The following is a 1,153,433-nucleotide window of genomic DNA, read 5'->3' as shown; positions in this document are numbered from 1 at the left end:
TTCATAGAATCATAGAATTTTACAATGGAGAAAGCCATTTGACCCATCATGTCCACTGATTCCTGAAAGAGCTGCCCAGCTGGTCCAGTCTCCAGCCCTTTCTCCATAGCTCTCCAAATTAATTACTTTCAAATATATATCCAGCTCCCTTTTGAAACCGTTGTATTGATACTGTGTTGGCTACTCTCTGAAGAAGTGCATTCCAAATCCTAACAAGAATAAGTTCAGTTTCCCTAATCTTGTATCTAAAATCCCTCATTCCTGATATAATTCTAGTAAATGTCCTTTCCACTCTCCCCAGGGCTTTAGCATCCTTCCTGAAATAGGCTGCCTAGAACCGAACACAATATTCCAAATGTGGCCTGACCAATGACTTGTAGAGGTGTGGCATCACTTTCTTGTTTTTGTACTCTACATCTCTATTTGTAAACCCAAGCTCCAATAAGTTTCGGTAACAATCATTTCAACTTGCCTGGTCACCTTCAAAGAATTATGCACTTGAACGCCAAGGTCCTTCTGCTCCTGCACCCCCTCCAAGTTGTATCTTTGAGCCTGTATTTCAAGGTTTGCAAAATGATTTCTTGACTTAATACAAAAAAACAATTCCCATAAACCAAGCGGATGTTTTCTAATAACTGGAAGTTGACACAAATATATCTGGGATTAAGTTCCCTGAACATAGGCCTGTTTATTGTTCCTTGATGATAGTAAAATGTAGGGTACGGGTATGTAGGTGAGTTTGAGATCTGAAGGGCCTGTTGTACTGTATTGTTCTATATGATTTCAACTTCATAAGACATTTAATGTGAGCTACTTCTATAATAGACTAAATTGTCAAACAGGATTCTTTCATAGATCATCATATGCAGAGCAAACAATAACAATGTATTGTTAAAGTTACCTCAACTAAGACAACTTTGAACAAGTTCACGAAAGGTTTAAATAAGCAAACCTTCCAGTACAGTTCCTCTGACTGGCTTTTTCAAACTTTCCTGAATTTTATCTTGTAATTGTAATGGCTAACCAAACTACCAGTCAAAACTTTGTTCAAAATTACATCAGCAGTTATATCCACAAAGCTGACTTTTACCTACATCTACTCTGGACATGTAATAATCAGGTATATTAAATGCCCGTGTTCACGAAGTTCTTTGAAATACAATCTTGGTTCCGCAATGTCACTACTGAGACAATAGAACACATTTTTCAAACAATGCATGCAGAACATATACAGTGTAATATATACAGAAGAGCATGCCATCAGATACCTCAGATGTTTATTGTTGTTAGTAATCAGGGTGTGTATTGGCAACCACTGTGTTATCCAATGTGAGTCAGGATTTAAGGCAGGGACGAGTATGTCTATTTATTGAGGGCAGTGTGTATTTAACCAATTCAGTAAACAGACTACAGATATTTTTCTTAGAGTCAAAATATTGATTCCCGGGTGAATAATTAATATTAATTTAACATGCGAATCCTGGAAGGAGTTTTTTTAACCACAGTTATAGTGGATCAATCCTAAATCCAAATACCAAAGCTGAGCATAGTTCTGATCATCATGTTACAATAGTAAAAAAAAGGTAGAGAATGTGAAAAACAGATTTTTAAGAACCGAGATAAAAACAGAAATTGCTGCAGAAAGTCAGCAGGTCTGACTTGTGATTTTTTTGGTGCCGAGTTATTGGACTCAAAACATTAATTCGGTTTGCTTCCCAAAGATGCTGTCAGGCCAACTGAGTTTCTCCAGCAATTTCTGTTTTTATCTCAGTTCTTAAAAATCTGTTTTTCACATTCTCTACCTTTTTTTTTACTATTCTGTTTTTGTTTCAGATCTCCAACATCCGCAATTCTTTGTTTTGTTCTAGGACCCCAGATTGAGTGAAGTGAAACTTGCCAAAGTCTGCTCTCTGTTTAAACATAGAAGACTGCCAGAGAGGACCACACCCCAGGAAAGGTCGAGAACACAGCCCTTGGCATGGGGCATGGTAACTTCAGCCAGTCGAAAAATTGAAGAGGAATTGAACTCATCCTGTTGGCATCACCCGGCATCACAAACCAGACATCCAGTCAACTGAGCTAACCAATGCCCAATAGAGTGGAGAATGTGGGCAGTGATACCAGCACCTGTCACTACCTCCCTCTACCAGAAACAAGAGGTCATAATTCTCAAGCTAGCCGTAGAATATTTTTCACTAGACCGAGAGGCCTACGTCTTTTCTAATAGAATTAATTAATTAATTAAAAATATTAAGGGTGCAAGACTTCAATCAAGAAGATCTTCCCACTAATTTCTATGGGGAAGTGGGTGATAAGTACAATACTAGTGGGCGGCACGGTGGCACAGTGGTTAGCACTGCTGCCTCACAGCGCCAGAGACTCGGGTTCAGGTCCCGCCTCAGGCGACTGACTGTGTGGAGTTTGCACATTCTCCCAGTGTCTGCGTAGGTTTCCTTCGGGTGGTCCGGTTTCCTCCCACAGTCCAAAGATGTGCAGGTCAGGTGAATTGGCCATGCTAAATTGGCCGTCGTGTTAGGTAAGGGGTAAATGTAGGGGTATGGGTGGGTTGCGCTTCGGCCGAAAAGCCTGTTTCCACACTGTAATGTAATCTAATCTAATCTAATAGGCATCATAAATATAACAGTTATTAATCACAGAATTCCGACAGTGTGAAAGCAGGCCATTCAGCCCACTGAGGCCGGATCAACCCTCCAAATGGCATCCCACCCAGGCCTAACCTGTCCCTGTAACCCTGCATTTTCCATGGCTAATTCACTTGACCTGCACATCTTTGGACTGTGGAGAAAAACCCACACAGGCACAGGGACAATGTTCAAACTCTACACAGGCAGTGGCCCGAGGCTAGAATTGAATCTGGTCCCTGGTGATGTGTGACAGCAGTGCTAACCACTGAGCCATCCCAGATTAATCCAAACCACCCCCCCCCCCCCCCCCCAAAATGAATTAATATCATTGTGAGATGGTTTGAGAAGAGCAAAACCAGAGCCATTGGGTCAACTGGTAAATGTTGTATAATCTGTGCAATGTAATATCCAATCACACCTTTAGAATCAATGCAATATGAGACTGGAGAGTCAAAGCTCTTCCTTACTGGGGAGTGAGATTAGATTAGATTCCCTCCAGTGTGGAAACAGGTCCTTCAGCCCAACCAGTCTACACGGACCCTCCGAAGAGTAACCCACCCAGACCCATTTCCCTGACTAACGCATCGTTGGACTGTGGGAGGAAACCCACGCAGAGAACGTGCAAACCCCACACAGACAGTCGCCAGAGGCTAGAATCGAACCCGGCACCCTGGTGCTGTGAGCCACCGTGCCGCCCCAAAGCATTAGTGGTACTGGTGTTTCACCCAGGGATCTGGTCAAGAGCTTCAGCCTGCACTTACACATCAGGGCTGCAGCAATGCCCAAATCTCAACAGTTTCACACCAAGAAGTGCAAACACAGCTCAAAATGAACTCCAACAATAAATCATTGTTGACACGCACCTGGGCCTAGACTCTATAGCTCAAGTTTTTTATCAAAGAATTACCAGTTCTACCCTCGCTTCCCTTTATTGACTTCCCAATTTACCTCAAATGATTCTCAGCACTTCCTCGCTCATTATGTTTTCGTAAATCTCTGCCCACATCTGTTTGTAATATTAAAAGCATTCGATTTATCACAGAATAGGCGGAAACCCCTTTAAACGTCTGTTCTATAGCACTGGGCCTGACTCAGGGATGGGAAGCTGTCAGGGAATCTCAAGGTCGAAGCAGTAGAGCCGGGTAACTTTTATGATTTTTTCCACGGCTGGCCCGCTCCTAATTTCCAACAAAAAAAAAGCATTTTGTAGCCCATCAGTCGCGCCTTTGATTTCCTTTACTTTCCTGTGCCTTGCCAATTACTGTGCAACAGATGCAACTGGGAAAGGGGAGACGGACAGACATATGGCTGAAAGCACGCAAGTCAACAGGACAACAAAGGCATCCCAGTAATATTCATCTGGGAGACAAGATTGGTGCTGAAACAATAACCAGTCCGGTAACTGTTAGCCTGCTCCACACGAGAATGAAAGTCGCCTAACTTCAAAGTGATTCACTGCGCGCGAACCTCCAGAGGGATCTGATGTAACAGCGTCTCAAGACAACTCTCTCTCAACTGGTCAGTAACAGCAACGTGCTCCCGCTTACAATCAATCCAGAAAAACTTGTTACGTTCTGGCTGTCTGTGACATTTTATGCAAATACTGTTGATATTCTGATTTATTTACACCATGTGTTTCGTGCAGATCGGTTTTTTTTAAACAATATATTCACCAGATAGACAAATATTTAGAATGAGCCAGATGGCCTATTTTTCCATCTGATTTGTCCACAGGTTTCTGGTCACGGGTAATTAGTGCGCAGGAGGCTTTAATGTAAAACTTCAGCACCCCACGCCCAACTGGAGGCCGAACTTCACGAGTATGAGGCCATTCTGCCCATCGTGCTTGTTCTGGCTTTTTGAAAGAGACTGTTCACGGCTCTGCAAATTTGTACCGCTGTGTAGCTCACGCTACCACGTTCAGTTTTATGCAAGAGGAGGGAGGCGGGGTGGCACTGAGAACACAGAGGGTCATGAAATTAGACAGGGAACAATAATCTCTCAATTCAGAGCCCTGGTTGCCCGTGGTAGCATCCCCACCTCTGGACAAAGATTCTTGTGTTCGAGTTCCAGAGAGACGTGAGAACATCTCTGAACAGATTGATTAGGAAATATGTAAACTCTCCATTCAAAGGGGTATCGGTAGATACCTTAAGAAGAACGCATCAGGTAACAAGGTGGTGGTGGGGGGTGGGGGGGGGGGGGACATTTGATGTACGTAGGAATACAGTTATTAGGAGTTTGTGTCGAAATGGAATGGATGGCCATGCCCATTGTACAAATAGAACATACCCAGTCTGCATTCCATTGAATAGATTCACCGTATGTATACAACATAGAATGAGAGGATGTTTCTCCTCCCCACCACCACCACCCCCACCCCCATCACCCATAGGAGAATCTAGGATCAGAGAGAGTCTCAGAATAAAGGAGTGTCAATTTCAGACTGAGATGAGGAGGAATTCCTTGCCACAAAGTGCTGTGGGGGCAGAGTCCTTCTGTATATTTATAGCTAAAATAGATTCTTGATCACTTGGGAAATTAAGGATTGTGAGGAAAGGACAGGAAAGTAGACATGAGGAATATTGGATCAGCCATGATCATATTGAAATGTGAAACAAGGTCAAGGGGCTGAATGGTCTATTCCTATTCCTGTTTCTTATGGCTCTCATGAGGCCTTTCATCGAGTTCAGCCAGTGCCAGCTCTCTGCAAGAGTAAGGTAGCTCAACATTTGCTCTTTCCCCTTAGTCCTTAATTAATATTCTCTTCAAGTGCCTAAAGGTCACTGACCTGAGACATTAACTTTGTTTCTCTCTCCAAATGCTGCCAGACCTGCTGAGTATTTCAGCATCAGACAAAAGATGGAAAATTGCCTAACCTCATTGTTGGTAAAATTCTAGAACCCATCATGAAGGATGAGATTTCGAAATTCTTGGAAATGCAGGGTCGGATTATAGAAAGTCTTCATGGATTTAGTAAGGGGAGGTTGTGCATGACAAACCTGTTAGAATTCTTTGAAGAGGTGGCAAGTAGGTTAGACCAGTGAAACCCAGTGGATCTTATCTATCTAGACTTCCAAAAGACCTTCAGTAAGGTGCCTCATGGGAGGCTGCAGAGACCCATTGTGTTCAAAGTGAGCTACTGGCATGGATTGGGGAGTGGCTGTCTGACAAAAGGCAGAGAGTTAGGATAAAAGGTTCTTTTTCGGAATGGCAACCGGTGACAAGTGGTGTCCCATCGGGTTCAGCTGTTCACTTTATATATTAATGATCTGGATGAAGGGACTGGGGGCATTCTGGTGAAGTTCGCTGATGATATGAAGTTAGGTGGACTGAGGAGGTGGGGAGGCTGCAGAAAGATTTAGGACAGTTCAGGAGAGTGATCCAGGAAATGGCTGATGAAGTTCAATGTGAGCAAATGTAAGGTCTTGCACTTTGGAGAAAATAATACTGGACTATTTTCTAAATGGTGAGAAAGTTCTTTAAACTGAAGTACAAAGGGATCTGGAAGTACTAGTCCAGGATTCTCTAAAGGTTGATTTGCAAGTTGAGGCTGTAATTAAGAAAGCAAATGTAATGTTGTCATCTATCTCAAGAGGGTTGAGATATAAAAGCAGTGATGTGCTTCTGAGACTTTATAAAGCTCTCGTTAGGCCCCATTTAGAATACTATGTCCAATTGTGGGCCCCCACACCTCAGGAAAGACATACTGGAGTGTGTCCAGCAGAAATTCACATGGATGATCCCTGGAATGGTAGGCCTAACATATGATGAATGGCTGAGGATCCTGGGATTGTATTCATTAGAGTTTAGAAGGTTGAAGGGAAATCTAATAGAAACTTACAATAAAATGCATGGCTTAGAAAGGGTGGACACTGGGAAGTTGTTTCTGTTAGGCAGAGAGACTAGGACCTGTGGGGACAGCCTTAGAATTAGACGGGGTCAATTTTGGATGGAAATGAGGAGGCATTTCTTCAGCCAGAGAGTGGTGGGTCTGTGGATATCATTGCCATGGAGCACAGTTGAGGCCAGGAAATCAAGGCAGAGATTGATAATTCCTTCTGAGATCAAGAATTTAAGGGCTATGGGGAGAGTGCGGGTAAGTGGAGTTGAAATGCCCATCAGCCATGATTAAATGGTGGAGTGGACTTGAGGTGAATGGCCTTACTTCCACTCCTATGTCTTACGATCTTATCTTCAGTTTTCATTTCCACTTCATCTCCATTGTGTGGTGTCTGAAAGAATCCAATTCTGCTTTCACATCTACTTTACTACCTAATCAGTCTTCAACTTTAAACAGTACTAGTTTGACATATTGTGCAACCACCTCTGAAGTATTGAGAGTAAATGTTCCAAAATTAGGTATAACCCAATAAATAATCACCTTCATTTTTAAAAAATTCATTCTCATGATGAGGGCATCACTGGCCAGGCAAACATTTATTGTTCATCCCAAAGGGCCTGGAGTCACATATAGGCCAGATCAGGTAATTTCCTTCTCTAAAAGACATTCATGAACCAGATGTGTTTTCCTGACAATCAGCAATGGAATCACAATCACCACTAAATACAAATCCCGCTATCTGCAATGGTAGGATTTGAACCTAGGCCCCCAGAACATTACCTGGATCTCGGGATTAACAGTCCAGTGTTAACACCACTAAGCCATCACCTCCCCATAGCACTTTTCCTGTTATTTATGAAATGTAGCAACCAATGTTTGTACAGCAAGTTCCATAAAGAGCAATGTGTCAATGATCAGATAAACCTGTTTTGTGATAGTGCCTGAGAGATAAATATCAAACACCTCATCTGGGAAAACTCAAAGCTTTTTTTGGAAGATTCCTTTTGGACCTTTTACAATCCAAGAGGATAAAGAAACCCTTGGTTAAACATATCATCTGAGGGATAGCATGCCAACACTCTCTCTATGTTGACATTGGCCCACAATTTGTGTTTGTGTCGAAAATCATACTTGAACCCACAATCTGAGGCAACAATTGCTACTCACTGAGCCAGAATAACACTATGCATGGCTCATGATTTAATACACAACTACAAATTGGACTCAATGAGTGTCTTGACAATTTCAGAATTGATTGTGATTAATAATCTTGCTGAATTTATTTTTTTATTGGGATCTAAGACTGCAGAAAATTGCAGAACTGTGGATATAAACTATCTGATTGCAACTTATGTATGCTGTTTCTTGGGAATAAGGCAATGGTCTCTCTAAAATAAAGAAAGTAACTCAGATTGACATAAAACTAAACTACAAAAAGCAAACACTGCAGTTGCTGGAAACCTGCATAAATATAATCTCCATTCAATATCAATATTACAGAATAAGCTTCTCCCAACTGTGCGAGCAGAATTGGGATACCTGGTGCAAAGTAGAATCTCACTAAAGCAGATCTAATGAAATATGTTTACAACTGGAGAGCTTACATAACTAAATAAATCACGGAAAGCAACATTTTTACTTTATGTAGGGAAAATATATTCCAAATACAGTTCAAAAATACTTATTTTGCTGTAAAATACTTTAGAACAACTTGAGGTCTTGAAAAAGGTGGCAAATCAGACATTGTGTTTTGCATTCGCTAATGGGTGAACAAAAATTTTCTCCAATGGAATACATCATATATGTATTGCCATGGCTGCTGAGATGGCTCTATGCATGCACAGTGGTTCGTGCCTGCACGCAGTGACTTCTAACTTCATCACAAAGCATTCCAGGTGGAAAATTAGCAGTGATAATTTGCACAACATCATCATTATGCACAGACTGAAATCAGCTGGAGGGTATCAGTGTCTCCAGGGATTGTTAGAGGGTATCACTGTCTGGTCTTGGGGATTGGTATCTGGTTCACTATCTGGGTTTAGGGAATGATGGAGGTATGGAATCCTGAGGCCTGTGAAGAGGGAGTGGAAGGGTCTGAGCTAAGGTAGAGGGTACAGTTTGGCTTCCTTCCTAACCTGGATCCCAGTTCTCCTCAATGCATTACCCCACCACCTATCCTTTCCTTACCCAGGTGTGTTCGCCAGTTGGCTCTGCTACACTCCAGCATGACTGCAATCTTTTAATCCAATGAATGCAACAAGAAGAAGAGTGGGCCTGCCATGCTGACTGATCTCTCCCATAACCTCAGCTCTAGCAAGTATTTGTTATGACTAGGACACATTCATGTTCAGCTAGTTGTTTGTAGAAATTGCCATTAACTAACTGAGATCACTTTGGAGTTTATTTGCGTTTCTTGACTGTGAAAAATTGAAGCAGCCCCATCTTTCTTGTTAGCAGCTGCCTGACTTGTCACTGGGGGAAATGCGAGGAAACGCGTAGCATTTGTGAACATCCATGCTAGCAGCTTAGCAATTGTGTTGTGTTAGCACCAGATAAAGTTAATTAAATGTTGGAAACACAAAGATTTAGTTGGTGCAGTGGTTCAACAGTTAGCGCTGCTGCCTTACAGGAGCCGGGACCCAGGTTCAATTCCACCCTCAGGTGATTGTCTGTGTGCAGACTTATATATCCTCTCCGTGTCTGTGTGTTTCCTCCAGTGGTCCAAAGATGTACAGGTTAGATGGATTGGCCATGGTGATTTGCCCATAGTGTCCAGAAATGTGCAGGCTAGGTGGATTAACCATGGGAAGTGCAGGGTTGGAGGGGTGGGGTGGGTCTGGGTGAGATGCTCTTCAAAGGGTTGATGTGTACTCAATGGGATGAATAATCTGCTTCTGCATTGTAGGCATTCTAAGATCATGGTTTGCATTCCTGCAAGATTGCAAGAGCCTTTCTAGATATAAGAAAGGTAAGAGTGAACATTGGATCACTGGAAAATTGGGCTGGACAAGTACTACTGGGGAAGGAAAAAATGGTGGAGGAACTGAATAGACATTTTGCATGAGTTTTCACAATGGAAGACACCAGCAACACACCAGAGCTTCAAGAGAGTCAGGGGGCAGAAGCGAGTGTAGCGACCATCATTAAGGACAAAATCATGGGGAAGCCAAAAGGTCCAAAGGTGAATAAATCACCCAGACCAGATGGTCTACACCCTAAAGTTCTGAAGAAGATGGCTGAGGAGATTGTAGAGACATTAGTAGTGATCTTTCAGAAATCACTGGAGTCAGAGAGGGTCTCAGAAGGCTGTAAGATGATTGATGTAACACCCTTGTTTAAGAAGGGAAGGAGGCCAAAGACAGAAAACTGGAGGCCAGTTAGCCTGACCTCAGTCATTGGCAAGCTTTTAGAGTCCATTATTAAGAATGAGATTGCAGAATACTAGGAAGTACATGGTAAAATAGGGTTGGGTCAGCATGTCTTCGTCAAGGGAGATCATGCTTGACAAATGTTTTAGAATTCTTTGACAAGGTAATGAGCAAGCTAGACAAAGGAAAGCCAGTGGATTTCCAGAAGGACTTTGCTACACAGGAAGGTGTTAAATAAGATTGGATCCCATAGTATTAGGGGTAAGATACAGGTATGGACAGAGGATTGGCTGAATGGCACATTGGCAGAAGGCAGGAAGTAGAGACAAATGGTTCTTTTTCAGGATGGCAGCTGGTGACTAGTGGAGTTCCACAGGGGTCTGAGGTGGGACCACAACTATTCACGTTATACATTAACTATGTGGACAAAGGAGCTGAGAGCATTGTTGCTGAGTTTGCAGATGACACAATGATAGAGTTAAGGAAGCAGCAAAGCTGCAGAAGGACTTGGGACAGACTAGGAGAGTGAGCAAATGAGTGGCAGATGGAATACAATGTTGGGAAGTGTGAGATAGTGCACTTAGGTAGGAAGAATAGACGCATAGACCATTTTCTAAATGGGGAAAGGCTTTTGAAATCTGAAGCACAAGGGGACTTGGAGTCTGAGTTCAGGTTTCTCTTAATGTTAAAATGCAGGTTCAGGTGGCAATTGGAAAGTCAAATGCAATGCTTGCATTCATTTCAAGAGGGCTAGAATACAAGAGCAGATATGTAGTACTGAGGCTGTTTAAGGCTCTGGTCAGACTGTATTTGGAGTATTTTGAGCCGTTTTGGGCCCCTTGTCTGAGGATGGATGTGCTCGTACTGGAGGGGGGATCCAGGCGAGGTTTATAAAGAATGATTCGGGGATGAAGTGCTTGTTGTATGGGAAGTAGTTGAGGACTCGATAGAGGTTAGAAAGATGATAGGGTATCTGAATGAAATTTACAGAACACTGAAGGGCCTGGATACAGTGGACATAGAGAAAACATATCAGTTAGTAGAAGAGACTGGGACTCGATTGCACAGAATGCACTCAACCTCAGAGTGAAGGGACAGCCTTTTAGAACTAAGATAAGGAGGAATTTCTTCAGTCAGAGGGTGGTTAATCTGTGGAATTCATTGCTGCAGCAGGCTGTGGAGGCCAAGCCATTGAGTGCATTTAAACAGGTTCTTGATTGGTAAGGATTACAGGGAGAAGGCAGGAGAATGGGGTTGAAAAACATATCAAGGAGAAAGTGAGGACTGCAGATGCTGGAGATCAGAGCTGAAAATGTGTTGCTGGAAAAGCGCAGCAGGTCAGGCAGCATCCATGGAACAGGAGAATCGACGTTTCGGGCATAAGCCCTTCAGAAACATATTGGCCAAGATCAAATGGTGGAGCAGACCCAATTAGCCCATGGTCTGACGGTCTACAAATTTTATTCCTTGGTCACCATTCCATCTCTCTCCCTGCCAAATGACCATTCACAATATTTAGTTTCTATTTGATCTCAGGTTATGCTTCTTACCCTACATTCACCACCATAGGCAGCTCACCAGCACCTTTTCAAGGGGAATTGGGGATGGGCAATAAATGCTTGTGAGCCAGTGATGCCCACATCCCACAAAGTTAATTTTTTAAAAAATTCACAGCTATCACTATATCTGCCTAACACTACCCAATACCTTTTCCTGGTTGAAATGCTCATCCATGCCTTTATCATCTGTAGGTTTGGAGATAGTGAGGACTGCAGATGCTGGGGAGTCAGAGTGGATAAAGCATAGAGCTGGAAAAAGCACAGCAGGTCACACTGCATCAGAGGAGAAGGAGAGTCGACATTTCAGGTCGGAACCTTTCATCAGGATTTGGGGAAGGGGACTCAGAAATAAATGGAGGCGGGGTGGGGGCCGGGGAAGCTGGGTGGGATTGCAATAGGTGGATGCAGATAGGAGGTGGCTGTGATTGGTTAGTGGGAAGGGGTGGAGTAGATAAGTGGGAAGCGAGATGGACAGGTTTGGTCAGGTTAAGGAGGCAGGGCAGAGAGGGAGGGCTGGACCTGGGATGAGATGAGATGAGATGAGATGAGATGAGGAGATTTGGAAGTTCGTGAATTCTATGTTAAGGCCATATGGTTGTAAGCTCCCAAGGCAGAAGATGAGGTGTTCTTTCTCCAGTTTTCATGTAGCCTTGTTATCTCTAGGTTTTACTATTGCAATGCTGTTCTGCCAGACTCCCACATTCTAATCCCTACAAATCTGAGGTCATTCAAAGTTCTGCTGCCTGTTTCCTGCTTATGTCAGGAGTCTTTCACCTAGCACCCCCATGTTCACTAACCTTCGCTGGCTCATATTTAATTACTTTGATTTTAAAATTGACCACTTTTGCCAAACGTTTGGTCACCTGAATAAACATTTCCTTAATGTTATAATTTGTTTAATATATAGGTCTGATTCAAAGTATCTTTTGACATTTTATTATTTTAAAAAGCACCAAATCGATACAAGTAGTTGTACACAAATGGAAGACTTATTTAAAAACAGAAGTTGATTCTAGATATTTCAAGTAGAACCATGTACACTGTACGTTATTAAGATGTGACTCTCAAAGCAAATGCACGGTATTATTAGATAAACTTTTTGCCCTGGTCTTTTTTATCCCCTGACAGTGGGGAGGGACTTGGGAGGGGGGGGGGAGGGACTTGGGAGGGGGGGGGGGCGGGCCGGTGAGGTTGATGAGAACGAGGTTGGGGAGAATGAGGATGGGATTGGGGAGAATGGGAGGGGTTGAAGTGATTAGAGAGGGGGTGGGGGAGAGTGGGGAGGCAATTTGATGAGAGTGGAGAGGGAATTGGGGAGATTGGGAAGGATTGACAAGAGTGGGGATTGGGTTTGGTGAGAGTGGGATGGAGGTTGGGGAGAGGGTTGGGAGACAGTTGGGGAGAGTTGGAGGGGTTGAAGAGTGTGGGGAATGGGTTTAGCGAGAATGGGGAGGGGGTTTGTGAGAGTGGGGCGGGTTTGGGAAGAGTGGGCAGGGCTTGGGAAGAGTGGGAGGGGCTGAAGAGAATAGGGAAGGGATGTGGTGAATGGGGGAGGATTTGAAGAGATTGAGGAGGGGACTGGGGAGAGTGAGGAAAGGGTTAATGAGTGAGGTGAGATAGGATGGAGATTTGTCGTCTCTTCTCAATGATGACTTTTCTAAAAATCGCTGACTCTCCTAAAAGCGTCCATTCAAATATTCTCGACGCTGATCTTATTTGTCCTTTTCACAGCCCAAGAGAAACCAGAGACAGTTCAGTTGGCTGAACTGAATATTTACATCTGAACAGCGTCGGTCTTTACGGAGATAAACTTACCCTGAAAATAGTTGGTTCAGGTGAGGGGAGACGGTGAACGTCACAGAATTTTCGCTTGCTCGGTCTCGAAGGCGAATTTTAAGACCAGATTGAGCTTTTACACCAGTCCTAATAAAGGAAGATTGCTAACGTAGACATTAGAATTTAACACAGGCTTGCAAAAAAAAAATATTCGGAAAGAATTAGAGGAACCGTCTGTACCAGTGACTCATTCCCTGCTGAACCCTTTTAATAAACAGGATGATCGCAATTTTCACCGGCCAGCCTATTGCTTTGATAATAAGGGGGATGTGAATTAAACCTAGCCCCGATCCACAATCTGTCTGGATAAACATTCCCCCGTTTAAAATGCTCAAGTGACTTGCATACGAAATGGTTAATCGATTGGCTACTATTTCAGTTTGCAGACTGGATTCCACTCCTGACTTGTTGTGCTGCCGGGTGCTAGGTAACCGCTTCATACAAATACAGGTGTGTAAAACAAGCCAATGTAACTCACTATCAATCATTCGTCAGAGTCACAATCTGTCAGACAGGTATTTCAAACGGCGGCTCATACAGCGAGCAGCCAATCCCTTAGAAATGTATTATACTGTAAGTGCGTTTCATTCAATTGTTCTCACCTTCACTAACTCAGTTTTTAATCCTTTCCGAGTAATAAATAATTTTTTTTTTAGGAAAAATCTGGTTGCATTTTCACACCATCAGGTGAGTAGTTAGGATCTGGAACGCACTGGCTGAGAGTGTAGTGGAGGCTTGTTCAATCGAGAGTTTTAGAAAGGGATTAGACTGTTATTTTAAGAAGGAACAATGTGCAGGCTTACCAGAGAATGGCAGCAGTGCATCTTGTAGATATGTAACTACTGTCACAGTGCCAGTCGTGAAGGGTGTGAATTTTGAAGTCGGTGGAATGGGTGCCACTCAGGCAGCCTGGCATTGAACCGATTGAATGCTGTTGGAGCTGTTACTCCATCCAGGCAATTGGAGAGTATTCCAACAAACTCGCTGATCTGCTTATTTCAAGGGTCTGTGCAGAGTGGAGGGGTGATTGGTCTCCTTCTTCACTGTCACAGTTCTTTGGATATATCATTACCAAATGTTGTGAAACCTAACATAAATCAAGGACACATCTATAAAAGTTGAGGTATTGATGATTAAATCACAGAAAATAAACAATAGATTCCATGTCTTGACAATTTTAACAAGAAATGGGCTTAATTTAAAGCTTTTTGAAGGTTCGGCCAGTTATGTGCAATTCTGGTCTCCCTCCTAAAGGATGTTATGAAACTTGAAAGGGTTCAGAAAATATTCACAAGGGAGGGAGGGAGAAGAGGACAGAGAGAGAGAAATGACTGGTGGTGTTCCATATTGAGGATCACTACCCTTCGGGCCAGGGAAAAGGTTGAGAAGGAGAGTTCTTCATAGTAATCTCAGGCAGTGTGGAAATTGAACTGCTGGCATTACTCTGCATTGCAAACCAGACATCCAGTCAACTGACCTAACTGGCTCCCATAGCATACTATAATGTATTCTTAGATATGCAGAAATCTCCATATCTGGGACAATAGGTGATTGTTGGGCACCATGTCAAAACTGACTGTGTATTAGCAAAAGATACCTAGGGAGGTGCAGAGTTTTATTTAGGAACAGGAAACAAATAGTATACAAGAAAAAACTGTCAAGTTTAAAAGATAAAATTCACAGTTTAAAAATGGAGATTAAGCTTTGAAGATACTATTCACATTACATTTACTGCATTTTCTTTTAAAATGTTTATTTTTTTAACCCTGTGTGAAGTTACTAATACATTTTTGACTCTAGGCCTTCCTCCATTTATGTTTCAAGCTACCATTCTGTTCGCTAAATGGCCATTCCATCAGTTGTCCTGATCTCTTGTCACTGCATAAGAATACAGGCTTTATCTGCAAGGTTAACTGATGCCAGTCGGAAGAAACCCATGGAAGATATTTTCCTCTTCTCTATCACTAGGGCACAGAGATTTTGTAAGTAAATATGAAATCTTTTTGCTTTGCAAGATTCAGTAAAGCGAGCACCAAGCAGCAACTTTAAACAGTAAGCTGTTCAACATTGTTATGTACAGCACTCAATGCACTGTGGGATATCCTAATATCTAGGCAAGGTGCTTGATAAATGCAAGTCTTTTTCTCCTTATAACCACGCTAATCCTGCTTTGCTAATACCATTCCCTCAGAAGCAACTTTACAATTATTTTACCCACACTATTTCCCATGATAATTTTCAAAGTTAGAATGCTTGCTGTTTATTATTTTAGTTACCTTTAAACCAAAATATTTCAGGCGAAAGCCCAGATGTGGAAAACCGACTAGCGACATCAATCACTGGTGATCCCCAGTTGGGCTTGCAAACAAGAATTCTTGTGAATGAATCCCTAAAAATGTAAAAAGAGTAAAGATCTCCATGGTGTTTGAAAGATTAATAATGTACTAGCATATCTGTAAATATTAACAGTAATAATTTTTCAAAAATGGATTTGAAAGCTAGGCTCAGTAATGGTGACCATGAAACTATAATCGATTGTCCTGAAAACATATCAAGTTCATAATGTCCTTCATAGAAGGAAATCTGCCTTAGGAATCATTACTTGGTCTGCTCTTTGAATGACTCCAAACCAAGAGCAATACAGCTGATTTGACTCCCCTCTGAAATGGGCAAGCAAGTACATATAACACAAATAAGAAGGGAGGAAAGATTCTAAGACAAATGGAGAACAAATGAAATGCAGTCAGTTTCTGAAGTTATTGAATTCAATGTTGAGATCTTGAGGTAGTAATGTGCCTAAACTGAAAAATGAAATGTTGCTCCTCGAGCTTGTATTTTGCTTTGTTAGAACATTATAACAGGCCCAAGGCAAAAATGTTTGCATAGGTGGTTTATTGAATGGAAAGTCTGCATCTTTGTATTCTTTGCACTTGGTAGAGAGGACCAATTCTCTCCCTTTCACACTCATTTTATGCCTTTTTTTTTGATTTCTTGCTGGTGTTCCAATCCATTTCCCTATATGTACACACAAGGGTAAAACACACCTACAAAATTTTAAAAACAATAAAGTCATATTGCTCAATTGGAAGCATGAGAAATAACGCTTTATCATTTGCACTGGACCTTCTCCCCTATCAAAAGTATATTAAAAATGTCCGTTTACCAACACCTTTTTAGTTCTGAAGTCATACTGGACTCAAAATATTAACTGTTTCTCTCTCCACAGATGCTGCCTCACCTGCTGAGTTTCTCCAGCATTCCCTGTGTTTGTTTAAGATTTCCAGCATCCAGAGTATTTTGCTTTACATGAAAGTTTCAAGTGTGTACACAAAATTCATGTAAATATCATAATTCTACATACGGACAAAAACAAATTCAATCATGCACTTATGTGCCACTAAGATGCAAAATAAAAGCAACAGTTAATTAATAGACAAATACACAAAAATAATAGACAAAAGAAAACCACATTCTAAGCTCCAGGAAAAAAACAGTAAAGCACCAAATGCAAGCCTGTGATAAAAGAGGTGGGGAAGTTAGCATAAAATTTGAAACTTAAATCTCAGAAGGGAGCCTCTCAATCCATTGTGCCTATGCCATGTCTTTGAAATATCTTGGTTGCAAAAGATAATGATGGTTATATTAATGGCTAGTCAATTTCTTTTTTAAAAAGTTCAAATTTAGAGCTAGAAAACTAAAATGTAATTGGAACAGACTATAATCAGCTGAGTTGATAAATAGTCTCAAAAAGACTAATGATTTTCTACGATGTGTTGGTTCTTTTGTGAAACAGCACTTTGAGATATTGTAACGTATATGAGAACTTACAACACACGAACAGGTCAACATTCTAACTATAATAAAACCAGAAAGTGTTGGAGACACTCAGCAGATCTGTCAGCATCTGTGGAGAGACAAACAGTTGAAATATATGTTGCCAGATCTGTTGAGTTTTCCAGCACTTTGTTTTTATTTCAGATTTCCAGGACTTTTATTTTATTATTCTAATTGGCCTGTACTGGTGCTTGTACTCCATGCATTATTTGATTCCAAAGTTATTTGAAGCAAAGCTAGAAAATCAAGTTTACTTCATTGATGAAAATTTATTATGGTACTTAAAAAAGAATTGGTTCAATTTGAATGAATATGAAGTTTTAGCCAATCCATATACATTGTGTCCGCAACCCTTCACATACTTTCCCACACTGGGGAGATTTGATTGACAAAATCAAAATGATGACAGGAGGGAGAGAAAGGAGTAGAAATAGATTTTCTAGAGTTGCCAAAAGTTCCAGGGGACTGGCACAGTGGTTAGTACTGCTGCCTCACAGCACCAGAGACCTGGGTTCAATTCCCACCTCAGGTGACTGTGTGGAGTTTGCGCATTCTCCCCGTGTCTGCGTGGGTTTTCTCCGGGTGCTCCGGTTTCCTCTCACAGTCCAAAAATGTGCAGGTTAGGTGAATTGGCCATGCTAAATTGCCCGTAGTGTTAGGTGAAGGGGTAAATGTAGGGGAATGGGTCTGGGTGGGTTGCGCTTCGGCGGGTCTGTGTTGACTTGTTGGGCCGAAGGACCTGTTTCCACACTGTAAGTAATCTAATCTAATCTGTAAGTAAAAGGTGAGTTGTTGTGATCTGGAATGTGCTACCTAAAAGGAGTTGGAATAATGGAGGGCCAAGCTTTGGGTATCTTTCCTGCTCTTTGACAATTCTCATGCTTCCAATTGAGCAATACAACTTTATTGTTTTTAAAATTTTGTAGGTGTGTTTTACCCTTGTGTGTACATATAGGGAAATGGATTGGAACACCAGCAAGAAATCAAAGAATTACCGGAAAATTGCAGGCAAAACCAAATTTTGTATTGGACAGGAAAAGTCTAATCCGGAAACAGCTCAGTTAGAATAATAAAAGGGTGGGAACGAATTCAGATGCCAAACAATTAGAAAAATAAACGGTTTACAAACATTAAGATGTTACCTTAAAGGTTTTGTCCAAGAAATAAAGGGAAATTAATAAGGACTTTAGATTAAAAGCAGAACTTATACCACTTTTTTTAAGAATAGGTTCGTAAAAGACTAATTAAAATTATGGCCCATGTACAATTTCTGATGAGACCAATCACAGATGAATCAACAATAATAACCAAAGCCCAACATGATTGGCTTGGCTTACGTGTCATCATTGTCCATTTCCTTGCTGCTGAAGACAATGGAATATGCAAAGAGTGAAATGAAGGAGCATTGCAAATATATTTTTCAAAAAAATTAAAACTGACATTTAGATCAAGCATGAGTTTAATGTTGAAAAAAATCAACACTGTTTCTGCCTCCCTCGCACGGGAAGTACTGTGTTTAACACAATGAAGTCTCATGAGGTCTTACGGTTAAATTAGTCCTTAAAACTTGCCTCATGCCAACAAGTTACTGTGGAATTTAGAGTTGTGGCAATGGGTTGCAAATAGCTAATATGTTACAGAATTGTATTATTTCTGGTTTTAATTTTAAAATTACTCTCATGGCACCACTCAATGTATTGCTGGCATTTCTTATGATGTTCTAACTAAAGTTTATTCCTCCTTTGCACTCCATCAAAGGATTACTCATCTCATTGCTATCTGTGGAAAATTGCTGTCCAGAAATTAACTGCTGTACTTGCCTACAAACCAACAGCAATTTTAATTTAAAAGTAAATATTTCCAGGATGTCATGAGAATATGAAAGCTGCTATATAAACATAATCTCTTTCTTTTATTTTCTTTAAATATCAATTCAATAAGAGACAGCTCATGAAGAAAATAATAAGATTACAACCATAACAAAAATTCAGTACAAAATGCACACAAGCTGACTCAGATCATCCATCATCAATCAAGCAATATGGCTCAGTCTTCAGCTTAGTCAGAATATGAATGAAACTTCTGTACAAAATTAACTCTGTCATGGCTTGTTGTAGACAGACCATAAACTTATGCGCTGGTCTTTAGATCCTGCAGCCATTAATCTTTCACTTGGAACAACATGGTCTGAGAATGTCACACAGTGTACACTGGCTATGTGGTACTGTAGAACCGCCAGGGGTTTCAGCTTCTTCCAGCCAAAGATACGGATCCGATGATCCCAACCTGCTGTAGCTAATATCTTCTTGTCTTGGCGAATGCAGGTATCAGCTATTCCAGCATTTACCAATGTTAAAGTGTTCTGCAACTAACAATTAAAGGTTGGAAATAATAATTACATTATGCAAAATATTCAACATCTACTTTCTACCAAACGATTTCCATTTTGTTCCCCCTTTAAGACACTAAACAACTTTTATGACAGATTTTAAAATAAAATTTTAATTGCAGTGGCTAGAAATTTCAGTATCTTTGCTAATCTTGATATGTGCATAGTTTTAGTCTCCATATCTAAGGAAGGATATAAGAACATAAGAATCAAGAGCAAGAGTAGGCCATCTGGTCCTCCGAACCTGCTCTGCCACTCAATAAGATCATGGCTGATTGTTTTTGTGGCCTCAGATCCACATACCCACCTTCTCACCATAACCCTTAATTCTTTTACTGTTCAAAAAATTATCTATCTTAACATTAAAAACTTTCAATGAGGAAGCCTCAACTACTTCATAGTGAACAGGGAATTCCAGAAATTCACAACCTTTGGGTGAAGAAGCTCCTTCTCAATTCAGTCCTAAATCTATGCCCCTAATTTTGAGGCTATGCCCTCTTGTTTAGTTTCACCTACCAGTGGAAACTACATCCCTGCTTCTATCTTATCTATTCCCTTCAAAATATGTTTTTATAAGATCCATCTTCATTCTTTTAATTTCCAATGAATATAATCCCAGTCTATTCAGAATCTCCTCAAACCAACTCTCTCAACTCCGGGAATCAACCTAGTGAATCTCCTTTGCACCCCCTCCAGTGCCAGTACATCCATTCTCAAGTAAGGAGACCAAAACTGCATGCAGTACTCTAGGTGTGGTCTCAACAGCACCCTATACAGCTGCAACATAACATCCCTGCTATTAAACTCAAGCACTCTAGCAATGAATGAGAAAATTCCATTTGCCTTCTTAATTACCTGTTGCACCTGCAAACCAACCCTCTATAAATCATGCACAAGGATATTCAGGTCCCTCTATACAGCAGCATGCTGCAAATTTTTTACCGTTCAAATAATAGTCCTTTTTTACTGATATTCCTACCAAAATGGATGCCTTCACATTTATTAACATTGTATCCATCTGCCAGATTTTTGCCCACTCACTTAAATTATCTATATCCCTTTGCAAACTTTCAAAGTCCTCTGCACACTGCTTTACCACTCTTCTTAATGTCATCCGCAAACCTTGACACATTACACGTGGTCTCCAACTCCAAATCATCTATTTTAATTGTAAACAATTGTAGTCCCAACACTGATCCCTGAGGCACAACACTAATCACTGACTGCCAATCAGAAAAATATTCATTTATCCCCACTCTTTGTTTCCTGGTAATTAACCAATCCTCTATCCATGCTAATATATTGTCGATAACACAGTGTGGACTTGTTGGGCCGAAGGGCCTGTTTCCACACTGTAAGTAATCTAATCTAATCTAATCTAAAACCGTGCACCTTTATCTTATGCAGCAACCTCTTGTGCGGCAACTTGTTGAATGGATTTTGGAAATCCAGATGCACCACATCTACTGGGTGGCCATTGTTTACCGTGCTCGTAATATTTTCATAGAATTTCAGTAAATTAGCTAAGCATGACCTGTCTTTTATGAACCCATGCTGCATCTGCTCGATGGGACAATTTCTACCTACATGTCTTGCAATTTCTTCCTTGATAATAGATTCCAGCAATTTCCACTCTACAGAAGTTAAGCTAACTGCTCTGTAATTCCCCATGTTGTGTCTACCTTTTTAAACAGTGGCATCGCATTTGCTTCCTTCCAATCTGCTGGAACTGCCCGAGAGTGCAGTGTATTTTGCAAAATTACCATTAGCGCATTTGCTTTTTCTCCTGCCATTTCTTTTAGTCCCCTGGGATGGATTCCATCAGGGAGAGGAGACTTGTCTACCTTTAGCCCCATTAGCTTGCCCAACTTTACCTCATTCATGATAACGATAGTTTCTAAGACCTCACCTACCTTAGTCTCCTTGTCATCAATTACCAGTATGTTATTTGCATCCTCCACTATGAAGACCACCGCAAAATCCCTGTTCAATGCCTCGGCTATTTCCTCATTAATAATAAATCCCCTTTCTCATCCTCCAAAGATCAATGTTTACCTCAGTCACTTTGTCTAGAAGCTATAATGCAATACAATACTGCACAGGAACAGGTTCTTTGGCCCACTGAGCCTGTGCCAATTCCTATTCCTTACTTAGACCTACTACTTATTGCCCATGTGCAGTATCTATCCCTCTGTTCACCTCATATTCATGGGTCTAGCAACATTTAAGGCATATCTTGATGATGTTCCTATTTCCATCACCTCCACTGGCAGTGCCTTTCAGGCACCCACATTCTGTGTGAATCATGTTCCCTGCATTTCTCCCCAAAACTTTCCCTCTTTCACCTTGAACCTGTGCGTTCTCTTAGTTGACCTTTCCACCCCAGGAAAAAGTCTCTGACTACCTACCCTATATATGCCTCTCAATTCTGTAGACTTCCATCAGGTCCCCCCTCAGCCTCTGTCTTTCCTGTGAAAAGGATCTAAGTTGCATCAAACCCCACCTCATAACTAAAACCCTCCAGATATGCAACATCATGGCAAACCTTCTTCGCACCCTCTCCAAGGCATCCATGCCCTTCTGATATTATGGCGACAGACTGCATACCATATTCCAAATGTGGCCTAACTAAAGTTTTATACAGCTGTAACATAACTTGCCAACTTTGCCAACATTGGCCCTGGCCAATGAAACCAAACATGCTGTATGACTTCTTGACCATCTTGTCCACCTGTTGCCACTTTCTGGAATCTGTGGACCTGTGCACCCAGATTGTGGACAGTGTCGAAGGATGTTGCAGGGTACAGAGGGACATAGATAAGCTGCAGAGTTGGACTGAGATGGGGCAAATGGAGCTTAATGTGGAAAAGAGAGAGATGATTCACTTTGAAAGGAGTAACAAGAATCCCCTATATAGAGTACTGGGCAAATGATAAGATTCTTGGTAGTGTGGATGAGTAGAGAGGTCTCAGTGTGCATGTATATCGATCCCTGAAAGTTGCCACCCAGGTTGATACGGTGGTTAAGGAGGCATATGGTGTGTTAGCTTTTATTGGTAAAGGGACTGGGTTTAAGAGGCATGAGGTCATGTTACAGCTGTACAAAATTCTAGTGCGGCCACACTTGGAGTACTGCATATAGTTCTGGTCGCCATGTAACAGGAAGGATGTGGTAACATTGAAAAGGGTGCAGAGGAGACTTATCAGGATGTTGCCTAGTATGGAGGGAAGGTCTTATGAGGAAAGGCTGAGGGACTTGAGGCTGTTTTTGTTAGAGAAAAGAAGGTTGAGAGGTGACTTAATGGAGACATATAAGATAATCAGAGGATTAGATAGAGTGGACAGTGAGAGCCTTTTTCCTTGGATGGTGATGGCTAGCACAAGGGGACATAGTTTTAAACTGAGGTGTGATATAGAACAGATGTCAGAGGTAGTTTCTTTACTCAGGGAGTAGTAAGGGCATGAAATGTCCTGCCTGCAATAGTAGTAGACTCACCAACTTTAAGGGCATTTAAATGGTCATTGGATAAATATATGGGCAATAATGGAATAGTGTAGGTTAGGTGGGCTTCAGATTGGTTTCACAGGTCGGCGCAACACTGAAGGCAGAAGGGCCTGTACTGCGCTGTAATATTCTATGTTCTATTCCTCTGTGTGTCAATGCTGCTAAGGGATTCTCCCATTTATTATATAATTCCCACCTGGATTTGATCTTTCAAAATGCTTCACCTTGCATTTTTCTGGATTACACTCCATCTGCCAATACTCTGCAATCTATCAATATCCCACTGTATCTTTTGACAATCCTCCTCATTAGATGCAATTCGCCAATTTTTGTGTCATCAACAAATTTACTAACCAGACTGCCTACATTTTCCTGCAGATCATTTTTACATATTACAAACAACAAAGGTCCCAGCACTTATCCCATGTGGAACACCACTAGTTACTGATCTCCATTCCGAAAAGCACCCTTCCACTGCTACTGTCTGTTTTCTATGACCAAGCCAGTTTTGTATCCATCTAGGCAGCTCACCCCAGATCCCCCGAGACTCAACCTTCTCTACCAGCCTGCCATGAGGTACCTTATCAAATACCTTACTAAGAGAAAGAGATGGTACAAACAAAAAGTCACAAAACTGGTTCCTGGAATGAGAGGGTTTGTCCTATGATCAGAGGCTGAGTAATTTGGGCTTATACTTTCTACAGTTTAAAGGAATTTGAAGTGACCTAATTCAAATATACAAAACACTGAGGGGCTCGACAGTCCAGATATTGAGGTTATTTCCTCTGCATGGAGAACCTAGAACGTGGGCACAATAAGGGGTCAATCATTAAGAAATTTTTTTTTCTCTAGAGTGTTGTGAATCTTTGGATTCTCTGCCTCCAAAGGATCATAGACACTTCGTTGTTGAAAAGAGGCAAAATGCTTGATCTCTCAGAATCAAGGGATATAGTGGGCAGGTAAAAAAGTGGAGTTAAGGTAGAAGGCCAGCCACAATGTGAGATGTGCAGAAATGTGATCAGCCTGTGGAATTCTCTGCCTCAAAACGCAGCTCAGGCCAAAACATTGAATGTTTTCAAGAGGAGGTAGATATAGTTCTTGGGGCTAAAAGGGATCAAAACATATGGGGAGAAAGCAGAAACAGGGTATTGAGTTGGATGAATAGAGGAGCAGGCCTGAAAGGCCCGCTCCTGCTCCTAATTTCTATGCATCTACTGAAGCAGACACGAGGGGGCATATGGTGCAATTTTGTTTCTATTTCTAATGTTCTTCTGATATGTACAATACTCTTGAATAATAACTAAAATAATAACAATAACAATAAATAAATAATTTGGTGCAAAAAGCATATTTCAAACTATGATAATAACTGTGGTTATGACTAATTTTTGAGCTATTGTCCACTGAAGTACAATGAACAGATAATACAAGTACAGCCAGATCATTTAAACTTGGGGAAATAAAATAATTCTCAGCATGAATGCACAATCTCATATCTTCAGAAATGCAACATTAAAAAATCTTAGAATTGATAATATTTAACAATAAACACATCAACATCATGACATTCTAATGGTTTTTCAATTACAAAGAATAGTGAAGCAGATTTTTAAATATGTTATTGGTTTTGTGATTGCCAGCTTGTTTGTTATTGGCTCTGCCTGAAAAACAGAATATGTGGATGAACTCAGGCCAACATACAAAATGCTAGCAAGAGGCAATCCACAACTTTAGCCTTCTTTTGAATCTTTAGCAGATGGAGCCTGCTATGCAACTTGCATACATATTTTCTGGCAACAAAAACAAAGTGGAATACGCAAAGATTTATAAAAGATTAATTTTTCAACCCTAAAATAAACATTTAATATTGCAATAACTTAGAATAGTAACTTCAAAAAGGCAGAGCATAAACAAAAATCATTAATTTCAATGCCTGATAAGATGACAATATAGATAACATACTCTGCACTCATATATTGTAACTGGTAAATGATTAATTAGCTTGGGTTCTGCAAAAACTCCCCTTCGTGACTAAATATTTTTTCAGCATATCAGAATGTTGGTGTAACGCTGAATAAATGACACACAGGTCATTGTTGCTAACCTTAAGATTCTGTTGGTTGTCAAGTCCCCAGGAGCTGAGAAGCTTTTCTGAGGAGCCAGAGATACCCTTGGCCCTCTCTGGGTCGAAGTCAAGACACATGATTGGTTCATTGTGACAGGCAAGATGGCTCAACATTTTCTTTTCTGATAGGTCCCAGAGGGTCAAAGACCCATTCTCATATCCAACCAGTAACAAAGGCCGAGAACCGGAAGGAGGCTAGTCAGAAAGACAAAGAAAGGGATAGTAATGTAGCATGAAATTCAGGTCGCTGCTAAAAATCAGATTTAATGCAACTCTTTTTGATAGCAATTAAAGAATTAAAAAAAAACTTATATTTATCACAATGTTGCTACAGAAAATGTATCAGTAAAAAATAAAATCTTATCCAGAAAATTGCTGCAGAATTTCCAACATATTGAACAGGCTCAATGGGCTAAATGGCCCACTCCTTTTGCAATGTCCCAGTTAACTCAAATTTCAGTAGGTGAGAAAGCATTAGTCCTCCATTATCATTAGTGCTGTGTTATATGGATTAACTGATTTTCTTACAGGCCCAGCTCTTAACAGTTCAGAAAACCAATTTTATCCTCCTTTTCCTTTCAGTTTCTCACCTATTTCATTTTTACTCTTTAATTCCTCATACCCATCTGTAACATTTCTTTTAATGCATTTCATTTCTTCCTCATCTCGGTCATTCCTGGGCTATTTACATTACGTTTGTTTTGCTTTTGTCTATTAATTTTGCCCATTATCACTGCCCCCTTTTATAATGCTTTTATATCACTGCCCCCTTTTATAATGCTTTCAACAAAGATACTTGATTAGGTTATAATCCTGATTCTGTTGATAAAACAGAAGTTATTTATGCATTGCAGTTATTGACTGATATGCAGTACGATGTGAATTGTTTAGCTTGTATTCCAAAAATACTGTGCAAAATCCTTGGCAAAGTTTGTAAACCCTCCCAACAGCCTCCAAGTGCATCCACATTTTGGATATCAATAAAATTACTAAGCAAAAATAAAGTTAAAAATCCCGCAACACCAGGTTATAGTCCAACAGGTTTAATGGGCAGCACTAGCTTTCTGAGCACTGCTTCTTCATCAGGTGGTTGATGAACTACCTGATGAAGGAGCAGCACTCCGAAAGCTAGTGCTTCCCATTAAACATGTTGGACTTTAACCTGGTGTTGTGGGATTTTTAACTTTGTACATCCCAGTCCAACACCAGCATCTCCAAATCACAAGCAAAAATAAGTTGCCTGCTAAATGCATTTTTTTTTGCAGACAAATGTTGCCAGGGTTCTCAAGGCAAAGGAAAGTGAAGGCTGGATTATTTATTCATTTAAATCTGAGAAAGATAAATTTTTGTTCAGCAAAAAATTGTAAGAGTTATGGGCCAAAGGCAGATATATAAATGAAAATCCATCATAATAGGTGTGAAGCATTAAAACCAATCCAAACAGTATGGAAACCAGTTGGGATGGATGGAAAAACATCAAAGACATATCAGGAGGATCAGTGACACTTCATCAAAATCCAATGGACACTGCTTTGAAAAAAAAACTTAATGAGATGTCTTCCAATTCTCCACCCTCTTGCTGTGAATAGGTACTTCAATGATTTAACAATAAAGGAAGACAATGAGAGCATTTAATAACTATCAATGTGAATATTTAGCAATGTACAAAGTGTTAAATCAAGGCTGAGTCAAGGTACTAATTTCAGAAATATAAATATTTGGCTCCAATATCATTAGACACATACCAAAATTCCACACAAATTTCAGGGCCAGAGCTGCCTAAAAATATTCTCAGTCTTCAGTGAGATATTGAAATGTATTTAAAGTTATCACAGAAGGTACATAACCAGTAGCTTTTGTAATCAAGTATCTTTGTTGAAGGAGTGCCTTCTTAATCCCAAAATAGTCTAAAGCCAATATCATCATTTCCTGCTCGTGATATTGACAACATGCCAAACACCGCAGCCAACAACTCAGGCCCCAACCCACACACACGCACGAAATAAACAGTGCCTGCTGCTCAACTGTCTACTAAGTGCATCTGTGCTCTGGAAAATTATAGTTTTCTAGATGAATTGAAGACAGGCTAAACAGAAAACAAAAAGAGCACCTGATCAAAACATGAATCACATGCTGAAGGCAAAATGAGTCAGTGTTCAGGTTTCCGCAACATATTTAGGTATGTGTTACCTGCCACAGTTTCAGACACATAGGCATGCCCAATTTAGCATCTGCTGGCGGCTTTAGCACCCATACTGGCGTCTTCTTAGGTAAGTCTAAAATCTTTACCTATGTTGCAGAAGGGAAAAAAATCATCAACTGAGCACTATGCTAGGCCTAATTTTATTGCATCATACATAAAACGCCATGGGCAATAATTTGGCAATAATTAAGAAAGCACATAGCTGGTCTATGTTATCTTATTGCAAAGCAAAAATGACATTGTTACTAATTAAGAAATGGTTTGTCTCCATCCAAATTATTAGCCTGGTTCAATACATTCATTGTTCTCTGAATGTAAACAATCACACTACTCCTGTGTACTGTTCCAAAAGGGATACCTTGAGGCAATGTTTTAAAAAAGAAGAAATGGGAACCAGAAACGTTGTCTGTCAAAACTGGCAGACATAATACTTGATGTATAATAACGGGAGATGAAAAATCACAAGAGTTTATTGAAAGCAGAACAATCAGAAAGGTAATAATCTAAAATAAAAAGCTGCCAGTTTGGCAACCTAATAATGCAGAGCTGAAAAATGTGTTGCTGGAAAAGCGCAGTAGGTCAGGCAGCATCCAAGGAGCAGGAGAATCGACGTTTCGGGCATAAGCCTTTCTGAAGAAGTACTTATGCCCGAAACGTCGATTCTCCTGCTCCTTGGATGCTGCCTGACCTGCTGTGCTTTTCCAGCAACACATTTTTCAGCTCTGATCTCCAGCATCTGCAGTCCTCACTTTCTCCAACCTAATAATTCAACCTTGCAGAAATAATACTTTCACTGTATGCTTTAATTAATCACTATTTGACTGTTCTATTCAAGCTGCCACATATAATCTTGCAATATTTAGTTACAATAGATATGCACAAAAAGCTGATTTCAGGTAGTTCTTCTGTAAAAAATGTTGCACTTTAGAAACACCACTTCAAGTGTTGGCAATGTAATCGCATTACAGCCAACACACATTTTAAAAGTTCATGTTTTAGAAAAAGTGTCCCCAATTTGTCAATTGCACTACACTGAATTTGTGTTAATGAGATGGACTTTATAGCAGAACGACCTCTACTTTCATTCCAAAAACACAAATAAGATTAAAATTAAATATAATGCCATATGTATTCGTATTCCATGGTTTACATTAACTTTTTGTATAAATGTTTCATATTGAGAATATTTGTCAGGCAAAACTCAACATTTTGACTATTATTCATTATCTCTTCTTGTCGAATGGTGACAACACTTCACTCAAGTATACTCCTGCTTAGATAGGATACAACAACTCTTTCCATGGTCCCCATGTATGCTAGTAAGCAAGGTTGAGACAACGCAAAAAAAGGACTGAGCACTGAATCATAATATTCATGAGAGCTTATCTGAACAGACCACGAGTGAGGGCAGCTCCTGTCTGTGTACTTTGATTATCACATGCACATGGTAAGTTATATAATTACTTCTGAGGAGGTGCTGCCCGGGGAAGCAAGAAGGTAATGGCCAACACCTTCTTGCATTAGTGAGCACTGGCAGAATCCATAACTATCCAAAGGAATGGAGTCTATCACTGCAGTGCGTCCTTCTGACAGGTCCCAAGTGGAGACTGCTGCATCACGACCTTGACTGTAATGAAAATATGGAACACATCAAAACAAGTAAAATCATAGCTACATTTTCATTAGATTAACAATAATTTACATTGATTGATTGTCACATGATATTGCCAGAGTGGCAAGGAGAGGAGGAGTGGTGAAGCGAGGGTTTCCGGCAAGGGTGAGTTTTCCCCCATTAAAAGGGACTTACCTCGTGAGTCGGGCCTCCATTTGCTGAGAGATGCGAGGGAGGAGCGAAGGACTTCTGGGAAGTCATATATTTGTGTGGTTGCATTACCCGAAACACTACTCAGGTAGTGTCTCCCACCCATCCTCCTCCTCTAACCAAAAAAAAGGTTCTGTGCGCCAGAGTGGTAAGGTAACGAGTTTATTTTTTATTCCTTATTTTTCAACAGTCTCTTTGGGAATTTAAAATAGTGGGAATGGAGGTGAGGGCAGTTGAATGTTCCTCCTGCAGAATGTGGGAGGTTAGGGTCCCTGCTGACTACATCTGCGGAAGGTGCAGCCAACTCCAGCTCCTCGAAAACCGTATTAGGGAACTGGAGCTGGAGCTGGATGAACTTCGGATCATTCAGAAAAAGGCAGATGGGTTACAGTCAGGGGACACCTTCTACAGTACAAATACACACACTTCTGGCAGGAGTTGACAGTGAAATAGAACAGAAATATCATTGCATATTTTTCCTCCCTAATCAAGAGACACTAAGTTGAATAACAATGCTTATTTTATAACAGGAGATCAGTTGTCTTAGCATGAGCCACAGAACTACCTGGTTCTATAAAAGACAATCTACAATGGATATCTGAGATATCTTATGTCATTTAGTTTATAATGTAAAGGTAAAACTTTGTTAGATTTAGAGATTTTCACCAAATCTCTACAACAAAGCAACGCAATAAAACATTAAAAGCTTTTATCCCTCACTTACTTAATTTAGCTGTCTTAAATTAATGTCTTTTCTTCTGTTAATTTTTAAAAATTCTAACAGGGATTCAAGCATCACTGACAAGACCAGCATTTGTTTCCCATCATAATCTGCCCTTGAACAGAATGACTAACTTGACCATTCATAATGTTGTTAAGCTTAAAGTGTATTGCTGTGTATTGGAGTCACATGTAAGCAGATCTGATAAGGATGGCAGATTTCCTTCCTTAAAGGACATTGATGAATCAGATGGATTTTTACAGCAATCATTGATAGTTAGGTCAATCACAATCACTAGCAAACTACAATTAATTTAACCAGCTGTTGAAGTGGGGTTCAAACCCATATTCCCTAAGCATTAGCCTGTGCCCCTGGTTAACCAGCCCAATGAAATGACGTCTATCTCTAAGTGTTGCAAATGGTCCTATGGTAGCTCAGTGAGTTTATCAATTATGCCAGGTAGATCCCAAATTTGATTCCATGCTTTACTGAGTTGGCTTATCTCACAGCATCAACAGAAACTTAGTCCATGCTCTGAATAACAGTGTTATTTTGAGTGAACCTTAGAGCCATAGGATCTGGTTCCATGCTGGACAGCCCTTCAGTCCAATTCAGCCATCCTAAATTAATTTAGTCCTTATTTTTGAGAAGATTTGTAGCTCAGGTTGAGGTTGAGGTTGTAAGTTTGCTTGCTGAGCTGGAAGATTTGTTTTCAGACGTTTTGTCACCATACTGCGTAACATCATCAGTGAGCCTCTGGTGAAGTGCTGGTGTTATGTTCCACTTTCTATTTATGTGTCTTGGTTTCTTAAGGTGGGTGATATCATTTCCAGTTCTTTTTCTCAGCAGATGGTAGATGGGATCCAAATCAATGTGTTTAATGATGCAGTTCCATTTAGAATGTCAGGCCTCTAGGAATTCCTGTGCATGTCTGTTTAGCTTGTCCGACAATGGATGTATTGTCTTAGTCAAGTGGTGTCCTTACACGTCTGTTACATAACGATACCAGTGATAGTAGGTCATGTCTTTTGGTGGCTGGTCGGTGTTCATGTATCCTGGTGGCTAGTCTTCTGCCTTTTGACTGATGTAGGTTTGTTACAGTCCTTGCATGGTATTTTGTAAATGACAATCGTTTGTAGAGAGTCATTTAAGTTCATTAGCCGCTGTTTAAGTGTGTTGGTAGGTTTATGGGCTACCATGATGCCAAGGGGTCTGAGTAGCGCAGAAGTCATTTCAGAGCTGTCTTTGATGTAAGGTAACGTGGCTAGAGTTTGTGTGTGCATTGTGTCTGCTTGCTGGTGTTTGTTGTTGAGAAATCGGTGGACTGTGTTTATTGGATACCCGTTCTTCCTGAACACACCGTATAAGCATGTTTCTCTGGCTGTTTGTAATTCCTGGGTGCTGCAGTGACTTGTGGCTCATTGAAATAATATCCTTATGCAGCTCCATTTGTGGGTGTTGCGATGATTGTTTCTGTAGTTAAGTATTTGGTCTGTGTATGTTGTTTTTCTGTAGATGCTAGTTTGAACTGTTGTTCTACTGCGACATCTAGGAATGAGAGTCTTGTCGTTCTCCTTTTTTGTGAATTGTATGCCAGTAAGGATATTGTTGACGGTGTTGTAGGTTTCCTTTAACTTGTTCCGTTTTGTAAACATGAAGGTGTCATCCACGCAGTGGATCCAAAGTTTGGGTTGGATAGTTGGGAGGGCTTTTTGTTCGAGTCTCTGCGCTACTGCTTCTGCTAGGCACTCTGATATTGATGATCCCATAGGTGTTCCATTGATTTATTTATGGGTCTCTGCTTTTGAATATGAAGTTCAATAACATTTAAAAACAAGACCACCTATCTAGCTTATTTCTACATTTGTACACCTGTTTTTCTACTGAGAAGGATCAGTTTCTCGTACAGAAATTACCTGATGAGACCATTCCTCCCTTGCAAAGTATGAATCCATAAAACAGACTGTTTGTTGTGGCTTTCCAACACTTTATCTGCTCTGTGGGTCTTTAAGTTCCAAATATGTATTTGTCCATTGGCTGAGCTGTTTGAAAAAAATGAATAAGTTCAATATAAGGTTATGAATCTCATTATAAAGGCTTATTCATAATTTATTTAATTCTGCAAAAAAAAAAGCTCAGTAATATTTGGTGACAGCAACTCTGTTCATTTACAGCAAACGTTGACTCTAACATGTACAATAACTGCATACATTGTTAAGGTAAATTTCCAGGAGCCAGTTTGTGCTCTATTCTGGTGAATGCTCACCAAAATACAGCGTAAACAGTGCAGCATGACAAAGCATAACAGTGACAGGGCAAGCTCACACCCATGATCTCTCATTGGTAAAGCTCCTAATTTCAACTTTGCTGAGGAGAAGTATTGAATTTATGTCAACTATACACCACAAAAGGGCAGAAACAAGATTTACAAGCTACCTTAGATCAATGACACAACACTTGATTGTACTTGCAAAGACTTTTGGGTAGAAAGACCAAAGATTTGCATGCAAGAAATCCAAGAAACTGGAAGTATTTTCAAGTGCTATTTTTTTTAACCAGAAGAACAAGGGCAGTAGATGCAAGCTATATATCATCCTGGCTTGGAACTATAGTGCCATTCTTTTCTGGATCAAAATTTCTGGAACTCCCTTCCATAAATGCATTGTTACTACCTGTTCCCATGGTCTGCAACAGTTCAAGAATCTAACTCACAACCACCTTTCCAAGGTGCAATTGTGGATGGATAATAAATATCCTAGTCTGTGACATTCATATTCTCTGAAAGAATACAAAAAAATAGATTTTGATGCATAGTAAAGGGATTGGAAACTATATTTTGCGATTTAGTAGGTAGAGTATTAAAACACTACACTTCTGTAATATTTTGTTTCCGCATTCTACTATTCCAATCATGTGACATTCCCTTTCTTCCCTATCAACCCCTGAGCTCTCTCAGTTATGGGCTTCTTCATTTTACATACAAAACATGATGGTCATAGGCAGTAATGGGAACAAATACATTCTGTCCTGACAAACACAAGTCATTTTAACAAAAACATCAAAAGAAACATTTTAAAAACAAAATTATTTTTGACATCAAGTTCCAAAAGGAGACTATCTAGATAAGTATTCCAAAGATACCAAGGTGCGTGCTGTCATCAGTATTTTCATTTTAAACAGTCCTGCTGAGCCTCTGTAGTGTGCAACTGATTCCAACAATACTCTCAATCCAATTCAAGAATTTTTAAAACTAAACTGGTCTTCAAGCTTGATCTGAAGGTTAGTCATAGAGTCATAAAGTCACCAGATATAAGGAACAACTTTGTTTTTATTTACAGTACCACATCTCAAGTGAATATCTAATCAAATAGTGGCATTCATAACCATCTGGGGGTTTCCATCTCTTTATTTAAAGGATGGACCAACACAAAAAGACTACATTACTTTTTACAGGATGAAGTAAGGAGGTTGTCAATCTGGAAGTAAAGGTCAAAAAGTAATTTATGGGTAATAAAAGTGAATGAATCTCATCAACCTTTGATTGCATCTTCGTTTGTTCCCCAATCTAAATGCTAAGTGGATTTTTTTTAAAAAGCAATTAAATTACAATACACACTGTAAAATGACTATGAATACCAGTCCTCCATTAGGAAACAACTTTGCACTTGTAGAAAAAGTCACATAAGGAGGCAGCCATGCTTTCACAGTCTGCTTAAAGAGAACAACTAGAAGCTGTTTGCAGTTAGAAACACCAAAACTGTCAATTAAAACAGTCTGGAAATCAGACTTAGAAGCAAGCTGTGAGACATGAAGCAGACACAGTACATAGCCTGTCTAGTTAAGTTCACTTAAGAACTAACTTCATGGAAATTCAGCAGCAAGAATCTGCAAAGCCTACTGAGAATCCTTTGTTTTATAAGACCCTCACTTTAACTTTAGATAGTAAAAATCAATTCAAGAAAACCAGGCCTGCCACATGGCAGACCATAAGTCATAACAAGACTCAGATAATTACATTCTGTAAAAATGCATTATCTTTGTCTATTCTTTGTATGTGAGAGAATGTCACATTTAAATTCTGTGTGAGAATATGTGACTTTTTAAAAAAACTTGCACAGGCCTACTGTTAAATATGCAAATTGGGATCATCATTCAAAAGATAAGACCCACCTCTTACATACAAAACATGATGGTCATGGGCAGTAATGGGAACAAATACATTCTGTCCTGACAAACACAAGTCATTTTAACAAAAACATCAAAAGAAACATTTTAAAAACAAAATTATTTTTGACATCAAGTTACAAAAGGAGATTATCTAGATAAGTATTCCAAAGATACCAAGGTGTGTGCATCTGAAACCTTGCAGGACTGCTTGTCACCCAAGAAACAAGTATGCTTTATCAACTATTTCTTCTAAATCAGTACTCATAAAACAGAATGTTAAAACAAACGATTTAAAGCTGGCAAGTAGAATAACATACGGTCAAACCCAAACAAAATGATTTTTAAAAATTCTGTGCACTGTTACGAGTCCCAAATATCCCTGCAGAAACTGTAACAACTAACAAATGTAGCTATTGCTAAACATCTTAAAGATGTAAAAAAGTTGGAAATTTGGAACAAAAAAAAATTTTCAGATTCAAATTTTTAAAAAATTCAGCAAATGTTGAAGTCAAGAACAAATCTGACCACATCTTTCCCTTTCGACTAATAGATGATAAGCAATTTGGAAAAATTCCAAATGACCTGTTTTCTAGTTTCAAAATATAACCTTGTGAATAATGGTGTGAAGCAACACTGGAAATCACCTGAGACCTAGCGTGCTCAAACCCAATAGTGGTTGAAGAGCTCCATTAGTCCAAGTTTACATCAATCTCAATACCCTGTCAAAATACCAGACAGTAGCAATTATCAATTTAGTTTGTTTAGTAGCAATTATTTTTAGTTTTCGCTTTGGAGCCAAAAGATCACAAGGAATTATTCTTTGGGGCACTTGCACAAAAGGTCAATTACAATAAAGTGAAATTATACAGTAATTTGCAATCAGCTCAATCCTCAAAACAATTTGATGATTGCTTTGTCCTAGCACGCATTGAGGCAAAACATGTAATTTGATGTTAAGTTCATGACTGCATCTACAGGAGTTGGAGGCTCAGTAAAATCGCATTTGGATTTTTCTTTATTGATCATTTTGGGTTTGGCATTCAGACCCATTTTTGATATTCAAATCAGTTCTAGTCACGAGCTGGAATGAAATTTGTTTTCAATTCCAACTTGCCTTCATTATATCTAAACACTTGAAAGAAGAAAATGCATACAACAGCCAGTACTGGTTCAGAAGAACGTGAGAAATAAAGAGTAGATAAGCCCCTACAGGCTATTCAATGTAATTGCAGCTGATTCTCAGCCTCAAACCACTTTCCTGTGGCTTTCCATATCCTCGAATTCCCAAGAGATACCAAAAGCCTGTTTATATCATGGCCTTAAATATATTCAATGTTGGAGCATTTACAAACCTCTAATGTGGGTAATTCTAATGACTCACAACCCTGAGTGAAGAAATATTTCCCATTAGTCTGAAGTGATTGGTACCATACCCCAAGACTCCGCAGGTGGAAATAATTTCTCAGTGGCTACCCTGTCAAGTCACTTTGGGATCCTGTATGTTTCTGGAACACTTTTCTAAGTTTCAGAGTATAGGCCCAATCTATTCAGTCTCAAAAAGTAGAACAAACCTCTCACAACAAGAACCAATCTAGTAAATATTTGCTATACTGCCTTCAATGCAAAACACAGCAATTATTCATTAAGAATTCCAGAACAAAAATCTCAAGGAAACAATACAGGTGATGGTGTAACTTCCCATTTCTTGATAAAAATTGATATTTCATAATATATATCTCTCACTCAACTTTAGGAGTGTGATTACTGCATGCATGGGTTTTCCCCCTATCTTTTTAATGTGGTAAACTTCCAGATCAGCCAAACCTCCTTGTGGAGCTTCTCTTTGTTCTAACAAAGACTATACTGGTATAAGAACCAGGACTATTGATATAACATTATGTAAATGTAATTGTTTAGATTTTACTGTACCTTTCTGACAGTCACTGGATTATGCCTTAAAGCCTCTTCCAATAAAAACAATGATAGGAGCGAGAACTCTTATTCCATCCCTTGAACCTGTTATGTCACTTATTAGATTGTGGCTAATTTCCTTCCATTTACCTAGCTTGGATTACAGAACAAATAACTAATCAATGCAAAGTATTTACTACTATAATAAAATTAAACTTGCACAAGTCTTACAAGTTAATATTTGATTTTAATTGGGAAGATCTACTAGAAAGACAGCTGCATCTAATTTTTCTGCAAAAGTTAATTCCTTCAGTGCTTTTCTGTGCTTTCAATATTCTCCACTGAGCAGATATTACAACTTATGGCACCTACTGTTTATGACAGGTTTTGTTCCCAGAATTTTCTTTTGACAGTATATTATACAATAATTAAGGCCTCTTTGAAGTATTAATGCTTCTCATGAAGCTATCATCTGCCCTCCTTCAATTAAACATGCTAGTCATCCAAACTCATTTTCAACCAGAGTTGAAGTGACCAGAAAGCAAAGAATGCTACACAGTCCATCATGTGTGCAATGGACTGAATGGCCTCCTTTTGTGCAGTAGATCTATATTCACAGATTCGAAGACATTGCCAGTATTTGTTTATTTACTTACAATGGGCTGGGAATTGGAAGAACAGAACACTGACAACCTAGCCAAAATTACTGACAGGAACATATCTATCTTGACCAATTATCTAGATAAGGCTAAGAAGCACTGTAAGCAGCATCTCTGTCAGGCACTGATCAAATGAGATTCCAATATTTCCAGGGATCCTTGAAATGACCATAGCCAAGTTTCAGATTCCTAGATGTCATGTGAATAAGACTAAGTGCACTTTTAAATCCATAGTGTCAGCAGATCCTCAAAAGGCACACAATTAAATACCTGCATTTTAGCATCTCATCGCATATGGTTTCTTTGATATCATCCACTTCCCAAGATTCCAGGCCACTTGAACAGCTCATGACAAATCATAATGCACAAACATTGAAAAATGATATTATCCAGTCAATGGTGTGGGAGTGTCAAGCTCAACATCTTCCAGATATCTTGGAATTTAAAATGGAAAACTTTAATGACATTCCAAAGTTTGTTTCAAAGAAATTACAAGCTGGACAGGCTTGGAATTTCCTCCTTTACTCTTGACTCAGGATAGTTCTCACTATGGCAGTAGGATTGACATTTTGGAAACAAATTATCTAAAGTGAACAATTACACCACATTTGCCATTAGTATTGCCGGCCTCTAGATACACTTCAGCCCAACGTCAAACCATAGGCAGTCGTAGCTTCTTTGCGTGAAACTTCTGGAGCTCCCTGCCTAACATTACTATGGGAGCAACCTTCACTATATGAACTGCAGCTATTTAAGAAGCAGACCCATCACCAAGTTCTCAAGGACAACAATAATGCCCAAGAAATTCTGGCCTCATTCCACGATCAAGTGAATGAATGATTTTAAAATGGCTAAATGCTACCAGATAAAGAAGGTCTCGTGTCTATATACACAAACAGCTCTTTTAATGGCCTTGGCTGTACTGAAGCTTACTAATTTGACATTCAGTTGGAGGTGACCCAGCAAATATATAAAAACATATTTATTCTGTGATATAAACAGGGACAACAGTATCACTAATTGGTTGGAGGACAATCTTGAGGAGCTACTAGACTACTCTGGTTCCTATGCTTCTGCAAACACCACAGCTAATACAAGAACTGTAATCATTTTTAATCAAAAGGTTTGGAGCTTACAGCACTTACTGACAACTTTCTGCCTTATTAAACAGCAGCATTAAGAATTAAAATACTGACCAGGAGAGGGCAGGCCAATCATCAAGGACATGTCAGTGGCCAGTAAGTACATGTCTTATGTGCAACACTACTGTCAAATAGACTGAAAAGCCCACACCATGTTTTTCCTTCATAGTGAACTGATGTTGTACTTGAAAATGATACCTCTTCCTTCCTACCAAATAATATCCTTTTAGAAAATTATTTACACACTGGCATACCCAGTTTGCCACTATATACTGCATATATTCATGTAAAAGTCTAATGTATGAGACTAATCTTTACTGGCCGGAGTCACGAGATTGACTTTTACACCAGTGATGTTTTTGAGAGATACCAAATGAAATCTAAAATAGACTGTCACAATGGAATAAAGCACAAACCAACAATAAAGAATTCATATTAAGTTATCTAACATTTGTTTAATTATGAAAGATTATAAACAATGGACAATACAATCATATTAAACATGTAGCATCTATTCACTTATTTACTGGAACTTCTTTACAGTAATACTTACGTAGTTACAACAAAATCTAATCAGTAACATCCCCAGGATTATATTTTTGATTATGATCCCTTAAAAATTAGATTGAATATTACATGGAAAAATATTATATGAAAAATTTATTATTGTCAAGACCACAGTGTTGAGTTTTACGTAAGTATACACAGTACATTGTAAATTTTAAAATGATCAAGAATGCTACAAAAAAAAGCTGTTGCCTAATGGCATTGTTGCAATGGAATGTTCTGGAAATATCATAATCAAAAGTTGTTGTATGTTTGTTCAAAGATTTTCCTGCATATGGCAGCACACCACAGGGTTCCAGCACAGTTCAAGAATTGTTTCACTTTTAATACAATGGAAAATAGACCATTGTATTAGTTACACATGCAAGTGCTGCTTTCATATTAAACAGGAAAGTTGCCATAGTCCCACGACAATAGGGCTACTCTCTCATTAGAGAGAGATCATGGTGCTGGTTTGACTGGAGGATCACCACACCTCAGGTGAGGGGTAAGGTTGAGAACGAGAGTCCATCATAGTAACTTCAGCCAGTGTGGGAATTTAAAACACACTGTTGGCTTCACTCTGCATTGCAAACCAGACTACTCTGTACAGCACAAGAACTGTTTCTCACCCTGAGAAGAGGATTGGATTCCAGTCCTCCTGATCACTGCAGCAGAAATGCAGAGTATTTACTGAGGCTCCAGTTCCGCGAAGCACAAACTTTGGATCAGGGGGTGGTATGGCCATAGAGTTACCACAGAAATCTGCAGAGAGAACATGCAATGAGCAATGAAACAATGGTTTTAAAATGGACCCAGTATTTCTTAATTCAAAAGAATTAGCTATGTCAATTCCTGCAGAAGAGCACATTCTTGAATCTTTGTGGATTTAACGAAATAGCATGCAATCCATATGGGACCACAAGAGAACAGCAGAAATACATTCAATCAGCTGGCATCTGGGAATTATTCACTTTCTGATTCCCTAAAGACTACACCCCATCTACAATGCACAAGTCTGGAATATAATAGAATACTCTCCATTTCCATTGACTTATACAGCTCAAAACATAAGAAACTCAACATCATCCAGGACAAAGCACCAACTTCAACTTTTACTCCCTTCATCACTGGTGCTCAGAAGGACAAAGGCAGCAGATGCTTGGGAGTACAACATGCTGCAAGTTCCCCTCCAAGACACACACTATTCTGACTGGAAAATACTGGAATGTGGCCCTAACAGCACTGTATGTAGCCAACATCCAAAGGACTGCAACAGTTCACAACAGCTCATTAGCACCTTTTCCAGGACAATTGGGGAACAGCAGACAAAACACTGGTCTAACAATGTCCATATCCCATGAACAGAGCAGATTCTGTTGGGATAACATACATTTAATGATCTGTAATATCACCCTCTAGTCCTGTGCACATGGGCAATTTTTCATTTTGTGATCTTCTGACTTTTACCACGAAATTAAGGAGAATTGCCAAAAGAAGGCAAGACTCTTTCCTTTCATGGTTGCATTGGAGGAGGAATGTATTGGTTCAAGATGAACATGCATAGAATGGGATACATCCTATCCTTGAAAGCTACACTTCTCATTTTTCCACATTAAATTTTATCAAATACACATTTTATCTGTAAACACTCTCCAAAAGTAATCTGCACTCATGTTTCAGCAGTGACCATGTCTCAGATTTTTGATTATTTTGCTAGTTTTGATACTATATTCCATCACACACATTTAAGAATTTAAGAGGCACATGTTCTTAGATTTCCATTGGATACATTTGTAGATCATATGACTAATATAATGTGTTATGTGCAATGTATCAAAAATCAAACATTACATTATAGCCCAAACAGTACCTTTAAATAAATCTCACAGGGGAAAAATGGTAAGATATAAGTCATTTTTACCTGAAAAATGGTCACCGTAAACAATAGTGATAACTGCAGACACAGCCAATAATGCAAATTGGGAATGTTTAAAGTAAAACACAAAGTGTAAATCTCAGAAGGGAAGAATGAACAACAGCAATTTAAAATACCTACAAGACATCAGTGGCATAAAATTCTCCGTTATCCAAAGAAGTGCAACTTATTATAGGAAAGATGTTGTTAAATGTATAAAGGTTCAGAAACATTTACAAGGATGTTGCCAGGGTTGGGAGGTTTGAGCTATAGAGAGAGGGTGGAGAGGTTGAATAGGCTGCAGCTATTTTCCCTGGAGCATCACTGGCTGAGGGGTGACCTTATAGAAATTTATAAAATCATGAGGGGAATGGATTGTGTGAACAGTCAAAGTCTTTTCTCCAGGAGAGGGAAGTCCAAAACTCGAAAGCATAGGTTTAAGGTGATAGGGGAAAGACTTAAAAGGGTTCTAAGGGGCAACATTTGCGTGCAGAGGGTGATGAGTGTATGGAATGAACTGCCACAGGAAGTGGTGGAGGCCGGTGCAATTGCAACATTTAAAAAGCATTTGGATAGGTACATAATAGGAAGGGTTTGGAGGGATATGGGCCAAATGCTGGCAAATGGGACTATATGACTCTATGACTCTTATTAACTTAGGATATCTGGTAGGCATTGATGCGATGACCCAACAGGTCTGTTTCCATGGTGGACATCTTTATGACTCTGACTTTACAGGAATACACTCCCTCAGCTCTAGGTAAATCTTTATCCAAACTCCCACTTCCCTATAATGTTGAGCAAATCACAGAATCATACTGAAGAGGCCTTTTGGCCCATCAAGTCCGCATCGACAATTCTAAATCTATACTTGTCCCACTTTATAGCCCTTAGTCCATAACCTTTAACGTTATGACATTCCAAGTGCTCATCCAAGTGCTTTTTAAAGTTTGTGAAGTTTCCAACCTCAACCACCTTCCCAGTCAGAGCATTCCAGATTCCCACTACTCACTGGGTGAAATCCCCTCCAAACCTTCTGTTTTTCACCTTAAAATTACACCTCCTTGTTATTGATCCTTTAGCTAAGGGAAACAACTGCTATCTATTCATCCTGTCCATGCCCCTCGTAATTCTACACATCTCAATCAGGTCTCCTTTCAGTCGTCTATGTTCTAACGAAAACAACCCAACCTTATCCAGCCCCCTTTCACAGTTAACATGCTTCAAATATTTGGCAGCTGGCCTCCTCAGCCATTACTTACTTCAATCAAGCTGTTCAGACATGTTCTGACACACCTGCATGGTGGGTATCACTTAAATCTGATCTCCTGGCCCACAGGTATGGATACTACCACTGTGTCCCAAGACCCCATCCTCCTCAACCCATGCTCTGGCCCCATCTGTATAATTTGATGTCAATGGGTGACTTTTATTCCCTTTTGCTACTTGCTCACTGGTCTGGTATTCAGTTGTGATATCTCTGGATTTTACCAATAACATTTCTGCCAATCAGGTGTACATGTGGCACATGTTTAGCAACATTACTGCCAGACTGGGGCAACACACATCTATGCACCTATTCACAGTATGCTGTTTGACTATTAATTCAGTTCAGTTTTGTTTCAAACAAATAACTTGCTGCAGAACAGTACACAATAGCGTCCAGGCCTAACTCCATGCTGTACAAACAGGGAATTTGTAGGGGAAAATTGAGAGACTGGCCTATCCAAGTTTATTCACATTCTCCAGTCTTGAAGATCAGCAAAGCTACTACTGAGTGAAATTTTATTTCTCTTAATTCTATGTTCTTGGCATCTGATATGATTAGTAAAAGGACTCAGAAATTATTTTCCTCTTAATTCAGAGTTTGGCCATTTTGACAGCAAAATAAGCAACAAGTTCCAATTAGTGGCATTGTTTGTGAGTATTCAAGTTGCAATGCAACTGCATCTATACACACACACACACACACACACACACACAGATTATGGTGGCCTTTAGTAACTGCAGTGTCCTATTGCCTGTGTTAAGAACACTGATGACTTAGCACATCAAGTCAAACATGCATGCCACTTGAAAGCCTATCTTCTGGATGGGTTATTTAAACTCTTCAGGACAAGGGTGTAAAACTGCATATAAACATTTGTTTACTTCTAAACAAGGAATCTCGTGATATTTTTCAAACCTTCATGTGAGTTCACTTCTGTGGGTAATGTCAGCAATGTCTAGAAGAACTGGATATCCTGTCCTGATTAGAAAACTGCTTGGTTAAGGTGCCCTAGCTTAATTGTGCATTGCTAATCTGTCAGCCACACAGATTTGTCAGCCCAGCCTCCCTAATTAAGGCCAGCGCCATGGAATGCTTCCTAAGTAAATGTTGAGCGATTAAGATAGCTGTTCTCACAGCCATTCACTCTTAAATGTTCGGAAGTATATCTTGGGCTAGTTTACTTCTCCTTTGAGGAGAGTTTTTGTTAAAAGGCTTTCACTTATCAACATGTCTAACACAAAAAATACTATTTTAGTGTTACATAAAGCAATTAATTTCATTTGCTGACATGGTTAAAGAGTCAGTGCCATAAAAATGATTCATGTTATATTATTAGAAGCTAGGGACTTTTAATATACATAGCACCTATGTTTACAAATAAAATTGAAACTTATGTTTGACATTCAAATGTTTGAACTTTGTATACAGTGCTAGTACAGGACACAGACTGTATACAGAAATTGGACTGCAATTTTTGTCTTAATTTGAAAATAAAAACATTTACTTTTTATCTCAGTGGTGAAGACTGAAGTCAGTTAGAACACAGTGCCAGTATTTTTTGTAACTTCTTTTGAGGGCCTACAGGTTGCAAAAAGGCAAGGAAAGCGGATTCTTAAAAAAACAAATGAAAACAACAAAGTCCACTATATTCACATAAGACAATAAGTAGCTTCAGACTAAATGAGTAATCAGTTGAGCACAGGTTCTTATTCATTGCATTTCCAAGGCTGAAATCAGATCACCTTAGTAGTTTAAACTTTAAGACAGTGATAACTTAAGATGGGGGAGGGGTGAGATGGGGAAGAGAAGAGGAAGAAGAATTAATTTAGTTGGAATGAATAAAAGAGATTTTCTTTTTCAATATTCTCATCCCAATCCTACATATTATGGGATCCCATTCCTCTTTGAAGAAGTAACCAAGAGTCAGACTTGTAGTCAGCAGAAGCAGATAACACAGGAACTGTAATCTGACTCTAAGCCTCGGATAAAGAAAGTTTGTTTCTTTGTGACCATATGATGGCTTGTCCATCAACACATTCTCACTAATTAGGCCTAATTATCAGCCAAAGCTCGTTTCCCCTTTATGTTATTAAATCAGAAATAATCACATGCCCAGGCTTCTGTCAGCACCTGAGAGACTGGAGACCCCAATTCAATTGAAACCACTATCAAGCCCAGTCTTTGGAAGAGCTTGCTTGGCAATTTTTCCAGGCTTCAAAGATCCAGGTCCCATAGCCGCATGCCAGCGATGCGTTTTTGGAAGTGGATGCAACCCTATGACTGACAGTGACTTCCTTGACCCCTGCATTATTTCACAAATTACCACTCTAGAAGGATACTGATTAGCTATTGTACGTTAAAATTGAGTAAATGGCACACCAAACCTTTAAAACACATTCATAACAAAACATGGCACAAGGACAGAGCAAAAGAAAACGGATCACTGTCAGGAGAATGGACTCTGTGCAAGTCCCACGTTTTGATAAAGGTAGGATAGATGGATTAGAATCAAAAAACTACGATTGTGTTATACACAAGCACTTATAGAGGAATCTGCAATCTACTGATTTACATGAAGTTTGAAAACAGAGATTCAGGTGAAATTTGATGAAGTTTTTGAAGTTAACACAAACATATTGCCAATTATACTTCCCATTCATATAGTTTTTGTCAAGAAATTATGTGATTTTCAAATACTGCCACTTTTATTTTAATTACCCAATTGCTAATGGCTAATTTACAGGAAGCTTCATTACTCTAATCTATAAACTTTGACAACCAGCAGTGACTGAGACAATAGTACACAAGTAACAAAACCCACAGGAAGTAACAAACACACTTGAAACTTGAAAAATAGCTAGCCTCAGATTGGATTATCTCCCAGTAATCAATTTACCATCATCACAGTCAAAACCTCTAGCGAACAGGTCACAATCATTAATCCCTCACCACATACTCTGAGACCTCAAGCTGTAAACCAGTGGTAGCATTGAATTGAGAGCATAAATTGGCCAAAAACATAAGAATGTAAAACACACTTGTGTACTCAACCTGGAAGGCAGACCTGAAAACATATCCATTCCACCAATGTTTAGTAATGCTCAAATTACTTGTCAATCTCATTAGAATATGCTCACACTTGCTCACAAAACAACTGTATTTCAGATAAATCAGGTCCAAGGGAAGCATAAAATTCACAACTGTATTCCTTGAAAATACAAGTTTCAACTCAGTCAACAGTTTTTCATGCACAGCAAAAATATCATTTAGACACTGAAATAACATTGTTATCAGACAAAGTGATATCAAGTAGAATTAGACTCAGATCTGATTTCTAGATACCTCACTAGTTAGAAGAGAAAAAAAACACCAGCAGTGGAATTCTCTAAACTGCTTCTGTGTGCCTCCTGTCTATAGTTCGAGTGGTGCGATCAGAAATCCTGCATTAGCTAGCTCACATACATCTGGCTGAATCATGGGGAATGGACAAAGGGAAGAGTAAAAGTTTCTCCCCAAATTAAATAAAATAAATTCCTTCAAAAGGTTTTCCAAAAACCCTTCTCAGATGTCTTATAATAATGCACTGCAAATTGTAGTAACTTGCCATGTGTGTTACATAGTCAAGCATCCACAAAATCTTTTTTTAACAGAAAGGTAATACCTCATGTAAAAGGCAATATGTTCTGGTGTCAAAAAAAAAGCAATGCAACTTCTTCCTCCATCTATCATTAGAAATTCTTTGTGTACCAAGTTGAGGTCAAAGCATTTCAAAACAAGCACAGCAATAGCCTATTATACACACGGGGGCCTTACAGAGTGAAACTACAGTTGCAGTTCTATCAGTCCATTCACATTAAATACAGCTTCACCTGTTGAAAAATGAAATTTTAAAAATAAACTGACATATTGGTATTGCAATATCAGTAAATTTACTATTGACAACATGAAATTAAAGTGCATCACTGTAGTAAAGAAAAAGGCTCACTGTCTAATGCCCAAAGGCAACAAAATGCAACTTAGATCTGCATTTCACCTGCAGTCTCTAGTACCACAAGCAGCTGAGTTGAAGAACTGCACAGTTAGTTCAAAGACAAAATGCCTCAAGACAAAAGGTCCTCAAAGATTAATGGGATTGTTACAGGTCAGTTGAACACCAAACATATTTTCAGGTGCCCAATGTAGGGAACACTTTCAAAGTGAAGATTGAACATCCTGTGAACTGGGGATGCCTTCTTACAATCATATCTTTCTCACAAATGACATATTGCAATTGACAGAGATCAGGAGTTTATTTATCATGCTGACTTCTGAGTGATAGACAAACTCTTTCAAACTGTTTATGCCAGGACAAAATGACAAGTTCTGTTTTATAAACAATAAAATTAAGAGAAGTTAAATGCAGCATTGTTCAAATAACTTCAAATAAGTTCCAATAAAGCTGTTCAAGGTCTTCTCAGCTCAGATCAGCATGAGGACAAGCTTATACGTGAAATAAAATAGTGATAGAATTTTCTACTATTTCTAGCTCACAACTGTTAAGTCAAGTAAATAGTCTCTAAAAGCTCGTTGACATGGGATCATAATTATATTCTCTCTTTAACTTAATGTTCAAATATTGAAATGTAGCCCTTTACAATATACCAGTCAATTATTAGCTTTATTTAATAACGTGAGAGTTAACTTTGTGCTGATAGTAGTCTACCTACCTAACAAATGCTTGCACTTCAAAAGTAATTCATGAGGATGTGATAGTTAAACACAAATATCATAGCATTACAGCTTCATAACTATGCTCTTGATTCAAATCAGGCAACAATTACTACATAAAATACACTGCTCCTTTAAGTAAAACATCTAAGCTCCATTAACTCAGTTATACATACCCAAGTAATTTTTTTCACTCTAAAAGGTTAGTTATGCTTATATGTGATATTCAATTATGATGTGGAAAAACGTACATCTTTAAAATTCCAAGAAAAAAAGAAAGGCTTCAGTTAGCTATCTATACCAACTGGTACAGACATTCAACAGTAAAATGCAACTTTATCAAGTTCATGCAATTCATTAATCAGATGTGGGCTGGGCCCACATCCTTAATTGCTGTTGGGAAGGTGGCGATGAGCTGCCTTCTTGATCTGCTCAGTCCGTGCATCGTATGTAGAATCACAATGCAGTTAAGGAGCGAGTTTCAGGATTGTGAACCAGCAACACTGAAAAAACTGCAACGTATACCCAAGTAAAAATGATGGATGGCTTGAAGGGTGACTTGCAGGCACCTGGTCATATTATTATACAACTAATCCAGAAACTCACCTAAAGTTCTGAAAACCTCGGTTCAAATCCCGCCATAGCAGATGGTGGAGTTTGAATTCTATAAAGAATCTCGAATTAAAGGTCTAATGATGACCATGAAACCATTGCCGATTGTCAGAAAAATCTATCTGGTTCACTACTGTCCTTTAGGGAAGGAAATCTGTCATCCTTATTTGGTCTGGCCTACACAGGTGACACCATAGTCCCACAGCGACATTGCAAAAGCTTAAACACATATACCAACAGGTTCAAGAGTAGCTTCTTCCCCACTGTTATTAGACTTCAGAATGGACCTCTCAATCTAATGTTGATCTTGCTTCTTTGCAGCTGTAACTTTGTATTCCTTGCTCTGTTCAATCATTGCATGAACTTTGCATGTTATGGTCTGCCTTTACTGCACATAAAGTTTTTCACTGTACTTAGCTACATGTGACAATAATAAATCAAATCAAAATGTTAAAATAACTCTGTGCTAAATTGATAAATTGTTTAGGAGATCACTTCAGCACTTTTGTAAACATGTCTTAGATGACAGCAGTTAAATTCAACAGCTGCAGCATCCAGGTGGTGGCATGACAGTACATTGCTAATAGCTCACTGATCATCAGCTACAGTAAGATTTGATTCCTGGGTCACACTGTCACTTTTGCATCAATGGACACCCAAAAACACCCCACAGTGGCATAGAATTATCTGTGTAACTGTAGTCTTGATTTCACAGAGCAAGGTGAAAAGCTATACTTTACCATAGATACTTTGTGAATCACAGTCAAGAGTGAAATTTGGAGAAACAACAAATGGTAGCAGAAATTTGGAATGCTGTTGTGTAAAGGATAACTCATGAAAATATCAAATGTCATTTTAAATCTGTAGTTTATTGATATTTTTTGATTAACATCAGATATATGGTTTTAAATAGTAATACTCTTACTGAAAGGCGGACAGATTTGAGGGACTAAATGACTAAACATATTTGTAATTAGGATCTGCAACCAAAGTTACTTGATTCAAATATAATTTGTTTAATATTTATGAAGTTAGGGAGCCATTTCAGTCATCATTAGCACATTGTGGCGATCAATTAAATGATGGTATCGTGCCAACACCTCAGGAAGACCGTCACTGTACGGTGAGGAGCTCCCGTTGACATCCCTAGAACACTCCAGTAGAGAAAAGCTACCTTACCCCAAAACCACCCTACACAGTGAAGGAACTCCCCATACCTCCCCTGATGAAGGCACGTGTGCCAAGGACCTTCTTCACCATCTGACTTCTTTGTCGCCTCTTCAAAAAGTTAATCAGATTTGAGAGACACGATTTCTCATGCACAAAGCCATGCTGACTATCCCTAATCGGTCCTTGCCGTTCCAAATGCACGTAGATCCTGTCTTTCAGACTGCCCTCTAAGAACTTATCCATCACTTACGTCAGGCTCAATGGTCTTTGGTTCCTGGTTTTTGTTTGCAGCCTTTCTTAAATAATGGCACAAAATTAACAGTCCTCCAGTCTTCACTTCTCGCTCCTTCAGCATCACCCCATACCCAGACACCCCTCTCCTCCAGCATCACCCCATACCCAGACGCCCCTCTCCTCCAGCATCACCCCATCCCCAGCCTCCCGATCCTCCAGCACCATCCCATCCCCAGCCGCCCTGCTCCTCCAGCACCACCCCATCCCCAGCTGCCCTGCTCCTCTAGCATCATCCCATCACTAGATGCCCACTCTTCATGCTTCTCTTCCCCCAGAATCCCTGCTCCTCCAGCCTCTCTTCCCTTAAATACCTCATTGCTCCCTCTTCACCCCATCCCAAGGCTCGCCACTCTTGCAGCCTCTCCCCTCCCCCCAGAGTCACTGCTCCTCTCACTCTCCTGATTTCTCCCTCCTTTCTTCACACAAACTGCCTGCTCCTTCTCACAACCCTTCAGCCCCCACCTCTCCCCCTACACCATCCAAGCCCCCACTGCCCCAGATAAGCCCCCACCTCTCCCACCACCCCCCAAGCCCAGCTCCATCTCTCCATCCATCCCTGAGTCTATGCACAACCACCAGCCCAGCCCCCAACTCTCCCTCCACTCCCCCATCGGCCCAGCCCCCAACTCTCCCTCCACTCCCCCATCGGCCCAGCCCCCAACTCTCCCCCCACTCCCCCACGGGCCAAGCCCCCACCTATCCCTCCGCTCCCCCCTCCCCCATCAGCCCAGCCCCCACTTCTCCCTGCATCCCTCTCCCCTACCCCAGCCCGCTTCTATGATAGGATCCGCCGCCTGCGGCCTACCTTCTGCGCGTTGTCAGGGTAACCGCGGGCCGCGCTCGAGCTCGAGCAGGTCCGGGTATTTCAGATTTGAGTTTTTAAAAACCTCCAACCGCTTTACCTCAACAGTTCAATGTCGGGAAAGTAAGTGAATGCTGAAGAAATCCCATCAATCGTTTTCAGTTAGCAGCTTCCGGTCGTTGCTGGGTACTCTGGGCAATGTAGTCAGTTTTAATATCTGAATAATTTCATTCCTTTACTTGAGGAGGAATTTAGATGTATAGGAGACAGATCAGAGGAAATTCTCTAGATTAATTCCAGAGATGAAAGGCATGCTTTGTGAGGGGAGACTGAGCATTTTAGGTTTATATTCCCTGCAGTTTAGAAGAATAACAGCAGATCTAATGGAGGTGTGTAAGATGCTGGGGGGGGGGGGGGGGGGAATTGACAAAGTAGATGTAAAAAAGAATGTTATCTCATGTGGGGCAATCTAAAACAAAAGTTTTAGGACAGTGGGTAGCAGATTTAAAACAGAGATCAGGAGAAATTACTTCTTTCAAAGTGTCACAAGTCTGTGGAATTCAGTGTCCCAGACTGCGCTGGATCCTGGAACATTGAGTAAATGTAAGGAGGAGATAGATTTTTAAGCAGTCATGGGTTGATGGGTTTTGGGGAATGGGCAGGAAAATGGAGTTGAGGCCAAGATGAGATCAGCCCTGGCCATATCAAATGGTTCCTAGTTCTTATGTTCTTATATGTGCCACGTTTCTGACCATTCCCTGCAATTTATAGTTCATCTTCAATGTTATATAATAAGGAACCCAAATTTGAACAACTGTGCATTGTCTGACAGCTTTCTACATACTTCAGTCCTTAAGTTAAGAAACGTGATGATCTAGGCATCAAATCTAAGAGTCTTTGCAGGATCTTTTCTCGAATTAACCATCTCACATCAGTATAAAGGATTAGTTCATCACAACTATCTGATGAAGGAGCAGCGCTCCAAAAGGCAGGACTTCCAAATAAACCTGTTGGACTATAACCTGGCATTGGGTGACTTTTAACTTATGTGGTGCTGGAAAAACACAGCAGGCCAGGCAGTATCTGAGGAGCAGGAGAATCGACGTTTCGGGCATAAGCCCTTCTTCAGGAATCTGGCTAGGAAAAAAATGTTTGTTCAGTGTATGAATTCTTCTGAGGATGAAGAATAGCAAAGGTCCTTTGCAGGTCTGGGAGAGTGTTGTCCTGAGCTGGGGCAGGGCTGACTTCAGGGAGTGTAGGTAGCGGTGCATGGCTGCGAGCGTGGAGCTTAGGATCCAGAGAGAGGTCTGTTGCTGGAGGCTTTGGATTTGTTGCAAGTACTGGTTGTCCTGGTTGGGTCCAATTGTGTTGGTCTGAATGTAGTCCGAAGTTCATGCGGGGTCAGTCGGTTCCGTAGGCAGGTGCTGAGGAAGGAGTTGTGGCTGTGGTAGCGAGTCTGTTTCAGGACTGAAGAGCTTCAGGGCAGAGGAGATGACCTGGGGGGTGCAGTGAGAGAGGGACTCACTGAGATCCTTGTAGAGGGAGGAGGAGAGCTTCTTCAAAGTAGGCATCCTTGCAAGAGGATTCTCAGTAGGTTAAGGTCAACTAGGAGAAAGTGAGGATTGCAGATGCTGGAGACCAGAGTTGAAAAATGTGGTGCTGGATAAACACAGCAGGCCAGGCAGCATCCGAGGAGCAGGAGAATCGATGTTTCAGGCATAAGCCCTTTTTCAGGAATCGTCGATTCCGAAACGTCAATTCTCCTGCTCCTCGGATGCTGCCTGGCCTGCTGTGTTTTTCCAGCACCACATTTTTCAACTCTGGTCTCCAACATCTGCAGTCCTCACTTTCTCCTAGTTGACTTTTAATTTAGTTCACCATAGATAGCATTGTGTTCAATAAGTAAGAATTTAAATAAGTGATTCTGAAGGGTTCTTGCCTGAATTGAGTTGACAATCTTAACAACTTTCATTATATGGGAAAACTCCATAACATTACTCGGTATTGCTTGCTGGTGGATTATACAGCAGTAATTGACAAAAGACAGGAAAATAGACATACTTTTTCCAAAATGCACCAAAGCCTGCATTTGCGCTAAGTGTTTCTGGTGCACCAGAAGTTGTGATAGAACTCAAGTTCTTTATAGGAATGTATTTCTTAAACATATACCTTTTGAATCCATTGTAGATATCCTCACCTCTTGTTCTCTCTTTCAAGGGCAAAAGGGTGAAAAGATCCTCTTTAGTTGTAATGTCCTTAAACAATGTGCACAAAACTGACCAGCTGGGCTATGCTGGTCATGTCAATTGATTAATTGAAATGCAGTAAGTAGCATTCACAGTTCTTCAGGTCCTGCTGTAATTGCTAAAGGATGTCTTTAGACAAAGATTCCACTAGTGGTGCAACTGTGGAAGCACCAGATGACATGCTCTGGATTGCTGTTATTATTTCTTTTTTATTCGGATGTTCAGTGCAAATGTTTCAACATCCCAAGGACTGGAGCAACTCAAAGAGGCAGGCCACTGCTCATCAACATCTTCTCAAGGATAATAGAGATGAGCAATAATTGTTGGTCTAGCCAGTCACATCTACATCACATAACAAATAAATAAGATGCTACCAAAATCTTTTAGATATTTTCTGTTTTTATGACAAGAAAGTAGGGTGTGGTTTTCTTTGTAAAAGCAGAAGAAACTGCTGTGCTGCACCAGTATCAAAACAAAAGTGCCACTTTTTAATTAAAAAATGTCAAACTATAACACAAAGGTAATTTAAATTAAATAACAATATGATTAAATGTATGTATTCTCTACATACTCCTGCTCCAAAGACCCCATCAGTCATGAAAGATGTCAAACTTGTATTAGATGTGCTGATGGGTGCATGCCCTGTGCAAATTGGATGTCAAATTTCCAAATTTACAATAACTGCATTTCAAATGTATTCATCAGCTGAAAAGTGCTTTGGAATATTCCAAGGTCATGAAGTGTGCCGGGGTATTCTGAAAGTCACTATTATACTTGCGAACCTTTCTTTCTCTTTAAAGGGTTAAATGAATGGAGGAGCACTCAACCCACACAACGAATAAAACACGTCAAAACCTGTTGTATTTATTCTGAGTAAACAACTGAAACAATATATGAATCAAAATACTTTGTTATGTACACATGGAACTGCAGAAAAATGATAGAGTATCACTGCCTGCAGCATGCAACTCAAAATACAGGAAAAATCAAAAAGAAGGAATATGTAGCAGCATGTCAGCTGTATTGATGTAAACCCATCTCCTCCCATTTTATGCAGATGAAGGTTAATGTAGTTGATAGTTTTGTCAGTATTTCGTGAGAAACTTCGTTTTATTATTTTCAATTGATAAATTGCATGGCTTCGTTATATACGTTATACCTGTATATCAATCTAAAAGCAACTGCTGACTGCATCTCCGGAAGTGCACCCAACTCCAGCTCCTCGAAAACCACATTAGGGAATTGGAACTGGAGCTTGACGAATTTCGGATCATTCAGGAGGCAGAGAAGGTTATTGAGACAAGTTACAGGGCGGTAGTCACTCCTCTGGTAAAAGAAGAAGGTAGATGTGTTACTGTTAGGGAATGGAAAGGCAACTGGCAGGCAGTTCCCTTGTGGGCGTTCCCCTCAACAACAAGTATACCATTTTGTATACTGTTTTTGGATCGGGGGGGGGGAGCTTACCAGGGGTAAGCAATGGGGCACAAGTCTCTGGCATAGAGTCTGTCCCTGTTGCTCAGAAGGGAAGGGAGAAGAGGAGCAGAGCATTCCTCATTGGGGACTCCATAGTTAGGGGGACAGAAAGGAGGTTCTGTGGGAACGAGAGACTCACAGTTGGTATGTTGTCTGTTAGGTGCTAGGGTCTCTCATCGTGTTTTCGAGATCCTTGAGGGGAAGGGGGAGCAGCACCAAGTCGTGGTCCACATAGGCACCAATGACATAGGTAGGAAAGGAGATGGGAATTTAAGGCAGAAATTCAGGGAGCTAGGGTGAAAGCTTAGAGTGAGAATAAACAGAGCTGTTATTTCTGGTTTGTATCCTGTGCCACGTGCTAGTGAGGCGAGGAATAGGGAGAGGGAGGAGTTGAACACATGGCTACTGGGATGGTGCAGGAGGGAGGGTTTTGGATTATTGGATAATTGGGGCTCTTTCTGAGGTAAGTGGGACCTCTACAAACAGAATAGTCTTCACCTGAATCAGAGGGGTACCAATATCCGGGGGGGGGGGGGGGGAGAGTTTGCTAATGCCCCTGCTAGTTCATCGGGGGGATGGGAACCAAAATTGTTGTTCAAGTATACAGGAGGTTGCAAGTAGTGAGGTCAGAACTAAGGTTTCAAGTCGCAAGAAGGCATCGGCAAATAAGAAATTGGTTGGAAGTGTTTTTACTTCAATGCCAGGAGCATCCGGAATAAGGTGAGGGAACTTGCAGTATGGGTTGGTATCTGGGATTGATGTTATGGTCATTTCAGAGACAGGGGTAGAGCAGGGACAGGAATGTTTATTGCAGGTTCTGAGATTGAGATTTTTCAGTAAGAACAGGGAAAATGGTAAAAGAGGGGATGGTGTGTGTCAACCTCTCTTCATAAGATAAGCCCTCCAGTCCAGGCAGCATCCTGGTAAACCTCCTCTGAACCCTCTCCAAAGCATCCACATCTTTTCTATAATAGGGCGACCAGAACTGGACGCAGTATTCCAAGTGCGGTCTAACCAAAGTTTTATAGAGCTGCAACAAGATCTCATGACTCTTAAACTCAATCCCCCTGTTAATAAAGCCAAAACACCATATGCTTTCTTAACAACCCTGTCCACTTGGGTGGCCATTTTAAGGGATCTATGTACCTGCATACCAAGATCCCTCTGTTCCTCCACACTGCCAAGAGTCCAATCCTTAATCTTGTACTCAGCTTTCAAATTCGACCCTCCAAAATGCATCACCTCACATTTAATCCAGGTTGAACTCCATCTGCCACCTCTCAGCCCATCTCTGCATCCTGTCAATGTCCCACTGTAGCCTACAACACCCCTCTATACGGTCAACGACACCTCCAACCTTTGTGTCATCTGCAAACTTGCTGACCCATCCTTCAATCCCCTCATCCAAGTCATTAATAAAAATTACAAACAATAGAGGCCTAAGGACAGAGCCCTGTGGAACACCACTCATCACAGAATATTTTCCTTCTACTACCACTCGCTGTCTTCTGTTGGCCAGCCAATTCTGTATCCAGACAGCTAAGTTCCCCTGAATCCCATTCCTCCTGACCTTCTGAATGAGCCTACCATGGGGAACCTTATCAAATGCCTTGCTGAAGTCCATATACACCACATCCACAGCTCGACCCTCATCAACATTTCTAGTCACATCCTCAAAGACCTCGATAAGGTTTGTGAGGCATGACCTGCCCCTCACAAAGCCGTGTTGACTGCATTTAATCAAGCCATGCTCTTCCAGATGGTCATAAATCCTATCCCTCAGAATCCTTTCTAACAGCTTGCAGACGACAGACGTGAGACTTACTGGTCTGTAATTGCTGGGGATTTCCCTATTTCCTTTCTTGAAGAGAGGAATTACATTTGCCCCTCTCCAGTCCTCAGGTACGACTCCAGTGGAGAGCGAGGATGAAAAGATCTTCGCAAGTGGTGAAGCAATTGCATTTCTCATTTCCCAAAGCAGCCGAGTACAAATCTGGTCCGGGCCTGGCGACTTGTCAATCTTAATGTTTGACCAAAGTTTCAGCACATCAGCTTCCTCTATCTCTATCCATTCCAGCATGCACACCTGCTCTTCAAAGGTTTCATTCACTACAAAGTTCATTTCTTTCGTAAAGACAGAAGCAAAAAACTCATTTAGGGCTTCCCCTACCTCCTCAGACTCCACACACAAATTCCCTATGCTATCCCTGATTGGCCCTACTCTTTCTTTGAACATTCTCTTATTCCTCACTTAAGTGTAAGATGCCTTTGTGTTCTCCCTAATCCGTTCTGCCAAGCCTTTCTCGTGCCCCCTCCTGGCTCTCCTCAGACCATTTTTGAGCTCCTTCCTCGCCTGCCTGTAATCCTGTTGAGCTGAGCTTGACCCTAGCTTCCTCCACCTTATGTAAGCTACCTTTTTCCTTTTGACGAGAAGCTCCACCGCTGTCATCATCCAAGGTTCCTTTATCTTACGACTTCTTGCCTGTCTCAGAGGGACATACTTATTCATCACTTGCAACAACTGTTCCTTAAACAGTGTCCACATGTCTATAGTGCCTTTACCATGGAACAATTGCTCCCAATCCATGCTTCCTAACTCATGTCTAACCACATCATCGTTTCCGCTTCCCCAATTAAATATCCTCCCATTTTGCCTAATCCTCTCCTTCTCCATAGCTATGTAGAATGTGAAGCAGTTGTGGTCACTATCACCGAAATGCTCTCCCACCACAAGATCTGATACCTGCCCCGGCTCGTTTCCGAGCACCAAGTCTAGAATGGCCTCTCCCCTCGTCAGCTATCAACGTACTGAGTTAGGAATCCCTCCTGAACACACCTTACAAAAACAGCTCCATTCAAATCTTCTGCTCGAAGGAGGTTCCAATCAATATTGGGAAAGTTAAAGTCCCCCATTACAACAACCCTACTACGTCCACACTTTTCCAAAATCTGCCGACCTATGCTTTCTTCCATCTCCCTGCTGCTATTGGGGGGCCTGTAGTAAACCCCTAACGAGGTGACTGCTCCCTTGCTGTTCCTAATTTCCACCCATACTGACTTGGTAGGCAGATCTTCCTCGACAATGGAAGCTTCTGTAGCTGTGATACCCTCTCTGATTAGTAGTGCTACACCCCCTCCTCTTTTTGCCCCCTCCCTATTCTTTTTAAATGCTCTAAACCCTAGAACATCCAGCAACCATTCCTGCCCCTGAGAAACCCATGTCTCTGTTATGGCCACAACATCATAGCACCAGATACTGATCCATGCTCTAAGTTCATCACTTTTATTCCTGATACTCCTTGCATTAAAGCAAACACACTTTAACTGATCCCTTGGTTCCTTCCCAGGAAAATCCTTCCCACTAGCTGTTGTTCTCATGTTCAAGAAGGAGGGTAGAGACAACCCTGGAAATTATAGATCTGCGAGCCTTACTTCGATGGTGGATAAAATGTTGGAAAGGGTTATAAGAGATAGGATTTATAATCATCTAGAAAGGAATAAGTTGATTAGGGATAGTCAACATGGTTTTGTGAAGGGTAGCTCATGCCTCACAAGCCTTACAGAGTTCTTTGAGAAGGTGACCAAACAGGTGGATGAGGATAAAGCAGTTGATGTGATGTATATGAATTTCAGTAAGGCATTTGATAAGGTTCCCCATGGTAGGCTATTGCAGAAAATACGGAGGCATGGGAATGAGGTTGATTTAGCGGTTTGGATCAGATATTGGCTAGCTGAAAGAAGACAGAGTGTGGTGGTTGATGGGAAATATTCATCCTGAAATTCAGTTGCTAGTGGTGTACCGCAAGGATCTGTTTTGGGTCCACTGTTGTTGTCATTTTTATGAATGACCAGATGAAGGCATAGAAGGATGGGTTAGTAAATTTGTGGATGACACTAAGGTCAGTAGAGTTGTGAAGAGTGACAAAGGATATTGTTGGTTACAGAGGGACATAGATAAGCTTCAGAGCTGGGCTGAAGGTTGGCAAATGGAGTTTAATGCGCAAAAGTGTGAGGTGATTCACTTTGGAAGGAGTAACAGGAATGCAGAGTACTGGACTAATGGTAAGAATTTTGGTAGTGTGGATGAGCAGGGAGATTTTGGTGTCCAGCTACATAGATCCTTGAAAGTTGCCATCCAGGTTGATAGAGTTGTGAAAAGCACATATGGTGTGTTAGCATTTATTGGTAGAAGGATTGAGTTTCGGAGCCATGAGGTCATACTGCAGCTGTACAAAACTCTGGTGCAGCCACACTTGGAGTATTGTGTATAGTTCTGGTCACCACATTATAGGAAGGATATTGAAGCTTTGGAAAGGGTTCAGAGGAGATTTACTAGGATGTTGTCTGGAATGGAGGGAAGGTCTTATGAGGAATTGGCTGAGGCTGTCTTCATTGGAGAGAAGAAGGTTGAAAGGTGACTTAATTGAGACATATAAGATAATCAGAGGGTTAGATAAGGTGCACAGGGAGAGCCTTTTTCCTCGGATGGTAATGGCTAGCATGAGGGCACATAGTTTTAAATTGAGGGGTGATGGATATAGGACAGATGTCAGAGGTAATTTCTTTACTCAGAGAGTAGTCGGGCCTTGGAGCACACTTCCTGCAACAGTAGCAGACTTGCCAACTTTAAGGGCATTTAAATGGTCATTGGATGGGAATGGAATTGTATAGGCTAGATGGGCTACAGATTGGTTTCACAGGTCGGTACAACATCGAGGGCCAAAGGGCCTGTGCTGCGCTGTGATGTTCTATGTTCCTGTTCAAATTCCCACCTTTCCATCTCACAGTAATTGTGCAAATTTTAAACACATTTTATTAATATCATCAATTAGATAAGTTAGAAGAAATAGAAATGGGTGAACATAAGGCATATTATGTTGAAGAGGTGAATTGGAGTATCTTCTAATGCTCTGTTCTTTTGTACTTGGATCTTGCTCTCTTCCTTTGAATGGCTGAGCTAAAAAGCTTGTTATGTGGGAGTGGAAGAAATTAGTCAAGTATCTACCATTACAATTTTTTAAAGAGTGCAGATTTAGGGTGATGGGTAAAAGGAATGTATGCAACTTGAGGAAAAAACATTTTTATGCAACATGTAGGCTGGGAACTGGAAAAGCCTGCCTGATAACATGGTGAATACAGATTCACTGCTGGGCTTCAGAGGGGATTTTCCTAATACTTGATGAAAAGAAGAATGCAATGTTATGGGAAGAATTTTATGCATTAGCATGCTATTAATACCTAATCACACTTCATTTATATGCAGTGCCCTATTCTTCAACATGCCAGACGGAGACTAGACAGCAACAATTCCCGACATGAAATTCGGAGTGGATACTTAGTAGCACCAGCTCACCCCTTGCTTCTGTAGGTCACCTTATTGGACAGCAGTTCCCAGCACTTCAGGGTACGTTCTATGAGCAATGACCTCCTGAAACCCTCATGAAGACTGGCATCCTTACCATATGCCCATGGCACATCTCCGACTTTCTTAGAATACAGTTCTCCTCTTCAATCCTGAACTTTGGAGCTGTAATGGTGCTGTCAGGAAATTTTGCCTGCAAGGAAAGGCACTCATCACATGAATTGGACCAAAGAGCATCTCAGGAATCCATGCTTGCTCTTTTAACACTTTGCACTGACTTGCATGCAAACAGCATCTGTGTAAACGATGATTGATTTATGTCACTTATGGCTGCAGTTACAAGAATCAAGTGACAGTAAATTAGACTGTAAAATAACAATAGACTTACAAATGTAAACTTGTATTTACACTGTGGTGTCACCTATGCCACTCCAGTGCCCTAAGAAGATTTTCTTTTACATTCTGCTCCCACTACGTATACTGTGAAGGGCAATTCTAGACTGGCAGCAATTAACCTCATATGCAGCTGGGCTTTAGTTATGGCAGCAGGAGTCCAAGGAGATCCTGGCAGTGGTAAGTAATTCTGTCGTTGCTGAGTACAGGCTAGTGTGAGCAAGGTATGTGTTATCTTTCACTTAACAAGGTGAAATATTCAGGACAAAGATGATGAACCCATACTGTAAACTTGCATGGTTCAAGAAAAGTTTGATCAGGATCACTGTCATTGAGTCATAGAGATATACATCACTGAAGCTGGCCCTCTGGGCCAACTCATCTATGCCAACCAGGTTTCCTAAATTGAACTAGTCCCATTTGCCTGCATTTGACCCACATCCCTCTGAACCTTTTCAATGGTACCTGACCAGGGATTCCTGGCAGCAGTAGGCCCAGAGCCTGGACTCTTGATGGTGTGGGCATGGCAATAGCAGCAACAGAGCCAGAATCTTCTGGGGCATTGATATCATCTTTGTTGTTCCTGGAGCGTGACCTCTTGAGGAATGGAACACCTTGTAGAGACCACGTAGAAGCCTGAAACCATGCTCAAGACCCCAATTTGAACAGAAGATGAACTCTAAGTAATTTCTTTTTATCCTTATTGTACCTCAAAATATTGCCAGATTGTGGTGACAAAATACTTTTCACTATGTTCAAGATGTATGTGACAATAAATAAATAATTTATACCTGTCCAAATGTCTTTTAAATTTTGCAATTATACCCACCTCTACCAATTCCTCTGGCAGCTCGTGCCATATATGCACCATCCTCTGTGTGAAAAAGTTGGCCCTCAGGTCCTTTTTAAAACTTGCCCCTCTCACTTTAAATCTATACCCTTTTGTTTTGTACCTCCCCACCCTGGGGAAAAGACCTTGGCTTTTCACCTTACTTATGTCCCTCGTGATTTTATAAACCTCTATAAGTCATCCCTCAGCTTCTTACTCTCCAGAGAATATCATCCCAACCTATTGAGCCCCTCCTATTAACTTAAATATAACTCAAACACTGTTTCTTCCATCTGTGACATCCTTTCAAATGATGGATTTCACATAATTAATTTAATCCACAGGGAAATTTCCATTAAGTTTTTATTTGAGTTTCTGTTCCCAAAGTTACTTAAGCAAAACTCCACAATATTATACTGTACTTTGACCACCATTACTTAACATCTCCTTTTGTCTTTCACAGGTGCCCATTCTATGGTCACAGCAACAGAAAACTAATGTGTATTGTGGGCTTTGTGTGATTATACTAATGTTTTTTTGGATAAGCAGAAAAATTCTCCAATTAAAAATTGGAAATGTTAAAAAGTAATTGTTTTAACTTCTGACAGCAAAACCCATTCCCTGGCTATCCATTCCACAAATTTGCCTTCTCAGTGACAGAGGCTGATGCAGACTGCTTGCATCCTTGTCACCCTTTGTATTTAATCCTAAATGAAGCTTCTGATCCCAGATCCTATTTTAGTACCGCCTTTGTTTACTTCCAGTTCTACCATAGCCCCTCTCTGTTGCTCCCACAGCTTATTTGCTTCTGAAACCATGAATTATGTCTTTGTTACCTCTGGACTCAACCATTCCATTGTTTTCCAAGGCAACCTATGACCAGACACTCTCCTTTATCTTGAGCTCATTCAAAGTTCTGATGTCCAAATCCTAACTTATAGCAAGTCCCTCTGACATCTTGCTTTATATTTTGACTTCCACCTTCAGTCTTAAAATTCTCATCCTCATTTTCAAATTCCTCCATGAACTGTATTTTCCACCAGCCTTGAAACCATTCAAAATCTCTATGTTCCTCCTTATGCGAATACATGATTTTCATTGCTGTTGCAATGGTAGCTATGCCTTCAGCTAAGAGGTTTTAAATTTTGGAATTCTCTCCCTGAAAATGGAGGAAAGTCTCCTCCATTAAAACATTCCTTAAAACCTCTCTTTCATCAACCTGTTTGTCATCTGCCATAATAATGCCTCATGTGGCATGGTGTCAACTAATGTTCCCATGAAGTGCTTTGGGACGTTTTACAACTTTAAGCCACTATGTAAATGCAACTTGCTATTTTATGAGTCTGACTGTAATGGTTATCAATTTCACTTGCACTCCAGCACCTTACAATGTAAAATTCATGTGCTCCCCATTGTTAGAACCTTCTAATGATGGCATTGCAATAACACCAATCATTGAAAATAACTATGATGTTCACTGTGGGTATTACTGAAAGAACAAACGATACTGAAAGAGATAATAAACACAGTTATGATGGTGGCATTAAGTCTTTATTTACCCAGCAATGGAGGCCTTGTGTAATTTTTGGGTGTGTATTTGTACTGCAGAGATTCCACATATTAACCTCTTCCTTTTTTTTTCAACCACCAAGTATTCAGTTCGTGCTAAGATTGTTACCATTTCAAAAAGACACAAAGAGATTTGTTAGTGAGAACAGAGGCAGGGAGATTACCCTCCCCCAATGAGTAAACATCATCTTTATAAAATAGTTTGCCTTTTCCAAGAGAAAAATAAGCAAGTATGCTTTCAGCACCTTTTAGCCGTCACTCCCCGGAATCTGGTCCTTTTAAAGATGTGTTGTCCACCGCACCTATTCCTCACCCATCCCCCTACTAGAATTGCTGACCAGATGAGCAGGACCTACTTGCTTTACAGGCAGCTGTGCAAAATCTCTTTAGTTAATCTTACATTTTTTTCTTCAATTTTCTGTCCTTTGCCCAGTCTTCTCCCCTCTCTGTAGGGTGAGAGGAATTATATTTTTACTGTAAGTAGAACTACTGAGTATCTGTCCACAGTGACATCATCAAGTGGAACTGGAGCCTATAAAAATCAAATAGGATGACACAATGTAAACTCAGGAAGGATATTCATGATGACTGAGGAGTCCAGAGCCAGGAGTCACAGTTTAAGGATAGAGAATAGACCATTTAGGAGAAATTTCTTCACCCAGAGAGTGGTGAGCTTGTGGAGTTCACTGCCGCAAAGCAATTGAAGGCAAAATATTAAATGTTTTCAAGAAAGAGTTAAATATAGTTCTTAGGACTAAAGAAATCGAAGAGAATGGGGAGAAAGCTGGATCGGGGTACTGAGTTGGATAATCAGCCATGATCATATTGAATGGTGGAGAAGCCCAAAGGACCAAATCGCCTACGTCTGCTCCTTTGTTTCTATTGGTCTGTAGAGCTATTTTTTCTATCATCTTGTGTAATATAGCTATGTTCAATAAAACCCATTTCTGCTCACTCACAATACTGTAGTTCTCACATTACACTCCTTCCTGCCATACCCCAAGGCACTATCTTGCACAAGGGAAGAATTCCACAGGCACTGGGCACACTCTAGGATTCACATATTGTTCATGCAAGAAGATGGGTATCCATTAAGTTATTTAGTCAAGGACAGAACATAGCAGAACTTGTTCCTATCCTCACTTGCAAATGCACACACACACACACATCCCACACATTTTGAGCAGCGAGCTGCTCAATAATAATCAGGTTTGGACAGATATTTCGCTCTAGTCTTGCAGTTGTTTGAGATCAACCAGCTCAGTTTTCACTTCAACAGATTTTTTTTCCCTTTCTAAAGATTCCATTTAGCAAGTTTTTTCTCTTATTTTTAACACCCCTCATCTTTCCCCATCACCCTGTCCCTCAAATCAACTGAAAGGCAACAAGGGGCGGCACGGTGGCACAGTGGTTAGCACTGCTGCCTCACAGCACCAGAGACCTGGGTTCAATTCCTGACTCAGGCGACTGACTGTGTGGAGTTTGCACATTCTCCCCGTATCTGCGTGGGTTTCCTCCCACACTCCAAAGATGTGCAGGTCAGGTGAATTGGCCATGCTAAATTGCCCGTAGTGTTAGGTAAGGGGTAGATGTAGGGGTATGGGTGGGTTACGCTTCAGCGGGTCGGTGTGGACTTGTTGGGCCGAAGGGCCTGTTTCCACACTGTAAGTAAACTAACTAAACTAAACTAAACTAACTAAACATACTGGACATGATGTCCTGATACTTTAGAGCAGTATTACAATAAACAAATCACTTTGTATGTTCTCAGCAGCCTGGTGCTTAGGTTTGCTCCTTTCCCAGTGTTTTGTTAGTTCCGGAGTCTTAATATTTTCAAGTCACTATGCATGCTCAATACTTTAGACCATGTACAAACGCTTCTATTCAAATCCCTAGGCATGTACAACATCAAGAGCAACAATAATGTCAAAGAATGGATTAATGGTGCTGGAAGAGGAGCAGTAAAATCGACGTTTCGGGCAAAAGCCCTTCATCAGGAATAAGGTCAGAGAGACCAGTGTCATTTCTTGCTGTAGAGATAACTAGGGGAAACACCCAGGCCTGAATCTTGCTCTCAAGTAAGGAGTTGGGAAGTTTTCAGACTCTACAAAATTGACCTGTGAGAAAATGGTCTTGATACTCTAATTTTGGCACAGATGTGGGGAGGAATGGAGGGGTTGTTGGCAAGTGTTAACATTCAAGTCCAGAGAGATTGTGGAAGCAGCCACATTGGCTGCTGGGTGCCAAGGCAGGTGGCATGAAAGGCCTATGTCAGTGATCTAAAACGTTTCCCCAGAAAAGAGATAGTCACGAACATAAGAAAAAGCCCTACAGCCCTCAATCGTCACTGTCCCCCAATATACTCTCCATGGCTCCTTTATACTCCATGTCAACATATGCCCCTCTACATCCTCATGGTCCACTATGTCCTATATGTCAATTGACTGTCAACCCATCCTGCACCAAACTTTAACCTTACATTTTCTATGTTAACTCACCAAATATCCACTTAAGGGCCCACTCTGAGATTAAATATAAAAGGTTCCAAATATATATTGATTAATTCACTATTCAAAAATGTCATTCTCATTGATTAAACAATCCACTATGTTTAATTTCCATTAACTACTTAACCCATTATAAAAGCAAATTTTTTTGTTCATAGCTCCACACCAAAGACTATAAAACTACATTAATCAAGCCATGAAGTGAAAGGCATCCCACTGTGATAATCACAGATGGAAATCTGCCAGGCAGCTAAATGGCATAATGATACCTTTCAGTCTTGTGTTAACAAACAGTGAGCTAGTGAGCTAGGAAGCTCAGATTTCCTTTAGAACAGCAGAGAAGTTCTTTTAAATGATTCAAAGCTCAGAAGATTAAAATACTTTGACAACTTAACAGTTTTTTTTATTCATGAGATGAGGGCATGGCAGAGCTAGCTAGGCCAGCATCTATTACCCATCCCAGTGGATGATTAAGAATCAGCTTCAGTCCTGGTTCAAACGAGTTGAATAGATCCAGTGAAATTATCTAGTTTCTACATACTTTAATATTTACTTTTATCTTTTATAGACAACATTTGATCTTTCCCAAAGGAAACCTTATCCAAATGACATCTTACTTTTTCTAAAGGGTTGCTTGGGTCAATCCAAGAGAATAGCTTACCTTTCCAAAAGGGTGTCCAAACTCTCAAAAGAAAAATTTAGACTGTCTCCCTATAAGTGTAATCTCCACAAACAAAACATTTATGCGATTGAAGGAAATTTCACTTTTACACATGCAGTTGCATCTGTGATTTAGAGATTTACAAATACAGCCTTCCCCCCGCCCCCCCCCCCCCCCCATTTTTTCCCCAGAAAACATGATGACTGCTGGATTTGGTGGCAGGACTTCAGGATTCCAGGCTCTGGTTCAATTTCCAGCCAGAAATCCTCTCAGTTGTTCTGAAAATTCAGGCCCTTGTCTGAAATGAGCTTGGATGGGAAATAAAAACAGAAAGTGCTGGAGAAATAGAGCAGATCTAGCAACATCTGTGGAGAGAGAAAAACAGAATTAATACTGCAAGTCCAATGACTTCTTTTTCAGAAAATTCCTGAGATTCTCCAACACTTTCTGTTTTTTATTTCAGATCTCGAGCATCTAAAGTATTTTGCTTTTTTGTGGAATTAGAGTCATAGAAATGTACAGCATGGAAACAGACCCTTCGGTCCAACCCGAGCATGTTGATTGGGATTTTCTTGTAGATTTATATTTGTGGTAGTGAAAGGGTTGATGACGATTGCTTTTGTGGAGCAGTTTGTTCTGTCCGTATTCACAACTGTCAACAGTCTATGTACTATATCCTACATATATACTTTTAATTATAAAGGAGGTTGTAAAAGAACTGATAAGAAGCATGTCTTCAATTTCCTGTTTTGTGGGAGGATTTCTTCAGATGATTTGCAATGCAAGCAGCTGCCAAACATAAATTTGCTTTTCTTGCTTTTAGATTCAATTTAAATTCTTGCTTTATTTTACATCATATTTTAATTGCACTGAACTAGTATTATGGAAGTCTTTTTATCAAGCTGCCATTGACAGCCACACAGTTGTAGCAAGAAATGTTTCAAGGGCAATCAATAATTGTAATTGTTTCCTAATCAAATAAAAATAATCATCTCTGAAAAGATGACTAAAGTTCAGATGTTTTTGCTTATTGTGCAATATTGATTTCAGATTATGCCTCTCTATTTAAATAACATAGAACATAGAATAGTACAGCATAGGCCCTTTGGTCCTCGATGTTGTGTTAACCTTTTATCCTATTCTAGGATCAAACTAACTTACATACCCTTCATTTTACTATCATCCATGTGCCTATCCAAGAGTCGCTTAAATGTCTCTAATGTACCTGATTCCAATGCCACTGGTACGCACTCACCACTCTCTTGTAAATAACCTACCTCTGATATCTCTCCCTAAACTTTCCTCCTATCACGTTAAACATAGAACATAAATCTGAGAGTCAGCAATAGAGCTTAATGTTAAAAAATTATTTTGTACATGTATTAGTTAGCCCAGAGTGCTCCTGTGATTATATTCATAATTCAATCCCCTAAGCATGCATTATACAGTACAGGGTGGGATTTTTTTTCCAGTACTAAACAGGGAGCTTTGACACAATCTGAGTAATGTCAAAACAATAACATTTATTGTTCACAATAGAACAAAGACACAGCCATCATGTACTTCCCTTGCAAAATGAGGTACCTTTACTTTTGAGGAAGGCTTATTGTCAATAAAAGGTCTTTGAGGGTTAGCTGAGAACCACTGGAGGAGGCCGAGATGGATCATCCACTCAGTACAGATTCTGGCTGCAAGTGCTTCAGCCTGATGTGTTGAGCTCTTCCGTTGTTGAGTATGGAGATATTTGTGTTGCGTCCTTTTCCAGCAAGTTTTTTAATTGTTCACCCCATTCATGACTGGATGTGGCAGGATTGTGGTGCTTTGATCTGATCCATTGATTGTGGGATTGCTTAGCTCTATGTATTACTTGCTGCTTATGCTGTTTGGTGTGCAAGTAGTCCTGTTTGGTAACTTCGCCAGGTTACACCTCATTTTTAGTTATGCCTTGTGCTGTTCCTGGCACTATATACTACTTATATACTTTTAATTATAAAGGAGGCTGTAAAAGAACTGATAAGAAGCATGTCTTCAATTTCCTGTTTTGTGGGAGGATTTCTTGCACACCCTCTCCATTGAACCAGGGTTGATCTCCTGGTTTGATGATAATGGTTGAGTGGTGGATTTGCCAGACTATGAGGTTGTTGATTTTGCTGGAGTACAATTCTACTGCTGTTGATGGCCCACAGTGCTTCAAGGATTCACAGTCTTGAGTTGTTAGATCTGTTTGATGTCTGTCCCATTTAGAACAATGATAGTTCCACAAGATAAGATCAAAGGCATTTTCAGTGTGAAGGCAGGACTTTGTCTCCACAAGGACTGTAACCAGTCTTACCAATCTATCCTGGACAAATGCATCCGTCGCTGGCAGATTGGTAAGGATGAGGTCAATTACGTTTTGCCCTCTTGTTGATTCCCTCACCACATGCCACAGACCCATTCTAGCAGCTGTATTGACTGGTTTGATCAGTAATACTGCTGCAGAACTACCCTTGATGATGGACATTGTAATTCCCCACCTAAAGTACACTTTGCGCCCTTGCTAGCTTCAGTGCATCCTCCAAGTTTTGTTCTACATGGAAGAGTATTGAGTCACCAGCCAAGGGAGGACAGTACATGGCAACCGGCAGGAGATTTCCTTACCCATGTTTAATCTCAAGCCATGAACCTTCAGGGATCCAGATTCAATGTTGAGGATTCCCAGGGCAACGCCGTCCTGATCATACATCATTGTCTGCCACCTCTGCTGAGTCTATCCAGCCGGTGGGACAGGACATATCCAGGAATGGTGATGGTGGTATCTGGGACATTGTCTATAAGGTATGATTCCATGAGTATGACTATTTCAGGCTATTTCTTGACTAATCAAGAGACAGCTCTCCCACTTTTGGCACAATCCCCTTATATTAGTAAGGAGACCTTTGTGTAGTTGACAGAGCTGCATTCGCTGCTGTCATTTCCAGTGCCTAGGTTGATGCCAGGTAGTCTGTCTGCTTTTATTTCTTTGTTGAGACATTATCGCAACTGATACAACTGAATGGTATGCTATGCCGTTTCAGAGGGTAGTTGACATTGCTGTGAGTCTGGAGTCACATGTAGACCAAACCAGGTGAAGGAGGCAGATTTCCTTGCCTGAAGGATATTAGTTTGAGGATTACTCAGCATCTACCATCATTCAGTCTGTCCATTGAAAGATAAAGCTATTCTGACCAACTACTAAATGCATCAGATAACCATAAATTCGAACTAAGCTCTTAATTCTCAACGTACTTCCCATACATCAGAGATCTCATTGGGATTTTTTTTAAATCCAAAAAAAAACAAAAATAGAAATTGTTGGTGAAACGCAGCAGATCTGTTACCATCTGTGGGGAGAAAGCAGAGTTAATGTTTTGAGTCCAGGGAGCCTTCTTCAGATGCTGCTACACTTGCTGATTTTTTTTTTCAGATTTTCAGTTTCCTCAGTTCTTTGCTTTATCTTAAATAATGAGAGTTGTTCAAGGAATTCCAGTTTTCATTAATTAAGAGACAATAATAGGCAGAAGGAGCCTTCATGTTGTCTTGATTCATTCTTTCTATTCATAAAAATCTTACATATTTCAATAAATAAGAGTATATTAGAGACTTTTTTGTTTTGCAGGTCATAAATGACAGCAGAGAGGTGATCAAAGCTGGAAAGATGATATTGAAATTTGCAGATGTTATTAACAGTATGTTGAATCTTATTGTTTTGCTAATAATGTTTACATAAATTAGCCCACCTCCAAATCAAATTAAGAGACACTTGTTAAGATCTATCAGGATAAAATCTAGGCTGATACAGCAAATACAGTACTAAAGGAGTGCTACTCTGTTAGCAATTTCTTCTTTCATTTGAGTTGTTACACCTTAAGTAAATGCAAATGATCTGCTGGCAAATAAGAGGTGGTGGTAGGGTAGGGAATTGTTAGAGAAAATTCTGAAGGAAGTAATTAATTTCCATTTGGAGGGCAAAGTTTGATCAGGGATAGTCAGCATGGCTTTGTCAGAGGGAGATCATGCTGAACAAACTTGATGGAATTTCAAAGGAGAAGTTGACCAGAATTGTAAATAAGGGTAAAGCAGTTGATGTAATTTATATGGACAATGTCCCACATGCTGTTTCTGGATTAGTGGTGCTGGAAGAGCACAGCAGTTCAGGCAGCATCCAAGTAGCTTCGAAATCGACGTTTCGGGCAAAAGCTCTTCATGGGAGACTGACAAAGCAGGTAAAAACACACGAGATCCAAAGTAATTTGGCATGTTGGATCCAGAATTGGCTTAATAGTAGGAGACAGATGATGGTAGTTGAAGGCTGTTGGTGTGACAGGAGGTGTACCACAGGGACCAGTGGTCTGTTAGGTCCCTTATTGTTTGTGATATGTGCAAACAATATCAAAGAAAATGTGGGAGTGTGAGAAGTAAGTTTGCTGATGATGTGAAAATTGGCTGGATGGTTGACAGTGAGGAAGAAGGTCTTAGGTTACAGGAGGGTATAGGTGGATTGATCAGATGGGCAGATCAGTAGCAAATGGAATTTAACCTTGATAAGTGCAAGCTGATGCACTTTGGAAGAAGTAACAAGGCAAAGGAGTATTCAATGAATGGCAGGACACTAGGAAGCTCAGAGGAACAGAAGGATCTTGGGGTATGTCCACTGATTCCGAAAGGAGACAGGACAGGTTAATAGGGTAGTTAAGAAGTCTTTATCAATCGTGGCATGGGATATAAGAGCAGGAAGATTATTTTGGAGCTGTATAGGAGATTGGTTAAGCAACAGCTAGAGTACTGTGTGCAGTTCTGGTCACTGTACTATAGGAAAGTGTGATTGCTTCGGAGGGGTGCAGAAAAGATTCACCAGGATGTTGCCTGGGATGGAACAGTTTAACAACAAAGTGAATAAGTTCAGATTGCTTTCTTCGAAGCAGAGAAGACTGAAAGGGGACCTGATTGAGATGTATAAGATAATGAGGGGCATGGACAGAGTGAATAGAAAGCAGCTGTTCCCCATAGTTGAAGGGTTGACAACAAGGGGAATTAAAATTAAGTTGAAAGGCGGTAGGTTTAGGGGAGATCTGAGGAAAATGTTTTTCACCTAGATGGTGATAGGAGGTCTTCAATGCATGCCTAGAAGGGTAGTTGAGGCAGAAAACATCACAACCTTTAAAATGTACTTGAAATGTCGTAATAAGTGCTGGAAAATGGGACTAGTGTAGATTCAGAGTACTATTTGGTTGGTGCAGACTCAATGGGCTGAATTGACAGAAATGATGGGCTGTAGGATTTTAAGATTCCTCAGCAATGTTCCCTCTAAGCTGTGCAGCTGTGTACACAGCTGCTGCAATGTTCCAATGGCATGCTGATGGTGAAATTGATCTCCAGTTCCAAAGGTCAATGCCACACATAGGCCTTGGCGGCTTGACTAACTTATTGAGAAAATTAGTTGGAACACTGTTGCTCAGTATCCTGGTCAGTTTTTAACCTTCAAACAGCATCACTAAGACAATCTTGTCATTATATAGCTGTTTGTGGGATCATGTTGTGCTCAGCTGGCTGCTGTGTTTCCTACATTACCACGGTGACTACATGCTGAATCTTATGTTTTTTTGACTAAGTCTGAGTCAGTGCATATCCATTCACCCACCTTCCCCACCTGCACCAACAGGAATTGCTGTGCCACACGCTTTCATCTGCTGTAATAGCCACCTGAGTATCATTCTATGAGGAAAACAACCCATATTGGGGAAAAAGAGTCAAGATGGTGGTATGCTGCCACCATTGGGCTCTTCACAGCTTATGATGAGAGTATCCTGACTATGACTACCTGAGTAGCATCTGGACTGATTCTGGAGGCTGCCCTTGATAAACTGTACCAGAAACCCTTGAGCAAAGATGATCCCCCTTGACTTGACTGAGGCCTGCTGAGAACAATGACAAGCTTCCTGGCTTTGAGTCTGCGCTAAACGACACAGCAAGACAGCAGTTATTTGAACCTGGTAACTCTGACTGCATGAACAAAATGCAAAAACATAAGGCAATGAAAGGCAAGGATGCTATGAGCATCCACGTAGGCTCACAATGAGCATGATGAGAGCAAGAAAGAATCTGAAGACAAACAAACAGTGAGAATATTGGAGAAATTCAGCAGGTCTGCAGCATCTGTGAAGAGAAATGGAGCTAATGTTTTGAATCTGGTATGCTTCTTCAGAAACTGAAACATTCTCTAAGTTCTAGTGTCTGCAGCATTTTGCTTTTACTAGAGAGCACAGAGATGGAGCCTGGTCTAGCGAATGAGCTGAATGTGTGTCCCTAGGCCCACAGTGTCCTTGCTGCAGCATTACACTGAGAGTTACCAGTACAGCCTGAGGTGCAGAATTAAGGTGCAGAAGTGTCCTGTAAGTGAATCAGACGTGTACCAAAAGGGATCTTAAAGGCTGGCATATGTCAGATTCCCATATCTGTGTTTGTGATGTGCATGTGGCCTGAGATATTAATGCCTGTTTGCCAACCTGGTGATTGTTTGGAGTAAGAGGCGAGCTGAATCTGCCAGACTCTCACCCTAGTCTCCTTATTAAGTTTGACCAATGTCTACCTTGATTGGTGAGTTTAGTAAGATGAGAGTCTGGATATTAATCAGATGAGTTATAGCATCAACAAGATGTTTAACATGCAGTAATGACCACCAACTGGCATCTCATCACTGCTTCCTGAGATCTCACTACACCGCTTGTGAAAAGCATAAAAGATGGAACAGATGACCTCGATGTCGAGGTGGGCCTCACTGGACTTGTTACCCAATATCCCCACAGATCCCATGTGGCCCATGTCACTCAGACTCTTATAAGATTCAGCTTTACATTTCAGAAAAGTATCTCATTATTTATCTAAAGTGCTTTGTCCTGAGATGAAATTTGCTGTGGCAGCCTAAGTTCTTCCATTCCTTTATTAATGCAGCTTCAAACACAGACTGATTTAACAATCACAGTTGAATTTGCTGAAAGAAGTTTATACCTTTCTGCTGGGTTTTCATTCCTATCTGGTAGATTTAATACAACAACACTAAGGCAAAGTTGTTCAACTGAGATAATTAAACTGTGAATGTGAATGTTATTAGTTATTCATTGATTTAACAAATCTGACCTGAAAAACAAATAGGTGTAGCAGAATTTAAATATATTCTAAGAATTTCATATGAACTCTTTAACTTGTTTATGTTTAGTGAGTGTAGCTTCTGCATTGCTATGTAACTACTTTTCTAAAGTCCTGAGTTGGCTATTTTGGAACGTCTTGAGGTTGTGAAAGACATTACAGAACTGTTTGTCTTTCTTATTATAATGCAATGAGATGCCATCGCAATAATAGTGTTTTACAGTTTAGATGAAATTTGCATCAATAACTTTATTCCTTTCAGATCTCTCATCTGTTGAAGCTAAATCTCTGTCTTCTAAAACTCTTGGAAATTAGTTTGGAAAAACCTCAAAGGTAAATAACATTTACAGTTAATGAGGACATCTTTTTATAATTGATGTATGTAAGTATAAAAAAAATTCAGTTTCCTGTTGTGGCACATTCTAATCCAACGTTAAACATCAGTTTGATAATTAGAAGGAAGGATGGAGGCTGAGTTGTACTTGCTGGGACCTGATTACGTATTAGGATTTGACAGAAGGAGGTGAATTAAGTTCAAAATGAGGAAATATGATAGTGTTTATTGTGCAGCTCTAACCAAAAGTGCTCACGGCAAATGCATGGCTCAGCATATGCAGCTTACTCATTCTCTCAAATAGGCTACTTGCTGTAAGATCATGCACGGAATTAAAGCAATGGGGAAAAAAAAAACACATGGATTTGAATGAACCAAATAAGAATCTCTTCAGAGGAAATATAGTAATCTCATTGCACACTGTTCATTTCATCTTGATCATTCAATTAATGTGAATTAATACCAGCAGATCTCCTTTGACGTTGTTCATAGATATTCTGGAACCTGATGTGCGATTTCTGATGATTTTATTCCAGCCTAAATGTAGTATGGGAAGACCCCTGTAACACAACATATTGACTGATGCATTTTACACTGAATCTGTCACAAACCCTTATTGATACTCAACAACATTTACGCACCCCTTATAAAATTTGCTAAAGATACATCTACATTTTTTCTTCTTTCCCTAAGGCCCCTAGTTTATCATTCAAATATTGTATAGGATTTCATAGGGTAAATAGTCAAGAAGCTTTCAGCTCAACCTGCCCCTGCTGATGTTTATGGTCACTGCCATCAATTTCTATCTAAAACTACAGTCCTGGTCCTTCCCATTCCACCATATGCCTGTCTAGTTTCCTCTTAAATGCATCTGTTCTCTTGATCTCAACCTCTTCCTATGGTAGCAAGTTCCACATTTTCTCTCCACATTGGTAAGGAGGTTTCTTCTAAATGGCTTCTTGTGGCAGCTTTCTGTGCAATATGACTGTTGAGTTTCCTTTATTGCTTTGGTGAATACACTTCTAATTAATTAAAACAAATGCAAACTAATATGGATGTTGGAAATCTAAAATTAAAAGAGAAAATGACTAAAAAACTCAGCAGATCAGACGGTGTCTGTGAGAGAGAAACAGATCTAACTTTTCAGGTAGATTGCCTTCCATCAGAATTAACTTGTGTACAGTGTTAATATCCTATCCAGTTAGATCCCAGAATGAAACCTGCTTGATAGATCATATTTTCATTTCATTTTGCTTTGCTAATCAATATGATGCTTAATCACTTAATCACACAAAGCCAGATACCTTCTTTAACAACAAAACAGAATTTCATTACAAAAAAGAAGACATCTGAGAAATTTGAGCATGATGGCTCTGTGATTAGCACTGCTGTCTCACAGCACCAGGGTCCCGGGCTTGATTTCACCCTCGGGTGACTGTCTATGTGGAGTTTATACATTCTTCCTGTGTCTGTGTGGGTTTCGTCTGGGTGCTGTAGTTTTCACCCACAGTCCAAAGCTGTGCCTGTTAGGTGGATTGGCCATGTTAAATTTCCCATAATGTGCAGGCTAGGTGAGTTAGCTATGGGAAATGCAGGGTTACAGGGATAGTTACTGAGTGGGACTGGGTGAAACGCTCTTGCGGACTTGATGGGCCGAATGGCCTGCTTCCACACTTTGGGTATTCTATGATTCCATGATGAAATGAAAAGAAACAACAAAGTTGTTTAAACACTGATGCCAATCAGCAAGATCTAAAACACACAACAAAATAAAGCTTGAACCCATTTCTCAACACGATCATTGAGATATCTATCCATTATAGGGACTCAAGTCCAGAGAAATTATACCCCATGTCTCAACTCTTTAGAATTCTACTTAACTGACTCAAGACAGTTTCTTGGCTTTGGACTAGGAGACAATCTGATGAGTTCTTCCCAAATCTACAAAAGTGAAGTTTTCCATAAATCTGAGCCTAAATCTCAGTCCTAATAAATTGCAGATATCTAACTAAATCTCAGTCCTAATAAATTGCAGATATCTAACTAAATGCTTCTGGTTTGGAGGTTTCACAAACAAAACATGTCTGTTGAGGAAATTGATCCCTGAACTACTCTAAAAATTGAAATTAAACAGGCTTCTAAACACAACACTAGAACTAGTATCTTCTGACTTTTGAACTGAGCAATTAAGCCTAGATTCTTCCAAACTGAAAACAAAGTTCATGGCATTATGTCTTTATCTGTCATAACCTCAACTAAGTAAACATCATACTGTTAATATCACAGAGGTTTGCAGTTAACTGCTCTCTGACATATACTGGATCACTTTTCCAAAAAGATTCTCTGACCTTGTTTTTTTTTAAAGAAAACCCTTCACAAAAGTAACCAACGCCCACATGTCACTATATTGAAATCAAAACAAATCAATCTGTATATAAATTATACACTGTTCATCACACTTTACCCCAAAGAAGAATGAAGGCTCATCACAATGAAGTGTGTAAAGAAAGAATGGTACATGATTGCAGCTGGAGAATTTAATTGAACAAATTATTTTCATAAATTTACTGTTGCTGATTGTTAAGTGACAATGTTACTAACAGAAAAGTGAGCAAGTCATTTGTAATTGTATATGAGTAGCAGCAAGTAAGTGTGAGAACAGGATCATATAAGACCTTAGAGAGTAGTGGTCAACCTTGTCCTGTCGATGTAGTCCGAGATCAGAAAAAGTCTTATGCTCGGGGTTACGAGCCACAGCCATCGGTGGAATCGCAAATTTCTGGTGGTGATGGCAGAACAGCTAAAATCTTGAGGGACAACAGCTGCTTAAGGGAGGAGGAACAATCTTTGGTGAAGAGAATTTCAAATCCACATGAAGACAGCAACAGGAAGCCATCTCATGTATCCTTCTCCCATGTCATATTTTCATTGCACAAGAAACTGAAGGGAAGAGCACAGGACTGTGGGATGTCAGGAAATGAAGGAAGAACTTGTCCTTGAACAAATCAACACTACAAAAAGCAAGTAAGCAAACTTACTTTTGTTGTGTCTTACAGCTGCATGATACTTTGGCATTGTGATGCCAGATGTGTTACACTTCTGGGGTGTAAGACTATTAGAAAACCCTCAACCTTTCTCACTCCAAGGAACAAAGCCCCAATTCTTTGAGACTTTCTTCATAACATTTGCAACATCATTCCAGTGAAGCTCTGGCATATCTTTTTTTCATGGCTCTAATATCACTATGATATGGATTCATTATTCGTTGAGTTTGATTTTATTTCTTGAAGTGATGAAAGGACTTTTCATCATGTGCCAAATAGGAAAATATCTGTACTATAGGTTCTTATATGACTTAAGATAGGGTAAGTGTAATTTAAATGGGGACTGTGACTGAAAGATTTCCCTTGTTTCTGTGTCAGAGAAACATTCACATTTTTAATGTGAGGCAACCAAGCTTTGTGGTTACTACCACTGCCTCTCCTCAGAACAAATGTTTGCAAATTTCTCCATGACCTCATCTGTCCCTCTGTCCTCCAGCTCCACAATCCTCAGATAACAATATTCTTCCTAATATGGCCTCTTGCACATACCTGATTTTGATCAGTACACAGTTGACACTCATGAATTCAGCCAGTGAGGCTCTAAGATATGGAATTCCTTCCCTAAATGTCTCTGCCTTCCTAGTTCTATTTACTCCTGTGAATTATCATCGGACATTTCACTATGATAAAGGTGCTATATAAATGCAAACTGTTTTTGAAAGAAAGTCTTGCATTTACATATTGACTTTCACAACTACATGAGGTTTTTATGATGTGACATATATATTTTATATATGTATATGTGACAAATGATATGGGGTGTTTTTGCCTCCAACAGGAGATGTTACCTAATGCAGCAATACGTATACCATCTCCCATAACATAAGAGACTGGCTGTAGATATCATGATAATGAATAATCCAACAGACACTTATTATAACTTTTACCTAACATTTAGTACGTACCTGTCACGATCACAGATGTTCCTAGATGTTTTACAATTAACAACTTCTTTTAAATTAACCTGTGTTTCTTAAAATACTGTTCAGAGATGTTATTACATACTTCTGGAGCAGGTAGTGCTTGAACGTCAAGGGATGATGGCTAGATTCTCCCTTGTTGGAGATGGTCATTGCTTGGCACTTGTGTGGTGCTAGTGTTACTTGCCACATGTTGGCTCAAATCTGGATATTGTCTAGGTCTTGCTACATTTGGACATGGATTGCTTAAGTATCTGAACAGATACGCAGGCCTCCTGACAGGGGTAGGGACATGAACACCATGCCACAAGAGGGCCTAATTAACAACATTTTACACGTAGGCATCATTATCTTTTACTGCTCCCAAATGGACAATGCTATTTGCTCTGCTATGTTCCTGCTATGAAATGAGTGAAGCCAAAGATTAATGGATGGATTAATTTTGTATTCATGTGGTATTTATTATCTATCCTGAGTTGCCCTTGAGAAGGTGATAGTGAACTGGTTTCTTGAACTGCTGCAGTCTATTTGGTGTAGGAACATCCAAAATGCCAAGGAGGCAAGAGTTCCAGGACTTTGATTTAGTGACACTGCAGGAATGGTGATACATTTCCGAGTCAGGATAGTAAGTAGTTTGGAGGGAAATTTACAGATGGAGTTCTCATGTAACTGCTGCCTTTCAGATTTTATTGGCCTGGTGTTTGGAAGATTTCTGTGGTACCAATGTTACTTGCCACATGTTGGCTCAAATCTGGATATTGTACAGGTCTGGCTACATTTGGACATAGACTGCTTAAGTATCTGAGGAATCATGAATGGTACTAAACATTGTCAATGGACATTTTTACTCTGACATTATGGTGGAGGGAAGGTCATTGATGAATAAGTTAAAGATGGTTGGGCCTAGGACAGTACCATAAGGAACTTCTGCAGAGATGTCCTGGAGTTGAGCTGACTGAACTCCAACAACTACAACCATCATCCTTTGTGTGAGGTATGTCTTTAATCAGTGGAGAATTTCCCCCCGATTCCCAGTGACTCCAGCTTTGCCTTGATGCCACACTTGGTTAAATAAAGCCTCAATGTTAAGAGCAATCACTCTCACCTCACCTCTGGAAGTCAGCTCTTATATCCATTTTTAAATCAATGCTGCTATGAAGTTAGGGGCTGAGTAGTCCTGGCAGAACCCAAACTGAATGTCATTGAGCAGGTTATTGCTAAATAAGTGCTGTTTGATTGTGCTTTGATTAAACTTCCTTCACTTTATTGATGAACTTGATGTGGAGGTGCTGGTGTTGGACTGGGGTGGACAAAGTCAGAAGACACATGACACCAGATTATAGTCCAACAGGTTTAATTGAAATCACAAGCTTTCGGAGCGCTGCTGCTTTGTCAGTGAAGTCACCACCTGGCGAAGGAGCAGTGCTCCAAGTTTGTGATTTCAAATAAACCTGTTGGACTATAACCTGGTGCCATGTGACTTCTGACTTTATTGATGAACGAGAGTGAACAGATAGAGTGGTAATTGGACAGGTTGTGTGTATAGATTCTGGATTAGTGGTGCTGGAAGAGCACAGCAGTTCAGGCAGCATCCAAGTAGCTTCGAAATCGACGTTTCGGGCAAAAGCCCTTCATCAGCTACTTGGATGCTGCCTGAACTGCTATGCTCTTCCAGCACCACTAATCCAGAATCTGGTTTCCAGCATCTGCAGTCATTGTTTTTACCAAGTTGTGTGTATAGGACAAACCTGGGTAATTTTCTACATCAGCAGGGTGATGCCTGTGTTAAAGCTGTATTGGAAGAACTTGATTAGGAGCACAGCAAGTTCTGGAACATAAGTTGTTGGTACTGTTGCTGGACTGTTGTCATAGCCCACAGAGTTTGCAGTATCTAGTGTCTTCAGCCCTTTCTTGATACCACTGAGAGTGAATTGGTTGAAGATTGGAACCTCTGGAATACCTCTGGAGGAGTTTGTATACGTTGTTCTGTAATGTAAGTGGAAATGACTGTTGTGATCATTTCCATGCTTCTCGGTAGAGAAGTCAGGAAGTAACATGGAGAGAAACAGTGTTCATGTTTCTAGTAATGGCTGCCTCAGCATTTCCAGTTTTTATTTTGGTTTCCAGCAACTTGACTGGTTTGCCTTTGTGTTTGTGTGTTATTATAGATGTATCATTGCTTAAATATTCTTAATGTGATGAAACTACTCCCCTGAGATGAGAAAAATGCACAGTTGATAGTTTTGTGCATTATTTGACAAGAAGAGACAGTTACTGTTGTCTTTCGTCATGACACATTTCAGAACTGTTGTGCATTATCTCCTTCCAAAGGGTTTGTGAATCTTGGTCCTGAATAAATTTAGGACTGAACAAAAATCTTTGTGAGCCTGCTTAGAGAGAACAGTGAGGATTTATCTAAAGAACATAGTTCTTTTAATACTGTAATTCACTGCAAGAATCCTTTTTCTCCCCACTGTGGTGTACCAAGCTTTTAGGAAGTTGGTTTAGATTTCAGGATTAGGTGAAACAGGAGTGTTTTAAACCTGTTTGCAGACGTGGATTAGGACAAGATCAGCTCTGAAACAGGCTCCCTGTGTTTAAAGTCAGTTCAAACATCAGGACCAGTTCTGTGCTATCCACAGCTGTTTGGGAAAATTTGGGGATCGGGTGAAGAAATATTAGAGATCTTAAAGGTGATACAGACGGAAATGTGGCGTTACTAAAGAGCTAAATAAGCAGGACAGCTGCATGGGTATTTTATATAAGCTTTAATCTATTGTTCTTGGTTTTACCAGCAGCTTTCTACATGTTTGTTCTCTTTGAATTGGAAGGTCCCTCCTGAATACAGATTTAGAAAACTATATGCCTGAAGCTGCTCCAAATACTGGGGATTCAGTGTGACTAATTAGCTACAAGAGTACCTAAATAGTGTTTAACTTTGTGTGTGGGTTTCAGGAATAACCCGATTACCTTCAACAGGATCATATCCATTTCAGTTGTTTGCCTCTTTCATCATGTGAATCTTGGGGCAAAGTTAATCATACATGATCTGGAGAATAACATTTTTTGAAGGAATGGAGCTGGTACCATGCAGAAGCACTTTCTGTATGAATGATTTCAGTACCTGCTTGTTAAATGTTGGGGAAGCGGGGACGAGGATTTGTGAGTGATGTTTCATATATTTTCTCCATTGTAGTGTGAGTGATGTTGTGCCATATGTTACAGCAGCTGATTTGGTACAGGAAGGTGTTTTACATGTTTTTGGCACGAGAGGGCTTGTATGTTACACCAAAGGCTTTATTACATCAGAGAGGGCTACAAAATGGGGTTGTTTTGTTATTTTGCAGCATTGCCCGCTAGAGCTTTTCCCCATATCAAAAGGAAGAAAGATAACAGGATTTTCAAGATCATCTCACTACTTAGTGGAGCCAGTAATGAGAAAATGTGCAGTACAGTGCGAGTAGTTCAACTTTTTTCTTTATTCTCTCATGCAATGTTAGCATTGCGGGGACCCACCCCTAACTGCCCTGGAACTGTGGTTTGCTCGGCCATTTAAGAGTCAACCACACTGAAATGAAGCTGGAATCACATGTAGCCAGACCAGGTATGTATAGCATATTCCCCTCACTCAAAATTCAGTGACTCAGATGGGCTTTTACAGCAATCAATGGTAGTTTATAGTTATCATAATTGAGACTAGATTTATAATTCCAGATTTTATGTATGATTTCGAGGTGCCGGTGTTGGGGTGGGGTGTACAAAGTTAAAAATCAGGCAGGCAAAAGTGAGGACTGAAGATGCTGGAGATAAGAGTCAAGATTAGAGTGGTGCTGGAAAAGCACAGCAGGTCAGGCAGCATTCGAGGAGCAGGAAAAATAGATGTTTCAGGCAAAAACCCTTCATCAGGAACGTTAAGGATCACACAACATCAGGTTATAATCCAACAGATTTATTTGGAAGCACTAGCTTTCAGAGCGCTGCTCCTTCATCAGGTGGTTGTGGAGAATCGGATCTTAAGACAATTAATTTATATCCAAAGTTTACAGTGTGATGTAACTGAAATTATATATTGAAAAAGACCTGGATTATTTGTTAAGTCTCTCATCTTTTCGAATGACCATTTTGGTTTCTGTTCTTTCATATGTAAATCCCAAAACATCTCCAGTACCCATGGGGATGGCCTCAACTGGGACCTTGGGTTCATGTCACACTACAGGTGACCCCACTGCACTTCACACACACATACACACACACACACACACGCACAGATACACACACTCCTACAGACCCATGCACTCATGCAATCCTCTCTCGTATACAAGCTCTCTCTCATACACTCAAACATACACTCCCACACTCACTTGCACCCTCCCACAGACTTATACCCCTTTACACTCACACGCATACACATACACACACACACTCTCTCAGACACTCATCTGCAACCCCCACACACACACACATGCACACACATATATAAGTTTGTGGGGTGAATTTGTACTTGCAGAATTTATTTTGCTCAAACTGCATAAATCCATATAATATTCTGTAAATCCCTTTTTTAGATTAGAATCAGTCTAAACATTGAGGCACAGACAGCCTCACACAAGGCACCGCACACCTCCAATGCATTATCTGGGCCAACATGACATCTATAGTTAAAGTTCACTTGAGAACGTAAATTTAAAAATATGAAAGATCTGAAACCAAAATGGTCATTCTAAAAGATGAGAGACTTAACAAACAATACAGATCTTTTTCAATATGCAATTTCAGTTAGATCACACTGTAAACTTTTGCTATAAATGCGATATCTTATGATCTTATACTCCATAAACACCTGATGAAGGAGCAGCGCTCTGAAAGCTAGTGCTTCCAAATAAATCTGTTGGACTATAACCTAATGTTGTGATTTTTTTTAAACTAAGATTTTACGTAGTACGTTTAATAACTAGCTGTCATTTGAACCTATGTTAGAACATGAGTCCGGGGCCTCTGGATTACTAGTCTGGTGTCATTACCACGACACACCACCTCCCACATGAGGAAAAGCCATCATCAAGTAGATCTAAAATGCATTCATTAATGATTATCCACCTTTGAGTTAATTGTATGTAAGATATTATTTCGTGCAATCTGCAGATATTGGTGCTGGACTTGATAGCTTATACTTATCTATGGTATATGTCAAAAGCTTACTTATGTAGAATGCCTTTATCATAGGATTGTAATTAGACTTTTTAAAAATTTATTTGTGGGAACTGAGCATTACTGGCTGGCCAGCATTTAATGCTCGTCCCTGGTTACTCTTGAACTTCTGCAGAACATCTTCTGTGGGTTGACCCACAATGCCATTCAGGAGGGAATTCAGGGTTTTGACCCGGCCACAGCAAAGAAATGGCTATTTCCAAAGTCAGGAGGCGAACTTGAAGGAAATGGTTTTTCCATATATTGGCTACCCTTGACCTCTGTACAATTGTACAACAAATTATGGTCATACGGCATGGAAACAAACCCTTTAGTCCAACCAGCCCATGCCAACCATGTTCCCAAACTAAATTAGTTCCACCTGTCTGCACTTGGCCCATATCCCTCAAAATATTTCCTATTTATGAACTTATCCAAATGTCTTTTAAATATTGTAACTGTGCCAGCAACTACCACTTTATCTGGTAGTTTGTTCCACACACAAACCACTCTAAAAAATGTTGCCATTCACATCCTCTTTAAATCTTTCTCCTCTTGTCTTAAAAAAAGTCCCCTAGTTTTGAACTCCCCCACTCTAGGGAAAAGACCTTTGTAATTTACCTTATCTATGGCCCTCCTGATTTTATAAACCTCAATAAGGTCACCCCTCAATCTTCTCAAGCTTCTGTGGAAAACCTTCCAGCCTTTGCAGTCTATTTTTATATCTCAAACTCTCCATTCCTGGCAATATCCTGGCAAATGATAAGTCATTAGAATAGGCAATCAAAGGTTTGGTTAAGAGAGGGTGCAGAGGTCTAAGGAGGAAGATTCAGAGATCAGGTCTTACACCAATGGAGGAACAATGGAAGTCAGGATGCACAGTAGACCAGCACTGAGAATACAGAGTATAGAGGATTCCTTGTGACAATTGGGATCCATATATATTTTGCACATTCTAATAGAAAGACCCTTACTCATTCTCCATTGCACCTCCTGTTGCTCAACCTAAAGCCCAGAGTTGGAATGAGCTTTAGGCTATAATACAAAATAATGGTTTATTCAAGGTCTCAGAGTGAAGGAAAAATTGGTGATCCTCTCCAACCACCTTTAACTAACTCTTGAAACGTGAATCATAGAGCCTGCAACTACTGCAGAACTGAGATTTCATGACTAAACTGTGGGATGAATTACAAGAGGATGCATTCTGATTTCATCAGAAACTGTTCATCTTATTTCCCATTTTGGTTTCAGGAAAACTTCTGCGTCATGAGGAAATTTATGCTAAATTTTATATTAAGTATTTATATGTCATCTTAACACTATCATGATAGAAAGTGGTCAATATGTTTTTTGAACTGTTAATTTTCAAATTCCGCAGAGTATTTCACCTTTAAAACCAAATTTGTATTTCCTGAAACTGTGAGTTCTGTTTTTGTTTTGACGTTTGTAGCCTGCAATTGCATGAACTCAAATGATCTTACTCAACTGAGGGCTTTCAACATGTCCAAATAAACATTCAAGATGACACAGCAATGGCTGATTTTACTTCACTCTTTCTTTCCAAATGGTTAACCCTTTGGCAACATGAGGTAACCAATGAAGCGTTATTCATTTTGACTGTTTACTTACTCCCAAAACAGCCTTCTCTGGTATTCAACTAGCAATCTGCAAGTGCAGAACCACAGAGTTGATGAAAAGGATGCCTGTGTTGCAGATCTCAGTCACATTGTTCTGTGGAGATGCATCTCCTTTGAAAGGAATAACTGGGCAGTGGTTCTACAAGATATTTCTGTTCCACCTTCTGGTTATAGTTCAAAACATTCCTCCCATTTCAAGAATAGGAGCTATGTGCATTAGATGGGTGAAACTTTGGGTGATGTGATTTGAAAGGATGTTTTTTTCTAGTATGAAGTATCTCTTATAGAAAAGGATGTCTGTGTGAAGCTGAGGTTTTTTTGAGCTCTACTAATGAACGTTGCCATGGGATAACTTTGGAGTTAGTGATTACATACACACAATAAGATTTCTTTATAATTTACACAATTGAGAACCAGTCAAAGGATGCTTAATTTGGTATTGGGCACTATTAAAAGGATCCATGTTGACAAACTGAAAGGATAGTATTACAATGCATTTAGGATTTATGTCACGTTTTAAAGAACAACCATTAAATGTCATGAGCATGCTTAGTATAAATACAATTGCATAATGTTTTAAGAATTAATTAAAGATGGTTGAGGGAGGATCACCAATTCTTCCTTCAGTTTGAGACCGTCAATAAATTATTGGACACATAAATTGCACAAATAGATGTTTAGTGTTAGATGTTGCCTGTGGGACTGACCTCAAACTAATGGATCACAGTGTGTGTACTACATTAAAAAATTTTGTGTGAAACCATCATTCTTTTTTTAAAAATTATAAAATGTTAAAGAAAAACAAGTAAAATGAACTTTACTCATCATGTATCAGTTACAAAGTATAACAGGTCTATCCCTTCCTGACTTAGAATGTGCCATCTCACTACTATGTTTAGCTAAAGTAAAGCCAAATATTTGTGTTCAGTACACAATATATTAGGTTTTTAATTAAAATCTGTACAGCACTTCTTTCAGCTCCTGATTACAGTTCATATTTGAATGGCATGCTGGATTAAGTCAAATGCCTTTATGCACTTAGAAGCTCACCATCATGTAATGATATCCTTACACTCCAGTCTATTAAACTGTCAGTTGTATACCCTCAGGGAGACAGCAGAGTTGTCACGTTGTTGGCAAAGTCCTAAATGCAAGTGCATACTTCTGTCAAATTAAATTAATGTAAACTTCTTCATGTATATAAATGCAAAATCTGTGACGTGCCAAGACTGGAAGAGTAAAAGCCTTGAACAGTGTTCCCTCGATGACTGGGGCACCCTTGTCCTTTTTTTGGGGCATTTGATAGCGCCATCAAGCTATTTTTTGATGTTAAATGAGTGGCTAAGCATCCATTAGTTCATAGGAAGAGAAGGAAATAATTTTGTCCCTTTAGCCTGTTTTGCCATTCCATCAAATTGATCTATGATCCAGCTCCATGTACTTACCTGTGCCCCACATCCCTTAAAACCTGTGTATCAATCTTAGATTTAGTATTAGGTCAATACAACTTCAAGTGTACTTTTCAAAGTGTTCTAAACCTCTGTCATGTGCTGAGAATGAATGAGTGTCCACTCTCAGCATGAGCAATTCGTTGCTTGGCTATGTTATTCCTCATTGGAATAAATGCAAAGAGATTACCAACAGGACTTTCAGGAATTGACATATACTCTTGTTTTACTATGGTAATGTCTATAGATAGACATATGTCAGATTTTACGCACTTGAGTTGAAGAGTGTGGTACTGGAAAAGCACTGCTAGTCAGGCAACATCCGAGGAGCAGGAGAGTCGACATTTCGGGCATAAGCCCTTCATCATTTAATGCACTTGAAAATTTGAGTGATGTGATTTACTCCTCATTTTGAGGTGATATGTGGACATTAGTCCAAATGCAACAACAGTTCACATTTAATACCCCTTCAACACTGTAAAATGCCTAAGTCTTCCCTGAAGGAGCATACCCAAACATAATTTAACACTGAGCCACATAAAGAGGAGTTAGGACAGGTCCCCAAAAAATGTAACAATGTACTGAGCATCTTAGACAAAGAAAGAGGTGTAAAAAATGCTATTCCACTTCCTGATTTTGTTTGAACATTTCTGATTATTAATTATAAAAATATTGGAGTTGGGAAATAAATGCAGGGGAATCAGGGAAATTGAAAAAGGGGAGGTCATGCAATGAAATCACCAATAACATTTTCAAACAGAGTTGGCAACCCTACCTCCCCCATGGTCAAATAGCACATTAATGCTCTCTATCTGGTTTCACACCTGAAGTATAGACAGTTGGATTATCTACTGAAAGTTGACTGGCACATGTAGGACTGCACCGCAGTATGAGTCAGAACCTTAAGCTGAGGAACAGAGAAAATTTGAAGGGCTGTGATAAATTTATGAAAAGAATTCACCATCTTGTAAAATGTAGATAAGCTGCATACAGTCTGTGAGAGAGGCGAGCCTGCTGGCAGCTTACTTTGGGTGTCAATGCATGGGCAGATCTTAAAACAGATTGCTGCTCATTGCTGGGTCTGTAGCTCAACCCATCTTCTTAACTATAACCAGTTAGAAAACTGAACAAATGGATAATGAAACACAGGAGATCCCAAAGCACCTTCTCTGCAAATGTATGATCAATTAGAATTTTTACAGTAGACAGACAGGGTATACAAGGAATCACAAGAATATTGGAAAACTGGGATTCTGTCATATAAAGTCAGCTGTTCTTTGTTTCCATTGCAGTGACAAAGAAAATAATATTTTCAAGCAAAATAGGAGGATGTATGTTTTTTTTTGTTATTAATAACTCAGAGCAAAGACCACAAAGACAGTTTTGAAAAGTGGTTTCTATGTTATTGCCAGGACATTAAATGGATAAAAGATATGCAGAATGTTCCCACTCTGTTTTCAAAGAGATTCCCCAACTCTGCCAACACCACCAGTTTTTCAAAAGTATAGGGATCTGAAAGATGTCTCAAAATCCAAACCCTGCCAGACTGAGGACCAGTAGACTTTCACAGAGATCTTTAGATGTTCCCAATACAGTGGAGGTGTCTTTCCATTGCTCAGCTACAGAATTCGTTTACATAGGATACAGAAAGTTCAGGAGGTTTCTGTAAATGTTTTTAAGATTGTGGAAAGTTTTATAAGGTGGCTAGAGAGAAACTATTTCTTCATGTGGGAGAATCCAAAACCGAAGGATCAGAGATGTCAGATAGCCACCAACATATTGAATAGAGAATTCAGGAGTAACCTCTTTATCCAGTGAGTGGTTAGAATGTAGAATTCAGTACCACAAGGTGTATTTGAGGCAAAAAGCATGGATCCAAACAAGGGAAAGTAATTGACCACAATGGGGAAACAAATAGAACCTCATGCTGTAAAAGTTAGATAAAAGGAAAAAGAGGAGATTCATTTGGAAAATGGACACAGCATCGACTAATTAGGCTGAATGAGCAGCTCCTGTACTGTAAATTCTGAAGAAAGGTCACTGGACCTGAAGCATTAACTCTACTTTCTCTCCACTTGCTGAGTTTTTCCAGCAATTTCTGTTTTTGTTTCTGATTTCCAACATCTGCAGTCCTTTGGCTTTTTTGAAGTGTAACAGTTGTAATGTAGGAGACAAAGCAATTAATTTCTGTATACTAACATACAAGCGGCATTATGAGAAGGACCAGATAATCTGTTTTGTTATTCTAAATATTACTAAAGAACAAAGAAAATTACAGCATAGGAACAGGCCCTTTGGCCCTCCAAGTCTACACTGATCCAGATCCTCTATCTAAACTTGTCACCTATTTTCTAAGGATCTGTATACCTCTGCTCCCTGCCCATTTATATGTCTGTCTAGATACATCTTAAATGATGCTATCGTGCCCACCTCTACCACCTCTGCTGGCAACGCGTTCCAGGCACCCACCACCCTCTGTGTAAATAAATTTCCACGCATATCTCACTTAAACTTTTCCCCTGTCACCTTGAACTCGTGACCCCTAGTAATTGAGTTCCCCACTCTGGGAAAAAAGCTTCTTCCTATCCACTCTCTCATGATTTTGTAGACCTCAGTCAGGTCACTCCCCTCAACCTCCGTCTTTCTAATCAAAATAATCCTAATCTACTCAACCTCTCCTCATAGCTAGCATCCTCCATAGCAGGCCACATCCTGGTGAACCTCATCTGCACCCTCTCCAAAGCCTCCACATCCTTTTGGTAATGTGATGACCAGAACTGTACACTGTATTCCAAATATGGCCAAACCAATGTCTTATGCAATTGTAACATGACCTGCCAACCTTTGTACCCAGTCCGATGAAGGAAAGGATGCTGTATGCCTTCTTGACCACATATTGACCTGTGTTGCCACCTTCAGGGTACAATGGACCTGAGCACCCAGATCTCTCTGTACATCAATTTTCCCCAGGACTTTTCCATTTACTGAACAATTTGCTCTTGAATTTGGATCTTCCAAATGCATCATCTCGCATTTTCCCAGATTGAACTCCATCTGCCATTTCTCCACCTACCTCTCCAATCTATCTCTATTCTGTTATATTCTCTGACAGTCCCCTTCATTGTCAGCTACTCTAGCAAGTTTGCAGATGACACTAAGACTGGTAATCAGACTGGGCAAAAGTGAGGACTGCAGATGCTGGAGATCAGAGTCTAGATTAGAGTGGTGCTGGAAAAGCACAGCAGGTCAGGCAGCATCCGAGGACCAGGAAATTCAACTTTTCGAGCAAAAGCCCTTCATCAGGAATGAAGCAGGGAGCCTCCAGTTGGAGAGATAAATGGGAGAGGGGTGGGGCTGGGGAGAAGGTAGCCAAGAGTACAATAGGTGGGGGTGAAGGTGATAGGTCAGAGAGGAGAGTGAAGCAGAAATGGGATGGAAGATTGATAGGTAGGACAGGTCATGAGGATGGTGCTGAGCTGGAAGGTTGGAATTGGGGTAAGGTGGGGGAGGGGAAATGAGGAAACTGGTGAAGTCCACATTGATGCCCTCGGGTTGGAGTGTTCCGAGGTATTCTTCCTCCAGGCATTGGGTGGCGAGGGAGTGGTGGTGGAGGAGGCCCAGGACCTGCATGTCCTCAGCAGAATGGGAGGGAGAGTTGAAATGTTCATCCATGAGGCAGTGGGATTAATTGGTGTGGGTGTCCCAGAGGTGTTCCCTAAAGTGTTCTGTGAGAAGGCGTCCAGTGTCCCCAATGTAAAGGAGACCATATCGGGAGCAAAGGATACAATAAATGACATTGATGGATGTGCAGGTAAAATTTGGATGGATGTGGAAGGCTCCTTTGGTGCCTTGGATGGAGGTGAGTGGGGAGGTGTGGGCGCAGGTTTTGCAATTCCTGCAGTGGCGGGGAGGGTGGGTTGTTGGGGGACGTGGACCTGATCAGGTAGTCATGGAGGGAATGGTCTTTGCGGAAAGGGGTGGGGAGGGAAATATATCCCTGGTGGTGGGGTCCATTTGGAGGTGGCGGAAATGTTGGCAGACGATGCGGTTTATGCAGAAGTCCCGGAGACGTTCTGAGGGGCAGTCTTCTTAGCTCCATGACCTTTCTGCAGGAGTTCTTCAGGGTAGTGTCCTAGACTAACACACATCATCTGCTTCATCAATGATCTTTCCTCCATCATAAGGTCAGAAGTGGAGATATTCTGTAATGACTGCATAATGTCAGCACCATTTACAACTTGTTCAGATAATTAAGCAGACCACATCCAAATGCATCAAGACCGTGGCAATATCCAGGTTTGGGCCAGTGGCAAGTCACATTTGTGCCACATAAATGCCAGGCAATGACCACCCTGAACAAGAAGGAACCTAACCATCACCCCTTGGCATTCAATGGTGTCACCATCACTGAATCCCCCTCTATCCTCAGTGTTACCATTGACCAGAAATTGAACGCAAATAGTCATATAAACACTTCGGCTACAAGTGCAGTTCAGAGGCTAGGAATCCTGCAGTGAATAACTAATCACCTGTCTCTCTGCAGTTTGTCCACTATTTACAAGGCACAAGTCAGGTGCTGGATGGAATACTCTTCACGTGCCTGTGTAAGTGCAACTCCATCAAGGCTCAACCATCTTGACATCATCAAGGAAAAGGCAACTCATTTGATTGACACCATGTCCGCAAACATCCACCACCAATGCTCAGTAGCTGCAATATGTACCATTTACAGGATGCACTGCAGAAATTCACCGAGGCTCTTTAGATAGCACCTTCCTAACACAGAACCAGTTCCATCTAAATGGAGAAGGGCAGCAGATACATGGGAACACACTTCCTGCAAGTTCCCCTCCAAGCCTGCAAGCCACTCACCATCCTTACTTGAAAATATATCACCATTCCTTCTCTGGTTTAAATCTTGGAATTCCCTTCTTAATGGCATTGTGGGTCAATCTACAATGGCATGGACTGCAACGGTTCAAGAAGGCAGATTACCAACATCTTCTCAAGGGCAACTCGGGACTGGCAATAAATGCTGTTCAGCCAGTGACTCTCATATCTCATGAGTGAATTTAAAAATACATTGAAGCGTCAATGTTAATAGTCCTGACTTGCGACTTGAACCTACAACATTCTAATTGAGAGCCAACTGAATGGGAAAGGATGAAATCATCTATTGAGATGAGGTATTCAGAAGGCTATTTGTAATTAAAGTTTAGGCTGAATCCTTTATATTTTTGACAAAGTCAGAGTTATATCCAGTTCTTTGGAGGAATTTCCACTGCAAGGCTTGGTGAGTTTTCTCAGTGATCCAGAATTCACTGACGTCTCTTGCACCTGTCACATTTTTAAAGCCTAATCAGTACCAGGTCAAGCACTGTCAGTCCAAAGATACCCTTTGCTAAGGGGGAAATAGGCATGCTATTGTGTGGGAAGGATCTGGAAGTCTTGCTGGACAGGATGTTACAGAAGGCAGACTTCCTTTTCACTCAACTGCGGAAGTCTCGTCTGAGGTTGCCAACCAGGTTACAGTAGCGGTAGCCATCTGACAGAGTGACCAACTTTGAAGGAAGAAGGTCATTACCCTCCTCCTCTCTGCAAGGGCAAGTGCCATACTATTCTCACCAATACCTCACACTCACTCTATCTCTGCTTCTGTACTCACCTCCCACCAAGGCTAAAACTCTCACTGTTGTCTGCAACATCTTCCCTCAGTCATTGTTACCCATCTCAAACCCTGATGCATTGACCCGGCATAATCTCTGTGCCACCTAGTCATTCACTTAGGACTCCCCACTTGCACCAACAGTAACATTTGTGCCACATGCTTTCACCTCCTTTAATGCTTGCCTCTCTCTCACTCTCATTCAAGGAGGAAAACGGTGGGTGGAGGGGCTCGGTGGCTCAGTGGTTAACACTGCTGCCTCACAGTGCCAGAGACCCGGTTTCAATTCCTGCCTCAGGCAACTGTCTGTGTGGAGTTTGCACATTCTCCCCGTGTCTGCGTGGGTTTCCTCCGGGTGCTCCGGTTTTCTCCCACAGTCCAAAGATGTGCAGTTCAGGTGAATTGGCCATGCTAAATTTCCCATAGTGTTAGGTGCATTAGTCAGGGGTAAATATAGGATAGGGGAGTGGGTCAGGGTGGACAACTCTTCGGAGGGTCAGTGAAAACTCATTGGGCCGAAGGGCATATTTCCGTACCGTAGGGAATCCAATCTAATCCAGAAAAAACTCCAATAGTGCAGTCGATGTCAAGACAAGCGGTAAGTGTAGTGATTGTGGGGCTTTTAACCTAGTCCAAACAGGGAGCCATGGCTGACAGATGTAAAGAGCAGTGTCAGAAGTTCTGTTCACTTTGAGCTCTGGGAAAATCTACCAGTCTAGAGTACTATGGATGTGTAAATAAAGGGTGACTTGGTGACCGGATATTGACCTACATGGAATTATTTCAGTAGGCCGTCTACCATTCAGCTCCTCACCCCTTGGAGACCATCCTGACTCTGACCATACTAAGTGAGTGATTGAATGTGTTCAAACCGCTGGACTTGGATAGGAGACTTCCCTTGACTTATTGTGTTTGGCAGCGTAGCATCTAATTTTCTTACCGGCTGTGCAGGCCTTCAAGACTAATGTCCGGACATGAAAGCTGATATTGATTGCCGTGTACAGAAGATCGCAATGGCTGCATGCATAAACAGTTCAGAGGTTGTTGTTAAAAATCACACAACACCAGGTTATAGTCCATCAGGTTTATTTGGAAGCACTAGCTTTTGGAGCGCCGCTCTTTCATCAGGTAGCTAGTGGGGCAAGATGATTGGTCTTTTACTATAAATTCTGTGTCCTAAATGTCATACAGCTGATGCAATGTATTGAACACACCAAGATTGCTGTTACATTTTTAATCACCTAGAGTGGGGATACAGGTTTCGATTCATTAATATGTAAACCCCAGAACTTCTTTCAAGTCACTTTCCCAAGATAACTTAAGATTTCATAAAGTAAAGGTGACATCTTAGCTCAGACAATGCATGCAAGATGTGAGGTTAGAATCTGTATCCCAATCTTGAGTCAGACTGGTTCTGTTTCCAAAGTAGGAATTGGTAAAATGTCACACAAAATAGAATGTATCTGCAAATACAAATTCACCCATAGACCTATATGTGTGTTCGCGTGTGAGGGAGAAAGAAAGTGAGTGTTGTGCGAGGGAGAAAGAGAGTGAGAGTGTGTGTGTACGGAGAGGTGACATTGGTGCCAGGACCTCTTGCCTGGAAATGGGAAATGTAAGGCAATGCAAGGCTGGGATGCTGTGAGCATCCAGATAGTCCCAGAGTGAGTTTATGCAAAGAAAACAAGTGATTGGATTGGAGATGCGGCCAGTCCATGAGTTGGCGTGTCCCTCTGCGCACAGTGTTCTTGCTGCGGCATTACAATGAAAATGGCGGGTGCAGCATTGTAGTGTGGAAGTGTCCTGTAAATGGACTGGAGATGTGACTGAGGGTTCTTTGGGGCTGGCATAATTTGGATGCCAGTGTCCATGGACATGGGATGTGTGTGACTAGTACCCATGATACTTGCTCTGTTATGTGGTGCCTAATGTCCAACATGGAGGTCATTTAGAGCAAGCAGCAAGCTAAATTCACTGGGAACCTGCTCTGCCTTCTGTGTCAAGATTTCATGACATCTAATTTGTTTGGGGAGTCTGGTAAGACAAAAATCTGAATATTTACCAAGCTTTAATCACCATCAGTTGGCGAGAATCCTTCCAAGTCACTTGTGAAAAGCAGAAAAGGTGGATAAAGATGCACCCAACGTTGAACTCTGCCTCGCTGGAATTCCAGTTTGAATCTGCCACAAATCTGACCGTAAACCAAAGTGTTCAGATCTCTATAAGATTTTGCCTTCAGTTCCATGCCATATAAACGTTTGTATCAACACCAACTTGCACCCTTAGCACAGCAAGGAAGATCCCAAGGTGTTTCCCAGGAGTATTACCAAACAAACTTTTGCTAATGAAACATGTGTAAAGAGATTAGAGCAGACCGTCTAAAGCATGGTCAGAGTTTGGATTTAAGAGGCATTTGAAAGGAGGAGAAAATGAAAAAGCCTCAGAATTAGCCGGTAACTTTTGGGTTAGGCCATGACATGATATTCCAGACAAAATCTCCAATAGTTTTTTTCTTACTTTGCAGCGAATCTATGACCAGAGGAGAATACGAGACATGTTTGTAATTTGGTGTCTCCTTGTCAACGGGCAAAGTGGTTTATTTAGGCAAAAGACTTATTTTTTTCAACTCTCTTTAAATCTCCTGTTGTTGCCATGAACACTCCAATACTTTGCTCAGCAGTAATTCAGAAGTAGTAGTGAGACTAGTGGGTGAAACAGAGAGGATCTTTTTTCACTACACTGCATAACACATCAATCAGAAGAAATACTGGAACTCTGTAAGCATGTAATTCAAAACAATTATACAGTTTGAAGTTAGTATTCAAAATACATTGTGTATGCAATTTTAAAAAAGAGCAATGTTCTAGATTTTGGTGAAACATGCTCTGTTTGTTAGGCTTGTTCATGCATGTTTAGGTTTTGAACCTATTAACCCACAAAGTTGGTGGAAGTGCAAATCGATCATAAGGAATACAGAGTGTCTAGGACACCAGTGAACAGTAGAACTAACAGTCCTTATTTAATGAGATTAAAAGGATTGAGAAGTAAACAGAAGAAGGACTGAGAAGGTCAGTGAGTGCAGTGGAAGGGAGTTTGCGAGATTCAATCGTCTGTTTTGACCTTCATAAGCAAGAGTTCAGAAACGAGCACCTGATTAGTGGTAACCATGTCCAGGAGCTCTGGGTGGAGTATGGCTTTTGGTGAACAAGATGCAAGATTCAAAAACATTAAGTGTGAAAAGTGAGACCCTACATAGTAGAGGCTGAGCTGGAGAGACTATGATATTTCTAAGGAAGGGTCACTTGACCCGTAACATTAACTCTGATTCCTTTCCACAATTGATGTCAGACTTGCTGAGCTTTTCCAGCAATTTCTATTTTTGTTTATGACATTTCGTATTTGTTGTGGGAATTTTTGTAACTACATGGAGCCTCTCTTTTTTGTGTCAACTATTTAAAGTGCAATTTACCTTTTTTTATTTCAAATGTCCTTCATCTGTTAAATAATTATATTGATTTTAGGTGATTTGTTACAGTAAAAGTTTAAAAAGTGAAATTTTGTCCATCACTTTTCTTTCCATTGGTGCTGCATAGATTCCTTTCATTCTAAAATGTTATCAGCCTCTGCAAGCATTGAAATTTGTCAATGACATGAAACATTAAAAAAGGCCAGTCTGAAAACTGATTTATTAACCCCCATAGTTCATGCAGTGAAAGGTTATTAAGCAACTTGCATTGACTTTATTGGAAACAGACCTGTGAATCACATTGTCAGTGATGCCAAATTTGGAAGTTTTATAATCACAGCAGCCAGTGGATTTTGGGAATAGATGCTAATGTGATTTTTGTGAAGATTTATAACTCAGGTTGTAAGTTTGCTCGCTGAGCTGGAAGATTTGTTCTCTGATGTTTTGTCACCATGCTAGGTAACATCATCAGTGAGCCTCTGTTGAAGCACTGGTGTACTGTCACGCTTTATATTTATGTGTCTTGGTCTGATGTGGTGGGTGGTATCACTTCAGGTTCTTTTCCTGACAGGTTGGTAGATGGGGTCTAAATTGATGTATTTGTTGATGGAGTTCCAGTTTGAAAGCCAGTCTGCTAGGAATTCCCGTGCATGTCTTTGTTTAGTCTGTCCCAGGATGGATGTTTTGTCCCCATTGAACTGGTGTCCCTTGTTGTCTCTGTGTAAGGATACTAGTGATAGTTGGTCGTGTCTTTCAATGGCTTGTTGGTGCTTGTGTATCCTCATGGCTAGTTTCCTGCCCATCTGTCCAATGCAATGTATGTTGTAGTCTTAAACAACAATGGACCAAGACAAAGAAAAGACTTGCCCTTCAAGAAAAACTGGACAAGCTCACACATAGCAATAACATGGATAATTCAGAGACATGGATAAAGAACCTGTTGGACCAACCACTCTCAGACATGGAAAAAGTCATCCTAGAACGAGGAATGAACTTCAACTACAGGGAAGTGGACAAGAACAACTTCCTAGCAGCATTGGAATCAATCCTGAAAGACAACGGACTTACTGAAGAAATCCAACAGGTAATCAGACAGATAGTAGCATCAACACTAAGCAGAAAGGTGGAAAGGAAAGCCCTTGAAGTACTTAGAAGAGACATAACTATTGTAATCCTACCAGCAGACAAAGAGTGCATGACTGCCATCCATCCTGAACATTGAAAAAGCAAACACACTACTTGCAGATACTGACAGCTACCAGGAGGTGATGATGGACCTGACTTCACAACTAGAAAACCATATTACAGCAACAACTGAAGAAATTCCACAAGACGTGAAATTAACAAAACATGCCTCCAAAAAATGAAACTGAAGGATCCAACACACCCTGTTTCTACAGATTACCAAAGGCACATTAACAAGGGGGCCCCCTTGATGAAGGGTGTGAACCCCGAAAAGTAAAATGTTCTGTTTCACTGGCTTATCCTAGTGCTTAGAGGCAGTGGAAATTCAAGTGTTAAAAGTCCCCTATTGGAATGATTCTCTATGGACTTGACAGTATGCCTGTCCAGTGGCAGGCAGAGACCAGAGATCACAGCAGGGGTCTGGCTGTCCCTGAACCACCAACACCGTTTGGAGCCATATCCATTTCACTCCCAGCCCCGAGTGAATATACTCACTTTTTGAATAGGACTATCAGCCCTAATCAGACATCCCATTAACTACCTCCTATCTCCATTCATATATTTCCTTGCCAGTTAACAAGAGTATGTGAAGACTAACCACACTACTGATACTAAAACCTATTATCCACCCTTTTATCAATAAGCATGAGATTGAGAACAGTACAGTCACAAATTTCTGTGAACGGTTTAATATTATCACAGGAAGGCAGCGATCTCCAGCTATTGTGAGAGTGAAAAACACATATTGTTAACAAGATTTGTATTCTTCCCTGTGATGCCATAATCCTTTATATCAATTATACTCGAATAAGATATTAAAAATGCTATTTACTTGTAATGTTCAGAGATTCATCCGGGAGTGCCTCCACAAGAAGACTGCCAGACTCCTTTGGTGGCATTCTGGATCTCTCCCGCAGTTTTCAGAAATAAAGTGTTCGGGACCTGAAGCTGGGGTCATCGGAAATTTACTTTAACACCCTCAGACCCACAGTCTCACTTCCCAGCACACCGACATATAGACCAGCAAAGGAACTGCAACGTAAACTGACACACCTAGTAGAAAACTCATGCCACACTATCCACTTCACCCAAGAATTCCTGAACATCATCAAAGACACCAAGGTAGAGGATGACAAGGTTATGGTTTCCTTCAATGTGACGGCCCTATTCACATCAATAAACATCATCCTGGCCAAAAAAACACTGGCTGCACTGCTAGTCAAAATAAGGATAGTATCAATAGACAGTACCAACACCATCAGCAAAGACAGCATCTTTTAAACTAGTAGACTGTGCATCAAACTGCAGAAGCAGTAATGCAAAGGTTGGAACAAGTAGCCTTCCCCATGATTCACCCCAAGCTTGGGATCCACTATGTGGATGATACCTTTGTCATCACAAAACAGAACAAATGAGAAGAAACTCACAAACACATAAACAACATCATTACTGGTATAAAGTTCACCAAAGGGGAAGAGAACAACAACACTCCCCTTCCCAGATGTCACAGTAGAACGAAAAGCCAATGGAAATCTGCTGACCAGCATCTACAAGAAAGTGACACACAGACCAGATACTCAACCACAGGAGCAATCATTCCAACACCCGCAAACGGAGCTGCATTAGGACACTATTTAAACAAGCCATAACACACTGCAGCACCAAGGAGCTACAAGATGCCTATACAACATATTCAAGAGCAACGGGTACTCGATAAACACAATCCTCCAATTCCTACACAACAGACCTAAACAAGAAGACAGAACACACCCAGAGACTCTAGCCACCCTGCCAGACATTAAAGACATCTCAGAGATGATGACCAGATTACTCCGGCCCCTTGGCATCATGGTAATCCACAAACCTACCACCACACTGAAACAACTCTTGATGAATCGAAAGGACACTGTACCAACAACAAGCAGAACGAACATCATATTCAGAATACCTTGCAAGGAGAGCAACAAATATTACATTGGACAGACTGGCAGGAAACTAGCCACCAGGATACACGAGCACCAACTAGCCACCAAAAGACATGACCAAGTCTCATGGTACATAGACGAAGAGGGACCCCATGGGGCAGAACACCAGTGCTTCAGCGGAGGCTCACTGATAATGTTACCTAGCATGGTGACAAAACGTCTGAGAACAAATCTACCAGCTCAGCAAGCAAACCTATAAGCATAGATGCTAATATTTCAGATCTTTTCCCTATAGTTCTGATTTGCTTGTGCCTACATTTTATTTTGACAGTTAGAAGACTCTTCTGATTTAAATATTTTTTAAAAATAAAACCAGTTTGGGTCAGCACTTGTGATTTACATGATTACACAGAACCTTCAGTTGTCTTAAAATATCTGACAGCCCTTTAAGTTTTCAAAATCTCATTTTAGTTATTGCCATTGTAGAATAAGGGATATTGTGAAAGCTTCTGAAAGATTAAGGAAACCTGTAGCTTAAATTTGTTGCTACATCTGAATCCAATACATGCCAAATGAAAATCTTATTAATAAGATCATCTGTTGTAAACAGAGAGGTCTAGCAACAACATTACATAGAGAAATGATAACAGTTCAACGCACAACACATTGAAAATAAATCAGTAGCCGTGAAGGACACTGGGAGGCGAGCAGTGTGATAATTTGCAGTAGTTCAAGGCTGAGTCACAAATAAATTCTAAAAAGTGTAAATAGCTTGGTAGTTTGAGGAGGAGAGGCTCCAGCAATACGTGACTACTATTTTTCCAAGTAGAAACAGGATACTCCCTTTGGCTGAAGCCATGCAGAGATTTTGTTACCAGTTGAAAGCGATTATAACATCAAGCACACATCAAACATTAGTGGGATCGTTTTAGAAATAGTGAGTTTTTTGTCTTCTTTACTGAGATCTGACCTTTTCTATCATATACTGTCTGTGTGAACTGAAAGGAAATGAGACTGGGACAAGCCATGGGCTTGGGGCAGGGACGAGGGGAATTTTCAGCTGAGCTCAGGTTCCTGAATTAGCTACTGTGGAAGTTCTCCTTTGGAGCTGCCACCATATTGGATACCATGCCAAGTCTGCACTGTCATGGAGTGTGAATACAGTGAATTTTTGCACACAATGTTCACAAAAACAAACATAGAAAAGATATGTGCGAAAACCACATGAATACAGATACACACATAAACATATCCAAAGCACGTAAGAGTAAAACCAGACAAAGAAACGCAGACTGCCATATGCAACTATGTTGCACAAAATATGCACACTTTACCCAACCCATGTGATTCCCCTGGGAAAATGGAAAACTAGATTAAATAAAAACATACCACTTTGGAAAAATAACACTCAGAAAATTTCTCACTGACCACAGGTGATCCAGTTGATCACATTGGCTCAGATTAATGTTACCAATTACTTACTTCATATAGGGTGATCTGTGTCCCAGCCAGAAGCTCTCTCACTTGAAGGAATTCAGCAAATTATTGTCCACAATTGGGAATAGGCACTCTATTCCAGGCATTGTCTGGGGAAAGAAACTACCATCAAACATTTCATCTAGATCTAGTTCTACATAAATTAAAGAGTGGCATCCACAACAAACTCATTATTTGAATAAAGTTTATTGCTTTTATAACACGTAAATCCTGATCACATTAACTGTAAGTTTTTTTTGTATTCATTCACAGGATATGTGCACCACGGTCTGGGCTCGGCCACTGTTTATTGCCAGCTAGGATTCTGTAGATGTAATATCAAATTGGTAACACTATCTTAATAAGTACAATGCTTCAAACTGGGAATTGGTCTTGTGATGTCCTCTGCACCCTTTCAAAGCACTGACATTACTCACCATGTATGGAGACTAAAGATGGACATGCTATTCTAATTAGGGTTTGACTAAGCTGTTGTATAACAAAATGATATAACCACAAGTTAATTCTCAGACACTCACACAGTGCATAAACACATATTTGGGCGTACATTTAAATTCACACACATGACACCCACAGGTAAAAACACAAATATATTAAATGTGTGCACACATACATACACACACACATACATACACACAAAGAAACATTGGTACCCACAAGCACAATTTATTTCTCCGCTCTCTTTGAAACAATGACTTTAATTTGAGCACGGTATCATTGCCCAGCAATAGTCTGGTGCCCTGCTCCAGGACATGAGCCTAGATATCGAGAGCAACATCTAAATACATTCAAACCATATCCATTTGCACAGACTTAAATTGAGGTCCAGAGTGTCAACAGACAAATTAACTGTTGTAATTAAATATTACCATGTGTACATCTATGTATGTATGTGTGTACGTGTGAATGAGTGGGGGGATTGTCACACCACAGTTGAATTTAGTTCTTCTCTCACCAAGTATCCACACACGCGCACGCACACAAAAATGTACTCAGGTGTCCACCTCCCAGCTAATGTGGCTATACATTATGGTCAAGAATGTGTCCCTGGAGGATTCCAGATGTATTGCAGACTTGACAGTAACTCGTTGCTCAGGTGACAAGACTGCAATGATGGCAAAGCTTCAGGTTCTATGTTGCAATCCTCTTTTCCCTAATCCTTCATCTGCACCGATCAGTCTCAACCACGCCTGCACCATTAAGTAAACAGATAGAATCAGTGACAAGTGAAAAACATATTGAAGAGCTCGGATAGCATGATGAACTGCTTTTTGTGGTTTCCCAAAGCTACCTGAACTCTAAGGTGTGTTACATCCTTCAAACTTGCCACTACATGCAACCATTACTCTGATACCTTACAGGTGAAAATCTTGATTGGGTGGTTTATTGAGGGCTTCAGTCAGTTTAGTTTTAGTTTGTGGGGGAGATTAAGGGGTTGTTACACCTCGGTAGACTGAATCCCATAGCTTGAACTGTAGTGCTGTTGCAGTGTCTGGTTTGAACTTTGCCGATACCAGATTCTATTTCACAAGCATGTGGGAACAGCAGACCCAGCACGTATTAGATTTAAAATAAAAAAAACCAACAGATGTCTGGTACTGAGTTTAACTTAGTAATTCAACCTCAAAGTTCTTCCAGCATTCCTAAACTGCATAGACTTCTCTCAGGCAGCTTGAGGTGTCACTAGAAAGTTTTACTGAGCTCCTGTCAGCCGTATATCACTCTCTACAATAACATATTTAAAACGCAATCATATTCCATAAATGTCCCAGCAAAAAAACTTGCATTTGTATAGTGCCTTCTACAACTTAAGGCATTTCCAAAGTGCTTTACAACCTATTAAATATTTTTGAGTTTATAGTCACTGATGTGAGAAGCACAATGACCAATTTGTGCACAGAAAGCTCCCACAAACAGAAATGTGACTATTATTTTTGTCTGGTAGTACAGAACTTAAAAATTGCTAAAATGACACATGAGGTTGAAGCTTTTCATCTTGTGCTGAACAGGACAAGGAGAAAGGAATTCAAACTTAGATAAGGGACAACAGTTATATAGCATGAGAAGACGTTGCTGCTCAGTACCTGCCTGGTCTAAACTGTCTGCGGATAATTAAGATGGGCTGTTAACTTCCACCTCCGTGCCAACTGTAGTCCAACCAATCCTCACCTCTCCCCTCATGTAAATTGTCACTCTCTTTCTGAGTTTCGTTACTTATGTGTCAGTCCTAATGAGGTCCCTTTTTAGCAATGTTTAATTTTATTATTGTGTAATATATATCATGATGACAAAGGAGAAATCTTGTTTGCTATTCTTTGAAGTAGTGCTGTGGGATATTCTATGTCAACTTAAAAGGGCAGATGGGCCTCAGTTTAACACATCTTCCAAAAGTCAGCACCTTCAGGAATATAGCACTTCCTTAGTACTAGATTATCTGCCTAGATATTTTACCTGAGTCTCTGGAGTGGAACTATGACTCCATAACCTTTTGACTCAGAGAGAAAACTGCTGCACATTAAGCCATAGCTGGCAATATAAGTCAGGTTAAGGGGGATATACGCAGCAAGTACTTTACACAGAGGGTGGTAGGAGCCTGGAACACGTTGCCGGCAGAGGTAGGCACAGTAGATTCATTTAAGGTGCGCATGGACAGATGCATGAGTAGGTGGGGAGCAGAGGGATACATATGCTTTGGAATTGGGCGATAGGTTTAGACAGTGGATTTGGTTTGGCTCAGGGTTGGAGGGCCAAAAGGCCTGTTCCTGGGCTGAAAATTTTCTTTGTTCTTTGTATTACTTATGTACCTTATTAAACAAGAGAAAAGCTCACCTTTATGTAGACCCTTTCATAATCTCAAGATGCGCCAGAAATACTTCACAGCCAATGATGCATGTTTTGAAGTGTGGTCACTCATGTACTATAGCAAACATAACAGCCGATTTGTACACAGCAGGGTTCGGTGAACATCACTGAGGTAAAAGAACAGATAATTTATTTTCATTATAATGGTTAAGGGATAGATATTGATTAGCCCTTTCCCAGAAGTAGAAACTTCTTTGTGTCCTCCAACAATCAATCTTTCCTGATAGGGAAAAACCCTGCTCTTCCCATTACTTGGCTTTATCACAGCAGAGGACTTTGGAAGTGACCTTTGGAGATTTTTCATCTAAGGCAAGCTTTCTGGGTTTTTATGGATTGCATGTGGCAATTCAATCATCTAGTGTACTATCACTATTAATCCTGAAACTCAGCTAATGTTCTAGGGATCTGGATTTGAATCCCACCATGACGGATGGTGGAATTTGAATTCAATAAACTAAATCTGGAGTCAAGACTCCAATGAAACCATGAAGCCATTGTCAAAAGAAAAATACATCTGACTCACTAACATCCTTCAGAGAAGAGAATCTATCATCCTTACCTACATGTGACTTCAGACCAACCACACTTAGCTGCCCTCTGAGAGCAGTAATAAATGTAGCCAATGATGCCCAGATCTCATGATAGAATTAAAACAAATGTAATATGGAATCTGAAGAGTCAATAGAGGAAGAGCCATTTTGAGAATAGTGGGTTCAGGTTGGCAGGAATGTAAAATACAGGCAGTTTCCTGGTTACAATGAGTTCCGTTCTGGAGTCTATTTGCAAGTGGCAACAGAGTTTTAAGCAGCTATTCATAAGTACAGAAAATACTTATATGTCAGGTCTTTAATGTTCGCAACTATAAGCATTTGTAAGTTGGATGTTCATAAATTGGGGACCCTCTGTAAACAGAAAATTATGTTCAGATAAAAGTACTTCAAATTCACTGGAGAAAAGGTCTGTGTAAATAAAATACCTTTCAATTCCCTGTCCTACTTTAAAGGAGTTGGATTAACAACTTGCTTAGAATCTCCATGACTCGTTAATGTTTGTTTCAGACATTGATTTAAGCTCTTCAGTCAGGCATTACTCCCCACTCCCCTGATCATGCAGTGGTCTGTCCATTATGATCTCACTTATTCTGAATGAGATAGAACCAACATCTACCCTGCTCATTAAAATCAACTTTCCAAAAAGATGCATGAACAGATGTTTGACACCTAATTTGCATATTCAATTGGTTTAATCAGTGTTCTAGGCATTGCAATGAGACTTTGATCAGCACAGATTGCCTACAGACAGTCCCACTACTAGTTGAGTCTGATTTATGTCTCATTCACATCAAATAATTAGGTTTACCAAATACTACCTCTAAGCATCTTCTCTACCACCTACGGAGAAGGGATAAATATCCAACAATGTTGTTGATATTTCTGTGAGCTCCAATACTCCTTCTCAACAGTACTGATCTAATTAACAATGTTAATTGGACCCAACACCTTATCTGAGAATTTCTCCTACATTCTGCACTAACCTGTGAAAATACATTCTTCTAATCTCCAAGCTAGTTTGTGGCTTGTGCTCTTTCTTCTTGTGTTCTCCAGTTCTCTGTTCATTGGCCAAGTTAAATATTTTGCTTACTTTGACCTTAAATATATCTTTCAATAAAGTAAATGCAGCTTTACAACCTGTGTGATTTGATTAGATCAATTACTTTTTAACTCAAGTCTGACGAATATTAGGGATACTTATGTAAGGCTATGTAGTGGAAGGATTTGTAGGCTGATTAATAGTTTGACAGGTCATGACATGAATTCTCTTCCCTTGACTGCAACTGTCATTACATCCCAGCCAATAGTCCTCTGTGCTGGGAGAGTTTTATGGGAATTTACAAATAATGCACTGTTACCCCAGGATTCTCAGCCAAAAACTGCCTCTATTCATCAGGAGAGTCAAGAGTAAGGCTGGATTGCTGCAGGCATTTCTACCCCTGAACCAAAGACAGGCTCCATTTGAAGGATGAACTGAAATGTGATAGAAGTTCAAGTGAACCATTCTTTGTTCCAATTATATGTAGCTATTTTACTGAAAAAAATCCATCTTATTGAAGCTTTTTACCTTTTACTTATGAGGATGTTCAGAAGAATGCCAATGTAAATATTTAAAATTAATACTTAATATTCAATAATTTATACTGAATGAGAATAACAGGGTAACAGAAGAGCTTTGTTTAAATTTAAACCAGAAAGTTTGATTCTGATTCCTAAGCACAATGCTTTGACCAATGAACCAGAGGATGGCTGTTGCCTATTTTGCTCAGTTTAACCAGGTACATGTTCTGTCTGTCTACTTGACAGTTAACTGCTAGTCATCACCTAACTGGTGCATGCTTGACTGCAACACCTCTTCTACCTGTCAGGGTCCACTTACCAGCCAATCATCACTCTCTTCTCATACAGTATAAAATCATGTTGTCCTTTGCACTGGTATTCTTGCAAATGTCCTAAGTCCAGGATGAATACATTTAACATAAATATTCAATTTGATTAGCATTATTCAAGTTCTGCACTTCAAAGAGTGCAGTGGCTTCCAGTGTTCTTTGCTGAAAGCCTGTTTCATCTATCACTGTCTTTGTAAGGCAAATGAATTAGAGAGTTTTAAAAATAAAATAATTCTTGGGATGTTGGGAACCAAGTACCAGGAATTTATTACAGGGTTTGCACCTTCAGGCTACAGACTACAGCCATTTAAGAAAGAACCCAAATCAAGTTGCAAAAGGCCAGTTAGAGTTAAATGTTAATTTTGTAAGCAACGTCTATATTCCATGAATAAGGAAAAGATATTCCCTGTTTCCATCATGAATTTTCTCTTCATGAGCTGTGAAATGTATTATACATTTTTATATGTAGTATTGTGGGTTTATATTTCCTATCTCATTTTGTACCTCTGAAAGGAACCAACTCCAATGTGTCTTCAAGATCAGGCAACCTCTTCAATTGTAGTATCAGCCTTGCTGCCAGCAGGTGGTGCACTAATGGCCAGTTCATGAATTTTTTACATTAATTTTTAAAAAATGATTTTAATGTTGGAGTTTTCTTTAAAATTAATTACTGTGGATTAGTCAGGAGTTTTCACATAGTACCAGGAAAACTTTGACATACCTGTCTAATGCAATTCAAAGAGCTTTTAATGTAACTTCATATGTTTCAATGTTTTTCTTTGGAGAGAGACAAAGGGCAAAAAGAAGCGATATTAAACCACATGGAGTATCTGTAATGTTTTAAAATGAGTCATGATTTTGTCATCTATAGACCACAAAATATGTGTGACTTCAAATCCAAAGAAAGGATTTAAACTGTTAATTATTAGATTCCCTACAGTGTGGAAACCGGCCCTTCGGCCAACAAGTCCATACTAACCCTCTGAAGAGTAAAGACCCAGACCCATTTTTCCTCTGACTATGTACCTTGCACTATGGGCAATTTAGCATGGCCAATTCACCTGACCTGCACATTTTTAGACTGTGGGAGGAAACTGGAGCACCAGGAGGAAACCCACACAGACACGGATAGAATGTGCAAACTCCGCACAGATAGTCGCCCGAGGCTGGAATCAAACCTGGGACCTTGGTGCTGTGAGGCAGCAGTGCTAACCACTGAGCCACTGCTGTTACTTTTGAACTTTCTATTATTGTGATATTTAAATCAGTTTCATGTAGAACTTAAGAAGAAATGGTTTTGTGTAACATAACCATACTTTGTTTCAATTAACAATATTTTCTAAATGCCTGGTTGAACTACAAATGGATCTGGCCCTGATGGAACAGAAGTAGGTCCTTTTGCTGATTCCTTTTGCTGGTTAGAATGCTGCTTCTTGATCTTCCTTCTCTGGATGCTTTCACTCACTGCAGGTGGCACAGGCTGACAGATTGGTTCACACTTACAAAAGTCTCTGACTTGTTTATTAAAAGTCACAGCTTGCAGAAACTGCTGAAGAGAAAATAAATTGCTTTTCTTTGGTGTTGAAATGATTCTTACTGCAGAGAACAAAGACAGCTTCTGAGCTTGCAAAGATCTGATGACTGACCACTCTTTTGTTCGCAGCCCCAAGCTGTTCAGCTACCTGGGAGCCAATCACATAGTTGTTGGAAGATAGAAGGCTTTTGTCATTGATAAACAGTCATTAGTCCATAGACCAATCAGCTACTTATTGTCAGTTAAATCTCCATTTTAACACAGCTCATCTGCAAACCTTTCACTACTCCTTAAACAGCAGTTGTGTAAATAACATTTACAATGAGGGTCCGGTTACTTGCTTTTAAAAAGTACAGCTATCTTTCAATAATCTTTGATTTTTTAAAACAGTTCTTTTCCCATTTCAGTCCATAATTAAAAATACAGGAAAATAACTTTCCAAAAGTCATTTCAATGTTTTGAGACATGACATGTGTCAAGCATGTAATAGGCTTGGGGGAGACAAATAACTTTAGACCTATAGTTCCCAAAACTATCCATCAATTAGGATTTACTCATGTCTGCTTGCTATTTGGAATAGATCAAATGATAGCAATTGATTACTCTCATTTTGTCAACATTTCATGTGAAGTCTAGGGAGGGTGAACATAGATCTCTAAATCTTGCGATTCTGAATGTAGCAATCACCAGTTGTAAGTTTGCTCGCTGAGCTGGAAAGTTCGCTTTCAGACATTTCATCACCATACTAGGTAACATCATCAGTGAGCCTCCGGTGAAGCACTGGTGGTATGGCCCACTTTCTATTTATGTGTTCAGGTTTCCTGGGATTTGTGATGTCATTTTCCTATTCTTTTTCTCAGGGGGTGGTAAATGGGATCCAAATCAATGTGTTAGTTGATAGAGTTCCGGTTGAGTGCCATGCTTTTAGGAATTCTTGCATGTGTCTCTGTTTGGCTTGTACTAGGATGGATGTGTTGTCCCAGTCAAAGTGGTGTCCTTCCTCATCTGTATGTGAAGATACTAGTGAGAGTGGTAATCACTCCTTAAGGATGAGGTGTATCTCATTCCTGTTCACCTTCACACATTGTACATATCCATAAGACTAGTAGAAGAGAAATACTTATAAACTATTATGCTAATGTAAGAATAATTACTTTGTTCCAGGTGTAGCTTGTTAGTTTTGAAGTGCTTTGGAATATCCTGAGGACATGAGCCTTTGATGAAATTTCCTCTAAATCTTGGCAGGCCAACATTTTTGCAGAGCTCATAAGAAAGAACTGAGGGAGATACCAGGTATCCTCCAGGGTTGAGTAGAGCATTCAAATGATTAAATAAAATTTTAATTAGTTGGAATTGGGTACGATAGAAAAGTAATATTCGTTCTAAATGTATTCAACATAATTCCATTTACAAATTACATTGTTCAGCAGTACTTAACAAGCACTGTAGGGTAAAGTACTATGCAATGATGAGATTGATACATGTCGTCATTTTTCACAATGCTAGATTACTACTGCCAGTCTGGTTCTCATGGGGAAATATTGATTGAAGGGCATGCAATTAGCAAACCAATTCCAGAGAATAACCTCTGAAAATGTAAGCAGATTGTAATTGCTCAATCCACATACCAAATCAATTCTCCTCATTCAAGTTGTTTATAAAAACTTAGACTACTTATAACTTGAAACTACTGAAATTAGATTGTCTGGACGACTATGGGATTAAAATTGCACTGTTACTTTTTGATAGATTTTTAACTTAAGGTTGTAAAAGTCACCAGAATATTACTGGACCATAGAGCTGCTGTCTAATTAGAGAGATGACGAGTGGCAATTTAACCTGAGGGTCACCACACCTCAGGTAAGGGGAGAGGTTGACAAGGGGAGTCCTTTATGGTAGCCTCAACTGATGTGGGAATTGAGCCTATGCTACTGGCATCATTCTACATCACAAACCAACTAAGCAACCAATCCCGCCAAGATAGTAAGAAATATTGGACAAAGGTGGGTAGAGTTTGGTTGCTGATCAACCATAGCCTAATTGAATGGATGGAACCACATAGGCCACACTGTTTGTACATTTTTAAAGAAAAAGGCAGCAGAAAAGTAGACTGTCCATCTACCTACTGCTGTCATCCATGTTAATTGTGGTTCACTAGTTGCATACTTCACTGTAAATGAGAAGATTGTCAATTTAAGTTCCATTCGCAAAATTAAAAAAAATCAAAGCTGATTGGCACGTTTCCTCCAACAGTTCAGCGCTCCCTCAATGATGCACTGCAATGTCAGCTTAGATCTTTGTACTTAAATTTCCAGAGTGAGACAACCAACTAACGACCTTGTGATTCCCAAATAAACGTGCCACTGACTGAATCATGGCGTAGAGAAAACTTGTTAACCTTGAGAGAGAAAAAAGAAATGTAATCCTTGAAATGACTTAAGATCAGTGTTCAGACGAACAGCATTGAAGTTTCACTCAATCATCAAATTTTCAGACATAACACGTGTTCATGTTTGATATATTCATGTGGCACACCTATGTGTTTGCACTTGGGCTTTGAAATTCTGGCCCAGTGCTGCAGGCTTAAGAAGCTATCCTTTGTGTAATGCTCATCTCTTTATTTTTGGTCTGCTTAGGGGCTTAATTTTGAACTGAGAAATAGACATTTCAAACAGTTCAGTCTCTGCAAGTTTTGGTGTAAATTTCAATGTGTAATTGACTTTCTATGATGACTAATTAGTAATGTAACTGTCATCACTCAGAACTCAAGTTCTCTTCTGATTGAATTCTCAGGCTAAGTAAACAATTTACACATATTACTCTCCTTTAGGCTCTGCACATTATGACAATGGTTCCTGTCATTACAATAGATTAAACTCTTAATACAAATGTGATAGCCATATTGCAAATGAAACAAAGTAATATTTAAATTGACAGCATTTCTTAAAATAAGACATATAATTTAAACAAGGCTGATCAGTTTCTGAACTTCTTTAAAAATCTCTATAGTATCAGTTGACTTTTGATCTGCACTAATTCTGACAGACAATTGACCTTTATTAGATCAAGTGCCATTGAGATAAAGGGCGTGTTATTGTAAAGTATGAGACAACAAGAACTCCACACGTGTACAAAGTAAGCAACATGGGAGGAATGAATGTTTATGTTGTTTTCCACAGTTAAAGCAGGACACTGTGAGAAGTGGCATATCAAAGGCACTAATGAAAGGCTTGGAGCTTTCTGCTTTAGGACTCTTGGCATTCTGGTCATGGGAATGGGAAGGATAGTAAACGAACTGAGAAGATGTGAGGAGTGACACAATGAACAGCTATAGACAATCTGTGGGAGGTCAGAGTAATGTACCATTAGCTCAGTCTGGAAGGAAGTGTTGACGAGCTTGCCACGGTTCAGCTTTGTTGATACGCACCAATTTGCTTCTGAAGAATTAGCTATGTTTTCATCGTTGTAATGTCATTACAATATTAAGCTGGCAACTCCCTTGCTACTTAAAAGGGCTGTCAATTTGTTCTTGGTTATGCTTCTATGATGAAAGTCTGAGGGGAGTTACATATATATACATAAATGCCTACTATGTAGAACAAAAACCTAAGTGTTCTGAGGATTTGTGTAAAAGTGAACTAATCAAACTGTCAAAAAGCTGCAATTCTGCTCAAGGTCAAAATTGCAGTAGTCCAAATATATAGCCACAAACAAACTCATTTAAGCACTCATCAGCTAATTTACAGAATGGTAAATAGGTGCAAAAAGAGAAATGGTGGGTTAAAACTTTCCACAACTTTGAATGGGTAATGGACCCTTGATTCACAATTGAGTGACAACGGGATATTTCAGTCTCTTTGTGAAATGAATGCATCAATTGCTTATCCATCGTTTGCTCGAAAGTTTTTATTAATTTCCATTGGATGTGTACAAGATTTAAACATAACCTCAGTCACAACATTATGCCCAGGATAATGGGTTGCTCGTAATGGGTCATGAATGTTCTGCAGAGTCCATCATTCAGCAATACTCATTTTTTGGTATTACCCATGGTTATCCCTCAAGGGGCTGGACCTGCTCACAATCTGATGCAGTGAGAGGGTACAGGAAATGAGGGTCAAAAAGAGAAAATTAACAAATTAATTTAAAAAGGGGTAGTAAAAGAGCAACCAAATTAAAAAATACAGACGAATGAGCACATTCAGTGGAGGGAAATGTTGCTGAGAGATGATGAAGTAAAGCTTTGTCTGCAGCAAGCAGCTAGTAGTCAGATGAAAACAAATGTTTCATGTCACAATTTTAAGGGGAACAGTGTGGTCCTCCCTGGTTCCATGGCCTGTATCTTCATGGCAAAGGATAGAGATTTTGAGAGCAGCATAAACATTTCAAAACATTGGTCTATTTCCGTGTCATAAATTCTGTGCATTTGCAGGCTATTGCTTACTGTCTTAGTTTTTAATTCATGGCATGAGGGTTCAGAGGGCAGTTAAGAATCACTCTCAATGCTGTGGATCTGAAGTCACATGCAAGTCAGACCAGGTAAAGATGGCAATTTCCTTCCCTAAATGGGATCAGTGAACCAGATATATTTGAGCAGGGCACCACAGGTTTAACCTCTGGAACTGGAACAAAGCAAGTGTGAACTCCAAGAGAGGAAAATGAGACTGGGGAACGATCACCAAATTAATTACCAAAGTAGTTCAGACATCTCCCATTTTAATTACTTTTATAAAATGTTACAATACAATATGGGTGGAGACTATTCAGCCCATCACACCAGTGCTGTAACTTTAAAACCTAAGAAGTAAAATCCAACTTATTTCTTCATTGTTGGTTCACTGAGTTTAGACAAAGGATGGGTATCTAATCGAAAGGTGTAAGATAGTTGGGGGATTTCACAGAGTGGATACAAAGAAACTATTTCCTTTCGTAGGTATATTCAGAACAAAACCTTCATCAAAAACAAAACATTTTTTTGAGGAACACAGAACTCCTAACAATACAGCACTGAGGCTGTAGTTGGGCCAAAGTTTGAATTGTAATCTCGGTAGATTATGAAACTCATCAACTCTCATTGAACATGTTTCTATTGATCTTGGCGAAGGCCACAGACATAACATCACATAATAATGGAGTGTGCCTTCATACATCAAAGGGAAACTACCCTGGCAAACCTGCCTGTCCCAACCAACTGTCTAAGGACATTGATGGAAGTTACTAAATTAATATTGACCAGCCCTGTCCTTGTTCCTAACTGAGGCAACACAGGAAACAACCTAGCAGTAAAGGGAAACATCAATAATTTGCGTAAAAGCTTTAAAATACCCTTTTCTGAGAGGAACATAACTTAATTAGTGTTAGCATTTTCCTTCAGAATAAACAAGGAAAATTGTGATCACTGTAGTCCAAATAAAGTCAAAGACAAAGAGGATGAACATTTAGACTTACATAACTGATTTGTTTACACAGCTCTATTTGGATTTATTCAGCAGTCAAATTGTATTTCACATGTAGCTTATTAAGTCCAACTCTCCTACACTGGCTTTTTGACAAGAGCACTGAAAATTCTTCACAAGGGCTTCATTGTCTAATAATATAAATGTGTTAACACTCTAATTTACAGTCCTCCTTCTCTCTTCCTGTGAGAACCAAGTACAAGACGTAATTTAGTTTGTAAAAAGACCTTGAGCTGTGTCGGACACAGGTGGTGAATCCAATTTTTATTTTGCTTCTTTCAACCTCAGAAATATTAAGACTGAAGCTCTCAACTAAGATTGAAACTGCATTTTTGTTATAGCAATAGTAGTAGGATAAACCATAGAAACATGATGAAAGAAACTATGGCAATGAGATATATAGATGAAAATGAAATGAATTATTCTTTTCAAAGAGTGTGGAAGGATAAGTGGATCTTTTAATGATATTTGCTATCATTGTCAGATAATGCATGTCTTATCCTGAGAGTTGAATAGAACCTAGCTTGACAATTTAATGTAATATAGGAAGAAATGCTGATTTGTGACTAAATGTCTACACCATGTTTCAGTCGTTCACTGTTGTCCAAATGGCAGGAAGTTCTGACCAGTATTGATAGCTGGTACAGATTGATTAATATGTCTTTTAGTAGAAACTAACCCTCCTGAAGTTGCTTGCTATGTTCACCTACATTATGACAATGATGATACTTTTAATGAACTGCGAACGTTTGTAGGGTGTTATGTAAATCTAAGTTCTCCTTCAAGCACCTTCCACACTAAGCAGCATATAATTGGCACTGTACGTGGCTGGATTCAATTACAATATGAAGTAATTATCAAATTAAATGAATCTTACAGATGTACATAAGAATTCATTATCACTCACAGCTTGATGGTTGTTCTGAATCATAGAACCAAGTAATTCAAAATTACCCTGTTAAAGGAAAGGTATTATTAAACAGGAAGGGGTGCAGAAAAGATTTACAAGAATGTTACAGAACTAGGGGATTTGAGATAGGAAAAGACTGGATAAGCTAGGACTGTTTTCTCTGGAGCGTAGGAGGCTAAGGGGTAACTTTATAAAATCATGAGGGGCATATGTAGGGTAAATAGCCAAGGCTTTTCTCCACCCCCCACCCACCCCAGGGTAGGGGAGTCCAAAGCTAGAGGACATAGATTTAAGGTGAGAGGGGAAGGATTTAAAAGGGGCCCAAGGGTCTTTTTCACACAGAGGGTGGTGTGTGTATAGAATGAACTGCCAAAGGCAGTAGTAGAGCTACAACATTTAAAAGATATTTGGACAGGTATATGAAAAGGAAAGGTTTCCAGTATATGGGCCAAATACAGGTAAATGGGGCTAGTTCAGCTTAGGAGACCTGGTCGGCATGCATGAGGTGGATCAAAGGGTCTGTTTCTGTGCTGTCTGACTTGAAAAACACAAAAAAATGGTCTATAAAACATGGCACCAATGTAAAGTCTTCACTGAGGCTCCCGAACAATGAACCCTTTAATATCCCATCACTATGCACAGCCTACGTATTGTTCTGTGGGGTCCCTTTAAGAATGTTGAGAATACATTCATCTGAAAGGGATCAATACCTGTGCACAGCCTGGAATACACGTTTCCCCAACTGTTGTACTGGACAGCACTTACTGATGGGAAATAATATTTTAAATCTTTCAGATTACAATTGTTGCTGGTGTATGATTAGAGGTCCACATTTGTAAATAGTAATTTTCAGTACCAGAGGTTGGTTGTTAGTTAAGATGACTTACATTGTTAGAAATTCAGTTATATGTGAAATGGACCTGTTTTGGGTGATGGTGTGTTTAGTGTGGAAATACCTATTCTTCCCAGCCTTCATGGATTCCAATATCAAGTCTCCCAGAGATACTGGCCTAGTAAAACATGTGAAGGACCAGGGAACACATGTTCATTTTGTGACTTTCACCTTTAGCTGTACATGGATACCAGACATTGCTGTCCAATTTACTCCCCCATAACGGTGAGTGCAATTAGTGTAACTACTATTCCTACCGCAAAATCCAATCTATGTTCATAAATTGAAGATTTTCTTAAAAGTACTTTGACTTTGTTTTGCGTATGTTAAATTTTTCTGCAAAAATCAATGAGAAAGTGAAAAATGAAATAAAACTTTCATTCAACTTAGATCAGAAAAAGCTGTCATAAGATAGCTGTTTAGTGTTGATAAGGGACTGGACATGAGATTGCTTACAACAGTGGTAAATCTACAGATAACAAGTAAAAATGGAGAAAAGCTAATGGTATTTTATTTATAACTTAATTCATGGATCCAGCAATAGCCAGAAATATGTGGCACATTGATCAGAAGATCTGATGACCAGCACAAAGGAGATTAAAGTTCACTCTAAAGCTATCCCACTTGTATGAAGGTCACAACGTTTTTGTTCTTTTTATTCCCTCATAGGACTTGGACACCACTGGTTGACCAGCATTTATTGCCATTCCTACTTGCCCTTGAGAAGGTAGTGGTGAACCACTACTGACATGCTGTAGGTAGACCAACTCTGCCTGTAGGGATAGAATTCCAGGATTTTGATCCTTTGACAATGTGGGAAAGGCAATATATTTCCAAGTCAGGACTGACAGTGGCTTAGAGGAGAACTTGGAGGTTGGTGGTGTTCCCATCTGTCTGTTACTCTCGTCCTTTTAGATGTAAGTGATTGGGGGATTGGAAGGTGCTGCCTTAGGATCTTTGTGCCTTGTAGATGGTGAATAGGCTTTGAAGAGTCAGGAGATTAGTTAATCACTGCAGTGTTCTTAGCATCTGAACTGTTTCTGCAACTGCTATGTTTGTATAGTGAGTCCAATTGAGTCTCTGGTCAATGGCAACCCCTGAGTGTTGATAGTGGGGAATTCAGTAATACTAATGAGTGGGCAGTGGTTAGATTGGTTCTTATTTGCGATGGTCATTGTTTGGCATTTGTGTGGAATGAGTGTTACTTACCATTTTTCAGCCAAGCCTGGATATTGACCAGATCTTGTCGTTTTTAAACATGGACTACTTCAGTATCGGAGGCATCATGAATGGTGGTGAACATTGTGCAATCATCGCTAAACATCCCAACTTCTAACCTTATGATGGTCATTGATGAAGCAGCTGAACATGGTTGGGTCTTGGACATTTCTGCAGTGATTCCTCAAGGTAATGTCCTGGAGCCGAGACGATTGATTCCAACAACCACGACCATCTTCCTATATGTGAGTGATGATTCCAACTTATTTCATAAATGCCCACTGAGCCATAATTAAAATCAGTCAGGGGAGATGATGGCACAGTGTATTGTCACTGAACTAACAATCCAGAGGCCCAGATTAATGCTCTAAAGACAGAGGTTCAAATTTCACCATAGCAGCTGGTGGCATTTGAATTCTTGATAAGTGTGTAATATAAAGTTAGTTTGATTAAACTGTCATCAATTGCATCTAAACAAAAATGGTTCACAAATGTCCTTTAGTGAAAGAAATTAATTGTCCTCATCCGGTTTGGTCTATATGTGACTCCAGACCAGCAGCAACATGGTTGACTCTAAACTGCCCTTTGAATGGGTTAACAAGCAACTTACTTCATGGGCAATTACTGACTGGCAACAAATACCAGCCTTGCCAGAGACACCCACATCCCATCAGAATATTAGAAAGAAGCTTTGAAAAAGGTTGAAAACCATTTCAGATGGATGTTGTTGACCAGGACTTGGTCTCAGAGAGGTTCAGTGGAGTACGATACAATATGGATTTACTTCTTCAACCACTTGCCATTGCAAATAATAAATAACAGACAAAACTGTAATATCACTTTATTTAAATTTTTCTCTATATATTTTAATGCCTAGCAGCATCAGACCAGTCTATCCCATAATTTGGGTTTAAAAACAAGTCATCATTAACTGGCACATATGCAGCCTGGCTACAGTTCTTGTTCATATCATATTTACATTTAAATGTACAAAATGCATACTAGTCAGGTCAGTTAACAGCAAAAGTCAAACCACTTTTACTATCATCGTCAGTCATCCCTGAACAGCACACCATCAACTCTGGTTTATGAACTGGAAATCTATCACAGTGTAAGATAAAATGCACATACAACACTTTTTGAAAACATTATCACCTGCTGTATAGAATTGAAGGTACATTCTCTTAAAATTGGCAACCATTAGGACCAAGGCCCCACCAGAATCCTGGATTTTGCCAAACTTTGAGTTGGGAGCTGATGGCAGCTTGGACCAATCTGGTTTGGATGTGTTTAAAGCTGCTTGGAGCAGGGGACTAGATTGATGCACAAGCAGCAAAACAGATAAGTTTAGCACCACTCAGCACCTAACCAAACTATCAGGTAAGTTTATTTTACTAGAACAAAAATGCATGACAATTCCAGAAATGTTCAGCTGGCTTTGAGAGGGTGGACCTGTACATGCTTTCGGTAAAGCAGTCTCAGAGGCTTCTACAACTTTGGCTAAAACAAATACAATTGGCATTCCACATCTTTGCAATACTGACTTACACAAATCTTTACATTCTGGATAATTATGAGATAATATTACTTACATCCACTTTTAATAATCAAACATTCCCCTCTGCTGGCTGATTTAGGAATTGTATTTTACTTTCATAATTAGACTTACTCAATAGATCCCCAAAACAGGATAAAGAATTACCAGGATATAATTTTGATGGCATTATTTAACATGTACTTTTCTCAAGACTGTATTTTACTTAAGTGCTGTAGAGTTTTGTGGTGTGCTGGTTGGTTCAGGGATGACATTTAACCTCAGCAGGCTGTGACTGTTGGGTCCAGACCTGAGCGTTTGGTGATGTTTAGTTTATTCACATCCTCTGCACAGGTTGGATGGATTCCTATGGTAGATGACAGCTGAGTGTATGTAGCATTGCATCTAGAAAAAAAAATGCATGATTAAATTGTAATGAAATAGATATTTGGTAAAAGCCAAATGAACAAAGAGGTAGAGGCTTACAAAGTGATAAAACTTACTGCAAATAAACAGGCTATTTTGTTCTATAATTAATATATAGATGAACATGCGAGTTAGGGGCATGAGAAAGCCAAGTGACTTCTCCAGCTTGCTCCACCATTCAACAAGATCATGGCTGATCTGATTGCAACCTCAATTACACATTTTCACCTACTCCGAATGCTCCACACAAGTTTCCTTCCACTTCTCATCGTATCAGTATGTCTAACTTCTTGGTCCCTCATGTACGTAATGACTATATTCATCTTTCCTTTAACTGTGAATTCTAGCAGCAAAGAACCTTTTCTACCTCCCTCGCTTTTCTTCTAGATTTATTACATTGATATGAAAACATCTTCTCTTCATTTATCATTGGACTCCAAACATGTATATGTGGACAAATATATCTTTACATAAGGTTGTGATGTATGCCAAGAGTGACAAGGAGTGAATCTTGCATAATGAGACTTCCAGACAGCTCTGGAGGTGAGTAGGATGGCTGGGACAAACCAACATTTAAAATTATTGCCAAAATTTTGATCTAGTTTAAATAAAAGCACACTAAGTCTGGCACAAAAGAATTGTGTTCTTTATCCCTGCCAACAAGACTATAATTCTTCTTAAGAAACAGCAACTACTCATTACAGGGAGCATTACAAACATATAATTTACCAATGACTCACAAAAAGGTAGACAAATGTGGTATCTCGGGAGATATTCATTTTCTCTAAGTACATAAGGTGGTGCTAGAATGATACTGGCTGAAGTTCTTGCATCACAGTTCTTCTTTGAAAAAAAACACAAGTTTTTTTCTGTCTTTCTAGCTCCTGATGTACAAGATTGTGTGTTGATTTAAGGTCAAATCTAGACATTGGGAATCAACTGGTTTGAATGCTCAGGTATCAGCAGAAAGGTGTTTGTTATTTAACATGTACTGCACTCCAAACATTTACATATTGTTATGCAACTTCACCCAGATTCCTGCATTTCCATATTTTGCATTTTCCAAATTTTCTTTGTTTTCTTGCATCAACAAATTAAATTCAAGCACTTTGAGCTCACTTTCAAATCACGTAATGGCTGTACCCACAGTTCTTTGACAATATTCTCTTTACATCCTTGACACCCCCAGGTCACCTCACTGCATTCCTTCATGCTATTCTATTCCACTATTTAGAGGTATCTCTCATAGCCATTACCAATCTCCCTGCCATTGCTCACATTGCCATTATCCTCTTACAATTTAAAAAAAAATCTGCAAAATTCCTTTCCTTCATGTTCTTCCCTTTTCTGCTCTTGATTACTGTCCACCAGTTTTATCACCTTTGGTAATGTTTTCTGTTTATACAAAGCACCACAAAAATGCAATGTGTTGCATAAAGTATAATTTGATAAATCTTAGCAAGAAGTTGTCTTATGAGGTTATAATGGAGGTTTGCATAATCCTAAATACAATTGATGAGCACCGAAACTGAACGTAGCTGACTCCAAAGCAATACAAGTACAGCAGCATTGTATTTTAGAATTACAAAGAAATAAAAGTGTGCACACTAGACAGACATAATTCAAATATGTACTACTAGTTATGGAAGTACAAGGAGAGCACTACTGAGTAGTAAAAGATCATGTTGTAACAAAACATATAATTTATGAAATATATTCTATTGAAGCTAGTTTTGTTATAAATAGAAATTAATTCCTTTCATCCTACTTTATTCCCAGGGCAAATCCTTGAATGACCTCTCCGGCATTTGGTCCAATGAAATGAAGTCCTAGAATACGCTGGTCACCCTCACGTAAGCAAACCATCTTGATATAGCACTGGGTAGCATCCCGTTCAGCTATTGTAAATTCCAGTGGCTTGTAATACGCATGGTAAACCTAACCAAAGAGAGGTCAAAATAATAGGATGATATACTAAAACAACACATGCCCTACATTTGCTTTTGTTATATTATGTATGCATATATGTAATTGTTCTTGCATTCATTTGTATATAGCTAGATGTACATTACAAATATATAATTTCAGTATAGTTTGTACAGTATAAATGTTGTTTTTCCTTTTCACTGGTATTTGTTGCAAATTGTCCCGATTAGTGTAAGACAAAAAGCTTTCATCAAGCATCTTTTTTCAGCAATACCCAAGTTCTACGTAACTAAATATATAATTATAACGTGTGCATATGTGTGTATGCAAATAGTCATAGTGATACCTTGCAATGTCATGCATACTGTATTGATGATTAAAGACAAAATGTCACATTCCGCATTAGAGAGAAGGGGTTAATTGGCTTAGGAAGTACAGAAACAATACAGTGGCCATTTTATGTAACATATGTTCATAATTCCATTACAGATTCTTACATTCACAAGTAATAAGAACTATCCATGTGAACCTGTCATCCTCTTGCCGGTTAAGCTGCTGCAGGGCCTTGACTAATAGAAAGGTATAATTACAGTGTAACAAGCTTGCATCAGCATTTACCATAATAAATGTTGATGCAAAAATTATAATGGAAAAATTGACATCAAGTTCCTTATACTTAATATTTCAACAATATTTTCTACGAATGTGTCATGGTAATGCAAACAAAGTGTATACATACATACATACATGTAATTTAGTAAACATTTTAAAACCATATTCTGTCCTTATTTTTGTATTTCTATTACAATAACCCTGTCCACATGTATAATGGCAATTGTTGTGTACACTTGTTACAGTAGATCAGCATTGGAAATTGAATTTCATAGCCTGATTCCCTGTTCTGTGAAAATGATTATTGATTGGTGGTTTATCTGGCATCAGGGAGTGGGACAACCAATAATTTAGCAGGACTGTGGCAGGGTACTTGAGATTGGATTTAACAGAGGGTTGGCTCACTATTAAATGGCGGTCAGCAGTGAGAATGGGGGTAAACTCTAGGATAGACAGCATTTGTTAAGGAATCCCATATGTAGCAAAAAAGGGCTTGCGATTTTCCAAGGCATCAGTATAGACTGATATTTTATGATTTCTTTGTTCCCTTTTATCCATCTGCCATTCTCTCAACTGAAAAAACATAAACATACTAATTACTATCAACAAAACACAGGCTGAAACTATAGCTCTCAAATTTGAACTGGTTTCCTTTTTAAAATTGAGAAATATAAATGAGGAAATACTGTGTGTGTGTCTGCATGAGTGTTTGTGTCTGACAGCTGTTAGAAATTGGATTGTTGGTAATTTCTATTTGCCAACATAACAGATGATCGCATGAGATAATTGGAGGCAGTTTTGTTTTAAAATTCAACACATTTATTTTTGAAAATTTAACTAAATTTAAGTGAGGGAAGCACCTGGTTTGTCTAAATTAACGCATTTTTTTAAGCTTAAAGGACTGAAAAGTTGCAAAAGGCATATGTATACTCAGTGTCCCATTGTTTTTCCTGATATTGGCAACAATTATTGGAAAAACACACCATTTATTTAAAAAATAACAGAGTAGAAAGTAAACCCGAAAATTGCAAAAATTTGTTCTCCATTCTGAAAAGCTTTTGAATGGAGTTTGCAGGAATATTCCAGCAATACAACTCAGCAATACATTAATGTTTAATGTATATCGGGAAATAGGGACCACAGCATATGCTGCTGATACATCAACTGCAGCTCACAAAATGCACAGGTCTGCATTGAGTTATCATGCCTAAGACCAGAGGCTATTAGGAGGAAGCAGCCTTTGGACAAAACTTTCAAAAAATTTGTAAGTGCAACCCCCACACCCCCGTTGGGGCTATTGCTTTTTGCAGGGTATGCTAAATATAAGCCATATCATCTCAGTATAAGGAGGGAGGAAGTGTTGGGTATTCTAAAAGGCATTAAGGTAGAAAGTTCTTTATGGAGAGGGTGCCTGGAAGGTGTTGCCAGTGGAGGTGGTCGAGTTGGGCACAATAGCATCATTTAAGGTGTATCTAGACAGATAGATGAATGGGCAGGGAGCAGAGGCATAAAGGCCATTGGAAAATAGACAACAGGTTTAGATAGTGGATCTGGATTGGCGCAGGCTTGGAGGGCTGAAGGGCCTGTTCCTGTGTTGTAATTTTCCTTGTTCTTTCTGGTGGATATATTTCAACGTGAGTACAGGGCTGTTCTCTCCACTGTCCAAGCCAGTATTTATCCTTCAACCAGACATCACGGAAATCCATTTTCTGGCCATTATTGTTTGTGGGACCTTGCGATATATAAATTGACTGCTGCATCTCATACAATAGTAGCTGTAATTTCTAAGTACTATGAACCGTTTTAGGACATCACGGGGACACAAAAGGCACTCATACCAACATTAGACTTCAGGCCAGATGAAATTCTCCTCTTTCATGAAAGTAGGCATAGTGCATATGGAAAGTCTCACCTCCTTGTTGGCACAGGTCCAAAACACTAAATTGCCTACAATTCCTCAGTAGCTCACAGTCTCACACAACAAAGCCACAAAAATGTCTGGCACATGAAATGGAAATATAGTATTGGCACCATGCAGCTGTTTCTCTCAGGGTGAGATTTTGCCCAACACTTAATCAGTTGCAAACCTCATTTACAAGTACTTAGTGTTTTCACATTGTACAAAAGTAAAAGCATCCTATTTCCCAGAACTAATCCTCCTACTTAGTGGGAAAAGTCCCAAATGGAGTACAAAAGCAAGTGGGTTCTGGTAAACCTTGCTAAGTTATTGGTTACGCCTCACTTGAAGTCTTACATTCAATTCTGTACCAAACTTTAGAAAGGATTTTTTGAGAAGTTGGCATTGTTCTTTCCACAACAGAGATGGAGAAGGGAAGGCTCAGTACAGGCATTTCACACCTGAGAGATTTTCATACATGCTGTACTAATTATTTCCAACGGTAGGTGGGTCGATGACCAGAGAACATAAAGATAATTGGCAAAAGTAGTAGGTGAAAAGGAAGAAATTTTTAAAATATTTAATTCAGCAAGTGGTTTACTCCTTAAAAAAAGAGGCTGTTTCATTCTCATCTTTCAAAAAAATAAATGACTTACAGTTGAAAAGAGAAATAATTTGTAGGCTATGGGATAGACCTGATTGGTTAACTCTTTCAAAGCACAGGCAAGATGGACTGAATGGCTTTCTTCCATGTGACATGATTCAAGAACCATTCAGTAAAATATATTCATTTTGTTAACCACCAGAAGACAAACTGAGGCTCTCACAATTTGGCATTTGTAGAATTTCTAATTTAGTGGATTCCCATAGAGAAACAAAAGCGTTTTAAATTTGGTGCATTTTTGTTCCTTCAGAATCCTGGCCGAGGAGCTTCAAGAACACTGATGTAGAAGCATTAGATACTTTCTGGTCCTTCCCTTAAATTGTGAATTGTTCCATGCGTACCTTCAAATGTGGAACACAGAAGACTACTCCGCTACAGAGGGATCATACCCAAGTTCCATCTTGTTCTCTCCCAAAATTCATCTAAGTTCAGTTTTAGAAGAGTCCACCAGATGGCAATCATGACTTAATAGAATATCTAGCTCCATAACCCAGTTGTGCAGGGACCAGTATCCAAGGAGATGTAATCTAAATTACAGATTAGTGCATGATTCTGAACCTATATTTTGCTTGATTTGGTTTTTTTTCTTTATTCATTCACAGGATGAGGGCGTTGCTGACTAGACCAGCATTTAGTGCCCATCCGGAATTGCCCAGAGGGTAGTTAAGAGTCAACCACATTTGCTGTGTGTCTTCAGTCACGTGTAGGCCAGATGGCAGATGTAAGGATGGCAGTTTCCTTCCCTGAAGGGCATTAGTGACCCAGATGGGTTTTTCCAACAATTGACAATGGATTCATGGTCATCACTAGATTCTTAATTCCATATAGTTATTGAATTCAAATTCCCCCATCTGCCATGGCGAGGTTCTAACCTAGGTCCTGAGAACGTTATGCGGGTCTCAGGGTTAACAGTCCAACAATAATACCAGTGTGCCATTACCTCCATATTGTTGAACAACTCACTGAACTAGAGAGAAACAACTACAATCTTTACAAAATATGGCTCAATCAAAGTGATTCGTTAGCATGTAGTCTGCACCAAGTAATTAGGAATTATTTACTAAGAGAAAAGAACTTAAAATCTACAATTGTCTAGAATGCACAATACCAAAACTGTCAATTCAGTCCTGCTCCTTCATACTGGATTTAAGGTGCATTTTCAACTAACTGCATTAGCAAAGCTTTCCATTTATCTCCTACCTAAGTGTTCAGCTAGCTTTTCCTTAAAAGTATCAACAAAACAATTAATAGAACAACAGTGCTATGAAGACACTCCTGAAAACTTTTCTTTGACTTAGCTTCCATCCTTGAAAGTCATAGGTGCAAATCAGAAACCTTTTGTATCACATATAGGGTAAAAGCACTAATTCTAAGTTCTACTAATTTACAAATCTCAAGCTCCATTTATGAAGTGATCTTGTCCCTCTGGCAGGAAAAGTCTGTCTAAATCTCCCCACACATGAAACTTAAACAAGGCAATCAAATGATTAAGAGAACCTTACAATACAGAAAAATAGACCTTTACTCTTCCTACCTCTATATTGTCTTCACCATATTGTTGTACTGCCTCTTCCTCAGACAGACCTACGCAGCCATACTCCAATGGCGTGAAAACTGTTGTGGCGACCTATGTATACAAATCAAGCATTTCAACTGGACAGAAATATTAAGCTATTAGATTAAAGTTATCACAGTATCAGCTGGGCTCAGTGGTGAGCATTTTACCTCCAAGTTGCAAGGTTCTGGGCTTAGGCCACTCTAGGACTTGAGCACAACACTCTAGTACAATCCGAAAAAGTGTTGCATTCTCAGAGGTGTTGTTTTTGAGCATGGGGGAGTGAGCCAACTGGGATTGAACTAAAGGAAAGTTTAAGAAAGGAAAAGAAACAAGAGAGCAGAGGTGCAGAGTTGAGTAACAAAGGACAGAAATAACAGCAGAAGAGTGCAGCAGAAATTAGAATCAGAAATATAATGGTAAAAGGTCAAAGCTTAAGGCTCTTTATTTAAATGCACACCGCACATAAGATAAATGAGTTGATGAGTTGATAGCACAAATAGAAATAAATAATGTTACAGAGATGTATTTGCAGGGTGACCGAAACAAGGAGCTCAGTACTCAAGGGTATTTGAAGAACATTGACAGGATAAATCAGATGGGCAAGGACAACACGCAAGACAAATTTGTAATGTTAATGTGCATCATGGATAGTTTCTTAAGGCAATACGCTGCAGAATTTGTTGAGGAACAAGCTATTTTAGATCAGAGATTTGTAATGAAGTTGGATTAATAACAAACCTTGTAGTTAAGGGACCTCTAGGGAGCTAGCAATCAGAACATGTGATAAATTCAAATTTAGCTCAAGGACAAACATTTCAGATCTCAAACTGGTGTCCTCAGGTTAAATAAGGGCAATTACAGAGATAATGAAGGAAGAGTTGTCTTAAGTAGGCTGGAAGAAGGTGATGAGTAGCAGATGTTTAGGCAAATATCTCTTAACACTCAGCAACAATGTATTCCGGTCAAAAAGATGGACTTGCTGAGAAGGAAAGGCCATAACTGATTAATGACGGCAGTCAAGAAGAGTATCGAATCATAAAAAGCAGCAAAAACTAGTGATAGGTTAGATAGAGTCACATAGCATGGAAACAGACCCTTTAATCCAACCAGTCCCTGCTGAACTTATTCTCAAACTAACCTAGTCTTACCTGTCTGCTCCTGGCCCATATCCCTCCAAATCGTTCCTATTCATCTTCTTATCCAAATGTCTTTTAATTGTTTTAAATTGTATCTGCATCCAGCACTTCATCAGAAAGCTCATTCCACACCACCGTCTGTGCAAAAAACTTGTCCCTTGTCTTTTTAAAATCTCTCTCTCACCTTAAAAACGTACCCCCTAGTCTTAAAATTCCCCATCCTAGGGAAAAGACAATTACTATCTATACCCCTCATGATTTTATAAACTTCTATAAAGGTCACAACTTAGAACATGGATCAGTACTTGGGGACTATGATGTTGTGGCCATAGCAGAGACGTGGGTTTCACAGGGGCAGGAATGGTTGCTAGATGTTGCAGGGTTTAGAACATTTAAAAAGAACAGGGAAGGTGGAAAAAGAGAAGAGGGTGTAGCATTGCTAATCAGAAAGTGCACCACAGCTACAAAAACGAAGGTTGTTGAGGAAGGTTTGTCTACTGAGTCAGTATGGGTGGAAGTTAGGAACAGCAAGGGAACAGCCACTGCATTGGGGGTTTTCTACAGACTCCCTAATAGCAGTAGAGAGATTGAAGAACTGATAGGCTGGCGGATTTTGGAAAAATGTAGATGTAGCAGGGTTGTTGTTATGGGTGACTTCAACTTTCCCAATATTGACTGGAACCTCCTTAGTGCAGATGGTTTGGATGGAGCAGTTTTTGTCAGGTGTGTTCAGGAGGGTTTTCTCACTCAGAATGTGGACAGGCCGACGAGGGGGGAGGCCATTTTGGATTTGGTGCTCGGCAATGAGTCAGGACAGGTGTCAGATCTTGCAGTGGGAGAACACTTAGGTGACAGTGACCACAACTGCCTCACATTTACCATAGCCATGGAGGGGGAAAGGAGCAGTTACCAAGGGAAGGTATTTAATTGGGGAAAAGGAAACTCTGATGCTATCAGACAGGAGTTGGGAAATACAGACTGGCTCAACTGTTCCACAGGAAGGGCACAGCAGACATGTGGAGACTGTTCCAGGTGCAGTTGTCGCGAGTAATGCACAAATTTGTCCCTCTGAGACAGATAAGAGAGGTAAAATTAAGGAGCCTTGGATGAAGAGAACATAGGAGCTTCTCATCAAAAGGATGTAAGGTGGAGAAAACAAGGATCCAGCAGATCCTTGCACAGCTTTAAAGAATTACAGGCTTGCTGGAAAGGAGCTCAGAAATGGACTGAGGAGAGCCAGGAGGGGGCACGGCAAAGGCTTGGCAAGAAGGATTAGTGAGAACCCAAAAGCATATTATTCATATGTGAGGAATAAGAGTGTGATTAGGGAGAAGGTAGGGCCGATCAGAGACAGCTTAGGAAAGTTGTGCGTGGAGTGTGAGCAGATAGGGAAGCCCTAAATGAGTTTTTTGCTTCGGTTTTCACTAAGGAAAGGGACCTTGTTGTGAATGAGAATTTTGAGGAGCTGGGATACAGGCTCGAACAGATCAAGGTTGAAGACGTTGATGTGCTGGAAATTTTGGCAAATGTTACGATTGATAAGTCCCCAGGGCCAGGCCAGATTTATCCCAGGCTGCTTCAGGAAGCGAGAAAGGTGGTTGCTAAGCTGCTGGCGAAGATCGTTGCTTCCTCACTCTCCATGGGAGTAGTACTGGAGGATTGGATGGAAGCAAATGTTGTTCTTCTTTTCAAGAAAGGTAATAGGGAAATCCCTGGCAATTACAGACTAGTCAGTCTTACGCTTGTGGTCAGCAAGGTTTTGGAAAGAATTCTGAGGAATAGGATTTATGACTATTTGGAAAAGCATAGCATGGCTTTGTGAGAGGCAGATCATGCCTCACAAATCTTATTGAGTTCTTTGAGGAGGTGACAAGACAGGTTGACGAAGGTTGAACAGTGGATGTGGTGTATATGGACTTCAGCAAGACATTTGATAAGGTTCTCCATGGTAGGCTCATGCATAAAATCAGGAGGTATGGGATACAGTGAGATTTGGCTATCTGGATTCAGAATTGGTTGGCTGACAGAAGGCAGAGAGTTGTTGTAGATGGAAAGTATTCTGCCTGGAGGTCAGTGTTGACTTTGTTCTTGGGCCTCTGCTCTTTATAGTTTTTATGTGACTTGGTTGAGGGGTGGGTTAGTAAATTTGCAGATGACACAAAGGTTGGAGGTGCTGTTGTTAGTCTCGAGGGCTATTGCACGCTGCAGCGCAACATAGGCAGGATGCAGAGCTGGGCTGAGAAATGGCAGATGGAGTTTAACCTGGATAAATACGAAGTGATGCATTTTGGAAGGTCGAACTTAATTGCTGAATATAGGATTAAAGACAGGATTCTTGGCAGTGTGGAGGAACAGAGGGATCTTGGTGTTCAAGTACATAGATCTCTCAAAGTTGCCACCCAAGTTGATAGGGTTGTTAAGAAAGCGAATGGTGTTTTGGCTTTCATTAAAAGGGGGATTAAGTTTAAGAGCTGTGAGGGTTTGCTACAGCTCTACAAGTCCCTGGTGAGACCACACTTGGAATATTGTGTCCAGTTCTGGGCGCCCTACTATAGGAAAGATACAGAGGCTTTGGAGAAGGTTTACCAGGATGCTGCCTGGACTGGAGGGCTTGTCTTATGAAGAGAGGTTGACTAAGCTCAGACATTTCTCTCTGGAGAAGAGGAGGAAGAGTGATGACCTGATCGAGGTACACAAGATAATACAGGAATGGATAGAGTCAATAACCCAGGGCAGGATTGACTGGCACAAGGGGTCATAGTTTTAAGATATCAGGAGAAAGGTATGGAGGAGATGTCAGAGGTAGGTTCTTTACGTAGAGAGTTGTGAATGTATGGAATGCGTTGCCAGTGGCGGTGGTAGAAGCAGAGTCATTGGGGACATTTAAGCGACTGCTGGACATGCACATGGACAGCAGTGAATTGAGGAGTGCATAGATTAGATTATTTTATTTTACATTAGGATTAATCCTCGGCACAACATCATGGGCTGATGGGTCTGTTCTGTGCTGTACTTTTCTATGTTCTATGTTCACTTCTCAACCTCCACCTCTCCAGTGAAAAATGCTCCAGCCTTTCTTTATAATTTAAACTTTTCATACTGGAAACATCCTGGTAAATCTTTTCTGAACCCTCTCCAGTTTAATAATATCCTTCCTATAACTGGGCAACCAGAACTGGACACAGTATTCCAGAAGAGGCCTCACCAATGTTCTGTACAACCTCAATATGACTTCCCAACTCTTCTTCTCAAAGGACAGAGCAATGAAGGCAAGCATGCCAAGTGCCTTTTTCACCATCCTGTCTATATGTGACGCAAACTTCAAGGAATTATGTACCTGCACCTCTAGGTCCCTCTGTCCTATACTACTTATTAAAAAAAATTCAAAATTAGGCTATTTGGCTGTCAGGTTCACTCTGTTATTCGATCATGGCTGATATGTTTCTCAACCCCATTCGCCTGCCTTCTCCCTGTAACCTTTGATCCCGTTACCAATTATGTAGTTATACATTAAGTTTACATCATCACCACCCAAAATCACTGCAATTTTTTGCCCAGGTGGATGTAGAAGACCAATTAGCACTATTTTGAAGAGGAGCATGGGGAGGTCACCTTAAGTAGCCTGGCCAATGGTTGTCGTTTTATTTAGGGCTGTTTATGTGCAAATAGTTTTTTTTATATACAGTAGTGGTGACTGCACTTCAAAAATGCTCATGGATTGTAAATTACTTTGGGGTCCAAAGGTGTTAAAGAATTTTTATCTTCCTTTCCAATGAAGTGTGGGCCAGCTGGCTGAGACCCTGATAATGGGTAATTGCACAGTTGAACCAGGAAGTGAGGAGCAACTCTTTATAGAGCACATATTTCATCTGCCAAAAAGACAGCGGCTCCAACTACAGAGACTTCCTGCCATTCCATTAAATAACAAAGCTATTTATAATTGTACTTCGTGTAAATATGCTATTACACTTGCACACACAGTTAAAACATTTCTTCAATACATTGACTGAGAGACTTTTAAAATCACTCGCTAAAGCATTTATCCATAAGATTTACTCACATTGTCATAGTTCATCAATTCAGTAGAGTTACCAAAAAGACGATGTGCCAGTAACTTGCCGGCTTTGATAGCTGTTGGCGTGAGCTCTGGTCGACCCTATTAAACAAAATAAGTAAAATGATCTCAATCCCTCTTGAATAGTATGATTATTTACTTGTGTTCCATTTTGTTGCTGACTATTCTGTTATGACATTCCAATATATCAGAGGAAAGAGTGCATCAGGTTGCACTGTCCAAATATTAGTTGGTTTGCTTTGCCTTGTATGTTTATCCTGACTGTATATATTTAACCCATTAAGGGCACCTGCTTTTCTGCCTTTAACTTGGTCAAAGTTGACTACATCTCCCTCAGACAACCAATGTCCTTCTATGCTTTAATTTTCACATTTTGGCAATGTATCTTCAGCTTTTTGCTTGGGATGGTTGAAGTAGACTGTATTATCCAGAAGACATGCTTTCTAGATTACAAGTAAAACACTGTCAATTACCGAATAATTTATGCATTGGGTTTGAAGATGCTGAAACGTGAATACTTATCAGCCTCAGCTGTGAAAAAGCAAGTACTGCAGCACTGAACATCAAAACCAATAAAATTAGAGTGCACCAAAAGTACACAGATCATGCAACCAATTTACCCTTTCCTTTCATTACATTTCATAACAACTATAACAAATTAAACCATTGATAGTAACAGCTGGATCATGTCTTACCTCTGCAAGATCTCCAATTGCATAGATGTGGGAAACAGAAGTTTCTTCATTGGCACCGACAATGATCTTCCCAGTTTCTGGATTAATCTGGACCCCAGCTTTGTCTAAACACAGGTCACCTGTTTCAGGTGCCCGACCTGGAAGCAATTGAAATCTTAAGTACGTAATCAACATCTTTTCAGATGCTGTGTAGTTATTTACAATACATAAAATGCACAAAAATGTTGAGCACCTGAAACTTGCAGCTAAGCACATGTCTATCATAATCAGGTGTTACAGATTCATAAGACCATAAGAAATGGTAATGACCTCTAGAGCCTCCACCATGTCTGATCCAACATTCCTTATGTCCATTTTTCACAGTCTATCTATCTTAGTCTTAAATATACATAAGGACTCTGCCCCCACAGCTCTCTGTGGCAAGGTGCTCAAAAGATACTCAATCCTGAGGGAAGAAATTCCTCATCTCATTTGATGAAGGGCTTATGCCCAAAACGTTGATTCTCTTGCTCCTCAGATGCTGCCTGACTCGCTGGGCTTTTTCAGCCCTCAACTCTGATCTCCAGCATCTGCAGTCCTCACTTTCTCCTCATCGCAGTCTTAAATTGTCATTGCTTTATTCTGACACTATGCCCTCTGGTCCTAGACTCTTCCATGAGGGGAAACATCCTCTCAGCAGTGACCCTATCAAGCACCTTAACAATTCTGTATGTTTAAATGAGATCACTCTCATTCTGCTGAGCTTCGAGTGGAGTACCAATCTGTTTAGCCTTTACTCATAAGACAATCCCTCCAAATTGGGTATCAACCTTCTCTAAACTGTGTCCAATGAAATAGTATTTTTTCTTAAATAAAGGGACCAAAACCATCTTAAAAACTGAGAAAGAGGCAGTAACTGACCTGATACTTACAGGCACTTAATCTTTGTTTCAACATTGATTAAATTGTAACCAGCTGAATATGCAAATTTAGAAGAGGTTTTTATTTTTCTGTATATAAAAGATGTATAAGACACATGCAGTTCTTAAAAAAAATTCTCCAACTTCTATGGCTGTTCTAACCTCACCCTTATTCTGCAATATAACAGGTAACTATTACCATGCAACTCACCGCTAAGTTTGACTCATATATCATTGTCAGATAGACAGACAAAATGTATTTTTAAAAAGTTTCAAAGTAGTGCATCTGCATGAAATCAACTCTCAACAATGTGATGTACCAGGTTTGACAGTTACAGTGGGATATTGTTGGTCGTCGTCTTGCTTCAACAACAAATGGATAGTGATCTGAGACAGTCACTAGGCACAGCAAACATTAATGCAGCAATGACACCAGATATGGCACTTACATAATCATCTTCGCGACTGTCACTGGACAGTTGGTGAGAGACATCTTACCAGAGATGGATCTTTGCAACTGATTGCATTTGCCACTATGCTACTTGAATATGAAATCTGTCCAAGAACATTAGACTGTTCATGTTTCGATGGGCAACTATTGCATAAATAGAATATTAACAAATGTGGGTTTTTTAAAAGCATTATCCCACCATACCAACTAAATCCACTGCCTTTACTTTCATATGAAGGCTGGGAGTTGACCCCACAACAGCAGTAATAATAACTTTCATTAATATACCTTTATTGTAGCAAAACATCCCAAGGCACTCCACAGGAAAGTTAATGGTCAAAATTTGATGCTGAGCCAATGACGAGTTATTAGGATAGGCAATCAAAGGCTGGTCAAGGAGGTAGGTTTTAAAGTAAAGCTTCCTCTAGTGGTCCCCAACATCATAGATCCCAATCTTCAATCAATTCGATTCGTTTCATATGATATCAAGAAGCAGTAGAGATACTGGATAAGGCTATTGACCCTGACAACATTCTGGCAATAGTAGTGAAGACTTGTGCTCGAGAACTTGCTGCTCCCCGATCCAAACTGTTCCAGTACAGTTAGAACACTTTGGCATATAAAAACAGTTTGGAAAATTGCTAATGTATGTCCTGTACATAAAAAAGCAGGACGAATACTACCCAGCCCATTACTGCCCCATCAGTCTACTCTCGATCATTAGTAAAGTGATGGAAGAAGTCATCAATAGTACTATCAAGCAGCACCTGCTCAGCAATAACCTGCTCAGTAATGACCAGTTTGATTCTGTCAGGGCCACTCACTCCTGATCTCATTACAGCCTTGGTTCAAACATGGACAAAACAGCTGAATTCCAGAGGGCAGGTGAGAGTGACAGCCCTTGACATCAAGGCTGCATTTGACTGAGTGTGGCATCCATGAGCCCCAGTAAAATTGAAATCAATGGGCACGAGGGACAAACATTCTGCTGGATGGGGTCATAATGGCACATAGGAAGATGGTTGCAGTTGTTAGAGGTCAGTCAATTCAGCTCCAAGACATTTCTGCAGGAGTTCCTCGGGGTAATGTCCGAGGCCCAAACATATTCAGCTCCTGCTCCTCAGATGCTGCCTGACCTGCTGTGCTTTTCCAGCACCACTCTGATTTAAACTCTACTTCATCAATGACCTTCCTTCCAAATTAAGGTGAGAAGTACAGATGTTTACAGATGATTGTGCAACGTTCAACGTCATTCGTGACTCCTCAGATACTGCAGCAGTCCATGTTCAAATGTAACAAGATCCGGATAATATCCACGCTGGGGCTGACAAGTAGCAAGTAATATTCGTGCCACACAAATGCTAGGCTATGACCATAACAAATAAGGGACAATCTAGCCACCACACCTTGACATTCAGTGGTGTTACCATTACTGAATCCTCCACTAACAACATTAGTGGTGTTAACATTGACCAAAAACACAGCTGGACTCGCCACATAAACACAGCAGCTACAAGAACAGGTCAGATCTGCAGCAAATAACTCATCTCCTGACTTTCCAAACGCTGTCCACCACCTGCATAGCACAAGTCAGGAGGAGTGTGGCAGAATACTCCCTTCTTGCTTGCTTTGTATCACAACCACTTGGTGAAGGAGCAGTGCTCTGAATACTCGTGCTTCCAAACAAACCTGTTGGACTATAAACTAGTGTTGCATGATTTTTAACTTTGTACACCCCAGTCCAACACCAGTACCTCCAAATCATGCTTGTATGGGTGCAGTTCCAACAACACTGAAGAAGCCTGACACCATCTAGGATAAGGTAAAAGCAAGGACTGCAGATGATGGAAACCTGAGTCTAGATTAGAGTGGTGCTGGAAAAGCACAGCAGGTCAGGCAGCATCTGAGGAGCAGGAAAAATCGACATTTCAGGCAAAAGCCCGTCATCAGGATCTAGGATAAAGCAGCCCGCTTGATTAGCACTACATCCACAAGTATCCACTCCCTGCATTACCAATGCTCAGTAGTAGTGTGCACTAACTACAAGATGCACTGCAGAAATTCACCAAAGATCCTCAGACGGCACCTTCCAAATGCACCACCACCTTTAAGTTCTCCTCAAATCACTTGCCATTCTGACTTGCAAATATATCACTGTTCCTGGATCAAAATCCTGGAATTCCCTTCCCAAAGCATTGTGGGTCAACCCACAGCATCTGGACTGCAGCAGTTCAATGTGGCAGCTCACCACCACCTTCTCAAGGGCAACCAGGGACATGCAATAAATGATGGCCAACCAGCAATGCCCACATCCCACAGTGAATTAAACGAAAGTCTTGTAAGGAGAGAGAGGTAGACAGGTTGTATGGTTTAGGGAGGGTTTTCCACAGTTTTGGACGCACAAAGATAAAAGAAAGATTGCCAACAGTGGGGTGAAGGAAATTGGAAATGCACAAGAGGCCAGAATAACACTTGTCTGGCCACTTGCTCCAGGGGTCATCTTTTATTCTGATTTGATTTATTATTTTCATATCTACCGAGTTACAATGAAAAGTATTGTTTTGCCTACAAACCAGAGAAATTAAACCTTATGTAAGTATACAAGTCCAAAGATGCCCAGGTCAGATGAATTGATCATGCTAAATTATCCACAGTGTTAGGTGCATTAATCAGAGGGGAATGAGTCTGGGTGGGTCACTTTTTGGAGGGTTGGTGTGGACTTGTTGGGCCAAAGTTCAATGCAGCTAAAATGTGAGGTGATACACTTTGGGAAGAATAACAGGATGGCAGAGTACTGGGACAATGGAAAGATGCTTGGTAGTGTGGATGTACAGAGGGATCTTTGAGTCCATGTGCATAGATCCCTGAAAGTTGCCACCCAGATGGATAGTGCTGTTAGGAAGGCATACGGTGTGTTAGGTTTCATTGGTAGAGGGATTGAGTTCCGAAACTGCAATATCATACTGCAACTATACAAAATGCTGATGCGGCCACACTTGGAATATTGTGTACAGTTCTGGTCGCCCCATTACAGGAAGGACGTGGAAGCAGAGGAGATGTACCAGGATGTTGCCTGGTCTGGAGGGAAAGTCTTATGAAGGAAGGCTGAGAGACTTGGGTCTGTTCTCATTGGAAAGAAGGTGGCTAAGTGGGGGGGTGGGGGGGATTTGATAGAGACATACAAGATGATCAGAGGATTAGATACGGTAGACATTGAAAGACTTTTTCCTAGGATGATGACGTCAACTTGTACGAGAGGGAACAACTACAAATTGAGGGGTGATAGATTTAAGATAGATGTCAGAGGCACATTCTTTGCGCAGAGAGTCATAGGGTGTGGAATGCCCTACCTGCTAAGGTAGTCAACTCAGCTACATTAGGAAGATTTAAATAATCCTTAGATAAGCACATGGATGATTTTGGGATAGTGTAGGGGGACGAGCGGAGAAAATAGTTCGAGGGCCGAAGGGCCTGTTCTGCACTTTATTGTTCACTGTTCTATGTTCAAAGGGCCTATTTCCACACTGTAGAGAATCTAATCTAATCTATATCAGGGTAACAGAACAGAATGCAGAACAGAGTCGTCTAGCTACAGAGAAGATGCAGAGAAAGATCAATTCTAATATGTGAGAAGTCTGTTCATAAGTCAGATAACGGCATGGAAGAAGCTGTTCTTAAAATTGTTGGTATGTGTGTTCAAACTTGTATATCTTCTGCTGAAAATGTGTTGCTGGAAAAGCGCAGCAGGTCAGGCAGCATCCAAGGAGCAGGAGAATCGGCGTTTCGGGCATGAGCCTGAAGAAGAGCTCATGCCCGAAACATCGATTCTCCTGCTCCTTGGATGCTGCCTGACCTGCTGTGCTTTTCCAGCCACACATTTTCAGCTCTGATCTCCAGCATCTGCAGTCCTCACTTTCTTCTTGTATATCTTCTGCCCAATGGAGAAAGGTGGAAGAGAGTGTAACTGAGGTTGGGAGAGGTCTTTGATTATGCTGGCTGCCTTCCCAAGGCATTTGGAAGTGTCGACAGAGAAAATGGAAGGAAGGCTGGTTTTTGTGATGGACCTTGCCTGTTATTTCTTACAGTCTTGGGCAGAGTAGTTGCCATACCAAGCTGTGATGCATCTATAAAAATTGGCAAGAGTCATCACAGACATGCCAAATTTCTTTATCAGTTGTGAATATTCGGGAGGCAATGGCATAGTGGTATCATGACTGGATTACCTCTGTTAATCCAGAGACCCAGAAATGTTTTGGGGACCTGGGTTCAAATGTTGCCCTGGCAAATGGTGGAACATAAATTCAATTTAACAAAAATCTGGAATTAAGAGTCCAATGATGACCATGAATTCACTGTCGATTGTCATGAAAACCCCTTGTTCACTAATGCTCTTTAGGGAAGGAAACTGCCATCCTTACCAGGTCTGGCTTTCATGCGACTCCATATCCACAGCAATGTTATTGACCCTTTATGGTCATCTGAGTAATTAGGGATGGGCAATGAACATTGACCTAACCAGCAATGCCCTCATCCCATGAATGAACAAAAAAATCTTGGCAGTTCAACCCTGAAACTAATAAAGGCAAGGCTGATTGTTTTCCCACCTTTTCCAAGATTCTAGCAAAAATGACAGCTGTCACTAGGAACCAATTAAAAAGGTAAGGATTCTAAATTATTTCCATCCTCCTGGCCACTATTGCTCACATATTATCTTCTGCATTTGCTAATGCTGCTCTGAAATCGTCCACCTGGAAGTGCACAAGAATAGTCAGGTCTGGCAGAGTTGACATTGGTTTACTTGCATCCTACTGCTCTTGCTCACCTATGTCAGCTCCCAGGCCAACAATGCCTCTTTTGAAATTCTTAACCACGCTTTTAAATTCCCAAAATATGTCATATTACTCACCTCTGTAACATCCTCCCAGGTCTACAAACTCTCCAAGATCTCTTTGCTCCTCAGGCATCAAGAATCTCCTATAATAATGACTCCAGCTGCACTGGCCTTCAGCTCTGCAATTGCCGCCCAAAACCTCTATCTTTTCCACTGAGTCACTTCCTCAAATCTACCTTTGAAATCTTTGGCCACTATCCAGTCTCTATCAAAATCTTTGTCATTTTTGTGAAGTGCCTTGGCCCATTTGACCACATCAAAGGCATTAAATAAATGAAAGCTATTTTTCTGTGATGCTTCAGATCCAAAGGTCTGCCCAACACACAAAGCATAAAAATGAGTTGGACCAAAGGGTCTGTTTCCATGCTGTACATCCCTATGACTCTATGACTTCATAACTAGTTTGTGTCATGTGCAAATTTAACTAGCATGCCTTTGCACTCCAAAAGTAATTTGACACTCATTTTGAAATGTTGAGGACCCCATTCATCACATCCATCCAACCAGAAAAGATGCTGACCATAATCTTAAAAGGGACTGAATGAAGTGGGCCATGGTGTTAAATCTGGAAGAATCACGCAGGAAACCCAGTGAGGCCTTTCTCAATATTCGGAACAACTTGTCGCATTTCAAACTTGTGTTCGAGACATTGTGACAAAATTCTTGCCAGTAAGTAATGAAATGCCTATTAAGGGGGATTGTTGCTTGATATTTTCTAATCAGAGATTGTTACAACTCTGCAGTAGGTGGGACTTGACTCAGACCTCAGGACACTGCCACTGTACCACAATTACCTGTGTAGATCATTACTTGTTGTCAGCCTCATTAACTGCAAATCTCACCTCATTAATATACAGCTTCCTGTCCAACCAAATGCTGAGAGGAAACTCGATGCAATATACCAGACATAAAAGTCTAAGCAGGCAACTTCGACTTGTCACTTGGTAACCAAGTTACGAAGTTATGAAAGGCGATTTCAGGGCAAAGAGGTACATTTTAAGGAATTTTTTTTTGTGGGGGGGGGGGGGCACGGAAATGTGTGAGAGAGAGAAAGACACAGAGAGAGAGAGAGAGAGAGAGAGAGAGAGAGAGAGGGAGAGAGAGAGGCGTTACGTGAAGGCGTGAAGGAACCTCTGGTACGGGAAGCCGAAAACACAGATGCCAATTACACTAGAAAGAAACTGAATATGTGCAAGAGACTAGAATTGATAAGTATAGGAATCTCAAAGGAGTGGAGGACTAAAGGAGATTAGAGCAAAAACCTTATGAACAGCGTATTACTACCCTGAATACGAATAACGCTGTTAATTTAGCATCTTGTAAATATCAAGATGAAGAAAATGTAGAACAGTACTAATATGTACAATCATAGAGTCATAGAGATGGACAGCATGGAAACAGACCCTTCGGTCCAATCTGTCCATGCCGACGAGATACCCCAACCCAACCTAGTCCCACCTGCCAGCACCTGGCCCATATCCTTCCAAACCCTTCCTATTCATATACCCGTCCAAATGCCTTTTAAATGTTGCAATTGTACCAGCCTCCACCACTTCCTCTGGCAGCTCATTCCATACACGTACCAACCTCTGTATGAAAAACCTCTGTTTGGCTGCTTTATTTGCACTTTAAATGATCAGCTTAATGAGAGTGCTCATAAATAATTATGGACTCGCATTGCAATAGTAGTACATAGATCAAAGATAAGTCAAATTTTCAGGGCAAGAGAAATGCTGAACAACACCGATAATTACTAGTTGTTAAAAATAGTTGTGCACAGTTACCAGCTGCTCTCCCATCATATTGAAAGCATTTGAGAATACTTTCTATAAATTGTCATTTGCTTATCCTGCACTTCCTTTTAGATGAGTGATTGAAATGGTCAGTGCTGAAGTACCTCCTCGTCTCCTGACGAGCTTGTATTTTTATCTCGTTTCCCACTCATCGTACTATATTCATACTATATCCTGCTCCATTGTTTGTTCCTTCCTCCCCATTCCCCATCATCAATGTGCCACCCCATGTCCCAACAGTGTGAATAACAGTGATAAAATACCAGGCCCATGGATGTGATAGAATTTCCAACAGTCATAATGCAATCTGTATTTGGATTATAGATTGTGTAAATTAGGATCCAACAAGTAACTGAGGTTTTCTGAATTCCCCCCGTCTTCCTGAATGCTGAATCAAGGGACAAATTAACCTGTCAACAGACATTAAAGCAGATTTTCAAAGAAAGTAAGAGTTGGTGCAAAAGACAGAAACTGCAGAAATACACACTTTTATTAAGACAATTTTTACCTTGTGCTTACTTTGAATGGAGGTACTAACCAAAGAAAATGCCTTGTATATTAAATATCAATGACAAGACATTATTTAGCTAATTCCACTAAAGTTTGTTGGCAAAGTCAGTGGAATGATAATTTCAAGTTTCATTCAGTCAAGTCAGGCAGTTAAAGGTGGCTGGACTGGACGGTGCCAGGAACAAAGCTGATAGCGACACACACCCAAAGGTTTGATTCACTGGAAATCAACTTTGCCCTTCACATCCATCGGAGTAGGACAGCTGCGTGAGAAGGAAAATCAGCTGAAGTTACTGGCCAGTGACCTCCTACTGGAAAACATAGGTCAGTACTAGGAATACTGCAGAGAGTGACTAACCTCCTGACTCACCAAAGCCTGCCAGCCATGTACAGGGTACAAGTCAAGAGTGTGATGAAATACTCCCCATTTGCCTGATTAAATGCAGCTCCAACAACACTCAAGAAACTTGATATGATCCAGGACAAAGCAGTCACTTGAATGGCATCATATCCACAAGCATCCATACCTCCAACTCCAACACTCAGTAGAAGCAGTGGAGAAATTCACCAAAGATCCTTCCAAACATACGACTATTTCCATCTAGAAGGGCAAGGGCACCAAATACATGGGAACATCATCACCTACAATTCCCACTCACCACCCTGACTTGGAAATATATCGCTGTTCTTTCAGTGTTGTTTGATCAAAATCCTAGACTTCTCTCCCTAGTGGGAGAGTACCTACAGCACATAGATTGCAGTTGTTCAAGACGGCAGCCTACTGCCACTCTTTTCAGGGGAACTAGAGACAGACAATAAATGCTAGCCCAGTCAGTGATGCCAACGCTCCATTAGTGAATAAAAAAAAACACAATAATTATGAAAATGCAAGATATATTTCAAATGGATGGAGTACAGATACATGAAGAAATGATCCAAGGTTTAAGGAAATTCTACAGCAACGAAAACACTAAAATTACAACTAAACATTCATGCTCAGCAGCCACAGAGTGAAGACTTGGAATGTACACTATAGATCTACCATTACAGTTTTAATCTGCTACCTAGGTGACAACACAGATTGCTGTCCAATAATTGAAAAAAAACATGTCAACCAGGCCAACTCAATGGTCAGCTAAACTAGCATCCAGAATAGATGTAAGGGTCACTGAGGGACTTAATCAGTCACTAATATCAACTCAAGCTCCTGGACAAAGAGAGTTATTCTAGTAACATCTCAGTCATTTTGTATCCAAACTTATTTTCAACCCTACCTAATTTCGCTTAGATTTCCAAGACCTACATTTGGAATGGGATGATATTTGTTTTTCGAAGTATTTTGTATTCCTTCTTCCTCAACAAATGAGTTACTATTTAAATAATTCCAATATTCTTGTGAGTCATAACTTATTCCTCTGAAGTCATATCAACAACACTTCGCAATCTTTGAATCAACACTAAAGTAGAATAAAGTACTTGAGGGTAATTTTCCTTGCCAGTGTTAAATTCACCTATACTTTCCCAGCATGGTTTACTTGGTTTGTCTGAGTTTGATAGTTAGAGAGCTATCTGATGGATGATGCTAGCATCCCCACCTACAAATAATACATTTGAAAGTACATCATGTTGCTGCACCAACTTACTACTGGTCGTGAATTATTTCCTCTCAACCAAAAATGCATCTGGGAAAAGTAAACCATTCCTTTCCTTTCCCCTCCTTCTCTTATTAGTCGTTTTTGTCGCACTGCCTTCTCCCCACGTTCCAGCCACTAGAACGGTCCTGATCAATATGAAAATTCACGAATTAAACATTTCCTCAGTTTTACGAGCTCATGAGCATAATGCTAAACTTGAGGGACAATTTTAAAACATCAATGAGTTACACATCATATGTAAAACCCAGTCATTTGGAGTATGAACCATCTCACTCTAGTTTTTTGATACAGCCTGTTTTTTATGAAGATTCTAAAATACACACCAATGCAATACAATTTTTTATAATGTATTAATTGGTATACTACAGTCGAACCTGGTGTTCCATTTATAGTTTGAGTTGCTTTGCTAACCTTTGCACATGGTACAGATTCCTAAATGTATTTGTCCTGGAGTCTCTTAAAACATGATTGAGTGACATGATTAATTCTCCATGACCTTTTTTTGCTCAGAGGGAAGCAATTCTGACTTTAGTTTCTCCACATAATGTCTTTGATCTTGCTAGATCTGTTTGCTTCACTTGCAAACAAGACTCAAATAATTTTGGCTTGTACGCATTTGTGTAATAGTGCTATTTGTATTTTCAGAGGTAACAGGATAATGCGATCAGAAAATACATAATCCCCAGTGAACAATATATAGATTCTAATCAACTTGTTCAGAGATGTTATTACACACCTCTGGAATAGGTGAACCTTGAACCTAGGCCTCCTGGCCCAGATGTAAGGACACAACCACTGCCCACAAAAGTCCCCCTGAGTCATATAATGGAGCTCGGAGTTAATAGTTCAATCTTGTCATATTAACCTGTAAATGATAAATCAAGACCAGAAGTGCTGGGAGATTCTAAAAGCTATCTCACGATATGCAATTTGCACTTAATTGTACAAATTGGGCAATAATGCAATCCATCCTTTTCTTCCCTAAAGGCTCTAATTAATATAACAAAATTCTGTAATTTAATTTGTTCTCAGGGAACTTGGGAATGGCAGTATTCATTATTCCACAGGAACTGCCTGTAAAAGAAATGGAAAAAGGCCTTAAAAAAGAAACCCACACCACTTCTCCCAACACCAACAAGTACAATACTCATTTTTTAAAAAAAAATCTATTTTTAACCAATTGTTTATATTTGAAAGGAAGTACTAAGACCAAAGTAATATAATTCAACCAGCCAGCCTCCGGGTTGCAATGATCACACATCTTGGTACTACAAGAATAGATTTACTATTGTGCTCTGATCAATCAACACAAGGAAGTCTCGACAGCAGAAAGCAACAACCACAACTGCCAATCAGCCACAGCTTCAAATGCTCATTTTCATTCGGCTTTTAAATTGGAAATATAAAAGCCTCCATGGCATACTGACTGTACCAACACATTCTTCCAAAATCCCAGGGACCCGAAATATCAACATCTGGCATTTGAAAATCAGGTTCTTCTTGGAGTTTGCATTGCCTGGGGCTTACTAAATTACTTTTTTTGTTTAATTTTATTTTAAACAATACAGCACATTATCTACAGGTAACACCACTAAAACGCAGTTCTCTTAAGACTGCGAAGCACAGTTACAGCATTGCTGGCTCAATCTGTTGCTACCCTTCAGTTCAGTGGGCAGTTAGGATCTTGCCCACATAATTTACAAACAAAAATGCTAGTGCATCAAACTATAATGTAGCTTTGAAAAGAAATATTGACAGTAAAAAGGAAATGTAAACCTTCATAGCACTGAGACCAAAACAAAATACAACCTACAATACTTAACATCAATAACTCCCCACACAAAGGTTAGGCATATTACATGTCATGTCCGATATAAAATCCCCAGGGGCAAGATTATTCAGTTATTAAAACAAAACTTGAGATTCTATTCATAATTTTTAGTCCACTTTAAACATTCCCAAAGCAAACACCTCTCAAGCCCACTCATGGCTGACCTTAGGCTTCAATTCCAATTTCCAACCCATCTCCATATCCTTCAATTCCCACGTTTAAAATTTTTAATAATTCCAGTGTTGAATGTATTCAACAACTGGACACCAAGCTCTAAGGTAGAAGATCCCAAATATCCTTAAATCCTTTGAAAAAGAAACCCTTTGAAACACTTCAGAAATCTCTCATGTTAGTCACAAATGATGAACTGATTGCTCAGAGTATGATCCACAGTTTTAGATTCTTCTGATAAGCCCTTAAGACTCCAAAAAGGAGTCACTGGACTCAAAATGCCAACTGTTTCTCCACAGGTGTGATCAGATGTGCTGAGTTTCTCCGGAATGTTCTGTTTTTATTTCAGATCTCCAGATTCCACAGTATTTTAGCTTCATCCTCTCAAGACAGTTATACATTTCAAATTGTCTTTCACTCTTCTAGATTCCAGAAAGGTAAAAAGGTATTCCTGATGAAGGGCTTTTGCTCAAAACGTCGATTTTCCTGCTCCTTGGATGCTGTCTGAACTGCTGTGCCTTTTCAGCACCACTCTAATCCTAAATTCCAGAAACCCTACCATCCCAAGAATCAATCAAGTGAACCATCCTTGCAGTTGATTTAGAATTGCTTCACCATTGGTGCCATATTTTAAGTTGCCTAGTCTAAGCTCTGGAATTTCTTCTTCACACCCTTCTGCTTCTGTACGTCACTTTCTCCTTTAAAACCCAGCTTTTTGACCAAGCTTTCGGTTACCTATCCTAACAGACTGAACCACGCAACAATGTCATACTTACTTTTACAGTGCTATTGCCAAGCATCATGGGATGTTACATGGTGTTACAAGTGTGATATATAAATTATTGTAGCTGCTCAATGCAGGAACACCAAGACAAATTTAACTGTAGTTTACAGCATTGCACAATATCCAAATATGTGCTGCATAAAGGTCACACATGAACATATCAGTGTTTCAATTTGTATTCCTAGATTAACTACATTTTAGTAGAACTTCATCGGCTTCAAAGCTTTGCAACATCCTGAAGCTGTGAAATGTTACATAATGGGGTGGCACGGTGGTTAGCACTGCACCAGGGATCCAGGTTCAATTCCAGCCTCGGCTGACTATGTGGAGTTTGCATATTTTCCCCATGTCTGCGTGGGTTTCTTCCGGGTGCTCCAGTTTCCTCCCACAATCCAAAGATGTGCAGATTAGGTGAATTGGCCATGCTAAATTGTTCCATAGTATTCAGGGATGTGCCGGTTAGGTGCATTAGTTGGGGGTAAATGTTGGGGGAATGGGTCTTTGGTGGGTCAGTGTGGACCTGTTAGGCCAAAGGGCCTGTTTCTACGCTGGAGGGATTAAAATTAAAAACAAAATTTTAATTCTAATGATGCAAGTCATTTTTTAATACAAGTTGGCGGTGAACATAATGAATTTATTGCCATTTCACTGCTTGATTTACACCGAAACAAGATATACTCAGGTTATTATGGGAGTGTTTCTGTTCTTGTTTGAACATTGCTGCAACACTTGTCATTTTGAAATGGTCCAAGATATTTCCTGTTGAGATTTGCCAAGGTTGGCTCCTGTATCTTGGACAGCTGCTACCTGGAAATGGTGCTTCATCCACTTTGAAGTCCTCTAATCTTCTAATAACTGCTTACACATCTATCTTCTTTGCAAGACTTACCATGTTTGTGTCCTGAAAAATCTAACTGGCAAATCCAAACATTTACCTCTGATGAATAGTAATAAGAACAAATTATTCTGAAGTGCTGCCACTTTTGTGATAATCTCCTACTCCCTCGAGGGTTTAAAAAAAAAGCCCTTGAATTACTGCTAGACATGAGAAACTTGAAATCAATTTCAGAGGCTGAGTACAATTTAAAAAAAACACAACACATTCTGTTGGTACCTCAGTCAGCTAAGCTTAAGAGGAACATCATATCAATGGTCAAAATACAAGGGCAGTAAAGGTGGTGGGTCAGAGGCCAGGTCATGGGGGTGGGGGGGCTGGAGACTGGGACAACGTTGTGGGTAGGGGGAAAGAAATGGGGCCAGAGGAGCTAGGACCAGAAGCCACATGAAACAGGATGGGTGAGGAAGGGTAGGAAGCAAATTTGAGAGTGGGACCAGGGGGTAAGGCTGAGGGCAAAGCGTGAAGTGAGCATGCCAATGGTTACTGTGTGTGAGCGAGAGACACACAGAGAGAGAGAGGGGAAGAAGAAGCAACAGAAGGGGAGAGTACAGTTTTACATCTATCAACAAAATTATGATGTATTGTATGAAAATTACTATTGGAATGAACATTCTCAACTGAATAATCTAATGCTGGACAATTTTATTCCATAAAAAAATTGTGTTTAATCACATCTCAAAGCATCTCTCAGAATGAATTACTTGTGATGTAAAACCTGTGTTAGAGACAATCATGAAATCATTTACCTGCAGTGTCTGCAGAAAGCAGTGATAGCTTTTTTGTGTTTAGAATTGCGTTAGTCCTTTTTTCAAAAACGCAATTGTTGCTTATGCCTGTTAATTCATGTCAATTTAAATGCTGCAGTGTCTTGAAATTAGTGCTTTGCTTGTGTGTTGTGGTTTTAAGTTATATAGCCACAATGCTTATTGAGGATATTGCTGAATTCTTCAAATTCTATTTATGTGGGCTCAGACCCCATTACGTCAACGTAAATACAGAAGTAACGTCACTTTGTGATTGCATCACCTAATAAAGGAGTCAATGAGAATGCAAAAGGGACCCTCGAAAATCAAACAAAAAGCTCTCATTAAAATCTCAAAGCACAAAGATACTTAGTCCGAGCCAGAGTTCGGTTAGGGATGTTCCAAAGACCATCACCACCTTTGTGTACAGTACGGAAGAGAAATCTTCCGAAATACACAATCTAATGCTTCCTACTGGAAAGAATCCACAAGTGGGAATTAGGAGAGTGTGACAGCATGTGCAGACAATGAGAGCGTGTGAGAGTATTTAAAATTTCTAATGTGTTAATGCTAAATTCCTTAAATTACTGCAAGTTCAAGAGTTATTATTGAAACTCCAGCATCAAAGTTCAAATTTGCACAGGATAAAATACTTAATATAAATTCCAAACATTGTGACAAACTAGTTTTACTTTGTTTATGAGTGTACAGAATTAATCAAGAAAGTAAATCCTGAAATACTGAACAATGCCTTGCTTTCCAAATAAAGTTAGGACACACTGTTATGCAGTATGCATGGATTAAAAACTATGGATGTAAATTTGCTCGCTGAGCTGAAAGGTTTGTTTTCAGACATGTCGCTACCATACGAGATAACATCATCAGTGAGCCTCCGGTGAAGCACTGATGGGATGGCTTGCTTTTTATTTATATGCTTAGGTTTCTTTGGGTTGGTGATGTCATTTCTTGTGGTGATGTCATATCCTGTTCTTTTTCTCAGGGGGTGGTAAATGGGATCCAAGTCAGTGTGTTTGTTGATAGAGTTCTGGTTGGAGTGCCATACTTCTGGGAATGCTCATGCGTGTCTCTGTTGGCTTGTCCGAGGATGGATGTGTTGTCCCAGTCGAAGTGGTGTCCTTCCTCATTTGTATGTAAGGTTACTAGTGAGAGTGGGTCATTTCTTTTTGTGGCAAGTTTTTTGCCTTTTTGTCCAACGTAGTGTTTGTTACAGTTATTGCAAGGTATTTGTAAACGACATTAGTTTTGTTTGTTGTCTGTATAGGGTTTTTCAAGTTCAATAGCTGCTGTTTTAGTGTGTTGGTGGGTTTGTGGGCTATCATGATGCCAAGAGGTCAGAGTAGTCTGGCAGTCATTCCCAAGATGTCGTCTTTGATGTAGGGGACAGTGGCTAGGGCTTCTGGACATGTTTTGTTTGCTTGTTTGAGTTTGTTGCTGAGAAATCGGCATTTTAAATCAAAGACATTATATTGAGAAAGCGAACGCACAACTTGCAGATATTAACACTTACTAACAATTGGCAATAGACCCAACCCCACAACTAGAGAACCGTATCACACCCCTACTCAAAAAACTACAGAAATCTGGAGATGTAAATAAGACTGACTTCCAAAAAATGAAACCATGCTTCTACGGTTTAGCCTAAATTCACAAAGCAGGACCACTCCCTCAGACCCATAGTCTCGTTACCTGGAACACCAACTTACAGATTGGCCAAGGAGCTACACCAAAGATTAAAACACTTAGTAGCGGAGTCACACTATTCCATTCACTCCACCCAAGAATTCCTGAAGACCAAAGATACCAAGATAGAAGAGAATAAAACAATGGTCTCCTTTGATGTAACAGCCCTGTTCACATCCATCAACATCAACCTGGACAAGAAAACACTGACTACACTATTAGAAGAACCATAGACCAAACACCACCAACTTCATCAGCAAGGACAATATAGTCAAGCTAGTGGATCTATGCCTTACCACTCCTTCACCTTCAACAAGAAAACCTACAGACAAACCAATGGAACACTCATGGGATCTCCGATATCAGGGTTCTTAGCAGAAACGGTAATGCAGAGACTCAAACAAATAGCTCTGCCGATCATCAACCCAAATCTTGGGTCCACAACGTGGATCACACCTTTGTCATCACTAAACGAAACAAATTAGAGGAAACCTTCAAGACCATCAATAATACCTTTACCAACATAAAATCCACTAAAGAGGGGGAAAACAACAACAAACTGCCATTCCTAGATGTCACAGTAGAGCAAACAGCCAATGGGGAACTTCAAACCAGCGCGTACAGGCAAACAACACATACAGTCCAAATACTTAACTACAGAAGCAATCATCCCAACACCCACAAACGAAGCTGCATTAGAACATTATTACAACGAGCCACCACACACTGCAGCACAGAGGAAAATACAGTGTATTCAAAATGAACGGATATCCAATGAACACAGTCCACCGATTTCTCAGCAACAAAGCCAAACAGACAAAACACGTCCAGAAACCCTAGCCACTCTCGCCTACACCAAAGACATCTTGGAAAAGACTGCCAGACTACTCAGATCTCTTGGCATCATGGTCGCCCACAAACCCACCAATACACTAAAACAGCAGCAAATGATTTTGAAAAATCCTATACAAACAACAAGCAAAACTAATGTCATTTACAAAATACCGTGCAAGAACTGTAACAAACACTACATTGGACAAACAGGCAGAAAACTAGCCACCAGGATACATGAACATCAACTAGCCAAAAAAAGACATGACCCACTCTCACTAGTGTCCTTATGTACAAATGAGGAAGGATATCACTTTGACTGGGACACATCCATCTGAGGAAAAGCCAAACAGAAACATGCATGAGAATTCCCAGAAGCGGAACTCTAGCAACAATTAGAGATGTAGTGGACAGCGAAGAGGGTTACCTCAGATTACAACAGGATCTTGACCAAATGAGCCAATGGGCTGAGAAGCGGCAGATGGAGTTTAATTCAGATAAATATGAGGTGCTGCATTTTGGGAAAGCAAATCTTAGCAGGACTTATACATTTAATAGTAAGGTCCTAGGGAGTGTTGCTGAAAAAAGAGACCTTGGAGTGCAGGTTCATAGCTCCTTGAAAGTGGTGTCGCAGGTAGATAGGATAGTGAAGAAGGCATTTGGTATGCTTTCTTTTATTGGTCAGAGTATTGAGTACAGGAGTTGGGAGGTCATGTTGCAGCTGTACAGGACATTGGTCAGGCCACTTTTGGAATATTGCATGCAATTCTGGTCTCCTTCCTGTCGGAAAGATGTTGTGAAACTTGAAAGAGTTCAGAAATAATTTACAAGGATGTTGCCAGGGTTGGAGGATTTGAGCTATAGGGAGAGGCTGAACAGGCTGGAGCTGTTTTGCCTGGAGTGTCGGAGGCGGAGAGGTGACCTTATAGAGGTTTATAAAATTATGAGGGGCATGAATAGGGTAAACAGGCAATGTCTCTTCCCTGGGGTTGTGGAGTCCAGAACTAGAGGGCATAGGTTTAGAGTGAGAGGGGAAAGATATAAAAGAGACCTAAAAGGCAACGTTTTCATGCAGAGGGTGGTACATGCATGGAATGAGCTGCCAGAGGAAGTGGTGGAGGCTGGTACAATTGCAACATTTAAGAGGCATTTGGATGGGTATATGAATAGGAAGGGTTTGGAGGGATATGGGCCGGGTGCTGGCAGGTGGGACTAGATTGGATTGGGATATCTGGTCGGCACGGACAGGTTGGACTGAAAGTTCTGTTTCCATGCTGTACATCTCTATGACTTGGATGCCATTTACCAGCCCCTGAGAAAAAGAACAGGAAATGACATCACCACAGCAAATGACATCACCAATCCAAGCAAACCTAAACACATTATTATAAAGCGGGCCATATCACCAGTGCTTCATCCAGAGGCTCACTGATGATGTTACCTAGAATGGTGATGAAAATCTGAAAACAAACCTTCCAGCTCAGTGAGCAAACCTACATCCTATTAAGGACCCTTTGAAGCCTATACCAAAGATTTCCACCTGAAAACTGTCCGACAGCAAAGTTACATTTTTATAACAACATAATTAACATATTATTTATTTATTAAACAAACAGATGCTCAGACAGTGGCAGTAAAGAATGGTATTTGCCGAGATTGGGATGAGCATTACTAGGAGAAAGTGAGGACTGCAGATGCTGGAGATCAGAGCTGAAAATGTGTTGCTAGAAAAGCGCAGCAGGTCAGGCAGCATCAAAGGAGCAGGAGAATCAACGTTTCGGGCATGAGCCCTTCTTCAGGAATGAGGAAAGTGTGCCAAGCAGGCTAAGATAAAAGGTAGGGAGGAGGGACTTGGGAGACACCCCTCCCCCAACTCCCTCCTCCCTACCTTTTATCTTAGCCTGCTTGGCACACTTTCCTCATTCCTGAAGAAGGGCTCATGCCCGAAACGTCGATTCTCCTGCTCCTTGGATGCTGCCTGACCTCCATGAGCATTACTAGCACATGGACCTAGATATCCCATGAGCTGGTTCTCAGCAGTAACTCCCAGAGGCAGCCAAGGTGAGTCCTGTTGGATAAATCAGACTCCCAGTTAAATCTCCCACTTCAAATTAAAGTCCTGTAACATTGAAGCTGCATCAAAAAAGCTAAATTTTTCTTTTGTGCAAAGCATCACTTTGTCTTCTTAACAAGCTGTAAAACTTAGATCTCTCTAAAACCTAAATACCACCAGCACCCTGCTCACATGCCAAAGATAAGGGCAGATCCTCTGAGTGATCTTTCTCTCCTTTTTATGTTCGGAAGTGCTATCACACACCGAATCACCATGAAATTTTTTTTTATTTTTAACAAGTAACCACTACCAGTAGATCACTCATGTAGGTAAAAACAATGACTGCAGATGCTGAAAACCAAATACTGGATTAGTGGTGCTGGAAGAGCACAGCAGTTCAGGCAGCATCCAACGAGCAGCGAAATCAACGTTTCGGGCAAAAGCCCTTCATCAGGAATAAAGGCAGTGAGCCTGCAGCGTGGAGAGATAAGCTAGAGGAGGGTGGGGGTGGGGAGAGAGTAGCATAGAGTACAATGGGTGAGTGGGGGAGGAGATGAAGGTGATAGGTCAAGGAGGAGAGGGTGGAGTGGATAGGTGGAAAAGAAGATAGGCAGGTCGGACAAGTCAAGGAGACAGTAAGTGAGCTGGAAGTTTGAAACTAGGATGAGGTGGGGGAAGGGGAAATGAGGAAGCTGTTGAAGTCCACATTGATGCCCTGGGGTTGAAGTGTTCCGAGGCGGAAGATGAGGCGTTCTTCCTCCAGGCGTCTGGTGGTGAGGGAGCGGCGGTGAAGGAGGCCCAGGACCTCCATGTCCTCGGCAGAGTGGGAGGGGGAGTTGAAATGTTGGGCCACGGGGCGGTTTGGTTGATTGGTGCGGGTGTCTCGGAAATGTTCCCTAAAGCGCTCTGCTAGGAGGCGCCCAGTCTCCCCAATGTAGAGGAGACCACATCGGGAGCAACGGATACAATAAATGATATTGGTGGCCAATTAGGTATTCACATACAAAGTCCATAACAGGCAATGCAAAGTGATCCTTTGCTCACATTTAGCCTGCTAATGCATTCACCTGCGCCATTTCGGCTCTCTGTCTCATCTTTCTTCAGCTTGAATTACGTTGCTCTGAATGCACTACCACCACCTTGACTGCTAGCAAGATTCACAGAATCATCTCTAAGTCAAACACATGGTTTACCAGGAGATCTGCACAATATTCCCCTTTCTCTATAAACCTGGGCTTTCAAAGATGAAGCACGGCCACAAATGCCCTTCAGTCTACGCTACGTTATCTTACTCAAAAAACTTGGAGAAAATACTGAAGTTGCATTCAAAATGCAGACTATCTGCTCTCTTGATCAAACAGGAAATGCAATTCATTATGGTAGCGCCCAGAAAAAGACTGAACAGTGCAATAGAGAGGAAATCATTATGTTAAAGAGTTAACCTCTTCTCATTGCTTTATCTCCCACTGTCTAAAACACCTGGTATGGGTGTGTTAACACAGAGTGTAAACTCAAAAGCACAGATCAATGTGCTTACAGTTTACTTCTAGGTTTGCTGAACAGAGGCAGGGCTGACCAAAAATAAAGTTAAGATCTTCATGATGGACTCATTGTAAATAGATCTGACAGTGAGAAAAATTAGGTGGATTACTTTGCAGTTGAGCCTGTGAAACTACACATTTGTATTCATTCAAGTGGGCCTTTTATACAGTTGAATATACTCAGTTTACATAGCATTGAGTTCATAAGACTTGTATAACATTGTACCCACTTCAACTTGAAAACCAAACTCACTAAAGAAACATTTTATGGTCGATTCAGCAATTCTGCAGTGAACAAACTACTTTTCGAACAATGCAAGCTTCCCACAATGTCTCAACGAGTCTTACTGGTAAGTAGCTGAGCCAAACAGATCAGTTTGAAACCTTCCTTAATTCCATATTTCCGCTGGGTCAACTGGAACAGTGGAGGGCTGAAGGTGGCCTCAGCCACTTTGAGTGAGGGTGGGAAAAGTAATGGCTCACATTGCTACAACTTCAGTGAACCTGGATTCAAAGAGAATATGAGGGTCTCTTGAGACAATTAACCTGAACTTCTTACATTCACAAGGATGAGGCACCACTTGGCATTACATTTCTGGGTGTGTATTCCAAATTTTGTTTCTTCTCTCCCAAAATATATTGCTTCACACTTCATTTTACCTGTTTGCCCATTTGCTGGCCTGACTCCTCTAGAAGTCTTCCGCCGTTTCTAAAGTTTGCCAAAACCCTCTCTCTTCCATTAATGGTAAATTTCAACACACACGTATGTGTTAGTGAGCACCAGAAGTAAATTTCAACTTGACACTCCTAACAGCCATTTAGATCCAATATCAATTGTTAGTGCACAGAATTTCTCATCCTTCTCCAATTGAAGCAACCCTATAACTCACCTTTTTCATCTTTAACCAACATTCTATGTAGGCTGGTACATTTCCTACTACAATATACCATATATGTTTTTCACTTGTTACAAAGAGTCAACATCCAAATTCATAGTGCTATGAGCCTGTGAAACGCCACATCTCATTAAATCTAACTCTTTTCCGAGTTAGGTGTCAATAAAAATCAAAAAGTACAAGGTAGAACATTAAAACGTGCTATAAAAATGGGTAGTATTCTCCCTCTACTCTTTCATTCCCCCATCCTCCTCCCGAATATTCAGCAAAGTTTTTCAATGAGTGCCTGAATAGTATATATTTGATTCCAGTTGTATGGTGAATTAATTATTTTTATCAAGGTTGCTGATAAAGAGAGTAATAAATGATATCCATGTCCCTGGAAAGATAAGGCCCAAAAAACCGTAGCCAGGAATTTTTCTTCTCAATACTCCCCAGGACTTGTGTGCTGGAAGATTACAAGTGGAGTTTGAGTGAGAACAGTATGAAGCGCATCACAAATGTTCCCCCTTCAGATGGAACACCAATGCTGAGTGGAGAGGCTCCTGTGAATGATGGGTATTTGGGTAACAATGAAAAACTATCAATATGTTTGCAACCAAACCCTAATGGATTTTCAAAACTTGTACCAAACTATAGTGCAAGGGTACACAATCTAGCATACGAAAACACCACTGAATATTAATAACAATACATTATAATGGACTGAACTATAATTAATCTGTCATGCCATTTTATTGCCCAAATATTATTGGTGAACTTTATGAAGGTTGCATGTTTTCCTAATGCAAAGATACACAAATGCAAGTTTGTAAAATCACCACAATGTTTCTGATTAAAGGGGTGTGTTAAGATTTGATATTCTTACCAATTGCCCACATCACGGTATCAAAAGACTCTCGTTCTTCCACATTCGACTCCAGATTTTTCCAAATAACCTGCAGTTTTCCACTGTCCAGTTTTTCTATTTTGATTGGAATACATTTCCAAAAGATTCTGGTGCCATAAGATGCCATATGGTCTGTCACCAAATGGGCCATTTGCTACATTAAAAGAAAATGAGAAGTAAGTTAATTTGCAACCGCACATTGTCAGGCAATATTTATATGAGCTATCTCGGAAGAAAGTTGAATTTTTCAGTTTTAGCCTTTATTTTCTGAGCAGTGGCAATCACTCACAGATTACCCCTCCGATCCTCCGTATGTACATAATGAAAGAGCTCCCCATTTCTGACAGGAGATTCCCATCAGGGCAGAGCTGTGTTTTCATTCTGATATGCTCCTCATAGTGCTGAATAGACGAGGGAACTCAAGAATGCACAGTGAAACAAATAAATTTTAGATGGAACATTTTATATAGCTTTATCTTAGCAAAATAGTACTATATAAAACACAGTGTTACTCGAAACAAAAATTGCTGGAGGTCACAGCAGGTCAGACAGCATCCGTGGAGAAAGAGCAAGCTAATGTTGAGTCCAGATGACTCACTGGTAGCACGGTGGCTCATTGCTTAGCACTGCTGCCTCACAGCACCAGGGACCCAGGTTCGATTCCAGCCGCAGGTGACCGTCTGTGTGGAGTTTGCACATGCTCCCAGTGTTTGTGTGGGTTTCCTCCGGTTTCCTCCCACAGTCCAAGGATGTGCAGATTAGGTAAACTGGCCATGTTGAATTGCCCATAATGTTCAATGATGCACAGATTAGATGCATTAGTCAGGGTAATTGTAGAATAATAGGGTAGGAAAGTGGGTCTGGGTGGGATACTCTTCAGAGTGGACTTGTAGGACAAATTGGCCTGTTTTGACTCTGTAGGGAATCTATGATTCATCACAGCTGACATGAAATGAGGAGGGGGGAGCATTTATGCAATAGTGGGAGCGTGGAGTGCTGGGGAGAAAGGGTGTTGATAGAGCAGATCAAGTGATTGGAATGTGAGAAGGGCAGAACAGTGGTGTGTCTAATTGCCAAAGTGGAAAGATCAGACAGTCCTACTGGAATGGGGGGAGGGGAGAGAGGACATGGTGACAGAGAATACAACAAGTAAAGCTAAAAGGGGAGGAATGGAAATTGGCTCACAATTTGAAGGTGCTGAACTCAATATCACATCTAGAAGGTTGTAAATTGTCTAATCTAAAGATGCAATGTTGTTCCTCCAGTTTGTGATATGATTTGATGGACCATTGCAGCATGCCAAGGACGGACAAGCTGGTGTGCAAGCAGGACGCGGTGTTAAAATGACTGGCTATGGGGAGGTCGGAGTTGTGCTTGCAAACAGACTGGAGGTGTTCTGCAAAGTGGTCACCCAGGCTGCATTTGGTTTCTTCAATGTAGAGGCGGTCACATTGGGTGCTCTTGCTCCTATAAAACGATGCATTTCCAACTTACTGCAATCAATGACGTGAAAGATCTGTTCGGACATTTAAAAATATATTATGGATGTATGAGGGACAACAAGGACATCGTGGAGCTTAGATGCAAATAAACAATCAGGTTACATTCTTGTAGTTGATATTACCCAAATAATTTTGAAGATTTTATTTAAATGATCGACCATTCAGCAATCTTCATTAAATATATCTGTTCTTGTGCCTCATTGTGTAGAATAATTGCTCTGTCATTGCATTAAAGGGAGGCAGTAATTTTACTAACTGCTGCATAGTCTCTGCTCTCTAACAGAGCTTCTAAACCCATACTCTCACCTTTACAAAACCTATGTAAGATTGCCCAAAACACATACTCATTTCCTGTCAAAGTACCCAAAGTATCTTTGTCCTTGATTACATACACTGGTTACCAATCTGCCAAAACCTCATTTTAAATTCTTACCTTGGTATTTCAAACCTCTACTGGCCTTGCCTCACCTTATATCTGCAACCTCCTCAAACTCATCATTCCTCACCCTCCAAATCCTCCATTCCTCTTCTGCATCATTCTGCCTTTTGTCCCAGCAGGTCCAACCATGCCATGACCTAACTGGGCCTCACACCACATTCAAATTCTCTCCCTTAAACCCATCCAATTCTATCATCTCTAAGACCATCCTTAAATCCGACCTCTTCGATCAAGTTTGTGTTCTTCCATTCGAAAGAGCATTAAATAAGTACTCATATTAAGCTGCTCCTATGTCAAGTCTACAGGTACAATATTTCTAAGTGAAAACAGACTCCACAAAGAAGTCTTTAAAGAATATCATTATATCACAGAAAATATAAAACAGCCTCTGTATTTCACTTCATGAATCCAGACAACTTCAAAGAACAATCTGTTAATGAAAAATCAAACCAATTTAATAGTTAAATATAGAAATATTCCTTATCAGACCTGGTCAAAGCCACGGAGAGGAATGCTTCGCACCATGATCGAAGTGTCCAAACCAACACCTGTTAAAAATCCAGCACATTCCAAGGCCACATCTAATGAAGTATCAGGTTAAGGATCCAAACACTAATGCACTATGCATGGAGTTTTAAAAACTGCTTTTATCAAACCTGGTGATTGACATTAGATATGGTTCATCAACATGAAATTATGTTTAGTATCCTTTAAAGCATTTCAATGATGGGTAAAATTATTAAGAGTATATAACTTTATATTCATGATGAATAAAAGGCCCAAAATGTAAACTCTCCTGCTCCTCAGATGCTGCCTCACCTGTTGTGCTTTTCCAGCACTCCACTCTTGACTTTGATCTTCAGCATCTGCAGTCCTTATAATCTTATAGGCAGCCTCACAATTGCGAATGAATTCCGTTCCAGAATCTGTTCGCAAGTCAATTTATACCCCGGTCAGAATGCAATGCAGGACAATGTAAAGCAGCCATTCTTAAGGACAGAAAATGATTGCATGTCAGGTCTTTAAAATTATACTTCTGTACAGGATCGTAAGTACAAGCATTTATTAAGGGAGACACCCCTTGTATTATTAGTCTATTAATGGTTTTCCAAAGAAGGATACAGCTTGCACCAATGACCAACCTATAAAGAGAAGGGAAAAAATATTAAAGTGAGAAATGTAATTTTTTTTTTGGTGCTACACTTGTTTTTCCTTTCAACCCCAGCAACCCATACACTGTTTTGTAAAATATACTGAATGGGAAACAGTACTGAGTGCTGGTGTCTGTCAATCTCAGGCATGTGCCAGCTCTTGAGAAGAGCTCAAGACCAGGGGAGGAAGGGCCATTCACTGCTGCAGGTTTGATAAAGTTTACCATTGGATTGGATTGTAATCGACAAATGCAGAAGTACAAGTCATCTCCCAAAGCCTGTAGCCACTGATTGGCAACAAGTAATGTAGCTTAATATATTGTTCTTTGATAGAACAATTAGGACACTGACACACACACACCTCTGATTGCTGCAGGAATTTCTTATGCAATGTCCCAAACCATCTTCAGCTGCTTCAGCCATGTCCTTCCCACCATCATAAGGTCAGAGATGGGGGTGATCGCGAAAGGTGCGCAATGTTGAGTACCATTTGTGACTCGGCAAGTACCGAAGCAAGACCAGGACAATATCCAGGCTTGGACTCATAGTGCCAAAAACATTCGTGGCCCACAAGTGCCATACAATGACCAGCACCAACAAGAGAGAATTCATCCATTGTCCCTTGACATTCGACAATATTACCATTATTGAGTGGCCCACAATCAACATTGACCAAACCTGAACTCAATTAGCCATATATATAGTGTGGCTAAAAAGACCAAATTAAAGGCCGGGAATCTGGCCTTTAAGTTACTTCCTCAGGCCAGAAAACCTGCTCACCATTTACAAACTACAAATCAGAAGTGTGGGGAAATACTTTCCACTTGTCTGGATGAATGCAGTACTTCAGAAGCTCAACACCACTCAGCGTAAGGCTGCTACCTTCATTGGCACCTCAATTAACACCTTCAATATTCATTCCCATCCCTCACCGAGGCATTGTTGCAGCTCTAGACGCTCTGCAAAACTCACCAACATACTTGCATTGCACCTTCCAAGTTTGTGACCTCTACAATTAGAGGACAAGGACAGAAAATAGATGGGAATACCACTGCCTACAAGTTTTCCACCGAGCTACACTTTATCCTGACTTGGAGTTGTACAGCATTCCTTCACTGTCACTGGGTCAAAATCCTTAAACTCCGTCCCTGGGCTTGAGGCAGTGGGAAGGATACAAATCATCCTACTTAACAGTAGCCAAACTACCAGCGGAGGACCAGAGATGGCCTACCCCACATGACAAGGGTAGTACTTCTTCAGCATGTGGTGGGAATGAAAGGAAAAAAAATGTCAACTGTGTTTACTGCAACAAGTGGATTCCAATGTGATTAACTTCTTGGTCATTTGGTAGCTTTATTCAGCCCAAATTAGTTTCCATCTGGCCAATACCGAGGAATGTTTACAGGGCAGTCTTCCATTTAAAACTCAGCCAAACTTCCTACAAAATGCAATCAAACCAAGTGAGATTCAGAGAGGTTAGCTATGATGCCTGTTCTCTAATCAGCTGATCTGGTCGTTCATGGCCTGTGACTATAATAAAATTAGGTGTCTAGATCTCTTTAAAGCATCAGTGTGGTTCCATCCTGATGGTATATGCATATTCTGAGGAATGTGGCAAGTGAAGGTTTGTCACACTATCCACCAACATTACGTATTCGCAGAATGGAAAACTTTACTGAGAATATATTATGGCATGGAGATGCCAGAGTTGGACTGGGTTGGACAAGGTCAAAAATCAATGACACCAGGTTACAATCCAACAGGTTTATTTGAGATTGCAAACTTTTGGAGCTCCGCTCTTTCTCCCAAACGCCTACAATTTCAAGTAAACCTGTTGAACTATAACCTGATGTCATTTCATTTTTGACCTTGTGAATATATTAGGTTAAGAGAGACTCCAATGTTTTCCCCCAGTGTGTCATATTCCAATAAGCAAAGGTTAAACATAAGAAAACTGTAACCTTTTCCGTCAACAAAAAGCAGTTCGGGTGTTCAGTTTAAAGTCGAACAATATCTCTTAGTGCTGTGGAAGGGTGTGCGTGCCTTGGTTATGAACAATTCACATGAATCAGACTTAAACCTATGATCTTATGAATCCAATTGCAGTACAACTCAGCTCCAAGTCTGTAGTTCTGTGATATAGCTTTTTTCTGCAGAGGAATAAATGAAAGCACATTCTTTTTTAAAGGTCATAATACAAGTGGTAAAATACTTCTGAAAATACAGTAAAAGCTACAAAGGGCAAAAAAAACTTTTGCTGTCTGTGTGGTCCACACAAAATTAAGCTTCAAGATATTTGAAGGATGAGGCGATGGTGGAATGGACAATTCTAATGACAAGACTAATCCCTTTAGGAATTAACAACACAATACAGCTAAAAATGCAATACATATTGCAGAAGACTACCAGTATTTAATGTTACTGCCCCAACGGCTACATCATTGGTGTTAAGTCCACAATGAGCTGTACACAATAGGAATTTGCCTTGGGCTGCTATCCAGAATATTATAGGTCACTCATGCATAAGCAGTTGAAGCTTCCAATACCCTATTAGTGGATATCAATGTTTCTATTATCCAGCTGGTTTATCTGAAAGGTGATCTGTTGGATACAGATACACAGATCTTCAAGGCAGTATATTTATTTTACTGAATACATAGCATTTAATTGCATTCTTCATAATCAGTCCCTCAACCTCCTGTACAACTCTATTAATTCATTGTGGACAATTATTTGCATTAGCAGTTATCATGTTACTTATCTTTTTTTAAAAATAAATACAGTAGCTACAAAAAGCAGCTCAGATGCTAGGAATACTGCAGTGAGTAACACACCATTTGCGTCCCTGGTGCCTGGTCTGCTATCTACAAGGCACAGTCAGGAGTGTGTAGATATAGTGACCAGAAGCTCAGTTGAAAAGATGGATTGACTGTCTTTGTTTTGAAGGTGGAACTGTATGAGATGGTTCCATTTTGCCGAACAGTTATATTCATGTCAGAAACTACCAGTCAACGATTGTCTCCACCCAAAGAGAATGTGGATGTTGTTGGCTGTATTGACCAACCCTGATTGCATTGGAGGCATTGAGTGGCTTTCTCGAAGTTTTAGACTTGCACAATGCTGTTCAGAAGGGAATCCCAGGGCTTTGACCCAGGGACAGTGATGGAATAGTCATGTCTTTTCAAGTCAGGTTGATGTGCAGCTTGCATGTGGTAGTCTTTCCAGCATCTGTTGGCCTTGTACTTCTAGGTGCTGAAGGTTGTGGGTCCGAAAGGTACTGTTGACAGAGCCATAGTGAGTTAGTACATCTAATTTTGTAAATGCTAAATATTGCCACCACTTTGTGCCAGAAATGAAAGAAGTGAATGCTGAATGGGGTGTGGATCGAGAGGGATGTTTGTTCAGGCAGGTGTCAAGCTTCTTAAGTATTATTGCAGCCATACACATCCAAATAAATGGACAGTATATCTACACACTCCTGACTGTGCCTTGTAGATAGCAGACCAGGCACCAGGGACACAAATGGTGTGTTACTCACTGCAGTATTCCTAGCATCTGAGCTGCTTTTTGTAGCTACTGTATTTATAGGACTGGTCCAGTTAAGATTCTAGGTAATGGTAACCCCCAGTATATTGATAGTGTGGTAATCAGCAATGGTAATATAACTGAATATCAAGGAGATTATAGTCAGATTCTCTTTGGGTGGAGACAATCGTTGACTGGTAGTTTCTGACATGAATATAACTGTTAGGCAAAATGGAACCATCTCATACAGTTACACCTTCAAAACAAAGACAGTCAATCCATCTTTTCAACTCAGCTTCTGGTAACTTTTCATATTCTCCACCCAAATGCCAACTTGTAAAGCAACTTGACATATTTTGCTTGTGTTAAAGGCATTATATATAAACACACTGGTCCCCCAAAGCTCCAGTGCAGTGTGAACCTGGTCATTAGCCAATTTATAAACTTGACCTTCCACCAACGCCTTGCACTGAAAGCAGGGGGATTGGAGCTTCTGTACCCGTGAAAGATTCAACACGTGAATAAATTGTTACAAACAGGTAAGGCACAGCCCACAATCCTGGCCTTGGGAACATGTTTTGAATTCAGCATGTACCAGACACAGGGTGCAACCTTGGGCAACATGCGGCAAGATGATTTATCAATTTTCAGCCATTTTGACAGAGGTGTCCTTTTCTGCATCATTTCAGGATGATCCATTTTTCAAAAAGGAAAAGGACTCTTAGTTCTGACATCTCAAAATCAGAGACGTTGCAATCTTATAATTCCAGTAACTTTCACAAAGTATTGTCCACTTTTGCTGATCCTAAAGGATTGTCAACTTAAAGCAAAATAATTTAAAATGCGGCCAAAGAGAGGAAAAAGTTTGGGATCAGGAACATCTCAACAATAAACGCAGAAGAAATACCCTGAACTATGCCAAAAAATTACATAACTAATTAAATGATTTGATCACAACATATTCTGTGAAAACTGCAAAAGGACAGTCATATTTGTTGATTAAGAACAAAAAAAGCTACTGTAACCCCTCAAGGCTTATTCTGACTATTATTGCAGGAATGTGATAAGGTCAACAGTAATACACCTCCCATACACTGTTAAAACCTGTATCAACAACAACCAGACAAAAGTAGTATTAGGCGTATGATCTTCTATTCATATAGCAAGATCATTGCTCATTTGCAAACTTCAAAATGATTAATTTCACCCTGTCAACTTGATCTACAACTGCAGAAGTGAGAATAGAAATGTGTACGAAAGAAAATGTGTATTTTTGTACTGCTTTAGCTCCAAAACTGACATTACAACATTAGTGTTTCTATTCACTGATGCAGATGTAAGCCACATTTCAGTGTGGACTCTGAATGCTGGACATCCACTGCTATCTAGTGGTGGTAAATAGAAATAGCAAAAAAATGCTTTGAATAACTAGGGGCAGCACACTGCAATGTATGCAATGACAAAGAGAAGGGCTTGTACCACACTATGGTCAAGTAATCAGCTGGTTGGCCTAATTGGTTGGATAGCTAGTTTGCAATGCAGAGTGATGTCAACAGTGTGTGTTCAATTCCTGCACTGGCTGGGGTTCCTTCTCAAACTCTACCCTTGCCCTCTTATTGCCACGTTAGGGAGTGCAAAATCAGACGGCATAGGTTTAAAGTGAGAGGGAAAAGATTTAAAAGGGACCGAAAGGGCAACTTTTTCACACAAAGGGTGGTGCATATATGGAACGAGCTGTCAGAGGAGGTTGAGGAGTTGGGTACAATTACAACATTTAAAAGGCATCTTGATGGGTACATAACAGGAAGAGTTTATAGGGATAGGGCCTAATGCTGCCAAATGGAACTATCTGGTCAGTGCGGACGCATTTGACGGCAAGGTCTGTTCCCATGCTGTTTAACTCCATGGCTCTATGAGTTAGTGCTTTACCCAGATAAAATTGCATTCAGGGAAGAACAAAAACTGGCCTTTCTAACCAAGTGCTGAATGAACTCTGGCAATTTTAGATTTGAGTCACTTGCTATTGGAGATTCGAGTTATAGGTGCTGATCTTTCAATTTCAATAGAAATGTAAGCTAAATTTTAAGCTACTTTTATAAGTCTTTTGCAGAAAAGAACTCGAAGTATTATTCCTTTAGTTCAATTTGCCTCCACATTGTTTATGTGAATGAACTTGGCTAGGGAACATCTGACAGGACTAAAACCACAAAAATTTAGACTAATCTATCCAAGGCAATAAGGATAAACAAATCAGTTACAGAAGATTTAACTGTTGACCATATGCCATTATTTATTAAATTTAACACTTAGGGCTTGACTTTTATTTAAAAAATTCAATGGGCCACATTTGACGAGCAGGACATATGATACATCTGCCATGAGTTATACATGCGTTATACTCATATACTTCAGCTCAAAACATTTTTGCCCATTTAATCAATGTGTGCGCAAGCTGGTAGCAGCACAACAACGGAAACAAAGCAACTGGAACCTGAGTGATCAGAGAAAGCATTAGGGCATCTCCACAACCAATGAGGTTTCAGGATTATACCAAAACAGCCAGAGAAGAAAAATGAATTAAAGAATTCAATGCATAATCAGATGCCAGAAGGGAAGGAGTGACTGGATTAACATAGAACAAAGATAGAAAGAAAAAGCAAATCAAAATCTGAATATTTTAAGATTTCCCTAAAAATTTCAAAACCTGAAGAAATTTGAAAGGATATGATGCAATGGCTCAGTTATGGCAATTGAGAGTTACAAGTTAGCAAGGAAAGACCAAAAGAGAGAACTAAGAAGAGCCAGGAGGGGACATGATAAGTCGTTGGCAGATAGGATCAAGGAAAACCCTAAGGCTTTCTATAGGTACATCAGGAATAAAAGAATGACTCAAGTAAGATTAGAGCCAATCAAGCATGGTAGTGGGAAATTGTGCATGGAGTCAGAGGAGATCGGGGAAGTGCTAAATTAATGCTTTTCGTCAGTATTCACACTAGAAAAAGACAATGGGGTTGAGGAGAATACTGAGATACAGGCTATTAGACTAGATGGGATTGAGGTGCATAAGGAGGTGGTATTAGCAATTCTGGAAAGTGTCAAAATAAGTAAGTCCCCTGGACCAGATGGGATTTATCCCAAGATTCTCTGGGAAGCCAGGGTGGAGATTGCCGAGTCTTTGGCTTTGATCTTTACGTCGTCATTGTCTACAGGAACAGTGCCAGAAGACAGGAGGATAGCAAATGTTGCTCCCTTATTCAAGGGGAGTAGAGACAACCCTGGAAATTATAGACCTATGAACCTTACTTCAGTTGTGGGTAAAGTATTGGAAAGAATTATAACAGATAGGATTTATAATCATCTAGAAAGGAATAAGTTGATTAGGAATGGTCAACATGGTCTTGCGCTCACAAATCTTATTGAGTTCTTTGAGAAGGTAACCAAAAGGTGAATGAGGGTAAAGCAGTAGATGTGGTTTATATGGATTTCCGTAAGGCATTTGATAAGGTTCCCCACGGTAGGCTATTGTACAAAATACGGAAGTATGGGATTGGAGGTGATTTAGCGGTGGGAAATATTCATCCTGGAGTTCAGTTACTAGTAGAGTACCGCAAGGATCTGTTTTGGGTCCAGTGTTATTTGTCATTTTTATATATTACCTGAATGAGGGCACAGAAGGATGGGTTAGTAAATTTGCAGATGACATTAAGGTCGTTGTGGATAATGGTGAAAGATGTTGTAAATTACAAAGCGACATAGATGAGCTGCAGAGCTGGGCTGAGAGGTGGCAAATGGAGTAATCTGGGCTAATGCTAAGATTCTTGGTAGTGTAGATGAGCAGAGAGATCATGGTGTCCAGGTACATGGATCCCTGAAAGTTTCCACTCAGGTTGGTAGGATCGTTTTGAAGACATATAGTGTGTTAGCTTTTATTGGTAGAGGGATTGAGTTTCAGAAACATGAGATCATGCTGCAGCTGTACAAAACTCTGGTTTGGCCGCACTTGAAATATTGCGTACAGTTCTGACCACCGCATTATAGGAAGGATGTGGAAGTTTTGGAAAGGGTTCGGAGGAGATTTATTAGGATGTTGCCTGGTATGGGGGCAAGGTCTTATGAGGAATGGCTGAAAGACTTGAGGCTGTTTTCGTTGGAGAGAAAAAGGTTGAAAGATGACTTCATTGAGACACATATATTCTGGTTCAAGGTTTCTTGAAGTATCTTTCCATTTTTTTCATTGTTTAGCCCTAAATATAAATTATAGAAATCTTTCCTGTTTAAAGTTGAGTCCTGAGGCTACAGCACAAAACCTCTTTATGCCTCCTGAGAAGTGAAAAGATTAGTTAGAATGGGGATGTATGTAAACATTCATAGCATTGTTTGCCAGTATAGTTTATTAGCATAAACTCTCAAAATTACAACACTTTAAGATCCACTAGGAAATTATATAACTTATCCCAGTTTTTGGGTTGAAATGTTATTCATTGCATCTTTGCCATAAAATGCCTCAAGAAACAGAAAAGGTTCATAAGGGGCATGTGTTACATGTTTGAAATGCTGAAATATCCGATTGTTAGAAATGGGAACTTTTAAAAAATTTTGTCCCCTCAGGTAGGATGTACAAAGCAATTCTGTTGCCGGGACTGAATCAGCCCATTTAGTAGAGACCTGAAATCAATCCTTATGTTTCCTGTTCTATATTCTTTTTAATTGGTATATTGACAATTTTTTTCCTTGGATGGTAATGACTAGCACGAGGGGACATAGCTTTAAATTGGGGAGTGATAGATATAGGACAGATATCAGAGTAGTTTCTTTTCTTAGAGAGGAGGAGGAGTGTGGAGCGTACTACCTGCAACAGTAGTAGACTCGCCAACTTTAAGGGCATTTAAACGGTCATTAGATAGGCATATGGACGAGAATGGAATAATGTAGATTAGATGGGCTTCAGATTGGTTCTGCAGGTCGGTGCAACATTGGGAGCCAAAGGGCCTGTACTGCGCTGTAATGTTCTATGTTCTAAGTTAAATTTCACAGTTATAATAGTTCATTTTTGGTGCCAAAGATTGGCAGTCATGAAGTCAGCATTAAGATTAACATTGTAATTATTAGCCGAGTAACTGTGACAAATCCTTTTGTATTTATTATGCCAACGCAACTATCTCTTCACATTTAATACCTGTCAATGGTGAAGCTGTTAATCAAATTCTTTGTTCCTGAAGCGAACACAACAGCATTATGTGGACAGTAATATGTAGATATAATTGTTTAACCATGTGTCTACTGCGTGCCAGGGTATTCTTCTATTTATGCAATAATGAGAATTCACTGTTATTTTGAAAAAAAAAGTCTGGCTGTTTATAATTTCGCATTAATTATTTGTGGGTAGTTACACCTGGAGCAGGAGCAAAGCGAGCGCAGGTTGAGCCGCTGAAGCAAGTTGTGTCCGGAGTGTGGAGTGGGAGCAGAGAGAACACAAGCTGAGTCCTCGAAGCGAGTCACAGTCTGAACTTGGAGTGGGAGCAGAGCGATCGCGGGCCGAGCCCCGGAAGTGAGTTGCGGCCGGAGTCTAGAGTCGGAGTAGAGCAAGCGGAGAGCCGAAAGTGAATCGTGGCTAGAGCGGCAGCAGAGCGAGTGTGGGCCGAGCTGGGAACTGGGTTACAGCTGGAGCCGAAGTGGGAGTACAGAGAGTGCAGGCCAGCAGGGGAGACAAGTCCCAGACAGAAGCCAGCTGTTGGAGGCAGCGTGGCTTCATATTCTGAAGCCTGACAGGCAGTGACTCATTGAAAAAGGACTATAACTGGAGTACTCTCCAGATACTTTTTATTCTGATTCTGGACTTTTTAAACTCTGTATTCCCATGCTAGACTTCTTATTAACTATTTCAATTCTGTAAAAACACAAATTATCTATACCTAGATGGCACCTAGTGATGACAATACAAACTTTTACTGCATTCATTCAAGTAGGACTCACTCATGACAATAACATGATGTAGTAAGTGCTTTAAGTGTCAGGTGCCACATAATAGTTAAAGTTGCTATAGGGCTGTTCTCTTATTAGACGTGGTGGTGTAACCTGATGGTTACCATGCCTCATGTGAGGAGACAAGTACAGAAAGAGTCCTTCATGGTGATCTCAGTCAGTGTGGGAAATGAACCCACGCAATTAGCATCACTTGGCATCACAAACCAGCCAACCAGTCAAATGAGCTAACCAACCTCACACAATAGTTACTATCTGACTGTAATGATATTATCCCAGGTTTGACATTCTGATAAATCACTTAAAATTCCTTCAGATTTTTCCACTATTTTTCCAAGTAACAAACTTCTAATCTTCAAAGGGATCAATTAAAAATAAAAAAATCACAATAACAAAACTCTATTTAATCATTAAACTGTTCCATAGTACTAACATTTGACAACTTTCTGTAGAGCTATTATTAAAACTTTACAATTAAATATAGGAACTTTGGTGTCTGATTGCTCATTGGAATGCATCAAGTGACATAGAGGGCCAGTTTCTTTTGTGTTAACTGACAAGAAGTATGACTCCGACAGAAACCTTTCAATTTGTGTGTTTGATCGCACATCTTTGCCTGTCTGAAGTTACTGTGGGGGAATTTGCACAGAAATAATGAAAGCAATTTTTGTACCATTGTATTTGAATATTTATTGTGCAGCATTGATGGAAAAAATTTACAACTTGTGATTTTTCTTTTCAGTGTCCATCATTTTGATTTTGTCAACAGCCAGACTCTTTGCTGACACATTTTCAGTTCATCACATTTCATCTGAGAAACAACAGACGAGGAGGAAAAGTACTGGCAGTTCTTCTCAAAAAGTACCCAGTAGGCAAACGCTATAGCTTTTCTAATGGAATGAACCATTGGGAATACTGGATGCTAATCTGACTTCGACATTTACTGTTTTAAGAGGTTAACATTTCAGGAAGCTATGCATTACTCTCCTGACATCTTGATTTATCATTAGAAAGACTGTGAAGTACAGAGAATATTATAATATAAAAACACACATTGAGGCTATATTGATGACATCACTAAGACTACCATACAAAAGCTCAACGAGTGTCTTGCGGGACATGTGTTACTCTTAGAAGTAATTGCTACCTTTAATCATCCTGATGCAAGATGTCCAAGTTTCTAAATATCCCTTCACAATGGATTAGAATTACAGACTGAGTGAAGTTTGTCAAAATAGAATAGACTTTTATTTGCTTTCGGTTAAAATGACCTTTTACTGAGGTCTTCTGACATTTCAAAAGGCATTGGGAAAAGAAATCTCCTACTCAGAACCCAAGTCTACACTTCAGCATTTTACAATTCAAGTTTAAATGGCCTGCACCAATAGTTGCTCAAACTAAATTAAAAAGGGAATTTTTTCCATCTCACTACTAAGTTAGAAAATCCCAAGCCTGGGAGCAGTCACAAGATTTGTAAACATGGTTGAAAAAAGCCTGCTGATTACGGAATTACAATTGCTGCACAGTTGTATTTACCTTGTAAATAAAATATAGTCAAACAATATAATTGAATACACAGTCTACAGACAGCCCCTCACATAAAACTAATCCACACTTGCCACATTATCCATGGATACCTAACCCTTGTGAAAATAGAGAACAGCACCTAGTAAACTGCTTCTCTGTTGCTTTGAAAAATGAAGAAGACAACATTCATACGTATTTAGCTACCCAATAGAGTTATAATGTAGAACAACCCATAAAGCTTTGCAATTTATACTTTCAGTTCACTAGCTTCTATCAGATTTTTACTTTTTTGTTATATAGATGGAGTTAAAGGATAGAGGAGAAAAAAGGCCAAATTTTCTAGTTAAAAAAAGTGCAGATTTATTTTCAAAAACTGTAATTTGAACCAGTTTTCTGACAATGCACAATAAAAGCCAGCAATGACTTGCTGTCCAATTCACTTCTGTTACTCCCCATGACTTTATTCCACTTCGTGCTTTCGGTAAGAAAATTATATTAAACATGGTCAGCTCTATCAGATCTCTCATCCATTGGAAACACTAATATTGGAGCACAATACAACTTACAGGCACACAAAGGTGAAGTCAATTTATTTTAAAACCAGTATATGCAAATAGAAGGAAATGTACTTAATGCAGTAATTCAGCCTTGGCCCTTCCAGAATTTGTGTTTTGAAGGAATTAGAAAGGTTCAATGGGCTTTGCAATGAGCTACATATGATCCTAGATTTTCTGGCCCCTCATAAATAAATTTGAATAATCTGATTTTTTTATGCTCCACAAACAATAATTTCATCAGAAGTTTTGTGACAGCTCACCACAATCAGACATATAGTAACCAACTTACAGTAGCTGATTAAAAGAGTAGTCAATATAATCATTAGTTTTTAAGACATATGGTAAGATAACTTTTCTCTTCCTGTATTTTACACCAGGAAGTCAATGTTCATTAAATACTGTTACTGTCCATGTTATACATCTTAACCAAGCAGCTTTGCAGTTCCAATAAACTGTTCACTGCAGATGCATTAACCTCTCCTCCCCTCGTTCTGTTTGAAAACGCAAAACTAAATGGATTATTTACTCACGTTTTCCCAGGTGAATCTTGGAGCCAGAAAATATCATCACTGGAAATGCCAAGTTTAGCACCTGGAATCTTTAACAAAGAAAATGTCCATTTTACTCATTTTATAGCAAAAAGAAGTATTGCTTTGTATTTCTGTCTGTTCCAAGAAAATAAACAGCCTGTCAGACAAAGTAGCTTTGATGAAAGACAATGAACAAAGAATTAAAAACAAAATATTACTGGTGCTGGAAATTTGAAACAAACACCGAGAATGCTGGAGAAACTCAGGAGATCTGGCAGCATCTGTGGAGAGAGAAACAGAGTTAATGTTTCTGAAGAAGTCGCACTAGACTTGACACATTAACTCTGTTTCTCTGTCCAGAGGTGCTGCAAGACTTCCTGACTTAAGAAATATTATTTTCCATTCTAACTAATTTAACAGTAATATTTTAAATCAGAAATGCATTTGTAAATCAACTGAGTTTTAACAAAAACAAAAACAGCAATTGCTGGCAGCATCTGTTTAGAGACAGAGTTTACATTTCAGGTTCAAACTGCGTTCTGAGGAAGGGCCACTGGATCTGAAATGTTAACTCTGATTTGCTCCACAAATGCTGCCTGACCTGCTGAGCCTTTCCAGCAATTTCTGTTTTTGTTTCTGATTTATAGTATCTGCAGTTCTTTCTGTTTTTATTGAGTTTTAACAAGCTAATCCTTCAAACAAGCTGTAGATCAGTTGGCACCAATGTGAAGCAGAGCAACAGAGATTGTAAGAATGACTGGACTCTGATCTCAACCAAAACATTTGTTACAACTACTTCAATATACCTCAATGCACCTGGATTAAGGAGAGAAGAAAACTGAGTCAGAATTTTTCCTCAACCACTCTCTCATCATCCTGGATATTAAGATGATTTAATGGATGCTTTGAATATTTTTCAAGATTCTATAGCCTCTGGAACAGTTCTTATGGATTGGAAAGTAGCTAATGCAACCCTATTATTTTAAAAAGGGACTAAAGAGAAAACTGGGAATTATACACTAGTTGGCCTGACATTGGGCTAATGCTACTGTTGATCATAAATGATTTAACAGCAGAGCACATGGAAAACAGAGGTCGGATCAGACAGAGTCAGCACGGATTTACAAAAGGGAAATCATATTTGAAAAATCTACTGGAATGTTTTGAGGATGTAACTACTAAAGTTGATTGGGTGGTAGTCAGTCGATGTTGCTTGGGTTTTCAGAAAGCTTTCAGTAAGGTCCCACATAAAAGGTTAGCACGTAAAATTAAAGTGATGTGATTTGGGCTACATGGATAGAGAGCCAGCTAGCAGACAGAAAATAAATAGTAGGAAGAAATGAGCCTTTTTCCAAATGGCAGGCAGTGACTATTGGGGCACTGCAGGAATTAGTACTTAGACCACCGATTTCACAATATATATTAATGATTTAGAAGAGGGAATTAAATGCAGTATCGCCCAAGTTTACAGACAACACAAAGCTTTGTGTGATTTGGAGAAGTGGAGCAACTGGGTAAATGCACGGCAGATGAAGTGTGTGAGGGATGTCCATATTGGGAAAATGAGGAATCTTAAATTTGACAACATTGCTAAGTTCAATAGGTTATAAAATAGATACATGGTAAAAAGATTCCCTTTCCCCATATAATGCATATCACAACCCCAAACTTGACAGTTTCATTCAGACATTTTAACAACAGATGGTAGGAGAAGAAAGAAAAAAAACAAATCACACAGGGATGTGTAAAATGTGCTGTTTTGTTTTTGGAAGCTAAGTCTGTGAAACAGAAACGTAAAATGCATTGAGTAGAAGCATTATTTTCTTTTTTCTTGGTTCTCTTGTGCACTGTTCATAGCGGAAAGGTTAAGCAAGTAACCCATTACCAGGTTTCACTATACCAGAACAACACAGAAACAAAATATTGTGAATGAAATAGAAACAGAAAATGCTTGAAATATTCAACAGGCCTGTTAGCATTGGCAGAGAGAAAAAGAAAAACAGATCCAATGTTCCACTAAAAGTTCACAAATCAGATTCTATGATTCTAAAGGATGCCCAGTAGCAACACGATCTGGTGGCACATCCACATTTCCCTCCCTATAGATAACCATTCATCTTACACTCAGTACCTCACAAGGGTTTAAATTGTAATTGCAATTAGAAAAATAAAGAGGATTCTACAACCTAAATACAATAAAACTATTAAAAAGCAAATTATGTATCACGGATTGGACAACAAACAATTCAAGCTTACATCCAAGGGATATTTTGGCCTGCCTCCAGTTGCAATCACAATGTTTTCAGCAGTCAGAATGGTCTGCAAAACAAATCCAAATTATTCCAAGTCAAATTTGGTAATATAACAAATAAGAAAAGTTGGTAAGAAATACATTGTAGTTTATCAGAGTTAAACTTGCCACAGGAATGAATTGCAAACATAAGCCTCACAGTTGTTTAACCAATGTGCATATAATCTCAGCAAGTATTCCAGTTCAGTCCTGAATGAGTGTTGCATTGCTAACAGAGTTTGAGAACATAAGTGTTGGTTGTTTGACCAATCAAGCCTCCTCCACCTTTTAGAGTCATAAAGATGTACAGAACGGAAACAGACCCTTCTGGTCCATGCTGACCAGACATCCCAACCCAATCTAGTCCAACCTGCCAGCACCCAGCCCATATCCCTCTAAACCCTTCCTATTCCTATACCCATCCATATGCCTTTTAAATGTTGCCATTGTACCAGCCTCCACCACTTTCTCTGGCAGCTCATTCCATACATGCACCACCCTCTCTGTGAAAAAGTTGCCCCTTAGGTCTCTTTTATATCTTTCCCCTCTCACCCAAAACCTATGCTCTGTAGTTCTGATCCTTAACCATTTTGTATGTTTCAATTAGAAAAACCTTAAATCTTCAAAAGTCCAGGGAATATGGGTCTAATCTACTTGATCTCGCAACATGTTTCTATTGGAAATTTGACTGTTCACATAGTAAATAAGCTGCTGGTATAAACTGTATGGGGGTTGGTTAGCTCAAACCGAGGCTGGATGGCTGGCTTGAGATTCAAATGACACTACTACATGGTTCAATTTTGTATTGGCTAAGGTCAGCATAAAAAGGCTCAGCCTGCTCACCCTCTCCACTCACCTGAGATGTGGTGAACTTCAGTTAAACCACCAGCAGTTTCCTCTAATGACAGCAGCCCTATGGTCTGCAGGGACTGTGGCAACTTTATGACATAAACTGGTCATACATTAATTATGGCTAGTTTGTTAACTGTTGTAATATAGCAAATGTACAGAAGCAATATTTCACATATGAAATAAACATCTGAGTAATGCTGGAAGATAAATTGTCTCATTATTATCTTCCACTTCACAATTGCAGTCAAGGATTTAGTCATTTTTATTTATTCTTCCTCCAACATCTTTTCATTCCTGAACATTGAAACTGGCCCGGACTTTGCAGTCACTGGCAGAGCTTCTGTTGTTAAAGAAAGCAGCTCAGAAAGAATGAATGATATCCGACCTTTGAAATCACCCCCCCCCCCACCCCACCCCCAACTTCTTGAGGTTTGTTTGAATCTGTTGCCACGTGAAGGTGACTTTAAATTTGCAGAGGAGACAATAATCAGAACATATATATGGAATTATGGGAGCTGCAATATCATGACAAAAATTTAAACAGAAATTTAAAATAAGTGAACATTTTCATCATGATAGAGAAATAAGACAATCTGAAAATGTAACATTAATTTCTCAGGTTGAGGCTGCTCAGCAATAACTTAAAAAGTCTGTGACATCACAATAAACAACGTGTAAACTTTGCATGGGATTTTGTATTCCAATTTATTCTTTCATGGAATTTCAGTGTCACTGGCAATGCTAGCATTTGCTCCATATCCTGAATTGCCTTGAAATCAGGGGACAGTTAAGAGTCAAACATATTGCTATGAATCTGGAATCATGTGTAGGCCAGACCAAGTGAGAATGGCCAATTTCCATCCCTAAGAGAAAAGAGTGAACTAGCTGGGTTTTTACGACAATTGATGATAGTTTCAGACTCAACATTACTAAGACTAACTTTTGATTCTCAATTTTATTAATTGAATTTAAATTCCAATAGGTGGTTGATGAGATTTCAACTCCTGTCCCCAGATCCTAATTTGGGTCTCTAGATTATTGTGACAGGTGGTAATGAGGCAAATTCTTGTTAGTCTCGTCATTTCTAATTGATTGTAATTAATTGAGATTGGAGGAAGAATAAACAAAGATTACTAGATTTCTAATTGCAATTTGTGAAGTGGAAGATAGTAGCGAGACCATGTATCTTACAGCATTAATCAGGTGTTTATATCATTTGGTTACATTGTTACAACACTGCGTAAGCCGTCCTGCTTAATTTAAACCAGCAACACAGAAAAGATTTGTCCCGTGCATTAACCTGTGAAAATTCAAGACCAAGAACTTGGTAAAGGAAAAATAACAATTTTATTTCTTAAAGTATCACAAAGAATAATTAACTAACAACTATTTACAACTCCTTCCTCTAACCTATCTTTTACTTTCTCTTCTATAATATTAGTCCGATAAAACCTCCAATTAAGATTTACCAAAATCCAACTTTTCAACAACCAACCAGACGTTGACTCTTCTTTACTTTTTCTTAGGGATTTCTGCTTCACAGGTCGTGGATCGAAAAAAGATACCTTTAAGAGAGCTACTGTCTGGGCAGTCTGCAGATGTCGGTGGCTTGGCAGTTCTCCTCCTAACTATTCAGTTTTCCCAGTCGTATACCCCCAAGGCATCGGATGGTGTCATTGGCTATTAAGATCGTCAATGTAATCAATTCAAACTTGATTGGAGTTTGGTATTTTTTGGAGTATAATTTAAACTGATTGGCCTAATTAAAATCTCTTTTGTCATTTCCAGACAACCAACTAATCTAGCTTTCGACCAAGTGTTACATTATTCAAAACACTTGGTGCTGTGTCAGGTAGTTCTGCTCACTTTTAACTCTCTTAAAGGCACAGTACACCTATACCTTCATAACAACATCAACAGGGCACTCTGTGAGGAAGTAGCAGACCATAACATCTGGGAGCCAAAGTAGGATCTTTAGCTATCAAGTCTGCTTCGCAATGATCATGGCTGATTTGATAATCCTCAATGCCACTTTCCTGCCGTATCCCCATAACTTGAGATTCTTTTACTGGTTAAGAATCTGTCTTGAATATATTTTAAGACCTAACTCTTTAACCCTCAACAGTAAAGAACTCCACAGATTCACTAGCCTCAGACAGGAAATTCCTTCACATCACTATCTCAAATGGGCAACCTCTTACTCAGAGATGATTCTCTCTGGTCCTAGACTCTCCCACAAGGGAAAAACCTCTCCACATTTATGCTGTCATGAATAGAAGTGACCTTACATGGTTCAATAAGGTCTCCTTTTGTTCTTCTAAATTCTGACGAGAACAATTCCAACCTATTCAGCAATTCCTTAGTGGAAAATTCCTCTATACCCGGAATCAACCTATTGAACCTTCTTTGGACTAACTCCAACACCAGTATATCTTTCTTTAGAAACGTTGACCAAGATCATTCACAGTTTTCTGGCTGTGGTCTTAATGCCTTGTATAGTTTCTGCAAAACTTCCTATTTTTATATTCTGCTCCTTTGAAAAAAGACCAACAATCCATTAACCTTCCATATGAGCTGAACTTGAACATGAGCTTTTTGTGATGCATGTATGAGGACCCCAAATCCCTCTGCGCTGCAGTCCTCTGCAATAATTCCTTTTTAAAATAATATTCAGCACTTCTACTCTTCATACCAAGGAGCATTACTTCACATTATAGTCCAACTGTCAAGCTTTTGCCCATTCATTTAACCTATCTACATCCCTCTGTTGACTCGGTGACATTCTCATTATTTTCCCACCTGTTTTTGTGCCATCCACAAACTTGGCGATAGTCCATGCACTTCCAACATCTACGTCTGTACTGTACAGTGTAAAGAGCTATGGTCCCAGCACTGATCCTGTAGCACTCAACTAATCAGAGGTTGCCATCCTGAAAATGCTCCCCTTACCTCAACTCTGTCTTTTATTAGTTAGCAAATCTATGCTACCAATGTCCCCAACACAATGAATTCTTATAAGACCACAAGACCTTACTAAGTAGATGTGCATATATATTTTATTTAAATGCCATTTGGAAATTCATATATATTACATCTGCTGGTTCCCTTTTATCGACCATGCTTGTTACCTCAAATTTATTGGGCATTATTTCCCCTTCATGAAACCATGTTGATTCTATTTGATCACATCACATATTTCTAAATACTGTTATTCATACTTTCTAATGGATTTTAATATTTTCTTAATGGCAGAACTAATTGGCCTATAATTACTGATTTTTTTTGGCTCCCTCCTTTTCAAGTAAAGTTTTCCAGTCATCTGGGATCTTTCCAGAATCTAAAGATTCTTGTAAGATTACTACCAGTGCATTCGCTACCACAGTAGCTACTTCCTTTAATATCCTAGCCATCAGGCCCGAGGACTTATCAGCATTTACTCCGTTAGGGTGACTCAGTACTTTTTCCACTAGTGATAGTTATGATGTTTATTTCCTCCCACCTGTTAACTCTTTGATTATTAAGCATTTTTTTTTGCAATGATATTAATATTCTCTACCATGAAGACTGATGCAAAGTCTATATTTAACTTCCTTACTATTCCCTGGTTTCCCATTGTTCTCCTAACCTTGTTCTCGAAGGGATCTCAGTTAATTTAACTTCTCTCTTCCTTTTTCTATACGTGTAAAAACCCTCTTACTGTCTGTTTTAAATTACTTACTAGTTTGACCGCACTTTATTTTCTCCCTCTGTACTTTATTTTTGGTCAACTTTTATTGACTTTTAAAATTTTTCTAATCCTCTGCAATTGCAGAATCATTAAAATCAACTTCTGGATTATCAAATTTAACTGCGTATGTGCAGACTGTACAATTGCTGTCAGTTTCATTGAAACAATAACAATGGACAAGACGTTTTGCCTTAATTACCACTGCAGTTTTTTTTAAAAAACCCTTCTGCTCCCAAATCAGGGAATTTGAGTGACTTAAAGTAGTAAAATGTTTCCCTCTTAATTACTCCTAGACTCTATTCTACACATACAAACACAAAAGGCAGGAAAAAAACTGGGTGAGCAGTTGCTCTTCATAAACCTGCCTTGCACTACCAACAAGACAAAAGTTGTGTTTATATAAGAACCTATGAAAATTTTAATCTTAGGGCCTGACAGGCATGGTTCCACAATTTTACAAAAATTGGTCTTGCACCTACTGCCCAAGCAACAAATTTGGAAACTCAATCAACTGCAAATAAATCACATTTCCATCTGCTACCATAAATATTTTAAAAAGTATTAAATGGTGATGCAAATATTGAAGCACAGAAGTTGTACCTTTTCACCTTGCTTGGATTCCCCTTGGACGGTATGTTTGTCTAGAAAAACACCTTTGAGATTCATATATTTAACCTTCCTGCCAAAGATAAGGAGAGGTTACATAGTCTGTTCTGAAAATGAAATAAGCCAAATGAAATTTAATTTCAAAAGAAAAGTGTTGAAACTTAAGTTGCAGAAGAAACAGAAAAGGCTGTGTAAGTGCCATTTAGAAACTGCAAAGTGATATGACGCATATTCACCTATCTTGAAGTTGCACTAGATGTCCCCAGTTTAAGGATTTCACATGGCTTTGAACAGCTTGAGCCATTGTACTCCTAAACAGGAAAGGAAACCATTAGTTACTATCATCCCAAATATGAGCAAAACACTTTGGATAATCAAAATCTGCAATGAAAAACAAAAAATGATGCAAATACTCAGTATATTAATCAACACTTGTGGAGAGATAAATAGAGTTAACACCTCACTCTGGTGACCTTCCACGAGAACCATCATCAGCTAACATCAATGCAATGCTTACACATTTCATCGATCCTAACACTGGAATCACATTCCTCAATTTAAATCATGAGATTATAGCATCAATAAAACACTGTTCTAATTTCAAAGTATCACCTGTAATGCCCTGTGAGGCCAGCCTCTGACACCTTCAAATGTTGCTGATTGCAGTAGACTAAGGGTGAATGGTCTTACTCTAGGTAACGTGCATTGAATTCACGTACAGTGAATACTAGTTTATTGTTGTTATGCCATTATTGTTGTAATGTAGGAAATTATGCAAACTCCAGCTAACAGAAATGATCAAATCATATATATTTTAGTGATGTTGACTAAGGAATAAATATTGGCTGGATACAAGGAAGAACTCCTCTATTCGTTTTTAAAATAGTGTCACTGGAGGCAATAGATTAGATTATTAGAAGTAGATTAGATTACCTACAGTGTGGAAACAGGCCCTTCGGCCAAACAAGTCCACACTGACCCTCCGAACAGCAACACACATTCCCCTACATTTAACCTTTCACCTAACACTACGGCAATTTAGCATGGCCAATTCACCTAAACTGCACATCTTTGGACTGTGGGAGGAAACCAGAGCACCCGGAGGAAACCCACGCAGACAGGGAGAATGTGCAAACTCCACACAGACAGTTGCCCGAGGCGGGAATTGAATCCGGATCTCTGGCGCTATGAGGCAGCAGTACTAACCACTGTGCCACGTTACTGGTAGCGCAGTTTAATGTTTCATCTAAAACATAAACATGCAATTATGTAATGTCTTCATAATCTCTGGACATCCTAAAGCACTACACAGGGAATAGGATACTGTTGAAGTGTAGTCCATTGTTATAGTTAAACTTCCTCTAAACTATGTGGCAACATTCTGCACACGGCATTTGGCGAGCCAACTCAGATCAAAAATGATTGCGACTTTGGAAGTCAGCGCAGAAGGACAATTAAGAGGGAATGCTGGTTGTGTTGCAGGAAAAATCATAGCCAATTTGTACACAGCAAGTTTCCAGAAACAGCAATGTGAGAATATTCAGATAATGTGTTTTTGCAGTGTTAATTTAAAGCATCTTACAAAGCAGATATCCATTTGGCTCATTGAATCTATACTGACATTTTGAGAGACTGAAGATAAATATTGTCCAGGTCACTTCTCCTCAAATTATTGCCAGGAGATTTTTTTTTTTTTACACACAACCACGTGGGAGAGTAGACAGGTCCTCTAATTAATTTTTCTTTTAAAACAAGAGGCCTCTACCTTCCCCATTACAGCAGTTGCATGTCAACTCTATTCAGGTTTTCAGAACAGAACTGTAACTCACAACATTCTGACTCAATGGCAAGAGTACTATCCTTGAGCAAAGCCCATTAACCAGGTTTAACTTTCTGGTCACAGCGGTCAAATGCAAGAAGAAAGCATATAATAAATGGCAGGACCCTTAAGAGCATTGGCATCTTGGGGTGCAAACCTATAGCTCCCTGAAAGTGGTAACACAGTTGGATAAGATGGTAAAGGCAGCATACAACTTGCTTGCCTTTTACAGTCAGCACACGGAGTATAAAAGTTAGCAAATCAAGCTGCAGCTGTATAAAGCTTTAGTTAGACCACATCTGGAGTACTTTGTGCAGTTCTGTCACCACACTGTAGGAACGCACAGACGTTTTGCAAAGGGTCCAAAAGTGGTTTATCAGGATGTTGCCTGTACTGAGTGTATTAGCTAGAAGGATAAAATCACACAACACCAGGATATAGTCCAACAGGCTTATTTGGAAGCACTAGCTTTCGGAGCGCTGCTCCTTCATCAGGTCGTTGTGGAGTATAAGATCATAAGACACAGTATTTATAGCAAAACATTAGTATCATACAGTGACATATTGAACAACCCTGCTTCCAAATAAACCTGTTGGTCTATAACTTGGTGTTATGTGATTCTTAACTTTGTCCACCCCAGTCCAACACTAGCTCCTCCACCTCATAACTATAAGGAGAGATTGGACAAACTTGGATTGCTTTTGCTATAATAATATGGAGATGCCAGTATTGGACTGGGGTGGACAAAGTTAAAAAAGTTAAACATCACATAACACCAGATTACAGTCCAACAGGTTTATTTGGAAGTGCTAGTTTAGATTGTAAGTTTGCTTGCTGAGCTGGTAGCTTTGTTCTCAGACGTTTCATCACCATGCTAGATAACATCATTAGTGAGCCTCTAACGAAGCACTGGTGTTCTGTCTTGTGTGCTATTTACCTTGGTCTGTTATGGTGGGTGATATCACTTTCGGTCCTGATTCTGAGAGGTTGGTAAATGAGGTCCAAATCGATATATTTGTTAATGGAGTTCTGGTTTGAATGCCAGGTCTCTAGGAATTTCCCTGCATGTCTTTGTTTAGCCTGTCCCAGGATGGATATATTGTCCCAGTCAAACTGGTGTCTCTATTCGTCTGGTCTGTTGCTCTTCATTGGCTTTGTGTTCTACTGTGACATCTAGGTAGGGGAGTCTGTTGTTGTTCTCTTCCTCTCTGGTGGGCATTATACCGGTAAGGATGTGTATGGATACTAGTGACAGTTGGTAATGTCTTTTGGTGGCTAGCTGGTGCTCATGTACCCTGGTGGCTAGTTTCCTGCCAGTTTGTCCAATGTAGTGTTTGTTGCAGTCCTTGCAGGGACTTTAGTATATGACATTCATTCTGCTGGTTGTTGGTACGGGGTCCTTTAAATTCATCAGGAGCTATTTCGGTGTGGTGGTAGGTTTGTGGGCTACCATGATGCCTAGGGCTGGAGTTGTCTGGTCATCATCTCAGAGATGTCTTTAATGTATGGCAGGTGGCTAGAGTTTCTGGGCGTGTTGTGTCTTCTTGTTTAGGTCTGTTATGTAAGAATTGCGGAATGCGCTTATCGAGTGACCGTTGTTCTTGAATATGTTGTACAGGTGTTTTTCCTTGGCTTATTATCGTTCCTGGGTGCTGCAGTGCTGTGGCTTGTTTAAATAATGTCCTGATGCAGCTCCATTTGCAGGCGTTGGGATGATTTGTCCTAAGGTTGAGTATCTGATCAGCATGTGGGGCTTTCCTATATACGCTGGTCTGTAGCTCTTCATTGGCTTTGCATTCTACTGTGACATTTTGGAAGGGGAGTCTGTTGTTGTTCTCTTCCTCTTTGGTGAGTATTATACTAGTAAGGATGTTGTTTATGTGTTTGTGGATTTCTTCTAACTGTTGCGTTTCGTGATGACAAAGGTGTCATTCACACAGTGGACCCAAAGATTGGGTTGGGTTATGGGAAGGGCTGTTTGTTCTAACATCTGCATAACGGCTTCTGCTAAGAGTCCTGATATTGGTGATGCCATAGGCGTCCATTGATTTATTTTTAGGTCTTGCTGTTGAAGGTGAAGTGGGTTGTAAGGCACAGGTCTACTAGTTTGAGGATGCTGTCCTTGCTGGTGGACTTGGTGCTGTCAGGTGCTTGTATCTTTGGTTCATCTAGCAGTGAGGCCAGAATTTCTTTGGGTAGGATGATTTTTGTTGATGTGAATAGGGCCGTCATGTTCAAAGAATCCATGACCTCGTCATCCTCAACCTTATTGTCTTTGATGGTGTTAAGGAATTCCTAGGTGGAATGGATGGAGTGGCTGGAGTCTTCTACTAGGTGTGTCAGTTTGCTTTGCTAGTCTGTATGTTGGTGTACCGGGAAGTGAGACTATAAGTCTGAGGGGGGGCCCCTTGTTTATGTACCTTTAGTAATCCATAGAATTTGTGTTATTCAAACCGGAACTCCATTAACAAACATATCGATTTGGACCCCATTTACCATCCTCTCAGTAAAAAGAACCGGAAGTGATATCATCGACCACAACAGACCAAGACATATAAATAGAAAGCAGGACAGAACACCAGCGCTTCATCACAGGCTCACTTATAATATTACCCAGCATGGTGACAAAACTTCTGAGAACAAATCTACCAGCTCAGCGAGCAACCTGAGCTACAAATCTTCTCCAAAATCTGAAGTACTAGCTTTTAGAGCACTGCTCCTTCATCAGGTAACTGTAATCAGGTAAGCTACCTGATGAAGGAGCGGTGCTTTGAAAGCTAATATATCCAAATAAACCTTTTGGAGTATAACCTGGTGTTGTGTGGTTTTTAATGTTGCTAGAATGTCAAAGGCTGGGGTTGCAAACTGACAGAAGCATATAAAATTATGGGAGGCAATGATACAGTGAATAGTCAGAGTCTTTTTCCAATATCAAATATGAGGGAAGTATTGGTTTACAGGTCGTTCTAAGATAACACGTGCTTCATCAACACGAATTGGCTAGAACGCAGTTGATCAATTGTGGACACTGTTTGGATAACGCAAACTTTGAGGATCAGGTATGACTATTTTCTATTGTGATCTTCTATAGTGCAATTTTCTACAGCAGTTTTTTGTAGCATGGGGTTGCAGAGGAATGCCTGTCAGGTGAGAGGGGAAAAGTTTAAAGGATATGTGTGAGGCAAGTTTCTTTTGATTTTACAGAGGGTGGTGGGTGCTTAGAACACACTCTCAGGGGAGGTGGTAGAAGCAGATACGATAGCAATGCCTAGACATGACCATGGAGGGGAATAGAGGGATATGGATCATATGCAGGAGATGTGATTAATTTTGAATGGCATCATGCTTGGCACAGATATAGTGGGCTAGAGGGTCTATTCCTGTACTGTACTGTTCTTTGTTCTTCAAGCAACCTAATAGCTATTTGCTTATTTCAAGTGGGCAGGTCAGAATGACTTCCCTATCACATTACAAGAGATGTCAAGCAACACACATTGCAAACTTGTCACTACATTTAGGGGAAAATTATCAAATGAACATTCTTTATATTCTTCTCATTTTGCAAATCTAACTGGTGTCTCCCTGCCCAAAAGAACCTTCAGGTGCCTGGTGACATCATCAGTTTGGTGCCACACAAACTCAAAGACAGATTAACTTTTCCATTTGACGTCTTTAAGCAGAAACTCCTTAGAAAATTGAAAAAACTTCTTTAAAAACTTTTAATCTTTGTTGTTAGTTCATGCAAACAGCCAAAAATAATGAGTTTTGTTTTCAAATCTTCAAGCTTGTTTTTTAAAAAAAACAAATACTAAGATTATTATTCTAGGTTTTATTGTCTACTGATTTTTGGATATCAAATGTTATTGAGATCTGCTGACATTAATAGCAGAAACTTTCTTCAAGGCTAGTTAAATTGTGTGGCTTCTCTCAACAGAGAGCAATTTTTGCTTTGTACTGTTTGAAATGGCGTTCTGCAATCCTATGGGCTGAAACTCTGACATGCTGCGGTGTACTACTAGTGAGGCCACCTCAGATGCCTTTTACAACAATAGGAGCAACTGATGAACTTCTTAAAATCTAGTTTGACTTTTTTTTAATATTAGCAAAGAACCATTCCACTGGCTGATAACTTCAGAAATGCAACCTGCAGTTAAGCCTGTCATTTGGCTAATATTTACTCAATTGCAGAAACTGCATATAGAGTGTCTCAGTTTTCTTAGTCTCAAGAGGGAGAGTAACTGTAAGCAAAGATTACTCTGCAAGTCTGCCAACATATGTGGTAACAGGACTGAAACTTTAAACCTGAAACAGTTTTCTAACATTTCCTATTTACACTTCCAGCATGTGCAGTATCTTGCCAAATAATAAATTACAGTTACCAGCATTCAAAATTGCTGTCAATATATTTTCTTACTGCTAACACAGACAATCCCAGAGATCCTATGATCTTCATCCTGAACTTGAATACATATTATTTTAGGATATTTAGTGTGAATAATATAACTAAAATAGTATGACGGAAATAGGATACATTTATCATTTGACCACAATAATTCATAAATAATATGCCACATTTCACAGAAGCATTACAGACCAGATTTAAGAAATTGAAAGGAGAACAGATTAGAAACAAGAAATTGATAGAGCCCCTTGTATAGCACTTAGAGCGTAAAATCTGTTACAGAACATTAAAACAATTCATTATGTAGTCTCCCTGCCCCCTCTCCTTCCTCCCCCTCCTTCTATCCTCTCCTTTCACCCTTCTCCTTCCTTACCTCCTTTCTGTCCCTCCCCCTGTCCTTCCCCCTCTCCACTTTGTGTCTGTCCTTTGATGTAAAAATGAATGTTCACAGAGTATTTCACTCTCATTAACACACGGATGGATAAGTGGCAAATAATATAACTGTCTGACATTATCTCTAGCGAGAGAATCTAACCATCTCCCCTTGACATTCAACAGCTAAAACCACCACCTTTTGATACCTCAAAGCCTGCCACTGCCAACAAAGGTAAAAATTAGGAGTGTGATGGAATATTTACCTAGATTTCTGGAGCTCCAACAACACTCAAGAAGCTTGACACAATCCAGATAAAATAACCCACTCAATCTGCACTCCACCCAACACCTTTAACATTCACTCCCCATAGGATGCACTACAGAAACTCACTAACTCACTTACTTTGACTGCATCTTTCAAATCCACAACTTGCATCACTTAGAAGACAGAAGATGTATGGGAGCACCACCACCTGCAAACTCCCCTCCCAACAACACACCATCCCGATTTGGAACTATATTGCCGTTTCTTCACTGTCGCTGGGTCAAAATCTTGAAATACCCTTCTCTACTTATACAGCACTGTGATGTATTTAGACCATATAGATTGTAATGTTTCAAAAGAGCAGCTCAGTACAACCTTCTCAAGGGCAATTAGGGATAGGCAACAAACGCTTGCCTTGTCAGTGATACTCACATTCCAACAAGGAATAAAACAAGTTGTTTGGAGAAGCAGAATGTCACAGAAGGTACCTTAATATCTAACACCTGATTCGATACGCACATTTGATCTATGTTACAAAATGGAATAAAGCAAAATAACATGGGGTCAACTCCATAGGACGGAGAGGAGGAGAAATTTCTTTACTCAAAATGACTGTGAATCTTTAGGATTCTTTGGATGTTCAGTCGATGAGTACATTCAAAACAGAAGTTGATTTATTTTGGAAAACAAGGGAATCAAGAGATAGAGTGATATTGGTGGGGAGGTGAAACTGAAGTTCAGTCATAATCTTGTTGAATTGCAAATAGTTTCTCTCAACTTCTACACTTAGAACACACAGGTAACATTTCTAATCACACAACTGTGCAAATCAAAGAAGGTCTTGAGAAACACAGATACTACCTAGTAGGTGACCCCCATGCAATGTTAACACTCTTGAAACAAAAGAGCTTTAATGTAGTGACAGTCTTAGTCTTCAAAATCCCAAGTGGCTGGTCAGCAACAATAATGACACTCATCTGCAATCCTGGTTAAGTAAACCATCCAGCCAATGCTGGCAACTCTTCTTGAACTGATATTACACAAGAGAAATAGTTTATTTTATGCAAAGAAATGTCCGGGAACCAAAGGAGACATTTTTTGTATTTGGAAGAATCCTACTAACTATGATTTATGGCAAATAAACTTAAAAATGAGCAACTTTTATGGTTCAATGACAACATTGCCAAGTTTCAATTACAATAATTCACATAGACATTAGTTCTGTGCCCTCACAATCAGGCCAGGAAGTCATTTAAATGCATCACTCCACCCAACTCCTACCAATTAATTAACAGAAACAGAAGTAAAGGATGTCAGGAATATCATAATTCTTCATAACAATTTAATTTTGTTTTTAAATGGTGTTGCTAGTGAAACACTTTAATTAAGGTACATGTCATGACCAATAGTTTTATGCTAACCACACAAGCTCCTAGCCATCTGGGAGTGTAAACATTAATTGTCCTCCTCATTACCCATACTGCACAATAAATCATAGTCAACTACATGGCAGCACTCCAGATGCAAGGATAGGGGAAATTATCGCTTGCACAAGAGGAAAAACATTCTAGTTACCAAGTACTAAAGTTGTCTAAATTACTTGCATTAACTTATGGTTTTCATAATAGCAAAAAAAAATGCAGACTAGATGATTCTAAGTTGTGCTGAGTTAATGGACCCAGAATCACGCAAAGGATTGGTCAAGTAGTTCAGAACCAAGGACAGAAACTCATTTCATATTCAGGTGAACTGCTACCCATGTTACCACACATCAGCACGTGTCCAGGGACAAAGGGAAGTGGAGAGGAATAAAAGGAGCCAATTGCACATCTTCGCCTGTAGGTTTCAGGTTAACAAGGTGAAGCTTACAAGAAGCTGGGAGAGGTTTAAACGAGCTGGCTCTAACAATTCAAAAACACAACTTATGAAGCAAAAACTACCAAAGTTGCATTTATAACAGAAATAAACTGCATTTAGATGGCCCCGGTCACATCCAAATACCATTCAAAAACTCTTCACAATTAACTGTTAATGGATAGTATACTTGTATTAGACTGCAGAGCTATAGTAAATGAGAAGAATGACCAATTAATCTGCTTATGATACTGTTGTTTTAAATAAGCAATGTTGGCAAAGCAACGAGAACTACCTGTTTTTCTTTGATTAGTACCACAGGATCTTTCATGCACCCCTGAACTGCTGGACATCTCATTAAAATATGGCATCTTAGCCGATGCAGCACTCTCACAATACTGTGCTGAAGTGACCTCCTAGATTGTGCACTGGCACTCAAGGCTTTTTTTTTGGAAGGGGGGCTTGAGATCTCAGTATCTTTTGACTTTAGGGTTAGAATTTTTCTGAGTCATGCTGACACTTGCTGACTTCAGATAGAAACCAAATTATACCTTGTTGTTTCTAAGCATCATTCCCGATGAACAGGAGAGAAAGCAACACTCTCTCAGGTTTCTGCCAAAATGTCTATTCAGCAAATACCTTGGAAGTGTGAACAAATACTTAATTCCATGATCCTCTTAACTGGAGTAAAGACTACTTGCAGTCATAGAGATGCACAGCACTTCAAAGTTTGGAAGAAGATTTGTAGCTCGGGTGCTCGTTGTTGTGGTTCTGTTTGCCGAGCTGGGAATTTGTCTTGCAAACATTTCGTCCCCTGTCTAGGTGACATCCTCAGTGCTTGGGAGCCTCCTGTGAAGCGCTTCTGTACAGCGCTGAAACAGACTCTTTGGCCAAATCGCCCATGCCAACCAGATATTCTAAATAAATCTAATCCCATTTGCCAGCATTTGCTCCAAAATCCCTCTAAAACCTTCCTATCCATGTACCCATCCAGATCCCTTTAAATATTGCAATTGTCCCAGCTTCCACCCTTCCTCTGGCAGCTCAGTCCATACATGCACCACCCTTGTGAAAAAGTTGCCCCTTAGGGCGCTTCTAAATCTTTCCCCTCTCACCTTAAATGTATGCTCTCTAGTTCTGGACACCCCCAGCCTGGGGAAAAGACCTTGTCTATTTCCCCTACCAAGCTCCTCATGATTGGTTAGGTAATGAACCAGGCCAGGTATTTGATTTAGTGGTAGGTGAGCACTTTGTAGAGAGGGACCGTAATTTGGTTCTGTTTAGTTTAGCGGTGGAAAGGGATAGGTACATGCCACAGGGCAAGAGTTATAGATGGGGGAAGGGCAATTATAATGCGATTAGGCAAGACTTAGGAGGCATAGAATGGGCTTGCAAAATACAGGGGATAGGGACAATCGAAATGTGGAGCTAGTTTAAGGAACAGATATCGCGTGTCCTTGATAGGTATGTCCCTGTCAGGCAGGGAGGAAGTAATAAGGTAAGGGAACCGTGGTTTACTAAAGAAACTGTATCTCTTGTTCACAGAAGAGGGAGGCTTATGTGATGTTGAGATGAGATGGTTCAGGTGAGGTGATGGAGTGTTACAGATTAATGAGGAAGGATTTAAAGAGTCAAGAAGAGTAAGGAGAGGACAGGAGCAGTCTTTAGCAGGTAGAATAGAGGAGAACCTGAAAGCTTTTTGTAGGTATGTGAGGAATAAAAGGATGACTAAAGTAGGAATAGGGCCAATCAAAGACAGAAGTGGGAAGTTGTGTGTGGACCCTATGGAGATCGGAGAGGTGCTAAACGAATATTTCTCATCTGTTTTCACTCAGGAAAAGGAGAATATTGTAGAAGAGAATACTGAGATATGGACTATTAGACTAGAAAGGATTGAGGTTAGTAAGAAGGTGGTGTTATCAATTCTAGAAGGTGTGAAAGTAGATAAGTCCCCTGTGCCAAATGGGATTTATCAGAGGATTCTCTGGGAAGCTGGGAGGGAATGGCGGAGCCTTTAGCCTTGACCTTTGAGTTGTCATTGTCCATAGTTTTAGTTCCAAAGAACTGGAGGATTGCAAATGTTGCGCCCTTTTTCTAGAAGGGCAGTAGAGATGACCCCGGTAGTTATAGACTAGTGAGGTTTACGTCTGTTGTAGAAAAACTGTTGGAAAGGATTATAAGACATAGGATTTATAATCATCTAGCAAGCAACAATTTGATTGGAGATAGTCAACATGGTTTCATCAAGGGCAGGTTGTGTCTCATAGGTCTCAATGAGTTTTTTGAGAAGGTGACCAAGCATGTGGAGGAGAGTAGGGCAATTGGCATGGTGTACATGGACTTCAGTAAAGCCTTTGATAACGTTCCACAAGGTAGGCTTTTGGAGAAAATGCGGAGGCATGGGATTGAGGGTGATTTAGCAGTTGGATTAGAAACTGGCTTTCTGGAAGGCAGCAAGTGGTTGATGGAAAATATTCAGCCTGGAGTCCGGTTACTAGTGGTGTGCCACAAGGATCTGTTTGTCATTTTTATAAATGACTTGGACGCAGGCAAGATGGATGGGTTAGTAAGTTTGCAGATGACAAAGTCGGTGGAGTGGTGGACAGTGTGGAAGAATGTTGCAGGCGGACTTAGATAAACTGCAGAATTGGCTGAGAGGTGGCAAATGGAGTTCAATGCAGATAAATGTGAGGTGATTCACTTTGGGAAGAATAACAGCAAGGCAGAATACTGGGTTAATGGAAAGTTTCTTGGTAGTGTGGATGTGCAGAGGGATCTTGGTGTCCATGTACATAGATCCCTGTTTGTTGCCACACAGGTTGATAGTGCTGTTAAGAAGGCATACCGTGTGTAAGGACTTATTGGTAGAGGGATTGCATTCCGGAGCCGTGACGTCATGCTGCAACTGTACAAAACGCTAGTGTGGCCTCATTTAGGCTATTGTGTACAGTTGTGGTCACCCCATTACAGGAAGGATGTGGAAGCATTGGAAAAGGTGCAGAGGAGACTTACCAGGATATTGCCTGGTCTGGAGGGAAGGAATTATGAGGAAAGGCTGAGGGACTTGGGTCTGTTCTCATTGGAGAGAAGGCGGCTAAGAGGGGATTTAATAGATGATCAGAGGATTAGGTAGGGTGGACAGTGAGAGTCTTTTTCCTAGGTCGATGACGTCAGCTTATACAAGGAGGTATAGCTGCAAATTGAGGGGTGATAGTTTTAAGACAGGTGTCAGAGACAGATTCTTTACTCAGAGTGGTAAAGGTGTGAAATGCCCTGCCTGCCAATGTAGTTAATTCAGCTACAGGGGCATTTAAACACTCCTTGGATAAACATAGCGATGATGATGGGATAGTGTAGGGGGATGGGCTTAGATTAGTTCACAGATCGGCGCAACATCGAGGGCCGAAGGGCCTGTTCTGCGCTGTATTGTTCCATGTTAGATGTTAAGGTTACCCCTCAGCCTCTGACACCCCAGGGAATATAGCCTGAGCCCATTCAGCCTCTCCCTAAAGCTCAAACCCTCTCACCTTGGCAACATCCTTGTAAATCTTTTCTCAACCCTTTCAAGTTTTACAACATCCTTTCTATAGCAAGGAGACCAGAAATACATGCAGTATTCCAAAAGTGGCCTTGCCACTGTCCTGTACAGCCATAACATGACCTCCCAACTCCTACACTCAGTGTACTGACCAATAAAGAAGAAAGTGAGGACTGCAGATGCTGGAGATCAGAGTCAAAAAATGGAGTGCTGGAAAAGCACAGCCTGTCAGGCAGCATCCGAGAAACAGTAGAGTCGATGTTTCAAGCCTAAGCTAATGAAAACATTCTTGATGAAGAGCTTATGCTTGAAATGTTGACTCGCCTGCTCTTCGGATGCTGCTTGACCAGCTGTGCTTTTCCAGCATTACAACTTTTGGCACGGACCAATAAAGCATTCCAAAGTCCTCCCATGATGATTTATTTGATAGTGTGCATAATCCATTCTCCCTGAATAAATGCCTCACTAGGCCTCATGACCTTCAACTATTAAAGCCATCATCAATAAACTAGTTTATGCTATTTATTTTCACATTAAATTTTGAACATACCAGTCATGGTGTACAGGCAGGGGTATATCCCAACCATAATTCTTGGCATCTTTAATGGCACCCCCCAGCAGGGCTGTATGGTGCATTAGCTTTTTGGGAATACAGCCCACATTGACACAAGTACCACCAAGGCCCCATCTGGTGCCTGCAAAACAGCAAATAATGATATATTATTAGGCGCACACCTCCTTGCAACAAAGTAGATGCCACATTCTAAAACAAGATAAACTGAGATTCAATGGGGGAAAGAAATTGTTATTGCTACAATGCTTTCGCTGCCATCAGGACATCCCACAGCATCTTTTACACAGGCAGACTGGGCTTCAGATTAAATCTCATCCAAAAGGTGGCACTTCCAACAGACCAGCAATACCTCCATTTCAAAACATGAGACCAGATTATACACTTAAATCTCAGGTACGGTATTAAACCCAGAACTGTCTGAGTCAGAAATGAGAGTGCTTCCAAAGAATTGAATCAGATCCTTACTTTTCATATAAATTACTGCCACTACAACAATAGGTGCACTCACTACACATGCAGTCGCAGCTGGTAACATGACTGCTTGTAATGCCACAAATGACTGAGTCAAAAAATATGACCAACAGATGGATTTATCCTCAAATATTTGAAATCAACTCAATTGCCTTCCTGGAATCATATTCACATAGCCCCACCCCAATCAACCTCTTGCTGTCTTGTTCAGCACACTGGCTCAGTGTTTAGCACTACTGTCTCACAGTGCCAGGGACCCGAGTTTGATTCCAGCCTCAGCAACTGTCTGTGTGAAGCTTGCACATTCTCCCAGTGTCTATGTGGGTTTACTTCAGTTTCCTCCCACAGTTCAAAAGATGTGTGGGTTAGGTGGATTGGCTACACTAAATTACCCATAGTGTCCAGGGATGTATAGGTTAGATGGATTAGCCACGGGAAACGCAGAGTTACAGAGATAGCATAGGGGTGTGGGTTGAGATGGGATGCTCTTCAGTGGGTCGGTGTGGACTCAATGAGCCAAATGGCATGCTTCCACATTGTAGAGATTCTACGATTGCACTGGACAATGCATTCTGGTTCCATACAGACTCTGAGGGCATAGACTTCCTATTCAAGTGCAGTAGTAGGAGCTTCAGTGCAACTGTAATTGATTAGCAGTTTACAAATTTATATTAATATGGAAAATACATCTTTTCTTTTATTCCCCTTTCCTGTCCTGCTTGCAGCTACTCCAACCAGATGATCTGTCAATGCTATCTACCTGGTTTGTCTTGTGCCATTCTCATACATCCACTGGAGCACACCTGCAACCGGTGTGTGACATCTGTCAACTAAACTTGTCTAGGTTGACCCTGCCTTCTGCGACCCTCTCTTTGCTCTCTAGAAGACATCTATGTAGCTTTTCAGCTCTGATCAAATGGCCAAAATACTGACAGTTTCATTTTGGAGTGTAACTTTTTTTTTTGAAAACAGGTTTATTGCTCTTGCAATTTAAAGCACCTCTTCATTAGTCTTATAACCCACATATGGATTTTAAGTATATATCTTATGGGAAGAACAATGTATAACTAAGTTTAACAGATTTTGTATCTTAAGAAGGGGGGAATACATGATAATAATTTCATTTTGAATTGCTGTAATTTTCATTTGCAGTAACAGGGGCACAGAGACCTAGACACAGAGAGGAGTCAGAGTGTAAGCTGTGAGTGTGCACATGAGACAAAGCCAGAATGCGCAAGTGTAAGGTAGAGTTAGTGCGAGTACGTGCACTTGCGCGCGCGCACACACACACCAGTTGAATATAAAAGAATCTTCCATCAGCCAACCACAAAGGAACGTTTGGTAGGACTGGCCAAACCTCAGCAGAAATCAAGTTGGATTTAACTGGGAGGTAGAAGTACTGCATGAAGAAGTGCAAGGAAAGGATTCAGGTGAGGCAAGATACCAAAGGCGGGAGCAGCAAGTTAGTGGAAATCAACCTTGAGACACAACCAATGTATGCACAGGGAGAATGAGTAGTTCCATTTACAATTTATTTTCACTTTTAAGGTGTTTAGAACTCTTTGGTGACTTCTGTCTTTCCTTGTACAACTCTAAGTAAAAGCAAAATATTGCAGATACTGGAGATCAGAAATAAAAAACAGGAAATGCTACAGAACCTCAGGTCACGCAGCATCTGTGGAGAGAGAAACAAAGTTGATGTTTGTTTCAAAGAAGATCATATTGGACTCAAAATGTTAAATTTGTTTCTCTCCACAATTTTGCCAGATCAGCTGAGTTTCTCCAGCACTGTTTTACAGAAATAAAAGGAAAGAGGTGGGACACAGGACTGACAAGGAAAGGCAGACAAAGTTCAGAGCTTGTTTTGTGTCCTGGATGAGGGCTTCGCACAGCAACGTAGCTAAAGTTAGCTCAACCTGGGCAGCAAAGTTGAGATTTGCCAGGATGTCCAAGATGCTACAGTCAACTTTCAACATGTCACTTCCTTTGAGGAACAGCTCATTACTCATGGTAATTTAGGAAAGTAGAAAGATTACAGTTGGATACCTAGACATGAAATGCAATTAATGTCATCTTATTTCAGTCTCCCAGTATTAATGCTCCTAAGTGCTGTGCATCCAAACAAATTTCAATCATTTTTACCACCTGAAAAATAGTCACTTGGGCAAGGCAGAGAATGACATCAGACATGTGGAGATTTCACTCTTGTGGAACTGAACTCAGGTCTTGATGTCACAAGGAATTAAGGGCTACGGGGAGAACGCGAATAAGTGAAGTTGAAATGCCCATCAGCCATGATTGAATGGCGGAGTGGACTCGATGGGCTGAATGGCCTTACTTCCACTCCTATGTCTTATGGTCTTAAGTTGCCATCTTTTGAAGATTGAGGGATAGGGGCGAGGTGTCAAATAAGAGAGAGACGGAGAGAGAGAAAGAAGTACAAGTCAAAATAAGTATTTGTTTGAAATAAGTCGCAAAATTACATGACAGCACCTTACCTAAATATGTATTCACTATTTGTCTTCACACAAGAAAGGATATGGTGGTGACTTACAAGGATGGCACCAGAAATGGAGAACTATTGCTATGAGGAAAGAGTGGCTAGGTTGAGGTTATCAAGAAGAGAGATCGAGGGAAGATTTAATTGAAGTCCATAAAATTAATAGGTGCCGAGACAGAGATTGGTAGGGCCAATTCCTTAGAAGAAAGGTCAACGAACAGGGGGCATAACGTTAAAGTAATTGCAAGATCGGCAGGGAGCTCCGGAGAATTTGTTTTTCCATCAGACAATGGTGGGGGCAAGCACTCATTGTTTTAGGGGTGAGTAAGGCAGAAAGCTACATCACTTTAAGAAACTACTAGATTTGCACTTGTGGCACCCTTACCTACAAAACCATGACGAAGAGCTGGAAAGTAAGAATCGGTTGCATGATAACGACGTGCCAAAAGGCCTATTTCTGAGCCATGAATGTTTACATTATTTCGAGATTAAATGGTCAGGCCGCAAGCCTTAATTGAGTGAAACAGTTACATTAATCCAAAATACAGTTCCATCAATAACATTGAAACTGGAACACATGCCAGTGCTCCCTGGCAGGACAGAATTTGAGTGACTTTTGTGGCAATTTTTTTTATTGTTGATTGATGAGACTGATCTATTATTGTTTTCAATGTAGTGACAGCACTCAAATTCCAATACCACACCATTCTAAATGTAATGTTAGAATTTAACAATAGAGGTATACATGAACAGTACTATCTGTAAGCAGTTTTAGTACTTAAACAAATCATACCTTGAGGAGATGGCTCCACAAAATCTAACACTGCTACTTTTCTGCCATACTGGGCCGCTGCAGTGAATTAAAGACAAACAGTGATTACAGTCCATAACTATTTTACACAGCAGCAAGTAAAAACAGGAAATAGCAAAATAATACGATCGTGGTGATGGGAGGTTATGCCACTTTCCACATTTCACTCACACACCAACCTCTCACTTACCCAGGAGATATTGGAGAAACAAATACCTGAACACTCTCTTGGGGTAATGTGTGGCACAAGAAAAAGCACAAAATGCATTAGAAAGATGGGGATTTTTGAATCCTGGTATACACTTTTTAAAATAAATGAAATTGTCAAATTAGTCATGTTTCTTGTTCAACAGGCTGGACCTAGAGAGGCAGTTCATCATTTGAGGTTCCCATTTCCCAGAAATGAAGACCTCCACTTGGTGGTTTAATTAAGAATACTTTTTTTTTGGAGATTAGACAATTCATTTATTTGTTACTTCATCAAACTTTGGCAGCAAGACAGGTAACAAGATACAGGTCCGTGACCAGGTGAAACTTGGAAAGTCATCACAAAAGCAGCTCTGTCCCTTGACCAATCCAGAACACAGCACTGTTTCCATCAAAATATATATTTTATTCATAAAATGTTTCAAAAGTATATCATAAGTACATCATAACATTCAAATTAAATTTTACATTGTGCAATACAGTTTAATTTATTTCAATACAGTGTACAGTGCAAGCCATGTCACCTGCATCAACTCTCTGAAACAGTCATCCACTTGCCCCTGCTCTCTCTCCTTTCCCAGATCCAGAGAGCTGTTAGAAACCAGAATGCAAAGGGAGTAATGGAGCACAATAATAGAGATTCGCTGAAGGAAAAGCTGGGAAAACATGAGGGAGAAAAGTATAAAAGATGATGCTAACAAGGAAATGAAGAATTAGAAGAGGCTTGTGAGAAACAGTTTCATCAATTCAGTCCAAATGGAATGAATGGCCTGTTTGAACGCTGGAAATTTTTTGTCAAATATTTATATTTTGTTTTTTCAAAAATATATTCCCTTGCCTCTTAAAAGCAATTATGGATTTTATGTTGTTAATTGTTCCTAATGCAATATTCCGTTTCTTAACAATCCTCTTTTCCTACCCTGCTCCCAGATATTTGGATGATCGTAAATTAATGCTTGCTATTTATGATGAAAATTATTTTCCTTAATTTCCTTATCAAAATTTCTGCATTTTAAAAATCTCTACCAGATGTCCCTTTAACCTCTAAAGAAAGCTCCAGTATATTTTGATTCCAATCACAACATCTTAGTAGATCACGTCCAATGTCCATACCATTTCTATGGCCTTGATATCATTCTTAAAGTAAGACATCCAAAAATGGACACTTATTATTTTAACCCTGGCATAACCAGTGGTTTCTACAGGTTTAGTGTCACCTTTTGCTGTTTGTATTTTGTAACACTTTTTATAAAATCTAAGGATCTTACAAGTTTTATTTTTCAGCTTAATTCATCCTCCCCTCTCATGTTTTTAAAATTCTGCACTGTCAATTACCTGCCTTCAATATTTCTGGACTTTATTAAACATTAAGTAAAACCAGTGCTTGGAGATGAATTAGTTTAGCTTTATTCATGGAATGTGAGCACTGCTGACAAGGTTCAGCATTTATTGCCCATCCAGTGGAACGGTTTGTTAGGATACTCTGGAAATTAGTCACATTGGTGTGGCACTGGGGGTCACAAGTAGCTCAAAGCAGACAAGCACAGCTAATATTCTTCCCTAGAGGACAGTGAAGCAAATAGGGTTTTGTAACAATCAATTATCACCATTACTGATGTTAACTTTCTATGCTGGATTTATTTAATTAACAGAATTTAAATTCTTCACCATTAAGCAGTCATTAGTCCTGGTCTATTAATCTTAATTAGATCTATTTACTAATGATACCACTCCTTGTTCTTCCCTTCTATTTATCTCAGCACATGCTACTCAAAATTTGCAAACTTTGAGCATTTTCAAAAGAACAGTAATAGCAGCAAAATGAAGCACTTTAACATACTTTACCAAAATATTTGATTTAGTTTGACCATCACAGTGAAACACAGAAAAATATATTCCCTAACTGGAAATAAAATGCTGGAGATCACAGTGGGTCAGACAGTATCTATGGAGAGAAAGTACGCTAATGTTTTGAGTCCAGATGACTCTTAATGTTGTCACATCTCAAATCCCAAAACAAATCACAGGAAGTTAAGTGTTGTGAATAGCAGGCACACTTCCTGAAGCAAATTTAACCACTCATCGAGCTGCTTGCACAGTGATGATGAGCAATTGAAAAGCAATCAATTAATTTGGTTTTGGTCAAAATGGTGAGATAGTTAGCGTGCAGGGGATGCTATCTGCAATAGTAGCACAAGAGTATTTGGGTCAAAATCCTGGAACTCCCTCCCTAACAGCACTGTGGGTGTACCTACCTATGACTGCAGCAGATCAAGAAGTTGGTAGGTAATTATAAATAGGCAATAAGTGTTGGCCTAGTCAGCACTGGCCATATCCAACAAATGAATTAAAAATGCTATTCTCCCAAATTTACCCAAAAAAAGGCAGCTAAAGCACGTGTTTAAAGTTCCTTCTCAAGGATGGTGGGTAAAGGGAGCCTCTCATTCTTACAAATAAATTGCTTGCCTGCTGGAATTTATCAAACCTGTTCACCAAATAAATTTTAAAACAAAAAGGTCATTTAAAGGGAAAGTTAGCATCAAAAGATAGAGAAACCAAAAAAAGGGAATCTGGTAAGAAACAAGTAAGTAGACAATTAGCTTATTAAAACATAAATATGAGTAGTTTATACTAAAGTCCCTATGTGTTAACAGGTTTAAGAGTTTGTTTATACAGCACTCATCATAATTATGACCAGAACTTTAATCGACTACAGAAACCTTTGTACTTAACAACATAGCTCCATCAAGGGGTGTATTCGGGCACTTTAAAGAGCATAGGGAACAGTCAGAGAAATAAGACAAAAGGGAAAGTATACAGCACTCTGGAAGTGTTTCTATGTTACACTTTGGAAACAATAAGCAGAGTTTTCAAGTGGGGAATTCTTCCAAATATTACCATTAATGCATTTCCTATTTGGTGATTATATTCAAATTGAAGTTACTATGCCACCAGGATAAACCAGGACATATTTAACTATAATCAAAACTGTGAATAAAATAAAGAAAAACACAGCATTTGCCCAGATCTTATTGCCACTGCATGTGAATAAGATAAGTTTCTGGCCAATAGTGACCACCATGCAACAGATATATAAGGGATTTGGAAGTGATAATATCATTGAATGTCAGATTAGATTGACTCGATTCACTGCTGGTGACAGTCATTGTCTAACACTTGTGTGGCACAAATCTTTATGGCCACACAACACCAAAGACAAACAATATGAAGACTGTGCAATCATCAGCAAACAACCCCACTTTTGATCTTATTGACAGAGGCTGAAGGTGATTGGGCCTCGTATACTATCCTGAGGAACTCATATCCAAGTCTTGGAACTGAGATGATTAGCATCTAACAACTGCAACATTTTTATTTTGTAACTTGTTCATGGGTGTAGGCATCACTGGCTAGATTATTATTTAATGCCAATCCTGAATTACTGTGGAGGTTGTGGTAGAGAGCTGCCTTCCTGAACCACTGCAATCCTTCGGGTATAATGACATCCACAGTGCTATTTGGAAAGGACTTTGGGGATTCTTACTCAGCAACGGAGAAAAATTTCCAAGTCAGAACAGCAATTAGCTTGGATGGGAACCTGTAGATATTGGTATTGTAATGTATTTGCTGCCCTGATCCTTCCATACGGTAGATGTTGCAGGTTTGGAAAGAGCTATCAGAAAAGTCTTGCGTGAGCTACTATAGTCAATCCTGCAGACAGTACATGCTGCTGCCACTGTATGTCACTAGTTAAGGAAGTGAATGTTTAAGGTGGTGAATGGGGTTCCAATCAATTGGGCTGTTTTGTCCTGGATGGTGTCAAGCTTCATAAATGTTGTTGGAGCTGCATTCACCCTGGCAAGTGAGGAGTACTCCATCACACCCCTGATTTATACTTTGTAGATGTTGGACAGGTTTTATAAAGACAGGACACTAGTTACTCACCACAGAATGCCCAGCCTCTGAACTGCTCTTATTGCACTAGTAGTTATATGGCTGGTCCAGTTCAGTTTCTGGTTAACAGCACAGTCCAAGGATTGACAGTAGGAGATTCAGCGATGGTAATACCATTAAACATCAAGGAGCTATGGCTAGATTCATGCGTGTTAGAGACAGTCATTGGCTGGTACTTGAGGGGGTGTGAATGTTACTTGTTGCTTATCAGCCAAATCCAAATGTTGTCCAGGTCTCATTACATAGGGATGCAGAATAATTTCTGACATCATGAAGGAGGGAGAGTCTTGGTGAAGCAGCTGAAGATGTTCAGGGCCAGGACTAAACCCTAAGGATACCTGCATTGATAATTTTGGACTGAGATTACTGCCCTCTGGTAACTCTAACCATAGAAATCCACCTGATTTGTAAGGATTTGAAATTTTGCCATGAGGTGGCACAGTGGCTCAATGGTTAGCACTGCTGCCTCAAAGCACCAGGGTCCCAGGTTCGATTCCAGCCTCGGGAGACCGTCTGTGTGGAGTTTGCACATTCTCCCTGTGTCTATATGGGTTTCCTTCAGGTGCTCCTGTTTCCTCCCACAGTCCAAAGATGTGCAAGCCAGGTGAATTAGCCATGCTAAATTGCCCATAATATTAGGTGCATTAGTCAGAGGGAATGGGTCTGGCTGGTTACTCTTCAGAGGATTGGTGTGGACTTGTTGAGCTAAATGGCCTGTTTCCACACTGCAGGGAATCTAATCTAACCACAACTCCTTGATGCCAAACTACAACAAATGATTGAAAGGCCAAGAATGTTTGAGCTTTGACTCTCGCACTCACAGTGGAGATCTGCCATTTTTCAATGTTGGGATGATCATGGGGTGTCCTTTTTCTTTACACTGCTCAATTTTCCAACACCATTCACAACTACATGGTAGATTGCAGAGCTTTGATCAAATTCCTTGGTTGTAAGATTGCTTAATTCTGTCTACAGAATACTATTTCGCAGCTTTACCGATTTAACACCTCAAAGTTTAGGAGGTGCCCTGTTCCTGCTCTGGGCAGACTCTCATGTACTTCTCTTTGAATCAAGGTTGGACCCCTGAGTAGTAATGGCAGATTGAGAGATGTGTCAGGATGTGGTTAAGAAGACCTTTCACACATTTGCCTTTATTGCTCAGACCTTTGAGTATTCCGGTTAGGATGTCATGTTTTAGGTTGTACAGAGGGGGCTTCGTCTGGAGTATCATGTGCAGTTCTTGTCGGCCTGCTTTCAGAAAGATACTATTAAATTGGAGAGGGTTCCAAAAAGATTCATCAGGATAATGCCGGAAATGGAGATTCGGAGTTATAAAAATAGGCTAGAACTTTTTTCGCTGGAGCATAGATTGAGGGGTGACATTGTTGAGGTTGAGAAAATCATAAAGGGTAAATAAAAAGTGAATAGGAAGGGTATTTTCCTTTGGGTGGGATAGTTCAAGTCTAGGGGACATATTTTTAAGCAGAGAGGAGGAAGTTTTAAGTCATAGATTTATAAAGCACAGAAATAGATCCTTTGGTCTAACTCATCCATGCCAACCAGCTATCCTAAATAACTCCCATCCCATTTGCCAAAATTTGGCCCATATCCCTCTAAACCTTTCCCTTTCACATACCCATCTAGATGCCTTTTGCATATTATAGCCTCCACCACTTCCTCTGGCAGCTCATTCCATGCACACACCACCCTCTGCACGATAAAGTTGCTCCTCAAGTCCCTTTTAAATCGTTGCCCTCTCACCTTAAACCCACGCCCTCTAGTTTTGGACTCTCCCACCCTGTGGAAAAGACCTTGGTTGTTCATCCTATCCATGCCCCTCATGATTTTATAAACCTTTAAGGTCATCCCTCAGCCTCTGACACTTCAGCAAAAATAGTCCCAAGCATATTCAGCCTCTCCCTACTGCTGAAACAGTCCAACTCTAGCAACATCCTTTGAAAGCATCAGAGGAACAGGAGAATCGACGTTTCAGGCATGAGCCCTTCATCAGGAATTCCTGCAGTCCTCACTTTGTCCTTTTCTGAACCCTTTCAAGTTTCACAACATCCTTCCTATAGCAGGGAGACCAGAACTGCACATAGTATTCCAGTACTGGCTTAACCAATGTCCTATGCAGCATGATCTCCCAATTCCTATACTCAATGCACTGACCAATAAATGCAAGCAACTCAAATGCCTTCTTCACTACCCTATCGAACTGCAACTCTACTTTCAAGGAACTATGAACGTGTAGTTTTTTTTTTAAGATTCACGACAGTGTGGAAACAGGCCCTTTGGCCCAACCAGTCCACACCGACCCTCCGAAGAGTAACCCACCCAGACCCATTTCCCTCTGACTAATGGACCTAATAATATGGGCAATTTACCATGGCCAAGTCACCTGACCTACTCCAAGGTCTCTTTGTTCAGCAACAGTCCCCAGTATCTTATCATTAAGTGCATAAGTCCTGACTTGATTTTCCTTTCCAAAATGTAGCACCTCACATTTATCTAAATTAAACTCCATCTGCTATTTCACAGCCTATTGGCCCATCTGATCAAAGTCCCATTGTACTCCAAGGTAACCTCCTTTTCTGTCCACTAAACCTCCAATTTTGGTGTTAACTGCAAACTTACTAACCATACCTCCTATGTAAACATGCAAATCATTTATAAAAATGACAAAGAGCAGTGGACTCAGCACCAATCCTTGTAGCACACCGCTAGTCACAGGCCACCAGTCTGAAAAGCAACCTGCTACCACCACCCTCTGTCTTCTACCTTCAAGCCAGTTCCATATCCAAATGGTTAGTTGTTGTAATCCACGTGATTTAACCAATCTATCATGAAGAACCTTGCTGAACCCCTTACTGAAGTCTATATGGATCATATCCACCGCCTGCCCTCAATCCTCACCGTTACTTTTCAAAAAACTCAACCAACTTAGTGAGCAACTTTTTTTTCTTAAACAAGAGAGTAACTTGTGTAAGGTATAGGGTTAAAATTGTGCAAAATAAGGGAACAGGTGTTGCTTCTGCAAAAGCTTACATTATAAAATTAGGCTGCGCATGCGAATACTAAACAGTGAGAAGCGAAAACAGATAGAATTATCTATGACTAATAAGGCAGAGCAATCGTGGAGCGGGATGTACCAGGCATAGGAAAACAAAAGAAGCGAAAACAGGTAGAATTATGTAAGACTAATAGGGCAGGGCGACTGTGTAGCGGGATGTACCAGTAACAGGAGAATAGTGTGCTAGTCTCAGGAGGGATGTGGCCAACAGATGGAATTTAGTTTGGCAGGATGATCGCACGAAGACAGCAAACTATGCCAGGTTAGTCACATTTAAGGAACGAGATAAATAAGAGTAAGGGGCGACAGGCTTAGAGTAATGTGAGAAGTAAACAGAGGTAGAGAGAAGCTAGACAAAGGTGGAGTGAAGCCAGAGCTTGTGATTGGTTACTTTTACTGTAGCGCGTAGCCTATGGGGTGAAAGGGGAGGACCAAGAGATGCAGCTGAACAGCATAAATCAGAATGCTTACGCATTAGGCACCTGTTCTTGCAAGTACGTATCAATAAAATTTGCTGCTTCAGAATTTGACTCGGACTGAAATTTATTAATATGTGAGTTTTGTTTCTCACACTTGTATATGGAAATAATTGCTGGAGGAAGAGGATTTGAGCTATAGGGAGAGGCTGAATAGGCTGGGGCTGTTATCCCTGGAGCTTTGGAGGCTGAGGGGTGACCTTATAGAGGTTTACAAAATTATGAGGGGCATGGATAGGATAAATAGACAAAGTCTTTTCCCTGGGGTCGGGGAGTCCAGAACTAGAGGGCATAAGTTCAGGGTGAGAGGGGAAAGATATAAAAAGAGACCTAAGGGGCAACTTTTTAACGCAGAGGGTGGTACATGTATGGAATGAGCTGCCAGAGGAAGTGGTGGAGGCTGGTACAATTGCAACATTTAAGAGGCATTTGGATGGGTATATGAATAGGAAGGGTTTGGAGGGATATGGGCCGGTCGGGTGCTGGCAGGTGGGACTAGATTGGGTTGGGATATCTGGTCGGCATGGACGGGTTGGACAGAAGGGTCTGTTTCCATGCTGTACATCTCTATGACTCTATGAATAGGTGGATGCAGGTAGTCACAACGAATAGAAAAAGTTTGAAGGGATATGGGCCAAGTGAGACTAGTTTAGTTTGAGAACATGGTCAGTGTGGTCTAGTTTGACCACAGTGTTTGTTTTCATGCTGTATCACTCTATATCCTCAGTTTTAAGCATTGTAATTAATGTAATACCTTCTTTAGAACAGGCAAGACCACCAGAACCACCTCCAATCACCAACAAATCATACTCATATTTCCCTGAAAATTAAAGAAAAAAACCACAGTTAACGAAAGCAATGGCTTAGAAACAGGTCACTTAGGATGGGGCGGGGGGCGGGGGGTGGGAAGGGGGAAGGAGTGAGGGGGGAGGGGGGTGTCTTCATATTCCCTCTTCCCGCCCTTACTCCCCTCCCCCCCCCCGGGTTTCCCACCTGAAAGAGCCCGGACTCCGTGCCCGTGGCCCCGCCCCCGCCACCTGAAACGGCTCCACACTCTCAGCGCCGCCATCTTGTCCGGCCCGAGGACCCCGGGCCGCCTGCCCTTCTCACTGCCTGAGGGGATTTCTCACTTCAATTCCAAATCAAGTTTTTTTTTAGTATTGTGGGGGGTGAGAATATTCCAAATGTAGCTTGGCTAGTTGCAGCTGTTTTTCAACATTGCCAGCTGTGACTCAGTAGATAGCAATCGCATTCTGAAGCAAGAGGTTGTGTGTTCAAAGAGCACAAAAATCTGAGCTGATACTCTGTATTAAGAGCCCAGCAGTGTAAGGAGATGGTAACTTTCACATGAGGTATTCATATTCATGTGCACCAAGACCTGGACAATATTCAGGTTTGACTTAATGGATGGCAGGAAACATTTATACCACTCAAGTGCAACACCATCTCCAGCAAGAGAGAATCTAAGAGGAATTCGGTAGCCTCGTATCTCACCTGTTGACTTCCAGATAATGGCCAACATCTCGAAGACATAGCATGAAATATTCTCAACAACACTCAAGAAGCTCAACACCATCAAAGCTACATCAGTCCATTTGATTGGCACCCCATCCAGAATGTTCAACATTCATTCCCTTCTCCACTGATACACAGTTTTAATGCGTACAAAATCCATAGCAGTTATTTACCAAGCTCTTTTAACAGCTACCATGCAAACCCAAGAAGACTACCACCCAGCGGGAGAAGGGCACCAAACAAATAGGAACACCATCCCCTACATGCTTGACACACAAGATCTTAACTTGGAATTATATTGGTGTTCCTTCACTGTTGCTGTATTAAAGACCTGGAATTTTGTCCTTAACAGCACTTGTGTGTGAATCTATACAACATAGATTACAGCAGTTTAAGCTGGCAGCATGCCAACTTATCAAAGAAAATGAGGAATTAACAATAAATGACTAATTAGAGATGGGCAATCTGTGAAGCAAATTGAATTGGTGCCTTTTATTTCATAGGGAATGGAGTCTTTAAATAGGGAGGTGTTGCTAAAACTCGCCAAACATTTGGAATACTGTGAAAGCTTTAGTCATATCTAAGGAACGGTATACTAGCATTGGAGAACATCCAGAAAAGGCTTACTAGGGTGATACTGTGCACTGAAGGATTTCCTTATGAGGAAAGGTTGAGTAGGTTGGGCCTGTACTCTTCCAAATTTAGTGGAATGAGAGGTGACCTTATTGAAACACAAGAGTTTTAGTTGCCTTGATAGGGTAGATGCTGAGAGGTTGTTTCCCTTTGTGGGATAGCCTTGGACTGGAGCACATGATCTCAATAAAGGGGTCACCCATTTAAGACAGAGATAAGGAAGAATTTCTTCTCAAAGATGATAGTAAATCTGTGGAATTCTTTATCACTGAAGGCTGCTGAGGCTGGATATTTAAGTATATTCAATCACTAAGGTTATGGGGATTACGCAGAAAAATGAAGTTGTCAGATTAGTCATGATCTTATTGAATGGTGGAGTAAATTTGATTGGCCAAATGGCCTGTGACTTAGGGTGTTAAACTGAGGCCCAATTTGCCCTCTCAAAAGAGCAGGGAAGGTATCCCCAGTATCCTGATCTGTGGTTATCCCTCAATCAATATTCCAAAATAGATTGTTGTTTATAGGAGATTGTTTTGTGCAAATAGAAAATAGAACAATACAGCACAGAACAGGCCCTTCGGCCCATGATGTTGTGCTGAACATTTGTCCTAGCTTAAGCACCCATCCATGTACCTATCCAATTGCTGCTTAAAGGTCGCCAATGATTCTGACTCTGCCACTCCCACAGGCAGCGCATTCCATGCCCCCACCACTCTCTGGGTAAAGAACTTACCCCTGACATCCCCCCTATACCTTCCACCTTTCACCTTAAATTTATGTTCCCTTGTAACACTCTGTTGTACCTGGGGAAAAAGTTTCTGACTGTCTACTCTATCTAGTCCCCTGATCATCTTATAAACCTCTTTCAAGTCACCCCTCATTTTTCGCCGTTCCAATGAGAAAAGGCCTAGCACTCTCAACCTATCCTCGTACGACCTATTCTCCATTCCAGGCAACATCCTGGTAAATCTTCTCTGCACACTCTCCAAAGCTTCCACATCTTTCCTAAAGTGAGGCAACCAGAACTGCACACAGTACTCCAAATGTGGCCTAACCAAGATCCTGTACGGCTGCAACATCACTTCACGACTCTTGAATTCAATCCCTCTGCTAATGAACGCTAATACACCATAGGCCTTCTTACGAGCTCTATCCACCTGAGTGGCAACTTTCAAAGATCTATCTATGAACATAGACCCCAAGATCCCTCTGCTCCTCCACCTTACTAAGAACCCTACTATTAACCCTGTATTCCGCATTAGCTGCCTTAACTTTTATATTATTAACAGTCACTTTATTGGCTGTAATGTGCTTTAGAAAATCCTGTAGTCATGGAAGTTAAACCAAAAGTGTAAGTCTTTGTTCCCACTTTCTTTGTAATCTTTCATTTGTTAGTTATAAAAATGTCTGAGATTAGTTAACAAAGAATTCTTTTCCAAATGATTGTGGGAAGGCCGGGGAATGGAATTGTAGGATCACTGGGGGCACATGCTTCAAGCTATGATGCCACACAGTGAAACCTCATGGAAACCGCCACCACCCCCCCGACCAGAATTGGAAAGCTAATGACAGGATACGCTGCTCCACATCAGTTGAGGAGGAATGCAAATGGTACAAGGATGGAGAAAGGGGGGGGGGTGAATTGGAGTGGGTGATCAACTGGAAAAAAATAAAGAAATGAACCTGTAACAACTAAAGGAAATATTCTCCATAGTTTTAAATTGTTGACATTCTATTGCTTATAGAAGTTGGAAAGTTATGTTGTGGTTATACAGGATGTTGGAGAGGGCTACAATTGGAGTATTAGAATGTAGAACATTACAGCGCAGTACAAGTCCTTCAGCCCTTGATGTTGCGCCGATCTGTGAAACCAATATGAAGCCCATCGAACCTACACAATTCCATTTTCATCCATATGACTATCCAATGACCATTTAAATGCCCTTAAAGTTGGCAAGTCTACTACTGTTGCCCGCAGTACATTCCAGGCCCCCTACTACTCCCTGAGTAAAGAAACTACCCCTGACATCTGTCCTATATCTCTCACCCCTCAATTTAAAGCTATGCCCCCTCATGCTCGCCATCACCATCCGAGGAAAAAGGCTCTCACTGTCCACCCTATCTAACCCTCTGATTATCTTCTATGTCTCAATTAAGTCACCTCTCAATCTTTTTCTCTCCAACAGAAACAGCCTCAAGTCCCTCAGCCTTTCCTCGTAAGACCTACCTCCAGTCGAGGCAACATCCTAGTAAATCTCCTCTGAACCCTTTCCAAAGCTTCCACATCTTTCCTATAATGCGGTGACCAGAACTGTATGCAATACTCCAAGTGCAACATAACTACATGGTTCCAAAACTCAATCCCTCTACTAATAAACGCTAACACAACGTATGCCTTCTTAACAACCTGATCAACTTGGGTGGCAACTTTCTATGTACATGGACACCAAGATTGCTCTACTCATCTACAGTACCAAGAATCTTACCATTGTGATGGCATAGTAGCTCAGTGGTTAGCACTGTTGCCTCACAGTGCCAGGAACCTGGGTTTGATCCCAGCCTTGGGTGACTGTCTATGTGGAGTTTGTGCATTCTCCCTGTGTCTGTGTGGTCTTCCCCGGGTGCTCTGGTTTTCTCCCACAGTCCAAAGATGTGCAAGTCAGGTGAATTGGCCATACTAAATTGCCCATAGTGTTCAGGGATGTGTAGGTTAGGTGAATTAGTCAGGGATAAATGTAAAGTAATGGGTTTGTGTGTGATGCTGTTTGGAGGGTTGATGTGGACTTGTTGAGCTGAAGGGCCTGTTTACACACCATAGGAATTCTATTTCTTACTAGCCCAGTACTCTGCACTCCTTTTGCTCCTTCCAAAGTGAATCATCTCACACTTTTTGGCATTAAGCTCCATTTGCCACCTCTCAGCCCAGCTCTGCAGCTTATCTATGTCCCTCTGTAACCTGCAACTAACGTCTGCACTATCCACAACTCTACCAACTGTACTGTCATCCATAAATTTACTAACCCATCCTACTACATCCTCATCCAGGCTGTTTATAAAAAATGACAAACAGCAGTGGACCCAAAACAGATCCTTGCAATACACCACTAGTAACTGAACTCCAGGATGAACATTTCCACTATTCTCTGTCTTCTTTCAGCGAACCAATTTATGATCTAAACCGCTAAATCACACTCCATCCCATGCCTCTGTATTTTGTGCAATAGCCTAGTGTAGGAAACCTTATAAAATGCCTTACTGAAATCCATATACACCACATCAGCCACTTTACCCTCTCAGACCTGTTTGGTCACCTTCTCAAATAACTCAGTAAAATTTGTAAGGACGACCTACCCTTCACAAAACTGTGTTTACTATCCCTAATCAACTTATTCCTTTCTAGATGATTGTAAACCCTATCTCTTATAACCTTTTCCAACACTTTACCCACAACTGAAGTAAGGCTCACTGGTCTATAATTACCAGGCTTGCCTGTACTCCCCTTCTTGAAGAAGGGAACAACATTTGCGGTCCTCATTCTTCTGACACTATTCCTGAAGACAATGATGACATAAAGATCAAAACCAAAGGCTTTGTGTTCAGTTTTTGGTCATGTTGTTATAGGAAGGCTGTTATTAAACTAGAAAGAGTGCAGAAGAAATATACAAGGATATTGCCTGGACTCAATGGTCTGAGTTATAGGGAGAGGTTGGACAAGCTAGAACTTTTTTCGTTAGAGTATAGGAGACCCAGGGTGGACCTTGTAGAAGTTTATAAGATCATTAGAGGCATGGATAGGGTGAATTCACTCAGTTTTTTTTCCCAGGGTTGGGGAATCAACGACTAGAGGGCATCAGTTTAAGATTAGAGAGTAAAGAAGAAAAGGGAACCTGAGGGGCAACGTTTTTTACACAGAGGGTGGTTTGCATATGGAATGAGCTGCCTGCAGAAGTGGTTGAGGTGGGTACATTAACAATATTTAAAAGGCATTTGGACAAATACATGGATAGGAAAGCATTAAAAGGATATTGTCCAAGTGCAGGGAAATGGGGTTAGCGTGGGTGGACATTTTGTCCAGCATGGATGTGTTTGGGACAAAGGGCCTGTCTCTGTGCTGTAGGACTCTGACTCTATAACACCATTTGGTCACTATTCACAATCTTTAGAGAAATATTTATGGTTTTTATGTCTAGATTTAAATTTCTGCGGCGGGTTTAATTGGTAGTGTCATACAGTCATAGAGATGTACAGACAGGTCCAACCCGTCCATGCCAACCAGACATCCCAACCCAATCTCGTCCCACCTGCCAGCACTCGGCCCATATCCCTCCAAACCCTTCCTATTCATATACCCATCCAAATGCCTCTTAAATGTTGCAATTGTACCAGCTTCCACCACATCCTCTGGCAGGTCATTCCATACACGTACCACCCTCTGTGTGAAAAAGTTGCCCCTTAGGTCTCTTTTATATCTTTCCCCTCTCACCCTAAACCTATGCCCTCTAGTTCTGGCCTTCCCGACCGCAGGGAAAAGACTTTGTCTATTTATCCTATCCATGCCCCTCATGATTTTGTAAACCTCTATAAGGTCACACCTCAGCCTCCGACGCTCCAGGGAAAACAGCCCCAGCCTGTTCAGCCTCTCCCTGTAGCTCAGATCCTCCAACCCTGGCAACATTCTTGTAAATCTTTTCTGAACCCTTTCAAGTTTCACAACATCTTTCCGATAGGAAGGAGACCAGAATTGCATGCAATATTCCAACAGTGGCCTGACCAATGTCCTGTACAGCCGTAACATGACCTCCCAACTCCTATACTCAATACTCTGACCAATAAAGGAAAGCATACCAAACACCACCTTCGCTATCCTATCTACCTGCAACTCCACTTTCAAGAAGCTATGAACCTGCACTCCAAGGTATCTTTGTTCAGCAACACTCCCTAGGACCTTACCATTAAGTATATAAGTCCTGCTAAGATTTGCTTTCCCAAAATGCAGCACCTCACATTTATCTGAATTAAACTCCATCTGCCACTTCTCAGCCCATTGGCCCATCTGGTCCAGATCCTAATGTAATCTGAGGTAACCCTCTTCGTTGTCCACTACACCTCCAATTTTGGTGCCATCTGCAAACTTACTAACTGTACCTCTTACGCTCGCATCCAAATCATTGATGTAAATGACAAAAAGTAGAGGGCCCAGCATTGATCCTTGTGGAACTCCACTGGTCATAGGTCTCCAGTTTGAAAAACGACCCTCCACCACCACCCTCTGTCTTCTACCTTTGAGCCAGTTCTATATCCAAATGGCTAGTTCTCCCTGTATTCCATGAGATCTAACCTTGCTAATCAGTCTCCCACGGGGAACCTTGTCGAATGCCTTACTGAAGTCCATATAGATCACATCTACTGCTCTGCCCTCATCAATCTTCTTCAAAAAACTCAATCAAGTTTGTGAGACATGATTTCCCACGCACAAAGCCATGTTGACTATCCCTAATCAGTCCTTGCCTTTCCAAATACATGTACATCCTGTCCCTCAGGATTCCCTCCAACAACTTGCCCACCACTGAGGTCAGGCTCACTGGTCTGTAGTTCCCTGGCTTGTCCTTACCACCCTTCCTAAACAGTGGCATCACGTTAGCCAACCTCCAGGCTTCCAGCACCTCACCTGTGACTATCGATGATACAAATATCTCAGCAAGAGGCCCAGCAATCACTTCTCTAGCTTCCCACAGAGTTCTTGGGTACACCTGATCAGGTCCTGGGGATTTATCCACTTTTAACCATTTCAAGACATGCAGCACTTCCTCCTCTGTAATCTGGACATTTTGCAAGATGTCACCATCTATTTCCCGACAGTCTATATCTTCCATATCCTTTTCTACAGTAAATACTGATGCAAAATATTCATTTAGTATCTCCCCATTTTCTGTGGCTCCACACAAAGGTGGCCTTGCTGATCTTTGAGGGGCCCTATTCTCTCCCTAATTAACCTTTTGTCCTTAACATATTTGTAAAAACCCTTTGGATTCTCCTTAATTCTATTTGCCAAAGCTATCTCATGTCCCCGTTTTGCCCTCCTGATTTCCCTCTTAAGTAGACTCCTACTTTCTTTATACTCTTCGAAGGATTCACTTGATCTATCCTGTCTATACCTGACAGATGTTCCTTCTTTTTCTTAACCAAACCCTCAATTTCTTTAGTCATCCAGCATTCCCTATACCTCCCAGCATTCCCTTTCACCCTGACAGTAATATACTTTCTCTGGATACTTGTTATCTCATTTCTGAAGGCTTCCCATTTTCCAGCTGTCCCTTTACCTGTGAACACATGCCTCCAATCAGCTTTCGAAAAATCTTGCCTAATACCGTCAAAATTGGCCTTTCTCCAATTTAGAACTTCAACTTTTAGATCTGGTCTATCCTTTTCCATCACTATTTTAAAACGAATAGAATTATGGTCACTGGCCCCAAAGTGTTCCCCCACTGACACCTCAGTCACCTGCCCAGCCTTATTTCAATACACAATAGACAATAGACAACAGGTGCAGTAGTAGGCCATTCTGCCCTTCGAGCCTGCACCACCATTCAATATGATCATGGCCGATCATCCTTAATCAGTATCCTGTTCCTGCCTTATCTCCATAACCCTTGATTTCACTATCATTGAGAGCTCTATCCAACTCTTTCTTAAATGAATCCAGAGACTGGGCCTCCACTGCCCTCTGGGGCAGAGCATTCCACACAGCCACCACTCTCTGGGTGAAGAAATTTCTCCTCATCTCTGTCCTAAATGGTCTACCCCGTATTTTTAAGCTGTGTCCTCTGGTTTGGCACTCACCCATCAGCGGAAACATGTTTCCTGCCTCCAGAGTGTCCAATCCTTTAATAATCTTATATGTCTTAATCAGATCCCCTCTCAGTCTTCTAAACTCAAGGGTATACAAGCCCAGTCGCTCCAGTCTTTCAGCGTAAGGTAGTCCCGCCATTCCAGGAATTGACCTCGTAAACCTACGCTGCACTCCCTCAATAGCCAGAATGTCTTTCCTCAAATTTAGAGACCAGAACTGCACACAGTACTCCAGGTGTGGTCTCACCAGGGCCCTGTACAGCTGCAGAAGAACCTCTTTGCTTCTATACTCAATCTCTCTTGTTATGAAGGCCAGCATGCTATTAGCCTTCTTCACTGCCTGCTGTACCTTCATGCTTACCTTCATTGACTGGTGTACAAGAACACCCAGATCTCTTTGTACTGCCCCTTTACCTAAATTAATTCCATTTAGGTATTAATCTGCCTTCCTGTTCTTGCCACCAAAGTGGATAACCATACAATTATCCACATTAAACTGCATCTGCCATACATCTGACCACTCACCTAACCTGTCCAGGTCACCCTGTAATCTCCTAACATCCTCCTCACATTTCACCCTGCCACCTAACTTAGTATCATCAGCAAATTTGCTAATGTTATTACTAATACCATCTCCTATATCATTAACATATATTGTAAAAAGCTGCAGTCCTAGCACTGATCCCTGCGGTACCGCACTGGTCACTGCCTGCCATTACGAAATGGAGCCGTTTATTACTACTCTTTGTTTCCTATCAGCCAACCAACTGTCAACCCAAGTTAGTACTTTGCCCCCAGTACCATGCGCCCTAATTTTGCTCACTGACCTCCGATGTGCGACTTTAACAAAAGCTTTCTGAAAGTCCAGGTACACTACATCTACTGGATCTCCCTCGTCCATCTTCAGAGTTACATCCTCAAAAAATTCAAGAAGATTAGTCAAGCATGATTTCCCCTTCATAAATCCATGCTGTCTCTGACCTAACCTGTTACTACTATCCAGATGTGTCGTAATTTCATCCTTTATAATAGACTCCAGCATCTTTCCCACCACTGAAGTCAGACTAACTGGTCTACAATTTCCTGCTTTCTCTCTCCCACCTTTCTTAAAAAGTGGTACAACATTAGCCACCCTCCAATCCACAGGAACTGATCCTGAATCTATTGAACCTGGAAAATAATCAACAAAGCATCCACGATTTCTCGAGCCACCTCCTTCAGTACCCAGGGATATAGACCATCAGGCCCCAGGGACTTATCAACCTTCAGACCTAACAGTCTCTCCAATACCAAATCCTGGCAAATATAAATTCCCTTAAGTTCAGGTCCTTCAGCCACTGTTACCTCAGGGAGATTGCTTGTGTCTTCCCCAGTGAACACAGATCTGAAGTATCAATTCAATTCTTCTGCCATTTCTTTGTTCCCTGTAATATATTCCCCTGTTTCTGTCTTCAAGGGCCCAATTTTAGTTGTAACCATTTTTTTGCCTTTCACATACCGAATAAAGTTCTTACTATCCTCCTTTATATTTTTGGCCAGTTTACCTTCGTACCTCATTTTTTCTCTGCGTATTTCCTTCTTAGTAATCCTCTGTTGTTCTTTAAAAGCTTCCCAGTCCTCCGTTTTCCCACTTATCTTTGCTATGTTATACTTTTTCTCTTTTAACTTTATATGTTTCTTAACTTCCCTTGTCAGCCACAGCCACCCATGCCTCCTCCTAAGATCTTTCTTCCTTTTTGGAATGAACTGATCCTGCTTCTTCTGCATTGTACACAGAAATATCCGCCATTGTTCCTCCACTGTTATCCCTGCTAAGCTATTGCACCATTGAACTTTGGCCAGCTCCTCCCTCATAGCTCCATAGTTCCCTTTCTTCAACAGAAATATTGTCACTTCCGATTGTACCCTCTCCCTCTCAAATTGCAGATTGAAGCTTATTGTATTATGGTCACTACTTCCCAATGGCTCCTTCACTTGGAGGTCCCTGATCAATTCTGGTTCGTTGCAAAATACCAGATCCAGAATTGCCTTCTCCCTGGTCGGCTCCAGCACCAGCTGTTCAAAGAATCCATCTCGGAGGCACTCCACAAAGTCTCTTTCTTGACGTCCAATACCATCCTGATTCTCCCAGTTTACCTGTATGTTGAAATCCCCCATAACTGTAGTAACATCTTTGCGACAGGCCAATTTCAGCTCCTGATTCAACTATATCCGACACCCAGACTACTGTTTGGGGGCCTGTAGATAACTCCCAAGAGGGTCTTTTTACCCTTAGAATTTCTCAGCTCTATCCACACTGACTCTACAGCCCCTGATTCTAGGTCCCCCCGCACAAGGGACTGAATATCATCCCTTACCAACATGGCCACCCCACCCCCTTTGCCCGTCAGTCTGTCCTTACAATAGCACATGTAGCCTTGAATATTCATTTCCCAGGCCCTGTCGACTTGAAGCCACATCTCAGTTATCCCCACAATATCGTATCTGCCAATTTCCAAAAGAGCCTCAAGCTCATCCATCTTATTTCTAATGCTTCGTGCATTCATGTATAGTACTTTTAATTTGTTACTGCCCTCACCCTTCCCATCAACTCCTACTTCACTCAACCTTACAGCATGATCCCTTTTTGAGTTTTCTGTCTCATTGATACAGTTGTCTTTCTTGACTTCCCTTGTTCTAACTTTCCCTTCAATTTCCTTCTTAAACATCCAGTTTGTCCCCCCCCGCTACTTAGTTGAAATGTAGCTGTGCTGTAGTAGCAAACCTGCCTGCCAGAATGCTGGTCCCTAACCTATTAAGGTGCAAACCGTCTCTCTTGTATAATTTATGCTTACCACAAAACATACCCCAGTGATCCAAGAATTTAAATCCTTGCTTCCTGCACCAGTTCCCCAGCCACACGTTCAAGTCCATTATCTCCCTGTTTCTGGCCTCACCAGCCCGAGGAACTGGAAGCAAACCGGAGATAACCACCTTGGACGTCCTGCTTTTCAGCCTTCTTCCTAGTTCTCCGAAGTCCCGCTGTAGTATGTTCCTCCTCTTCTTCCCAACATAATTTGTGCCGACATGTCCCACCACCTCTGGCCCTTCACCTTCGTCCTTGAGGATTTCCTGCACTCTGTCTGTGATGCCTTTAACCCTGGCACCAGGAAGGCAACACTCCATCCTTAAGTCCCGCCTGCTGCCACAAAAGCCCCGGTCAGTTCCTCTCACTATGGAGTCCCCTATTACCACGGCTCTGTGCGATGTCCGACTCTTCCGCTCTGCCTCCACACCAACTTTTGATTGACAGACCTGGCCGCCTCGTGGACTGGCAGTGTCAAACGTCTCTACTGTTTCCAAAAGATTCAACTTGTTCCTGACAGGTACTTCCCCCGGGGTCTCTTGCACCTGTCTCCTCTCTGCCTTCCTCATCGTCTGCTCTCTTCTGGTACACTTGGTGTAATAACCTCGCTGGAGGTCTTATCCAGAAAGATCTCGTTCTCTCGGATGAGCCTAAGGTCCTCGAGTTCTTTCATCAGTGCTGCAATATGCTCTGTCAGTAGCTGAACGTGCACACACTTTCCACACTTACACGAACCAGACACACCAGAGTCGTTGACCTCCCACGTCAAGCACGTAGCACAATGAACCAGCTTGGCAGTCATGTCTTCACCCTCTTCAACTGTGGCGTAATCACTTCACTCAACCTCCTTGTCAAAGACTCCTGAGCTAAAGCCTCACTCTTCAATCCACAGGAACTTCCTTGGACCCTCTTTTTGGGGCAAGTCTGTGGACTTTTAATTTAGGTTAGAGGAGGAGGGAGGGAGGGAGGCCCTACTTTGTAGGACCTGGGGTCTAGAACACACCCACTCAAATAACAATCACTTACCTTCCCGACCGGCTTTGCGCTCTGCCTTCACTTCCCCCCAGCACTCTCTGCTGCAACTTGTCTTAGGGAAGCAATAGGATTAGGATTAACTCAATAAATTGTGACGCAATAAATTAACTCAATAAATTCCCAAGAGTAGATCAAGTTTTGCACCTTCTCTAGTAGGTACATCCACATAATGAATCAGAAAATTGTCTTGTACACACTTAAGAAATTCCTCTCCATCTAAACCTTTAAGACTATGGCAGTCCCAGGTTAATGGGCAATTTCAGTAAATTCATGAAAATTGCAGTGATCTTGATGCCATTTTCATGGGAATAAACAGCAGAACAGAGATCATTGAATGATTTATGATGAGTCACAATTTATTGAGTTTATCGTAATCCTTTTGCTTCCTAAAACAAGTTGCAGGACAAATTGTGTTCATCATTCCTGTGTTTACATTTTCAGCAAATTCTGGGCCATTGTGAAAGATCAGATTTCTAAGGTAAAAAGACAAAAGACCTGGAAATCAGAAACAAAAACAGAAATTGCTGGAAAAACTCAGCAGTAATGATCTCCTACAATCTCTTCCAGCAGGCAGAAGGTACAGAAGCTTTAATACATGCACCAGCAGGTTCAGAAAGAACTGTTATTAGACTAATAAGTGTTGGTTGCTGGAAGAACTCCGGATCAGAGTTGATGATCTGGAATCTGAGCTTCAAACACTGCGGCATATCCGGGAGGGGGAGAGTTACCTGGACGCTTTGTTTCAGGAGGCAGTCACACCTGGGAGATTAATTAATTCCCACTCAGCTAGTGATCAGGGACATCAGAGTGTGACTGTAAGTGAGGCAGGTAGGGGGAACCTGAGTTCAGGAGTGGAGGAGCCTCAGCCCTTGACCTTGTCCAACAGGTACGAGATTCTTGCTCCCTGTTCGGATGAGGAAAAGGGCTCTGGACAGGATGAGCCAACTGACCAAGGCACCATGGTGCAGAAGGCCATTCAAGAGGGGGGAGCTAATAGACAAGTAGTGGTTATAGGGGATTCTATAATTAGGGGGACAGATAGTATCCTTTGCAAGCCGGATCGGGAGTCTCGCATGGTGTGTTGCCTTCCCGGTGCCAGGGTGCGAGACATCTCTGACCGGCTTGAAAGGATATTGGAGCGGGAGGGGGAGGATCCAGTTGTTGTGGTCCACGTTGGTACCAACAACATAGGCAAGACTAGGGTGGAGGACCTGTTTGGGCATTACGAAGCACTAGGCAGGAAATTGAAGCACGGGTCCTCAAGGGTCATAATCTCCGGATTACTGCCCGAGCCACGTGCCATTTGGCATAGGGACAAGAAAATTAGGCAAGTAAACACGTGGCTAAGGGATTGGTGTGGGAAAGAGGGATTCCACTTCATGGGGCATTGGCATCAGTTTTGGAACAGGGGGGATCTGTACCGTTGGGACGGTCTCCACCTGAACCGATCAGGTACCAATGTTCTAGCGAAGAGGATAAATAGGGTGGTCAGTAGGACTTTAAACTTTTGAGTTGGGGGGAAGGGAAAGTGAAAGCGACAGGGAGTATGGAGGTAAATGGAAAGATAAGCAGCAGGATAGCATGTTTCCAGGCGGATTTAAAATTGAGGCAGACTGAGAATGCAGAAAAAAGCAAGGATAACTTAGGACATATGACTTACAACATCTCTAATAAGGAAGTTAGCATTAAGGCATTTTACCTGAATGCTCGTAGCATTCATAACAAAGCCGATGAATTAATGGCACAGATAATAGTGAATGATTATGATATAGTAGGCATCACAGAGACTTGGTTACAGGGGGGTCAGGACTGGCAGTTAAACCTCCATGGTTTTTCAACTTATCGAAAAGACAGAGAGGTGGGCAGAGGGGTTGGGGTTGCCTTGTTAGTTAAGAACAAAATTAAATCTATGGTATTGAATGACATAGCGTCGGATGATGTGGAGTCTGTGTGGGTGGAATTGAGGAACCACAAAGGCAAAAAAACCATAATTGGAGTTGTGTACAGACCTCCTAACAGTGGTCAGGACCAGGGACGCAACATGTACCGGGAAATAGAGAAGGCATGTCAGAAAGGCAAGGTTACATTGATCATGGGTGACTTCAATATGCAGGTGGACTGGGTAAATAATGTTGCTAGTGGATCTAAAGAAAGGGAATTCATGGAATGCTTACAGGATGGCTTTTTGGAACAGCTTGTCATGGAGCCCACAAGAGAGCAGGCTATTCTGGACCTAGTGCTTTGCAATGAACCAGACTCTATAAAAGATCTTAAAGTAAGGGAACCCTTAGGAAGTAGCGACCATAATATGGTAGAGTTCAGTCTGGAGTTTGAAAGGGAGAAGGCAAAATCTGATGTAATGGTGTTACAGTTGAATAAAGGTAATTATGAAGGCATGAGAGAGGAACTGACTAAAATAGACTGGAAGCAGAGGCTAACCGGGAAGACACTAGAGCAAAAATGGCAGGAGTTTGTAGGTATAATTGAGGACACTGTACAGAGGTTCATTCCCAAGAAAAGAAAGATTAACCGGGGAGGGATTAGACAACCTTGGCTGACAAAGGAAGTCAGGAAATGTATTAAAGAAAAAGAGAGATCCTATAAAGTGGCTAAGAACAGTGGGAAATCAGAAGATTGGGAAGGATACAAAAGCCAACAGAGGATAACAAAGAGTGTAATAAGAAATGAGAGGATCAAATATGAAGGTAGGCTAGCCAGTAATATTAGAAATAATAGTAAAAGTTTCTTTCAGTACATAAGAAACAAACGACAGGCAAAAGTAGACATTGGGCCACTTCAAACTGATGCAGGGAGCCTAGTGATGGGAGACAAGGAAATAGCAGGAGAACTTAACAAGTACTTTGCGTCAGTTTTCACAGTGGAAGACATGAGTAATATCCCAAAAATTAAAGGGTGTCACGGGGCTGAGTTGAGTATGGTTGCCATTACGAAAGAGATAGTGCTAGAAAAGTTAAAAAGTCTTAAAATTGATAAATCTCCTGGCCCCGATGGGATACACCCTAGAGTTCTGAGAGAGGTTGCTGAGGAAATAGCAGAGGCATTGGTTGAGATCTTTCAAGAGTCACTGGAGTCAGGAAAGGTCCCGGATGATTGGAAGATGGCTGTAGTAACCCCCTTGTTCAAGAAAGGATCAAGGCAAAAGATGGAAAATTATAGGCCAATCAGCTTAACCTCGGTTGTTGGTAAAATTCTAGAATCCATCATTAAGGATGAGGTTTCTAAATTCTTGGAAGAGCAGAGTCTGATTAGAACAAGTCAACATAGATTTAGTAAAGGGAGGTCATGCCTGACAAACCTGTTGGAATTTTTTGAAGAGGTAACAAGTAGGTTAGACCAGGGAAACCCAGTGGATGTGGTCTATCTGGACTTTCAAAAGGCCTTTGATAAGGTGCCACACGGGAGGCTGCTGAGCAAGGTGAGGGCCCATGGTGTTCGAGGTGAGCTGCTGGGATGGATTAAGGATTGGCTATCTAACAGAAGGCAGAGAGTTGGGATAAAAGGTTCTTTTTCAGAATGGCAGCCGGTGACGAGCGGTGTCCCGCAGGGTTCGGTGCTGGGGCCACAGCTGTTCGCATTATATATTAATGATTTGCTTGAGGGGACCGGGGGCATTCTAGCGAAGTTTGCCGATGATACGAAGTTAGGTGGACAGGCAGGTAGTACTGAGGAAGTGGGGAGGCTACAGAAGGATCTAGACAGGTTGGGAGAGTGGTCCAGGAAATGGCTGATGGAATTTAACGTGAGCAAGTGCGAGGTCTTGCACTTTGGCAAAAAGAATAAAAGCATGGACTACTTTCTAAATGGTGAGAAACTTAATAAAGCCAAAGCACAAAGGGATCTGGGAGTGCTAGTCGAGGATTCTCTAAAGGTAAACATGCAGGTTGAGTCTGTGATTAAGAAAGCGAATGCAATGTTGTCTCTTATCTCAAGAGGGTTGGAATATAAAAGCAGAGATGTACTACTAAGACTTTATAAAGCTCTGGTTAGGCCCCATTTGGAGTACTGTGTCCAGTTTTGGTCCCCACACCTCAGGAAGGACATACTGGCACTGGAACGTGTCCAGCGGAGATTCACACGGATGATCCCTGGAATGACAGGTCTAGCATATGAGGAACGGCTGAGGATACTGGGATTGTATTCGTTGGAGTTTAGAAGATTAAGGGGAGATCTAATAGAGACGTACAAAATAATACATGGCTTTGAAAAGGTGGATGCTAGAAAATTGTTTCTGTTAGGCGAGGAGACTAGGACCCGTGGACACAGCCTTAGAATTAGAGGGGGTCATTTCAGAACGGAAATGCGGAGACATTTCTTCAGCCAGAGAGTGGTGGGCCTGTGGAATTCATTGCCACGGAGTGCAGTGGAAGCCGGGACGCTAAATGTCTTCAAGGCCGAGATTGATAGGTTCTTGTTGTCTAGAGGAATTAAGGGCTACGGGGAGAACGCTGGCAAGTGGAGCTGAAATGCGCATCAGCCATGATTGAATGGCGGAGTGGACTCGATGGGCCGAATGGCCTTACTTCCACTCCTATGTCTTATGGTCTTATGGTCTTATGGTCTTCAATTATGTTGGCAACCTTTCTGCGGTAGTGAGCCATGTAAATCGAGTCTATGGATGGAAGGTTGGCTTCCATGATGGTCTGGGCTGTGCCTATCACCCTCTGTAGTTTTTCCAGTCCTGGGCAGAGCAGTTGCCATACCTGACCATTATGCACCTGGACGGTATGCTGTCAATGGTATGGGTTGGTGAGGGTCCTTGTGGACATGTTAAAATTCCTGACCTGCCTGAGGAAGAAGAATCGTTGTTGTGCCTTCTTGACCATTGCATTTGCGTGGGAAATCCAGGACAGTTGTTGGTTATCGTCACTCCAAGGAACTTGATGCACTCTACCCTTCCAACCTCAGTTCTGTAGATTGGGGCATGTTCTCCTTTTTTTCTGAAGTCAATGATCAGTTCTTTAGTTTTGCTGACGATGAGAGAGAGGTTGTTCTCATTGCACCACATCACCAAGCCCTCTATCTACCTTCTGTATTTTGACTCGCAATTTCTGCAATTTATAAGGTGCTTGGATAGTCCTGCTTTCTGAGAAAATGACTGCAAGATGGTGGAAGATACCGACAAAAAATAATTAGCATTGAAACGATAAATCCAGTCAAGAATTTCAGACTGAATTGCAAGGCAAAGCATATTGGTTCAGTGGAAAGCAAATAAAGCAGTGATATCAGGATATTCCACCTGAAAAAGTGTGTCCAGCACAAGAATGAACTCTCAGATACAGTATTGTAGGCGAGAAATTCAATGGGGAATTCAGAAGAAATTTTTTTTATTCAAGGAGCAGTAAGAATGTGGAACTCACAACTGAGGGAGTAGCTGAACTGAATAATACAGATGCATTTAATAGGGGAGGGTCTAGGTAAGTATTTGAGGGATAAAGGAAAGCATGTTTACAATGATAGAATTAAATTTAAGGTAAGTTAGGAGAAGGTTTTCATGTAGCATAAATGCCAGATCGGAGGGCCATATGACCTTTTCTGTGCCATACATCCTATGCATTGCTGAAAATCAGCATTATGTCAAAGCTTTTCATTGTGCATTCATCAGGACAATCACAAAAATACCTATTCGAGGGAAAAATCAACATTTATACTACATGAGAGGTGAATTGGTCAGGGGTAAGTATAGGATTATAGGGTGGAGGGATGGGTCTGGGTGGACTTTGGAGGGTTAGTGTGGACTTGTTGGGCCGAAGGGCCTTTTTCCACACTGGAGGGGGTTTTATGATTCTAGTGTGGATTTGTTGGCAAGTGGATTGTGTGCCAAAATCCTTTAAATAATTCAAGAAAAACAAATTAATGTTACAATGGGAGATGATATGGTTTGTTGAGATAGAGGAATTATATGACTGCCAGTGCTGTAACTGAGGTATCTGGAAAGGTAGAGGAGAGGGAAGTATTTTGAACTGCCTTAAACTTTTAATCCACATGAGCAAATGAAAGGAGGGGTAACAACTCTGTCACATTGTCACGAGGTGATGGGCTTTACAGCAAGGAGAATAATTAGGGACATCAGATTTATGGAAGATAGTTAGAAATTTGCCAACTTTTATAGGTGCGTCATCGAGAGCATTCTGTCTGGATACATTACTACCTGGTATGGCAACTGTACCATTCAAGATCGGAGACGGTTACAGAGAGTGGTGAACTCAGCCCGGAAAATCACAAAGGCCAACCTCCTAGCTATAGCATCTTATCTACCAGGTCCGCTGTCAAGGAAAGGCTGGGAAGAAGCCTGAACACACACACCAACCGGTTTCAAAACAGTTTGTATCCTCCTGTTTTTAGAATACTAAATGGACTCACAAACTCTTAGCATTCGCCTGTACCTGTGTTTTTGTTTTTGCCGCTGTTACCTATTATTTACTATCTATGCTACGTAACTATGTGATATGCCTGTATTACTGGCAAGACAAAACTTTTCACTGTGCCCCGGTCCACGTGACAATAAATTTAATTCAATACTGAAGCAGTCAAATCAATATAAACACAAGCCAGTACCAATACAAAACAACCCCAACGTTACTAGGGACAAAGTTACAATAATCTTTAATACTTCCTGAGTCTCTTGTAGTAATGCAGTTGCGTTCTCTCTCTGTCTCTCTCTTTCTCTCTCCCTCTCACCAAACCAACCTCTCTCTCCCCAGCCCCACTCGCTCTTGATGGTCTCTGTCTGTTGCCATGCTGGTCCCTTCAGAAGGCATCATACAAGAGCAAAGTCTGCAGGTAAACCCTGTTTTTACACCTTTTAGATGGTTTTCTGGAACTTTCTATAGTTCTCATCAATCAGAGAGATACACTTAATAGTTTGAAACAAGACTCAATCATTTAGATGATGTGGAGGTGCCAGTGTTGTACTTGGGTGGTCAAAGTTTAAAATCACAACACCAGATTATAGTCCAACAGGTTTGGAAGTTCAGATCAGAGTGATGCTGGAAAAGCACAGCAGGTCAGGCAGCATCCGAGGAGCAGGAATGCCTAGGTTTATTTGGAAGTACAAGCTTTCGGAGTGCTACTCCTTCATCAGGCAACAGTAGGATAGCTACGTAGGACACAAAATTTATAAGTAAAAGATCAAAGTGTCATACAATTGATGCAATGTATCACACAAAACTCGATGCCATGAGCACCCGTATGGGTCCCAGCTATGCCTGTCTCTTTGTCGGCTACGTAGAATAGTCCATCTTCCGTAGTTACACCGGCACCACTCCCCACCTCTTCTTCCACTACACTGATGACTGCATCGGCGCGAGGAGGTTGAGCAGTTCATCAACTTCACCAACACATTCCACCCTGACCTTAAATTCACCTGGACCATCTCTGACACCTCCCACCCTACCTCCTTCAAAAATGCCATCCCGTATTCCCAATTCCTCCGCCTCTGTCAAATCTGTTCCCAGGATGACCAGTTCCACCACAGAACACACCAGATGGCCTCCTTCTGTAGAGTTGCAATTTCCCTTCCCACATGGTTGAAGATGCCCTCCAACGCATCTCATTCACATCCCGCACCTCCGCCCAACCCCACCCCTCCAACAAGAACAGAACCCGCCTGGCCCTCACTTTCCACCCTACCAACCTTCACATTAACCGCATCATCCGCCAACGTTTCCGCCATTTCCCTCCCCTCTGCTTTCCACAAAGACCGTTCCCTCCGTGACTACCTGGTCAGGTCCACGTCCCCCAACAACCCACCCTCCGGTCCTGGCACCTTCCCCTGCCACCGCAGGAATTGCAAAACCTGCACCCACACCTCCTCTCTCACCTCCATCCAAGGCCCCAAAGGAGCCTTCCACATCCATCAAAGTTTCACCTGCACATCCACCAATGTCATTTATTGTATCTGTTGCTCCCAATACATTGGGCAGACTGGACGCCTCCTCGCACAGCACTTCAGGGAACATCTCCAGGCCACCCACACCAATCAACTCCACCGCCCCATGGCCCAACATTTCAATTCCCCCTCCCACTCTGCTGAGGACATGCAGGTCCTGAGCCTCCTCCACCGCCGCTCCCTTACCACCCGACGCCTGGAGGAAGAACGCCTCATCTTCTGCCTTAGAACACTTCAACCCCAGGGCATCAATGTGGACTTCACCAGTTTCCTCATTTTCCCTGCCCCCACATTACCCCAGTTCCAACCTTCCAGCTCAGCACTGTCCTCATGACCTGCCAATCTCCCTTCCTCTGAGAATGACGAGAACGAGGGTAAGTCCGATCAAGGACAGTGGTGGGAGACTGTGTATTGAGTCGGAAGAGATAGGAGAGGTCTTGAACAAGTACTTCTCTTCAGTATTTACGAACGAGAGGGACCGTATTGTTGAAGAGGAGAGTGTGAAACGGACTGATAAGCTAGAAGAGATACCTGTTAGGAAGGAAGATGTGTTGGACATTTTGAACAACTTGAGGATAGACAAGTCCCCCGGGCCTGACGGGATATATCCTAGGATTATGTGGGAAGCAAGAGAGGAAATTGCAGTACCGTTGGCAATGATCTTCTCGTCTTCACTGGCAACTGGGGTGGTACCAGGGGACTGGAGAGTAGCGAATGTTGTGCCCCTGTTCAAAAAAGGGAATAGGGATAACCCCGGGAATTACAGGCCAGTTAGTCTTACTTCTGTGGTAGGCAAAGTAATGGAAAGGGTACTGAGGGATAGGATTTACGAGTATCTGGAAAGACACTGCTTGATTAGGGACAGCCAGCACGGATTTGTGAAGGGTAGGTCTTGCCTTACAAGTCTTATTGAATTCTTCGAGGAGGTGACCAAGCATGTGGATGAGGGTAGACCAGTGGATGTAGTGTACATGGATTTTAGTAAGGCATTTGATAAGGTTCCCCATGGTAGGCTTATGCGGAAAGTCAGGAGGCATGGGATAGAGGGAAATTTGGCCAATTGGATAGAAAACTGGCTAACCGGTCGAAGTCAGAGAGTGGTGGTAGATGGTAAATATTCAGCATGGAGTCCAGTTACAAGTGGAGTTCCGCAGGGATCAGTTCTGGGTCCTCTGCTGTTTGTAATTTTTATTAATGACTTAGATGAGGGAGTCGAAGGGTGGGTCAGTAAATTTGCAGATGATACAAAGATAGGTGGAGTTGTGGACAGTGAGGAGGGCTGTTGTCGGCTGCAGAGGGACTTAGATATGATGCAGAGCTGGGCTGAGGAGTGGCAGATGGAGTTCAACCCTGCCAAGTGTGAGGTTGTCCATTTTGGAAGAACAAATAAGAATGCGGAATACAGGGTTAATGGTAGGGTTCTTGGTCAGGTGGAGGAACAGAGGGATCTTGGGGTCTATGTACATAGATCTTTGAAGGTTGCCACTCAGGTGGATAGAGTTTGTAAGAAGGCCTATGGAGTATTATCGTTCATTAGCAGAGGGATTGAATTCAAGAGTCGTGAGGTGATGTTGCAGCTGTACAGGACTTTGGTTAGGCCACATTTGGAGTACTGTGTGCAGTTCTGGTCGCCTCACTTTAGGAAAGATGTGGAAGCTTTGGAGAGGGTGCAGAGAAGATTTACCAGGATGTTGCCTGGAATGGAGAGTAGGTCGTACGAGGATAGGTTGAGAGTTCTCGGCCTTTTCTCGTTGGAACGGCGAAGGATGAGGGGTGACTTGATAGAGGTTTATAAGATGATCAGAGGAATAGATAGAGTAGACAGTCAGAAACTTTTTCCCCGGGTACAACAGAGTGTTACAAGGGGACATAAATTTAAGGTGAAGGGTGGAAGGTATAGGGGAGATGTCAGGGGTGGGTTCTTTACCCAGAGAGTGGTGGGGGCATGGAATGCGCTGCCCGAGGGTGTGGTAGAGTCAGATTCATTGGCGACCTTTAAGCGGCATTTGGATAGGTACATGGATGGGTGCTTAATCTAGGATAGAAGTTCGGCACAACATCGTGGGCCGAAGGGCCTGTTCTGTGCTGTATTGTTCTATGTACCTATCCACTCCACCTTCCTCTCTGACCCATCACCTACATCCCCACCCCCATTCACATACTGCACTCATTGCTACCTTCTTCCCAGCCCCAACCCCCCACCATTTATCTCTCCAACCTGGAGGCTCCCTGCCCCCATTCCTGATGAAGGGCTTTTGCCTGAAACGTCGATTTTCCTGCTCCTCGGATACTGCCTGACCTGCTGTGCTTTTCCAGCACCACTGATCTAAACTCTTGTTTACAGCATCTGCCGTCCTCACTTTTGCCTAAAACTAGATTGCTGTTAAGTCTTTAATCACTTAGAATGGGGATGCAGGTTTCGAATGATTAATATGTAAATCCCAGAATTTCTTTCAAGCTGTGGTCTCGAGATAACTTAAAGTTTTATCAATGGATAAAAAAAGGTGACATCTCAGCTCAGATATTGCATTAAAGGTGTCAGGTTAGAGTCTGTCTGTATCCCAACCTGGATAGACAAAGAAACTGCAGAATCCAAAGTAGACAGGTGGGAGCCTGGAAGAACACAGCAAGCCAGGCAGCTTCAGGAGATGGAGTCAACATTTTGGATGTAACCCTTCTTCAGGACTGGGGGTGGGTGTGGGGTAAGCTGCAGATAAGGTGGGGGCAGGGTGGTGAAGTAGGGATAGGTGAAGACAGGTAGAGGGTACAACCTTGTTGATGAATGTGAGGAATGAATCCAGTTGGTGGCAGGTCGCAGTGGAAGGGAGGGGGAGGTGCTGGGAAGTGACACGGGAGATGGTGATGGAGGTTATTTGAAATTGGATAACTCAGTGCCGAGTCCTCCGGGCTGTAGGGCGCCCAGGCAGAAGATAATGTGTTATTCCTCCAATAGGAGCTGTGTTTTGTTTGGCAATGGAGGAGACCAAGGATAGTCATGTCGGAAAGGGAGCACTTGGAGGAATTGAAATCCCAGTCTGGAGTCAGATTGATTTTATTTCCAAAGTAGGAATTCATAAAATGTTATATGGACTGACTGCCTATAGATTGTGTGCTTTTTGAACAAAATAGAATGCATCATTTAGATGGCATACTACTGTTAGTTTCTTTCTGTAGCAGGGCCCGGTGCCTTTCTGTCTGGGCTCTCCTTTGTTTAGTGGATGAGTTGTTAAGGTATGTCTGTTGCCTTTTACATTTTGCTAATATCATTAACACCTGGCTGCTGGTTTTGCACTGTATCTGGTGTGTGGGCTTTTGTGACTTCAGAGCTTTACTTGGCCAATGTACCCAGAATCCCTTTCTGTTTGGCCAAGTTAGCTGGGGCTGCTACGTTTTCCCCCTTTTGAATGGAAAAAAGCTGATGCGAATAAAGTTCAAACCTAATTGTAAAAGTTGGTTATGTTTGTTGTCAGGAGAGTACATACAGGATTGTAGATTCAGTAACCAGAACAAAGAGTCTGTCCCACTTAGCATGGCGATAGTGCCACACAGTACGAAGGGGGTATTTCATCTCCAAAAGGACTATGCAGTGGTTGTTCTTACCAGTACTGTCATGGACAGATGCTTCTGCATCCGGCAGATTGATAAGGATGAGATCAGGTATGTTTTTCCCTCTTATTGGTTCCCTCACTACCTCCTGCACACCCAGTCTGGTAGCTATGTCTTAGGACCTGACCAGCTCAATCAATAGTGCTGCTGCCAAGCCAGGACATTGAAACCCCCAACCAATCCCCATCTATGGTCTGAAGCAGGTGAGACACTGTACTATGAGGGCCAGTTCTTACAATAGGATAATCATTGAATTGAATTTATTGTCATGTGTACTGAGGCACAGTTAAAAGCTTAGTCTTGTGAGCAATACAGGCAGATCACTTCGTTAAATAGCATAGATAAGTAAATTATAGGTAAACAGTGGCAAGAACAAAAACACAGGTATAGGCAAATGTTAAGAGTTTGTGAGTCCATTCAGTATTCTAACAACAGTAGGGTAGTGACTGTTTCAAAACCAGCTGGTGCATGCGTTCAGGCCTCTGTACCTTCTCCCTGAAGGTAGAGGTTGTAGAAAAACATTGCCAGGGTGGGATGGATCTTTGAGAATGCTGGCGGCCTTTCCTCGACTGCGGGCCTGGTAGATGAATTCTATACATGGGAGGTTGGCCTTTGTGATTGTCTGGGCTGAGTTCACCACTCTCTGTAACCGTCTCTGATCTTGAATGGTACAGTTGCCATACCAGGTAGTGATCCAGCCAAACAGAATGCTCTCGATGATGCACCTATAAAAGTTGGCAAGGGTATTCGCCTTCATGTCAAATTTCCTCAGCTGCCTGAGGAAGAAGAGACATTATCGGGCCTTTGTAACCAGTGCATCCATGTGAAGAGTCCAAGTAAGCTTGTTGTTGATGACCACTCCCAGGAGCTTGATACTCTCCACTCGTTCCACCTCTGTGCTGTTAATGTAAGGGGGGGGGGGGGGGGGGGGGGGGGGGGGAGCATGAGTAACATCCCGCCGATTGTCAATAGTGAGTTCCTTGGTTTTGCCGGCATTGAGAGCCAATTTCTTCTCAGTGCACCATTTTTCCAGGTATCCCACTTCCCATCTGTAATCTGTTTCATTGTCCTTCCATTAGTATATTTCTTCTTCCTTGGGATGAATTTCTGCTGTGCCTCCTGAATTAACCCCAGAAACTCCTGCCATTGTTGCTCTACCATCCTCTCTGCTAGGCTCCCCTTCCCAATCATCTCTGGCCAGCTCCTTCCTCATGTCTTTGAAGCTATCTTTACTCAACTGTAACACTATTACATCTGATGCCAGAGTCTCCCTCTCAAACTGCAGGGTGAACTCTATCATATTATGGTCACTACTCCCTTCGGGTTCCTTCACCTTCAGCTCTCTCATCAAGTCTGCCTCATTATATATATGACCAACTTCAGAATTGTCTGTTCCCTCCACCACAAGCTGCTCCAAAAAAAAACTTATATACATTCCTCAAATTCCTTTTCTTTGTATCCGCTACCAACGTAAATTTGCTAGTCCTCTTGCATGTGTTATATTGTGTCTGAACTGGATGGTTACAAAAATAATTACTGAATGCTCAGAAGGCTCTGAGTTCTCCCCCCAACCCAAAGGTATGTCTTAATATCTCTGAACAGGTTAATTTAGAAATAAAGGATTGTATAAACTAACCAAACAAAAAAAAGTCTGTGTGCTTTCTCTATAGGAGGTAGCTTTTGGATGGGGAAAGGATCCAGGAGGGAAAAGTGGATATTGGTGTTTGTACTAAACTATAGATTTACAATAAAACCCTTGTATAAAGTCTTCTGCAGTCTAATTCAACATTATGTATATCAATCATTGTAACTCACTTTCATAATTAAACCCTTTTAGCCCCAGTATCATTATAATAGATCTGAATTACTCCTCCTCCAGCACCAATACAGACTTCATCAGGACAGGCCATTAAGCAATCTTAATACTGGGGGATTGGGGTGGTTGTCAAAGACATGCCAGAAATATACAAAGACAAACTGTTTTGTTCATCAAAAGCTGCAATAATCAACACGACTCCTGAAAAGAAAACTTGATTCCTGTTTACCATTAGAGGGCATTAGAGGGAATTGAAATCAAACAGAATAGGTACAGGAAAGGGGACAAAAAAAGGGAAAAGTATTCAAATTAATGTCAAGTTAAATAATGTTAATTTTTCCTACTTTCCAATGTCAAATAATGTTAATTTTTCCTACTTTCCAATCAAATAATGTTAATTTTTCCTACTTTCCAATGTCTGGTTTCAGTTCCATTATCTGAAAATTGCCAAGAGTTGAAAAAATGCTTGTAAAGTCAAGATTGTGATTCAGGAAATATTACATTTTCCCCACATTGCATTTGGCTGAACATTTTCTAGACTGGCATTAGGAATGTACAAGTAAGGCATTATTGTTTTTAAAGATGGTTATTAAAATTATTTTAATTCATTTTTCTTTGTATTATTTCCTTCCACCAACCACATCTTTTTTTTGTACAAAACATCTTGAATGGCAAGTCACCTGTGGATTTCTGTCTGACTTTATCACTCCTGCTCTATTGTACACGTTAACCCCAAACCAGATGGCTTATTTCTCTGTCTTTAGAACTGACAAAGGTCATCATATTTGTAGTTGATGGATTTAAAGGCCAATTAGCTTTGGGAGCTCATACAGCTGTTGCGAATAATTCCACAGTATGTAACTAGATTATTCCTCTTAAAGAAGAACTGTTCTCACTTTAAATGGTTGTTAAAGATGACTTTCATAATCTCAGAATAATGAATTATGCATAGAGTGGACTGTGAACATTGGGTCATTAAGTATATTCAGGATTGAGATAGAAAGATTTTAAATGAGTAAGAGAATCAACAGTTATGAGAGAAAAGGCAGGAAAGTGGTATTGTGGATTTTCAGATCAGCCATGATGTCATTGAAGGGTGGAGCGGACTCAATGGGCTGAATGGTCTACTTCTGATCCTTTGCCTTGTGATCTTATTTGTACAGTGCCTTTAATGACCTGAGGATGTCGCAAAGTGCCTCACACAGCCAATTAAGTACTTTTCGAAGTGTAGTCACTGTTGTACTATTGAAAATAGCTTTTGTCTTGTAAAGCCTCCTTTCTTTCAATCTTTTAGAGACATGAAGAATGCATATTACAAGGCAGGTTAAGAATAAAAGCGCAATTTATGCAGAACTCTCCTTGGACTGACATCCTCAGCAGGAATTCAGAATCCCAGTCTTCCTTCATGATGTTCATTGAATGAAACTTCATGATGTAATGAGAAATTTCAGTGAAAGCATTTACATACCATTGAATTGTTAAACGCAGGAGACCATTCGGCCCATTGTGCATCTTTCAAAGAGCTATCCAATTAGTTCTACTCCCTCATTCTTTCCTGGGATTTGCTTCCATCCTCCTTTCAGGCAGAGTATTCCATATAAAATTAATGTAGCAGCTTTAAAGTACAGAATAAAGGACATATAAATGGAAGCATTGTGTACAAATGCAAAAACGTAATCTTTAAAAAACACTGGTTCAGCCACAACTGAGTCTTGTGCTTAATTTTGAACACCAGACTTTAAAGAGGAACGTGTTGGCTTGAGAGAGCCTTGAAAAAAGGTCTACCACGAATGTTTCCAGAGTTGTGAGACTTATAGTTACATAAGTAAATTGAGAACAGTATGAAGGTGTATACTCCAATTGTCAGATATCAGGCTGTGAAAATCTCTCCAGCCTCTTGTCTGTGTGAACCAGGTGCTGTGCTTTAGTAATTTCTCTTCAACCTTTGTTTGAGCTCTGTTTTTCCAAGTCGATTGACTAGAGAATTAAAAATTTGTTTGAAGCCTTTCCCAGTTTCCACACATTGCTGCCTTGGCAAACTTGTTTCCAAAGAGGCAAAGTTAATCTTTTTAGTCAACGTTCAAATGACAAGCCAGTGAAACCACAAGAACGCAACTTTTCTCAAGATATTTTTCGTCTCTTAAATCCTTCACTGTTTCTTTCAGCTTTTGTTTCTGCGTCTGATTCACGTTGCTGCACTCAAGGACAAGCTCCTCGTTCATATTTATAAACATTTATTCTTTTCTGCTTTCTGTAGTTGGAGATTGTTTCAATGCTTCCTGCGGATGTAGTATCAGCAGGTTAGTCTTAGTACATGTCTTCAATTCCACTTAATGAGAAACCGCATGGAACAGATTATACAAATTCCTAGAATAAAGAGGCGAGTGTTTGTAGTTCTGAAACAACTGTGCCCACCAGACTATGACACATAACAAGTCCAAAGAGTACATTTGTTCTTGTGCAATGCCATTTCTATCCAGAAGATAAAATGCCACCAAAAAAAAACAAATGTATCAAGCAACTAAATGTTCAATGTTAGAACAAATTGTGGCACTCTTGTTAATTGACTTATGATGTGGGCTTCACCTTCAATAGGATATTTTCCCTGATGTCGCAATACTTCTCTCACATAAGAAACAGGGCAAGAATACCATTGTATTGAATGATCCAACAGACATTAACGACAGTTAGCTATTATAAACAAGCACTCTAACTTTATTTTGATTTAATCCCTGTCCTCCCATTCACTTTTTTGATCACACAGCATTGCCGTTTGATGTGAAGGGCACTGCTTGTCACTGGCCACCCTGGTGTTTCCTTCCTTCCTGGTGGTGGAAATTGAATAAAAATTTGTACACCTGTTGTCTTTCACTGTGTCATAGACCTGCAAACCCACACCACATGGGTGCTGGGGAAAAATATAAGCACTACTTCTTAGGTGGTAGTGTGGGGGGGGGTAAGAAAAAAAATATATAACCAGGAGATTTAAAGTCTCCTCAGTAAAAAGAAAGGAAAAAAATATAAACAAGCATGACGTTCATAGGCACGTAACTGTCTGAGCTCATACGAAGATTAGAACACATTTGAAAATGTGTGTGTTCAGCTGTAATAAAGTCCTGTTCACTTGTGGCTGATGATATTTAAGATCTATGATATTGGAATATAAATATTAGCAGCAGAAGTAAACCATTTGGCCTCTTGAGAAATTCAACAAGGTCAGTGCTGATCTGTTTGCGTATTACCCAACAACCTTTGATCCACTTGTCTAATGAAAAAAACAATCTATCTTCACCTTAAAAGTGTTCAATGATGCCCCCCCACCCCAAACTGCTGCTTTCTCAGATGGACAATTCTGAAGTCACACAAACCTCAGAGAAAAAGCTTCTCCATATCTCTGGTCTAGAAGTGTGACTCTTCCTTTTCAACAGTGTCCCCTATTTCAGGCCTCAGCAGCAACAGAAAACATCCATCTTGTTAAGACCATTCACGTTCAATCAAGTCACCCCAACTCATCTAAACTCTAAAGCAAACTATCACGTCTGACCAGTCATTCTCTTTAAGACAGCTTGTTCATTCCAAGCATTGTTCCAAACCTCCTCTAATGTAATTACATACAGCCTTAAATAACACAATGATGGATAAAAGAATACCACTGTTTGTGTCTGATAATATCTTATGTTTCCTAACGAGATGAGTTTCTGAATTTCAGCCCATGATCTAATCAATTTTATGATCATGTACTGCATATAAAACGTAATTGTACAGCGTTATACTATTACCTCTATTAGTGAGATTTAGAAGCATTTTAAATTACAATTGAATCTGAGCAAAGCTTTGAAGAACCAGCTCAAGTAATTTTACAGAGCTACCGAATCAGCAAAGTTACAAAATAAGATTAAAAGCCAATCTAAAATTCCAGGTCTATGACAGGTAAAAAACACCATTGTTCAAAAAGAAAAACTTTACAAAACTGAATTTTAAACCAAGAACACACGGCTATTTAAGAAAAGGCCATTCAATCCATTTTAACCCTTTTTATCATTCACGAATGATTACTGGCTTTTCTACTTCCAGAAATAATATTGTAATAAATAAATTCCTGACTGATCACCTATTCCTCTCTTCAAGATATCTTATTTGAGACCAAACATTATCAATATTGTAATAGTGACTTTCACCTTTCATAATTCATATGTGCTTGGCCAGTGAGCCGGGAATGTTTATAGTGTCGACTCAGTTTTTGCTTCAGACCAAGTTTTGTGTGTCATTTGCAGGTCTCTGGTTCAAACTTTGAATCCAACAACTAGATTAGATATGCACGTCTCACTTACTGTGAAGTAACAGTGTTATAGATATTTGTAGCTGACAAGTAACAGTACCCTGCTGAATTAAAAAAAAATTCTACAAGAAATTGATGTCTCTGCAGAATCATTGTAGTGCACTGTATTTTTCATGTCACTGTGGGGAAACTAAAATTTCTGCAGTAATGATGTTCAAAATGCATAGTAATCACTTGTCAACTTTAATCCTTTCAAAAGGGTATCCTTGCATGGTAACAAAGCCATATTCAGTGCTACTTCTTACAGGAAGATTAGCTGGTGCTTGGTATTCAGTTTCTTGAATTGAAAATAAATGGTAGGTTATTCTCACAGTAACAGTGGGAAGTATCCAGAACTCTGTACTGATAGCACAATGACTGGTAAAGTCAAATTTTCTTTTGTCTTTTTGTTTCATTTTTATATGAGGTCGGGTGGGTCAGCAGTGAAGAATTAAAATCCTTGGTGGGGATCTGGAATGCATTGTCTGGGACGGTGGTTGAGGTAGGGAGCCTCACAACCTTTAAAAGGTACTTGTCAGAGCCCTTGAAATGTCATGACATTCAAGGCTATGAGACTAGTGTAGGTCTAGTGTTGCTTTAGCACTATAGACTTGGTGGGCTGAAGGGTCTCTTCTATATCATTGTATGATTCTATGATTTCAAACGGTGGGTAAAACATGGCACAAAAATTAGTTTCCATAAGTATAGCAGCTGACTTGAGGTGAAAGACAGCATCTGTTCAATAGCAAAATGCTGCAGGACACATAGCTAGCAGGTTGTTCTCCATCTTGTTTCCTAATCTGGTTGTGCGTGAATTTCACAAAAGCATATTGTTGTGCACAGTTTGTGTTAACAACTTGCTCATATTCCTCTCAGATTTTGCTTTCATGGTCTTTAAGCAGGCACTCCCAGATTATCCCAACCTGTTGTAATGTGAACAAAGGCTGATCTTTCTTAGGTAATCCTCCTGGTGAGATTGGTGCATTCGGTAACAAAGCATTAAATGATCCTTCGACAGAACTGTTTGCCTCACTTTGATTAAGATGTCCTTCTAACTGTCTGCTCCATTGAAAGTGGCTGTATTCTTTCAGGATGTTCTGAAATCTCTGTACTGGTGTCAGCTAATGGGCTAAGGAAGTCTCTCCGCCAAATACTGCTGGCTCGGTCTTCAGGAATGTCTGTGGGGATGTTGTCCCAGTGCCTGGCCTTTTTTAACTAGAACTGCAGACAGGGCTTTAAGTAGTTGGGGTGGGGTTCAGATGCATGGAAAATTAAAATATAAAAGTGTAAGGAGAAGGTAGGAGTTCAGGTTAGTGACAAGGCTGATTATTACTAGGAAATGAAAGGAAGGGATAGAGTATGTGAATATAACATTGCAACAAGAAATTGTACAAGAGTAGGAGAAATTGATAATAGGACAAACTTAAAGGCTTTGTATCTGAATGCATGTAGCTTTTGATGTAAAGTTAATGAGTAAACAGCACAATTAGAGGTAAATAGAAATGATTTAATGAGGATTACTGAGATGTGGTTACAAAGAGACCAGATCTGGGAGTTGAATATCCATGGGTACTCAGTGCTTCAAGAAGATAGACAGAAAGGAAAAGGAGGTGGTGTAGCTTTGTTGGCAAAGGATGAGTTCACATGTAGTGAGAATTGACCTTGGCACTGGAGATCAAGATGTAGAATTAATCTTAGTAAAAATAAGAAACAGCAAGGGAAAGAAGGCCTTGGTGGGAGTAGTCCATAGCTGATGTAATCTATAACATCCATTCCACAGTAGGACACAGGAATAACCAGGAAATACTGGGGATTTGTAAGAAAGATATGGCAGTAATCATGGGTGATTTTAATATGCATATAGACTAGATTAATCAAATTGGGAGAAAGTGAGCACTGCAGCTGCTGGAGGTCAGAGTCAAGCAGATCAAGCAGCATCTGAGGAGCAGGAGAATCGGGCATAAGCTCTTCGTCAGGAATGAAGCTTGTGGGCCAGGGGAGGGCTGAGAGGTAAATGGGAGGTGGGGTGGGGTTGGGGGAAGGTAGCTGAGAGTGCGATAGGTAGATAAATGTGGCGGAGAAGTGATAGGTTGGAGAGGAGGGTGGAGCAGATAGGTGGGAAAGCGATGAATAGGTCAGGAGGGCGGCGCTGAGTTGGAGGCTTGGGACTGGGATAATGTGGGGGGAGGGGAAATGAGGAAACTGGTGAAATCCACACTGATCCCGTGTGGTTGCAGGGTCCCAAGGCGGAATATGAGGCATTCTTCCTCCAGACGTTGGGTGGTAAGGGTTTGGTGATGGAGGAGGCCCAGGACCTGCATGTCCTTGGCAGAGTGGGAGGGGGAGTGAAGAATTCAACCACGGGGCGGTGGGGTTGGTTGGTGCAGGTGTCCCAGAGATGTTCTTTGAAACGATCCGCAAATAGGCGTCCTGTCTCCCCGATATACAGGAGACCACATCAGGTGCAACGGATGCAGTAGATGACATTGGTATAGGTAAATCTCTGTCAGAAGTGGAAGGATCCTTTGGGGCTTTGGACAGAGGTGAGGGGGGAGGTGTGGGTGCAGGTTTTGTACTCCCTGCAGTGGCAGGGGAAGGTGCCAGGAGTATAGTGTGGGCTGGTGGGTTGCGTGGATCTGACGAAGGAGTTGTGGAGGGAATGGTCTCTCCGGAATGCTGATAGGGTGGGGAGGGGCAACATCTCTGGTGGTGGGGTCTGTTTGAAGGTGATGGAAGTGGTGGAGGATCCTCAGAGATATATTTCCCTCCCCACCCCTATCAGTGTTCAAAAGAGACCATTCCGTCCGTGGCTTCTTGTTAGATCCATGCCTCCACTCCCCCACCAGCCCACACCCCACTCCTGGCACCTTCCCCTGCTACCGCACAAAGTGCAAAACCTGCGCCGGCACCTCCCTCCCCCCTCCCCCGCCCATCTCCGCCCAATGCCCCAAAGGATCTGTCCATCCTAGATTAATCAAATTTAACCTTGACAGAACAATGGACATGATTTTCACTGCTTGACAACTCCAAGAGAAATGCCAGGAACAATACCAACTGCTTTATGTGGCCTTCATTGATCCAACCAAGACTTTTGACTCAGTCAGTCAAGAAGTGCTATAGAAGACCCTATTGAAAACTGGCTGACCAGTGAAATTCATCAATATCCTCTAATACCTCCATGACAATATTTCAGTGATAGTTTTCACCAATGGCAATATGATAGAATCTTCTGAGGTCAGGACTGGTGTCAAGCAGGGATAAGACATTGTGCCCACTCTTTTCTCCATCTTCATCGCCACCATTCTTCATCTTGTCAAGAACAAGCTTCCAAGTGATGTGAACTTGTCGACACTATGGATGGAAATCTTTTCAATCTCAACCAGTTGAAATCAAGGAGAAAATAATACTGACCTTGCTTGTGGAATTTCTGTATGTGGATGAGTCTCATCTCTGCTCTCTCAGAAAAGTATCTTCAAACCTCACTCAATGCCTTTGCAGAAGGGTACCAAAGAATTGGTCTCAGCTTCAACTTCAAGAAGACTCCAGTCCTTTACCAACCCATCCCAGGTCAAGTATTGGTCCATTCCATCCATCAAGATTAACAGAGAAATCCTCTCAAATGTAGAATATTTCCCCGACCTGGGAGCCACTTCTCAAATAAGGCTGACTTTGATGCAGAGATTCAACATCCAATCTGAGTCCCACTTTCAGGCACCTAAGGATGAGAATCTTTGATCGTGACATCCATGCTAATATCAAGATCCTTGTATATAAGGCGGTCATCATTCTAATTCTTCTTCATGGCTGTGAAATGTGGACTACTAAAGACACCACCTCAAGACACTCGAGAAGTACCATCAATACTGTTTGAGATGGGTTCTCTGCATCAACTGAGAGGAGAGCATAATAACATCAGCATCCTTGAAACAGCTAACAGCACCAGCATTGAGGATGTTATCATACAGAACCAAATCCCCTGGGCTGGCCACATACTTAGGATGCCTGAGTTCTAACTACCAAAGTAAATCCTCTTCATCCAACTCAAAGAAGGCACTTAGAAAAGGGAAGGACAAATGAAACATTTTAAAGACTCCCTTATGGATTCTATCAAGAAATGCAACATAGATGTCAATGTATGGGAGAATCTTGTTAATTTTAACACCTTTCCTGTGACCATAAGATAGAGAAGCAGAATTAGACCATTCAGGCCATCGACTCGGCACCACCTTTGATTATGGTTGATATGTTTCTCTATCCCAATCTCCTGCCTTCTCCCTCTTACCACAGGTTCTTGACTAGTGAGGGAATCAATCTAACTCTATCTTAAATACACCCAGTGAATTGGCCTCCACACCCTTCTGCAGCAATGAGTTCTATAGATTCACCACCTTCTGGCTGTAGAAATTCCTCCTCATCTCAGTTCTAAACAGTCATCCTTTCACTCTGAGGCTGTGCCCTCAGGTGCCTAGTCTCTCCTACTAGTGGAAACATGACCCCTCTATACAGGCCTTTTTTTTAGCTTCAATGAGATAGAATCATAAAGATGTCCAGCATGGAAACAGACCCTTCGGTCCAACCCGTCCATGCCGACCAGATATCCCAACCCAATCTAGTCTCACCTGCCAGCACCTGGCCCATATCCCTCCAAGCCCTTCCTATTCATATACCCATCCAAATGCCTCTTAAATCCACCTTCATCTTTCTGAATTCCGTCAAATACAAACCCAAGACCTCCACATATGACAAACCCTTCTTTCCTGGAATCATACTTGTAAACTTCCTCTGAACCCCCTCCAAGGCAGCACATCCTTCCTTAGATATGGGGTGCAAAACCTGCTCACAATATTCCAAACACGGTGTGACCAGAGCTGCTTTATGCTGAGGCTATATTCATTCCTCTTGTATTTTACTCCTTTTGAAATGAATGCTAATGTTGCCTACTTAACTGCTAACTGAACTTGCATGTTAACCTTAAGAGAATCCTTAACTAAGACTCCCAAGTCTCTTTGTGCTTCAGATTTCTGAAGCCTTTCCCATTTACAAAATAGTCTATGCCTCTATTTTCCTACCAAAATGCATTAGGCATGAAGCTAACTGGTCTATAGTTTCCTATCTCAATCCCTACTCGAATAAAGGGCTTTTATTTTCTACTTTCAGTCTGATGGAACCTGTCCAAAATGTAGTGAAATTTGGAGAATTGACTCCAATATATTTACTCAATAACCTTTTCTTTTAAACCCTAGCACAAAGTCCAATGGGACCTGATCACTTGTCATCCCAGCTCCATCAGTCTGCTTAGTACCATTTTCCTGATGATTGTAATTTTAACAAGCCCCTGGTTTCCTTCCACCTCCTGATTTACAACTGATATTTTGTTCTTTCGTTCCATAATGAATTCAGGAGCAAAATATCTATTTATTTCAGCTGCTGGTTCCTTATTCCATTAATTTCCTGTTTTCATTCTCGAGGGGACCAAAAGAAATTTTACTTACTCTTTTAATTTTTTTAGTACCTGTAGAATCTCTCCCTTTCCATTTTCATAATCTGCCTAGCTTCATCTCACCTTAATTTCTTTCCACTAGTTAACCTTTTAGTCATTCCCTGTTCTTTATATTTTGACCAATTAGCTGACTTGTCATTCACCTTTGTATTATATGCTTTTACAGAACCCATGGACCACTCTCACTAGTGACTACTTTCCTCTACAATTCCTTATCTCTACTCAAACCATTTCTATGCCCTGATCCTTCAAGCTAATGCCATCTTTGATTAAGAGCACTACTTTTCCATTGTTGCTGATCTGCTCATACCCCTCAATATTCAGGAACTAATCCTTGGCATCCTGCAGCCACATCTCCATAATGACTAAGATTATATTTATTTACTTCACTGTGCTCTATCAGTTTGTTTCTTTTGTAAAAAGTGCTACATGCACTCCAATATTTTCGATCTATTTAAGTTTCCAAAGATATTTTCCTAAGAATATTTTTGTAGGGGTGATCAGTAGGGTAATCATGTGTGAGGAATGTTGAATGAATCCAATTGAATGGCAGAGCAGGTCTGAGAAACTGAATGGGTCACCCCTGTTCCTATCTCTTATGGTTTTATGGGTGGTGCAGAAAGAGAGAGAATTGTTATTTTTAAAAATTTAAGATTTTGGGAAGATGTGTATAGAAGACTGGTACACAGAACAACAAAAAAGCAATGAGATCAAGATAAAATCAGTGCATCAAAAACTGAATTGTTCAGCTCTCCAGCTGAGTAATTTCTGGGTATAAGACTTTGTAACTTCTTAAATTAAAAATCATGCTGAAATAATAAGAATGAGAGCTCAGAAGGCCATTAAGCCTATTGTGACTATGCTAGCTCTTTGATCAATCAATCCAATTGATCTCAGTCACCTCCTCTTCCCCTTGGCTGTGCAATTTCTTCCTTCATATGTATTTCTCTAACTTGCTTTCAAAAGTTAGTAGTGAATTTACTTTCACCAGTGCATTCAGATCATAACAACACTGTGTAAGAAAAAAATCCCCTCCCCTCAGGTTCTATTTCTATTTTATCTTGCACATGCTGTATCAAAGATTGAATTCTGTTATGATCACTGGACTAAATTCAACTGCTGGCTTGGACCCATCCTGTAGATTTATGTTGTCAATTACTTTACTGTGATTATTAATATCAAACCTTACAATGATGTTAACCAGTGTTACTATTAGTATATCACGTAATGTATCAAGCCTTTGAAATATATTAAACATTAACAGTAAATCTTTCCGATATTACATTATACTGTGGTTAGCTACTCGCTGTGACATTTTCTTTAATTGAGTTGATTTATGTAGGACAGATCTCAAGTGAAAAAGGATCATAAGTAAAATACTAAATAATATTAATCACAAAATCTAAAATATGAACCCATATGTACAAATCCCCAAGCAGTCATATGTATAGGGCTATAGTGAAAGAACCAGGCAGCAAAACTAATTGCTTTGATCTCTTTCACTAAGGCGCCACAGGCAGATGAATGATTCCCTTCTGTAAGATGCAATGAATCCAATAAAAGGTTTCTCGAATGCTTCTGCTGGTGAAGTTAATGTGTAGTCAAGACAGATATCAAAAGAACCCTCCCAGTGGAGACACAGAGGGTGATACAATTGCTGTAGTCACCCGAAGATTTCATTTCCTGATCGCTAGCTGACATACATATGGAAGCAAAGTCTCTCTTTAGGGAATACTTGGTCCATATCAGTATCACCTGAACTGGTTTCAAATGTGTCAAGTCGTTAGAGGTAGTAGGTTTTGGATTTTATTCCCTCTGCTTACTGTCCCTTGCAGATTTCATGGGAGTCATGGGATGAAGGAATGTTCATCCAATGATGATCCAACCAGTTTGGTAGACCAGCAGGACTGGGGCTGGGGGTGAGAGACTCTCAGTAACCATACATTGTGAGTTCAGAAGATGATGAGAGGGAACATAAATAATTAACTTTAAAGAGAAAGTTAAAAAAATCAATCCAAGGTAAATAAAGAAATGCTTGTGCCCTGAGGTAGTCCGCCAGGAAAGGTCAAACAATGCCTTTTTCAGGACTTTCAGATATCAGTTGCAATATATGTAAAGTGATGTAATCATCTGAAACAGGCAGTCAGAAGCTCTACCCAAACATGACCTTTAATAATCCAGCTTGTTTTGAATAGAGTGGACTGCGTTTGTTCAATTCTCCTTACACAAAGGTAATTACTGATTGCAAATGTACTTTCTCATAGTAAGTACAGATGCTTAAACAGTAAATGTATTTTTATTTATCAATAGGGATGTAATTTCATTGCAGTCCTGTACCCCAAAATTATTACTGCGTGATAATAGATACTTGTTATATGGTTCAGAATTTAACTACCATCAGTTCAAGTATAAGGACAGAGCAGCAAGCACCATAATTGATTGTCGTTACAGAATTGATGTGATTATTCATCTAAGGGCACTCTCACCATGGAGATTAATGTAATTATGGTTGTGAGAGACTGCTTTTGGGAAAATGCACTTCAGTTTTTTTCCATGAGGGTGTATTGTTATTTATTATTGCCAGTGGGATTTCAGAACGTAGCCATAGCAACCAGCTATTCTGGAAAGCACTCTTCTGCTACACCAGTTCCTTCGCTAGGCAAACACAAACATATTTTTTGTTTAATCTGAAAAGGGGAGGGTGGGCGAAAATGTCTAGCAACTGTGAACAGACTGTCTACTGTGAGGTGAATCCTCCAGAGTGAACAACCATAATTTGGCTGCCGGAAGCTGATAAAAATCCCAGGTTAAAATTGGTTTCGCCATGTGGAAAAACATTAGGTAAGAAGCGTCACTCTTCCAACTAATTTTTCATATCCTGGTTGCAGAAGGCCAGGCATTGGGGTTATGTGAATGTTGCTGACCCTCCAAGTTTGAGTCAGAGTCTCCAGAAAATCTTCAGGCACAGCTGCCAGCAACTGAGGAGAAAAATCATTGGGGTCCATTTAACAAACTAATTGTAATTACAAAAATATGGTGAAATATTTTAAAAGTTTGCTTAATTGGGTGAGGCAACTGCAAATGGGAGGTCATTTGATGAAATCACCAGGAATTGGCCCAAACAGGATTGAAACCTTGAGGGTCCCTTCTTCTGTTGGGCACTGTTACTTTGTAATATTTAGGCCCACAGCTGAAAGGATGGCATCAGTAAACAGTGAAAGAGGTAATGGAAAACAGCTGACAGGGTGAAATGTTTTTTAGATTGGTACTCAGCCATTTTAGATATTTTTATTCAACCAGTTCAGACATATTATTACACACCTCTGGAGCAAATGGGACTTGAACCTAAACCTCCTGACTCAGTGGTGGGAACAGTATAACCCCCACCACAAGAGCCCCACAGCCAGTTTAATGTGGGTTCAATTCCTGGTTCAGTTGATTTTAATCAGAAGAGGAGATAGTATACTTTGGCTTGTTTGGTGTTGGTGACTCAACTCAACCACTGTTTTCCCCCCTTGATTTAAGTAGGTATGGTGTTTAGATGATACACGAAACAACTTGTGCATCTGTATATCTCCCCTCGCAGATGCTAGACTATCTCGCAATCCTTGGCGTCTTTGTGGCAGGCCTACTCCTGCTTCTCTTAGTGTTTCCAATTCTGGCCAAGAACAGAAGCACAGCTGCAATCTTCTGGCACAGTGTCTTAAGAGAGAAAATGGCACAGCACATAACCGGAAAAAGCAAAGAGGAGCGAATTCTAGAATTTGTGTTGCAAAATGCTGTGAAAAATGACCCAAAGAGTGTGGTGGACACGATTGACAAATACTGCAGGGAGAAGGAATGGGCGATGAATGTAGGAGATGAGAAAGGTAATGTTTTATACAAAAAGTAATCTAAGATCACATTTGAACTTTGCAATTTAAGGGCATTGTTTTGATATGGTCTTTGTTCTTGTAATATGCTGTAGTTTTGCACAATTTGACAGATTTAAACTTGAAAAATATGAACATAATTGCACCATTCAATTAAGCACCTTCAGTATTAAAAGAAAATTCAGTGTGCTTCAAAGGAACAAATACAACTGGGTTCTTGCACAATGCAATAAATAACCTGTGAAACAGTATTCTGGAGAATTTAATTCTATTAAAATCATAATACACTCCTGCATTAGACACTAGGTAAAAACAATGACTGCAGATGCTGGAAACCAGATTCTGGATTAGTGGTGCTGGAAGAGTACAGCAGTTCAGGCAGCATCTGAGGAGCAGTAAAATCGATGTTTCGGGCAAAAGCCCTTCATCAGGAATAAAGGCAGAGACCCTGAAGGGTGGATAGATAAGGTAGAAGGTGGGGGTGGGGAGAAAGTAGCATGGAGTACAATAGGTGAGTGGGGGAGGGGATGAAGGTGATAGGTCAGGGAGGAGGGTGGAGTGGATAGGTGGAAAAGAAGATAGGTAGGTAGGACAAGTCATGGGGGTAGTGCTGAGCTGGAAGTTTGGAACTAGGGTGAGGTGGGGGAAGGGGAAATGAGGAAACTGTTGAAGTCCACATTGATGCCCTGGGGTTGAAGTGTTCCGAGGCAGAAGATGAGGGGTTCTTCCTCCAGGCGTCTGGTGGTGAGGGAGCGGCCGTGAAGGAGGCCCAGGACCTCCATGTCCTTGGCAGAGTGGGATGGGGAGTTGAAATGTTGGGCCACGGGGCGGTGTGGTTGATTGGTGCAGGTGTCCCGGAGATGTTCCCTAAAGCGCTCTGCTAGGAGGCGCCCAGTCTCCCCAATGTAGAAGAGACCACATCGGGAGCAACGGATACAATAAATGATATTGGTGGATGTGCAAGTAAAACTTTGATGGATGTGGAAGGCTCCTTTAGGGCCTTGGATGGAGGTGAGGGAGGAGGTGTGGGCGCAGGTTTTGCAATTCCTGCGGTGGCAGTGGAAAGTGCCAGGATGGGAGGGTGGGTTATAGGGGGGTGTGGACCTGACCAGGTAGTCACAGAGGGAACGGTCTTTGCGGAAGGCGGAAAGGGATGGGGAGGGAAATATATTTCTGGTGGTGGGGTCTTTAGACATTACCAGACTGTTCAAAAGCTGTTAAATATTTTGCTTGAAGGAAAGAACACTTAAGAATGATCTCTTCAAAACTGTAAGAATTCTCCAATGTCCTCTTCAGAAGAAAACACATGTGGACACCATTCAAGGGCCAACGAAGCAAAGTTATCTGATGGCACTGTGAATGAGTTTATTTTTGCATTCTCTTTATGGCACAATATTACAGCAAACTTTGTTTTACCCATCATCTTATGAACTCGCACTCTCCTTAAACTGGCAAAAATTAAACAACTTAAGAATTGGAAGTTTACTATATTAGTGCAATCTCTGTGATGTCCAGGTGGTCAGTTGAGAGTGCAAGTGAGAATGTTCTCTGCTGGTAAGTTTTACTTAAGGCAACATTGTATTATTTAAACAATTTATACTATAAATGAAGTATAACAGTGATGTGTATAGCCCCTGCATTACATTCTATTACTACAACCGGGACATTTGATCAACCTTTACTCTCCTGGTCCCACAGGTTGTGAAGATGTATAGCATGCAAACAGACCCTTTGGGCCAACTCATCCATACCAACCAGATATCCTAAATTACTTTCGTTCCATTTGCCAGCATTTGGCCTATATCCCTCTAAACCTTTGCTATTCATGTACCCATTCCAGATGCCTTTAAATGTTATAATTGTACCAGCCTCCACCATCTCCTCTGGCAACTCATTCCATATATGCACCATCCTGTGCGTGAAAAAGTTGCCCTTCAGGTTCCTGGAAGAAAAAGACCTTGACTATTCACCCTAGCCATGCTCAAGATTTTATAAACCTCTATAAAGTTACCCCTCACAGCCTTTGATGCTCCAGGGAAAATAGCCCCAGTCTCTTCAGCTTCTCCCTAGAGCTCAAACCCTGGAAGCATCCTTGTAAATCTTTCCATGACCCTTTCAAGATTTTCATAACATCTTTCCTAAAGCAAGGAGACCAGAATTGAATGCAATATTCAAAAGTGGCCTAAGCAATCTCCAATGCAGCTGCAAAATGATCTCCCAACTCTTATTCTCAATGCACTGTCCAATAAAGGTAAATGTACCAAATGCTTTCTTCACTACCCTGTTTACCCACAACTCCACTTTCCAGGAACTATGAACCTGCACCCCAAGGTTTGTTTTTTCAGCAACACTCCCATACCTTACCATTAAGTGTAGGTGCTGGTTAATAAAGTGTTTGCTGTACTTGATGTATCATGGTCCTTACCAGAACTGCATAATAAATAAGCTGCATCAAAATTGGATACATTACCATAATCAAAAAGACCAAACTTTGATTCCTCGATTGTAGCTCATTCAAATAATCACAGCTGCAATTCTGATGAAAAGCCCTTTTAAATGCCAGATTTCAGGACAGTTTTGTTTTGGTGTGCAAACAGTATGACCTTTCTTGGTCAAAGCAGTTTAGCTTTTCAGGCATGCTGATTCAGTGAGCTGCCAAGTTGTTTTGGATTCAGAGATAAAATCTGTGTGGGGTGCATGCCTTAAATAATAAATGGGATCTATGATAAATGAACCATACAAGAAGACAATGTACTTTAGCTGAAATGTTGAGTTGAGTTCAATGTTCCCGTCTGTTACCATGGTAACTATCTACTGGGTAGGCTGAATCGAGCGACATTGAAGATCATCTTCAATGTATAAAAAACTGATATGATCACAGAACAATTAATCTTTGGATGACAAAATACTTTGAAAAATGATTTTCTAAATTAATCATGGATCCATGATTAATTTTGCAAGTCAGCATTTGTAAATAAGATTAAATTATTTTCAATAAGTAAATGTTAGTGAGCAAGGATAAAGTACAGCAATATAAGTCTGTATTGTTACTTGTTCCTGAGGCAATCTTAAGCAAGAATGATCTCACCAAGAGACCTATTTAGAGTTTTCAGAAGAGTAGTTTGCAAAGGTGAAAATCTTGCACCCACTTCACTATTAATCTAACTTATGCAGGGAGGGAAGGGCCCAGGCTTGGTGGGAAAGTGAACTGGGAATTGGAAATTCTTCAGGGTGATGATAATGGGAGCTACAGTTGGTTTTAGTTTCTCTTGGACTGGGCTGACTTTGATGAGAATTCAACCAAGGGTCCCTGCTTGTGGGCCATTATCTAATTCCATCTGCTCAAAAAAGTGTCCAATATGGACTTTGATTGAAGATTAAATTACCACATTGTTTACAATCAAATTTCTTGTTTTGAACTCATAAGAATAATGACACCTCAACATCTCCAAAGGCATTACCCCTCCATTTAGCGCGTTGTGCCTGCACCAGCTTTCCAAGTATTTTGGCTTAGTACCATTCATGTCTTTTCCCCAAAACCCTACAAATTGTTTCTATTAAAACAATCAGGTGATGCCTTATAGAATGTCTCAATTAAACCTTCTTCCGCTACACTGCCAAACAGTGCAGTCAAGGGCCCTAACTACTTGCTATGTGAAAAAGAAATGTTCACTTCATTTTTATTGCAACTAGTGTAAACCATGCCTTTTGGTTCTCTATCCTTGTAACCGTGGAAATGGTTTCTCTCTATTTACCCTGTCCAGCCTTCTGATGATTTTGAAAACTTCTTGCAAATTTCTTCAGGCTTTTTCTTTCCAAGGAAATCAGCCCCAGTGTCTCCCATCTATCCTAATCGCAGAAGTTAATCATAAACCTCTTCTGTACTTCCTCCAATTGCATTCATATTCTTCCGATAATGTGGTGCCTAGAACTATACACAAAACTCAAATTGAGGTCTAACCGATGTAGGTTCAGTATAACCTCCCTATTCTTGTACACCTTGCTCTCATTAATGGAACCTAGAATACTGAATGCTTTCTTAACACATCTCTCCACCTATCCTGCCATCTTCTAATGATTTATGCACAAGTTCACCAAGGTGCCTCTGCGCCTGCATCCCCTTGTTTTATACCATCCCTCATTTATCTTTACATGAGAATGCCTCACCTCACACTTCTCTGCACTGTACTTCAACTGGTTCATCTCTTTTTGAAGTTCTATGCCATTCTCCTCATAGTTACTTCATTGTCTGCAAACTTTGAAATTGTGTCCTGCCACCAAGATCTATATAATTTGTATATATGGATCAGAAAAGGCTAGAGTCTCAATACTGATCTCAAAATTGCAAACAACAAATCCAAGCAAATGTTCCTCCAGTCTGGAAAATACTCAACAACCATCATTATTACCTATCCCTCAGCAAATTTTGGATTCATATTGCCTACGAATAAAACAGTAAAAGGAACAGTATCATTCAGTGGCTCTCAGTTTTCTTGCCTAGCCCAAAGAAGTAGCCAATGGCAGGAAGTTGCATTTGCTACGCCCTCTTTACCTTTTCATTTGATACCTGCATTAAGGCAAAGGGTTGAAGACAAATGGGCACAGATTGGATAAATGTGATTAGAACTATTTGCTTTTGTGGAGGATACATGTGACTGACTGCCTGGCCAAATTAACTTTGGGTTTTAACTCCATACCACATTTATATGCAGGTGTAATCTTGGACAAAGTTGTAAAAGAGACAAACCCATTATCTGTGCTGGAGCTGGGGACATACTGTGGTTACTCGGCTCTGCGCATGGTCTGTGTGCTCAAACATGGTGCTCGTTTACTGACCATCGAGTTCAATCCAGCCAATGCAAGCATTGCAAAGCAGATCTTCCGTTTTGCTGGAGTTGAGGACAAGGTAAAAGGTCTCAAAGCAACATGGTGTAATTCAATGATTTCATACAAACTCCATCTCTATTTATGTAGTATTTGATAGAATTACCTAATTTTTGCGAAGTAAGTATTGTTTAAATCAGATATCCTTGAAGAATTGAAAAATACTACTCAATGATCAGAAGAACTTTTAAATAAAAAGATCTGTGTTTAGATTTAGATTTTCCCTCTCAAGACCCCCCAAAACTCATTATGTCAATAGTCCTATTAAACTGTGTATTGAAATGAATTTAATTTATTGTCACATGTACCAAAGCACAGTGAAAAGGTTTGTCTTGCGATCACAGAGTTACATAGCATAGATAAGTAAATAATAGGCAAACAGCAGCAAAAACAAAAACAAAAACACAGGTACAGGCGAATGTTAAGAGTTTGAGAGTCTATTCAGCATTCTAATAACAGTAGGGTAGAAACTGTTTTGAAACCAGCTGGTGCGTGTGTTCAGGCTTCTGTACCTTCTCCCCGATGGTAGAAGTTGTAGAAAAACATTGCCAGGGTGGGATGGATCTTTGAGAATGCTGGCGGCCTTTCCTTGATAGGGGGGCCTGGTCGATGGATTCTATAGTTGGGAGGTTGGTCTTTGTGATTGTCTGGGCAGAGTTCACCACTCTCTGTAACCGTCTCCGATCTTGAATGGTACAGTTGCCATACCAGGTAGTGATACATCCACCCAGAATGCTCTCAATGACGCACCTATAAAAGTTGGCAAGGGTATTCGCCTTCATGCCAAATTTCCTCAGCTGCCTGAGGAAGAGGAGACTTTATTGGGCTTCTGTAACCAATGCGTCCTCATGAAGAGTCCAAGAAAGCTTGTTGTTGTTGACCACTCCTAGGAGCTTGACGCTCTCCACTTGTTCCACCTCTGTGCTGTTAATGTGTAGGGGGCATGAGTAACATCCACTGAAAATCAATAATGAGTTCCTTGGTTTTACCAGCATTGAGAGCTAGGTTGTTCTCAGTGCACCATTTTCCAGGTCTTCCACCAATGGTTTGTAGTCTGTTTCGTTGGCCATCTGATAGTGGTGTCATCGGCGAACTTGTAAATGGCATTAGTCTGGTATTTGGCGACACAGTCATGGGCATACAGTGAGTACAGTAGGGGGCTGAGTACACACCCATAGGGGCGCCAATGTTGAGTTATAGGGAGGATGAAATATTGTCCCTAATCTTCACTGATTGTGGCCTGTGGGTCAGGAAACTGAGGATCCAGCTGCAGAGAGTGGGGCTTAGACAGAGATCACTAAGTTTAGTGATCAGTCTCGAGGGGATAGTAGTGTTGAAGGCTGAACTGTAGTCAATGAGTAGGATCCTTATGTAGCTGTTCTTGGTGTCAAGATGTTCTATGGAGGCCTGATGGGTAAGTGATATGGCATCTGATGTAGATCTGTTGCTTCTATAGGCAAATTGGAGTGGGTGCAGCAGTCCAGAAGGTACTGTGGAAGGATTAGCTCCATGAATCTTGATTATAGCCAATGAAAATTATTGTTTTCAGTAAGACACGTAGGCACTGTGGTATTGAAAATATGGTTTAAGAACCTAAGAAAAATGAGCAATGTAAGACCATGGAGCTTTTCTGAAATTTGATACAGTCACAACTGGTCTCAGGGCTCAACTCCACTTTCCTGTGCAGCACCCCCCACTCCCCCCCCCCCCACCCCCAAACCACCAATAACTCCTTAGGTCAAACATCTGCCAATCTCTGGCTTGAATATATTGAAATGATGACACATCCACAAAGTACCAAAAGTAGAGATTTCCAAAGATTCTCAATTCTGAGTTTTTCATCATTTCAGTTCTAAATGATTGCTGCTAATCTTGACACTGTGCCCTTTAATTCTGATTCCCCAGCCAGGGCAACAATCTCTTAATGTGCATAATGTAAACCTCTTCAGAATCTTATACATTCCAATGGAATTATCTTTCAATCTTCTAAACGCCTAGGAATATACGGCCCATTTACTCAACCTCTAATCTCTGGAACAAATCTATTGCACTCGCTGTAGCACTTAGCCAGCAATGGTCATGCAGCATGGAAACTGGCTCTTTGGTCCAACCTGTCCATGCCAACCAGGTTTCCCAAACTAGTCTCATTTGCCTGCATTTGGTCCATATCACTCTAAACCTTTCCTATTCACATACTTATCCAAATGTCTTTCAAATGCTGTAATTGTACTAGCCTCTACCACTTCCTCTGGCAGCTCATTCTATACATGCACCACCTTTTGTGAAAAGGTTGCCTCTCGAGTCCCCTTTAAATCTTTCCTCTCTCACCTTAAATCTATGCCCTCTGGTTTTGGACTCCCCTACCCTTGGAAAAAGACCTTGGCTATTCACCTTATCCAAGCCCCTCATGATTTTTATAAACCTCAGTGACACAAAAATTGGAGTAGCAGCAGGAATCATAACGGACTGTCAAAGAATACAGGAGGATATAGATAGACTGGAGAGTTGGACAGAAAAGTGGCAGATGGATTTCAATCCAGACAAATGTGAGGTGATGCATTTAGGCAAGACTAATTCTAGATCAAATTATAGAATGAACGGAAGAGCCTTGGGAAAAGTTGAAAGGCAGAGAGATCTGGGAGTGCAGGTCCATTGTACCCTGAAGGTTGCTGCACAGGTGGATAGAGTGGTCAAGAAAGCATATAGTATGCTTGCCTTCATTGGACAGGGTGTTGAGTATAAGAGCTGGGAAGTCATGTTAAAATTGTACAGGACGTTGGTTCAGCCGCATTTGGAATACTGTGTACAGTTCTGGTTGCCACATTACCAAAAGGAAGTGGACGCTTTGGAGAGGGTGCAGAGAAGGTTTACGAGGATGTTGCCTGTTATGGCAGGTGCTAGCTATGAAGAGAGGTTGAGTAGGTTAGGTTTATTTTCATTAGAAAAAAGGAGATTGAGAGGGGACCTGATTGAGATTTACAAAATCATGAAGGGTATAGACAGGGTGAATAGAGACAAGCTTTTTCCCAGGGTGAAGGATTCCATAACAAGAGGTCACGCTTTCAAGGTGAGAGGTAGAAAGTTTAAGGGGGATACACGTGGCAAGTACTGCTCACAGAGGGTCTGGAACACATTGCCAGTAGAGGTGGTAGAGGCAGGCATGGTAGATTCATTTACGATGCATCTAGACAGATGCATGAGTAGGTGGGGAGCAGAGGGACATAGTTGCTTAGAAATTGACCGACAGGTTTAGACAGTACAGTTGGATCGGCTCAGGCTTGGAGGGCCGAAGGGCCTGTTCCTGGGCTGTAAATTTTCTTTGCTCTTTTATAAAGGTCATCCCTCAGCTCCCAATGCTCCAGGGGAAAACGTCCCAGCCGATCCAGCCTCTTCTCCTTTCCTCAGAGGGTAATGAATCTGAAGTTCTTTATCACATTGATTGGGTCATACAGTATGGAAATAGACCCTTTGATCCATCCTGTGCACACAATTTTCCCAAACCAAACCAATCCAACTTACCTGCATTTGGCCCATATCCCCACAATGCAGTCTACAGTGGGGAGACAAAACACAGGCTGGTGACGACTTTGTGGAACATCTACATTCTGTCCACAAAGATGACCCCAAGCTTCCATTTACCTCCCACTTCAACACACCATTATGTTCCCATGGAGTGTTGGCACGGTGGCTCAGTGGTTAGCATTGCTGCCTCACAGCACCAGGGACCCGCGCTCGATGCCAGCCTCTGGCAACTGTGTGGAGTTTGTACATTCTCCCCACGTCTGCGTGGGTTTCCTCCCACAATCCAAAGATGTGAAGGCCAGGTCAATCGGCCATGCTACATTGCCCATAGTGTTCAGGAATATGTAGGTTAGGTGCATTAGTCAGGGATAAATGTGGAGTAATCAGGTAGGGAAATGGGTCTGGGTGGATTACTCTGAGGGTCAGTGTAGACTTGTTGGGCCAAATGGTCTGTTTCCACACTGTAGGGATTCTATGATCCCTCAAAACTTTTCCTACTCATGAACTTATTCAAATGTCTTTTAAACATTGTAATTGTACTTGCATCCACCACTTCCTCTGGCAGTTCATTCCACATATGAACCACTGTGTAAATAAAATTCCCCTTTTTAAAAGATTTTCTCCTCCCCCCTTAAAAATATGCCCTCTTGTCTTGAAGTCCCTCACCCCAGGGAAAAGCCCCTTGCTATTCACAATTTTATTAACGTCTATAAGGACACCTCTCAGCCTCTTACCTTCCAGTGAAAAATGTCCCAGCATTTCTTTATAACTCAAACCCTCATTCCTGCCAACGTCCTGGTGAATTTTATGAAGATGACAAATTTTTAATAAGTAAATCAAGGGTTATGGGGAAAATGGAGGAATGTTGAATTGAGAATTATAGGATCAACGGTGATCTCATTGAATGGTGGGACAGACTTGATTCGCCTTCTTCTGCTCCTGTCTTTCGGTTTTAATAGGTCCAGAATTGCTTTTTAAACCAGTACTGATTTTTCTGCTCCAATGAATTAAGGTGGAGATCTTAGAAGGTTCATCTGGGGATATTATTCCGCAACTGAAGAAGAAGCAAGAAGTGGAGACTCTAGATTTTGTTTTCCTCGATCACTGGAAAGGCAGATATCAACCTGACACACAACTCTTGGAGGTGAGAACTCGGTTTCCCTTTGCTTTCCATCCTCACCAAATACATGAGCTCAAAGCACACACAGAGCAGCCTTAGAAACTGAAAAAAAATGGTCAACCACATATTTGTTGTCCAAGGAATGGGAAGATATTTTTTCAGAGAATATTTATATTTGATGCATTTCAGTAATTTGGAGTTCATTTTGTTTTAATTTCAGCACATGAATGAACATTGATATAACAGATTACAAAACTATTGAATAGCTCATCGGAAACATAAATGCTGGTCTTTCATTAATACTGTACAACTATTTGAAGTAATGGTTTTGGCTACACTATTTAGAAGGAGATTGCACTTCCCCAGGGATCAGCTGATAGGCTAAGTAAATGAAGCATAAGGAAGCTCACAATGGTGATATACCAGAATATTGTTGTAGTAACTGTCAGCACAGAATTAATGTTGGAATTCCTCTGTGTACTATACCAAGCCAAGTTCCACATTTATATGGTGTTGAATCTAATTTTGATGATATATAGTTGAACCACTGAAACACAACTCTGGAGCCATGGATTGATGTCGACTACTTCCTATTCTTTGTGCTGTTGTGTGGGAAAGGAAGTGGGATAGCTAGAACATCTGAGTCAATTCATAATACCTTCCCATGACATGGTTAAAAAAAAGAAAGAAAATCTATAAGAAATTCCTCCATGGTCCTGCACTCAGGTAGTAAAGGAAGGAAAATACAAATGCTTTAAATATGAAGCAGAAATTGTTATTTTTCTTTTTGTATTATATAAATGACTTTAAAATTAAAGGTTGTTCCAAAGCTGCACTTATTCCCACCTCCATGCCCCACTTACCTTCTAATAGTTCCTTTTAATTAAAGGAATTTACAATAAAGGAGGATGCTGTTTGGTCTGATGCACCTGTGCTAGCTGAAAAAAGATATCCAGCCGAACTCCAATCTTTGGTTGATATTGATCCATAGCCCTGTAAGTTATGGCATTTCAAATTCATAGCCAAATAAAGTTTAAATGTACTCTGTTGCTACCACCCTTTCATACTCAGTGCCAATCCCTCAGAAAAACATTGTTTTCACTTCCCTCTAAATCTTCCTTTGGATTATTTTAAATGTATGTGGCCTTGTTGTTGACTTCTCTGCAAAGCTGAATTTGTTGATGCTGAGAGAAAACTTAATGAAGATGTGCAAATTTGTGAGATGGAGGGATAGGAAAGATCTATTTTCCTTAGCAGAAGGATCAATAACAAGGAGCATAGATTTAAAGCAATTCGTCTAAGAATTATAGAGTCACCGAGATGTACAGCATGGAAACAGACCCTTCGGTCCAGCACGTCAATGCCAACCAGATATCCCAACCTAATCGATGCCCATCTGCCAGCACCCGGCCCATATCCCTCCAAACCCTTCCTATTGGTATACCCATCCAAATGCCTCTTAAATGTTGCAATTGTACCAGCCTCCACCACTTCCTCTGGCAGCTCATTCCATACCCATACCACCTTCTGTGTGGGAAAAAGTTGCCCCTTAGGTCTCTTTTATATCTTTCCCCTCTCACCCTAAACCTGTGCCCTCTTGTTCTGGACTTCCCGACCCCAGGGAAAAGACTTTGCCTATTTATCCTATCTGTGGCCCTCATAATTTTGTAAACCATTATAAGGTCACCCCTCAGCCTCTGACGCTCTAGGGAAAACAGCCCCAGCCTGTTCAGCCTTTCCCTATAGCTCAAATCCTCCGAACCTGGCAACATCCTTGTAAATCTTTTCTGAACCCTTTCAAGTTTCACAACATCTTTCCGATAGGAAGGAGACCAGAATTGCACGCAATATTCTAACAGCGGCCGAACCAATGTCCTGTATAGCCGCAATATGACCTCCCAACTCCCTACTCAATACTCTGACCAATAAAGGAAAGCATACCAAACACCTTCTTCACTATCCTATCTACCTGCGACTCCACTTTCAAGGAGCTATGAACCTGCACTCCAAGGTCTCTTTGTTCAGCAACACTCCCTAGGACCTTACCATTAAGTGTACAAGTCCTGCTAAGATTTGCCTCCTTTAAAGAGGGAAATCTGCCGCCATTCATATCTGACCTATGTGTGACTGCAGATCACAGCAACGTGGCTGACTCCTAACTGCTTTCTCGATAAAGAGGAATGGCAGCCAAGCCAGCAACACCAACCTCCTCAGAATGAATTTTCAAAGCTTCCCAGCACTGACGACCTTTCAGCTTGCTATCAAATAGGGAGGAATACACTCCACTTCCTTCATGTACAGATTGCAGTACTTCCACTTTGTCCAACAGGAATGTTCTTCAAGCTTCCATTTACTTACACCTGTAGAGTTTTGTGATTCCCATGACTTCTCCATAGGATTGATTGTGTATAACTGGAGTACTCCTTTCAGAGCCTTTTCTTTGGCACTCTCCATGGCCTCTTCTCTTGAAAGATAAGGGGAAAGAGTGACACCGTGGTTAGCACTGCTGCCTCACAGCGCTAGGGACCCGGGTTCAATTCCAGCCTCAGGCGGCTGTCTGTGGAGTTTGCACAGTCTCCCAGTGTCTGTGCGGGTTTCCTCCCACAATCTAAAGACGTGCAGGTTAGGTGAATTGGCTGTGCTAAATTGTCCACATTGTAGATAGGGTGCATTAGTCAGGAGTTAAATGTAGGCGTATCTGTCTGGGTGGGTTACTCTTTGGAGGGTCAGTATGGACTTGTTGGCCCAAAGGGCCTGTTTCCACACTGTAGAATTTGATTCTATTCTATGAAAGACACTCATATCTGAAAGAAAGACAAAGGAACAGACTAAGAATACAGTGTCACATGTCATGAAATGGTCATGTGACAAACATGCTTATAGATACTACAGCCTTGTTTTCATGTAAAGTATCAGTGGTCTCAGAGCACCACCACTTTAGGCTCAAAAATAGGACAATATATATTTCCAACCCCGACATAATAATATGTGTAAAAAATGTAATCAGTGATGCAAAGAAGCTCTATCATGTATCTTAAAAGGAGGGCATTTAGTCAACTTGTTCAGCACCAAAATTGATAACTACTGTTTAAAGTTTCCAATGCCAAATTGGAGTATCATGAAGTGGAGGTGCCAGTTTTGGACAAAGTCAGAAGTCACACAACACCATGTTATAGTCCAACAGATTTTATTTGAAAGTACAAGCTTTTGGAGCAGCATGGTTTCAGACAAATTTGTTGAGTCTAACTTGGTGTTGTGTGACTTCTGAAATTGGAGTGCAACATCAAATGATCAATTTAATCGTTTAGGAAATTATGAACTCACAAGCATCTGGGTCTATACACAATGGAGTTTTAGGAGGATAAGGGGGCATCTCATTGAAACAAACAGAACACTGAGTGGCCTGGACAGAGTAGATATTGGGAGGATGTTTCCATTAGTAGGGGGGACAAGGACCTGAGGGTACAGCTTTAGAGTAAAGGGAAGACTTTTTAGAATGGAGATAAGGAGGAACTTCTTTAGCCAGAGAGTGGTGAATCTATGGAATTCACTGCCACAGAAGGCCATGGAGGCCAGTTCATTGAGTATATTTAAGACAGGTTCTTCAGTATCAAGGGGATCAAGGGTTACAGGGAGAAAGCGGGAGAATGGGTTTGAAAAACTTATCAGCCCTGATTAAATGGCAGAGCAGACTCGATGGTCTGAATGGCCTAATTTCTGCTCCTATGTCTTGTGGTTTTATGATCTTATCAAGCTGTTGTTTCCAGGACTGTTACTGATCTCAACTCATATGTAAATCTTCCCACATCACAGTTCCTCATCCCCACATAGTTTGCTTCTACCTTCTTCCAAATAATTGCACGGTGGCTCAATGGTTAGCACTGTTGCCTCACAGCACCATGGACCTGGGTTTGATTCCAGCCTTGGGGTACTGTGTGTGGAGTTTGCACGTTCTCCTCGTGTCTGTGTGGGTTTCCTCCGGGTGCTGCAATTTCTTCTTACAGTCCAAAGATGTGTAGATTAGGTGGATCGCCTGTGGGAAATTGCCCATAGTGTTCAGGGATGTGTAGGTTAGGTGCATTACTTGGGAACTGTAGAGTAATAGGGTAGGGGAATGGGTCTGAGTGGGTTACTCTTGGAGAGTTGGTGTGGACTTGTTGGGCCAAAGGGCCTGTTTCCACAATGTAGAAATTCTACGACTATTCTATTGGACCCGACAGACCAATCGGTTCAGCCCGCTCCTACCCTATCCAAATTATTTCTTCATATCTCAATTCTAGTTTCCCTCCCTGACTTTGTCTCTTCATACTCACATTTGGGATTCTTCTGAATTTCCTAGTCCCAGCTGCTGCTCCGCACCATGGATAATCAATCCCTCTATATATCCATTTTTCAGTAGAACAAGCTCGAGGCTCTCCACTTGTTCCTTGAAGAGAAGGCTGAACAGTCCCCATCCACTGCCACCCTGCTTTACCTGCCTGAACGCATTCTCACTTTGAACAATTTCTCATTCAACTCAAACATTCTAAAGAAAAATCAGTTTCCCCCTCTGCAGATGCTGCTAGAAATGCTGAATTGTTCCAGTGTTTTGTTTTTTATTTTAGATTTCCATATCTGCAGTACTGTTGCTCTTATTGGAAATTGTGAAACTGGTTCGTTGTGGGTTTTGAGGAAGGGTCACTCGACCTGAAACTCTGCTTTCTCTCCACAGATGCTGCCAGACTTGCTGAGACTTTCCAGCAATTCCTCTTCTTGTTTCAGTTGTAACTGCTCATTTTGTCAATACAGCTAAAATACCAAGTAAAAATAACATTCATATGAAACCAATAAAATATTAGTCAATTCGAAATGAAATATTTACTATTACTCAGAACTCACATCAGTGTTAATGACCTTGGAAAATATGTGATTCAGAGTCCCAACTCTATACTGGGAACTGCGGTTAAATTAGCAAAACTTGACTTGAACTTAATTTACTAAATTTGGCTTTGACAGCATTTTTTAAATCCCTCTGCCCTTTCAGCTTTGCTGATTGGATTATCTGTTCTGCATGCTCCCAGCAACAGCTCAAACACAGCCAATCCATTGACATTGTGATTGCTTCCTGCAGAGAGAACCCTGTCCCAATAGGACCTGCCATGAAGATGCAGAGTTCTTGGTAACTTGCTGAAGCCTTTGTTGGCAGTTTTCCCATCAGTTTTTGGAATAGCCTTTTCTCCTCTATGACTTCCAATTCCAGTTACAATTCAGTCAGCAAATGCATTAGAACAAGCTTGTTTAACCTGCAGCCTGAACTGCTCCAAGTACTTCATGCAATTCAAATCATATCTGCAATTGAAAATCTTAAGATACTGGTTATCTTGTTCATATCTAGTGGAGCAGGATGTCTAGAAAGTGAATTCTTTAATACCATTGCCCCATTAATGAATAGATCTTAAAACTCAATGTTCCAAAGTCAACTAACAACTTTAAATAAAAGTTAGTTAACAGGAACAGAGACTTTAACTAATTATGTAGCCTAAAGCCTTGTTGTATACATACATATAGTCATGAAGACAAAAACTTGGATATTTCAACAGATGACTTTGTGTCATTCCATTAAAGTCCCCTTGGATGTTTTGGATTTTGAAATCCCTCAATGGCTCTTTTTCCTCCAGCCTACAAATCAACACCCAATCTTGACATTTCTACTGTCCTTCAATCTTTTGCTTCATAAACCCACCTGATTTTGGTCCTACTGCTGGCTGGCATATCTTCAGCTGCCTTGACTGGAAGCTCCAAAAAGCCTCCTTAAATCTCTCTGCCGCTTTCCCCTCTAAATGTCTCCTCAAAATGTCTCTGACCAAGAATGTGGTCACTTATTCGAACACTACCTTGTAAAGCTGGCCAATTTTTGTCTGATAACATTCTTGTAAACCCCTGGATGTTTTGCTATTGTGAAGGCACTATATGAATGCAACTTGTCATCTAGGAACACAAAAACAAGAGGTTAAATTCATAAAAGTTGTAAAGTGAATTTTAGGTCCTTAGCTCCTCACTAATTGGGATAGTGGCAGAGTTCGGGCTGGAAGAAGTCCAGAAAACATGGGCAGGCCCAGAGTATGAACTATTGGAATAGTTATCATTGCATTACACATGCCCAGAAATCACAAATTATTATAATTGTATTGAGAGTTACATGACATGATGTTGCACCCCTCTCATCATAGAAAGTTTATCCTCCAACTCATTTGTAGGCAATGCCAAAGGATTTCAAATTTATTTTAAAATAATTTGATTTTACTCTGTCAAAATAAACAAATCACAGTGAAATATGTATTTAATCCATTTGAGAGAAACAGGCTACAGCTCAGGAACGAATCAATTATTTCTAAATCATGAACTGACAAGATCGATGTAGCTTGTCACATCTTTCATCAACAGGAGATTACAAAGGAAATACTTGGTTAACATTTCCGAACTACATACCGAACAGCAATGGGAAGTCAGGATGATTTTTACTCAACAGAATTACAGGACTCAGTTACTAGATGCTAACTTAATTGAAACAGACAATTCTTTTATTCCATTTTGTATAACCCAGTTACTAAAGTACTGATTATAATCCATCCAGCACTCTCTGCTGTTACATCAATTTATAATTGGTAATTCACTTCTGATTTATACCCAAAGTGTCCATTCCCATTTCTATTCAGAGCTTAATCTTACCAAGTTTTAAGCAGTTCACACATTTCCCTTGGTGAAGGCTAACATGAGGGGATATAGCTTTAAGTTGAGGGGTGATAGATTTAGGACAGATATTAGGGGTAGTTTCTTCACTCAGTAGTAGGGGCGTAGAATGTCCTGCTTGCAACAGTAGTAGACCCACTGATGCTAAGGGCATATAAATAGGCATTGGACATACATATGGATAATAATGGAGCTGTGTAGGTTAGATGGGCATCAGATTATTTTCTCAGGTCAGCGCAACATTGAGGGCTGAAGGGCCTGTATTGCGCTGTAATGTTTTATGTTCGATATTCCCTCTAACAGTTCTGTCAAGCTGTAGATTCTGTTTGAGTTTGCAAGACAATCCTGTATATTTACAAAGTTAAAAATCACAACACCAGGTTATAGTCCCAAGCCTTATTTGGAAGCACTAGCCTTCGGACCGCTGCTCCTTCATCAGGTACAACCACCAGATAAAGGAGCAGCGCTCTGAAAGCTAATGCTTCCAAACCTGTTGGACTATAGCCAATATCATGGACATTCTGTTGCTTGAAGGTGAGGAGGATACCTTGTTGCTGTCTAATCATTATGGTCTTGGTGTTCTCATAGCTGATGAAAGAACCAGCCTTGGTACTACTGCTGTGAAGATTGATGGTCATGCCTTAGAGTATGCACAATGCTTTAGTCAGCAAGACAATGATGTCCGTGAAACAGGTCTACCCAATAGTGGTGTCGCCAAATGATCTGCATTAAGCATTGCCTTTTCTTGACAAAGTCAGTAAGCATAAGGAAAGGGAATGGGGAGAGTTTGCAGCCTTACCATACTTGAAGTCCATAGTACCTGTGCTGGTCTATTAGAGTAGGAGGCTTTGAAAACGTTGATGTGTTACATTAGAATGCTGTACTGTTTTATGATAGAGTGACTGCTGATGGATGTTATTGAAAGCCTCTTAAGCCCAGTAATGATAAAGGCCTCTTCATAGCTATCTACTGGAGCATTATCTGAAGAGATTCAAAGCAAATCTGGACTGGTCAGTCTTGGGCATTTTACATTTATTATTTTGCAGGGTTTAACAGTTGTTAGTTGCAGGACACCATCTTTCCTCCTGTAAATTTTTGTAAGTACAAGCTGATAATGGTGCAGAGAGCAACTGAAAATTGTTAATCTTAATGAATTGATGGACTGACCATACAGCTTCATAATCAGCGAGATTTAAGGTTCAAGGGAAAAAAAAACAAACCACAGAAAATTAAGGATAAGAGGAGCAGATGAATTTAAATGTCAAATCAGACACAGAAACAGAAAATTAGGGAAAGACAACAAAAAGTAAAAAAAATTAAAGTTAAACATTAAATATGTTTAATATCTCCAACAATTCATTACTTCAAAGATCAACACTTATTGCTAGCCTTCTAGACTGAAAAGGTTGACTAGTAGCTTTTAACCATTATTATGCTGCTAACAATAGTAGAAGTTTTATTTTGTAAAGTAAAGCTTTGTGGCACATTTAATGGCTAATTCATAGGCAAATGCAGCAACTTGATGAAACTTGAGGGGAAATTAGTTTCATGAAAAAGTTTATCCTAAGAATTGAGTGCTGGAAAATATGGGCACCTTTGGGATGTTTCCACACATATATTGGCGACTACCTCCAAACTGGCTGTTGTTTTAGTGGGACTGCTGCATAAATGCAAGTTGTTGTATTTAGAGATACACTACAGAAATAATTAAAACTTCAACCCCAACCCTGGTTTCAGATTAGCAAGGGCAGATTTATCATGTAATTTTCATCTAGAATTCTTTTATGACTAATGTCTAGAATGGTGTTAGGTTTAATGCCATAAAAGAAGTTAAATGTAACAATACTCCAGCAGGTCTTGATATATTAAGAGTGACTGAGGAAATAATGAGAAAATTGACACTAACTGACCAACTAGGTCACAAGTTTATTCCTGACATGGAAGTATGTAATATCACCCATGTGTTGGGCCACTCTTTCCTTGTGGAGTGGCTAATATCCTGTTGCATTGTATCTTCATTTTCTCACTCATAGTTTGTATTTTTTGATATCCATTCTGAAAATTTCCCCAGCAATCAAGCATCTTGCCCAGATATTATCAAGACCCAAAATATGAAAAACAAGCACAAGGATGTGGTTTTGGAGGGTAATTGTGGAATAGACACTGAAAGTTTTAAAGTTTTGGATAGAGGATGCAAGAGGAAAAATGAAGCTTCCTCCAGGCTCGAAACCATTAACACAGTTATTTCCAGATTTGTTTTGAGTTCATTTCTGTTTTCATCATGTACAAGTTCATTACAGTAAGTTACATGGACAAGTGACAGATTTGTTTCTGAAGTCTGTTTGATTCAATCCTAGTATTGACGTAAAAGGTGATGACAACTGCACATTGTACTTCATATAGATAGTACCAAGCAGCCTTGAATCAATGAAGCTATTGTCAAGAATTGTGCTCAGATCTGGTTCGCTGATAGTTCTGGGCATGGCAGAGAAGTGAGATGAATAATTAGCATTTTATTTCATCAGTCTGATGGGAAGCAGCTGTTTGTTCCAAAATTTTTAAACTAATTCTCAAATCATGCATTCATTAACTATCGAATTTTTTGCCTTACCTGTAGGAATGTGGTCTGCTGAGAAAAGGCACTGTTCTGCTGGCAGACAATGTCATTACACCAGGAGCCCCAGAATTTCTACAGTATGTACGCAACAATCCCCGCTATGAGTGCACACACTATGCCTCAAATTTGGAATATACAAAGTTTAAAGATGGAATGGAAAAGGCTATTTTCAAAGGTTAAACATATAAAATGCAGAGAAACTAAATGTATTTATGTAACAAGATCCAAAAAGTTCAACCCTCACTTCATGTAGACTTTTATGACGCTCGAGGAGTTATACTGTGCATGTAAAACATGTATGTGATCTCAATCTGAAACTTAATTTCTCTCTACTTCCTCCTGGAAATTTAAAGTTTGCTCTTGTCCCCATCCTAGCCAAGTGTTTTAAAATTTATCGTTACAAATGTGCATAACATCCTGGTGTACCTCTTGTAGCTCCTTATGCAAAAATTCGGTGTCAAACCAGTGATGTTGTTGCTTTGAGTCTGATGCAAATAGTGTCGGAGATCGGAATCAACCGATAAGTGGGAAATTCACAACAGATCAGATTTAGAGTGGTGGAGAGTTAGATGGAAGTCAGAGAAAAAGGGAAGAGTGAGGGCATGGATCAGCCAATGGTTTTGGGAGGGAGAGCATGTCAGAGCATCAGGCCAGGTTGTGATTCTATTCAATAAATACTGTGACACTCATCCCTTTAACTCTGACAAGGGCACCAATATGAGTGGAACTGCTTTCCAATATAGGTCAGAATATGTGGAAGAGGAGAAAAAAAATTGAAAGATTTCAGGGAAAATAATAAAAAAGTACTGTTATCTGTTTATCTCAAAAGGTTTTATAGAGGCAATCCATGACATTGAAAAAAAGTCATTTGAAGCTGTGTGTGAATTGCTCTTTAATATAAAAAATGATAAAAACACAAATAATCCATATAAAAAGTCTTTTTTTTATTAGATTAGATTCCCTACAGTGTGGAATCAGGCCCTTCAGCCCAACAAGTCCACACCAACCCACCAAAGTGCAAACCACCCAGACCCATTCCCCTACATTTACCCCTTCACCTAACACTACGGGCAATTTAGCAGGGCCAGTTCACCTGACCTGCATATTTTTGGATTGTGGGAGGAAATCGGAGCACCTGGAGGAAATCCACGCAGACACGGGGAGAATGTGCAAACGCCACACAGTCACCTGAGGCGGGAATTGAACCCGGTCTCTGGCGCTGTGAAGCAGCAGTGCTAACCACTGTGCCACTGAACTTGCTCCATCATTTATGATTACAGATGATTTTTATTAAAATCTGAATTAGCCTTTTCCTGCATTACCCTGACATCCCTTATTATAGTTACTGTAAAAGTCCATCAAATCTCAAGAACTAAGGATTCATTGCTCAAACATGATGGGAATTCTGTAGAAGAGATACCCACTTTCTAAACAATCCAGCCAGCAAAAGCAGCCTCTGATGTCTGTTGTGATACTTTCCAAGAAGATCACTGCTCATTCTTCCAGAGAATCTAAGGACCAAAACTGTATACTATCGTCCAGATATGGGCTCAGCAATTTGAAATAGGTGCAGCAAGACTTCTTTACTCTTACACTTCAATCTCTTGCAATACAGACTGAAATATAATTTGCCTCCCTAATTGTTTTATGCACCATCATGTTAACTATGCTTCTGGAAGCAGGACACACCAGATTAGATTAGATTAGATTTAGATTACTTACAGTGTGGAAATAGGTCCTTTGGCCCAACAAGTTCACACTGACCCACCGAAGCGTAACCCACCCAGACCCATTCTCCTACATTTACCCCTTCACCTAACACTACGGCAATTTAGCATGGTCAATTCACCTAACCTGCACATTTTTGGATTGTGGGAGGAAACCGGCACACCCAGAGGAAACCCATGCAGACACGGAGAATGTGCAAACTCCACAGAGGTAGGAACCCAGGTCTCTGGCGCTGTGAGGCAGCACCACAAATCTAATCTAATCTAAGTAATCTAATCTAATCTAGATTTAAGGAGGCTTTTTGGAGCTGTGCCACTGTGCCGCCCACTAATGTTACCTGTCTTTGCCCCAAGTACATACTTAATCCACCACAAACTTCAAAAATGTTTTCCAATATTCCAAGAACCAAATATTAAAATCACCACAGTTCTAGATGAATTTACCCAAGAGAGTGTATGAGTGATTGAATGAATCACCTGAAAATTACTAATGTCTAATTAATATTTGATTTTCTAAAGATATATATTTGTTGGCTTCCTTACAAATAATTTTGTTAATTTGATATCAAATAATTCCTCAGTTTAAAAAAAAATAAATTTGCTGTCTTCAACATCCAGTTACTAAGACTAAATGCTAATTCAATTGATGGTATTAATTTGCAAACAGAATACAAACCATTCCAGAAATACATACCAGCAATCTCAGAGGAATGCAATTGCATTTTACTTCCACAGTTGGAAGTCAATTTCTTGAAATTGCCATTTGGCCCGGTTTTCTCTGGTGTGGACAATGTGATGACTACTTCAGTTATGACTCAATGTCATGAGGACACCAAAGAGGCAATAGCCCTAATTTTGCAAAAATATAACGTAAAAAAATTCAAACGGAGTTCATCTAAGTTTGTACTTCTAGCAACAGAAAACACCAACGTGGAGGAAATCTTTAGAAGTTCAGTGTCTAATACCCCAAATTACATTGAGATTTGTTAGAAATTACAGGTACAGAATTCCGTAATGTTTTGGTTGGTAGATGTGCCACCTAAATTTGTACTGCAATATCAAAAACAAAAGTCATCCAAAATTTGCCTGCTGGGGTGGTGCTAAATGCTCAACAATTGGTCTCATGATGGCAGGATTCGTGGCCAGTGTTCCTCCTCAGTGACAACAAAAACGAGGAGGGATGGCCAGTTCTGGTGTTCTGCATAGTCTTACAATGTGCAGAATCTGGCCAAAAAGGAAGGAAACCAATTGAAAGTGAAGTGAAGTGTTTGGGGGTAGGAAGGAGCTGTAAATAAATTACCCCAGCTTAAATCATTATCATTAAAATTAAGGATGTCATGACATTATGAATCATTTGATAGAAAACTTGATGAAAACAGTGGAATGTGATAAAGTTCCGTTAATCTTACGAAAATCAAAAGTAAGTCACTGTAAGTGGAAGCCTATCAATATCAACAAGGAGAAAGGGAGGACTACAGATGCTGGAGATCAGAGCTGAAAAATGTGTTGCTGGAAAAGCGCAGCAGGTCAGGCAGCATCCAAGGAGCAGGAGAATCGATGTTTTGGCATAAGCCCTTCTTCAGGAAGGAGGAAGGTGTGCCAAGCAGGCTAACATAAAAGGTAGGAGGAGGGACTTGGGGGAGGGGTGTTGGGAACGTCCAACCCGCGGACTCAGCACCACCTTGACCTGCAATCTTCTTCCTGACCTCTCCGCCCCCACCTCCTCTCCGGCCTATCACCCTCACCTTAACCTCCTTCCACCTATCGCATTCCCAACACCCCTCCCCCAAGTCCCTCCTCCCTACCTTTTATCTTCGCCTGCTTGGCACACCTTCCTCATTCCTGAAGAAGGGCTTATTCCCAAAATGTCGATTCTCCTGCTCCTTGGATGCTGCCTGACCTGCTGCGCTTTTCCAGCAACACATTTTTCAGCACCTATCAATATCAGTCTTGGTTAAGGCATAATGCTTTGTATTTGATTGAAATGGGTACAAGATGTGGCAAAGTTAGTAAGAGAAATCTAACATCTCATGGTACACACATCAGTTTCAAAGATGAAATGAAACAAAGGAAGTGAAGTTTAAACAAGAGATGATATGAAACCTTCCACAATTGCTGTAAAAATCCCTGTCTGGCCAAAATATTGTTACATTTTCATACTCAAAAGACGAGGGAAGACTCACATTTAAACTGAACAAAGCACTTCAACAACCTAAATATGAATAATTTAATTGCAGAAATTCTGCTTTTAATTAAAATTAGCAAATACAGATTTTCCTGTTTGAGAACCTATGCTTTAGAGCTAGACAATATGGCATATGGTCTATGGCATCATTGGCTCAGATTAGCAACAGATTATCAGATTTGTGATAACTCCTCCACTATCAGAAGGGTAGAAATGTAGATTCTCATATAGCTTCTGGTACCCTATTATGCATCATCCAATTCTGGAAAAGGACACAATGTTGGAATAAAAATGCTTTTACCACAATATTACTGATCTTATAATTTACATAACCTTTATAGACTTCATTGTTTTTCAACACATTAAGGTGTGAATCTGGAAGCTTCTGCTGGTCCTTAAATAGATACCAATCACTTTGCAAATAAGTGAGTACGATTGGTGGCAGGTTACCAAATTCTTCGTATTCTTGGGAAGAATTTAAATTAATAACTTGCCAGTTTGGATTAAAGAATAGTTATTACATGCACTAAAAGATTACATTATATGTAACATTGCTGTTGATAGTTGAACAGAAAAAATTAAGAGGGAGAAGTAATTCATGCACTAATTACATGGGAATAGCAAAAAGCACAACTATAATTACCATCTTGTTTCTATGTACTGTTCAAATTCTCCTCTAATTGTGAAGTGTATGTAAATCTTTCCAACTTAAAATTATACTCTTATAATAAATGCAAATTTAACACCAATTTATAGAGATGCTTCTTTACATTCAATAAGATGTTAATTCAGAATAGCAAGATGACATTTGTCTCAGTAATCTGCTACTGTGAAATTAATTTCCTCTTTTATTAAATGTTACAGTCAACAGATTCCTCACTACTTTGAAAAACTGTAACAATTTAGTTAGGCCTTTTAACATGAAGATATATCCCTCTTCATTTCAGAGACAAGTGCTAGGAATGGACTTTTTAATAAGCAAATAATAAGTAATAATCTGAAATCATATACTGTATATGTTTCAGTAACAGAATCGGGTAATGTTACAAAATCATTTAGACGATAGAACAGAAGATTACAGCTGAACTTTACGTGCGTCAGTAAATCAAGATTATGGAGTGGTTTGATTTAGCCTGTGACCAAATGTGGGAATGAAATCAGTAGCAGAAATAATAATACCACCTTTGGCAATGCAAAAGGAAGACATTTTGTTGAAGCTTTGAGTCTTGTATGTGACTGGACAATTTGCAAGAATACCAATGAAAAAGAAAAACAATTATATTATTGGAAAATTTGCAGATTGGTTGGAAAGTGGATTCCAATGGTCTATAACAACACTTCAACAATGCACCAGATACATCATGATGAACAGTTAATTTCTAAGCTAGCTTTAAATTTTAAACCAGATAGGTTGATTCTGATTGGTTAAGATTTTTCCCTGAGAAATGAACCAGACAATGGTTCTTCTTTTAAAAAAAAACTTAAGCATGTATATACATTGCCTGCAAAGAGCATAGTCCCACATATTGATAATGTAGCATCTGTTACATATACATGCAACACAATGTGAGCCAGATTGATAATCTTAAATTGGTTAAAGGTTCTTCACACATTTAAGGTTATTTAGTAAATGTTGTCCAATCAGAGAATCATATCTAATATTGGACATGGCTTTTTGAGTTTTGCAAGTGCAGTCTAGTTAAACATGGTTAATATTTTACTTGTTAGGAACAGCCAAAGAGAAAAGCTATTTGACGTGAATGCCAGTCTTTGAGATTCATGGCCCACATAACCAGAATGTCTTAGTGACTTGATAGCAGTATCTGTCCTTTAAGTATAGGAGTTGGGAAAGTCATGTTTAGGTTGCAGAGGACGAGTTTGGAGAAGATTTGTAGCTCAGGTTGAGGTTCTGGATGTAAGTTTGCTGGCTGAGCTGGAAGGTTCGATTTCAGACGTTTTATCACCATTATAGGTAAGATCATCATTGAGCCTCTGGTGATATGACCACTTTCTATGTGCGCATTTAGGCTTCCTTGGGTTGGTGATGCCATTTCCTGTGATGTTATTTTTCTGAGGGTCGTAAATGGAGTCCAAGTTGATGTATTTGTTGATAGAGTTCTAGTTGGAATGCTGTGCTTCTAGGAATTCTTGTGCATGTCTCTGTTTGGTTTTTCCTAGGATGGATGTGTTGTGCCAGTTGAAGTGTGTCCTTCCTCATTTGTAAGGATACTAGTAAGAGTGGGTCATGTCTTTTTGTGGCTAGTTGATGTTCATGTATTCTGGTGGCTAGTTTTCTGCCTGTTTGTCCAATGTAGTATTTGTATAATCCCTGTAAGTATTTTGTAAATGACATTTGTTTTGCTTGTCGTCTGTATAGGGTCTTTTCAGTTTATTAGCTGCTGTTTTAGCGTGTTAATGGGTTTATGGGCTACCACAATGCCAAGAGATCTGAGTAGTCTGGCAGTCATTTGAGATGTTTTTAACGTAGGGGATAGTGGCTATGGTTTCTGGATGTGTTATGTCTGCTTGGTTACCCAATGAACATAGTCCGCCGATTTCTCAGCAACAAACCCAAACAAACAGATGCAACACATCCAGAAACCCTAGCCACTCCCCCTACATCAAAGGCATCTCAGAAATGACTGTCAGACTACTCAGACCTCTTGGCATCATGGTAGCCCACAAACCCACCAACACTAAAACAGCAGCTAATAAACTTAAAAGACTCTACACAGACAACAAGCAAAATGAATGTCATTTACAAAATACCTTGCAAGAACTGTAACAAACACTACATTGGACAAACAGGCAGAAATCAACCCACCAGGATACATGAACATCAATTAGCCACAAAGAGACATGACCCACTCGCACTAGTATCCTTACATACAGATGAAGGAGGACACCACTTCAACTAGGACAACACATCCATCCTAGGTCAAGCCAGAGTCACGCACGAGAATTCCTAGAAGCATGGCATTCAAACCAGAACTCTATCAACAACCACGTTGACTTGGACCCCATATGCTACCCTCTGAGAAAAATACCAGGAAATGACCTCACCTCAAGGAAACCTAAACACGCAAATAGAAAGCAGGACATAACATCAGTGCTTCACTGGAGGCTCACTGATGTTATCTAGTATGGTGATGAAACGTCTGAAAGCAAAACCTTCCAGCTCAGCGAGCAGACGTACATCCAGTTGTGAGGCAGTTGTGACTTTGGTGAGGCAGCTTCTGGAATACTGTGTCTAGTTCTGGTCACCCACTTATGAGAAGGATATCATCAAGCTGGAAAGGGTTCAGAAGACATTTACCATAATGCTGTCGGGTAGGGAATATTTGAGTTAGAAAGGCTGGATAGGCTGGGATTTTTCTCACTGGAGTATAGGAGGTTGAGAGACAACCCAATAAGAGTTTATAAAATAATGCGGGGTATAGATAGAGTTAGTGATAGTTGTCTTTTCCCTAGGGTGGGAAATTTCAAGATTAGGGGGCACATTTTTAAGGTGAGGAGAAAGATTTGAAAAAGACATGAGGCATTTTGTTTTTACAAAGGGTCGTTTACATGTAGAATGAACTTCCTGAGGAAATGGTGGATACTGGTACAATTACAACATTTACAAGACATTTGGATAAGCACATGAATAGGAGAGGTTTGGAGGGATATAGGCGAGGAGCAGGAGGTGGGACTAGTTTAGTTTGGGATTATGTTTGGCATGGACTGGTTGGACTGAGGGGGTCTGTATGACTCTATACAATCATTTGTGTTGCTTATGTATATTTATTTGAAGCTTTGCTTGTTGATCAAACTTTTCATATCCTAACCCTTCTAGGGTAATTTGAGGTAGAAATGGGCACTTTGCAAGACCCCATGTTTGAGACCTCTGCAAGAAATCTGATCAGGGTTATGGTTTTCATGCACCCTATTTCAGCTTGGTAATAACCATAGCATACACAGTGTTGTTAAGCCTTTACTATTAAAGCTAAATGTGCAGCATCACATGCTTACAATTCAGCAAGAGACCACTTTGTTAAAGCCGAAACAAATCAAAATATAACATACCAAGCCACGTTCTTACCTGGAATAACTTGTCATGTAATAACATCAGACTACTGAATGAAGTACTCAAGTAAACACAATCCCAAAAGAGACACCTTCAACATGACAATGTGTAGACAAACAAAGTAAGATAGGGAGATGAAAGGTGGTACAATTCAATTGCGAGGTAAGCTTTCTACTCAATCAAAATAGTTGAACTTGAACGAATCAATTGTTCCCAAAACCTTTAACTTCTTCTCTTCTGTGCCATTTTACTGGAAAATGTTGAATATATACCATTATAATGTCTAGTTAGTATTCATCAAGAAAAGATAGTTTGTGTTCACTGCACACTTCAACGTCAACTCTTTTTCTAAGGTCCAATGGTGAGATTAGAACCTGGAAAAGAGGTTAATCAAATCAGTCTGTGTCACCCCCTCCCCCCCGTTGATTTTGTTTTGACATTACAGCAATCTTGCTCAGGGTTAGAGGTTGGACAACTGGGAAAATTGTACACAACTTTAAGGTAATTTACATAGAGTGGATTTTTTTTTCCCAATAATCTAATCTCATTTCAAGTAAACTCTTGTTCCTATGTGAAGTCCATTAGTTGATTAATATTATGAGGGGAGATCCTTTGTGCAATCATTTAAAATTTGTTATAAACGTTTTGCAGCCTGGAAACGTAACCTTTTAAGGCTTTCTGGGGAATATGTACTCAGACTTTTTAGCTAAAGATCAGGTTCCATAGAATAGAGTCAACAAACTACTTAAATAGAAAGTCTCTGTAGATGCACAATAACAGAGTACAAAAGAATAAAATCACAGATGCTAGGTCTATTCAAGGAACTGAATGCAATAGAGACTCTTGCTACTGAATTGAAATAAATCAGGGTCAACAAATGTTCTCCACAGTTCAAGAGACACAGAGCTAATAAATTAGAAATATTGGCCAGAATTTCTCAGTATAACAGAAGTCAGTAGGCATTAGATAACAGGACCCTCCCCATCACATACAGACCATCAGGTTCAAAGTCTGGCTTTACAGCAAAACAGAGTAATTGCTGGTCAAAGAGTTCAGCTGTCTCAATGGATAATTATTTGTACAAATGGGCAGCACAGATCTGAGGAATAGTTTGAAGAAACAGACAAAAGCATATTCAGGCATTGTTTATTGAAAACACACCAAGTTGATAATTCTACAAACCTGGTTTAACAAGCTTTCTACCTGCTGCAGGATATTAGTGAAATTGAACATAATACATTCGGTCACTGTAGCATAGTTCTAAGAAAGCATAAGTCATTGTTAAGTGTAATTTATAATACAGTGTAATGCAATGCAATGCAAAACCCACCGGTATAAACTACAGTTAGGCTAAGAGTAATATATATATTATATATAAAAACACATTATCTTTTCCTACCATGAAAAGTTTAAGGCACATGATAGTACAAACACAATTGCCACTAATAATCAGAAGATTTGAGATATCTGAACAGTAATATCTACAACCAGAATGGTAGATCTTGCTTGTTGTTTCTTCAAAGCAGTCATCTGCAGCACATACTACACCGAAGAAAAATAATTAAAGGTCACGAACAGCTGTTGTACTTGGGTATCTCTATTTTCCAACCCTTTGGCAACAAACAAGAATTAACAGCAAATTTTGTGTTCATACCATCCAATGACACTGTTTTGGCAACTGAAGTATTCTAGTTCATCTTTCAGGTACTTTAGTATTTGAAGAAAAGCATTGCTTCAGAATCAATCCAACCCACCCCCAACCCAAACCAAAGGAAAAGTAATAAGATACAGCTCTGCTACAAAAAGACATTGTAAAAGTTGAACTAACCAAGATTGTTAGACATGATGGATATATACTGTACATGCCAGATATTATTTAAGCAAAATAAATTCAACTCTTCCACTAACTTGGAAGCGCTTGAAGAAAAACATCAGTGTTTTAAAATGCGTATTCCAGGCATCAGGTTGAAAATTCAGTCTGTAACTCAATTGCAATAAGTAAAAATCAACTGGAACTTCACACAACAAAATTTTTTTTTCGTGTAAAAAGACGTACAACAGTTCAAAATACAAAGACAAACTTGTCGCACTGGATCAGCACCTTGAATTATTTGACTTGGGGTGGTTTTGGTGGGTGGGGCAGGCAGAGTGGAAGTGGAAGGAGAGGACATGCCTTTTTTTGCTTCTTCCTTAGAAAGACCAATGTCACCTTTTTCATGCCGGCTTTGAATGTACAAAAACTGAAGTGTGCCAAAAGTTGCAAAGCATCCCAATAATGTTAAGTCAGCATTCCACAATCAATAAAATCCAAAAATGGAACAGGTTAAATATACAAAATGGCAAAAAGGAGTTAAGTATCATCTGATCAGTAAAATTTTCATCTGCATTTAAATAACTTGGAACTATTCTGCCAAAATCTACTGAAATATTTTGTATTTTCTTCATGGAACGTGTAACACCTCAGTTAAAACTACATAATTACACCAATTCAATAAACCCAGCAAGTTGAGCTTATTCCACTGATCAACTTCAAAGTCTTCTATCAAGCCCTGTTTCAACCTTCTTTGTCCATATCCTTTAATCCAGCAGCAGCTTTGTATTTATCTCATCTATTCACTCAACACACAAAATCCATAATAAAATGAAAACAGATTTAGACTTGGTTTTCACAGCTCAGAAAGTGAAGTGCTAGCAAAGTTGTGGTCCATGCTTTTCATTATGGTGAAAAACTGCAATGCTTTGGAACCAGTTCTTAAAGTATTTTTTTTTTTAAAAAAAGACCTTCTTGGCTTCCTTTCCCTTCAACATACAACATTCTCTTATCAACCTTCATACCAGTCATTGCAAAGATTTCAAAAGAAATCTAATCAACCAGACAAAAATTAAATATTAGGCTGAAGGGCTGCTACATTTGGAGAGATTAACTTGTGACTTTTTAATCCCCTCACTTCCCCACCCATCTCCCTGAAAGTTGTGGTAATGTAATGGTTTGACTGATGGAACTTCTTTCTCCACGTTAAATTTAGTTGACAGCTTCCATAAATGAGGTCCTCCGAATCTAATGGCAGTAGTGATAATGTCATGTTCAGTAACTGCTGCATTTCATGCCTGGAATAAAAGGATAGCAAGTTATAGGTTGTGGTAACTATTATTTTTTTCTGAAAAAAAAAATTACATTTGCTAAAGTTGTCACTGATCAATCTTTCCTGGATTGACATTGTGTGGAGTCATTGCTTCATGAAAAATGTTCTTTCCAGAAGGATTTGCCTTGTTTTGTTGGGAGGATTTTCCAATCTTATGGAGGTAATTACATTAAAAACTGCATTAAAAATACCTTTAGATTTCCAAGATGTGTGAAGCCCAATACTGCTGAAACTTGAAGCTGAATGATCCTGTAAACATCAAATCATTCCAACTTGCTTACATTCTACTACATACACAAATTTAATGACAAAATTGTTAAGTTTTGGGTTCAGTGCAATAAAGTATTTTTAAATGCACCTTTTCCTGTGTATACCCACTGCATTTGTTACATGAATTTGGGAGAATAGTATGGTGACTGTACAACACCAAAGTGTTGGCTGATCAGAAGAGAGATTAGTCAAGTCTTATAACAATTATTCTTCCTAGTATGAGAGGAAGGAGGTTTATCCTGTCAGTGGCAAAATGCAGTCAGCCTGAGATTTGAGTTTAGTTATATGTGGCTCTCTTAACGTGATAATCGATCAGACTATGAGTAGGTTCTGTAAGGGAGGGAATTATTAAACTAGTTGAATGTACACCAGTTTGAATTATTCTTAACTGATGGCAGCTTCTTAAAATTGATAATTCATAATCAAACCACAGATATATTGTGCATATATATGGCACAGACAGACCATTCAACCCAACCAGTCCATGCCTCACTCAAACCTTCTTCCATCTGCTCTTCTCTAGTGCTTTTGTTGTAACCCTCTACACCCTTTTTGCTCAAATACTTTTCTCACTAAATGCATCTATATTATTCACTTCAACTAGTCCCTGTGGTAGAATGTCCCACATTCTCCGATAAAGACATTTCTCCAAAATTCCATATTGGATTTCTTGATGACTATCTTATATTGAAGGCCTTTGGGTATGCTCTGAAGAACACAGAACATAGAAAAGTACAGCATGGAACAGGCCCTTTGGCCCACGATGTTGTGCCAAGGCTCAATCCTAATGGAAAATATAATAACTTAACCTATGCACCCCTCAACTCACTGCTATCCATGTACGTGTCCAGCAGTCGCTTAAATGCCCTGAAGGACTCTGCTTCCACCGCCACAGATGGCAATGCATTCCATGCATTCACAACTCTCTGAATAAAGAGCCTACCTCTGACGTTTCCCAATATCTTAAAACTATGACCCCTTGTACCAGTCAATCCTGCCCTGGGGAAAGGTCTCTGGCTATTGACTATCTATTCCTCACATTATCTTGCATACCTTGATCAGGTCTCCTCTTCCTCCTTCTCTCCAGAGAGAAGCGACCTAAAAACCATAGTTTTTTTCCCCCAAACGCATCCTTACGTCAACTTGCCTGGAGAATCTGTAACCCGAACCATATCAGTCGGTTTTGGCCTGTTTCAGCTAGCAGTTCTTCTTCAAGCAGAACCTTCATGCTCTTTCCCCAAGATAATTTACCCAAACACCATTGTGACCCCTCAATATTATGCAATAAGACAGGCTGGGTAACCAGGGAAATGTTTACTAATTGGTTTCACAACCTCTTTGGGCCAGAGGCATGTTCACACCATCAGGCAACTGGATTTCAAGAACATCGTGAAATCATACTGCCCTTGTAGTCAGTTTTTATAAAAATTGCACGTAAATTTGAATAAGAGACTGTAACTATACTCAGTTTTTATTTAGGAGAAAAAGTGAGGACTGCAGATGCTGGAGATCAGAGCTGAAAATGTGTTGCTGGAAAAGCGCAGGTCAGGCAGCATCCAAGGAGCAGGAGAATCGATGTTTCGGGCATGAGCCCTTCTTCAGGAATGAGGAAGGCTCATGCCAGAAACGTCGATTCTCCTGCTCCTTGGATGCTGCCTGACCTGCTGCGCTTTTCCAGCAACACATTTTCAGCTCAGTTTTTATTTAGACTTGTTCCTGTGGCTAATTCATTTCATTCACCCTTTTTGTGCACAGTCATATAAAAAAAATCACATTTACCTGCTGCAGTTTTCACTCTCATCTTTTTCCATTTAAGATACGGAGAAAGGGCAGACTATTTTGTTTTACAAACATGCTGGAAGCAGTCCTTACCCTAGCTTATCAATTCATTCAACCATTCCCATGTTGAAGGGATGATCTCATGAAAATGACTTCCTTCAGTTGGTGTTAAAAATCAAAGCATTTTAGTCTATTAAATATTGACCCCTACTTATATATTACTGCATTTCCGATTCAATTTATTTGGACAGTCATGGTGACTTTAACAATCCAGAAATACAGCAAGTGTCAAAATAGCTGCACGATCAGAATCATTTCAGTAGACAATGCATTTACATAACAATATTAAAGTAACACATGAAACTAGCTAGGAAATTAAGAAGATGCATGCAATTTTAAATTAACAATGTACTTTACAAAATAAAGGTTAAATGGGATCTATGTGAACAACTTGGCAGGATGCAGGAGACTATAAGTTTTGAGTTAACGTTTTGGGTCTGGTGACCCTTCTTCAGAAATGAATGTAGCTAAGAAGGTGTAGGCATATATGCTGAAGATAAGGTGGGGGAGTAAACCACAGGAGTAAATGGAGCCCAGAGAGAGAAAAAGAAAGGAATGTGTAAAGATCAGCCTGAGAGGAATCAACAGTTGCTAATAATTTATGGTTTGGTTGTGGTAGCAGCCATGAAGGTCTGTCATTATTGAGATCAATAATTTTAGGGCCTGAGCACCTTCACCCATGTCCTTATCCCATAGCCCACGCACCAAGCCGGTGTCATCAAAGTGGCTGCTACCACAACCAACCCATTGTCAGTTACTAATGGTCCCAATCAGCAGCTATTGATTCTCCCAGGCTGGCCTTTACCCATTCCTTGGTCAGCCCAATTGTTCTCTCTTTCTGGGCTCCACATCCATCTCTTGTTTATTCCTCCTCTTCCCTCTGCCCAACTTCAGCACATATACCAACCCTTTCCTGGCTAAAATCAGTTATGGAGGAGGGTCACTGGATCCAAAACATTAACTCTGCTTTGGCTTCATAGATGCTGTCAGACTTGATAAGTTTTTGCAGCAATTTGTTTGTTTTTCTGATTTCCAGCAACAACATTTTTTTTGTAAATGTTGAGGCGAGGAATAATGCATTCTGAGAAAATGATATCACACACCAGGCTAGGTGAAAGATCGACGTATTTATCTTTTGTTTAGAAGGCACTGACAATTTTGCATTCAATTGCTATGCGAGTGGGAGCATGCTCACTGCAGGATCAGTAGGACATGGATTCAAGCCCTACTGCTGAATTTCAGCATATAATCATGCAATTTCATTGCAATGCAGTTTAAAGGAGTACTGCACTGTCAGAAGTGCAATTTTTTGAATGAGCCAATGTTTCGTCTCCTTATGGTGGTGGACATAAAACAGTTTAACTGGTCATGGATCAGGAGGGATTTCATGAAGAGGCTGGCTGACATATTTGCCTATGTGACAGCCACAACCCAAAAGATAAATCACTTAAATCAGAGCTGTCAATTAATCACTATTAACCTCAGTAAAACATTCTAATTTTCAAGCTATTTTTAACATTGGAAACAATTGCAGAAGGTAGTGCAATTTAACAATTTTAACAAGTAAAAACAAATTTCAATTTGTAAACTAAGTAGGATAATTAGTAATTCCAATGAATTAGAGATTATGCTTCACATTTGCAAACTGTCATGTTAGAGGAATGTGACCCAGCTGTATGCTTGGCCACTATCACAATTAAAGGTGCAGGAAGCATGAAGCCATCGTTGTGAATTTAGTACAACAGAAACAGGGACAGATGAACAACAGAACAGTGCAATACAAATACACAACCATACACAGAAGCTTGCACTCCATCAATTCATTTCTTTTTGGGACAAATTTAGATACCAAAATCTTCACTGCCCTTCCTAATCTTGTCCTTCACTTGATGGCCACATGTTAGAAGCAATAACTGAAACAGATGTTAAGTTGCCTCATCGAGCCTAATGTATCAACAGTTGATTCAATTAAAATCAGCAAACTTGGCACAATTTGGGCATAGTCTCATGAGCAGACCTTGCTTAATGAATAAGTGCAATTAAGGAGGTTATCAGCCATTTGAGCCAGCATTTACAAAGTGCACATATTATTTACTGTTTATTTACAGAGGGCTAATGACAGGCAAATAATACATGTGCTGTTAACTCCACACAACACATCAGACAAAATCTTAAGCATCGGCGGAAGCAAGCAGCAACATGAAAACGGGGTTTGGCCATTTTCAGTGGTTATTTAAAGGAGACTGCTGACAGTCTGTGAGCCCCAGCAACAATGGAAAAGATAGCTGCAGAACAACATGCTGGTGCACTAGTATGGTCAGGAATACATATTAAAGTAAAAGTAAAGTCACTGTAGTCCTTTTAGAACATACAGCTGTTTGCTCATTAAAGATGGTAGTTTAAACCAAGAATCACATTGCTTCAGACAACGGGAGAGATTGAGAAGGAGAATCTTTCATTGCAACCTAAACTGGTGCGGGAATTGAACCCCACGCTGTTAATATCACTGCATTACAAACCAGCTAACCCATATGCACATATTTGTATAATCAGTCAAAAGACTTATTGGTGCAGTGATAATGGTGTGAATAAATTGTACAGGAAAGTGTACCTCCATAAAGCCATAAACATGACCTAGCGATTTTGATTCTGCACAAAGAATCATTAAGTCGTAATTTATTCACTTGTCAACACATATTTCTCATACTCTGCATGTGAAGAAGTTTTCAGCTCGTTTATTGAAAACACAAAACTAATTGAAACATCAACAATTCTAGCAGTTATGCTATTCATAAGATATTTCAGCCTAAATGAATGTTGGCAGATTGAAGTTGCAATTTGAAATGGGAAATGTTAGCCTTGGTCAGTGATTTTACATCAAAATAGATACAAAGTGCAATTTTTAATGGTAACAAAAAAAGTGTTCAATTTCTTAGGGAAAGGAATAGATCATGCAGGCTCTCTAGTCTGTTCTGCCTTTCAATGAGAGCATATTGATCTGAAACCCTACAGTGATTGACCATGTCAACCTAACTTGATGCAGCAACCATTCTCTGATAGTAATGTCCCACAAACAGCACTCACATAAATGATCAGTCTATTTTCTTTGGCTACATCTGGTGAAGGAACAGCTTCACTGCTCATCATCACTCATGCCATAGGACCGTAGCTTGCTCCAAACCTTTAGGCACATGTTAGGTAGGGTGACAGTTTAGTTTTTTTCTATTTAACTTATCTTTCCAATTATTCTGTTCAGAGATGTTATTACACACCTCTGGTGCTGGTGGGACTTGAAATTGGTCCAGGAGTAGGGACAGACCACTACAGCACAGGGTGACAGCTTAAGTTGAGGTTTTCATACACAAACAGCACACAGCAGATTCAGACTCCAGATATACATTGATAATAAATATTGGGTTAACTCAAGAGGAAAAATGTAACGAGCTTACAAAAAAATCAAAGTGTCTAAAGTCCATCATGATTTTATCAGAAATGTAGTATTTTAAAACTTATATAAAATGACAAGGCTGCTTAAAGATTTAACAGGTTATATGTACACCCTTTCAATTCCAGGAAGCAACTGCTATGCAAATACTAATCAATGAGACGTCAAAACCAAAGGTTACACAGTTAACAATTTTACTTCTGATTGGAGGCCATTGTACAGTAGATTAATTAGGCGATTGGAACTCAAAGACACCTACCATGCAAGCGTTTAGACCCAGGAGTCAACAGGTTGAGGTTTTGTGTCATTAGCATCCACAAGATTCACTGAGGCCCTACTAATCCTGTTAATGTTTTTCTTATTTGAATCATTCTGTAGCAACAGGGAAAGGGTTAATAGCAAGACGGCTGGCATAAAACAGGTATAGATAAAGGCAAGTTAGTTTAACGTAAAAGCAATTAACTACACTTGACAGCTCAAGATCAAGACCACAAAAATAGCTTTAGTTTTAAAAATAACTCAATATGGAATGTGTGCATTTAAATTTGGGTGCACTGAAAACATATTTTGAACCAAGTTCATTGGCTTTGCTGCACATGTAAAGCAAGGGTTACTGAAAATCTGTCTAGCAAGTGATTGAATTTAGAGTAATTTTGCAAACCTTGTAAGTTTCTACAGTTTGATGAGGAAATTGGTTGAACAGGAAATGCAACTTCACTCATATTGATTCATTGTATTACAGCATGAATCATATGAAGCCATAAATCTTTCAAGATTCAGTTTGAAAACAAAATTATTCAATAGAAAATAATGGAAACATCTATTCTACTTCAAAAAACATCTTGGCACTGAATTAAATAAAGCTCAGCATATTGTTGAAAAGGTATTCTGATTTTGTCTCCCTTCTTCATTTTCACTTATTTATTCCACTTATTTTTTGGAAAGCCAAGAACTGATCAAGATATTATAGAGTTCAAAATAATAATCTACTTGAAACACTAATTTTATGTCCAGGGAGTTTTTTAAAAAAAAAGTGGTTTCACAAGGTTATATCAATTTGAAGTTAAGTTGGCGACATGCATAATTTGATAATGGAAATATAATTCAAATCATTGGATAAAAAGGATCAATGAAGGTCATGTCTAAAAACACAATGCACAAATAGAAAAATTGCACATTAAGTATTATTGCATAGGACTATTCACTACTAACACAAATTGTTTTCCTCAACATTACTGTAAAGTATTATGTACCCATTGCTTTCATCACAAACTTGCAACTTACCCTTCTCTTTTCACCTCCTTACACTTATTATTTAGCTCGATCAGCACAGTTTATTCACTTCCTACAGCCTCTTCAAGCTGAATCTATCATTCTACCTTCTCCATTTGAGATGTCAATGCACTACAACATGACCAGGGCAGCAAAATCAATATTTATCAACCAGCGTTATGCACCTCATTTAGAATCATTGGATCATAGAGATTTCTCAAGGGAAATTTCATAACATGCAATTTTGAAAAAAATCTTTTTTTTAAAACACATTTTTGTGGCCTTATGTTTCTGGAAAAATTCAGAACAGTTCATGCAACATTCACAAACACAATGAAGCACCCTTTCAATTCAGGGTAGCATTAACATTCGTGCGCAGAGCTGACAAATCAAACATGACAAGAGCAATTCCAGGACAAGAATGGCGTAAGAAGGTAAGAAAGCAGATTAATTAAAGATTATCAGTTAGGGTAATAAGCTTGAAAGTCATTAATCTCTTCAAAATAGCTACCTACAGCAGCAACTGACATGCAAATTAGGAACAGGTCTATCACACACAAAAACCAATCATAAAATGAGTGTGCCAAGACACTATCAACCTAAGATTATTTGTCTCAATAGTTCTGTCCAGAACTGGATTCAGGTATCAAATGAGAGTTGCCCGACCTAAGTGGTAGTTTTCGGCTTCTTGAGAGAGCGCGCTATAAAATGACCACAACATAGCCTACCCGCAAAGGTTGCTGCTCAAAAGCATCTGCAGAAACATCCATAGTCTTACACTTGTGCTCTTTCTCCCTCTGATCCAAGGTAGAGTAAGTATCTGTGATGACAAATACATAATTCAAGACAAGGGCATGCATCTCAAAATTCATTTCCATGAATAATTTTGAAGAGTAATATCATAAAAGGACATTTCAATCTCTGAAAGGATGAGATAAACAGAAAAATAATTCACAAGTAGTCAAAGCCAACATGCACCAACCAAACCTAAAGCAAATGTAAATAAGATATAGCCATTCAAACCAAGTCTTGGAGTAGGAGGGAGGGGAGACAGTAGTAGTATTTCTGGACATGTTAATCTAAATCTAGTACAGTGGATCGAAAGTCCTCATTTAAAACATCCAAGGAAAGTAAAATAAAAATGTGTAGATATCAGTAAAAAAATGAAGATTTCAACACCTTGCAAAACACACATCAAAATCATTTTGAAATGGCACTAAATCATTATTTTGCAACCAAAACTGGATATTAGTTATTCTTGACTTTAATAACCTTGCTGTTTAAATACAGCATATGCTGCTTGAGGACTTGAAATGGCAGTAATCTATGTTAATCATGTTTCTCTTGACAAATACTGCCTGACATTCTGAATATTTCCAGCATTTCCTGTTCTTTTTTGCTTCAGATTTCCAGCAGTCAGTAATTTTTTTTCTTTTTCTTGGCTTAGTGTAGTACCAGTTTTCCACAACTAGGGGCTGCAGTTGAATTATTTAAAACATTATTTTGTAGGTATTTCAAATACCTATACTACAACACAACTGGGGAATAAAAATCAATCCCAAAAAAAGTCCTCATTACAGGACTGCATCCAAACAAAGTCCAAAATTGAACCGAAATGGTTACCATATTATCCTTTTGAAAACAAGCCTAGCTATTAATTTCTCAAGTTTAATAAAAGATGAGTTTTAAATGGAATAATTTGCTCCTCTCAAAGCACTGAAGAATGGTTATAATAGCAAGCAGAATTCATGAGCACAAGCAAAAGTAATTCAAAGCAGTATTTACCTGGGCCAAACTGTTCCATGGGAATCATTTCGCCAGACCATTTATTACCTAAAAATAAAATTTATCATGAAGTTGGCAGTGTGCACAAGCTAAACTTGCTTACTGCAAGCTATTGTAAGCTTCCAGGATTTAACGTCAAACCCTTTGAAGATTGCAGGGCAATTTTTGAAGTCCACAGAATCCAACAGTTCAAGTACTGTTACTCCCTCACAAATATTTGCCACACTGTCAGACAACTACATATGCAACAAGTGAAAGCAAAGTTTTTGAAACATCTCTTTCCATTAAAAACAAACACACCCACTGTTTTCTCTCACTGGTCCCTCTGTCTACTTGCTTTTTTGTCCATCACCCTGTAAAGCAGTTTGATAATCTCTTTGCGATTAATGACCAATACAGAAATGTAAACAGTTGGTCTTCTTCCAGAATGCTCCCTGTCTCATAGCTAAAACCTCCATTTGCCCACTAGAGTGAGAAGATCCACTTCTTAGGTAAATTCTAAACTATCAAAGCCATCTGAAAATAACTTTTGATCAGTACATTGTTTTGGCTGCAATGCCTCTCATGGGTCACCAAAATGTTGTTGAATGGAGCAGGAACTCTGCACTGAAACTATTTCTACCATTACATTATCTTGAACGTTTTCCAGTTTCATTTGGTTCAGCTGGTGATTTTAGAAGCATGTCAAAATTGCAGTCAAGATGACCCAAATGAAATTGTGGTGAGCGCATAAAGTGAACGTTCACTGCATGAACAATAAAATGGACCAACTTACTAGAAAATTGAAGCCATCTGAAATCATTACAGTACAAAGGGGCCGATTTGACCCATTGTGTCAGTGTCTGCTCTTTCAAAGAGCTATCTAATTAGTCCCATTCCTTGCTCCTTCATCAGAGCCCTCTGTTGGCCACTGCATTCCTGATCATTGTATGAAAAATCCAAGTTACCACTGTGATGACGACATTTATTTTACAAAGGAGGCTAATTTCACATATTGCTTTTACTCCTGAAGTAACAGATTAAACCTGACCATATGCAATTGAAAAGTGATGCTTAATAATAATCAACATACAGATAAAGTTAAGATAAAAATTCAATTTCTCAGAATGACAGGTCACTAGGCGCAGGCTCACAGCTGCAAATCTCCTTGCTAGACAAATCAAGAAATTCCAAAGGGAACAACAACTGACAGAAGTGTACTCCAGGTCACTTTTGGTCAGTGCCCAGTTATGGATTATGAAGCAGCACTGGCCTAAACTTAAGAATCAGTTGCCTGGAAGCTCCCTCAGTGGAGGTGATGGGGACAGCTCAAATTTTGTTTTGAAGCACAATATCTCAACTTAATATTGTTTGGTCTGACTGTGCACATTGTAATTCAAATTAAATCAGTTTAAGAAAACAAGCCGAATGAGGCGGTCTCCATTTGACCTGAATGGGTATGGGGTGTACAACACAAGCAGTAGTACTGCTTCCTCACTTCTGTCTGTAACATATGTACATTTGAGAAAGGAAGTACACAAGTCCTGATCTGAAGACTGGCAGGTGACATGGGGCACTGCTGCTTCACAGCAAGGGTTCAATTCCATCCTCTGTCAACTGTCTGTGCGGAGTATGCACATTGTCTGCACAGGTTCTCTCTGGGTGTGGCAGTTTCCTCATACAGTCCAAAGACATGCAGGTTAGGTGGACTGACCATGGGAGATGCAGGGTTGCAAGGATAAGCTGGGGGACAGGTCTGGGGGGCAGAAGGTCAGTGTGGACTCAAGGACTGAAAGGGTTGCTTCCGCTCTGTAGGGATTATCAAGTCACAGAGATGTACAGCATGGAAACAGACCCTTCGGTCCAACTTGTTCATGCCGACCAGATATCCCAACCCAATCTAGTCCCACCTGCTAGCACCTGGCCCATATCCCTCCAAACCCTTTCTATTCATATACCCATTCAGATGCCTTTTAAATATTGCAATTGTACCAGCCTCCACCACATCCTCTGGCAGCTCATTCCATACATGTACCACCCTCTCCGTGAAAAAAGTTGCCCCTTAGATCTCTTCTATATCTTTTCCCCTCACCCCAAGCCTATACCCTCTAGTTGTGGACTTCCCCACCCCAGGGAAAAGACTTGGTCTATTTATCCTATCCATACCCCTCATGATTTTATAAACCTCTATAAGGTCATCCCTCAGCTTCCGATGCTCCAGGTAAAACAACCCCAGCCTGTTCAACCTTTCCCTATAGCTCAAATCCTCCAACCTTGGCAACACCTTGTAATTTTTTTCTGAAAGCTTTCACGTTTCACAATATCTTTCTGATAGGAAGGAGACCATGTTATGATGTGCTCACAGATGTAATTCTTAGCACGGCACACATCTTTGTAAGACAGTTGTAAAACACACTGTGATATCCCAAATATTCTGAGCCTTGAGGACAGAAGAGCCAAAGGTCAAGTACTTTAACAGGAAGGGGAGGAAGATGAAAAATCAAATTGTTTCAGAGCAACAGCAAAGACATAACTGCCATATAGCATAAAAAGGTAATGCTATGTGTAATAAAATAAATTCTGGAAATATTATATTAAAAATGGCCAACGTTTTAAATAATGTCCATCATCAAATGTGTTATGATTTCTGAAATTGGAGATAATTTATGCTAGTGCTGCAGGCTGGTTACAGTATCAGCAGACAAACTGGAGCCAAAAGAGAATGTAATTTAACATGTCCAACACTCACCATCTTTCTGGTTCCTTTCAATTAATGGGAGAGTGCTGTCATCATAGCCAATTGCTTTGCTACCACTCTTGGATCCCTTGGGAAGTGTAGTCACATTAGGCTACATATTGTTAAAAAAAGTTAAATAAATTAAGTTTTAGTCAACAAATAGACACAAGTTTTGTACATGTTTTGCTCTACATTTTCCTGAAGAGAGGATTTCACAAATATGGTTTCATAAATGCCAAGCACACTTGAATGCCTTACCCAGCACAACCTTCTGTGCAAGTCTGAATTGTGGAATAACAGCCGATTTGACTGCAGGTCACTGTAGGCACATTCAATTCTGCTTTAATCAAACACTTTCCAGCAGGGGACATTGATTTGTGACCATCAAAAGGAATCACCATCTAATTAAACCTCACTAAAATACAAGGTACTAGAACCAATTACAACAACTGGACTTCCAATTTGGCAGAAGTCAATCTGAAAATTCAAGATTTTTCTCATCTTTATGGTTAAATGACATACATAAGTTTATCAATTAAGCATCACAGACTTCTGAAATGGTCATAACATTACCTTTATATGACATTGCAGGATTTTGTGGAGTGCCACTTATTGGCACAAACCATCAACTTCATACAACAAACAGAAGTTCTATGGAAATCTGTAATTAAAAGATTCTCCTGTACTTTTTGAGTTTTCCTGATGCTCAAGAGTGATCATGCAATTCTCCCAATTATAACCGTTACTTTCTGGTACTCTCATGGGTTATATAATGGTGATTGTGTAACCATTGATTAATTTCTCTCATTTTTAGTTATTTACCTTTGATAGGACTCTAGACTGACATTGGTTAAAGCAAGCAGGCGATTGTGGAAATTCAATGCGTTTCAATTGATAATGCAATGATACATCAGGCTCTAGTAATCATACACTTTTCCAGAATAACTGCTGCTCAGCGCCTATGATTGGTCCAAAGCAACAATAAAATGAAAAATATAGTAAATCTTTGGATTTCTTTGAATTAAGCCAGAGGTTGTTTTACATCCACATGGAGAGCATGGTTATTGCCTCAGTTGCTGTACTGAATCAAGGAACAAATCGAAATCACTTGCTGGAATAATGCTTTCATACATAAGGTGAGCCACTTGATATCTAGAATTGGGACAAACAGTCATGTGCAAGAAATAGAAACTCACCACAGACAGGTCTTAAAAAGTATATTAATTAGAACAAAATGGCATCCCTCAGGAAATGTGAGTCTTCAAGGCAATAGCAAAACTGAGTTAGGGCTGCACTTCCATAGATATCTAACTAACACAATGTTCTTCAGATATTTTTGATATTAAGTCTAAGAAACTTCATTTAAACCAGTCGAATAGTTTCTATCAAGAAAGTGGACTGTATAATTTATATAAACCAATATCTATGAAAGTGATAAGCGTTAAATATAATGTCTCCTGTTTGCTCCAGTTAATTCAGAAAGCTCAAATGTCAGCTACATTGTCATTCTGAGCTTGTAAAACCCCCATGCAGGCAAATCAAAGTGGTGATTAAATCTCTATACAAGCAGCTAACTAAACTCAAAAAACATTGTGTAATCCTGTCTGGAAGAATATGTATATAGTATAACTGATAGTAATTGCTACAACATGTAGACTGAGACCATCAATACATCATAAACCTGTTGACCTTATAGAACTGTTGTGCAGCTAAACCCCCAAATCTTGGAATTCTAAATGGGACTCTTACCTGAAAATGGGACTTGTTCCAGCCGTCTTTATGCAACGCATTTCTCAACTCTTTGTAACTCCAAACTGTTTGCAAAACATGAGCTGCAGCTTTCATCTCCCTTACTGACTGGCTACAATATTAAATTCAAATCAGTACAATTAAAAACCAGCACACACAAAGTATTTTTAGATAGATTCAATGCAAAGACAACTGTTGAACTTTTTCCTTTGTTTTACAGCCACGTTTCTGTACACACTAACTTGACTGTTAATTTAATCCCCATCTAGAAGTCTCATGAAATCCCCTAAATCTGAGAAGCACTTTACACTTTAGCAGCTGACAATTGAGTTAAATGGGTCACTCTACATAAAACCTTATACTCAGAAGCAAAGTGATTCAATTTTGTTTGGCTGAGCACTCCAGCTGTTTCCACAAGTCTAACCAGTTCCCTACAACAATCAACATCACGTTCACTGAATCTCCCCCTGTAAACATCAGTGTTTAGATTAGATTACTTACAGTGTGGAAACAAGCCCTTTGGCCCAACAAGTCCACACCGACCCTCCAAGGAGCAACCCACCCAGATCCATTCCCCTACATTACACTACAGGCAATTTAGCATGGCCAATTCACCTCACCTGCACATTTTGGACTGTGGGAGGAAACCGGAGCACCTGGAGGAAACCCACGCAAGCACAGGGAGATTGGGTGGCACGGTGGCACAGTGGTTAGCATTGCTGCCTCACAGCGTCAGAGACCCGGGTTCAATTCCTGACTCAGGCAACAGTCTGTGTGGAGTTTGCACATTCTCCCCGTGCCTGCGTGGGTTTCCTCCGGGTGCTCCGGTTTCCTCCCACAGTCCAAAAATGTGCAGGTTAGGGGAATTGGCCAAGCTAAATTGCCCTTAGTATTAGGTGAAGGTGTAAATATAGGGGAATGAGTCTGGGTGGGTTGCGCTTCGGCGGGTTGGTGTGGACGTATTGGGCCGAAGGGCCTGTTTCCACACTAAGTAATCTTTAAAAAAAAATCCTGGAAGATTAGCATTGATTGGTGAGTTAGATAAAAAGGTAAGTGAAGTCGCCATACCAGGGGACCATAGGGCTGCCCATCTACCAACGGTTTAACCTGAAGCTCACCACACTTCAGGCAAGGGACAAGGCTGAGAAGGTGGCACCTTCAAGGTAACCTGAGTCAGTGTGGGTATTGAACCCATGCTGTTAGCATCACAAACTAGTCATCTTGTCCCCTCAAAGAGAGTGTGGTGACAAGAGTCATACTTTGACTTGATCTTATTAGCACATTAGTGTACTTAATAAGCCTTAAGATTATTAAATTGTAATGTACATAAGCTTAATGATGAAAAGTATTAAACTGCATTGGTTATGTGGCAAGATTAAAGTAACGAGTTCAGTCAGAAAGGGTTATAGCACTAAAGTGCTCGAGGATAAAGTTCAGATACAAACTATAGTTTGCAGTTAGTAGGACTGCAAAGTAGTCTGAGCATCAAATTGTGCTGGAAACCCTTTTCCTTCTGTTGAAAAGGTATAAAATTTGATTAGGGGTAGTTAATTCTTTAGTGCAGATACACAGATGTTGTACGCTTTGGCAAGTGCAGAGGACATTTGCTGGAGGTAGTGATGAGCAGCCCTTTTCAACTTTGCCAAATGATACAAGGTGGTGGATTTACTAGTCCAGAGTCTCTCATTCACTAATGGAGAGTTCAACCTTTTAGTGCTTCTGGGGGTGATTTTCATACACTCTTGTCAGAGGATTGGCACAGAAGGCAACTTTGATAAATGGGAGGGAGTGTAGCTAGCCCCTCAGGAATGTTCTTTTACCCTCCACACAGATTGGTGAGGGGAAGACAGCAAGATAGAGATGGACACTTTCTCTTCGCAGTCTAGGTGCTTCTGCTGTAATTGTCCACACACAAGACTGCAGCCACTCAAGTGGTTATTGCTATGCTGATCATCCCTGAGCACAAACAACTGGTGATTAAGAAGCCAATCAAAAGACTGTCTCTGGGCAAAACAGATCTAAGCACAAAAGCAGTGCCATTTTGTCAGGAATTCTCACTGCTCAAATAAAGCAAGATGTACATGGTACTCACAAGGTGGTCCAGTAAATTTTTTAAAAACCGCAAACATCTAGCACAGTTTCTTTTGTTTAAACAGTATCTTCTCCTCTTTTAATCCACAAAACGAAATAGTCTTGAAAACATTTCAAGGTGCACACCTTATTTTGGATTTGCATCAAAATAAAAATCTTGGTTCTGTAACTGCAGTCAGTTAAGCACATAACTCAACCAAATGTGACAAGGACAGTTCAGAGACGATCTGTATTTCAATTTCTCAAAACATCTTGAAATTTCCACCTAATTTATAAACTCCATTTAGTTTACCTGGATTTGTTGATTGCAACAAGCTTCTCAATGCCCTGTGCTTGAATCAAGGATCTGGCATTTGATGAACTGTCAGTAACAATTTCATGGATAGTGTTGAGTATTGCAACTATTGTGTCTTCTTCAAGGTTCTTGGCAGGTCTTTGTTGACCACCTGTTAGATTACTTACCAAGTCATGCATCGCATAATTACCTGCAGGAATCACAGACATAAAATACAACAATGAAAATCCTTTCACTGAATAGACTTTGCAAGAAGGACAAGCCAGAATTGAATGGATTTCATTGTTAATAAGATTGAGGCAAATACTTCTCATCAAGTATACTTTGGCGGTTGGCAATACATGCATCCTTATTCTGCATTGTTATGTCTAATGTCTTTATACTGACATTTCACCTTTAAAAAGTTAGCTTGGAAAGCTTTATGGAGATTGACAACACAAATCTTTTGCTGAACTGAAAATTTAACTGAGAGATTTTAATGGTTTTTAATATCCTAAGTTCACAAAATCATATTTCATAATCTGCAGCTTATCCAAAGCATAAATTTCCAAATTCAAGACAATTACAATTTGTTCTGTTTCATGCTCTTAATCATGTCTTAAATGTACCATTTTAATAAACAAATTATAATTCAAGATTAAAAGAAAGTTAAGAGTGTTCATCATCTTTTTGAAAGCATGTAAGCCTCAAATTCCTCGCCTGTTTCCATTCCTTTCATGTCAATTCCAATCCCTATGTTATTCTGAATCAGTGGATGTAGGTTTTTTTCTTAGAAAAATAACTTAGGGATCACAACTAAGGTAGTTACTGAATTTTGACTTGAATATCTAATGATATCAGAGAAAGGAGATGGCCCCTGCCTTTTAAGAGAAGTATTTGCTGTCACTGTATCCTTATTTATGTTATACAGTTGATCTCAATGAATACCTTATTGTTAGAGGATGATCTCTGAGGGGTACAAAAGTTCTATCTTAAAATTTAGTAGAAAGGGTTCACAGTTGGTCCATGAAGTTAAGAAAACGGAGCTTAACCAGACTCTGATTCCGATTCCACAGTGAATCATGCTTTATTAAATAAGATTCATATTTCCAAGGTTGGATGAGTTTAGTGTGGGTAATAGAAAATTTACAACAAAGCAGTTTGAGAACAGCTCCTCTCAGGTTAAGGGCCTTTTATGTGGAAGAACCCTAAGTTGACTTGAAGAAGTGGTCTGATATCTGATGCTACAATGACCAGGTTGACCTTTCTTCAGAACCTTGTACGCTAACCAAATTCATTTGGAACTTATTTTTAATAAACCTAAATCTGCTTTAGGAAAATGTAACAGTTCGCAAGTGGCTTTGCAATAGCCAAGTTGAAGTCATTACAAATTGTGAATCCAATTGAAAATGAAATTGTTTTGCTCAAGTGGTTCATCTAAATAAAAAAAAGAAAGGAATTGTGTTTGACAGCCTGGTACGTATCCATTCAAATCTTCCCTGATCCCCCCCCACATCTACAAAAACCAAAGTCAAGGAACTGAATTCCAGCCAATTCAACCACCACCCTTAGAGTCTCAAATTCAGATTTGTTTGGGGAAGGGTGGGAGCAAGGCAAGAGGGGAAAAACATTGTGATCACACTAACTTGGTCACCACACTGCATGCAGCTTCTTAACTTTGAAGAAAATCAAATAACTAAAGACCAACTCCTTCATGGCATTAGAAAGCACAGAAATCTACAACCAACTGGTCATGTTCAGTTGGTTTTGTGGTTTCTTCCTGCTGCTCCCCCTCAGTTGGAGGAGTAACAGGATGTACTAAGGACTTTCCAAAACCACTAATCATATTGTCTTGTCACCAAATGAAGGACAGGTCCCTAGGACAGGACAAGCTAGTTTTCTTCTGCCATAAAATTCAGTCCTTCATGATAATTCAGTCCATTCATTAAATGAAATAAAAATGGACAAAACTGAGTCTCAAAAAGAAAGTTCAAATAGCAGTTTAAAACAACAATTTCATTGATTGCCTTCAAGGTGAGAAAGTTGTTTCTTTACATCAGCAGCCATTGGGCAACTTAAACCAAGATGACAGTTTTTACAACAAATATGACATTTGTCTTCTATACTTTACCAATGAGGTCCTTATTGCGCCCATCCACAGAAAGATTTCGTAATGCGATTGCCACAGCTCGTACAACTTTATCAGAATCTGATCTCAGCAGCTCTACCAAAATAGGGAGGCCTTTTTCTTTCCGCACAGTTGAACGAATGTAATTGGACCACTGCAATTAAATTACCAAATTCAAACTCACATCAGTGCAAGCTAAATTCACTTAGAAATTGTGAAGCAATTTTGTAAATTAGAGAAACTCAATTCTCTCTTGACCAGTATGAATTCTCTTTGCGAGTTAAAAGTTTGAAAATGAAAAATAAGAGTCTATTCCATTATTTACTGACAGTAAAAATTCAAAAGATCAGTAAGAAATAGATATAAAATCTTTCTGCCCTTAAATGCGGAATTCACCAAGAATTAATTTAGAACTTGATGACCATATCATCACTTGCCTTTTAAAAAGTGAGAGTGAGGACTGCAGATGCTGGAGATCAGAGCTGAAAATGTGTTGCTGGAAAAGCGCAGGTCAGGCAGCATCCAAGGAGCAGGAGAATCGACGTTTCGGACATGAGCCCTTCTTCAGGAATGAGGAAAGGATTTCTCCAGTTTCCTCATTTCCCCTCCCCACACCTGTCTCAGTCAAATCCCTCGAACTCAGCACCACCTTCCTAACTTGCAATCTTATTCCTGACCTCTCCGCCCCCACCCCCACTCTGGCCGATCACCCTCACCTTGACCTCCTTCCACCTATCGCATTTCCAACGCCCCTTCCCCAAGTCCCTCCTCCCAACCTTTTATCTTAGCCTGCTGGGCACACTTTCCTCATTCCTGAAGAAGGGCTCATGCCCAAAATGTCAACTCTCCTGCTCCTTGGATGCTGCCTGACCTGCTGCGCTACTCCAGCAACACATTTTCAGTTTTAAAAAATGAAACCTTAAAAACAAGTACTTCAGTGAAAAAAAAGTGGGACCTCACCTATCAGCAGTGTACATCAATCTTGTACCTTATCAATAACTCCAACATCAGATTTATTTAATCCTCATTTTGGCTGGCCCTTTCGACATTGCTTTATGTCAGATATTGCTGACCTGATGTGCTTCTTTAAAAAAAGTTCAAAGCTCCAGCCTTTGCTAAATTTCAACTCATTGTAATATTTTGAATTGTTAAAAAAATCACCAATTTTCTAAGACTGGACTTCTCAAGTGGATATTTAAACACTATATCCCAAAATACTTTAGTTATTATCTGTATTGCCTAAAGAAAGTTAGAACTAAAGGTTTCTGCATTTGCATACATTTATGTGTATAAGTTTTACTCCTTTCCTCCCTTCTCCACGATAATGTATATTCTGCTTTCAAATCAATACAACAACTGACCAGGACTAAAAGTTATTTTTGAAAAAGGAACTATACAAATCAACTTGTCTTCCAATTGCTGGACCCAACAACCCCCCCCCCCAGCAGATGCACAAAAGCTCTTACAAGTGACTGTGCCTTAGAGCAGGTAAGCAGGCAAACAATGTCTCCAGAATGGGCTCAGCAGCTGTATAATAAAAGCATATGGTTGTGAACAAGTTACAATTTGTTTAGAAGCCGAACATTCATGGCTCAGTTTTACAGCATAAGTTCGCTGGAATATGAAGTGCTTTATGGAGTTCCTGAAACCCTGGCAAGTCAGAATGATTTGCTGAGTTTCACAGGGAACCTGCGTGAATTAACACAGACTGCATCTTGGAACTCTTCAGCTTCCCTGGCTTTGCAGAGCTACATCAACTGATGAAAAATGCACAGCTTCAACAATTTCAGAATCAGAGTCATACAGCACGAACATAGACGTTTGGTTCAACGAGTCCATGCCAAATACAATCCCAAACTGGCCCAATTCTCTCCAAACCTTTCATATTCATATACTTAGCCAAGTGTTTTAAAATGTTCTAACTGTACACACAGCCACCTCACACCATTATTCTTCACTTTTTATCAAAAAGAAAGTGTTCTTGACCAATGTTGTTTCAGACACTGGTCACTGTCAGCCCATTCAGATTCTATGAGGAGTTTGGTCAAAAATTGAAATCTTTGGAATGTGGCAAAGATCCAAAGTTTTCTTCATTATAATCTTTAGTGTTATCACATCCTTCTATCTTAACGGTAATGAGTTACTTTGGTGTTCAATGCATTTGCCAATGGTATCTTCCCTTCCCTCGCCTTACTTTCAGCTATTTTACTTCCCCTGTAGACCAGCACTGCACATCTCAAGGCTCCTTGATCATGTGGGTTGCCAGAATTGAGTCCATTTCATTTTTGTTGCGACTGAGAAGGAACAGTGATTGGTAATCCAACAGTCCCAAAACCAAGTGTCAAACATCTAGCACTACTATAGCTGAGCTCAAGGGACCAAATTTGGGACCTTTTTGATGGTGCGGTACCAAATTGGATGGCACACTGACCAACCAAGGCACTCTAGATCTCAAAAGAAGCGTTCTTATAAATGTTAATATGTTTGTAATCTAACATTTAAACCACATTATATGGCATAAGAAACTGAACTTCTGAATGTTGTTACTTCATTGCTCAAGCTTAGATAAGTTCAGTTAGTTTGTTGTTTTACATTATTTTTACAAGAGTTGGGCAGTTTTTCGCCATGGTGTTTCAATGACACTGATTTGAGCACTGACTGTGACAACAGAACTCAGGGCACCACTTGCAATTTAATGAATCTGACGTTGTATTCGGAAATAAAACAGAATGGATTTCCTTTGAGAACTGTCAGTATGTAATTCTACATTACATTTGTTCTGCTTTTAGGTTAATTTGTGAGCTATTTCAGACATACAAGATCTGGAGAAGAATTGACAGGATGGATGCTAAAGAAGCCAATCTCTTTGTGGAAGATGAAGACTAAGGGACACAGTTTAAAACAATGGATTATCCCTTTAAGACAGAAACATGAACAATTATTTTTCCCTGAGGGTTGAGTGTCATTGGAAACCATTTCACAATAGACCAAGTAGTCAGGCTCATTGAACATTTTTAAGACAGAAGTGGATACATTCTTGACTAACAAGAGAACCAAAAGGGGAGTTGGGGTTGAGGCCATAATCAGATTAGCCATGATTATACTGAATGGCAGATCAGATGTTATAAGTTCATAGGACGTGGACACTGTTAGCTAGGCCAGTGTCTATTACCAATCACTAATTGCACAGAGTCTGCAGTCACATGTAGGCTACATCAGATAAAGAGAGTAGATTTCCTTCCTTAAAAGGACATTAGTGACCCAGCTGGGGTTTTGAAACAGTGATAATATGGGTGCCGTGGGTTACCTTTGTACTCCAGATTTCTAATGAAACTCCTGCTTCAATCTCTGCCATGGTGGGATTCAAACTCATACCCAGTGAACATTTAACTGGATTACACATCCAGTGACATTACCAGTTTGCCTAGTCCTGCTCCAAGTTCATATGTTTAAGATGTTTAAAATTCTTCATGGAATGTGGGTGTTGTTGGGCTGGCCAGTATTTTATTGTCATCTCCAACTACCTGAAGACGATGCTGCTGAGCTGTCTTCTTGGGCTGTTGCAGTAGTCTTTGGTCTGTTGGGACACGCATAGAATTTTAGGAAGAAAGTTCCAAGATGTTGACCCAGAGACAATGAAGAAATGGCGATATAATTCCAGGTTAGTATGATTTATGGCTTAGAGTGGGATTTGCAGTGGCAGTGTGCCCATGTATCTGCTGCCCTTGTCCTTCTAGGCAGTAGAAACCATGTGTTTTGAAGGTGTTATCAAATATTCCCATACTGACCAATATATGGAATGGCACTTCCTTTTTTAAACTAAAAGTTGTGCATGTGACAAATAATATTCTCAACCATTGTTGTGGCTAGTCAGAAATTTCGACTGCAAAATCCTCATTGTCAACTAAAAAACTGATGCAAGTCTGATGCCTCGACAGAAGAGTTTACAGTTTGGAGGCAGTGTGAAGCAAGAAGGGTCATTATAGGGAATTTCCATACAAAATTGTTAATAAAAATTGCAGCCTTACACGTATTACTGCACTCACCGTCCACTGCCCAGCACTTAGGTTCTGGAGAGCACCTGCTGCTGCCTCCAACGTGTTGTAATTTCGACTTTCTGTGAGCAAGGACAAGTAGAGTCGAACCACCTCGGGCTGGTAGAGGAGCTCATAGCCTGAGAAGATATGAATGACACTTAATCCTCGCACATACTTAATTCACCATCATTCTCACTGTAAGAAAACAGATGTAGGTCTGAGTTTCACGTACATATGAAGCTCAAAACAAATTGTGAACAAAATTAATGAGCAGGAAGTACAAGTTACAACTGGTGGGATGGGGTATAATAAATAGCATGAACTTGTGGCTTTGCCTACGTCATTACAAGGAGCTGAAAATTCTTGGTTATAAGATATTTGGAGAGATGAAATTAATTCAGCTGGCATTCCTTCGATGAAAAATGGAATAAGTCGATGTGATACTTGGGATAAGTGACATTTAATAAATTTTGAGTTATCAGGACAGAAGAAACTGCAGTGATACATAGAAAATATGAAGAAGAAACATACTAGAACAGAACAAAATGGTGGGTAGAAAAGCTGGGAGGTGATAAAGAGAGACAGCAAAGCCTTTTGTAAATGAATAAACAGCAAATCACATGAAGGAATAGCAGAAATATCAAATGAGTATTCTGTTTCAGTCTTTAAGAATGGAATGCAGTGAAGGGGATTGAAGACTATAAGAGGAGTTGCACCAATTAAGCAAATTGTAGATAAGAAAGTCAAACTGGAAAAACAATTCCGTGGAAAAGGCATCTGGGTCCGAACATCATACACCCAAGAAGTGAAGTCTAAGGGAGAACAGTGCCCCTGACTAGCTTCTATGTATTCAAAAGTTTGAAAGTTCTTTCATAGGTCTGGAAGATGGCCAACTTATTGTTGTTCAAATGTATAATTCAGCTGTAAGGAGCAAATATGTTTCAATAAGCTGTAATACAAGTTAAAAAATGAATCAACTGGAAAGCACAGATTAGTTAAAATACAGCCAAGTATAATTTGGGAAAGCCAAATCATGTCAGACTAACTTATACTAAGTTCCTTGAGGGACAAAAGTTGTGGTGATTGCAATTTTAAAAAACTTATATGAACGTAACCATGCTCTTCTTCAGCAAAAAGTATTGCAATTGCTCCTCTCCATTGCTCCATTAGGCAGATTGTAAGTAAACACAACTTCCTTCAGCAAATACTTAAATGTAAAGATGACGATAAACAAATTCAGAAGGATAAACAAGCTAATAAAGCAGGCAGATGGATGTTGCATAAAATTTGCTGTCTTTTGCAAAGTTGAGGAATGAGACAAATGTGTTTAACATGAAAAAAATAAAAAGCAGAGGATCAAAAAAACTTAGGGGCTCAAATGGACCAACCCTTCAAACTCAGGAATTCCTACACGTTACAGTGATAGACAGAATACAACAGAAAGGATGCAATGCTAAATCCATTATCATTTGCTTTCATTAAAGTAGAACATGTGGAAATCTGTGAGCCATTTAAAATGAAGATGTTTTGTTCATGTAAAATGGGAAAAAAAGTTCACTGGTTTGTATTAGTAAAACTAAACATAAATTTAACATCATTGCCAAAAGAATGAAATGAGTGTTCAGCAGAAATTTACCGCAAAAATGTAGAGTTAAATAAGAAATGGCTTCCCAGAAGCAGGCATAGAAGTTGACCCAAAATATTTTTTTTTCCAAAAAATAAGCTAAAACTTTTACAAATAAAGGCCAGGGAAGTGGAATTAAGTTCAGTGCTCTTTTAGAGAGCTGGCTTAAGCACAATGGTTAAAGGGTTCCATTCTATGCTGTAATATGGTATGATTCTACGAAGGATCCCAACAAAATCAAGCACAATTACTCTAATTGACAATATTTGTTACTTATTCACTGTAAGGACAAAAATGTTATTGCTTCAAATCTCTTATGATCTCCTCATGATCAGTGGAGAATTCAAGGTGTCCAAATGTCAACCTTCTTTGAAGTTGATACTCACATTGCATTCGCACATAGTACAACTAAGCAGTTTGCTGGGACATTTCAGAAGACATTAAAGAATCAACCACATTGCTACAGGTTTGAAGTTTCATTCCCTAAAGGACAGTAGTGAACCAGATGTGCTTTTACAACAATCATCAACGGTTTCATGGTCACCATTAAACTAACTTCCAATTCCAGATTTACATACTAAATTTATATTCCATCAAAGTCCATGTCCCCAGAGGATTAGCTTGGCCCTCTGGATAACTAGTTGAGTTACATGACCACTATGATACCTCCTCCCCTATCAATCCATCATATATCACAGCACTATAACATGACAAAACTGTGCAAAATGTGAGTGGCTAGATGACAAAAGGTGGTCAGCTGTTGGAATATAACGCAACCACAATATTGAGTTAAGCCTCTCTCCACAGATGCTGTCAAAACTGCTGAGTTGCTCTGGCATGCTGTGTTTGCTTCACATTTCCAGCATTAACAGTATCTTGATTTCATTAAGTTTACTTGGCTTGCTTATGTGCAAAACTCTAGATTTTCTTTCCTAGGTAGGACATTTCAGTGTCATTTGCAGTCTAATATTTATCAGGCTCAAGGCGCCACTAAGTACATGCTGTTAAGTGAAACACAAGACTACTGACACTGCAGATTGTTGAACCCAGCAGGATAACAGTTATTCCTGAACCTCAATGATCAGAAAATGGCAGTTGTAGGAGTCTGAAAAGAATACAAGCACACTTAGCGGGGACTTCAATAGCAAACATTCGCCTCTCTATGTCTAAAGCCAACAGGAAGATGAACAAGTACTTGGGAGGAATAGCAGCTGGAATAATCATTGACGATAATCTTTGCTCAGTGCTTGCCAAACACTTTTCAACAAGGACTCAAATTTCTGCTAGTTTTGAAGCCTGTCTAAAACCTGCTTGTAATAGGACTTGAGAAGAGTACACTGAGCTGTAATCTTTAACCTTCAATGTGTGTCTTGAAATGCCAAAGAGCAGCAGGGTAAACTTAAATGTGAATGAATACCAATTTATTACCTTGCTTGAAGTCATTTCTTCCACATCACATCTTAGAGTTTAAGATGTCAGCAATCCACAGAAAAGCATTTTGTTCAACTCCTTAGGGAGGTTCTGCCCATTTCCATATTAAATAAATTGCAGTAGGTGGATTGATTTATGCAATAGGAACACATTAATTGCTGGAAGTCAAATACACATGGTCCATCTAATTCACCTTCTATAATTGTGTTCACGTGATATAGCAATACCGTTTTTTGATAAATTGTACTCATTCACAGCAAAGAGGGGTCATTTACCAGGACAGAACCCCACTGGTCCTCACCTACCACCCCACCAACCTTCATATACATCGTATCATCCGTCATCATTTCCGCCACCTCCACAAGGACCCCACCACCAAGGATACATTTCCCTGCCCTCCCCTATCAGCGTTTCAAAGAGACCACTCCCTCCGTGACTCCCTCGTCAGGTCCACACCCCCCACCAACCCAACCTCCACTCCTGGCACCTTCCCCTGCAACCGCAAGAAATGCAAAACTTGCACCCACACCTCCCCCCTTACTTCCCTCCAAGGCCCCAAGGGATCCTTCCATATCCGCCACAAATTCACCTGCACCTCCACACACATCATTTACTGCATCCGCTGTACCCGATGTGGCCTCCTCTCTATTGGGGAGACAGGCCGCCTACTTGCGGAACGTTTCAGAGAACACCTCTGGGACACCCACACCAACCAACCCAACCACCCCGTGGCTCAACACTTCAACTCGCCCTCCCACTCCACCAAGGACATGCAGGTCCTTGGACTCCTCCATCGCCAGACCATAGCAACACGGCGGCTGGAGGAAGAACGCCTCATCTGCCTAGGAACCTTCCAACCATAAGGAATGAACTCAGATTTCTCCAGTTTCCTCATTTCCCCTCCCCCCACCTTGTCTCAGTCCCAACCCTCGAACTAAGCACCACCTTCCTAATCTGCAATCTTCTTTCTGACCTCCCTGCCCCCATCCCCACTCCGGCCTATCACCCTCACCTTAACCTCCTTCCACCTATCGCATTTCCAACGCCCCTCCCCCAAGTCCCTTCTCCCTACCTTTTATCTTAGCCTGCTGGGCACACTTTCCTCATTCCTGAAGAAGGGCTCATGCCCGAAACGTCAATTCTCCTGCTCCTTGGATGTTGCCTGACCTGCTGCGCTTTTCCAGCAACATACTTTCAGAATGCAAAATTCCCCAATTTCCCCCAATTTGGGCTATTAGGCCCAGATTGACAGAAAACATACTAGGTCTCTGTACTGAACAATCACTAACTATTACAAATGATTAGACACGAACTATAAGTAAACAGTTATAAACTGTCAGCATATAATAATCAAAATTGCCATCTCCTTAAACTCCTTGCTACACACAGACTGTCACACACTGCAGAAAGAGTAATTGATTATGGACAGAGGAAAAACTGGAAAGACAGTTCAATTGTCTTTGTTCCCGGATGTTGTTGAGATATTCCTTACGACTCTTCTGCCAGCCAACACATTGCTTCAGTCACCTTTCTCTGGAAGCTTCCACCAATTGTTGAGACACAAGGTTGCAGATTAACTGAAGTAGCCTTGGAGTTATCAATTAGAAGTCACAGCTTACAGCAACTGTTGCTGGAAAAATAAACTGTTTTTTGTTGGATTTAGTGAATTTTGGCCCAAGAGAAAAGAGAGAGACCGCTCCTCCTTCTTATTGTCAAGAAAAGCTTCATCTCCCTTGGCTCCAAATCATCTGCAACTCAAATTTCAGTTATTGCTTGTTCAAACAATGTCACCTGACAAAAGAGAAAAGTGCTCTGAAAGCTTGTGATTTTAAATAAACTTGTTGGATCATAACCTGGTGTCATGCGACTTCTGACTTTGTCCACCCTAGTCCAACACTGGCATCTCTATGTTATGTGATGGTTGGCATTAGTTTCAGATTACTTGCTTTGCCAAACTGTAGCCATACTTCCAAACACGATTTTTCTAAAAATAAAGGTTCTTCCTCATTTCAGTTTTTTAAAAATCCAATAAGAAAAAGACATGGCCCTCACACAACCTCAATTAGACTGTTCATAACCTAATCATCTTGAAGATCATCAATCTGAATTTCAACTAAAATTTTCCCAGTATTGTCCATCTCCTGCTGAAACATCCATTTTGTTACCTCCTGACTCATTGCTTCAATGTTTTTTTGGCTGGCCAACCATTCTTCACTTTCTAAAATGCAACTTGTCCGTCATTTGGCTGCCTGCATTCTATCTTGCATTATTCCCACACTGACTTACTGTGGTTCCTGGTCTCTTAAAAGGTGCAAAATTATTAGACCGGTGACTTAAGCCTTTTCTTTCTGAAGAATTCTGCCTTAGAATTTATTTCTTCTCCTTTAAGATCCTGCTTGAAATATGCCTTGTCAACCAAGTTTTTTGTTGCACCTTCTATATTCGTGTTACACCTTTTCCATTTATCCTCTTATCTAAAGTATGTTGGTGCATTTCCTACATTAAAAATGTTTAATATTGGAGTTACTGCTGTCTTGATAAAAAGCACAATGTAAACTAGAAGTACCCCTTATCTGGTAATAGTTTCCTGCTTCCATTGTCAGAAAAAGCTCTCTTATGGTGCACAGAGTTGAACTATTTAAGATATTAACAAGGAATCCAAAGGTTTACATTAGTTCCTGAATAAGATTTGAACAAAAATAATTACAGGAAGTAATTAGTCTGTGGCTTTTACATCAGAATATAATAGGCTATTCTATGTTCTCAATTCACATGGTGGCCAATATTACTTAAATGCACTAATGGACATTTTTATTCTCTCTAAAGGTCACTATCCCCTGCTATTATGCAACCAGGAAGTTGGCATTCTTGGTCTTGAGGTGCTTGCACAGTGCTGCTGAGGAATTCACCCATTGTCTATTCAACACTCATTGCCCATTTGCACATTCTGTTGGATAACCTCCTCATAGCCCCACTTGTTACTATACACAAAATGCGAACACTACAATAAACAAAACTTTGACCTGAAATAGATAAATCTTGTCTTCTGCATTAAAATTAAGTTTAATGTCATAGTTCTCTGATGCAGCTTGTTACCTGTGGCATCACTGGCAGTGACATCACAGCCACCGCGATTTCATGTGCAGTGAGTGTTACCCCTGCAGTGGCAGGAAAGACAGCATCCAAAGTTTACCATAGTTTTGGAACTGAAAACAACATTAAAATGAAAAAGCACTCTTTCAGAAAAATAAACTTTTAGATAAATAGGGAATTGCATCCTGCTTATTGTATTACAATGGTGGCAAGCTCCAGAGAATCTCAGGTAGTATCAGCCGGAATACTGGTAAACATGTTGTTTCAGCATTATGTGACAGATTGATAACACTTGCAGAGCTTAGATGTGTACTTATTACCAATCTTCAGTGTCACATTGTCAATGCTGCTTCATGGCAGTATGGCAACATCCTGAACCATGACGATTATATGTCTCTTCCTGATGGTGACAGTCAAAACAAACTCCTTACAGGGTTGAGTCTTTCCATGTACTTTCTTGTTATGCAGCTTCATTTGTATAGAGAAGCTCTGATGAGAATGTGGTGTTCTTTTGTCTTGGATCTCTGGTGGGCCAGCTTTCCATCAGTTCTAGGACATCTGGGTCTCAATCATTAGTAATTTGTCACTTGATGCTGAAATCAAAACATTAATTTCAAAAGCTACAGCTGTAACATCTAAGCTGAGGAAGATGATGTGGAAGAACAGAAACCTGATTGAGCAAGCAAAAAGCATATTCAGCAAGCCTAGATCCTCAGCACACTCCTTTGCACTAGTGAGATCTGAACAACATATGCTAGTCAGGAGAAATGACTGAACAATGTCCACCCCTCTGCTGGCTCTCAGGGCTCTAGCAGGGCAGTGTTGTTGACTCAAGAGATCCTGGAACGTGGTAATTCCATCAGTAAATGTTCATTATTAAGCTAACTATATTTGTGCTGACTCAGCCATATGTACTGGGGGTGAGCCATATCAATAGAATTGACTATTAAGGTACTTTTCTTTTAAAATCATAGTCTTAAGACAAGTATAGGAAACATATTATAGCATCTGTTACTGATAACATATGGGAACTTGCTCAAAACACTGTTCTACTTTAAACTGGTTTTAGAGAAGTCAATATCACTTATGCTTTTGCCAATATACTTTTGGTGGCAGGATGGAAATTTTAATGTTTTATTCCTAAAAAATTTACAAACTAGCATTTCTGTAGCATCTATGACCTCAAGATATCATAAACATTTCACAACTAATGGAGTACATTTTGAAGCGCCTCAACGACCAAATTACACCCAGAAATCTCTCTCTCAAAAAAGGCAAGGACAACCTGATCTTTTTAGTGATTTTGGATGAAGTATAAGTATCGGTCCAAGACACAGGGCAAACTCCTGTCTTTCAAGAGTACTGTGGTCTCTGTGGATAAGGCTTTGGTTTACTCTCATTATGATAGCAAATTCACAAAATAATCAACAGTTAAAAAATCATACATCAAGATAAGACTGCATCAAGTTATTTTATGAATAAACTAGATTATAATCCAACTCCCCAAGGCTGGCTTAATGAAATTGCAGCTTAGTTTCAAAATTGCTGTTATGTTCCTGCTGTGATTTTGTTAAAGCACTCTTCTCAGCATTATTAATACTGTCAAAAAATCCCAAGGAAGCAACAGTGTTTCAGATTTGGTCTTAAGCCAAGAATATTACATAATTGTCAAATATCTCAACAATTTCTCAGATAAATAGAAAGTCAGCACATGATTTGAAATGATGTGGCTGTTGCATTAATATGGAAAAGCAAATAATACTTGCCTAGGAGACAGTTGTCACTGTGCAACTGCTTTATGATTGAAGTGAAATCAGCAGGAATCATATGAAGGATTTTTTTTCCCCATTTTGAGAATATGTAGTTATCAAAATATATGTTTTTATCTACTGAGTTTTCTCTTTGCAGGCACTTGTCCACTCAGAAGTCTGCATGAATATCCTGTGCACAATCAAGCTCAAGTCTAATAAGAAGGTAGAAGCTGAAAATTAGCACTATTTAGTGTATCTCTGGGTTGCAAGAATGATTATGATGTCACAACACTAAATCACAGGTCAGCATATTTCTGTCTCAACTCCTGTCGATAGTGAATGGCCAGATATTAAATTATAGAAAGTAATCATGTAACAACGGAGATACTCACCTCATTATTGCTTTAGACAGGTCTGTCCTACTGCATGAAAAGCAAATACGGCAATCTTAAATTAAATGAGTTGTGCTAATCCATATCACAATGCTGAAATATTATTAAGTTGTGACCACCTTCATAGGTACAACTTCACTAAACATTTCCAGACAAAAGGAATAATGAAAATGTGGAGTTTGCAAATATAAAAACACACAGTCCACAGCTGGACTCAGTAAACAGAAAATAAACCCTAAAAATGTCAAAACGTGTAAACTGCAATGCATTTTCTCACTCCTACCCACCACAGTTAAGATTGGAATCAGAAGGGAGACCGGAAAAGTTTCTAAATTCTCACATTCATTGCACATTCACACTGGAATCCTTGGGTAGTTACCATGACAGTATCAATAATCAGTTCTCCAACATTGCTTATCTTGTATAAATAGCTGCACGAGAAGAAAGGAGCCTACTGAAGTATGAAAGCCACTTCAAATCGCAAAGCAAAGAATCGTTGGCATAGCTCTCAGAATATTTCTGTCATTGATTCAGCTTCTTTTATATTACAAGTAAAGAATTTCTGAAAGGCTTACTCAGTGACAGAAGACAAATTAATTATGATTTAACTTCAGATCTTCAGTTGCTGTTGCAAGGCTCTATAACCACAAATGGCCTTTCCATATTGAAAACATTTAGAATCAACAATAACTATCTGAAGAAAAATGGTTACTAAATGCCATTTAGTGCTGTTAGAAACTATGGAGTTGCAAGTTTTGTTTTTATAATTAGGGACATGTGAAACTGAAAAACTCACTCTCTCCTGAAAAAAAGGCACATTCAAATCAGATCTTTGTGATGTTCTGTTCAGCAAAACGTCAATGACAGGCCAACGTGGACAAATTATCTGTTCAACATCCAACCGAGACAAGTGCAGACAATGGATATCAAACAACATGGTTATTCTTCCTTTACCCTCAGAGAACTCAGCTAAGACTGAGAATATCTCAACACAACTCTAATCAAGACTATCACATGGACCTCTTCATGTTATTGTTTCCACCTGCAAGAACAGAGGATAATGGGACAATAGCAATGCCCCTGTTCTAGTAATCCAGAGACATAGGCCAACACTCAGTGCATGGGTCCAAATCTCACCGAGACAACTGATGGAATTTGAATTCAATTAATTAATTATGGAATTGAAAGCTCATCTCAGCAACTGTGAACATGAAACTGTTATTGGTAAAGAAAGAAAAAAAATCTGGTTTACTTTTAGGGAAGGTAATCTGCCATCTTCATATGGCCTGGCTTGCACGAGATTTCAGACTCTTTGTAATATGACGACTGTCTACCCTCTGAAATTGTCTAACAAGCCAGCTCAGGTTTAGTAATGAGAGATGAGCAATAAATGACCTGAAACCCAGGGTTCCCACAAAAGAGTTTAAAAGTAAATAAAATTAAAAGCTTGTTTCATTACATGATATGCCACGTTGCATTTTAAAGGCGGCAACGTGGGGGGAAAAGATAAAAAAAAACACACATGACTTTCCAGAATGGAGTTATTTTATTTCAGGCACTCTGAATGGGAGGTTAGGTAATTTTGAAGTCCTAACTTTTCCAGTCTGTTCACCAGTAACAATTTACATGAATACAAACTGTTGAGAAATTGATTTCTTTTTTCCCCTCCACACAGCAGCAACCTACAAAACTTTGTCAATTTGAAAATCATCTTCAATTGCTACCTTAACTAGCAATTTCATCTAATTGGATGCCACTGATGAAAACCATAAAATAATTATCTAGAAATGAAATGTTGGGAAGTAACCATGAATTTTGAACTTCTGAAAATTAGGTATGAATTGGATTCACTCAATACAGATTTAGGTGAAGATAATTACTGTAAAGACAGGTAAATAATTGCTGCTGCTCATAAAAAGGCAGGAGGAAATGTTTGGAGAAACAGGATGTCAATGCAAAAGACTACAATTATGATTGAAAGACTTTCATACTGAAGCCAGGAGCATTTGCAAAGAGCTATCCAAAAATTATTTTAATCTGGTAAGAAATTACTCAACCCCAACATCACTGAAATAAAATTATCAGACAGACAAAATCATTGGATGGTCTTTGGCTCCATTCACGTTTCCTCAGGCAATGAATCAGACCACACCCATTTGCAGCAAGAATTAAACAAAATCCAGAATTGATGCAGCAATTAACAATCAACTTAAAAAACGCCATAAAAAAGGTAGACAATGACAAGTACCAAAAAGAGACCCTCCATCATCACTCTTCAACATTTAATGGTAGTGTCATAGGGGATCCATATCAATATTCCTCGCAGTAGTGATCGGCCAGAAACTCAGCTGAGCTGTGTTTAGCGATGTGACCAAGGATCCACTGGGCATTCTAGCAAGTGGGTTGTATTCCAAACAGTTTCCATCACCCCCAAGGCACATGAATCTTGGAGTTCATATAATGGATTGTCAAAGAAACAGATATGAGCAATTGGGAAGTAAAAGTGGCAGTGCTTGGGAAAGCTAACCCCCAAGACTGGTTCCAACCCTGTCGACTTCGCCAAATATTGCCCTATTTCATTATTGTTGAGCCAGAGTCCTAGAACTCCACATCAAACAGCACTTTAGAACAAAGAACAAAATTTACAGCCCAGGAACAGGTCCTTCGGCCCTCCAAGCCTGAGCCGATCCAAATGTACTGTCTAAACTGGTCGGTCAATTTCTAAGTACTTGTATCCCTCTGCTCCCCACCTACTCATGCATCTGTCCAGACGCATCTTAAACGAATCTACCGTGCCTGCCTCTACCACCTCTGCTGGCAATGCGTTCCAAATGCCCACTAACCTCTGTGTGAAGTACTTGCCGCATGTATCCCCCTTAAACTTTCCACCTCTCACCAAGAAAGCATGACCTCTCGTTATTGAATCTTTCACCCTGGGAAAAAGCTGGCCTCTATTTACATGTGCCTTAACAGCACAGACTGCACTCTTCAAGGGCTACGCCTTTTCATTGGCAACAAGGGAGAGAAATTTGCCAGTATTGCCCACAGTGAAGACTCCTAGACTCCCTGCTATAGGAAAGATGTTTTTAAACTTCAAAAGGGTTCAGAAAAGATTTACAAGAATGTTGCTGGGATTGAAGGGTGTTAGCTGTAGAGAGAGATTGAAAAGGCTGGGGCTTTTTACCTTGGAGCGTCAGAGGCTGAATGAGAACCTCACAGGTTAGTGGAATCATGAGGGGCACAGATAAGGTGAACAGACAATGTCTTTTTCCAAGGAAAGGGGAGTACAAAACTAGAGGACATAGGTGAGAAGTTAAAGATTTAAACGAGATTTGAGGGGCAACTGTTTCCACACAGAGGGTGGTGCATGTATGGAATGAACTGCCAGATGGCTGGTGGAGGCAGGTACTATTACAACATTTAAAAGGCATCATGATGGGTACATGAATAGGAAGGGTTGAGGGGGATATGGGCCAAAGAGTCTGTTTCTAAGTTGTATAATGGAGTCTATAATTAAAATTTTGAAAAGCAGCTACAGTCAAGAAAGCACACCAGCATCTCTGCTTCTTCAGAAGGCGAGGGAAATTTGGATTGTCCACAATAACTCATACCAATTTTTATGGGTGCACCACAGAAAGCATCCTGTCTGTATAGCTTAGTATAGCAACCTGTCTAGGTAAAAACAATGACTGCAGATGCTGGAAACCAGATTCTGGATTAGAGTGGTGCTGGAAAAGCACAGCAGTTCAGGCAGCATCTGAGAAGCCAGAAAATAAACATTTCGGGCAAAAACCTTTCATCAACCTGTCTACCCAAGACCACAAGACATTAGACAGTTGTGAACACAAGAGTCCATCAAGCAAAATCAGCCTTCCTTCCAGTCTATACTACCCACTGCATCAAGAAATCGGCCAACATGTTGAAAGAACACTCCCGCCCCAGTTATACTTTCTTTCATCAGGAAGAAGATATAGAAGTTTAAAAACAGGTATCAACAGATTTGAGAAGTTTCTTCCCGTTATTAGAGTTATGAACAGATCTCTCATATTAAAGTCTATGTTTCTCTGCATTTTGTAGCTGTAAAAGGCATTCTGTTCTATTACCCTGATTATACTTATGTAAGATATGATTTGTCTGGATAGCACACAAAACAACACTTTTCACTGTATCTCGGTACATGTGAATAATAAATCAAATCAGAGGTATCGGATGCCTTCTTTTATAGTTTGGATAGAAGCATATAATGTGGTAGCTACAGAATAAGGTGATGCTGTCAAAAAGGACAGCAGGCAGTTTCTGGTTGCAGGAAAGAAATAAGAGTCAGGGGATTCTAAGTATACTCAGTTTTTTTGTTGGTCGTTGGAGGGGAAAGGGAAAAACTGACTTTGAAACCAATTAATGGCTCGAAATACTTGTATGCTTAGGTTTTCGCACATTTTAGAAAATCAGATTTAATAACTAACAAAAGCGAAGGTCAAAAATAGCGTGTGACAAGAGTGCAGAATAATAAACCATGTGGCTATTTCAAAGGCTTCAAGGAAATTTAAGTTGAAAAGGATACAGAATTAAGACCAATGTGGAACTGTTTCAAGCTTATATTTCAGTTTGGAATGTGGAAATTAACTACGTTGCTCTCAATGAGAAAAGCAAAACCTCTCTGAGCTGAATTACAATGGCTGAGTAAGCAAGTTAAAAAGTACCAAGATTTATTATTTGCAAAAATTAAAAAGTATTCAAATAGAATGAAGTACAGAGTCACCTATTTAAGTTGAGGCTCATGAGAAGGGTTAGAAAGAAAAGAACTGGAATGCACATATGAAAGGCTATTAACTTTGGCTTCAGAGAGAGGAGACAAGCACAAAACCATGAAAATAAGAAACAAAAACCTTAGACTGAGGTACATTAGCTTGCTTTTGATTAATGTACAAGAACTCAACAGATATGGTGTATTAGCATTGTGGATGATGGTAAATCTAATTTGAATAGTCAAAAACAAAGACTGGAGCAAGAAAATAAAACCTTAGCAACATTCCACAACCTCTCTCTTACCTAAATATCACAAATACTGGGAGGGGGTATGAACCATTATCTTGCAAGCAACAGGTCATGTTTCACAAATTTATTGGAATTATTTTGAGAAAATAGTAGTGCTGAGGAATCAGCATAGCTTTTGAGAATAATGTTTATTAAAGTTCTGATGAGAACTTTTAATAATGACCAAGATTGATCTACTTCAGGACAGAACCATAAAATTAGTGACAATGTTAACAATATCATACAAGCAGCAGTGGGGAGGCTATTCATCCATTTCAGTTTACCTACCTGGAAGGACATCAAATACACATTTTCATTTCTCCTGGTCAACTGCACCCCTCCCATATTGAGGCCAATCTATTTTCTCAAATGATTCAAATATCTTCATCCCTAATACACTAAGTGATCTCACAGTACTGCAATAACTGCTGCTGAAGATCACCTGATATTTCCAAATTTTTCTTCTATTAGTTTGAAGTCAATTTGTTCAAATTCCGAACTTTCCTGTGAAGTACTCCACTGCACTTACATTTTCTGCATCACTTCCAACGTGTCTCCTTGTGGCCTTATTTTAAAAGTACAAATCTTTCTGGATTTTTCTGGTAAAGCAGATATCCAACAACAGATCAACTTCAGGCTTAAAACCGAGATTGCTAGCCACACTTCAATGACCCCTTGTCTCTGATACAAGGAGTGGTTTAAATCACAACATGTGCTTGAACAGAATTGCTACATCTAATGCTTTTACTGCACAATAAGAGCAGCAATACAGAGACTATGAAAGAAGAGAAAAGCCAATTAGCACAATCACTTCAGATGTGACAGTTACACTTAAAAGGGCCCAATATAGATGTGACCACGCTTCACTGAGGAGATTGAATTGACATTTGTGAATTCTTATCAATCTGAGAAGTTATAATTAAGATTGGAATAGAAACAGCACAAGATTCCTTTCCATTTTGAGAGGTAACAACTCATGTAAAATAAGATGAGATAATAGCTAGAATCTGGAAGTCCAACTTACACACTAATGTTAAATTCCTTGCCTTGAAGCCAAACTCCAACACTAACAACTTTAGCCCAAAGAACTGATATAATCAGCCTATGTATTGAGATCTTCCCTTAAGCAAAAGCTCTGCAATGCACAACCCCAGGGATCTCAAAATTATACTGCAATATTTGCAATCAAATTCATAACATATTTGCTTGAAATTTTCAAATGGAGGCATTAGCTGATTTAAAAGACAGCATAATGAGTATTTTTTTAAAAACTGCATAATGTTCATTCTATCATCCTAGAGCTGAATTTTTTAAATGCCAAATTCAGCACTTCCATTAGTCATTATATGGTTTAAATTCCTATAGAACACTGACTGTCTTCAAAAGCAATAATTCAACACCTTAAAAAAGTTACCAGCAATTGATTTAAGCCATACAACCACACAGAGCTGTGGACCAACATAATCAGAAAGGACTTGTGTTACCCTTTTCTTTCTATCCTTTCCCTTGCTTCAGTCTGCCAGTCATATTACATCAGAAATGAAATAACTATAAAATGATAGACTAATTATGATTAAAAACAGATGCCAATGAGTTTCTTCGGTAAATCAAATTCAAGTCTGTTCATGTAATTATTGGAGTTTCAACTTACTTCATTCAGGCCAAGCCAATTGAATTGTGATGTTCTATAATGAATAAATACAATTAAATGCATGCCTCTCTATTTGCATTATTCCGTAATTTCCTGCACAAATTTAAATTAGAAGTATCCTTGGAAGATACATTCAATGGGACTTCTGGTGGAATCTAAGCCTCAGATAGTACTTTTATTGTGGATTCTGGATCCTGACATAAATGTGTCCCCAGCAGATCAACAACTTGGGTCTTTCAGGTAAGTTGCATCAGAACTGCTGTTGTCTTTCCACAAATATGGATTATCTTAAAGAATTTAAAAGGTTTGTTTATAGGTTTGAGGGCTTTAATGTTGATACAAATTTCTCTAAAATCACCACAAGTCATAGTGTCATACAACACAGAAACAGACCCTTTCTGTCTAACTCGTCTTTGCTGATCAGATTTCCTAAATTGAACTATCCCCGTTCGGCTGCATCTTGCCTATCTCCCTTTAAACCTTTCCTATTCATGTACCTGCCCAAATGTCTTTTAAAAAGTTGTAACTGTACCAGCCTCAACCACTTCCTGTGGCAACTCATCCCATATATACACCACCATCTGTGTGAAAATGTTGTCCCGTAGGTTCCTTTTATATTGTGCCCTTATCACCTTAAACCTATGCGCTCTAATTTTGAACTACCCAACTTTTGGAAAAAGACTGTAGCTAATTCACCTTATCTACGCCCTTGATGATTTTATAAAACTCTATAAAGTTCACCCCCCAGCCTGTTATTCTCTCGGGAAAAAAGTATAGCCAATCCAGCCTCTCCTTTGAACTCAAACCCTCCAGTCTCTGTAACATCCTTGTAAATCCTTTCTGTACCCTTTCCAGTTTAATAACAGGGTAATCTTGAATTTCTTGGTTCCACGATTCAGAACTGTCAAGCTGTGAGAGTTAATGAAGTCTTGTGTACGTCTATAAGATTAATTTCATTTGATAATTACTTCATATTTTAATTGAATCCAGCCACAGTAAGTGCCAATTATATGTTCTCTGGTGTGGAAGGTGCTCAAAAGGAGAGAACTTAGATTTACATAACACCCTACAAAGGTTCAGGCCATTTAAAGTGCTTCACAGTTAATTAAAAGTATCGTCCTTGTCATTATGTAGGTGAACACAGCAGGCAACTTCAGAAGGGTAGGTGTCTACTAAAAGACAAATTAATCAATCTGTACCAGCTATCAACACTGGTCAGAACTTGCTGCCATTTGAACAGTGAACAACAGAAACATGGTGTGAACATGTTAGCCTACAAGATGCTTATTCACAAAGCAGCATTTCTTCCTATATTGCATTAAATTGTCAAGCTAAGCTCCACTCAACTCCTAGAATAAGACTTGCATTATCTAACAATGATACCAAATACGATATAAAGATTTAAAGAGGCTATTCATCCATTTCAATTTACCTACCTGGAAGGACCTCAAATACACATTTGAAGTCCTTCAATACTCTGAAAATTAAATGAATTATTCTTTTCATCGAATAATCTCATTGCCATAGTTTCTTTTAAGTCACGCTAGTCTTGCTAATGAGATATTCCCCAGCTTTAGATCTTCAGCATCAAAGATGCCCAATCTTCAACCAATTTGATTCACTTCACATACCAAGAAATGGCTGATGAAACAAACAATTTTGAGAAATCGCTGGTAACTTCCTGTGGTTAAAAATCAGGACAAAACCAACCTATAAATTACTATCCTATCAATCCAAACTCAGTCATTAAGTCTAAGTTAGGAATCACTGAGTGCAATGTGACAGCACTGCAAAAGAATAACCTGCTTACTGACACTGTTTGGAATCCACCAAGGCAACTCCGCTTCTGACCTCATTACAACCTCTTTCAAACATCAGACAAGAGTTCTGAAGGGGTGTCACTAGACTCAAAATGTTAACTCTCCTCAGATGCTGCCAGACTTGCTGAGTTTTTTCAGTAATTTCGGTTTTTGTGACTGAAGAGTTGAACCTGACTGACCTGGATTTTCAGGCGACATTAACCATGTATAGTGTCAAGAAGCCTTAGTAAAACTGGAGTCAATGAGAACAAGGGAATCATCTTCTACTGGCTGGAGTGGTATCTCACACAAAGGAAGATGGCTACAGTTGTTGGAAGTGAGTTGTCTCAGCTGCTTACTATGCCTGTGGGAGCTCCTTAGCATAATGCAATGTATTAAACAAACTATATTCAACTATTGCATGAATGCTCTTCTCTCCACCATTAAGATCAGAACTGGGTATCTTGACTGACGACCACACATCATTCAGCACCATTCATGACTCCTTGAATGCAGAAGCAGTCTGTGTCCAAATGCAGCAGGACCTAAACAAAATCCAGGCTTGGAATGACATGAGGCAAATAACGTTCATGCCTCATAAGAGCCATGTGTGACAATGCTGCTCCTTTCATCAAGGTTATGCTGTCCTTGGATTATTTTTTTCCCTAGAGGTGCCGTAAAAGCAGCAGTTCTGAAAAGTCTAGGTTTGAAGGATTTTAGGGCCAGTTTGTTTGCTGCAATCAGATATTGCCTCCAGCAAAAGGCTTTCAAGTTTTACACAAAAACACTATAATGAAAAGGGAGTGGCCAGTTCTCCCACCTCAGCTTTTCTCTGGTTTGGCTTGGTTTTAGCAGTCTGGCTGTACACGTAAAACTGTCAGTTAATTGTGAAGCTGCTGGACCCAAAGAAGCAGGTCCATGCTGATTCCCCTCCTCTGTGACGTCTCTCCTGTAAGCCCTTGCGTTTGATTTTACCTTTTGTACAAGGGGCGTTCATGGGAATTGTTACAAGCATCATTAAGATGCTTGACCGGACACCACTGGTGAGAACCGCTGCAAGAGGTCACTATAAACAACTTTTAATAATCTGATAAAGACTTCACCCAAGTCAAACCACTCTAAAAGGTATGGCTACCCGATCCCATCAAACGCCTTTTCTACAACTACAGAGATCGCTAGCCCCTGCACAGATTGTTGTTGACATGCTTGGATCACATTGAGTAAACTCCTGACATTATTAGATGATCTGTGGTCCTTTATAAAGCCTGTCTGGTCCTCCTTAATAATGGAAGGCAATACAGTTTTCTAGCCTTAGTGCAAGAAACTTAGGCAGAATTTTGAATCAACATTCAAAAGTGAGATGGGCTGAAAGGAAGCACAATCCTCCGGGACCTTCCCTTTTTTAAGATTAAGAGAGACATTAACCTTCCTTAAAGATGGTGGAGGAGGCCCTGACTGTGCGAATCACTGAGCATCAGTCCTGACAGTATGTTCATAAATTCTTTATAAAATTCACTGGGAAGTCTGTCAGGACCAGGCGCCTTTATATTCTGGAGCTGCTTCATAGCCTACTGCACTAACAATAGGGCACGAACGATAGACTATTGTTCGGGGGCTACACCTGGGAGATCCAGATTCTTGAAAAAGACTCCATCCTAAGCCGCCCACCCTCAACTTTCAGATTGGTATAATTCAATGTAAAATCTCCAATATGCTGCGTTAATCCTTTTAGAATCACAAGTTAGGTTTCCAGCACTTTCTGTGATCAAAGTAATGGCTTGAGGGACGCTCTTTTTCCTGGCAAGATACGTTAAGTACTTGCCCAGTTTATCACCATGCTTAAACAACCTTTGTTTTGCAAAAGTAAGCCCCTTCTTAGCTGTCTGAGAGAGCAAGGGGTTCAATGTGGACCGAAGTGCTGTGATCGTCTGTAGCTTAACCAACAAGGACATATCAAAGTGTGCCTTCTCAGCTGCCTTCAACAATGTTTCATGCAAACGTTGCTGCTTACCTTTCTGTCATTTCTTAATGGCAGAGTAGGAAATAACTAAGCCCCTGGCATACGCTTTAACAGTTTCCCAGAGAATGGATGGATTATTGGCCAGGCCAGAATTAATTTCTAGGAAAGCCCGAATTAATTGGAAAGTACTCAATAAACTGGCTATCCTGAAGGCTGAACAGATACAATCGCCAGTGTCCCAAACCTGCTCTAGTATCCTTACTCTTGACCACTGGAGCATGGTCAGAGATAGTAATATTACAATTGCACAGGATACTGCTGAGCTCAACCGTGCTGCACGAGTGAAAAAGCGATTAATCCTGGTATGACATCTGTGCGAATTGGGGAAAAATAAACATAAAATCTCTGCCTGTAGGGTAGAAACGCCTCCAGATGTCCACTAACCCAGATTCCACACACAAAGCCCTCAGGTGCTTAGATTGCAAAGAAGAAATCAGGAGGCCTTTGGCAATCTGTCTACTGTGGGATCTACTAGACAATTAAAATCCCTCTCATGATAATATGCCCAAATGCAAGATTAATCAGTTTATAGAATGCATCTACCAAGAATTTGAGGGGTGGGCCAGGGGACAGTAAACATTTAAGATACCATATTCTTCCCCATTTATCAATGCTTTTAAGGATTACAAATCTCCGATATGTATTTTAGATGCACTTTAGCACCTTAATTGGGAGATTCTTCCGAACAAGTATGGCCACTCCCCTGCTCCTGGTATTAAAAAATGACAATTAAGCCTGGTGATACCCATTCTGCTCCAATTTCAAATGCTCTTTATCTAGATGTGTCTCCTTCAAGGCGGCCACATCCACCCTTTCCTTTTTAAGGCTGGAGAGTACCTTTATTGTCTTAACTGGTGAGTGGCTCCCCTTATGTTGCAGGTACACCATTTAAACACATCCTTAGCCATAACATTCTCTAGCAAAATTTCGAGGAATAAATCAAAATTACAAATCACTGAGCATCAATGAAAGAAAATCTACACAACAAAAACTACGTACACCAAAAACCAAAACCACAGAGTGCCAAAGGCACTGATTAGGGGAATTTAGCCCCACTCAAAGGGGGCACACCTACACACCCCAAAATCCTATTCCCTACTAATATGACAAACAGGGTAGTTAAATACCAAAAGTGGGTTTAAGCTACCCGTAAATAAGCATCTAACCATCCCAACCACCTTTTTAACTCCTTCGAGCTATGGTAGAAGAATATGGTACCACAAACACAGACAGAAAAAGGAAATAAGGAATGAATTGCAATATGAACAAATGAGTTAAAAGTAAATACACCACCCATCCCCTGATATAGCTTAATTTTAAATCAAATAGGTAAATACTGTCCATCCCAGAGTATATTTTAACACAATATATTACCAAAAAGAAAGAGATCCCAACAGAACTTCCCTGAAAGAGGACAAACCTGAACAACGCTATTATACCTACTCAACTGTCCGGTCTAAGTTAACAAGTCCACAAAGTTTCTTGCTTTCTCTGGTGAGTCAAATAAGTGTACGGATCCATTAAAGATAAGCTGAAGTATCGCTGGTTACCTTAGAAAGTACTGGATCCCAAGTGCTCTCAGTCTTTTCTTGATGCCATCATTCGATTTCCTTTTCCAGATCACTGCCACCGAGAAGACTTTAAAAAACATCTCTCCGGAGCCCTCTCAAACCAAAGGCCTCAGATTCTTCCCCCAGGCTCTGGAAACTTCCATGACACTCTGCTTGTCTTCATAATTATAGACAAGCACCAGGATAGGAAGAGGGCATTGGTCCATACCTGGCCTCCACGCCATAACCCGGTGAGCTCTTCATTCTTCCCATTTCAGCCTCCAGGGGAGTAATTCCAGCAGCCACTTAAAAGGATTCCACTGGCCGCTCACCTTCCTCCCCCTCTGGCAGACCGATGATGCGAAGATTCTTCCCCCTGTCCCTGTTCTCAAGATCATCAACCTGATCAAATAAAGCATGAACCTGCGTTTACAGGGCTTCAATCTTCGATGAGTCGATCACAGCATTTGACCTTGTCTAACCATTTCCTGAGGTCTCCAGCTGCTGTTCGTGCTTCTGTAGCGTACCAGAGATTGAGGCCAGCTTGCTTTCAATCTGCTTTCTCAGCAGCACCTCCTCATGAGATTGGGCGAGCTCTGCGACCAAGGCCTGGTACGTAAGCAGGCTCAACATTTCAGTAGATTGAGACAGGGTCCCGGACTCAGGCCAGCTCCCTCCTTTCTTTGGCATTTCCTCACAGCAAAAACGAAGGTAAGAGAAATTTTAATGTTCTCGGACTCTTTTACAGTATTTTGTAAGTAAAATGACGACTGAGGTAGGCTATAGCTCTGTCTGGCCAATGCTGTAGTGTGGAGCCCAACAACTTGATCCTTCTGGATAGTTGCCATCTTGGATGCCCCCCTTTCTAATCCATTCTTAGATGGCCAGAGAAATCCATTGGCAAAGTTCATGATATTTTGACTATTCTATGCATAAATGTTTGGCCTGCTGAAGGAACAAGTCATCCTCTTTCAGATTAACTAAGCTACACCACTTCATTTTGCTTTTCTCCTTTAAAGGAACTCGTTAAAATCTACCTCTTTGATTAAACTTTTGGTCACCTGACTTAAGCCCCTCTCATATGACTCAATCCAAGGGTTTTGTCTTATAATGATTCCGTGAAGCATCTTGGGAGGTTCTGATGTTAAGGACATATCAGCAACACAGAACTGTTGATTCTATATTGCAGTGCTTCCGCACATCATTGTATTAAGATACAGAAGCTGCAAATTTGGAAATGTTTCATAAGTATTTAGCAAACATATCCAATTTCCGCCAGTGGAATTTATAACAAGTTCTAACCAAGACTTTCCAGGTTATATTCAGCAGTCAGGTTAACAAAGCTGAGCAGATTAAGACTCAAATTTCTGGTCACATGAATCTATCAAACAAAATCTGACGCAGATTCATGCAGAGAGTTATTATTGAAAGCTTGGCTAAAGGTTTTAAAGGACAAAAATATAAATTTCTGCAAAAGCTCAGCACGTCTGGCAGCATCTGCGCAGAAAAATCAGAATTAACATTTCAGATCCAGTGACACTTCTTCAGAACTGGTTTTGAATAGATTTTAATGACAGCATTGAAAGATGAAAGAAAGGTAGAGAGGTTTCAGAAAGAATTCCAAGAGTTCAAGAGCAGCTGAAGACATGACTTGCAACAGCGGAATCATTAACTGCTGCAGTGGCTCAGTGGTTAGCACAGGTTCAATTCCAGCCTCAGGCGACTGTTTGTATGGAGCTTGAACATTCTTCCAGTGTCTGTGAGAGTTTTCTCCCACAGTCCAAAGTTATGCAGGTTTGATGAATTGGCCATGCTAGATTGTCCAGAGTGTTCAGGGATGTGTAGGTGAGGTGCATTAGTTAGGGGTAAATGTAGAGTAATAGGGGAGGAGAATGGGTCTGGGTAGGTTACTCTTCAGAGGTTAGTGTGAGCTTGTTGGGCCGAAGGGCCTGTTTCTACACTGTAAGGACTCTAATTTGTATGGATTCTAAAATCCAGCAGCCAGAATGGAGTGTGCTAATACTGGAGAGCTTTAAAACTGGAGGAAATTGAAAAGGTTAGAAAGAGCGAAGCTTTGGAGAGATTTGAAAAGAAGAATGAGAAATTTAAAAGCAAGAAGTCAATCTAAGTCAGTTAAATTTAAAAAGTACACAACACCAGGTTTTCTTCCAGTGTCACAGAGATGTGATGATGTCACGGCAACTGCTGCAAGACATGTCAATGTCTCGACATGGTTACCACCATTACACGTGGGGCACCTCCCACCATGTACAGTGAGCACTCATGTGACCTGGCAATGTTGTCTTTCTCACACTGTAGGCAAGGCTGCACTGAGGCATGGTAAATTGGTGAGACCGAATAGACGCCACAACAGATGAATGGACGCTGCACGATAATACCAGCCAGGAGTGTTCTCTCCCAGTCGGGGAACACTTCAATGGTCTGGGCATTTGGCCTCAGACCTTTGGGTGACCATTCTCCAAGGTGGAGTTTGGGACAAGCAACAACGCAGAGCGGTCAAGCAGGAGCTGATAAGCAAGTTCGGTACCAATGGGAATGGCCTCAACTAGGTCCTTGGGGTCATGTCACACCACAGGTGACCCCACTGCACTATACACACACACACACACAAATTTATGGGATGCATTTGTTTTTGCAGAACTACATTTTATTGCTCAAAAACTGCATGATCCATGTAAATTCCACTTTAGAAATAGAACCAGTCTAACTCAACATTGGGACACAGACAGACCTTACACCTTAAAGCATTGTCTGAGCTAAGATGGCACCTATTGTTAGGCAGGCTAGACCTACCTTGAGAATGTAATTTAAAAGTAGTTCTGGGATTTATATATTAAATAACATATTTACATATTAAAAATGAAAGACTTGATCTAAAATTGTCTAATGCATCATCACATCTCCATGACACTGTACTCATTTGGCAAGAAATTCTGTGTCTTATGATCTTATTCTCCACAACCACCTGAGGAAGAAGTAGCGCTTCGAAAGCTAGCGTTTCCAAATAAACCTGTTGGACTATAACCTGTTGTGTGATTTTTAACTTTGTCCACCCCAGGTCAACATCAGCACCAAGTCATAAGTCAGTTAATAGGAACTAAGCATGGGTTATAGGCATGATCAGAGATTTGAACAACCAGAGTTGCATGGGGCAGAACACAGACTACAATTTCAAAGCAAACCTTGTCAGCAGAACTGCAAGCAACAAAGGCATGTAAGCAAGTAACAGAAGATGATCAAATCTGAAATCTAGACCCCCTTGGTTGTCGAGAAAAATACAGGGGAAGATTGAAAAGAAAACCAAAGCTTTGATTGTCACAAAGAATTCAACACCGCAGACAGTCTAGAGGAGTTATTGAAAGTACACGGATCATGTTAAAAAAAAAGTCAATGATAGGGAATATCAGTAAGCAAGATAAAGGGAAGAAAAATTATATAACAGCAAATGAATAATTAAGAAAGAAGTGGGACCTACCAGAGATGAAGGAGGGAATCCGTGTGAAGACGCAGAGGGTATGGCAAGAATTTTAATAATTCAAAGAGGAAAGGGATGATGCAAATATAGTAATTCAAGAGGCGCAGTGTGAAATATTGGACAGAATAATAATAGTGAGTGAAGTAGTATTATAGAATCATATAAGCTTTAGTGTGGAAACAGGCCAACTGGCCCATCGAATTCATACCAACTCTCTGAACAGCAGCCTAACCTAGCCTGAATAAATACCTCACTGAAGTCAGGTTTTAAAACACAATTAACAAGGTTGCCAAATAAACACAATCATGGGTTTATAGTCAAAACAAACTTTATTCAATAATAATGCAATAACTAGTTAACACACACGCAGTTAGTAATATACAAGTATAAATGCTTATCCCTACAAGTATCTTCGAAACACAAGCAAACAAAACCCACTTCAAGAAAAGCAGCTCACCAAATTAATTCCAGGGACAGCAGGAATGAAATAGGAGCAAAAAAAGTGAGTCAGTTAAGATTGTATTCACTGGAGCTTAGGTGGTGGTGGTTGGGGAGCGTTGATGGTGACAAAAATCCATAGAAAGTCAGGGTTTCTAGGCAGGTTAGAAGCAGAAAGGATGTTCCCAATAGTAGCAGTGTCTAGAACCAGGAATCATTATTTAAGGATAAGGGAGTGGACCTTTGAGGACTGAGATTAGGAGAAAATTCTTCACACATAGTAAATTGTATGGGCTCGTTATTCTATGACAGAAAACGCTTGAAGCCAAAAACATTGTTTTCAAGGAATGAGAGATTTTGGGGTTGGGGTGGTGAGAGGAGAAGGAGGAGGGTTGGATGAGGGTACTGAACTCAATGGTTATCCATCATCATAATGAAGGGCACAGTAGGCTGGAGAGGTTGAATGGCCTACTCCTGTTCTTACCTTATATACTTCTATGCACGATTTCTCTGTATGGCCAAAGTCGTCCCGCTCTCTTCCCCCCCCCCAAATACCAAGCCAATATCTTCCAGTATATTTTTGTCTTTGAGGACTTTATGTTCCAGAATCTGTTGTTACTCTAATGTTCTGTGGTCAACTCATGCACAGTTGCCTCTGAAGTCTGACAGACACAACTTGTTCAGTAAATACAATCCTGTGATATTCTTTCGGAAGAAAAAAAGGTTTCATCCTGAACTAGTGCAGAGTGTTTTCTTTTTGAAAATGGAAGATCAGCAGCAAGCATCCTTCCAACTCAGCTGGTTCTAAGCAGGCTTCCCTGCACCCCAACAGATAAATACAAGAACCTTTTCAAAGCAGTCACTTTTCTAAAAAGGCCCAGCAGCAGACTGCAGCAAAGCAAGCATTATCACTGGTCATGTGATTTCTAGGAAACCTTGTTTAAAAATAGTTTCGACATCGACAAAGAATTTTCAATGACCTCTTTGAAAAGAAAAGGCACCAAGTGAATCCACAAAACTTTAAATACACAAGTCCTCAAATAATATTAAATAAGTATCATGTTAAATGACAAACTGAGTTTACAAGACAGACACCAAGGGACCATTCGTCATTTTTGTTTACCAAACACAGTCATAAAATAAAAAGTAAATATATTTTTATTTAAATAATTTGATTCCACACAAAATGCCTGAACAAAAAAATTAAACTTTAATTTAGAAGAGATAGTATCATCTGGTTTTGCAAGACAATTGTGTCTGGATGTTAAAATACTAGAACTTGTTGATTTAGGTAACTTATATGGCATTATTGGGTCAATTACGACAATATATTATACATTTAGAATCCCTACAGTGTGGAAACAGGCCATTTGGCCCAACAAGCCAACACCAACCCTCTGAAGAGTAACCCACCCAGACTCATTCCCCATCCCTATTACTCTGCATTTACCCCCTGACTAATACATCAAACTGACACATCCTTGAACATTATGGGCAATTTAGCATTAACAATTCACCTAACCTGCACTTCTTTGGACTATGGGAGGAAACCAGAGCATCCGAAGGAAACCCATGCAGACACGGGGAGAATGTGCAAACTCCACACAGACAGTTGCCTATGGCTGGAATCGAACCCGGTCCCCAGGGCTGAGAGGCAGCACTGCTAACCAATGAACCCCATGCTGCCTGATGGTATTTCAAACAAATTCATCTTTAATTACAAAATAAGGACAACTTCTTAAATTTTTGATAATCTTTCTTAACACCAACCAAAAACTGAAAGAACTGTGAATGCTGTAAATCAGAAACAAAAACAAAATTTCTGAGGCTTGCTGCAGTGGTCCAGCAAAGCTCAGCACAAACTGGAAGGAGAGCACCTCATTTTCTGTTTGGGGACACTGCAGCCTTCTAGACTTAATATTGCTTTCAATAATTTTAGGGCTTGAATTCTCCCATGTCCTAGCCCCTAACCCCACACACCAGGCTTTGTTATCACAGTCTGCCATTACACACGACCTATTGTTCACCACTAACAGTCTCTGTTAACAGCTATTTATCCTCCCACCCAGATCATTACCCACTCCTCTGGATTAGTGGTGCTGGAAGAGCTCAGCAGTTCAGGCAGCATCTGAGGAGCAGTAAAAAAAAAAATCGACGTTTTCGGCAAAAGTCCTTTATCAGGAATACCTTGGGCTCGATCCCAATCTATCTTTTATCCTTACCCCCTCGCCCCACCCATCTGCATTTTCCAAGCTGCCATCAGTTCTGCAGAAGGGTCACTGGACCAGAAATGTTACCTCTAATTTCTCTTCACAGATGCTGCCAGACCTGCTAAGCTTTTCCAGCAACTTCTGTTTTTGTTTCTTAATATCAATATGTATTTATTTCGGACATTTTACTTCACTGCAGAGTTAATCCTCAATCAACTCCACACAGCTTAATTATGATGACAGAACTGTACAAACTAAATTTACAACAGCTATCACCGGCTTTGAGTGGTAGAAAATACAGCACAAAACACCATTTCCACATAATCTACTGCTTTCTACTTAAATTAAGCCATCTGGTCCATTCCCATTATCAGACAGTCCCCCAGAATCTCAACATTACAGTGCAGGAGTCATGTCTGCATAGCCTTTCATAACATTCTTCTGCCTTTCCCTTTAATTTTGCCCATTTCTTTTCAGCTCATAGTCCAAACCAGCCTCAACTGCACCCAACATACTTTAAATATGAATTTTGTCTCCTGTTATTATCACTGTTTTACATTCGCTAATGAAGTTTACCATGTTAAACCAGTGTGTGAATTCTTTTAACTCAAACATTACCACCTCCCATAAATCCATTTGTGCCAATTCTAGCTGATGCCACCTTGTTACTTATATACTGTGGGAATGTTGACTAAACACGATCACAACTTTATTAGATATCCCCTTAGCCATAATGTCTCATGTTAGTAAAAGGTCTAGCTTTTGAAATCTATCTTGATTATTATGCCATTTATCCCTGGCATCAGTCCAGTGAACTTCTGACATTCTTTATATAATGACGTTGTGGCCGAAAGCATGCTAACTACAAATTTTACATCATATTCTTTTATTTCTTATTATTTAATATCCCTGCATATCAAATAGTGATTCAATGGGCCTTTCACACCTGCAATTAAGTCTGTAAAGACTATACATTGCACTCCTGTATCTCCGTTCCCCCAAACTTGAGAATTATGAGATTCAAATCAGTATAGCTTTTATTCTGGTTTTACCCAAAATATATTTCATAATTCTCTGCACTGAATTACACCTGCCCCTTTAAAACAAAAATCCTATTTTGACAGTTTCTGCGAAATGCTGGTTTTTGTTGACAATTGACGAATGGACTCCAAATGATCTTCACTGGTAACCTGCCCTTTTAGGTTACAATAAGTGCTTTAAGCTTGTTTAAGTTGTTATATTAGGCAAAATCAATCATTCAGAACACAATACTGCCATAAGCATAGAAGACAGGAGCAGGAGTCGTCATTCGGCCCTTTGAGCCTGCTTCGCCATTCATCATGATCATGGCTGATCATCCAACTCACTAACCTAATCCTGCTTTTGCCCCATAACATTTGATCTCATTTGCCCCAAGTGCAATATCTAGCCGCCCTCTTGAATACATTCAATGTTTTGGCATCAACTACTTCCTGTGGTAATGAATACCACTGGCCTGCCACTCTTCTCCGTCCTAAATGGTCCACCCCAAATCCTCAGACTGTGACCCCTGGTTCTGGACACACCCACCATGGGAACATCCTCTCTGCATCTACCCAGTCTACTCCTGTTAGAATTTAAGGCTCTGTGAAATCTCACCTCATTCATCTGAACTCCAGCTAAAACAATCCTGACCTAGTCAACCACTCCTCACACGTTAGTATTGCCATCTCTGGAACCATCTGCTGCACCTGCATGCTTACCTTCAGCAATTGGTGCACAAGGACACCCAGGTTCTCTGCACACTCACCGCTTCCAATTTACAGCCATTCAGGTAGTAATACATCATCTTGTTTTTGCTTCCATAGTGAATAACCTCACATTTATCTAAAATATACTGCATCGATTTCCCCACTCACCCAACCTGTCCAGGTTATGCTGAAGGACCTCTGCATCCTCACAGTTCACCTTCCCACTCAAATTAGTATCATCTGCAAACTTTGAGATGTTACCTTTTGTGCTCTCATCCAAATCATTAATATATATTGTGAATAGCTGGGGTCTCAGCACCGATCTCTGTGACACCCAACTAGTTACTGCCTGCCAATTTGAAAAGGACCCATTAATTCCTATTCTTTGTTTCCTCTCTGCCAACCAGCTTTCTATTCATCTCAATACACTCGCCCAATCCCATACTCTTTAATCTTGCACAATAATCACTTATGCAGGACTTTGTCAAATGTTTTCTGAAAGTCCAAATCTACCATATCGAATGACTCCCTCTTGTCAACTCTACTTGTTACATCTTCATTAGAATTCCAACAGATTTGTCAAGCACGATTTCCCATTCACAAATCCACGCTGGCAGTCTTACCCCGTCCATGCTTTCTAAATGCTCCACGATAAAGTCCTTGACAATGAATTTGAAAATTTTCCCCACTACCAATATTTGGCTCACCTTCCTTTTTGAATATTGGAGTGACATCAGCTACCATCCAAATTGTTGGGACTGTTCCAGAGTTGAAAGAATCAGTCATTAGATTACTGTCTAGCAAGTTACTTTTTGAAAAGGAGAACTGAAGTCTCTCAAAAAACAGATTACTATTTAAAATCAATTTTCTTGTGAGACCAAAGAAAACAAATCCACTACAGATAGTGAACTCTTCAGTTTGTATGTTGCAAGCACAGGCTTGTGGAATACAGTCCATGCTCTGCTTTATATAAATCACTGAAGGCACATGTTGTTTGATTCCATCAGTCACCTGGCCCACAAACCTGGTATTTACTGTATGATGTGATTTTGGCTATTGGTCAACACCGACTGAATAATCCCAAATGTATAAAGTTACACTAACAGACAAGTTAAAATTATTGGGCAAATAGGCTCAGTAATGCTTGCAAGAAGTAACATACATTCAAAACAGGGACCCATTCTCCGCAAATAAAAGGAGACATTCAAGCTTTGGATGAAGCGAATTACCAGAAACCTGGGGAACCTACACTTCCCATCATTTTTTCCATGTAATGCCTTGGCCAATCAGAGTCAACTTTCCAACCGATCAGCATGCTACCCTCCTGTGGAATAAATAGTTGTTATCATCTGTGACTCTTTGTTATGATGAATCCAAGGTGAAGCGCTTTGGAAATGTCATTTTTAAAAAATATTCTCTCACTAGCTCGCTTAATCTGAGGTTTCACAAACCTTCTTGACTGTGGTGTCTATGGCATCCTTTCTACATGAAAACAGATGCAAGATATATTTGTTGAGAAATACAAATAACATCTGCTTCCACAAATAGCCTATATTTTTGGTTCTAAAGATGACTTACACCTTTGTTACTTGTCTGCATGCTCCAAGTATTGATAAAATCACCTTTGTATTTTTAGTGGTTTTGCTTGTCAATGTGTTTTCATACCCTCCTTCTGATTTCATAATTTTCTTTTAAGTTCATCCTAACCTCTTAAATTCATCTTTCCTTTCCCAGGCTTTGTGCATGAGGAGTCCTCAGTTTCAGTCATAAGCATTCCTTTTCTCTTCATAGTCTACTTTAAGATCCTTGGCATCGAAGAGGATTCTGCCTTTGTTAATTACAATTTGACCAGTTTAATGATCTGGCTTAAAGGAAACATATGCACACTATCACATTCAAATGCTGCTTTGTTATTTGCAAATTCAGTTGATGTTCTTCTGAATAAAAGTAGCTGGAAATGCTAAATTGTCTTCTTGTTAATACAAAAACTAACAGCATTGTAGAATGGTATTCAAAAAGATTCAAGTGTGCAATGCTTTACCTTCTATATTCAAACTATTTCAGCAATGCATTTCAAAGAAATACTTCAGATTACAGCCCTCGATTGGTTAACCTTGCAGGATTCCATACGAAAGTCAAATTTCTTTCCTAACTAAGTTCAGAACACACATATTGTTGAGCTCCAGTCTTTGCGCACAAAAAGCAATCAACGGTATATGTATTCATGGGTTCTAATAAAATTGCAAATGAGCCAAAGCTTCAGCAAGTACACAGAGCAAGTACAAGTCTGAGTGAACTGAAAATAACTACTTTTTCTTCCCTATCCCAATTTTTCATTATTCATTAGTTAAAAATAAGAGAAAAATGAGTGAAGATAGGAGAGAGGTGTATTAAGATTCTTACTATTCAAAGAGCCACCTTTATTGGTAACTTCTCATGTAATTTTAAAAAAGTACTAAGAAGAGTATAGGGACAAGTGGGGAACAGGGAGCCAATTGGTGATGGTACGTGGACTATTGAGCCTAGCTACACAGAAAATTATTAGTCACATTATCTCACAAATGAAGATTGACTGATTGAGCACAGATCTTGAAGCAATCCTGAAACAGTCCTACTGTTAGTATAAATTCACTCAGTCATATGGAAGCTAAGATAATCAAAAAGTGCAAAATACTCTTGCTAATATGATGCCTGTCATTTATCAAGACTCATCTTCATCCTTTTCTGGTGTTTGCATTTATTATTTCTTCTTGATCTGTTTGTGTATTTTTTTTCTTCCATTGCTAACACATTAAGTTCACTGTTTAAAATTGGCAAATGTGGAGAGTGCACAAAACAGCCTATTGTTTACACTGAGCGTCACTTTAGAAAAGAACATTTTCAGAATGGCTTAGAAATCTTTATCTGCTGTACGAAATAGTGGGAAAAGAATGAGAAACAATTGAAATGGATTTCTCGCAGGCACAACAATGTCAGATATTTCAGCATACATACAATTTACCTTGCACTGGTTCTGTACGCTTTGGTAAGTCCAAAGTATCAAAATTTTTGTCAGCATCTGCGTTTCTTTTACCTGAGCAAGGAAAAGATAAGCAAAAAAAGACAGTTACCAGACTGATGTCTTTTTAAAGAACATTCATAAGAGTAATTAATATATTTTCAATTCAAAACACCATGTCTAATCAACACTAAAAAGTTCAATAAATCCTGTGCAAAAGGATTACATTACATTCACTATTTCATGTTAAAACTAGATGTTTTGAGAGTAGGCCTTGAGCCAGTTCTACCATTCAATTAGAACATGACTTATTTCTATTTCAATGCAATTTACTTACCATTGCTCCTCAATAAATTTCCCGCATCCAGGCAAGTATTCCATTCCAGTTCTGTTTTGAACTTTGTCAATGGTAGAAACCAAAAGAGAGAATGCTGGAAAATCTCAGCAGATCTGACAGCATCTGTAAGGAGAGAAAAGAACTGATGTTTTGAGTCTAACTGACCCTTTGACCCTCTGACTCAAAACATCAGTTCTTTTCTCTCCTTACAGATGCTGCCAGACCTGCTGAGATTTTCCAGCATTCTCTCTTTTGGTTTCTACCATTGACAAAGTTCGAAACAGAACTGGAATGGAATACTTGCCTGGATGCGGGAAGCTCCAACTCAAGAAATTAGGCACTATTCAAGACAAAGCAGTCAACTCGATTGACATTTGATCCAACAGCTCCAATGTACTCCCTTCCATATTTTGAGATGTTACACCTAGTACTCTAAATTGAATCTAATTAGGGAATTATGTAACTACCACAACTTAATCTTTTTTGCTGTATAGTCCCTATGCATCAATGAGCTCTGCAATGGGTAAGGCCAGACATGAAGCAGGTGGTGTTTAAATCGAGTAGATGAATATGTTAGAGGTTTGTGCACTTTTGTGTGATGTCTCAAATTCACCTCTTTCCAGAACCCGAAGTATCTCCATGTTTGAGTGCCTTACTGAATAAGTCTTCACTCTTGTGGTTCGATCCAAGCCAAGGTCTCCCATTAGCCAGCATATATACTTGAGCTATTTAGGAACGTTTTGAGGACATTTATAAAGTCTTCCTGCTGCCTTCCCAAGAGTCTCCTGTCATGGATTTATTTAGAGCAGATCAACTGCTTTAAGATCAACATTCCCTGTAGTTGTTTTTTCTGCTGGAAACCAGATTCTGGATTAGTGGTGCTGGAAGAGCAGAGCAGTTCAGGCAGCATCCAAGTAGCTTCGAAATCGATGTTTCGGGCAAAAGCCCTTCATCAGGAATAGGGTTAGTCATTCAGGTATATCGGAACAGAGAGATCACTGTTGCCTCTTAAACTGTGACCTTGGTCCTAGATTTATAATTGTCACCTTCAGAAATCTTTTCCTCAGTCGGCTGATGGTTGAGCTGCCCTGTTGGAGGTGAAGAATTTAATTGTCTAGGTAAGTGTCCATCCAGAGAAGGCTCTCAAGGTAAGGAAAATTGTTCATGCTTTCCTTATTAAAGTATGATATTAATCCATATCATAATATTTTTCAATCACTTCAATGGTAATTCCAACATCACATCAACAGGAAATAAATCAGGAGCAAATGAAGATTTAACAGAAGCAATGGATTAGTAGTCACTGAACTCTGAAAACTTTGCACCAATTAGATAATGACTGATCATCTACCTCAAAAAGTTACTTAATCACAGTATCCTCATAACTTTGGTGTCTTAGTGTCCAGAAACCTATCAATTTCTGTCTTCACAAGCTCAATAATTGAACTTCCAGAGACCTCCTGGATAGAGCTTTCCAAAGGTTCACCACTCTCACAAATGAAACATTCCTCCTCATTTCAATCTTAAGCAACCTTCTCTTTATTCTGGGATAAGTTTGGTGAACCCTTGTTACGTTCCCTCTTTGGAAAGTACATCCTTTCTTGTACAAGATCAGAAGTACTCTATATTCCAAGTGAAATCTCACTAAGCCTCCACAGAAGTATAACAAGGAACCTTTAGTTCTACTTACAATAGAGGGCAATATACCAGTTGCCTTCCTAATTCCTTGGAGGATCCGAACTCTAAACTTTAGTGACACATAAGCAAGTCCCTTCGGTTATCAGTTCTTCCCTGCCTCCCACCATTTAAGTATACAGTTTCTTTCTGCTTTCCTACCAAACAATTGTTGCTACTTCATATTTGTTCACAATGTATTCCACCTGCCAGATTTTGTGCATTGAAGTAGCCTGGGGAAGCCACCTTGAAGCCTCCTTGCTTTCTCCTTTAACTCACATTCCCATCCAATTTTCTGTTATCAGCAAATTTGGATATGTCACATTTGGTGCCACATTCAAATCAATGAATTGTGAACACTTAAGTCCTCAATATTTATCCTTGTGGAACCCCACAAGAAAGAACCTGCTATCCTGAGAATGACCAATTTATTTCCAGTCTCTTCTTTGGCCTGTTCACTAATTCTCAATCCATACTACATGCTCCAATTTTGTTTATCAACTCTAGTGTAGGGCCTTATGCAAAGCTTTTCAAAATCCAAATACCCTTTATCTGTGCAACAAGTGACATTCTCAAAAAAAAAATTTGATATGTTTGTCAAAAATGATATCCCTTTTATAATCCTTCACCAATTGTCTGGTCATATTATTTTCTAACACTCTGCCTATCATAACCTTCATAATAGACTTCTACACTTTCTATTCTACAAATGTCAAAACTAACAAGTCTCTATTCTTTCCTTAAAAAAAACAAAAGCAGACTTACCTTGATTAAACCATTCCTCTAAATGGAGAAAGAGCAGCCAAGAAAAGTATAGAGAAGAAAGGAATAGTCAAATCGGACATGAAAAGTAGCAAAATTCACTAAATCAGAAAACACAATTTCTCTCCTTATCTGCCTAATGGTGCTCTTTTTAATATTGCCATAAGGACTTGCTTTTTGTCAGGTCATTCAGATCATATAATGTATCAAGCTATTTCCAATTCCACTTGTATTTTATCAGTTTAAGAGCTTTATGACCAAGATGAAAATCAAGAACAAAACATTGACAAACTGCTTATTTAATACCAATCATTATTAAAACCACGATGGAATATAACTCTCTGTGCTAGATGATCCATGTGGCACTACTCAAAACACTGTTGGCCATTGCACACAATTGCATGCATACAGTAGAAAGGCAGGCAATGAAAATGAGAGGACTTGAGATAAAGCAGGAGAGGGGGTTGGGTGTCTGGCCTAGCTAAGGTGAATTCAAGGTTTCACGTTTCAACACAACATTTAAGAAAACTTGCTGAAATATTTCAGATGTCAATTCAGATACAGTGAACTATTCTTTCTTTGCAATGAAAAAGCAAATGTTATCATCCGTAGCAATCAGATATTATGGTAATTCAACTCTCATTAATTGTACAAGAATAGTGACATGAAGGTAATACTCCTACATTACACACTGCAAGTTAATTCTAGATTTTTGCTGTCACGGAATTACCTTTTGCCTTCTTTCCACCAAAGCAACCAGAATCATCTTTTTTCTTCTTCTGAGCGCTTCCTGTTCCAGTTTGTTGGTCAGTTACTGGTTCTCTGAATTTATCAGCTCCAGGTACTTCTCTGTGCACTTGATAGGAGAGGTTTCTCATAATGCATACACAATTCTCAACTGACTATTAAACAAAGACAATTAAATTTCCATCAGAAACATAAAGCAATACATTTCAACTGGATTAATACTGCCATGGCTATTTTCTCACAGAACCTTCATAACTTGAAAACAAAAAAACTTGTTATTCCAACAATCAATCCAGTTCCAAAAGTTAAGGCCAGTACCAAATACTCCACACCATCTGGTAACCTTGGTCATATAATTTTGTGAAATAAATATTAGATAACTTTAATTCTGTTTGTTTTGTTCATTAAATGGGCAAGAACAGAGTTCCGGTGATAATGACAACTCATTGAGCTTGTTAATGAACTAACTGTTCTAAAGATTTTAACTTTCTACTGAAGGCAAAAATTGGTTTAACGGAATGGTTTCTGGTCATGGCCACCTAAGAGGTTTCCTATCCAATAAAAATGCTTAATACTTAAGCTTTGCATTGGTCCTTGGGCTGTTATCTCATTTCCACATTTTCCTTTTTGGAGTGAAGTTGAAGTATCTTCATGCAGACTTCCTGACCAGCATTGCTCATTTCATTTAGTGATCAACATTTTACGTAAGCTTGTTGTTTTTTTCCCTACTGAGAAAGTGGAAGAATTTTGAGCCTCCAATAGTGGGTACTTTTACATACCTGTCAACAAAACTGAACTACTAATGCAAATTCCATGACAATGCCAACATGAGCTGGGAGTTAGCTGCATGCTCTGTTGCTTTAATGCTATAGGTGCCACTGTTCACCTATATTTTCTTTTCAAGGACTTTTTTTTATGTTAAGTACTGAGTATATCAAAATGTAATACATGCTTCAGTTCAATTACTTTAATTCAAATTATGTTAACTATCCATCTAAGCTGTCATTTCAAAATTTGAGACTAGAAATTGCCTTTCTAAAAACTGAAAGTCATACATTCTTTTTGTTGTAATTTTCCTGCATTGCTATGATCAGCTTTTCTACAACATGGTTGGAATCTATAGTAGCGAATCTTTTCAATCCAAACGGACATTTCATTATTCCTGCACAGCCAATGCGCTGCAAAAGTAGCACTCAATTAGTTCCACTGCACCATCTATAACATTTTCTCAATTTGCTTTCCTGCTGTCTTGAAAGTAGTGATGTAACTGGAGGCACAATCCCATGGATGTCAGTTATCTTCTAGCACAACACATTTAGGTCATTTAGGACTTATAAATTTTATCAGTGTTGAAAGGATATTGCACTCTAAGGCTTCACACTTGGTCTTTCATAGCATACAATAAATTTCTCTCCAACTCGGTTTTGCTTAACTTCAATCAAATAGTGTCAGTTTCTTTTGATATCAACTTTTAATTTTCAATAAGGGATTCAAGTTGTTCCCAAATTGAAATAACAGAAATTTGAAAACTCTAAGTATTTTAATGGAGACTGCAAATCTCTGGTTGTTTAGTAATTGCGAAAGATAACAAGCCTTCAGTGAATAATGGCAAAATCAATCAAACACAAGTCTACAATCAAAGAGCTGCTAGCATTACAACAGTTCCACTTTGGGTTAATTCCTGCTTATTCATGGAAACAGCTATGTTCCAGACCAAAGAAGGGTGAAATAATTGTCCTGTTCATCTTAGTAACAGTCACAAAAACTTTGAAAGGCAAGCACAACCACTGTGTTTTTATGAACTTGATTGATATTTCACATTTGAGTGAGTGATTGTAATGAATTCCTTTATGGTGTTAATTTGTGCTCTAGGAGCCAGTATACTGAATGTTGTCACATTTAGGGCCACAAACAGTTCTAAGGTTGCTGCATTTAACTGTTCAAAACTATTAGTTGCGTGCAATTTTACCGAGCAATAGTAGAAGAGATTTGGCAAGGATTTCAATTGATTACTCAGGACAGTTTGGAAGGTAGAGAGGTTCAAAGCTGACAGGTAGGGAGACTAGAAGACTTGCAAAAGAGAAAAAGAGAGATAGGAAGAGTGAAGGAGACTGTGTTAGCACGGACTACTGTTAGCTGTACTTATACAGAAGCATTAGACAACTGAACTACTTGGGTTCGACTAGTTGGTGCTCAGATAAATCTTAGGAGTTGTGAAGGGCTCAAAAGAAGCTAGTAAATAAATTAATAGTTCAGTACAGCAGGGACTAGGAATTTAAGGTCCAGAGGCAGTACATTCTTTGTGCAGCTGTGCAAGATTGAACTTAGGAAACATCGAGGGGCAATACTAGCTGGGTGAAGCTTGCTGTTTGCGGAATGTTGGAGTTGTACATGTGACAAAGAACAGTTTCCAGGAATGGAAAATGGGTCACCATAATGGGAGCAGTCAGTGAAGTGGCTCATGACAGAGATGTGTTTGAGGCAGTTTCAAGACAAGGCCATTGAATAGAAAGAATTGGGTTTTAATGAAATTTAATAACCCACAGAGTCAAATGAGATTTGGGGTGATTAATGAGAAATCTGTGGAATCCGTTTGATCACATTTACTATTTCATGTGCTCTGTGTGTTTGGCCATTATTTTTCTGTTTGTCATATTTGCCTCATGCTAAGGGTGGGACTGTGTAAGTTATATCCAAGTTTCCACAGTCTAAACATTATTTTTCAGTAATCTTTGCAAATTTGTTTGATCGAGTTTCATTTCTCATAAGCTAGTTGCACTTTGTTGACAAAAGAAACCCAGTCGTTTTTAAGCACTAAACCAAACATGATCTGAAGTCCATATAATTGGCCATGTCACCATGCTCCTTGCATGCTGCCCGACCTGCTGTGCTTTTCCAGCAATGCACTCTCGACTCTGATCGCCAGCATCTGCAGACCTCACTCTCCATATCACTATGCTGGTTAAATTTAAAATTTGTTCGAACCAGTGGAGAAACAAACTGGAAAGGAATCGGTGCAACTTCCCAAATCTTGTAAGAATGGTAATATTTGATCATAAATATAGTCTTGCTTAAAGAAAAGGTGTAGAAACTTCAGCTGCAGAGCTAACCTCAGCCACTAAACTGTTGCGCAGACAGACCTGTAGAGGCTGAGGTAACTCATCCTATTGGGGTTACATTGCTTACTTGCTGGTTTGTGCTTTTCGAATTTTGAGGAAAACGAGATTTAGAAAAGGTTCTCTACCACAATCTTGGTCTCACTGGTATACAAACAATTAGTTAGCATCAAAATATTTAAATGTCGGTATTGCTGTAAAAACACATTTTGTTAAAGCTTTTTGTCTTGCACACAGATAAACAATAAAGACAAAACAACATTTATATTTATAGGAAACTGGTTGGCAAAAGGACTCTGATTGTACAAGCATGGTTGTGGAAAAAGCAATGAGAATTGAGAGTTAAATGCCAAGCTTCATTTAAATTTTAAACCTGGCAGGTTGACCCTGACTGATCAGCACAATACTGATAAACACTATGCAACCCAAGACAATAAAAAGATTGGTCGTGTGACCTGAAAGAACATACATCCCTCTTTCTACATGATTAAAATTGTACATTACCTTTCGGTCCATGTCTTTCTTGCCCACTGCTGATTGCAATGCGTGCAGGAGTGCATCTACCAAGCCCTCGCATTCCCGGAGTCTTCTACGGGCATCACTTCCATCGGAACTAACATTTCTACCAAGTGAAAGAAAAGTAACAGAATTGGAACAAAAAGCCTTCCTTACACATCCAAGAAGGTTAAAACACTGCCAATTTTTCAACCCTTGCATTTAAATACGTTTGAATAATAGACCTGAAAATAGTCAGGTTTGCAAACTTCATTCCATCCTTTCATTACTGGAAACAATTACTACAACAGCTACAAAGTCAGAACATTTGGTCAAAAAAGGCAAAGAAGGTATAAACAGTACATATGAGTTCTCAAGTAATGAAATTCTACAGGAGTATAATCATTAAACAAAGATATCAGTACAATTTGCAGCAGTGCTTTCTGTTCAAATGTACAATTGCTGAAGAAATGGTTCAGCTCTTCAGCTGTTGGTCCTTTTTTTTTGATTTGCTGAGAAAGGAGAGCTAATTCAATGATTTCCCCAGCTGGTATGTAGTAGCACTGACATAACCATCTCAAACTTTTTATTGCAAAAGGTGCAGTTGTAATACTCTAACAAGGTAACGTTGCTAATTCCAGTTGGAATTGGAGAAAATCAATTTCATCCAGAGCAATGGTGTAACACAAATAGTCCCAGTAATGCAGAGAGCATAGAAAAGGTTTGATTGTCATTCTCGACTTCTACTGAGATATTAGTGTGCAGGATTCAGGTAAGAATAGGCTGGGGCATGGTTGCAGTGAACGTCCCAAAGCCAGCATTGGCCAAATGGAAAGTTATTGGGAAACACTTCAGATCAAGCCATCACTAAATGTTCACTAAGAAAATCTCAACTCTAATTGAAAATGTACTTCATGAGACATATATGCCTGTAACTATGGGAATGAAAGCTTGAAATTTGTATTTAAAGTAGTCCAGAAAAACCAGAAATAAAAATCTCAGAAGTAATGCTGTTAAACAGCTAAGTTCCTTGTTCTCCAAGTACCAGTTTATTTCCCTTTTATAACTATTTATGGAATCAACTTTTCAGGCAAAGCATTCCAGATAAGAATTAACCTGAAAAAAAAAATTCTCCCTGCTCCTTTTTTTTGGCTTGATTTTTCATTTAAGAATTCATGATATTGACATACTCAACTGCAGGAATAGTTCTTTTATCCGTCAATTTTATAAAATCTTACAAAGAAAACATGTACTGAATCACCCCTTAATCTGTTTTAGCAGAACTGCCGTAACTGTTCCAGCACAGTACAGTACAGGCCCTTCAGCCTATAATGCCATGCCGAGCATTTATCCTAATCTAAGATCAACCTAACCTGTGCACCCATCAATTTACTGCTGTCCATGTGCTCGTCCAGCAGTCCCTTAAATGTCCCTAATGTCTGACTCTACTACCACCGCTGGCAGTGCATTCCACCACTCTCTGTGTAAATGACCTACTTCTGACATCTCCCTTATACCTTTCTCCAATCACCTTAAAATTATGATCCCTCGTAACAGCCATTTCTGCCCTGGGCCAAGGTCTCTGGCTATCTAGGCAAAAGTGAGGACTGCAGATGCTGGAGATCAGAGTCAAGATTAGAGTGGTGCTGGAAAATCACAGGTCAGGCAGCATCCGAGGAGCAGCAATATTGACATTTTGGGCAGGAGCCCTTCATCAGGGATGAACAAACTTGAACATCTCTGGCTATCTGCTCTACTGATGCCTCTCATTATCTTGTACACCTCTATCAAGTCACCTTTCTTTCTTCTTCTCTCCAGTGTGAAAAGTCCTATCTCACCTAAGAAGAGACAAGCCCTCCAATCCAGGCAACATTCTGGTAAATCTCCTCTGCATGCTCTCTAAAGGATCAACATCCTTCCTATAATGAGCGGACCAGAACTGGACACAATATTCCAAGTGTGGTCGAATCAGGGCTGAGAGAGCTGCACCATTATGTTGCAGCTCCTAAACTCGATACCCAGTTAACGAAAGCCAAAACACTATAGACCTTCTTAACAACCCTAATCAACTTGGCTGGCAATTTTGAGGGATGTATGAGGACACCAAGATCCCGATGTTCCTACACACTGCCAAGAATCCGGTCTTTAATCCTGGATTCAGCATTTAAATTCAACCTTCCAAAATGAATCACGTCGTATTTATCCAGGTTGAACTCCATCTGCCAGTTCTGCATCCTGTCAACACCCTGTTGTAGCCTGCAACAGCCCTCAATACTATCCACTACATCACCAACCTTTGTGTCATTGGCAAAATTACCAAACCACCCTTCACTTCTTCATCCAAGTCACTTATAAAAACTCAAAGAGCAGAGGCTCAAGGATAGATCCCTGAAGGACATCACTGGTCACTGACCTCCAGTCGGAATATTTTCCATCCACTACTACTTGCTGTCTTTTCGGCCAGCCAATTCTGTATCCAGACAGCCAAATTTCCCTGTATCCCATACCTCCTATCTTTCTGAATGAGCCTACCAGGGGAACGTTATCAAATGCCTTACTGAAATCCACATACACCACATCCACTGCTCAACTTTCATCAAATTATTTCAACACATCCTTAAAGAACTCAATAAGGTTTGTGGGGCAAAACCTGCCCTCACAAAGCTATACTGACTATCTTTAGTCAAACTATGTTATTCCAAATAGTCAAAGATCCTATCTCTCAGAATCCTTTCCTTACTTTCCTTACTTACTGCAAACGCAAGACTGACTGGTCTGTAATTCCAGGGATTTCCCTACTCCCTTTCTGTACTCATAATTGAAGTCCTTTAGGCCTGATTACATCCTAGAAACCAACCGCTACCATTCCTAACGCCATAAGATCTTTTTTTAACTCTTGCATCTGGGTGGAACATTCTTCAAAGAGACGGTGCAGACTCGATGGGCTGAATGGCCACTATCTGCTCTATAGAGATTCTATGATAATTGTAAAGTCGCGTTCGTACACTCTGATTCCTCAAAATCACCTCAGTGCAATACCAACTAGTTCCATTGCATATAAATGTACTTGTCACATTTTCCATTTATCATGAATGCCCAAATGACAAGTCTGATTAGTTCCACACAGTTTTATGGTTGAGACTCATAATACAGGAACCACATTGAGAATACTAATTGCTTCATAGGAACTATTAAAAATGTTCATTATCTGGGATCTAAAATAAGGTGAGGGACTTCCTTTCCTCAAACTCCAAAGTCTGATCAACAGCAATATATTACCTAATACTACTGGAGAATTGGATTCAACTGTCAATAGCTTGGTCAAGAATCCAATGCTTTGGCATTACAGCTACTCAGCTGGTTAGCTTTGTTACATCTCAGGATAGGTTTGACTCCAAAATTCTGAGACAAAAAGCTACTGATGTGACTCCTCTCAGCTGGAAAGGATACAGCATTGACAGTGATCTGGGAAGAGGTCAACAGATGAACCTTCAGTTTGAGAATAATTTGCAGGGGTCCCAAGTAGATTGTAGAAAATGACAAAATAAACTGAAAACAAGTACTGTTTTGTAGAAGCTGCAAGGAAAGCTGCTCGTTCCAACTTTATGTCCTCTTCGTTCATACAGTGACTCCATTGTTCCTAACACAAGGCCTTTGTATAATTTATGCATATAAATGCTCACTGCCTAACAATCAGTGACCTCAAATATTTGCTTTTAGCAGTATGAAGTAACGTTGATTCACTTTCGCTTCCAGCACTTCGGCCCCAGGCCAAATATGTGTTACATTTCTGAGATTCGCCGAGAGAGATCCCATAGTAGAGATACAGATAGCGTCAAATAGGCTCCCGACATAATACTAACCTTCAAGCTGTTCTCATCTTTGTCCTAGTATGACTTTACACCCACTTGTATGTTGTGCAAACAGAATGGATTTAGGGCATTAGATTTAAACTTCCTTCAAAAAGAAGATAAAATGTCCAATCAAGAATTGCAAATGGTTATAATCCTGATCCATGATAACTATTTTCTTAAATCCTCAAGGCCTTCAATATTTGAACTTCATAATTTTTCCTGCAAACCCTGTTCATTTTCACAAAATCAACAACGATGTTGGCACAGTGTTTATTTTTTTGGAAGTTGGGTTTGTAGGATGCATCCCGATAAAGAAACTTGGTGTGTACAGAACCACATTCTTGTTCTATTCTTCTCTTGTTATTATCTGAACCAGAACAACAACAATCACATTCCTGTGATGGAAATTAGTGTCATATTTTTTGACTTAACCATAATCAACACCACACTGGGGCAACCTTACTTAGAATGCATATGGATATCAGTCTTAAGACAGAAGTCTCAGTAATTTGATAAATAACTGGATGAGTAAATGTGTAACTATATACTTGTAATAAGCCGTCCTGGAAGACAATATCCAGTCCTGCAACACCTATAATATAATATAATTTGCCTCAAAATTCCAGGTATTCTACAAGTGAACTCTGGCACTCCAGATGTCACAATTTTTATTCATATAGCTAAATGAGTTACAGACTTTATTGAAATCATTTTTCTATGCACTTCCAAAATGGACCTCAATCATCAGCCTATGTCAATTATTAAAGAATAAATCTTACAGGCAGTTGGAAGTTCCTTCATGAATTCGTCACAGCCAACTTAACATTAGCAAGAACAATTTGCCAAAACATGGCAACTTATTCACACTCACTGAAGTGGGGGAGGGGTAATAATAAATGCTTGTGCCCTATCAGGGCCAGTCTGTTTCCAACCTCATTACACTGTCACCACAGAATCCTTCACTACCAACATCCTGAGGGCTTGCCATTGACCAGAAACTCAACTGGACTTGCCACATAAACACAGTGGCTACAACAGCAGGTCGGAGGAATACTGCAGTGAATAACACCCCTCCTGACTCCCCAAAACCTGCCCACCATCTACAAGACTCAAGTCAGGAGTGTGATGGAAGCCTCCCCACTTGCCGAGATGAGTGCAGCTCCAACACCATTCAAGAAGCTTGACAGCATCCAGGACAAAGCAGCCCTTGATTGGCACTCCCTCCACAGCAGTTTGTACTGATACAAGATGCACTACAGAAATTCAACGAAGATCCTTAAACTGCTACTTCCAAACCCATGACCCACTTTCATCAAGGAGGACAAGGGCAGCAGGTACATGGGAACAGCATCACCTACAAGTTCCTTTCTACGCCACTCACCATCCTGACTTGAAAATATCACCGTTCCTTCACTATCGCTACGTCAAAATCCTGGAATTCCATCTACAAGGGCACTGTGGGTCAGCCTACAACATGTGGACTACAGCAGATCAGAAGTCAGTTCACAACGACCTACTCAAGAACAATTAGAGATGGGTAATAAATGCTGGCCGGCCAGCAATGCCCACATCTTATTAGTAAATAAGAAAAAGCTGTTATTGTGATCACATGTTCCAATTATTTTCAACATGAACAGTTTTCTAATCCTCTGGCATGACATCTGCATCTAGTGAACTGTGGAAAATGACGGTCCAAGGATCTGCTATTTTCTCCCTGATTTCATCTGACCCAAGTAATTTATCCATATTCAAGGATACAAATCTCCATAATACTTCTTTTTCCCCATTGGTGATTATGTCCAATAGCTCAAACTCTTCCTCCTTAACTGCAACTACTGCAATGCACTGCACTACACCCCCAACCTTGTTCCTCATCCCCCTTCAACTTTAATCAACCAATAGCAAAGTATTTATTAACTAAACACATGCACACACTCTGCCTGTACACACCCTTTTGGTCTTTTCTGGGCCCTATTCTTTCCTTAGTCATTCTCTGACTCAATGTCTAGATAAAATTTTTGTTCTCCTTAATTGTATTTTGCTATATTCTTTCATTCTCTCTCTATTCTTGCCCAATTTCCTTTTTGACCTTGCCATTATATACTCCCCTCAGCTTCCTGCAGTACTGAATTCCTGGTACCGGATGTAAGCTTCCTCTGCCCGCTTCTTGAAATCTTGGGGATTCAGCATTTAGCTACCTCACCCTTTTCTTTTGTGGAAAAGTATTCTGAACTCTTTGAACCTTGCCCTCTAATTCCTCCTCTAGAGTAGAGTAGTGCTGGAAAAGCACAGCGGGTCAGGCAGCATCCGAGGAGCAGGAAAATCGACGTTTCGGGCAAAAAAAAAAAAGAGACCTTGGAGTGCAGGTTCCTAGCTCCTTGAAAGTGGCATCACAGGTAGATAGGATAGTGAAGGTGGCATTTGGTACGCTTTCCTTTATTGGTCAGAGTATGGAGTACAGGCGTTGGGAGGTCATGTTGCGGCTGTACAGGACATTAGTTAGGCCACTGTTGGAATACTGCACGCAATTCTGGTCTCCTTCCTATCGGAAAGATGTTGTGAAACTTGAAAGGGTTCAGAAAAGATTTACAAGGATGTTGCCAGGGTTGGAGGATTTGAGTTGGAGGGAGAGGTTGAATGGGGTGGGGCTGTTTTCCCTGGAGCATCAGAGGCTGAGGGGTGACCATATAGAGGTTTATAGAATCATGAGGGGCATGGATTGAATAAATAGACAAAGACTTTTCCCTGGGGTGGGGGAGTCCAGAACTAGAGGGCATAGGTTTAGGTTGAGAGGGGAAAGATATATAAGAGACCGAAGGGACAACATTTTCATGTAGTGGGTGGTATGTGTATGGAATGAGCTGCCAGAGAACGTGGAGGAGGTTGGTACAATTGCAACATTTAAAAGGCATCTGGATGGGTATATGAATATGAAGGGATTGGAGGCATATGGGCTGGGTGCTGGCAGGTGGGACTAGATTGGATTGGGATATCTGGTCGACATGGGCAAGTTGGACCGAGAGGTCTGTTTTGTGCGACACATCTCTATAACTCTTTAAAGAAGGGTAAACATTCCATTAGTCTCCATGATTAATTGCTGCACCAATATACTAGCTTTCTGTTAAATGTACAAATACCTCCAATTGTGTTGCGGCTTTCATTTAAATAATTTCTCCCTTCTGAAACTAACAACTTCACATTTTCCCACATTATTCACTATTTGCCAACTTTATCTTTCAATATCTGTCTGTAATGTGTTCAGACAAGAACCTAAGAAATAGGAGCAGGTGTAGGCCATTGGCCCATCAAGCCTGCTCCGCCATTCATGATGATCAAGGCTGATCTTGTCATGGACTCAGCTCCACTTACCCACCTGCTCACCATAACTCTTAATTCCCTTACTGTACAAAAATCTACTTTTGCTTTAAAACATCAAATGAAGTGGCTTCAACTGCTTCATCGGGCAGGGAATTCCATGGATCCACAACTCCTTGGGTGAAGTAGTCCCTCTTCAACTCTGCCGAAATCTGCTCTCCCTAACTTTGAGGCTCTGCTCCACATTCTAATTTCACTTGCCAGTGGAAACAACCTTCCCATCTATCCCATTCATAATTTTTTGTGGTTTGTAGAAGACCCTGCTCTCATTTTCTAAATTCCAATGTATAGTCCCAGATTACTCAATCTCTCCTTTTAAACCAACTCCCTCAATTCCAGAATCAACCAAGTGAACCTTCTCTGCTACCCTTCCAATGTCGGCCCATCCTGTCTTAAGGAAGGAGATCAAAAGTGTACACAGTATTCCAGGTATCCCTCCCGCAACTTGCCTTTCTAACTACTTCTGTGTCATCTGCAAATTTGGCTACACTACATTTGCTTCCTTCCTCCAAGACATTTATATAGCGACAGGCCCAGCACTGATCCCTGTGAAACCCAATTGGTTACAGGTTACCAACGTTATCGTACTCATTGTTTTCTAAATATTAGTCAATTCTCTAGCCACGCCAATATATTACCTCCAACACTATCTTATCCTTTTGTTACCTTGTCATACAATACTTAACTTTACTGTCATTTCATTGTTCCCCATAATATCTCCTCAGATTCATGTTCTAAGTGGCTTATGTTCATTTTACTCCTTTCTTCCTTTTCTTTGTCAGATTAAAAAAAAATCTCTTATTGCCAGTTTTTATATTGCTCACTAGTTTGCCCTCAGGTTCACTTTTACTGTGGTACTTTTGAGTTTTTGTTTACTGTATTCTGAAATTATCCCAATTTTTAGGGCTACCACTGACTTCTGCCTCCTTATTTGGTTTTTCTTTCAGCTTAATACTCTCCTTAACTTCCTTGGTCAGTCATGGTTAGTTAATCCTTCTCTGAACAGTCTTTCCTCCTCACTGGGGTTGAATTTTGCTGAGAGTCATGTATGACCTCCCTAAATGTCTCCCATTGCTTGCTTCCTGTCTTTCCTGCCTATCTGTTATGTCTTTAGCTAACTCTATCCTCATTTCAACATAATTCCATTTAAATTAAACACCGTTGTTCTCACACTTAAACTGAATATTAAATGCGACCATGTTATGATTACTACTTCTGAGGAGATCTTTTACTGAGGTCATTTATTAAACCTGCCTCATCACCCAACACCAGTTTCAGAATGTCCCGTTCATGTTATTGTTCTTTAATATAGTCAGGAGTTTTTTTGACAGAATGGGAAAGAGGTGCATATCTGTTCTGTATATAATTGGATGCGTGTTGCCCCTTTAAGATAGAAGGTCAGATAACCGAGAAGCATGAGCTAAGTCGGCAGCCTAAGATCGACTGTGGAGCTGAAATAATTTATTCCCTGTTCAGGTTTACCTTCTGTCTACCTAGCATTGTATTTCTGGTTCTAGTTAACCCCAAATACTACAACATCTTTCACACCCCCTCATCCCTGTATGACGTATGCAGGTGGATAGCTGATTTTCTTTCCTTCATTTCCCCACACAGCATACAAAACAACTTGATACCGTACATGATTCTAAAACATTTCTGCACAAGTTATACATGTAGTTCATAAAAAATCTTGTATACCAAGGTACAGCTGTTTTATAATATCTTAGGAACGCAAAATGTGCTGAAACAATTAAGCTAAATACAACAAGATTTTCAACGAATGGAGAAACATGGCAACATCAAATCCAGAGGAATACCCTCCAGATGGCAACAGCAGTGCTCTTGGAGCTTTACCTCAGTAGGCTGTGCAAAGAAGGAAAAATAATCTTAAAATACTAACAGCACATGAAGAACACTGATGATGGATGCACAATCCAGTGAATGAAGTGGTCACTCAGAGCAAATTGCTGAGAAACACTTCTTTCCATGAGTTTTCTGGAGGTCTGGAGCTTAGTGAAAACTTAGTAATAGCTGTCACCTCCTATCTTAATCACCAAGACTTAAAATATATTTGGACTTTATGGAATGTTATAACTATAAGATTGGAACCAAATTGGTTTTGCTTCTCATCTATACTGTATTGTGAAATATTTCCAGCTGTACAGTGCGAATAAATAGTTATGTTACTAATTTATTTTGCTTAAAAATGTAGTTAATGTGACAATTTAAGCATGGTATAAAAACATTGTTATGCACCTTGGTTTGGCTGCAACTGAGCTCCTATTTCATTTATTGCACAAATCCAAAATCTGAGGTGCTTTAGCTGGCTGGACTTTAATATAATGTGTTCAGTCCACCATGACAAATGGAACAAGATCAGATTTTGCAGGCTGTATTTCATGATAGCACAGACTTGAGAAATATGCAACACTCCCTTTTATTACTCTGTCATACAAGTATGCTTTTGTTTGATTGCTCCTGAACTGAATCAGCACCATTCATTTTAGTTTAAAAAAGATTCACAGCAGCATAATTGATTCATTGAAAGGAATAGCACTAGATTTATTCAACAGTTTACCTTCAACTTGGCTGGAAAATCAGATTTTTTTTTTGTACTAATCTTGTGAATGGTTTCTTCCCTTTCCTCAACTTCACAGCTAACACACATTATTTTCTAGCCAAAAGGAAATACTTCTTCTCAGATTCTGCTACTACAGCTCTATAGTAGACATGAAGGAATTTTTAAAAAGTCATTCACCATTTGGTTGCCTTAAATATCTTGTGTACAGTTAAAGACATATACTGCTATACAGTAGAGACCACCTCATACTGCAAGATGCGCAACAATTCAATCAAAAGCACAGTTGATGGAAAACAGGTGGAAATGAAGCTCAAACATGTTATAATAGTTTACAAGAGTATAAATGAATTAAATGCACAATATTTACCAAAGCTAATATACAGTATTAGGAACATCTGTTGTGCATTTGAGTGTTTGCTATACGTGGACATAAATGTGAACATCTGGTTTGAACATCAGATTAAATCAGACACCCTTTGTGAAAATATTGGTAAATTATTTTATGCAGGTGCCATTTGCAATTTACCACTTTACAAAGTAGCAGTCACTCTGCCTCCATAGTGGGCATAAAGCAAGATTTCTATGAAGGAGTATGCAGAAATACAGCTAACACCAGACTTTATTAGTCAAGGTCAATAAAGCAAAGTCATCCATGAAATGCATAAAAGCTTCATTAAACAATAAACCATTGAATAAGATTGTGATCTGATCTTATCTTTATCATAAGTAATAATTACTAACAATACCATGCATTGAATCAAACATGTTTTGAGGGAAGCCCAGCAATCGATCATGTGTGAATGTTGTGAACCAAGCTGAATACCGCTGTGTAACTGTAGTAATTAGTGCACAATTGTGAACTTCAGCAAGACCAAATAAGACTGTCTCAGTTAGCAGAACATCGCACCATAGTACATGACAGAGCTCACCATCCAATAGCAGAACTGTCAAACTTGAACCTTCTGAAGGAAAAGCGTGTAAAGATTGTATTACTTTGGAGGGAAAACTTTGCAAAGACATCTTTGTGAGATAGACTTGAGTTATTCTAAGATTTGTGATTTATTAAATTATGAAACAAATGTACCTAAGCTCGTATTCAAACAGTAATACATATGACAAAAGCTAAAAGTCAAACTGAGCTAAAGTTCTGCCATCTGATTTCAAGATTTTTTAATGCCACACTACCTCTGAAAAAAAATTAGGACATCTTTCTTATCTTCCCTCTCCCTACTTACTGGGGTATGGCAGTCCCACAAACATCACTATCCTCAATAATAGCCTCAATAAAGGGAGAGGCGAGCCAGTCAGTGCAAAAGGTAAGGTTGAAGCATTTAGAACTATGTTCAGCCAAAAGTCCTGAGTGGATAATCTATCTTAGCATCTTCCAGAGTTCCTCAGTATCACAGATGACAGCCCTCAGGAAATTTGATTCACTTTGCATAATATCAAGAAACAGTTTGAGGTATTCGGGACTGCAAAGGCTGTGGGATCGATGTTTCAGCATTAGTACTGAAGACTTGTGCAACACCCCTTACCAAGCTGCTCCACTACAGCGACAACACTGACATTTACCTTACAATGTGGAAAATCACCTGTTCACAAAGTTCAGGACAAAGCCAACCAAGCCAATTACTGCCCCCTCACACTACACTTGATCATCAGGCAAATGATGGCAAGTGTCATTAACAGTGCTATAAAGCAGCACTTGTTTAGAAATAACTTGCTTACTGACACCCAGTTTGAGTTCTTCGAGGGCAACTCTGTTCCTGAGGTCATTAAAGCCTTAGTTCAAACACAGACAAAACAGCTGAACTCTAGAGAGAGTTATAAGATCTCAAAAGCATGCCACACAAACGCTAGGAATTCTGTATTTGATTAACATGGCAGCCAATTTGCACACAAAAAGCTGCCAAAACCAAAGATGAACGATTAATTTCTCTTTTCTGGTCGTGGTAGAGGAATATATTGTTGGCTGGTAGACTATGAGCAGCCCATGGCTTTCCTTCAAGAAGAGCCATAAGATCCATACATGAACAAAAATATTGTGAACATCTGGTTTGAAACATCACATTAGACATCTTCTGCAAAAATATTGGTAAATGACTTTATGCAGGTGCCATTTGCAACTAATCACTTTACAAAATGGTAGCAACTCATGTTTGTCATGTTTTGACTTGGCAGTTGGGTTTAATGCTTCCTAAAATAGAGCATTTGAAGCAGTGCAATGCCACCTGAAACTTTTCCTTTAATCCTGTTGCAGTGTGAGCTATTTATTAAAACTATCTTACTCCAAAGCTAAAGTGTTAACAACTAAGCCACGTTTAACACTGAAACAGAATCAAACTCAAGAGCAATGCAGAACAAAATGCTTTCAAAAAACAAAATTCACCTTAGACATCCAGATGTGTTTTTGAAGACTGTTGTCCATTCAGCATCACGTGGCTTAGAATCCTCATTGGGCTCATTCTCCCACCCCGAATGAGGAATAATGACCTCATTTGTTAGAGTCTGAAGGCCATGATTGATAATCACAATTTTCAGTGGTTCATATGATGATAAATTCCACAATGTACCTACAGAAAGAAAAGTGAAGACATCTTGACAGCAAAAAGATGACACACTATTTAAAGCCATCACTTAAAAGGTTCACAAGTCGACTTGAAATTAATGCATCAAGTGAAACCAGGAATATTTCAGCAAATCTTGTACACTATAACAAACCAAAACACTAATCTACGTAATTGCAGAGGCTTGCTGTCAACAAACCAGAATAATATGCTAAAGACATATTTTTCGCAAGAACTATCCAAGTCATCCCATTCCCGACCTTTCCCTATACTTCAAAGAATCACACGCTGACTTAAAAGCCCATGTTACCCAGCTCTGAATTTCTAAGCTTGACATTTATTCAACCTGACTACATTAGCTGTACAGATACATGCTTCCAAAACTTTTACTATGAGCATGTATTCCCTTGCTACTGTCACTAGACTTGCCCTTCCTCTCCAACTGCTTCTCAGAGATACCCTTTTTACAAAGCTTTCTGTAGGAGTTGTAGAGTGGCTCATATGCATAATTTAAAAACAATTGAAAAAGAATGTCTGAGCTGACAGATATATCAAACTCTAATGATCACAACCTTAATATTTAATACATGTGGTATTCTGTTCAAACGGAGTATCAACCTCAAAATTGTTAGAGCACAGGAGGCTGCCATTTAGCCCATCATGTTGGAATGAGAAATGAACACAATGTCATTCATATTTCTCCTCACAATAATCGTGCACTTTCCTCCTTTCAGATATTAATCCAATTCCCTGAAGGCCACAATTGAACTTGCCTCTACCATACCAAATATGAATTAGGAAATTTTCCTCTTGATAGTCACTACACTACAAAATCAATGCACAGAAATTGGTTTCTTGGTTGACATTGCTAATACTAGCTTTATGTTCCATTTAAATTCCACCATCTGTTGTAGTAGAATTTCAACCCATGCCCTCAGTGTTAATCCAAGCCCCTGGATTACAAGAGAAGCCACTGGAGTACTAAGAAATGAAAGCAATATCAAGGAAGTGCACTACCATGGAAAAAGAAACTTTGCACTTTGTAAATAGAGGGTAGGATTCGGGGAACCAGGTGGTTAGTTATGTGTCAAAGGATTCTTGGTCTCTCACTTTATATTGTAGCCACTGCATTTATGTGGCTAGTCCAGTTCCAATTCTGATCCATGCAAAACCCCAGATGTTGATGGTGGGGAATTCTGTGATAGTAATGCCATCGAATTTCAAGAAACAAATGGTTTGATTGTCTCTCCTCATTAGAAATGGTCACTGCCTGACACTTGAGTGGCATGAAGGTTACTTGCTACATCAGCCCAGGCCTGCATATTGTCCAGATCTTGCTGCATTTGAACATGCACTGGTTCAGAGTCTGAGTCATCATGAATGGTGCTGACATTGTGCGATATTCAGCGAACAACCTGACTTCTAACCTTAATGATGGAGGGAAGGTCATTGAAGAAACAGCTGATGATAGTTGGGCCAAGGACACTATCCTGAGGTGCTCCTGCAGTGATTCTCTGGTGCTGAGCTGACCGGCATCCAACAACCTCATCCATATTCCTGTGTGTGTTTGACAGGACTTCATCCATTGGAGACCTTTCCCGAATTCCCATTGAACTCAATTTTGCCAGAGCTCGGTGACACCACACTTAAAGGCAAAGGCACAGGTCTCCATGAAGGCAATCTATTCAGGAGCCCAAATAAGGTCGTATCTCTTGTATATTAAATCCTTATTGTAGGCAACCCTCACACTAAACCTGATCAATCATGCTTAATGACAGAATCCTCAGTGGTGTCTGACCCATTTTGCACACTCTGCCCTCACTCCTTTCGTTTCCCTTCGTTCCCACAAGAATGATAGGATCTTTACTTTCCAGCCCACCATTCTCTGCATCCAAATGATCATAAGACATCATTTCCACTACTTCCAACATGATGGCACCAGTATTTTCATGAAGATTAACAAAGTTAAAAATCTTTCAACATGAGATTTGGGGGCGGCACAGTGGCTCAGTGGTTAGCACTGCTGCCTCACAGCACCAGTGTCCCAGGTTCGATTCCAGCCTTGGGCGACTGTCTGTGTGGAGTTTGCACATTCGCTGTGTCTGTGCGGGTTTCTTCCGGGTGCTCTGGTTTCCTCCCACAGTCCAAAGATTTGCAGGTCAGGTAAATTGGCCGTGCTAAATTGCCCATAGAGTTGGGTGCATTAGTCAGAGGGGAATGGGTCTGGGTGGTTACTCTTTGGAGGGCCGGTGTGGACTGGTTGGGCCGAAGGGCCTGTTTCCACACTCTAGGGAATCTAATCAAAAACCAGGTTATAACCCACGGGCTTATTTGGAAGTGCAAGCTTTCGGAGCGCTGCTCTTTCATCAGCAGCTCTCAAAGCTTGTGCTATCAAATAAACGTATTGGACTATAACCTGGTGTTGTGATTTTTAAAACTTTGTCCTCCCCAGTCTAACACTAGCACGTCCACATCAAAAAAGTTGGGCAATTCATATACCACATTACTTGATGGAACAACATTTAGGCCAAGTTGCAAGAGATGCTTGTACTAGATTTTGCCAAATAATATTTCTCAAACTTCACTGCAGGCCAAACTGGCAGTGGATTAGTGCAACATCAAATTCAAACAATAAATCCAGCATAATGCCAATTTCACAATTCAATAACGCCAAAGTAATCACTATCAATTTGAAGTACTAAACTCAGGATCACATCGCCTGGTAGTTTAATAAAAACCAAAACAACTGTGGATGCTGTAAATCAGAAACAAAAATAATTTTTTTTGTTGGAAAAGCTCAACAGGTCTGCCAGCATCTGTGGGGAGAAATCAGAGTTAACTTTTGAGTTCAATGATCATTCCTCAGGACCGAGGAAGATAGATGCATCATTCATCAGGAAGAGAGGAGTGATTGGGAAGGAACTTGTTTGGAACACAACCCCATTGCCAGAGTATATATTCTCAATATTCTGCTCTTTTCTTTCAACCAGGCAAGTTGCTACTTGTGGAAGAAAAAAATACTGTGGATGATGGAAATCTGAAATAACAGAAGAAGAAGAAAGCTATTTTGCCCATTGTTTGCACACTGACTCTCCACAGAAATAATTTAGTGCCAATACTGCATAGCTTTGCATAATTTTCTTTTCTCTCTCCACCACACTTTCAGCCAATACATTCCAGACCCTAGCCACCTACTCTAAGAAAATGTTTCATATCAGTTGTATCTTTTGCCCATTACCTTAAATGTATTCTTTCTTGTTCTCTATTCTTACAGCAAAATCTTTCCCACCACCCACCTACCTCCTCTGTCCATCTACACCCCTCATGTTTCTGAATACTTCTCTCAAATATGCTCTCAACACGTCTCTTCCAAAGAAAATAGTTCCACCTTCTCTAAACGACCCACCCAACCCATGCTCCTCACCTCAGGTCCAGTTTAATTAAGCTTTTTGCCCTCCTCCTAATGTCTTTGCATCTTTCCTCAAGTAAGATGCCCAGAATTGGATTCAATATTTTATGCAAGTTTATTACAACTTATCACTTTTCTACTTTTTGCCCTTTTAAAAAAAAAATGTGGTACATGGTTTGAACCAGAAGAGGCTGACCACACAGGAGCTGTTTTCCCAGAGCATCGGAGCTATACAAGGGGTGATCTTCCGTAGATTTATAAAATCATGAGGGTCATGGTTAGCGTGAAAGGCCAAGGTTTTTTCCTTTGGGGTGACTGAGTCCAAAACTAGAGGGTGTAGGTCTAAGGTGAGGGGGCGATGATTTAAAAATTGATCTAAGGGACAAGTTTTGCACACAGAGGGAAGGGAGTTTGGAATGAGCTGCCAGAGGAAGTGGTGGAGGCTGGTACATTCACAACATTTAAAAGGCATCTGGATGGCCATATGAATACGAAGGGTTGGAGGGATATGGGCCAAATGGGACTAGATTCATTTAGAAAATCTGGTCAGGATGGACGAGTTGGACTGAAGGGTCTGTTTCCATGCTGTATCACTCGATGACTGTGTCATAGACATTGCTCACCCTTAGGTTCCCTTGTGGTGGTGGTAGTCAACTGCTTTCTTGAATCACTGCTGTCCATATGCTCAAGGCAGTCCCACATGCCATGAGGAAGGGAATTCTGGATTTTCACCCAACACTGAGGCAATGTTTTTGCAGCTTCACCAAATTGATAACTAATTTTAATTTCAATGTCTGGATGGTGAGTCACTTGGAAGGAAACTTGCAATGAGTGGTGCTTCCATGTACCACTTGACATACATAAAGGTAGTAACTGTGGGTTTGGAAGGTCCAATCCAAGGATCTTTGGAAACGTGTGCACTGCATGTTGCAGACAGTACACACTGCTGTTGCTGAGCACTTGTGGTGAAGTGACTGAATAGTGCTACATACATATACAATCAAGGGAGCTGCTTTGTCTTGAATAGTGTCAAGCTTTTTGAGTGTTGCTGGAGCTGCAACCCTTTAGGTAATTGGAGAGGATTCCATCACACTCCTGTCTTGAGCTTTGTAGCTAGTGGACAGGATCTGGGGAGTCAGACGAAGTTACTCACTGCAGCATTCCTAGCCTCTATCCTACTCTTGTAACCACTATATTGAAATGATGAGTCCAGTTCAATTTCCAGTTGATGGACTCTTTTTGAACATGGACAGCTTCAGTATCTGAAGAGTTGTGAATGGTGCTGAACATTGTGCAATTATCAGTAAACATCCTCACTTCTGACCGATTGGAAGGAAGGTCATTTTTGACACAGCTGAAGATGGTTGGGCCTTGAACACGGCTCTGAGGAACTCCTGCAGAGATGTCCTGGAGCTGAGATGACTGACTTCCAACAATCATGACAGTCTTCCTCTTTGCCAGGTATGACTCCAACCAACGGCGAGTTTGCTCCCGATACCCAGGACTCCTTGATGTCATACTCTAATGCAGCCTTGTTGTCAAGGGGTGTCACTTTCATCTCACTTATGGAATTCAGATTTATTTTTGGGAATGATTCAGCTTTATTCTTTGCATTGATATGCTGACTTTGCCCATCACAGAGGATGAGAATATTTATGGAGCCTGAGTCATGTTTTATTGACCAGCACTGTAGCAGGGCTGCAGTGCTTAGATTTGATCGGTTGATTCTGTGAGCACTTGATGTGGACTGGCCTACAATTGGTCTTGTTTTTGCAGCTTCACCAAATTGATAACTAATTTTTAGTTATGCCTGGTATTCCTGGCATGCCCTCCTGCACTTTTAAAATTGAATTCCTTAAGGCTTTGTTAACCATCCTTGGAACCTTCAATAACTATGCACATATATACCCAGGTCCCTCTGCTTCAATATGTGAAGGAGAATCGACATTGCGGGCATAAGCCCTTCTTCAGGAATCCTGAAGGGCTTATGCCCGAAACGTCGATTCTCCTTCTCCTTTGATGCTGCCTAGTCTACTGTGCTTTTCCAGCAACACATTTTTAAGCTCTGATCCCCAGCATCTGCAGTCCTCACTTTCTCCCTCTGCTTCAATATCCCCTTCAGAACTGTACCTTTCATTTTATCTCATCTCATCTCTCCAGGTTCTTGTGACCAGAATCAATCACTTCACACTCCTGTGCATTAATATTTATGCCCATTCCAACAAGTGGTCTATATTCTTTTAAGGTTTTGCACTATTCTCGTCACAAATGGTTCACAATACTTCCAAGTTTCATATTCCTACACAAGTTTGACATTGTGCCTGGTACACCAAGGTCTATGTAAATTATATATACACATCAGGATGAGCACAGGGTCCCAATATCAACCATTAACCACTCCAGTTTCCTGTTACAAGTCAATTTTATATCTACGTTCCTACTGTTCGATTTATTCCTTGAGCTTTAACCTTGCCCAGAAAGCTATTGTCACATTTTTTTCTGGAAGATCACAAAACAAGATCAACAGCTCTTCCAATAACCTACTCTATTGCATCAAACAAAAAAACTTCCAAATTAGTTAAACACTATTCCTGATTTTAAAAAAATCACAGACCTAAAATATTTGCTGTTTGTCTCTACAGATGCTGCCAAATAGATGGAAGAGCATTCCAACAGTTTACATAGTTTACAAACATCAGTTTATGCCAATAATCTGTGAGACCTTTTACAATCATAGAGTTTGTGCATTTGTCCTAGAACTCAGGAGCACATCCTGACTTCCTATAAAGAAAAGCCATGTGCAAGATTATTGACAGACTCTCTCAATAGTATAAAAGTGATCAAATTCATTTCAAATCAGGTTCTTCAGGATCTTGCTATAGGCAAATTTCTGTGTTATCAATGACATCTTTAAGAATTTAGCAAGAGGTGAATAATACCACTGCCATTTTTTGGAAGAGGATAGCAGATTTGGTTGAAGCTCTACATCTCTGGTGCAACTCTTTTTTTATGTAGATGTTGTTATATCAAAAACAACAGAAATCCAATGGGAGAACTCAGCAGGTCTGGTAGTTCTGAAAAAGGATCACTAAACCCAAAACATGAACTCAGCTTTCACTCCACAGGTCCTGCTACCAGACTTGAGTTTAAACAGCAATTTCTGTTTTTGTTTCTGCTTTCCATCTTCTGCAGTTCTTTGGTGTTTCTATTGTCATACCATGCTTTGCTTAAGATACAGGGAAAATACTGACAGTTAGCATTCAGTAAAGGTCGTTGTGAAATCAGAAAAGATTTGCAAGGATGTTGTCAGGGTTGGAGTGTTTGAGCTATCAGGAGAGGCTGAACAGATTCGGGCTATTTTTCCAGGAGCATTGGAGGCTGAGGGGTGACCTTCTAGAGGTTTATGAAATCATAGGGGGCACAGGTAAGGTAAATAGGCAAGGTCTTTTCCCCAAGTTTTGGAGAGTCCAAAACTAGACAGCGTAGGTTTAAGGTGAGAGGGGAAGATTTAAAAGGGACTGAAGGATCAACTTCTTCACGCAGAGGGTAGTGCATGTGTGCAAAGGAAGTGGTGGATACTGGTACAATTACAATATTTAAAAGGCATCTGGATGGGTATATGAACAGGAAGGATTTTATAGGGATATGGGCCAAGTGGGACTAGATTTATTTCAGATATCTGGTTTGCCTGGACAAGTTGGACTGAAGGGTCTTTTTCTACGGTGTATATTTCTATAACTGAGTAACCCTGTTCATCAGACAACCGCTCTTTCCTATTTATGATCAGTTCCTGACTTATTAGTGAGGGGAAGAGAGAAAATAAGCAAGTACCTTTGTAGTTGAGATGGTTTCCAATTCAAATTGATATCTGAACCATAGTCAGCCCTCCATAACAGATTCAGTAAACTATTATATCACCAAAACAATGTCCTGCATGAAATTACTTGAAGTCATTCATCAATCTCACGACAATAAAGAGGATCAGGCTGGGCAGGTTTAAACAAATCTAAACTAAGCTATTTTGCAGAACTGTCAGGGGTATATGGACTTTCTATCAACTTGAGAAGTGATTTTTCCTCCCCCCCCCCACCCCAAAAGACATCTTGCTATGATTAATGTTTTGATGAAATTTTGTTCTGGTTAGAAATGTTAAATTTTTATATGCAAAGTCTTCATAAAATTTAATCACCCCATCAGTCTTCACTGCACAGACTAAGGTTGTGGGGGAGGGCTTTTTGGAAGGGTGTTCAAAATCATCTTTCCTTTTCTGGGACTACAGCCAAATTGAGCTACTGTTTTTGTGAAGAATAGACAAAGAATGTGCTTCCTCTATGGCATGCTGTAACTTCATGAATAATGTCTCTCCCTGTACAGGCCCCTAGATTTTATTTATATATCAACTGGCTGCCAAACACTACTGTCTATTCAGCATGCATGTTCCAAGGATATGTTAACTAAATTTGTAACTGTAGTGGAACCCAGCCACAGTAGCAGAATTTACCTTCTTGCCAGGAGCAGTCAATCAATCTTGTGCATAGATGTCTGGCCCTGTACCCAAACCTACTAATTCAAGACTGATGGTCTAACACAGCAGTAAGAAGTAATCCACTATTGAAACTGCAGCTCTTGGGATGAGCTATTAAGCATCAGCTTCCTGTTCAAGGCAATATTAAAATCCCATGATACTATCAGTCTGTTTTTATCAGTCTTGGTCAATAATTGTACCATCAAAAGTAAGCAAACTATCAGTGACACTTTTGCCTTGGCATGTCACTCAGCAGGAAAAATGATTTTCCTGCATCATATGACAAATCGTTATATAACATGCAATCCTCATTATATGGACAGGAGACGACACTGCCATAGTCTCAATGCATACTCCACATTCTTCTTTGTGTACTACTCCAAAATAGACAATCTCCTTGATGACAATGTTCTGCAATGTCCCAAATTATTCACAGCAGAGGACACTAAAGCAGAACTACTCTCTCTTTCTCCACTCCTCCAAATTTCTCAGTCCATTCAAAATCTACCTTTAAATCCTAATGGCAAATGAAGGCAACCATGAATAACTATGGACAGAATTGTAAGGAATAAGACAATACAGTTTCAAATAGTCTTGTCAGGATTCTGAGACAGTGCTATCCAAATAATGCATACATTGTTCAGTTATTGTTAAATAGGCAGACATGATAGTTACTTTACACACCAGGCCCCAACCCAGCAGCAAGGTGAATGACTTGTCTATTTGCTTTATTACTTGCTAGAGCAATATGGGCCAAAACATCGAAGACAAAAAAAAAAGGCACTTAGAACAATGCAGCATTCCCACAGAATTGATGTGAAGAAACAATTTCAGTGATGCATTGAAGTCCTTGTATGTGGTTTCAATGTGGAGGAGAGACCAAATAGCAGAGGGTAAAATATGGCCTTCAGATTTCAGCTTTTTGTCAATTCAGTTAAATAATTTTGACTGACATGCCTCACACATACTGTCTCACATTCACCAATTTTAACCAAATCAAGTATCAAATGAGGATCAGAAAAAAGTTAACTTTGTGGAGACCTCATTGCAAGATATCATTACTTTACTGTAGCATTGTCTGAACATTTACATATGAAGTTACATTTCAGCATTGCATGGATTAGAGATGGCCCACGTTTTTTAAAACCCAATATCTAATTATTCTATTTAGGATTTAAAATAAACAGTAGTTCTCAAATGAGGTTTTAAACAAAGCAGAAGTTTTCTAATCACATAAAGGATCATATCCATATCAAATTAAAACACTATGACCTCACACTCACAGTAGAGTATGAGGCAAAATTTGTTACATCTTTGCATATGCAAAAAATATTCTCATCACAAATATGAAGAGACCCATTGCTTAGAATCATAGAACTCTATTGTGTGGAAACAGACCCTTTAAGCCCAACAAGTCCACACCAACCCTCTGAAGAGTAACCCACCCTCCTCTACCCCATTATCCCACATTTACACCTGCCTAATACACCTACACATCCCTGAACACTATGTGCAATTCAGCATGGCCAATTCACCCAACCTGCACATCTTTGGACTGTGGGAGGAAATCGGAGCACCCTGAGCAAACCCATGCAGAAACAAGGGGAATGTGCAAACTCCACACGGTCACCCGACGCTGGAATCGAATCCAGGTCTCTGGCACTAAGAGGCAGCAGCGCTAACCACTGAGCCGCCCCTTCTTTTCACCCTATCTTGCTACATGGCTAACACTGAACAAAAAGCAAGACAAAAACTCCTAAGAAACCTAAAACTCGATGGGCCATTGGAAAATCTAATTAAGCTGTTGCTATAACAAAACAGCCAATTCAACATTGCAGAAAGTCAGTTCTAAATTGGGAAAATGAACTGCATGAACATGGAGGAAAACACTGCATTTCAATACAAATCATTTCTCCTTTTTCACCTCCTCTCCCCCAATGTCATCAATTCCATTGGCAAACCTTCCCTTTGAAGAAAAGGAAACAAGGTTTCAGATCTCAGCCTTGTGAAGAAATGGCTTTTGAGATCTGCCAACTGGCAAACAGCCACTCAGCTAGAAGATCCGTTGTATGAACAATAAATTGTATCCTTCCTGCTTTGAACAAGGACTTCTAAAATTCACCACCAGCTGGAAATTGCTAAGTATTTGCTTGGCACTGAATTTCAAGAAACTGACCATTTGGGATTGCCAATCCCAGCTGAAAGCAACATGCTGATCACTTGCAATTCTACACAATCATCTGAAGATCGACAGATTCTCTGTATTGAATGCAACATGTGACGTTCAATTCCAGAAAATATATAATTTTCAACTGTAGTTACCTGTAATTAGTTCTCTGACTTCCATGTCATTGGTCTTCCTGAGCAATCGAATGAGAGCAGGAATTCCATCACAATTCTTGATTGCAACTTTACTGTCATGATCTTTACCATACGAGATATTTCTCAGAGCACCACAGGCTCTCCGATGGACGTCTGGTTTTGGATGATCCAGAAGTCCAACCAAAATAGGTATACCCTTCAATTGCCTAACTTCCTTTTTAATTTTGTCATTTTCGTAGCACAAATGCTGCAGGTAGGCAGCAGCATTTGACTTAACAGGGTCAAGGTGATGACTGAGCATTGCAATAACCTCTGGAAGATCAGGGTCCCGCCACCTCGGGTTTTTCCGGATGCTGTCTATTGATGGTGAGTGTCTTCCAAGTCGGTCTAGGCTGGCCATGCTCCCCCTTTCTGGTTGAGCTAGTGGCGCATTGTACACTCCTGGCAAATATGGAATCCGATCTTCAATGATCTCTGCTTCAATAGGATCTTCGTAACCTCTAAAATAGAAACAGAATTACAGTGAGACCATTTTATTAAAGAGCAGCCATTGTATAGCCTGTTATGCAAAAATAGGTAACTATTAGCAAATGAACTCCTAGCATAAAAAAGTTATCGAATGAAGAGGTTACTCAAGAGGATTAACAGCAGATCAATAAACATGGTTTAAAAATGTTTTTGTTTCAGATCTCCACCACCTTCAGTACTTAGTTTCGGTAAAACAATAGGATACATTACTGATGATGTTCATAACACTTGAAACATCAGACATTATGTTTTCTCTACAGAGATGCAGATTTTTTCAGAAGCCTGCATAACATTTTAATTTGAGGACTTAAAAAGAATAAAAACTTGTATATATGTACCACCTTCAGAATACTAAGATATCACAAGTTTCACAGTTAAAAATCACACAACACCAGGTTATAGTCCAACAGGTTTAACTGGAAGCACTAGCGTTCGGAGTGCTGCTCCTTCATCAGGTGGTTGTGATGATGAAGGAACAGCACTCTGAAAGCTAGCGTTTCCAATTAAACCGGTTGACAATAACCTGTTGTTTGATTTTTAACTTTGTGCACCCCAGTCCAACACCTGCATCTCCAAATCATGACAAGTTTCACAGGAATTTTACCATTAAGATTTCACACAGAGCATTTAATGCAGATCGCCAAAAGCTTGGTCAGAGGACAGCTTTATGAGGCAAAGAAAGTTAGTTAGGCGGAGGCTTAGGGAAAGAATTCCAGAGTCAAATGTCGAGGCAACTGAGGAAACAGCTGTTAAAATGGCAAAATTAAATTCAGGGAAGCTCATCGTCAGAATTAGCTGAGTGTAAATATCTCAGCTGATTGCGGAACTGCAGGAACTTAAATTAGGAAGGGGTAAGTCCATAGAAGGATTTAAAAACAAGGTCTTTAAAGATTAAGTCCTGCTGAATCAGGAACCAACCTAATTCAATGAATAAAGGCATAATAGGGGTGCAAGAAACTTTGCAAGTAAGAATTTGGGTAGAGGTCTGGATGACCAATTTGAGTGGAAAACAGGAGGCCAACCAAGAATGCTTTGGAATAAATCTATTCTTGAACTAATAAATGCATGGATAAGGGTATCAGTAAGGGATAAGCCGAAACAGCCACATGATCAGTTCCTATTACAGAACTGAAAACAGGCAGTGATGGCTCAAGATGTAGTTGGAGCCTCTTTTAAAGTCGAACAGGAACCAAAGTTGCAAACAAACAGTTAGTTCAGCATTTAAACAGTTGCCACAAGCGGGATGCAATCAGTTCAAACAGAGTTTGCGCCAGGAACCAAAACATTGCTGTTAACCTTTGCAATGTTTAATCGGTAGGCGATTGCGCTCATCCACTGATGCAAGTTCTCAACCTCCCTAGTCCATTTCTGACTTCTCACTTGTCATTTGTTCCCATTTCGGGGGATAGGCTGGCCACTAATACCAACTTGCAAATCCATCAACTCCCACAGTTACCTTGATTACACAGCTTCACACTGTTTTCTGTAAAGATTCGTTTCCATTCTCTCAGTTCCTCCATCCATCTCCGTCGCATCTGTTCTGATGACACCAACTTTAACAAGAGAGCCTCCAAAATGCCCATCATAGAATCCCTACAGTATGGAAACAGGCCATTCAGCCTAACAAGTCCACACTGATGCTCTGAAGAGTATCCCACCCACACCCATTCCCCTATGCCAATTACTCTATATTTCCTCTGACTAATGCACCTAGCCTACACATCCCTGAACACTATGGGCAATTTCATATGGCTAATTCACCTAACCTGCAACTCACTACCTCCTTCCTCAACACCGTAGTTGAGAAGGTCCTTAGTTGGGTCCATCCCATCTCTCACACTTTAGCCCTCACCCTTCTCTTCCTGCCCACAACAGAGATAAGGTACCTTCTCCTTTTCCTCACCTACCATCTCACCAGCATCCACATCATTAGTCAATAATTCCACCACCTCCAATGGGATGCTACCACCAGACACATTCTTCACCTCCCCTCCCTTCAGCCTTCTACAAGAACTGTCCCCTGATACAGACGGGACCAGTCCTCCATTCCATTTCCTCAAGGGAATGAGCAGCTCCTTTGTTTTGCTGACATTGAGGGAGTGATTGTTGTCTTTACAATATGCCATTAAACTCACTCTCTCTCTCTCTCTTTCCTGTATAGTCTCTTGTCATTGTTTAAGAACAACTCACTACATTCTATCTGCAAAAAGGTCCCTGAACTTTCAATTACCTGACACCTCAACACATCACTGTGTTCCCTGGCCAACACGTGTCTCTCAACATCACTGCAGTGCTGCAGCGAAGCTCAACATAAGTTGGAAGAACACCTAATTTTCGGTTTGAAACTCTTCAGCCTTCTGGATTCAATATCAAGTTCAACAATTTTAAGGCTTGACACACCTTCTAAGTCCTTACCTCAAACCCCACACACCAGACCCTGTTCTCACCTGTTTTGCTATTCCACACAATCCATTGTTTACCAATAATAGTGCCTTTTAGGAGACATTCATTATCCTATGCTGACCATTACTGACTCCTTTGTCCAACTGCAGCTCTCTCTCTCTCTCTCTGGGCCCCATCTCCATTTATTATTTACTCCTTAACACCTCCACCCATCCCATCATCTGCATAAAAGATAATGTTTTCCTAACTACTATCAGTCCTGAAGAAAGGTTAAGACCTAAAAGGTTAATTCTGGTTTCTCTGCACAGATGCTGCCAGACTTGCTGACGTCTTTCAGTAATTTCTGTTTTTGTCTCTGATGTAAATAAACTGTTACTTGAAAGAAATCAAAAGAGGTGGTTCGAGTTGTTGTTAGTACACACATTAAAACTTATGCTTTAATTTGTTTCATTTTTGTCATGTGAAAACTATTGTTTTGCATGCTATCCAGGCAATTCATTCCTTGCACAAGTACACCAGAGTAATAGAATAGAATGTAGAGTAGAGTTTACAGAGAAGGTGCAGAGAAAGCTCAACTTTAATATGCAAGAGGTCAGTTCAAAAGTCTGATAACAATGGCAAAGAAGCTGTTCTTAAATCAGATGGAATATGCTTTCAAACTTTTGTATCTGCTGTCTGATGGAACAGGGTGTAAGAGGGTACAACCGGTCTTTGATTATGTTGGCTGCTTTCCTGAAGCAGCTGGGAAGAATAGATGGAGTAAATGAAAGGAACGCTGGTTTGCGCAATGGATTGGGCTTTATTCACAACTCTTTGTAATTCCTTGTGGTCTTGGACATATCTAGCTATGATGCATCCAGATAGAAAAGCTTTCTGTAATGCATCTATAAAAATTGGAAAGAGTTATTGTGGACATGCTGATTTTCCTTTCTTCAGGAATGGATGTGGGGTGGGGGAGGGGAGAGGAGCAGAGCAGAGCAGAGTAGCAGATTAATGAGGTAGGGATAGCTGAACACCAGTAGTGGACACTACCTGGTTGGTTGATGGGAGGGATGAAGCCAATTAGTAGCTGGAAGGAAGGGTCAGTAGTTTGAATGGAAGGGAGGTGGCGGGACTGGAAAGGAAGCCAGGGGAATGGATGATTATTTGAAATTGGAGAACTCAATGTTAAGACCTTCAGGCCTGAAGGCTGCCCTGGCAGAAGATGAGGTGTTATGCCTCCAATTTGCGGTCTGATTCACTGTGACAATGGAGAAAGCAGAGGATGGAGCAGGAGTGGGAGGGGAAATTTAAATGGGTGGTGACTGGGAGATTAGGTTGGCTGTTTCAGGCCCGAAGATGCTCAGCAAAACTGACATCTAGTCTATGGGGGGGGGGGAGAGAGAAGAGTCCTAGGCCTTAGAGTTTGGCCATGTGTTTGGTTGGAATTATGACATTGAAGGCGGAGCTAAAAAGTGAGTAAATGAGACTGGTGTAGGCTTCATTATTCAGATGCTCTTGGGATGATCGTGGGGCCAAGGAGATGACACTTGCCATGAACCTATTGCAACAGTGAGTGAATATGTAATGGATCAAGGCAATCTGGGAGGCTGGAGTTGATGTGTGCCGTTATTAACATCTAGAATCATTTCATAATGATGAACCTCATTCCTGATGAAGGGCTTTTGCCCAAGACATCGACTCTCCTGCTCCTCGTATGCCGCCTGACCTACTGTGCTTTTCCAGCACCACACTCTCGACTCTGATCTCTAGCATTTGCGGTCCTCACTTTCTCATAATGACACATGTCAGAGGCACCAAGCGGTAGTCATCAAGGCATGCTGCCTGATTTTTCTTCGGCACCAGGATAATAGCGGTCTTTTTGCAGTAGGTGGGAACCACAGATTATATTAAGGTGAGATTAAACAGGTCTGCTAATACTCCCGCCAGCAGGTCCACATAGAATCGGAGTGCATTGCTGGGACACCATCCAGGACAGTTCCTTTCCTTGGGTTCACTCAAGGTGGCTGATCTGACATCTTCAGTGATGACTAGGAGTATAGGTGCACCTGAGGCTGTTGGAGCAGATGACATCATTTCACTAATGTTCTGTTCAAAATGAGCATAGAATGCATTGAGCTCATCAGGGAGGGATGCACTGCTGCCAGTGATTCCACCAACTTCACTTTGTAGCCATTATACCATGCAAGCCTTGCCATGATTAACATGTGTACGTGTAGTTAGTTTAGGGATTTCGGTTAGTCTCGTATGGTCTCTTGCATCCCTGATGGCTTTGCGAAGATTGCACCTCGATTTCCTGCACAGGTCAGGGTCACCCGACTTGTAAGTCTCAGACTTGGACTTCAGTATTGAGTGGATCTTCCAGTTCATCTATGCTTTCCGGTTAGGTAGCACTCAGATTAACTTCTTTGGCATGCAGTCCTCTACACACTTACAGCAGAAGTCTGTGATGGTAGTGGCATGCTCACCTAGGTTGGTCACTGTGTTCTTGAACACTGACCAATCCACTGACTCCAAGCTATCACATGGAGCTCGCCCATTACCTCAGTATAGCACTGTTCCGACTTTCTGTACCAGATCCTCACGCTTCAGTTTCTGCTTGTAAGCCAGAAGGAGGAGGAGCACGGCCTTATGGTCTGACTTACCAAAACACAGGCTGGGGATAGAGAAGTAAGCATCTTCAATAGTTGTGCAGCAATGGTCAGTGGTGTTTGTGCCTCTAGTGGGCAGGAGGTGTGTTGATAGCATCTTAGTAACACACTGGAGGCTAGCCTGGTTAAAGTTACCGGTTATGATGCACAATGCCTCAGGGTATTCTGTCTCAAGGCTCTTTGTAGTGATGTATATTTCATCAAGTGCACTCTTCACTTCTGCATGGGGTGGATAGAAGCTGCTCTCAGGATTGCAAAAGTGAAATCCTACAGTAGTAGGAGGGACAGCACTTTACCATTAGATACTCTCTGTTTGCGAGTACTAACTTGCCAGGATCATCATGTCTGAGGGCTCTCACTGAGGTGTAGCAACCAGATGTAAAAAGAGGAGGGAACTGGGGATAGAACTTTGGGAAATGCTCCTGATAATGGTACAGCAGCAGCATTAAGCTTAGGCTACATTTCCTCAACACAAACTCAGAATAACTCTTCACCTGAATTAAAAGCCAAACATATTAAAAAATCTAAACCAGCAAACCAGTTATCAAAGGCTAGAAATTATTCTGCAACACTATTCCAGTCGGATTAATGTGTCTGTATCAAAATAGTTTTAATGTTGTATGCTTGATATTAAACATTTTAAAATTGGAAGTTATTGTATCAAATCAAAATAATCTCTTAATCTTTTAAATTAGCTCTGCTGAAATCTGGTTGTACTCCAACAGGTTAATTTGAAATCACAAGCAATCGGAGCGCTGCTCCTTCAATGGGTGAAGTGGACTTCATCTAACAAAAGAACAATGTTCGGAAAGCTTGTGATTTCAAATAAACCTGTTGGACTATGATGTGGTGTCATATGATTTTGACTTTATCCACCCCAGTCCAACACCAGCACCCCACGTTCCCGTGAAACCTGCGAAAGTATGATTTAGTAGAAACTTTTGTGCGCCAAAAAGGATTTTGAGAATTAAAAATCTTCTTCCACTTGTGGTGGAGCTCACGCAAATGGTTCTCATTCTCTAATTCAGTGTCGAGGTTGAACTTGATTAAAAAAACCTTTGCAGTGATGATGGCTTGCGGCTTTTACAAAAGTTGTGCAGATGGACAGATACTTCAGATTAATCAAATAGTATTGAACTGGGATTTAAATAAAATAGGATTACAGTAGTGAAGATACTGCAAATTTAAAGTGAAAAAATTGGAAAATAGTGAATACGCTGGCTTCTCTCTCAAGTAAAAGCAAAAGACTGTGGATGCTGGAAATCAGGTGACATCCATGGAGAGAGAAACAGATTTAACATTTTGAATTCACTATGACTTTATAATAGGTAATCCGAAGTCACATCAGACTCAAAATGTTAACTCTTTTACTCACCAGACACTGCCAGACAGACTGCATTTCTCCAGTATTATCTGTGTTTGCTTCTCTCTCAATTGTTATTGCCAGACTTGTTCAGCATTTTCAAATTTTCACTATGCCTTTATTCTCGTTTCAAAAATACCAAGATATATTATTAAGAGCATATCATTTGCCTTTCACAAATTTTAAAAACCCATAGTGAAGATATTTAGCAACTTGTCGTGTAGTTGCAAAACTAATAGTCAAAAACAGGTCACAATACACTCAAAACCGCTGACACTCCTTCAAATTGTTATAAAATATTTTGAATTGCCAAAAACATAATAAAATTGTAACTTGAATCTAATTTATGCTGAATGTTCCCACTTGGCCAAATAGAGAGGATTAACTTTATGTTGGGGTTACGAGAATACAACAAGGACTAAATATTTCTCAAAAATATGCCAGTTCCATCTCCTTAATTGCATTTGAAATTCATCAGCAGTGTTGGAGTTGAGGTCATTCCAGATCCAAGTTGTCAATTTCAACTCCTTCACAGGAAAAGACAGCTTCCTTCTCCTTCCTTGATTTGCATTCCCACCCACCCTCTCATACAAAATATACAGTTTTTGGGGATGCTAATCATATTCCAATATTCTGGTTTGTAGTACCTTGGTGTAATAATCAATTTTTAATTAAAACTGGCTTGAGCTTTCCACATTTGTTCTGAGTTTGTATTGCTATGAAAATATCTAATCCAAAACATGATTTTACATTGATCATTGACTAAACCTACATAGCTGAACTTCTTTGGGAAGAATGCTGTGCAAAACAAAAGACACTAGCTGTAATAAATACACTGCTTAGAGACTTACGCCTGCAATGCTTTTGGATAGGTCACCTGACATTGGTCAAGGGTTAAAAAAGAAATTGCATTTAGATTCAGAGATAACTTGCTTGGAACATCAGCCTTTGTGCTCTCTCTTCTTTGGAAATTGCGCTCATAGCTTGAGAGTTGAAAACCCACTCGAAGGCCACATTGCCCAAAGTGGTGGGCTCCTAAAGGGAGAAGTCTTCATTGTAACCCAACAGTTCTTAAAGGAGAATCCCAAATCTACCACCATGGTATCCAGGTAAAAAATAATTAACCAGCCATTCTTGGTTCAGGAAAAAATTCTGGCCCCTATAGTTTATATGAAATCTAACTTTGGATAGAGACAAAGAAACCACATACTGCAAAGGAAAGGAGAATGCCAATAACTTTGTATAATTAAAGAATTATAAGACCAAAAGAAGTGGAAAATGATGTTGAGAAGATGAAAAACAGAATTTTAAAAAACATAAATGGAATTCAGATGATATGAAGAAATAGAATGTTTTTTACTTAAACATAAGCTGAATGGAAAATGTCATTGGTGCTTTTGAAGCCTGGCAATTATGGAGTACAGATTCAGAGTAGGGAACAAAAGCCAACAGAGGTCTACATTTTATCATAGGATGTATAGAATATAAGAGCAAAGGAATGACAGTACGGATTCCAATGATCCTTGAACAGGTACTAAATTATACACAATTACTTCCAGTATTTCATGAACAATAACTTTTCAACTGAAAGTGGGAAATGAGGAGTAAAGGTAGTTCCACATCAAAAATTATTGAAACTTCTGAAAGCCAGTTAGAACTATGCACAGTAACATTCCAAGCCTAACAGTGGAGAAACACAAATAAAATAATTCTGATTCAGATGCTGGAAATCAATGAAAGAAATGCTAGAAACACAGCACAGACCCAATTAATTTTATGACTCTTTTCTGCTTTTATTTCAGATTCTCTCCTCGACTCTCTGCAGATGCTGCCTGACAAACTGATTTATCGTTAACTGCCATTTGATGGCACAAGCTAGAAAATTTAGTGTCAATTAAAGCAAAAGGTAATTCATCATGTCAAAGCTAAACGTAATGTAAAAGATTACCAGCAGTAGATGGAAGTGCCCAAACAGATTGTTTGAGACACAAAATGCTCAAGTAAATAAACAGAAGAAACAATTATAAAAATGAATTACAATATCCGGGAAGGTGTTTAATACCACAGCATTCCTTTAATGCTGACAACTTCCATAAACCACAAGCTTTGCAACAGAATTTAAATCCATCTGCCAACAGCAACCGATTCTCATCAGTACAGCAAACAAACAAATATTTTTCTAGAGCAGATGTTGTAGTTGTGAAATTGGCAGCCTAATTCAGCATTAATAAAGTGAATTGAATTGAATTTATTGTCACGCATACAGAGGCACAGTGAAAAGCTTTGTCTTGTGAGCAATACAGGCAGATCACAGTAACATAGCACAGATAGTAAATAATAGGTAAACAGCGAAAAAACAAAAACACAGGTACAGGTGAATGCTAAACATTCTAACAACAGTAGGGTAGAAACTGTTTCGAAACCAGCTAGTGTTCAGGCTTCTGTACCTTCTCCTCAATGGTCGAGGTTGTAGAAAAGCATTGCCAGGGTGGAATGGATCTTTGAAAATGCTGGAGGGCTTTCCTTGACAGCAGGCCTGGTAGATGGATTCTATAGATGGGAAGTTGGCCTTTGTGATTATCCAGGCAAAGTTCACCACTCTCTGTAACCGTCTCCAATCTTGAATGGAACAGCTGCCTTACCACGTAGTCATACATCCAGACAGATGATTGCTCTTGATGGCGCACCTATAAAAGTTGACAAGGGTATTTGCCATCATGCCAAATTTCTGCAGCTGCCTGAGGAAGAGGAGACGTTGTTGGGCTTTTGTACCCAGTGCATCCACTTGAAGAGTCCAAGAAAGCCTGTTGTTGATGACCACTCCAGGAGCTTGACACTCTCCACTCATTCCACCTCTGTGCTTTTAATGTGTGAGCGTGTTTGGGGCGGGGGGAGGAGATCATGAGGAACATTCTTCTTGAGTTCCTTGGTTTTGTTGGCATTGAGAGCTAGGTTGTTCTCAGTGCACCATTTTTCCAGGTCTTCCACCTCCCATCCATAGGCTGTTTCATCGGCCATCCGAGATTCAACTGACTATGGTGGTATCATCAGCGAACTTGTAAAAGGCATTAGTCTGGTATTTGGCGACGCAGTCATGGGTATACAGCGAGTACAGTAGGGGGCTGAGTACATATCCCAGGGGGCTCCAGTGTAGAGTGTTAGTGAGGATGAAACGCTGTCCCCAGTCTTCAATGATTGTGGCTTATGGATCAGGAAATTGAAGATCCAGTTGCAGAGAGCGGGGCTTAGTCCGAGATTGCTAAGTTTAGCAATAAGGCTGAAGGTCAAAAAGGGCTGACAATTTTTTAAAAAATGTGTAATTTTCTTAGAAGATGACTCTCCTTAAAGTATTAGCATATCTAAAAGCTGGCATTTAAAACTAAAAATAATCCTCAAAATTAAAGGTCAAGCTAGCCAAATCTGTATACTGAAAAATGACACTACAGCAAAATTGAATATGCAATAAATTTTAGTTAAAACCTTCCTGTTTTTAAATCACATTATTATAATATGCCTCTGTGATTCATCCTCCCAAACATCAACTCCTTAAATATAGGAGTTACAGCGCTTCAGAAAACATGCCACAGAAGATTATCCAGAAGCAATACTTGCTTTGAATTAATTTATCCAATATTCCTTTAGAAATATATGTTTACTAAGTGTTGATTTAAAGATTAGCCAAAATTAAGTCAAAGTTATTTAAGAAAACTAAATGATCGATGGGAACATGCAATCTGAGACTGCATGTTAGATTTGATTATGACTCTTTAAATTACATCACCATACTGCTCCACAGTGGAGTGAATGCACAACAGAATCTCAAGAAAGCACCTGGCCTCTGCTCTCTGTCTTCAACAATAGGGATGAGTATTGCACAGGAAAAAGAGAACTGTGTGCTCTTTGCAAACTCTTGATGAATACGTTTAAAACAATTTCCCTTTCACAAAGCCATGGTGGCTCTGCCTGACCACACAGATTAAATTTTCTAAATATACTGTCATGAACTCGATAGTGGATTCTAGCACCTTCCTTTCAACAGATGTTAGGTTAACATGTTCATCTTTCCTCCTGGTCGCCTCCTCTCTTCTTGAAGAAAGCAATTACATTTGCAAAGTACTTGTAGGGAAATCATTACTTGGTCAATTGACTGTAATGGAAAAAACAATGATGTTCATTCCCAACTGGAGTCAAAACCATAAGTAACAGATTTTCTAAAATCTCTCTCATGCACTGAGGAAGTGTTTAAATCCATGTCCTTGCTGGCTACTCCATATCTATTTCACATCCCTTTCACAGTCATACTTGATAGCATTTAGATTTAAATTATTTAGGATTAGAGCATTTAGATTTCAATTATTTAAGATGCATGAGGATAAATCAGTCCAGATTCATACACTAAATCAAGTAAATGTTACCTCTCAGGCCCTTATAAATAATTTATCATGTTAAAGATTCCTTTTAATTACCAGCAAATTAAGTTGGATTTGATTGGAGTTATGACAACAAATTTTCCAATTTTGAAGAAAGAACAGAGAAGAGGATAAGGATAATTGTTTTAATTTGTACGTTTTCATCTATCTATTAAATTAATTCTGAGTTCCTGCCAAACTTAATTTGAAGAATACAAATACAAACTGCTTAATTCAAAATCCATTAATCTAAATTATAGGATAATTGAAACCATTAAGTTTGAAATTACCACTTTGCTTTCTTAATTAAACTGCACATTTCACATTATTGGACAATTTAGGGGGCTTTACATTATCAGTAGACTGTATGATTAAGGTAGGAGAGAAGATTGCTGAAACATCTTGATGCTTGCACAATCAAATCACTGATGAGAAACAAACACTGTTAAGTGAACCATTAGGTTACCAAATTCCTCTCATGTTGTCAACAGACAAAGCACCAAGCACCAACCCTGCTATTCTTTAGAAAACCTTAATCCATTTAGGTGTCCAACTTTAGCTTCAAGGCATTGAGTTTGAAACAGTAACAGTATCAAATTAATCTCATGATTCCTGCCAACCAGATACCCCAACCTAATCTAGTCCCATTTGCCAGCACTTGGCCCATATCCCTCTCAAACCTTCCTATTCATATACCCATCAAGATGCCACTGAAATGTTGCAATTGTACCAGTGTCCACCACTTCCTCTGGCAGCTCATTCCATACACGCACCACCAACTGCGTGAAAAGGTTGCCCCTCGGGTCCCCTCTCACCCTAAACCTATGCCCTCTAGTTCTGGACTCCCCGACCCCAGGGAAAAGACTTTGCCTATTTATCCTGCCCATGCCCCTCATGATTTTATAACCCTCTACGAGGTCATCCCTCAGCTTTCAACGCTCCAGGGAAAATAGCGTCAGCCTATTCAGCCTCCCCCTACAGCTCAAATCCTTCAACCATGCCAACATCCTTGTAAGTCTTTTCTGAACCCTTTCATGTTTCACAACATCCTTCCAATACGAAGGAGACCAGAATTGCATGCAGTATTCCAAATGTGGCCTAACCAAGGTCCTGTTCAGCTGCCACATGACCTCCCAACGTCTGTACTCAATACTCTGACCAATAAAGGAAAGCATACCAAATGCCTTCTTCACTATCCTATCTACCTGCGACTCCACTTTCATGGAGCTATGAACCTGCACTCCCAAGGTCTCTTTGTTCAGCAACACTCCCTAGGACCTTACCATTAAAGTTAAGATTTGTTTTCCAAAAATGCAGCACCTCGCATTTATCTGAATTAAACTCCATCTGCCACTTCTCAGCCCATTGGTCCATCTGATCAAGCTCCCATTGTATGCGGAGGTAACTTTCTTCGCTGTCCATTATTTTGGTGTCATCTGCAAACTTACTAACTGTGCCTCCTACGTTCACATCCAACTCAATTATTTAAATGACAAAAAGCACTGGACCCAACACTGATCCTTGTGGCACACCACTGGTCACAGACCTCCAGTTTGAAAAAAACAACCCTCCACCACCACCCTCTGTCTTCTACCTTTGAGCCAGTTCTGTATCCAAATGGTTAGTTTTCCCTGTATTCCATGAGATCTAACCTTGCTAACCAGTCTCCCATGTGGAACCTCGTCAAATGCCTTACTGAAGTCCATATAGACCACTTCTACTGCTCTGCCCTCATCAATCCTCTGTTACCTTTTCAAAAAACTCAATCAAGGTCATGTCAAACATGATTTCTGTTTTGCAAAACTATATTGACCCTGTTTAATTGTATACAATCAATAAGGTATCAAAATACGTGCCATTTACGCAATAAGGAGTAATTAAATTGGAATGCAAACAGGTAGTGATAATAATAGGACACCAAACGATCATTTCTGACCCTCCTAAAATAATCATAAGCAAACAGTATAAAAGTGAAAAGATGGAAAGGAAAGTGCAAGAACAGGATGGATCAAGTGCACCATTAAAAAATGGTCAAAATTATGTTGAGTTGTAGTAAGTCATAATTCAGCCGCTTACAATGTATTGCTCGTATAAGATGAAGGACTCCAGCCATCATTGCTGAAATCTAATTCTTACCTCCTTGGTCTTCTTCCATTAGCCCGTGTAGGCACCCTTTGACCTGCGGTGGAATAATCAGGTTCTGGCTCCCCATCTAATTCATATCCATCATCATCGGGTCCTAGACTTCTGTGGTCATCTTCAAGTCCATAAGGTTCTGGTTGGAAACGCTCTGGTTGAGATCGGCTCAGGTCAACACTGCCATCTGGCTGCACTTGCGGTTGGGCAACAGCATACTTGTTTCTACCCAGCAATGTGTAATTCTCATCTGGCCTATAGTTGTCTCGTGGCACAAAAGCATAGCGTGGGCGGTAATGTACACCTCGTGATAGGCTTCCATAGTTATCAGATACATCAGCAAATCCATCCTGGCCAGCGTATGAACGGTACATATCATGGCGATTCTCGTATGCATCAGGATAGTTGGTATAGCCTCTGGTTAAAGTAGAATTTGCTTGTGGTGTAATATACCGGTCTCCATTTTTCATGTATCTTCTGTCAATGGAATCTGTACAACTGCCAGCAGGAGAAGACCCTTCTGCAGGCAATCCATCTGGCCCAAGTGGCACCTGCCGAACGGTTCGAGTTGTCACAGTTTTAACCACTTTAGTAACCTGCAAACAAATTTAATAAAAATGTTCAAGAGCATAAGGATTAACAAGAATTTCACAACAGTACAGTAATACTAATCTCACCAGAAATTCAACAAAGAGAAACCAGATTTATTCAAGTGTTGGTAAGGCATAGATATTGATATATAGCAGGGTATAAACACTTGAATATGCAATTTATTTTAAACAATTCTCTGGAGACTCAAATGAAAGAGTCATGCAAATGCTTCAAATGTACAAGGATTGATGTGAAATCAATTTATTGGTGAACACAAAAAGCAATCCAAAAGTTGCAAATATGCAGATGAATCAGATCAGGAAAAATGAATATTAGATAGCAAAAACATCAAATAATGTAAACATTTTAATGGATTCATTGCAGTCTCCTAACCAAGTGGAAATTTTGATTTTCCAAAATTTGATCATGCAGCTGAAGCTTTCAATCTATAACTAAAATTGAAACTGGTTTAAAATAACTAGAAATCATCAGAAGTAGAGAATATTTCATATAAAAAGTGGTTTTTCTTCCCTTCGGTGGCCAAACCTATTCTCTTCCTATACTCACAATGCCAACTCTTTGTTGAGCTATGTCTACTGTGGCTTTCCAGCGTGCTTCATTTCAGGTACAAGCCTCAACTGTAGCAGGTGAAAATTGATCACAAAATTTGAGATCCTTGAGCTATACAGCAAAACCAATTAAGGCCTTTAGCAGCTGAGCTTCTGGGGGTAGCCCAACACATTTTCAAAAACTTCATCTCTGACATTTTCACTTAAATAATCAGTTGGAGTTGAGAACACTTGGGGAGGGATTTGGAGGCGAGTAATAGAACTGCATCTCCTATCATACCATTACCTCTGAACGTGGATAACAAACATCATCCGCGTCCTATAGCTGTTCATCCATTGTTCTAATTACAAATACAGCGCAGGCATGGATAACACTACAGCTGTCATGCTGCCCATTATTGTAGGATAATAAATTAATCACGTTCACTTTGAAGAGCAACTGTTCACATTCAGAATGCAAAATGAATAGCATGTTATTTGCTCAAATGTTAATATTAAAAGACTCAAGTTCGGAGCTGGAAGAATGGACTCAAACATTGTCACGTATGTTAAAAAACTCATGCTTTGTTGATTCCAACATGCAAAAAAAAGTCATCCCTTCAGAGACATCAGAATACTTCTCACAAATTAAGGTCTCACTACTGGGAAATTTAAATTCAATAATCTTACAACTATACATCCAACACGGAGTCTCAAGTTATTGTGTTGAGACGGTGAACGAACACAACATGGATTATGATGCTGCTAACCTGGTAATAGAATTAAACACCAAAAAACAACTAATCTTGCAATTGACTATTTAAAACACATGAATGATGAGCAGACTTGGATTAATACTGGGCATGTATCAATCAGAATTTCCACAACAGTCACGAGGGAGTAGGTGCACTGGACAACAATTTTGACAACCATTACCAAACAGGAGTTGGCATTTCACAGGGTATGGAACTTTGATATAAGCTTATAAAAGCAATGCAGGGACTCTTGGGTGCAGTCCCTACTTCTCGGCCAGGAGGCCCAGGTTCAAGTTGCACCTGCTCCAGAGGTATGTATAACATCTCTGAACAGGTTGATACATTCCTAAGAAAGCAATGCAATCAAACCAATAAGACCCATGTGAAGGCCCAATGTTTCACTAATCAAGAGAGGTTCTTCTTTTTCCAAATTAATAGCAGGATTATAATTACTGTTCTGACATTTTTATACACCACAAAATCATTCCAAAGAGTAAACTCAAGCAGCACTGTATGTTCATATGAGTATGTATAGATAGCTGCCATTAATTAGTTCAAATATTACTTTCTAAATTAGCAGTCTCTGCTTAAACCAACACGATTACTAGAATTTATAGTTACTAACTTGTAAAGAAACAAAACACTATGCACAAATATCTATCACTGATTCAAATCAGTGTAACGAGAACGATTCTGGAATATTACAAAGGTGCTTTATTTTATGTGCTGCTGAAATATAAAAGAACAAATTGGGCTGTGATTTTTAGACCACCATTGAATGACCTGTCAACATTGAATAAGGAAGCTTCATACCAAAATGAACATGCCACAATTCAGAACATTGAACTGTACGCAATAACTTGCCGAAGAGCAAGGAGTCCATTAAGAAAGTGTGGACATGGCATCAGTGAATAAAGCTGTGTCACAATGCAAGAGAGGGACATGTCATTCAGGGTGCAGCCACATTTGAATTTGTACAGCAATACATCTTGATTAATCTTCAGTCAGTTGCGACATGAGTGACAGCATAACTTCAAGCCAAATTCTGGTTGGTTTGTTACTCAGAATGACATGGGGAGACATTCACAATGCCGTTTCAGCTGGACACAGTACAAAACAATTACATAAAGACCTCTAGGTCAGTATTAAGTTGAAGCAGTATATGTTTGTGTGTTATGCTTGTAAAGGTAATCCCACTAATAAACTCAAAATATTCACGGGTTTCCACACTTGCTCAGTGTTCTCCCCTGCACCCTATCCTGTTCTTCCTGGTCCAATGTGGAATAAAGTGTTGCTGGCTGTTTAAAAACAAATACTGCAGTCACAAGTGGCAGGTGGAGACCTTATTGATAGCCAAGGCACAAGACTTCACAAAGCGAGCATGTTACCATGGCAACGGGTTGTTCTTGTGGAAACCCATCACTAACCTTTGGTGAAGAAAAATACTTCTTACAGAAATAGTATATGGCCAACTAAATGCTTGCTTAAAGGATAAATCAAATGGCTGTTCTATATTTAGGCACATATACACTCCTTGGCTTCTCCAATTAATTAAAGACAGTGTTTTGTGCAGAAATCTGCATGTTGACAGCAGGGTCACAACAGAAATACTGGATTCTGAGAGAAGAATGTAGTCAATTAAACTGGCTGTAATCCAGTACTGTGGCTCAGATTTTGGCAATGATAAACAAATGCCTAGCATAAGCGGTTGTTGAGCACATCTGTGCCAACAAAGACCACTGTGTTCAAGCGTGCTCATAAAGTACCTCATCTGATAAGCTACGAATGTCAATCGAAGACCAGTTTTGCTCAAGATATGTACTCACAACGTCATATATTGTAGCAGGTACCCCTAGGCTCTCTCAATCAGAAATTACAAAACCCTCCACTCCTGTCAGGAGTTCATTCCAACCCAAGCTGTTCAGGGTTTTGGGACAGGGCTGAACATTCCTGTGATGTGCATAGCTTTGTTAAGCCATTTATAACTGCATAGGAAGGTTCTGTGGAATGAGGAGGGTGGACTATATCTTTTCATTTTGGACATTTAAAAAAAAACTTAACTGAAATAAGAAATAGGTTTTAAAAACTGTGTTTTGGAGGGTGGTTTATGCTTTCAAAAGAAAGTAACCGTACATACATAGCAAGCATCACATCAACCATCGTTCAAATTGCAGTGATTTGGAGTTACGGTGTACCAATGTAGCTTTTGCTGGCATGTTGATTGGTCCATGGATTCATAACCAGTTATCGATGACAGAGACAGTTTGCCTGTGATTAGTTCTCAGATTGCTGAGCAGCTTGGAGCTGGGAACAAGTTAGATAGAAATGTGTTCAGTTCTTCCCAGTTCAGAAACAGTGCCGATGTTCTCTGCAGATAAAACTGACTTTAAAATTAAACAAAACTCATCTTTCCTGCAATGGTTATTGTAAGCTGCAACTTTTAAGTTTAACAACTGCAATAACAGACACTTTAAAAGTCAGAGACTTTTTTTTTTAAGTGAAGCAACAACATTGTGTTTCTTACTAACTAGTGGAAATATCTGGAGAAAAATAAATGGAGCAACATGCTGGCCAATAGAAGAATCAAAGATCAGTTAACAACAGTACCGCGGAACAAAGACGATTATATAGTCTTTCCAGTTGGTCCCCTCTGCCAATAACCTATTGTTCCCTATTCGGCTGTATATGGGTGAGTTGACAGGGGATGAGGATTTTAATTTGCAGCATTATATGCCAGCAGTTTACTCCGAGCAAGAATCTTATAATCAATACTAATCTCTTGTTGAGAATAGAAACAGAATCCATGCTTTCCATCAACCTGGGCCTGAAAGTCAGATAAATTGGCAATTTAGAGTACTTTATGAAATATTTTACATTGGAGAATAGCAGGCCTATTTCCAGTACGCCATACCAGAAGTGTTGAAGTGTAGACCAGAATTTTGTGCTGCAAGAAATCAAACCTTCCTGTCATCATAGGGTCATTAAATTTTGAGAAACAAATAAAACTGGCATGTTTACACTCCAAACTCCCAGAAGCATGCTGATCTTAAAGTTGGAGTAATCTAATTCCAGAACATTAGCACAAAGAGCTCTTATTCCAGCAAAGCAAGACGACCTTAACACTTAATTATTACTTCGAGAAGTAAGTGATAATAAGCTGCTAGCTCTGTCAACATCCAAATACTGAACAAGGGAACGCAAACTCTTACAAAACACTAGCAAAGGTAACATTTCAGATCAATTACAGGACACACCTTGCATCCCTATCATTTGCACACAAGGAAGACTATATTTGTAACACCATGCAAAATGCAATAATGGCTGTTCGCTCACCAAATTGTCAATTCCCAGATATTTACTCAAATATAACTAAACATGGTCAAAAATGCCTCATTATAATGTTATTTCAGAACACACTGACTTCTTTTGAAACTAAATTGATTTTTCTTCTAACTTAATTAATGTCACTTTCTACCCCCATTGTGCTGAAACAAATTAGATGTCATCAGATATAATAAATACTGCCACATCTTAATTGGTAGTGTTATGGACTAGACCAGGCCACTCAAAGCATTCTTAAGCAGGCAGCCCAGATCATAACTTGGTGATTTGTTTCATCAAGTGTACAGTGAAAATTACCCGGATTAAGTTAGCAAGGTTGACTACCAGGTTTAAATCAGACAAAAAAAATCTATTCACAAAATTACATAATAAAACACAAAGAACAGAATAACGAGCCCCTACAGAACTCAGTCTATCCAAACTAGACTTAAGTATCGGTTCCAAATATACACAACAGTACCTATTAGCAAACTTCTTTTTATAAAACAGTACTAAAAAAGGTCAGATGGCTTATAGGTTGAAGTTAGAGAGGCAGAGGAGAGAGTTTCCATACGGCTCAGTGTTGAACTCCCAACCTGTTCTGGACTGAACTAAATTGCTCAGCTAGAGAGCTGACCACTCCCCCTTCATTATACAGGTCACTTCTAAAACATGACCACTTTGGCCTGAAGTCTCATCTGTTTACCTATAAAGAAAAGGCAGCTCAAAATCCTTTTCATCTCTGCACTAAACTAGACTGATCGGAGCCCGGCCTGGTGTATTACCCCTCTGAAAAAAAGATCAAGGATAGAGTCTCCTTGAGCCAAGGAACAGCTTTTAGCGAAAAAAAAACTAGCTCTGCATAATTTGCTCCCTTGACATACATTCTCAAGAAAACCAAAGAAAAAGAAAATATATGAAATTTGCTTCAGAGTAACAAAATAATTTTGGAATAGCAGGATAAAAATGCATCAAGTGAAGTAGCAGAGAAGGATGGATATACTGAAGTGGGTGATTGTGAGAACAGTTGAGTGTGATCTCCATTGCTGTTAAAATATGGCATCTTAAAGGGAAAAGCAAAAACTTTTTACCTTTGTTTCAGTCCGTCTTATAGTTCCATCATCCGATGTTACCACAGATACATGAGAGGTCGGAGTGCCTGGGTCTTCTTCAACTGTAACAGTTTCTTCCACCAACTCCTGCGGCTCCTGCATCGTTTTCTTTGAAGTTAGATTACTGGGGCTTTGTTCCTGCAAATTAAGCGTAATATGTTGTAAGCTGTGGCTAATTGCATAGCACATGTTGATTTATCTTTCTCATACGTTTATTTGCGCTGACTTAAATCAGCTTTTTTGCTGGATAATGCAGGAAGTTCACTAAATTGAATTCAGAAGGTACATCACAGATTTCCACTTCCCCCCTCACGAAGACCTAACCATCTCCCATGAATGAGGCCCTTAATGCCAGAAAATTAGCAATGTTACAGGAAAGGTAAAAGGTAAATCATAAAATCATGGGGTTAGAAGTTCAGTTGCAAAATCGCTTAGACAGTAGAGCTACATAAAATACTAATACACAAGGAAAGGACTCATGGTTTTCTTTGGGGGGGGGGGGGGGGGGGGGGGATTAGAAGGCGTTAAGATTAGCAAGGAGAGGGAATTAGCTGACAGGATGGAGCCAGCAGGGATGCAGTTTGAAGTTAGGATTGAGTGCATCAAGGATCAGTGCTGAGGTCTCAGCTATTTACAATCTGTATTCATAACATACGTTGACTAAATGAAACTCTAGGGGGAGGAATGCTGTGAAGAGAAACAGGTTGAAAAGTGATACAGATACATTGAGTTTTTTTAATTCTTTCTGCTTGATGTTAGTGACAGTGGCTAGAACAAGGGAATGTAAAGGGAAATAGAGTAGGAAAGTAGAGTTGACATTAAAATCGGATCAACCATGATTTCATGGAATGGCAGAGCAGGCTCAAAGGGCCGAGTGGCCAAGTCTGAAATATGTTCATGCAAACAAGGATCAAGGCTGAGATAGAGAGAGTTCGGTGCCTCAGGTCATTACTGGATGTGGAGGCAAGGAGAGGAAGTAGATTTGAAGCCCTACGTTAACCATGATCATAGTGAATGGTGGACCAGAACTTAATGGACTGTATGGTCCTGTCTTGTTCCTAAATTATGTTCTTATACTGTGACCAGTATACTTTTAGTTTGACATTTCTATCTTCAAAATAAAAAATGTTACCCATATATGATTTAAGCTAACAGATTTATAGATTTATAGTCACAGAGATGTATAGCATGGAAACAGATCTTTTGGTCCAACATGTCCATGCCGACCAGATATCCCAACCTAATCTAAAGAAATTTTTTAGGTCCAATTTTGTAGCAGTCAAATATCTGAATTTCAAGCTCACAGGATGACTCTCAAAATGCCAGAGTCACCACCTGATTAACGTGTGCGTTATCAGTTGATAACAGTCAGTAATATAGCCGAAAACAGTTCCATTTTAACTACCTGGCTCAGGAAAGTTGCCATGAATATTCAACAACAACCCAAAAGATCCTCAAACAACACCACCTTAACTTGCTCAGTATTTACTCGGCTTGTGCAGCAGACAGGATTGGCTCCTCTAACCATAGATGATCAATTAACAGTCATTACTCAGGAGAGATTGTGCTCATGCTCTAATATATTCATTGCTATCCTAATAAGTTTCCAAATCTTTTTCTGCTACCAGTTAAAGTAGTACAACTGAACTAGTAAACACATTTTCCAAATAGTCATTTCTAACACCACGTTATTATGCTTACAAAAGCTGCTGGGGCAGTGAAGTTATAATTGGGAATATCTATAATCATATTCTAAATTTAGTAGTACTACAGCTCCTTCTTTACTGTTGCGAGGTAGGAATGAAATGAATGTATCAGTTAAATACTGCAAGTATTGCGTCAACCAAAACATCCAAGAATAACAGATTCAGTAGCAAGAGCTCGGATGTTTCCTCCTAACAGCTCAAACAAACTTGTTCTAATCCCAGCATTTACTTGGCAGGTTTTCTCCTTGCCAGATTCTCTTATGTGCCATGTGGTCGGTATTAACGACAAAATTTCTCCCAGTCTCAACATCAAATTAGAGATAGCAAGTATGCAACAGGCTAATGACCAAGTTAAGATAAACTCCCAGGTTACATTACGATTCAAGAAAGAAACGGTCGAAACGTTCAGATAGAGGATCTTGATTGGTGCAGGCTTGGAGGGCCAAAGGGCCTGTTCCTGTGCTGGAATTTTCTTTGTTCTTCTTTGTTTAAAATAATGAGTTTACAATTCCTAAAACTTATACTTTCTGCACTCATTTTTTTTCTCATATGAGAATGAGAATAACTGTTCCAATCAATATATTTCAGCACCACTACTCCAAGAATGCATAAAGGTATAAATCCCTGAATGGGAGCAGGTGTATCAGAGAACTCTTTGGGAAGCTGGAAGTGCTTGCTGGACCCTTTGCTGAGATATTTGTGCCAGCAATAGCTGCAATTAAGACTGGAGGTTGGCTAACATGGTGCCATTATTTAAGAAAGGTGGTAAGGAAAATCCAGGGAACCATAGACCAGTGAGCCTGACATTGGTGATGGGCAAGGAGGCTAGTACAATTGCAACATTTAAAAGGCATCTGGATGTGTATATGATAGGAAGGGTTTGGAGGAATATGGGCCACGTGCTGGCAGGTGGATCTAGATTGGGTTGGGATATCTGTCGGCATGGACAAGGTGTTTCTGTGGTGTACATCTTTGTGACTCTACGTTGTTGGAGGGACTCCTGAAGGAGAGGATTTACATGCATTTGGAAAGGCAAGGACTGATTAGGAGATAGTCAACATGGCTTTATACGTGGGAAATCATGTCTCAAAACTTGGAGCTTTTTAAAGTAATGGAGAGGATTCATGAGGGCAGAGGTGTGAACATTTTCAAATGGACTTCAGTTAAACGTTCAACAAGGTTCCTCATGGTAGACCGGTTAGCAAGGTTAGATCACATAGCAAACAAGGAGAATTAGCTATTTGGATATGGAATTGGCTCAAAGATAGAAGACCGAGGGTGGTGGAGGAGGGTTGCTTTTCAGACTGGAGGCCTGTGGCCAGCGGAATGTCACAAGAATCAGCACTGGGTACACTGCTTTTCATCATTTATATAAATGATTTGATTCTGAGCATAAGAGGTAAAGTTAGCAAGTTTGCAGATAACACCAAAATTGGAGGTGAAGTGGACAGCAAAGAAGGTTACCTCAAAACAAAATGTTGATCAGATGGACCAATGGACCGTGCAGTAGCAGATGGAGTTTAATTTAGATAAATGCAAGGGGTTATATTTTGGAAAGGCAAATGATGGCAGGACTTATACACTTAATTGTGGGGGGTGGGGGGGTGCAGTAAGATCCTGGGGAGTGTTGCTGAACAAAGAGACCTTGGACTGCAGATTCACAGTTCCTTGAAATTGAAGTCACAGGTAGATAGTATAGTGAAGGCAGCATTTGGTATGCTTGCCTTTATTAATCAGTGCATTGAGTAAAGAAGTTGGGAGGTCATGCTGCAGGTGTACAGGACATCGGTTAGGCCATTTTTGGAACACTGCATGCAATTCCGATCTCCTTGCTACAAGAAAGACGTTGTGAAACTTGGAAGGATTCAGAAAAGCTTGACAAGGATGTTGCCAGTGATGGGGATTTGAGCTGTAGGGAGAGGCTGAAAAGGCTGGGGCTGTTTTCTCTGGTGCATTGGAGGCTGAGGTGTGACCTTAGAGATTTATAAAATCATGGAGGGGCGTGGATACTGTTGTTACGTAGATGTGGGTGTACTGTACCTTTGAGAGTTAAAAGCTAGCAGAACTACCTGACAGCACCAAGTGTTCTGACCAAGATATAATGTAACATGTGGTCCAGTAGCTAGTGTAGCTGGTTGCTTGGAAACGACAAAACAGATTTGAATTAGGCCAATCTGTTTAAATTATGCTTCGAAAAATACTAAACTCCAACCAAGTTTGAGTTTAGTATATTGATATTCTTAAAAGCCAATGACACAATCCAATGCTTTGGGGGTATAGGACCAGGGAAAATTGAATAGTTGGGAGGAGAACTGCCAAGCTACCAGCATCTGCAGATTGCCTATAAAAATAGCTCTATTAAAAAGATACCTTTATCGACCAGTAACCTGTGAAACAGAAATCCCCAAGAAGAAAAGACGACAGAGGAAGATAGAAAAAGATGATTCAACATCTGGCTGGTTTTGAAAATTTGAATTTTTGGTAAATCTTAATTGGGGGGGGGTTTATTAGACCAGGTATTGTAGATAGGGAAGGTAAAAGATAGGTTAGAGGAAGGAGTTGTAAATAGTTTTTGTTAATTATTCTCTGTTATATGTTAGGAAGTAAAATTGTTAATTTTCAGTTGGGCTCTTGAATTTTCACAGATTACTGCACGGGATAGATCTTTCCTGTATTGCTGGTTTAAACTATGCAGGAGGGTTTACCCAGGGTCGTACCAATAGGGTGTCAAGACAAGGTCTCTGGGGTGGGAGAGTCCAAAACTAGTGAGAATAGGTTTAAGGTGAGAGGGGAAAGATTTAAAAAGGACATAAGTAAAGGGCAAACTTTTCACGCAGAGGGTGATGTGTGAAAGTAGTAGTGGTGGAGATGGATATAATTATTACATTTAAAAGGCATCTAGATGGGTACATGTAAAGGAAAGATTTAGAGGGATATGGTCCAAATGCTGGCAAATGGGACTAGATGTATTTAGGATACCTAGTTAACATGGATCAGTTGGACCAAAGGGTTTGTTTCAGTGCTGCACATCTCTATGACTAATTTCTCAATTCCTTGAAACTTGCAATTTAAAACAACAAAATTGCAGCCTTTTTTCCAGCCTCGATATTGAAGCCTTTTTCTCCAACTGCCCCAGAACATAATACACAAATGCAGAATAATTAAGCCTGTAGAGCACACACACTCATCCCATTTATAAGATTGCCTTATTACAAACAGCAACATTAAAAAAGACCACTAATTTACAAAGTTTAATGGAGTGATAAATTATGACTACACACTCACCTGATTTCCTTTTAATATGTGTATGCACATAATATTAAGCAGATTAAAAAAAGTCAGCTTTTTATCTCATTTTTTCTCATTAGCTACTTTTTCCCCAATTCTCAAAATTTGTTAGCTTTTTATTACTTTATTTCAAATTATTTCAGAGATTTTGCAACTACTGTGCATGCTCGGGGATGTCAACTAAGTTCGACTTAACCTCAATATACTTTTTAATATCCTATCATCTGAAAACACCAGTAAAAAGTGTTGAATGTCCCTTGCATTAAATCAGGGTTGTTCAGAGGCCAGATAATCTAGCAGCTGGACCATAGCTTTCTTGGATTCAGAGAATAGTGGCACAGAATATTATTTAAAATATACAAGAACTTAACCAAAAGACAATCAGTTAAGAGCTCACTACTCTTGGTTAATTGTCCTTCTTGTAAACAATAACTCTGGTATTAAATTTTTCTATTTTGTCCCAAATAGTAGCTATTAACAGGAAAACTTGTGCACAATTGCTTATTACACTTCACCACATAATTTGACTATACTTCAAAAGTAGTCAATGGGTTGGAGAGAAATAACAACTTTTGAATATTTCAATGTTAACGACAAACATTGTTTGCTTTCATGCGCACATTGAAAATATGGCAGTTCCTCGAAGATGCTATACTGTTTTCCATGGTTAACACCATACGCACCAGTAACTGGAGAATGTCTCATTTCACCTTATCCAAGACTCTTGAGTCAAGGACAGAGCATGCTTCAATCTTGACAGTAATTGCAGCATCCAAACCCAGTAAAGTCAGAATCGTTGTTTACCTAAATCCCAATCCTGCAAACTGAAAACAAGCTTGCTTATTTATTGAGATTAGCAACCCAATCAGAATCACTGCCAACCCGAGCTTTCATGTAAACAACTAATCGCACTTCCACATTCATGCTTAGCTTGTTTTTGTTTCAAAGGAAACAGCAGTTCAAACAATAGTATTTAATTCCTACACAATCACACTTCCTGTTGGAACCCAGCTACCGACACTCCTACACTGATCATAAACAGTCGCTATGTTTTACACAGGATAAGACACAAGCAGCTCAGTTCAACCACAAAAGGAGGCAATCACTGGAGTGAAATCTAGAAGGGTGGTAGAAGATTTTACTGGAAACAACATTCATAGTATCACTGCAATCAAAAATGGACTCAAAAGGAAGAGAAAATAAACAGAAACAACTGTTTGGATCATTCGAAGCTGAGGAGCACGAGAAATTGAGGAGGAAATTAACCCATCAATATTGCGATGATTACTTGTAGTTATATAAAGTCTTTAACAGTAAATTATGCTCAAGTGCTTCAGGGGTTGCATTGTTTAACTAACTTGGATCCTAAAAGTTGTGACAGAGGTAGCAGACATATTGGTTGTAATTTTCCAAACCGCCTTGGATGCTGGAGTAGTTCGAGGTTTGGAAAATTGCCATGTGACATCCACATTCAAAAAGGGAGGGAACCAAAAGGTAGGTAACTATAGGTCAATTAGCCTAACATCTTAGAAAATTGCTGAAACCTAATATTAAAAGGGAACAGTGGCACATTTAGAAAATCACAACCTAATCCAAACAGAGTCAGCACGTTCCATGAAAGGGATATGATGTCTGACTATTTTAAGAGTTTTTCGAGGAGGTTCATAGTTCCTCGAAAGGGGAGTCACAGGTAGATAGGATAGTGATGGTGGAATTTGGTATGCTTTCAGTTATTGGTCAATGCATTGACTACAGGAGTTGGCAGGTCATGTTGCGGCTGTACAGGTCGTCGGTTAGGTCACTATTGGAATACTGCTTGCAGTCATGGTCTCCCTGCTATAGGATAGATGTTGTGAAGCTTAAAGGCTCAGAAAAGATTTACAAAAATGTTGCCAGGAGAGTTTGAGCTATAGGGAGAAGGTGAACAGACTGGGGCTATTTTTCCTGAAGCGTTAGAGGCTGAGGGGGTGACCTTATAGAGGTTTATAAAAATGATGAGAGGCATGGATAGGGAAAACAGACAAGGTCTTTTCCCCAGGATGGCTGAGTCCAAAATTAGACGGCATAAGTTTAAGGTGAAAGGGAAAGATTTAAAAAGGGACCTCAGGGGCAGCTTTTTCACACAGAAGGTGGTGTGTGTATGGAATGAGCTGCCTGAGGAAGTGGTGGAGGCTGGCACAATTACAAGATTTAAAAGGAATCCAGATAGGTACATGGATGGGAAGGGTTGAGACATATGGGCCAAACACTGGCAAATGGGACTAGATTTATTTGGGATCTCTGGTCAGCATGGACAAGTTGGACTGAAGGGTCTGTTTCTGTGCTGTATATTTATCTGACGCTATTTATAATTAAATTATTATTTGTGGGCTGGTACAAATGGAGATAAGCATTCTTAACTCTCCCTTAAGTACTTTGTCACTTTTGATTATTCATTTGACTTCAATTGGTATAGGCTGAAAATGAGAAGCAAAGTAACATACAAAAGCAGAAAGCATGTTGACTCTTTTTCATCCACTGACAAGATAACTCCCATGAACCTGTCAGACACAAAAAGGGATTTGAAAGATGAGAGGTTCACAGCAAAGAAAACAGGTCCAGTGAAAACAATGAGGACAAGCAGCAAGGAAGGTCAACGCCAGCTGCAACGATGGATGGGTGGAACACTGCCTACAGTTATCTCGTAAGAGAATGGAGTCAAAGAAGATCCAGAGACCACAGACAGCCTCCTTGTCTTGGCACAACAAGTTGTTACATCTTAAATGCAGGCACTCCTGCAGCATCTGCACAAACATCTTTGTCTCTTCGAGAAAGAAGAGCAAAGATTGTGATCCCTTTCCAGAACTAGGAAAACTGCAAAGGTGGCAACAACTATTGCAGCATCACCCTGGGGACAAAGTTTTCCCATTTTGTCTTTGAGCTACTGCAGATCTCAGATCCAAAAGTTAATGCATCTACCCTGAAACCCAATGTGATTTCAGATCTGGAAGAGAGTGACATTTAATTTGATGCTTCCAGTATGGTAACGGCAAAAGCAAAATGCAAAGATCAAAAGAGACCACTATATATTGCCAATCTCATCATGACATTTTACCATTTGAGCAGTGACAGTCTTTAAGCTGCAGGAGAAAATTAGCCACCTTTCAAAGCCATTCAATATGATCAGTTGCCATGATGGGTTAGAGTCAGCTATGATGGACAAAAATGGAATGTTCTGAAATCTGCAATGAGATCAACAGGTTGGCGTCCTATTACTGACACTGGGATCTAAGACCAAGGTGCATCAGGTAATCATTAGAGAATTGTTCCGTGCTAACAAAGCCGCACTCTGATTACTTACAGATAAAGGCCTACAGTACAAAGTGGACAAACTCACACCTGTCAAGAGTTTGGTTTGATCCTCAGCATTAGGAAAACAAATATCAAGATTCAACAGTGTACCACATATCCATCTTCGAATATCGACAGTCGGGCACTGGAGATTGTTGATATCTTCACATTATCAGGTTCCACAAATATCAGTGGTCTGACAATTGATGAGGACATCAACATGCACAATGCAACAGCTCTAACTGTTACATCTAAAGGGAGAGAGAACACAGACAAGTACATAAACCTGACAGAGAACACAAAATTGCTAACCTTCCAAGCCTGGACCCTAAGCATACAGGTCAGACATGGATTAAGAGCTTTAAGATTTTTATGAGACATGATTTCCCAAGCACAAAGCCATGGTGACTATCCCTAATCAGTCCTTGAGTTTCCAAATGCATGCAAATCCCGTCCTTCAGAATCCCCTTCAAGTTAACCCACTACAGATGCAAGGCTCACTGGTTTATATTCCCTGGCTTTTCCTTACAGCCTTTTTTCCCCAATAATGGCATCACTTTAGTCAACCTCCTGATTTCCAGCATGTCACCCATGGCAGTTGATGATACAAATATCTTAGTAAGGGACCTAGCAACCTCTTCCCTACCTTCCCACAAATTTCTGGAAAACACCTGATCAGGTCTTAGGGATTAATTTACCATTATGCATTTTAAGACATTCAGCACTTCCTCTTCTGTAAGATGAACTCTTTTCAAAACATCATTATTTATTTTGCCAAGCTCCCTAGCTTCCATGTATTCCACAATCTTACAGGTGACCTTTCCTCCATAATGCATTTATTAGAAAAGTATGTCCGCTTCACAAAGAGGTGAAACAAAGTTCCTACTGTTAAGTTTGTACAAAGGAACGATTGTGTTTCAAATCTGACATGGCACAACTTATGAAACATTCATTTTACAACAACCGTATCAGCAAAAACCTGCAGATAAACATTAGTTCTCCTGCCAAACAGGGCAAAACATTCGTGATTTTACTGCAGCAGGAATCGGTCAGATTTTTACTGTTGCAAATAGTAAAAGTCTGTTGACGAGTCTAGTAACGGTTTTCTTAAACTCTAACTGTACTAAGGAGTCAGAGAAACATCATGCTGAAAAGTCTGCTTCTCACATGACAAAAGTCTTAGCCAGAATCTAAGAACATGATGGGGGGGGGGGGGGGGGTACTAAGTTTCAAAAAGCTTTTCAAAAGCAAAACATACAAGATCCACAACAGTTTGACAAACAGTACAGGAGTATGTTAAACACAAAAAATTCTTTGCATTAGTTATTTTACATATTTGCATTTGGAAAGTTCAGCAATGCACGAGTAATTCAAGATATCAAACACAATGAAAGACGAGGGCTTCAACTTATTGTCAGCCAATTGCTCCAAAAGCAAAGGCACTGGAACGGGTGCAGAGGAAGTTTATCAGGATGTTGCCTGGTATGGTAGGAAGATCCTATGAGGAAAGGCTGAGGCACTTGGGGTTGTTTTCATTGGAGAAAAGAAGGTTTAGGGGTGACTTGATAGAGGTGTACAAGATGATTAGGGGGTTAGATAGGGTTGACAGTGAGAACCTTTTTCCACGTATGGAGTCAGCTATTACAAGGGGGCATAGCTTTAAATTAAGGGGGGGTAGATATAGGACTGATGTTAGGGGTAGGTTCTTCACACAGCGAGTCGTAAGTTCATGGAATGCCCTGCCAGTAGCAGTGGTGGACTCTCCCTCTTTATGGGTATTTAAGCGGGCATTGGATAGGTATATGGAGGATAGTGGGTTAGTGTAGGTTAGGTGGGCTTTGATCGGCGCAACATCGAGGGCCGACGGGCCTGTACTGCGCTTTATTCTTCTATGTTCTATGAATGACTGGGTACCAGTCAAACCACATTTGCCTGCCATTGATCCAGTGACCATTGCTAAACATCTGAAGCAAGAGACAGATTTTCAAGCATCATACAGTGAAGGCGGTATTACACATACAAATGAGCTCTAATTAAAACATTACAACCATTTCTCTCAAGTTGGGTTAAGATTGTAGCCATTGAAACACATTCAAGCACAATCCTCGAGTTCATACAGAATCCATTTTAATAGCTTTGAGGTATTAAAAGGTCGAGATGTATTCTCACTTGAAGTGAAGAATTGAAAAAAATTGGAAAAATTAGGACTGTTCTCCTTGGAATGATTATGGCATGACACAACAGGAGGTTAAGATGAGAGCTTTTGTTGAGACAAACACTACTGCCTCTGGACATGAATTCAAAACCACTGATAAAAACTTGGGATGGCATAAGAACCCTTATTCAAATTTGCTAGGATCTGAAACAGCAATGAATGCCAATTCCATGAATCATTTCACAAGGTTTGGAACTTAAGGATGAGGGGCTCAGAGTGATGGACTAAAATCTGGTATGTAAAGCAAAGCTTGACTCCTCTTTCAAAAACCCAGTATATAAATAGCGTGAGCACTTTTGTGGCACAGTGGTCGTATACCCACCTCTGAGCCTTGAGATCTGCACTCAAGTCATATCTGCCCCAGAGGCATGAAAACCATCAATGCACAGATTTATAGGTATTTTGGAATCAATGACAACCCAAATTATTGCTTTCCTTGCTGCAAGTTTCTACGACTATGACAAGTGAAACAATTCAATAATTAAGTTCTGAATAAATACTGCACCTTCAATCTGTTTAAATTGAAAACTGACTTTTGAAGAAACGTCAAAAAATCCTTTTCAGTATAATTATCATTCAACCGATGGAGGTCAAAACTGTTGCATGTCTAAAAATATTTAAAGTGTTACTGCCTTTGTCAACCTCAAAGTGCTAGCTGTTATATTCTTTGAAGATGCTTACAGCTGTCAAAATCTTTTTGAACTTGAAAATATTACTAAGTGCACCACGATATTGCATTTCAGGAAGTCAAAGAGTAATTTGACTCTTCAAAAATCACTTATTTAAAAAAAAGAGTATCACAAACTCAACCCTAAAATGGGTCCTACTGGCTGGAAACATCCAATTTAGTTGCATGTCAAAGCAATCCCACTCAACGTCATGTGAAACTGTAATTAATATGAAAGCAGCTGCAGACTATAATATAAAAACTGTCAAGATTGGCAGATTTTTACATTATTTTCCAACATTAATAGTTAAATCCTTCCCAGTTGGAAATTAGTTAAGAGGTAAACAAAGTACAACTCCATTGTTCGAAAAATGAATGAAACATGAGTTTCAACTTGGAATTCTGCACTGTGGTTTCTGATCTGTACTTGGTAATCTGGAAAGTTGCTGACTGGTCAAATGGTTTAGAATGTTGGGAACTTAGCCTATCAGCAATGTATCATCTCCTATCTTGGCAGAGAGTTAAAAAAAATTGGGATTCCTCTTCATTATCCTCAACTTATCCCACTTAACTGTTGCAAATTGTGTGCGCAGAAATAGTAAGGTTTTAGGTTCAAAGTGCAAGGTTAACGAAGACTTGGACAAAACAAATTTGCACAGTTAAAATATCAGAAGTGAACAAGGATGACTTTCAACCTCACTTCTACAAGATGAGGAGTCAGCGATTTTAGCAGAGCTATGGACCAGTTAAGAAATAAGTCCTCATGGCTGGCTTGGGGGGGGGGGGGGGCAGTGGGCAAGAAAAAGAAAAACACAGGCAGATTCAATTGAATTCAGCTAGGTAATGTGTGCTTTTACGAACACCACACAGCTAGTTTAAAAATCAGCCTTCTCAATGTGCGCCATAATATTTAATAAATTTAAACAATTTATTAAGAACCATGGTTCCAGGACAATAAAAATAATAATTTTCAAAAGTGAACTGTAGGTTTCAGGGCTTCTGTTAATATTCCAGTGGATGTAGAGTATGTTGCTTGTAACTATTTAACATTCCACAGATCGCTCATGTTGACGCACTGCCGTTTTGCTGCATGGTCTAGAGATGATGAACCACCTGAGGGGTTTATGAGCTCAACAGTAACAAAGACACTGAATGATATCTCAAACAGGTATTTGAAATAATTACAACATTTAAAAGCAGGAAATAAGAAATGGACAAGCAGCCAATCACTTCACAATCTGAAAGAATCAATCCTGGACTCTATTCCACTTTTTATAATCCCTTAAAGGAAATGCCGATTTAAATATCAATACATAAGCAAACATCTGCAGATATTGGACATCCAAAAGAAATCCCAAAAAATGTTAAGACATTCAACAGGTCAGAAAGCATTTACCCTGTTCTTTCAGAAAGGTTACCAGCCTGAAATATTAACTGTCGTCTAATAAATGCTACCTGAGTAGATAAGCATTTTCAGCATTTGCAAATTTTATAACAGCTTAAATGAATTGAATGATTTACTGTCACCTGTATTTTACAGAGAATGATACAGTTAAAAAAGTGAAAAGCTTTAACTGTTGCCATATCTGGCACCATTTTGAATAGTTAAAGAATAAAAAGAATATAAAGACATAAGCGAAAGAGAGCCCAATTTCATTCTGCCACCTCTACCTTCAGCCAGCTCACCAACAACACCTGCACTACTGCCTGTGCCAAACACACCAATGTTGGAGCTGCCAATCTTCAGGTGCCATCTCTTCGCTGCTGGGCCCTCCTCGCTGATGTCACTGGGTCCAGTGCTGAACCTACACTCACCCTAAAACCAGGAGTCCTTGGTTCTGCTGCCACGAGTCCCTGCTCTGGGAATACTATGGCTGCCACTGCTGCCTCACCAATGTTGTAATCCCTGCTCTGGGTCTACTGCAACCAGAGTCCCTGGCTCTGCTGCGAGGCCACACTGCCACCTCACCAAGAGTCCCATTGCAGTTGTCTTCCTCCGAGATGTCGCCTTCTTTGACAGGAAAAGACAACAAAAGAAAGAAAGAAGAAAAGAATAAGCAAGAAAGGACTGGTCTGGTGTAGACAAGCGGAGGAGCTGGAATGCTGTCTACCTTGCTGGCAGTCAAGAGGTAATCAAACAGTTTTGAATATTCTATTAATGCAAACACGAAATGTTGCTCATTACTAAAGATCCATCTTTTTCTCTCAATCTAAATGAACAATGAAAGACAGTGATTTTAATCTTGGGCTACACCTCGAAATGTGTGGAGAAGACGAGCCATTCCAGTCAGAAAGAGCGAGACACAGAGAGATGGACCCAAAACAATACTTTTAAAACATGTCCCTGAACAACATTTTCCCTCTGGAATTAGTAATCCCAAGATGTGTATTTGCTATTCAACAGATTAGACAGCTAATTTACATGCCTGTTTAGACAAAACGGTCAGTGGAGCTTTCCAAAGACATGGCTGTTTTAAAATGGAATATAAGCACACAATAATGTCAGAGGCTCAGCATAGAACCCTCTTATCTGAAGTCATTCAGTTGTCACATTGCAAATTGTATCACTATTGTGCAGTCAGAAGTGAAGCTAAATGATTCCAATATGCTTCACAAGAGCATCAAAAACTGAACTGTGTCATTTAGCCACTTACGGTAATGTTAGGCCAGAGTTTGGTTGAAAGGTTCGGGGGGGGGGGGGGGGGGGGGAAGATTTTAAAAGGAGGACTTTTAGGAAGAATTTGAGGTAGAAAAGCAGAGGCACATAGAGCTTGGAGCCTAGCAACTGAAGACATACTTGGTTACCAATCATGTAACAGTTAAAATTGGGGATGCATTAGAAACCAGAATTAAAGCAGCACAAATACTTTGGGAGGAATATTGGTTGGAAGAGTTTTCTTTTTATGCGCATTAATGGAATATGCTTGTCCATCCTTAATTGCCCCCTGAACTAAACAGCTTGATGGGTGTTTTGAGGGGAACGTTCATGGTCAACCACAGTCTGGAGTCACAAACAGGCCAGACTTATTGGGTGACAGATTGCCTTCTCTAAAGGAATTTAACCATCGCAAGTGTCCACTGACACCCCCGAAATACTCAGCATGTATGCTCAAAATGTGCATGTGCAGTGCCGCTGCTGGTACTGCTGCAGCACACGCTGTCTATTCAATCAAGCGGATTGTGCTTATTTGGGTGAGACGTAGTTTTAAAATAGGCTGAGCATTTCACAAGCTGCATACACAGAACTTTCTCCATACACAATGTGAACTTTTTGGGATTGTCACAAAACATAGCCCTGATCAACCAGAAAAGTGGATAATTCCCCAGGACCTGATCAGGTGCATCCGGAACTCTGTGGGAAGCTAGGAAAGTGATTGCTGGGCCTCTTGCTGAGATATTTGTATCATCGATAGTCACAGGTGAGGTGCCGGAAGACTGGAGGCTGGCTAACGTGATACCACTGTTTAAGAAGGATGGTAAGAACAAGCCAGGGAACTATAGACCAGTGAGCCTGACGCGGTGGTAAGCAAGTTGTTGGAGGGAGTACTGAGGGACAGGATGTACATGTATTTGGAAAGGCAAGGACTGATTAGGGGTAGGGTCTAGATTAGAGTGGTGCTGGAAAAGCACAGCAGGTCAGGCAGCATCCGAGGAGCAGGAAAATCGATGTTTTGGGCAACATCAAAGTTAAAGGCCTTTCATCAAAGTCAACATAGTGTGTGGGAAATCATGTCTCACAAACTTGATTGAGTTTTTGAGAGTGGTAGATGTGATCTACATGGACTTCAGTCAGGCATTCGACAAGGTTACCTATAGGACACTGGTTAGCAAGGTTAGATCTCATGGAATACAGGGAGAACTAGTCATTTGGATACAGAACTGGCTCAAAGATAGAAGACAGAGGAAAGTGGTGGAGAGTTGTTTTTCAAACTGGAGGCCTGTGACCAATAGAGTGCCACAAGGATCGGTGCTGGGTCCTCTACTTTTTGCCATTCATATCAATTATTTGGATGTGAGCATAAGAGGTACAGTTAGTAAGTTTGCAGATGACACCAAAATTGGAGTGTGTAGTGGACAGTGAAGAAAGTTAACCTCAGATTACAACGGGATCTTGATCAGATGGACCAATGGGCTGAGGAGTGGCAGATGGAGTTTAATTCAGATAAATGGGAGGTGCTACATTTTGGGAAAGCAATTCTTTGCAGCTGAACAAAGAAACCTTGGAGTGCGAGTTCACGACTCCTTGAAAGTGGAGTCGCAGGTAAATAAAGAGTGTGAAGTGTGTGTTTGGTATGCTTTCCTTTATTGGTCAGAGTATTGAGTACAGGAGTTGGGAGGTCATATTGCAGCTGTAGTGGACGTTGGTTAGGTCACTGTGGGAATATTGCGAGCAATTCTAGTCTCCTTCCTATCGGAAGGATGTTGTGAAACTTGAAAGGGTTCAGAAAAGATTTACAAGGATGTTGCCAGGGTTGGAGGATTTGAACTGGAAGTAGAGCTTGAATAGGCGGCTGTTTTTCCTGGAGCATTGGAGGCTGAGGGGTGACCTTATAGAGGTTTATAAAATCACGAGGACATGGATAGGATAAATAGACAAAGTCTTTTCCCTGGGGTCACGGAGTCCAGAACTAGAGAGCTTAGTTTTAAGGTCAGAGAGAAGGTATAAAAGAGACTTAAGGGGCAACTTTTTCACAGAGAGTGGTGCGTGTATGGAACGAGCTGCCAGAGGAAGTGGTAGAGGCCAGTACAAGTGCAACATTTAAAAGGCATCTGGATGTGTATATGAATAGGAAGGGTTTGGAGGGATATGGGCCAGGTGCTGGCAGGTGAGACGAGTTTGGGTGGGATATCTGGTTGGCATGGATTGGTTGATCCAAAGGGTCGGTTTCCGTGCTGTTCATCTCTATGACTATGTGTTTATTTTCCTCTCAGAACAATTGACAGTGGTAGCAAGCCAGCTTTTATTCCAGATTTTTATTAAATTCAAAATCCACCATTATCTGCACTGGGAATTGAACAGATTCCCAGAACATTAGCCTGGGACTCCAGATGATTGATGCAGTGACAGTACCACTCTGCCACTGTCTCTCCCTTACAGAGAGATGGAGAAACAAGGCCAGAAAGGAATTTGAATAAAAGATTTTTTTTAGGACAAGACAATAAGTAGACACAGATATAATTGTGCAGGGATCAGGTGTAGCAGGCCTTGGATTTTAGGCTTCCAAAATAACCATCATAAAATCTTCAGGCTAACAATAGTTGGTTCATTTAACAATTTCGTAGACCAGCATTTAAACCTCCCTTGTCCGTTGAATTGGACTTTGCCACTATTCTGAAAACGATAGCTTACAAGCTGTACTTCCCAGAAAATCCCAGTTAGCATCCATATCCATTCCAATCTCTCTTTTGCCAATTAATCTTAATTATACTCCCCTTATTTTGCAATTGAGATATTTAATACCTTATAGTGTTTAAAAATCCTTCCCCCCCTTTAATTCACTATGTTGACTTTTAGCAAAACACATTATCTGCTGAGCTTTAATAGATTAAATCATTGTTGGGAGAAAATTGAAAATTGTCTAAAGCACATTCCAAGTGGGTTATTCTGCTTTCAAGAAATAAGGAAAAAAAATACTGTCAACATAGTAAAATTTCTGCAAACTCACCCTGGCAGGACAACATTTTAACGTAAATTGCTCCAGGCAGGAGGAAATTAAGAGCAAGTAATGCTTCGAGCAATGCTGGAGGGCAGATGGCACATTGGTATACAAGCATCCTGTGCCAGAGAAATACAACAGTAGCTTACATACTGAATTCTCTGCAGGCTAAGCTCTTCAATGTCATGATCTCGTGGAGAAGAATTGCCAAGCAAAAAGAGGGAATTGGCAGCTAGTCACCTGGTTTACTGTTGCACCATCTGTCACTATTTCCTAAATGGAATTGTCAAAGAAGTGGAGAAAATCAAAATTTCAGTCGTTAGCCAGAATTACATTGAAATGGAAGTGAACAAGAACACAAGTATCAACATTTTCTTGCTGTCTCAAAAATGTACCAGAGACTCTGACATTGACAGCACACAAAGAGGGCATTTGACCCATCATGCCCACAGCAGTTAAAAGGATCTGACAACAATGACCCCATTTTCCAGTTTTTGACCCATAGTCCTGGAGGCTATTGTAACATAAGCATCTAAATACAGCTTAAACATAACAAGAGTTTCTGAGCGAACCATCCTTTCAGGAAGTGGCTTCCAGATTCCTACCACCAGCCCAGTGAAAAATGTTTTCTTTAAATCTCATCTTAGTCTATCTCTTCCCTTAAATCTATGCTCCCTGATTATTGACTCCTCTATTAATAGAAGAAAAACCCACTTCCATCCACCCTATTAATGCGCTCAATTATATGCATCTCCACCTTTGCTACTCCCAGGAAAGCAACACTGGCCTTCCAATCTTTCCTCATGGCTCAGGTTCTTCTTTCTAGGCAGCATCATGGTAATTATCTTCAGCACTTTGAGTTCTGCCATTCATTGAGAAATCCTGTCCTGTTAGCTGTCCCAAGTCCATGACTTCACTTTTCTAGGTTGAATTACATTTGCTGATACTGTGCCAACTAAGCATCCCATTGATAATTTCCTGCAGTTTACATTTATTCTCCTCGCTGTTTACAACTGTACCAAATGTTGGGTTCTTATTTCTTGACCAGTCTGCCACAATGGATCTTCCCAAAGTCTCATTTAAGTTCATGCAGACTATTACAAACGCATTACCTTCTTCAGCACTCCTGGTTACCTCCCCAAAAAAAAAAATGGCCAAAAACTCAGCTTCCCTTAACAAACCCTTGCTGCCCTGGATTCAAGAGTGTGATGCTGGAAAAGCACTGCCGCTAAGGCACCATCTAAGGAGCAGCAGAGTCGACGTTTTGAGTGCAAGCTCTTCATCAGGAATGTGGGAAAGCCAAAGGGGGCGGAGATATAAATGGGAGGGGTTGGGGCTGGGGGCCAACGTAGCTGTGAATGTGATAGGTAGATGAAGGTGGGACGTGATGGTGCTAAGTCAGAGTGGAGAGTAGAGCAGAGGGGTGGGAAAGAAGATGGACAGGTAGAACAGTTCAAGGGGGCAATGCCGAGTTGGAGGGTTGGATCTGGGATAAGGTAGGGGAAGGGAAGTGAGGAAACTGGCAAAATCAGCATTGATCGCATATAATTGGAGGGTCTCAAGGTGGAAGATGAGGAGTTCTTGCTCCAGGCCTCAAATGGCTCGAGTTTGGGGGGTGGTGGCAGCCCAAGACTTGCATGCCCTTGGCAGAGTAGGAGGGGGAGTTGAAGTGTTTGGCCACATTGCGGTGGGGTTGTTTAGTGCATGTGTCCCAGAGATGTTCTCTCGGATGTTCTGCAAGTTGGTGCCCAGTTTCCCCAATCTAGAGGAGACCACATCGGTATCAACAGACACAATAGTTGTAGTGTGTAGTAAATTTCTATCGGATGTGGAAGGATCCTTTGGGGCCATGGATGGAGGCGAGGGTGGAGATCTGGATACACCCTTCACTTTGACCTATTACCATCACCCCCCACCTTCATCTATCTATCACATTTCCAGCTACCTTCCCTCTAGCCCCTGCTCATCCCATTTATCTCTCAGCCCTCCTGAGCCACTCCCACATTCCTGATGAAGGGCTTAAGCTTGAAACGTCCATTCTCCTGCTCCTCGGATGCTGCCTGACCGGCTGTGCTTTTCCAGCACATTTGTTTGATCTCCAGCATCTGCAGTGCTCACTTTCTCCTATTCCTGATTCTCCAAATGCAGATATATTCTATTCCTCCTGATTGTTGTGAATAACTTTATCACCAAACAGACTGGTCTGTAAATTTCCTGGTATATCTTCCTCCTTTTTAAAAAAATAATTGGGCAAAGTTAACAGTCCTCTGACATCTCACCTGTAACCAGACAGGATTTCAAAATTACTGCCAAAGCCCTCAATAGCTCTGCGCTTACCTTCAAACAGTGTGGCACCCATCTCATCCAGGCCTGGAGGTTTATTCACTTATATCTGCTCTGTCTCTGCTACTTTCTTCTACTATTTTATAGTCTTTCACCCTGATGCACTTTTCCATGTCAAGATGAGGACTGCAAGTCTCCAGGTCCACTCAAATTCCCTACACTTTTCTAGTTATTCTCAGTTTCTCTTTACTGATTTAGAAAATCTCTAAGTTTTCCTTCATTCTACCCGCTAACACTTTCTCATGCACTCAATTTCAATTAAAGCCTCCCTCCTCTCTCAGGGCTCTGCCACAATTAGCCCTCTGGTTTATGGCAGAAACCTTTTTTTTCTTAATCCTAACCTTTCTGTCACATTACATGTAGCATTCTCTGGCTTTGGTCCCACTCTGTCCTATTTGCTCCTTGAATGCCCCTCACTGCTCCGACCGCTTTATTTTCAAGGTGCTGCTTCGGCTAAATCATCTCTTACCTTAAAAGAGAATTCTTTCCCCAGTTTAGAGTTTATACTCCCACCGCATCCTTATCTTATTCCGGGACTACCGGGTTAGATGCTAATCTTCAAAAATGCTCCACTAATATGCCTTTCACTGGCCAGACTCGCTTCCAAATATTGCCCTCCTCTTCAAATGAGCTAAAAAGAGATTTCCCTAAAATTTACAAATTTTATTTCCTCCCTAATTTACACACTAAAACTTTCTCACTTAATATTTGGGTTGTCAAAATTCCTCTTATTACTATTATTAGGTTACATTTTTTTGAAATTTGATTACATATTTGATTCTCTCTCTCATCTGAACTGTTTAGGGACCTTTAGTAAATACCCAGCAGAACATCTTCCCCTTTTTGTGTTTTACTTTGACCTCTACGGCCTCATTTGATTATTCTTCCAGGATGCTGCTTACTGCTCCTTACTGCTATAAATTACATCTTGATTTAGTATCTAAGTAATGATTCCATCTGACTACCAAGGATACTGAGCTGCCAATCCTGTTTTCAAACAACTCTTGTTCATATTTATGATACTGTATTCCCATATGCCTATTTGTGCCCTCAGCTCATCTCCCATGCCTCAGGCTCCTGGCATTAAAATACATTTCATTTAGATGTATGACACTCACTTCATTTTCATCAAGCCTATGCTCCATCTACTTTGCAGACTCATTTACAAACATTTCAACGAACTATTCCACTTCCCCTGTGAACTGCATGTCAGGATTCAAATCACTACCAATGTAGTCTAAATTCACAACAACAGTATTTGTGTGAGGTCAGTGGACCCTTCCTATTCAAGTGGGATCCATCTCCAATTTGAATAGGTCCCATCACCCTCAGAAATAGCCCCAATGCCTCAAGAATCTGAAGCCATCCCTCAGGTCCCAGTTCTCAAGCCACACGTTCATCTCTTTTCCCTCTGTTCTTGCATTTACCTCTTCATAGTATTCCAGCAGCAGATCACTACCACTTCGTACTGTTTTGCAAGACCACCCTATTGTTACACTCTATTCCCTCTGAAATAAAGAGCCATGGTCCATTTTGCTCACCCTATTAACTTTCCTTGGATGCTAGTTGTGAGAGACTCATGCATGATATCCCCTCAAATCCCTGTGCTACAGTTTTCTGCAGTTCCCCCCCCCAAATTTAGATAAAACTCAGCTCTTCTATTCTTCCTGCCAAAGCACATAATCTCATTATTTTGAAACATTATATTCCACTTGCCAAGTTTTTGCTTGACCACTTCACCTGTTTACATGGCTCTGTAGGCTCCTTGTGTCTTGCCTCTCCACAGGGCTGCATGGTAGCCAGCTCAGATTTAAAAATTACACTAACTCAATTTGACAGCTGGACCAAAGACACAAGGCAATTGGACAGTTAAACAGTTAAGAGCAGGATGGAACACAGGAAAGAGGTTTTAGCAAATTAACTGCAGATGAAGCAAAATAACACTTAATATTAGGTAACCTTGAACACCTATTCATTGGCGCAAGTATAGACAATTCTAATCTAAGGGCAGCACGGTGACTCAGTGGTTAGCACTGCTGCCTCACAATGCCAGGGACCTGGGTTCAATTCCAGCCTCAGGTGACTGTCTATGTAGGGTTTGCACATTCTCCCCATGTCTACATGGGTTTCCTCCTGGTGCTCCAGTTTCCTCCTGGTGTAGTGGACAGCAAAGAGGGTTACCCCAGATTACAACAGGATCTGGACCAGATGGGCCAATGGGCTGAGAAGCGGCAGATGGAGTTTAATTCAGATAAATGTGAGGTGCTGCATTTTGGGAAAGCAAATCTTAGCAGGACTTATACACTTAATAGTAAGGTCCTAGGGAGTGTTGCTAAACAAAGAGACCTTGGAGTGCAGGTTCATAGCTCCTTGAAAGTGGAGTCGCAGGTAGATAGGATAGTGAAGAAGGCGTTTGGTATGCTTTCCTTTATTGGTCAGAGTATTGAGTACAGGAGTTGGGAGGTCATGTTGCGGCTGTACAGGACATTGGTCAGGCCACTGTTAGAATATTGCATGCAATTCTGGTCTCCTTCCTATCGGAAAGATGTTGTGAAACTTGAAAGGGTTCAGAAAAGTTTTACAAGGATGTTGCCAGGGTTGGAGGATCGGAGCTACAGGAAGAGGCTGAACAGGCTGGGGCTGTTTTCCCTGGAGCGTCGGAGGCTGAGGGGTGACCTTATAGAGGTTAACAAAATTATGAGGGGCATGGATAAGATAAATAGACAAAGTCTTTTCCCTGGGGTCGGGGTGTCCAGAACTAGAGGACATGGGTCTCTTTTATATCCTCTCACCCTAAACCTAAGGGGCAACTTTTTCACGCAGACAGTGGTAAGTGTATGGAATGAGCTGCCAGAGGAAGTGGTGGAGGCTGCTACAATTGCAACATTTAAGAGGCATTTAGATGGGTATATGAATAGGAAGGCTTTGGAGGGATATGGGCCAGGTGCTGGCAGGTGGGACTAGATTGGGTTGGGATATCTGGTCGGCATGGGCGGGTTGGACCGAAGGGTCTGTTTCCATGCTGTACATCTCTATGACTCTATGTGCAAGTCAGGTGAATTGGTCATGCTAAATTACCCTGGATGTTAGGAGCATGGGTCAGTGGTAAATGTAGGGGAATGGGGCTGAGTGGGTTACTCTTAAGAGGGTCCCACATGGATGTTGGGCCAAATGGCCTGTTTCCATACAGGGGATCTAATTAAATTGTTATTCCGGATTTCTGACCAACTGATGACTTGGTCAAAGGGCATGTACAAGTTGTCAGAAAAACAAATACCAATCAAGATCACCAGATGATGTTATATCCCAAACAGAGCAATGAGGGAAGATTCCAATAAAGGAAGACATTCAGGTTGCTTCAGGCACTTGACAGAAAACATCTCGTATCTCGAAATATATGCTAAATTGCCCTTGATGTTAGGAGCATGAGTCAGTGGTAAATGTAGGGGAATGGGGCTGAGTGGGTTACTCTTAACAGCCATCCTGATGGTTGAAATTTGTTGCAAAGCATCATCAACTTCAACTAATGACAACCCATTGGGTTTATTTGTCACATTTTCTTTTGCACAAATGATGATCTCATTTTATCTCAGGTGTATATTTTTAGAAAATCAGACCATATATTTGTTAGTGTTGAGTGTGTGTTGCTGGAAAAGCACACAGCAGGTCAGGCAGTATCTGAGGAGCAGGAGAATCGACGTTTTGGGCCGGAGCCCATTTCCTGATGAAGGACTTTTGCCCAAAACATCGATTTTCCTGCTTCTCCGGTGCCACCTGATCTGCTGTGTTTTTCCAACACTACTCTAATCCTGTCTCTGATTTCCAGAATCTGCTTTTCCCTTCCATTAGGGAAAAAAGTGAGGACTGCAAATGCTAGCAATCAGAGTCTAGATTAGAGTAGTGCTGGAAAAGTACAGTAGGTCAGGAAGCATCTGAGTAGGAAAATTGAAATTTCGGGCAAAAGCCATTCATCAGGACTGAAGGTTTCAGTCCTGATGAAGGATTTTTGCCTGAAACATTGATTTTCCTATTCCTTGGATGCTACCTGACCTGCTGTGCTTTTCCAACACTACTCGAATCTAAACACCTTCCATTACTTTACTGATGACCAAGGCTCGACTGGAGGCAGAAACCTGGATGGGTTAACTTTGTCCTACTCTGCCCAGGACCACAGCTGGGCAATTTTCCACATTATCAGGTATATGCCAGTGTTGTTGCTGTACTGGAAAAGCTTGGTTAGTGAAAGTTACAGTACTCTTGCTGGAATGTTGTCAGGGCCCATAGCCTTTACAGTATCCAGTGCCTACAACTGTTTGAAATCCAGTGGCATGCATCAAATAGATTGAAGACTGCCATCTCTAATGAAGGGACCTCTGGGGGAGGTCCAGATGGCTTCCACTTTGCACTTCTGGCTGAAGATTATTGCAACTGCTGTAGCCTTTATTTTACACTAATGTGCTGGGCAACCACAGCATTAAGGAAGGGATGGTTGTGGAGCCTTCTTCTCCAGTGAATTGTTTCATTGTCCACCAACATTCACGACTTGATATGCATAGCTTAGATCCGATTGCTTAGCTTTGGGATCGCTTAGCTTTGTCTGTCACTTGCTGCTTAGCAAGCACTTCGTCCTAAGCAATGAGTGTCCTGTTTTGTAGCTTTGTCAAGTTGATGAATGAGAATTTAAGGGTTGACAGGGCTCAATCTTTGAGGTAAAAACAATGACTGCAGATGCTGAAAACCAAATACTGGATTAGTGGTGCTGGAAGAGCACAGCAGTTCAGGCAGCATCCAACGAGCAGCGAAATCGACGTTTCGGGCAAAAGCCCTTCATCAGGAATAAAGGCAGTGAGCCTGAAGCGTGCGTGGAGAGATAAGCTAGAGGAGGGTGGGGTTGGGGAGAGAGTAGCATAGAGTACAATGGGTGAGTGGGGGAGGGGATGAAGGTGATAGGTCAAAGAGGAGAGGGTGGAGTGGATAGGTGGAAAAGAAGATAGGCAGGTCGGACAAGTCAAGGAGACAGTAACTGAGCTGGAAGTTTGAAACTAGGATGAGGTGGGGGAAGGGGAAATGAGGAAGCTGTTGAAGTCCACATTGATGCCCTGGGGTTGAAGTGTTCCGAGGCGGAAGATGAGGCGTTCTTCCTCCAGGCGTCTGGTGGTGAGGGAACGGCGGTGAAGGAGGCCCAGGACCTCCATGTCCTCGGCAGAGTGGGAGGGGGAGTTGAAATGTTGGGCCACGGGGCGGTTTGGTTGATTGGTGCGGGTGTCTCGGAGATGTTCCCTAAGGCACTCTGCTAGGAGGCACCCAGTCTCCCCAATGTAGAGGAGACCACATTGGGAGCAACGGATACAATAAATGAGATTAGTGGATGCGCAGGTGAAACTTTGATGGATGTGGAAGGCTCCTTTAGGGCCTTGGATAGAGGTGAGGGAGGGCTCAATCTTTGCCATTGCCATGTGTTTCGTTCAGTTTCATTTCTGATTTGAGAATTTGATTGTTACAACTGACTGTCTTGTTTGGCCACTTCAGAGGACAGGAGAGAATCAAACTACATTCTGGAGAATCTGGAGTCACGGGTCAGTCATACCAGGTAAGTATGGAAAATTTATTTTGTTAGTGAACCGCATGGGATTTTCCAACAATGGTTTCATGGTTTCCACTAGACTGTTAATTGCAAATTTTTATTGAAATCAAATCTGCCCATGGTGGGTAATACCCAAATTTCTGGATTAATATTCTAGTGATAATGCCACTAGGTCACTGTCTCCCCAATTGAAATGTATAAAATTGAGGAGCATAGGGTAGACAAGAAAGTTTTTTTCCCCCATGGTGGAGGGATCAATGATGAAGGGGCATAGAGTAAAGCTAAGGGGCAGGAGATTTAGAGGGGATGAGGAATTTTTTTTTCAGCCAGAGGGTGATCAGAATCTGGAACTCAATCACTGCCTAAAACAGCGGCGGAGGCAGAAACCTTCAGAACATTTAAGTAGTATTAGATGTGCACTTGTGATACCAAGTTGAAGAGTGTGGTACTGGAAAAGCACAGGTGGTCAGGCAGCATCTGAGGAGCAGAAGAATCGACATTTCAGGCACAAGCCCTTCATCAAGATGTCAAGGCACACAAGACAGTGGATCAAGTGTAGGGAAAAAGGGATTAGAGTAGTTAGATGGTAGATAATAATCATTCAAGGATGAAGAGTTTTTTTTGTGCTGTAGACCTCGATGATTAGATGACTGCCCAACTTATGGGAAGCTTCAGTAACTTGCCAAGAAATGGATCTCATCAGAAATGAAACTAACCTTTTACTCATGAATTCAGCACCTTCAACCAACTACTGTTTGCAAGCAACACAGTGAAATTACTTGGCTATTCAATTGGATAATCTGGTATAATCAGCCAAAACTACATTTTTCAAAACCAATAATGAATGCATTTTCCCACTATCACATTTGTCATTTAGAGTCAATTGTCAATAATTCCTTTGATCGTGGCTGACTAATACAAAGCTCCTTTAGTTGTTGACTATAGTCAATTCATTTAAAAATTGAAGACACCATCATTACTTTCAGGCACCATGAGACCAACAAACTAGTTACTACTGTGGTAAGAAAAACTCTTTTCACAACTTATAAAAGTGACATTAGAGATAGGAAATTACATTTTTTCAACAACTAGGTCTTAAATGGAGCATGTAAAACATACTATTCACCAAACTAAAACTTCAACAGAAGTTGACCCAAACATAATTTAGATTAATTGTCAACAATTTCATGTATGCAATACTCAAGGCAACTTAAAATTTCAAGCTCAAAGGGAGCATGATCACTGAAATACTGAATCATAGTTTAAATGCACTGGGAGGAGAGCACAATAAAGTCAGGAAATGAAGTGTGGGAGATGGAGGGAGAAGAGAAGCATTACCATTTAAATGCGAGGAATGCATTCCACTTTCAAAGTTATTAGCTGTTACTCCACTGGCAGAGATTTAAAAAGCTGCTCCCCATCTGTACCAATTTCATTTATATTTAATTTGACAGATTTATCTTCACTTCAATCAATATCAGTTACAGTTAATGTTACTTGATCAAGAACAATTCTTGTTTGTGAATCAGTACTTATATCCAAGTTCTAAAGGCATGTTAGAAATGTGGTCAAAATTCAGTGTCACTTCATAGACAGAAGTGCTTCAAAAACAAACAAAAAAATGGAAAAAATGCACAGTACTTTACAAGGTGGCATTTTCAAAACTTGACCTGGTTTTCTTGCAATTGTGCAGACTATGAACAGTTGATCCAAGTTTTGAAGTATTAAAGTAAAAAAATGTTATATTTGTAAACTGACAACTCACTGAGAATGTTAATAGTTCTGACACTGATGATTAGAACATAGAACATAGAAGCGCAGTACAGGCCCTTCGGCCCTCGATGTTGTGCCGATCAAAGCCCACCTAACCTACACGAACCCACTATCCTCCATATACCTATCCAATGCCCGCTTAAATACCCATAAAGAGGGAGAGTCCACCACTGCTACTGGCAGGGCATTCCATGAACTTACGACTCGCTGTGTGAAGAACCTACCCCTAACATCAGTCCTATATCTACCCCCCCTTAATTTAAAGCTATGCCCCCTTGTAATAGCTGACTCCATACGTGGAAAAAGGTTCTCACTGTCAACCCTATCTAACCCCTTAATCATCTTGTACACCTCTATCAAGTCACCCCTAAACCTTCTTTTCTCCAATGAAAACAACCCCAAGTGCCTCAGCCTTTCCTCATAGGATCTTCCTACCATACCAGGCAACATCCTGATAAACTTCCTCTGCACCCGTTCCAGTGCCTCCACATCCTTCCTATAGTATGGCGACCAAAACTGCACACAATATTCCAGATGCGGCCGCACCAGAGTCTTATACAACTGCAGCATGACCTCAGGACTCCGGAACTCAATTCCTCTACCAATAAAAGCCAGTACGCCATATGCCTTCTTCACTGCACTATTTACCTGGGTGGCAACTTTCAGAGATCTGTGTCCATGGACACCAAGATCCCTCTGCTCTTCCACACTACCAAGTATCCGACCATTAGCCCAGTACCCCATCTTTTTATTACTCTTACCAAAGTGAATCACCTCACATTTAGCTATATTGAACTCCATTTGCCACCTTTCTGCCCAGCTCTGCAGCTTCTCTATATCCCGCTGTAACCTGCCACATCCTTCCTCACGGTCTACAACTCCTCCGACTTTCGTATCATCCGCAAACTTGCTCACCCAACCTTCTAACCCTTCCTCCAGGTCATTTATAAAAATGACAAACAGCAATGGTCCCAAAACAGATCCTTGCGGAACACCGCTAGTGACGGCACTCCAAGATGAACCTTTGCCATCAACTACTACCCTCTGTCTTCTTCCAGCCAGCCAATTCCTAATCCAAACCTCCAACTCACCCTCAATGCCATATCTCTGTATTTTCTGCAGTAGCCTACCATGGGGGACCTTATCAAACGCCTTACTAAAGTCCAAATATACCACATCTACCGCTTTCCCCTCATCTACCTCCTTAGTCACCTTCTCAAAGAATTCAATAAGGTTTGTGAGGCACGACCTGCCCTTCACAAAACCATGCTGACTATCCTTGATCACATCATTCTTATCCAGATGTGCATAAATCCTATCCCTTACAATTCTCTCTAAGACTTTGCCCACAACAGAAGTGAGACTCACTGGCCTATAGTTACTAGGATTATCCCTACTCCCCTTCTTGAACAAGGGAACCATGTTTGCTAGCCTCCAGTCCTCTGGCACGACTCCTGTAGACAAAGAGGACACAAAAATCAAGGCCAATGGTTCTGCAATCTCCTCCCTTGCTTCCCAGAGAATCCTAGGATAAATGCCATCAGGCCCAGGGGACTTATCTATTTTCACCCTTGCCAGAATTTCCAACACCTCTTCTCTACATATCTCAAAGCCATCCATTCTACTTATTCGTGCCTCAGTATTCATATCGACAACAATGTCCTGTTCCTGAGTGAATACTGACGAAAAGTATTCATTCAGTGCCTTGTGCATTTTATCAATATACACAGCTTCACGACACAAAGACCAGAACTGATAAAATCTGAAAAGCAAAAGATAAAATCTTTCTTATTTCACTAATTTTGTATTACATGAGTAATAATATCTAATAGCAGTAATTTGACATCAAATTAACAGAATCAGTAAACTTTACTCCAACCTTAACTATACAGCACTTCAATCATTCCATAAAATCTTGGATTTTCACTCATGCCACTTCCAAACTGATCCATAATTTTTGTTTTAATCCAAGAAGGTTGCAAAAGCTGCACAAATACATTTGACTGAAGAGGTCATCATGTCCACTTTTAAGTGGACAGGAAAAGTACACATTAGTCGAGTTTTTTTGGACCTGCTGTGTTACAAGAGGTTAATATTCTCATTTTTTTGGGATCAAAGATTCAATCATGCCAAGGCAGATAGGATGAGTAATGCTGGTCTTTAAAGACATCTCTCACAATTAGTTTAAGCAATTCCCATCTCATACCAAAATAGGTCCCATTTCATTACAGAAGATTGTACAATCTGGACATAAGTTTGCTCGCTGATCTGGAAGGTTAATTTTCAGACGTACAAGGCAACATAATCAGTGAGCCTCTGGTTTCGTCCAGATGTTACCTAGGATGGTGACGAAACGCCTGAAAACAAACCTTCCAGCTCAGCGAGCAAACCTATATCCGGAACCTCAACCTGAGCTACAAATCTTCTCAAAACTCACTAATCATAAAATCTGGCAATCGTATACGGAATGGCCATGTTTGATTGGGGGATAAGGACAACCTTATCTCTCAAACTAGTGATATGAGCTCCAATCGAACTTCATAATTCTAAGATTCTCCATAATCCCGGTTCCCAACCCCTCAAAACTGCCATAATTCTCAAAAGGCCCACTTTAACCCAGATTGTTTCTACAATAGCGATCCCATCTCAAGGTCTTCATCATGCAATCACAGTTCAGCTGCATGCTTGATTTTTCATCATATTTCAATTCATTTTGTCTCACAATCAGCGTGCAATGGATAGGGATTAAGACAGAACTGAAGCTCTTATTCCCTTGCATTACTGTTTGTAATTTTTTTTTATGAAAAGGAAATGTGTATATTTCATCACTCGCCTTTCCTGCACAATTGTAGCAAGATTCTTTCAGAGGTGGTCTTCTTGGAAGTCACAAAATTAGTTTTTTGTATTCTTGCTCCAACTAGTCAAGTCTTTTTTTCTCATGGTGGACTGAAAATCAAAAAGCCTTGTTAAGACCTTATGATATTGCCGTTTGCAAGTTTCTAGGTAAACATGTTGCTGCCAAATCTGTTGCCCGATGCAATTTATTTCTCCAAACGGAACTTAGAGCCCTTTTTAGATGAGTAAAATGGCTGCTGCACAAGATTTCCCACAGTCCCTTTTCTAGATATGGTGTGATCACCTACCATCTGGGCACATCTATACAGACAATCATCTTGGGGGTCTGAAGCAGTCACTGCCAAACAAGACTCAATCACATCAGCAATTTAGGTTATGAGTACTGACGTTTATTACAGTGAAAATAAGTCTGCACCCTTTTGAGATGGAGTCACACGCAATGCACAGAGGAAGTCAAGTGGTACGCAGCAGCCAGCTATTGCAGCAAATTCAAGGCACATTGCCAAGTTAAGCAATGGTTCAGCCATTCTATTACAATGAGCCGAAGCATTAACCGTCACTGGTGCAAATATTCAGACATAAACCTGCACAAGAATGAAGGTATCGGTGTGGATTTAACTTAATGAGTTCAGCCAAGGACATAGATGACAAATGTTAAGCAGGGGTCAGTACACAGCCATGATGGCAGAAAGGATTTAGAATCGGAGGCTCGGCTCAGCTCAGCTCAGAATCAAACATAATATAATGGTTACAAATAGTCTGGTCCACATTCAGATAGTAGTTAGGAAGAAGGATAGAATCAAGTCAAGCGCTTGCGGAATAAATGGAAGATAAAGCCTTTAACTGCTTTCCAGCAATGACTTCATAGTTAGTGGTATAACCAATAATAGGCAGACCCTCCATCTTGATAATGTAGAGGAATTGTAGGCAGATGGTATAGCTCATCATGTCAAATGCTACAGTCAGATCCATATGCAGAAAAAGGGCACTCTCACAGGACGTCACTGGTGACATCTCTCTGATAGCAGCCTGAATGAAACCGTTTCAGCATTCCAGTGATGTAGTCTTGAAAAGAGCACTGCAAATTCTTTCCTTGAAAAGTAGTTAGGAAAAACTAGACAAAACTGAAAATGGCATGATTAAAATTTATTTCTTACACAATTACACAGGATTTATGGTTATACTTTCAAACATGCTGACGTACGGAATTTCATCTTAATGAGAGCAGTTATTCACTAGTTTATGGTTGGATCATGTAGCATTAATCTCAACTAGAGAGTAAAAACAACTTTCAAACAAGACAAACAAAGGGCCAACGAGGACGGAGACAAAATAATTCCAGAAGAAAATTTCCGAAATAGATTGCAAGTGGACAGCAGTCGAGAAAAATTACAAGCGGACAAAAGAAACAAATTTATGTAGGCAACCTATGGAAAAGTGCACAAAACTAAGGAAAGGGGCAACCAAAACAATGCTGGATGTTGTGGATGCTGTGAAGGCAGCATCCATTTACACCTGACCACACTGATCGTGGACAGATATGGTCATCAAAAAACACAACTGATTCTGCAGACTGAAAGACTGCACACATACACATTTTGTGCCTTTTGAAAGTTAAGTTGAAAGCCATTCTGGAGTTCATTCCTCAGGACAATTCCATAACCAGAGTTAAACAACCTCATTTAAATTTCAGCAAAGCCTGGCATTTAACTAACCATCATCATCTAACAGGTGCATCATTCACAGCAATACCTCAAATGACAGGGGTAATTAGGGTTGGATGAGAGAGTGAAGGGGGAAAAAAATCCTAAGAAAGCAATAATTGAAATTGGTTGTTGAAAATATAACAAAAAAATGAAGGCTCCACATCTGGATGCATAATAACTCATAACAAAATGAAACACTGCAGTAAATGAACACGGTCTGATTGCCGCTGGGGAGATGTGGTGACAAACGGACAAATACTGGGTCCAAAATATTGAGGCGCCTGACATTCAAGAGGAATGTTAAGCAAGGTAAAGGTGGAAGAGTTGACTTATTTAAGAATGGCATTTACGCAAAAGTATAGAAGACAGGAGCATAAGTAGGTCGTTCAAGCCTTGAGCCTATTCCAACATTCATTAGGATTATGGCTGATCGAGGTCAATAACCTAATCACACTGCAACATCCTTGCATCCTCCTCATAGCTCACCCTTCCACCTAGATTTGTTATCTGAAAATTCTGAGATATTATTTCTAGTTCGTATAATGTTAAAAGAGTAAATAGGAATATCTATCTAGACATTAATGTAATATTAAAGGGTTAAACTGCACTCTCTTTGGGCGGGGACGACAATCATGAAAGAATACGGATGACCATTCATTGTAATTTACACTTCATTTAGACAGTCATTTACTACTACTACCCCTTGCTACTATTCAGATAAACTATTGTTCAATCTCTTCCATTCAAAAATGTTTTCTGGCCAGAGGTAAGTCACACCTGCATTGTTTTGGGGAAACAAAGTCAAGAAATTGTCTGCATGACAATTCCCCAGGATTAGGGCATTAGTATTTGCATTATCTCAGAGGATGATTTCATCCTGAGGTAACATGTCACTGTGTAACTGGGAGTTGTCTTGAGTGGCATGTGACTGTGGGAAGTGGCCAGAGCATCGAAGACATGGCCAAGTGACCTGTATCAAGAGGATGTATTTTCTTTATTCAGGGACTCACTTTGACTTAACCTCCTTGCCTGGGAGGGGGATCAAAGGGGATTACCTAGTTTGTATAAACTTTAATAAACTTTAACTGTTTCCTGAAGTTAGTGTGCGTAAATTGCATCTCGTGTGAAACCTTGGGTAAAGAACCTAACATTCTCTCATTTAAATAATTAACATATATCGTCAACAGCTGAGGTCTGCGTAACAATTCCTGCAGTACATCACTAGCCACTGCCTGCCATTTATTACTACTCTTGGTTTCCTGTTTGCCAACCAATTTTCTTTCCATCTCAATCCGTTGCCCCCATGTGCTTTAATTTTACACAATCTCTTACATAAAAAGCCTTCTGAAAGTCCAAATAAATGACATCCACTGGTTCCCCTTCATCAACTTGTTACATCCTCAAAGAACTCCAGTTGTTTTATCAAATAGGATTTCCCTTTTGTAAATCCATGCTGCTATAAAATCCTTAATAATGTTTCTACCATCTTCACTTTTACCAACATCAGAATCACTGGTCTATAATTCTCCATTTTTTCTCTACCTCCTTGATTTTTAAATCGAGGGGTTATATTCGGTTCCGTCCAAACAGAAGGAACTGTTTAAGAGTTTAGAGAATATTAGAAGATGACCACAAATGCATCCTAATCCTAGGGCCAGTTCTTTAACTATCTGGGATGTGGATTATCAAGCCATGAAGAATTATCAGCCTTCAATCACATCCATTTCTCCAACGTTTCTTGACTCATACATATTGGTTTCAGCTACCCAATCTCACTAAACCCGGTGTTTCCCGTAATTTCTGGTACATTTTTTTGTCTTCACAAGGGAAGACATGAATAAATGTATGAGCTTGGGTAAAAACAATGACTGCAGATGCTGGAAACCAGATTCTGGATTAGTGGTGCTGGAAGAGCACAGTAGTTCAGGCAGCATCCAAGGAGCAGCGAAATCGACGTTTCGGACAAAAGCCCCCGGGCTTGGGTGGTCAGCCACTTATGCAATAGTTTGAAATTACTTTTGTTTAGGAGATCAGGATGTAGAAATTGTTTGGATGGAAATGAGGAATAGTAGGGGAAAGAAATTGAAGTGGTCTGCTTGCCACCTAATAGTAACTCTAATGTTGGCCAAAGTATACAAATAATATTGGACATAGGAGATCAAGAGACTGTAATAATCAGTAAATTTAATCTACATATAAACCAGGAAAATCAGCATGGCATCATAACCTAGATGAGTTGCCCAGGGAATGCTTTCAATATTGTTTCTTGGAGCAGTACATTCTAGAAGCAACGAGAGAACAAGTTAAGTTGCTATAACGCAACATGACAGGATTAATCAACAGCCTCAGAATTAAATTATCTAAATCTACAACATCACTGAAATTAGATCCAATTTGAAAGAGGGAACAGTGGGTCTTAGACTTACATTTTAAACTTAAATGAGGGTAATGATGTGCATTTGAAAATTGAGGTGAAGCAAACTGGCAGCAGAGACTTGGGGATAAGACAATAGACAACATGGGAGACATGTAAGGAGATATTTGAGATCATCAGCTAAATATACCCCTTTCTATGATATAAAAAAATTCTGAAGAAAGGACCCCACATAAAAATGTGTAATTGCACAATGATGAGAGATATTCTGACCAAAGAATGACAAATGTTAAGCAGAAAAAAATTTGAATAAGAAAGGAGGATTGCTAGATGTGAGAAGATTGATAGCTAGATTTTCCACATGCATTTTTGTGACAAATGCAAGTGGTTTTTATATGATAATACCAATTTTTAACAAGTTTGGCATTCAAATTAGGCCCATGAAGTTTATGCAGGAATTCAGTCATGAACTGAGATCATGCTATCCAAACTAGCATGTATGAAAGAGGTATCTGAATGGACTTCTGGAACATCAATAAAAAATTATGTTGAGAGTTTTTACAACAGGAAAGAAAAAATATTTAAAAACTTGCTTTTTGGTTTAGAGTAATCAAGGATTAATTTTATTTTAGTTTGCAGTTTGAAGGAGATCTGGCAGTTCAAAATCTACATCAATTATTCAAAGCAAAAGAAGTTTAAGATTTCAGTTGTGTAAAGATTCAAGGAAATGTTCACAGCAGAAAAAAAATTAAACACACAGATTTTATGCACAAGAGAAATTTCTCTTTATTTCAATTAACTGCAAAGTGACAGTAAGACCATAAGAACTAAAAGAAATAGGAACAGGAATTGGATGTTTGGATCCATGAGCCTGCTTCAACATTCAAGTGAAGCATGGCTGAGCCAACATTCCTCAAGTCCACTTTCCTGCCCTTAAAACAACTTGATTCCCCAACTAATCAAGAACCCATCCATCTATCTCAGCATTACATATACACATGAACTCTACCTCAACACTTCACTTCAGTTCCAAGAGTCATCGAGACTCAAAACGTTAGCTTGCTCTCTCTCCATGGATAGTGTCTGAATTGCTATGATCTCCAGTATTTATTATTTTGATTTGTGTGCACGATTATGCTCTTAAAGATGTGTAAAGGATGTTTCCTGTAGTGCAAGTCCACAACTATTAAGCATAATTTTAAAATTACTGGTTGCTCTTTACGGATGTACGTGTGGAGTTTTTTCCCCCCTGAGGGTTGGGTAACTTTGGAACTCTGGCAGGGAAGTAATAGTGGCATTATTCAGTACTTTTAGAAGGCTGAGGTAGAAGAGATTCTGCTTAGGCAAAAGAATTAGAAGTTATCAAGGGTAAATTGGAGGATGGAATCCAAAACAAAGATTAGCCATGATCTTATTGAATGGTGCAGGAGACTCAAAAGGACTGAACAGCCAACATCGAATCCCATTTTGCATGCTTGCACAAGAATCCATTACCAACCATTAGTGCTCTCCTCTAAGTTTAAAATGTTGCTCCTTTTCTTGTGAATATCCTGATGAAAACAAGACGAAAAGTTTCAACAAAATGTACCTTCATTCCAGCAACGTGCAAGTTCTGTATAATCAACTAACTATTTGAATATAATTGATTTTTCCAGTTATCAAAGACGACAAGCAGTTTGAAAACAATTGCTCAATTGCAATTTGGTCACTCAATGGTTCTGCAGAATTCATATCAAAAAGCAAATCCAGCAGTACCAATGTGAATATTACTGAATTAGTCCAAATAACTGTTCTTTGCAAGTAAATAGAAGCATAGTGTCAGAGTCATAGAGCAAGGAAATCGACCCTTTGGTCCAACTTGTCCATGTCTATTAATTTCCCAAACTAAACTAGTCCCACTGTGTGTGAATTTGGCCCATATCCCTCTAAACCTTTTCTATCTATATACCCGTCCAAATGTCTTTTAAATATTGTAACTACACCTGCATCTACCACTTCCTCTGGCAGTTCATGTTCTTGAAAATATCAATTCACAAAATTTGACAAGAAAACAGGTTATTTGTTCAAATTCATAATGCACTTCATGTTTCAAGAAACTGACTACAAATTTTTAAAAAGCTCCCTCAAAAACAAATAAGCTATAGTATGGTATATTCGTTATTGGATCCTGCCTTTCTAACCTGTAGAGTGTGCTGCACATCTGGAATTCATTTTCACAAAATATTGCACATGTAATAACCATACTATTAAGATTTTGCAAATTGATTATCTCTTAAGATTGCAACCAGTCACTTTTGCAGTCAAACAAGGTTGATTTCTTATCAGCTTTCTCTGGACTCAGGCCAAGTGAGGTTCACATAATTAACCCAGATTATTGATCTCCTCTCACTGGGGGGAAAAAAATGCTTATCAATAGCAATGAAGACATCAGTTTCACTGCGACATAGTTAAACTGTGGAATGGGTTAAAGTACAAAAAAAAAAGGACCAATCAGAACAACTCGACGCAAGCACTTGATAGTTAAGTGACCCCTGCTTTGACAGCTACCAGATGCCACAACAATCGATAATGGGCACGCCTGGAGAGGTCATTTAAAGAGGTAAAAACAATAACTGCAGATGCTGGAAACGAAATTCTGAATTAGTGGTGCTGGAAGAGCACAGCAGTTCAGGCAGCATCCAAGGAGCAGCGAAATCGACGTTTCGGGCAAAAGCCCTTCAAAAGCCCCTACGACCTACCCTCCCATTCTGGCACTTTCCCCTGCCACCGCAGGAACTGTGAAACCTGTGCCCACACCTCCTCCCTCACCTCTATCCAAGGCCCTAAAGGAGCCTTCCACATCCAAAGTTTCACCTGCACATCCACCAATATCATTTATTGTATCCGATGCGGTCTCCTCTACATTGGGGAGACTGGGCACCTCCGAGCAGAGCGCTTTAGGGAACATCGCCGAGACACCCGCACCAATCAACCAAACTGCCCCGTGGCCCAACATTTCAACTCTCCCTCCCACTCTGCCGAGGACATGGAGGCCCTGGGCCTCCTTCACCCCTGCTCCCTCACCACCAGACGCCTGGAGGAAGAACGCCTCATCTTCCGCCTCGGAACATTTCAACCCCAGGGCATCAATGTGGACTTCACCAGTTTCCTCATTTCCCCTTCCCCCACCTCATCCTAGTTTCAAACTTCCAGCTCAGTAACTGTCTCCTTGACTTGTCCGACCTGCCTATCTTCTTTTCCACCTATCCACTCCACCCTCTCCTCCTTGACCTATCACCTTCATCTCCTCCCCCACTCACCCATTGTACTCTATGCTACTTTCTCCCCACCCCCACCCTCCTCTAGCTTATCTCTCCATGCTTCAGGCTCACTACCTTTATTCCTGATGAAGGGCTTTTGCCCGAAACGTTGATTTCGCTGCTCGTTGGATGCTGCCTGAACTGCTGTGCTCTTCCAGCACCACTAATCCAGTATTTGGTTTTCAGCATCTGCAGTCATTGTTTTTACCTTACAAGCATACCTTATGCTGACTTGACCACTCTATCCATCTGTGCAGCAATCTTCAGGGTACAATGGACCTGCACTCCTAGATCTCTCTGCTCATCAACTTCATTTACAGATGCTGAGCAGACAAACGTGACAAGGACATGCCACGACCCAACACACTAGCCACGTTACTGTATGTGAAAAGGTCTCAGAACAACTTCTCCAACCACTCGGATTCATGACAGCCCATAAATCAACAGCCACACCCAGACAACTCACCAGAACCAAAGACCAGAGACCCATCATGTGTAAGACTAATGTAATTTACAAGATTCCATGCAAAGACTGCACGAAACACTACATAGGACTAACAGGCAGACAACTAGCAATACTCATCCACGAATACGAGCTAGCCACTAAACGCCAAGACCAGCTATCCCTAGTAACCATACACAGATGACCAGGTCCACAAATTCGATTGGGACAATACAACAATCGTAGGACAAGCTAAACAGAGGACAGCCAAACAATTTCTAAAAGTATGACACTCATCCATGGACTCAGTCAACAAACACATTAACCTAGACCCAGTATGCCAGCCACTACAACGAACAACTGGAACTGGCAACTGGAAGCAGTGGGAAGGAAACCAAATAAATTCCAGAGGAAACAGTACAGCAGCACTTCACATGAGGCTCCAAAGCACTGAACATATCACCTAGACAGGGGATGAAAGTCTGCCAACCAACTTCCCAGCTCAGCAAACATACCCAAACCACAGCAGATTATTGAGTGGAACATTAGTTAATACTTCCACATCTAAGACGTGATTTGGAGATGCTGGGGTTGGACTGGAGTGTACAAAAGTTTAAAAATCACAATACCAGGTTATAGTCCAACAGGTTTAATTGGAAGCACACTAGCTTTCGGAGCGCCTTCACCAGGTGAAGAAAGAACGGCGCTCCAAAAGCTAGCTTACTTCCAATTAAACCTGTTGGACTTTAACTTGGTATTGTGTGATTTTTAACATCTGAGACAATTATTCCTGAATATAAATATAACTTTGTGCCAGGTAAGATGTGGCCAACTATCCTCGCGATCTGAGCTCTCACTGAAAGAATTAGTTGGTTCAAGTATTAAAAAGAGGCCTAGGTGTACAAAGTCACAATCCAGCAACTCAGGAAATTGGTAAAACTACAAAATTAAATTGTCCATCTTTAGTTGTCAAAGATTAATTAAAGTCAATCTCTTTCATCTGAACTGTTAAATTGGATTGGCGTATATGATCAGATCTAGGACATCTCTGAATGTAGGAAACCATGCCTTCTTGTAGGAAATTCCACAACAAGGTAAATCTAATATTAATGCCATATTTTCTGAATGAAATCAGAAAACATAACTTCAAATAATAGATTAATGCAAATTTGGAACTTAGTACTTCAGGAAGATGCAGATGCTTGTTCAATTACAATTTTTCCATATTGGAATTGCTAAAATTTTGTTAGACAAAATATCGAGGAACAATACTCAAAAGGTACACACCTTTTGAGTATTGTTCCTCGATATTTTGTTTAACAAATGGAGTGGAAGTGTATAATAAGCCATGATCTCACCGAATAGCCCACTTCCATTTCTATGATCATATGTTGAGTGAGCACAGTACCTAAACAAGTACATAACAAAGGCTAATACTGTCAATTTGACTCCATGACACTTCTTGAACAGCAAGTATACTGAACTGTATTTATGCCTTGAACAATCGCAGTTTAAAAAAAGGCATTAATCTGTTGCCTGTGAGACTTACTGTGTGCAAATTGATTGCTGGGTTTTCTAAAATGACAACAGTGACTAGCCTTCAAACACAAATGTTACTTTCTTTTCTAAGTATTTTGTTCATGAAAAGCACTAGTTCCTTATTTTCTTCACTTAAACACACATATTACCAGTGTACAGTCAATAAGGTGGTGAACAGTTGAAATGCCCAATTCTATGCCCATATAAAAAGAAGTACGTACATATTTCAAATGTAATTTTCCTCAAAATATAGCAATTTTTGTTTGGTAATTTGTTGAAAAACCAATCTTTAGAAAATAGTGATATGTACAGTAATGACTCTATGATGCATGCATGGCATTAGAGGAACAGCGTTAAAGAAATCAGTTTCAAATGCTCCTCTCTTTCTTCACGAAAATTTTGTAGGTTATTAAGTCAGTTGTTGGCCCAAGTGCAGTAAGTCAAATGTTGAATAGTATTGGAGATTGTCAGCAGACAGTGCAGACAACTTGCAATAAAAGGCCAAATACAAATCAAGATTGTAAAATGGAGGAACACACCATGAAAGGAATGAAGGCTGAATGCTCTAATGTGGGCGGTGTTAAAACAGAAGTGCTTGCCTTCAAAAGTTACTTACAATTATTCCAACTGATTTCTGTTAAATAACATTATTCTTGATCTGAAGTCAACCATGGACTGAAATATTTGATGGTATTTTCACAATGCATACATAACTACATACATGCTGTGGAGGGGAAGGCAAAATACCTACAAACTGAATCAGTCTTGAGCTGACCTCTCTGCACAGCAAAAATAACAAGAAATTTCTGAATGCTATTTGAAATCAGGGATTAAATTCTTCCTTTGCCCAAACCAAACTTCCATACAAGTGCACACAACAATTTATCTTAAGCTAATTCAAAGTTCAGAAGTTATGTATAATTGTACATTAAAGTGGGCAGCACGGTGGATTTGTCATGCTAAAATTGCCCATAGGATCCAGGGATGTGTAGGTTAGGTGGATTAGCCATGGGGAATACAAGGTTACATGGAGACACGTGAACTAAGTATCTGGTCAGACCCCTGTCACTGGCAACTGGTATGTGCAGGCCTAACCCAGGGTTATGAACTCCAAACACTTCCCGAAAAAGATGGAAGAGATGCAGAGAGCCTGAAAGTACAGAGAAGGGGGATAGAGCCAAAGACAGAACAGTTTCAAATCTGCTAAATAGCAACCAGAAAAACTTGAAATCACTGACTAAATAAATTACTTGTAAATTAATGTGGTATCTCTAGTTTTAAGGCTGCATCTGTTTAGGAGTTATGGGGAAGATTGTAGTAAATGTTATCAACACTACATCAACGTATGCAGTTAAGTATGAGATCCGAAATGCAATAAAAAGGGCACTGACTACCTCATTAAAATATTCCAACTCTGCAAACATGCAATGGAAACACTTTAGCTACTAAATCATCTGGCTGGAGAAGGCATGATTTGAAAGATGGCTCAGTGAAAAAAATTGGCAAACTAACATTGGTTCTCTTGGACCAATTTAAATGCTGGTTATATCTAGGACATGAACATATTCTTTCGATTGTGGCATTAAACTTAAAACAGAAAATTTGAGAACATTGGTAAATTCTTCCAAATTTGTTGGTACAAGGTCAAACATTCAATATATCAACATAAGCACCGAGGGTGATATTAGTACATGACTGTACCACTAATAAGGTGTTATTAAGAAAAAGTAGTTCTTGAAAATCCAAAACTAGACCACACAGGATCTCTCAAGATTGGAGAGGGAGAAGAGACTGTCTTTTTTGTACCCTTCTAACTGTACAACATTTATGAAAGCTTGCATCCATTGCACTTGGCTATCCATGTAAAAGACCTAACAGCAGCTCGTGCACTTCATGCACTTTTAAAGGTGACTAAAATATATCTGAATAATGATCCACAAACTAGTGAAGCAATGATAAACAATGCAGCTATCAAAAGAACAAAGATAGAATTTGTTGAATGGGACTTACAGCAAGCTAGCACAGCAGTGATGGATTGAACAGTTTTCATGATTTAACCTCTATGATACAATGAAATGGTGATATTAATTTTCATTCATAGTTGTTTTGAAGAGGTTTTGTACTTACCATTGTTTGGAGGACTGAACTTTTGAAGCGGAAAATGGATTCAGTTCAAATTGTACCTGGAGTAGTTTCTTTAAAAGGAGGTTGCTAAACATTTAAGACAGACATGGAAGACTTTTTAAAAACAAGGCTTTTGTAAATCACATGACTGATGATACTGCTTGCTTTTTAGGGCTGTTTTCAACAGTGACTGGAGTGGGGTGGTGTTTGGTTTATATCAGTTGGAGGAAAGCATGCCAAGAATAAGTTGTCCAGCTAATCTCGCTCTCATTTCTGAAAACTAAAACATTTTTGCTTTCAGAGTGAAACATGTTTGTTCTTTTGAAAGAGTGATTGAAGAAATATCATAAGATTGCCTTTCTTGACCAACTGGATCTGTAAGACTTCAGAGACAACAGTGATGAGTACCTGAACAATATATGCCAGAACATCACAGCAACTAACTGTGGAACATTCAAGGCTTTACTCTTTTGGTCTTCAAGAATAACCCATTCGCCCAAATGGTTTTTTCCAGAAAGCAAATCTTTGCAGAGAAATCCATTTTCTCACCCTTCTTTCCTGAAGAATAAGGGCAAGTGTATTTGTGCACATAAATGTGTTTGAATATACACAAAGGGATAAGTATTGACACGTGTATATTATTAACTGTGTATAATGATGAAGTATTGCATCATTAAATAATTATTCAAATTATTATACACATTTCATTTGATAATAACTGAATTGAATTTATTGTCACATGGACTGAGGCACAGTGAAAAGCTTTGTCTTGTGAGCAATACACAGTCAGATCACACATTTACTTATCCATGCTACGTAACTGATAGGTAAACAGCGGCAAAACAAAAACACAGGTGCAGGAGAATGTGAAGAGTTTGTTAGAAAATTAAATGGGCTCACAACAGTCGGGTTGAAACTGGCTGTTGCATGTGCTCAGGCTTCTGCACCTTCTTCTTGATGGTAGAGATTGTAGAAAAGCATTGCAAGGGTGGGATGGATCTTTGAGAATGCTGGCTGTAGGCCTGGTAGATGAATTCTATAGATGGGAGGTTGGCCTTTGTGCTTGTCCGGGCTGAGTTCACCACTCTCTGTAACTGTCTCCGATCTTGAAGGGTACAGTTGCCATACCAGGTCGTGATACATCCGGACAGAATGCTCTCGATGGCACACTTATAAAAGTTGACAAGGATTTTCACCATCATGCCAAATTTCCTCAGCTGTCTGAGGAAGAAATGTTGTTGGGTCATTGCAACCAGTGCGTCCACATGAAGAGTCCAAGAAAGCTGGTTAGGATGACCAGTCCCAGGAGCTTGACACTCTCCACTCGTTCCACCTCTGTGCTGTTTACGTGTAGGGAGGCATGAGTAACATCCTGCCAAAAAGTCAATGATTCCTTCATTTTATCGGAATCCAGAGCTAGGTCGTTCTCAGTGAACCATTTTTCCAGGTGTTCCACTTCCTGTCTGTAGTCTGTTTCGTGGCCATCTGAGATTCGAATGACTATGGTGGTATCATCAGTGAACTTGTAAATGGCATTTGTCTGGTATTTAACGACGCAGTCATGGGTATACAAGGAGTACAATAGGAGGCTGATTACGCACCCCTGGTTGAGGGTTAGTGAGGATGAAATATTGTCCCCAATCTTCACTGATTGTGGCCTGTGGGTCAGGAAACTGAGGATCCAGTTGGAGAGTGGGGCTTAGACCAAGATCACTAAGGTTAGTAATCAGTCTTGAGGGGATAATAGTGCTGAAGGCTTAACTGTAGTCAATGAGTAGGATTCTTACGGAGCTGTTCTTGGTGTCAAGCTGTTCTAGGGAGGAGTGAAGGGCAATAGATATGGCATCTGACATGGATCCATTGGTCCGAGAGGCAAATTGGAGTGGGTCAAGAGTAGGAGTGAGAGTGGAGTTGATTAATGCCATGACCACCCTTTCAAAACACTTCATGACCACCGAAGGTCGGGCCACTAGGCAGAAATCATTGAGACATGCTGCATGAGCCTTCTTAGGCACAGGGATGATGTTTGTCCTCTTGAAACAGGAAGGGAGAGGTTGAAGATGTCAGAAGACCTCTGCCAGTTGATTTGCACATGCTCTGGGTGCATGGCCTGGTACTCAGTCTGTCCGATCACTTTTCTTGGATTCACATGAAGGAAAACTAATCGACCTTTAATACAGTGACTGTTGGGACAGGTTCGTCAGGGACTTGTCAGAATAGGTGTTACCTCTCCACTGAAATTCTATCAAAGTGAGCATAGAAGATATTGAGATGATCTGAGAGAGGGACGTATCATCGAATGCTATCTTGCACTGGCTCTTTTTAGAACCTGTGATGTCATTCAGTCCTTGCCATAGTCATCGGGTGTCTGTCTGGGTCTCTAGTTTGGATCAGTATTGGTCTTTGGCTGTCTTCAGGGCTCTGCTAAGGTCATACTCGGATTCCTTATATCTGAGTGGGTCTCCTGATCTCTATCGCCAGACCATGGCAACACAACACCTGGAGGAAGAGCACCTCATCTTCCGCCTAGGAACCCTCCAACCACAAAGGAAGAATACAGATTTCTCTAGCTTCCTCATTTCTCCTCCCCTCCCACCTTCTCTCAGTCCCAACTCTCGGACTCAGCATCGCCTTCTTGACCTGCAATCTTCTTCCTGACCTCTCTGCCTCCGCCCCCACCCCCTCTCCGGCCTATCACCCTCACCTGAACCTCCTTCCACCTATCACATTCCCAATGCCCCTCCTCCCTATCTTTTATCTTAGCCTGCTTGGCACACCCTCCTCTTTCCTGAAGGGCTTATGCCCGAAACATCGATTCTCCTGCTCCTTGGATGCTGCCTGACCTGCTGCGCTTTTCCAGCAACACATTTTTCAGCTCCTGATCGAAAGGCCTGTCAGCTGGTTTTTAGCAGGTTCTGTATGTCCCGATTGATCCAGGGTTGGGGAACAACCAGATTGACTTCCTCCGTATGCAGTCCTCCACACATTTGCTGAGTCTGTGACGGTAGTGGCGTACTCGTCCAAGGTACCTGCGGACTGTTTGAAGATGTCCCAAATAGCTAATTCCAGACAGCACCAGAGTTGATCCTCTGCCTCTTCCGACCAGCACTGGACCTGTATCCATGGGGGGGGGGGGGGGAGGGGGGGTCTCCTGCTTGAGCTTTTGCCTGCAAGCTGGGAGAAGAAACATGGCATTGTGGTCGGAGTTCCTGAAATAAGGGGAGCGGTAGGCATCTTTCACAGTGGTCTAAAATGTTCAGGCACCTGATGGGGCAGGTAATGTTCTGGTTGTACTTAGGCAACACCTTCCTTAGATTGGCTTGATTGAAGTCACGAGTTACAATAATCAGGCCCTTGTGGTGTTCCATCCCCTGGGTGTTAGTGGAGGAGTACAGCACATCCAGAGCTTCCTCAACCTTTGCTTGTGACAGTATGTACAGAGCAGTTAGTACAGTAGCGATACATTCCCATGATAGATAGAAGGGGCGGCATTTGATGGTGAGGAATTCCAGGTTTGGGGAGCAATGGCTGCCCAGGGTTGCAATGTCCGTGCACCACAGGTTGTTGATTAAAAAGCAAACCCCTCCAACCCTTTGCTTCACCCGAGGGTGCTGTACGGTCCACACGATGGATAGAAAAACCATCAGCCTGATGTGCGCAGTCGGGAATGGATGGGTTGAGCCAATTTCTGTGAAGCAGAGTGCGCAGCTGTCGCAGTTTATGCTGGAAGTTGAGTAGTGATCAGAGTTCAATCAATCAATCACTGTGCTTATTAAAAAAAAGTTTTAAACAAGATCTGTCAAATAGGCAAGGTTTTTAATTGGTCACAAAAACAGAAATTGCTGGAAAAGTTCATGTCTGACAGCATCTGTGGGGAGAAATGAGTTTCAGGACCAGTGACCCTTCAAGTACAGGAAGGAACACTCAACCTAAAAATGTTAACTCTGATTTCTCGCCACAGATGCTGCCAGACCTGCAGAGCTTTTCCAGCAATTTCTGTTTTTATTTCTGATTTATAGCATCTGCAGTTCTTTCGGTTTTTATTTAATTCATCAACTTGATACCTGGAAAAAATATTTTAATTTTATGTTGTGACCAATGGAATAATTGGATTAGAGTGATGGTCCCAGCCTCAGTCATAACTTATGAACACCTGAAAAATCTTAGCACTTTTCAGTTTCCTAACACTGAAAAGTATGGACTTTTCATTTCGCTATCTTAGTTTTAATTTTTGCAATATTTTTTGACTACCTTGGCAGTGCACTTTTGTGCTTACTGCATAGCATCTAGGATTAGACATAGGATCTACCTTCTTCTGAACCAGAGTCTTGGTCAGAATAGATGGAAAAAGTCTCCCAAATTACACTTGATCTTACACAAGAAAGCAAAAATGAAATTGTTGAAGTGTTACAGACAGAAGATCTACTGGAGAGAGAGAAGAGCCAGTGCTATGACAATATACACAAAAGCAAAACTACCAATGTTAACCTAAAGTTTCCTCTTGTTAGTTTAAGATATACTGTACTACCATAACCTGTCATGATTGCATGAGGACAAATCAAGTTGCTTTCAAATTACTTCAACTTAAAGTAGAAAATAGGGCACAATGATCAGCAATTTAATAAAAGAAGACTTCAACACAACAAACAAGCACTGAATTTTTAAAAAGTGCACCGAAAGGATAAAATCTGAAAGAAGTGCACAATCCAAAGAGTTTTTATCATTTTACTTGAATTAAGTAGTAATTTTGAATTAGAAAACAAAATGTCACTGTTCATTGAACTTTCCCACACTGTCCCTTGCAGTGGGGCTTTATCTATGCCAGACAGGATTCAAACAGTGGAGGAAGCTAACAGCCATTATTACAAAGCTCTGTGAACACTGTTTTATAGCAAAGGGCTGGAAAAAATGCAAAAATCATCTGGACCGATGAACATTCCAGTTTTCTGAATGCTGACAAAAGGCGGCTGAGAAAGGGTACATCCTATCTGTCCTCTTCACAAATGTTGACTCAGTGACAATTCTTTTTCTGTCATTTGACAGACCCATTCCATGAGGCACTATTTTTGACCACACGGATTTAAAACTAGGTATAGCATCCACTATTTTTAAAAAATTAATACAGCAAGAGATACAAAATTTAAGCTATCGCCCAGCAATAAATCAGACACATTACGTGGAAACAAGCAACAACACTAGAATACTGCACCTATTCAATGGAAGCAATCACATTCAATTTTGCAACAAAAACATTTCTTTGCTTCTTTATCCTTTTCTTCCAATAGTATTAACAACAAAGCTAATTCAGGAGTAGCTTCAAAAGTACATCACAATTTGTAACACAAAGTCGGAATAAAGCAGTATAATTAAACATTCTTAAATTTTTAAATCTATCCTTACAATAGTGGCTTACTTCAAAGAACGTTGGAAAATCAACAATGCTTCCAATTTGTTTATTTACTTTAAAAATTACTTGATTAACTATATTCTATTCAAATGCAGCACAGTGGCTCAGTGGTTAGCACTGCTGCCTCACAGCGCCAGGGACCAGAGTTCAATTCCAGCCTTGGGCAACTGTCTGTTTGGAGTTTGCACATTCTTCCTATATCTGTGTGGGTTTCCTCCTTGTGCACAGGTTTCCTCCCACAATCCAAACATGTGCAGGTTAGGTGAATCAGTCATGCTAAATTGCCCATAGTGTTCAGAGATGTGTAGGTTAGGTACATTAGTCAGGGGTAAATGTAGAGTTATAGTGGAGAGGAATGGGTCGGGGTGGGTTATTCTCCAGAGGGCCGGTGTGGACTTGTTGGACCAAATGGCCTGTTTCCACACCGTAGGGATTCTCATTCTGGCAATTTATTGCAATAATTACAACTGAAATCATCTGATTTACGTCAGTGTTGTGACATTTGCAAGCTATTCTATTTAAGACATGTTAATTTCCTTTCTGACATAGCTGCCTTCAGAATGTTAATTCCTGAAGAAATTGGAAGTTGCAAAAAATCTCAAAACTACTTATCTAACCAACAACTCAACTCTTAAATGGGTAGTTATAATATCAAAAATTGTACATTGATTGAAAACATAGCTAGTTCGATAATCGATTTGATGCAGCATTACCATTTAGAAATGCTTTAAGCTTGAGAAACAACTTGTAAGAAGATCTCAGCTATCTGTAAGAATAATAGGGTAGTTACGGTAGGGGATTTTAACTTTCCAAACATAGACTGGGACTGCCATAGTGTTAAAGGTTCAGATGGAGCGGAATTTGTTAAGTGTGTACAAGACAATTTTCTGATTCAGTATGTGGATGTACCTACTAGAGAAGGTGCAAAACTTTACCTACTCTTGGGAAATAAGGCAGGGCAGGTGACTGAGGTGTCAGTGGGGGAGCACTTTGGGTCAGTGACCATAATTCTATTTGTTTTAAAATAGTGATGGAAAAGGATAGACCAGATCTAAAAGTTGAAGTTCTACATTGGGGAAAGGCCAATTTTGACGGTACTAGGCAAGAACTTTCAAAAGCTGATTGGAGGCAGATGGTCGCAGGTAAAGCGACGGCTGGAAAATGGGAAGCCTTCAGAAATGAGATAACAAGAATCCAGAGAAAGTATATTCCTGTCAGGGTGAAAGGGAAGGCTGGTAGGTATAGGGAAAGCTGGATGACGAAAGAAATTGAGGGTTTGGTTAAGAAAAAGAAGGAAGCATATGGCAGGATAGATCGAGTGAATCTTTAGAAGAGTATAAAGGCAGTAGGAGTATACTTAAGAGGGAAATCAGGAGGGCAAAACTGGGACATAAGATAGCTTTTGCAAATAGAATTAAGGAGAATCCAAAGGATTTTACAAATATATTAATGACAAAAAGGGTAACAAGGGAGAGAATAGGGCCCCTCAAAGATCAGCAAGGCGGCCTTTGTGTGGAGCCACAGAAAATGGGGGAGATACTAAATGAATATTTTGCATCAGTATTCACTGTGGAAAAGGACATGGAAGATATAGACTGTCGAGAAATAGATGGGGACATCTTGCAAAACATCCAGATTACAGAGGAGCAAGTGCTGGATGTCTTGAAATGGTTAAAGGTGGATAAATCCCCAGGACTTGATCAGGTGTACCTGAGAACTCTGTGGGAAGCTAGAGAAGCGATTGCTGGGCCTCTTGCTGAGATATTTGTATCATCGATAGTCACAGGTGAGGTGCCAGAAGACTGGAGGTTGGCTAACGTGGTGCCACTGTTTAAGGGCAGTAAAGACAAGCCAGGGAACTACAGACTGGTGAGCCTGACCTCGGTGGTGGGCAAGTTGTTGGAGGGAATCCTGAGGGATAGGATAGACATGTATTTGGAAAGGCAAGGACTGATTAGGGATAGTTGACATGGCTTTGAGCGTGGGAAATCATATCTCACAAACTTGATTGAGTTTTTTGATGAAGTAACAAAGAAGATTGATGAGGGCAGAGCAGTAGATGTGATCTATATGGACTTCAGTAAGGCGTTCGACAAGGTTCCCCATGGGAGACTGATTAGCAAGCTTAGATCTCATGAAATACAGGGAGAACTAGCCATTTGGATACAGAACTGGATCAAAGGTAGAAGACAGAGGGGGTGGTGGTGTGTTGTTTTTCAGACTGGAGGCCTGTGACCAGTGGAGTGCCACAAGGATCGTTACTGGGCCCTCTACTTTTTGTCATTTACATAAAGGATTTGGATGCGAGCATAAGAGGTACGGTTAGTAAGTTTGCAGATGACACCAAAATCGGAGGTGTCGTGGACAGCGAAGAGGGTTACCTCACATTACAACAGGATCTGGACCAGATGGACCAATGGGCTGAGAAGTGGCAGGTGGAGTTTAATTCAAATAAACGTGAGGTGCTGCATTTTGGGAAAGCAAATCTTAGCAGGACTTATACACTTAATGGCAAGGTGCTAGGGAGTGTTGCTGAACAAAGAGACCTTGGAGTGCAGATTCATAGCTCCTTGAAAGTGGAGTTGCAGGTAGATAGAATAGTAAAGGCGGTGTTTGGCATGCTTTCCTTTATTGGTCAGAGTATTGAGTACAGGAGTTGGGAGGTCGTGTTGCGGCTATACAGGACATTGGTGAGGCCACTGTTGGAATATTGCATGCAATTCTAGTCTCCTTCCTATTGGAAAGATGTTGTGAAACTTGAAAGGGTTCAGAAAAGATTTACAAGGATGTTGCCAGGGTTGGAGGATCTGAGCTACAGGGAGAGGCTGAACAAGCTGGGGCTGTTTTCCCTGGAGCGGAGGCTGAGGGGTGACCTTATAGAGGTTTACGAAATTATGAGGGGCATGGATAGGGTTAAATAGACAAGAGTCTTTTCCCTGGTGTCGGGGGAGTCCAGAACTAGAGGGTTTAGGGTGAGAGAGGAAAGATATAAAAGAGACCCAAGGGGCAACGTTTTCCTGTAGAGGGTGGTACGGGTATGGAATGAGCTGCCAGAGGAAGTAGTGGAGGCTGGTATAATTGCAACATTTAAAAGGCATTTGGATGGGTATATGAATAGGAAGGGTTTGGAGGGATATGGGCTGGGTGCTGGCAGGTGGGACTAGATTGGGTTGGGATATTTGATCGGCATGGATGGGTTGGACTGAAGGGTCTGTTTCCATGCTGTACATCTCTGATTCTATAAACAGTGAAACATCCAATTCGAAAATCAGCCATTTAGTTTCTCCATTTTATCACAACAAATCTTTAAACATTCATTCATGGGAGGGCATCATTGGCTAGGGCAGCATTTGTTGCTCATTCCTAATTGCCCAGAAATCAATTAACAATCAATCAATCCACAGCATTGCTATGGGTATGGAGTCATATACTGGTCAGACCAGGTAAGGATGCTTCCTTCCCTAAGGGACATTCGGGAACCAGATGGGTTTTTCCAATAGTTGACAACAGATTCGTGGTTATTAGATTAATTCCAAATGTTTATTAATATCAAATTCCACCATCATGGTGGGATTCAAACCTGGGCACCCAGGACATTACCTGGGTCTCTGAATTAACAGTCCAGCGATAATACCACTGGCCATTGCCTTCCCAGCTATAAAGATACTTCTTGAAAAACAAGTGATACAGCTCTGGTATTCTACCATAAGTTACACATGTGAAATTACCCAATCTGTTGACCTATGAAGAGGTACCACAAAACTCTTTACATTACACCTTAATACCAACCAATTTTGAACAAAAGGAAATCTGTTCAAACCACAAATTACAACAAAAACTTGATACTTGCGTTCTGTGGGTTGCTCTCCAAATTATTTGCCAACTTGCAAAGGTGAGAACATATGTTATGAACAAAAGAAAAATAAGTGAATTATATACATCGCTCCATTTAGTTTCCTGCTGCTCAAGTAAAATACAGTTGTTGATGAAAATCTGTTTGAATCAAGTCTGCACAATCCACCAGTAAATGGGTAGGCAACTTCCAACTCCGGATTAAACCACTCATGGCTAAAACATGAGAGGCATTAGCCTCATCATTTTACATTCCATCTTCTTTTAACAGCACCACAGTCAAGTAAGGACTAGGTCTCTACTCCCAGGATACCAATTTTTGGTCAGTACAGCTCACATCACCCGCTTAAAATATGAAATTGCTCCGAGTACACAGTTTTGAAAAAGCAATGCAAGACACTTTCAAAATATACTTCAGAGGTTTGTGTTGGACTTGAGTCTAAATATTCACTTCAACTGCACATATTTATATAACTTTTTCCAAGTAACACTGACTATGTTTAAAAAGCAAACAAAACCATACGGTGCCAGTAACATTTTAAAAAAAATCCCTCAGCCATATTTATGAAGTTCATTAAAACAGCAATGTACAATCAGCAATTTCTAAAGTGCTAGTTCAAAACTTTAAATTTAGGGGCATCTGACCGAAAACAAAGATAGGAGCAGAAGTTGGTCATTCAACCCCTCGAGCCTAGTCTGCAATATTTTAGGATTTTGGCTGATCAACCTCCACCCATATCCTTTGATATCCAAAAGAGCTATATCTACCATCTTGAAAACTTGTTTTGGTCTCAACCACTTATTATGGTGGTGAATTCCACAGGTTCACCACACTGGTGAAGAAATCTTTCCTCATTTCGGTTCTCAAAGATTTACCATTTATTCTTACACTACGATCCCTGGTTCTGGACTTCTCTTACCATCAGGGGCAATCTTCCTGCATCTAACCAGTCTAGGCCTGTTACAATTTTACAGGTTCCTTTGAAAGCATCCAATGGATGCTCACCGATGATTGCACAACATCCAGCACCATTGATGACTCCACAGATACTAAAACAACCCATGTTCAAATGCAACAAAATCTGGACAACATCAAGGCTGAAGATGGTTGGGCCTAGGACACCATACAGAGGAACTCCTGCAGGTGAGATGACTGACCTCCAATAACCATAATCACCTTTTTGTGTGTTAGGCACATGACTCCAACCACCGGAGAGTTTGACCCTTGATACCTATTGGTTCCAGTTTTGCTCAGGCTCCCTGATGCCACACTTGGTTGAATGCAGCCTTGATGTCAAGGGCTGTCACGCTCACCTCACTAATTCAGCTGTTTTGTTCATGCTTGATTCAAGGCTATAAGGAGGTCTTGACTGAATCCAAACTGTGCAGTGAACAGCATATGTCTGAGTAGGTGCTGCTTCTTAGCACGGTCGATGATACTTTCATCACTTTATTGATGATTGAGAGAGAACTCACGGGGCAGTAACTGGCCAGGTTGGATGCCTGCTCCTTTTTGTGAGCAGGACATACTGGACAATTTTTCACACCTCTGGGTAACATGCCAGTATTGTAACAGTTTGGTTAGGGGTACAAGTTCTGCAGCAGAAGTCTCCAGTACTATTGCCGGAATGTTGTTAGGGCCCATAGCCTTTGCAAGATCCAGTGCCTCCAACCATTTCTTGATATCACAGTGTGAATCAAATTTGGCTAAAGACTGATTATTGGGGATCACTGCAGGAGGCCAAGATGGATGAGCTACTCCTGGCTGTACACTGCTGCAAATACTCCAGCTTTATCTTTTGCACTGATGTGCTGGGGTCGCCCACCATTGAAGCTGGGAATATTTGTGGAGCCTCCTCCTCCAGTGAGTTGCTTCATTGTCCACCACCATTCACGACTGGATCTGGCAGGACTACAGAGCTACAATCCGATCTGTTGCTTTGGGATCACTTTGCTGTGTCCACCATTTGCTGCTTGTGTGGTTTGGTATGTAAGTAGTCCTATTTGCTCGTTTCACCAGGTTGACACCTAAGCTTTAGGTATGTCTGGTGTTGCTCCTGGGATCTCTCCTGCACTCTCCATTGAACCATTGGACTTTGGCCAAAGCTTTCTGAAAGTCCAATTAAACCATTTCCACTGGTTCCCCTCATCAACTCTACTAGTTACATTCTTCAAGAATTTCAGTAGATTTGTCAAGCATAATTTCCCTTTTGTTTATAAATGCTGACTGTGCCAGATTCTAGCACTGTTTTCTCAGTACTCGGTTATAAAATCCTTGGACTCTGATACCCTCACCACTACCAACATCAGACTTGGACTATAATTCCTTGTTTTCACTATTCTCCAATCTGCAGGAACTGTTCTGAAGTCCAAAGAATCTTAAATGACCACCAATGCATCCAGTATTTCTAGGGTCACTTCCTCAAATGCTCTGGATATAGATGATCAGGCCCTGGGGGTTTATCAGCCTTCAACCCTATCAATTTCTCCAACACCATTTCTCTACTAATACAGATTCACTTCAGTTCCTCCTTTTCACTAAACTATGCTGCTCATCATTTCAGGCACATTACCCATGTCGTCCTTTGTGAAAGCAGAAATGAAGTACAAATTTATTCAGCCATTTCTTTGCTCCCTATCATAAATTCCCCCATTTGCTTGTAAGAGACCCACATTAGCTTTCAGAAATTTCTTTCTCTTCACACACCCAGAAACATTTGGACTCAGTTATGTTACTCTTAGACTCTTTTTCCCTTCTTAATCAATTCCTTCGTCAGCCTTTGCTGCCTTCTAAACTGTTCACAATTTTCATGTTATTAGTTATTCTTGCCAATTTGTAAGCCTCCTTTTTCGCATCTAACACTATTTTTAACTTTTCTCATAAGCCACAGTTTGGCCATTGTTCTTTGCACTCTTACACCAGACTGGAGGAAACTATTTTTGTAGCTCATCCATTCGCCCTTTTAATATTTGCCATTGGAAAACCTTACTGAAAGGAATAATAGTGGATAGGCAAATCAGTCACACCCACAGACCTAGTTCACAAATAAAATATAACAGTATATGGCCAATCCAAAAACGACAAGCACCACTCAATATCATGAGGATCTCAAAATAAATTCTCCCAAAATATCTGAAGGTTAAATCAAACTTAATGAATCAGTACAAGTTCATGTTTTACCTCCAAGATCCACTAAATGTGGAGGGAGCCCTCAAAATAGAGAGGGAAACAAAGGCTGAAGTGTCAACAATTTGATTTGATGTACTTACTGTTGTCCCAAAGCAGAGAAACAAAATTAAGATTTACATAATCTAATTTAATTGTAACCAGGAGAAAATGGGGGTAACTGGAGGTGTTCGCGCTATGTTTAAGGCTCAGTTCCAAAAATGAATATAATGTGAAATCAACATACAATTACATCACAGATAATGGAAATTCCATTGCACAGCCAACAATTGTGCAACTTCCAATTTTGATCCAAACTACCATTTGGTGATATGCAAATATTTTGATTAGCAATACTTATACGAAAGGGTACAAGGAAAAGGAGGGAGGGGGAGCCAGTGAAAAGGATTTCAATAATCTTGGCTTACACAAATTAGAAAAAATAACTAATTTTATCCAATAAATGATCCCAGGATTGATCAAGGTGGTATTTAATGCATTAAGCTAATTTGAAATGCCAAAATACTTCAAATTTCAGCACCTGCAGACTGGTTTCACAAGTATACCAAAACCCAAGAAAATACAATATTAAGCACTGAAGTCTGGCAGAATTGCATGCCCCAAACAAAACTATCATTGGATATTTGAATCCATAGCAATGCTAAAACAGAAACCCTCCAAGTAAACACTTCAAGACTTGTCAAATCCTTTCAGGTGCTCCACAGATTATGCTCATATTTGCAGTAATTTGATATTTGCATTCACTACTTCATCTTTCTTGCACCATTCCTAAATCCATGAATGTGGATAATACTGAAGAATATATATACATACATATAATTTAACTTCAGATTCTCCTGAAATGCAATTACAGTTAACTCCCAATTTAATGTCCCAGAAACATTCTCATCTTTTAAACCCCTGTGGAGATGGTTTTTGGAGATTTAAACTGAATGGTTTAAATAGTTCCAGCTGCTCCGTACACCAGTTAGTACAAGATTATGCAATACTTCAACTTCTTTTTCTATTCCTAGAGACACAGCAAGTAAACAGAAGTAGAAGTCCAATGCACATCTATATATATCACAAGAGGTGTCATTTCTACGAATTCAAAAGACAATCAGGTGTGAATAAATTCACCTTGCTTGTGTGTCATTGCAAAATGTCAATAGCAAATGCACAACTGAATTGTGGAATAAAATGAACTTAGAAACCTTCGACTAAAATCCACTTATAGCACACATGATTTCCTGAATCAAAATAAATTACAAAAATCTTAAAAGTGAAGTGAAATCAAGCTGCAAATCCCAGAAAAGCATTAACAACAGATGATCATTTTCTTTTGTGCAATAGTTTAAAATTCTTATTTGATGATTTATTCTGCACATCATACCCTTCCCAAAAAAATGCATTAGCTCCATTTCTTTGCATGTCTCCCTTACACGAAGTGCACAGAATTCTTTTGCTCTTCTCTTTTCTCAGTCCCAGAGTGCAATCTCTTACCTTCACTCGTGTTCTGTCAAAGGCTTGCCCGTAGCCACAACACTCAAATTGCAGTTACACTGAGTTATCACAAATTCCACTCATATCACATTAAACTCACAGCTCAGTGTCAGTAACTCTGCTCAGAGGCTGTGAAATGTCCCTTTCTAATGAATTGCTGGCTCTCATATTGGTAACTCTTGTGAACTTCTCATTTCCTCAGCTCTAAGACAGCAATCAGCTTTAAGCCCAACTACTGCTACTAGCAACATTACCCATCCTGTTTTACAGAGCATGTGCAAAAAAAAAGAACAGCAGGTTGCAGAGACAGACAGTTACAGCTGGAAATTCAACACAGCTATATCTGACCACACCCTAAAAACATTAACCAAGGACAATGATAAAACAATTTAACACTTAGGTCACAGAATTAAAACCAATAGCTGTATTGTCTAAAATACAGCCATCATAAGCCCCTACACCCCAAACTAACACCTCTAAAAATACACAAAAAGCAGGAGCAACACTAGAGGTTTGATAAAAATAGCAATAATGACAAATAGATCAGCGACTTGATACATCTTGATACTAGTACACATGCAAAACACCTTTTATAAAGGAAATCACACATTCCCAGGAAGCAACCCTGATATCTGAAGAATACTTGTACATCATGTTATGCTTCGACATGAAGCAAGATTTCAACACCCCACGCACTTACTTTGAGGAACAGGATGTGTCACCGGACTTGACATGTTAGTTTTTTTCCTCCACAGATGCTGCCAGGCCTGTTGACATTCACCAGCAATTTGTTTGTTTCAATTTTCATACACTTTTCTACAGAACCACTAAGTATATCATGACTGCCCATCAAATAACTAAGCACAACAAGGCTCATCTCTCCATTTTATCTTTTTGCCCAAATTCCACAATTCTGACACTAACTGGCCTTCTAAAGCCAAACATGCAGTTCCACAAGATAACAAAAATCTGGATTTCCCTGAAAGTTTATTCCAAATGTGATGATTCAAACAATTCAACAAGTCCGTGCACCAACATAAAATCAACATTAGATTATCTTTGTTGAGTATCACAGTAATGAACCATATACCACTCAAGTGAAGTATATATCAGCACATTTCTTTTTAAAATCCATTTCTGAACTTGTTTGATAAACTGAACAATTACTTCACTGAACATTGGGTTTGAAACAGCTGTAAATCGCTGCACGTGAGGCACCTGTGGAACTTTGCTCTTCAACACTGCTGATGTCACTGTCTTCAGTATCTAAGGCATTGGTAAATAAGTTAACATGTCTACCCACCCCCAAAGTCACATTCGTGGAAATCCAATCTCCTTACCAGTTGTTCCAAAACAGCAATTCATCTTAGGTCTATCACTTTTGACAGATGATTGCACTCAACGTCTCATTGTAACAGAGACAAACAGCCAAATCAAATCTGCCTCTCTATCCTTGTGTTTGCAACACAGTAACATCAAAATATGCAAAGCCCCTCAAAATCAACCCCAATGGATTTTAACCAGACTTTTGAATATCCGGTACCAGACTTTGAGAATACTCAATACGAGACACCAGGTTTACAATTTGAGACAATATAATAACTTAACAACAATACAGGAGCTTGAGCAGAGCAAAATAAAACAATAAAGTAGTTAATTAATATTTATTAAAATCCTATCCTCTTTAATTCTAGTCCCCATTCTCACAAAAAGTTAAGATATAAATCAAAAGAGAAAAATAAATGAGACATAACCAGCCAGTTGATTTAAATTCCATAATCCCTGAGATCACTTGCATATAGGATTATCTCTTGTTTGGTTTCTGACCACACTAATGCATGCACATAACTTCCAGTAGGCTCCAATGAATATTCATTTAGCTTTTATAAACAAATTCTACTCTCCAAAACTTTCAATAGTTGCTACTTAGAAGACAAACAGGTAGAAACCTATAGCTTTTGTGGACAAAATCCTGACGCAAATACAGTTCAAAAACCAGGTAAACGCTGGCCTCTCTCTGCCAGACTGACTGCCTTCCCATGAGGTCTCAGTAAACATTCAAACATCTGCCATATGCTTCAGCATAAGGCCTCTCTGGAATCCAAGTGTCTATACAATAGTGTTTTTAAAATCAAGAAACAACCGGCAATTAATCTTCTGACCTGGCCTCAATAAAAAAAAATAGCTGACACAAGCTGCTGATCACAGTCCAAAGGTTGCCTTCAGCTCTCATCTCATAGTTCAAAGCTCCAATCCTAATAAAAAATTTCAAAAATCAGCAAAGCTTCCAACAATCTCCAAAAACTTTCTTCAATTCCTATGACCTCAATGCTTAAACCTCCCATTTTTTGCAGTATAATGGTTGAACCATTGTCTTAACTTCTTCACATCGTCTAATGGGGGCACTGACAAAACTAGTTCAGTTCAACATCTCTCTAGCATGTCTGAGAATTTCATTCTATTCCTTCATAAATATGCTCAGACAAAATCTACATAGTCTTTCCATTCGCCAAAACTGTTCTCCTTAAGAACGAGACAATCACTCCTCAATAAGTCAACCCACGTGCATGCTTATGCTAGTGATCTGGGGAACTTGTGCCATACCTATGGATTGTTAACAAATTATACACAATGGCAAACTGCCTTATTTTTCTCCAATCTCTTCTCTTGCCTGTACAACATATTTAACTTCTAACTTCATCAGGAACATTATGCATATTATTTCTCTGAGCTGCATTTGGTTTGCAATCAATGTTGCTTCCTCTCAGCTGTTAAGCATCTCAGTTCACTTTTGGATAAGATGTGAGCAACAGGAGCAAGAAACCAACAGGAGCAATTGTTCATTCACACCACATTTCTTCAGTTATTCTTCAGGGAGCTTGCAGGAGAAAGAAAAATTCAAAATTATTCTCCTGGATTTATTTGATCACCCCTTAATCCCCATAACAGAGTTGTCTTCCGCCACATTTTGAAACAGTCAGTCAACAATAGACAAAGCCGAAATCTCTCAGTGATTTTCAATAGTATTAAATTTGAATAGAAGCAAAGTGTTTATTCTAATGTTACCATCGTTAACCTTCACAGGACAAAGTGCAGTAGACTCAGATTTTCAACTCCTCTCCCATCCATAATCAAACATATAGATATCTCAGATGTGCAATTTTTTCTTATCCACACACAAGATAAAAAGGTTTGAACAAAGAATCACTTCTGAAACTCAGCCTATATCATGCCTTATGTTCACTATTTCATCAAGGGGAATACAGCAGACCTGTCAACTTCAGAAGCTATTAATGGCAATAACACACAGATCTAACATTTGGCAGTTTACCATTTATGGTAGCGTTGTGTCTCCTCACATCTAATGCTATGCCAATTATTTACAGACCCAAGAACAGATTCGTTCAGTGTTTGTTTAAAAACTCAGGAATGTTTCTGGATGAAGGATGGCCAGTGCTGTGAAACAGCACTATCCTGGCCATATTCACACCACTTACAGTTTAGACAACAAAACAGGTTAATTTATTAAAACAGCACTTCAAAGTCAGGATAACTGATATCCAGCTTTTTAATGCAATCTTATTCTTAACTCATAACGTGCACGTTTCTCGTTAACATTTTTGCTTTGACATGCACATTTATACACAAACAGGTCTCGACTACAGTCCAATCACTGCGATTGCTAATGATTCTTCAAGAAATTAATTTGCATTGCAAACTTAGCTGAGAACCTGCTGGGTAGGAAGGGGTTGTGCAAGGAGTTGCCTTAATTTGTATATACACAGGTGTTACATGGGTACTGGCATGTTGAAAATCTAGTCACCTGCCAGCAGCACTGTCACAGCGTCCCTTGATGAATACTGGGTGGTAAAAGGAAATTCACCCAGGTTTTCAATTGTCACTTCCAACTCTAACACATAGGAATCTGGGGGCAACCACATGAAGAAACATAATTTAAGAGACTGCTGCAAGAAACCAAATCTTTGGTCGAAGTCAAAATATTCAGAAGGAGGGAAGCCAAAAGTAGAGTGGGAAGCGAGGCAGGGATAATGGAACACTAACCTATATAGGAGGACAGCTGGATGGATACAAGGAGATAGAAATCATATTTCAACAAGTACAAAGTGCTGGTTAAAATACATTTTGAGAATTGCAAGCAAGTATGGCTACAATTGTATTTGTACATAGATTCCAGATTAGATAAGCAGTATACCTTTAAGACAGATAGATGGTATCATGACATGGGATGAAAATCCAGTATGAAAATATACCCATATAATCTTCAGTAGCAGTCCTAATAGCAACTGCAAGTAGGCTATTATCTTTGCTCCATGTCATCAGTAAACACAGAAGCCAGACTGTGTCCAAGTTGGAGATTTTAAAATCGCATAAATAGTCAGCCTTGCAAATAAACTTCAAGATATGCAGCTAAACCAGAACCCAGTCTTGATGATGTATGTTACAAGAATTAACATATAAAGTACAATCAGATCATAGCAGACTGACAGGAGTGTTTTACCCATAAATTAAATCAAATCATGTACTACATCTTAGGAAAGATGCGGAGTCAAAGTGTGGCTCTGGAAAAGCACAGCAGGTCAGGCAGCATCCGAGGAGCAGGAGAGTCGACGTTTTGGGCATAAGCCTTTCATCAGGAATGTACTTACTGGATTGAGGGAGTGAAACCCATTAGATTCATCAGAATTACACCTGTACTCTAATGGTTACATTACAAGGGGAGATTATACAATACAAGACTGTGTTCCCTGGGATTTACATGATTAAGAGGTTACTTGACCAAAGTTCAAAATTACAGGCATGATGATTCCCAGTTGATGTTATTAGTGCATCTCACAAAATTAAAGATTTCGAAACAAGGATAACATCCAATCCAGTTAATCACAGATGCACTCTTTTACAGGACTTGTTCCAGAGAGAATTTCCTTACTTTACATCTCGAGGGATTGACTTTACTGTGGCTCAATTCCCTATCTTGAGTCTCACAGCCTCTTTCTGGAGCCTTCATAGGACAGAGTTAAGAGTTTCTTAGCTTCAAATAACACTTTCAACATTAATTGAGAACCAGAGTGCCATAGCAAAAAACACAAAACACCTCAAATTTACATCCCTGAAGCACCTAAACCGACTGAATCAAACCATCTAATACACAAGGTAGTGGAATTGAAAACCTTTGAACATCCAATAGACAGGGAAATCACTATTCACACCTGCATATAAAAAAGCTGTGGGGATATGAAGCTCCCTGGGGATTCCACTAAACTGTAGCAAGCATAATGCTGGTTTCGTTTCAATTACTCCTGGCACAAGCAAAAACTGGAGAGTTTTCAAAATTAATTTGAAGAAACAAAGGGTGCACAGTTTCAAAGAACAACATTTATTTTTGAAACTAAGCACAACTACTTTGTGTTATTGAAATCTGTGTGCCCCCTTAACACAGACATCACAATAAGAGGTTGCAACACTGTAGGGTATGCATGCCTTCAGTGATACGTCAAACCAAGATCCTGACCTCAACAGGCAGATGCTAAGAATTCCATCGCATGGAGTGTCCAACACCTCCCTTAACCAGCACCACAAACTTGAACAGACTACCCACCTTCCATTCTCTGTAGGGCTTTGTTATGCATAAAATAGGTGCTAAATTTCCTCACAGGATGTTCATAACACTTCTAAATTAATTGTATTTGTAAGAATTGTGACAATGCTATGGCCTTAGTCTTCATTTCTTATTTTCATCAAGATTTTGCAAATGAACACGGATGTTGAAACTGAGCAGAGTTAAAATTAACTGCCAAATTGTTGAAGTGTAAATTCAAATGATCAAACTTAGCAAGTAATCCTTGTGCATTTTGAATCTTTTGTTTTAATTTCAAAGTAGGCTAAAACAGTGAAAGATGTACAAGAACAGTTAAATAATGGCACTTTTGCACTTTTGTCCAAATATGCAGTTTTAAGCAGTCAAATATTTCCAAGGTGGTTATAAACTGTAATTAATTCAAATGTTCAATGACTAAGAAAGTCAAATTTAAAATCAAATGATCATTCAACTGTGCAATATTCCTCCATTAACAAATATAGCCACGCATGATTGTTCGATTGCCATTATACAAAGCACACACTATTGCAATTCTTCACAGATACAGCAGTTGTTCATTTACACAGGTGGCTCAATTCGACAGCAGTGAATGCTAGACAAAAGCCAAAATTCCAATAAGAGAACAGGTGCTTGACAAAACATAAGTTTGGTTTCGAAAAGTATTCCAAAAAGTCTTTTTAATACCTGATTATATTTAGACAGTACAGTTAGAGAGCTCAAATCAAAATAGTTATGCAGACAGACTTAATATTGTTCACAAATCCATGCAGTTAAATTGCCTGTGACTGTCGATTCATTTAAATTGAGCTCAAGTCAATCACTTTATACAGTACGTGACAACAAATAATGAAGTATTAAATATGAAGCCAAGAACTAGCAAGCTCTGCATTTTGACAAGGTCAAAGAAATAGAAATATTGTCCTTCCAAATGAAAATTAAAATCATTACAAAAGGTTAGGACTCCAAAGCCATTTGAAGCAGTACCGAGCCATGCAAATCTAAACGTTTCACATTACTGAACTCATCAGAACCAGAGTTGTGCAAGGAGGATAGCCATGCAGCGATCAGGAGTCTGGCAGTTTAACAGAAGCTACGACAGGGAAATGTATCTTTTTCAGTTAACAAGTGGATTCAGCATACTTGTGACCTCCCTTTTCCCCACACAACATGTAAATCAAAAAATTAAAATTTGAAAGCAGTTGTGAGCTACTACATAAGGGAATGAAATACTCGAGACTGCAAACAGCCAACATAAGAATCCAATGCTTTCAACATCCACGTCGTCCCTACTTTAAAAGCAAGGGTCATTGGCTAATAATCAGGAACAAAACCTCTGGGGGACTCTCCACTAGGCCTTGAGGCAAAACAAAATTACACAATCACTGCACCACTTTTCTTCCAAAGAAGAGTTGGGTGGCACAGTGGCTAGCACTGCTGCCTCACAGCGCCAGGGAGCCAGGTTCAATTCCCGCCTCGGGCAACTGTGTGTGGAGTTTGCACATTCTCCCTGTGCCTGCGTGGGTTTCCTCTGGGTACTCTGGTTTCCTCTCTCAGTCCAAAAGGTGTGTAGGTTAGGTGAATTGGCCATGCTAAATTGCCCGTAGTGTTAGGTGGATTAGTCAGGGGTAAATGAAGAGGAATGGGTCTGGATGGGTTGCTCTTCGGAGGGTCGTTGCGGACTTGTTGGGCCAAAGGGCCTGTTTCCACGCTGTAGGGAATCTAATATAATTCAAATAAGTATGAATGAGCAGACACTAAACTATCACCTCCACATCCATTCAGCTTACTGGCAGAACTTGTGTGTACACACACACACACACACACGCCAATGGCAGAATATTGCTTGGTTTCTTATGGCAAGGTGCTCATGTTAGACTGCAAGTAGACATGCTGCCAACAGCTCACCTACATGATACATTTGCAAGACTTAACAAGAGTCAAAAGACCACAAAGAAACAGGCTATAAGATTACAGATTTGTACAATTCTACAATCTCCACCACTCACTGCACAAAATATTTCCAAACATCAGCTGAAACATTAAGTCTCCAGGTTTATTTATTTACTTGTAGCAGGTTAGAGTCACATTTATTGCCCATCCCTAGCTGCCCTTGAGGTGGCAGCGGTGGTGAGCTGTCTTTTTGAACTGCTGTCATCCAGAGGCTCAAAGTCGAGCCACAATACTGTTAGGCTGGGACTTGTTCCAGTTTTCACAAAAACATTAACAATGCCATGCCTGACAAGGTCCAAAAATTATACTTAGTCGCTGTGGGTGTAGCATTCCTTATGCTGATAATGTCCAACTGTTCAATACAATTACAAAGGAAGCAGAGGTGGAAGCAATACCAACGCGGACATTAACCTTGAACAGCATAGAATAATGCAACTGTTTAATTTTGAAGTTTAGCTACTTACGTTACACACTAGATTTTTAACTTTCCTGAGAATATGTTAACTGATTGTATACAATTGAATATAAAGTAGCTTGATTCAAACAAAACAAATGAAACATTCCGCTATCACGAATCAGGAATTCAGCTCATGACACCATGCAACTAAAATCATAAAAATGAACAGATATTGCACAAGAGGAAGCACATCTTGTTTAACATTATTAGATCTGCCTGAATATGTTTAACAGGAAGCCAGGAGACTAATTTTCACGAGTTGATTGGATAACATGCACTCCTCAGGACTGAATGCAACTTAAAATAAATCTTCTCATTTTTCCACAAAAACAGAATCAGGGTCACAATCTCCCGAGCAGCATTGCATAATTGCACAAATATATATGACATGGAATTGTGTAGATTGCTGGTGGAAAGCAAATGTTTCTAATGACAGATTAAAAATAAATCACAAGGACAGTGCGCATCAGCATTTTGCCACACTTTTTAAAAATTGTGTAGTTCCATCAAATTGCATAATGGAAGCTTATCAAAAAAAGTGTACTTTCAGTTTTGACCATCCACATCCCATACTAACTAATGCATCCGGTCAAAACTTCAAGTAAATATAAACTGTACTAATTACAATAGCAAAGAAAATTCACGATTTACTGACAGCTTTCAGAAGAGGCCAGAGATATTTCTATGAAACATATTTGATTGCTGAAAACACCCATCTGGTTTACTCATGCCCTTTAGAGAAGGAAACTACCACACTTACCTGGAAAGGCCTACATGTGACTCCAGACCCACAGCAATGAGGTTGACTCTTAACTGCCTTCTGGGTAATTAAATGTTGCTTAGCCAGTGACATCCTTATCCTGTGAATGAATAAAAAAACTCAACTTGCCTATTTGGCCTGTGACTCCAAATTAATTAAACTACAAAGACAGATCAAGTCTTTGTTGTTCTTTCAACTCATGTAATTAATGGTGGTCTAAAATCATTCATGCTAATTTTACTCCCCAGTATCATAATCCCCTCTGCAAATTACTAAAAAGCAGCTTAAAATTAGCAATTATATCAACTCAAACTCTTCCATGTTCCCAAATTTAGCCTAATTTCTTTCAAGACCACGTTTATCAGTTGATGTGAATACTCCATGCATCATCTGCTTGATAAACAGCTTAGATAATTATCTGCCTTTTTTTCAAGTGCAGGATGGTTTACAGTGATCTAAAAGAAAGCCCAAACTGAGCACTATTGTTCTTGTGCTGATTAATGAAATCTGTGTCAAGGTTACTTGCTGCAGTTTGTAATCTCTCTTTCAGATCATAACAAGTACAAGTAAAGGACGAAAAAAAACGTGTTTATGAAAAACAACACTGATCCTATAAAAAAGGAAAAACTTGTCAAAAAATTCTTTATAGTGGGGAAAAAAGTAACCTACAGAATGAAGCAAATTAAAGATTCCTGTACTTGAAAAAAAACTTGCCTCATTATAGCAAATACTATTTTTAAAACTCTTCAAACTGGCATGGTTTACTTATGTCATGTTTTTGGCAAGACAAAATCACAAATATTTATCCTTGTTTTGCAGCAGTTCAGCACTAAAAGTAAAATACTACTTCTGTGCTTCTGAGGCCAATACAAGTCAGGTCTCAAGACTTGATTTTGTAGACTTTTTTTGCAGTTGGCCAACTTGGTGGTTCACACAAATGTGTTCACAACAGAACTTATTTTTTTCAAATGAACAAACAAGGTTACAGTTACAAAGATCTTAATATTAACCAATTTCAAGCTGCCCATTACAGAGACTCTATCCCAGAAAACTATCACTCTCATCTCAACTTTTTAAATCTCCACTTAATTTATGGCTTTCCAGCTTATTTTACTTTTGACAATGGAAGCCATTTAAAAAAAAAATCCTCTCAGTCTGCTGGGATGAACTTCTCAAAACACTGATGGAGTAACCTTACTCGGTTCCAGCAACCTGAAAACTTGGACACAAGTTCTTCCAGCTTGGAATCTCCACATAGTGGAAACAATTTCTATTCAGGTGAATGATTCCTTTCAACTGACATGATTCCCCTCCTGGGAGAAACTATTCTACTTTCTGAACTGAACTTGGGCTCTTCTGAAAAATCTGAATTTCTGTTCTGAAACCAAAGCTAAACTAATTGCCTTAATGTGGTCACTTTGCCCATCATAAATCCAATAGTATAAAAGCAGTCATATGTTTCTTGGAATTGACGTATTTAGGTCATTGCTCTGGATTGATTTTCTGATCTTTAAAAATACAACAGCACAGAACTCATCCACAATTATCCAGATTTGGAGATGCCGTTGTTGGACTGGGGTGTACAAAGTTAAAAATCACAACACCAGGTTATAGTTCAACAGGTTTAATTGGAAGCACACTAGCTTTCAGAGCGACGCTCCTTCATCACCTGAAGGAGCGTTGCTCCGAAAGCTAGTATGCTTCCAATTAAACCTGTTGGACTATAACCTGGTGTTGCGTGATTTTTCACAATTATCCAGCTCCACTTTGAAATCAAAATGCAAAAATGTAATATATATTACATGTTTCATCTCAATTTTTCTAAGAGATAGACATAATCAGACATCAGATGAATTTAAATGCTAACATTCTTCCCTCAGGACTTGAAGTACAAAATTATGAAGTTGCCCAGCAGACACCTTCACAGATCAAACTATTAGACAAGTTAACAAATCAAGCATTTGCAAAGAAATTTCATTGCTTCTTGCAACAGTAACAGATAAAGCAACCTCAAAATCCCTCTGACTTCAAGAACTCAGTGCAACAGGAAACCATGCAAGTGTTATGTAATATTGAAGACTCAGGTTAAACTAAATGAAGCCTGGGAAAAACGACGCTGTATTTGAATTGTAAACTTCAAGCTGAATGTTCCAACAAAAGGTTAAGATGTATTATGCTCTTGTCATATTTCATGCCTTTAATAGAGTGATATGTACTTTTTGTGAGATGTGGGAGTTTCATGAGAGTTTAAGGGTTACTGCGGATTATATCTGCAATAAATGCTGTTGGCTGCGAATCTTATTGGATTGAATGGATTGGTTGGAGAGACAGTTGGAAGCAATGAGGAATTTGCAACAGCAACACTGTGTGATGCATGGCAGTTATAGGAAAGAGGAGGGGGGAGGGAAGTCTCAGATAAAGTCACATAGATGGGTTAACTCCAGGAAAGGTGAGAGAGGTAGGCACCGAGGGCAGGAGTCTTTTGTGGATATACCCATTTCAAACAGGTATGCTGTTTTGGAAAAGGTAGGTGGTGATGGATTCTCAGGGGAACGTAGCACGAACAGCCAAGTTTCTGGTATTGAGGCTGGCTCTAATGCAACAAGGGGTACGTCAGCTTCCAAGAGATCAATTGTGTTAAGGGATTCTGTAGTCAGAGGTACAGACAGACCAGTCAGCACAGAAAAAGCAGAATGGTGTGTGGTTTCTTTGGTGCCAGCATCAAAGATGTTTCAGAGAGGGTGCAGAATGTTCTCACGGGGGAGAGGGGACAGCAAGAAGTCATTGTACACATTGGAACCAACGACATAGGAAGGAAAAAGGTTGAGATTCTGAAGGAAGATTACAGGGGGCTAGGCAGAAATTTAAAAAGGACGTCCTCAAGGAGTAGTAATATCTGAATTACTCCCGATGCTATGAGCTAGTGAGGGTAGGATTAGTAACGCATGGCTAAGGAGCGAGTGTATGGGAGAAGGATTCACATTTTTGGATCATTGGAATCTCTTTTGGGATAGAAGTGACTGGTACAAGAAGGATGGATTGTACTTAAATTGTAAGGGGACAAATATACTGGCAGGGAGATTTGCTAGAGCTGCTCGGGAAGATTCAAACTAGTAAGGTAGGGGGGTGAGACCCAGAGAGATGGTGAGGAAAGAGATCAATGAGACTGGTACAGTTGAGAACAGAAGGCAGTCCAACAGTCAGAGCAGGCAGGGACAAGGTAGGACTACTAAACTCAACTGCAGTTATTTCAATGCAAGGTGCAGAACAGGAAAGGCAGATGAACTCAGGGGATGGTTATTAACATGGGACTGGGATATCATAGCAATTACGGAAACATGGCTCAGGGATGGACAGGACTGGCAGCTGAATGTTCCAGGATACAAATGCTACAGGAAGGATAGAAAGGGAGGCAAGAGAGAAGGGGGTTGGCATTTTTGATAGGGGATAGCATTACAGCTGTGCTGAGGGAGGATATTCTCGGAAATACATCGAAGGAAGTTATTTGGGTGGAACTGAGAAATAAGAAAGGGATGATCACCTTATTGGGATTGTATTACAAACCCCCCAATAGTCAGAGGGAAATTGAGAAACAAACTTGTAAGGAGATCTCAGCTATCTCTAAGAATAATATGGTGGTTACGGTAGGGGGTTTTAAACTTTCCAAACATCGACTGGGACCGCCATAGTGTTAAGGGTTTAGATGGAGAGGAATTTGTTAAGTGTGTACAAGACAATTTTCTGATTCATTATGTGGATGTACCTACGAGAGAAGGTGCAAAACTTTACCTACTCTTGGGAAATAAGGCAGGGCAGGTGACTGAGGTGTCAGTGGGGGAGCACTTTGCGACCAGCGACCATAGTTCTATTAGAATTAAAATAATGATGGAAAAGGATAGACCAGATCTAAAAGTTGAAGTTCTAAATTGGAGAAAGGCCAATTTTGATGGTGTTAGGCAAGAACTTGTGAAGGCTGACTGGGGGCAGATGTTTGCAGGTAAATGGACGGCTGGAAAATGGGAAGCCTTCAGAAATGAGATAACAAGAATCCAGAGAAGTATATTCCTGTTCAGGTGAAAGGAAAGGCTGGTAAGTATAAGGATGACTAAGGAAATTGAGGGTTTGGTTAAGAAAAGGAAGCAAGCATATGACAGGTATAGACAGGATAGATCGAGTGAATCCTTAGAACAGTATAAAGGAAGTAGGATTATACTTAAGAGGGAAATCAGGAGGGCAAAAAGGGGACATAATTATATTTGCCAAAGTATCTCAAGGAGAATCCAAACAGTTTTTACAAATACATGAAGGAAACAAGGGGAACTAGGGAGAGAATAGGACCCCTCAAAGATCAGCAAGGTGGCCTTTGTGTGGAGCTGCAGAAAATGAGGAGATACTAAATGAGTATTTTGCATTATTATTTACGGTGGAAAAGGATATGGAAGACATAGACTGTCAGGAAATAGATGGTGACATCTTGCAAAATGTCCAGATTACCAAGAAGGAAGTGATGGATGTTTTGAAACAGGTAAAGGTGGATAAATCCCCAGGACTTGATCAGGTACCCCAGAACTCTGTGGGAAGCTAGAGAAGTGATTGCTGGGCCTCTTGATGAGATATTTGTATCAGCGATAGTCATAGGTGAGGTGCCAGAAGACTGGAGGTTGGCTAATGTGGTGCCACTGTTCAAAAAAAGAGTGGTAAGGACAAGCCAGGGAACTATAAACCAGTGACCCTGATGTCGGTGATGGGCAAGTTGTTGGAGGATGCACATGTATTTGGAAAGGCAAGAACTGATTTGGGATAGTCAACATGGCTTTGTGCATGGGAAATCATGACTCACTGACACTTGATTGAGTTTTTTCAGCAAGGAACAAAGAGGATAGAGGAGAGAAGAGCGGTAGATGTGATCTATGTGGACTTCAGTAAGACGTTCGACAAAGTTCCCCATGGGAGACTCATTAGCAAGGTTAGCTCTCACGGAATACAGGGAGAACTTGCCATTTGGATACAGAACTGGCTCAAAGGCAGAAGACAGAGGGTGGTGGTGGAGGGTTGTTTTTCAGACTGGAGGCCTGTGACCAATAGAGTGCCACAAGGATCGGATCTGGGCCCTCTACTTTTTGTCATTTACATAAATGATTTGGATGTGAGCAGAAGAGGTACAGTTAGTAAGTTTGCAAATGACACCAAAATTGGAGGTGTAGTAGACAACGAAGAGGGTTACCTCATATTACAACAGGATCTTGACCAGATGGGCCAATGGGCTGAGAAGTGGCAGATGGAGTTTAATTCAGATAAATGCGAGGTGCTGCATTTTGGGAAAGCAAATCTTAGCAGGACTTATACACTTAATGGTAAGGTCCTAGGGAGCGTTGCTGAACAAAGAGACCTTGGAGTGCAGGTTCAAAGCTCCTTGAAAGTGGAGTGGCAGGTAGATAGGAGTGTGAAGGAGGCGTTTGGTATGCTTTCATTTATTGGTCAGAGTATTAAGTACAGGAGTTGGGAGATCATGTTGCAGCTGTACAGGACATTGGTAGGCCACTGATGGAATATTGCATGCAATTCTGGTCTCCTTCCTATTGGAAAGATGTTGTGAAACTTGAAAGGGTTCAGAAAAGATTTACAAGGACGTTGCCAGGGTTGGAGGATTTGAGCTATAGGGTGAGGCTGAATAGGCTGGGGCTGTTTTCCTTGGAGCGTTGGAGGCTGAAGAGTGACCTTATAGAGGTTTACAAAGGAATGAGGGGCATGGATAGGGTAAATAGACAAAGTCTTTTCCCTGGGATCAGGGAGTCCAGAACTCAAGGGCATAAGTTTTGGTTGAGAAGGGAAAGATATAAAAGAGACCTAAGGGGCAATTTTTTCACGCAGAGGGTGGTACATGAATGGAGTGAGCTGCCAGAGGAAGTGGTGGAGGCTGGTTCAACTGCAACATTTAAGAGGCATTTGGATGGGTATATGAAGAGAAAGGGTTTGGAGGGATATGGGTCGGGTGCTGGCAGGGAGGACTAGATTCGGTTAAGATATTTGGTTGGACCAAAGGGTCTGCTTCCATGCTGTACATCTCTATGACTATGAATCTATAACTATTTTGGCTAAAAAGGTAACCAACAGTGATTTGTTCCAGACTAAAAAACATCTTAAATGGTCAGTTCTGTTTGCTAACATGGCCAAATATGATACTTTATTATATGCCTTAAAAAAAAAAAAAAGAGGGCTAGAAGAGCACAACTACATTAGGTGACAGGTTATCTTCAACATGCAAGCAGCCTTTGACAAAGTATGACATCAAGGAGCCCTAGCAAAACTGGAATCAAGAAGAATTTGAAGAAAAATTCCATTGCTGGCATTATATTGAGCAAAAAGGATGATGGTCATGGTTCTTGGAGATCAATCACCTCAGCTCCAAGACACCAGTTCCATTCATGGCAACAAGTGCCATTAAATGATCATCTCCAGCAAGATGGAATATAACAACTGCCCTTTGACATTCAGTGCATTACCATTGTTAAATCCCTTTCATTAGCATGCAGGTCACCATTGACCAGAAAATGAACTGGACAAACCATATAAATACTGTGGCGACATGAGTAGGTCTGAGATTGGTAATTCTGAATGAAGTACTCTGAATGAAGTCCTCCCAACTCCTAAGCGCCCATCTACAAGATGTAAGTGGAATGTGATGGAATGCTTCCCACTTGCCTGGATGATTGCAGCTCCAATAATACTCAAGTTTGACACCATCCAGGAAAAAGCAGTTTGCTTGATTGACATGACATCAAACATTTGTTTCTTCCATCATTCACTAACAGTGGGTACAATTTAAAGTACGTACTATAACTTAACCAAAGGTTCTCCAACAGCACCTTCTCAACCTCCAACCACTTTGTCCAACCCAGTCCAACATCAGCACCTCCACATCAATTCTAACAAGTCAGTGAAGCACATATCTCTCGTCTTACTAAGAAAAAGCCTTTTTTTAAAAAAATCCTTTTCACATATACATTTAAAACTGTTCCACTCTGTTTCAAGAACATATATTTTTCAGCCTAATTATCTAAATTTCAGAACCCAGCATGTGCTTCACTGAAATCAACAGAATTTGAACAGAATACATTTCTAGCATTCACTGGTACATAGATGTGGTCAATCCAACTGAAGATTCTCTACAACACTATTACACTTGGGGTACAATTAAGACATTCACCAAAGGCCAAGCATTTTGCATAGAATCAAAAAGGGGTCACTTTTTCAGGTACCAATGCACCAACCGAAAAAACTTCAAGTATTACATCATCTAGTGTCACAAATTTAAATCCAAGTTGGACAGAAAAGTGACAGCACAGTGCTGAATCCTGCTGCTCCTCTACATCTAATTATACAACTGTAAAAAATAAAAGTATCAGTAGTAAGCTTATTTAATGCAGCCCTTGGTTTTATGATCTTCAATTACAATCCAGGGCTACAATAATTCCATACAAAAAAAATACAAGATGCTTTATCCAAATCAATACACAAATCCTCAAACAGCATGACTTCATTCAAGATTGGAATATAGTGGTGAGAAAATCAACTCAATGGAAAGAAATCCCGAAGCCACTTTTTACTTCAAGAAACCACCTTTAATTTTAGGATAAACTATGAAAACAGCTAAGTATTAACTACAAAATCTGCTTTCCTGACAAAAACATCAGGTGGTTAAAACATGGACAGTTGAGTCAAAATTCTCTTTTCACCAAGGGCGCACCATTTTACTGCTCAGAATGGTTTTCATGCACACAGCCCAATTCACCTCAACCCACCCTCAAATCATCTATTCCACCACTGCGAAATTGTCAGCTAGTTACTCTCCACCCAGTACTGGATAAGCAGAAATCCTCCAATTAAAATATTGAGAAGGTCAAAATGCCATTCTTAGCTACCAACTCTAAAGCCAGTGTAAAAATTGAAAACAAAAACAGGCAACCTATTGAGTCAGAAAGGTTAGCCATGGGCAGAGTGAATGGCAGAACAGGCTCAAAGGGTCAAATGGCATACTCCTGCTCCTATTTTCTGTTTCTATATTTGCATTCTGTGATGTTGTGTTTGATGCAGAGATAGGTTTTCAACCTTATGTTCATAAGGCCACTAGGATCACCTATTTCTAATTCTCTAACACCAACCATCATATGTATCTCATCTTAGGTGCTGCCAAAATGTTTATGCCTTCAAAATCTCAGAACTCTACTATTTCAATAATCTCTCGTAACTAGTGTCCTACATACCACTTCCCACAAACTTGAAACATGCAAACCTGTCTTAGCTTGCACAAAGCCTTGATACCGGATATTGATGCTGGCTGATCTATGCTGGCTCCTGATAGAGCAACAACTTCATTTTAAAGTTTACATCTTTATTTTCAAATCTCTCCATGGCTTTAACACTGCCCCCTCTAATGTATTTCAGTTAAATAATCTTCTGGTATTTGCGCTCCTTAAATTCACACTTCCTGTGCATGCGATCTTAATTGATCCACTACTGGTGGCTATTTTCAGTCACCTGGATTACTGACCCTCTACTTTGTTATCCCCTTTGAAATAACTCAGGCAGCATAGTGGTTAGCTCTGCTGCGTCACAACCCCCAGGGTTCGATTCCAGCCTCAGGCGACTGTGTGGAGTTTGCACATTCTCCCAGAGCCTGTGAGAGTTTCCTCCCACAGTCCAAAGATGTGTAGGTCAGGTGAACTGGCCATGCTAAATTGCCCATGATGTAAGTTGCAGAGGGAAATGGGTCTGGGTGGGTGACTCTTCGGAGGGTCCGTGTGGACTGGTTGGGCAGAAAGGCCTGTTTCCACACTGTGGGGAATCGAATCTAAAAAACTTGTCTTGTTCAAGCATTTGGTCAGCATACCTAATACCTTTTGTGGTTCATACTTGACAGTATCCTTTAAAGCTGCTTGGGATGATTCATCAAGTTGAAGATCCTCAGCAGATTTTCAGCGACATAACAGTCTCAGCTTTATAACATGCAACTGAGTATAATGTTATAATAATGACACTGGTGCTCAAAAAAAAATTGTGAACTGTTTTAACACAATGACACATCGAAAGGCATTTCACAGGAGCATAAGATGAATTAACACAGGAAATATCTCTATATAACAGGTAGCCTGAATCTTTTCACTAAACATGTTTATTTTTTGCTTAATACGGAAAATAATTGAAATTAATGGAGCAGACATTACACTTAAAACATCAGTCTTTAAAAGATAAAGAGTTATGAGAATTAAATTCAAATACACAAGAAATAAAGTCAGAAATAGTTCAAAAGAATTTTGCATTTGCACTGCAAAATATAAGCACCCAGTTTGTGCAATGAAACTATCTTTCTTCAACAGGCAAAGTTGCTTTGACTACATCATAGGTGAAAATAATTTTACATATAAGCCAGACATAAACCAAGACTAAAGAATTAGTCATGTCACTAACAACTTCAAAACATGTTTACTTTATTTTCTTCACTCAACTGATGTGGATTCATTATGTAGACAAACAAAATATTACATTTATTTTTCTCCAACTTCACTGTTAAATTGCATACCAGACTGAATTTTATTACCAGACTGATTTCTGGGATGCCAGATTTGTTGAGAGAGGGGAGATTGGGTTGACTAGGATGATGTTCACTGGACTTAGAACAATGACTGGGAATCTCTGAAAATTAAAATACTAACAAAGGCTGGACTGACTAGTTGCAGGGATAATGTCTCCCCTGGCAATGAATCCAAAACAAGAGGTCAGTCTCAGGATTCATGGCAGACCATTTCAAAGGGAAATAAGAGATTTCTTCACTGGAGGCTGGTAAACTTATGGAATTTTCTTCCACAAAAGGCTGGTGAAGCCAAGTTGCTGATTTTTAAGAAATAGATTTCTGGAGGCAAAGGGTGCCAAAGGTTACCAGGAGAAAGCAGGAGAATGATATCGACAGAAATTACCACGAACCTACTGAATACCAGAGTAAACTCAATACATCAGATAGTTAACTCCTACTTAAATTCTACACCATCTACAATAGGTAATAAATTCAGAGGGATCACAGCATAGAAAACCCAACTTTCTACTTATATGATGGGGTAGGTATTTGCAGTACATAATCAAAGTATTGTAGAGATGCTGGATATCTGAAATTAAAACAGAAGCCTGGAAATATTCTGATCTGACAGCATTCGTGGAGGGAAAAGGTTAAATTTCAGGTCAATGATCTTTCATCAGAATTGTTCTCGTGGAAAGTTACTGATCTGAAATGTTCTCTGCTTTTGCCTCTGTAAATGCAGCCAGATTTGAGCATCTACAGCATATTCTGCCCGTGTTTGTAGGGGAATTACTAGACTTAATTAAATGTGCAAATCAGCCCACCTTAAGAAATAAGCACAACTCCATCTGGGAACTTAAGTCTTCCACGCTTGATCAGTGGGTCATTTTCTTTAAAAATAATGAAGCTCTGTAAAAATGCAAAGTATTGACAAAAACAGATTGACAAAGACAAAACGTTCAACAGGGCAGATGTGGCTATGTTGATTATTGCATTAAGTTGTTGTGTAATGTAACTGCTAAATCATTGGCCTGTTCATTTAGTATGTTCATGAAGAAGAATGTTAGGTGAAACGACTTACAGACCAAACAGTTGTTATGCTGTACAGTCAGTTACTAAATTGTCAATTCAATGCAATTCCCATTTTCTTCTTACTGGGATGTTAGTGACACTGGCAAAGTCAGCATTTGTTGCCTTCGAGATGGTGGTGGTGGTGGTGGCGGTGGGGAGGTAAGCCACTCTCTTGACTGAAATAGTTGTTTTGGAGCAAGTACAACCACAGTATTGGTGGGAAAGGAGATCCAGGATTCTGATGCAGCAAAAAGGAAATGGCAGCGTTCATCATTTAAAGATTGCAAATAAGACACAAAGTCAAAGCTAGTCTGGCAATCAATTGAACAAGAATGCAAGAAACTAAACTTTTAGAAAGTATAATGTTAGAAGAGTGATTTTGCTATTGAACTGATTTACTAAATAATCAGACCATCTTAAAGAAGTATATTGAAAATCAGCTTAAGATAATCAGTCATGTTAATGGGAAAATCTTATTTGCATGTAATGGAAGCTACATATATTCATCCACAGTACAAGGTAGTCAAAAGAAATTTTTCCACATAATGGACCATTTTCGAGAAAACCGCTATAATAATTGCCAATCCCCATGGCAACATCTTGACTTGAATCCACCTACCTGATCTCAGTTTCTTTCGTCAACAACAATGAATAGTTTGCAACTTTGACTGCATCTTCATACCAACCAGGGTTTAACTAATCGGCACTATGTTACCATAGCATATAAATTGGTTAGTTTTTTCTTGAAACTGATCATGTGAGTGAAAGATGAAAAGCTTTGAAATACCTGTTTGATAATGCTCAATTTCTGTCCAATCAAGAAATTATACAACCAAACGTGCGGCAGCAGTCAAATTACGACAATTCTAAAACAGGAGAAACATTTAGAGGCAAGGCAATCCCAAGCAATACTTCCATACACCTTGTCACTAGGTCCCAGCAAGAGATGAAGGTATGGAATTAAAAAAATTGAGCAAGTAGATTTAAAGAAACAGATTAGTATCTTTAGAAGCTTTTCAAAAAAAGGAGAGGTGGTAAGGTTCAGTTTTTGTTGGGTTCCAAGATGCAGGACAAGAGAAATTTGTGGCTCAAACAGCTGCTCCTTTGAGGTATTTTAGTTGTTGGAGGTGATTTCCTTGAATTCCAGGAGCAGCGATTGCTGTTTTATAAGCTGTTGCATGAGACAGAGCACGCACGAAACAGCGCAAGAGCAAGAAAATTGACAGAGCAGTGAATCTCTGGACATCAGAGGGCATTTAGGAAAACCAACAGCAAACTTCACAACTGATTTTGGAGGGACCTGTTTGGGAGAGGACACAGAACAAAAACAGACATGCAAAATTTTATATGTTGCCTCGCTGTAAATGTACAATTGAGAGTACAGTGGGTTCTTTCTTGATTAGGCGTTTTATTGAGATCTCTTGATTAATTTTTAAAAATATAAGTCATAAGTATTAAGTTAGCCTGGAGCAGTGTTATTTAGAGCAATAAGACAGTGCTATTTTCTGGGTCTGTAGATTGTGAAGGAGCAAAAATGGCCTTTAGTGGAGTGATACACTCTTCTTGCTGGATGTGGGAGTTTTGAGAGAGTTTACGTGTTACCAAGAATTATATCAGCAATAAATGTCTTTGGTTGAGAATCCTATCAGGGAAATTGTGAGGAAAGAGATCAATCGGAGACTGGTACAGGTGAGAAAAGAAGCAAGTCAAACAGTCAGAACAGGCAGGAACAAATAAGAAAACAAACAGGACTGATAAATTAAACTGCATTTACTTCAATGCTAGAGGCCTAACAGGGAAGGCAGATAACTCAGGGCATAGTTAGGAACATCGGACTGGAACATAGCAATTACAGAAACATGGCTCAAGGATGGACAGGTCTGGCAGCTTAAATGTTCCAGGATACATATACTTTAGGAAGGATATGGGGGGGGTGTCAACGCCAGAGGGGAGGGGTGGCATTTTTAGGAAGGGGTAGCATTACAGCTGTACGGAGGGAGGATATTCCCGGAAATACATCCAGGGAGGCTATTTGGGTGGAACTGAGAAATAGGAAAGGGCTGATCACCTTAATGGGATGGTATTATAGACCCCCATTTAGCAAGCGGGAAATTGAGAAACAAACTTGTAAGGAGATCTCAGCTCTCTGTGAGAATAATAGGGTGGTTATGGTAGGGGATATTAACTTTGAAAACAGACTGGGACTGGCATAGTGTTAAGAGTTTAGATAGAGAAGAATTTGTTAAGTGTGTACAAGAAAATTTTCTGATTCAGTATGTGAACATACCTACTAGAGAAGGTGCAAAACTTGACCTATTCTTGGGAAGTAAGGCAAGGCATCTGAGGTGTCAGTTGGGTGGGGTGGGGGGGGGGGGGGGGGGGGGGTGGGGGGGGGGGGGGGGGGGGGGGGAAGAGGACGACTTTGGGGCCAGCGACCATAATTGTTTTAGTTTTAAAATAGTGACAGAAAAGGATAGACCAGATCTAAAAATTGAAGTGCTAAATTGGAAGGCAGGCCAATTTTAACAGCATTAGCAAGAACTTTCAAAAGCTGTTTGAGGGGCAAATGTTCACAGATAAAGGACAGCTGGAAAATGGGATGCCTTCTGAAATAAGATAATGAGAGTCCAGAGACACGATATTCCTGTTCGGGTGAAAGGAAAGGCTGGTAGGTGTAGGGAATGCTGGATGACTAGAGAAATTGAAGGTTTGGTTAAGAAACCAAAAGTAACATATGTCAGTTGTAGATAGGAGAAATCAAGTGAATCCTTAGAAGGATATAAAAGGCAGTAGGAGTATACTTGAGAGAAATCAGGATGCTAAAATGGGGACATAGAACATTACAGCGCAGAACAGGCCCTTTGGCCCTCGAGTTGCACCAACCTGTGAACTATTCTCAGCTCGTCCCCCATTAGATAGCGTTGACAAATATGGAGTTAAGGAGAGTCCAAAGGGTTTTCACAAACACATTAAGGACAAAAAGGGTAACTAGGGAAAGAATAAGGTCACTTAAAGATCAGCAAGGCAGCCTTTGTGTGGAACTACAGGAGATGGGGAGATACTAAACGAGTCGTTTGCATCAGTGTTTACTGTGGAGAAGGAGATGGAAGATAATCGAATGAAGGGAAATAGATGGTGACATCTTGAAAAATGTCCGTATTACTTAGGTGGTGCTGGGTGTCTTGAAACACAAAAGGTGGTTAAATCCCCAGGACCTAATCAGGTGTACCCAGGAACTCTGTGGGAAGCGAGGGAAGTGATTGCTGGTCCCCTTGAGATATTTGTATCATCAATAGTCACAGGGGAGATGCCGAAAGACTGGAGGTTGGCTAACGTGGTGCCACTATTCAAGTAGGGTGGCAAGGACAAGCCAGGGAACTACAGACCGATGAGCTCCTTGAAAGAAGAATCGTAGGTAAATAGGATAGTGAATGCGGCATTAGGTATGCTTTCCTTTATTGGTCAGAGTATTGAGAACAGGAGTTGGGAGTCATAATTTGGCTGTGCAAGATGTTGGTTCAGTCACTTTTGGAGTATTGCGTGCAATTCTCGTCTCTTTCCTACCAGAAGGATGTTGTGAAACTTAAAAGGGTTCAGAAAAGATTTATAGGGATGTTGCCAGGGTTAGAGGATTTGAGCTGTAGGGAGAGATTGAATAGATTAGATTGGAGTAGATTCTGTGCAGTGTGGAAACAGGCCATTTGGCCCAAGACCACACCAACTCTCCAAAAGGTAACCCACCCAGACCCATTCCCCTACCCTATATTTACCCTTGACTAATGCACCTAACACCATGGGCAATTTAGCATTATTAATTCACCCGACCTGCACATTATTGGACCACAGGAGGAAACCGGAGCACCCGGAGAAAACCCACACAGACACAGTGAGAATGTGCAAACTCTATACAGACAGTTGCCAGAGGCTGGAATCGAACCCGGGTCCCTGGCGTTGAGAGGCAGCAGTGCTAACCACCGAGCCACATGGAGATAAGGAGACATTTCTTCACCCAAAGAGTGGTGAGCATGTGGAATTCATTACTTCAGGAAGTAGCTGATGCCAAAACACTGAATATATTCAAAAGACAATTAGATATTGCATTTGGGATGAATGGGACCAAAGGTTACGGGGAGAAAGCAGGATTAGGCTATCGAATTTGATGATCAACCATGATCGTGATGAATGGTGGAACCGGCTCAAAGAGCTAAATGGCCGCCTCCTGCTCCTTTTTTCTACGTTTCTACATTTCATTTACTCAATTGCAAGACACAACTGAAAGACAATTCATCATGCTCAACTCCTGTCATCAACTTTCTATTAGACAGGTTTTTATATTTGAACATATGGCTATGATAAGGTGCATCATATACAAACAGCAATTCTGTCAAAGACTAGAAATATATTTATGTCCCTTCACAGTCTATTCAATTAAGGGAAGCACTTCAGTCACTTCTTCTTCAGTGGCCTTCAGTTTTCGTATAGTACACCCCTTATATTTTGTGCTATCTTAAATTGCTCATTAAGTTTAAAAAGATCATCAGTATCAATACAGAAAGTATACAGCTAAGCACAATTACAGAAACAAAATTATACTGGAGAAGGTAGCATTAAATCAGATCTTTATCCCCATGTTAAGTAAACACGAACAAACAAAAGAAAGAGGGCTTTAAAAATCTATTTGCAGCAGCAATAATGAACAATTTTGACAAAGGGGATCCTGTGGACATGATTTATTTGGATTTCCAGAAAGCCTTTGACAAGGTGCCTCACAGGAGTCTGCAAATTAAGATCCATGGTGTTAGGAACAAGGTATTGGCATGGATAGAGGATTGGCTGACTGGCAGAAGCCAGAGTGTACATTTAAGGGGTATTTTTCAGAATGGCAGCAGTAGCTGATGGAGTTCCACAGGGGTCTGTGTTGAGAACACTATTATGCATTAACAATCTGGACAAATGAACTTGAGGGCATTATTGCCACGGTTGCAGATGACACAAAGATAGTGGGAGGGATACAAAGTGTTGAGGAAATGGGGAGGCTGCAGAAGATTTACATATACTAGGTGAGTGGGCAAAGAAGTGGCAGATGGAAAAAAAAGGTGGCAAAGTGTGAGATCATGTATTTTGGTATAAATGGGAAAAAGCTTTGGAAATCTGAGGCACAAAGCGACTGAAGAGCCTAGTTCAGGATTCTCAAAGTTAACATGCAAGTTCAGTTTGCAGTTAAGGAGGCAAATGTAATGTTGACATTCATTTCAAGAGGGCTAGAAAACAAGAACAGATATGGACTGATGATGCTGTATAAGACTCTGGATTTGGAATATTGTTAGTGTTTGGAATATCTTGAGCAGTTTTGGGCCCCATATCTAAAGGAAAGAAATGCTCAAGTTGGAGGGGGCCCAGAAGTAGTTTACAGGAACAATTATAAGAATGAAGGGCCTGTCATATTGTTCGGCTTCCTTCTGAAGATTCTTACATGCTTGATACAATTGCAATACACCAACTTCTGTGAACAGCCACGATTTATTTCAGCAAGTACAAGTGTTTGGAGGATCACTTACCACTCTTCGCGATGCTTGCAGAGAGTGTCAAACGAGGTTCTCTGAATAAGGGAACCATCCTCCCTTTATACAGGGTTTTACATCACAGTCAGTCATGCATGTAAGACACAATCCCTGTCACTCCCCCATAGTCACATGCCACGCAAAAACAATGTGAAGTGATTAGATGATTTCCACAAACAATGTGTGATTAGGTTATTCCCTAAACTATAGCAGTTACAGAGTATGATTAGATTGTCACATCCAGCCTGCAAGACAGAAAAACATTATCGTCTGGGACATCCAATTTCTTACATGTCAGCAGAACCAATTAAACCTTTAACATCTCATTTCCTCCTTTTACCTTTTCCATGATAACTAACTAAATGGGGCTGAAAAAGGCACGACCAGCTTATAAGAATCTGGCAGCCAGTATTTAAGTTATCGAGACACAATATACAATGATTATAAAAACAAGAATTATTGGCCCATGCAGCAGATAGGATGCCCAGGATCCTCCCACATGGGGAAAAAAAAAAAGTGTTCGCCAGTAAAGTTCTTAAATCCACAGTCCTTAGTGACCACGCCACCTCCTCAAAGTTGAGTAAATGAGCCAGCTATGTGTCCAACCTGAAAACAAAATTCAGTCTGGCAGGGGTCAGTTCTGTTGCGTACATTGGATAGGGAGCCCAGGCCTCTGGTGATGCAGGGATCAGTGCTGTTCCTGCAAGGTCATGGGGTCCTGTGCAATGAAGTGTGCTCCCAAGGTAGGGTGCATATTTGTGGGGTTAGGTGTAGCCATCAATTTGCTTCTGACCATCTTTGTGTTCACCTTTGCAAATTCCAATTGGAGAGTCTGAGGATTTTCTGGATCATATCAAATGTCGTTTAATGCATTCTTTGCTGCTTCTGCTCCTGCTCTGCTGTCAAATGTAACAAAGCCAACTGGCTATTTTGAGGTTAGCTTGATCAGTGAACCTTCACAGCCCTTAAATGGTCAAAAGAGAAGGCAAAGGTCACACAGTTTAATATCCATAGGAAGGTCACTGACAAAAAGCAGACAGACCTCTTCACCGTTGTTAGCTTCGTCACTTTTCATGTTCATGACTGGGGAACTGACTGAATCTGTTGCATCCCCCTACATTGGGCAGGTGATTTTGGTGCTGGGCGAGCAGGAGGGGTCACCAGAATGGTCACCACATTCTGGGGTCAATTGTCTATCAGAAGCACTGAGCAAGGTCCCCAGGAATGTGACTTGATGCTGAGTGTGCAATGGGTAATATTTCCAGGGGAATGGGTAAGTGGAGTGGGACTTGGATCAAATTATGGAGGCACAGCGGTGGTCCGAAGGCATGCTTTACCTGTGAATGGAGAAACTTTAGAAACAATGTTAGCTGCTGAAAGTATCTCCCATAACAATTTAGTCTATGTAGATGGATGGGTCAATGACAGCATCCCAAGGGGTCCTACTGGGTCAGCCATAAAATTATTTCTGCTGTTGACAGTCCAGTGGTCAAATGTGAGACGATCCTCATGTGATAAGAAATGCTTCAACCAGTTGAGGCCTGTTTTAGACATCAACTTAGTTTGGCTTTAAGAATCCCGCTTGCCCTTTACCATTGTTTCTGCCACCTCAGGGTGAGAAGTATAACAGAATTTCTGCTGGATATGCGGCACCTCACATAGCCCTTTGTTGATTTTCCCTTCAAAGTCGGGGGCCATTGTCTGAACTAAACTGTTGTTGAGGTACTCCAAACCTCAGTAGGATCTCGGTCAGGAATAATTTTACCACCATTGAGGCTTAATGATTAATGGTCGGTAAGGTTTCAATCCATCTGCTAAATACATCAATAATAACCAGACAATACTTATAGCAATGTACATGCGGCAATTCAATGAAATCAAGGGGAATACACTCAAATGGGCCACTTGGCAAGGGTGTGCTCAGTGTTATACACTGCACTCCTCGACTGTCAATATTTTGCTGACATGTTAAGGTATGATCTGACACGCTTTTGGACCGCCTCTGCCAGTTGGGAGTGTTATTAGGTACGTAACTTTACATTACTCATCCCCTCTTTGCCAAGGTGGGTATCAGTATGAAGACAGTTAATAAGCATTGATAACAAAGCATCAGGTATACATACTCGGCCAACTGGAGTGATACAGAGGCGAACACCCATGCGTTTTTCTGGGTTGGGGCTTACCCCTGTAAACACTGCAGAGTGACAATGTCTGGTATGCCCGTCGTTCGAGGCAGGTGATCGATTTAATGCCTGCTGGTTCACAGAGGACACAAGAATTGCAGTATGTTGCGTCTTTGATGTCCGCATTGTCCATTATGTGGGCAACACATTTGATTATGGTCAATTGCTTGGGGATGAGGATGGCTTTGAGGAGATTTTGGACATGTAGTGAGTTCTCAATTGGTGCTCCTGAGGAGGTCAGATAACCATGTTGTGACCATCGTTGAAACATTATTTTTGGAACATTATTGGCAGACCAGACATGTCAGGAGGTACTTCCATTGTATTCCCACTCAATAGTCCGGCCTCTTCTTTCTCAATTTCTCTACTCTTTCCCTACTCTTATCATAATCACATTTTTTTTAAAATGTCTCAACTTCTGAACTTATCTGTATATTTAAGTTCAGTGTCCTCCATCTCCATACCCACTTCAGGGTCCTGACCTTTGTGTGGGGATTTCCCCTCTTAACAAGGCAAGGTGATTGAAACAGACACAGTAGTTAGGCTTTAGCTTATGTACTACATTCGGGGCCTTAAATCCCACTATTAGAGGACTCTAACCTCAATGCCAGGGGGACTCTAACCTCACTGGGACAGACTTGTCGGCATACAAGTGCATAGGTTATCTCAGAGATTCCGTCTCTGCACAGTCCTAGGGGATAAGGGATCGACTGAGTGATAGGTTAGTGAGAGAAATCAAGATAAATCTTAGCTAGTGGGCCCATCTGTATCATGTAGGCGATCACTTATTAAGTCTGCCTAGAAGGCCCATAGATGTTGGAATCCCACTCTCATCACCAAATGTTAAGGCTCCCTTCTAGAGATTCCTACACGCTTGATGCAACTGCAATATGCCAACTTCTGTGAACAGCCACAATTTATTTCAGCAAATACAAGATTTTGGAGGATCACTTAAGCATCACAGAGTGTTGCAAAGTGTGTCAAGCGAGGCTCATTGAACAAGGGAACCATCCTCCCTTTATACAGGGTTTTACATCACAGTCAGTCATAGATTATTTCTGTAAACAGTGTGTGATTACGTTATTCCTTAAACGGCAGCATTTACAGAGTATGATTAGATTGTCATATCCTGCCTGCAAAACGAAAAACACACTATCTGGGACATCCAATTTCTTACATGTCAGCAGATCAAATTACCCTTTTAACAGCTCAATATGAGGAGTGGTGGCTGACTCAAAGCCTGTACTCAGTCGAGTTTAGAGGGATGAGGGGGGAGATCTGATTGAAAAACTTACAGAATACTGATAGACCTGGATAGTGTGGACTGGAAAAGATGTTGCCATTAGTTGGAGAGACGAAGACCTGGGACCACAACCTCACTGTGAAGAGATGACCCTTCAAAACTGAGATGAGGAAGTTAACCTGTGAAAATCATTGCCACAGAAAGCTGTGGAGGCCAAGTACTGACTATATTTAGGACAGAGAAAGACAGGTTTGAGACCATTAAGGGGAATAAACATTATGGGAATGGGGTTGAGAAACATATTAGCCATGGCTAAATGGCAGCACAGTCTCAAAGGGCTGTGTGGCCTAATTCTGCTTCTATATCTTACAGGATTAAATGAGAAGGCATTGGAGATATTGACTGGCTTGGAAGTGGACAAATCTCCAGGGCCGGATAAGTTGCATCGCAGGCCGTTGTGGGAGTTGAGGGAAGAAATTCCAGTCAATAAGTGTGGAACTGGAAAAGCACAGCAGGTCAGGCAGCATCTGAAAAGCAGGAAATCCCATGTTTTGGGCACAAGCCCTTCATTACGCATGTGGGACGGGGGGAAAGGGGGCTGAGGAGGGTGCAGGTGAGGTGAAGGCAATAGGTAGATGCAGATGGGCAGTGATAGTGCTAGGTCGGAGGGGAGGGTGGAACAGATACGTGGCAAAGATGATGGATAGGTAGGACAGTTCAACAAGGCAGTGCCGAGCTGGAGGCTTGGATCTGGGATGAAGCTGGGGAGATCATGAAACTAGTGAAGTCGATGCTGATGCCATGTGGTTGAAGGGCCCCAAGGCGGACAAATGTGGAACTTAAACAAAATTACAACAGCCATGGGCCCATCTTCTCAAAGTTATCCCTTGCCCGAGGCATAGTGACCCATAAATTAAGCACTCGATCAATCGCTTCTCTGTAATTAGAGAGCAGCCTAGTCCTCTGGGACTTTCACGCTTCTGCGCTGACAGGCCTCCATTCTCACAGCTCTCATGGGGCTGTTTTCCCTTGAACGTCAGAGGCAGAGGGGTAACGTCAGAGGTTTATAAAATCATTAGGGGCATGGATAGGGCATGGTTGGGATATCAATTCAGCATGGACAAGTTGGACTGAAGGGTTTGTTTCCATGCTGTACATCTGACTCTATGGTCAACATTCAGTGTAAAGTATCAGCACACAATTTGGTTGTACGTACACCTGTAACTAACTTAAAATACCAGAGTCAAGAATCTTTTCCAGTAGTGGCAGAAAATAAGTTAGTTTTGGAAATAGTTTATTGGTGGACAACAAACATGCCATCAAGAAATTCTGAAGCCAAACACAATGGACTTAGATTTGACACAAATTGCTCATAACTCATCGACACAACTATCTACTGCTCTGCAAATGTGCTCACTGAAACAACCAAATTCACGAAGAGCCAACAAATACGCTTAGCCAAAATAGCATCACACTTCATAGTAGCATAGCAAGCCCAGACTATTTTCAGGTTACATTGGCCACCTCAATAATCACAGCTTTAATGCTTAGTTCTAACAGAATGTGCATTATGACTGGCAGACACTGACTTAACAAAGAAAATGCTGTGAAGTGACAACAGTTCTAGTACATGGATTTGTTTGGACTAACTGGCACAAAGTAATACATAAACATTTGTCCAGTTGAAAGTAAAAGGTAAATTACCTGTAAAACTAGCTGTTGCCATGCAAATGACTCATTGTTGTCCATGTTGGATATACTCGATCTTTCTGAGGGAACAGTGACACGTTCAAGTTGCATGGAAACATTGTGACGCTCTTCCTCAAGCGCTCTGGTCAACTTCTCAAACCGGGCCTCCTGTTCTTTAACTGAAGCTAGAATGCTAGCAGCAGATCTTACATCATAATCATCCATAATCCTGCAGAGGTTCTTGCCTGGTGGCTAATCAGGCAACCTTTAGGGTCAAGGGTTAGAGATTAGTAGAGATTAGTAAAAGCTGTTTTTAAAGAGATTAGGAAATTCATACAGATCATTTATACAAGATTAATAAAAACAAAATAAATGTTAGATTTGGTTTAATTTTAAATTTTCTGAAGTTAATCATGTGATTTCTCCTGAAGTTACAAAGGATATTTAAAAAGCACATCTACAGCAGTATGCAGAATTAGAAGGCTTCAGAAGGAAAACAATGATTTAGAGCAAAGGAATAACCAACTAAGGAGGTGAAGTATTCAAGTTATAAAAACAAATTTTGAACAAGTATTAAGGCAAGGAACAAAGATACAAAAGTTAAAGACAGATCCAAAAGAGTGGAAGAATAACGTTAAAGCCACTTGTTCTAAAATTTACCAGAGAGGAAAACCTAACCAATTTGGTTCGAAGTACCCGATATTTATAAAGGCACACACCCATGTAAATAATACTTCCCTACATTCCTCTGGAATTGGGGAGAGCGTGCTTTGCAACTCTGCCCAGAGTAATGTAAAAATGTAATGGAAATGACAACAAGAGCCATTAAGCTCCACTAGGTCAATTTATCTGTTGTAAATGCCAATTCCACTTCCATTTTATTTGATTTGATTTACTACTGTCACATGTACAGAGACAGTGAAAAGTATTGTTGTGGTGTCCTAACCACATCAAACTTACACAAGAAAAAGTTGTTGCAAGTGATGAATAAATATGTCCCTCTGAGACAGGCAAGAAGTGGTAAGATAAAGGAACCTTGGATGACGAGAGCGGTGGAGCTTCTCGTCAAAAAGGAAGAAGGTAGCTTACACAAGGTGGAGAAAGCTAGGGTCAAGCTCAGCTCAACAGGATTACAGGCATGGGAGGAAGGAGCTCAAAAATGGTCTGAGGAGAGCCAGGAGGGGGCACAAGAAAGGCTTGGCAGAACGGATTAGGGAGAACATAAAGGCATCTTACACTTAAGTGAGGAATAAGAGAATGTTCAAAGAAAGAGTAGGGCCAATCAGGGATAGCATAGGGAATGTGTGTGTGGAGTCTGGAGATGGTAGGGGAAGCTCCAAATGGGTTTTTTGCTTCTGTCTTTACGAAAGAAACGAACTTTGTGGTGAATGAAACCTTTGAAGAGCAGGTGTGCATGCTGAAATGGATAGAGATAGAGGAAGCTGATGTGCTGAAAATTTTGTCAAACATTAAGATTGACAAGTCGCCAGGACCGGACCAGATTTGTCCTCGGCTGCTTTTGGAAACGAGAAGTGCAATTGCTTCGCCACTTGCGAAGATCTTTTCATCCTCGCTCTCCACTGGAGTCGTACCTGAGGACTGGAGAAAGGCAAATGTAAATCCTCTCTTCAAGAAAGGAAATAGGGAAATCCCTGGTAATTACAGACCAGTAAGTTTCACGTCTGTCGTCTGCAAGGTGTTAGAAAGGATTCAGAGGGATAGGATTTATGACCATCTGGAAGAGCATGGCTTGATTAAATGCAGTCAACACGGCTTTGTGAGGGGCAGGTCATGCCTCACAAACTTTATCGAGGTCTTTGAGGATGTGACTAGAAATGTTGATGAGGGTCGAGCTGTGGATGTGGTGTATATGGACTTCAGCAAGGCATTTGATAAGGTTCCCCATGGTAGGCTCATTCAGAAGGTCAGGAGGAATGGGATTCAGGGGAACATAGCTGTCTGGATACAGAATTGGCTGGCCAATAGAAGACAGCGAGTGGTAGTAGAAGGAAAATATTCTCTGGAAGTCTGTGTTGAGTGGTGTTCCACAGGGCTCTGTCCTTGGGCTTCTATTGTTTCTAATTTTTATTAATGACTTGGATGAGGGGATTGAAGGATGGGTCAGCAAGTTTGCAGACGACACAAAGGTTGGACATGTCATTGATCGTATAGAGGGCTGTTGTAGGCTGCAGCGGGACATTGACAGGATGCAGAGATGGGCTGAGAGGTGGCAGATGGAGTTCATCCTGGATAAATGCGAGGTGATGCATTTTGGAAGGTCGAATTTGAAAGCTGAGTACAAGATTAAGGATAGGATTCTTGGCAGTGTGGAGGAACAGAGGGATCTTGGGGTGCAGGTACATAGATCCCTTAATGGCCACCCAAGTGGACAGGGTTGTGAAGAAAGCATATGGTGTTTTGGCTTTCATTTACAGGGGGATTGAGTTTAAGAGTCATGAGATCTTGTTGTAGCTCTATAAAACTTTGGTTAGACCGCACTTGGAATACTGCGTCCAGTTCTGGTCGCCCTATTATAGAAAAGATTTGGCAGAAATGACTAACACGAGGGGTCATTGTTTTTACCCAGCTTAAAACTATGACTGCAGATGCTGGAAACCAGATTCTGGATTAGTGGTGCTGGAAGAGCACAGCAGTTCAGGCAGCATCCAAGGAGCTTCAAAATCGACGTTTTGGGCAAAAGCCCTTCATCGAGGAAAGTATAGAGAGGATGTCAGAGGCAGGTTCTTTACACAGAGTTGAGAGCATGGAATGCGTTGCCAGCAGTAGTTGTGGAGGCAGGGTCATTGGGGACATTTAAGAAACTCCTGGACATGCATATGGTCACAGAAATTTGACGGTGCATACATGAGGATCAGGGTTGGCACAACATCGTGGGCTGAAGGGCCTGTTCTGTGCTGTACTGTTCTATGTTCTAAGTACATCAGCTTAACAGACCTGAATGCAGAAAACAGTATTATAGTTATAGAGGTGATGCAGAAAAAGATCAACTCTAATATAGATGAGAGGTCCATTCATAAGTCTGATAACAGCCAGGATGAAGCTTGGCATGCATGTAATTGCCAATTGTTATGCTTCAGCCATTAAAAGTCTCAGCATTGTGTGAACAAGATTTTTCATTTTGCCCTAAATTTCTTATATTTTAGCTAACATCAATGGGAATGGATTATTCCTTAACAGTCTGGCACAATTTTGCTTCACTTTGAATAGTTTAAAATCATCGTCACATCTCCTGTGTTACAACAAAACGACAACCAGAAATCTTCCAATCTTTCTGCAAATTTCCACTTCTTCAGACTAGGCAGCACCTTAAATCAAGCTGCATGGCTTCATTCTGCTGTATTAAATTCCTTCTAGTAATTTGGACCATAGTATTCCTGGGTCTTATAATTACATCCTGACTTAAAAATGCTGTATCTCAAACCATAAAACCCCAGTGTTGCAATCAATGCTTTAAATGACTGCATTCCTTTGTGGTACAAAATTAAAACACTGCCAAGTGAAGAATGCTTGATATGTAATGGGAAGCAAGAATTCCTCAAGCAAATACGAAAAAAGGTAAAGGCCCCCCAGTAAAAATATACGATTGCGGATGTCTTGAAACTAAAATAAAACTGAACTGCATTGTAAAAACCATAACAGTAGCTGATGCCAAATTTCAAAATCTTCAATTGAACCAAAAGGAAAAGAAATGGCACTTCTACATTTCCTTTCAGGGATGGAATGAATTCGAAACTCAGGTTATATGTTTGCTTGCTGAGCTGGAAGGTTTGTTTTCAGACATCCCATCACCATACTAGGTAACATCAGTGAGCCTCTGACGAAGTGTTGGTGCTATGTCCCACTTTCTATTTGTGTGTCTTGGTTTCTTAAGGTGGGTAATATCATTTCCTGTTCTTTTTCTCAGAGGATGGTAGATGGGATCCAAATTGATGGGTGCATTGATAGAATTCCAGTTAAAATGCCAGTTACCTAGGAATTGCTACACTCTTCTGTTTAGCTTGTCCAACAATGGATGTGTTGTCCCAGTCAAAGTGGTGCCCTTGCTCGTACTAGTGATAGTGGGTTGTGTCTTTTGGTGGCTGGTTGGTGGCTAGTTTTCTGCCTGTATGTCTGTCCGATGTAGTGTTTGTTATCGTCCTTGCATGGTATTTTGTAAATGACAATTGTTTTGCTGGTTATTTGTATAGGGTCCTTTAGGTTCATTAGCCGCTGTTTAAGTGTGTTGGTAGGTTTGCGAGCTACCATGATGCTGAGGGGTCTGAGTAGTCTGGAAGTCATTCCGGAGATGTCTTTGATGTAAGGTAATGCAGCTCGAGTTTCTGGGCGCCTTGTGTCTGCTTGTTTGGGTTTGTTGTTGAGAAAATCAGCCAACTTTGTTTATTGGGCATCTGCTCTTCCTAAATACACTGCATAGGTATTTTTCTTTGGCAGTTTGTAGTTCCTGGATGCTGTGGCGTGTTGTGGCTCATTGAAATAATGTCCTAATGCAGCTCCGTTTGTGGGTGTTGGGATGAGTGCTTCTGTAGTTAAGTATTTGGTGTGTGCGTTGTTTTTCTGTAGATGTTGGTTTGAAGTTCTCCATTAACTGTTCATTCTACTGTGACATCTAGAACAGGGAGTTTGTTATCGTTCTCCTCCTCCTTTGTGAATTTTATGCCAGTCAGGATATTATTGATGGTATTGCAGGTTTCCTCTAATTTGTTCCATTTTGTAATCATGAAAGGGTCATCCATGTAGTGGGTCCAAAGTTTGGGTTGGATAGTTGGGAAGATGGTTTGCTAGAGTCTCTGCATTATTGCTTCTGCTAGGGACTCTGATATTACTGATCGCGTTGGTGCTCCATTGATTTGTTTGTAGGTCTTGTTATTGAATGTGAAGTGGGTAGTGAGGCTCAGGTCTACTAGCTTGAGGATGTTGTCCTTGCACATGAAGTTTGTGCTGCCTGGTGTGTGTGTCCTTAGTTCCTCTCGGAGTGCAGTCAGTGTTTCTTTGGCCAGGTTAATGTTAATTGATGTGAACAGTTCTGTTAGGTCAAAGGAGACCATTATTTCATCCTCTATCTTGGTGTCTTTGATGGTGTTCAAGAACTTTTGGGTAGAGTGAATGGAGTGGCATCAGTCTTCTACTAGGTTTTCGGTGGCATTCCTTGGTTAGTCTGCATGCCGGTGTTCCAGGTCATGAGACTATGGGTCGGAGGGGGATCCCTGGTTTGTGTGCTTTAGGTAGTTCGTAGTAACGGGGTGTGTTGCAGCGGGTTTCATTGTTTGGAAGTCTGCCTTGTTTAATTGTCCTGATTTCTGAAGCCTTTTAAATGTGGATCTGAAACAGTTTTCTAGTCGTCGCTGTCAGGTCTCTCACCACTGGTTGGTAAGCATTGGTATCTGTAAACGGTGGGCTCGCTTTTTCAACGTATTCCATTTTGTTTAGGATGGTGGTCATGCACCCTTTGGCTGCAGGTAGGATTACAATGCTTTTGCCTGTTTTGAGTCTTTTTAGGGCTTTCCTTTCCTGTGGGTTGAGTGTGTTCCCTTCTTTGCTCCTGCTTAGTGTTGGTGCAACTGTTTGTCCGATGGTCTGCTGGGTTTCTTCTGCCAGTCAGTTGTCCTTCGTGTTGATTCTAATGCCGTTTGGATGTCCTTTTTGTCTGCATCTCTGTAGTTGTAGTTTAACCCTCTTACTTGGGCGGCTTTTTCCATATCTGCAAAGTGGTCGGTTTGATAGGTTTTTAATGCAAGCCTCCGTGTTGTCTGTGTTGTTTTTTTTAGTTTTCCCTGGAGGGTTAGATTTTTGATTTTGTGTTTGCTGCTGTTTGATGCTTAAGGCTCATTCGTATGTGTCTGTCCAATCATGATCTGTCACATTAGCATTTAAAGGTCTTTTCGCACGAAGCTTCCCAATTGTATTTGTGGGCAGTCAGTGGTGGGCAATGTTCATCATTTCTCACAACATTCTGCAGCCATTGTGTCCTGATATTCTTTTGGCTACTGGTGTGTTGAGCAGTGGTTTGTTTTGAAGACATTTTAGTAGTACCTGATTCCTGAGGCATTCATGCAAGAAATACACAGTTGTTCACGGGTGGCGCTCAGATGGAGTTGGCTTCCCATCTTTGGGCTAGTTCTAGCATACTGTACCCATACGTGTTTGCAATTTTTCAGAAGGTTTGTAGTTCAGATGGAGGTTCAGGTTGTAAGTTTGCTTGCTGAGCGGGATGGTTTGTTTTCAGAAGTTTTGTTACCATACAAAGGTATCAGTGAGCCTCCTCAGATCCTAAGACCCATCATCTCTCTACCTGGAACACTGACCTACAAACTAGCCAAGGAACGCCACCAAAAACTGTAATGCCTGGAAGAAGCCTCATGCCACTCCATTCAAGAATTCCTGAATGCCAAAGACACCACAATAGAAGGGGATGAAACAATGACATAACAGCCCCGTCCACACCAATTATCATTAACCTGGCCAAAGAAACACTGACTCCATTTTTAGAGGAACTAAGGACACAAACACTAGACAGCACCAACTTCATCAGCAAGGACAACATCCTCACTCTAATAGATTTGTGCCTCACCACCTACTTCACCTTCAAAGACAAGACCCACAAATAAATCAATGGAGCACCCATGGGATCACGAATATCAGAGTTCTAGCAGAAGCAGTAATGCAGACACTCAAACAAACAGCCCTCTCAACTATCCAACCAAAACTTTGGATCCACTAAGTGGATGATGCCTTTGTGATTACAAAATGTTACAAATTAGAGGAAACCTACAACACCATCAACAATATCCTTACCGGCATAAAATTCACAGAAGGAGGAGGAAAACAATGACAGACTCCCCATCCTAAATGTCACAGTAGAATGAACAGTTAATGGAGAACTTCAAACCAACATCTACAGAAAAACAACACATATACAAAAGCAAATCATCCCAACACGCACAAACGGAGTTGCATCAGGAAATTATTTCAATGAGCCACAACACACTCCAGCACCCAGGAACTACAAACAGCCAAAGAAAAATACCGATACATTGTAGTCAGGAAGGACGGGTGCCCAATAAACACAGTCCACCAATTTCTCAACGACAACCCCAAATAAGCAGATATGTCACCCAGAAACTCTAGCTACAATACCTTACATCAAAGGCATCTCTGAAATGAATTCCAGATTACTCAGACCCCTTTAGTATCCTGGTAGCCCACTAATCTACCAACACACTTAAACAGCGGCTAATGAACTGAAAGGACCCTGTACAAGCAACCAGCAAAATGAATGTCATTTATAAAATACCATGCAAGGACTGTAACAAATAGTACAGACAGACAGAAAACATGAACACCAGCCACCAAAAGACATGACCCACTACCACTAGTATCCTTACATACAGCTGAGGAAGGACACTACTTTGAGATAACACATCCATCATAGGACAAGCTAAAAAGAGACATGCATAGCAATTCCTCAAGGCCTGGCATTCCAACAGGAATTCCATCATTAATCACATCAATTTGGACCTCATCTACCATCCTTTGGGAAAAAGAACCAGAAATGATATCATCCACCTTAAGAAACCAAAGACACAAATAGAAAATGGGACATAAACATCAACACTTCACCCAAGGCTCATGGATGATGTTACGCAGTATGGTGACAAAACATCTGAAAACAAACCTTCAAGCTCAGCAAGCAAACTTATAACCTGAAACTCAACCTGAGCTACAAATCTTGTCAAAAACCACAAACACTTATGGGCACAATACTGCAGACACACTGAGGCAATCTGACATACTTTTCCTATCAGTAACTTTGGAAATTTCGTGGGTAAACTCAGGTGCTTCATTCATGCTAATTATGCACTGGGAAAATGAGACACAAGGTTGAGATCAGAACAGAGGCAATGGTGATTAAGGACCAACTGTTTTTCACCATTCAGTAGCAAAAGAGAAGTGCTGCTAAAGCTTCCCAACAGGACATTGTCTATTCAGAGCTCAGAAGCAATTTCACTTGGTACAGGCTAGTTGGCTGTGCGAAGAGGGAGACAGACAGACAGAGAGATGCAGAGGTAAGGCAGAACTTGGCACTGATGAACAAAGTCAATAGCTTAGCCATGGAGGAAATGTGGAAATTCCATTTGGAGAGCCCAAGTAATCATTTGGGAACGTGATGGATAAAGGAGATTAAGCATGGAGACATCGTGGTAAGGAGCAGCAGCTGTTGATTAGTCTCATGATACGGATGAAAAAGGCTGAAGAATTGAAAAAAATGTTTAATTGCTCCCAGGCAGCAAAGCATGGCTAAAGGTCCAGCAATTAATCCATTGCAGTGCAACAGGATGTTGTGACAACTCAGGACAGGCATCTAAAGGGAATCGATTAATGTTGACTGAAGCAAATCACGACAATGAGATACAGTAAAGACTGCGAAAAGAAAAAAGGATAATAGGCGCTTTCTCCAGGGATTCAAAATTAGAGAATGAGTCACCAACTAAAACAGACTGAAAAAGTGATACAGCCAAATAAGTCACTTTGATGTAACACTTCATGATGGCAATTTGATAGATGACTCAATGGTGGCAGCTTGGCAATGAAAGAAAAGAAATGAAATCAGTTTTCAGTAGGAGATTTAGGTGATGATTAATTAACTAAAGGAGACATCAACAGCACTAAAGGAATGGACACTTCACTACACTAAATTATTCAAACAATTCTACTTGAGGAAGCTGCAGGAGTATTACCATTAATCATAAGTGTAAATTACCCCAATTTATAGAGTCATAGAGATGTACAGCACAGAAACAGATCCTTCAGTCCAATTTATTCACGCCAACCAGATATCCCAACTCCTAATCTAATCCCATTTACCAGCACCTGGCCCATATCCCTCCAAACCATTCCTATTCAAAAATCCATCCAGAGGTCTTTTAAATTGTTGCAATTGTACCAGCCTCCAGTACATCCTCTGGCAGCTCATTCCATACACGCACCACTGTCTGCGTGAAAAGGTTGCCCCTTGGGTCTCTTATATCTTTCCTCTCTCACCCTAGACCTATGCCCTCTAGTTCTAGACTTCCCCCAACCCAGGGAAAAGATTTTGTCTATTTATCTTACCCATACCCCTCAATTTTGTAAACCTCTATGAGGTCACCCCTCAACCTCTGACACTCCAGGGAAAACAGCCCCAGCCTGTTCAGCCTCTCCCTATTGCTCAAATCTTTCCAAGCTTTTGGGACTTATCTCAACAGTGGAGTGCAACTGTACCAAAACAGCATGTGCACTTTGTGGAGAAATTGATGGATATTCTTGAGCACTGTAGCAGACTTCATAGACACCCAAACTAAAAGTAGAAAACATTATTTGAAATGGAGATTGGAAGTATATTTTAAAAAGTGAATAAGTCAGGAATGGTACGATCTGGATGTAAGAGGAGGAAAAATAGTATTACCAGAACCTACAACACAACCTGTTGCGATTACAACATTTTGGGAACACAAAGAGGCCTCATTTCAGCATTTTTAAATGGATAGCAAGTTGTTTCAGTGCTCAAATATTACAAATTCTTAAAATCAAGACAGTGTAAAGTAGCGGTTCCATTCAGCAGTAAACTTGCCTGCCCGTATCATTAAAACTTAACATGAGTAAACATGTTGTTATATGCTTCTCCAAATGAAGTACCAAAATAGGCTGTGGAAAGCATTTATAACAACGTTGCCTTTATCACCATCCAATCATTTATCCAACAAAGTCTCTAAGAAAAAGATCTATCTTCAATTGACAAAGCCAGCCCTCTTTTAGCCTTAGCAGAAATAAATCTTGAATCAACTCCACTCCTCTTGTAGACTGAACCCAGAGGGAACATGCACCTCGAACATTCAGATTATCAAAATTCACTTCAAAATACCCATCCAGCCACCAAGGATCCACATTTCTAACTCCACTGTACACCTCTTAGTCATGTTTTTGACACCCCGAGAGTTTTGACTGCTTTCCATTCATTCACAAACTCCAACTTATTCACATCACTCAAATCAGAATTTTAATTCCATTTGCTATCCACAAGCCAACACAAATTCTTAAAACTCAGCCTCGTGCAATAATTAATAAATGAGACTAACTCTCCCTCCCTCTGCAGCATTTTTCATCTGTCCATTTCAGTTCATATCGTGGCGATGCCTTCACTCCTCTGAACCAAATTATAAAATGATTTGGATAAATCTTTGAGCCTGACCACAACTCATTTTTCCCTCAATCCTTATATTTGCTTTGTTGACCCGTTTTCAACAAACATTGCTCACCCTTCTCCCACTGAAAGTCCATTTCTAGTTATCTAACCATGAAGCATGTTAAGTCTTAGCACAGTTAAAATAAAAGGTTTACAATTGTGACTCTTCAGTTTACCCTGCTGTGAATCACAGCATAAAAGGTAGTCGTGTATTTCAGCCAGTAGCCCAGTTTGCTAAATCACTTGGGCTTTCTGCAAACTAAATACTCTCAAATTAAAATAGAGATATTTCAACTTTTTCAGGCAGAGGGTGGAGCGTGTGTGGAATGAGCTGCCGGAGGAAGTAGTAGAGGCTGGTACAATTGTAACATTTAAGGCGGCATCTGGATGGGTGTCTGAATAGGAAGGGTTTGGAGGGATATAGACCAGGTGCTGGTAAGTGGGACTAGATTGGGTTGAGATATCTGGTCGGCATGGATGGGTTGGACCCAAGGGTCTGCAGTATATCTCTATGACTACATGATCTGCCTTATGCCCATATTACTTCTATGCCTTGCTTCCTAATATTAAAATGCCTTTTACTTGCCTTATCTCTCTAGTCACCCTGATTAGGCAATAGACATGGGAGCAACAATTAGACCATTAAGCCTAATGAGACTGCTCTGCCATTCAATCATGGCTGATAAATGATTCTCAACTTACTTAAAAGATGAAACAGCACTTTAAGAACAGTAACACTGGACTCTCAACAGGTGAGCCATAACTCAAAAAGCAAAGGAATTTCATTCAATTAAAGCCCTTGATGCAAAGTAAAACAGAGAGAACTGGATCCTAAATGGCCACGGGAGGAATTTACTCAGCAAATATGTGCAGCAATGACTCAAGCATCTGGATACTGCTCAGAAGGAAAGTCCACACAGTTTAACATGGGATCAATTTTCTATTCTTAAATTTGCCCAATTTTTCATTGTTTCGTGGGACATGGGCATGACCAAAGGAAAAAATGTAATGTCTATCCTATATTGCCTTTGAACCGAGTATCTTCTTGGGCTAATGTAGAGAACAATTAAGAACCGTTCATCTTACTGTGGATTTACAGTAACACATAGGCCAGATCGGGAAAGGCTGGCAGATTTTTTTGACTGGATATTAGTGAAAAAAGTAGATTTCCAGAAAAATTCATGCTATAGTCATTGTTACCGAGTCTAGCTTGATGCTTCAGATTTATTCAGGAAATTTATATTCCATCAGCTGTCGTGGTCCGAACTGTACTGGGATAAAGTGTGCATTAAACTGAGCTGCAGTGACATCACCACTTTGTCACCCTCTTCCTCAATGCATTTGGATCTTCTAGATCCAAAGAAAACTGCATCTGAGTGTTGGCGATCTTGATAAAACACAAAAGGACTGGTTTAAATCCTCCATGTTTAATACTGGCAAGTTTGCCAATTGTTAGACTGATAGCTAAGGTACTAATGAGGCAAGGGCTTGGCTATTTCAATTTTGAGTAATGTAATGCTCGAATCTGGTCTAGAATGCTCCATCTCATCAATTACACAGTTTGAATAGGCAGCTGTGGGGAGTGTGGTCACATAGCTGAACAGCTGCAAATAACCAAACAGCAACATCATTCCAGCACTTGGACACAATTATTTGCAGCTTAACGTCAGCTCCAGTAATGCAGAGTCAATACTGCAACAATAAATTGAATCTCTATAGTGCCTTTTTCAAAGTCAAGCACTCAAAACATTTCAGAGGAGCATTATCAAACATTATTTGGCCCCAAGCCACACAAGGTCAAATGAGACAATGTGGGTTGAACTGAAGAATAGAAAAGCATCAATCACCCTTCTGGCCAGAAAGACTCCAAAACAGTTTAAAGGGAGAAGGAAGAATAAATATATAGGCACATTAATGTTCTGCGTAACACCAACAAAATCAGGGATTTAAATGACACCAATAACATGATTCTATTTTGTGAATTATTGCATGGACAATAGAATTTAAAAGTACAGACACTTTGTTGGTCATTAAGTTTACATCTTGAGTACTGCATACAGTTCTGGTCCCCTTACTTAAGGAAAGACATGATCACATTAGAAACAGAAGTTCTCTTGATTGATTAATGGGGTAAAGGGTTATCTTATAAAGAAACATTGGCAAGGTTGCTCTATACTTACTAGAAGGGAAAAGGCAGGGGGAATGCATAAGGTGGTTTTCTCTTAGGAGAGTAAGGATATTTATCTATTTATGAAGACAAGGAGAAGATTTTTCATTCAGAAGATGACAAATCTGAAATTCACTTCCTCAGAGAGCAGTGGAGGCTGGGTCATGGTGCATTTTTAAGGCAAAAGGTAGATGGATTATTGACTGTAAAGGAAGCCAATTTGGGCAGAAAATGAGAATGGGAGGTCACAAATTAAATTTGCCCAGACCTATTAAATGGTGAACAGGCTCCAGAACCAAATAGCCTGTTCTAATTCTGAGTCCATATGTTCTTAAGTATGTGTTAATTGAAGTAGATAACTTATGAAGGCCTATACACAATTGTTTGATTTGATTAGATTAGATTACTTACAGTGTGGAAACAGGCCCTTCGGCCCAACAAGTCCACACCGCCCCGTAACCCACCCATACCCCTACATCTACAACTACATCTACCCCTTACAAAACACTACAGGCAATTTAGCATGGCCAATTCACCTGACCTGCACATCTTTGGACTGTGGGAGGAAAACCGGAGCACCCGGAGGAAACCCACGCAGACACAGGGAGAACGTGCAAACTCCACACAGACAGACAGTCTCCTGAGGCGGGAATTGAACCCGGGTCTCTGGCGCTGTGAGGCAGCAGTGCTAACCACTGTGCCACCATGCCACCCACCAATTTCCCTTTGTCATATGTTTAATGACCAGAGGTTTTAAATTTAAACAAATTTAAAAGTACAAGATGACACGCCAGGAACTGGCCAATGGGTTTAGGTGGAACATCTTTATTTCAGCCAGCATATATTCAACTATGATTTAAAAAGGTAGTACAATTCCAGTTTTCTTTACATGAATTATCGCAAATTCTAATATTAAAGTGGTAATTTAACAAACCTGGCAGCTCCACTAACAGCATTGTAAAAAGAACAAAAAGGTGTGGGCCTCACTCATTGGCCTAGCATTTATTGCTCATCCCTAGCTGCCCTAGAGGTGGTGGTGGGTGAGCTGTCCTTCTTGTACCAATGCAGTCAAATTATTGTGATGACACCCACAATGGGATAAAAAAGCTCTAGGATTTTAACCCACTGACATTGAATAATCAACAATGTATTTCCAAAGCAGGATGGCAAATGTCTCTTGTCCCTATTCCAATGAACCTGTCCTTGATCACAAATTTGGAAAATAGCGAACATCTATAGTGCACCTTGTAAATTTACACACTACTACTGCTACTGTACAATGGTGGTGGGGGGAGTGAGTGTTCATGTATGCAGTGTGAATTAAGCTGGCTGATTTGTCCTGGATTGTGTCAAGTGTTCCTAGAGCTGCATTCATCCAGATGAAGTTGGGGGAGTATTCCATCACACTTCTGATTTGTGCCTTGGAGATAATGGACCGACTTTAGGGAGTTGTAAGGCAAGTTACTTGTTGCATTATTCCTCGTGACTGATCTGCTCTTGCAGCCACATTTATATGACTGGTTCAAATGAGTTTTAGTCAATGGTGACACCAATGTTGATTCAGCAATGGCAATGCCACTGAATCGCAAGGGATGACAGTTAGATTTGCTCTCACTGGATAGGTTATTGCCTAGCACTTGCGTAGCACAAATGTTATTTGCCCCTTGTCAGTCCAAATCTGAATATTTTCCAGGTCTTGCTGTGCTTAGACATGGGCTTCTTTGGCATCTGAAGCTGAAGTTGGGAATGGTGCTGAATATTTTGCTCATGATTACCATTTTTGACCTTATGGTGGTATGAATGTCACTGATGAAGGAGCTGAAGATGTTTGGCCAGAGGACACTATCCTGGGAAACCCCTGCAGAGATATCCTGGGCGGCACGGTGGCACAGTGGTTAGCACTGCTGCCTCACAGCGCCAGAGACCCGGGTTCAATTCCCGCCTCAGGCGACTGACTGTGTGGAGTATGCACATTCTCCCCGTGTCTGCGTGGGTTTCCTCCGGGTGCTCTGGTTTCCTCCCACAGTCCAAAGATGTGCAGGGCAGGTGAATTGGCCATGTTAAATTGTCCGTAGCGTTAGGTAAGGGGTAGATGTAGGGGTATGGGTGGGTTGCGCTTCGGCGGGGCGGTGTGGACTTGTTGGGCCGAAGGGCCTGTTTCCACACTGTAAGTAATCTAATCTAATCTAATCTAATCTAATCTAAAGATGACTGCCCTTCATCAACTTCTCTTCAGTCAGAGAGTGGTGGCAGAGTGGACTCGATGGCCAAATGGCCTTACTTCCACTCATGTGCCTTATGTTCTTCACTACAAACATCTTTCTTTGCACCACATATGACTCAAACCAGCAGGAGGCCCCACCTAACTCCCAATGACCTAGATTTGCTAGGATTCCTTGATATCACTGTTAAATGTAACTGTAATGTCAAGGGCAGTGACTCTCAACAGTAAAAAGCACAGCATAGAAGTACCACGAGTAGGTGCTAGAGTAGGCTATTCAGCACTTAGAGCCTGTTTTGCCATTCTCTCTTTTGTCTTGATTGCTCAAGGACCAGAAAGAGGTTGGTCTTTGGCTCAAATATCCTCCACTTGGTGTCCTCAGCTTCGTGTAGTGGAGAATTTTAACATGCATAACTCTCCAAGCAAAGAAAGTTTTCCTTGATCTAATCCCAAATAGTCAACCCTCTATTCTAATACTATGACTACTATTTCAAGATTTCCTTGGTTCAGGAAATATCTTTCCAGCATCTAAGCTATCAGACTGCTTTTAAAAAAAGTGACATTTCAATATAATCACCTCCCAAACCTTTAGAAGTATGGAATGCAGGACTAGTCTATGGTTTCCTTTTTTAAAAGGATAAATTGACTAGCCTCCCATGTACTTCCTGAAGCCAAGTATATCCTTCCTTAGTTAAGGGGTTCAAACCAGAGATGTGGTCTCAATTAAAAAAGACAACACACAAGACATCTTTACTTTTGTACGCCAATTTCTTTTGCTAAGAAAGAAGCTGTATTAAATTTTTAATAAAAAAGTGAGTCATCTCACCTTTATCAAGATTATATTCCATTTATACCTGCCACAAACAGTTCAAGCCCAATATTTACTGTCCCTGTGACAGGAAGTATGATCTAGATATATTGGGTATTCTGTCAACAGACCTGTTAATATATATGCTTAAGTGCAAAGAATTATTGCTCTTTTTTTAGAAACTGACCATTGTTATCCTTTTTCAAAACACAGCACACAATATGGGATTCACATTTATTAACATGGAAACAACTGTTTACTCAATACTCAATCTCCAATTAAAGATGGCAAACACACAATGTCAATTCTGAAACAAATGCTCAAAGAAATAATAATGTGCTGTGGTAGGAAATTTTCACGAGCAAACTTTTAGTTTGTTTTAAATAGCTTCTATACAATTGGCAAATAATCAAGGAGTGGTAGAAAACAGACTGCAACACTGATCCTCTCACACCAACTGGCCACATAAAGCTAAAAGCTTTTCTACTATGCAGAGCCCAAGAGAGTACCTGTAACTTCAAAACTTTTAAAATTCCTTCAAATCAATTCCAAAGAGACTCCCCTGATAGCTTGATAAGTTTGGCATTTGCCTGGACCTGGATTCCTGAAGAAGGGCTTATGCCCAAAATGTCGATTCTCCTTCTCCTTTGATGCTGCCTGGCCTGCTGCGCTTTTCCAGCAACACATTTTTGGGCTCTGATCCCCAGCATCTGCAGTCCTCACTTGCTCCCACTTGCCTGGACCACCTATTCATTTCCATGCTTTATACCAATGGTAAACGCAAGTCAGTATTAGCTGAAATGATAGAACTGGGTGTAAGAACTGCCCACCACCACAAGTAAGACAACCAAATTACCTGTCCTGCTTGGCATCTAACAAGCACTCCTTAAAAGTATATTAACTAGGTATGTGGTTAAAACAACACACTGCTGTGTGGCCTGTTTTTTTAAACTTGTCAAAAACTCACATGAACTGTGTTCACTTGCACGTAGTATACAAGGTGCACCCATTACATCATATTTTAGCCAGAAGCTGTTTCAGAGCAAGAGAACTGGTGGGAAAAAATACTTCTTTACAAAAACCTATGAAAAGCACTGAAACACTGCAATTTGAACTGCATCTACAAGGAAATCGCATTTACAAGGCAAAAATTAAAATTACTTGCTTAGAATCTTGTTTAATCAACTTCAACTTTTATCTGAAAAAGGAAACTGCTGAATCTCTACAAGTTTGTATAAAGAAACTAGATCCACAGCAATGTGGTTGACTTTCAACTGCTCTCTGAAATGGTCCAGCAAATCAACAGGTGCATTATCACTATGGAGTCTCAAAAAAAATTAAACTGGAGGGTCCACTTAGCATCAAGCTCAGCACCAGAAAAGACAATGGCAGAAACCGCTGTTGACACACCAAAGTCCCCTTACTTACATTTGGAGTCTGGTGACAAAATTGGGAGAGCTGTCACACAAACTAGTCAAGCAGCAGCTTGACATAGGTTATACTCAATCATACCTTACAGACAATGTCCCAGCCACCATCATCAACATCCCTGAATTTGTCCTGACCCAAAGGCAGGACACATGTAACAGAGGTGGCAGCACAGAGGTAGATCGTCAGGAAAGTTGCCCCAAGAGTTGTCAAAATTGACTCTGGACCCCAAGTCATCTCATGGCATCAAGTTAAACATGGGCAACAAACTCCTCTGCTAATTCTACAGAGCACTTACGTTGAACTGTAAAGATGAACTTTATTTCTATGTCTTTATATTCTGTGTTTTGGTTTACTTTTCTATGTTTTAAGATGACACCAGAGAGTGGCAGCACCATACAAGACTTTTCACTGTATTTTGTAACAGGATTCATGTGACAATGAATAAACCAAATGAAATAAATCAAAACCATGTACCGTCCTCTCTCAACTGGTGAAGTGATACTCCTTCACCTTGAGTGACACTTAGAGCGGAAAGGGTGCAAAATGGGGTGGGGGATTTCCACGTCCACATAAAGATTAGCTTAAACAATAGTGTCAAGCTAATCAGGTATCAAGGGCTTAGCTGCCAGACTGGGTCTGTGAATGGTGGTCAGGGTACCAGGATGGAAAAAAAAAATCATACTTGACCACATCCTTATCAATCTGCCAGCTGCAGATGCAAGATCAGCTTGATAACAGTGAGCACCACACAGCCCTTGTGGAGACAAAGTCCTGCCTTCACTTTGAGAATGCCCTCCATTGTTTTACCTGGCAATATTACAGCTTTAAATAGGTTGGACTTTGAATGGATCTGGAAACTCAAGACTGGGCATCCATGAGATACTGTTGTCTATCAACAGCAGCAGAATTGCACTCCAGTACAATCTTAAAAACACGCGACCCAGCATATGTCCCACTCAGCCACGACCATTAAGCTAGGGGATCGGCACTGGTTCAAAGGAGGGTGCAAGAGGGTATGCCAGGAAAAGCACCAGACATAACTAAAAATGAAGAGTCAAGCTGGTGAAGCTACTAAACAGGACTACCTGCATGCCAACCAGCATAAGCAGCGTAGACAGGGCTAAGCAATCCCCACCATCAACAGATCAGATGTAAGATCTGCAGTTCTGTCACATCCATTCGTGAATACTAACAGACAATTAAACAACTGATTGCTGTAGGTGGATTCCAAATACCCTCAAATTATGAAAGTGATCAATACATCAGAACAAAAAAAAAAATAAGGCTAACACATTTGCAGTAATCTTCAACCAGAAATGCTGACTGGATGAGCGCGCTCTGTTTCATACAGTAGTCATGATTTGGAGCAACCGGTGATGGTCAGTGGTGGCCAGCATCACAGGTGCCTCCCTTCAACCAATTCGATTCACTCCACATGAGAATCAAAGTAAATACTGTTGGCACTGGATACTGCAAAGGCTATGAGCCCTAAAAACATTGCAGCAATGGTACCAAAGACTTGCGCTCCAGAACTTGCTGCTCTCTGAGTCAAAGTCTTCCAGTATACTCACAACACTAGCTTCTACCCAACAATGTGGAGAACTGTCCAGGTTATGTCCTGGACATAAAAAGCAGGATAAATGCAATGTGGCCAACTACTGTTCCATCAGTCAATTCTTTATCAGCAAAATGGTGGAAGGTATCATCAATTGTGCTATCAAGAGTTCAGAGGTCACCGGACCCAAAACATTAACTCGGATTTCCCTGCACAGATGCTGCCAGACCTGCTAAGTTTTTCCAGCAACTTCGGTTTTTGTTTAATAACAGCATCTGCAGTTCTTTGTTTTTGTTTGGGACTATAACCTGCTGAGTTTCTCAAGATACTGATGCATGAAGATATCTTCCAGATGGGTCCAATGAATATTCATTTCATTCATATATAAAAAAAATCAACTCTCTGAACTTTTAGTAAATTGATCATGATAGATAATCAGGGAGCAAACAACTCTGTCCTGTAGATGCAGAAGCCAAAACCCTTCTGACCGTATCGCAATTCAAAAGCCAACTTAAACTTGGGTTCCTCTTTCTTAGGCCAGTTTTCTATGAAGTCCAGTTAACATTTAACATCTGCAAAATATATGAACATTATGCATTTTCAGAATCAAAGCATTTAGGAACACTTTTAACTAGAATCAACCTGCACTCAAACTCCAAGTGTGACCTCAAACAAGTAACAGTTTGTTTGCTCTCTTTTAAAAGACAGATAAGCCATTGCCCACAGTCCAAAAGGGCTGTTTCAGCTCTCAGCTCAAACCCAAAACAGAGTTCAAACAAAGACCAAAAGCACTCTTCATATTTTGTTCATTTTCCTTAGTCCTTTCCCATACTTCGAACTTATGGATTTCACTTCAGGGAAAAAAAAATACTGTTCTGCAAAATTGAGAAGAAATGGAGCATAATTTAAGGTAACTGCCCATCAAAAATCGGAAAAAAAAGCTTATACCTACCCTGTGTACAGAGCTCTGAAGAAGAAACCCGTTAGATGCTAGACATTAGATCCACAACTGGCTTAGACTTTTTCTGGAAATCTCTTGTGCTAGAAAAGATAAAATAAATCACATTTCAGACCTTGACATCTTAACATTGAGACAACTCAAAAGTAGAACAAACATGCCTTTTAAATAGTAGCTGAACACAGCAATTATGCCATAGCAAGTATGAACTTGGAAACAAAATTTGTAGCTAACTATTTTGATACATTATTAAAAAGTGAAGCCTATTTAAATGCTGTATTTAAAGCTACACAAACAGACATCACACCGTTTTCCCCCCAGGGTCCACATTTGGACTGACATTTCTTCGGCAGCAGTTGAATTGGGAGGGGCAACAGCAAGGACCAGAGGCACGACAGGAAGGTAAATTTAAAATATATAAACTTACCCAGTGTATAGGCTGACCGCATGCTGAGCGGGAGTGGACATGGGATTGCTAGGTAAATGAGGCTTTATATTCGAGCAGTTGCTTTACCCGAAACACTACTCGAGTAGTGTCTTCCACCCATCCTCCTCTTCAAGCAAAAAAAGGTTCATGCGCCAGATTGGTAATTAGACTAGTTTTTACTTTAAAATTTTCAGTAGTCTCATTAAGAATTTACAATGTTGGGAAGAGGGGTTAGGGCAGTTAAATAGTCCACATGCAGAATAGGAGAGTTATGGGTCACCACTAGCGCCCCTGCTAACTGCATCTGCAGAAAGTACACCCAACTCCAGTTCCTTAAAAACTGTGTTAAGGAACTGGAGTTGGTGCTGGATGAACTTTGGATCGTTCGGGGAGGCAGACGGGGTTATTGAGAGGAGTTACAGGAAGATGGTCACACCTCAGGTACAAGGAGGTAGATGGGGTACTGCCAGGGGATGGAAAGGGAACCAGTAGGCAGTGCACGGATCCCTGTGGCCGCTTCCCCCCAACAGTTATGCTGTTTGGATACTGTTTTGATGTTGTGGTGGGGGGAGGACTTACCAAGTTAAGTAATGGGGCACAGGTCTCTGGCATAGAGTATGTTCCTGTTCCTCATAAGGGAAGGGGGAAAAGAGGAGGCAAGCATTAGTCATTGGGGATTCCATAGTTAGGGTGACAGATTGGAGGTTCTGTGGGAACGAGAGAGACTCACTGTTGGTATGTTGCCTTCAAAGTGCCAAGGTTAATGATGTCTCGGATTGGGTTTTCGGGATCCTTGGAGGGGGAGGGGGAAAAGCCCCAAGTCCTGGCCCACATAGGCACCAACGACATAGATAGGAAGAGAGATGGGAATTTAAGGCAGAAATTCAGACAGCTAGGGCAAACAGTTATCATCTCTGGTTTGTTGCCTGTGCCACGTGCTAGAAAGGCAAGGAATAGGGAGAGAGGGGAGTTGAACACGTGGCTACAGGGATGGTGCAGGAGGGAGGGTTTTGGATTTCTGGATATTGGGGCTCTTTCTGGGGTAGGTGGGACCTTCACGAACAGGATGGTCTTCACCTGGACCAGAGGGGTACCAATGTCCTGGGGGGATATTTGCCTACACTCTTCGGGTGGATTTCAACGAATTCAGCAGGGGGATGGGAACCAAAATTGTAGTTTCGGTCTACATGAGGTTGAGAGTAGTGTGGCCAGAAATAAGTTTCAAGGTTGCAAGATGGCACTGGCAAGCAAGAAGCTGTTTTGATGTGCGTCTACTTCAACGTCAGAAGTATCCAGAATAATGTGAATGAACTTGCAGCATGGGTTGATACCTGGGATTTCGATGTTGGACACATGAATCGAGCTGGGACAGGAATGGTTGTTGCAAGTTCCAGTAAATGTTGCAGCAAGGACAAAGAAGATGGTGTTTTTTTTGGGGGGGGGGGGCATTATTAGTCAAGGAAGTATTACTTTTGCAGAAAGGACGTTAGAGGACATGTCTACTGAGGTTGTATGGGCGGAGGTTAAAAACAGGAAAGGAAAGGTCACCCTATTGGGAGTTTTCTTTTGGCCTTCAAATAGTTCCAGGAGATGCAGAGGAAGGGATAGAAAAGATGATTCTTGATAGGAATGAGTGTGACAGGGTAGTTGTTACGAGGGACTTCAACTTTCCAAATATTGACTGGGAATACTATAGTTCAAGTACTTTAGATAGGTCAGTTTTTGTTTAATGTGTGCAGGAGGGTTTTCTGACATAGTATGTAGACAGGCCAACAAGGGGCGAGGCCACATTAGATTTGGTACTTGGTAATGAACCAGCCAAGGTTCATTAGATTTGGAGGTAGGTGAGCACTTTGGTGATAGTGACCACACTTCAGTTATGTTTACTTTAGTGATGGAAAGGAATAGGTATATATCACAGGGCAGGAGTTATAGCTAGAGAAAAAAGGCAATTATGATGAGATTAGGCAAGATTGAGGATGCACAAGATGGGGAAAGAAACTATAGGGATGGGCACAATTGAAATGTGGAACTTATTCAAGAAACATGTGGCTACAGGGATGGTGCAAGAGGGAGGGTTTTGGATAATTAGGGCTCTTTCTGGGGTAGGTGGGACCTCTACAAACAGGATGGTCTTCACCTGGACCAACCTCATGTCTACTGCTGGTCCTTCACATGTATGTACCTGTCAGGCAGGCAGGAAGTTGTCAAGTATGGGAGCCGTAGTTTACTAGGATGTTGAATCTCTTGTCAAGCAGAAGGAGGAGGCTTATGTTGGGATGAGATGTGAAAGGTCAGTTAGGACACTTGAGAGTTACCTTTATTTTCAATTTCAGGACAGTCCAAAGCATCAATGCACAAAAAAGGATAAAACATTTGCAAAATTCGTCAGTCCAGAGTGCAAAGTGGAAAATCCATACTGGCCTTTTCTGCAGGACTGCAGAATCACAGATACCAGTCTTCAGCCAATTTGACTCATTCCACATGATATTAACAAACCACATTGCAAAAGCAACTGTACTGAAGACCCTGACTCTAGTTCTGGTTAGATCACAAGCTATACTAATCTAGCATAAAACACCACAAACATTTAGCCAGCAATATGGGCAAATTATCCAGGCATACCTGTGTGCAAAAAGCACAAATCCAAGCCAGCAAATTACCATCCACCAGTCCACTCTTGATAATCAAAGTGATTATCAAAGGGTAGCCGGCAACGCTTGCTGGTTACGAATGCTCACTTTGGGTTCTGCCAATGCCACTCAGCACATGCCCTCAAGACAGCCTTGGACTAAGCTAGTACAAAAATTAAGAGTGACTGCCCTTGATATTAAGTTATTATTCTACCAACGATAGCATGGCAGAAATATAAGAGCTAAACTAGATTTACACATAAGTTAGAAATGATGGTTACTGTTTTAAAGAGGCTGATTACTGCAACCATCCTTAGCTGCTTCATCCAGGACTTTCTCTGAAAGTTCACAATTGGGGTGGTTAACTGATGACTACACAATATTCAGTGCCATTCTCCATTCCTCCAAAACAGAACTGGTTTGTGTCCAAACATGGGAAGCAAAACCTAGGTCACATTAGACTTGGGTTGTTGCTTCATTAACATTTGTTGTATATATGTGCGAGGCAATGACCATCATGGATGAGAGATGATGGCCCCCACATCTGTCATCTTCAGTATCCATTCCCTTTACCATCCAGAGTTCAGGGTTTACCATCTACACAAAGCACTGCAGTAACTCAAAGTTCTCCAGCAGCAACTTCCAAACTTTTGACCATTTAGATTAAGGCAATAATTGCATGGGAACAAAACCACCAGCAAGCTGCCCTTTAAGCAACACAGCATCCTGACATGAAACTATAATCACCTATGCCACAATATTACTAGATCTGCCTTTCTAATAATACTGTGGGCATACATTTACTGAATGCACTGTAATGTTTAAAAAGGTGGTGCACCACCAGCTTTAAGGGCAATTAGTGATGACAAAGTCAAGCCTCACCAGCATTCCCAATCTTGAAGAAGAATAAAAACCATTCCACCAAGAGACTCAAATGATCAAGAGACTTAGAGGTATACAGTCAGTAGTTATTAGCAAAACCTCCAATGTAATCAGAAGTCCCCTTTGGAGATGTGACTGACCTTGTGCAAAGATTTTCAGAAACTTCTCATTTGAGTTTTAATGCAATGCCTTTTGCTTGCCTTCTACTTATTTTGAAAAATGCCTTTAAGACAAGTAGGAGATATTTGATTGGTAATTATCTCTGCTACATTCAATGATTGAGATTGATATTAAAATATTTCTTGACAAAACCAGGCACTAGAACATTATTAAATGACATGTACAGGAAGTGCAAACAGTTGACTCTAATTCTGGTAAACAACTTGATCCTGTATTTGACTAACAATCAACAGTACATTTTTTCCACGACTAAAGGAAATTGGATGGGTTCAAGTTCAGGCCAAGTTGCCAAGGCATCTTCAAAATGTAAAGTCTGTTTTGTTCCTCTTAAACTGGCTTCTGTCGAGCCCTCAGTTCTACCAGCTTGCAACTAACCGTCTGAATCATTCCTCAGTTCCATGAACAATTTTTTGATTCGCGCAATTTATTTTGTCTTCTTGGAAAACATAACACTCCCAGTGCACATGCTGGTTAGAAAAATCCATAAATGAATTTTCAACATTCCCGGAGTTAAAAGTAGTCAATGCAAGTGCTTAGCAGGAATACAAGTCAGTCACCTGTCCACATTTCACCTGAGTAAAGCATGAGCTGTCCTTATGACCTCTACATCGTGAACAGAAATAAATAAAAGACAATGGTAATTGTGGTCATGAACTGGGTCTCACTTCAGAGCATAAATTCAAAACAAAAACTAACTTGATAGAAGAATCCTACATATCTTGAGCATCCGTGTGGCCTTGAAACATTGAAGTGCTTTACAAAAAGACATTGAACTTCAAAAATGTGGAAATGCAAAAAAATGTTAGAGAAGAATGGCAATCAAATCAAATTCTGTATAACCAGTGAAGAAAACACAGTTTGAAATCTTCAAGGCACAGTGGCTCAGTAGTCCCCCACTCACCCATTGTACTCTATGCTACTTTCTCCCCACCCCCACCCTCCTCTAGCTTATCTCTCCACGCTTCAGGCTCACTGCCTTTATTCCTGATGAAGGGCTTTTGCCAGAAATGTCGATTTCGAAGCTCCTTGGATGCTGCCTGAACTGCTGTGCTCTTCCAGCACCACTAATCCATGCTTAGTTAGCACTGCTGCCTCACAGCGCCAGAGACTTGGGTTCAATTCCCGCCTCAGGCAACAGTCTGTGTGGAGTTTGCACATTCTCCCAGTGTCTGAGTAGGTTTCCTCCAGGTGCTCCGGTTTCCTCCCACAGTCCAAAAATGTGCAGGTTAGGTGAATTGGCCATGCTAAATTGCCCGTAGTGTTAGGTGAAGGGGTAAATGTAGGGGAATGGGTCTGGTTGAAGTTGCTCTTCGGAGGGTCGGTGTGGATTTGTTGGGCCGAAGGGCCTGTTTCCACGCTGCAAGAAATCTTAAACAAACAAAATGTTTTCGCTCCCTGAATTCAGATAAGCAGATCAAGTTTTGCTGCTAATTTTTAACCATTACTGGACTCACTATTTAGCTCTCCAAAAGACAAAACCGCTGATCTGAGGTATTTTGCATAGCATGACATACTTCAGCACAAGATCCAGTTGGAGTTATTCTGTTCAGTCTTGCAGCTGTCTAAGCAATCATGCCAAATTTTAATGGGCCACAGCAATTTTTTTTCAAAGTACAACTAAGACAAAAATGAAAGCCACTACTGTCTTTCAACCTGATTAACATGTCAGAATAGTTATAGAATAACCTTTTTCAGTGCCCCTTAAGATGTGCAATCAAGATGCAGGAAAAATAACAAGCGGTAAAATAGTTCGTCATTTCAATAGGCCCCTTTAATTGCAGTATAGTTTGCAAATCTCAATTTGTAACATTGCTTTCAATTTAGCTGTTGACCTCCTGTTTGGCACCTCTTACATATGCAAACCATGAATTACCTAAGCACAGCTACATTGCAACATTATTACATTAATTGTTGCTGTGAATAGTTTGTGAGCAGCACAAAAAGGGAAGATGCATGCAACGGAATTATGGCAAAGGTAGAGAAGAACCTCAAAAATTTCAGCAATTCCAACTAATCAGCCCCAGATTATGGCAAACCTGCATTGGCTGCAGGTCACTGGAAGGACAGCAGTGGAAAACAAAACTCTCCTGAAACCGCAGCAAGGACATCCATTCCAACACAGGAAGCAGACGCAATTTAAATCGTAGGAAAAATGACAAAGAAGGACGCCTATGTTATCAGAGAGTAGGGAATAAACAAGCAAACACTGCAAATCCACCTAGCAGCTTCACAATAGTTCTGCAACATTCTGAGAAACAGATTTTGAGGAACAAAAATTGATTTTGCAGGTTTCTAAAGCAATAAGCATGCAATTCTAAAAGTCTATCTGCTATATTAAAGAAACTAACGTAATTGCTTCAATTAAGGAAAAGTTTGCAGTAAGACTGCAGAAATTTCAGAAAGACTACTTCTGAATCTGGCTGCAGCAGAATCACGATGATCTGAAACTAACTTGCAATGGCAATTTATGCAATGCTTTCCTGTTTTAATCGAATAGTATGGATACCTCAGTGGGATCACCTACAAACCTAACGGACATTTTCCTATGATGCTCAATGTTTCAGGTTTCTTTCCAAACAGTAATATTTGAAGCATTGCTGCCACATTTAGAATGTGATGATGCCTGTTAGAAACGAAAATCGCTTCTTAATAATCGCTCTAGACAAATTCAGGAAAACAAAGTTTTATTAGCAAGTCTGCAGAGTCGGGCACCCTTCTGAGTAAAAGGCGCGCTGAGGCTTACAAAGTTTCTCATTATATACAGTACAAATCCCTCCCCTCCTTGGCTCTAACAAGCCATGAGGTTCACATTCTTAAAAACATCATTATTCTTCGATTTACACCCTTATCACAAAGTCTGCAACAAATGCCTCCAGACCCTCCCCTCCCTGGCTCGAACGAGCCATGAGGTTCACATTCTTAAAAACATCATTATTCTTTGATTTGCACCCTTATCACAAAGTCTTCAGAGTCTCCAAAGTTGTTTCTCTCACCCTGCAGTATTATCAGTCAAGGACTCATCCTTCCCTGCCTGTGTTAATGGTTTCATCAATCAAGGGCCTGTTTGTTTTTACTCTGCTCACAAATTGTCAGCATTCTGCACAATTTAAACCATTCTACTTTTGAGTATACAAAATGTTTTAGAAAAGAAACAAAAGTTTTGTCTTTTATTATAGATCAGTCTGTGGTCCAGGCACATCTTAAAGTTTAAACCGAAATTACCTCTCACAATGCCAAATCCGATGTCACACTATTACCTGATTGGGAAACAACTTGGTTTATGATAAAATTCAAACTCACCCACATCCAGTGCCTGCACCCCCAACTTGGAATGAATACTTGGAGAGAAAAGAATCTTAATCTGCATTAAATAGAACAAGAACTGCCATATTTGCAACTATTTGTCTCCATAAAAAAGATATGACAACTTGTTACTCCCACAATATTAAACTACTCAATTACAAGTACAGAACAACCTCGGTTACCTGAAAATCAGTTACCTGAATTTCGGATTATCTAAACAAGGTCTCAGTCCTGGAAAAACATTAACCGAACAAAATACTCCCCACCTGTCTTGTTCAGATAATCGAGGTCATTCTGTAGTATGTGTATTTCAGCACACTCCACAATTAGCAGACAACTTGCACGAGACACAAGGATTCACTTTTAATGATCCTCCAGTTTTTTCCTGAGCACAGATATATTGGTATTACTATCCACCCTGGTACTTCATTTGTGTGGAAGCTGTCCACACTAACACATCAAGTGTTGGTATGTTACTTGAGCACAGTGATATTTGAGCTGAGCTTCGTAATTGTATTACCAAAGATTGGTACATCTGTACTCTCCACCATATGAGAGCTTCATTCCCACTGTTATATATGCGTGCTATCCCTTTCAATGAGTGGGTCAGGTGACCTGGAAGAGTTGGGGGGGTGGGGGAAAACGACTGTGGAGCTGAGAAACCTACAATACAGTTTTACCCTGTATCTCCCTCATGTTCTATTTATGGTTCTGGTGAACCACAAACAAATGGTGGAGATTTGTACAGCAGGCCTTAAAAGGGCTAAAGGGAATGGTTAGCTCAGATGGTAACAAGTTCCTCAGGATGTACAAGAACACACCACTTGTGACAATCCAGTGCTCATTGGCATCTTCAATATTCAACCACCAGCTGAGAACCCAGTGTGATTTACTGCAGCTGGAAGAGACCAGAGGGTGCTAGACCATAATCAAAAATGATCAGAAGGACAGAAACCTCACAGTTGAGGGTTTTTGAGGATATTCCAAAGAGGAAAAGCCATGTTGGCCCGAAATTAAACATCTAGAGAAAAATGAATCCCAGTGATGAAGGCAGCTCAAACACGTCTGTTGCTACGTAAGATGCAAACTAGCAATAAACTGGTCTGGAGTCAGCAGGCAGACCAGATGGTTGTGCCTCCTCAGAATACTGTTCGGTTAATGTTTTTCCAGGACTGTGAGACCTTGTTTAGATAATCCGAAATTCAGATAACTGATTTTCAGGTAACCGAGGTTGTTCTGTACTTGTAATTGAGTAGTCTAATATTGTGGGAGTAACAAGTTGTCATATCTTTTTTTATGGAGACAAATACTCAGAATATTGAGCACAACCAGATGAGAGAAGCGGTGTCAACCGGGTTATGTGCCCTGAGCCAAGGCTGGCCATAACCAGGGAGGAGACAATAGCAGCATCACAAGATAAACAGCCAGTGGGACATACCTGCCGAAGAACAGGGACTACCAAAAGCCAGGAGACAATTCGATACAAAAGGTTCTCAAAATGAGGAGATAGCCTTCTCGGAATCAAACTTCTAAGAGACTGATCATGCCAATGTAGAGAGGAGGGTAGTTGGAGGTGTGTTACCCCTTAAAGACAGGTCAGGTGACCCACGGGGGGGGGGGGGGGGGGGGGGGGGGGGGGGGGGAGGGACTACGGGGCAGTCTAAAAATATATAGTGGAGCCGGGACCTACAATAAAAGTAACCCCTTTGCCTGTTCCAAGTTTACCCTGTTTACTGTGGGCTTGGTTTATGGTTACAGTGAACCACCAACATAATACCCACCATCACCCTCCAACTACATTTCTCAGCACCCCAGGACACAAATCTATGATGGACCTTGAGACTGTGGCCCATTCTTTTGGATGTCATCATGGGACACATCCAGGCTTGCATCCAGCCTGTTGGGCCCTGTCAGAATTTCATACATTTCAACGAGATCCCCTTGTATTTTTCTAAAGTCCACTGAATATTTGACCCAATCTCTCCTACTCCAAACCGGTCATCCCAGCACTCATTTTGGAAACCTTACATCAATCTCTACATCATAGAAGGCTATGGAGATCAAGACATTGAACACATCTGAGAAAGATTAGATTAGATTAGATTACTTAGTGTAGAAACAGGCCCTTCAACCCAACAAGTCCACACTGACCCTCCGAAGAGCAACGCACCCAGACCCATTACATTTACCCCTTCACCTAACACTACAGGCAATTTAGCATGGTCAATTCACCTAATCTGCACATCTTTTGGACCGTGGGAGGAAACCGGAGCACCTGGAGGAAACCCACGCGGACACGAGGAGAACGTGCAAACTCCACACAGACCGTTGCCTGAAGCGGGAATTGAACCTGGGTGTATGGTACTGTAAGGCAGCAGTGCTAACCAGTGCCACCGCATAAATTTCTAGGGACTAAGGCTTTAGGGACATGATGGAAGAAAACAGGACTTCAAGCTGGAGGACCAGCCGTGGTCATGCTGGATGATCTACTTCTGGTCGCATTTCGATGCATTGATGCTTTTTTAAAATTTAAAACAAGTCAAGAATTCCAGGAAGGGTTCAGACAGCCAACACCAGACCATGTTAGGATTTTCATTTCGAGGTAGATTTGAATCTTAGTCCAGTTTTAAATAGGATATGCTTGTGTTGCTTCTCTTCAGCAAGTCAGAGTCACACGGTTTGTAGTCCTTTAGCACTCTCAGAATTCACACTCAGCTAAAAGTTGTCGGAGCACATTCAACTCATTTGTACACAATAGCCAGCTGTTGTGAACATGGGATAAAACAAACAAACAAACAAACAAACAAACGTCATTGTTAAAATGACTAAATCAAACGTAGTAATTAAATTAGCTTGCTGGCCACAGCCGAACTTGTAGATTAGGTGAAATGCCTCAATACTTTCAGACATTGAGAATATGCAAGACATAAGCATTCCAAGGTGAATTAAGGACAGGACCTCCAAATGAGAATTCAGTACAACAGATGAGCACGCATGCACAATTAGTTCTTCAAATAAATTTAGATAGAGGCATTTTGATGATTTGGACAAAACCGTCACACTTCTTTGTTTTCAACTACTTTCAAAACTTCTGAAAGCACCTTCTGTTTGGGCAAGAGTTCAAAATTAACAATGAAGGACCGTGTGACAACTGAAAAGGAGGAAAACACTTGTTCTAACTCTGTGCTACTGTTGGGGAGTTCAATTATGTAACATTAATCCCAACTCAAATGGATATCATGCTTACTCATTCGAGGAAAGAGAACCATCTATAGGAAAGATATTACCAGATGAATTGCGTCAGAGTCTTCATCTTGACCAAACAGTGGCTTGTTGCAATTATGTCAAGGGCATGTATCCATCCAAAACTGCAGGAAAATGTTATACTTTCAAAAAGACTGCCTCTGCTGTTTAATATGACAGTACTCATTAAAGTACTTCTTTCTGAAGTATCGAGTAGTTTTCACTTTTTCATTCATTCATAGGAAAGGGCGTTATCTGGTTCTAAAATGGCAGCTTTCAATTCTGTTTAACGTTGCCAACAAAGCTTTTCACTTATGAGCCCCTCTATTTCACGACTCAAAATCAACAGTCCTTCATGCTCCCCTCTCATTCCTCACTTCTCCAAACTGTGCTGTCCCCAAGTCATAAATCGAGATTCTTCATTGGATCATGACTACAATGAAGTTGCAATGTGCAGCTGTATCCCAATGAAAACATTTTAATAAACGGAAAAGGAATATTATTGGACACAAGTTTCAAAGCAGGCTTGGGAAGAATTTCTTTTAGTAACAGCACACGGAATACAGAACATCATGAAGTCTCCACAACTGAACAAAGTTACCTAATCACCTAATGCAGGAGTGATCCAATGGAGGAGGCCAGAGCAGGAGTGAGAGTGGGTTCCAGAAAGTTGGAAAGAAGCATACAATGTCAAAATGTAAAATGATTTAGAGGTACATGTGGAGTCAATGCTTCATCAAGTCATGTTTTAAAAACTTTTCCCATTGCTTCCTTGCCATTTATTTTCATCTTCCTCTTCTATCCACTCCTTTCTACATGGAGAGTTGGAATTCCAGGTGATGAGACAGAAGTAGTAATACATGGAAACAACACATGGGTTCTGCAGAAATTAAATGCTCATTTGAACAGTGAAAGTCACACAGCTGGAAACTTTTATGGGCTTGCCTGCTTCGCTTGAAGGTTGTAGACAAAAAGAATAATTATAACAAATTCCTGAATACATGGACAGCCACATATCAAAATGAGAAAGTTACAAATGAAAGGTTCTCCCTTGGGTAGGGGGAATGAGATGCATCACAAACTCAGGTGACAGGACAGTAGCTTCAGCATATCTTCTGTTTTGCAAAGTGTTCAAATTTCTATCAGAAACTACATTTTATCCCTGTGGTAAGTGTCCTACTCAGGAGCTTTCATTGTGGTCTGCCTGAAACTTTTTATTCCATCCTGTAAGAGCTGCTCTTTCACAAGCAGCTTGAACATATGAACTGGGATGATACGGTCCATGGGCAGAACACTGCATCTTACTGCAGACAAGGCAATATTGTTACAACTTGAAGTGGGGGTTACAAATAATAAGACATTAACTTCAGCCCATGTCGTATTAATAACTTCTTCAGTACAATTTCAGTTTGCATTGCTGTTGAATAAATAAGAGTTGAAACACAGTAAACCGGAGCACCAGTGCATTTTTCGACATCTTAATATAGTCAGGCGATCTAATTTTAGAATGCTGATCCTCCCAGTTAACGTTTTGATACAAGAGCAACACAGAAATTCCCTATTTACATGCATGTCTTTGACTTAAAATGCATAACAGTAGTGGTACTCCATGAACACAAGATGCTGCTGTAGATGTAAACCAACGGATAATGTCAGGTTCAAGTCAGTAGAAAAACTACGCAGTAGAAAAAATATGCAACCCAGAAATATGGCTGAAAGCTCATTTCTGAAGTTAATGTAGCTTGAAGAAACCTTTAACATCTGGATTGTGAACAAAATATTCAAGATATAGTATTTCATCTGTTGGCATTTTTTGTAGTCTGACTTGCAAAATCTACGAGCAGAAAAATGTGATTGTGCTTCATGCAACAGAGAAAGCCAGAACACAAATTGTGTATGAAATGTACTTACATGCAGTCTACATATTTCTCCATAGATTGTTCAAAGCTGAAATTTAGCCACTTATTGCCTGTGCACAAAGGACCTAACATTACATTTAACAGCTGATGTTCAGGAACATCCAAAGGTACTTAAGCAAATAGACAAAAGGTAGATGCCCCATTTGAGACATGCTCACCCTAACAACCACGAGTTCTTCAAAGGATGCCACAACTTTGCCTTCATTGCCCCACACAAGAATCTATGAAATTTGAAATTGCAGATGAACATAAAATAGATCTTAAAAACATGAGAAATAGGAGTGGACTAAACAACTTCTCAAGCCTGCCCCACCACTCAGATCAAGAGTGATTAGATCTTGAAACGATGTTCACTTTCCTACCTGCTCCCCATTACAATTCACTCTCCAAGTTTAAAAAAAAAAATTGTGTCTTGCAGGTTTTGAATATCTTCAAATGGCAGCATCTACAGCTTTCTGGGGTTTTTTTAAATAAAAAAACCCGAAGATCCATGACTCTTTAAACTAAACATTTCTCATCTCCATCTTAAATGGGAAACCTCTTACTCTGAAACAATGCTGCACAGTTCTGGATTCCCCAACATGTATAAACATCCTCACTTATCCCGTCAAAGCCCTTCAGAATCCTGCTTGAACATATGCTTCCTTGCACAGAGGTACAGAAACTACCACTGTGCTAGAATACTCTTCTTGACTACTTCACTCTATTCTCTTCATAAAATCAACAAAATCTCATTTGCTTCCCTAATTAACTGCTGCACCCAAATGCTACCTTTCGTAGATCATTTCTTTAATGCAGCATTCGGAAGGCTCTTTACACTTAAACAATATACTCCTCCTCTCTTCACCCTGTTCAAATCAATTACTTTACATTATCCATATTATATTCTATCCAGCAAATTTTTGCTCACTCAATTGACCTATGCTTCCTTCAGACTTTTCATCATCATCATCCAACTTGCTTTCCAAACCACCTTTGCAGTGTCAGCAACTTTCACTTTCAATGCCTTCACCCAAGTCACTAATATACATTGCAAAAAGAATTGATATTCCAGTGCTGATCTCCATAGCAGCCTACTAGTTACAACCTGCCATATAATAAATGATCTATTGACCCCATTGATTTCTATTAGGTCAGCCAATAGTCTCTTCATGCTAATATTATCCCCACAGCCATTCAAGGCAATAGTGCAGCACCACCTTCCAGGGCAACTTTGGGTACTGCATCCCTCAAGAGAATAAAACAAATTTCGTGTTACTCAGTTCAAAACTGTGCTGATTAAGAGATTCCCTCCTTCTCTTCCCTACTCAGATTTCTCACCCCCTCTCCTAATTTCACATATCCCTGCCCCTCCACTACTCTGTGCTCCCTGCACTCTGACATGTTGCTCACCACACTTACGTACTATCAACATGTCCCATTGCTGATTACAAAGTACAATCCTCTTTGGGCTGATGAACAACACTTAGAGGAAGCACGGAGGAAGGCAACGGCACAAACTTTACTATGGGTGGGGGATTTCAGTGTACACCACCGAGTGGCTCGGCAGCAATATAGCTGATTTGAGCTGGTCGGGTGCAAAAGGACATAGCTGCTAGACTGGTGAGGGAACCAACAAGAGAAAAATATACTTGACCTCATCTTTGCCAGTCTTCTGGTTGCAGATGCATCTGTTCATGACAGTATCAGTAAGAGTGGCCATTACACAGTTCTTGTGGAGACTAATTCCCATCTTCACATTGAGAATAACCTCCATGGTTGTGTGGTGCTATCTCAAAATGGACAGACTTCAAATAGCAGCCCATGTTCAAACACAAGACATGGACAACCACCCTGTTCAGGTCTTGAGACATAGCAATTTTCCAGCATCAAAAAAAAACAATTATTTGACAATATTTGGGAGATTGATTCAGTGCATCTCGTACATCTTGTTATGCTTGCCAAGTCTTCTCTCATGGTAAGATGAATTGTCCAGTTATACATAACTTTTGTTGCTCAGTTTAAAGACCGCACTTCAGTTTTGCCAAATTTTATTCTAATGCCTAAATAAAGACAATACAAGAGTGACCTTCAGTTCAGTCAAGATACTTGTAAAATCCTCAAGAGTTGATCACTTGGCTTCCAACAAATTTGTAAGTTATTCCTTTAGTCCAAGATTTAATCCATTTGACAGATTAAATAGGATGACCATCCTTCAATATTTTCATAATTGCTAGACATAAATAAAGCACATTAAATGCAAGTGAAAAATATCAACTTCAGTAAGCAATTGCTAACTGAGTTCCCCAGGACCATAATTTTCAAAAAGCTATCAGACCAAAACTCCAAACAGAAGTGTAACTTCTGTAACAATGAGCCACATGTGATGAGAAGCAATGTGATATCTTACTGCTGTTGACAAAGTACTAATATGCTTTTAAAATCTGGTTGAAGATGTCTTTAGGAGGCTTGCTGCCAAACAGGGTGAAAGTGAGGACTGCAGATGCTGGAGGTCAGCATAGACTGTGGTGCAGGAAAAGCACAGCAGGTCAGGTAGCATCCAAGGAGCAGGGGAAAAAAAAAGAAAATCGACATTTCGAGCAAAAGCCTGGTGAAGAGCTGATTTATTGCCCTTGCCCTTCTTGATGGAAATGATTATGGATTTGGAAGGTGCAGTCTGAGGATCTTTGATGAACTTTTGCATATATTTTGTAGACTGTGCACACTACTGGTACTAAGCTTTGGTGGTGGAAGGAATGGCTGCTTCTGAATGGCATGCAAAGCAAGCACCACCGCAGATTTGTCCTGGATGGTGTCAAGCTTCAGTGTTTTTGGATCTATACCCATCCAGGCAACTTGTGAGTACTTCATCACATTCCTGACTTGTACCTCACAGATGATGCACAGGTTTTGGGAAAGCAGGATGTGAGTTCCTCGTTGCTGTATTCTTAGCCTCTGACCTGCTCTTGTAGCCAGTGTGTACGTGGAGAGTCCAGTTGAATTTCTGGTCAATGTTAACCATTCCCAGGATATTGATAGTGGGGGATTCAGCAATAGTAATGTCAAGCGACGGTGGTCAGATTGCCTCTTCCTGGAGACAGTCATAGGTTGACACGTCATGCAAATGTTACTTGCTACTTGTGAGCCCAAGCTTGGATATTGTCCATGTCTTGTGTTTGAACATGGGCTGCTAATTGAAGTCTGTCCATTTGGCATGGTGAGATAGCACCACACAACCATGGAGGTTATTCTCAATGTGAAGATGGGAATTAGTCTCCACAAGAACTGTGTAATGGCCACTCTTACTGATACTGTCATGAACAGATGCATCTGCAACCAGAAGACTGGCAAAGATGAGGTCAAGTATATTTTTCTCTTGTTGGTTCCCTCACCAGTCTAGCAGCTATGTCCTTTTGCACCCGACCAGCTCAAATCAGCTATATTGCTGCCGAGCCACTCGGTGGTGTACACTGAAATCCCCCACCCATAGTAAATTTTGTGCCTTCCTCAGTGCTTCCTCAACGGCAAAGTGTTCTTCATCAGCCCAGGAGGATCGTACTTTGTAATCAGCAAGAGGTTTCCTTGCTGATGTTTATGCTGAAGCCATGAGACTTCTTGGGAACAGACAAGTGGTGAGGACTCCCAGGGCATCAACTCTCGAATGTACACCACTTTGCCACCATCTCTAGCGGATCTGTCTTGCTGGTGGGACAGGACATATCCAAGAATGGTGATAGTGGCATCTGGGAAGTTGCTTGACTACTCGGTTGGCAAGGATGACTTTGCAAGATCGACAGGACTATTTCTGCTATTTCTTTTCGAATACCTAGGACAATGCCAGATGATTCATCCTGTTTCATTTTTTTGAGACTCTGCAGCCATTGATATAATGGCTTGTTAGGCCATTTTAGAGGGCAACTGGGAGTCAACCACATTGCTGGGGGTCTGGAGTCACACATAAGCCAGATCAGGTGAGGATGGCAGATTTCCTTCCTCGGAGGACAACAGTGAACGAGAAGGGTTTTTCAAAACAATGGTTTCATGGTCATCAGTGGATTCTTAATTCTGGATTTTTAAAATTCAATTCAATTTCCAATTCAATTTGAACATCAGCTAAGTTCGTGGATTTATAGTCTAGTTATAAAACAACATAGCCATCGCCTCCCTTTAAAAGAATGGTAAGACACTCGAATGCTCAGAGTGCTTGCCCACAGACCCCTGAAGGTGACAGGACAGGATAGGACCATAGAATACATGGGACACTTGCTTTATCAATCATGGCATAAATTATAAGAGTAGGGAGGTCGCGTTGGAGCTGTACAGAACTACTGTGTACCGTTCTGGTCACCATATAATAGGAAAAACGTGATTGTACTGGAGGGCATGCAAAGGGAATTCACCAGGATGTTGTCTGGGATGGAGCATTTCAGCCACGAGGAGGCGCCAGATAAACCCAGGTTGCTTTCCTTGAAATAGAGAAGGATGAAGGGAGACCTGAAAGAAGTGTCTAAGATTATAAGGGGTTGGACAGGGTGAATAGAACGCAGCTCTTCAAAGGGTCAATAATAAGGGGGCATAATTTTAAAAAGGGAAACTAAAGAAAATATTTCCACCCAGGTGGTGATGAGGGTCTTCAATGCATTGCCTGGGAGGGTAGTTGAGTTGGGAAACCTCAACCTTGAAAAAGTACTTGGATGAGCATGTGGTACCATAACGTTAAAGGCTCTGTGCTAGTGCAGTAAAATCAGACCAATGTAGATTGAAGCATGTTTTTGGCAGTTCAGGCTTGGGCTGATGGGCCTCCTCCGATTCTATGATATCTACTAGAAAAAGACAATTTCAATGACTTATCCATAAGCCAAAGTCAAAATCCTCATTCCTGTAAATTGTAGGACTTCCTTTACTGCAAGCAGAACAAGATATAAAAGGTAAATTTCTAAGCAAAAATTCCCTAACCTTAGTCATGCAAAGTAATATTAGCTCATAGGAATTTAGTCATCCCATGAACTACTAATAAATTTACAACACCCCATTAAATTGCAATTGCTGTATAAACTCCCAAAAAGGAAAACATACAGCTCATTATAATCCTGTTACTTGTACCTGATGTAACCACGTATGTAGCATAACTATCTTTTAACAGATTTAAAAGCCAGTCCTTCAAGGTTATGAGAATGGCTGTGAACCAGCTAGTTTCATCAGAATGAAAAGTTCTTGCAAAGTATGTTTTTGCAAAGGGTTACCTCATTAACCCAGCTGACTGGACAGTTGACTTGTAGTGCACTGTGAAGCCAACAGCAAGGGTTCAATTTCAGTACCTGAAGTTACCATGTAGGACTTCCCTTCTCAACCTCACCCCTTGCCTGAATCATGGTGACCCTCAGATTAAGACACCACCATTCATCTCTCTCTAATTAGACAATGCTCTATTAAGACTATGGTGTCTTTACTTTTCGAAACATTAACAACCAGGGAATCATAACAGTCTGCATAAATGCAGTATTTAGTTTAAATCTTCTGCTTGTCCATATAACAATTGTCTTAGTTTTACCTTATTTGAGACTATAGATCTGGTTTCTTTGCTCAATTTCAGCCAAACACCACAGCGCCTATTTCATCGGATTAATAATCCAGAGGGTCAAGCCAACTGTCGAGGGACAATGGCAGCTGGTGGAATTTTAATTCAATTCACAGTTCGGAAACTCAGCTGAAATTGAACACCACAAGCAGTTCACTGCTGTCCTTTTGTGAAAGATACCTGTCATCTTTACCTGGTCTGATTTACCTGTGACTCCAAATCCAAAGTAATCTAGTTAACTCAACTGCTGTGTTTTGCTAGGCCATTTCAATCAGCTCAAGGTCAACTAGGGATGGGAAGTAAATGCTGGTCTTGCCAGTGGAAGAATGGGTGTTAAAAACAATAAGATTTGGCTTCTTGATCAACACTCAAAACACTTCAACAGAATTCAAGGACAATCAACTCTGTTATTGTCCCGCCTCCCTGATAGTCTTGGAGATAGTGGTGTTGAGCTGCCTTCTTGAATCACTGCAGTTTGACATACATACAGAGCGGCAACTGAAAGATACTGGGGAGATAGGAGGCAAGTTAAAGCAAACCACAAAACAAGAACACTTTTCTTACTGTGAAGGTCAAATGTCAAGAAACAAGTACTGAGTAACATGCACATTTCTGCATTCTGGCTAAAATTTGTCAAACTTGGAATCCAGAACATCTCAACAATGACTTAAAATCCATTAGAAAAGATGTTCAATGGTCATGTTTTGTATTTCACGTGCAAGTTTCTAAACTGAGATGAAAATCAAAAGGCACACAATACTTAAATCAAAGAGCTTGAGCTACTTCAATTGTATTAAAATGATGATTAATGCTGCATAGTTCTAATTAGGCTAACTTTTTATTAGTTTGTGAATCACCTTCATTAAGGTTAACCGATAACATTGACAAGCTTTTATTCTGGAAGACACACAACAAACATTCTCCGATTATATCAGGACATGTATAAAGCGAGGACTGCAGATGCTGGAGATCAGAGTCGAGAGAGTGTGGTGCAGGAAAAGCACAGCAGGTCAGGCAGCATCCAAGGAGCAGGAGAATCGATGTTTTGGGCATTCCTGATTCGACGTCCCTGATGAAGGGCTTATGCCTGAAATGCCAATTCTCCTGCTCCTCAGATGCTGCCTGACCTGCTGTGCTTTTCCAGCATTACACACTCATTCGGATATAATGTGTTTTGTTAACATGAATTGGCTATAATGCGATTGAAGAATTATGGACGCTTTTAGATAACAAACTTTCTACTGAATGAGTATAGCAATTTTCTGTAGTGATTTTGTACAGAGCAATTCTTTTGTAGCACAGGCTTGCAAAGGAATGCAAATGCCATGTTTTAACAGAACTACCTGTATTCCCATCAGCTATAATGCAAACTACTAACACATCTGGACAAACACTAGATTACAAATTCCCAACTGGTCTGCAACCCCCAGTGAAGTCAGTCAGATGGCATTTATAGTCACAGGTCACTCCAACAATGGCGAATGCATAAAAGGGCACTCTGGGCAAACATTCCTGAACTGACTACCTGCTTGCTGCTCGACAACTAAGGGCAGATTATGAGCCAAAACTGGTCTTTAACTCAACAAGGCACTTTAGCAATCAGTACTGCACAGGCCCAGAATGTGTCTGTGCTGACGTAGTGCAGGCAGAGGCAGTGACATAACTCTGACTGATCATGTGCATGCAAACAAAACTGGGAGAACATGCAGATGAACTATGAAACCAAATAAACTGTACTCTATTTCTGCTCCTGTTGCAAGTGCTCCTTCCCTCCATCTGGCCTGGTGACAAAAAGGGAATGCAGCTGCAGAATCTTTGTAGTGGACAGAATAGTGTGAACAGAGAAGGATTTCACAAATATGTCACTCAGGAATACGCAGAGCTGGAATACAACATGCATACATGAACATTAACAATTTTACATAGTGATTAAAAACAAATTTCCATGTGTATATTATTTATCTTTATCTGTAATTTATGAGCTTGAATCATATTACTGTGCTGCTTTAGTTTTGTTGGTGACTGGCTTATGTTATCATTGATTTCAATGTTAAAGTGGGATGGACATTGGAAAAGGTTTGATGCACCAAACCTTAAGTAATTGCACTTGAAGGCTTGTATTAAACAACAAAAGAAAAAAATGTTTATGAAACTGCAACATTATCAATTAATTAAGACAAAAGTTTCACACAATAGCAGCAAACTAGGGAGCTTCCACATCAACACACCCAACAAAAGCAAACTTCTACTGACTTCCCACTGCAGTACTCAAAAACAGCAAATTATTCGATACTTAACTACTTGACCACAACTCATGACAGCTGTTCTCGGTTTAAACCAAGTTCCCAAACTTGATTATATGACATGGAGTGAGACCCCAGTTGAGATCAGGGCAAATACTTCTCCATTGGAAATAGAGTGGGTAAAGGAGTTAATCATTTAGCAGCTTCAATGTCGTGGGTATGTTAGCATAAGCCACCCTTAGTTTGACTAATTATTTTGAAATCTCAAGACGATCAAATTATTTGAACTTTATTGCATGCAGTGATGAAAGTAAGTCCACTCAAGTAAACAGTAAGACGTCTTAAGCCTCGACTCAACTGGATTATTACCTAATTAATGGTGAAAGTTCGCTACGATTCCAACCAACAGCGTGCACGTGTGTGGGTAAAGAGTCAAAGTCAAAAATTTCAAAATACTGACAGGAGTTGACAGAGTTTAGGGTGTAGGTTTGCTCGCTGAGCTGTAGGTTTGATATCCAGACGGTTCATTACCTGGCTAGGTAACATCATTATTAGGGCTTCTGGCTGTGTTTAGTGTGCTTGTCGTGGTTTGTTCTTGAGGAATCTGCGCACTGTATTTTTTTGAGTATCCGTTCTTCTTGAATACGTTGTACTCCAACCACAACGCCATAAACAAAACACAGATCGAGATTCCTTCTATCAACCCCTCAGAAAACGAACAGGAAATGACATCACCACAAACCCCAGGAACCCCATCCAGGGCAAACATATAAATAGAAAGCAGGAGACAACAGCTTCGCTTCACTTGGAGGTCGCCACTGATGATGTTACCTAGCCAGGTAATGAAACGTCTGGATATCAAACCTACAGCTCAGCAAGCAAACCTACACCCTAAATGTCAACCTGAGCTACAAACCTTGCAGTAGACACACTAAATGCAGTGAGAGTGTTCTCAATGACCAAAGAGTCCAGAACCAGGAGTCACAGTCCACAGTCCAAGAGCAGTAAGCCATTTAGGACTGTGGTGCGGGCAAATGTCTTCCAATCCAGCAAATACTGTGTGCAGCAAGTTCCCAAAATTAGATAGACCACTAGATGAACTGCTTTAGATGTTGACTGAATCCAGGGCACCATAAGATAAAGCTATGGTTTCAATCTTCACAGAAATCAATTTACTAACTGGTTGATGCTTAATTTTGCTTTCATAACACGATTCTTTCATCATACAAAGCATTTCTGAAAATCTTGTATACAAGTTCATCTAATGCAAAGGAAAAATCTGCTGCAAGGAATAAGCCAACATTTTTCTTGTCACACTGGACAGTTCTCAATGCAAAACATTACTTAAGTCCCCTATTTAGTGTTTTCAAATTAAACAGTTAATGATAACCAGGCAAATTAAAACCTGACTAACTGAACTGGCAGAGTTTGTAACTGATCATTTCTATCAGGTGGAAAATGATATTACTTATGACAGCAACAGGCTGACTTTGATTCATCGTAGCCTGCACATTCAAAAAATATTCCAGAGCAGAGAATTCTAAGAGACCAAATATTGCTAAATGTTGGGACTATAAGCTGCAAAGGAAGTAGGATTGCTCTAACTAAAATACCAGGAGAGCTATGCAACACAAAAAGTTAGGCACTGTATACATTGTTGCACTGAAATGTTTTTTGAAGCAGTAAGAGGGATCATTCGAGGCCTAGCAGCACCAAGAAATTTAGAATCGGGATTCTGCCCAACAACAGCCTGATTGGTTGAGCTGTAAAACGTTAAAAAACTCTTTGTGCGAAGAGCAGCAGAGAAGAAATATCGAGAGCCTTCAAACAGAAAGCATCCATCTCTCCCCTCTTTCTTGATCTACCTTTTTCAACATGTGGAACAGACAAACAAGAAAACTTAAAGGAAGAATTCATGCAAGCAGCGAGTCAAGTTCACCCAACCAATTACTGAAATGAAGTATGACTGCCACCCTATTGGCAACAATATGCCATCATTGCAAAATTTGAAAGAACTGAAAGAAAAATAAGTTTGCATCTTGTGGTCTGATCTTTTGATCTTTGGAATTGCATTCTTGGTCTGTAGTCTTTTCTGATCCCTGGCATATGTGTAACCTTTCACCTGAGTTGAGCATGTGTATGATATTAGCTCACAGATTACCAGAGAAGGAAAAGAGGCCATGAGAGATATCATTGAGTTAGTGTCCACAAGCATGGAAGATCTATCTTCAAGGTGGTCAGAGTTTGATGAGCTAGGAGTAGCAGCAAGTCACGATAACAACTGGTGGTTGCCAGTCGGTTGAAACCTTTCCATATATTTGCAAGGACAATGCACTTCCAACACTGAAATGAGAAGGGCAAGGAAAACATGGGAAAAACAAACAAACACACAAACACAAATGTTAAATCTAAGCCTATTGTCAGTAGTCTACACATACATTAGTCTTGCAAAACGTTAAGCCTCATCTTCTCAATCCTGAAAAACTCTCATTTCAGTGTGTGTTTCAACATCAGGCAGTACGGAAAAGGAACATGGAAAGCAAATTTTCCAGATGGGGTCCACGGTTCTTGTTATCAAGCCAAAAGATTAAAACCATTACAGTAAAAACTGTAAAAAATATGCCCAAAAGACAAGTCAAAGCTGGTCTCCTGAAAGAGGTTTCACGTAACCACTTACAACAAACTTAACTCACTCCTATGGCACACCAGGAAGCTGGAACAACGAAACTATAAAGTAGAACAAAGTATGCATTTTTAATTAAGTACCTTGACAATCCAAAAACAAAAATCCAGCATGTGAAGCTGATCTCTGCAACACAAATATCAGAACATAACTTGCAGTAGGTTTCCTGATGCCCAGTTCCATATCTCAGTTTCTGCAAATTATTAAAACTTTTACTTCCTGAATATCCCATTCAAATTCTTGGTGACTGTGTATCTTGACGGCTTTTCAAACTATTGAAAAAAGGTACGGGATAACTCATCATTGAATGAAAAAAAGTTAACAACAAAACAACCGCTAATGAACTGCAGGTATTGGAAATCAGAAACAAAAACTCAGCAGGTCTGGAAGTGGTTCTAAAGGGTCACTGGGCCTGAAACATTAACTCTCCACAAAAGGTTAAGGAAAGTTGTTTGAATCTAGATGGTGTATTATATAAAAAGAGTGTGGTGCTGGAAAAGCACAGCAGGTCAGGCAGCATCTTTTCCAGCATCACACTCTCGACTCTGATCCAGCATCTGCAATGCTCACTTTCTCCTTCTGTATTGTACAAGTAGAATGACCTTGACCAAGTTAAAAAGACTCTCATTCTTCAAATGTTTTTACAAACATAAGCTGCTTTTGAGGACAAATACATAGAAAGTTTCTCATATCAGCACACAAATCAGTATCACTGAAACTGACATGACTCAGATACCTGGTAGCAGCAAGCCATAATCTGAGCATTTGACTTCAGCAGTCAAGTATAGTTGGTTCTGCTATAACAAGTGTTTCTTCAACACGAATGGAGGAATTTAAACAGTAATTTGTAGAACACAAATTTTCCTCATCTGTATTGGCTCTAACATGATTCCGGCCTCATTAGTTGCGGCTGTTGCATCTCATGTTAGAAGAAAATAATGTATGAGAACCAACCTATCATGTGATGTCAGAGCGGACTGTACTCTGCTATGCCATTCTTGACTGAACATGCAGAAAAAAAAAATCACTGCACATGGTGAAAATACAAATACAAAATGCTTAGCATTTAGCACATAGTCAGCATCTATAAAGAGGAAGAGGTGTCTGTTTGACAGAACTAAAAAACTGCAAGATGAACATCTTAACAGAACTGTAAAGTAAATGAGGAAGTGTATGAAAATGTTGATCCTGTATAACTAAAGTAAGTCCATGGGTTGAATGACCTAACTTCTACTATAAATAGAAAGAAGGAATTGTTCAATGAACTTAATTTGTAAAATATTTTGCCCACTACGTTGAACGTGAAAATTGCTGAACAGACAAACAGAATGGTCTACCTAAGGAAAAAGACAGTAGAGAAAAATGAAAATAGAGGATAAAGGTCCAAAAGTGAGTTTTAAAAAATGATCGAACAGTCAATCTTGCAATTTCAAAACCAATTTCACTCAGCTCACTCCATGTCAATAGCTCTCTTAAGAAATATCACTTCATCTCTCTGGAACACAAAGATGCTCCACCTCCTCCATTCTTTTTGTTAAGCAGCATTAAATTGCAATATGCTCTTTATGACATTAATTGCTTCAACACAGAGTGGGGGTATAATGAAGGAAAGCGTTTCACAAGTTAGGGAAAATTATTAAAATCAAAATAAGCAAATGAATCCACCACAAATCCTCCTGGACAAATGTAATGAACTACTTGTAGCAAAAGCACAGTAGGTCAGGCACAACCTGTTGGGCGGCACGGTGGCACAGTGGTTAGCACTACTGCCTCACAGCGCCAGAGACCTGGGTTCAATTCCCACCTCAGGCGACTCACTGTGTGGAGTTTGCACATTCTCCCAGTGTCTGCGTGGGTTTCCTCCGGGTGCTCCGGTTTCCTCCCACAGTCCAAAGATGTACAGGTCAGGTGAATTGGCCATGCTAAATTGCCCGTAGTGTTAGGTAAGGGGTAGATGTAGGGGTATGGTTGGGTTGCGCTTCGGCGGGTCAGTGTGGACTTGTTGGGCCGAAGGGCCTGTTTCCACACTAAGTAATCTAATCTAATCTAAGGAGGAGAATTAAAGTTTCGGGCATAAGCCCTTCATCAGGCTTGTGCCTGAAACGTCGATTCTCCTGTTTTTTGAATGCTGTCTGACCGGCTGTGCTTTTCCAGCACTACACTCTTGACTCTAATCTCCAGCAGCTGCAGTCCTCACTTTCTCCTACTTGTAGCAAAACAAATATAAACAAAACTGCCAACTAGAAAGTCTACACAGAAGGAGAAATACATGTGTAAAGCCCACTGTTATCTGCTTTTTGAGAGTGGGAGCAGCAGCGGAGCTAAGGCGAACCAGGAAGGCTACAGCTAAAGTAAGGGAGATTTTTTAAATTACTTAGCGGTAGTGGCCAGCGGTGTTTTTCCTCCACAGGAAGAGCGGGAGCAGCAGCGGAAGTGACGCGGACCAGAAGGGCTGCCGGGAAGGAAAGTAAGTGACCATATATATTAGCAAGGCAGAACAGGGAGTGGGGGCAGCTTAACATGTGGCTGCGCAGCTGGTGTAGGAGGGAGGGCTTCAGATATGTAGATAACTGGGATGCCTTATGGGGAAAGTGGGACCTGTACATGAAGGACAGGTTGCACCTGAACTGGAAGGGGACCAATGTCCTGGGTGGAAGGTTTGCTCGAATGGTTCAGGAGAATTTAAACTAGTATGGCGGGGGGTTGGAACCTGAGCTATATACCGGTGGTGAGAGTTGATAGAGATGAGGCAATAGCAAGAGGTAGCGCAGCCAGTGGGAAGGAATTTCCTGGGAAAGAACCAAGGGATCAGTTAAAGTGTGTTTGCTTTAATGCAAGGAGTATCAGGAATAAAAGTGATGAGCTTAGAGCATGGATCAGTACCTGGTGCTATGATGTTGTGGCCATAACAGACGTGGGTTTCTCAGGAGCAGGAATGGTTGCTGGATGTTCTAGGGTTTAGAGCATTTAAAAAGAATAGGGAGGGGAAAAAAAAAAAGAGGAGGGGGTGTAGCACTGCTAAGCAGAGAGAGTATCACAGCTACAGAAGTTACCATTGTTGAGGAGGGTCTGCCTGAGTCAGTATAGGTGGAAATTAGGAACAGTAAGGGAGCAGTCACCTCGTTAGGGGTTTACTACAGACCCCCCAATAGCTGCAGGGAGATGGAAGAAAGCATAGGTCGGCAGATTTTGGAAAAGTGTGGACGTAGTAGGGTTGTTGTAATGGGTGACTAACTTTCCCAATATTGATTGGAACCTCCTTCGAGCAGAAGATTTGAATGGAGCTGTTTTTGTAAGGTGTGTTCAGGAGGGATTCCTAACTCAGTACGTTGACAGGCCGATGAGGGGAGAAGCCATTTTGGATTTGATGCTCAGCAATGTGTCAGATGTCAGGGGCAGGTGTCAGATCTTGCAGTGGGAGAGCATTTTGGTGATAGTGACCACAACTGCCTCACATTCTACATAGCTATGGAGGACAGAAGCAGGCACAATGAGAGGGTATTTAATTGGGGAAAAGGAAACTATGATGCTATCAGACCTGAGTTGGGAAGCATGGATCGGGAGCAACTGTTCCATGGAATGGGCACTATCGACATGGGGAGACCGTTTAAGGAACAGTTGTTGAGAGTGATGCATAAATGTGTTCCTCTGAGACAGGAATCTAGGATGATGAGAGTGGAGGAGCTTTTCGTCAAAAGAATGAATGCAGCTTACATAAGATGGAGGAAGCAAGGGTCTTGCTCAGCTCTAGAGGATTACAGGCAGGTGAGGAAGGAGCTCAGAAATGGTCTGAGGAGAGCCAGGAGGGGACACGAAAAAGGCTTGGCAGGAAGGATTAGGGAGAATCAAGGCATTTTACACGTATGTGAGGAATAAGAGAATGATCAAAGAAAAGTAGGGCCGATCAGGGATAGCATTGGGAATTTCTATTGTTTCTAATTTTTAGTAATGACTTGGATGAGGGGATTGAAAGATGGGTCAGCAAGTTTGCAGACAACACAAAGGTTGGAGGTGTCGTTGACAGTATAGAGGACTGTTGTAGGCTGCAGCGTGACACTGACAGGACGCAGAGATGGGCTGAGAGGTGGCAGATAGAGTTCAACCTGGATAAATGTGAAGTGATTCATTTTGGAAAGTCAAATTTGAAAGTTGAGTACAGGATTAAAGACAGGATTCTTGGCAGTGTGGAGGAACAGCGGGATCTCTTAAAATCTCCACCCAAGTAGACAGGGTTGTTAAGAAAGCAGATGATGTTTTGGCTTTCATTAACAGGGAGATTGAGTTTAAGAGCCGTGAGATCTTGTTGTAGCTCTACAAAACTTTGGTTAGACCGCACTTGGAATACTGTGTCAGTTCTGGTCGCCCGATTATAGGAAAGATGTGGATGCTTTGGAGAGGGTTCAGAGGAGATTTACCAGGATGCTGCCTGGACTGGAGGGCTTATCTTATGAAGAGGGGTTGACTGAGCTCGGACTTTTTTCATTGGAAAAAAGGCGAAGAGGGGACCTAATTGAGGTCTACAAGATAATGAGAGGCATAGATAGAGTCGATAGCCAGAGACTATTTCCCAGGGCAGAAATGACTAACACGAGGGGTCATAGTTTTAAACTGGTTAAAAGAAAGTATAGAGGGGATGTCAGAGGCGGGTTCTTCACACAGTTGAGAGAGCATGAAATGTGTTGCCAGCAGTTGTGGAAACGAGGTCATTAGGGATATTTAAGAGACTTCTGGACATGCATATGGTCACAGAAATTTTAAGGTTTGTACATTAGGTTTACCTTACATGAGGATCAATGGTCGGCACAACATCGTGGGCTGAAGGGCCTGTTCTGTGCTGTGCTGTACTATTCTATGTTCTATCACTGAGGAGAGATTTTCTTACTTATGTACTCAGTGATATTCAGATGAGAAATAGGTGAAGCTCACAAGCAGTACTGCAACTTAATCATTTTTTTTTTACTGAAAACCACCATCCAGACTAGATTAGAATCCCTGAAGGGGATTTCTTCAATGACCATAAAAGAGTAGTCATGATGCAGATGCATGTGAAAGGGGATGGGCACAAGGTTGAACATCCATACAACAAAAGCTCCTTGCTCAGCTTGCTCTCACCATCTACCATTGTAAACTAACTATGAAGATAAACTGCAAACTATTAGCTTAGGTAATAAATACTCGAGCCTTGGGAGTCTCCTCTCAGCTCAGGCAGATAAGGACCTTGAAACTCAACCAAACTGCTGGTATGTCAACGCAGCCTTCAGCCATAACGTGTATATAGCCCATAGGACAGCACCACAGTGTTACATTCCCGCCTGTTTGCAGAAGGATGGACAGTGTACAGATGACAACTCAAATTCTTGGAGAGTTATCAGCAACAATACCTCCACAAAATCCTGCAAATTCAATGGCAAGGTACTTCCTCCAAATCAGTGTCCACCTTCAAGTTAACATCCCCAGCATCAAGGCAATGGTTTAGATAATCCACTGCAATGGACAGGGCACACAATCCACATGCTGACACAAGATTCCCCAAAAAAAAGCTCTTTTCTAAACTCCATCTTGGAAATCTATTGCTAGGAGGACAAAGGAAACACTTCAAGATGATCTTCAAAGCCTCCCAGAAAAATCTGCAACATACCCACTGATTTGCAGGAATGTCTTACCCCAAGTGGAGAAGAAGTATCCACAAAAACGCCAAACATTGAACAACACAAAGCACATGAGGAAGTAAAAAGAGGAGAAAACCTCAGCATTCCAGCTATCTGCCTTGGAAAGACCATTTTCTTTTAGTTTTCTGTATTTTTCACTGTGGACTAAAATGGGAAAGGGACTTATAAAGCCAGTGTGTGGAAGAAATTGTTGCATTTTTAAACAGCAAGTTACTGAAATCAATTCTAAGTCATGTATTTTCCTTTATTCAAGCAATGGGGGAAGATTCTTTGTAAAGAGGCCAGCACCCAAGGTGTGTGTGTGTGTGTGTGTATAAAGTGAGTTAGGGACAAGTGGCTGATTTGTAGAGTAGTGACCAACTGTGATTGGCAACAACTATCATCCTGACAATTATCGAGCCATAGTCGTACAACACAAGCAGACCTTTCAGTCCAACTCACCCATACCGACCAGACATCCTAAACTGATCCAGCCCCACCTGCCAGCATTTAGACTATATCCCTCAAAATTCTTCCTATTGATATACCCATTCAGATGCCTTTTAAGTCTGCCCGAAACACTCCAGGGAAAAATGCCCTCACCTGTTCCGGCTCTCCCAGCCTCCAACACTGGCAACATCCTTGTAAATCTTTTCTGAACCCTTTCAAGTTTCACAACATCCTTCCAATAGAAGGGAGACCAGACTTGTACGCTATATCCCAAAAGTAACCTAATCGATGTCCTGTACAGCTGCAACATGACCTCCCAACTTCTATACTCAAGGCACTGACAAACGAAGGCAAGCATGTGAAACATCTTCACCATCATCTACCTGCAACTCCACTTTCAAGGAGCTATGAACCTACACTCCAAGGTGTCATTGTTCAGCAATACTTCCCGGTACCTTATCATTAAGTATACAAGTCCTTCCTGATTTATTGTACCAAAATTCAACACCTCACATTCATGCAAATTAAACTACACCTGCCACTCCTCGGCCATTGGCCCCTCTGATCAAGGTCCGATTGTACTCCAAGGTAACCTTCTTCACTGTCCACTACATCTTCTATTTTGATGTCATCTGCAAACTTACAAACCTATGTCAGATGCTTTGCTGAAGACCATATAGACAGACAATGTCCAGTACACTACCTTCATCCTTTGTCACTTTCAAAACTTCAATTTCCTATGCACAGAGCTATGTTGACACTCCTAATCAGTCCCTGTGTTTCCAGGTAGCTGAATGGTTTTTGGGTGTGAGCGATACTGGCAAAAGTCTTCAGAGTGCTGCAAGGAGCAGATACCTAAAGCTTGAGGAAAACCAGTATATTTTCCCTCATCAGTTCCTGAATGCTGTGGAACCTTTAACCAGTAGCTCAGACTTGGCAGTTCTGTGCCTCCTGTGAAGGAGTGAAAAAGATCTGGAGGAGCGAATGAAGGACAGCAAGCCCAGGGAAGCAAAAGGATTCTCTCAGTGAGGCCTGTAGGCAATGGCCATTCAACTGCTTCGCTATTTTTATTTTTATCCTCCTCCAACGAGAACAGTATTGTCGATTTGTCTGTTTCCATGCGTGTGTAGGCAAGTTTTACCAATTTGAGCTATATGTTGATAGTTGATTTTGTTTGTCTCTAGTCAGAAACTGTAATAATTTGTATGCCTTGTTAAGCAAAGAAACCTAGCCTGTGTACTTTTTTTAAATTAGACTAGGTTTAATAATCATTTATTTTCTAAAAACCTAATTTTAGATCAACGGGACAGCTCTTGTTTAAAGATGTAAAACTATCCAGCACCCCACTGTGAAAGACGGTCTGCAAAACATTATGCTTTGCATCAAGATGTTATAACGATGCTTAGGCAGACCACTGCAACAAAGGAGAAAAATACATGAAATTACGTCTCCTTGCTTTTACAAAAAAGAACATTTCACAGGCTTATGATGAACAAACATTTTTGAAAACCAAATGTTGCTCCAACAACTGCGGTTCAGAACATGATGATAAATTCTTACAAATTAATTGACCCAAGTATGGCAGAATTGCAAGTAATAAGAGATACAATGAAATTCAAATACATTTACATGGACTTCTTGGATTTCTACAAAATATTCAGATGGGCAACAACAGATTGCATTATTGGCATGAACAATAGGAGGTACTGAAAGTTAGTGATACAGATCCAAGCTGCAGATATATGGAACTGGTTAAATAACATCAGTGAATGGTGTGGGTAATTTAACCCTTGGTGTCCAATTTAAAAAAAAACACAGCTTTCTCGCCATATATCTGGAAATAGTGGTGGTGCAAAAACAGCCTGTCAAGGCAACTTCCAAGGAGCAGGAGAGTCGACGTTTCGAACATAAGCTCTTCATCAGCAATGAGTTTATGCTCGAATCTCAACTCTCCTGCTCCTTGGATGCTGCCTGACCAGCTGTGCTTTTCCGGCACGACACTTTTCGACTCTGATCTCTGCATCTGCATTCCTCACTTTCTCCCATATATTTAGAAATACCTACTTTACAAGGATATATGTCTGTCTTTCTCTGTACATATGAAGTTGTGTTTTATTGGTGAGCAAAGTAAGTTAAGACAAATTAATGTTCAAGGAAATGTGGATTCTCATCAATACTAGATACATACTTCTATCCAGAAATGTGGAAGGGAGTCTTTTTAAAAAGAAAAAAGTAATAGCATAACAAAGATGGCAATCTTTCATAAAAGGAAATCATAATCAAGAATCAAAACATGGAGACAGATTTAACAGAAGTCAATATTTGAAGAACCAAGAATGATAGACACAAAATTTTCTGAAGGAGCATGGGGGAAAATAAACATTTGCGAACAATAGCATCATTTCCATCCAATACAAGTATTTAGTTGGTGATGTGCTGGTCAGCAAATTAACATTGCCAGACAGTACTGACATTCTGGAATTGGACTTCAGTAATGGAAATAATGTCACCACCTTGTGGAAAGTCAATAAATAACCTAAATATGGAACTTGAGAGAAATATACTTTGTGGGGCAGGTAGTGTGGAGGTAAGCAGAAGTACCAAAGACAGAAATATTGACCAATGACATCAGCTGCATCAAAAGCCAGAAAGATACCGAAAGAGCTTCGAGTAATCAAGCTGAAGTAGCATGCACCTCCACAATCAGCTTTCTAATGCCTGGATACTGCTCAAAGGTTTTAAGCCAACTGCAAAACAAGCTTTCAGGTCAATGATACCAAAATCATGTTGAATGGACACTGAAATAGTCACTCAATTTGCATAACTAAGAAAGAAAGATGTCTGTACAAGGAACTGATCTCCAAAGCTGCCTTTATACTTCAGTTTGTAAAGCACTAGGGCTGTCAGCTACCAATCTGGAAAATTTAAGTCAACTTACCAGATTCCCTGAGCCCAACCAAAGGGGAAAAAAAACAACTAAGTGACATATTTAACTGCGAGTGAGCAATATAAAAATTAACATGGCAACAACGTACAGAAGTGGATTAAACTAGCTTAGTTTTTAAAAAAAGTGTTTAAATTGCTAGAAAAAGAAAATTTACATTTAATAATAAATCGTCTATTAGCTATGGCTATGTTCAGTGCGCAAATCCTGGTACTGAGGGTGTGCTGCATTTTCAAAGACATTTGGATGAAAATTACACCGGAGGCCTTAGCTGATCTCTCAAAGATCCCCTGGCATTATTTAGAAGGCCAAGGCAAATTACCTTCATGCCTAATACTTACAACTCAATTACCATTAAATTCAAAAAAATTACCCAGTCGTTGCCATATTGCTTTTTAATGCCTATGAATTATGCTCTTATTTAAATCGAGGCAGAAAGGAGGTAGGGGGAATTAAGGACTACAATATGAGGGGGTTGGGGAAAACAAAAGTAAATTTTAATCCGCAGCAAAAGCAGAGCTAACAGTACAGCAAATGTTAGGTTGATTAAAAAAAAAGTTAAGCTTTACTTATTATTTTGACTCATTTGTTCATGAAGATAGTAGTCAGATTTATAAATCAGATCCAAAACAACCGTTTGAGGATAGCATTAAGACAGAAAACATGGAGAGTGTATAATTTTGGAATGTGCTTAAAAAGAACTAATGGGTAGTACTGCACTTAAGGCATTAAGTTTTAGTAGTGGCAAGAGACCACACATAATCTCCAAATGCAAAAGTGCAATGAATTCCTGCTAATACTGGTTACACAATCCCAACTGACAATTAATTCAATTTCAGTTATGAAGTGTTCATGGAGGTGATATGAAAAAAGCAAGTCAATCTCAGGATGAAACTTTCAAGGCTTGATATGCACTCTAATACACAGAATAATTTACTCTCAAGTTTGAGAAGCTCCCCTAATGCTTCAACACTAGTTCAATTTGTTTTCGCAGTGTTGAATTTATCTTTTACAAAATGAAGTGCAACAAAGTCGAAGGTTAAAAACCTATCAGTCTTCACAAGACAACATTGAAAAAGTGGAACAGTCTAGATTAATACCTAACGCAAGACGGAAAGAAACAAGACTGGTTGGAGAATAGCAGCTATGCACCTTCAGCATTCCAGTCACATCATTTGGCTGTATCAAGGGAGCAGAAGTCAGGAATTTTGCACATGTACACAAATATTGCTTAACAGCACGGTTCTTAAATGTAGTCCTAGCAATTGCAGTGTTGTTTTTAAAAAAAACCTCCAGCTCAACTGATGCAAGATTTAAGTTAAACTTGCATTTCCCTGGGATTTTTTTGGATTTTTCTGTTGTTTACACACCAGAGCACCAAGTTTACCAAAAATTCTTAGTAAAGCCAACAGGGAAGTTAAGGGTCACTTCTCAAATTTGTCCATCAAAACCAATGCAATATTCAGAGAACTGTCAAATGTGAAAAGTTTCAGTCGGCCAAAATCAAATTCAACACAAATGACATAACAGTGAGGGAACAGACAAGAAACATCCTGAGGGAAAAAGATAGATTTTGAAGTGGAGTTAACTGATGGCAGCTCCAGAAGCATGAACATTAATCTATCTACAGAAACAAATAACCATGCACAACTCAGCAACTTTTCCTTCTTTTGCCTTCATGGTGGAGGGGGGGGGGGGGTGGAATGTAATACTGGGATGCTGTTAAAAAAATAATAGATCGCCCACTTAATACAGTGATGAGAAAAAATTCCTTTCACAAAAGGATAGTTCATCTTTGGAATTCTGTTTGACAAGCAGTGGGAGACGCTGTATCATTAAACATTCTAAAAATTTGTAACTCAGCCTTGGAATCTGCGAGGGAACTACAGGTTATGAGAATGAGCAAGTGGACTTCGAGGCCACAATTAGACGTTTGATGGGGGAGCAGCCTCAAAAATCGACAGTACGATTTATTCCCATTTCTATTGATGATGGTATGGTTTCATGATATTATCTTAAGGAAGGACTAAATCAACCAGATCACCTTCAGACAAATGATCTTTGGTCATCTGCTCTTACGTTCACCAGATAATGCTTTCACTTTTCCATTAATTTCACCAATTAATGAGATACTACTGCCCTCAGTCACCAGACAGTTGCACAATTGATTAATCCCATCTCTGAACCATAACTTTTATTCAAGGCAGAAATAATGTGACCTGTGAATATGACCAAAGTAACAATTTTACCAGCCCTGCTTGGCCAAACTGTAGCTTTAGACATGTTTGATCATACCATCCTTTTCCAATGTCTCTTCACTGTCATCTTGCTGCCCTTACCTGTTTTATTCGAATTTAAACCATTGAAATCAATAGGCTTGCTTCCTATTCAAATATACTTACCTCTGGTGTCCACCAAGGATCATTATTGAGTTGCTCATTAACATAGTGCCCCATGACAACAACATGCAAAAAACAAAGTCCAAATCCATATGTCCTCATTAACACCCAGATCTATCTCATTAACTCTTTCAAATCCTTCCTTTCTTTGACTGATTAGACTGTTCTTCTCATTTACAATACTGGATAAGCAAAAAACATTCTCAAATCAAGTAGTGGAAGACTTAACACATTGTTTTTATTGCCTACTCCCATGGCACTAATTCCATCTGAGTCTGAACCAGAATGATTACAATGTCAAAGTTTGCCCAAAGACAAGCTTTCAACCTTACGTCTGCAGTCTTAAAAAGGTTACCCATTTCCACCTCTGCAATATTACCTGCATTTACCCCACCTCAGATCCAATGCAACTGAAAGTGACATGTATGCCTTTATCATTGCTCGGCTTCACTATTTAACCCATTTCTAGCCAGCCTCTTCCACCCTCTGTAAACTGTGTGTCAGCTAGGATTCTGCTACTGGTATCCTAATTCGCCCTAGGTCCTGCCTGCACATCATTCTTTTGTTGGGTAGGTACATCTGATCTCAGTTAAGCAGTACCGCTATTTTCACTTCCTTATCCTGGCTCTGAGGTTCTATCTCGAACTTTCTCCAGCTCCCCAACTCTCATCTAACTCATGCCTCAATCATCTCCAACTTTAATCAATCTTCAACATTTGTTGAGAAATCAAGAGAAGGCGAATATTTCTGGTTGATAACCTGGTGTCAAAACTGAGCAAAGATCATAAACCTGAAACGTGAACTCTACTCTGCCCAAAAACTACTAGACTTTCTTAATTTTCATCAATTACTGACTAGATTTCTGGGTTCCAGCATCTGCAATACTCTTAATGTTTTCTCCTAGATTCAATACACGAGTCAGAGATGTACAGCACTGAAACAGATAGTTTGGTCCAACTTGTCCAGGCCGACCAGATATCTAGTCCCACTTGCCAGCAAAAAGTGTATATTAATTATTTGCTTCAACCCAAGAGTCTGAACATTCTTTGATGACCATGTACCCATTTTATCAGCAACAGCACATGACTGAACCCAAACAATTGGTTAATCTTATTGAGGCACTCAGATTTATACACAAGGCATGGGGTATAACAGAAAAACAGCAAGATTTGTAAATCTAACTTTACTTACCAAGGCTATGCTGCTCTCTTGGATGACCGTTCTAATGAAAAGTTTTACGAACAAAAGCAGTTGTCTGAAAAAATGAAAGTAAACTTATTAATTGATTTGAAGATGACAACACAAGTAATTGCATATTTCCAAGGACAAAAACTATGATTAAAAATAATCAAATCCATTTAAAATTGGACAATGGAAGTACAAAAAAAGATTAATTTTGAAAAACTGAGCATATGCAACAGCCAAAGCAAGTTGAAATGCAGTACTACGTGCACCCAAAGATAAATGCTAGAAAATTTAAAAAATATATTTCAAGTAAATTTCAGTATCTGTTCTACAGGCTAATTAACTGTCTTATATTAAACAGTAGCTTCCAGAATACTCCAACAGTTCAGTCAGCTGCATTCTGCCAGAAGCCCAAAATACAGAGCCAACAACTGTATTTTCAGGATGCCAATGCCACCAAAGTACATTTTTCAAACTGGTAGTAATGGGCTAAACACCAAGTCAGTTTAGTGTACATATACTTGGGAACAAACATTTACAAAAGATAAACATTGTTAACATCTTAAGGGTCCCTTGCAGAAATACTCCTGTGATTGTACACAGAGACAACTTGAACAATTTTTTTTTGTCTTGTTCAACATGTTCCAATCTGATAATGATTTGGTTGACTCCACAAACTGAGAAATAAACATGAAGTTCATTAAACACAGCCATCTAAGGATACTTCTGTGGCAAAATTCAGTGCAAAGCTAAAAGAAATGTCAAGTTCTTTCACTGGTGCTACAAAACTTGCATTTCTGGGTAAATGGACAGGTGTATCATTAATTACTTTGTCAAATTATCTTGGCTTTTCCAATTTCCTTGTTGGGTTTTTCTTCACATGTAAATGACGACTTGGAGTATGGGGTCATTTGAAGTGGCAATCATTTGACTAGAAGCCTTCAGGACCAGTGCAAAGCATATCAGAACAATAATGATCCATTAGATCAAAGCACCATCCTTTACTCAACCTATGAGCAACATGCAATACTTCTGTTGCAAATGACTGGATAAACAGTGATAATAGCCAATTTCTCTCTCTCAGTCCCCTCCAGCAAAGACAACTGTAACTGGGGAAGTGATGGCCCCGTCATGTTATTGCTCAACTATTAATCCAAAGACACAAGGCAAACGCTGGGAAACCCAGGTTCAAATCCTGCCGTGGCAGATGGTGGAATCTGAAGTCAATAAAAATCTGGAATTAACAGCCTAATGATTATTGGCTGAGTGTCAGAAAAGCCCATATGGCTCACTAATGTCGTTGTACGGAAAGTAACTGCTGATCTTACCAGGTTTAGCCTATGTGACTTCAGAACCTCAGCAATATGGCTGATTCTTTAATGCCCTCTTAGCAAATGCTGGCTTTTGTTAAATGAATGATTTAACAAAAAAAGCATAATCATGGTGCTTCCCTCAATATGATCCAGTGTAGGATATCTATTGTTTCTATGGTTCTTTTACACAGAATGTAGCGCTACTCCATACTGAACCAAATTAAAACTGCCTTTAATTTCTGCACCCTACCTCCCTACTTAGTTCCCATGTATCACTTTCATTTGACAATCGTGAGACAAAGCAGGTGATGGTCTCTCGTCGACTATAGGAACCCTCCAGCCACAAGGGATGAATACAGATTTCTCCAGCTTCCTCATTTCCCTTCCCCCCCCACCTTATCTCAGTCCCAACCCTCGGACTCAGCACCACCTTCTTGACCTGTAATCTTCTTCCTGACCTCTCCACCCCACCCCCTCGCTGGCCTATCACCCTCACCTGGACTCCTTCCACCTATCGCATTCCCAACACCCCTCCCCCAAGCCCCTCCTCCCTACCTTTTATCTTAGCCTGCTTGGCACACCTTATTCATTCCTGAAGAAAGGCTTATGCCCAAAATGTCAATTCTCCTGCTCCTTGGATGCTGCTTGACCTGCTGCGCTTTTCCAGCAACACATTTTTCAGCTCTCATCGACTATTGCCTATATCACAAAATCACTAGAATTGAATTAAAGAGAACTGCAGGATGCTGAAGATCGGAAGCAAAACAGAAATTGCTGGAGAAACTCAGCTGGTCAGCAGCACCTGTGGAGGGAAAGCATAACATTTCAAGTCCACAGTAACTGGTTCTGAAAGAGTCACTGGACTCTCCAAAGATGCTACCTGACCTTTCAAGTTTCTCCAGCAGTCACTATTTCTGTACCAGCAAAATTCAACTGTTTTCAACCCCTAATATCAGGATTGACAAATTGCATGAGGGAGCAAAAGGATGGGGTAGGCTTAAAAATATTTTAACAGTCAACTACAATGCTTTCGGACACTGATCCAAATACAAACTAAAACAGAAAGGAAACCCTTTTTTAAAAAAGTCAGGAATGCAAGAGGAGAGCTGCCTGAAGATTGGTGCACTGAAATTTACAGTTTACAATGTTGGTAATAAGGAGGTATAAAAAGTAGGCAAATGACTTGATAGATAGGATGGACCCTATTCTGGAGACTTGCAGAAGTATAAAAGGATCTTTCTTTCTATAACAGCAGTAAGTGGCAAACAGTTTTCCTGATTTCACTTTACAACAAATCTTCAAACACTTAAGAGCACTTGTGTTATAATTTATTCAAAACCATTTTAGTGGTCGACAGATGAAGTCGAGTTTTCATCTTCAAAAATAACAGCAAAAAAAAAAAGCAGCCCAGGCCAAAGATTACGTCACGATAGTCATTGTCTTGCCTTTCATAAAGGATTAAGGCTTGTTGCTGCAAACTGAGAACTATTTTTATTTGGTTATGTCTACAACATTTCTGGGTGTAGAAAAGAAACATCCTTACCACACTGCTAACCTGAAATGAGAACACCCAAACATTCCAACTACTGACGCAGCAGTATGGACATGTTGGCTTAGTTTTTAAGTTGGTAATGCAAGGACTTGTATCCCCCACCTCCCCACCAAAACTTCAGTATTCACAGGATTTCAGGAACAAATGTGAGAAGAAGCTACTCAGATTGAAAAAAGTCTCAGGTGGACTTCCCATTCTGTGCCAAAACCAGTTGAAATCATTAAGAGTATAAAAAAAGTTCACTATTGCTCTGCTCTCCATCCAACAAAAAAAAAGACTCCTTACTCATGATTGCATCAGAAGTCATTGGATAGCAAAGTGAAAAGGAATGCAGGAGGTGTGAAGGTTTCGCTTGGAACCATTAGCGGAAACTCTCAAGGAGAAGTGGTCACTTGAACAAACTACAGTCGGGTAACAGCATCTTGGAAATAGCCATCAATAAGTTAGCACTTGCTGAAAAACAGTGGCACATAGACAGTGACATAAAGAAACAATTTTCTTAAATGCCCAGTTTTAATCATCCATAGCAGAATTCTAACAAACACTAACGCAAAATAGAGGGTTCTGGTTTTATGTTGTTCCTCCTCAACAGGTTGCAATGTGAGACAAGTTTTTGAGCAGCACCGCAAAATAATAAAGCAGGGCTTTGCAGGGGAAGAAAAACTGCAGGGAAACAACGGCATATCATCAGTGGCTGTATTAGTGTAACCATTTCAAAACAGATCTGCAAGGAATCATCCATTCTGTCATACACTGGTTTTAAATGGACTTGAAAGTCAAGAGAACAAACATTTCCCAGTTCAGCACAATGGTCCGTCCCCATTCCAGCTAACCCTCTTTCTTTGGGTCTCAGGATTACCCTGAGCCAAATCTGTTGGTCAATTTTCATACATCAACCTAATCATTGAAAATGTTTCAAGCTGTTGTATGAGGAAGCGTAGTAACAAGTTTGGAATGGTTCTTGCTTTCATGTCAGTGCAAAGTGTCACGAGAGTTTAGACAAAGGCTCGGTTTTCCTCTCCATGGACACTGCCAGGCTGCTAAGTTTCTCCAGGAATTTCTGTATTTGTTTCCAAACTCCACAGTTCTCCATTTTAAATCATTCATTATAAGTTCAATAAGTGGATAATCACCCTGTTCTTTCAAACACTTGCTCATTTTTTTGCTACTGGGAATAATATGTGATCAATGAAACAAAAGGGAGGCGACCAATTTTAGTAACCGAACAACGGTTGCAATTGAAGTGCTATAGTTTGACACACCTCCACTTCGGAGGTCATCTTTCAAGCCACTGGAGTGCCAGAGACTCACCTGGGAACCCGACAGCAACAAAACTTTAGGACAGACACAAGTGGTACTGTTTGCCGAACACATTTTCGCTTTTAAATGGAGGTTAATAATTTCACACACTGACAAACAGGTACATGTCCAAAGCTGACAGGGCATGTCTTTACAGTGAGAACAAAGCCATAATTACATACCCTGAGGAGCCGTATTTGAAAGTCACAATCATTTGTATCTGAAAATTTTGTTTACCATATGGAAATTCCCATTGTGACAGCACCATGACCTCAGCTCACAATAAAAGTATTTGTTTGTAAAGTCCGATCAGAAGGACAGGCACTCCTGTACATGTCTCACCCACGAGTTCCATGAATAAGCAATAACAAAACATTCTATGCTGTATTTTCAAAAGATGTGGAGATGATCCAGGCTGCCAAAAAAGGTTCTGTTTTTACATGAAGGTTTTAAAATTGAATATTCCAACATTCAAGCTTTCAATACATCAATAATAAAAGCTACCTGCCTGAACCAAACAACTTAAAAGTAATTTACATCCAGCACAACTTCATGTCTTGAATTGGTCTGAGGTGCCACATGTGACAGAATAAAATTGCGATGTCAGAATCAGAGTAAATAATTTAAGACTGAGAGACAGAAGAAAGATTTTCAGATGTAGTTGAGGAATGTGCCACTCCACAGGGTTTTGGAAGCTCAACCACGGAATTTATTCAGGACAGATTAATAAAGTTTCCATATATTGATGATATCAAGAGATATGAGGACAGCATGAAGCAGATGATTAGTCATTATCTAGACTGGTGAAGCAGGCTTGATGGGCTGAACAGCCTACTCTTGCTTTCTTACATACCAAACAGTAGAAGAAAATACAATGCCAACATTCCCATTTTGTAACATTCACTATCAACAAGGAATTGTCGACAAAAATCAAATGATCTAAATTTATCTGGACTAATTTTAGTGCAATTATCATGTGACCAGATACTAAACAAGAATTTGACAAAAGGAGGAAAGCTGGAAAGAGGAAATTATATTAACCCTATTTCTGAGTCAACACAATATTACCAATACTTGTAAAATTCAATAAGAAGAAAGATGATAAGCAGCTTTTGGGACATTATTGGGTGTCGCCAATGACCAAGGCACTCGGAAATACTTACTCTTACAATTGTAATTTGAATACATAAAGAACCTTCAACTATTCCATTCCAAAACAGTTGTGAGAAAGCAGTTTAAGGTGCATCTTAAAGACAGAGAAGCACAGAAACGCCTTGGAGTAAAACCTAGAACTTGGTGCAACAGAAAACTTTCAATCTTCACTTTAACAGGAAAATGGTTCCCCACTCAAAAGGAAACAGTTCAGTTAATGCACACTGTTCAGCATTGCACTGAAATGTCAGAACCGATCGCACCCAAATCTTGTAATAACACTGGGCACTGGTATCAGATCGTTGGCTGCAATGAAATTACAATTAACAAGAAGCACTTCAGCCCAGCTTCCAAGATTACCCAGTATTGGGAGGCTGAACATTTTGCCTTTGACAATGCAAATAATAAAAAAAAAAGAAAAAGAGTTAACTAATCAAAATATTGTGATTGACATAGTTGCAAACACCAGAGACCTTTCTGGCGAAGAACATGCCACGCAATGGTCAAATCGAGAGTAAACCTAACTCTAGAACCACGGAAAATGTGGCTCAAATCCACGTCAAAAAAAGGAATCCTAAAATTCCAGATCCAAAGGCTTTTCACCGCCATTCTGGACAAATCAATGGATTCACAAAAATAAAAACAAATAGTGATTTATCCATAGCCAGAAAATGCTCTATTTCCTTCTTTGCCGAATACCCGAAGCATGGTTTTAGCAAAAGTAGAACTGCCAAAACCTCTTGACATCATAGGCTAGTATCCAGTGGAAACAGGAAAGCCTGCATACTTGGGGCCAAGTCAGTTGCAGGGGCTGTTGGAAAGGGGTCACTTGAAATAAATACCAATCACCTGATGGGGCTCCTTGATAAACTGTGTCTCAAATTACACCCTCAATTTTATCTTTCAATTTGGTTTTTCAAGTTAAACATGTCATCCAGCAAAGTCTTGAGCACTGAAGATAGACGCAAGTAAAAAGGAACATGATAATCAGTTAAAAGCAGCTTGTTAAAGCAATTCCATCAGTGAAATACATCACCAACATGAGTCACTCCACAACCACTTGTAAAATAACCAAAATTCCCAACACATGACATTCAACATTAGAACTAATCCTCCTTGACCAACACTAGAAACCCCTCAACAATTTAATAATCCCTACAAATGAAACCCTAAGATAACTACACATGAAGAGAGTTAAAAAATTAAACAAAAAGCAACAGGATGTTGCATTTTACTATTTACTTATTATACAGACAGCATAACTTTGGCAATATGCAATGCTGCATTACATCTTAATTTGTACTAGGAAACTTAATAACTATCAAATTAAGTAAGTTAAGTCTCTGGAACAAATAATTTTAATCCATGAAAAGGAAGAAAAGCCAAGATGGTTTTAAGGGTCATCTAGGTGGTAAAAACAATGACTGCAGATGCTGGAAAGCAAATACTGGATTAGTGGTGCTGGAAGAAGGGCTTTTGCCCGAAACGTCGATTTCGCTGCTCGTTGGATGCTGCCTGAACTGCTGTGCTCTTCCAGCACCACTAATCCTGTAAGGGTCATCTGACTGCCTGTAATGGAATTATATTTTCGACTGAAAATATCCAAACCAGGCAACCAAGCTCATGTCAAAAATTTTGTATCTCCCGTTTTAATTAACACTTGCGTTATAACTTCAAAGGTTTGCCTGCCAGTTTAGCAGTTTGGGAAGACAATGGAGCTAGACTCAGGATACATAACTAACTATATTTCACAGTTGCTTTTGATCAGCAGAGAGGAGGAAACAAATTCTGAAGCAAAAAGTGGAAGAAGCTCTCTTTCCCTGCTTGTGCCTCAAACTCTAAGGAAAGAGCCAGATGAGAAAGCAAATTGAGAAAAGAACCATTTACCAAGAAATCAAAGCTATTGAAAAATCCTCCAGCTGCTGAGGATACAAGGTCAACCTTAAAACAAAAGCAAAGCAGTCTCAGTAAAGAAAACACAACCTCAGTATTAAGGTACTTTAATCTGCATAACCTCCATCCTCCTGATCTGTACCAGACCCTCTCCTCTTTCTTTTATTCTAGACAACCTTGATAACTGGCTCGTTCATTTTCTAACACCATTTTTAAATGTGGCACCTACATGCTGAAAGGAGGAATAAAAATTCTGACTCAGTTTAACAAGACAGGAATCCATTTCCCTTTCTCATCTGGTTTAAAATACATCCATAGGATCTGTTACAAAGTATGAACATCAGGATTTTTCTCATTTAGTCTAACATTACACAAAATGAGAAGCTGGTGCTTAACCAAGCAGTTTATTCAAAGTCTAGCGAAGTAAGATTTGCTATTTAGATTGATAATAGTTGAGCCTTTTCAAATTGGGTTAAACCAATCATGTGGTTCCACTCCAGACCTTATTAATTATTGGGTGGTTCATTTTGTCCTGGAGAGAAAAAAAAATTCTTTTACATCTGTGACCAACACAGAAAAGGTGATAACAATGTGGATCTGATAATATTCTAGCTCTCATTACCAGTTTAGAAACATTCCATCAGAACAAAGCTGGAATATTATCAATGCAAAATTAATCCACTGGTGAGGAAACTTGCTATCTCAGAAACTGTATTACTTACAGTTGCAGGTAACTTTCAGATACTCATTTTAAATATGACTTCCTGTGACAGCCTATTTTACATTAAAAAAACAGAAATATAAAAAATACAAACAGTAGGCTGTACAGCTCCTCGAGGTCTTCTCCACCATTCAACATAACGGTTGATCATTCAAATCAGTACCTGTTCCCTCTGCATACCTTTCAGTTCCTTTAACCCCAATAACTTTATCTAATTCCTTCTCGAAAACATTCAATGTTGCTTCGTGGCTAGTTGGTGTTCATGGATGCAGATCGTTAGCTGTCTTCCTGTTCATCCTATGTAGTGTTTTGTGAAGTCCTTGCATGGGATTTCTGAACATTTCTGAACTGACAGCCAGACTACTGCCACCACTAGGACTCATAACAGCACACAAACCTACAGCCACTCTCAGACAACAACTCACCAGGACGAAGGACCCGATACCCAGCATGAGCAAAACCAATGTAGTGTACAAAATCCCATGCAAGGATGTCTGCAACACAAATTCCCAGCTTGGCGAACAGAACCACAACATTGTTACAAAATCTTTGAACTCATTCCCAAAAAGCATGAGTGCACCTACATCATAGGGGCTGCAGGAGTGGCAAGGCAATTAATGCCCATTACACCCTTATTTTATGAACAAATAAATAAATGCAAGAATACAGCAATGTTTATCGTCGAGGTTTTCAATAACATTTCCCGTTCAGTTGTGTGGCTTGAGAAGGGAAGACAAAGTGTGAAACCTTTATCATCTGCTACAAAACAATGCCAACTCAATCCAATTGGAGAAGAAAAAAAATATTTTTTTCAAAAAAGCAAGTTACAAAGGCTTATTACTAATCAAAACATAAACAACTCCGATGACAGCAAAGTCAAATAAAAAATAATCAAGTTCAATATTAGCTTCTCCTCTCTCAACAGTATCAAAAATTACCACAGGTTTGATTCGTCCTCAGGTGAAAGTACGAAATTGGGGGGGGGGGGTTGCCAATTGCGACAATATTTGGCAGGAATCGGGGAATGTAAACTGGGGGCAGCGTTTTAATGGTAAATCCATATCTGTCATGTAAGAATCTTTCAAAGGCAATGGATTAGAATTCAGGACCAACATGTTTCTGTGTAAACAAAGGACAAGGATGGCAAGCTTCAGGAACCTTGGATGACAAGAGAAATTATGAACTTAGCTTTCCTTTTTTTTTGACTAACATAAAATCTAGGAAAGAATATAAAGAAACAACTTAAACAAGGAATGAGGAAGGAATAAAAGGGGCCATAAGATGCCCTTGGCAAACAGGATTAGGAAAGCAATGGCCGAGTGGTATTGTCGCTGGACAGTTAATCTAGTGACTCATGAAATGTTCTGGGCACCCGGGTTCGAACTCTGCCGCAACAGACCATAAGTTTAATAATATCTTAAATTAAAAAGTCTAAAGATGACCACAATCCATTGTCAATTGTCAGAAAATCCCACCTGGTTCACTCATGTCCTTTAGGATCTAAGCAAAGGCAAGGGTGCTAAAACACCTTAACTATCCTGTCTACATAGAACATAGAACAATACAGCACAGAACAGGCCCTTCGGCCCACGATGTTGTGCCGAACTTCTATCCTAGATTAAGCACCCATCCATGTACCTATCCAAATGCCGCTTAAAGGTCGCCAATGAATCTGACTCTACCACTCCCACGGGCAGCGCATTCCATGCCCCCACCACTCTCTGGGTGAAGAACCCACCCCTGACATCTCCCCTATACCTTCCACCCTTCACCTTAAATTTATGTCCCCTTGTAACACTCTGTTGTACCCGGGGAAAAAGTTTCTGACTGTCTACTCTATCTATTCCTCTGATCATCTTATAAACCTCTATCAAGTCACCCCTCATCCTTCGCCGTTCCAACAAGAAAAGGCCGAGAACTCTCAACCTATCCTCGTACGACCTACTCTCCATTCCAGGCAACATCCTGGTAAATCTTCTCTGCACCCTCTCCAAAGCTTCCACATCTTTCCTAAAGTGAGGCGACCAGAACTGCACACAGTACTCCAAATGTGGCCTAACCAAAGTCCTGTACAGCTGCAACATCACCTCACGACTCTTGAATTCAATCCCTCTGCTAATGAACGATAATACTCCATAGGCCTTCTTACAAACTCTATCCACCTGAGTGGCAACCTTCAAAGATCTATGTACATAGACCCCAAGATCCCTCTGTTCCTCCACCTGACCAAGAACCCTACCATTAACCCTGTATTCCGCATTCTTATTTGTTCTTCCAAAATGGACAACTTCACACTTGGCAGGGTTGAACTCCATCTGCCACTCCTCAGCCCAGCTCTGCATCCTATCTAAGTCCCTCTGCAGCCGACAACAGCCCTCCTCACTGTCCACAACTCCACCTATCTTTGTACCATCTGCAAATTTACTGACCCACCCTTCGACTCCCTCATCTAAGTCATTAATAAAAATTACAAACAGCAGAGGACCCAGAACTGATCCCTGCGGAACTCCACTTGTAACTGGACTCCATGCTGAATATTTACCATCTACCACCACTCTCTGACTTCGACCGGTTAGCCAGTTTTCTATCCAATTGGCCAAATTTCCCTCTATCCCATGCCTCCTGACTTTCCGCATAAGCCTACCATGGGGAACCTTATCAAATGCCTTACTAAAATCCATGTACACTACATCCACTGCTCTACCCTCATCCACATGCTTGGTCACCTCCTCGAAGAATTCAATAAGACTTGTAAGGCAAGACCTACCCTTCACAAATCCGTGCTGGCTGTCCCTAATCAAGCAGTGTCTTTCCAGATACTCGTAAATCCTATCCCTCAGTACCCTTTCCATTACTTTGCCTACCAAAGTAGTAAGACTAACTGGCCTGTAATTCCCGGGGTTATCCCTATTCCCTTTTTTGAACAGGGGCACAACATTCGCTACTCTCCAGTCCCCTGGTACCACCCCCGTTGCCAGTGAAGACGAGAAGATCATTGCCAACGGTACTGCAATTTCCTCTCTTGCTTCCCACATGTGACACAGACTTCATAGAATTGTGTACCTCAATTCTTAGGTGTCTACTCTACTATACAATTTAAATAGGGCCTTAAATAGTATAAGTCCTGCACTTGTTTGTTGAACCAAAATGTTACATCTTGCATTTATCAAAATTTAAATTCCATCTGCCTTTAGCCCAGTGACCCAATGGATCAAGATCTCTTTGTAATCTTAGATAGCCTTCTGCACTGTCCACCAAATCACCAATTTTGGTATTGTCCACCAACTTACTATGCCTTCTGTATTCTCATCTAACTAATTTATGTAAAAGGACAAAACTCCAAATCTTGTGGACCACCACCTGCAACAAACCTCCACCATCACTGTCTATCGCCTGCTGCTCAGACAATAATGTATCCAATTAGCAAGCGCACCCTAAACACAACTTTACTAATTAGTCTGCCATGCACAAGGTTTTATCCAAGTCCAAACAATCAAAATCTACCCCCTTCCCTCATGACAGTTACTTCATCAAAAAAAGAAAATTCAGTCAAGTTTGAAACACACTATTTCCCCTTGCACAAAACCATACTACCCCTAATCATTCCTCAACTCTCCAAACACATACAAATCCAGTCTTTCAGTATCACCACCACATACCCACCATCCAAATCAGACTCTCAGGTGTCTCTAGCTCCCAGATGTTTCTTTACAGGCCTTCTTAAATGAAGGCAAAGCATCTGCCAGTCCCCAGTCATCTGGCACCTTATCCATAGTTATAAATGATGCAGAAACGTTTCTGCAAGGGGCCCTGTAACTTCCTCCCTAACTTCCCACAAATTCCTGGAATACATGAGATCAGATCCTAGAGATTTATCCATCTTTATACTTGTCAAAATTTCTAGTACTTCCTCTTCTGTAACAAACAGTTTTAAAAACATTATTCATGTTCTTTTGTTCTCTAGCCTCCATTTCTTTCTCCACAGTAAAAACTGACATGAAATATTAATTTAATATCTCTCCTGTTTCCTGAGGTTCTCTTTGATCTTGAAGGGGCCCTACTCTGATTGCGCTCTTGCTCTTCAAAGAATCTCTTTGGATTATCCTTAACCTGTTTTGCCAAGGCTCGCATATCCTCTGTCTCCCGGATCTCCCTTTTAAGAATGCCCTTCCACTCTTTATACTGTTCAAATATTTCATATGAAATCAGATGTCAATATCTAATATGATTCTCTTCTTGCCTAGAAACTCTATTTTATTCATCCACTGTTCATTCAATGTTTCATTCATTGACATGCTGGATAAGAGTTTAGAGTCGTCGAGTGCTTTGTTGATTGCTTTGAAAATCATTAAAGGAAAACAAGTTCCCAACAGTAAAATGCCTACTTCCTTTCTGCCCTCAACAGTGTAAGGATCGGTGTCTTTTTTTAACTGAAAAGCTGTTAACTAAAATGAGACTGAATGGTTTCAATACCAGTATTTTCAAACGATAGCTGCAGATTTTGAAAATTATGTAAAGTACACCCATGGCAATCATCATAAATAACTATTTGAACAAGCAGTAATTGAAGTGGTTGAACTCGAATGATTGAGCTGATTGAGTGTATAAACCCAGGTGGTTGGCAATAAGGTGACGTCTGATCCATGGACTAGTGAGCAGTTGGATGATAAAAGGTCTTTTGCCGATCAAACAGCCATGTGACTTGGCTGTCAAGTAACTGACCAGTTTGGGGCTTGTAACAAGATAGTGAAAGGGTTTTGATCGCTACCTGTTGAGATGCTCTTTTCTCTAGTATAAACTTAAGTTAAGCCTTGAAGGTGAGCACCAGTTCAGCCAAACGATTAAGACTGTTAGTGGAAGGGTACTGGTGGGGACATTCAGAGGGGAACAAACGGAGGGTTCGGAGGCCATGATCATGGCAGATGGAATTGGATGTCCATGGTGAAGATGAGACTTTGGGGGCTGGGGAAACAAAAGTCTTGGAGGAGGTGGAGGGTGTGGGTGGTGTCCTGAACGTATGTGGGGAGTTCCTGGACCGATGGAGGGGAAGGTGACAGTATAGAGGTAGGTGGAGATGAATTCGGTGGGGTAGTCAGGCTTGTGAATCTTGGGTAGGACCTTAGGTAGTAAAGAAATACCACTCACTATCAGAAATCACTTAAAAGCCTAATACAATAAATAACCTAAATGAAGGTTTAAATCGTATTTATCAAAAGTAATTTAAATACATTACATTGAAAAAATGTTGTTAATACAGGGACAGAGGGTTAACGTCACCACCTTCAAGTGCAGTTTTAGTTGCAGACGTGGATGGCTATGGTTGATTATCTTCTGACTGTTTCTTGATGGTTGGTTTTGATTGCGAGATTATGCAGGTCAGAAAGGCATACGTTATGTCTAAGACTAATACAGTTCTGCAGGGCAACACTGTGGCACAGTGGTCAGCACTGATGCCTCACTGCACCAGGGACCCGATTTTGATTCCTACCTCTGGCGACTGTCTGTTTGAAGTTTGCACATTCTCCCCACGTCTGCATGCCTTTCCTCCGGGTACTCCGGTTTCCTCCCACAATCCAAAGATGTGCAAGTTAGATGAAATCAGGGATGTGTAGGTTAAGTACATTAGCCAGGGGTAAATGTATAGTAGGGAAATGCATCTGGGTGTGTTACTCTTTGGAGGGTCAGTGTGGACTTGTTGGGCCTAATAGCCTGTTTCCACACTGTAGGGATTCCATAATTCTATGAATTACAGGGTTTATACACAAATTTACAAGATTAAATCTTGGTCTCAGGGGGACAGCAATGAGCATTCATTAGTTGAATTTTTCAGATGAAACTGCTCAGTGTATACGACTGCACCTCTCACATGCTCTGATGGCAGCTGACATCAGCACATGTGCAGAATGGCACGGAAACTTCGGTGCTGACATCAGAACGAAGCTTGCGAAACAAATCACTGCTGGAACACTATTGTGAACAGAGGTAAGCATTCGTGAAAAGACCGTTCCAATTTTTCAGTGAATTCTATAGCCAAATTGCACTGCCAAAATATGCTTGATACGAGAACCACCTGTACTCATGATTTTTGGTACCCAAACCAAAACACTTGTAACTTAGCACCATGTAAATTGCAACTCCATTGATTCTACCTCAATTCAAAGGTTATGCTTGCAAGCCCCCTCTATGACATTTAAGAAGAGGCCGACATCATATTGAAGCCTGGAAAATTCCAGAGGTGAAAAATACTAGATATATACAGTTAATATACAGACTTAATTTAGAAGAATGCGATGCTGCTTTAAACAGCTTTCTTGCTGCAATGTTCCCTCAGCTTGCCACATCAGTCACCATTATGATTTCACAAAACTGCTAAATTATATAGATAGATGCCCACTAAGAAATGGATCGAGGCAATCCAAATCTCTCACTTTGGAAACTGTTAAAACCCAAGACACACACTATATGTCTTATTCAGTGTAGAATGAATTGGAATCAGACACAGGAAACAGAGAAAAACAAGAAGGAGTACTGCAGCAGCATTCTTATTCACACAATTCCTCAAATATTAACTCTTAAGGACAAATTTTAAAGATAGCGCAATACCCAGTGGTTGCGTAACAAAAAAAAAATGAAGAGCGACTATACTTGTGAAGTCTCAAGTCACAAAGGAATTCAGAATTATCTATAGGCTTAACCACTGTGCTCTTAACGACAGGCAAAAACATTAATTGAGTCGACTTCAAACCACTTTCAAAAACAAGCATATGAGAGAGCTGCATTCAGTCTGAATCTTAAACAATTCCAAATCATTTGTCCCTGTAAAGCCATCATTTTGCTGCTATGTTCAACAGGTGCAACATTTAAACAAAATGAAGAAACAAGCAAAAGACCATCATAGAGTCAGAGATGTACAGCATGGAAACAGACCCTTCAATCCAACTGGTTCATGCCAACCAGATATCCCAACTGAGAATTTTGAGAACTTATTCTGACAAGGTATCTTGTATCATTATCATTTTAGTTGGGTTCAACAGGTAACAATTCTATTGTAACAAGATAAAGTTTGAGGCCACACTCCTGAGTTTGAAACCATTATCCAGCTGACAATTCATTGCAATACAAAATGGCTGCTGTGTTGTTTGGATTGAGAGATATTAAACAAACTTTTACTGGCTGTTTAGGGGAAAACAAAAGACCCCATATCATTGTTAGAAGAATTCTTCATGGCCTGACCAACTAAGAAACTACAACTGTTCACTTATTGTTTCTGGGACCAGATCCTAGATAACATTAAAGGCCACAGATTATAAATATTTGAAACAATCAGTATGCAATCAGGGACTAGATAATTTCATTTAAAATTAAAATGAAATCATCATCGGGAATGATATTACCCCATTCCATATAATTTTTCAAAACTCCAATCTTGATTTCCAAATGAATTTTTTAAAAGTCAAATATTGTCATGGTATGCAAATTCCAATCATTATACATGACAACAGAATGTGAAGAGATCAGCCTCTTGCTCAATACTGGTATCACAGAATGTAATCCCTTTGATTGTTCCATCTGTTTCAGCATTGCTGCATCTCAAAGCACGTTAAAAGCCTAAAATAACCAGCATTCTCAATGAGTGAGCTATTCAATTTTAAAAAAACAAAAAAAAAATGCAGCCAGCATTTAATCTATAAAGTTATAGAAGTCATGATATATTCTATCATGAGTAATGTGTTATAGAAGGTAGCTGATCATAAATGCAAGTTGAAGTAGAATAGAGCAGCTATCTGATAAAATCCAATTTATTAGTCTCGCAGCTGGGAGATGGAGCTTGCATATGCTATTATGTAGTAAAGTGCATCACCTTATGCTACTTAATGAGAACTGAAGCAACGCATAACATATTACACAAGAGTGTAGTAGAAGGGCTATCTTAAAAGATAAAAAGAATATTCTAAACAAAAAGTTGAAGCTGTAGGTCAACAGGTCTTTTCAAGTCAAGTAGAGAATGTACGTAGAAACCCAAAAAGTCTTGACAAAACCTTCAAGAGACATTGATGCTACTTACAATATTTACAAATAAAAATATTGACATTTCTAACAATACATTTCCATTTGTCAAAAAAAATCAGGTCTTCCTTCCCTATAAATAAAATTATATTTACCTAATATTATGAACCTTTAAAACACAAAACAGGTCTCTGGCATTTGGGCCTCCATTCTGGGAATGTACTCAAAAAGCTTAGGGTTATCCCAGGAGAAATCATTATAGTTGGTACGTAGTACCAACTGACTCAAGGAGTAGAGCCAATTAATTTGAGGCAGATTTCTACAACATGGTTTAAAACAAGTGTGAGATAAACGTTCTTCTAGATTTAAGGATGGACAGATAGCAATACAATTTACATTTTAATAGCACCTAAATGCAAATTAATCTAACCAAGTACTTCAGGAGCATGAAACAAAGCGTAGCACCGAATCACTTGAGCAGATCACCAGACGTTTGCTCAAAGTGATCAGGTTTAGGGAGCAATTCAGGAGGTGGAAACAAGGTTACAAGGCAAAGATCAGCACAGAGTTTGCCAGAGCTTGGGGTTGCAGCTACCAAATGCATGGCTCAACCAGAATTAGAGGTTTACACAAATGCAGGGCAACATGGAAGCTGCATAGACTGATAGCTATATAAAAAAAAAACCAACATACACAAAATGGTGGTAAGGAGCATAGATATTGAAAACTTCCGAAGAATTCCAAGGAAGAGAAAGAAAAAAAAAGATGGATGAGACAGAGTCCATAAAAATAAATGCAGGTGTTAACCATTATCCTAATGAATTTGTAATATTTGACATCCATCTTTATCGTAGAAAAGTATGAAATACTTGTAAATAGCATGAATCTAAAAGGAATACCAACCAAAACGTATTGAATTTAAATTAGTTTGAACAATATTGGGAAAAATAAAGATTTAACCATCTCCTTCAGAAGTTTTAAAAGCACTCAAAAACCAAGTACTGAGGATGCTAGGACCCTCAGGTAACAAGGCATGGAGAAGCAACTGGGGTCTTGTATCATCTGGCTAAACAGAAACAAAGTTAATGTTGAGTCCAACATGACATTTTAGAACTTCTGAAGAGGAGCCATATTAGACTTGAAACTTTAACTCTACTTCTCTCTTCACAGATGCTGCCAAACCCAAATTCTCCAACACTTGTTACCCTCAGAAAGTCTGTGCGCATGACTATGAATGTAATAATTGGACAGGGCAGGCTAACGTGTAGGGTACATGTTGCTGGCTGGCCACTTGACCCAACAGCATCACTGAAGCCCAACATGATCTCCTTCTACCATTCAATCCATGATGGCCTTCAGGCAAAAATACTTTCACTGTGCCATAAGGTTGTGCAAGAACTAAATTCACCACTGAAGTGTTAAATTAAAGCAGAGACCTTGTGAACTTCTAATGCTATTTCATCTGGCTGAATAAGCAAGTGTCTCTAAAAAACAACTTGTTTTTCCAACAACCAGCTCGGACCAGTTACCACACATTTCCATGGCAAGTAGGACTTGAACCCTCACCTCTCAATACCCCATTATGTGTCTCTATGCTTGCTGCAGCGAGATTCCAAATAATGCCATCTGTTTACATGTAGTTGAACACAACAGATGCACAATTCCTAAGGATTAAGTGCCTAATATACAACCTCATTTCACCATTATAACTAGGCCTTGTTTAGGTTCTTTTTCTTGAGATTCCTATACACTTGATGCAACCGCAATTTATCAACTTCTGTGAACAGCCAAAATTTATTAAACAAGTACAAGCTGTGGAGGATCACCTGACACTCTGATGCTTTTGAAGCATGTTAAGAGAAACTCTCTGAACAAAAGGAACAGACCTCCCTTTAATACAGGATTTTACATCACCATCAGTAATGTGCACAAGACAACCCCCAGCCAATCTCCAATACTCACATGCCACTCAAGACAATATGATTTGATTATTTCTAGAAACAATGCGAGGTAAATCATTGCTAAACGGCAAGATCGGTGTAAATCTTTTTTTAAACTGCACGGTGTGTCAGAATTTTAAACTGCAATACTCTTTGATTCTGAATAGGAGATGACAATGTAAATTTTCTTGCAAGACAGTGAAACATACTACCCTACCCCAGGACTTGAAGATCAGCAAAGCAAATTAACCTTTTAACATCTCATTTACTCCTTTTATCATTCTATGATAACCACCTAAATGGGGCTGAAAAAAGGCACTACCAGCTGATTAGACTAGATTAGATTAGATTAGATTCCCTACAGTGTGGAAACAATCCCTTCAGCCCAACCAGTCCACACCGACCCTCTGAAGAGTAACCCACCCAGACCCATTTTCCTCTGACTAATGCACCTAGCACTATGGGCAATTTAGCATGGCCAATTCACCTGACCTGCACATCTTTGCACTGTGGGAAGAAATCGGAGCACCCAGAGGAAACCCACACAGACACTGGGAAAACGTGCAAACTCCACACAAAGTTGCCAGAGGCTGGAATAGAACCACTGCTGTGAGGCAGCAGTGCTAACCACTGAGTCACCATGTCACTAGAGTCTTATAAGATTCTGACAGCCAGTACTTTAACAAGTTATTGACACACAACATACAATGATTATCACAACAAGAATTACTAGTCTACGCAGTAGATAGGATCCTCCCATGTGGAAAAAACAAGTGTGCACCAGTAAAGTTCTTAAATCCATGGTCATTAGTGACCACTCCATCCCCTACAAGTTTAGTGGAAACAAGCCAGTCATCCAAAATCTCCTTCAGTAAGGTCCAACCTGAAAACAAAATCCAGTCTATCCTTACACATCATTCCACAGAGAATTCTGAATTCTTGGATAAGGGCAGTTAATTACTTAACAAAACTGACAAGACTTCCATTCTTGCGGAGATGCTTCAGATGGAAGATACCAGCACATCTGTGTGTGAAGTGCGGTAGCTACTGCTGCAGGGTAGGTGAATGCAGCATTCTTTGCTGCTTCTGCTCCCACTTTGCTGTCAAATGGAACAAAGCCAACCAGCTGTCCTGATATTAGCTTGATCAGTGAACCTTCATAATGATTCAAAGACAAGGTAAAGCTCATGTGGTTTAATATCCATAGGAAAGCCACTGACAAAAAGGCATACAGACCTCCCCTTCACTATTGTTAACTTCTTTACATTTCGTGCTTATGATGGGAGCTGATTGAATCCGTTGGATCAAGTTGTGGAGGGGCAGGTGGCGGTCTGAAGGTATGCTTTACCTGTGAATGGAGAAACTCCAGAGACTATATTGGCTGCTGAAAATACTTTTGCATTTTCCCCTCTCATTCCTTCCTTGCCAAGATGGCAATCAATATGAAGACAGTCACACATTTAACTACACTAAATTATGTCTGCCTATTTCAACATTCTCAGTCATTGTGAAGTCTGTGACTCTGTTCACTATTTATGATATTAAGCTTTATACAATCCATAAATTTCTAAACAATTCACACAGTCATTTATAAAACGATGATCCTAAAACTGATCCCTCTGGGACCCTATTCAGCTTAATCAAAAATTTTCCTTTATTAAATTATTACTTGGCTAATGTGAACATTTTTAGGAAAAGTATTTCTCAGTTCCTGATTTTGAACTAAGTTTATCTTTAACTTCTGTTACGATAGATTTTACTAAGTTACACTGGAAAATATCATGTGTCTTCATATCAAGTCACATACTTGCAACTTTCATGTCGGATATTGAATATATAGTAACAAAATTACAGTAACAAAACAATATAGTAACAGTCATATTTACGGATAATTGGCTTTTTAATCTGATGGACACTTGCCCAGATAAAATTAACCTGCCAAGAATATGCAACTGAAGCTTAAAAAGGTACTGGAATGATGAGGTGAAAACTCTTTTTACTTTTTGGTTAGATCTGAACACACTGGATGTTTCTGAAAACTTGGTTCTATAAAACTAATGCAGTGACCAAAGTATGTTACTAGGATGGCATTAGACCACAAATACTTTGGTTTTTACTGAAAGAAATCTGGTCAAAGTCCACAGGCTGTATGTGTGTTGGGTTTCCTTTCCTAAGAATAGAACATAAGTCAGTTTAGAATTCTACTACCCACTATGCAAAGATATATTCGCACTTTCACCTCAGAAATATTAACATTAAACAAAGACTTTAAAGCACGAATTGATATTTCTGAAAATCAAGAGTTGTGCATATTATGGAAGGATAATACATTTTTCACCACAGGTACAGACACCCCAGTTTGAATATTTGCCAACAGTTTAAAAGTTATTTTCTAATGCAAGAGAAACTCTATTTCATTAATCAACAAATTAATCTAATGCTAAGAAAAAACAAATGAAGCTTAATTCATTGTGTCCTTTGTTTCACACATTCAATAGTTCATTTCCAAGATTTGGTAATTTGTGAGCCTGAGATAAAAAATCTCTTGTGACTTACAACCACCATTTATATTCTATGCCAAAGTGTGGCCTCCTGCAGCTGTGTGCAGATTAACATAAAACATGCCACAGTTCATCAAGACTTTTGCCATAGATAGTAGTTTTATCTACTGGTTCTTTAGTGAAGATGCCAATAGAATTCTCTCTCAACATAGAGTCAGCAATTCGTCAAAAAGGGCAAGGAGCAAGTTATTGAAGATTCAGCAAAATGTTAAAAAGACAGACTTGATAGCTTGGAATAGTCCTCTTTCTAGTAAAATCTACACAAAGTCCATTACATAAACCATAGGTGATGAGCACTGGTGTTCTTTCAAAATTTACAAGAATAAACCATTTAATATTTTAGTGTCTCACTGCAGCAGGAAGGACAATACACCAGGTCATTACGTTTCATGCTCTCTCCAAGAATCTTAATTGACTTCAGATAATCACAATGTTTCATTTTAATAAGGCCATCCAGAAATCCCTGAAATGCAAATCAGGCATTTCAAGGATCTTCCATTTACTCTGCATGATGAAAATCTGCTGAAAACATTCAAACTCAAAATGGACCATGGGCAGGCAGAAGGGATTAGTTTAACTTGGCGTCATGTTCAGCACAACATTCAAGGCCTATTCCTGCATTGTACTGTTCTATGTTCTGAATGTTGAACCAAAATCAGGACCTTTCATCCCATCAAATCTAAATTATCAGAGATGAACAAAGTTTATCTTAGTTCAACCAATTACACAAACTTATTATGCTTCTCCATTCCACTTGTTTCACAGCATACCACTTGCAGACAAAAGTAAGTTTTATGCAAACAGGTGATATTTCAATCCTTTCACTTTACCATTTTCACAAAGGTTGTTGATAGATTGAGTTTCTTGCTTCTTGCGTGAAGAGATAGGTATCACTAATAATGAATAAAATGTCACAAAAGCAAAGCTGTATAAGTACAACAGACTGAGCCATATGCCATGTGACAATTCTTAAACACATATTGTGAAGTGAATTTTCAGGAGTAAACCTGAAACTCCAGTGAGCGGTTTCATAAAAGTGAAGCTCTTGGAAGGGTGTCCTCAGACAATATTCCCTGCTAAACAACTACAATGAATAATTTTTTTAAAAAAAAACAGGATTTGAAATTGAAACACTAACTGATTTTGTTTTAGAAACAGTATTTTAAATTATGAATAGGGCACATGTAAATTATACAACAGATCTTCATTCAAGCAAAAGAAAAGTTAACCAAAATCTGACATTTGAAAATGCGGCATCAAGTACCAGATGCACCAAGTACAATACACACCCATTACAAACACAATACAACATGGTAAACTAACAGAAACAGAAACATCTCAGTTATTATTGAATTTCCTGAGCATACAAAAAAATGCACTGGAGGTGTCAGATTGTCTGAAGAAAATCATATTCCATGTGAGTAACAACGCTAAAAAACTGAAAAAATGATAAATGATGGTACAGTAGATAAACTGAAAGCATGATTTTTCAAACCAAACAAGGAGAAGCTGCTTAAATAAAAGGCAGCAAATTTTCAGTAAATTACGATATTTATTTTCAGTGAACTTACTGGCCACTAATTATCCCCCATTTAACAACACAAAAAAAACATATTTTATCAGTATCAAACTGCTGTCCGTGTCCTCCATGGATTACCAGTTTGAAGTGTTGAGGTTTGCGAATCCAGCAATCCATTAAGCAATGCTGTTTGGAGCTCCATACTCCGGGTAGGGTCACCACTGACTGCAAGAGTGAATTGCCTTACAAATTGCAGGCCAAAAAGTCCTCAAACCGCAGAGCAGAAGACTTGTTTCACCAACTCAAGGTGGATGGTGATCCCAGTCACCATGACTTCACATATGCCCAAAGTTTGACCACTAACCTGTTAGGATCACATGTATATTGACAATGTTTTCAGGTGCACATTAAAGTCAAGTTATGTACAGGTTTCTAACATGGTTCATGTGCTAAATCTTGCCGCAACAGAATATTGGCACTGATGTGTGAACCTGATCTGCACATAGGCAACAAATGCATGAAGGTCACTGTATGCCATCTTTGGGCACAGCATCTGTGACCAACAGTCCTCTTCAACATTCCAGGTTAAAGGTAAGCTGAGGGTAAGGGCTACAAAACGGTCTTCATAAATCAGATGCTCCACTTTCACCTGGCTGAAACACCACAGCCTGCAAAATTATCACTTTTGTGGTCAGAACAGAAAATTTTATGTTGCAATTTGATATGTAAGAACATGCATTGATAATACAGTATGGCCATTCTGAATAAGAAACTATAATCTTAAGCAAAGTGTAAATTTGCAATCAGTTGAACCAACCTTCCCAGAGGGAAGCAGGTTAAGAATCATCTACACAGGAAAGGTATGATTGACAACAACTTTTACACCCAAATATTTGGTTTCTCCATCCAAACAGAATCTTGGATGCACTGCAAGAACTGCAGCCCAATACACAACTACTCACTATTCAAATTCTCCCAAAACACTGCAGGAAATTTCAGAAGAAATCACCATTATGACAGAAATACTTTTGTGTTACTCATTAAACCCCTTCAAACTAAAAAAAACTATTTGTCACTAGTTCCAAATTCAGAAAAACTAACTCCAGATAAAAGGAAAATAAAAATAGATATTTTACCAATGTCACTTTATTTGGAGTTAGTTTTTCTGAATTGGGAACTAGTGACAAGTGACGTTTGAGAGTTTGAAGGGGTTGAACAAGTAACAAAAGTATTTCTGTCACCATGGTGATTTCTTCTGAAATTCCCCGGAGAGTAGTGGCTTTTTGTATACAATTGGGAGAATTTGAATAGTGAACAAAGTGAACAATTGTGTCGTTTACACATACAGAGCCGACTTAGTTATCCAAACAAGTACATTTATTTCAAATGAAGTTGGAAAATTCTATTCCTCATCTATTTAACGCACCGTTTTGTAATTTTGAACAGGAATACAGATGCTTTTTATACTTTATTACATAACAATGTTCAATATGGCTTCCTTTGTTTTCAATCAGTACAGCTCAGTCATAGAGATTACACCACGAAAACAGACCCTTCGGCCCAACACATCAATGCCGACCAGATATCCCAACCCAATCTAGTCCCACCTGCCAGCACCCGGCCCATATACCTTCCTATTCATATACCCAGCCAAATGCCTCTTAAATGTTGCAATTGTACCTGCCTGCACCACTCATTCCATACATGTACCATCCTCTGCGTGAAAACACTGCCCCTTAGGTCTCTTATATTTTTCCCCTCTCACCATAAACCTATGCTGTCTAGTTCTGGACTTCTCCACCCCAGGGAAGAGACCTTGTCTATTTATCCTATCCATGCCCCTCAAGATTTTATTAACCTCTATAAAAGGTCACCCCTCAGCCTCCGACACTCCAGGGAAAACAGCCCCAGCCTGTTCAGCCTCTCCCTATAGCTCAGATCCTCCAACCCTGGCAACATCCTTGGAAATCTTTTCTGAACCCTTTCAGGTTTCACAATATCTTTCCGATAGGAAGGAGACCAGAATTGCATGCAATATTCCAACAGTGGCCTACCCAATGTCCTGTACAGCCGCAACATGACCTCCCAACTCCTGTACTCAATACTCTGACCAATAAAAGGAAAGCATACCAAATGCCACCTTCACTATCCTGTCTACCTACGACGCCACTTTCAAGGAGCTCTGAACCTGTACTCCAAGGTCTCTTTGTTCAGCACCACTCCCTAGGACCTTACCATTAAGTGTATAAGTCCTGCTAAGATTTGCTTTCCCAAATGCAGCACCTCACATTTATCTGAATTAAACTCCATCTGCCACTTTTTAACCCCGTTGGTCCATCTGATCAAGATCCCATTGTAATCTGAGATAACAGTCTTCGCTGTCCACTACACCTCCAATTTTTATGTCATCTGCAAGCTTATTAACTATACCTCTTATGCTCGCATCCAAATCATTTATGTAAATTAAAAAAAGTAGTGAACCCAGCACTGATCCTTGTGACACTCCACTGGTCACAGGTCTCCAGGCTGAAAAACAACCCTCCACCACCCTCAACCCTCGGTCTACCTTTGAGCCAGTACTGTTTCCAAATGGTTAGTTCTCCCTGTATTCCATGAGATCTAACCTTGCTAATCAGTCTCCCATAGTGAACCTTGTTGAACACCTTACTGATGTCCATATTGATCATACCCACCACTCTGCCCTCGTCAATCTTCTTTGAAATAGTAACAAAGAAAAATTCAATCAAGTTTGAGAGACATGATTTCCCATGCACAAAGCCATGTTGACTATCCCTAATCAGTCCTTGCGTTTCCAAGTACATGTACATGTACATCCTGTCCCTCAGGATTCCCTCCAACAACTTGCCCACCACTGACGTCAGACTCACTGGTCTAACGTTCCCTGGCTGGTCCTTACCACCTTTCTTAACCGGTGGCACCATGTTAACCAACCTCCAGTCTTCCAGCACCTCACCTGTGACTATCAATGATTATAAATATCTCAGCAAGAGGCCCAGCAATCACTTCTCTAGCTTCCACAGAGTTTAGGGTATATCTGATCAGGACCTGGGGATTTATCCAGCTTTATGCATTTCAAGACATCCAGCACTTCCTCCTCTGTAATATGGACATGTTGCAAGGTGTCACCATCTATTTCCCTACATTCTATCTCTTCCACGTCCTTTTCCACAGTAAATACTGATGCAAAATAGTCATTTAGTATTGCCCCCATTTTCTGTGGCTCCACACAAAGGCTGCCTTGCTGATCTTTGAGGGGTCCTATTCTCTCACTCATTACCCTTTTGTCCTTAATATATTTGTAAAAACCCTTTGGATTCTCCTTAACTATTTGCCAAAGCTATGTCCCCTTTTTGCCATCCTAATTCCATTATACTCTAAGGATTCACTCAATCTATCCTGTCGATACCTGACATGTGCTTCCTTCTTTTTCTTAACCAAACCCTCAATTTCTTTAGTCATCCAGCATTCCCTATACCTACCAGCCTTCCCTTTCACCCTGACAGGAATATACTTTCTCTGGATTCTTGTTATCTCATTTCTGAAGGCTTCCCATTTTCCAGCTGTCCCTTTACCTACAAACATTTGCCCCCAATCAGCTTTCGAAAGTTCTTGCCTAATACCGTCAAAATTGGCTTTTCTCCAATTCAGAACTTCAACTTTTAGATCTGGTCTATCCTTTTCCATTACTATTTTAAAACGAATAGAATTATGGTCGCTGACCCCCAAAGTGTTCCCCCACTGACACCTCAGTCACCTGCCCTGCCTATTTCCCAAGAGGAGGTCAAGTTTTGCACCTTCTCTAGTAGGTGCATCCACATACTGAATCAGAAAATTGTCTTGTACACACCTAACAAATGCCTCTCCATCTAAATCCTTCACACTATGGCAGTCCCAGTCTTTGTTTGGAACATGACAATCCCTTACCATAACCACCCTACTATTCCTACAGATAGCTGAGATCTCCTTACAAATTTGTTTCTCAATTTCCCACTGACTGTTCGGGGGTCTTTTATACAATCCCAATAAGGTGATCATCCCTTTCTTATTTCTCAGTTGCACCCAAACAACTTCCCTGGATGTATTTCTGGGAAAATCCTCCCTCAGCACAGCTGTGATGCTATCCCTTATCAAAAATGCCACTCACCCTCCTCTCTTGCCTCCCTTTCTATCCTCCCTGTAGCATTTGTATCCTGGAGCATTAAGCTGCTCGTCCTGTACATCCCTGAGCCATGTTCCTGTAATTGCTATGGTATCCCAGCCCCATGTTCCGAACCATGCAGAGTTCATCTGCCTTCCCTGTTAGACCTCTTGCATTGAAATAAATGCAGTTTAATTTATCAGTCCTACCTTAGTCTCTGCTCTGTCCCTGCCTGACTCACTTCTGTTCTCAACTGATCCATCTCTTTCCTCACGATCTACCCGGGTCCCATCCCCCTAACTTACTAGGTTAAATCCTCCCGAGCAGCTCTAGCAAATCTCCCTGCCAGTATATTAGTCCCCTTCCAATTTAGATGCAATCCGTCCTTCTTATACAGGTCACTTCTACCACAAAAGAGATTCCAAAGATCCAAAAATGTGAATTATCCAAATAAATCAGTTACCCGAACAAATACTTGCTGCCCATCTCGTTCAGATAATAGAGGTTGTTCTGTATACGTATATACATAAAAATAAAAACACAGACCCTAACAACAGACCAACACAATCCAAGGTAAAGTCAAATTGACGGCATTCCAACAACTGAACGCTGATGCCCAAAGGCAAATCCAGAATGAGAACTGGTGCGAAAGTGAGTGCTTCCGAAAGAAGCTGTTGGACTATAACCCACTGTTGTGTGGTTTTTAACTGAAAATAAAGTCGGAGAAATCCAACCAAGTCATGAAACGCAAATATTCACTGAAACCACCAAGGGTCACCTACAAAGCTCAATAGAAAATTATCCCGTGCTCAAAGAATGGAGCATTTCTCCGAATACAAAATGACAATGCCATCAAAACACCACTAGGATTAACGTTACCAACAAACCTTCAACTAAGATTCCACAGTGGCAGTGGATACTCTTCAGGCTATTCCTTCAATAGCCTGTGGTAGAAATCAGAGAATCCCCACATTGAAAAAGGGCAACTTGGTCCGTTGAGCCCACACTAACCGTCTGAAGAGTAGCCCATCCAGACCCATCCCTCCAACCCTACAATTCTACATTCCCAGTCTACACATCCCTGGTCAAGGAGGACACTTTAGCATGGCCAATTCAACTAATCTACACATCTTTGGCTTGCAGGAGGAAACCAGAGTACCAAAAAGAAACCTTCCCAGACACGGGCTGAATGTGCAAACTCCACATGGACAGTTTCCCGGAGGGTGGAACTGATCCCGCCCCTGGCGCTGTGAGGCAGCATTGCTGACTAGTGTCTGGATTAGTGGTGCTGGAAGAGCACAGCAGTTCAGGCAGCATCCAAGGAGGTTTGAAATCGACGTTTTGGGCAAAAGCCCTTCATCAGGGATAAAGCTTTATTCCGGATGAAGGACTTTTGCCCGAAACGCCGATTTCGAAGCCCCTTGGATGCTGCCTGAACTGCTGTGCTCTTCCATCACCACTAACCCAGAATCTGGTTTCCAGCATCTGCAGTCATTGTTTGTACCTTGCTAACTAGTGTGCCACCGTGCTACCTGGCAATAGAATCGATAGATGAACCAATGACGAACAAGTTATTAGTCACAAGCAAACTAATGAAAACTTTTTAAAAATGTGGTTCTGATGGTATGCCAGCTGAGATGTTCAAAGGAGGTGGCACGTTGATCATAAAACAACTCCATGGAACATACCCTGCAGACTATGAAGCAGAAGGTCCAACTACAGCTTCAGCAAGGGAGACAAAACACACTGCCAAAACTATCCAGGCATATCCCAGGTCTCCGTAGCAAGGAAATCTTGTTAGACAAAGACACATTGCAGGATTAGAGCTCTCAAAAGGACTTCCAACATTATCTTAATTTTGCCTGGCAACAAAGAGCAAGTTAAGATCAACATTAAGAAACTCTTCATTGCAATCAGTGACCTGGCCAAAGCATTCGATACAGTAAATTGCAAGGCTTAGGTGGATTCCTCCCTACTGCTTCGGACATTCAAGAAAATTAACAATTCTCTAATTGCAGTCATGCCATCATGAAGCAATGGTATCCAGTGAGAAATCTATAACATATGCTTTTAAAATCTGGACTGGCTTTAAGTAAGGCAGTGATGTGGTGCATTCAATAACTGTCAAGATCCAAAATGCTAACGTCAGTCATCTTTGTGCCTAAACTAAAAGTGACCATTGTAGACATAAATGGCCTAAAATTTACAGATGACTGCAATGGCATAGTTCACTCTAAACCAGGTTCCCAAACTATTCTCAATCTCTTCAATTCTGTGTAGAAAAGACTCAGCCAATCCAAAGAATGTTGACAAAACAAACTTGGCATCAAATCAAGATCTGGAAAGTCAAGATAGACTCTAGTCTATCCTCAAGGAGATAGTTTGGAACATGCATTGCTGAGGCAATGCAATACGCATCAGCTCTGAACCTATCCTTGAAGTGTGGCAACACTGACGTTCATGACTGGGAGGAGCTTGCTATCAATGGTTTAAAATGGTGATGACCGTGAGTAATAAATGCTACCCAGACCTTAAGAGATAAAAGAAAATGCTTTGTCACTGCGGCGCTCAAAATTGATGAGCGAATGCTGGATAAACTATTGATATATGAAAGTTGACAAGACATCAGGACAGGAACAAGGATACGGAAGCAAGTTTAGTGGAAACGGCATAGGCAGAGATGTTATTATTTCAGACTGCACTACACTCCAGACGTTGCCAGAAGAGTTTACTGTTTAAGAATAAGCCCAGCAATTAGAGCAGTCATCTTAATTTCAGCAGCAGGGAAGCTTTGAGAATTAATTATTCAGGAAAGAACTAATACTCACATCGAAGAAGGTAGATGGATGAAGAGGAGTCAGCATTGATTGCCAGAGGTGGAAACCATGTTTAACTAAATTAGAGATTTCATACAGTTTTAAACAAAAAGGCAAACACATCATTGTAATGCATACCTCCTAGAATCCAGTCCAAACAGACTTGAGGAAAGTTCTTAAGGTCATGGAATAAAAAGGAAAAGAAGCAACTTCAACACAAAAAAATTAGCTGAGTGATAGCTAACGCATTTGGTAGGGGACAGGTTTGGAGATGACAAAACCTAGAAGTATTGTAAACTGAAGATGACAGTATAGAATGTCAAACGGACAGACAAGTTGGAGCAGTGAGAAGGTAGCAGCTAACATTCAATGCCGAAAAATAGGAAGCATTGTCTTTTAATAGGACAATATTGACAAACAATATAAAATAGGGGGATAATACTAAAAAAGGATGCAGAAGCAGAAGGACCTTGGTTTACATTTGCACAGATCATTGACAGGTGGAAGGAGCACAGAATAAAGCATAGCTTGTAATAAAGCCCAGGGTGTCCAAGTGTATAGAGTTCAAGAGCAAGGTGGTTATGCTATACACACATAAGACCCTTATTACACCTGGAATTATGTATACAATTCTAGACACTAGGCTACACGAAGCATGTGAATAATTGAACAGCACATAGAAGAGAGAGTTGGTCTGGGACAAAACAGTTGGATAGATTGGAGTTTGGCACTTGGGCAGAAAACAATTAGAATTAGATTTCATTATCACATGTACTCAAGCACAGAAGCATGAATACAGTGACAAATGTACAATACCGGTAGAGGTCAGGGTCTGTGTGCACGTGCCTGATGGTCACCCTCAGAGCTCAAGAAATGTGAGTCAATATCCAAATTCCTCAAATATGGTGAGTTACAATCACATGAATTGCAAATATTAGAAAATGTAAATAAAGATTAATACTTTGTAGCAATATTATTCATATTTACTTGAAGGAATATGTTGATTGATAATCAACCATGATTATGCAATAGTGGGGATGATGGAGTTTGAATTCCATAGCTTGATTTAACAGGTCATTCTGCTTTAAAACACACATTTCGTGAATGTGAAATTTGTCATAATGCAATTGACAGATTGGGGACCCCCTGTTTCTCTAGTGTGACCTCTTGTATTGGTTATAACACGATTCTGGTCCAGTTAGTTTAAATGGTGCTGCTATAATGCAAGTTTCTTCTAACATGGGATTGCATGAGAACTGAACTACTGCGTTCTAGCAGAACTGCACCTGAGACTCCTATAGACTGGAATAGTGTTTAAAATGCAAACAACACGGACTCCAAATGACCATGAGCATCTCCTGACCTTTAGTGGTCAAGTTTTGATGTGAATTCAGCAACAGACAGCTGAGCTGAATTAGCATTTTAATGAAAGGCAATGAACCCAGCCAGCAGCACCCTACCAAGGAACCATATGAAGGCCCTCATTCACACTTCACAATGTTTACAAGGGAAAAACATCCCCCACAATTGTGAATCATGGAGACAATTAACTAAACAGGAAAATACACAAAGCTTGCATCTCAAGCAGCTGCTTTGGGCAGAAAAGAAAAAAAAAAGAGTGAGAGAGCCAGGAATACATAGGTGAAGGGTTAGGGAACAAACAAACTAAGGGAAAAGTTGAAAACCACTTGATAACAGGTTATAGTCCAACAGGTTTATTTTAAAATGCTTGATTTCTGAGCGCTGCTCCTTGTAATTTCAAATAAACCTGTTGGACTATAACCTAGTGTCATGTAATTTTCAACTCGGTCCACTCCAGCCTAATACTGATACCTCCACATCTGTAAAGAAGAACAATGACCACAGTTCAGCAAGAAATATCAGGAACTAAAAAGGATAACTGTAACATTCTAATTATGGCTTTTATGACAATTAACACTAGTTTCACAATCACCAGTCCTGAACCTAGCTTTACAATTCTACATTTATTCATTGATTTCAAATTCCACCAGCTGCTGTTATGATTCTATCACTGCCTTCCCATGCTAGATAAAAGTTAAAAATCACAACACCAGGTTCTAGTCCAACAGGTTTAATTGGAAACACTAACTTTCGGAACACCGCTCCTTCATCAGGTGACAACCACCTGATGAAGGAACGTCGCTCTGAAAGCTAGTGCTTCCAATTAAACCTGTTGGACTAGAACCTGGTTGAGAGATTAACTTTGTACACCCCCGTCTAATACCTGCATCTCCAAATGCTATATGCTCAGGATCATTATTCCTAATCTTTCCTATCCACTTGTTTGAATAACATGGCATCAAGGAACTCAAGCAACACTTAGAGTCAGAGATGTACAGCATGGAAACAGACCCTCGGTCCAACCCATCCATGCCGACCAGATATCCCAACTCAATCTCGTCCCACCTGCCAGCATCCGGCCCATATTCCTCCAAACCCTTCCTATTCATATACCCATCCAAATGCCTCTTAAATGCTGCAATTGTACCAGCCACAATCAAATCCTCTAGCAGCTTATTCCATACATGTACCACCCTCTCTGCAGGAAAACATTGCCCCTTAGGTCTCTTTTATATCTTTCCCCTCTCACCCTAAACCTATGCCCTTGAGTCCTGGACTCACCCACCCCAGGGAAAAAGACTGTATTTATCCTGTCCATGCCCCTCAATTTTGTAAACCTCTCTAAGGTCACCCCTCAGCCTCCGACACTCCAGGGAAAACAGCCCCAGCCTGTTCAGCCTCTCCCTGTAGCTCAAATCCTCCAACCCTGGCAACATCCTTGGAAATCTTTTCTGAACCCTTTCAGGTTTCACAATATCTTTCCGATAGGAAGGAGACCAGAATTGCATGCAATATTCCAACAGCGGCCTGACCAATGTCCTGTACAGCCGTAACATGACCTCCCAACTCCTGTACTCAATACTCTGACCAATAAAGGAAAGCATACCAAACGCCGCCTTCACTATGCTGTCTACCTGCGACTCCACTTTCAAGGAGCTATGAACCTGTACTCCAAGGTCTCTTTGTTCAGCAACACTCCCTAGGACCTTACCATTAAGTGTATAAGTCCTGCTAAGATTTGCTTTCCCAAAATGCAGCACCTCACATTTATCGGAATTAAACTCCACCTGCCGCTTCTCAGCCCCTCTGGTCCATATCCTGTTGTAATCTGAGGTAACCCTCTTTGCTGTCCACTACACCTCCGATTTTGGTGTCCTCATTCTCGCATCCAAATCCTTTATGTAAATGACAAAAAGTAGAGGGCCCAGCACCGATCCTTGTAGCACTCCACTGGTCACAGGTCTCCAGTCTGAAAAACGACCCCCCACCACCACCCTCTGTCTTCTACCTTTGAGCCAATTCTATATCCAAACAGCTAGTTCTCCCTGTATTCCATGAGATCTAACCTTGCTGTTCAGTCTCCCATGGGGAACCTTGTCAAATGCCTTACTGAAGTCCATATAGATCACATCTACTGCTCTGCCCTCATCAATCCTCTTTGTTACTTCTTCAAAAAAACTCAATCAAGTATTGAGTCAACGGGAATCAGGGGAAAGTCTCCATTGGTTAGAGTTATACCTGACATATAGGAAGATGATTCTGGTTGCTGACAGTCAGTCAATCATCTCAACTCCAGAACATTTCTGAAGAAGTTTTCAGGGAGTGACCTAGCCCAACCATCTTCTGCTGCTTCATTAATGACCTCCCTTCCATCAGAAAGTCTGAAGTAGAGAGATTCACAAATGATTTCACAATATTCAGCACCATTCATTAATCTTCAGATACTTAACAGATCTCCAAATGTGGCATGGCCTGAACCATACCCACGCTCAGACTGAAAAAGTAGCAACTGACATTCATAGCACACAAATGTTTCTTATTGGAGATAAATCTAACACCTGCCTTTTGACATTCAATGGTATTATCATCACTGAATCCCCCATTAGAAACACCGTGGGGGTTACAATTAACCAGAAACACAACTGGACTAGCCATATCAAGACAGTGGCTACAAGAACAGGTCAGCGGCTGCAGCAAGTAACTCACCTCCTAACTCCCCAAAGCCAGTGCACAAGGCACAAGTCAGGGGTATGATGGTATACTCCCCACTTGTCTGGTTGGATGCAGCTCCAACAATAATCAAGCCACTTGACACCATCCAGGACAGAGCAGCCTGTTTGATTAGAACCAAATTCTCAAACATTCACTGCTGCCACTACCAACATTCAATAGCAACAGCATGGATTATCTCCAAGTTGCACTGCAAAAATTCACCAAGCCTCCTCAGACAGCACTTTGCAAATGCACACAGTCACATTCACCGAGAAGGGAAGGGCAGGGCAGCAAATACATGGGAACACCACCAGCTGCAAGTTCCTCAGGGTAGTGACCTAGACCAACCATCTTCTGCTGCTTTATCAATGACATTTCCTCTGTCAGAGTGTCAGAGGAAGTTCACCAACTGCATAATATTCAGCACCATTCATTTCTCTGCAGATACTTAAGCAGATGCCAAAAACATGGCAAGACCTGAACCACATCCAGGCTCAGGTTGACTCACCATCCTGACATGGAAATCTATCACCATTCCTTCAGTGTCATTGGGTATAAACTCTGGAAAACCATCCCAAAAAGGGTACTGTGGGTCTACCTACAGAAGATGGACTACAGCTGTTCAAGATAGCAGCTCACCATCATCTTTACATAGGCAGCTAGGCAATAAATGCTGGCCCATCCAGGAATGCCCACATCCCATAAGTGAATAAAATAACAGAACAAGTGTCTAAGCATCAGTCTAGAATTTCAATTTGTTTTCATTCAGGTTATTGAATTTAACTGAATTCTTTTAGGAAAAAAAACTTGTAATTAAATTAATTTGACAGCACAAGGGAGTTCCTGCTTATTTTTAAATGAGGTCTCAATTAAGAACACCATGTATCCATGCCAAACTTCACCAAATAGAGAGAGCAGCTATTTAACTTTCAAGCATATAAAACACATTGGCATTCACATTTGCTGTACCCTGGGAGATTGAGCCCACTGATAGACATCATACCCCAGACACTCAGTACCCAGTCAATAAGTTAAAATATCACATTGTATTATTGACAAGCTGCCACAATCCAACAGACTGGAGTCATTTCTTTTATATTTCCACTTCCAATTTATTTTGCCATCTTTCAGAAATAGAAGTGAGATTATTGACAAGTGATGAATTGTTCTAATAGGAATCACTGGGGGAGTGGTGAAAAGACAGTGACAAAAGCAACTTAGCACCTGTTCCAGTCTTCGAAACTGCGCTATAACCATAGGTTTAATGCTTGCTGTATGTCACGACAGCCAAGGCTACAAAGAAGAGCACCACAGTTAAGCTGCTTTATGCTGTGCAGAAATGACCATCCACTGTACCATTCATAAAAGCTCTTTTCACATGCCCAGAATATACTGCTTCTCACAGCCAAAGGATTCTAACATATATAGCAGGGGTGGCATTCAGACCAAGAAACTGCATGGGGCCCTGACCTTATTCAGTGAAAGGACACTTGTATAATGGCAATAGCAGATGCTTAATCATCCTGTCAACTATTTTTAACATCAGGCGTTGCAAACAACCCCTTTTCTTTTAAAATTCTGTCTGCAGTTTGATATCAGATTAAAAATACCTTTAAAAAAATTCTCAAGCTTGATGGCCCCATTAAAACTGATAACTTTGAAAGAAATTAAATTAAAGCAACTGAGAAAATGACAGTTAAGGTTTAATGTTTTAAGATATTTACTGTAAAATATGAAGAAATGCACTTAGCTAAAAATGCTTTTTTGTAGGCAATTTATACTTTTAAATCACAGAACAAAATACCTCCAAAGCACCGAGCAAAAATATGACCAATAAAAAAACAGCTTTTGATGCCTATCAAAGAAAAGCTGCTTAGAACAAATGACCAAAGGATTGGCCAGCAAGCATCTTTAAAAAAAAGTGTGGGGAGGACAAGATTGGAGATTTGGGGAGGGAATTTTGATATCAGAGCAAAGGGCCAAGGAAACTGAAACCACAGCCACTGACACAGTGATTAGAACAAAACCAAGAAAACCCGTAAAATGTCACAATCACAGGAGAATACTTTGTTGAGGTGGAGGAAATTACAGACCAGGAAAGACAAAGCCACAAAAAGTGCTTTCTTTTTAAAAAAAAAACCAAGGGGGATTTTAAGACTGAAATACATCTGGGCTGGAAGCCAGAATGGAAGAGATGAACAAACAGGGCAGTGATGGGTGAGTAAGGCCTGGAATAAATCAGAATACTGGTAGAGTTTTGGATCAGCACAAATTCAATGCAGTGGAAAAAAAATTATGCCAACTATAAGAGCATTAACTTAATCTAGGTCAGGTAACAAAAAGGAGTGATAAAGACGCAAACCCTTCAGTCCTTAAGAAACTGGATGAGGAATGTGTCGTTTAGCCTATGAGCCTGCTCAGCCATTCAACAGGATAGCTTGTGTCCACTTTTCCTGTAACCCTCAATTCCCCTACTGCTTAAGAACCTGTTTCAGCCTTAAATATATGCAAGGACTCTGTCCTACAAGTCCTAAAGGCATAATCCTCAGGAGAAATTTCTCATTTTTTTGTTGATACTAAGCCCTCTGGTCGTAGACTCTCCTATGAAGGGAAACATCCTTTCAGCATTTACTCTTTCAAACCACTTAGAACCCTACATGTTTCAATTAAATCACCTTTTTCTAAATTCCAGGTGAGTTTAGTCTTTGCTCATAAGAAAATCCCTCCATACTCAAGAACATGCTCGTGAACCTTCACCAATGAAATATCTTTCTTGGAATAAATGGACAAAAACCTGCTCTTAAAACTCCAGGATGTAGTCTCACTGGCACCTCATGCATTTTCAGTGAGAATTCCCTAGTATTATATTCCAAACACCTTGAAATAAAGGCCAACATTCCATAGCCTTCCTGATTACATGCTGCCCATGTGTTAGCTTTTGTTTCTTGTACACAAGGACACCAAGTCCTTTAGTTTTCCAATTTACCTGCAACTTTTCTCGACTAAATCATACTGTTGTTTTGTTCTCCCTTCCAAATTAAACAAGGTCACATTTGCCCAAATTATATTCCATTTTTCAACTTATTTAACCTTACCAAAAGGTTTCTGTAGCCTGTTTGCATCCCCTTCGCAACTTGCCTTGCCACCTCAGGTCATTTGCTAGAGTCAGATTAAGCAACCTCGGTGGATTCAGGTAACCTTGATGATGGGACAGATTTCAACAGAAACTCAAATCATACTCGAACAACAAACATTGCGAACTTTCTTGGCTCAGCTTCACCCAGTGGTCAGACAGGAGGAAGAAATAGTGACTTTTTTTATTTTCTCATAGGACATAGTTGTCTTGGACTGGCCAGCATTTACTGCAGGTCTTAATTGTCCTTGAGAAGGTAGGTAAGACTTTGTGGTGGGGTACAATGAAAATGGCTTCAGTCTTTCCAAAATTTACTTAGCATATATTTCTGCTCACAGTACTGGATTTCACATAAGCAGTGTCACAAATCAAAGATAGTGGAGGGGTCAAGAGTGGTGGTGGTGCAATGGAATGAGTATCACCAGTGTGCATGGAAGCAATGTGGTTTCAGATTAGATCAGAGAGCAGCATATCCATGAACAAGTTTAAGGATAGGTCCTTGGGGAACTCGTTGTGCTGGAGGAAGAAAATCCAGGCAGCTGAGTTGAAGAGAAGTAAAACTGGAATCAGGTAGTTTCACACAACATCAGTGGATGTAGTGGTTTCTGTAATGATACTGTTTGGTTTGTACAAAACTTGCTGGTGAACAAAGAGACCTTGGAGTGCAAGTGTTTTCCCTGGAGGGTCAGAAGCGGAGGTTTGTAAAATCATGAGGGGTTTGGATAGGGTAAATAGACAAGGTCTTTTCCCTTTTGTTTGGGGGGGGGGAGGGGGGGGGTCCAGAAATAGAGAGCATAAGTTTAGGGTGAGGGGGGGGGGGGAAAAAAAAAGGGCACTTTTTCATGCAGAGGGTAGTGCACGCATGCAATGGAGCTGCCAGAGGAAATAGTGGAGGCTGGTTCAATTACAGCATTTAAGAGGCATCTGGATGGGTATATCAATAGGAAGGATTTAGAGGGATATGGGCCAAATGCTGGCCAATGGGACTAGACTAGGTTAGGAGATCTGGTTGGCATGCACGAGTAGGACCAAAGGGTCTGTTTCATGCTGTCCATCTCTATGACGCTAATGGAATGAAATCTGTTGAAGAGTGCAGACAGGGGAGAAAGAAGAAAACTTCTTCATATCACATCATCTGAAACAGAGTTTCACATTCAAATTCTAAAGCATTACCAAAACTGAATGAGGTGCAGTGAAAATGAATAACTGAACAGCCAAGCCTTCACAAGCAAACCTCTGGAGAAATCACAATTTAACATTTTAGAAATTGTGCCCAATACCAAAGTCCAAAGAGATTAGTTCAGTCCAACAACAGGAATTCTCAAGTGCCAGCATGTCATCAAATTTTCCTTCTTACAAGGCAATGTGACATGATCCATTCAGGAGATCTTGTACAAATCTGAAAGCAGTCTTGATCAAAAGTTTATAAAATGTTTCTACCAAATCACTCATTTTGCAAGACATCATGCATTAGTTAACCAAGTAAACAGCAAGGTGTAAAAACTTACATTTAAGCAAAATAACATCTTCAAAACACCCTAAAAACAAAAACGTATGAAGTGCAGTCACAGCATTTTTGCACACAGTTAGATCCCATTAACAGCAAGCAAAGTTACATTGTCGTGCTGTTTGCACCTCCCCCCCAGTCGAAGCAAAACGCTCAGAGACATAGTACAGTTTTACCTCTTTCAGGTTTATTCCGGGCCCCAGAGGGAGAGAGAACCCATGTGCAGAGATATGAGTTCATGGTCTTCTCTGGAACCAGCAGTTTCTCAAATGAAATATATAGTCATTTTACAGGGATCAGCATCCAGATGAGGCAACATACATATTGATTGTAATGGTCACCCAATCAACGAGTATCAATTGTAAACATTAAGCAATCTGCTGTTACATAATAACTAACTGACTTCACATAATGAACGGTGGCTCAGTGGTTCGCACTGCTGCCTCTCACTGCCAGGGACCCGGTTTCATTGCGCACCTCTGGCAACTGTCTGTGTGGAGTTTGCACATTCTCCCAGCGTCTGCGTGGGTTTCCTACGGGTGCTCCGGTTTCCCCCACAGACCAAAAATGTGCAGGTCAGGTGAATTAGCCGTGCTAGATTGCCCGTAGTGTTAGGTGCATTAGTCAGGGGTAAGTGTAGGGGAATGGGTCTGGGTGGGTTGCTCTTTAGAGGGTCAGTGTGGACGTGTTGGGCCGAAGGGCCTGTTTCCACACTGTAGGGAATCTAATCTAAATACTTTTCACCTCGTTAAACTGACCTCACATACTGAATACTACCTCATCTTGTTAAATGGCTCCACATAATGACTGCTTTTCCACCTTGTTAACCCATTACCCTTACCTCCAGCACCCCATTGTTAACTTTAAGTTCCTGCCTGATCTGACTTACGCTCAGTTGAACATCCTGTTCCACAAAATTCAGAATTTAACTCTTTCCCTGCCTGCTTATGCCCTATACACAACTCTCATTCCCTCCTATCATTTCATGATAACTACAGAGATGGCACTATCAGCTTTCATAAGACTGACAGCCAGTATTTAAGCAAGTTATTGACATGCAGCATTAAGTGATTTTTACAAAATTACTAGTCCATTACAGTAAATAGAATCTGAAGAATCCTCCCATGTGGAAAACAAATTCACCAGTAAAATTCTTAAATCCATAGTCTTTTGTGACCATGCCATCCCCTCCAAGTCAAGTGAAAATGAGCCAGATCTCCTTCATAAAGTCCAACGTGAAAGCGAAATCTAGTCTTTCCTTATGCATCACTCCATGAAGAAATCAGATTTCTTGGATCAGGGCAATTAAATACTTCATAAAACTGACGAGACTTCAGTCCTTGTAGAGATACTTCAGATGGAGGATACCAACACATGGGATTGCGAAGTGCAGTAGCTGCAGACTCTGAACACAGCATTCTTTGCTGTGTCTGCTCCAGCTCTGCTATTAAATGTAACATAGCCACCTGTCTGTTGTGATGTTGGCTTTATGAGTGAACCTTGATATCCTTTAAATGATCAAAAGACAAGGTAAAGCTCACGTGGTTTAATGTCCATAGGAAGGCCACTGACAAAAAGTGTACCGACATCCTCTTCAAATGTTGTTAAGTTTCTTCACTTGTCGTGCTCATGACTGGGGAGCTGACTGAATCGATGATCAGGTTGTGGAGGAGTGGGTGGTGGTCCAACAGCATGCTCCATGCAATCACAAACTTCCATGCCACTTGTAGTTTTTGTGGCCTTGAAGAGTCCACAAGCAATGCTTAAATTGAGTATTATAGGTTATAGATCATCTTTAGTTATTTTCTACAGGGGTAAATGTTACATCTTTGGTTGGACTTCAGCCCAATGCCCTAGATATTTTGGGCTTTCACTTCTCCTTTAGTTGCTTTCAGCCTCATGGTCCTGACTTTTGGGCTTCTGTCAGAGACAGCAAAACAGATCAGAGGACCTCCTTGCCAGCTTGGTATAGATGGGCAGCAGGTAGTGGGCAAAGGCCAACAGCCTGGCTCTTTTCGTGCTTAAGTCCACACTTATGTGACCTTAGAAAGCACACTGCAGCCACTCATACAAATCAGCCCTTCCATGGCAGGGGAGTACTGGGGGATCCAGGGTGCATCACTAAATTTAAACAACATTTGAAGGCGAAACAAATTTTCTTTGAATTGCGATTTTCATCAGGGTTTTCTGTTACATGCCTTTTATATTATATATTTCAATCTCCAATTGTTAAATTTGGTTATGCAAATTTGTCACACTAGTTACCTATTCTGCCAGTGATGTAACTGCAAAGCCACACAAAGTGCATTAGAGCAACTGCCCTTGATACCAAAGCAGCATTTAACAGTATGCCATCAACATACTCTCACAAAACTGGAGTCAACTGGTACCAAGGGAAGCTCTATTGATTTCAGACATGACCAGCACAAAGGAAAATGACGGCACTCGTTGGTGGCTAGTCCAAGAATACCTCTGAAGTTCCTCAGGATCATGTCCAAGGCCCAACCATCTTCAGCTCTTCAATGACATGCCCCCTATCATAAAAAAGGTAGGAGTGAGATGTTTACAGATGATTGCACAATGTTCAACAGTATTTGTGATTCTTCAGATTCTGAAGCAGTCCATGTTCAAATGGGACAAAACCAGAACAGTATCCAGGCTGGCAAGTTACTTTCATGCCAAAGTGCCAAGCTGTGGAGATCTCCAACAAAACAGAACCTAACTATCGGTCCTTAACATTTAATGGCATTACAATTGAATCCTTCACTATCAACATGCTGTAGGCTACCATTAGCCAGAAACTGTACTGGAACAGATATGTGTGTGGCTTGGAAGCAGATGCAGTGTAATTCTGCTTCCGATTTCCCAATGCTTGGCCACCTTTGTAAAAGCACAAATCAGGAATGAGACTGAATACTAGCCACTTAGCTGGATGCACAATTCAAACAACAAGAAATATGTCACCATCCAGAACAAAGCAAACTGCTTCATTAGCACTACATCCATTCCCAATGGTAGCAGTGTAGCCCATCTACAAGATGTACAGCAGTAACTCACCAAAGCTCCTTAGATTGCAACTTTCAAGTCCACTCTCCTGCTAAGAAGCAAGGATGAGGGCAGCAAATGCATGCTAATACCACTACTTACAGATAACCTTTCGAGCCAAGCACCTTCCTAACTTGGAACTATATTGCTATTCATTCATGGTAACTTGGTCAAAAATCCTAGAATTCACATCTTAACAGCAGCGTGTGTGGCCGTGCAAAAGGTCTGTAGTGATCCAAGGCAGCTGCTCATGACAAGCTCTGCAGGGCAACTAGCAGTCTACAAAACATTCCTTACCATGTCTGGTACAAAACATGGAGGAAAACTATCCATGTCTTTTCGAGCAATGAGAACTGTAAAAAGCATCTCATGCTAATTAATGAATTTCTTTCGTATATATGGTGACCAGGTGTTCTACACACAAACATACACACTGAAATATCTGGGAATCTGCTGCCTCTTCAAGGATGCACTGCATTTCCCCACATCCATGAGCCCTGATACAGGTTGACTGCACTAAGGTTTAAGATACAAGTGTGTACCTTAGTAGTGCAGAAATTTAATCAGCTAAAATCATGTACCCTGCACTTCAAGGCATGATTTACAAGATTAGGTGGAACAAATAAGAAAACAAAAATCCAAGAGCTCCTATCCGACAAACCCATCCACCACCAACTTGATCCAGCTCTCGGTTTCATTCATGAACTCAGTGGAACACCACAAACCTACTTGAAGAAAAAACAAAAACAAATTGCTGAAGAAATTCATCAAGTCTGGCGGCCTCTATGGAGAGAAAACAGAGTTAACATTTTGAGTCCAGTGTTGCACCTTTGCTGTTTAATTAGAAGGTATCGTGATTGTGTGGAAAGGTATTGGGAGTGGAGGAGTGGACTAAAGCATTCAAGGGAATGGTGGCCACAAAATCCGAGTAAGGGAGGGGATGGGAATGTATCTGGTCATAGCATTGTGCTGTGTAGTAGTCACAAGCTGTTGTTGTTCATTTTGACATTTTCATAAGAGTTTTAGACAGCAGTATTCTCATGTGCAACACAATATATTGCAAAATGCGTATTTCCTATAACTTTGATGGCTCAAGATATGTACAACAGCATATCCTCATTTGTCAAAGGCCTTCTGTAAAAGTTCTGAGCCATGGAGATCACCTGCATAGATCCAATACTCTTAAATTTTGTCTTCCATAGCACAAAGATGGCTCCTTACTATGACCAGCTGATACTCAATAGGATGGTCAATTTGGCCGATAATGCTATCAAATTGTCAAAATGTTTCACTACATTCAAAAGTGCCATATAAATTTAAGTAATAGTTCTCCCACTGAATAATATCAGCACAGAGTCTTTGTTGAACTGCAATAGGACTTGATCAGTCACCAACATGAAATCAGCTAAAAAAAAGTGGTTTCCAGTCAAAACAGCAAAAGCTCACTTATTGTAGATGCAAGCAAGATTAACTGGATAAAAAAAAAATCAAAGGATAACAAATTAGGGAACAGTGAAGGAGATCCCTTAATTTACCAACATTTGTTGATTGCAAAGAAAAATTCACAACTTCCCCAAACAAATATCAGACATTTGAATATGACCATTCTCATTCAAATTGTTTCTCAAACCTGGAGAGGCTATCCACATTAAGTAGTACAGTTAACCAATGATGGCGGATACATTTGTACCAATGTATTCTCTTCTCTCCCTATGTACTAATGCACCCAAGTCTCCCAGCTTAGTTACACTGTCTCAGAAAAGCACAAGTAAACAACATGGGAAATTAGTGAATAAAATTAATGGTAGCTGATATCAGAGTAGAGGAGCCTTAACCCAAAGATCAAGTCTCCCAAGTTCTTATCCAAGGAGTAGGCATGACATGGACAAAGACTGAACAGGAACAAAGGAAAAAGCATCCAAAGAGAAAATAACACTCTTGGCAAAAACAAAAAAGGTTCTAATAGAAGTAATATATAATAACAGTAAATGCTATTTATAACTTAACCTACACCATTTAAAACAAGTGGGCACTCTGGTGCCACATGAACTTAATTACCTTGAGTAAAGGGAACATCCACCCTTCAGAATTAATGAAGAAAACCATTAGCAAGGAATTCCATTCTGGATTAACTACATGGTATAAGTATTACAGTATCAATGTCTATTTAACAGTTGTGATATGATGACAAAGACAAACCAAACATGCATTTACATAACATTACTATGGCATCCTCAAGCTTGCTTAAAAGCAGTTTTAATAAAAGCAAAATATTTTAAGAAATAATGGAAATTAAAACAGATACTGGGAACTTGTAAGCCTGGCATCATCTGTGGTGTGAGAAATTCAAACTGGAAAAGTTAAAAAGATACGACTGGTTTCAAGACAGGTATATAGGCAGGAAGAGACAAAGAAAAAAACCAAAAACAGCCTGTAACAGAGGAGAGGAGGAAAATTTAAATGACAAGAAAGTGACAATGGTGATCATGATGCAGATCCAGAGGTTCCAGACAGCAGAGGCTGGCTAAGATAATGATTTGAAATCAGCAAACTCAGATTCCTGGAGGTCCAGTTCAGCTACATCGGGACATTGTAAAAGGCCAAAGTCAGAGGCAACAGACTGGAAGTGGTGTTGTGAATTTAATAGACAGATGAAGAATTCGCAGTTTGATAAAATTAGCCACTCAATCTACGTTTGGTCTCTCCAATTTTGAGTGCTGTATTTCAGAAAGCCAGTTATGTATGGTATAACTGGAACTAAAATTCAGAGATTACATACATTCTTAACCCCAAAGACCATGATTGTAGTCCATTTTTTAAAAAATGGAATGAACCTGCTTGGGCATTTTACAAACCTTTTGCAGCTATCACATATTAAGCAGAGTCATGAGCCAAGACCTTCTGGCCTGGAGGAAGGAACACAACCACTGCCCCAAAACCCCTTTTTAAAAAGAAACGCCTGTTGGCAATGTTATTCACATGGCCAAGCTGGGGGAGAGGTGAACCCAAATCCTCTAATTGATAGAAAAATGCACACAATCACTACACAAGACCTGTGTGCACTGCTGAAGACACAAGCACAGAGTAATTTAACAGCAGGCAGGTGGTAGGCATTAAAATACAATTAACTGAAGACCATCGTGAACATGAAATACAGTAGATTAAAACCCAAGTACAAATAAATCACTGTTCCAACCAGATGACATGCTTGATATTGCAGAATAGAGAATTCTATCTTTCTCCTGTGTATGGAGGACGGAGGGAGACAGCTGGAGTTTAAGTAAACCCAAGTGTTTAAAAAGGGACAATCCCTTCAAAATGCTGGAACAAGATAGAATGATTTATCTAATGGTGCAATCAGACAGAGGATAATTCTCTGAATGAACAGGCTGACGACATGGAAAACAGATAAAATGCACCCAATTGCGATGCTGGATAAGAGGGAACAAAGCGAAAGCATACATACTAAACATGGGACCGTGGTTCAGACATACAACCACCACAGTGAAGCAGAAATCCTCCATGAGAATGCAAGGAAGACACATACTACATACAGATACAGAAGATGACTAAGATAATGTATTGGGAATGTCCATGTATGTTACTTTGAACATTTGATCATGTTCTTCATAACAGTCCCAAGTTGAAGCTAATGGAACTGAAGAAAACTACTTAGGGAAAATGGACAGATATTCTAATTGGTAAAATATCACTATTGATATCCTGCCAGGGTAGTCCCTGGGCCCCAACAGTTCACCACATTTATTAACTTAGATGATGGTTCAAAAGCTACATTACAATTTTGCCAATGACAAAAGATCACTGCACTGCAAGAAGCGCAGATAGAACTAAAAATCATGAAGAGGTTTTGATAATTAAGTATTGACAAAATGGTAGCAAAAGCATTCCAATTTAGGCAAATGCCCTAAACATCCAAATTAAGCCAAAAGCAATAGATCTGAGTATTTCCTGAATGGTAGAAAGTCGGAAAATACAGCAGCCCAGAAAGGACATGGCAGCAAAAGGTGGTGGGAAGGGATGTTCACAATTCCATTTTGAGGGTGCGAACAAAATTTAAAAAGACTAATGAAATGTTGGCCTGAATATCTATGGGACAAACAAAACAAGCAGATCAGAATAACGCAACAGGTATACAAACCAACAGCTGAAATATGAAACATTTCTCGGCACTACACCTTTACGACTGAAATGTACATTGGAGCCCTGCAACTACATGGGATCAAAGGAGAAGATGAGGCATTCCTCCTCTAGGCTTCGGGTGATTAGGGATTAGCAATGGAGGCAACCCAGGGCATGTCCTTGGTGGCCTTTTGCAGGGGGAGTGGGGGGGGGGGGGGGGAGAAAACAATGATTGTTACAGCGTTGGTCATGGGGCAGTGGGGATTGGTTGGTGCATGTGTCTTAGACGTGCTCTAAAACAATCCACAAGTTGACATCCTGTCGCCCCAATGTAGAGGGGGTTACATTGGGTGCAACGGATTCAGTAGTAGAGGTTTGTGTTTGTGTAGTACAGGTAAATTTCTGTCAGATGTGAGGGGGGAGGTGTGGGCACAGGTTTTGCACTGCTTGTGTTGGCAGAGGAAGGTGCTGGGAGTGGGGCGTGGATCTGACAAGGGAATCGCTGAGGGAATGGTCTCTCCAAAATGCAGATGGGGTGGGGAGGGAAATATATCCCTAGTGGTGGGATCTATTTGTTGGTGGCGGACGATGATGCAATGTATACATAGGTTGGTGGGGTGGAAGGTGAGGATGGGGTGATCTGTCCTTGTTTTGATTGGAGGGGTAGGCTTCGAGGACGGAGGACTGGGAAGTGGAGGAAGGCACTGTCAACCATGTGGGAGGGGAAATTGCAGTCTTTGAAGGAGGCAGCCATCTGGGACGTTTTACAGTGAAATTGGTCATCCAGGGAGCAGATGCAGCAAAGGCAGAAAAATTGGGAATAAGGGATGGCATTTTTACAGGAGGCAGTGAGAGAGGTGGTGTGGTCCTGGTAGCTGTGGGAGTCAATGGGTTTATAGTAGTAATGTCCATGGTTAGTTGGTTACCAGAGAGGTCTAGAAAGGCGAGGGAGGTCTCCGAGATGTTCCAGGTAAACTTGAGTTCGGGGTGGAAGGTTTTGGTGAATTTGATGAACTGTTCAACCTCCTTGTGGCTACAGGTAGTGCCGATACAGTCATCAATGTGGAAGAAAAAAGGTGAGGAATGGTGCCGATGTAGCTATGGAAAATGGACTGTTCCACATACCTGACAAAGAGGCAGGCATAGCTGGGGCCCATGGCTACCCTTTTGGTTTGGAAGAAGAGAGGGGGGATTGGAAGGAGAGGTTGTGGAGGGTGAGGACCAGTTCAGCCAGGTGAATGAACGAAAGAAAGTGTGTCAGTGGAAAGTTACTGGTTGGGTTGGCGCGAGAGGAAGAAACAGAAGGCTTGGAAACCTTCGTCGAGGCAAACAAATGTGTACAGGAACTGGATGCCCATGGTGAAGATAAGGCATTGGGAGCCAGGGAAACAAAAAAAAACTTGGAGGAGATGAAGGGCGTGGGTGGTATCCCGAACAGAGGTGGGAGTCCCTGGTCTAAGGGGGACAGGACGATGTCAAGGTATGCAGAGATCAGTTCAATGGAGCAGGAGTAGGCTGAGACAATGGGTCAACTGGGGTAGTCAGGTTTGTGAATCTGAAGTTATTTCCACGAGCTAACAAAAAGCACAGGCGAAATAAAAAAAAAGAGAAGTTAGGAAGGGCTTCAGCACATAAGGGTGGTAGAAGCTTGGAAAACTGTTGTCTTAATGTCAATTAACACAAATCAATTGTTAATTCTAAATGAGCTCAATAGGTTTTTGTTAACCAAATGGGGATGAATAAATATGGGATTTCAGCAAGCAAACAGCCTCATGTTGAATTTTCACCATGACTCACTGACAGTACTCACTCAAGAGTTTAAACAGCTGATTTGTATCCCTATGTTTGGAATTGCCAATTTATATAGGATCATGTACTTCTTTTTCAGATTAGCTTGGTGACTGGATTTGCATTGTCAGGTTTCCATTAGGATATCTAGCTGGCAGTTTTGCTTTTATGCTCAAGTACTTTTGGTTTATAATTCCAACTAAACCAGTAGTGAGATTAAAGCCATAAAATAATTACAAAACTGCCTAATATCAAAATGCCAAACACTACACAGGGGAGTTCAGAGTCAGATTTTAGGGTTAACGACAAGTTCCTCTGCAGTCCCGAGAGTCCAACATTTATGCATTGAAACAAGCACACCTCCGTACCCTGAAATATTCAGTAGCCCAGTAACGCAAAACTCCAATTACATTCAACCAAGCCCCATGTGATTAAGAGACCCTTTCAGCCCTGGGTCTATCAATGTACGTCTCTTTCCTTATGGTTTGCACAAAGGATTTTTCACCATTTTTAAATATTTATCCAATTACCCTAATGAAAGTGTTTAATTCATTTTCACCACCTTCACAGAGCAGCTTTTTGTTTGTCATTTCTACTATATACCGCAGATACAGTTAAAAACAAGACATCATTCCTCCAGGACTGAGGGTGCTACATGGACAGCTCAGACTACATACTCGTACATGGCATAAAGTGCCTAGAAGTGCAAAACACTCAAGTTACACTGTAATAGAAGAATGATAAATCATAGACATCAATGAATCTGATCAGTTCTCTGGTCCTTTTGATCTCCACATTCAATTTTTTTTTTGGCTCCTTGCTCTCCTATCATTTGGAACAGTTTCTCCTTGTTTGAGCATCAAGGTTTTGAACTCATCTATTAAAATATCCCCTGAGCACTTAATGCTTGAGGAAACAATCAGTTTACTGTGTACATTCAGCATGGTTTCTTTCATTTGAAGGGATGCATCAGTTACGCCAGCCAAATATCACTATTCCTGCTTCAGCTCAGATAGTGACCCTCAACATATAATTATATCATGGCAAGTGCATACAGCCCTGTCTGCTCTCAAATATATCCCAATTACGTAATTTTGGCCATCTATCTGTCATAACATGACAACTGCACCTTCACCCCTTAATGATCTCGTTCCCCTGAGGCTTTTCCTGGCATTGCATCACATCTGCTCCTTTGAACATAGAATACAGCACAGAACAGACCCCTCAGCCCTCAATGTTGCATGGGCCTGTGAACTAATTTAAGCCCACTACCCTACACTATCCCATCATCATCCATATGCTTATCCATGGACTGTTTAAATACCTCTACAGTGGCTGAGTTAACTACATTGGTAGGCAGGGCATTCCACACCCTGACCACTGAGTAAAGAACCTGCCTCTAACATCTGTCTTAAATCTATCAATCACCCCTCAATTTGAAGCTATGCCCCCTCATACAAGCAGATGTCATCCTCTTAGGAAAAAGACCGTCACTGCCCATCCTATCCAATCCTCTGAACATCTTGTATGTCTCTATTAGCCTTCTTCTCTCCAATGAGAACAGACCCCAAGTCCGTCAGCTTTTCCTCCTAAGACCAGGCAGCATCCTGGTAAATCTCCTCTGCACCTTTTCCAATGCTTCCACATCCTTCCTGTAATAGGGCGACCAGAAGTGCACACGTATAATTCACATCAGGCCACAACAGCATTTTGTACAATTGCAGCATGGCATCACAGCTCCGGAACTCAATCTCTCTACCAGTAAAACCTAACACTATGCCTTCTTAAATAGCACTTTCAGGGATCGGTGTACATGGACACCAAGATCCTTTCCATTGACCCAATATTCTGCCTTCCTGTTATTCTTCCCAAAGTGAATCACCTCACATTTGTCTGCATTGAACTCCATTTGCCACCTCTCAGCAATTTATTCAAGTCTCCCTGCAACATTTTTCCCACACTCTCCACTACTCCACCGACTTTAGTATCATCTGCAAACTTACTAACCCATCAACTTGTGCCTGCATCAAAGCAGTTTATATAAAAAAAAACACAAAATGTAATGGTCCCAAAACAGATCGTTGTGGTACACCACTAGTAATTGGACTCCAGGCTGAATATTTTCCATCAACCACTCGCTGCCTTCTTACAAAAAGCCAGTTTCTAATCCAAAACTTAAATCACCCTCAATCACATGCCTCTGCATTTTCTCCAAAGGCCTATCATGTTGAACCTTAAAGGCTTTACTGAAGTCCATGTACACCATGCCAACTGCCCTACCCGCATCCACATGCTTGGTCACCTTCTCAAAAAGCTCAATGAAGTTTGCGACACACAACCGGCCCTCGACGAATCCATGTTGACTCTCTCCAATCAAATTGTTGCTTGCTAGATGATTATAAATCCTATCTATCACTTATAATCCTTTCCAACACTTTTCCTAAAGCAGACGCAAGGCTCACTTGTCTATAATTACCAGGATCATCTCTACCTCTTCTTGAACAAGGACACAACATTTGCAATCCTCCAGTCCTCAGGTACTAAACCTGTAGACAATGATGACTTTAGTCCAAGGAACACTAATTTGAACAGCTATAGGTAGATCAGGTTGTGGCTTAGCCTCCATAACTTACTCAGGCTGGACCACTTTAAACACCATTATGCCCTTCTGCTCACGAGTTCAGGTCCCTCATACAATCCAAAGATAACATCACTGCACCTGCCATCCCCAGCTTTTCTTACTAGAAGTTGCCCTCTGACATAAACTGACAATACATTGACTTCAACATAGATGGAATCACTCACTACTGCCACTCTTGACCCCTACACTTTCTGATTTGTCACATTGCTTGTGTGACATCCAATACTGAGTGAGCAGAAATATCGTCTAAGTAAATTTTGACAGTCTTAGCCACCATCTCAAGGACAACTTGGATGAACAATAAATGCTGGCCAGCCAGTGATGACCATATCCCCATGAGAAAATAGTACAGTTTCAAACACTTAACTATACCCACCCCTTGTCTCCAATAAATGCAAGGAGCCACAGAATCTTTTGTCACCAAGACTGAAAACAATCTGACCAGCTTCCACGGCCACATCACTGCCCTTCAACAGCCAAACGTCCAATGCTTCCATGTCTTTCTCAACTTTTTCTCCCATCTCCTATGATGGACAGTCCAAGGTAGTCATCTCCATAATTCCCACCTCCTATTCCTTCTGAACTGTTCACCACTTAATTTCTCCTCCTGGTTCCAAGATTAGCTGGTGGTGCAAATAGTTCTCCAACTAGATGTCATACTAATTTCCTTGAAATCGCTTCACCTCACGTTTCAAACCAAAACACGCACACATCTACCTTAGCATCCCCTGTCACTGTCATCTATATGCTGTTATGCTGCGCAACAGTAACATGATCCAAAGCTATAGTTTTACTTTTTACATAAACAGCTTGGGGTAATTAGCATATCTACCCACCTCTTGTCTGAATTACTGAACTAATGCTTAATTACCAGATCACTTCTTCCAACAAAAATCAGGAAGACTGAAATTTCAGTTCTCATGGACGGTAATATTTTGACCCCAAGATTAACTTCTGACTTTACACTATCACTGGATCTGCCTATTTCTTTGTAACATGACTTGCCGGAGATCACCTACTTTGCTTTTTTAAAAAACATGTTTTTTACTTCCAGAATCAGCTGTTCCAACATAGTCTGCTTCGTCCAATACGTTCTACCCTCCAAAAACTGGAAATCGTCCTATACTCTGCTGCCTATTGTTACAACAGGGGTAAACATTCCTGTTTACTTTAAAGCAGCAACACAGGAAAGCTTTATCCCATGCAGTAAAACATGAAAATTCAAGGCACCAAGAACTATTTAAAGTAAAAATTAACAACTTTACTTCTTAAATTATAACAGGAGAATAACTAACAACTATTTATGATGCCTTCCTTAACCTATCTTTTCCCTCCCACTTTCACAATACTAGTCTGATAAAACTCCTAATTAAGATTTACAAAACAAAACTTATCTCAAAACCAGGCAACTTTCGGTTCTCCTCTGTATTCTTATCTTTTCTTCTACTTGGGGATTCTGCTTCACAGGTTACTGATCAATAAAAGGTACCTTTAAGAGAGAGTTATTTTTCAGGCAGTCTTTACATGCTGGTAGCGTGGCAGTTCTCTTCCCAACTGTTCAATTTTCCCCAGTCCTATACCCCCCAAAGCATCGGATTGTGTCACTGAATTTAATATATTGACAATCTTAAAAGCCAAAGTGCATTGGAGTTTTGTTTTTTTTGGAGGTAAATTTAAACTGATTGGCCTAATTCAAATCTGTTTTTGTCTCCAGGCAACCAGCTACCCTAACTGCTGGACCAAAAGATTACATTATATTTTTTTTCAGAACATGCGGTGCTTGTCAGGTTGTTCTATTGCTTTTAATGCTCTTAAGAAAAAAGGTACAGCACACCCACATTTTCATAACACTGTCTCTAAACTGGCAGCAAGTCCCACTGTACTCACTAACCTATACTGACTCCCAGTTAAGCATCTTTATTCTAAAATGCCGATTCTGGTTCTCCTATCCCTTTCTCTCTAATCTCCAACCACAATCCTTCAAGATGCATTTTTAAATTGATCTGTTTGGACATATGACACAGCTCTGCAGCAGATAGGACATCAGTTTAGAACTTCTGCTCCAGAGGTAAAGACATGACCACTGCTCTACAAGGCAGTATATACCCTTCAGGCTTTATTTGTTCCTCTAATTCTGGTCTGTCCTGCAATCTCACCATTAGTTGGCATAAATTTAGTCACCTGGACACTAATTCCTTATTTTCCTCCCTACTGCTTCTGACTATCTGCTTCCTCATCCCACTTTAAAGACCTCTTTGACCAAGCTTTTGGTCACATGGCATAATATTTCTTGATACAATCATACTTGTTGTGGTTCTGTTCGCCGAGCTGGGAATTTGTGTTGCAGACGTTTCATCCCCTGTCTAGGTGACATCCTCAGTGCTTGAGAGCCTCCTTTGAAGCTTCACAGCAGGCTCCAAAGCACCGAGGATGTCACCTAGAGAGGGGACGAAACGTCTGCAACACAAATTCCCAGCTCGGCGAACAGAACCACAACAACGAGCACCCGAGTTATAAATCTTCTCATGAACTTCAAACAATCATACTTGTTTGATAATGCTGCTGAAAGAGACATTTATCTTAACCAGTAGAGCAATGGCAATAATTCACTGCATTCCCCACAGAAGAAAAAGCAAACTTCATTTTCCGTTTATATAGCAGGCCTGTCATTCACTTTGATTATCTTTTCTCAGTGAACTGCAGCACTCAAAATCTCAGCTGCAACTAAAATCTCTCCTTCAGCTAAACTAAGACAACAGAACAGTGCTCAGTTCCAGCTCTAACCACAGTGTAGCATGCACTGGAATATCCTCAAAACATTTCAAGAGCCAGACTATTTATTCAGTACAGAAAGAGGTCCACCATTTCCATGCCTGTTAAACAACCATCTGTTCTAATGCCATTTTCTAGCATTTGGCCAGAAGCCTGGGTATGTTATGGCACTTTAAGTGTGCATTGAAGTAGTTCTTAAATGCCTTGAAGGTTCCAACCCTTTTAGGCAGTAAGTTTGAGATACCCATAACTCTGGGTTTAAAAAAATCCATTTCCTTCAAATACCATCCACATCTCCTACACCTCATCTTAAAACTCTGCCTCCCCTGGTTATTTCACAACCTCATAGTTGAGTTGCTCGCGCCCAAGCAACATTTTGGTGAATCTCTTCTGCAAGCTCTCTAATGCAATCACACCCTTCATGTAGTGGAATGATCAGTATTCAAGCTGTTGACTGATTTACTATATACAGCTCCATCATAATGCTCTTGTATTCAATGTCTTGACTAATAAAGACAAGTAGCTCAGCAGCCTTCTTAACCATCTTATCCACTTGCCTTGCTGCCTTTAAGATGTAATGCATTACTTCACTTTTCAGGATAAAGTTCCATTTGACATTGTTCAGTCTATCTGTCCAGTCCATCTGTATCATCCTCTGGTTTAAAGCTTTCCTTCTTATTTATCACAACATTCTTCACGTCATTTGCAAACTTGATCATACCTCCAACATTTCATAAAACCATTAATCTTAGGAGCAGAAATTAGGCCATTAAGCCCATTAGTGTTTGTTCTGCCATTCAATCATGGCGAACAGGTTTCTCATCCCCATCCTCGCACATCTCCCTGTAACCCTTGATACTCAAGAACTTATCACCGTCTTAAATATACTCAACAACCTGGCCTCTATAGCTTCTGCGGCAGTGAATGCCATAGAATCGCCAATCTCTGGCTGAAGTAGTTTCTCCTTATCTCCATTCTAATGAAAAGGTCTTCCCTTTACTCTATGGCTGTGCCCTCTGCACAGTCTTTCCTACCAACAGAAAGATGTTCCCAACATCGACTCTGTCCAGGTCATTCAGCATTCTAAGTTCCCATTCAATCCCCCCTCTTGCTTCCAAGTTCCATCAAGTATAGACCTACAGTCCGCAAACCTTTCTTGGGGGCGGCACAGTGGCTGTGGTTAGCCCTGCTGCATCACAGTGGCAGGGACTCGGGCTGAATTCCTGCTTCGGGTGACTGTCTGTGTGGGTTTCCTCAGGGTACTCCAGTTTCCTCCCACAATCCAAAGATGTGCAGGTTAGATGAATTGGCCATGCTAAATTGCCCAGTGTTCAGAGGTGTGTAGATTAGGTGCATTAGTCAGGAGTATATGTCGAGAAATGGCTGGGTGCAAAATGATCATACCAAAAACATAAAAATTCTGGCAAGAATTATGCCCAACATATTCAACAGAAAATTTGTCAGAAAAACAGACAGGAAATAGTAACACTAAACAGGAGGCAGAATAATTTTTTTCCCCAACAGCAGCAACTTCCCAACACAAGGCAAATGTAAAAAATGTTACACCAAAAAAAAAGTTATTCAAAATAAAAGGACTGGTTCCAAATCTGGGAGTTAGGAGATAAAAGACTGACTAATACAAAATCAAAATATTGCAGATGCTGGAAAGCAAATTGACAAAACAAGACTGAATATATCCAGAGGGTCAGACAGTATCCGTGGAAAGAAACAAAATTAACTTCACAAGTTGAGATGTAAAGAGAGAAACATAAGAAATTTTAAACCAGTGGAGGAAAAAGGGGCTGAAAAACAAGGCAAGTCAGTGATAGGACAAAGATGGAAAAGATGAAATTACAAAAGATTGGATGATGTTACAGTAAACAGTAGTAATAGGCACTCTAAAAGAAAAAAAGATTGTTTCCACTGAGACATGAATGGTTTGACAGCAATCACCTGAATGCAACATCCAGACAGGGACAAGAAAAAAAAACACAGAGAAAAAAAAGGAGCAACTTGAAGGCAGAGGTTATGATCTTAACCTGGTAAACTTGGTTTATTCAAGAGCGCTGAGTCAAGAAAAATGGCACCATTGCTCAAGTTTGTGCTATGCTTCATGCAGGCCATGATCAATATGGTTAGGATGGAAGCAAGACAGGGAACTAAAATGACAGACAACCAGAAGCTCAGAGTCATGATTGCAGACAATGGACATATTCCATACAATGATCACCAAACCAGAAACAGGTCTCCTCAAGGCAGAGGACATTGTGAACAGTGAAAACAGGAGACTAGAGTCATACAGTCAAAGAGGTGTACAGCATGAAAACAGGCTCATCCATGCTGACCAGATCTAGTCCCATTTGCCAGCACCCAGCCCATATCCCTCTAAACCCTTCCTATTCATATACCCATCCAAATGCCTCTTAAATGTTGCATTTGTACCAGCCTCCACCACATCCTCTGGCAGTTCATTCCATACACATACCACTCTCTGCAGGAAAACGTTGTCCCTTAGGTCTCATATCTTTCCCCTCTCACCCTAAACCTATGCCCTCGAGTTCTGGACTCCCCCACCCCAGAGAAAAGTCTTTTCTCATTTATCCTGTCCATGCCCCTCGTGATTTTGTAAACCTCTATAATGTCATCCTTCAGCCTCCGACATTCCAGGGAAAACAGCCCCAGCCTGTTCAGCCTCTCCCTATAGCTCAAATCCTCCAAACCTGGCAACATCCTTGGAAATCTTTTCTGAACCCTTTCAAGTTTCACAACATCTTTCCGATAGGGAGGAGACCAGAAATGCACGCAATATTCCAAAAGTGGCCAAACCAATGTCTGGTACAGCAGCTACATTACCTCCCAAGTCCTGTACTCAATATTCTGACCAATAAAGGAAAGCTTACCAAACGCTTCCTTCACTCTCCTATCTACCTGCGACTCCACTTTCAAGGAGCTAAGAATCTGCATTCCAAGGTCTCTTTGTTCAGCAACACTCCCTAGGACCTTACCATTAAGTGTATAAGTCCTGCTAAGATTTGCTTTCCCAAAATGCAGCACCTTGCATTCATCTAAATTAAACTGTTTGCCACTCCTCAGCCCACTGGCCTATCCGATCAAGATCCCATTGTTCTGAGGTAACCTTCTTCGCTGTCCACTACACCTCCAATTTTGGTGTCATCTGCAAACTGACGAACTAAACCTATGTTCACACCGAAATCATTTATATAAATGACAAAAAGAAGAGGACCCAGCACCAATCCTTGTGGCACTCCACTGGTCACAGGCCTCCAGTCTAGATTGAAAGAAGTACAATTAAATCTGTTTCACTGGGAAAAAGCATCTGAAATCTTGGACAGTGGGAAAGAGTGGTGGTAAATGGGCAGGATTCCAGTTCTTGTACAGGGCTGGAAATGCGCTTTAGGGACTTAAAGGATGTTAGGAGTGACAGGAAATTTACTAGGGAACAGCCCCTTCAGAATACTGTATTGGTACAGCAAAGAGTACAAGAATATCCTTTGTCACCTGAACATGATCCATTTTATACAAAGGCTACTGGAACGGAAAGGGAGGATAAGGAGAACCCCATTCATGGTTTTTGAAGGGAGGTAAAGGGGTGAGAATAGAGATGCATGAAACAGACTGGACAGTTTCCCCAATTTCACATGCTTCCACGAACCATCGAGGATTGAACCCCTGGTTGACAAAAGACAACTTTGGAACTCAACCAGAGATTAAAAAGGTGGGACATACAGCAGTGTAACCCAAGACTGGTTCTACATTTACACTGTCAGGTAATGTAACTTAAAATCTATTCTGTATCTAAAACTGGTACCTAGGTACTTTGTACCTAAGCTGACACCATGAGGGGGGCATTGTAAACTTTTCACTGTACTTGAGTACACAAGACAATAAACCTATTCTAATTCTAAACCAAGTCCTCCACAGTCCCAAGTAGGACATTCACTTGTCACAGAGTCTAAAAAGCATGCTTGAGTGTTGCAGGACAGAATCATGCAGAACATCCCCCATATTAATTCCCAATATCAGCCAATGTTATCATGCCTTGACACCAGCATAAAGATTCAGACTTCAAAAAAAGAGAAAATTCAAACAAACTTGAATTCCACGTACAATCCAACCAGCAAGCTACATATCAGGTGCACTTTCAACATGCTGCGTCACATCTGAGGAAGAGAACTGGACAAGGGAATTTGCTTTTCTACATAGAGCTGCCAAATACACTTTAAAATGTTTTAGCTGGAGACGGAACTCGACAACAACGACGACGACAACGACGACGACGACGACAACAACAACAATTTATTGGTCCCACAATATAGAAGTATGAAATCTATACACATCTGTCCTGAACAAGTCTGAAAACTTCAGGCAGTAATCATGTACAAGTTCAATCAAACAGCAACATTTTTCCTAAAACAGTGGGTAAAACGGAGATAGTTCAGCTGAGTCTAGAGATTAAAAAGCAGAGAATTAAGGAATTTGTCATTATAAACTAGGATTATTCTTGCACCCTGTTTATTTTACACAGTGTTGTTTTAACAACCCTTACTCGAGATTGGGTAAACAAGACAATTTGTAGTATTTCAGGAATATTCTTTTTGAGAATGATGGAAACCCAAAACTTTGAAGGACTGTTAAAGTGCTCCAACCCAGCTCACTGGGGTCAGAGATCTGTAGCGTGGAAAGAGGCCTTTCGGCCAGTTTCATCCACGCTAGTCAAAAATAGCCACATAGGTATTCTAACCCAATCTTCCATCACTGTGCCCAAAGCGTTGTCATCCCAAGTGCACATCTAAATATTTCAAAGAATAGTTCCTTCGTCTATACCTTCTGTAGAAACATCCGGACTGAAAAGCAAGGAGCATGATCCAACCTGATCTCAGGACTAAAGAATGCCAACTTTGTGTCTCTCCAAAATTTGTGAACTCCTGGTTGCAGGTTCAAATACAAATTAACTTTTAAGTACAAAATCTTGGCCAACACTTCAATATCGTGCTGGGGGGCGGGAAAGTGATACGATGTTGGTACTTTCTGCACGAGGAACTGTCTGCCGATTCAGGAAACAAGATCCGACGGGACCAGAGTGCGGAGTTTCCCTGGTATGCTGCATTACATTTGTTTCTCAAACAAACCGGTTTAAATTGCCTCATGGCATGGCTGTCGGTTGAACCGTAGTACGTAGTAAATTTGTTAATAGATTCACTTACATAGTGATTATATTTCAAAAATACTTTGTTGGCTCCAAAATAATAATAATGAGACCGTCCTAAAATCGTGAAGGACGCGATTGTTAGGAAAGATTTGCATTCACTAAATTCGCCAATAATTGCATTAACGTAGCGCCTTTGACATAGCAAAAATGTGTTTCGGTGCTTCACAAGAATAATCAAACAAACCTCTGACGCTGAACCACACATTTGAAAAAGATTTAGAGCAACTCACTTTGCTCACGCAAAAACGCTGAAACCAACCATGCTCGAATGCGTTCGACAACAGGAATAATATTCTACCTCTTCATGTCTACAACGTGTCCACCTGCCACGATCAACAAAACAAATTCTCACTCCACCAGCAGACTGCATGGTGTAAATAGCAGAGGCGGAGTCCGCTTTTCATTGAAAGTTGTAAACAACGTAAAACATTACAGTCCACGTTCTTACATAGCCACGTTCTAGAATTAAACTCTAAACAAAAGAACTGCTTACAGTATTCCTGAAAAAGATTAAACCTTAATTCGACTCTACTTGCTGTCGCACAAAGACATTTCAGAACTCCAATAGCCACAATAAAATTACTTGCACTGCAATCGTGTTAATTCAAACGCCTTAATTCATTATCAAAAGGAGGACCATTGACATTTAGAGGTTACGCATTCCTTACACGCGAAAATTTAGACTACAAACTTTGTAGAGAAAAACATGACAGGGCACTAGACAGCTAGAAAATGCACGGGTCGCCAACAAACCATTTGTTACATCTTTAACACTAACGAAATTCCTCCACTGTCGTAGTATCGAATTAGAAATTACAGCTTTGCTACCACAGAAGCAGCAAACATTTTTGGCACGATTAAAATAACTTCCAATAACTGGGTTTGACTATACTCCAAACAATCCAAACTCGACATTTCATAGCATTAGTTCGCCTTGCAGTTTGCCACAACATCCTCAAGCTAAATACGTTTGAAACAGCTTTCCAAAATATACAGAAGAGCAGAGATCGCTACAAAAGATATATAACTGTAAATGATCAAGTTTCACATGATTCGGACTCAATCTGATCGTGCTCCACAGTCAGGAACTCCTTCTTTCCTGATCATACTAGTTTCCATTCTTGAAAAATCATTGGCAAAAAAAAATCGGGATCCGTTAACAGGTAGCTGGGAATTAATTCAATGCACTAACGTAAACAGCCGGATGTTTTTATCTCAAAATGAAAACAAAATCAAAATAAATGCTCGAGATACAAATCGTCCATCCTCGGAAATCCTTACACGAATGGTGTTGACGATATTGTTCATGGCATACCTTAATTCTGCACTGCCAGCTGAGAAGAGGTTTCCTTCTCGAACCGGGGAGGGCGTCCCAAAACAGATTAATTACAACACCTTTTGTTTAAGTTGTACCGGACCACTCTTCCAAAAATAAACCGCTTCTTCCACCAGAGCAAACAGCAGAGAGCGTTGCCCGCCTCTTCCTTTTTTTTTGTTGTTGGGTGCTGCTCCTGATTTCGGCCTGACTTAACGGCGTCTTTCAAACAGAATTGAGGGGGGGGGGGGGGGGGGAGAAAAATCTTCCACCTCGTTCACCCCCGGGAAATGGAGGGGAAACAAGAGAAACAAACAAACATAAAAAAAATACGGTTCGGAAATTGCAGAAACCAAGAACCTTTTTTATTCCCCCACCCCTTTCTGAAAAGGATTTATCTGAAAGGGGGTTCTCGTACCTCCTTTCCGGAGGCGAAAAAAAAATCCCAGACCTGCTGCAGAGTTTGCCCCCAAGCCACTCACTTCTCGCCGGATTAATGTACCTAGAAGAAGGGGTGGGGGAGGAGGAGGGAAGATCTCGACCTGAAGTATATTCAATGAAAGGAGGGAGGGAACCACTGAGATTTTTAACAGGGAAAAAGGAGCAAAGAGCTTCAAATCACAGCCAGCGAAACCGCTCCTTCACCCGCACCTTCTTCTTCGCCTCCTCCTCCTGTGGTGAACAGCAAGCAAACCCGCACGGTCTCCCTCACATCGAACAGCACAACGCCGCCACCCCCCTTGAACCGCCCCTTACTTCGGCATTCCACCAGTCACAATCACGATAATAATGATTCACATCAATGCTGTCCAATAGGTGGAAAGTATATATAATTGGCAGAGTTAGTAACCAATTGACATGCGGCTTAAGCGCCGTTGACAATGATTGACGTACGAAGAAAGCAATCAAAGCTCGTCCGGATTGCTGGTCCCATATGAACCAATCGCGTCTCGTGTAAGGCGGGATTTCACGTTGACGTCCGCCCCCTTTCCACGATGGCCAATGCCGTTGCGGAACTTAGTTTAATCGCCGTACATAGAAGCCAATAGATAAACAGACTCCGTAAAGACGAACCAATCATTGTCACAAGTGGGCGGGGAACCAGCTTGTTTGTAAAGCGCTCTGCACCAATTAGCTTGATTGTTGTTGGAGGGACTGCAGTGCGTAGGAATGATCAGCGCGATTTGTGGATAAGTTGGTGAACCAAGTGTTTTCAGCGTCCAAGGTAAGCACATTTTTATATTGTTAACTGCCACTGATGATCAGTTATGAATATCTTATGATCATAAAGCTAGCAATATGAGGTTCGGATTCTACTGAAACTATGTCAGGGACTTTATGTCACTGTCCTCTGGGCCCAGAAACTGTGATACGTTCCGAGTCGGCCTCTTTTGACAGCCCCTTTATAAAATCAGGTAACGAATGATGTACGTTCCTGCCTTGAATGTTAAATACATTGAATGTTATGACAAATATTTCCCCTATTGTGATTCAGTTTTAATGTTTGCACTTCATTTTTTAGGACAGCAGGTCAGAATTGTTTGGTTGCGCCTCCATTCATCAAACTCGCCTATGGTTATGATTAGAGTTGGTTGTTTACATGACATGAACAGTTCAGCAATTTAGTGATGTTTGTGTTGAATTACCAAGTATGGATTGTGCTATCCTTCTTGAAATACAAACTTTGTTTGTTGACCCTGCCTGAATGTTATTTTGCCAAGTAAGTAATATACAGCTATGGACTTTGGATTATCCCAGCATTCAAAACAGTCTGACAATCTTCAATGAATTGTAATTTTTTTATAGACCGGGCAGTTAATAAGTGACATAAAACTGTGGATGCTAGGAATATAAAACAAAAACTGATTTGTTAGAGAAGCTCAGCAGGTCTGGGCGCATATTTGGAGAGAAAGCAAGGTTAACATTTCAAGTCCAGTGACAGGCACAGCTTCTATTTGTCCTGAGGTATCAAAATATTTCTGTATGAATCTCCTGTTAAATGTCAAAAAGATGGTGTGTCTGATTAAATTAATCTGTTTGCCATATTGGATGTTGTAATAGGTACTGATTATTACGGTAATAACTTGAAGAATGACTTTTAATAGGACTTGTCTATTTGTTTCTTTTTCACAAGCTTCTAATAAAATTATAACAGAATCACAGAAGTATTATATAGGGGAAGGACGACGTCCCTGCACCAGTTTGTTAAATGAACATGTTACTTAGTCCCAATCTCTTGCTTTTAACCCCACACCCTTGCACATTATTTTTATCCAAATAATCCACAAATGCCCTCTTGAATACTTCAATTGAACCTGTTTCCACTACACTTGCAGGAGGTGCTTTCCATACCTTGACTTACTGAGTGAAAAAATTTTTCCTCACTTCATCCTTGCTTCTTTTGCAGATGTGGATTGGTTGGGCCGAAGGGCCTGTTTCTACACTTTAGGGAATCTAATCTAATCTAATCATTTTATGCCCTGTTGTTCTTGTTATTTTCATGAGAAGTAACAATTTCTCTCTATAGTCTGTCCAACTCACTCATGATCTTGAAAACCTATATCACATCTCCTCTTCGTGTTCTCCTCTGCATGGAGAACAGTCCCCAACCTCTTCATTCTATCTTCATAATTGAAGTTCTTCATCCCTGGAACTCTTCTTGTAAATAGTTTTTGCATTCTGTCCAATATATTCATTTTGTTTTTCATTTTGTACATAATATTCTAGCTGAGGTGTTTTATACAAATTCAACATCTGCTCTTTGCTCTTGCACTCAATGCTTTTATTAATAAAGCTAAATATGCTCTACTTATGCTGTCTCTCTGATTTGTGCATACATATACCATTGTCCCACTATTCCTGCAACCCCTTTGCATTTATCCTCTTTTAGTATTGCTTTTGTAGTTCTTACTACAAAAATGTATCGTACAGGAATAAGAGTAGGTCATTCAGCCCCTTTAGACCTTCAGTCTGTTCCATCATTCAATGAGATCATGGCTGATTTGTGGCCTAACTCCATATACTTGCCTTTGGTCCATAATCCTGAATACTTTTCCTTAACAAAAAAAGTCTATTACAGATTTAAAGTTAATAACTCATTTACTATTCACTGTTTGTGGAAGAGAGTTGCAAATGTCTGCACGCTTTGTGTGTAGCAGTGCTTCCTAACATCTTTTCTGAACGGTCTAACCCTAACTCTTAGAGTATGTCCCCTAGATCTAGAATCCCAAACCAGCGGAAAAGTTTATCTTTATCTACCATGTCTTTTCCTGTTACTATCTTTTAGACTTTGACCAGATCCTTCAAAATTCTAGAGAAGACAGGCCTAATTTGTATAATCTCTCCTCTTAACCACTTCAGTCAAGCTATCATTCTTGTAAACTTATGTTGTACACCCTCCAAAGGCAATAAATCCCTAAGAAGTTCTGCATTCAGACTCCGAGAGGTCTAACCAGTGTTTTGTATAACTGCAACATAATGTCTGCATTCTTATACTCCAGTCCTCTTGGTGTAGAGGCCAGCATTCCATTAGATTTCTTGATTATTTTCTGCACATGTTTATAGCATTTTAAAGAGCTATGCACCTAAACTCCAAGTGTCTTTGAACACTAGTAGATGTGATCTATATGGACCAGTAAGGCGTTCGACAAGATTCCCCATGGGAGACTGATTAGCAAGGTTAGATCTCATGGAATAAAAGGAGAACTAGCCAATAAAAGGAGAACTGGTTCAAAGGTAGAAGACACAGGGTGGTGGTGGAGGGTTGTTTTTCAGACTGGAGGCCTGTGACCACTGGAGTGCCACAAGGATCGGTGCTGGGCCCTCTACTTTTTGTCATTTACATAAATGATTTGGATGTGAGCAGAAGAGGTACAGTTAGTAAGTTTGCAGATGACACCAAAATTGGAGGTGTAGTGGACTGTGAAGAGGGTTACCTCAGATTACAACAGGATCTAGACCAGATGGGCCAATGCGCTGAGAAGTGGCAGATGGAGTTCAATTCAGATAAATGCGAGGTGGTGCATTTTGGGAAAGCAACTCTTAGCAGGACTTGTACACTTAATGATAATGTCCTAGGGAGCGTTGCTGAACAAAGAGACCTTGGAGTGCAGGTTCATAGCTCCTTGAAAGTGGAGTCGCAGGTAGCTAGGATAGTGAAGAAGGCATTTGGTATGCTTTCCTTTATTGGTCAGAGTATTGAGTACAGGAGTTGGGAGGTCATGTTGCGGCTGTACAGGACATTGATTAGGCCACTGTTGGAATATTGCATGCAATTCTGATTTCCTTCCTATTGGAAAGATGTTGTGAAACTTGAAAGGGTTCAGAAAAGATTTCCAAGGATGTTGCCAGGGTTGGAGGATTTGAGCTATAGGGAGAGGCTGAACAGGGTGGGGCTGTTTTCCCTGGAGCGTCGGAGGCTAAGGGGTGACCTTTATCGAAGTTTACAAAATTATGAGGGGCATGGACAGGGTAAATAGGCAAAGTCTTTTCCCTGGGGTGGGGGAGTCCAGAACTCGAGGGCATAGGTTTAGGGTGAGAGGGGAAAGATATAAAAGAGACCGAAGGGACAACATTTTCACGCAGATAGTGGTATGTGTATGGAATGAGCTGCTGGAGGAAGTGGTGGAGGATGGTACAATTGCAACATTTAGAAGGCATTTGGATGGGTATATGAATAGGAAGGGTTTGGAGAGATATGGGCCGGGTGCTGGCAGGTGGGACTAGATTGGGTTGGGATATCTGGTCGGCATGGACAGGTTGGACCGAAGGGTCTATTTCCATGCTGTTCATCTCTATGACTCTATCCATTGTATTTAACTTCATATCATCTAGGAAGTACCCTGATCTATCCTTTTTTTTGGTCCTTAAATTTGCATACTTTGGGCAAAACTGTGGCAGATTATGTTCAGTCAACTAGTTTATCGATATCCCTTCATAACTTTATGTTATCATCTACATTGTCTAAAGTCCCACCCAACTTTGTGTTTTCAACACATTTGGATGTATGACTTTCTATTCCAATTTCCAAGTCATTAATAAATATTGTGAAGAATTGTGGCCTAACATAGATCGTTGTGGGACACCACTAGGTACATTCTACCAAGTTGAGTACCTACCCATTGTCTCAATGTTCTATACCTTGCCACTCAAATAATTTCTCAACCATGTCAGTAATTTACTCTTAGGTTAAATTGACTTTGTTATAATGAAGGAAATTTACCTGTAAAGTACAGTATGCAGATAAGGTATGCTTTGGTCTGACAGATTTTCTTAGAAGTGTGAATTCTGGAAATAATTTTGAGCAAAATTGAGAAAACTTTGGATATGATGCAAAATCGTGTATTTTGTCTTCAATTATAAGTGTTATGTGCATCTTAATGCTGTTGGGGCATGGGGAAACAGAGCAGCAGGTTAGATTGTGAAGTGATTGAGGAGAGGGTCAATGTTAGGTCAAGTAAGTCGAACAAGAGAATGGACTGGGCCAGGATAATGAACACAGCAGGACTGGCAGTCAGGAGCATGTTTATTTTAATGCAAGGCCTATAATAGGTAAGGCAGATGAACTTAGAGCATGGATTAGTACATGGGCCTATGTTGTGGCAGCCATTACAGAAACCTGATTGAGAGAAGGGCAGGACTGGTAACTCAATATTCCCAGGGTTTGGATATTTCAGGAGAGGTAGAGAATGGGGCAGTCGCATTACTGATTAAGGAGAATGTCACAGCCGTAGTATCAGAGGACATCTTGAAGGTGTCATCTACTGATGCCATATGTGTAGAATTTCAGACAAAGGAAGGTGCAGTCACTATGATGGGGTTAAACTGTAGGCTTTTCATAGCCAGCAGGAGATGTGTGAACATGGAAAGGTGTAAAAACCACATGATTATTGCCGTGGATGATTTTTAATTTTTCCAATATTGACTGGGGCTCTCTTAGTGTCATGGGCTTAGATGGAGTGGAATTTGCTAGGTGCATTCAGAAGGGTTCTTGAAACAATATGAGATAGTCCAACTATGGAAAGAATCATATTAAACCTTATATTGGGGAATGAGTCTGGCATAGTGATTGAAGTTTCAGTGGGGAAGCATGTTGGGTACAACGGCCATATTTCATAAGTTTCAAGATAGTCACGGATAAGGATGAGACTGGTCTTCGAGTGAAAGAGCTAAATTGAAGAAAAGCTAACTCCAACAGTATTAGGCGGGAGCTGGAGAAATTAGACTTGGGACTGCTTTTTGAGGGTTAATCTACATCTAACATGTGGGAGTCTTTTAAAGACCAATTGATCAGAATTCAGGACTAGCATGTTTCTCTGAAGATAAAAGGTAAGGGTGGCAAGGTTCAGAATCCTTAGATGACAAGAGATGTTGAAAGTTTAGCCAAAAATAAAAAGGAAGCATGTGTTAGATTTCAGTTTCCTAAATCTAAATTTCCTAAATGTGTATTAGGAGCAAGAGGGTAACTAGGGAAAGAGTAGGTCCAATGAAGGACAAAGGAGGGAATTTATGTGTGGAACCAGAGAAAGTAGGTGAAATCCTTTAATGAGTACTTCACATCGATATTCACCAAAAAGAATGATGTGGATGATCATAAGATTAGGGAGGGGGGTATGTTGATATTAAGAAGGAGGTGGTGTTGGGTATCTTGAAAAAAAGTTAAGATGGACAAGTCCCCAGGGCCTGATGGGATCTATCTAAGGATAATGAAGGAGGCAAGAGAGAAGATTCCTGGGGCCTTGACAGAGACCTTTGTGTTGTGTTTAGACATAGGCAAGGACCCAGAAGACTGGAGGATAGCTAATGCTGTTGTTTTGTTCAAGATGGGCAAGAAAGTAATCCAGAAAAGTATGACTGGTGAGACTTACATCAATATTGGGGAAATTATTGGAGAGGATTCTTAGGGGCTGGATTTACTCGTATTTGGAGAAGAATGGACTTCAGCGGAATAGTCAGTATGGTTTTATGTCAGGACGACTTGTCTCCTATGCTTGATTGAGTTTAGTTTGAGAAGGACACGAAATTGATTGATGAAGGTACGCCAATGGATGTAGTCTACATGAATTTTATGAAAGCATTTGACAAGGCCCCTCATGATGGATTGGTATAGAAGATCAAGTTGCATGGAATCCATGGTGAGTTGGCAAGTTGAATACAAAATTGGTTTGGTCATAGAACAATAAAGGTTAATTGTGGAGGGGCATTTTTCTGACTGGAGGTCTGTGACCAGTGGTGTTACTCAAGGATCAGTGCTGAGACCCTTTTTTTTTGTAATATATACAAATGATTTGGATGAAAATGAGGTGATCTGATTCGTAAGTTTGCAGATGATATGAAAATTGGTGGAGTTGCTGATCACGAGGAAGGTTATCAAAGGATACAGCAGCATAGAGATCAATTTGAAACTTGAGCAGGCAAATGACAAGTGGGGTTTAATCTAGAGAAGTCTGAGGTGAAACATTTTGGGAGGTCAAATGCAAGAGGAAAGTATACAGTAAATGGCAGGATCCTTAGGAGCATTGACATACAGAGGGATTTTGGGGTGCAAATGCATAACTCCCTGAAAGTGACGACTTAAATGGATGAGATGAAAAAGACTTACAGCATGCTTGCCTACATCGTTTGGGTTATTTGAGTATAAAAGTTGGCAAGTCATGTTGCAGTTGTTAAAAATTTCAGTGGGGCCAAACTTGGAGTGTTATGTGCTATTCTGATCACGACACTATGAGATGGAGCTGGAGAATTTCGAGAGAGTGCAAATAAGGTAACCAGCATATTGCCTGGATTGGAATGTATTAGCTAGAGGGGGAGGTTGGATAACCTTGCTAAAGCATTGGAGGCTGAGGGACGACCTGATAATTTTATACACCTCTGAGGCATGGATAGGGTGGATCATGTGAGTCTTTTTCCCAGGGTGGAAATGTCAAATACTAGGGGGCAAAGGTTTAAAGTGAGAGGGGAGAAGGGAATAAGAGAATTTTGGCAAGTGGAGTCAGATTGAATAAGGGGTTGCCATGGGGAGTACACGAGTCAATGATGTCTGACAGTTAACCACAAAGCTTTGTTTAACATTTTCTTAACACAGAGGATAGTAGGTGCCTGGAACACATTGCCAGGGGAGGTGGTAGAAGTAGGTTCATTAATAAAGTTTAAGAATCATTTAGACAGACACGTGAACAAGCAGGGAACGGGGGATACGGACTATGTGCAGGCAAAAGGAATTAGCTTGGAATGGCAGCTTGGTCAGCCCAGATGTTATGGGACATGGCACCGACTTACACAGATACTGTTCTATGTATCTACGTAAAGAACTGTCCTGAGAAATGAACCAATTGGAGTAAAACCAAAGGGGCATGGAGTGCACTGCCTGCCAACTTTAATAGCATTTAAATAGTCATTGGATAGGCACATGGATGAGAATAGAATAGTGTAGGTTCGATGGGCGTCAGATTGGTTTCATAGGTAGGTGCAGCATCGAGGGCTGAAGGGCCTGTACTGCGTTGTAATGTTTTATGTTCAACGTTCTAAAACCGCCTGGTTTGAAATTTAAACAAAGCTTTGCAGTTAACTGCCAGACGTCGTTGACTGGTGTATTCTCTCTGGCAACCCCTCATTCAATCAGACTCCACTTGTCAACTTGGTCACCTATTCCCTCATATATGTGTTGCTGGAAAAGCGCAGCAGGTCAGGCAGCATCCAAGGAGCAGGAGAATCGACATTTCACGCATAAGCCCTTTTTCATGCTCCTGAAGAAGGGCTTATGCCCGAAATGTTGATTCTCCTGCTCCTTGGATGCTGCCTGACCTGCTGCGCTTTTCCAGCAACACATTTTTCAGCTCTGATCTCCAGCATCTGCAGTCTCTCATATAGTTTATATGCTGTTTTCCCCCCTACAGTAACATTGTTGCAAATTATTTGAATGAATGCATGATGAAAAACATTTCCAAAATGTGTCCTTTTGGCAATATTCATCCTTCTTTGTTTCATTTATATTCTGAGACACAATGCATTCATTATTACTTGGTCAGGGAAAGTGACAGATTGCATTCAGAACCAGACAAGATTGAGGCTGGAACAAAAAGTTGATGCAAGGAGTGGCAATAGTAAGAGAAAGGGAAGATGATGAAGCTAGAGTAAGAAAACAAGAAGTTTACAGAAATGGAAAGCTAAAAAATTGAGTGCTGCAAGTCAGGAAGCTTTCATTACATCCTCATCATGACTAGGATTCAGACCCAGGTATGATATTGGCAATAGATCAGAGGAATGTTCATATAATGCTGCGACAAAGTGGAAGAAAGAGCTACCTTCAGTGTGTTATGCAAATAATCAGGTACAGTTGCAACTCTTAAAGGAACTACCTGACCTATTGAACATTCTTCTTACCGCATCAACAAAACAAAATCACATCGCTTGATGAAAAACATCAGAAAATGTAACAGCTGAGTAGGTTTACTAAGAAATCTCTTTATTTTGGTTCAAGAAGGAAGTAATTCTAATGTGATCCATCTTGAAATATTTTGTGTTTCAGAAAACACTGAAAATGTAGAATTATACTACAGTTGCTGCCTTTGACAACGATGATGAAATAATCAGAATGTGAACAAATGTTGAGGAAATGGGTGTTAATTTTAATGTAGAGTTTTACTTTGAGGAAAGTGACATTGAGTATTTAGAAAATGATTAGTAGATGTTGTACGGTAAAAATTGTCAGACTGATCAACACTTGGCCAACCTTGTGTAGTACCAGTTCTATCAGATGTCAAGGCAAAGGTGGCTGTTATTTCCTTCAGTGTCATTGCCATTAGACAATATTTGGAATGCCATTTGCTTTGTTATTTATGGTCATGCAGCCAGCCCGAGAAACATTTGAAATGTTGTTAACCATCACCCTGGACCAGCCTTGGGAATGTTGAACAACAATGTAGGGGAAACATTTTTCCAGTGCTTGAAAAGTAAGTGCAGGCTTGCTTTATTATATGTCGAATTGCAAATGTGGCTGAACACTGTGCCACAGTGTCACCTCGTGAACAGTGACACCTTTTGACCTTCAGTTAGAGAGAAAGTCACTGGAAAAGCAGTTGAAGGTAGTTAATCCAGTGATTTAATCTGAAGAAAATCTGAAGAAATACCTTGCTTTGATCCAGCTCCTGTCCCAATTACTATTGGTTTCAGTTTAGTGATGGCCTCTTGGGATAGCACTGGTGAAATGTTTCCTTCCAAGTCGGGGCAGGTGCTCTTACCTTAACAGTGGAATTCAGTGCATACCTATATATGATCATGTGTAATGCGGTTTGGAGTCAGGTGCCACTTGGAGTAACTTGGAAATCTGTAGGCTTTTTTGTTGTAGTTGCTCTTGCTCTGTTTTGACAGTAATCAGGAAAACTGAAGAAAGAATGAAAAGTAGCATGCTCTGGGAAGTGTTGTAATATTCCAAAAGTTCTGCAGAATCATTCTTTAGAGAACTAATCCAATAAAAATCTGGCAGATCGTTTTAGAAGTTTCCATTCAGAGAAAAATACATATCCCATCTACCACGACAATGTATGATTAAGATCAGAAGTCACACGACACCAGGTGATAGTCCAACAGGTTTATTTGAAATCATTGGCTTTCAGAGCACTGCTCCTTTGTCAGGTTATTTCAAATAAACCTGCTTGAACTAGATCCTGGTGTCAAGTGACTTCTGACTTTGTCCACCCCAGTCCAACACCAGCACCTCCACATCAGTGTATGGTTAAAATTAGAAGTAATTGATCCCATAGTTTGTGTTGTCATAAATGTATTGCTATCATTTATACTCAGTAAAGAAAACATTAAAATAAATGCAAGAACTCTGACAAAATAGTTCTCAGGAGTCACATCACTGCCTTTACAAACTCCACTGATGCTGGGCCAGATTTTCTTATCGCAAGAAAAAATATCATGAGACCTTCTTTTGAAATTCAGCAAATACTTCAGGGATAAATATAAACTCTCACTTGTTTCCCTGGAGGTGTGAATGAGTGTTCCAATTTCATTGAAAAATTCAAGGGAACAAGAACATCCAAACAATGGCTGAGATAGGTAAAAAGGTCATTATTTTGAGTAAAAGACTAAGATTGGATCTGTACTCCATGCCTTGGCTAACCCAACACTTAATGTGGAAGCTTATCCCACAGATGGGGTAGCAACCACTTTTAAAGTTTTGAAGTGTTTAAAAGAGTGGCTATGACATAAACTTTGTGCGGATTTGTGGTGAATTAGCTGAAGACCAACAAAGAGACAGGAAATCACCACAGCAGCTGTATAGGACTAGGCTACCAAGAACCATAACCTGCATTACTGTTAAAAGAAAACAAAAAAAGAGCCTACGTTTACTTGTGGCAGCAGTTCTGCTCAGTCCACCTGTGGGAGCAACCTCCAACTATTTTATTGCAAAAGGCATGTAAGCTGCTGGATCTGACTTCAAGTTTTCAACTTTACTTCAAAGAGCACAACTTCAAGCAAATCAGGACTACAACAACAGTCAAGACTGATCTCAATTTCTTCATAGTTAGTGCAGTTCCAAAGATTTAAGTTATGATGATCTAGTAGCCCAAATTGTTCTGGGTTAATCCCTCATTGATGTTAGTACCAGACAAATTGCATTCCTAACAGGAACCTGATTCGATAGATTTTTTTATTGTTGTTACCAAAGTGATCTTTTACAAAACATAATATACAATATTGCAGTCTTTGTTTTAATAGTAAAACAAACAAGTGTATTAACATGAGAACTGAACATAACGTAGAAAAAAAATACTTAGGTTCAAAAGTTTTAAACACAGTAGAAATACCCAAAACACACTTTATAATTACAGAAAGAACAGTTCCATATCAAGATCCACATACCTTGGTACACTTAGAAACATTGTTTCAGTTCTAAGAACATCTAGTGCTGTATTTCTTTCAAAGTCCAGACCAGCTCATTCAAAGGGAGAGAAGAACTTCTTTTAATTCTTCTATGGGGTGAAGTAACTAAATTTTCAATTCATCTGTTGGAGCTTAGCCTCTTTTTGTTATTGTTATGATGCTGCTGACTTTGATTCCCTCCAGTGCTATACTATCCCTATTTTAAACTCTCAACACTTTCACTTTGTTTTCACCAACTATATCCCAACATTCTGTCTGAAGTATTTCTTGTGCTAAGTAAATGTCAGAACTTTACACTCCTTTTCTTAGGAATGTTGCTTAACACTTCAGACCTTAATACATGCTTCATTCTTGAATGACATCAGCACAGATGACCAATAAATGTCAGAAACCTCAAAAGTCCTCCCCCAAAGTCTTCTGGTTAGTTCCCTACGAATTCTTTTCAATTAGAATTATGGGCGTTCAGTTTTTAATAATTCTTAACTCCAGAAACATGGACAAACTTGTATGTTTAACATAGCATTCCAAAAGCCCAAACTTGCAGTAGACAATATTTATATATAGCATATTGTGTGTGTGTGTGTGTATATACTCACAATTTCATTTCACTTTACAAACGAAGCACAACAATGTATCTGAGATATATTTTTTCCTTTATTAACCCCTATGAAAAAAAACATCATCAGCCAGCAGTAATAACTGACTTGCTCCAATGTCTGTAATTTCTTTATTGATTTAACACCTTAATTCAAGGCGTAAGGAAGTCAAGTGACACATTTGATGTATCAACAAGCATCTGTGTTGTGGAATTGACTAAAGAGCACAAAGTTGAATTAAAGATTCAAATTATTCATGGCTGAGGTTTGATATTACAGGAGGCTGAAAGAACCTCTGACCTATCACCTCCATCCCGACCCCATTCACCTATTGTACTCTTTGCTACCTTCTCGCCAGCCCCACCCCACCCCCCTTATCTCTCCACCCTTGAGGCTCCCTGCCTCCATTCATGATGAAGGGCTTTTACCCGAAACGTCCATTTTCCTGTTCCTCGGATACGGCCAGACCTGCTGTGCTTTTCCAGCACCACTCTAATCTAAAATCTGGTTTTCAGCATCTGCAGTCCTCACTTCTGCCTGGAAGAACACAGCAAGCCAGGCAGCATCAGGAGGTGGAGAAGTTGATGTTTCTGGTGTAACCCTTCAGAACTCTTGCCTGTCAATTTTGGATTCCAGCATCTGCAGTTCTTTTGTCTTTAACAAGGTTTGATATGAAGTCACTTGCCCCTCTTGCAGTCAGGAGAAGGGTGCAAGAATCTCGAGTGAAATTACTTTAACATAAATCAATCAAAGGTAAATCAACTTTGCAACAAAATTTAAATGCTGAAATTTCTCATTGATTATAGATAACTGCCAGAGGAAGTAGTAGATGTGAGTACAGTTACTGCATTTGAAAGATATTTCGACAGGTTTAGAAAAGGAAAGGTTTAGAGGGATTTGGGCCAAGTTTTGTTTTCGGGCGGCATGGTGACACAGTGATCAGCACTGCTGCCTCACAGTACCAGAGACCCGGGTTCAATTCTCGACTCAGGCGACTGTATGGAGTTTGCACATTCCCCCCCCTGTCTGCGTGGGTTTCCTCCCACAGTCCAAAAATGTGCAGGTTAGGTGAATTGGCCATGCTAAGTTGCCCATAGTGTTAGGTGAAGGGGTAAATGTAGGGGTATGGGTGGTTTGTGCTTCGGCGGGTCATTGTGGACTTGTTGGGCCGAAGGGCTTGTTTCCACACTGTAAGTAATCTAATCTAATCTAATCTAAAAACATGGTTCGCATGGTCACGTTGTACCAAAGGATCTGTTTCCGTGCTGTATGAATCTATAGCTATTAATATTGTTGTTGCTGTTATGCTGCCGACTTTGCTTCCCTCCAGTGCTTCCTGCTCCCACCCTTCTTTTCCCAACCAAATATATTGTTCAACATTATTGATAACAGTGGTGAGAATTTATCAAATTTGAAATTTGACTAAGTCAGGTGTAATTAAGTTAACAGAACTTCTGAATAAATTATATTTGCTCTTTGGAAGGAATAAAGACTATAATCAAAACGCGCAAATAAAATGGAAATTATTTGTGATGTACACACATGGGGGGAAAAACTGTTCAAAATAATTTATTTATTCCAAAAATATACTTTATTCATTAAAAATGTTTATTTGTATTCACAGGTTCTAAAGCATTCAGTCTTTGCATATCAAGTAAAACAAACATTGGAATTTGATATTGCTGCAGTTGCAAAACCAAAAGTATTTCTTACTCTTGCAAGGCACAGTTCATATGCATTGAGACAAGGTCTGGTAACTGAACAGACCGTCCTTTGTACTTTGGCAAAAATACTTTAGATATGTTCCTTCCTCCTGTGCTTGGTGGCAGCTGCCCAAAGCTTTAGTGCATCCCTCAGCACATAGTCCTCGACTTTGGAATGTACCGATCTGCAAAACTTGTTCGAGGTCAACTTTTTCTTCTGGAGGATCAATAAGTTTCAGGCCATCCAAACGGTATCATTCAATGTTTTAATGGTCCTCCGTGAGCGGTCAAACTTTGCCTCATTGTGCTTCCCAGAGAACAGCCTGTCGACGACAAAGTCCCGCATCAGGGACCTGCTTGGCATGAACTTCGACAATAACCACTGCATCTTTCTCTAGACCTTCTTTGCAAAGGCACATTCCAGCAGGAGATGTGTGACAGTCTCTTCCCACATCCCCACAGCAACTTTGAGGGCAGTGTGTAGTGGTACAGAGAGTCCAGGTGTACCTGAAGTTTCTCACAGGTCATGCCCATCTCACCACCAGCCAAGTGATGTCTTTGTGCTTATTGAAAAGTTCTGGTGACAAGGCATTCTGCCAAATGATTTTGACAGTCTGCTCGGGGAGCCACCCAACAGGATCAGCCCTCTCCTTTTCCCACAGAATGTTAAAGATGCCACATGCTGATTATTTCCTGATGGACTTGTGGTCAAAGGTTTAGATTAGATTACATTACAGTGTGGAAACAGGCCCTTCGGCCCAACAAGTCCACACCGACCCTCCGAAGCGCAACCCACCCATACCGCTACATTTACCCCCTTACCTAACACTACAGGCAATTTAGCATGGCCAATTCACCTGACCTGCACATCTTTGGACTGTGGGAGGAAACCGGAGCATCCGGAGGAAATCCACGCAGACGTGGGGAGAACGTGCAAACTCCACACAGTCAGTCGCCTGAGGCGGGAATTGAACCCGGGTCTCGGGCGCTGTGAGGCAGTAGTGCTAACCACTGTGCCACTGTGTCGCCCACCCGGAGGTGTTTTCACTTACAAGTTTTTCCACAAACAATAGGTAACATGATACAGTCAAAGTACTTGGCACATGCTGCAGTAACGAGGCCAGACCAATCCTACGTAACACTGAGGACAGGTAGAATCTGAGTATGCAATGACAGGTTGGTGCTCGTACTGAGGGTTTACTCACCGATTGATGCAGCCACACACAAAGATGGCCATCAGGAAGAGGCTGAAATTGGGGTCATTCTTCCCTTGTTATCCAGAGCTTTGTACATGATTCCCTATGGACACAGTCCATCTTTGACTACCAGATGAAGTGGAAGATGGCTTGGGTGTTTGCACTAGCACAGGCTCAGGGAATAGGCCAGATCTGCACCACATACAACAACGCTGAGAGTACCTCACACCTGATGACCAGACTTTAACCCACAATGGAGAGGGAACAGTCCTCCCGTTTGTCCAGTTTCTGCCTCACCTTGGTGATACGCTCCTCCCAAGTCTTAATGCATGTCATGGCCTCTCTGAACCATATACCCAGCACCTTCAGAGAATTTGTCCTGACTGTAAAGGAACAAAGAATCATCAACCTACTTTCTAAAGAACATGGCCTCACTCTTGTCTTGATTTACCTTGGCTCCCGAGGTCAGTTCAAACTGATCACTGACGCTCATGAGTCATTGTACTGACAGCAGGTGTGAACAGAAAACAGAAATGTCATTCATGTACAGGGACCCTTTGACCTGCAGGCCTCCTCTGCCTTCTCAGGCTTGCACCCTTCCTGTTAAACTCAGGTCTTTCCAGCACACAAATTAGGCAGGAGAGAGTGGGCAGCCCTACCTGACTTCGGATTTGAGCAGGAGCCTATTGATTGAGACCACACGAGTCATGTTGGTGTAGAGCAGTCAGATCCCATTATGGATTCTCTCCTCAAAGCCCATTTTGGACATCACATCCCACCTGTAAGTGTGCGATATCCAAACAAAGGACTTCTCTTGGTCCAGGCTGATGAGGCATGTAACCACCACCTTGTTCTGCATGCAGGCAATCATATTCCTGAGGAGCCCAAGGATCTGGTACAGCACAGGTTTGGACAGGGTGAATCACCGATTCCAGATCAGATTGACCCAGTTGGCAATCACCTTGACAAAATTTTATATTCCACATTCAACAGTGAAATTAGTTGCCAATTTCTAACATTTCCCCCCCTTCTCCTCCTTTCACTTGTGAATGAGGGTGATATGTTTTGCTCATAGAGTCCTAGAGATGTACAGCATGGAGACAGACCCTTGGGTCCATCTCGTCCATGCCAACCAGATATCCTAGATCCATATCCTTGCTGTTATTGGTCACTCCATTAAGTATAAGCAGTGAGACATCCTGTGAGGCTGTACAGGACATCACTTTTGGAATGCTGTGTGCAATTCTGACCTTCATGCTACAGGAAGGATGTTGTGAAACCTGAAAGGGTTCAGAAAAGGTTTACAAGGATGTTGCCAGGTTTGGAGGGTTTGAGCTAAAGGAAGAGGCTGAATTGGCTGAGGCTATTTTCCCAAGACCATCGGAGGCTGAGGGGTGACTTTATAGAAGTTTATAAAATCAGGAGGGGCATGGATAGGATAAGTTGACAAGGTATTTTTTCTGGGGTGGGGAGCTTAAAAAGTAGATGTACAGGTGAGAGGGGAAACTTATGAAAAGGACCTAAGGGGCAACTTTATCGTGCAGAGGGTAATGCATATAAAGATTGAGCTGCTAGAGGAATGGTGGAGACTGGTACAATTACAACATTTAAAAGGCATCTAGATGGGCATATAATTGGGAACAGTTTAGAGCAATAGGGGTCAAATTCTGACAAAAATGATTACACAGATGGAGAACTGTAAACCTCTCTGTGAGCCTCTGCCAGATTAATATGAAACAGTCAAGAGCAAGCATACCATACACCTTCTTCACGATCTTATCTACCTGCAACTCCACTTTCAAGGAACAATGAACCTGCACTCCAAGGTCTCTTTTGTTCAGCAACAATCCCCAGGACCTTACCATTAAGTGTAGAAGTCCTGCTAAGACTTGCCTTTCCAAAATGCAGCACCTCCCATTTATCTAAATCAAACTCCATATAAGATGGATATCAGATGGCTCATTGGCCATCTGATCAAGAACCTGTTGTACTCTGAGATAACCTTCTTTGCTGTCTGCTACACCTCCAATTTTGGTGTTATCTGCAAACTTACTAACCATACATCCTATCTTCACATCCAAATCATTAAAATGAATGAAAAACAGTGGATCCAGCACCGATCCTTGTGCCACACCATTGGTCATAGGCCTCCAGCCTGAAAAGCAACCCTTCAATACTATCCTCTGCCTTCCACCTTTTGAGTCAGTTCTGTATCCAAATGGGTAGTTCTCCCTTTATTCCATGTGATCGAACCTTGCTAACCAGTCTCCCGTGGGGAACCTTGTCGAGTGCCTTACTAACGTCCATATAGATCATGTCCACCGCTCTGCCCTCATCAGTCCTCTTCTTCAAAGACTCAGTCAGGTTCATGAGACATGATTTCCATGCAAAAAGCTATGCTGACTATCCCTAATCAGTCCTTGCCTTTCCAAATACGTGTAAATCCTGTCCCTCAGGATTCCCTTCAACAACTTTCAGAAGGTCAGGAGGAATGGGATACAGGGGAACTTAGCTGTCTGGATACAGAATTGGCTGGCCAACAGAAGACAGCGAGTGGTAGTCAAAGGAAGTCTGTGGTGAATGGTGTTCCACAGGGCTCTGTCCTTGGGCCTCTACTGTTTGTAATTTTTATTAATGACTTGGATGAGGGGATTGAAGGATGGGTCAGCAAGTTTGCAGATGACACAAAGGTTGGCGGTGTCGTTGACCGTATAGAGGGCTGTTGTAGGCTACAGCGGGACATTGACAGGATGCAGAGATGGGCTGAGAGGTGGCAGATGGAGTTCAACCTGGATAAATGCGAGGTGATGCATTTTGGAAGGTCGAATTTGAAAGCTGAGTACAAGATTAAGGACAGGATTCTTGGCAGTGTGGAGGAACAGAGGGATCTTGGGGTGCAGGTACATAGATCCCTTAAAATGGCCACCCAAGTGGACAGGGTTGTTAGAAAGCAGATGGTGTTTTGGCTTCATAAACAGGGGGATTGAGTTTAAGAGTCGTGAGATCTTGTTGCAGCTCTATAAAACTTTGGTTAGACCGCACTTGGAATACTGTGTCCAGTTCTGGTCACCCTATTATCGGAAAGATTTGGATGCTTTGGAGAGGGTTCAGAGGAGGTTTACCAGGATGCTGCCTGGACTGGAGGGCTTATCTTATGAAGAGAGGTTGACTGAGCTCGGACTTTTTTCATTGGAGAAAAGGAGGAGGAGAGGGGACCTAATTGAGGTATATCAGATAATGAGAGGCATAGATCGAGTCGATAGCCAGAGACTATTTCCCAGGACAGAAATGACTAACACGAGGGGTGATAGTTTTAAGCTGGTTGGAGGAAAGTATAGAGGGGATGTCAGAGGCGGTTTCTTTACACCGAGTTGTGAGAGCGTGGAATGTGTTACCAGCAGCAGTTGTGGAAGCAAGGTCATTGGGGACATTAAAGAGACTACTAAAGGGACATGCATATGGTCACAGAAATTTGAGGGTGCATACATGAGGATCAGTGGTTGGCACAACATCGTGGGCTGAAGGGCCTGTTCTGTGCTGTACTGGTTTATGTTCTATGTTCTAACTTGCCCACTACCGATGTCAGGGTCACTGGTCTATAGTTACCTGGATTTTACTAGCACCTTTTTTAAATTGTGGCAACACATTAACCAACCTTCTGTCTTCCAGCACCTCACCTGTGTCTATCAATGATACAAATATCTCCGCAAGAGGCCCAGCAATCACTTCCCTTACTTCCCACAGAGCTCTAGGTTACTTCTCATCAGGGTAAAAACAATGACTGCAGATGCTGAAAACCAAATACTGGTTTAGTGGTGCTGGAAGAGCACAGCAGTTCAGGCAGCATCCAACGAGCAGCGAAATCGACGTTTCGGGCAAAAGCCCTTCATCAGGAATAAAGGCAGTGAGCCTGAAGCATATCTCTCCATGCTTCAGGCTCACTGCCTTTATTCCTGATGAAGGGCTTTTGCCCGAAACATGGATTTCGCTGCTCGTTGGATGCTGCCTGAACTGCTGTGCTCTTCCAGCACCACTAATCCAGTACTTCTCATCAGGTCCCAGGGATTTATTCATCTTTTATGCGGTTTAAGACATCCATCACCACCTCCTCTGTAATATGGAAATTTTTCAAGATATTGCTATTTATTTCTTCATGTTCTCTTTCTTCCATATCCTTTCTCTCAGTAAGCATCGATGCAAAATACTCATTTAGTGTCTTCCCCCATCTCATATGGTGGCCTTGCTGATTTTTTTTTTAAGGGGCCCTATTCTCTCCTTAGTTTCCCTTTTGTCTTTGATGCTTAGGGATTCACACATGCTAGCTGTCAGAAATATACGATCATACACTTCCAGCAGGTCCTGGCCAATCACGTCCCACAGAGCTGAATATAATTAGGCCAGTAAGCCATTGCTTCCAGGAGTTTTATCCTTTTTTTTTACAGGACTCAAGGGCCTTGGTCAACTCATCCAGAGATAATGGTTGGTCCAGTCTCTTCCCAGTACTGTTGTCTAAGACCTCCATGATACAGGAGAGGAACAATTAAGTAACAGTGCTATGTGTGGACCTTGTGCATACAGCCTGACATAAAAGGATTTGGTTATCCTCAGGATGTCAGACTGAGATGACATAATGAACCATCTTCTTCCTTCATGCTGCTGATCACAGAGCTCTCCCTGAGCATCTGCTGGAAGAAGAAGAATGAGCACGTCTCGTCCTGCTCCACAGGGCAGAACCTGGACCAAAAGACTATCTTGGAGATCTCTGAGGCAAAGCATGAGGCTCGCTGGCTCTTCACCTCCTGGAGGTCCTTTTTGACATCAGCCTCCATTGTCTGCAGCAGGGGTAGGTTCATGTTTTTCTGGAGCTTGAATAGTTTTCCTGGTGTCTCTCTTCTTTTTTTTTCTCTCTCTCTCTCTCTCTCTCTCTCTCTCTCTCTCTCTCTCTCTCTCTCTCTCTCTCTCTCTCTCTCTCTCTCTCTCTCTCTCTCTCTCTCTCTCTCTCTCTCTCTCTCTCTCTCTCTCTCTCTCTCTCTCTCTCTCTCTCTCTCTCTCTCTCTCACCTTCTGAACACCTTTGAGTTGAAGAACCTCTTGATGCTCCCCTTCACTGTTTCATATTAGTCCACCAGAGACTCAGAGGGGTTTTACGGTTCTCCGTCTGTGTAATCCTGTTTGAGTTCCTAGATGTGTTGTGAGATCAATAGTTTTACATTTAACTTCCACATTCCCTTACTGGTTGTCTTGTAGGTAACAGTCGGTTGTTAGGAAGCACTAGTCAGAGAAGAACACTGGCTTGACATCATCAGATCTAATCTCGTGCACTCGGGACACAGAAAGGAGGTCTATCTTTGAGCAGATAGACCCATTTGGTCGCCACCAAGTGTATCTATGCTGCACACCATCTGCAGGAATGCTGAAGATGTCATGCAGCTCAATGTCCTTAACCAATTCCATCAAGAATTTGGATGTGGCATCCAGTTTACTATCAACCCCACTGGATCATCCAGCCACATCAATGATGCAGTTGGAGTTTCCACTCAGAATGATCAGCTAGGACAGTCTGTCACCCACTCTTTACTAATGGAGTGTACACATTAATCTCAGGACTGTGTTTCTGAATATGAGTCACCCATGTTCAACCTCAACTTTGGAGATGATGAAGCTGCCTCCTTGTGGCAGAATACCCACCCCTGAGGAATGGCACTCATTATTTCCTGACCAGATTGATGGCCAGTAGGTCAACAAGTTTAACCAATTCCTGTAGTTGCTCAGGTATGGTATCCTGCAATCCTGCACCAACAGGATGACTGCTTTGATTTTGGCGAAGTCAGACAATGTGCAAACACATCACATAGTGGTTTTAATGCTCCACACATTAATGCTGGCAGTTTTGAAAACCAGTTGATAAGACTTTTTAGATTACTGTGCAGTGCAACCAGACCCCTTCCATGCTGCTTCATCTCTTTTTGTTTGTCTGTGACCAACCATCCATTCATCTTTGTCAGAGGAGCTGCTTGTGTGACTATCATGTAGCAGCCTCTTTCTGTTGTTACACTGGCCCTTCATGGTTTTCTTTTTTTCTCATTTTTGATTTTGTTCTCCACTCTTGTCTGCTCCCCCAACTCATCCATTGCCTCCTCCTACATTGAAACTGGCTTCTTGGGTGGAGGCATTTCATTGGCTGTGAGTTTTTCTTTCACAGGATGAGGGCTGGCAAGACCATCATTTATTACCCATTACTAACAATCAACCACATTGCTGTGGATCTGGAGTCACATGTAGGCCAGACCAGATAAAGATGGCAATTTCCTTCCCAAAAAGGGACATTACTGAACCAGATGCGTTTTCCCCCCCCCCCCCCCCCAAACAATCGACAATGGATCCATGGTCGTCATTAGACCCCTAATTGCAGATATTTATTGGATTCAAATCAGCCATGGCAGGATTTGAACCCTCATCCCCAGAACATTACCTTTGTCTCTGGATTCATCCACAAGAGATAATTCAACTAGGCTATTGTCTCCTCCTAATTTTAAAATGATTTAGGATATCCTGATATCGTGAAAGCCTTTAACACAATGCAATTCTTTCTTCTTTGGACCAGAGATTTTTAACTTTTCCAACCACAGCAAGTTACAAAATTGAGCATAATAAATCATTGGAACTGTGGGCTGATACTAGAAATAAAATATTCATGAATGCTGCTGTACTGATCTAAGAACCCATCTAATTCAGTAATTTCTTTCATAGAAGGGAACCTGTCTCCCCAGAAAATCATAATTATACAAAATCCCCAGTCTCCCACTACATGATTAACTACTAATGCCACCTTTTGGCATTCCATTTTCAAATCCAGGAAATATGACCAGTAATTCACATTGTAGATGTTCCATTTTAAGGAAGTCTGTGTTCGCCTCATACACTAACTGAAAGTGTAATATTTATTTTTCTGGTGCAGTAACTAACCTCCTGTTGCATTGCTCATGAGACAACAAATGAGATGGTTAGAGGATTTGGACAGAAATGGTGTCACGTGAAAGTGAGGCTGCTTGATGAGGAGTGAGACTGAATGAAAACAGGTTGACGACAGGATGGGAGAGGAATGGGAGATGGAGTAACAAAGAAGTAAGCTTGTAGAGTAATAAAATAATCAGGAGGGGTGTGCTACTTGAGGGATGGATAGGGGTGGATGTTGAAGAAACAGGGAACCAAGAGAGCTTAGGAGGGTGAAGCAGGTAAGAAAACTACCATAGATGCAGCTGATTCCCCCTTGTCTCCACCATGTTCATATTTCAATACAATTTTTTTTTTATTAGCTTCTCTACAGTATGGAAACAGGCCCTTCAGACCAACAAGTCCACACCGACCCTCCGAAGACTAACCCACCCAGACCCATTTCCCTCTGACTAATGCACCTGACAGTATGAGCAATTTAGAATGGCCAATCCACCTGACCTACACATCTTTGGAATGTGGGAGGAAGAGACAAGTTGTTTACTTCCAGAAATGTTTATTCGGTAAATGGGAGCAGTTCGTGCTCCTGTGTGGGTTTGTAATACAGATCATTGTTCTCTAACGCGCGTTTTGTCAACGTGAGTTGGCTGTAAAACGATTGATGAATTGGGGCATGATCTTTCTTTTTAAACCCAAACGCCCATTGGCTATTACATGATTCCATCCTGGTTACCTTGAGTCCACTCTAGGCATTTACCTCCGGTCAAGCAAAAGAGGATGATGGGGCAATTTGTTTTCCTGACCTTGTTGATGTTTTCGAGGATGTTTTTAGAAATTATTGCAGGAGAAAAGATTTGGATTTTAAGATTCTCCTCATTCTGGACAATGCACCAAGCCATCCTCAAACCATTGGTGAGCTTTCTGAAAATATCAACATGCTATTTCTCCCTCCAAACACAACCTCTCCTGTTCAACTCATGGACCAAGGTGCATTAGCAACTTTTAAAGCTTATTATTTAAGGTGCACTTTCAGGAAGTTGATCGCAGCAATTTTGGGGGGTGGGGGGGGGGGATAATGAGGACAGCGTTCTTCAACTTTGGAAGAGCTTCAACATTAAGAATGCTATTGACATCATTGTGCAGGCCTGGGGTGATGTCAGTAAGGAAGCTTTGGTTTGGTGGAAGCTTCTCCCGGATTTCCTTCATGGTTTTGAAGGCATTGAACCGTCAGAGAAACTTCCAGCAATCAAAGAACATTGTGTCGCTCTTGCAAAGCACGTTGGATTTGAAGAAGTGGAAACTGAGCTACGACAACTCGTTGCTGTGGGGGGATTGAAGCTCGAGATGAAGCACCTTTGTCTTCACTTTTGTCCACTTTTGTCTTCTGTCCTGAGGGAAGTTGAGAAGCAGTTGCAGTTCTTAATAGACAATGGCTACAATGCAGCAGGACAGCAGTTCGTGCCATAAAGTCTTATCTGGCACCTTCTTCATTTAAGAAGAAAAATGGTAAAGCAGCAAAAACAAGATGCCTTTTTAGGCCAACCCCCAAGAAACAGTCTGAGGACAGTGAACTGCAGCTATCCGCTTCTGGACTAAATATTTTCTTTTATCGTAACCCTGTACCCAGAACTGCACCTGAAAATAATGATGATGCTGATGGTGACCCTCAGCCCCTGTAACTCAGCAAACTCAGAAGCCCCTTAAAGTATCAAATTTATTATTTCATTAAAATTTATGGTTTTAACATTTACTTGGACTGTGGTATAGTTTGTGTTCAGCTAACTACTCTTTTCGTTTCAATTTTTCTTACTGATATTTTTGGTGATTTGTCCCAACCCTGTTATTTCCAAAGGCCCCGCTACTTTTATTGCGTGATTTTCTGTAACTCGAGCTCGCACAGGAACGCAGCTATAACAGAACAGACTGTAACTACTAAGTTGAGGACAGCCTGATCAGCAAAGACATCGCACTTGTTCACTGGGAAAAGGAAGGTACTGACTATCTAAAGTGGTGAGGAGGAAAATAGATATTTGTTGGGAAAAGGGGCAAAAGAATGATCACTGAATATTTTGATTGGGGAAAATGTGTTCAGAAATGGGTTGCTACAGCAATTCTTAGACTTCCAGATTATGGACCACTGAAGATTCAGGTTTGTGTTAGGGTAGAAACTGTTATATTCACCAAATTAAAGTGAGAGGAAATTATTGGTGGATTGCTTACTTCAAATGGATCCCATTTATAATGTAGATGGGTTGAAAAAAAATCAGATTAGGCACTTAGAACTGAAGAATTACTTGGAACATTAGATGTGAAATTTCTCAGTTCTAGCTGGTCAGATTTTCCACTGGTTACTTCATTGAGCAGAACATTAGGTGAGTTTAAATTAGATACAATAACCTTCAGGTCTGTTCTTCTCCCTAAATCTTTCTCCTCCTATAGCACTATTTACAGTTCTATAACAAACTGGTTGGGGAAAAACTTCAGCAATGAGAGACAAGGCTGCAAGTGCAGTTTCGAAGGATGAGGAGCAATCTGATTTGAAATGTACAGAATACTGAGAGGCTTAAATAGAGTGGATGTGAAGATGTTTCTACTCGTAGGAGAGACTCGGACCTGGGGGCACAGCCTCAAAATAAAGGGACAATCTTTTAGAACTGAGTTGAAGAGTAATTACGTCTGCCAGAATCTGAGGAATATATTGCCACAGAAGGCTGTGGACGGTAAGTCATTGAGAGTATTTAAAACAGAGATAGATTTGTTCTTAATTAATTGGATCAAAGATGACAGAGAGAAGATAGGAGAGTGGGATTGAGAACCACATCAGGCATGATGGGTCAGGCAGCATCTGAGGAGCAGGAGAATCGATATTTTGGGCATTTACCTGAAACATCCTGCTCCTCGGATGCTGCTGACCTGCTATGCTTTTCCAGCGCTATACTCTGGACTTTGATCTCCAACATCTGCAGTCCTCACTTTCTCCTACATCAGCCATGATGTCAGGCAGAGCAGATTTGATGGGCCAAATGGCCTATTTCTACTCGTATATCTTTTGGTTTTATGAAAGACACAGATCCTCTGAGCTGGCAAAGTGACAGGAGGAGAGAGCATTTTTACTTGAAGGTATAGATGCAAAGCAGAAGCAAAGATATTTGGAATAGTCAAGACTGGAGTTTTGTAATTGTAGGATGTGCAGTAGCATGAGAAATGCATAAGTTATCATGACTGAATAAGAAACCTTCAGCTTGTTTCTGAGGAAGAGTATTTTTATTTTTAAAAAATCTTTTATAGCATTTCTGCCATCAAAGTCTGTTTCAGTTCAACAGGGAAATTTAAATTTAAATAATAATACAAGGGAAAAACAATAGGGAATATTCACCTGACCCACATTACTGAGAATTGATGCAAGTTGTGAGTGGGGTGACTCCACATTTGCAATGCTTTTGGAGAGTTAAAAATGTTTCAGTAATTATTAATCGTTTTAAAGTGCTTAAGGAATGTAAATTGTTCCACTCACTACAGGGACCAACACTGAACAGTGCATTGGCTGGATCAGGAATTTGTACTGACTTGCGAGTGGAGGTGTGTAACAAGAGCTCAGGGTGGGTGTCCTAAGTTGTGAGCGAGGCAGAGAGCGGTTTCAAGAATGGGCAGCACAACCTAAGTTCCCCAATAAAAGAGCTCCTGTTGCCTGAAAAACCGGATTGAAGTCTAAGCAAGGACAGACTTGAAAGTTTTCTTGTGACCTTTTAAAGTTGGCTCCTGCTGACTGTTGAATCTAATACTGGAACTCATGGAGATGAAATGGACCCTACCTTAGAAAATGGTAGAATGCGAAGTGCAGTGCTACTTGGCCTGAAGAAATTCATATAACTTGCTTATGGCACTGCAGCACCACCTATCTTCGAGAGAAAAACTGAAGGTATTGAAATGAATTCTAGCAGAGTTAATGAAAGGTAAATAGGCAAACTTCTGCAGGTCAAAATGCAGGCTTAAAAAAATGAGGAATTTAGTACCAACTATCTTTTTAGATGCTTGAGTTGCTGCCAACTATTCCCACTGGAAGCCATATGATCCGCAGATTGGAGAATGTAGATGGACTGGTTAGATGGTCTAATTATGGGCAATTGGAATGCAATCCAGAGAAATGTGAGGTGGTGTATTTGGGCAGGATAAATAAGGCAAGAGGATCTATGGTGAATGATTGTACCCTGGGAAGCGCAGAGAATCAAAGGGACCTTGGTGTGCATGACAGCCAGTCCCTTAAGGTAAAAGGGCAAGAAGATAACGTGGTTAAGAAGGTAAATGGGATGTTTGCCTTAAAAGCTGAGGCATAGACTTTGAGTGGGGAGATTAATGCTAGAACTCTATAAAAAGTTTTTTATGCAAAAACTAGAATATTGTGCAGTTCTGGAATCCACATTATGGGAGGAATATGATTGATTGCATTGGAAAGGGTGCAGAGGAGATTTACCAGGGTGTTGCTTGGACTGGAGAGTTAGGCCACTGTTGGAATATTGCGTGCAATTCTGGTCTCCTTCCTATCGGAAAGATGTTGTGAAACTTGACAGGGTTCAGAAAAGATTTACAAGGGTGTTGCCAGGGTTGGAGTGACAAAAAACGCATTAAAGAAACTTGTAGTCAGAAAGAGATTTTAGCTAACTGTATATATTCCATGAAATACAGATTGTTGTTTGTGATTGAGGTGATACGAGGAAAGATTGGTTCATGTACAGTGTTGTCTGCTTTAAATTTAACTTCGCTGTTGTGGAACCACCACCAGAAATGCACTCTAATGTAATCTTCCTCAATATTTCTCTCCACAAAACTGAAGTTGGGAATGGCAACCTTTCTAATAGTACTGCTCCTTTCACTATTTAAAAATATACTGAATAGATTTTGTAGCCCCCTTTTAAGAAATGCTGTATCGGCACTGATTGCAATCCACTATGTCCTGCAATAGAAAAGGTTTGTGTTGCTGCCATATGAGCATGAGAACAGAAGAAAACAAAAATATATGTATTGCTATGATTTATCACTTATGTCTGAAACCACCTGTTGTATCTAACCTTGCAGTTGAATCAACTACATTAGCAATTCTATACTCTTATACGTGAGAGAGTCAACTATCAAAATAACCCAACTATCTGTAAATTGTTCCTCAAAATCCATCTTCTCAGCCAAGTCTTCAGTCTCTTCTAATCCTGACTCCTGGCATGGCAAGACTGATGTATGAAAAGAGACTGGATCAGTTCAGAATGTATTCGCTGAAGTTTAGAACAATGAGGGAGGGATCTTCTAGAAACTTGTAAAATTCAAATGGGCCTTAGACAGGGCAAACGTCGGGATTACAGAACCATGGTTATTTAAGGATATGGGGTAGGCCATTTAGTTAGGACAGAGATGAGGAGAAATTTCTTGACCCATAGAATGGTGAGCCTGTGGAATTCTCTGCCTCGAAAGCAGTTCAGGCCAAAACACTGAATGTTTTCAAGAAGGAGTTAGATATACTTCTTTGGGCTAAATGATCAAAGGAGAAAGGGAGAAAGCAGGAACAGGGTACTGAATTGGATGATCAGCCATGATCATATTTCATGGAAGAGCAAGCTCAAAGTGCCAAATGGCATACCCCTGTTCTTATTTTGTATGTTTCTATTTTTAGTAGGTCAACATTGTACAGAATACGAAGGGAATCAATGTCTTGAGATCTCCTTTCCAGAAATTAGGGTGCTACCTGGTGGCGCAGTGGTTAGTACTGCTGTCTCAAAGCACAAGAGACCCACGTTCAATTCCAGCCTCAGGTGACTGTATGTGTGGAGTTTGTACATTCTCCCAGTGTCTGTGTGGATTTCCTCCAGGTGCTCCGGTTTCCTCCCACAGTCCAAACATGTGCAGATTAAGTGAATTAGCCATGCTAAATTCAAGGATGTGCAGGCTTGGTGCATTAGTTAGGGGAAATGTAGGGAAATAGGTGAATGGGTCTGGTTGTAGCATTTAACTAAATAGCAGGCTGCCTTGTTATTAATCATCCATTTGGGAATGGTGAGCAGTTTGAAGGTGGGAAAGGACCAATCCGAGTGATCAGCAGACCGTCTTTCAAGATTATTTGCTTCTGAGGTAATTAGAGCAGGATATGACCATGCAAGATGAAGCCGTGATAATAATTATTGGATCAGAAGTCAGTCTTCCAAATTTTGCATCTCTGGTTAGCCTCCTGCAGGCAACAGACACACATTTTCAGACCTTTGAAGGAAGATGGCCTGAGACTTGCCAATTTGGTCAATTAAAGTGAACATAGAATACAGGTGCAGAAGTAGGCCAATTGACCCTGCGCGCCTGCTCTGCCATTGAATCTGATCAAGACTGATCATACAACTCAGTACCCTGCATCTGCTTTCTTCCCATACCTTTTGATTCCAGTAGCCCTACTCCTTCTCTAAAATATTCAATGATTTGACCTCAACAACTTTCTAATCCTGCAGGCTCATCACACTCTCTGGATGAGGAAATTTCTCCTCAACTCAATCCCTAAATGGCCTACCTGCATCCTTAAACTTAACATTATATTTTTATCTCTTGGTGCTCTGGCCTTGCTTTTGATGAGTAGATGAACTCTGGACAAAGAATGTACTATGGGTAAAATTTAGTTCAAGGGGTACCTACTAATTTGTCACTTGATAGTACAGAATCTGTAAGTTGCTAAAAACTAGACCTTTTTGGAATATGGTTTTGCTTTGCATTCATCAACAAATGTAAGAATGCCAAACTTCAAAGGATCACACCAATTTATATTCTAGGGAAAAAGGAGTTAACTTCAGCTGAGGCATGGCCCTGAAAAAGCAATAAGAAATTAACTGTTTCCCAAGCTCCTGAGTAATTCAAAAAATAGGTGCAAGACTTGAACAAAAGGAGGATAAATCCCCAGGACCTGATCAGGTGTACCTGAGAACTCTGTGGGAAGCTAGAGAAGTGATTGCTGGGCCTCTTGCTGAGATATTTGTATCATCGATAGTCACAGGTGAGGTGCCAGAAGACTGGAGGTTGGCAAACGTGAAGCCACTGTTTAAGAAGGGCGGTAAAGACAAGCCAGGGAACGATAGACCAGTGAGCCTGACCTCCGTGGTGGGCATGTTGTTGGAGGGAATCCTGAGGGACAGGATGTACATGTATTTGGAAAGGCAAGGACTAATTAGGGATAGTCAACATGGCTTTGTGCGTGGGAAATCATGTCTCACAAACTTGATTGGGTTTTTTTTTTGAAGAAGTAACAAAGAAGATTGATGAGGGCAGAACAGTAGATGTGGTCTATATGGACTTCAGTAAGGCATTCGACAGGATTCCCCATGGGAGACTGATTAGCAAGGTTAGATCTCGTGGAATAAAGGGAGAACTAGCCATTTGGATGCAGAACTGGCTCAAAGGTAGAAGACACAGGGTGGTGGTGGAGGGTTGTTTTTCAGACTGGAGGCCTGTGACCAGTGGAGTGCCACAAGGATCGGTGCTGGGCCCTCTACCTTTTGTCATTTACATAAATGATTTGGATGTGAGTATGAGAGGTACAGTTAGTAAGTTTGCAGATGACACCAAAATTGGAGGTGTAGTGGACTGTGAAGAGGGTTACCTCGGATTACAACAGGATCTGGACCAGATGGGCCAATGGGCTGAGAAGTGGCAGATGGAGTTTAATTCAGATAAATGCGAGGTGCTGCATTTTGGGAAAGCAAATCTTAGCAGGACTTATACACTTAATGGTAAGGTCCTAGGGAGTGTTGCTGAACAAAGAGACCTTGGAGGGCAGGTTCAGAGCTCCTTGAAAGTGGAGTCACAGGTAGACAGCATAGTGAAGGCGGTGTTTGGTATGCTTTCCTTTATTCGTCAGAGTATTGAGCACAGGAGTTCAGAGGTCATGTTACGGCTGTACAGGACATTGGTTAGGCCACTGTTGGAATATTGCATGTAATTCTGGTCTCCTTCCTATTGGAAAGATGTTGTGAAACTTGAAAGGGTTCAGAAAAGATTTACAAGGATGTTGCCAGGGTTGGAGGATTGGAGCTATAGGGAGAGGCTGAACAGGCTGGCGTTGTTTTCCCTGGAGTGTCAGAGGCTGAGGGGTGACCTTATAGAAGTTTACAAAATTATGAGGGGCATGGGTAGGATAAATAGACAGTCTTTTCCCTGGGGTCGAGGAGTCCAGAACGAGAGTGTATAGGTTTAGGGTGAGAGGGGAAAGATTTTAAAGAGACCTAAGGGACGTTTTCCTGCAGAGGGTGGTATGTGTATGGAATGAGCTGCCAGAGGATGTGGTGGAGGCTGGTACAATTGCAACATTTAAGGGGCATTTGGATGGGTATATGAATAGGAAGGGTTTGTTGGGATATGGGCCGAGTGAGGCAAGTGGGACTAGATTGGGTTGGGATATCTGGTCGGGTGGACAGTTTGGACTGAGGAGGGTCTGTTTCCATGCTGTACCTCTCTATGACTCTAGGACTTCATTTCTTTTTGCAGGGAACTGGTTCTTGATATGAATGTCTGGCATTTCTAGCAAATGTAAATGAACCATATTATAAGTGCGATTGATTATCTGAAATAACTTGTTCATGTGGGTATTAGTGCATTCAGGATTATTCAGCAAATGTTGCCTAAATGCAGAATCTCATTTAAAAGTGGACAGTTTGTTTGGGGCTTTGCGAGCATGGGCTGGTTGAGCATTGTTTGTACTTTGTCCAGTACAAACCTAAAAGAACAGTGTTTTTGTGTCAATGCCTGCTTCAATTGTTATTTGTCTCAGTGGTCTAATAATTACTCAAATCAGATTCCTGGTACTGCTGATCAGGTAGCCATTATTTCCCTGAAGCTATCTCCAGAAAAATTGCAAGAAAGTGGACTATCCTCTGGGGTGAGTCTGACATTACCCACTTCCAAAATTACCTCTGGCTCTGGGGGAAATGCTTCCCACCCTGATTTTCTCTCCACTTTTTTTCCCCCTGTTTTTCCTGCTAAAAATAAACTCAAACATGAGAGACCAGACAAACAAGTTTTGAAAATGACAGTAAGAAATCAGTTCATAGTTTAGTCAGAAAATAATTAACCATCTGTTTTGTTTAAATGTACCTTTTTCACGGTCGGGATTGCAGGGAGAGAAATAGAAGCATAGGTTTAAATAAAAAGCTCGAGCTTTGTTTTTGTATAGGTCTTTAGTTTTTGTGAACTGTTACTAAAAGTAAGTTGTAGTTTCCAACTTCCTTGCCTTAATGTTTGGTACTGTCTTTTTTTTAAACAGAATGCATGAATCAAAAGAAACTTACTAGTCCAATTTATGAGTGAGCATAACATTAACTCTGATGAAGGACAACTGAAGTAAAGCATTCTCGAAAAGACCATTTAAAAGTGTTTTCTCGATAATCTTCTGTCAGTCTGCTGAAGTGAACACAACCAAAATTAATCATTTCAGGCTGATTGAGTATTAAACATCCAGTTGCATTGGCATAGCAATAGTAATATCCGTGTGATTGCATGTATCCCAAGCAATTTATTCCAAGACCGCAGTGTTGGTATAAAGAGAAGCTTTTTCATGTTTATGCGACAATTGAATCAAATATGGGCATCTAGCTTTGACTTAAACAAGCAGTTAGTTATGTTTTTCAGTACTGCATTAATAAGACTCATCATTGGTAAAATATTGTTCATTTGCTCATTTATGGGACAGAATACTGATATCACCATTCAGAAAATGATGCTGTTCCAAATTGGGCAGTCTTTTTTTTTAATACAAAAGGCCTTGAAATTATGTTGTGAACAAATGCCAGTGTTTAATTGCAGTTCCTTTGTCGACTTTTTAAATTTGGAGGCATAATGTATCAATAGTTCTGGATAACATGAACTGAGGAATTAACATGGGAACAATTCAGATGTGAATGATTGACTTGAATTTTCTGGTTGGTTGTCCCAAGATGTGCTGAGTGGCTTTTCTCATCTTGTGACCCCTTCTCATCGTCATTCATCATGTATGAACCAACATGGATTTGTCAGCTAGGCAGTCGGGAGAGAGAACATCTGATCGTCCGCAATAACCACTTTCCACCACATGGCGTTGACAGTAAGGAGCAGAAAACAAGGCTGATTTCTTTTTCACTACTTCAGCTTTGACAGTACTTAGGCTAATTGACATTTCCATATTTACTGGATTAGTCATGGGAAATGCAGGGTTACAGGGATGGGGGGTGAGCCCGAGTGTGGTGCTCTTTGGATGGTTGGTGTGGACTCAATAGGCCAAATGGCCTGCTCCCACACTGTGGTGATTCTATGTATTAAGGGGGAAGTGTTTTACAGAAAGTGTTTTACTTCCAACTCAGTGAAATAACAAAGTAGATACCCAGTGTTCTCTCTAAATTTTATATCATGCATATCCTGTTCATTTAAAGGAGCAGAGTCTTTAAACACTCTTGTGTGGTAGTGAGGGGGACAATTTGTGAATGGCCTATGCTGTACCTTTTTTTTTCAGGTTGTTGTACAACCATGCACACTTGTTGCCTAATGGGAACATTGAAGGTAACTATGAATAGTGTGTTTTTGCCATTGAAAAGCATGGAGCCATGACTTTGCATTACTTGCCATGGGGTGAGTGGCCCAGTGTTCCCAGTCAACAATTGTGTGTGCCCATGTCATTTAGTTTTACAATGATAAGTGAGTTTTAAAGAAGGAAGCCATTCATCACATAATTTCCATGCTACCTCTTTGAATGCACTATTAAATAAGCCCCACTTCCCTGTTCCTTTTTTTTATATAGCCCTACAGAATTATTTTCCCCATCAAGTATTTATCCATTTCGTTTTTGGAAGCCACTTTACGATCTTGGTTTCACCACTCTCTCTCAGGCGGGTCTTTTCATATTATGGCAACCTGGCACATCAAACAAAATTCTCCCAATTTTGCCACTGGTTTCTTTATCAAGGCTTCTGTGTTTCTCACTCAATAGAATTTTTCAGAAGCTTAATCTAAAACATGTCAAATGGACTTTTTCAGTTGTGTTTGTCTTATGAAATCACCCAGGTAGACACCATGCTTTCTGCCAAAATCTCAAAATCAAGAAGGGGAAGTGGAAGAGGATATGTTCTGCCAAATCCCTTTCTATCCTCACTGGCTGTTCTTGCATACCCATTTTCCACCAGGAGTCATTGTGACATAATTAGGAAAAAAAACCTAAATCACTTGTCTTGCTTCTTCTGTCGAGCTGAGTGAAGTCAATTGCAGTGTCCTCCCTGCTACCTCAGCCAAAATGCAGAGAACTTCATGTCACAATATTTGGCAGTGATGCGATCATACTTGATTTGTTAGTCTAGCAGGACCTCTGTGTACCATTTGACATTCCCGTATAAAGGTTTATATGAAACTCGTCAGACTATAACTTCACCTGGCTGTGGCTAAACTGGAGAATCTTTTTTAAATATGATAGTTATGTGGTTTTATTTTCAATTGTAAAGTATCAAATTGCCATTTTAATACATAAGCTTCATGAAATAATATGTGCAATTGAAGTACAGTTTCAGCTGAGGCAAAATTAGCAATGAAATATACCTTTGTATAGCCTGTGGCTTTTAAGCCCCATTGTGTTCACTGATGGGAGTGAACCATCTCTGTGACATCATTTCTCAACAAATAAAACTACCATAGCTTATTATTTCTTTTGGAATCACAATGCCTTCATAAGTTGACAATGCTTTTATCTCACTCTAAAGACTAATCATAGTGTTCATAAAATGGGAAAATATGATTTTTGTTGCCTTAGATGACTAAGTGCTTTTATATGTGATATACACTTGGTTTCTACATTATAATCTTCTATTGTACTTTGTAACAGATTGTCTTTGCCTTTGTGTCTTTTTGAGGGTATTGCTTGCCTCTAGCTGGGTTCTAACCCTTTCATAACCTAACATTGCAATATTTCTTACTTGATCAGAGCGCTGTTCTGCAGGCAATCCCATTGAAATCCAGAAGGAAAGAGCGGTTCACTTTTTTTTAAAGTTCAATTATGCATCCTTGAATAAATAGACAGTCACAAAAATGACCATTTTCCCACAATTTGGGTCACCTAATTGTGAAGTGAAGGCCCTCACCTCATCAGTGGTTACTCTGCCACTATAAATGATGAAAATAGCCTTAGGGACTTGTGCATTATGGTTTACATTTGGAGTGTCATGTCCATGCTACCTCTTTGAATGCACTATTAAATAAGTCCCACTTCCCTGTTCCTTAGGAGTGTCATGTCATGGTTGACAATTTGCCCAGCTACAGGATTGTGATATGGAGCAAATTTGGTTTTTCTCTCTGTCTTACTGATCTTGCTGATAAATATCCATTACATCAGTTTAAATCTTTTAAAATTTATTCAGTAAATAAAATTAATCATGTTACAAGCTCTTAAGACTTTTAAAATTATGAATGCAATGCAGAACGTTCTGTACATTTTTATATAACCCTTCACCCAAATGATCCAACTCTTCAAATTCAGACTTCTCTGTCTTGATTCTTGTTGCACTCATGATCAAATTGAATGGCACAGAAGGAAGCCATCTGTCCCACTCACTCCTTTAAAAGAAAAGAACTTTCCGATTGGTCTTGTTTCCTTGCTGTTTCTTCATTAGCTGCAAACTGGTTAGACTAAAGATTGTTTCTTTAGAACAGAGAAGGATGAGGTACGTTTAATTTAATGGAAAAATATAAGTGACCAGTTGCAGTGGATAGGAAAAACCTACTAATCAGCTAAAATTAACAAAAGCAGTTTGTAGTTCTTTATATTTACCAAACATTTTCTATGTATATGTGACTCGTGATGACAGAAACTTAAACAAACCCAGTATATGGCAGAGATAATGTAGTCAAAAATGCTTTATATAAATTGGATAAATGGAAAATCATCAATGCACTGTCACTTTTGTCTGTCATTATGAGGAGAAATATGCACTGCTCTGTGGCTCTTCATTCCCAGACAGCAAAAGTTTTGCGAAATTCTTTTTTTGTGAAGAAACTGACACGTAAGGGAAGCTTTTAAAGGTTAAATGATCAGTAAAAGTAATCGGAGTCATTAACATGCTTGTGTGGGCATGCTCGCCTGTGAACGGCCTGCAATGTACTGGCAGTCGGCCCTCATGGCCTGTGAGCACTAAAAACTGGCATCAAATAAATTTCAGTTATTCATTAATTTTGCTCATGTTTGTGCTCCAGACTCTTTGCTTCTGTGTAAGGCTGATGTCTCAGAAGTAGTATTTATTGCCCAGTATGCTGTTGCTTTGTTAAAATAAAAATTGGAACACAGTTGAACAGTAGGAGGTCTGTGCTTGTTTGCAATAAGCATTCAATTCTTTAGTCTGTGGATAGCCAAAAAAGCTACACTTTTTGTGTTTCTTACAATCTTTGCTTTTACCTTTTTTAGAATTGAAGTTAGAGAGAAAAGCCCAAGTTTTGAGTCAGTTCACTCAAATTTGGGTACTAGCCAAATTCCAGATACTTGTCCCTAATGGCTCTGAATGCATGGGGCTAACTAGTTGCATGGTTTTGAAATTATTTCGCTGCATTACTTGTTCATGGTCAATTCACAGAAAAAATTACTGGACTCAGTTTCTGAATAACAGGGTCAGACACTGTAATCCAGCCATTCCCAAACTCCTTTTGTTCTTTAGTGAGCCTTAAAGACCAGAATTAAGTTTTTTAAAAAAAGAGACATACCAACCACCGTTACTAAATGATAAACTTTTCTTTGTGCAATTAAATTAGTAAGATATACAATAGAGTTCAAAATTTTTCCATGAACTGTGACAGATCTTGCCAAAATACCACATCATTGAAATTCAAACAGGTGATACCAGACGCATGTGACTTGAGTATTAACAGAGGTTGTTGCCTTGAGATATTGCCAGGTGAACAGGTTTTTTGTCTCTAATCAGGTGACCAGCCAAGGCAAAAGAACATACGATACTTGTGAGCCACATAAAGAAGTCACCACTTATCTGTTTTCTCTCCATTTTCCCTGAAGCCTGTCATTTTGTGTGGCTCTCGTGCAAAACTATGTCTTTCAGTTGCAGCATGTCATCACACAACATTTGGATTTGAGAATGTATCGAGGTTTTGAGCTTAGTTAGACAAAACTACCAATTTCATGCCAGAACTGGTAAATGAACTTTGGTTTGTTTGAAGATTGGTTAACATTGCTCAGCAATCAGATTTGTCAAAGAAGTTGAACAACTGTTTGTATTGCAAGTTGAACTGGCAATAGCTATTAATGACATTCTACATCCTGGTTGCTCACACATTAGCATGTCCCCCTTAAAATCATAAGACAACATATTCTACCAATAAATTGCTTGTCAAAAGTCCATTTTAATATTGTATCTTTAATTAGTTTCTGAAAAGAGTCAGGTTGTGTTCTTTATTCATCAATAGCACACAGCTGTGAATAGTACAAAAATATACCCAGGACCATTTACTGGGCACCTTTTCAACAAGCTGTTACATCACTGAAGTATGTTGCTTAATGAAACTAGTGAATAGCTAGTTTCTGAAGAGGAGTCATACCAGACTCTAAATGTTAACTTCATTTTTCTCCATAGACGCTACCAGATCTGCTGAGCTTTTCTGTTTTTTGTTTTAGGTTAATAACATCCATGGAGCATGTTATTAAAACAAATTTGCCCTGTGAAAATTGAAAGCCATCTTACTGTCTGAATGGCTGATAAGGGAGAACTGCTAAAATGGACCTTTTCAGTAGATAAACTGCTGTTCTAGCCGAGCGGGAATCAAATGCAACTTACATAATACATAGATAATTATAGGTTTTTGTCAGATCTCATCACAAGATCATGTGATAATTACAGGTCCGAATGTCACTCTAACCATTTATTTATTACACTACTCACCGTTTCCAAACGTCATCTTTTGTCATTCAACTGTTTTGTTTTCATGATTTTCATGCTGAAAATGCAAAATAAAGAAAAAATTGGAAATACTAGAGCAACAACTATGGAAAGAGAAAGAGTTAATTTTTTCAGGTTGAGATGAAAAATCACTGTGACCTGAAGTAATAATTCTGTTTGGCTTCACAGAAGCTGTCTGAACGACTGAGCAGCACTTTTTGCTTTTATCTTGCTGAGATCTCAAATATCTATAAGAATAATAGAGTTAAATAGGGGATTTTAACTTTCCAAACATAGACTGGAATTGTTTGGATGGGGAAGAATTTGTTAAATGTGTTCAAGAATTTTTTCTTCATCAACATCTAAATGTACCTACTATAGAATGAGCAAAACTTGATCTTGACTTGGAAAATAAGGCAGGGTGAGTGACTGAGATATTAGTAGGGGAGCACTTTGGGATCAGTAACCATAATTTGATTAGTTTTAAAATAGTTACACAAAAAATAGGCCTTGTATAAAAGTTAAATTTCTAAATTAGAGCAAGGCCAAATTTGAACATTTTTTGAAGGGAAGTTTGAAAGGTCGATTGGAGAAGGCTGTTTTTAGGTAAAGAGACAAGTGGCAAGTGAGAGATTTTGAAAAATGAGATGAGAGTTCAGAGACAGTGTGTTCCTGCTGTTGCTGTGACCAGGAAGGCTGGTAGTTGTAGGGAATGCTGGATGATGAGAGATGTTGAGGTTCTGGTCAAGAAAAGGAAGGAGGCGAGTGTCAGTATTTCTATGCCCTACTCTGACAATTTCATTTAAAATTACTGTATGGATTTAAGTTATTCATGTAGTTTATTATTTTATACTTTTTTTTAGGGTGCTTTACTGTTTTATACCTTTTTTGTAGGATCACTCCTTTCAAGATTAATGAACCATTGTTTCTCCTTAACTCCTAATGATGGGATTAAACCTTTTACAGAACTTCTCCGTTCTGTTTCCAGTGCTGGAATGTATCCCATATGTCTCAATAACCAGAACTGGGCACAATACGAAGTATAGTCTGACTGGAGTTCTTTGTAGTTTGATCATAATGTTGATGTGTGCAAAGAAAAATGGGAACAGAAATTCACAGCATGATAATCATTTTTTGAGAGTTTAAATGTGAAATTATGAAACTGTTGAAAGAGCAAGCTTTTAAAAATACAATGATTGCTAAGTTGGTAGCATATTTGTATTTGTCTTGTTTTTGTTGATGCTGCAAATTATCACTGGTTTCAGGCAGGAAATTCAAGTCTAATAAGTATTTTACATAACTGCACCCAAGGCAAGTACTTTGTTTTAGCCAAACCTTGTCAAGACCTTCCACACAAGATTGAAGGGATATGTGCCAAATAATTCGGCCTAGGGCTGCTCTGTGCTTAATTATACTTAAGTGCTGGCAGTGGTATCAAAGGAGCTTGCAGGCACCTCTTGGCCTGCAATGCTGCACAACACTAGTGCAGGAAGGCTGAATTCTATGAATGTTTCGCTATTCCTTTTAATATAATCTTTAACCTTTTTCTTTCATGTTCATTTGTTCATGGAATATGGGAGCCTCTGACAGGGTGAATACCTATTACCTATCCTTAATTGTCTTTGAGAATGCTTTGCTGAGTTAACTTGTACAAGAAACATATCATGCGTGCAAGCTTTTGAAAGAACAAGTTTCAAATTATTAAAATAGGGGAAATTGAATAAAATCAAAATTTTTCTTAGCTCACATCCTCATTCAAAATAGGGTAAGATGATGAAGGATGTAATCAAGCTGCTCATACAGAGTTTATATATGCTGTTGTATTGCCACCAAAATTCTGGAAGATGATTGCATGGTTCTGAAGAGACATTGTGGGCATAGATTTGAATGGAAGAAGAAACAATTACCATTTGCAAGGTGCGCTAAAAATGTGTATTGTTCAGCTAATAAAGTGTGCTTAAAAAAACTAGATATAGGCTGTGTAAAATTGCCATCTTTCACATTTTGAGTCATAGAGATGTTCAGCACGGAAACAGACTCTTCGGTCTGACCTGTCCATGCCGACCAGATATCCCAGCCCAATCTAGTCCCATCTGCCAGCACCTGGGCCATATCCCTCCAAACCCTTCCCATTCATATACCCGTCCAGATGCCTTTTAAATGTTGCAATTGTACTAGTCTCCACCACTTCCTCTGGCAACTCATTCTGTACATGTACCACTTCATGTTGATTTTTTAATATTTCAAGCATTACGAATTTTTTCAATATTTATTTATCCTTCACATATATTTTCATTGATTTACAGTCAAACCTCATCATAGTCAACTGCCAGATCTGTACACAAATTTTGAGGAGTCATTGCATACAGATCAGGAGCAGCTCACCTGGCCAAAAAGATTACTGACCTTTTTATTTAATTAGGTATTTTGTGAGGATAATCTTGGGATTGTGGTGGTTGGTGGAAGGCTGGGGTTAGCAAATATAAATACATTTTAAACCATTCAATTCTGGCTATATTTTGCTCATTAAAGCCAACTTATGTAGTAAAATAAAAGTCAGGAGTACATCTGTGTTATTTTAAATTGCCCCTCCTTCATCTGATTACACTGGATTTTGCCTTCAGTTATTTGAGCTCTAACTGTGGACTTCCCTCCATATGAAAAGCCACTGTAATGACACATGAATATGCAGGTCCATTTCTCAACCCAGCCTAACAGAAACACACCTTTCATGAGAAACTCTGAGCTCCAAAGTGAAGGGTGTAAGTGATGTGGTAGTTGACCTGAAAGCAGCCATATTGCTGAGATGAGGTTGGTAATTTGATAATGTTTGTTTGTATGCTGGAAGGGTGAAAGAGGACAGTGTCCATAAGCATGCAAGGAAGTGGTGGTGGTGAGAAGTAGGTGATGAGCTGTGCCACTTTCATATTAGGAATTAGGAGCCTCTAATTTCTTGGAAAGGAAGGGAGAATTGGAAGCTGTATTGAAATTAGACAAGATTAACAAATAGCGATTTTGAAAATTCATGGAGATAAGATAGTCACTGCTCATTAGCAAAATTCAAAACTTGCTGTTTAACCATCAAAAGAGAACATTGATTATCTGCTTTTTGTTCTCAAACTTGACGTATCTTTTCAACTTTTCTTGCCATCACTCAAGTTGCTTATGTCAGCAGAAAATTACACCCAGGGGGTTCAATAATGATCTTGTTTCTCATGATCTTGTTTCTTTTAACCTTCTCAGCAGTAACATTTATGGAGGTTGGAGATATTGGTCTGATAATGTTCAATGATCGATATTAAGGCTAAAGGTGGGGCCACTGCTCTGGACAATGTGATTGTGAGCTTGTAGTGTGTTGCTAAATTTTTAATTCCATGCTAGCCCCTTCATTTAAAAATATCACATGTTTTATTATCCACCTTATTGAACATTCAAAGTCTGTGTTTCCTTTCGAAATTGATTTTTCTTGGTGAGTGCGACAAGAAAAGCTTCACCTTCATGTTTCTTTAAGAGTATTGAAATTGATTCCATGGATGCAATCTTCAGGTTCTCAGTGAGATAGGTCACGGCCAGATCTACAGCAGAATTAGATGAGAAGGCCATGGAGGCTCATCTTGACATTAATAGCATCTCTCTTCATCATTTAAGCTTTTTACAAGCAGCATAAAGGAGTTTCTAATTAGTCAGTGAGTTGCCAATTGTAGGAGAATTATTTCTCATTAAATGCCCTTTTGCTAGCTTCATTAATATGATCTTTCCAAACCCATGCTGATTAGATATCCGGAATTCACGTAGCCCCATTTGCCTACATTTGCCCGATATCTCTCCAAACCCTTGCTATTCGCAATAGTGAAACACAATTTAGTGAAACACTATTTCCCCACGCACAAAGCCGTGTTGACTATCTCTAATTTAGTCCTGATTTCCAAATACATATAAATCCTGCCCCTCAATCCTCTCCAACAACTTACCTATTATATCAGGCTCACTGGTCTATAATTCCTTGGCATCTCCTTGCCACCTTTTCTTAACCACATTTGCTACCCCCCAATCTTCTGGCACCTCACCTGTGGTGATCAATAATACAAATATCTCAGCAACAGGCCCAGCAATCACTTCCCTAGCTTCCCACATATTTTGGGATAGACCTGATCAGGTACATGGGATTTATTCACTTATGCATTTTAAGACATCCAGCACTACCTCTAATTTGGACATTAAGATGCCCCTGTGATATTTCTCAAAGCTTTGTCGCTTCCATTACCTTCTCCACTGTAAACACTGATGCGAAACACTTGTTTACTATCTTACCCATCTCCTGTGGTTCCACCCATAGGTGGCCTTGTTGAGCTATACTCATTTTTTGACCTAAATATATTTGTAGAATCCCTTTGTATTCTCCTGAACCCTATTTGGCCAAGTTCTGTCCTGTCCTCTAGATTTCCCTCTTAAGTATACTCCTACTCCCCCTATACTCCATAAGGGGTTCATAATCCCAGCTGTCTATACCTGCCATGTACATCTCTTTTCTCTTGACCATAACCTCAATTTCTGTAGTCATCCAGCATTCCCTACACCTACCATCCTTGACCTTCACACTAATAGGAACATACTGCCTCTGGATTCTTTCATTTTTGAAGGCCTCCAGCTTTCCAATCTTCTCTTTACCTGCAAATAATCTCTCCCAATCAATTTTGCAAGTTCTTGCCTATTACTGTTGAGTTTAGCCTTCCTCCAATTTAGAATCTTAGCTTTTAGATCAAGGCTACCCTTTTCCATAACTATTTTAAAACTAACATAATTATGACCACTGGCCTCAAAGTGTTCCCCCACTGAAACTAGTCACTTGCCATATTCTAATTCCCCAATAGAAGGTCAAGTTTTGATCTCTCTAGTCGGTACATCCACATACTGAATCAGAAAACAAATTCCTCTTTGTCTAAGCCTTTAACTTTTTATGGCAATCCAGTTTCAGTTTAGAAAGTTAAAAATCCCCTACCATGACAACCTTTTCATTCCTACAGGTGACTCAGATCCCCTTACAAATTTGCTACTCAATTTCCTACTGACTATAGGTAGGCCTATAGTTTCTCAGTTCCACCCAAATAACTTCACTGGATGTATTCCCAGGAATATCCTCCCAAACTAGAGTTGTAGTGTTATGCCTAACTAAACATGAGACTCTCTTCTCTTTCCCACCCCACCCCCCCCAATCCTTGTAGTATCTATATTCTGGGACATTGAAGTTGCCAGCCTTGCCCTTCCCTGAGCCAGGTCTCTAATTGCTATGATATTGCCAGTCCTACGTTCTGCACCACAGCCTGAGTTCATCTGACTTACCTGTCAGGCCTCTTGCATTGAAAAATGTCATTTGATTTATCAGTCTTACTTCGTTCTCTGCCTTGCTGACATTGATTTAATTTGCTGTACTTCTCAACTGTACCCATCTCAAATACCTCCAACTCTTTCCCCTTTCCCACCATCTGCATCCCTTTCTTTTCTGTTCTTGTTAAGAACGTGTACAATGACCTCCTGCTGGTCACTCTCTCCTTAGAGAATATTCTGCACCCCTTCCAAGGGATTCAGTGATGTCTCACTGTACCCCTGACGAGAGATTCCCCTATCATAGTCAATCACTTGGAACCTGCGATACCCCTCATTACATTAGAGCCAGCCTCAACTAAAAATCAAGCTGTTCGTACTACATTAGAGTCCATAATCTCCACATTTTCCAAAAACAGCCTACGTGTTTGAGATGGGGATAGCCACAGGAGACTCCTGCACTACCAGCCTACCTCGAGTAAAGGTAACCCTTCTACCCAACTTTGTTTTTTCTACTATCCTGAAAACTTCTTTCCGCCTGTTAAGGGACTGCTTTCCTCCTTTTTAAAAAAAAGGATACAGAGACAAGTATTAAAGGAGAAGAAAAGTGTGGAACACAGCTGTTACTTTTGGTTCAGGTGGGGAGGTGTGCTGAGTGACTGATTAGGCAGCACCGAGGGCATGAGATTAGTTGTGTCAGGGGATTGGGTTGGGTGAGCGTGAGTGACAAAAGATGTTACAGACAGTAGCGATAGTGGGTGCAGCATGAACCAAGGAGAGGTACAGTCACAAAGATAGACTGAGGTATTGGAGAGAAGGTGGTGGCGTTTACACTGGTGGAGTGAAGAAGTCCTCTAAAATAACTGCATGAAGGGCTGGTATCCTGTCACCAAGTCACCCTTTATTTACATGTGCACAGCACTGTGGCCAGCTAGCTGGCCAGCTCAGAGTCAGCCCACTGATCTGAGGAGATTCTAATTTCCTAATTATAAATGTTATTAACCAGTAATTACAAACAGTTAACATGAACAGCTATGTACAAGAAACAGCATTTTACAGGGAAAAGGGGCTGCAAAGTCAGTTCACAGGGAAATGAGGTAACCTTGAATCCTACCTTACATCATCAAGAAGGAAACAGTGAACATAATCACACACAGACAGACAATCTGATAAACTGTGCATGTAACACAGACACGCCTGGCAACCCAGCAAGCCAACTGACACTCTCACCTTCCAGCCATTCACAAGCAGTCCGCCCCTACCAGCTCTGTCTGCCCTGATACACCTTCTGGCCACCTCATCCTGTTTCCGCACCCCCTCCCCAGGATGGCAGAGCTCAGAATGGCCTACCCACCTTCTGGCTCTCAGGTTGACAGCTTTTGGGATGAACCTCTAAACTCACAGAGAGGTCTGCCAGACCCAGAGACACAAGATAGTGCAGGTGATAACACCAACAAGCAACAAGGCAGAACCAATTACCAACAAAGTCCCCTCTGGTACAGAGTCCTTTACCATAAAAGGGTTGTCTTCAGAATGCAGAGTCCATTCCCAGGAACATAGACTACTCCAGTGTGCAGAGTGCATTGTCAGAAACAAAGTCCACAACCAAAGGTAGAGACCACTCCTGCAGGCAGCAAATGCTCACCTCCCAGCACACACAGGTATTCAGCCTTTGCAGAGGCCTCATCCACCCACAGAGAGCTCAGCCTACCCACGGAGGAACAATTCATCTGCAAAGGTGCATTATCTCACAGGAGTTCAGTCTAAACACCAAAATGAAAACATGCAAAAAAAAGAAAACAAACCAGACTGCAAGGGCTAAGCCCTGCCACAAAATCAGTATAGTCCTTTTCTCAAATGTAAGAGACAAGAGTTACACAGGCTGTTAAAGTCAGTGAAACAGTTCCCCAGTGAAACTGAATTACACCTAAACGTTTACTTTGAAGATCAGCTAGTTTAGAAATCAGTCCGCAATAAAGAGATGCCAGTTCAGGAATCCGATTTCCCCCAAATATAAGACGAACCAACAGCAGCAGTACACATTGGCTGTGTGGCCAGCCAGCTCAATTCCGTCCCCAATAGCAGCAGAGATGTGGAGAAACAGATTTTGGAAAGGTGCAGAAGCCACAGGGTCGTAGTCATGGGCGACTTCAACTTCCCAAATATTGATTGGAAGCTCTTTTGTTGTGCCCCTGTTCAAAAAAGGGAATAGGGATAACCCCGGGAATTACAGGCCAGTTAGTCTTACTTCTGTGGTAGGCAAAGTTCTGGAAAGGGTACTGAGGGATAGGATTTACGAGTATCTGGAAAGACACTGCTTGATTAGGGACAGCCAGCACGGATTTGTGAAGGGTAGGTCTTGCCTTACAAGTCTTATTGAATTCTTCGAGGAGGTGACCAAGCATGTGGATGAGGGTAGAGCAGTGGATGTAGTGTACATGGATTTTAGTAAGGCATTTGATAAGGTTCCCCATGGTAGGCTTATGCGGAAAGTCAGGAGGCATGGGATAGAGGGAAATTTGGCCAATTGGATAGAAAACTGGCTAACCGGTCGAAGTCAGAGAGTGGTGGTAGATGGTAAATATTCAGCATGGAGTCCAGTTACAAGTGGAGTTCTGCAGGGATCAGTTCTGGGTCCTCTGCTGTTTGTAATTTTTATTAATGACTTAGATGAGGGAGTCGAAGGGTGGGTCAGTAAATTTGCAGATGATACAAAGATAGGTGGAGTTGTGGACAGTGAGGAGGGCTGTTGTCGGCTGCAGAGGGACTTAGATATGATGCAGAGCTGGGCTGAGGAGTGGCAGATGGAGTTCAACCCTGCCAAGTGTGAGGTTGTCCATTTTGGAAGAACAAATAAGAATGCGGAATACAGGGTTAATGGTAGGGTTCTTGGTCAGGTGGAGGAACAGAGGGATCTTGGGGTCTATGTACATAGATCTTTGAAGGTTGCCACTCAGGTGGATAGAGTTTGTAAGAAGGCCTATGGAGTATTATCGTTCATTAGCAGAGGGATTGAATTCAAGAGTCGTGAGGTGATGTTGCAGCTGTACAGGACTTTGGTTAGGCCACATTTGGAGTACTGTGTGCAGTTCTGGTCGCCTCACTTTAGGAAAGATGTGGAAGCTTTGGAGAGGGTGCAGAGAAGATTTACCAGGATGTTGCCTGGAATGGAGAGTAGGTCGTACGAGGATAGGTTGAGAGTTCTCGGCCTTTTCTCGTTGGAACGGCGAAGGATGAGGGGTGACTTGATAGAGGTTTATAAGATGATCAGAGGAATAGATAGAGTAGACAGTCAGAAACTTTTTCCCCGGGTACAACAGAGTGTTACAAGGGGACATAAATTTAAGGTGAAGGGTGGAAGGTATAGGGGAGATGTCAGGGGTGGGTTCTTTACCCAGAGAGTGGTGGGGGCATGGAATGCGCTGCCCGTGGGAGTGGTAGAGTCAGATTCATTGGCGACCTTTAAGCGGCATTTGGATAGGTACATGGATGGGTGCTTAATCTAGGATAGAAGTTCGGCACAACATCGTGGGCCGAAGGGCCTGTTCTGTGCTGTATTGTTCTATGTTCTATGATCTGAAGAGAACCTAATGTCCTGGTTCTATTTTGTGTTTTTTTTTAAATTTTATTTACCAGTACAAATTACAAACAAACAGTTAACATGAATAGCCATATACAGAAACAGCAATTTACAGTGCAAAGGGACAGCTAAGCCAGACTTCAAACCCCAGTGTTCAACCAGTTTTCAGGGAAATGAGGACAAACCTCAAATTCTCCCTTTGTCGTTAAAGTTAACATTAACAAATACATACAAGACAGTCCAATCAAATAAGAATACAGACCCACTCCAGCAACCCACCCATCCCTCCCACCTTTCGGCCACTCGAAAGCAGCCCAATTTTACGTCTCTTCCAAATCTTGGTCCTTCCCATTGCCCTCAGGCCACCTCTAGGAAGCCCGTCCCGTTTTCCCATCCCCCAGATGACAGCGATTAAGACTGCCTATCAATCTTCCGGCTTCCCTAACCATGCTCTCGCTCCTTCCATCCACCTCTCGGACAACCTGCTCCGGTACCTGCCAGGGGTGACAGCGCTGAGGATGGCCTGCCCACCTTCCAGCTCTGTCTGCCTCTACGTACCATCTGGCTTTTGCCCACCCTGACACGCCATCCAGCCCATGGACTGCCCTGACACCTTTCAGCTACCTCTCGGACAGCCGTCCTCTTCCCTAGGGTGATGGCATGCAGGGCAGCCCACAGACTGTTGGATTTCAACTTGCCCCTACATCCCTTCCGGCTCTCAGCTGCTCTGACACATCTTCTGATCACCTCTAGGACATCCCAGTCAGAGACCCCTTCTCTGGGCGACAGTGCCTAGACTAGCCTACCCACCCACAAAGCTGTCACCTTGAGAGTCTCCCAGCTCACATTGAGGTGTGCCAGACCCAGGGACACAAGACATTGCAGGTGATGAAGCCAATCCCAGACACAACAAATGCTCACCTCTAAGCACACAGATGCTCAGTCTTTAGAGGCCTAGTCCACCACAAAGGTCCAGGCCTACCCATACAGAAATAGCACATCTGGGAAGGTGCATTTTCTCACAGGGGCTCAGTCCAAACACCAAAAATGTGAAAACATATTCAAAAAGAAAGAAAACCAGAGTGCAAATCAGCATAGTCCTTTTCTCAAAGAGAAAAGAGTAGCACACAGGCTGTAGCCAGCCAGTGAGCATCAGTTCCCTAATGAGGCTGAATTACACCAGAAACCGATGGACTGCGTAAATCATGCAGTTTAGGAATCAGTCCTCAATAAAAAGGAATATTAGTTAATAAACTGACTGTATAATTCAGCCAGTTTAGGTATCAGGTTTCCCCCCCCCCCCCCCCCCCCCCCCCCCCCCCCACCGCCGAAGCTCCCAAAAAAGCAGAAAAGCAACAGCAGCAGTCCACACTGACTGTGGCCCAGCTAGCATAGAGTCAGTCCCCAAAACTGAGGGGATTCTAAATTTCCTGTTTTTTACTGTAATTAAACAATACACTGTACACAGAGAAACAGCAATTTACAAGGGAGAGTAGTGGCAAAGCCAGGCCCCAAACCCCATCGTTCAACCAGTTTTCAGGGAAATGAGGACAAACCTCAAATCCCACTTTGTCATCACAAAAACAGTAACAGTAACAAATACGTTTAAGACCGTTCAATTAGATAAAAATAGTGCATATAATACAGAGTCAAGATTAGAGCGGTGCCAGAAAAGCCGAGCAGGTCAGGCAGCATCTGAGGAGCAGGAAACTTGATGTTTTGGGCAGGAGCCCTTCATTGGGGATGCTCATTCCTAATGAAGGGCTCCTGCCCGTAACGTCTATTTTCCTGCTCGACAGATGCTGCCTGACCTGCTGTGCTTTTCCAGCACCACTCTAATCTTGACTCTGATCTCCAGCATCTGCAGTTGTCACCTTCAGACAGCCCATCCTGTTTCCCCAACCTCCCCCAGGAGGGCGGTGATCAAGGTGGCCCACTAACCTTCCAGCTTCCTTAAACACCCTTCACACCTTCCATCCACCTTAGGACGGCTCACGCCAGTACCTGCCCGGGTTGACACCACTGAAGACGGCCTACCCGCCTTCTGAACCATCTGGCTAACACACATCCCGATGTGCCATCTGGTTTGTGGGCTGCCCTGACCCACCTTCTGGCCACCTCTAGGACAGCCCATCCCCGTCCCTGGGACGACAGTGAAGAGGGCAGCCCACAAGCCTTCCGGATCTCAGCCTGCCCTTGTGCACCTTCTGGCTCTCAGTCACTCTGACACACCTTCCAGCCACCTCTAGGCCAGCCCGTGCCAATTACTCCTTCTCAGGACAAGAGTGCTCTTCAAGCTCTCGGGGTGATTGGCATCAGGGTGGCCTACCCACCTTCCAGCTTTCAGGGCAGCCTACTCACCTCCAATGGGCAGAATGGCGTACCCACCCTCCAGCCTTTGGGTGACAGCTTTCCTAGGCTGAGCCCATTCCCAGGGACAGAATCCATTCCAGTATGCAGAATGCATTGTCAGAGAGAGTCCACAACCAAAGGCAGAGTCCACTCCCGTATGCAGAGTCCATTTCTGAAGGCAGCAAATACACACCCTATTGCACACACAGGTGTTCGGTCTCCATAGAGGCTGAGTTTATCCACAGAACCAGGCCCACTCACAGGAACACAGTACATTGTGAAGGTGCAGTTAACTCTCAGGAGTTTGGTCCACTTACAAACTCCAGAACACTGCAAATGCTCACCTCCCAGCACACACAGACGTTCACTCTTTTTACAGAGGCCGAGTCTACCAACAAGGGCCAGGCCTACCCACAGGAATAGTTCATCTGGAAAGATGTATTTTCTCACAAAGGTTCAGTCTAAACACCAAAAAAACATGTAAAAACAAAAAGAACACTAGAGTGCAAGGGTTCAGCCCTACCACAAAATTAACATTGTCCTTTTCTCAAAGGAAGGAGAAAAAAGTAACACACGGGCTGTAACCAGCCAGTGAAGATACTAAATCTCCCGATTATACTTTTTTATAAAAAAACTGAGGGAATTCTGAATCTCCTGATTTTAAAACAAATGTTTCCCAGCCAGCACAGTCAGTCCTCTAAACTGAGGAGATTCTAAATCTCCTGGTAATAGTTTTGAGTGATTAGATTCCCTACAATGTGGAAACAGGCCATTTGGCCCAAACAGTCCACATCAACTCTCCAAAGAGGAGCTCATCCAGCCCCATTCCCTTCTGACTAATGCACTTGGCACTATGGCCAATTTAGCATGGCCAAGCCACCTGACCTGCAAGAGGAAACCGGAGCACTTGGAAGAAACCCACACAGATGTAGGGAGAATGTGCAAACTCCACATAGATAGTCATCTATAAGGCCGGAATCAAACCTAGGTCCATGGTGCTGTGAGACTGTAGTGCTGACCACTGAGCCACCCCCTAAAAGTGAAGAATGAAACAAGGGCTCATCCTTGTTTGGAACCCAGGACCTCTCGCATCTTATTGTCATGATAAACCCTAAGCAAGAATCGTACCTCAAGACCAACGAGCCAGAGGCATTTCCTGGTAATATTGGTCAGCCAGAGCTTTCCTGATTGGCCCATATTAATAATCCCAATCAAAGATCTCATAGTCAGTGAGATCAATCTGGTTCCAATCACTATATCCTCCAACATTGTTATGCATATCTCTAGGTGGTGAACTCCGAGCTGCATGATCTGGTGTCGTGGGCTCCATTGCTGGTTCTAGGGGAAGAGGCAGTCCTCCAACTACACCACTGTCCAGCAGAATCTACAGGCCCCTGTCCATTAACCAGGATGCTTATTCTTTCCCCTTACTACCTGTTATGTCTGAGCAAATTTCAGGAAATGTGAAGGGTAGTTCCAGTCTGAAAGATGGTGTAGGGGTAAGGGATGCAGATGAATTCTGGAATATTTGTTGAGTGGCAAGATTTTCTGGTAACAACACACTGTAGGATCAGGCTGTAATCGGACCTGAGGGATGTCATCAGGGCAGAGGAAAGTAGTTAATGAAATTAGTTTGTTAAATTACAACAACAAAACCTACGAGGCTTTCCAGCAGGAATCCCTCCAAAAGTCTCATTCCCATCTCAAAGCTAAATAAAAAAGTAAGATTTGGCCTCCTATCTTTGTTTATCTATGAAATTTTGGTAGTTTAGAGGTCCTGTTGACATCCTCCAGGCAGTGAAGTGACTCCCTTCCCACTGCATGCGAAGGCCCAGCTAAGCTGCCTTCTTGTAGCAGAATGAGGAAGGGGGAGCAAAGTCACTGAAGTGGAGAATTTGGACATCAAAGGATAACCCACTGGCCCCAACAATCCAAGTGAAGGGGTTTCCTCTCATTAGAGATTGTTCCACCGTTCTTAGAAAATTAATTATTTTGAAAGCTGCAAGGCTACTTCCATTTTGTTATACCTTTCGACTCACCTACCTGCTTCTACAGCACTCACCTCCCTTTATTGGTCTGCCAATGCTCAAGGGCTGTAATTAGGCTAGCTGCATTGAACTAGCAGCTGAGAACTGCCCATCTTAATAGGATAGAAAATGCAGAAGCAGCCAATTAGGAAATTCCCTCTGAAAAATTAGCTCCCTGATCTGGCTCCCATCAAGTATGGGCCCAGGATTTTTATTTGATTCTGGCAAAAAGATCTGGAAGCTACCGGGGAAATCCTACCCAAGAATACGTGCTGAGAAAATCTAATGTGGACATTAAGAAAATAGTTCTACAAAACAGTGAAAACCAGGAGGAGACTAATCATTATTGGTAAAGAAAAAGTCACCAAACAGTACATGAAATGTTCATAAGAACTGGGAAATAACTGAAAAATATAAAATCTCAAAGGCTGAAAAGCAATACACAAACTGGACACCGAACGAAACGAGAGTGTGTGGAAACCTCTTTTTCAAAGGTGAATGGGCTAGCTAGGAATATGGATTTGGGGCCACAATTGGATCAGGCATGATATAGTTTTAAATGGTGGAACAGGCTGGAGAAGTCAGTGGCGGTGATGTTCCTATGCCTGTCTTTACAGGCTGCACATATCACTCATATCTGAAAACAGGGGCGGATCATCTGCATGAGACTGAGCAGTTGTCTGGACTCAGACAATCCTCTGACTTCCAGAGACCTTGGACATCTTTTCTTTCATTGGCTGACTGACATCTCAGATTATAGTCTAAATCTAATCTAGAGTCCTCAAATGAGATGACAGTTTCTGTTCTGGTGGAGGGCAAAGATGATTACCATTCCAGTGCATCCTCTGAGGATATGTAGTTTCCAATTCAAAATAATGGAATTGGAATTTTCAAAGTTTGTCTTCTATACTGGTCTATGAAACACAGAGCACAGGATTTAAATGCTTCATTCCCTATTGATATAAACAAGGAAATAAGCTTTGTCAGCAATCAGTATTTTACTGTCAACAATTTTATTAAAAGTGGCTTTTCAGCAGCAACCACCAAAACATGAGCCAGGAGTGTCCTTATGTTCTTATCTTTTAGATTTTATGTTTCGGCAAACAAAATAAGTAACTGCATGCCCATTTTTGTTTTATCCCGCATTGCCAGAAGCACCTATTTTCTTAGACAATCATCGCTGGATATGGGTGCTTCTATAATCTGTCTCGGACCATCACTATTTCCTATAATGTAGGCACTTTATGTTTGGGATTTATTTTTAAACAGGAAGCGGTCGAAGCATCTTCTGCATGATAATGAACAAATTTGCTTCCTCAACACTTATTGCCTATGACAATATTGTTTGCACTGTTCCGTTAGAAATGACATAAATATAACTACACCATGCTTGTGATTTCAGGTAAAAATGAAATACATAAAAATAGTTGTTTGTTTGAGAAATAGAATGTTTAGAATTCTAATTTTGATTTGTCATAACTAGTGTTTGCATTTTTTTATTTTGCTTCATAATTTTATGATTCTGAAATTGACTTTACCCATTTGTTTCTAAATGTAAATTCACCTCTTACCTTTTCTAGTATTTGTTTTTAGCACATCAAATACCATCTGCAGGCAAATGACATGAGTTAGCGACCTGGTGCATTTGTTACTGTGAAATTGCCTGCTGGGAGAAAGAAAAATCAGCCAGGTGACCTTGCCATCTGGTTTTAATTATTTTCTTCCAATTGTGTGAAAATTCTCAACTTCTTCCTTGTCCTGGTTATTCACTATACGGAGACCATTAGCTAAAAATGTACATTTCACCATTAAAGGTGCATGTACATTATTAGTTTTGCACCTTTCAAGCTGACTGAAGAGCAATGGAATAAAACTGCCTCTGGGACAGCATTAGTCTCCCCTGTTCCTGTGGCAGTCAGATCCTGACACAAGAATCAGGTTTATTTCACATGGTAACATCAGTACAAAAAGAAACAGCTTTGTACCAATGACTCTACGACTCTACAGTTGAAATATAAATGTTGCTTTTGAATCTTTCCTGAGCCTATTTTGATTAGAAAATTAGAGATATTGGTGCTGGGAAATGTAACATACATTGCTTATTTGGCTTTGGGCAGCCAGCTGTATCATTCAGTGAACCTGAGTCAGAATTAGAATAATGTGTAAAGCTTCTGCGTTTTATCACAATGCTATGCCCTAACTACAACTTCCAAACAAAGATTTCATTTCTCCATCAGCCGTCTTTATTTCTTAAAATAAACCAATTTTACTGAGCAGAAGACTGTTTTATCCTATAGGGCAGTTCCCACAAGGATTTAGATTGAACCAATTCAGCATCATAATGTTGAGACTTCTAGCTCTGATTTTCAGCAGAAATGATAATATTTCCACCACAACATATTTGTTGAATCGCCAGAGGTCACAGAGGAAAATGTTAAAAGCTCTGAGTTCATACTGATCTCCCAATAACATCTTCAGAGGGAATTGGGAGAAATTCATCCAACTTTAGTTCTTGTCTCCTTCCTATCGGAAAGATGTTGTGAAACTTGAAAGGGTTCAGAAAAGATTTACAAGGATGTTGCCAGGATTAGAGGATCTGAGCTACAGGGAGAGGTTTGAATAGGCTGGGGCTGTTTTCCCTGGAGCGTCGGAGGCTGAGGAGTGACCTTCTAGAGGTTTATAAAATTGAGGGGCATGGATAGGATAAATAGACAAAGTCTTTTCCCTGGGGTCGGGAAGTCCAGAACTAGAGGGCGTAGGTTTAGGGTGAGAGGGGAAAGATATAAAAGAGACCTAAGGGGCAACGTTTTCATGCAGAGGGTGGTACGTGTACAGAATGAGCTGCCAGAGGATGTGGTGGAGGCTGGTACAATTGCAACATTTCAGAGACATTTGGATGGGTATATGAATAGGGAGGGTTTGGGAGGAATATGGGCCGGGTGCTGGCAGGTGGAACTGGATTGGGTTGGGATATCTGTTCGGCATGGACGGGTTGGACCGAAGGGTGTGTTTCCATGCTGTACATCTCTATGATTCTGACTCTATGACCCCTAACCCACCACTCACCCATAGAAACTTGGGGGATTCTGCCAGTAATTGATCAGTTCTTGGATGTTTTGTACAGCATTTTAGGCCTTGAAAAAAGCAAAAATTTATTTTGCCAGGTGGACTGAATAAGAAAAACAGTTAAGTTTTTGAATAAAGTATAAGTTAAGGATAATCGGTTTCAATAGACTGCAGAAAACATTTCAACGTTTTTCCATTATTCCACTGTCACAGATTACTCCTTTTCCTGCTTTATCTTGGGTTATGCAAGATGTTGCAACATTGCATTCATTGTGTTCTTGAATTGCTGTTATTGTTTGCTGATGATGCCTGACAATTGTTGAGGAGAGGTCGTGAGAGAAAACCACTTTCAACATGAGAGAAAGCAACCTTAAAATGATGTGCGATTTGGTAGAATTGTGCATTCGTTATATTACTGATGTTACATTTCTCTCTGCTGAAGATGGAAGGCAGCAGAGGAGGTGAGTGCCAAAGTAAGTTTGGTATGTTGCTGCTGCTTCTTTATATTCACGACACCCAAAAGTGGAAAGGTTATAAATTGAGTCCGGTCACTGGGTCATCAATCTGAAAATCTGCTGTGGCCTTTATGAATAGTGTTACAGCTGGACCCAACCAGATAGGGATTTAGTTAGCACTCTTGGCTTCAGCACTCTGTCTCTGCTGTTATTGTAGTAGATTGAGTTTGGTGTGAGGTTGTTGACTTTGGTCCATAGATCAGAGCATTTTCTAAATGGCAAGAAGCCAGAAACTAGAGGAGAAAAGACACCAAGTTGCTAACATAAGAAACAGGAGTAGATCGTTCAACTCCTTGAGGCTATGCTGCCATTCAGTATGTTCGTGGTTTATCCTAAACTTTAACAACACTTGCTTGTTGTATCCCCTTCTCTTCTTGGTTCCCATAGGGCTCAAAGATCCATCCATTTCAGCCTTCTATACTGAATGATTGAGGTAAACATTCCAAAGCTTTATAACCCTTCAAGAGAAGAAATGTTTCTGCCTCTGCCTCTGACTCAAGACTTCTCATCCACTTATCCTGAGATTATGTTCCCACGTCCTGGACTCTCCAACTTGGGGAAACATTCTCAGCATTTCCCTGTCAAACCGTCTCAGAATCTTCTAATACAATGACATGACAACTCATATTGCAAAATTCCAAGAAGTGTAGGCCCACTTTACTCCATCTCTCCTCATCAAACAACCTTCTCACCCATAAATTAGCTCAATGACCCGAAGTTACACCCTCCCAAAGTCAACAGTATTCTTCCTTGAGTACAAAGTCAAAAACGTACGGTATGTCAGGTACAGTCTTGTGTGTATTTAAAAGGGTCTTGACTAAAATCCTGGACTTCCTTCTGTGTGTACTTCAACTCTCTTGCAGTAAGGGCCATCATGCCACTTGCCCTCCTAATTGCTTGAAGGGTATTTCTCAAAAGAAAAGAAAATCTATTCACACTAAAGTATCCCAAAAGCCATATCAATAATTCAAATGACAATCATGGAATCTGCATGAGTAAGATATTAAATTGGATAAAGGCTACTGGATACTGAATTTAAATGAGAAAGACCAGGGCAAGATCTTCTGATGACTGTTCTCTATATTCTGGTCCATTTTTGTTTGCTGTGCTTTGTTTTGGCATCATGTATTCATTAATCTCACTAATTAAATTGTATTTACCTCTCGTATTTTAGGTTCATGCAGTGGAAGTAGAGTGGAACAGCATTTCCCTTCTGTTCAAAGCCTCATTGTCCCATTAATTTTTGTTTTGCTTTTTGTTAGCAAAGGATTTGATTCGATTTTTAAAATCCAAGTTACTGCCCACCTTGTTATGTATTTTTGGCATGTTTATTTTTTCGGCTCAATATGCATTGTGTGTTGTAACTGCAAAAGCATTTCAGACTCCAGGATGCAAAATTAGAGATGATAACTGTAATCTTGAGCATTGGGTATCCATTTGATTTTTATCCATCATTCTTAACATACAAAGCATTCTTAAACCAGATGGGCACTTACAGTAATCTATTGATGGGTAAGTATGGACCTATTGGATCTTAAAACATCCAAATCACAACGGCACGTGTTATTAGGCTGTCTCGCTGATGAGGTTATTTTTGTCTCAACAAAATATTTCACTCGGCAGCTGCTGCAGGCCTTTCATCTTCCCACATAAGTTCATCACTAGACACTGTAATGCAGCTGTAAAAACAGGGTCCATTTTCTCATTCTTTTCTTTTTATAGTGCCATAAAGTATAGAGTATAAGTCATGTCTTAATTTAGGTTTTAATGATTTGAGACCAGAGCTTGCAATTTGTTTGTGATACAATCAATATTTTACAATAATTTAAAATCTTTCTGAGCAAGAGCTAAATGTATAAAGTCATCAGCTTGATATCTGACTACAGGGAAGAAAGGTGAAGGGACTGGATTATTTTAGCAGCAAATGAAGATAGTAATCAAAAATAAAATGCGGAGTAGCTATAGAAGGCATTAATTATATTTCACACAAACAAGTGTCTGTCTTATCAGTTATAATAAGAATATGGTTGTGCTTGGAAAAGTAGGAAAGAGAAGTAAGAAACTAAAGCAATTCTGGCCTTCTGCAGCATGAGACATGAGGAGAGGTTTGGGTTTGGACTTGGCAATGTCTTGTCCAAGTTCAGCATGAATTCCTTACTTTTGTACTGAATATAAAAGTAAATGGGCCTGATTCCAGATGCTGCCATTGAAAAAGAAATGTTTGGCTTGAACAGGAATGGCTATAACATGCTTTGGGGCAAGACGAATTTAGGATTAGTGAAAAGTATGCTCCTGTTGTACTGACAAAAATCAATAAGGGACAGGATTACTTTTGAACGCAATCTATGCTAGGACACATAAGGTGGTCCGTCAGCATTTGGAGAAAAGAGACAACTTAATAGTTTGAAGTCTGCATCCGAAACATTATCTACTCGAACCTGTTTTTCGAACCAACCTGTTCAGAGATGTCATTGCACACCTCTGGAGCAGGTGGTACTTGAACCCAGGTCTCTTAGTTCCGAAGTAGGGACACTAACTTATCTATTCTAAAGGTACTGACTGACATTTCTGGTTTCAGCACTTGCAGTTCTCATTTCGTACGTAAATCATCTTCAGGCATTTCATTTTGCTCAGACTACTTGTTCCCAATTTCTAATCATCCAGGTTTAAGGTGTCCAATGAGGCCAGTAATTACTGATCTAGCAATTTTCTTTTCATGCTATCTTCTACTGGACATGAAATCTCAATTTCAAAATTAAAGAAAAACTCCTTTGGCCTTTATTCCTTTGGACAATGCAGAGTTCACAAAATGTCAGTGTCTCATTAGCCTCTTTTACACTCTGCCTCAATTTTTAAAACTTCCATTGTCAATATTTGTGACAGGCTGCTGACATCTATCACCTATTCTGCACTGCTGCCCAAAACTAATTTCACCCCTTATTTCTTTATTTTCTTTGTATTGACATGACATATTCATCTGTAAGACCATATGATGTAAGAGCAGAGGTCGGTCATTCAGCCTATCAAATCTGCTGCACATACCTCTGCACAGAAGTATTCCATAGTTTCTCTGTCCTCTGCCAGAGGAAATTCCTTCTTATCTCTGTTTTAAGTGTACAGCCCCTTCTTCTGAGATTTTGCCCTCTGGTCTTAGACACTCCCCCAAGGGGCAACAACCTTTCCATATCTATCCTGTCGAGACCCTTAAGATTCTTGTATGTTTCAATGAGGTCACCTCCTATCCTTCTCGATTCCAATGAGCACACGCCCAACCAACTCTTCATCACAGTCCCTCCATCAACTGATTAAACCTTCTCTGGACTGCCTCCAATGCCAGTAGATTTTTCCTTGAGTAAGGAGACCAAAATTATTCACATTATTCCAGTTGTGGTGTGACCAATGCCTTATAAAGGTTTAGCAAAGCCTCCCTGCTTTTATACTCCATTCCCTTTGTGTTCCCTGTTAGATGCTAAACTTGGTTGCTAGCTTTTTGTTATTTGTTGACAAGGAATCACAAATCCCTCTGTTCTGTAGCTTTCTGCTGTCTTGCTCCATTTAAATTAGATTCATCCTGCTAAAGTATGAATATTACCTTATATTTTCCCACATGATGTTCCCTCTAACTCATTTTTGCTTAATCGCTTATCCTGTCTGTATCCCTTTGCAATCAAAATCATCTTCATCTCTTGCCTTCCCACCTATTTTTGTGTCATCTGCAAACCTGACTATTGTACATTCACTTTCCTCATCCAAGTCATACATACTGTAAATAATTGTGGCCCCAGTACTAATCTCTATAGCTCTCCGCTAGTTACAAGTTGCCATCTTGAAAGTGACTCTTATCTCAACTCTGTCTTCTATTATTAAGCCAACCCTCTATCCATATTTACTAATACACTACCTTAAACACCAAGGGCTTTTCTGAATCACAAAATTTTATTCAAAAAAAGCTGACTCTGCCTTATTTACTAAGGGAGTGCTGAACTATCAGATGTGCTGTATTTCTGATGAGGCATTAAACTGGGTATGGAAAATCTCACTGAACCATTTCAAAGCAGAGCAGCTCTTTCAAAGGTGTCCTGTAATGCGTCAACCAAATGACAATAAACAAGGTAAGTCTGGATTTTTGTGAAGTCATGAAGACTCTATGCAGAAGTTGGGAGCCAGGAATCTGATTCCAGGATTCCAAATCCCAATTCCAGGATTTTCAATTTTTCAGCAGTGCAACTTAAAGTTACAATCTGGCTTGGTTTGCGTGCACACCCTGCACATCTGAGCTGTCTGGGTCCAGAGTGGGGATAGCCTCATTGTGCATTTCTTGGTTGAGAGCCCAAATCTCCATTAGACTGTTGAAACAGTTGAGTCCCAAAGAAAACATTACACAGTCATAGGGGTGTATAGCACGAAACAGACTGTTCAGTCCAACCCATCCATGCCGACCAGGTATCCTAAATTTACTAAGTCCCATTTGCAAGTATTTGGCCCATATCCCTCTAAACCCTGCTTATTCATGTACCCACCCAGGTGCCTTTTAAAGGTTGTAATCATACCAGCCTCCAGCACTTCCTCTGGCATCTCATTCCAGACATGCTGCACCCTCTGTGTAAAAATAAAAAGTTGTCCCTTAGGTCCCTCTTAAATCTTTCCCCTCTTGCCTTAAACCTGTGCCCTCTAGTTTTGAACTCCCCGACTCTGGGGAAAAAAGACCTCTGTTATTCTCCTGATCCATGTCCTCATGATTTTATAAGCCTCTAGAAGGTCACCCCTTAGCCTCCAATGCTTCATGGAAAACAACCCTAGCCTATTCAGCCTCTCCATATATCTCAAACTCTCTGACACTGGCAACAGCCTTGTAAATCTTTTCTGAACACTTCCAAGTTTCACAAACAACTTTCCTTTCGCAAGGAGACCAGAATTGAACTCAGTATTCTAGAACTGGCCTAACCAGTGTCCTGAAGAGCCGCAACATGACATCCCGACTCCTATACTCAAAAGCACTGACCAAAAAAGGCATGAGTACCAAACACCTTCTTCCATCCTATGACTCCACTTTCAAAGAACGATGAACTTGCACTCCAAGGTCTCTTTGTTCAGCAACACTCCCCAAGGCCCTACCATTAAGTGTATAAATTCTGCCTTGATTTGCCTTTCCAAAATGCAACACCTCAGATTTATCTAAATTAAACTCCATCTGCCACATTTTGGCCCATGAACCCATCTAAATTGAGGTCCTGTTGTGGTCCGAGATAACCTTCACTGTCGTCATCTTCAAACTTAATAATTATTCCTCCTATATTCATATCCAAATAATTTATATAAATGACAAAACGCAGTGGACCCAGCACCGATCCTTGAAGCACACCGCTTGATTGATAGCTGTGGCTGTCCATTCATTTCTGTCAATTGCATAAATATTTTATTTATCTAAGTTGGATGTTTCAAGTATTTGTTTTTTCTGCATACTTTAATATTAAAGTGTCTGTAGGATTGATACTTTTACCAATCTCTAATGAAAGAAGGTTTTCTTTAAGGAAGTGGACTTCTATCAATGATGACACAATCTTATAGTGGCTTCCGTGAAATAGTACTTAAAATACTACATGAACTTTTGTCATTAGTTAACTATTGTTGTTTGTTGGTATAATTTCATACCTAAAATAAGCTGAATCCCTATGGACATTACATAAGTTTCATTATTGAATGAATGTTTTGGTTTTATTGTTATCCTTGAAATATTCTTTAGTCAGGGGAGCAGATAGGCGTTTCTGTGGCCAAAGATGTGACTTCAGATATTGTAGCCTCCCTGGTTCCAGGGTCAGGGATATCACTGAACAGCTGCAGGTCACCCTGAAAGGGGAGGGTAATGTGTTCGAGGTCGTGATATATGTTAGTACCAATAGCATGGACGAAGAGATCTTGTGTCAACAATTCAGGGAGCTAGGCAGTCGATTTAAAAAGCAGGACCTCAATGGTCGAAATCTCTGGATTACTTATGGTGTCACGTGCTAGCATTCAGAAATAGGAAGATAGGGCAGATGAATGCTTGGCTCAAACGTTGGTGCAAGAGAGGGATTTAGATTTCTGAATCACTGGGACTGTTTGGGGGAATGTAGGACATGGACAAACAGGACAGTCTGCACCCGAACCACATCGGGACCAACCAACATTCTTGTAAGTAGGTTTGCTAGTGGGAGGAGTTTAAACCAGTATGGCAAGGGGAGGGGACACAATAGCAATGAAACAGATACAAACATTGCTACAACAAAGGGAGCAAGTCACAGTGAGCTCAACTATGTTGAGTGTTAAAGTAAGGCTAGACTGGATGGCTTTTACATTTAATGCTGGGAGTATAAGAGGGAAGATTGATGAATTATTAGCATGGACTGAGGCATGGAAGTCTGATATTGTTGCCATCACTGAAACTTGGTTGAGGGAAGGGTTCAACATTCTGTGGTATAGGATCTTTAGGCGAGACAGAGGAGGGTGTAAAAAGGTTGGTGATGTAGCACGAATAATGAAGGAGTCAATTACCGCAATAAGGAGAGATGATATCTTGGAAGGGTCCTCAAATAAAAGTTTGTGGGTTGAATTTAGAAATGTTAAGGGGACAGTCATAGTGTTAAGGGTTTACAGGGGCCAGATTTCTTGAAATGTATTCAAGGGAGTTTTTTGTATCAATGCATAGAAGGCCGAACAAGAGATAGCCCAGTGCTGGATCTGGTCCTGGGAAAAGAAGCCAGACAAGTGTTCAATGTGGCATTTTAGACCACGATATGATACAGTTCAAATTTGTTCTGGGCAAGGAAAAAGATGGCCTGCAAAAGATGGCTTTGGATTGGGGGAATGCAGATTTTATTAAAATAAAGGAGGACCTGGCCACAGTTGACTAGAATGTCTTCTTGCGGGTAAGTCTACAGTGGAGCAGTGAGGGCATTCAAAAAGGAGCTGGGGAGAGTACAGGTCCAACGTGTATCCTTTAGAGGGAAATTTAGGAGCAATAAGTTCAGAGAACCCTGGACAATTCAGGACTGGATGCAGAAGAAGAGTTTTGAGCAAGACTAAAGAGAGCAATTCAGCTGCAACGCTAGAGAAATACTGGAAATGCAGGAGGGAACTTAAGCAATTAGAAGATCAAAAGGGAAGCATGAAAAAGGACTTGAAGACAGGATTAAGGAGAATCCTAAGATAGTTTATAAATACATGAAGAAGAGGTTAACCAGGCAGAGAGTAGGACTTTTTAGGGATCAAGGGGGCAACCTGTTTGTGTGAAGCTGCAGGATATTGGAAGAGTGTTAAATGAATACTTCTCTTCGTTTTGGTAAAGGAAAACATCGGTACGAAATTCAGGAAAAGGGACTGTGAGGAGCTTACACAGTTTGACAAAGGAAATGTGGAGTATTAGTGGCTCTGTATGGCTTAAAGATGAAAATCCTCTGGCCTGGATGAACTATATCCCAGGAACAGGAGAATCAACGTTTCGGGCATAAGCCCTTCTTCCTGATTCCTGAAGAAGGGCTCCTGTCTGAAACGTCGATTTTCTTGCTCCTTTGATGCTGCCTGACCTGCTGCGCTTTTCCAGCAACACATTTTTCAGCTCTGACCTCCAGCATCAGCAGTCCTCACTTTCTGCGACCTGAATTATATCCCAGGCTGCTGTGAAGGTGAGGCAGGAAATTGCAAGGGCTCTGACACAAAGTTTTAATTCCTCTCTGGTGATGGGGGAAGTGCTGGAGGATAGCTAATGTGGTTCCACTTCTCAAGAAGGGTGAAAGAGATGAAACAGGAAATTACAGACTGGTAAGTCTCGCATCAGTTTTGGGGAAACCTTTGGAGAAAATCCTGATGGAGCAAATTAAAAGCCATTTGGAAAGGCATGGGTTAATTAGGAATAGTCAGTGTGATTTTGTCAGAGGGAGGTCATGCCAAACAAACTTGCTGGAAATTTTTGAAAATGCAGTCAAATGTGTGGATGAGGGATGGTCAGTTTATGTAGTTTATCTGAATTTTAGCAAAGATTTTCACAACGTCCCATATGGGAGACTGATTGAGAAGGTTAAAGCACATGGAATTGAGGGAAATTTGGGAGATGGATCAGAAGCTGGGTTTAGTCAGAGGTGTACAGCATGGAAACAGACCCTTTGGTCCAACCCGTCCATACCGACCAGATATCCCAACTCAAACTCGTCCTACCTGCCAGCATCTGGCCCATATCCCTCCAAACCCTTCCTATTCATATACCCATCCAAATGCCTCTTAAATGTTGCAATTGTACCAGCCTCCACCACTTCCTCTGGCAGCTCATTCCATGCACGTACCACCCTCTGTGAAAAAGTTGCCCCTTAGGTCTCTTTTATATCTTTCCCCGCTCACCACAAACCTATGCCCTCTAGTTCTGGACTCCCTGACCCCAGGGAAAAGACTTTGCCTATTTACCCTGTCCATGTCCCTTATAATTTTGTAAACCTCAATAAGGTAACCCCTCAGCCTCCGTCACTCCAGGGAAAACTATCCCAGTCTGTTCAGCCTCACCCTGTAGCTGAAATCCTCCAACCCCTGGCAACATCCTTTTAAATCTTTTCTGAACCCTTTCAAGTTTCACAACATCTTTCTGATAGGAAGGAGACCAGAATTGCAGCAATATTCCAACAGTGGCCTAACCAATGTCCTGTACAGCTGTAACATGACCTCCCAACTCCTGTACTCAATACTCTGACCAAGAAAGGAAAGCATATCAAACGCCTTCTTCACTATCCTATCTACCTGCGACTCCACTTTCAAGGAGCTATGAACATGCACTCCAAGGTCTCTTTGTTCAGCAACACTCCCTAGGACCTTACCATTAAGTGTACAAGTCCTGCTAAGATTTGCTTTCCCAAAATGCAGCACCTCGCATTTATCTGAATTAAACTCCATCTGTCACGTCTCAGCTCATTGGCCCATCTGGTCCAGATCCTGTTGTAATCTGAGGTAACCTTCTTTGCTGTCTAATACACCTGCAATTTTGGTGTCATCTGCAAACTTATTAACTGTACCTCTTATGCTTGCATCCAAATCATTTATGTAAATGACAAAAAGTAGAGGACCCAGCACCGATCTTTGTGGCACTCCAGTGGTCACAGGCCTCAGTCTAAAAAACAACCCTCCACCACCACCGTCTGTCTTCTGCCTTCGAGCCAGTTCTGTAGCCAAATGGCTAGTTCTCCCTGTATTCCATGAGATCTAACCTTGCTAATCAGTCTCCCATGAGGAACCTTGTCGAACACCTTACTGAAGTCCAAATAGATCACATCTACCCCTCTGCCCTCATCAATCTTCTCTGTTACCTCTTCCAAAAAACTCAATCAAGTTTGTGAGACATGATTTCCCACGCACAAAGCTATGTTGACTATCCCTAATCAGTCCTTGCCTTTCCAAATACATGTGCATCCTGTCCCTCAGGATTCCCTCCAACAACTTGCGCACCACTGAGGTCAGGCTCACCGGTCTATAGTTCCTTGGCTTGTCTTTACCGCCCTTCTTAAACAGTGGCACCACATTTGCCAACCTCCAGTCTTCCGGCACCTCACCTGTGACTATCGATGATACAAATATCTCAGCAAGAGGCCCAGCAATCACTTCTCTAGCTTCCCACAGAGTTCTTGGGTACACCTGATCAGGTCCTGGGGATTTATCCACCTTTAACTGTTTCAAGACATCCAGCACTTCCTCCTCTGTAATCTGGACATTTTGCAAGATGTCACCATCTATTTCCCTATAGTCTATATCTTCCATATCCTTTTCCACAGTGAATACTGATGCAAAATATTCATTTAGTATCTCCCCCATTTTCTGTGGCTCCACACAAAGGCCGCCTTGCTGATCTTTGAGGGGCCCTATTCTCTCCCTCGTTACCCTTTTGACCTTAATATGTTTGTAAAACCCTTTGGATTCTCCTTAACTGTATTTGCCAAAGCTAGCTCATATCCCCTTTTTGCCCTCCTGATTTACCTCTTAAGTGTACTCCTACTTCCTTTATACTCTTCTAAGGATTCACTCGATCTATCCTGTCTCTACCTCTCTCTCTCTCTCTCTCTCTCTCTCATTCCCTTCTTCTCCCATCAGAAACAAAACCAAAAGTTGCTGGAAAAGTTCAGCATGTCTGGAAGCATCTATAACGAGAAGTCAAAGCTAACATTTTGGAGCCGAAATGTTAACTTTGATTTCTACAGAGCTTTTCCAGCAACTCCCATTTACTTTTGGTCAATTGTTTCTGCTAATTGTGACATGCAAGGTGGTTTGAGAGCTGCTTGGTTTCGAAGCCATTGAAATTGATTTTCAGGCACAAAAGCAGACTCTAACTTCCTTAATAAATAATGATTAATGTATATAATGCTGGCCTCCAGTGTAGAATATTAAAAGGTTTCTTGGAACAAGGTCATGCTGCTCAAGTGTTACCACAAGGCCATTCAAGATTGATTGCCTGAAGGCTTTGTTGCTTAGCAGGTTGTATCTCAACGTATTGTTCATTGTTATAAATGGTAAGCTTTGTATTTTAGCTGTTTTTCTTTTATAACTGTAATAAACATATATACTTTGGAATAAGGGTCACTCGTGAACCGAATCTAAATTGCCCTTGGTTTGATTTATTTCCAACAGAAGAGTTCTTTTCTTTTTTCTTGCTATCTTGGCCTGCTTAGCCACCTGGTGATGATACATTGTTACCCTGCTTAACAGTTTCTGGAGAAACCTGTCTGTTGCTCCTGTATTTGATACTCAGAAACTTGTATTTATTCAGTTGACTTAATTTTTGCCTTTTCCATCTCTGATAGAAACAGAGACCTACAACTAGGCTGTTCTTCCAGAAATAATACTACACCAGTTGCCATCTATTTTTGGAAGTTATGATTTGGAGATGCCGGTGTTAGACTGGGGTGTACAAAGTTAAAAATCACACAACACCAGATTATAGTCCAACAGGTTTAATTGGAAGCACACTAGCTTTCGGAGCGTCGCTCCTTCATCAGGTGGCAGTGAAGGAGCAACGTTCCGAAAGCTAGTGTGCTTCCAATTAAACCTGTTGGACTATAATCTGGTGTTGTGTGATTTTTAACTTTGTACACCCCAGTCCAACACCGGCATCTCCAAATCATGACTTCCAAAAATAGATGGCAACTGGTGTAGTATTGCAGAAGCTGTGTGAGAGCTACAAGAAAGAGCAAAAACTGCACCTGCACTCGATATCAACTCAAAACACACACCAAACAAATGTTCCTTCACATGTTATTGTTTATGCCTGTTATGGTTGTCTTTGAGGTAATGCAGTTGTATGGAACCTTGCCATTTATTTGTTCAAGTTTGAACACCACAGTAGCCATTCCCTCATGAAGCAAGATTTGTTCACTGTGTAACTTAAACCATCTTAACTCTAAACTTAATTTTTGACACTTTGTTACCAACTCTAAAAGCATTCAGCAAGCTGCAGCAGAAAATGGGGTGTGATTTTGAGGTATTTGCCCAATGTTAACATTTGCTTCTCACTGTATCATATTGCAATCAGTATAAGAAAAATATACTTAAAAAGCTATATTTATTTCTAAACTCCAGTTGATATGAGATGGTGAGAGTGAGACTTATTCAGCAGCTAGAGTTGTTCTTGTAATGCTCTCAATTATTAATATTATTATTGTTGTTTGGTTGTGTCATGTACTTCACGGGACATTGAATTATTCAAGCAGAAGTGGTAGGTTTCCTTGTTTGAAGGACTTTCTGAACCAGTTAGGTTTTTCAACAAGAGTCTGGTAATTTGAAGGCATTTGAATGCCTAATCTTTTAGTTCATAATATAGAATCATAAACATCGCCACATCGTTCTCTCAGGGTGCTTCTAACCCTAATTGTCAGTTGAATATTTTGTCCCCAAAGAGTGACATTTCCTCTCACTTCCATAAGATTAGAGATGTACACATGAGTCAGAAAAAACAGTTCTCCCACGTACAAGTGACATAATTACAGAAATCAATTTCTAGAAGTCAAGATGGGTAAGATGACATAGACCTCCCAACAGGCAAGTGCACAGAGGCATGGCACAGTGGTTAGCACTGCTGCCTCAAAGCGACAGAGACCCGGATTCAATTCCCGCCTCAGGCGACTGACTGTGTGGAATTTGCACATTCTCCCTGTGTCTGCGTGGGTTTCCTCCGGGTGCTCCGGTTTCCTCCCACAGTCCAAAAATGTGCAGGTTAGGTGAATTAGCCATGCTAAATTGCTCGTAGTGTTAGGTGAAGGAGTAAATATAGGGGAATGGGTCTGGGTGGGTTGTGCTTCGGCGGGTTGATGTGGACTTGTTGGGCCGAAGGGCCTGTTTCCATACTGTAAGTAAACTTAAAAAAAAACAGCACAGGTTGCTGTAAATTCTAGAAATAAATGGAAAAGAAAATATAGAGCAGGGATGGCAAAAATAATAGCTTCCAAACCTTACCAACTGAACAATTGCACAGAACAAGATAGCCTCATTTAGCTTATTCTGTTATGAGTGACAAGAATCCAGGTTGCTTACATTTCCATTTCTTGCCATCTACTGTTTTCCAATGAAGCTCAATGCAAGCTGAAGGAATAATATTTTATTTTTCTGTTAGATACTTTTCAGCCTTCTGGACTCAGTATTGAGTTCCGCAGTTTTGGAGCATGAACACTGTCCTCTTTTGATTTTCCTTGTTCTCAGCAGAGCTGACCTATTTTCTAATATTCACTGCTATCATGAACACCAATTTTGCATCTGAATCTTTTTATTTACATTTGTTTTGTCTTTTGTCTTTGAGCACCCTCACCATCTGTTTTACTTGCTCTTCCTTCCACTTTTCAGTAACACCATCATTTTCCAGCCCCTTTCAGTTTCAAAGAAGAATCAATGGGCTTGAAATGTTAACTCTCCACAGATGCTGTTAGTTCTGCTGAGTTTCTCCAGCATGTTCTGATTTTAAGAACTTGAGCTAGTTCTTTGACTTTGCCATGACTCAATTGGAATTGTGGTGTGCTTGCAAGTTGGCAGCCTCTTCTTAGAGTTAAGTCAGAGTGGTGCTGGAAAAGCACAGCAGGTCAGGCAGCATCCAAGGAACAGGAAAATCGACGTTTCGGGCAAAAGCCCTTCATCAGGAATGAAGGCAGGGAGCCTCCAGGGTGGAGAGATAAATGGGTGGGGTGGGGGGATGCTGGGGAGAAAGTAGCAAAGAGTACAATAGGTGAATAGGAGTGGGGATGGAGGTGATATGTCAGAGGCGAGGCTGGGGAGAAGATAGCAAAGAATACAGTAGATGAATGGGGGTGAGGATAGAGGTGATAGGTCAGAGAGAAGGGTGGGGGAAGGTAGCAAAGAGTACAATAGGTGAATGGGGGTGGGGATGGAGGTGGTGGGGATGGAGGTGATGGGTCAGAGGGGAGGGTGGAAGGGAGATTGTCAGGTAGGACAGGTCTTGAGGACAGTGCTGAGCTGGAAGGTTGGAACTGGGGAAAGGTGGGGGGAGGGGAAATGAGGAAACTGGTGAAGTCCACAATGACGCCCTGGGGTTGAAGTGTTCTGAGGAGGAAGATGAGGCGTTCTTCCTCCAGGCATCGGGTGGTGAGGGGACAGTGGTGAAGGTGGCCCAGGACCTGCATGTCAGCAGAGTGGGAGGGGGAGTTGAATTGTTGGGCCACGGGGCAGTGGGGTTGATTGGTGCGGGTGATGTTCCCTGAAGCGCTCTGCGAGGAGGCGTCCAGTCTCCCCAATGTAGAGGAGACCGTATCTGGAGCAACGGATATGATAAATGACATTGGTGGATGTGCAGGTGAAACTTTTCCGGGACACCCGCACCAATGTGGGGCTTTTGCCCGAAATGTCGATTTTCCTGCTCCTCGGATTCTGCCTCACCTGCTGTGCTTTTCCAGCACCACTCTAATCTAAACTCTGGTTTCCAGCATCTGCAGTCCTCACTTTTGCCTCGCCTCTTCTTAAAACTAATTTTATTTTCAAGTTCTTTTCTTTGGATATGGTTTCATATCCTAACTCAAAGGAATGATGATCAAAATTATCTGGAGTTCTGGGCATAACTGTCTGTGATCCATCAGACAGTGCTAGGTTGACAATTCTGAACAAGATATATCTCTGGCCTAAAACGCTTTGGCACTCTCGCATGAACTAACTGGCCTGCTGAACTGAATCTGCATAATTATTGGAAACTCAAAAGCAAACTCCTTATTATGGTGAGATCCTTCATGCTTCAGTATATGCTGAAGCTGAATAACTTGTTTTGTTGCCTGTGCAAGCTGCTGCTGCTAATCACAACATGTAAATGTGACAGTTGTGCTGACAACCATGACGTAGGTCATTTAGTCCCCAAACCTGCACTGAATAAATCTGCATGATGACACACCGTAGGACATAAAATGTAAAATCTGGAAGAAGGAATCCTTAACCACAGGGTGGCACCATGGCTCATTGGTTAGCACTGTTGCCTTGCAGTGCCAAGGCCTCAGGTTCAAATCCAGACTTTGTGGAGTTTGCACGTTCTCCCCGTGTCTGCATGGGTTTTCTCCAGGTGTTCCGGTTTCCTCCTTCTGTCCAAAGATGTGCAGTTTAGGTGGATTCGCCATGCTAAATTGCCCATAGTCTCCAGGGATGTGCAGACTAGGTGGATTAGCCATGGGAAATGCAGTGTTTCGTGGGTAGGGTAGGGGAGTGGGTCTGGTTGGGCTGCTCTTTGGAGGGTTGGTGTGGACTCGATGGGCCAAATGGCCTGCTTCCACATAGTAGGGATTCTGAGTCTTTTAACTGCCTCACATTTGCACTATAGCCACTTCAAAACTCAACTCTCCCTTTCAAATTCTCTTTAATTTTTATCCAAAAACTCTCCTCCAGCCTTGCAATCCCAGAGCTCTCCACTTTTAAATTAGCCATTCAAAGTTTGTGAGAAGATTTGTAGCTCGGGTGCTCGTTGTTGTGGTTCTGTTCACCGAGCTGGGAATTTGTGTTGCAGACTTTTCGTCCCCTGTCTAGGTGACATTCTCAGTGCTTGGGAGCTTCCTGTGAAGCGATCTGTGATCTTTCCTCCGGCATTTGTAGTGGTTTGAATCTGCCGCTTCCGGTTGTCAGTTCCAGCTGTCTGTTGCAGTGGTCGGTATATTGGGTCCAGGTTGATGTGCTTATTGATTGAATCTGTGGATGAGTGCCATGCCTTGAGGAATTCCCTGGCTGTTCTCTGTTTGGCTTTTCCTACAATAGTAGTGTTGTCCCAGTTGAACTCATGTTGCTTGTCATCGGAGTGTTTGGCTACTAAGTGGTCGTGTCGTTTCGTGGCTAGTTGGTGTTCATGGATGCGGATCGTTAACTGTCTTCCTGTTTGTCCTATGTAGTGTTTTGTGCAGTCCTTGCATGGGATTTTGTACACTACATTGGTTTTGCTTATGCTGGGTATTGGGTCCTTCGTTCTGGTGAGTTGTTGTCTGAGAGCGGCAATTAGCCACTTTTTGTGTCCACCCTTTCCCTTTGCTCCCTCTAGGTACTTGTGTTTTCAGATAACTGATCCCAGCTATAGAATTCCCTTAAATCTCTTCTTCTCTCCTACAAATTCTACCTATGTAATCAAGATCAAACATTTGACCACCCTCCTAATACTGATTTCACAAGAGTCTTCGTGTTTTTCTGCATTGAATCCCTGTGTATATTTAAGTTGTTAGTGCTGTACTTTTTTTCATAGTTTTGACCTATTTAAATTCCACGTGCCTGGAGCTTTGAAAATGGTTGTTCCCAGTGCTGTTTCCTCATTGACTGATCAATCCTAGAACAGAACTCCAAGGACCTTTAGTGTTGGCAATTTGAGAGCCATTCACAGTAATTAAAATTTTACATGTTGCCTGTGAGGTTCCTCTGTAAGTACCCTTGCAGACATAATGCTCAGATAGTCATCTTTGTAGCATTCATATATGAGGCTGAGATCGAAGTCTTGAGCAGTTATATAAACCTCATATGCTGTTTCACATCATTCAGAAATATTTTATTATTTTTATTATAGCTAATTTAGCATTTCAAAAAGAACTAAGTAGAAAAATCGGGAATATAAACGGAACACACAGGAAATGTAACACAGGGCTTGAAAGAGAAAGGATAGTGTGGTAAGACTTGAGAACAAATGATGCTGAGGAAAAACTCAGCAGTTCACACAGCATCTGTGGAGTGGAAAAGATTTAGGGGCATTTCACTGAAATGGTCTTTTGTCAGCACCCTAAGTTCCAATGAAACTCATTAACCTGAAGTGTTCAGCAGAATCTTCTGCTGTCACTGTTGGTCAGTTTGGAAGTGAGCAGGGCATTAGCTGGGATGATTTTGTACCTGAACACCTCCACCTTCCTGACTGTGTCAGAATTAAGTTTCGGGCATGGCTGACTCTACAGTCCCACCCTTTGTTAGAACTTTTTTAAATTGCCAATTAATGTACACTAAGGTATTCATTCTGTCATTGTCATGCAGTGTATACGGCAGCTGAAACCATGTGGCCAACATGTCTCCTCTGAGGAGAGGGGAATCTCTCAATCAAAGGCATTAGGAGCTTGCTCAAGGAACTCGATATTAGGGAGGTGGTACCTTTGCCCTTGCCACTGAGACCCCCTGCCCCTGCCTCTCCGTAACCCCCACATGATGAAACCCATTCTCCACTCCACCCCAGTCCCAACATATTACTTATCTGGGTTTGACGGTGCTCTGCAATCCTCTGACTCCACCTCATGATTCTCCTGAAGTAGTCACAGCCTCCCTGTGACACTACTGAGCACAGGAACTGCTGCCCATTCATTAGCTGGCAGCTCTTCATGGGAGATTTCGATCCCTGTGCTGTTGATTTCAGGGCAGTGCCCATCAGTGACATTCACACATCCTGATTGGCTTATAGTTCTATAGATCTTGCTGAAAATAGCCAGGTAGCAGGCAGGACCCCCAGTGCCTGATATTATGAAGATGTGGGTGTACTATAGCTTTAAGAGAGTAAAAGCTAGCAGTGACAGCACCAAGTGTTCTCAATAAGACACAGTGTAACGTGCTCCAGCTAATAGGGTAGCTGATTTCCTAGAAATGACAAAACACAGTCGAATTAGGCCAATCAGTTTAAATTATACCCTGAAAATTTCCAAATTCCAATCAAGTTTGAATTGAGTATGTTGACAATCTTAAAAGTCAATGACCTTATCCGATGCTTTAGGGTATAAGACCAGGGAAAATTCAACAGTCGGGAGGAGAACTGCCCTGCAAATATTTATTAGAAGGAAACGTGAGCTTATTTCCACCTTCCATAATCTTTTGAGTCTGCTCTCGTTTAGCGTACGCAACAAGATTTGGTTCTTCTTTTGGTTGCAAGTCAATGGATGCTCCACATTTGAATAAAAAATAATTTTAGGATATGGGATGATTTGACCCACCATTTTCTAATTTGAAAACAATGAGAATTGTTAGAATCTGTGCAAGGAAACCATTTACAGCATTTTGACTTGTTCCAGCTTTCTACGTTGAAATGTTGACCTTAACCAAGAATAATACATTCTTCTCCTTTTTGTATCTGACGGTCCTGTGTTTAATGTGTGGTGGGTCAAGAAAGATATATGAAGCAACAGTAGAAGTGGTTAATGTAGTGAAAAGAAATGTTAGTACCAAAAGTACAAACCATCTACGTCAGGACCTGTAATCAGAAAGGATGCATTCTAAAAAAGCCATCCTGCAGATATGAAAACCTGAAGAAACTTAGAGGTTGAACATAGTTAATAGACAAAATCTTTTTCAGTGTTATGACATGGGGTAAACCCTCCTGCACCAACAGCTGTAGACTGCTAGTCAGAACTCTGAGAGATACCTGTCTCGAGAAAGAGTTTGCACAGAGAAAAACCTCAACACTGACCTGGAGAGCCAATCTACCGACAAAGAAAAAGAGAAGATTCAAACGCTGGCTTGCTTTAAAATTTCAATTTTTCTGTCAATCTTAACTGGGAGTTTTATCGGACTAATATTGTAAAGGGGAAGTTAAAAGATAGGTTAGAGGAAGGAATTGTAAATCGTTGTTAGTTAATTATTCTCTGTTATTCTTTAAGAAATAAAGTTGTTAATTTTTATTATAAAGCTCTTGGCGACTTGAATTTTTACAGATTGCTGCACAAGATAAATCTTTTTTGTGTTGCTGGTTTTAAATTAAGCAGGAGGGTTTACCCCATGCCATAACACTGAACAACATTTTGTCTGTTAACTATGTTCAACTCTAAGTTTCTTCAGGTTTTCATATCTGCAGGATAGCTTTTTTAGAATGCATCCTTTCTGATTACAGGTACTGACATAGATGCTTTGTACTTCTATCATTTTTATTTTAGTATTAACATTTCTCTTCATTACATTAACCACTTCTACTGTTACTTCATATCTCTTTTTCTTGACCCACCACACATTAAACACAGGACCAGTCAGATACAAAAGGAGAAGAATGTATTATTCTTGGTTAAGGTCAACATTCCAATTTAGAAAGCTGGAACAAGTCAAAATGCTGTAAATGGTTTACTTACACAAATTCTAACAATTCTCATTATTTCAAAAGCAGAAAACAGTAGATTAAATCATCCCATATCCCAAAATTTTTTTAATATTCAAATACGGAACATCTATTGACTTGAAACCAAAAGAAGAATTTGTTGTGTATGCTAAAGGAGAGTAGACTCAAAAGATTATGGAAGGTGGAAATGTTGCTGCTACTGAGATCATGTTTCATTCTAATAAATTTTTGCAGGGCAATTGACAGTATTGTGAGAACACTTTTTTTTTGTAGTGCTTCTTGCTTAGCTAGAGAAAATTGATAGTAGTTGTCTGAACACTTCATATATTTTAAAATCTCATTCTCTTGTCTTGGAATACTGGAGAAGTAACATAAAAAAGGTGTAATTATCAACACTTTGTAGTCATTAAGTAGATAAATGTCAAAGTACATGGCTGTACTCTATTATGAGGAGTCTGTTGTCACTCACGAAAGAGGCTATGAGTGAAATAATCGACCGGAACAGCTAGTAGGGATGTAATTGGAAAAGTTGTTCAGTAACCAAAACTGATATTACATTCGTTGTGTAATGACTAACCAGAAATTTGAGTACCAATCATAAATGTGAGTACAGTGACCAAAAATGCAGTTTTTGTTGTGAAGATGAATTGTAAATCAGAAAGCCTCAAGGATTTTTGTAGAGTAATTGGAAATACCTGTTGGAAATTTTAAAAGGAAACAAATTTACCCTGGAAGGAAATACAAGTGTATGTATCTTTTGAGCTATTGCCTGCCTATAATGTCCTTTCTCAAATGATGTTATGTTCTCTGTTTGGAAACCCTGTTATAAAAAGAATATAAGTTGATCATTACCAGATTAATTGCGCAGTTGGGATGTTTTATATTTCCAGCATTTTATTGCACAGAAAATAAAATTTAAATTCTTTGTTTTAATCCAAGCTTGGATAGTAATTCCACAACAGTTGGCTCTCGCAAAGAGAATCCCTGTCAGAGGTCCCATTCCTTCCAGTGTGAGGTGCTGGTTAGTATAAGTGAGGGTGCAGTGCAAGGAGAAATTCTGACTCTGCTGTGATCCACTGTCCTTCTCCTTTTAACCCATCTGACATAACAGGGTTTACTTGTAAATAATGGCCTCTTGAGGGTAGTAATATGGCATGGCAGTCCATCAAGAAGCTTTTAGATGATGAGGGAAGTAGACTGGCAGACAAAATTGAAAGTAGACAGGCAGATGCTGAAAGAACACAGCAAGCCAGGCAGCATCAGCAGGTGGAGAAGTCGAAGTTTCGGGTGTGACACTTCAGGAGAAGAGTTACACCCTAAACGTTGATTTCTCCACATCTTGATGCTGCCTGGCTTGCTGTGTTCTTCCAGCCTTCTGCCTGTTTCCTTCGTATTCCAGCATCTGCAGGTTTTTTTTTTGTCTCTAGATACATTTGTAAAGCAAAATGAGTTTGGATGTTTGGGAAAGGCCCATGGAGGAGGAGAAGGGGAAACAATGGATCAGCAGATTTCAACTTTGTGCAATGTCTTCTGTTTCATGCTGGAATGATTCAGTGCAGTGCTTCATGTTTAATTCTTCACCTTGCCATTCAATGTAAGGTGTGGTTGAGATACTTATGCCCTGTAGTCATGTGCTATGATGCAGTGATGATATTTACAGCATATCTAATAAACAGATGCTGGCACAATGACTAGAGATTTAGTATAATATCCTCCTTTTATCCAAAGATGAAAACATCCCATACAATTATACATGGTTGTACAAAGGCACGTGCGGTCAATTTCATAATTATACAATCTGGTAACATAGAGTTTGCAAAGATTAACATTTTATACTTCGATGATTTGGAGATTAGACAACTCTTCCTGATCTGGTGATTTCATAGCCATCTAGAGATGTACATATCGTTTTCAAATTGTTTACAACTTAGTTGTCTTGCTCCTGGTTGCTGTCATTCAGCATCACTGCAGAACCATTATCTTCAACATTTTCTTCTTCCCTGTGCATGATTGGTGTGCTGCACACTGGTCTAAGCTGGTTACTGTTCTCTGTGCAATGTAGCATGTTGATCAGTAATGGCTTTGTATGATGTGGGTTTGTTCAATATTTTAAACCCTTGATAGTATTTGGACTTCTACCTCTCATTCTCTGCCCAGCACACAGTTTTCACAGTCGTTGTCTACCTGTTCAGTTATTATCTACCTCTTTCATTCCTCCCTGTCTTTGAAGAAGAATGTCCTGTGTCTTGGAATAGTTGGACAATTGGTTGTTGAATAAGTTCATTCATGCAGACCTTCTATGTGTAAATTATTTCTGGGAAGGGTAATCTCTTCTACAAGGAGAAAAATCTTTTCACATTTACCATGGCAAGTCTACCACAGAACTTGTATATTTCAACAAGATTGCTTTTTATTCTTCTAAATTCCAGTGATTACAGATGCAACCTACTTAGCCTCTCCTTGTAAGAAGACAGTGAGTGTCAGCATTTTTGTTCAGCTATAGTAAGCATCATTCTTGAAATAGAATCTATTACTCCTTACTACTCATGCAGTCAATGTGCAGTTGTAGTGAACGTGGCTGAGATGAGTTGCCTTGTATTCTCAAAGGGCTCTGGCTATGATTTGCCAGTTCAGCTCTGACTTGACATTGAATCTGAGATTTTCTATGCTGTACAACTAGGTCACTAAGTACAGACGTTTGTATCGTTAGGGAAACTGCTGAATTTTTTTTAAAGTGTATGAAAAATAGACTAAATATGAAAATACTAGAGCAGAATATTCTGTTGTTAAGAATTGCTTTTTTTTTTTGTTTCCTGAAATACCAAACTGAATACAATACAATGGATCAAAAATATCTGGGTGATGCACCTGGAGCTTAACAAGAACTGACAGGACATTTGAAAGGAGAAATATCCACAGCAACATCAACAGATTAGAGACAAGAAAAGCTGTCACTGAGGTGACAGCTATGTTCTGTCACAGTGTGTTAAAACCCTGCAATTCCAGAGTCTGGGGCTGATCTGGGACATGATATATTCATTTCTGAATTAACTGTGATTAATTCCAGTAAAGGTTTTGGTTTGAAGAGTTGAAGTTTTATCGCAAAGGTTTGTGATTGCTCACCTCACCACCAACTCTCTACCCCCACCCCCACCCGAAAACCATTTATTGTTCAACTTCTGAACACTTGCAGGTATTCACAATTGAGTTGCTGGAACCCAACTGCTAATGAATTCTTGTGAACTTTCACATCATACATTCCTGGAACCTGAAATTACTGCAGTTCTCTCGATCAATTGTTCTGCTTGCTCTGCTTAGTCTTTTCAGTCAAATGTGCACAAATATTAACAACCAAAGTGCAGGCAGAGATGAAACAGAAGTTGAACATTCTATATGATAGAAAGTGCCCCTGGAGAGGGAAGAGTGCACCTGGGATTTGATTATTTGTTTTTCCATTTCATATTCCTCTTCTCTTGGGTTGATCACATGAGTGTGTCCTGATGAATTCCATTATTGCAGCCTGAAAATGATGATAGGTGAGGAAGGGAGAGAAGATATGGAAACCATCTCCTTAATAACATACTTTTTATTCAATTAGTTATGCACTATGTAGGATCATTGCAAGTGTGTGAAAATGGGAATATTACTCGGGATGTAGATCTGGAGTCTTATTGCCATCCTACTTTCTATTTCTATTTATGAGCACACTGTGCTCAGTGACTCAAAAAATGGACTCCCAACAACCAGGAACTTCTATTCTAAACATTTATCTTCGAAAATGTTTAAAATATGTGAGAAACCAGGAGAATGCAATGTTTCTCATGCTGTTTAAAGAGGCATGCAGAACTGTCAGATGTCTGCCTTTTCTGGTTGAGACTGTAACTAATGCTGAGAAAGGAAAGAGGTAGCAGAGGATTAGGCTGTTCTTGGGCACTTTCCTGAAGCTCACTTGTTCAGCAAGTGCCCCACAAGGAGAAAGTAAATGAATGTTTCAAAAATTTACCAAGTGGAAAGAAAATTCAACACAACAGTTCAAATTCTTTCATTTTTCTATGCATCAGTGTACATGTAAGACATGGAAAATACATTTATGCAGTATTAATTCATCTGTGGATGATTGCTTGATTTTATTGGTTGGAGCATTATATTTGAGCTCCAGCTTTAGCTCTCTGCCCTGCTGTTTGGCAGAAACCAGGCCAGGGCTTAAATAGATTTTGAGTGTGGACTTACCCGCTACTTTCTTTGAAATGATATGCCCACTCCAACTTAAAATCAGGATGTTTGAGTCAGTTTATCAATGAATATTGTGTGAATGAGATCTCCGAATCTGTGCCTCACATATAATGCCAAGTATCTCACTCCTCACCTGTCATTTTAAGACAAACCGCTTTGTCTTAATGAACAGAATTATCTTTTGATTTGCCTTCATGTAAAATGTAAAACTTACACAGTTCAGTTATACCTTCATGGCAGTGTGAGCCCTATATAGAGTCATAGAGATGTACAGCATAGAAACGGACCCTTCAGTCCAACCTGTCCATGCCGACCAGATATCTCAACCCAATCTAGTCTCACCTGCCAGCACCCAGCCCATATCCCTCCAAACCCTTCCTATTCATATACCCATCCAAATGCCTCTTAAATGTTGCAATTGTACCAGCCTCCACCACATCCTCTGACAGCTCATTCCATACACATTCCATACACATACCACCCACTCTGTGAAAAAGTTGCCCCTTAGGTGTCTTTTATATCTTTCCCCTCTCACCATAAACCTATGCCCTCTCATTCTGGACTCCCCCACTCCAAGGAAAAGACTTTGTCTATTTATCCTATCTATGCCTCTCATAATTTTGTAAACCTCTATAAGGTCACCCCTCAGCCTCCGACGCTCCAGGGAAAACAGCCCCAGCCTGTTCAGTCTCTCCCTATAGCTCAGATCCTCCAACCCTGGCAACATCCTTGTAAATCTTTTCTGAACCCTTTCAAGTTTCACAACATCTTTTCCGATAGGAAGGAGACCAGAATTGCACGCAATATTCCAACGGTGGCCTAACCAATGTCCTGTACAGCCGCAACACGACCTCTCAACTCCTATACTCAATACTCTGACCAATAAAGGAAAGCATACCAAACGCCTTCTTCACTATCCTATCTACCTGCGACTCTACTTTAAAGGAGCTATGAATCTGCACTCCAAGGTCTCTTTGTTCAGCAACACTCCCTAGGACCTTACCATTAAGTGTATAAATCCTGCTAAGATTTGCTTTCCCAAAATGCATCACCTCGCATTTATCTGAATTAAACTCCATCTGCCACTTCTCAGTCCATTGGCCCCTCTGGTCCAGATCCTGTTGTAATCCGAGGTAACCCTCTTCACTGTCCACTACACCTCCAATTTTGGTGTCATCTGCAAACTTACTAACTGTACCTCTTATGCTCACATCCAAATCATTTATGTAAATGACAAAAAGTAGAGGGCCCAGCACCGATCCTTGTGGCACTCCACTGGTCACAGGCCTCCAGTCTGATAAACAAACCTCCACCACCACCCTCTGTCTTCTACCTTTGAGCCAGTTCTGCATCCAAATGGCTAGTTCTCCCATTATTCCATGAGATCTGACCTTGCTAACCAGTCTCCCATGGGGAACCTTGTCGAACGCCTTACTGAAGTCCATATAGATCACATTTACTGCTCTGCCCTCATCAATCCTCTTTGTTACTTCTTCAAAAAACTCAATCAAGTTTGTGAGACATGATTTCCCATGCACAAAGCCATGTTGACTATCCCTAATCAGTCCTTGCCTTTCCAAATACATGTACGTCTGTCCCTCAGGATTCCCTCCAACAACTTGCCCACTACCGAGGTCAGGCTCACCGGTCTATAGTTCCTTGGCTTGTCTTTACCGCCCTTCTTAAACAGTGGCACCACGTTTGCCAACCTTCAGTCTTCCGGCACCTCACCTGTGACTATCGATGATACAAATATCTCAGCAAGAGGCCCAGCAATCACTTCTCTAGCTTCCCACAGAGTTCTCAGGTACACCTGATCAGGTCCTGGGGATTTATCCATCTTTAACCGTTTCAAGACATCCAAGACTTCCTCCTCTGTAATCTGTATGATGATGCTGCCCCTTTAACAAGGTTATGTTATCCTTGATTTTTTACAAGAGGGGATTATAAAGTAATGCCTAACAGACACTGCCTAAGACAACAATCAGAGGAGGCCTTTAGGTTTTTTTTAAATGGTTGTGCAATAGAAGGGGAGGGGTCTCCTTCCTGTCGGAAAAATGTTGTGAAACTTGAAAGGGTTCAGAAAAGATTTACAACGATGTTGCCAGGGTTTGAGGATTTGAGCTATAGGGAGATGCTGAACAGGCTGGGGCTGTTTTCCCTGGAGCATCTGAGGCTGAGGGGTGACCTTAGAGGTTTACAAAATTATGAGGGGCATGGATAGGATAAATAGGCAAAGTCTTTTCCCTGGGGTCGGGGAGTCCAGAACTAGAGGGCATAGGTTTAGGGTGAGAGGGGGAAAGATATAAAAGAGACCTAAGGGGCAACGTTTTTACGCAGAAGGTGGTATGTGTATGGAATGAGCTGCCAGAGGAAGTGGTGGAGGCTGGTACAATTACAACATTTAAGAGGCATTTGGATGGGTATATGAATAGGAAGGGTTTGGAGGGATATGGGCCAGGTGCTGGCAGGTAGGACTAGATTGGGTTGGGATATCTGGTCGGCATTGACGGATTGGACCGAAGGGTTTGTTTCCATGCTGTACACCTCTTTGACTCTATGGTCACTTCTCTCAGTTCAGGTTTTTACTAGTTTGGTTTGTTTCAGCAAGCAGTCAGAAGCGACTGGTAGCAGAGAAGCAGCTACAGTGAAAAGAGGTTCCATACTTCAACAGAGTTCCTGCCTGAATTTTGTCTCTGAAATCTGTCCTGCCTTTCAGAACCAGTTCTCAAGGTGTATGTTTATGGGATGATGTGAGAATTGGAACAGCTTCATTAAGTTTTCAAATAGTTAAGTTAATCTAAGTCCTGTTTTCTTTTGTTCGTGTTTTAATCGTAATATGTAAATAAATTGTTTTGCTTGAAGCCGAGTGGTTTGACCAGCTACATCCCTCCTCGAATATCCACTATGCATCTGCCTTTAAAAGAATAAAAGTTAGGATCTGGGCTACCTTCTTAAAATATTTTGAGGGTGTCTGGCTTAATCCATAACACCTGTGCGATTCCTTTTCTATGCATTCAAGCTTTGGAACTTTATACAGTAAATGAAAGACTTTAGCACTTTGCCAAAGCAGGAGCTTTAAGACAATACTGAGTTGGATCCCAACCATTTAGATGACCTTGAATGTTAACCTGACAAGTATCCACGAGTGAACATGATTCCACAATCTTCTGCCCAGTCATGAACTGGCAAGGATATAATAGTTGTCACTACTGCCAAAAGATCTAGGCCACATTCCTGAATGAAGATCATAGCATATGATGGTCTCTGTAAATGAATTGAAAATAATTTAAATAATAGATAAAGGCATATTTTTCATGTGCATGGAAGACAAATGATGTCTTTCCAGCTGTTCTCCTCAGTGTTTGTGATGAAGCCATCTATCACATTGCTCAGGGAAGCAGTGCTGGTTTCTGAAATGGAAAGAAAAATTGCTGGAAATGCTCAGCAGGGCAGTTACCAGCTATGCAGCGCAACAAAGTTAACATAGCAGATCACAATAGCCTTTTTCTGTTTCATCATGATCCAAACTCTCAGAAACAACCTGTGTTGTACCCATTTTGGCTATGCCAAGTTTCATTAGAATACCTAATGAATATAAATCAACATAAAACATTTGAAGCTCTCAGAATGCACAATTATATTTTTCTTGAGTCTTAAAATTGAACATTCAACTCATTTTAACCATAGTTCAGATACAGCAATGTTTAATAAGTTTTTTCCAATGTTTAATCAAACTTGATAATAGTTTGTCATTAAATGCAACTAGATACAGGAAATATAAAGCTACAATGTATTCTCAGTTAGGACTAATCTCTAAATGAAGACAAAACATGGCAATGGAAGGACCACAACAGTAGCTTTATTTTCTGCAGTTGTTGAAAATTTGGTTGAATCTCCAGAACATATCATGTCTTGCATATAAGAATTGGGGTCTGGCTAATTCTGAGTATTGCAGTGATAAGCCAGAAGTGATCAGAGTCCTGACCTCACTCGTGCTCAAAAGTCTGCATTCTTTTACACCTCATACCTGAATGCAAATATGGAAGGAGTGTGTGTTTATAAACCTTGAGGCATCCTGTTTTCACTGTGTAAACCTTTATCGTCAGTCTAAAAGCAGCCAGTTCTGGGGTGTCTTTAATTCTCCATTGCAGAGCACAAGTTTGAAATATTTTTTCCATTTTATTCTTTAATATATTCACATCTGCAAGAAATCAGGCCATGCTTACAGTAAATGTGATAATTAAACAACAATAACAAGTCTTATGGACCAGGCCAGGTCCCTTAAAATATTTCAAGAAGGTAGCCCAGAACCTAACTTTGCTATTTGGTTTAAGCAAGTATACAGTGGATATTCCAGGAGAGAATCAGCTAGTCAAACTACTTAGTTTTAAACAACAGAATTTATTTACAAAATTACTGAATGAAACACAAAGAACATAAAACATAATATCGAATAACTTATCCTATCGGAAAACCCAACAGACTGTCCTAACTTAATGATGCTGTTCCGAAATACTTGCAACAATCCCCATAAACACCCCTTGACACAAAAGGTAAAATGAAACACAAGTTCTTACAGGAATGAAGTCAGAGAGAGACGATTCAGTAGCCTTTCTTCACAAATACACATACTACTGAACTCCACCCAAAGAATAGCTCAGCTTGGATAACTGGCTACTCCCCTTTCATTATATAAGTTTTTTAAAATTTGAAAGCCTCCTGCCTGAGGCAGTTTTTGTTATCTGTAAACAAATTGACCCTAAATTCCATCCAGCCTCCGACTTTTCAGAATCTGTGTCATTTACAACCTCTCTGGAAAAAACCTAAGGACAACCTAACCTTGTTAAAGGAACAGCTTCGTCACACAATAAATATGGCAAAATCACTGCAAATGTAGAAAGGATATTTTGCAGTCCAAATTTGGAGTCCAAAATAACTATGTCTTAGACTGCAGTATTTTGTGCTCGAAGTGGTGCAGTTGATGTTTCTATATTAAATACATGTTTGTTTTTGCATAATAACAGAGATGGTGTCTTGCTATGAGCTTATTGAGAAAAAAGCACACAAAAAATGGACTTTTAACTACTAATCCAGTTTCGTCTGGTTTAACTTACTGGCTGTTCTGCATAGTAAATGACTCCACTATGATATTGACTCTGATTTGTAAAATAAAATCTGAATGGCAGTTTAACCTGGATGAAATGTTCCAAATTTCCATTGTTCAAAGTGGATATATGATATTTTTCTAATAGGTAATTTATCACAATTGAACAGATCATTCAACCACGTCTACACTAATTTATAAAAATAGTGCATAAAAACACTTGTGACCTGAACGTTGTAATAGTCTATCTATCTCTGTTTGCTGAGGATAGCCTGAACTGACCCAGACACATAAAGGGATGCTAAATAATTACACAAGAAAGAAATTACTATGCCGGTGTTGGACTGGGGTGTACAAAGTTAAAAATCTAACCTGGTGTTGTGTGATTTTTAACAAGAAAGAAAGGAATTGGAAAATGTTGTGGTGATAGGGGTTAGGTGAAGAATGGGAGCAGATGTGGAGCAAAAACATTGGCAAGGATTCGGCAGGTTTCTATGATTGTATGTGATTGTTTCTGGGTTTTACATTCTATGTAATTATAAAGCTAACATAATGGCAGCTGGGTTGAATGCTTCTTTATTGCAATATGGAGTTAATCATGAATCAACTAATAATACAATTGTTAATATATATAAATATTAACCTGGTAGCTTTTAATTTTAATTTGCAACTCTGCCCCTGACCTGGCACAGTTTAATTTCAGAATTGTTGAATATCTGTGTGCTAAGAAAACTATCATAGACTCTATTTGTTTGTGCTGGGATCACAGATCTTCTCATTGCTTTGTTAATTCTATGCCTTTTTTATACATTTTGACTTATATCACTTAAATTTCCACTCTATCCTCAAGCGTCAGAATAAGTTTTCAAGTTGCAACCTAATGTCAGCTCACCCCAAACCTTCTTTTAATTGAGAAACAGTCTGCTTTTTTTTCATATCATTTCCTCATATTAAGCAGGAGAACCTTGGAAAACTGCCTTCAACCACCTCTGTATTTCTGAGTTTACATTGAATCATGCATTTCCGAATTTCAACTGATCGTTTAACGCCAATTTATAGAGCTGTATATCAAGGAAACAGACCTTTCTGTCCAACTCATACAAGCCAACCAGATACCTTAAATTAATCTAGTCCCATTTGCCAGCATTTGGCCCATATACCTCTAAATCCTTCCTATTCATATATCCATCAAGGTGCATCTTAAATGTTGTGATTGGACCAGCCTCCTTCATTTCCTCTGGCAGCTCATTCCATGACCTCACTTCCCTTTGCATGAAAACATTGCCCCTTAGGTCCCTTTTAAATCTTTCCCCTCTCATCTCAAACCTATGGTCTATAGTTTTGGACTCCCCCACCCCAGGAAAATGACCTTGGCTATTCACCATATCCATGCCCCTCACGATTTTATAAAACCTCCATAAGGTCACCTCTCAGCCTCCAACACTGCAGGGAAAATAGTCCCAGTCTATCCAGCCTCCCCCTATAGCTCAAATCCTCGAACCCTGGCAACATCCTTATAAATCTTTTCTGAACCCTTTCAAGTTTTACAACGTCCAGGGAGCAGGGAGAGCAGAATTGTACACACGATCATTCAAATTAGATTCCCTACAGTGTGGAAACAGGCCCTTCGGCCCAACCAGAACACACCTGACCCTCCGAAGAGTAACCCACCCAGACCCATTTCCCTCTGACCGATGCACCTAACACTATGGGCAATTTAGCATGGCTAATTCACCTGAACTACACATCTTTGGACTGTGGGAGGAAACTGGAGCACCCGGAGGAAACCCACGCAGACACGGGGAGAATGTGGAAACTCCACACAGACAGTTGACCAAGGCTGGAATTGAACCTGGGACCCTGGTGCTGTGAGGCAGCAGAGCTAACCACTGAGCCACCATGCTGCCCCTACCACTGAGCCACCGTGCCACCCCCTATCCTACTAGTGGCCTACCCAACGTCCTGTACAGCCACAACATAACCTCCCAACTCCTATGCTTAATGCACTGACCAATAAAGGCAAGCATATCAAATACCATCTTCACTGTCCGATCTACCTGTGACTCTACTTTGAAGGAATTATGAACCCGCACTCAGGTCTCTTTGTTCAGCAACACTCCCCAGGACTTTAACGTGAAGTTTATAAGTCCGGCCCTGATTTGCCTTTCCAAAATGCAACACCTCAGATTTATCTAAATTAAACTTCATCTGCCATTCCTCGGTCCGTTGGCCATCTGATCAAGATTCCACTGTACTCTGTGTTAACTTTCTTCGCTGTCCACCAAACTTTCAATTTTGAGGTCATCTGCAAACTTACTAACCATACCTCCTATCTTCACATCCAAAGCATTTATATGAATGACACAAAGCAGTGGAACCAATTTGAATCCTTGTGGCACACCGCTAGTTACAGGTCTCCAGTCTGAAAAGCAACCTCCACCACCATCTACTACTGCAACAGTAGTAGACTTGCCAACTTTAAGGGCATTTAAATGGTCATTAGATAAACATATGGATGATAATGGAGTAGTGTAGGTTAGATGGGCTTCAGATTGGTTTCACAGGTCTGCACAACATCAAGGGCCAAAGGGCCTGTACAGCGTTGTAATATTCTATGTTTTATCCTCTGTCTTTTTCTTAGAGCCAGTTCTATATCCGAATAGCTGTTTCTCTCTGTATTCCATGTGATCTAACCTTGCTAACTAGTCTATCATGAAAACCATTGTCGAGCACCTTACTGAAGTTGATATAGATGATGTCCGCAGCTTTGCCCACATCATTCCTCTTTGTTACTTGTTCAAAAAACGCAATTAAGGTAGTGAGACACTATTTCCCATGCACAAAGCCATGTTGACTTTATTCCTGATGAAGGGCTTTTGCCCGAAACGTTGATTTCGCTGCTCGTTGGATGCTGCCTGAACTGCTGTGCTCTTCCAGCACCACTAATCCAGTATTTGATTTTCAGCATCTGCAGTCATTGTTTTTACCTTATCCCTAATCAGTCCTTGTCTTTCCAAATACATGTAAATTCTGTCCCTCAGGATTCCCTCCAACAAGTTGCCCACCACTGATGTCACGGTCACTAGTCTATAATTCCCTGGCTTTTCCTTACCACTTTTCTAAAATAGTGGCACTACATTAGCCAATCTTCAGTCTTCTGGCACCTCACCTGTGGTTATCAGTGATACAAATATCTCAGCAAGGGGTCCAGCAATCACTTTCCATCTTCCCACAGAGTTCTAGGGTACACCTGATCAGGTCCTGGGGAATTATCCACGTTTATGCGTTTTAAGATTCCAGCACCTTCTCTGTAATATGGTCATTTTTCAAGATGTTGCTATTTATTTCCCCACATTCTCTATCTTCCATATCCTATGCCATGAGTTCATTCACCTTCCCTGATGGGTCTCTTGCATTGAAATAAATACACAATTCCATTACAGAGCCACTAATCTTACTCAACATTTTTTACATGATTCTAAATTATTCAGAAATACCTCATATATCAGACATTTTTGTGAGCTCTTGAAAACCAGTATCTTGCAGTTAGATCAGAGTTCATGAAATTTAGGACATCAGGAGATGAAAACAAATATTGTACTAGAAGGAGAACTAATCTCTGGTTTTTTTGAAAAAGCACTAATGAAAGTTTGGAGGAGATTATAATCATATTCTCAAAATGAAAGTGGATAGTAAGATTAGACCTACAGTGAACGAACTGTAGACTCTAGTGACTGTATCAAGTTTAAGGTCTAGTAAAATAAATATGGTCTTCAACATCATGATGAGTGGCTTATGCCTGAAACATCAATTCTCCTGCTCCTCGGATGCTGCCTGACATGCTGTGCTTTTCCAGCACTACACTCTTGACTCTGATCTCGAGCATCTGCAGTCCTCACTTTCTCCTCCTTCAACATCAAACCCAATTTATATTTTTCATCCTCATAAGTGAGGTCATTCAAAGTCTCAGAATTGTTATGGTGCAAGAGGAGGCACTGTGGCCCATTGTGTCTGTGAGAGCATTATGAGCATTTTAACTGAGTGCAAATCTCCTGCCTTTTCCTCATAATCCTGAGGAGAAAGTGAGGACTGCAGATGCTGGAGATCAGAGTCAAAAAGTGTGGCGCTGGAAAAGTACAACAGGTCAAGCAGCATCTGAGGAGCAGGAGAATCGACATTTCGGGTATGAGCCCTCATAACCCTGATCTTTGTTTCTATGTGAATGTCTCAATTGAACCTGTGTCAACCGCACTTCCAGGCAGTACATGCCAGACTCTAACTACTCACTATGTAATAATGTAATAATTCCTCCTTGCATTTGCCTCTTTTGCAAAATCCTTTAAAATGTGGTCTCTGTTTCTCAATCCATTTCCGAATAGGAACAGTTTCTCCCTGTCTGCTCTTTCGAGACCCTTAATGATTTGAAAACTTTTATTAGATCTACTTTAGCCTTCTAGCCAAGGAAAACCATTCAAACTTTCCTGATCTTTCTGCACTTCCTCCATTGCATTCCCATCCTTTCTATTGATTGTAGGCAGAACTGTATGGACTACTGGGGTTTTAACCAGTATCCTGTGTAAGTTTTTTATATATATATATATATATATATATATATATATATATATATATATATATAGCTGGTTTGTGTAAAGATTTGTAGCTCAGATGCCAGTTGAAGTTGTTGTGGGTATGTTTGCCGAGCTGTGAATTTGGTTTGCGGATGCTTCGTTCTGTTTCTAAGTGACATCCTCAGACATCAAAGGATATCACCTAGAAAGGGGGCGAAACATCTGCAAACCAAATATTTAACTCGGTGAACATGCCCACAACAACTACAACTGGCAACCGAGCTACAAATCTTGACACAAACCTTGAATACCTATGGGTGAGAGGTGCTAAGATAAACAAGGAAAGCTGAGGATGTCACATAGGAAGGGGATGAAACATCTGCAAACCAAACTCACAGCTCAGCCAACATACCCACAACATATGCCCATATCAATGAAGCCTAGAATACCAACTGCGTTATTAACAGCGCTCTCTATCTGTTCAGCCACCGTAAATGACTTATGTACACATACACATCTGTAAGGTAAGGTAACAGACGTCTTATAAAGGTATAGTCTATGTGCAGTTCTAACTTTAGGAGTGATGACGAGCCTCCATGATTCTAACGGTGTTTTGGTTTGACCTCGACTACTTAAGTTCCACAGTACTGAGCGCGACGAAGGACTTTGTAACTGCTTATTTTTGTCAGAAATGTTGACACCAATGACAATCAATCAGACAAAGCAACCTGTAAAAATGGCTGTATATTACCAATAGCAAGAAGCTGAGGAAAATCCAAATGTTCTTGGTCCTGTGGGACATTTCAGTACCAGGATATAGTTCAAACTTGATTGAACAAGGAAAGTGCCCTATTATATAGAGGTGTTGACTGTTGCAGTCCCATGTTACAGCTCCAAATTATTCATTGAGCACGTTCTAGGATTCTGCAACTAGTCTTGAGTTCAAAATACAATCCAACTGTTTCTTTGACTGTTGGACAGTGTTCCTGCCTCATTGAAGAGAATCAAAAGGGACGGCACAGTGGCTCAGTGGTTAGCACTGCTCCTCACAGCACCAGGGTCCCAAGTTCAATTCCAGCCTCGGACGACTGACTGTGTGGAGTTTGCACATTCTCCCCATGTCTGCGTGGGTTTTCTCTGGGTACTCCGGTTTCCTCCCACAGTCCAAAGATTTCAGGACGAATTGGCCATGCAAAATTGTCCACAGCGTTAGGTGCATTAGTCAGAGGGAAATGGGTCTGGATGGGTTACTCTTCGGAGGGTCAATGTGGACTGGTTGGGCCGAAGGGCCTGTTTCCACACTGTAGGAAATCTAATCTAGTCAAAAAATTGTTTTTATTTCTCACTCAGAAAAATACATTCAGAATATCTAATGGTTCAAATTTGCTAACTCTGAAATACAGCACTAAAAATAGATAAAAATGTAAATTGAAAAGTGCTTGATGAAAAAGCACACTGCACAACACAGTTCCAGTCACATTGCAAAGTATTTGGCAGTTTGTGTTTTGTTTCCAACTAGAATATATTTTTTATTAAGTAGTCAGAACAGAAGAAAGACCCATGAGCAGTGTATGCAGTAGAGTTATCAGCCAGTCCTCACCAAACAGACAGATTTGGACACCCCGATGAGCACTGGATCATAAACAGCTACTCATTGGACTCACTTATCTGTACCTCTTCTTCACGCCTTGACAGCAGTCATTTCCATGTCAGTGAGCAATCTAGACATCAGGATCATCTTATCAATACTGACAGTGGATTTGCTGGCCATGTCTGTTGTCAATAGCAACAGACAACTGGAGCGGCTCCAAAAGCTGCTGCTTCAGTGGGCCGGCATGCAGTCAAATGCAGCTGCCTTCTCTGCTGGTGGGGTGAACTTTGTGCCAAAGATAATTGCTTTCAGTTTATCCTGTAATGAGCAGATAAAATGTTTTCAGAACATCCAACAGAAGTGGATGCCAGCATCAAGAATGCCAATCATTTCAGAACTAAACATATCTCCTTGTGCTATTTTGTGCAGTAAATCATACCAGCATCAAATGATTAGATCATCGACATTGTTGAGTTTCATTGCGTTCAGATGTAGGCATTTCATTTGAATTTGACTGTTCCCAATTCTCCTGGCGGCTTTTAGAATTAGAATTAGAATCCCTGCAGTGTGGAAACAGGCCCTTTGGTCCAACAAGTCCACACCGACCCTCCGAAGAGTAACCCACCCAGACCCATTCCCCTACTCTATATTTGCCGAATGCACGTAACCTACAAATCCCTGAACACTGTGGGGAAATTTAGCATATCCATTCACCTACTCTGCACATCTTTGGATTGTGGGGGGAAACCGGAGCATCTGGAGGAAACCCATGCAGACACTGGGAGAATGTGCAAACTCCACACAGTCAGTCGCCCGAGGCTGGAATCGAACCTGGGACCCTAGTGCTGTGAGGCGGCAGTGCGAACCACTGAGCCACCCTACAATGCCAAAATGATTCAACTATTCCTGAGAAAGAGCTCGCCAATTTTTCAGTTCTTTTTGTTACTTCCATAAAATATCCAGAGTATTTGGAGTTGCCAATAATCAGCTACTTTCCTTACCTCCATGGTCCTCATGCAAATAGTGAGGGAAGTAATGGCTGCCTTTATTTTGCACCTAAGTGTTTTCTTGATTGATCTAACCCAACATATCACTTGAGCATAACTTGTACAAGAAGGCCAATTTCATCAAGCAATTACGCTTGAAACAATGTTTTTAATTGCACCCAGTATTTTTTTGTGGAAATATCCCGTCTCTTGATATGTGGACTGTTTTTGATCATGTGCTGTTTTGTTTTTGGAGAGGTTATTCTGCAATACATGTGAACATCAGAATTAAGTGCAAGAGTCCCTCATACCACTGCCTCCATTCAATAACATAATATCTGCTCTGATTTGTGGAATCAGCATCACATTCTGACCTATTACCAATAACCTTTGACTTCCTTGTTAGCCACAAATTTATTATCTCTGCCTCAAAAGTATTAAATTATCCTGCCTCTACTTTTCTCTGGTTTATGACAGTCTAATGGAAAGTTTATCTTCAAATGGCCATTCTTAAATGGCCATTGGCTAGTTCCAAACGCTTTTGATAATTGCTTCTTGCTTTGAGAGAGGCTTATGCACCCAACAGGGATCAAAATACATAGGCACTGCTGGCAAATTCATTCTCCAAAAAGGCCCCCAAAACTCCCATGGAAGATTAGTGGGTAGAGTGAGAAATGAGAAAAAGTCATCTATCTGCATGGGAGAGAGAATGTGTGAGGGGTAGCTACTTGAATTACAAAAATTATCTCTCCACTGCTCACTGATCCAGCTCCCTCTTTTCTGTTCTTATTTCTCCTTCAGCAGAGAAGCTATGATTGACAGACCAGTTTGGGTGAGAAAGGGGGATCCTGCAATTGAAGGAGTTAAAGCAGCTATTCTGGTTGCTCCTATTGCTACCATCACACTGAGCTCAAACTCCAATGAGGGACTGCTGTAATTTTGAGAGACCAAATTCTGCTTTTTATTTATACAAATGGGACTTGTATTTATTGGAACAGCATTCCATAAGAATCCTGCTTTATTCGGGAATAGTTAGTAGTGGGCGGCACACTGGTTAGCACTGCTGCCTCACAGCGCCAGAGACCCGGGTTTAATTCCCACCTCAGGCGACTCTCTGTGTGGAGTTTGCACATTCTCCCCGTGTCTGCGTGGGTTTCCTCCAGGTGCTCCGGTTTCCTCCCACAATCCAAAAATGTGCAGGTTAGGTGAATTGGCTATGCTAAATTGCCCGTAGTGTTAGGTGAAGGGGTAAATGTAGGAGTATGGGTTTGGGTGGTATACGCTTCGGCGTGGAATGGTTGGGCCGAAGGGCCTGTTTCCACACTGTAAGTAATCTAATCTAATCTAATCCAATCTAGTTAGAAGGGATTTATTCAGTTTGTCAATAGTTCAGTTAATTTGTTCACTGTTAGATAAATAAATTGTTCTTCATTGATTTTTACAGTGAGTGTCAGGGATATATTTCAGTTAACTACTAGAAGTTTCTGAAAAGCAGGTTACACCACTTTTCCCACTCCTTTTACAGATTATTAGGCAAGGTGCTCCTTTTTTAGGTGTTTTTGAGGAGGGTCAACCTCTGCTTTATAATGAGACAGCCAGCGTATCTCTGTCTATTCCTATATTTTTGCACTGACTTTAAGTATCCATTCTAAAAAGTATTTCATTGAGGAGTAAAGTTAGTCAATTAACCAAGGGTTAGAGGGACGCAACGGTGGCATTGAGTTAGCACCATAACCTTATTGAATCATGAAGCAAGCTCAAAGGGCAAAATGGTCTTCTCTTCCAAAGTCTTGTACTATTATGTAACCATCTCTGAAATGGTAATCTTTCATGTCACAAGGGTTCTTCTATATTAATCAATTCAAGTGTATGGCTTATTAAAACATGGTTGATCATGCAAAATAGTCGATGAATTTATTAAAAAAGTCACTGAAATTTGAAGTATACAGGTATATGAATTAAACCATTCATTATTGAATGATTATTTTGTGTTTTGATCCCAACTGATATCATGACTGGACAAGTTAGATCCCAGAATGAAATCTGGCTTGATAGATCCTATTTTGCTAAAGCATTTAATTTGGCATTTTAACAAAAAAAATCTTTGTCCTTTTTCTTTTTTAAATGTCAAGGAACACAAGTGCCAGAAATTTAAGACTACCAACGCCCCTCTAGATCCTTCCTCCCCCTCCTGACCCATCCACTCATCTAATCCCACTTCTTGCCTTATGTTCACTCGACCCTCTGACCTTGCCCTCTCTGATGCTGAATGATCTGTGCTCAGCAATTAACTGAGCTTTATCCCATTATATCCTCAACTCAGACATAAAATGACATTCAGCTCCTCTTCTGTAATCTTTACAGATTACATGCTCACTTTTGGGCAGGAATCCCCACCCTGCCACACAGATTCTTTCACCCATCTCCAATACTTCCACTCCACCTAGACCCCTTATTCCAGCCTTTTACTTGCACTTTATCATTTATTGGGTAGTGCCAACGTGATAACAGCCATGTTAAGTTCTCAGCACCCCTCATACACTTGAATTTGTGTTCCTCAGAACTTGCTACATTCTGTTCCCTCAGATTCAACCCTGAATTTGTTATCAAACATGCCAAAAAGAATGGTGCTGTTCTCATCTGGTGTGCTGACATCTACTTAGCAGGACTGAGAGCCAACTCTCATACAGAACACCTATTTCCCCCAGACTATGATTACCACTGAATATTGTACTGTTGCTCCTAGGGCTGTCACTGATCTCATTTCTTCTGGCGATCTTTCCCAACTTCTAGTTGCCCAACTACTCACAGTCCACTTCTACCTTCTGCCCAAAATGCACACAAAGGACTGCTCTTGCCTACCTATAAGTTCAGCCCAGTCCTGTCCCCAGACTTACTTCTCACTCTGTTTGTTTTTCCATTGTTCAATCTCTCCTCACTTATTTCATGATTTTTCTGATGCTTAACATCTGTTTGACAATTTCCAGTTTTCTGGTCCGAGCCACTGCCTCTTCACCTTAATGTGCAATCTCTCTAAGAAGCTTTCTGTTTCATTCTTGAAAAGGGGCATACAGTCTCATCAACTACCACTTAGTTCTGCCTGCCTGAGTTCATTCTTACTTTGAACAGCTTCTATAATTACTCCAAATCACAGGCAGGGTGATGGGTATCCAAATAGAATCATAGACATGTACAGCATAGAAACAGACCCTTCGGTCCAACTCACTCGTGCCAACCAAGAATCCTAGCCTAATCTAGTCCCATTTGCCAGCACTTGACCCATGTCCCTCTAAACCCTTCCTATTCATATACCCATCCAGATGCCTTCTAAATGCTGTAATGTACTAGCATCCACCACTTCCTCTGCGAGCTCATTCCATACATACATCACCCTATATGTGAAAAATTTGCCCCTTAGGTCCCTTTCCCCTCTCATCCTAAACCTACATGCTCTAGTTCTAGAATACCCCCTCTCCAGGGAAAAGACTTTGTCTATTTATCCTATCCATTCCCTCATGATTTTATAAACCTCTGTATGGTCACCTCTCAGCTTCTGAAGCTCCAGGGAAAACAGCCACAGTCTATTCGGCCTGGACCTGTAGCTCAAATCCTCCAACTCTGGCAACATCCTTGTAAATCTTTTCTGAACCCTTTCAAGTGTCGCACCATTTTTCCAACAGGAAGGAGACCTAAATTGCATGTAATATTCTAAAAGTGGCCGAACCAATGTCCTGTACAGCTGCAACATGACCTCCCAACTCCTGTACTCAATACTCTGACCAATAAGGAGAGCATAAGACCATAAGACATAGGAGTGGAAGTAAGGCCATTCAGCCCATTGAATCCACTGCACTATTTAATCATGGTTGATGAGCATTTCAAATCCACTTACCCGCACTCTCCCTGTAGCCCCTAATTCCTTGCGAGATCAAGAGTTTATCAATCTCTGCCTTGAAGACATTTAACATTCCAGCCTCCACTGCCCTCCATGGCAATGAATTCCACAGGCCTAGCACTCTCTGGCTAAAGAATTGTCTCCTCGTTTCCATTCTTAATTGACCCCCTCTAATTCTAAGGCTACGCCCATGGATCCAAGTCTCCCCGCTAATGGAAACAACTTCCCAGCGTCCACCCTTTCTCAGCCATGCATTATCTTGTAAGTTTCTATTAGATCTCCCCTCAATCTTCTAAACTCTAATGAATACAATCCCAGGATCCTCAGCCGTTCATCCTATGTTAGACCTACCATTCCAGGGATCATCCATGTGAACTTCTGCTGGACACACTCCAGTGCCAGTATGACCTTCCTGAGGTGTGGGGCCCAAAGTTGGACACAGTATTCTAAATGGGGCCTAACTAGAGCTTTATAAAGTCTCAGAAGTACATCGCTGCTTTTGTATTCCAACCCTCTTGAGATAAATGACAGCATTACATTAGCTTTCTTAATCACGGACTTAACCTGCAAGTTAACCTTTAGAGAATCCTGGACTAGCACTCCCAGATCCCTTTGTACTTTGGCTTTATGAATTTTCTAACCGTTTAGAAAATAGTCCATGCCTGTATTCTTTTTTCCAAAGTGCAAGACCTCGCATTTGCTTTGGTTGAATTTAATCAGCCATTTCCTAGACCACTCTCCTAAACTGTCTAAATCTTTCTGCAGCCTCCCCACCTCCTCAGTACTACCTGCCTGTCCACCTAACTTCGTATCATCGGTGAACTTCAGCAGAATGCCCCCAGTCCCTTCATCCAGATCATTAATATATAAAGTGAACAGCCATGATTCCAACACTGAACCCTGTAGGATACCACTTGTCACCAGCTGCCATTCTGTAAAAGAACCTTTTATCCCAACTCTCTGCCTTCAGTCAGACAGCCAATCCTCAATCCATGCCAGTAGCTCACCTTGAACACTATGGGTCCTCACCTTAATCAGCAGCCTCCCTTGAGACACCTTATCGAAGGCCTTTTAGAAGTCTAGATAGACCACATCCACTGGGTTTCCCTGGTCTAACCTACTTGTTACCTCTTCAAAGAATTCTAACAGGTTTGTCAGGCACGACCTCCCCTTACTAAATGCTGACCTGTTCTAATCCTACCCTACACTTCTAAGAATTTAGAAATCTCATCCTTAACAAAAGATTCTAGAATTTTACCTACAACTAAGGTTAAGCTAATTTTCCATCTTCTGTCTTGATCCTTTCTTGAACAAGGGAGTTACAACAGCAATTTTCCAATCATCTGAGACTTTCCCTGACTCCAGTGATTTTTTGAAAGATCACAGTCAGCGCCTCCGCTATTTCCACAGTCACCTCCCTCAGAACTCTAGGATGTAGTCCATCAGGGCCAGAAGATTTATCAATTTTTATACCTTTTAGCGTTTCTTGCACTTTCTCTTTTGTAATGGCTACCATACTCAACTCTGCCCCATGACTCTCCTTAATTGTTGGGATATTATTCATGTCTTCCTCTGTGAAGACTGACACAAAGTACTTATTAAGTTATAGTCATAGAGATGTACGGCATGGAAACAGACCCTTCATTCCAACTTGTCCATGCTGACCAGATATCCCAAACCAATCTAGTCCCATCTGCCAGCACCCAGCCCATATCCCTGCAAACCCTTCCTATTCATATGCATCCAGATGCCTTTTAAATGTTGCAATTGTACTAGCCTCCACCACTTCCTCGGGCAACTCATTCCATACACCTACCATCCTCTGCATGGAAGGGTTGCCCCTTCGTTCTCATTTAAATCTTTCCCCTCTCACCCTAAACCTGTGCCCTCTAGTTCTGGACTCACCCACCTCAGGGAAATTTACTCTATCCATGCCCCTCATGATTTTATAAGCCTCTATAATGTCCCCCCTCAACCTCCAAAGCTCCAGGGAAAACAGCTCCAGCCTGTTCAGCCTCTCCCTATAGCTCAAATCCTCCAACTCTGGCAACATTATTGTAAATCTTTTCTGAACCCTTTCAAGTTTCACAACATCTTTCTGATAGGAAGGAGACCAGAATTGTACGCAATATTCCATCAGTGGCCGAACCAACATCCGGTACAGCTGCAACATGACCTCCCAACTCCTGTACTCAATACTCTGACCAATAAAGGAAAGCATACCAAACACGCACTTCACTATCCTATCTACCTGCGACTCCACTTTCAAGGAGCTATGAACCTGCACTCCAAGGTCTATGTTCAGCGACATTCCCCGGGACCTTACCATGAAGTGTATAAGCGCTGCTAAGATTTGCTTTCCTAAAATGCAGCACCTCGCATTTATCTGAATTAAACTCCATCTGCCACTTCTCAGCCCATCTGATCAAGATCCCGTTGCAATCCAAGGTAACCTTCTTCACTGTCCACTACACCTGCAATTTAGGTGTCATCTGCAAACTTACTAACCATATCTCTTATGCTCGCACTCAAATCATTTATATAAATGACGAAAGGTAGTGAACCCAGCACCGATCCTTGTGGCACTCCACTCGTCACAGGTCTCCAGTCTGAAAATCAACCCTCCACCACCACCCTCTGTCTTCTACCTTTCAGCGGTTCTGTATCCAAATGGCTAGTTCTCCCTATATTCCATGAGCTCTAACCTTGCTAATCATCCTTCCATGCGGAACCTTGTTGAACTCCTTACTGAAGTCCATGTAGATCACATCCACCATTCTGCCCTCATCAATCTTCTTTGTTACTTCTTCAAAAAAACTCAACTAAGTTTGTGAGACATGACTTCCCATGCACAAAGCCATGTTGACTATCCCTAATCAGTCCTTGCCTTTCCAAATACATGTACATTATGTCCCTCAGGATTCCATCCAACAACATGCCCAACACCAACATCAGGCTCACTGGTCTGTAGTTCTCTGGTTTGTCCTGACCACTCTTCTTAAACAGTGCCACCACGTTAGCCAACCTCTAGTCTTCAGGCACCTCACCTGTGACTATCAATGATACATATGTCTCAGTAAGAGTAAGTTCTTCAGCTATTTCTTTATCTCCCATCACTAGCCTTCCTGCATCAATTTGACGCAGTCCAATTTCTACCTTTGCCTCTCGTTTGTTTCTTATGTATTGAAAAAAACTTTTACTATTATTTCTAATATTACTGGCTAGCTTACCATCATATTTGATTCTCTCCTTCCTTATTTCTCTCTTTGTTATCCTCTGTTTGTTTTTGTACCCTTCCCAATCTTCTGATTTCCCAGTGCTCTTGGCCACTTTATAGGCTCTCTCTTTTTCTTTGATATATTTCCTGACTTCCTTTGTCAGCCATTGCTATCTAATTCCCCCCTTGGATAATCTTTCTTTTCTTTTGTGAACCTCTGTACTGTGTCCTCAATTACATCCAGAAACTTCTGCCATTGTTGCTCTACTGTCTTCCCTACTAGGCTCTGCTTCCAGTCAATTTTCGTCAGTTCCTCTCTCATTCTCCCGTAATTACCTTTCTTTAACTGTAACACCATTACATCCAATTTTGCCTTCTCTCTTTCAAATTGCAGACTGAACTCTACCTTATTATGATCGCTGCCTCCTAAGTTTTCCCTTACTTTAAGATCTTTTATGAAGTCTGGCTCATTACATAACACTAAGTCCAGAATAGCCTGCTCCCTTGTGGGCTTCATCACAAGCTGTTCCAAAAATCCATCCTGTAAGTATTCCATGAATTCCTTTTCTTTGGATCTACCAGCAATATTATTCACCCAGTCCATTTGCATATTTAAGTCCCCATGATCACCATGACCTTGCCTTTCTGACGTGCCCTATCTATTTCCTGGTACATCTTGCGTCCTTGGTCCTAACCACTGCTGGGAAGACTGTACATAACTCACATTCTGTTTTTTTTGCGTACTAAACGCGCAACATCCTTTTCAAGAGATACTGAAACCAAGCCATGAGACTTCTGTTTGATGATTGAATCAACAACCATTCACAGGTTTTCAGTTACACCATACATTTACTTGTCTGTCTCCACTTTTCCAAATTGAACATGAATAAAGTCTGAGCAGCAAGATGTTCAGCTATGCTTCCTTGGAACACTGCGTTTCATCTAAGCTAGAATGAAGATTCCTGTATCTTGCAGACATAGCCAGTATAAATGAATATAAAATGAATCAATGACTTGACACTTCATTTCTGACACATTTATCTTTAATATATGGAAGCAAAAATCAAATCATTGCCATTATTCTAAAATTTAGCCACAGTTTAATGTGTTTTGTTTTGTGCCTTGTATTTTGACATAAACTACACGATAATAAAATCAAAAAGTAAGTACAAATTTAAATTGTTGCCTTAATAGTGCACATAGGCTTGGCTGGCAACAGAAATCTGGAAGTTAATGCTGTGATTGATAATTGTATCTATCTAGATCATGAAGATTGAATACTATAATTTGGATCTTTTATCCATAGGCCTCATGCCAGTGATCCCAGCTTTCTCTTGGATCTGAAGAAGTGAAGTTAACCTGAGGTCTCCATGTGTATCATCTTCTTCCAGTTTAAACCCCATTCAGCTTCTGCTTACAGGTACTCTATTCTAACTGCAAACCCTCAATGTTATAAACCCACAAGCCTTGCAGTTGTAGAGTCCAAACTGCAGACTTTCATTCACATGCGTCTCAAATTCCGGTAATTCAGTGTTTTAAGGTCAAAAATTTAGTCAAGTTTGCATTCTTTTTCTTGACAGATTGGTTTGCTCAGAATTAGTGATTTAAGTTTTATTGCTGTATCCTCATCCATGGATAAATTGTTGAAATAGATGTTTGCAACCCTTGGAGTTGGTCTGTGGTCAGGAACAGGAGGGTGTGACTGTGAGTGAGGTGAGTTTGGGGATCCAGAATTTAACTTTGGAGGAGCCTCAGCCTTATTCATAAGTATGAGGTTCTTGGTTTTGGTGTGGATGATGGCACAGTCTGCAGGGAGAATGCATAAACTGACCATCACAGCACTGCAGTCCAGAATGTCATTCAAATGGGGGAGAAAAGAGAAATGTAGCATTCATTGGGGATTGCATTGTTAGAGGAATAGATACTGTTCTCTGTAGTAGAGTTCCGAAAATTGTGTTGCCTATCTGATTCAGAATATCTCTTGGCTGGAGTGGAACTTGGACTGAGAGTGGAAGGATCCAGTTGTCATGGTCCACATGACATAGGTAGCACTAGGAAGGATGAATTGCAAACAGCTCAGAGTTGAATGAAAAGCAGAAACACAACGAAATTACTGGATTACAACCTGAGCCACATGCAGATTGGTATGTGAGAAATGAGTTCTGATTTATGGAGCACTGTTTGTTTTGGTTGCTGATTCATGGAGCACTGGCACAGTACTGGGGAAAGAGAAATCCATACTGTTGGACAGTGTGCGCGCGCACGCTCGTGCGCGTCTGTTCATTTGAAGGCAAATTTTAAAAGATCAGAAAGAAATGAGAGAGCATAGGTGCAGATTAGTGAAGAGGCAAACAATACTCTGTGACAGCAAGGGATAAAAGTTATGCACTGAAGAGTGAAATAGAAATTAAAACCAGAGAGAGGGAGTCATAATGGTAAATAAAGTTTAAAGCTGAATTCCTGCCGCATTTGTAAAAGATACATAGGTCAATGGCAAAAATAGAAGTAAGTCAATGTGACTTTATTGCTCTTACAGGGACATGGTTTTAGCGAACCAGAAGTGGGAAATCCACAATCAAGAGTATTCTAAGTTCTGGAAGAATAGGCAAAAAGGAAAAGGGATAGCTTTGTTAAGAAGGGAAAGTATCAGCGTAGTGGTGAGCAGTAATGATGCTGCTCACCACTAGATCATGATATGGAATCAGTTTGGCTGGAAGTAAGGTTTGGCAAAGGTAAGAAGACATGTGGAAGTTGTCTATAGGTCTCGATGAGTTGTCTTACTATAGCACAAAGTATAAATCATATACTAGAAATAATGGAGGGATATAAGAAGAGCACGACAATTATCATAGATGATTTTAATTTGCACGGTGGCTGGCTGGACAAGAGTGATATGGAAGATGAATTTGCCGAATACATCAGGGTTTGCTCCTTCGAACAGTATGTTGCACAACCTTCCCAGGGAACAGACAATTTTAGATCAAGTAATGTGTGATGAGGTTGGATTAATAAGCAACCACATGGTTAGAGATCCACTAGGAAGTGACAATCACAACACAGTAAAATTCAAATTCAATTTGAGGGTGTGCAAACTTGGCTTTCAAACAAGTGTCCTTCAACTTCAATAAGGGCACTTAGAGGTATGAAGACAGAATTTGTAAAGTGGCTGGGAAAACAGTCAAAGGGAAAAGTCAGTGGAGAAGCAGTGGCAGTTTTAAGAACATATTTCATAGTATTTCAGGTTGGAAAGACATAACTAGTTGAGTGTCATAAAGATCAGTCCCAAGCTCTCATTTATTTGCTACATATATGAATTACCTGGAGGAGGCAGCAGTGTGTAACATGTCCAAGTTTGCTGATAATAACAAAAATAGGAATCAAAAGGCAGAAATTTATTTAACTGGTGAGAGACTCCAAATAAATGCAACACAGAGGGATCTGGATGTTCTTGTGTTTGAAACACAATAAGTTACTCTTGCAGGTGCAGCAAGTAATTAAAGAAAATGGAATTTATTGCTAAGGAGTTAGATTTTTTAAAAATGTAAAGCCTTGTTACAGCTAAACCACACCTCAAGGAAAAGTATAGTTTCACTCCCCATATTTTAAAATGAATTTCCTGCCAGCAGAGGCTGTTCAAAAGGAATTCACTCGGCTGATTCCTGAGAAGAAGCAAATGAATACTCAAGAATGAATCAACAGGTTCGGCCTTTATTCATTAGCGTTTGGAAGTATGAAGGATGATCTTATTGAAGCATACAAGATTCTGGGGAGGCTTGACAGGGTAGATGTTGAAAAGATGTTTCTGCTCATGAGACGATCTTGAGCTAGGCCACAGAAAAAAGGGACACTTATTTAAAACTGAGATACGAATGAATTTCTTCTCCCAGAGGTAGTGAATCTTTGGAATTCTCTACCGCAGGGAGTTGCGTAGGCTAGAACATGAAAGTAGTTAGAGAAGAGGTAAGTAGATTTTTGAAATATCAGGCAGTTGACGACTATGCTGAGGGGTACAAAAGAGACGTTGAGGCCTGGGCAGATCAGTCATGATTTATTGAATGGCAAGGCAATCTTGAGGGTTAAGTACCTTACTCCTGGCTCTAGAGATAAATGTAAATTCATATAAACTTAATTTTTAACTGAGACCAAGTCCAAGGCTACATGGTCTGGGAATTTCTTTTATTATTCATTCACAGGATATGGGTGTCTCTGGCTGTGCCAGCATTTATTGTCAATCCCTAAGTTCAGAGTCAACCACATTGCCGTCACACGTAGGCCAGATCAGATAAGAATGGCAATTTCCTGCCTTCCGGGGCATTAGTGAACCAGATGGATTTTTCCCAACAATTGACAATGGGTTTATGGGCATTATTAGACTCTTCATTCCAGATATTTTATTAAATTCAAATTCCACCATCTATCATGGTGGAATTCGAACCAGTTCCCTAGAGGATTTCCTGAGTCTTTGCTTTAACAGTCTAGCGATAATACCACTAGGCTATTTCTTCCCTTACGACATGCTGTACAATTGATAAAATGTAAAAGATTTAGACATTTCTGTTTACAAGATTTTCCACAGGTATGATTAATAGATTGTCACTTGAGATTTTGTCACTGATGACTTCCTGAATGGGAGTTTTTATATATTTTTTACCAATCTGGGTGAAAAATAAGTTCTTGTGGAACATAGAGACTAACCAGTTTAAAGTTGTGGGAAGACTAATGTCTCCATTCAACTTTGCTGTTGAATAATATTTCAATAATATTCCTTGATGTCACAAGGAATTAAGGGCTACAGGGAGAATGCAGGTAAGTGGAGTTGAAATGGCCATCAGCCATGATTGAATGGTGGAGTGGACTCGATGGGCCGAATGGCCTTACTTCCGCTCCTATGTCTTATGGTCTTAAGTGATTCAGTGACAAGATCAGTTATGATACAGTTTATAAATTTTGAAAAATCCATTTATTTGTCAATATTTTTATCTTGGTTAATGGTCCCCTAACAATTCAGAACAACCAACAAAACATTCAGAAGATTGATTCTTTTTTTTTGGTTTGTATCACACATTCCATTCCAGAGCCAATTATTACATCCCACTCCCTGAGAATTTTCAGAGGCTGAACTGTATCAGTTGTAATGTTGATGTCATATTTGACTCTAAAATGAGCTTCTGACCACACATTTGCTACATCATCAAGACTGTCCAGTTCACCCAATGACATGTCTGCTTTGGATAATTTTCTGCTGAATTCCTTTTTGCAGGGATGTGCAGTGATCTGTGCAATGAAACGTTAGCCCCGGCACCTACACCATATCTGTACCCTGAGAAACATTGTGATTTTATCCTACTACAAGCATGGTGAAAGACAATTCCACACTACAAACACTTGACCAGGTGCACGGCTGGGATTCAAGTATGGTACTGGCACCAGGAAACCTGGCATTTCCTACCCGTGACAAGAACATCTGCCTACCCCCTGTGGGAGAAGGGGACCAGCGGGGTGCCATGGAGGTATGGTGCATGGCTAGTGAAGTGAGTTTGGGACAATAGCATGAGAAAACTCAGTAGGTCTCATGGAGTGAAACCCTTCCATGAAAGTCACCAAAAATAACACTTGCCAATTTACCATAAGATTGTAAGACATAGGAGCAGAAGTTAGGTTATTCACCCCATCGAGTCTGCTCCATCATTCAGTCATGGCTATAAGTTTCTCAACCCCATTCTCTCACTTTTTCCCCATAACCCTTGATCCCCTTGATACTCAAGAACCTATATATCTCAGTCTTAAATAAACTCAATGACCTGGCCTCCACAGCCTCTTGCGACAATTAATTTCATTGATTCACCACCCTCTGGCTGAAGAAGTTCTCCTTATCTCTGATGTAAAAGGTCTTCTCTTTACTCTAAGTCTGTGCCCTTGAGTCCTAGTCTTTCCTACCAGTGGAAACATCTCCACAACATCTACTCTGTCCAGGCTACTCCGTATTCTGTATGTTTCAGTTGGATCACCCTTGTCATTCTAAACTCCATCGGGTATAGACCCAGAGACCACAAATGTTCCTCCTATGTCAAGCTTTTCAATCTTGGGACCATTCTCATGAACCTCCTCTGAACATCCTTCCTGAGATATGGGGCCCAAAACTGTGCACAATATTCCAAATGTGGTCTGATCATAGACTAATAAAGCCTCAGAAGTACATTCCTGCTTCTGTATTCAAGTCCTCTCAAAATAAATGCTGTCATTGTATTTGCCTTCCTAACTACTGATTCAACCTGTAAGTTTACCTTGAGAGAATCCTAGACGAGAACTCCCAAGTCTCTTTGCACTTCAGACTTCTGAATTTTCTCCCCATTTAGAAAACTGTCTATGCTTCTATTCTTCCTACCAAACTCAGACTTGACCTCACACTTTCCCACATTGTACTCCATCTGCCACTTCTTTGCCCACTCTCCTAACCTGTCCAAATCCGTCTGCAGCCTCCCATCTCCTCAATGCTATCCCTCCCTCTTACCTATCTTTGTATTGCCTGCAAACCTAGCCAGAATACCCTCCGTTCCTTCATCTAGATCGTTAATGTATGAAGTGAAAAGTTGTAGTCCCAACACTGAGCCTTGCAGAACACCACTTGTCACCATCTGCCATCCCGAGAAGGACCCTTTTATCCCCACTCTGCTTTCTGCCTGATAGCCATGCTTTTATCTATGTTAGCACCTTGCCTCGAACACCGTGGGCCCTTATCTTACTCAGTAGCCTCCTGTGCGGCACCTTGTCAAAGGCCTTCTTGAAGTTCAGGTCGATAACATTCATTGGCTCTCCTTGATCTAACCTGCTTGTTACTTCCTCAAAGACGTCTAGCAGATTTGTCAGGCATGTCCTCCCCTTGATAAAACTATGCTGACTGTGCCCTATTTTACCATACATTTCCAAGTATTTAAAAATCTTATCCCTCACGATGGATTCCAGGATCTTACCCATGACCGAGATTAGGCTAATCAGTCTGTAATTTTCCGTAACCAAAAAAGAAAATGCTGGAAAATCTCAGCAAGTCTGGCAGCATCTGTAAGGAGAGAAAAGAGCTGACGTTTCGAGTCTAACTGACCCTTTGTCAAAGCTAAAAAAAAAAGGAGAAATAGGGAGGTATTTATACTAGGCTGAGAGAATGTGAGTCATGGCTCCAGAACCAAAGGTAGCAATAAAGAGGTGATAATGACAGTGCATAGAGAGATTATAGGAAGATTAGGAGCTGTGAATGACCAAGGCTGAAGCCAGTCCTATGTGACAAAATATGTGGGGGATGGATGAAACAGAGGCAAAATGGAAAACAGGGAGAAGGGTAGCAAAGAGGGAAGAGGAGAGGAAAAAAGTGATGAAAGAGTAGGGAGCGAGAGAAAGAGATACACTCAAGAAGTAAGAGGTACAGAAGTGAAAGAAATATACATTTAAAAAAATAAAATTACAGAGCAGAATGTAAACAGAGGGGTGGAGAAGGGATAATCATCTGAAGTTGTTGAATTCAAGTGCAATAAACAACAACGTTAGGAGCTAAATGCGGAGAAGTACGATTGTTATTAAAATGCAAGGCTATATTTTTCACAATTACTGAATATGCCATTGTAGAATTTTCACTTCTCTGAATGTTTTCCATTTACATTGTTTTTGGAAAAAATACATTTATTTGTAATTAACAAGATAGTTAAGCTCAATATTTAATGATTTAAATACCAATGTACTTGCAGAATTAAGCTCATCTAGGTCAGGCTGATCTCAGTTAAAGCACCTGGAATACCACATCAAATGACTGATTCCTCTACCTGATCAACTTGACTTTCAATTTCCTCCTTGGCCTCCTGTATCCTTTGTGCACTCTCTGGATGAGACTGTCACAACTGCCAGTTCTGCTGAGCTTAAGAACTCTTTTGTACAGTGTACTTCGGACATAATTAATTCAAATCTAAAGCTCATTATATGGAAGATCTTAGATTAGCAGAAAATGCAATCACATCTAGCTATCTTACAACCACAACCCAGTTCCAGGATTCAATTTTAACCCTGTCGCCTCTTGTCTCTTGACTTTGTGTATTTTCCTGTTCTTATCTTGTTTTTATGGTACAAATGAAATACACACAAATAACCTTCACGTCCACTTATGTGAAGTAAATAACTGCTAAACTAAAATGGTGTTTGGAAAGTTGTTCTCAATTTCCATGCATTATTAAGCTGTATGATCTTCAGTGAATTTAGTCAGGAGCTTTGCCTTTTATTCTTTGGGTCAAAATCATTTTGGATTACTATTAGCTGTGATGAATTTAATGAAGTAGCAGTCTAAGAATGCAAAAAGCAGCTTCTGAGTCTGCAGTATACAACTCTCACCACGTAATAATTGATAGTTGTTGGACTTGAATTTTTTTTCCTGTCATCACGCTCATTTCGACTCATCTGTAGGCTTAGATTTTGAGTTATATGCAATGCATCATGCTTTTTAACCATTATAAGACCTCAAATTTATGCAAGGTAACAGAATTAGCATTTGATAAAAACAGAAATTGCTGGAGAAACTGAGAAAGCAGAAGAGAACCTGTTTCTGAAGAACTTGTTCTGAACTTGAAATATTAACTCTGTTTTCTGTCCACAGATGCTACCAGATGTGAGTTTTTTCAGTAATTTCTTTTTTGTTTCAGATTACCACATCTGCTGTTCTTTGTTTTATTTAAATTTGTAATGTGTTATTCATGTATGCTTCAGAGCTTCTGTGTATTTGAGCTACTGTGGTACATTATTTTCCTTGTCCTTCTCAATCTCTCCGCAGCCTTCCTGTCATTACCTCTCCAAACCTCTCATGTGTGGTCCAACATCATCTGCTCCCAAACATGGGATCATTACCCAAAGCTTTCTAAAACTGGTTTCTGTTCTCATCCATTCAGTGACTACCAAGAAACCATACTAGACTTCCTCCTTGAATCCCAGCTGTGCATCTGGTAAAGTGTTGGCAGTTTGGAGTTTTCTTTCACTGTGAACTAGTAGGATAACAATTTATCCTAGATGTTTTCCATATGCAGCCCCTTCGAGTATCAGACAGTCTACTCAGATTTTTAAAAAAATTCTTGGATAGCTTAGCATTTATTACCGATTCATAGTTGCCCTTGAAAAAAGGCAGTGAGCTGTCTTCTTCAGTCACTGTAACCCATATGGTATACAGTAGGTACACCCACATCTGTGGCAGTTTCATACAACCAAATGGCTTGCTCAAGCACTTCAAAGGGCAGTTAAAAATAATCCACATTGCTGTGGATCTGAGCCATGGGGAGTATCAGTCAAGGTTGACAGATTTCCTACCCTGGTACGTTGTAATCTAAGAGTTTTCTGATCATTATTAATGAAACTAGCATTTTATTCCAGATTTATTAATAAATTGAAATTAAATGTCCCCACTGTTATGGTGGATTTGAATTCTCATCTCTGAAGCATTAGTCCAGGCATCTGGACTACTATTCCAATATCCCTATCTAGGTTTGTTCAATATATCGTTTCAGTTGCATGACAGTATAATCTTTTGCTATAAATTCTGTGTCTTATGATCCTGCTCCACAGCTATTTGATGAAGGAGCAGTGCTCTGAAAGCTAGTACAGTGCACAATCCTTTATCCAAAATGCTTGGGACCAGCTGGTTTTTGGAATTCAGAATTTTTCGAATTTCAGAATAAGTGACAGTTTGGTGAAATTTTTAAAAAATTTACTGGAGGAACACACTCACCAAGTAAAGCCGGGCCTTGAAACAGAATCGAGGCCTGTCGGTGCTGGGCCACACCCCACCACATCGCATCTGAGTGACATGCATCGAGTGGGTGTCGACTTGGGTTAACAACCTTGTTAATGAGAAAAATACTTCACAAATTAAACCTTCGGACTTTGGAGCTTTTCAGATTTCGGATAAAGGATTGTCTGCCTATACTTTCAAATAAATTTGTTGGACTATGACCTGGTGTTGTCTGATTTTTAACTTTGTCCACCTCAGTCCAACACCAGCACTCCCCACCATCCTGATTTTGGCATGAGAAGATTGGCTGTTTCATTTACTCACACTAAAACAGTTGTTGCACAACGTAAAGTACCTCAGAATCTGAATCTTAGATTCTTTGGAATTCTTGAGAAAGGGAGTAATTTCAAACAATACGTTGCCTCAAAGGCTGTGATGGAGAGTAATTATAATGTTGTACCTACATTTGTAACATAAAAAGAGCATGCAGTTTATTTTCTCTTTTTATTAATATTAGATTACCTACGGTGTGGAAACAGGCCCTTCGGCCCAACCAGTCCACACCAACCTTCCGAAGAATAACCCACCAAGACCTATTTCCCTCTGACTAATGTACCTGGCACTATAATGTGTATGGTACATTAGCACTATGGGCAATTTAGAATGACTACTTCACCTGACCTGCACATCTTAGGACTGTGGGAGGAAACCAGAGCACCCAGAGAAAACCCACGCAGACACTGGGAGCATGTGCAAACTCCACATAGATAGTCGCCTGAGGGTGGAATCGAACCTGTGACCGTGGTGCTGTAAGGCAGCAGTGCTAACCACTGAGCCACTGTGTCACCAGTTAAAGTATTTGAGAGAATGAAGCTGATTTTCACAATTACAGTTTGATTACATTGGCAACAAAATGCATGTATATTTCTGTACTTTATTTTTGTAGGTTCATCCTAGCAGCAAACCGGGATGAGTACTATTCAAGACCAACAAAGCCAGCAGATTTCTGGGAAAATGACTGTAATATTCTAAGTGGTAAGGACATGATCAAGCTAAATTGCAATTCTCCAAAATAGCTTGAATGGTACAGGCATGATTGACCTTAACTATTGTTTGTCTTACTCTGTGTGTATTATCGTATGAAAAATTTTCCTTTTGAAGGAAATACTATGACTTACGGGCACGTGGAAAACCAATGGAAGTCTACCAACATTAGTTTTTTTGTAAAAGTCAGTTTTATTGTATGCACCAAGTAACTGACAGCAAATTTTATGCCACATATGTGCCTCATCGGGAATAACTTGTGCAATGCCACCAAATTGAAATTTTGATAAGTAACTTGGGACATGATGGAGACAAAGTGTAGCATGCTTGGAAGGAACAAATTGCTTTCAACTTACATAGCCAATTACTGAGTTTCCCTTCACTTCACCTGGGTCTCTTGTAAACCTCATTGCAGAGGTAGATTGTTACAATTGATGAACAAGTCCCTTCCTAACTTACATAAGATGGGCCTAGTCCCTTTTTTGTTGCCTTTCAGATTTCGGTGTTTCCTACTATTTTTGGTTTCTGACTTGAACAACTCTGGAGGCTGTGGTGCCTTTCTGAAGGCAGAAGGTCCAAATGGAGATGTCTGCCTGGGGAATACTTACATAGTCTTATGGGTAACATAAGGCCCCTAACAACAACTTGTAGTCTTATAACAGTTTTAAAATGTTGAAATCTCCCAAAACATTGAGAACAAGTTACTTGTCTTCTCAATAGCTTAGGTGCAAGTCCACGCAAAGTTGTCAGTATTAAAATGTTTTGGCCTATTTTTCAGAACTCAGAAACATACTGGTTGATCATCCATTGAAAGTTATTTTGAAAAATAATGCCAAATTATGTTTTTAGATGATTTCTCTCTCTCCCCCATCATGATCTCACCAAAATGGTTGTGATTTTCTCTCCAACACAGCAAAAGTTAGTTCTAATAGATGGCATCAGAAGGTTCAAAGTTGACAAAATTTACTTGTGATGGGTGAGAGTGAATTTCTGTCAGTTTTCCAAAGGCACAGTTTGATTCATACCATTAAACTATTTGAATATATATTTGAGAAACATACAGTGGTATAGAAGGAAAGCAGGAATGTTTTCAGGATTACAGGAACAGAGCAGGAGAGTAGGACCTGCAGTAAGCCACCTTGATATGCCTCTTGCGGTGTGTCCGTTCTCCACTTTTATTCTATGACAAGTTCACTTTATGCTAAATGGACATGAGATTGATCCAAACTAGTATCATGTTCTTTCTTTCAGTAGTGAGATGTTATGGGGTTAATTTGTTCTGCTGGCCTGCAAGAAATTGGATGTCCTAAGGGTCAGGTGGTATGCCTCCGTTATCGGGTGGCATGTCTCTGTCTTGCAGGTAAAATGTAAGGAATTTACATTCCCATCTCTTGCCATTCAGAACCATTTGCATGGCCATTTCCTCGTTATTCAGAGTAAAATTTACATTATCATCTCCTATTCAGAATCAATAAGAACATTGTAATTAAAATTCTAACTACTCCCTGCAGTTTAAAAAAAAACAATTTAAAACAGATCTGGCCATCTAGGGATGATTTACATAACATTGTTTCTGGAAATGGTGTGACCACTACATTGTGTCTTGGGTGGCATGTGACTGTGGGGTGCTGTGGGTCATCTTGTAGGCGTTACTGACTGTAATGTAAAGATTTTTATAAAGGAAGGACTGGTCCTTTGTTTAGAGAGCTTCTCTTAACACACTTCATAGACATTGCAAAGAGTGTTAAGTGATCCTCCAAAGCTTATACTTTCTCAATAAAACTTTGGTTGATCATAGATTGGCTTATTGTAGTTGCATCAAATGTATAAGAATCTCAGGGAAAAAAAATGACAGTAGTCGGATCATTCTTGTTGGACTCCTGTCTAACCAACTCCTCCAGGGGAGATAACAACTTGGGAAATAATAGGAAAATAAATATGTCACTTTACAGTATAATAGTACATAGAATCATAGAGTTATACAACAATATGTCTAGCTAACACCAATTTTTACAGTTAACCTGAGAATGCAACTTTTAAAAAAAGGTTTTGTGATTTACACATGAAAGAAGTGAAACTATCATGGTATTAGAACAGATGAAAGACTCAATAGACAATTGAGGTATTTTTCAATGTATAATTTTAGTTACATCACACTGTAAATTTTTGCTATAAATTCTGTGCCTTAGAATTGTGTCCTCCACAATCACCTGAGTAAGGAGCGGCACTCCGAAAGCTAGTGTGCTTCCAATTAAACCTGTTGGACTATAACCTGGTGTTGTGTGATTTTTAACTGTGTACACCCCAGTCTAATACCAGCATCTCCAAATCATGACTTTGTGTAAGAAGAGTCAAAACTTTTATCTGGCACTCCTGAGCACAATTCACAAGAAGACACAAGCAATCTCCCTGAGGTAACAGTGGCTGAAGGACCTGAACCTAAGGGAATTTATATTTGCCAGGAATTGGTGTTGGAGAGACTGTTAGGTCTGAAGGTTGATAAGTCCCCGGGGCCTGATGGTCTACATCCCAGGGTACTGAAGGAGGTGGCTCAAGAAATCGTGGATGCTTTGGTGATTATTTTCCAGAGTTCGATAGATTCGGGGTCAGTTACTGCGGATTGGAGGGGAAAGGTGGGAGAGAGAATGCAGGAAACGATAGACTAGTTAGTCTGACCTCAGTGGTGGGACAGATGCTGGAGTCTATTATAAAGGATGAAATTACGACACATCTGGATAGTAGTAACAGGATAGGTCAGAGTCAGCATGGATTTATGAAGGGGAAATCATGCTTGACTAATCTTCTGGAATATTTTGAGGATGTAACTCTGAAGATGGACGAGGGAGATCCAGTAGATGTAATGTACCTGGACTTTCAGAAAGCTTTTGATAAAGTCCCACATCGGAGGTTAGTGAGCAAAGTTAGGGCGCATGGTATTGGGGGCAAAGTACTAACTTGGATTGAAAGTTGGTTGGCTGACAGGAAACAAAGAGTAGTGATAAACGGCTCCATTTCGGAATGGCAGGCAGTGACCAGTGGGGTACCGCAGGGATCAGTGCTGGGACCGCAGCTTTTTACAAGATGTATTAATGATATAGAAGATAGTATTAGTAATAACATTAGCAAATTTGCTGATGATACTAAGCTGGATGGCAGGGTGAAATGTGAGGAGGATGTTAGGAGATTACAGGGTGACCTGGACAGGTTAGGTGAGTGGTCAGATGCATGGCAGATGCAGTTTAATGTGGATAATTGTGTGGTTATCCACTTTGGTGGTAAGAACAGGAAGGCAGATAACTACCTAAATGGAATCAATTTAGGTAAAGGGGCAGTACAAAGAGATCTGGGTGTTCTTGTACACCAGTCAATGAAGGTAAGCATGCAGGTACAGCAGGTGATGAAGAAGGCTAATAGCACTCTGGCCTTCATAACAAGAGGGATTGAGTATAGAAGCAAAGAGGTTCTTCTGCAGCTGTACAGGGCCCTGGTGAGACCACAACTGGAGTGTTGTGTGCAGTTCTGGTCTCCAAATTTGAGGAAAGACATTCTGGCTATTGAGGAAGTGCAGCGTAGGTTCACGAGGTCAATTCCTGGAATGGCGGGACTACCTTACGCTGAAAGACTGGAGCGTCTGGGCTTGTATACCCTTGAGTATAGAAAACTGAGAGAGGATCTGATTGAGACATATAAGATTATTAAAGGATTGGACACTCTGGAGGCAGGAAACCTGTTTCCGCTGATGGCTGAGTGCCGAACCAGAGAACACAGCTTAAAAATATGGGGTAGACCATTTATGACAGAGATGAGGAGAAACTTCTTCACCCAGAGAGTGGTGGCTGTGTGGAATGCTCTGCCCCAGAGGGCAGTGGAGCCCAGTCTCTGGATTCATTTAAGAAAGATTGGATAGAGCGCTCAAGGATAGTGGAATCAAGGGTTTGGAGATAAGGCAGGAACAGGATACTGATTAAGGATGATCAGCCATGATCATATTGAATGGTGGTGCAGGCTCGAAGGGCAGAATGGCCTACTCCTGCACCTATCGTCTATTGTCGAATAACAATTTAAGGGGAAAACTAACAATTATATTGTTTGAGAGGAAAGTGCTGATTCATTAGCAAGTGGACTCTGAGAGGTAGAGATGATGCCTAGTGGGCAGCACGGTGGCACAGTGGTTAGCACTGCTGCCTCATAGCGCCAGAGACCCGGGTTCAATTCCCACTCAGGCAACTGATTGTGTGGAGTTTGCACATTCTCCCCGTGCCTGCGTGGGTTTCCTCCGGGTGCTCCGGTTTCCTCCCACAATCCAGAAATGTGCAGGTTAGGTGAATTGGCCATGCTAAATTGCCCATAGTGTTAGGTGAAGGGTTAAGTGTAGGGGAATGGGTCTGGGTTGGTTGTGTTTCAGAGGGTCAGTGTGGACTTGTTGGGCCGAAGTGCCTGTTTCCACACTGTAAGTAATCTTAAAAAAAATAATGATTGACAGTTAACTCCCAGGCATTGTTTAAATTTATCCTGCAAATACTGCCCAATTGCAGAATCACATCTAATGTTGGACTCTCTGTACGGGTTTTGCATGCATTGGCTGGTTGGATATAGGTAGTACCTTTTCATGTTTGAAATAGCAAAAGGAATATGCTTTAAAACAAAAACAAAGAATTGCTAATGCTGGAAATCAGAAAGAAAAACAGAAATAGAAAACAGTTGGTCTGGCAGTATTGGAACTTCTGAAGAAGGGTCACTCGACCCAAAATATTAACGCTGCTTTCTCTCTGCAGGTGCTGTCACACCTGTGTTTTGCTAGCAGTTTCTGCTTTTGAAAAGGAATATGTTGTTTTATCATGATCTGCCAGTCTGTGGAACATTGTGCCTATATTATCTGAAAACATATATGTGCTGAACTTCAAATACCACACTACTAAATTCTGTACTGGGTAGTACATAGTCAAAGAGATGTACAGCACGGAAACAAGCTTCGGTCCAACTCATCCACGTCAACCAGATATACTAATCTAATAGTCCCACTTGATAGCATTTTGCCCATATCCCTCTTAATCCTTCTTATTCAAATACCCATCCAGATGCCTTTGAAATGTTATAATTGCGCCAGCCTCTACCACTTGCTCTGGCAGCTCATTCCTTACTCGCACCACCTCTGCGTGCAAAGGTTGCCCCTTAGGTCCCTTTTAAATGTTTCTCCTCTCACTTAAAACTATGCCCTCTAGTTCTGGACTACCCCAGGAAAAATAACATGTCAATTTACCCTATCCATGTCCTTCATGATTTTATAAACCTCTATAAACCCCTCAGCTTCCATTGTCCCAGGGAAAACAGCCCCAGCCTATTCAGCCTCTCCCTATAACACAAACCCTCCAACCCTGCCAACATTCTTGTAAATCTTTTCTGAACCCTTTCAAGTTTCACAACATCCATCTTTTTGACATGACAGCAATATCCTTTTAATGATGTTGCTCTTGCAAAATAATAGGATTAACCAGCTAGCTAACTGTGTTGCTCAAACTTTTGTGATAAATTATTCTGGAAAGGCAAGTTAAGGTAGCATAGACACTTTGCAAGGCCAAACATAACAGCCCTCAGACTGTTCATGAATTTGCACACCATTGAGCAAGTGTCACTGAATTTACATTTACAGTCATCTTTTCACTCTATGTTCTATTTCAAAAATCACAAGTTGTAATTAAAAGTTCACTATATCTGTAGGTAATCTGAGGTGATGATCTGTTGTCATGACAAAACAGACATCATGTTTTTTGGGTTTTCTGACTTTCTTAAGCTCCAGGATACATTAGGGATCACTCTGTCTCATTACCAACAACTCTATCTAATTACCCCTGGATGAAAGCACATACCAATGGAAATAAAAAGAAGGCAATTTCTTCAACAGCCAATCTCTAAAATCAGTCTGGATGTCAAACTGAATACTCCAGTTTATTCTAGTATCCTGTGGTTTTGTTGTTGAATAATTTATAAATTAATGGATTGTTGCACTTGGCTCTCTGGAATCAGACCAGGAAAGAAAATTAGGTATTTTCCCAGAGGGAGGGAAAACTAAAGATCAGATCAACCCATTGCAACCTTCAGCATTTCATACCTTCCATTCTATTAGGATAAGTCACTCATCCAACATCTGGTCAGTGACGTGAAATATGACATGAGCAAGCCCTGCTAAAAAAGACTGAAAAAAATAAATATTAAATTCTGAAGTGACAAAGTAATTTTCATGTCACTGAAAATAAATAATTGGGATAATTACTAATGGTGTTATTTGCAAGAAGGGAACAGGAATTTGGTGGTCATATTACTGGACCAATAATTCTAATACTTAGACTAATAATCCAGAGGCCCCGACTTGTAATTGTGCTGCCTGGACTAATGACCTAGAAACATGAGTTATCATTTTACCATGGCAACTGGGAAATTTAATTAATCAATTTATCTGGAATAAAAATCTACTATCCCTAAGGTGGCCATAAACCTCTGGATTGTCATAAAAATCCATCAGGTTTACTAAAGTCCTTTAGCAAAGGAAATCTGTAGTCCTTACCAGCTCTGGTTTATTTGATTAAGGCTAATAGTAATGTGGTTGATTCTTACTTGGCCTCTGAAACAACTTAGTGAGCCATTCAGCTCGGGGCAATTAGGGATAGGCAATAAATACTATCTTTGCCATTAATGCTCACATTCTGTGAATTGATTAGAAAAGTACTGAGTCGTGTATGTGATCTCTTTATTTTTCTCATTGATATAATTTGCTTTTTAGAGTGAAATTAATGTTAAATGCACAAGATATTTTTATGAACAGTTCGTAAATAATGTCTGGGTCAAAAAATGTTTCTCAAAGTATGTTTTCGTTTTTGAACCCAATTTAAAAACACACGTTTGTTCTTTGATAATTTTAGAGTGGGGATTTGAGAAGAGTTACTTTTAAATGTGTTTTAAATTGCAGAATTTTCTCAAAGGTTTAATAAAAAGGGCTGTAGACAATGGCTATTAAGATTCTAATGTGCCACTTTACTGCCATGTCCCAATTGGATACGGATTGAACTTGCCTTCTTGATAGGCTAGACACCACATACCCATTGTGATACTTTCAGGTACTTGGCAAGGATTTGAAGGACCTTTCCTCTTCATCTCTGAATAGTAAGGATTAAAGCACTGCAGGCGCAGGGCAGGATGTTTTTTAAAAGCACAGGGGCTCACATATGTTGATGTGAAGAAGGTAGAAATGATGAAGGATCATTAGAAGCCATCTTGTTGAAATCAAAGAGCCTGAATTTACTAGTCCACAGTGCAAAACAAAGCAGATGGCTTGTATTGGGGAACAAGACATCTGCATTATTTTGTGTTGTAGACTTGTAAATTCAGTCTCTTTGATTTCAACAACTGTTCTATATATTTACTTTACTCTGATATAAAGTGGTTTAAGAAATCAAATCTAGTCTCATTGCTAGGTCTACCTTGTCAGAATTTTTGAAAGACTTAACTCTCCACTCCAGATCACAAGAAAGTCAAATTGCAATGTCCTCGGGTCATGCTATGCCATGAGTGTAAGGCAGTGTGAGTCAATGATCATGTTCACATTCACAGTTGCCTTACTGCAATAATTTAGTCTCAACTTAGAACGATGATCTGTACTAAGAAGGAGGGAATGACAGTGGTCTTGAAGGAAACAACAGGTCCCCTGAGAACAACCATTTTGAAGCTGGTGAATTGATTCAGCTTAAGTCACATCTACCACCAGTATTCATAGCAGATATGCAGCTTCTGTCCAAGTGAAGTGAAATTCCGGTGAACCCAAACATTACTAGTAATTTTGCTGTTATCATTTGAGACAGTTTGATATGTTTGAGATTTTGGAGAAGATTTGTAGCTCAGTTTGTGGATCAGGTTGTAAATTTACTTGCTGAGCTGGTAGATTTGTTCTCAGACGTTTCATCACCATGCTAGGTAACATCATCAGAGTGCCGCCGGTGAAGCGCTGGTGTTCTGTCCCACTTGCTATTTATCTGTCTCGGTCTGTTGTGGTAGGTGATATCACTTTCGGTCCTGTTTCTGAGGGGTTGGAAAACAAGGTCCAAATCGATGTGTTTATTATTGGAGTTCCGGTTTGAATGCTAGGCCTCTAGGAATTCCCTTGCATGACTTTGTTTAGTCTGTCCCAGGATGGATGTATTGTCCCAGTTGAACTGGTGTCCCTCTTCATCTCTGTATACAGATAACAGTAATAGTTGGTCATGTCTTTTGGTGGCGATTGGTGCATATGTATCCTGGTGGCTAGTTTCCTGCCTGTTTGTCCAATGTAATGTTTGTTGCAGTCCTTGCAGGGTATTATGTATGTAATGTTCGTTCTGCTGGTTGTTGGTACGGTGTTCTTTAAATTTATCAGGAGCTGTTTCAATGTGGTGGTAGGTTTGTGGGCTCCCATGATGCCTAGGGGTTGGAGTAGTCTGGTCGTCATCTCCGTTTCTTCCACGACCCAAACCAAGCTTTGGGTCCACTATACGGATGACACCTTTGTCATCACGAAATGCAAAAAATTAGAAGAAACCCACAAACACAAACAAAATCCTTACCGGTATAAAGTTCACCAAAGAGGAAGAGAACAACAACAGAATCCCCTTCCTGGATGTCACAGTAGAACAAAAAGCCAATGGAGAGCGGCAGACCATTCTCTACAGGAAAGTCACACACTCTGATCAGATACTCAAATATAGAAGCAATCATCCCAACACCCACAAAAAGAGCTGCATCAGGACATTATTTAAATGAGTCACAACACACAGCAGCACCCAGGAACTAAGAGAAGCTGAGGAAAAACACCTGTACAATGTATTCAGGAACAATGGGTACCCGATAAGCGCAGTCCACCGTTTCCTGCACAACAGACCTAAACAAGAAGACACAACACTCCCACGGACTCTAGCCATTCTGTCATACATCAAAGACATCTCCGAGATGACAACCAGAGTACACCAGCCCCTAGGCATCATGGTAGCTCACAAACCTAGAAACTAGCCACCACAAAGAGGGAGACCAATTCAACTGGAACAATACATCCATCCTGGGACAGGCTAAACAAAGACACGCATGGGAATTCTTTGAGGCCTGGCGTTCAAACCAGAACTCCATCAACAAACATATCGATTTGGACTCCATTTACCAACCTCACTGAAAGTGCTATCACCCGCTACAACAAAGCGAGACAGATAAATAGCATGCGGGAAAGAACACCAATACTTCATCGGAGGCTCACCGCTGATGTTACCGAGCATGGTGACCAAACATCTAAGAACCAATCCATCAGCTCAGCCAGCAAATTTACACGCTGACAGTTTGAGATGGACTACCTGTTCTAGTGTCAAAGTATGTGATGCTGGAAAAGCACAGCCAGTCAGGCAGCATCTGAGGACTGTGAGAATCAATGTTTCAAGCATAAGTTCTTCATCAGAAATGAGGGGTGGCCCAAGGGGCTGAGAGATATATGGGAGGGGTAGGGCTGGCAATAGTAGCTGAGGATGCGATATGTAGATGAAGTTGGGGGTGAGACTGATGGTTGAAACAGAGAGGTAGGAAGGAAGATGGGACAGGTCATTAGAGCAGTGCCAAGTTGGAAGGTTGGATCTCGGATAAGGTGGGGGATGGGGAAATGAGGAAACTGGTGAAATCCACGTTGATCCCGTGTGGTTGAAGGGTCCCAAGGCAGAAGATGAAATGTTCTTCTTCCAGGCGGTGGGTGATAAGGGTTTGGCGGTGGAGGAGGCTAAGGACCTGAATGTCCTTGGTGGAGTGGGAGGGGGAGTTAGTGTTCGGCCACAGGGCGGTGGTGTTGTTTTGTGTGTGTGTGTGTGTGTGTGTGTGTGTGTGTGTGTGTGTGTGTATCTTCTTTCCAACCTATTCACTCCACCCTCTTGTCCGACCTATCACCTTCACCGCCATCCTATTGCATCCTCAGCTACCTTCCCCCTAGTCACAATCCCCTCCCATTTATCTCTCCGCCTCCTTGGGCCACCCCCTCATTCCTGATGAGGAGCTTATGCTCGAAACGTTGATTCTCCTGCTCCACGGATGCTGCCTGACTGACTGTGCTTTCCCAGCACCACACTCTCTTCAACTCTGATCTCCAGCATCTGCACTCCTCCCTTTCTCCCTATTTGTTCTAGTGCCAGACTTTAAAAATCTGGCTCAAAGGAAAGGAATCTTTGACATATTCATTAGAACATAAAATAAACTGTCCCACCTGTTGCTGTCTATCACTGTCGAACAGTGGATACCAACCTTAGCTTTGATGCTATCCCTTGAGACAACAATGAGACCATTCCTCCTCATCATCAAGAACAGAAAATTCCATAACAAATGTGGATTCTGACTGAGGTTAACACGTGGAGACCATTTGTTTAAAATCAGACCCACAGGCAGTTGTTATAGTTGGCTTTCAGTATAATGAAGTTAGATTTCTCAACAGTTTGGCTCCAATGTAATAGCTTTTTCCCTCTCTGGTTGAAGTTTCTTTTTCTGGAGCATAGTTACATTCACCTGTCAACTCTGTTTTGTCATGGTGAAACAAACCCCATATTTGTATTGTTCCACTCTACATACCTGTTATTTGCTGTAAAAATGTCTGAAATCAGAAGCAAGTTTAAGCATTTATCAGTAGCAATATTCTGTTTATTTAAAATCTTGTAAAATTCAAGATTTAAGTCCGTATTTTACAACAAGCTAGAATTATATTTGAATCTTTCACAGTCATAGCTGACAAATAAAAAGGAAAAGGTTTGGAAATAATTGTGTATTATTATGAGGTGTATGCAGTTTTCGAGATACGTATTGATCAAACTTCTTCCTGTTTAAGGTCATTTCTAAGTATGATGAATGCAGACTGTTCCAGGATCTGACAGTTTCAGTTTGTTCTTGTGCAACAAAGGGATTCAACAGTAAAAATCAATTCTGAACGATTTTGCAAGGCAACAATTGGTCACGAATTTGATTCACTGACTGGCATGTACGACTTCTGAACACTATATGAAGAAAAGTTTCAAGATTTTATTTGTTATTTATAATGTTCAGGAATGCTGTTGCAAAGTAAATGTAAATCCACGCCCACTGTTTGCATTTAGCACTCCCAGCTCACATAGTATAAAAATTGAAAAAGCAAGTCAGTCAGCATTTTCAGAGAGGGAAAAAGTGAGGACTGCAGGTGCTGGAGATCAGAGTCTAAAGGGGTGGCACTGGCAAAGCACAGCAGGTCAGACAACATCCAAGGAGCAGGAGAATGGACGTATCGGACATAAGCCCTTCATCAGGAATAAGGCTTGTGGGCCGGGAGAGCTGAGAGATAAATGGGAGGGGGTTGGGACAAGGGGGAAGGTAGCTGAAAATGCAATAGGTAGACGAAGGTGGGGAGGAAGATGATAGGGCGGAGAGGAGGGTGGAGTAAATAGATGGGAAAGGTGATGGACAGGTCAGGAAGGCGGTGCCAGTTGGAGGTTTGAGCCTGGGATAATGTGGGGGGAGGGGAAATAAGGAAACTGTTGAAATGCACATTGATCCTGAGTCATTGCAGGGTCCCAAGGCACGAACTACCCCAACGCCCCATGGCTGAACACTTCAATTTCTCCTCTCACTCCATCAAGGACATGCAGGTCCTCAGCCTCCTCCATCACCAAACCGTTACCACCCAATGCCTGGAAGAATGCCTCATATTCCACCTTGGGACCCTGCAACCACGTGGGATCAATGTGGATTTCAACAGTTTCCTTATTTCCCCTCCCCCCACATTATTGTAAATCATCTGCCATGCATATGCTGTCTCACTCAATTTGTCCAAATCACAGTGAAGCATTCTGTACCGTCCCATCCAGCTTTGTGTCATCTATAAAGTTGTAGATGGTACATTTAGTTCCCCCTTCTAAATCATGAATATATATTGTGAATAGCTAGCGTCCATGCACTGATCCTTGTAGTACCCCACTGGTCACTGACTGTTATTCAGAAAATGTCCCATTTATTCCTGCTGTTTCCTTTCTGCCAACCAGTTCTCTATCCACGTCCATACACTACCCCCAAAGCCATACGTTTTCATTTTACATGTTAATCTCTTCTGTGGAACCTCATCAGACTTTTCTGGAAGTTCATGTATACCATATTCACTGGTTTCCAGTTGACATAGTTTGTATGGATTTCAGCGAGACCTTTGACAAGGTCCCACTTGAGAAAATGATAAAGAAGGTTAAAGCTCATGGGATCCAGGGTAACTTTTTATGTTGGATCCAAAATTACCATTAGTGATAGGAGACAGGAGGTTGTGGGAGAATGCTATTTGCATAACTGGAGCCTTGGTGTACAGTGGTATACTACAGGATCTGTGCTGATTACTGTTGTGGTTGTAACAAGGTCAGCTGAGTGGACATCATAGGATATGAGTTCCCCGATTTGGGGCTGCTAACCTTGTCCAATCAGGGAGCCCAGGTTGACCGTTATAAACAGGAGTGCCTCCAACTCTATTTTGATTTAGTCCCTACCCTCCCCTTCACTGTTTTGATCACACAGCATTGCCCTGTGGTTTGAAGGGCAGTGCTTGTCACTGGCCACTCGGGTGTTTTTCCTATCTTCCTGGTGGTGGAAATTGAATAAAGATTCGTGCACTTTGTGTCTTTTCACTGTGTCTTACACCTGCACGAAAAGAAAAAAGAAAAAAATAAGAAAAAAAAAGAAAAACAAAAGGAAAAAGAATAAATAGGAGTGCCAGAGGTTCTGTTAATTCTGAGAGCTGGCTCTGAGGGAGCTGGATCAGTGTCTTGTACAAAGCACTTCTAAATAAAAGATGACTTGGTGAAGGATACTGACCTCCGGAGTTGTTTCAGCTATTGTTTGTGATATACATGAATGATGTAGATGAGAACACGGAGGAGATTATGGGATTGCAGATTGATTGGCCAGGTACTTGACAGTGAGAAGGAAAGTGTTAGATTACAGGAAGATATAAATGGATTGGTCAGATGGGCAGATCAGTGGCAAATGGAATTTAACCCAGCTATATGTGAGGTGAAGCACTTTGGACTTGCTTAATGAATGGCAAGACACTGGGAAGCACAGAAGAACAGAGGGATCTAGGGTTGCTTGTCCACAGTTGACAGGACAAATTAATAGGGTAATTAAAGGAAGTTTGCCAATATCAGTTAAGTCATAGATTTGAAGAGGAGGGAGGTTATGTTGGAGCTATACAGACTTTGGTTAAGCTACAGTTGAAGTACTGTCTGCAGTTGAGGTCACCATATTATAAGAAGGATGTGGAGAGTGCAAAGGAGATTCATCTAGATATTGCCTGGGATGGGGCATTTCAGCAATGAAGGGAGGCTAAATTAGCTTGTGTTTTCTTTGGAGCAGAGAAGGTTGAGGAGGAACCTGATAGAGGTGTATAAGATTAGAAGTGGCATAGACAGGTGAGTACAAAGCAGCTGTATCCCTGAGTGAAAGGATCAATAGCAAGGGGGCATAATTTTAAAGTGAAAGGCAGCAAGTTTGGAAGATTTGAGGAAAATCTTTTTCACGGGGGGGTCTGGAATGCAAGCAGGGAGGGTAATTGAGGTGGAAACCTCGCAACCTTTAAAAATTACTTGGATGAACACTTGAAGACTCCTAACATTCAAGGCAGTGGGCCAAGTACAGGAAGGTAGGACTGGTGTAAGTCATTTTTTTTTTGGGTGGTACAGACTCAATGGGCCAAAGGGCCTCTTCCATACTGTACGATTCTATGATGGGTTGTTTGCATTGCGGATCTAGCTCCACTGGAAACCTAACACATGTCCCTAAACGTAATGCACAGGGAGAAAGTTAGGATTACAGATGCTGGAGATCAGAGTCGAAAAGTGTGGCGCTAGAAAAGCACAGCAGGTCAGGCAGCATCCAAGGAGCAGGAGAGTTATGCTCGAAACGTTGACTCTTCTGCCCCTCGGGTGCTGCCTGGTCTGCTGTGTTTTTTCCAGCACCACACCTTTCAACTCTTAATTCACATAGAGCCAATTTATGGAAGGTTTTGAGTTGGATTAAAAAATCCTGTTGAACCAACTGCTTGACAAGTTCGCTTGAAGTTTTCAAATAGTTCTGCAAGGAAGTTTCTCAGGCTAATTATGATTGTCAAATAACACTTCCAGGTCTTGGTTTCATGATCACAACACAGTGACATTTTCAATGTTGTATCATGGATAACTTTGTCAGCAATAGTGCATGTTCTCGCTTATAATGAATAATCTTGCTGAGCTTCAGATCTCTATTGTAGGTAACTGGCAGGTAGACATCCAATTCCAAGTGGGAGAAAGTGAGGACTGCAGATGCTGGAGATCAGAGCTGAAAATGTGTTGCTGGAAAAGCGCAGCAGGTCAGGCAGCATCCAAGGAGCAGGAGAATCGACGTTTCGGGCATGAGGAAGAAGGGCTCATGCCCGAAACGTCGATTCTCCTGCTCCTTGGATGCTGCCTGACCTGCTGCGCTTTTCCAGCAACACATTTTCAGATCCAATCCCAAGGAAAATCAATTGCCAAATCACTTTGGATAACAACACAGTAGCTGAAGCAAGACAGAAATTTTAACGAGTCTAAATGGAATAAAGCAATTGAAGTTCTCAGCTTAAAAATCTGAACATGAAACCAATTAACTTTCCTGAGACAGTCAACACAGTGTTTGATATTCTGTCCCTATTTGGAGCAGGTAGAAAATTGAAGCAGAGAGAAAGAGCATTCTGAAGTTAGAGTTATAATTCTCATTTATGATTTGGTGGTACATTGATGCAGTTCGCACCCACCCTGACTCCTCCAAGAAAATATTTAGCATTTTCTTTTGTGTAAGTAAATACTGAATCAGGAAATGTGATACATATAGATTCAGAATTGGTGTGGAAAGATGAATTCAGCAGAAATCCTGTAGTCCTCATCTGAATCCACATCTGAAGTAAACACAGGTTAAGTTATGGGAGGGTGACAGTGCTAGAGAGCCAGTTCTCCAGTGACACTCACTTTAGGCCTGGTTCTTCATTGGCATTATAGGATCAATGAAGTTAATCCTGTTAAACATTTCTCATCTTTGTTTTATTGTTCCTTCTCTTTGCTTTTTTCCTCTAATTTCTTTTCATTGTTTATCTCTGCTTCTGTTACAAGTCTGTGATCAAGTCTCCATCAACTTAGGTAGCAGAGCCATCAACTGCCAGTATTGTAATTGAAGACAGCGTTCTGAAGTGAACAAGTCTCTCATATCTTACAAATAGATAATAGATACTTTTGTGTTTTCCAGTTCATTGCTAATTATTTTGGTTTGTTTCTGAGGTTTAAGTTGATCTAATCATTTCCACCTTAGTTCGTGGTCACCCTAATTATTGGAAAAATCTCTCTCAAATCTTAGTAACTATTTCACTGCATATTATTTCATGTGATGTTGAATTTATGCCCAGGTTTGTTTCAGTATTCCTGTTTAAAATGCAAATGCAATCTCTGAGATCTGGGAATGTAGATCAAATTGGATTTTCCTTAAATTTATGTTTTAAAGTTCAAACCTGAGCCTTGATAGTCGTGCATTTTCAGTTATCGTTAAATAACACCAAAGATAAAGGGATGTGTTACTTTTCAATGCAGCAAGAGTTTTTTTCAGTCAGCAGTAGGGGGTTTTTCAGTACTTATTATGAAATTTTATGTGTTTGTTGTCTTTTATGTAAGCATTTGAAAAATACAGTAAAACCTTTTGTGGCAAATATAAGAAGGAAGAACCTTCTGTTGATGTTTGTAAACTGCCACTATTTTAGGCTTGAGAGGTACTATGTCTAAATCAATTCTGCGGATTTTAAAATGTAATTTTTGATTTCCACATTGCATTTTATTCTGTTTTGTATGGGTTTGAATCCACGTGAGTGAAGGATCACACTAAATGAAGGTAATGTATTTTATCAGAATTAAAACAAGGAGTTTTCAGAAGCTGTAGGAATGCATTTTAATAATTAAGTGAATTTGATACCTTTCCTGGTCTTGAATGTGCATGTCAGTCATTTCACTACCAAAGCTCAGTAGCAGCAATGTGTACCATCTACAAAATGCATTGCAGAAATTTACCAAGGCTGCTTGCACAGTATCTTCCAAACTCTCAACAACTACCATCTAGAATGACAAGGGCAGCAGATACATGGGAACATCACTACCTGCATATTTTTCCCCCCATTTCATTTATCATCTTGATCTGAAAATGTATCACTGTTCCTTCTGTGTCAAAGTCCTGGTACTACCCCCAAACCCCACCCCACCCCCCAACACACACATCTAGTACCTAGATTGCAGCAGTTCAACTCACCACCACCTTCTCAAGGGACAGGCAACAAATGCTAGTCTAACTAGCAATCCCACTTTGCAAAATTGATTTTAAAAAATTGTACTTTTCCTTAAAAAAAATTGCCTAATCTAGAGTTAGTATTCTGTTCCTGTCCTCCACTGCTGCTATCCCACTCGTCAACCCAGAGTCACAGATCATTTGCCATCAGTGAGGCCTGCATTGCTAGTTTTGGTCTCTCCTCAGGGTATGGATAGGTCTCACCTGCCAGTTTCTGTGTGAGAGAGAATACTGCACCTTGGCAAAGCCTTCCAACTGGTGATGTGTCTGAGAAACCAAAGATGGGTTTCCTTGGCAAAAAAACTGAGAGAGCAAACAGGGTCATGATTAAACATCTCATCTGAAAGACTGTCCCTCTTACTGTGGAGTATCCCCTGTCCCTCTGAGACAGAAAATAACTAAAAAAAAAAGCCACCGTAGTTGTTGTGTCGCCATAGTCTTACCAGACCATAGGCGCTGCTCTTTCATTAGAGAGAAGCGACTAGTGCTGATTTAACCAGAGGTCCACCAGACCTCAGGAGAGGGAAAAGGTTGAGAAGGAGAGTCAAAAAAGCTGTCATACTTAGAAAAGAACATATTGTATCTTCATTTTAGAGTATACAAGATGAATTAGATCAGTATGTGTCATTTGTACGTTTTATTAGTTTTTACTTTTGGGCTGGAACGTGAACCAGATTTTTCTTTGTTCTCAAATCCCTGAAGTAGGAATTGAATTAGCAAACTTCTAATTCGGACACAACTGCTACACACTGAGCCATGATTAGCATCCAACCAGGAAGCTGAAAGGAAAACCAGAGCTATTAGAAACCTGGAGGAAAACTGGGGTTGAGATTGAGTTAAAGGATCAGCTATATTTTTATTAAATGACACAGCAAGCCTGACAGAATTACATGGGCTCCTGCTCCTATTTATTTTGTTTTTATGAATATAATCAACACTAACTTGCATAACTTTTTCAATGTGTGGTAAAACACCCCAAAATTATTCACAGACGTTCCTTAAAGTAAAATTTGAGACCGAGTCACATAAGGCAATCTTTGGACATATGATGCCGTGGTCAAAAGATGTAATGAATGTCTTAAAAGGAGGTTAGAGAATTGCAGAGGCTTAGAGAGGGGACTTTCCATGTTTAGAGGCTTGGCAACTAAAGGGTATTCTGACCAAAGGTAAAGCAGTTAAAATTGGTGATGCTGAAAGGCTAGAATCTGATGAGCACAGATTGTTTGAGGTAGTGGTGATGACCGCACAGTTCAGGGATTTGAAATCCTGGATATGGATTGTAAAATCTTAGTAATACCTAATCAGGACCCAATGTAACGAGTGATTTAACAAATGACACATAGTGTGGACAAAGATAATGACAAGGAAGTTTGGAATACTCTGAGGTTATTGAGGCCAGCCAGGAATATAATGGAATATTCAAAACAATTTAAACAAGCTCTACAAAACCACAATAAATTGAATACACGTCAGCCAATATCCACCTGTCTTTTTGATTTGATTAAATTCCCTACAGTACAGAAACAGGCCATTTAGCCCAACAAGTCCACACTGACCCTCCGAAGAGTCACCCACCCAGACCCATTTCCCTACATTTACCCCTGACTAATGCACCCAACACTATTGGCAATTTAGCATGGCCAATTCACCTGACCAGCATGTCTTTGGATTGTGGGAGGAAACCAGAGCACCCAGGGGAAACCCACACAGACACAGAGAGAACGTGCAAACTCCGCACGTCATCCTAGCGCTGTGAGGCAGCAGTGCGAGCCACTGTGTCACTGTGCCAGCCCCACAATGCACACTGATGTCAGCCACAGTTAAGCTCTCAATGACTGCAAGAGTTGAGGGAGTTTGATCTACATTTCAATCATGAACCACACTCCAGAAAGTTCTTTGGGCCATCCATCAATTTCTCCCAAAATAGCATTGTGGTTGTGTTACCAGAGGCCTGTACTGATTATTGAAAGGCATGAGTTCAAACCTTTGCACAGCAGCCAGATAACTTAAACTCCATAAATAAATTAGAATTGCAAAGAAATCGTATTTGGAATCTAACAACTTCATTGTCAAATGCTTCGATCACTAATGTCCTTTTAAGGAAGGTAAACTGCTTTCCTTATTTAGCGAAACGTACATGTGACTCCATACCTAGTGCCAATGTGGGTAACTGTTGGCTATGTTATAGAAGGGTCCAGCAAGTTGCTGAGATTTGCAATAAATGCCAGCAATGGCCACCGTGGTGACTAGAATAATGTCAGTCAAGTGGATCTCAAAGAATATGAATTCGCTGATTGGGGCTGTTAACATAGAACAGTGTAGTGCAGTACAGGCTGTTCGGCCCACGATGTTGTGCTGAGCACTTATCTTAATCTAAGATCAACCTAACCTACACACCCTTCAATTTACTGCCATCCATGTGCTTGTTCAGCAGTCACATAAATGTCCCTCATGTCTCTGACTTTACGACTGCCGCTGGCGGTGCATTCCACACACCCACCACCCTCTGCATCAAGAACGTTTCTCGCTATCTACTCTATCTATGCCTCTCATTACCTTGTACGCCTCTATCAAGTCACCTCTCTTCCTTCTTCTCTCCAGTGTGAAAAGCCCGAGCTCACTCAACCTCTTTTCGTAACACAAACCCTCCAATCATGGTAGCATCCTGGTAAATCTCCTTTGCACCCTCTGAAAAGCATTTACATCCTTCTTATAATAACGTGACCAGAACTGGACACAATATTCCAAGTGTGATCTAACCAGCGAATTATAGAGCTGCAGCAAAACCTCGTGGCTCTTCAACTCAATCCCCCTGTTAATGAAAGCCAAGACACCATATGCCTTCTTAACAATCCTATCAACTTGGTTGGCAACTTTGAGGGATCTATGTACGTGGACCCCAAGATCCCGTTGTTCCTCCACACTGCCAAAAATCCTGTCTTTAACCCTGTATTCAGCATGCAAATTCAACCTTCCAAAATAAATCACTTTGCATTTATCCAGATTGAACTCCATCTGCCACTTTTCAGCCGAGCTCTGCATCCTGTCTATGTCTTGTTGTAGCCTGCAGCAGCCCTCAACACTATCTAAAACACCACCAACCTTTGTGTCTTTGGCAAACTTACTAACCCACCCTTCCACTTCCTCATCCAAGTCATTTATTAAAAACTACAAAGACAGGACACCACTGGTCACTGACCTTCAGGCAGAATATTTTCCATCCACTACTACTCAGTGCCTTGTTTTGGCCAGCCAATTCTGTATCCAGACAACAAAATTTCCCTGTATCTCATACCGTCTAACTTTCTGAATGAGCCTACCATGGAGAACCTTATCAAATGGCTGAGGAGTGACCTTATAGAGGTTTATAAAATCATTAAGTGCATGGATAGGATAAATAGACAAGGTCTTTTCCCTGGAGTGGGGAAGTCCAAAACTAGAGAGCATAGGTTTAGGGGAAAGATTTAAAAGGGACCTAAGGGGCAATCTTTTCACGCAGAGGGTGGTGCGTGTATGGAATGAACTGCCAGTGGAAGTGGTGGAGGCTGGTACAATTATAACATTTAGAAGGCATCTGGATGGCTATATGAGCAGGAAGGGTTTAGAGGATATGGGTCAAGTGTTGGCAAATGGGACTAGATTAGGTTAGGATATCTGCTCGGCATGGAGGAGTTGGACGAAAGGGTCTATAGCATGCTGTACATCTCTATGATTCTAAATGCCTTACTGAAATCTATATACACCACATCCACTGCTCAACCTTCGTCAACGTGGCTCGTCACATCCTCAAAGAACTCAATAAGGCTTCTCACAAAGCCACGCTGACTATCTGTAATTAAACTAAACTATGTTTTACCAAATAGTCATAAATCCTATCTTTCAGAATCCTTTCCAGTACCTTGCTTACCACAAATGTAAGACAGACTGATCTGTAATTCCCAGGGATTTCCCTATTCCCTTTCTTGAACAGAGGAACAACATTCACCTCCCTCCAATCATCTGGGACCATTCCCATGGAGAGTGAGGATACAAAGATCATCGACAGAGGCACAGTAATCTCATTCCTCACTTCCTGTAGTAACTTTAGATATATCTGGTCCAACCCTAGGAATTTGTCTATCTTGATGCTTCCCAGGATTTCCATCATATCCACTTTCTTAATATCAGTCTATCAAGCCTATTAACCTGGTCCACGGTGTTCTCACTATCAACAAGGTCCCGCTTTCTAATGAATACTGAAGCAAAAAACTCATTGAGGGCCTCCCCTACCTCTTCAGACTCCAGGGACAAGTTCCCTCCACTATCCCTGATCGGCCTTATTCTCCACGTAAGTGTAGAATGTTTTTAGGTTTTCCCTAATCCTTCCCACCAAAACTTTTTTGTCTCCCTCCTAGCTCTCCTCTGTCCATTATTGAGTTCTTTCCTAGCCATCCTGTAAAACTGTGCCAGATCCTTGCCACCTCAACTTCAATCTCCAGCATTTGCAGTCCTCACGTTCTCCTTCCTCAACCTTAAGTAACCTGAAGTTAACCTGGTCCAATCAGAGAGTCCTCACTGATAGAGTGTCAGGGTTCTGCTCACTCTAGGAGTCGGCTCATTGCTAGTTGGGTCTGTGTCAGAAACTATGCATGTGTAAATAAAAGGTGGTTTGGTGATGGGATACTGGCCTTCGTGGGATTATTTCACTGGCGATGAGAAAAAAGCACATCCCTACAGAGATTGGCCCACAACAATCTTTGAATTGGTGTAGGCATTGCTGGAATCATGTCACTATTTGGGAAGCTTGACTCATTCGTTTTTGATGTCGAAGACTGGGCCCAGAATGTGGAAAGAGTGCATTATTTTGTTCCCGGCAAATGACATTGGCCAGACAAAAAGTAACAAATAACTCTCCTGACAGCAGCCTTTTTATTTATTAGGAACCACACTTTCCCTGAGCCACTAAAACCTTTCAAGAGGTAATGGATTTAGCTAAGGAAGATTACAAACCCAAGCCTCCTCCAAATCTGAGACACTATCAGTTTTACTCAACAGTTCAAGAACCAAATGAATCCATGTTTTAATTTTTTGATGACGATAAGACAACTGGCAGAGGCATGTGATTTAGGTTTAACCCCAAGTGAGATGCCGAGAGACTTTTTGGTATGTGAGTTTAATGATATGATCATGCAAAAGTGTCCATTAGTTGAAGCCCACCTGGACTTCAGAGAGGCACTACAACTGGCTTTGTCGTTTGAAAATATGATAAATGGAGCTTATGAGTTACAAGTTTTGCCAATAGAAGTGGACATCTTCATGGGGCCAATGAGCTTGGGGAACACCACTGGAGTTAAGACAATTGTATAGCCTCAGTCAGACATACCCTGAACAGAGGGGATCTAGATCATCCCACAGCAAAACCCCAAAACAGAGCTAAGCTTTGGCCAAACAGTTGAAATTTTCTCAAAGGTCTGGGCTGGCAGGCCATCTTAATTGCTGCTGGTATGTGTGCTCAAGATAGCAAAAGAGTTCCACTCGGCCAGTACCTAGGAGAGTGCACATCCTGGAAAGTCCAACTACATCTCATTTGGAACAGTTAAATTGCTTAGCAACATGCAAATCAGAGTCAATCAAAATAAGTATCTGGTAAATAGTCATCCAATCCTAATGAAGGTCGAAACCAGCGTAGCTGTATTATTGATTGCAGAACCATTCTTTAACAAAATTTGCTCTGGACTCCAGCTCTTAAGTTTGCATAAGATATCGGCCAGGCTGGGAATCTGTACAGGGGAACCCCTACAGATTAAAGGTACAACTTTGGTTCTAGTCTCTTATGAGAAGCAAAAATTGGTCGCAACTTTTCAATCATTGTCCCTGTGTTTGATGAATGAACTCTATGCACGTTCAACCATTTTGAATGGGCATCCACAATGACTAAAAACATACAGCCCATGAAAGGACTAGTGTATTTGACATGTAACTGATTCCAAAGTTTACCCAGTCATCCCCATGAATGTGAGGAAGGTGCTGGTGATAATTTTTGTCCATCTTGGCATTCTGAGCACTGTCCCACACGTGGCGATATCAGCATCCAATTCTGGCTACCAAACAGAACACATCACCAGCACCTTCATTTTGGAGGCCCTGACAGATACAAACAAGAGTGGTGGGGTTCTGCTTATTCTAGGAGAGTGGTTCAGTGCTAGCTGGGTCAGTGTCAAGTACAACGTCCGTGTAAATGAATGATGTGGAGGTGCCGGTGTTGGACTGGGGTGAACAAAGTTAAAAATCACACAACACCAGGTTATAGTCCAACAGGTCTAACCGTGTAAATAAATGGTGACCTGGTAACAGGATTCCAGCCTTCATAGAGTTATTTCAGCCACATCCTGTGAATTAATGAAAGTAAGTTGGCAGGATGGGCACTAAAACTCACAGCACTCTTGAGTTAGTGAGATGAAAATCTTCCAGGGTTCCAATACTTACCATTTCTGAATAGCCTCTGAACAGTCTGTGAAAGGCATGCTCCAAATACGAGTCTTTTTTTTTACGGAACTGTCAACTTCTACAAACCTCAGTTACCCTCTTTCAAAAAAACAGTGAATGAACTTCTACATTTATGCATGCCCTATTGTGCTTCCTAACCTGTATAGCATAAGTGGTCTATTCACATCCACCAAATCCAGTCCTGTTACTTGACTTCCTGCTTGTTGTACATGTCTTAACTTATAACAGTTTTCTTTATTTTTTGCCTGCAAAGCAATGATGACAACATTTTAAAAACATTTTGTTGGTTACAAACTGCTTTGTGAAACTTAGATGGTTTTACTGAATTGCACGTTCTTTCCTCTATCTTTCTAAAAGTATTACTTTCCAGGATGTATCTCTTTGCACAATGCTCATGCTAATGTAAACAGTAGGATTAGTTATAGGAAGTGCAGCGTTATAGAGTAAGAGGGTGAGCTTAGGTTGGATGCTCTTTGAGTGCAGGTGGATTTGCCATGGGAAATGCAGGGTTTCAGGGTAAGAGGGTGGGTCTAGATGGCTCCTCAAGGGTTGGTGTGGACTTGGTGGGGCAAATGGTGTACTTCCCACGCTCTAGGAATTCTACAGTTCAAGGGGCTTGACATCCCACAGACGTTTCTCCAGGGCCTGTTCAGGAATGGTAAGGATGGCAACTCCTGGAAGATTTTTCTCTCCCTAACTTCAGGGTGTTAAGAATTTTAGTGCCTATTCATTCAAGGGATGTGGCCATTGGTTGCACTTATTGCACACATCTAGTCTCTGACAAGGGATCATGACTTATCTTTCCTAAATGCTTCAAACACTGCAGTTTGTTACAATTGAGTAACTTGCTGGTCTATCCTAGAAGATAGCTGAGAGTTGCCCACATTGCTCTGGGTCTAAATTCACATCGACCTACTAAGTAAGGATCACAGTTTATCTTCCTTCACTGGGGAAATACGTGATGGATTTGTAAAACAATCCAGTAGTTTCATGGTCAAGTTCCCAATACCATACTTTTTTCAATCCTGCCAACCTGGAATTTGAGCCCACATCTCTGAATTATCAGTCCTGGTCTCTGGATCATTGATGTCGTAACATATGAAGAAAGATTGAATCAGTTAGAACTATATTCACTAGAAGAAAGTGAGGACTGCAGATGATGGAGATCAGAGTCGAAAAGTATGGTGGTGAAAAAACACAGCAGGTCAGGCAGCATCCAAGGAGCAGGAGAATCCACGTTTCGGGCATAGGCCCTTCATCAGTTGTTGTATGAATCTATTTGATTTACAACTATCCTTTAGGGAAGGAACTCTGTCATCGTTACTTGGATTGGCCTACATGTGATTCCAAAACCACAATAATGTGGTTGGCTCTTAATTGCCCTATGAAAATGCTGAGTAAATCACTCACTTTAAGAGCAATTAGAAACGGGCAGCAAGTGATAGCCGAGCCAGGGATGCCCACATCCAATTAAAGAACCCCAGAAAAAGTTGCTACCTGAATAAGATTGCGCACTGTAGTGAAGCTCAGAGCTGAACTTCAATCATTATACTTTTGTGCAGTTGCTGGTAAGCGTGTAAGGTTGATTTGATTTGGGAGATAGGAAGCATTTTCTTCCTAGCAGACAATTCTATAGAGTGGGGATTAGAAATTCTTCTTTCGGCAGGAAAAAATATTCTTTTCCATGTTAAAGCATCACAAATGAAATTACATTTTTATAATTTGCAAAGCTGTGTATCATACAGAGGTAGAGCAGAGACTTGAATAAAAGTAGGCCATTCAGACCCTTGAGCCTTTCTTTATTCTTAATTTGATCATTCCTGACCTCTACCTTAAATCCATTTGCTTGACTTTGTGCAACATCTCACAAAAATATTTCTATCTCAGTTTCAATTTCAATTGACTTAGTATTCGCAGACGTTAGGGGGAGTGAGTTCTACTGGCTCCTGTATAAATTGGTGTCTTCTGATTTCACTTCTAAATTGTCGAGAACATTTACTTCTGCTCATCTACCTGTCCTTTCCATAGAAAACTATGAATTGCCCTTGTAACAATTAAGTACTTTGTGAAATATTCCAGAACTTTTACCTCTTGTGTCCTATTCCAGGTGCGTCAAGCAATGCTTCACAGTTTATGGCCCTGTCTACTTGCTTCTTCTTTCTGCATTTGTTTATCCTTATCCTGCACTTGTGATTTAACTGGTAAAACTGCGGCAGATTAACTATCCATGTTCTATTTAGCACCTTAGTATCTTAAAATTTTAGTCGTGCCATAAACTATGGAGAAAGAAACTGATTCTGGTTTTGTGCAGCATTCCTTCTGGCAAATCAAACCAAGAGAATGTTGACTTTGCAATTCAAAATAGTAAATTTCATGCACAAGTGAAGTGCACAAGTAACCCAAATAAACAATAAATTCCAGTTCCCCTGCTTCTTTCTTGCCTAGCTGTCAGTCTCTTGCCAATCTGATGACTATCTTTATTTAAGACATTAATCAGTCAATTGTTCAGTGATCAGTAGATTCTGAAATAAATTATGTGAATTCTCAAGTAAGCCTCTCTGTATTGCTTATTTTCCATGTGTCACGAGTAGGATTGGATATGGAAAAAGGCAAAGAAGGAGGAACATGGTTGGGTATTAGCAAGAAGGGCAAGTTTGCTGCACTGACGAATTATCTCCAACCCATAAACAGTCTGAATGCATTAGGGAGAGGTAAGAAGGATTATCAGCCAAAGTCTGTTATAATAGAAGCTACAATCTCTTTTATTTTTCTTTATGTAATAGCCCACTGTTATTTGAATGCATCATTCTAATTTCATTATCAATAGGAAAAATGAAACAAATCGGTCTGCCTTAATGTTAATGCAAACCAATATCTGTATTTCTCTAACAGTAAGGTTTTCTATTCTGTGAAGCTTGAGCAGTTAATAACCAACTTAATAGATGTCTTGTACGAAGTAAGAATAAGGAACTGTGAAACCAGAATGTTTCCAGCAGTAGGTTTGATGAAGCCAGTTTTTCCTGTTGGATGTGTCTATTTTCTCCCCTGGTATAAACCACAGGAAATCTGGACAAACAGTTGAAACCAGTGGTGTACATGCCTTTCAAATTGCCATGGGAATTTGGTGAGGTCAGGATTGGGATCAGTTTTGGTCCATTTTATTAAGTATCCTGCTCATGGTCATTGATTCACTTGTGTAAACTATAGTTTTGGGGTGGAGTGCACATGACCTTGCAAAAGTACCCTATCAAAAATCAACACATTAAGGTGATGAGGGGGAAGAAGAAATTATAGTTGAGTAAAGCTACAGAGCAATTTAAGAGAACTCAAAGTTACTCATTAAAATAGTCTCCACCACTTAAGTTCCCCTTTAAATTGAGTGCTTGTCTAAATTGGGCAAATATTGCACACAAATTTAAACTGATATATAGGAAAGAAATGTCTGATCTAATCAGCTTCTTCCACCATATGTTATATGTGGGATCAAAATACAAAAGTTGCTCATTCCATCCACAATTGTGTGATCTGCTGAGTGAGGCAAAACATAAGATAAAAACCAAGTTCATTGTTTCACCCCTTATTCAGTCGAAAGAAGTCATTTTGGCCCAGAATTTCAACCTGGGACCTCTTTTATGAGGTAATCTTCACCCCAGCTAGAAGCAGATCTAATTCTCACTCGCAGAAATTCAGGGAATTGGCAACTATTGCTCAAATCCACAGCCTCTTCCAGAGGTCCTCTATTCTCTGGGAAAAGAATCACTTCCAGACATCTAGACATGATGTGGCTTTCCACATTTAACATAAAAGCAAAATACTGCAGATGCTGGAAGTCTGAAATAAAAACAGAAAAGTATTGGAAATGCTACGGCAATCTGGCAGCATCTGTGGAACACAGGTAGGTCATCAACTGAACAGTGGGCTTTGAAATCTGAGGCATTGGGACTTTTCCAAAATTTGATCACAGCATAGATCCGAGGGTTCCAACAGTTGGAACTTTCCAGAAGGCATCCGTTAACAAGCCACTTATTCATTTGCTGTCAGAGTAAGAATAACAGATGATTTGCAGAAATGGGAGCCCCAATATGAGTGCCCACAGTACTGGCAGCAGTCCCACCGTCAGAGGAGGACCATGTTGAGGCAGGTCAGTGAGCATAAGACAACCTCAATTTGGGAATCCTTGAAATCATGATTAAGATTGGAAAAACAAAAGGCCCACAGGGTCATTAATGAGGAGTGGAAACCGATCCCATCACCCGAAGACTTCTGGTTAATCCTGTGGCATATTCAAGGGGCCAGGTGCAGGGGACCAAACAGCTTTTCCACCAAGGGTGGCCAGCCTTTACACATTTTATCGGGCAGTCATGGAATTGGATTGTATGTCTCACATTCAGGGATTGTTGGAATAGTGTTTGTTTAATATTGCAGAGCAGATATTCAAACTTTGCCCTGCAATTATCTTTGATTACATTCTTTTGCTGTGACATTCCTACAATCTGGACAGCAGCGGTGTTGGTCACCCTGATCCAGCCAGGAAGGTGCCTCCAAAGCTGCTTCCAGCCTCTGCATTCTGTGGGCAGCAGTCCCAGCATCAGAAAGATCAGCAACTTGCCTCCTCTTGCAGCAAGAATGCTTGAAGGCAGGAATGATTGAAATGCTAATCCAAAATCCAAATTATAAATTCTGCTGCTAATCCAATCTCTGAATCCACCTCTTTAGAGCCAGGGAGATTCCACCTTTTTCTCCCTCCACAGAAACTGCCCAACTTACTTAATCTTTCTAGCGTTTTCTTTTTTATTTTAAATTGTGACCCCAGTTCTCCAGACCCTGTTTAACTGGAAAAAATCTGAACACACATCATACCCTAGGCTATTTTACAAACTCAATCAGATTGTTCTTTAGTTTGAGATCTTCTGGAGCATAAGGTCCCAACTCTTTTAACTTGTCTTCACAACTGAAATGCTTCAAACTGGGAATTAAGCTGGTGGCTCTCCTCTGTAATATTTCCAGTGGCTACATGCACAGGAGACCAAAATTGTTAACAATATGCAGTAAAGTATTGTGACAGATGTTTGCTTTTGTCTCAAAAATATACTTTATTCATAAAATTTACAGAAGCATACTGCACGACATTCAAAGTTGACAGTTGCAAAATCAAATATATTACTTCCCGTGTTGTATGTTATTAATTATGTTTATAAATACAGTTAATATTTCCATTATTAATTATTGCATATCAAGCTTACAGCCTTAGGGGTTTTATGCACTTTCAATCCCCTTTAGGCTTTAGACAGTGGTGTTACTCCTTTGGACCTCTGTAGATGATAAAGATGCTGTGTACAGCATGTTAGGCATGCCAGCTATTTCGGGCAGAAACAGCTGTTATTTGTTCCTCATTCAAGTGCAGTTACCTTATTTTAATCACATCTACAATAGTGTCATCTATTTCTGGTTTTTTTTTGAAGAAAATGTAATTGACAAATGTGTGAACAGAGGCAGCTTTCAAACCGAACTTAGATTTTTCAAAATCAGTTGCTAATACAGAATTTCACATGTCAAACTCATAACCAAAAACCAGGTTCACTTATGCTGTTTTCCGATTTAAATAATTGTATGTTGAGATTTAAAGCTGTTTCCTTCACAAATTGAAGCTAATTTTTACCAACACAAATCTGCCAGAGAAAAACATATAATTATGCTTTTTGTTTTAGAATTACAAACCGAATAAGCACCTGCTACCCAAGCAGTGCTTCTATTTTTAGTCTTCACTGCCACCTGGAGACTGACCTGTTTTTTTTGTGCATTATGCAGCACTGACAGAAGTTGGAGCATCATCATCTTGGCTGTCACTCCAGTTGCCGAAAGATGAGGTGGGATGAGGCAGAACCAGCTGCATTAGGGAATTGTTTCACTAACAAATTACAGTATTTTTAAGAGCTGTCTTCCTGAGCTTGCATTAAATTTACATTTAAAAAGGTTCTTTAAAAGATTAGATTTAATCAAAGAGCACTATGAATTAAAGATGTGTTTGGCTCATTGCATAAATATATCCCAAAACACAATATTTAGACTTAAAACAATACAAAAATATTTTATACTCAGCTGTAAAGACCAGAATGTAGGAACAGGATCAGGACATCCATCCCTTTGAGTCTATTGTGTAGAATTGACAAAATGCACACAGACCTTTTAGCCCCATTGATCCATGTCAATGCTTATATTTCATATAAATATCTTCTGACTCAACATCATTAAATCCTTTAGGCCTAATTTATATACCTTTTTCTCTGCTGTATTAATCTAAGTTCTCTTTATGTGCATTTATTCTATTTGCTTCACCTACTCTTTTTTGTGATCGTGAGTGCTAAATTCTCAACACTATCTGGGTAAAGAGATTCTTCTTATTGGTTTTGGATTCTCCCACAAGTGGAAGCACTGTGCAGAATCTTACTTTTTTGACACAAGGTAAGGCACCAGGTTTAAAAGCAGAAGGAACTACCACTCAGATGTAAAGCAAGTTGTCTCATGTGAATGCATCCCTCTTGGTTCACTGTTTCTGCGTGCAGAGGTAGAACACTAAATTTAACTTGTAGGAAGCTCTGAAGGGCATCAAAACCTCCCAGGCTTCAACTTCTGGGCACCTTATGTAAAAGGCAGCTGAACAGCATTTCACTTTCTGCAAGCCAGGAGCATCACCTCGGGAGATGCATCACCAGACAGAAAACGGCTCCATGTTGCGGCAACTCCTCCCTCGACATATTTCTGCAAACCATGTTGAGGAGAAGGAAAGTATTATTTCTATGGAATAACACAGGAGGCCATCAACTGGCAGGCAGTCTGGACTGAGGTCAGTACCTATGGGTGGCTCAAGATCCTGGATTCAGTGCTGCAAGAGGATGAATCATTAGAACACTGTCACTTTATGTACCACTGTCTATTCAATGCTTTATGCCCCTATGCATGCAAGTTTACATTGTACATTTTCCATGGCAGAGGATGTCTTACACAAGACCGGGTGCCAGGCATCTCCATCAGATGCCTCATTTGGACTGAATATGTCTTAATGAGAGCTACCAATTTAGTACTACTTGCATCATAGTGTTATTGGCTCTTGTACATCTGCCAGGATTCACAGTTATAAAAACAAATGGAGCAGTGGGGAAGGCAACGGCCTATGGTATTATCACAAGACTACTAATCCAGAAACTCAGCTAATGTTCTGGGGACCGAGGTTCGAAGCTCACCACAGCAAATGGTAGAATTTGAATTCAATAAAAATCTGGCATTAAGAATCTACTGATGACCATGAAATCATTATCGATTGTTGAGACCCCATCTGGTTCACTAATGTCCTTCAGGTAAGGAAAGCTACCATCGTCACCTGGTCTGGCTTACAAGTCAGTCCAGACCCAAAACAAAGTGGTTGACTCTCAGTTGCCATCTGAAATGGTCTAGCCAGCCATTTGATTGGACCAATCACTAGTCTCAAAGAAATGAAATCAGATGGATCACTTGGCAACAACATAGGCACAGGAAAAGACAATGGCAGAAAAAGCCCTGTCAATCCTGTAAATTCCTCCTTACTAATTTTTGGGGACCAGCAGCAAAATTGGGAGAGCTCTCTTACAGCATAGTCAAGCAAAAGCCTGACAAAGTCATACTCATGAATTATACCTTAAAGACACCACCATCACTATCCCTAGATATATCCTATTCCACCAGCAGGACAGACTCGACAGAGGTGGTGACACAATGGTATACAATTTGGAAGGAGTTGCCCTAGGAGTCCTCAATGTTGTTCCCAGCCTCCATGATGTCTTGTGGTTTCATGTTAAACATGCTGTAGGAAACCTCCTGCTGATTACCTCCTACTATCCCCCGTCAGTTGATGAATCGGTGCTCCTCCATGTTGACCAGCACTGATAAAAAGCACTGAGGATGGCAAGGGCATAAAATGTACCCTGGGTGGGGTATTTCAATATCCACCATCAAGAGTAGCTCAGCTGCAGTACTACTGACCTAAAGGACACTGATACTAGACTGAGCCTACAGCAGGTGGTGAGGGAACCAACAAGAGCGAAAAACATTTTTGACTTTATCCTCACCAATCTGCCAGCTGCAGATGCATCTGTCCATGATAGTGTAGGTAAGAGCGATCACCAAAGTGTCCCTGTGGAGATGAAGTCCCACCTTTACATTGAGAATAATCTCCATTGAGTTATGTGGCACTATCATTGTGCTAAATGGGACAGACTTAGAATAGATATAGCAACTCAGGACTGGGCATCCATGAGGTGCTGTGGGCCACCAACAGCCGTAGAACTGTACTTCAGCATAATCCGTAAGCTCATAGCCCAGCATATCCCCCACTCAATCATTACCATCAAGTCAGGGGATAAACCCTGATTCAATGGAGAGTGCAGGAGTACATGCCAGGAGCACCACCAGGCATACCTGAAGATGAGGTGTCAACTTGGTGAAGCCATCAAACAGGATTACTTGCATGCCAAACAGCATAAGTAGCAAGTGATAGACAGAGCTAAGCGATCCCACAATCAAAAATCAAGTCCAAGATCTGCAGTCCTGCCACATCCAGTCATGTAGTTCCCATGTATTCTAGCTCAACTTCATCCTGATGTTTTGGCCCAGAAACTACCATGAACTTATATTCACTGCCTTGCTGGCTTTTTCAGCAGCTTCCTCATCAGTTTTGTTACTTCAGCATCCATATCACACTCCCCCTTCCTCTTTATCTGAGGTTCCATCTCCCCCTCTGCTAAATTGTCACTCTGTCATTGAGCTAGATTATACAGGTACAGCATATGATCTGGTGAGTATTGGAATGCTCTTCACGAGTGATCCAGGCAATGGAATCATCTACAGTAGATCAGTGGTCTTTTCAATGACAGCTGAAAGGGATGCATGAGCAGCATTTTGACAGTTTTGGCATCTTAGAGTCATAAAGCATAGAAACAGACCCTTCAGTCCAACTCATCCATACTGACCAAGTTTTTCTGCGTTTGGCCCATATCCCTCTAAACCTTTACTGCTCCTGTACCTATTCAAATGTCTTTTCAATGTTGTACCTGAATCTGTGGGTGATGTGCTGGGGTCATTAGTCAGGTCTTCTGGGAGTACCTCTGGCCACCCACAAGCTTGCCCTGGAGATAACTCTCAAATGCTCCTTGCATTATGTGGAAGATAAGCATTGTGACAACTTCCTGGATAGTGGAGACACACCTTCAGGAATTGTTGCCTGTAGAGACGCTCAGGAAAGTTGATGGAAATCGTGAATGGAACCACAGATATCTTCCTTAGACATCAGCATGCAAGCCGCATTCATCTATTGCAGGGATGTAGAAGGCATACATAATGCTGAGAGACTCTCCAAGCCTACACATCTTACTAGAGGTCATACTTCTTAGAGTTTGTACTTCTCCAAGTGGTAGGTAGACTAATCTAATTTGCCTCATTAAAAATCTATGAAATTGAGGGAGCATCCTAACTCCATTTCAATCCTGACTTCACTCACAATTTGCTTTTTGACTTTGTACGTTCCTGAATAGGAATGAGAAAAAATAATTCCATCAGTGAAAATATTTTGAAAATGAACTGTTCTCATTTTTGATGCTGAGCTTTGTCCAATTCTACATATAAGGTATATAAAATTCAATCTGTAATTTTGTAAGACTTATTCCAAAGCAACCAGTTCTAAAGTAATTTCGGTCTCCATGCAGAAATGCTTCTCCAAGCTCGAAGGCTTTATATATATGTATTTCTTTAATTTCGTATAAGATGTGCAGACCACTGAGAGATTTTATTTAAATCTGTTTTTCTTTCTAATATTTTTCAAGGTTATCTAGTGGCAGATTTCCTGACTGAAGAGGCAGATGGTTTGACTTACTTAAAGAAAGTATCTTCAGAAGGACATCTGTACAATGGGTTTAACTTGATAACTGCAGAGTTTAAGTAAGTTCACCTGGATCATTTGTTGACAGTGCTGGCTTTCAGTTCAGTTCAAATAAACACAAACACATAATCAACATCATTGACATTTACCTCTAGTTTGCTGCTCCTGTCAAATCAGCTCAGGAGGCTAGGCTTTCTGACTACTTCAAAGCTGCAGTAAGATGGGATTCAGATGGAAAACCCCTATCAACAAGGGCAGTAAACAACTTTTATCCCATACAATATGCTGAAAGTACACCACAGGCCTGATGTCAGTTGATATTTCAGATTGATGAATTTTGTACTTCTAGCATTTCTGTTTTTATTCCAGATTTCCAGGCTTTGCAATATTTTGCTATTAATCATACCGCTGATAGTTTTCAATCAGCTTTCTAAGACTAAACCTTTAACCAGACATGGATATCTGACCACCTGATTCACAAAGGCATTCGATTCAATGAGCAACCGTTTTTCCTAATTGTTACCTTTCCATTGGCAGATCCCTGCCATGTATTTCATTCTCTCAATTGTATATTAAAAGCAGAGAGCCTGCATAATCTGTACTTTTTTTTAAACTGATCTGCTGATGGTGGTGGTGTTATGGGGTTTGCGGGGCAGTGTACAGTTAAAGAACTGGGCAGTGTATGATTCAAGTAGGAAAATGTTTTTTCACAGACTGGAAGAAGCAGTGATTTGGAGGAGCTGGTGTTGGACTGGGGTGAACAAAGTTAAAGATCTCACAACACCAGGTTATAGTCCAACAGGTTTATTGAAGCACTAGCTTGCAAAGTGTTGCTTCTTCATCAGGTGTTTGTCACCTGATGAAGAAGCAGCGCTTCGAAAGCTAGTGCTTCCAAATAAACCTGTTGGACTATAACATGATGTTGTGTGATTTTTAACTTGGAAGAAGCATAACCGTTTTATTGTCAGAGTTTATTCCATGCACACTATCAGAGGAATTTGACCATATGATTACTATAGTTTAATGGCATTACATCTGTTGATGTTGAGATGCTCACTTTGTGATGCTTTAGGTATTTAGGAACGTGCATCGGGTTGAGATCTGGACTGATCATTGTGTATTAAACAATGTCTGACTTTAGGCTAACCTCACAGTGTTCTAGATAAATACTTAATTCTGTTTGGAGCACTGTTAACAACAATATTTAGTATACATGCAACTCGTGAACATTCACTGTAGGGTTGTATTGTAGAATAATGCAGTAAGAATCCAGATTCTGTATTTATTGCCATCAATTTTAAATTGCCTTGGCTCTACTAGCAAGTGAACCAGTCAGCTGCAATAATGTTCCTGCAATAGCACTCCCAACATAACCTTCTGACTTTTGATCATGCCCAGTTCTTCTTCTGTTCTTCCTCCCACTGCTTTCACTGACTAAAAAGTCAATAACTTAAATTGTACATAATTGCCAATGTGAATAAAAAGTTATGTAATGTGATTAAAATTTGGAATGTATCCCTCAATCATCGGCTCTTGAAGAATATTGGAAAAGTACTTGAAGAGATATTGAGAAAGAGATGGGGTGTGGAACTAAATAGTCTGCTTTACAAAAATGCTGTGCAGACTTACTGGTTGAATTAAATGTTTCTATTCTTTGATTTGTTGTTTTCATACTCGCTCCTTGTTTGTTCCTCTTCTCTTCTCCCTTCTTCTTCTGCCTCTCTTTCTTTTTCCTCCTCTCCCCTATCCATCCTGTCTCTCTCTTCCCTTCCTCATTCTGTCACTTGCGTGTTTTTCATTAATTTCAAACAATTTGATGCAGTGGCTGTACCTTTAAATCTGCTGATCCTATGAGCCTATACTTTGTGAGAATAATTGATTGCTATTGCAGTGAACTTAGTGCCTTTCTTCCTGTTCATCTTCATCTCTGGGAAGCTAGGTCAGGCTTCAGTGCCAAGTGACAGGCATTTGTTTCCTGTGAATCTAATATAGTAGCCCTGATAAAGTAGCCATCACACCATTCCCATTTCTGTTATTATCTAATTCAGCCATGTGAAATGCTCATTTTTCATTAGCTAAATTTGAAAATCTTTGTGTTTTCTTAAACTAGAAATGTTGATATCAAAATCTCATCTGAAATCAATTAATGCCCGAGTTCCCAGCCCTATCCAGAACCATTGAGTCAATAGATGGGGAGAGCCCAAGCATTGATACTGAATTGTTTCCAAAGGTCAAATATCCTACTAATAATGTCAGTATTTATATTTGAATAATGCCTCTGTGGTCCAGGGCTTGTACATTAAATGTTTTCATACAAATAAATCAGGATATTTCAATAATCTTCTTCCGTTAATATAACTCTTTCATTCAGACTATAATTTCTCCCCTCAGATTCACTTCATTTTTACTCCATCTTCATGGGGCTTAACTTTATTTAACTCCAATTACTTCAGCAACTGATAAAACTGATGTAGTTGATAAAGCAACATCTGGTCTGATCCCTTGCAGCTGTACTCTTTTCCATGCTCAATTTTCCTGTACTTTGAGGAGGGCAAAATAATTTGTGCCCCTCCCACGCCAATCTTTTTTTAAATATTTTCATTCGTGGGACATGAGCATCACTGGCCAGGCCAGCATTTATTACTTGTCCTCAGTTGCCGTTGAGAAGGAGAGCTGCCTTCTTGAATTGCTATAGTCTATGTCCTGTAGGTGGACCCACAATGGCCTAGAGAATTCCAGGATTTCAACCCAGGGACAGTGAAGTGATGGCAATATATTTCCAAGTGAGGATGTTGATTGGTTTAGAAGGGAACTTGCAAGTGGTGGTGTTCCGAAGTTACTGCTGCCCTTCTATCAGATGGAAGTTGTAGGCTTGGAATGTCTATCTAAGGATCTTTGGTAGATTTCTGCAGTGCATCCTTTAGATAGTACATACTACTGCTACTGAATGTCTGTGGTGGAGGGCGTAGATGCTTGTAGATGTGGTACCAGTCAAGCAAGCTCCTTTGTCCTGGATGATGTCAAGCTTGACAAGGCAAATATTATAGGAGCTGCACCCATCCAGGCAAGTGACGAGTATTCCAACACATTCCTGATTTGTGCCTTGTATATTATGGACAGGATTTGGCGAGTCAGGAAGTGAGTTACTCGCCACAGTATTCCTAACCTCTGACCTGTTCGTGTAGCCATTGTGGTTATGTGGTGTGTCTAGTGAGTTTCCAGTCAATGGTAACCCCAAGGACGTTAATAGTGAGGGGTTCATTGATGATAACACCTCTGAATATCAAGTGGTAGCAGTTAGATTGTCTTTTGTTGGAGATGGCCATTGATATTTCTGTGGCATGAATGTTACTTGCCCAGTTTGGATATTGTCCAGATCTTACTGCATTTAAATATGGACTGCTTCAGGATCTAAGGACCGGTGAATGGTGCTGAACATTGTGCAATCAATGGCAATCATCCTCACTTCTGACCTTATGATGGAGGGAGGGTTATTGATAAAGCCTAGGACTACCCTGAGGAACTCCTGCAGAGATGAGAAGGAGCTAAGATGATTGACCTCTAACAACTACAACCCTTTTCCTATGTTCCAGATATGATCCAAACCAGGGGAAACCCCTGATTCCCATTGATTGCAGTTTGATTAGATTAGACTTACAGTGTGGAAACAGGCCCTTCGGCCCAACAAGTCCACACCGACCCGCCGAAGCGCAGCCCACCCATTCCCCTACATTTACCCCTTGCCTAACACTACGGGCAATTTAGCATGGCCAATTCACCTGACCCTGCACATCTTTGGACTGTGGGAGGAAACCGGAGCACCCGGAGGAAACCCACGCAGACACGGGGAGAACGTGCAAACTCCACACAGTCAGTCGCCTGAGGCGGGAACTGAACCCGGGTCTCTGGCGCTGTGAGGCAGCAGTGCTAACCACTGTGCCACCGTGCCACCCACTGCTAGGGCTCTTTGATGCCACACTTTGTTGAATGCAGCCTTGATGTCAAGGACAGTCACTCTCACCTCACCTCTGGGATTCTGCTCTTTTGTCTGTGTTTCCATGGAGCTGTGATCCATGGAGGAGGCTGAGATGAATTGTCCAGTCGGTATTTATGGCTGCAAATGCTTCAGCCTTATATTCTTTGCACTGATGTGCTGGGCTCTTCCATCATTGAGGATAGGAATATTTGTGGGGTCTCCTCCTCCAGTGAGGTTGTTTTGTTGTCCACCACCATTCACAATTGGATGTGGCAGGAGTGCAGAACTTAGATCTAATCCATTGAATGCGGGATCGCTGAGCTCTGTCTATCACTTGCGGCTTGACATGCAAGTAGTCCTGTTTAATAGCTTCACCAGGGAAAACATCATTTTTAGGTATGCCTACCTTCACTCTCCATTGAACCAGGTTTGATCCCCTGGTTCGATGGTAATAGTTGAGTGAGGTTGTAGATTGTGCTGAAGGACAGTTCTGCTGCAGTTGATGGCCTGCAGCACTTCAAGGATGCTCCATCTTAAGTTGCCAGATTTGTTTGAAGTTTGTCCCATTTAGTTGGTGATAGTGCCATCCAACATAATGGAGAGTATTCTCAATGTGAAGACAGAACTTTATCTCACCAGTACTGTATAGTGGTTACTGTCACCAGTCCTGTTGTGGCAGCTGCATCTGCAGCCAGCAGATTGGTAAGGATTGGTAATCTGTTAAACCATTCTTCAATGGCAAGGTCATTGCTTATTATTTAATATTTGTTTTCTGTATTTTTATGTTGATATTTTAAATATTTAGTTGTTTAGACCAGGTTTTAGCCCATTGATAAGAATTATTCTCTACATTGATTAGGGAGATTCAGTAGCATTGTGGTAAATGTCACTGGACTAAACGATCCAAAAGTCCAGGCTGTTCCCATCATAGCTACAAACAATAATATTTGGAACTGAAAGCTATTCTTAGTCTTGATGGCCATAAAACTAACATCAATTGTCGTAAAAGCCACCTGATTCAGTTATGTTCTTTAATGAAGGAAATCTGCCATCCTTACCAGGTCTGGCCTATATGTGACTCTACACCCACAGTAATGTGGCTAACTCTTATCAATCCTCGAAAATGGTTCAGTTCAAAGATTGCCTGGGATGGACAAACAAATGCAATCTACATCCATATTAAAAATTAATCCTGTTTTAATCTATTTGTTTCTAATTTAAAGCCTGTATATGAAGGCAAGTGAGAATGCAATACATGGGAAGATAAACAACACTCAGCTCTGTTGTACAAAGGCTTCATGTGATTATACAAAATTCTTTTACTTGATTACTGATATCAAACACATGGAACTGAGTCTTAACTGGTTTCTTTTGACAGTGAAAGTTTCATCCAGTTTCATGGAGGGTTCCTCTCCTAAGGCCTAGCAAGTTTTCTCATTGAATCTCGCCAAACTTCCTTAGTTAACTTCCTACTCTGCCCCTATGGTGCCCCTCTCTTCCAAATTTAGCCCTGGAGAGTAACTGGTAAGCACAGGAGGCAGGAAAGATTCATAGTTTTGAGCCATTTACTGAACATGATGCAAACAATAACGAGAGTTGAAATCCATGAGCTTTGGTGAGATGTGTGTGCAGTGACCATGTCAGGAGTGATGAGTGGGGGTCCTATGACTATGAAGTAGCAGAGAGAAGATGGTGACACATTCCCTTGCAGAGCTCAGAAGATCATTAACTTCTTTCCTGCACTGTTCCAACTGCTATGTGTTTCCGTCTATCTGTGACACAACACAGACCCAAGCCACTGTCTCAGTGCAGGCTGGCTGTGTCTGGTGGCGTGGATTACTGTGGATGTCAATCAGATAAAACACTGCACTTCTCTTCACTTCCTCATCCACCAGAAACTTCGGGCTTTTGCCCACAAAGGGGAACTTAACTTGCTTTTTGAGCCATTTCCTCAGGGATAATAGTGGAGCACTACAGTGTGAGGGGCATTTCCTGGTTTGTAGCATCTGAAATGGTAGGAAATTGGACTTGCTTAAGTATGGCATCACTGGCGTAAATGCCAGAATATCTCAGCAGGGGCAAGCACCTCCACTTCACCTGCCACACAGTTGGATCAAAAGGATGTTGAAGAGCTGAGTTGTATCCTTAATAAGCTGAAGAATGGAAAATTCTGTGAGAAACATCACAGTGAGTCATGGCGGACTGGGTGCAGTCTCACTCATGAAATGGGAAAATTCAGCCAGTTTTATTTAAGAGTTAAAGTTTGAGAACCACATTATTTTCTGCCATAAACTACAATCTTGAGTTGTTGAGTCGATAAATACAGTGGGATTATGTTTTGCTTGTCCTTTAGTGAAGGAATGTATGCAGAATTTAGAAGTTACTGAGGCCAGAATTTGAGGACAGGCTGGAAGGTGGGAAGATATGAGACAGAGTACCCATCACCATGACATTTTACCTACGATAGGAATGTCAACAGACTGGCCACCCAACATGAGACTAATTTAACTAATTGAATGCCAATTATGGGCAGATTACATCTTTGGGTGCATTTTACCAGGGCATGATGGACTCACTGCGTTGCAGGAAATTGTTGAGTGAAACCCAGGAGCCCCTCTCTGCTGCTTTTAGGGATGGCCCTCTTTTATGAGCACTCATAGTCCATAGCACCCCTCAAATCACGACATTTATCTGACATCTTCAAAAGCCTCTTGAAAATTTTTTTGACTTTGATTGTCTGATCACCGACATTTACAGCACAGAAGAAGACTTCTACTTGTTGCTCTTGAAATAAAGCTATGTGTTCTGATATCATTGCTTTATATCTGCTTCCCCATATATTTTTTTTCATTCTGCCTTTTTAAATGCTTATCTACTTTGGTTGTAAATGCTGGTATAATGTCTGACTGAATCAGCATTTATGATGAAATGTGCCATGTTCTAATTGCAGTAATGTCAATCCTCTCATAAATCAGGAAATTAGTTGTTTAAATATCAAGCAATTTTATTAAAGTATTGTGTATTGATTTTCCTTTCAAACATAATCTATTGACAGTTGGTTACTGAACCTCATTAATGTCTTTCCTAATCTGTTAACAGTCAAGTGAGGCTATATTTGATTCCCCAGTTTCATTTGTTTATAAAAGCAGATACAGACCATGGTGCTCAAAGATCCACAATTCCATTGCGCCCCTCTAAGCCTTTTATTTTCTTCATATTTAGTATGAAGTTTCCTCATTTAGTAAGGAAATAATGTTCCATGCTTTCATATTTATCCAAAATTTGGTCGTAGTCATAAGAGTGACCTCTTATGAGCCATTGGCTCCCTTGGTTAATGTTGGTAAAATTGTCTCACTTATCCTGTCACATTTAGAACTTCATGGGCCCAAATTTCATAGACCCATGATTATATTGCCTGAAGACAATTGTAGAAAGTAAACACAAAAAACCAAGGTGTACATGGCCCATTCATATCACAAGACCTGCCAAAGCACCAAGTGTGAAAGCATGTTTAATTGTAAAAGGAAACCTGATGACAGTATCAAGGCTCAGCACAAATTAGATATTTAATGCTATTGTGGTTCCAGACAATGGGCCATTTATATGAAAATAGGAGAAAGTGAGGACTGCGGATGCTGTCAAGAGTCAAAAAGTGTAGCGCTGGAAAAAGCGCAGCACGTCAGGCAGCATCCAAGGAGCAAGAGAGTCAACGTTTCGGACACAAGCCTTCATCAGGAATGTGGAGGGGGAATGGGGCTGAGAGATAAATGTGGGTGTGGAGCTGGGGGGGAAGGCGATAGATGAGATAGCATTTGGTGGATGCAGGTGGGAGATAACTGATAGGTTGGTGGGGAGGGTGGAGTGGATAGTTGGGAAGGAAGGTGGACAGGCAGGTCAGGTTAAGGGGGCGGTTCTGAGTTGGAAGGTTGGATCTGAGATAAGGTGGGCGGTGGGGAGATATGGAAACTGGTGAAGCTAATGTTAATACTGTTAATACCCTGTAAAAGCTCTAAAACATGGGGAATGGTAGAAGTGGACTAGACAGTTACAAACGTGAAACCCTTGTTCAAAAATCGTTTTAAGGCTAAGCTCAGCAATTACAGAGTAGACAATTTAACTTCAGTGGTGGTGGAAACTTTTGAAACAATTATTCAAAATAGTCACATGTAAAAATATATGTTAATTAAGAAGAGCCAGCATGGATTTCTTGAGGGAAAGTTATGTTTAACTAAATTGAAGTTTTTTTTATGAGGTAACAGAGACCAGATCTCACTTTCTGTAACACTTTTGGTGCTCACTTGGTTAACTTTTGTTTAAAAAGTCAATCTCAAAACTCTTACTTTTTTATTTCAAGCTTTTTTTTCTTTCTCTAATCTTTCTGTCCTTCTTACAATATTGGTTTGTTCTTTCCCATTCCTAATAGATCCTCACTATTTAGGAAAACCAGCTCCTCTTTTTACATAAGCACACCATGAAATTAACTAATGAAAATAACTATTGACTCAACAGTAAAAATTAACAATTAACAATTGTCCACAAGGGGCAATGTGACAATGACAAAAATAGAGGATGGTAGGAAGAGAGAGGAATTAAATTAAAATGGAGTTGGGTGGGAGAAGGAAATACAGCCCTTAAAAAAACAGCTCTCAGACATACTGACTGTTCTCTGTTCTCTGATATCCCTTCAGCATGTCTTTAAAGGAACAATCTATTGCAATATTGTTACATCCTGTGTCCACCACCCGCACCGCCCCCCCACCCAACCTCCAAACCGTCTCCCATCTTCTAGACTCCCCAATTCCCTTTGGATGTGCACTATTTTCCCCCACAACCCTTGCAGCCTCCTACCAACCCACAACACTTGTGGCTTCTCTGTGCACCCCTGCCCCTTGCAATTTAAATTTTATATCATATATCATAAAGACTCCCTACCTCCCTCAGCAGCAACTTATCTCCCCTACTGTCCATGCAGCTCCCCTGTGTAATGACCCCAGTTGATGATAATACTGGACCAATTGATTTCCAGAATTAAAACTGCCTTGGTAGATTAAAAGTGTATTTTTGCATGTCGCTAGCATAGGAGCTAGCCACGAAACATATTCACACAAGGCTGTAATTGTTCCTTTTAACACAACAGAAGTTTATTAAATTAAGAAGTAAAAGAAGCAAAGTTGTGTATGTTAGTTAATTTAAAAAATAACTTATCAGCACAAATACAGATCTTTTCCCCAGCAATATCCTTTTCAGATATTCAATCCGACAGAAATGTCATTCATAACTGAATATTTTAATTTCTCACTTAACAATTCTTTCCAATTTTTCTTCTTGGACTACTGAAACAGTTTTAAGACATTACTCCAGTTTGCACAATCTGGATTGCTCTTCACATTTCACAATCTGAGATTCTACAAACCTACAATCCTACTGCTGGGATGAAAACCACTCTTCTGAACGAAAACGTTTTCTTCTGCTAAGTTGAAATCTGATTCTTCTGAACAGAACTCTATCAATATCAGCTGATTGTTTGTCTCTCTATTTATCATAAACTCAGCAGTGTAGACATTTAATCAACTAATACAACGGGTATCTGGCTATGTTATTACTAAGTACTATGCTTATTTAGAAACAATGTACTTAGGTCACTTTTAGAACATAGAACAGCATAGCCTTTCAGCCCACGATGTGGTGCCAAACATTTATCTTCATCTAAGATCAACCTAACCCACACACCACTCAATTTACTGCCAACCATATGCTTGTCTAACAGCCGCTTATAAGTCCCTAATGTCTCTGACACTACTACCACCTCTAGCAGTACATTCCATGCACCCACCACTCTCTGTGTAAAGAACCTACCTCTGACATCTCCCCTATACCTTCCTACAATCACCTTAAAATTATGACCCCTCGTGACAGCCATTTCTGCCCTGGGGAAAAGTCTCTGGCTATCTATCTATGCCTCTCATTACCTTGTATATCTCTGTCAAGTCACCTCTCTTTCTTCTTCTCTCCAGTGTGAAAAGCCCTAGCTCACTCAACCTCTCTTCATAAGAGATGCTCTCCTATCTAGGCAGCATCCTGGTAAATCTCCTCTGTACCCTCTCTAAAGTATCTACATCCTTCCTATAATGAGGCAATCAGAACTAGACACAATGTTCCAAGTGTGGTCTAAACACAGTTTTATAAAGCTGCAGCAAAATCTTCTGGCTCTTAAACTCAGTCCCCCTGTTAATGAAAGCCAAAACACCATATGCCTTCTTAACAACCCTATCAACTTGGGTGGCAACTTTAGATTAGATTACTTCGGCCCAACAAGTCCACACCGCCCCGCCAAAGCGCAACCCACCCATACCCCCTACACTTACCCCTTACCTAACACTACGGGCAATTTAGCATGGCCAATTCACCTAACCTGCACATCTTTGGACTGTGGGAGGAAACCAGAGCACCCGGAGGAAACCCATGCAGACACTGGGAGGACATGCAAACTCCACACAGTTAGTCGCCTGAGGCGGGAATTGAACCCAGGTCTCTGGCGCTGTGAGGCAGCAGTGCTAACCACTGTGCCACCGTGCCATCCACTTTAAGGAATCTATGTATGTGGGCCCCAAGATCCCACTGTTCCTCCACACAGCCAAGAATCCAGTCTTTAACGCTGTATTCAGCATTCAACTTCAACCTTCCAAAATGAATCACTTCGCATTTAGCCAGTTTGAACTTCTCAGCCCATCTCTGCATCCTGTCAGTGTCTTGTTGTACCCTGCAACAGCCCTTGACACTATCTATAACACCACTGAGGAGCAGGAAATTCGACCTGCTGTGCTTTTGCAGCAACACACTCTCAACTCTGATCTCCAGCATCTGCAGACCTCACTGTCTCCAACAACACCACTGACCTTTGTGTCACCGGCAAAATTACTAACCCACCCTTCCACTTCTTCATCCAAGTCATTTCTAAAAACTATAAAGAGCAGAGGGCCAAGGACAGTTCCCTGCAGGTCACAACTGGTCACTGACCTCCAGATGGAATACCTTCATCTACTACCAGCCAGGCAATTCTATATCCAGACAGCCAAATTTCCCTGTATCCCATACCACCTAACTTTCTGAATGAGCCTACTGTAGGAACCTTAGCAAATGCCTTACTGAAATCCATATACACCACATCCACTGCTCGACTTTTGTCAACTTGTCTCGTCCCATCCTCAAAGGACTCAATAAGGCTTGTGAGACATGACCTGTCTCTCTGACATTCTGACTATCCTTAATCAAACTATGGGTTGATGTATTGTCCCAGTCGAAGTGGTGTCCTTCTTTGTCTGTGTATAAGGATACTAGTGATAGCTGGTGGCTAATTCGTGTTCGTGTATCCTAGTGGGACAACACATCTATCCTAGGACAGGAATCGCACATCCATCCTAGGACAGACTCGCACAGGAATTCTTTGAGGTCTGGCATTCAAACTGGAAATCCATCAATAAACGATTTTTGGGGGGAATCCAGGATAGCGGCAATTTAGGAAGATCGCATTGCAGAGCTTTGCACTGCATCACAAGCGGAATGAAGTCCTAACCCACTGTACCTGGACCACCGCAATATCTGGGTCTCTGGAAAAGTCACAGAGTCCCAAGAATCTTTCGGATAGCAACTTACCTCAGTTTTCACTGTCCAGGGATGCCGAAGAAGGGAGGAGGTACGTCCGAGGCAAGGCCCACAGCTCAGCCTGCAGGATCCTCGGACTCGATTTCCTGCCAGGTCCTGGTAAAGGAGCTCGCTAAATCTTGCATGATGTTGGGGAAGTAGATAGAGGAGAAGCTGGCCCCAATCTCTGTCCTGCTGCAGAAGCATGAATTGCAGCTGGGAGACCTGGCGAAAAGGACAAATGAGGTGGAACACAGGGTCACAGCGGTGGAAGCTGATACCGATTCCTCTAAGGATAGGATCCAGCCCCTGAGACACAGTCCATAATTTCCTTGACTAGGTTGATGATCTCAAGAACGGGCAGGAGAAAAAATTATTCGGATAGTCGGTCTGCCGGAGGGTAAGGAAAGTGAACGACCGGTGGAATTTATTGAGGACTGGTTGCTGAAATTCCTTAACTTGGAGGCTTGAATGAAAAGCTTGAAGGTTGAGAGAGTAAACCAGGTCAGGGCATGGAGGTCAGGTCTGGAGCAACGTCCTCGTCTTGTCTTGGTGCAGTTTCATCACTCTAGAGATAAGGAGAGGATCGGGGAAGCTTCCAGAATCCAGGGGAAGGATCCAAATGCCCTAGTTTACAAGGGCTCTAAGACCATATTCTTCCAGGACTTCTCAGTGGTGGTGATCCTGAAAAGAAAATCTTATGATGGCACCAAGAAAAGACCTGAGGGAACTCGAGATCAAGTACTCTCTGAGGCATCCAGCGGTGCTTCAGATCACCTTGGACAGATCTGTCCATCTCTTTGACACATTGGAGAAGGCAAGAGACTTTTTTGTCAAATTAACTTAATCTGAACAATTTAGTATGTACAAATAGTGGTGTTGTTTAGTAATGTCTCTACTTTTCTTTTAAAGAAAAGAGTAAGTCTGGTCAGGTCTTTCTTTTCCTACCATGGGATCCATAAGACAATTAAAATCTACCCTTATAACGATATGCTGGGACTTGAGAGACTGATCAATTTTGAGAACGCATCTACCAGAAATTTGAGGGGATGGGCCAGAGGGCAGTAAACATTTAAAACACCATATTCTTCCCCATTTATCAGAGCTTTGAGGAATACAAACCTCCTGTGTGTGTCTTTAACACACTGCAGTAACTTAAATGGGAGATTCCTCCTAACCAATAAAGCCACTCCCCTACTTCTGGTATTAGTAAACCTGATCAAAGCCATTCTGTTATAGTTTCAAATGCTTTCTATCATCCAAATGTGTCACCTGTAATAAATAATATCCACCTTTTCCTTTCTAAGACTCAAGAGTACCTTTTTCCTCTTAATTGGTGGGTAACTCCCTTGATGTTCCACGTACACCATTTAATCAAGCCATAACCTTCTGCAGTAACATTTAGATTCCAGAAAGAGGGAACTAGAATTACAATTGCCTTAGTGTTGCAAGATCCATTGAACATAAAAACTACATAAACTAAAACCACTGCAGTTCTCGATCAGTTGTTTAAAGCCAATTTTGTTCAATTATTCAACAAAATCAAACAAGACCTTCAAAGATGGAAGGCATTTCCGTTCTCATAGTTAGGTCGGATAGCTCTTATTAAGATGAATATTCTCCCCCGTTTGTTGTATCCTGTGTGGATGCTCCCCCGATTTTCAATAAGCAAACGTTCAGGAGACTGAACGTCTGGTTCAGCTCTTTTACTTGGCATCGTAAGTGGCCCCTTATTAAGTGAGCTAAACTGCAATTGCCTCAAAGACTGGGGGGAGTGGATCTCCCGGACATGAACAACTCTCAACTAAGCTCGCTTTTATCTTATGTGAGTGGTTGGGTTTGTGGGGACCCTTCATCAATATGGTTAGATATCGATTTACAAGGATGTTGTTAGGGTTGGAGGATTTGACCTACAGGGAGAGGCTGAACAGGCTGGGGCTGTTTTCCCTGGAGCATCGGAGGCTGAGGGGTGACATAATAGAGGTTTACAAAATTATGAGGGACATGGATACGATAAATAGACAAAGCCTTTTCCCTGGGGTCGGGGAGTCCAGAACTAAAGGGCATAGGTTTAGGGTGAGAGGGGAAAGATATCAAAGAGACCTAAGGGGCAACTTTTTCACGCAAGGGTGGTCCAGAGGATGGGGTGGAGGCTGGTACAATTGCAACATTTATGAGGCATTTGGATGGGTATATGAATGAATAGGGTGCTGGCAGGTGGGACTAGATTGAATTGGGATGTCTGGTCAGCATGGACAGGTTGGACCAAAGGGTCTGTTTCCATGCTGTACATCTTTATGACTCTATGACTCTCAGGCAAAGTGCCCCCTTACTAGTTTGCTGTTTTTGGAAAAATATGAGGACAGTTAAACAATATTGCCATAACCCAATATTTATCAATACTGTTAAAGCATGGAGGGCAATTCGGCAGAGGGAAGGCAATATTGGCAAAGCATCTTTTCTTATACCTATACTGGGTTTGCTGGTTGGAGGGTCCCACAAGGGATGAACTCAGATTTCTCCAGTTTCCTCATTTCCCCTCCCCCCACCTTGTCTCAGTCCCAACCCTCGAACTCAGCACCGCCTTCCTAACCTGCAATCTTCTTCCTGACCTCTCCGCCCCCACTCCGGCCTATCACCCTCACCTTGACCTCCTTCCACCTTTCGCATTTCCAACGCTCCTCCCCCAAGTCCCTCCTCCCTACCTTTTTATCTTAGCCAGCTGGACACACTTTCCTCATTTCTGAAGAAGGGCTCATGCCTGAAACGTCAATTCTCCTGCTCCTTGGATGCTGCCTGACCTGCTGCGCTTTTCCAGCAACACATTTTCAGCTCTGATCTCCAGCATCTGCAGTCCTCACTTTTTCCCTTATGAGACCAAGTCTCAGGTAAACTGGTCTAGTCACTAGAGCCACTTGTTCAACTCTATACTGTAGTTCTAAGATTATATAACTTAAATCCATGTCCAGTTAGGCCTCCCTAATATATCTAACATAAAGTTAAAAGTCACTCTTACATGATAAAGGAGCAGCGCTCCACAAGCTTATGTTTCCAGATAAACTTGTTGGACTATAACCTGGTGTTGTGTGATTTTTAACTTAGTCCACCGCAGTCCAAAAGCAGCACCTCCACGTATCTCGCACAGGTATCTTTTCCAAATTTAGCAAATCTAAGCCATCCCTTAATTTAAATACCTAAGTAAACCCTTCTCAAAGTATATGATTTTTGGAGTAAAAACCATGGTAACTGAGGGTTCTTATACTGAATGTAAATCGAGTGACCTAATCTGGTTCTTTATCAGGGGCTTTGTATTACTTGTGTGGATACTGAAACAGTATTACAGGTGAAGCCTAACTGCAGAATCATAGTCCTAGAGTCATAAAGCAGACACTTTGGTTCAACTCGTCCATGCCAATCAAGAACCGGAAATGATATCACCCACCTTAACAGACCATGACACATAAATAGAAAGCGGGAACTCCCAGCGCTTCACCAGAGGCTCACTGATGATGTTACCTGGCATGGTGATGAAACGTCTGAAAACAAACCTGCCAGCTCAGCAAGCAAGCTTACAGCCAGTCCTGTACAATGTCGACATGATGTTCCAACTGCTATATCCCAAAGGTCTGAATAGCCATTTGGATACAGAACTGGCTTGACGGTAGAAGTCAGAAGGTGGTGGTGGAGGGTTGTTTTTCAGATTGGAGGCCTGTGACCAGTGGAGTGCCACAAGGATTAGTGCTGGGTTCACTATTTTGCAGCTGTACAGGACATTGGTTAGGCCACTGTTGCAATACTGCGTGCAATTCTGGTCTCTTTCCTATTGGAAGGATGTTGTAAAACTTCAAAGGGTTCAGAAAGGATTAACAAGGATGTTGCCAGGGTTGCAGGATTAAAGCTGTAGGGAGAGGTTGAATAGGTTACGGCTGTTTTCCCTGGAGTCTAAGAGGCTGCGGGGTGACCTTATAGAGGTTTATAAAATCATGAGGGGCATGGATAGGATAAATAGACAAAGTCTTTTCCCTGCGGTAGGGGAGTCCAGAACTAAAGAACATTGATTTAAGGTGAGAGGGGAAAGATATAAAAGAGACCTTGGGGTAACTTTTTCACGCAGAGGGTGGTACGTGTATGGAATGAGCTGCCAGAGGAAGTGGTGGAGGCTAGTACAATTGCAACATTTAAAAGGCGTTTGGAGGGATATATGAATAGGAAGGGTTTGGAGGGATAGTGCCCGGGTGGTGTCAGGTGGGACTAGATTGTGTTGGGATATCTGGTTGGCATGGATGAGTTGGACAGAGTTGTTTCCATGCTGTACATCTCTATGACTCTAATGAAAGCAAGTGTACTAAAAGCTTTCTTAAGTACCCTGTCTATGTGTGATGCAAATTCAAAGAATTATATAACTGAAGCCTGAGATCTTTCTGTTTTACAACACTGCCCAGGGTCTGCCATTAATTGTATAAATGCTGCCCTTGTCAAAATGTAATACCTGTTATCTACTTTAATTAACCTCTATTTGCCACTCCTCAGCCCATTCACCCATTAATCAAGACCTCTTTGTTATCATAGATAATTTTCTTCACTGTCCATTATATCACCTATTTTGGTGTTAGCTGCAAACTTAGAACAGAAATACATTGATTTGAATTTAATCCTATTGGCAATAGATGCTAAAATTGCACTTGCTTTTCAGTATGCTTGTGACATTGTATGGATCTTTAAAGATCCATGTGCTATAACACATTGGTGTTTCTCCAGTTCAGCCCTAATGCAATCTTGTATGAATGTATACAAACTTGGTTTTGAGCGATAGAAACATAGAAAATAGGAACAGGAGGAAGCCGTTCGATCCTTCAAGCTGCTCCATCATTCAATATTATCATGGCTGATCATTCTTCTCAGTATACTGTCCCTGCTTTTACACCATACCCTTTGTTCCCTTTAGGGTCAAGAACTATATCTGACTCCTTCTTGAAAACATTCAATATTGCGGACTCCACTATTTTGGCACTCACCCTGCTCTGGGTGACGACATCTTTTTCTCATCTCAGAACTAAATGGCCTACCCCTATCCTTAGACTATGATCCCTGGCGAGTTTGGAGAAGATTTGTAGCTCTGGTTGAGGTTCTGAATGTATGTTTGTTCACTGAGCTGGAAGGTTCGTTTTCAGACGTTTCGTCACCATACTAGGCAACATCATCAGTGAGCCTCCGAATGAAGTACTGGTGTTATGACCTGCTTTCTATTTGATGACACCAACCCAAGGAAACGTAAACACATAAATAGAAAGCAGCTCATAACACCAGTGCTTCACTGGTAGCTCACTGATGATGTTACTAGTATGGTGACAAAACACCTGAAAACAAACCTTCCAACTCAGCAAGCAAATTTACATTCAGAACTATGATTCCTGGTTTTGTGTAGTGGTTTGAGGAAAGATCATACAAGCACTTCACAGGAGGCTCCCAAGCACTGAGGATGTCACCTAGACAAGGGACAAAACGTCTGCAACACAAATTCCCAGCTCGGCGAACAGAACCACAACAACGAGCACCCGAGCAACAAATCTTTTCACAAACTTTGAAGAGCAAACTTATGCACAAAGCTCCAAGTGTGGTCTTACCAAGGCCCTGTACAATTGCAGCAAGGCATCCTGCACCTGTACTAAAATCCACTTGCTATGAAGGCCAATCTCTTCACTGCCTGCTGCAACTGCATGCTTACTTTGAGCAACTGCTGTACAAGGCCACTCAGGTCTTGTTGTATCACCTCCTTCCAATTTACCTATTATCCCATTTTTCTACATTAACTTCATCATTCCACGCCTGTGTGTAGTGGAATTATTTTTTGATATATTAAAAGACATACCCTGAACATATCTATCTGTAACTTATTGAAGTTCTTCCCCACCTAAATATTTTTATCATCTATTGACGAGCAGGTTCCATCCAAGTTAATAGATAAACAGAAGCTGCTGTTTAAAATCCGGTCTAGGGCACTGCAACTTGCTCTATGTATCAACATGATTTTTTTTGTTACAGTTTTGGTCTAATAGCAGGGAGATATACAGTTCAACAGAACATTCCATGCTGTTGCAAATTCTCTTAGTTCAGCAACCAGCCAGGCCATCAAGGTATTGAGTGCTTCATGTAACCTTCAGACCAAGTTGGATTGATTAACTGGAAAAGTATTTTCATGATTACACATTCTGAGGATATTGTTTATCTTTCCTATGGTTTCTGTGCTCCAGTTCTAGAAGCAATGAGAATAGAACATAGGAGGAGAGATCACTTTGCCAGACTTTTACACCCATTTACACAGAATAGCTGTTTCCAAGAACTAAATGGATGCAGCAGGAAGGACCTGTCAGAAGCAATCCGAAGGAATAATGTTATGATGTCCTTTGCTTCTGGCCCCAAGACTTTCTTGATATTATTCATTGCATCAAGGTTTGCACATTAAGTATGTTGAGAATTTGATTATTGTCTATGATGGTGACCACTTAGGTACACGAGCTATTTATCCTGCTGCACCCTCTTGATATCTCCAGCAGTGTCCAATCCATCCCTTGTTTGTGTGTTCCCAGCTTTGTCCAACTCTTCAGCTGAAACTCGTAAACTGGCCAAGTTTATGGTACCAGAGGTTGAAGGTGCATGTGAAATGAGCTATACCCAACACAAATCAAGATGTGGTGAGGTTAATGTTCCTACATTATTTGGAAAAGTCACAAATAGCAAGGTTTGACACTAACTGTCTCTTAATATTGCAGTTGATCACATGAATACAGCATATGTTGTATGTTGTTAATGTTCACTTCGACTTTGACAACCCTGAATCTTGTTGCTCTGCAAGAACAGCAACATCTGAAGTCCACAGAGCATTTCTAAACTGTTCTTATCATCAAACCTAAATCTGGGGAGGGTAGAGAAAGTTGGAGGATTGTTGACTGGTGAGTTTAGTCTGCCAAGGGGAGGCCTCTGTTTTAAAAAAAACACTCAATGGCCAAGTCCCTTTGAGCTCTGGAATGTTTTTAATCCTGCTTGAATTGTTTTGATTGAAATGTTTCACTAGTTAAATTGCCATTGATTCATAGTTCTTGCTACTTCAGCAGTGACTAACAAAGATAATCAGTAGACTTCTAATTCACTGGAGTGTTGAACCATGTACACAAGGAAAGGCTAACAAAGCTAGTCATATGTGTAACAGCAGAACAAAAAGCTGCACTGATTCCAAGGATGGACGGAATGATCTAACTTATTTTGGATTCTATTCATTTGAGACTTCCTGGCTCTCTTGGTTCCTCTCCACTGTGCTTTATTCTCTAGCTGAGTGAACAAACTGACAGCCTCCTGCTTCGCTTCTGTTGTGTCATTTGGTCACTTGGCTGTTTGCCAAAACAAACCAGTGGCAGTCCAAATTTTTGTGCATGTTCTTCTTTCTTCCCAAACTTGCCTCATGTTTGGCATCACAATTCCCTCCCCTCAACTAGCTTCCAACTGCATATAAAGTAAAGGTGTGCAAACTTTATAATCCAAGATGTGAGGTGAGCAGCTGCTAAAACATTTACAGGCTACAAGACCTTGGAATGTGTTTGTGAATTGTAGAACTTGTGTGAAATTTGACAGTTTGCATGACTTTTGTTTCACAGCCATTACTAGGATTAATTTGTAATGTTCAATGACATCATCAAGTTTGCTTGTGGCAAGGGTTTTAGTTGATAACTTAGTCAATGCATGAGATTGACATGCAGAATTCATTGATATCAAATGTCAATAACTTGTACTCGAGTGTCTGATTAATGCATTTGCTGCCAATATCCTCACAAGTCAAGCCCGCTCCCTCAAAGACTCATTAAAAAAACTACTTACTCCTCCCATGCGGGGTGTGGTGTCAGCCATTTTTCATTTCCATTGTGCACTCGTGATTCAGACAAGGATGTAAAGCAGCACAATTAGTGATTATGAACTGAGTTACAGGCTTAGCTTGATAATCTATCTACCCTTGCCCCAAACCCTCATTGTTCTATTCTGACTTGCCCTCAGTATTAACTCCAAAAGGTTTGATGTTCTGTTATGTTTCCACCCAACTCTTTTGCTGAACTCTTAATCTCTTTATTCCTGCACCCCAAGCCTACAGCATAGTAATGTATTTCCCCCTCACCAAAGCCAGAGTAATGGTGACTGCCAATGATCCCCTCCCATAGCACCATGTGTCCTCCATGCATGATCGTCTCCCATCTTTATATGTTGAATACCTACCTCCACTTCCACAATTTTTATCTCCTTTACCTCCCAATGAACTGCTTCCAAAAAACTTCCCCGAATTGCCCACCATAGCAATGGCTCAAACAATCCTTGACTTTCAGTGAACAGACTCCCAGGAGTCTGGCCAACTTAGAACCTGACTGCTGACTCACCAGATCCCTGACTGATATCTAAGAGAATTGTTTTTGATTTATAGTATTGATTAATTCATAGGGCTGCATAGAGAGCAAAATATGCAGAATTTTTAACTAATTTAGTGAATGCTTTTCAAGATATTTTCCAGTTGGGTAATTCCAACTTGTTCCAGTAACGTTTCCACAGATCTTTCTTTCCTGTCTTCAGTGTCATGATTGTAACGAGGTCAGCCAAGTGGACCTCTGTGAATATTAGTTACCTGTCTGGGGTGTTAATCCAATCCAATCAGTGAGCTGTGGCTGGCAGATATAAATAGGGTTATAAGAGTTTCTGTTCACACTGAGAGCTGGCTCTGAGGAAGCTGGATCAGTGTCAAGGGCTTTCCACATGTAAATAAAGGGTGACTCTGTGATGGGATACCAGCCTCTGTGGAGTTACTTCAATCAGAATGCTGGAGTTCAAAGTGATGATTATGGATTAGAGGCATGTTCATTTTCAGTGTTGTATATTATTAAAGCAAAGAAACCCAATAGTCTAATTTTGATTTGAAATGAGTACTTACTGCTCCGTTACTCAGTTTGCACGTATGTACAATATGAAACCTCAGCCAACGGCACCCCACCCCGGCATTGGCTGATTCCAGCTGCCAAAACAAGAAAACTACTGGAATTTTGTCTGAGGTAAGTTCATTTCAGTTAAAAATGGAACAAGCACCACAATATCAAAATTTGCTTCAATTGTGCTTCATTTATAGTACTCTGTGATTTCTATGCTATCCATAAGAATACAAAGAAAATACTATTTTACTCACCACCACACCCTTCCCCCAAGTTCACTGTTGTGAAAAGATGGCAATTAAGGGTGAGCCCTCATAATTGTCACTGAACACATACATTTCATTCAGACTTCATGCTTAATGGAAATCGCCCAGCCTGGCAGCCTTTCATACCATAAATACCAAAGGTCTTGGCATCTTATTTTAAAGTTCAATTATATGAAAAGGGAAGCCAAGTTGTACTTTTTGATTAAAAGTACTTACCCATTTAATATAAGAAAATACAGTCTTAACAGAATTTCCTTTGACATTTTTTAAAAGAAAAATGCATCTGTTTTATCATGGCTGTGGAAACCGTCACATTGTGTAACTCTCTCCCTGCCAGTCTGCTCTGACACTATTAATTATGGTGCACTTTTTTCAGATTTTACCAATCTGTTGTGTGTTTTTTGTAACCATTCCAGAGTGGACTTTGGCTAGTTTGAAGTTGTGAATCATCATGGAGGTCCTGTGTAATGATGCAGAGCCTTAGTTGTAATTGCTGGCATTGGAGAGTGGAGACCCTCCTGTCAGGTCAAAATGATGATGAAATTGACTTTTTAAAAGTGTGAAAAAAACCTTTCAACTGAAGTGGTCATTTTCTTCTGTAAAACAGTAGGACTCAAACCATCGGGTAAGGTAAAGATTTTCCAAGTTGAGTAACTTTTTGATTTGGTTCTCTTTCGCCCCTCCCTCCTTCCTAGACTTCTTGGAGAGGAGTCCATCATGTGGAAAAATTAGCCTTCTGTACCCTCCTCCTCTAGGATATTCCAAGATTTCTAGTATTCAGCTTATGAAGAGTAAAGATTGTTGGCATCTTTCAGACAATGCCATGGAATGAAGAACACATTTGTTTATTCTTGCTCCCTTTTCCCAAACGCGTACCAGATCTGCACTTTCAAGTGTGCTGTAAGATGAGATGGTGTGATGGCAAAGCAGTACAAAGTTAAAAATCACACAACACCAAGTTATAGTCCAACGGCACTAGCTTTTGGAGCACTGCTTCATCAGGTGGTTGTGCAGTATAAGATCATAAGACACAGAATTTATAGCAAATGTTTACAGTGTGATGTAACTGAAATTACATATTGCAAAACACCTGGATTGTTTAAGTCTCTCATCTTTTAGAATGACCATGTTAGTTTCAGTTCTTTCACATGTAAATCACAAAACATTTTTTAAAAGTTACATTCTCAAGTGAACTTTAACAATTAGTGTCATGTCGATCCAGATAATGCATTGAAGGTGTGAGGTGCCCTGTGTGAGACTGTCTGTGCCACAATGGTCATACTGATTCTAATCTAAAACACGGATTTACAGAATTTTACATGGATTCATGCAGTTTTTGAGCAATGTAAAATGTAATTCTGCAAGTACAAATTCACCCCACAACCTTATATGTGTATGTGTGCATATAGGTGTGTGTGTTGGGAGGCGTGGGGGGAGGTTATCAGTGTCTGTGAGAGAATGTGTGTGAGTGTAAAGGGGTATAAGTCTGTGAGAGGGTGTGTGTGGGAGTGTATGACAGAGGGTCTGCATGACTGTGTGTGTCTGTAGGAGTGTGTGTGCATGTGTGCACGTGTGGGAGGATCTGTGTGTGTGCATCTGTCCATGTGGGTGTATAGTGCAATGGGGTCACCTGTACTGTCACATGAACCCAAGGTCCTGGTTGAAGCCATCCCCATGGTTACCAAACTTGGCTATCAGTCTCTGCTTGACCACTTTTCGTTGTTGCCTGTCCCAGAGTCAGCCTTGGAGGATGATCAACCGAAGATTCGAGGTCGAATGTACCAGACCGCTGAAGTGTTCTCCGACTAGGTGAGAACACTCCTGTCTGTTGATTGTTGTGCGGTGTCCATTCATCCGTTGCCATATCCTGTACATACCCCTTTACATTCACACTCTCACACACATACACACACTCTCTCACAAACACTCATAACCCCACCCCCCTCCCCACACACACACACACACACACCCATATGTACACATACACATATAAGTTTGTGGGGTGAATTTATACTTGCAGAATTTTACTTTGCTCAAAAACTGCATGAATCCATGTAAGATTCTGTAAATCTGTTTTTTTAGATTAGAATCAGTCTGGCCATTGTATTACAGACGGTCTCACACAGGGCACCTCACACCTTCAATGCAATATCTGGACCGACATGACACCAATTGTTTAAGTTCACTTGAGAATGTAAATTCTTTTTAAAAATTTTGCAATTTACATATGAAAGAACTGAAACCAACATGGTGATTCTAAACGATGAGAGACTTAACAAACAATCCAGGTCTTTTTCAATATTAGTGCTTCCAAATAAACCTGTTGGACTACAACCTGGTGTTGTGTGATTTTTAACTTTGTACACACCAGTCCAACATCAGCATCTCCAATTTAGTCAGTATAAAGATCACTAAACATATCTTCACAAACCTTCTTCAGAACTGACTGAATACAGTAATTGGTTTCCAAGATTCAGAGTGAGGGTACGATTTGAGAGGAGAGGAACTGAAGTCAAACTATATTAATTAGAAGGAGATAAAATTCCCACAAGCCTCACTAAAACCACTATCAGGTGGAACCCTCAGAGCTTGTGTGCTTAATTTTATATTTCATACGAATGCTCCAAATTAGCTGTTACGGATGTTTTCTTTTTTATTTAGGAATAACTCTCGACAGTCTTGCAACTGCTTCCCCCCCCCCCCCCCCCCCCGCCCCCCCGCCCCACACGAGCAACTTTGATTTTTCAATGGAGACAATATCATCAAAGAAAGATAACATGAACTTGAAAAGTACTGATCAGAAACAGAGAGAGGTTCCTGTTCAGAAAGAAAAACAAAGGTTTAATTCAGCTGAGGCCAGCGTTGATTTTCGTCCAACAAATAACTTCCACTTAACAGGTTGTATCCAAGCAGCTGAAATAAATTTAGAGATGGGACCTCCTGGTACTGACTGCCAACTGCACAGGTTTGAATGCTTGTTCTTCTGTAACTTGAAGTTCAGTTCAAAGAGAACTGACAGAAAAGTTCATCATCCAAGAAACTGTTTACATCAAAGACTCCCTTGACTTGTCAATGAAGTTACTCCAAAACGCCAGTATTTGACATGCTGCCCTTTAATCATTACAGAGATTCAGAAAGAACTTTTTTTTTTAACTTTTCCCTGGTGCAGACCTTTATGCGTTTTGACAGAAACAGGCATACATACACGGTAATGCCAAGCCAAAGTCATTACAGTAGTTCAGCTTTCTACAGCAACAACTTGCCTTTTTCATCATAAAATGTGCCAAAGCATTCCCAAGAGGAATTATCAAACAAACTTTGGCACCAAGCCACATTAACAGGTGTACCACATTGTGACACATAACTCAAAGCTCACTCAAACAGGAAGGTTTTAAGGATCATTGTAAAGGAGGAGAGAGAGTTTTTGGCAGGGAGTTCCAGACCTTAGGGCCCAGGTAGTTAGAGCAATTAAAATCAGAAATATGCATAGACAAACATTTTAAGAACATAAATTACTCAGTGAATTATATAAAGCTATTCGCATTTTCACTAAAGCATATCTGAAGCACTGTTATACAGTTACAGTGTCACCTGAGCACATCATCATTTTAGATTTGTAATTCCTCACGTTTCAGTTAAATTATACAAAGGAACATCTACCTGTTTATAATTCCCAAAGGGAAAAACTGGTGAAAAAAATAAATAGTGCTTGGAAATGAATGCACTAGTCCTCCATTTTAAAGTTTGTAAGACAAGTTGATAGAGTCTGTTTTCAATCACAAGTTTTACTGTTTTTTTCCTCTAAATTTTTTAATTTATAGGATGTGGGATCACTGGTTAGACCAACATTTATTGGCTGTGGCAAATTTCCCTTGAGAGGTTGATAAGCTGCCTTCTTGAACTGTTGAAGTCCATTTTCTGTAGGTATATCCACAATGCCCTTCGGGAGGGAATTCCAGAATTTGACCCAGTGACATTGAAGGAACTGTGATATATTTCCAATTCTGTATCATGTATGGTAACTGACTATTTTTTCATTTTTTGGGAGGAAACTGATAGGCTGTTAATGCTACTTCCTTGGTTCACTCATCAGCAGACATGTTTAAATGAGAAGATACAGTTTGGGCAGCACAAAGAAAAGGAAGGATATTTCTCATGGGCCCTAATATTTGTTGAATAATTGGTCTCCAAGAATGGGGCTGAAGGGGAAGACTTCATAGAAGAAGAGAAATCAAAGTCAAAATATTAGAACAGGAGAAGATAAAAAGACTTCAAACATCATTGAACCTGCAACTGAATCGGAAAAGAGTAACCAAAGTTAGCATTGATCTTTAAAGAGTGAGCCTGGGATATTGATCATGTAAAATATATAAATGGGTGGAAACTTTGAAAAGGTATTCTGTATCTTTTAATTTCTTGCTTTTATCAGTCATGACATAGATTATACGAGCAGGAAGGTATGTTGAACCTGTACAGAACGTTGGATAGGCCACAGCTTGGTTAGTTCTCCTACTAATCCTAACCCATCCTGATTTGGAAAAATATTGTCCTTCCTTCGCTGTCACAAAGTCAAAATCTAGAGTATGATGTACACTTTTGGCCCCCTTCCTTGAGAAAGTATTTAATTACTTTAGAAGTAGTTTAGAGAAGATTCACTCATTTCTTTCCTAGGATAAAGGGTTTAATCTTATTTTTAAAATTGGCATAGGTTAGGCCTATATCCTTTGGAGTTTAAAGAATCAGTGGCAGACTCATTAAAAAAAATAAGATCCTGCGGGGACTTGAGAGGGTGGGTACCTGGAGGTGTTCCTCTCTTAGAGAAGACTGAAATTAGGAGGCATTGTTTAAGAATAAGAGAATCCCTTTTAAGGCCAAGATTAGAGGATTTTGTTTTTCTGTGAAAGAGTCATTAGAGTATGCAGTTGTCTTACCCAGAAGATAACGGAGGCTGGGTCTTTAAATTTATTCAAAGATGAGTTAGATACATTCTTGATAGACGAGGGAGTCCGAGTTAAGGGGTGGGGGTTTAAAAGTCAGGAAAGTGGAACTGAGACCACAGCCAGATGAATCTTGACCTTATTGAATGATGGAGCAGGCTGTTCAGGCTAAATGGGCATCTACTTGCTCTTACAGTATGATGTGAAATCTTCAGGTTTATTTCTCAACAGTTCTAATGACTAATATCTATATTTCTTGTGTTCAGTTCTACGGTCCTAACTTTTCTTATAATCCACCTTGTATTTAAAAGACAAATATTAACACGAATTCTGGTCATTACACGTGTTGCACTTTTCATACAACTTTGTTGTGAGTTGCAAAGCTTTACCATTCATTGTAGCGACTTGAGTAATCATCAAAAGAAAAGCTTTTCGTGGGAAGTAAATTATTTTTGCTGGCACGCAGTTGTTGCGAGAAGCATGAAAAATGTGCTTGTCAGCTGAGTCTGAATTTTCATTCCCAGGTCAGAGGCACAGGGTCAGGATATTTCCCAGCTCCACAAACCTGACCCAGGAAGATATGGCAAAGTTCTCTGAGTTGAGCCAAGAAATACCAGAATGAGTACAGGGCTGCCAGGTGTGGAAGTGGGCTTGGTGGTAGGCCTGCCACAGTCAACAGAAGAGGAGCTGTGTATTGTTACCATAAATCCTGCACAAAGCAAGATCTTAAACCATTCATATTTTCTTACAGCAACACCAAAGGAGATACGATGTGTTACTATGGAAACAAAAGTGGCCAGGAGCCCAAAACACTGGAGCCAGGTTTGAGATTTTGTATTTGTTAATAAAATTAACTTTCTTAAATGCTGGGCAAGAACAGGTACAAAATGCAGAAATTGATCCTGTTCGAATTACACTCCTCCTCTCTGGAATCTGCACAATTGTAAACATTACAAAAATATTGCAATTTTCTGTCTAATTATACATCTAACCAAAACCTTAGCACGCAGCAGAAGATGGCTGTCATTCTGATCTACACCATAGAACTTCATGTTCAAGTTATCAAAACAGCAGCACATGTCTATACAAGTTAAAACTGAAAACCAGCTTCTGACAAGTTTGCCAGTCACATCTGATCTATTCAGGACTGTTCTGGAGCATCCTAGACCAGAAAGTTACTCTCTGAACAGTTTCTGCACCATGCCATAGAGTCATTCATGCAGGAATAGAGTCATAGAATTGCACAGCATGGAAACAGACCCTTCGGTCCAACTCATCCATGCCAACCAACCTAATCTAGTCCCATTTGCCAGTACTTGGCCCATATCCCTCGAAACCCTTCCTATTCATATACCCATTCAAATGCCTTTTAAATAATGCAATTGTACCACTCTCCACTACATTCTGTGGCAGCTCATTCCATACATGCACCAACCTCTGTGTGAAAATGTTGCCCCTTAGGTCCCTTTTATATCGTTTCCTTCTCACCCTAAACCTATGCCCTCTAGTTCTGGACTCCCCCACCCCAGGGAAAAGACATTGTCTATTTATCTTATCCATGCCCCTCATGATTTTATAAACCTCCATAAGGTCACCCCTCAGCCTTTGATGCTTCAACCTATTCAGCCTCTCCCTATAGCTCAAAACCTCCAACCCTGGCAACATTCTTATAAACCTTTTCTGTAGCCTTTCAAGTTTCACAACATCCTTCCAATGGGAAGGAGACCAGAATTGCAGGTAATATTCCAAGAGTGGCCTAACCAACGTCCTGTACAGCCACAACATGACCTCCCAACTTCTATACTCAATGCTTTGACTAATAAAGGAAAGCATACCAAACACCTTCCTCACTATCCTATCTACCTGCAACTGTACTTTCAAGGAGCTATGAATCTGCACTCCAAGGTCTTTTTGTTGAGCAACACTCCCCAGGACCTTACCTTAAGTGCATAAGTCTTGCTAAGATTTGCTTTCCCAAAATGTAGCACCTCACATTTATCTAAATTAATCTCTATCTGCCACTCCTCAGCCCATTGACACATCTGATCAAGATCCCGTTGTAATCTGAGGTTGTCCACTACACCACCAATTTTGGTGTCATCTGCAAATTCACTCACTATACTTCCTATGTTCATATCCAAATCATTTATGTAAATGATGAAAAGTCGTGGACCCAGCACCAATCCTTGTGGCACTCCACAGGTCACAGGCCTCCTGTCTCAAAAACAACCTTCCACCACCACCCTCTGTCTCCTACCTTCAAGCCAGTTCTGTATCTAAAAGGCTAGTTCTCCATGTATACCATGAGATCTAACCTTGCTAAGCAGTCTCCCATGGGGAATCTTGTCGAATGCCTTACTGAAGTCCATATAGATCATGTCAACCACTCTGCCCTCATCAATCCTCTTTGTTACTTTTTCAAAAAACTCTCTCAAGCTTGTGAGACATGATTTCCCACGCACAAAGCAATGTTGACTATCCCTAATCAGTCCTTGCCTTTCCAAATATGTGTAAATCCTGTCCCTCAGGATTCCCTCCAATAACTTGCCCACCACCGCGTCAGGCTCATCAGTCTATAGTTCTCTGCCTTGTCCTTACCACTTTCTTAAATAATAGTACCACATTAGCCAACCTCCAGTCTTCTGGCACCTCACCTGTGACTATCAATGATACAAATATCTCAGCAAGGGGCCCAGAAATCACTTTTCCTGGCTTCCCACAGAGTTCTAGGGTGCACCTGATCAGGTCCTGGGGATTTATCCACCTTTATGCATTTCAAAACATCCAGCACTTCCTCAACTGTCATATGAACATTTTTCAAGATGTCACCATTTATTTCCCTACGTTCTATATCTTCCATGTCCTTCTGCACATTAAATACTGATGCAAAATACTTACTTAGTATCTTCCCCCATCTCCTGTGGCTCCACATAAAGGTTGCCTTGCTGATCTTTGAGGGGCTCTAGTCTCTCCCTAGTTACCCTTTTGTCCTTAATGTATTTGTAAAAACCCTTTGGATTCTCCTTAATCCTGTGATGTTGATGTTCTTGTAATGCCCTGTAATTCTTATCCGTAGTCTGTTGTGATGTTGCTGACATCTCTGGACTAATTATACTTTTAATGTAATTAATCTCATCACCTTTGAGCTGGAGAGGGTAAATGATCATCAAAGTTCATGCCCTGAAAGCTTCATTTGAAAGTAGATTCATCGAGATATTTGAAAAGAAGTGACTTGTTTATTATGTTCCTCAAGATCAGTAGTCTCTTGGACACAGTCTATATTCAATGCAATAAGGTACATAGCTGCAGTTACCCACAAAGTTTTAAACTGCAGTAAACATGGAGATTATTTGAATACATGCAGATTTTGTGTATTTCTGTAGATTTGTTTTTAGAGTACATTTTATGAAGATTCTGTACCATCATGGCGAGAGATGGATGAATCAGGAGGCTAAATGCTTATTTGAAGGGAAGGGTGAGAATGGGTGCAGGTATATGTTGAAAATTACTATTTCTGGAGAGTGTCATGTCAACATTATACATGCATTTGGAAAGGAAAGGACTGTTTAGGAATAGTCAGCATGGCTTTGTGTGTGGGAAATTGTGACTCACAAACTTGATTGAGTTTGTTTGAAGAGGTGACCAAGTAAATAGATGAAGGCAAAGCAGTAGACCTTGTCTTCATGGACTTTAGCAAGGCCTTCAATATATGATAGACTGATTAGTAAGATTAGATTACATGGAATCAAGGGAGAGATAGCCAATTGAATACAAAATTGGCTTGATGGTGGAAGACAGAGGGTAATAGTAGAAGATTGTTGCTCAGACTGGTGTTCTGTAACCAGTGGTGTGCCACAAGGATCGGTGCTGGGTCCACTGTTGTTTGTCATTTATATGAACAATTTGGATGAGAATATAGGAAGCTTGCAGATTACACCAAAATTAGTGTTAAATTGGGCAGTGAAGAAGGTTATCGAAGAGTACAGCAAGATCTTGATCAATCTGATCAGTGGGTTGAGGAATAGCAAATGGAACTTCATTTATATAAATGTGAGTTTTGCATTTTTGTGAGACAAACCAGGGCAGAACTTGCACAATTAATGGTAGGGCCCTGGTGAGCCCTTCCTGATGAAGGGCTTTTGCCTGAAACGTCGATTTCGAAGCTACTTGGATGCTGCCTGAACTGCTGTGCTCTTCCAGCACCACTAATCCAGAATCTGGTTTCCAGCATCTGCAGTCATTGTTTTTACCACCCTGGTGAGTGTTGTTGAACAAAGAGACCAAGGGTAGTGGCATAATTCCTTGAATGTCCTACCTCTGGTGAAGCAAGAGTTTGGCATGGTTGCCTTCATTGGTCAGAGTATGATTGCAGGAGTTGAGATGTCATGTTATAGCTGTACAAGATATTAGTAAGGCCTCATTTGGATTACTGCTTACAATTTTGGTTGCCTTACTATAAGAAGGATGTTATTAAACTGGAAGGAGTGTAGACAAGGATGTTACTGAGACTGGAGGGCTTGAGTTATAAGGAAAGGCTGGATAGACTGAGGTTTTTTTTCTCTAGAACATCGGAGGCTGAGGGCTGACCTTATAGAGGTTTATAAAAGCATGAGAAAGTGAATAGTCAAGGTTTTTTCCCCAAGGTAAGGGAGTACAAAACTAGACAGCATTAGTTTAAATTGAGAGGAGAAAATTTAAAATGGACCTGAGGGACAACTCTTTCACATGAGACTTGTGGGCTGGGGGGCTGAGAGTATTTTATTAAATATATTAGTACATATATGGAACAAGCTGCAAGAGGAAGTGGTAGAGGCAAGTACTTTTATAAAAATTAAAGACACTTAGAAAGGTACATGGGTAGGATAGGTTTGGAGGGATATGGGCCAAATGCAAGCAAATGGGACTAGTTCAGTTTAGGAAAACTGGTCAGCAAGGAAGAGTTGGGCAGAAGGGTCGGTTTCCATGCTACATGACTTTATGACTCTAACATTCCTGGAATAGTACACAATTTTGGAAGGCATGAGGATGGGGTACCAGGAATCCACTTGCCTCCAATCAGCTGCCCAGTAAGATTCTTGAGGATCTTATCATTAGGCCAGGGAGTGCCATAAGGTAATTTTTAATTTCGCAATCTCCAAACCCAAGCACTGTATTAGACATTAGTACATACCTATCAGGTTCAATGCAGGGGCCCACAAAGACTTTTGAATTTGGGCAATTTTTTATCCCGTAAGGGTTTCACAATGAGACGCAATACTGCTTGGCTAGTCCTTTCACCACTTCTTTGGGCCTGAAGGCTTCTGACCGTCCAAAGTTCTGCTTCCTCTTTTGTGCAAGACAGTACCAGAACCCCACCATGGAGGCCATTTTTCTTTGCTTCAATAGGCATTTTCTGTCCCCATGCAAAGCTCAATACGATTAGTTGGGTATCAAATTCACCTCTATATTAAATAGGAGGTGAAGATTTTGATATTACATCATTTGATCTGTCAGGTTCCAAATCCCAAATTGAAAATCAACCCACCAAAGTCTTCGGTGCTGGTGCCATTTGCTAGTAATATTGAGGTGAGCAGTTCTTCTTGGTGACCAGGTAACTGTGAATAAGAGGCACTTGGGTAACGCAACTGTACCACCAAAAATATACTACCACCAGGTTCCACTTTCCTGCTCGAGACTGATATCCTTGAATTAAGACTCTAAATTCTCATCCAAGTACTATTTAAAGGTTGTGAGGTTTCTTGCCTCAGGCACACCATTAGACAGTGCAGTTCAGTCACCTACTAAGCTTTGGGTGAAAAAGTATTTAATAAAATACTCTCAGCCCCCCAGCCCACAAGCCTCATTCCTGATGAAGGGCCTATGCCCGAAACATTGATTCTCCTGCTCCTCGGTTGCTGCCTGATCTGCTGTGCTTTTCCAGCACCACACACTGCTCTCATAATATAGCCAAGAATGATAAAGACAAGCACCCCATATGCTTTCTTAATTAACCTGCTCTTCCACCTTCAGGGAACTGTGAGCAAGCACCCCAAGATCCCTCTGACTTTCCTAGTGTCTGCCATTCATTGAGTATTCCCTCATTTTGTTCTTTCTTCCAATAGACACCACCGCACATTTATCAGGGTTAAATTTCATCAGCCACTGATCTGCCCATCTGACCAATCCATTTATATCCTCCTGGGAACTAATGCCTTTCTCTTCACTGTCAATCACCCATTTAATATATGTGTCTTCCACAAACTTATTTGACTTCCCCTACCATGTTCTCATAAACATAATTTATGAATATCACAAACAATAAGGGACCCAGCACTGATCCCTGTGGTATGCCACTGTTCACTGGCTCCAGCCACACAAACAGCATTCCACTCCCAGCCTCCGTCTCCTGTCAGGAAGACAATCTTAGATCCAACTTGCTAAGTTAACCTGGATCCAATGAGCTTCTGACTTCTTTATCATTTTCCCATATGGGGCCTTGTCAAAGACCTTGCTGAAAGCCACATAAATGACATGAACTGTCCCACCTTCATTCAAATGCTTGGTTATCTCCTCAAATTTCCACTAGATTTGTGAGGCATGACCTTCCTCTGACAAAGCCATGCTGACAATCAAAAGTGTTGTTGCAATGATCAAGTCACATTTCTGAAACTGTTTTCATTGGTGGGACCAATGAGCTCATTACTGGTTCCAGGACCTTGAGAAGAGTAGCTATCAGGAAAGGCTGGAATGTTGGCATTTTGTTTGAGCTAGTAAAGGGTTTTTGGTGATGTACATGGCTTCTGCAGTCAGTTAGATTCACGGAATCTTTTTAATTTCACTTTTCTTTTAACATCTCTAGGTATTTATGGGCTTTCAAACAGCCTTCTTGAGACTCCATGGAAGAAACTTGTTTATGGAAAAAAGCTTTTCACAGATACAGTTAAACAATGCAATGAACTTTCTCAAGAGAGCTTAGTGGAAGAACTCATCAATATGCTGAACAATGAGGAGTTGTAAGTACTATTGGCAATGTTTGTCTTAAAGCTGGTTTAAATATGTAAATATCAAAGGTGAAATAGTAACTGCTTAAGTGGCCAGTAGGATGCAGCACTACCATTTGTATTATGAAACTGAAGAGAGAAGACTTAATTTTGACCATCAGTTGTAATTAATCTCAGTCAGCACAAAAAAGAGCTGCAAAACTAGCCTTAATACACATGGACTGTAAAGAGAAACTCAGACATTGCTTCCCCATTTAATCATATTTTCACTGCTGTCTGAAAAATGTATGTGACCACAAGGGCTGACCAGAATTAGACTTAGCTGTGATGATCTTTGTCACAGAATAGGGATCATGGATAAGGCTGTCTAATGTAACAGTCATCATCTGAGTGAGATACATGAGAGTAAAAAAGGCCACTCTTTTTATCTCTACTCCCTGCCTTTTACCAGTCAGCCAATATTCTTTCATGTCAGTACCTTACTCATAACACCATGCTCTTGTCTTATTTAATAGCTTCCTGTGCAAAATTGTCAAAGGGCTTCTGAAAATCCAAATACATTACATCCACTGGCTCTCCTTTGTCTAACTTGCGCATTACCTCCTCAATAAATTCTAACAGATTTGGCATGCATGACCTCCCCTTGATGATGCTGTGCTGACTCAGCCCTACTTTGCTTTGCACTTGCAAGTACTCTGCAATCTCATCCTTAGTAATGAACTCCAAAATCTGACGAATGACTGAAGTAAAGCTAATCAGCCTATAATTTCCCATCTACTGTCTCCCCCTCTTCTTTAAATAGAGGAGTTATATGAGCCTTTTCCAGTCCTTGGCAACCTATCCAAGGTTGCCACGTAGATTCTACATCTATAATCACCTCTTCCTATCAATTTAATTTTATTTTTTACTAACAAGGCAACCCAATCCCTTCTGCTTATCTGCCTGGCATTTCAATAGGATGTGTTGCCTTGGATATTTAGTTCCAAGACCTAAACACCTTGCAACCACATCTATGTGAGACCCACAACATCATGCCTGCCAATTTCAATCAGTGCTACAAACCATTTACCTTGATTCATATACTATGTGCGTTTAAGTACAAAACTCTCGGTTCTGTATTGACTGTACCCCTTCTCATAGTTGTCCTCTCATCCGCTCTGGCTGAAGTTAGGTTACTGAGCCTATTACTTGTTCTATAGGATAGACTGGGTCTAAAAGTTAAAGTTCTAAATTGGTGGAAGGCCCATTTTGTAGTTATTAGGCAAGAGCTTTCAAAAGTTGATTGGGGCAGATGTTCACAGTAAAGGGATGGCTGGAAAATCGGAAGCCTTCAAAGATGAGATAACAAGAGTCCAGGGAGAGTATGTTCCTGTTAGGGTGAAGGGCAAGGCAAGTGTAGGGAATACTGGATGACGAGAGAGGTTTTGGTCGAAAATAAGAAGAAAGCATAATGTCAGGTATAAACAGCAGAAATCAAATGATTCCCTTGAGGATTATAAAGGCAGTAGGAGTATATTTAACAGGGAAATCAGGAGGGCAAACAGGGGACATGAGTTAGCTTTGGCAAATAAGATGAAGGAGAATCCAAAGGGACTCTACAAACACATGAAGGACAAAAGGGTAACGAGGGAGTCAATAGGGTCCCTTGAAGATCAGCAAGGGAGCTTATATGTGAAACTGCAGGAGATGGGAGAGAAAGTAAATAAATATTTTGCATTAGTTTTCACTGTGGAGAAGGATATGGAAGACAAAGAACATGGGGAAATAAATAGCAACATCTTGAAAAATGTCCATATTACAGAGGAGGAGGTACTGGACGTCTTAAAATGCATAGAAGTGGATAAATCCCCAAGATCTGATCAGGTATACCCTAGACCTCTGTGGAAAGCTGGAAAAGTGATTGCTGGGCTCCTTTCTGAGATATTTGTATCATCGATAGCCACAGGCAAGGTGCTGGAGAGCTGGAGATTGGCTAACATGGTGCCACTATTTAAGATAGGTGGTAAGGAAAAACTTTAGACCATTGAGTCTTACATCAGTGGTGGCAAGTTGTTGGAGGAAATCCTGTGGGACAGAATTTACGTGTTTTTGGAAAAGCAAAGACTGATTAGGGATAGTCTTTGTGCATGTGAAATCATGTGTCATGAACTTCATTGTGTTTTTTGAAGAAGTAACTAAGAGGTTTGTTGAGAGCAGAGCAGTGGATGTGATCTATATTGACTTCAGTAAGGCATTCAACAAGGTTCCTTGTGATGGGCTGGTTAGCAAGGTTAGGTCACACAGTATAGAGGGACAACTAGCTATTTGGATACAGAATTTGCTCAAATGTAGATGACAGAGAGTGGTGGTGGAGGTTGCTTTTCAGACTGATGTGCCATAAGGATCGCTGCTTTTCATCATTTATATAAATGATGTGCATGTGAACATAGGAGTTATGGTTAATAAGTTTGCAGATTACATCAAAATTGGAGATGTAGTGGACAGCGAAGAAGGTTACCTCAGAGTACAACGGAGTCTTGATCAGATGAGCCAATGGACAAGGAGTGGCAGATGGAGTTTAATTTATATAAATGTGAGGTGCTGCATTTTGGAAAGACAAATCAGGGCAGGACTTAAACACTTAATGGCAAGTTCCAAGGGAGTGTTGCTGAACAAAGAGACCTTGGAATGAAGGTTCATAGTTCCTACAACGTTGAGTCCCAAGTAGATAGGATAATGAAGAAGGCATTTGGTATGCTTCCCTTTATTGGTCAATGCGTTGAGTATAGGAGTTGGGAGGTCATGTTGTGTCTGTACAGGATATTCATTGTGTCAGTATTGGAATATTGCGTGCAGTTCTGGTCTCCCTGCTCCCTGGATGTTGTGAAACATGAAAGGATTCAGAAAAAATCTACAAAGATGTTGCCGGGGTTGGAGGATTGAGCTATAGGGAGAGGCTGAATAGACTGGGGCTATTTTCCCGGGAGCAACAGAGGGGTGACCTTAGAGTTTTGTAAAATCAGGAAGGGCATGGATAGTGTTAATAGATAAGCTTTTTTCCCTGGGGTGGGAGAGTCCACAACTACAAGGCATACGTTTAAAATGAGAAGAGAAAGTTTGGAAAGGGACCAAAGGGGCAACTTTTTCACACAAAGGGTGTTGCAAATATGGAATAAGCTGTTGGAGGAAGTGGTGGAGGCTGGTACAATTACAACATTTAAAAGGCCTGTGGACGGGTATGTGAATAGGAATAGTTTCGAGGTATATGGGCCAAATAAGATTAGATTAATTTAGAATATCTGGTTGGCATGGATGAGTTGGGCCGAAGAGTATGTTTCCAGCTGAATATTCTATGACTCTATAATCTCTGCTGAACCCTCCCCTCTTTAACTTTTTCCATAATTTTCCGTATAACTGAACTCAGCCCCTTACTATTCAGTTGAAATCCCAATCTACAGCCCTACTTATGCAATTCGCCAGCACTCTGGTCCCAGCATGATTCAGGCATAGCCCGTCCCATTAGAACAGCTCTCTCTTTCCCCAGTTGGCTAATGTCCTGTGAATTCAAATCTCTTTCTCCCACATCAGTCTTTGAGCCATACATTTACCTCTTTCATCTTGTTGACCCTGTGTGAATTTGCTCATGGCTCTGGTCGCAGTTTAGCGATGATTACATTTTTGGTTCTGGTTTTTAATTTAACCCCTCAGCTGCACTCATTTCCTCAGTAGAATCACTCTCCTCTTTCTACCTATATCACTGGTACCTACATTGACCATGACAACTGGATCCTTCCCCTCTCACCTGAAGTTCCTCTACAGCCCAGATGAGATATCCTGAACCTGGGCATCAGGCAAGCAGGACTCTCGATCATGGCCACAGAGAATTGTGTCTATTCCTTGGGCGATACTATCCCTGATTATAATTTCATTTATCTTTTCTCCCCACTGTTGAATGGCTCCCTGTACCAGTGGTAAGTCTGCTCATATTCCACTCTCAGCCCCAAAGGGAGCAAGAATCTCAAACCTGTTCAATAAGCTCAATGGCTAAAGCTCCTTCAGCACTATCTCCTGGATCTTTCTACTTACCTTGCATGCCCTCCTAACCTTGATCACTGAACAAATTCAAGTTAGTTAATCTAAGGGGTATGGCTGTCACCTGAAATGCAGCACCCAAGTAAATTTTCCCCTCCAGCATGTGCCTCAGTGTTTGAAACTCAGACTCCAGCTCATCAATTCTGAACCGGAGTTCCTCACACCACCAACACTTGCTATAGATGTGGTCACTATGAACCACAATGGGATCCACCAGCTCCCACATCATGCAGTTACAACATTACACCTGGCCCGGCATCGCTATTTTAATTACTTTGTTTTTAATTAAATTTTTTAAAGTTTCATATTGGTCTTTTAGTTTGCAGTCTGTAAATACTTCCCCTATTCCCCTTTAATCTGAATGTAACCTTTATTAAATCATCAAATCAGTAAGCTATCACCAACCAATGAACTTATAGTGTACCCGTGATGTCACTCGTTTGTGCTGAGCCCCCAATCCTGGGCTTCAATTTACCCTATTTAAAGAAACCTTACAAACTGAAAAAGATCAAGTGAAAACACCTCTTCCCTTCTACACTGAATTCTCATACTGCCTCCAAATTCCCCAAACTATATACTCACTCAAGGTATTTCTTATTCTGGATTTGAACTCTCTTTCCTGACCTTACAAAGCTGAAAGCTGCATGAGGTTCTCACACAAATGCAAGGCAATTTGAAGCTGCAAATGCTGAATTCCAGCCTTCACTGAATTGAATTGAATTTATTGTCACGTATACCAAGGCACAGTGAAAAGCTTTGTCTTGCAAGTAATACAAGCAGATCACATAGTTAAGTAGCATAGATAAGTAAATCATAGGTAAACAGCGACAAAACGAAAACACAGGTACAGGCGAATGCTAAGAGTTTGAGAGTCCATTCTGTATTCTAACAACAGTACGGTAGAAACTATTTTGAAACAGCTGGTGCGAGTGTTCAGGCTTCTGTACGTTCTCCCCGATCGTAGGGGATGTAGAAAAACATTGCCAGGGTGGATGGATCTCTGAGAATGCTGGCGGCCTTTCCTTCACAGCGGGCCTGGTAGACAAATTCTATAGATGGGAGGTTGGCCTTTGTGATTATCCGAGCTAAGTTCACCACTCTCTGTAACCGTCTCCGATCTTGAATGGTACAGTTGCCATACCAGGTAGTGATACATCCAGACAGAATGCTCTTGATGGCGCACCTATAAAAGTTGGCAAGGGTATTTGCCATCATGGCAAATTTTCTCAGGAAGAAGCGACGTTGTTGGGCCTTTGTAACCAGTGCATCCACATAGAGTGCAAGAAAGCTTGTTGTTGATGACCACTCCCAGGAGCTTGACACTGTCACTCGTTCCACCTCTGTGCTGTTAATGTGTAGGGGGGCATGAGTAACATCCCACTGAACACCAATAATGAGTTCCTTGGTTTTGCCGGCATTGAGACCTAGGTTGTTCACAGTGCACCGTTTTTCCAGGTCTTCTACCTCCCGTATGTAGTCTGTTTCATCGCCATCTGAGATTCAACTGCCTATGGTTGTGTCATCAGCGAACTTCTAAATGGCATTAATCAACTCCAGCCTCACTACTCTTGACCCACTCCAATTTGCCTAATGGATCAACAGATCCACATCAGATGCCATATCACTTGTTCTTCACTCCTCCCTGGAACATCTTGACACCAAGAACAGCTACATAAGAATCCTACTCATTGACTACAGTTACTATTAGTCTGATATTTGGCGACTCAGTCATGGGTATACAGTGAGTACAGTAGGGAGCTGAGTACACATCCCTGGGGGGCTCCAGTGTTGAGTGTTAGTGAGGATGAAATATTGTCCCAATCTTCACTGATTGTGGCCTGTGGATCAGGAAACTGAGGATCCAGTTACAGAGAGTGGGGCTTAGACCAAGATCGCTAAGTTTAGTAATTAGTCTCGAGGAGATAATAGTGTTGACGGCTTAACTGTAGTCAATGAGTAGGATTCTTATGTAGCTGTTCTTGACGTCAAGATGTTCTAGGGAGGAGTGAAGAACTAATGATATGGCATCTGAGGTGGATCTTTTAATCTAATAGGCAAATTGGAGTGGGTCAAGAGTAGTAGTGAGGCCGGAGTTGATTAATGCCATGACCAGCCTTTCAAAGCACTTCATGACCACTGACATTAGGGCCACTGGGCGGTAGTCATTGAGACATGCTGCATGAGCTGCCTTAGGCACAGGGATGATGTTGGCTCTCTTGAAACAGACAGGGACAGTGGCCTGCTGCAGGGAGAAGTTGAAGATGTCCAAGAAGACCTCTGCCAGTTGATCTACACATGCTGAGTGCACGGCCTGGTACTCCGCCTGATCCCATTGCTTTCCTTGGATTCACACAAAGGAAAACTAACCTGACCTCAGATGCAGTGACTGTTGGGATAGGTTCGTCAGGGACTTGTCAGAATAGGTGTTACCTCTCCGCCGAAATTCTGCTCAAAGTGAGCATAGAAGGCGTTGAGACAATCTGGGAGGGATGTGTCATCGTCTGCTATTTTGCACCATCTCTTTTTTTAGAACCTGTGATGTCATTCAATCCTAGCCATAGTCGCCGGGTGTCTATCTGAGTCTAGAGTTTGGATCATAGTGTCTTAGTCACAGTGATATACAGCATGGAAACTGACCCTTTGGTCCAACTTATCTATGCCAAACAGATATCCCAACCCAATCTAGTCCCACCTGCCAGCACCCGGCGCAGATCTGTCCAAACCCTCCTATTCGTACCCATCCAGACGCCTTTTAAATGTTGCAATTATACTAGCCTCCACAACTTCCTCTGGCAGCTCATTCCATACGTGAATTGGTCTTTGGCTGTCTTAATGGCTATGCAAAGGTCATACTTGGATTCCTTATATTTGAGTGGTCTCCTGATCTGAAGGCCCCACACCTGGTTTTTAGCAAGCTGTTTATGTACTGATTCATCCAGGGTTTCCTGTTGGGGAGCACCCGGATTGACTTCCTCAGTATGCAGTCCTCCACACACTTGCTGATAAAGTCTGTGATGGTGGTGGTGTACTCGTCCAAGGTACCTGCGGAGTGTTTGAACATGGCCCAATCAGCCGATTCCAGAGAGCACCAGAGTTGATCCTGTGCCTCCTCCGACCAGCACTGGACCTGTATCCGCGAGGGGGGTCTCTTGCTTGAGCTTTTGCCTGTAAGCCGGGAGAAGAAACACGGCATTGTGGTCGGAGTTCCTGAAATAAGGGCAGGGAATGGAGCAGTAGGCATCTTTCACAGTGGTCTAAAATGTTCAGGCACCTGATGGGGCAGGTAATGTTCTGGTTGTACCTGGGCAACACCTTCCTTAGACTGGCTTGAATGAAGTCACCAGTTACAATAAACAGAGCCTCGGGGTGTTCAGTCTCCTGGGTGTTAGTGGTGAAGTACAGTACAACTAGAGCTTCCTCAACCTTTGCTTGTGGCCGTATGTACACAGCAGTTAGTATAGCCACGGTAAATTCCTGTGGTAGATAGAAGGGGTGGCATTTGATGGTGAGGAATTCAAGGTTAAGGGAGCAATGGCTGCCCAGGGTTGTAACGGGATCACAGCTCAGCTTCCAGTGTGAACTGCGGGACTGCTGCGCACTCAGCTTCACAGAAACCTGGCTCAACCCATCCATTCCCAACTGCGCACATCAGGCTGATGGTTTTTCTATCCATCGTACGGACTGTATAGCATCCTCGGGTAAGACAAAAGGTGGAGGGGTTAGCTTTTCAATCAACAACTTGTTGATTACATATGAACATAAAAAGTAGACAGTAGGTGCAGGAGTAGGCCATTCTGCCCTTCAAGCCTGCACCACCATTCAATATGATCATGGCTGATCATCCTTAATCAGTATCCTGTTCCTGCCTTATCTCGATAACCCTTGATTCCACTATCCTTGAGAGCTCTATCCAACTCTTTCTTAAATGAATCCAGAGACTGGGCCTCCACTGCCCTCTGGGGCAGAGCATTCCACACAGCCACCACTCTCTGGGTGAAGAAGTTTCTCCTCATCTCTGTCCTAAATGGTCTACCCCGTATTTTTAAGTTGTGTCCTCTGGTTCGGCACTCACCCATCAGCGGAAACATGTTTCCGGCCTCTAGAGTGTCCAATCCTTTAATAATCTTATACATCTCAATCAGATCCCCTCTCAGTCTTCTAAACACAAGGGTATACAAGCCCAGTCGCTCCAGTCTTTCGATGTAAGGTAGTCCCGCCATTCCAGGAATTGACCTCGTGAACCTACGCTGCACTCCCTCAATAGCCAGAATGTCTTTCCTCACATTTGGAGACCAGAACTGCACACAATACTCCAGGTGTGGTCTCACCAGGGCCCTGTATAGCTGCAGAAGAACCTCTTTGCTTCTATACTCAATCCCTCTTGTTATGAAGGCCAGAGTGCTATTAGCCTTCTTCACTACCTGCTGTACCTGCATGCTTACCTTCATTGACTGGTGTACAAGAACACCCAGATCTCTTTGTACTGCCCCTTGATTCCATTTAGGTAGTAATCTGCCTTCCTGTTCTTGCCACCAAAGTGGATAACCATACATTTATCCACATTAAACTGCATTTGCCATGCATCTGACCACTCACCTAACCTGTCCAGGTCACCCTGTAATCTCCTAACATCCTCCTCACATTTCACCCTGCCACCCGGCTTAGTATCATCAGCAAATTTGCTAATGTTATTACTAATACCATCTTCTATATCATTAATATATATTGCAAAAAGCTGCGGTTCCAGCACTGATCCCTGCGGTACCCCACTGGTCACTGCCTGCCATTCCAAAATGGAGCTGTTTATCACTACTCTTTGTTTCCTGTCAGCCAACCAACTTTCATTCCAAGTTAGTACTTTGCCCCCAGTACCATGCGCCCTAATTTTGCTCACTAACCTCCGATGTGGGACTTTGTCAAAAGCTTTCTGAAAGTCCAGGTACACCACATCTACTGGATCTCCCTCGTCCATCTTCAGCGTTACATCCTCAAAATATTCCAGAAGATTAGTCAAGCATGATTTCCCCTTCATAAATCCATGCTGACTCTGACCTATCCTGTTACTACTGTCCAGATGTGTTGTAATTTCATCCTTTATAATAGACTCCAGCATCTTTCCCACCACTGAGGTCAGACTAACTGGTCTATAATTTCCTGCTTTCTCTCTCCCAACTTTCTTAAAAAGTGGTACAACATTAGCCACCCTCCAATCCACAGGAACTGATCCTGAATCTATCGAACTCTGGAAAATAATCACCAACACATCCACGATTTCTTGAGTCACCTCCTTCAGTACTCTGGGATGTAGGCCATCAGGCCCCAGGGACTTATCAACCTTCAGACCTAACAGTCTCTCCAACACCAATTCCTGGCAAATATAAATTCCCTTAAGTTCAGGTCCTTCAGCCACTGTTACCTCAGAGCGATTGCTTGTGTCTTCCCCAGTGAAGTACCAATTCAATTCTTCTGCCATTTCTTTGTTCCCTGTAATATATTCCCCTGTTTCTGTCTTCAAGGACCCAATTTTAGTCTTAATCATTTTTTTGCCTTTCACATACCTAATAAAGTTTTTACTATCCTCCTTTATATTTTTGGCCAGCTTACCTTCGTACCTTATTTTTTCTCTGCGTATTTCTTTCTTAGTAATCCTCTGTTGTTCTTTAAAAGCTTCCCAGTCCTCCATTTTCCCACTTATCTTTGCTATGTTGTACTTTTTCTCTTTTAACTTTATATGTTTCTTAACTTCCCTCGTCAGCCACGGCCACCCATGCCTCCTCCTAGGATCTTTCTTCCTTTTTGGAATGAACTGATCCTGCATCTTCTGCATTATACACAGAAATATCTGCCATTGTTCCTCCACTGTCGTCCCTGCTAAGGTATTGCACCATTGAACTTTGGCCAGCTCCTCCCTCATAGCTCCACAGTTCCCTTTATTCAACAGAAATATTGTCACTGCCGATTGTACCCTCTCCCTCTCAAATTGCAGATTGAAGCTTATTGTATTATGGTCACTACTTCCCAATGGCTCCTTCACTTGGAGGTCCCTGATCAATTCTGGTTCGTTGCACAATACCAGATCCAGGATTGCCTTCTCCCTGGTGGGCTCCAGCACCAGCTTTTCTAAGAATCCATCTCGGAGGCACTCCACAAAGTCTCTCTCTTGAGGTCCAATACCATCCTGATTCTCCCAGTCTACCTGCATGTTGAAATCCCCCATAACGAGTGTAGTAACATCTTTGCGACAGGCAAATTTCAACTCCTTATTCAACCGACATCCAACATCCAGACTACTGTTTGGGGGCCTGTAGATAACTCCCAAGAGAGTCTTTTTACCCTTAGAATTTCTCAGCTCTATCCATACTGACTCTACATCCCCTGATTCTAGGTCCCCTCGCGCAAGGGACTGAATATCATCCCTTACCAACATGGCCACCACACCCCCTCTGCCCATCAGTCTGTCCTTACGATAGGAGAAAGTGAGGACTGCAGATGCTGGAGATCAGAGCTGAAAAATGTGTTGCTGGAAAAGCGCAGCAAGTCAGGCAGCATCAAAGGAGCAGGAGAATCAACGTTTTGGGCATAAGCCCTTCTTCCTTACGATAGCACGTGTAGCCTTGAATATTCATTTCCCAGGCCCTGTCCACTTGAAGCCACGTCTCAGTTATCCCCACAATATCGTATCCGCCAATTTCCAAAAGAGCCTCAAGCTCATCCATCCTATTTCTAATGCTTCGTGCATTCATGTACAGTATTTTTAATTTGTTACTGCCATCACCCTTCCCATCAACTCCTATTTCACTCAACCTTACAGCATGATCCCTTTTTGGATTTTCTGCTTCATTGATACAATTGTCTTTCTTGACTTCCCTTGTTCTAACTTTCCCTTCAATTTCCTTCTTAAACATCCACTTTGTCCCCTCCCCCCCGCTACTTAGTTTGAACGTAGCTGTGCTGTAGTAGCAAACCTGCCTGCCAGAATGCTGGTCCCTAACCTATTAAGATGCAAACCGTCTCTCTTGTATAATTTACGCTTACCACAAAACATACCCCAGTGATCCAAGAATTTAAATCCTTGCTTCCTGCACCAGTTCCCCAGCCACACGTTCAAGTCCATTATCTCCCTGTTTCTGGCCTCACCAGCCCGAGGAACTGGAAGCAAACCGGAGATAACCACCTTGGACGTCCTGCTTTTCAGCCTTCTTCCTAGTTCTCGAAGTCCCGCTGTTGTATGTTCCTCCTCTTCTTCCCAACATCATTTGTGCCGACACGTCCCACCACCTCTGGCTCTTCACCTTCATGCTTGAGGATTTCCTGCACTTTGTCTGTGATGTCTTTAACCCTGGCATCAGGAAGGCAATACACCATCCTTAAGTCCCGTTTGCTGCCACAAAAACCCCAGTCAGCTGCCAGTTCTGTCCCTCCCTTACCCTGGCACCTGGGAGGCAACACACATTTGAAAGATTTGTAAATATGCTGGTTTTACACAAGTGTTGTATTCTTTAATTTGAATGGATTGACAATGAAAACTGTGCACACAAAGAAAAGCAATACCGGTGCATTTGTACATTAATTTCATTGAGTGAACGTCTTTTGTGCACTTTATAACTTCAGAGATCATGATATTACTTATTTAACTGGTGACTTAAGTACGTACTGGAAGTCAGAAACAAACAGCATTTAAATGTTATGCTAGATGTATTAGAATGTATGAAGATGGATAAATCTCCTGGCCCTGACCAGATGTATTCAAGAACACTGCAAGAGATTAGAGAAGAAATTCCGGGGGGCCTGGCTGATATCTTTGTATCACTGTTAGCCACGGGTGAGGTCCCAGAAGACTGGAGGTTAGCAAATGGTATACCATTATTCAAGAAGGGCTGTGAGAAAAGCCTGGGAGCCAAAGATCAATAAGCTTACCATCTGTGGTGGATAAGTTACTTGAAAAGGTTATGAGGGATACGTTATACATGCATTTGGAAAGATAGGTTTGATTAGGAGTAGTCAGCATGACTGTGAGTGGGAAATCATGCCTGACAAATTTGTTAGCATTCTTTGATGAAGTGACCAAGAAAGTTGACAAGACACAGTCTATGTGCATTTCAGTCGGGTGTTTGATAGGGTTCCACATAGTAGGCTGCTCTAGATGGTTAGATTGAATGGAATCCAGGGTAAGCTGGCAAATTGGATACAAAATTGGCTTGATAGTAGGAAGCAGAGGGTAATAGTGAAAGGACTAGTGGACTGGAGGACTGTGACTAGTGAAGTGCCTCAGGGGTCAATGCTGGGCCCATTATTGTTTGTTATCTCTATCAATGATTTGGATGAGAAGTTTGCTGATGACACTAAAATATGGTATCATGGACAGTGAGGAACGTGATCAGAAATTGCAGCAGGACCTTGATCAGTTGTGGAAGTGGGCCGAGAAATAGCAAATGGAGTTTAATATAGATAAGTGTGAGGTCTTGCATTTTGTAAAGTTAAATCAAGGTAGGAGTTTTCTTGGTGATTGGTAGGGCATTAAGGAGTGTAGTGGAACAGAGGGATCTTAAGATTTCAGATTCACAGTTCTCTGAAAGTGGAGTCACAGGTAGAAAATGCTTTTGGCACACTGGCCTTCATTAGTCAGGACACTGAAGTTGAGAAGTTATGTTGCAGTTATACAGGACATTGGTGAGGCTGCATTTGGGGTATTGTGTTCAATTTTAGTCACCTTGTTATAGGAAGGATGTTATTAAACCGGAAAGAGTGCAAAAGAAACATACAAGGATGTTTCCTGAACTCAGTGGTCTGAGTTATAGGGAGAGGTTGGACAAGCTAGAGCTTTGTCTTTATAGCGTATGATACTGATAGGGGACCTTATAGAGCTGTATAAGATCATAAGAGGCATGGATTGGGTGAATGTGCTCAGCCTTTTACTAGGGTTGGGGAACCAACTAGAGGGCATAAGTTTAAGGTTAGAGGGGCAAGAATAAAAGGGAACCTAAACTGCATTTTTTTTTTACACAGAGGGTGGTATGCATATGGAATGAGCTGCCAGCAGAAGTGGTTGAGACGGGTACATTAACAATATTTAAAAGGCATTTGGACAAATACATGGATAGGGAAGGATTAGAAAAATATGGACTAAGTGCAGGTTTGGCGTGGTCAGCATGGACCAGTTTGGCCCAAGGAGCCGGTCTCTGCACTGTACAACTCTGAGTCTATCTGAGGATGAGTTCTACTGATCTGACATTTGGCAGGGTTATGACTATTTTTAAGTTTTGCTCACTTTCACTGCATTATTTCCCCTCCATTCTCAGCACTGATTTCAGTGTCACAGATGCCACCTGATGAGCACCTTTGGATTAGTTGCTAGTCAAGAATGCAATTCAAACCGGGCTCTTTAGGAGTGCCATACAGTGCCATGCTGCACCAGGAATTCTTGCTCACTCAAAAGATTAGTGTCATTCGGTCTTAAAAATTGAACATCTCGTTGTGGTAAAGTTAGAGGAAAGGAAACTATTGACTTGTGCCAGATGATTTGAAGCAAGCTAAGCAGATTGACTACATAATTAGGTGTTTCACTATTTGATAATAGATTTTTATCATTTTTGCACCAGCCAATTGCCAGCTCCTGACATAGAGGAGCAGGGTCAAGATTTCATTCGGCCGATGCTAAAGGAAATTTCAGCATTGTTTGTCCGCACTTCCTCTTATGGCACCCGGTAAGTTTCTCATACATGTTGGAGTCCGCATTATCCTGTTTCACAAGTAGTACAAAGGCTAAACAATAATAGTCTAAACATTCATGCCATAGATCAGTGTTTTTGGATTAAATAAGAACCATCAGTTGAACTCTTTCAACCAGCTGGTGCCCTCAGTTCTCCTAGAAGATTACAATTTAGTTTTGGGACATTAGCTAGTTTTAACTCAGAAAGTAACAGGCATACGCACACGTAGTTTTTGGGGAATTGTGGAAACAGAGCTGAAGGTGTAGGCACAGATAACCTGCACGCTGTCAGTTATTTGTGGGCGGCACGGTGGCACAGTGGTTAGCACTGCTGCCTCACAGCGCCGGAGACCCAGGTTCAATTCCCGCCTCAGGCGACTGACTGTGTGGAGTTTGCACATTCTCCCCGTGTCTGCGTGGGTTTCCACCGGGTGCTCCGGTTTCCTCCCACAGTCCAAAGATGTGCAGGTCAGGTGAATTGGCCATGCCAATTGCCAAATTGCCCGTAGTGTTAGGTAAGGGGTAGATGTAGGGGTATGGGTGGGTTACGCTTCGGCGGGGCGGTGTGGACTTGTTGGGCCGAAGGGCCTGTTTCCACACTGTAAGTAATCTAATCTAATCTAATCTAATCTTATTTGGGAGGGTGGGCGGAATGAGACTGCCTAAGAGTTTATGCATATAAACCTTTTACTGCTTCCTCATTTGACTGAGTATTGTATTCTGCTGGGCAGGCTCTGCACTGTTGGCCTGGTAAATACTCAGCTGAATATCTCAATAATCAAACTTCAGACATTATCTTTTACAAGTTCAATTGAAAATCTACCACCCTGTAAAGTATACAACCCTAATACCTATGGTTTGTTCAAGATGAATAACAAACTAAATGCATAGAGGAAACCATGAAACCATCAAGTTTTTCAATGGCTGCAGTTTTTGGTGAACCAGAAAGCTGTTGAAGTTTTATTTCTTCAGCGAATGGACTGCACAGCCCTCAAAAAGTTCACACTCATTTATTTAATCCACAATCCTTCATATATTTTTCAACACACAATAGTAGGAAAGACACTTAGCGTTTTGGTGATTATCGGGTGGAACTTCGTTCCATTTTATTTTTTTTCTTCATGACATTTGTTATCTTTCTGTTTTGTGTTTTTTGTTTCTCTTTTACTTCAAAGTTCTTTTAAGTTCATTGAAAAGTTTGACTTATTTCATTGTCAGGACAAACACAGTCATCCTCGTTGATGCAAAAGGTCACGTAACCTTCACAGAGCGTACTATGCTCAACCCTGATGCTAACCAATGGAAAGTCAGCTCCTTCCAGTTCGAACTTGAAATTTAACAGCTTTCCATTCAATGCACAGTAAAAAAAAAAGAAAGGAATGGAGAACAAAGTTGAATGGAAATGAAAGCATACTTCACAGATCCTGCAGGTTTCTGGGGCACTAGTGATGTAAATGTTTGATTAAATCATACTGTCGCCTAGCAACTGCCATGCTTTAAAATGCACAGTATCATTAATGCTTCAGGGTGTTCCATATGTTTATAGTCAATGTTTGTATGTATTTCTCAGTGAATGTATCCTATTGAATGTCTGTGCAAATGTGTGTTCATTTAATAACTGCGTGTTTGTCTGTCTGCAGTCTCTATCTATATATATGTATGAGTGTGAACGTGTGTATGTATTGGCTGGATCTTATGTTTTTGGCAGGATGAGGAAGGCAAAATCAAAAATGAGTGATTTGTTCACTCCTGTCTCTGTTCTCATCATCTCAGTCCATTCAACCAAGAATCAGATAGCCACTTATTGTCTTTCTGGCAGAGGGTAATGCTGTTTACAGTCACAGCTACAGTCAGTCTTTTCATTATTATAGACCCATAACATATCTAAGATAATTTTTTTGTAAAAATCACATGCAGACACTACTTTCCCTCAATCTGTTGTTACATTCAACCATGTACCCATTGGCAGGACTATTTCTTCTGCTCTTGTGTCACTTTATCATTGTGCCATAAACACCCACTGCCACAAAGATCCAGTGCCCAAAAAATGCAATAGGTTACAAAAATTATATGATTTGATCATTAACAGGGTCAAAATCTTATTAATTAGGAAGTATAGATTGTTGATTTGTTTGTCCACTTGGCTTCTGTAACTTCAGAGACAGGTGTGATGATGTAATGTTTTCAACAGAATGGGGTGTGTGTGCGTGCATGCGTGCGTGCGCTTATGTGTGAAGCTGCTTTTACTTGTTCCAGTTTGATTAATAATTCTACCATTGTTCAGTGCAATTGTATTCTTATAAATAATGCGGGTGATTTCAGCTTCCATATGTTTTTTTTTAAAACAGGTTGGCCAGACTTTTGTGTGGAATATTAGGGATCAAGATATTAATGTGTCTTTTTTGTACCCCAACCCCCACAGTTTTTTGTTTCTTTCTATTCCTCTAAATCTTTGCCCTCCCATTCATTCATAGTTATGAGCTATTAGTGGCTGATTCTCTGCCTTCTGCTATATAACACAGTAACCGGCCACAAGAGGACATTTAGTATTTACCAGATTAACTTTCTGCTGAACATTTTTACTTTCCCCTGACACGTTGGATTGGCTTTCCTCAGGGTAATCTCAGCACTACTGAACTCCCAGCAGGAAGGAACAGAACATGGCTGAGTAAATCACGACTGCACTGTTAGTTTCCTATCACACAATCCATGTTACTGTTGGGAATTTCTTCAAGCTGCACTATTCAGGGATAGCATTATTAACATAATTTGCTGTTCTCAAGACTGATGGACGTAAATTATTAAGATGGAAATATTATAGTGGAAGGGGATTAAAATTGTTGACCAATTGATTTTTCTTAAACTTTCAAAGAAGGGAGAGAATAATGAGAGCTTTCTCCATGAAGAAAAGGTGTTTATTGTCAATTCTAAAAAAGTATAAATGACTATATTGTACTGAATGTTATTTTTAGAAATGCATTAGATGCACAGAACATTTTGGATTAATTATTTGAACATACCAACAATGAAAGTTAACTGTTGGTAGCTGCAGCCTGTCATTTGATTCAGTAAAGTGACATAGGAAAATCTGCCTATATTAAATCCATTTACAAGGTGCTCTAATTCCTGTCTGTGCATCATTATTGAAAACCGGATGAAATACAGAAGTCTTCAAATTAGTTCCAGGTTTTCTTAGAAACTCTTCTTCTGACTCAAGTCTGTAATAGATTTTTTAGTTTTGAATCATGTAAATTATGGAGGGTCTCCTGATTGTCTCCATAAAGGCCAGAAATGCTATGGCTTCAGGTTCATTTTTCTGTCTGTGCAGTGTTAATGATGTTAGTCAATTGAACAGTAGGATGGTTGAGGGTTGATAGGTTCAGCCTTGATTATTTTAGGAGGTCAGTTAGGAAGGCAACCTTAATACATGACAAATAAATACTTGATGCGTAACGCCCACTGATTCTGGAACAAAGAATGTCTTCAGAAGGATAAAACATTCTTGGCAAAATTGAGAGAGGGAAGGACAGTAACTGATGTGGCAGAAGGCAAAGCCAGCTTGCCCAAATGAGCAATACCCAAGTTTCAGCTTATGTCTGTCATTTGGGAAGGTTGAATAAAGTCAAAAGAGATATAATTGACTTCAATTGTGGCCATTTAGTCTGACATAAGACAAGTGGTGTTACCTTAGAACAGGTAATTTCCAACCTCTCAGATGCATGAAAACAGCGTGGGCAACATATCAAAAGGGAAGATGTTGGTGTTGGGCAAGTCAGATGTACGATGTTTTACAGGGATCAATGTAAGAATGGGTGGATTTTTCACATCTGAGTGAGAAATGTCATCTCTTTTTTTAAAATTTCTAATTCTGGAAGTCAAGAGGTTAGCTGAAAGGTTTATCTCTTCTCACAGAAACATTATCATGTTGGGCTCTGATTTATTTGCCCTATCTGAATTAAGTCAGAAGTCACATGACACCAGATGATAGTTCAACAGGTTTATTTGAAATCACAAGCTTTCAGAATGCTGCTACTTTGTCAGGTGAAGTGGGAGGAAGGAACAGCACTCCAAAAGCTTGTGATTTTAAATAAACCTGTTGGACTATAATCTGGTGTCATGTGACTTCTGACTTTGACCTCCACATCATGGCTATCTGAATTAAAGTGTGAGCAATGCTACCATTCCATAATTTTTTTTTCCTCTCATTACTTTCTACAATAATTGTGGAGGAGATTGGATTTAAATGCTGCTTTACATGATTGGATTTAATTACCTGTATTGCTAATTTGAGCTATTATCTGGATTTGGTTTGTAATGCACTTTCAAACAAGAGCGGAAATAGACAATTCAACCCCTTGAGTTTATTCCAACAATCTATTAAATTATCCTGAAATGAAACACATTTCTATTTATCTGTGTTTATTCCAATCCTTTGATACACTTTACTAACAAATCTATCAAAAACAGTCTTGAAAATTTAAATTCAACAGCATTGCTAGCATTTTGAAGGAGAGGTAGTTCTAGACATCACTAACCCATCTGAAAACAATCTTCCTGATTATGGCAGCTAGTGTTGGATTCCATGCTTGGAAAAATGATTTCACAGCATCTACAATATCAAGTTCCTTAATTATTTTCAGTACCTCCAATAAATTGCCCCTCAAACTCAAGGAAGTATAAGCCAAGTTAATACAATCTGCCTTTTTAAAATTAATCCTTTAAACTATGGTAGTAATCTTTGTGTATCTGCACTGTACCCCTTCCAAACTTAATGTATTTGTCCTGGGATTCTGTACTTCATTGCAGTCTGACAAAGATTCTGTACAACTAAAGCATCACTTACTCCACATTATATTCCTCAGTGTTGAAGACCAGTATTCAATTACAATATTTGATCACTTTTCATACCTATACAGCAACTTAAAAACCTGAAGCCCTTTATCCTTCTCAGCTGTGTAACAACAGACCAATGTGCCTCTGATCAATGTTTACAGAAATTAAAGGTATGTTTCTACAGCAGACCGGCCCAGTTGCACTGGAAAAAACATACATTTGAATAGACTAAAATTCCAATAATTAAAAATAGTCATAAATCTTTCATTTTTCAAAACAAAAAATGCTGGAGAGCATCCGGGACTAGAATTATATAGGATATCTGGTCTGTATGGATGAGTTGGACCAAAGAGTATATTTCCATGCTGTATATCTCCATGACTTCATGGGAGAAAACAAGCTATCGTTTAAGTCTAGATGACTCTTGGTCAGAGCTGATTGAAATCTGACAGGGACAGGAGTGGTTGCTGCAGAGAGAGAAAGAATGCCCTTCCGACGGCACCTTCCTATGTAACCGTGGAAGGTGCAACACCTGCTTCTTCACCACTTCCCTGCTCACCATCCAAGGAACTAAACAGTCTTTCCAAGTGAAGCAGCATTTCACCTGTACTTCCTCCAATCTTGTGTATTGTATTGACCGCACTTGCTCTATATTGGAGAGACCAAACACAGACTGGGTGACCACTTTGCAGAACACCTCTAGACCATGTGCAAGCATGACCCCAACTTTCCCACAGCCAGTCATTTTAACACAGCATTTTGCTCGCATGCCCACTTGTCTATCCTCGACATGCTGCAATGCTCCACTAAATCGCAGTGCAAACTGGAGGAACAACATCTCATCCTCAGACTAGGCACCTTACAACCTTCTAGACTTAATATTGAATTCAACACCTCCTTCACCATGTCCTCTCTCCCCTCCTCTTACCCCATTGGACTGTTTGTTCTTTCCAGTCTGGCAGTTAGACACACCAGTTTGTTCTGCCGTCCTCACATTCCAATCACTTAATCTGAACTAACAAATCCTTTCTCCCCCAGGACTCCACCCTGTCCCCCCCACCTCCTTCGCCAAAAGATATGTAAAGGTAAATGAGAATAGACTAGTTAATTTTAAATTAGAATGTCATAATACTTGAAATCATAACATCTAGAAATAGTCTGAAAATCCTTTTATAATGAGAATGTGAGGAAGTCTGCTTTTCCCGTCATTAATGGTATTAATGAAATGATTTGATTCATGCAAATCCTGAGAATACAATTTCCTTCTCAGATTACCAATTGTGAAGAAAATGTTTTTCTTTCATTACGAATGCATTTCTGACTCCTCGTTTGTCACCAGTATAGGAACCCCCTAGCATTTACAGTAAACCTCTGCTTTGAATTGTAATGGTCTCTCAAAGTTAAATTGCCTTTTCATGTCATAATCTAAAAACTGTCCCTTCAACCTAAGTCACCTTTTCGAGAATCCATAAGTAATTTTAGCTAATGCTGTAGTTTCACAAATAGCAATATGTACACCTTTAACACAAGCATTTTATTATTTTGTAAAGTTCTACTCGGTTGTATTCCAATTGTCTCATTTTTGTCTAACAAGTATGATGTATTAGATATAGGTATCAGCAAATATCACTGCAGGGATGTATTTTGTGGGGCTTTACCTGAATTCAAAATATGTTGGTGCAATTCTAGAATTACTTCAGTGGGTCATTCCTGTCATCATAACTGCAATTCTTAGCATCTTATACAGGGAGAACTAGCCATTTGGATACAGGACTGGCTCAAAGGTAGAAGACAGAGGGTGGTGGTGGAGGGTTGTTTTTCAGACTGGAGGCCTGTGACCAGTGGAGTGCTACAAGGATCGGTGTTGGGTCGTCTACTTTTTGTCATTTACATAAATGATTTGGATGCGAGCATAAGAGGTACAGCTAGTAAGTTTGCAGATGACACCAAAATTGGAGGTGTAGTGGACAGTGAAGAGGGCTACCTCAGATTACATCAGTATCTGTACCAGATGGGCCAATGGGCTGAGAAGTGGCAGATGGAGTTTAATTCAGATAAATGCGAGGTGGTGCATTTTGGGAAAGTAAATCTTAGCAGGACTTATACACTTAATGGTAAGTGTATGTGCTGAACATAGAGACCTTGGAGTGCAGATTCATAGCTCCTTGAAAGTGGAGGCACAGGTAGATAGGATAGTGAAGAAGGTGTTTGGTATGCTTTCCTTTATTGGTCAGAGTATGGAGTACAAGTGTTGGGAGGTCACGTTGCGGCTGTACTGGAAATTGGTTAGGCCACTGATGGAACATTGCATGCAATTCTGGTCTCCTTCCTATCGGAAGGCTGTTGTGAAACTTGAAAGGGTTCAAAAAAGATTTACAAAGATATTGCCAGGGTTGGAGGATTTGAGCTATAGGGAGAGGCTAAACAGGCTGGGGCTGTTTTCCCTGGAGTGTCGGAGGCTGAGGGGTGACCTTATAGAGGTTTATATAAATATGAGGGGCACGGATAGGATAAATAGGCAAAGTCTTTTCCCTGGGGTCGGGGAGTCCAGAACTAGAGGGCATAGGTTTAGGGTGAGAGGGGAAAGATTTAAAAGTAACCTAAGGGGCAACTTTTTCACGCAGAGGGTGGTACGTGTATGGAATGAGCTGCCAGATGAAGTGGTAGAGGCTGGTACAATTGCAACATTTAAGAGGCATTTGGATGAGTATATGAATAGGAAGGGTTTGGAGGGATATGGGCCAGGTGCTGGCAGGTGGGACTAGATTGGGTTGGGATATCTGGTCGGCATGGACGGGTTGGACCGAAGGGTCTGTTTCCATACTGTACATCTCTATGACTCAAAAACAGCATTAACAAACGTAATGCATAATATTTTATGATTCAAAGTTTCTTCTTCCAATAACAATATAAAATTGAATTTTGCATTTCCTGATGATTGTTCTTAATTACTAAGTTTGTAATAAAATATTATGTACCAGTATCAATAAAGTTGTCCTAAATAGAAACTTAGTGTTGAAAATTATGTCACTTCCCTTTCTCAACATAATGTTCTCATTAAAAATGATTTTACTTGACAAACTTCGAAGACTTAATATAATGGAAAATTCCTTAGATCTATTCCCACTTGATGCGTATTGGTTTGCCAGATATATGTTGGAAACCCTCTAATCTATATTTTAGATTACTTACAGTGTGGAAACAGGCCCTTCGGCCCAACAAGTCCACACCGCCCCGCCGAAGCATAACCCACCCATACCCCTACATCTACATCGACATCTACCCCTTACCTAACACTACAGGCAATTTAGCACCCGGAGGAAACCCACGCAGACACATGGAGAACGTGCAAACTCCACACAGTCAGTCGCCTGAGGCGGGAATTGAACCCGGGTCTCTGGTGCTGTGAGGCAGCAGTGCTAACCACTGTGCCACCGTGCCGCCCATATATGTACTGAATTGGAATTTTGGCCACATTTGCAGCAAGATATTATCAATGAGAAAGCTCTATGCCATGCTCAATTTTGTTTGTGTTTCCTGTGTATATTTTCCATGATTTTATTTATTAACCTCCCAAGATGCTTTCTATCAGGCAGGGAGATCAAAGGATCAGGGTGCAAATGGGAGAAGCGGTGAGGGAGGATGGTGTATGGAGGAAAGGATTGGGTAAAAATATTGGAAGGTGAAGGGGAGTTGAAGGAGAAGGATAAGAAAGGAGGGAGGAAAAGACGGAGAAGCGTTAAAGATGGGAGGATGACACAAAGTATTTCAGGAAAAAGGACTATGAAAAAAACATTACAGGGGCCAGATTTTAGAATCCTTGCAGTGCAGAAACAGGCCATTTGGCCCATTGAGTCCACATCATCCTTCTGAAGAAAACCCCACCCAGACCCTCCCCTCAACCCTGTAACTCTGCATTCCCCATGGTTAATCCCTCTAGCCTACACATCTTTGGATGCTATGGGCAAATTAGCATGGTCAATCCACCTGACCTGCGTATCTTTGGACTATGGGAGGAAACCGATGCACCCAGAAGAAACTCGTGCAGACACAAGGAGAACATGCAAACTCCACAGACAGTCATTCAAGGCTGGAATTGGACCCAGGTCCTTGGTGCTGTGAGGCAGCAGTGCTAATCACTGAACCACCATGTCGCTTTGTTGAAGAAATAACAGATCCAGCATTATTTATGTGTAAATGGGACAGCTATTTCTGGAGACCACACATGTCTAATTAAATATAGGGATCCAGAGTTTGATGCCTGGGTTCCCCTACTCTTCAAGAAGCTGTGCTACACGAATGTTTCAAAAGGAGACTCAACATGCAAATTTTTGAAACAGTGTGATATTGGGGTACCTTGACATAACTAAACATTTCATTAAATGCCAGGCTAGTCCAATCCCACATAAGAACTTTTAGTGAATGGAAAACCTTTTTGGTGCTAAAAAACTTGCATTTACAAGTGTCTAGTCTGAATTCTTCAGATTTTGACTAATGTTGGAGGTTTGAAAAGTATGTTTTTACATTTCCCCTATCCATTTGTTACTAATGTCACCTGCATTTCCTTCTCTTTTCTTGACTTTCTGCACTTGATTTGGTGTTGAATTCAATTTCCACCTGACACCTCTGTATTCTGCATTTAAGATTTTTCAATCTCATTGCTCAAGAGGATAGACAATTGCTTGCATGCTCATGCATTTTCCAGATCTCCATGCCAAAATATGGCTCTAAATAGATTCCAGTTCAAAATTACATAAAAAGTCCAAAGATTGGTTTAAGTCCACTAAGAAACAGAAACCATTCACACATCACTGAAACAAAATCTTGCTCTATTACTTGGTAATTAGGAGTTGGCTCCATTTGAGTGTGAAGATCACAAGAAGGTTGCATACAGAGACAGTACAGAAAAGGCAATGTGGTGGACCAATATTTATGCCTGTTTTTAGCAAAACCTGTTTCTGAAGAGAAATCCAACATTATATAAAAATAACTGTACTTTTTAATCTGAATGCTGCCGATGGTGAAAGATAGAAACTTCCTTAATGTTATTAAGTTGACATTTGCTGACATTATTGTGCATAACTAACTTGGGGGTAGAAATGCAATAAGATTCATAAAAGCTGTTTACAGTACAAGCTTTCAGTTGGTAAGTTAATATCTAGTGAGGATGTTAATATTACAAAAGCCTATGAAACAAGAACAGGTTTAATTTACACATGCTTATGTAATATCCATGCTTTAAAGAATGAGCTGAAAATTTTCACTGGAAATAAGATGCTTCTGGCATTTGGCCCTGACTGATACTACATCATACTATAGATTAAAAAAATCTGGTTTATCTTAATTTCAAAACTACAGTTCCATTTAGAAATAGATGAGTTATTGATCTCATATTTGTTGTTTACTGTTGCATGTGGCAGAACTCATGTCCAAATGAATTTGCTGAAACTGAATTTCAGAACAATTAACATTTGATATTGCAAACTGTAAGTGTTCCCTTGGCCAACATAACAGTATCATCATTAAAGTAGATATAGCCTTCCTAACCCAGCTGAGTGGATAAATGCTGTACTATCACACAAGGCACTAAGGTCTGTGTTAAATTGGTTATTGCAGATATTTTAATCAATCTGTTCAGAGATGTTATTACACATCTTTGGAGCAGGTGGGATTTAAACCCTGGATATCATGACTGATTTCAGCATTCTTAGGCTGTAGAGAGAAAAATATTAGTTTTAAAATGTGCATATTGGTGTCAGGTAAGGGCAAAAATAGCAATTTTATTTATAGTACAAGATAACACATCACCCCGAGGCAGGAGCCCAGTTGAGATATGAGGTGCTGGGTAATTATTAGCGGTTCTATTTAAATATAAATAATATGATGCAGAAAGAGCTGGATAAGATTAGATTAGTTGTTGTGGTTCTGTTCACCGAGCTGGGAATTTGTCTTGCAAACGTTTCGTCCCCTGTCTAGGTGACATCCTCAGTGCTTGGGAGCCTCCTGTGAAGCGCTTCCGTGCTGTTTCCTCCGGCATTTATAGTGGCCTGTCTCTGCCGCTTCCGGTTGTCAGTTCCAGCTGTCCGCTGTAGTGGCCGGTATATTGGGTCCAGGTCGATGTGTTTGTTGATAGCGTCTGTGGATGAGTGCCATGGCACTCATCCACAGACGCTATCAACAAACACATCGACCTGGACCCAATATACCGGCCACTACAGCGGACAGCTGGAACTGACAACCGGAAGCGGCAGAGACAGGCCACTATAAATGCCGGAGGAAACAGCACAGAAGCGCTTCACAGGAGGCTCCCAAGCACTGAGGATGTCACCTAGACAGGGGACGAAACGTTTGCAAGACAAATTCCCAGCTCGGCGAACAGAACCACAACAACGAGCACCCGAGCTACAAATCTTCTACCAAACTTTGAGATTAGATTAAATTATTTACAGTGTGGAAACAGGCCCTTTGGCCCAACAAGTCCACACCCAACCCTCCGAAGAATAGCCCACCCAGTCCCATTCCCCTCTGGCTAATGCACCTAACACTATGGGCAATTTAGCATGGCCGACTTGGACTGTGGGAGGAAAACCAAAGCACCCGGAGGAAACCCACGCAGACACAGGGAAAATGTGCAAACTACACACAGCCAGTCACCTGAGGCTGGAATCGAACACAGGTCCCTGGGGTTGTGAGGCAACAGTGCTAGCCACCATGCTGCCCCAAAAAAAACAAACAAGACGGGGTCAGGAGATTGTTGCTGGGAATGTTACAAAATTACATCTTATGGGTAATGAAAGCATGGACAAAGGTAGGTGAGACAATGATAGAAGGCCAATATTGTAACGATGGAATAAATAAAATCAGAAATGCAAAGTAAACAGAGCATTTAAGAAAGGCAAAAGCGATGTGGCAGGTAATGCATTACTAGCTGACCTTTTCCAACATATTTCTCTATTGTAGGAAACAATATATTTTTCCCTTTTGCATTATAAACTCAAATGGAAGTTGGACTATAGTATAGCTGAAATATCAGGAGAGTTTTACAAGTTAGAAAAATTAAGTCATGTACATTTTTGGTTGTGCAACAGAATTTTGCATTGGGAGGAATAAGTTTGATAAATAATTCAATCTGTGTGACACATGGAGTTTTTGAGTTAAGGAAAAGCTGTCTGATGACAGCCCTTGGATTGGTCAAAATGCATTTGATTACAAATTTGTAAATTCAGTCACCAAAGCCCTCCAGAGCCAACAAACTGAAAACTTTTCTCTTTCTCCTTCTCCCAGTAGGAGGAGAAAGGGAAATAAAAACAAGAAAACTTTAAAGAAAGAATTTTAGCAGAAAAGATATAGGTCGACCAGATCAAATATCAAATGAAGAACAAATATCACTTGACACACAGCAGCAAGTCATCATTGCTGAGAACTGAGAGACAGTTTCAACCCCCCACCCCCTCAGTGATGTCAACTGTTGACCCTCAGAATTTTGCTCCCTGGCTACATTTTTTCCACCCATAATATACATCAAACCTTTACCTTCCATCTGTCTTAATCATGAATGAGTGTATTTGGGGTTTTTAAGAGGTTTATATTGCATTGCTGAAGAATATGGATCCTTTCTCTGCCATCTGTTAAAAAGTTAAGTATTTAGAATAAATAGTTATTTTCTGTTAATAACAACACCTGAGAAGGGCAGTGCTTGTCACTGGCCACTCGGGTTTTTTTCATATCTTCCTGGTGGTGGAAATTGAATAAAGATTCGTGCACTTTGTGTCCTTCACTGTGTTTAAAAGAAAAAAAATAACAACACCTGGTTTGAATGGCTTTTGTCACGAATAGCAATTTCTCAGGCAAATTGGTTGTCTAATTAGGAATTTACACAATTTGTGATGGCTTGGGAACAGTGGGAATCTTTTCCCACATAAATCATAACTGCATTTATTTCAAATTTTCAGCATCTGCCCTATTTGATTTTGCTAAGTAGGCAGTTGAGAAGGATGATTGATAAATACAGAATAAGATTTTAATATGCCAGAAACAATCCTGCAGTAATTTTCCGTCAAGTCTGGTGCCCTCACAAGATGCTGCTTGTGCATGTCAGTCTTTCTGGGATTTGTTATAAAATTAAAGTTTTGTTCCTGAGCTGGGTCTTCTGTCTGTCAACCCATTCCAGTACTCCATCCCCTATTCAGCCGTATTATGCATAATGGGCTAAATATCAATTTATGCTGTAAACCAAAAGTTCAAAACAGTACCATCAGAGGTAGAGATCTTCAGGAAATACCTTGGTCAGGGATTTACACTTATTTAATTACAATCTTCGACTTGTTAAGGTGAAAATGATCAGTGGGGTACTGCAGGGATCGGTGCTTCAACCCCAGCTGTTCACAATATACACTAATGATTTAGATAATGAAACTAGGTGTCATATTAACCAGCTTTGCAGATGACACAAATTTGGCTGGGAGGCTATGCCGTGAGGAGAATACAGAGAAACTTCAATGCAGTTTGGAGTAAGTGTGAAAATATGTGGCAGATGGAGAATTATGTGGATAAATGTAAAGTTATCCAATTTTGTTACCAAAAATGGGAAGGCAAATTATCTGAATGGCAATAAATAGGAATAGAGATGCAGCAATTAGATCTAGTGTCCTCATGTAAAGGCAAATGGAAGGTCAAATTTGAATGCAGATTGCAGGGTTAAAGGCAGGATTCTGGGCAGTGTGGAGGAACAGAGGGATCTTGGGGTCCACGTCCATAGATCCCTCAAAGTTGCCACCCAAATTAATATGGTTGTTAAGAAGACATATGGTGTGTTGGCTTTTAATAGGGAGATTGGGTTTAAGAGCCGTGAGGTTATACTGCAGCTTTATGAAGTCCTGGTTAGACCACACTTGGAATACTGTGTTCAGTTCTGGTCACCTCATTAAAAGTAGGATGTGGGTGTAGAAGAGATCTTCCAGGATGCTGTCTGGACCAGAGGGCACCTTTTATGAAGAAAGGATGAGTGAGCTAGGGCTTTTCTAATTGGAGCAAAGAAGGATGAGAGGTGACATGATAGAAGTGTACAATATGATGAGAGGCAGAGATAGTGTGGATAGCCAGAGACTTTACCCCAGGGTAGAAATGGCTATCACAAGGGAGCATAATTTTAAGCTGATTGGAGGAAGATTTAGGGGAGATGTTAGAGTTAGGTTCTTTGCACAGAGTGTGGTGGGTATGTGGAATGCACTGCCAACAGTGATAGTGGAGTCAGATACATTAGGGACTTTTACGCCATTCTTAGATAGGCACATGGATGATAGTAAAATGAAGGGTATATAGGTTAGTTTTCTCTTAGAGTAAGATAAATGGTTGGCATAATAGCAAGAGCCAAAGGGCCTATACTGGACTGTTCTGTGTCCAATATATAGTTCTACGGATGAAAGGGATCAAAGGATTTGGGAAGAAAGCAGGAACAGTACTGAGTTGAATGAACGGCTATGATCAAACTGAATGACGGAGCAGGCTGAAAGGGCCAAATGGTGAAAGTGAGGACTGCAGATGCTGGAGATCAGAGTCAAGATTAGAGTGGTGCTGGAAATGTATAGCAGGTCAGGCAGCATCCAAGGAGCAGGAAAATTGATGTTACGGGCAAAAGCCTTTCATCAGAAATTCTTTTGCCTGAAACGTCAATTTTCCTGCTCCTCTGATGCTGCCTGACCTGCTGTGCTTTTCTAGTAACACTCTCAACTCTGATCTCCAGCCCTCACTACCTCAAATTTAAAAATCACACAACACTAGGTGATAGTCCAACAGGTTAATTTGGAAGCACTAGCTTTTGAAGCACTGCTCTTTCATCAAGTGGTTGTCCAGGTGTTTCATCAGGAGCAGAACTCCAAAACCTAATGCTTCCAAATAAACTGTTGGAGTATATCCTAGTGTTGTGTGATTCTTAACTTATCGCAAATTAGGTATTCTCAGAAATATGTCACTTCCTTTGGTGTTCCTAGGTCAAACTCCTGGAAGTCTTTTCTCCAACAGTATTTTGACTGACCCTGCACTAAACGGACTGCAACATCTTCTCCGGGACAGTTAGAGATAAGCCAGCATTTATTGCCAATTTAACATACCAAAGAGCCATGGCGGCTCAGTGGTTAGCACTGCTGCCTCAGCACCAGGGTCCCAGGTTTGATTCCAGCCTCTGGAGACTGTGCAAACTCCACACAGACATTCTCCCTGTGTCTGTGTGGGTTTCCTCTGGGTACTCTGGTTTCCTCCCACAAGTCCAGAGATGTGCAGGTCAAGTGAATTAGCCATGCTAAGTTGTCTATCGTGTTAGGAGCATTAGTCAGAGGGAAATGGCTCTGCGTGGGTTACTCTTCAGAGGGTCAGTGTGGACTGGTTAGGTCGAAGGGCCTGTTTCCACACTGTTGGAAATCTAATCTAATCAAGATAACGGTAAGGCCGCCACATTTGTATTCGACCAATGGGGGCTGTTACCTCTCATGCGAGAGCGATGACTGGCGGTAGTTTAACCTGAGTGTCACCATGGTAACCTCAGCCGGTGTGGGAATTAACACCCTCTGTTGGCATCACTCTGCATGATCAACCAACTGAGTTTACCGACTGCCATCCCCTCCCAAACACCGGTGCACACTTCCGAATGAATAAATATAAGCATTTTGATATTTAAAAAAGGAATCGCTATCTTTACTAGGGAAAGGCAGTATTCATTTCCTCAATTGTTTCACCGCACTGCCATGGTGCTTGTCAATCAAGTGTAAGACGCATGCGCATGTGACGGTCAGTGGCCGAGCCAGGAGCCGCTGGGCGGAGCGATCCGATGATTGACGTGAGCTCCGGCCGGAACGGTCCGGCAAAGCAAAGGCGGTGATTGAAGGCCAGGGCGGCGCGGCCTCCGAGGTGCCGATTGGCTGACTGCGACCATAAACAAATCAATCAAAGCCTGTGCCGAATGCGTGCCGTCGCCGCCACCGTCCGCCGATGATTGACGGTCTGGCGGCCCCGCCTCCTCCGCCGATTGGTCGCCCGATACGTCAATCATCAGTGTCGTGCATGCGCGTTGGTGAAGTTGGAGCTGAGGCTGCGGCTGATGCCGGAGCTGATGGGTGAAGGCAGGGCGATGAAATTCTCTGATGTTTATCAATGTGATGAGCTTTCACGGTAGGTTTTCTTTTGCGCTAAGCTAACGTAAAGGCAGCCTTGAAGGCGCCATTTATTTAATTATTAACAATTCAACAGCAGTTAATCTTCGAGGAGCAGCTTCACGAAATAAGTACTTTTTTTTGTCGAAGTCTAGACTAGGCCTCACGCAGGCCTGGCGGGGGGGGTCTTTCTCAATCCTCGCTTAACTTTAAATTAGGCTCAAGGGTCGTTAATACCGGGGTTCAGTGTTTCATTGTAAGTTGGTGCAGGGGTTTGTTTGTTTGACTGAATCCTCTGGTGGGTTGGCGTTGGGTGAGTAAGAATGAACCTCACCAAAGGCCTGTTGCTGTGTGACTTCCATCGATTCTGATCATGCTTCCCCTGTCATAATGCCTCAGCGAAGATCGCTGAAAGGCGAGGGTACTGGAGTTTATGGATAGATCGATATTTATAAGGCATCAAGGAGCTAATATTTCGACGGGAGTAAGGGGATTTTCGTTTTCATACAATCACACAGCACGGAAACGAATCCTTCGGTTCAATCATAATGGTCCAAGCCGATCATAAACCCACACTAAACCATTCCACACCTGCCAGTGCTTGGCCCGTATCCCTTCAAACATTTCCTAGTTATGTTCTTATCTAAATATCTTCTAAATGTTGTAACTGTACCCGCACCCACCACTTCCTCTCGAAGTTCATTCCGCACACGAACTGTGTAAAAAAAAATTTGCCCCATGTCCTTTTTTTTAAAACTTTGTCCTCTCACTTAACAATATTTCCCCTAGACTTGAAATCCCCAAAACTAGGGGGAAGACACCTGCTGTTCACCTTTTCTATACCCCTCATGGCTTTATAAATCTCTATAACGTTATCCAATCTCCTTCACTCCAGTGCAAAAAATCCCAGCCTATCCAGCATTTCTTTATCAGTCAAACCCTCTATTCTTGCTAACATCCTGGTCAATCTTTTCTGAACCCTCTTCAACTTAATAATATCCTTCATATAACATGGTGACCACACTGAACATGGTACTCCAGAAGAGGCCTCACCAACCTCAACATGGTGTTCCAACACCTATACTCAGGTTTGAGTACTGAAGACAACCATGCCAAACATTTCCTTTACCATGTTGTCAACATACATAAACTTCAAAGATTTATGTACCTGAGCCCCTAGGTCTTTCTGTTCTACAACCCAACACAAATCTCTACTTTTAATTGTATAGGTCCTGCCCTTGTTTGTTTTCACATTTATCCAAATTAATCTCCAACTACCACTCCTAAAGCATTAACGCAATTCATCAAGATTTCTTTGTAATATATATAACATTCACTGGCCACTAAACTTCTAATTTTCTTACATTAGAAATAACTTTACACCAATATCTAATGCTTTCTTTTTTTTTCTTTGCTACATCAGAATTATAAACTATTGAGTTAAAATGTATTGGAATCATCTAGTTTTTTTAATATTGAAATTAAAATGTCAGCTGAAATTGGCTATTCTGCAAATTTGAATTTTTAACCCAGTACTGCTTGATTCATTGCATCAAATTTGTGATTAATGTGCTCCTTGACATTAAGCATTCTCTATATCTTGGTTAGTGAAGACATCTTTTCTATAATTTTTTTGCATTATTATGTGTGTTACTTAATCAGTTGCTGACTTGTTGATTACTGCTTCATTAATAACTTGTAACCGGTACAAGTCCTTTTATAAAATTATCAATTTGGATGGAGTAATATTCTGAGATACTTATTTAGCTAGACTCACTGGATGATGAAAGATTGCTTTTGAAATAGCTATCATGGTTTCATCAGAGAATCAAATAAAACTAGAGAATAAGTTGCATCTGTAAAACACAATGAGTATTTAGAAATAAGAACATAATCAATGAAAACCAATCTTGAAACTACTTTTTCCAGTGCCTTCAGTACCTAGAACTTTCAGCTCTGAAATTACCTTTACTGGGTACTTGTATAAAATTGCTTTAATGCATTAGTTTAAAATGTTTTACTCCACTGCATCAGTAAAGCTGTTAACCCATTTGTTTAATGCTTCAGTTAAAGTAAACAGGAATGAGTGAATTAAGAAAACAGCTTAAACAGAACAGAAGGGAATTTGAGTACTCTACTAATACAATGCATTCTTCTGGCAGCTAGAATTTCATTGATAGTTTACGCATAATCTTTTTGGTTGGAAAGCATTGATTGCATTTTATTGTTTCTCAGCAGGTGGTGATCAGTAGAAGATGGTGTCAAGGACTCAAGATGATGAATTCTATCTAATTGCAAGCGTTGATTAAGCTGAATACATTGTGATTTCCAATAATTGAGACAGTGATTCTAAAAGCTGTCTACTTTAATGAAAAGAACAATGTAGTCAGCTTAACTGAATCATCTGTAAAATTTGCTTAGTACCATAACTTTTGAGAAAATTTATTTGAACTGGCATATGTTTAATTTCTTAGTTGGGTATTTGACGAAGATATAATTTGTTTAGGACTCTTTATAGCTTAGAATTAATAAGTTCGGAAAAATGGAGACGTTTGGAAGTATGCCACCTATGCCCAAAGAGCCACTGAATGTGGAGAATCAGCCGTGTCCCCCACCTCTTCCTCCAAGTGCGCCGCCGCCTCCACCACCTCCCCTGCAAATGTCCAGTGACGCAGAAGTTATGGACGTTGGCTCTGGTGGTGATGGACTTTCAGACACTCCCGCTGGGGACTGTAACACGTGCAGCCAAGACCAGCTTCTTACGATGGAATCCACTGCCTTTAACAGTCAATTTACAACAGTATCGGAAAACTGTCCGCAGAATCCAAGAACAGCACGTCATGCACCGGCTGTTCCTAAGTTTGCCCCTGATATTAAGTTACTCAAAGATGTAAAAATTAGAGTTGTCTTTACAGATAATAGTAAAAGCAAGGACAGACAGGTAGTTTATACTGGTGTTGAATCTGGTGAGAAAAGTACCGAATTTATCAATAGCATAAATGGAGATTTGCATGGCATTCCTTTTGATAGTAAAGTAGTGGGGTCAGGGGGTATTTGTAGTAAAAATACTAGTAAGCAAGAGATTGAAGACAATCAGGAGAAAAAAGTGGAATTTGCAGTACTCGATGAACTAGAAGACTTTACAGAAAACTTCGAAACTGATGATATTGAGGGAACAGGTTTCAAATCTGAAATGATCATTCAACAGGATCGCATCGATGAAGAAGCTCTGAGTTACTCTTTTGAGGTATGTGAGCAGGGTTCAAAATACTCACGTGCATGTTATTGCACGTGGACTTCTCCTTGTGTGATATAAATGGCTTCCCTACCTTTTTTTCTTTTTTTTTCTGTCTCCCTCGCTCCTGCCTGATGCATGTAACCTTTCTTATTCAAGATTGGACTGTCATTAAATTGCAAATAATATTTCTCTACTCCAGTGTTTCCTAAGTGTTGACGTTTGGAGGTTGTACTGATTTTTAATTGTTCCCTCTATTTACATGCATCAGGTAATATGTTTAGTATTTTGAACCCTGTATGTGTTTTTCTCGCCCATTATGACCAGCACACTTCACCATCAACAACTTTTCCAGCTGGTAAAATTTCAAACAAAAAGTCCATTTATTTCAGTCCACAATGCAACAAGTTATATTTATATTTACACATGATTGATAAGTTTTTTTTTAATGACTATGCAAGTTGTCTTAATTTTTTTTTGGTGCAAAAATATCCTTCCATTCCTACTTCACTTCTCTTTCCACAACTGTGCTCCTTCAGTCAATAATGGATGAACAGAAATACAAACTGCTGCGTAGTTCTGATGCCAGTCCCTTGTCTATGAATTGGTTAGTCGGAGTTGTGTCCACCCATCTGTAGGTGTGTATGGATGAACCAACTCTGAAGACTGACCAGAGCATTAGATAAAGCTCAATACAGTGATGGCATCGAGCCCAGGCTGGAACCTTAAACTCTGACAGTGGAAGTGTGCAGCAAGTATCTTTTGTATCTTCAGTGTGTTGTGTATGTTTCAATTTAAAATAACTTACCCACTTTATAAATAACTATAAAGCCAATTTTTTATACATAACTTATTTTAGTCCTGCAAAGAAATTTATGTATGTGTCGAATGCATCCAATTCAAATACTAGCATCCCACTTAATGTCATTGTAGTAACAAAGTCGATTGATAAGATACAAGCTTGTATTTGGGCACACCCAGATTAATTCAGGTACATTATTATTGTTTTGAGTTTCTTTTTTTAAATAACATTTCATAGCTTCAAAGCAGTTTAAGTTGCTCACAACCTTCTTTGTGTTATAAAGTAATTTCTGTATAATTAAAAATGCTTTTAAGTTGCCCAGAAATAAAGTGGGAACACTTGAATGATTGATCCATAGTTGCTGTGTGAACCACAGCTTTATCCCTCAGTGGAATATCAGATTCTAAATTTAACATTTGGCTTAAAGTGTACATATGTACTTTATTTCAGGCATCTGGGGAATGATCAGTATTTGTACTTAATACTGTACAACTTGGTATGAAATCGTATACTCCTTTTGTTTAAAGGAACAAAGATAATCCAATTGACATAATTGTGTCAGTGCAGCTAGAGTTAAAAAGTGTTTTAAATGTCCTATTTAGAAATCTTCATACTGTTATAGTGGGATGGCCTTCAATGCTGTATTTTACAGGATGATTTTGATAATGATGTTGATGCACTACTGGAGGCAGTGCTACCTCCTCCCAGAAAGAGGAAACGGGTAGAAGAGGAGAATACTGGTGACAGTGACCACCAGACTGATGAAGAAACAAGTGTGCAGCCAATGATGACCAAAATTAAAACTGTGTTAAAAAGTAAGTGGATGACACACTCTAACAGGTTTTGTTTTACCTGTTGAAGATATCGTACAACTCAGTAGATTCTGGTCAGACCTTGCTAAGATGCCAATTTTTCACAAGTATTGTCGTATTGGCCAAAGATTTTCCTGTGAAGAGTGTCACAAATTACCCTAATTTATTCTTCAGGACCATTCACATTGACAAAATTTTCAACAGGGATCATTGTTGGTAACAAATTGTGAAACTGCTACTGATTTTTTTTCTTGCGTGTGTTAGCATCCCAACTCCAACCCTGCAAATTAAATTGTCAACCTGGAGTTTGAGCATTTTTAAGGATTATGGCTGAGCAACAGTATTTGCACAATTATTGATGGAAGCATATTCTATCAAGAGTTTGTGGTTTGTCTCCAATCCTAGTGAGATTTCTCTGGATATGTCAGTTTTTCATCAATATCTTGATTGAGAGGTTATTTATTAATTGTGATACTACTGTAAAATGCAAATGTCTATTGAATTTTAAGATTCTTTCTGAAAAGGAAAAGTTATAGTCATAGAGTTGGATAATGGAAGTAAACTCAACTGACATCAGTGACTTTGAAATTCTTGGGTATAAAGATTATCTTAAGATGTTAGTGTCCCAAAAACAGAGTGCTGGAGAAACGCAACAGGTCTGGCAGTGTCTTTCAGAACAAAGGGTCACTGGACTCAACATTTGGCTCTGTTTTTCTCTCTACAGGTGTATCCAGACTCTGTGTTTCCTTAGCACTCTGTTTTTGTTTTATTTCAGATTTCCAGCATCCACAGTCCTTTGTTTGTAAAGTCCCTCCTTCATTCCTGTCAGGTCATATAGAACTAAATGATGAAACAAATTTAACCAATGCTTAAAAGCTTAAAGGAATGTCAGATTAGTAATGCGCCTTTAAAATGGGTACTGGACAGTGTTTAAGAACAAGCACCTCATTCACCATGTTTTATGTCCATGGTTGAAATAGTGTACAATAGATTTAATGAAGATGAAAGTCCTTTGAGCTAACATAGGAACAGGGCGAAGCCTTTCAGCCTGTCCCTCATTCAGTGAGATCGCAGCTGACTTGTTACATAACCAAAGATTAGCATGCAGAGTTAACAGAATGCTGTCAACCTATGATATACACTGAACAATTGACTTGGCAGCAACTGTTGTTTGTGGAAGCAAGTTTCAAAACTCTTAACACCGTTTTTGTGTAGGCGTGTTTTCCAATTTTGCACCTGAAAACTATGCCTCCAGATTTTGCGCAGAGTCCTAGATTCCCCAATTTCTTAACATCTTGCAAACTTTGATCAAGCACTTAATACTTTACATTTGATCAAATTCCACTGAAGTTTGTGTAATCTCACTTAATTTAATTCCTGGAGTCCAGGTGTCATTCTAGTCAATCCACACTCTTTACAAGGTTAATACATTCTTTGTAAGGTGAGATGCCCACAAGGACACTCCCATACCTTGTAAACTGGGTTTAGCTATATGATTTCTAATCCCTATGCAGTAGTCCTTTTAAATATAAAACGTTTCATTCAATTAAATTTTTTTTAATTTACTTTCTCTGCATGTTCATGACATTTGAATAGCCTGTATGCTGAATACCCAATTCGTTTGGTCTCCTGCTTCTAACCTTTCACCATTTAGAAACTATCCTTTTAGGTTAGAACTGATATAAAACACACTTGGCTTTAGTAAAATCCAATTCCCCCATATTTTTATTCATTCACCTAATGTTTTACTATCCAGTGTTATGCTTCCATCTAGACGACTTAAAATGACAACTATCTTTTACTGTTCACAAACTTGGAAATGTGGCTTTCTTGCCCATCATCAAAGACATTTGTAAATGCAATAAATAGTCAACCCCATTGCAAATCCTTCTGGGGTGCTTTTTCTTGCCAATTGGAGTAACTGTGCGTGATCGCTATTTAAGAGGTATAGTTAGTAAGTTTGCAGATGATACCAGAATTGGAGGTGAAGTGCACAACGAAGGAGGTTACGTCAGATTACAACAGCATCTTGATCAGATGGGCCAATGGGCTGAGGAGTGGCAGATGAAATTTAATTTAGATAAATGCAAGGTGCTGCATTTTGGGAAAGCAAATCTTAACAGGACTTATACACTTAATGGTAAGGTCCTAAGGAGTGTTGCTGAACAGAGACCTTGGAGTGCAGGTTCTTAGCTCCTTGAAAGTGGTGTCCCAGGTCGATAGGATAGTGAAGAAGGCGTTTGGTATGCTTTCCTTTATTGGTCAGAGTATTGAGTATAGGAGTTCGAAGATCATGTTGCAGCTGTCTGGAATGTTGGTTAGGCAACTGTTGGAGTATTGCATGTAATTCTGGTCTCCTTCCTATATGAAAGATGTGTAACTTGAAAGGGTTCAGAAAAGATTTGCAAGGATGTTGACAGTGATGGAGGATTTGAGCTATGGGGGAAGTTGAATAGGCTAGGGCTGTTTTCCCTGGAGCTTCGGAGGCTGGTGGCTGACCTTTTTAGAGGTTTACAAAATTGAGGGGCATGGATAGGGTAAATAGGCAAGGTATTTTCCCTGAGGTGGGGGAGTCCAGAGTTAGAGGGCATTGGTTTAGGGTGAGAGGGGAAAGATATAAAAGACCTAAGGGACAACTGTGACACAGAGGGTGGTACATGTATGGAATGAGCTGCCAGAGGAAGTGGCGGAGGCTGGTATAATTGCAATGTTTAAGAGGCATTTGGATGGGTATATGAATAGGAGGAATATGGGCCCGGTGCTGGCAGGTGGGACTAGATTGGGTTGCGATATCTGGTCAGCATGGGCGAGTTGGACTGAAGGGTCTGTTTCCATGCTTTATATCTCTAACTCCATGCTGCTCACCCATTGTCCTCGTCAGAGCAATATCTGCCCTCCGTTCTGAGCTTCAACTTCAGGTAAGAATGACCTTTGATCAGAATAGGGGAAGATGTTGGACTGAACAGAAATTGAGGTAATTCAGTAATTTTTACAAAATCTTGATGTTGACACCGGTGTTCTCTTGTCTGAAGTTCAATAGGTTCACTGATCTGGGATTTGTGCCAACACTGCACTGAAATGGGTTTATCAAGAAGTGTACTTTTATTCTAACTTTCTCTATTTTCTTAATTCCCAGATTCATTTAGATCTGGGAAACTGAATTGTTTTTCACTTAGTGTCCATCCAGGAGTATTCTTTGGCCTCTGTTGTAATGGGATTCTGATCATTCCTTTTTCTTCCGCCACCAAATCTCCTGTTGCACTAATTAAAAGATAAATTAACAAGTACTATACACAAAGGGCTGTGCAACAACAAAAAATAGTGGAGGCTACATTCAATCATTCTTCATGCTTTTTATAGTAGCAATTGCAGTTATGACTTCCTTTTGGGTTTCATCAGCCTTGTGTGGTTTTTTTTTGACGACCTTGGTGGTGATCAGTCTACAATGTTTGCTCAGTCATACATCAGCCATGTTCCCAAACCAAACTAGTCCCACTTACCTGCGTTTGGTCCAGATTTCCTCCAAACCTTTCCTATTCATGTACTTATCCAAATGTTTATTTAATGTTGTAACTGGAGCTGCGTACCACTTCCTTTGGCAGTTCATTCCATATATGAACCACTGTTTTTCTTTTTTTAAAAAAAACGTTGCCCCTCATATTCTTTTTTTAATCTTTCTCCTCTCATCTTAAAAATAGTCCCTTAGTTTTGACCACCCTTCCAACCTGCATTCTGTCTTTGTATTGTGATTGAATTATGACATCTTGTGCTTTTCTTGGTATTACATTTGTTTTAACCTTTTATAGATCGTGGCCGTCCACCAAGTGAACCCCTTCCTGATGGCTGGATCATGACATTCCATAATTCTGGTATTCCAGTTTACCTGCACAGAGAAACCAGAGTGGTTACCTGGTCACGACCTTATTTCTTAGGAACCGGAAGCATCAGGGTAGGAGATAAATTCAGTAGTATGTTATGGAAATAATTTTATGCTTTAATTTCTGATCAAGGCTATAATTTATGTCCAGAAATGCACTGAATCTGGTGGCACTTTTTTTTTCATAATTTGTACATTGAATGTAACATCATTGGCTAAACTAGCATTTTTTGCCCTTCCTAATTTAGCTGTCTTCTTAAATTGCTGCAGTCCTTGGGATGGTGAGTAGTTTGAAGGAGAACTTGCGGGAGGTGAAATTTCCCATGAATCTACTGCCCTTCACCATCTAGGTGATAAAGGTCATAGATTTGTAAGGTGCTATTGAAGGTGCCTTGGTGAGTTACTACAATTCAGCTTGTAGGTGATGATGTTGTTAGTTACGATAAATGACCACCAGAGACTGAGTACAAATTTACAATCCTATATTCAGGCAAAATGAGGGGTTGCATGGTCTTTATTTTTCTTGTAAATATGAAAAGCCGAATTAACCCTTACAATCTAATTCATTTTACTAGTACGCCCTGATGTCCTTTTGCATTGATGAAGAGAGTGAATGCTGAAGGTTATGGATGGGGTGCCAGTCAAGTGGTCTGATTTGGCCTGGATTGTATTGAGTTTCTTCAGTGCTGTTGAAGCCTCCATCCAGGCAAGAGGAGAGTACTCCATCACACTTCTGACTCTTATCTTGTAGATGGTGGGCAGGCATTAGGGAGACAGTGAGTTATTGATTGCTAATGACTTGCTCTTGAGCCATATATGGCTGGTCCTGTTCAGTTTCTAGTCAGTGGTAATTTTTGGAATGTTGACAGTGGGGGAATTGATGATAGTAATGCCATTGAACATGATTGGGTAATGATATCTTTCATTGGTGAAAATCATTTCCCAGCAATTGTGTGGTGTTTGTTACTTGCCACTTATCAACACCAACCTTACTGCATGTGGACATGAACTGCATCAGTATCTGAAGAGTTGCAAATGGTGTAGAACTTCATGCTGTCATCAGCAAACATCCCCATTTCTGACCTTAGAGCAAAAAGGGCACTGAAGCAGCTGAAGATGGTTGGGTCTAAGACCCTACCCTGAGGAAGTCCTACACTGATGTTTTGGGACTGAAATATCCTTAGATCATAGGCATCACTGAGGCCAATATTTGTTGTCATGCAATGATAGTGTTGGCTTATTTATTAACAGCTGTAGTCCATGTCGTGTAGATGCCTCCACTTGAGTTGAAAGGCCCTCAGTTGGCACAGTGTTGGCATCCCTACCCCTAGACCTAGAGGTTTAGGTTCAAGTTCCACTTGCTCCAGAGGTGTGTAATAACATCTCTCAATAGGTTAATGAGAAAAATAGGCTAAGTAAAAATTTGGTGACACCGTGGCTTAGTTTGTTAAAGCAGCTGCCTGGTACACAGTCGGATCCTGAGTTCATATCCATTAGTGCTTTAAATGGATTTTGTGACATAGTGGTAGTGTTGCAATCTTAGAGCCAGGAGGCCTGGGTTCAAGACCCACCAACTCCAGAGGTTTTTAAGAACATTTCTGACCAGGTTGATTTTTTAAAAAAATGTCAATTAAGTTGACTTAATGTTCGTGAGTTTTTTGCATTTATGCCATTTCTTGTAGAGATTAGCTGGGCAGCACTTTGTCTGATGTTATATAAACGAACCCACCACCAAAATAACAAATTACTCAGTAATCAAGTTACAAACACTGCCCATCTGAAAGTCTTATTTACACTATCCCAATTGTTCCTCTGGCTATGTTGAGACTGCTCAGGCCATGGATTAAACTCAGGTTATTTTTGACCTTCCTATTGAATTGTGGTTCTCCAGAAACGTGCAGACACTATTTGAATTATTTTCTTACACACAATCAACGTTTAGTTTCTTGTGCCAAACATGGATGCTGTGATTTATTTATTATTGTGACCAGTCCTCCTCTTTCAAACCCTTCTGCCAATCAGCAAATCAGGTCCAGTAATAATATATTCATTTTGGAAGTAGCAGATTGGTTCATGTGTAGGGTGTTTCATCCTGGGAAAGCAAGCTTAAAAACTTTTTCTCATCCCATGCTTCACATGTTCTCTTATCTACTAAGATGGTAATTGATACTACCTGTGCATTTGTGTTTTTGTCTTGGCTACATTTTTTTCCTTTGTGACAATACTGTGCCACTAAGATGTGTTCTGTCCTGCTTCTCTTGGAAAGGTCACAGTGGTGCCAAAATGTTTTCTTCAGACAGGCAGTTGATAAATTGCTTTGAGTTCTTCTTGGGTTTTTTAAGTAAGACAAAAGAATCATGAGTGAATGGAGTCAGGCTCTCACACGCAAAAGGATTTTGGCTTTGCATTCAGTTGGTGGTTTTTGTTGGCTGCTGGAACTAAAAGCTTGAGTTCTCTGCTGCTAGAGTGAAGTCTTAGGCAGCGAGGTTTCTGTTAGATTCTTTTTTCTGATACTTCTTGCACACTTGATGCAACTGCAACACACCAACTTCTGTGAACAAGCAAAATTTTATTAAGCACAGTACAATACAAGCTTTCTGGAGGAACTTTTAGCAAACACCTTGCAGAGTCATGTCAAAAGCTCTCCCTGAACAAACGAAACAGTCCTTCCTTTATACAAAGTCTTCACATCACTATTAGTAACCCCCACAAGGCCACTCCACAGTCACATGCCACCTAAGACACAATGCACTGACCACACCATCTCCAGAAACAATGTAATGCAAATCATCCCTTAATGGACAAATCTGTTGTAACTCGCTTTTTTTTGTGACTGTAGGGGAGTAGTCAAATTCCAGCTGTAATGTTCTTATTGATTTCTGATTAGGGGATGAAAATGTAAATAGTAGGAGGTGATAATGTGAATAGCTTCTGAATGGCAAAGAAATTACCATGTAAATGGCTCTGAAAAGTAGGAGATGATAATGTAATTTCTTAATCTACCCGTAAGTCAGAGGCATTCCACCCTATCCATGGGATACCCAATTTCCTGCAGGTCAGCAGAGCAAGCTAACTCTTTTTAATATCACGGTTTCCTCTTAAAAATCAAAAGGGGCATATTGGGTGTTTCTTCTGGACTGGATGAGACAGCACATGAGAATAATAACTCTGTTGCTGAATTGCCTTTGCCAAGGTGTGTGTTATGTTATGCTGCTTGTACCAGAACAGTAGTTGATTAGTGGTTAAATCATACATTATCTTAAGTACTTCAATATAGTAAAGTTATACTGCTACTTGTTTTTGTATTTTAACTTTTTTTTGTAAGGATAAACTGTTTTGATTCTAGCGCAGTGGTGGACCAATCAAATCGTACCTGGAACAGAGCGCTTAAGCTTGTCTTTTAAAAAAAGATATAAAAATTAGGGTCTAGGCAATCTCCATAACATAATTTGGGGAATTTAATGTGGTCCATAACACCTTTTTTCCCCTTGTTCCATAATCCTGATTTGTATTGTTTATTGTCACTCTCCCTTTGCTGTCTCAACAGTACACACCCCACTATGGGACATGCTTCTTCCTATGCAACACCTGTGTACTGTACTGTTAGAAATTGCTTTGTGGTATCCAAGACGAATTGAAATTGGCTTGAATGTTATGTTTTACATTTTCCTATCCTTATCTTTTTGCCTTTGCCAGTCTTTCATTGACAGTATGCAATCTGTTGGTGCTTTGTTCTCAATTGTTTGCCAGGTGATATGCAATGGAAGTAGGATGGTCAAGCTTGCTTTCTGGGTTCTTTTTGGTACTCCACATCACAACCTTGTTTTGGTCCTTGCATGCAAATAGGTTTTATTCAGCAAACACGTTCAGTTATTATTGCCAAACCATCTGTTAGATTAGATATCTGACCGATTAGTCGGTGAAAAGTTTTTTTTTTGTTCTATGTAGAAACATGATCCTCCACAGAGCAGCATTCCCTGTCTACACTACATGAAGATGAGAGACCAAGAAGAAAGCGAGCAGAATAAGCTGGCTAGTAATGGAGAGATAATGAAAGTGACCACAAATGGTGAAATGTCCCCAGACAACTGTGAAAACACGTCTTTAGGAATAAATGAGAAACCAGACTGCACTGCCACTAATCAAGACTCTAGTACTAATTCAGTACCTCACAGTAGCTCGGGTACGATGTGCTCTAAATCCTTAGATGAAAGAGATTCTTCTGGTGGAATTGTTGCCGCAGGAGCCCTTGGACAGGTGAAGGCTAAAGTAGAAGTATGCAAAGAAGAATCTATTTGTAAGCAAATTCTTGATCTTTTCTAATATAACTTTTCTCTGGTTTCAGCATTTAATGTGTCATTTAGCTTGTGGGTGTGTGAATGTATTTGGTGGCCTTTTGGTGGTATTTTTCACTTTCTAAGGTGCCAATGCCAAAGTGTTCATGTTGTCAGGTTTCTCCCAGTTTTAGGATTTGGGTTTCCTTTGCATGAAGATAATATGCAATGACTCAGTCACTTGTGTTTGATACAGGCTGCCTTTCTCTGGGTGCTGTCAAGTCCAAATTGTGCTGTCCCTTGATGACATGCCTGAGGTTCAGCGTATTTTAAAATGTTGCACTATCCCTCAAATTATGTTTTTAACATTGCACTTATCATTACACTTATGGAAAGACGGAAAATAATAACTAGTGTAGACTTTTGGCTCATTGAGCCTTTCCATTTAATATGATCATCCTGACTTTGTTAACTCCACACTCTCTCCTCATTCTCCTTGATGACTTTAATCCCTAGAAATCTATCTCTTTTTTGACCTCCACTACCTTATGCAAAAGAAAATTCCGTAGGTTCACCATCTTCCAAGTGAAGAAATTTCTTCTCACCTCAGTCTTACATGGTCTACCTTGCATACTGTCTGTCCAGCCCTTTCAGAATTGTATATGTTTCAATGAATTTCTCTGTTAATCCTTTAAATTCCAATGAATACAGGACTAATTGACCTTATCTCTCCTCCATATGAGAAATATGCCATCCAAGAAATCAGCCGTATTGACCTTTTGCTGAGCTCCTTTGGTGGCAAATACATATTTTCCTAGGTAAGGAGACTAAAACTTGGCTCAATATTCCAGATACAGTTTCACCGAGATGCATCAATACATCCTTGGTCCTAAATGGAAATTCTTTTAGCAATGGAAGCCTGTGCTCTTGACCTCCTATCCCCTTATATTGTGAGATTGGATAAGATCCCATATTGTCACCATGAATGATATGTTGTACTGAAAGTCGTCATGTTACCTGGTTGGTTGGCCAGCTGAAATATAAATGCGCAGCTTTGTTTCTGAAGTTTCATATTTAACAGTAGCGCAACTGACTGAGTGGACTAGTTTCTTCCAACTGCGCCTGGTTTCTGAAGCCTGTTTGAAAATCCATGTTCATAACCTCATTGGTAATCTTCCCATTTCAAAATAATTTCCATTATTGTTAGCTAGCCTAAACAATTATCATTAAGTAGTGCAAGTAAACCTCAAGGAAGTTTATATTTTATGCATGATTTATTTTCAAGTCCAAAGGTGTATCTTGGGGCTGTTAGTCTAGAAAAGTACCATAAACTTGGATTTGTACTGTTCACATTGCATTTTATTATGTAATAAAAATCTGTCTTCCAGCTCTTGAGGAATTTAAAAAATACTTGGAAAAACGCTTTGATTTTGAACAAGTCACTGTGAAGAAATTTCGGACCTGGGCTGAACGCCGTCAGTTTAACCGGGAGATGAAGCGGAAGCAGGCAGAAGCTGAGCGGCCAATTTTGCCAGCCAATCAAAAACTCATTACTCTCTCTGTTCAGGATGCACCCACAAAAAAAGGTAAAAGCAACATGTAAACATTCCACCATCATCTAATGTGAGCTGTTTGAATTATGCTTGCAGAATCTTTCAGAAAGTGAACTTGAACTTTTGTGATTGCAAAGAAAATAGTATACAAGCTTGATTATAAGTTCACATATTGAGACTTGAGGACCAATTTCTTATTGTAGCTTCTGTGATCTTATTATTCTTCCACAAACATGGTCGTCCATTTTGGCCTGAAAAAGGATAGATCAAGGTATTTTCTAGATGATTTGAAGTTAAATGCCCAAAACAACTTGGACATTCAAGTGGAAAGATTTTTAAAATGTTATAACAGGTGCATAAACTTATCAAGAAAGCTAATAGAATGCTAGCATTAGAGGATTGCAATAAAAGGATGCAAAAGTTAGACTGGACTTCTGTAAAGCCTTGGTTAGATTCCACTTGGAGCACTTTGGGAAACACATGAGGAAGGATATGTTGGCTTTGGAGGGAGTACAATGTACGTTTACAGGAATGATACCCGAACTTCAAGGGTTCAGTTATGAGGAGGAATTCAAGATTCTGTTGAATTTGGATGGTTAAGGGATGATTTGATTGAAGTCTTCAAGTAGTTAACAGGAAACAGCAGGGTAGATAAAGATAAACTACTTTCACACTTCCATAGGTTGGGGATTCTAGAATTAGCGGGAATTGGCTGAGAATTAGGGCCACACCATTCAAGGGAGAGGTTGGGAAGCAGTGGTATCAAAAGTTCGCTTCAGACCTTTTGACTGCTTCAGTGTATGCTCTGGTTGAGTATCTGAGAACTTGAGAAAAATCTATTTACCCATAAATAACCATCTTCAGCCAGAACTGCCAAGTAGGTGATCCATCTTTGTCAGCTTGGACATCCAAACCATTTCAGAAGCTAGTATTAAACCAGTTCAGTCCATTCTACATGTCTTTAAGAAAGGGTTGAGTGTACTGGATACCACAAAAGATTGTTGGTCCCAATTATAATCCAGTCCTTCTACTGAAGACAGGTATAATTTTGTTCTGCAATTTATCATAAGCTGTTCAAGTATCGATGCAGCGCTGGGATTTACCTGGCAACGTTGAAACTTTTCTTAGTATTTCCTGTCCGTGAAAATCCAAGCAAAAATCTAATCCAGCCAATGACCAACCCATTCAGCCCAATTTGAATCATTGGTCAAGTGGATGAAAAGATCAGTGGCAATAGTATCGTTAGGGAAGACATTTGGAGTTATACATGCCATAAAGGAAGAGGTTTGTAGTTAATGACTGGCCTCCAACACTCTCCAGGACATTGTTGCAGGAGTCCCTCCAAGTAGAGTCCTAGGTCCAAGCATCTTCAGCCACTTAGGATGGAAGGAAGGTCACTGACTAAGGTCAATCAATCATCAACAAGCGTCTCCGTTTCTATGTTCAGCACAATTTATGACCACTCAGATCCTGAAGCGGTCCATTTCCAAATGCAGCAAGACCTGAACATTGGGTTTGGGCTGACAAGTGACAAGCAACATAATGGCCACACAAGTGCCAGGCAATGACCATCTCCAGCAAGAGAGAATCTAACATTGCCCTTGACATTCAATAGCATTCTGGCATTAACCGTAAAAGACTTTATAGTCATGGAGATGTACAGCATGGAAACAGACCCTTCGGTCCAAACCGTCCATGCCGACCAGATATCCCAACCCAATCTAGTCCCACCTGCCAACACCCAGACCATATCTCTCTCAACCCTTCCTCCTCTACATATACCCATCCAAATGCCTTCTAAATGTTACAATTGTACCAGCCGCCACCACATCCTCTGGCAGCTCATTCCATACATGTACCACCCTCTGCGTGAAATAGTTGCCCCTTAGGTCTCTTTTATATCTTTCCCCCTCTCACCCTAAACTTATGCCTTGATCCCAGGAAAAAGACTTTGTCTATTTATCCTATCCATGCCCCTCATAATTGTGTAAACCTCTATAAGGTCACCCCTCAGCCTCCGCTCCAGGGAAAACAGCCCCAGCCTGTTCAGCCTCCCCCTGTAGCTCAAATCCTCCAACCCTGGCAACGTCCTTGTAAATCTTTTCTGAACCCTTTCAAGTTTCACAACATCTTTCTGATAGGAAGGAAACCAGAATTCCACGCAATATTCCAACAGTAACCTAACCAATGTCCTGTACAGCTGTAACATGACCTCCCAACTACTGTACTCCATACTCTGACCAATAAAGGAAAGCATACCAAACGCTGCCTTCACTATCCTATCTACCTGCGACTCCACTTTCAAGGAGCTATGAGCCTGCACTCCAAGGTCTCTTTGTTCAGCAACACTCCCTAGGACCTTACCATTAAGTGTACAAGATTTGCTTTCCCAAAATGCAGCACCTCGCATTTATCTGAATTAAACTCTATCTGCCGCTTCTCAGCACCTCTGGTCCCAATCCTGTTGTAATCTGAGGTAACCCTCTTCACTGTCCACTACACCTCTAATTTTGGTGCCATCTGCAAACTTACTAATTGTACCTCTTATGCTCGCATCCAAATCATTTATGTAAATGACAAAAAGTAGAGGACCCAGCACCGATCCTTGTGGCACTCCACTGGTCACAGGCCTCCCGTCTGAAAAACAACCTTCCACCACCACCCTCTGTCTTCTACTTTTGAGCCAGTTCTGTATCCAAATGGCTAGTTCTCCCTGTATTCCATGAGATCTAACCTTGCTAATCAGTCTGCCATGGGGAGCCTTACTGAAGTCCATATAGATCACATTTACTGCTCTGCCCTCCTTAATCTTCTTTGTTACTTCTTCAAAAAACTCAATCAAGTTTGTGAGACATGATTTCCCATGCACAAATCCATGTTGACTATCCTTGGGCTGCAAGAGCACAAGAGACTAGTACTACTTCAGTGAGTAACTCACCATTTCACTCCCCAAAGCTTGTGTGCCAAAGCACAAGTCAGTATGAATGAATACTGTCCGCTTGCCTGGATGAGTGTAGCTTCAACACTCAAGCTTAACGCCATCCAGGACAAAGCAGGTTGCTTTGATTGGCACATTATTGACAAACCTCCATCCCCTCCACCACGGAAGCTCAGTAGCAGGAGTGAGTACATTCACCAAGGCTGCTTCGCACCTTTTAAACCCCAGCCACTACCATTTAAGTCAGACAGAGGCAACAGGTACATGGGAACACCACCATCTTCCCCTTTTAAACAAATCAGTCACCATCCTAACTTGGAAATAAATTCCTTTTCCACTTTCACTGGATCAAAATTCTGGAATTCCTCCCTATTGGCATTGTGGGTCTACCAACAGGAAGTAGACTGAGAGGTTCAAGTAGGCAACTCTGCACAATTTTCTTGAGTGCAGCTGGGGGTGGTTAATGAATGCTGACCCAACCAGTGATACCTTCATGCCATATATGCCTAATAAAATTAGTGTGAGGCAATGACTATCGCCAACAAGAAAGTCTAAGCATTTACCATTAACGTTCAAGTATTACTCGACAAATTATCATGATTTTAGCATCCTGGACTTAAGCATTGACCAGAAACTTAACTGTATCAACCATATCAGTATTGTGACTGTAAGCCCAAATTGGACACTGGTAATTCAGGAATAAGTGACTCATCACCTGACTCTCCAATACTTGTCCAGTATCTACAAGCACAAGTCAGGAGTGTAAGAGCATGCTTTCTGGATGAATGGAGTTATTGCAACATTGAAGAAGTCTGATGTGTGCAGGAAAAAGCACTCTGCTTGATTGACATCCCTTCCATCAGCTTAAACATTCACTCCCTCCTTCACTAATATATACAGGCAGCAAGGCATTACAGAAGGTCGTCAAAGTTCCTTTGATAGGACTTCCCAAATCTCTACCACTAAAAATAAAGGTTTGTGGAAAATCCAAGTTGCGCACCATTCAGGCTTGAAGATATTGCATTTACATTGTCAGTTGTTCAAAATCCTTGAAGCTTTGAAACCGTTTGTTCGTGGCATGTGAATGTAGCTGGCTCAGACTGTATTTATTGCTCATTCGTAATTGTGGAGAGTCATGAGCAGGTACACGTAGTGTTTTTCCTACCATTAGTGAACTAGTTGGCTTTCTATGATAGTCAGTACTTAGATGGTCATTTGCTAGAGTTTTGTTCCAGGCTTTTATTGAATTCGGATTTCACCATTTTGTCATAATTGGTTTCAACCCCATGTTTTGAAAGCATTAACCTGGTGTTCTGAATTACCAGCCTGGTGACAGTACCACCTTTCTATCTAGCAGCAGTGTGGGGATAGGTAAACCACATAGACTGCAACATTCAAGAGTATGGCTCACTATCACTTTCTTGAAGGCTTTCCCAAGAATTAAGAGATCCTCCTGCATATCTGTCTCTTTTTTTTTGCATACTGGCAAAATCAATGCATTGCACTTGAGTAGTAGCCTCACCTATGTCCTAAACATGTCAGATCCTCCAGTTATTGATTTACTTACTTGTGTTTTGTAGTATTCAATTTGCCTTATTGATAGGTTCTTTACCTTTCAATTGGACGTCTATTAGCAGAGCAACAGCAATTTGTTTTTACATAGCAATAAAATGGTGTTGCCTAGAAAATAAAAATGACTTTGACAGGGAAAAGTTGAGCTATAAAATAGATGTAATTAACCATAAAAATTAAAAATGAAATGCCTTGAAATGTATGTGCTTATCAATTGCATTCATTGTCATTACTGGATTGACTATTAAATGGAAATTTGGTTGAAGACATGAGTCCAGTTTATGATTTATTTCGTAAGCAATGAATGAATGATTTATTTAGTGATGGTACTTAATCTGGATGACTGCATAGTAGTTATGAAATTTTAATATTTAGTATTGAGTGCCATCTGCAAGGATCTAAAACTACTTGCAATTGAAGCTTTCTTTGGATTAAATCAAAATTAGTTTTCTCCTTTTTTTTTGTTGTCATAGAGTTTGTCATTAATCCAAATGGGAAATCAGAAGTCTGCATACTGCACGAATATATGCAAAGGGTCCTGAAAGTTCGCCCTGTTTACAATTTCTTTGAATGCGGTAAGCCGCCTCCTGTGAGTGTGTTTTGCATTTTATTTTGAAGCTGTTTCTAATTCATTTGCCTCTATTGAAGAGAGTAACCAACCACAACTACACGTTGTTTTAAAACAATACTTTGCATTGGAAAAACCCACTTTATTGTCAGTGAAATGTAGCTTCGGTCACTATGTGTATAACTTGATAAGGTGAGCACTAATCTTAGAGCAATGGTGATTATGCAAAAATGAAATCATAATGTATAAGGCCCTTGGAGTTTTAAGAATAGAATTATAGGGGTTTGCTGTAAATTCTCAGTGTCAATTGCTGCTGGTATTGAGTGTGTAAAGCATTTGGTTTTCAACCTCCAACAATTTCTGTTGCTCTGATCTCCAATGGTACTTGAAGTTGATAAATCATCAACTCCAGATGAAATGCTTCCCAAGATGCTGAAGGAAATTAGAGTGCAAATTACAGCAATTTTGTCGATCTTCATTGATTTTAGAGTGATCAGAGAATTGCAAACATTAGACCCTTTGAGGATCAGCTCAGCATTTGCAGACTAGTCAATTTAACTTAAATTGTGGGGAACTTTGAAAAACAGTTGAATGAGAGAACAAATAGTCAATTGGAATGTTGGGGATTGATACAGAAGAGAATGTGTTGCTGAAAAAGCGCAGCAGGTCAGGCAGCATCCAAGGAGCAGGAGAATCGACATTTCGGGTATGATTCCTGAAGAAGGGCTCATGCCCGAAATGTCGATTCTCCTGTTCCTTGGATGCTGCCTGACCTGCGCTTTTCCAGCAACATATTTTCAGCTCTCATCTCCAGCATCTGCAGTCCTCACTTTCTCCTCGATTGATATAGCAGAGTTCTTTTGAAGAGGTAACATGGGATTGATGAAGGGAAGGCTGTTGAAATGGTGTACATGGACTTCTATAGGGCTTTTGATACAGGTCCATACAACAGATTTGAAGAGATTTGAATAAAAAGTACTGTAGCAACATGGATACAAAATTGGCAAAGGGGTATGAAATAGCGCGAAGTTATTTTTGGGGCAGCAGGAAGGTTTGTTGGGGAGTTACCCAGGGATCAGTATGGGACCTCTACTTTTCCTGATATGTACAAATGATCTAATGACTTGGAGATGCTGGTGTTGGACTGGGGTGTACAAAATTAAAAACCACGCAAGACCAGGTTATAGTCCAACAGGTTTAATTGGAAGCACTAGCTTTCGGAGTGCTGTTCCTTCATCAGGTGGTCTCTATATTGGTGTACAGGGAACAAAATCAAAGTTTGTGCATAACAACAAAGCTTGAAAATATTTTAAACTTTGAGGAGGACAGTGTAAAACTCCAAAAGGAGAAAAGCTGGGAAAGTGGGTGGTTAGGTGGAATTCATGTGGAGAAGAGGTAAATGTGGCACCTTGATACAAAGTACATGGCACAGTATGAAATAATATAATAAATGCTCTTCACAAAATCACGTTCACCTATCCATGTGAAATAAGTAACAAATCAATATCTGTGGGCAAAAATCACATCCATTGTGTTTTTGAGCACTTTAACCACGTGCAAAATTCATCATTCGTGAGGGTTCTCAGAAACAGAGCCCTCGCAGATTCGGAGAAATAACTAATATTATAAAGGGTGTGCAGGAGCAGAGAGACTCGTGTTAATATACATAAATCATTAAAGGTGGCAGGATGTTGGAACTGTTAATAAAGTGCACAGTATTTTCAGCTTTGTTAATAAGGGTTATAAGTGATAAGAACAGGGAAGTTATGATGAATTTGTATCAGACACTAGTTAAATTTCAACTGGAGTATTGTGTACAGCTCTGTTTGCCATTTCAAATGAAGACTGTCAAAGTTTGGAGAAGAGCTATTTTAAAATGGTTCCAGCGATAAGATGCTTGAGTTGTAAGGAAAAACGTAAAATGTTGGGACTGATTTCTTGCTGAGGCGAAGACCAAGGGAAGATTTGATAGGTTTTCAAAATAATTAAGGGTCTGGGCAGTGGATCGAGAAAAGCAGATCCCTTGGTTCTAAAGTATTTTGCAAATCCAAATGTAAAGTAGGAAAAGTATTTTTCACATAACGTGTAGTTAGGGTTTGGGATGCCTTGAAGCATGATGAAGATAAAATCAGTTGAGGTATTCAAGAAAGTATTGGGTAATTTTTTCTGTTCAGTGTGCAGGGTAAAGGCAGGAAATTGGCACTAATTTAACATGCTCAGAGTGGGCGCAGACACGATTGGCCAAGTGACATCCTTCTGCACCATGATGGTTGTGATTCTATTAACACTATGATGGGTGGTGGCATTAGTGGCCAAGCAAAATGTCTTACTATTTTGAATCGCATCACCTAGTCATTGGCAAAAGTAGTGATTTTGAACAAAATAATTGATAACAAATATAAGGAATTCATCAATATTGTATTTACAGTATTGGACTGAATGTTAATATTACATGCTCAAATCTTCCAATAGCAAGTTGAGAATGTAGTCAAAAATTGGAATTTTCAGGGAAACTTCTTCAGTTCAACACTGTTCTTTAGGGTCAAGAACCTTGTAGCCCTGGTTTGTGTAATTCGCAATCATGCAATCTAGTGGACTCTTCATGTCCTCTGAATTATTTTTAAACCATCTGTTCATACTTTTTGTGGCACAACTGTGGCAGTTGAGGCTTGAACATTATGTCCAGAGTAGAAATGCTATCAGTGTGCCACAAGACCCCTGAAAATACTGTACCCTAATGAACTAATTATTCTATGATAAATTGTATGGTTCTATATGGGACAAGCTGGGTATCTCTTTTTGGAGTCTGTACAGACACAATCGATCAAATGGCCTCCTTCTGTACTATAAAATTCTTTTAATTCAGGGTAACTTGGGATAAACTTTTAAGTGTAACCGTGCTTATATTGTCATCTTCATGAGAGCACTTTGTCTCCACACGCTCCCCCACCGCACCTTCCCCCCCCCCCCCCCACCCCCGAAGGAAATTGCACCATACATGTATATGAGCGAGCTACTATATAAGGTGTCCTGAAAATAACTAGACTTAAGTCAGCAATTCTCCTATCTAGAAAGTATCATTTGTTTTAATTGGCTGAACTCTAAATTAAGTCAAGACTTTTCCCTGTTTATGTGCAAAAGGCTTGAAAGTTTTCTGTAACCCCTTTTTATATAAATTTAAATCCCTAGTTTTAGATTATTCCACAAAGCATTATCTGTTTAACTGTTTTCTTCATCATGAAGTGCTAACTTATCAGATCTATATTTCTATATATGTATTTCTTTTTCAGAAAATCCAAGTGACCCTTTTGGAGCCTCGGTCGTTATTGATGGAGTAACCTATGGTACAGGAACTGCCAGCAGCAAAAAACTTGCAAAGAATAAAGCTGGTATTTATTGATTTATTAAAAAGAGCTTTCCTTAATTTTTCATAAGGTCACCAGATAGATTGAATGGGCTCTCTCCATGCAATGTCATCCATGCAGAATACAAGCTCTTGCCACTGCATGATGGTGTAAATCATTCTTCCTGGCACCTTTTTCCAGCTAGAAGTTAACTTCTGTATAAAATATTTATTGATCTTTTTGTAAATTTGTACTTGATAAGTCTATTCTTGTACTTTTTGCCCATCTGTACTGATATAATTGAAATGTAGTTCTGCAGGGATTTTTTTGATAGTTTTTTTCCTAACTTTAAAAGAATAAAGACATCTTGTTGCTGAGGTATATTTAACTGCTGATCATGAGCAGCTTATGCAGTGTCCAGACATCTGTTTGTCTTTCCTGGAATGACGAGTGTCAACACCCAGTTTCACTTAAAGTTAATCACTGTATTCTTACCTGACACCATCCTATCCCACAGCTGAGTAGAGATTCCTGTAGATATCTGGAACCGTGGGCCTGAGCTCTTATCTCCCTAATCAACTGATGCTGAAACCATTTGTGGCATTCCTACTTTAATCTGTGCTGAGATAATCTAATTCAGTGCAAAGTGAAACTAAACCTTTGAGAGTCTCTAGTTCAATTACTCAGTCTAAACTGCAGAAGCATTTTAGTTCAACATAAATGCTGAATCCTAACAACCCTCCTTTGGAATTGGTTGCAGCTGGACTGAGAATGTGAGGTTTTAAAATGAGAGCATGAGCAACCAAGTGTGACCCATACTTTGGATAGATCTCAGCTAGTATACTGTGTGCAGTTCTGGTCATGACAGTATAAGAAGGATATAAGTGTGGAGGAGATTCACCAGAGTTTTGCCTGGTTTGGAGTATTTGAGCAGTGAAGAGAGGTTTGATAAACTCTGGTTGTTTTCTTAAGAGCAAAAATGGCTGTGGGGAGAACCTGATTTGAGTATAAGGTTGAGGGGCACAGGGTGCATAGGAAGCAGCTGTTCCCTAGAATCTGTAATGAGAAGGTATGATTTTAAGGTGAAGAGCAGGACACTTAGAGGGGATTTGAGGAAAATGCATATTATGCTGGGAATCAAATGCAGTGTTTGAGAGGGTCTTGGGGGAAAAGCAACCTCTATTTTAAAAAAAAACTCGCAATGAAACCTTTGCAAAGTTCGTGGATGAGCACTTGAAATGAGCACATTCAAAGCTGTGAGCCAAATGCCAAAAAAATGGCATTGATGTAGATAGGTCAGCACTGACTTGATAGGCTGAAGGGTCTCTTCTATGCTGTATGACTCAATAAAAGGAACAGGAAAGTAATGTTGGTATTTAGTTATAGAAAATGTCCACAATTTTTGGTACCTTACCATATGTGCTTGCTTAATTCCACATTTACTTAATCCCTTTTAAGAGGTGGTTTACTAGATTTTGTCTCATCAGTTATTTTTAGTAATTCTAATAATAACCATTGTGCTAAAATTGGTATGAATTGTTGATGTTGCCAGCCCGTGCTACACTGGAAATCCTCATTCCCGACTTTATCAAACAGACCTCGGATGAGAAGCCCAAAGACAGTGATGAACTTGAGGTAATTTTGTTGTTTTAAGTCCTTTTTTTTTGTGTGTATGTTTTTCTAAATTTTGCATTCTCTTAACTGGGATTCTTTTCGGTCTGAGGGAGCAGGACAGGAGGTGGGGCAGGAATACGAATCAGAAAATGGAGGGAAGGTATAGGCATGGCTATGGATGGTGAGCTCTTCGCCTACCCTCCACGACGGCATTTACCCAGTAGCAGGAAAGGTGTAGGAATAGCCTTCCACCCCAGAGGCTACTTTGTGACTTATGTGGCTGTAGACATTGTCCTCTTGGTGACAAAGGCCAACCTCATGACAAGACTCCTATTCCTTGCCAGTCTTTGAGCCTGCATCCCCAATTTCATTTACTTTGTTTCACAACAGCATCTATGCTGCTTCTCCTGGCTGGGTGCAGTCCCAGCAGTGATCGCAGCTTCCACTGTGCTGCTAACACTAGAAAGACCCTTCAAAGGAACTAAAGCCCCTATAGAAGTTCATTGTTTGCCTGTTGGACATAAACCAGTCCAACAGGGATCCCCACAGCCAACTGAAGTTGGGTTGCCCAGCTTTCTGATCTATTCTTAGAGCCATAATCATCCCAATAAAATCCCAGCAGCTGCTCCCTGTACAATTGTCTCAAAGAACTGTGCAAAACATTTCCTTTTCCTGTGTTCATTTTAATTGACTTGTGCTGATTTGCATCCAAGGCATTCATTTATTTTGTTTGCTTGCATTCCTTTATCAGCTGTATGGTGCTTTATTTTCTGTTTGTTTATTTTTATTTTCAAAGTGGTAACTTTAAATGTAATTCTGTTTAAAAATATGTTGGTGTTTTAATTATGTTTACAATAGTGTTTTCCTGTTTGTCTGTAAATAGTAAATCTCTAACATTTAAACACAGCGCTTGTTGTAAAGGATCCATTAACATGGAAAGATAGAGGAATTTTTTTTTAATTACTTGAATGTTACAAATTTTTCTCCTGCTGTGGTACAACTTATCACCATTGTCAAAAATGTGAGCAGAATTCTCAGAATACATGTGTATTGATGTGAAACTTCCTGAGTGAGCAAAGCTCTTCAGCTTTGAAGTTACAGAGCATCAGCCAGACAAGGAAAAGCCACAATAAGGTTTGTGATTATAATACAACACCAGATTGTAGTGCAATAGGTTTATTTGGAAGCACTGCTTCTTCATCAGGTGGTTGTGAAGCAGGACCATAAGACACAGAATTTATGGCAATAGATTACAGTGTCAAGCAGCTGAGATGATATATTGAACAATCTCTAGGTTTGTTCTCGATATCATTTCAACTGCATGACACTAATCTATTGCTATAAATTGTGTTTTATGGTCCTGCTTCGCAACTACCTGAGGAAGAAGCAGTGCTTCCAAATAAACCTGTTGGACTACAATCTGGTGTTGTGATTTTTAACTTTGTCCATCCCAGTCCAACACCAGCTCTTCCAAATCATGATTATAATATGTTGATTTTGCACAGCATGGTGGTGATATTTCCTCTGCCTACTGAGTGCCCTTTTTCTTTTAATAACTCCTCTCAAAGTTCAAAAGAACCTTACTTTTCCAGAATGTAAATTTTGAAAGAATGCAGTACGTATTTGCTTTTATTCTCCATGTTGAGTTAGAGGAGAGTTTATTGTCTTTGTTTGTAGCTAATAAACATAAGGAATAGTTCTAGGAATGAAAGTCAAACTATTGTTTCACATCATGCTTTCTTAAAATGCATTCTTGAAATGTAACTGTCACTGGCTAGGCTAGGATTTACTACTGTTGTGGACTAGGCCAGACCACTTAAAACATTCTTGAGCAGGCAACCCAGTCCATAACTTTGCAATTATTTCAGTGAGTGTACAGTGAAAGTTACCCGGAGTAAGCTAGTTCAGTTGACTCCCAGGGTTTAAAATAGACAAAAACATTTATTCACAAACTTACACAATGAAGCACAGAGAACAGAGTAAAGAACCCCCTACAGAGCTCGGTCTATCCGAACTAGACTTAATTATGCTGTTCCAAATATACACAACATTCCCAATAAGTAAAGACCGTTTTTTAAAAAAAAGGAACAGATTTATAGGTTGAAGTTAGAAAGGCAGAAAGAGAGAGAGAGAGCCTGTTTTCTCACAGCTCACTGTCGAACTCCCAACTGTTTCTGAACTGAACTGAACAGCTAGAGAGCTGACCGCTCACCTTTGATTATACAGGTCACTTCTAAAACATGACCACTTTGGCCTGAAGTCTCATCTGTTTACGTGTAAACAAAAAGGCCTCTCAGTACCCTTTAATCTCTGTACCAAACCAGTCTAATCGGCACCAGGAGCGTTTTATTACCCTTCTGAAAAAAAAAGGACACAGTATCCTTGAGAACAGGAACAGCTTTTAGAAAAAAGGGGCCAGCTTTGTGACACTACTAAATGGTCAACCACATTGTTCTGGGTCTGGATTCTCACGTAGGTCAGACCAGGTAAGAATTGCCGATTGCTTACCCTAAGGGGCATTGGTGAACCTGTTGAATTTTTTTCCAATGGTCAGTCATGATTTCATGCTCATCATTAGACTTTTAATTCCAGATTATCATTGAATTCAAATTCCACCATCTGAGATTTGAACCCAGGTTCCCAGAACATTACCTGGGTCCCTGGATTCATACTACTAGACCATCACTGCTCCCTTTTAGGTATTAAAGTATTGCTATGAAGTATTCACTAGGTGTATTTCCAGGCTTTGGAGTAAAGGGTACATTGCATCATGACTTTTGTTAATTTTAAAGGCAAAGAAAAGGCTCCTACATTTACTTAGATGATGTATGTTGTTGTTTCTGAGGTAGCTAGCCAGCAATTTGCAGTTCATAGCACCTTATCTGGTGGCTTCTACTTTTGGGTAATGCATCAGAGGGAGTGCTTGTATGCCAGTCTGCATTCTCGATCCACTCATCAAACACAATTGAACAGGACACAGAAAGATGCTAATTGTATCTGTTGACGTTTTTGCATATTCTAATTACGTTCTTCGGGAGGGTTTAAACTAATTCAGCAGGGGAATGGGAACCTAAATTGTAGCTCCATTGTCCAGGAGGTTGTGGTGAGGTCAGAAATATGGTTTCAAGGTCGTTGAGTGCACTGTCAAGCAGGAAGGTGGTTTGAAGTATGTCTACTTCAATGCTGGGAGCATCCGGAATAACGTGGGTGAACTTGCAGCATGGGTTGGTACCTGGGACTTCAATGTTGTGGTTATTTCAGAGACATGCGTAGAGCAGGGACAGGAATGGTTGTTGCAGGTTCCAGGATTTAGTAAGAACAGAGAAGGTGGTAAAAGGGTGGGGGGTGACATTGTTAATCAAGAACAGTAGTGCGGTGGCAGAAAGGATGCTGGAGGACTCATCTACTGAGGTGGTATTGGCTAAGATTAGAAACAGGAAAGGAGAGCTTACTCTGTTGGGAATTTTCTATTGGGCTCCAAATAGTTCCAGAGATGTAGAGGAAAGGATTGCAAAGACTATTCTGGATAGGAGCGAGAGTGACTGGGTAGGTGTTATGAGGGACTTTCCAAATATTGACTGGAAATACTACAGTTCGAGTACTTTTAGAGAGGTCAGTTCTTGTCCAGTGTGTGCAGGGGAGTTTGCGGAGACAGTGTGTAGACAGGCCAAGAAGGGGTGAGGCCACATTGGATTTGGTACTGGGTAATGAACCCGACGAGTTGTTAGATTTGGAGGTAGGTGAGCACTTTGGTGATAGTGACCACAATTCGGTTATGTTCACTTCAGTGATGGAAAGGAATAGGTATACACTGGAGGGCAAGAGTTATAACTGGGGGAAAGGCAATTATGATGCGATTAGGCAAGATTTGGGTTGAATCGGATGGGGAAGGAAACTTCTGGGAATGGGCACAATATAAATATGGAGCTTATTCAAGAAATAGCTATTGCATGTCCTTGATAAGTATGTACCTGTCAGGCATGGAGGAAGTGGTTGAGCAAGGGAGCTGTGGTTTACTAAAGGAGTTGAATCTGTTGTCAAGAGGAAGAAGGTGGCTTATGTTAGGATGAGACATGAAGGCTCAATTAGGGCGCTTGAGAGTTACAAGTTAGCCAGGAAAAACCTAAAGAGAGTTAGGAAGAGCCAGGAAGGGGCATGAGAAGTCGTTGGCAGATAGGATCAAGGAAATCCCTAAAGCTTTCTATAGGTATATAGTCATAAAAAACTGACTAGAATAAGATTAGGACCAATCAAGAATAGTATTGGGACATTTTGCATGGAGTCTGCAGAGATCGGGGAAGCGTTAAATGAATATTTTTCATCAGTATTCACACTGGAAAAAGACAATGTTGTCGAGGAGATAGGCCAATGAGCCTTACTTCGGTTGTGGGTAAAGTATAGAAAAATGTTGAGGTGAGATTTAGAATCATCTGGAGAGGAAGAATTTGTTTTTGGATAGTCAGCACGGTTTTGTGAAGGGTAGGTCATGCCTCACAAATCTCATTGAGTTCTTAGCGATGGTGACCGAACAATTGGATGAGATTGAAGTGCTTGATGTGGTGTATGTGGACTTCAGTAAGGTTTCCCATAGTGGTTATTGCACAAAAGGTGGAGGCATGTGATTGAGAGTGATTTAGTGGTTTGGATCAGAAATTAGCTCGCTGAAAGAACAGGGTGGTAGTTGATGGGAAATTTTCATACTGGAGTTCAGTTATTGTTTTGGGTCTACTGCTGTTAGTCATTTTTATAAACTACCTGGATAAGAGCCGAAGGATGTTGCAGGTTACAGAGGGGCATAGATAAACTGCAGAGCTGGGCTGAGAGGTGGCAAGTGGAGTTTAATGCAGCCAAGTGTGAGGTGATTTACTTTGGAAGGAGTAACAGGAATAAAAAGTGCTGGGCTAATGGTAAGATTTTCGGCAGTGTGGATGAGCAGTTCTCTGTTTGACTTGTCCTGTACTAGTAGTGTTGTCACTATAATAGTACTATTATAGGACAAGCCAAACAGAGCACAGCCAGGGAATTCCTAGAGGCATGGCATTCATCCACAGATTCAATCAACAAACACATCGACCTGGACCCAATATACCGGCCACTGCAGCGGACAGCTGGAACTGACAACCAGAAGCGGCAGGTACAAAACACTATAAATGCCGGAGGAAACATCACAGAAGCGCTTCACAGGAAGCTCCCAAGCACTGAGGATCTCGCCTTGACAGGGGACGAAACGTCTGCAACACATTCCCAGCTCGGCGAACAGAACCACAACATTCCATGAAAAGATTCAATGAAAAGGAATAGAATTCCATACTCCAATTTGAACTAAAACAGTGTTTTATTCATTCACTTCTCCGTTAATAAAGCTTTGGGTGTGTTTTGCTGCACTTTCATCAGATACCTTTTTGGAAGTCCATGTACATTACATCAGCAGCAGCAGAAAATATCCAAAGCAGGTCAACCTGATTCACCCTCAGTTCAGGTTGGCTTTTGTTGATTAATCCTCATATGCCCAAACAACTGATTCTATCTTGAATTATCATTACTAAAAGTATCCTCACCTTCTTGGTTTCTGGTATTGATATTTCCAAGTTCCAAGTATTTGCGAAAGTTACTTGTTTTTTTGGAAAACGAATGGATTAAATTCCATCTGCATTAAATGGCTTCATGATCCCGATGCATTGGATTCCATGTTTTTACTAGAGATTCTTTCTTGATTTAGCTTATCCCTATTTCAAACAACTTATCAGCCTGGCCCTTTGGCCCTCATGCTGTTGATGCAGCTTTCTTGTCTTCATTCTCTGCAGCTTACTCTGCCTTATTTCTCTCATCCTTTCTTCCTTTTGAAAATTTCTTCTAACTGTTGTGTTACTTTTCAGCGTTCATCAAATGATTTAGAATGCATTATATATTTTCTTATGAACCTGTTTGGGGATGTTATTCTGCACCTGTGGAGAAGGTGGGACTTGAACCTGGGCCTTTCAATATTTATGCTTACTGTATAAATGGAGATTGTTCAGAAATTAAGAACTTGGTTGTTTGGGAATTCCTCATTATCTAGATCTGGCAATATATCTAATTTTTCATAACTATTGAGTTTTTGACTTTAGAGATTTGGATGTCGGTGAGGTGCAAAACCTAGTGGAACAATGGCTCAAATATGTGTCCCTCCATTCTGTGACATGCACTAATGCTGCTAGCTGATGGCTGACATTTTACTTTTAAGTGACAGCAACACATGTCCACAAATTTACCGAAAAATGGGTTTTGTGTAACGCCTTATGCATTACTTGACTGAATGTATCTTTTCTCTAGTATACCAAAAACTAATTTCATCTGCTACATGTCAAGCTTGTGTGTTTAGTACAAGGCTAGTGCTGGTGTGGAGAGTATATATGGATTCTTTCAGGGAGGCAATGACATAGTGGTAAAGTCACTGAGCAAGTAATGCAGAGCCCCAGACTAATGTTTTGGGGCCATGTATTCGAATGCTGCAGTGACAAATGGTGAAATTCTAATTCAGTGCAAATTTGCAATAATTTCACATGGTAGTAACCACTGTTCATTGTCATTAAACACCTCTTATTCAATAATGTCCTTTTTAGGGAAGAAAATCTACCAAACTTAGCTGGTCTGGCCTAGATGTGACCCAATACTCAGCAATGTAAGGTTGTCTCTAAAATGGAACTTGGGCAGATAGGGATGGGCAATGAATGCTGGCCTTGCCAGTGACACCCTCAGTGACATTCCTGATAAAGGGCTTTTGCCCAAAACATCAGTTTTCCTGCTCCTCGGATGCTGCCTGTCCTCCTGTGCTTTTCCAGCACCACTCTAATCTTGACTCTAATCTCCAGCATCTGCAATATCCACTTCTGCCTAGTGACACCCTTACCCTGTGTAAAAATAAAACAAAAAAATGTTGCTGTCTTATGTCAGTCACCGTACAAGTTTAGCCTTTAAATAATTAGCATTTTAAGGAACTATTTTGCTTAAAGTTGCCATCAGGAAACTAGACCAACAATTGACGTTTTAATGTAACCAGTTATGAATTACCAGTTTTCTCCCTTGCACACTTCCCTGCACATTTGGCTTTGAGCCATTGGCTATTCATACCTATTGGATGCCCTTGAATGCCTTCCCCAAGTAACAATTGAACTAGACAGCAAGTGTTAGCAAGCTGTGGTAGAAGATCATATGTGTTTGTCCTCTACACAAGGTCATCAGAAAGCTGGCTAATCTTATTTTTCCATTTTGTCCCTGTATATTGCTACCTTAGCTTCAGCATCTTGATTACTGTGATCATTGAGCAGAGTGCATCAGCAATTGGAGCCTGTGAACTGATGTACTCAGCGCACAAACTGAGCTAGTTAAAGCCTTTTTTTAGCTCATTGCATATGAGATGTCTTGATTCAGCTGCTGAATTGGAATTCAAAGATTGTCCAGTGCTGCAGTTCATATGAATTAAAGGAAATGTGAAGTTGCAAGATCAGGGAACTTGTGATTTAGTTTAGCTTATGGGAAGTAGCTCCTTCTCCAAACAGCACAACTAGCCCTATATAACCCTCAACCTTTGTATCATTTCCACTTTGAACTTCATCTCTGCAACCTTGCATAGTTGTCTTTTTGGTCAGTTTTAAAAAAAAAACGCTTAGTACAGTTCAACATTGCCATCTAGTGTCTACATGTCATGGCAAATTACAACTGAACACGTTGAACAGTATTGGCTGATATTCCGAGTTTGTAGTAAATACATGAGACTCTGTTTTGTTCGCTATTGGTATTTATTTCTTTCTATTTTAGTACTTCAACCACATCAGTATTGAGGATTCACGGGTATATGAATTGACCAATAAGGCTGGACTCTTGTCACCATATCAAATTCTCCATGAGTGCCTTAAGAGGTAAGCTAAAATGCTGAAGATTTTCATGTCATCTCCTCTTGTAATCTTGCTGATATCTTTGCTTTCTAGCATTCATGTAAGATCACTTAAATTCCATGCATGCATTTCTGTTGGAGTTTCATCTTTAGTTTTATACATCACTAATAATTTATCAGTTACATTTTCAAAGTTCTCAACATGCCCTCTGTTCTCAGAACTTTACCTCCCTCCCAGATCCAGATCCAGATTCCCCCTATCCTCACTTTCTACTTCGCCAACCTCCACATTCCAGAAGTTGTCCTGTGCCAGTTCCTCCAACTCTGGACACGTACATTCATTGAAAACTTCTCTCTCTGTCCTTCCCTTTGCAAAACTTAGCTAACATGTTGTCCTTCAGTACTGGCGAATTGAAGCACAGCCTTAATAAATTGGAGTTGCATCTGAGGGGACATTGTTCATCTATGTTCCACATTCTTGTCATATTACCAGTGTGTCTGACTTTAATTGTTTCATTGCTGTGTTTCTTAAAGTCTGTTTATGTGAAGCACTATGAAAGAAAGTATCTTAATTTTCAGAAACCATGGAATGGGCGACACAAGCATCAAGTTTGAGGTAATTCCTGGTAAAAACCAGAAAAGTGAATATGTCATGACCTGTGGCAAGCACACAGTGAGAGGCTGGTGTAAGTACCAAAATTAAGTGGTCTAGTTTTTTATGTCCAGAATCCTATAAGGTTTTCTCTACAAAGTGATGGATGTAAAATCACTCCTGTTAGTTTTAAATATGATTTCAAATTGATTTCAGCAAGCTGTATTGAATGCAGGTATATTTTGGGTGGTTAAGTCACTTGATTAGAAAGGCAGTACTGTATGCACTTTTTCCATGCCCAGCTGCCTGTTAGGAGACATAGATGGGGAAGGAGGCATGATCATTTTGCAATGTGAGTATAGTTGGAAATACTAATTCATTGTTCTGATCATTTGTGGGTGCACACACATTAATATGTTCACTACTTGTGATTGATTTCATCTTAATATATCTGACCAAACAACAGCATTTCTGGTTTTTGAAATAAGACTTTGCTGACTGAATGAAGCTTATTATTAACTGGGTGCTTTTCTTTAGGACCATAGTCAATACTGTTGTGTACAAAATTCTGAATTTTTTTCTTACTGTATGACTTGGAGTAGAATATCTAATACCCATCATTAATTGCTGCTGTGAAACTGCAGCAACTCAAATTTCATAAAGGCCCCTCAGAAGTAAGCTACGGTGCTGCAATGTAATTGAGTATTTCATTTTTATACTGATTAGGCAGTAGCTTCCACAATTTATAAATCGCACACTCTGACAGTGTTCGTGTTCAGGTACACAATCCTTTATCTGAAATCAGGAAAGCTCCGAAATCTGAAATTATTTTCATGAAGTTGTTGTTTTTTCCGTAGCAAGGTTATTTGGCGTGAGGTTAACCCAACCTGATACCCACTCAACCCACATCATTCAGATGTGACATGGTAGTGTGGCCCAGCACTGACAGGTGTCAATTCTGTCTCCAGGCTTGTCGTACTCACCGTGGCGTCTGCTGTTCACTAAGGTTTTTTACATTTCACTGTTAAGCTGTCACTTATTCCGAAATCTGAAAAACGTTTCGCATTCCGAAAGCCAGCTGACCCTGAGGGTTTCTGGTGAAGGATTGTGTACTTGTATTAATCTTCTGGTCTCATTGCTACACTGTCAAAACATGCAACACTGGAAAAGCACAGACGGTCAGGCAGCATCTGGAGAGTGTAAGCTCTTCTTCTTTGTTGCTACACTGCCAGCATTTTTTAGATTCCCTAATATTTGAATGTTTTAATTTTCCCTTTTTGCTGCCTGCTTTTTAATTTTTTTGTAATACATTTTGTTTTAGTTTCCACCTGATTAACATGCTATTGCTACTAAGTGAGAGAATGTTGCTGTTCATTTGTAATTTTTGAAGGATTTTGTTTTTAAATTTTTGTGGTTTTGCCTTTCAGTAAAATCATTTATTTAGTACATTTTACTCATTAAAAACTTAGAGCATATAATGGAGCTATAACTATTTCCTTGTGTGACCTCCACCTGTTATTAAAATGTTCATTCCATGTATTCACTTGAACCATTTAATTATGAAATCTAGTCTTCTCAAATGCTGATGTGTGCAAATTTGTTGGTGAATGATAGCTACAAATCAGGGTGCTTGTTTGTGATATGGGAGTTTGTATTTTCATTAATGATCCTAATGGCCTGTGTAAGTTATGTAAGTAAATACCTGTAATTGTTTGATTGCTATGGTGCAGTCAGTTTGTATTTCTCTTGATTTGTTGTTTATACAATGAATAGTTAAATATTCAGACCAGTTAGATTTCAGCCCTCTGCTGAATTAAGTTGTCAAAGGTAAGAAAGGGTTACTACAGTCAGTTTCAGAAATTCTGGCTTATGGAAGGGAAAATTTGTTGGAGAATGTAATAGTTCTTTAGAACAGGAAGATGCTATTTGGACTTGGTTTGCCATTTAATAAGATTTTAACCAATCTGGTTATGGTCTCAATTCCACTTTCCTGTCTTCCATCTCATTACCCTGGAATCCTTTGACTGTCAAATGTTCATCTGACTCTGCCTTGAATAAACTCTAATCCAGCTTCCACTGTTTTTGGTCAAGAGAATTCCACTGAATACCACCTTCTCTCGAGATGATGATAGATGATTCCTTCATAATAGGAATGGTTCAAGTGAATTTTAGTTGTTAAGACTTTCTTTTTTTTTTTAACTCCTATAAAGAGAAAACTTTAGGATGTAGGTTTGCTCGCTGAGCTGTAGGTTTGATATCCAGATGTTTCGCATGAAATGTCTGGATATCAAACCTACAGCTCAGCGAGCGAACCTACATCCTAATCCTCAGCCTGAGCTACAAACCTTGCAAAGAGAAAACTGTACACCATACTCTAGATGTAGTATCACCACTTTGATGCTGGAGTCATAAGAAGAGACCTTCATGCCTGCTCCAAATGATATGAGGGCCAAAACCTGTTGGTCAGTGGTGTTAAGAACTGTTTGCATGTTGAGAATGGCCACCCGAGTGAGTTACCAGGGAGCATCTAATACCAGTGTACCCTAATGAGGAGTCCGTGCCTTTTGAGGGAGAAGGTAAAACCTGAGCTCCTTGAGCAGAAAATAACATAAGATGTAGGAGCAAAGATAGGTAATTCAGTCCATCGGGTCTGCTCTGCCATGCAATCACATCACATCACTGCTGATCTGATAATCCTCAACTCCACACTCCTTTGTACCATTAGTTCTCTTACTAATTAAAAGTTTGTGACTTGAAGAATCATCTTTTGAATATGCTCACCAACTAGCCTGTACAGCGCTCTGTGGTAAAGAATTCCAAAGATTCAGTACCTCCAAGAAGAAATTCCTCCTCATTTCTGTCCTAGCTGAGTGAAGTCTCGTTTTGAGATTATGCTGTCTGGCCCTAGACTTTCCTAGAAGGGGAAACCAGCTCTCTAAGTCTAACCTGTCAAGCTCCCTAAGAATCTTGTCCGTTTCAATAAGTTGACTGCCAATTTTCTAAAGTCTAGTTTAGAAAACTAGTTTAGAAAACCCACTTAACATGTCCTCATGAAAATACCTCCGTACCCAGCAATCAACCTGATGAACATGCTCTGGATTGCGTCCAATGTCAGTGTCTTTGCTTATATTTTAAAATCTCAACACCAGGTTTTGTCCAACAGGTTTATTTGGAAGCACTAGCTTTTGGAGCACCACTCCTTCATAGGTAGTTATGGAGCAGGACCGCAAGACACAGAATTTATAGCAAAAGATTACAGTGTCATACAACGGAAATGATATATTGAATAAACCTAGATTGCTGCTAAGTCTTTCAACTTTTAGAATGGGTTTCAGGTTTCAGTTTGTTAATATGTAAATCCCAGAATTTTTTTAAATCACATTCTTGAGATAAGGTTTTATATTTTTAAAAAAAAGTGACAGCTTAGACAATGCATTAAAGGTGTGAGGTTAGACTCTTGAGTCAGACTGGTTCAAGTTCCAAAGTGGAATTTACAAAATATCACATGGATTGACTGCCTACAGATGTGTATTTTTTGTGCAAACTAGAATGTATCGGCAAAAAGAATTCTGCAAATACAAATTCACCCCATAGACTTGTGTGCTCATGCCTGAGAGAGAGAGAGAGTGCACATGAGTGTGTGTGCAAGCTGTAAAATGTATGTGAGAGTCTGATGGAGTTATAAGCCTGAGAGAGGTTGTGCGCCTGGATGTGTGTATAGTGTACCGGGGTCACCTGTAGTGTGATATGGTCCTGGTTGAGACCTCACCTGGGTTCATGTCAAAATACAAGTGACTCTCGCTCTCGCTCTCGCGCTCTCGCTCTCGCTCTCGCGCTCTCGCTCTCGCTCTCGCGCTCTCGCTCTCGCTCTCGCTCTCGCTCTCCCCCTCCCCCTCCCCCTCCCCCTCTCGCTCTCGCTCTCGCTCTCGCTCTCCCGCTCTCGCTCTCGCTCTCCCCCTCCCCCTCTCGCTCTCGCTCTCCCCCTCTCGCTCTCGCCCTCCCGCTCTCGCTCTCCCCCTCCCGCTCTCGCTCTCCCCCTCCCGCTCTCGCTCTCCCCCTTGATATATCATTTCAGTTGCATGACACTAATGTTTTGATCCTGCTCCATAACTACCTGATGAAGGAGCAGCACTCCGAAATCTAGTGCTTCCAAATAAACCTGTTGTTCTATAATCTGCTGTTGTGATTTTTAACTTTTGCCCACCCCGGTTCAACGCCGGCTCCTCCACATCTTTGCTTAATTAAGGGGACAATATTCTAGTTGTAGCTTGAATAGCACTATTTTGAATAAATTGAAGTTATTGCGAAAACTGCCGTTATAGTTCTTTTTTTTTCCACAATAATTGAGCTTTTACCTATAAGGTGTTCTGATTCCTGGTGTAGTATTCTCTTTCTGGATTAATGATGAGTACCTTTATCTTGTCTATGTTTCTGATAGTCAAAGGAAGAGCACTTCACTGTTTAAAAACCTAGTAATTAAATTCAACAATCTGAAGACTTTTCATGTGTTGGCTCTCTATAGTGTAGCTTTATCTATTTAGATTAGATTCCCTACACAAATGAGAGTAGTCTATTTTAATTCTTTGTTTCATGAACTGCCAAGATTATTTGAAGGCTGAATTAAAGTTCTCTCCATTTGAGTACTAAATCTGGTTATTTCCATGTTTTAATTGCATTTGTTGGGATATCAGTTTCTTTATCATTGGGGCAAATACAGTCTGTATAAAATGTAAATCTCTCAATCAGTACTGTAATTCACGCTTGCGGTATTGAAGGTGAGGGGGGTTAGCTTAGCAGCTACGCGTTAATGTTTACTTCTCTGGTTAAATCTGGCAATATATGACAGGAACTAAGGCATAGATTTTCTTTTTGTTTTTGTCAACTCTTGTAATTTAAAACCTATTGCAATTTGCAGGCAAGAACAAACGAGTTGGCAAACAGCTAGCATCTCAAAAAATTCTACAACTACTACACCCTCACGTCAAGAACTGGGGGTCACTACTACGCATGTACGGCAGGGAAAGCAATAAAATGGTCAAACAGGTAAATTGTGAGGTAATGCATTGAATGTTGTATTTTTGTCGGGGTGGGGTCCAGGTCTGGCATACTGCATTTGACGTAGAATTGCTCTGTTTTGTAGCAACATAAGCCTTTTAAGAGGGTGCTAATTTCATAATTTTAAGTGGAGTGTCAAATATTTTATTTAAAATGTGAGATGGAAAATGCTTTAAATGTAAATAACAGTTTTGCTGCTGAAATTGTTCCAAGTGAGAAATGAAATTATTTTACCAAGAAGTTATTTCACTGTAGCCAAACCTTCTGATATAAACCTTCTAATGTAAATTTGTGTCCCAGTGGCACCATTTCATTAATATATTTTTTTCCAGTTAACTGAGCAGTTTAAGTATTTTGCTAATGAGTTTCCAGAAGATTTGTTATTTTGCTAATGATTATCAAATTTCTTTACAATATATGTCTGAAAAGCTTGCATGATAGAATAAGTAAAGCTTTATTTAATATTTAAAAATACATTTATTCCACCCAAGTGCTTAAGTTAAATGAATAAATTCATCATTTTGATTGGCTTTCATATCCTGAACAGGCTTCAATGTTAACTAGTTGCTCTGCAGTTTAGTTCACATGTTTAGATGTATGCCAATACAGTTTATGCATAAAGTTCTTCAGAGGTAAAGCAATTTATTTGCCAGTCAAGAGAACTGTTTTCTTTGAGGACAAGTACAGTTGTATCCTTTATGTACACCTGAAAAAGGCAGACAGTTTTGTTTTAATATCTGATCTTAAAGATGTAGCTTCAATATATTATTGTACACATGTGACTTCAGACTGTGATCACATCTGAATTGGTGTTTGAATGCACAACAATCTAATTCAGGAGTAAATGCTGCTATTGATTCTGTTGCTTGTTTTGCTGGTGATGATTCCTTGCTTTATTGGAGATTGTATTGGGGATTTGTTAGCTCAGTTGGCTGGCTAGCAGTTTCGCGATGTGGAGTGATGCTAATGTTGTGGGTTCAATTCCTGCACTGACTGGGATTGTCATGAAATACTCTCCTCAATTTCTCCCCTAAACTAAGGTGAAGATCCTTCGGTTCAACCACCACCAGTCATTTCTCTCTAATGAGAGCAGCTCAGTGGTCTGGTAAGACGATGGTGAATTTACCTTTAAGCACCAAAAAGTTGTGCTTCACATTTAAGTAAAGTACTGAGTATGTTAGTCAAATGGAGCATTTATGGTGCTTGACTTTTTAAATGTTTTTTATGCAAGTAGAGTCACTAATATTAGACCTTGATTTGCATTCAATAAGGAGAAGGAATAATTTTCCTTATTGAGCTGCTATGGAAATTCAGTGACATTTGAGTTTTGATAGGGTGAGGATCCCCAGTGATTTTGTTTTTGGAAGGTCTGCATTCATTTTCCAGTGAGAACCCTTTAATGTTCAAGACAATGACAGCAATGCCTTAAGATATGTCATATTGAGTAAAGTTTTGTATTTCACCTTTTTTATTCAAGGTTTCTGAAATGTACCAGTGATTGCCAATGCATTCTGATCAAGACCTGGTTATTATTGCAGATGGCAAAACAGTTTCCTTCATATGCCAAATCTTGGTATTGGTGGTATATTTGCCTGTACTTTATAGATGACTTACCTAACATGCAATTGCTTCTCCTGTTTTAACACAGGAAATGTCTGATAAAAGTGTGATTGAACTGCAGCAGTTTGCCAAAAAGAACAAACCGAATCTACATATTTTAAACAAGTTGCGAGATGAAATGAAGAAATTAGCACGGGATAGGGTAAATATTTTTGTGTGGCATGGGGTGTATTGCTGGTCGGGTTGATGGCTGAGCAGAGTTCATAGTTTAAGGTGCTCTAGTTCCATTAGCTATGTCTCTGGATTTATGTTTTATATAATTGAAGTTTAGTACTTCTGATCTTGTCTTGCCAATTTTTTGGCTCCCGTGCTTCCTCTCCTGCCATTCTAACCTGGTACCTCACCCAGTTGGCTACCCTTTGAATGAAACTTGACAATGAGTGTCAACAAACTGCAGTACAAAGTTTTGATACTGCACCCTCATGGGGTCAAAAATAATTAAAAGGGTTTTTTTAAAATGACGAGCATGTGTTTACATGTAATTTGTTTTCTTCTCTGCTCCATGAAGGAGGAAACGAGGAAGAAGCCGAAGATGACAATAATGGAATCAGCACAGCCAGGCAGCGAACCCCTTTGTACTGTTGATGTGTAAAGCACTGCAAAATGGAGAGCAATAACGCACTGGAGAAACTCATCCTCAACCATTTCTTTGTTACCTTCTGATAAAGAACATGCAGAATGCACAACCATGTTTAAAGGTTCCCCTAACCCAGCTTGACAGTGTACTACTTCAGTTAGACATTACTGTTTTGCATAACAACAGGACAACATTTATGAACCTGAGTTATTGAATTACCCATACCCCTCTCTTTTTCGGAAAAGGACTCTAGGCTAAAAATAGAATGCGATTGCATCAAATGGTGGTGTTGCCCCGGAAAAGGACCTTTTCAACATGTGAACATTTTAATTTCAGTTCAATTTTAAGGGAGATATAAAAGCCCAGTAAGTTCCCTGTATCTTCCAGCTACAGAATGGTCATTAAATTGTCATTCTGCACTGATCTGTTGGTTAGCTAGACCCTATGGGGTAATCTTCTGGAAAGAAAGTTAAATTTTACATTATTTACCTACAAGCTGGTGCCAGAGAAAATGGCTTTCACAAGACAAACTTTAAGTTATTTCTTTTAATATGAGACATTCTTTTTGTAAACACATTTTAAGCGGTTTATCAAGGAATTTTGACAGTAAGTTACATGTTTTAATGAAGTGACACTTAATCATCATTGAAGAAACACAGTGTTTTATGTGGAGATTGTATGAATTGGGGGTTTTAGGAACCATGGATTTATATTGAACATTTTAGAGCTTGTATTTTGATTGAATTACCTTTTATTTAAAAAAAAAATCTAATCACTAGTGAAAGGCTCAAAAACTGGCAAAAAAAATTGTGGTCTCCAATCCATGAACACACAATGTTTTTTTTAAATGCTTTTTGTAGTATTTGTGTTGACACTTCTATTTTGTTATAGGAGTCTGTTAATATGTATAACTTTTATATATAAATGGGTCAAAGAACTGGATCCTGTATCAGTAAATATAATGCATGATTGAGACTACACAATCCTGTTGAACTTGTGGTGTTTGGGTTTGACTCTCCACTTCTGTCATTTGGCACAAATACAGAATGTCTCTTTCTGTGACAGTCATGTCACTGTGCCAAATTGATAGTCAGCTTTGGAATCATTGTATCAGAGCTGAAGTTGCAGCTATCTGTGTTTTCTTCTGATTCTGCTTTGCAGTTATCTGTTAAGACCCGAACTTTCAAGTTTGGACAGTTAGCTCTCAATCAGTATTTTGTTTTGGTAGGAGCTGTTGTAGGCATTTGTACATTGTTGTTTAATTATAGTCTGCCCCACTGTTTTTATTTGTAGAAGAAATCATTAATGATACAAACGAACAGGTTTGATTTGTCTTACTGTTAGAAGTAGAATTGATAAAAAGAATATAATGTTCCTCCACTTATAGTTTAACTTATTACCAGGCATGCAGATTTGGAGGTTTTGATATACAACCTTGAATTAGTTCTCATTGTCTTATACTTTGTGTTGGAAAATGACTTTCCTTTCAATGACTTAATTTTACCTCACTTAAACCCAGGATAACAACCTGAAGGAAACAAAGTACCATGATTAGCTCCAGTGCACTCTTGGTAATGTGAACCAAAGCGTAATAATAGTGTCTTATGCAAACTGACAAACTAATTTTTTAATGCTTGCTGCAGGCTTCAACAGTGGCATAGAAAGGGAGAAACAATATTTTAAAAATTGCAATAACTGCTGGAACAAAAACTTATATTTAAACTGCTGTGCACTGTCATTTTGTGAAGTTTGTGTTTTAAATGTTTACTATTTTTCTCTGTTGAATGCAACTTTTCTTGCCTTTGCACATGAGCACAAGTGCTGCTGCGAGAGAGTCAGATTGTGGTTTTGCAAATTTGCATTTGTGATCAACTAAAGTGTGATTTGAAATGAAAACTAGTTGTCTTACCTTCATCCTAATTGATTTGTACCTTTAACATTGGTATTTGTGTGTATCGATTGTAACTTCTCAGTACATTATATTTAATGTGGCTCTTATTTTTAAAAAGTAAACCCATCAACTAATTTTGCTGCCTAGAAGGTAATCATGAAGTAAAGGATTGTAATTTGACTGCTTTTTTTTCTCAATCCATAGAAGGAAAAATTATCTGTGATTATGGGTTGTATCTTGATAGGGCATAGTGCATTGTTTCATCTTTTTAAGCATGCGTCTGTCTTATTGGTGCATCATTGTGTAAATGGTATTATAGGAAGAAAAACCAATAAGTCTGAAAAGGTGTTAACTCTCATTAAGTAACTACATGATAAATCAGTTCCAGAATTCACTAAAATGTTTGCTGTCTTAAATGCATGTCAAGTATGTAATAGATTTCATGTTCAAAATGGGGAGGAAAAACTTCTTAAAATAAACAATTGATTACATGCAATAGCGCCCTCTAACACTCCAAGAAAGTTGTTCACATGTTACATGATTTATCAAATTTGGAAACACAGTCAGAGGCAACTGTTTTCTTTTAAACTTGCATTTGTTTTGTTCAAATACTCGAGGACTTGACCTCACTTTAAATGTAGCTGTCAACCAATTGCAATTACTACTGTTCTTGATGTCTCAAAAATTATTCCAGAAAAGCTAATAGTATTTTGTATGATTTGAAGTGCTTTGGATATGACTTCTTACAAATTTGCATAAAGGAAATTAATTCCAGTGATTATTGAAGCATACATAGAAATCTGAATTCTCATTAAAATGATTCTCAAGTTTGATTTGTGTTTGGTTTACCTGAAGCCTACTACCTTATGTGTATTTTGAGTTGAGAAAGAGCACTGCAGCTTCCCTGGCTTTTACAAATTGATTCACTCGTCTCATCTCCGACCAATTTTCTTCCATCACTGATTATGGTCTTAGTCTGTGGTCTACTTAAAATCAAAGTTCTGTCATCTTTATTATTCAGTCAAGAAATCTCCCGTGACTGGTGAATGAAGCATTGAAATACAAATTTTGTTAAAGAAGTGTAAGTTCTCAAAATGTGGAATGTTAACGGGTAAAGTCATTCAGAATGGATAATTTGTTCTAATTTGCCAAGAAATAAGAATTGTGTCGTTGCAATTTATGGAAGGTTGATGTGGAGTGTTTTATTTCGAACTAACAACATAATATCCAGTTCATGTTGTGCCCTTGTGTTTTTAAATTCTGATCAGGGAACTTGCAGTGCAAAGATGGTACTGCAATGGCAAATTGTACATTGAGTGCAGTTGCCACAGCAACAGTGCTGTTTTAAGTGACTTTCAGGCTTCACGTATATGTCCTTCAACCTATGCTTGCTGCAACCTGCACAGCCATCTGGATGTTTGTGTGGTCCATTTTGTGTGATACGTATTTTTTTTGCTCTGTAGTTTGAAGCAATAAAGTTTGATAATTCATTACAAAACCTGTACTGTGCCTAGTCCTTTATTTTCATTTCATTGTACAAGTAGACAACCCTTTTATTTGAAATCCGAAAGGTTTTTCATGAAGTTTTTTTCTCATTAACAAGGTTGCTTGGCGTGTAAACAGTTAACCCAACTCCACACCCACTCAATGCGTGTCACTCAGATGCACTCATATGACCCAGCACTGGCAGACTTCAATTCTGTCTTAGGGCCCATATTACTCAGTGAGTCTGCAGTTCGCTAAGATTTTTACATTTTCACCATCAAACTCGCTTATTCTGAAAAAGCCTCACACTTTCCACTCTATCCATGCCATTCACAATCTTATAAATTTCTATCCGATCTTAAACTCCTGCATTCCAGTCTATCCAACCTTTCTTGTCATCAAATTTCTACGGTGTGGAAACAGACTATTTGGCCATCAAGTCCACAATGACCCTCTGAAGGTTGTCCCACCCAGACTCCACCTGAAACTGCATTTCCCATGGCTCAACCACTTAACCTGCACATTATGGGCAATTCAGTATAGCCAATCCACTTACCCTGCACATCTTTGGGCTAGGGAGGAAACCAGAGCACCTGGCAGAAACCCACGCAGACTGAGAGAATGTGTAAACTCCACAGACAGTCACCAGAAACTGGAATCAAATCTGGGTCTCTGGTGCTGAGAGACAACAGTGTTAACCATTGAGCAACTGTGCATCCTTTCTTCATAGCTAAAATTCCCCATACCAGGCAACATCCTGGTAAACCTTTTCTGTAACTTCTCCAAAGCATCCACATCCTTCTGGTTGGGTACAATTCTGGTCGTCACACTGTTTCAAATGTGGCCTAACTAAAGTCCAATACAGCTGCAGCTTAATTTGCCTATCCTTCTAATGAATGATGTGGAGTTGTCAGTGTTGGACTGGGGTGGACAAAGTAAAAAGTCACACATCGCCAGGTGACTACCTCACCTGTTGAAAGAGTAGTGCGCTGAAAGCTTGTGATTTGAAACAAATCTGTTAAGACTATAACCTGGTGTAATGTGACTTTGAATTTGACCTCCCAATAAAGGTGTGTCATAGGCTTTTTTTTAACTATTATCTATCTGCGCTTCCATCTTCAGTGATCTGTGGTCCTGCACACCCAAATCCTGTTGCATGTCAATAGTCCTAAAGGTTCTACCATTCACTGTATAATTTCCACCTGTACTTGACCTTGCAAAGTGCATCACCTCACATTTGCCCAGATTAAACTCCATCTGCCATTTTCTGATTGCCTCTAAATGAGCTACAGTGTATATCCTGCTGTATCCATTGACAATTCTCACTATCTGCAATTTCTCCAATCTTTGCAACCTTACTAATTAGACCATGAGGCATTGAAGTGTTTAACAGTTGCTTAGAAGTTCTGAGTAATGAAATAAATATAAGGTATTCTTGCAAATAATATACAAAAACTCAGAAGCATTCAAGAACCAAAAGAAGACTTGGAATGGCTTTGACTCACTTGCCCCTTTTCATGTTAATTTATTTGGTTAATTTAAAATTTAATGTGAACTCAATTATAGATAAGTAGGGAAAACAAAAATTGCTAGGAAAACTCAGTATGAATGGAAGCACAGTTAATAGTTTTGATTCAGTGACTCCTCTTTAGAACTGATTTTAGAAAATATATGGCTGAAAATGTGGAGAGGGTGTGAAGAAAGAGAAACCAGGTCTGGGTAAAAGTCAGTCTAGGACAATCAATAGCTGCTAATGGGGTCATTAGTGGATGCTAATAGGTTCTTTGTAGCAGCAGTTGGGATAAGAACATGAGAGAAGGTGCTCAGGCATTTAACCCAATATTAAGTTCTGAAGGCTGCAAGGTCCTGCTTTACCTCAATTTCAGAATTTCCCTGTTCATTGGTTCAAGTTGTTGCCTCTGCACCATGGAATGCAATCCCTTTACAAATCTATCCCCAGCAGGATAGTCTCAGGGCTTTTAAGGTTCTTCCTGAAAAATAAGCCTGAACTGTCCCCATCTTTCTCCATATATCTGAGCTCATCCTTACTTTGAGAATGGAGAATTGTTCATTTTCTTCAAGTCAGAGCCCAGTTATGCTTGCCTCTTTGTAGGATGCAAGGAACATTCCTCTGGCCTCCACCCCAACTCTTTCTCCAGTATATCAATGATATTTTCAGTGCTGCTTTCCCCTCTCGTCCAGAATTGAAATAGTTTATGAACATCTCTTCTAATTTCCATTTGCGGTTAGGCTGGCCACCACTAATCATTATAAACCCACTGCCTCCACTGTTACTTTGATTATGCATCATCACACTGGACTTCCTGTGAAGATTGACTGAGAAACTGGGAGAATGGATTAGTCAGTCACATCTGTTCCAAGGATGCCAGTTTCTACAAGGGGACCTCTGAAATTTACACCAACTGAGGATTACCTAACACTGTGGTTGACAGACCCCTTCAGTCAAATCTGACCTATCTCCTACATTTCAACCCTGACTTCTCCTCTTCCCTCCCATAACATTGTATATGGATGCTGTGAGGACCAAGTGGCCCTATTGAAGAATTATTAGCACTATTTCTTCCACCTCCAACAGGATGTCATGACCAGACACATTCCCCTCCCTTGTCAGCTTTCCACAGGGACTGTTCCATTTGGTACATCTTAAGTCACTCCTCCTCTATTTTAAACCAACACCTTCCCACAACCCCACCCATTCAATTACAGAAGCATTTACTTCCTCCCTCTTTACTATCCAAGACAGCTTCCACTTAAAGCAGCTTCTGCCAGACGTAGGGTTTTCCAGCTATTTCTGATTTCCAGCATTCACAATTCTTTGGGGTTTTCTGAGTAGGGATGAGGGATAAAGGGCCAAGGAAACTGCCCCGATGAACTACTTAGAGTATTGCGATGATAGTATCCCCTACCTCGGAGCCAGAGTCCCAGGTGTTAAGTCCCACCTGCTCCTGAGGTGTGTAATAATTTATTCAAACAGGTTGAAAATATTTTAATCTACTTACATTTGCTTTTTGAACGCTCTTGTGACACAGGGTCCCTATCCCAGGCCAAAAGATCTGGGTTCAAGTCCCACTTGCTCTGAAGACATCTCCTAAAATTCTTGAACAGACTGATTAAAATTATTTACCCTGTTGAACCAAGAGGGTTTGTGGGTGTTGTTGTAGTGCCCCTACCTCTAAGTAAGGAGGTCTGGGTACAAGTCTCACCTGCCCCAGAGGTCACTGATTAGGAAGATGTTTTACTCTGAGGAACTTCTGCAGAGATGTCCTGGAACTGAGGTGACTGACCTCCAATAATCCTAACCCAAGTTTATTTAGTGTCAGGCATGAATCTGAGATACAGCAAACTCACCTCCGTTCCCATTGATTCCAGTTTTATTAACAACACAGTCAAATGCAACTTGATGTCAAGGTTGGTCACTCTTCCCAGTCCTCGAATTCAACTTTTTCCACGTTTGGATTGAGGCTGCAATGAGGTCAGGAGCAGAGAGTCTGTGGCAGAACCCAGAGTGTATAGAGCAGGTTATTGTGAAATAAGTGCTGCTTGATCGCACTCAATGCTATCTTCCATCACTTTGCTGTTGATCAACAGGAACCTGCTGAATCGCTAATTGGCTGGGTTGGATTAATTGGCTGAGTTGGAGTTGAAATAAAACCAAGAACTGCAGATGCTGCCAATCTCAAACAAAAAAACAAATCGCTAGAGAAACTCAGCAGGTCTAGCAGCATCTATGCAGAGAAAGCAGAGTCAACATTTTGGGTTCTGAAGAAGGGTCACTGGCCTCCATCTACTTACATTTGCTTTTTCACTCTGCAGATACTGCTGGATTTGCTGAGTTTCTCCAACAATTCCAGTTTTGTTGGAGATGGAGTTGTTGGAGCAACATATTAAACTTAAACTTAATTTATCTGCTTTTTCTCCAATTCCATGACAATATCCAAACAAACAGCAAAGGGTTATCAGCCTTGGCATCAGCCGTACTTTGAGCAGCAAAGAATAAATTTAGAGGTAACTCCTAAATTTAGAAGCAATTCCGAAGCCTTCAGTACATAAATTCAGCTAACACTCCAATGGAACACTGAAGGTTTAACATCTCATGCAAAACTGTTTGTTATCTCATGGAGGCATAAAAATCCCATTGTACTACTGGATAAGCAAGGGACTTCTGGTGATCTAGCCAACAGTTGTTCCTCAACCCTTCAGTCCTCTGACCACACTTGTATATAACAGCAATTGGAAACTTCTAACATACAATTAGCAAAACATTGAAAAACAGTATTGACCACATTTTATTAAGTTCAACAAATTCACACATTATGGTAACATATACAAGAACTATTCAAATCAAACTCTTAATTTTGCTCATTAAAAGGTCATTATAATGCTGACTTGGTTAAAACACAAATTACAAACACTATGCAGAAAGAAAAACTGTATGCCAACATCATACACAAATAATAGTTACATGCTGAACTAGCTCAAGGTAGCATTTCTGGTTAATCCCAATATTTGTTTTCCATAATATTTGTAATAAGTTCAGTCCCAGCTGTGTTCCTAACGGTTCAATCTTTGAAGAATCTGAGCTTACTCCACTCTCTGAAACAATATTAACAGTTCATAGTACATTGTATGTGGGAAGAGATCGACAGCCATAGCTTTAACTGGACGAAATGGAGATCCCTTCACTCGATGAGATGGGGCACGACAAAGGCTGTAACAAAACATGGGCGGTGGAGGACAGAAGGAAAGAGAAAATTTTACGTTTACAATTTGCTTCATTAACAATTTACGTCACAATGCTGACCATTCAATGACTAATTCACGTGGGTGCAGGTGAAGACTAACAGTCCCAGAGATGGTAAAGAATGCTCATATTGAAAATTGTGGTTTCTTTTAAACAAAGCACATGAATCACATTTTAGCTGTATCTCATCAAAACATTGGTAAATGGAATATAGATAATAAATAAAATTAGCAAATAATTTTCTATAACAATACTTTATTTAGTGACTCAAAATTGTGACTACTGTTATTCAAAGCACAAGTGCCAATTAACCAGTTTAAAGAAAGGTCTTGTTCATGTGTTGCTGCCACAATAAATCTGTAGCATAACAAGCAGGAAATGAAAGTTATATACTGTTTAGAACATCTGGTGTTCTGCTAATGGGAATTTTCACCATTTACATTCCAGCAGTAATTTTACTGGAGTCTGGTATTTCAAATCCAAATAGTATCCATTGAATCCAATGTTCTCATCCTATTACTTTACTTCCCACTATTGTAAACTTCATTTGCTGGAAAATATATCATTTGACCCCAAGGTTAGGGCAGGAAGTTATTTGGAGAAGTAGACAGATCTGCAATAGTAACCAAATGTCATGAAGGAAGAAAACAAAAATCAGAGCTTGTTAGAAAAGGCACAGCGAAAACCAAGGGAGATTTTAATCGATGTGTAGACTGGAAAAATCAAATGGACAAAGGTGACCTAGAAGCAGAGTTCATTGAATGTTTTTGGCATCGTTTCTGAGAACAGCATGTTCTCCAACCAAGCAGGAGATAGTAGACCCAGTATTGTACAACGAGATAGGATTAATTTATGATCTCAGTGAAGGCACCCATAGATGGCAGGAACTATAACAGGACTTAATTTTAAGTGCTGTTTCAGGGAGAGAGGAGAGGTTCCACATTTTTTTTGGAATTAAACTAAAGGCAATTTTGAAGACATAATTTCAGAGCTACCTAAAATGAATTGGCAAACTTTGGTAAAGAATAAGTCAACAGTGATGCAGTAGCAGACTGCATTTGAGACATTTGAATTAATAATGGAAAATAATGAAATGATAGTTAAATTGAAAAGGTATTTTGCATAATTCTTCACTATAGACAAGCTAAGTAATATTCCAGAAGTAATGACAAATCAGGAAATGGAAGGGAGGAAGGAAGGAACCCAGTGAAATCAGAAGTACAATCAGAGAAAAGGTCAATTGCTGGACTTCTGGACTGACAAGAGCCTGGGTCCTTATGGACTCCTGGGTATGAAAATAAATGGCTACTGAGATAGTTGATGCTATGATATTAGTTTTCCAAAACTCTACTGACTTGGGGACAGTCCCATTAAATTGGAAGGTATAGATTATAAACTCCTTTATTCAAAAAGGGAGACAGAAAGCTGAAAGCTACAGGCAAGTTAGCTTCACATCTACATTACAGGACAGGCAATATATGCTGGCTAGCCTGCAATGCCCACATCCCACAAGTAAATTTAAAAAATTTTAATAGTTGACTATTATTAAAATTAAGCAGGACATTTTAACAAATTCAACATAATCAGGTAGTATCAACACAACTTTGTGAAAGGAAAATTATATCTGACCAATCTATTGGAGTTCTTTGAGGGGGTGACACATACTGTGCATAAAGGGGCACACTGTACTCAGACTTCCAGAAGCCATTTGATAAAGTGCCACAACAATGTTTTTGCAGCAAGTAAAAGCTTATGGCTTTCGGGGTGGCATTTGACACGGATAGTAGATTGGCTCGCTAACAAGCAGCACAGGGTATGTGTAAGGAAATCTCTCAGCTTGGTAAGATGTAACAAATGATGCATCAGTTTGGTGACCTCAACTGTTTACAAATGTACATAAATGACTCAAATGAAGGGATCAAATATGTTGATGACACAAAGATAGCAAGAAATGTAAGTTGAGAAAAGGACATTAGCAGGCTACAAAAGGATTTAGATAGGCTGAATGAGTTGGAGATGTTGTGGCAAATGAAGTATAATATGGACAAATGTGAAATTGTCTATTTTGGCAGGAAAATAGAAAAGCATATTATCTATATGTGAGAGATTGCAGAACTCTGTGGTGCAAAGGGATCTGGGTGCCTGAGTACATGAATCAGAAAAGATTAGTATACAGGTACAACAAGTAATTAGGGATTGTTAAATAGAGTGTCATTATTTGTCACAAAGGGAGCCCAATACAAATGTAGGGAAGTTATGCTTTAGTTATACAGGGCATTGGTGAGATCGGATCTGGAGTAGCGTTCCCTCTAACTTTCTTTCTGACAGCATGCTCTTGGAGGTCCACACTTGGCAGTGACGTCCAGAGGGAACTTTGATCTGGAGTAGAGTGCACAGTGCACCTTATTTAATCAAGGATATAAATGCATCAGAGACAGCCCAGAGAAGGTTTGCCAGACTAATACCTGGAGTGCAAAGGTTGTCTTATGAGGAGAGACTGGACAACTTGGGCTTGTATTTACTGAAGTCCAGCAGAGCAAGACACAACTTGATTAGATTGGGTCCTAACAGGGCAGATGTAGAGAAGATGCTTGCTCTTGTAGATGAACCTAAAAGTAGGGGTCACTCTTTAAAAATCAAGGGTTATTGATTTGAGAGAGAGAGAGAGAGAGAGAGAGAGAGAGAGAGAGAGAGAGATAAGGCAAATGTTTTGCTCATATAGGTTCCTGAGTTTTTGGAACTCTTCCCGAAAAGGTGGTTGAAGCAGAGCCCATGAATACCTTTAGGCAGAGATAGACAAATTCTTGTTAAGCAAAAGGGCAAGAAAGATTATCAGGAATAGCTGGGAGTGCAGAATTGAAGATCAACCATGATCTTACTGAATGATAGAGCAAGCTCAAGGGACTGAATTGCCTATTCCTGCTTCTAATTTTCAATGTTAGTATATAGGTTATTTTTCATCATGTTTTGGAAGAGTTCTGAACCTAATGCTTGAGCCTTGGGGTCAGAGCAGCACCAGTAAGTGCAGGTGACACCTCTTCGGCCAAATTGCAAACAGGTGGCCTAATGCACCGGTTTAAAATCTATACAGGACTGCCATGCTGTTCAAACTGGTTTTAAACTTAAACTCCATCAAAGGATGGAACTTCACACCAACAGATGGGATAATGATCAAGACCTGCTATACTGTTATACATGATGAAAAAGTTAAATGCACTGCACAGCATGACCATAGGTGAAAGTGGGTGGTGCTATTCTAACCATCAGTTACAGGCTCTGCTGTGTCTTCTGACATACCAGAGGGAACAAAATATTGAGCATTTCCTCAACTTATTTTTTTTATATTTAAGATTGTCAAAATAAGAAAATAACTTACTCCACGAAATTGTTCATAGCTGCTCGAGCATTACAAGCAACATAGATCAGACTTTTCAGATGCTCTGCTCTTCTTATTGCTAATACAACTCTGGAATCTGGAAATCAAAAATATGTTAAATGTAAAAACAATCCCAGTTAATTGACTCTTATATGGTCAGTTGAATGTTTTAAAAATGGCTGTAATCTTGCACTGGCAACTTTCAATAATGTAGCATTCAGTATCAAAATGGTTCTTACGAAGTCCTGCCCGAGGTGGGTCTACAACAGCAACTAAGTTCTGTGATGTTAAAGAATTGATTACAGTGGGAAAGAGATCTTCAGCTTTTCCACACAAGAATTCCACGTTGGATAGACCTGACAGAAAGGAAAAATTAAAGTGAAGTTAGATAGAAATGTAAACAGTTACTTAGATAAATAATAGTTATGATTTGGAGATGCCTGTGTTGGACTGGTGTGTACAAAGTTAAAAATCACACAACACCAGGTAATAGTCCAACAGGTTTAATTGGAAGCACTAGCTTTTGGAGCACCGTTCCTTCATCAGGTGGTTGTCCAATCAGATGTGGGCATTTAGGGAGAGTTTCCTCGTTACTGGTGACTCTCTCTCTCTCACACAAGCATACACACACACACTCCCTCCCTCTCTCTCACACATACGTGTACACACTCTCCCTCCCTCTCTCTCACACACACACACACACAGCACAGTGGTTCAAGTGGTTAGCACTGCTGTCTCACAGCGCAGCCTCAGGCGACTGTGTGGGAGTTTGCACATTCTCCCAGTGTCTGTATGGGGTTCCCCCGAGTGCTCTGGTTTCTTCCCACAGTCTAAAGATGTGCAGGTAAGGCGAACTGGCCATGCCAAATTATCAATAGTGTTCAGGGATGTGAAGGTTAGGTGCATTAGTCGAGGGAAATGTAGGGGAATGGGGCTGGGCAGGTTACTCTTCGGAGGGTCAATGTCGACTTGTTGGGCTGAAGAGCCTGTTTCCACACTCTTGGGATTCTATGGATTTTATGTCTGCAGGCAAACAGGGGTAGGGAAGATATTCTTGATGGTGGGGTCTAATTGGAGTTGGAAGAAGTGTTTAAGAATGATACGTCGGGTGGTAGACAAGGACAAGGGGGAACCCTGTCTTTGTTCCATTGAGGAGAGGGGCGTTTAGAACAGTGAAACGGGGAATGGAGGTGGTACAGTGCAGGGCTGTCCAGACGACCGAGGGGAGAAAAGTACCTTGTTCAAAATAGATGGACATCTGGGATGCTTGGGAGTGGAATGTTACCAGCAATTTCTATTTTTTGTTATTTAGATATTTGTTTTCTGCCAGTCTTGAATAGGAAAATGGAACTTGTACAAATTGCACAGAGCTGATACATTAATTAAAGAAACAAAACTAAAGGACATTTTAAAAATTTAATTATTTCAACTCAGATCACAGAGGATAGTATCAAACGGCTCCTTGACAAACATGGAAACCCCAGGGAGGTTTTCGTCAAGCACAGGGCTTTAGCATTCAACATAATACAAGCCTTGAGCAACAACTGAAACTGAATATTCCCCAGCAGACTTGGAGATTTAGCCTGTTTATCTGTGAGAAGCTACAAAGAAGAAAGAAAAACACACACTTGGGATGGAGAGAGGGGAACAAACAAAATTGCCATATCTTCTACAAGCAGATACAATCAAGATCTGGTTTTGACAGGGGCTGGGTCAAACAACGGTCCACACTACTCTAATGAAGAAACTCCAACAGTGTCATGTTGTCTTGGGACAATGGTTCTGAAACAGGTGAAAATTGAACTTAACATGGTCAAGACCAACAAGAAAGTTTATCAGCGATGTTAATACATACTAACCATTTAACTCTGCATTCACTTTAGCGTCTTCAATAGCTTCCTGGCACATTTCAATTCCAATAACTTTCTTCACACTCTGAGGAACAAGATTAAAAAGAATTGTTAATCCCAATTGTCAAAATATCTAGTCCCAATATCAGCATCCCTTACATTATTCCACTCTTGCAATAAAATGAAAATTATCAATTGATCTTCAATGATATGATGTCAGAAGAGGCAGCAGCTTGCAATGTTTAGCTGCTTAGCTTTGATGCCTCGGCACAGATACTCCCATCGCTTTGATGCCTCGGCACAGATACTCCCATCGCTTTGATGCCTCGGCACAGATACTCCCATCGCTTTGATGCCTCGGCACAGATACTCCCATCGCTTTGATGCCTCGGCACAGATACTCCCATCGCTTTGATGCCTCGGCACAGATACTCCCATCGCTTTGATGCCTCGGCACAGATACTCCCATCGCTTTGATGCCTCGGCACAGATACTCCCATCGCTTTGATGCCTCGGCACAGATACTCCCATCGCTTTGATGCCTCGGCACAGATACTCCCATCGCTTTGATGCCTCGGCACAGATACTCCCATCGCTTTGATGCCTCGGCACAGATACTCCCATCGCTTTGATGCCTCGGCACAGATACTCCCATCGCTTTGATGCCTCGGCACAGATACTCCCATCGCTTTGATGCCTCGGTACAGATACTCCCATCGCTTTGATGCCTCGGTACAGATACTCCCATCGCTTTGATGCCTCGGTACAGATACTCCCATCGCTTTGATGCCTCGGTACAGATACTCCCACCATCAGTGATTTCAACCTCCTCTTCAGTTCAGGTTCAATTCTAAACTTAGCTTTCTTTGTTCCCTTAGTTTCTCCCTCTATGCAAACTCCATCATATTCACACCAGCTCCCTCATTTCGCCATCTAAATTCCCATTATAAAGCACATAAAATGACATGGCAGAATCTGAGAACTTGCAAACTTGTTTTAAACATATTGTAATATGGACATGCATGGAAGCTTGAATTGATGTTTTTTAAACCCATATTGTCACACACCTGAAATTTCACTTCATCCGAAATTGAGATTTATCTCTCAGGCTCCCACTCAAACAGATTTTTCCCCAGCATCTCAAATCTGTGAAATGAATGAGTCTTCTAGTACCTCTATGTTCCAGCAGATTTCAAAACCCAAGCATCATATTCTAACTTTTATGTCTATATGTAGGTATTGTTCATCTCGTTTTGTAAAAACACTGAATCAAGTGTTTTCATGGGTTCACAGCCAAAATGTACAAGTTGCATGTCCCCTATGTGCATAGCACACAACAGCACAGGAACAGGACCTTCAACTCACCATGTCTGCGTCGACCATGTTAATCTAAACTAATCCTGTCTGCCTGCACCTGGTCTCTCTTTTCTCTGTCTGTTCATGCATTTCCCTAAATGCCTCTTAAACTTTGTTAGTGTTTCTGCTTCTACTATCTCCCCTGGCAGTGCATTCCAGGCATTTACCACCAACTGTAATAAACCTTGCACATCTCCTTTAAACTCTTCCCCTCCCACCATAAACCTATGCCCCTGGTATTTGACATTTCCACCCTGGGAAACAGACACCAACTATCCATCCTATCTACACCTCTTATAATTTTGTATACTTCTAAGATCGTCACCTCCCCCAGCTCCTGACATTCTAACAAAAACAATCCAAGTTTGTCCAACCTCTCGTTATGCTAATACGCTCCAATCCAAGCAACATCCTGGTAAACCTCTTCTACATTCTCTCTAAAGTCTCCAAATAGGCTTCCTACAGTGTGGCAACCAGAATAGTGTACAGTATTCCAAATGTGGCCTGACTTAAATCTTTTACAGTTGCAAGTGACTTTCCAATTTTTATAATTAATGCCCTGATCAATAAAGGCAATCATGCCATATGCTTTCTTTAACTTCTTCTCCACTTGGCGGTGCCATTTTCATTTAGCTATGGAGTTGGACCCCAAGATCTCTCTGTATATCAATACTCCTGAGGGTCCTGGTATTTATAATATACTTTGCTCTTGCATTTGACCTCCCAAAATGCATTATCTAACACATTTCCAGATTAAACTCTATTTTCCATCTGCCCAACTCCTCGGTTGATCAATATCCTGCTGCGTCATTCAATAGCCTTCCTCACTACCCACAACTCCACCAATTTTCCTGTCATCTGCAAACTTATCAGATTTCTTTTATCCTTGCAGAAAATCATTGGTCACGGTCCTCCAGTCGTCTATGACTAAGTCAATTTTCTATCCAATTTGTATCAGCATGGATTCCGAACAATTTGATCTTCTGGACCAACTTAGGGTCCTTATCAAATGCTTTGGTAAACAGTTAGTAACAGGGACAGGAATGGTTGTTGTAGGTTCCAGGATTTAGATGTTTCAGTACGAACAGAGAAAATAATAATAAAAAAAAGAGGTGTGGCATTGTCAGTCAAGGACAGTATTACAGTGGCAGATAGGACGTTTGAGGACTCATCGACTGAGGTAGTATGGGCTGAGGTTAGAAACAGGAAAGGAGAGGTCACCCTGTTGGGAGTTTTCTATAGGCCTCCAAATAGTTCCAAAAATGTAGAGGAAAGGATAGCGAAGAAAATTCTGGACAGGAGTGAGAGTAACAGGGTAGTTGTTATGGGGAACTTTAACTTTCCAAATATTGACTGGAAATACTATAGTTTGAGTACTTTAGATGGATCAGCTTTTGTCCAATTTGTGCAGGATGGTTTCCAGACACAGTATGCAGACAAGCCAACAAGGAGCGAGGCCACATTGTATTTGGTGATGGGTAATGAACCAGGCGAGGTGTTAGATTTGGAGGTAGGTGAGCACTTTGGTGATAATGGATTAGTGGTGCTGGAAGAGCACAGCAGTTCAGGCAGCATCCGAGGAGCAGTAAAATCGACGTTTCGGGCAAAAGCCCTTCATCAGTAATAAAGGCAGAGAGCCTGAAGCGTGGAGAGATAAGCTAGAGGAGGGTGGGGGTGGGGAGAAAGTAACATAGAGAACAATAGGTGAGTGGGGGAGGGGATGAATGTGATAGGTCAGGGAGGAGGGTGGAGTGGATAGGTGGAAAAGAAGATAGGCAGGTAGGACAGGTCATGGGGACAGTGCTGAGCTGGACATTCGGAACTACGGTGAGGTGGGGGAAGAGGAAATGAGGAAACTGTTGAAGTCCACATTGATGCCCTGGTGTTGAAGTGTTCCGAGGCGAAAGATGAGGCGTTCTTCCTCTAGGCGTCTGGTGGTGAGGGAGTGGTGGTGAAGGAGGCCCAGGACCTCCATGTCCTATGCAGAGTGGGAGGGGGTGTTGAAATGTTGGGCCACAGGGCGGTGTGGTTGATTGGTGCGGGTGTCCTGGAGATGTTCCCTAAAGCGCTCTGCTAGGAGGTGTCCAGTCTCTTCAATGTAGAGGAGACCGCATCGGGAGCAACGGATACAATAAATGATATTAGTGGATGTGCAGGTAAAACTTTGATGGATGCGGAAGGCTCCTTTAGGGCCTTGGATGGAGGTGAGGGAGGTGGTCTGGGCGCAGGTTTTGTAGTTCCTGCAGTGGCAGGGGAAGGTGCCACGATGGGAGGGTGGGTTGTAGGGGGGCGTGGACCTGACCAGGTAGTCACTGAGGGAATGGTCTTTGTGGAAAACGGAAAGGGGTAGAGAGGGAAATATATCCCTGCGGAGGGGTCTTTTTGGAGGTGGCAGAAATGTCAGCGGATTATTTGGTTTATGCAAAGGTTGGTAAGGGTGGAAGGTGAGCACCAGGGGCATTCTGTCCTGGTGGGATCTGAGGGCGGAGGTGCGGGATGTGGACGAGATGTGTTGGAGGGCATCTTTAACCACTTGGGAAGGGAAATTGCGGTCTCTAAAGGAGGAGGCCATCTGGTGTGTTCTGTGTTGGAACTGGTCCTCCTGGGAGCAAATACGGCGGAGGTGAAGGAGTTGGGAATACGGGATGGCATTTTTGCAAGAGGTAGGGTGGGAAAGAGGTGTAATCCAGGTAGCTGTGGGAGTCGGTGGGTTTGTAAAAAATGTCAGTGTAAAGTCGGTCGTCATTAACGGAGATGGAGAGGTCCAGGAAGGGGAGGGAGGTGTCAGAGATGGTCCAGGTAAATTTAAGGTCAGGGTGGAAATGTGTTGGTGAAATTGATGAATTGCTCAACCTCCTCGCGGGAACATGAGGTGGCGCCAATGTAGCAGAGGAAGAGGTGGGGAGTGGTGTCAGTGTAATTACGAAATATCAACTGTTCTACGTAGCCAACAAAGAGACAGGCATAGTTGGGGCCCATACATGGTGCCCATGGCTACCCCTTTGGTCTGGAGGAAGTGGGAGGATTCAATGGAGAAATTGTTAAGGTCGAGGACCAGCTCGGCCAAACGAATGAAAGTGTCGGTGGAAGGGCACTGTTGGGGATGACGGGAGAGGAAAAAAACGGAGGGCTTGGAGGCCCTGGTCATGGCGGATGGAGGTGTAGAGGGATTGGATATCCATGGTGAAGATGAGGCGTTGGGGGCCGGGGAAACGGAAGTCTTGGAGGAGGTGGAGGGTGTGGGTGGTGTCTCGAACGTACGTGGGGAGTTCCTGGACTAGGGGGGATAGGACAGTGTTGAGGTAGGTAGAGATGAGTTCAGTGGGGCAGGAGCATGCTGAGACAATGGGTCAGCCAGGGTGGTCAGGCTTGTGGATCTTGGGAAGGAGGTAGAACCGGGGTTCCCGGACTATGAGGTTGGAAGCTGTGGGTGGGAGATCTCCTGAGATGATGAGGTTCTGTATGATCTGGGAGATGATGGTTTGGTGATGGGGGGTGGGGTCATGGTTGAGGGGGTGGTAGGAAAAGGTGTCCTCGAGTTGGCGTTTGGTTTCCCCAGTGTAGAGGTCAGTGCACCAGACTACCACTGCACCCCCTTTATCCGCTGGCTTGATGGTGAGGTTAGGATTGGAGCAGAGGGATTGGAGGGCTGCGCGTTGTGAGGGTGAGAGGTTGGAGTGGGGGAGGGGGGGTAGACAGGTCGAGATAGTTAACGTCCCAGCGGCAGTTAGAAACAGAGAGATCTAGGGCAGGTAATAGGCCAGCGTGGGGTATCCAGGTGGATGCAGTGTGTTGGAAGTGGGCAAAGGGGTCCTCGGAAGGTGGGCGTGAGTCCTAATTGTGAAAGTAAGCTCGGAGGCGGCGGAAGAAGTGTTCGACGTCACGGCGTGTATTAAATTCATTGATGCGTGGACGGAGGGGGATGAAGGTGAGTCCTTTGCTGAGGACTGATCGTTCGTCCTCAGTGAGGGGAAGGTCTGGAGGGATGGTAAAAACTTGGCAGGGCTGGGAACTGGGATCTGGTGTGGGGTGTGGAGCTGGGAGTGGGGGCGGAGCCAGTAACTGGAGTGGGTGTGGTGGTGGGGGGAATGGAGGTGGAGCCATGAGCAGGAGTGGTGTTCCTCTCAGGGTTCTAGGGGCCAGGAATGGTGACAGTGGGATGTGTGGGGGCGTGTCAGCAGAATGCTGGTGAGTGGCCGTTGGTGCGGACGGAAGTGGTGGCAGACACGGCAGTAGGGGTGGCGGAAGTCACTGAGCGTGTGACATCAGCGATGATGTGAGGGTCGGAAGTGACGTCACGTGTGATGTATAAGGAATTGTGAGGGGCAGAAGTGGTTGTGGGAGAGGCCATGATGGGGCAGAAGTGACATTATCAATCAGCGTGGGGGAGGCAGCTGCACCAGCCACATGGCTAATGGCGTCCAAGTAGTTCCAGAGGCCGGGGGAATCTTCTGGAATGTTTGAGGAGCGCTGGTTATGGAGGTGGGTAGATAAAAGTTTGTTGTACCTACCTACTTTGGTGATAGTGACCACAATTCGGTTACGTTCACTTTAGCAATGGAAAGGGATAAGTATATACCATAGGGCAAGAGTTATTGCCGGGGTGGGAAAAGCAATTAAAGTGCGATTAGGCAAGATTTTGGATGCATAGGATGGGGAAGGAAACTACAGGGAATGGGAACAATTGAAATACGAAGCTTATTCAAGGAACAACTATTGGGTGTCTTTGATAGAGAGAAAGGAAGTGGCCGAGCAAAGGAGCCATGGTTTACTAAAAAAGTTGAATCTCTTGTCAAGAGAAAGAAGGCACCTTATGTTAGGATGAGATGTGAAAGCTCAGTTCAGGCACTTGCGAGTTACAAGTTAGCCAGAAAAAACCTAAAGAGAGCACGAAGAAGAGCCAGGAGGGGACACGAGAGGTCACTGGCACATAGGATCAAGGAAAACTAAAGCTTTCTATGGGTATACCAAAGCCTAGAGTAAGATCAGGGCCAGTCAGGAACAGTAGTGGGAAGTTGTGTGTGGAGTCAGAGGAGATAAGAGAAGCACTAAATCAATATTTTTCGTCAGTAGTCACACTGGTAAAAGACAATGTTGTCGAGGAGAATACGGAGATACAAACTAGATGGGATTGAGGTTCACAAGGAGGTGGTGTTAGCAATTCTGGCAAGTATGAAAATAGATAAGTCCCCTGGGCAGGATAGGATTTATCTTAGATTCTCTAGGAAGCCAGGAAGGAGTTTGCAGAGCCTTTGGCTTTGATCTTTATGCCGTCATTGTCTACAGGAATAGTGCCAAAAGACTGGAGGATAGCAAATGTCGTTCCCTTATTCAAGAAGGGGAGTAGACACAACCTTGGTAATTATAAAGCAGTGAGCCTTACTTCAGCTGTGGATAAAGTGTTGGAAAAGGTTATAAGAGACAGGATCTATGATCATCTAGAGAGGAATAAGTTGATTAGGAATAGTCAACACAGTTTTGTGAAGGGTAGGTCATGCCTCACAAGCCTTATTGAGTTCTTTGAGATGGTGACCAAACAGGTAGATGGGGGTAAAGTGATTGATGTAGTGTATATGGTTTTCAGTGAGGCATTTGATAAGGTATCCCACTATAGGTTATTACACAAAATAGAGGCATGGGGTTGAGGGTGATTTAGCAGTTTGGATCAGAAAGCTGAAAGAAGACAGAGAAGGTAGTGGTGTTCATCCTGAGTTCAGTTATTAGTGGTGTACTGGAAGGATCTGTTTTGGGTCCACTGCTGTTTGTCATTTTTATAAATGAGCTGGATGGGTTAGTAAATTTGCAGACGACACTAAGGTCAATACAGTTGTGGTTAGTGCCAAAAGATGTTGCAGGTTACAGAGGGACATAGATAAGCTACAGAATTGGGCTGAGAGGTGGCAAATGGTGTTTAATATGGAAACTTGTGAGTTAGAACATAGAACATAGAACAATACAGCGCAGTACAGGCCCTTCGGCCCTCGATGTTGCGCCGATCAAAGCCCACCTAACCTACACTAACCCACTATCCTCCATATACCTATCCAATGCCCGCTTAAATACCCATAAAGAGGTTGATTCACTTTGGAAGGAACAACAGGAATAAAGAGTACTGGGCTAATGACAAGATTCTTGAACAGAGAGATCTTGGTGTCCATGTACATAGATCCCTGAAAGTTGCCACCCAGGTTGATAGGTTGTTAAGAAGGCATACAGTGTGTTAGCTTTCATTGGTAGAGGAATTGAGTTTCGGAGACACAAAGTCATGCTGAAGCTGTACAAAACTCTGGTGCAGCCCCACTTGGGGTTTTGCGTGCAGTTCTGGTTACCGCATTATAGGAAGGATGTGGAAACTTTGGAAAAGGTTCATAGGTGATTTACTAGTATGTTGCCTGGTATGGTGGGAAGGTCTTATGAGGAAAGGCTGAGGGACTTAAGGCTGTTTTCATTCGAGAGAACGTGGTTGACAGATAACTTCACTGAGACAAAGATAATCAGAGGGTTAGAGAGGGTGGACAGTGAGAGCCTTTTTCCTCAGATGGTGATGGTTAGCACGAAGTGACATAGCTTTAAATTGAGGGGTGATAGATATAGGACAGATGTCAGAGGTAGTTTCTTTGCTCAGCTTAGCGGGGGCGTGGAATGCATTGCCTGCAACAGTAGTAGACTCGCCAACTTTAAAAGCAATTAAATGGTCATTGGATAAACATATGGATGAAAATGGAATAGTGTTGGTTAGATGGGCTACAGATTGGTTCCACAGGTCATCACATCGAGGACCAAAAGACGTGTACTCCGCTGTAATTTTCTATGTTCTAAAGTCCATGTAAACAACAGCTCCTGCCTTATTCTCTTCAACCATCTTTGTCACTTCTTTTAAAACCTCAATCAAGTTTGACAAGAGCTCCCTTGTGTAAAGTCATGACAACTTTCATTAAGAAGTCTATTCTTCTTGAAATGCAAGTAAATCCTATCTCTAAAAATCTTCTCCAATAATTTCCCTACCAAATATAAGGCACACCAGCCTATATTATCCCTGTTGCCCATAAAAAAAAACAAAGAACAAAGAAAGTTCCAGCACCGGAATAGGCCATTTGGCCCTCAAGCCTGCGCCGCTCCAGATCCTCTATCTAAACCTACCACCTATTTTTTTAAAGATCTGTATCCCTTTGCTCGTTGCCCATTTATGTATCTGGTTAGATACATCTTAAATGACGCTATTGTTCCCGCCTCTACTAACTCCACTGGCAAAGCGTTCCAGGCCCCCACCACCCTCTGCGTTAAAGAACTTTCCACGCATACCTCCGCTAAACCTTTCCCCTCTCACTCTGAACTCATGACCCCTAGTAACTGAGTTCCACACTCTAGGAAAATACTTGTTGCTATCCACTCTGTCTATACTTCTCATAATTTTGTAGACCTCAATCAGGTCCCCCTTCAACCTTTGAGTTTCTAATGAAAATAATCTTAATCTATTCAACGTCTCTTCATAGCTAGCCCCCTCCATACCAGGCAGCATCCTGGTGAATCTCCTCTGCTCCATCTCCGAAGTATCCACATCCATTTGGTAATGTGGCGACCCGAACTGTACGTCGTATTCCAAATGCAGCTGAATCAAAGTCCTATACAACTGTAACATAACTTGCCAACTCTTATACTCAATACCCTGTCCAATGAAGGAAAGCTTGCTGTATACCTTCTCGACCACTTTACTGACGTGCGTTGCCACCATCGGGGAGCAATGGACCTGAACACCCAGATCTCTCTGAACGTCAATTTTCCCCAGGACTTTTCAGTTGACTGTCTAGTTCGTTCTTGAATTGGATCTTCCAAAATGCATCTCACTGCATTTGCCTGGATTGAACTCCATATGCCATTTCTGTGCCCCTCTTTCCAATCTATCTATATTCTGCTGTACTCTCTGACAGTCCCCTTCACTATCTGCTACTCCATCTTGAACAAAGGAACAACATTGACTATTCTTCAGCCTTCTAAGACCTCGCCTGTGATTAAAGAGCATACAAAGTTCTCTGTCAAGGCCCCAGTAATCTTCTCTCTTGCATCCTTCAGTTTCCTGAGATAGACCTCATCAGATCCTGGGGACTTGACTACCTTAATGTTTTTTCAACACCCCTTCCTTAATATCAACAAACCATTCTCTACACTTATCACCACCCACATCTTTCTCCTTGATGAATAGCGATGTGAAGTAGTCATTAAGGACCTCACCCACTTCCTCTGGCTGCACACATAAATTCCCTTCCTTCTCCGTGAGTGGACTTACACTGGCTCTAGCTACCCTCTTGCTCCTAATTCTTCCTTAATCCTACTTGCCAAGGAATTTCATGGCACCTTCAATTTTTTTTTAAAGTTCTTTACTGCTTCCTTTCTCCTCAAGAGTCTTGTTCCATTTCTGTTTCTTAAATCTTTCATATGCTTCCACTTCCTTTTTAACTAAACTTACAACATCTCTCATCATAGAAGGTTACGGAATCTGCAAGTTACAGTTCCAAGGCCAAACTGTAATAAAGTGGCCTTAATGTACCAGTTTCAAATCTATACAGGACAGCCATCAATACAAACTTGCTGCAAACTTAAACTTCACATCTGGCCTTTTCAATGCTGAATTCCTATGCTAATAGACTGTCAACAAGGTTTCTCAATACAAAACTTTTCACTTACCTTTGCAAGGGAAAGCCCAATAGTTCCAGTGCCACAGCAAACATCCAACACTACACTATCTTGGTCCAGATTGGCCCAGTCTCCAACTGCTGAATAAAGTACTTCGGCAGCCTGAGTGTTCACCTAAATACAGCAATGTTTACATCCATGTTATAACATTTGATTGATAAGGTCATGAAAATTCCTAGCACAAAACATCCCATTTTGCCCCGACTACTCCAGTCACAACCAAACCAGGGCATCTTACCCACTGTCAAAGAGATCAAACAGTTTCCAGATCACAACAAAAACCGCAAAACACAAAGTAGTCTTTAATTCAGTAACAATTATCAATCTTACTGAGTCACAAGGGTGATTGCTATGGGAGAGAGTATTACACTGTTGCAATGGGTGATTTCCTTCCTCAGCCAAGGTTTATGAAGGTGGTTTGAGTGGATTAGAGTTATCCATGTGTCTACTCTCTACCCAAACTGGGAATGATGGACCCGCCCACCAATAAACTTCAATGGATGATGATGAATTGCCATATAGTCATATTCAAAGAGAGTTTAAGGGCTACTGCGGATTACATCTGCCATAAACGCTGTTGGATGCAAATCTTATCAGATCAAGTGGATCGGTTGGAGAGACAAATAGAAGCGATGAGGAATTTGCAACAGCAACAGTATGTGATGGATGGCAGTTATAGAAAAGGGGGAAAGTCTCAGATACAGTCACATAGATGGGTTAACTCCAGGAAGGGTACGAGAGGTAGGCAACTAGAGCAGGAGTCTTTTGTGGATATGCCCATTTCAAACAGGTATGCTGTTTTGGAAAATGTAGGGGGTGATGGATTCTCAGGGGAACGTAGTACAAACAGCCAAGTTTCTGGTATTGAGAAATACCAGAAATGCAACGAAGGGTACGTCAGCTTCTAAGAGATCAATTGTGTTAGGGGATTCTGTAGTCAGAGGTACAGACAGACGTTTCTGTGGCCTGCAGAGAAAAAGCAGAACGGTGTGTTGTTTCCCTGGTGCCAGGATCAAGGATGTCTCAGAGAGGGTGCAGAATGTTCTCACAGGGGACAGGGGCCAGCAAGGGGTCATTGTCCACAAACGTGAGTCAAACAGTCAGGGCAGGCAGGGACAAGGTAGGACTAATAAATTCAACTGCATTTATTTCAATGCAAGGGGCCTAACAGGGAAGGCAGATGAACTCAGGGCATGGTTAGGAACATGGGACTGGGATATCATAGCAATCATGGAAACATGGCTCAGGGATGGGCAGGACTGGCAGCTGAATGTTCCAGGATACAAATGCTACAGGAAGGATAGAAAGGGAGTCAAAAGAGGAGGGGAGTGGCATTTTTGATAAAGGATAGCATTACAGCTGTGCTAAGGGAGGATATTCCTGGAAATACTTCCAGGGAAGTTATTTGGGTAGAACTGAGAAATAAGAAAGGGATGATCACCTTATTGGGATTGTATTACAGAACCCCCCAATAGTCAGAGGGAAATTGAGAAACAAACTTGTAAGAAGATCTCAGCTATCTCTAAGAATGATATGGTGGTTATGGTAGGGGATTTTAACTTTCCAAACATCAACTGGGACTGCCATAGTGTTAAAGGTTCAGATGGAGAGGAATTTGTTAAGCATGTACAAGACAATTTTCTGATTCAGTATGTGGATGTACCTACTAGAGAAGGTGCAAAACTTGACCTACTCTTGGGAAATAAGGCAGGGCAGGTGACTGAGATGTCAGTAGGGGAGCACTTTAGGGCCAGCAACCAAAAGTCTATTCGTTTTAAAATAGTGATGGAAAAGGATAGACCAGATCTAAAAGTTGAAGCTCTACATTGGAGAAAGGCCAATTTTGACGGTATTAGACAAGAACTTTCAAAAGCTGATTGGAGGCAGATGTTCGCAGGTAAAGGGACGGCTGGAAAATGGGAAGCCTTCAGAAATGAGATAACAAGAATCCAGAGAAAGTATATTCCTGTCAGGGTGAAAGGGAAGGCTGGTAGGTATAGGGAATGCTGGATGACTAAAGAAATTGAGGATTTGGTTAAGAAAAAGGAAGCATATCTCCAGTACAGATAACATAGATCGAGTGAATCCTTAGAAGAGTACAAAGAAAGTAGGAGTATACTTAAGAGGGAAATCAGGAGGGCAAAACGGGGACATGAGATAGCTTTGACAAATAGAATTAAGGAGAATCCAAAGGGTTTTTACAAATATATTAAAGGACAAAAGGGTAACTAGGGAGAGAATAGGGCCCCTCAAAGATCAGCAAGGCGGCCTTTGTGTGGAGCCACAGAAAATGGGGGAGATACTAAATGAATATTTTGCATCAATGTTTACTGTGGAAAAGGATATGGAAGATATAGACTTTAGGGAAATAGATGGTGACATCTTGCAAAATGTCCAGATTACAGAGGAGCAAGTGCTGGATGTCTTGAAATGGTTAAAGGTGGATAAATCCCCAGGACCTGATCAGGTGTACCCAAGAACTCTGTGGGAAGCTAGAGAAGTGATTGCTGGGCCTCTTTCTGAGATATTTGTATCATCGATAGTCACAGGTGAAGTGCCAGAAGACTGGAGGTTGGCTAACGTGGTGCCACTGTTTAGGAAGGGTGGTAAGGACAAGCCAGGGAACTACAGACCAGTGAGCCTGACCTCGGTGGTGGGCAAGTTGTTGGAGAGAATCCTGAGGGATAGGATGTACATGTATTTGGAAAGGCAAGGACTGATTCGGGATAGTCAACATGGTTTTGTGTGTGGGAAATCATGTCTCACAAACTTGATTGAGTTTTTTGATGAAGTAAGAAAGAAGATTGATGAGGGCAGAGGGGTAGATGTGATCTATATGGACTTCAGTAAGGCGTTCAACAAGGTTCCCCATGGGAGACTGATTAGCAAGGTTAGATCTCATGGAATACAGGGAGAACTAGCCATTTGGATACAGAACTGGCTCAAAGGTAGAAGACAGAGGGTGGTGGTGGAGGGTCGTTTTTCAGACTGGAGACCTGTGACCACTGGAGTGCCACAAGGATCGGTGCTGGGTCCTCTACTTTTTGTCATTTACATAAAGGATTTGGATGCGAGCATAAGAGGTACAGTTAGTAAGTTTGCAGATGACACCAAAATTGGAGGTGTAGTGGACAGCAAAGAGCAAAGTGGACCTCATATTACAACAGGATCTTGACCAGATGGGCCAATGGGCTGAGAAGTGGCAGATGGAGTTTAATTCAGATAAATGCGAGGTGCTGCATTTTGGGAAAGCAAATCTTAGCAGGACTTATACACTTAATGGTAAGGTCCTAGGGAGTGTTGCTGAACAAAGAGACCTTGGAGTGCAGGTTCATAGCTCCTTGAAAGTGGAGTTGCAGGTAGATAGGAGAGTGAAGAAGGCGTTTGGTAAGCTTTCCTTTATTGGTCAGAGTATTGAGTACAGGAGTTGGGAGGTCATGTTGCAGCTGTACATGACATTGGTTAGGCCACTGTTGGAATATTGCCTGCAGTTCTCGTCTCCTTCCTATCGGAAAGATGTTGTGAAACTTGAAAAGGTTCAGAAAAGATTTACAAGGATGTTGCCAGGGTTGGAGGATCTGAGCTACAGGGGGAGGCTGAACAGGCTGGGGCTGTTTTCCCTGGAGCATCAGAGGCTGAGGGGTGACCTTATAGAAGTCAACAAAAATTATGAGGGGCATGGATAGGATAAATAGGCAAAGTCTTTTCCCTGGGATCAGGGAGTCCAGAACTAGAGGGCATAGGTTTAGGGTGAGAGGGGGAAAGATATAAGAGAGACCTAAGGGGCAACTTTTTCACGCAGAGGGTGGTACAGGTATGGAATGAGCTGCCAGAGGATGTGGTGAAGGCTGGTACAATTGTAACATTTAAGAGGCATTTGGATGGGTATATGAATAGGAAGGGTTTGGAGGGATATGTGCCGGGTGCTGGCAGGTGGGACTAGATTGGGTTAGGATATCTGGTCGGCATGGACGGGTTGGACCGAAGGGTCTGTTTCCATGCTGTACATCTCTACAACTCTATGTACAGCACGGAAACAGACCCTTCAGTCCAACTTGTCAATGCCGACCAGAAATTCTAAATTTATCTAGTCCCATATGCCAGCATTTGGTCCATATCCCTCTAAACCCTTCCTATTCATTTACCCATCCAGATGCTTTTTAAATGTTGTAATTGTACCAGCCTCCATCACTTCCTCCTGTCGCTCATTCCATACACGCACCACCCTCTGCATGAAAAGATTGCCCCTTAGGTCCCTTTGAAGTCTTTCCTCTCTCACCTTAAACAGGAGCCCTCTAGTTCTGAACTCCCTATCCTGGAACAAAGATCTTGGTTAGTCACCCTATCCATGCTTATATAGACTTCTATAAAGTCATCCCCCAGCCTCCAGCTCCAGGAAAAGTATCCTCAGTCTATACAGCCTCTCCCTACAGCTTAAGTCCTCCCTGGCAACATGTAAATCTTTTCAGCACTCTTTCAAATTTAACAACATCTTTCCTATCGCAGGGAGATCAGAATTGCTTGCAGTATTTCCAAAGTGGCCTAACCAATGTCCTTTACAACTGCATGACCTCCCGACTCCTATACTCAATGCTCTGACCAATAAAGAAAAGCAAATCAAATGCCTTCTTGACTACCATCTCTACCTGTGATTCCATCCTCAAGGAACAATGAACTTGCACCCCAATATCTCTTTGTTCAGCAACAGTCCCCAAGATCACTGCATTAAGTGTCTAAGTCCTGCCTTGATTTGCCTTGTTCAAATTCAACAAATCTCTCAGATACTGAAAATCAATTTTACCTGAAAAAATGCATGAGGAGAAATCCTGAATTTAAGTCCAAGGAGCTCTTCGTATATGTACTTCTCTCCAGTCACATGTTCCAAAGGCAAGTCTTCCAAGTTGGGAGATTTTCTGGAACCATTTAAAACAAAAACCCTTAGATTCAAAAATGATGTTTTGCTTCTAAAACTTTGGCTGTAAGTTAAAAAACAAATGTATTTATATCAGTTCAAGATTTTGACAAATAACTGTTTGAAATAACAATTTGCACTTCGATAACAATCCCGTTAGCTGAAGCATTTTATAAACATTCAGTGTTGACACGTGAGCAATTTGCAGCCAGGGGTCCCACAAACAGCAAATTACTGAATGATTGCTTAATGTCTGATGAGGACACCATTCCCTCAAATGGTAGCACAGTAGTATCATACTGGCCTGATTAACATTCTCCTGGAATGTGGTTCAAATTCCATCATGGAAGCTGGTGGAATTTAAATTAAATGAACGAATAGAACCTGGAATTGAAATCTAGACCATGTCATTATGGCATAAAACCATCATTGAAAAACTCATCTGGTTCATTAATGTCCTTTAGGGAAGGAAATATGCCATCCTTACCCAGTCTGGCATAAGTGACTCCAGATCCATAACAATGTGAGCAAGCCACTCAGTTCAAGGGCATCTAGGAAGGAATGTGCAAAAGATGTTCCCTTGTGACACCAATATCCAATTAAAAACTTTAAAAATATACAACTCAAGCCTGTTGTAATTTGAAGTGCCATATCCTGATTTATACCAATGGATTATGAAAAACATGGATAGATTGAAGATTCGAACTGCAAGGATAGGTTTCATGCAATCAAATGTTAATTCCTAGTGAATCAAATGGGTTATAATTGAAGGTGTCACAGATACACAGATAATCAATATGTCTGGTTGAATGGGTTTTTTTTAGAAAGTGGATAAAATAAATTTGGAAAGGTCACACTAATATTCCTTATGCAGAAAATCTCTCAACTTGGAAGACATGCCTTGGACCATGTGACTGGGGAGTAAGTACATTTACGAACAGCACCTTGGACTTAAATTCAGGATTTCTGCTTATGAACTTAAGGTGAAACTGATTTTCAGTATTGAGAGAATGAGATACCACAATAATTAAAGTAATCATCCATTGAACAATGTTGGATAAATTGGGTATTGAATGAAGCCCAAAGCAGGGGAGGTGGGAACCAAATGTATTGCTCTTCTAAAGAGCCAGCACAGACTAAAGGGGTTGAATGGTCTTCCTCTGTGCTGCATTATTGTATAATTTAATGATACTGGACTGACTCATTTTTCCACTGATTGACAGCCTTGTTACTCCCATCCTAACTAGTTATTTTTCAAAATTTTCCACTTCCCTGCTTTCATTACTTGTTCTTGTTTTTAGTCTATTAAAATGTATCTTTAATTCCTCTCCAGTTTTTGTTTGCACCTGTATTTTTGTGATTTGATTATATAAAAGAATGAATCAGTAGTCTGGGTGGATTGAGAATCAGGTAATAAGAAATTTTGACATCCATTGAATTTAGTGCTAAGCACAACTTTACAAATCTGGATAATTCCTTACCTTTGACCTTCTTCAGCAAAGTAGAGCGAGGTTACTCCACAATCCTTCCCATCACCTTCTGTGAAATATTTGGCTAATTCACCTTGCAGTTCTTGTAGCTTTGGTTTAGTTAGTTTCTATAAATAGAGAGATAGAGAGAGACAGGGACTGAAAAGACACTTCAGCAAACAAAAGAGGCAGAAAAAGATTGTGCAAGTTTAAGAGGCAACATAAACCACGTTTCAAAATTAAGTGCAATGCATATAATTGTACAGAAAACACAAAACCCAGTAACAAATCTCTAAATTTCATCAAGAACACTGTCCAAATGTTGAAAAATTGCAAGTAACACCTTTTCACTGTCTCACTCAGTCAGCTCAAAGCTGTAGGGCCTAGACTAGATCAGGACTGAGTAAGAATACAGCAATCCTCGGGTAAGGAGGAAGAATGGAAGAGAAATTCACTTTCAAAAACAGTGTGCTTCAGTGTGTAATAAACTAGAAATTCAGATGATGTAGCATACTTCATATATGCCGACACAGCCACTACTGTCAAAAGAGATGTGTTAATGTTTTATAGCAGATTCTCAAGTATTACTTAAAATCTACTGGGGGTTAAAAATTCAAATGGTACAATGCAGAAGAAAAAACTGATTGGTTGAATCTACCTTGACAAATGATGCCAATATATCTGTTTCCTGAAAACAGAAGTTTCATAGAACTTAAGACATGAGCAGTCACTAAAAGAGCAGCCTCCAACAATTCTCTATTCTCTGTTATTGTGTTTCATGCTTTAGAACTGCTGGTTAACAACAGCCCCAGAGAAGGTTTTGTGAAACTGCTTTGAAATGAGTGTGATGTTGTTAATAATTCAGTAGTCAGGGCAATAATTCAATAATTCAGGGCAACATTCACAAGTCAAACTATCACTGCAGCAAAACTTGAGACTGAAGGCATTTTCCTACCAACAACAAGCAGGTATAAGACATAGAAACATGATAAATAAAAAGACAGATAACCAACACTAACATTTATTCAAACAGTTTAGCCATGTTTTCAAGATTACTCAGAAAAATTCAAAGCAATCTATGTCCAATTTCTCTTCATTAATACTGAGGCATAAAAGTATTAGACAAATGAACTTTAAAAACTTAATTACTAATAACAGTACCTGAGGATTGAAGTAGATTATAGCCATGATATGCTTGGCTCTAGTAATGCGTACAGTCAACTGCTTCCAGTGACCTTCATACGTTTCTGGGCAATACACAGAATAAGGAGATAACCTGCAAACAAAACAAAAATATCAGAAATATAATAAACATTTAAATGAAGTGGGTTTTAGGAAAACGAGGGTCTCTCTCCTTGGCTTCATCAGCAGCCTGAATGTGAATTATTTCAGCACAATCCAATTTGCTGCGAATACCCTTTCTGACAGCTTGTAACCACAGTGGTAAACTGGCTAAAACTAATCTGAATGGTGTCTCTACTTGAATGGATTACTACAATTGGTGTTCTGTTTCTATATCATATGATTGCAGTCACCTGGAATTCAAGTTTTGCATAAAGATTTGTAGCTCAGGTGCTGGTTGCCATAGTTGTTAGTATGTTTGGCGAGCTGGGAAGTTGATTTGCACAAGTTTTGTTCCCTGCCTAGGTGACATCTTCAGTGCCGTGGAGCCTCCTGTAAAGCACTGCTGTACTGCGCCTTCTGAAATTTATTTGGTTCCGTTCCTGCTGCTTCTGGTTGCTCGTTGTAGTGGCTGGCATATTGGGTCTAGGTCTATGTGATGGTGTTGGAGTTCGTGGATGAGTGCCATGCTTCTAGAAATTCTCTGTGTGCCCTCTGTTTAGCTTGTCATATGATTGTTGTTTTGTCCCAGTCGAACTTGTGGTCTTTGGCATCTGTGCGTATGGTTATTAGGGACAGCTGGTTGTGGCGTTTAGTGGATAGTTGGTGTTCATGGATGAGGATTGCTAGTTGTCTGCCTGTTTATCCTAAGTAGTGTTTCATGCAGTCTTTGCATGGAATCTTGTATATTACATTAGTTTTGTACGTAATGGGTCTCGGGTCTTTTGTTCTGGTGAGTCGTTGACTGAGCGTGGCTGTCGGTTTATGGGCTGTCATGAATCCAAGTGGTCAGAGAAGTCTAGCTCTTAGTTCAGAGATTTTTTATATCAACTAGCCACTAAACACCACAACCAGCTGTCCCTAGTAACCATACACACAGATGACAAGGACCATAAATTCAACTAGGATATCACAATGATCATAGGACAACCACAGAGTTTCTAGAGACTAGAAGAACACAGCAAGCCAGGCAGCATAAGAAGATGGACAAGTCAACATTTCAGGTGTAACCCTCCTGATACTGCTTGGCTTGCTGTATTCTTCCAGCCTCCTGCTTGTCCACCTTGGATTCCAGCATTTGTAGTTTTTTTTTGTCTCTAAGAGAATTTCTAGAAGCATGGCACTCAGCCACAGATTCCATCAACAAACACATAGACCTAGAACCCATTATACTGGCCACTACAATGAACAACCGGAACCAGCAATCAGAAGTAGCAGGAACAGATCCAAATAAATTTCAGAAGACACAGTACAGCAGTGCTTCACAGGAAGTTCCAAAGCACTGCAGATGTCACCAAGACAGGGGACAAAACATCTGCAAATCAACTTCCCAGCTCAGCAAACATACCCCCGACCACGGCAGTCACCTGGAATCACCTTCAGTTTTGTTTATAGCCCTGGCTAAGACAACCATGTCTCCACAACAGCCACTAAAGTGTTTCAGAAACAATTTCTCTGGGTCCCTTTTTTTTAAGTTTTAAAAAAAGGAAGCCCTGATTACAATACTGAATTCTGAAGAGCATCGTAATAAAAATACAATTGGTATTTCAGAGAAGTAGCTACAGGCAAATAGCACAGGTCTGAATCCCACACTTGACTGCTATTTGTACGTGTATATATCAATCTATAAAAATTAACCAAGATACCCAGCCTGTCCAAAACAAATATCCTTCCTCAAGCCAACATTAAGGATACTGAAGAACAGGGACATTAAGATTACTGACTGTACTGGTTTTCAAGTGAAGAAATGGCACTATTTCTAGGGCAGGTAAATAAAAGCAATAGCAGAAAAGAAGTAAGAAGCAGTACTGTAATAGTCCAACTACAGAGAGAAAAACAACATGGTAATCCACTGAAATAGTGAGTGGCTTTAATAACCTTATGTAGTTCTGAAATGCCTTCACAACCTCCTTTGCTTTGGCTGGAATATGAACAGTATCAAATGGCTCTACAACTGCACACGATCCTCCCTTGTATTTACCCAAACGACATCCTATAGTTTTATCTTCTCCATTTGCTCCAACGCCAATTAGAAATTCGCACTTGTTACGGTATTCAGTCTGAAACAAAAAATTGCAACGCTGGAAATCAACTGGCAGAATTGAAGCCATAATCAGTACAAATACCAAACCTGTAGCACTATAGTGCCACATTCCATGACACTTGACGGATTCAGGTTATATGCCAGTTAGGATTTTACAAAGTTAGGTGACAATTCAAAGATGGTGACAAGAGTACATTCTCATGTATATGGCCAAAATGGCTATTCACTAACTTCAAAGTTTGCTAGACCAGAAACACACCATTAGCTAAAGGTTGTGCTGTCCTTTCCCATTGGCATAGAGCTTTCAATATTCATTTATTCCCTAGAGTCCCTGAAACTATTTATTTCCATCACAAAGACATCATTTGACTCAACTACTGATTGGAAGTTTTTGCAGTTTCCTGGGTTATTTAAGTTTCACTAAATTGACCATATGGGACCTGTTTGCATCCAGAAGAGTTGATAAATGCTTGGAGCCAGAAAATCTGAGGATCAACTTTGGGCAACTACAGTAACACAACTGAACGTTAGATATCCTCTACTCCCACCATAGTCACAATTGCTCACTCAAAACTGAGGTGTGCAAGGGTGAATTTATATTGGTTATGTGACGTTCTGGATGTTAACATACCTGCAGTGGTGACGGCTTCACTCCCTCCAATGGACAACAGGTTCCACCAAACAGCTTTTTCTGTTGAAATACCCATGGCACAAAGGCTCGATTATGAGTGCCTATTTCTCTAATATTTTAAAAACAAAATATATGGGGAAGAAGAATTAGATTTCACTCAACCATATTTTAAAAAGCCAAAGACTGATATGAATTTTGTTGTGTAACACCTTGGTTAAGATTGGTGTTTTATCATCATCAGTGCACTTCAAACTTAAGTTGTTATATAAATCTCTTAGGATCTTAAATTTCTACTTGAGTCAGCATATTAGACTTCTCAATGGTCAGAGACCAATGTTACACAGCAATACTTTCGCGACAGACACTGCTTCTTGACGCTCTGACCCAATATCCATTGAAATGTCTGGGATGCTTAATTTCTTCCAAAGGTTCAGCTTCTCATAGCAGTGACAAAGTGTGGTCATTATTTAACTGAGGGATGCATTTCCAAAATTTCAGTTCAGAATAAAGATTCACCTCCCCCGCCCCTCCCCTAAGTCACAACAAAACTAAAACTGTCCTCTAGACCAGACTAAAGCATTTATATTTCAAGTGCAGGTACCCTCATGGTACTTATTTCTTTACTAGAAGGGAAGAAATTACCATCACCACAACAAAAGGTGAGAGCTGACCACATGACCATATTTTACCAGTGAGGAAATTAAGAGACTGCCACCAGGGCCACCGCTGACACTGAAGTATCCTCAAGTACCTGCCTTCCAGTGAGGCAGTGCCTCTGTGAGCCACAGAGCAGCCAAAGAGTCATAGAGATGTACAGCACAGAAAGAGACCCTTCAGTCCAACTCGTCCATGCCAACCAGATGTCCTAACCTAATCTAGTCTCATGTGCCAGCACGTGGCCTATTTCTTTCTAAGCCCTTCCTAATCATATTCCCATCCAGATGCCTTTTAAATGTTGTAATTGTACGAACATCCACCACTTCCTCTGGCAACTCATTCCATACATGCACCACCCTCTGTTTGAAAATGTTGCCCTTTAGATCCCTTTTATATCTTTCCCATCTTACTCTAAACCTACGCCCTCTAGTTCTGGACTCTCCCACCCCTGGGAAAAGACCTTGTCTATTTACCCTATCCAAGCCCATCATGATTTTATAAACCTCTATAAGGTCACACCTCAGCATCCGATGCTCCAGAGTAAACAGTCCCACCCAACTCAGCCTCTCTCTATAGCTGAAATCTACCAACCCTGGCAACATCCTTGTAAATCTTTTATGAATCCTTTCAAGTTTCACAACATAGGAAGAATACCAGAATTGCACGAAATATTACAAAAGTGGCCTAACCAATGTTCTGTATAGCTGCAACATGACCTCCCAACTCCTATACTCAATGCTCTGACCAATAAAGGAAAGTATACCAAATGCCATCCTCGCTATCCTATCTTCCTGTAACTCTACTTTAAAGGAACTATAAACTTCACTCTATGGTGCAACACTCCCCAGGATCTTAGCATTAAGTGTATAAAACCTGCTCTGATTTGTTTTTCCAAAATGCAGCACCTCACATTTATCTGAATTAAACTCCATCTGCCACTTCTCAGCCCACTGGCCCATCTGATCAAGATCCTGTTGTAATCTGAGGTAACCTTCTTTGTTGTCCACTACACCTCGAATTTTGGCGTCATCTGCAAACTTACTAACTATATCTCTTATGCTCGCATCCAAATCATTTATATAAATGACGAAAAGCACTGGACCCAGCACTAATCCTTGTGGCACTCCATTGGTCACAGGCCTCCAGTCTGAAAAACAACCCTCCACCGCCACTCTCTGTCTTATACCTTCGCGCAAGTGCTGTATCCAAATGGCTAGTTCTCCCTGTATTCCAGGAGATCCAACCTTGCTAACCAGTCTCCCGTGAAGAACCTTGTCAAACATCTTAGTAAAATCCATATAGATCACATCTACCACTCTGCCCTCATCAATCCTCTTTGTTACTTCTTCAAAAAATTCAATCAATCAAGTTTGAGAGACATGGTTTCCCATGCACAAAGTCATGCTGACTATCCCTAATGAGTCCCGGCTTTTCCAAATACATGTAAATCTTGTCCATCAGGAGTCCTTCCAACAACTTGCACAGCACCAATGTCAGGCTCACTGGTCTAAAGTTCCCTGGCTTTTCCTTCCCACTTTTCTTAAATAGTGGCTCCAAGTTAGCCATCCTCCAGTCTTCCAGCACCCCACCTGTAACTATCGATTATACAAATATCTCAGTAAGGGACCCAGCAATCACTTCCCTAGCTTCCCACAGAGTTCAAGGGTAATCTTCCATGTCCTTCTCCACAGTAAGCACTGATGCAAAATACTCACTTACTATCTCCCGCGACTACACACATAGGCTGCCTTGCTGATCTTTGAGGGCCCTGTTCTCTCCCTAATTACCCTTTTGTCCTTAATGTATTTATAAAATACCTTTGGATTCTCTTTAACCCTATTTGCCAAAGCTATCTCATGTCCCCATTTTTCCTTCCTGATTTCCCTCTTAAGTATACTCCTACTGCCTTTATACTCTTCTAAGGATTCACTCAATTTCTTTATACCTGACATATGCTTCCTTTTTCTTAACAAAAATCTCGATTTCTCTAGTCATCTAGCATTCCCTAAACCTACCAGCCTTTCCTATCACCCCAACAGGAATATCCTGTCTCTGGACTCTTGTTATCTAATTTTTGAAGGTTTCCCATTTTCCAGCTGTCCCTTTATCTGCGAACATCTGCCCCAATCAGCTTTTGAAAGTTCTTGTCTAACACTGTCAAAATTAGCCTTTCTCCAATTTAGAACTTCAACTTTTAGATCTGGTCTATATTTTTCCATCACTATTTTAAAACTAAGAGAATTATGGTCGCTGGCCCCAAAGTGCTCCCCCGCTGACACCTCAGTCACCTGCCCTGCCTTATTTCCCAAGAGTAGGTCACGTTTTGCACGTTCTCTCGTAGGTACATCCACATACTGAATAATAAAATTTTCTTGTACACACTTACGTTTCTTCTCCATTAAACCCTTCACACTATGGCAGTCCAAGTCTATATTTAGAAAGTTATAATCACCTACCATAACCACCTATTATTCTTACAGATAACTGAAATCTCCTTACAAATTTGTTTCTCAATTTCCCCCTGACTATTAGGGGGTATATATTACAATACCAATAAGATGATCATCCCTTTCTTATTTCTCAGTTCCACTCAAATAACTTCCCTGGATGTATTCCCAGGAATATCCTCCCTTGGATTTGATACTGAGTAATGAACCCGGGCAGGTGTCAGATTTGGAGGTAGGTGAGCACTCTGATGATCGTGACCACAATTTGGTTATGTTCACTTTAGCAATGGAAAGGGATAGGTATATACCATAGGGCAAGAGTTATAGCTGAGGGAAAGGCAATTATGATGCAATTGGGCAAGATTTAGGATTCAAAGTTTGGGAGAAGATTTGTAGCTCGGGTGCTCGTTGTTGTGGTTCTGTTCGCCGAGCTGGGAATTTGTCTTGCAAACATTTCGTCCCCTGTCTAGGTGACATCCTCAGTGCTTGGGAGCCTCCTGTGAAGCGCTTCTGTGCTGTTTCCTCTGACATTTATAGTGGCCTGTCTCTGCCGCTTCCGGTTGTCAGTTCCAACTATCCGCTGTAGTGGCCGGTATGTTGGGTCCAGGTCGATGTGTTTGTTGATAGAGCTTATTCAAGGAACAGCTACTGCATGTCTTTGATAAATATGTACCTGTCAGGCAGGGAGAAAGTGGATGAGCAAAGGAGCTATGGTTTACTAAAGAAGTTGAGTCTCTTGTCAAGAGGAAGAAGGCGGCTTATGTTAGGATGAGATGTTAAGGCTCACTTAGGGCGATTGAGAGTTATACGTTAGCCAGGAAAGACCGAAAGAGAGAACTAAGAGGAGCCAGGAGGGGACATGAAAAGTCGCTGGCAGATATGATCAAGGAAAACCCTAAAAGCTTTCTATGGGTATATCAGGAATAAAGGAATGACTAGAATAAGATTGGGGTTGATCAGGAACAGTAGTGGGAAGTTGTGTGTGGAGTCTGAGGAGATAGGAGAAACACTAAATGAATTTTTTTTGTCAGTATTTACACTGTAAAAAGACAATGCTGTCAAGGAGAATGCTGAGATACAGGCTACTAGATGAGACAGGACTGAGGTTCACAAGGAGGTGGTGTTAGCAATTCTGGAAAGTGTGAAAATAGATAACTCCCCTGGGCAGGATGGGATTTATCCTCGGATTCTCTGGGAAGCCAGGGCAGAGATTGCAGAGCCTTTGGCTTTGATCTTTATGTCATCATTGTCTACAGGAATAGTGCCAAAAGACTAAAGGATAGCAAATGTCGTTCCCTTGTTCAAGGAGGAGTGTGGAGATAACCCTGATAATTATAGACCAGTGAGCCTTACTTTGGTTGTGGGTAAAGTGTTGGAAAAGGTTATAAGAGATAGAAATCATAATAATCTAGAAAGGAATAAGCTGATTAGGTAGAATCAACGCAGTTTTGAGAAGGATAGTTTGTGCCACACAAAAAACGTATTAAGTTATTTGAGAAGGTGACCACAGATGGATGAGGATAAAACAGTTGATGTGATGTATATGGATTTCAGTAAGGCGTTTGATAAGGTATTCCACGGTAGGTTATTGCACAAAATACGGAGGCATGGGATTGAGAGCGGTTTAGCGGTGTGTTTCAGAAATTGGCTAGCTGAAAGCATCCTAGAGTTCAGTTATTAGTGGTGTACCACAAGGATCTGTTTTGGGTCCACATGCAGTTTGTCATTTTTATAAATAAGCTGGATGAGGGCGCAGAATGACGAGTTAGTACACTAAAGTTGGTGGAGTTGGGACAGTGCCGAAGGATGTTACAGGTTACAGAGGTGCATAGATAAGCTGCAGACCTGGGCTGAGAGGTGGAAAATGGAGTTTAATGCAGAAAAGTGTGAGGTGATTCACTTTGGAAGGAGCAACAGGAATAAAGAGTACTAGGCTAATGGTAAGGGTCTTGGCAGTGTAGATGAACAGAGAGATCTCTGTGTCCATGTACATAGATCCCTGAAAGTTGCTACCCATAGGTGTTCAAAGTTTGAGAGAAGATTTGTAGCTCGGATGCTCGTTGTTGTGGTTCTGTTCGCCGAGCTGGGAATTTGTGTTGCTGACGTTTCGTCCCCTGTCTAGGTGACATCCTCAGTGCTTGGGAGCCATCTGTGAAGCACTTCTGTGATCTTTCCTCCAGCATTTGTAGTGATTTGTATCTGCCGCTTCAGGTTGTCAGTTCCAGTGGCCGGTATATTGTGTCCAGGTCGATGTGCTTATTAATTGAATCTGTGGATGAATGCCATGCCTCTAGGAATTCCTGGCTGTGCTCTGTTTGTCTTGTCCTGTAATAGTGGTGTTGTCCCAGTCGAACTCGTTGCTTGTCATCTGCGTGTGTGGCTACTAAGGATAGCTGGTCGTGTTGTTTCGTGGCTAGTTGGTGTTCATGGATGCAGATCGTTAGCTGTCTTCCTGTTTGTCTTATGTAGTGTTTTGTGCAGTCCTTGCATGGGATTTTGTACACTACATTGGTTTTGCTCATGCTGGGTGTCAGGTCCTTCGTCCTGGTGAGTTGTTGTCTGAGAGTGGCTGTTGGTTTGTGTGCTGTTATGAGTCCTAGTGGAGGCAGTAGTCTGGCTGTCAGTTCGGAAATGCTCCTCTAGCTCCTCTAGCTTATCTCTCCACGCTTCAGGCTCACTGCCTTTATTCCTGATGAAGGGCTTTTGCCCGAAATGTCGATTTCGAAGCTACTTGGATGCTGCCTGAACTGCTGTGCTCTTCCAGCACCACTAATCCAGAATCTGGTCTCCAGCATCTGCAGTCATTGTTTTTACAGGGTTGTTAAGAAGGCATACGGTGAAAGGCATATGGAAAAAGGCATAGCTTTTATTGGTAGAGGTATTGAGTTTCAGAGCCACGAGGTCATGTTGCAGCTGTACAAAACTCTGGTATGGCTGCACTTAAGAGTATTCATACAGTGCTGGTCACCGGATTATAGGAAGGACGTGGAAGCTTTGGAAATCTGAGAAGAGATTTATTAGGATGTTGCCTGGTATGGAGGGAAGGTCTTATGAGGAAAGCCTGAGGGACTTGAGTGTTTTCATTAGAGAAGGAGGAGGTTAGCATTTCAGATAATCAGAGGTTTAGATAGGGTGAACAGTGAGAGCCTTTTTCCTCAGATGGTGATTGCTAGCATGAGGGAACATAGCTTTAAAATTGAAGGGTGATAGATATAGGACAGATGTCAGACATAGTTTCTTTACTCAGAGAGTAGTAGGGGCATAGAACACCCTGCCTGCAACAGTAGCAGACCCGCCAACCTTAAGGGCACTTAAATGGTCATTGGAATACTGTAGGACAGATGGGCTTCAGATTGGTTCCACAGGTCATCATAACATTAAGGGCCAAAGGGCCAATACTGCGCTGTAATGTTCTATGTTCTAAATACAGCAGTAATGCTATCCCTTACCAAAAATGCCACTCCCCCTCCTCTCTAGCCCCCCCCCCCCTTTCTATCCTTCCTATAGCATTTGTATCCTGGAACATTAAGCTGCCAGTCCTGTCCATCACTGAGCCACATTTCTGTAATTGTTATGATATCCCAGTCCCATGTTTCTAACCATGCCCTGAGTTAATCTGCTTTCCCTGTTAGAACTCTTGCATTGAAGTAAATACAGTTTAGCAGACCTACCTTGTTCTCTGCTTTGTTCCTGCCTGCCCTGACTATTTGACTCACTCCTTTTCCCAACTGTACCAGTCTCAGATTCTCTCTTTCCTCACTCTGGTCAACAGTCAAAATAATACACAGAATTAAACTGAACTTGGTCCATACTTAAATATGCTGGCCAGCTGGGTAGGAATGTAAACAGAAACAGAAATTGCTGGAAAAACGCAGCAGGTCTGGCAGCATCTGTGGAGAGAAAACAGAGTGGATATTTTGAGTACTGGCCCTTCTTCAGATCTAGAAGCAGCTAAGAAAAGGTGATATGCTGATAACAGAGGGTTGGAGGAAAAGGAGTGAGCAGATAGGAGGAGATGGAGCCCAGAGAGAGAAAAAAAGGTGAGGCAGACAAAGGATTTGCTGATAATAAGCCAGGAAAGAAGAGAAGCTAGTTAGGTGCTGAACGCAAACCATTTGAAGACAGGAGCTGGGGTTGTGGGGACAGATAATAGACAATGAAAGAGGTGTTCACGCTCTCCTCTATATTGAAAAGATGAAATACAGAATGGGTGAATACTTTGCGGAACACCTACATTGTGTCCATAAAAATGATCCCGAGCTTCCACTTGCCTGCCATGCACTTCCATGCCAACATTTCAGTCTCAAGCCTGCTGGAGTGCTCCAGTGAAAATCTTCCAGCTTGAGGGAAGATCTTCTACTTAAGTAGCTTACAGATTCAACATTGAGATTAACAATTTCAGACCACGAACACTACCTTCCTGTCTATTCCTCATCATCAGCTGTTTTGCTAGCTGCTTCAAATGCTGAAGAACTAGACTTGAAATGTTAACTCTGTTTTCTGTCCATAAATGTTGCCAGATCTGCTGAGTATCTCCACCAATTTCTGTTTTTGTTTGTTTGAGATCTCTGTCATCCACAATTCTTTGTTTTATTATTCGAGCAGGAATGTAATTTGTTGGCTATGGTGTGACATAGAGTCATAGCACGGAAACAGACCCTCGTCCAACTCGTCCATGCCGACCAGATATCCCAAACCAGTCGGCCAGCACCCGGCCCATATCGCCCCATCCAATTGCCTTTTAGATGTTATAATCATACCAGCATCCACCACTTCCTCTAGCAGCCCATTCCACACATGCTCCACCCTCTGCGTGAAAAAGTTGCCCCTTAGGTCTCTTTTATACTTCTTCCCTCTCATGCTAAACCTGAACCAGGACAACCCGAGAATGGTGAAAACTCAACAGATTTAAAATCCTTACAGCCTGCAAAGACTTCCAGCTCAACAGTCTAAAATAATGTTGGAATTCTGATAATCAGGCAAGTGCATTTAAAAAAATGCCAAGGTACAGCACGCTTGTTCTTATAAAGGTATGTATTTTTAGTTGCTTCACTAACAACCCAAAATCCCACAGTTAGTATACGTACGTAGTTAACAATGCCAACACTTGTAAGACATTTTGCTCTTTCTTTTTCAGCTGTTCTTCATATGGAATGTTCCAAAGGGGTGTCACCACATCAGCAATTTGTTCACTTAAAGGTCTGTCCAAAACATCCACTGGAGCAGTACGTTTTTGTTCGTGATTATCATTCTCAGTGCCTTCTTGCTTTCGTTTCTTGGCAATAGGATCAGCTTTTGGTTTTGCTAATCGGACATGCAAATTCCTATTTTTCCAAACTTGCCCCTGAAGTACCTCCATTGCTCGATCGCGTTCTTGCTCCTCTTTAAAAGTCACAAATGCAAAAGGCCGCTTTCCAAAGAGTTTGATTTTGTGAGGAACTAAGTTATTCCTGCTGAGAAATTTTCTCAAATCACTGAAACTTACAAATTTTGGGAGGTTCTGTATTTCAATCTTGTAAATCTCAGATGTAAAAAGATCATCTTTAATATAGCGATACACATCAGCCTCAAGCTCAGTTCCATTCACCTGAGTTTCATCTGAGATGCAGGTATCCTCATTTTCCTCAGGCGTGGATGTCTCATTAATTTCTTTTTGAAGGTCTCCAGGAGAAATGCTGGTTCCTTCTTCTGCCATTGTTTTTCCAAATTCTAAAATACATACAACATTATTATTATTCTACGACCACACAAAAATAACATCCAGTGTTACTCAATCAGACACCATGCTTCCAAATATCCCTTGAGTTTGTTCCAACAATTCCAAATTCAAAGCAGTACTTAATGAATCAAGATGAATTTTTAATTTTTCAAATGAAGTCCCAAGCTGATGCTGTTCATTTGTTTAAAATTATGAATTTTTACTTTTCCATTGTCTTAAGGCATTAGACCTTAATTCACTTCGTCATATCTTTACAGCCATTAGACAGCAATTTTCAACAGTTCTAGCCAAATTGGTTTTAATATCCACAATGAAAAAATACACAGGAACATCCAAGTCCCCACTAAAAATGTTCAACACTAGTCCACTGTCATTTGACATCAGGTTCATTACACAAGTTAAGGATTTCAGTGTACAAATCAAGGATTATTCTTTGTGGCAACATTGAAGGAACTGTGCAGTGTCAGTATACTATCTTTCTCATAAAATACTAACCAAAGTCCTTTCTACTTTTTCAGGTGGTCTTAAAAGATTATACAGTATTCTGAGAAGACCAGGAACTACTTGCATATCTGGTTAACATTTATTCTTCAAACAAAACCATTTAAATGTTTTATCGGGGTGGGATTCAGGGTTTGGAAGTTGGAAATGCTCTTGATGTATGGTAGCCTGACGTAAGCAGTAGGGAAAATACAAGAATCTATTAAGGTGATAATAATAGTCACTAAGTTTTCTAAATATCCTACAAATTAATGTAACAAGCAGGACAGGCAATGAATAAACAATGGATGCAGCAGATTTAGATTGTCAATAAACATTTTATTCAGTTTATTGAGTGATTTGGTTACTGAATGAGTAACTCAAGAGGTCTGGACTAATGCTCTAGAATAAAATTCAAATCCTACAACTGTAGCTGGGAAACTTAAAATCAGTCAGTTAAAAAAATGTGGAATAAAAACCTAGTTTCAGTAACAGTGGGCATGAAACTACCTTAAAAAAAGCTCACCCGGTTCACAAATTTGGGAAGGAAATCTGCCATCTTTACTCAGTCTGGCCCACAATTAGGAGGCATATTTTTAAGATCAGAGGAAAAAGTTTCATTAAGGGCAAAAGCAACGTTTGTTTTTTAAAAACAGAGTGGCTCATGTGTGAAATGAACTGCCAGAGGAAGTGGTGGATGCAGGTACAGGTGCAATGTTTAAAAGGCATTTGGATAAGTATGTGAATAGGAAAATGTTGAAGGGATATGGGTCAAGTGCAGGCAGTTTGGGAACATGGTCAGTGGGACTGATTGGACTGAAGGGTCTGTTTCCATGCTATATAATTCTATGACACTACATGTGACACTGGACCCACAACAGTTGACTCTTAACTGCCCTCTGAAATGGTCAACCAAGCCAATCAGTTGCATTCATGTCAGTGGCTCACTGGCACCTTCTCAAGTTCAATTAAATTAGGAATCATAGGATCAGGGACATAATGAATTAGTGTACATGGAGGTTGGGTTAATGAACAAAAAAAGAGTGGATACAAACAAGTTATCTTCTGGTTAACACACTGTATGCAGTGGTCAGTAGTCAACTATACACCATCTACTTAGGCTGTAAGTTTGCTCGCTGAGCTGGAAGGCTTGTTTTCAGACTTTTAATTACCATACTAGATAACATCAGAGAGTCTCTGGTGAACTGCTGGTGGTATGTCACAATTTCTATTTATGTGTTTAGGTTTCTATGGGTGGATGAAATTATTTCCAGTTCTTTTTCTCAGAGGACAGTAGATGGGATTCAAATTGATGTATTTATTGATAGAGGTCCGGTTGGAAAGCCATGCTTCAAGGAATGTGAGGTCTGCTGATGCTGGAGATCAGAGTTGAGAGAGTGTTGCTGGAAAAGCACACCAGGTCAGGTAGCATCCGAAGAGCAGGAGAATCGACGTTTCAGGCTGGAGCCCTTCATTTTCCTGATGTGGACGTGACCTGTTGTGCTTTTCCAGCAACATACTCTCGACATGCTTCAAGGAATTCTTATTGAGTCTCTGTTTGGCTTGTCCTAGGATGGATGTGTTGTCCCAGTCAAAGTGGTGTCCTCCTTCATCTGTAAGAAATAGTGGGTCGTGTCTTTTTGTGGCTAGAAGAAAGTGATGACTGCAGATGCTGGAGATCAGGGTCAGGAGTGTGGTTTTGGAAAAGCACAGCAGGTCAGGCAGCATCCAAGGAGCAGGAGAATCGATGTTTCTGGTAGAAGCCCTTCATCAGGAATGAGGTTTGTGAGCCAAGGGGGTTGAGAGATAAATGGGAGGGGGTGGGGCTGGGAGGAAAGTAGCGAGAATGCAATAGGTAGATGAAGGTGGGGTTGATGGGGATAGGTCAGAGAGGAGGGTGGAGCGGATAGGTGGGAAGGAAGATGGATGGGTAGGACAGGTCATGAGGGCGATGCCGAGTTGGAAGGTTGGATCTGGGATAAGGTCAGAGAAGGGGAAATGAGGAAACTAGTGAAATCCACATAATCCCATGTGGTTGGAGGGTCCCAAGGCAGAAAATGAGGCGTTCTTCTTCCAGGCGTCGAGTGGTTAGGGTTCGGCGATGGAAGAGGCCCAGCATTTGCATGTACTTGGTGGAGTGGGAGGGGGTGTTAAAGTGTTCGGCCACAGGGCAATGGGGTTGCTACGTGCCTGTGTCCTGGAGATGTTCTCTGAAGCGTTCTGCAATAGGGCATCCTGTCTCCCCAATGTAGAGACCACATCAGGAGTGATGGATACAGTAAATGATGTGTGGAAGTGCAGATAAATTTCTGATAGATGTGGAAGGCTCCTTTGGGGCCTTGGACCGAGGTGAAGGGCGGGTTGTGGGCGCAGGTTTCGCGATTCTTGGCGTGGTAAGGGAAGGTGCCGGTAGGGGAGGGTAGGGGAGGGTAGGGGAGGGTGGGGGGGGGGGGGGGGGGTTCCATCTTTGTTGCCAGTGGAGTGGTGGTGTTCGAGGGCAGAGGTGTAGGAAGTGAATGAGATGCGCTGGACAGCATCATCAACCACGTGGGAGGGAAAGTTGTGATCTTAGAAGGATGCCGTCTGGTGTGTTCTGTGATGGAACTGGTCCTCCGAGGAGCAGAGGTTGAGAAATTTGGAATAAGAGAGGGAATTTTTATAAGAAGCAGGGTGGGAGGAGGTGTAGTCCAGGCAACTGAGAGTGTTGGTGGGTTTGTAGAAGATGTTTGGTCTGGAGGAAGTCGGAGGATGCAAAGGAGAAATTATTGAGGGTGAAGACCAGTTTGGCCAATTGAATGAAAGTGTCAGTGGAAGGATACTGGTGAGGATGCCAGGAGAGGAAGAAACAGAGGGCTTGGAGACCTTCATCATGGCAGATAGAGGTGTACAGGGACTGAATGTCCATGGTGAAAATGTGGCTTTGAGGGCCAGGGAAACGAAAGTCATGGAGGTAGAGGAGGGCATGGGTGGCATCCCAAATGTAGGTGGGGAGTTCCTGGACTGGGGGAATAGGATGGTATCAAAGTACATGGAGATGTGTTCAGTGGGGCAGGAACATCTCCAGGACACACGCACAAAGCAACCCCACCATCCTGTGGCTGGGCACTTTACCTCCCCCTCCCACTCCGCAAAAGGACAAGCAGATGCTGGGCCTCCTCCATCGCCAAACCCTAACCACCCAAGGAAGAAAGCCTCATCTTCCGCCTTGGAACCCTCCAACCACATGGGATCAATCCCCTCCCCCCCAAGTTATCCCAGATCCAACCTTCCATCTAGGCACCACCATCATGACCTGTCCTACTTATCTTCCTTCCCACCTACCTGCTCCACTCTCCTCTCCAACCAATCACCTTCTCTCCCACCTTCAACTACCTATCGCACTGTTGTGGTTCTGTTCGCCAAGCTGGGAATTTGTGTTGTAGATGTTTCGTCCCCTGTCTAGGTGACATCCTCAGTGCTTGGGAGCCTCCTGCAAAGCCTGGAAAGATTCAATTCTTTCGGCATTCATGCTGAAAGAATCGAATCCTTCCAGGCTTCACAGGAGGCTCCCAAACACTGAGGATGTCACCTAGACAGGGGACGAAACGTCTGCAACACAAATTCCCAGCTCGGCAAACAGAACCACAACAACGAGCACCCGAGCTACAAATCTTCTCACAAACTTTGAACACCTACGGACGAGAAACGCTAAGACAAGCCAGGAAATGGGAATCCTGTGCCAACTGCCTAAATGCCACATATGAACCCATCGCACTCTCAGCTACCTTCCCCCCCCAGCCCCACACCCCCCCTCCCCCATTTATCTCTCAATCCGCTTGGCTCTCAAGCTTCATTCCTGATGAAGGGCTTATACCCGAAATGTCGATTCTCCTGTTCCTTGGATGCTGCCTGACCTGCTGTGCTTTTCCAGCACCACACTCCTGACTCTTTTTGTGGCTAGTTGATGTTCACGTATCCTGGTAGCTAGTTTTCTGCCTGTTTGTTCAATGTAGTGTTTGTTACAGTCCTTGCAAGGTATTTTGTAAATGACATTCATTAGGCTCATCGTTTGCATATGGTCTTTAAGTTCATCAGCCACTGTTTAAGTGTGTTGGTAGGTTTGTGGGCTATCATGATGCCAAGAGGTCTGAGCAGTCTGAAAGTAATTTCAGAGATGTAGGGTAAAGTTGTTAGGGTTTCTGGGCATGTTGCGTCTGCTTGTTTGGGTTTGTTGCTGAGAAATTGGCGGACTGTGTTTATTGGGTACCTGTTTGTCTTGATTACGCTGTATAAGTTTTTCTCTTCTGCTCTTCGTAGTTCCTCACTGCTGCAGTGTGTGGTGGCTTGTTGAAATAATGTCCCAATGCAGCTTGGTTATGGGGATGCTGGGATGATTGCTTCTGTAGTTAAGTATTTGGTCCATGTGTGTTGTTTTCCTGTAGACGCAGGTATGAAATTCCCCATTGATTGTTCGCTCTACTGTGACATCTAGAAATAGCATTTGTTGTTGTTCTTCTCCACTTTTGTGAATTTTATGCCAACGAGGATAGTATCGGTGGTGTTGTGGGTTTCCTCTAATTTGTTTTGTTTGGTAGTGACAAAGGTGTCATCCACATAATGGTTCCACCCCCCCAAGTTCGGGTTGGACGGTTGGAAGAGCTGTTTGTTCAAGTCACTGCATAACTGCTTCTAATATTAGTGATCCCATGGGTGTTCCATTGATTTGTTTGTAGGACTTGGTATTGAATGTGAAGTGGGTGGTAAGGTGCAGGTCCACTTGCTTGATGACGTTATCTTTGCTAATGGCAAGTTGACCCTGCCCAGTGTTTGTGTCTTTGGTTCTTCTAGCAGTGTAGTTAGTGTTTCTTTGGCTAGGTTGATGTTAATTGATGTGAACAGAGCTGTTACATCAAAGGAAACCATTATTTCATCTTCATCTATCTTGGTGTCTTTGGTGTTCAGGAATTCTTGGGTGGAGTGGCGTGAGTCTTCTACTAAGTATTTTAGTCTTGGTGGAATTCCTTGGCTAGTCTGTATATTGGTGTTCAGGTAGTGAGACTATGGGTCTGAGGGGGGGGGGGGGGGAGGGGGGGGGGGGGGGGGGGGGGGCTCCTGGTTTGTGCGCCACCCTTGGAGAAAAGGAACCGGAAGTGATATCACCCACCCAAAGAAATCTAAATTCATAAATAAAAATGGGACATACCAACAGCACTTCTCCAGAGGCGCACTAATGTTACCTTGCTTCATTGGTAATGAAATGTTTGAAAACAAACCTTTCAGCTCAGCGAGCAAACTCACATCCAGAACCTCTACCGGAGCTACAAATCTTTTCAAAAATCACAAACAATCCACTTAGATGAGGGAATGAGATGTAAAGAATCCAAATTTGTTAATGATGTAGACACAAAGGATGCAGATAGATGAAAGGGGACATAGGCAAGTTAAGTCAGTGGACAAGTATGTAGAAGACCAGATATAATTTAGGGAAGTGAAGTTATCCCTTTGGTAGGAGAATAAGTATTTTATGTCACCTTGTTTTTAAATCAATGGGCTGGAGAATAAAGAGTGAATAAATATTATTGGAATTATATAGAACCTTGGTGGAACTACACGTGGGTTTCCTCACCCCAAGCAAGTATATACTTAGCTTAGATAAAGCGCACTTAAGGCTTGCTGATCTGATTTCTGGGATACAAGAATCCTATGTGAAGAAAGTGAGTTGTGGATTTATGCATGCCCTAGTGGTTAAAAATGAAGTTTCCATTCCAATAGAAAAGTTTTAATGTGTAGGGAGAGTTGATGAAGCAAGGACATTTCTCCCATCTGGAATATCAGAGCACGGGGTGACCACCTCAGAATAACATTGATCATTCGGTCGTGAAAATGAGAAATTCCTTCAAACAAAGATTTGTGAATATTTTGAATTTTGCACTTTAACTCTGGATCATCTGTCATTAGGTCTAATCAAATTCTGTCTTAGAGATATACAGCAGGGACCCTTCAGTCCAACCAGTCCATGCCAAACATAATCCCAAACTAAACTAGTTCCACCTGACCTGTTCCCTGACCCATATCCCTCCAAACCTTTCCTATTCATGTACTTATCCAAATGTCTTTTAAACATTACAATTGTACCCACATCCACCACTTCCACAGGAAGCTCATTCCACACGCAAACCTCCCTCTGTTTCAAAAAAACACTGCCCCTCATGTCTTGTTTAAATCTTTTTCCTGTCATCTTAAAAATGTCTCCCCTAGTCTTGATATCCCCCATCAAAGGAAAACGACAGCTACCATTAACTCTATTCATACCCCTCATTCTTTCTCTTCATACCAAAAAATCTAAGCTATATGGAGATAGCATACAAAGATGAAGGGAAGAAAAATTGTTTAACTGCACAATAGGACCACTGGAGAAATTTTTCACCTATGAAATAAACAGATAGTGACAGCTGATACTAAAATTGGCAAAACGGCAAGAGATTAGGTATACAATGGTGCTCTCCCCAGGGGTCAGAACAACCATTGACTTTTTGACATAGAATAATGGATGTAAAGGGGATTATTTTAAAAACTCAAGATGACAAAATTTCTAAGTATTGTAAACTTTAAGGATAGAGATAGACTTCAGGAGGGCATGGTCAAACATGTAGTAGATGAAATTTAATGCTGAGAAGCGTGAAATGATAGCAAGAATGAGGAGAGACAATATAATACAAAGCATATGTCATTTAGCCCTTTGTGCCTGTTCTTCCATTTAAGGAGAACCTACAAAATTCAAACAGTTCCAGATAGGTTAGATGCAGGAAGGATGTCCCGGATGGTAAATGGGTCCAAAGAAGGGGTCATCGCTTAAGGATAAGGGCTAAACATTTGAGTACTGAGATTAGTAGAAATGTATTCACACAGAGAGTGGTGAGCCTGTTGAAGTCACAGAAAGTGGTTGAAGCTCTTGTTGAAGGGATCAAGGGATACCTGGGAAGGAGAGCAGGCTCAAGAGGACAATGGCCTATTCCTGCTCCTACAATTGAGAGATATTATGCCTGGTCTGAGACCTAACTCCATATACTGTACACTCCTATATCCCTTAATACTTTTGCTTAATGAACATTTATCTACCTCAGGTTTAAAATCAGTAATTGATCAATCATGTGATTTGTGTAAGTGAGTTCCAAACATCTCCTACACTGTGTGTCAAAGTGCTTCCTAACATCTCTCCTGAACAGTCTAGCCCTAATTCTCAGACTATGCTCCCAGGTTCTAGAATCCCCTAATGTAAAAATAGCTTATGTACCATGTCTTTTCTGGTTCTTATTTTAAAGTACACAGACAAAAGAATGATGGGGTCATACGTGCATAAATCATTCAAGGCAAATTGAAAAAGTAGTTAAAAAAGAAAAAAACAGATCTTGAACTTTATAAATAGGGGCACAGAGTGCAAAAGCAGCAAAGTTATGAGAAAATAAAACAAAGAACTGCAGGTGCTGAAGATATGAAACAAAATCAGAAATTGCTGGAAAAACTCAGCAGGTCTGGTAGCATCTGTAGTGTGAAAGTACAGTGAGTCCTGGTTCAGCTTTAACTGGAATGTATGTCAAATTCTAGGCACTATAGTTTAAGAAGCCACAAAGAAGGCTTTAGAAAATACACAAGAATCACTCCATGCACAACAGGCTTCAGTTGAGAGGATAAATTGGAGGAACTGTTATTTTCCTGAGAAAATTGAGTTTTAATAACTGTGTTCAAGACCAGAAGGGGTCTAGATGGATTACATCAGGAGAAACAGCTCCCCTCAGAAGTGAGGTCAAGAATTAAAGGATACTCAATTAAGGTGACTGGCAAAAAAAACCAAAAGGTGACTCAAGAAAATATTTACTTTACGCAGCGTGATTGGGATCTGAAATGTGCTGTTCAAGAGGATAGTTGATGCAAATTCAATTCTAGCTTTCAATAAGTCATTGCATATAGCATTTAAGATTTTTTTTAAAAAATCCTGTTCGGGATATGTTGGAAAGGTCAGAGCAGTGAACCAGCCGAATTGCTTGTCAATGTGTCAGGACAGACTCAACACGTCAGATAACAACCTTCACGGTGATAATCATTCAATGATTCTATAGCTCGATAGCTGGTTTTGAACAACTTAAAAAGGAGACCGATATAGGAAAGTCAAAGAAAACAGATACATTCCATCTGAAACATATCGCCAGCATTTTGAGAGATATCAAGTAAAGACTCATACTTTAAAACGGCCCGCAGCAGCAATAATGAAGATTGCAGATTATTAAAATAACAATTCCACCATCAAAGAACTCGTTCGGGAGTGGGAAAACACTGGCGTTTTGAACACCGATCGCAACGAGAAAAACAAAACCACGTCGCTCACAAAAATTAATTGCTTGACAGCAAATGAGTGTCAACGCGTGAGGGATGTAAAAATCTGTCCTTACAGAATATTGCAAAAGAATGGAGAGGGAGAGGAACGTCCCGAAGCTCATTGTGCAATTGAGAAGACAGGGATACGTGATGGATACAAAAATAAGTGACGCTCCAAATCTGTTTAATTATTTTTGTGCTCAACTCACCACAACCGATTCTCTAAAGATTGAGCATAGAACACCTGCGGGACGCCGCCATTTTGTCAAAGCTCCGTGTTTGGGTAGGAGGAGGAGAGGAGGAAAGGAAGCACAGCATTGTGGGAATGACCCTCCAAGGAATAGGGGTAAAAAATAACAAAAATATTTGAACCTCGAATAAAATATGACTATTAAAGATCGGATAGTCTTTAGAAAATAACATGAATTTATTTTGACTACTTTAAAGTAATGAGAAGCTGTTTCTGATTTTTGGGTGTCCAGCTCTGGTTGCTAGGGAGGCCATATTGGACTGAGGTAAGGTGGGTAAAAAATCAAGCGCGAAAGTAAAAACGAGAGACTGATCTTTTATTGTTTCTCATCTATAATCTGAAGCCATCGTCCCTTAAAATGGCAGATGAGAGAGTAAGTATTGGCATGCAGTTGAAGTTCACGCACTCTACTTTTCATCTAAGTTGATATTTATGTTGGATTTAACGTCTAACGGGGTTTTTGAAGTATTGAAAGTCATCACGATTCTGATTTTTTTTTGTTGCGGGGGCTGGGGGAGGGTGTGAGCAATGGATCCGCTAGAGCCGGCGGCTGGCATTTTATTCCTGAATCCAAAGATAGAAAACGTGAGTTGTAGATGGCGAGGCGCCGTCGTTCGAATCGGTAGTTAAAGATTGAAGAATTTAAGAGAGAAGGGTAACCTCAATTTGTGAAATGTTGTATTTTTGCCTGCTTTCAATTTAAAATTTGTATGTTTTCGTTTGCTTCGAGGCCTTACACTCGGAGTAAAATTCACCCCGTGGTCCTGCAGTGGCCTAGATGGAGATGATTCATTCATTATAAAATGACCCTTTTTTTCCTCGATGTGGCTTTATCAAAGTGATTTAATTTTGCACTTTCCACTAGTTAATGTCAGTTATGATGGATATATTGTGGAAGGCTTGGTTTATAATAAAATCGCTGCAGTTAATGACCTTTATAGCCAGTCGGATCAGTACGAGATAACCTCTCTCCCATAATCCATTTATTATTTCAGGCACACCACCGCATTCCTTAAGACAACATTTGATGTTGACAATGACGGGGTTACTTAAAATCTTCCTCCCCAGTCACTATGACTAACTTTTCTGGTTTTCAAATGGTTATTATTACAGAATTAAACAAAAACACATCATTTCAGATCGACTTTGCATGTGAATGTTTAAAATTGTTTTGCTGCGATCCATGTGACAGGTGTATTTTTTTTGTGTGTGATAGTCAAGAGTTTTCGTAGCTGTATGAATTCAATTCTATGGAGTTGGTGGTCTTCCTTAATTTTCTTTGTTACATCTTTTTTTACTCCACGCTATTGAAATGAGTCGAGGCTAATTCCTACCGTCTTGCACAAAAGCACAATAGTTTAGCTGCTCAAACTTTTAAATTAAAATGACCAGTTCAGGAAGCTTCCATGGGGAGAAAGTTATTGTCACAACATGATGGTCTTTCTTCAGAGCTATTCTATTTGGCTTGCATTTCAGTTATTGAAGTAAATGCTTAATGTCTGATGTTTGTATCTGAAATGAATTGAATATTTACAGTGCATTCCATTTCATAGTGGATTCACAAGCTTATAAAAAGAAAAAAAAGCATCCCTGCTTGTGTTGTTCATGACTCATGGGAACTGAAAACATTAAGAGCCGTCTTGTGAGTTTGAGTTTAAGCATGTTGAATGTTTTAAGTATGACACAATGATGTCTATGGGGAGCAGATTTTGTACCTTGCTCATGATGTTCCTGTTGATCTGGAAGGGGTTGTGGGCTGAAATTTCTCCACCTAAAGTTTTTTTCAATTAGATTTTTTTTAGATTAGATTAGATTACTTAGTGTGGAAACAGGCCCTTCGGCCCAACAAGTCCACACCGACCCGCCGAAGCGCAACCCACCCATACCCCTACATTTAACCCTTACCTAACACTACGGGCAATTTAGCATGGCCAATTCACCTGACCTGCACATCTTTGGACTGTGGGAGGAAACCGGAGCACCCGGAGGAAACCCACGCAGACACGGGGAGAACGTGCAAACTCCACACAGTCAGTCGCCTGAGGTGGGAATTGAACCCGGGTCTCTGGCGCTGTGAGGCAGCAGTGCTAACCACTGTGCCACCGTGTCGCCCACGGTTACTCTCCTCTTCCCCTTCCCCTCTGCAAAAAAAACTTGTCTGATCTTTTGAATAGCTAAAATATTGTAATCAGTAGATTTAAAGTAAGATAGTGACTGTGTCATTACCAGAGAGGAGCTGGCATTCCATGTGCTTTCTAATTCTCCCATTCAGGTCATCTTTGATCAGGGTTTTGTTTGGAAATGTTTTCCACTTGTTTCAGCTGACCTCAGCGTTTTTTTGCTAATGGCTGGGGAGACTGATCAGCATTTCAAAATAGTACACAGGCCATTTAACCTTGCTAATCAAAACCAGTCAAAATGGCACACAATCTATATTACAGATATTGACTTTAATAACTCTTCTCTAATGACATCTTGATAAACACAAACAAAATGTAACTCCAGCCAATTCAGTGAAGTTTAAGCCTTGTGTTTTATTTAATTTTTCATTTCTGACTTTGGAGATGTTGCTTTCTTCTTGGGATATGGTGCCATGATTTTTTTAACCCTTCAGGAAATCTTCCAAACGGCCACTGTTCAGATGTAAGCTTTAACAGTAAGTAATAGTTAGTTATTCATGGATATATATACCAGCCAAACATGTTCCTTTCGATGACAACCATCTGATGAAGGAGCGGTGCTCCAAAAGCTATTGCTTCCAAATAAACCTATTGGACTATAACCTGGTGTTGACATTTTTAAAACTTTTGTCCACCCAAGTCCAACACTGGCACCTCAAAGTCATGATGACTATATGTGCCCACTTCTATCCATCTTCCAAAAAGTCAGAGGTGAGGCTTGGCCAGTGAGAAATGGACAATGAGTTAGAATTGCAAAAATAAGTTGGATGGGAGGCCAACCTGAAGCAGGAATATAAAACTCTGTAACAATTGCAAGAAAGGGGAAGAGATTTTCATGTGCCTGCACATACTGTATCTCATTTTGTGTGAAGTTTAAAAATTAGTGTTTCCATGCTGAAATAGTTTGTATTCATTCCAAGCATACAGTAGGGTGTTCTTGCTTGTTTATTATACCTTACAAATATAACATGCACCTGCATTCTAAATCTACAACTTTGTTTTACAATTCCTGTATAGGCCAATAATTTTTTAAAATATTTGAATTCCCCAATGACCAATGTAAAGGAATTGCACAATAAATTTTTTACAATAACAAGTCAACTAAAGCAACACTACTTGATAGGGAAATAATGCTCTAAACTACAAAAAATATGTTCCCTGTCAGCATTTATAACACATGATAATCACATGTCACATTTATACCACATAGAAAATAGCCCACAGTCTTTCCCAGTTTTTCTTTCTTTTTGCTGAATTTTACAATCTATTGTCAATGAAAACTGCTTCCCAGAAATCCAAAATCCAGCATGGTTCACATCAATTACTACTTTCCCACACTAGGATGAATCTTTCAGATATATTGGATTTCTTCTGGCTCCTCTTTTCAGGTAGCCGATCAGCTACCATTAGTAGCCTGGTAGCTACTGCAAAACAGTTTTTCTCCACTGTTCTCGGACATTCTTGTTTCATTCTATCTCATTGTGTCTGTCTTCCATTTCAAAGTGTCTTGAGAAAGTCTTCAACAACAAGAGCATCTGCTTCTGTCTTTTTTATGTTCAGGTGTTAAACCTGGTATGTGCTTTTGAACACAACGTGACCTTTGGTCTCTGGTTTCTGTGGTAACCAGACCACACTGGTTTGTTGAGCAGAACCTGTAATAGATCACATGATTCTTCACTTTTCTAACAGCTGTCACATAGTTGTGAATTTCAACATTATTTGTAATCTTGTATAACAGACAAAGTGCCTGTAAGTTGTCTATGAATGTTTTAATCATTTTTCCTTTTAAGGCTTAATGTACTAGTTATTAAATAAGATACATTAGCTTGAAAAAAATGCTTCTCACATGCACATGGTTTGTCTTTCCTCAGGAAATAGGAGACCATGACACTTCTGTAGAGAATGTGACTGAAGATTCCAACCACGACCCTCATTTTGAACCAATAGTTTCTCTTCCTGAGCAAGAGGTAAAAACATTGGAAGAAGATGAGGAAGAACTTTTCAGAATGTAAGTAATATGTGGTGTAGTACTTGCAGTACCCCTGCTGATAATTCTGTTTTCCTTGTAGGTAAGTCAATTGTGGACTAATGGTGACTTTCTACATCTTAAGCTTGGTGTTCTCCAATATGATTCTGAACTTGCCTGAGTCTAACTTGATCAGATATTCCTTTGTCTTAACTGGTTTTCGGTCTTCCAATATTTCTCAATCCTGCTGTGACTTAGTTTTTGTCTAGAAATGTGCATACACTTTTTTGTATCTCCCCTCAATCTCTTAGAGTCATACAACATGGAAACAGCCCCTTCAGTCCAACCAGTCCAGTCCGACCATATTCCCAAACAAAACTAGTCACATCCTTCGGCTCCTGGCCCATATCCCTCCAAACCTTTCCTATGCACATATCTATCCAAATGTCTTTAAAACATCCACCATTTTCTCAGGAAGTTCAATCCATATGGGAACCACCTCTGTGTTAAAAACAAAAAAATTGCTTCATATCTTTTTAAAATCTCAATCTCTCACCACACACACACGCACACACCCTTAATTTGCCCCCTTGTCTTGAAATTCTCCTTTTTTTTAGGGAAAAGATAGCTACCATTAACTCTATCTATATCTTTCATGACTTTTTAAACTCCTATCAGATCAAAGTCCCAGCCTTTCTATACAACTGAAACTTTCTTTACTCGGAAACACCAACATCCTCTATGGCCTGGCTGAACTGGTGCTCACCCTCAACAATTTCTCCTTCCATTCCGCCACTTCCTCCAAATCAAAGGGGTAGCCGTTGGCGCCCACATGGGACCAAACTATGCCTGCCTGTTTGTTGGATATGTGGAACAGTCCATCTTCCACTGTTACACCGGCACCACCTCCCCACCCGTTCCTCCGCTACATCGATGACTGAATTGGCGCCGCCTCGTGCTCCCACAAGGAGCTTGAACAGTTCATCAGCTTTACCATTATCTTCCACCCCAACCTCATTCACCTGGACCATCTCGGCAACCTCCCTCCCCTTCCTGGACCTCTCCATCACCATCTCTGGTGACCAACTAACCATAGGCATATTCTACAAGCCCACCAATTCCCACAGCTACCTAGACTACACCTCCTTCCACCATACCTCCTGTAAAAATGCCATCCCTTATTCCCAATTCCTCTGCCTTCATCTAATCTGTTCTTAGGATGACCAATTCCACCTCCAACTCTCAGGTGGCCACCTCTTTCCACAATTGCAACTTCCCTACTCACGTAGTTGACGATGCCCTCCACCTCATCTCCTCCACTTCACGCACCACTGCCCTTGAACCCCACCATTCCCAACACAGCAGGGATAGAACCCGCCCCCCCCACCGAGCTCACCTTCCACCCCACCATCTTCTGCATACAACATATCCTCTTGCGCCGCCACCAAACAGACCCCATCACCAGAGATATATTTCCTTCCCCACCCATATCAGCATTCTGAAAAGACCATTCCCTTCGCGACACCTTTGTCAGGGCAACACCCCCCATGAGCCCAAATTCCGGCTCAGGTTTTGGAGCACAGGTTTCCAGGGGAAATATCCAGCTGAGAAGATGGAGAGAGGATGGTGTAGGAGTTTGGAATGTAAATAATAACAGAAATTCTCATGAGAACGCATCTTCGGGTGAGAAGGATTATAGAGACTTGGAGGAATGAGGCTTTGGGGTGAGGACCTTTTGAACACTTAAGATGAGAATTTTAAATTTGGTGGACCAGGCGATTAATGTAGATTAGTGGGCATGGGGTGATGGGTGAATGGCACTTGTGCAAGTTTGGATGGTCTCCAAGCTTATGAAAAAGTAGTTCAGAGAGTGTTGGGTTAGGATAGTCTGGTAGTTAAAACCAACATTGACTGGGGATTTCTCCAATAGCTGGACTGATACAAGGCCAATATTTCAGACTATAACAAATTTTAAGAAGAATTTTTGTTCCCTTAAAGAGGTATTCTCCTCTTTCCAAAGTTCAGATGAAAGGAGACCAAAGTCCTCATGAATGTATAGGGATCCAGTGTCATAATGGTGCCTGCTCATCCTGTGTTTTTTTTCTTCATTGTCTAATCAATGAACTGATAAACAGATCAGAATTATTTTCCTGGGAACTGCTAAAAAACTGTAATCAAGTCAAAAACTACATTAAGACTACACCAGTTTTGTGGGCTATTGCTGCTTAATTTATTGCATAGAGGCATAGAGATGTACAGCACGGAAACTATCCAATCTGTCCATGCCGACCAGTTATCCCAACCCAATCTAGTCCCACCTGCCAGCATCTGGCCCATATCCCTCCAAATTCTTCCTATTCATATACCCATCCAAATGTCTTTTAAATGTTGCAATTGTACCAGCCTCCACCACTTCCTCTGGCAGCTCATTCCATACGTGTACCACCCTCTGCGTGAAAAGTTGTCCCTTAGGACTCTTTTATATCTTTCCCCTCTCACTGTAAATCTATGCTGTCTAGTTCTAGACTTCCCCCAATCCAGGGAAAAGACTTTGTCTACTTCTCCTATCCATGCCTCTCATAATTTTGTAAATGCCTATAAGGTCACCCCTCAGCCTCCAGGGAGAACAGCCCTAGCATGTCCAGCTTCTCCCTGTAGCTCAAATCCTCCAACCCTGGCAACATCCTTGTAAATCTTTTCTGAACCCTTTCAAGTTTCACAACATCTTTCCGATAGGAAGGAGACCAAAACTGCGCACAATATTCCAACAGTGGCCTGATGTTTTTCACTGTTCCTGAATCTTCTGCAGACCAACTAGGATTGGAATAACCAGCAACTTGAATTGCCCTTTTCAGGGAAGAGGAGAGAGATTGGTCTGTTATCTTTGTAATGGATGTCCCTTATGGCAAATGGTTAGTGCAATTTGCCTGATTTTAGATGGTTGTCCAGGATAAATGAAGTATATCTCATGGTAGACCAATATCTTCTGTGCTTGGTGGGATTTGTTTCTGCTAGGAAAGCAGTTGAAAACATAAGTTGATGTGACTTTTGCCCAGTCTGGTTGGTACTTTTTAAGTTGTTTATTTCATGCCTAAGTACAGTATAACAGCCCTGAATTTGTTTGCATTAAGAATTACACTTATTCATTATAAGCTTGTTTTTCAGATAATCCATAACATAAGGACTGTATCTTTTCATTCATTGGCCCATAGTGTATTAAAGGTGGTCAGACATGGTTACATCGGGGAAACGTGAACACTACCCCAACGTGCTGTTGGAACAAAAACAATTTGCCTCCCTTTTTTTAACGCGATTATTTCCTAAATTATGTGTACATTTTTGTTTGCTTTTTGGGGAATCTTTTGTGCTGGAGACCCTGGTCTTCCAAATTCTTTTTACTTAATATTTTTAACTTTCTGCACTCCGCTCCAGATGAAAAGATAATATGCTGATTTACTTGACCACTTAGTTTGTGTCCTTTTAAACAAGGTATAAGATAGATCATGGCCTAATCATGTTTTTGTTTTACTAGGCGTGCAAAGCTATTTAGATACGCATCAGAAAATGACCCTCCTGAGTGGAAAGAACGAGGAACTGGAGATGTGAAGTTGCTGAAGCATAAGGAAAGGGGAACAATTCGCCTTCTGATGAGGAGAGATAAAACTCTCAAAATCTGTGCAAACCACTATCGTAGGTCTCTCCTTCCTATATTGTTGTCAAATACTTTGTAGATTTGCCTGCAATAGTTGTTGATCATGTTAGCTGCTTCTTTTGGGAATATTCTTACTTAAATGATTGTATAAGTTAGAGGCTCCCAATGTTTTTGCTTCTGAAGATTATTTTTAAACAAAAAAACCCTTTGGATAACCGCGTTTTCTCTGTCAAAACTAGTTATTCACTTGAACAAGTATATTTTTGTTTACGACTTGATCACTATTATCTGCAATTCCATTTCTTCAGCTGAGATTCTGTTTTCTGCACAATCTGGAAAGAACTTCTCACAAGGTTTTTAATTTTTTACGCATATGCTCTATAAATATATTGGATGCAATTTCTAGTTCTCTATTACTGTAATCACAACTTTTTTTTGAGGGTGTAATCAGATGCTCAGGAGTCAGTGCAAAGAAAGCATTAAGGTACTGATAATATTGCCAATTGATTTGATACTCAGTCTTGTCATTGAAGAAACAAATGAAACTTTCAGTCACAGTACTATCCCTGTGGCACCACTTCTTGGTACTGTTTGCCTTGTTCTTCCTTACCTTCTCGGATATTTTTCCTCTTCTGCCCAGCTAACCCTACATTTATCTAAACACCAGTCTCCACAGGAACTGACTTGCTCTCTCTTGTCTTATACTTACCCTCATTGGGCTGAATCCTTTCTTTGACGAGGAACCCCAGCCATCACTTCTCCAAACTCAGATTTCAATTGGTCAGTTGTGATATGAGTTTTTTTTCTGTACATTCTCTGGTGCTTTTTGGCAGGCAGCCTGAAACTTTACCTCAGGCACACGGTTGAGAATCACTGGTGCAAACATGTGATCGACTCCTAGTTATGCAGGATAATCTTTGAGTTATGTTATTTGACACACTGTTTTGGATTATCTTTTGGAATAATCAAATATTGCTTTTTTTTTAATAACTCTGGCTTGCTGCTTCATTTTCTCATGAAAAAGTAATCATGTTCCTTTATTGTTAGCATTGTAGAGCTACTGGGTAATCGGAAAATGAGACTTTATATATCTTGCCATTGGGGATACCTTGATATTTTTGGTAATCTGTGCTGTGGTCAATTGAAATAAATTGAAACTGTCTTCCAGGACATGTTTAAGCTGTAGAAGTCAACCTCCATTGTTCTGCCCCTCCTATCAAATTTTTTTTATATAATTCCTATTTCTAGCTTCCAATAGTGGAATGAAGTAAATGCAAAATGTTCACTTTCCAGTTCACTTTGCACTCCTTTCCAGATTCTTCATCTATTTTGCTAACAGTTGGAGTAGACTTGCAATGTTGGAAATATTTTTCAACCAGACTTAAGGTTACCTGTGTGATGATTTAAGATTGAAGTTATTGTTGACTACTGAATCCCACACAAGCAACAGAACATGGATTGTAAAAGTTATTACATTGGGCTGAGTTGAGCAAATATGTTCTGCCTTGCATACTTCATGAAAATCTTGGCTTTTACTTGAAAGTTTCCCCGGGGTTTCCCAAAACTTTCACTGTGAATCAGTAAGTGCATTAAGCTACTGAGGCAAGCTTCCAATCTGTCTGATTGCCCTGGGCAAGCTAAGGGCCAGCATTTTGATTCCAGTTGCTTTCTCCTAGTTGGTGATTTTGCTTAAAATGCACATGAGACCATCAGATTGGCCAAGAAATTAAATAACCAAATCAGTGCAAATTTGTCCTGATTTGTGCAAAGAATGGTTAGAAACAAAGGCATCTGTACCTGTTAGAAGAAGTCACCACCTTGAAAATGAAAGAAAGGAACACTTGAAGGAATAACAAATATAATTTGTTTTTTAATCGCTTCTGAGATTTTGAAAATGTTAACTAAAAATGTAAAACCAAAATTGAAGCCTATTTCTCCAATATGATTGATTTTTGCATTAAATACATTAAAGCAAACTTATTCAATTTGTTAAGCAGCTGGCCCATTTAAAATACATGCATTGCTGTTTATATGATGAATAAATGGCACTTGTTTATTTTGAGCAAAACACAATTTTTGGGCTTTTTTTCTTCTTTCTAGTTACACCTTCAATGGAGCTAAGGCCTAATGTAGGCAGTGACCGGGCATGGGTCTGGAGTGCACCTGCTGATTTTGCTGATGAAGAACCCAAACCTGAACTTTTGGCAATCCGATTCTTAAATAAAGAAAGTAAGTATTGGAGTAGAAGTAATCTTATCTGTAATTGTGTCTCGTAATGTAAACAACCCAAATTTAGTTATCTACACAACTTAGATTAAGTGGACTAATGTTCATTCTACGCTTGGATGTTGTGTCCTAATTTATTAGTTGTAATTAACTCAGACCATTCAAGTTAAAATTTGGACTCACTTATGAGAGACTGCACAGATTATAGCATTTATTATTTGTTCCTTTTTTTTTTGTTTGTGTACTTGGAACATTTTAAAGTTTTAATTTTTCTGTTTTGGCAAAAGACCTGTTCAAGTAATATTCCCTCAAGATTGCTGAATATACTTTGGGCACCTCCTGCCAAAAGACTTTATGTTTATTTTGGCTGACAAAGTCTACACACACAGCACTGATGATTTCACAGGCAGAAATGCAATCCAATGAACAAGTGTTCTTCTGGTGCCTTTTCGTTTTGGTACTTCGTCTCTTTTTGCATTCTAACTCCAAACTTCCTTCCCTTTAACGAGGTAAAAACAATGACTGCAGATGCTGGAAACCAGATTCTGGATTAGTGGTGCTGGAAGAGCACAGCAGTTCAGGCAGCATCCAAGGAGCAGCTGAAATCGACGTTTCAGGCAAAAGCCTTTCATCAGGAATAACGGCAGAGGGCCTGAAGCGTGGACAAATAAGCGAGAGGAGAGTGGGGGTGGGGAGAAAGTAGCATAGAGTACAGTGGGGGAGGGGATGAAGGTGATAGGTTAGGAAGGAGAGGGTGGAATGCATAGGTGGAAAAGGAGATAGGCAGGTAGGACAAGTGCGGACAAATCATGGGGACAGTGCTGAGCTGGAAGTTTGGAACTAGGGTGAGGTGGGGGAAGGGGAGATGAGGAAACTGTTGAAGTCCACATTGAAACCCTGGGGTTGAAGTGTTCTTCTTCCAGGCGTCTGGTGGTGAGGGAGCAGCGATGAAGGAGGCCCAGGACCTCCATGTCCTCGGCAGAGTAGGAGGGGGAGTTGAAATGTTGGGCCACGGGGCAGTGTGGTTGATTGGTGCAGTGTCCCGGAGATGTTCCCTGCTAGGAGGCGCCCGTTCTACCCAATGTAGAGGAGACCGCACCAGGAGCAACGGATACAATAAATGATATTAGTGGATGTGCAGGTAAAACTTTGGATGTGGAAGGCTCGTTTAGGGCCTTGGATAGAGGTGAGGAAGGAAGTGTGGGCGCAGGTTTTACAGTTCCTGCGGTGGCAGGAGAAGGTGCCAGGATGGGAGGGTGGGTTGTAGGGGGGCGTGGACCTGACCAGGTAGTCACGGAGGGAACGGTCTTTGCGGAAGGCAGAAAAGGGTGGGGAGGGAAATATATCCCTGGTGGTGGGGTCTTTTTGGAGGTGGCAGAATTGTCGGTGCGTGATTTGGTTTGTGCAAAGGTTGGTAGGGTGGAAGGTGAGCACCAGGGGCGTTCTGTCCTTGTTACGGTTGGAGGGGTGGGGTCTGGGGGCAGAGGTGTGGCATGTGGACGAGATGCATTGGAGGGCATCTTTAACCACGTGGGAAGGGAAATTGCGGTCTCTAAAGAAGGAGGCCATCTGGTGTGTTCTGTGTTGAAACTGGTCCTCCTGGGAGCAGATACGGCGGAGGTGGAGGAATTGGGAATATGGGATGGCATCTTTGCAAGAGGTAGGGTGGGAAGAGGTGTAATCCAGGTAGCTGTGGGAGTCGATGGGTTTGTAAAAAATGTCAGTGTCAAATCGTTGGTCATTAATGGAGATGGAGAGGTCCAGGAAGGGGAGGGAGGTGTCAGAGGTCGTCCAGGTAAATTTAAGGTCAGGGTGGAATGTGTTGGTGAAATTGATGAATTGCTCAACCTCCTCGCGGGAGCACGAGGTGGCGCCAATGCAGTCATCAATGTAGTGGAGGAAGAGGTGGGGAGTGGTGCCGGTGTAATTACGGAATGCCATCCCGTATTCCCAATTCCTCCACCTCTGCCGTATCTGCTCCCAAGAGGAACACTTCCAGCACAGAACATACCAGATGGCCTCCTTCTTTAGAGACCGCAATTTCCCTTCCCACGTGGTTAAAGATGCCCTCCAACGCATCTCGTCCACATGCCGCACCTCCGCCCTCAGACCCCACCCCTCCAACCGTAACAAGGACAGAACGCCCCTGGTGCTCACCTTCCACCCAACCAACCTTCGCATAAACCAAATCATGCACCGACAATTCCGCCACCTCCAAAAAGACCCCACCACCAGGGATATATTTCCCTCCCCACCCTTTTCTGCCTTCCGCAAAGACCGTTCCCTCCGTGACTACCTGGTCAGGTCCATGCCCCCCCCCCCCCCCCCCCCTACAACCCACCCTCCCATCCTGGCACTTTCCCCTGCCACCGCAGGAACTGTAAAACCTCTATCCAAGGCCCTAAAGGAGCCTTCCGCATCCGTCAAAGTTTTACCTGCACATCCACTAATATCATTTATTGTATCCATTGCTCCCGATGCGATCCCCTCTACATTGGGGAGACTGGGCACCTCCTAGCAGAGCGCTTTAGGGAACATCTCCGGGACGCCACACCAATCAACCACACTGCCCCATGGCCCAACATTTCAACTCCCCCTCCCACTCTGCATAGGACGTGGAGGTCCTGGGCCTCCTTCACCGCCGCTCCCTCACCACCAGACGCCTGGAAGAAGAACGCCTCATCTTCCGCCTCGGAACACTACAACCCCAGGGCATCAATGTGGACTTCAACAGTTTCCTCATTTCCCCTTCCCCCACCTCACCCTAGTTCCAAACTTCCAGCTCAGCACTGTCCCCATGACTTGTCCGCACTTGTTCTACCTGCCTATCTCCTTTTCCAACTATCCACTCCACCCTCTCCTTCCTGACCTATCACCTTCATCCCCTCCCCCACTCACCTATTGTACTCTGTTACTTTCTCCCCACCCCCACCCTCCTCTAGCTTATTTGTCCACGCTTCAGGCCCTCTGCCTTTCTTCCTGATGAAGGGCTTTTACCCGAAACATCGCTGCTTCTTGGATGCTGCCTGAACTGCTGTGCTCTTCCAGCACCACTAATCCAGAATTCCTTCCCTTTAATCTCACTTATGATGGGAAATTTCAGAGTATTGAGTACTGGAGTTGGGAGGTCATGTTGCAGCTATACAGGACATTTGTTAGGCCATTGTTGGAATATTGTGTGCAATTCTGGTCTCCTTCCTATTGGAAAGATGTTGTGAAACTTGAAAGGGTTCAGAAAAGATTTACAAGGATTTTGCCTGGGTTGGAGGATTTGAGCTATAGGAAGAGGCTGAACAGGCTGGGGTTGTTTTCTCTGGAGCATCGGAGGGTGACCTTAAGAGATTTAAAAAATCATGAGGGGCATGGATAGGATAAATAGACTAAGTCTTTTCCCTGGGATCGGGGACTCCAGAACTAGAGGGCATAGGTTTATGGTGAGAGGGGAAAGATATAAAAGAGACCTAAGGGGCAACCTTTTCACGCAGAAGGTGGTATGTGTATGGAATGAGCTGCCAGAGGAAGTGGTGGAGGCTGGTACAATTACAATGTTTAAAAGGCATTTGGATAGATATATGAATAAGAAGGGTTTGGAGGGATATGGGCCAGGTGGTGGCAGGTGGGATATCTAGTCGGCATGGACAGGTTGGACCGAAGGGTCTGTTTCCGTGCTGTACATCTCTGATCTGCACACATACTGTTGAAGATCAAATAGTTTATTAAAGATGACGTTTCAAATTACATTGAAAATTTGTGCAAACTCTGCCAATGAAAACATTTTGTAAAACTTGATATTTGCCTGTGATAGCATGATATTTCATCTTTCACAGTAACATTGGATTCAGTGTCCTTTACTGATACTAAGCTGTGTCTCCGTCAGATGGTTTGAATACAAATCCACTGGGTGGCAGTATAAGAATATAAATGTGTAGAATTAAAAATCAGAGGAAACAGTAAAACTTTTTTTTAATGAACCATTTCAACAAAATTAAAAGTCTATATATTTGCCACATAAAACATGCATAGATAATTCAATGCTAGAATCAGAAGCTTATCAACCTGTAGATGGAGAGTTTAAATCCTGTCATGACTGATTATGATTTAATTAACAAATTTGGTAACTCATGGGTTTGCACCAGAAAGTGTTTAGTTGTTCACCAATTTCCTTCAGGAAAGGGAGTCTTTCTTTGCCTGGCCTGAGCAACACTTGTTTTTGGATCAGGATTTTGTGGTTGACAGTTGGTAAGCTTGGGCAACTCTGGGTGAGTAAGAAAATCTTCTAGGAGAAAGTGAGGACTGCAGATGCTGGAGATCAGAGCTGAAAATATGTTGCTGGAAAAGCACAGCAGGTCAGGCAGCATCCAAGGTGGAGGAGAATCAATGTTTCGGGTATGAGCCCTTATTCAGGATTCCTGAAGAAGGGTTCATGCCTGAAACGTCGATTCTCCTGCTCCTTGGATGCTGCCTGACCTGCTGCGCTTTTCCAGCAACATATTTTCAGCTGAGTAAGAAAATACCAGGTTGCACTTTCCACCACTGAAAACAAACCATTTCTTAAATTCTTGGTGGTAGCCTTCTATCTCCGAAAGATGATTGCTGTGCACAGCTTTGTTGAGCATTACCTCATGTAACCCAAGAAGCTATTGTGGCAGTCTTTGCTGCAGAAGAAGAGCGGCCATAAATTGGCCACAAAAGGGATAATCATTGCCCAATTACACTAATGTCAATCTCAGAATTTCCAAAGAGCATCTTAAGCAGTCAATTTAAATTCATCACTACATCTGCAATGTGCAAATGAGAAACACAACACAATAAATGAAGATTATTACCAGTTGCAACTTCAGAGTCAAAGTATATGTAATTCCTGCTGCTTATGCCTTGGCAGTGATAAATATATCTCAACTCATAATTTCTTCTATATCATCTGAAATTACCTACACGTTTTCAGTTACACTCGATTCAAGGAGAAAGCCCTAACTACAAAGATCTAGTTATAATGTCTATTGAAGAAAGAAAATTTGAATCTGTGTTTATGGAACAGCGTGCTAAAATTGTGAAACATTTTCCAAGAGCAATCAAATGTCAGTTATGAATAGCTTTCTCGCTTAATTTAGTATATGCAGCAAATTTAGTAGATGTAACAAATCTTAAGCTAACCCCCTCAAGCCATAGATTTAGGAGTCACTGTCAAACACAGTACTCGATCATGTACTCACATCTTACTGAATATTGTATTGCACATTATATTGTTCATTGCGGGCAAATGGCACAAATGCACACACAAAGATGTGACAATTGTATCCCAAAATAATACTTTTGCCAAAATGTTCCAAGAGCCTGGACCACACTAAATCCTGTTTAAAATATACCTTGATCAAATCCAATTTAAATTGGTTTTAAATTGACTGACTGGAGAAGGCAAAAGGCTGGTATCAGTTTGTCGAAAGCTCCCATTGCAATTAAACCGTTAGAATAGCCTTTTGGAAAGTGACCTCTCAACCACTGTGGAGGTGATTATAATTAAGTATGTCCATTTTCCCCAAGTAGTTCCCAGTCTTCCATGTGTGCCTCACGCTCACTCTCACTCTCCTCCTCCACCCGCCCCCCCGGACTACAGCAATCTTTTCTTTTGACCATGCCTATCTCTGGGCCTCCGACCTTGCTGCATGTAAAAAATAAAGCTTGGTCCTAACTCTTAATGCATTATTATGGAAGAATGGTATAACATAAGAGAACATAATTTCTTCAGTTACTAGATTGCAATAAGCTTTGATATTGATCAGATTCTACCAGATTTCAATAACCGTGTGATGTACTTCTGTATCCAGGAAATTCACCGTTACTCATAATAGTGGAATTACTGTGGTACATTAAGTAGATATTTGCACATGTGAAGTGTGTGCCATTCTATGGATGATTGATTTCCCCATGTATTGGAATATATTTTGTTTCAATGAAGAAACTCTAACTGAAGTATCAATGATTTTCATTTCCTTTTTAGATGCACAGAAGTTTAAGGTAAAATTTGAAGAATGCAAGGAGAAGATGAAACTAAAAGGTGAATGTTTATTAATTCTGACTTGCAACATATTTGAAATATTTTATGTTTACAAGTAGGGGTCTGCTCAATTTGCCAACAGAAAATGTGAAATTTGAACCTCGATTATCCAAACAAGATGGGTGGGCACTATTTCGTTTGGATAATTGATTATCCGGTTAATTGATTTAAAGGCCTTTCCTTTGGGGCTCAGAGTTTTTAATGTCTGCTCCCTGTTCAGAAGACTTCTCCTTGAAGCACACAGCGCCCAAGATCACCCCCCAGCTAACCCAACCATCCAACACCCCCCCCACCCGCCTGCTCCCAACCCTGTCCAACAACACACTCCCCCACACACTGCTTCTCCTCTCTTCCTCCTCTTTTCCCCCCCATGTCTTTGATGTAATGCTTCTATGGAGACCTCGCGATCTCCTTCGGAAAATCCGATTTTCGGATAATTGAGGTTTCTCTGTATTCATGAAAGTTACTGTTTTGAAACTTGCCTTCCGGTGATACATTTGCTTCCTCCTTTGTGATAATTAAATCCAGTTGTTCGCTGTTTGGATATATCTGCGTATACTTCAGTATTGGTAACATCAGTTTGGTTATGTTTATTTCAACACTAGTTAAAATGACCTCCAGTGATAAATGGCAAAAAATTTCAGTTCACGGTCATGTGATGCAGTTTCCAGCAGGAATCTTGCATGTTGCTCCAGCAAATAACTTCCAAAACAAATCTTGACTGATTTTGTCTTGTTGATTCAGAATTTCTGTATAAAATACATTGTGGAAGCTCCTGACCAGAACAGAAAGCAAGTTGTGGAGACTTCCATGTTTAAAGGGGCAGTGGAACAGAATGAAACAATGTTGGAGATAGTGGAGGCTATCACTTCTGCTGACATTCCCTTTTGGGAGTGGAAATATGGATGGTCAAAAACTAAGGAAGTACTTCAATTAGCACAGCTGCAAAATGCTGGTTATGTTCCACGTGTGACCAAACTTTACCAGAATTATTTACCAGAAGAAGTTGCTTCACATGTCTAGTCTGTTAAATCTGCACTGCTGGAATGTGATTCCATTTCAGTCATGATCAAAGAGGCAACAGATGCACAAGATAACTATATACTCCACATTTTTATTTGTAGCTGGAAATACAACAAAGGGCCCTTGACTTCGAATGGAGACAATTGAGCTTGAGTTTGAATTTTTCAACAGAAGCATATTAACAGTAAAACTGTTGTAAACTGTACCTTAGAATTCAAAATAGTCTCTACATTTATTTCTAACAATATGATGTATATGAACAAAGCTTATTCTGATGTGCTGCAAGAAATTGTGTCAAATGCAATTCACGCTCTCTGCAATACAGACATTGGCTATTGATGTCTGGTGCACAGGCTTCTCTGATGTTGATATCTTGGTTTTCTTAAAGAAAACATTTAAACACTGTTTATGCCATAAATTATAACATTTGGAGGCAGTCGGCGGTCAGTGACATTTTATCTACAACAGTGCTGCTTCCACTAGAATCGATGATTGATTGATTTGAGTTGGAATTCATGGCTTACTGCAGTTAGTCATAGAACATAGAACGTTACAGTGCAGTGCAGACCCTTTGGTCCTCGATGTTGCACCGCTCTGTGAAATTAAAAACACTACCTAGGTTACTGGATTAATAGTCTGGCAGTAATACCACAAGGCCATCCAATCCTGGCTTCGTGTAAAGATTTACATTGCTATCAGAAAGTTGTCTGACAAGCTTGAAATCATTCTCTGCACACAGTCCTTGCTTAAACTGTGATCTCTAAAACATAGCGACATTGAAGACCATGTGAAATTTGTAGCTGAGGATTTGGTGCTGCAATGACTGTCCGGTTGCCAAGCAGAAAACTGCTGCAGACAAGTGTTTTAGTCAATTGCAGCAAAACTAAATCAATACCATGGAGTATGATCAGTTGAAACTGCCTTAGTTTAAAAGTTTGTTGTCTACATTTAGTTTAGAGCAGTTTGGATTTTTGATCTGAGTCAACTTATCTATGGTTTGCCACCCCCAAGTTAATTTAAACAATACCAGGTTGGCTGAAAAAGCATGAGGGTAAATATGCAGCTTTCATGATCTTTATCAAAGAAGGCCAGATGATGTTAAAATTAACTGAGGGTTTTGACTCTGTTTCCAATCAGTTTTGTCATCTCCATAAGTTGGCAAAGCACTGTCTTACAATTACAGTTAATTGTGTGATTCAGAATATGCTACCTCAATATGCAGTCATGTGTTTGTACCCCAGTACAACATGCTGTCATTTGAAACTGCTGGTGGATGTAGCAAGCTACCATTGCACAAACAAATGCCCGTTTTATGAAAGTAAGCATAATTTGTTTTTCTAAGGTTTTGTAATAATGTGTTATGATGTACTTGGTCTATAGTTTCTTTTTAAAATGTGTGAAATATAAGAATTTTGCTACCTATACCACAACAGGCGCGTGAGAACTTCTGAATTTTTTTCCCCAATTTGTGTAGGTCTGTACTTAAAAGCAATATTGCTTTTAAATTTGAGAAACTAATAATGAAGAACATTTGGTTAAGTTTTTATTTTGTTTATTTTTTCATGGTGTACAAGCAACAGTGGCAAGGCCAGCATTTATTACTCATCCCTATTTTTCCCTGACAAATTATGCTGCTTTTTTTGAATTACAGGTTGCTCCCTTATAATGCGTGTTTTGTGAATGTGAATTCAGTTGAATGCGATTGACTGATTTGGGACAGTGTTTCTATAGTGTGAACTTTCAAAGCATGTTGGTTATACTGTGATACCCACCCCATTGGTTTAAATGTGCTGCTATTACACCGTTTTTTCTTATAACATGGGATTCCATGAGAATGGAACTACCACATTATAGCAGAACTGACTGTACTGCAGACCAGGTGGAGGGTGGGGGGTCAAAACACTCAGTCAGATAAAGAGTCATCGGACTTGAAACATTAACTCTGCCTTCTTCCCACAGATGATGCCAGACCTGAGTTTCAGCTGCAATTCCTGTTTTTGACTTAGATTTTGATATCTGATCTAATGTCAAACAGCTCTATCCAATCTTGTACTTTAGGTGCTGAATTACTGTTTGATCCATTTGTGCAGTGTATCATGTGAAAATGCAACTTTACATTGAGAAAATTACTCTTGTTTGTATCTTTGACAACGGTAAATCTGATCTTTAAGCATGTATAGTGTTAAAGTATTCAAGTAGGCCAATCCGGAGGTTCACATAATTTGACTGCAGAGGAACAAAGCATGCTTAAAGTTTTTATAAGATGTGTTGTCTTGTGTCCAATATTTAAATTGTTGTTGTATTTGCAAGGAAGGAGTGAGCTTTCTTCTTTCTTTGCATTCTAAGGTTAAGGAGAATTTGATCTAGAGAAAATGTGGAGATTAACTTTGCAGTTTGGGATACTTTCTGCATATTATCTTTAATCAGCTATTTTCTTTAATTGCTAATTGTTAAGTTAAACAAAAAACTGTTTCTAATGAGAATTTTTTTTCTATCCTCAAAATATGCTGAAGCATTTTACAGCCAGTGACTTTTTGTATTAATGTACTTACAGGATGTGGACATCACTAGCTGGGCCAGCATTATTGCCCATTTGATTGAAACATACAACCCTTACAATGTGGAAGCAGGCTGTTCAGCCCATCGAGTCCATACTGAAGCTCCGATGAGCACCTCACCCAGACCCAGCCCAGCCTGCCCTATTACCCTGCACTTCCCATTGTTAATTCATCTAGCATGCACGTCCCTAGAGACTATGGGCAATTTAGCATGGCCTATCCACCGAATCTGCACATCTTTGGACTAGAGAAGGAAACCAGAACACCCAGAGGAAACCCACACAGACATTTGGAGAATGTGTGGAGTTTGCACGGGTTGTCCCCCAAAGGTGAAATCAAACCCAGGTTCCTGGTGCTGTGAGGCAGCAATGCTAACCACTGAGCCAACATGCCAATCATACACTTAATTACTGTTAAGCAATTGGTGTTGGTGAACATCTCCTTAAAATGTCAGAATGCCTGTCCGAATTCTAACTGGTTTGAAATAGAGTCATAGAGATGTACAGCATGGAAACAGACCCGGCGGTCCAACCTGTCCATGCCGACCAAATATCCCAACCCAACCTAGTCCCACTTGCCAGCACCCAGCCCATATCCCTCCAAACATTTCCTATTCATATATCCGTCCAAATGCCTCTTAAATTTGCAATTGTACCAGCCTCCACCACATCCTCTGGCAGCTCATTCCACACCTGTACTACCCTCTGCGTGAAAACATTGCCCCTTAGGTTCCTTTTATATCTTTCCCCTCTCACCCCTAAACCTTTGTCCTCTAGTTCTGGACTCCCCCACCCCAGGGAAAAGACTTTGTCTTTTCCATTTTCTTCTATCCATGCCCCTCATAATTTTGTAAACTCCTATAAGCTCACCTCTCAGCCTCCAACGCTCCAGGGACAACAGCCCTAGCCTGTTCAGCCTCTCCCTATAGCTCAAATCCTCCAACCCTGGCAACATCCTTGTAAATCTTTTCTGAACCCTTTCAAGTTTCACAACTTCTTTCCAATAGGAAGGAGACCACAATTGCACGCAGTATTCCAACAGTGGTCTAACCAATGTACTGTACAGCCGCAACGTGACCTTCCATGCTGTACTCAATACTCTTGACCAATGAAAGAAAGTATACCAAACGCCTTCTTCACTATCCTATCTACCTGCAACTCCACTTTCAAGGAACTATGAACCTGCACTCCAAGGTCTCTTTGTTCAACAACATTCCCTAGGACCTTACCATTAAGTGTATAAGTGCTGCTAAGATTTGCTTTCCCAAAATGCAGCACCTCGCATTTATCTAAATTAAACTCCATCTGCCACTTCTCAGCCCATCTGATCAATATCCTGTTGTGATCTGAGGTAACCTTCTTCGCTGTCCACTACACCTCCAATTTTGGTGTCACCTGCAAACTTGCTAACTATATCCCTAATGCTCACATCCAAATCATTTATATCAACGATGAAAAGTAGAGTACCCAGCACCGATCCTTGTGGCACTCCACAGGTCTCAGGCCTCCAGTCTGAAAAACCACCCTCCACCACCACCCTCTGTCTTCTACCTTTGAGCCAGTTCTGTATCCAAATGGCTAGTTCTCCCTGTACTCCGTGAGATCTAACCTTGCTAACCAGTCTCCCATGGGGAACCTTGTCAAACGCCTTACTGAAGTCCATATAGATCACATCAACCACTCCGACCTCAGCAATACTCATTGTTACTCATTCAAAAAACTCAATCAAGTTTGTGAGACATGATTTCCCATGCACAAAGCCATATTGACTATCCCTAATAAGTCCTTGCCTTTCCAAATACATGTGCATCCTGTCCTTCGGGTTTCCCTCCAACAACTTGCCCACCACCGACATCGGTCTCACTGGTCTATAGTTCCCTAGCTTGTCCTTGCCACCCTTCTTAAACAGTGGCACTACGTTAGGCAACCTCCAGTCTTCTGGCACCTCACCTGTGACTATCGATGATCAAATATTTCAGCAAGAGGCCCAGCAATCACTTCCCTAGCTTCCCACGGAGTTCTCGGGTACACCTGATCACGTCTTAGGGATTGATCCACCTTTATGCGTTTCAAGACATCCAGCATTTCCACTCTGTAATATGGACATTTTTCAAGATGTCACTATCTATTTCCCTACATTCGACATCTTCCAAGTCCATTTCCACAGTAAATACTGGTGCAAAATACTCATTTAGTATCGGCCCCATTTTCTGCGGCTTCACACAAAGGCTGCCTTGCTGATCTTTGAGGGGCCCTATTCTTTCCCCAGTTACCCTTTTGTCCTTAAATGTATTTGTAAAAACCCTTTGGATTCTCCTTACCTCTATTCGCCAAAGCTATCTCATGTTTCTTTTTGCTGTCCTGATTTCCCTCTGAGTATATTCCTACTGCCTTTTATACTCAAGGATGCACTCAATCTATCCTGTCTATACCTGACATGTGCTTCCTTCTTTTTCTTAACAAAACCCTCAATTTTTTTTAAGTTATCCAGCATTCCTTACACTACCAGCCTTTCTTATCACCCTAACAGAATATCCTGTCTCTGGACACTCGTAACCTCATTTCTGAAGGCTTCCCATTTTCCAGCCGTCCCTTTACCTGTAAACATCTGTCCCCAATCAGCTTTCAAAAGTTCTTGTCTAATACCGTCAAAATTGGCCTTTCTCCAATTTAGAACTTCAACTTTTAGATCTGGTCTATCCTTTTCCATCACTATATCTTAAATCTAATAGAATTATGGTCACTGGCCCCAAAGTGCTCCCCCACTGACACCTCAGTCACCTCCCCTGCCTTATTTCCCAAGAGTAGGTCAAGTTTTGCACCTTCTCTAATAGATACATCCACATTCTGAATCAGAAACTTTTCTCTTGTACACACCTAACAAATGCCTCTCCATCTAAACCCTTAACACTATGGCAGTCCCATTCTTTGTTTGGAAAATTAAAATCCCTACCATAACCACCCTATTATTCTTACAGATAGCTGTGATCTCCTTACAAACTTGTTTTTCAATTTCCATCTGACTATTAGGCAGTCTATAATACCATCCCAATAAGGTGATCAGCCCTTTCTTATTTCTCAGTTCAACCTACATAACCTCCCTGGATATATTTCTGGGAATATCCTCCTCAGCACAGCTGTAATGCTATCCCTTATCAAAAACTCCATTCCCCCTCCTCTCTTGTCTCCCTTTCTGTCCTTCCTGCATTTGTATCCTGGAACATTTAAGCTGCCAGTCCTGTCCTAGTCCCATGTTCCTAACCATGCCCTGAGTTCATCTGCCTTCCCTGTTAGGTCCTTTGCGTTGAAGTGAATGCAGTTTAATTTATCAGTCCTACCTTGTTCTCTGCTATGTCCCTGCCTGCCCTAACTGAGTTACTTCTGTTCTCAACTGTATCAGTCTCAGAATGATCTCTTTCCTTACTATCTCCCTGGAACCTTCTCTCTCTTTCCCCCCAATCCCCACCCCGCCAACCTTACTATCCTCCTGAATAGCTCTAGCAAAACTCCCTGCCAGTATGTTAGTCCCCTTCCAATTTAGGTGCAATCTGTTGTTCTTGTACAGGTCACTTCTACTTCAAAAGAGAATCCAATGATCCAAAAATGTGAATCCTTCTCCCATACACCAGCTCCTCAACTGCTCTATCCTCCTATTCCTGCCCTCACTAGCTCATAGCACCAGGAGTAATCCAGATGTTAATACTCTTGAGGACCTCCTTTTTAAATTCCTGCCTAAGTCTGTAATCTCCCTTCACAGTCTCAACCTTTCCTCTTCCTATGTCACTGGTTCCAATGTGGACAGTGACCTCCTGCTGGCCCCCCTCCCCCTTGAGAACATTCTGCATCCTTTCCTTGATCTTGGCACCAGGGAAGCAACACATCATTCTGATTTTTCGCTGTCTGTACTTCTGACTAGAGAGCCCCCTAACACAGTTGATCTCTTGGAATCCGACATATCCCTCATTACATTCGAGCCGGTCTCAATACCAGAAACTTGGCTGTTTGTGCTACGTTCCCCTGAGAATTCATCATCCCCTACATTTTCCAAAGCAGCATACTTGTTTGAAATAGGGATAGCCACAGAAGACACCTGCACTAACTGCAAATTTCTCTTACCTATGCTTATTGCCTCTAACTGTCTCTCCAACTGATCCATTCGATCTGATGGGGTTCACAACCAATGGCATTTATTGCAGATATAATCTGCAGTAACCCATAAACTCTCCTTAAACTCCAAGACCAGTTTTGCTCCTTCACAATCTACAGACCCAGAAAATAAAACCATGTTATTCCTCTGCAAAAACACTCCTCCAGGTTAAATTAATAGTTATGACTTAAACTTAAAATATAAGTTTAATCAAGAGACCTAGCTCAAAAAACATAATCACGAAAGAACCCACTCTACTCACTACTGCAGACTTTTTGTAGGCCACACTTAAAATATCCACTTGTCTGTTTCTGTGCTGTGACCTCTCCCAAACAGGTTCCTCCAAGGCATTTACTACAACTGAACGGCTTGCCTAGTTTATTTCACAGGGTACTAAACCATATTCCATGTGACTATGAAGCCACTTGTAGGTCAGTTCAGGTGAAGACAATAGGTTTGTGTTCCTGGATGTTAGTGAACCTGTTGGGTTGCTAATAACAATTCACTAGTTCCTAATTACTATTTACTGATACTGTTTATTCCACATTTATTTAATTAAATTAGTCTAAATTTCTCCAGCTACCATGGTGGGCTTTGAATTCTCACCCTGATTATTCCTGTGACCATCACCATGGCAAAATTTACTTCTGAAATACAGTCAGTTCTGCTGTAACGCTAAAAATCGCACACCACCAGGTTATAGTCTTAACAGTTTTAATTGGAAGCACTAGCTTTCAGTCCAATACCGGCATCTCCAAATCATAACTGCTATAATGCGGTAGTTCTGTTTTCATATCGCATTATAACCAATACATGCTTTAAAAATTCATGCTATAGAAACAGCGTCCCTAATTCATCAATCGTGGTATATCGAATTCACGTTAATGAAATATGCATTATCTATATAGTCACTGTAGTAGAGGAAAATGTGGTGGCTAATTTACACACTAGAAGGTCCCGTGTCTAAAGATGAGAGAATTGGCCACATAGTTGGTTTTATTTGTTTTAACTGAGGAACCATTATTAGTCAGGTACCAGGAGATTTCCCATTTTTATTTTTAAATAGCATTTATTCATGGAACTCTTTCACTCGTTTCCCTATCTGTTTCTATCAGGTGACAGTGAAAGTGCAAATAAGGTTGCTGAAAAGCTAGAGGAACTATCCGTTAAGGAGGATAAAAAAGAATCCACCAAAGAGGAAGAATCCAAGAAGAAAGAAGTGACCAGTGAAAAAACTGAAGAGAATTAAGATAATCCTCGTCCTTGTTTTCCTTTCCCTTTTTTTTTACAGCAGACTGTAATGAACTGGGTTTGGACACAGATGAGCCATTTTCTAGGCTTTTGCCCTGTGGTCCGAAATTGTTATGAAGATGTAGTACCTTCACAGAATGCCATTCCGCGGTCATCAACCACCATAAATGTGCTAATGTATTCCTTTTGAAACTTCTAGGAATGTTATCTGCCTTATCTATTTACAGTCTTCTGAGAGAATAATTTAATTCTGTTACTTTAATTCCTGAAAATTGGTGATTATAACATGCTTTACTGTGTATGTCGACCATTTTTTAATTTTGTTTTCTGTGAATAAGACTCCAAATGCCAGAGTTCCCACATTGGGTAGGACGTGGTTTATAACTAAATTAAATTCAGTTAAGTTATATATGAGAAAGGTTAGTCCATCTTTTTTATATTTTTTTCCCTATAGTTTCTGGATCAGTTAAGTATGACACCAAGTTGGAAGATTGAATTTTTTGAGTTTTTAAAAGAAATTTTACTGAAGGTTCCCCTCCCACTGTTTAATTTGATTAGTAATTTACAGATTACATGAGAAAGACTTCTGGTAAGTTCATTGCAGGCTTAAGTGAAGTTTTTATTTGAAAGCTGTTGGACCTTGCAGATGAGGAAGAGACAACATTTCTGTTGTAAGTTTGTTATGCTTGGTTAAAATATCCTGTTGCGCAAAGTCAAGCAGATTGATATAGTGTCAATTTACCAATCTAGTCTCCTGTCCTTTTTGAAGCTTCCTCAAACAATTGTACACCAGTACAGGTCCACATACATTGCTGTCAAATCATATGTAAGATCTTGTACTGAAGCTGAATACTGTCTATGATGACACCAACATGATGCATGTGAAGAGAGATGGTAATAGTTTCACAGTGGGCCATTTTGATTTTCTGCTGGCTGCAGCTGTACGACTCGTACATAGCAATACCAATATTTGTAGCAGTGTGACATTTGGCATGTACACAATTAGTTACACTGACATTACAGAAAAATTCAGTGAAATTGAGAGAGAAAACTTACCAGGTTTGCATATGCTTACCACGGACCACAAACATTTGTGATAATCTAGTTTTGTGTTGGAGTGAACAAAACATCTGGATCTAGCGTTTTGTAAATGGGAAACTTATAAAACGGAACTGTTGAAAATTGATAGGTCTCGTTAGGAAATTTGCAATAAAGAGTTTTGCAAGCGGCGTGCAGTATAGTGAAGTTGTTTTCTTGCTATCGACTTTATATGCAGAGTGCATCTCATCCCTGAAGATGATTTGTCTCTAAATCACTGGTGTATTATGGAGTTATGCTCCGTGGATTCTTCCCAAACCTTTAATGTCTTCCCATTTTACAAACTCTTGAGCCTGAATAATTTAAATATTTGCTGAGTATCCAATTTTTAAAAAATAAATATTTTTATTGAGAAGATTCTGAATTTTTCCCAAAAATATAAAATTACTACAAAACAAAACAACCTTGCAAAATAACAACAGCAAACAAGCTACTACTCTACTCCACAAACAATGTAGGAGGAAAAAAAGCTACACCAACTACAATTCTATAAATGACTAAATCAAAATAAAAGGAAACTAAATTAAACTTAAGTTACAACACAGCGCAATCCCACCAAAGTTACCCATCACCAGGAGCATCAGTTGACATATTTGTATTTGTTCAGAACTCTTCCTCCCAGGGGTCCCTAGGCAGCCAGACACAGCCCTCAGAGCAAGACAAAGGCCCTAACCAATAAGCTGACAAGTCTGTGTCTATATGGTTCAAAAAGGGCCGCCATGTCCAAGTTCTGTTTTCTGGTGCACCATACTTGTAAGGAAGTCCGGGGGATATGCTCCATAACTAACAATGCCATCCTGAGAGACCTGGGGGATTCTCCAACTCCCAGCTCATCAGCGAGTTTTGAGAAGGTTTGGAGTTCAAGTTGAGGTTCTGGATTTAGGTTTGCTCACTGAGCTGGAAGGTTCATTTTGAGACATTTCGTCACTCTACTAGGTAACATCTTCAGTGGGCCTCCGGGTGAAGCACTGCTGATAATTCCTGCTTTCTATTTATTATATTTGGGTTTCTACCGGAAATGACATCACCAACCCAATATTTCTTTGGGTTGGTGATATCATTTCCTGTGGAAACCCAAATATGTAAACAGAAAGCAGGAATTATCAGCAGTGCTTCACGTGGAGGCCCACTGAAGAATACTAAACAATTTCTTCCCATGCACATCCAACAAGGGAAATTCAGCGAACACAAGAGGAGGGACACTGGATCTACCTTGACCTCTATTCCTAAGACCTCTTCCAAAACACTCAATATAGTACCCCAATACCTGTGAATCCTGTGGTATAACCACAGGCAATGAGTAAAAGTACCAACATCTATTTTGCGTTTGGGGCGCAATGGGGGCGCTCCTCTCTTAAATTTTGCAAGCTGTTCTGGTGCCAAATAAATCATGTTGAGTACCATCAATTGTATAGCCTGCATCCTATTGCAATTAGAAATCTTCCTTACATTCTCCCAAATATCATCCCACTCCTCTGGTGAGGTTCCACACAGCAGTTCAACATCCTTCGAGTTAGCACCCTCTATAATTTATTAGGAGGTTGTGACTGAGAGAATGCTCGTGGACTGGAGTACCCTTGTCTCCATATCAATTTACAGGAATTAACCATTAATGTAGCCTTTCTGTATAAAGTTCATAATCTGGAAATAAGTCTCCCAAACAGGAAGTCCCTCTGGACTCTCAGAGCCTAAAGCCAGAATCCTATTCCTCACCAAATTCCTACTAAGGGAGTAAGATGTTTTTTTGTAAATTACCCTCATTTTGTGGCATCATTCTCCATGTTTTAACCAGGTTAAGGACAATCTGATTTCTGCAATGGTCCATAACACTCCTCATCTTGTCATGAACAACAGATTAGTGAAGGGAAATCTTACCTGGTAGGCCTCGATGTCCAAACAAATTGACCATGGGTCCTGTCAAGCCCAATGAGCCACATAGAATAGTAAGGAACTTAGCTGGTATTTATTAAAGTCTGGAAAACCCACACACACACCCCACCCCATCCCCTGCAGAAGCTGCAGTTTGGCAAGCTTAATAACAGGCCATTTGTGATGCCAGATAAAAGTGCCGAACCAAGTGTAAAGCCTCCGTAATGCTTGCCTGGGCAGCATCAAAGGGAGCATTCGCATAGGATATAATAAATGAGGAAGAACATTCATTTTAATGAGAGCTATTCTACTCACCAGGATATTGGAAGTTCCTCCCAGGGCCAAAGGTCCTGTTTTCTCTAGCAACTGCGCAAAGTTAGCTTTATATAATTGATCGAAGGATGGTGTGATAAAATGCCTAAATACAGGAGACCACCACCACCACCACCCCGTGACCATCTGAAAGGGAATCTGATTCCATCCCGAAGATTGGGTACTCTAATAAGATCCCCGAAAGGCATAGCATCTGATTTCATAAAATTGATTTTATACCCCGAGAAAGAACCAAATAAATTAATCACTTGTATTAAATGGCACAGATATTGTCAGGTACAAAAAGAATGTAATTTGTGTAAGGGTGATCTTCTGCCTTCCTGATCCTACCTCTGGAACAATTCCAGATGGTCTCTGCCAACGGCTCAATCATTAATGTAAATAGTAACGGTGAAAAGGGCACACTTGTCGGCTGCCTCTGTCAATACTAAAATTCTAAGACCATGTACTATTAGTGAGAACCGCTGCTTTAGGGTCAGTATATAACACTGCTACCGACCCAGCAAAGACCCATCCAAAACCAAATCATTCCAGGACATAAAAGAGGTATGGCCACTCCACCCGGTCAAACGCTTTTTCTGCATCCAGGGAGACCTGGAATCGAGCCTTGCTGGCATACTTGAACCATATTTAAAATTCTTTTAATATTAGAGGACCCGTGACCCCTACAAAAAACCTCTCTGGTCCTCCCTTATGATGATGAGCAAGACCTTCTCCAGCCTCACTGCCAGCATTTTCGACAAAATTTTAAAGTCCACGTTTAATAATGATATGGACCTATACGAAATAAAATCCTCTGGGGTTTTCCCTTTCTTGAAGATAAGAGAATGTCTATTTCTCTCAGAGAGGGTGGGAGGCAGTCTTGACTGTATGAATAATTGTACATTTCTAGCTTTGGTCCAGCATGTCTATAAACCCTTTATAAAATTCGCTCCAAAATCCATCTGGGCCGGGAGCTTTACCACTCTGGAGCTGTCTCACTGCCTCCTGTGTCTCTTGGATTGTCAGAGGGGCATTCAAAAAAGACACCTGCTCTGAAGTTATACCTGGGAAAAAAGAACTCCATCTTCACCAATCTGTCCTCACAGCCCTCCAACCAATACAACCCACAGCAGAACTTCCTGAATGCTGCATTAATGTTTTTGGGATTGCGGGTGATAATACCAGCACCCTTCTAATGGATGTGATAGATTGGGGGGGGGGGGCACTTTTTTTCTGGCCAAGTACACCAAGTACCTACCTGGTTTATCACCATACTCAAATAAACTCTGTTTTGCAAAGGAAATCTCCCTCTTTGCTGCCTGGGTGAGTGCAGCATTCACAGCGGCCCTGGTGGCTGTAATCCACTGCAACTTAATTGCAGATGGTCTGCCAAAGTATGCTGCCTTCAGCCAGGCCTTGAGCACATGCTGCTCTCCCTGCTGCCGCTTCCGAGTCGCCAAATAAGACATAATCAAATTACTTGCATTGGCCTTGGCAGTCTCCCAGAGCACTGACAGATTACTGGCTGTACCCGAATTGATGTCCCCCAAAATTTTTAATTCCCATGAATAATACTCAATAAACTTGCTATCCTTCAGGAGGAAAGGATCCAAGTGCCAGTGCCATGAGCCTGTATGCTATGTTCCCAATTCTGCAGGACAGCACCAAATTCAAAAAGGCAGAAAGAGCAAAAGCATGTCAATCCTAGTATAGCACTTATGTGGGTTAGGAAAAAGTGTGAAGTCCCTACCCTCGGGGCGAAGACATCTCCACACATCCACCAACCCCAGCTCCCTGTTCATGTCCACCAGCTGCTTGGATTGCAGGGATATACCCGCGAGACCCCTAGGCATCCTATCCACCTCAGAGTCCATAAGCCAGTTAAGGTCACCCCTATAATTGCATGATGCGCCCCAAGGGCATTCAGCCTGGAGAGTGCATTTGTTAAAAAATTGCAGGGGTGTGCCGGGGGCAATATACATTCAAGATCCCATGTTTCTCTCCATGTATCAAAGCTTTAAGGATCAGAAACCACCCATATTTGTCCCTAATTTGATCTAACAACTGAAATGGATTATTCTTCTGGATGAGTGTAGCTATTCCTCTCTTTTCAAATTAAATGATGAAAAGAACACCCGGCTGAACCCTCAATGCTTTAACTTTAACTGCTTGTTATCGGTTAGATGTGTTTCTTGCAGCAAGGCTACATCAGCCTTTACTTTTATAAGACTTGAAAATATCTTTTTTTCTCTTAATCAGTGAATGACTCCCCTTAATGTTCCAGGTGTACCATTTAAACAAGCGGTTAGCCAAAGCTATTCAAAGGAGCCTGTGACCCCCAGGAGGAAGAACCCCATTTATAGCATACCAAGTGAAAGCAGTAAGCTGTTCGTACAAACTTGAAAATACAACTACAAAAACTACCAAATCAAAACTTCGAACAATGACTTCTTCAATGAACCAACATATAACACATTTAAGAAGAGACTAGCCCCTTGCCCAAAGGGGGCGCTCATACTACCACTAACCCCTTCATGATTCCTTCTGGCTAAGCCACACCCCAAACTCAAACAAAACAAGGTAAAAAAACTTACGTGTGTCTTACAACAAGAAAATCAAAAGTGGGCAATCAGACCATCCCATCCATACTTCGACTCGAAAAGAGAGAAACGAAAAGGGAATGATTAAAAAAAAGCAAAAGATAATGAGCGGGGAGAAGGAAGGGAGAGGAGAGAGAGAAAAAAAGACAAAACCAGGCAAACTACGGGAAAAAAAACAAAGGGAACAGGATTGTCCCTATTATTTGAACCAGCCAGTCTATTTTAAGGTGTCCAGGAAGTCCTTTGCCTTTTCTGATGAGTCAAAATTAAATACAGACTCTCCGTGGCTGAAACACAATATTGTCAGATATCTTACAAAGTACTGAATATTCAAGTCCCTCAGCCTCCTTTTTACCTCATCAAAGGCCTTCCTCTTATGGATAATGGCCACAGAAAAGTTTTGGAAAAACATGATTCTTGAACCTTTGTATATCAGAGCCTGTGGATCCTTTCCCAATGCTATAGAAGCTTCTGGCATCATTTGTTTATGTGTAATGCTGGAGTTGCCCTAGGACCGGGCGGGGACACTGGTCCGATCTGGGCCTGCACACTGCGACCCGGTGGGCCCGCTTGACCCACATCCTGTCTGCCCCTACTTCCAGCTTCACAAACTGTGGAGCCATTGCTCCAAGAAGCCGACTAGCTGACCTTCTTCCTGCTCCGGCAGCCCGTTCAGGTGGATGTTCTTCCAATGTCCTCGATTTTCGAGGTTGTCAACCTGCTCAGCTAAGGCACAGACCTGCTGTTCCAAGGCCTGGACATGTGCCTCCAAGGATTGCACCACGGATTTGGAAGCTGCAGTATACTGCTCCACCTCCACGACGTGCCGACCTAAGACGCTGGATCTCCTGGTCTTGCTTCTGCAGCGTGGCTGAGATCGGTTCCAGCTTCGTCTGGGTCTCCTCCATCGCTGAATCAATCTTTTCTCGGAGTTTCACGACCAGGCTCTGCTCCACAGGTAAGTCCCCTGGGGCGTTCATGGAGGCCGACGTCACAGGCGTGTCCCTTGCTGCAGCGGAATGCCCTTCTTGTTGCGATCCTCGCGGTCTTTTTCCCTTAGTCATTTTTTGTTTCTTTAAAAAAAGCACTGAAACTAATATACATAGCAGTTCTGAAGATCTAAAACCAGCGATTTGTAACACAATGGGTGAGAAAGGGAGGGTGAATGCCTCACTTTGTCTGGGTTTTGATGCAGACCTCAGCAGAGCAGATCTACTGGTTCACTGCCATCTTGGATTTCCCGAGTACCCAATTTAACTCTTTCTCCTTTGCCTGCCTCTTGCCCAGAAAGAAAATTGAATCCTTGGCCATTAACAACATGCATATTTATTCTTATCTAAAATCTTTTGAATAATTTATGGTGGAACAATTACACATTATTCTAGGCAGACTATTGTGATTATCGACATAGTTCCTCAGTATCTCTTGCAATATTTTCCATTCATTTTCCTATAACGTGAGGTCATTCTTGTTTATATTGCCAAGTTCAACTTGTACCAATGCCTTAATCAGGTGACTAAATGGAAGAGTCCGCACAATGAGCTGAAAGTGTTTTGTTCAACCATGAGGTGACATTGTAGTTGAGCCTAGCCTGCATTTGGATGTTGAACAAAGGTTTTTCAGCAGGAGTCACTAGATATCTGTCAGGTCCTTGATTATTCTGTCCAGCCCACCATAAATCATTGCTCTGCTGACAGATTAACTAACTTCTTCATGCCAACAATCGTACCAGGTGTTGATCTCCCAACAAGATGGTATCTACTGATCATAAGGAGTGTTTTATCTCCTTGCCAACTCAGAATATGTGGCAGACTGAAGAGTGCAGTGTGATTGTAAATTTCAATATTACACTCTGAAGAGGGGCTTACCTGCTTAATAGAGCGTGATGGATTATGATGGTAGGTGTTAGATTGTGTTATTTATTCCTGGACCTCATTCAATGGGAAAATTAGGCAAAAACGTTTAGCAGAAAGTCGGTGTGTCTGAAGCATGAAAATTTTATATACTTGTCTGCAATACTGGCTATTTGCTCACTAAGCTGTAAGTTCCTGTTTGTATAGTTCTTTCCTCCCTATTCAATATTTCAACAGATGAGAGAGAAGCTTTTGTTTCAAACCTCTTCACTGTACTAACTGTCTATAGTCTCAAAATTCCATCATTTGATTCAAATATTTCTTACTTCCTAACCACCTCCAGCTTTGCAAGTCCCCAGCATCTTTGCCAAACTCCAATTCTGCCTTCCAGGTTTTTAATCACATTACGATGGTAACTACTGACGTCGATTTTCCTGCTCCTCAGATGCTGCCTGACCTGCTGTGCTTTTCCAGCACCACTCTAATCTTGACTCCAATCTCCAGCATCTGCAGTACCTACTTTCTCCCAACTACCATTAGCCACCCAAGCCCATTCAAGCTGAGAATTCCCTCCCTAAAACCCTCCCATCTCTGTCCTCTCCTCTTCAAAAGACTCCTTCAAACATACTACTTTGAGCAGGTGTTTGGTTGTGTCCCAATATTGGATATTTTTTTTTGTTTGATGCTCCTTTGAAATGCCTGTGGGTGCTTTAACCATATTAAATGTAAGTTGTGATATAACAGAGTGATGTGCATTTTGACAGACAAAGATAATCACAGATATTGAAATCCATTTGATCCTATCTTCATTCATCTGTACAAATTAATACCCCCGACTGCAACAAATTTCTTCAATGGTTTCTACCTTCACATATGGAAATCCATTCCATAAGATTATTCAAAGGATCTGCGAATAAATCTTAAAATTTACCTTTATAATTTGAGCTTGCTATCCTATGAGCTATTTGATTCACTTTTTTCATTTTCAAAACTATTTCAGTTGACTTTCAGATTACCACTTGGATTCATGCTTTCGCAGATGAAAATAAAATTTTAGCTTTCCCTCAGACTTCATGTTTCCAACACTAGAGAGCCATCTCATGATTCATTTATGCTTTGCCCCCAGTGGTCAGTCCGTTGCTTTTTATTTTGACAGTTCTTATTGAGTGTTATACTTGGGTGTGGTCTGACCAGAACAATATACTGTTTGATCATTACTTTTGCAGAACTCAACAGTATGGAAAGAACAGGGTGAGCTGCTACATGCATCAGTATGCAGACACTGCAAGCAAGTGGCATATGGAAGGATGTTGATTCTTGCTGAGGAATGGAATGAGTCAGAACATTTTACTCCAGCTGTATGTAGCATTGATGAGACAACATCAGAAGTACTGTGAACAGTTTGGTTGTCCATATTTGGGGGAAAAAATAATTTAGAAGCAATTCAAAAGAGGTGCACTTAACTCATTCTTGGATTGATTGGCTTATGAAGAAAACTTGAACAGGTTAGGTCCGTATCTATTGGCATTTAGTAGAATCAGAATGATTGGATAGGGTGGCTACCTGGGAATGTTTCCCCTTGTAGAAGAGACTAAAACTAAGGGGATGTAGTTTAAGAGCTCTCCCTTTAAAAACCCAAGATGAAATAATTTGTCTTGAGTTTCTTTAGAGTCTGGAGTTCTCTTTCCCAGAAGGCAGTGGACATAACCTTTAAATTTATTAAAGACCAAGTTGGAATTTTTGATAGACAAGGATACATTCAGCAGTTACTAGTTCAGTTTTGGTGTACACCTGAAGGTTTAATCATATGACCCACCACAGCCAAAGTAAGTCCAATCTCATCTACACATTTTCTCTATCTTCAATAGTTACAAATAAATCAGTAATAAATCATTTTTAAACAACCTCCCCCACAATTTTTCTTTTCAAGGTTTACTCAGAACTACATCAGAGAGTATGATCACTGTCTGAACACAGACAGTGTTCAGGTGTAAACAGAAAGTGGATATGAGAGCACAACCAGATTATCCAAACCTTAATGAGTAGTGGAGCAGGTTTGAAGGGCCAAATGTGGTATTCCTACTTTTGAAGTCCTGTTTTCTTTGAAATTGTCTGAGGGGTTGGCAACAGTATTGGTGAGCAGTTTTTTTTTATCTGGAAGAAGGTTTTTCGTGGTGATTCCTATGGGTCTGTATTAGGACTCTAGCTATTCCTCTGAAACTTAGACCTTGGTGTACAGGGCCCAGTTTCAAAATTTACACATTGCAAAACTTGGAAGTATTATTAATTCTGAGAAGGGTAGTGTAGAACTTCAAAATGCTATAGGTTGGTGAATTTCTCGCCCGACATTTCTTTTCCTGCATCCCTTGGAACAGATGTTCCAAGTGTTCCAGGATTTTCCTGAAGTTTTTCAGGAATTAAAAATCATACTGTCTGATGTAGTTCTGAGTAAACCTTGAAGAGAAAAATTGTGGGGGAGGTTGTTTAAAAATGATTTATTACTGATTTATTTGTAACTATTGAAGATAGAGAAAATGTGTAGATGAGATTGGACTTACTTTGGCTGTGGTGGGTCATATGATTAAACCTTCAGGTGTACACCAAAACAGAACTAGTAACTGCTGAATGTATCTTTTTAAATTTTCCTGTGTTGCTACCTCTGCCTACTTAATCCCTCCTAGCATCGTCATGGAATCAGAAGTTATTTTTGGTCTTGATCTAAATTAAAGATTACTGAAGTACAAATTTTTCTTCCTTCAAGCTGTTAATCATTTGTTCTGTTCTTGATTACTAAGTTTTATATGCCATTTGCCTTGATGTCCTCCATCATGTGTTCGTTTAAGCAGTTTACAATTTTCCCTTTGAAATTGTTTATACTTTTATCCCTCATTCCCACTTGTACATCTCATCAGAATTGGAAATATCAGAGATCTAACAGTTTTTTAAGTCCAGAGGCAGGGAAAGGATGAGCAAGAATAAAATAGAATTTTTTTTTTTAGATTAGATTACTTACAGTGTGGAAACAGGCCCTTCGGCCCAACAAGTCCACACCGCCCCGCCGAAGCGTACCACCCATACCCCTACATCTACATCTACCCCTTACCTAACACTACGGGCAATTTAGCATGGCCAATTCACCTCACCTGCACATCTTTGGACTGTGGGAGGAAACCGGAGCACCCGGAGGAAACCCACGCAGACACGGGGAGAACGTGCAAACTCCACACAGTCAGTCGCCTGAGGCGGGAATTGAACCTGGGTCTCTGACGCTGTGAGGCAGCAGTGCTAACCACTGTGCCACCATGCCGCCCATTCTTGGAGTTTAAGGCAGGAGAAATTACGAGATAACAGGGACAATAATGCAAATGGTAGTGATAATGGAACAAGTGACCATCTGTAAAATGAGTAAATGGCAACAGCAAAACCATTACCGGTATCTGCTGTATGAGGTTGTACAGGATTGCCACCTTAGTGAAATATTCTGAATGCCATAATATTGTCGAAGAAGTGGATTGTTGGTAATCTCTGTTTTAACAACAATCGTTTATAGAGTAATTATATCTCAATTTGTGTCCCTTTTCAAGTGTAACAGATGTACAGCTATCAGAGAAGCACCTCCGATTGGAACTTTTCCTCTCCAACAGTAGGGGGAGTGTGTTGTCTAATTTTCTCCATTGTTGGGTGAAAAGAATTGCATTGGATGAGTCTGATGAGCAGAGTAAGACATTTTATGAAATGCTGCATTCGACCTTTTCTTCTAACCTTCAACTTGCAATACCTCTGTGCTGTAACTTACTCAAAATGCGAACAGAACATGACATTGTGAAGACAGCAGAATATCCAATAACTGAGCATTGAAAAAAAATTATCTCCTAAAACATGGAAGAATGGAAAAGGAAATAGCAATGGATTTCACTCCAGTCAGGTACAGAGAGAAGTTGTAGGAACAATTTAACTCCTTGAAGTTTTAATTATTTAGTTTCTCAATATTTTATTGCATTGATAATTAGCTCAATGTTGCTACTAATACCAATATAACATTCTATATTATTTTCAATGAAACTGTTCGGACACATTGCAATGCCTCCAGAGTAGCTAAATCTTGAACCTCAACCTTCTAGCTAAAAGTTAGGGAAACGGCCAAGAGAAGCCCGCAAAGCAACATTCCACAACACCTTCAAATGTCAATTAATGTGCAAGTTCATCACTTCCTTAGGCTGCAGCCAAGATGCCATTTATGTAAAGCAAGACTGTAGAATGCTCAGCAAATTCTGGTGTGCAATTTATGCTCTTAACTTTCAATCCCCAAACTTGTAGGCTGACTTGCACATTAATAATATGCACACACCATTACTTTCCAACTCAACCGAGCTCATTATTGTTTTCATTTTTTTCTTCTTTCTCCTAAAGGCTGCAATGGGGTTTCCCAAGAATCAGGCAATTTCTCAAACTTTATACAACTGGCCAATCTTCACAGGTTAATCTACTCAGTGATTGCTGACGAGTTATTCAACAATAGAAACTATCCCAAACAAGTCTGATTTTAGGCCGAAATTTAGCACAAAACAGGCAAATTACTTTTTGAGAGTTTCAAAGAAGGTTTCTCTCCATGAGCTGAAGCTAGTTATCTCATCAAATTTTGTGATGTCTACCTTATGTATTCACCATACCTTTATGATGCCACACTTACACTATCAACGGCTTGCCAGCAGAAGAAGTACTCACCAGTACTGGGACCTTGTGGAATTTATAGCAATGCTATATTTAAAACTCACCTGGGTACCGGGTCAATCATTGCTTGCCAGGAATAACCCTTCACAGAATACACTGTGGAAGTGGAATAATGAAGAAAAGCTCCTGAGTGTCACATAGTGATACAGGTGAGACTTCTCTGGAAATAGAAACTCACATTCAGAAATAGAATCCATGACATTTACAGCACAGAAGGGCCTTTGGCCCATCATGTCTGCGCCAGTAAATGCTCATGGGATTTGGCCCATAGTTCTGGAAGCTATGACAATGCAAGTGAATATCGAATTACTGTTTAAATATTGAGAATTTCTGACTCAACTACTCTTTCAGGTAGTGAGTTTCAGACACTCCACCTTTTCAGTGAAAAAAAATTATCTTCAATTCTCATCTTAGCCTTTCCACCTCTTCCCTTAAATCTATGTTTCCTGGTTATTGACTCCTCTACTTAGAGTCATGGAGATATCAGCACGGAAACTGACCCTTTGGTCCAACTCGTCCATGCTGACCAGACATCCTAAATTAATCTAATTCAATTTGCCAGCATTTGGCCCATATCCCTGTAAACCCTTCTTATTAATATACCATATACTTATGCAAAACGTGTCCTCTTATCCATCCTATCTATGCCCCTCATAATATCTCGCACCTCTGTCAAGTCGCCTCTATTTCACATATTTTATTTTCTATTTTATGTGATCATCTGTTATTATCACTAACAAAGTACAAGAATCAAGCTACACAGACTTCCTGTCCTTAGCCCCATACCATGTTCGAGCCCAGTCTAAGGGAATGTCACTCTTTCCCCTGACGCCGAACATGGCATTACATCTTGTTCAATGTGGAAGCAGTACGTGTTGGAAAGTCTTCAAACTGTTGAAAGTTCTAAATTTTATCAACAAAATCAAAGGAAAACAAACAGGAAGAGCTACATTTGCTTCTGGGAACAAGCACTGGTTGCTCGCTTTTGAGCAACAACAAATCTCCAATCACTGCAACAAGTTTACATTCATTGGAATCACAGTAGGGCTTGTTGTGCTGATGCTGAACTGTTCTGTCATGCTGGAGGTGATATTCCTCCATGCAATGTCTTTATCTTCGTCTTCAGCAGATTACTGCAGCTGTCCTAACTCCGTTTGTGCAGAGCACAGCATGGTAAAATGATTGGGCACATTCTACCTGGAGTGGACTCTGAGGCTGCCTCCCCCTCACCGGTCCAGGCATCAGAATGCCATATTCATGAGGCCTATTGTCTGCTGCACAATAGCCAGGTGGAATTGCTCTGCTCTACTGTATCAATGCTTGACCTCAGTCATGGGGTTACATATTGGAGTTATCAGCCAGGGTTGCTTGGTTAGCTCTTATCTCCCTGTAAACATCCTTGTAAAAGGCACACAGCCCTTAAAACATGGCAGGAATGTAATACTTTTCAAGGATGTATTGGCATCCTAGCAGCTCCCAGGGTACCTGGTACAGAGTTGTAGGATATGGTACCAGAATTACATACGACATGATGGTCTGGAATCCTTTGCTGTTGATAAAGTTTGTTGTGTTACGATCTGGATCTCAGTGCAATGTGTGTCCAGACTCTAACACCCTGCCCCAAAGGGAAGCTGGTTGCATTGGAAACTGTCCAATCGGCAGTACAGATCCCATAATCGGGAATGAGATAAAGCAGGTGATCTTGTGTTGGTAACAGCCTTTATACTTTGTGGATTAATGATTGTGAGATCCCACACAAGTCCACAATGGATCTTTTGGAAGCAGTATAAAAATTTAGTGCCACTGTCACCTTGACAAGCACTGGAATGGAAATGGCCAATCACCCTTCAACTCATAGGCCCCAGTCCAGTGGGCGGCACTGTCTATGACAGTGTCCTGGGACATCGTCAGACCACAGCAACACTGTCTCTTGCTCAATGGGAGGAAATGACACCGAGATGATAGACCTTGTGCCTCCTCCACATCATGAGAGGATCTTCAGCCGTAACCTCTATGTGTAGAAGCTTTTCAGTTACTGCTGGAGGTAGCTGCTGGTTCTGGGCTTCCTTGAGTAACTGTCCCCCTTCCATTTCTCTGTACCTCTGTAGCACCATTGCCATGGCACCAATAACCGCGACAATGGCTGAATCCACTGATCCATGGTTCCAATGAACCTCTGTGGTGAATAAGAGAAACAGAACAGCTCATGAGTAAAGGGAGCACTGAGCATTCCCATCACTCACACATGATAGTTTAGCATAGTCCTTGAAACTATGGGACATAGAGGACTCTGACAAGAAGGGCCATGGAATGCCCCTATGTGACCCTTTGATGCTGAGCAAATACAATAGATGTTTGTAAGTGCACTAGGACTATTGAAACCCGCCCCTCCAATATTGTACATAAAAGAATGTTGGCAAGACCATAGAGTGTTGAAAAGTGTGGAGCTGGAAAAGCACAGCAGGTCAGGCAGCATCTGAAGAGCAGGAGAGTCAATGTTTTGGGCATATGCCCTTCATTAGCTATGAGTAGCTTGATTCCTTATGAGTACGTAATCAGGAAGTACATACAGTTTGAGGTGAGAGTCAATCATCTCTTGCCCTTGTGCAACCTGAGATCTTATAGATTCATAGAACTTTACAGCGCAGTACAGGCCCTTTGGCCCTTGATGTTGTGCTGACCTGCACAATTAATCTGATGCCCATCTAACCTACACCATTCCATTATTATCCATATGTATGTCCAATGTCCATTTAAATGCCCTTAATTCTTAATGTCAGCGAGTCTACTACTGTTGCAGGCAGGCCGTTCCACGCCCCTACGACTCTCTGAGTGAAGAAACTACCCCAATAACTATCCTAAATCTATCACCCCTCAATTTAAAGCTATGTCACCTCATGTTAGCCTTCACCATCTGAGGAGAAAGGCTCTCACTGTCCACCCTATCTAACCATCTGATTATTTTATATGTCTCGATTAAGTCACCTCTCAACCTTCTCTCCAACAAAAAACAACCTCAGTTCCCTCAGCCTTTCCTCATAAGACATTCCCTCCATACCAGACAACATCCTAGTAAATCTCCTCTGAACCTTTTCCAAAGCTTCCACATCCTTCCCATAATGCTGTGACCAGAACTGTATGCAATACTCCAGGTGCAGCCTTACCAGTGTCTTGTACCAATCTTGGATTGTCTTTACGAATTGTGGTCCACAGGTGACACTTTTAAAGATGCTTCAGATTATTTCTGTTTCAGAGAGGACTGTGATCAATTTATAATGACCAATTATATGGCCACGATTTGTAACTCACATAATTGGATATGGCATATGTTTTGTATACAGGGCACTATCGTTACAGATGTCTTCAACTTGTGCTATGTTAGTGTTAATGATTGTGACCACCCGAATGATGACGTCCAAATGTCTACACTGAGATCAGACACTGCCTTTGACAAACGCAATGATATTCCCTGATTGACAACAGTCTCCTTTGACCTGATTGAGGACTGCTCTCCTTAAGACTTTGAGATGTGGCTATTTGGTTGGAATACATGTAGTTGCTTGTCACATACACTGCTGGCACATGATGTGGCTGTGACATTGATGTAGCACAGTGTTATTTGGCAACATGTCTAACCCCTTGACTGTTAACTGCTGACAACCATGACAAGCTGTCTGACTTTGTGCCTCTGTTAAACAGCAAAGCAAAACAGAAGTACTATGAGCCTGTAAGCATAAGAAAAAAAGGGAGGCAGAGATACTGTTAGCATCGAAGTAGGTGTGAAGTGAGTGAGTGCTAAGAGAATAGACAAAGAGCCCTGAACTACATCCTGTTCCAATACATGAGAGAGGCCTGTCCCTGCCTACAACCAGCCTAGCAGCAGCATTGCACTGGAAGGTGTTGGTGCCCTTGCAGTGCAGCATTAAAATGACGACGATATTCAAACTTAGTCCAAAATGCACCGAGGTGATTCGGCAAGGCTGGTGGCTGTGTCTGGTGCTGACAGCCATGAATTGGGGAGTGAAGGGGGTGTTGCTGGGTTGGTGGTCACTGCCTATGGAGCATACCTTGAGATGTTTGGCACTTCTGACCATGATGGTCTGCAGCTAGTGGTGATCTGAAGCCACCAGGAACCCCCTCTGAGGAACTGATTCTGTCTAGTCTCTCTATGCCACATGGGAGAATAGAAAGTTGCATATAACTGAGGTGAGACTATGTACTTATGATATAATAAGATAGGGAAGGCAATAGCCGAGTGATATTATCATTAGACTATTCATGTAAAAACCCAGATAAAATTCTTGGGACCAGTGTTTCAATTCCAGCAATTCACAGCAGGTCCTGCAGTAGGTATACAAGCAGCAGGGAGTAGCCCTAGGAAGCCTCAACATTGAGACTGAATCCCATGCGGTGTCTTGGCATCAGGTCAAACATGGGCAAGGAAACTTCTTGCTGAGTTGATCAATCAGTCCTCCTCCATGTTTAACACCACTTGGAGGAAGCACTGAAGGTAGCCAGGATGCAGAATGTACTCTGGATGAGAAATTCAATAACTACCACCGAGGAACTAGACGGTGACAGAGCTGGTTAAGTCTTTTCTCCTCCTTAATGGACATGGGGCTAATCCAAGTCTACAGCAGGCAGTGAGGGAACCAACGAGTGGGAAAATGTTCATTCTTCACACATAGTAACAGCAGTATCCAAAACTCATGACCACTGCCATCCAGAAGGACAGAGCAGCAGATACATGAGAACACCAGTACACTTACATTTCTACTCCAAGCCTCTCATCATCCTGACTTCAAAATATATCACAATTCCATCAGTGTCATTGAGTCAAAATCCTGGAATTCCTTCTAGCAGGGCTTTGTGGGTCTAATTATTTTTTCAAACTTCGTGGTCCTCATTTTGTTATGTTCTGTAAAGTAAATAGTTGAAGGATAGAACAGGAGGTAATCTTTACCTATTTTTAACGATTTATTTTGAGCTCAAGTTACAGGCATACAATGCCTCACACAAGAACTACTGTTTCAGTCTAGTTACAGGGTACAGGCAAAGGTCAATGCCCACCATCTGCATAAAAACAAATACAATTGCTATACAACTAATATACTTTTCTGAAACCAAACTCTGAACAAACACATCATTTTTTAAATATGTACTGTACAGCAATCAATTCCTTTGATGCATTTGACAATTTATGTTGTAGATTAAAGAACATTTCCTTTTTAATTATGTTAGTCAGTGCTTGCTTTAACTGCTTTTCCACTTGTGGGGGGTTCCAAAATGAGGAGCCAGCAGGAAACCACTACAATTGCCTTAGCTCCATTTAGCTTAGAAATAGAGAAAGGAATAACAGGTTCTTGCCCTGATCCTATCTGGAAGGCGGATATGTGCATCCTTCAGATAAAGATAAGACTGAGTCCAGCTGTGATGGCCATTAATTAGTCTGACAATAGTTGTAGCTAATCTAGGTTTTTGGCAAAGTCAGACAGAGGAAGTTGTGTAAGCGATGAGCTCAGAATCTGTTCCAGAGTGCAACTAAAGCTACAGAACAGGTGAAAGGGATGGACCAAACCAAAAAAACAAGGAAGAGACAAAAGATAAGCTTCAGCCCGGCTGTGATTCCTCCACGGTTGTATAGCCTATCAACATGTTCAAAGCCTAAATATCATTAATGATCAAGATCGAGACATCTGTGAAGTTTTGTTCATATCAACAGCTTTAATAGAGGAGCATGACGTGATCTGGCATGATAGCTGATGAGCTGTAACTATCATGCAGTGACATATATGTTAGCTCACATGACATAAATATGAGACATGAGGGATGTATGACCTTCCCTCTAAGCAGTGTGGCTACATAGTTAAAAAAACAGAAATTGCTGGAAAAGCTCAGCACGTCTGGCAGCAACTGTTGAAAGGAATCAGAGATAATGTTTCAGGTCTGAGGAAGGGACACTCGACCTGAAACATTAACTCTGACTTCTCTCCACAGATGCTGCCAGATGTGCTGAGCTTTTCCAGCAATTGATGTTTTGGTTTCTGATTCATAGCATCCACAGTTTTTTTGGTTTTTATTTTGGCTATATAGCTATGCAGCTGATCCAAGGACCTGCACAATTAACACGCTGACAAATTCACTTTTAGTTTCTCCAGCCACTGCCATGCATGGTCCTCAGGAGTCGATGAAGCAGCTATAGAAATTAGAGGGAATGTAGGTCATGTAGTATTAAAGAATTTAATTAAACTTTTTTGCAGCTCATGATATTTACATGTATACCTACAGTCACAGGCACTTGTGTGTTTGGGTTCAAGCTAAGCAATTCGGACATATTGTAGCAAGCTTCTCTCATGATTTGGGGATGCCTGATGAAGGAACAGCGTTCTGAAAGCCAATTAAATCTGTTAGACTATAACCTGGTGTTGTGTGATTTTTAAGTTTCTCTCAATGTGTCTTGCTATAGTGGACAGAGCTCAGGAAGATGGAGGCAGGGAGCTCTATACTATTAGGTCACATGCTGTGATACAATGGTGACATCATGAGCTTGCCCCTGAGGGACATATTTCACAGCTGCTGTAGGACATAACACACCAGGGGACATTGAAGAAAACTTGCAAGATTTGCTATTTTAAAAAGGGCTGAGTGCAGTGACATTTCAAGCTTTGATCTACTGCAACTAATAATTTATCTCCCAAGTATGACAAATTTTGTTTGATTACAACCAGTTAAATCTAGGAACTTTGGAAGAGTCTGAACTAGAAATGTACGCAAAAGGAACAAGGATCTTCAAGTCTTCTCCGTTATTCAATAAAATCATGGCTGACCTGATTTAACCTCAACCCCACATTCCTACATACCCCAAACTATCTACCATCCCCGTTTTCTAATAAAGTATCTATCTACCTCAGACTTAACAATATTTTAAAATTCTGCATCCACCACCTTTTGAGGAAGGAAATTCCAAAGACTCACAATCTTTGTAAGAAAAGCTGTTTTCTCATCTCTGTTTCAAATGGGTAACCCTTTATTTTTAAGGGTTATGATCCCTAGTTCTAAATTGTCCCAGAAGAGGAAACATCTTTCCACATCCACTGGTCAAGTCACCTCAGGATCTTTTATGTTTCAATTCAGTTACCTCTGACTCTCCTAAACTCCAGAGGATACAACCCTAGCTGAAAAATGTGTTGCTGGAAAAGCACAGCAGGTCAGGCAGCATCCAAGGAGCAGGAGAATCGACGTTTCGGGCATGAGCCCTTCTTCGGGAACCTGTCTAGCCTTTCCTCATAAGGCAAACCACTCATTCCAAGTATTCATCAAGTAAATTATGTTGAGATTGTACAGGACATTGGTGAGTCCTCTTCTGGAGTACTGTGTCCAATTCTGGTCTCCCTGTTATAGGAAGGATATTACTAAATTGGAGAGGATTCTGAAGAGATCTACCAGAATGTTGCCAAGACTAGAGGGTTTGAGTTATAAGGATAGGGTTTTTTTTCACTGGAGTGTTAGGAGGTTGAGAGGTGACCTTATAGAAGTTTATAAAACCACGAGACAAATAAATAAGGTGAATGGCAGGTGTCATTTCTCTAGGGTGGCGAATTTCAAGACAAGAGGGCTCATTTTTAAGGGGAGAGGAGAAGATTTTAAAAAGACATGAAGGGCAATGTTTTTACACAGAGAGTGGTTCATGTGTGGAATGAACCTCGAGAGGAATTGGTGGATGCGGGTACAGTTTCAACGCTGCTCGTTGGATGCTGCCTGAACTGCTGTGCTCTTCCAGCACCACTAATCCAGTATTCAACATTTAAGAGACAATTGTATAAATACATGAATAGGATATGTTTGGAGGGATATATGCCAAGTGCAGGCAGATGGGACAAGTTTAGTTTGGGAACATGGTCGCATGGACTGGTTGCACTGAAGAGTCTGTTTACCTTCTGTATGAGTCTATGAATCTTCTCTGATCTGCTTCCAATGCATTAACATTCTTCTGTAAGTATAGTGACCAGCACTGTATACAGTATTCCAGGTGTAGACATGTATAACAGAAATATAACTTCCCTCTCTTAAATTCAATTCCTCTTGCAATAAAACATAACATTCTATTAGCTTTGTTGATTACTTGCTGTACCTGATATACACTTTTTTTTATTAAATATTTGAAGAAACGTTCCCTATCCGTTTTTATATTTTGGCTGACTTTCTCTTGTCCTCTAACTTTTCCCTCCTTTTTAATCTTTTAGCATTTATTTGCTGTTTTTTTTATATTCAGTCTTGATATAACTGACCTGCCATGTATCTTTGCATATTTATTTGCATATGACCTTTGACTTTTTAAAACTTAAACTTGGATGCTGTGTCCACCCCTAAGAATGTTTTTTTTTTAATTTATTCACAGGATAAGGGCATTACTAGTTAGACCAACATTCCTTGCCCATCCATTATTTCCTGGATGGCAGTTAAGAGTCAACCATATTGCTGCGGGTCTGAAGTCACATGTCGGCCAGACCAGGTAAGGATGGCAGTTTCCTTCCCTAAAGGACATTAGTGAACAGGATGGGTTTTCCCCAACATTGGTTTCTTGGTCATCATTAGATTCTTAATTCCAGATTTGTATTGAATTCAAATTCCACCATCTGCCATGACATGATTTGAGCTCAGGTGCCCAAAACACTACCTGGGTCTCTGGATTAATAGTCTAGAGATAATACCACTAGGCCATCGCTTTCCTTTCTTATTTGTTGGAATATATCCATTCTGTGCTTTCTGGAACCTCATCTTGAATGTTTGCTACTGTATCTCTATTGGCCTATACCATAACCTAAAATTCCAGCTCACTTTCACTAGCACTGCTCTCACACCCTCATCATTACTCTAGTTTAAATTCGAAGTGATCATTATGCATCGACGCTTTCTCCTTTAATGTGTATATGAAATTCAATCATATTATGGTCTCTGCTACCCAGGGATGCTTTCATTTTGAGGTCAGTAATTAATCCTACTTCATTAGTCAAAACCAATGTAGTGTACTGACTGCTTGGTACCATAAGATATTGGTTCAAGAAATTGTTCAGGAAACATTTAATGAATTCTTCATTTAGATTACTTTTTCCTATCTGATTTTTCTAGTATGCAAGCTGAGGACTTAATTTTGTTATAATGCTGATCATATACATTATATAAAATAATAAATAATCAATGCTGGTTGCAGTGCAATCCAGCCTTAGGCTTTTCAGCCAATGTTCATAGACATTAATACACAATCACCAACATCCACATGAGCACAGGGATCAAGTGATCATGGTCAGGACCAGTGATGTTGGAATGTTTTGCCATCCTAATTCTGGAGAACACTGAGCCCACATTTGCACCATTTTTCTCAGCTTCTGTTGACCTACTTTGCTTTTAAAGAGCTTGGTTAACATTGAAAGCAATAATTGAAAATAGTGCTATCAGTTCCAAATTATTTTTCTCCCTGTTGGTCATGTAAAATAATTTAGTTAAAGTGGGAGTTGACTCTGTAGGTTTTATTTAGGTTAATCATCACTGATTGTCTGATGATAGGATTTGCTCTGAAAGTTAATCCCTCTTGATGCCTCTTTAGAGGCTGCTGTTTGCTAAGACTGTCTGAAGGCACTTGGACTTGTCTGTCATACACTGTTAAACAAAGCATAAAACGAAAACCCACATTTCAATCTATACTCCCAACAAAGGATTATCCAGCTGGAGCCAGATGGCAAATCTTGATGTATGCTAAGAGATAATGGGAGAAATTCAGCACATTATCTGTATTACACTGAGTGTAAACAGTGTGTACCAACATTCAGCACTTGACAATAATGGAACTCATTGCATTCCTCTATTATTGAACCATATAGACCAGATGCCTCTAGGACTTTGATCTTTGGTCTGTCTGTGCTCAGGTATTTGTCCCTGATATTTGATGAGATTGGTTTGATTCTGTCCACAGTTGAGTGGCTTAGTAAATTTCCTAGATGCAAACAGAAAGAATGACCACTTGGGATGGAGTTTCAGAAGGGTGTTGACACCCCCTAAAGCAAGCCTCAGCACCTTTAGATGGGTAATGGGGTGTTGAGGGGAAATGGGGGTGAAGGGTACACAGTGGAGGTAAAGGAGAAAACTGAGCAGAAATCTGTCACTAAACCCCCAACAACAACTTACGTTTATATTGCAGTTATACAATACTAAAATGTTCCAAAATCCTTCATGGATAAATTATCAGACAAATCCAACACTGAGCCATATAATTTGATAGTATGTCAGATAACCAAAAGCTTAGTTTAGGAAGTAGGTTTTAAACAATCTCAAAGTGCTAGGACCCAGGTTCGATTCCATCCTTGGGTGATTCTTACTGTGGAGTTTGCACATTCTCCCAGTGTCTGCATGGTTTTCCTTCCACAGTCCATTGCATGTTAGGTGGATTGGCCATGTAAAATTGCATGAAGTGTGCAATATGGGTGGGTTAGCCATGGGAAATGCTGGGTTACAGGGATAGAGTGTGGCCTGGATCTGGGTGGAATGTTCTTCAGAGGGGCAGTGCAGACTCAATAGACTGAATGCCTATATCTTCATTGTAGCAATTCTATGGAAAATGAAAGCATTGGACAAGTGATTAAAATTGGGGATGAACTAGAAGCCAGAGTTGAAGGAGATTAGAGATGCTGGAAGATAAAAGGTTGCAGGAGAGGGAACAAAGCCACAGGGGGATTTAAAAACAGCGCAATATATTAAACTATTGCAAAGTTTTAATCTTATCATTTATCAAATCTAATTTTCCATCAATCCATCGGCAGACAACTAATGGGGATTTCTGCATGAGGTTAGAGTGATCTGCTTAATAAGTGTTCTGATTGGTGTGATGTAATTGGCCATTGGAGTTTTCACAGATTGTAGAAGAACACAATTAGTTGGAAAGTCAAAGATTAAATTCCCTGAAATTACTTGTCAGTGTTACTTGGGTCACTTTTACTGTGTGGGCAGAAAGCAGAGAGAAGAAAGAAAATAAGTTATTTTGATATAATAGCTCCTATCACATCTCTCAGAACATTCCAGAAAGTTTATAATTATTTTTGAAATGTAGTCATTGGCAAATACAACCAATTTCCAGAAGGCTATAAACATTGAAATGGAAAGTATAAAATTTGGCTTTTCTAAAAACATTTGTAAAAATGAGTTGATGATTTAGAAAGTGCTTTTCTGGTTCTTGTATTGTACAAAACAGAATAGGCCAGATTATTTTAGGGAAATGGAATTGTGGTAAGATTGAGAGCTCTGCACAGAATAATTTGTTTATTCAAAATATCAATCCCATTGTCAGGAGCTATGAAATCAAATAATTTTGAGAATAAAATTTTAGTCCATTGTTACTTAAGATTTATGTTTTACCCTTTTGGTAATCATAAATGAGATCTCTGTTTTCTGGTTGATCAGGCCCTTCCTAAATGGGAACTCAGTCATACATTGAGCATTGATATAGCCGAGGCAGTGATCAACCACTGAGGTATGCAGAGAGATGCTCAATGGGTTCCTACACTTGAACACTTTGTAATTCCTCCACATGACAATCACACATGTAAATGCTGAGTGATTGGGCTCACCCCTATTTTGTGGCCCTATTCCTGTGATTGTCAGATTGACACACCTATCTGGAGCACGTTACAGATCATATTTCAGCATAAGAAAGGGGGAAGGGAATTAGAGAAAGAGAGAAAAGAGAGAGAGACAAAACATTAGAATGTTTTGTTAATTAAGAATTCATGTCTTGAAATATGTAGAAAATGATTACAGTATGTATTGATTTTCTAATGAACAGTTGGCATTGAAGATATTCCCCAGAAAGCATAACAACAACATTTTTCTTATATGAGATCATATATCTCACAATGAAATTGAAATGACCATAAAACTCTATTTCTTGAAATGAGAAAATGTAATAACTCTATAATGATACAATGAGAAAAGCAAACAGAAACTGAGCTTGCACCAGTTATGGGAATGCATGTCCTCAGGGTATAATTTACTTTTTGATTTTTCTGTCTCCAGTTGTTTTTCTAAGTTCCAAGGGATACAGACTTGAAAGGATACAGACTGCCAACAGGTTTAGCCAACCACTACCAGATTAGTCTTGGCAACATTAGGCCCAAATGGGACCTGCTGTCATCTGTTGAAACTGTTCACTGTGCCAAGATCACCCTGGAATGCAAACATAATGGTGACTTATTTTCTACTGTAAACCATCTTCTTAAACATCTTTCTAATCTGATCTCACCTCCAATAGCAAGTGTGAGGAGCTCATGGACTTCTTTGTCACCAAGGCTGAGACAAACTGAAATTTGCCTCAGTTCTATTCATCCTTCCACTAAACCACCATGCCAAACGAATCCAACTGACAATGCGGCCTCCCAGTCGTTCCTGTCCTCTATCACGGAGGTCTTAGATGACAGAACACGGGAGAGGCTGGACCAGCTGCTATCTTTGGATGAGCTGACCAAGGCCCTCGAGTCCTTCAAAAAGAATAAAACTCCCGGAAGCAAAGGCTTACCGGTTGAGCTCTATTCTGCCTTGTGGGATATGTTTGGCCAGGACCTGCTAGAGGTGTAAGTCAGTATGCTTCCGGCAGGTACCATGAATGAATCCATGAGGAAAGGCATCATCACTCTCATCTACAAGCGGAAGGGGGAGAGGGACGAAATCAGAAATTGGAGACCAATCTCACTATTGAATGTGGATTACAAAATCTTGGCAAAGGTCATCGCCAACCGGGTCAGGTCTGCTCTGGGATCGGTGATCCACCCTGACCATACCTGTGATGTATCGGGCAGGAAGATCGCTCAGGGATACGATCGCCAATGTGCAGGACAGGGGGTTGGACACCTGCCTCATCAGCCTGCACCAGGAGAAAGCCTTTGACAGGATATCACATAAGTATATGAGAGATGTTCTCTCCAAAATGGGCTTTGGGGAGGGAATCTGCAGTTGGATCAGACTGCTCTACACCAACATTGTCAGTGCAGTCTCAATCAACGGGTGGGAATCACATAGCTTCCCAGTCAGATCTGGAGACAGGCAGGGCTGCCCTCTCTCTCCTGCCTTGTTTGTGTGCTGCATGGAGCCATTTGCTGAGTCCATCAGGAAGGATGTGAGCCTGAGAGGGGTGGCTATTCCTGGCAGCGGGGTCCTGCAGGTTAAGGCCTCCCTGTACATGGATGATGTTGCCATTGTCTGCTCGGATCCACTTCCGTGCACAGAATCTTGTGCATATGTAACCAGTTCGAACGGGCCTTGGGAGCCAAGGTCAACCAAGGCAAGAGCGAGGCCATCTCTTCGGGAACTGGGCCGATCAATCCTTCATCCCCTTCACCGTCAGGACTGACCACCTGAAGGTGCTGGAAAGTTGGTTCGGAGGGGCTGGGGCATGTGCCAAGTCTTGGGGGGAACATATCAAGAAAGTGAGGCAGAACCTGGGCAGATGGAAGCTACGGTTGCTTTCCATGCAGGTAAAAACCTGGTCATCAGGTGTGAGGCATTGTCAGTGTTGTTATATGTGGCACATGTCTGGCCTATTCCCAGAACCTGTGCCGTCGCAGTCACTCGGGCCATCTTCCATTTTGTATGGAGATCAAAGATGGCCAGGGTCCGAAGGGACTCGATGTACAAAGATCTGGACAACAGGGGAAAAACCACACCAAATGCCACCCTCACCCGAATGGCCACCTATGTGTGCATCAAGCCTTGCGTGGATCCCCGGTGCGCAAACACCAAGTGTCACTACGTACTGAGGTTCTACCTGCCCCTAGTGTTGTGAAGGATGGGCCTGGCCTCGCAGCTGCAGAACATTCCAAGTAGTTGGACCATTCCGTATCACCCGTCCTTCGTGGAGAAATTTATGAAGAAAAACATTTTTGACCACAAGTCCATCAGAAAGTGGTCAGCACGTAGTTTCCTTGAGACCCTTCGGGAAAAGGAGAGGGTGCATCCTGTTGAGCGGTTCCTTGAGCAGACTGTCAAAGCCATTTGGCAGAATGCCTCATTGCTAGAACTTTCCAACAAGCACCAAGACATGGCTTGGCTGGTGGTGAGAAGGGCTCTACCTGTGAGATCATTTATGCACACTCTGCCGCACTGCAAGCTGCCCTCGAAGCGGCTGCGGAGGGGATGAGACTGTCACACACCTCCTTCTGGAATGTGCCCACGCAAAGGAAGTCTGGAGAGAAATGCAGTGGTGTTTGTTGAGGTTCATCCCGAGCAGCTCCGTGACGCGGGACTCCGTGCTCTACGGTCTGTTCCCTGGGACGCACACCGAGACGAACATCAACTGTGCCTGGAGGATCATCAACTTGGTGAAAGACACTCTTTGGTCTGTCTGAAACCTGTTGATCTTCCAGCTGAAGGAGCTGACCCCGACTGAATGTTGTGGACTGGCACCTTCCAAGGTCCACAGGATTACGTGTTGAGGGATCCGCTGAAGTTTGGGGCAGCTGCTGCCAAAGCACAGTGGGGAAAGACCACCGTGTAATGTCTGCCTGCCAAAGAACAGGGGGCCCACGCAGTAAGTGGGGTCTGCTGACACCTCAGCTAAATATATGGATAGTAAACGTACAGACCTGTATATACGAATCTCTATATGAAAAGAAATGGAATGTTTACATATGTATGGCATGACCAATTGTACAGATCATCAAAATATTTTATGAATAAAGTATATTTTGAAATAAAAAAAACCATGCCAAACTTATAGACCATTATTTACTCCCACTCCTGTCCTAACTCTGAAGTTATATCTTTCTTTAGTTTCTCTCTTTTATTCCCATACACCCTCTCCGAGGTTATCATGTCCCTGAGAGCTACCTTGTGTTCCCTCAATCTTATTCCTATTAAACCATTGAGCATGCAATTTCTCCTTCCCGCCACGTTAGCTGAGATTGTAAACAGTTCCCTCTTGCTCCAGGAGTTGTCCTTTCTTCTTTAAATCTGCTATCACAATCTTTAACTTAAATAAAAATCAAACTTTGACCACAGTCCTTGCAAATTGCTGTCCTATCTCTAACCTTACTTACCTCTCCAAATTCCTTGAATGTGTTATTGTCTCCCAAATTCATGTCCCTCTTTCCCATAACAATAACCCCCACCTCTGATCTGGTTTGAATTCCCCCCTCCCCTGATTTGGTTTCTGTCCCTGTCGCTGTACTGACACAGCTCCAAGCTAACAAGTGACATCCTTGTTATTGTGACCAAAGTAAGCTTTCCCTTCTCACCTTAATCCTCCAGTCTGCATCCTTTGACAAGTTACCTTTCACATTGACATTGACAACAGCCAGCTCTACCTCACCACTATGTCGCACAGTTGCAAAATTATGTGTTTATGCAACATCTATGGGTGACACAGTGGCTCAGTGGTTAGTACTGCCGTGTCACAGCGCCAGAGACCCAGGTTTGATTCCAGCCTCGGATGACTGTCTGTGTGGATTTTGCATGTTCTCCCTGTGTCTGCATGGGTTTCCTGTGTAGGGCAGGTGGATTGGCCATTCTAAATTGCCCATAGCATCAAGGGATGTGTAGGTTGGATGGATTTCTCATGGGAAAAGCAGGATTACTGGGATACGGGTGTGGGTTTGGATGGGATGCTCTTTGGAAGTTGGTGTGGGCTGAAAGGGCCTGTCTCCACATTGCAGATATTCTATGATACGATATTGATGAGCAGAAACTTTCTTCAACTAATTATTTGGAATATTGAAATTATCGTTTTCAGTCACTGCTCCAAGATCTGTTCCCTACCTACTGATTCTATCCATTCTCTGGCAACAGTCTGATCTTGAACATGCCACATTTGACCATGTGATGTGCTTTCAGTCATCTTTTGGCCCTCATTAAGATTGCCTAACATTGACAGTGTTGCAGTTTATCTCTGCTGAAACTCTCATTCATGCCCTTGATAGTGTAGACTCAACCATTCCAAAGCCGGTCTCCCACATTTTAATCTGCATAAACATGAGTTCATCAAAAACTCTGCTGCCAAGCCCTGTCCCTTATTGACACAGTGTACGATGACCTACACAGGATCCTGGTCATGACCTGGATTTTAAATATCTCACCTTTGGTCTCAAATCTTTTAGTAGCCTTGTCGTCCCTTTCTCTGAAAATTCCTCCAGCCTCACAACCCTCCCAAGATATCTGTGTTTATCTAATCATGACCTCTTTGCATTATGTTCCCTCTCAACAGCTGCTCAGAGGGTCCATGCATAGCCGATTAGTGTGTTGATGTATTGATTTCTGATTCCAGAAGCTGCTGCTTCATCCAGACCTTGTCTGTAAAGCAGTGAGAAGAATTATTAGAGGGCATGCAGAGCTTAAACATCCCTGATTTTAATTGCTCCAACACTGTTGGGTGGCTATACCTTCATCTGATTGGACCCTAGGCACTAGTAAATCATCTTTGCTTTCTATTTTGCTTTTCTCCTTAAAGACACTTAAAACCTACATCTTTATTCAAGATTTTATTAATCTGAATTGACATCTTATTTTGTGACTGTTACATTTTGTTTTGTAATGCTCCTATGAAGCACTTTGGGATGTTATTAGGCTTAAGACACTTTATAAATATAAGTTGTTGTGATTGCAAAATATCTTTTTCATTTCTACCTTTTTTATGATGACAAATAATGATGATAATTAATCAAATATGCTGTTTTTGCAGGGACCATATGTGGCCATGCTTTGTAAATGAAAAACTAGCATTTGTATAGCTTATTTTACAATCTCATGATTGTGCTGAAATGTTTTACAGGCAATAATTTTGTTTAAGTTTAAAAATCTTCATGGTGCTAAATTGTGATGACAATCCGAATAAATATAAAAATCATATAATCAAATAATAAAAGGATTGCACAGTTATGGTCAGTTTAACATTTAACTTAATACTGGGAGGGAACACTTCAGCGGTCAGGGACATTTGGCTTCAGATCTTCAGGTGACCGTCCTTCAAGGCAGACTTCGGGATATGCAACAACGTAGAGTGGCCGAGCAGACACTGATAGCCAAGTTTGGTACCCATGAGGATGGCCTCAATCGAGACCTTGGGTTCATGTCACATTACAGGTGACCACACTACACTATACACTCTCTTGCACATACATACACAAGCATACATACACACTCTCTTACATACATACCCACACAGACACTCATACACATGGTCTGTCTAATACACACGCCCCCCACCCCCCACATTCACACCAATACACACAACCTCTCATAGGCTTATACTCCATCACATTCACACACACACTTTACCAAGCATGCACACATGCAATCACTCTCCTCACACTCACACTCTCACATGCACACTTCCATTCTCTCTCTCTCATGTACGTACACGCAAATAAGTCAATAGGATGAATTTGCATTTGCAGAATTATATTTGCAGATACATTCTATTTTGCTCAAAAAGTACACAGTCTGCAGGCAGTCAACGCAGTCAATCCATGTAATATTTTATAAATTCTTACTTTGGAAATAGAACCAGTTTGAGTCAAGATTGGGATACAGACAGACTCTAACCTCACACCTTTAATGCATTTCTGAGCTGAGATGTCACCTTTTTTATAAAACCTTAAGTTATCTCAAGAAAGTGACTTGAAAAACAGGAATGAAGAAGGGCTTATGCCTGAAACATCGATTCACTTGCTCCTTTGATGCTGCCTGATCTGCTGCGCTTTTCCAGCAACACATTTTTCAACTCTGATTTCCAGCATCTGCAGTCCTCACTTTCTCCTAGTTGATTTTTAACTTTGTCCACCCCAGTCCAACACCGGTTGTTCCACATCATGGCTACCCAGCTTAGTGTCATACACAAATTTGGAGATATTCATTCATTTGTCAAACTATGAATGTATGTTGTGAACATCTGGGGTCCCAGCACTGAACCCTGCAGTACACTATTCATCACTGCTTGCTACTTTGAAAAGGGCCCTAGCTTTCGGAGCGATGCTCCTTCATCAGGTGATAGCGTCGCTCCGAAAGCTAGTGTGCTTCCAATTCAACCTGTTGGACTATAACATGGTGTTGTGTGATTTTTAACTTTGTACACCCCAGTCCAACACCGACATCTCCAAATCTTGAAAAGGACCCATTTACTCCAACTATCTGCTTCCTGTCTGTCAACATCCATGACAACTATATACGTGTATGAAAACTTCTGCATGGGATTTGGACACAGAGGTCATGGAAAGTGAATTGTATGGCTACGCAGAGAAGCGGGTGGGTGGGAATGTGGCCAGGCATTGCTCATTCAGTGACCATGATGAGGACTGCATTGCACGTTCACACTTAGCCTCAATCTCACTTTCACACTCAGTCCTAGCCTTAGACTCACATTAATCCCTGACCTCATTCTCAAACTCAGACCCAATCTCAGCCTTAATTTCAGACTCAAACTCAGTCCCCATCTCATTCTCACACTCAGTTCCAATCTCAGACTCACACTCAGTCCCCATCTCACTCACACTCAGTTCCAATCTCAGACTCACACTCAGCTCCAATCTCAGACTCACACTCATCCCACATCTCACTCACACGAGGTCGCAGTCTCAGTTGCACACTCACGAAATGTCACACTCAGATGGAGTTTGTGACGCGAGTGAACGGAGTGTTCTCTGCCGACGCAGCCAATCAGAATGGGATATGGTTTCGTGTAAGAGAACGGGGAGGGGCTTGGCGAGGGGGCGTTCGTTTAGTGTGTGTGACGGCGGTGCTTCTAGGGGGCGGAGTTTTGATTGAAGGTGCGGCAGGGTTTCCAGATATTGGGGCGGGGTTTTCATGGATTGGGGCGTGGTTCCAATATGGGGCGGGGTTTGAGAAGACGGTGACGGATTCGACCCGAAATGGGTGGGCGTGTCTCCCCAGCTGTCGGATTTTTCCGGGAAGCGGGCGGAGTTACCAGGACCAGGGGGCGGGGTTTTAATGGATAGGTTTCCCCGTGGTGACGCGAGTGGGTTTTCCAGGGATGGGGGCGGAGTTGTCCGTTATTAAGGGCGGGGAAATGAATGTCCAATCAGGATGATCGGTATGTTCCGGCGCTGGGTCGCATCCTGACGACGGCAGTGCCCCGCCTCCTCGCTGTCCATCTGAAGCGGTTACTAAGGAGGAGGGGGGGTGGGGGTGAATTTTTTTTCTCTCTCCTGCCTCCCGCCCGCTTCCCCCACCCCCCACCTCCCGGCCTCGGCCCCGGCCCTCAGGCCTCCTCCGCTCGGCCGGCAAGCCTCGTCGTTAAGCTCGGTCTGTGTGCTTGTTGGCGGCCAGGTGGTTGCATTTAATCGTTTTTATTTTATTTCATATTTATTGTTGTTGTTGTTGTTGTCGTTGCGCGCGCGGCTCAGCCCCTCACTCTGTTGCTGTCGAGACTATGTGGAAATTACAGGATGCCCAGTGGAAAGAAATTTAAACCCACCAAATACATACCGGTGTCCACAGCCGCCGCTTTGCTTGTTGGTGCTACCACCTTATTCTTCGTCTTCACGTAAGTAAAGAGGGGAATATTCCCTGTGGCTGGGGATTGCAGGAAGCTTGGGTGGGTTTGCATTGATTTGTGTTCGTTTGTTCGGCGATTAGTTTGACAGGAGCTGCAGGCCCGACAGTGCTGCTTGGCCATCTGCTCCATTTCCACGATCTGCTGCTCTACCCGATTGATGTACACGTACGGTGCAATGTGAGATAATCACGAATCAGCGCGATGCAGTGTAAATTGTATTCTACTTTTGTAATCTATTCCAGGTCTGTAAGTGAATCTGTGTGCAACGTATGTATGACTATGTGCAGATACACAAGTAATGTAACACTATAGCTGAAAGACTTAGTCCATCATTAACTGCGAATTGTCCCATGTTTCTATCAGGTTTCAAATCCTTGGTAATATGACTGGTCAAATGGCACATACTGGGAGATAATAAAGACGAGAAACGCGAATTTTCATGTCGAAAGCTGCTGCGGGCAAAATGTGTTGGAGGGTGTAAAACAAAACAAAATGAAAACGACCTGTTATGGTGCTTTGTGTTTCATCGTGAAATTTGAAAATAAGACTGAAAACTTGTTGATTTATTTTGTTGTTTACAAGATGCTTTTTGCTTTGTTCAATGTCTTAAACGTTTAAGAATCGGTGCTAAGAACCATTCTAAACTAAACCTGAAGCCACAGTCTATATCTAGCTGAAAACTAAGTTAGCCGACCACATTAAACTCCGCAGCAGATATCAACCCAACATAAACGTAATTGCATTTGTTAAAATAAAGTTGCTCTACAAACTGATGACTTGTTTAAAAGATATAGTATAATGACGAAGCCAACAATTTACATTGCTTTGAGCTCTGCAAAAAGGGCTTCCAGTTTATCGTGCTGATTAGCCTGAAACGGAACCGTACCTATCTGCATTTGCTTTTGAGATGGCGAGGCGTGTTTTGTTTTATTTCAGATTGCAGACTTTGCAGGTCGATTCTCTTTCTTTTTACCGCTTCAGTTTCATCCATTGCTCTCCTCATTCAGCAATGGCTGCTTTGGGGAGAGGGGAATGTTTTGCTTTTTTTTAACGTTTGTTTTCTGTTTTCTAATCTGTTCGCTGTCACCGTTGTGCCTTTTCTCATCTATAACTACATATCTGCCAAATACAACTTGTTCCCCCCCAGCCGAATTACTTGCTTCCCGTGCGCTGGGGTTCTTCAGCTTCTTCAGCTTCTCTTGCTGTTGTGTGTTACAACGTGGCTGACTTAGCTTTCAATTTCCAGTTTGACCAAAGATCAATTACCGAACTTTTTACTCTCTTGAGATGCTTGTGTTATTCCGGTTTTAAATTTCAGATCTTAGACATTTGCTCTTTTACTTTGTAAATATTTCAATTAAATTGCAGATCTGACCAGGCATTTTTCGTCGTCGTGTACTCGATTTGGAGCCTCCATATGCAGTGCTGTAGTAACGTATCTTGAATGGAACTGCTCGAGTTAGTAAATGTGACAGGAAAAGGATTCGTTTGCCCTTTCGCTGTTGGAAGTGATTCCACTGCAATACATTTCTATTCGGAAACTGGGAGATTATTTCTGTCTACATCAATATTTTATGTAGATTGTGAAAGATGTGCAGTGTAAATTGACAGGATGAATTTTGATGGTGCCTGCAATTCCTGGCATTTCAAGTGTTCCGAGCAGCGTACTATGTAAAAGACTTTACATTAGCTCACGGGAGGTAGGTTTTCAAAGTGCAGCATTGTGCGCAGCAATTTAGCTGACGGCCACGTTTATCGCCTCCTTGAGAGATTGTGGTCGGTAGTACCCTGATTTTGAGTTGAAGTGCAGGAATATGTACTTCTGCAGACGCAGCTGGCAATCCCATTGCTGGATGATACAGAAATATTTGCATTCCTTGTAGGGTAAAGGACACTTGATAAACTGTCCAGTGTACAACGCAGTAAATATGAAGAACGGGCAGTACCAATTGCTGTACATCTCATTAACTACAGAGATACTTGGTTAGGTGAGGGTTCATAAAATGTAACAGGAGAACCTTGTTTGGAGGATGTTGAATTGTTCAGTGTGATTTGTCAAATTTATTTTAATTTTCATAATTGAGTGACTATGTAGCTACAATACAGCTCAAATATGTTCAATGTAAAGGATTACGAAAATTATATTAAATCTTTTAAAATGCATTTGTTAGAACATAACCTTGCAGTTGTTTTCGTTTTAAGTTTTGATCCCTCCAAACTGCTCTACTATTCAACAAAATGATTGATAGCTATTCTATGTTCTTGACCAATCTTTTAGATCCCTTGATTCCCTTAGTGTCAAAAAAAAGTCAGTCCATCTTGAATACACTGATCAACTGGGCATCTATTTCTGGCATAGAAAATTCTAAAGCTTCAGAGTCTGAGTGAAGAAATTGTGCTTCAACTCCTTTTCTAAATAGGTAACCCCTAAAATTAAATATTATATCCAGGTTTTAAACTTAACATATGCTGAAACAAGTCCTCCCTGCAAATATTCTGTCAAGTCCTCTGAGAAGATAGAATATCTATGTTCTATATTTTATAATCCAAGCGATGCTGTTACGCACTTCTGGAGTGGACACTTCCACTGCACCATAAAGCCCCTTCCAAAGAGTATAGGGCCATAGTACTTGATCTGGTCTCTTAGGACAGGCCTCTCATTTCAGGTGTCCATTGCGTGAACCTCCATTGCATCTTTTCAAGGACTTGTATATCCTTTTCTTGGGTAAGGAGACCAAACTGTATGCAGTTTTTACAGCAAATCTTGTTCTCTAGTCCCTTGCAATAAAGGTTAACATACTATTTGTTGCCTTAATTGCTGGCTGTACTTCTATGTTAACCTTGTAATTCATGTGCAAGATTGGCCAAAATCTCTTAGGCAGCTGTGATTTGTGGTTGATTGATTTATATAACATCTAATTTCTATTCCCTTTGTGGTACACCACTATAAAACATGTATCCAAGATTTTGGCCCTCCATAATGGGACTCAACGGTATACTTAGTTCTTCTCCTTTTTGACTGTACCTGTCAGCATGTGAACTATTGGATATAGACCAAGATCCAAGATCTCCACCCTCAAATCTTTGAAGGTTTTGCTACCTCCCAAAACCTTTGTCCATCTTTTCACTCCAAGTTTGAAACCTTAAAATTAGATTTCTTGCCCTGTCACAATATTATAGTGGCTCCTAATAAATTTACAAATAACAGTCTACCTTTTTCAGTCATATAGGATATCTCACCTAATCCTTTTTGACCTGTCTGCAGTTTTTACACAGTTGATTGTGCTATCCTCACCCATTGCCTCTCTGCTGTCTGTCCAACTGGGTGGGAGTGCACTCACCCGGTTCCATCATCATTGTAGCTAATGGATCTCCATCACTGGCTTGTCTTCCCACTGCCAGATGTTACCTATCCTTGGTCCCATCCTATTTCTCATACTATCCCTCACTGTTCGATCTGTAGATATTTTCTCATCAATCTGTTCAGAGATGTTAGACTCCTGTGGAGCAGGTGGAAGCTTTAATACACTCCCCTATCCCTCAAGTTCAGAGATAGGGTCACTACCACTGAGCCGCAATGCAATATAATTTGCATTATTGACATGTTGTCAACCTGGTCAGCAGCCAGTGTTGTCATGCCGATGACTCCTTATTCCTACAACTGGTTCTAATTGGTTTTTCAATCAGCAGTTTGCCAATGGATGATACTATCCTGAACACTGCCACAGTGCAGATGAGTCCACCATTTCTATTTGAACAAGGCTCCCTGTAATTGCAATTCAGTGAGTTCTAGTAACTTTCCATTCCAGAGTTTTAAAGCAATGTTTTCTTTCCACATTTTGGTCCACAATCCAAAAATAATTTTTAAAATGTGTTTCCAAATTTTAGATATTAGACTAAAGCTATTGGTTACTGACTCTGTCCTCTCCTTGGCACTTGCTGAGATTTGTACAAGACTGTTCACAACCTTTTGTGCCATGTTTGGGCTTTCAACCACAGTAATGCTGTCAGTAAGACCATCTATTTTCACTTGTAACATTGTCTGATTTCACTTAGTTTTGCTACTGATTTCTTCATGCATTCCTTTACCTCCAGACTTGACTATTCCAATGTGCTCCCATTTTCTACATTTAAGTAAAACTTGAGGTCATCCAGAACTCTGGCCTTTGTTCTAACTTGCATCAAATCCTGTTCACCCGTGTTCTGACGTACATTGACTCCTGCTTAATTCTCAATTGTCATCTTTGTTTTTGAGAATTTTTTTGTAGCCTCACCCCTCTCTATTCCATGAGTCTCCTCCTAACTCTGAGATAGCTGTGTTTCTCTAATTCCATCCTCTTGAGCATTCCAGGATTTAATGTCTCCACTTTTAGTCATGTTATCAGCTGCTGAGACCCAAAGCTTATGGGGTTTACTCCCTCAACCCCTCTGCCTCTCTGCCTTACTTTCCTACTTTACAATACTCTTTAAAACCTATCTTTTTAACCAGGCTTTTCATCATCTGTGCTGCTAACACTTTGTGATTTAGTGTTTTTTTTAAATTTAATTCCTTTGCAAAGTGCAGTGGGATATTTTGTCACATCAAAGTGTGATATAACTACAAGTTGCTGAAGTTAGTATTAATCCAGTACAGAATTGAGGGTGAGCCAAAACATAGGGTAGACTTGGGACTTGTAACTCTTTTGGCCAGAAGGTAAAATGCATAGAAAAATGCACATTTTGTATGCAGAGACTTCACTGATCCACTGCTTTAAATGTTCCTTGTTTTTTTTATGCTGTTGTCCTGAACCCCATAAATGTGGAAGTTGTTGATATTTGGTGGGATGCATAAAAATGTACACTGATATAGTGAGGTTCCGACGTTGCAGTGGAAAGGCCTTTTGATAATATATTTTCCCTTTTTATTATGGTTGAGACTTAGTACTTGTGCATTTCATTTCTCCAGTACTGCTATTGTTTAATCTTATTCAGTTTTGTCACTGTAATATTTCTTGAAAAAGAAGCTTGTATAATAATTTGTTTTCCTAAATAAAGCATCATAGTTTTTTTTGCTGTAACTATTCTAAGGTAAATTTTGCACCCAGTCCTTTTCCTTTAGAATGATAAAATTGATTACTAACTGTGCATAGGGTATGTAAGTTACAAAAGTTGAATTTCCCTACGCTTAGAATATAGGTGATCAATCCATAATTGAATGTGGTCAGTTACTTCTGTCATCTGTTTTCATTCATGATCATAAAGGTGAGCTCCAATTGTCTTATGCCTTCAGTGGTCATGATGGAATGTTTCTTCAGAGTGGGATGGTGCTTGTTAATCCCATGGACTACATTTTCAAAGCAAATAGACAACTATTTCCTCCTGACTTCCATTTCTGTTGATATGACAGTGCTGAGTTTTCTTGTGGTTTCCACGTTTTTCACTTCAGTCTGTTTCTGCTTGCCAGAAGATGTCCTGCCAGTTTTAACAATTTTTTATAAATCTCATTTGCATTTCAGCAGTTCCATCCTGCAAGTGAACACCATTGATCGCAGGATAATCAATGTTGTGCCCTCACTGAATGCTCTAGTCTCTCATGTCAGGCATTCTTGTGAGGCCTGCTGGATTGTTTTTGGTTCGGAAGCACTTGCAAGCCACGGTCAACTGAATTTGACTGTGGCTGCATCTTTACAAGTCTTTGGACCACTGAATTTGTGTGAGTTCTCTGAGTAATTTTAGCTAAGTCCATTTCCTGCCCTTTTCTCTGTAGTGCTGAAATGTTTTCTGTCTTTAGTTGTTTATTGAATTCTCCTTTTGAAAATGAAGATTGAATCTGCCAATTTCGTGCTTTCAGGTAGTGCATTTCAGATCATAAGCTATTTTTACAGAGTGGTTTGCATGTTGCTTTTAGCTATTTTTCCCAATCACTTTTTAGAGTGGTGTCCTCTGTTTCTCATACCTTCTACTAATGAGAACAGTTTCTGTGTATTATGTTTATGTCTGAACTCATGATTTTGAAATTCATGATTAAATTAACTTCAACAGTCTCTTCTATAAGAACAACTCCAGCTTCTCCAATCCATTTGTGTAACTTAAGTCACTCATTCTCAAAATGAAACCATTCTCACAAATTTCTGCCCCCTCTGTTGTCTTAACATCCTTCTTAAATTGTAATATTCAAAATTTGGATTAAACATTCCAGTTGAGGTTGCATCACTGTTTATGTAGTACCTTGTTCTTGTAATCTTTCTTTCTCCATTTATAAACTTAGAATCTCATATGCCTCTTTAACCATTTTTTCAATTTGCTCTGTCACCTTCAGTGATTTGTGTCTGCCTCTAGGTTTTTATTTTATTCCTGTAACTTTTAGAATTGAATCTTGGTATCATATTGCCTGTCCTCATTCAACATACCGAAATATATCCGTTTGCATTTCTGCATTAAATTTAATCTGCTACATATTTGCCTATGAACTTTTGAAGTTAGTCATTGTCCTTTAGAATTCACTGTGCATCCAAATGTTGTGGTAAATATAAATTTTGAAACTACCATTTTCTCCACACTACATTTAAATAAAATTGGTACAGCTACTAACCTATGGGGAACACTACTGAATATCTTACCCTTTTTCTTTTCAGTCAATTTTATCTGTTCCACTTTTTTTTATTCTCTGGGCTCCATACGTTTTTTTTGTATATTAAACAAACCTTATTTAGCTTTTTTGATAGATTTGTTCAGGGCAAATCTTATGATGGCTTTTGTTGTGAAAGTGACTTAAGCTTTCTGAAGTTGTCACAAAGTTTCGGAAACAGAATAAACAGGCTACGCTGGAGTTGCTGCAGTTATCTTTGCATTCTTTTCACGAACAAGAATGAACACTTACAGTTCTTCGGTACCCTCATGTTGTTATTCTTCTAAGGGGAATTGAAAAAATTTTGGCCAGTGCTTCCGCAATTTCTGCCTTCCTTGGCTTCCCAGAGCAGTTCAATAGCATTCTATCTCTGCATAGGAATTTAAATACTTTAAGGACAGGCAATCTTTCTAAATCTCCTTTGTCAACTTTTAGCCCATTCAACGTCCTCAACAACGCCCTCTTTCACCTAAATAAAAGCAAAACACTGTGGGGCTCAATCATCTGAAATTTAAAACAAAAAAACAAACGTACTGAAGATGACCGTATCTGTGGAGAGAGCAAAAGTTTTAAGTCTGATACTACTGTTCAGCCCTACCAGACTTGGTGACTTTGTCCAGTGATTTCTGTTCTTACTTCCTCTCTTACTGGCCTCTATCTTCAGCAAAGATGATATTACTAAAGTATTAATTTCACAGATCCCCTATTACCATTTTGAATTTCCTATTGGCATGTAAATAGTAAAAGTTTTCATTCTTCGGTGCCAACCAAGAGATCAAATGAATAATCAAGTCTGAAAATGGCAAAGGCGTGGATCAGTGTATAGGCTAATTGAAGTAGAGATGGTTATGTTACAGAGGTGGTACTAGATCATCTTGGTGATGGAGATAATATACCTTATCTTCTAAACCTGTGCAAACAGTAGCTGACACCTGGGTACCCATCTTGGTAAATCACAAGCACTAAAATATTTTTATCACTCCATTTTAGAGCTCCAATGTGCCTTATACATTTTTTTTAGGATTTTCTACTCTTATATTTCAGGTTGGTAACTGAAGATTCATCACTAATTTTTAAAAAAAATTAGTGCACATAAAGTTAGTGCGATGAGCAAACTGGTTTCCTTTCTGCAGATCTACAGCTTGTGTGTAACACTTGGCCAAATACTGATGATGATTCTGGTGTTATTTATTGCACTCTTAGAGCAGACATGATCTCAGCAGATGTTTGGTTGAAATTAGTTTGACCTGTCTGTTTTGAGAAGATATTTAGTTACATTTAAGTAAGGTAAGAAATGTGATATCATTATTGCTTTTGTGTTGCACGACCTCATTCATTGGTTTCCATTTTTGACAGTTGGCCAGATTTATCACTTGTACATGTTCAGAAATAGTTTGAATCCTTGTCTATATTTCAAAATCAGAATTTTACGTTGCTATAATAGTTTGGTGTTTATTTTTTAATTTGCTTGCATGTTTTCTCTTCTTGCCGGGGAAGGGTTCCAAAGCACTGATCACTTCTTCTTTAGGTGCCCATCTTTCAAATGTCCTGTTGCTGTAAATACATCATATTGACAGATAAAGGGGGTGGGGTGTTTTTGGCAAGTTCCTGCAGAGGTTGCAGTACAGCTAAGAGTACAATAATTAGGAACCAGACTTAGTGATTTGAAGCAGAGGTAGCCTCCTTGTGTCTTTCAGTGATTCAATCTGCATTGCTAAAGCATTGTAAGGCCCTTGTTTTCTAATTCTTGGCCCAGAAACATCAAAGAGACGGCGAAACCGTGAAGGCTGCAGCATTCAAAAGTAAGGCCCTCATTCAGCCCTTGTGCACTCAGTGAGGAGCATGGTTGCCCGCAGTCTGAGAACTAATATGATATAAAATTGTGCTGCAGGTGCACTTGGGATGCAAAACTCTTTTGCAAAATATAAAATTATTAAATTTTCACTTAGTGGCTTCAGAATGAATTGAGCGTGAAGTTATTGCAGCTTTGATAACCAGTAGAATTTCTTTAGACTTAAGACACTAAGTTGGTATTGGTACCCCGAAGATTCAAAGTTTACTGTCTGTAAAATGTCTTTGACCCTGTTGTTTAATGAAACTAGTACTAACACTGGCATGAACCAAATTGTTGCCTATATGGGCAATATTGTCTTTGTTCCACTGTGCTTGTTGCTTTAATTTGCTCTTTATTTTCAGTGTTTGAAAGATGATGTCAAATCTGGAGAAGCATTTCACCAAGTGCAGATCCTCTATTGAGACCAATGAAAGCTTTTTGATGTGGGTTTTCAGTTTTCAAGCATCACTTGTCATAGCGATGTACTTTCTATTCATGTTGGGGAGTTTAGTTTTCTTGTTATCTCAACTGAACAAGATTACTTTCAGTTGAAAATGCTTTAATGTACCCTAATTTAAGTCTTTTTATGATTCATGTTGGACACTATATGGTTGGTTTTCATCAATGTTATTTAAGGGAAAATTTGAAACTGTGAAAGGTGCTACACCGATGTGGGTCTTTTTTTTTTAGTTTGAGACATATTCTAAAAGGAAATCCAATTCATGTGTTTTGGTATTAACAGAAAACCTTGGCAGCATATGTGGAGAGAGAGAATTTTTGACACTTGTGTCTGGATAAGGAAACTAACTCTGAGGTCCTGAGCATGCTAATTCCACACTCCTTGCTAAGCCCACAGCATCTGCGTTAGCTCAGCCACTCATTGCATGGATGAACCTGGGCCTGTTTCTTAGCCTCCTGGGCATCCAGATCTTCGCAAGGGAGATGTGAAGATGGCAGCATTGCGCCTGATAGCTGGGACACACTTGCTGATGCTGTGACCTCTGGAAGTTGATTTATTTTTCAAAATGGGAAGAAGCAAGCATAAATGATGAGCCCAGCTGGCTGAGTAAAAGGCTCAGTGAATGACACACCTTCCCAGCCCATGCTGTTCCTCAGCAGCAAATATGACAGGGACTGCCCTGCTTGGCTGACTTCCACAGCATAAACCCATTGTCACATAGGTCAGAAGACTGCCTTAAAGAGAAATGTAAACAAAAATGTGGCTGGGCTAGTTTGACTTCTGAAAGTACTGACAAATTATATGTTATTCTGTAGAAGGGTGACTACTGGAATTCCATTAGGATCTGTTTTGCTGACTTCTCTGTTCCACTGGGAATACAGAGTTGGTAACATTTTAAACTAGATAATTTATCACTGCATACTAACAAACTTTAATGAGTTAACATGAAAAAGTAATTGGATGTGATTTATTGCTTTTGACTGTAACACTTTGTCCTATCGTACAACACAGGGACAGCAAGCCAGACCAAATCAGGCACAGATATGGCAATGTAGTGAAATTAAAAAATTTCACTGATCTTCAAAAGTGCCCATTTGTTCTGAACAGACTTTATGAATATCAGACAATATCAGGTACCAAGATATAGCTTAATACTTAATAATTTATTCTAACATTTAGAACAGCAGAGCTAAACAGCAAGTTACTCTGCTTAACATCTACGATTTAAACCCATCTTCTTTGATTATAGTCAAGAGTATGGTGCTGGAAAAGCACAGCAGGTCAGGCACCATCCGAGGAGCAGGAGAATTGACGGTTTGGGCAAAAGCCCTTCATCAGGAATGAGGCTGGGAGCCTCTGGGGTGCTGGGGGAGGGGGGGGGGTGGGTGGAGGTGATGGTAGCTGAAAGTGCAGTAGGTGAATGGAGGAGGGCATAAAGGTGCTAGGTCAGATGGGAGGGTGGTGCAGATAGATGGCAAGGAAGGTGGACAGATGGGACTGGTCATGAGGACCGTGCTGAGCTGGAAGGTTGGAACTGGGTTAAGGTGGGTGGAGGGGAAATGAGGAAACTGGTGAAATCCACATTGATGCCATTGGTTGAGGGTCCCGAGACGGGAGATAAGGTGTTCTTCCTCCAGGCGTCGGGTGGTAGGGAGTGGTGATGGAGGAGGCCCAGGACCTGCATGTCCTCGGCAGAGTAGGAGAAGATGTTGAAGTATTCTGCCACAGGGCAATGGGGTTGATGTTCTCTGAAGCATTCTGGGGAGACTGGACGCCTACTTGCAATGTAGAGGAGACTGCATCAGGAACAATGGATACCGTAAATGACATGTGGAAGTGCAGGTGAAACTCTGGATGTGGAAGGCTCCTCTGGGGCCTTGGACGAAGGTGAGGGTGAAAGTGTGGGTGCAGATTTTGCAATTCCTGTGGTGGCAGGGGAAGGTGCTTGGGGTGTGTGGTGGGGAGTGAGGGTTGTTGGGGTGTGGGCCTGCCGAGGTAGTTGCGGAGGGAACAGACTTTATTTCAATGTTTGTTGGAAAGATAGATGGAACTGGTTTGGACTAGGTTTTGGCAGGAAAAGTCTGGCTGTGAAAACTACTGAACAGCATTTTGGTTACTCTCTCTAGTTATAGAATTATTTAAAGTTTAAAACAAGAACCCTAGTCTGTAAGACGCACATAGATGTCTCTAGCAGTCTATGGAAGCTATTTACATTAATTCTGAAATCGCCGGTCAAAAGCTATATTCTCCATGTCATTATACAAGGTCCACTTGAAGGTTTAACTATCATCATTCAAAACTGCTTAAGTGACTTGGCCAACCACAACTCATTTTAAAGAGATAAGTTTAACAGAACTGTGTGAGAGCGTGAAGGCTATTATCAAAGGTGGCAAAAGTGAGTACTGCAGATGCTGGAGATTAGAGTCGAGAGTGCGGTGATGGAAAAGCACAGCAGGTCAGGCAGCATCCGAGGAGCAGGAAAATCAATGTTTTGTGCAAAAGCCCTCCATCAGGAATGAAGTTGGAAGCTGCAAAAATGGAGAGATAAATGGAGGGGGTGGGGCTAGTGGGGAAGGTAACTGAGAGTGCAATAAGGGATGGGAGGTGGGGGTCAAGGTGATAGATGGGAAGGAAGATGGACAGATGGAACGGGCCATGAGGATGGTGCTGAGCGAGAAGGTTGGAACTGGGGTAAGTTTGGGGGGGGGGGGGGGGTGGAGAAAGAGAGTTAGGAAACTGGCTAACCTTATGACACTGCCTCCCTTCCTTTGAAAAGTATGCGGATTACAGAGAGAAGGTGGGTAATGGCATTACATGAACTGCTCATTTGGAGAGCCAGTGTGAACACAATGGACTGAATGACAACCCCCTGTACTGCAACAATTCTAAGTTAAGTCATTTGTAATAAAGCAGAATTGGGTACTGCAGATGCTGGAGATTAGAGTCAAGATTAGAGTGGTGCTGGAAAAGCACAGCAGGTCAGGCTGCAGGAAAATCGACGTTTCGGGCAAAAGCCTTTCATTAAGAATGTCACTTTTTTTTCCCTGCTCCTTGGATGCTGCCTTTTCCAGCACAGCACTTAATCCAAATTACTTAACTTAGAATTGTTGCAGCACAGGGGGTTGTCATTCGGTCCATTGTGTTCAAACTGGCTCTCCAAATGAGCAGTTCATGTAATGCCATTACCCACCTTCTCCCTGTAATCTGCATACTTTTCAAAGGAAGGGAGGTAGTGATGAACTGCCAGTGTCATAAAGTTAGCTAAATTCATAATCTCATGTTTATGTTGTGGGGTCATAGGGCAAATCCCACCTCTGGAGATGTTAATATTTAAGTTCAGTTAAAACTTAGCAATAAAAAGTGCCTAATGGTGACTGTGTAATCAGTGTCAATCATGTTAAAAATCCACCTGTTTCACTTTATGGCCTTTCACTGGTCTAGTCTTCATGTGACTCCAGATCCACAACAACATGGCTGACTCTTAATGGCCCTCTGGGCAATAAATGTAGCCTAGCCAGCAAGTGCCACTTTCCTGATGGAGGGCTTTTGCCCGAAACATTGATTTTCCTGCTCATCGGATGCTGCCTTAATGTGTAATAAGATTTCAGGCATTTCTGCCAGCTCTTCATCTGATAACAGCTGTTGAACTGTAAGTTGGTTGATCTGTGCTGATCGGTGAAGTACAAAAACCAGTTCTTGGCCAACTCCAAGAAACTGCAATGGGCTCTCTGTCACTTGGACTATAATGCTACTTTTGGCTTTTACATCACACTTTGACTGATCAAGTGAGGCAAAATCTTTTAGATGTAAAAAAATAAAATAGTACTTAAATTGCTTGCTGGACATTCCAGTATGAAGGAAGACTTTTACTTTGATTGTAATAACATGTAAACCTAGTTCATACTATTTCCACCTTTAATCTGTGAAAAATAACCTCTGAGTATAAAGATTGTAATTTTTTTTTTGTTTTTGCTTTTCTCTATTCTTGAGTTGTAGCACGATAAGATTGTTTTTTTTTAAAGTCCGGGCAATGCACTCCTTGAAGTATTGGAGCACGTGAATGAAATGTGTGGCACAGAACCTTTATGTCCAATTTTCTTTTATTATATTGACATTATGTAATCTTGAAATAAAACTGTCATGTGAAGCTGCACTTTGAGTAGCATAGTGTTTTTTTTAAAAATAGTCAATTGATGTGGGTTTTTTTTTTAAGTGCAGATGAGCATTCCTAGCAACCTCAGCTCATCTTCATACTACTGAAGCTAAAGTTAAATCGGTCTAGAAAGGACAAAACTAGTTACATGAATCATGCTGTAAAATGTATGATCTTCATATTTTCAGTTTTTAAAATGGGATGTAGAGATTCAGATGGGTACTGGTCTGAAAAGGTTTTGTAATAGGTGGAGCTCCATTGTTTCCAAGTCTTGAATAACCACTAGTAATTAAACAGAAACAATAACTTGCACTTATGCTTTTTAATATTGTAGAATATGCCAACTTGACTCACAGAATATAAGACCTAAATATAGAGGAGCAGAATCGGGTCATTCGGTCCATAGAATCTGCTCTGCCATTTGATCATGGCTGATCTGTTTCTCAGCTCCAGTATGCAGCTTCTCCATGTAACCCTTGAGCCCTTTACTAATCAAGAATGTATCTGTTGCTGTCTTAAATACTCTTAATGATTGGCCTTCACATCCTGCTGCAGCAATGAGTTCCACAGATTAATCACCCTCTAGTTAAAGAAATTCCTCCTCCCCTCCGTTCTAAAGGGTCCCTGCACTGTGAGGCTGTGCCCTCAAGTCCTGGTCTGTCTTACGAGCAGAAACATCTTTCTCCAAGTTAAGTCTATCTAGACCTCTGTTCTCATTGGCAAGAAGAAGGCTAAGCAGGGATTTGTTAGAGACGTACAAGATGAGCATAGGGTAGACAGTGGAAGTCTTTTTCCCTAGGATGATGACGTCAATTTGTAGCTATGCCCCCTCGTACAAGCTGACAAGTGTCAGAGGCAGATTCTTTACTCAGTGGTAAGGGTGTGGAATGCCTTGCTTGCCAATGTAGTTAACAGCCACATTAGGGAGATTTTAAACAATCCTTGGATAAGCACATTGATGTGATAATGTAGGAGGATGGGCTTAGATTCGTTCACAGGTTGGCGCAACATCGAGGGCCGAAGGGCCAGTTCTGCGCTGTATTCTATAATATTGTGCGCTTTCAGTAGATCCAGAGCTCTGGTTTCGTGTATAGCTGCATATTACCATAAAAAGCAGTAAATAACCTACAGTCCTTGGGGTGGGGGGGGGGGGGGGGTCACAATTAGTAAGAAGTTAAAACAGTATCCTAACTCATCTGTGAGATTAGAAATTATATACAACATTCCAGTAACTGTTTGTCGAGGATTTATTCAGCTTGTGCTTTTGAAGTAAAGTAAAAATGCACCAAATAAAATACTGATGTCCACCCAATCCTCAATATGTATTGAGGATACATAATGCTTGCATTATGTATTGAGGATACATAATCTCTTAATGCTTGCTGCGATTTAAAACAAAAAAATTCCTCCTGGTGGTGACCAGGGGTTCAAGTTATCTTGATGTTGGCAAAAGTTGTAACTCACTAATGTTAAGAGAGGGGAAAGAACTTTGGGAAGCACCATTGTGAAGTAATGACCCAGTTGGGCTTGAGTTTGGGTTAAATTTGCGGTAAGACTGTTTGTTCTAATCTTTGCATTACTGTTCTGCTATGAGTCCAGAGATGGGTGAGCCAACCCAAACTCTGGGTCAGATATGTGGATGACACCTTTTGTAATCATTAAAAACACAGAAATAGAGAACACACACCGGATCATCAACGCCACACTCACAGGAATCCGATTCACTAGAGAGGAAGAAAAGGACAACCAACTCCCATTCCTAGACGTGATGGTACAGAGAATAGCGAACGGAGAATTCACCACCAAGGTATACAGGAAAGCCACACACAGACCAAGTCCTAAACTACAAAAGCAACCACCCCAACACCCACAAAAGAAGTTGCATCAAGACACTGTTCAAAAAGGGCCACAACACACTGCAGCACACCAGACTGCAAAAAGAGGAAGAAGAACACCTATACAATGTATTTGCCAAAAACGGATACCCCCACAATTTCGTCAACAGATGCCTAAGGGAAAGACAGCGGAACGAGGACATACCGCTACCCAAAGGACCAGCCATGTTACCATACATCAAGAGCATTTCCGAACTGACAGCCAGACTACTGCGACCACTAGGACTCATAACAGCACACAGACCAACAGCCACTCTCAGACAACAACTCACCAGGATGAAGGACCCAATACCCAGCATGAGCAAAACCAATGTAGTGTACAAAATCCCATGCAAGGACTGCACAAAACACTACATAGGACAAAGAGGAAGACAGCTAACGATCCACATCCATGAACACCAACTAGCCACGAAGCGACAAGACTAGCTATCCTTAGTAGCCACACACGCAGATGACCAGCAACATGAGTTTGACTGGGACAACACTACTATTATAGGACAAGCCAGAGAACAGCCAAGGAATTCCAAGAGGCATGGCACTCATCCACAGATTCAATCAAATAGCACATCGACCTGGACCCAATATACCAACCACTACAACAGACAGCTGAAACTGACAACCAGAAGCGGCAGATTCAAACCACTACAAATGCCGGAGGAAAGATCACAGAAGCGCTTCACAGGAGGCTCCCGAGCACTGAGGATGTCACCCTAGACAGGGGACGAAACATCTGCAACACAAATTCCACCTTGGCGAACAGAACCATCACCTCTTACCTTGCTAAATTCCAGCAGGGAAAAGCCTTGCCTGTCCCAACCTTTCCTCAAGACATCTCTGACCTTCCTCCTCTGAACTGCCTCCCCCTTACAAGAGACTGGACCATGGGAAGCATAGACTGAAGCTTTAGAGCAGCCCACCTTATGCACCCACATCCCATCCCTAACCCCTCCACTTAGCCAATGTACAATATGTTTCTGGGCATATAATTCCTCCTGAAGTATAGGATGAGGAGAAACTGATTTTTGTGTTTTTTTCCAGCCTGCTCTTATTTTAAAATAATGTGTAACTCTTAGATGTTGCATGATATTTCCTCACTGACTGACTGACTGACTCTGCAAATAAAATCAAGAAATCAACTTGAAAGAATTCGATCTGTAATGATCAAGCTCAACTTAATTTTCTTTGTTCCCTTATGCAAGTCATGTGACATTTAGCACTCCTAACTGATTGTTGGGGAACCATTAATAATAATAATGGGTTGGAAAGCTTACACCCTTGTGGCTATTGGGTGAAGTAATGCGTTATGCAGTGTTCAGTTGAAGTAAAACACTCCAAGGAAAGTGCCACTTCATATTTGCTCTGTTTTTTGGGATGTTGAGATGATTTGGGAATATTGTAATGTTACACAACAGGTAATGGGTCAATTGAGGCCTGTTTTACATCTCTGAATTTTAATTTCTGTTGTGGAAATAAAAATTTGAGGCAAGAAACAGGTTGCAGATTTTGCTATTAACAATTTTATGCTATTTGCACAAAGTAAAATTACTGTCCCATTCTATTTACTAATTTGAATATTATCCCCAGAGATGTTAACATTGAAGTATTATGTATTCATAAGTGTAATTTAAAAACACATCTTTAAAAATAAGTTCCAGATTTTAACTTTTTCCAGCATCACCTCCATCATCATAAACTCTCTCTGCCTTGGCCAATAAAGGCAAATATTCCAAATGTCGTCTTGACCACTTTATCTACCTGTCCTGCTAATTTGATATAGCTAATTTGATCTAATTTCTTTTGGATTGTTGTTGTTTTGCATCTGGTGATAACATTTATGTACTGTTATTTTTAGTTTGTGATTTGTTAGATTCAGTAAATTGAAGGTTTTTAATTGTGAGGCAGATCGGGGCAGGAGCTTAAAGTTTTTAGCACTAGATTCTCTTTTAGAGCTGAATGGATTGGTCAATTTAATATTTTCTATCACGTTTTCAGCATTGCAGCAGGCAAGTTAGATTTTAAAATGTAGCGAGACCTGGCTTATTACTCAGCCAAAGATCCTCATTGACTTGTGCTTGAGAAACTGGTATGTAAACTTCTCCTCTCATCCGTTTTTAATAGACCAAATGTAATATTAAAAAGAATTATTTCTAATCAAAAATCTCAGCATCCAGATCTGAGCATCTCAGCCAGGCAAAATCTACTTATCACAGAAGTCTGTCATTTCTTAAGCTACTGGGTTGAGGTGCTAATTACTTTTTAAAAACAAGCTAGTGCAGAATGTGTAGTAAAAATAGTGTTCATATAATATTTACTGTATACAGAACATTTGCACAAGTACACTTATTTTCTTTTCTATGGCTAGGTCAATTTTATGGGTGGCATGGTAGCTCAGTGGTTAGCACTTATGCCTAACAGTGCCAGGGACTGAGGTTCGATTCCACCCTTGGGTGACTGTGTGCAACCTCCATACAGACATTCGCTGAGGACATGCTTTTCCTCTGGGTGCTCTGGTTTCCACAACTACCCCTGCCCCCCAGTCCAAAGCTCTGCAGGTTAGCTGGATTGACCATGGGAAATGCCAGCTTACAGCGATAGGGTGCGGTTCGTGCCTTTGGGGGGTATACTCTTTGGAGGATTGGTGAGGACTTGATGGACTCTGAGTTGCTTCTGCATTTTAAGGATTTTATGCTTCTATTTTTCTATGAAAATCTTGGAACTCACTTTCTAATTAATCATGTGAAAGCACCTACGTACTTTAGATTGCAACAGTTCAAAGAGTGATTTCACCACCATCTTCTCTAAGGTAATAAATACTTTAGGGTGTAGGTTTGCTGTTCATTTTCTGAGGGGTTGATAAATGGTATCTAGATACCATGTGTTTGTTTATGGCGTTGTGGTTGGAGTGCCAGGCCTCTAGGAATTCTCTGGAAATGACATCACCACAAACCCCAGGAACCCCATCCAGGACAAACATATAAATAGAAAGCAGGAGACAACCGCTTCGCTTCACTTGGAGGTCGCCACTGATGATGTTACCTAGCCAGGTAATGAAATGTCTGGATATCAAACCTACAGCTCAGCGAGCAAACCTACACCCTAAATCTCAACAAAGGTTTAGCTACAAACCTTGCAGTAATAAATACTGCCATTGCAATGATGCTCATATCCCATGAAAATGAGAACATTTTCTTCTTTTTTATTTACTTGCAAAGTTGTGATGCATTTAGTAATCCTTTGATCAAAGTGTCATAAAATCCAATGCTTAAAACGTGGTACGTGCTTATAAGAAGGTATATGTGAGATTCCGATTTTCCAGTCATTATTTAATTACCTGAAAATGGCTGACATGCCATTATGAAACAGAAAAATTGGGGAAATTTGTGTGTGTACAGAAGATACCACTTTTAAAAAAAAAAATTAGTGGGGGATTCAAGGTGGCGGCAACTAAGTAGGTCTGAGTTTGCTGAGCTCTGCCCAAGACCCAGGCAAAGTGGGGTATCCACCCTCCCCTCACTTTCTAAACTATTTTAAAATTGCTTTTTCCCAGCAGCTTTGGTCGTTCTGCATCAAACTTTAACAGGTTTGATGCATTTTTAAAATGACTAAAGGTGAAGCTTCATGAAGTTCGCAATGAGCAGGGACCTGCCCTCCCTGCCACCATCACAACAGAGACGTCTGCAGCTGTCTTGGGGGACTTACCTGCAGAGGCGAGCCTGATCTCTGAGTTTAAGATCCGAGAGAAGATCGACGTGTCCATTGAAGAGACCTGGTCCAGGTGGGAGTCTATCTCAGTCAAGCTGCAGAAGCATGATTGAGAAATCTGGTAGCGTGTTGGAGGGGCAGAACAACATGCCATGGCCTCCCAGACCGCTGCTGAATCCTCTGTGGGACAGGTCTGGGTCTTAGAAGAACATATCGACGACCTCCATTTTAGAGGTCTTCAGAAAAATATTTGGTTGGGCCTTCCTGAACGAGAAGAGGAAGGCCAGCTTGTTGATTTTTTTTTTCTGGAGCAATGGCTCCCACAGCTGTTGAAACTGGAGTCAGAGCAGTGCCGGGTATGGGTTGAGTGGGCCCACTGGCTTGCTATGTGCAGGCCTGGGTCGGACCAGTGCACCCGCCCGGTCCTAGTTCAACTTCAATACTACAGCAAAAACAAATCCTGCTGGAGGCCTCCAGAGTTTTGGGGAAGGATCCCAATGCCATGGTATATAAGGGCTCCAAACTAATGTTGTTGCATGATCTCTCTGGTTGTGGTTTGCAAGAGGAAGGCATCCGAGGGATTTAAATATTCAACATTCTATACGATATCTGGCAAGCTGCACTTCAGTCATGGAGAATCTGTGTATAACTTCGGATCACCGGAAAAAGTAAAAAAAATTCTTGGATGCTCTCTAATAGACCGTGGGACTTGAACCATATGGGTAATGACTTTATTTTGCCTGCCTTCACCCTCTCCGCCTTCACCCTCTCCACCCCCACCCCTCCTTTTTTTTGTTTTCTCTCCTCCTCTTTCTCTTTTTCCATCATTCCTTGGGGTGGGTTCATTCTTTTGACTCTTTATAGATAACTCACTCAGTTTATCCAATTATTGGGGGATGTTTGAGTTTTTTTTTGTTCCTTAGTATTTGCTGGGATTATAATTTTGTAATTTTATTTATTTAATGTTGCTGTTTTGTTAAGTGTGCCTAGGTAATGGTGTGGAGGTGATGAGTTGGTCGCCCACTTAACTCCTGTATTATAAGATATTGGCATTTGTGTATTCTACTGTAATGTCTAGGCTGAGGGCATGGCTCTAGCTGGGAGATGTTATGGTAGGATTACTGGAAGGTAGGAGTGCCTCCTGTGGACAAAGTGGAAATTCTCCTTTTAAATATGTTCTGTTATTTTTATTTAGGAGTAGTTCTTAGCTGTTTTGATTTAGTTGTTGTTTTAAAGGTGAATTTTTTTTAATGGTTTCTACTCCATGTCTTTTGGGTAGGGTTCTTCCTCCTGGGGGGTCTTGGACTTGCTTGAGTGATCATGGCTAGTCATTTGTTTAAGTGGTGCATGTGGAATGTCAAGGGGAGTCACTCACCAATCAAAAGGAAAAAGATATTATCAAGCCTTGAAGAAAGGGTTGATGTGTCTCCTATAGAAGGGCTACATCTACTTGATAAGGAGCATTTGAAGCTGCAACAGGGTGGATTTGGCCAGGTGTTCTTTTCATCTTTCAGCTCAAAACGGAGCGGAGTGGCCAGTCTTATTTCGAAGAATCTTTCCTTCCAAGTGCTAAGCCAGATAGAAGATAAGTCTGGACAGGGGAACCTCTATTATCTGAATACCAATTATCTGAAAATCGGATTATCCGAAGGAGATCTCGAGGTCCTGGTAGAAATGTCACATCAAAGATGAGTTTCCAACAGTGATTGCGTCTTTGGTTACAGTGATTTAAATAGCACTGTCTCCAAATGACTGACCTGCCGCATGCTCTGTCTCCCCACCCTTGTGTGGAGTCATACAGAGGGGTGTACTCTTCCACCTCTTTCCCCCCCCTTGCTTCTCAGGCAAATGTGGAACCTGTCAAAACTTTGCAGTAAAAAGTTGCGTGTAGCTGTGTCTGTGTGCTATTTGGAGACTTACCCCACAAAGACAGGTGCAGCAACAGTCTTGCTGTTGATGTCTAGTCCAGTCCAGCTGCCCTGGAGAGGGGGCGGGAGGGCAGGGGTTGGCGGTGGGCTGTGGTCAGGGCGGGGGCTCGCATGCTTTCCGCTGGGATGTGGGGGGGGGGGGGGGGGGGGGGCGGGAGCGGAGCTGGACTGGGTGGGGGGGATGGGGACGGGGTTGGGGGGTGGTGCTGGACGGCAGGTTGGAGGCAGGGCCTCACGCGCTACATGCTGCTGCAGCCTCCTAAACAGAGAGCAGACTTTAAAAACACCAAGCCCTAGAGGAAAGGCATTTTAATCAATTGATTATCCGTACGAAATAGTGCCTGCCCATCTCGTTTGGATAATGTAGTTTCCACTGTATAGTACTTTAAGGCCCTAATATATGGAGAGGAATATGAGATTTTGAATCTTTACTGCCCCCACCCCACCCAGTGCACCCTTTTAAACTTGTAGCAGAAGTCTTCTCCAAGTTGCTGGCTCTCTGGGTGCACCACACAACTATAGGGGGAGATTTTAATTGTGTTATCGACCCCGAGGTGGACAGATACCTCGGAGCACCACGGATATACCTCTGAGATCTAGGCAGTTGGCTGATCTGAATAGGGAGTTGGGGCTGGTAGATGTGTGGAGATGTCTTCACCCTGAGGGTAGAGATTTTACTTTTTATTCAAATCCACGTGCCATACCAGAATTGATATGCTTTTTGTCCCTTTGACCTTTCTGAACTCGCTATTGTTTTGTTTAGAAAAAAAGGTAATATAACTATTTCTGCCCACGCTGCAGTATATATGGAGGTTAAGACTAGTGATGACGAGATGGGTTCCTGACATTGGTGTATGCACCCTTTTCCTATTGAAGGATAGTAAGTTCATAAAATATTTCCCGCAGGAATTTAAAACTTTCTGGCATATCAACTCAGGCACGGCCAATAACCCATTGGTGATGTGGGTGACTGCTAAAGCATACGAGCGCGGCTTGATTATTTCATATTCTGCGACCCAGAAGAAACAAAGGGAGAACAACAGTGTCTGCTTGAGGCTTGCCTGAAGGCAGCTGAGACAGCGTATGCCAATCGGCCCTTCATTACTAAATTACAGCGGATCACAGCCCTCAGGGCAACTTTGAATACCGCACTTACTCAGACAGCAAAGAGTGGGATAGTATTTGCGAAGCAGAGTTGATTTGAATACGGCGATAAGCCTGGCAGGTATCTAGCAGATCTTGCCAGAAAGAAAAAGGCTCCCCCATCCACTACATCTGTTAGAGAGAATGCTGGTATCCTGACTTGTAATCGTAAAAAGATCAATGCAGGCTAAAATTCTACTTCAAGTTGTATAAGTTGGAGGGTTGTGAGGATAGAATGAGGAAGATGGAGTCTTTTTTAAAAATCTGGCCCTCTCGGGCCTAACCTCTGAGCAGGTGTCATTCTTGAACGTCCCCCTAATAACCCAGGAAGTACAGGAGCAGTGAGGCAGCTCCAGAGCGGTAAAGTGCCTGGACCAGACAGATTCTAGGCTGAATTCTATAAAGAATTTATAGAAGAATTGGTCGGACCACTTATAGATATGTATATTATTCACATTAGTCAGGGTTGCCTCCCGCCTCCTCTTGAGAGCAGCAAATATTTCTCTCATCTTTAAGAAAGGAAAAGCCCCAGATGACTGCTCTTCGTGCAGACCCATATCTTTATTGAATGTGGACTTTAAAATTCTTTCAAAAATGTTGGCATTGATTGGAGAGAGTTTTACCATTCATTGTAAAAGAGGATCAGACGGGGTTTATACATGGTCGCAGATCAACTAATAACATTTAGAATGTTAAACATGGTACAAGCCTGCCAGCAGGGAATGATACTGGGACTAGTTGTCTCCATAGATGCAGAGAAGGCATTCGATTGGGTAGAATGGCCATTTTTTTTTTATACTTTTGGAATGGTTTGGTGTTGGCGAGGTATTTACTAAATGGGTTACAGTATTATATAATGACCCCAAAGCAGCGGTGATTACCAATGATGTAAGTTTGGATAGCTTTAGTGTTGGCAGAGGTTATCGTCAGGGATGCCCTCTCTCACCACTATTATTTAAGCTGGTGACTGAGCAGCTGGCGGAAGCTATACAAACTGACCCTAATATAACTGCCCTGGAGTTATTGGTTAAGCATAAAATCCTACTCTACACGGATGACTTCCTTGACTATCCTTTTTTTTCTCTTTATAAACTGGTAAAACATCTTTGGGTTTTCCTTTTATCTTGCTATTTATTCATGTTCTTTTTTTTTTGTTTTTTTTTAAAAACTTGATCCTGTATTTTCTGTACTCAATAGGCAGGCTGAGGTCATAGAGTCATAGAGATGTACAGCATGGAAACAGACCCTTCGGTCCAACCCGTCCATGATATCCCAACCCAATCTAGTCCCACCTGTCAGCCCTTCCTATTCATATACCCATCCAAATGCCTCTGAAATGTTGCAATTGTACCAGCCTCCACCACATCCTCTGGCAGCTAATTCCATACACGTACCACCCTCTGTGTGAAAAAGTTGCCCCTTGGGTCTCTTTTATATCTTTTCTCTCTCACCCTAAACCTATGCCCTCTAATTCTGGACTCCCCCACCCCAGGGAAAAGACTTTGTCTATTTATCCTATCCATGCCCCTCATAATTTTGTAAACCTCTCTAAGGTCAGCCCTTAGCCTCCAACGCTCCAGGGAAAACAGCCCCAGCCTGTTCAGTCTCTCCCTGTAGCTCAGATCCTCCAATCCTGGCAACATCCTTGTAAATCTTTTCTGAACTCTTTCAAGTTTCACAACAACTTTCTGATAGGAAGGAGACCAGCATTGCACACAGTATTTCAGTAGTGGCCTGACCAATGTCCTGTACAGCCGCAACATGACCTCCCAACTCCTGTACTCAGTACTGTGACCAATAAAGGAAAGCGTATCAAATGCCGCCTTCACTATCCTATCTACCTGCGACTCCACTTTCAAGGAGCTATGAATCTGCACTCCAAGGTCTCTTTGTTCAGCAACACTCCCTAGGACCTTACCATTAAGTGTATAAGTCCTGCTAAGATTTGCTTTCCCAAAATGCAGCACCTCGCACTTATCTGATTTAAACTCCATCTGCCACTTCTCAGCCTATTGGCCCATCTGGTCAAGATCCTGTTGTAATCGGAGGTAACCCTCTTCGCTGTCCACTACACCTCCAATTTTGGTGTCATCTGCAAACTTACTAACTATACCTCTTATGCTCGCATCCAAATCATTTATGTAAATGACAAAAAGTAGAGGACCCAGCACCGATCCTTGTGGCACTCCAGTGGTCAGAGGTCTCCAGTCTGAAAAACAACCCTCCACCTACCACCCTCTGTCTTCTACCTTTTGAGCCAGTTCTGTGTCCAAATGGCTAGTTCTCCCTTTATTCCATGAGATCTAACCTTGCTAATCCGTCTCCCATGGGGAAACCTTGTCGAACACCTTACTGAAATCCATATAGATCACATTTACTGCTCTGCCCTCATCAATCCTCTTTGTTACTACTTCAAAAAACTCAATCAAGTTTGTGAGACATGATTTCCCACGCACAAAGCCATGTCGACTATCCCGAATCAGTCCTTGCCTTTCCAAATACATGTACGCCCTGTCCCTCAGGATTCCCTCCAACAACTTGCCCACCACTGAGGTCAGGCTCATCGGTCTATAGTTCCTTGCCTTGTCTTTACCACCCTTCTTAAACAGTGGCACCATGTTTGCCAACCTCCAGTCTTCCGACACCTCACCTGTGACTATCAATGATACACATATCTCAGCAAGAGGCCCAGCAATCACTTCTCTAGCTTCCCACATAGTTCTTGGGTACACCTGATCAGGTCCAGGGGATTCATCCACCTTTAACCGTTTCAAGAAATCCAGCACTTTCTCCTCTGTAATCTGGACATTTTGCAAGATGTCACCATCTATTTCCCTAAAGTCTATATCTTCCATATCCTTTTCCACAGTAAACATTGATGCAAAATATTCATTTAGTATCTCCCCCATTTTCTGTGGCTCCACACAAAGACCACCTTGCTGATCTTTTGAGGGGCCCTATTCTCTCCTTTTGTCCTTTAATATATTTGTAAAAACCCTTTTGGATTCTCCTTAACTGTATTTGCCAAAGCTATCTCATGTCCCCATTTTGCCCTCCTGATTTCCCTCTTAAGAGTATAAAGAAAGTAGGAGTATACTTCTAAGGATTCACTTGATCTATCCTGTCTATACCTGACATATGCTTCCTTGTTTTTCTTAACCAAACTCTCAATTTCTTTAGTCATCCAGCATTCCCTATACCTACCACCCTTCCCTTTCACACTGACAGGAATATACTTTCTCTGGATTCTTATTTCATTTGTGAAGGTTTCCCATTTTCCAGCCATCCCTTTAGCTGCGAACATCTGCCTCCAATCAGCAATTGAAAGTTCTTGCCTAATACCGTCAAGGTGTTGAGTTCTTTTGTGATTTATCATAAGCTTTCTTTTTCTGATTTAATCTTCCCCTGTATTTTTCTAGATAACCATGGGGGGGACTTTAAATTTGGCAATGCTGTTCTTATTTCAGGAGGGCTTTGTGCCCGAAGGATCTCACTTTTAGCACTTTCCACTGATTTATCCAATGGCAGCCCTGAAACAGTCCACCTTAGCCAAACCACTCCTCAGTTTTGTGAAATTTGCCTTCTTCCAGTTTAAAAACTTTACTCCTGACTTATCTTTGTTCTTATCCATAATAATACTAAATCTAACCAAATTGTGGTCACTGTCCCCAATTTGTTTGCCTACTGTCGCTTCACCCACTTGCCTATCTTCATTTCCTAAAACTAAATCCACAATTGCATCTCCTTTTGTTCAGTTTGTCATGTATTATTTTTAAAAAAAAAATCCTGAACACAGTATTGAACTTTTCACCCTCCGTTCCTCTTCATGTTGTTTGAAACAGAGTTGATATGAAGATAGTTAAAGTCTCCTATTAGTTTTGCCCTGTTTATTCCTGCAGGCAGGAATCTATCTGCATATACGTTCTTCAATTTCTCTCTCTCATTATTTGGGTCTGCAGTATACTCCTAGTACTGTAACTGCCCTGGTTTTTTAATTTTGTTTTGAAAGCTCCTAAGCTCAACCTATAAAGCCTCCTTTTGTTAACCCATTTAAGTATATCATCCCTTCTTACTAGTGTACTTAATTCTTTAATCAATACTGCTTCATTCTCCTGAGGAGTTACATATGATTGCACAACATTCAGTGCCATCAGTAAACATTCCCATTTCTGATATTGTAATGGAGGCCGTGTCATTGAAGCTGTAGATAGTTGAACGTAGGACACTACCTTTTAATTTATGCAGTGATATCCTGTATGCTTTAACTGACTTGGAGCAACCAACTCATCCTCCTTTTGTGCTAGGTATGACTCTAACTGTTGGAATATTTTCTCCCTGACTCCTGTTGACTGACTGCAGTTTTAAGGTTTTATTATTCTAGGTGTTATGGTCAGTCAAATGCTGCCTCAATGTCAAGAGTTCAGCTCTTCTGACTAACTGTGGGCTAAGGCTGCAATGTGATCAAGAGCTGAGTAGCCCTGGTGGATTATAAACTGACTATCTGTGAGGAGGTTTTTGCCAAGTACTGCAATGGTAGTGTTGATGACGCCATCACTTGGCTCAAAAGTAGACTGGGTAGAAATTGGGTGGGTTGGATTGCTCCTGCTTTTTGTGGAGAGGGTATGCTCCCATTGCATGGGGAATTTCCATGTTGCTGGTTAATGCCAGTGTTGTAACCAGTTTGGTCTATGCTTTCTTATTTGTCAAAATGCTGAGTTAAAGCATGTGATTTGGAAGCTTGTGCTGAATAACCCTGATACAAGACACCGGACTTGGAAGTCGAGAAGATTTAAAGTTCCTGGTGCTATTCAAGCTGTTTTGTGTGGCTCTTTTGTGTCTGATAGCGCACATATGTGCTCAAATCAATCTGGAAATCCTTGCAAACTGGACAACAGCTGATCTGAAGGCAGTAATTGGAGTTAGTATCAGAATGCTACATATATTTAGGGATTGGTATCTATCATGATTAGGTTGCAGAGAAACAGTCAGCTGCAGTTGCTGCTGAAATTTCATACCTCACATTGTGCATGGCCTGAGATCTGCAGGCTTGGGTGGAAGTGATGGTAATGCACACTCAAGCTTCATGGTGAACAACGCTGCTGGCATTTGGACTTCTAATTTGTTTTGAGAGCTGAAAGATGAGTTTGAGTTGCCTAATGACTGTCTTGCTTTGGATCAAGCAGCAATGTTTCTGGACCAACTGTGCTTTAAAATTATTAACCTAATATTATGACAATTAAGTCTACCATAGATGACAGCTCTTTTTTATAAACTAAGAGCTCTTATCTCTTGATATTTCTGGCCAAGTTTCCAATCTAGCCTGTTCTAGATGCATCCATTGGAGAGGAACCAGGGAGAAACACACTAAATACAGGAACAGCATTACAGACCATGTTCCACTTTTTTTTTGACATTTGTTACTGTATTTAATATGTTAAGTGTCCCAAAGACACCTTAACAGCAACTAAGGAAAGGTCATGTGGTGGTCATCAGGCATCTGGGGGGTCTAGGAGAAGAGAGATCTTTTGTGGCAAGTTGGTGGTTAGTTTTATAGCTATCCAGGAGTTAAATCGGGTTTTTAATCCTCTAACCTTTCTTGCATGACTGTTAAATTAAGTGAGGTGGGATCCTCTGGGTTTTCTCGCTGCGTTCTAGATGTTGGGAAATTATCTGTCAGAAGTTGCAGTTTCCTAGATGATCCCCATTGTGTTAACTGTTACAGTGGTCCTTCATGGTCCTGATACATACTTCAGTGTATGCTGCTCCAATGACTCTTTGGTATTTGGAGTAATATGCTTAACAGTAGAGATTTAGAAACTAGTTCACCCTTTATGTCCACAGTAGCCTAGACTGTTGATCAATAACTAGTCAACCTCTCTCCTTATCAGAACCTGTGTATATTGGCAGGGCTTCTTAGTGAGTGAATACTGCTGATTTAAAAACTCCTAACACATGGTTAACTGGTCAGTCACGGACTGTCAATCTCACCACCTTTCCACTTTACCTTGCTGTGTGCATTTCTGATAGTTAATCTCACTGCCAGCATATCAATTATCATTCCTTTGCATGACTTCTTCTTAAGAGGCTTTGCTAGCTTATTACTTAGTGCATCTTGACCAATCTGAAATATAGTCATTGCAGGGTAAAGTTTTGTTGTGGCAGTGTCAAGAAATAAGTAAGAAATGTACTAGAAATTGATGTTTAGATCAGAGTAGTGCTGGAAAAGCACAACTGGTCAGGCAGCATCCAAGGAAAGCTATTCCTGATGAAGGACTTTTGCCCAATACGTCGATTTTCCTGCTCCTCGGATGCTGCCTGATCTGTACTTTTCCAGCACCACTATGATTTAAACTCTGGTTTCCAGTATCTGCAGTCCTCACTTTTTTGCCTAGAAATTGATGTGCAAAGCCAGTATATTACAATACTAGAAACATTGATGGCTAATCAGCCCATCATTTTCCATGCAGACTACTTGCAAGAACAGCTCAGCTAGTCATGCTCCTGTTCCCATTCTCTGTAAATCTGCCATTTTTGTTTTCTTCAGCTGCTTCGCCATTAGATGTAATAAGGTGAAGAGAAGTTACAGAGAACACTACTACATCCAATATCTGAGCAATGAAACCTGACTGGGACCCTGGAAGCAAAGTGCAACTACAGAAGTGACCTTCCATGCCTTCACAATTAACAACCAGCAACATTCTGGTAGCTCCAGAGTGCAAATTCAGAAGCTTTCCTGCAGAATGACCAGCGACTGTGTGATTTCATGGACTGGCAGGCAAAGCAATATTGATGAGTGATGAACTATTTTAAAAGAAAACAGAAATGTGCAACTTCCATAGGAATGAGAAAATGAATTTCTGTTCATAACTGTAAAATATGGGTGGTTGCTTTGTATGTCACTAAAATATATCTATCAATTCAGTTAAAAAGAGGAACTTGGAACCACACCATGCTGGTGCAAAGTGAATTCCAGTATAGTTTTCCCTTGAACAGCATGCTTTGGACAAAGAAAGTTGATGAGCCAAAGCCAGTTTTAAGTGTTTTTTTGTCCCATACCAGCAGCAATAGATTTTGAAGAAAGGTCATACCAAACTCCAAGTGTTAACTGTTTCCTTCTTCACAGATGCTGCCTGACATGCTGAGTTTCTCCAGTTTTCTTTGTTCTAGATTTCCAGCATCTGCAGTATTTTGCTTTTAGCAAAATGTAAGACCTTCACTGAAGCATCATTTTGCTATCTTCTGGCAAAACAAAAATCACACCGATGGTGAAAAAAGCAACAACTCTAACTACTCTTTGTGCACAGACTTTAAACAAGAAATATTAATGGCAATTCAGCGCATGTCACATGTATTTCCACAGTAGCAAGACAACCTGGATCTTTGTCTGAAGATGTCTTTTACCAACTGCAGCAGGATCTGAAAAACCGTGAATTCATCTCCCTGCAGTTCGATTTTAATCTGTTGGTATGATTGATACAGCACATGGTTATTAGGACTATAATGACACCGGCAGTGAACCCTTCTGCTAATTAAACCAAACACCCCAGAAAAGCCCATCTCCCCTCATAATCAGTTAAAGTATGAATAATAGAACCCCCAAAATTCCACTCTTGAAGGAAAAAAATTTAAATTAATCTTTAACTCTAACTCTAACTCTAACTCTAAAAGTGAACATTAAACAACAACTATTTACAACTCTAAGACTCCTTTCTCTTAAATGTTAGTTATCTGCCTCTAGCTCTAACTCTAATAAAAACCCGTCTTAAAATTACATCAACTTAATTTCTAAACCACACAGCGACTGTCATCTCTGGTGTGGTCCTCCTGTTGGCTGAATACCTCCCTGGGTTGTCTTCTGCCTTTTACTGCAAAGAAATTTCATATGGAAAAGGTACCTTTTTTGACAGTGTGTTTTGAATGTCAGTCTCTCTTGATGGCAGTTTACTCTCTGTCAATGACAGTTGGTCTCTGTCAGACTTTCAAAATGTCTGCTGCTTTATACCCTAAACATTGGACTGACTCTTTGGTTCAAGATGGCAAAAACAATAAATTCAAAAACTATTTGGTTTTAGTATCATGGGGCATAATTTAAACCTGATTAAATTCAAATTGTTGTCAAAATAGCAACCAAAACTCAGGTATCCATTTAACAGCCAAAGTTACATATTTCCAATTTTCCAGTATATTCTGATACTGTAGTGAGTCATAGAGATGTACAGCACAGAAACAGACCCTTCGGTCCAACCCGTCCATGCCAAACAGATATCCCAACCCAATCTGGTCCCACTTTCTAGCACCCGGTTCATATCCCTTCAAACCCTTCCTATTCAGACACCCATCCAAATGCCTTTTAAATGTTGCAATTGTACTAGCCTCCACCACTTCCTCTGGCAACTCATTCCATACACGTACCCACCCTCTGAGTGAAAAGGTTGCCCCTTAGGTCTCTTTTATATCTTTCCCCTCTCACCCTAAACCTATGCCTTCTAGTTCTGGACTCCCCCACCCCAGGGAAAAGACTTTGTCTATTTATCCTATCCATGCCCCTCATGATTCTATAATCATAAGGTAACGCCTCACCCTCCGACACTCCAGGGAAAACAGCCCCAGCCTATTCAAACTCTCCCTTTAGCTCAAATCCTCCAACCCTGGCAACATCCTTGTCAATCTGTTCTGAACCCTTTCAAGTTTCACAACATCTTTCCGATAGGAAGGAGACCTGAATTGCACACAGTATTCCAACAGTGGCCTAACCAACATCCTGTTCAGCCGCAACATGATCTCCCAAGTCCTGTACTCAGTACTCTGACCAATAAAGGAAAGCATACTAAATTCCTTCTTCACTATCCTATCTACCTGTGACACCACTTTCAAGGAGCTATGAACCTGCACTCCAAGGTCTCTTTGTTCAGCAACACTCCCTCGCACCTTACCATTAAGTGTATAAGTCCTGCTAAGATTTGCTTTCCCAAAATGCAGCACCTCATATTTATCTGAATTAAACTCCATCTGCCACTCCTCTGCCCATTGGCCCATCTGATCAAGATCCCGTTATACTCTGAGATAACCTCCTTCGTTGTCCACTACACCTCTAATTTTGGTGTTATCAGTAAGCTTACTAACTATACATCCTAAGCAGCGATCATGGACAGGTACTCCCATTGGCAAGAAGTAGCACCCCAGAAGGATCTACGGTGACAGAGTGCATCTAAGTAAAACAGTATTCATTCTCTCTTAAAGGTACAGTGCACACCTTAACTTCATAACAGGATGTAACAATTTTTAAAGAAATCCTCACCCTTTTTTGCCCTTGGAGAGAATATAGGGTGAGGATATCTACATTAAATTCCAAAGTTATTTGGCTGGAAAAGACATTTCAGTCAAGAAACTGGTTACAATTGATGATGCACCAGCCATGCTTTATTGCATTTTGCAAAAATGATCCTGATTTTCCTTTTTCGGTCAACATAATCCACCAGCAGACTTTAGCAAGTAAAGTTATGGGCTTTTCTGAAGTAATTTAAAATTGTAAACTCTATTTGAGCAAGAGCCCTTCAGTGCCTCTTGTTTGAATCCTTACTTGACGAACTCTATATCCCCTTTGGTAACCTAATCCTGCCTGTTTATGTAAAGTGTTAAGTCAAGGGAAGAGCCTGAAAAACTTTTAAATCTGATGCCTGAAATGGCCATTCTTCTGATATCAAGGAATGAAGTATACATTGAACTGTCAAAACACTGTGTGGTTGTTCTACATCAAGTACCTTACAGACACGATGTCAAACTGAATGAGCTGAAATATCTGCACTGCAAGGTGAGGACTGCCTTAGCACATATATCCGTTCTGATGTATCATTCAGATTGAAGCTGGGTCTGTGGTCCTCCCAATTTTAAAAAAAACTGCTGCAACACTTCTCAAGTCTGGAGAAAGTACTAGAAAAGCATCAAGACAAATTGGTTTCGCCCAGAAAACGCACTGAAATAAGGCAGCAGAGTTCAACAGGCAATTTCGGGAATTAGGTATGATGGAACAAATTGTTAAATCCACTTTCATCTTAAATTCATTCCTTCAGGTTGACTTTGGCTACCAAATTCCATTAAGTGTTTGATTTTCAAAGCAGTGAAGTTGATTTGGAGTTAATGATTATGCAAATGACATTGAACTGCAAGTCAGATCAAAGAACAGCAATAGTTAGGAACTTGTAAAGGACAAAATCCCCACTCGTAACATCCTGTGTGTTTTAAAATGAAAACTTTGACTTCATATACCTTTTCTAAGAGAATATTCTCCTAAATGAAGATAATCAAGTTTCTGGTATTGTACCCACCTTTCAGATACGCATACGATAGACTGTAAATGATGAACGATCTCAAACTGCTGCCCAAACTTCAAAGCACTGACAATGTACAGTCACGGGTACTGCAATGAGACTTAAGTAGAAGATAGAATGAGTAATTATAAATTTAAAACCAAAGTTATATAGTGCACTAAAACTACATTTTTAGTTTCTTTGGGGTAAGTCATGTGACAAGTAAACTTAAGAACTCTAAACTTTATGGATCGAAAGAATCAGCACTAATTCTTTCTGGGATGAAAGGGACCAGGAGAAACTGTTATAAAGGAATTAAAAGTAACATGCTAATTAACCATTTCTGGGAAGAAAGAGTCAAAGCAACGTGAACGGTTTCCTGGGAGACAGGAGGTAACATTGCTTTTTTTTATATAACATATTTTTATTAAGAAAAAATAGATTTTTAAATATTACCACAAATATAAAACAATGCAATTCGAAACAGTACAAAACTAAATCCAAATAATAATTTTAAAAAATTCCCCAACCCACCCTCCTATATGAATGTATAAACATATATAGAGAAGTATAAAATTAAATAAAACCTAAACTAGCTATTTACCTAAATAAATAAATAGCTAACAACAAACAAATAAATAGTAATAACTGAGCCCAGCCAAACAAAACACTCATACATTCACAGTTCCTCCTCCCTGGATATTGGACTCATAAAACACAATCGTTACGGTTATATAAAAGCTCTTGTTAGTGTGGCAGATAAATCTGTGTCCAGGTATTTCAAAAAGGATTGCCATGTCTTGTAAAAATTCTCAGTTTTGTGGTGTACCACATTTGTGAGAAAATCCAGGGGAATATGCTCCATAACAATCTTCCACCAACCCAAAAGGCCTGGGGGTTTTTCGGATATCCAACCTAGCAAGATGTTCTTCCTTGCACAGAATGTAAGAATATTGAAAGGTTTTTTTTTCTTATGCTCGTCTGTAGGGAATACAATGGGTAGGCCCAAAAGGAGAGAAATAGTACTTCTCCACCCCTACACCTAAAATCCTCTCCATTGCACCCACCACAGCGCTTCAATATGTTTGAAGCCTTTCACAAGACCAAAGACAATGGGTAAGAGTGCCCATCCAGACCTTGCACTTGGGACATGCTGAAGATACCCCTGGTTTAAATTTTGACAAACTGTCTGGGGCTAAGTGGATCCTGTAGAGAATCTTCAACTGTAAAGCAAATTGATATCTTCCTTGCATTCTCCCAAATATCCTCCCATGCCTCTGAAGAAACTTCAACACCCAGCTCTCTTTTTCCTACATCTTGCAGAGTCGATCAGACTCATCTGAGGTGGCACCCCCTAATTGGTGATATAAAGTACTGACAGAGAGTGTACTCTTAGCCCTTAGTACCCCTCTTTCTATGTCAGATTTGTAGGAATCAGTCAACAGTGTGGTCTTGAATAAAATCTCTAACTTGAGAAAAATGAAAGAGGTCTCTATTAGGTAACTCGTACTTCCGTACTAACTGATCGAAGGACATCATTACATCTCCCTCAAATAAATCACCCATGCAAGATATACCCCTAGCTGCCCAATGTTTAAATCCTGAATCTATCATACCCGATTGAAAACCCGGCACACCCACTAAAGGTGTAAACAAAGATGTTTTGCCAATATTTCCTTCTCTCTGCCGAATTGCCCTCCATGCTTTAATAGTATTGATGACTATTGGGTTATGGCAATATTCCCTAACTGTCCTCACCTTGTCTAAAAACAGCAAACTGGTAAGGGGGCACCTTGCTTGGGAGGCTTCAATATCTAGCCATAATGAAAGAGGGTCCCCACAAACCTAATCACTCATGTAGGTCAAAAGCGAGCATAATTGGTCATTTTTAATGTCTGGAAGGTGTACAGCCCCCCCTCCCCCTCCCCCTCCCCAATCTGTGAGGCAACTGCATTTTGGCTAATTTACTGAGGGGCTATTTACGGTGCCAGATAAAGAAGCTGAACTAACTGTTCAGTTTCCTGAGTGTTTGTTTATTGAAAATCAGGGGGAGCATCCGTATAGGGTATAGCAAATGAGGGAGAATATTCATCTTAATAAACACTATCCGACCCAACCATGAGACTGGAAGTGCCTCCCATCTTTGGAGATCTTGTTTAATTTTTTTTCAAATAATTGAATAAAATTGGCTTTGAACAGCCAATCCAGAACTGGAGTAATGAATATGCCCAAATACACACAACCCCCCTGTGATCAACTAAATGGGAATCTCTAGTCACTCAAGAGCCAACTCTTTCGTAAGACCACCCATAGGCATAGCCTCTGATTTCGCAAAATGAATCTCATACCCTGAAAACACGCTAAACGCGTGAATGCTTTGTATCAGGCGAGGCACTGAGACTGCTGGATTTGTCAAGAAAATTAGAACATCATCTGCATACAGCGAGATCTTATATAATTTTGACCCCACTTCTGGAGCTGATGTGTTGAGATCCCCACGAATGGCCTCTGCCAACAGTTCAGTCACCAACGTAAAAAGTAATGGTGAAAGGGGGCGGCCCTGACGGCTGCCCCTAGAAATATTAAAATTGCTTGATCGTACCTCGTTGGTAATGACCGCCACGAGAGGTACACTGTAGAGAACCTTTACCCATCTTATGAAAACTTCGCCCAGACCAAACCGGTCTAGACTATAGAAAAGGTATGGCCACTCAACTCGGTCAAATGCCTTCTCTGCATCTAAAGAAATCACCAATCCCTGTATTGACTGCTGTTGGCATGCTTGAATTATGTTAAGTAGCCTCCTAATATTATTGGAGGATCTGCGACCCTTTATGAAGCCCGTCTGATCCTCTTTACTAATAGAGGGTAACACCGTCTCCAGCCTTAACGCAAGAGCCTTAGAGAGGATCTTAAAGTCCACATTTAAGAGGGAGATGGGCCTGTATGAAGCACAGTCTTCCGGATCCTTACCTTTTTTAAGGATAAGTAAAATATTGGCCTCTCTGAGATAGTGGGAGACAATCATGACTGTATGAATCATTAAATATATTCAGCATCAGGCCTGACAGTATAATTATAAATTCCTTATAGAATTCACTCTGAAACTGCCTCAAAGGTTCCTGTACTTCTTGGTCTAATAATGGGGTATTGAGAAAGGACTGTTGTTCGGGAGTCACACCCAGGAGCTTCAGATCTCTTTTTTAAAAAAAAAAATTCCATTTTGGCCTGCCCCTCCTCTCAATTCTCAGACTGATATAACTTGGAGTAGAATCTCTGGAACGCCACATTGGTCTTTTTAGAATCTCATGTTAGGTTCCCAGACCCTTCCCTAATCGCTGTAATGGTTTGTGGGGCACTTCTCTTTTTCTGGCAAGGTATGCTAAGTATTTGCCTGGCTTGTCAACATGCTCATATAACCTTTTGCTTTGTAAAAGCCAGCTCCTCCTTTGCCTTCTGCATGAGCATGGAATTTATTGCAGACCGCAGTGCTGTAATCCTTCGTAGTTTGACCAACGGGGGTCTGTCAAAATAGGCCTCTCAGCTGCCTTCAACCGTGCTTCAAGGAGATGTTACTGCTCACCCTTCTGCCGCTTCCTACTTGTGGAATGAGAAATAACTAACCCCCTGGTATAAGCTTTGGCAGTTTCCCAGAGAACAGATGAGCTATCAACCGAGCCTATGTTGATGTCTAGGAATGCCTGAAATTCCCTAGAGAAATACTCCACAAACTTACTGTCTATGAGAATAAAGGGGTCCATTCACCAGTACCTTGAATCCACAGCAACATCCTTAATCTTAACCATGAGGTACACTGGAGCATGATCAGAGATGGCAATATTACCAATCGTACAAGATGCCACCAGATCCAGGGTTACCGCAGGAATCAGAAAAAAAAAACCTCGTGTGACATCTATGCGGATTGGAGAAAAATGTGAAATCCCTACCTGTAGGGTGGAGACACCTCCAGACGTCCACCAACCCTAATTCCCCACACAAATCCAATAACTGTTTAGTTTGTGCAGAGGGTATCGAGGGACCTTTAGGCAACCTGTCTACTGTGGGGTCCATGAGGCAGTTAAAATCTCCCCCTATAATGATGTGCCGAGACTTGAGACTTTTCAGTTTAGAAAAAGCATCTACCAAGAATTTAAGAGGATGAGTTGGGGACAATAAACATTTAAAATGCCATATTCTTCCCCATTTAACAAGGCTTTAAGAATTACAAACCTCCCGTATGTGTCTTTAACACATTCCAACAATTTATATGAGAGATTTTTCCGAACCAATATAGCCACTCCCCTACTTCTGGTATTAAATGATAAAAAATAAACTCGGTCAAAGCCATTCTGCTATAATTTCAGATGCTCCTTGTCATCCAGATGTGTCTCCTGTAACAAAGCAATATCCACCTTCTCCTTTCTAAGTCTCAAGAGTACCTTCTTCCTCTTAATTAGTGAGTGACTTCCCTTGATATTCCAGGTACACCATTTAATCAAATCATTAGCCATAATCTTCTGCAATTACATTTAAATTCCAGAGAGGAGGAACCCGAACCACAAATTACTGAGCCTTAGTGTCGCATGGTCCACCAAATATAAAAACTATATAAACTAAAACCACTACATTTAACAAACATACAAAATTATTAAAAATAAAAAAGACAATAAAAACCAGAAAACAAACCAACATATAAAGTGCCAAAAGCGCTGAGTAGGGGAACTCACCCCCTGCCCAGAGGGGGCAACTACCTGTCCCGAACTGCCCATAAATAGGTATCTAACCATCTCAACCACCTTCACTTCTCCCAGCTAGAGCCGCATCGCAAGCACAAGCTAAAAAGAATAAACACCCCATAGAATATCAATATGAATTAAAAAAATTCTTTTATTTAATAAAAGGGTGAATAAATACCCACCCATCCTTTCGTATGTCCTAACTTAGAAATTTAAAATATACATCTTAACCACTGCCAGACATAGTTTGAACCAAATTATTATCAATAGAGGAAAAAAGGGGAAAAACAAAGCCCCAACCGGATTTCCTCCATTTCTTTTACAGAATAATAAACGCATACCCAAGCAACAATATTTATACATACTGCAATTGTTTAAATTAGGTTAGTTTGTTCACAAAGTCTCTTGCCTTCTCCGATGTGTCAAAGAGATACATGGATCCATCTAAGGTGATCCGATACACTGCCGGATATCTCGGAGTACTGAATCCCAAGCTCCTTCAGTCTTCTCTTGACACCATCATACGATTTTCGTTTCTGGATCACCGCCACTGAAAAGTCCTGAAAAAAAACCCTTCTAAATTAGAGCCTTTGGATCCTTCCCCTGGAGTCTGGAAGCCTCCGTGACACTCTCCTCATCCTGGTAATGATGGAACTGTACCAGGAAAGGACGAGGGCGTTGACCCAGACCCGACCTCCGCACTGCGACCCGGTGAGCCCCCTCTATCTTCAATCCTCTCATACCAGTCTCCAAGTCCAAGAATTTCAGAAGCCAATCTTCAACAAATTCTGCAGGCCGCTCACCTTCCTTACCCTCAGGCAGACCGATGATCCGAATGTTTTTTTTCTCCTGCCCGTTTTCAAGATCATCCACTTGGTCACGCAAATTATGAACCTGCGTCTTCAGGGCTTGGATCTCTTCCTTGAATGAACTGGCATCAGCTTCCACCACTGTGACCCTGTGCTCCACCTCATCCGTCCTCTTCTCCAGGTCTCCTAGCTGCTGTTCATGCTTCTGCAGCATGAGAGAGACTGGAGCCAGCTTCTCTTCAATCTGTTTGCCCAACATCTTGCGAGATTTCGAGAGCTGGTTCACCAGGTCCTGGAGAATAATCGGCTCGAGGCTGCTGCAGGCTGAGCTGCAGGCCTGGCCTCAGATGCTCCTCCTCCTCCTCCCTTTTTAGGCATTTCTGGACAGCTGAAAATACAGGTAAGTCAATTTTTAAATGTTTCTTGGGACTCCACAATCTTTGCAATGCCCCAAGAAATCCTGATGACCTGGGTTGGGCGGGTTAAAGGACCGTCCAGCTCCTGTTGCGATGCGAAGCTCTGCAGTGTGATCTTCTCAGATCGCCGCCATCTTAGACCCAGGTAACATTGCTTGTTGACCTGCGAGACAAACATTCCATTTGCAGAGTGATTTAATTGCAGAACAGGCTGTTTCAAACAGACCACTACATGGAATCGAACAAGAAACAGGGGAGCTACTTTTGAGAGGGCAAGCTACATCTTCAGAAGTGTTGGGGTTAATATCTAAAGAATTATCGATAATTTCATGCCACAAACTTGAAAGAGAAAATTGTGTGAGAATCCAACACCACAGCAATTCAGCAGCAGAACTTTGAAGGACAACACGGCACAAGGATCTAACCCTAGTAACTTCCACTGCTGGCTGGAATCTTAGTCTAGATTAGAGTGGAATTGGAAAAGCACAGCAGATCAGGCAGCATCAGAGGAGCAGGGAAATCGACATTTCGGGCAAAAGCCCTTCATCAGGAATGAAGGCAGGGAGCCTCCGGGGTGGAGAGATAAATGGGAGAGGGGTTGGGCTGGGGAGAAGGTAGCCAAGTGTACAATAGGTAGATGGAGGTGGGGATGAAGGTGCCAGATTGGAGAGGAGGGTGGAACGGACAGGTGGGAAGGAAGATTGGCAGGTCGGATAGGTCATGAGGATGGTGCTGAGATCTCTCACTCCAATCCCCAGGTCACCCATCTCTGCCCTGAAGCTTTTCAACCATGTCCTGAAACAGACTCACAACCACAACCATATCTGCTTCTTCAGTGCTTGCCTCCGCAGCCAACTGATCCCACGTGGATTCAGGACTACGTTCAAACCAGTGCAGTTTGGATCCGAATAGGACAACCAGTACAGACTACAGAGTCAAAACTACCAGCAACGGTTCTCCTTCACGATCCTCCGCTCCACGTTTGCAGCAATGTGTCGGCACCTAACCTCTGTATAGTCAGCTATGCCTCAACTGAGGGCCACACACACTCAGAAATGCAAAGAACCCCTTCCGTCCAACCTTCCAGCTCAGCACCATCCTCATGACCTGCCCTACCTGCCAATCTTCCTTCCCACCTGTCTGCTCCACCCTCCTCTCTGATCTGTCACCTTCATCCCCACCTCCATCTACCTATTGTACACTTGGCTACCTTCTCCCCAGCCCCACCCCTCTCCCATTTATCTCTCCACCCCGGAGGCTCCCTGCCTTCATTCCTGATGAAGGGCTTTTGCCCGAAATGTCGATTTCCCTGCTCTGCTGCCTGCTCTGCTGTGCTTTTCCAGTACCACTCTAATGTTGACTCTGATCTCTAGCATCTGCAGTCCTCACTTTTGCCTGTTTGGAATCTTAGCTGAATTCCACTATTAATTGGGTAATAGTCCAAGTTGAATTGTGAGGCTCAACTTGCTTGAGTCTTATTTTGGTCACTACATGTAGTAAAGTTTAAGTCACTGTTTCATTACTTGATTTATGGGATTTCTTAAGTAGCTGAATTAAAGGTAATTTTGTGGTGATTTACCCAAAATAAATCCTGAGTTGTGCTTAAGTTCAAAAGTGACTTTGTCTGTCAAGTGGTTGGAGATCACTGATACTAGCTGAATGAGATTATAAGAAAATGTTTTAATTAGTTAAACACCTGCAGTGACCATTGCGACTGCATGTTTTCTGGGTTGTTTTGGTAACCAGGACAGCAGCATTCTCAAATGTGTCCATATCTTCCAAGTGGTTCTCCATAATGAAAAGCTTACAAATGTTTGGGCAAACGTATATTTAGCAAAAACTTTCAAAGGTTGTTTGGGGGCAGGTGTTTGCAGGTAAAGGGATAGTTGGAAAATGGGAAGCCTTCAAAAATGAGATAATGAGAGTCCAGAGACAGCATTTTCCTGTTAGGGCGAGGGCAATTCTGGTAGGTATAGGGAGTGCTGGGTGACTAGAGAAATTGAGGTTTTGTTTATGTAAAAGAAAGAAGCATATGTCCAGTATAGACAGCAGACATCAAATGAATCCTAAGAGTGTAAAAGCAGTACGAGAATACAGGCTTTCTCTGGGTTTCAAACGTCCATGCTTACGAAACCACCTCCTTAAAGCCTATTATTATAAAAAATTGAGTTATATACAATGAATCGTACTAACGAACGGGCAGACTACTTTGCACGATTCTTTAAAAAAACTGCGTTTTCAGTAATTATTATTACTGTATTATTATATTTAAAATATTTTAGGAAAAATATATACTGTATATAAAGACAAACATTTGACTAATTGATGCTAGATGTGACCCGTACGTAACTGTTCCAACTTACATACAAATTCATCTTACAAACAGACTTAAAAATAGAACTAGTTTGTAACCTGTGGACTTCATGTACTTAACAGGGAAATCAGGAGGGCAAAAAGGAAACAAGGCAAATAAGGTTGAGGAGAATCCAAAGGGACTCTTTAAATACATTAAGGACAAAAGGATAATTAGGAAGAGAATAGTGCCCTACTAAGATCAGCAAGGCAGTCCATGTGTGGAATCACTAGAGATGGGGGAGATACTATTTGAGTACTGTAGAGAAGGACATGGAAGATATAGAATGTGGGGAAATAAATGGTGACATCTTGAAAGCTATCCGTATTACAGATGGGGAGGTGCTGGATGTCTTAAAACGCATAAATACCCAGGACCTGATCAGGTATACCCTAGAACTGTGGGAAGTTAGGGAAGTGATTGCTGGGCCCCTTGCTGAGATATTTGTAAGATCGATAGTCCCAGATTAGGTGTCAGAAGACTGGAGGTGGTGCCACTATTGAGAAAGGTGGTAAGGAAAAGCCAGGGATCTATAGACCAGTGCATCTGACATCGGTGGTGGGCAAGTTGTTGGAAGGAATCCTGACAGACAGGATTTACATATATTTGGAAAGGCAAGGACTGATTAGGGAAAGCCAACATGGCTTTATGCGTGGGAAATCCTGTCTCTCAAACTTGATTGAGGTTTTTTTTGAAGAAGTAACAAAGAGGATTGAGGGCAGGGCAGTGGACGTGATCTGTATGGACTTCACTAAGGCGTTTGACAAGTTTCTTCATGGTAGACTGGTTTGCAAGGTTAGATCTCATGGAATACAGGGAGAACTTGCCATTTGGCTACAGAACTGGCTCAGAGGTCAAAATCATGTGGTGGTGGAGGGTTGCTTTTCAGACTGGAGGCTTGTGACTATTGGTGTGCCACAAGGATCAATGCTTGGTTCACTGCTTTTCATCATTTCAGTAAATGATTTGGATGTGAGCATCGGAGTTATGGTTAGTAAGTTTGCAAGTGACACCAACATTGGACAGTGAAGATGGTTACCTCAGTACAATGGAATCTAGATCAGACTGGTCAATGGGTCGAGGAGTGGCATATGGAAGTTAATTTGGATAAATGGGAGGTGCTGCATTTTGGAAAAGCAAATCAGAGCAGGACTTATACACTTAATGGTAAGGATCTTTCTGCTTAATTTAAAAGCAGCAACACAGAAAAAATTTATCTAGTGCAGTAATCTGTAAAACTTTGAGTGGCCAAGAACTATTTAAAGTAAAAATTAACAACTTTACTTCTTAAAGTATAAAAGCGATTAATGAACTAACAACTGTTTACAATTTTCTCTCCTCTAACCTATCTTTTACTTTCCCTTCTGTAATACTAGTCCAATAAAACTCCCTACTAGGATTTACGGAAAAATCAAAATTTTAAAAGCAGCCAGCAGTCAAATCTTCTCTTTATCTTCGGTAGATTGGCTCAATAGGTCAGTATCGATTGTTTTCCTCTGTGCAAACTCCTTCTCTGGACAGGTACCTCCTCAGAGTTCTGACTAGCAGTCTACAGCTGTTGGTCTGGTGGCAGTTCTCCTCTTAACTGTTCAATTTCCCCTGGTCTTATACTCCAAAGCATCGGATGTGTCATTGGCCTTTAAGATTGTCAATCTACTCAATTCAAACTTGATTGGAATTTGGTATTTTTCAGGGTATAATTTAAACTGGTTGGCCTAATTTGAATCTATTTTATTGTTTCCCGGCAATTAGCTACCCGTAGCTGGAGCAGATGTTACATTGCGTCTTCTTGAGAACACTTGGTGCTGTCATTGCTAGCTTTTATTCTCTTAAAGTTATAGTACACCCACATCATCATAACAGTGGAGTGGAGTCGCAGGTAGATTCCATAGTGAAGAAGGCATTTGGTATACTTTCCTTTATTGGTCAGAGCATTGAGTATAGGAGTTGGGAGGTCATGTTGCGGCTGTACAAGACATTAGGCGTCCAGAACTAGAGGTTTCAGATGAGAGGAGAAAGATTTAAAAGGGACGTAAGGGGCAATTTTTCACGCGGTGAGTGGTGTGTGTGTGGAATGAGTTGTCCGAGGAAGTGGTGGAGGCTGGTACAATTGCAACATTTAAAAAGCATTTGGATGGGTATATGAATAGGAGGGGTTTGGAGGGATATGGGGCAGTCCCTGGCAAAAGGGACTAGATTAGGTTAGGATTTCTGGCCGACATGATAGAGTTGGAGCGAAGGGTCTGTTTCCATACTGTACCTGTCTATGACTCTAAGCTTGAATGGGGGTTATATGATGAGTTTGTGTAAAATAAAAGCATGCTTTTTGAAAATATCCCAAATAAATCAACAATTACATTTCTTTCGCTTTTCCTTTGTATATTCTGTTCCAGTTATGGAACTATCTGAAAATCTGTAATTATTCTCTCTTTTTTTTTGACTTAACATAACACGAGAATTGCAATAAATAATTTAATATTTACTAGTCCGGTTTTGTTTCTCTTTTTTTTCTCCTGTGGTGTTTGTTAATTTTTATAGGCTTTATTCAAATAAACGTTTTCAATCTTGCATAATTATGGATTTTGATTATTTTATGAAATGTAGGCAAAATGTTATGCGGCAAACAGTTTTGTCGTGAAGATGTAAGACAGTGAATTAATGATGGGCTTGTAAATGGAGAGCTTCAGAATAGTGTGATGCTTCTGTATGATGTTAAAGTGACTGGTGAAGCACACTGATCCATGCTGGCATTTATTTGCTATCATGTGATTTAGAATTGTTATGCAGTCAGCAAAGGATTGAGTTTGCTGGAAAATAAAAACTTCCATATAGTGATGAATATAATCAAATTTGAATGTAAACGTCATATTGAGCAATCAGAAAATCTGTTTCCCCTAAGATTATCAATCATATAAGGAATGCATCACATGAGATGCTTGAACCTTTTTGTGGATTGATTCAGTTGAGACATAGCTAAGTGACGTCACAACCAAAGAATCAGATCTAAGCTCTGCAGTCCTGCTGCATCCAGCTGTGAATGGTGGTGGACAATTAAACTCACTAGAGGAGGAAGCACCACAAATATCCCCGTCCTCAATGATGGAAGAGCTGAGCACATCAGTGCAAAAGATAAGGCTGAAGTATTTGCAACAATCTTCAGCCTGAAGTGCCATGTGGATGGCCCATCTTGGTAGCCTCCAATGGTCCCCAGCATTATACACACACCAGTCTTCAGTCAGTTTGATACACTGCACGTGATATCAAGAAACAGTTGGAGATCCTGGATGCTGCAAAGTCTGTGAACCCTGACAACATTCTGGCAATGTGCTCCTGAGCTTGCCACTTTCCTAGCCAAGCTGTTCCAGTATAATTACAACACTGGCATCTGCCCCACCATGGGAAAACTTTCCCAGGCATGTCCTGTACAGAAACTGTATAAGTTCAATTCTGACAATTACTGCCCTATCATCAGTAAAGTGATAGATGTCATCAGCAGTGCTATCAAGCAGCACCTGCACAGCAATTACCTCTTCAGTGGTGCCCAGTTTGGGTTCTGCCAGGGCTATTCATGTCCTGACCTTGTTCCAGCCTTTGTTCAAACATGGAAAAAGAACTGAGTTCTAGAGTGAAGTGAGGGTGACAGGCATTGCATTTGACTGAGTATGGCATCAAGGACCCCAAATGAAACTGGAATCAATGGGAATTGGGGCAAACTTTCCAGTGGTTGGAGTTATACCTGGCACATAGGATGGTTGTGGTTGTCGGATGTCAGTTATCACAGCTCTGGGATGTCGGCCGAGTAAGTTGACTTCCCCTTCTGCAAGTTGCATGGACCTTTTTTTTGAGGTCAACAAAAGAATTAGAAGGAATGTTGTTACCCAACTGCTGTGTCCTTTTTAATCTGAACCTTATGACCATTGGAAGAATTGATTTAGACCTGGGTTACCTCTCTCTACCAAAGAGGAAGCAAGGGATTTTAGACTTTAAACACCAAATGGACAAGGTGACTTGACATACCGTTAACTTGGATAAAATGTATCGAAAGGATAATCAATTGACTGCTTACGAGGTATGGTCAGATTTTGATACTGAAGATAGTGGATGAGAACATAATCAAATTCAGTAGGTTTATTCAAAATTGCAAAAGTTTCATTTGGAAATACCCCAGTCTAAGCTGGTGTTTGTTATTGAAGTATGCCAAAATACAAAGTATGGATAGATGTCTTATTTGGACACTAAATTTTCAGATAAACACACACTATTGTCAAAAATGCTTCCGAGGAATGTTTTCCTTTCTGTCAGCATTTGTAGTACACGGCAATCAGCGATACAAGAGAAAATGGCGGACACAAATTGACAAAACCTCAAGATAGAGGTCACCGGCAACAGTATGAAGGGAGAACAGACATATTACTGATAATTTTCAGACGTGTGGAGAATTTGGTACTTGCAACAAATGAATGAGCCCAGAAATGCACAGGGTGTGGTTACGATGTTTCAGAGTACCACAATGCAAGGCACTGTTGCAAGTGTTGTAATAGAGTCATAATAGAGTATTTGAAAACAAACATGAAATGAGAGACTCTGGAAGAAGATGAGTAAACAGATCAAATAGGGTATTAGAACATAGAACATAGAAAAGTACAGCACAGAACAGGTCCTCCGGCCTATGATGTTGTATTAGTCATGGGACATTTCAGCCCAGTGAATGTATTGGTGGTAGAATCTTTCATTTACACCATGAATGCACATCTACAATGTGTGGAATAGACTAGCTAAATTACTATATATAGGCTGAAGTAAAGTTGAGGAATTTTGAGTTCCATCAATTTCAAATTTGGCAATGATAACACACCAAAGCCTCTGAAAAGGTGCATATTTCTTTTAAAATAGCAGAAATCAAATAATTTAGATTGGATTAAATGTCCAGTAAAATACCCTTGTTCTTAAGACCATCAATGAAGAAAGCAGATGTGAAACTGGATTTGGAAAAGGACAGATGTTGTGTTTGGAAAATCTGTGTATTTGGAGTTTATGCATTTGGGACACTATTGCATTCTTTTAATGCAACGTTACTTCTGCACTAAAGAAATTAAAGAACTGTTCCTGAAATCAGAGGTAGAAATTTAGCAAACCTGTCAATTGTGTTAAGGTCACAGAAAATTTGCTCATCTACCTTCTAAAAGGTTAAAACTTTTCTAGTAAATTAGGTCATGACCATGGATTTAAAGGTATGAGACAAAAGGAATTTTAGTTTTGCATTTTGTGGCTTTGGCAACAGATTTTGCCAGTGAATAACATTGCATGTTTAAAAACAAGAAAACAATTGTGGATATTTTAATGGAAAAGTGGAATGGGACTGCAGTTGGACCACCAGCAGATTTTCTTTTCACTGATAATAAGGACAGCGTTTGCTAATGACAAAATCAGAAATGTGCAACGGTGATCATAATCATGATTGCAGCAAAAGAAATGTCTTTAGCAGTGGGACACGTGCAGTAATAGGTTTTTTTAATTAGATTAGATCCTCTACAGTGTGGAAACAGGCCCTTCGGCCCAACAAGTCCACACCGACCCTCCAAAGAGTAAACCACCCAGACCCATTTCTCTCTGACTAATGCATTTAAGACTATGGGTAATTTACCTGACCTGCACATCTTTTTGAAGTGTGAGAGGAAACAGGAGCACACAGAGGAAACCCACACAGACACTGGGAGAATGTGCATACTCAACACAGCCAGTCACCCGAGGCTGGAATTGAACCTGGATCCCTGGTGCTGTGAGGCAGCAGTGCTAACTACTGAGACACCATGATAGGAAAAAATGTTTCACAACATTTTGGCAGGTCAATCAAATTGTAAATTATCATCTGCACTAGTGTAGGCAGTACATACTAAGAATTCATTGCAGATAAAGGCAGGATATAGTCCATATCGCTTTTTGAGAGGAACCCTAAAGTCCTATCAATAATAAGTGATCAGTTCCAGACATGGAGAATGAGCTGCAATTTATTTCTGTTTTTCCAGCATTTTAATGCAGTCAAGATAAAAGTAAAGTTGTCATAGTCTTACCAGACCATAGGGTTGCTTTACAGCATGCAGGCAGAAAGACTTGTATTAAATCTGAAGTTAAAAGAATTTGGCAAGTCTTAAAATATAAGCCAAGGTCATCAGAAACCAGTTTCAATCTGGGAGACAAAAACTTTTCTCATCCAGTGACCCTTCTTCAGAACAGAGTGTATTCAGCAATTTCTGTTTTTATTGGATTTCCAGCATCTGCATTTCTTTGAATTCTTTTTTTGTTCAATTTGAGAAGTATGGTTTTAAAAAAGGGAGGCTTAAAGACTAAAGATGCCTGTCCGTACTTGATAATTTTGGCACATCCCAATAACTTGAATACCAACACAGGTTGGGAATTTCCAGTGAAATTTTTTGCATGCAATCTACTGAATTCCATAGAGGGCAGGTTATTGCTAAAGATAGAAAAATAATAATAATTGTACAGTATGAGAATCTGACTTTGTTTGAAGATTTTTAGATTCTGAAGGAGTTATAGAATACACTGATCAACCAGGTATGTATACTGAAATTTTACACAGCTCGGAGAATCAAACTGCAACAATTAACAGTTTGAGCAGATCCGTTCTTATGCTCAGTATGTGAGGCCTTTCACCAAGACAAAGCATTATTACCTTGCAGGAGGAAGTCATGCAGCCCATCATGGGTACTACAGTTGGTTCTGATATAACACAATAGTTTTGTTTTCGTGCAATTTCTCTTTAGAAGAAAATTTGTGCAATAGACACGCCATTTAAACTATACAACAGAATTGCATTATAAACAATATAAGAAAGGAACGTTTGCATTCTATGAATAACGGTCTAAATTCTTCAACTGTGTTAAAGACAATTCACATTGAAGAAACCCGCATTATAGCAGAACTGTCTGTATCTAGTGCTAATCTCCTGTCTTTTTCCTGTACCCCTGTGCACAATTACTCTCCAAATAACCATCCAATGCCTCCTTTAGTGCCCCAATTGAACCTGTCTCCACATTGCTTGGAAATGTGTTCGTGAATTTAGCAACTTGCTGTATGAAAAGGTTTTTTCCCCTCACATCACCTTTGCTTTGTTTGCACGTCGCTTTAAATCTGTGCCCTCTCATCCTTGATCTCATTTATTTTGCAAACAGAAATAGTTTCACCCCATTTACTCTGTCCAGCCTGCTCATGAGTTTCTCTAAAATGCCTTCTTTCCATAGAGAGCAGTTCCTGTCAAACCGCCAAAATGGGTGCCAAAGTGAAGATAGGCGACTATTTTAAGTATAGCAGGGAAGGCTATGGAACAAAAAGCTAGATGAATGTACAGTATATGTACATTGGTTATGCTCATTGATTGCAAACATGCACAGAAACAGACCTTTTGATCCAACCAGTTTATGCCAACTGTAATCCCAAACTAAACTAGTCCCACCTGCCTGCACTTGGTCCACATCCCTCCTTTTTATTCATCTACTTATCCAAATATCTTAAATGTTGTAACTGTACCCACAACCACCAGTTCCTCTGGCAGTTAATTCCACACTTGGAACCACTATGTGTATTTAAAACAAAATTACCCCCACGTCTTTTTTATAAATCTTTATCCTCGACTGTATGAAGTAAAGAGATGGAAGGTAAGAAGATGCAGTGTAAATTTAAATAGTGGATCCAGTTGCAAACATGCACTCAAATCTTAGACCATTGAAGGAAAGTCTATTAGGAGGTGGGGATGGTGTTTCAAATAGTAGCAGTATAGAAGGAGTTAGAAAGCAAGGTAATGTATAGTTTACTAAAGGGCATGAAATATAGTACAGACCAGGCGTACCAGCAGGAGCTGAAGCCTATGTGATTAGGAAGTTTTAGTGGCCTCAAACAAACTAGAAGACAACTTATTAATAAGTTCAAAACCGATGAGAAATACAGAGCTGGAGAGAATTTGGGGTTTACGCAGAGGTGCCAGTTAGGGATAACCAACCTTATCACAGCTTATTATGCATAGAAAAGGTGTCCCCTGATGAGACCAAAATAGACGAAAGAAAGGCAAGTGGTATGAGATTTTGGAGATAAATTGGGGAATTGAAATGCAATGGTAGATTTGTTGATGGAAAGAAAAGCAATTTTGAGTTAATTTTGGATTTGTTAGCAACAAATACTTGGGAGTTTAAGTCAATGATATTAAAGTTAACATTTGCAAGATCAGTTTGAGACTGAAGTATTTCTTCATCCTCAAGAGCTGCCACATGTAATAGGGATATCTGGAAGTTAAATATGTATATGACCTAAATGTTGCATTTAGATTTTGGTAGTTCTCAGTAAGGTCTGTTGTCTTAAAATTAGGTTGTCTTTAGTTAAAAGAGATTGCCATGTTTTGCTACTATCAAAAATCTGTGGCTCTATGTACCAGTACTCATTAATGAATATCCATTTTCAAAGTAGAGCTTTGTAAAAAGATGCTGTGGTTTCCAAACCTGAAACAGGAATTCTGATGTCTAATTTGAGAACTGAATTATGTGGGCAACCAAACAAGGCCAGATGCTGGCTTTTGAGCCATAGATTTGAATGCTACGATGAAAAGTCCCAAGACGAAAGGTATTATTTGGGCAAAGGACACATTGAAAAAAATTAAAAGTGGAGCATTGTCTTTTGAAACTTCCATCACCGAGAGATGCCAGAAGCATGCAGCTTGTTTTAAGTGATACTACTTGTACAGATCTGTGTTCTCAAGTGAAGGTGGGTTTACACCCTTTTGTGGGGAAGGGGAGGTAAATGTTGTTATAGAGTCATAGAGATGTACAGCATGGAAACAGACCCTTCGGTCCAACCCATCCATGCCGACCAGATTTCCCAACCGAATCTAGTCCCACCTGCCAGCACCCGGCACATATCCCTCCAAACCTTTCCTATTCGTACAGCCATCCAAATGCCTCTTAAATGTTGCAATTGTACCAGCCTCCACCACATCCTCTGGCAGCTCATTCCATACCTGTACCACCCTCTGGTGAAAACGTTGCCCCTTTGATCTCTTTTATATCTTTCTCCTGTCACCCTGAACCTATGCCCTCTAGTTCTGGACTCCCTGACCCCAGGGAAAAGACTTTGCCTATTTACCCTATCCATGCCCCTCATAATTTTGTAAATCTCTATAAGGTCTCCCTTCTGCCTCCAACGCTCCAGGGAAAACAGCCCCAGCTTGTTCAGCCTCTCCCTGTAGGTCAGATCCTCCAACCCTGGCAACACCCTTGTAAATTTATTCTGAACCCTTTCAAGTTTCACAACATCTTTCCGATAGGAAAGAGACCAGAATTGCACACAATATTACAACAGTGGCCTAACCAATGTCCTGTACAGCTGCAACATGACCTCCCAACTCCTGTACTCAATACTCTGCCCAACAAAGGAAAGCATACCAAACGCCGCCTTCACTCTCCTATCTACCTGCGACTCCACTTTCAAGGAGCTATGAACCTGCACTCCAAACTCTTTGTTCAGTCACACTCCCTAGAACCTTACCATTAAGTGTATAAGTCCAGCTAAGATTTGCTTTCCCAAAATGCAGCACCTCGCATTTATCTGAATTAAACTCCATCCGCCACTTCTCAGCCCATTGGCCCATCTGGTCAAAATCCTGTTGTAATGTGAGGTAACCCTCTTCACTGTCCACTACACCTGCAATTTTGGTGTCACCTGCAAACTTACTAACTATACCTCTTATGCTCACATCCAAATCATTTACATAAATGACAAAAGGTAGCGGACCCAGCACTGATCCTTGTGGCACTCCAGTGGTCACAGGCCTCCAGTCTGAAAAACAACCCTCCACTGTCTTCTATCTTTTGAGCCAGTTCTGTATCCAAAATGCTCGTTCTCCCTGTATTCCGTGAAATCTAACCTTGCTAATCAGTCTCCCATGAGGAACCTTGTTGAATGCCTTACTGAAGTCCATATAGATCACATCTACCACTCTGCCCTCATCAATCCTCTTTGTTATTTCCTCAAAACTCCAATCGAGTTTGTGACATGATTTCCCACGCACAAAGCCATGTTGACTATCCCTAATTGGTCTTTGCCTTTCCAAATATGTGCACATCCTGTCCCTCGGGTTTCCCTCCAACAACTTGCCCACCACCGACGTCAGGCTCACTGGTCTATAATTCCCTGGCTCGTCCTGACCACCCTTCTTAAACAATGGTACCACGTTAGCCAACCTCCAGTCATCTGGCACCTCACCTGTGACAATTGATGGTACAAATATCTCTGCAAGAGGCCCAGCAATCACTTCTCTTGCTTCCCACAGAGTTCTCTGGTACACCTGATCAGGTCCTGGGGATGTATCCATCTTTACCCATTTCAAGACATCCAGCACTTCCTCTTCTAATTTGGACATTTTGCAAGGTGTCACCATCTATTTCCCTAAAGTTTTTATCTTCAACTTGGAAAGCTAAAAAGATCAGAAAAGTAGTTTTTTAAAAAGAATACACTAGTAATGGTGACTCTCTCTCTCTAGATAAGGTTGTACATATGGCATTTTTCCTTTGCAAAAATGTTGGAAGCAAGTTTGAGATTCAGCAGAAACACAAATATTGACGGCTGCATCAATAATAAATTACTAGGTGATAATGAACACTCAACAAAATGTGTGATTCAAAAATGCTGAGGGTCAATATTATAGTTTTAAAACCAATGATTGAATGTGAATAGGTCTCAATTGAAATGGCTGCATAGCAGCAATCAGCTGTCTGGTTTGCAAAGAAAACAGCAAGTTCTAAAACTATTGGATATTCATGATCTAGGATGTTTGCAACTATAATCTCTAGAGAAAGCAATGGAACTAAGTCCTTTTGTCATCTGTATGTTTCTTTTTAGTTAAACCGAAAGAAACAGGAATCTGTTATCACCTAATATGGTCTGAAGAATGTATGAGATCTAACGAAATGAAGGAATAGGTGATGGATATGTTAATTAAGAGTTCATTGGTTTTGAATTTGATTTGCATAATTGTGGAAGCTAGTAATCAGTAGAGTGGGGCTGTTGAGGTACAGTAGTAGCAGCCCTATCTCTGGGTCAGGATACTTGGGTTCAAGTCCCCCTGCTCCAGAGTGTGGTGTGTAACATTTCTGAGCAGGTTGATTAGAAGGTATGTGCAAATCTCACATGTCCATTACTGACTTCTCTCACCAGCTCGGTTTCTGGTATGGGCTGCAGTGGCACAGTTGTAGTGCCCCTGTCTCTGAATCAGAAGGCTCAAGTCCCATCTGAAGTGTGTAATAAGCTCTGAACCTTTTTTTTAATTCAGTGGAGTGAGAGTTTTATGTGGTTCACTTCAAAAAGCACTCTTATTTATGTATGGAGTTGGGTTCTGGTGACTTATCTTTTTGCTCCTCTGTTTTACACTATATGGTTACTGTTAGAGGGCCTATAGATTACACCATCAGTGTTTGTTTTTGCCTTGTGCTGTTTCTTTTTTTTTAATATAGATATTTTTATTGAAAATTTAACATTTTTACAAGTTTACAAAAAAAATCCCAAGTATAAACCTTGATATACAATTAAATCTTAAATAAATAATAACCAAAATTTAACAAAAGAAAAATACCGAGAGAAAAAAATACTCCACTAATCTAACCTACAACTAACCAGAGTGTATAATTAAGTCTCTTACATTATTCAAATAAGAGAAAGAAAAAAATAACAACGGATAACACAGAAATTGGGTAGTGAGATACATGCTCAGAATGTATTAACATCAAATATAACAAAACCCATATTCATGTGGGATTCCTCTCCTAGGGGGCCCCGGACCAGCCAGGTTCGCCATCTCAATTAAATAAAGGCCCTTGTTAGGATGGCTGAAATATCTATATTTATATAATTCAAGAAGGGCTGCCATATTTTATGGAATAATTCGGTCTTTTGGTGCACCATATTTGTAAGGAAGTCAAGGGGAATACATTTCATAATTAATCTGTGCCAATTTGAAAGTCCAGGGGGGCCCTCAGCCACCCAGTTTACCAAAATATTTTTCCTTGCACAGAAAGAGAGAATAGAAAATAATCTCTTCCCGTGCATATCCAGGGAGGATATGTTCGAAAAGTCCAAATGGAGATATACAGGGTCCACTCTAATTTCCGTTCCTAAGATTTCTGTCAGAGCACTTGCTACTTTAGTCCAATATCTACGGATCTTATGACAGGTCCATAGGCAATGTACAAGAGTGCCCACCTCTATTTTACATTTGGGACACATTGGAGATGCTCCTGCCTTAAATTTTGCCAATCGATCCGGTGCTATATGGGTCTATGAAGTATCTTCAGCTGGATAGCCTGAGTTCTGTTAGAGATGGTGATTCTTCTGGCATTTTCCCAAATGTCATTCCACGTTTCTATAGAGATTTCTAGTCCCAAATCCTAATCCCATGTTTTAAGCAGATTGTCCATATCTCCTGATACTTCATCATGTAGTAAATGATAAATAGTACTGATGGAAGATACCCCCATTGGTCGTAGGACTCTGCATTCTCTATCTGATTTATAAAGACTATCTAGTAACGTAGTCTTCTTCTGTATGTAATCTCGAATTTGGAAGCATCGAAAGAGGTCTCCATTAGGTAATCCGAATTTCTGACGCAGCTGTTCAAAAGACATCAGGACCCCTTCTTTAAATAGATCCCTTAAACAAGAGATACCCCTGGATCTCCTGAGTTTGAAGGTGGCATCTGTAAACCCCGGTTGAAATCCCCATGCTTCCACTATCGGAGCTCAGGGGGATGTTTTATGTGAGTTGCCCTCATTTTGCTGCATTATATTCCAAGCTTTAATTGTGTTTAGTATTATAGAGTTTTTACACTGATCCGTAATGATTTTCCTCTTGTCTGAAAATAAAAGGTTAATAAGTGGGCATTTTACTTGAGAAGCCTCTGTCTAGCCAGATTGGGTCTTGTCTGACCCGCAATCAATCAGCTATGTAACTTAATAGGGAACTTAACTGATATTTCCTAAAATCTGGGAAATCCAATCCTCCCCTTGCTTGTGGAAACTGTAGCTTCTTCAGCTTAATGAGGGGCCGTCTATGATTCCAGATAAAGGAACCCAACCAGCCATATAATTTATGTAGTGCCAGCCTCGGCAGCATCACTGGAAGCACTCTCATAGGGTATAGGAGACAGGGCAGGATATTCATTTTAGTTAGTGATATTCTACCTAGCCAGGAAATTGGAAGGTCTCCCCATCGCTGGAGGTCTTCCCTTTCCTTTCCAGTAAATGCACAAAGTTAGCCTTGTATAACTGACCAAATACTGGGGTAATAAAAATGCCTAAATATAAGAAGCCCTCCAGGGACCACCGAAAGGGAAAGTGGGATCCGTCCACTAAGTGGGGTATCCTAGCAAGGCCACCCATTGGCATAGCCTCCGATTTTGAGAAATTAATTTTATAGCCTGAGAATGCACTAAATGTATTAATAACTTGGATTAAGCGAGGCACGGACATCAGAGAATCACTGAGGAATAGGAGAACATCATCTGCATAAAGGGTAATTTTATGTTTACCTGTACCAATCCTTGGGGCTGTTATTAGATTAGATTAGATTACTTACAGTGTGGAAACAGGCCCTTCGGCCCAACAAGTCCACACCGCCCCGCCGAAGCGCAACCCACCCATACCCCTACATTTACCCCTTACCTAACACTACGGGCAATTTAGATTGGCCAATTCACCTGACCTGCACCTCTTAGGATCAGCTCGTATAGCTTCTGCTAGTGGCTCAATTATTAGCGTAAATAGCAATGGCAAGAGAGGACATCTCTGACAGCAGCCCCTATCCACACTGAAGCTATCCGAGCCTAATCTATTGGTAATCACAACTGCTTTGGGATCACTATACAGTGTTGAGACCCATTTGGTAACACCTTTCCAACGCCAAACCTTTCATATGTGTAAAACAAATATGACCATTCAACCCTATCGAATGCCTTTTCCGTGTCTAATGAGACTACTACTCCTGGTATCTTTCCCTGATGGCAGGCTTGAATCATATTCAAAACCCTTCTAACATTATTGGATGATCTACGGCCCTTAATAAACCCCGTCTGATCCTCCTTTATGATTTGTGGCAATACCCTTTCTAGCCTCAATGCTAACGTTTTGGAGAGGATTTTAAAATCTACATTTAGCAAGGGTATTGGTCTGTATGATGCGCATTCTTCTGGGTCCTTTCCTTTTTTTTTAAGGATGAGAGAGATATTTGCCTCTTTCAGCGAAGGTGGGAGACAGCCCTGACTGTATGAGTAGTTATACATGTCCATAAGTGGTCCAGCCAATATTCCTGTAAATTCTTTATAGAATTCAGCTTGAAAACCATCTGGGCCAGGTGCCTTACTGCTCTGAAGTTGCCTGATTGCGTCAAGTATTTCTTGGATTGTTAGGGGAATATTCAAGACCGATACCTGTTCTGGAGTTAGGTCCGGAAAGGTCAAATTTTTAAAAAATGATTGCATCCTCCTAGTCCTGTCTTCACAATCCTGCGATTTATATAAATTAGAATAAAATTTTCTAAAGATTGCGTTAATCCTTTTATGATCATGAGTCAAAATACCCGTCCTTTCCTTGATAGACATGATAGTTTGAGGGGCCTTCTTTTTCTTTGCAAGAAATGCTAAGTATCTACCAGGTTTATCGCCAAATTCATATAACCTTTGTTTTGCAAATAATATTTCCCTCTTAGCTGTTTGGGTAAGCATGGTGTTTAGAGCTGTCTTAAGGGCCGTAATCCTTTGCAATTTGATAATAGAAGGTCTGTCAGCATATGCTGTTTCAGCCGCTTTTAAGTGAGCTTCAAGCAAACGCTGTTGTTCTCCCTTTAATTTTTTCTGGGTCGCTGAGTATGAGATGACCAAACCTTGCACGTAAGCTTTGATGGTCTCCCACATCATTGATGGGTTGCTAGCTGTACCTAAATTAATTTCTAAAAAAGTTTTAAATTCTTGAGAGAAGTACCTTACAAATTTACTATCTTTCATCAGGAAGGGGTCCATTTACCAATGCCGGGGCGATGTCTCATTGTTCCTCGCCTTGATTTCCATATATACAGTAGTGGGATCGGAAATTGTTATACCCTATTTTACAGGATGATATGCAATTTTAAAAAATCGAGGGGGCAAAAAACATATCAATTCTGGTATGGCATTTATGTGGATTGGAGTAAAAAGAAAAATCTCTGCCCTGTGGATGAAGACATCTCCATGCATCTACTTGTCCTAATTCTTTGTTCAAATCCACCAATTGTCTAGATCCGGGAGCTACTCCTGCAGTACTGTTGGGAATCCTATCTATTTCCGGATCCATAATACAATTATAGGGGGAGACTTTAATTGTATGACGAGCACCGAGTGCCATCAATTTTGAGAAGGCTTCTGTTAGAAATTTAAAAGGATGTGCCGGGGGCAATACAAATTTAAAATCCCATATTCCTCTCCATTTATAAGGACTTTAATCAGAATATATCGTCCAGATTCATCTTTTATCTGATTTAGGATTTTGAAAGGGAAATTCTTCCGAATACGAATAATAACTCCCCTGCTTTTTGAGCTAAAAGAAAAAAAGGCCTGATCAAATGCACCCTAGTGTTTCAAGTGTTCTTTATCCAATAAGTGTGTCTCCTATAGGAGAGCTATATCAACCCTTTCTTTCTTGAGGTTTAATAATATTTTCTTCCTTTTAACTGGTGAATTACTCCCCTTGACATTCCAGGTGGGCAAATCTGAGACCCCTCGGGAGGGGAAACCCTATCCAGAACATCCCGAACATACAGCATATAAAATTCACAAGAATTCACTCTAATACACTCACAACAGTATAATAAAAAACTATTTCTAAATAAAAAAAAGTATTTAAATGGAGATTTTCCCCCTTGTTCCCAGGGGGTATCACTTCCTTTCCAAAGGTCCATCACATCCTCTCCCAACCAGTGCCCCACCCTTGACCCAGGCGCTCCTCAATAGGATGAGGAAAATTCAAATATACTACAGAGCTAGAGTTGACAGTGAGCACCCTACCCCCACCCTCCCACCCACACCAACACCTGGATATATTTGGTAATGTTAATACCATGTATAAACATATATAACTATAAAATTACAACTTCAACAAATAATAATTAAATATAATAATGCAAAATAACAAGGGAAAACAACCCCGCTCCTAGACACAGAGGTAAAATAGATAATTAAAAAAAGCAAGGGGGTGAGAAAATCGTTAAGTAGAGAACGAATAAATAAATCCCTCCCCCCCCCTTCCCCCCCAGATAATATTAAACAGTAAGGTTAAAAAAAGGGGGATGAATATATAAATAAAAAGGGGGGGAGGGGATGTAAACTGGAGTGGGGGGATAGCAAACCAACATCAATTATCTCTTAGAATTTATCTAAGAGAGTCCAAAAATTCCTTGGTCTTTTCCGGCGATCCGAAATTATACACGGATCCTTCATGATTAAAGTGTAGCATGATCCTTTATAGATCATGGCTTGGGGGTCTTTTCCAAGATTTCTGGAGGCTTCTAAGAGTATCTGTCTCTCCTTATAGCTCCGCAGCCGGAACAGGACCGGGCGGGGACTCTGGTTTGAGCTGGGCCCGCGTATTGCAACCCGGTAGGCCCATTCTACCCTTACCTGGCCTGATCCAGCCTCCAGATTTAAAAGCTGTGGAAGCCACTGTTCAAGGAACGTCATAAGCTGGCCTTCCCCTTCCCATTTGGGAAGGCCCAGCAAACTAATATTTTTTCGACCTTGATTCTCGAGGTTGTCAATGTGGTTCTCTAAGGTCTGGACTCGCTGTTCGAGAGTCCGGACCCGATCCATGGCCAATTGTGCTGTAGTTTCGGAGGTCGCAGCCTTTAGCTCCACCCTTCCAACTCGGCGCTTGGTTTCCTTTATGTCTCGGTCGTGCTTTTGCAGTGCAGCCGAAAGTGAGTCCCATTGGCTTCGGGATTCTTCAATAAAAGCGTCGATCTTCGCATCCAGTTTGGAGATGATTTCCACGAGGCTCGCCACTGTAGGTAAGTCCCCCGGGGCGGCTGTGGACGCCTCTGCTGCAGCTGGAGAGGGTGGGGGAGGGGTTCCTGCTTGCTGAGAGCTGCGGGCTCCCTTCCCTTTAGTCATTTTTACTGAAGATTAAATTGTTTAAATTCAATACTAAACAACTAATTACATTAAGTAAAAGCTATTTTAAATGATTTAGTGAGTATGGTGGGGGTGGGTGACCCACTTTGCCCAAGTCTTGGGAGGAGCACTGTAGACTCAGACTTGCTGGGTCGCCGCCATCTTGGATCCCCCCCTTTGCTGTTTCTTAACTCCTCCAAAATTGATTATATGACTTTTTAATCCAAGATCATTTTGTGCTACTGTACTTATTATGATAGTTTGAGATGGACCTAGTCTACCACACTTCCCTTCCTGTCCTTTCAAAAAAATCACATACTCCTGAAGATTTAGTTTCCAGTTTTGATGTCTTTGTAACCATGTGATTGTAATTGTAATTGTAATTGTTAAGATCACACCCACTAACCTTTTTATTGGTGTGTTCATTCTTTTTATCATCTCTTCCTCCTTATTGCCATCGTCACAATCTTCTCTCCGACCCCCAATTCTATTTGCTGTTTTTACCAGTCTTGGTACACTCTATCCTTTTCTGTCTGATTATTGGTATTATTACCAAAATTGCTGCCTTATTCTTTTGCTTCTTAAACTTACATGCCCTTCTTCAGAATCCTTTCACCCTGTACTTAGTTTAAATCGCTCTCTGCAGCCCTACTTGTCCAATTTGACAAGACACAGGTCTTGATTAGGCTCAAGTGAAGCCCTGCTCACTGGCATAGCTATCCCAACTCTTGTACTCAAAGGGCTGAGCAATGAAGGCAAGCATGCTAACCACTCTATCTATATGATGCAAACTTCCAATGTATTATAACTGAGCTCCTATGTGTCTCTGTTCTACAAAACTGCCCAAAGGTAATAAAGTGAAAAAAGTATTCTGTGAAGTCCAGTGCAGTTATCAGTTTTGACACAAATATTTGGATGTCACAAAATTGAGAATTCGTTATTGCAGAAGGCAGGAGACTGAGTGAAATGGGTGAAAATGATGGAGGCAAATCAATGGCTTTTTCCTTTCAGAAGCTCAGTAACCAAGAAATTAGAACATAGAACGGTACCGCCCAGTACACTCCCTTCGACCCTCAATGTTGTGCCGGCCTCTTATCCTACTGTAAGATCAGGCTAACCTAATACCCTTCAGTGTAGTATCTTTCATGTAGGAGAAAGTGAGGACTGCAGATGCTGGAGATCAGAGCTTAAAAATGTGTTGCTGAAAAGGCGCAGCAAGTCAGGCAGCATCAAAGGAGTAGGAGAATCGATGTTTCGGGCATAAGCCCTTCTTATCTATGTTTCTCTGTAACCTATCTTTCATGTGTCTTTCCAAGAGTCACTTAAATGTCTGTAATGTATCTGACACAACTATGACTACTGGCCGTGCATTTCATGCACCCACCACTCTTTAAAAAAAACCTACCTCGTGGCATCTCCTCTAAACCTTCCTCCGATCACCTTTTAAAATGATGCCCTCTTGTGATAGACATTTCTGCCAGGGAGAGTGTCTCTGGCTATCCACTCTTATCTATGCCACTCAACATCTTGTAAACCTCTATTAAGTCACCTCTCATCCTTCCCTCCAATGAAAAAAGCCATAGCTCTCTGAACCTTTCTTCATAAGACATTGTTGTCCCGTTCCTGTCACAATCAAAGCAAAATGCTCAGACACTGTATAGTTTTACCTCCTTCATCTTTATTCCGGGCCCTGGAAGGATAGAGAACGATCGCTGATGTGCACAGAGACATGGGTTCTTGGTCTTCTCTTGGACAGCAGATTCTTAATGAGTTCTCTCATCACTTATAGGGAGGAGCATCCAGATTAGGTGATTTACATATTGATTGGTGACTGTTGCAATCAGCGAGTGTCAATAGTAAAGATTAAACCATCTGCTGTTACATAATGAATGTTCATGTTAATTAGCTTTACGTAACAAATACTTTTCACCTTGTTAACTGGCTTTACATACTGAATGCTTTTTCATTTTGTTAAATGGCTTTACTTAATGAATGTTTTTCCCACCTTGTTAACCCACTACCCTTGTCTCCAGCACCTGATTTGTTTACTGCAAGTTCTTATCTGATCCGAGTCATGCTAGCTGAACCTTTTTGTTTCACAAAAACTCAACTTAACTCTTTCTCTACCCGTTCATTTCCTATACACATTCTCAACATGCCCTCCAGTCCAGGCAGCATCCTAGTAAATCTCCTCTGCAATCCCTCTAAAACTTCCACATCTTTCCTATAATGAGGCGACCAGAACTGAACACAATATTCCAAGTGTGGTCTAACCAGGGCTCTATAGAGCTGCAGCATAACCTCGTGGTTCTTCAACTCAATCCCCCTACTAATGAAAGCCAACAAGCATATGCCTTCTTAACAACCCTATCAACCTGGGTGGCAACCTTTGAGGGATTTATGGACATGGATCCCAAGATTCCTCTGTTCCTACAAACTGCCAACAAGGCTACCTCTAACTCTAACTCTAACTCTAACTCTAACTCTAATCTGCATTCAAATTCGACCTTCCAAAATGAATGACTTCATCCTTTTTTCCAGGTTGAACTCCATCTGCCACCTATCACCCCAACTCTGCATCCTGTCAATGCCCTGTTGTAACCTACTACAGCCCCCGTGTCATTGGCAAACTTACTAACCCACCCTTCCATTTCCTCATCCAAGTCATTTATAAAAAATCATAGAGCGGAGGTCCCAGAACTTTTCCTTGTAGAACACCACTGGTCACTGAGCTCCAGGCTAAATACTTTCCACCTACTACCACCCTGTGTTTTCTATGTATCCAGATGGCCAGATTTCCCTGTATCCCATGCCTCCTTACTTTCTGAATGAGCCTACCATGGGGAACCTTATCAAGTGCCTTTCAAAAATCCATGTACAGCACATTCGCTCTTCTACTTTCATCATCGTGTTTTGTCACATTCTCAAAGTTCAGTAAGGTTTGTGAGGTGTGACCTATCCCTCTCAAAACCATGCTGACTATCTCTCTAATCAAACTACGGTTTTCTAAGTAATTGTAAATCCTGTCTGTCTGAATCCTCTCCAGTACTTTGCCCACCACTGACTGAGGGCTTACTGGTCTGTAAATCCAGTAATCCCAGGATTATCCCTATTCCCTTCCTTGAACAGGTGAATAACATTTGCCACCCTCCAATCATCTGGTACTATTCCAGTGGACAGTGAGGATGCAAAGATCATTGTCAAAGGCACAACAATCTCTTCCTTTGCTTCCTGTAGTAACCTTGGGTATACCCTGTCTGGTCCAGAAGATTTATCTATCCTTATGTTTTTCGGAATTTTTAGCGCATTCTCCTTCCTAACATCAACCTGTTCTAGCATATCGGCCTGTTTAAGGCTGATCTCAAATGTTAAGGTCGGTCCCTTTTCAGTAGTGAATCCTGAAGCAAAGTATTCATTTAAGAACCTCCCCTACTTCTTCCGGCTCCAGGTGCAAATTCCCTCCGCTATACCTGATCAGCCCTACCCTCGCTCTGGCCATCCTTTTGTTCCTCATGTAAGTATAGAAGGCCTTAGAGTTTTCCTTAATCCTATCTGCTCAAGCTTTTTCATGCCCCCTTCTAGCTCTCCTAAGTCAGTTTTTCAGTTCCTTCCTGGCTATCTTGTAACCCTCTAAAGTCCTGTCTGATCTTTGCTTCCTTCCTCTTGACTAAATTTTCCCACATTCCAAGGTTCTTTCAACTTAACCATCCCTTCCTTGCCTCAGTGGGACAAACCTAATCGCCTGTTTTCTCATTATTGTGCACACTAATTGACGCAAGGAACTACTTTTGAGTTCATGTGAACATTGTGCTGTTGAAGTCTGAATGGGTGCCTTTGTTTTTCTAATGCTACTTTAAAATGAAATTGTGTGCAATATACAACAATCTAAACAAAACTCCTCTCAATACATTATTTTGCAATTCTGATAGCAATTACAGTTAAGTCTATAAATTTACTGGTGCCTTTTTTTGTGGTGTTTTGTGTTTACTTCGAAGTGTGGTATGAAGCGTATACTGTTTGTCGTTAAATTAGATATCTACCACATCCAGTTAGAATTATTGGGTAAATTTTCCAATTGTTGCTTCTGTTAAGGCACATTGGTTAATCATATATGCACATAGACTATAATTTTCCGTCAACTAAAGATAAAGGGCAGAAAATTTATTGGCCTACAGTTCTAAAGCACATTTATACTCCTGGAGGCAGAGTTTCACATTAACAAAAAGCAATTGAGATTTATCCTGACAGTTTAAATATGCCCCGTGCGTCACAAACATTTAAATGTTTGCAAAAAAAAATCTGTCAAATTGCAAAATACTCACTATGCTGTTCTTAAACTTCCTCCGTTTTAACACCAGTTCTCAACAGTACCTCTGAGCAAATTCTCCTATTACCTTTGACTCAGAATCATTTTTGTTGTCTGATTCTGGCTCCTTTGAATGTAACTGGGACTTGTATAATAACCTCTTAAATGTAAACCAAGTGCAAATGCATGTTTAGAATTACAAATTGTTATTTGAGCTATTCCCCTTGATACTCAAATTCTAAAAATTAAAGTCTATGCTTCAAATAGAAAGCAATCCTCGAACAGTTTCAAAAAACAATTAGTATTACCACCTGAGGTTGAAACTCCTGATGCTCCTTTTATCCATTTATTCTTCCCTCTGTTTTAATTCCCATCAAGTGACACACAACTTTAGAAACAACATCACCAAATAAATAAGTACTACACAGCACTGGCCGGACATCTTAGAGGTGACTGAAACTGGCATGCTGCCCATTGTCTTACACAGGACCAAAGGAACCAAGACTAAAGAGCTGGTGCTCTGGTCTTCCTGGACTATTCTACTGTAACACACACGAGTCTGGTCAGCTCCATCGGCACAGACTGTCCAGATTTATCAGTTCCATCTAGCTTTATCTCTGTTGCTTCAAATATTGGTGCGAAGGAAAGAAGTCTTTCCTTACCTGTGATGGCTTTCTGATACTTCACCTGTCTACGATCTTTACTAAAGCCTCCCCTGCCTTTGTTCCTTGCTGTTGTTTGCAACACTTTGAACTTCTGTGTTTGATTTATTAAAGACTGGATTTAGATAAGTCACCATCAATAAGGTGGCAGGCTTGCTAAGTGGTAAAGATGAAGCCAAGAGTGGCAACATGCTACAAGTGCACAAGTAGAAAGTGACCACCTGGGACTAGAAGAACACGTGTTGACAGAGTTTTCGCCTCAACTAGATTTTCTTAACTTGATTGGGTACTCCTCTACCCAGTGTCATCTGCCCTTGCTGTAAAGTAAATACTTGAAGCAGATCTCCAGTGATGCCCTTCATGCTGTACGACTCTGACTCAATCCGTAACAAACCTGTTAATGTTTGTTGTTATGGCTAATGGATAAAGAACGTACAAGATCATCAAGTTACACACCTGCGTTGTGACTTGAACAACTTCAACCCAATGACTTATTAGGTCGTCTTCAATTCACTTGCATATTCCATCCTCTGTCGAACACAATCTCCTTGTAGAATTTCCTATTATTTCACCATATTATCTGGAAAGTCTGTGTCTGTCTCTCTGTGTCTCTGTTTATTTGTACATACATCGTCCCAATTATGTTATCCTTAAGTGTCTCTTGAACCTTCTGCTCACAGGCTATGAATCAAAAAGTTTTACATATCAAGTTGTAGCCTCAAGTATTAGAGGTCAAAAGTCATTTATACTTGTAGGGTATCCCATAAATGTAAGTATCCAAATTAAGGAGAATCGCTTTGGAGCATTGTCTCTCTGTTTCTCTCTCTCTCTGTGTTTATTTGTACCTACTTGGTCCCAGTTATGTTATCCTTAATTGTCTACTGCTCACAGGCTATGAATTTTGCGATTAATCACTCCCTGTGGACTTTATAATCCTGTTTCTGATCCTACCCAGGTGTAAGCACTGCAGGTGTAATTTTGCCCTTATGGGAGGTCCGCAGTCTCCCTAACGTCGGGGTTGACAAGGATTTTACACAAAATTGGAGGAATCAGTATTGCACTGCCTTCCAGAAATTCTGAGAAAGTTAAATGGAAAGTGATTCCTCTTTGTATAATGCAGGGAGCAGTCCCATAGCATTAACACCAACCTCCCCGCTCCTTGCCCCGTAAAAGCAAAACAACTCCTAGGTATTGGGAGAAGAATCAACAAAATGAATAATTTTGCTTCAACAAAAGACAGACAAATCAATCAATAATAAAGGGACTTTTTAAAAAAAGACAGACAGGCAATTGGAAAAATCAAATTTGCAAACGTAGCCACAAGGAAGAAAGAAGTGTATTAAAATAAACTTCCAAGAAAAATATGTTGTGAATGCAACAGGATTAAGCTATTTTAGACCAGGTAATGTGGCAGGTTTAATAAATGATTTCAGAGTGAAAGTTCCTGAGGGTTAGTAACACCAATGTGGTATAATTTAGCATTCCAATCAAGAATGAGAAACTTGGGTGAGAAACAACTGTGCGAAAGTGAGGACTGCAGATGCTGGAGATCAGAGTTGAGTGTGGTGCTGGAAAAGCACAGCTGATCAGGCAGCATCCTAGGAGTAGGAAAATCGATGTTTCGGGCAAAAGTCCTTCATCAGGAATGAGGCTGGGAGCCTTTGGGATGGAGGGGGGTGGGGTGGGGTGGGGCGGGGCTGGGGGTAAGGTAGCTGAGAGTCCAGTAGGTGAATGGAAGTGGGGGTAATGGTGATATGTTGGAGAGGAGGGTGGAGTGGATAGATCGGAAGGAAGATGAACAGGCCATTAGGGTGGGGCTGAGCAGGAAGGTTGGAACTGGAATAAAGTGGGGGGGGAAGGGAAAATGAGGGAACTGGTGAAGTCCACATTGATTCCATGGAGTTGGAGGGTCCTGAAGCGGAAGATGAAACATTCTTCCTCCAGGTGTCGGGTGGTAAGGGAGTGGTGATGGAAGAGGCCCAGTACCTGCATGCCCTTGGCAGAGTGGGAGGGGAAGTTGAACTGTTTGGCCATGGGGCAGTGGGGTTGGTTGGTGCGAGTGTCCCGGAGATGTTCTTTGAAGTACTCTGCGAGTAGGCATCCTGTCTCCCCAATGTAGAGGAGACTGCATCGGGAGCAATGGATACAGTAAATGATGTGTGAAAGTGCAGGTGAAACTTTAATGGACGTGGAAGGCACCATTGGGGCCTTGGACAGAGGTGAAGGGTGAGATGTGGACGCAAGTTTGCAATTCCTGCAGTGGCGGGGGAAGGTGCCAGGAGGGGAGGGAGGGTTGTTAGGGGGTGTGGACCTGACAAGGTAGTCACAGAGGGAATGATCCTCTGAAACAACTGTGCTAAACTTAAGGGGAGTTGGTTGGAATAGACTAAGAAAGGAGTTCAGCAGTAAACTGGCCAGGGCAGCATTAAAGCCCTACCCTTCCCCAATTGTGCAACAGGGAATTATTTAATGTTCTGTTTGGATGTCTGAAATTTTAATTACTAAAGATTGCAATGATACTTGAAAAATAGTGCAGTAGAATTTTATAAGAATTGAAAGAATCTGAGCCAGTGTATTTATTTTGGAAAAGCTCTTGCTAAATAAGAGCATAGAAGATTAATAATACAAAATGTATGGAGTAAAAGCATGGCAACAGGAGATTGTATACTCTATCAATATCTAACAATATCAAACCTTGGTGCACTTTTGTCTTAACACCAAAAAGTATGTTTAAGAAGACATTGTAACATTGGATCATTCTTCATGTTGGATATATATTTTAAAGTAGAATGCAAACTTTATGCAGGCAGGTGTATCTGGGTGTATTGAAGCCAGTAGGCTTTAGATGTTTTGTATACAGTAATTACTAAATCTTCAAATGAATACAAAAAATAAGTAATTGTCTGAATTTCCTGTTCTGTTTGGAATGTTTTCAGGAGGAATGCCCAAGTGTTTTAATATGAATTAGTTTTGAGTTGTGAAAACAACTTATTGCTAACACAGAGTGGTGCAGTCCTGAAAATGTTTCCATTACAATTTTATACAATGAATGTTACCTTGGACTCTACTATAAACAGTCATATGCTCTGACATTATTCCTCTAAGTTATTCTATACTAGTTCTTGGTATGTTCATGTGACATGAAGTTTAAATTCCAGGCTGAATATTCTGAAATCTAGTTTGCTGAAAACGGTGACAAATTTTAGAAGCAGAGCATTGTAACCATGAGAATAGATTTGAAGGTCTACACCATAGCATTACTTGGTTTCTATAGGTTTAATGACTGCAGTATTATTATTGGGACTGGTAGCCAGAGTGCAAGTGGCAGCTGTGAAACTGTTCATCATAGAAATAACAGCTGCCTCTGGTGGGATGTGTCGTAGTGTCAGGGACAAGATCACTGAATCCCAGGAAAGGGGGATGATAAGTAACAGATGTATGTGTTGCTGACCTTATTCAGATATGAAGGTGGATTCCAAAGGACTGAGTGGCAGATTCCAGAAATATTAAAAGATGCAATGAACAAATGGATGAGTAATCGCTTCCAAAATGTTGTCTTTTAAATTTCAAAAAATATTCATCTTGTTTTCAAATCAATGAATTCTTTCAGATGCCAGAGCACTAGATTTAAAAGGTCCAGTTAGCCCAAGATTACAGTTTGTGATGTTTCATTGCATGCTATATAGCTAATATTCTTCCTCCTGAATATCCAGTATTTCACATTTTCATTTTTTTTTGCCATGTTCAATTGTCTTTTTCGTTAAAAAAATCTATATTCTTCCATAAAATTTGATTTGTATTCTCCACTACATGGACTCCTATTTAAATTTGGCAAGGATACCATTGTTTCTCCAAGCCCAATAAAGGACCAAAAACAGCTGTGATACTGTACTGAGTACCTGTCCCTCAGTCAGATGGTATACTTATTGTGAGAACTCCATCTTTCCCACTACTTATTAAATTTTTTATCCAGTTCTATTTATACCCCCTGTTTGAGTAAAATATTGCTGCTATCATTAGGCACTCATTTTAAGCTTTTATGATATTAGTTGCTTGCAATGTTTTATGGTGTCTTGATCTTTGTTCTTTTCTCCCTATTGGTATGTTATCATCTTGTTCACGTGCTATTTGCAAAAAAGGAAGAAAAGAGAACAGTGGAAATTAAACAGTTCAGCAACCTGTTGTTTTCCATTTTAAGCAGCGCAGCTTATCTGTCTGTTCAAATGTGGGAGAAAATCCGCTTCCCTGTCTGCCCACAGCATGGCCACAAAGAGCATAAGGAACCATCTCTGCCTAAGCCACAGCAGAAACTACCCAGAGTGCCTCAGCCTTGGCCAAACAGGCTAACTAACATACAAGGCAGCAAAAAGGAGATGACTTGAGCTACTTCCAGACTGGGGAATACCCTTCCCAAGACAGCCTGACAATAGACTTCCTAGTCCTCAGTAAGCACAACTGCTCCCGAAGTCCTAAGGGCAGCCTCACTCCTCACATGTACTGGAATTCCACAAAGGATGCTGAGACTGAAAGGCACCAAGGAAACCTTGCTATCAGACTAACCGCAATTGATGCTAGGATGAGAAACATCTACTCTCATCTAGTATTCTCACGCAGAGGGTGGTATGTGTATGGAATGAGCTGCCAGAGGATGTGGTGGAGACTGGTACAATTACAACATTTAAGAAGCATTTGAATAGGAAGGGTTTGGAGGGATATGGGCCGGATGCTGGCAGGTGAGCCTAGATTGGGTTGGGATATCTGGTTGGCATGGACGGGTTGGACCGAAAGGTCTGTTTCCATGCTGTACATCTCTATGACTCTATTTAGCACCTACTCTCTGAGGATTGGAACCTCCTGACTCAATCACTGACTGATTGCTGCTACCGGACAGCTGATTGTCCTCCCATTGATTGTGTTTTACTCTTGATTGTACTGCAATTCACACCATATTACTGTACCCCTACAAAACTGCATGTGCGCACTGCTCAGGGAAGAGAACCCTTGATCTTTCTGTACAGACTGTCAGTTCTATGTCGGCCTAGTCAATTTCTCTTCCAGCAATATCGCTTGTAATAAACAGCTTGTCAATCTCGCCCAATCTGCTCTTGTGTTCTTTGTTCAATTGGGTAATTTCTCCGACATCACACTTCTTATACTATGGCTTTGCAGGTGCCCTGTTTAAAAAGTGCTGAAGTTGATTCTTGGTATTGGCAAAATCATTTATAGTAATGAAATACAGAACGTCATTGTCAAAGTTTTTTTTTTGTTTCTATTAATTCATGGCATATAGGCATTTATTGCCTGTCCCTAATTTCCTTTGAATGTGTAAAGCTACCTTGAACCACTGTAGTCCATGTGGTATAAGTAGGCATACCCACAATGCTGTAAGGGCAAGAGTCCCTGGAGTTTGATCCAATGGCAGTGAAGGAACAATGATCTAGTTTCAAGACAGGATGTTGTATGGCTTGGAGGGGAACCTGAAGGTAATGGGACTCCAATCTTTTGTAGCTGTTGTCTTCTTGATGGTAGAAATCATGGGTTTGGAATGTGCTATTATATACTGTCCTTGGTGAGTTGTTCATTTCATCTTTGTGGTGTTGGTGTTGGAAGGATTGAATGTTGTAAGTGTTAGAAGGGCTGCCAATCAAGAATACTGATTTGTCTTGGATGTTTTGAGCTGCTCGTTTTGTTGGAGCTACACTCAGTCAGGCAAATGTGGTTTATTCCTTGACATGTGATTTATGTTTTGTCAATTGCGGAATCTGTTCACAGAATGGTTCTAACTGGATAATTCTTGAGAGAGGCTTTTGTTAAACTTGTATGCTTGTGTATTGGTTTCCCTCCAGTGTGTTTGTGAATATAATACTCAAGATTTTAAGACTGAGTTGATCTTAAGAAACAACTATAGATTCATTATTTTTTATGTGTAGGCTCCTTCATAAACAACTCATGTCTCCTTTTCGCACATTTTGTGTGTTACTTATGATACCTGGTCTTAAGTAACATACTCAATCTGTGAATCGGGTCCTGGAAATTGCAAATTGCTTTTTCATAGGAATACATTACTTCTGAAGTTCAGTTTCCATTCTGATGCTTGGATTGCCCTGTATTGCCATTCCTGTAATCTATTACTATCGCCTTTACGTTATTCCCAAAATTGAAGTTGCTGTTATGCTACAATGATAGCTTTTATTCTATTTAAAGGAGTGATTTGATATGTGCTTCCTCGGTTATTCAGTCTTGTTCTATCTGTAAATTGCTCAACTGTGTTGGCAATTACTACTTTTAAGAGGTGAAATTGACTTGTACCCACATAGGTCAGTATAAGCAATGAAGTTCATGAAGCTGAGGACCTGAAGTTTTACATAGGCCAGACCATTTGCTTTCCAAAAGGGAGACAGTAGTTCTGTTATGAAGACATTGGGGCCAGTTTGAACATGAGAGATGTTAGGGAATGTATGCATGGACATTGCCTTGTGTCTTAGTCAACGTAAGTACCAAATACAGAAAAATCTCTAACTTTTGCATTATGGGAATTTGCTATTTTCAGTTGAGTTTCTGAATTAATTTTAATTGTGCAAATTGGAAATAAAGGGCCTTGAAGCATTTCAATCTGCATTTACTTTCTCCTGCTTCCTTGATTTGATTCTCAATGTGCTGTACTTCCTATGTAGCTGTATTTCTTGTCTATACTTTTGTTTCAACATATCATAAGTAGTATAGAATGTAGATGTTTTGGAAACTTTTTAATTCACTTGACTTTAGCCTGTGAATTAATGAGTGTACAAAATTTATCTCAAGCCAAAAATTAGTGTAGGAAATGTATGGTCGAGCCCCCGGCTGGAGAGCTTGAGGGCCACATGTTACCATGGTTGAGTGATGGCAGAAAGAGATTAGTACCAGACGATCTCGCCACTCTACCAAATGCAAGGGTTCCTTGAGTGTCAGACAAAGGGGCTCCTGAATGCCTGTAAGCAAACATGTTGCTTGAAAAAGACTTACGGTAGTAGGGTGAGTCTTAAGTGGGCATGAGGTCCAGTAATGAGCAACTGAATTGGCAGCACGTTGGGAAGGCTGTATATAATGCTTTCTAGCTGAAAAATGTATTGCTGGAAAAGCGCAGTAGGTCAGGTAGCATCCAAGGAGCAGGAGAATCGACGTTTCGGGCATAAGCCCTTCTTCAGGAATGCTTTCTACCCTGGATATAACCAGGACTGAAATAGGAAAGTGGTAGGGATGAACCCCCCAAACAAACTGCGAACGACATCTCATTCCATCTTAATCTATCATTTAAATTCTGTTTTTACTGGGATGCAGTTCATTTTAATATCAAAGGAAATAGGAACAGGAATAGGAAATTTTGTCCATCGCATCTGCTCTGCCATTCTTTCAGGTCATAGCTGATCTGCTTTTGGCTTTAACGCCATCTTTTTGTGACTGCCCACTTCCTTGTTGACCAAAACTTATGTCCGAGTTATTCTTGAGTATATTCAATAATCCAGCTAAGCTCAGCTAATGACATTTAATTCTACTTCTGTACACAATCATGCTCGTAATCGTTTGCATGGAGGTGTCACCGACTTGAGAGTTGACCTCCAGTCTCCCTGTCCACATTCATATTGCAAACTTACAGGGAAAGCAAGGTGAGAGACTAAATGTCTCCCTATTCTAATTAATCTTGTGTATACATGGTTATTTACCCATTACACGATGATACATAATGTAATAAGTTTTAAGGCCTTAAGACATAGGAGTGGAAGTAAGGCCATTCGGCCCATCAAGTCCACGCCACCATTTAATCATGGCTGATGGGCATTTCAACTCCGCTTACCCACACTCTCCATGTAGCCTTAAATTCCTTGCGAGATCAAGAGTTTATCAATCTCTGCCTTGAAGATATTTTAACATCCCGGTCTCCACTGCGCTCCGTGGGAATGAATTCCACAGGCCCACCACTCTCTGGCTGAAGAAATGTCTCATTTCCATCCGAAATTGACCTTCTCTAATTCTAAGGCTGTGCCCACTCTCCCTGCCTAACGGAAACAACTTCCCAGCATCCACCCTTTCTTAAAAATCAAACAACACCAGGTAAAAGTCCAACAGGTTTAATCGGAAGCATTAGCTTTCGGAGCGCTGCCCCTTCATCAAGTGGTTATGGAGTACACAATTGTAAGACACAGAATTTATACCAAAAGTTTAAAGTGTAATGTAACTGAAATTATACATTGAAACATACCTTGATTGTCTAAGTCTCTCATTTGTTAGAATGACCATGTTGGTTTCACTTCTTTCATATGTAAATCATAAAATTCTTTTTAAAGGTTACATTCTTGGGTTAATTTTAACAATTGGTGTCAGCCAGATAATATGTTGAAGGTGTTAGTCCCGTGTGCTGTTGTCTGTGCCATAATGTTTAGTCCGATTGGATTCTAATCTAAAAAGAGTTAACAGAGTCTTACATGGATTCATGCAGTTTTTGAGCAAAGTACAATGTAACTCTGCAAGTACAAATTCACCTCACAAACGTGTGTGTATGTGGGCATATAGGGCAATGGTGCTCATCTGTAGTGTGACATGAACCCAAGATCCTGGTTGAGGCCCTCCCTATGAATACCGAACTTAGCTGTCAGTCTCTGCTCGGCCACTTTTCACTGCTGCCTGTCCCGAAGTCAGCCTTGGAGGATGGTCACCCGAAGTTCCGAGGTCGAATGTCCTGGACCGCTGAAGTAAAATGGGAGGGAACACTCCTATCTGTTGATTGTTGTGCGGTGCCAATTTGTTTATTGCCGTAGTCTCTGCTCGGTTTCATCAGTGTACCAAGCCTCAGGGCATCCTTGCCTGCAGCATATGAGATAGCCAACGTTGGCTGAGTCGCACGAGTACCTGCCACGTACATTGTGGGAGGTGTCCCCACGTGTAATGGTGGTATCTATGTCCACCATTAAACATTTATGGCACAGACAACAGCACACAAGGGGCTAACACCTTCACCATATTATCTGGGCTGACACCAATTGTTACAGTTAACCTGAGAATGTAACTTGTAAAAAAAAAGTTTTGTGATTTATCTATGAAAGAAGTGAAACTAACATGGTCATTCTAACAGATGAGAGACTTGACAAACAATCAAGGTATTTTTCAATGTATAATTTCGGTTGCATCACACTCTAATCTTTTGCTATAAATTCTGTGTCTTACAATTGTGTACTCCACAACCACCTGATGAAGGAGCAGCGCTCTGAAAGCCAGTGCTTCCAATTAAACCTCTTTGGCTACATCCTAGTGTTGTGTGATTTTTAATTTTGTACACCCCAGTCCAACACCGGCATCTCCAAATCATGCATTATCTTGTAAGTTTCTATTAGATCTCCCCTCAACCTTCTAAATTCTAATGAATACAATCCTTGGGATCCTCAGCCGTTCTTTGTGTTCAGTCTACCATTCCAGGGATCATCCATGTGAATCTCTGCTGGACATGCTCCAGTGCCAGTATGTCCTTCCTGACGTGTTGGGCCAAAGATTGGACACAGGGCCTTAAAGGGGACCCAACTAGAGCTTTATAAAGTCTCAGTAGCACAACACTGCTTTTATATTCCAACCCTCTTTAGAGAAATGGCAACATTACATTTGTTTTCTTAATCACAGACTCAACCTACAAGTTAACCTTTAGAGTATCTTGGACTTGCACTCCCAGATCCTTTTGTACGTTGGCTTTATGAATTTTCTCATTGTTTAGGAAATAGTCCATGCCTGTATTCTTTTTTTCCAAAGTGCAAGACCTTGCATTTGCTCAGTTGAATTTCATCGACCATTTCCTGGACCACACTCCTAAACTGTCTGACTATTAGAGGGAGGAGGTTGGATTAGCTTGTTCATCTGAGCACTATACTTAAACTACTGCTGAAATGAATGATAAAAACTAAAACTAACCAATCTTGCTTTTACAGAAGTCCTCAATGCAATGCTTTTGTGTATGTTATATTGCCTCAATGACAATTTTAATAGATTATGTTGGCTATAAGTGATTTGCGAAGTGCAGAAGCACTTAATTACTTTTGATATTTTAAAAACTTTGTCATACTCTATATTATTCACACAGAGTAATACTAACTCCAAAGGAAAAAAAAATGAGCATGCTTAAGACAGGCAACCTTATTTAGCTGCAATAACTTCATGAATCTTCTGAAAAGTATTGTTTTGATGTTAAGGTTGAATTGAATTTTGGAGACAGATTCGTAATTGATGATCTTCAAGCTTTTTAAAATTTTTATAAAATGTCTTCATTTTTAACACTGCACAAAGAATTCTGTTAAGCCAGTTTTATTTTCCCATTGCTCAGCAGCTTTTAATTTGCTGGAGAATATTGCTAAGATACTGCTGTCTTTTTAGCTCATGCTTTTTAGGTCATGGTTATTAAATTTGCAGATTAAGAGAAGACTTGTCTGTGTAACATGCTAGTTTGAAGATGGATCCTAAACAAAATTTAGGGGCATTAGATGATTTGAAAGCATTTACACCATCCAGCATTGCAATTTGCGCTCACAGCAACATTATTCTTTTTTTGAAATCGGGCTGTTGTTTCTGCTGGTAAGCATTTGTGAAATTGATCAGTATATTTCTTCCTTTCTGTAGGACTTCAAGAGATTAGGTTCTCAACTATACAACATTCATTCCTTCTAATAGTATATGCATGTATAACTGGCCATTAGTTTGTTTTTTGAATATGTTTTTAAAGTTCATGGTAGCTGAGTGATTTATGGTACTGGATTGACAACCCCCAGGTTACAAGGTCGAAGTCCACCACGAAGCTATGGAATTGAGCTCACTAAATCTGAATAATTGTGGTCATCACCAGAAAAATAATGCAAGTTCTTATAAACATTGAACTAGTTCACTAATATGCCTTCAGGAAGAGGAGCTAGTCACCTCATCCTAGTCTGACCTGGCTTTCATGTGGCCCTTAATGCCCTCTGATTTGCCCACATCACTAGGACAGATGTGTTCAAAAATTCTGTCATGTATGTGAGGCAGCCACAGTGGTGTTTGAATGAATGTTACTGAAAAGTGTTATGTTGCAGCTTTTCGTCCTGCACCCATTAGGATTCATAAATAGCAATATAAAGGTTAAACCAGCATCTATACTGAAGCAGAGGAGTACTGAACTTGTTGGCAAGTGGATTCTGATTCGTGGTGGTGTTATGAAAGGCAACAGTTGAGATTGACAGAAAGTTACCAGGCTGACTATGCTCAGTCATGGCATTGCTCTGAGAAATGAACTAGTGAATGGCTGTCACTTATCCTAAATTAATTGTCAGTGTAATAATTCCAGATTTGGATAGCATGTAACATATCACCAGTTGGTGACTGACAATTTTTAGGCAAGCTCAATCCAATAATTAGTGGTTCACTAATTTTTGTTTTAGGGAATGAAACTGCCATCCTTACCTGGTCTGGTCTACATGTGACTCCAGACCCACAGCAATGTGTTAACTCTTAACTGGGTGGCATGGTGGCTCAGTGGTTAGCACTGCTGCCTCACAGTACCAGGGACACTAGTTTGATTCCAGCCTTGGGCCACTGTCTATGTGGAGTTTGCACATCCTCCCCTTGTATGTGTGGGTTTCCTCTGGGTGCTCTGGTTTCCTCCCGCAGTCCAAAGATGTGCAGGTGCGGTGAATTGGCCGTGTTAACTTGCCCACAGTGTTCAGGGGTTTGTAGGTTAGGTGCATCAGTCAGGGATAAATGTAGAGTAATAGAGTAGGGGGATGGGTCTGGGAGGATTACTCTTTGGAGAGTCGGTGTGGACTTGTTGGGCAAAATGGTTCATTTTTACACTGTAGGAGTTTCTATGATTCTGTGCCCTCTGGGTAATTAGGGATGGACAATTTTTCATTGAAATGTTGGGCTCACAATATGGCTTGCCTGTGTATACTGGAGGGTCCTATTCTTGTCAGTCACAAACGATGTGACATACAGCTCCTACTTCACAGCAAAATAAGTGACCATTTGCTGATTTATTTCTCTTAATTAATCAGAGTCAACCTGTCTGCTTTAAAACTTAGTCTGTTAATTTTTAAATTTTACTGAATTTTTAGATGCAAGGCTTAAAGACTAATGAATGGTATATGTGCTATGTTTTTCTGAACCCTGACTTCAATCAGGGCAAGCTAAGTTATAGCAAACTAGAACAAGTTGTGCACATTGCTAAACTGTCAAGATTTCTAATTGCACTTGATCTTTTTTAACTTCCACGTTTGGAAGTAACCTTTTCTATTTATGAAATCCGTCCTAAGAACATAGCTCCAGAACCTGCTACATTCCTGCTTGTTTATTGGTTTGTGTTCCTGCTAAAAGTTTGCATATGTCCATCAGGATGCTAATATGTGTGAAGCAGAATCATGTTAACAACCATCTATTTCACAACCTCATATTGTGGTGTTAGATGTTGATTTTTGGCGATACTCCAGATTTTGAAGGATGTGTCATAAGAACAGACAATCTGTGGTGTCTGTTTTAGGGTGTAGTAATTTTTTCTTTTCAAATTGATGTTTGTTAACCTATAATCTTTCCATTGGAATTTATCCTTAGTTTGCAAAATAGGTCTGATCTGACTATATGCTGTATTTTGTTTTCTTCTTATCACACCAGAACATTTATCAGCAGCTATCTGTTACAAATTAATTGCAAACTCTGCATATTTTATGTATTGAACATGATTTGTACTACTTCAATAGAAAATCTTGAAAATCTAACAAAAGTCAAAGTAAAATGTGAGGATGTGTCTGTCTTAATGAATACTGCAAACTATAAATATGTTGACAAGCTGGAATGCTGACTGATTAGAATTCAAGATACAAACCAAAAGTAAACACTTAAAATGAACCAGACGGATTATTGCATTAGCAAAAAAAAGTGCTTATATCATCCTTTCTTGGCTGAAACTTTTGATTCTTAGACAAGGCAGAATTTCTGCTGCAGCTGTGGTTTGAATCATGGAATATGATGCAGTAGGCTAACACATGCATCTTAAAATTTTGAGTCTAATTTTTAATCCATTTGCAGCTTTTAGAATGGTAGTTCTGCTGGCTACAGAAGACCTGAATATTGCACATGGAATTTAGGGAGGCTCAACCCAATCCTTAGAAATTCATGCATGACTATTGATGTATGCTCATTTTGACTTAGGAAAGCATGTGAAGGGAATTGAAATACCAGACTGAGTTTTTGAGGGAGTATTGAAGTGCAGTATTTGGTGTAATATTTGCAGTCCAAGAATATCTGAGGCCAATCCCTGACTTGGGTAGACTTAATTTTGTGGGAAACGGCTCTGTAAGCACCTTCCAGTTAGGGGAGCTAGCAGCTAGTAGAATTTGTTAATAAAATTTGGAATTTGAAAGCTAGTGTCAATGATTAATCATGAGACCATCATCAATTGTAAAACCCATCTGGCTCACTTATGCCCTTTTAGGGAAGGACATCAGTTGACCTTACCTGCTGTGGTCTACATGTGACTTCAGATCTCCTAACAATATGATTGACTTTGATTTGGATTCTTATGTACCCTCACCATGGCATACGAAGCCAATCCATTCCAGAGGAAATAAAACCAAGAACTGAGGATGCTGGAAATCTGAACTAAAAACAAAAGTGGCTAGAGCAGCTCTGAAGGCTTATTTGTATTGAAACACTGGCCTTGCTTTCTCTCCACAGATGCTGCCAGACCTGCTGAGTTTTTCCAGCTATTTTTGTTTTTGGAAAAATTAAAGCTGCATAACAAATGTTAGCCTGGTCAGTGATATGCATGTCCCTTTTTATATTAAAAAAAATGAAAAAGGTTGAAAGGCAAATGTTTTATGGGGCTTTAAGGCAGAACCATGGAGTGGATGAGAGGTTTTGAAGAGCTGACAAAGGTTCAGTGGACCAAATGACCACCTTTTTTGTGTTGCATCATGTGATTTTAATCAGTAATGGGAACCCGGATGGTGGAAGTTGCTAAGATAGGAAACAAAGTCAAGTAACCAACCCATAGTTCTCATTGTAGCAAACAGTGGTCACTTAAATAATTGGAGTGTGCCTGAAATCCAGAGTCCTGCAACAAGGAAGGAGATTTTGCGGTCCAACTCGTTTATGCTGATTAAGTTTCCCAAATTAAACTAGTCCCACTTGCCGGCATTTGGCCCATATCCCTTTAATTCTTTCCTATTCATGAACCTATCCAAATTTCTTTAAAATGCTGTAACTGTGCCTGCAACTACCACTTCCTTTGCCAGTTCATTCCAATCGCAACCCACTTTCTTGAAAAGGTTGCCACTATGGTCCCTTTTAAAACTTTCTCTTTTCCCCTTAAAAATGTGTCCCCTAATTTTGAATTCACCCACCTAGGGAAAAGGCCTTTTGCTATTCACCTTATCTGTGCCCCTCATGACTTCATAAAACCTCTATAAAATCACCTCTGAACCTCCGACACTCCAGTGAATAAGTCTCAGCCTGTCCTCATAACTTAAACATGCCAGTGCTGGCAAAATCCTGGTAAATCTTTTCTGAATCTTCTCCAATTTAATAATATCCTTCTTATAGCAGTGTGACCAGACACTGTACACGTTACTTCCAAAGTGGCCTCACCAACGTCCTGTACAGTTGCAACATGATGTCCCAACTCTTATACTTCGAGGTCTGCACAATGAAAGCAAGCGTGCTAAATGCTGCCTTAACCACCCTGTCCAGTTGTGATGAAAATTTCAAAGATCGATGGACCTGAATGACACTGTTTGACACTGCTACCCAGGGCACTACGATTTGCTGTATAAATTCTGCCCTTTTTTTGTTTTACTAAAATGCATTACACTGGACCTTGCATTTATTCAAATTAAACTCCATCTGCCACTCTTTAGCCCATTGGCCTAATTGATCATGAACCATTTGTAATCTTAGATAATCATCTTCACTGTCAACGACACCATAGATTTTGGTACAATCTGCAAGCCTACTAACCATGCTTCCTAAATTCTTATCCAAATTGCATATATAAATGACAAAAAATAGTGGACCCAGCACCAATCCCTGCGGAACACCACTGGTCACAGGTCTCTGGTCTGAAAAACAACCCTCCACCACCACCCTCTGTGTTTCCTACTGCCAAGTCAATTTTATATCCAATTAGCAAGCTCTCCCTGAATCCCATGTGATGTAAGTTTACAAACCAATCTACAATGTGGAACCTTGTCAATGTCTACTGCCCTGTCCTCATCAATCGTTTTGGTTACGTCCTCATAAAAAAATCTCAGTCAAGTTTTAAAAACACCATATCTCTCACAATGCGTGCTGATTATCTCAAATCAATCCTTGCCTCTTCAAATGCCTGTAAATTCTATCTCTCAGAATCCCCTCCAACACCTTATCCACAATTCATGTCAGACTCACCAGCCTTTACTTCCCCCACTGGCACCTCAACCACTTGCCCTGCCTTATTTCCCAAGAGAAGGTGGAGTTCTTAAAGGTGTCAGACCTTTAACATTAAGCTGTCATAATATTTGGAAAATTAAAAATCAGAAATAAGGTGAGTGAACTTAAGGCGTGGATTGGTACTTGGGACTACGATGTTGTGGCCATCACGGAAACGTGGTTAGAAGAGGGACAGGAATGGTTGTTGGAGGTTCCTGGTTACAGATGTTTCAGTAACATTAGGGAGGGTGGTAAAACAGGAGGGGGTGTGGCGTTGCTAATTAGAAATGGTATAACAGCTGCGGAAAGGCAGTTCGAGGGGGATCTGCCTTTGGAGGTAGTATGGGCTGAAGTCAGAAATAGGAAAGGAGCAGTCACCTTGTTGGGTGTTTACTATAGCCCCTCCAATAGCAGCAGAGATGTGGAGAAACAGATTTTGGAAAGGTGCAGAAGCCACAGGGCGATTTCAACTTCCCAAATATTGATTGGAAGCTCTTTAGATCAAGTAGATTGGACGGGACGGTGTTTGTGCAGTGTGTTCAGGAAGCTTTTCTAACTCGGTATGTCGATTGTCTGACCAGAGGGGAGGCCATATTGGATTTGGTACTCGGTTACGAACCAGGACAAGTGATGGGCTTGTTAGTGGGTGAGTATTTTGGTGATGGTGACCACAATTCTGTGACGTTCACCTTGGTTATGGAGAGAGATAGGTGTGTGCAACAGGGTAGGTTTTACAATTGGGGGAAGGGTAGATACGGTGCTGCAAGACAGGATCTGAGGAGCATAAGTTGGGAGCATAGGCTGTCGGGGAAGGAAGTCTTTGAAATGTGGAACTTTTTCAAGGAACAGATACGACATGTCCTTGATACGTATGTTCCTGTCAGGCAGGAAAGAGATGGTCGTGTGAGGGAACCTTGGTTGACGAAGGAGGTTGAATGTCGAGTAAAGAGGAAGAAGGAGGCTTACATCAGGGTGAGGAAACAAGGTTCAGACAGAGCGTTGGAGGGATACAGGATAGCCAGGAGGGAGCCAAAGAAAGGGATTAGGAGAGCTAAGAGAGGGCATTAAAAAATCTTTGGTGGGTAGGATCAAGGATAACCCCAAGGTCTTTTATGTGTATGTGAGAAACATGAGAATGACAAGAACGAGGGTAGCTCCGATCAAGGACAGTAGTGGGAGACTGTGTATTGAGTCGGAAGAGATAGGAGAGGTCTTGAATGAATGCTTTTCTTCAGTATTTACAAATGAGAGGGACCGTATTGTTGAAGAGGAGAGTATGTGACGGACTGGTAAGCTAGAGGAGATACTTGTTAGGAAGGAAGATGTTTTGGGCGTTTTGAAAAACTTGAGGATAGACAAGTCCCCCGGGCCTGATGGGATATATCCTAGGATTATGTGGGAAGCAAGAGAGGAAATTGCAGAACCGTTGGCAATGATCTTTTCATCTTCACCGTCAATGGGGGTGGTGCCAGGGGACTGGAGAGTGGTGAATGTTGTGCCCCTGTTCAAAAAAGGGAATTGGGATAACCCCGGGAACTACAGGCCAGTTAGTCTTACTTTGGGGGTAGGCAAAGTAATGGAAAGGGTACTGAGGGATAGGATTTATGAGTATCTGGAAAGGTACTGCTTGATTAGGGACAGCCAGCACAGATTTGTGAGGGGTAGGTCTTGCCTTACAAGTCTTATTGAATTCTTTGAGGAGGTGACCAAGCATGTGGATGAGGGTAGAGCAGTGGATGTAGTGTACATGGATTTTAGTAAGGCATTTGATACGGTTCCCCATGGTAAGCTTATACGGAAAGTCAGGAGGCATGGGATAGTGGGAAGTTTGGTCAGTTGGATAGAGAACTGGCTAACCGGTCGAAGTCAGAGAGTGGTGGTAGATGGTAAATATTCAGCCTGGAGCCCAGTTACAAGTGGAGTTCCGCAGGGATCAGTTCTGGGTCCTGTGGTGTTTGTAATTTTTATTAATGATTTGGAAGAGGGAGTCGAAGGGTGGGTCAGTAAATTTGCAGACGATACGAAGATTGGTGGAGTTGTGGATAGTGAGGAGGGCTGTTGTCGGCTGCAAAGGGACTTCGATATGATGCAGAGCTGGGCTGAGGAGTGGCAGATGGAGTTCAACCCTGTCAAGTGTGAGGTTGTCCATTTTGGAAGAACAAATAAGAATGCGGAATACAGGGTTAATGGTAGAGTTCTTAGTAAGGTGGAGGAGCAGAAGGATCTTGAAGTCTACGTTCATCGATCTTTGAAAGTTGCCACTCAGGTGGATAGAGCTTGTAGGTAGCGTTCATTAGTAGAGGGATTGAATTCAAGAGTCGTGAGGTGATATTGCAGCTGTACAGGACTTTGGTAAGGCCACATTTGGAGTACTGTGTGCAGTTCTGGTTGCCTCACTTTAGGAAAGATGTGGAAGCTTTGGAGAGGGTGCAGAGGAGATTTACCAGGATGTTGCCTGGAATGGAGAATAGGTCTTACGAGGATAGGTTGTGAGTGCCAGGCCTTTTCTCATTGGAACGGCGAAGGATGAGGAGTGACTTGATAGAGGTTTATAAGATGATCAGAGAAATAGATAGAGTAGACAGTCAGAGACTTTTTCCCCGGCTACAACAGTGTGTTACAAGGGGACATAAATTTAAGGTGAAGGGTGGAAGGTATAGGGGGGATGTCAGGGGTAGGTTCTTTACCCAGAGAATGGTGGGGGCATGGAATGCGCTGCCTGTGGGAGTGGCAGAGTCAGAATCATTGGTGACCTTTAAGCGGCAATTGGATAGGTACAAGGATAGGTGCTTAAGCTAGAACAAATATTCGGCACAACATCGTGGGCCAAAGGGCCTGTTCTGTGCTGTATTGTTCTATGTTCTATGTTCTAACCTCTTCTTACATATACAGTCGGTTCTGATATAACACGATAGTTCTGTTCTCCTGTGATCTCATGTTATAAGAAAATTGTGCAATAGCCATGCCAATTAAACTAATGGGGCTGGAATTGTGTTTATAGCTAATATAGGTAAGGAAAATTTGTTTTCTACAAATGGTCTAAATTCTTTAATCACATTAAAGCTAATACACGCTGAAGAAACACTCCTTACAGCAGAACAAACTGTATCTGAGATCTCTCCACATTTGTTCCTCAATTTCCCTCTGACGACTGGGGGCCTCTAGTGCAATCCCATCAAGATGATCTTCCCCTTATTTCTGAGTTCCACCCATATAGCTTTGCTGGACGATCCCTCAGAAATATCCTCTCCAAGTCCAGCAGTAACGTTTTCCTTAATCAAAAACTCACACCCCTTCTCCTTTTGCATCCCTTTCCATCGTTTTGTATGTAAACCCCAGAACATTGAGCTGCAAGTCCTGTCCCTCCTTGAGCCATGTTTCTGTAACAGCTGTGATGTTCCAGTTCTATGTTCCCATTCATGCCTGGAGTTCATCTCCCTGACCTGTAAGATTACTTGCATTGAAATAAGTGCAGTTTAATTCATCAGAGTCCCCTTCACTCTGAAAAGCTGTGGACTGCCTTTTCTAATTAACTTGCTCTTTTTAATTCAGAACCATCCTCATCAGTCTTTCTATCTTTAGTACTACTAAAGGTTAACAGCCCACGCCCACCACAAAAAAAAGGTTAATGGCTCCAGAGTAGTACTAACAAATCTCCCCATCAGGATATTAGTCCCTTCCCAGTTCAGGTGAAAACCGTCCCTTTGAACAGGTTTTTTCTGTCCCAGAAGAAATCCCAATGATTCAAAAATCTGAATCCTTGCCTACTGCACCATCTCCTCAGCCATTGATTTATCTGCCCTAGTTTTTATTCCTACTGTCACTAGCACATAGCTTCATAATCCAGAGATTACTCTCTTTTGAGGTTCTGAGTTTTAACCGTCTACCTAACTACTTATACTCACTCTGCAAAGCCTCCGCCATTTCCCTAATTATGTCATTCTTATGTCATGTACAACAACTTCTAGCTTCTCATTCTCCCCTTTTGATAATACGCTACAATTGTTTTGAGATGTCTTTTACCCTAACCCAGAGAAAATGGATATGTTAAACAGAACACTCAGTTGTGCTTACTATTGGAACAGATTAGATTTGGAAGTATTTATTTATCTTTTGTTGAAATTATTTGAGTACTGAGAGCAAAGAATTTGGGTCTGCTTCTAATTTCTGTTGGTGCTGTCTTGTACATTCATTGCATGCTGATGTAGAGATTAAAAATTAAAAGCACTATTGTAGGAGAGACTTTTAGGTCTGAAGGCTGATAAGTCCCCGGGGCTTGATGGTCTGAAGGAGGTGGCTGTAGAAATCGTGGATGCGTTGGTGATTATTTTCCAGAGTTTGATAGATTCAGGATCAGTTCCTGCGGATTGGAGGGTGGCTAATGTTGTACGACTTTTTAAGAAAGGAGCGAGAGAGAAAGCAGGAAATTATAGACCAGTTAGTCTGACCTCAGTGGTGGGAAAGATGCTGGAGTCAATTATAAAGGATGGAATTACGACACATCTGGATTCCAGTAATAGGATAGGTCAGAGTCATCATGGGTTTATGAAGGGGAAATCATGCTTGACTAATCTTCTGGAATTTTTTGAGGATGTTCATCTTCAGGGTTACAAGGGAGATCCAGTGGATGCAGTATACCTGGACTTTCAGAAAGCCTTTGATAAAGTCCCACATAGGAGCTTAGTGAGCAAAATTAGGGCGCATGGTATTGGGGACAAAGTACTGACTTGGATTGAAAGTTGGTTGGCTGACAGAGTAGTGATAAACGGCTCTCTTTCGGAATGGCAGGCGGTGACCAGTGGGGTACCGCAGGGATCAGTGCTGGGACCACAGCTTTTTACAATATATATTAATGATATAGAAGATGGTATTAATAGTAATATTAGCAAATTTGCTGATGATACAAAGCTGGGTGGCAGGGTAAAATGTGAGGAGGATGTTAGGAGATTACAGGGTGACCTGGACAGGTTAGGTGAGTGGATAGATGCAGGGCAGATGCAGTTTAATGTGGATAAATGTATGGTTATCCACTTTGGGGGCAAGAACATGAAGGCAGATTACGACCTCAATGGAGTTAATTTAGGTAAAGGGGCAGTACAAAGAGATCTGGGTGATCTTGTACACCAGTCAATGAAGGCAAGCATGCAGATACAGCAGGTAGTGAAGAAAGCTAATAGCATGCTGGCCTTCATAACAAAAGAGATTGAGTATAGAAGCAAAGAGGTTCTTCTGCAGCTGTACAGGGCCCTGGTGAGACCACACCTGGAGTATTGTGTGCAGTTCTGGTCTCCAAATTTGAGGAAAGACATTCTGGCTATTGAGGGAGTGCAATGTAGGTTCACGAGGTCAATTCCTAGAATGGTGGGACTATCTTATGTTGAAAGATTGGAGCAACTGGGCTTGTATACCCTTGAGTTTAGAAGGCTGAGAGGGGATCTGATTGAGATGTATAAGATTATTAAAGGATTGGACACTCTCTGGAGGCAGGAAACATGTTTCCGCTGATGGGTGAGTCTCGAACCAGAGTACGCAGCTTAAAAATAAGGGGTAGGCCATTTAGGACAGAGATGAGGAGAAATTTCTTCACTCAGAGAGTGGTGGGTGTGTGGAATGCTCTGCCCCCAGAAGGCACTGGAGGCCCAGTCTCTGGATTCGTTTAAGAAAGAGTTGGATAGAGCTCTCAAGGATAGTGGAATCAAGGGTTATGGAGATAAAGCAGGAACAGGATACTGATTGAGGATGATCAGCCATGATCATAATGAATGATGGTACAGGCTCGAAGGGCAGAATGGCCTACTCCTGCACCTATTGTCTATTGAAGTGCAAAGAGCTCTTCTAGGGCACTGGTAAATATTTCCTTGAGCAAAATCACCAGAAACTGGTTCACTCATCATCCATTAATTGTGCTTTTATTTGGGACATTGTGTGCAATTGTTTGTCCACATTATAACTGTGAAGTCATCTTCAAGTAACCCATTCATTGTCAAATGCATTAGGAAAATGGAACTTCTTTGTTCATGTTCCTGTTTGCTGATGTCGTTGCAGCTTATTTTGGGTTGATCACTATTGATGTACAGGATCCTTCTCATGGAAAATGGTTTGCCTGTTGATGGGACGCAGTTAAAAGAGCCTCTACCCATTGACCTCTGACATGAACATGAACTGCTGTTTCTTCAGTTTGAGCTGGTAGCTAATGTTATTCATTGACATTAGGTTATGTATTTGCACATCTGTCAGAAATTTTCCTGCACATCCACCCACTGCCATCCACTGTGTCTTGCTCTCGATGTGGTCTCCTCTGTATCCGGGAGACAGGATGCCAACTCGCTGAGCGTTTCAGAGAATATCTCTGGGATGAGCATCAAACAACCCCACTGTCCTGTGGCCGACCACTTCAACTCCCTCTCCCACTCCCTCAAGGACATGCAAGTCCTGAGCTGTCTCCATGCCAAATCAAAGCCACCTGCCAACTGGAGGAAGAACACCTCATCTTCTGCCTTTAGACCCTTCAATCTCATGGCATCAATGTTGACTTCATGAGTTTCCAAATCCCCCCTCCCCACCACTCTACCTGCCCAACCTCATTCCAGATCCAAGCCTTCAACTTAGCACCACCCTCTTGACCTGACCTACCTGTCTATCCTAGTTTGCACCTATCTGCTATACCCTCCCCATAGATTGTTCACTATTACCCCCACCTGCATCCATTTACTGCCTTCCCACCTACCTTCCTCCTGCCCCATCCCCACTTCCTTATTTATCTCTCATCCCCCTTTCCCCTCCATTCCTGATGAAGGCCTTATGCCCGAAATGTCGACTCCTGCTTGAATCCTGCCTGACATGTGCTTTTCCAGTGCCACCCTTTTTTTTTTGACTCAATAGGTTACATATTGCAAGGTACTCCACCCACATGCCAAGTGAGTGCAATATTTGGGAGCTCCAAAGAAGAGTCCTATTGAATTTGAAACATTAACTCTATTTCTGGCTCCACAGGTACTACCAGTTCTGCCAAATTTGCTCAGCACTTTTTAAATTCAGATCTCTGGAGTACTTTGCTTTCACTTGAATATAGTCATTATTTGACTCCTTGAGTTCATTGACAGCTGTTGTTCCTTATGATTATTTTCAACTCATCAATCTTTTTGTCCCTTTACGTAGCAAAACACTTTGTAACTGTAGATCATAGTCAGTTGCATTTTACTCTAGTTCCAAGCTGTGCTCAAGATAATTTTAGATATGAAAAGATTTAAAGTCTGCAGCTCAATCATTTTGCTGTAGTGTAATTCGCAGATTTGTATTACAGCTTTTTAAATTAAAAATACAAAATGATTAGCTAACTATTTTTACAAATTTTTTTTGTCATCATATTTCTTTGCTGCTACTTTACATTCCTGTCCTTTTGGATTTCCCTTAATTATATCTTAACCAAGTCCAATCATGTAGATGAAAGTTGTATAAGAAATTAAGTAAAATGGATTCTGAGGGAGATTGCATCCAGATCATAGAATCAGAGAAACCCAATAGCGTGGAAACAGGCTCTTCGGCCCAACAAGTCCACACCACCCTCCGAAGAGTAGCCCACCCAGACCAATTCCCCTACCCAATTATCCTATATTTACCCTTGACTAATGCACTTAACCTACACATCTCTGAACACTATGGGCAATTTAGCATGGCTAATTCACCTAACCCGCACACCATTTGGATTGTTGGAGGAAACCCACACAGACACTGGGAGAATTTGCAAACAGTCACTCGAGGCTGGATTTGAACCTGGGCCCCTGGCACTGAGGCAGCAGTGCTAACCTCTGAGCCACTGTGCCACCCCTGATCAGTCTTGTGGCGGAGCATGGACTCTGGACAGTTAGCGAATGGGTCCAGTGTGGACACCAGGTGAGCACAGCGCCTCCGCATCAAGGTGGTCCTCATAATTATGCATGCCTGCACCCATCGCAGATTCATGGAGGCGGAGGTGTATTTGGGCCCAGTAAGAGACTCTGCACTATTGGTGAGGTGGGCTTGAAGCGCTGTCATGGTGGTGGAGTCAAGCTTGGGCCGGTGTGATGGCGGCATTGATGAAGGCTGATTGCTGAGGTCCATCGAGGACTCTAGGTGACTGGTGTCAGTGGAGGCGAGATCACTCCAAAAGGTGGGACCCTTGTTCCAGCGGCTGTGAAGCAGCGAATGGGACTTGTAGCTTGCCACAAGATACATGAGTTCTCCAATTTCAAATGACCTCCCTTCCCTTTCCCTGACTCCCTTCCCAGCCCTTCCCCCTCCCTGCCACTCCTCCCAGCCACCTACCAGATTCATTCTTCCCATTGACCAACCAAGTCATACCCTCTCTGACTTCACCTATCCCCACCTCGCCACCCTGTCCCTGCCACCCCTTTATCTGCAGCTCCCCTTACATGCACCCCCCCCCCGCCCTGAAGAAGGGTTGCAGCCAAAATGTTGTCTTCTCCACCTCCTGATGCTGCCTGGCTTGCTGTGTTCTTCCAGTCTCCTGCTTGTCTACTTTGGATTTCAGTATCTGCAGTTTTTTTTGTCTCTAACTGCAAATGTGCATACAGTATAAGCAGGCAGGAAAGGCGTTAAGTTCTCAGTTTTGCGAAACGAGAAGTTCAGCTGAGCCTGACTCAGATCAGATAAGAACTTATAGTTAACAGTGGGGTGCTGGAGGCAAGGGTAATGGGTTAACAAGGTGGAAAAGCAGTCATTTTGTAAAGCCATTTAACAATATTTGGAAGCATTCAGTATGTAACGTCAGTTAACAGTATCCATTGTATGAATCCCATTAACAAGGTTAGGAACATTCACTGTATAACAATAAAGGGCTTCGTCTCTAGTATTGGTACTTGTTGATTGTAACGGCCACCCAGTTAATATGTATGTTGCCTTATCTGGATTCTCCTTCCTCTAAAATGACTATATAGTTCATTGAGAAACTGTTCGAGAGAAGACCGTGAACTCTTGTCTCTGTGCACATGAGCAATCGTTCTCTCTCCCTTCAGGGCCTGGAATAAAGATGAAGGAGGTAAAGCCAGGAGGGAAGTGACATGACATAACCAGATACATGGCTCATGGCAAAGCACTTGACAAGAAGGACCTTAAAATTGAATGCACTTTATTTTGTTATTCCTTTGTGATCTATATTATGGTTTATTTTTGTGTATTAAGATGGCACCGGAGAGTGGTGGCATTGTACAACTATTTTTTTTCCACATTTACAATGAAAATAAATAAAAATAAAATTTGTAGCTTGGGTGCTCGTTGTTGTGGTTCTGTTCGCCGAGCTGGTAATTTGTCTTGCAAACGTTTCGTCCCCTGTCTAGGTGACATCCTCAGTGCTTGGGAGCCTCCTGTGAAGCGCTTCAGTGCTGTTTTCTCCGGCATTTATAGTGGCCTGTCTCTGCCGCTTCCGGTTGTCAGTTCGAGCTGTCTGCTGTAGTGGCCGGTATATTGGGTCCAGGTCGATGTGTTTGTTGATAGTCTGTGGATATCAACAAACACATCGACCTGGACCCAATATACCGGCCACTACAGCAGACAGCTCGAACTGACAACCGGAAGCGGCAGAGACAGGCCACTATAAATGCCGGAGAAAACAGCACAGAAGCGCTTCACAGGAGGCTCCCAAGCACTGAGGATGTCACCTAGACAGGGGACGAAACGTTTGCAAGACAAATTCCCAGCTCGGCAAACAGAATCACAACAATGAGATGACTGTCTTATTAAGGATTCAAAAATGATACTATACAGTGTAGTACAGGGAAGGTCTTCCTTTGGTTTGCCCAATATTAATTTCTCCATCAATAACATAATAGATTATATCATATATATTACAAATTGCTTTCTGTGCTTACTACATACTCACACTGAGAGAACCCTTTATAAGTATTTCGCTAACTACAATATTTTAGGATATCCTGAGGTCATGATGTAAGCTATATAAGTGCTAGTTCGTTCTTGATCTGTGGTATTGAGATGAAGGTTGAAAACAAGAGGAAGTCTGAATGTCTGTACACATGGTTATAAAGCAGTTGTCACACTTAACAGTCCTCTGGCTCAAATGTTTGACATTATCATCTGTTGCTGTGTAGATGTGGTTGTTTGACTCGTTTGGTATTCTGAATATTCTGTTGTGACATAATAATATATCATTACTGCTCAAATCCCTGATCCACTGAGATCTTGAATAAAATTTTAAACTGAGATTAACTGAATATCATCTTTAAGTTCTGAAGAAGGGTCACTGGAGTCGAAATGTTTATTCTGCTTTCTTTCCACGGATGCTGCAGGAGTTGCTGAGTTTCTCAAGCAATTTCTGTGTTCACTTCAGATCTTCAGCATCTTCAGTTCTTTACTTAAATTGCAACAAATTAAAACAGTTTTATATTCTAAAGACTGAGTATGCTTAGGCTGAAATATAGCAATGCTTATTTGAAGGAGTCATTTGGGACCAAATTAAGATTTTGTACCTTGTAGATGGTTGGTGGATACATTATTCGCTTCAGGATTCCTAACCTCTGACCTACACTTTTATATGACTCATTAAGTTAAGTCTCCAGTCATTGGTAATGACAGTGCCATGAAGGGTGATGGTTAGATTCTCACTCTTGTTGGAATTTGACCTTGCTTGTGTGGTTTGAATGTTACTTGCCACTTAGTCCTAGCCAGTATATTGTTGGTTGGACAGCACATCCCCAAGAGATGATGTCCATGAGATTGTATGCAAGGTACAATAAAACGATGACTGTTTTAGGTTGTTGCTTTATTAGTCTTTGAGACAATTCTCCTAAATATTTGTAAGGAGGACTTTGTAAAGTTGACAGGGCTGAACTTGCTGTTATTTGTGGTGCCTAGGTTAATGCTTGTTAGGGATATAAATATCATTTGAAAAAGTACCCATTTAAAATATTAACCTGTAAACTGTTAACTAATATAATTTTAACAAGTGTGTTTCCTAAAAATAGAATGATACATCTCATTCAGCTCTTTTTAGTTTAAATTTTACTCGCTGAAGATGAAAAAAAGTGCAAAGGATCCATCTATAAAAACAATTCTAACAATTTCTTGTGTAATATCTTCAAAACATAGATTCATAGAGATGTATGGCGCAGAAACAGACCCTTCTGTCCAGCTTGTCCATGCCGACCAGATATCCTAAATTAATCTAGTCCCATTTGCCAGCCTTTGGCCCATATCTGTCAAAACCCTTCCTATTCGTAGACCCATCCAGATGCAGTTTAAATGTTGTAATTGACCCAGCCTCCTCCATTTTCTCTGGCAGTGCATTCCATACATGCACCACCCACTGCGTGAAAAAGTTGCCCCTTAGGTTCTTTTAAATCTGTCCCCTCTCATCCTAAACCTGCACTCTCTAGTTCTGGACTCCCCTACCCTGGAGAGAAGACCTTGTCTAGTCACCTTATCCATGCCACTCATGATTTTATAATAGTGTATTAGGTCACCCTTCAGCCTATTTAGCCTCTCCCTATCACTCAAACCCTCCAACCAGGGCAACATTCTCGTAGATCTTTTCTGAACCCTTAACTTGGCACAGGACTTTTAGGAGTGTTGTATGAACGCATTTCCAAAACTTTTGTGGCATTCTTCTAATATCTGTTTTAACCGTTAACTGTAAGTTGGAAAGACTAACATTTATCAATTAACTGTTTATTTCACATCTGTAGTGCCAGGTGATCTGTCTGGTTTCATTCATTCAAATATTTTAGCAGTTTAGCACAACTGAATGGGTTGCTAGCCAGTTCAGACGTGTTCATGTCAATTCCATTGCTGTGGGAAACGTAAGCTTGGAAGATTCTCTATTTCTAAATTGAAATAAATGGGTTTTCAGAGGTTTCATCTTGACATTTTTTAAGATGAATTCAAGCTTCTATAGTGCGCTTTGAATCCAGGTCCCCAGAACATTTACTTGGGCTGTAGATTGTTAATCCAGTGACAGTACCACTGTACTGTTGCATCCACGGAAACAGAAAGTTGATGTTAAATGATGTAGCAGTTGCACTTGGATTTAACTTATCAAAATGATATATTTTTACTTTTGTTAATAGTTAAAGCAGAATGGCAAAAGTTGTAGAATACATGTTGTCATTATTTCCTTGAACTGAGATGAAAGGAGGTTTGGCTGGACGAATATTAGATGACATTTAAATAGATGCTATAAATAGGGTTGTTGCCAGAAGATTCTTCAGATCTCAGATTCCAAAAGAAACAGCTGATACATTGGTGGAAAAAGTGCACTTGGCCTTTATGTCGTCTTTCTAAAATTAATTGTGGAATTTATACCTTTTTACTCAAAGGCTGGACAGGTAATTCAAGTAGTTCTAGATTTTTATTTCTTCAAATCGCTACTTTATTTTGCTACTCTGCTTGCTTTTCACCCTCCTGAGCAACAGTCTCATGTTGATCCATCAGGACTAAACAAAATGTTTTCACTGCACAGCCTATTCACTACAAAACCATTCCAGCAAATCTATATGGCGTGCCAAACAGTTTTAATTTGCCAGCTGTTTTTTTTTCTTTCGATATATTGAAGACGCAGGATCTCTCCAGTTTCAGTTACGTGCAAAAGTAATTCACTTGGGTAATTATACAACCCACAAAACAGTTTGAAGCAAAAGAAACACAAAAGCAGGAAATATTGTGACCATTTAGCCCCTTGTGTCTGGTCTATTATTTAGTTTAATCCTGGCTGATCTATGCCGAGTCGTTTTTGTTCCATGCCCCTCCATACCATTCTTAAATTGTTCTTTCGTGTGTGTGTGTGTGTGTGTGTGTGTGTGTGTGTGTGTGTGTGTGTGTGTGTGTGTGCTAGTTACCCATTTCTAATTGCCCTTGACTGATGGTTGCTGAGCCATTTTAGAGGACAGATGAGAGTCAACCACAGTGGATCTGGAGTAACATGTAGGCCAGACCAAGTGAGAACTGTATTTACAAATGAGAGGGACTGTATTGTTGAAGAGGAGAGTATGAAACGGACTGGTAAGCTAGAGGAGATACTTGTTAGGAAGGAAGACGTGTAGGGCATTTTGAAAAACTTGAGGATAGACAAGTCCCCCGGGCCTGACGGGATATATCCTAGGATTATGTGGGAAGCAAGAGAGGAAATTGCAGAACCGTTGGCAATGATCTTTTCATCTTCACCGTCAATGGGGGTGGTGCCAGGGGACTGGAGAGTGGTGAATGTTGTGCCCCTGTTCAAAAAAGGGAATTGGGATAACCCCAGGAATTACAGACCAGTTAGTCTTACTTCGGTGTTAGGCAAAGTAATGGAAAGGGTACTGAGGGATAGGATTTATGAGTATCTGGAAAGACACTGCTTGATTAGGGACAGCCAACACGGATTTGTGAGGGGTAGGTCTTGCCTTACAAGTCTTATTGAATTCTTTGAGGAGGTGACCAAGCATGTGGATGAGGGTAGAGCAGTGGATGTAGTGTACATGGATTTTAGTAAGGCATTTGATACGGTTCCCCATGGTAAGCTTATACGGAAAGTCAGGAGGCATGGGATAGTGGCAAGTTTGGTCAGTTGGATAGAGAACTGGCTAACCGGTCGAAGTCAGAGAGTGGTGGTAGATGGTAAATATTCAGCCTGGAGCCCAGTTACAAGTGGAGTTCCGCAGGGATCAGTTCTGGGTCCTGTGGTGTTTGTAATTTTTATTAATGATTTGGAAGAGGGAGTCGAAGGGTGGGTCAGTAAATTTGCAGACGATACGAAGATTGGTGGAGTTGTGGATAGTGAGGAGGGCTGTTGTCGGCTGCAAAGGGACTTCGATATGATGCAGAGCTGGGCTGAGGAGTGGCAGATGGAGTTCAACCCTGTCAAGTGTGAGGTTGTCCATTTTGGAAGAACAAATAAGAATGCGGAATACAGGGTTAACGGTAGAGTTCTTAGTAAGGTGGAGGAGCAGAGGGATCTTGGGGTCTATGTTCATAGATCTTTGAAATTTGCCACTCAGGTGGATAGAGCTTGTAAGAAGGCCTTTGGTGTATTAGCGTTCATTAGTAGAGGGATTGAATTCAAGAGTCATGAGGTGATGTTGCAGCTGTACAGGACCTTGGTAAGGCCACATTTGGAGTACTGTGTGCAGTTCTGGTCGCCTCATTTTAGGAAAGATGTGGGAGCTTTGGAGAGGGTGCAGAGGAGATTTACCAGGATGATTCCTGAAGAAGTGCTGATGCCCAAAACGTCGATTCTCCTGTTCCTTGGATGCTGCCTGACCTGCGCTTTTCCAGCAACACATTTTCAGCTCTGATCTCCAGCATCTGCAGTCCTCACTTTCTCCTGGAATGGAGAATAGGTCGTACAAGGATAGGTTGTTAGGTTGAGAGTGCTAGGCCTTTTCTCATTGGAACAGTGAAGGATGAGGGGTGACTTGATAGAGGTTTATAAGATGATCAGGGGAATAGATGGAGTAGACAGTCAGAGACTTTTTCCCCGGCTACAACAGTGTGTTACAAGGGGACATAAATTTAAGGTGAATGGTGGAAGGTATAGGGGGGATGTCAGGAGTAGGTTCTTTACCCAGAGAATGGTGGGGACATGGAATGCGCTGCCTGTGGGAGTGGCAGAGTCAGAATCATTGGTGACCTATAAGTGGCAATTGGATAGGTATATGGATAGGTGCTTAAGTTAGAACAAATGTTCGGCACAACATCATGGGCCGAAGGGCCTGTTCTGTGCTGTATTGTTCTATGTTCTACGTGGATTTCCTCCTCTAAAGGATATTAATGAATTAGATGAACTTTTAAAGATATTTGATGTTTTCGTGGTTCCATTATTGAGACTAGCTTTGAATTCCAGATTTTATTATTGAATTTAAATTCCACTTGCTGTCATGGAAGGATTTGAACTCATGGCCCAAAGTATAAATCTGAATTGCTAGTGCAATAACTTACCACTGCACAAAAATGTATCAGTCTCAAATTTAAAATTAATAATTTATCTGGGTTAATTTATCATTTGTGGAGAGGATGTCCAAACCTCTATCACATTTGTGTGTAAAACTGTTTCTAATTTTACTCTAAGCTTTGGCTCTAATGTTTTTTTAGATTGTCTCCTTTCCTGCACACTCTGGTCAGTGAAAATAGGCAGCAAGAAACCATTTGTTCCTATTACTAATCAAAAACATTGAAGCTGGCTGGGTGATTTGATCAAATCCCATAAAATGCAACCATATTTTGTATAATGTCTCCTTACATTTTAACCATTGGAGTGTGCATAAAATTCTGACAAATCTAATCTGCACTCTTTTCAAAAGACCATTGTATCCGTGCCAAGAACTGTTCACACTGGCTCCGATGTGACCTAACCAAGGCTTCCACCCTGTTCTAGTCCTTCAAATAGCATTCATAATTGAGTACAGGAGTTGGGAGGTCATGTTGTGGCTGTACAGGACATTGGTTAGGCCACTGTTGGAATATTGCGTGCAATTCTGGCCTCCTTCCTATCGGAAAGATGTTGTGAAACTTGAAAGGGTTCAGAAAAGATTTACAAGGATGTTGCCAGGATTGGAGGATCTGAGCTACAGGGAGAGGCTAAACAAGCTGGGACTGTTTTCCCTGGAGCGTCGGAGGCTGAGGGGTGACCTTATCGAGGTTTACAAAATTATGAGGGGCATGGATAGGATAAATAGGCAAAGTCTTTTCTCTGGGGTCGGGGTGTCCAGAACTAGAGGGCATAGGTTTAGGGTGAGGGGGGAAAGATATAAAAGAGACCTACGGGGCAACCTTTTCACGCAGAGGGTGGTATGTGTATGGAATAAGCTGCCAGAGGAAGTGGTGGAGGCTGGTGCAATTGCAACATTTAAGAGGCACTTGGATGGGTATATGAATAGGAAGGGTTTGGAGGGATATGGGCCGGGTGCTGGCAGGTGGGACTAGATTGGGTTGGGATATCTGGTTGGCATGGACTGGTTGGACTGAAGGGTCTGTTTCCATGCTGTACATCTCTTTGACTCTATTAGCCTTTAGGATATCGGGACTGTTGGGTTTTTGCGAATATTGAGTTTTTTGGGCTTTCTGGTATCATAAATACTTTGCCCCATCTTTTGTTTGCAAATAATTTTCAAAAAAAATTTTAAGTACAGAGGAACATCAATTATCCAAATGAGATGGGCGGACACTATTTCGCTCGGATAATTGATTATTCGGTTAATTGATTTCCTCTGGGGCTCGGAGTTTTCTGTGAAGTCTGCTCCCTGTTCAGGAGACTAGGCAAAAGCACACTGCATGCGAGCCCCCACCCTATGACTGCCCCACCCCTGTCTGACACCACTCCCTCGCCTTCCCAGAACCCTGTCCAACCCTGCACACCCCCATCCATCCTCGCCCACTATGCGACCCCTGTCCGTGCCCCCTCTCCCCATCTGACAACTCCCCCACCCCTGGGCGCAGCTGGACTGTACACCAACAGTAAGACTGCTGCTGCCTTTGTGGGCCACGCGCGCATACACGCACACAGCTTTTTGACAGGTTCCACCTTTACCCTGTACAGGACAATGTTGGAGACATTATCTGGAGAAGGGGGTTTAAGGTTCACCCCGGTGTAGAGCTTCAGGGAACGTGTTGGGGAAGAGAGGCAGGTGGTCAGGCATTTAGAGACGGTGCCTGGACTGTCCAGGACTGTTCTCGGAAGCATTTTAGTGAGCAGAGTTCATTTTTAATCATTGTACCTGTAAACAAAAGATGCGATCCGGGTTGAAACAGCTCTTTGACGTAATGTTTCTATCGAGACCTTGAGATCTCCTTCAGATAATCTGATATTCGGGTAATTGATATTCGTATAATCGAGGTTCCTCTGTACGTTCAGAGTAGAGCTGCAGCTCCAAGCGTCGTCTTAGGTGCCTGTAAAGGATGCCAGGGCACTTTTTAAAATAGAAAACCAAAGAATTATTTCTGCCCAATTTTTATCCTTCTCACAAACATTGGATTATTTTGACATTATTTCTTATCTCTTCATGGGATCTTGCTGTACACAAATGTAATTTATTATATTAATTTCAGAGGATTTGGACATCACTGGCGCAACATTTCTTGCCCATCCTTAATTGCCCTTGAGTGGTGAGTGTCTTATTGAACCACTATAAACCATTTCCTTTTATCACAGTGGTGATTATGCTTAAAATACTTCATGACATCATAAATCTTCTCCTCTTTTCTCTTGTCTGCACCTCCTATCATCATTAAAGTGATTTACAAAATGTAATTCTGTCCCTTGAGATTTATAATATTCTTTTGGTACAAAATTGATTAAATGGAATGAAACGTAAATAGCTAGGATATCTATACCGTTCAATGTTCTGAGTCTCAATCATATGACAGTAAAATTAAATGGTTATATGGATATATCTTTTCTGTACTGGTCAATAGAGGAACCAGCTCTGACTTTACTGTTGTCACTTCTAACAAGAAGTAAAATCAGAAGCAAAGTATTTGTTAGCTAGTTGTCTGTCGGCTGGATAGTAAAGAAGATTTTGGCCCTCCTCTGGAGTCCTTGAACTAAATTTACATGAAAATCTATTGGCTGATCTGCTGTACGTCCTGAACTGGTCTTTCTGTAACATACAGATCGAGGATGGTGAATGTCTGGAATCCTCTACCCCAGATGTTCTAGAGGGTAGTATTGAAAGAAGAGGTAGATGGTCTTCAGCAAGTTGATTTCAAATATCTGTGAGCTCTTAAAGAGGTTTTGAGGCCTTGAGCAGATCACTCATGATTTGCTGACTATGTTTTGATAGAATGTGAAGTCAGGCTTGAATTTTCTTTTTACTTCACTCATGGGTTGTGGCCATCACCTAGCTAGGCCACTATTTAGTGCGCATTCCTAGTTGCTCTTGGGAAAGTGGTATTGAGCTGCCACCTTGAACCACAGTGCATGTGGTCCATGTGCTGATGGTAGAACCATAATCCCATTAGGGGGGCAATTCAATGATATTGACCCAAAAACCCTGAAGAAATAGCAATATATTTTCAAGTCAGGATGGTGAGTGGCTTGGAGAAGAACTTGTAGGTGGTATAGTGTTCTGATGTATCTGCTGATCTTGTCCTTTGAGATGGTAGTGGTCATGCATTTGGAAAGTGCTATATGAGGAAACTTGATGAATTTCTGCAGTGCATAGTGCTGCTAGTGAGAAGAAGGAAAGGATGCTGCTGGATATTTTGCCAGTCAAGTTGGCTGCTTTGTCCTGGATTGTGTCAACCTTCTTCTTCATCTAACCAAGTGGGCAATATTTGTTCTCGTGCCTGACTTGGTCAAAAATTACATGACACCAAGTTATAGTCCAAAGGGTTTATTTGAAAACACTAGCTTTCAGAGCGCTGCTTGTCTTTTCAAATAAACTCATTTGGACTGTAACCTGGTGTCGTGTGAGTTTTGACTGTGACCTTGTCCAACCCAGTCCAGCACCGGCACCTCCACATCATGCCTGGCTTGAAGCTTGTAAATGGTGGACAGCCTTTGGGAATTCGGTAACTTGCTGCAGGATCTTGCGCTTTGTTTTTATTAGATCTCGTTTGCTTTTCAGCTCCAATTCAATTGCCAAAATGCTGACATTTCCTTTTTTGCATTGTCACCTTTTTGTTATATTTCCTCTTGAAATTCCATTTGCCTTATGACCTGAATATGAATTTGTGGCACACATCTTAGCATTCACATTGCAAATGTTTTTTTTTGAGATCCTTATTTATTGTCCAAGATGTTGTGCCACATTGGAAAGTAGGTAGAATGTAACATGCAAGTTTGTTCCTTATGATAAACTTCAACTTTCTTCAAAACATTCCTTCATCTTCACAAAATTACTTCTGGCTATTTGTCTTTTTATCTGACTTGTGCTTCACATCTGCCATGTTCAGTTGAAATTGGTTTTAAATAGATAAACTTACTTGGTCCAGCAAGATACTATCCACTTCAAACTTCACTTCAGGTTCTGAGAATGTTTCTAATTACGTGTGTTTCAATAACATTAATTCGCTATAACACGATTGACAAATTGGGGACACTGTTTCTAAAGTGCCAAATTTTAAAGTGTGTATTGGTTATAATGCAATTCCGGCTTCATTAGCTCAAGTGTGCTGCTATTGTGCGAGTTTCTTATCGAGCAGGATTGCTCAAGAACAGAACTACTGCATTATAAGCAGAACGTACTGTACCATTGTTTTTGTTCAGGCTTAATCCATATCTTGAAATTTGATTTTGTGCAATCCACAAGGCCCTACAGGATCTCTTCTGATGCTGTAAAGAATGTAATGAGGGGGAAGGTAGCTGAGAGTACAATTGGTGAAGATGATAGGTCAGAGAGGAGGGTGGAGCAGATAGGTGGGAAGGAAGGTTGACAGGCAGGACAGGTCATAAGGATGGTGCTGAGCTGGAAGGTTGGAACTGGGGTAAGGTGGGGAGGGGAAATGAGGAAACTAGTGAAGTCCACATTGCTGCCCTGGGGTTGAAGGGTCCCAAGACAGAAGATAAGGCATCCTTCCTCCAGGTGTCAGGTGGTGAGGGAGTTGAAATGTTCGGCCAAGGTGCGGTGGGGTTGATTGGTGCGGGTGTCTCTGAGATGTTCTCTGAAGCGCTCTGCGAGAAGGCGTCCGGTCTCCCTGGTGTAGAGGATACAATAAATGACATGTCTTGTGCAAATTAACTTTTAGTGTGACGGAAGGTTGCCCTAGTCCAGGAAGGACATGTCCAAGAAGGTGGTGGTCGTGGAAGTCCCCATCTCAACGCCCTCCCCCCGATATCTGAGTAAATTTCTGCACCTTTTTCATTCTTCGTGCTTCTTCCAAGTGGTTTTCAACATTTGAGGAGCACTGCTTTGATCAGCTGGAGAGTGCTGCTAGGTGGTAATCAGATTTTCTTGCTATGTTGACCTGATGTTCTGAGACTTCATTGGATTTGGAGTCAGTTTTGAGCACTTCCAGGGCAACACTCTCCTGATCTTTACTGTACTGTCACCTCTGGTGGGTGTGTCTTGCTGTGGAACAGTATATAAGTACTTGGTGGTGCCTGAGATTTATGTCTGAAAGGTATGATTCAAAGTGTGTGGGAGAGATCTTCTGAGTTAATAAGGAAGGGACAGGGCTAGGTGTGAGGTTATTTCAGGTGCCTAGGTCGATGCCAGGTGATCAGTCTGATTTCATAAGTGTGGGTCTGGCATCACACATAGGCCAAACCAGGTAAAGACAGTAGATTTCCTTCCCTAAAAGTGTGTAATTGAACCAAAATGATTTTTAGAACAATTAACACTGGTTTAGAATCAACATTGATTTCATTGTTGGAATTCCAGAAACTTTAAATTCCAGCTTTATGAATTGAATTTAAATTTGAAGAACTGCCTTGGAGAAGGGGGGGTGTGATGTTGAACCACTCTCTTCAGAGCATCAACCTGGCCCTCTGCATTGCTGGTTTACGGACATTGCCTTTGCGTCACTGCCTCTCCATTTAAAAGTAATACCGTAGCCATTCTATCATATGTAAACTAGGTCTATTATGGCTTTTAGTCCTGTTTATGTACATAACCTAAATTTGACAAATTATGTAAACTTCTGACTCCAAAGCCAGAGGGTCCAATGAGAAGAGAAAAAGAAATTGGCTGGTAAGTCATTTGGAAAAGTTTGGAAAACTTAGTTTGTTACGGGTGCAAACATCAGAACATTGACTGCATTAACCATTTGCAGAAACTTGACTCCTCAACAGAGCAAATCTAGTCTAATGGCTACAAACTGGTTGTGTTTTGTTCCTGTGATTTTTTTTTTGTTATTTGATTCTGTTTATTTTTATGTACCATGTTATCACCCATCCATTAATATCACATACAAACAAATGAAATATTTGAAATGCTTCCAGAAAAAGATCACTGTCCTCAGTGTGCATAGGTTGTTTAAATTGAATAACATCTTAATGTATTATTTTTTATCTAATGTTTGAAGAGGAGGTATTTTGATTTGGTCACATATGTAAAGTTGTAGTTTTGTTAGGGTTCTTAGTGAAAATCAGGTCACTAAATTTTTCTAGTTTTGCAAGTCCGATGATACTTTTCACATAAGGGACTATGTTTACCCCATTAACACTTCTAGTTAAGTGGCAGCACCCCATTTCTTGATGGTCTGCTATGAATCAAGCTAGTTTCAAAAAGTATAAAGAGAATGTTCTCTAACCTCTTGCCGCCCTCTTGAGATGTACTTTTAACCTATCACTTTGGCCAAGCTTTTGGCTGCCTTTGCTACTATCTGATTGTGGTTTAGTGGCAGTTCTTATAAAATCTGTGGGAAGTGCATTTATGCAACTGGTTCTAGGTTGAATGGGTTGGTTTATGATGAAAGATTGGGCAATTTGGGCTTGAGTCCATTTTAAGTTTTGAAGATCTTACTGAAGCATGTGAGACTGTGAGGAGGATAGACAGATCAGATGTTTCTGCTTTGTGTAAAATTATGCTCCTGATTATAGACTTCACAACGAGAGGTATTCGACTTTTGGATCCTCTTCCCCAGTTAGGTCGCGGAGTTTGGTTCATCAAAACTCTGTTTGACAAATTTTTAATAAGGGTACAGTGTTCAATTGCTCTGTTTGTGTACAATTAAATAATTAAGCCCTAGATGACTCTGAGAAAAATAAGTAAATTGGAGAAAGTGATGGAAGCCAAAGCTGAAACATGGAGATTTTAAAACACTGTGAGTAAAGCCTGTTAAGCACTTAAACCACAGTTCATCTTGCACAGATCCTGCATTTAAAATATACAGCAAAGGTAACAGGTAGGGAAGACTACAATCCGATTAGCTAGAAACTTATTGAATGGGAAGTACATAAACATTACACTGCAAAATGTGGTGTCCTCTGCAATACTTGTCCAAATGTACAAATAATTCACCCGCAGATGATAGTGCATCAGTTTGCTCATTGCGCAGCAGTTTCAGATTTGTTCAAAATCCCAACACCACTAATGTGGAAATAAATTATTTCTGTTCCAGCATTTGCTCACTTATTCCTGCGCATTGACTTGCGTGGGTTATTTTTGTGATTCCTTTGTTGCCCTTATTCAATGCCATTTTTAAGGCATTGTTATTTGCATTGACGTCCTCCACCCCCACTCCATTCCAAAAATGTATCATAGGAAATTACGTTCCTGTTTAGACAAAACAGCAATTTAAGTTGAATTCTGGAAGGGTGATTTCTACCTTGCATCTGAGTCTGCTTTGGCTACTACTTTTAATGTATGAGTCCAGTCTTCAACATTCCAATGAGAAAAGCCAATGCTAACTAAGGAAGCTGGAGATCTTATAGATAGTACACACTGCCGCTACTAAATGTTAGTAATGGGGAAAGTGGACTTTTGTGGATATGGTGCCAATCAAGTGGACTGCTTTCTCCTGGATAGTGTCAAGTTTCTTGTGTTGCTGGAGCCGCATTCATTTGGGCAAGTGGGGAGTGTTCTAACACACTCCCAACTTGTATCTTATTAATGGTGGACAGACTTTGGGGAGTCAGGAAAATGAATTGGTTGCTGTTGCAGTCACTATATTTATGTGGTTAATCCAGTTCAGTTTCTGGGCAATGAATAGCCCCTAGGATGTGAGTGAGGAGTTCAGTGATAGTAACATTGGATGTCAAAAGGCAGTGGTTAAGTCTCTTATTGGAGATAGTCATTGTCCAGCATTTGTGTGGCACAACAGGTACTTGATCCTGATCAACCCAAGTCTGTATATTGTCCAGCTTTTGTTGCACTTGAACATGGACTGCTTGGTCCCGAATAGTGTGCAATCGTTTGGAACCATCCCCACTTGTACTTTTTATGGAGGGAATGTTGTTGAAGAAGCAGCTGAAAATAGTTAGGCCTAGGAACGTTTTGTTTGCAGAGATTTCCACATGCTGAGATTATTGACCTCTGACGACCACAGCCATCTTCCTTTGGGCTAGCAATGACTCCCAATCAGCAGAAGGTTTTTGGTTCATGATTCCTACTGACTCGTCTTATGCTAGAGTCCCTTGATGTCACACTGTCAAATGTGCCCTTGACATCAAGGGCAGTCACTCTCTCCTCACCTTGAGAATTCTGCATTTTTTTGTCCATGTTTAAACAAAGGCTATAATGGGATCATGAGCTGAGTTGCACTGGTGAAACACAAACTAGGCTTCAATGCACAAATTATTGCTAAGCTGCTGAGAACACTATTGATGACACATTCCGTCACTTTAGTGGTGTTCAAGAACTGACTGATAGCATATTAACTGGCCGTGTTGGATTTGTCTTGGTATTTGTCTACAGGACATAGTGGGCACTTTTCCACATTGTTGGTACATATCAGTGTTGGAGTTGTACTGGAACAGCTTGACTAGGGGTCTGGCAAGCTCTGGAGCACAAGTCTTCAGTACTAATGATTAATGTCAGGGCATAGCCTTTGCTGTATCTGCTGCCTTTAAGCATTTCTTGATAACACACCGAGTGAATCGAATTGGCTGAAGACTGGCACCTGATGCTGGGGACTACTGGATTGGCCAAAATAAATCATCCACTCGGCATTCTGCCTGAAGATTGTTGTGAATGCTTTAGCCTTATCTTTTGTGCTGATGTGCTGACCTCTCCCTTTGTTGAGAATGAGTTGATTTGTGGAGCTTCATCCATAGAGTTTGTTTAATTGCCCACCACCATTCACAACTAGATGCGATAGGACTAAACAGTACAAATCTGATCTGTTAGTTGTGGAATTATTTAACTTCATACGTCACCTGCTGGTTATGGTGTTTGGCATACAAGTGGTCCTGTTTTACAGTTCATGAGGTTGACAACTTCATTTTTAAATATGCCTGGCATCCCCTCCTGCACTCTTTGTTGAGGTTCAATATAGCCTCCTACCTCTTGTACTTTATGCCACCATTAATGAATGTGCTATTAGTGTTCTCCTTGTGTGTTGCTTCCTTTTTAATAACCTATGCACATATACACCAAGGACTCTGCTCCTGCACACCCTTTAGAGTTTACGCTGTCTTGCCATCTTTAACAAAAATACGTCCCCTCACACGACCACATTGAACTTAATCTGCCACCTATTTGCCCATTCCACCAACTTGTAAGTACCCTTTTTGAAGCTCTACACTGTCCTACTGTCGAAACATGAAAACATTACAAACTAAAGTTTCCATAAACTTGAAAATTTATCCTTGTATGCCAAGATCTCTATTATTAATCTAGAATTAATAATCCAAAGTAGAAAAACAAGGGTCCCAATATGGTAAACCTCATTATAAACTTTCTCCAGCCTGAAAAAATATTCATTAATCATAACTGTTTTCTATTACTCAGCCAGTTTTTTTGTCCATGTTGCTACTGACCCCTTATTCCATGACCTTAACTTTTTCTCACAAGTTGTTTTCCGCTGTGTGACATTCTCTTGAACACCATTTTGGAAGTCCACATGTACCATATCAACAGCATTACACGCCTGAATCCTCTATTGCTTCTTCAAAAACTCCAGCCAGTTACTTAAACAGAATTTCCCTTTGCGAAATCTATATTGGCTCAATCCTTACCAATCCAAAATTGTCTATGTGACTATTAATTCTATCCCAAATAATTGCCCCTAGAAGTTTTCCACAACATTAAACTAACTGATCTGTAATTGCTGGGTTTATCTTTGCAAGTTTTGTGAAGGAGTGTGTAATGTTTGAAAACTAAGAGCTTGGCCAATGCTTCTGCAGTTTCCACTCTTCCTTCATTTATCCTTGGATGCATCTCATCTGGTCCAGGGACTTGTCAACTTGTAAGTGTCAACAGCTTATTTGATACATCCTTTTTCAGTTTTGAACTTTTCTGGTGAGTTCTTTGAGTTTGTTTTTACACTGCTACCAAAGCCTGGTTAACATCTACTTCCTTGGAAAAGACAAATGCAAAATATTCATCTAATACATCAGCCATGCTCCCTGCCCCAAAGTGTAAATCACTTTTTTCGTTCCTAATTGCTCTTCTCCTTTAGCACTCTTTTCGATGCCCAAAGAAGACTTTGGGATACCTCTGGATGTTTGCCGCTAGTTTTTTCTGATATCCCCACTTTACTTTTCTTGGGTGTTTTTTCATTGCCCATCTGCATTTTGCATTCAGCTTTGTTCTCAATGTGTTTTTCTACCTAAAACCTGTCAAAAGTATATGTCTTCTATATCTTAACTTAACTTCTATATCCTTTTCTCATCAATGCAGCCCTGGATTTGTTTGTCTGACTTTTTTTTTTGAGAATATATCTTGATTGTAGCGGAATTGTCTTCTCTTTGAAGATAGCCTATAGCTGTAGTCTTTCCTGCTAACCTTTTCGGCTCCAGTCAATTGGGCCCAGCTCTGAAGTCTGCTCTCACCCAGTTAGTTAATCTTACTCTTGATTGTCCATTATCATCTTTACGCTATTCCTAAATCACATGATACAATGATAACTGTCTTCTAAGCGTTCGCTCCCTGACATTTGATGAACTTGAACTGGGCACTTGGTGCTGTAGAAGATTCTGCAAACAGTTTAAGGGTGCTTGCTGCTCTTTGTCCTTAACACTAATACTATCCCAGTCTATATTTGTGCAATTAAAGTCACCCAATATAATTACTCTATAATGTTTGTATCTTTTGGTAATTTATTTTCAGATTTAATTGTCTACATTGTTTCCACTAGTTGTAGATTACACTGATGAGTGTATTGTAGTCTTCTTGCTCCTTGGTTCTAGCCAGATAAATTATGTCCTTGGATCTGCCTCCTTTTCCTATTTTTAATGTAAACAGGAGTATTTAGCAAAACAAAATTAGCAATTGCTGGTGAAACTTAGCAGGTCTGTTCTGTTAAGCTGTGCTGAGGAAAGGTCACTGGATTCAAAATGTTAACTCTGATTTCTGTCCACAAATGCTACCAGACCAGCTGAGTTTTGCGAGCAATTTTGTTTTTGTTCTAGATTTCCAGCATCCAGAGTTCTTTGGGGTTTTCCTTTCTTCCTTAAGCCAGATATGTAATTACTGCAAAATTCTAATATTACATGACAAAATGCACTGGTATCCTTGCATGGTCGCAAGCATTACAGATAGCAGTTTTCAGGTAATTGGCTTCATTGCAAGTGATATCAAGAAATGGTAGGAGCCACTGGCTACTGCAAAGTGTATGCTCCCTGATAACATTCTGGCAATAGTACTAAAGGATGTGCTCCAGAACTTCCTGTTTCCCGAGCCAACCTGTTCAGTACAGTTACAATACTGATATCAACCACACAATGTGGAAAATTGCCCAGGTATGTCCTGTATGCAAATCAGGACAAATCCAATCCATCCAATAACTGCCCCATTACTTTTAGGTTTAATCATTAACATTGTGATGGAAGGTGTCATGAACAGTGCTATTAAGCAATAACCTGCTAATTGATGCCCAGTTGGAGTTCTTCCAGGACCATCCAGCTCCAGAAAGTGAGAGTGACAGCTTTGACATCAATGTTGCATTTTACACAAGTATGGTATCGAGGAGCCTTAGCAAAACTGGAATCAGTGGTTATCGGGGGCACACTCTGGTTGGAGTTATACCTCGCACAAATGAAGATGGCTATGGTTGTAGGAGGTCAGTCATCTTAACTCCAGCGCATCTCTGTAGGAGTTCTTTAGGGCAGTGTTCTAAGCACAACCAACTTAGCTGCTTCGTCAATGACCTTTATCATAAGGTTAGAAATCGGGTTGTTCACTGACTATTGCACATTGTTCAGATCCATTTGTGATTTCTCACACAGTGAAGCTGTCCATGTTCAAACGTAATAAGATCTGGATAATATCTTGCCAGTAATATTCTGGTGACAGAAACACCAGGCGATGACCATCATCAGTAGGAGGCAATCTAACCACTGCTCTTTAACTTTCAGTGGTATTGCCATCACTGAATATCCCAGTGTCAATATCCTGGCAATTACCATTGACAAGAAACTCAATTGGATTTGCCATTTAAATGCCGTGGCTGCAAGAGCAGACTAGGAATACTGTAGCGAGTAACACACCGCCTAACTACCTAAGCCTGTCTGCCATCAAGGCACAAGTCTGGAGTATGATGGAATGTTCTCCACTTGTCTGGATGGCTGCAGCTCTAGCAACACTCGAAGCTTGACACCATCCAGGATAAAGCAGCCCATTTAATTGGCACATCATCCACTTGTTGCCACATCGACGCTCAATGGCAGAAGTGTGTACTGTCAACAAGATGCACTCCAGAAATTCACCAAAGGATCCTCAAAAAGCACCTTCCAAACCCGTGACCACTTCCATCAACGAGGATAAGGGCAGCTGATAGTGTACATGGGAACACTACCAATGTCAAGTTCCCCTCCAAACCATTCACTACTCTGATCTGAAAATATATTGCACTTCCTCCATTGTTGCTAGGTCAAAATCCAGGAATTCCCTCCCTAATGGCATTGTGGATTGCAGTAGTTGAAGAAAGCAGCTCACCAGCACCTTTTTCAAGGACAGGCAATAAATGCTGGCCAGCCAGCAACACCTACATCCCACAAATGAATTTTTAAAAAATAATTGCATATGTATTTCACCAATCTTACTTGCATACAAACAATACACCACTGATTTTGATAAGTTTTGATTTCTCCCTTACCTTCACTGCAATTATTAATGTATTATTCTAGTGCTATCTGTCCTCCTTATATTATTGTGCACATTGGTATCATACATGGAGTATTTGCTCCTGGTTCCCTAATCCATGCAGAATTAGTTTTGAACCTTTTTGACAGTATGAGGAAAGCCCCTCAAGGAACTCTGCCTGAATCTGTTGAAGTGCAACCCATCTTACAAGTGCTGTCTTCTCCAGAGCTAGTCCGTGTCCCAAGAATTTGAAACCCTCCCTGCTGCACCATCTTTCAAGTTATACATTCACCTGTCTTATTCTCTTATTTATATACTCATCGTATACGATACTGGAATTAACAAAATCAGAAAATGTTGGAAAGATTCAGCAGAGCTATGGAGGGAAAAGGGTTAACATTTCTGGTTCAATGATCCTTCTTCAGAACAGAAATTAATACAGGAAGTAATCTGTTTGGCATCCTGCTTGCTAATTTTCCACCTAGTTTTCTCAATTACAATTTAATTTTTAATTAGCATCTGTTCCTTTGGATTACCTCATCAAATAGAGGAATCGCTGCAGTTGTCCGAAACCATGATCTGATTTGTAAATCAAAATTGTGTTTATCAAATGTTTTGATTTCTTGTATGATGGTCAGCTGCCTATTGGAATTCTTGATATTCCCACTCATGAGGTTTGTCTCTGAAACCAGAACATTACTTTTTTATAACGCACGCTCTCTCTCCACCCACTCCTCCGCCCTCTAGCCGAATTGCCATCTTGGACTTGATAATACATTGGAAATGGAAATGAACTCCCACTTGTCTGTGCAATACAGTTGTCACATTGGTCATAAGAATGACATTTAACCATGCAAATGTTAGGTTTTGCTTTTATACACTGACAATGTCAAAAGTGAACAATTGATTGCTTTTTAAGCTAGGTGAATGTTAGTTAAAAAATCATTTTTGTTTTGAAGCTTTAAAATTTTCTATTCCCTTACACACCGATTGACTTCAAAGCAGTTACTGAGGGAAGGAGAGTCCACAATCTCTGTGCTGAAATTGAACTTATTGTCCCATGTCCCCAGTTGCTTTGGCAAAGTAAGTTGCATGTGCAGTGTGAAATGATTTTTGTCAGGCCACAATGTGGAAAGCTAATTGCAGCTGTCTGCCCAAATGGGTTTACAAATGCACTGCAGAAATACAGTGGGATAGATTTTGTAAGATTTAAGGTGTATCCATATTCTGCGATCAAAATAATGAGCTTGGCATTCTATTTGAGGAGTGTTGTCACTCTGATGTAATAATACTTTATTGAAAATCCTGATTTGTGACACAGCCATTTTTATCTCCATTAATAAAACTCCACACAGTTACCAGTGGGTTAAACACATCATTGAATATTTTAGGGCCATGTCATTTAGAGAGAGCTGACTGGTGGTGTTAACAAATGAGGAAGTTACCCTAGATGATTTGGTTGTGCCAAAACACAAACTTGCTCTATATAATTCCAGAAATGTGCTGTACTGCAGCTGAATATTTGTAGGTGGTCTGGATAGTTTGTTAGTAGAAGAAGGATCTTCTATTGCATGAAAAGTATATGTGTAACTTAGTTAAGATATTTCATCAACAACAATAACTAGTTGCATTTATAAAACAACTTGACATGTGAGTTTTTGCTGTTAATTGTAGACCCACTTTCTTTTTAAAAAAACTCTTTATTCACTTGTGGGAAGTGGGTGTTGCTGGCTGAGTCACCATTTATTGCCTGTTCCTAGTTGCCCTTGAAAAGGTAGTGATCTGCTGCATTGAACAGCTTCAGTCCATGTGCTGTTGGTAGATCCACGATGGATTTAAGAAGGGAATTCTGGGATTTAGACACTGAAGGAACAGTAATGTAATTCAAAGTCAGGAGTGACTTGGAAGGGAAATTGCCAAATGGTGGTATTCCCATTTTTCTCCTGCCCTTATCATTCTTGATTGTAGTGGTCGTGGGTTCATCTTGTAGATGACACACACTGCTGCTACTGAGTGTTGGAAGTGGAAGGAATGATAATTTTGGAAATGGTGCCAATCCAAAAGGCTTGCTGAGTCCTATTTTTATCCAGTATTATATGCACCTTGAAATGCATTAGAATTTAATTGATGAACTGAGATGCATTTTTCTGGGTATTTTTCTTGTCTGCATTCACGCCTTTTTGATGTCAATAGGAATTGCCTGTCTTGTCATGCTTCTGATGAGATGCTAGCACAAGGATTAGAGATGTGATGCATGCTCACGAGGAGGTAATTGATTTGATTTCCCTGAACAAAAGTTCATGGATAAAATTCTTAAACTACAGAAATGAGAATTTGAGATAATGTAACTTGTCCTTTTACAATATAAGTGAGAAGAACAAATGAGGTATATGAGAGAAACTGCCTTTCCTAATGAATATATACATGATGCTGGTCTAACAAATTATTACAATCATTGCTTGAAAAATTCATTGTAGTTCTATATCATTTGTTTGCAATATTTTCTAAATACAGTCTATTTTGCTGTAATGTGGTAGTTGCATTCCCATGTGAATTTGTGTTATAGAAAATCGTGCAATAGAAATAATGGGGTTTATGGGAAAAATGGGATTCGAGGCGAACCACCAAAAATATCAGTAAAAATTGAAACAAAAATAGTTAGCCTAACACAAACCATGGCACAATCTGAGTAAATGTTAATGAAATAATACCATAAATTTAACACTTTAAAGACATTGAGTTGCTGGGTTATAGTACTGTACAGGTTGTTCTGTTATAACACACCTCGTTGTAACGCGATTGATGAATTGTGGACATTGTTTCTAATGCATGAACTTTTAAAACGTGTGTTGGCTGTAATGTGATTACATCACCAACATTTTAAGCGCTGTTTCTAAAGTATAATTTTTGCACAAGAACACAATTATCATGCTATAGAAGAACTATCTGTATTAAGATGGAGGCTGAGGGTCATCGTGAGCTTCATCATTACTTTCAGGTGCAGTTCTGGGAGCAGGGTTACAATGAAAGAAAATATTTTAGTCCAGAAGTGGATGGCTGTAGTTCATTGTCCTCTGACTGTTTCTTGAGGGTTGGCTTAAAAAAAAACATGTAGTTTTTGCTGCTTTGCCTGCCACCTATCATCTTTCATGAAAAACCTGTTCACAGGATGCCAGATAAGACTTAGTGCCACAAACTGCTATCCTGCTGCGTTCCACATTGTCTTCTTAGAGCTGCAACTGTTTCTCAACTTCCCTCCGGATAGCAGACAGAAATGGAAAGTTCTCATGGTGCTTCATACTGGAATTAATCGTCTTCATCTCGAGCTTCAATTTCCCCAACAGCAATAAGTAATTGTAGATCATCTGTGGAGAGATCACAATAGGACTTGAGCAGCTCCTCAAATGTCCTCAGTCTCAGTTTCATCAAATCCCACTTGCTTTGTTCTTTGTTCGCTGGAAGCTCCTCTGAAATAAGAAGGAAATTTGGGCTAAGCTTCCACCAGACTGCATGCAGGCTGTCCTTACTGACATCACCCCAGGCCTCCACAATGATGTCATAGCATTCTTAATGTTAAATCTTTTCCAAAATTGAAAAACACTGTCCTCATTATCCCCCTCAGTAGCTGTGATCAGCTTTCTGAATGTCTGCCTTAAATAATAAATTTTAAAAGTTGCTATTGCACCTTGGTCCATGAGTTGAATGAGCAAGGAGGTTGAAATAGCACTTTGATGTTTTCAGAAAGCTCACCAATGGTTTGAGGATGACTTGGGGCATTGTCCAGAATGAGGAAAATCTTGAAATCCAAATTTTTTCTCCTGCAATAATTTCTAAAAGCATCTTCAAACATCAAGGTTAGAAAAAAATGCCCCATCATCCAACCTCTTCTGCTTGACTTGAAGTAAACACCTAGAGTGAACTTAAGGAGACCTTTTTTCAAGGCTCTTGGCTTGGCATCATGGTACATCAACACAGGCTTAAGCTTTAAGTCACCACTAGAATTGGCACCCAACAACAGTCATACAATCCTTTGCAACCTTAAAATCTGGAGTGTGTGCTTCACTGTTAGAAATGTAGGTTCTGGTTGGCATTCGCTTCCAGTATAAACCTGTCTTCTTCAAACTGAAGATTTGATCTAAAGGTGTAGTTGTCTTCCTCAACTAATTTTTTCACCATAGGAGGAAATAACAGTACACTTTACTCATCTGCACTGGCAGCTTTGACACATAACTTAAAGTTATGAAAAGCATAGTGGTTCTTAAATCCAGCAAACCAGCCACTACTAGCACTGAAGGCAGGATTTTCAACCTTTTTTTCATTAGGTTCTACTCACACACTTAGAAGCTGCTCCATTTCCTCAAGTTCCCTTGTTTGTAATCTCAGATTTGCTAGCACTCAGACTTATTCCAGCAAAGCAGTTTGCTTCCATTCTATATCCGCATTGTCTCTAATGATGTGTAGTGTAGACTTTTTTTATTCCTGTTGCACAAACAATATCACATGTTCTTCATTACGCTCAAAACGCTTCTAGCTTCTGTTAAAGTGTTATAGCCTTTCTTTAACGGTTGCCACCTGAAATTTGTTTTTCACCTAGATACTTCCTGTTGACATTCTTGCAATTTTGTCCTTCCATGTTCATGAAAAACACAGTAAGATTTGCAAAAAAAAGGACCTAAAATGACTGAGTACAGCACTGTACCTTCCATGAAGTACTTTACCACAAAACACATAACTGACTGACTGTGTGATGTCGACGCAGAGTCCAGTCCTCTGCGCACTGTGACACTTAATGCTAGGGATGGAATTGCATAATAAACTACAGGAGTTTGCATTATGTTAAAAAAAACCAAACTCAATTCACCAATCACATTACAGCCAAATCCTGCTGATGAAACACGCATTATAGGAGAATGACTGTACAAAGCTGAAGTAACTTGTGTGTTTAGATTAGATTCCCTACAGTATGGAAACCGGTCCTTTGGCCCAATAAGTCCACACTGACCCCAAAGAGTAACCCACCCAGACCCATTTCCCTCTGACTGATGCACCTAACACTATGGGCAATTTAACATGGCCAATTCACCTGACCTGCACATCTTTGGACTGTGGGAGCACCTGGAGGAAACCCTCGCAGACACTGGAAGAATGTGCAAACTCCACACAGTCGCCTGAGGCTGGAATCGAACCTGGGACCCTAGTGCTATGAGGCAGCAGTGCTAACCACTGAGCCACCATGCCATATGCCAAGATACCATCTCTCTTAAACCATTTCTGCATTCCCTGATATTGGTGCATTTTGTCCTTTAAAGCAACAGAGTTCCTTGAAGAAGTTGTTACTCAGATGCATCACTATATATGCATAGCTTCAAATAACATCCGCAGCTGTTGTTTTCTGTGATTCTATTTCGATGTATCGTTCTTTCAGGCTTCGTAATTCATATAGTCAAATGCACACAGGAAAACAAATATTTGAAGGTTTTTTTTAAGCGTCACATTTCTCTGTTCACTTAAAGTTAAAGTTAATTAAGTTGCAAATTTGCTTTCAAACTTTTTTGCTTGGGAGTGTGTAGTGTGTTCAGTGCTGACTGAATTAGTGCGAAGAAAGCAGGTCATTTAGTGGCTTCCAAAGAATCATACATTTTAAAAAGAAAAGTCCTCAAGTCATTAGTTGGAAGATGTAAAGCCTAATTTGCCCCACAAGGGAAATTAGATCGTTTAATTGATTAAATTTGAAGTCCTGAAGGATCTCAATTTGCAAATTGGCCATCTGGCACAACTGTATGTTGCATTGGTATTTCAGTCTATTTAATCTAGAAAACATCAATGCAAAGTTACATTTAATACTTCATCTTTTTAAGTGATTTGCTACATCAAAGGCTGTACAAGTACAGGAGGTTATTGTGCTTGTATTTCTCTTTTTTGTCAAGTATCTTTCACAAAAAAGTTTAGAGGTGATAGTGATTTACAGCTGTGTTGCCTGGGTTGCTTCCCTTTTGAATTTTTGCTCTTTACCCCATCTCCTTATTTCCCAGCATTTGTTTTCTAAGATGGGGAACTTGATGCATAGAGAATTTTAGTTGTACTTTCCCGGAGCATTGTGGAGTGTCAATGTTGTGACAGTTCCTGTGGAAGCACTTGCATTTAATGAAGCATAAAATTGATTGTGCTAACATTGATAGGCTGACAACAAACCACTGAAAAATGCTTTGCATAATCTTAGTATAACATTTAAAAGATTTAACTTTTAACTTTTTTGTGCTTGGAAGACTGGGAAATATTGAATACCTATACTTTATGTTAAATGTTTGTTTACCTTGCTGTATCATTGTCTAAGAATGCAATGGCTCATTATTAGTTTGCCTCCAAGTCAGCCACAAAAGCAATGAGGGAGCTGACTAGCAGCTGATTTTACTTTAACTGTTTTCAAGAGTGGCTGAATGCTGGTTCTTTGACACATGGGAAATGTTCTTAATCAAAGTTGAATTTCAAAACCATGGATGGTTATTGCATACTGAAGCACTTTGATTCAATGCTGTGGGAACCTAATGTATTCAATCATCAATCCAATATAGAAAGGCTTTGTCTTGAGCTCTCTGGGTAGTTTGTAGAGATTCAGAAAAGCATTGGCAAGTTAATTTGTTTTAACCATCACTAATTGTGATTCTAGCTAGTTTAAGTTATCAACTGAACACATTACAGTTATGTGATGTCTGTTGTTTTATAGTTAACTCACAGGTCCAGACTATTAAAGTCATGGTATTCAGTTCAAAGTATGTATCACCAGAATGTAATGGATCTAATGTTACTAACTCAATTGGCTTCTATATGTCAAATGTGACTGATTTGAGGATAAGCAACATTTCATCGAATTCAATTTCTATAAATATCCACTCCCTTCACTGTTGCTGTGTGGCTGCTGTAGGTACCATCTGGACGATGCACTGCAACTACTCTCCCAGGTTTCTTCTGTGAGCATTTCCAAAACACGATCTTGATGATTTAGGTGAGAAAGGGCAGTTGGTACATGAAATAACATCACCTCCAAGTCTTTCTCCAATTCACAAACTACCCTGGCTTGGACATATAATACTGTTTCTTCTTCCACTCTGTGAAAATTCTGGAACACTACATGAAAGCACTGTGGACGCAATTGGCTATGCTGACTGCAGCAATTAAGAAAACCACTGATCACTGCCTTCTCAAGGGCAATTAGGAACAGACAGCGGGTCTCAATGGTTCCCCCCGCCCCCCTCAAAGGGCCCTTGTTGAGATCTCATGTTGGCTATGTTTTGATTTTTGGGGACTGGTTTTTGGATTTCAGTGGCTCCTTTTTCAGTTTTGTTAACTTGTTCAATCGGTAATGCAGTTTTCTGCATTTGAGTTGATATAAGATGTTTGGACTTGTACAGGAGCAGAATTAGAACAATTTTCATCACTCTATTGAACTTAAAGGCACAGCACACGTGGAAAGCATTAATTTTCTAGACATCTCCGTATTTGAGCTAGTGCAAGACTAGCAGCAAGTTAGCAGCAAATATATATTTTTTGAAAACATTGATCCTTCTGTACCCAAAGATATTACCCTAAATATGGTTTTGTGTGGCTGATGAGGTCACAGTTAAACAATTGAAGCTTGTCTCTAACTCACCACGCCAACTCAAGTAATTCATTGAATGCTTGACACTTTGAAATGTGATAATAACAAAATGCAAATCTTGAAGAGGTAAAACTGTTCAATGTGGGGCACTGTTAATTAGTAAGAATTTTAAGCTGACAGCAGTGAAAGAATGAGTGAGACAGTGATATTAAATAAAGGTTAGTGCAGGAATCGTTCATAATTCGCATTCATAAATTCTATCTAAGGTACTCTGGGTTAACATTTGCAGATATTATCAAAAATAAGGTACAACTGGCACTGATGACGCCCACAATTTAATTAAATACATTGAATCCAGTTAAATTGTTAACTTATAAATGAGATGATGGACTTCGCTGGAAAAGCAGAGTGATGCACTTAAAAATTAAGACGAATAGGGTGGAAGAATAAAGAGGTCTAGGACTACAGGTGAATAAATCAATAAAAACAGCAATGCAGATTAGCAAATCAGTTATGAATAGTTAACAAAGCAAGGGATTTTATTTCTACGGGCATATAATCAAAGTAGTAAAGTTTTATGTTAAATCTGTATGCATTCTTAGTCAGGCTGCAGTTAAACTACTCTGCACAGTTCTTGTCCCCACACTGTTTAAAAGGATGGAAGCTGTGACAAAATACAAAAAAAAACACTAAGGGTGGTAGTGATTGAGCTTCTCTCTAGATCAGAATGGTGCTGGAAAAGCATTATTCCTGATGAAGGGCTTTTGCCAGAAATGTTGATTTTTTTTCCTGCTCCTCTGATGCTGCCTGACCTGCTGTGCTTTTCCAGCACCACTCTGATCTAAACTCTCGTTTCCAGCATCTGCAGTCCTGACTTTTGCCTAGTGACTGAGCTTCTAACTAGCAGAAAGACATTGTTCTTTATCCTTTTATAAAACTGAAGAATTTGAGCAGTCCTGATAGACACACTCACATTTCTGGACCTTTTTATCCACAGGATATGTGGAACAATTTATATCCACCTGTTGGAGAATCTTAAAATAAGGACCACAAATATAAAGGTAAAGCTAAATGTACTTCACATACCACCCAGCATGGAGAAAAGTGGAGTAACATTTCAGACTGAGATTACCTTTATTTGAAATCCACTGGTACCTGACCTGTTGAGTATTTCCAACAATTGTTTTTATTTCACATTTCTAGCATCCACCATATTTTGCTTTTGCATTAAGCCATAAATATGTGACGGTTACTAATATTTGTATTTGCAGGTACATACATTCTATTTTGCTCAAAAAGCACACAACCTGCAAGCAGTCAACCCATGTGAATTTTATGAATTCCTATTTTGGAAATAGAACCAGTCTGATTCAAGATTGGGATATGGACAGACTTGAACCTCACACCCTTAATAGATTGTCTGAGCTGAGATGCCACCTTTTTTGTAAAACCTTAAGTTATCTCAAGAATGTGATTTGAAGGAAGTTCTGGGACTTACATATTAATGAACCAAAATCTACAACCATTTCTAAAAAATGGAAGACTTAACAGCAGTCTAGGTTTGTTCAATTGCATGACACTGTAATCTTTTGCTCTAAATTCTGTGTCTTATGATCCTGTTCCACAGCTACCTGATGAAGGAGCAGTGCTCTGAAAGCTAGTGCTTCCAAGTAAACCTGTTGTACTTAACCTGGTGTTGTGTGTGATTTTTAACTTTCCACTCCAGTCCAATACCAGCGCCTCCATGTCATGTTCAAGATATACAAAAGAACCTTTGGCACTAGTTGAAAAGAAAGCACAATTCTCTTGGTTGAAAACTGAAAATGTTGGGTTGTTGGCAACATCCAGGAGACAGAAGCAGAATTGATGCTTTAGACAAACATCGACTGAGACTGCCATAGTCATAGAGTCATAGAGATGTATAGCATGGAAACAGACCCTTCGGTCCAACCCGTCTATGCCGACCAGATATCCCAATCCAATCTAGTCCCACCTGCCAGCACCCGGCCCATATCCCTCCAAACCCTTCCTATTCATATACCCATCCAAATGCCTCTTAAATGTTGCAATTGTACTAGCCTCCACCACTTCCTCTGGCAGCTCATTCCATACACATACCACCCTCTGCGTGAAAAGGTTGCCCCGTAGGTCTTTTTTATATCTTTCCCCTCTCACCCTAAACCTATGCCCGCTAGTTCTGGACTCCCCGACCCCAGGGAAAAGACTTTGTCTATTTACCCTATCCATGCCCCTCATAATTTTGTAAACCTCTATAAGGTCACCCCTCAGCCTCCAACGCTCCAGGGAAAACAGCCCCAGCTTGTTCAGCCTCTCCCTATGGCTCAAATCCTCCAACCTTGGCAACATCCTTGTAAATCTTTTCTGAAGCCTTTCAAGTTTCACAACATCTTTCCAATAGGAAGGAGACCAGAATTGCATGCAATATTCCAACAGTGGCCTAACCAATGTCCTGTACAGCCACAACATGACCTCCTAACTCCTGTACTCAATACTCTGACCAATAAATTGTGAGCCAACTGAAACCTAATTTGAATTCCTTTCCATGGTTCACTCTGATCTGATATTATTGTGATAGATACATATTTACGTGCTTGGAGATTTGAGATTTGTGTGCTTATTCTTAGTCATAGAGATGTACAGCACGGAAACAGACCCTTCTGTCTATTAGGTTCCTTTCCAAAGGTTTCGTATATGAGATGCAATTCACACAAGCCAACTCCTGCAAACAGTTAAAGTTTAGTAAAGCTTGTACAAGCTAGGAGACCCCATTTGACACCCCTTGCAGGCATGCAAGGTACAAAGAAACACATCCCCTTTATTTAGGCCAGTTGGCCATGCTTACAGATACTCTGGCCACTCTCCCACAGTTACATGCCACTTGACAGCCCCTAGTTACTCACAGTCACAAGTTACCCCCGGTACAATGGCAGGATGAGATCATCCTCTGAGATAATGCAAATGCTAATACACTAATCCTATGGAATCGTTATGCAAATGACTTCCTGACTCTGTGATTCTCCAAGACAATGCAGGTGCAACATACCTCTGGTCAGAAAGCATTTCTGAATGGAAGAGATTGAACGATAGTTTAACTTGACAGTAGCAAGGGGGAGTAGCAGCAAATGCCTGTCCAATTGGGGTTTGGGTGATTTGTATTTTTTCATGATTGTTGTCCCCACCCAAAGATAGTCCAGTTTAACCCTTTAATATTACATTAAATGGGAATATCTCTCTGGACATTAATCTTTTGACATTACATTCTTCTATTTTAGCATTGCATGATAACCACCTAGGTGACACTACTAGCTTTCAACACACTTTGACAGCCAGTATTTAAGCAAGTTATTGATACACAGCATGCAATAATTACAGCAATAAAAATTACCAGTCCATACAGCAAATAGAATTTGAGGAATCCTGCCATGTGGGGGAAAAAATTCACCAGCCAAGGTGTTAAATCCACAGTCCTTTAGTAACCACTCTGCCCACTCCAAGTCATGTGGAAACAAGCCAGTTCTCCAAAGTCTCCTACAGTGAAGTCCAACCTGAAAACAAAATTCAGTCTGTCCTTGCACACCACTCCATTGAGAAATCTGTATTCTTGGATAAGGGCAGTTAAATACTTCACAAAACCCACGAGACTTCCATCCTTCCAGACATGCTTCAGATGGAGGATACCAGTGCATCTGAGTGTGCAGTGCAATAGCAGCAGTGTAGGTGAACGCAGCATTGTTTGCTGCTTCTGCTCCCACTCTGCTGTTAAATGTAACAAAGCCAACTGGCTTGTGATGTTACCTTGATCAGTGAACCTTCATATCCCTTAAATGATCGAAAAACGAAGTAAAGCTCATGTGGTTTAATGTCTGTAAGAAGGCCACTGACAAAAAACATCGTCGCTGTGTTGTTAGCTTCTTTGCTTTTCATGCTCATGACTGGGGAGCTGATTTGAATCCGTTGGATCAGGTTGTGGAGGGGTAGGTGGTGGTGCAACGGCATGCTTTACCTGTGAATGGAGAAGCTCTAGAGACTGTTAGTTGCTAAAAATATCTTTGCATTTCCTTTCTCATTCCTTCCTTGCCAAGGGTGGTTATCAGTCTGAAGATAGTCACACATTTAACTACACTAAATTGTGTCTGCCTATTTCAACATTCTTTGAATTCTTGAAGTCTATTTCTCTGTTCACTATTTATGATATTATCAAGTTTTATAAAATCCATACACTTCTAAATTGCACTGCCTCAACAATTCAGTCAATTATAAACAACAATCAGTGGTCCTAAAATCAAACCCTTGGAGGACCCCATTCAGGTTATTCAAAATTATTTTTCTTTAACAGATTAATGCTTGGCTAATATGAAAGCTGTTCGGAAAAGTATTTCCAAAATCTAGAACAGCAAGAAAACAACAAAGTGCTTCATGTGCTCTAGCCATTTAAGAGGCAGTTACAGTTCAGATTTAAATCTCCAATCTTCGTGGGAAACAACTGCAGAATATATTAAAATATGTTCTCCAAATATTAAGGGGGCCAATGAAGTCTCAACAATAATTAACAGAACTGAAACAGCTCAGCCTCCAGTTCTAATATTCTCTAAAATCTTAAAGTCAAACTTAAAAAGCACTTCTTTGAACACTCTGTATTAAAAACACAGCTGTAAAGATATTTTAATACAAGACTCTCGTCTGGCTAAAGCATGACACTGACCCAACGCTTTTTTTAATAGGCATTGTAGAATTTCAAACAAATCAGGGGCTCAAGGCACTCAATCAATTTGTTTTAAGGTTACAAGTTTGATAATTTTTAAAAAGGACATAATGTTGTACAATTTCAATGTTAAAACAAAATCTGCCCTATGACATAGCCCACAAAACCTATTGAATTGAGATCCTGATTCAAACAAGGCAAAACAGTTACTTAATGATTTTATGAGCAAGTGTTTTAACAAATCAAAATATTTTATCAAACAGTCATGCATGGCATAATTTACTTTGAAACTTTGCCCCTCGACCCAAGTATTAGTACAACCTTAATTTCAGCATTTCTCTTTTTCTTTGAAGAGCCTCTGGCCAGAATTCTTCTCATTTTAATATGGGGGAAAACACACACACACACAGTTGACACCCCCCTCAGTTCAGCTGGTGATGATCCATGAAATGGAAAGCAAGGAGTTAAAAAGGTGGAGGACGTGGCCCCAAAGGATGCACACCAGAGTCAGACAAAAATAAATCACGTTCACAGACTCCGAATCAAACACCACGGCACAGAAAAAACTCACAAGCATTGGTCCATGATTCCCAAAGCTAGTGAACCCCACAGTGCCTGGTGTGCACACAGAAAAAAGATCACGAAAACATCCTCACCTCTATGGAAACAGAACTAGACCGAGGAATGCCACTCCACTACCGGAAGCGGCTGCGAAGAAAGACCAACCGTACTCTTACGCCGAAATCACACCTACAGAAAAAACCTTGCAGCAGAGCACATGGCGCTCCAGTCCAAGCCACACTTTGTCCCAGAACAAAGGCTTGCAGAGTCGAGTTCACATCTCCAAAACCCGGACAAAACTTCCCCAGCAGTCAGTGCACTTTACTGTCGGGACCCGAGCGGATCGGCTCCACTTTCTCCCCTTTTTTCTGGTGATGCCATGATGCCTAAAAGTACTTCTAAGGGGAGGCATGGGGAACAAAAGCAACAATTTTAAGAAGTACCAAATTCTAATTTTTTTTTAACCTAGAGTCTCAAATCTCACCAGTAGAGGAAATTAAACTCCTTTTTACCTGGAGGACTCTAACCCCGATTTGCCCCTTTTTAAAACCTGGCTTCGCACAAAGCATTGGTGTGCAAGTGTGTGTGTTACCTCAAAGATTCCATCACCATCGGGTCCCAGGAGACGAGAGGTCGTCTGAGAGGTAGATTTAGAGAGAGACCAATGTGAAGCTTAACTTGTGGGCCTATCTGTCTCACGCAACCGACACTCAAATGATCGCTTATCCAGTCCACCTGGAAGCTCCGTGTATGTTAGAATCCCACTGATGCCATCATATGTTTGGTTATTTTCCACATGAGATGCAATCCGCACACCCCAACTTCTGCAAACAATTTATTAAAGCTTGTACAAGCTAGGTGAACCCCTTTTGATGCCTGCCCACCCACTGCGCAGGTGTTCGAGGTTGAGTCAAAGTGAGCCCCTGAACAAAGAAAACACATTCCCTTTATACAGGTCTATGGTTATGCTTGCAGATGCCCTGGCCACTCCTCCACAGTTACATGCCACTCAAGACAACCCCCAGTTACTCACAGTCACAAATTACCCCAGGTTCAATGGCAGGATGAGATCATCTCAGAGATAATGCTAATGCCCTAATCCTGGGGAATTGTTATGCAGACAATGCCCTGACTCAGTGATTCCCTTAACCAATGACCTGTACAGCTGCAAGATGACCTCTCAACTCCTATACTCAATGCTCTCACCAATAAAGAAAAGCATATTGAATGCCATCTTCACTATCCTATCTACCTGTGACTCTACTTTCTAGGAACTATGAATCTGCACTCCAAGGTCTCTTTGTTCATCAACACTCCCTAGGACTTTACCATTAAGTGTATAAGTCCTGCTCTGATTTGCTTTCCCAAAATGCAACACCTCACATTTATCTAAACTAAACTCCATCAGCCACTCCTCAGCTCATTGGCCCATCTGATCAAGATGCCATTGTAATCTGAGGTAACCTTCTTTGCTGTCCACTACACCTCCAATTTTTGTGTCACCTGCAAACTTACTAACTATACCTCCTGTGTTCATATCCAAATCATATATATAAATGACAAAAAACAGTAGAGCAAGCACAAATCCTTGTGGCACTCCACTGGTCACAGGCCTCCAGTCTGAAAAACAACCCTCTACCACCCTCTGTCTTCTGCCTTCGAGCCAGTTCTATATCCAAAATGCTAGTTCTCCCTGTTTCCTTGAGATCTAACCTTGCTAAACAGTCTCCCATGGGGAACCTTGTCAAACACCTTACTGAAGTCCATATAGATCATGTCTACCACTCTGCCCTCATCAATCATGTTCATTACTTCTTCAAAAGACTCGATCAAGTTTGTGAGACATGATTTCCCATGCACAAAGCTATGCTGACTATCCCTAATTAGTTCTTGCCTTTCCAAATACATGTAAATCCTGTTCCTTAGGATTCCCTCCAACAACTTGCCCACCACTTACCTGATTGCCTCATAGTCTATTTATTGTTCTTTTTCCACCATTTTTTTGTGACTTATTCCTCTTGCAATCTCACCCGTTTCATTCTGTCTAGTTCGCCTCTCATCCCATTAATTACTTCATCCCTCTTTTCTTTCTATTTCTCTCTAATCAATGACCATACTACTTCAGTCTCAACTTACCACTTTCTTTGCTCAACTGTCTCCCTGATGTTCTAGCTCTTGATGCTGCCCCTTCTTGTCACTCCACATATCCATCACTGCTTCCGTTTTATTATCAAGTTGTTTCTCCTCTACCTTTACATTTAAGTTTCTCTGGTATATAACAGAGCTGGTCTCTTAGCTGTCTTATTTTTGAGTTTCAATAATGCTTTTCTATCATTTAGTACTTCACTGCACTTTGTCCAATTATTCTTACTAAATTGATTCTTACTTGCAATTCTGTTACCATTGACCCCAAGTACTTGAAATTATTCACTTTTCCCCTGGGATGGTATGCTGGTATATGCAATTGCATATACCTATAGGTTAGAGTTTCCAAACAAAAACCATTTTATTATATGTTGGGCTGGAATTCATCAATCTTCAATGGTGCTCTAATACTATCATGCAGTCTACTGAATTAAATTCAAACTAAATGGGCCACTTGCTTTCTATATAATTTTAGATCAAGCAAGCAAATCTGTTATCCTTACCCTCTCCCATTCTGTTTGTTGCACTTTATAAAATGCTGTTTTTAAAATTCACATCTTTTGTGCTCAAATTCGTCTTTGGCCTTGTCCCTCTCATATCTATAGTTTCTTCCAGCCTTGGAACCCTCAAAGTCTCTTTGCTCTGAGATGTTAAGGGGTTAATTTGCTCTGCTGACCTGCTCACCTGGGGGGTGGGGTGGTATGTTTCTCTGTCTTACAGGTATTATCATCTAGTATTCAGAGTAAACTTACATTATCATCTCCTATTCAGGATCAGTAAGAACCTTGCAATTAAAATTCTGACCACATCCTGTAATTTAAAAAAAAACTATTTACAACAGATCCTGCCATTAGGGGATGATTCACATTACATTGTTTCTGGAGATGATCAGGTTACTGTCTTGTGTCTTGAGTGGCATGTGACTGTGGGGGTTGTCTTGTGGGCTTTTTGACTGTGATGTGAGATTTGGTTCCTTGGTTCAGAGCCTTGCTTGACACGCTCTGCAAGCATTGTGAAGAGTGTTAAGTGATCCTCCAAAGCTTGTACTTAATAAATTTTGGTTGTTAACAGAAGTTAGCATATTGCAGTTGTATCACGTGTAAGAATCTCAAGAAAAAGAACCTAACAGCTCTTGCAATTTTTTGCCTCTTATGTTCCCTGAATTTCATCACTCTTCCCTTTTTGAAGGCTCTTGGGCCCGAGGCTCTGGAATTCCCCCTCTAAATCTCCACTTCCACCTCTTCTCCTTTTTAAACTACCCTTTAAAAGCTACCACTTCAAACAAAATTTAGATTGCCTATTTTAATATTTCCTTTTGTGGCTGTCAATGTTTTTAGATGCCCATTCTTCAGACGACAACAGCTACTTATTAAAATCCTCTAGTGTAAATAAAGTTTGTATTTAGTTTGTTTTCACAATGTTTTGACATTGTAGTCACATCTTTGATTTTTCAGTTCTTAAAAACTTAATTGTATAAATGAATATTATCAAGGCAGCTTCACAAATGCATTGTGCATTGGTTACCACTCTGCTGTACCATACTTTTTGCTGCTACTAGGTGTGATTCTGAACACTTACTGTAACTGCTTTAACCGGAGTTTATCCAGAGATTGTTTCAGTGCCAAACAGATTTTTGTCATTAAACTGTGAACAAGTGAACTTGATTGCTCAACGTGGTTTTGCTGGCGGCTTGTTGTTGAAGAGATAAATGTGATTTTGTTTTTCTTCAGTGCCAGTTCTCAAAGCATACAATAATGATGGGGAAAAAATATTGCCAGCTGTTTGTTTTTGGTTATTAAACCTCACAATGTTTAATAAAACAATTTTTAAATATGGGAAAGTGGTACTTGTTGACAATTTTTCCCAACAAATTGAAAACAAATGATTCAAGCTGCTGAATTGAAATTGCACAAATTATTAAATGATCTAAACAGGACTTTTTATTAATGTATTTGCATGGATATTGTTTAAATGTATGTGACATGATTTAGATAAGGGTGTGATATGATTATAGATGCGTACATTATTTCCAAGGAGCCAGCTTGAAGCAGTTAGCCTCTGCCTGAATATTGGCTGTGAGAGAATTAATTTTCAGGACTTTTTTGTGATTCAGATGACTATGAAACTACCAATACACCCTAACTTGCTATGTACTATTTTTATCTCTATTCTGTCATTTGGAAATTTTAGCTAGACAGAACTATTCCACTATTTAAAATATACAAGGGACAATTCCCAAATACTGCCCAATGGAGGACACTGAATTCCCAGGTCTCAACTGTTGCCTCTCATAATGACATATCTGAGATTAGGTACAAGAATCTGTTTTGTCCTCAATCCATTTGTGGTAAAACGTGTTGTTGAGCAACCAAAGAAAATACACTATTATTGTGTTGCAATCACATTTTAGGATTTTTCTATGGACATGCATTTCCATGTAAGGGAATTTGCCTGATCACAGTATGCATTTGATGATGTTTCCTTTTTTACTTCATGGAAAATTCCCATGGTGAGGAATGTTCATGCTTGAGTAATGTTGGCAATCATTGAACACATTTTCAGCAGCGTGAAGTACTTCAGACATTTTGATGGGGTCAGAGAATTAGGTTCTGCCCTTCTCACTATCATATTATATTACATTATGATCCATTCAAGACTTTTGTAAGCAAATGTGCACAATAATACTAATTTATTTCAGGAGCTGACAACATCTTTATAAGATAGTTTCTTGGAAGTGCAAAACTTGAGTATTGCTGAGAAAAGACTTTTTTTTCCCGAAAACCTTTTCATTTTGCACTGTCCAAGATATTTGCAGGAAGGAAAGCCACACTTATATTGTGACAGTACATGGGGCAATTCCCAAGAAATGCCAATGAGTGCAAGGTGAAAAGCTTTGACAAAGTATCTTAGTTTCAGCAATACTCCTTCTAATGAATTTAGATGAGTCAGCTGCTCCCTCATTGAAATCCTGTTGTGTATTGTGAATAAGTATTTTGGCAGCTGAAAGATGTATTAGAATGCCTCCAACAGTTCTTTAACGAGAAAGTTTGTTTGTTCTGTTCATTGTGGCATTGATCATTTCCTCATTAATTTGAATTTTAAAAGATTATTTAGAACATTATTATGTTGAGATTTCCTTTTGTTTAATTCTTGCCCCCTCTAATGTTCTCAGCTGCAGCATCAGCTGATGATCAACTAATGACTGATATAGTCTGTCATTGTTAATGCAGTAATATACAAGAAATTGCTTCTTTCCTGTAACTATAAAATTAATGCAGTTTGATGTATTTTATGTAGTTTTATGAATTTTTAGGAAAATTCTACGCCAGTTAATATTGGTGTACGCTTCAGTATCCAAAGGCTGTTGTGTATGATCTGTCTGAATTTCCAAAGCTGAAGAAATGCACTGGTGTGTTCAGACACCCATTTATCAAATAATTAAAGCAAAGCAGGCAGCTGGTTAGATCATTTGGCTGGACAATTGAATAATTGCAATACTATTGGATTTGATTCTTCCTCCAACTATCTAGACTTCGATAATTCACTCATGATTTATTTCAACATTTATTTCTCATCCATTGTTGCTGATGAGAAAGTAATGCAGCTGGTAGTTTTCCCATGTAACTGCTGCCTTCTTGAAAGTGCTACCTATGGAGACTAGGTAAATTTCTGCAATGCACTTTGTAGATTGTATATACACTGCTGCTATTGTTCATCACTGGGTGGAGAGAATGAGTGTTTTTCTTGGTGCGTTAATTAAGCAAGCCTCTTTGTCCTGGGTGATGTCTCACTTCTTGTCTGTTGTTGACACTGTACTCATACAGGTAAATAGGCAATATTCCATTAAACCATGTAGATGTATAGGCTTTAAGGAGTCAGCAGGTGAGTTTTTTTTTATGATTAGATTCCCTACAGTGTGGAAACAGGCCCTTCAGCCCAACCAGCCCACACCGACCCTCCGAAGAGTAACCCACCCAGACCCAATTCCCTCTGACTAATGCACCTAACACTATGGGCACTGGCCAATTCACCTGACCTGCACGTCTTTGTGACTGTGGGAGGAAACCAGAGCACACGGAGGAAACTCTTGCAGACACTGGGAGAATGTGCAAACACCAAACAGACAGTCGCCCGAGACTGGAACCGAACCTGGGACCCTGGTGCTGTGAGGCAGCAGTGCTAACCACTGAGCCACTGTGTCACCCCACGTAGAATGCTTTAGTATTTGAGTTGTGGATGTGCTGAAAATTGGAATCATCAATGAGTAGATTACATTTGGGATATTGTGAGTGGTTTTGAGCCCCTTATCTAAGGAAGGTCTTGGAGTGGGTTCAGAGGAGGTTGATAAGAATGATCCCAGGAATGAAAGGCTAATCATATGAAGACCTGTTGAGAATTCTGGGTCTGTACTAAATGGAGTTTGGATGGATGAGGACGATCTCATTTGAAGCTTGCAGAATACTGAGAGGCCTGGATAGAGTTGATGTGGGGAAGTTGTTTCCAGTAGAAGAAATGAGGAACTGAGGGGACAGCCCTCCGGCAGAGGCTAATGGATCTGTGGAACCACTGTTGCAGAAGGCTGTGGAGGCCTAGTCATCAAGTACGTTTAAGCCAGAGATAGATTCTTGAATAATAAGGAGATCAAAGGTTACAGGGAGAATAGAATCATGGGGTCATACAGGCTAGAAACAGGCCCTTCAGCCCACAAGTCTATGCTGACCAACAAACACACCTGCTATGCCCTTTCATTTTAAATGTTTATCCTTATATTTATTAAATGTTGTTCAAGTATTTGTACCCACCACTTCCTCAGGCAGCACCTTCCATATTTTTAACCACTGTCTAGGTGAAAAAAAATTCTTTCTCAGATTTCCTTTAAAAAACTTGCTTCATTTGGAGAAGGCAAGAAAATGAGGTTGAGAAACACGTCAGCCATGATCAAATGGTAGAGCGGACTTGATGGGCAGAAAGGCCTAACTCTGCTCCTACATCTTATCGTTTTGTGGTCTAATATCCCCACTTTTGGCCTTTATGATAGCGGGAAAATCATTGATTGAGCAGCTGAAAATGGTTGAACCCAGGATGTTATGCTGAAGAACTCCTACAGAAATGTCTGTACACATCTACAAAGCCGAGATGAGTCTGTTCAGCCATGATTGAATGACGGAGCAGACTCGATGGGCTGAATAGCCTAACTTCTGTTCCTATGCCTTTATGACTGACCTCCAACAACCACAGCTGCCTTCCTATGTGTCAAGTATAATTCTAATCTGTGAAGAGTATCCCCTCAGATTTCCATTGATTTTGGTTTTGCTAGAGCTCCTTCATGCTGCACCCATTCAAGCGAGGCTCTGATGTCAAGGATAGTCACACTCTCACCAAGGTCACAATGAGGTTAAGAGCTGATTGTCCCTGGCCAACCCAAGCTGAGCATCCGTGAGCCAGTTATTGTTAAACAAGTTCTTGGTAGCACTGTTGATGATAATCAGTAAAGTGTTGAAAGATGCTGAGAATAGACTGAGAACAGTAATTTGCCAGGTTGGATTTGTCCCACTTTTGTATACAGGGCATATCTGGGCACATTTCCAAATTGTCAGCAAGCTGTTTTAGCTGTACAGGAACAGCTTGACAGGGGCCATGGCAAGTAATGGAGCACATGTTGTCTTCAGTACATTTGCCAAAATATTGTCCAAACCCATAGCTATGGCAGTACACAGCCATCCTAAGCAGCCTTTGAAGAATAGATATGCAAGAAATCCAGCAGTAATTATGGTTGCACCTGGGATTTTGGCAAGTTACTTTTATGGTTTAAAGGGGAGGAGAAAGCCAAAAGTCAGTCACTTGTTGTCGCATCTAAGAAATAATGGGCAATTTATCGAAGTCTAATTGTTAACAAACATGAGTATTTCTGTTGCTGATATAACATTGAAAGTCATTGAGCTATGAGGAATTTCAATTCTTTGCAGTAAAGTCACCAAATAAAGTTTTGTCCACTTTAACTAGAGAAACAATTTGATTGGGCTCTGATGCAGATTTCTTTGACTTAAAAATGTCATTACTGTATTTTGATATGCTGTCACAAGATTAGTTTTGTCCACTAAGTACCATATGGTGCAGTTTCATCACAAGGACTTAATCCCATGTGTTAGCTGTTAATGTTACTAAGCTACAAATAGATTTTTCAGATGTTCCAGACATATGCTGACTGCAGAGATTATGTACGGGTTATTTTAATGTGTTGAAAATTCAGTTGTTTTGTGTTGCTGGTAGGATATCACTTGCCACTTTTTTAAAAAAACAATACTGTTTATTCACAGTGTTGAACTTATCCTTCATGCCATTTTATTTCTGTATTGTAAATCATCACTGCCATGGTGGGTGGGGGAGGGGGGAATAAAACCTCTGCAGGTTTTATACTAATAATAAACAAAATCTAAAAGTTTTATGGAAAAGAAATTACTTATGTTATGGATAGGTTAGGTGAATTGATCAAAATTTGGCAATCAAGTTTAATGTGGATAAATGAGGTTCTCCATTTTGGTTTGAAGAGAGAGGCAACTTTTCTATTCTAGTAAACTTCTGAGTGCTTCCGTGTAAAGGACTCTAGGTGTCCTCAAATACGAACTGCAGAAAACTAGTATGCATGTTCGGCAGCTAATGAGGAAGTCAAATGGAATTTTGGCATTTATTGCTAAATGAATAGAATGTAAAAGTAGCAAAGTGTTACTGCAATTGTACAAGGCATTAGTGAGACTGCAGCTGGAGCATTGAAGAGTTTTGTCCCCATACCTCAGGAAGGATGTAGTTGCTTTGGAGGCAATTCAGAAAGTTCACCAGATTGATTCCAGAAATTAGGTGTTTAACTTGAGAGATTGAGCAGTTTAGGCCTATACTGTCTGGAAAGAGAGGTGGTATGTAAGATCCTATAAATAATGAGAGATATATGATGCTGAAGGGGGTTGACAAAATAGATGTAGAAAGGATGTCTACTCACATGAGATGGGACATTGAGAGGTCATAGTTTTTGGATAAAGGGCAGCAGATTAAAACAAAGATAAGGGGAAATTACTTCTCTGAAGGTCATAAGTCTGTAATTCGCTATTCAAGTGTGGTGGATATTGGGAAATGGAGTAAATTTGAAGAGGGGGGGGTGATAGATTTTTAATTAGTAATGGGCCAAAGGGTAATGGAGAACAGGCAGGAAACTGGAGTTGAGGCCGAGATGAGATCAGCCACGATCATATTAAATGGTGAAGGAAGCTTAAAGGCCTGAATTGCCTACTGCTGCTCCTAGTTCTTATGTTCTTCTTCCTTTTTCTTCCCAATATTATAAAATGGAAAATTCAAGTTTTTGTGGTTTCCATACATTCCTGGGGAGGAAAAGCAGATGAAGCAACTATGTTCTTAATAGATGTGGTTATGTTGTCTTGGGAAAGCTAGCGTAGCCTGGTTTCATTTATTGCAGTAGGTATTACTGTTTGGCCAGCATTTATTGTCTGGCCCCAGTTGCCCTTGAGAAGGTGGTGGTAAGTGCCTCCTTGAACCAATGCTGTCCACCTGCTGTGGGTTGGCCCACAATGCCATTGAAGGAAGTCCAGGATTTTGACTCAACAGAGACAATGACAGAAAATACTTATGCAACAGCCTCTGTACTATGCAAAGTGGTATCAGTTTTGCTTTGACACTTAACTCATGAAGTGTAATTTGAGTATCCAACAGCAAAGCAAAATGATACTTCTTCTGGGGACTCTTGCTTTCTTTGGTAGTTATACTGATCCTTGTCCTATCTCTTGGAAACGTCTAATAAATTTTAACTTATTGATACTTAAGTGTAGAGACTCATCTCAGCAAATATGAAGACATTTTTGTTGCAACAAGTTGGCACCTGTGAGATAAATAATCTATTGGATCCAAAATGGGGGCACCAGCATGGTAGGTGGTGTTTGGGCTCCTCAGCCCATCTGTTCCAGGTCAGCCACATGCTTCCTCTTTTTCCTTTTTGTCTTATTTCTTTTTCTCTTTATTCATCATCTTGGCGGTGGCAGAGATGTCATCACAGAGGAGGCTGGAGTGGGACTCATGGCAAAGGTAGCGGTGGCTCATAGTTGCAGGAGGCCCTGAGCGGGGATTTCTGATGAGATAGCAGGGAGTCCTGAGGCATCAGCTGAACTTGGAATGGGGACTCATTAGCAATAAAAACAAAAGTTGCTGGAAAAGCTGAGCAGGTTTGGCAGCATCTGTAAAAAGAAATCAAAGTTAACGTTTCAGGTCAGGTGATCCTTCCTCAGAACATTAGGTGACTCATTGAAACCTGGAGACTGGAACACCTTACAAAAACTCCGGAGACCTTAAGGAAACCTAGAGCCATGCTAAGATAGGAGGGATTGTAAAGTTGAACATTATTTCTTATTTTTCTATGTTTGGTTTGTCAATTGATCAGAAGATGCAATTCTATCTAAATAATTGCTTTTATTCATTTTGTAATCCATAATGGAGCCAGATTGTGGCAACAAAACAGTTTTCAAATACACGTGACAATAAAAAAAATCTCATTCATTCATTCATTCATTAAATTTTTCTGGTTTTAGCTCAGGCAAGTATTGATTTATGACATTAGGGATTCCGTGATCTCATGCAAAACTGATGATGTCAAGTTGACAATGTAAACTACAGTGGGGGTAGATAGATGAAGTATTTGAATTGAAACTAGCACAAGCCTGATCAGCTGAATGACCTATTTGCATATTGCATAATTCTACCATTTTGTTCTCCTAGTAGTGAAAATTTTCTTTTCTTAAATCATGATTTTCTCTCAACAGTGTTTAATTGTATTGTAATTTGAATATCTGGTGATGAAATCTTGTCTTTTTAGAAGGAAGAGTCAGCCTAATATGAACCTTGTTCAACTTTGAGTACTTCTTTTCAGACTTCCAAATGGTGAGGAAATCTGCCTAAATAAGACAAAGCTAGAATTAGAAAATGTCATTTGAACCATTAATCCATTGCTTTTGTTATTGGCCATTGTAATGTACATCAGAATGAACTAGCTCAATTTATTTATTATACTTAAGGTGAGGTGAATTTATATGTGTATGTGAAATCTCTCTTTGTTCCCATTTAGTAACCTAATGAAACTCCAGCTGGCATGTGAGCATAGCATGAAATAACTTGGAACCTGGAAGAGTTCCTTGTGTTTTCATGTACTGTTTTACACACAACAGGCAATATACTTCATTATTTTTCACTTCTTTTTGGAATTATTGATTTTCTTTCAAGATTTGATTGTTAGGTTACCATTGGGTGATAACAAGCATAAATTAATTGGCCAATTGTATGTTGTACATCTGCATATATATTGCATTTTCCTTTTCAAAAGAAACTTGCATGATGTATGTACTCAGGCTTGGTATTTTATCTAGCCTTTTATGGGGTTTAATGTAGGGTTCTTTTGTTTCTGAAAACTAATTTGTTGCTTTAACAGTCGTGCCAGCATTTCAAAGTATACGCAGCTCTCAAGCAATCTTGTGCCAAACTAATTTTAACCAGCAATACTAAGTCTGCTAGCTACTCCAAAATTGCAAAGTAAGATTTGTATCAAACTGTCCCCCAGTCGTTAGCAGTGAGAATCGTATTCTGTGTTTAAAGTTGGATGTTTGTTCTGTGAGTGTTATGATGTTGGCTTATGAATTCTAAATCTCTATTTTCCTTGCTCCTTTACAAATATTTGTTCCAACCCATTCAATTATTTAATAATTGCTGCACCTCTTGGACAAAGGCCTAGGAATATCGTGAACAAGAATTGATGGAAAGACTGTGCAGGTTAGGCAGCATCTGGAGAGAGAGTTAACGTTTCAGGTTGATTCCCTTTCACCTGATCCAGGAAAAATGAATACGTAATATGTTTCGAACAAAAAGGTGGGTGAGGGAAGTACAGCCTTTAGGTGTGCTGTGATTGGGTAATAGATAAGAGATTGAATCATAGTTAATCTTACAAGGCCTTGGGAATACTGATAGAACAAGAGTCCAAAGATGTGACGAGGGAGGTGTGCTGCAATCAAAGTGGAGGGGGAAAGCAATTTGGGATGCCCTGAAATTTCCTGCACTGTCAACGGAAATATCTTGCTCTGCTATTGACTGACATCTACAGAAATTAGCAATTAGGCTAATATTTGGGCTCTTGGTGATTTTCTCACCAACTTGATACATATTGAAATCAGACAAGGAACATCCGTAATTATAAGGCATGTTTCACCCCCACAGGGCACCCAGAGCACTTCAAAACCAAACTTAACCACTGGGCAAAGCAGGAAAAGTGACAGCAAATTTCACTAATCAAATTCTCACAATGATCGATATGGTAATGACCAGGCGCTTTCTTTTCTGGAGATCAGTACACCAGGGATAATTCCACACCTTCTCTTTTGAAGTAGTGCTGTAGGATTATAGTAAATACGTTGATGGGGCTATCAGGACCTTGGATTAATGACTCATTTGGAGCAGGTCAGTGACTCGTCCATATGAGAGCTGAATAATCTGTCTGCTGGAAAATTATTTTAAGACTGATTTTTAAAAATGTTATTGATTCTAAAAGACCTATTTCTAAATCTAGTCCCTTTTGACTTCACTTCTAACATATTTAAATCTGTCAGAAGGCCATTGGTTCAAACATCTATCACCCTTAACCCCCTTTTCTCTGATGGACTTGACTGCACAACCTGGACCAACACTGAATTGTTGCATTCTATAGTCTTCAGATCAGGAGTTAAATCAATACTGTCGATCTTTGGCTATAAATGACTAATTAATCTAATGCCGAGTGTTCTCCTGATGTACTAACCATCATTCCACCCTTACCAAGAAAAACACAATTAACTGGTTATCTTATTTATATACATTACAACACAGGAACAGGCCTTTCAGCCCACCAAGCCAGCGCTGATTGAGCCCTCATGTAGACCTACTGCATATTGTTCATACATGTTGTTTCATCCCTCTGTTCACTTCATGAACTTATCTATCAAGATATGCCTTAAAAGTTGTGTACGTGCCTGCTTCCATTGCTTCCACCACTTCGACTGGCAGGTGCATTCCAGGCACCCACTACAGTCTGTGAAAAACTTTCCGTGGACTTCTCCCTTAAACTTTCCCCTTTGAACCTCCTTGTAGTTGAACTTTTCATACTGGGGAAACAGCCTCTGACTATCTACCCCCATAATTTTTTCGACCTCTGTCATAGAGATGTACAACATTGAAACAGACCCTTCGGTCCAACTCATCCATGCTGACCAGATATCCTAAATGAATCTAGTCCTATTTGCCAGCATTTGGCCCAAATCTGTCTAAACCCTTCCTATTCATATAGCCATCTAGATGCCTTTTTTTATATGTTGTAATTGTACCAGCCTCCACCATAGAGTCATAGAGGTGTACAGCATGGAAACAGACCCTTCGGCCCAACCAATTATCCCAACCCAATCTAGTCCCACCAGCCAGCACCCGGCCCATATCCCTCCAAACCCGTCCTATTCATATACCTATCCAAATGCCTCTTAAATGTTGCAATTGCATCAGCCTCCCACTTCGTCTGGCATCTCATTCCATACACGTACCACCCTCTGAGTGAAAAGGTTGCCCCTTAAGTCCCTTTTATATCTTTCCCCTTTCACCTAAACCTATGCCCTCTTGATCTGGACTCCCTGACCCCAGGGAAAAAAACTTTGTCTATTTACCCTATATGTGCCCCTCATAATTTTGTAAACCTCTATAAGGTCACCCCTCAGCCTCTGGCGTTCCAGGGAAAACAGCCCCAGCCTGTTCAGCCTCTCCCTGTAGCTCAAATCCTCCAACCCTGGCAACATCATTGTAAATCTTTTCTGAACCCTTTCAAGTTTCACAACATCTTTCTGATAGGAAGGAGACCAGAATTGCACGCAAGGTTCCAACAGTGGCATAACCAGTGTCCTGTACAGCCACAACATGACCTCCCAACTCCTGTACTCAATACTCTGACCAATAAAGGAAAGCATATCAAACGTCGCCTTCACTATCCTATCTACCTGCGACTCCACTTTCAAGGAGCTATGAACCTGCACTCCAAGGTCTCTTTGTTCAGCAGCACTCCCTAGGACCTTACCATTAAGTGTATAAGTCCTGCTAACATTTGCTTTCCCAAAATGCAGCACCGCACATTTATCTGAATTAAAGTCCATCTGCCACTTAGCCCATTGGCCCATCTGATCAAGATCCTGTTATAATCTGAGGTAACATTCTTCGCTGTCTACTACACCTCTAATTTTGGTGTTATCTGCAATCTTACTAACTCTACCTCTTATGCTTACATCCAAATCATTTATATAAATGATGAACACTTCCTCTGGCAGCTCATTCCATACACACACCACCCTTTGCATGGAAACATTGCTCCTTAGTTCCCTTTTAAATCTTTCCCCTATCACCCTAAACTTGTGCCCTCTAGTTCTGGACTCCCCAAGCCAGGGAAAAGACTTTGTCTGTTTACCCTATTCTTGCCCCTCATGATTTTATAAACCCAGAGGTAACCCCTCGGTCTCCAACACTCCAGGGAAAACAGCCCTAGCTTATTCAGCCTCTCCCTGTAGTTCAAACCCTCCAACCCTGGCAACGTCCTTGGAAATCTTTTCTGAACCATTTCAAGTTTCACAACATCTTTCCTATAGGAAGAAGACCAGAATTGCACACAATATTCCAAAAGGGGCCTCACCAATGTCCTGTACATCCACAACATGACTTCCCAACTCTTATATTTGATGCTCTGACCAATAAAGGAAAGCATACCAGATGCCACCTTACTATCCTATCTACCTGGAACTCCACTTTCAAGGAACTATGAACCTGCACTCCAAGGTCTCTTTGTTCAGGAACGGTCCCTCAGGTTACCCTTCAGCCTCTGTCTTTCCAGTGAAAACAATGAGTTTATCCAACCTCTCCCTCACAACAAATCCTCCAAACCATGCAACATCCTGGTAAATCTTTTCTGCTCCACCTCTAAAGCATCTTATGTTCTTTTGGTAGTGCAGCTGATAGCAATGCCAGAACTGCAAGCAATGTTCCAAATGTGACCTAACTAAAATTTTATACAGCTGGAACATAACCTACCTATTTAATGCCTCGGCTGATAAAGGCGAGAATGACTTCTTGACTACCTTACTCGCCTTTCAGAGAATCTGTGGACCTGGTATGCCCAGATCCCTCTGTCAGGGCTCCTAATGAGAATGCGTATAGGGTATAAGCAGGCAGGGAAAGAGTTAACTTCTGAGTTTTGTGAAACGAGAGATTCAGCTGAGCATGACTCAGATCAAATAAGAACTTAAATTAACAATGAGGTGCTGCAGGCAAGGGTAATGGATAACAAGGTGGAAAAGCATTCATTATGTAGAGCCATTTAACAAGATGAGGTAGCATTCAGTATATGTAACTTCAATTAACAAGGTGCAAAGCATTCATTGTGAAGCCAGTTATTCATTGTGTAACAGCAGATGGCTTAATCTTTATAGTGTTGATCCTCATTGACTGGGTAACTGTTACAATCAATATGTATGTTGCCTTATCTGGATGCTCCACCTTGTAAAATGACTGTATAGTTAATTGAGAAACTGCTGTTCCAGAGAAGACCGTGAACTCATGTCTCTGTGCACATGGATGATCGTTCTCTCTCCCTCCAGGGCCCGGATTAAAGATGGAGGTAAAACTATACTGTGTCTGAGTATTTAGCTTCAACTGAGGGGGGATGGGGACAGAATGACACTAAAGATTCTACCACCTATTGTATGAATCACACCCGAATTTGATCTTCCAAATGTATCACCTCCATCTGCCATTTCTCTGCCTAAATCTGCAAAGCATCTATATCCCGCTGTGTGCTTTGACAATGCTTCCTCACTATCTGCAACTCTGCCAATTTGGTGTCATCTGCAAGCTTACTAATCAGACAACTTACATTTTCCTCTAGATGACTTAGACACATATTACAAACAACAAAGGTCCGAGCACTGATTCCTGTGGAACACCACTAGTTACTGATCTCCATTCTGAAAAACACCCTTCCACTCCTACTCTGTCTTCTATGTCCAAGTCAGTTTTGCATCCTTCTAGCCAGCTCACTCTGGATCCCATGAGACTCCATCTTTTGTACGAGTTGCCATGAGGTACCTTATTAAATGCCTTATGAAAGTCCATGTGGATAACATTCACTACCATCCCTTCAATTATTCTGGTGACCACCTCAAAAAACAAAACGAAAACATCCCTGCATAAAGGGATTGAATTCAAGAGTCGTGAGGTGATGTTGCAGCTGTACAGGACTTTGGTTAGGCCACATTTGGAGTACTGTGTGCAGTTCTGGTCGCCTCACTTTAGGAAAGATGTGGAAGCTTTGGAGAGGGTGCAGAGAAGATTTACCAGGATGTTGCCTGGAATGGAGAGTAGGTCGTACGAGGATAGGTTGAGAGTGCTAGGCCTTTTCTCGTTGGAACGGCGAAGGATGAGGGGTGACTTGATAGAGGTTTATAAGATGATCAGAGGAATAGATAGAGTAGACAGTCAGAAACTTTTTCCCCGGGTACAACAGAGTGTTACAAGGGGACATAAATTTAAGGTGAAGGGTGGAAGGTATAGGGGAGATGTCAGGGGTGGGTTCTTTACCCAGAGAGTGGTGGGGGCATGGAATGCGCTGCCCGAGGGAGTGGTAGAGTCAGATTCATTGGCGACATTTAAGCGGCATTTGGATAGGTACATGGATGGGTGCTTAATCTAGGATAGAAGTTCGGCACAACATCGTGGGCCAAAGGGCCTGTTCTGTGCTGTATTGTTCTATGTTCTATGTTCTATGTTCTATGTTGTTCTATGTTCTAAACACATGCTGACTATCACTAAGAAGTCCTTTGCTTCCAAATGTAAATAAATCCTATCTCCGTGTCTTCACCCACTACTGATGTCTAAGCCACTTGCGTGTAATTACCTGGATTATCTTGGTTTCTCTCCTTAAACAAAGGGACAACATTGGCCATTCTCCAGTTTTCTGGAACCTTGCCTGATGCCAAAAAGGATGAAAAAACATCTGTTAAGGCCCCAGCTATTTCCTCCTCTGCCTCCCACAGTATCCTGAGATAGATCACATTTGGCTGTCTGGACTTGTCAACCTTGATGCAATGCAAGACACCCTAATCAATAATGTAACTCCCCCACCTCTTTCATTCTGTCCTGTCTCATCTAAAGCATCAATATTGTGGAATGTTAAGCTGCCAATCCTATTCCTCTTTCAGTCATGTCTCTGTGATAGCAGCAAAAACAACAACCTAACTGCATGCATTAATCTAGGCTCTAAGTTCATCCGTCTTACCCGTTCTACTTCTTGCATTGAAACAAATACAGTCCAAGCCTCCAGTTGAAAAGGTCAGCAACCTCTCCCTGATTGCTCTTAGCTATGTTTGCCATAGTCTTAAGCTCTTAACCAGTCCTTATATTTACTGACCTGCTGTTCTAGTTACCACTCACCTGCTCCCATTCACACCTCCCTGTCACACTTGTTTAAACCCTCCTGTGTGGCACTATCAAACTTCCTTGCCAGGATATTGGTGCCCCTCCAGTTTAGATGCAAACCTAAACTAGAGGGGTGCCAATCTCCTATCTGGATCCTGCAGAGTACAAATTGGTTTCATAGTTTGTTTACATGGACATGGTTTAGTTCTACATTACTGAAGTTTTTTTTTCAGGCTTCAAGCATGCAATATAGTATTAATTGCTAAAGGCTTAGCCAATCTGTAAATTTTGAGGTCATTTTAATTTGATTACGTTCTGGAAATTGAGAATTTGCCAATGATTATTTTCTTGAACTTTGTATCTATGTAATAAAGGGAGAGATGATGGGGCTTAATGCCCTTGGTGTGTGGGTTCAAATCTCACCATGGTAGCTGTTGGAATTTAAATTTCAGTTTAGTCTGGAGTAAAAATTTCTTATCAATAATGGCGACCAACAATCCACCAATTGTTGTAAAAAAACCCATGTAGTCCACTTATGTTATTTAGAAGTCCTTTTTTTTTGAGGAAGGAAATCTGTCATCCTCACTCGATCCAGGCAACGTGATTCCAGACCCAAAGTAATCTGGTTGACTCGACTTACATAGCAAGCCATTCAATTCAAGAGCAATTAAGGATGCTGTCATCCCATGAAAAAAAGCAAAGAAACAAGTGACAGTAAAAGCATGTTTATTTCATTTGATCATGTTGGAGGGCCATTCAGGAAAATCTGTTTTTGGAAAACCCATACAGGGAGTTTTAATTTATGATCTGTTTGAAAAGTTGGTTATAAAAACTGAAACTGCTGCAATTTCTCAGCAGAGCAAGCAGTATCTACGCAAAGAGAGCATTTCAGAAGGGACATTAAATATGAAGCATTAACTCTCTTTTCTCTTCACAGATGCTGCCTGATCTGCTGAGTTTTTCCAGCAATTTTGTTGTTCCTAACTTCTTGCATCTGCAGTTCTTTGGGGTTTGTTTTGTTTAGCATTTCAGGTCATTCACTCTGTCAGAATGCAAGATGTTAGTTATTTTAGCACTATAAAATCTCTGTCAATGAATGTTGCAATGAGTTCTGGCAAACTAATTTGCTTTTGTAACTGATGTGTCAGTGAGAAACAAAAGGCTTGTTGTATAAAAGCCTGCTGCAAATTATTTTCATGTTATTCCTCAGTCTCAAAACTATGAAAGGCAAACTGGTCTGTCTTTTACAGCAGACCATCTATTCATAAATTAATGATTATTGTCACCTCACTGCACTAATTAAATATCTCTAGTTTTTTATACTAGACAGATAAGGTAGTAGAAGAGACATTGAAAGGTAGCTGACATAATGGGTTGCATGTTAAAAAGATGTTTATTGATCATTAAGATTCAGCATTGTATATTAACACAAATTAAGTGAGGCACTGAACCAGAGAACAAAGCTAAAGCAAAGTTTGATGTATTGATTCCTTACTCTGGTCACCTTTCCTGTGATGTTAGTATCATGCAATGTCAAAATGTTGTGAGGCAATTTGCTCTTTTGTCCCTGAAATTAACATGTTATTTACATTCGCACAGAATAGGGACTCAATCTAACACTTTACATTTGTAAGTTTTTTAATTAGTGCTGTATCCTTACACATTAAGATTGATATAGCTTGAAGCCTAAGAGACTTGATAATTTCTTCTCAATTACAGTGAATCAATAGGCCTGATTTTCAGGGAACTGGATTTTAAAATTGTCTCTTCTGTTTAAGTATAATTTCTTGAAATGCATCTTTAAAATATTTGAAGCTCAAACAAGTCATTCAAATCTCCAAAAGAGCAAATTCCAAGTCCCAGAAATTTCCTCATTTCTTTTTAGTTTGCAAATAGTTGGCTGATTTCTTTGGAGAAGTCATACAATGGATTCTACTTTCAGCGTTGTTTTCTGTAGGATGTTTCACATCCAAACAATTTTCTGAAGAAAAAACTCTTCCAACTGCTCCTTTCATTTTAAATCGATGAGGAATTTAGAATTTTTTTCTTCTGCCATCAGATCCTATTAGATTTTTTTTTCAATTGACCCTTTAGTATCACATCTTTGATGTATTGACATGTTCTGTGTGTCAGTCATAGAGTTTGTACAGCATGCAAGAGACCTCTGGCCCACCAGCCATCAAATAGCCATCAGTTCTAAACCCATTTTCCATTATTTGACCCATAGCCATGCATGGTATAATTTTTCAAGTGTGTATCTAAGTAGTTGAATGTTTAGAGAGCTCCCACCTCTACTACACTTTTGGTCAGTGAGTTTGAGATCCCCAAAAGATTCTGCAGGAAAACATGTTTCCCCAAATCCTCTCTAAATCACCTCAAATCCCCCATTCCTTCTGGTTAGTTAAGGGGTCACTAAAGGGTATCAAAGCTACAGAAGCTTCCATTGTCGAGGAAGATCTGCCTACCGAGTCAGTATGGGTGGAAATTAGGAACAGCAAGGCAGCAGTCGCCTCTTTCGGGGTTTACTACAGGCCCCCCAATAGCAGCAGGGAGATGGAAGAAAGCATAGGTCGGCAGATTTTGGAAAAGTGTGGACGTAGTAGGGTTGTTGTAATGGGTGACTTTAACTTTCCCAATATTGATTGGAACCTCCTTCGAGCAGAAGATTTGAATGGAGCTGTTTTTGTAAGGTGTGTTCAGGAGGGTTTCCTAACTCAGTACGTTGACAGGCCGACGAGGAGAAAGGCCATTCTAGACTTAGTGCTCGGAAACGAGCTGGGGCAGATATCAGATCTTGTGGTGGGAGAGCATTTTGGTGATAGTGACCACAACTGCCTCACATTCTACATAGCTATGGAGAAGGAGAGGATTAGGCAAAATGGGAGGATATTTAATTGGGGAAGAGGAAACTATGATGCGGTTAGGCATGAGTTAGGAAGCATGGATTGGGAGCAATTGTTCCATGCTAAAGGCACTATAGACATGTGAAGACTGTTTAAGGAAGAGTTGTTGCAGGTGATGAATAAATATGTCCCTCTGAGACAGGCAAGAAGTGGTAAGATAAAGGAATCTTGGATGACGACAGCGGTGGAGCTTCTCGTCAAAAGGAAGAAGGTAGCTTACATAAGGTGGAGGAAGCTAGGGTCAAGCTCAGCTCAACAGGATTACAGGCATGAGAGGAAGGAGCTTAAAAATGGTCTGAGGAGAGCCAGGAAGGGGCACGAGAAAGGCTTGGCAGAACGGATTAGGGAGAACACAAAGGCATTTTACAGTTAAGTCAGGAATAAGAGAATGGTCAAAGAAAGAGTAGGGCTGATCAGGGATAGCATAGGGAATTTGTGTGTGGAGTCTGAGGAGGTAGGGGGAAGCCCTAAATGAATTTTTTTCTTCTGTCTTTATGAAAGAAACAAACTTTGTAGTGAATGAAACCTTTGAAGAGCAGGTGTGCATGCTGAAATGGATAGAGATAGAGGAAGCTGATGTGCTGAAAATTTTGTCAAACATTAAGATTGACAAGTCACCAGGCCCGGACCAGATTTGTCCTCGGCTGCTTTTGGAAACGAGAAGTGCAATTGCTTCGCCACTTGCAAAGGTCTTTTCATCCTCGCTCTCCACTGGAGTCGTACCTGAGGACTGGAGAGAGGCAAGTGTAATTCCTCTCTTCAAGAAAGGAAATCGGGAAATCCCCGGCAATTACAGACCAGTAAGTCTCACATCTGTCGTCTGCAAGATGTTAGAAAGGATTCTGAGGGATAGGATTTATGACCATCTGGAAGAGCATGGCTTGATTAAATGCAGTCAACATGGCTTTGTGAGGGGCAGGTCATGCCTCACAAACCTTATCAAATTCTTTGAGGATGTGACTAGAAAAGTTGATGAGGGTCGAGCTGTGGATGTGGTGTATATGGACTTCAGCAAGGCATTTGGTAAGGTTCCCCATGGTAGGCTCATTCAGAAGGTCAGGAGGAATGGGATTCAGGGGAACATAGCTGTCTGGATACAGAATTGGCTGGCCAACAGAAGACAGCGAGTGATAGTAGAAGGAAAATATTCTGCATGGAAGTCTGTGGTGAGTGGTGTTGCACAGGGCTCTGTCCTTGGGCCTCTATTGTTTGTAATTTTTATTAATGACTTGGATGAGGGGATTGAAGGATGGGTCAGCAAGTTTGCAGATGACTCAAAGGTTGGAGGTGTCGTTGACAGTATAGAGGGCTGTTGTAGGCTGTAGCGGGACATTGACAGGATGCAGAGATGGGCTGAGAGGTGGCAGATGGCGTTCAACCTGGATAAATGCGAGGTGATGCATTTTGGAAAGTCGAATTTGAAAGCTGAGTACAGGATTAAGGATAGGATTCTTGGCAGTGTGGAGGAACAGAGGAATCTTGGTGTGCAGGTACATAGATCCCTTAATGGCCACCCAGGTGGACAGGGTTGTTAAGAAAGCATATGGTGTTTTGGCTTTCATTAACAGGGAGATTGAGTTTAAGATCTGTCTTTACGAAAGAAACGAATTGAGATCTTGTTGCAGCTCTATAAAACTTTGGTTAGACCGCCCTTGGAATACTGCGTCCAGTTCTGGTTGCCCTATTACAAGAAAGATATGGATGCTTTGGAGAGGGTTCAGAGGAGGTTTACCAGGATGCTGCCTGGACTGGAGGGCTTATCTTATGAGGAGAAGTTGATTGAGTTCAGACTTTTTTCATTGGAGAAGAGGGGACCTAATTGAGGTATACAAGATAATGAGAGGCATAGATAGAGTCGATAGCCAGAGACTAATTCCCAGGGCAGAAATGACTAACACGAGGGGTCATAGTTTTAAGCTGGTTGGAGGAAAGTATAGAGGTGATGTCAGAGGCGGGTTCTTTACACAGAGAGTTGTGAGACCATGGAATGCGTTGCCAGCAGCAGTTGTGGAGGCAGGGTCATTGGGGACATTTAAGAGACTCCTGGACATGCATATGGTCACAGAAATTTGAGGGTGCATACATGAGGATCAGTAGTCAGCACAACATTGTGGGCTGAAGGGCCTGTTCTGTTCTATGTTCTATGTTCTAAAGGAAAAAAGTTTCTTGCTGTCTACCCCTGTCTATGCCCAAAAGAAATTTGTACACCCTCAATCAGATCCCCTCACTCCAGCTTATCTAGACTCTTTCTTTTTTCTTTTTCCATAATTAAATTGCTCCAGCCCTGGCAACATACTGATGAATCCTTTCTGCACCCTTCCCGGTGCAATTATGTCTTTCCCATTGTGTGGTGACCTGAACTGCATATGGTACTCCAGCTGTGATGTAACTAATGTTACTCCATATGTTGTGTGTCGTTTATTTTTGTGACTTTTCTGTGTGCAGTTCTTCACAGAAGGAGGCAAATACTTGTATTAGAATCAGCTTGCAGAGAGTTCATGAAACTGGTTTCAAGAATGAAGGCACTTCTTTTGAGGAGAATATGCTCATCAGAAGAATGAGTGGTGATCTTATCGAAATATGCAGGACACTGAAGAGAATTGAGAGGGTATATACTGATGAGCTGGTTCCTCATGTAAGCGAGTCTTGAACTAGAGGACACTTTTAAGATAAAATACAGGTATTATGATTTTTAGACTGAGATGAGGAATTGTGGAGCAGGCTTGATGGGGCTGAATTTTTTCTATATTTCTTATCTTTTTGTTTCTTCAACTGTGCTTCCTGTTGTCTTTTACAAATATACCTTCCACTATTTCCTGTTTGTCAGTTTTTCAGGCTTTTTGTTAAACATTTTTTCTTCCTCTTGCCTTGGTTCTGTTACTTTTAAAATTGTATTTAACATTTTTAATATAGGCTATAAATCTGAAGCTCCTCTTTACTTTGTTCACATGTGCTGTTCCACCTGCTAAGTGCTTGTAGCATTTTCTATTTCCTCAGATTTACAACATCTGCATTTTAAAAATATTTTTTCATAAATTTTATAGTCATTGAATTACTGTAACCCAGAATTGTCTTCCAGCTGCTCCCACTTCATCAACGTAACGTTGCCAAAAGTACAACCATGCTTTCGGTCAAGTTAAATCCTGGATCTGTGTTCACCTATTCGGTTTGCACACAATTTGTTCATCAGCCAGTTCTTTTCATCGCTTGCCAAAGGAAACAAAAGAGAAGTGGTGGATGCAGGTACAATTAGAATGTTTACAAGAAACTTGGATAAGTACATGAATAAGAAATATTTGGAGGGATATGGGCCTAGCGCAGGGAAGTGGGACTAGTTTAGTTTGGGATTAGGGTCAGCACGGACTGGATGGACCGAAGGGTCTGTTTCTGTGCTGTATGACTATAACTGTGGGTGCGGATATCTGAAACAAATCAATTTTGAAAATCTCAGCAGGTCTGACTGCATCCTTGGAGCGGAATCTGAGTTAACATTTCAGATCCAGTGACCTTTCTTCAAAATTTATATCCTTTTAATTGTTTTTATCTGCTTCTATCTTTTCTTTAGTCTGATTATTTCTTCTGATTTTAAAGCAATAAATTTGGCATGTTGAGCCCAGTAAAATTGTAACAGATGGCAGACAGATTCAGAGATAGTGGGATGACTTTTCTCCTTTCTCGTTTGCTGGCAACACGATAGGTGTTAAAGCAAGTGGTTCAAACCTTTTGAGTGTTTTGATTTTGGGCAATAAACACCAGGCTTTCAGGTAAGATGAAATAGAACAAAAGGTGACATTTAATCCTGCAACACCCCAAAGCATGTACGGAAAATGTAAAGATGGATTCTAAACGAATAAAGCTTGCAGCTAGAGTATTAACAGAATACCAGAAGCAAACCAGGTTGGAGGGAATTGTCCTCCTCATGCCCCTGGTTTTTGGGATTTTCTTTATCTATAGCCTATTTTAGTTAGTATAAATTATTGAGTAGACAATAGAATATTGATTAATTTCAAAGTGATTGCTATATAGTGGGAGATAGATTGTGGCTATTCATATCTACTTGTGATCAACTGATTTCTGCAGCTTTGTTTTGTGTCAAGTACAGAGACAGTAGGTCTGAAAGTCCATTGATTTTTGAGTTTTGGATAGGTCCACAAAGAACAAAAGGTGTAAATCCCACAGATGTTTTTTGCCTTGGTATATCCTTTTAAGGAAGGGCACTTCATCCTTGGTCATTTTACATTTAAGAACCTTTTCAGGAAGCATTTAAGACATAAGTAAATCCTTCTCACAGCCTTTTTTTAAATAAAGACACATTAGCCACCATCCAGTCTTTAGGTATTAGAGTCGCAGAGATATGCAGAAATTACAGGAGGGCACTGAATTAGCCATCAGTAACCACTTTGGGAAAGGTAAGTTGTCCATATATTTTTTTAAATTTTATTTAAAATCTTCTCTTATCTCCATATGTTTGGCCCAGATGATGTGAATATGACATTGCATTGTACTTTTATTAAGCATCACAGTTTGTTAATTTTCAAGACTGTTGAATTGCATTCACAATCTACTTACATGTAATGACCTTATGATTGATTTTTTTATCCTGCCGAATCTAAATTTTTTTCTTTACTGTCATCAAACTAATTGAAATTGTTATGCACAAATGAAATTAAGCTATTGAGTGAGTATTTAACTTTTCTCTTTTATGAAATGTGTCTCATTTTAATACATTTGTTTTTGGAACCTCAGAAGAAACCTATCTAATTCGGTAGGTCATGTTGGTTTGGTTTTTCCATTGGATGAATGCATTGGTTAGGCCACTTTTGGAATATTGCATGCAGTTCTAGTCTCCTGCCTATCGGAAGGGTGTTGTGAAACTTGAAAGGGTTCAGAAAAAATTTACAAGGATGTTGTCAGGGTTGGAAGATTTGAGCTATAGAGAGAGGCTGAGTAGGCTGGGGCTGTTTTCCCTGGAGCGTCGAAGGCTGAGGGATGACTTCATAGAGGTTCATAAAATTACGAGGAGCATGGATAGGATAAATAGACAAAGTCTTTCCCTGGGGTGAGGGAGTCCAGAACTAGAGGGCATAGGTTTAGGGTGAGAGGGGAAAGATACAAAAGGGACCTAAGGGACAACATTTTCACGCAGAGGGTGGTGTATGTATGGAATGAGCTGCCAGAGGAAGTGGTGGAGACTGGTACAATTCCAACATTTAAAAGGCATCTAGATGGATATATGAATGGGAAGGGTTTGGAGGGATATGGGCCAAGTGCTAGCAAATGGGAGTAGATTAGGTTGAGGTATCTGGTCGGCATGTACGAGTTGGACCGATGAGTTTGTTTCTGCTCTGTACATCTCTATGACTCTAATACCTGAGGACTGGATGGTGGCTAATGTTGTGCCTTTCTTTAAGAAAGGCTGTAAGGAGCTTGGGAACTATAGACCTCTGAGCCTGACTTCGGTGATAGGTAAGTTGGGGATGATTCTGAAAGATAGGAATTGCTTGCATTTGGAGAGCCTAGAACTGGTTAGGGATAGTCAGCATGGTTTTGTGCGTGGGAAATTGTCTTTCAAACTTGATTGAGTTTTTGGAGGAAGTAAACGAAAAGGTTGATAAGGGTAGAGTGTTAGATGTTGTTTACGTGGACTTTAGTACTGCCTTTGACAAGGTTGCACATAGTAGACTGACTAACTAGTCAAGTTAGATCACATGGGATTCAGGGTAAGCTTGCAAATTGGTTACAAAATTGGTTTGATGGTAGGAGATGGAGGGTTTTTTTTGGACTGGAAGCCTGTGACCAGTGGTGTTCCACAGGGATTAGTACCACTTTGTCATTTTATGTAAACAATTTGGATGAGAATATAGGAGGCACGGTTAGTAGGTTTGTAGATGATACCAAAATTGGTATAGTGGACAGTGAAGTGGTTATCTAAGATTATGAAGAGATCTTGATCAATTGGGTCGAGGGGTTGATGAGTGCCACATAGCATTTAATTTGGCTAAATGCGAGGTATTGCATTTTGGTAAAACAGACTTGTAAATGTTAGGGCCCTGAGTAATGTTGTAGAGCAGAGACCTAGTGGTTCAGTTTCATAGTTCTTTGAAACTTGCATTACAGGTTGGCAGAGTGGTTAAGAAAGTGTTTAGCATGCTTGCCTTCATTGCTTAGACCTTTTGATTATAGGAGTTGGAACATCATGTTGAGGTTGTACATTGGTGAGGCCTCTTCTGGAGTGGTGTGTGCAGTTCTGGTTGCTCTGCTATAGGAAGGATATTATTAATTTGAAGTAGGTTCAGAAAAGATTTACTCGGGTTTTGCTGGGAATGGATGAGTTTGAGTTATTAAAGTAGACTGGGACCTTTATTGGAGTTTAGGAAGTTGAGGGGTGACCATTTATAGATGTTTATAAAATCATGAGGGGCATAAGTAAGGTGAATAGTAAGGGTCTTTTCCGTTGGATGGGGGAGTTCAAAACTAGGGGCATATTTTTAAGGTGAGAGGAGAAAGTCTTAAAAAGGACATGAGGGCCAGCTTTTTTTTTAAAAAGGTGGTTCGTATATAGATTGAATTGTCAGAGGAAGTAGTGGATGCAGTACAGTAATATTTAAAAGACATTTGGATAAGTACCTGATTAGAAAAGATTTGGAGGGATATGGGCAAAATGCAGGCAAGTAGGACTTGTTTAGTTTGAGAACTTGGTCAGCATGAAGTACTTGGACTGAAGGGCCTGTTTCCATGCTCTGTGATTCTAACATTGGCCTGAAGCAAGCTGATCTGTCATCAGTTGAACTGAATTGCAGATTTACTCTACAGTTGAGATGGAGATAAGAAAATGGCAAGGCTAATGGACATTAGCATCAAGGAACTGAAGAGATGCTGTGTTGCTTCTTGTATTAGTGAAAGATAAATGTTTGCTGTTGCAAGATGTTGTCATTTCAGATCAAACTAAAAATGAAACTGTATAAACAATTGAGTCAGTCAAGGGGGTCTACACAGAAAAAGTCCTTTGACCCTTTGAGGCTGCACTAGTCAAAAGTAGCCATGCAACTTTTCTAATCCCATTTTCCAGCTCCTGGCCCATAGCTTTGTATGCCTTGGCATTGAAAGTATGTAACTAAATACTACTAAAACTACTACTACCACCATCCTACATTCAAGTCTAAATCATTGATATAATCCCTCAAAGAGCAAGGATCCCAGTACTGATCCCTGCAGAGTCCCACTGGACACAGGTTTCCAATCGCAAAAGCATACCTCAACCATCACACTCTGCTGCCTGCCACTCAGCCAATTCTAGATCCAATTAGCCAAATTTCTTTAATCTCATAGGCACTTACCTTTGATGTCAGTCTCCTGTGTAGGACCTTGCTGAATTCTAAGTAGATTACTTTGAATATATTCTCTTTATCTATACACTTCAAAAACTTTAATCAAGTTGGTCAGACGAGACCTCTCTTTAACAAAACTCTTCTTCATTCATTCTTGCCTTTCCAAGGTTCTGAGAATAACTTTTTTAAAAAAAACTGCAGATGCTACAACTAAGCAACAAAGTCAAGAATTGCTGGAAAAACTAAGTAGGTCTGGCAGCATATGTGGGGAAAAAGCAAAACGAACACTTTAGATCCAGCGACCCTTGTTCAGAACTCAGGATAGTTTTAATTTCCTCAGAGGACACTGTATATGAAATGGATCCAATAAATAAGTGTAATGAAGGTGAACAGAGTAGAAAACAAATGGAAATCCCATCAGAGCAAAGAACCAATTTTCTTAAGGATGAATGGGCATCACCAGAAGAGAAGTGGTGGCGAATCAAGTAAGAAAAAAGTCAAGATTTCAGTTGATACTGTCAATCTGAAATAGAAAAAAGTTAAAGTTTCAGCAATATGTTGCAAGAGAAACAAAGTTAGCATTTCATGGTGGTGATCATCCTTTTGAAATTGCTTATTAAACAGTCTGTAAAAGAGATGAAGAAAGCTATAATTGAATCATTCATCATTGAATAAAATAAATATGAATCCTGTTGTAAAGAATTCATGATTGGCTTTATAAAGACTTTAAAGAAAGACTTCTTTGCTTACTTTGCCTTTCTATGAACCAAAATGGTGTCCACAAGTTCCCATATCATGCTACTACAACAGTGAGGAACTTGAATTAATTTTATTATCAAAATTTCCTTTTCCACGTTTCCACCAAGGAGCATTGTAGCAGTTCTCTGTGTAGTTTGGCTTTTAGTTGAAGAGTGCATAATGTTTTAATATGTGATAGAAGAGAAGTAGCATTATAGAAATTAGCTGTCAGATTTATGAAATTTGTCACGTAACTGGATTTTTGAATTCTCTAGTAAAATATTTATGTATATTTCCAGTTCCATTGTAAAACCCATCTCACCTAAAATTAAACTGTTAATTGCTTTTAATTCTATTCATGACTAAAACGTTCAATTGGATTGGAGAAGCCACACAATAGAATGATTGTTTTTCACATTTAGTGTTTTGATTATTTGCTGAAAAGTTCTCTTGTGTAAAGTTTCATAAAATAGTAAATCAATTCAGTAGGTCAACCAAAGTGTTCAGTGTGACACGTTGAGTTCAGTTTGGCCAAGACAAGTACCTTCAACCAGATTTCAAATTAAAAAGAATTCATTGCCAAATGGAGGGAACTTGTAGGGTGCTTGGATGGGCTAAAATGGGTTAGTTGGATTTCAAACCTTTGAACTTTTGAAAGTTTCCTTTTCTTCTCTCAGTTGAGGACTGTATTAAGATACAGTTATATTGATACTGAAAGCTGTCTAATCTCTTGCACAGTTGTTATTAATGTGAGAATATAGACTGAATGTATGATACTGTTTGTCAGTCCTCAGATGGCTGTCTTGAGGCTGGTTCTTGTTTGACATCCAAAGATGGCCAATTACCAACCCATCATTCTACCCTTGATCATCAGTAAATTGATGAAGGGTGTCTTTAACAATGATATCAAACATCACCTGCTCAGTGACCCCAGTTTGGGTCCCACCAAGGCCACTCAGCTTCTGACCTCATGACAGCCTTGGCCAAAAGAGCTAAATTCCAGGGATGGGGTGAAAGTGACAGTGTGTGGCATCAAGGTTGCATTTGACAGAGTTTGGCATCAAAGAGCCCTTAGCAAAACTGGAATCAGGGGCAAACTCTCCATTGGTTGGAGTCATATTGGCACATAAGAAGATAGTTTTGGTTCATGGGGCTCTGTCATCTCAGCTTTAGGTCATCTGACAGGAGTTTCTTAGCAAAGTGTCTTAGATCCAACCATCTTTAGCTTCTTTATCAATGACTTCCCCTCCATCATAAGGCCAGAAGTGGGAAGGTTTGCCAATGATTGCAGAATGTTCAGCACCACTCATGACGACTCTGATGCCAAAGCAGTGCATGTTCAAATGTAACTAGATCTGGACAGTATTTAGGCTAGGGCTCTGAGTATTTGTACTACACAATGATCATTCCAGCAAGAGACAAACTAACCATTACCCCTTGATATTCAGTAGAGTTATCCTTACTAACTCCACGACTATCAACTTCCTTGGGGTTACCATTTACCAGAAACTCAACTGTACTTGCCATATAAAATTGGCGACGAGAGCAGGTCAGAGTCTACGAATACTGTGACAAATGAATCATCTCCTGACTATCCCAAGCCTGTCAACATAGCACCCTGATTTGGAACTGTATACTGTTCTTTCATTCTCTTTAGAACATAGAAAAGTACAACACAGAACAGGCCCTTTGGCCCACAATGTTGTGCCAAGGATTAATCCGAATGTAAAATAAAATAGCTTAACCTACACACCCCTCAATTCACTGCTAATAATGTGCATGTCCAGCAGTCGCTTAAATGTCCCTATTGACTCTGCTTCCACCACCACCACCGCTGGCAATGCATTCCATGCATTCACAACTCTGCATAAAGAACCCTCCTCTTGTATCCTCTCTATACCTTTCTCCTAATATCTTAAAAATATGACCTCTTGTGCCAGTCAATCCTACCCTGAGGAAAAGTCTCTGGCTATTGACTCTATCCATTCCTGTCGTTATCTTGTATACCTTGATCAAGTCACCTCTCTTCCTCCTCTCCAGAGAGAAAAGGCGAGCTTAGTTAACCTTTGTCCATAAGACAAGCCCTCCAGGCCAGGCAGCATCCTGGTAAACTTTTGCTGCACTCTCTCCAAAGCCTCTGTATCTTTCCTATTGTAAGGCAACCAGAATTGGACACAGTATTCCAAGCGTGGTTTCACCAGGGACTTGTAGAGCTGCAGCAAAACCTAGCGGCTCTTAAACTCGATCCCCTGTTAATGAAAGCCAAAACACCATATGCTTTCTTAACAATCCTATCTACTTGGGTGGCAACTTTGAGGGATCTATGTAGTTGAACACCAAGATCTCTGTTTCTCCACACTGCCAAGAATCCTGTCTATAATCGTATATTCAGCATTTGAGATCGACCTTCCAAAATGCATCACTTTGCATTTGTCCAGGTTGAACTCCATTTGCCATTTCTCAGCGCAGGTCTGCCTCTGTCTATGTCGTGCTGCAGCCTGCAATAGCCTCAATACTATCAACGGCAACTCCAACCTTTGTGTCATTTGCAAATTTACTAACCCATCCCTCAGCCTCCTCATCCAAGTCATTTATAAAAACTACAAAGAACAGAGCCCTACAGGACCCCACTCAACACTGACCTCCAGGCAGAATACTTTCCATCTATAACTACCCTCTGCCTTCTATCAGCCAACCAATTCTGAATCCAGATAGCCATACTTCCTGACTTTATGAATGAGCCTACCATGGTGAACCTTATCAAGTGCCTTGCTGAAGTCCATATACACCACATCCACTGCTCGACCATCATCAACCTGTCTTGCCACCTCCTCAAAGAACTCAATAAGATAAGATTTCCAAATCTTCCGCTATTATTATGTCAAGAGCTCCAAACATTTAATTCAAATGATATAATTTGTGGAGATGGGATTTGCTATGTCCCCAGAGCATCAACAAACAAAGCTTTCACAAGTTCAAAGGTTTGAAAACCATCTAACCCATTTTAGCCCATTCCAAATCTTATGATCTGCCTCTCACAAAGCCATGCTGACTGCCTTCAATCACACTATGCTTTGCGAAATAGTCATAAATCTTATTCCTTAGAATTCTTTCCAAACCTCTGCTGACCACAGGTTACTAATAGTATTGTGGATTTACCCACTCTTCAAGGATTGCAGTAATTCAAGATAAAACTCTTCACCATCTTGTGAGAAACTAGGAATGGGCAACAAGTGCTGGCCTAATCCACAACACCCACTTCCCATGAATTAATATAATAAAAATTCACTTGTGTTATAATGAAGCATGGCTGGTGGTTCAAAACTAGAGGGCATAATTTTAAGGAGGGCAGAGAAAGATTTAAAAGGGTCCTGAAGGGCAGCCTTCTAGTGCGGAGAATGAAAATGAACAATCAGAGGAAGTAGTAGATGCAGGTACAGTTACAACTTTTAAAAGTCACTTGGATAGGCACGTGAATAGGAAAGGTTTAGAGAGATGTGAGCCAAATGGGATTGGTTTAGTTTGAGAATCCTAGTCACCATGGACAAGTTGGATTGAAGGGTCCATTACCATGCTGTATGACTGACTCTCTAACAGTCTACAAGGCACAAGTCAGGGATGTGATGATCTACTCCCCAATTGCCTGGATGGCTGCAGGAACAACAACACTTGAGAAGCTTGACACCATCCAGGACAAAGCAGTCTGCTTGACTGGCATTCATCTTCTTCCACCAACGATGTACAGTAGCACTAGTGTGTACTACCTATAAGATACACTGCAGAGATTCACCAAAGATCCTTCGATAGCACCTTCCAAACCCATGGCCACATCCATCTGGTAGGATATGAGCAGAGGGAACGCCACCATCTGCAAGTTCCCTCCAAGCCATCCTAACTTGGAAAAATACTGCTGTTCCTTTTACTGTCATTGGTTCAAAATCTTGGAATTTTCTCCCTAAGATTCCTTTCCATTATGTGTCACCCTACAGTACGTGGACTGCAGCAGTTCAAAAAGGTCACTCCTACCGCCTTCTCATGGGCATCTAGCGACAGGCAATAAATACTGGCAAACCACTGATGCTCATGTCCCACAAGCGATTTTCAAATCAAACTGAACAAAGATGTTATAGACATCTGAAGGAGGTGACACTTGAACGTAGGTCTTTTGGCACATAGATGGCTCAGTGGCACAATAGTACAGTGGTTAGCTCTGCTGCCTCACAGCGTTAGGGACCTGGGTTCGATTCCAGCCTGAGGCAACTGTCTGTGTGGAGTTTGCACATTTCTCCCTGTGTCTGCGTGGGTTTCCTCTGGGTGCTCTGGTTTCCTCCTGCATTGCAAAGATGTGCAGGTCAGGTAAACTGGTCATGCTAAACTGTCCATAGTGTTCAGGGATGTGTAGGTGAGGGGCTTTAGTCAGAGGAAATGTGGAGTAATAGGACAGGAGAATGGGTCTCTGTGGGGTACTCTTTGGAGTGTCGGTGTTGACTTGGGCCAAATGGCCTGTTTCTACACTGTAGGGATTTTATAGGTAGAGCCGCTATTATTATGTCAAGAGCTCCAAACGTTTAATTCAAATGATATAATTTGTGGAGATGGGATTTGCTATGTCCCCAGAGCATCAACAAACAAAGCTTTCACAAGTTCAAAGGTTTGAAAACCATCTGAACATTTTAGCCCATTCCAAATACCCTACAAGTTCCCTCTGTATGACAATGAATTCTTTTTAATTTGAAATCTGGTTGTAGGTGATTGTCTTAGCCAAACTGAACTCAATATGTCAGACTGATCACTTTGTTTGACCTCCTGAATTGATTTATGTTTTCTAAATTATTTACTGTTTTATAAACTTTTTACACAAGATGACTTTTCAGCAAATAATCAAAACATTGAAGATAAAGAGTAAGTTTTAGAATACTCATTGACCAAGACGAGAATGGTCCTAAAGGAAGCGTGCTAAATTGGGGGGACGGCCAAAATTCAGTAGGAGCTGGGGAGTGTGGAATGGGATCAGTTATTTGAAGATAAATCCATATTTGATATGTGGGAGGCATTTAAAGAGCAGTTGATTAGAGTGCAGGACAGACATGTCTCTGTGAAAATGAGGGATAGAAATGGCAAGATTAGGGAACCATGGATGACAGGTGAAATTATGAGACGAGCTGAGAGGAAATAGGAAGCATACATAATATCTAGGCGACTGAAAACAGATAACGCTTTGGAAGAGTATCAAGAAAGTAGGACTAATCTTAAACAAGGTGTTACAAAGCTGGGTAAATCCCTCTGCTAATTTAAACCTGACACACAAAGGATTCACCTCGTGCTGTAATCTGCTCAAATATGAGGGGCAAAGAACTATCCCAAAAGTCACTATTTAAAGTAAAAATTACAACTTTAATTTTTTAAAAGTCTAACAGAGAATAATTAACTAACAACTATTGACAACTCATTTATCTAAACATATCTTTTACCTTCCCCTCTACAATACTCGTCCGATAAAACCCCCCGATTAAGATTTACAGAAAAATTCAAATTTCAAAAATCAGAGAGCTGCCAAATCTTCTCTTGGCATCCTCCTCTGTCTTCTTTTCTTCTTCTTAGGATTTCTGATTCACAGGTCACAGATTGATAAAGGTACCTTTAAGAGAACTATTCTCCGGGCAGTCTGCATATGTTGGTGGCTTGGCAGTTCACCCCTCCAACTGCTCAATTTTCCCTTGTTTTATACCCCAAAGCATTGGATAGTTTCATTGGTTTTTAATATTGTCAGTATCCTAAATTCAGACTTGATTGGAGGTTGTTATTTTGGGGTATAATTTAAACTGATTGGCTGAATTTGAATTTGTTTTTGTCTCCAGGTAACCCAGTCAGTGCGAGCTGTTTTGAACCAAAAGTTAGGTTGTAAATTCTCCAGCACTCTGTGTGATTCTCGAAGTCCTTGCTAGCTTTCATCTTTCTTTTTTTTTGTAAATATATTTATTAGCAAATTTTTTTAACTTTACAAACATAATGATTTTTTTCAATAATTTTATAACAAATATCAGTATAATAAAAAGAAAAAAAATACAAATTACAATACAGCTACTATCTACTAAATACTAACCTACCCTACAATACAAAGCAAACCCTAACACTGTGCAAAGCAACGCCAAAAATAAAAGAAAGAAAAGCAAAAAAAACCCCACAAAATACAGAACAGCTAGCTCCCAAACAAAGGAATGGGAGCATTGTATATATACCCGTATTTACTCGGGAGACCCCCTCCAGGGCCCAGGGCTTGACAAATCTAATCATCCTGGTTAAACAAATGCCCTAGTTAAGATAACTGACAAATCTATATCCAAATAACTCAAGTAGGGCTGCCATGTTTTATAAAAATTGCCTGTTGTGTGGTGCACCATGTTTGTAAAAAAAAATCCAAGGGAATATGCTCCATAATTAATTTCTGCCATCCCAGGAAGTCCGGCGGGTTCTCAGACACCCAATTCATCAGAATATTCTTCCGTGCACAGTATGCAAGAATATTAAATAGTTTCTTCCCATGCCCATCTAAAGGTGGTATATTCAGAAGCAATGGGTAAGAGTACCTACACTTGTTTTACATTTGGGGCACACTGAAGATTCCCCTTTTTTAAACTTCGCCAGGCAGTCTGGTGCCAGATGAGCCCTGTGCAAAACTTTTAACTGTGTAGCACATGTCCTATAACAGATTGAGATCTTTCGAGTATTCTCCCATATGTTCTCCTATGCTTCAGAAGAGATCTCCACTCCCAGCTCTTGCTCCCAGACCTCTCATAACTGGTTAATATCCTGCCAGGCCCTGCCACCCAGCAAGCGATAGGGGACACTAACCGAAAGGGTGCTTGTGGAACGTAGCAACAACCCCTCTGTATCGGGCTTATAGGGCTTAGTGAGAAGCGTAGTCTTCTTCTGGATGAAATCCCTAACCTGAAAAAAACGGAAAAGATCTCTGCTGCGCAACCCGTATTTGCGGCTTAGTTGCTCAAAAGACAACATAACCTCCCCCTTAAACAAGTCTCCCAAACTAGAAACTCCTTTTGCTGCCCATAGTTTGAACCCTGAGTCCATCATCCCTGGTCGGAAGCCTGGCATGCCAACTATAGGTGTAAGTGGTGAAGTCTTGGATAAACAACCCTCATTCTGACGCAGCGCCCTCCATGCCTTGTAGTCCATGTACTAATGACAATGGGGTTCCGGCAATGGTCCATAACTGTCCTCATCTTATCCATGAACAACAGATTAATAAGAGGGCACTTTTCCTGGGAGGCCTCGATATCCAGCCATATTGAGTTTGGATCGTTACCTACCCAAACACAAAGGACAGCAGGGAACTCAACTGATACCTCCTGATGTCTGGGAAATCAACTCCTCCCCCTCCATGAGGCAATTACAATCTAGTAAGTTTGCTGAGGGGTCACCCACAATGCCAAATAAGGGAACCAAACCACCCCATAAGCTTCTGCAGCGTTGGCCTGGGAAACATTATAGGGAGCATACACATGGGATAAAGCAAACGAGGAAGAACATTCTTCTTAATGAGAGATATTCAGCCCAGCCATGAAATTGGAAAAGCCTCCCTTCTCTGGAGATCTCGCCTAATATTGTCGAGCAAGTGAGCAAAGTTAGTCCGAAATAACAGATCAAACTTGGGGGTAATAAAAATGCCTAGGTATCGGAACCCTGCCCGTGACCACTTAAAAGGGAACTTAGGGCCACCTTCAACTTCTGGCACATCCTTAAGGTTCCCCAAAGGCATAGCCTCCGATTTTGCAAAGTTAATCTTATATCCTGAAATAGCCCCAAATGAATTGATACATTGTATCAAGTGGGGTACGGAGGTCATCGGGTTCGATTAAAAACAGAAGGACATTATCCGCATACAGTGTAATCTTGTGTGTCCTCGATCCCACTTCCGGAGTGGTTATGTGGACGTTCTGACGAATGGCTTCTGCCAGCGGTTCTATCACTAACGTAAACAACAGCGGTGAGAGGGGGCAGCCTTGCCAACTACCCTGCCAATCCTAAAATTCCCAGACTTCACTGCATTGGTGATGACCGTGGCCAGAGGGTGGCGATATAAAACCTCTACCCACCTAGTAAAGACTCCACCCAACCCAAACTGTTCTAAGACATAAAAAAAGATATGGCCTTTCCACCCTGTCAAATGCTTTCTCTGCATCTAAGGAAATCATCAACCCCTGAATCAATCATTGCTGACAAGCTTAGACCATATTCAGCAGCCTGCTAATATTATTAGAGGACCTATGGCCCCTTATAAAGCCTGGCTGGTCCTTTTTAATAACATGGGGCAACACCCTTTCCAATCTCCGCGCCAGGATCTTGGACAGAATCTTGAAATCTGAATTTAATGGAGAGATGGGCCTGTCTGAGGCATAATCCTCAGGAACCTTTCCCTTCTTAAGAATTAGGGAAATATTAGCTTCTCTCAAAGATGGTGGTAGGCCTTCATGCCTATAGGAGTGATTGTACATCTCCAACATCGGCCCTGACAGATTCCCTATAAACTCCTTATAAAACTCACCCGGAAGACCATCAAGGCCATGTGCTTTCCCACTCTGAAGTTGCCTAGCTGCTTCTTGTATTTCCTGAACTGTCAAGGGGGCATTAAGGAGTTTCAAGCCTGTTCCAAGGTTAACCCTGGGAGGTCCAGGTTCTTAAAGTCTCCATTTTAGCCCTCCTATCCTCGCAACCTTCAGGCTGATACAATTCAGAGTAAAAGCTCTGAAAAGCCTCACTAATCTTTTTAGCATTGTATGTAAGGACCCCGGCGCTGTCTCTAATTGCAGTAATGGATTGGGGAGCACGTTTTTTTCCTAGTCAGGTACGCTAAATACTTCCCTGGCCTATCCCCATATTCGAACAGCCTTTGTCTAGCAAAAGCGAGTTCTTTCTTTGCGTTTTGTGTCAGTATTGAATTCGAGGCAGCCCGGAGGGCCATGATTCGCTATAGTTTAGTCACCGAAGGCCACGCAAAATGTGCTGCCTCGGTGGCTTTCAACCGCGTCTCCAGTAGACGCTGCTGTTCCTCCTTTTGTCATTTCTGGCGAGCCGAATAGGAAATAGCTAATCCCCTAGCAAAGGCCTTGGCAGTCTCCATAGCATAGATGGACTACTAGCCGTACCTGAGTTGATAGTCAAGAATTTCTGAAACTCCTTCAAAATGTATTCCACAAATTTTGATTCTTTAAGGAGAAAAGGGTCCAAACGCCAGTGCTGCAAACCTAGCCCCTCACTCTTGGCCTTAACCTCCAAGTACACTGCTGCATGATCAGAGGTAGCTATATTCACAATCTTACAACCCATAGTCGAATCCAGTAGGGCCGAGGGAGCCAGAAAGAGGTCAATCCTCGTGTGACATTTATGTGGGTTTGAAAAAAAGGTGAAGTCCCTGCCGGTAGGGTAACAACATCTCCAAATATCCACCAGCCCCAACTCCTTGCATAAGTCAACCACCTGTTTGGCCTGCGAAGAAATAGTTGGGGGCCTACGAGGCATCCTATCCACTGTCCGATCCAAAAGACAATTAAAATCCCCCCCTATAATAATGTGCTGTGTTCCAAAAGCACTCAACTTAGAGAAAGCACTAATCCAAAATTTGAGGGGATGCGCTGGAGGACAGTAGACATTTAAAATGCCATATTCCTCCACATGTATCAGCTCTTTAAGTATCACAAACCGTCCCTGCTCATCTTTCACCTGCTCTAATAATGTGAACGGAATTTTTTTCTGGATAAGTACCGCCACTCCTCTACTTTTAGTAGTAAAGGATGAAAAGAATACCCGGTCATAATTTCAGGTGTTCCCCATCATTGAGATGGGTTTCATGCAACAAAGTGTTATCAACCCTTTACCTCTTAAGGCCAGAAAGTACTTTTTTCATTTTAACAGGCGAATGACTTCCCTTAATGTTCCAGGTGCACCATTTAATAAGACACTTAGCCATATCCCCTTTCAGGCACCCTTGAACCCCTGGGAGGGAGAACCCTGCTTACAAAGTGCCAGGCATAAGTAAATAAAGACTCATATATTCGAAGAACTATATATACAAAAACTACTCTATCATAACTATAAGCAACTATTACTACCAAAAAACTACAAAAAAAAAGCAACTATAAAACCTTGATTGGAAGACTCTTCCCCCTGTCCATAGGGGGCACTCACCCTACCCATCCCCTCCTTCAAAGCTCCTTCAAACGTGGACTGTGCCCCAGACTTAGGCCAGAAAAAAAAAGATCCTTAAATCAACAGAAAAAAGACCAAGTCAGGATGAGCACTTCACCCATCCCTGGGTTCATGTAACCCCTTGTTGTGGTTCTGTTTGCCGAGCTGGAAATTTGTGTTGCAGACATTTTGTCCCCTGTCTAGGTGACATCCTCAGTGCTTGGGAGCCTCCTGTGAAGTGCTTCTGTGAATTTACAGCTATGCCCCCTCGAATAAGCAGATGTCATCATCCTAGGAAAAAGACTCTCACTGTTTGCCCTACCTAATCCTCTGATCATCTTGTATGTCTTTATTAAATCCCTCTTAGCCTTCTTCTCTCCAATGAGAACAGACCCAAGTCCCTCAGCCTTTCCTCAGAAGATCTTCGCTCCAGACCAGGCAACATCCTGGTAAATCTCCTCTGCACCTTTTCCAATGCTTCCACATCCTTCCTGTAACGGGGCGACCAGAACTGGACACAATACTCCAAGTGAGGCTACACTAGCGTTTTGTACAGTTGCAGCATGACAGCTTTGGAACTCAGTCCCTCTACCAGTAAAACCCAACACACCATATGCCTTCCTAACAGCATAATCAAAGGGGATGAGGACAGTCGAAATGTGGAGCTGGTTTAAGGAACAGATACTGCGTGCCTTTGATAGGTATGTCCTCCCTACTCTCATCCTACTGTGTACTGGAACTACAACACAGGTTTCCATCCCCCTGCTGAGCTAGTTTAAACCCACCCGAATAGCACTAGCATATTTCCCATCCAGGATATTAGTACCCCTCTGGTTCAAGTGAAGACTGTCTTGTTTGTAGAGGTCCCACCTTCCCCAGAATGAGCCCCAATTATCCATAAGCCTGAAACCCTCTCTCCTGCATCATCCCTGCAGCCATGTGTTCAGCTGACATCTCTCCCTGTTCTTCACCGCACTATCACGTGGCATGGGTAATAATCCAGAGATAACAACTCTGTTTATTCTCACTCTCAGCTTCCACCCTAGCTCCCTGAAATCCTGCCTTACATCCCTATTCCACTTTCTACTTATGTTGTTGGTACCTATGTGGACCACGACTTGGCTGGTCACCCTCTCCCTTCAGGACCACAAAGACATGATCTGACACATCACGGACCCTGGCACCTGGGAGGCAACACACCAAACATGACTCTCTTTCGTTCCCAACAAACCTTCTATTTGACCCTCTTAACTATTGAGTCCCCAATGACTAACACACTCCTCCTTTTCCTGCCTTTCCTTCTGTGCAACATGGACATGTTTTCTGATCAAAAAAATTACTCAGTTTCACAACTTGACAGGGTGGAATCTGAATTTTCAAAATTCTATGTCAACAGACCAATATCATAATTAGTACATTACCTTGTCAGGTTAGACACCATCATCTGCAGGATGAACTCTGTTCACCTGGTCTGGCCTCTATGTTGTAATAGGAGTGCCACCCAAATCACCTTACATTTATATAGTTCAGTTAACACAGTAAAATCTCCCAAAGCTCTTCACAGAAAAGTCAGTAGCTAAACATTGATACTAATCCATTAAGTTAATAGGTTTTAATTAGTATCTAAAAGTAAACTAGATGGGGAAATGGAAAGAAAAGACACAATGGCAAGGGACATGGCAAAGAGAAAGGAAAAAGACAATAGTAGTAAATGGTTCAGATCCACTGCATTACTTAAAAGGATTTTCAAATGGATAGCTGTATCGTTCCAGATAGGAACACCCCACCAACAACTGAAAGAAACGTGCTAAATCTGAGTTTATGTGCTAGTTATTCATAATGGTGTAACTGGTATTAAATTTCTTTTGACAGAGGGATATTTTATAGTCTTTGCACAAAAAGAACTTCAATACAGAATGTCATTTTTAAGCCACTCGTTGTCCAAGAACCAGGTCTAATGAAGTCGATTTGACTTTAATGTGATAATTGGGTTCCAGCGATTGTTTTTTATAAGTAATGGAAACAACCTACTCAACGTGTTTGTCACTTTAACTGAAGTTGCAGCAGTTTGCAAAATTCTGCTATACATTTTGCAAAGTCCTCCGAACATTATAGGTTAGTTTTGGTTGATCATTGGAGGTAGCTATGCAATAAATATCTGTACTGTACTTTGTCATTCTCCTAAACCAGAGCAACATTGAGTTTTCTGCAAATGAAGTGTTACATGTGATTACAGTGAGCCATGTGTCTTAACGTGCCTGCTGCACAGACCATTTAACTTTCATGATACGAACTGCTGGTATAATCTTAGTGTCAGAACACTTTGAGGGTTAATGGTAAATCTGTATAGCTAGGGGAAAACAACTTCAGAATTTTACTTTTCTCCAAAGTACTGGCCCTCGCTTCCATCCCTCTCTGCATCAGTGGCCACCAGTGATAGGAAGGTTGGGGTGTCTAAGGCTAATTGACCCAAAAGTAAACAAAAACAGAAATTGCTGGAAAACCTCAGCAGGTCTGGCAGCATCTGTGGAGAGAAGTCAGGGTTCATGTTTCAAATGCGGTGACCATTCCTCAACTGATGGTAGCTAGAAACATCTTGGTTTCTATGCAGAAGATGGAGGTGAGGGGACAAGGAATAAACCATAGTGGGAGATAGAGCCCAAAGAGAGAAAATCAGCTGGACAAAGGAGTGGATAATGATCTGGCTGGGAGAATGAATAGCTGTTAATGGGAATGTTCTTCAATAACAATGGGCTGGGGGGGGAACACTTGGGGGGCCGGGGAGGTTGGGAGGGGATAATGTCATGAAAGAAATTTAAGACCTAACATTGTTGAATTTGGTAGAGTCTAGAAGGCTGCAAGGTCCCCAAATGGAAAATGTGGTGTTCTTCCAGTTTGTGTTGATCTTCACTGGAGCACTACAGCAAGCCTGAGATATGGATGTTGGCAGGGGCACAAGGAAGTGTGTTGAAGTGGCAGGCAACTGGAAGCTTGGTTCTTTTTCTTGTCAACAAAACGTACATGGTCAGCAAAGTGGTCACCTAGTCTTCACTTTGTTTTTCCAGTGTAGAGGAAACCACGTGAGCAGCAAACACAGTAAATTACATTGGGACATTGGGTAATGTGCTACAACACCTGGATGGTTTGTTTGGGCCCTTGGATACTGAAGATGGAGGAAGTAAATCGGCAGGTGTTAGTTTCTGCAGTTGCAGGGAAAGGTGCCATTGGGCTGTGGGGGGGGGGGGGGGGGAAGTGGTTGTGTTGGGAATGATGGAGGAGTGGGTCTAGATATTTCTGAGGGAACAATCATTGTGGAAGGCTGACAAGGGAGGGGAGGAGAATGTGTGTCTGGTGGTGGCATCCCATAGGAGGTGACGGTAATGGTGTCCTGATGAAAGGTTCCAACCTGAAACGTCCCCTTCACCACCTGCTGTTTGACCCACTGTGCTTTTACACACTGCACTCTGTATCCACTCCAGCATCTGCAGTTCTCACTATCTCTGAGGAAACGGCAGCTAATGATCCTCTGGATGTGGATGCTGGTAAGGTAATAGAAAAGGGCGAGGGGGATCCTATCACTGTTTTGGGAGGGGTGATGGCCAAAGTAAGGGAGATGAGTTGGACTTGACTGAGGGCCCTGTCAACCATGGTGCTGGGGCGTCCTCAATTGGGGAAGAAGGTGGATGCTATCAGAGACCCTCTTGTCAAAGTTAGCATCATCGGAACAGATGCAATGGAGGCAGAGGAGCAAGGAGAATAGAATAATGTCTTTACAGGAAGAGTGGGGATTATGATCAAGGTAATTGTGGGAGTCTGGTTTAGAGGGGATATTGGTGGCCAGTCTATACCCTGAAATGGAAACCGGTTCAAGAAAGAGAAAGGAGGAGTCAGAGGTGGACCAGGTGAAGGTGAGAACAGTGGAAATTGGAAGCAAAATTGATAAACTTCTCCAGTTCTGGACAAGAGAGGGAAACAGCACTGATGATATCATTGATATACTGGAGTTGTGGTTTGGGGCTGGAATAGGACTCGAACAAGGAATGTTCCAAGTACCACATAGACAGACATAACAAGTGCCAATATCGGTATCCATGGCCATCCCTCTGACCTGAAAAAAGTGAGGGGTTAAGAGAAGTTGCTCAGGGTGAGGACAGGCTCGGCCAAACAGAGGAAGCTGGAGGAGGATGGGGACAGTTCAGGCCTTTTATCCAGGAAGAAGCGGAGAGCTCAGAGACCATCCTGATGGAAGTTGGACACCTAAAGGGATTGCAAGTAGAATGGAGACAGCTTAGTGTCTGGAAACTGTGAAACTGGTGTAAAGTGTCCGAAAAATTGCAAAAAAAACTGCGTCGAGGTAGGGAGAGATGCATTCTGTGGGACAGAGACAGGCAGAATAAATGGGTTAGTAGATTTTGGGAAGGAGGTAGAAGTGAGCTATCAGCTTGGAGGCCATATTGGGGTGGAGGGATCAACAGATGAAATGAGTTTGGTGACTTTAGTGGGAGAAATTGAGGACTGCAGATGTTCGAGATCAGAGTCGCGAGTGTAGTGCTGGAAATGCACAGCAGGTCAGGCAGCATCCAAGGAGCAGTCGAATCAACGTTTCGGGCGTAAGCCCTTTATCAGGAGGAATTCCTGATGAAGGGCTTATGCCCGAAATGTCGATTCTTCTCCTCCTCCTCGGATGCTGCCTGACCTGCAGTGCTTTTCCAGCACGACATTCTTCTTGACTGGTGACCTAGTGGACATAATGGCTTGATGTTCCATGGTATGGTCATGATTCAGGGGGGGATAGGAGGAGGTGCCTAAGAGCTGGAGCACAGCTTATGCAATGTAGAGGTCAGTTGCCAGACAACAGGTGCTCTCTCTTCACACACACATCTCCACCCCCACCGACCCCCCCCATTAGCAGGCTAAATTACAAACTCCGGATTGGATCTGAGAGCACGGAATGGTGTCAGTTCCCAGGAGGATAGGTTGGAATGGGTGATGGGTGGCAGAGAAATTGAGATGCCCAATGTCACATTGAGCATTGTTAATGAACAGGCAAAGAGCAGGTAAAAGGCCAGAGGGATGGAACAGGTGAAAGGAGATTGTTGGAGCTGACCGAAGGAGTCTGTGGGACTGGAGAGGGCTCTTGTTTCCCAAGAAATGGGTACCCAAAAATAATTGGTGCTTTAAAACTGAATTCTGATTAATATCAAAAAAGTTATTTCATAATCAGTTACTTTCAACATTAAAACTTGCGTAAAAACATTGTGACATCTGGATATATCAGTATTCGGTAACCTAAGCAGATTTTCTTAAAATATACTTTATCTAATCTAGTATTTTTTAAAAAGAAAACCCTCACATCTGTCTTTCCATTTCACAGAAGCAGTCTCTTCCCCATTCTCCAATAAACTCTTCTGCAAGATTTCTGGCTGCCTTCTCCCTTTCAAACAGCTTCCCAATTTACAAAGGTACTTTTACTCATCTGTCATTTCCCCCTCCATCATCCTTATTTATAAAAGTATGCTTCCTCCTCGATATTCTCTTCCTTCCTATTGTTGGCTGCAGCATCAAGAACCACTGTAGAATGGAGTGAAGCTGTAGATTGTGCCTTTAGCTGGTTCAGAGGCAGTAGTAAGAAGTGCACAAATGGAATCAGGTTAAACAGTTCAGCAATTGAGCAATGATATTTGCACATCAAACCGCAGCAGCTAGTTTGTAGTCTCCTCTGCTCCAACCTAGATTACGTATCCAGTGCCCCTGATGTGGTCTTCTGTACATCATTAAGACCAAATGTAAAATAAGGGCATATTTTGCCGAGCAGCTCAGCTGAGCCTGTAAGGGAAAGCCTGACCTCCTGGCCACCGCCCATTTTAATTCCCTTTCCCACTCCCGTACCGACATGTCCATCTTCTGTCTCCTCCATTGCCACAGTGAATCGGATCATAAATTGGAGGAACAACACCTTATCTTGCACATGGGTAGTCTACAGCCTGGAGGACTCAGCCCAAAGCCCATCTCACTTTCCAACTCTGCCGTCTCCCTTCCATCCCTCCGACCGACCCCTCCTTCCAGCTACCAACCAGATTCATTCCTTTTACTGACCTACCAGGTCATACCTGCACCTGTATTCACCTATTACTTCCTCTCCTCTCCCCATCTATGGACTCTGCCTCTCTGCAGCTCCCCCTACCCTACCTTCATTCCTGCAGAAGGGTTAAACCGGACTTCTCTACCTCTTGATGGTGCATTGCTTGCTGTGCTCTTCTGTGTTTTGATGGATTTATGTGTGTGTATAGCTAAGACTTTCATTGGTATATTGTTAAAGTTTGCAGTAATTCTACCCTATAGAGTGGGGAGAAAAGCATCAGTACTAAGTTGTAGCATCATATGATGTGGCAACTCCGTGGCTGTCAAATTACAGTCAGTTATCCTTTTATCTACTCCACAGCTACCACACTGAGCACACGTATCATGTTACGAGAACAAAGAAGATCGATGTTTGTCTTGTAGTTTGAAACAAAAATAAATTTTAGCGATCTATCTTGTCAATTAAGCCACTTAATTCAGTTCACTATCTATCATCTCTTCTATTTTTCACAAAAATTATTTAATTCTTCAAGGAAAGTCTGTTGTTGGCAAAGTGCACCAGGGGTCTGCCATGCATTTTATTGCACACCCATAACGTTGTCAATCTACACACTGTCCTTGGAGGATACCATTTCAGATGTGTGTTCATTTGGAACATTCAGGAATTCTCAGCTGTAATTGCACATTCCTTATGTACTGGAAAGATAAAATGAAAGCTGTGATGAAGGAGTCAAACAAGAAGAGATTTCCAGGGTGTTAACACACCAGGAGAGACTGGTTTGCTGAATGGCTTGATGCCATGCAGTACATCAGAACCAGTAATGTCCTTTTAAGGTCGTATCAGAAGATATATTTCTAGTCAATCTGTTCAGAGATGTTATTACAGACCTCTAGCAAAACCAACATTTTATACAGCTCCAGCATAACGACTTTGAGTATGTCTGAGAGGGAGAGGACTGAGAGATATCAGTCAGTGCACAGGTATCTCCCTGAGAGAGATGGACTGAAAGATACCAGAAAGTGTATAGACAACTCTCTCGGAGTCAGCAATCTGGATATTTTAAAACAAAATGGCTCAGTTCTATGATAGAGTGGTGGTGTCCCTATCTTTGAGCTATAAGGTTCAAGTTCAAGACCTACCTACTCCAGAGGTGAACCTTAACATGTCCAAATAGGCTTATTTTAGAAAACAAAACTGGTTCTGGCTTGGCTTTTGGACAGGGAAAGCTGGTGCTACTTAATCTATAGGGTTGCAATATAACCCTTGTAAATCTGTCTTTTTCTATGAAATGTAACATATGGATATTGGTGTGTTGAGCATTCCATTCTATATAATTCTGTGTTAACTTGTTTTAATCTCAAACCATGATATGGATTAATGAAAAAATATTCTGACTTCAGGATATGAAATTCTGTCTTAAAAATGGCTGAGCTAAAAAATTACTTGTTCTGTATTTTTCTTGCAAGTGACAGCAATGACGAGATGTTGTTCAAGACTTTTTAAAACCAAAATTGCTGAATGAATGATTGAAAGTCCTGCTTAAAGCCTATTGTCCTAAGTAAGCTGTTGTGGAATTATGTTTAAAGAAACCTTCCCTGTTTCCATTATGCATTCAACACTGTGGTTCTGATACTTGATCTAGAGGCTGAAGTAATAACAAGATAAGAAGCTTTATTATTTTGCAACTATACCTTTCAACACGTTATCACTGAAATAATATACAGTGCCTCAATGTCCAAATGCTCTTGATATTTCAGTAAATGGCAGTCACTTTATACATAATTAGTGGAAAAACCATTCAGTGCTCAAAAATGAAAGAAGTTAATGTTCCACAATGCAGGAAGCTGATTTGTTGTTTTTTCCCTACCATTAATATTACAATCTTTCTCTAGAGGGGAAGTGAAGAAATCTAAGGAACTGGTAACATTACATAGGAAACAGGATTTTTTTTGTAGACTTGGATGAATATGTTTTATTTTTTAAGCTGTAAATGAGGAAAGTAGAGTACATTAACTTTTATAGTATTAGATATAAGAAAAGCTAAAATACTTAATTAATCAAGACAACTTTTTCCACTCACTCACACAAAAATTATTCAAAACTAACTTTGTGCTCTCAAAGAAACAAATCTGGGCTTCATGACAACTCTTCGTGTGCCAATTTAAAACCAATTCCTCCACTCCCAAGCTATCATTGACCGACAATAATTATACGGCCATGAGTTTGCTTTTTATTTTAAACTAGTAATAAATCAACTATTTATTCTTCTTTCAATTCTTGGTAAGTTTACAGTGTTACTCTAATGTGACACCGAAAATAGTTGCATATTTGGAACATGGGGATAAAGGTCAATTCAGTCATAGAATATACAGCACAGTACAGGCTCTTCTGCCCTCTGTTGTGCCAACCTGTGGAACCAATCTGAAGCCCATCTAACCTACACTATTCCAGTCTTGTCCATATACCTACCCGGTGACCGTTTAAAGTTGGCACGTCTACTACTGTTGCAGACAGTGTGCGTTCCACACCCCTATTACTCTCTGAGTAAAGAAACTAACTCTGTCATCTGTCCTATCTCTATCACCCCTCAATTTAAAGCTATGTCCCCTCATGTGAGCCATTACCATCTGAGGTAAAAGGCTCCCACTGTCCAACCTATCTAACCCTCTAATTATCTTATGTCTCAATTAAATCACCTCTCAACCTTCTTCTCTCGAATGAAAACAGCCTCAAGTCCCTCAGTCTTTCCTCGTAAGACCTATCCTCCATAACAGGCAAAAGTGAGGGCTGTAAATGCTGGAAACCAGAGTCGAGTTTAGAGTGGTGCTGTAAAAGCACAGCAGGTCAGGCAGCATCCGAGAAGCAGGAAAATCGATGTTACGAGCAAAAGCCCTTCATCAGGAGTGGAGGCAGGGAGCCTCCAGGTTGGAGAGATAAATGGTGGGGGGTGGGGGATGTGGGGTGGGGGGGGGGGGGGTGGCAGGCACTGTTGGGCTGGGGAGAAGGTAGCAAAGAATACAATGGGTGGATGGAGTGGGGATGAAGGTGATAGGTCAGAGAGGAGGGTGGAGCAGGAAGGAAGATTGGCAGGTAGAACAGGCCATGAGGATGGTGCTGAGCTGGAAGTTTGGAATTGGGGGAGGGGAAATGAGGAAACTGGTGAAGTCCACATTGATGCCCTGGGGTTGAAAGGTCCTGAGGCGGAAGATGAGGCATTCTTCCTCCAGGCGTCGGGTGGTGAGGCAGTGGCGGTGGAGAGGGCCCAAGACCTGCATGTCCTTGGCAGAGTGGGAGGTGGAGTTGAAATATCGGGCCACGGGGCAGTGGGTTGATTGGTGTGGATGTCCCAGGAGATGTTCCCTAAAGCGCTCTGCGAGGAGGTGTCCAGTCTCGCCAGTGTAGTGGAGACTGCACTGGGAGCAATGGATACAATAAATGACATTGGTGGATGTGCAGGTGAAACTTTGATGGATGTGGAAGGCTCCTTTTGCGGCCTTGGATGGAGGTGAGGGAGGAGGTGTGGTTACAGGTTTTGCAATTCCCGCAGTGGCAGGAGAAGGTGCCAGGAGGGGAGGGTGGGTTGTTGGAGGGGGTGTGGACCTGACCAGGTGGTCACGGAGGGAATGGTCTTTGCAGAAAGTGGTGGGGAGGGAAATAAATCTCTGGTGGTGGGGTCCATTTGGAGGTGGCAGAAATGTCGGTGGATGATATGGTTTATGTGTAGGTTGGTAGAGTGGAAGGTGAGGACCGGAGGATGGTTCTGTCCTTGTTACGGTTGGAGGGGTGGGGTTTGAGGGCGGAGGGGTAGGATGTGGATGAGATGCATTGGAGGGCATCTTCAACCACAGGGGAAGGGAAATTTCAGTCTCTAATGAAGGAGGTCATCTGGTGTGTTCTGTCGTGGAACTGGTCCTCCAGGCAGAGGCGGAGAAATTGGGAATACAGGATGACATTTTTGCAGGAGGTAGGGTGGGAAGAGGTGTAATCCAGGTAGCTGTGGGAGTCAGTGGGTTTGTAAAAAAAAAAGTCAGTGTCAATTCGGTCGTCATTAATGGAGATGGAGAAATCCAGGAAGAGGAGGAAGGTGTCAGAGATGGTCTCGGTAAATTTAAGGTCGGGGTGGAATGTGTTGGTGAAATTGATGAACTGCTCAACCTCCTCGTGGGAGCACGAGGTGCCACCAATGCAGTCATCAATGTAGTGGAGGAAGAGGTGGGGAGTGGTGCCAGTGTAACTACGGAAGATGGACTGTTCCACGTAGCCACAAAGAAACAGGTATAGCTGTGGCTCATATGGGTGCCTATGGCTACCCCTTTGGTCTGGAGGAAGTTGGAGGATTCGAAGTAGAAATTGTTAAGACTGAGGACCAGTTCAGCCAAACGAATGAGTGTGTCAATGGAAGGGTACAGTTGTGGACATCGGGAGAGGAAGAAACGGAGGGCTTGGAGGCCCTCATCATGGTGGATTGAGATGTAGAGGGATTGGGTGTCCACGGTGAAGATGAGGCGTTGGGGCCGGGGAAACTGAAATCTTGGTGGAGGGGGGAAGGTGTGGGTAGTGTCTCGAACGTATGTGGGGAGTCCCTGGACTAGGGGGGATAGGACAGTATCGAGGTAGGTGGATATGAGTTCTGTGGAGCAGGAATATGCTGAGACAATGGATCGGCCGGGGTGGTCAGGCTTGTGGATCTTGGGAAAGGAGGTAGTCCCTACCCTCCATACCAGGAGCTATGTACCTGGACACAGATCACTGAGGGCAGCGTGGTGGCTCAATGGTTAGCACTGCTGCCTCAGTGCCAGGGACCTGGGTTCGATTCCAGCCTTGGGTGACTGTCTGTGTGGAGTTTGCTCATTCTTTTTGTGTCTGTGCGGGTTTTCTCTGGGTGCTCTGGTTTCATCCCACAGTCCAAAGATCTGCAGGTTAGATGGATTGGCCATGCTAAATTGCCCATGGTGAAAGGTGCATTAGTCAAAGGGAACGGAGTCTGCGTGGGTTATTCTTCGGACGGTCAGTGTGGACATTTTGGGGCGAAGGGCCTGTTTCCACACTATAGGGAACCTAAATCTAATCTACAGTATCAAGAATCTTATAAGCCCAGTACTGTGCATTCCTGTTACTCCTTCCAAAGTGAATCACCCCACACTTTTCTGCATCAATCCCCATTTGCCACCTCTCAGCTCTGCAGCTTCTGTCTCTCTCTGTAACCCACAACCTTGGACACTATCCACAACTTTACCGACCTTTGTATCATCCGCAAATTTACTAACCCATCCTTCTATGCCCTCGTGCAGGTCATTTACAAAAATGACAAGCAACAGTGGACTCAAAACAGATCCTTGGGGTGCCCCACTGAACTCCAGGATGAATATTTGCCATCGACGACCACCCTCTGTTGTCTTTCAGCTAGCTAATTTCTGATCCAAACTGCTAAGTTACTGTCAATCCCATGCCTCTGTATTTTGTGCATTAGCCTACAGTGGGGCACCTTATCAAATGCCTTACTGAAATCCATTTACACCACATCAACCACTTTACCCTCATCCACCTGTTTGGTCACCTTCTCAAAGAACTCAGTAAGGTTTGTGAGGCACGACCTACCCTTCACAAAACTGTGTTGTTTATCCCTAATCAACTTATTCCTTTCTAGATGGTTATAAATACTAGCTCTTATAACCCTTTTCAACACTTTACGCACAACGGAATAAGGCTCACAGGTCTATAGTTTCCAGGGTTGTCTCCACTCTCCTTGAACAAGGGAACAGTATTTGCTATCCTCCAGTCTTCTGGCACTATTCCTGTAGACAATGACGACATAAAGATCAAAGCTAAAGGCGCTGCAGTCTCCTCCCTGGATTCCCAGAGAATCTTAGGATAAATTCCATCCGGCCTGGGGACTTTCTATTTTTACACTTTCCAGAATTGCTAACACCTCCTTATGCACCTGAATCCCATCTAGTCTAGTAGTCTGTATCTCAGTATTCTCCTTGACCACATTGTATTTTTCTAGTGTGAATGCTGACAAAAAGAATTAATTTAGCACTTCTCCTATCTCCTCTGACTCCACTCACAACTTCCTACCACTATCCTTGATTGGCCCTAATCTTACTTGAGTCATTCTTTTGTTCCTGAAATACCAATAGAAAGCTTTAGGGTTTTCCTTGATCCTGACTGTCAACAACTTCTCATGTCCCCTCCAGCTCTCTCTCTAGGTCTTTCCTGGCTAACTTGTAACTCTCCAATTGCCCGAACTGAGCCTTCACATCTCATCTGAACATAAGCTGCCTTCTTCCTCTTGATAAGCGACTCAACTTCCTTCGTAAATCACGGCTCCCGTGCTCGACAACTTCCTCCCTGTCTGATAGGTACAAACTTATCAAGGACCCGCAGTAGCTGGTCCTTGAATAAGGTCCATATTTCAATTACACCCATCTCCTGCAGTTTTGTTCCCCATCCTATGCATCCTAAATCTTGCCTAATTGCATCTTAATAGCCTTTCCCCCAACTATAACTTTTATCCCTTTCTATCACTAAAGTAAACATAACTGAATTGTGGTCACTATCACCAAAGTGCTCACTTACCTCCAAACTTAACACCTGGCCAGGTTCATTACCAAGTACCAAATCTAATGTGGCCTCTCCTTGTGTTGGCCTGTCTACATACTGTGTCAGAAAACCCTCATGCACACAATAGACAAAAACTGACCCATCTAAAGTACTTGAACTATAGTACTACCAGTCAATATTTGGAAATATTGGGCTGTGTTTTTCCTGTTGACATGATCTCCAGCTAATCCTTGTTAATTTTTGGAAGGAAAAGAAATCTGTTCGGTTTTCTGTCTTCCCTGAAAGGCATTGAGAGTAGAAGAATCATTACATCATCTCATATGCATTCTTTACTAGTTACCTTATTGGTACAAATTGTGTGCATTTCTCACTGGGGACAAGTGGTAAAGTGAGTTGAAGTTTTGTACTGTTTGGCAGTAATGCTGGAAAGTATTGAATCGGCTGCCCACTGTGGATTCTCAGATTTGCACATCTATTTATTGGTTGATTTATTATAATTTGAGTTTGCATATGCCTTTGTTTCAAAAATACCAATTTTTGTGCCGAACTGCTGAACTCTTTCTGTTGCCTTTACCCAATAGATTTAAGTATTGTTGGATTAATTAGATTTGTGATCCTGTAATAATTTCAGTTTTTTAAATCTAATTAGAATTCTTTGTCGGTGATGGAATTTGTGTGTGCGATAGTCAGTTTTGTATTACAAAAATAGAGCATGCTGAAAATATTTGACAAGCTAGGCAGAATCTATGGGGCGGAACATTTAAGATTTCAGAATGAGAAACAGAAAGAACTGCAGGTGCTGATAGTCAGAAACAAAACAGAATACTGAAAATAGTAGGTCTGACAGCATCTGTGGAGAGAAAGCTGAGTTAACATTTCGGGTCCAGTAACCCATCTGAGGAAGGGTCAGTCGACCCAAAACATTAACTCTGATTTCTCTCCACACATGCTGCCAGACCTGCTGAATTTTTCCAGAAGTTTGTTTTTCTTTAAGATTTCAGGTCAATTACCCTTCAGATTGATTTTGTTTTTATGGTAGGGCTTGAGACATTAGTTCCTAAATATGAAATACAATCTACTGACTAACCTGAACCACTTAATTTTAATTACTGGGAAGAAGCTTTCTTGAACTTGTTGGGAATGTGCTCACCACCTTGACTGTTGCATCTACATGGGAAATCCAGGACAGGTTGTCAGTTATTGTAACTCCAAGGAACTTGACACTGTCAACCCTCTCAACCTCTGCTCCATTGATGTAGGTGGGGCCTGTTCTCCTTTCTCCTTGAAGTCAATGATCAATGGATGTGGTCCATACCAATGGGCGGCTTTGCCCTGGAGGCTCTTGAGTGTTGTTGGAGCTGCATCCATCCAGGAAAGTGAAAGTATTCCATCACACTCCTGACTTGTACCTTGCGGATGGCTTTGGGAAATCATAACATGAGTCATTCACTACAGAATATCCAGTCATACAGTCATACAGCATGGGGACCGATCTAGGCCATTTGCCAGCATTTGGCCCATATCCCTCTAAACCTTTCCAAATCATATACCTATCTAGATGCCTTTTAAATGTTGTAATTGTACCCATCTCCACCACTTCCTCTGGCAGCTCGTTCCATAGACGCACCATCCTCTGTGTGAAAAGGTTACTCTTCAGGTCCCTTTTAAATCTTTCCCTTCTCACTTTAAACCTATGCCCTCCAGTTTTGGACTCACCCACCTGAGGAAAACACCCTTGACTATTGACCCTAACCATGGCTCTCGTGACATTTATAAACCTCTATAAGGTCACCCCTCAGCCTCCAATGCTTAGGGAAAAATGCCCCAGCCTATGTAGCCCCTGCTTATAACTCAAAACCTCCACTCCCAGCAACATCCTTGTAAATCTTTTCTGCACCCTCTCAAGTTTAACAACATCCTTCCTATAGAAGGGTGATCAGATTTGTCCGAAGTATTCTAAAAGTGGTCTCACAAATGTCATATACAACTGTAACATAAAGTCCCAACTCCTATAATCAATGTTCTGATCAATGAAGCAAGTGTGCTGAACGCAGCCTTCACTGCACTGTCTACCTGTGACTCCACTTTCAAGGAACTATGCACCTGCACCCCTAGGCTTCTTTGTTCGCCAACGCTCCCCAGGACCTTACTATTTAGTGGAAAAATCCTGCTGCCTTTTGCCTTTCCAAAATGCAACACCTCACCTTTATCTAAATTAAACCCCGTCTACCATTCCTCAGCCTGTTGGCCTATCTGATCAAGGTCCCGTTGTATTCTGAGGTAACCTTCTTTGGTCTATTACACTGCCTGTTGTGGTGTCATCTGCAAACTTACTAACCATTCCTCCGATATTCACATCCAAATTATTTACATAAATGATGAAAAAAAGTGGACTCACCACAGATTGTTGCAGCGTACACTGGTCACAGGCCTCCAGTCCTAAAAGCAACCCTCTACCACCACTCTCTATCTCCTATGTTCAAGCCAATTTTGAATTCACTTGGTTAGCTCCCCCTGGATCCCATGGAATCTAACCTGCCTAACCAGTCTACCATTAAGAAAGTTATTGAATGCTTTGCTGAAGTCCATATAGATACTATCTACTGTTCTGCCTTCATCAATCAACTTTGTCACTTCTTCAAAAAACTCTATCAAGTTAGTAAGGTGCTATTCCCACACTCAGCCATGCTGACTATCCCTCAGCAGTCCTTGCCTCTCCAAACGTATATAAATCCTGTCCCTCAGAATCCCCTCCAACAACTTACCCACCACTGACATAGAGTTCACCATTCGATAGTTCCCTGGTTTTTCCTTGTAGACTGTCTTAAATAATGGCACCACAATAGTCAACCTCCAGTCTTCTGGCTCCTCACCTATGGCTGTCAGTGATGCAGATATCCCTGCAAGGGGCCCAGCAATCTCTTCCCTAGCTTCCTTCATAATTCTGGGAAACACCTGATCAGGTCCTGCAGATTTATCTACTTTTGTGTATTAAAACCTCCAGCGCTTCCTCTTCTGTAATATGGACTTTTTTTTTCAAGACATCACTGTTTATTTCCCTAAGATCGCTGTCCATGTCCTTCTCCACAGTAAATATTGACGTGAAATACTTGTTTAGTATCTCACCGATCTCCTGTGAGTTCCAATGTAGATGGCCACATTGATCTTTAAGGGGCTGTATTGTCTCCCTAGTTACTCTTTCGCCCTTAATGTAAATTTCTTTGGATTCTCATTTAACTCTCTTTACCAAAGCTATCTCATGTTCCCTTTTTTTTTGCCCTCTTGATATCCCTCTTCCAGCTGTCAATATCTGACACATGCCTCCTTCTTCTTGACCAGAGTCTCAATTTCTCTAGTCACCAGCATTCCCTACACCTACCATCCTGACTCATCACCCTAACAGGAACATACTATCTCTGAATTTTTGTTATCTCATTTTGAAAGGCCTCCCACTTCCCAATTTTCCGTTTTTCCTGTGAATTGCATCCCACAATCAACTTTTGAAAGTTCCTACTTAATACTGTCAAAGTTGTCCTTACTCCAATTTCAAGCTTCAGAACTTTAGAACAAAGTTGTGATATTTTACATTCGAACTGAAAACTTTTATCAAATTTCTTCTTGCCCTTCTTTCCAATCTGTTCTCCGAACTGAAGTTTTCTATTCCTTGATCCATTTTTGTAAATCTTTGCTGCACACACTACAGTGCATTCACGTCCTTCTTGTAGTGTGATGCCCAGAACTGTAAACACGGCTGTAGTTTAGGTTTAACAAGTGTCTTGTATAAGTTAGCATAACTTCCCTGTTCTTATACTCAACGCCCTATTAATAAAGCCTTGTTTGTTGCTTTTTTTCATTTGGTATTACCAGGATGTATGTATGGGCTGGTAGTTGCACACTGGCTGTCACATGGTTTAGCATGTTCTTGGTCCAATGACAAAAGGGTTTCAAGATATTTGGAAGCCAGGTTTTGCTATGAGCCATTAGCAGTGCCTGTTCATGAACAAAATGGCCTAGCTGCAATTCAGACATTCCTGTATTCGCTTCTATATTTTTATTTTATTTTATCAGTTCTAAAATGTATTCTGTGCTCTGTGCCATCCCAGTAATGTTAAAGAACAATCACTCGTGACCCCCTCAACTTCAACGAAGCCTTTGGCAGAAATTTAAAATTTCCTGAGTTCCCCTTGTTATATTAACAATGAACTTTAGTATATGCATCAAGCAAAAGCTATCACCTGCTAACTACTTTTTAATATATTTGATTCCATCATATACCTGTCATTTCTGCCAATGATTCTCCATTTGTTCAAGAGGGGTTTTTTAAATTCACCACCAAATTAACAAATCTATTAATGTGATTACCCTTTTATCCCTTATCTTTGGCACCCAAATTAATTTCACCATTATCTTAAATCAAGTTCTGTATTCAGCTTTTTCATACTATCTGTCTGAATGTGATGAAGCAACTGGCTACATCCTTTCATCCCAGTTATGGCAGGAGATGCTCATAAAAATCAACCCCGTAAGGTGTCCTAAAGTAATTTACCGTATATACTCCAGTAATAGTCAATCTCATGTAAGAGTCAGCCCCTATTTTTGACCCAATAACCTGGTATTTTCCACATACCTTGTGAAAACTTCAATCCTAGTTCTTTACAGATAAGGATCAACATTTATGAGTCAGTGTGTCAGCTGTCATGTTCTGCTCTAGCCTTCTAGTCTGCCGGTTGTTCCGCTTTGCTCCCGGTCTTCCAGTCCACTGGCTGTTGTTTCCTGCTCTGGGTTTTCAGAATTATTGTAATTTGCTTTTTTTTTCATTCATTTAGAGATCAGTTGGGTTTCTGCTAATGATATGGTATGAATTTTGACTGGCATGAATTTTAGCCCCTCAAAAATAGTATCCATGTAATAGATGACCCCATAAATCTAACCTTAAAAAGTAGTCAAAAAAAGTGTCTGTAACTAGAGTATATACAGTATTTATGAAGGATTGCACACAGTTCTCTATGCAATTGCATAATATTTGAGTTACTTTGATTTTGATGTCTATTTATTTATTATATCTATCATATTGAACCAACAACCCACAGATAGTAATCACTGAAGTTGTTGAGTTTACAGAAATGGCACCAGGAAAATAAAACTATAAAACCTGACAGATTGTCATAACCAATTTGCTTTGCTGTCCCAAAAGACACCTGCTGCCTTTGCCCTTTTATGCTCAGGTCTGCAGAAGTCCATGTTTTGTGGTTTGCTCTTAATGCTTTCTAAAGCATGCTTGCAACCCATCACATCATAATTTCTGAAAAGGCTAATGCCTTACTAACTTTTCAAAGCAATTGGGGCTGGGCATTAATTGGGTATTCATTGGCTGGCTATAAGAATGCAGAAATTGTGCTGTATTTATACAAAGCCCTTATACAAAAGCTATACAAAATTTGGGGTACTGTGAGCAGATCTGGGCAAATACATAGTTTGTTGAAAGTGACATCACAAGTATGCAAGATGGTGAAGAAGGCACTTAACATGCTGGCATTCATCAGTTGAGGCATTGAGTATCGGAATAAGGACATTGTTAGGTCATATAAGTTGTTGGTGAAGCTGCACTTGGAGTGTTGTGTACAGTTTTGGTCTGCCTTTTATAGGAAAGACATAGTTAAACTGGAAAAAGTGCAAGGAAGATTTGCAAGGATGTTGCCAGGGCTAGTAGACTTGAGTTAAAGGGAAAGGTTGGCTAGGATAGGACTTCATTCCAAGGAAAAAGGGTGACCTTACTGAGGTGTGTAAAATTATGAGGAGCATAGATAGGATGAATACTAATATTGTCTTTTTCCCAGGGATGGGGAATTAAAAACTAGCGGGCTCAGGTTTAAGATGGGAAGGAAAAGATTTAGGAAGGAAGGATCTGAAGCGGAACTTCAGTCAGAGTGGTGTGCATATGGAATGGGCTGCCATAGAAAGTGGCTGAGGCAGGCACAAAAGCAACATTTAAGCATTTGGATAGGTTAATGAATGGGAAGGGTTTGGAGGCATATGGGCCAAATGGGGGCAGTTGGAACTAGCTGAGTGGGCACCATGGTCAGCGTGGACCAGTTTGGACTGAAAAGCCTCTTTCCCTGCTGTCATACTCTGACGGTATGACCTTAGGAAGGATATATTGGCCTTGGAGTACAATTGTAAATTTACAAAAATGATACCTACATTTCGAGAGTTGAGTTCTGAGGTGTAATTATCCAAATTAGGTCTGATTTTTCTAGAATTTAGAAGGTTGAGGGATGATCCAATCGAAGACTTCAAGATATTAATAGGAAAAGACCAGGTAGATAAAGATAAACTATTCCACTGGTAGGGGACACAGTCTGAGAATCAGGGCTAGACTGTTCAGGAGAGATGTTAGGAAGTACTTCTACAAACAAAAGGTGTTAGATGTTTGGAACTCTCTTCCACAAACAGCAGTGGATGCTGGATCAGATGTTAATTTTAAATCTTGAATTCTTTTTTCGGCAAGATATTAAGCCAAAGGCAGTTTTATAAGAGTTAGGCCACATATTAGTCATAATCTTACTGAATGATGAAACAGGCTGTAGGAGCTAGAAGGCCTGCTCCTGTTTCCTCCTGTTTGAATGTACATGGAATAGTGTAGGTGGGATGGGCTTCAGATTAGTATGACAGGGCGGCACAACATCGGGGACTGAAGGGCCCGTATTGAGCTGTAATGTTCTATGTTCTTATTAAATATGGCCTTTCTTGTGTTGTCTACACCTTGAGAGAAGATTTTAAAATAACTGAGGAGACACAGGAAGGGAGAACCGTAGTGAATTTCAAATAGAAAATTTTTGTCCTTTAATATTAATCACGGCTTTTCTAATGCCTTATTTGGGCAAAAGTGTCACCTTGTATAGCTCTGTAATAAGAACCAGTTGCTGGATTATATGAATTAGTTGAGTATCAGTGGTGAAAAGAAGGTTGAATGATTGAAGTGACCCGATCAAAGGAAGAAAACAGTTGACAGGGTTATTACTGCTGATTGTGATGGCGTGTTCTTAGTACAGAACTATGTTTGACTACAATGCTATTTTTAATGTAAAATCTTGTGCTGACATATTAAATAGTGCATTGGCATGCTGTCATCAGCTATAGGACCTTGATCTTACCTGATTCAACAAGAATCAGTACCTTTAGGGGTGAGAAAGAACTAATTGGTTGGGGATAAAATTGAACGTGTTTTCAAAAATGCATGTTTTCTTTAAGCCCAGTGTAATCAAGAGATTTGATATTAGAAGCTAATTAAACTCCATGTTCTGTAGGTTAACAATTCTTTAACCTTTCTTTGGAGAATTTAGGGAGGTGTTTATTTCAATTATATGGCAATTTCCCATCATTAATTTATGAAGATTGGCCAAGGCACTGTTTTGAGAGCAAAATGACAAAACTGCAAAACAGTAATCTTGTGACTACAATAAAGAAATTTGTGTAATTTGAAGCGATGTAATTCAAGATGAAACCGCAATATTAGATTTCCCGAAAGAGACAGGGTTCTCAGTTGTGTGTGTAATATGCGACAGTTAACTTGTTCTTTACAAAGTATCTAGTCTGCATTACACTGTATAAATGAGCCAAGCCACATTCAGAGTTAAAAACAAGGTAAAAACAATGACTGCAGATGCTGGAAACTAGATTCTGGATTAGAGTGTAGTCCTAAGGGCACTACACTTACCCATAAACTTGGGGAAAGTGTAGAGTTTTAAGGATTGGCTTGAAAATAAAATGGCCTTCATAGCAATCATGAATTTCTGACCACCATGAAACGGGACAGCCTAATCGCCCAGTTGGCTCTTTCACACAATCATAGAATCCTACGATGCAGAGGAGACCTTTTAGCCCATTGTGTGCACTGCTTTTAAAAAGAACATCATTACCTATTGCTAATTGTTTTCGACCAGATAATGTCCCACACTTGCTATCTCCTTCAGTCCAGGAGAAGGAATACCGACAATGAATCTAGCAACGAAGAGAGAACTTGAGCTTTTTTGCAGCAGAGACAGAGAGAGAGAGAGCTGTATCTATCAGCTTTAACTCCAAAACCCTAACTTTAACTGAAGCAAAACTAAAACTCCCTGGGTCGATGTGACCTCGACTCCATTCACTCCACTTCTTTTGTCTAATTTTTAAAAAAATCAAAGCTATTTATTCTGCATTCCATGGAGCAGATATCTCAGCACCAGATTCACAAGACCCCTCAGAAACAGGACAGAACAAATCCGTCTTAAATGCACATATCGTTATACAATCTCCTGTTTCCTCTCCAAATCACCTGACTACACTGGACCAAAAGAAGGAAAACACTTTTTTGATACCATTCTGTGTCCTCCCTAATGAATTATTTTGCTGCCATACATGATATTGTGATGATTCCTCCATGATATTATAATGAAAATTCATAACCTCCTTAAATGTCTGGGTTATAGAATGGAGAAAAATAAGATATTGGTTTTGAAGTTCTGTGAAAATTTTATTTTATTTTTGAAAGGTCAAAGTCATTTTGTACATTTAGTTTCAAACAGTGTTTAAAAGAAGTCATGTTATTTGAGCTAAATGACCAGGAATCCACCTTGAGAGACAATTATGACAGAAGCTTTAGGCACTGACAACATTGTTTCAGTAATGCTGAAGACTAATGCCAAAAGTTGTTTCAGTACATCTACAACACTGACATTTATCCAACAATATGGAAATTTGCACGTGAATATCCTGTCCAGAAAAAGCAAGAAATTCAACTTAATCAGTTACAGTCCCATCAGTCTATTCTTGATCATCAGAAAAATGATGAAAGGGGTCGTCATCAGTGCTATCAAGAAGCTCTTGTTCAACAATTGTTTCACTGCCTAATTTTAATTTGACCAGAATCTCTCTCAGCTCCTGATGTCATTACAGTCTTGGTCCAAACATGGACAAAAGAACTGAATTCCAGAGATGAAGTGAGAGTCATTGCCCTTAATACTAAGGCAGCACTTGATAGTGTGGCTTGACAGAATCCTACAGAAACTAGAGTCAGGGGAAACCAGGAGAAAACTCCACTAATTGGGAGCATATTTAGCACAAAGGATGATGCATGATAATTGCATCTCAGTCCTGGAACATCACTGCAGGAGTTCCTCAGAGTAATGTCTTGGCCCAACCATTTTCACCTGCATTATCAATGACCCCTCCATTGTGAAGTCAGAAGTTTGCTGATGAATGCGCAATGTTTAGCACCGTCCGCTACTTCGATACTGAAGCAGTCTATCTCTTCTTTCATATATGGCAACAACTGGGACCCTCACCTACTTTTATAGATACGTCCACAGAAGGCATTCTATCTGAAAGCATCAGGGCAGTCTGGCAACTGCCCAGCCCAGGACTGTAAGAAACTACAGAAAATTATAAACCTAACCCAGACCATCACACAAGCCAACCTTCTTTCTGTTGACTCCACCTGCATTAGTTGTTGCTGCGGAGAGGCAGCCAGCATAATCAAAGAACTCTCCCAATCCAGTTATAATCTCTTCCAACCTCAAATACGGAGACATGGCTCAAGGATGGACAAGTACAGAGACATGGCTCAGGGATGGACAGAGCAGGCAACTTAATGCTCCAGAACATAGATCCTATAGGAAGGATAGAAAGAGGAGAAGGGGGGGAGGGAGTTTGGTGTTTTTGATTAGGGATAACATTACAGCTGTACTTCGGATATTCCTGGAAATATATCCAGGGAAGTTAGAACTGAGAAATAAGTAACTGATGATCACCTTACTGGGATTATACTATAGATTTCTCCCACTCTCCCCCCAAAAAAATAGTCAGTGGGAAATTGAGAAACAAATTAGTAAGGAGTTCTTCTATCCCTAAGAATAATAGGGCGGTTATGGGTAGGGGATTTTAGCTTTGCAAAAATAGACTGGGACTGCCATAATGTTAAGGACTTGGATAGGAAGGAATTTTAAGTGTGTACAAGAACATTTTCTGATTCAGTATGTGGATGTACCTACTCGTGAAGGTGCAAAACCTGACTTACTCTTGGGCAGGGCAGGTGACTGAGGTGTCAGTAGGGGAGCATTTTTGGGCCAGTGACCATAATTCAATAAATTTTAAAATAGTGATGGAAAAGGATGGTCCAGATTTAAAAGATAAAGTTCTAAATTGGAGGAACACAAATTTTCACAGTACAAGGCAAGAACTTGGGGGCAGATGTTTGGATTTAGAAGGATGGCTGTAAAATGCGAAGTTTCCAAAAATGAGCTAACAAGAGTCCAGAGATTGCACGTCCTATTCAGGTGAAGGGTAAGGATAGTAGATGTAGGGAATGTGGATGATGAGAGAAATTAAGGTTTTGGCCAAAATTAAGAAGAAATAGGTACAGACAGTAGAGATCCAGTGAATCCTTAAGAGTATAAAGGCAGTAGGAGTATACTGAAGAGTAAGAAGGGAATATAGCTTTGGCATATAGGGTTAAGGAGAATACCAAGGGAATCTACAAATACATTAAGGACAAAAGGGTAACAAGGGAGAGAATAGGGCCCCTCTAAGATCAGCAAGGCGGCCTATGTGTGCAGCTGCAGGAGATGGGGGAGATACTAAATGAGTATTTTGCATCAGTATTTACTGTGGAAAAGGACACCTCTTTCCCCTCTCACCCTAAGCCTATGCCATCTATTTCTGGACTCCCGAACCCAGGGAAAAGACTTTGGCTATTTACCCTATCCATGCCCCTCAATTTTGTAAACCTCTATATGGTCACCCCTCAGCCTCTGACGCTCCAGGGAAAACAGCCCCAGCCTATTCAGCCTCTCCCAATAGTTCAAATCCTTCAACCTTGGCGAAGGGGGAGAGGCTGGGAAGGGAGTTAGGGATGGGGAGGGAGGTTATTTGAAATTGGAGAACTCAATGTTCCTCGATGAATGACGGAACAGACTTGATGGGCTGAGTGGCCTAATTTCTGCTCCTATGTCTTATGGTCTTATGAAGTGTAGTCACTATTGAAATGTAGGAATTGCAATAGCCAATTTGCACACAGCATATTCACTCAAAAACAATACGGTTATGACCATTCATTCTGTTTGTAACCTTAATTTGGACTACTGGGAGAAGCTCAATTAGACTGGGGCTATTTTTCCTGGAGCATTTCAGGCTGAGGCATGACCTTATAGAAGGGTAGAAAATCAAGAGGGGAATGGATAGAGTGAATACCAAAGGTCTTTTCCCCAGGGTAGGGGAATCCGAAACAAGAGGGGATAGGTCTAAGGTGAGAAGGAAAAGATATGAAAGGGACCAAAGGGACAACGGTCTTCTTGCAGAGGGTGGTACATGTATGGAATAAGCTGTCAGAGGAAGTGGTGGAGGCAGGTACAATTACAACATTTAAAAGGCACCTGGATGGGTATATGAATAGGTTTACAGGGATATGGGCCAAATGCTGGCAAATGGGTCTAGATCAGATTGGGATGTCTAGTCATTGTGGATGAGTTGGACCAACGGGTCTGTTTCCATGCTGAACAACTCGATGACTATTTCAAGATGTCTGAAGTGACCTTGAGGCAATTTCCTTAACAATAAGGTCTGAACAATCTCTAAGAGGTGAGAGAACACGAGACCTGAGAATGACATCTGTATTTTAGTCACCTGTGGAATTGGAATGGGACTAAAAGCACCAACACTTCACATTGTAAGTTCCAACCTCAGTGCAGCAGTTTATAACAACTTATGGTACAGTGGCAAGTGACAATCAAACTTCCTGGTTTTCTTCAGGTAGAGATGGAATCATGTTTGCTGTATTAAAGTGAACCCACACAAGGCTCTAAGTCTGCTAATTCATTCTAAAATTATGCTATCCCTTGCTTGAACATTACAACAAAGCTCTGATCACTCCAAAGCTACTCTGATAATTGTTACATACACAACATATATCAGCCATTTAGTGCACCAATGAATTCTCAAGCATGAACTGTAAAGTTTTGGTTTCATTTGCTATTAATTTGCACATTTGCAGGCCTGGACTTAAAAGTAAGTACAGGCCTGGGAACATGGATTTGAATCCTACCATACTAGATGGTGAAATTGGAATGTAATAAAATCTGCAATTAAAAGCTAGTCTAATGGTAACCATGTAACAATGGTTAATTAGCATTAAAAACCCCATCTGGTTCACTAACATCATTTAGGGAAGGAAATTTGTAAATCTTACCTGGTGTGGCTTTCTTTTCAATGTGTATCCCCAACAATCAGCTCAGAGAAGAGTTATCCATTTAAGGTAGGTGAAAACCACCCCACACCCCTCCCCTCCCCAAAGACCTTTCAGAGGATGGTGAATCTGTAGAATTCTTCACTGCAGAGGGCTGCATTCTTAAGTATATTCAAGGCTGAGATAGATAGAATTTCAACTAGTAATGGAATCAAAGATAATAATGATAAGGCAGGAGACTTGGAGTTGAGGATTATCAGATCAAAATAATCTCATTGAATGGCAAAGCAGACTGTTGGGGCTGAATGGCCTAGTTCTGCTGTTCTGTCTTATGCACAAAACTGTTTTCTGCTGTCAAATGCAAAAAAAACCCAATTCTACTCATAAATTGCACCATAATGAAATTTGTATGCATGTTCAGAGGACAACAGATATAATGCATGCTTTCATCGAACAAAACAAAATTGAGTAACTCAACATTGAATATTCAATTGAAGTCCTCCAAATTTTTCAAGCTCTTTAACCACTTAAATCATTGTTTGTTCACTATGTTCAATCTAAGATTTGAAACAAAATATCCATACAAATTTTTCCATTTTACTGCACATGGGGAGACAGGCAAGAAGGAACTTGAAATTGTAACATCAGTTGGCACCGGAGAGGTAAAAATGATGTCTTTATTAGGTATAGGTGAAACAATCAAAAACTGCGAAAAATCATCAAGAAATGAATGAAAAAGTAATTGAATGGGATATAAGGGAAGACTTATTGAGAGCAGAGGAATAGAACAGAAATTTCATCTTGAGCTGGAAATTTCTATTTGCTAAAAACGGGGAAAAAATTGCAGTAAGTGACCAGTAAGGTCACATGATAAAAGCGCAAAGAGAATGCGGAGGCAGGCTTAAAAATCCGTTTCAAAAGAATAATACTTACAGGGATAAAATTTTGTCGGGCAATAAATTGTGTCCTTCCATGCTATTTAATTTCTATGAATTCTTAATTCAGCATGTTCCACCACAGGAGATCAATCAGTCTTTAGAAAAACAAATTGGTCTTCAAAACTTTGAAATCAGTAACTACTAATAATATCTTCCCTTTTCTTTTAAGCAAAAGTATTAGGAAAATATTTTGAACAACAACAGCTGGCTACACACCCCAGGTAATATATGCCAGACGACCCTTTCTTTCAACTGCCAAAACATCTGTCTCCATTGCTGAGGTCTGAATGATTCACCAGATCAAATTCAAAAAAGGCAGAGCAGATGTCATCTCAGTAAAATAAGAGCAAAGTGATATTTTACATTAGCTGTTGGTCATTAAAATCCCCACCCATCAGAGAGCCTTGGAGAACCCAGACTTCAGGACCGATCCAACAAATTCATCTTTCTAAACTGAAATAACTTTGAAATTATATGCTGAGATTTTGCGTTTCAGTGTTTATCCAGCTCTGGAGGCATTGAAAAGTCTGTTATTTACTCTTGCCGAATGCATTCTGGTCTGTGAAACAATGTGCAAGTGAACAGGGATTGAAGGTAAAAAGTCTCTTATAAAGTGCGTACTTCTATGACACATAGTACTAAAATACTTAAACACCTTACCATGAAGACTCAGAAAATAATCAGAAACAGTAACATCTCATGAATGGCATTTTAAAGGAGGATATGGATCTCAGTAATTAGTCTGAACAATCTTGCTCTCTTTCAGAGGTTGTTCACCCTGGTGAATTTGCAATATTCATTCCGCCCCCACTAATCTGAATGGATCCTTTTTGTTGCAAGACAAAGAACTTTTTGTTTTAAATTCCCACTTCTTTCTCATTTCCACCCCCATTCAGCTTCCCATCCAACTCCATAAAGTTCTATTCACAATACCCTCTGTTCGATTTCAAAGGCACGACCTTAAATCCCACTTGTCAAACTAAAGTCCTTGTCATAGAGATGTATTGCACAGAAACAGACCCTTCGATCCAACTCGTCCATGCCAACCTAATCTAGTCCCATTTGCCAGCACTTGGCCCATATCCCTCAAAACCCTTCCTATTCATATACCCATCTAGGTGCCTTTTAAATGTTGGAATTGTACCAGCCTCCACCACTTCCTCTGGCAGCTTATTCCATACATGCATCCCACCCTCTGCGTGAAAAGGTTGCCCATTAGGTCCCTTTTTTATCTTTCTCCTCTTACCCTAAACCTATGCCCTCTAGTTCTGGACTCCCCGACCCCAGGGAAGAGACTTTGTCTATTTATCCTATCCATGCCCCTCATAATTTTATAAACTTCTGAGGTCATCCCTCAGCCTTCGACACTCCAGGGAAAACAGCCCCAGCCTATTCAGCCTCTCCGTATAGCTCAAATCCTCCAACCCTGGCAACATCCTTGTAGATCTTTTCTGAACCCTTTCAGGTTTCACAACATCCTTCCTATAGGAAGGAGACCAGAATTGCACACAATATTCCAAAAGTGTCCTAACCAATGTCCTATATAGCTGCAGCATGACCTCCCAACTCCTAAACTTGATGCTTTGACCAAATAAGGAAAGCAGACCAGATGCCTTCTTCACTATTCTTTCTACCTGTGATTCCACTTTCAAGGAGCTAAGAACCTGCACTCCAAGGTCTCTCTATTCAGCAACGTTCCCTTGGACCTTACCATTAAGTGTACAAGTGCTGCTAAGATTTCCCAAAATGCAGTACCTCACATTTATCTAAATTAATCCACCTGCCACTCCTCAGCCCATTGGCCCATCTGATCTAAATCCCATTGTAATCTGAGGTAACCTTCTTCACTGTCCACTATACCTCCAAATTTGATGTCATATGCAAACTCACTAACTATACCTCCTATGTTCATATCCAAATCATTTATATCAACGACAAACAATAGTGGACCAAGCACCAATCCTTGTGGCACTCCACTGGTCACAGGCCTCCAATCTGAAAAACACCTCTGCACCACCACCCTCTGTCTTCTATCTTCGAGCCAGTTCTGTATCCAAATGGCTAGTTCTTCCAGTTTACCATGAGATCTAACCTTGCTAACTAGTCTCCCATGGGGAATCTTGTCGAACATCTTACTGAAGTCCGTATTGATCACGTCCACCGCTCTGCCTTCATTAATCCCCTTTGTCACTTTTTCAGAAACTCAATCAAGTTTTCCCGTGCAAAAAGCCATGTTGACTATCCCTAATCAGTCCTTGCTTTTCCAAATATAGGTAAATCCTGTCCCTCAGGATTCCCTCTAACAACTTGCCCACAACCGGTGTCAGGCTCACCGATCTACAGTTCCCTGGCTTGTTCTTACCACCTTTCTTAAGTAATAGTACCATGTTAGCCAACTTTCAGTCTTCTGACACATCACCTGTGGCTATCAGTGATACAAGTATCTCAGCATGGGACCCAGCAATCATTTCCCTAGCTTCCCACAGAGGTCTAGGGTACACTTGATCAGGTCCTGGGGATTTATCCATGTGCTTCAAGACATCCAGCACTTCCTCTTCTTTAATATGGACATTTTTCAAGATGTTACCATCTATTTCCCTACATTCTATATCTTCCATGTCCTTCTCCACAGTGATGGAAAACACTCATTTAATATCTTCCCCCATCTCCAGGATTGCAGTGTTATGGAATGTAATGTTAATAAATTTAGCTTATTTCTTTCATCTTTTAGAAAGACCATGTTAGTTTCAGTTCCTTCATATGTAAATCCCAGAATTCCTTTAAAGTTACATTCTCAAGATAGCTTTTAATAAAAGGTGTCATCTCAGCTCAGATAATGCATTGAAGGTGTGAAGTTAAAGTCTCTCTGTGTCCCAATGTTAGGTCAGACTGATTGATTGATTGTTTTTCTAAAGTGGGATTACAGAATGTTACATGGACTTGAGCAAAATAAAATGTAATTCTGCAAGTACAAATTCACCCTACAAATTTGTGTGTGTGTGTGCAGGGAAAACTGAATGAGTGTGTGTGTGTCAGAGTGTCTGTCAGAGTGTCTGTCAGTGTGTGTGAGTATAATGGGGTATAAGTCAGTGAGAGGGAGAGTTTGGGTGTCTGTGTGAGTGTGTGGGTCTGGAGGAGTGTGTGTGTGTGAGAGAGAGAGAGCGAGTGTGTATAGTGTATTGGGGTCGCCTGAAGTGTGACTTCTCCCAATGGGAACATCATCTTCCCAATATCCACTCTATCCAGGCCATTAAGTATTCTGTAAGTTCCAATTAGATCACCCCTCATCCTAAACTCCATTGAATATAGAGCCAGAGTCCTCAAATGTTCCTCATGTTAAGCTGTTCATTCCTGGGACCATTCTTATGACAATAGACAATAGGTGCAGGAGTAGGCCATTCTGCCCTTCGAGCCTGCACCACCATTCAATATGATCATGGCTGGTCATCCTTAATCAGTATCCTGTTAATGAGTCTCTTCTGAACATGCTCCAGGGCCAGTACATTCTTCATGAAATATGGGACCTAAAACTGCACATAATACTCCAAATGTGGCCAGACCAGAGCCTTGTAGATCCTCAGAAGTACATCCCTGCTTTTATATTCAATTCCTCTTGAAATAAATGCCATCATTGCATTTGCCTTCCTAACTACTGACTCAATCTGCAAGTTTACCTTGAAAGAATCTTGGACTAGAAATCCAAAGTCTCTTTGCACTTCAGACTACATTTTCTCCCCATTTAGAAAAAAGTCCATGTGTCTATTCTTCCTACCAAAGAGCATGACCTCACACTTTCCCACATTGTATTCCATCTGTTATTTCTTTGCCCACTCTCCTAACCTGTCCAAATCCTTTTGCAGCCTCTCTACCACCTCAATGCTACCTGTCCCTCCACCTATCTTTGTATCATCTGCAAACTTAGCCAGAATGCCCTCAGTTCCTTCATCTAGATCATTAATGTATAAAGTGAAAAGTTGTGGTCCTGACATTAACCCTTACAGAACACCATTCGTTACTGGCTGCCACCCTGAGAAGGACCCTTTTATCCCCACTCTGTGCTTGTATCCATGCTAGCACCTTGCCTCTAACACCATAGACCCTTTCTTACTCATTAGCTTCCTGTGTGGCACCCTGTCAAAGGCCTTCTTGAAGTCCAGGTAGATAACATCAATTCGTTCTCCTTGGTCTAATCTATTCGTTACTTCCTCAAAGAATTCCAGCAGATTTGTCAGGCATGACCTACTCTTGATGAAACCATGCTGACTTTGCCCTATTTTACCATACACTTCCAAGTGTTCAGAAATCTCATCCTTCACGATGAATTCCAGGATCTTACCCACGACTGAGGTTAGGCTAATTGGTTTATAATTTTCCATCTTCTGCTTTTATTCTCTTTTTAAACAGGGTGTCACGTAAACAATTTTCCTGTCCTCTGGGACCCTGCCTGGTTCTAGTGATTCCTGAAAGATTTCCACTAATGCCTCCACTATCTCTTCAGCTATCCCCCTTAGAACTCTGAGGTGTAGTCCATCTGGTCCAGGTGATGGCCACTACATTTAGCTCTGGTCCTGACTCTCTAATGTTTTGGGAAGTTACTTGTGTCTTCCACTGTAAAGACTGACCCAAAGTAATTATTCAGTACCTCAGCCATTTCTTTGTTTCCCACTGCTATCTCTCCTGTGTCATTTTCTAGTGACCCAGTGTCCACTTTTGCCTCTTTTGTCCTTTACATACCTGAAGAAGCTCTTACAGTCTTCCTTTATATTACTGGCTAGCTTATCCTCATATTACTTCAAAGAATACTTCATTATCTGTAAAACACTTGGAGGTGGCTGGTAGTCATAAAATTTTCAAAGTAATTGTAATTTTTTCATAGAATCCCTAGAGTAGGGAAGCTTGCCACTCGACCCACCAACTCTCCAAAGAGCATCCCACCCAAACTCAACCCCCTACTCTATCCCTGTAACCCTGCGTTCCCCATGGTTGATCCACCTAGCCTGTACGTCACTGGACACCACGAGCAATTTCACATGGCCTATTCACCTACCCTGCACGTCATTGGACTACAGGGGTTAACTGGAGCATCCTGGGGGAACCCATGCAAACACTGGGAAAATGCAAACTTGGCACAGACAGTCCCCTGAGGGTGGATTTATACCTGGATCCTGGCGCTGTGAGCCACAGTGCCACCACTTTTTGAAAGTGATCATAGTTTGGTCAAGTTCAAAGTGTGTTTGAAAGAGAGAAATATGATGCAACTACTTAAATTTCACATTTAATTCAGACTGGCTTCAATGGGATGAGCCATAACTTGTCCACAGTAAACAGAACAAATCAAGTAATGGGTAGAAGCAGCAGAAAATAAGTGGGAGGTGTTTAAAAAAAATTGTGATACAAAGCCAATTTTTGGACCTTCAAAGATGCTTGGGATCTAAGTAAATAGCATATTCAAGTGTCAAGAACAGGTACAGAGAATAATTTATAAAAATCTGTTCTGTACAATTCGGGCTTCCTGGAAGCTATAGTGATATCTTCATTCACTGAAAAATGAGAGCACTGCTAGTGTTCTTCAATTCTTAAAACTGATTATAACTTGCAATATACTATTTCACCATGTTTTAACAACAACCTGTATATAGCTCCATAACATAAAATGTCTCAAATTACCTCATAGCATTATAAAGCAAAGTATTGCACAGAAGTTTTATACTTTGTTCTTTCAGTAACTTATTATGAATGTATTGTGCTTTGTAGGCAGAATATTGTTTTGCCAGTTTGTAATCTTCTTGGGTTTTTAATTCTTATTTCCAATTACCAGCATATGCTTTTGCGTTGAAACTGCTATGTCCAAAGTATTCATGAATTATGTAACAACTGATAACCCGCAACTACTAAAACTGTTATTTTCTAGTTTTTGAAACAAAGTTTTTCCCTCCTTTACGGCTTTCCTCATGACTAGATTTACTTTATTGTTATTTCCCCCACTTGTTGCTTGTGGAAGAGGATGAGATTTATCTTGGTGTCTGGGTGCCAGAGGTATTAACAGCCTTCAAACATCCTGGCATATGTTTAAAGGGTATATGGGGAATGTTGAAACTCTGCACAATCACTTTTCTCACTTGCCCAGCAGGATTGACAGACAGAAAATTAGAGCAGAAAGCCTTGTATAATTCATTTCCCAATCTGTATCATGTTTTATTTCTGACAGGTGTCCTTGGCTAACAAAAGAAATCTCTCCAGCAATTCCAGTCTACAATGGACTCCTGTTTCTGTTTGTTTTGGCAAACTTCAGCATGGCAACATTTATGGATCCTGGAGTATTTCCACGAGGTTGGTGTACAAAGATTGTATGGCTACAATTTGCAATGTCTCTGCACTACTTAAGAGTGAAGAGCTGCTTATTACAGAACTTCATTAGTGCTGGCTGCATGAATTTACTCGAACCTTTACCAACCATTAGTCTAAACTTAATGTGTGTATGTGTGTATAATAATGCATAATGGACATGAAAGAATCTCAAGTTTTCTCTATAAATTAATAGCTATGTTCTAAATGGGTTTCTAAGAAAATTGCTTAAGCATTTTGACTTGTTCAATTCCCACATTCTTACAAAGTGCCATTTTACTACTGTCAACATGATCTTGTTTGGCTTGCTCCTAATTTTCCCTTAGCAACAGTATGTGAGGCTAAACAGAACTTTTTTCTTCTTCCAGTTTAACAGAGATAATTTCAATTTTCAACTTATTTCACCCTAAGTCAAATGTCCATCACCCTCATTTCTGGTCTTTGTGATATCTAAGCATAGGTTTACACAGTGATTTCATGGCTGGCTGTTTCATTCAGAATTCCACCATCTCAGTCCCATTCAAAGATAAGTCCTGCTCATCCATCCTCACCGATCTCCAGGAATGGTTGAACCTTGAATGTATTGATTCTGTTCTTTCACTACTGTATCTCTGGAACTTCCTCCAGCATTTCTGGATGCGCCCAACCAGAGGCAAGATTTTACGTGTCCCCTCAGGGCAGTCACTATCCATGTTCCACTGGCTGCCCCCACAGCAGCATAATGCCAAGAGCAATATTACTCTCATTATAATTAGAGTCCCTTACACCAACAGAAGTCCGACCTTAGAGAGCTGCTGGCCAATAGTTTTGTACACTCAGCTGTGCCAGGTGAGATGGTGATCTTTGCTGGGACGACAGGCAGCGCGATTGCCATGGAACCCAGATGAGTTTGGTATCAGTGATCTCAGTGAGGGTTAGGTAGAGAAAAGGGTTCAAAGGGCTTAGGAAGGCTAAAGTGGGGGAATTCATTCATAATTTTACTGAAAGAAATGCAGTGTATTTGACCCTCTGTTCAATAGTGGGTCAGCCTAGTGATTTTGTTGCTGGACTGTTAATCCAGCAAATGGTGGAATTTGAATTCAATAAAAATCTGGAATTAAAAATCTGATGACCATGCAATCATTGTCGATTGTCAGAAAAAAAGACATCTGCTCATTAATATCCTTTACGGAAGGAAACTGCCATCCTTTCCTGGTCTGGCCTACATATGACTCCAGACTCGCAGAAACGTGGTTGACTGTAAACTGACCTCTGGGCAATTAGGGATGGCAATAAATGATGGCCTTGACAGTGATGCCCCCATCCTGTGAATGAATGAATTAAATTGAGACGTACAATTATAGCTGATATGCTCTCATTTGAGTGCCTTCCTTGAGATGGGTGAAGTTGATTTGCTTTGGCAGTCGGAACTCAGGCATCTTAAGCATGTGGGTGGCCCACCGGAATCGGTTTCCAATGATCGTGGCCTCAATGCTGACGCTATTGGCTGCATCAAGGGTGCTGATTTCCTCCCAGCTGATGTGGAGAATCCAAGTTAAAGACTGTTCATGGCAATTCTCAAGGGCCTGCATAATAAAACAAATATTTCAAAGACTCCTTGAAGGTTTCCCTCAAGAAATGCAACATAGATGCCAATGCATGGGAGACTCTCATTCAAAAGAAACTGACTTGGAGGAAGCTCCTGTGTGAAGGGACACGATCTTTTGAAAACACTGCTCAGCAAGAGGAATAATGGAAAAGTAACCAGAGAAAGGAACAAGCGATTTCAAGGCCAAGGAGTATTTAATGCACATACCTGCTAAATGTGTGGTTGGAGATGCTGCCTCTCAGCACCAGGGACCCAGGTTCAATTCTGAGCTCGGGTGATTGTCTATGTGGAGTTTACACATTCTCCCTGTTTCTGTGAGGGTATCCTCTGGGTCCTCTGGCTTCCTCCCATAGCCCAAAGATGTGCAGGTCAGATGGATTGGCCATGCTAAATTGCCCATAGTGCCCAGGGATGTATAGATTAGGGGGTGGTTAGCTTGGGAAATGCAGTGTTATCAGGATAGAGTGGAGGTGGGTGGTGAATCTGAGAGGGATGCTCTTTGGAAAGTAGGTGTGGACTTGTTGGCCTTAATGGCCTGTTTCCACACTGTAGGGATTCTATGTCAGTTCTTCTATCCTATTCTAAGAAGTAGTCACATTGCTGTGGGTCTGGAGTCACTTATACATTAAGAGCAGCACAGTGGCTCAGTGGGTTAGCACTGCTGCCTCACTGTGCCAGGGACCCAGGGTTGATTCCACCCTCTGGCCACTGTCTGTGTGGAGTTTGCACATTCTCTCAGTGTCTGCATGGGTTTCCACTGGGTGCTCTGGTTTCCTCCCACAGTCCAAAGATATGCAGATTAGGTGAACTGACCATGCTAAGTTGCCCATAGTATTAGATTCATTAGTTGGGGGTAAATGTAGGGGAATGGTTCTGGGTGGGTTACTCTTCAGAAGGTTGGTGTGGATTTGTTGGGCCAAATGGCATGCTTCCACACTGTAGGGAATCTTTAAAAAAATATAGACAAGGATAGCAGATTTTCTTCCCTAAAGGATATATGATTTTTTACAACAATCAAGTTTGTTCTTTTTTTCAGTTTTAAAAGTGCTGCTTTAATTTGTTTGTTGCTCCAGATTTTAACGTCCTGTATTTTGCCTTTGATTGGTCAAATGATTGCCATTATCAAAATGTAGCCAGGTTTTTGCAAATTGCTGCTTCCTGCCAGCAAACCTCCTCAGCTATCTTGAAACTGGTTACTGGAAAGCTTGCAAAAGACACTTTGCTAAACCATCCATAGGTTTCATTAAGAGCTGCTGCAGTTTGTAAACCAATAATGTGAAATGTTTCTTCAGTGTTGTTAATGTATTGATATATAGCATGTGTTGATGAGAGGCACACTTCGGAAATTTGGTCAATTTTATGTAAAACTTATTTTACAGAAGTATTAGTTACATGCCTCCTTACTGAGGATTCAGAAAAGACCATATGAAGTTGTAATTATGCATTAAACCGTACAATAAATTATAAATTGATTTTAATGTTCAGCTGGAATGAGAGTCTGTATGAAAGCAAAGACAACTCTTCAAAGCTGTGAACATGTGACAGAATTATTTACACAACCAACTTTTCAAATAGAAGATCTTTCATAGAATTCCTACAGTGTGGAAGCAGATCATTTGGCCCGTTGCATCCACACCAACCTTCCAAAGAGCAAACCCACGATCTACCCTGTAACTCTGCATTTCCTGTGGCACATTATTGATGAAGACCTTACGCTGAAAACGCCGACTCTCCTGCTCCTTCGATACTGCCTGACCGGCTGTGCTTTTCCAGCACCACACTTTTTGGCTCTGATCTACAGCATCTGCAGTCCTCACTTTCTTCCATTTCCTGTGGCTAATTCACCTACCCTGCATATCTTTGGGCTGAGGGAGGAAACCCTTGCAGGTGCGGGGAGAATGTGCAAACTCCACACAGTCACCCGAGGATAGAATTGAATCTGGGTCCCTGGAGCTGTGGGACCACCGTGCTGTCCTTGAAGTGACCTATAAACAGTGATTCAATCAAACTCATAAGAAATTTGGAGAAGTCCAGCCATTCTTTTGAGCAATTTTTGCATTGAAATATTTGGGAAGAATGTTGTAGAAATTGAAACTTTTACAATCAAAGTAACAATAATAAGAATGACAAGCATAAAGAGAGCGAGAAATTTGCAAATTGCACCTTGGTAGCTGCCAAGTAAATCTGCTGACCTTATGATCTTGGGTCCACTTTTTGGGTTATTGAGTATTGAATAATTTGTCTGCACTGCAAGTAATAGTTTCTCAATAATCCTAACATTCAATGCATAATGTTTGGATCAATTCCTGTTTTATTAAAACAGTTTGCACCTTTTGAAAAGTGATTTATCAACTAATCTGTCAGTGGTTTCATTTAATCTTGTGCTGTTTCATTTTTGATTGTGTATATTGAGGTAGAATTATTTGAACTTCAGGGATGGAGGGCCCATAAAGCGCTTTTAAAAAAGTGAGGTGGTATTGTACTGAATATCTAACTGCCTGGAAGGATGGTGGCAATAGATTCAGTTCTAGCTTTGTGAAAGGTATTTGATCAAATTAGTTACAAAAGTCATGTTAATATGATTGACTGACTAAGAAGATTGTTGACACATTTTATTTCTTTAATATAGTTAAATAAGTGACCTTTTCTTTTTAAAATAAAATTACATCTCACCTATTTGAGTAAATATCAGTCTTGGACTGTCATCCTTTTGTCTACTTCACTTTAGGTTTACTTGCTGGCATTTTGTGTGACACTGCTTGAAACTGGCACACACACGGTTCTATTTGGACTGTCTATTTTAATAAAGCTGTTTTGTCTTGATTGATGCACATGCCTAATGTGGTTTCAGTGAATGTGGGAAGTACTAAGATGAAGACAGAGTTGAAGAGTTATTTAGAACCAGAATTGTGTGGAAGACTAACTAATTTGGCACTTTGACCAGGCTTAACTAGGAAATATTCATTTCTCAGCAACTAAACTTTTCTTGAAAGAGTTGAGCTGCAGCAGAGAGAAATGTAATCACATGGCCTAAGGTTAGCTTAAGATGGGTCTTCAAGATTGAAAACAAAAATGGGAAATAGGCTTCAGTCAGATCAGAGGAAAAACTGGTATCTCTTGTTTAAAAGAAATAGGATAAGCGATTAGATGAAATAACAATAAAATTAAACTGAGTCTGAAAGTTTTAAAATAATTCATCACTTTAAAAATAAGAATTTTTCCACTTTGATTCACTATTCTAAGACATTATATCTAGACTTTGTACCAGTGCTAATGGCTGAAAATTTATTTTGTTGAACTGAAGATTCAATCCACATTTCTATCAGTTCTTGTCTTTTTGGTTTAACATGGTTTCTGTTTTTATAAATTACCTGATTTCTTTCAGCTCATGAGGATGAGGATAAGGATGATGACTTTCGAGCTCCACTCTATAAGAACGTGGAAATCAAAGGAATCCAAGTACGGATGAAATGGTGTGCGACATGTCATTTTTATCGGCCACCACGATGCTCTCATTGTAGTGTGTGTGACAATTGTGTTGAGGTAAGAGATGCTGCTTTTAGAACTTGGTGCTGAGGTGAAAAAAAGCTGGCATTGCATTGTTCATTTTTTTTGCATTTCACCCCCTATTTCCGAAAGAAATTTCAGATATGATAATTGTTGCAGTCTCTCCATTAACTTGCCCAAATAATGATCACTTGTGTGTGAATCTTAATGGTGAGCATCAGTGATGTTATTTTATCATTGCTGTTAAGCCTGTGCAGTTACAGTGGGATCTCTGAATAGTAATTAAAAGCTGTAGTAATGTTTATGGATCCACACCCACACTCAAACATCATCTATGACTAAAACTAATTGTCCTGTTCTTTATGCCATCCTGATTTTGATGGGCTCTTTCTGAAATTAATTGAAATTAATCCTGGGCCTTTTCTAGACTGCTCAGCTGACAAATTCAGAGCTTAAACTAATGAAATTTTTCATTGTATCATTTTAATATGTATATATTGTCTCATGTAATACAAACAGAATAATTAAAATAAAGCTTGCAAAGTTGTGTCAGATGTGGACACCTCTCTCAAACTGCATTTTGTTGCAACTGGGGAGAAGAACAGCATTTGGAAAAGGAAACAACTTGCTGAACACTTCATAACTCAGTTCATCTTTGTAGCTTTGTAGTGAGTTTTGAGCAATCCGAGGAGTTCTCAATGGTACTGCTTAACATCATGGTTAAATAAATGGTCAGATAATGCTTTTTTGAATGTATAACAGTCAAGAGGTGCAGTCAACATCAGTTAAATGGATGATGTACTTGTGTTGGTGAAGTCATTGTGTTGTAATTCTGTTGATTCGATATAAATTTTGACTGCTTCAAAGATTTTTTTAAAAATTATCTTTCAATTTTTGTTTTGGTTCACTCTCATTTTTAGGATTTTGATCATCATTGTCCATGGGTAAACAATTGCATTGGGCGAAGAAACTACCGCTACTTCTTCCTCTTCCTCCTCTCCCTCAGTACACACATGATTGGTGTTTTTACCTTTGGACTGATTTATGTATTAAAACATGTAGAAGAACTTGCTGCTCCACACACTGCCATCACGTATCCTTTTGCTGAATTGCTACATGGATTGAGATACTGTTGAAACTTGGAGTATTCTCCACTCAAGTGGATAGATGAACACCAGTTTGTATTTATGCAGTGCCTTTAGCATAGTAAAACATCTAGTGTTGCATTTTAGACAAAATGTGGCATCAAGAAGAAAGAAGATATCTGGACAGGTGACCAAAAAAAAACTCAGTCCAAGTAGAGCATTGTAAAAGGTACCTTAAACATTTAGTTCTTCGGAGGTCTGTCAGCATAGTTGGCTAGCTAGCATTGCAGAGTGATGCCAACAGTGTGGGTTCAGCTCACACACTGGCTGAGGTTACCATGAAGGTCTTTCGTTCTCAACCTTTGTCCTCACCTGAAGCATGATGACCCTGTGGTTAAACCATCACCAATCATCTCTCACTAATGAGAGAGCAGCCCGTATTGTTCAGGAGAACTGTGGCAACTTTACTTTTTATTATGTTTGAAACTACTAAGATTTTCAGATTTGTTTGATATCCCTGACAGCTTTAGACCTAGCTCTCATATTTAACCAAAACGATTACAAATTTAATATTAAACCAACTTACAAAACTTCAAAAGCAGCTTTTAAAAATAATCTTCCATTAAATTCAATTGACTGCAGACAGTGTTTCTCACTGTGTTCAGCATGAATGGCGGAGCAGGCTCAAGGGGCTGAACAACCTACTTCTGTTCTTTCTTAGTCTTATGGCCTTATTTGCAATTATTAACAAAATATTAATCAGCATTTTCTGGTGAACTATCCTTAATTAATTTGATTCAAAACAAGTTGCAAAATATAAATTCTTGCATTATTTTTGAAAATTGATTTTAACTTAGCAGTTTGGTAAAGAATGGCACTCTTAAAGGATGTATTATGTTGGATCAGAACAGCAATGATTTGAGTTTAAACAGATTTATTGCATGTACATTGTTCACCCCCTTGACCAGAATTTCAATTGGCCTAAAGGTGGACATGTTGATTATTGACCACCTTTAACTTGTTACAGCATCACAATGGATCAGAATGTTCAGTGGCCTTGGAGTTACTTTTAAGTGAGGGTCCCCTATCCATCAATCTGATCTACTGGAAGATGGACCTGGCTTCAACAGTGTGCATACGTGCTAGGCAGTCTATTATTTTGCAAGGGGTGTAAAATGGTTAAAACGAAAATCTATTCAGCTGTTCATTGTGGACAAAGAATTGAATAAAATGAGCTTTGAGGTCATAGAGTCATAGAGATGTACAGCATGGAAACAGACCCTTTGGTCCAACTCGTCCACGCCGACCAGATATCCCAACCCAATTTAGTCCCACCTGACAGCACCTGGCCCATATCCCTCCAAACCCTTCTTATTCATATACCCATCCAAATGCCTTTTAAATGTTGCAATTTGCCAGCCTCCACCACTTCCTTCGGCAGCTCATTCCATACACGTACAACCCTCTGTGTGAAAAAGTTGCTCGTTAGGACCCTTTTATATCTTTCCCCACTCACCCTAAACCTATGCTCTCTAGTTCTGGACTCCCCCAACCCAGGGCAAAGACTTGGTCTATTTATCCTATCCATGCCCCTCCTAATTTTGTAAACCTCTATAAGGTCACCCTCAGTCTCCGACGCTCCAGGGAAAACAGCCCCAGCCTGTTCAGCCTCTCCCCATAGCTCAAATCCTCCAACCCTGGTAACATCCTTGTAAATCTTTTCTGAACCCTTTCAAATAATGAAGCATTGCGTGTGAAAAAAGAAAGGAATACACCAAGTACTGTATTACCTAAATAATAAGAGGCATTGCATTCCACAGTAATTTCCACAGTAATTCTTTGTGTAAAGTGCTTTGAGACATTGAAAAGATGTGATAAGATGTTCTGTAGGTAGATTTAATGCACTAGAGTATGATGTAAGCAGATTTCACCTATATGACTACCAAGGAAGAAAGTGAGATAAAAAAAGATAGAAATATTGTCAATAAAATGCAAGAGATTGCATGCACGCATGCTCACTCAGTTCATATTGGCAGATAATTTGCCCTATGAATAGAAAAAAGGAAGACAATCTTACATTTCTCGAACACATTCCATAACTTAATATTTCCTAAAGTGCTTTACAATCTGAGGTATTTTTGAATTATAGTCACATTTGTAATATAGAAAACCTGGCAGCTGATTTGAATAAGCAATTCCCCCCCTATAAACAGCGTTGTAATAATTACCAAGCAAAAGTGAGCACTGCAGATGCTGGAGATCAGAGTCAAGAGTGTGGTGCTGGAAAAGCAGCAGGTCAGGCCGCATCCGAGGAGCAGGAGAATCAACGTTTTGGGCAAAAGCCCTTCATCAGGAATGAGGCTGGGAGCCTAGGGGTGGAGAGATAAATGGGAGGGGGCTGGGGCTAGGGGGAAGGTAGCTGAGAATGCAATAGGTAGATGGAGGTGGGGGTAATGGTGATAGGTCAGAGGGGAGGGTGGAGCAGATAGGTGGGAAGGAAGATGGACAGGTCATGAGGGTGGTGCTGAGTTGGAAGGTTGGATCTGGGATAAGGTCGGGAGAGGATAAATTTGAATCGCAAAACCTGCACCCACACCTTCCCCTCCTCACCTCTGTCCAAGACCCAAAAGAAGCCTTCCACATCCATTAAATTTTCGCCTACACTTCCACACGTCATTTAATGTATCCATTGCTCCCAATGCAGCCTCCGCTACATTGGGGAGACAGGGCACCTACTCTCAGCGCTTCAGAGAACATCTCCGGGACACACGCACCAACCAACCCCACTGCTCCGTGGCCGAACACTTCAACTCCCCCTCCCACTCTGCCAAGGATATGCAGGTCCTGGGCCTCCTCCATCGCCACTCCCTAACCACCCGATGCCTGGCGGAAAAACGCCTCATCTTCTGCCTTGGGACCTTCCAACCCTATGGCATCAATGTGGATTTTACCAATTTCCTCATTCCCCCTCCCCCCACCTTATCCCAAATACAACCTTCCAACTCAGCACCGTCCTCATGACCTGTCCTACTTGGCCATCTTCCTTCTCACCTATCTGTTTCACCCTCCCCTTTGACCTATCGCACTCTCAGCTCCCTCCCCCCCTCCCATTTATTTCTCCACCCCTAGCTCCCAGCCTCCTCTCTGATGAAGGGCTTTTACCCGAAACGTCAATTCTCCTGCTTCTTGGATGCTGCCTGACTTGTGATAGTTACCAGCCAATCTGATTTTGGAATGTTGCTTGAAGGATAAACATTGGCTAGGACATCAGGGATAATTAGAGCCATAGAATCCCTGCAGTGCAGAAAGAGGTCATTCGGTCCATAGAGTCTGCTCTAACCCTTCGAAGAGCATCCCGCCCTGAGACCAAAAGAGCGTGCACACTGTGCACAAACAGTCACCCAAGGCTGTAATCAAAACTGGGTCCATGGTACTGTGAGGCAGCAGTGCTAACCACTAAGCCACCATGCTGCCTTCTCTTTTCTCTTCAGAATAGTAATGTATGAATGAGAATTGAGCACACAACTGAACCAGAGCTGATATGCCCAAAGGAAGGTAGGGTTTCCTGTTTTGGTTGCCAAGTGTGCAATCATGTCCTTTCTATGGCATTATCTTTGTGTTTGTACTTCTCCCTTAATTTCATTAAAATGCCAAAGGTGGGTTACGCAGTGATCTCTTCTGTTCAAATGTTCACTTACCTTCAATTTACAAATTATTCTTGCTTGGCTATTTAAAAATTCCAGAGGATTTATACTATATTCACTGTAAAGTGCGTTGGGATATCCAGAAGTTGTGAGAGTTGCTGTATAAATGCACGTCTTCCCAATTTTCATGCAGGACTTTGAAGCTCTCTCATTAGCACAATATGCCGTACAACTAGTTTCTTCACCTTCAGCTGACATCTTGTGCCAATTACCATGCATCAATTTGTATTTTTAATTTCTATCTATGTTTCTCCTGTTGTCGCATCTTGATGTTACTTTTCAATTCTGTCTTATCACCAGCAACCCTTCAAGAGTCAGAATTTTGGAAAATATTCATAATATTTTATATGTGAACAATATGGGCATACTTAGTTGTTAGCAATGAGGTTGAAAGAGATATGAAGGTATTGGAACTTGTGTGCCAAGTCAGTGGAATGGCAAGAAACAAGATGAAGAGGATGGTGAACTGTTTTAGTAAATTTTTGAAAGTCAAGAGATTTTGGTGCTAAACCTCAACAATGTTCAGGTCACACTTGATCATGAGCACTGTTAAATATCATTCAGGCAGAAGCACAAATAATTTTCAGTTCTGGAAGTTTGAAGATACGCTGTAATGTTGACTTTGAGAAAAGGCAACCGAAAACACTAAAAGTACATATATTAAAAAGTACAAAATGGTTATGTCAAGTGTACTTTGCCCAAAGACCATTTCTTGGCTTATTGTCAGACAATTCTATATCCTGAGCTATTTTCTTGGCACTTTATTTTATGTCAGTGGTGGCTTGCCATTGCCTTGTGCTTTCAGGGCCAGGGTGAGAGGCAGGTGCAATCTTCTACACTGGAACTAAAACTGTGCTGTTGGTATAAATCTAAACTAAGTGCTGTCCCCTAACCAAAAAAGTCAAAGAGTGTGGTGCTGGAGAAGCACAGCCGGTCAGGCAGCATCGGAGGAGCAGAAGAGTCCACGTTTCGAGCATAAGCTCTTCACCATCTTCTGCTCCTCGGATGCTTCCTGAGCGACTGTGCTTTTCTAGCACCACACCCTTGGACTCTGATCTCCAGCATCTGCAATCTTCAATTCCTCTTGGTTGAATCTAACCAACAAAGCTAACCTCCCTTTCTCCCCCTTGACCCCCCCCCAAAAAAAGTGTAGTGGATACAAATTGAAATCTCCTTTGCAGGTAAGGCATGATGATAGGAGAAGGTAAGAATGTGGAAACTGATGAAAGGACATTTTAACTCCAATGTTAGAACTCTTTGAAACACAAAAAACTGATAATGATGATATATTTATGAGGTCTCCATAAATAGCTAATGGCATTGGCTCGGTGTGAGCACCCTTGTGTCTAAGTTTGAAGCGCATAGCACTCGAGCCTCATTCCAAGACATGAACACATTGTGCAGGCTGACATTTTAGTGCTGTGTTGAGCAATATTTCCTTGAACTTAGCAGCGTATAACCAGCTTGTTGCACTGTGCAACTCTGTTGAGATTAACGCATGGTCATAGAAAATAAAACAAGTGCATGGCCTACTTGTTCCTTCTGCCATCGGTTCCTGATTGCTGCAAAGCCATAACCCCCATAGCTTAAAAGAAACATTAATTTTCAGAGAGTCCTGCGTTGTTGGGGATGCCATTTTTCAGATGAGACGTTGAACATTCTGCATGTAGATTTTAAAATAATAAATAACCTATGCCATAATTTCAAAGAAGAATAATTGTTTGGTACACTGCTCAATATTTATCCTTCAATCTCAAACAGGTTATCTGATAATTATCTCATTTCATTTGGGATCTTGCTTTACACAAATTGGCCACCCATCTCTTGTATGTGAAAAATCTACACTGTCCTGAATCAAGGTGCTTATAAGTGAAAGTTCATTCTTTCAAAATGGGCGAATGGAATTCCTTGTTTCTCTTTCACATCTATTTGGAAAATTCAAGTTGACATCGTGTTTGAGTAGGTGATCTTAACTCTTGAGCAATGGGGAAGGAGCAAAAGAAAAATCACCTATGAATCTCATTATTGCTTTCTCACTTTGTCAAATGAATGTGGGTGTGGAGATGAGGCAAGAACTGGGAATGGCTGTGATTTCCCCACAATAAAATATCATACTGATCTTTGATTAAGTTGATATACAAGAATTGAACAATTAGAATTTGAGGATGTGTAGGGTTTATAGCAGTGAAGGGGTAGAGGAGAATTAGATATGAAAATAACATTTTTAAAGAATAATATTAATATACATGGAAACTAATTACCTGCAGAGTGAATATTCGGAGCTCAGTCAGAAGGAAGAAACAAGGGGTCTGCCATTTGAAATTGAGATGAGAAGTACTTTTTCTCAGAATATTGAGTGTTTGAATCTCTCTTCTCGAGAGAGTGGTGGAAGGAGGGTCATTGAATAGTTTTAATGCAGTGGTTGATAAGATTAGGAACTCAAAATTATTGCATTAGGTATGTATATGGAGTTGAGGCCACAATCAGATCCAACATGATCTTATTGAATGATGGAGCAGACTAAAGGGGTCACGTGGCCTACTTATGCACTTCATTTGTATGTTCATAAGACAAACTGTACTTTATATGCAATTAAGACCAATAAGCAGGAGTATATGAATTTAAGTTGTTTCTCATTTTGGAGAAACTATTCTTTCGGAAGAGTGAAATAACTGTGTAAGAAATATCAAACAGGTGCATCAGATTGAAATTATTGAGAAAGGTTACTATGCAACTTTTACAGTCACTAGTTCAAATAGATTTTAAAAAATTAATTTGTGTATGTTAAATAAATCATTACTTATTGAATGTGATTCTTCCTTGACTGAAGTAAATAGCATGGCTGTTATGTGTATAGCAGGTCTTTTCTTCATTCCTGTTGTAGGTCTTACAGGATTTCATATGGTTTTAGTTGCCAGGGGACGGACAACAAATGAACAAGTAAGTTAACCAAACCAACATCGAATTGTAACTTCGAGAAGAATGCATTGAAATATCAATATTCTCACATCCGGTTTCTACTGTATTTTTGCTGCCTTACTTTAATCACTGGCACACTCAAGTTAAAGGTTTACAAATTGGCATTCAGTTGCTGCAATTTTTAAAATATATAGCATTGGTTTATTGTGTGTACTAAATCAGCATCTTCTGATATTCAGGTAACTGGTAAATTTCGAGGTGGTGTAAATCCATTCACCCGAGGATGCTGTGGTAATGTGGAATATGTATTATGTAGTCCTTTAGCTCCAAGGTAAGCGTGTCTATTAAATTTCTCAATCCTAAACTGAAAAAGATAGATCTGATAACCAGTTACATTTATAATGAGAAGTGAATTTCAAGTTAAAATCAGGATTTCTTTTCTGTAAATTTAAACCTGATTCAACTTGGATGCAGGAAAAGGAACAAATCCATGACCAAAGTTTGCATGGAATAAAATAAAAGTTCAGACATGTTGCTTTTTGTACAAAGTTTTCATTAGGCCTGTTGGATGTTTAAATTTGATGTCACATTTATAAAACATACAATATGTGTAATGGTGCTAAAACATAGACTTTAAAGATGCCACTTAATAATGTTGCATGAAGTTGGCTGGTTTGGGATCAATGGGTTAGTGTCTTCTGCCTTTATTAACCCCAGCAGATAAACAATTTTTAATGTATTTCTCTCATGCCTTCGACATATCAGTTTACAAAATTTTACCTTTTATATAATAAAGTGAAAATGAAACTTTGTAAATTGAGTTTTATTGACTTATCTTTTATCAATAATTTTTAGCTTGGCTTGCTTAACTATTTATTTTTCTGTTGTGCTATCATGAATGGTATAACTGTTACGTTCTATATAATTTAACTTGGTTTAAAAGTAATTATAGGGCATTTCTTTTTTTTACAAAAGCAAACCCAGTTTTGATTTAGTCCCTTCCCCCTCTCCCTACCTCCCCCCTCACCTTTGGCTTGCACTGCCCTTAATGGCTTTGCATGTAAATATTTAATTGGCTACAAGAGTGATTAATGGTGGTAGAGACAAGAGGGGGGAAGGAACGTCATGGTGATTTTGATGGGAAAATCGTTTAGTTGTGCATAATAGCACTTTTGGGTGAATGGAAAAATGAAAAGAAAATTACAGCAGACCCTACGAAAACAAGCAAACCCTAAGGAAAAAAAGAGAAAAACAGCAGACCCTAAGAAAACAAAAAATAGCAGGCCCTAGGGAAAAACATAATAAAGCAGACCCTTAATGGGGGAAAAAAGAAGCAGACCCTGTGCAGAAAGAAAAAGAAAAGACCTTTATAGCATTTATGGTACAGTGATAGTGTCCCAACCTCTGAACCAGGAGAGACAGGTTCAAGCACCAGCTGCTTCAGAGATGTCATAGCATTTCCGAAAGAAGCTGATAAGAAAATAGATTTTTTTTTAAATTGATGTAAATAAAGCAGATTCAATTCAGAAAATATGAAGTATACTCTGAAGCTCTTGTGTTGGTGATAGTGTCCCTACCTCTGAACCAGAAGGCTTGGGGTTCAAGTCTCACCTGCTCCAGAGATGTATAACAGTGTGTCTGAACAGATTGATTCAAAAATATATATGAAAGCAGACCCTGGGATGGGTCTGCAGAATTGTCTGGGCTGGAGCTACTCTTTGTATACCACGAATAGTGGCACTATTTTATGTTCAACAGTAAATGATGCTCCTCTCCTGTTGAGCTCCCCAAGTTATTACACCAGGGATATTTGATTAATTCTTTCTTTACCTGGCTTGATTCTAATGAGGTTTTCTTGGAAAAGGTTGAATGAAGTTGGAAAAAGGTTAGCTGAATGAAAATTATATATCCTTATTATCGTAATTATAAATATATTATAAATGTTGACAATAAGCCTTGTTTTTAATATGGTTTATACTTATGTATTAATGGGCACCAATGAATCACTGAATTTTATGATCAAGCTGTATGAAACGCCAAGGACAGGTCAGATTGGACCTCACTGTGTGTTAAACCTTGTTATGTATGTTGGAAATGTTACGCGCAAACTTTCTTTTATTTTGATGGTGTTGATTCCTGTTCCCAGGTATGTGGTCGACTATAAAAAGAAAGAGTTGATAACAATAAAATCCCCTTTTGTCAGACTTCCATTGTCTGAAAGACAAATTGCACTCAAGGTAAATGACAATGGAATTCAGGACAATCTGAAAAGGACCAAGGTAAGGAGCCAAATTGTGTTTTAATATCTCAAATTCTTTTAGTATTGTATCCATTCGCCTAATTCTGCTCTTATAGCTTATGGTTTTAGGATCTATCTATTTGAATTTAAAACTTTGAATCTCAGCCTGAGTAAACTTTTAATATCTTTGCATATCGTTAAATTCCCTGCCAGGCATCTGTCATACATAAAACAATATTGAAGTGCTGTGTTTAGCTCTGAATTAGGACAAAGTGAGGACTGGAGATCAGAGTCAAAATGTGTGGTGCTAGAAAAGCACAGCTGATCGGGCAGTATCCGAGGAACAGGAGAGTCGATATTTCAAGTATAAGCTTATGCTCAAACTGTTGATTCTCCTGTTCTTCAGATGCTGCCTGACTGGCTGTGCTTTTTCAGCACCACATTTTTTCAATTACCCTACTTAATTTGCCTGACTGTGTCCATCATTTTAGAATACAGGCTGAAATTCCAGGGCATATTCGTAGATATTGTGTAGTATTAAAAAAAATATATATTTTGTTAAACATCTTCGACTTGCACTCGTCTGGACATTTTACGAATGTGCAAGTTCAAGGCAGGAAAGCCTCCGTTCTACCTTTGTGCCTAACCCAATAATCTTTGACTCCCCTGGTAGTTAAGAATATTGTTTACCTCTGCCTTTGAACTATTTAGTGACCCTACTTCACCAGTCTCTGGGGAAGAGAGTTTCAAAGATTTCTTTCTGAGGGGAAGCATTTCTCTTCAACTCCATCAGAAATGGAAGACTCCTTATTTTCTTTTTTGACCTAGTACAAAGTCTGGCTGTTAACTGTCAATCAGCATTAATGGGTGCATTCTCCATGGCAATGCCTGTACCAATCACTGTCAACTTGCCACTCTCCTCCAATGATATATCAACGTGGTTTTTCCCCTTGAATTTGTATTCTTATAAAAGATTCTATATAAAACATTGGTCAGACAACAGCTAGAATACTTTGAGGATTTTTCAAGCCCCACATCCTAAGGAAATATATACTGGATTTGCAGGCAGTCTGGAGAAGATTCACTAGATTACGATCAGGTATGGAGGGACTGTCTAAAGCAGAGACATTAAGTAGGCTGGACCTTACTTAATGAAATTTAGAATAATGAGAGGTACTTTATTCAAACATGCAAGATCCTTTGAGGACTTCACATGGTAGATGGAGGAAGGTTGGTTCCCCAAGTGAGAGAGTCAAGGACTGTAGGGCATTATCTCGGAATAAGATGTCGTATATTTGGGACAGATGAGGAATTTCTCTTCAGTGGGTAGTGAATCTGTGGAATTCTTTACAGCAGAGCCTGGGTCATTAAGTACATTCAAAACTGAAAGAAACAGGTTTTTAATCAGTAAGAGTATCAAGTGTTACTGGGAAAAGGCAGGAAGATGGAGTTCTGGATTATCAGATCATCCATGATCTCACCAAATGGCAGAGCAGGCTCAATTGGCTGAATGGCCTATTTCTGATCCTACATTGTTTTGTTAGCTTGATGAGTGCAAGACACCGTGGGCGGCACGGTGGCACAGTGGTTAGCACTGCTGCCTCACAGCGCCAGAGACCCAGGTTCAATTCCCACCTCAGGCGACTGACTGTGTGGAGTTTGCACATTCTCCCCGTGTCTGCGTGGGTTTTCTCCGGGTGCTCCGGTTTCCTCCCACAGTCACAAAGATGTGCAGGTCAGGTGAATTGGCCATGCTAAATTGCCCGTAGTGTTAGGTAAGGGGTAGATGTAGGGGTATGGGTGGGTTGCGCTTCGGCGGGTCGGTGTGGACTTGTTGGACCGAAGAGCCTGTTTCCACACTGTAAGTAATCTAATCTAATCTAAAAAAAAAGCTTTGACAATGTTTTTTTAAAAGTAGTTTTCAGGTTCTGTACTACCAAATGTACTACGGTGGGTGGCATGGTGGCTTAGTGGTTAGCACTGCTGTGTCACACTTCCAGAGACCCAGGTTTGAGTCAGCCTTGGGAGTCTCTGTGGAATCTGCACTTTGCAGGTTAGGTGGATTAACCATGTAAACATGGGGTTATGGGGACAGAGTAGGGGTCTGGATCTATGTAGGATGCTCTTCAGAGGGTGGGTGCAGACTCGATAGACCCAATGGCCTCCTTCTGCATTGTCTGGGTTCTGCTTCTATGAAATTACTATTTGTAATACTAGATACTTAGTGTTATGAAATCAGCTTCTTAATTATGGCAATGGATGTTTGCTTCACTACATGTTTGCATCAATTCCAGGAGTTTAGAGACTAACTAAATCTTTTAAATATTAACACCTTGTAGTATCCTGTTTATAATCATATCAATATATCTTTAACATAACATTTCAGAACTTGAGTTCTAATGATTAGAACTATGAAATCACTCCCTGGTAATTTTTTTGATCTAAAAGTTAAGGATTTTAGTTGTGATGTTATTAGATGCTTCATAAGAACAAAGTGTTGAGGTCTAAGTTGACTTCTGTTGTATGCATGTTAGTCGTTCTGGTTTCTCAGCCAGTTTTGCTGGATAAATTGCATATCATAAAAATGCTGGAGCCAGGGAGGAAAAATGGAACTTCTTGCTAACAAAGAATAGTTAAAATATTTAATCCTAATTTCAGAAATTCTTTCAGTAATAAAGTGAACAGGTTATGTCTTGTTACTTGGAGCAGACATTCTTGCTCAAATAATTAATTTACCTGAGGATATACAAGTTAATGCACTATGAAGACTCCCAAAAACATAACACATGTTACACAAACTAATCAACTTAAATACTAATCTGCATAAAAATTTGTTTGAAACAAAATCAGAAATTGCTGGAAGAGCTCAGGAGGTCTGGCAGCATTTGCGGAGAGAAGCAGATGTTTTGGGTCTCTTGACCCTTCAGTTCTCCCCAAGCAATTTCTAATTTTTGTTTCAGAATTTGTTAGCATGTTTTTAATACTTGCATTGTTGTCACTATACCCTGTTAGGTTTTGTATTAGTGAGCTCAAGCTAAATATCTTCTGATATTTCTTTTTAAATCCAGTTAGTTCATGTAAATGAAATTCTTACCTCCCTTGTGCAAGATATATAAGAAACATTAGGTATAGAACATAGAACAGTACAGCTCAAAACAGGACCTTCAGCCCATGATGTTGTGCCGACCACTGATCCTCATGTATGCACCCTCAAATTTCTGTGATCATGTGCATGTCCAGTAGTCTCTTAAATGTCCCCAATGACCTTGCTTCCACAACTGTTGCTGGCAACGCACTCCATGCTCTCACAACTCTGTGTAAAGAACTCACCTCTGACATTCCCTCTATACTTTCCTCCAACCAGCTTAAAACTATGACCCCTCGTGTTAGTCATTTCTGCCCTGGGAAATAGTCTCTGGCTATCAACTCTAACTATGCCTCTCATTATCTTATATACCTCAATTCGGTCCCCTCTCCTCCTCCTTTTCTCCAATGAAAAAAGTCCGAGCTCAGTCAACCTCTCTTCATAAGATAAGCCCTCCAGTCCAGGCAGCATCCTGGTAAACCTCAGCCCTCTCCAAAGCATCTACATCTTTCCTATAATAGGGTGACCAGAACTGGACGCAGTATTCCAAGTGTGGTCTAACCAAAGTTTTATAGAGCTGCAACAAGATCTCACGACTCTTAAACCCAATCCCCCTGTTAATAAAAGCAGAGTACTGAAGCTCCAGTAAATGCTTTCGATAACACCCACAATTCATGTACTTTATTTAAAATAGAGTGCAACAAAAAATGTATTACTTTAATGTTTAAGGATTTAAAGGCAGATGCCTCCAAATGGTTACTCTGCTGATTAAATGCTAAAATTGCATCTGTTCTTTGTAGTCAATCATTGTTTGCTTTAGTCTAAAGGAAGTTTGGAAGCTTTGGAAGTTCCATCAACAGACATTGAGCCTCCACTCCCGCCTAAACTTGGTCCAAGCAAATATGCAAATCTTAAGAATCCGCTCACCGCTTCAACTAATGAAGGTAATGTGATGAACCAAGAAATGGCAAAATATTTCTGCTTAGATCTCATGTCTGAATAGTTGCTGTTTTCATGAAATAATTTTACAGCGATATGTGTCTGAAACATAAACAATTATAAACCAGTGTTTGAGAGTGATATGTTTTAAGTGGATGGTAAATATTGGTGTACTCTTTTGATAACACTTTGCACATACATCTGCTTATGTTCAAGTAAAATAGAACTAAAAAGCAATCAAGTGTACTTTTGTTCCTATACATACCTTTTAAAAAAATGCACCCATCCTAAAACTTGTCTTTCTAAATCCTATATGGAAGTGCTCGGTCTTAGAGTAGAACCTGCAGAAAACTCTCCCCAGTTTGTAGATCCTTCATTTCTCACTAGATTTAACTTGCCCTTTTGTTTTATAAAAATAAAGGAAGTTGTTTTTAATGTTTCTAATAACTTCAGATTATACATTATTGTTGAATTACTTTCTGTAATTTGTAAATATCAGAGGAAAAATGCAAATGCCAGAAATCTACTGAAGTGTCATTGCCCAGAACATTATTCTTTTACAGCTTTTTGCAGGTTTGCTCCAGTTAACTGAATATAAGCTGATATAAGTCATAATGTATATAAAACATATGCACTGAATATATTTATTTCTGAATATAAGCTGACAAACTTAGTGAAAGTGAAACATGTCTTCAACTCTAGTAAAATTTAAGTGACTTATTTATTTCCTCCCTCTTTGTTCCAATTTCTTTGGATGATAATTGCTTTGAGGAGTATGCAACAATGAGAAATTCAGATTATGGCTAATTAATAGGTTGATTGAGAATAGTGCAGATTGCTTCCTTGTGCCACATTGAAAGACCACTTTTAAGGTCTACAGGACTGTTATTATCTTCAGTTCCTGTTGTGATAGTGCAGACAGGTTTTCGCTGGTTTGCTTATTTTATTACTCTGTTAGATACCTAGCTGAAATCAGGAGTTCATCTGGTGTTTGCGTGTAATCAGTATCTTGCAATGTTGAGTTATGTATAGTTAATAAATCCAGTGTTCTGTTCACAGTAAATTATTCTGTTTTAGTGTTTCTATGATAGTGGTGGCTGAAGTATGTAACAAGATTTTTTTTCCCAAGTGCATAAATGTATATATTGTGTGCATCCCTGTGGATAATGACCTGTCTCAGGTGTAAAAGGAGCTGCATTTGTTTAACTAGGCTTTTTGTTGCTGGTGGAATGCTTTGTAGTAGGAATGTACAACATGGGAGCAAGAGATGGGTGGCATGCTGTGCTTTAAACATGGTATTATTTTAATTTAGAATGTAGAGCTACAAAATTTAGAATGAAATGTGTAGCAGCAGTGTGACCCAAAAAAAAGTGTATACTAGGAGATTGGTGTCATAGTTAGGGATTATTGGTGAGAGTTGCAAATTTAATTATTACTTGTTCACAGGTAATATTGCCTCAAAAGTTTTGATACCCTCACTTTGCTTGGAAGGCATAATGTAAATGCAGTTAGATTTTCAGCATTCAACAATGCTTTAAATCCTGTGGTTGCAGAATAAGTAGAATTTCATTTTTCTAAAAAGACAGCACATAATTTCTAATAGAAACAATTGATTTTGAAAAATCAAGTTGAAGGAGGGAGTTAAAAAAAAGGTGCAATGGAATAAAGCAATTTTTCCAAGTTTATCTACTGTGTCTACTTTGCACTCACAGCTCAAGTTGATATGCTAGTACATTGCTTACTTTAATCTTTGTTCCACTTAGAACTCTTTCTTTTCTGTCGTCTTTTCCCTGCCCTTCTCCACAGGGAAGTAGTTATTGAACAGTGTTATGGTTCTACAAATAGCTGTTGTTAAGTTGCAGGTTAGGCAGTGATGTTGGTGGTTTTATTGAAATCTATCCTTAACCAGTCATATATGAACATTTACATTCACACTACTTTTCATCAACGAGTTACTGGATGACATCAGGACCAAGGATTTGATTAATTGTTCTCTCTGTATCCCAGTAGACTAATTGTAGCATTTGGTCATCACCTCATGTGAAAGTGTTTTACTTTGCCCATAACATGTCACATTTGAACTGCTTTATGAGAATCCTCAGCACACCATTTAATATACTTATCCAACCAATCTTTATTCCTAAAGGGTGAACCTGAGTATTTTCTTTCAAATTTTAGAATGAAAAAGGCGGAGTTAAATTTAGTGTTGCTATCATTAACTCAACTTTTAGTGAGAGAAAGATTTGTCAGAAAGCTGTACACAGATGTCTGTGTTGATGGTCTACTTGTAATTCTATAAGGTATGCTGTACTGTAGCTGTGGAACAGGTTTTAAGGTTTTTCAGAGTATGGAATTCCTAGATGGAACATCTTACAGTTCAATTTTCATTTTTAAACATTTTGAGTACTGAGTTTTCTTCGCATTACAAACGTTGGTTACTTGGAAGTAATAAATCACTGAATTGTTTTCAACCAACTCCTTTGTTTGAAAAAGACTGAATGATAACAGATTGGCTAATAGGTCTTTACCAAATGAAAAATAACAACAAACATGCTAATATAAATCCACTTTACCAGTGCAAAAGTACTACTCCAGTACTCAAAGGGTTTATTTTTGGCTATTCCAATCCCCTTAATATACCCCACCATCATTATATTCCAATCTATCATAAAGCTAATGTAGCTTTATGTTTGATTTTCATTTTTTCCCATGTCCCGGAACGGGATAGCTGAGTTAGTTTACATCTGGTTCTGACATTTAAAAGCTCCTGGAAACCTTATGATCAGGGTGGTGTTTACCTAGATTCCTCTGACCTAGCCCTTCTGTTGTTTTTCAGTAGTTAGAGTGTACCTTTTGTGTCTGTGTGTACTGCTACCTGTACTACATTGTCATTGTCTTATTTCAGATAGTGGTCTCTCATCCAAGCCCATCAACCCACCCACTCCTGCCATGTTTAAGTATCGACCAACATTCAGCAGTTCAGATGCAAACCCCAAAGTCCTCTACCATGCTGCTAGTGATAAGGTGAGGAGCGTGCAGCTTCCGGTGCTAGACATTAAGCCTTATTCATTACGTTTTTCTAAGAAACATGGGAAATATTAGATAACTTGACTAGAATGGGAAAAATTTGAGAGAAATGTTAGCACAACACTGAAATGGCACTTTCATCCACTGCACTAACCCTTTTCAAGCCACTGCACTACTTGTTTCTAGAATCTTGAAGAAAATGATGTGAATGTTATACTACTTTAATAACTAACTGATTATTGATTATCTTATGGCATGTTTTGGATCGCAAGTAAAAGGAGCTTGGGATTTGTATATCACATTAATTTCCAAGCATTTCTCTTGTTACACAGTGACATTTAGGTAGGTTTAGAAGATTGCTATTTGCTGTTCTAAATTATGATCGATAATTTGTGTGGTCAATAAATATGCTTCTATAGAGTTTGTGAAGGAATTTGTTCTGATGTTTTTAATACCTATAACCAACATATGTTTCACTTCATAAGCAAATATTGCCACTGGTCAGTTTCATTCTACAAGGCATCTGGCAGTCCATGACTTCTAATTTACCATCTGTTTGATCTTTTTAAAATAACTTAAATGAGTATCCATTAATTATTGAGCCTTTGTTGGTTATTTAACATCTATGCTATCCTGTTCTTTCACAGTGGGAGGAACATACAGAGGGGAGAAATATTGGAAAGAAGAATTTCTTTTTTCTTTGCTATATGAGTCTTTGGGGAAGCAAATTCTTATAAAATGTAATGCACTTCATTTGAAAGTGAAAATGAGTAGTTTTCTTGTTTGTGAATCGATTATAACTTTCAGATTTTCTTTTACAAATGGTTGATTTGCCAAACAAAATGTAATTATCTTTTAAAATATTGGGCTCTCCCAGAATGAAAATGTTTGCAAGTTTAGATGAAAATCAAACTGTTTTAGGGTGATACCTAATGCTATACTCTGCATATTCCTGACCATGAAGCTTTGGAATCAGACATGTATAAAGCATTGCAATTGAAGTAACACAACTGTATTGTAATTTTAATATGATGCGAGAGAGATTCAGATTGCATCAGCAAGTCAGTGTTATGACCTTTAAAGGGACCTTTACTGTCAACCTCCTATGATCTTTATCAGCTTTCTCTATCTACTTCATGTGATTTCTATATAATAGTTGAAAATTATAATGTCAGTATTTGCCAGTTTGAACAAGAACAAATTAAGTATTTTTACTGAAGAATTTAAAAAGTTGGTGGCAGCAACTGTGATTGTTGAGTAATAAAATTGATTATTCCTGGTAATTGTCTTATCTCCTGCTTTATAGATTTCCACGCAGGAGGGACATAAAGAGGGAGCTATTATGGAAGAGTGCAGCAGGGCCCATGATTACAGGTCCGAGCCAAATCTCGATATTCCTGACTATAGATCGCCATCACTTCACAAGACGTACCAGTCATCCCCCTTCCAACTTGATTCACTCTCTGTTAATTCTCGTTCTCTGAGCCTGAAATCTGCCCACAGGAGAGGAACAGATAAGGTTCAGATACACCAAATGAAGTCTGATGGCTCATCCCCCAATCCGTACAAAAACATTTTTGGTCCAAATTCATTGTCCAACAGGAATGGAAGCCTGTCGTACGATAGTTTGTTGAATCCCACCACTACACACCCTGGGGTAGATACCACTGTACATACTGGAGTGTCAGCTGTGGGATACCATTCACCATACCTGTCGGCCAAAATGTGCCAGATCCGAGGGGTGAATTTCCAGCGCCAGCCTGTGCAAGGTTACAGCCCCAATCATAGAGCCTCACCACCACACCAACGGGAACCTTCACCTGTCCGATATGACAACCTCTCGAAGCAAATCATGGCCTCCATTCAGGAGCGGAAGGCAATGGAAGAAAGAGGGCAACTCCTTCGACCCTCACCTGATTCAGTGTTTCTAGATTCAGGGGCACATGACACACCTGGGTCATATAACCTACAGCAAGTGAACACTTTACCGGATGACTCGAGAAGGACAACCACTGGTAGATATGGTTCACGAGATAATCTTCTGTCTCCCGGCAACTACAGCACAAGGAACCCTGTAATGCGCACGTCTGCTTCCTCCCTCTCGAGCACGGTGTCAAGGGTAACAAGGACTTCGACAAGTTCCCTTCATGCAGATATAGCAAACAACAATGTGCAGTCCCACCACACTTTGCAAAGCAGAGCTGTTGAGACTTCATACAGGTCTCCGGGTCATCAAATCACATCTTCCTCATTAGTCAGGTCCCCCTCCTATGGGAGCCAAAAGCCTCTGTCCTTCGTCACTGCTATGGAAATGTCAGAAGGTGTGCCTCAGCCTCTGATTACTCCCTGGTAGGTAATGCATCTTGTCTTCTGAGCCTTTCTAAGCTGTGTTGGCAGTGTAAATTCAAATTGACTGACTTTTGTGTGGATTGAATAAGAAAGAAAACTATCATTAGGTCTGTACAATAAGATGAATTATAAAATTAAAACAAAGTGACAGAGAAGTTCAACATCTGTGAAGACAGAAACAGAATGTTTCGAGTACAAAATGACAGTTCTTGAGAATAGTGGCCTGATGTATTTGTCTAAATAAAACTCCAGAGCAATACCTGAATGTACCATTGTTGTCTTTTTGTTTTTCAGTGATGAGGTTCAGATGAAGCCAGCTCACAGCAAAATTAATGGACAGCCAAAACGTTTATCCAGGATGGATAGCCGGATAAGCTCAACTTCTAGTTCCCATGGTGCTATGGTCAGTCCCACCAGGCAGCCCAACGTGAAAAAAGTGTCGGGTGTAGGTGGGACCACCTATGAGATCTCGGTGTGAACAGCCATCAACCACGGCAGCTGTAAAGCTGGATGCACTGTGAAGACTATCGCAGCAGCTGTGTGTTATTTTTTGCCCAACAAGCTGCAGCCTTATTTCTCGAGAAATAGTTTTACAACAAATCAGAAACATGGTTTCAATTCAGGGCAGGCCCACTGCAAACGTTTTCTTTTGTCATTTTATTTTCTCTTTTGCTCCAAAAAGTGTTTTTTTTTAATCCTTTATCATAGAAAGGATGTACAGTTTTTGTTGAAACTGCTATTGTACACTATCCTATCTGTTGGAATCTTGTGTAAAATTTTGTGCTGTGATGGTTTAATAGTAACCTGGACTTCTGTAATGATTTTATGATGACGAGTTTTAGTCTGGCCTGCCAATCAAACCTGTTAATACTAGCTTGACAAATGTAATACTTTTTATTTTGTGTTAATAGATGTAGGCACAATTGTGTGGCACCAAAGCTTGTTGGTTCCCTTCCTTCTCGGGAGGAAGTGATGCTCCCACATCAGCCAAACGATGTTTTAAAACTCTGTCCTCTAGGAGACTTTATGCCATTAGACAACCTATCAGATATCCTTGTATGTGAGTATATGTGCGTGTGTGCACCTGTGTGTCTATCAGAGCTTGTTTGGAAAAGTTAAAGGGAGAGTGCATTGTTATAATGCTTCAAACCTCAAAGCTTTAAGAATGTTTGATAATACAAATTATTAAAGTGTTAAAGTTTCCTGTCAGTAATGAAATGTTGGAATTGACAGTGTATATAATTTCATAGATTTCTAGAAGAGGAGTTGATCTGTGCTAAGACTAATGATGAAAAAGTATTGTAAACAAGCAAATTGGCTGTTATTCCATCTCTTGACTGGTGAGGTTTCAGAGTTCAGGCTGTTTTCACACTGCTGCAAGGTAATGGAATATGAGATATTTGCACTCTTGTCTCGTACATAGTATATTTTTCATTTTTATCATGGTTTTAAGGAACTGCTGAGGTTAAGTTAAGTTATTTCCTCCACATCTCTCATAATATTGGTCTAGGACTGGGAAAAATTTCACCATTCTTTGCCTAGAATGACAGCTAGGCTTTAGTTTGCTAAAGAGGGAGGAGAAAATCCATTTAATATCAAATTTTTTTCAGTGTGATGTCTCATGTATTATTTTACTTGCAAAGAAAGATCTCAAATATGTGTCTAACATGTCTTTTTAAGCTAACATCAAATGTCTGATGCATTGAAATTAGCCACTTAAAATGGACCCTGGTTTACTAATGTCAAGAACCTTGAGGATTTTTAGTTTTGATTCAGATCTTTTCATTCTTTGTTTTGGTTCTCTTGACTTAACATCAGCAGGTCTGATATAGATCTGTGGAATTAAATGTGTCAGATATTTGCACTGTTTGCAGTGAGATCAAACAATCTTTAATTCTCAGGTTTAGTTTGTTTTGGCGTAAAAGCCCCATAGTGGCTCATGTAAGCCTCTCATTGACTGTTTGGAAAGAACATTGCACATGTTGCATCTCTGTCATGTATATCTTGGATATAATTAAGCTTCATACCATCAGGGCCAGGAGCACTTTTGGAAACAATCATTGTGGTGTTAACTTCACCTTCCTCTATAGGTCTCATCAGAAGATCCATATGCCTCTGCTTAGTGTATGATTTAAAATGTATTTATTAAGATTGGCTTTCATTGTTATGAATTAATAGTTTAGCACTAAATACCCTTTCTTGTCCCATTTTAGATATGGGCTAGAGAGTGATAACAGGGGCCTCCACAACTTGATGAGCAAGTTGTCTTCTATTATTTTTATAAAGTAATTGAGTATCCTTAAACCAAGGTTTCTTTACTGCAAATAGTTTTCTTGCTCCACAAAAATATTCACCGTTTATAGTTATTAAGAAAGGAAGGAATGAAGAGTGGAATGTAAATTAATAGCTTTCTGTGCTATTACATTAAAATTTGAGTTCAAAAGGCTTACTCAGCCCATCAAGCATGTTCTTTTTGAAACTCAATCAACTATTTTGTTTCTCTCATCACTGACTCTCTTGCAAAACAAAGTAAAAATGTATTTTAAACACTTTGCAGAATTGACATCAGGTTGTAATTTATTCCATAAATTTAAGCTTCCAAGTTAGTCCTTCACCTTCATCGCACTAACTTTTTTTCTCTTGGTTTTGTTGTACCATAGTTAGTTTGCTTTATGATCCCACAACACTGGATCTGTCTCATTTTGGTACCCTTCGTTATTTTAAATGCTAGACTAATGTCTTTCTGGGGTTTGACTTTTTAAATTCAACTCCCTTGCCCTTCCATTTCCTCCCCATCCCCATCCCCAATAGGATAGTGAATGCAATTGAGCAAAGAATCAGAAATGTGGACAAAACTACAATTAGCCCAGCACCTCATAATCCAGTTTGGCTTGAATCATTGTTCCATTAGAAGCCTAAAATCCTGGAATTGACCCATCTGTTGCCTCTGGTATTCCATATTGTATAGCATTTTTTTAAAAATTCCAACAGATAAAGGATTAACTATTTTGCATGTAAAAATAAGCTAAAGCCAAATATTTACAAGTTAAGGACTGTGTAATATCTTGCATCTTTCGATGTCAGTTTCTACCTATCAATGTCATTTAGTCTATGTAAAGTTCGTTGAATGTTATCTCTGCAGAACCTTTAGTTTTTCCACTCAATTTTGTATAATCTGTACAATTGACATTGAACTCCCTCCTCATCTCCTGCTCAAGATCAGCGTAGCACCTATTGTGACAGATCTCCTCCCACTAACTGTTGCAACTCAGTTGAAAAATTCCAAATGCCAAGCCTTGTGGAACTCGGATGATTATGAAACAACAACAAGAGTTTTTGCAAAATTTCCTCCAACCACAAATGTATCATCAACTTTTGAAAACCTCAAACTTCAAAAAGCTTTGTAGAGGGATAGGAGATAGGTGGTGTAGTCAACTGGCTAAATAATGGCATGTAAGCATCTTATATTTATATTGCTTTTATTTTAAATTCTTTTAAATCAATATGCAATTCCAAAACTGCCTGTGAATTGTGCCTATAAACTAGCAGTTCTGGTCTAACCTGTTTCTTAGAAACTGTAATTTTGTTTTTAATTATTTATGGGAAGTGGGTGTCACTGGCTGAGCCAGCATTTATTGCCCATTTCGAGTTCACCTTGAAGGTGGTGGTGAGCTGCCCTTTTTGAACTCCTATAGCTCATTCGGGATAGGTAGATCCACAATGTCATTTAGGGAGCGAGTTCCAAGATTTTAGCTCCTGAAGGAACGGTGCTACTTTTCCAAGTCAGTGTTTGGTGTGGCTTTGAAGGAAACTTAAAGGTATTCCTGTGCGCCTACTGTCCTAGTCCTTCTGGATGAAAGTAATCTTGGATTTATAAGGTCCTGTCTAAGGTGCTTTGGTGAATTTCTGCTGTACACCATGTAGATGCTTCACACTGCTGCTGCTGAGCTTCAGTGGTGGAGGAAGTTAATGTTGGCGGATGTAGTGCCTAGCAAGTGAGCTGCTTTGCCCTGGATGGTGTTAAACTTCTTGATTGTTGAAAATTGCACTCATCCTCGCAAGTGTGGAGTATTCTATCACATTCCTGATTTGTGTCTTGTAGATGGTAGGCAGGCTTTGGGGAGTTGGAAGGTGAGTTACTTCAGTATTCCTAGTCTCTGATCTTCTCTTGTTGCCACAGTATTTATTTAGGTAGTCTAACTCAGTTTCTGATCAATAGTTCGTCCCAAAGTGTGGATAGTAGAGATTTCAATGATGGGAATGTTGGTAAATATTTGCTTGGATCCTGTCTTGTTGGAGATAATTGCTTGACATTTTTATGGCACAAACATCAGCCCAAATACCATTGATCAGCCCAAACCTGGATATTTTACAGTCTTGCTGCATTTGGACATGAATTTCTTCATTATCTGAGGAGTTTCAAATGGCACTGAATATGTGTGCAATCCAGCCAGCATTCCCACTTCTCAGCTTATTATGGAGGGAAGCTGAAAATGATTGGGCCTAGAAAACCAAGACATTACCCTGAGGAGCAGTGGCAGAATGTCCTGGAGCTGAGATAACTGACCTCCAACAATCATAACCGTCTTCTCTATGTGCTCGGTATCACTGCAACCAGCAGAGAGTTTCCCCCCAATTCCTGTTGGCTTCAGTTTTGCTAGAGATCCTTCATGCTACACTTTATCAAATGTAGCCTTGATATCAAGGGCATTCACTCCCAGCTCACCTCTGGAATTCAGCTCTTATTATCATGTTTGAACCAAGGATGTAATAAGGTCAGGATCTGAGTGGCCCTGGTAGAACCCAAACTTAACGTCAGTGGGCAGGTTATTGCTGAGCATGTGCTGCTAGGAAGCACTGTTGATGATGCCTTCCATCACTTTACTGATGGTTGAGAGTAGATTGATGGGGCAATAATTGTTTGGATTGGGTTTTTCCTGATTTTTATGTACAGGACAAACATGGACAATTTTCCATATTGTCAGGTAGATGCCACTGTTTTATCTGTACTGGACACCTTTGCTAGGGACATGGCAAGTTCCGAAGTGCATGTCTTCACTACTAGTGCCAAAATGTTGACAGGGGCTATGACTTCCTTCCATTTCTTGAATTGAATTGACTGAAGACTGGTTGAAGGAGGCTGAGATGGATCATTTAGTCCACACTATTGGCTGAAGATTGTTAAAAATGCTCCAGCTTTAGCTTTTGCACTGACACTCTAGGCTCTCTCATCACTGAGGATGAGGATGTTTGTGGAACCGCCACCTCCAGTGAGTTGTTTTAATTACCCAACACCATTCACAACTGGATGTGACAGGCTGCAGAGCTTAAATTAGATTCATTGGTTGTGGATTGCTATGTTGCTGCTTATGTTGTTTGGCAAGCTGTTTGGTTGCTTCACCAGGTTTCCACATTGTTTTTTTCAGTGTGCCTGATGCTACTCCTGGCGTGCTGTCCTGTATTGTTCATTGAATCAAGATTGATTCCCTGGCCTGATGGTAATGGTAGAGTGGGTGATATGCTGGGCCATGAGGTTGCAGATTGTGTTGGAGTACAGTTATGCAGATGCTAATGGCTCACAGCACCTCATGGATGCCCAGTTTTGAATTTTTTGAACTATCTCCCATTTAGGAGAAAGTGAGGACTGCAGATGCTGGAGATCGGAGTCGAAGAGTGTGTTGCTGGAAAAGCACAGCCGGTCAGATAGCATCCGAGGAGCAGGAGAATCGACGTTTCAAGCATAAACCTTCATTCCAGATTCATCAGAAGCGTCAATTTTCCTGCTCCTCAGATGCTGCCTGACCGGCTGTGCTTTTCCAGCACCACACTCTTCATCTTTCCCACTTAGCACGGTGATAGTGCCACACATCATGACAAAGGTTATTTTTATCATAAAGATGGGATTCCTTTCTGAGGGCTATGCAGTTTTGACCCTTGCCAATACTGCAGATTGGTGAGCATGAGGTCAAGAATACTTTTCCTTTTTTTTGTTGCTTTCTTCAGCTCACTACCACCACCTTCAGGGCAACTAGGGATGGGCAACAAATGATGGCTAGCCAACAATGCCCACATTCTACAAATGAATAAACAAAAACCTGCCACAGACCATATCTAGCAGAAAAGACTTTTAGGACTCAACCAGCTTGGTCAGAATTAGTGGTGCTAAGCCACTTCTGGTGAGGAACTTTGAAGCCCCCCCCCCCCCCCCCCCCCCCCCCACCAGAGTACAGTCTGTGCTTTTTCCACACTTTGTGCTGTCTCAGAATGGTGTTCAACATGAAGAGGTTTCCTTGCCCAAGTTTAACCTGATGCCATGAGACTTTATAGGGCCAGGAATCAACATTGAGGTCTCCCATGGCAACTCTGGACCAACTATGTATCGCTATGTTGCATGTCTACTAGGTCTGTTCTCATGGTGGCATGGCATATGGTGATGGTGTTGTCTGGGGCTTGGTGTGTAAGGCATGATTGTGTGAATGCAACTATGTCAGGCTGTTGTTTTACTAGTTAATAAAGCAGCTCTTCCAATCTTGGCACAAGCCCCCAGATGATTATAAGGAGGACAATGCAGGTTTGACAAGGCTGAGTTTGCCATTGTCATTTCTAGTGCCTTAATACCAGGTGGTCCATCTGTTGCTTTCCTTTTGAGACTTTCTAATGGTTAATACAGATGAGTGGCTTGTTTCCAATTCTGGGGCATTGAAATGAGCTGTTCAGAATGTCCTATTTTCTGTGGTGAATGTCTAGTTTTAATTTATCTGATTATGGGAGTTATGTCACCAGACAAAAACAGATGAAATCTGGTAGCAATTGGGTGTATACTGTATTGTGCAGCAGACACCAAAGCAATGTCTTTATTCTGAATCAGTCGTGTATGTCTTATTAGTTGGTAAATTCACATGCATAGAACACTTAATGAAAATTTAATTAAACTGGAAGGGCAACGTGGATGCCACTGTTGAATTCTGGTTAAAATTAATGATTTGTAATAATCTTGTGAAAAGTTGCAAAAACTAATTGACTAGATTTCCTTTGTTCGAGAACAGAAGTTTCGCTATCCAAGGCATTGTAGGCTGATTCAAGTGTGCTGTTTCCAAAGAATTCTCCGAATCTCATTCATTTGCCAAATCATCAAAATATGTGAGACAAAATCATTTGTTTACCTGAAGTGAGTTTGAGTTTGTTTGACTTGTGTCCCCTCTTTTTGTTGAAGCTTAGTAATGGAACTTTGGGGTGTATTGTAATTTAAAAATAAAGAATTATGGTCTTGATCTGAACCCAGCTTTGCAGGCTTACAAAAAAATAGGTTTGCATTTATATAGCAGCTTTCATAACTTCAGGACACCCAAATAATGTTTTAATTGTAGTCATAGTTGTAATTATAGGAAATAAGGCAAATATTTGCAACAACAAGCTCGTACAAGCTACAATTTGATAATGAAATTAAAGCAAAATGCTGGCAGTATTCAGCAGGTCCAGCAGTGTCAATGGGGAGAGAAGCAGAAGTCTGGTTTCATGCGGATGACCTGTTATCAGTTCTGTAGATTTCCAGCACTTTGTTTTATTTCAAATTGCCAGCTTCAGCAGTACCTTGCTCCTGTCATTTGATAATCTACTTTGGGATGTTAGGAGGGAAATAAACATTTCCACCTGATTGGTGCAGGTGGAGATGAAAACTATATCATGACAAGCAAGGTGATATGAGTACTCTAAATTACTAAATTTCCATAGTGACTACACTTCAAAAGTACTTCATTTGATTGTAAAGCACTTCAAGTCATGGGGGTCACTACGTAAACACAAGTCTATTTTAATAAGTGAGGCTAACCAGGGAAATCACAAGAGGTGATTAGTTTGTGGTCAGCCTTCTGAGTAGGGATTTCATATAGACTGTTGAGTGTAACCGATTATTTTATCTCACATTGCTCATCATATTTTCAGACTAATATGATTGCTTAAGCAGGTTACTTGAAGTAGTTTGTTTAATCATTTTTGCTTTCTAAATCATTAGCTGAATATTCCAAAACTGGTATTGTAAACTTCCTTGAATCTCCTAATGTTAAAGGCCCTTTAAGCTGGAGGTTTGACTTGGTCTCCTCTTAATATGCTTTATATAATATGAACAGTTCATCCACTTTACTAATACCTTCCACCCCGACCTCAAATTTACCTGGACCGTCTCAGACTCCTCCCTCCCCTTCCTAGACCTCTTCATTTCTATCTCGGGTGACCGACTCAACACAGACATTTACTACAAACCGACCGACTCCACTCCCCCTCCCGTTCCGCCAAGGACATGCAGATCCTTGGCCTCCTTCATCGCCAGACCCTGGCCACACGATGCCTGGAGGAAGAGCACCTCCTCTTCCGCCTAGGAACCCTCCAACACACAGGATGAATGTAGATTTCTCCAGCTTCCTCATTTCCCCTCCCCCCACCTTATCTCAGTCCCAACCCCCAGATTCAGCACCGCCCTCTTGACCTGCAATTATCTTCCCGACCTCTCCGCCCCCGCCCCCACCCCCTCTCCGGTCTATCACCCTCACCCTCACCTCCTTCTATCTATCGTATTCCCAGCACCCCTCCCCCAAATTCTACCCCCCCCCCCCCTTTTATCTGCCCGCACGGCACGCCAGCCTCATTACTGAAGAAGGGCTTATGCCCGAAACGTCGATTCTCCTGCTCCTCGGATGCTGCCTGGCCTGCTGTGCTTTTACAGCACTACACTTTTCAACTTTATATAATATGACCAAACTATGTTCATTGGTTGAATTTTCTGCTCGTAATGCAGTTAGGCAACATTTCAAACTAGATAACCATCATGATAATTTCAAACTTTCTGCATTCTGCAGAATAGCAAATCGCTTGTTCAGATTTTTTGGAGTTGGTGAGAAACCTACTCAAGGAAACCTAAGCACATAAATAAAAAGCTGACCATACCACCAATACTTCACTGGGGGCTCACTGATGATGTTACCTCGTATGGTGACGAAACGTCACGAACCTTCCAGCTCAGCGAGCAAACTTACATCCGTAAACCTATATTGTTTTATTGGGAAGAAGATGTGAGGTATTCACACTTCTATTCATTGAGGAAGATAGTTGTAATGTCTGTGCACAGACTGTCAGTCTCCAAGTCCAAGAGAAGTGTGAAAACTATCAGGTTTTAACATGGTATATTTTGAACTGTTCATTTGATTCTAAGCTCTAAATTTTATTGAGTTCTTAAAAAATAACTACTCAACATTTATATCTGGATATAAGACCCATTTGCATTGATGGAAAATTGGGTTATGGGTGCACCTGAAATATCAACAAGGAGGTAGGTTATCCTTCCAGAGCCCTAGAGAGGAAACAGTTGGAGGTCAGAAGTAAGTATGGTTCACCACACTTAAACTTGGGTGGCAGCTCAAGCTCTGATTTGTTTTTAACTCCACATGAATTTGTTTTTTTTTAAAGGTGATAATTCACCTGCTTTGAGCTGAAGAGAGGATCTCCAATAATGTTCTCATCATGTACAATGTTTTTAAGACAGTAGATGAGAATGGAAGAGAGTAGATATAAATTTTTGAGGCCAAGAATCATTTTGGATTGATTTTCTAGAGTTTAATATCTATTTAAAAGACAGTGCAATGTGCCCTTGACGGTGAGTTTGTTTAGTTGTACTAAAAATAAAAATGATATTGTATGATTGAAATTATATGCTGTTTCCAAAAACAAGTGTTGAGTCAAAAGCTTTTTGTCTTCAGTAAAGGGCTTAAAATGAACTCTTGCCGTTTTATCCTTTTATCTATCAACAAGAAGTTCAAATTTCTTTAAATTTCTTCTCTGTCAAATGTATGAATGAGTCACTGGTAAGTATCATTTCTGTTTCACATGTGCCCATAGATATTTAGTTTTTATTTTGCACACCAACTCCTGAGTGGCTTTTATTGAAATCTAGTTTGTTCTTCTTCATAATAAGCTTTGGTTAAGCTCTATTAGACAGTGTAAAGCAGGGCAGGCTAACAGCTGCATGTGAACTGTGAATACTATACAGTCAGCACAATGAATTAATAGCCTCATAACTGGAAAGTTGCCAGAAATCCAAAATCAAATTCCTTTTCCAACATTGTCTGGGTTTCTTTGGAAGATGGCATGGATCCAACCCCCTATCAGAAACTGCTTATCCTAGTGTAATAGTTTATCACTCAGTAATTTGATTTGTCTGGGTAGTAAAATCAAATTTTGTTCTCATACTGAAGCTTCCATTGATGGTGACGTTTTGTGTCCTTTCAATATTTTAAGTGTTTTTATTCTCCATCAATTTTAGTCTGTTATTCTCCTTCCTCTGAGAATGTGCTACTTCGAACTAGTGTGCATTCCCTCAGAATTGAGTAAATAGGCTTACAAAACAAGCTGGTGCCATTTTATTAAAATAACAGGTGTGTAGAAAGAATCCTCAATGTCTTGTTTATTTTCTTCCAGCTGAAGATGAAGAATCTTTTGATTTATTTATCTTTGATTAATTTATCTTTTGATTAATCAATAAATTAGTTTTTACTGAATTATGGAATTATTGTCCTATCTACACACAAATTACCTTGAACTTTACAGAGGTATGCCTTAGAGAGAAGAGTAGTCCATCTTAGATAGGAATTGTGCCAGTAAGGTATCATAGAATCCCTACAGTGCAGAAAGAGACCATTAGGCCCATTGAGTCTGCACCAACCTCCAAAGAGCATCCTATCCAGACCCACCGCCCTCCATCATTCTTGTCACCCTGCATGGGGCTTTTACCATGGTTAACACATTAACCTGCAGATCCCTGAACACTGGGGGGCAATTTTAGCTTGGTTAATTCATCTAACCTGCACATCTTTGAACTGTAGGAAGAAATTGTAGCATGCAAAAGAAATTCACGCAGACATGGGAAGGTTGTGTGGAGTTTGCACAATCACCCAAGGCTGGAACTGGACCTGGGTCCCTGGTACTGTGTGGCAGCAGTGCTAACCAATGAGTCATTGTGCTGCCTAAGGTACTTCATGACTGCAATTTTTGAGTTAACCATTGTGGACTCAAATCATGCTCGAAACACAAGCATGCAAAGCACACCGAGTGCAGTTCTAAAGGTACAGTGTTGTACATGCTTCTTTGAGTGATAAGTTCGGAAGCATTGGATGTAAAAGATCCCTTGATGTTATTTGAACATTGGCAGGCCCTGTTGTTCTGTGCAGTATCTATTCCTCAGTCAATATCTCGAAAATAGACCATCACGTTATTATTTGTGGGGCTTGCTGTGCATGAATTGGTTTCCATTTTTGAGAACATTATTTGTGTTTACACTTCAAATGTTTCCACTTACTGTAAAGCATTTGTAGTGCCCTGAGATTGTTAAAAGTGCTATATAAATGTCATTCTTTTAAATATTGAGAGTTCAATAGTATCCCTAATGGATATTTAATATGAAATGATTTTTTGTCATTTCCATATACAGTGTATCACAAGTCAGGCGATTAAATATCTAAAATAAATTGTGCCTCTTGCTTGTTATGACACAACCTAGGCTGGGTTTATACTGATCACATTGCAAGAAATTGCAATTTTAGCATTGTTTGACTAAAGTTGTTGTCACCTATTCATTTGTATTTTGTATAATCAGCTTTTTTGGCTTTTGGCAGGATTTATTTTTTGACATCTGTTGATAGACATTTTTAGTTGAATCATTTCATTTGAACTAAAGTGCAAATACAGTTCATTGTTTGTGGGTTTTTGTGTACAAGTCTGGCTGCTGTATTTCCTCCATAAATATCTTGCAAAATAAATGCATTACTTATTTAACAGGGGTCTTGAGTTTCTAATGAGGTGTTATACAAACGCATTCTCTTTCTTAATGGATATGCATGTTATAGAAGAATAGAATATCCTATTGTAAAACTGTCGCCAATTCTTTTAATCAGAGGCTCGATACTAAATATTAATAGTGGCATGAATTGGTGCAGCATAGTTCATAATGGTGATGCTACACAGAGAAGAGTGTCCCATCAGCGGGAGATGGTTATTATACTCAGCTTCGTTAATTGAAAGTAGCAGGTTCACTTCAGGGAAAACATCAAAAGGTATATCTAGTTGATACTGTAAATAGAAGAACCCAAGTTGACAACAGTAATGTCTTGCATCATATATTTATAAATTTAGTCATGCTGCATTAGAAGGTGTGGGAGACAAAGCCAGCTATTTCTGCTTGATGAGTGAGGTAAAACTAGAAAAGGAGGAAGTCGAGAGCATGGTGCTGGAAAAGCACAACAGGTCTGGCAGCATCACAGAGGCAGGAGAAGTGACGTTTCAGGCAAAAGCCCTTCATCAGGAACTTCTTCGGGTTCCTGATGAAAGGCTTTTGCTCGAAATGTCGATCTTCCTATTTCTCTGATGCTGCCTGATCTGCTGTGCTTTTCCATTACCACACTCTTGACTCTGATCTCCAGCATCTGCAGTCCTCACGTTTGCCTAGAAAGGGAGGAAGTCTTGCCCACTTTATTGACTATTGGGAAGTCCCTAAAAATGTTGTCATTTGGTAACATATTGTGAAGAATAAAAATGGAGAATATCAAAGCATAACACAAATTGATGTACCACTGTTAGTACGCACATTAACGATGGGAGTTACATTAGAGAAACATATGCAATTAAACTTTCAAGGGGATCGACAACAAAGCATCTCAATAGCATGCTTATATAGTTACCCACTCGATCCTTTTGTTAGTTTTTTTTCATGTCAACACACATTTGCCTGCACACTGACAATTCCTATCACTTCCCACAGATAGATTTTTTCGCTTGTTTATTACTTTGTCCACCATGTGTTGCACTGATGTTGTCTCCTTCAGCTGTGTTCAGTCTAAAAATATTAATCAAATTCTTTCTTTTTCAATCCCAACCAATTCTTTTTACACTTACTGTGAGCCACTTGCATTTTCTAAGGTTCATTCCACTCATACACCAACTCATTGCAGCAGCCTGTCTGCTTAAAATAATAAGAGGTGAACAGTCCATTCTTGTGGTGACCCAGGTCATATAATCTGGTCAGATAACTTCCTAGTATGTTAATGGGATAAATCCTTTGTTGTATAGATTTGGCTTCTAAAGCTGTTATCTGGTAAGACAAAGTTATGCAATTAAAACAAAATGTTATTACAGTTTGGCACAATAATAAAAGTAAAATACTATAAATGCTGAAATGAAAACAAAATTGTATGAAAACCTAACAAGTGTGGCAGTATCTGGAGAGAGAAACCATTAATTTAAAGTATTTTCTGATGACTTGTTTGTTTGACAGTTAACCTTTTGTCTTCATTTTTTCTGTCCATCCAAGTTCTGACAGAAGCACTCACCCCATACCTTTTCTAGGTAGGAAGATTGTTAAACATTGGATTTTGTAATTTGGTTGTAATGTGATCTGGAAGTATCTTTATTTTCTATTCATAAGATTGCTATGTTGAGGCCCCTAAGAGTGGTCAGAACCTCAGTGTTCACCATTTCCCTCAAAAAATGCCTAAATGTAAACATCCTTGGCAGTGTTATTACTAATTGGAGGTACAAGGTTAGAATTGTGTGTGCAGGATTATCTGGACTATACACAGAGCAGAAGGCACATCAGCTATACTAAATGTGCCCACCCCCCAACTTGGATGTTAGTCCATCCAAGACTCAACATTTTATTTCTTCTGAACTTGTTTGCCTTTGTGTGATATCTGTACGGAACTGATTGACCTGTTTGCTCCATGAGTTTTTAGGATTCCTTATAATTCATTGTTGTAAAGCACAATTAATTATGCCATTTAATAGTTAGCATTAGAAATTTTGACCAATACAACATCTCACAGCAATTTCAACTTTGATACGTTCTTGAAATTGTTGTACGTAGATTATGGCAGAGGACCTTAACTCTTGAGGCAATTTGGAAATTTCTGTTTGCAAAGCATACAGAAATATTTTGGGTGGTGATGAGCTGTTTAACTATTTTGTATTTGATGGATATGATTTCTCTGTTGATTTTAAAGTTGGCAGGTATTCTGCAGATGTGTAGTATTTGGCTGCAGGGTTGAACATTGAGGATTCACAGCACCAGTTGATGTATCATCAAAGTAGATTCCTTCATTCTTACCAGTTTATCAAAGTAATTTGAAAATAAAACTCTGAAAGCACTCAGGCAGGTCATGCAGCATCTGTGGAAAAAGAAACTTGTTCATGCATTAGCACGATGACCGTTCAGATCTCTCTTGAGGAGCTTGTGACATTTAGTGGCTTCGTCAAGATGTTTTTCAGATCATGAAGAATAATAAAAGCTGCTTGATTTGTTTTTAAAGTATCTTATTATTAAGGGTTCCGTGAACACAACTTTAGATTCTGCAAGAAAAAAGTGGAATAGAAGTCTAGGTCAGCTGCATGGTGAAAATCTGAATCAACAGTCAAATTGTGGAAATGCCCAGTAAATCAATCTTCATCTGTGAAGAGAAAAGGTGGCCAGCTTTTAAGGTGCAAGCAGTTTTTCAAAATTCCAGCTCTGACCAATTACAGAGATCTGACCTCAATGAAGTGTCAAACATGCTCAGTTGACAAGATTGTTTGCTATGTCAGAATGTCATAGGTTCAAGTACCAGTCCAGAGACGTGACCACAAAATTTAGGCTGATACTCTAGTTTGACACTGAGGAGTGCAGCACTGTTGGAGGTGCTTTCTTTTGGAAAGGCCCAATCTGCACCCTCCGGTAGATCTACAAGTCGCGTAGATACCAATAACATTATTTCAAAGGAAACAAGCACTTTGGAACATCCCAAGATGGTTAAAGGCACTATATAAATGAATGTCTTTCCATTAAATCCTGAAGCACGAATTTTGTCCGGTCAAGTGCAGACTTCTGTATATTTTCGTGGTTCTGTGCTTATCTTTGCCCACAACACAGTTTTGGGTTGAAGCACAGTGTATAATAAATAGAGGGCCCAAACCATCTCTCCACCTTAGCTTTTTGTGAAATTAAGAATTATTTGGAAACAGCCCTTTTTTGGGGGTGGGAATGCATAGATTATGAAACACAACATAATTACAGGGAATGTTCTGTGCGTGTGTGTGTGTGTGTGTGTGTGTAAATATGTTTGCATGAGTTTATTTAAATGTAAAAAGGAAAAATATTTATTTTGACTTGTATTTAAGCACAGACTAGCTACATTTATCTTGTAAATCTTCAATGATAAAAGAAACGAGCTGTAACCCTTTTCAAAATTCATGACTGTTCTGTATTGTTCCTGTCCCATTTATCTAAAATAAAAGTTTTGTGTTTTATGTATATCATATTTTCTATTGGAATGTAATAGCACATTTTTTTTCCCTACGAGGTTCAGATACACTAGTGAAATGAACAGGTTTTGTTTCTTCTGTTACAAATTGTTTTAATTGGTCAAGTAATGGAGTGATCTTTACTCAGTGTTCTGCTAACAGCATTCTTGAATGTTAACAGTAAGCTTTGGAGTTTTTGTACTTTTTAAAAAGATCCATGGATTTTAATTGCAATTGGTTCATGTAATTGTCTGCCTTTCTCCCCCTCTCTCTGAAAGGCCTGGTGAGAATGGATGGTTACACAGCCACCAAAGAGCTTTAAATTTATGTTGCAGTCTGTTGTAAATTTGTCAAGACCTGTGTGGGGAAGCAATGAATCATTACACCTTTTGCTACCTGTAGTTAGTGTTCTGTAAAGCTAAGCAATTGGAAATGTACATTTTGGGTAAAGGCTGATGCTTGCTTAAGTTGTATTATTATCCACTTCTATGGGCAAATTAGATTTTTACCAGGTTCAGAAATAAGAACACAAAAGTTAAACCATTAACATACCTTATGTCTCAATGTTAATTACTATCCAACAGGAAACTGAGTTTTGTAAACCAGGAAAGTCCCAAGCTTGATCCTCGTTCTATGCTGAGTTAACGAACTTCAGCCAGATTGGCAGTAGGAGCCCTAAGTTGGACCTTGCCCCTTCTGAACAGTGAAAATGGTGGATGATGTTAGGAGTGGTGGGGTAGGATTGCATAGTATTCCTATCCTAATCGTAATTCAGTGATCCTATGTTTGAAATTGTCAACCATTGAAGACTGAATCACACAGGTCTGTGATGAGCTGTGTGGCCAAATAATGATGTCTAGATGAACACGTGTTCACAATAAGCGGATAATAGTATCACGATTCCAAGCATCACCTTGTAATGCCATATGGTTGTTGCATTTAAGATGTTAGTAGAAATGGCTGGTGAATTCCAATCAATCTTATAGCCCTCATAACAACATTATTATTGTTTAGCAGTCATATAAAGTCTTGATTTATTGTAGAAGCTATTACAAAAGACAAGTCTATAAAACTTTATATTTTCAGAACTTGCTTTTAAATAAATTTAACAGAAACCATGAAGCATTTCAAATGATGTTTTTTATAAACAGTCATATCCTTTGCTGTTTATATGTGCTAATGCCTACAGAGGGCACCACTAACAAAGTGGAAGTAAATATTACAAAACATACAACTAAAAAAATGTTGTTCAAGTAGATCCTCCTCTAAAGAAACACACCCATCACAAAACTACGCTTTCTCTTAGTGGTTGTAAAAGATCTCTCAATAAAATTATGTGAACGGGATGTTTTCTCAGGGGCAATATTTAACCTTCAACAACATCTGGTTAATTACATTGCTGATTGTGACAGTTCACTGTCTATTAATTGTTTGCCTTGTTTTCTTAGATTATGACAAAGACTACAATTCAAAATTACTTCATCAGCAGTAAGGTGCTTTACAATACCTTGAGGTCATGAAAGGCACTTTGTAAATCCAGGCATTTCTTTACATTTCTTAATAAATACTACCAGAATTTTAATCCCAACTGTCTTATCGAAAACAAACATTCAAGGATATGAATGGCAATTTATCATAACACCTGACTAACTCAGAAATGGTTCAGGATATCAGTCAGTCCTGATCTTGCAATTACATGTTTGTATATAGAACATAGAACAGTACGGCACAAAAATGGACACTCTGGCCCATGATGTCATGCTGAACTTAAAGCAATTTTAATTAATCCTTTCAGAATGCCCTTCATCCATATCCCTCCATTCCTTGCATATCCATGTGCTGATCTAAAAGTCCCTTAAACACCCCTATCGTATCTGCCTCCACCAGCACCCCTGATAGCACATTCTAGACTCCTACCATTGTGTGAAAAAAAACTTGCCCCTCACATGTCCTTTGAACTTTTCCCTCTCACCTTAAATGCATGCTGCCTAGTTTTAGACATTTCAAGTTGACGGGGATGAGAGATTCTGACTGTCAACCCTGTAGTTTTTCTAGTTCACCTTTATAGTTCATACCCTGAAGTCCAGGCAACATCCTGGTAAACCTCTTATGCACTCTATCCAAAGCCCTCACATCCTTCTTGTAATGTGGTGACCAGAATTGAATGCAATACGCTTATTTAGTGGCCTCACCAAAGTCTTATAAAGCTGCAACATGACATCCTGACTCTTGTACTTAATTCCCTGATCAATAAATGTAAGCATGCCATAAACCTTCTTTACCAACGTAGCTACTTTCAGGGAACCATGGACTTGAACCCCAAGGTCCCTCTGTACACCATTGCTGTTCAGGGTCCTGCCATTAACTGTTTATTTTTCTTTAACATTTTTTCTCCCAAAGAGCAGTGCCTCACAGTTATTCAGATTAAACTCTATCAGCTACTTCTCCATTCATACTTGCAACTGATCTATAGCCTGCTGTTTCTTTTGGCAACCCTAGACACTATCCACAACTCCACCAATCTTTGTATTGTCTGCAAATTTACTAACCCACCCATCACATTTTCATCCAAGCCATTTATATATATCACAAACAGCAGAGGTCCCAGTACAGATCCCTACAGAACACCAATAGCCTCCAGCCATGAAAACATATTTCCACCAGTACCCTCTGTCTTCTACCAGCAAGTCAATTCTGCAGCCAAGTCACCATGGATCCCATGCATCTGAATGTGTATGTGTTCACTTACCTTGCCATAATAATTTAAACTTGAAATGATGCTTTGGATAACCTTTTCAATTAAACTTTAGATTTTATAAGATCTGCACTCAATCATTTTCTTTCAAAGTTGAAGTGTCCAAGTATTTCTGACTTTTCCTTGTATCCATGCCCTATAACACCAGAGATCCTTTCTCCTGACACTTCCTTGCTGTTCTTCAGTGTTTCAATGTTTCACCTTTTCCTTGGTGCATAGAATTGAATATACCTGAAGATTGACCAGGTGATGCTTCCATTAGCATCAACAGGATTTCTACTTGTGATTACAAAAGGATTCTACTGCAGCCATAATATTCCTTCAGAGAGTAATTTTAATACAGTTTTGAATATGAGGCATTGTTTCAATTGTTAATTTTTCTGCCATTTTTCCCATACTACTCCCGACAAATGGTTATTTCCTTGCTCAGGTACATTAATTCCTTTGATGTTGCCTCCCCCTCAGTGACCTTGCTGTGTGTATAACATGATGCTGAAGGTCAGTAGTGTATGAAGTTAGCATTGTGTCCAGTTTCTACTCATCTGATATTCTTTGCTTTACTTGGATGTAAATGGGGAGTGGGGCTCAGGGTAATTTTCTCTTCCTGTGTATCAACTATACCATTCCCATCATTGAAAACAACAAACTGATCAGGGATTGAACGTAGGATCTCCCTTTTCTGTATGCTTAACAGATTAAACTCCCTTTCCATGAATGTGTATTTATCCCAGATTCTGCATCCGGAGATTTACTAATTGAAAGCATTGAGCTGTCCATTACTAATTTGAGGTCAAAAGACCCTTACTACTGACACAATCATTCTGGTATTTGGTTACAATGTTCCAAGGTCATTCACATGAGAAGATGAAATAAGTGTTAGTAGAGGGGGCCAAAGATCAGTTTGAAGTTGGGAAGAGATAAGGGAAGACTGTGTTTAGGGAGAGACGCCAAATGCTGGCTGTTATTGTGATGAGAACATTTTGTTATAATTAAAATAATGAAGTTCATTTACAAATAATTTTTATGAAGAGCGTCTAGTCATTAAATTTTCAAACATAGAAACTAGTTCAACCAAAACTATGTTCTTGAAATGTAACATAACATTAGGAATATGAAGAAATCTAGGTATGTGGCTTGGTAACCAGACATGGCACAAACTGGGTTTTGTATATTGAGTCAGAATCTTTTGAGTTGATCCAACCTGAGGGATTTTCTGCTGATCACTGCATAGATCTTAAATCTGAACAGTCTCCTCCTGTCTTCCTCTTTAAACTGGCTGATTGTCACCTTGGCATTCCAGTCAATGGTTGATCATTCAAAACCCAACTAATTTGGTTAACTACAGTTTTGATTTTCTTTTGTCTCAAATGAACTTGATTGTATGGTTGGAGAAAAATCTTTTGGAGCATTCTGAAGTAGGGCTTGGTTGATTGCTCCACTTAGAAGAAAGAAATAAATCTTAGAGACTTGTATCAGCTTGCTGTTTTTCTTGTACTGCAGAAGGTGTACAGGACACCAACCAGGTTTAACAGTAAGGTTAGTCAATGTTTTGCTTTGCCACAACAGCATCTGTTAATATTTTTATAAAATACTGTAATCTGTTGGATTGTCTTTATAACTGTCATCTGTTTAAGCACTGTCTGATTGTGTGCCTATTCTGCCATTTTATGAAATCTACATGGTTAGAGTCCAATGACAAATTTAATTCTTGGGGTTATTATAATACCAGATACTTAGGGAATTCCTGGGATGTCAATTGCTATAATCCTAAACAATTTAAGAAGTCACATCAGAGAGAGCCACAAGACTGATTCCTAGTTGTAGAGTTGAGATTTATAAGGAATGACTAAAATAATTTTGGATTTTTCAGCTTTGAAGAATGGTTTCTTAGAGGTAAACAATAGTAAGCAATGAAATGGAAGATAAATCCAGAAAATTGTTTCAAACTAATTTGGAAGAACAGGAGGAGACATGAGGTCAGATTAGGAAAAGATACATATTGGGCTGGAGCCAGGAATTCTTCTTTGGACAGATGTTGTAATCCCAGCTGATGGTTCTATTGGACAAGTCCAATCTGATATGATAAATCTCTCTCGTTTTTATTCATACATGCTGGTCATTTGCTGAAACATAGTCACACAAGGCTGCAGGACTTTTCGTACACAACAGAAGTTAACTGTACAAAAGATAAAAAGTTATTTTTGCAAAAATATACTTTAATTACAAAAA

General features: G+C 40.6%; 9 protein-coding genes across 37 annotated transcripts; 5 read left to right on the top strand and 4 right to left on the bottom strand.

Annotated features, from left to right (window-relative positions):
• Nucleotides 1–14,234: 14,234 nt before the first annotated feature.
• gnb1l (guanine nucleotide binding protein (G protein), beta polypeptide 1-like) lies at nt 14,235–49,202 on the bottom strand. Of its 6 annotated transcripts, XR_011962993.1 has the most exons (8): nt 48,000–48,196; nt 38,908–39,040; nt 31,767–31,892; nt 28,772–28,934; nt 27,295–27,393; nt 25,084–25,299; nt 15,529–15,641; nt 14,235–14,339 (listed from the first exon to the last, which is right to left on the bottom strand). XR_011962993.1 is itself a non-coding variant. In XM_072587773.1 (7 exons), exons 1-7 carry the CDS (start codon nt 48,193–48,195, stop codon nt 15,585–15,587), a joined length of 990 nt encoding a protein of 329 aa, XP_072443874.1. In that variant the 5' UTR covers nt 48,196; the 3' UTR covers nt 14,944–15,584. The 6 variants fall into 6 exon arrangements, 5 of the variants coding, with proteins under 5 accessions (XP_072443874.1, XP_072443878.1, XP_072443875.1 ...); XM_072587773.1 differs by lacking the exon at nt 14,235–14,339 and having other exon boundaries at nt 14,944–15,641; XM_072587777.1 differs by lacking the exons at nt 14,235–14,339; nt 15,529–15,641; nt 48,000–48,196 and adding exons at nt 18,980–19,454; nt 49,149–49,202.
• A 64,555-nt stretch (nt 49,203–113,757) lies between these two features.
• txnrd2.2 (thioredoxin reductase 2, tandem duplicate 2) lies at nt 113,758–198,114 on the bottom strand. Of its 2 annotated transcripts, XM_072587770.1 has the most exons (17): nt 197,993–198,012; nt 197,754–197,819; nt 190,021–190,152; nt 189,272–189,328; nt 185,484–185,628; nt 172,917–172,991; nt 172,675–172,753; nt 167,462–167,524; nt 165,206–165,273; nt 153,056–153,075; nt 152,423–152,514; nt 149,972–150,146; nt 127,456–127,592; nt 126,746–126,841; nt 121,526–121,618; nt 116,661–116,830; nt 113,758–114,871 (listed from the first exon to the last, which is right to left on the bottom strand). In XM_072587770.1, exons 5-17 carry the CDS (start codon nt 185,567–185,569, stop codon nt 114,748–114,750), a joined length of 1,278 nt encoding a protein of 425 aa, XP_072443871.1. In that variant the 5' UTR covers nt 185,570–185,628; nt 189,272–189,328; nt 190,021–190,152; nt 197,754–197,819; nt 197,993–198,012; the 3' UTR covers nt 113,758–114,747. The 2 variants fall into 2 exon arrangements, with proteins under 2 accessions (XP_072443871.1, XP_072443870.1); XM_072587769.1 differs by lacking the exon at nt 190,021–190,152 and having other exon boundaries at nt 197,993–198,114.
• A 37,078-nt stretch (nt 198,115–235,192) lies between these two features.
• Nucleotides 235,193–256,699, top strand: comta (catechol-O-methyltransferase a). 2 transcript variants are annotated; one of them, XM_072587768.1, is made up of 5 exons: nt 235,193–235,256; nt 236,612–236,894; nt 241,610–241,803; nt 246,316–246,447; nt 255,770–256,699. In XM_072587768.1, exons 2-5 carry the CDS (start codon nt 236,612–236,614, stop codon nt 255,947–255,949), a joined length of 789 nt encoding a protein of 262 aa, XP_072443869.1. In that variant the 5' UTR covers nt 235,193–235,256; the 3' UTR covers nt 255,950–256,699. The 2 variants fall into 2 exon arrangements, with proteins under 2 accessions (XP_072443869.1, XP_072443868.1); XM_072587767.1 differs by lacking the exon at nt 235,193–235,256 and adding an exon at nt 235,692–235,866.
• Nucleotides 256,700–264,877: 8,178 nt separating this feature from the next.
• On the bottom strand, nt 264,878–568,623 carry arvcfb (ARVCF delta catenin family member b). Of its 12 annotated transcripts, none has more exons than XM_072587755.1 (21): nt 568,532–568,623; nt 509,310–509,373; nt 473,602–473,690; nt 454,243–454,492; nt 369,274–369,432; nt 362,968–363,563; nt 349,478–349,977; nt 339,044–339,227; nt 326,854–326,971; nt 323,217–323,388; nt 322,490–322,507; nt 319,717–319,788; nt 288,506–288,633; nt 284,463–284,613; nt 282,350–282,542; nt 279,967–280,078; nt 278,230–278,329; nt 275,502–275,549; nt 274,445–274,536; nt 272,704–272,816; nt 264,878–266,855 (listed from the first exon to the last, which is right to left on the bottom strand). In XM_072587755.1, the coding sequence occupies exons 4-20, from the start codon at nt 454,450–454,452 to the stop codon at nt 272,715–272,717; spliced, it is 2,955 nt and encodes a 984-aa protein (XP_072443856.1). In that variant the 5' UTR covers nt 454,453–454,492; nt 473,602–473,690; nt 509,310–509,373; nt 568,532–568,623; the 3' UTR covers nt 264,878–266,855; nt 272,704–272,714. The 12 variants fall into 12 exon arrangements, with proteins under 12 accessions (XP_072443856.1, XP_072443855.1, XP_072443860.1 ...); XM_072587754.1 differs by having other exon boundaries at nt 568,299–568,575; XM_072587759.1 differs by having other exon boundaries at nt 568,363–568,575.
• A 380-nt stretch (nt 568,624–569,003) lies between these two features.
• tango2 (transport and golgi organization 2 homolog (Drosophila)) lies at nt 569,004–757,342 on the top strand. Of its 4 annotated transcripts, none has more exons than XM_072587750.1 (9): nt 569,004–569,105; nt 665,418–665,531; nt 674,812–674,900; nt 700,367–700,486; nt 707,627–707,741; nt 734,211–734,281; nt 740,298–740,451; nt 754,110–754,214; nt 755,438–757,342. In XM_072587750.1, exons 2-9 carry the CDS (start codon nt 665,482–665,484, stop codon nt 755,556–755,558), a joined length of 825 nt encoding a protein of 274 aa, XP_072443851.1. In that variant the 5' UTR covers nt 569,004–569,105; nt 665,418–665,481; the 3' UTR covers nt 755,559–757,342. The 4 variants fall into 4 exon arrangements, with proteins under 4 accessions (XP_072443851.1, XP_072443852.1, XP_072443854.1 ...); XM_072587752.1 differs by lacking the exon at nt 569,004–569,105 and adding an exon at nt 669,372–669,621 and having other exon boundaries at nt 665,422–665,531; XM_072587751.1 differs by lacking the exon at nt 700,367–700,486.
• A 12,766-nt stretch (nt 757,343–770,108) lies between these two features.
• dgcr8 (DGCR8 microprocessor complex subunit) lies at nt 770,109–813,891 on the top strand. Of its 3 annotated transcripts, none has more exons than XM_072587749.1 (14): nt 770,109–770,215; nt 772,435–773,443; nt 774,886–775,048; nt 778,852–778,994; nt 782,871–783,219; nt 784,585–784,782; nt 789,733–789,834; nt 793,118–793,216; nt 794,724–794,806; nt 802,583–802,683; nt 803,238–803,344; nt 808,166–808,293; nt 809,954–810,067; nt 810,434–813,891. In XM_072587749.1, the coding sequence occupies exons 2-14, from the start codon at nt 772,739–772,741 to the stop codon at nt 810,515–810,517; spliced, it is 2,376 nt and encodes a 791-aa protein (XP_072443850.1). In that variant the 5' UTR covers nt 770,109–770,215; nt 772,435–772,738; the 3' UTR covers nt 810,518–813,891. The 3 variants fall into 3 exon arrangements, with proteins under 3 accessions (XP_072443850.1, XP_072443848.1, XP_072443849.1); XM_072587747.1 differs by having other exon boundaries at nt 808,166–808,305; XM_072587748.1 differs by having other exon boundaries at nt 770,119–770,215; nt 772,432–773,443; nt 808,166–808,305.
• A 4,276-nt stretch (nt 813,892–818,167) lies between these two features.
• trmt2a (tRNA methyltransferase 2 homolog A) lies at nt 818,168–862,295 on the bottom strand. Of its 3 annotated transcripts, none has more exons than XM_072587741.1 (12): nt 862,175–862,295; nt 852,502–853,123; nt 844,311–844,419; nt 843,514–843,695; nt 841,456–841,570; nt 840,307–840,422; nt 838,715–838,826; nt 833,905–834,027; nt 823,876–823,951; nt 822,256–822,372; nt 822,017–822,113; nt 818,168–818,607 (listed from the first exon to the last, which is right to left on the bottom strand). In XM_072587741.1, exons 2-12 carry the CDS (start codon nt 853,107–853,109, stop codon nt 818,481–818,483), a joined length of 1,782 nt encoding a protein of 593 aa, XP_072443842.1. In that variant the 5' UTR covers nt 853,110–853,123; nt 862,175–862,295; the 3' UTR covers nt 818,168–818,480. The 3 variants fall into 3 exon arrangements, with proteins under 3 accessions (XP_072443842.1, XP_072443843.1, XP_072443844.1); XM_072587742.1 differs by lacking the exon at nt 862,175–862,295 and adding an exon at nt 857,860–857,999; XM_072587743.1 differs by lacking the exon at nt 822,256–822,372.
• Nucleotides 862,296–862,450: 155 nt separating this feature from the next.
• Nucleotides 862,451–888,501, top strand: ranbp1 (RAN binding protein 1). Of its 2 annotated transcripts, none has more exons than XM_072587745.1 (6): nt 862,451–862,588; nt 866,267–866,403; nt 869,894–870,051; nt 872,114–872,242; nt 878,238–878,294; nt 887,137–888,501. In XM_072587745.1, exons 1-6 carry the CDS (start codon nt 862,574–862,576, stop codon nt 887,268–887,270), a joined length of 630 nt encoding a protein of 209 aa, XP_072443846.1. In that variant the 5' UTR covers nt 862,451–862,573; the 3' UTR covers nt 887,271–888,501. The 2 variants fall into 2 exon arrangements, with proteins under 2 accessions (XP_072443846.1, XP_072443845.1); XM_072587744.1 differs by lacking the exon at nt 862,451–862,588 and adding an exon at nt 862,723–862,800.
• A 30,391-nt stretch (nt 888,502–918,892) lies between these two features.
• zdhhc8b (zDHHC palmitoyltransferase 8b) lies at nt 918,893–1,149,571 on the top strand. 3 transcript variants are annotated; one of them, XM_072587738.1, is made up of 11 exons: nt 918,893–919,272; nt 1,108,559–1,108,680; nt 1,113,669–1,113,826; nt 1,114,711–1,114,883; nt 1,121,417–1,121,519; nt 1,121,738–1,121,829; nt 1,123,645–1,123,777; nt 1,127,643–1,127,766; nt 1,130,667–1,130,785; nt 1,132,095–1,133,137; nt 1,133,432–1,149,571. In XM_072587738.1, the coding sequence occupies exons 1-11, from the start codon at nt 919,175–919,177 to the stop codon at nt 1,133,613–1,133,615; spliced, it is 2,349 nt and encodes a 782-aa protein (XP_072443839.1). In that variant the 5' UTR covers nt 918,893–919,174; the 3' UTR covers nt 1,133,616–1,149,571. The 3 variants fall into 3 exon arrangements, with proteins under 3 accessions (XP_072443839.1, XP_072443841.1, XP_072443840.1); XM_072587740.1 differs by having other exon boundaries at nt 918,895–919,055; XM_072587739.1 differs by lacking the exon at nt 918,893–919,272 and adding an exon at nt 919,315–919,526.
• The last annotated feature ends 3,862 nt before the right edge of the window (nt 1,149,572–1,153,433 follow it).

This window comes from Chiloscyllium punctatum, chromosome 17 (assembly GCF_047496795.1).
Source record: "Chiloscyllium punctatum isolate Juve2018m chromosome 17, sChiPun1.3, whole genome shotgun sequence".
NCBI lineage: Eukaryota > Metazoa > Chordata > Chondrichthyes > Orectolobiformes > Hemiscylliidae > Chiloscyllium > Chiloscyllium punctatum.
Note: the sequence above shows the minus strand (reverse complement) of the source record. Positions and strands in the feature narration are given on the sequence as shown.

What these genes read in the sequence shown, in the direction of transcription:
- txnrd2.2 (XM_072587769.1), bottom strand. Translation starts at nt 198,068, where the DNA reads ATGGCGGCGCTGAGAGTGTGGAGCCGTTTCAGGTGGCGGGGGCGGGGC. An exon ending in TACCGTGATGTGGGCAATTG is followed by an intron (nt 127,593 to 149,971) that starts GTAAGAATATCA and finishes AATTGCTTCCAG; the next exon opens with GTCGGGCACCTGAAACAGGT. An exon ending in ATGGTGAAGACAATATAGAG is followed by an intron (nt 116,831 to 121,525) that starts GTAGGAAGAGTA and finishes CTCTTTGGTTAG; the next exon opens with GTTTACCATGCGTATTACAA.
- dgcr8 (XM_072587747.1), top strand. Translation starts at nt 772,739, where the DNA reads ATGGAGACGTTTGGAAGTATGCCACCTATGCCCAAAGAGCCACTGAAT. An exon ending in CTCTGAGTTACTCTTTTGAG is followed by an intron (nt 773,444 to 774,885) that starts GTATGTGAGCAG and finishes TGTATTTTACAG; the next exon opens with GATGATTTTGATAATGATGT. An exon ending in CTCCATGAGTGCCTTAAGAG is followed by an intron (nt 802,684 to 803,237) that starts GTAAGCTAAAAT and finishes CTTAATTTTCAG; the next exon opens with AAACCATGGAATGGGCGACA.
- tango2 (XM_072587750.1), top strand. Translation starts at nt 665,482, where the DNA reads ATGTGTATCATCTTCTTCCAGTTTAAACCCCATTCAGCTTCTGCTTAC. An exon ending in TTGATAACTGCAGAGTTTAA is followed by an intron (nt 707,742 to 734,210) that starts GTAAGTTCACCT and finishes ATTTTCTTACAG; the next exon opens with CAACACCAAAGGAGATACGA. An exon ending in ATGCTGAACAATGAGGAGTT is followed by an intron (nt 740,452 to 754,109) that starts GTAAGTACTATT and finishes TTTTTGCACCAG; the next exon opens with CCAATTGCCAGCTCCTGACA.
- ranbp1 (XM_072587744.1), top strand. Translation starts at nt 862,744, where the DNA reads ATGGATCCGCTAGAGCCGGCGGCTGGCATTTTATTCCTGAATCCAAAG. An exon ending in GAGGAAGAACTTTTCAGAAT is followed by an intron (nt 866,404 to 869,893) that starts GTAAGTAATATG and finishes TTGTTTTACTAG; the next exon opens with GCGTGCAAAGCTATTTAGAT. An exon ending in AATCTGTGCAAACCACTATC is followed by an intron (nt 870,052 to 872,113) that starts GTAGGTCTCTCC and finishes TCTTCTTTCTAG; the next exon opens with TTACACCTTCAATGGAGCTA.
- gnb1l (XM_072587772.1), bottom strand. Translation starts at nt 48,195, where the DNA reads ATGGATAAGTTCTTAGAGGGCAGTCTGAAAGACAGGATCTACGTGCAT. An exon ending in AATCCAATCCTCTTCTCAGG is followed by an intron (nt 31,893 to 38,907) that starts GTGAGAAACAGT and finishes TTTTTCAAACAG; the next exon opens with CTCAGCCAATGGACAAATAC. An exon ending in GGGAGGAATGGTCTCATCAG is followed by an intron (nt 28,935 to 31,766) that starts GTAATTTCTGTA and finishes TTTTCATTACAG; the next exon opens with TCAAGGTCGTGATGCAGCAG.
- comta (XM_072587768.1), top strand. Translation starts at nt 236,612, where the DNA reads ATGCTAGACTATCTCGCAATCCTTGGCGTCTTTGTGGCAGGCCTACTC. An exon ending in GAATGTAGGAGATGAGAAAG is followed by an intron (nt 236,895 to 241,609) that starts GTAATGTTTTAT and finishes ATTTATATGCAG; the next exon opens with GTGTAATCTTGGACAAAGTT. An exon ending in TTGCTGGAGTTGAGGACAAG is followed by an intron (nt 241,804 to 246,315) that starts GTAAAAGGTCTC and finishes CAATGAATTAAG; the next exon opens with GTGGAGATCTTAGAAGGTTC.
- trmt2a (XM_072587741.1), bottom strand. Translation starts at nt 853,109, where the DNA reads ATGGCAGAAGAAGGAACCAGCATTTCTCCTGGAGACCTTCAAAAAGAA. An exon ending in GTGTTGGCATTGTTAACTAC is followed by an intron (nt 844,420 to 852,501) that starts GTACGTATACTA and finishes TTAAAATATTAG; the next exon opens with AGAAATAGGCACTCATAATC. An exon ending in TTGGGCTTTCCCTTGCAAAG is followed by an intron (nt 823,952 to 833,904) that starts GTAAGTGAAAAG and finishes CTTGTTCCTCAG; the next exon opens with AGTGTGAAGAAAGTTATTGG.
- arvcfb (XM_072587755.1), bottom strand. Translation starts at nt 454,452, where the DNA reads ATGGATGATTATGATGTAAGATCTGCTGCTAGCATTCTAGCTTCAGTT. An exon ending in AATGGAAGAAGACCAAGGAG is followed by an intron (nt 349,978 to 362,967) that starts GTAAGAATTAGA and finishes TTTCTATTTTAG; the next exon opens with AGGTTACGAAGATCCTATTG. An exon ending in GCGCAATAAGGACCTCATTG is followed by an intron (nt 282,543 to 284,462) that starts GTAAAGTATAGA and finishes TGATTCCTGCAG; the next exon opens with GTAATTATGCGATGCATGAC.
- zdhhc8b (XM_072587738.1), top strand. Translation starts at nt 919,175, where the DNA reads ATGCCCAGTGGAAAGAAATTTAAACCCACCAAATACATACCGGTGTCC. An exon ending in CACCGCTTCAACTAATGAAG is followed by an intron (nt 1,127,767 to 1,130,666) that starts GTAATGTGATGA and finishes GTCTTATTTCAG; the next exon opens with ATAGTGGTCTCTCATCCAAG. An exon ending in ACCATGCTGCTAGTGATAAG is followed by an intron (nt 1,130,786 to 1,132,094) that starts GTGAGGAGCGTG and finishes CCTGCTTTATAG; the next exon opens with ATTTCCACGCAGGAGGGACA.